This window comes from Ranitomeya imitator, chromosome 3, assembly GCF_032444005.1.
Source record: "Ranitomeya imitator isolate aRanImi1 chromosome 3, aRanImi1.pri, whole genome shotgun sequence".
NCBI classification, from domain to species: Eukaryota; Metazoa; Chordata; class Amphibia; order Anura; family Dendrobatidae; genus Ranitomeya; species Ranitomeya imitator.
Genome location: NC_091284.1, coordinates 475640732 through 476759642, shown reverse-complemented (window position 1 = coordinate 476759642; position 1118911 = coordinate 475640732). Strand labels below are relative to the sequence as shown.

Genomic DNA, 1118911 nt, shown 5'->3' with positions numbered 1-1118911 from the left:
AGACGGACACCGCCGGATCATATGCCATACAGTGTCCACAGTGTCTCCATCTGCCTCATTGTAGGGAAACTTCCACCGGCCTTTCTGTCTGAATCCCGTGTTTCAGAGATTTACATGGAAACCCCGGTGTAAGCGCTCAGCATAGAGCACAAGATAAATGTGCCCATCTTTGGGAGGCAAAATAAGCAAATCGATAGTAGGTGAAGAATTGGCTTTATTTATTTTTTACGCCGTTCCTCGTGCGGTATAAGTTATTAGGCGACTTCATTCTTCAGGTCGGTGCAATTACTGCAATTCCAGTTTTATAATGAGTTTTTATTCTTGGCTGCCATCACACACTAAAAGACGCTTTTTTTTTAGCAAAAACTAGTTTTTGCATCAACATATTTAGAGTGCAATAATTTTTCCAGATTTTTGCTGACAGAGTCAGGTTTTTTTTTGTTTTGTTGGGAGGGGGGACGAGTTGATATTTTTATTGGTACCATTTTCGGGCACATAACTTTTTTTACCGCTTTATATTCTGACTAGCTGAAGAGCCCGGCGTTGCCTGGGCATAGTAAATATCTGTGGTTAGTTATAGCACGTCACTTCTCTTATTTTCCCATCACGCCTCTCATTTTCCCCCTCACATCTCTCATTTTCTCCCTCACACCTCTCATTTTCTCCCTCACTCCTCTCATTCCCCCCAACACTTGTCATTTTGACCTCACATCTGTCATTTTCCAATCACTACACTATTTTCCCTCACTCCTCTCATTTTGCACTCACACCTTTTCATTTTCACCTCACACCTCTCATTTTCACCTCAGTATCTACATGTTTGTCATCTCCCTTATATATCGTATACACCTGTATATCATCTCCTGTATATAGTATATACCTGTATGTCATCTCCCCTGTATATAGTATATACCTGCTGTGTGTCATCTCCCCTGTATATAGTATATACCTGTATGTCATCTCCTCCTATATATAGTATATACCTGTATGTCATCTCCCCTGTATATAGTATATATCTGTGTGTCATCTCCTCCTGTATATAGTATATACCTATATGTCATCTTCTATATATAGCATATACCTGTATGTCATCTCCTCCTGTTATAGTATATACCTGTAGGTAATCTGCTCCTGTATATAGTATATACCTGTGTGTCATCTCCTCCTGTATTTAGTATAAACCTGTATGTCATCTCCTCCTGTATATAGTATGTACCTGTATGTCATCTCCTCCTCTATATAGTATATACCTGTGTGCTATCTCTCCTGTATATAGTATATATCTGTGTGTCATCTCCCCTGTATATAGTATATACCTGTGTGATCTCCTGTATTAGACCTCGTTAACACGTTATTTGCTCAGTATTTTTACCTCAGTATTTGTAAGATAAATTGGCAGCCTGATAAATCCGCAGCCAACAGGAAGCCCTCCCCCTGGCAGTATATATTAGCTCACACATACACATAATAGACAGGTCATGTGACTGACAGCTGCTGTATTTCCTATATGGTACATTTGTTGCTCTTGTAGTTTGTCTGCTTATTAATCAGATTTTTATTTTTGAAGGCTAATACCAGACTTGTGTGTGTTTTAGGGCGAGTTTCGTTTGTCAAGTTGTGTGTGTTGAGTTTTGTGTGGCAACATGCGTGTAGCAACTTTTTGTGTGTCGAGTTGCATGTAACAGGTTAGTGTAGCAAGTTGTGTGCAGCAAGTTTTGCGCATGGCGAGTTTTGTGCGTGGTGAGTTTTATGTCTGGTGCCTTTTGAGTATGTGCAAGTTTTGTGTGAGGCAACTTTTGCATGTGTTGCAAATTTTGTGCATGTGGCAATTTTTCCGCGTGTGCAAGTTTTGCATGTGGCGAGTTTTCCATGAGGTGAGTTTTGCACTTGTGGCGAGTTTTGCGTGAGCCTAATTTTTGCATGTGGCGAGTTTTGCGCGTGGCGAGTTTTGAGCGGCGACTTTTGTGTTTCGACTTTTATGTGGCGAGGTTGGTATATGTGTGGTGAAATGTGTGCTGAGGGTGGTATATGTGTTCAAGCACGTGGTAGTGTGTGGCGCATTTTGTGTGTGTGTTCATATCCCCATGTGTGGTGAGTATCTCATGTCGGGGCCCCACCTTAGCAACTGATCGGTATATACTCTTTTGCGCCATCGCTCTCATTCTTTAAGTCCCCCTTGTTCACATCTGGCAGCTGTCAATTTGCCTCCAACACTTTTCCTTTCACTTTTCCCCATTATGTAGATAGGGGAAAATTAGTTTGGTGAATTGGAAAGCGCGGAGTTAAAATTTCACCTCACAACATAGCCTATGACGCTCTCAGGGTCCAGACGTGTGACTGTGCAAAATTTTGTGGCTGTAGCTGCGACGCCTCCAACACTTTGGAAACCAGGGATTCAAGCTTCAGGAGGCTAATTTGCATATTCCAGGTGCCTTCTGGGAGAAGCGAAGTCTCCCTAAGCTAGAAGATCGTTGGGTACAGCCGGGACCAGCTGCTTCGAAAGCATCACCAAACCAGAGATTCAAGCTTCAGGAGGCTAATTTGCATATTCCAGGTGCCTTCTGGGAGAAGCGAAGTCTCCCTAAGCTAGAAGATCGTTGGGTACAGCCGGGACTAGCTGCTTCGAAAGCATCACCAAACCAGGGATTCAAGCTTCAGGAGGCTAATTTGCATATTCCAGGTGCCTTCTGGGAGAAGCGAAGTCTCCCTAAGCTAGAAGATCGTTGGGTACAGCCGGGACCAGCTGCTTCGAAAGCATCACCAAACCAGGGATTCAAGCTTCAGGAGGCTAATTTGCATATTCCAGGTGCCTTCTGGGAGAAGCGAAGTCTCCCTAAGCTAGAAGATCGTTGGGTACAGCCGGGACCAGCTGCTTCGAAAGCATCACCAAACCAGGGATTCAAGCTTCAGGAGGCTAATTTGCATATTCCAGGTGCCTTCTGGGAGAAGCGAAGTCTCCCTAAGCTAGAAGATCGTTGGGTACAGCCGGGACCAGCTGCTTCGAAAGCATCACCAAACCAGGGATTCAAGCTTCAGGAGGCTAATTTGCATATTCCAGGTGCCTTCTGGGAGAAGCGAAGTCTCCCTAAGCTAGAAGATCGTTGGGTACAGCCGGGACCAGCTGCTTCGAAAGCATCACCAAACCAGGGATTCAAGCTTCAGGAGGCTAATTTGCATATTCCAGGTGCCTTCTGGGAGAAGCGAAGTCTCCCTAAGCTAGAAGATCGTTGGGTACAGCCGGGACCAGCTGCTTCGAAAGCATCACCAAACCAGGGATTCAAGCTTCAGGAGGCTAATTTGCATATTCCAGGTGCCTTCTGGGAGAAGCGAAGGCTCCCTAAGCTAGAAGATCGTTGGGTACAGCCGGGACCAGCTGCTTCGAAAGCATCACCAAACCAGGGATTCAAGCTTCAGGAGGCTAATTTGCATATTCCAGGTGCCTTCTGGGAGAAGCGAAGTCTCCCTAAGCTAGAAGATCGTTGGGTACAGCCGGGACCAGCTGCTTCGAAAGCATCACCAAACCAGGGATTCAAGCTTCAGGAGGCTAATTTGCATATTCCAGGTGCCTTCTGGGAGAAGCGAAGTCTCCCTAAGCTAGAAGATCGTTGGGTACAGCCGGGACCAGCTGCTTCGAAAGCATCACCAAACCAGGGATTCAAGCTTCAGGAGGCTAATTTGCATATTCCAGGTGCCTTCTGGGAGAAGCGAAGTCTCCCTAAGCTAGAAGATCGTTGGGTACAGCCGGGACCAGCTGCTTCGAAAGCATCACCAAACCAGGGATTCAAGCTTCAGGAGGCTAATTTGCATATTCCAGGTGCCTTCTGGGAGAAGCGAAGTCTCCCTAAGCTAGAAGATCGTTGGGTACAGCCGGGACCAGCTGCTTCGAAAGCATCACCAAACCAGGGATTCAAGCTTCAGGAGGCTAATTTGCATATTCCAGGTGCCTTCTGGGAGAAGCGAAGTCTCCCTAAGCTAGAAGATCGTTGGGTACAGCCGGGACCAGCTGCTTCGAAAGCATCACCAAACCAGGGATTCAAGCTTCAGGAGGCTAATTTGCATATTCCAGGTGCCTTCTGGGAGAAGCGAAGTCTCCCTAAGCTAGAAGATCGTTGGGTACAGCCGGGACCAGCTGCTTCGAAAGCATCACCAAACCAGGGATTCAAGCTTCAGGAGGCTAATTTGCATATTCCAGGTGCCTTCTGGGAGAAGCGAAGTCTCCCTAAGCTAGAAGATCGTTGGGTACAGCCGGGACCAGCTGCTTCGAAAGCATCACCAAACCAGGGATTCAAGCTTCAGGAGGCTAATTTGCATATTCCAGGTGCCTTCTGGGAGAAGCGAAGTCTCCCTAAGCTAGAAGATCGTTGGGTACAGCCGGGACCAGCTGCTTCGAAAGCATCACCAAACCAGGGATTCAAGCTTCAGGAGGCTAATTTGCATATTCCAGGTGCCTTCTGGGAGAAGCGAAGTCTCCCTAAGCTAGAAGATCGTTGGGTACAGCCGGGACCAGCTGCTTCGAAAGCATCACCAAACCAGGGATTCAAGCTTCAGGAGGCTAATTTGCATATTCCAGGTGCCTTCTGGGAGAAGCGAAGTCTCCCTAAGCTAGAAGATCGTTGGGTACAGCCGGGACCAGCTGCTTCGAAAGCATCACCAAACCAGGGATTCAAGCTTCAGGAGGCTAATTTGCATATTCCAGGTGCCTTCTGGGAGAAGCGAAGTCTCCCTAAGCTAGAAGATCGTTGGGTACAGCCGGGACCAGCTGCTTCGAAAGCATCACCAAACCAGGGATTCAAGCTTCAGGAGGCTAATTTGCATATTCCAGGTGCCTTCTGGGAGAAGCGAAGTCTCCCTAAGCTAGAAGATCGTTGGGTACAGCCGGGACCAGCTGCTTCGAAAGCATCACCAAACCAGGGATTCAAGCTTCAGGAGGCTAATTTGCATATTCCAGGTGCCTTCTGGGAGAAGCGAAGTCTCCCTAAGCTAGAAGATCGTTGGGTACAGCCGGGACCAGCTGCTTCGAAAGCATCACCAAACCAGGGATTCAAGCTTCAGGAGGCTAATTTGCATATTCCAGGTGCCTTCTGGGAGAAGCGAAGTCTCCCTAAGCTAGAAGATCGTTGGGTACAGCCGGGACCAGCTGCTTCGAAAGCATCACCAAACCGCGCGCCTTACGGCGCGCAAATTTTTGCCTGTAGGACATTATTGCAAGAGAGCTTGGCTGAGTAGATTACACAAGGAGGAAAACACACAGCAAGTCAGCAGGATCTAGGAGCAACATGGCAGATGTGACAACCTACATGGTGAGCTGCAGCATGTGCTACATGTTCACAGATCGACCAGAAGAAGAATCCAATTTCACCTGTCAGAAGTGTAGACTAGTGGCCCTTTTAGAAGAAAAGGTGCGGGGTCTGGAAGAAAGAATAGCAACTTTGAAACTCATCAAAGAGAATGAAGACTTTCTAGACAGAACAGAAGCATCTCTACTGGTCACAGAAGGTGCAAAAAGTGTCAGAGAACCTCCAAAAGCAGATGAGTGGAAGCATGTGACCAAAAGAAGCAAGAAGACCATGGAGAAATCACCAACCACACAACTGAAGAACCGATATCAAATCTTTGTAGAGGATGAAGATGGCACACCTAAGAATGAAGCAATACCAGCAAGCAAAAAAGAAAAGGGCACACAGCAACAAGTGACAGCAAAAAGTACAGCCAAGAAGCAACGAAGAGTGGTGGTGGTGGGAGACTCACTACTGAGAGGCACAGAAGCAGCCATCTGAGGACCGGACATAACTGCAAGAGAAGTATGCTGCCTTCCAGGTGCGATGATCAAGGATGTGACCGATAGGATACCAAAGCTCTTCAGCTCCAAGGACGTCCACCCATTTCTTCTGATACATGTTGGCACCAATGACACGGCAAGGAAGGACCTACCGACAATCTGCAAGGACTTTGAAGAGTTGGGGAAGAAAGTAAAGGAACTGGATGCACAGGTAGTTTTTTCTTCTATCCTTCCAGTAGACGGGCATGGCACCAGGAGATGGAACAGGATCCTTGATGCAAACAACTGGCTAAGACGATGGTGCAGACAACAAGGATTCGGATTCCTGGACCACGGTGTGAATTACTGGTATGATGGACTCCTCGCCAGAGACGGACTACACCTCAACAAACCTGGGAAACACACATTCGCCAGAAGACTCGCTACACTCATCAGGAGGGCGTTAAACTAGAAGAAGAGGGGACGGGAAGAAAAACATTAGACTTGAACAAAGACGACCCAGGAAAACATACTCAGAAGGGAGGTAAGAACATTTCTAAAACAATCCACAGTGAGGAGATTGGAACAAAACAAAATCCTCTAAACTGCATGCTCGCAAACGCCAGAAGCCTGACAAACAAGATGGAAGAACTAGAAGCAGAAATATCTACAGGTAACTTTGACATAGTGGGAATAACCGAGACATGGTTAGATGAAAGCTATGACTGGGCAGTTAACTTACAGGGTTACAGTCTGTTTAGAAAGGATCGTAAAAATCGGAGAGGAGGAGGGGTTTGTCTCTATGTAAAGTCTTGTCTAAAGTCCACTTTAAGGGAGGATATTAGCGAAGGGAATGAGGATGTCGAGTCCATATGGGTTGAAATTCATGGAGGGAAAAATGGTAACAAAATTCTCATTGGGGTCTGTTACAAACCCCCAAATATAACAGAAAGCATGGAAAGTCTACTTCTAAAGCAGATAGATGAAGCTGCAACCCATAATGAGGTCCTGGTTATGGGGGACTTTAACTACCCGGATATTAACTGGGAAACAGAAACCTGTGAAACCCATAAAGGCAACAGGTTTCTGCTAATAACCAAGAAAAATTATCTTTCACAATTGGTGCAGAATCCAACCAGAGGAGCAGCACTTTTAGACCTAATACTATCTAATAGACCTGACAGAATAACAAATCTGCAGGTGGTTGGGCATTTAGGAAATAGCGACCACAATATTGTGCAGTTTCACCTGTCTTTCACTAGGGGGACTTGTCAGGGAGTCACAAAAACATTGAACTTTAGGAAGGCAAAGTTTGAACAGCTTAGAGATGCCCTTAATCTGGTAGACTGGGACAATATCCTCAGAAATGAGAATACAGATAATAAATGGGAAATGTTTAAGAACATCCTAAATAGGCAGTGTAAGCGGTTTATACCTTGTGGGAATAAAAGGACTAGAAATAGGAAAAACCCAATGTGGCTAAACAAAGAAGTAAGACAGGCAATTAACAGTAAAAAGAAAGCATTTGCACTACTAAAGCAGGATGGCACCATTGAAGCTCTAAAAAACTATAGGGAGAAAAATACTTTATCTAAAAAACTAATTAAAGCTGCCAAAAAGGAAACAGAGAAGCACATTGCTAAGGAGAGTAAAACTAATCCCAAACTGTTCTTCAACTATATCAATAGTAAAAGAATAAAAACTGAAAATGTAGGCCCCTTAAAAAATAGTGAGGAAAGAATGGTTGTAGATGACGAGGAAAAAGCTAACATATTAAACACCTTCTTCTCCACGGTATTCACGGTGGAAAATGAAATGCTAGGTGAAATCCCAAGAAACAATGAAAACCCTATATTAAGGGTCACCAATCTAACCCAAGAAGAGGTGCAAAACCGGCTAAATAAGATTAAAATAGATAAATCTCCGGGTCCGGATGGCATACACCCACGAGTACTAAGAGAACTAAGTAATGTAATAGATAAACCATTATTTCTTATTTTTAGTGACTCTATAGCGACAGGGTCTGTTCCGCAGGACTGGCGCATAGCAAATGTGGTGCCAATATTCAAAAAGGGCTCTAAAAGTGAACCTGGAAATTATAGGCCAGTAAGTCTAACCTCTATTGTTGGTAAAATATTTGAAGGGTTTCTGAGGGATGTTATTCTGGATTATCTCAATGAGAATAACTGTTTAACTCCATATCAGCATGGGTTTATGAGAAATCGCTCCTGTCAAACCAATCTAATCAGTTTTTATGAAGAGGTAAGCTATAGACTGGACCACGGTGAGTCATTGGACGTGGTATATCTCGATTTCTCCAAAGCGTTTGATACCGTGCCGCACAAGAGGTTGGTACACAAAATGAGAATGCTTGGTCTGGGGGAAAATGTGTGTAAATGGGTTAGTAACTGGCTTAGTGATAGAAAGCAGAGGGTGGTTATAAATGGTATAGTCTCTAACTGGGTCGCTGTGACCAGTGGGGTACCGCAGGGGTCAGTATTGGGACCTGTTCTCTTCAACATATTCATTAATGATCTGGTAGAAGGTTTACACAGTAAAATATCGATATTTGCAGATGATACAAAACTATGTAAAGCAGTTAATACAAGAGAAGATAGTATTCTGCTACAGATGGATCTGGATAAGTTGGAAACTTGGGCTGAAAGGTGGCAGATGAGGTTTAACAATGATAAATGTAAGGTTATACACATGGGAAGAGGGAATCAATATCACCATTACACACTGAACGGGAAACCACTGGGTAAATCTGACAGGGAGAAGGACTTGGGGATCCTAGTTAATGATAAACTTACCTGGAGCAGCCAGTGCCAGGCAGCAGCTGCCAAGGCAAACAGGATCATGGGGTGCATTAAAAGAGGTCTGGATACACATGATGAGAGCATTATACTGCCTCTGTACAAATCCCTAGTTAGACAGCACATGGAGTACTGTGTCCAGTTTTGGGCACCGGTGCTCAGGAAGGATATAATGGAACTAGAGAGAGTACAAAGGAGGGCAACAAAATTAATAAAGGGGATGGGAGAACTACAATACCCAGATAGATTAGCGAAATTAGGATTATTTAGTCTAGAAAAAAGACGACTGAGGGGCGATCTAATAACCATGTATAAGTATATAAGGGGACAATACAAATATCTCGCTGAGGATCTGTTTATACCAAGGAAGGTGACGGGCACAAGGGGGCATTCTTTGCGTCTGGAGGAGAGAAGGTTTTTCCACCAACATAGAAGAGGATTCTTTACTGTTAGGGCAGTGAGAATCTGGAATTGCTTGCCTGAGGAGGTGGTGATGGCGATCTCAGTCGAGGGGTTCAAGAGAGGCCTGGATGTCTTCCTGGAGCAGAACAATATTGTATCATACAATTATTAGGTTCTGTAGAAGGACGTAGATCTGGGTATTTATTTATTATGATGGAATATAGGCTGAACTGGATGGACAAATGTCTTTTTTCGGCCTTACTAACTATGTTACTATGTTACTTTTCATTTAACTTTTTACCCATTATGTAGATAGGGGCAAAATTGTTTGGTGAATTGGAAAGCGCGGGGTTAAAATTTCACCTCACAACGTAGCCTATGACGCTCTCAGGGTCCAGACGTGTGACTGCAAAATTTTGTTTCTGTAGCTGCGACGCCTCCAACACTTTTCCTTTCACTTTTTTCCCCATTATGTAGATAGGGGCAAAATTGTTTGGTGAATTGGAATGCGCGGGGTTAAAATTTCGCCTCACAATATAGCCTATGACGCTCTCGGGGTCCAGACGTGTGACACTGCAAAATTTTGTGGCTGTAGCTGCGACGGTGCAGATGCCAATCCCAGACATACACACACACACATACACATACACACATTCAGCTTTATATAGTAGATTTTTGGAGGCTGAATTAACAAAAAACAGCAATTCAGGAACTGATTTTTGGGGTTTTTTATTATGCCGTTCCGTGTGTGGTAATATTGATAAGGCAGCTTTATTCTTCAGGTGAGTACAATTGCATTTATATATTTTTGTTCTTTGGGCGCTTTCACAAAATAAAAACTTTTATAGAAAAATAACTATTATTTTTGCATCGCTGTATTCTGAGAGCTATAACTTTTTTCAGTTTTCCACTGATGGAGCTGTATGGTGGCTTGTTTTTTAGGGGGACAAGATAACGTTTCCAGCAATACCATATTCATTTATATATTCACTAGATGGCAGCCCGATTCTAAAGAATCGGGAGTCTAGAATCCATATATACTTTATTTATTCAAATGTAAGAATAATACAATTAATAAATAATAGTAAGAAAGAACAAAAAATGGCTGCACTCACCAGCTCTTGACAATTCTTGTTATTTAAGGTACAGTTACACAGGATCCATGAACATGCTTATGAGGGGAGGGATGAAAGACATCAGACGACAACTTTGCGTGTTGTGGCAAATGCCACAACAACGGTTCTTTGCTTAAGAACAATAATGTAAATAATAAATAATATGTATCAATAACTATGTATATTGGTATGTTCTATGACATTTTAAAATATTTCATTATTATGTGGAAAGGCTCTTAGTACCCATACTGGCGCATACTTGTGTGCCCATCAGGTATTTTCACAGTAATTTTACATCTGATGGGTTGGTATGAAACGTTTTTAATCATCTCTTGGGCTTAGCTAAGCCTTCATTTTAAATAATTCTAATAGGTACAACAGAAATAAAAGCCTTTTTGTGTACCCAAATTTTTTGTGTTTATTTTTACAGAAGTGTAAAATTTAAGAAATCAATGTTCATAGTACACCGATGGGCTAATATAAGCATGCCCATCAACCACATCACGGTAGCCTTTGAACTGATGGGTCCTAACTAACTGATTCCTATTTCTTCATACTCAGACCTCTTTCACATCTACATGTTTCTGATATTTGCAGAAGTAATGTTAAAAACAATACAACTTCCACACTTGGCACCAAAGAACTGACCTACAACACACTTTCAGCAAGTGCCATGCAATGTAGATGAAGCTTGGAGTTAACTTGCAGTAAATGCAGCAAACGCGGCTTCGGCAATTGCATTAAATGCAGCCACAACAAAAACACTGGTAAGTGGAGATTTTGTGGCGAAAACAGCAGAAACCACATGTGCCGCACCTGCCGCAAGTGAAGTACAAATTCCGTATACATTGCATGCAACTTACAGCAAGAGTGGCGTGGGTCAGCCCTTAGGCAGGAAGTGCAGAAATAGCCTTTTTTCCACCATAAATTCTCCAAATAGCAGAATAATGTTGATGTGAAAGCAAAATCTCTATTCTTTCCCTATCTATCTAAAAATGTACCTATCTATATATCTATTTCTATGTACAGAACACACCTGAAGATAGAGATGTGTGTGAACAGCCATCCCACCCGTCTCTTACCTGTTCACAAAAACCTCACCCTTTTTAAAAACAAAATGAAATCTCTCAGCAGCCATACTGCTGGAGCTTCAAATACAGGTTCCTATCACCAAATACAGGCATTTGAATGATACACATCTTACATCTTGTACTTAATGTGTGTTCTACTTACCTATAAAAATATGTATTGATATATCATATTTCTAAATTTATGTAGATATGATATAGAGTTATTAACCCTATATGCTAATGAGTACGTATGTTATATACGTATTTCCTACATAAGTACTTAAAATCTATATGTCTATGGCTACACTAATTTTTTTTTATTTTTATTTTTTTTCCTTATCTCTACACATAGAATTTGCCTATTGCTGTCTATGTTATTAGAAAAACTGAATAATGAAAAAAAAGAAAATTAAGTTTAAACTAAAATATTTTTGTACACAATATTACGTGTGAAGACTTTAGTACTATCAGCCAATAATTGTCCTTGAAGTGGTGTATTAACCACTTTAACCCTCACATTGCAACATTGCTTCACCCTGGAAAAAGCAACATACAATTGACCATGGGCAAAAGCAGGTTCTGGTAGATAAATGCCAACTCGATGGAGGGTCTGGCCTTGAGATTTATTTATGGTCATTGCAAATGCGGGTAAACAGCTTTAAGCGTGGTGGTGGCAAACAACAGGTTAATAAGAGGCAGTGTCAGGTAGTAGGAAAATAGCCAGTTAATAATAGGCAATAGTTCTTTGCAGGAATGCAGATATTAATAAATAGGCAGTTTATATTGCAGAGAAATTGCTGGGCAATAATGGACAATGTCCTTATGTGGCAAATAATAGAGCAATATACCCAATGTGGCAAAGAAGAGGTTAATAAACGGCAGTCTCTCAGTATAACAGTCAGTGAATAATAGGCAGTATATGGAGAAAACACCAAACAAAAGTTCAAAATTGGTGTGAAAATGTCACTGAACCACTTCACAACTAAATATATATAGTTTTGGTAAATGGTATTATCATTTTTTTTTACGAAATTCAGCAGGAGCTTGAAGAGCAACGTCACTGGGCCCGCCTCCACGCAGTAGAAACTTGCTGTGAGGTAAAAATTCAAAAATCACACCAAAATGGCGGGCGGAGTGTGTCACAGTACGGCACGTTTCTGATTGGTCGCTCGCAGCAGGCGGCAACCAATCAGACACTGGACACTGTTGACGTCACTTATCTCCGGACATTAGCTCCGGACATTAGCTCCGAACATTATCTCCGCACATTAGCTCCGGACATTAGCTCCGGACATTAGCTCCGGACAAAGCCACGGAAGTTGGCACAAATTGCAGGAAGTAGTATTCTAGGCAATTATATATTAGATTTATATTTGTCTTTTTTATTGCATTTTATTCCACTTTTTGTTCAGTGGTATGATGAAAAAGCATGAATACAGCTGACATGTACCCGGAATTGCCATGGGTGGAATCGCGATCCACCAGCAATTAACCCGTTAAATGCCGCTGTCAAACTCTGACAGCAGCATTTAATATGCACTTTCTGCAATCGAGCTGGAAATCTGCCCATCGGTGACCCCCGTCACGTGATCGCGGGTCACCGATGGGTTGGCATGACAACCAGAGGTCTCCTGCAGGCCTCTATGGTTGTCACTGCCAGATTGATTCATAGCAAGTGAGTAATTCTGCTACAGACAGGTGATGTGATCATCACTTGTATGTAGCAGAGCCAGTTGGGTTGTGGGTATTAAAAAAATAAGAGTTTGCCCCATTCAAAATAAAACAATAAAAAAATCAAACATATACATATTTGGTATGGCCGTGTTCAGAATCAGCCAATCTATCAATAAAAAAAAGGATTCACCTGATCTCTAAATGTCTTAATCACCACTAAAAATGCAGAAAAAATCCCATAAAAATATAACTTTATTAATATGCAATAATAAAAGTGTACCAGAACAGATACAGAGGACACAAGTATGGAGACAAAGGAACTCAAGTGATAATACATAAAACAAAGGGCCCAAGATCCCACCCATAGACAAAGCATACCATACTCCAAAAATAAAGGATATCAATCCATAAGTATGGGCAAAGTATGTATATACATACAATTATGATGCTGGTACCATGACCCGATATCCAACTAGGCAACAACAATGTAGCAGGGCAGAGTGACATACATTACCTGGTATGCCTGGCAACGGGGGACCCAGAGCCCACCCCGACGCGCGTTTCGGAGCCACAGACCGGCTCCTTCCTCAGGGGGCGCAGGGAACAGACAGAGACAGCCATCTATATATACACACTCTCTAATAAGGCCAACCCAAAAATAATTACCTGCACATTCAGAGACGCAGCACCTGCAGATGCCGCCGACCACGGAGCCACCCCCACCTGCCGGAGCCGGAAACACGTGTAAGAACACGTGATACAGCCCCATGCGGCAGCGAGGACGCCGACATCGGCGGCTGTTGCCAACCACGGCGCACACGCGTAATTAGGATAACTGGTAGGTTCGCAGCTGTCCCTATATAGTCCTCGACATACATACATGGGGTACTTTTTTGTGTAGTCTATATTTACATAATTGCATATTCTATTTTCCCTGTATGTAAAATGCGAGTTACAACTCTATTATCTGATCTCTAAATGGCATAGCAAAAAAAGTCAAAACGCCAGTTTTTTTTGTCTCCATGACATTGCATTAAAATACAATGATGGGCAACCAAAAGATCATATCTGCACCAAAATAGTATAAGCCCTCACCCAACCCCAGATCACAAAAAATGGAGATGCTAAGGGTGTCTGAAAATGGTGCATTTTTTTTTAAACAAATTTTGAAATTTTATTTTTAGCACTTAGAGAAAAAAGAACCTAGACTTGTTTGGTGTCGTTGAACTCGTAATGAGAATCATAATGGTCAGTTTTAGCAGTTAGTGAATATAGTAAAAAAGCAAAACAAAAAACAGCTATGGTATTGCACTTTTTTGCAATGTCACCGCACTTGAACCGTTTTCCAGTACATGATATTTTAAAACCAATGGTGTCTTTCAAAAGTTGAACTCGTCCCGCAAAAAAAAAAAATGTCCTCACATGGCCATATTGACCGAAAAATTAAAAAATGTATGGCCCTGGGAAGAAGGGGAGCAAAAAACAAAAACGCCAAAACGAAAATACCTCTGGTCATGAAGGGGTTAAGCAAGAGGCTCCACTAACCAAACACCATGAAGGCCAACAAGATCTCCAGATAAGTTAGGGACAAATTTGTTGAGAAGTTCAAGTCAGAGATTTGTTATAAAAAAAAAAAATTCCAATCTCTGATGATCCCCAGAGCACCATCAAATCCATTATCGTCAAACAGAAAGAACATGGCACCACAACAAACCTTCCAAGAGAGGGTCACCCACCAAAACTCTCAGCCCGGGCAAGGAGGACAATAGAGGCAGCACAGAGGCTAAAGGTACTGTCACACTAGACGATATCGCTAGCGATCCGTGACGTTGCAGCGTCCTCGCTAGCGATATCGTCCAGTGTGACAGGCAGCAGCGATCAGGCCCCTGCTGGGAGATCGCTGGTCGGGGAAGAAAGTCCAGAACTTTATTTCGTCGCTGGACTCCCCGTAGACATCGCTGAATCGGCGTGTGTGACACCGATTCAGCGATGTCTTCACTGGTAACCAGGGTAAACATCGGGTAACTAAGCGCAGGGCCGCCCTTAGTAACCCGCTGTTTACCCTGGTTACCAGCGTAAAAAACAAACAGTACATACTTACATTCAGCTGTCTGTCCCTTGCCGTCTGGTTCCTGCACTGACTGCTGGCCGTAAAGTGAAAGCAGAGCACAGCCACAGCGGTGAGTCACCGCTGTGTGACTGACCGCTGTGCTGTGCTTTCACTTTCACTTTACGGCCAGCAGTCAGTGCAGGAACCAGACGGCAAGGGACAGACAGCTGAATGTAAGTATGTACTGTTTGTTTTTTTATGCTGGTAACCAGGGTAAACATCGGGTTACTAAGCGCGGCCCTGCGCTTAGTTACCCGATGTTTACCCTGGTTACCGGGGACCTCGGGATCGTTGGTCGCTGGAGAGCTGTCTGTGTGACAGCTCTCCAGCGACCAAACAGCGACGCTGCAGCGATCCGGATCGTTGTCGGTATCGCTGCAGCGTCGCTAAGTGTGACGGTACCTTTAGTGTAGCCCTGAAGGAGCTGCAGAGATCCAAAGCAGAGACTGCAGTATTTGTCCATACGACCACAATAAGCCATACACTCCATGATTCAGATGGAACCACCAATGAAAGATTCCCTATAATGAAGCAGATGGGGATACTTTTGACTATGTCTGGGCTATGATCCGGCCGTACCTGTCTTTTTAGGTTTGCATAAAAGTGCAGTCAACCACAATTTTGTGCACCTCTTAAAAGCTGGATACTGCCGAACAGAAGCCACACATAGCCCAGAGTATCTCAGCTGCCTCATTAGTGAATGAATCCCTTGGGGGGTTTATCTTAATCACATATTTTGTAGATTTAGATGGAAACCCTGTTGTTAGTTCTCAACCTAGAGCACAGGATAAATGTGAACTGATCCAAAATGTTTTGTACCCCAAAATGCCACCAATAAAAGCTCCTACTGAACCCACAATAAAACAAGTCCACCCACTCAGGTCCATCATCTGTCAATATAAATATAGGGGTATCCACATTACTGGTAGCTCCAAAGCTCTGGAAAAGTCATATGGCTCCCATGAAAAATCCAGTGAAATCTGCACTCCCAAATTCAAATGCCCCTTCCCTTCTGATTCCCACAGTGTGCCTAAACTACAGTTAGTGTCCACATGTTTGGCATTACTGTAGCAAGGAGAGTCCACTTAATTTACTGGATGAATGTCTCCAGAAGAACTAGCTGGGCACCATGTAGGAGATCTACAATATATAGACACTACAATGGCATATTTGCATTTTCACTCTGCAACATCCATTGCTACTTGTTTCTGGAAGACAACCATGGAGTCAAAATCATCACTACACCCATAGATAAATTCCCTAGTGGGGTGTAATTTCCAAAATAGGGTCATGGGGAGGGGGGGAGTGTTTCTGCTTTTCTGGCACATAGAGGATCTGTATATGGAGTCGGCAAACTATTTTAGAAAAATCTAGAAAATGAAGTCTCAACGTGTGGCCAAACAGTACTTGTACAGCCTCATATGAGGTATTGCCATGCTCATGAAAAATTATGCAACAAAGTATGTGGCAATTTTTACCTATTTCTCCTTGTTAAAATGTAAAATCTGGGGCTAAAACAACATTTTAGTGGTAAAGCGAGTTATTTTTTCTTCAGCTCCCAACAGTATAAAATTTTGTGAAACACATGTGTCAATGTGATCACTGCACCGCTATATGATTTCATTAAGAGGTATAGTTTGTAAAGTGGGGTCATGTATGAGTGGTCCTGCTGTCATGACACTTCAGAGGCTCTGCCAATGTGACATGGCACCCACAAATCATTCCAGGCAAATCTGTTATCCGATATGGCGCTCCTTCCCTTCTGAGCTTTGCTCTGTTCCTGAAAAGTAGTTTTTCACCACATATCAGGTATTACTGTACTCAAAAGAAATGTCCATTTTTTCCTAGTAGCCCTTTTGAAAATTAAAAACGTAGGGCAAAAAACAACATTTTAGTGGAAAAAATTTAATTTTTATGTAATTTTTAATTTTCACAGCACAATGTTATACAACTCTGTGAAATAGGTATTGTGTTTTTTTCTTTGTAGGCCTTATTCCTTTAGAAGTAAACAGTAGAATGATGTGCTTGACCAAAAAGCTCTATCTTTGTCTCATCTGTCCACAAAACTCTTTCAAAGAAGGATTTTCTCTTACTCATGTACATTTTGTCAAATTACAGGCTATCTTTTTTATGTTTCTGTGTCAGTAGTGGGGTCCTCCTGGGTCTCCTGCCATGGAATTTTAATTTGATTCACATGTTGATAGCACACGTTATTTGGAACTTAAATGCGGTTGTTTATCCACCATCTGGACTGTCCTGCATGGTATCCTTTCATCAATCATCAAGATCTCTGGAGATGGACTTGTAACCGTGAGATTGTTGATATTTTTCAACAATTTTGGTTCTCAAGTCCCCAGACAGTGCTCTTCTCCTATTTTTATTCTTCATGCTTAGTGTGTCATACACATACACACAATGTAAAAATTAAGACCGCTTTTCCCCTTTTTATCTGCTTTAAGGTGTGATTTTCATATTGCCCACACCTGTTACTTGCCACAAGTGAGTTGGATGAGCATCTCATGCTTGAAACAAAGTTGTTTACCCACATTTTTGTAAATATGCCAACATTTTTTTCCAGACCATTTTTGGGGTTTTATGTGAAATTATGTCCAATTTGACATTTTTTCTCAGTTTTTTGTGATGTTCCAATACACACAAAGGAAATAAACGTGTATAACAAAACATGTGTAATTGCAATAATTTTCTAGCCGAAGTATTTCATTTTCTGGCACAATTTCAAGGGTGCCAACACTTTTGGCCATGACTGTGTGTATATATACATATATTTAATATTTATATTTTAATACTGTATTAACACATTCACCCTGGGGCCATTTTCCTTTTTGCAGTTTTTGTTTTTTCCTACCCTTCTTCCAAAAGTCATAACTTTTTTATTTTTAAATAACCTATGGGGGCTTGTTTTTTGCATTTCCAAGTGCAGAGAAATTGCAGAAAAAAATGCAATTCCACAATAGTTTTTTTTTTTTAATTTGCCATGTTCGCTACACGGTAAAACTGACAAAGCAATGTGATGCTCCAGATCAGTATGAGTATGCAGATGCTAAACATGTTTATTTTTCTTTGTTATGTACATGTGCTTCTCGCAAAATTAGAATGTCATTAAAAGTTAAAGGGAAGGTCTTTAAAGGGGATGGTTTGTAAGAAAATAAAGAATATTCGTGACGCCACCTGTGGTACTTGGCCAGGGGTGGACAACGCTGCATAAAGGGGTCCTCTGGGGATGATGGTATTGCAGAAGAGATGATCTAGTTCCCCAGGGCTCCCAGTGTAGTTAGAAAGGATGATAGATGGTGAGGTGCAGGAAAGAACTAGAGTATACAAGGTTGCAGTCTCTTTACCTTTTACTGGTAGAATGCAGGCACAGTCCAGGGTACATGTAACAGGTGATGGTGAGGTCCGGGCAGCCTGGAAGTGATTTGGAATCCCCCTAGCCAGGTGGGGTTAAAAGCCTTCCTTTCTGCGCTGTGTTCTAAGTCCTTTGCTTCCCTAGGCTTCATACAAGGTCCTCTCTTTCTCTCTGACCTTTTAGGTGGACACTGCCCGCATGGCAGGCAACTCGAGCCGTTTTACAGGTATCCCTTCTCGTGGTGACTCCGGGCTCTATCTGCTGCTGTGCCTTCGGGTGTAATGGTGGCCAGGAGACTTGGAATCTCCTGCCCGCCGGTTTCTGCTGTGGGGCATACAGTTACCCCACACAACCTTGGAATTCCGGCCTCCGGTTTCTTGCGCTGATTCTGGAGTGAGCCCACTCGCAGCTCCACTCCCAGTATCTTTCCTCTCCTTTGCCTCTTATCCCCTCACAGTCTCTTACAATCTATATAGAATAAAAGAAGGCTGACAGCACTCACTCATATAGGGCGCTCGTTCCACATCCAGGGAACCCTCATGGATATTGTATAGACTCCAAAGTAGAAGGACAGCGCTCCAGCCGGGTGTTAAGGTCCAATAATCTTTATTTCAGCCATGATAAAACAGCCAACAGCAACGTTTCGACCGCACAATCGGTCTTTTTCAAGCATACACCAGAGTGTTTGGGGCTGTCTTAAATAGTGTGGACACCACGCAGGGAGCCAATCACTAAGTACCAGCCCCCTTAACCATATAATATATACAAACAATAAAACCAATCCCAAAATAGACATCAGATACATGTGCAGATTGGCAGACGCGGTACTGTATAAGGTACGCGTCTCTGACTGGGGAGCACACAGAGAGCTGCACGTAAAGGTGGTCTGTGCCAGTTCCCCCCTAGCATCACTCCCCCCCCTTTAGTGATGCACTAATTGGAAGACCCCCAGCCGGCCAGTGGGCACTAGAGGGGAGGGGTCCTACGGCCACTCCTACAGGGGTTAAATCCAGGTGTCCGGCCGAGAACTTTCTCTTTCACTCTCGGCAGGACACCTGGAAGCGTTTGTGCCTGCATCCCTGTAGTAATGTCGGACCCCCTGGTCGAGGCCCTGCGGAAAGGATTGGAACAGAGAGGTGAGCACTGGCTTCAGGCCATCCTTACCGGCCTCAGGGCTCACCTTCCTGGGCCTTCTCCTGACCCCGCTCTGTCTTTCCTCACCCCTTCGTCCCCTGGCCCCATAGGTCCGTCCTCCATTACCCCTTTGTCCCCTGGTCCCGTATGTCCGTCCTATATTACCCCATCGCCCTCTGGTCCCCTGGGTCCGTCCCCCAGTATCCCTTCTCCAGGGCTGTTCTCCCTCACCCCTCCGCCATCGGGCCCCCTCGGGCCTAGCTCACCTCCAATACCTTCGGGAGCACCAGCACCCTGCGGTCCGTCGTTTGGCCCGGCCCCGATCGGTGGACAGAGGCCCCTCTCTGCGCCGCTGTCGGTGCCGGACCCCTCGGCTGTAGGGGGTCTGGGGGCCTCTCGAAGGCGGCGGGGTAGAGCCGGGCGTCGCACCCGTTGGAGGGTGGCTGGCATCTCCTCGCCGGCTCTTGTCCGGACTCCGGTGGGGGCAGATGGCAGTGATGGGCAGCCGGCTCCGTCCCGGCTGTGCGGGGCTACATCCGGCGGCGCCCGGCGGCGGACGGTGTCGCCCCCTTCCCCGGCCGCTCCGGAGAGGCCGGTGGTGGCGCCGGGTGGCAGGCGATCCGCCCGCTTACCCCGCGCCCCGGAGCGGCTCCAGGTCGGGGAGGGGAGGGCCTCGCCGCCTCGCAGCTGCAGGCGTCTTCCGGAGGCCTCGGACACCGCTCGGAGTGCTGGGGAGGCTCCGCCCAGCCACTTCCGGTCCCCGCCCACCCACTTCCGGTCGCGGCAGATCAGCGCTGAACACAGCGCTGGCCAGTCCTCGGTTGCCTTCCCTGCGGGCACATATACGCCGCCCGCAGGGGGTAACCTGGGGGCTGGTGTTAACCCATCACGTTCACCACAGTGCGCTGATCGGTCGAACTCGACCGATCAGCGTGCTGATTTATCACCTGGCCTGACCACCAGCCTACCCCCGGCAGACGCAGCCCTGATGCCTGTACGGGGGTATCAGGGGTCAGGCCGGAGAGGTCACAGAGCGGCTGAAGAGCGCGTTGTTCGGTCCCATGGGACCGAGCTAGGCGCTCAACAGCCGCGCAGCGGGAATCATGGCGACACCTCAGTAAACGCACCAAGCACAAACACATTATCACCTCCCCCCACTGCCCAAAACCTAAATAAAAATTATCCGGTAACCGCTGCCCCGTCAAATCCCAGCAATGGGGATGAATATGGTTACCTCCTGATGCCCCCCCTTCCGATTAGCATTACAGGACCATCTACGGCCAATTATCCCCCTCTGTCTACTGATAGAATCCCCCCCATTGCACCGCATAATAACGGCGGACGAAGGCGTAGGCGCCGCACGTCCTCCCAATCTTCCTCCGATAACTCCCGTCGCCGTTCCCGCTACTCCTCTAAACGCCCCTCCCGTCACCGTCGCAGACGCAGCTCCCATAGGAGCCGCCGCAGATCCTGGGCCTCAGGATGGCTTTCATCAGCAACATCCGAGGGGTCCGAGGTATCGCTAAGTCCGGATAAGAGTCATCGTGAACGTGGCAAGTCCTCTAAATCGCGGGCACCCTCTAGGGCTTTCAGCCGGGGAGAACAATCCCCCGCGGCTTCCAGCCACAACAACCATCACGCAGTCGCTGAAGACGGAGCCATCAATCCGCCACTATGTGGTAGTAATCGGGCTCCCCCCGCGGCTTCCAGCCACAACTACCACCGCGCAGTCGCTGAAGACTGAGCCATCAATCCGCCACTATGTGGTAGTAATCGGGCTCCAACGCACGATACTCAGCACATCGGCCAGTCCCACGCTGTAGTGGGAGCCAGAGTTTCCCCGTCCTGCGACTTCCCCCCGTCAACATCTGCGGGGGTTCCTCCAGGATCGGTGTCCACTCGTCCAGAGTCACACAGCGGTGAGTGTTCCAAGGGTAGCGAGGAAACGTTACGCTACGGGGTTAATGTGAAGGAAATGGAGCTAACTTCAGCGTTAAAGGAGATAATCCTGCAATTATCTCAGGCAAGGGGAAATGTGGTGAACAATTCAATACCACAGTCCGCTAATCTACACAAAGACGCCTTCTTCTGCGGGATCAGTCCGCTAGGCGCTCATATAGACCAGGAAACGAGACTGAAGATATGGAGCAACGATTACATAGATATATGGTCGCTGTTATCAGCCGACCAACAAACGGTGGATAAAGCGAACGATAGGGGTTTTGATAGGGGGAGATCGAAAATTGCTCTAACCATGAATAATTGGATCCAGGCCTTCGCAGTATTGGGCTGTATTATGGGCCAGAAACATCCGGAACGCTGCTCCGAATTGTTTATATATCAGGACATGATATATAGTTCGTACAAGTCGCACGGCGGTTCAGCCTGGCGAAGGTACGACGAGGAGTTCCGCAGGCGTCTGGCCCTACAGCCCAATCTAGGCTGGGGGGTAAAAGCGACAGACGTGTGGTTGCGTATGATGTTGTCTCAAAAGCAGCCCCCCTTTTCAGCCACGACCACTAATTACTCCGGAGCCGCAGGTCAGAACTCAGTGGTCGTGCGAAAACCCGGGGCCTGCTGGCTATATAACGAGGGAAACTGCCGTTTCCACGCGCTATGCAAGTTCAGACACGAATGCTCCGCTTGCGGGGGGGGACACCAAGCATCGAGGTGCACTCGTCAGCCGCACAAAGGGCCTACAAGGCAGAACCCCAGTGAGCGTAACCGCGATGGCCCCCTGGCTAAAGCTCTACCCCAATAAGAAAGCGGCTCAGCAGCTGCAGGCGGGATTCTCCGACGGGTTCTTTATTCCCTTTAGGCTAACAAGAACGCCAACCCTATCCGATAACCTTAAATCGGCTCGCGAATTCCCCAAAATTCTTAGGCAAAAAATTGGAAAGGAGGTAGAATTGGGTAGAATAGCAGGCCCCTTTACGTCGCTCCCCTTCAAAAACATTAAAATATCACCGTTAGGCATCATACCAAAAAAGGAACCCGGTAAATACCGCCTAATCCATCATTTATCTCACCCAAAGGGCGATTCGGTTAACGACGCAATTACTCCAGAAGAAGCTTCTGTCTCATACGCGTCTTTTGATAGGGCGGTAGAATTAGTGCGGGCAGCCGGGACCGGCGCCCTGCTCGCCAAATCGGACATTGAATCGGCATTCCGTTTACTACCCGTGCACCCCGAATGTTTCCACCTTCTGGGCTGCAAAGTGGACCAACACTATTACTTCGACATGTGCCTCCCAATGGGATGTTCCATCTCATGTCACTATTTCGAGCTATTCAGCACCTTCCTAGATTGGGTAGTTCAGTACGAAACGGGCAGTAAATCCCTAATTCACTACCTCGACGATTTCCTGTTCGTCGGCCCCAGAAATTCTAAACTCTGCTCCGATCTACTAGAAAAATTCAAATCTATCTAACTCAAATTCGGCGTGCCATTGTCACCGGAGAAAACGGAGGGTCCATGTAATGTATTGCCCTTTCTGGGCATTGAAATAGACACCAACTTGATGGTGTTCCGCTTACCAGAGGATAAAATACAAAAAACCCTGCAAATGTTGAAAGGCTTCCGCGAAGGTAAAAAGGTAACCCTACAGCAAATGCAGGCGTTATTGGGTCTACTGACGTTTGCCTGCCGCGTAATGCCGGTCGGCAGAGCATTCTCGCGCAGACTATCTCTGGCAACAAAAGGCGCTTCGCAGCCCGGCCATAGAATTAGGCTCACTCGTTCGCTAAAAGCTGATCTGCTGGTATGGCAGACGTTCCTGCAATCGTACAACGGTCACACGTGTGTCATGGCTAGAGAGATCACAAGCAAGGAATTAGGGCTGACAATAGGGTGGAACAAAAAGGAGGGTTTCGCAGCAATCTATAAAAACCAATGGTGCAAATCTGGTTGGCCAGAAAGATGGACGACAACAAAGTGGGGGCAAGACCCAGCCCTATGGGAATTGTTTGCGGTAGTAGCAGCGTTGGAGATATGGGCCGATCTGTTGAGGAACATGAACATTCGTTTCCAAACTAAACATGTGAAAACAGCGAGGAGTCTAAATCACATGTCGTCTTCATCCTTGCCCATACTCGCTCTCTTGCGACGGCTCGCACTGATATGCCTAGAAAACAATATTTGGTGTAGAGCCACCGTGGTGGCGGAGGTTGACGAGAATATCATTAACCCATTGTTATTTTCCAATTGGCAGGCTTTCAGAATCCAGCAGCCCAACGCGCAACCCCTGGGTATCCTGTGTCCACTGTCCCTGTGGGATACAGTGGCCAATCATTGATGCCCTTAATCCGGGCCTCCGTTTCGCCAGCTACCTGGCAGGTGTATGGTAAGGCTTGGGAGGAGTGGTGCTCACTAATTCGGGGTAGGCCAGTCGATAAATGCGATCAAGCACGAAGCGCGGTGACGACTGATTTTCTAATGCGGATGAGAGGAGATGGGGCGTCGGGCACCTCGGCACAACGGAAATTATCGGGGCTAGCATTTTTCTTTCAATTATTGGGATGGGTAGACGTAACTAAGTCCTTCTGCATAAGACAAGCCATAAAAGGTTGGAAAAGGCTTCAGCCAAGCCAAGAATGTCGCCGCCCCATTTCACTGAGACTATTGCAGGCCGCGTCGGAAGGCGGCCTAATTAATGAGGACATAGTAATATGCAGCGACGCCCTGCGCATCAGGGTTAGAAAATCCAAATGCGATCCCACCGGTAGGGGAACATGGGTCCTGGTTAACTCCACTGATGGCCCAGCTTGCCCGCTAAAAATGGTTAGAAGATTCGCCGAGATTAGACACGCTGGTAGATTTTTCTTCACTCATACAGACGGGTCCCCCCTGACCAAGTACCAATTCCAGGCGATATTCAAGCTATGCTTGGAAAAAAACGGCGCAAACCCAAAGGAGTACGGAACACATTCGTTCCGCATTGGGGCAGCCACGGAAGCGGCTAGGGCAGGAGTGTCAGAGGCCGAGGTGCAGAGAAGGGGTCGTTGGAAGTCCGCATGCTTCGCCAGATACATTAGACCCGACTTGCTTAATTAACATGTGTTGTCTCTTACAGGGGTTGAAGTTTGGGTGGTAGGAGATTCCTACGTTTACTGGGCCGAAAAGAGGGCCGAACGGCGGCCAGGAGGGATAAATCTTTACCTCCCGGGCATAAAAGTTAAATGGAGGGGTGTCAGAGGCCTCCAGTGGAAACAGGTGTTCAAAGAGATGGTTGGAATAGCAGGGATGGCGGAACACCCGGTGATAATGGTGGTACACGCGTGTGGCAATGACCTTGGCAAACAAAAGGTGGCCGAATTGTACAAATGGGTGACAACTGATATGGAAAGGTTCAGCTGTCTATTCAGGAACATGATACTGGTGTGGTCGGATATAACACCACGGGCCGTCTGGCACGGAGCAAGAGATAAAAAAGCCATAGAGCGGACAAGGAGCAAATTCAATGCTCGGATTGGAAAATATGTGAGAGGAAGAGGCGGTATCGTGATTCGTCACCACCAGCTACAAGGGGATAACACGCCACAATTAAGACCGGACGGAGTTCACCTAACGGACATTGGCCTCGATATTTTTCTGTCTGGTTTACAGGATGGGGTTGAACAGGCCTTAACATTGAGGGGTGGGGTCGGAGTCCCACGTAGGTAGTACACGGGATCCTCCGTGGCGGAAGAAGCGGGGGAGGGCAAAGGTCGTAACCGCTCGTTGGGCCAATTCCCCTGTCGATCACGGACAGGAGCTCGGCGCGAGCCGCTCGTTACGATATGTAATTGCCCTTTCTCTGCTTATTTAATTAATAAACTGTGACCGACCTGTTCAACCCACCTAGGACTGTGTGTGTTTGATTACGGGACTGATGGGAGGGGGGAAGGCACTGGTTACGACACCCAGGTCTCCACAGTCTGGCAGACGCGGTACTGTATAAGGTACGCGTCTCTGACTGGGGAGCACACAGAGAGCTGCACGTAAAGGTGGTCTGTGCCAGTTCCCCCCTAGCATCACTCCCCCCCTTTAGTGATGCACTAATTGGAAGACCCCCAGCCGGCCAGTGGGCACTAGAGGGGAGGGGTCCTACGGCCACTCCTACAGGGGTTAAATCCAGGTGTCCGGCCGAGAACTTTCTCTTTCACTCTCGGCAGGACACCTGGAAGCGTTTGTCCCACCCACCCTCCCTTTTAAAGGCTAATTATGATACTAACCCGCAGGAGAATGTAAATGTGTAAATTATGTTGTAATATTTAAAAAAAAAAAAAAAAAAAAAAAGTGTTTTTTTGCATACGTATGTGATATAACTAACCCTGGTAACCTTTATTAAGTCACAGCGGAAGAAGCGGGGGAGGGCAAAGGTCGTAACCGCTCGTTGGGCCAATTCCCCTGTCGATCACGGACAGGAGCTCGGCGCGAGCCGCTCGTTACGATATGTAATTGCCCTTTCTCTGCTTATTTAATTAATAAACTGTGACCGACCTGTTCAACCCACCTAGGACTGTGTGTGTTTGATTACGGGACTGATGGGAGGGGGGAAGGCACTGGTTACGACACCCAGGTCTCCACAGTCATGCAGATATACATCACATAAAGGCAAGTCATCGCCATATAGATAAATACATTTATCAGTGCACAGCAGTTCAAACGCATGATGTTTATCTTCTGATTTCGATATGTATACACACAGTGTACTCGTCTCCATAGTGATGAATAGCCAATCAGCGTCTTTCTCACAGCACTTCCTGTATGCTTCCGACCACTCATTATCACTGGCGCCGTATTTCAAGTTCGCCCAATCAGGCTTATTGATACATTGTGTCCAGCATGAAAACTCCAATCTAATTAGCTCTACTAGGAGCGATATACTTACATTTAATAACGGCGATCTCCTAACGGACCCCAGCACCGAGCAGCAGGCACAGGCATCGGCCATGGAGTGCAAACGTCAGCGCTCCACGTCATAACCACGCCCCAACACCCAATCGAGGCAAAGTCGCAGTACCACGTGATGTGCCTCTGCAGCACCCACCACCGGCCTCACGTGACCCCTGTCCGTGCTAGTAACCCGGGAGACGCCGACGCATAAACAAATACCCCATCTAAATGAAACAACATTCATAATTATTTAATATACCGATATTCGGCTTGTTACATAAGGGGTTAGGTATGCAGCTAGTAGCAGAGTTGTATTCTATAGCAGCACATATAGAGAAAGTCACAGTGTATCAGATATATACATCACATGATTATAATCAATGCCATAACCGGCTGTCCTTCTACTTTGGAGTCTACTTTGGAGTCTCTTACAATCTGACTGACTCCTATCAGGAGCTGCAGAACCTCGTGTCTGCACGGCTCCAGATCTCCTCTTGACTGACTCCTATCTCCTCCTCCAGCCAGAATATATAGGGAAACTACCCTCAAACCGGGTCTAGAGCTCCCCCTTCTGGCCTGGAGTCAGAACAGTGTTGTGTGTACATGTTACCCCTTAAAGGGATCCTTGTCGTTTCCAGGCATGGCATCACCCTCCCCGTGAGGAAGGCAATACCACTGTAACAATCGGCTTCCTGGGGTGTTACACATGCTTGAAGGCGAACCCAAAAAAATGTGCAATAGGTCTCAAGGAAGCCCGGTACTTGGGGTATGTGATTGGCTGTGGGGTTATCAAATCACAAATAAACAAAATCAAGGCCATTCAAAACTGGCTCCGGCCTCTTACTACAAAACAAGTAAGAGCATTCTTCAGCATCATTGGGTATTACAGTTATCTATAACTAATTTTGCTGGTAGATCATAACCCTTGACCGATCTCTTAAACCCTTTCTGACATCGGATGTACTATCCCGTCGAGGTGGGGTGGGCCCCTATGACCACAGATGGGATAGTACGTCCAGCGCGATCGGCGGCGCTCACGGGGGGAGCGCGGCCGGGTGTCAGCTGCCTATCGCGGCTGACATCCGGCACTATGTGCCAGGAGCGGTCACGGACCGCCCCCGGCACATTAACCCCCGCGATGTGCCGGCGGTGCAGGGAAGCATCGCGCAGGGAGGTGGCTTCCTGTGGGCTTCCCTGAGCCCCCCGCAGCAACACGATGTGATCGCATTGCTGCGAGGGTCTTACCTCCCTCCCTGCTCCAGCCCCAGATCCAAGATGGCCGCGGATCCGGGTCCTGCAGGGAGGGAGGTGGCTTCACAGAGCCTGCTCAGAGCAGGCACTGTGAAGCCTGCAGTGCTGCAAGTCAGATCGGTGATCTGACAGAGTGCTGTGCACACTGTCAGATCACCGATCTGTGATGTCCCCCCCTGGGACAAAGTAAAAAAGTAAAAAAAAATGTTTCCAAATGTGTAAAAAAAAAATAAAAAAAAATATTCCTAAATAATGAAAAAAAAAATATTATTCCCATAAATACATTTCTTTATCTAAATAAATAAAAAAAAACAATAAAAGTGCACATATTTAGTATCGCCGCGTCCGTAACGACCCAACCTATAAAACTGTCCCACTAGTTAACCCCTTCAGTAAACACCGTAAGAAAAAAAAACGAGGCAAAAAACAACGCTTTATTATCATACTGCCGAACAAAAAGTGGAATAACACGCGATCAAAAAGACAGATATAAATAACCATGGTACCGCTGAAAACATCATCTTGTCCCGCAAAAAACGAGCCGCCATACATCATCATCAGCAAAAAAATAAAAAAGTTATAGTCCTGAGAATAAAGCGATGCAAAAATAATTATTTTTTCTATAAAATAGTTTTTATCGTATAAAAGCGCCAAAACATAAAAAAATGATATAAATGAGGTGTCGCTGTAATCATACTGACCCAAAGAATAAAACTGCTTTATCAATTTTACCAAACAAGGAACGGTATAAACGCCTCCCCCAAAAGAAATTCATGAATAGCTGGTTTTTGGTCATTCTGTCTCACAAAAATCGGAATAAAAAGCGATCAAAAAATGTCCTCACAAGACCTCACATGACTCTGTGGACCAAAATATGGAAAAATTATAGCTCTTAAAATTTGGTAATGCAAAAAATATTTTTTGCAATAAAAAGCGTTTTTCAGTGTGTGACGGCTGCCAATCATAAAAATCCGCTAAAAAACCCGCTATAAAAGTAAATCAAACCCCCCTTCATCACCCCCTTAGTTAGGGAAAAATTAAAAAAATGTATTTATTTCCATTTTCCCATTAGGGTTAGGGCTAGGGTTCGGGCTAGGGTTAGGGCTAGGGTTAAGGTTAGGGCTAGGGTTAAGGCTAGGGCTAGGGTTAGGGTTAGGGCTAGGGTTAGGACTAGGGTTAGGGCTAGGGTTAGGGCTAGGGTTAGGGCTACAGTTTGGGTTGGGGCTAAAGTTACAGTTAGGGTTTAGATTACATTTACAGTTGGGAATAGGGTTGGGATTAGGGTTAGGGGTGTGTCAGGGTTAGAGGTGAGGTTAGGGTTACCGTTGGAATTAGGGTTAGAGGTGTGTTTGGATTAGGGTTTCAGTTATAATTGGGGGGTTTCCACTGTTTAGGCACATCAGGGGCTCTCCAAACGCGACATGGTGTCCGATCTCAATTCCAGCCAATTCTGCGTTGAAAAAGTAAAACAGTGCTTCTTCCCTTCCGAGCTCTCCCGTGTGCCCAAACAGGGGTTTACCCCAACATATGGGGTATCAGCGTACTCAGGACAAATAGGACAACAACTCTTGGGGTCCAATTTCTCCTGTTACCCTTGGGAAAATACAAAACTGGGGGCTAAAAAATAATTTTTGTGGGAAAAAAAAAGATTTTTTATTTTTACGGCTCTGCGTTATAAACTGTAGTGAAACACTTGGGGGTTCAAAGTTCTCACAACACATCTAGATAAGTTCCCTGGGGGGTCTAGTTTCCAATATGGGGTCACTTGTGGGGGGTTTCTACTGTTTAGGTACATTAGGGGTTCTGCAAACGCAATGTGACGCCTGCAGACCATTCCATCTAAGTCTGCATTCCAAATGGCACTCCTTCCCTTCCGAGCCCTCCCATGCGCCCAAACGGTGGTTCCCCCCAACATATGGGGTATCATCGTACTCAGGACAAATTGGACAACAACTTTTGGGGTAGAATTTCTCCTCTTACCCTCGGGAAAATACAAAACTGCGGGCTAAAAAATAATTTTAGGGGGAAAGATTTTTTTTTTTTAATTTTCACGGCTCTGCGTTACAAACTGTAGTGAAACACTTTGGGGTTCAAAGCTCTCACAACACATCTAGATAAGTTCCTTAGGGGGTCTACTTTCCAAAATGGTGTCACTTGTGAGGGGTTTCTACTATTTAGGTACATTAGGGGCTCTGCAAACGCAACATGGCGTCTCATCTCAATTCCTGTCAATTTTGCATTGAAAAGTCAAACGGCGCTCCTTCCTTTCCGAGCTCTGTCATGCGCCCAAACAGTGGTTTACCCCCACATATGGGGTATCAGCGTACTCAGGACAAATTGTACAACAACTTTTGGGGTCCAATTTCTTCTCTTACCCTTGGGAAAATAAAAAATTGGGGGCGAAAAGATAATTTTTGTGAAAAAATATGATTTTTTATTTTTACGGTTCTGCATTATAAACTTCTGTGAAGCACTTGGTGGGTCAAAGTGCTCACTACACCTCTAGATGGGGGTCTACTTTCCAAAATGGTGTCACTTGTGGGGGGTTTCAATGTTTAGGCACATCAGGGGCTCTCCAAACGAAACATGGCATCCCATCTCAATTCCAGTCAATTTTGCATTGAAAAGTCAAATGGCGCTCCTTCGCTTCCGAGCTGTGCCATGCGCCCAAACAGTGGTTTACCCCCACATGTGGGGTATTGACGTACTCAGAACAAATTGTACAACAATGTTTGGGGTCCATTATCTCCTGTTACCCTTGGTAAAATAAAACAAATTGGAGCTGAATTAAATTTTTTGTGAAAAAAAGTTAAATGTTCATTTTTATTTAAACATTCCAAAAATTCCTGTGAAGCACCAGAAGGGTTAATAAACTTCTTGAATGTGGTTTTGAGCACCTTGAGGGGTGCAGTTTTTAGAATGGTGTCACACTTGGGTATTTTCTATCATATAGACCCCTCAAAATGACTTCAAATGAGATGTGGTCCCTAAAAAAAAATGGCGTTGTAAAAATGAGAAATTGCTGGTCAATTTTCACCCTTATAACTCCCTAACAAATAAAAATTTTGGTTCCAAAATTGTGCTGATGTAAAGTAGACATGTGGGAAATGTTACTTATTAAGTATTTTGTGTGACATATATCTGTGATTTAATTGCATAAAAATTCAAAGTTGGAAAATTGCAAAATTTTCATAATTTTCGCCAAATTTCCGTTTTTTTCACAAATAAACGCAGGTACTATCAAAGAATTTTTACCATTGTCATGAAGTACAATATGTCACGAGAAAACAATGTCAGAATCACTGGGATCCGTTGAAGCGTTCCAGAGTTATAACCTCATAAAGGGACAGTGGTCAGAATTGTAAAAATTGGCCCGGTCATTAACGTGCAAACCACCCTTGGGGGTAAAGGAGTTAAAGGGAAGGAAATCAGTCATATTTTGGTAGAACAATCAGGCAGAAGAAACATTCCAGTTCATGAAGTTGTTACAATGCAATGTAAAAGAGAGTGTGGACTTGGTCAAGCTATTTGACCAAGTCAGATTTAGGAAAACCTGACATGGGCTTTTATTTTCGGACAGATCTCTAGGAAGGTAGTGGGACAGATCTCTCCCTCCACTCCATGTCTTGGGAGTGGCCCATGTCCACAATTCCCATTTAAACTTAGTTAAGTTTTGGGTGAGTCAGTATTGGTTTTGCAAGTTCTGCGAACTGGAGGATAATGTTTGAATTTATTTGCATAACTTGTCAAAATAAAGACATTTCAGTTGAACTATCTTGGGTCACTGCTTCATTACGGCACTGTTGTGAAAGCTGCTGCCTTACTACAGTTAGCAAGCTGCAATGACTTAAACGCGGCAAAGCAGGATGTCAATCAAAGAGCAGGGGGCATGATTACTCTCCCCTCAGCAATGATTGTTCACAGCCCTGGTGCCACCCTGATTACTGGAAACAAGCTTCGGGGAGAGCATAACTTTATTTTCTCCCTTCAGACAACTTCCATTTAGAGTGCCACATATGTTTAAAATTGTATACATATGCAGATTACCATCGAAATAATGTTATTTTTTGCTGGCAAGTTCTCTTTAAACTTTATGCTGCAGTTAAAAACATGCCCATAAGAGGGCACATAAATACCAGGTTTTTATTATTAGTAAGAGAATTAGATGACTTTACATTTCTGTAACTACTACTTATCTGGTCAAACATAGAACACAATCTGTAAGAATGTTCTATGTACAGTACTGCACAAATATTTTAGGCAGTTGTAGGAAAAATTCTGCAAATGAACAATCCTTTCACAAATAGAAATGTTAATAGTTTATTTTTATCAAGTAAAATGCAAACTGCATGATCAAAAGAGAAATCTAAATCAAATCAATTTTATAGATGACCACCATTTGCATTCAAAACAGCATAAAATCTTCTAGATATACACAGTTTTTGAAGGAACTTGGCATGGACATTGTTCCAAACATCTAGGAGAACTAACCACAGACTTTGTGGATGTATGCTTCTAGAAGAGGCAATTTGCATATTTAATTTCCCAGAGGAGCATTGCACGGCGAATAAGCCTCCTTACCTTGACAAGCCAGAGATGGTATGTCACTCTCCACAAGGAGAAACGATACCCCTTAGACCCCAGTCCAGAGCCTCTCACCTAGCCAAATCAGTTCTCATGCTTCGCACTGACGAGGGCCAACAGCCCGAAACACCGTGTCTGCGAATTGAGATACTGATTTGGCTTTAATCCTAAGTCATATTGCATGACTCGTTAAAGAGTTGATTGTGACTTGTAGGATCGCTACTTCCAACAGGTGGCGCTATAGAGTTTAAAGGGACACTGTCACCTGAATTTGGAGGGAACAATCTTCAGCCATGGAGGCGGGGTTTTTGGGTGTTTGATTCACCCTTTCCTTACCCGCTGGCTGCATGCTGGCTGCAATATTGGATTGAAGTTCATTCTCTGTCCTCCGTAGTACATGCCTGTGTGACGCCCAAGAGACCGGGATACCCAGCACCGGACCAATGGGGTCTGTCTCTTAAGCGGGATGTCACGGGTGGCTTGACCCGGTGCTGTGGCCTCAGGCAATGCACAGTGTAAGGGTATCGTGAGGGAACAGGCACTTACTTGATCAGCAGCAGGTTCTCCCAGCGGTGATGATCCCGATCCTGGATAGATGGCTATTGTCCAAATGAAAGACTGAGGCACTGAAACGTTTAACCAGTTTACTTTAACATAAAGGGATTTACAACCAGTCCTGTCACCGGAGTCTGTATGGGAACTCTGAGTTACTTTGACCCTGCCGGGGTCTTCGCCTCTTATTGTACGCAGTTTCTGTGTGGCCCTGCTGCTGTATGTGAACTGGCTGCCGGCCCAATCTGTCCCCTCTGGGTCCTGGTTCGACGGGCAACCCGAGTCCTTTTATCGGCTTACCCCCTCTGGGAGTACCGCTGAACTCTGTGTCTGTTGCTGCGTCCGGCCCTAGTGAAGCTGATATCACCTCACGTTTTTCCGGTTGCTGTATTATGTATAATGAATACAGCCACGTATCCGGTATCCGTCTTTGCGCCTGTTCTGGGTAGTGATTAATGCTACCCGGTTCTCACAATGTCCTTTTTCTCTGTCCCTCTTCTCCTCAGGCCGGTGATTTGGGCCTGGAAACTGTCATAGGGCTGTTAGAAATTCAGTTGTATGACCTCTCACTTTCAGCTCCTTAGCCCAACTGCCAGTTCTTCTCTCAGACCAGAATGGATCAAGGGGAGTCTCTGGAGCTCCCCCTTCTGGCCGGAGGTGGTAGTGCAGTTTTGCGATCTTAGTACTTGTATTTAGTGTCAGTAACTATTTTTGTGGCAAATACCCCTAGGGGTGCCACATCCCCCCTTAGTTAAGAACAGTACTCCGGGACTGTGGGACGATAACATTTTGAAATAACAATTAATATGTACAGAGTCTTAAAAATGAAAAGTTACAAAAACCACTCAAGGAAACAAAAATAGAGTTATGTAAAAAGTCACTTCAAATAGCGTCCATTAATACAGTTCTATCCTTGAAGGTACTAGGAAAGGCACTGCACTTTGTGTCCATGAATTTAGTACCATTTTTCCAACGGAGTTAACAATGTAAAGTCTAAAGAAAGTTCAAAAAGAGCAAAAAGCAAAGTTCAAAAAGCAGTCTTTCCGGAGCTTTGATTTAGTGCCTCCGGGCTGATAAAAAGTTCAAGAATATGCAAGAAGTTCATACAGACAAGTCTCTGTAGGTACTGGGCTTAAACGTTGCAGAATGATAACAATGACTATAGTTTTATAGTTGGTAATCCGCATACCTGGCCGGTAATTGACCCTGGGTACTACGCTGTGATCTACGTAATAGTGGTGTCTCTTCATGTGGTGTACTACTGTCTACTGCGGATGTAGTATCTGCCCGCTCTGCTAAAGATATTTCCACGACTATGGAGTTGGCAAGTCCACCGTGAATGGGATTACTCTGATCAGGAATCTGTTCTTCCTGGCCTGGAACCTCCCGTAGTACGGGGTCAGCCTCTTCCTGTCTTGGGACTTCTGGTATTGGGTTCGGTGTTGGGTAAAAGGCCACCATGGGAACCACTACTGCACCATGGTATGTTAGTAGGGTTTTGGGAAAGTCTCCTATACAGGTGTGATACATTTCCTCTTCTTTTTCCTTTACTGGTTGAACCTGTATGGGTTGAATAACTTCTGGTTCTGGCTGGACAACTTCTGGCTCTTTCAATGCTTCCGGACATAATTTAAGATTGTCTCTTGACACTAGTACAGATGTTAAGCCTCCGTTTTTGCTAATGAGACACATTTTAGGATTATCCATTCTTGTTGGCAAAACTGTGTAGGGTACGGCTTCCCACTGATTGTCTAGTTTATTGGTTCGACGATTTCTCTTGAGCACTTGGTCACCCGGTCTTAATGGGGTCGCTAGAGCATTCTGGTTGAAAGTTCGCTCTTGTCTTTCTCTAGTTTGCTGAAGGCTTCTTTCCACACTCTCTTGCACTTGGCGATACTGCTTTTGCCGTATGATATCCCAATTGGAGTCTTGAACTTCTGCGTCTGGTTTCAGAATTCCCATTTCTAGATCGATTGGTAATTGGCCGGGTCTTGCACGCATAAGGTAAGCTGGGGTGCAGTTGGTGGAGCTCACCGGGACATGATTATACAGATCCACCAAGTCAGGCAATTTCTCTGGCCATTGATTCCTTTCTGTCTCAGGTAAAGTCTTTAGTAGTTCTATTACAATATGGTTCATCTTCTCGCATAAGCCGTTTGTTTGTGGATGATAGGCCGTCGTCCGGATCTTTTTGCAACCATACATATTACAGAATTCTCTGAAGATCTCTGATTCAAAGGCTGTACCTTGGTCAGTGAGAACCTGTTCTGGATATCCATGGGGTCTACAAAAGTACGTTTGGAACACTTTGGCTGCTGTTTTTGCTGTCAGATCTTTTACGGGTACTACTACCAAGAAGCGTGAATAATGGCCCACGATGGTCAAGGCATAGACATAGCCGGAACGGCTTGGTGTCAACTTCACGTGGTCTAGGGCTACAAGTTCAAGTGGTTGTTTGGTGATTATGGGCTGCAGTGGTGCTCTTTGGTTCTTTTGATCGTTTCTTCTGAGGTTGCACGGGCCACAATTTCTGCACCACTGTTCGATTGATTTTCTCATCCCGACCCAATAAAATCTTTCTCTTAGAAGTACTTCTAACTTTTTCCAACCGAAGTGACCAGCACCATTATGGTAAGCTTCGAGGACCATCTTGACATCTTGTTTAGGCACGATAATCTGCCAAACCAATTCATGTGTTTTCGGATTGGTGTACCTTCTACAGAGCTTCCCTTGATACAGGAACATTTTGCCTCTCTCTTTCCAGAGTTGATGCGTCTCTTCTGGGGCATCCTCATCGGGATATGCACTTTGCTCAGTTAACAGTTCCTTCACCAACTTGACAGCCGAATTGCTGTCTTGGGTGTCAGCCCATCTATGGTGTGCTAACGGATTAAAATTCACCTCTTGTTGTTTCTGATAGGTACTCGACTGATGATGTTTTGCCTTGGGATGATGGAAGGCTGGTAGTTCAATTTCTTCAAGCTCCCCCGTTTCTTCTTCTACATCTCTCAAGTGTGGCATCCGGGATAGGGCATCGGCATTTCCATTCTTGCGACCTGCTCGATACTTGATCTTGAAGTTGTAATTAGATAACCGGGCTATCCATCGCTGTTCTAACGCACCTAATTTGGCTGTGTTCAGGTGGGTCAACGGATTGTTGTCAGTATAGACAATAAATTCTGCAGCGGCCAGATAGTGTTTGAAACGTTCAGTCACAGCCCAAACTACTGCCAGTAGTTCCAATTTGAAGGAGCTGTAATTTTCTGAATTTCTTTCAGTTGGCCGGAGCTTTCTACTTGCAAAGGCGATGACTTTCTCCCGACCTTCTTGCTTTTGTGACAACACCGCTCCTAGTCCCACATTACTGGCATCGGTGTAGAGGATGAAAGGTTGATGGTAATCTGGGTATGCCAGAACCTCTTCTCCGGTTAGTGTCTTCTTTAGTTGTTCAAAGGAGTCTTCCCTTTCGTCTTTCCACTGAAAAGGAGGGTTTCGGTTTGAAGGTTTCTTCGTCTGCCCTACCAAGGCGTCTTGCAAGGGTGCTGCCAACTTGGTAAATCCTTTTATAAATCTGCGATAGTAACCCACCAATCCCAGGAATTGCCTCACTTCTTTTGCGTTGGTAGGTCTTGGCCAATCCCTTATGGCGCTTATTTTCTCGGGATCCGGTGCTACTCCCTCCGAACTCACGATGTGTCCCAGGTACTGTACCTTTGGCTTGAGAAGGTGACATTTGGATGGCTTGATTTTCATGCCATACCTGGATAAGGCTTCGAACACTTCTGCCAGGTCTTTTAAGTGTTGTTCGTAAGTCTTTGAGTAGACGATCACATCATCTAGGTACAGGAGGACGGTCTCGAAGTTCTTGTGTCCGAGGCAGCATTCCATCAACCGCTGGAAGGTACCGGATGCGTTGCAGAGTCCGAATGGCATGCGATTAAATTCACATAGACCCATTGGTGTGGTGAATGCCGTCTTTTCCTTATCTCTCTCAGCCACAGGGACTTGCCAATACCCGCTTGTTAAGTCTAAGGTGGAAAAATAATTAGCAGATTTCAAAGCAGTCAAGGACTCTTCTATCCTAGGCAAGGGGTAGGCGTCTTTATGGGTGATGTTATTAATCCGCCGGTAGTCTACGCACATTCTCATGGTTCCGTCCTTTTTTTTGACAATCACTAGAGGGGCCGCCCAGGGGCTACAGCTGTCTCTTATTACCCCGGCCTGTTTCATCTCCCTCAGCATATCTTTTGCACATTGATAGTGAGCAGGCTGTATGGGTCTATATCTTTCTTTTATTGGGGGATGGTCACCGGTGGGGATTGTGTGTTCTACCCCTTCTATCCGTCCGAAGTCCAATGGGTGTTTACTGAAGACTTGTTCATATTCCATCACTAGCCTATACACCCCTTGTTTTTGATGGGTAGGTGTTGAATTTATGCCCACGTGTAGCTGTTGGCACCAATCCTCCAATTCTCCATCTGAGCCGTTGACTTCCACCTGACAGGTTGGTTCTAAGGGCTCAATGGTTGTGATGGCATTGTTGTCAACAGTATATAGCTTTGCCACTGTAGCATACCTTGGCAAAGTGACCTCTTCCTCTCCACAGTTCAAAAGTCGTACCGGCACTCGTCCCCGGTGTACCTCGACTACCCCTCGTGCTGTGAGTATAGTGGGCCTGCTGTCGGTGTACACTGGTTCTATTAAGGCTTGATAATCTCGTCCCTTAGTACCAATGGCTGCTCTACACCATACCAGCATTTCTGTTTTTGGTGGGATTACAATAGACGTTGGATCACTTACCCTCACACTGCCGATTTCTCCACCTGCAACTTCTACCTGTTGCCTTAACATCAATACTTTTATTTCCCTCTGGAGAACTCTCTGCTGGTAGGATTGGGCAGTTTCAGCAATTTGCTGTAAGACAGAAATAACTTCGGCAAAGCAGTTCTCTAACACATTCATTCCTATCAATACAGTTGGTTCACAGTTCCGCCGGTCAACATCAACAACAATTATACCCTGTTTCTTCAATTCTACTTTACCAATCTTTATGGTCATCTCCCTGAATCCTAGTTTCGGTACCAACTTACCATTACTGGCCCATATATCTAGTTCAACATCAGAGGGCCCTTTATCAATATCTGCATCAGCCCAGTACCTCTTATAAAGGATATATGGTATAGATGAAATCTGGGAACCTGTGTCCAGCAAAGCGTTGAGGGGAATTCCGTCCAGCACGATAGGGATAATGGGTCGTCCTCCGATGTACCTGTCGTGCCAGGGTGTTGGGCCTTGAAAGTTCATTCCTGTGAAGCGGCCCGCATTCCCAGGGGATTCCCGTTTAAATCACAATCTCGTGCAAAGTGGCCTGGCTGCTGGCAACGGTGGCAAATGGGCTGTCCATCCGGTTGGTAGCGGTCGCGGGGTCGTCCTCTCCATGTCGGGTATCTCCGGGGTCTCATCCATGGAACATCCTCTCTACGGTTTGCCAACTCCATCTTGGGTCCTCTCATCTCCTGCATGGTTTTAGCCATTGAAGCAACAACATCAGTTAAAGAGTCAAGCTTTTGTTGAAGAACCTCATTAGTACTGGGCCCTAGGGGCTTAGCAATGGCCCCGGACATAGCTGATGTCACTGGCACTCCTTGTTGTTGAGGTGCCTCTGCCATGGGTTGCACAGGATCCTGATCCCGAGGTGCCTCTGCCAGCTGGAGACGTATAGCGCTCTCCTTTAATTGGGCAAATGTCAATTCAGGGTTCTTAAAAACAAGCATGCTCACATGCCCCTGGTGAGAAGGGGTGTAGAGTCCCTCAATAAATTGATCTCTTAGCAGTTTATCAGCTCCGGTGTTAAAAATGGGTTCAGCCAGTGTAAGTGATTTAAGGGCTTCCTGCAGGTTTAAGGCAAAGTCTCTCACGCCCTCATTAGCTTTTTGTTTGAAATTAAAGAATCGTACTTTAGCTTTGCTGCTGGCAGTGGTTTCAAATGTAGCTTTCAATCCAGCAAATATGCGTTCAACAGTGCCTTTTAGATCAGCTGCCCATGCTGTGACTTCTCGCTTAGCATGGCCACTTAACTGCATCATCAGGAGACTAACACGCTGAACTTCACCCACGGGGAACATGTCAAAATGGGCCAGCATCTTTTCTCTGAAATCGTCAAGGGTATTAGGCTCACCTTCATACATTGGAAGCCACGGGCCACCCGGGGTATATGGCATCAGCGCCGGCATGATGGGCGCCATTCCTTGCACCGCTGCGCTGCCGGACTCTCTATCGACACTCTGTCTTTCAGCTGCATTAGCGTCGCCGGGTGCTGCGGTGCCTCCGTGCTGCGACATACTCTGCCCCCTTAGTTAATCCGGACCCTTTCGGTCCTCCGCTTCCGTCAGGATAGTGTAGATTCGTTCCACCGTGCAGCAGGATTGGTTTTCCCCTTGCTCTGACGTCAGAGCGCTCAGCTTGGTGCCGCTCACAATGACACGCCCCCTGCAGCTCCCGCCCGCCACGCGCTCTGTAATGGCGGATTCTGAAGTTTTTCAGTCAGACTGGGGCTCAGGTAATGGCGTAGCTCAATTAACAGTCTCATGCCTAACGGTTATGAGGTGATGGCGGCCATCTTTACTCCATTATAACCAATGGGGAAAAGTCACTTTCAATAGTTTTTAATGGGAAATGGAATTTTCTTTAATAAAGTCAATTTTCAAGATTTTTCATCCAAGTTTTCACAGTTTTGGGCTCCAATCACGGCACACAATACCCGGTATACGGGCTGGCTGAATCCTGTTCGTGACGCCAATTGTGACGCCCAAGAGACCGGGATACCCAGCACCGGACCAATGGGGTCTGTCTCTTAAGCGGGATGTCACGGGTGGCTTGACCCGGTGCTGTGGCCTCAGGCAATGCACAGTGTAAGGGTATCGTGAGGGAACAGGCACTTACTTGATCAGCAGCAGGTTCTCCCAGCGGTGATGATCCCGATCCTGGATAGATGGCTATTGTCCAAATGAAAGACTGAGGCACTGAAACGTTTAACCAGTTTACTTTAACATAAAGGGATTTACAACCAGTCCTGTCACCGGAGTCTGTATGGGAACTCTGAGTTACTTTGACCCTGCCGGGGTCTTCGCCTCTTATTGTACGCAGTTTCTGTATGGCCCTGCTGCTGTATGTGAACTGGCTGCCGGCCCAATCTGTCCCCTCTGGGTCCTGGTTCGACGGGCAACCCGAGTCCTTTTATCGGCTTACCCCCTCTGGGAGTACCGCTGAACTCTGTGTCTGTTGCTGCGTCCGGCCCTAGTGAAGCTGATATCACCTCACGTTTTTCCGGTTGCTGTATTATATATAATGAATACAGCCACGGATCCGGTATCCGTCTTTGCGCCTGTTCTGGGTAGTGATTAATGCTACCCGGTTCTCACAATGTCCTTTTTCTCTGTCCCTCTTCTCCTCAGGCCGGTGATTTGGGCCTGGAAACTGTCATAGGTGTTGTGAATTCTGTGGCTGAATTCACTCCTGTGGTCACAAGTGGTACTGCAGCTTCTGAGCTTCCTCCCTCAGGTGTTCTGGTGAGCTCGTTGGCTGCTTTGTTATTTAACTCCACCTGGTTCTGTCTTCCTTTCTCCTTGTCTATGTTCCAGTGTTGGATCTGAGCTTCTGGATCTTTCCTGTGGCCTGCTGCTCTGCTTAGATAAGTGCTTCTTTGCTTTTGTTGCTACTTTTTCTGTCCAGCTTGTTAATTCGTTTTGCTGGAAGCTCTGAGACGCAAAGGGTGTACCGCCATGCCGTTAGTTTGGCACGGTGGGTCTTTTTGCCCCCTTTGCGTGGTTTTTTGCTTTAGGGTTTTTTGTAGACTGCAAAGTTCTCTTTGCTATCCTCGCTCTATCTAGAATATCGGGCCTCACTTTGCTGAATCTATTTCATCCCTACGTTTGTCTTTTCATCTTGCTAACAGTCATTATATGTGGGGGGCTGCCTTTTCCTTTGGGGTATTTCTCTGAGGCAAGTCAGGCTTGTTTTTCTATCTTCAGGCTAGTCAGCTCCTCAGGCTGTGCCGAGTTGCATAGGTAGTGTCAGGCGCAATCCACAGCTGCCTTTAGTTGTGTTTAGGATAGGTTCAGGTATTGCGGTCTACAGAGATTCCACGTCTCAGAGCTCGTTCTATTGTTTTTTGGGTTATTGTCAGATCACTGTATGTGCTCTGATTGCTGGCACACTGTGTCACTGGATTGCCTACATAACAGTACAAGGAGCCAACCTAATGATTCTCAATAGAGGGAAAAAAGAAGTTCTGACATCATTTTTTTTTCTCAGCTCTGTGTTCAGTCTTTTTTTTCCCCTAGACATTTGGGTGTTTCAGGACACAGGTGTGGACATGGATATTCAGGGTCTGTGTTCTTCAATGGATAATCTCGTTACAAATGTACAAAGGATTCAAGATACTATTGATCAGAAATCTATGTTAGAACCAAGAATTCCTATTCCTGATTTGTTTTTTGGTGATAGAACTAAGTTTCTTAATTTCAAAAATAATTGTAAGCTATTTCTGGCCTTGAAACCTCATTCTTCTGGTAATCCTATTCAACAGGTTTTGATTATTATTTCTTTTTTGCGCGGCGACCCTCAGGACTGGGCATTTTCTCTTGCGCCAGGAGACCCTGCATTGAGTAATGTCAATGCGTTTTTCCTGGCGCTCGGATTACTTTACGATGAGCCCAATTCAGTGGATCAGGCTGAGAAAAATTTGCTGGCTTTGTGCCAGGGCCAGGATGATATAGAAGTATATTGTCAGAAATTTAGGAAGTGGTCAGTACTCACTCTGTGGAATGAATCTGCGCTGGCAGCTTTGTTCAGAAAGGGTCTCTCTGAGGCTCTTAAGGATGTCATGGTGGGTTTTCCTATGCCTACTGGTTTGAATGAGTCTATGTCTTTGGCCATTCAGATCGGTCGACGCTTGCGCGAGCGTAAATCTGTGCACCATTTGGCGGTATTGTCTAAGATTAAACCTGAGCCTATGCAGTGCGATAGGACTATGACCAGAGTTGAACGGCAAGAACACAGACGTCTGAATGGTCTGTGTTTCTACTGTGGTTATTCCACTCATGCTATTTCTGATTGTCCTAAGCGCACTAAGCGGTTCGATAGGTCTGCCGTCATTGGTACTGTACAATCCAAATTCCTTCTGTCCATTACCTTGATATGCTCTTTGTCATCGTATTCTGTCATGGCGTTTGTGGATTCAGGCGCTGCCCTGAATCTGATGGATTTGGATTATGCTAAACGTTGTGGGTTTTTCTTGGAGCCTTTGCGGTGTCCTATTCCGTTGAGAGGAATTGATGCTACACCTTTGGCCAAGAATAAACCTCAGTACTGGACCCAGCTGACCATGTGCATGGCTCCTGCACATCAGGAAGTTATTCGCTTTCTGGTGCTACATAATCTGCATGATGTGGTCGTGTTGGGGTTGCCATGGCTGCAAACCCATAATCCAGTATTGGATTGGAACTCTATGTCGGTATCCAGCTGGGGTTGTCAGGGGGTACATGGTGATGTTCCATTTTTGTCTATTTCGTCATCCACTCCTTCTGAGGTCCCAGAGTTCTTGTCTGATTATCAGGATGTATTTGAAGAGCCCAAGTCCGATGCCCTACCTCCGCATAGGGATTGTGATTGTGCTATCAATTTGATTCCTGGTAGTAAAATCCCAAAAGGTCGATTATTTAATTTATCCGTGCCTGAACACGCCGCTATGCGCAGTTATGTGAAGGAATCCCTGGAGAAGGGACATATTCGCCCATCGTCATCACCACTGGGAGCAGGGTTCTTTTTTGTAGCCAAGAAGGATGGTTCGCTGAGACCGTGTATTGATTACCGCCTTCTTAATAAAATCACTGTTAAATTTCAGTATCCCTTGCCATTGTTATCTGACTTGTTTGCTCGGATTAAGGGGGCTAGTTGGTTCACTAAGATAGATCTTCGTGGTGCGTATAATCTGGTGAGAATCAGGCAAGGAGATGAATGGAAAACTGCATTTAATACACCCGAGGGTCATTTTGAGTATCTAGTGATGCCGTTCGGACTTGCCAATGCTCCATCTGTGTTTCAGTCTTTTATGCATGACATCTTCCGTGAGTATCTGGATAAATTCCTGATTGTTTACTTGGATGACATTTTGATCTTCTCAGATGATTGGGACTCTCATGTGAAGCAGGTCAGAATGGTTTTCCAGGTCCTGCGTGCTAATTCTTTGTTTATGAAGGGATCAAAGTGTCTCTTCGGTGTGCAGAAAGTTTCATTTTTGGGGTTCATCTTTTCCCCTTCTACTATCGAGATGGATCCGGTTAAGGTCCAAGCCATCCAGGATTGGACTCAGCCGACATCTCTGAAAAGTCTGCAAAAGTTCCTGGGCTTTGCTAATTTTTATCGTCGCTTCATCTGTAATTTTTCTAGCATTGCCAAACCATTGACCGATTTGACCAAGAAGGGTGCTGATTTGGTTAATTGGTCTTCTGCTGCTGTGGAAGCTTTTCAGGAGTTGAAGCGTCGTTTTTGTTCTGCCCCTGTGTTGTGTCAACCAGATGTTTCTCTTCCGTTCCAGGTCGAGGTTGATGCTTCTGAGATTGGAGCAGGGGCGGTTTTGTCACAGAGAGGTTCTGGTTGCTCAGTGTTGAAACCATGTGCTTTCTTTTCCAGGAAGTTTTCGGCTGCTGAGCGTAATTATGATGTGGGCAACCGAGAGTTGCTGGCCATGAAGTGGGCATTCGAGGAATGGCGTCATTGGCTTGAAGGAGCTAAGCATCGCGTGGTGGTATTGACTGATCATAAGAACCTTACTTATCTCGAGTCTGCCAAGCGCTTGAATCCTAGACAGGCCCGTTGGTCGTTATTTTTTGCCCGCTTCGATTTTGTGATTTCGTACCTTCCGGGCTCTAAAAATGTGAAGGCGGATGCTCTGTCTAGGAGTTTTGTGCCCGACTCTCCGGGTTTGTCTGAGCCGGCGGGTATCCTCAAGGAAGGAGTCATTGTGTCTGCCATCTCCCCTGATTTGCGGCGAGTGTTGCAAAAATTTCAGGCGAATAAACCTGATCGTTGTCCGGCGGAGAAACTGTTCGTCCCTGATAGGTGGACTAGTAAAGTTATCTCTGAACTTCATTGTTCGGTGTTGGCTGGTCATCCTGGAATCTTTGGTACCAGAGAGTTAGTGGCTAGATCCTTCTGGTGGCCATCTCTGTCACGGGATGTACGTACTTTTGTGCAGTCCTGTGGGATTTGTGCTAGGGCTAAGCCCTGCTGTTCACGTGCCAGTGGGTTGCTTTTGCCCTTGCCGGTCCCAAAGAGGCCTTGGACACATATTTCGATGGATTTCATTTCTGACCTTCCCGTTTCTCAAAAGATGTCAGTCATTTGGGTGGTCTGTGATCGCTTTTCTAAAATGGTCCATCTGGTGCCCTTGGTTAAATTGCCTTCCTCCTCTGATTTAGTGCCTTTGTTCTTCCAGCATGTGGTTCGTTTGCATGGCATTCCTGAGAATATTGTTTCTGACAGAGGTTCCCAGTTTGTTTCAAGGTTTTGGCGAGCCTTTTGTGGTAGGATGGGCATTGACCTATCTTTTTCCTCGGCTTTCCATCCTCAGACTAATGGCCAGACCGAACGAACCAATCAGACCTTGGAAACATATCTGAGATGTTTTGTTTCTGCAGACCAGGATGATTGGGTGTCCTTTTTGCCGTTGGCTGAGTTCGCCCTTAATAATCGGGCCAGCTCGGCTACCTTGGTCTCCCCATTTTTCTGCAATTCTGGGTTCCATCCTCGTTTCTCTTCAGGACAGGTTGAGTCTTCGGACTGTCCTGGTGTGGATTCTGTGGTGGACAGGTTGCAGCAGATCTGGACTCAGGTAGTGGACAATTTGACCTTGTCCCAGGAGAAGGCTCAACTTTTCGCTAATCGCAGACGCCGTGTGGGTCCCCGACTTCGTGTTGGGGATCTGGTTTGGTTATCTTCTCGTCATATTCCTATGAAGGTTTCCTCTCCTAAATTTAAACCTCGTTTTATTGGTCCGTATAGGATTTCTGAGATTCTCAATCCTGTGTCTTTTCGTCTGACCCTCCCAGACTCCTTTTCCATACATAATGTATTCCATAGGTCGTTGTTGCGGAGATACGTGGCACCTATGGTTCCATCTGTTGAGCCTCCTGCCCCGGTTTTGGTGGAGGGGGAATTGGAGTATATTGTGGAGAAAATTTTGGATTCTCGTGTTTCTAGACGGAAACTCCAGTATCTGGTTAAATGGAAGGGTTATGCTCAGGAAGATAATTCCTGGGTTTTTGCCTCTGATGTCCATGCTCCAGATCTTGTTCGTGCCTTTCATGTGGCTCATCCTGGTCGGCCTGGGGGCTCTGGTGAGGGTTCGGTGACCCCTCCTCAAGGGGGGGTACTGTTGTGAATTCTGTGGCTGAATTCACTCCTGTGGTCACAAGTGGTACTGCAGCTTCTGAGCTTCCTCCCTCAGGTGTTCTGGTGAGCTCGTTGGCTGCTTTGTTATTTAACTCCACCTGATTCTGTCTTCCTTGCTCCTTGTCTATGTTCCAGTGTTGGATCTGAGCTTCTGGATCTTTCCTGTGGCCTGCTGCTCTGCTTAGATAAGTGCTTCTTTGCTTTTGTTGCTACTTTTTCTGTCCAGCTTGTTAATTCGTTTTGCTGGAAGCTCTGAGACGCAAAGGGTGTACCGCCGTGCCGTTAGTTTGGCACGGTGGGTCTTTTTGCCCCCTTTGCGTGGTTTTTTGCTTTAGGGTTTTTTGTAGACTGCAAAGTTCTCTTTGCTATCCTCGCTCTATCTAGAATATCGGGCCTCACTTTGCTGAATCTATTTCATCCCTACGTTTGTCTTTTCATCTTGCTAACAGTCATTATATGTGGGGGGCTGCCTTTTCCTTTGGGGTATTTCTCTGAGGCAAGTCAGGCTTGTTTTTCTATCTTCAGGCTAGTCAGCTCCTCAGGCTGTGCCGAGTTGCATAGGTAGTGTCAGGCGCAATCCACAGCTGCCTTTAGTTGTGTTTAGGATAGGTTCAGGTATTGCGGTCTACAGAGATTCCACGTCTCAGAGCTCGTTCTATTGTTTTTTGGGTTATTGTCAGATCACTGTATGTGCTCTGATTGCTGGCACACTGTGTCACTGGACTGCCTACATAACACATAGGGCTGTTAGAAATTCAGTTGTATGACCTCTCACTTTCAGCTCCTTAGCCCAACTGCCAGTTCTTCTCTCAGACCAGAATGGATCAAGGGGAGTCTCTGGAGCTCCCCCTTCTGGCCGGAGGTGGTAGTGCAGTTTTGCGATCTTAGTACTTGTATTTAGTGTCAGTAACTATTTTTGTGGCAAATACCCCTAGGGGTGCCACACCTGCACAAGGCAATCTTGCTTTGTACAGGCGTGTACTATGGAGGACAGAGAATGAACTTCAATCCAATATTGCAGCCAGCATGCAGCCAGCGTGTAAGGAAAGGGTGAATCAAACACCCAAAAACCCCGCCTCCATGGCTGAAGATTGTTCCCTCCAAATTCAGCTGACAGTGTCCCTTTAAGTCCTCTTTTTCTCAGAAGAGGCAATTTGCATATATAAATCCTGCTGTCGCTTCATGTAATCCCAGACTGATTCAGTGATGGGTCAGGGATATGTGGGGTCATATTATCACTTCCATGGCTCTTTGTTCTTTATGTTGAAGATAGTTCTTTATTACTTTGGCTGTATGTTTGGGGTTGATGTCCTGCTGCAAAATAAATTTGGAGCCAACCGTAAATCTCTCTGATGGTATTGTATGATGGATAAGTATCTCCATATATTTTAAGCATTAAAGACACCATTAACTTTGACTAAATGTTCAACCTCATTTGCTGAAATGCAGCCCCAAACTTGCAATAAACCTCCACCATGCTTCACTTTTGCCTGCAGACATTCATTACTGTACCGCTCTCCAGTCCTTCGGCAAACAAACTGCCTTCTGTTGCTGCCAAATATTTCAAATTTTGACTCGTCAGTCAATGGAATCTGCTCCTATTTTTCTGCATCCTAGTTCTTGTGTTTTTATGCATAGTCTAGTCACATGGCCTTGTTTCCATGTTGAAGGTATGATTTTTTACTGGAATTCTTCTGTGAAGACCACTTATGACCAGACTTCTAACTGTAGATGTGTGTAGCTGGATCCCACTGGTTGCTTCCAGTTCTGAGCTGGTGTCACTGCTGGACATCTTTTGATTTTGAAAGGAAGTAAGCAGGTTGTGTCTTTTGTGTGCTGTACTTGGTTTGCTTGGCCGGCTGACCACTGTGTCTATTGTCCTCGACATTGAGCATTTCATGGTGTGCGTAAGGCCTCTTTCACATTTTCGTCGGTACGGGCCCGTCGCAATGCGTCGGGCCGACGTACCGACAGACGTTGTGAATTTTTTGCACGAAATGGGCAAACCTGTTGCAGTTTTTCGACGCACCCGCTGCCCACTCTGCAGTCCGGGGAGGAGGGGGCGGAGTTTTGGCCGCGCATGCACGGTCGAAAATAGCGGACGCATCACACAAAAAAAGTTACATTGAACGTTTGTTTGTGACGACGGTCCGCCAATTACCGACGCATCCAGTGCACGACGCATGGAATGTGTGTCCATATGTCACGATGCATCGGTAATACAAGTCTATGTGCAAAAAACGCATCCTGCGGGCAACTTTGCAGGTCGCGTTTTTTGCACAGAACGACGCATTGCAACGTCTTCAAAAAGATGGAAGTGTGAAAGAGGCCTAATGCTAAGTAACACAGACATTTGTCCATAATCGTTTGCAGGGCTGGGGTTCTTAGCTCAAGTCCCACCCAGGACGAATCTGCAAGGAGTGTTCCCCTGTGTTTGTGTGGGTTTTCCACAGGTGCTCTGGGTTCTTCACACACTTCAAGCACATACTGATAGGGATTTAGATTGTGAGCCCTAAAGAAGACAAGTCTGTACAGCTCTGTGAAATATAATGGCGCTGTATAGTCAGAAAAATAATTAACCCATTAACGACCGCCGATACGCCTTTTAACGGCGGCCGCTAAGGGTACTTAAACCACAGCGTCGTTAATTAATGGCGCTGTGGAAAAAGTAAATAGCGCCCCCAGAGTTGGATTTTCTCCGGGGTCTCGGCTGCCGGGGGTAGCCGAGACCCCAGAGAACATGATTCGGGGGGGGGGTTTACCGACCCCGCATTTGCGATCGCCGGTAATTAACCGTTTACCGGCGATCGCAAAAAAAAACGCAATTTCTTTTTAATTTCTCTGTCCTCCGATGTGATCGCACATCAGAGGACAGAGAAATGGGGTCCCAGGTAGCCCCCCAATACTTACCTGTCTTCCCCGGTGCTCCTCGTGGCTCCCGATGGGCGCCGCCATCTTCAAAATGGCGGGCGCATGCGCAGTGCGCCCGCCGGCTGGCACCGGGAGAATCTTTGGGGTCTCGGCTGCCGGGGGTAGACCCCAAAGAACATGATCGGGGTCGCAAAAAAAAAAAGCAAAGTGTAATTCTCTGTCCTCTGATGCGATCGCACATCAGAGGACAGAGAAATAGGGGGATTCGGGGACCCTATTATACTCACCAGTGTCCCTGGGTCCTCCTGCTGTACCTCCTGGTCTTCTTGGTAAAAGAAAATGGCGGGAGCATGCGCAGTGCGCTCGCCATCTGTCGCCATCTGCCGGCCGGCAGGAGAAGAGCAGTTGGGGCTAAAATTAGGGCTAGGGTTAGGGTTACGGTTAGGGTTAGGGCTAGGGTTAGGGTTAGGGCTAGGGTTAGGGCTAGGGTTAGGGTTGGGGCTAAATTTAGCGTTAGGGTTGGTGCTAAATTCAGGGTTAGGGTTGGGGCTAAATTTAGGGTTAGGGTTGGGGCTAAATTTAGGGTTAGGGTTGGGGCTAAATTTAGGGTTAGGGTTCTTTCACACTTACGTCGGTACGGGGCCGTCGCAATGTGTCGGCCCGACATACCGACGCACGTTGTGAAAATTGTGCACAACGTGGGCAGCGGATGTAGTTTTTCAACGCATCCGCTGCCCAATCTATGTCCTGGGGAGGAGGAGTTACGGCCACGCATGTGCGGTCAGAAATGCCGGACGCGACGTACAAAAAAAGTTACATTGAACGTTATTTGTGCCGACGGTCCGCCAAAACACAACTGATCCAGTGCACGACGGACGCGACGTGTTGCCATCCGTCACGATCCGTCGGCAATACAAGTCTATGGGCAAAAAACGCATCCTGCGGGCACATTTGCAGGATCCGTTTTTTGTCCAAAACGACGGATTGCGACGGATGCCAAAGGACGCAAGTGTGAAAGTAGCCTTAGGGCTAGGGTTAGAGTTGGGGCTAAAGTTAGGGCTAGAGTTGGGGCTAAAGTTAGGGTTAGAGTTGGGATTAGGGTTATGTTTGGGATTAGGGTTAAGGTTAGGGTTGTGATTAGGGATGTATTGGGATTAGGGTTAGGTTTGAGGTTAGGGTTGAGATTAGGATTAGGGGTGTGTTGGATTTAGGGTTTTGATTAGTGTTATGGTTAGGGTTGACATTAGGGTTGTTTTGGGGTAAGGGTTGTGATTATCGTTAGGGTTAGTGATTTGGATTATGGATCGGGTTGGGATTAGGGTTAGGGGTGTGTTGGGGTTAGGGTTGGAGCTAGAATTGGGGGGTTTCCACTGTTTAGTTACATCAGGGGGACTCCAAACACGACAGCCAATTTTCCGCTCAAAAAGTCAAATGGTGCTCCCTCCCTTCTGAGCTCTGCCGTGCGCCCAAACAGTGGGTTACCCCCACATATGGGGCATCAGTGTACTCGGGATAAATTGGACAACTTTTGAGGTCCAATTTTTCCTGTTACCCTTGTGAAAATAAAAACTTGGGGGCTACAAAATCTTTTTTGTGGAAAAAAATTTTTTTTTTATTTTCACGACTGCATTCTAAACTTCTGTGAAGCACTTGGGCATTAAAAGTTCTCACCACACATCTAGATAAGTTTCTTGGGGGGTCTAGTTTCCAAAACGGGGTCACTTGTGGGGGGTTACTACTGTTTAGGTACATCAGGGGCTCTGCAAATGCAACATAACGCCCACAGACCATTCTATCTAAGTCTGCATTCCAAAACGGCGCTCTTTCCCTTCCGAGCTCTGCCGTGCACCCAAACAGTGGTTTACCCCCACACATGGGGCATAAGCGTACTCGGGATAAATTGGACAACAACTTTAGTGGTCCAATTTCTCCTGTTACCCTTGTGAAAATAAAAACTTGGGGGCTACAATATCTTTTTTGTGGAAAAAAAAATATTTTTTTATTTTCACGACTCTGCATTCTAAACTTCTGTGAAGCACTTGGACATTCAAAGTTCTCACCACACATCTAGATAAGTTCCGTGGGGGGTCTAGTTTCCAAAATGGGGTCATTTGTGGGGGGTTTCCACTGTTTAGGCACATCAGGGGCTCTCCAAACGCGACATGGCGTCCGATCTCAATTCCAGACAATTCTACATTGAAAAAGTAAAACGGCACTCCTTCTCTTCCAAGCTCTGCGGTGCGCCCAAACAGTGGTTTACCCCCACATATTGGGTATCGACGTACTCAGGAGAAATTGCACTACAACTTTTGTGGTCTAATTTCTCCTGTTACCCATGTGAAAATAAAAATTTGGGGGCAAAAAGATCATTTTTGTAGAAAAAATGCGATTTTTTATTTTCACGGCTCAACGTTATAAACTTCTGTGAAGCACATGGGGGTTCAAAGTGCTCACCACACATCTAGATAAGTTCCTTAAGGGGTCTAGTTTCCAAAATGGTGTCACTTATGGGGGGTTTCCACTGTTTAGGCACATCAGGGGCTCTCCAAACGCGACATGGCGTCCGATCTCAATTCCAGACAATTCTACATTGAAAAAGTAAAACGGCACTCCTTCTCTTCCAAGCTCTGCGGTGCGCCCAAACAGTGGTTTACCCCCACATATTGGGTATTGGCGTACTCAGGAGAAATTGCATAACAAAATTTATGGTTACATTTCTGTTTTTACACTTGTGAAAATAAAAAAAATGGTTCTGAATTAAAATGTTTGCAAAAAAAAGTTAAATGTTCATTTTTTCCTTCCACATTGTTTCAGTTCCTGTGAAGCACGTAAAGGGTTAATAAACTTCTTGAATGTGGTTTTGAGAACCTTGAGGGGTGTAGTTTTTAGAATAGTGTCACACTTCATTATTTTCTATCATATAGACCCCTCAAAATGACTTCAAATGTGATGTGGTCCCTAAAAAAAAAAAGGTATTGTAAAAATGAGAAATTGCTGGTCAACTTTTAACCCTTATAACTCCATAACAAAAAAAATGTTGTTTCCAAAATTGTGCTGATGTAAAGTAGACATGTGGGAAATGTTATTTATTAACTATTTTTCATGACATATCTCTCTGATTTAAGGGCATAAAAATACAAAGTTTGAAAATTGCAAAATTTTAAAAATTTTCGCCATATTTCCATTTTTTTCATAAATAATCGCAAGTAATATTGAAGAAATGTTACCACTAACATGAAGTACAATATGTCACGAAAAAACAATCTCAGAATTAGCGGGATCCGTTGAAGCGTTCCAGAGTTATAACCTCATAAAGTGACAGTGGTCACAATTGCAAAAATTGGCTCGGTCATTAAGTACCAAATTGGCTCTGTCACTAAGGGGTTAAAATACTATCAGCGATGCATTGAATTAGCTCCAAATTTATTTTGCAGCAGGACAACAATTCCAAACATACCTCCAATTAATTTCAGTGTAAAGAAGAAAAAGGAGTCAAGTTCCTTCAAAAACTGTGTGCAGGAATAGGGCAGCACGGTGGCGCAGTGGTTAGCACAGCAGCCTTGCAGTGCTGGGGTCCTGGGTTCTAATCCCACCCAGGACAACATCTGCAAAGAGTTTGTATGTTCTCTCCGTGTTTGCGTGGGTTTCCTCCGGGCACTCCGGTTTCCTCCCACATTCCAAAGACATACTGATAGGGATTCTAGATTGTGAGCCCCATCTGGGACAGTGATGATAATGTGTGCAAAACTGTAAAGCACTGCGGAATATGTTAGCGCTATATAAAAATAAAAGATTATTATTATTAAAAGATTATTAACTGATGCTGTTTTGAAGGCAAAGCGTGACCATGCCAAATAATGATTTAATTAGATTTCTCTTTTGTTCAATCACTTTTCAATTTGTGAATTAATAAAAATAAACGTTTAGCACTTATATATTTAAAAGGAGTCTTATGTTACAGCATTCTTTCACACCTGCCTAAGACTTTTTCACAGTACTGTATAATTATTCTAAATGAACAAAGTTTTGCTTTTCTGTTACTGAAAGAATAATTGAATTAGGTTTTATAATTTGTTGCCAGCTATTTTGTTAACACATTTTGATTTAATGATTTTTCATTTTTTTTATTTTCTTACAGGGGTATTTTACAAGTTGTTTTTTGAGCAGCTCAGAGCTCTGCAATCTCTTTACTTTCTGATTGCTTGGAGGAGTGTGGGCATTCCTCCTTGAATGAAAATTCTGATCCAAAATCTTCCTCCTGCTATTACACATTAATGGTCTGTCAGTGTTTGTTCTGAGTCTACACTCTTATGTAAAAGTTTGTGCACCCCTGGTCAAAATTAGATATTGTGAATAGTTAAGCTAGTTGAAGATGAAATGATCTCTAAAAGTCCTAGAGTTAAAGATAACACATTTCCTTTGCATTTTAGGGGGAAGAAATTATATATTGTCATTTTTTGCTCATTTTCAAAATTACAAAAAGTGAAATGAGCAAATTCAAACGTTTGGGTAACCTTGAAGGTTTTTGTGCTCAGATAACTTTGACCTTAATTAGCTTGTTAGGGTTATGTCTTGTTCACTATCATTGTTAGGAAAAGCCAGGTGATGTAAATTTCCCAGCTTTATAAAAACCCAGCCTCCTCTAACCTTGTGCCAAAAAACAGCAGCCATGGGTTGTTGTAAGCAGATGCCTAGCACTCTGAAAATGAAAATGGTGAAAATGAAAAAGCAGGAGAAGGCAATAAAAAGATATCAAAGCATTTTCAAGTTTCCCTTTCCTCAGTTCAAAATGTAATTAAGAAATGGCAATAAACAAGACCAAGCAAAATTTCAGTGAGAGCTGCTTTTAGGATTGCTAGAGAGGCAAATCAGAAAGCCCCCCCCCCCCAGCTCCCCTTGACTGCAAAATAAATTCAGAAAGATTTAGCAGACTCTTAAATTGTGGTACACTGTTTTACTGTACTGAGAATCTGCACAAATATGGCCTTAATGGAAGAGTGAGTCATTAGAAGAAAGCTTCTCCTACATCCTCACTATAAAATTCAGCATCAGAAGTATGCAGAAGAACAGTTGAACAAACTTGTTGCATTTTGAAAACAAGTCCTGTGGACCAATGAGGTTAAAATAGAACTCTTTGGCCACAGTGATTACAAGTATATGGGGAGAAAAAAAGCCACAGAATTTCAAGAAAAGAACATCTCACCTACCGCTAAGCATGGGAGTGGATTACTCATGCTTTGGGGTTGTGTGGCAGCCAATGGCACGAGGAAAATTTCACAGGTAGAGGGAAGAATGGATTCAATGAAATTTCAGCAAATTCTTGATGCAAACATAATACTATCTGTAAAACAACTGAAGTTGAAAAGAGGATAGCTTCTACAAAATACACATCAAAATAAACAATAACGTACCTAAAAATGTGTAAGCTGAAGCTTTTACAATGGCCCTCACAGTCCCCTAATCTGAACAGCATTGAAAATCTGTGGCTAGAGCTCAAAATAGCAGTGCTTGCAAGACGACACAGGAATCTCATGGAACTGGAAGAATTTTCCAAGGAAGAATGGATTAAAATCCCTCAAACAAGAATTGAAAGACTTGTGGCTGGCTTCAAAAAGCGTTTAGATTGCTAAAGTTTTTTTTTTCAGAATAAATGTATAAGACTAAATAAAACAATTTAATGCATATTATAGATGCGATCATGCTGCAGCGCAGGTGCCACCTGCCTGCTGAATGTGATTTTTTTTTCAATACATATATTATTCAGTATGTAAAATAGGGGCAGGTCAGTGAGGGATCAGTGACCTGTCATAAGCCATCATTAGGAATAGCTAAGCAGAGCACCACATGAAGACCCCCCCACAGGCCGCCCAGAGCACGAGAATCTCATTAACTGAAATTAAGGATTAAACAACAACCGGAAGACGTATTTCATCAACCAAGGTATCATTGTAATCAGTACAATGGCGCCAATCTGACACTGTCCATAGGTTACTCAGCACAATCCTGCTGACAGTTTACCCTTAAGAACAGTAGAGTTGTGCAATCTCTGAGGAAGGCTCTAACTTACCTATAAATTGTAATATGCAAATTGCCTCATTTTTAGCAAGGTCTAGTGATGAGCAAGTGTGCTCGTTACTCGAGACTTCCGAGCATGCTCGGGTGTTCTCGGAGTATTTTGGGCGTGCTCGTAGATTATGTTTTTGTCTCCACAGCTGCATGATTTGCAGCTGCTAGACTGCCTAAATACATGTGGGGTTTGCTAACAAACAGGCAATCCCTGCATGTGTTCAGGTTGTCTAACAGCCACAAATCATGCAGCTGTGGCAACTGAAGCATAATTTCCGAGCATGCCCAAAATACTCGAAGGACACCCAAGCATGCTCAGAAAACACGAGTAACGAGCACACTAGCAAGGTTCTCTCACCCATTGTGCCAGTCTGTCACTCACTTAGCCATGTTTATTTGTACTTGTTTTGTGCCTTGTTAGGTATATTCTTATATGTATTTTATGTCAGAGGTGTAGTTGGGCTTTCCTGGATGCTGTGTCGAGGTCCTGCTTAGGGGAAATTGCATTGTGACTAGGTTATACAGTGTACCAGAAAATCAAGAAGAACAGCATCCAATCCCGGTGAAAAAGCAAAAATACCTCTTTATTTTGCCATAATGCGACGTTTCAACCAATTGTAGGTCTTTTTCAAGCATGACCTACAATTGGTCGAAACGTCGCATTATGGCAAAATAAAGAGGTATTTTTGCTTTTTCACCGGGATTGGATGCTGTTCTTCTTGATTTTCTGGTATTGACTATTGGGTGCTATGGATTCTGAATGTGCATTCTGATATCTGAAGTGCTGTCGGCTATTGCTATTGCATTTTAGGTTATACAGTGTGGCAGACGTTTTGTTTGGCAAAGAGCACTGGCACCAATACTATCCAATATTCAAGTTTTCACCGTAGCACAACTGTAAATGTGAGCACCTATTTTTTTAATCCCATTCTTACTTATTTACCCTTTGTGTTAGTTTCCTGTTTGCCACAAATATAGAGATTTTGGTGCATGGTTGAATGTTTTTTTAATTGATTGATTGGTGTTCAACAGTAAAATTATTTTAACTGCAAATTTGTTACAATTGGTTTTATGGGTAACATAACTGTTCTGCAAAACCAAATAAAATTCTGCAGAAGCTGTTAACCCATGTCGCCTAGGCCTCTTTTCGGTGCTCACACCTATTTACATCCCCCTTCCTTAGACATAAAATAAAAATAACATTAGCCTAAATTAAAGGGACATTGGCAATCTGCAATCCTATGTACAACATAGATAACTGATAAATCTCTAAGTATAGATAATTTAGTGAGTATTACAAGCAGTCTCTATGTAACATCACAGATAACACAGTGATAAATTGAGTATAGGTAATGTAAAAATGAAAAAAACTTTATTCAGGCATAGCAAGCCATGTTAAAAATATGAAAAGCCTTACGTGTTTCAGGTGCATGCAGCACCCTTAGTCATAGGATATACAATTAAAATCACATGCTAGAGAAGCGGGCCAAACTTTCTGTAAAGGAGTGTCAGCAAAGGTGTAGTGAGAACAAATGCCTGTATTGTGGAGGCAAAGGGCATTATGTTTGCCAGTGTCCAGTGAAGCTGGGAAACTCCAGCATCTAGGGTTGGTTGGAGAGATGACCCAGATGAGAAAAATTGCTCTCCGTAACTAGTAACCGAAGTCACACTGGTCTGGGATGATAATTTTCTTTTCACAGCAACTAATAATGATTCTGGTGCAGCTGCCAACTTCATCTGTCAGGACCTGGCTCTTGAACTTCAACTTTCTACACAACGGATTGATCAACCCCTGGTTATTGCTTCCATAGATGGAAAACTCCTGGCTGAGCCTATCCCAATCATCATGCAGCCCGTCATGTTGCTAATTGGAGCACTGCATACTGAAAGGATTTTGATCTACATGCTGTCAAAGTTTGTCATTTGTGAACTCTGTCCTGCTGGGTCTGCCATTCTTATGTTCACACACACTGGTTGTCAATTGGTCCTCCGGTCAGGTGCTTCAGTGGGGATCGTTCGCTACCACCTGCCTTGCCAATGTCTCGCCCAAGTCTCCACCTTCTGTACCTATGTTCTCTGTCCACCTATTCTCAATCCTTTGCAGACATCTTTTGTGAAAAAAAGGCAAAGGTCTTGCCACCTCATAGACCTTATAGTTGCCCCATCGACCTTCAGCCTGGCACCTCTCCACCCTGAGGACAGGTATACCCTCTATCTCTGCCAGAGACTCGGACGATGTAGGGATATACCCAAGAAAACCTTGCCAAGGGATTAATTCATAAGTACTCTTCTCCTTCCGGTGCCATCTTCTTCTTTGTGACAAAGGATGGATCCATTCTTCCATGTATTAACTACCTGGGTCTTAAAAAAAAAAAAAAAAAAGAAACTATTAAAAACAAGTACCCTCTGCCCTTGATCTCAAATCTTTTTTGACAAAATCTCTGGGGCTAAGATTTTTCCCAAATTGGATTTAAGAGGGGATTTTAACTTGATCTGGATCTGCAAGCGGTGATGATTGGAAGATGGCCTTTAATATGACCACTACAATTATCTCGTCATGTTAAAAACATTTATAGACTCAAATATTAGTAATCAAACAAAACGCATTAGTAAAGAAACAAAATGCATAATCTAGGGATTATATTCCAATAAACATGCTGATCCCTTCACCATGAGGTAAATGCAATCTATCACACTCTCTTGCCTCCTACAGGAGTCCTACCAGTCAGAGGAGGTTGACACCCTAATGTTAAATGGTATGGCACCCCCGCTCATCGGCGGCTATCCATTATGTCCCTAAGCTGCCCCTACTATACTGTGCAGTACAGGTAGTATTTATCTCCAGTAGATAATCAGATATTAACCCCTTTACCCTCGAAGGTGGTTTGCACATTAATGACTGAGCCAATTTTTACAATTCTGACCACTGTCACTTTATGAGGTAATAACTCTAGAATGCTTCAATGAATCCTGGTGATTCTGAGAATGTTATTTTGTGACATATTGTACTTTGTGATAGTGGTAACATTTATTTTGTATGGCTTGCGTTTATTTGTGAAAAAAACAGCAATTTGACAAAAATTCAGAAAATTTCGCAATTTTACAAATTTTAATTTTCATGCCCTTAAATCAAAGAGATATGTCACAAAAATAGTTAATAAATAACATTTGCAAAATGTCTACTTTACATCATCACAATTTTGGAACCAAATATTTTTTGTTAGGAAGTTATAAGGGTTAAAAGTTGTCTAAAAACTGCACCCCTCAAGGTGCTCAAAACCACATTCAAGAAGTTTATTAACCCTTCAGGTGCTTCACAGGAATTTTTGGAATGTGGAAAAAAATGAACATTTAAGTTTTTTCACAAATAATGTACTTCAATTTTATTTATTTTGACAAGGGTAACTGGAAAAAATGCACCCCAAAATTTGTTATGAAATTTCTCCTGAGCATGCTGATACCCCACATGAGGAAGAATACCACTGTTTGGCATACGGCAGAGCTTGGAAGGGAAGAAGCGCTATTTAACTTTTTGTATGCAAAATATGCTGGAACAATTGGTGGACGCCATGTCGCATTTGGAGAGCCTTTGATGTGCCTAAACAGTGAAAATCCCCCACAAGTGACACCATTTTGGAAACTAGACCTCTCAAGGAAATGATCTGTTAATTCACAGAAGTTTATAACGTTGAGCAGTAAAAATAAAAAAAATCAAATTTTTCTTACAAATATGTTTTTAGCACAGAATATTGTATTTTCATAAAGGTAACAAGAGAAATTGCACCATACAATTTTTTGTGCAATTTCTCCTGAGTACGTGGATACCCTATATAATGGAAAAAACTACTGTTTGGATGCACGGCAGGGCTCTGAAGGGAAGGAGCATCATTTGACTTTTTCAATGTAATATTTCCTGAAATCATTGGTGGATGTCATGTCCAATTTGGAGAGCCCCTGATGTGCCTAAACAGTGTAAACCCCTCACAAGTGACCCCATTTTAGAAACTAGACCCCTCAAGGAGTGTATTTAGATGCGTGGTGAGCACCTTGAGCTTCCTTATACTTCACAATGTTGAGCTGTGAAAATAAAAAAAATCACATTTTCCCCACAAAAATGTTATTTTGGCACCAAATTTTGCATTTTTAGAAGGGTAGCTGGAGAAATTGCACCATACAGTTTGTTGTGTAATTTCTCCTGAGTATGCCAATACCCCACATGTTGAGGAATACTACTCTTAAAGCACAGTGCAAACCTCAGAAGGGAAGAGGCGCCATATTGGAGCTCAGATTTTGCTGAAATGCTTTGAGGGTGCTATGTCACAATGGCAGAGCCCCTGAGGTGCCAGAACAACAGAAATCCCCTATACGTGAACTCATTTTACAAACTACACTCCCAATGAATTCATCTAGAGGTGAAATGATCATATTGATGTGAGCAGGTTGCAGAATGCAGTACCGGATAGGAGGCAGAGCAAGGGTTAAAGTTAATTTTACTGGAACAGGAGTATGCTCAGGGAGGGAAAGTAGATGCAGGGGTATGGCAGGTGATATGAGCACAATAGGTGTGCTGAGGGAGGTAATGAGGTCAAAAAGTATAACAACTGTTCATTAAGGGTAAACTTATCAGTCTGACGGCTTCCTGACTGCAGAGTCTTAGATTCTAATGGTGGTGCCAACGCGGTCAGCATGTGATGAATCTGGTGTCCTCCTGCAGGCATTGATGATCCGGTTCCTGGCGGTGACAATGAGTCCTCGACATCTTGCACGGGGTCCTGAGTCCACGATGTGGGTTGCAGAGTGAAGAGCAGTCTCCAACACTGCCGGGGCTTGACGAAGCTTGGCAGAAGTATGCGGGTGAGAAAGGTAACAGTTCTTGGTGAGTCACCCGGTGTTTCTTAGGTGGCACGCGTGCGTTATTTACTGGCCCATAGAGTTAGGTACCTTGAGCAGTGGGAGTCAACAGGCAAAATACAGTTCTCTAGTCACAGTCTCAGTAAGTGGCAGCAGGGATAATATAGCGTGGACTTGCACTGTCACGGTGCTCAGAGGACGGAGTCTCAAACTTCCCTTGTTGCGCGCTGCGTGCTCCTGCCTAGTCTCTGCCTTTTTGCGCACTCTTCCCTTTTTATGCTAGCTACGCCCTCTGCAAAGGTCGGTCCCGGCCTCTAAGCTTTCCCCCAGACAACAAAGGTGACAGTCCTGACAGTTCCGGACCCGGTGCCAGAAAGGTACCCCTGGTCTGGTCCCTCTTCTTACACGCCCCCTCTCCTTTTGCTCGCTATTCCACGGGCGAGAAATGATGTAGTTTGCGTTGACATTCTACTAGTCCTTGAACAAATTTGTTGCCAAATAAATAGGTCTTGATCATATCTGTTGGGGGTATTCCGGCTATGGCCCTATCGGAGCACCTTAAGTCAAAAGGAGTAGTCGAATCAGTTTGAGTAGTCGAGTCGGGTTGAACAGATGAGGGCGGGGACGCACCTATTTCCAACGTAGCAACCACTTCAGGAACTTCAGGAATTTCAGGAACCTCAGCTTCAGGAACTTGTCCCTCTCTTGGATTTACAGGTGACAGATCAGGCAACTCTTCACAAAATGCAACGGTCGGAGAGCACTTTTCCCCTCTTCAGTTTGGTCAGGATTAGTGATGAGGGAATATACTCATTACTCGAGATTTCCGGAGCACGCTCGGGTGTCCTCCGAGTATTTTTTAGTGCTCGGAGTTTTAGTTTTTATTGCAGCAGCTGAATGATTTACACCTGTTAGCTGGCATAAGTACATGTGGGGGTTGCCTGATTGCTAGATAATCCCCACATGTACTTATGCTGGCTTACAGATGTAAATCATTCAGGTGCGGCAAGAAAAACTAAAACTCAGAGCGCTAAAAAATACTTGGAGGACACCCGAGCATGCTCGGGAAATCTCGAGTAACGAGTATATTCGCTCATCACTAGTCAGGATCTTTCGACAAACAGGGACGTAGCATATTGCGGTGGACTATTCAAGTGGGAGCATTTTCTTCCCCTTCAGGTTGAATTTCGTAGGTAGGCCCTTCGTGACTGATTCTCCACTTCACCTGATACAGGGTTTTTTCCCACTGGTACTCCAGTTTGTCCCTAGGGATGCTTATTTCGGACCAACACTCGGTCCCCGGCTTGAAGAGCTGTCCCTCGTAAAGGAGCTGTCTCTGGATGCTCAAGTTCCTGAAACCTGGTTTGCACCAGGTGATGTACTGTCTGCATGTAAGTCAGCGACAGGGCCGCAGTCATGGCCATACATTCTGGGGTATCTTTGCCCTGGTCTCCACTTACATGAAAACAGCATTCTCTCACCAGCATACCTGTGTCTTCTCACTCTGCACCATCAGGGATACCACTGTGGTGCTGAGGCCTTTCTGCAACTGGCTTCACAAGAATTGAGACACAGTCTGGTTCAAATACAAAATGTGAAACTTTACATGTACAACTTGGCAACACATTTTTGTCAGTAACAACATCAACAGCAAGTTCCACGCAGTTCTGTCTGCTTTTTCCCTGCACTCAGTTCCACGTCCTCCAGTACATAGGGTAATAGCGCCTTTGGCGGTACCGTAGCATTCTCCCTGTTCAGACTCACTGTACTTGGGAATTTTCTAGTCCGTTTCGCCCCGGTTCTGAGAGCATCTGCCCATGCAATAATCTGCCACATGCTGAACAATCTGTGCCCTGTACTCTTATGGACCGCTTCCTTCCTCCAGCTATGAACTGCTGCAATCCTGCTGCTTGACACCATACTTCTGTCCTATAGACTCTGAATGGCTATACTTCACTTCTTAATGTTGCGTGACTGCTGTGGTGTCCTGGGCCTAGAGCCCATGTGGACTGTTTGGGCACCCAGGCCCTTTCTGACTACTCCAGGAAACGTTCCTAACCTTATCACACAGCAGCCCCTCCTATGTTAACCATTTCCTACACTACACCCTAGCTGGAAGCTCTGTACACTAAAAGGCCCCATCTAGTGACCAATTCAATAACTGCACTTACCCTATACACTATATTTGGCAGCATTACAACAGTATAACATTATACACACAAGTTTTCTGTATATACATTTAGCAAGACACGGTAATACACATAGCAGTATCATTGTATAAGAGTGATAATACACTAAATTGTGTAGCAGTACCATCATATGTTAACAAATATAGAAACACTGATAATACACGGCACCGGGACAAGAGACAAAGGCAAGGGTATAAGCGTAATATATCATACCCCCTACATGCAGACGATGACGATGTTCTCGGACCCAGGTGGACACCCCCATCCGTGGGTAGTCCTTCTCTGGATCCAACTCCAGCTCGGTGATCTCCCTTCCTGGCTGCCTGAACAGCAGGGTATATGGAGGGTAATCGGTGGTGTGATGTACTCGGTTGTTATACACCCACACTAACTCAGCTACAAATTCAGGCCACCAGGCTTTTCGGTCTTCCTCTAGCGTCCTTAACATCTGGATAAGAGTCTGATTGAACCGTTCACAGGCTCCATTTCCCTGAGAGTGATAAGGTGTCTTCCGAGATTTTTCGATCTGGTACAGGTGATTCAGTTCTTCCATCACTCACCCTAAAAACAGGCACATTGATCAGAGTGGATTCTCTTCGGGCAGCCGTACACTTGAATGAAATTCTTGCAGATGGCATGTGCTGCTGATCAGCAGTTTCGTCACGGGTCGCAACAGCGAACTTAGTGAAGTGGTCCGTCATTACTAGGCAATGCTCATATCCTTGGTGGGCCGGACCCATCACCAGATAATCTATCATCAATACTTCGAGAGAAGCAGAAGTCACGATGGTCTGTGTGGGAGCTCTCCGCTTTGGAGGCTTAGCTAATTTGCAGCTTCTACATTGCCGACAGACCTCTTCCGCCATGGCTTTCAGGCGAGGATGGTAAACTAGCTTTTTGCAGCCACTGAAAAGTCTTCTCTTGACCGAAGTGAGCTCCTCTCTCGTGTGCTTCTGTGGCCACCTTAGGCAGAAAAGTCTGCATAGGCAAACACTGGCGCTTCCGTCAAAGCCACCTTCAAGACTCGAAATGCTTTCTCCTGGCTGTTCTCCTCATGGAATAGTCCCGTTCTTTGCACCAGATGGCACCACTTTTAACAGTTCTAGCAACGGGTTCACAATGCGATTAAAGTTCTTTACGAATCACCGATATTACCTGCTGAGCCCCAGGAAGGCCCGTACATCTTTCACGGTTTTCGGGGTAGGCTAATCCTGTACTGCAGAAATTTTCTCATGGGACAATCTCACTTCTTCTGCAGAGACGACATGTCCCAAGTACTCAATCTGGGTGAGAAACAATTGACACTTCTGAGGCTTCACTTTCAAACCGTGTCTCTGAAGACGGCTCAGCACCTGTTCCAGTCTTTGCAGATGTTCCTCGAACCTGGCGGAATACACAATGATATCATCCAGATAGATAAGAGTGGCCTCAAAGTTTAAGTCACCTAGACACCTCTCCATAAGTCGTTGAAACATACCAGGAGCGCTTTCCAGGCCAAACGGCATCTGGTTGAATTCGTACAGGTACATAGGTAGTATAAAAGCCGTCTTCGCTCGGTCATGTTTGGACATAGGTACTTGCCAATAGCAACTGGATACATCCAACGAAGAGAAGAATTTTGTGATTCCCAGTGCAAACAAGGACTCCTCAATCCTGGGTAGGGGATATGAATCTCGCACAGTGCAGGCATTCAGTTTGTGGTAGGCCACACAGAAGCGTAGAGTTCCATCTTTCTTTCGCACCAGCACAATGGGAGCAGCCCACGGGATCTGACTCTCTCGATTAACACCATTCTGCAACATCTGGGTCATCATCCCCTTCATCATCCCCTTCACCTCTTGGTACATTTGTTGTGGAATTTGTCTGTATCGTTCTCTTATGGGCGCGGCATTTCCAGTTGGTATCTCATCGGTGATTGCCGTAGTGCAGCCGAAATCATCCTCATGACGTGCAAACACATCTTGATATCGCCCTAATAGAGCTTCTACCTACTAGACCTGCTGTGGTGTAAGTTCTGTTAATTCAGCCCGCATTTGCTCCAGAATACGGCACCCCTCTTGCAGGTGCTGAGGTTCTGGTGTCGAAGACATGTCTACGGCGACGGTCCAAGGATCTCTAGGTTTCCTCCGGCATGCCCAGAATTTGTGCAACTTCACTCCAGGGTGGGAGCGTGAGATTGTTTTCTCCCAGATTAACGCATCGCACTGGGACTGTCCAGTCAGCACAGTAGCTAATGTCTGCGCAAAGAGGAGCCCTGGAGATAATTGCTCCATACAAGCTGGCTCTATCTGGATCTCAACTCCTTCAAGAGGGGTACAAGCTCGGACGGGCAGAGTAAGCACAGTCTGCCCTGGCGGTAGAACCAGGTGCTGCTGTCCTGGTCCTGGTGCTGCTGTCTTGGTCCCAGTGCTGCTGTCCTGGTCCCGGTGCTGCTGTCCTGGTCCCGATGCTGCTATCCTAGTCCAGGTGCTGCTGTCCTGGTGCTGTTCTTCAGTCTGTCCTGGTGCTGTTCTGCGGTTCCTGTTGTGTGGTGCCTGCCTGCTGTGTGGTTGGACTACTGCCTGTAATGTAAGTATACGAGTCCCTTTTTTGGGGGCCTACATTGTGTGATCTAAAACAAGTTTATTTTTTCTTTTCTCTAGTGTTTCACTTGACTGCTCCTTCATCCACCTGCTTTCCCTTTCTCTGTTCCTTCTCACTGCTGGCGACATATCCCCCAATCCTGGCCCCCCGCTTCATACATCCCACTAATCCTCACCCCTATATTTCTCACACTAAGAGAAACTACCACAATCCCTCACACTTAAAATCTGTGCCACTGACCTCCACCACCTGCTTTCTCTCTCTGGAGCACTTTGGAATGCCCACTCCATCTGCAACAAGCTCCACGTGATCCACGATCTCTTTAGTTCCCGCAACCTTTCCTTCCTGGCCCTCACTGAGACCTGGTTGATGCCCCCTGACACGGCCTCCCCTGCTGCACTGCGTTACGGTGGCCTCCACTTTACCTACACTCCTCGCTCTGGCAACAGACATGGCGGAGGAGTGAGTTTCCTTCTTTCAAAAAACTGCTCCTTCAATCCTATCCAACACCCACCCTCCCTTATCATCCCTTCTTTCGAGGTCCACTCTGTCAGTATCTACTCTCCCTCTAATCTCCAAATGGCTGTCATATACTGACCAAAGGGCTCAGCCACTGCATTCATCGACCAATTCTCCACTTGGCTTCTTCACTTTCTCTCTGCTGACATCCCCACCATCACCATGGATGACTTTAATATCCCTACGCGCACCCGTCAGGCAGCAGCCTCCAAACTCCTATCACTTACTTCATCCTTTGGACTTACTCAGTGGTCCTCCACAGTCACCCACACATATGAACATACATGAGACCTTATCTTCACCTGCCTCTGTTACCTATCTAATCTCACAACCTCTCCCCTTCCCCTATCTGACCACCACCTACTCATCTTCTCATCCCTGTCCTCCTCACCTGCCCCCATGTCCAGCCACTAGCACATCCTGGCCGAAACTTCGCACACCTAGACATTCACAGACTCTCAGACTCTCTTCTACCTCTGTCCTCCATATTTTCAATCCACGACATGGACAGCGTCACCGCTTTCTATAACGCCACCCTCACATTTGCCATAGACTCAGTCGCCCCTCTCATGCATGGCAAAGTGCGACGAATCAATAGACAACCCTGGCACAACAATCTCACCAAAAAACTTCAACAATCATCCAGGGTCACGGAGCGGCGTTGGAAGGAAACACGCCTGCCAGACAACTTCACTGCTTTCAAACAAGCTACACTTGCTTTCAAATTAGCCCTCACCTCTGCTAAACAGATCTATTTCACAAACCTTGTATCTTCATTATCTTGCAACCCAAAACAGCTGTTCAGCACATTCAACTCTCTCCTCCGCCCACCACTGCCACCTCCAACTCCCCTCATCTCTGCCGAGGCCTTTGCCACCTACATTAAAAATAAGATCGACCAAACAAGGCAAACATTTACTGTTCCACCACCCCAACCACTCCATATACCAGACCTCTGCCCTTCCCTGATAACCTCTCTCTCCAACATCACTGAAGCAGAGCTTACTTATCTCCTTTCCACATCACACCTCACCACCTGTACACTTGACCCCATCCCTTCCCACCTGCTCCCCAACCTCACTAACACGCCCATTCCAGCCCTAACCCATCTTTTCAACCTATTGCTATCTTCTGGTACCTTCCCCTCTGCCTTCAAACATGCCACCATCACATGCATCCTCAAAAAACAAACCTTGACCCAACTGCTATGCCCAGCTATTGCCCCATATCACTGCTCCCGTTTGCTTCCAGACGACTTGAGCAGCATGTCCATGCTCGGCTTTCCCCCACCTCTCATCTAACACTCTCCTTGACAACCTCCAATCTGGCTTCTGCCCCCACCACTCCACCGAAACTGTCCTGACCAAAATTACTAATGACTTACAGCCAAAGCTAACAGACAGTTCTCCATCCTCCTCCTTCTCGACCTATCCTCTGCTTTTGACACAGTCGACCACTGCCTACTGCTACATATTCTTTCTTCCCTTGGCATCAAAGACCTTGCCCTGTCCTGGATCGCTTCTTACCTTTCCAACCGCACATTTAGCGTTTCCCACTCCCACACTATCTCCTCATCCCGCCCTCTCTCTGTTGGACTCCCTGTCCTGGGCCCCCTACTTTTTTCCATCGATACCCTTTGCCTAGGACAACTCATAAAGTCCCATGGCTTCCAGTACCACCTGTATGCGGACGACACTCAGATCTAACTCTCTGGCCCAGACGTCACCTCTCTGCTGTCCAGAATCCCGGAGTGTCTATCAGCCATATCCTCCTTCTTCACCTCTCGCTTCCTAAAACTCAATGTAGACAAAACTGAACTCATCATCTTTCCTCCATCTCATGTATCTTCCCTGCCCGATCTATCTATTATGGTAAATGGTATCATGCTCTGTCCTGCACCTGAAATCCACTGCCTCGAAGTAACTTTTGACTCTGCTCTGTCCTTCAAACCACACATCCAATATCTGACGGCGTGGACTTCGAAGGAAGGAAATGTAAGTGAGGGAATCGGGAGAATGACCTGGAAAGCACATTGTGATGAAAGGAACAAACCAATACCTCCACCCTGTCTGTTCTCAGGTCTGGTGGTATGTGAAAATTTCAGCCCACCAAACGAGAGAGCGGCAGCGGCGGTGGTGTCTGAGTGCTGGATCCAGGTTTCTGTAATAGCCAGAAGGTTAAGGGAATTAGAGAGGAAAAGATCGTGAATGTAAGTTACATACATATTTCACCACAGGTTGTCAAAACTGTAATGCTATCATTAAAAGATACTCCGTATCCCACCCCACAGGTGTAGGTGTAGTACTTCTAATGTTATTTTTTAAAATGCCATTATGGGAGGGGGTATGTTGGACAAACATTGCGGTCTATAAAAATATTTTTAACTGAACATTGATCAGCAATTAGATTGTATGGGGAAAGGTTTAAAACATTTATTAAAATAAGGAGAAAAGCCAGAATGAAATGGATACAAAATTTGGCTAAGCTACTTTTGCACTTCTGGGAATGTAAGCATATGGTTTCTGAGTTGGAATGGATTGTTTTGTAGGGAGTATTTTTGGATGCTGCAAGACAGATAAAAATAAAATTATCATAGAGAGGTATATTGAATTTATACAGTGGATAAAGTTTACCAAAAGGTATGAATTAAAAATGCAATTTCAATGTGTTTCTGGGAACTTTTAATCCTGATCAAAGGTGCGCAGTTACCTGACACCTATTGATGCAGCATGTCATGTAACTTACACTGCTGACTCTGTATGTTCTGTCTGAGCACTTTATGTGAATAAAGTATTCACAATTCATTGAGCTGGATCTTTCTACTTTGCGGGCTTTTTTTTATGCCTTGACACAACGTCTCCAAGCTCTGATCGTCCCCAGGATGCTATCTACGGTGAGCTGGATTTAATTTCTCCTATAAATTAATGCCTGTCTTAATTTACATATCTTTGTGAACCTATGCAAGTATAATGCAATCAGTATAAAAAAAATGGAATCTATCATTGTATTAGAATATGCCTTTATGATTATTAGGAAAAGAGACATTTTGATTTGTATATATATATATATATATATATATATATATATATATATATATATATTAGCATCTGGTGAAGGATTAGTGGAGGGTATAACATGGTCTTTTTAAGGAAGTAAGGGCATCTGGATTGCGTGCATGAGGAAGGGGACGTGACCCCCCCGAAACGTCACCGCAGGTGCAAACCTAGGATCATCTGAAAGTGTCTATGCCTCTTTGCTTTCACATGCCTGCGGCCTGGAGCAATTGGACTGTTTGCAGCATGCTGCGATTTTACACGTGTAAAGTCAGCAAAGTCTCACCAGTGCAAACCTATGGGAGCGAAAAAACTTTGCACACCACATGAACCGTGCTGTCCGATGTTTACGGTAGCCTTTGAAAAGCCGGCAAATCATGTGCCGTGTACAGTAGAATCACACTGACAGGTTAGAATAGAATAGATATATACATATAGAATACATAGATATATAGATGTCAGTGACACACATGAGGAAGAAGGTCCGAGTACCTTAGAAACGCATCGGAAATCTGACCCCTTTGAGCGCTTGTCCTTTGGTGACGTCACCGACATTAAACCCTACCCCTCGCACTACACTCGATTTCACGGCGGCGTCTCTCGGCCAGAGCACGCTGGCGCATATTCACCTAGCCGCACGGCAGCTACCGAGGTTTCCTCTACCAACCAGGAAGGACGCTCCCTTGGCACTTTACCGCATCTTTACCTCCAGCTGAACCGTGCAACTACCGATTGTGGGCACCTTGTGAAGCGTACTCTGCTCCTAACTGAGCACATCCTGCAGTGATTTCTGCACACCTATCAGACATAACTAAATTTGTGCTTCCTTACATTTACAATTTTGGCTTAACTATAGTTGTGATTTTTAATATGTTCCTGGTAGTTGATTCTTCTAATTTGTGTATTTTATTCTGGTAACCATACTGGGTGCCTTATAATCTAAACAGCGACTATTGGAAGCGCTGGTATTTTTATGTTTTAGTGGTTTTACATAAATATATGTTTTTATATTGCATAGATAGAAGAAAAGCCAGTAATTCCGTGTTCTATAAAATCACTGCAGGAGCCGAAAGGATAGAAGAGATGGATTACATACAGTAAATACAAAAAGAATAGGTAGATATATAGATGTCAGCGACAAATACAATTAGTACAGTGTGGGTGCAAATTACTGTACATGTATTTCATTAATAAAAGATTATTTTTGGAAAAAAAATGGCGTGGGCTCCTGTGCAATTTTTGGAACCAGCAGAGGGAAAGCTGTCAACTGGGGTCAGATGTTTATAGCCTGGGAGGGGGGTAATACCCATGGAGCTTCCCAGGCTATTAATATCAGCTCACAACTGTATACTTAGCATTTGCTGGCTATTAAAATGGGGGACCATAAAAAAATGATGTGGGGTCCCCCTATAATTAATAACCAGCTATCCAGACAGCTACGGGCTGATAATAATAGCATAGGAAGGGGCCATGGATACTGGCTTCCATCTAAAAACATCAGCTCTCAGCTGCCCCAGAAAAGGCGCATCTGTAAGATGTGCAAATTCTGGCACTTAGCCTCACTCTTCCCACTTGCCCTATAGCGGTGGCAAGTGTGGTAATAGTTGGGGGGTTGATTTCACCTTGGCATTGTCTGGTGACATCAAGCCCTGACGTTAGTAATGGAGAGCCATCAATAAGACACCCCCATTACTAACACCATAGTCACATTGTAAGAAAACACAGACACCCAGAAAAAAAGTCTTTTAATTGAAAGAAAGACACAGACTCCTTTAATATTCTCAATTAAACTATACTTACAACCTCGCCTAATTCTACCAAAGCCCTTGATTTCCTGCAATAAAACTAAAATAACAAAAACAACAATATTCTATACCTGTCCATCGTTCTGTCCCATGCCATAATCCATGTCAGAGCGAGAAATAGTTTTCAACCTGGATGGTGCCAAGATGCAACCATCCAAGCTGATAACCACTGGTGAATGAGATGCTGTGAGCGCAGCCTCAGTGACTTCACTGAGGCTGCTCTCTCAGCCGGGCTGAACTGCTCTGGTCAGATGAAGCAAAAATCGAACTTTTTGGCAACAATGCCAAACGATGTTTGGCATAAAGGCAACACAGCTCATCACCCTGAACACACCATCCCCACTGTCAAACATGGTGGTGGCAGCATCATGGTTTGGGCCTGCTTTTCTTCAGCAGGGACAGGGAAGATGGTTAAAATTGATGGGAAGATGGATGGAGCCAAATACAGGACCATTCTTGAAGAAAACTGTTATGAACTGGTGGTTTAGGAGCAACATGGGACGAGCTCTGAAGGAGGTGGTACCTGTACTGACCGCAGTCCCTAAGCTCAACACAACACTAGAAGTAGCCGTGAGATGCTCCTGTCACTCCCTAGGCACCTCGTCACAGCCTGAGAACTAACTACCCCTAAAGATAGAAACAGGAAAACTATCTTGCCTCAGAGAAAATCCCCAAAGGATAGATAGCCCCCCACAAGTAATGACTGTGAGTGGAGAGGGAAAAGACATACACAGAATGAAACCAGGATGTAGCACAGGAGGCCAGTCTAGCTAGATATATAAGACAGGATAGAATACTGTGCGGTCAGTATTAAAAACTACAAAAATCCACACAGAGTTTACAAAAATCTCCACACCTGACTAAAGGTATGGAGGGTAAATCTGCTTCCCAGAGCTTCCAGCTTAACAGAATTAATCCATACAAACAAGCTGGACAAAACATAGAATGCACAGAACGAATAAGTCCACAACATGTGGACAGAAAAGAGCAAAGCAAGGACTTAATTTTGCTGAACTGGTCAGGATATCAGGGAAATCCAAGAGAGATGTGAATCCAAGCAGGAACCATTGACAAGTGGCACTGGCTGAAGGGAAGAGCCAGGCATAAATAGCCGAGCAGAAAGACAATCAATGGAAGCAGCTGCAGACTGCTAAATCCAAGGAGCAGCCATACCACTTAAAACCACCGGAGGGAGCCCAAGAGCAGAACCCACAAAAGTGCCACTTACAACCACCGGAGGGAGCACAAGAGTGGAATTCACAACAGTACCCTGTTATGACCTGGTGGTCAGGACAATAATGGACCTGGTGGTTAAGAGCACACGGAATGACCTGATAGTTACTGATAATAAGGACGAGCTCTGGGACGTGGGAACTCTGCTGACCGCAATCCCTAAACCTATCAAACACACTAGAAATAGCCGTGGATTGCGCCTAACGCTCCCTATGCAACTCGGCACAGCCTAAGAAACTAGCTAGCCCTGAAGATAGAAAAATAAAGCCTACCTTGCCTCAGAGAAATTCCCCAAAGGAAAAGGCAGCCCCCCACATATAATGACTGTGAGTAAAGATGAAAATACAAACACAGAGATGAAATAGATTTAGCAAAGTGAGGCCCGACTTACTGAACAGACCAAGGATAGGAAAGGTTACTTTGCAGTCAGCACAAAAACCTACATAAAGACCACGCAGAGGGTGCAAAAAGACCCTCCGCACCGACTCACGGTGCGGAGGCGCTCCCTCTGCGTCCCAGAGCTTCCAGCAAGCAAGACAACAAATTAAATAGCAAGCTGGACAGAAAAATAGCAAACCAAAGAAATACAAGCTGGAACTTAGCTTCTGATGGGAAGACAGGTCACAAGAACGATCCAGGAGTGAACAGACCAATACTGGAACATTGACAGGTGGCATGGAGCAAAGATCTAAGTGGAGTTAAATAGAGCAGCAGCTAACGAATTAACCTCGTCACCTGTGAAACTCAGAAACACCCACCAGAGGAAGTCCATGGACAGAACCAGCCGAAGTACCATTCATGACCACAGGAGGGAGCCCAACAACAGAATTCACAACAGTACCCCCCCTTGAGGAGGTGTCACCGAACCCTCACCAGAGCCCCCAGGCCGACCAGGATGAGCCAAATGAAAGGCACGAACCAGATCGGCAGCATGAACATCAGAGGCAAAAACCCAGGAATTATCTTCCTGACCATAACCCTTCCACTTGACAAGGTACTGGAGTTTCCGTCTCGAAACACGAGAATCCAAAATCTTCTCCACCACATACTCCCACTCCCCCTCAACTAACACCGGGGCAGGAGGATCAACGGATGGAACCACAGGCGCCACGTATCTCCGCAATAACGACCTATGGAACACATTATGGATGGCAAAAGAAGCAGGAAGGGCCAAACGAAATGACACAGGATTGATAACCTCAGAAATCTTATACAGACCAATGAAACGAGGCTTAAACTTAGGAGAGGAAACCTTCATAGGAACATAACGAGACGACAACCAAACCAAATCCCCAACACGAAGTCGGGGACCCACATAGCGCCGGCGGTTAGCGAAACGTTGAGCCTTCTCCTGGGACAATGTCAAATTGCCCACCACATGAGTCCAAATCTGCTGCAAACTATCCACCACAGTATCTACACCAGGACAGTCTGAAGACTCAACCTGCCCTGAATAGAAACGAGGATGGAAACCAGAATTGCAGAAAAAAGGCGAAACCAAAGTAGCCGAGCTGGCCCGATTATTAAGGGCGAACTCAGCCAACGGCAAAAAGGACACCCAATCATCCTGATCAGCAGAAACAAAGCATCTCAGATATGTTTCCAAAGTTTGATTAGTTCGTTCGGTTTGGCCATTTGTCTGAGGATGGAAAGCCGAGGAAAAAGACAAATCAATGCCCATCCTAGCACAAAAGCATCGCCAAAACCTTGAAACAAACTGGGAACCTCTGTCAGAAACGATGTTCTCCGGGATACCATGTAAACAAACCACATGCTGGAAAAATAATGGCACCAAATCAGAGGAGGAAGGCAATTTAGACAAAGGTACCAAATGGACCATCTTAGAAAAGCGATCACAAACCACCCAAATGACCGACATCTTTTGAGAGACGGGGAGATCCGAAATAAAATCCATAGAAATATGCGTCCAGGGCCTCTTCGGGACCGGCAAGGGCAAAAGCAACCCACTGGCACGAGAACAGCAGGGCTTAGCCCGAGCACAAGTCCCACAGGACTGCACAAAAGAACGCACATCCCGCGACAAAGACGGCCACCAGAAGGATCTAGCCACCAAATCTCTGGTACCAAAGATTCCAGGATGCCCAGCCAACACTGAACAATGAATCTCAGAGATAACTCTACTAGTCCACCATCTATCAGGGACAAACAGTTTCTCCGCTGGGCAACGGTCAGGTCTATCAGCCTGAAATTTTTGCAGCACCCACCGCAAATCAGGGGAGATGGCAGACAAAATTACCCCCTCTTTGAGAATACCCGCCGGCTCAGGAACACCCGGAGAGTCAGGCACAAAACTCCTTGACAGGGCATCAGCCTTCACATTCTTAGAGCCTGGAAGGTACGAAACCACAAAATCAAAACGGGAGAAAAATAATGACCATCGAGCCTGTCTCGGATTCAATCGTTTGGCAGACTCAAGATAAGTCAAATTCTTGTGATCTGTCAAGACCACCACGCGATGCTTGGCTCCTTCCAGCCAATGACGCCACTCCTCGAATGCCCACTTCATGGCCAACAATTAACGATTACCAACATCATAGTTACGGTCAGCAGGCGAAAACTTTCTAGAAAAGAAAGCACATGGCTTCATCACCGAGCCCTCAGAACTTCTTTGCGACAAAACAGCCCCTGCTCCAATCTCAGAAGCATCAACCTCAACCTGAAACGGAAGCGAAACATCTGGCTGGCACAACACAGGGGCAGAAGAAAAACGACGCTTCAACTCCTGAAAAGCCTTTACAGCCGCAGAAGACCAATTGACCACATCAGCACCCTTCTTGGTCAAATCAGTCAACGGTTTAGCAACAGTAGAAAAATTAGCGATGAAGCGCCGATAAAAATTAGCAAAGCCCAGGAACTTTTGCAGGCTCTTCACAGATGTCGGCTGAGTCCAATCGTAAATGGCCTGGACTTTAACAGGGTCCATCTCGATAGTAGAAGGGGAAAAAATTAACCCCAAAAATGAAACCTTCTGAACTCCAAAGAGACACTTTGACCCCTTCACAAACAAGGAATTCGCACGAAGGACCTGGAACACCATTCTGACCTGCTTCACATGAGACTCCCAATCATCCGAAAAGACCAAAATATCATCCAAATACACAATCAGGAATTTATCCAGGTACTCTCGGAAGATGTCATGCATAAAGGACTGAAATACTGATGGAGCATTGGAAACCCGAATGGCATAACCAGGTACTCAAAATGGCCCTCGGGTGTATTAAATGCTGTTTTCCATTCATCGCCTTGTTTAATACGCACAAGATTATACGCCCCTCGAAGATCTATCTTGGTGAACCAACTAGCCCCTTTAATACGAGCAAACAAATCAGACAGCAACGGCAAAGGATACTGAAATTTGACTGTAATTTTATTAAGAAGGCGGTAATCAATACAAGGTCTCAAAGAACCATCCTTCTTGGCCACAAAAAAGAACCCTGCTCCTAACTGTGATGACGACGGGCGAATATGGCCTTTCTCCAAGGATTCCTTTATATAACTCCGCATAGCGGCGTGTTCTGGCACAGATAAATTGAACAATCGGCCCTTAGGAAACTTACTACCAGGAATCAAATTAATTGCACAATCGTAATCCTTATGAGGAGGTAGGGCACTGGCTTTGGGCTCATCAAATACATCCCGATAATCCGACAAAAACTCTGGAACTTCAGAAGGAGTGGAAGACGAAATAGACAAAAATGGAACATCACCATGTACCCCCTGGCAACCCCAGCTGGACACAGAAATAGATTTCCAGTCCAATACTGGATTATGAACCTGTAGCCATGGCAACCCCAAAACGACCACATCATGCAGATTATGCAACACCAGAAAGCGGATATCCTCCTGATGTGCAGGAGCCATGCACATGGTCAATTGGGTCCAATACTGAGGCTTATTCTTGGCCAAAGGCGTAGCATCAATTCCTCTCAATGGAATAGGATACTGCAAGGGCTCCAAGAAAAAACCACAGCGCCTAGCATACTCCAAGTCCATCAAATTCAGGGCAGCGCCTGAATCCACAAATGCCATAACAGAATAAGATGACAAAGAGCAAATCAGAGTAACAGACAATAGAAATTTAGACTGTACCGTACCAATGGTGGCAGACCTAGCGAACTGCCTAGTGCGCTTAGGATAATCGGAGATAGCATGAGTGGAATCACCACAGTAAAAACATAGCCCATTCCGACGTCTGTGTTCTTGCCGTTCAGCTCTGGTCAAAGTCCTATCACATTGCATAGGCTCAGGCCCATGCTCAGATAGTACCGCCAAATGGTGCACAGCTTTACGCTCACGCAAGCGTCGATCGATCTGAATGGCCAAGGACATAGACTCATTCAGACCAGCAGGCATGGGAAACCCCACCATGACATCCTTAAAGGCTTCAGAGAGACCCTTTCTGAAGATTGCTGCCAGGGCACATTCATTCCACTGAGTGAGCTCAGACCACTTTCTAAACTTCTGACAATATATCTCCGCTTCATCCTGACCCTGACACAGAGCCAGCAAGATTTTCTCTGCCTGATCCACTGAACTAGGTTCGTCATAAAGCAATCCAAGCGCCAGGAAAAACGCATCAACATCACGCAATGCCGGATCTCCTGGCGCAAGGGAAAATGCCCAGTCTTGAGGGTCACCACGTAACAAAGAAATAATGATCTTTACTTGTTGAACAGGGTCACCTGAGGAGCGAGGTTTCAAGGCAAGAAACAATTTACAATTATTTTTGAAATTCAAGAACTTAGATCTATCACCAAAAAACAAATCAGGAATTGGAATCCTAGGCTCTGACATCGGATTCTGAACCACAAAATCTTGAATGTTTTGTATCCTTGTAGTGAGATTATCCATCCAAGAGGACAGACCTTGAATGTCCATGTTTACACCAGTGTCCTGAACCACCCAGAGGTAAAGGGGAAAATAGAGACAAAACACACTGCAAAGAAAAAAAATGGTCTCAGAACTTCTCTTATCCCTCTATTGAGATGCATTAGTACTTTGGGCCACCTGTACTGTTATGACCTGGTGGTCAGGACAATAATGGACCTGGTGGTTAAAAGCACACGGAATGACCTCATAGTTACTGATAATAAGGACGAGCTCTGGGACGTGGGAACTCTGCTGACCGCAATCCCTAAACCTATCAAACACACTAGAAATAGCCGTGGATTGCGCCTAACGCTCCCTATGCAACTCGGCACAGCCTAAGAAACTAGCTAGCCCTGAAGATAGAAAAATAAAGCCTACCTTGCCTCAGAGAAATTCCCCAAAGGAAAAGGCAGCCCCCCACATATAATGACTGTGAGTAAAGATGAAAATACAAACACAGAGATGAAATAGATTTAGCAAAGTGAGGCCCGACTTACTGAACAGACCGAGGATAGGAAAGGTTACTTTGCGGTCAGCACAAAAACCTACAAAAAGACCACGCAGAGGGCGTAAAAAGACACTCCGCACCGACTCACGGTGCGGAGGCGCTCCCTCTGCGTCCCAGAGCTTCCAGCAAGCAAGACAACAAATTAAATAGCAAGCTGGACAGAAAAATTGCAAACCAAAGAAATACAAGCTGGAACTTAGCTTCTGATGGGAACACAGGTCACAAGAACGATCCAGGAGTGAACAGACCAATACTGGAACATTGACAGGTGGCATGGAGCAAAGATCTAAGTGGAGTTAAATAGAGCAGCAGCTAACGAATTAACCTCATCACCTGTGAAATTCAAAAACACCCACCAGAGGAAGTCCATGGACAGAACCAGCCGAAGTACCATTCATGACCACAGGAGGGAGCCCGACAACAGAATTCACAACAGTATCCCCCCCTTGAGGAGGGGTCACCGAACCCTCACCAGAGCCCCCAGGCCGATCAGGACGAGCCAAAAGAAAAGCACAAACCAAATCGGCGGCATGGACATCGGAGGAAACAACCCAAGAATTATCCTCCTGGCCATAACCCTTCCACTTGACAAGATACTAAAGCCTCCGTCTCGATAAACGAGAATCCAAAATTTTCTCAACCTCATATTCCAACTCTCCCTTAACCAACACCGGGGCAGGAGGATCAACCGAGGGAACAACGGGCACCACATATCTCCGCAACAAAGATCTATGGAAAACATTATGAATGGCAAAAGAGGCTGGAAGAGCCAAACGAAAAGACACAGGATTGATAATTTCAGAAATCTTATAAGGACCAATAAACCGAGTCTTAAACTTAGGGGAAGAAACCTTCATAGGAACATGACGAGAAACAACCAAACCAAATCCCCCACACGAAGCCGGGGACCAACACACCGACGGCGGTTAGCAAAACGTTAAGCCTTTTCCTGAGACAACGTCAAATTGTCCACCACATGAGTCCAAATCTGCTGCAGCCTGTCCACCACAGAATCCACACCAGGAAGGTCAGAAGGCTCAACCTGCCCAGAAGAAAAACGAGGATGAAAACCAAAATTACAAAAGAAAGGTGAAACCAAAGTAGCTGAACTAGCCCTATTATTAAGGGCAAACTCGGCCAACGGCAAGAAAGCCACCCAATCATCCTGATCAGCAGACACAAAGCATCTCAAATAGGTTTCCAAGTCTGATTAGTTCGCTCAGTTTGGCCATTAGTCTGAGGATGAAACGCCGAAGAAAAAGACAAATTAATGCCCATCCTAGCACAAAAGGCCCGCCAAAACCTAGAGACAAACTGAGAACCTCTGTCAGACACAATATTCTCCGGAATGCCATGCAAACAAACCACATGCTGAAAAAACAATGGAACCAAATCTGAGGAGGACGGCAACTTAGGCAAAGGTACCAGATGGACCATTTTAGAGAACCGGTCACAAACAACCCAGATAACAGACATCTTCTGGGAAACTGGAAGATCCGAAATAAAATCCATGGAAATATGCGTCCAGGGCCTCTCAGGGACCCGCAAAGGCAAAAGCAACCCACTAGCGCGGGAACAGCAAGGCTTGGCCCGGGCGCAAGTCCCACAGGACTGCACCAAAAGGACCTACCAACCAAATCTCTGGTACCAAAAATCCCAGGATGACCAGCCAACACTGAACAATGAACCTCAGAAATTACCTTACTTGTCCATCTATCAGGAACAAACAGCTTCCCCACTGGACAGCGGTCAGGCTTATCAGCCTGAAATTCCCGAAGCACCCGCCGCAAATCAGGGGAGATGGCAGAAAGAATCACCCCTTCCTTAAGAATGCCAACCGGCTCAGAGACTCCAGGAGAATCAGGCAAAAAACTCCTAGAGAGGGCATCAGCCTTAACATTCTTAGATCCCGGAAGATACGAGACCACAAAATCAAAACGGAAGAAAAACAGGGACCATCGAGCCTGTCTAGGATTCAGCCGCTTGGCCGACTCGAGGTAAATCAGATTCTTATGATCAGTCAAGACCACAACGCGGTGCTTAGCTCCCTCAAGCCAATGTCGCCACTCCTCAAACGCCCACTTCATAGCCAACAACTCCCGATTGCCGACATCATAATTGCGTTCCGCAGGCGAAAACTTTCTGGGAAAAAAAGCACACGGTTTCATCAAAGAACCATCAGAATCCCTCTGAGACAAAACGGCCCCTGCCCCAATCTCAGAAGCGTCAACCTCAACCTGAAAAGGAAGAGAAACATCCGGCTGACGCAACACAGGGGCAGAAGTAAATCAGCGTTTAAGCTCCCGAAAGGCCTCAACAGCCGCAGAGGACCAATTCGCCACATCAGCGCCTTTCTTAGTCAAATCAATAAGGGGCTTAACCACACTGGAAAAGTTGGCAATGAAAAATTTTTGAAGGCTCTTCACAGATGTGGGTTGAATCCAGTCATGAATAGCTTGAACCTTAACAGGATCCATTTCCATAGACGAGGGAGAAAAAATAAAACCCAAAAAAGAGACCTTCTGAACTCCGAATAGGCACTTAGACCCCTTCACAAATAAAGCATTATCACGAAGGATCTGGAATACCATCCTGACCCTCTTCACATGAGACTCCCAATCATCGGAAAAAATCACAATATCATCCAAACATACAACCATGAATTTATCAAGATAATTGCGGAAAATATCATGCATAAAAGATTGGAACACAGATGGAGCATTAGAGAGCCCGAATGGCATCACAAGGTATTCAAAATGGCCTTCGGGCATATTAAATGCAGTTTTCCATTCGTCACCCTGTTTAATACGAACAAGATTATATGCCCCTCGGAGGTCAATCTTAGTAAACCAACTAGCCCCTTTAATCTGAGCAAACAAATCAGAAATCAAAGGCAAGGGGTATTGGAATTTGACCGTGATCTTATTAAGAAGACGATAATCTATACAGGGTCTCAAGGAGCCATCCTTTTTAGCAACAAAAAAGAAACCCGCTCCCAATGGCGACGAAGACGGCCGAATATGCCCCTTCTCCAAAGACTCCTTAACATAACTCCGCATGGCGGCATGCTCTGGCACAGACAGATTGAAAAGTCGGCCCTTAGGGAACTTACAACCTGGAATCAAGTTAATAGCACAATCACAGTCCCTATGTGGAGGAAGGGAACTGGACTTGGGCTCATCAAATACATCCTGGAAATCAGACAAAAACTCAGGAACTTCAGAAGAGGGGGAAGAGGAGATTGACATCAAAGGAACGTCACTATGTACCCCTTGACAACCCCAACTAGTCACAGACATAGATTTCCAATCCAGCACCGGATTATGTTCCTGTAACCATGGAAAACCCAGTACAACAACATCATGCAGGTTATGCAACACCAGAAAACGGCAATCTTCCTGATGTGCTGGAGCCATGTACATGGTCATCTGCGTCCAGTACTGAGGTTTATCCTTGGCCAATGGTGTAGCATCAATGCCTCTCAAAGGAATAGGGCTCTGCAAAGGCTGCAAGGAAAAACCACAGCGCCTGGCGAATTCTATTAAGTTCAGGGCAGCGCCCGAATCCACAAACGCCATGACAGAAAAGGACGACAATGAGCAAATCAGGGTCACAGATAAATGAAATTTAGGCTGTACAGTACTGATGGTAACAGACCTAGCGACCCTCCTAGTACGCTTAGGGCAATCAGAAATAACATGAGCAGAATCACCACAGTAAAAACACAGCCTATTCTGACGTCTGAATTCCTGCCGTTCTGTTCTAGTCAAAATTCTATCACATTGCATAGGCTCCGGACTCTGCCCAGAGGACACTGCCATATGGTGCACAGCTTTGCGCTCGCGCAGACGCCGATCAATCTGAATGGCTAGAGACATAGATTCGCTCAAACCAGCAGGCGTAGGGAAGCCCACCATAACATCTTTAAGGGCTTCAGAAAGACCTTTTCTGAAAATAGCAGCCAGAGCATCCTCATTCCATTTAGTGAGCACAGACCATTTCCTAAATTTCTGGCAGTATAATTCTGCCGCTTCCTGACCTTGACACAGGGCCAACAGGGTTTTTTCTGCATGATCCACAGAATTAGGTTCGTCATACAATAATCCGAGCGCTTGAAAAAATGCGTCTACATTCAGCAATGCCGGATCCCCTGATTCAAGGGAGAATGCCCAGTCCTGAGGGTCACCACACAGCAAGGATATGATGATTTTAACTTGCTGAATGGGATCACCAGAAGAATGGGGTTTCAAAGCAAAAAACAAACTGCAGTTATTTTTAAAGTTCAAAAACTTGGATCTGTCCCCAAAAAACAAATCAGGAGTAGGAATTTTAGGCTCCAAAGCTGGAGTCTGGACAACATAATCTTGGATGCTCTGTACTCTTGCAGCAAGTTGATCCACACGAGAAAATAAACCCTGAACATCCATGCCAGAGCATAAATCCTGAACCACCCAGAGATCAAGAGGAAAAAAAGACAAAACAGAGCACAGAAAAAAAAATGGCTCAGAATTTTTTTTTCCTTCTTTTGAGATGCATTTAATTCATTTTTGGCCACTTGTACTGTTATGAACTGGTGGTTTAGGAGCAACATGGGATGAGCTCTGAAGGAGGTGGTACCTGTACTGACCGCAGTCCCTAAGCTCAACACAACACTAGAAGTAGCCGTGGGATGCTCCTGTCACTCCCTAGGCACCTCGTCACAGCCTGAGAACTAACTACCCCTAAAGATAGAAACAGGAAAACTATCTTGCCTCAGAGAAAATCCCCAAAGGATAGATAGCCCTCCACAAGTAATGACTGTGAGTGGAGAGGGAAAAGACATACACAGAATGAAACCAGGATGTAGCACAGGAGGCCAGTCTAGCTAGATAGATAAGACAGGATAGAATACTGTGCGGTCAGTATTAAAAACTGCAAAAATCCACACAGAGTTTACAAAAATCTCCACATCTGACTAAAGGTGTGGAGGGTAAATCTGCTTCCCAGAGCTTCCAGCTTAACAGAATTAATCCATACAAACAAGCTGGACAAAACATAGAATGCACAGAACGAATAAGTCCACAACATGTGGACAGAAAAGAGCAAAGCAAGGACTTAACTTTGCTGAACTGGTCAGGATATCAGGGAAATCCAAGAGAGATGTGGATCCAACCAGGAACCATTGACAAGTGGCACTGGCTGAAGGGAAGAGCCAGGCATAAATAGCCGAGCAGAAAGACAATCAGTGGAAGCAGCTGCAGACTGCTAAATCCAAGGAGCAGCCATACCACTTAAAACCACCGGAGGGAGCCCAAGAGCAGAACCCACAAAAGTGCCACTTACAACCACCGGAGGGAGCCCAAGAGCGGAATTCACAACAGAAAACCTGTTGGAGTCTGCAAAACACCTGAGACTGGGAAGGAGATTTGTCTTCCAACAAGACAATGATCCCAAACATAAAGCAAAATCTACAATGGAATGGTTCACAAATAAATGTATCCAGGTGTTAGAATGACCAAGTCAAAGTCCAAACCTCAATCCAATCGAGAATCTGTGGAAAGAGCTGAAAACTGCTGTTCACAAACGATCTCCATCAAACCTCACTGAGCTCAAGCTGTTTGCCAAGGAAGAATGGGCAAGAATTTCAGTCTCTCGATGTACAAAACTGATAGAGACATACCCCAAGCAACTTGCAGCTGTAATCGCAGCAAAAGGTGGTGCAACAAAGTATTAAGTTAAAGTTTTTGCATTTCCACAAAAATTTAAAATAACCAATACATTTCGTTCAACTTCACAATTGTGTTCCACTTGTTGTTGATTCTTCACCAAAAATTTACATTTGGTATCTTTATGTTTGAAGCATGATATGTGGGAAAATATTGAAAAGTTCCATGGAGCCGAATACTTTCACAAGGCACTGTAGCTGTATGTCATCTCCTCCTGTATATATTACTAGCTATACCGGGCAATACTGAGGTAAAATATGTCATCTCCCCTATATATAGTATGTACCTGTATGTCATCTACTCCTGTATATAGTATATACCTATATGTCATCTCCTCCTGTGTATAGTATGAGATGCTAAGCATCTCATGTGTTTTTTCATAGATTTCACAAGCCACTATGCTATTCACATTTCATGTATCACACGTTCCCTTGCTTTAGTACAATTGAGTGCAGCCATTTATCTATTTGCTATGTAAGTTGTTTTTGGTTATGCACCAGTTCAGACTATTTCTCTGTTCAGTCAGTTTACCATTACTCGCTATGCACTATTTTTTTCTGACTTGAGCACCCCACCCTTGACGATACTGGGATTTTAATTACATCCAAACACAGTCGGTTCCGACCTACCTATAAATGCAGGCTTTACCATGATATTAGCCAGAGGTAAGTGTTCACACTAGGTAGTCAGGTCAGGGACCCATCCGATCCATGAGATTACCTTGACATTGGTGGATGGGCTCACATTTTTTGGCCAAATTTTGCGCTAAGCATCTCGTGTTTTTTAATAGATTTCACAAGCCATTATGCTATTCACATTTCATGTATCACAGATTCCCTTGCTTTAGTGCAATTGAGTGTAGCCATTTATCTATTTGCATAGATATGCATAATCCATAATGATGTCGATTAGGAGTTTCTTTGTTATAATAATGTTAATAGTATTGGCTGAAATATCATCATATTGAAAGAATTTGGGTTATAGTCACAAACAGAATTGTGTTTTTTTACACCAGTTACAGTTGTGTGAAAAGTGTTTGCCCCTTCCTGATTTAATATTCTTTTGCGTATTTGTCACACTTAAATGTTTCAGATCACCAACCAAATTGAAATATTAGACAAAGATAACATAAGTAAACACAAATTTCCGTATTTTTCATAAATAAATGCAAGTCATATCAAATACATTTTACCACTAACATGAAGCACAATACGTCACGAAAAAAACAAAAAACATTCTCAGAATGAGTGGGAGCTGTTGAAGCGTTCCAGAGCTATAACCTCATAAAGTGACAGTGGTCAGAATTCTAAAAATTGGCCTGGTCATTAAGTACAAAATTGGCTCTGTCACTAAGGGGTTAAATTTGTCTGGTGATCTGAAGCTTCACCAGAAATCAGGAAGGGGGAAAACACTTTTTCACACAACTGTATCTATTACAATAATTTGTCTTTTATTATTGTATACTGTAACGGGGTCTACCAAGCTGGGGTACCTCTTTCAGTACCACCCCGTGTTTCAGGAGGTCCACTCTGCTTTTGCTGGATTCAGAATGAAGGACGCTGGCTGGAATTCCTTGATTACGTGAGAGCATATAAAAGCTGACTGCTACTCCACGAATTTCCAGTCTAAAAGAAACCCACTTTATTTACAACCCACAGAATATATAACACAGATACACAGGGCAGGCCAATAGAAAAAACAGGCCAGACATACATTACAATAGCCGCAGGGGACCGGAGCCTGCTGGTATTTACTGTGAGAATTACAAAGGTGGGGGAGGTCAGAAGGAGAATATCTTGTCCCCACTGCCCAGGGATGCAGCCTGTGGACTGATGCATTTCACATGGAACCTATTATACATAATATATATATAGCATAACATATTCTTGGTGCTGGGGGTTCTGTAACACGGCTCCCCTTTTCAGCGACGCGATCGGCATACACAGTCTGATCCTTAACGGATCGGTTTGGGGATGACCGAAGTTTATGGGTTTGGTACAAGTTCCGTTTGTCGACTTAGTCCATCGGCATTACCGTTTTGTTTGCCGGGTCTGTAGTGGATGGTGAAGTCCAGAGGTTGTAGGGCTAAACTCCACCGCAGTAATCTGGCGTTGTCACCAATCCAAACATAGAAGCGTCTGTGTGAACAAGGAAACGTTTAGTTGGATCGGGTGCGGCCAATACAGGGGTATTGGTGAGGGCGTCCTTTAGCTGGCGGAAGGCTTCCTCCCACTCTGGTTACCTGGCGGGGTTGGTTCTTACGGGTCAGATCAGTGAGGGGCTTGGCCACGCTGCTGTAATTGGGAACGAATTTCCTGTAATACCCCGCTGTGCGGGCCTCTGATGCTAATAAGCTGAATAAGATTATTAAGAAGGCAAGTTCTGCTGTGGGCTGCAATCTGGACTCTTTTGGGGAGGTAGTGGAGAAAAGAACTCTGAGAAAGTGTATGGCAATTATGAACAATAATGCACATCCACTATATGAGCTATTCATGAGACAGAAGAGCACCTTCAGTAACCGGCTAATACTTCTGAGGTGTAAGAAGGAAAAATATAGGAAATCGTTTGTGCCAACTGCCATGGGAATGTACAACAACAACATTAGGGTTAAACCACCAAGGTGAATGTCTACTTATTTCTCTACATTTCAGTTCACTCGTTGTGTATGTCCTATTCTAATGTATAATGTATAATGTTCTTCTGTCAACTCCACTGTCATGTCAACTATGTAATTCCTTTATGATTTTTATGATTTAAGTCGTGCTGCTGTGATACCATAATTTCCCACGGGATCAATAAAGTGTATCGTATCGTATCGTCCCTAGAAACGCCATGACCTGGGTTTTAGTGCGTGGGGTGGGCCATTTGGCTATGGCCTCAATCTTGGCTGGTTCTGGTCTCTGTTTCCCACTTCCCACCCAATGCCCTAAATACTGAACCTCTGTTTTGCCCACGTGACACTTGTTTGAGTTCAGGGTGATTCCGGCCTTGTGGATCCTGTCTAATACTGTCTCTAGGTGATTTAGATGCTCTTCCCATGTCGCGCTGTAGATGGCGATGTCATCCAGGTAGGCACACGCATAGTCCTGGAGACCATCCAGAAGCCGGTCAGCCAGCCTCTGGAAGGTCGCCGGGGCAGTCTTCATCCCGAATGGCATAACTCGAAACTGGAATAAGCCAAACGGGGTGACAAATGCCGACTTGGGAATAGCATCAGGACTAAGGGGAATCTGCCAGTAGCCTTTGCATAGATCGATGGTGGTCAAATACATTGCCCCCGCCAGCCAGTGTAACAACTCATCCACACGCGGCATGGGATACGCATCCGTCACTGTTTTCTCATTGAGCTTACGATAGTCTACACAAAACCGTGTAGTCCCATCCTTCTTGGGCACTAACACTACGGGGGATGCCCAGGGACTATCTGACTCTTCAATGACCCCTATACGCAACATCTCTTGTATCTCTTGTCGCATCCCTTCTCGTACAGACTCAGGGACGCGGAAGGGGGGTTGTCGCAGGGGGGTCTGATCCTGGGTCTCAACCTTGTGTTGTGCCAGGTGAGTGTACCCGGGTTTCCCCGAAAACATCCTCTGTCGCTGTCTCAACAACTCCTCCGCCTGCTGTCTCTCCCGGGGACCTAAGTCTTCACCCCAGTGTACCTGGGCCCATGTTTTAGACTGATTAGAAAAGTCTATCACGTCACTCCTCAGACTTGTCGTAGGGTGCTCAGATAAGGGATGCCACCCCTATATCCAGACAATGAAAAAATCCGGCACTCCAAAATGAATTATTTAAATTTTATTGAATGTTAATCCAGTTTAAACGTAACGTTTCGGTCAATCGTGACCTTCATCAGACTAGAACATAAATAAAAAATATTACAAAATATAACAAAAATATCAATCCATAACATAATCAAGATAAAAAAATAACAACAAAAAGAAAATATCGGTACATAATGCTGCACACAATTTGTCAGATATCATCCTTCTTGTATCATCTAGGTGATGCTAATATCATTAATTAACATTAATTTAATCCAAATACAGTAAACAGAAATGGTTCCTCCATAATAATAATATATATATAATAATAATAATAAACATAAACATATTTGATGTGGCCGAGGCACCTTCCATTTTAATGACCTGTACTCCATGATATAGAAAGAGCATAATGCAATGCCTCACAAAAAGAAAAAAAAGAATAATAATAAAAAGAAAAAATAAAAAATAATAAAGAACAATGATGATGCTGCGTGAGACCAAACGTTATAATATATAATGCGCTCCTAATCAGAATCCTTCTAAATACACTCTTTTTATGGGCATAAAACCATCCCCTTTTTTTAAAGAAAAAACATATATACGCTTACCGCTAAATGCAGTAACTGCAAAGACCACCATATAGTAAACGTGACTCCGTCAGGAGTGCTATAAGAAAAAATCAAGGCAATCCAATTAGTGATAGTGAAAGCGAAAATAAAAAAGGAAAAAGAAAAACAAGGTGCCGACTAGTATCATAGAACTAACACAGCTCTATCAGATCGCGAAGGGGGGCTTACCGCAAATGTATCGGGTGATCCGGAAATTCTAAACCGCCACCTGCGGTGAAAGGAATGTCTGCATCACCTACCCTGTGCGTCCCCACATTAAGTAACCCACAACCCGGAAGTGACGTCAGAGAAAAGCGGCTGAACCGCTAGGTGGAACGCATGGACGGGGACGTCGCAGCCGGAAATACGTCACCGCAGTGAAAAAAGAGTCCGTACTCCTCCAGGGGACAAAGTACCAGGAAAGCAAGTGATCGGTAAACATCATAATGCCGTGCGGAAGTTCCCAAAGTTGGTGCAGCAAAGAGATCAACGCTGGAGCGTGTAGGTCAGGTAAGTATAGTATAAAAGTAAAGAATCAGACGGCAGCCTGGAAAAAATACAAAGAAAAAAAGTGAATGAACAACGCATAGATTAAATAAAACAGTATTAATCACTTCATCAATCAAGAATCCCTGTATGTTAAAACATATACCACCGACTAAATTGGTTCCATTCAAATTCGTAGAGGCATAATAAAGAAAAAAAAAAAAAAAAAGAACAAAGAAAAACGTAAAAAGCCACATCATATGTCTCTAGGTCAGATTACCCAAGCTATCCTTACAGTGGTCCTAAGAAGAGACACATATTAGTATAAATTCGAATTAACCTCAAAAGAGACCTGAGAGATTATAATCCCTATTTAAGCCCTTAGGCTCCAAACTTTGCAAAAAATAAATCCAAAAAGCCTCCCTCTGCAATAATTTCTTATGTAAATTGCCCCCTCTCCTATTCAAAGACACCTGTTCCAGTACCAAAAACCGTAATTGAGCTACCGTGTGACCTGCTTCACGGAAATGATTAGGAATTGGAAGATGGTATTTACCACAACGAATATCCAACTTGTGATGTGAGATACGATCTTTAATAGCCTGGGTGGTCTCACCCACGTACATCTTACCGCAGGGACATTTTATGGCATACACCACTTCTTTTGAATTACAAGTAAAGAATCCTTGAATCGGAATATCCGAACCCGTCTGAGGATGGGAAATTTTGGGTCCTTTCAGTACGTTTGCGCATTGTGCACACTGTAAACAAGGAAAAGTTCCTTTTTGTGAGGCTTGTAAGAATGTTTGTCGTGGAACCTTGGAACGTGAACCTACATCTGCTCTCACAATGCTATTTTTCAAATTACTCGGACGCCTAAAACAGGGCAGAAAAGGAACCTGAAACTCAGGTACATTCGGAAAACTCTCCTGTAGTATATGCCAATGTCTGCGGATCTTGCTGTGTAATTTATACATATAAGGATGGAACGTGTGTACTAGTGGGATTCTTACTGAAGATCTTGTATTATTCTCTCGACTCACATTTCTACGGCTTTGTTGTAAAATACGACGTGGGTAACCCCTCTGCAAAAATTTAGTCTCCATCTCATCCAACCGTTGAGAGCACAAGGTACTGTCACTAACTATTCTACGTACTCTTTCAAATTGAGATTGAGGAATTGACCTCTTAACGGCTTTTGGGTGGCAACTTTGATACAGCAAAAGATTATTACGGTCCGTTTCCTTCACAAAAAGATCTATCGTCAGTGTACCGTCTGATTTTTGAATGACCTTGGTGTCTAAAAAATTAATCTCCGTACGATCAAAATTCAAAGTAAAAGAAAGCTCAGGCCAGACTGAATTGATCTGGTCGAAAAACTCCTGTAAACTCTCACCTGTACCCTTCCATAAGCAGAATACATCGTCGATGTATCTGCGCCATAATATACAATGGGACTTAAATAGTGCATTACAGTATACGTAATCAGACTCAAAAACTGACATGAAGCAATTAGCATAGGGCGGGGCCACATTGGACCCCATTGCCGAACCCTGAGTCTGCACATAGAAGGTGTCTTCAAAAATAAAGCAATTCTCTGTTAAGACTAACTTCAATAATTCCAATAAAAAAGAGATTACAGTGGACTCCATATGGGAATCGACAAGAACCTGCTTCGTCGCACTTATTCCTTTAGTATGTTGAATGGAAGTGTATAAATTGTTTACATCTAATGTAACCAAAAGCGTACCCTCCGGTAATTTACCTAATTCACGAATAATTTGTAAAAAAGCTCCTGTATCTAACAAAAAGGCTGGTGTTTTTTTGATAAGTGGTGTCAATACCTTTTCCAGTAGAATAGACAATGGTGATAGAATTGAATCCGTGGACGCAACTATCGGTCTGCCAGGGGGTCTTTCTAAATGTTTATGAATTTTAGGTAGTCTGAGGAGTGACGTGATAGACTTTTCTAATTAGACTGTGCCTTTTTTCACGAGCACCCTTGATTGATCCTTTTTCTGTGCATAAGGAATTTTCTTTGGATTGGTCGAAGTTGAGGAAGTGGAATATGTCTGCAGTAAGTTTTTCTTACAGTGAAACGGAAGTGGCAAATATTGTTTCACAGGTCACCGCATGTAGTGATTTCCTACAAGTCTCAGGCAGTGAATTCAAGTCAAGAGACCTAGAGAGAGAAACCCGTCATTTGGTGAGTTTGGAATTACATAGCATTACAATTGCTGAATACATTAAAACTCAACGAATTCCGAGAGGCCTTCGAGTGTCATTGCGACCCACCTTATTTCAAGACAATTCGGATTTTTGCTCTAAATTTGAGCAAATATTAAATAAATGTTCAGTGGACCTTATGACTTTAACCCTCGATCAGTTGAATAAGGAAATTAAGAACAGTCAGGATAAAGTCTCCAGTATCGAAACTCAGCTGAAAGATTCATTACCAAAAGACGAATTTGACTCAGTAAAGACCCGCACGAAAGAGAACGTGGATAACTTTAGAAAGGAAACTGAAAAACGTAAGCGACAGAAATTTATATGAGACACTCAGGACTATCTACAAAAACGTGTATATAGATGGCAAAATCCCTCCTTTCGTCCGAACTACCGAGGATACAGATATATGGACGGTTCTTCAGCCTCAAGCTCGGACAACGAACGTATGGAGCTTCATCGGTCTTTTTTAGGCCAAGGTCGGAAATACAACACACGAAGAGGACGAGGAGGGGGGGCCAATGTTTCAGAGACAAATCGTCATACCATGAACACCAGGTCTCAGGTAATGAGTCCAATCTAGTGATAAATATATCTAATAAATCATTGAATACATCGCAATTACGTTTGTTGGAGAAAGGGTTATCTTTTTGTCCAACTTATAAATTTAATGCCTTTCAGTTGAATGTTGATCTAGAGAGGTTTTACAGGAATATACGATTAAAAGCATACTTCTGTGAACAAGCACCTATGACCACACAGGCAGTAGTGACCAAGGCTACACCCATTAATTTGAAGGATTTGGGTTTAAAACTACGGAGCAATTTTTCTCCACCAAAGAGTTGTGCACCAGTTGAGACTTTTATAACATTGATTGACAGGGAGGTTTCTAATTTTTGCAAACAAATTGTAAGAGGGGACTTTACATTCAGATCTAACTTGGGGCAAACAGAACGTACGGCTCTTAAAACACTAATGAGTGATAAGGATATAGTGATAAAGGCAGCGGATAAGGGGGGTGCAATTGTCATCATGGACTATTCATTTTATCGTTTAGAAATATACTGTAATGCACTATTTAAGTCCCATTGTATATTATGGCGCAGATACATCGACGATGTATTCTGCTTATGGAAGGGTACAGGTGAGAGTTTACAGGAGTTTTTCGACCAGATCAATTCAGTCTGGCCTGAGCTTTCTTTTACTTTGAATTTTGATCGTACGGAGATTAATTTTTTAGACACCAAGGTCATTCAAAAATCAGACGGTACACTGACGATAGATCTTTTTGTGAAGGAAACGGACCGTAATAATCTTTTGCTGTATCAAAGTTGCCACCCAAAAGCCGTTAAGAGGTCAATTCCTCAATCTCAATTTGAAAGAGTACGTAGAATAGTTAGTGACAGTACCTTGTGCTCTCAACGGTTGGATGAGATGGAGACTAAATTTTTGCAGAGGGGTTACCCACGTCGTATTTTACAACAAAGCCGTAGAAATGTGAGTCGAGAGAATAATACAAGATCTTCAGTAAGAATCCCACTAGTACACACGTTCCATCCTTATATGTATAAATTACACAGCAAGATCCGCAGACATTGGCATATACTACAGGAGAGTTTTCCGAATGTACCTGAGTTTCAGGTTCCTTTTCTGCCCTGTTTTAGGCGTCCGAGTAATTTGAAAAATAGCATTGTGAGAGCAGATGTAGGTTCACGTTCCAAGGTTCCACGACAAACATTCTTACAAACCTCACAAAAAGGAACTTTTCCTTGTTTACAGTGTGCACAATGCGCAAACGTACTGAAAGGACCCAAAATTTCCCATCCTCAGACGGGTTCGGATATTCCGATTCAAGGATTCTTTACTTGTAATTCAAAAGAAGTGGTGTATGCCATAAAATGTCCCTGCGGTAAGATGTACGTGGGTGAGACCACCCAGGCTATTAAAGATCGTATCTCACATCACAAGTCGGATATTCGTTGTGGTAAATACCATCTTCCAATTCCTAATCATTTCCGTGAAGCAGGTCACACGGTAGCTCAATTACGGTTTTTGGTACTGGAACAGGTGTCTTTGAATAGGAGAGGGGGCAATTTACATAAGAAATTATTGCAGAGGGAGGCTTTTTGGATTTATTTTTTGCAAAGTTTGGAGCCTAAGGGCTTAAATAGGGATTATAATCTCTCAGGTCTCTTTTGAGGTTAATTCGAATTTATACTAATATGTGTCTCTTCTTAGGACCACTGTAAGGATAGCTTGGGTAATCTGACCTAGAGACATATGATGTGGCTTTTTACGTTTTTCTTTGTTCTTTTTTTTTTTTTTTTTTCTTTATTATGCCTCTACGAATTTGAATGGAACCAATTTAGTCGGTGGTATATGTTTTAACATACAGGGATTCTTGATTGATGAAGTGATTAATACTGTTTTATTTAATCTATGCGTTGTTCATTCACTTTTTTTCTTTGTATTTTTTCCAGGCTGCCGTCTGATTCTTTACTTTTATACTATACTTACCTGACCTACACGCTCCAGCGTTGATCTCTTTGCTGCACCAACTTTGGGAACTTCCGCACGGCATTATGATGTTTACCGATCACTTGCTTTCCTGGTACTTTGTCCCCTGGAGGAGTACGGACTCTTTTTTCACTGCGGTGACGTATTTCCGGCTGCGACGTCCCCGTCCATGCGTTCCACCTAGCGGTTCAGCCGCTTTTCTCTGACGTCACTTCCGGGTTGTGGGTTACTTAATGCGGGGACGCACAGGGTAGGTGATGCAGACATTCCTTTCACCGCAGGTGGCGGTTTAGAATTTCCGGATCACCCGATACATTTGCGGTAAGCCCCCCTTCGCGATCTGATAGAGCTGTGTTAGTTCTATGATACTAGTCGGCACCTTGTTTTTCTTTTTCCTTTTTTATTTTCGCTTTCACTATCACTAATTGGATTGCCTTGATTTTTTCTTATAGCACTCCTGACGGAGTCACGTTTACTATATGGTGGTCTTTGCAGTTACTGCATTTAGCGGTAAGCGTATATATGTTTTTTCTTTAAAAAAAGGGGATGGTTTTATGCCCATAAAAAGAGTGTATTTAGAAGGATTCTGATTAGGAGCGCATTATATATTATAACGTTTGGTCTCACGCAGCATCATCATTGTTCTTTATTATTTTTTCTTTTTTCTTTTTATTATTATTCTTTTTTTTCTTTTTGTGAGGCATTGCATTATGCTCTTTCTATATCATGGAGTACAAGTCATTAAAATGGAAGGTGCCTCGGCCACATCAAATATGTTTATGTTTATTATTATTATTATATATATATTATTATTATGGAGGAACCATTTCTGTTTACTGTATTTGGATTAAATTAATGTTAATTAATGATATTAGCATCACCTAGATGATACAAGATGGATGATATCTGACAAATTGTGTGCAGCATTATGTACCGATATTTTCTTTTTGTTGTTATTTTTTTATCTTGATTATGTTATGGATTGATATTTTTGTTATATTTTGTAATATTTTTTATTTATGTTCTAGTCTGATGAAGGTCACGATTGACCGAAACGTTACGTTTAAACTGGATTAACATTCAATAAAATTTAAATAATTCATTTTGGAGTGCCGGATTTTTTCATTGTCTGGATATAGGGGTGGCATCCCTTATCTGAGCACCCTACGACAAGTCTGAGGAGTGACGTGATAGACTTTTCTAATTAGACTGTGCCGTTTTTCACGAGCACCCTTGATTGATCCTTTTTCTGTGCATAAGGAATTTTCTTTGGATTGGTCGAAGTTGAGGAAGTGGAATATGTCTGCAGTAAGTTTTTCTTACAGTGAAACGGAAGTGGCAAATATTGTTTCACAGGTCACCGCATGTAGTGATTTCCTACAAGTCTCAGGCAGTGAATTCAAGTCAAGAGACCTAGAGAGAGAAACCCGTCATTTGGTGAGTTTGGAATTACATAGCATTACAATTGCTGAATACATTAAAACTCAACGAATTCCGAGAGGCCTTCGAGTGTCATTGCGACCCACCTTATTTCAAGACAATTCGGATTTTTGCTCTAAATTTGAGCAAATATTAAATAAATGTTCAGTGGACCTTATGACTTTAACCCTCGATCAGTTGAATAAGGAAATTAAGAACAGTCAGGATAAAGTCTCCAGTATCATAGTAACATAGTAACATAGTTAGTAAGGCCGAAAAAAGACATTTGTCCATCCAGTTCAGCCTATATTACATAGTAACATAGTAACATAGTTAGTAAGGCAGAAAAAAGACATTTGTCCATCCAGTTCAGCCTATATTCCATCATAATAAATCCCCAGATCTACGTCCTTCTACAGAACCTAATAATTGTATGATACAATATTGTTCTGCTCCAGGAAGACATCCAGGCCTCTCTTGAACCCCTCGACTGAGTTCGCCATCACCACCTCCTCAGGCAAGCAATTCCAGATTCTCACTGCCCTAACAGTAAAGAATCCTCTTCTATGTTGGTGGAAAAACCTTCTCTCCTCCAGACGCAAAGAATGCCCCCTTGTGCCCGTCACCTTCCTTGGTATAAACAGATCCTCAGCGAGATATTTGTATTGTCCCCTTATATACTTATACATGGTTATTAGATCGCCCCTCAGTCGTCTTTTTTCTAGACTAAATAATCCTAATTTCGCTAATCTATCTGGGTATTGTAGTTCTCCCATCCCCTTTATTAATTTTGTTGCCCTCCTTTGTACTCTCTCTAGTTCCATTATATCCTTCCTGAGCACCGGTGCCCAAAACTGGACACAGTACTCCATGTGCGGTCTAACTAGGGATTTGTACAGAGGCAGTATAATGCTCTCATCATGTGTATCCAGACCTCTTTTAATGCACCCCATGATCCTGTTTGCCTTGGCAGCTGCTGCCTGGCACTGGCTGCTCCAGGTAAGTTTATCATTAACTAGGATCCCCAAGTCCTTCTCCCTGTCAGATTTACCCAGTGGTTTCCCGTTCAGTGTGTAATGGTGATATTGATTCCCTCTTCCCATGTGTATAACCTTACATTTATCATTGTTAAACCTCATCTGCCACCTTTCAGCCCAAGTTTCCAACTTATCCAGATCCATCTGTAGCAGAATACTATCTTCTCTTGTATTAACTGCTTTACATAGTTTTGTATCATCTGCAAATATCGATATTTTACTGTGTAAACCTTCTACCAGATCATTAATGAATATGTTGAAGAGAACAGGTCCCAATACTGACCCCTGCGGTACCCCACTGGTCACAGCGACCCAGTTAGAGACTATACCATTTATAACCACCCTCTGCTTTCTATCACTAAGCCAGTTACTAACCCATTTACACACATTTTCCCCCAGACCAAGCATTCTCATTTTGTGTACCAACCTCTTGTGCGGCACGGTATCAAACGCTTTGGAAAAATCGAGATATACCACGTCCAATGACTCACCGTGGTCCAGTCTATAGCTTACCTCTTCATAAAAACTGATTAGATTGGTTTGACAGGAGCGATTTCTCATAAACCCATGCTGATATGGAGTTACACAGTTATTCTCATTGAGATAATCCAGAATAACATCCCTCAGAAACCCTTCAAATATTTTACCAACAATAGAGGTTAGACTTACTGGCCTATAATTTCCAGGTTCACTTTTAGAGCCCTTTTTGAATATTGGCACCACATTTGCTATGCGCCAGTCCTGCGGAACAGACCCTGTTGCTATAGAGTCACTAAAAATAAGAAATAATGGTTTATCTATTACATTACTTAGTTCTCTTAGTACTCGTGGGTGTATGCCATCCGGACCCGGAGATTTATCTATTTTAATCTTATTTAGCCGGTTTCGCACCTCTTCTTGGGTTAGATTGGTGACCCTTAATATAGGGTTTTCATTGTTTCTTGGGATTTCACCTAGCATTTCATTTTCCACCGTGAATACCGTGGAGAAGAAGGTGTTTAATATGTTAGCTTTTTCCTCGTCATCTACAACCATTCTTTCCTCACTATTTTTTAAGGGGCCTACATTTTCAGTTTTTATTCTTTTACTATTGATATAGTTGAAGAACAGTTTGGGATTAGTTTTACTCTCCTTAGCAATGTGCTTCTCTGTTTCCTTTTTGGCAGCTTTAATTAGTTTTTTAGATAAAGTATTTTTCTCCCTATAGTTTTTTAGAGCTTCAATGGTGCCATCCTGCTTTAGTAGTGCAAATGCTTTCTTTTTACTGTTAATTGCCTGTCTTACTTCTTTGTTTAGCCACATTGGGTTTTTCCTATTTCTAGTCCTTTTATTCCCACAAGGTATAAACCGCTTACACTGCCTATTTAGGATGTTCTTAAACATTTCCCATTTATTATCTGTATTCTCATTTCTGAGGATATTGTCCCAGTCTACCAGATTAAGGGCATCTCTAAGCTGTTCAAACTTTGCCTTCCTAAAGTTCAATGTTTTTGTGACTCCCTGACAAGTCCCCCTAGTGAAAGACAGGTGAAACTGCACAATATTGTGGTCGCTATTTCCTAAATGCCCAACCTATCGAAACTCAGCTGAAAGATTCATTACCAAAAGACGAATTTGACTCAGTAAAGACCCGCACGAAAGAGAACGTGGATAACTTTAGAAAGGAAACTGAAAAACGTAAGCGACAGAAATTTATACGAGACACTCAGGACTATCTACAAAAACGTGTATATAGATGGCAAAATCCCTCCTTTCGTCCGAACTACCGAGGATACAGATATACGGACGGTTCTTCAGCCTCAAGCTCGGACAACGAACGTATGGAGCTTCATCGGTCTTTTTTAGGCCAAGGTCGGAAATACAACACACGAAGAGGACGAGGAGGGGGGGCCAATGTTTCAGAGACAAATCGTCATACTATGAACACCAGGTCTCAGGTAATGAGTCCAATCTAGTGATAAATATATCTAATAAATCATTGAATACATCGCAATTACGTTTGTTGGAGAAAGGGTTATCTTTTTGTCCAACTTATAAATTTAATGCCTTTCAGTTGAATGTTGATCTAGAGAGGTTTTACAGGAATATACGATTAAAAGCATACTTCTGTGAACAAGCACCTATGACCACACAGGCAGTAGTGACCAAGGCTACACCCATTAATTTGAAGGATTTGGGTTTAAAACTACGGAGCAATTTTTCTCCACCAAAGAGTTGTGCACCAGTTGAGACTTTTATAACATTGATTGACAGGGAGGTTTCTAATTTTTGCAAACAAATTGTAAGAGGGGACTTTACATTCAGATCTAACTTGGGGCAAACAGAACGTACGGCTCTTAAAACACTAATGAGTGATAAGGATATAGTGATAAAGGCAGCGGATAAGGGGGGTGCAATTGTCATCATGGACTATTCATTTTATCGTTTAGAAATATACTGTAATGCACTATTTAAGTCCCATTGTATATTATGGCGCAGATACATCGACGATGTATTCTGCTTATGGAAGGGTACAGGTGAGAGTTTACAGGAGTTTTTCGACCAGATCAATTCAGTCTGGCCTGAGCTTTCTTTTACTTTGAATTTTGATCGTACGGAGATTAATTTTTTAGACACCAAGGTCATTCAAAAATCAGACGGTACACTGACGATAGATCTTTTTGTGAAGGAAACGGACCGTAATAATCTTTTGCTGTATCAAAGTTGCCACCCAAAAGCCGTTAAGAGGTCAATTCCTCAATCTCAATTTGAAAGAGTACGTAGAATAGTTAGTGACAGTACCTTGTGCTCTCAGCGGTTGGATGAGATGGAGACTAAATTTTTGCAGAGGGGTTACCCACGTCGTATTTTACAACAAAGCCGTAGAAATGTGAGTCGAGAGAATAATACAAGATCTTCAGTAAGAATCCCACTAGTACACACGTTCCATCCTTATATGTATAAATTACACAGCAAGATCCGCAGACATTGGCATATACTACAGGAGAGTTTTCCGAATGTACCTGAGTTTCAGGTTCCTTTTCTGCCCTGTTTTAGGCGTCCGAGTAATTTGAAAAATAGCATTGTGAGAGCAGATGTAGGTTCACGTTCCAAGGTTCCACGACAAACATTCTTACAAACCTCACAAAAAGGAACTTTTCCTTGTTTACAGTGTGCACAATGCGCAAACGTACTGAAAGGACCCAAAATTTCCCATCCTCAGACGGGTTCGGATATTCCGATTCAAGGATTCTTTACTTGTAATTCAAAAGAAGTGGTGTATGCCATAAAATGTCCCTGCGGTAAGATGTACGTGGGTGAGACCACCCAGGCTATTAAAGATCGTATCTCACATCACAAGTCGGATATTCGTTGTGGTAAATACCATCTTCCAATTCCTAATCATTTCCGTGAAGCAGGTCACACGGTAGCTCAATTACGGTTTTTGGTACTGGAACAGGTGTCTTTGAATAGGAGAGGGGGCAATTTACATAAGAAATTATTGCAGAGGGAGGCTTTTTGGATTTATTTTTTGCAAAGTTTGGAGCCTAAGGGCTTAAATAGGGATTATAATCTCTCAGGTCTCTTTTGAGGTTAATTCGAATTTATACCAATATGTGTCTCTTCTTAGGACCACTGTAAGGATAGCTTGGGTAATCTGACCTAGAGACATATGATGTGGCTTTTTACGTTTTTCTTTGTTCTTTTTTTTTTTTTTTTTCTTTATTATGCCTCTACGAATTTGAATGGAACCAATTTAGTCGGTGGTATATGTTTTAACATACAGGGATTCTTGATTGATGAAGTGATTAATACTGTTTTATTTAATCTATGCGTTGTTCATTCACTTTTTTTCTTTGTATTTTTTCCAGGCTGCCGTCTGATTCTTTACTTTTATACTATACTTACCTGACCTACACGCTCCAGCGTTGATCTCTTTGCTGCACCAACTTTGGGAACTTCCGCACGGCATTATGATGTTTACCGATCACTTGCTTTCCTGGTACTTTGTCCCCTGGAGGAGTACGGACTCTTTTTTCACTGCGGTGACGTATTTCCGGCTGCGACGTCCCCGTCCATGCGTTCCACCTAGCGGTTCAGCCGCTTTTCTCTGACGTCACTTCCGGGTTGTGGGTTACTTAATGCGGGGACGCACAGGGTAGGTGATGCAGACATTCCTTTCACCGCAGGTGGCGGTTTAGAATTTCCGGATCACCCGATACATTTGCGGTAAGCCCCCCTTCGCGATCTGATAGAGCGGTGTTAGTTCTATGATACTAGTCGGCACCTTGTTTTTCTTTTTCCTTTTTTATTTTCGCTTTCACTATCACTAATTGGATTGCCTTGATTTTTTCTTATAGCACTCCTGACGGAGTCACGTTTACTATATGGTGGTCTTTGCAGTTACTGCATTTAGCGGTAAGCGTATATATGTTTTTTCTTTAAAAAAAGGGGATGGTTTTATGCCCATAAAAAGAGTGTATTTAGAAGGATTCTGATTAGGAGCGCATTATATATTATAACGTTTGGTCTCACGCAGCATCATCATTGTTCTTTATTATTTTTTCTTTTTTCTTTTTATTATTATTCTTTTTTTTCTTTTTGTGAGGCATTGCATTATGCTCTTTCTATATCATGGAGTACAAGTCATTAAAATGGAAGGTGCCTCGGCCACATCAAATATGTTTATGTTTATTATTATTATTATTATATATATATTATTATTATGGAGGAACCATTTCTGTTTACTGTATTTGGATTAAATTAATGTTAATTAATGATATTAGCATCACCTAGATGATACAAGATGGATGATATCTGACAAATTGTGTGCAGCATTATGTACCGATATTTTCTTTTTGTTGTTATTTTTTTATCTTGATTATGTTATGGATTGATATTTTTGTTATATTTTGTAATATTTTTTATTTATGTTCTAGTCTGATGAAGGTCACGATTGACCGAAACGTTACGTTTAAACTGGATTAACATTCAATAAAATTTAAATAATTCATTTTGGAGTGCCGGATTTTTTCATTGTCTGGATATAGGGGTGGCATCCCTTATCTGAGCACCCTACGACAAGTCTGAGGAGTGACGTGATAGACTTTTCTAATTAGACTGTGCCTTTTTTCACGAGCACCCTTGATTGATCCTTTTTCTGTGCATAAGGAATTTTCTTTGGATTGGTCGAAGTTGAGGAAGTGGAATATGTCTGCAGTAAGTTTTTCTTACAGTGAAACGGAAGTGGCAAATATTGTTTCACAGGTCACCGCATGTAGTGATTTCCTACAAGTCTCAGGCAGTGAATTCAAGTCAAGAGACCTAGAGAGAGAAACCCGTCATTTGGTGAGTTTGGAATTACATAGCATTACAATTGCTGAATACATTAAAACTCAACGAATTCCGAGAGGCCTTCGAGTGTCATTGCGACCCACCTTATTTCAAGACAATTCGGATTTTTGCTCTAAATTTGAGCAAATATTAAATAAATGTTCAGTGGACCTTATGACTTTAACCCTCGATCAGTTGAATAAGGAAATTAAGAACAGTCAGGATAAAGTCTCCAGTATCGAAACTCAGCTGAAAGATTCATTACCAAAAGACGAATTTGACTCAGTAAAGACCCGCACGAAAGAGAACGTGGATAACTTTAGAAAGGAAACTGAAAAACGTAAGCGACAGAAATTTATACGAGACACTCAGGACTATCTACAAAAACGTGTATATAGATGGCAAAATCCCTCCTTTCGTCCGAACTACCGAGGATACAGATATACGGACGGTTCTTCAGCCTCAAGCTCGGACAACGAACGTATGGAGCTTCATCGGTCTTTTTTAGGCCAAGGTCGGAAATACAACACACGAAGAGGACGAGGAGGGGGGGCCAATGTTTCAGAGACAAATCGTCATACCATGAACACCAGGTCTCAGGTAATGAGTCCAATCTAGTGATAAATATATCTAATAAATCATTGAATACATCGCAATTACGTTTGTTGGAGAAAGGGTTATCTTTTTGTCCAACTTATAAATTTAATGCCTTTCAGTTGAATGTTGATCTAGAGAGGTTTTACAGGAATCTACGATTAAAAGCATACTTCTGTGAACAAGCACCTATGACCACACAGGCAGTAGTGACCAAGGCTACACCCATTAATTTGAAGGATTTGGGTTTAAAACTACGGAGCAATTTTTCTCCACCAAAGAGTTGTGCACCAGTTGAGACTTTTATAACATTGATTGACAGGGAGGTTTCTAATTTTTGCAAACAAATTGTAAGAGGGGACTTTACATTCTGATCTAACTTGGGGCAAACAGAACGTACGGCTCTTAAAACACTAATGAGTGATAAGGATATAGTGATAAAGGCAGCGGATAAGGGGGGTGCAATTGTCATCATGGACTATTCATTTTATCGTTTAGAAATTTTATCTCAGTTAGCGAATAGAAATGTTTATCAGCCGCTTACTAACAATCCTACTCCGTTAATTAGAAATAAAATAACTGTATTATTGGACGAAGCACTATCAACAGGGATTATAGATAAGAAAACTAAAGAATTTTTGACTAACGAATATCCAATTGTTCCAGTATTTTATGTTTTACCTAAAATTCATAAAAATTTAGAAAGACCCCCTGGCAGACCGATAGTTGCGTCCACGGATTCAATTCTATCACCATTGTCTATTCTACTGGAAAAGGTATTGACACCACTTATCAAAAAAACACCAGCCTTTTTGTTAGATACAGGAGCTTTTTTACAAATTATTCGTGAATTAGGTAAATTACCGGAGGGTACGCTTTTGGTTACATTAGATGTAAACAATTTATACACTTCCATTCAACATACTAAAGGAATAAGTGCGACGAAGCAGGTTCTTGTCGATTCCCATATGGAGTCCACTGTAATCTCTTTTTTATTGGAATTATTGAAGTTAGTCTTAACAGAGAATTTCTTTATTTTTGAAGACACCTTCTATGTGCAGACTCAGGGTTCGGCAATGGGGTCCAATGTGGCCCCGCCCTATGCTAATTGCTTCATGTCAGTTTTTGAGTCTGATTACGTATACTGTAATGCACTATTTAAGTCCCATTGTATATTATGGCGCAGATACATCGACGATGTATTCTGCTTATGGAAGGGTACAGGTTAGAGTTTACAGGAGTTTTTCGACCAGATCAATTCAGTCTGGCCTGAGCTTTCTTTTACTTTGAATTTTGATCGTACGGAGATTAATTTTTTAGACACCAAGGTCATTCAAAATTCAGACGGTACACTGACGATAGATCTTTTTGTGAAGGAAATGGACCGTAATAATCTTTTGCTGTATCAAAGTTGCCACCCAAAAGCCGTTAAGAGGTCAATTCCTCAATCTCAATTTGAAAGAGTACGTAGAATAGTTAGTGACAGTACCTTGTGCTCTCAACGGTTGGATGAGATGGAGACTAAATTTTTGCAGAGGGGTTACCCACGTCGTATTTTACAACAAAGCCGTAGAAATGTGAGTCGAGAGAATAATACAAGATCTTCAGTAAGAATCCCACTAGTACACACGTTCCATCCTTATATGTATAAATTACACAGCAAGATCCGCAGACATTGGCATATACTACAGGAGAGTTTTCCGAATGTACCTGAGTTTCAGGTTCCTCTTCTGTCCTGTTTTAGGCGTCCGAGTAATTTGAAAAATAGCATTGTGAGAGCAGATGTAGGTTCACGTTCCAAGGTTCCACGACAAACATTCTTACAAACCTCACAAAAAGGAACTTTTCCTTGTTTACAGTGTGCACAATGCGCAAACGTACTGAAAGGACCCAAAATTTCCCATCCTCAGACGGGTTCGGATATTCCGATTCAAGGATTCTTTACTTGTAATTCAAAAGAAGTGGTGTATGCCATAAAATGTCCCTGCGGTAAGATGTACGTGGGTGAGACCACCCAGGCTATTAAAGATCGTATCTCACATCACAAGTCGGATATTCGTTGTGGTAAATACCATCTTCCAATTCCTAATCATTTCCGTGAAGCAGGTCACACGGTAGCTCAATTACGGTTTTTGGTACTGGAACAGGTGTCTTTGAATAGGAGAGGGGGCAATTTACATAAGAAATTATTGCAGAGGGAGGCTTTTTGGATTTATTTTTTGCAAAGTTTGGAGCCTAAGGGCTTAAATAGGGATTATAATCTCTCAGGTCTCTTTTGAGGTTAATTCGAATTTATACTAATATGTGTCTCTTCTTAGGACCACTGTAAGGATAGCTTGGGTAATCTGACCTAGAGACATATGATGTGGCTTTTTACGTTTTTCTTTGTTCTTTTGTCTTTTTTTTTTTTTTTTCTTTATTGTTTTTTTCTTTATTATGCCTCTACGAATTTGAATGGAACCAATTTAGTCGGTGGTATATGTTTTAACATACAGGGATTCTTGATTGATGAAGTGATTAATACTGTTTTATTTAATCTATGCCTTGTTCATTCACTTTTTTTCTTTGTATTTTTTCCAGGCTGCCGTCTGATTCTTTACTTTTATACTATACTTACCTGACCTACACGCTCCAGCGTTGATCTCTTTGCTGCACCAACTTTGGGAACTTCCGCACGGCATTATGATGTTTACCGATCACTTGCTTTCCTGGTACTTTGTCCCCTGGAGGAGTACGGACTCTTTTTTCACTGCGGTGACGTATTTCCGGCTGCGACGTCCCCGTCCATGCGTTCCACCTAGCGGTTCAGCCGCTTTTCTCTGACGTCACTTCCGGGTTGTGGGTTACTTAATGCGGGGACGCACAGGGTAGGTGATGCAGACATTCCTTTCACCGCAGGTGGCGGTTTAGAATTTCCGGATCACCCGATACATTTGCGGTAAGCCCCCCTTCGCGATCTGATAGAGCGGTGTTAGTTCTATGATACTAGTCGGCACCTTGTTTTTCTTTTTCCTTTTTTATTTTCGCTTTCACTATCACTAATTGGATTGCCTTGATTTTTTCTTATAGCACTCCTGACGGAGTCACGTTTACTATATGGTGGTCTTTGCAGTTACTGCATTTAGCGGTAAGTGTATATATGTTTTTTCTTTAAAAAAAGGGGATGGTTTTATGCCCATAAAAAGAGTGTATTTAGAAGGATTCTGATTAGGAGCGCATTATATATTATAACGTTTGGTCTCACGCAGCATCATCATTGTTCTTTATTATTTTTTATTTTTTCTTTTTATTATTATTCTTTTTTTTCTTTTTGTGAGGCATTGCATTATGCTCTTTCTATATCATGGAGTACAAGTCATTAAAATGGAAGGTGCCTCGGCCACATCAAATATGTTTATGTTTATTATTATTATTATATATATATTATTATTATGGAGGAACCATTTCTGTTTACTGTATTTGGATTAAATTAATGTTAATTAATGATATTAGCATCACCTAGATGATACAAGATGGATGATATCTGACAAATTGTGTGCAGCATTATGTACCGATATTTTCTTTTTGTTGTTATTTTTTTATCTTGATTATGTTATGGATTGATATTTTTGTTATATTTTGTAATATTTTTTATTTATGTTCTAGTCTGATGAAGGTCACGATTGACCGAAACGTTACGTTTAAACTGGATTAACATTCAATAAAATTTAAATAATTCATTTTGGAGTGCCGGATTTTTTCATTGCATGTTTTAGACTGAGTCCTCTCCCCTAAGACATCAGGCAAGGGAAGTCCGGCTAAATCCTATGCTTCAGGTGCACAGATGGCCACTACCTCTTCAGGGCGCTCACGATAGGGCTTCAGCATATTCACGTGGAACATGCGGATAACCCTGGGGTCGTCACAATCGGCGACATTATAGGTGGTGTCGGCTATTTTCCCCACTACCTGGTAGGGCCCCTGCCAAGCAGCTTGGAACTTGTTCTGCCTAGTGGGCTCTAACACCAGGACCTTCTGCCCTATTTCCAAGGTGCGCTCTCTGGCCCTCCGATCGTACCATACGGACTGGCGCCGCTGGGCCACCTGCATGTTCCCACGTACAGCCTGGGTCAGCTCCTGTAGGCGGTCCCGGAATTCCAGCACATAGGAACCCCTTCTATGATGCCCTCCCCTTCCCAGTGTTCTAGCACTAAGTCTAGGGGTCCCCTTACCTGTCTCCCGTATACCAGTTTGAATGGGGAGAACCCCGTGGATTCTTGGGGCACCTCTCGATAGGCAAACAGGAGGTGAGGCAAGAATTTCTCCCAGTCCCTGTAGGTCCTGGTAAAAGTCCCAATGAGTTGTTTTAACATCCCGTTAAAGCGTTCACACAACCCATTGGTTTGCGGGTCGTACGGGGCGCTTCTAATGGACTTTACACCGCACAGCTTCCACAGTTGGTTGGTCACCTCTGCTGTAAACTGGGTACCCTGGTCTGAGATAATCTCCTGGGGAAATCCAACCCGTGAGAAAACCTGGAGCAGGGCAGACGCCACCATCTCTGCCAGTATGTTAGGTAACACAACCGCCTCTGGATACCGTGTGGCATAATCTACCACTGTCAATATATACCTTTTCCCTGACGGACTGGGTTTGGCTAATGGCCCTATCAGATCAACCGCTACTCGGCTAAATGGTTCCTCCACAATGGGGAGGGGGCGTAATTTGGCCTTGCATCGACCTCCCCTCTTGCCAATGCGCTGGCAACTGTCACAGGTCTGGCAGTATTGACGAACATCATAGGTTACCCCCGGCCAAAAGAAGTTTTGTGTCAGACGATGCCTGGTGCGACTGACGCCGAAGTGCCCAGCCAAGGGTATGTCATGAGAGATTCGCAGTAACTCCTGCCTATACTTCTTGGGAACTACCAGCTGTCATTTTATAGTGGGGCTCGTCCCTGTGTGGTGCTGCTCTGTGATCAGGTAGAGGAGTCCCTGCTTCCATATAAACTGTTCCCCTTCCAGTACCCCTCTCCCCTCCTGTGCCTTCCCACGATATCCCTCTAATGAAGGATCCTCAAGTAACTCCCTCTTAAATTCATCTGGTGTGGCCCAAGAAATGTGTCTGGCTATGGGAATACGTGTAGGGCTGGGATGTCTTACCTGGGCCTCCTCTGAGTGTGATTCCGCCTCCGCAGCTCGAGCTTGTCTCCGGGTGGTCACAGGATATGTCTCAGCCAGAGGGGCAACCGAGAAGGCAGACAACATGGGCCCCAAGTCATTTCCCAGAAAAACGTCTGCAGGCAAATCCTCCATCAAGCCAACTTCAACAAGGCCATCCCCAACTCCCCAGTTCAGGTGAATCCTGGCAGTGGGCAGTCGATGTATGGCTCCCCCTACTACACGGACTGCCACTGTCCGGTCCATCTTCTCTTGGTCCCGGACGAGATGAGGCTTCACAAGGGTCAAAGTTGCTCCGGAATCTCTTAGTCCCTGCATGTGTTTCCCATTAACGCACACGACCTGTCGATGCTGTTGTCGATTATCTGCCCGGGCTGCCTGCACGGGGTCTACTTCATGCAGCACTTCCTCCATGTCTTCCACCCCTTGGTTAGTTGTAGCCCCCAATGCCAGGTCAGCTTTGCCTTGGTAGCAGTGTACAGCAGCCCGGCGGAAGGTAGCTGTTCCCGCCTTTGGCCACTGGGTATGCTGAGTCCGGTTGGGACATTGTCTTTGCAGGTGGCCCAGCTGACGGCAGGTGTGGCATCGCGCCCCAGGGGAACTGTGGTAGGCCGGGTTTCTAGCTGGTCCCCCTACAATCTTCGGTGGTTTGGGGCCCTCCAGGTCCATGGGCGGTCCTCTAGTGACCATCTTTGATCCGTAATTTACAGGCCCATTCAGCGTGGGTATCGGTTACTCATTTTATAAGTCCGTGGTACCGTGCGATAGGCGTCCGCTGCCCGGCCTGTCAGCTTGCTGGCCAGAATCTGAACCCGTTCCTCCGGCTTCACTTGATGAAGGGCACACTGCCGCTCAAAGTCCTGCAGAAAGCCATCAATGTCTTCCTCTGCCTCCCCCAACTGTCGAAAGGCATTATACTGGATCTTTTTGTGGCTTACTGTTGAAGGTACCTGGGCGGAGGCCAAAGCTCCCCTTGCTCGCTGACTCTCCTCTCTCCGCTCTGCCATCTCCATCTTGGCCAGCTCCACTTTGGTCCGCTCTGCCATCTCCATCTTGGTTAGCTCTGTCCTGGTCCACTCGGCCATCTCTTCCTTCAGATCAGTACGCACATCAGCCATCACCTCTCGTATGATCTCTACAGCAGGGTTTGGGCCATAGAACGCCAGTCTGTTCTTTACCTCCCTCTGGAATTCAGTCTCCTCCACGTTCACATTGGGGGGCGCTGCACTGTTGTGTTCCATGATGGCTGCTATCAAATCCGCTTTTGTTTTGTTGCTGGCGATTAACCCTCGGGCTTCCACCAGATCTTTTAGTGTAGTCCTCTTTAACTTCTGGTAGTTGTCTTCCATTCATTCCTTTTCTCCTGTAGAAGGGGTATCCTGCTGTCTGCCACCAGTGTAACGGGGTCTACCAAGCTGGGGTACCTCTTTCAGTACCACCCCGTGTTTCAGGAGGTCCACTCTGCTTTTGCTGGATTCAGAATGAAGGACGCTGGCTGGAATTCCTTGATTACGTGAGAGCATATAAAAGCTGACTGCTACTCCACGAATTTCCAGTCTAAAAGAAACCCACTTTATTTACAACCCACAGAATATATAACACAGATACAAAGGGCAGGCCAATAGAAAAAACAGGCCAGACATACATTACAATAGCCGCAGGGGGCCAGAGCCTGCTGGTATTTACTGTGGGAATTACAAAGGTGGGGGAGGTCAGAAGGAGAATATCTTGTCCCCTCTGCCCAGGGATGCAGCCTGTGGACTGATGCATTTCACATGGAACCTATTATACATATATATATATATATATATATATAGCATAACATATTCTTGGTGCTGGGGGTTCTGTAACATATACTCAATAATAATAATAATAATCTTTATTTTTATATAGCGCTAACATATTCTGCAGCGCTTTACAGTTTGCAAACATTATCATCACTGTCCCTCGTTGGGGCTCACAATCTAAACTCCCTATCAGTATGACTTTGGAATGTGGGAGGAAACAGGAGTACCCGGACGAAACCCAAGCAAATATGGAGAGAACATACAAATTCTTTGCAGATGTTGTCATTGGTGAGGTTTGAACCCAGGACCCCAGCGCGGCAAAGGCCGCTGTGCTAACCACTGCGCCACTGTGCTGCCCACCATACTTATTGACTTATGCATGTTAAAAATCATAAAACTTTTTGTTTGAAAATAACATGGTTCAATTTGTCATATGTCTCCAATGCACATGTGCACAAATAGGTGTTTGTAACTCAAATTTGTAAAATTGTTGCAAAAAACACAGCACAATTGCATAGCTTGTTCATACCTAACAGCATAAATTACTTCCTCAACTATGTATTCAGTAGCAAACTGCATGCTGGACCTTTAGCCTCTGTGTACAGAACTGTAGTTCAAGTATGAATTTTCATTATAAGGCTATGCGTGCAACCTTGGTTCAGCACTTCCCTCTATTTTTGATAGTCTCATTTACATTTGAAAGCAAGAATTGTGCAGCATGCAACCCTATTTTTGCCATCAAAAGATGGAAACTTTGAATAAACCTTGACCGGCTTTACTAAAGGAGGTCTACTGCATTGTTTGATATAGTAATGGGCCACTGTTGGTCCTAAAAACAAACAAGCCACCTATTAACCTACCCAACCCAACTCTGTATTGCTGCTGGTATCCCCCGCCATGTTCAGTATTTTACATCTATATATTTGTAAGCCAAAACCAAGAGGGAGTGAGAAATTCAGAAGTGATTCACGTGTTTCCATTATACTTTCCCTCTGATTGTTCCATTATTGGTTTTGCGTTACAAATACTGATGTAAAATGCTGACCAAATACTGAACAAGTAAACGTGGCCTGATGGGAAATATCAGGTGTCTACTGTAGACAAACAGTAGCCACCGATTGGCTGTAGTGGTCACATTCCATCTGAGGCAGAGGAAATGCCCCTAGATCTTGCTTCCTATAATACAGAGTAGGTGAGTAGATTTATTTTTATTCTAGTGTTATAATGTTCCCATTTTGAAGATAACAACTTGTAGTGAATAGGCCCTTTACATTCAAGTTGTTGAGCTGTTGAAAAAAAGATCTGGCAGACAGCTGTGGCTTCTATCTGTGAACAAACTCTTAGCTGTAGCTGTTTGTCATTTTTAAAAAAATATATATTAACCCCTTTACCCCCAAGGGTGGTTTGCACGTTAATGACCGGGCCAATTTTTACAATTCTGACCACTGTCCCTTTATGAGGTTATAACTCTGGAACGCTTCAACGGATCCCAGTGATTCTGACATTGTTTTCTCGTGACATATTGTACTTCATGACAATGGTAAAAATTATTTGATAGTACCTGCGTTTATTTGTGAAAAAAACGGAAATTTGGCAAACATTATGAAAATTTCGCAATTTTCCAACTTTGAATTTTTATGCAATTAAATCACAGAGATATGTCACACAAAATACTTAATAAGTAACATTTCCCACATGTCTACTTTACATCAGCACAATTTTGGAACCAAAATTTTTTTTTGTTAGGGAGTTATAAGGGTTAAAAGTTGACCAGCAATTTCTCATTTCTACAACACCTCTTTTTTTTAGGGACCACATCTCATTTGAAGTCATTTTGAGGGGTCTATATGATAGAAAATACCCAAGTGTGACACCATTCCAAAAACTACACCCCTCAAGGTGCTCAAAACCTTATTCAAGAAGTTTATTAACCTTTCTGGTGCTTCACAGGAATTTTTTGAATGTTTAAATAAAAATGAACATTTAACTTTTTTTCACAAAAAATTTAATTCAGCTCCAATTTGTTTTATTTTACCAAGGGTAACAGGAGAAAATAGACCCTAAACATTGTTGTACAATTTGTCCTGAGTACGCCAATACCCCACGTGTGGGGGTAAACCACTGTTTGGGCGCATGGCAGAGCTCGGAAGCGAAGGAGCGCCATTTGACTTTTCAATGCAAAATTGACTGGAATTGAGATGGGACGCCATGTTTCGTTTGGAGAGCCCCTGATGTGCCTAAACATTGAAACCCCCCACAAGTGACACAATTTTGGAAAGTAGACCCCCTAAGGAACTTATCTAGAGGTGTGGTGAGCACTTTGACCCACCCAGTGCTTCACAGAAGTTTATAATGTAGAACCGTAAAAATAAAAAATAATATTTTTTCACAAAAATTATCTTTTCGCCACCAATTTTTTATTTTCCCAAGGGTAAGAGAAGAAATTGGACCCCAAAAGTTGTTGTACAATTTGTCCTGAGTATGCTGATAGCCCATATGTGGGGGTAAACCACTGTTTGGGCGGATGGGAGAGCTCGGAAGGGAAGGAGCGCCGATTGACTTTTCAATGCAAAATTGACAGGAATTGAGATGGGACGCCATGTTGCGTTTGAAGAGCCTCTGATGTGCCTAAACATTGAAACCCCCCACAAGTGACACCATTTTGGAAAGTAGACCCGCTAAGGAACTTACCTAGAGGTGTGGTGAGCACTTTGACCCACCAAGTGCTTCACAGAAGTTTATAATGCAGAGCCGTAAAAATAAAACAAAATTTTTTTCCCACAAAAATTATTTTTTTAGCCCCTAGTTTTGTATTTTCCCGAGGGTAACAGGAGAAATTGGACCCCAAAATTTGTTGCCCAATTTGTCCTGAGTGCGATGATACACCATATGTGGGGGGAACCACTGTTTGGGCACATGGGAGGGCTCGGAAGGGAAGGAGTGCCATTTGAATGCAGACTTAGATGGAATGGTCTGCAGGGGTCACATTGCGTTTGCAGAGCCCCTAATGTACCTAAACAGTAGAAACCCCCCACAAGTGACCATTTTGGAAAGTAGACCCCCTTAGGAACTTATCTAGATGTGTGCTGAGCGCTTTGACCCACCAAGGGCTTCACAGAAGTTTATAATGGAGAGCCGTAAAAATAAAACAAAAATTTTTTCCCACAAAAATTATTTTTTAGCCCCCAGTTTTGTATTTTCCCGAGGGTAACAGGAGAAATTGGACCCCACAATTTGTTGTCCAATTTGTCCTGAGTGCGCTGATACCCCATATGTGGGGGGGAACCACTGTTTGGGCGCATGGGAGGGCTCGGAAGGGAAGGAGCTCCATTTGGAATGAGGACTTAGATGGAATGGTCTGCAGGTGTCACATTGCATTTGCAGAGCCCCTAATGTATCTAAACAGTAGAAACCTCCCACAAGTGACACCATTTTGGAAACTAGACTCCCTAAGGAACTCATCTAGATGTGTTGTGATAGCTTTGAACCCCCAAGTGTTTCACTACAGTTTCTAACGCAGAGCCGTGAAAATTAAAAAAAAAAAATCTTTCCCCCCAAAATTATTTTTTAGCCCCCAGTTTTGTATTTTCCCGAGGGTAAGAGGAGAAATTCGACCCCAAAAGTTGTTGTCCAATTTGTCCTGAGTACGCTGATACCCCGTATGTTGGGGGGAACCACCGTTTGAGCGCATGGCAGAGCTCGGAAGGGAAGGAGCGCCATTTGGAATGCAGACTTAGATGGAATGGTCTGCAGGCGTCACATTGCGTTTGCAGAACCCCTAATGTACCTAAACAGTAGAAACCCCCCACAAGTGACCCCATATTGGAAACTAGACCCCCAGGGAACTAATCTAGATGTGTTGTGAGAACTTTGAACCCCCAAGTGTTTCACTACAGTTTATAACGCAGAGCCGTGAAAATAAAAAAATCCTTTTTTTTCCCACAAAAATAATTTTTTAGCCCCCAGTTTTGTATTTTCCCAAGGGTAACAGGAGAAATTGGACCCCAAAAGTTGTTGTCCTATTTGTCCTGAGTACGCTGATACCCCATATGTTGGGGTAAACCCCTGTTTGGGCACACGGGAGAGCTCGGAAGGGAAGAAGCACTGTTTTACTTTTTCAACGCAGAATTGGCTGGAATTGAGATCGGACGCCATGTCGCGTTTGGAGAGCCCCTGATGTGCCTAAACAGTGGAAACCCCCCAATTATAACTGAAACCCTAATCCAAACACACCCCTAACCCTAATTCCAACGGTAACCCTAACCACACCTCTAACCCTGACACACCCCTAACCCTAATCCCAACCCTATTCCCAACTGTAAATGTAATCTAAACGCTAACCCTAACTTTAGCCCCAACCCAAACTGTAGCCCTAACCCTAGCCCTAACCCTAGCCCTAACCCTAACACTAACCCTAGCCCTAACCCTAGCCCTAACCCTAGCCCTAACCCTAGCCCTAACCCTAGCCCTAGCCCTAACCCTAGCCCTAACCCTAGCCCTAACCCTAACCCTAGCCCTAATGGGAAAATGGAAATAAATACATTTTTTAAATTTTTCCCTAACTAAGGGTGTGATGAAGGGGGGTTTGATTTGCTTTTAGAGCGGGTTTTTTAGCAGATTTTTATGATTGGCAGCCGTCACACACTGAAAGACGCTTTTTATTGCAAAAAATATTTTTTGCGTTACCACATTTTGAGAGCTATAATTTTTCCATATTTTGGTCCACAGAGTCATGTGAGGTCTTGTTTTTTGCGGGACGAGTTGACGTTTTTATTGGTAACATTTTCGGGCATGTGACATTTTTTGATCGCTTTTTATTCCGATTTTTGTGAGGCAGAATGACCAAAAACCAGCTATTCATGAATTTCTTTTGGGGGAGGCGTTTATACCGTTCCGCGTTTGGTAAAATTGATAAAGCAGTTTTATTCTTCGGGTCAGTACGATTACAGCGACACCTCATTTATGTCATTTTTTTATGTTTTGACGCTTTTATACGATAAAAACTATTTTATAGAAAAAATAATTATTTTTGCATCGCTTTATTCTCAGGACTATAACTTTTGTATTTTTTTGCTGATGATGCTGTATGGTGGCTCGTTTTTTGCGGGACAAGATGACGTTTTCAGCGGTACCATGGTTATTTATATCTGTCTTTTTGATCGCGTGTTATTCCACTTTTTGTTCGGCGGTATGACAATAAAGCGTTGTTTTTTGCCTCGTTTTTTTTTTTTCTTACGGTGTTTACTGAAGGGGTTAACTAGTGGGCCAGTTTTATAGGTCGGGCCGTTACAGACGCGGCGATACTAAATATATGTACTTTTATTGTTTTTTTTTTTATTTAGATAAAGAAATGTATTTATGGGAATAATATTTTTTTTTTCATTATTTTGGAATATTTTTTTTAATTTTTTTTTACACATTTGAAAAAAATTTTTTTTACTTTTTTACTTTGTCCCAGGGGGGGACATCACAGATCGGTGATCTGACAGTGTGCACAGCACTCTGTCAGTTCACCGATCTGATAGCAGTGCAGGCTGCTTCACAGTGCCTGCTCTGAGCAGGCTTCTGTGAAGCCACCTCCCTCCCTGCAGGACCCGGATCCGCGGCCATCTTGGATCCAGGGCTCGAGCAGGGAGGGAGGTGAGGAGACCCTCGCAGCAACGCGATCACATCGCGTTGCTGCGGGGGGCTCAGGGAAGCCCGCAGGGAGCCCCCTCCCTGCGCGATGCTTCCCTGCACCGCCGGCACATCGCGATCATCTTTGATCGCGGTGTGCCAGGGGTTAATGTGCCGGGGGCGGTCCGTGACCGCTCCTGGCACATAGTGCCGGATGTCAGCTGCGATAGGCAGCTGACACCCGGCCGCGATTGGCGGCACTCCCCCCGTGAGCGCCGCCGATCGCGCTGGACGTACTATCCCGTCCGTGGTCATGGGGGCCCACCCCACCTCGACGGGATAGTACGTCCCATGTCAGAAAGGGGTTAATGATAATAATTACACTACACCAGCAGAATATTGCAATTTGTCATGTGCACCAGTCCTCCTTTCTCCCAACCTGCACGGCCTGTGATTTTCAAAGTCAACATGTCTTCTGGAGTTTCCTGAAAAAGAACCGCAATCTCATCCTAATTAAAAATGTCCCCAGGCTAACACAACAACGGTGCAGACAGGACATTCTTTACCAACATCTCTGCTCAAGCTTTATCTGTATCATTTTTCTCTTTGTGACACTTCTGAGAAAATAAAAGAAAGAAAAAAGCTTTGCAGTTATTTTCTTTTTTTTTTTGCCCAGATGCTCATTTGTACTCAGAGAACATCTTGGACCCTTTCCATCTCAATTCATTCGGTGTTATTCCTCGGCCTTTTGAATCACTTTCTTTTATACACCGAAGACTGAAAATAGAACTAACACATAGTGTACCAAAGCAGCAATCTGTTCAGGCAGTTTCCAAAGGGCAAATATAGCTATTAGAGGCCAGACCCTAAAATGGTACTAAGACTTTCTTTTTGTTTCTCATGACTGGTTTTATTTTTTTCCTTGACACAAGCTGCCAGCGAGCACAGTAAGAACAATTTATCAAAGGCAGTGATGTGCTGTACATTTTTGCAAACTATAAGTCAGTTTTTATATTGCTTTGTGAGGTTGCATGACCTTTACAGCAAATATAAGTGTAACCCCTTCCTAATGTCAAAGTAAGCCAGTAACCCTTTAGATTCCCTTTCTGTTTGTACAGACTGTGTATCATTATATGATTATCAACTTAAAATAAGAACATTTTAAGATTAAAAGTAATTTGTGAGCATATTTCATCGTTCCATGTCACATATGCCTATGAGTGTACACTGTGTTGAAGGTAGTAGAGAGAAGTACATAACTGTATTCTGACATTTAAGACTTTTCTTTCTTGAATGGTTATTTTCATTATTATTAGTTTTCACATATTTGAAAGATAGGTAATAGGTTTGTAAGGAGGCTAATGGCCGCGTAATCAATGGGGGGTATGTGTCACAGCTCCGTGTGATGTAACCCGGAGTATTTTCCTTTAGTGCAAGTAAACACTAGGATGTTGTTTAGTGCATCTGGGTCCAGGTTGCGGGTAGCTATGACAGATTGGCGGGTCTGGTTACCCACATACCTCACCTGCGGATGTGGTTACAGGCTACATAATGGAGGCTGTTGCTTGGCACTGCCTGTGTCTGGGGAGGGAAAAGCACTCCTGTGTGTGTGGCTCCAGACCGAGCCTGTGTGCTGGATATTGCCCCAGCCTGTGTGCCAACAGGCCTGAGAGAGCAGGACCCGACTAAGGACATTTCGTGTTGTTTTGCCTGCTCTAAAGGCCATTTACCGTTTGTTGTTGCTTAGGGGTTTATGGAGCAAATAAATCTGCACAAACTCTTTAAAGAAACGCGCCACCTGTCTTCCTTCTGCCGCACCTGAGTGAGTACAATCTCTGCAGGTTGTACATAAGTGGGAGTCTGACTCCTCATACCCCCAATGAACTTGTGAATGGGGCTATGAAATTACCCCTTAGAATGGAGCAAGGGTGAGCATGCCCGCCACCACTCCCTTTATTCTTTATGGGACTGCTCTGATATATACCTGTAGAATGTAAGCCCGGAAGGGCAGGGTCCTCGCCCCTCTGTATCAGTCCGTCATTGTTAGTTTTTTACTGTAAGTGATATCTGTAATTTGTATGTTCCCCTTCTCATGTACAGCACCATGGAATCAATGGTGCTATATAAATTAATAATAATAATAATAATATCTGTAAGGGGTCATACCTATCACTGTGAAAGAAAAACGGTGCAATATCAGTCCAGAAGAGTGGTATGAGTGTCATGCAATTGTCAAGCGATTTTCATGCAAGAACAATCTGATCTTGAACGCCTGCAAGCGAATTTAAAACGAGAGCTTTCCAAGGAAATATTAGATATATATATTAGAGATTAGATAGATAGATATACATATAGATAGATACAAAAATATATATATATAAATATGTGAGTGAGATATATTATGAGTGCTTTGTGTGTGTAGTTTACTGTACTTGTTTTTTTTTAAGTAAATACATTTATTTCTGAAAAAAAAAGTGTGGCATCCCCTGACATTTTATTAACCATCAGAGGGATAGCAGACAGCTGGGGGCAGATGTTTATAGCCTGGGAAGGGGGTAATGCACATGGAGCTACCCAGGCTATTAACCCCTTTCTGCCAGCTGATGGAATAGTATGTCCAACGTCAGCATCCCCCGCTTTGAGGTGTGCTCCGGCATGGTAAAACCAATAATGTCGTTCAAAAGTACAACTCGTCTCACAAAAAATAAGCCCTCACATGGCCATATTGACGGAAAAATAAAAAAGTTATGGCTCTGGAAAGAAGGGGAGCGAAAAACGAAAAAAAGAAAAATGCTCCGGTCCTTAAGGGGTTAATATCAGTTCACAGCTGTTTATTTAGTCTTTTCTGGTTATTAAAATGGAGGACCGCCTCCCCAATAAATGATGTAGGGTCTCCCTAAAATTAATACAAAAATACTTGTATAGTAAGCTAAAAGAGCACTCTACTAATTACATATAGTAGCGACCAAATGTTTAGCATTTTTTAAAAAGTGTGATTACTTCTGTCTGGTTTTTGTGCTGCGATTTTCCTGGTGATTTTAGTAAGCTAGAACCAAATGATTTTCACCTATAAGGATGAAAGTTGTGTTTGACATTGTTTTATCCCTTTATGTGTTAGTTTTCAACATTTGCTGGGCCAAATGTTTTGCATACTTTGTTATGAGTTGTTGTAATGAGTAGAGAGTTTTTTGTGTGTGTGTTTTTAGGTTAAAACATGGCAAAGTCAAAGCCAAATTTATCACCAGATGTCAGGAAGCTTATTATTCTGAGAGTGTAATCAGGCAAAAGCCAAAAAGAGGTATCTATGGAATTCAACTGTTCTCAGAATCAAGTGTCACGTATAATAAAGAAAGAAAAAGAAGGTTATGGAATAGCTGACAAACCTAGACGTGGATGACCAAAGAAAACTTCCTCCAAAGTTGATCACATTATGAAAACATCAGTGTCTGATGTCCATAAAAGTGCTGTGCAGCATTCAAAGAAAAGAACAAAGAATATGGGGTAAAAGTGTGTCGCAAAACTGTGGTTCGACGGCTAACAGAAGTATGGTTAAATGCACAAGTTCCAATCAAAAAGGCTTTAATCTCTGCAAAGAACCAGAAGGTCCAACTTGAGTTTGCCAAAGAACACAGCCAATGGAAAGAGTCAGATTGGTCTAAGGTGTTGTGATCAGATCAATCCAAGTTCAATCTGTTTGGCAGTGATGGCAAGTACCATATACACCACCCAATTGGAAAACGTAATGATCTAAGGTACCAAATGATAATAATAATAATAATTTAAGAAAGAATAGAGGTACAGAGAGGAACATCAAGTGCATGTATACTAATGCTAGAAGCCTCGCCAACAAAATGGACGAATTAGAACTAATGTTGTTGGAGCATAATTATGACATGGTGGGATATCTGAAACATGGCTGGATGAGAGCCATGACTGGGCTGTTAACTTGCAGGGCTATAGCCTGTTCAGAAATGACCGTACAGATAAGCGAGGGGGAGGGGTGTGTCTATATGTAAAATCGTCCTTAAAACCCATCCTGCGTGATAATATAAGTGAATTTAATGAAAATGTAGAATCCCTGTGGGTGGAGATAAGGGGAGGGGGAAAAAAATAATAAATTAGTGATAGGGGTTTGTTGTAAATCTCCAAAAATAAAGGAAGCAATGGAGAATATCTTCGCAAAGCAAATAGATGAAGCTGCGACTCAAGGAGAAGTCATTATTATGGGGGACTTCAACTACCCTGAAATAGATTGGGGAAAAGAAACCTGCAGTTCCAGCAAAGGTAATCGGTTTTTGACAACTATGAGAGACAATTACCTTTCACAACTGGTTCAGGACCCAACAAGACAACACTGCTGGACCTAATATTAACCAACAGGCCAGGCCGCATATCAAATATAAGGGTTGGGGGTCACTTGGGGAATAGTGATCACAAAATAATAAGTTTTCATGTATCCTTTAAAAAGATGTGTAATAGAGGGGTTACAAGGACACTAAACTTCAGGAGGGCAAATTTCCAAAGGATGAGTGAGGATCTTGGTGCAATTAACTGGGACGATATCCTGAGACACAAAAATGCACAAAGAAAATGGGAGACGTTTATTAGCATCCTGGATAGGACCTGTGCACAGTATATACCGTATGGGAATAAACATACTAGAAATAGGAGGAAACCAATATGGCTAAATAGAGCTGTAAGGGGCGCGATAAGTGGCAAAAAGATGCATTTAGAGAATTAAAGGAAGTAGGTAGTGAGGAGGCATTAAATAAATACAGAAAATTAAATAAATTCTGTAAAAAGCAAATCAAGGCAGCAAAGATTGAGACAGAGAGACTCATTGCCACAGAGAGTAAAAATAATCCCAAGATATTCTTTAACTACATAAATAGTAAGAAACTAAAAAATGATAGTGTTGACCCCCTTAAAAATAGTCTGGGTGAAATGGTGGATGAGGATGAGGAAAAAGCCAGTATGCTAAATGACTTTTTTTCATTAGTATTTACAAAAGAAAATCCCATGGTGGACAAAATAACTAGTGATAAAAAAATTCCACATTAAGTGTCACCTGCTTAACCCAGCAGGAAGTGCGGCGGCATGTAAAAATCACTAAAATTGACAAATCTCCGGGCCCGGATGGGATACACCCTCGAGTACTGCAGGAATTAAGTACACTCATTGATAGACCATTATTTTTAATCTTTAAAGACTCCATAATAACAGGGTCTGTACCACAGGACTGGCGTATAGCAAATGTGGTGCCAATATTCAAAAATGGGACAAAAACTGAACTCGGAAATTATAGGCCAGTAAGCTTAACCTCTACTGTGGGTAAAATCCTGGGGGGCATTCTAAGGGATGCTATGTGGAGTATCTGAAGAGGAGTAACCTCATGACCCAGTATCAGCACGGGTTTACTAGGGACCGTTCATGTCAGACTAATTTGATCAGTTTCTATGAAGAGGTAAGTTCCGGACTGGACCAAGGGAACCCAGTGGATGTAGTGTATATGGACTTTTCAAAAGCTTTTAATACGGTGCCAGACAAAAGATTGATACATAAAATGAGAATAATGGGGATAGGGTAAAATATGTGTAAGTGGGTTGAGAGCTGGCTCAGGGATAGGAAACAAAGGGTGGTTATTAATGGAGCACACTCGGACTGGGTAGCGGTTAGCAGTGGGGTACTACAGGGGTCAGTATTAGGCCCTCTTCTTTTTAACATATTTATTAATGACCTTGTAGGGGGCATTCAGAGTAGAATTTCAATATTTGCAGATGACACTAAACTCTACAGGGTAATCAATACAGGAGAGGACAATTTTATATTACAGGATGATTTATGTAAACTAGAAGCTTGGGATAAATGTAAGGTCTTGCACTTGGGTAGAAGTAATAAGATGTATAACTATGCGCTTAATTCTAAATCTCTGGGCAAAACCGTCAATGAAAAAGATCTGGGAGTATGGGTGGATGACAAACTCATATTTAGTGGCCAGTGTCAGGCAGCTGCTACAAAAGCAAATAAAATAATGGGATGCATTAAAAGAGGCATAGATGCTCATGAGGAGAACTGCATTGCACGCTTGGCGGTTCCAAGCGCTGTGGATTAGACAGGGGTGGAAAGAGATGATTTGCATAGCTCCGCCTACTGCAAAGGATTCTGGGTAAACCTGCTATTCTTTGTATTATGCTGCTTGCAAGTACTTTCCGTTTCAGGAAAGCATCCACTATATATTTCCTTTAAGTAGAGGGCTTTTCGGTCTCTTTCGTCCCGCTACATTTAGCCCAACTTGGGTCTCTCCCTAAGGTGGCTAGCATGTATGTATCGCTTGCTCACCGAGCCCCACTCCATACAGCCAACCAATTCCAGCCCTGTGCTGATGAGGGCCTAAAGCCCGAAACACGTGTCCACAGGTAGGAATTGGTTGGCTGTGTAAATTTAGAAACTAATCCGCAGCATTGCACGCTTGGCGGTTCCAAGCGCTGTGGATTAGACAGGGGTGGAAAGAGATGATTTGCATAGCTCCGCCTACTGCAAAGGATTCTGGGTAAACCTGCTATTCTTTGTATTATGCTGCTTGCAAGTACTTTCCGTTTCAGGAAAGCATCCACTATACATGAGGAGAACATAATTTGACCTCTGCAAGTCACTAGTTTGACCACACTTAGAATACTGTGCACAGTTCTGGTCTCCGGTGTATAAGAAAGACAGCTGAACTGGAGCGGGTGCAGAGAAGAGCGACCAAGTTTATTAGAGGACTGGGGGGTCTGCAATACCAAGATAGGTTATTACACTTGGGGCTATTTAGTTTGGAAAAACAAAGACTAAGGGGTGATCTTATTTTAATGTATAAATATATGAGGGGACAGTACAAAGACCTTTCTGATGATCTTTTTAATCATAGACCTCAAACAGGGACAAGGGGGCATCCTCTACGTTTGGAGGAAAAAGGGTTTAAGCATAATAACAGACGTGGATTCTTTACTGTAAGAGCAGTGAGACTATGGAACTCTCTGCCGTATGATGTTGTGATGAGTGATTCATTACTTAAATTTAACAGGGGATTGGATGCCTTTCTTGAAAAGTATAATGTTACAGGGTATATACACTAGATTCCTTGATAGGGCGTTGATCCAGGGAACTAGTCTGATTGCCGTATGTGGAGTCGGGAAGGAATTTTTTTCCCCAAGGTGGAGCTTACTCTTTGCCACGTGGGTTTTTTCTGCCTTCCTCTGGATCAACATGTTAGGGCATGTTAGGTTAGGCTATGGGTTGAACTAGATGGACTTATAGTCTTCCTTCAACCTTAATAACTATGTAACTATGTAAACACCTTCAGTGAAACATGGTGGTGGCAATGTCATGGTTTGGGGCTGCTTTTCTGCATCTGCCATTGACCTTCTGCATAGAATTGATGGAAATATGAATGCTACCATGTACAAAGATATACTGGGGAATGTAATGCTGCCACATGTTAAAACCAAAGTAGGCAGGGGCTATTGATTCCAGCAAGACAATGATCCCAAACACACATACATCCAATTTATAAAAAAATTGGGTAGCAAAGAAAAACGTTCTCTGTTGTGAATTCTGTGGCCAAGCTCCCTCCTGTGGTCAAGAGTGGTACTTCGGCTGGTTCTGTCTATGAGCTTCCTTTGGTGGATGAGAGTGGTACTGCGGCTTCTGAGTTTCCTTCCTCAGGTGATGAGGTTAAGTCGTTAGGTGCTGCTCTATTTAACTCCACCTGGTGCTTTGATCCTGGCCTCCAGTCAATGTTCTAGTATTGGTCTTGCTTCCTCTGGATCGTTCCTGTGGCCTGTCTATCCTGCATAAGCTAAGTTTTGCTTGTGTTATTTTTTGTTTGCTATTTTTTCTGTCCAGCTTGCTATATTGGTTTTTCTTGCTTGCTGGAAGCTCTGAGACGCAGAGGGAGCACCTCCGTACCGTTAGTCGGTACGGAGGGTCTTTTTGCCCCTCTGCGTGGTTGTTTGTAGGTTTTTGTGTTGTCCGCAAAGCTATCTTTCCTATCCTCGGTCTATTCAGTAAGTCGGGCCTCACTTTGCTAAATCTATTTCATCTCTGTGTTTGTATTTCATCTTACTCACATTCATTAAATGTGGGGGGCTGCCTTTTCCTTTGGGGAATTTCTCTGAGGCAAGGTAGGCTTATTTTTCTATCTTCAGGGCTAGTTAGTTTCTCAGGCTGTGCCGAGTTGCATAGGGAGCGTTAGGCGCAATCCACGGCTACCTCTAGTGTGGTGTGTTAGGATTAGGGATTGCGGTCAGCAGAGTTCCCACGTCTCAGAGCTCGTCCTTTGTTTTTGGTAATTGTCAGGTCACTTTGTGTGCTCTGAACTTCAATGTCCATTGTGGTTCTGAATTACCTGTTCATAACAGTACTGGAGGCCCAAAGTACTAATGCTTCTCAATAGAGGGAAAAGAGAAGTTCTGAGACCATTTTTTTTTTCTTTGCACTGTGTTCTGTCTTTCTTTTCCCCTTTACATCAGGGTGGTTCAGAACACAGGTGTGGACATGGACATTCAAGGTCTGTTCTCTTTGATTGATAATCTCGCTATAAATGTACAGAATATTCAAGATTTAGTGGTTCAGAATCCTATGTTAGAACCTAAAATTCCTATTCCTGAGTTATTTTCTGGAGATAGAGCTAAATTTTTGAATTTTAAAAATAATTCTAAACTATTTCTGGCTTTGAAACCCCGCTCCTCTGGTGACCCAGTTCAACAAGTTAAGATCATTATTTCTTTATTACGTGGCGACCCTCAAGACTGGGCATTTTCCCTTGCGCCAGGAGATCCTGCATTATGTAATATTGATGCATTTTTTCTGGCGCTCGGATTGCTGTACGACGAACCAAATTCAGTGGATCAGGCAGAGAAAAATTTGCTGGCTCTGTGTCAGGGTCAGGATGAGATAGAGATTTATTGTCAGAAGTTTAGAAAGTGGTCCGTGCTCACTCAATGGAATGAATGTGCGCTGGCAGCTATTTTCAGAAAGGGTCTCTCTGAAGCCCTTAAGGATGTCATGGTGGGATTTCCTATGCCTGCTGGTCTGAATGAGTCTATGTCTTTGGCCATTTAGATCGGTCGACGCTTGCGCGAGCGTAAATCTGTGCACCATTTGGCGGTATTATCTGAGCATGAACCTGAGCCTATGCAGTGCGATAGGACTTTGACCAGAGCTGAAAGGCAAGAACACAGACGTCAGAATGGGCTGTGTTTCTACTGTGGTGATTCCACTCATGCTATCTCCGATTGTCCTAAGCGCACTAAGCGGTTCGCTAGGTCTGCCACCATTGGTACGGTACAGTCGAAATTTCTTTTGTCCGTTACTTTGATCTGCTCTTTGTCTTCCTATTCTGTCATGGCATTTGTGGATTCAGGCGCTGCCCTGAATTTGATGGACTTGGAGTTTGCTAGGCGCTGTGGATTTGTCTTGGAGCCCTTGCAGTGTCCTATTCCATTGAGAGGAATTGATGCTACGCCTTTGGCCAAGAATAAGCCTCAGTATTGGACCCAGCTGACCATGTGCATGGCTCCTGCGCACCAGGAGGATATTCGCTTTCTGGTGTTGCATAATCTGCATGATGTGGTCGTGTTGGGGTTGCCATGGCTACAAGTCCATAACCCAGTATTAGATTGGAAATCAATGTCTGTGTCCAGCTGGGGTTGTCAGGGGGTACATGGTGATGTTCCATTTCTGTCTATCTCATCATCCACCCCTTCTGAGGTCCCAGAGTTCTTGTCTGATTACCGGGATGTATTCGATGAGCCCAAGTCCAATGCCCTACCTCCGCATAGGGATTGTGATTGTGCTATCGATTTGATTCCTGGTAGTAAGTTTCCTAAGGGTCGACTGTTTAATTTATCTGTACCTGAGCACGCCGCTATGCGGAGTTACGTGAAGGAGTCTTTGGAGAAGGGTCATATTCACCCGTCATCGTCGCCATTGGGAGCGGGGTTCTTTTTTGTGGCCAAGAAGGATGGTTCGCTGAGACCTTGTATTGATTACCGCCTTCTAAATAAAATTACGGTCAAATTTCAGTACCCCTTGCCGCTGCTGTCTGATTTGTTTGCTCGGATTAAGGGGGCTAGTTGGTTCACCAAGATAGATCTTCGTGGTGCGTATAATCTTGTGCGTATTAAACGGGGCGATGAATGGAAAACAGCATTTAATATGCCCGAAGGCCATTTTGAGTACCTGGTTATGCCATTCGGACTTTCTAATGCTCCATCAGTGTTTCAGTCCTTTATGCATGACATCTTCCGAGAGAACCTGGATAAATTCCTGATTGTATACTTGGATGATATTTTGGTCTTCTCGGATGATTGGGAGTCTCATGAGAAGCAGGTCAGAATGGTGTTCCAGGTTCTGCGTGCGAATTCTTTGTTTGTGAAGGGGTCAAAGTGTCTCTTTGGTGTTCAGAAGGTTTCATTTTTGGGGTTCATTTTTTCCCCTTCTACCATCGAGATGGACCCTGTTAAAGTTCAGGCCATTTATGATTGGACTCAGCCAACATCTCTGAAGAGTCTGCAGAAGTTCCTGGGCTTTGCTAATTTTTATCGTCGCTTCATCGCTAATTTTTCTAGCATTGCTAAACCGTTGACTGATTTAACCAAGAAGGGTGCTGATGTGGTCAATTGGTCTTCTGCTGCTGTGGAAGCTTTTCAGGAGTTGAAGCGTCGTTTTTCTTCTGCCCCTGTGTTGTGCCAACCAGATGTTTCGCTTCCGTTCCAGGTCGAGGTTGATGCTTCCGAAATTGGAGCAGGGGCTGTTTTGTCGCAGAGAAGTTCTGATTGCTCGGTGATGAAACCATGTGCCTTCTTTTCCAGGAAATTTTCGCCTGCTGAGCGAAATTATGATGTTGGCAATCGAGAGTTGCTAGCCATGAAGTGGGCATTCGAGGAGTGGCGTCATTGGCTTGAAGGAGCTAAGCATCGCGTGGTGGTCTTGACTGATCACAAAAACTTGACTTATCTCGAGTCTGCCAAACGGTTGAATCCTAGTCAGGCTCGTTGGTCGCTGTTTTTCTCCCGTTTTGACTTTGTGGTTTCGTACCTTCCGGGCTCTAAAAATGTGAAGGCGGATGCCCTGTCTAGGAGTTTTGTGCCCGATTCTCCGGGTTTGTCTGAGCCGACGGGTATTCTCAAAGAGGGGGTAATTTTGTCTGCCATCTCCCCTGATTTGCGGCGGGTGCTGCAAAAATTTCAGGCTAATAGACCTGACCGTTGCCCAGCGGAGAAACTGTTTGTCCCTGATAGGTGGACGAATAAAGTTATCTCTGAGGTTCATTGTTTGGTGTTGGCTGGTCATCCTGGAATCTTTGGTACCAGAGATTTGGTGGCTAGATCCTTTTGGTGGCCGTCTCTGTCGCAAGATGTGCGTTCTTTTGTGCAGTCCTGTGGGATTTGTGCTCGGGCTAAGCCCTGCTGTTCTCGTGCCAGTGGGTTGCTTTTGCCCTTGCCGGTCCCGAAGAGGCCTTGGACACATATCACTATGGATTTTATTTCGGATCTCCCCGTCTCTCAAAGAATGTCGGTCATTTGGGTGGTTTGTGATCGCTTCTCTAAGATGGTCCATTTGGTGCCCTTGTCTAAATTGCCTTCCTCCTCTGATTTGGTGCCGTTGTTTTTCCAGCATGTGGTTCGTTTACATGGCATTCCAGAGAACATTGTTTCTGACAGAGGTTCCCAGTTTGTTTCGAGGTTTTGGCGAGCCTTTTGTGCTAGGATGGTCATTGATTTGTCTTTTTCCTCAGCTTTCCATCCTCAGACAAATGGCCAGACTGAACGAACCAATCAGACCTTGGAAACATATCTGAGATGTTTTGTTTCTGCTGATCAGGATGATTGGGTGTCCTTTTTGCCTTTGGCTGAGTTCGCCCTTAATAATCGAGCCAGCTCGGCTACTTTGGTTTCGCCGTTTTTCTGCAATTCTCGGTTCCACCCTCGTTTCTCTTCAGGGCAGGTTGAGTCTTCGGACTGTCCTGGTGTGGATACTGTGGTGGATAGGTTGCAGCAGATCTGGACTCATGTAGTGGACAATCTGACTTTGTCCCAGGAGAAGGCTCAATGTTTCGCTAACCGCAGGCGCTGTGTGGGTCCCCGACTTCGTGTTGGGGATTTGGTTTGGTTGTCATCTCGTTATATTCCTATGAAGGTTTCCTCTCCTAAATTTAAGCCTCGTTTCATTGGTCCATATAGGATTTCTGAGGTTCTTAATCCTGTGTCTTTTCGTTTGACTCTTCCAGCTTCTTTTTCCATCCATAACGTGTTCCATAGGTCATTGTTGCGGAGATACGTGGCACCTGTGGTTCCATCTATTGATCCTCCTGCTCCGGTTTTGGTTGAAGGGGAATTGGAGTATATAGTGGAGAAGATTTTGGATTCTCGTGTTTCGAGACGGAAACTCCAGTATCTGGTTAAGTGGAAAGGTTATGGTCAGGAAGATAATTCCTGGGTCTTTGCCTCTGATGTCCATGCTGCCGATCTGGTTCATGCCTTTCATGTGGCTCATCCTGGTCTGCCTGGGGGCTCTGGTGAGGGTTCGGTGACCCCTCCTCAAGGGGGGGGTACTGTTGTGAATTCTGTGGCCAAGCTCCCTCCTGTAGTCAAGAGTGGTACTTCGGCTGGTTCTGTCTATGAGCTTCCTTTGGTGGATGAGAGTGGTACTGCGGCTTCTGAGTTTCCTTCCTCAGGTGATGAGGTTAAGTCGTTAGGTGCTGCTCTATTTAACTCCACCTGGTGCTTTGATCCTGGCCTCCAGTCAATGTTCTAGTATTGGTCTTGCTTCCTCCTGGATCGTTCCTGTGGCCTGTCTATCCTGCATAAGCTAAGTTTTGCTTGTGTTATTTTTTGTTTGCTATTTTTTCTGTCCAGCTTGCTATATTGGTTTTTCTTGCTTGCTGGAAGCTCTGAGACGCAGAGGGAGCACCTCCGTACCGTTAGTCGGTGCGGAGGGTCTTTTTGCCCCTCTGCGTGGTTGTTTGTAGGTTTTTGTGTTGACCGCAAAGCTATCTTTCCTATCCTCGGTCTATTCAGTAAGTCGGGCCTCACTTTGCTAAATCTATTTCATCTCTGTGTTTGTATTTCATCTTACTCACAGTCATTATATGTGGGGGGCTGCCTTTTCCTTTGGGGAATTTCTCTGAGGCAAGGTAGGCTTATTTTTCTATCTTCAGGGCTAGTTAGTTTCTCAGGCTGTGCCGAGTTGCATAGGGAGCTTTAGGCGCAATCCACGGCTACCTCTAGTGTGGTGTGTTAGGATTAGGGATTGCGGTCAGCAGAGTTCCCACGTCTCAGAGCTCGTCCTTTGTTTTTGGTAATTGTCAGGTCACTTTGTGTGCTCTGAACTTCAATGTCCATTGTGGTTCTGAATTACCTGTTCATAACAGTTCTCCTGTTGCAATGGCCAAGCTAGTCACCTGATTTAAATCCTACAGAGCACCTTCGGGATGAGTTAGGGTGACTAGTTGCAGCCCGTACCCATAGCAATAAAGATGAATTGTTTGCAAATTTGCAAATGGAATGGAGCAATATCCCTCAAGATGTTTTGAATACTCTAGTGGCTTGAATCCCGTCGGTGTGGTGCTGTAATTAAAGCAAGAGGTTATGCTTTAAAATACTAAGTTATGCCATTTTAAACAATGAATTACTCTCTATATTGTTATCAATATATAGTATATACAAAACTTTTGGCAGTCAGTTTTCTTAAATTACATGAATATACCTACTGTATATTTTAAAGCATTTTGGTTCAAATTAAGGTCTTCATGCACTTTCAATTAATCACCAGGAAAATGGCATCATAACAACCAGACAGAAGTAATCATACTTTTAAACAAAATGTAAAACTTTTGGTTGCTAATGTATATACAAAAAAAATCAAATATTTTTTAATCCATTAAAAAGGTGAAAAAATATGTTACTTTGCTAAATAACCTCTCTAAAAACCAATGTGTTTTGAACACTAAAGCATTCTTAACAAGCTAATTGTTTTGTTTATTTGAGTCATATTACATTTGCAGGGCTCCTAAGGTACCTAAGTAGCAGAACCCGCTTGTCACGCACAGTGTAGGAAAGACTAAGTGCAACACGAAGGGATAAGGGGGAGGGAGCCCAATACTAGGGAAGTCAGGAGTGTAGACCCCTAGGCAGATCTAATGTCATCCTGTCTGCCTTAACGTCCCTATATAGGTTCTGCTCCTATCACCGAGCAGGATACCTAATTCCTGCCTGACCATAGCAGTAAGCCCTGCATAGGGAAGGATAGGATAAGAACTAGTCAATCCCCACTATAACTAAAGACAGACGGGATACACAAACAAGGGGAAAACTTAGCTTGAGTAGACTCAGAGAGAAACACTGACGTCTTCCAAACACCAGACAGAAAGATAGCCGACTGCTATAGCTCAAAGCCTTAACAGGGAAATGGAAATAGAAGCAGCAAGATGGGAGTTATAAACACCCCGGTCCAGGTGTGCCAACGACAGACGGGGAAGGTTGCCACTGGGTCCTAGAGTCAGAAGGACCAGAAAGAAATCTGCAAAACAAACTGTTGAGACCTTCTGCAGTCAGATGTCAGCCTCTGACACACACGTGACACCGCCCCCAGTTAACCCAATTTTATTATTATTATTTATATAGCACCATTGATTCCATGGTGCTGTACATGAGAAGGGGTTGCATACAAATTACAGATATCACTTACAGTAAACAAAGTAACAATAACAAACTGAAACAGAGGGGAGAGGACTCTTCCCTTGTGGGCTTACATTCTACAGAATGGTGGGGAAGGAGACAGTAGGTTGGAGAGTTGCAGCAGCTCCGGTGTTGGTGAAGCAGTATCTCTGGTAGCGGTGAGGAGGCAGCGGGGTCATTGCAGGCTGTAAGCTTTCTTGAAGAGGTGGGTTTTCAGGTTCTGTCTGAAGGATTCGAATGTGGATGATAGTTGGATGTGTTGGGGCACAGAATTCCAGAGGATGGGGGATATTCAGGAGAAGTCTTGGATGCAATTAGGTGAGGAGCGAATAAGTGTGGATGACAGAAGGAAGTCTTGGGAGGACAGGAGATTACGTGAGGGAAGATATCTGGAGATTTGTTTAGAGATATAATAATAATAATAAATAATAATCTTTATTTATATAGCGCCAACATATTCCGCAGCGCTTTACAGTTTAACAGTTTCAAACACAAAAGTCATAAGTAACAACGTTAACAATACAATAATTAAAGCAAAATAAGACGACCCTGCTCGTGAGAGCTTACAATCTACAATGAGGTGGGGGAGATACAAAGTACAGGTGTGTATTTACAATGATGTATTTACAATCATGGTCCAGCCATCTTCAGGGGTTGGGGAATAGATGGGGATAGTGAATGGGCTACACACACACAAACATAGCATAACTTTGATTAGTGAACGTGATAGGCCGCTCTGAACAAATGTGTTTTGAGCGAGCGCCTAAAACTATGCAAATTATGGATGGTCCTAATATCTTGGGGTAGAGCATTCCAGAGGATTGGCGCAGCACGGGAGAAGTCTTGGAGTCGGGAGTGGGAGGTACGGATTAGTGCAGAGGTTAGCCGAAAGTCATTTGCAGAGCGCAGTGGTCTGTTAGGCTGATAGCCAGAAATGAGGGAGGAGATGTAAGGGGGTGCCGCACTGTGGAGAGCTTTGTGGGTGAGAACAAGTACTTTGAATTGTATCCTGTAATGAATGGGTAGCCAGTGTAACGACTGGCGAAGAGCGGACGAGTCCGAATAACGATTAGCCAGATGGACGACCCTGGCTGCTGCATTAAGGATGGACTGGAGAGGGGAAAGTCGAGTGAGGGGGAGGCCAATTAATAGAGCGTTACAGTAGTCCAGGCGGGAGTGGATCAGGGCGACCGTGAGGGTTTTAGCTGTCTCCATGGTGAGAAAAGGGCGGATTCTAGAGATGTTCTTTAGGTGTAAGCGGCACGAGCGGGCAAGAGATTGTATATGGGAGGTGAAGGAGAGATCGGAGTCAAACATAACACCCAGACAGCGCGCCTGCTGCCGGGGTGTTATTATGGTGCCACCCACGGAGAGGGAAATGTCAGATTTAGGGAGGTTAGTAGATGGTGGGAGCAGAAGAAGTTCAGTTTTGGAGAGGTTGAGTTTCAGATAGAGAGCGGACATGATGTTGGAGACTGCGGACAGACAGTCAGTGGCATTCTGTAGTACAGCGGGGGTAAGGTCACGGGATGACGTATATAGTTGTGTGTCGTCGGCATAAAGATGGTACTGAAAGCCAAATCTGCTGATGGTCTGTCCAATTGGGGCCGTGTAGCGAGAGAACAGAAGGGGGCCAAGGACTGAGCCCTGAGGTACCCCAACAGTGAGAGGAAGAGGAGATGAAGTGGAGCCAGAGAACGGAACACTGAAGGAGCGGTCGGAAAGATAGGAGGAGAACCAGGAGAGAGCAGTGTCCTTAATGCCTAGTGACTGGAGCCTAGAGAGCAGGAGAGGGTGGTCAACAGTGTCAAAAGCTGCAGAAAGGTCGAGAAGAATGAGCAGAGAGTGGTCACCATTACGTTTTGCTGTCAGAAGGTCATTGGTCACTTTGATGAGTGCAGTTTCTGTCGAATGTAGGGGGCGGAAACCGGACTGTGAAGGGTCTAGGAGGGAGTGAGTGGAGAGGTAACGGGTAAGGCGGGAGTATATCAGGCGCTCCAAGAGTTTAGAGATGAAGGGGAGATTGGAGACCGGTCTGTAGTTGTTTGTGCAGGATGGCTCGAGGGTGGGTTTCTTTAGTAATGGAGTAATGATAGAGTGTTTGAAGGAGGAGGGGAAAATGCCAGAGGAGAGGGAGAGATTAAAGATTGTAGTTAGGTGACTTGTGACAACTGGAGAGAGAGACTGGAGGAGATGTGAGGGAATGGGGTCGGTAGTGCATGTAGTCGGACGAGAAGAGGAGAGGAGCTTGGAGACTTCTTCTTCTGTGATGGGATCGAATGTGGAGAGTGAGCCAGGGGCAATGAGGGGAGGGATGGGAGTCACTGAAATTAGTTGTTGGGAGCGGATTTCCTGACGGATATTGTCTATTTTCTCTATAAAGTGGGAGGCCAGGTCACCAGCACAAATATCTGTGATAGGGGCTTGTGCTTGGAGGAGACAGTTTATGGATGGCTTTGTAGGTCAGTATTAGTAATCTGAACTGGATACGCTGAGGAAATGGGATCCAGTGATGAGATTTGCAGAGGGGAGAAGCGGAGGAGTAGCGAGGAGAGAGATGAGTTAGTCGGGCAGAAGAGTTAAGGATGGATTGGAGAGGTGCGAGAGTGTTAGCAGGGAGGCCGCAGAAAAGGATGTTGCAGTAGTTAAGGCGGGAGATGATGAGGGCATGCACAAGCATTTTAGTAGATTGACGGTTGAGGAAAGGACGGATTCTGGAAATATTTTTGACCTGGAGGCGACAGGAAGTGGAAAGAGCTTGGATGTGTGGTTTGAAGGACAGGGCACAGTCAATTTTATAAACTACACCTCCAAGGATTTTATCCAGGGGTATAGTGAGCATTTCAAACCCACATGTACTACACAGAAATTAAAAATGTTAGTTTTTCGACCAAGATTTTGTTTTAGTCCCAAATTTTTCACAACATGTAGTGAAAAAGTTCTGTTTGAAACAATGACAGGGCTTGGAAGAGAAGAAGTGACATTTGGTATTTGGAGTGTAAACTTGGCTGGAATAGATTTCAGATAACATGTCTCATTTACAGAGCCCCTGAGGTACCAAAACATCAAAAACCCCAACAAGTGACCAAATTTTGCAATTTAAATTAATGAGGAATTCATTTAGGGATGTGTTAAGCATTTTGAACCCATACGTGATTCACAGAACTTTTAAAAATGTGGATGTGAAAAGGAAAATTATGTTTTTTCCGGTAAAATATTGTTTTAGCACTAAATTTGTAATTTTCACAATGGATAATAGGAGAAAATGGACTCCATAATTTGTTACGCAGTTTATCCCAAACATGATGACATACTGTATGTGGTCAAAAACTGCTCTTTAGACACATGACAGAGCTTTGAAAGGAAAGATCACTATTTGATTTTTGGAGCGTAAATTTGTCTGGAATAGATTCTGAATACCATGATGCATTTGCAGAGACCCTGACATGCCAAAACAGTAAAACACAACACAAGTGCTCCTCAAGGAATTCATCTAGGGATGTAATGAGCATTGTTAACCTATAGATGATTCACAAAACTGTATAACATTTAGATAACAAAAAAATTGTTTACACTAAAATACTGTATTAACATCAAATTTATAATTTACACAAGGGGTAATAGGAGAAAATGGGCACCATTTTATGTAATTTCTCCAAAACACAATACCCCATATGATCAAAAACTAATGTTTGGGCAGATGACGTAGCTAGGAATTATGATAGTAAGGATATAAGAGTGTTAAAGGTTTTTTTTAACCCCCTTGTAATCACTTAGATGCCACTGTCACAATTGGCAGCGGCATTTAAGGGGTTACTTGGCCTCAATTGGTTCCAAAACCAGTCGGGGCCGATGCCACAGGATATCAGCTGTCATATACAAATAAGGCCCCTTAATGGCTACCATTTTAATATGTATTGATGGACGTTCATGGGGTTACAAAACTGTACATTTAAAAAAAAAATACACAAACAGCATAGCTGTTCACTGCTTAGATTACCGGTAACTTTCTAACAGTAAACTATGACTAAAAGGCAAAGTAAAAAGAACTTCAGTTAACAAACGGTGAAGTGAGCGAGCCCAGAAGTTGAGCTTAAGAGGAGAATCACTTTAGACATCAATAATCAGTTAATCGCATGTTGAAGTTCCATAATGGAAAGTAAAATGTAAAAAATGTATATATGAGAAAGGATACTATATCCGAAACGTTGCCACACCGTTTGGCCAATAAAGTCCACTTTTTTTGAGTTTTTTGTGCTGTATTCCTTTTTTATTTCTATTTTGAAAGCCATTTGAATGTTGGCTGGGGAAGCTTTGCATGACTTCATCCGGCTGAGTAGGTACAATTGTAACTATTCCGTTTTTAAAATTGCAATAACTTTTTTTTCTAAAAGCCGTAGAGGGCTGAAATTTCGTGACATCTCTGCAGTTTTGGTCCAGAATATATTGGCCAAATTTCAATAAAATATATATGAAGGTACAATTGTACCTCTGCAGCCTGTTAACTTTGTAAAATTATTTAGCCTGACGAAGGTTAAGGTAGTGTCTGATGCTGTTCCAATTTTTTTCTTTATATATATATATATATATATATATATATATATATATTATTATTTTTGGTTTACTATATATATACACATATATATGTGTATATCTATATTTATATACCATATATATATATATATATATATATATATATATATATATATATATACAAGATGGTGGCCCTGGTGGCCCAATTCCAACGCATCAGGTATTCTAGAATATGTATGTAGTTTATTTATGAAGTTTTCAGAATAATGCAATGCAGTATATAACACAGCCCAAGCAGTATATAACACAGCCCACGTAGTATCTAACACAGCCCACGTAGTATATAGCAATGTGGACACCATATCCCTGTTAAAAAAAGAATTAAAATAAAAAATAGTTATATACTCACCTTCCGGCGGCCCCCGGATCCAGGCGAGGCGTTTAGCGATGCTCCTTGCGACACTCCAGTCCAAAGAATGCATTGCGGTCTCGCGAGATGATGACGTAGCGGTCTCGCGAGACCGCTACATCATCATCTCGCGTGACTGCAATGCATGGACTGGTGCGTCGCGAGGAGCGGGAAAGGCGCCGGAAGGTGAGTATAATTATTTTAATTTTTTTAAATTATTTTTAACATTAGATCTTTTTACTATTGATGCGGCATACGCAGCATCAATAGTAAAAAGTTGGTCACACAGGGTTAATAGCAGCGTTAACGGACTGCGTTACAACGCGGCATAACACGGTGCAACGCAGCCATTAACCCTGTGTGAGCGCTGACTGGAGGGGAGTATGGAGGGGACACTGACGGAAAGTAGGAAGGGGCGAATTTGCGGCCGGACTGTGCCTGTTGCTGACGCGGGATTTCCGTTACTATTGAAGCAAGTGTAAAGTAGCAAAAAAAAATTTAAAAAATATTAAAAAGATTTAAAAAATATAAAAGTTTAAATCACCCCCCATTCGTCCCGTTCAAAATAATGGGGACGAATCATCTCTCCATCTCGCGAGACCGCAATGCACTCTTGGGACCGGAGCATCGCGAGGAGCATCGGTAAAGGCCTCGGCTGGATCTGGGGGCTCCAGAAGGTGAGTATATAACTATTTTTTATTTTAATATTTTTTTTACCAGGGATCTGGTGCCCACATTGCTATATACTACGTGGGCTGTGTTACATACTACGTGGGCTGTGTTATATACTGCATCTCTGTGCTATATACTATATGGGCTGTGCTATATACTACGTGGCTGTGGTATATATTACATGGCTGGGCAATATACTACATCGCTGTGCTCTATACTATGTGGCCTAGGTTATATCTTGCATGGGCAGTGTTATATACTATGTCTCTGTGCTATATACTACGTGGCTGTGCAATATACGTGGCTGTGCAATATATTACGTGGCTGGGCAATATACTACGTGTCTGTGCTATATATTACGTGTCTGTGCTATATGCTACGTGTCTGTGTTATATACTACGTGGCTGGGCAATATACTACGTGGCTGCGCAATATACTACGTGGCTGTAAACTACATACATATTCTAGAATACCCGATGCGTTAGAATCGGGCCACCATCTAGTCTATCTATATAATCACCAGTTGGTACTTCCGGCCGCTGTCCCCGAGTCCCATAAGACACTGCGGCAGTGTCACTTGCGCAGGTGCCTGCATGGGAATAGCGGAGATGTGTATGTCACTTGCACAGATGATATAGAACAGATATGTTGGAAAGCACAAACAGTGTGAGACATGTTCACTGCTCCTGTCAGCACCACTAAGCATACACAGATGTTAATTTCACTGCTATCGCATCGGACCTATTTCTAGTTGAATCTAATAGTCAGTTAGCTACCAGTCAGATAAAAGGCCTGGTTTGCGAGTGAAGGTGGGCCACATGGGAGGCTGGTGGTCCCCTCTGTTCTTTGACTTCTCCCCACATGATATGCTGTTGTGACCTCCCCAGAGAAAAACAATAGGCCATGCTTTACCAGAGCATTTATCCCTTGGGATCACTCCCCTCCAGCCCCCTGGGCTTGAGCGTAATCCCCTCCCCTTGCATCTAGCAGCTAAGAACTCATAAACCTAAGATGGGCCATAACTCCTTAATGGTCCTAGGGAGGCGGTTTTGGTGCCATGGGATCTGGCCGGGCTCCTGCTATATGTTAAGACCAAACATGGCTTTGCAACCTGGCTCCTTCTAGCCATTCTCCCCACCCTGCGGTGCTACAACGGATCGAGACCCTGAAAGGTGTTGGGCCCATTCTAAAGATCTCAAAAATGTAACCGGTATTTGGCTAGGAGTCTATATTCTCCTTATGAAATCCTAGCTGTCTGAACAAAGCAGTTATAAGGCATGAGCTCCGCAGGATGTCTGCCTGTAGGAGTTTGATACTATCTAACTGGTGGATGTGTGAATTTCTTCTTTGAAGCAGAGAAGGCTGGGCCCTCTGCTGAGCCATGTGTCCTGTTACAGTTGCACATGTTTTCAAGACGATTGTAAGGTGCCATTAAATCCTCCCCATCCTTCACACTTCATAATTGCTGTTTTTTAGTTGCCGAACTCCCTTCCCCCCTCAAAACAGCTGACATGTCCTGGCTTTCATACAGGCTCACCGCATCAAAGAAGCATTTTTTTAATTCCTCATGTGATGGTATTCATTATGCAAACTAGAGGGGAGGTCACTGAGGGGTCAGTGACATGTCAGCAGTTTGTATTATGGATATCTAATCAGAGCACCACATACACCAACCCCGCCTTAGGAGACAAGAATTTCATTAACACCAAACTGAAAATAAAGACTAAGAAACAACCACAAGACAGATTTCATCAACCAAGGTATCATTTTATTCAGTATGACGGCGCCAACCTGACACTGTCTGTAGGTTACTATGCAAAATCCTGCTGACAGGTTCTCTTTAAAGTTGGTTTCCTAAATCCATGGTTTACACTAACCAATATTTCCTTAGAAGAATAGCTTTTGTTAGTAACCAAGCATTGTATGACGTTATTAAAATAGCAAAGCACATGTGAAGCCAATACTTCCAATTTTATCTATTTTGCCACCTAGATCTTGAAGAATCATTAACACAAAGTTTCATATATTTTTCCCTCAGAACTGTGGAAATTTTCTCAACGTTCTTAATAAAAGACATAAATGTGTGTCCTAGTTCAAATTGCGTTTTTTAAGAAGTCCACTACTTGGACAACTTCTTCTCATACACCACGCTTGGCCCTAATAAAATAAAAAATCTTATACTCACCTTTATCGTCTCCACCTCTTGTTGAATGGAACATGAAGAGGAAGTGTGAGAGTAGCTGCCACCCAAACATCCTCTTCATGTTTGATTGGTCCGACGGCAGGGACAGGAACGCCAGCACTGATTGGGAGCTAAGGTTACATGTCACAACAAAGCCGGGACCGCGAGTGATGATACCGATGGAACGGCTTCAGCATAATCGGTAAGTATTGTTTTTTTAATTTTATTGGGGCCAAACATTTAGATCAAGAAAGAGTTGTCCAAGTAGTGGACAGCCCCTTTAAATGACAAAACACATTATATCACTACTAATTATTGCAATTATTACTTACTTCTTCAACTGTAGCCTTGAACTTTGCCATTGTCAACCCAAACACGAAGCAATGACGGGGGCTTTTGAGTGATTCAGAAAATACTTATTTTGCTATATCCAGGTTGACTTGAGATTAGAGAGTTTCTTTATATAGTGTCTGTCTTATCAATTTATTTATATATTTATTTATATTTTTGCAAAGGTTAAATAATGCAGTGGCAAGAATGGAAATAATTTGGACTCATGTTAAATTTATTTCTTTAAAACCCACCAATACTGCTTCTAATATATCTCCATTAAATCATAAAGAATTTCAGAAAGTTAACAACTGCCAAGTAGTAGCCAGAAATTAAAAATGTTTTACAGTTCCCAAAAATACTCTACACATGTTTAATTTGTATATACTATCAATACGAAAACTTCTTGTTATAATAAATATCTTATCCTGGGCTATTTGGTTGCAATATAATTGGGCATCAGTGTATTCAAGAATACAATAAAATATCAGTTCCAGGGTATAAATACATTGTCTATTTCTTATCTCTGAATTATGAATCAATTTTGCTACATGTTTCTCAAGATTTTAATAGTCTTCTTTTTGATATTTACATTAGAAACCTTTTGTCATCCTTCCTCCTTTCTATTATATTGTAGAAGAGAGCAAAGGTAGTATAACTGCACAAAGCAGCTGTTCTCAAGAGAACTCATTAGTGTCCATGGCTGAAGTAGAGGCCGCATATATTGGAATCTGATTACCATTTATGTTTGCACTCCATGACAAACCTTCCAGTCACCCCCTTTGCTTAGTTAATCAGAATATCTTTAACTCCCTAAGCAGACTGTGACTTTTTGGTCCCAAACACAAGACTATACCTCTAAAGAATAGTCAATAAGATTTGCTTCTGTACTCTTTAATAAAAGAAGCACATTCTATTAGTCTGAGTTTACATTGTATTATGTATGGATATTTAGGCCAATCAAACCAGCATGAATATCTAGATCAGGGGTCGGGAACCTCAAGCCCCGGGCCATTTACGGCCCTCGATGACCTTTTATCAGGTCCCCGAGCAGATTCTCAGGGACCGCATTCTTGGGTAAGGAGCTGTATTTTGATAGCCACCAGCTCATTAATTTCTTCTTGCTCTGTTAGCACACACACACAGTGATCACTACTGATCACTGAAGGGCATGCAATGTAAGATTATGTCCTGAAACCAGCACCAGAGTCAGGATGTACTTTGTGGGCGGAGTTTGTACGGCCCCCGAAGGATGGTATAAATATCCAAATGGCCCTTGGCAGAAAAAAGATTCCCCACCCCTGATCTAGATTGTTGGACTAAACAGGGACATACAAACTATAAAGACATCTATTATGGCTGCTATGAAGGCTTGATGACTTTGGTAGTCTTTTTTTTTTTTTTTTTTTACTAGATCCAAATATTTGTAGATTGTGAATGGTGTACAGATGAAAAAAGGTGCAAAGGACATGTCTTTCCCCAAAAAACTAAAGTATGGCAGCTACAGTGGATTTCTGTGCAGATCGGAGTCCACTGACCAAGTAAAATATTGTTCTTCCGAGAAGACATAGATAGAAAACTAAGAATTCAGGACAGTAGGATCAGGTGGAAGTGAAACAGTCTTTGGAGACAGCACTGGATGGTGTGGCATGGATGATGGGTTGAAGTTCAAAACCCAGGTGCAGTTGCAGATGGGGTTAAAAAACTAGACACAGTAGAATTTCTATTATCTGTAACTGTGGATTACCTCTGTTTTTTCAATACAGTACATTCAATCCATATTCTTGTGGATTACAAAACCTGAAGAGGAATAGTCAGAAAACTATTGTTGTGTTCAAAATTTTTAAGACTGACCCAAATTTTTCTTTTCACAAAGGTTGCTGTACAGGTATTTTTAGATCTTTTAGTGAGATGAGTCTATGGTTTCTGAAATTCAGTTATAAGCATTTCATAAGATTAAAAAAATTAATAGACAAATACATCAAAGACTCAATATTACCAGTGTTGACTCGTATTTTTAAAGACTGCTGCAATTTGCCCTAACAGGCTGGATATCAGCACCAGGCCAAATCTTGAATGATAAAAAACCTATCAGAGAAAGCATGACTATGACCATTCAATAAGTAAAGAACCATTCACTTTATTAGACACTTAACACTAAAAACATGATTAATATTGATCCATTCAATATAAGGAAACAGAGAAAACAGTGGGGAGCAGCCTGAATACCCCAAAGTATGGTATTGTACAATGCAAATGAAAATGTGAAGAAGTATTTTAAAAAATAATATAATCTAAAAATATATGAAAAAAGAATGAATGGTGCGATGATCAACAGTGAGTAGCTCCAGCCGGTAGAGCAATACATCAAATAAAGTGGAAAATGCAAAATGTTAACCAGAAATACAGAACATTCCATTAATTTACAAAAAGTCAACAGTCTTCCAATGCAGAAAAACATAAGTCATAGCTGGTGTCATTCACAGCAGAAAATCGCACCAAGGGTAAAGCACAAATGTAAATGCAGCATAATCACAAGCGTGATACTAACAGAATTGATTTGAATTCACAGTGCCGGGCCAGCTCGACAAGCGTTTCACACAGCGTGCTTCATCGGGGTAAGTATATGGGGTGAGTGCATTACTTTATATTTACACATGACTTAATAAACACATAGAACTCATATTGTAAATGTGCCTCACCTTAAATATGTGTATCCAAGATTGAGCTAGACGCCGGGGAGCATGTACAATAGTAGTCACATGTTTTCATCACCTGATTCATGATGAGGGGGTATGAATCAAAGGTCACGTGATCTGTCATGCAGAGGCATAGCTAGGGGTTTGATTCATTGGGGGTAAAGCTTCTGAGTGGTTCCCTAACCAGGTAAGGCTACTTTCACACATCAGTTTTTTACCGTCAGGCAGGATCCGGCGAATTTTTGAAAAAAAATGGATCCGTTGCAAATTGTGAAAAACTGGTGCAACGGATCTGTTTTTTTGCTGGATATGTTTTTTTTTTTTTAATTAACCCGGTGATAGAGTTCCTCTGTATGTTTTCTCCATCCGTCGGAAACAGATATTTTGACAGATCCGGCAAAAAATGGATGAAACGCGTGGGCACCAGGCACAATCCGGCGCTAATACAACTCTATGAGAAAAAAACGGATCAGGCGGGAAAAAAAACAGATCCGTTTTTTTGAAAACTCGCCGGATTGTGCCTGATGGCAAAAACCTGATGTGTGAAAATAGCCTAACCCTGATTATAACTATGGTGGCGCACCCTAATAGTGGATGTAGGAGAACCTCAATAAATGACCCTGCTGCTACTAAGAACAATCTCTGCACAAAGACCAACACGGATAATAGCGCCGTATGGTGACTATATAGTGGTAGGTACCAGTCCTGCAGAACATACAGCTCTGGTAAAAAATAAGAGACCACCACTGTTGTGAATTCTGTGGCAGAGCTCCCTCCTGTGGTCACAAGTGGTACTTTGGCTGATTCTGTCTGTGAGCTTCCGTTGGTGGAGGAGAGTGGTACTGCGGCTTCTGAGTTTCCTTCCTCAGGTGATGTGGTGAAGTCATTAGGTGCTGCTCTATTTAACTCCACCTGGTGCTCTGATCCTGGCTTCCAGTCAATGTTCTAGTATTGGACTTGCTTCCTCCTGGATCGTTCCTGTGGCCTGCTGCTCTGCATAGCTAAGTTTCGCTTGTGTTATTTTTTGTTTGCTGTTTTTTCTGTCCAGCTTGCTTATTTGGTTTTTCTTGCTTGCTGGAAGCTCTGGGACGCAGAGGGTGTACCTCCGTGCCGTTAGTCGGTACGGAGGGTCTTTTTGCCCCCTTTGCGTGGTTGTTTGCAGGGTTTTGTGTTGACCGCAAAGTTACCTTTCCTATCCTCGCTCTGTTCAGAAAGTCGGGCCTCACTTTGCTAAATCTATTTCATCTCTACGTTTGTCTTTTCATCTTAACTCACAGTCATTATATGTGGGGGGCTGCCTTTTCCTTTGGGGTATTTCTCTGAGGCAAGGTAGGCTTATTTTCTATCTTCAGGCTAGCTAGTTTCTCAGGCTGTGCCGAGTTGCATAGGGAGCGTTAGGCGCAATCCACGGCTGCCTCTAGTGTGGTTGGAGAGGATTAGGGATTGCGGTCAGCAGAGTTCCCACGTCTCAGAGCTCGTTCTATGTTTTTGGGTTATTGTCAGATCACTGTATGTGCTCTGACTTCTATGTCCTTTGTGGTACTGAATTACCTAATCATAACAGTACTGGAAGCCAAAAGTACTAATGATTCCCAATAGAGGGAAAAAAGAAGTTCTGAGACCATTTTTTTTTTCTTTGCACGGTGTTATGCCTTTTTTTTCCCCTAGACATTTGGGTGGTTCAGGACACAGGTGTGGACATGGACATTCAGGGTCTGTGCTCTTCAATGGATAATCTCGTTATAAATGTACAAAAGATTCAAGATTTGGTGGTTCAGAATCCTATGTTAGAACCAAGAATTCCTATTCCTGATTTGTTTTATGGTGATAGAGCCAAGTTTGTGAATTTCAAAAATAATTGCAAACTGTTTCTGGCCTTGAAACCTCGCTCCTCTGGTGACCCAGTTCAACAAGTTAGAATTATTATTTCTTTTTTGCGTGGCGACCCTCAAGATTGGGCATTTTCCCTTGCGCCAGGAGATCCTGCATTAAGTAATATTGATGCGTTTTTCCTGGCACTCGGATTGCTGTACGATGAACCTAATTCGGTGGATCAGGCAGAGAAAAATTTGCTGGCTCTGTGTCAGGGTCAGGATGAGATTGAGATTTACTGACAGAAATTTAGAAGGTGGTCCGTGCTCACTCAATGGAATGAAGGTGCGCTCGCAGCTATTTTCAGAAAGGGTCTCTGTGAAGCCCTTAAGGATGTCTTGGTGGGATTTCCTATGCCTGCTGGTCTTAATGAGTCTATGTCTTTGGCCATTCAGATCGGTCGACGCTTGCGTGAGCGTAAATCTGTGCACCATTTGGCGGTATTATCTGAGCATAAACCTGAGCCTATGCAGTGCGATAGGACTTTGACCAGAGTTGAACGGCAAGAACACAGACGTCAGAATGGGCTGTGTTTCTACTGTGGTGATTCCACTAATGCTATCTCTGATTGTCCTAAACGCACTAAGCGGTTCGCTAGGTCTGCCACCATTGGTACTGTACAGTCAAAATTTCTTTTGTCCGTTACTTTGATCTGCTCTTTGTCATCCTATTCTGTCATGGCATTTGTGGATTCAGGCGCTGCTCTGAATTTGATGGACTTGGAGTATCCCAAGCGGTGTGGGTTTTTCTTGGAGCCCTTGCAGTGTCCTATTCCATTGAGAGGAATTGATGCTACGCCTTTGGCCAAGAATAAGCTTCAGTACTGGACCCAGCTGACCATGTGCATGGCTCCTGCACATCAGGAGGATATTCGCTTTCTGGTGTTGCATAATCTGCATGATGTGGTCGTGTTGGGGTTGCCATGGCTACAGGTCCATAATCCAGTATTAGATTGGAAATCCATGTCTGTGTCCAGCTGGGGTTGTCAGGGGGTACATGGTGATGTCCCATTCCTGTCTATTTCATCATCCACCCCTTCTGAGGTCCCAGAGTTCTTGTCTGATTACCGGGATGTATTTGATGAGCCCAAGTCCGATGCCCTACCTCCGCATAGGGATTGTGCTATTGATTTGATTCCTGGTAGTAAATTTCCAAAAGGTCGACCGTTTAATTTATCTGTACCTGAGCACGCCGCTATGCGGAGTTACGTGAAGGAGTCCTTGGAGAAGGGGCATATTCGCCCATCATCGTCGCCATTGGGAGTGGGGTTGTTTTTCGTGGCCAAGAAGGATGGTTCGCTGAGACCTTGTATAGATTACCGCCTTCTAAATAAGATCACGGTCAAATTTCAGTACCCCTTGCCGCTGTTATCTGATTTGTTTGCTCGGATTAAGGGGGCTAGTTGGTTCACCAAGATAGATCTTCGTGGTGCATATAATCTTGTGCGTATTAAGCAAGGCGATGAATGGAAAACTGCATTTAATACGCCCGAGGGCCATTTTGAATACCTAATTATGCCATTCGGACTTGCCAATGCTCCATCAGTGTTTCAGTCCATTATGCATGACATCTTCCGAGAGTACCTGGATAAATTCCTGATTGTGTACTTGGATGATATTTTGGTCTTCTCGGATGATTGGGAGTCTCATGTGAAGCAGGTCAGAATGGTGTTCCAGGTCCTGCGTGCTAATTCTTTGTTTGTGAAGGGATCAAAGTGTCTCTTTGGTGTTCAGAAGGTTTCATTTTTGTGGTTCATTTTTTCCCCTTCTACTATCGAGATGGATCCTGTTAAGGTCCAGGCCATCCATGATTGGACTCAGCCGACATCTCTGAAGAGTCTGCAAAAGTTCCTGGGCTTTGCTAATTTTTATCGTCGCTTCATCTGCAATTTTTCTAGTATTGCTAAACCATTGACCGATTTGACCAAGAAGGGTGCTGATGTGGTCAATTGGTCTTCTGCTGCTGTGGAAGCTTTTCAAGAGTTGAAGCATCGTTTTTCTTCTGCCCCTGTGTTATGTCAGCCAGATGTTTCGCTTCCGTTCCAGGTCGAGGTTGATGCTTCTGAAATTGGAGCGGGGGCTGTTTTGTCGCAGAGAAGTTCTGATTGCTCGGTGATGAAACCATGCGCCTTCTTTTCCAGGAAGTTTTCGCCTGCTGAGCGAAATTATGATGTTGGCAATCGAGAGTTGCTGGCCATGAAGTGGGCATTCGAGGAGTGGCGTCATTGGCTTGAAGGAGCTAAGCATCGCGTGGTGGTCTTGACTGATCATAAGAACTTGACTTATCTCGAGTCTGCCAAACGGTTGAATCCTAGACAGGCTCGCTGGTCGCTGTTTTTCTCCCGTTTTGACTTTGTGGTTTCGTACCTTCCGGGCTCTAAAAATGTGAAGGCGGATGCCGTGTCTAGGAGTTTTGTGCCCGACTCTCCGGGTTTATCTGAGCCGGCGGGTATTCTCAAAGAGGGAGTAATTGTGTCTGCCATCTCCCCTGATTTGCAGCGGGTGCTGCAAAAATTTCAGGCTAATAAACCTGATCGTTGCCCAGCGGAGAAACTGTTTGTCCCTGATAGGTAGACGAATAGAGTTATCTCTGAGGTTCATTGTTCGGTGTTGGCTGGTCATCCTGGAATCTTTGGTACCAGAGAGTTAGTGGCTAGATCCTTTTGGTGGCCATCTCTGTCCCGGGATGTGCGTTCTTTTGTGCAGTCCTGTGGGATTTGTGCTCGGGCTAAGCCCTGCTGTTCTCGTGCCAGTGGGTTGTTTTTGCCTTTGCCGGTCCCGAAGAGGCCTTGGACACATATCTCTATGGATTTTATTTCAGATCTTCCCGTCTCTCAAAAAATGTCAGTCATTTGGGTGGTTTGTGATCGCTTCTCTAAGATGGTCCATTTGGTACCCTTGTGTTGTGAATTCTGTGGCAGAGCTCCCTCCTGTGGTCACAAGTGGTACTTCGGCTGATTCTCTCTGTAAGCTTCTGTTGGTGGAGGGAAGTGGTACTGCGGCTTCTGAGTTTCCTCCCTCAGGTGATGTGGTGAGGTCGTTAGGTGCTGCTCTACTTAACTCCACCTAGTGCTTTGATCCTGGCTTCCTGTCAATGTTCCAGTATTGGACTTGTTTTCCTCCTGGATCGTTCCTGTGGCCTGCTGCTCTGCATAGCTAAGTTTTCCTTGCTACTTTGTTTGCTTTTCTTCTGTCCAGCTTATCTATTTGTTTGCTGGAAGCTCTGGGACGCAGAGGGTGTACCTCCGTGCCGTTAGTTTGGTACGGAGGGTCTTTTTGTCCCCTTTGCGTGGTTTTTAGGGTTTTGTGTTGACCGCAAAGTTACCTTTCCTATCCTCGCTCTGTTCAGAAAGTCGGGCCTCACTTTGCTAAATCTATTTCATCTCTACGTTTGTCTTTTCATCTTACTCACAGTCATTATATGTGGGGGGCTGCCTTTTCCTTTGGGGTATTTCTCTGAGGCAAGGTAGGCTTATTTTCTATCTTCAAGCTAGCTAGTTTCTCAGGCTGTGCCGAGTTGCATAGGTAGCGTTAGGCGCAATCCACGGCTGCCTCTAGTGTTGTTGGATAGGATTAGGGATTGCGGTCAACAGAGTTCCCACGTCTCAGAGCTCGTTCTATGTTTTTGGATTATTGTCGGATCACTGTATGTGCTCTGACCTCTATGTTCACTGTGGTACTGAGTTGCCTAATCATAACAGTACAGGAAGCCAAAGTACTAATGATTCTCAATAGAGGGAAAAAAGAAGTTCTGAGACCATTTTTTTTTCTCTGCACTGTGTTTTGCCTTTTTTTTCCCCTAGACATTTGGGTGGTTCAGGACACAGGTGTAGCAATGGACATTAGAAGTCTGTCTTCATGTGTGGATCAGCTCTCGGCAAGAGTACAAAAGATTCAAGACACTATTGATCAGAAATCTATGTTAGAACCAAGAATTCCTATTCCTGATTTGTTTTTTGGTGATAGAACTAAGTTTCTGAGTTTCAAAAATAATTGTAAACTATTTCTGGCCTTGAAACCTCGCTCCTCTGGTGATCCAGTTCAACAGGTTTTGATCATTATTTCTTTTTTGCGTGGCGACCCTCAGGACTGGGCATTTTCTCTTGCGCCAGGAGATCCTGCATTAAGTAATATCGATGCGTTTTTCCTGGCGCTCGGATTGCTGTACGATGAGCCTAATTCTGTGGATCAGGCAGAAAAAAATTTGCTGGCTCTTTGTCAGCGTCAGGACGAGATAGAGTTATATTGTCTGAAATTTAGAAAGTGGTCCGTGCTCACTCAATGGAATGAATCTGCGCTGGCAGCTATGTTCAGAAAGGGTCTCTCTGAAGCCCTTAAGGATGTCATGGTGGGATTTCCTATGCCTGCTGGTTTGAATGAGTCTATGTCTTTGGCCATTCAGATTGGTCGACGCTTGCGTGAGCGTAAATCTGTGCACCATTTGGCGGTATTACCTGAGCTCAAACCTGAGCCTATGCAGTGCGATAGGACTTTGACCAGAGTTGAACGGCAAGAACACAGACGTCTGAATGGGCTGTGTTTCTACTGTGGTGATTCCACTCATGCTATCTCTGATTGTCCTAAGCGCACTAAGCGGTTCGCTAGGTCTGCCACCATTGGTACAGTACAGTCAAAATTTCTTCTGTCCGTTACCTTGATCTGCTCTTTGTCATCGTATTCTGTCATGGCATTTGTGGATTCAGGCGCTGCCCTGAATTTGATGGACTTGGAGTATGCTAAGCATTGTGGGTTTTTCTTGGAGCCCTTGCAGTGTCCTATTCCATTGAGAGGAATTGATGCTACGCCTTTGGCCAAGAATAAGCCTCAGTACTGGACCCAGCTGACCATGTGCATGGCTCCTGCACATCAGGAGGTTATTCGCTTTCTGGTGTTGCATAATCTGCATGATGTGGTCGTGTTGGGGTTGCCATGGCTACAAGTCCATAATCCAGTAGTAGATTGGAAATTCATGTCTGTGTCCAGCTGGGGTTGTCAGGGGGTACATGGTGATGTTCCATTTCTGTCAATTTCGTCATCCACCCCTTCTGAGGTTCCAGAGTTCTTGTCTGATTACCGGGATGTATTTGATGAGCCCAAGTCCGATGCCCTACCTCCGCATAGGGATTGTGATTGTGCTATCCATTTGATTCCTGGTAGTAAATTCCCAAAAGGTTGACTGTTTAATTTATCTGTGCCTGAGCACGCCGCTATGCGGAGTTATGTGAAGGAGTCTTTGGAGAAGGGGCATATTCGCCCGTCGTCGTCGCCATTAGGAGCAGGGTTCTTTTTTGTAGCCAAGAAGGATGGTTCGCTGAGACCTTGTATAGATTACCGCCTTCTAAATAAGATCACGGTTAAATTTCAGTACCCCTTGCCGTTGTTATCTGATTTGTTTGCTCGGATTAAGGGGGCTGGTTGGTTCACCAAGATAGATCTTCGTGGTGCGTATAATCTTGTGCGAATTAAGCGAGACGATGAATGGAAAACTGCATTTAATACGCCCGAGGGTCATTTTGAGTATCTAGTAATGCCATTCAGACTTGCCAATGCTCCATCAGTGTTTCAGTCCTTTATGCATGACATCTTCCGAGAGTACCTGGATAAATTCCTGATTGTGTACTTGGATGACATTTTGATCTTCTCGGATGATTGGGAGTCTCATGTGAAGCAGGTCAGAACGGTTTTTCAGGTCCTGCGTGCTAATTCTTTGTTTGTGAAGGGATCAAAGTGTCTCTTTGGTGTGCAGAAGGTTTCATTTTTGGGGTTCATCTTTTACCCTTCTACTATCGAGATGGATCCTGTTAAGGTCCAAGCCATCCATGATTGGACTCAGCCGACATCTCTGAAAAGTCTGCAAAAGTTCCTGGGCTTTGCTAATTTTTATCATCGCTTCATCTGCAATTTTTCTAGTATTGCTAAACCATTGACCGATTTGACCAAGAAGGGTGCTGATGTGGTCAATTGGTCTTCTGCTGCTGTGGAAGCTTTTCAGGAGTTGAAGCGTCGTTTTTCTTCTGCCCCTGTGTTGTGTCAACCAGATGTTTCGCTTCCGTTCCAGGTCGAGGTTGATGCTTCTGAGATTGGAGCAGGGGCTGTTTTGTCGCAGAGAGGTTCTGATTGCTCAGTGATGAAACCGTGCGCCTTCTTTTCCAGGAAGTTTTCGCCTGCTGAGCGAAATTATGATGTGGGCAACCGAGAGTTGCTGGCCATGAAGTGGGCATTCGAGGAGTGGCGTCATTGGCTTGAAGGAGCTAAGCATCGCGTGGTGGTCTTGACTGATCATAAGAACTTGACTTATCTCGAGTCCGCCAAGCGGTTGAATCCTAGACAAGCTCGTTGGTCGTTGTTTTTTGCCCGTTTTGACTTTGTGATTTCATACCTTCCGGGCTCTAAAAATGTGAAGGCGGATGCTCTGTCTAGGAGTTTTGTGCCCGACTCTCCGGGTGTATCTGAACCAGTGGGTATCCTCAAAGAGGGAGTAATTGTGTCTGCCATCTCCCCTGATTTGCGGCGAGTGCTGCAAAAATTTCAGGCTAATAAACCTGATCGTTGTCCAGCGGAGAAACTGTTTGTCCCTGATAGGTGGACGAATAAAGTTATCTCTGAGGTTCATTGTTCGGTCTTGGCTGGTCATCCTGGAATCTTTGGTACCAGAGAGTTAGTGGCTAGATCCTTTTGGTGGCCATCTCTGTCGCGGGATGTGCGTACTTTTGTGCAGTCCTGTGGGATTTGTGCTCGGGCTAAGCCCTGCTGTTCTCGTGCCAGTGGGTTGCTTTTGCCCTTGCCAGTCCCGAAGAGGCCTTGGACACATATCTCTATGGATTTTATTTCAGATCTTCCCGTTTCTCAAAAGATGTCAGTCATTTGGGTGGTCTGTGATCGCTTTTCTAAGATGGTCCATTTGGTACCCTTGTCTAAATTGCCTTCCTCCTCTGATTTGGTGCCATTGTTCTTCCAGCATGTGGTTCGTTTACATGGCATTCCAGAGAATATCGTTTCTGACAGAGGTTCCCAGTTTGTTTCGAGGTTTTGGCGAGCCTTTTGTGGTAGGAAGGGCATTGACTTGTCTTTTTCCTCGGCTTTCCATCCTCAGACTAATGGCCAGACCGAACGAACCAATCAGACCTTGGAAACATATCTGAGATGTTTTGTTTCTGCTGATCAGGATGACTGGGAGTCCTTTTTGCCTTTGGCTGAGTTCGCCCTTAATAATCGGGCTAGCTCGGCTACCTTGGTTTTCTGCAACTCTGGGTTCCATCCTCGTTTCTCGTCAGGACAGGTTGAGTCTTCGGACTGTCCTGGTGTGGATACTGTGGTGGACAGGTTGCAGCAGATTTGGACTCAGGTAGTGGACAATTTGACCTTGTCCCAGGAGAAGGCTCAACGTTTTGCTAATCGCAGATGCTGTGTGGGTCCCCGACTTCGTGTTGGGGATCTGGTTTGGTTATCTTCTCGTCATATTCCTATGAAGGTTTCCTCTCCTAAGTTTAAACCTCGTTTCATTGGTCCGTATAGGATTTCTGAGGTTCTTAATCCTGTGTCTTTTCGTCTCACCCTTCCAGATTCTTTTTCCATGCATAACGTATTCCATAGGTCATTGTTGCGGAGATACGTGGCACCTATGGTTCCTTCTGTTGACCCTCCTGCCCCGGTTTTGGTGGAGGGGGAGTTGGAGTATATTGTGGAGAAGATTTTGGATTCTCGTGTTTCAAGACGGAAACTCCAGTATCTGGTTAAGTGGAAGGGTTATGCTCAGGAAGATAATTCCTGGGTCTTTGCCTCTGATGTCCATGCTCCCGATCTTGTTCGTGCCTTTCATGTGGCTCATCCTGGTCGGCCTGGGGGCTCTGGTGAGGGTTCGGTGACCCCTCCTCAGGGGGGGTACTGTTGTGAATTCTGTGGCAGAGCTCCCTCCTGTGGTCACAAGTGGTACTTCGGCTGATTCTCTCTGTAAGCTTCCGTTGGTGGAGGGAAGTGGTACTGCGGCTTCTGAGTTTCCTCCCTCAGGTGATGTGGTGAGGTCGTTAGGTGCTGCTCTACTTAACTCCACCTAGTGCTTTGATCCTGGCTTCCTGTCAATGTTCCAGTATTGGACTTGTTTTCCTCCTGGATCGTTCCTGTGGCCTGCTGCTCTGCATAGCTAAGTTTTCCTTGCTATTTTGTTTGCTTTTCTTCTGTCCAGCTTATCTATTTGTTTGCTGGAAGCTCTGGGACGCAGAGGGTGTACCTCCGTGCCGTTAGTTCGGTACGGAGGGTCTTTTTGTCCCCTTTGCGTGGTTTTTAGGGTTTTGTGTTGACCGCAAAGTTACCTTTCCTATCCTCGCTCTGTTCAGAAAGTCGTGCCTCACTTTGCTAAATCTATTTCATCTCTACGTTTGTCTTTTCATCTTACTCACAGTCATTATATGTGGGGGGCTGCCTTTTCCTTTGGGGTATTTCTCTGAGGCAAGGTAGGCTTATTTTCTATCTTCAGGCTAGCTAGTTTCTCAGGCTGTGCCGAGTTGCATAGGTAGCATTAGGCGCAATCCACGGCTGCCTCTAGTGTTGTTGGATAGGATTAGGGATTGCGGTCAACAGAGTTCCCACGTCTCAGAGCTCGTTCTATGTTTTTGGATTATTGTCAGATCACTGTATGTGCTCTGACCTCTATGTTCACTGTGGTACTGAGTTGCCTAATCATAACACCCTTGTCTAAATTACCTTCCTCCTCTGATTTGGTGCCATTGTTCTTCCAGCATGTGGTTCGTTTACATGGCATTCCGGAGAATATCTTTTCTGACAGAGGTTCCCAGTTTGTTTCGAGGTTTTGGCGAACCTTTTGTGCTAGGATGGGCATTGACTTGTCTTTTTCCTCGGCTTTCCATCCTCAGACTAATGGCCAGACCGAACGAACCAATCAGACCTTGGAAACATATCTGAGATGCTTTGTTTCTGCTGATCAGGATGACTGGGTGTCCTTTTTGCCTTTGGCTGAGTTCACCCTTAATAATCGGGCCAGCTCGGCTACCTTGGTTTCGCCGTTTTTCTGCAACTCTGGGTTCAATCCTTGTTTCTCTTCAGGGCAGGTTGAGTCTTCGGACTGTCCTGGTGTGGATACTGTGGTGGACAGGTTGCAGCAGATCTGGACTCATGTAGTGGACAATTTGACCTTGTCCCAGGAGAAGGCTCAACGTTTTGCTAATCGCAGACGCTGTGTGGGTCCCCGACTTCGTGTTGGGGATTTGGTTTGGTTGTCATCTCGTCATATTCCTATGAAGGTTTCATCTCCTAAATTTAAGCCTCGTTTCATTGGTCCATATAGGATTTCTGAGGTTCTTAATCCTGTGTCTTTTCGTTTGACCCTTCCAGATTCTTTTTCCATCCATAACGTATTCCATAGGTCATTGTTGCGGAGATACGTGGCACCTATGGTTCCATCTGTTGATCCTCCTGCCCCGGTTTTGTTGGAGGGGGAGTTGGAGTATATTGTGGAGAAGATTTTGGATTCTCGTGTTTCGAGACGGAAACTCCAGTATCTGGTTAAGTGGAAGGGTTATGCTCAGGAAGATAATTCCTGGGTCTTTGCCTCTGATGTCCATGCTCCCGATCTTGTTCGCGCCTTTCATATGGCTCATCATCGTCGTCCTGGGGGCTCTGGTGAGGGTTCGGTGACCCCTCCTCAAGGGGGGGATACTGTTGTGAATTCTGTGGCAGAGCTCCCTCCTGTGGTCACAAGTGGTACTTCGGCTGATTCTGTCTGTGAGCTTCCGTTGGTGGAGGAGAGTGGTACTGCGGCTTCTGAGTTTCCTTCCTCAGGTGATGTGGTGAAGTCGTTAGGTGCTGCTCTATTTAACTCCACCTGGTGCTCTTATCCTGGCTTCCAGTCAATGTTCTAGTATTGGACTTGCTTCCTCCTGGATCGTTCCTGTGGCCTGCTGCTCTGCATAGCTAAGTTTCGCTTGTGTTATTTTTTGTTTGCTGTTTTTTCTGTCCAGCTTGCTTATTTGGTTTTTCTTGCTTGCTGGAAGCTCTGGGACGCAGAGGGTGTACCTCCGTGCCGTTAGTCGGTACGGAGGGTCTTTTTGCCCCCTTTGCGTGGTTGTTTGTAGGGTTTTGTGTTGACCGCAAAGTTACCTTTCCTATCCTCGCTCTGTTCAGAAAGTCGGGCCTCACTTTGCTAAATCTATTTCATCTCTACGTTTGTCTTTTCATCTTAACTCACAGTCATTATATGTGGGGGGCTGCCTTTTCCTTTGGGGTATTTCTCTGAGGCAAGGTAGGCTTATTTTCTATCTTCAGGCTAGCTAGTTTCTCAGGCTGTGCCGAGTTGCATAGGGAGCGTTAGGCGCAATCCACGGCTGCCTCTAGTGTGGTTGGAGAGGATTAGGGATTGCGGTCAGCAGAGTTCCCACGTCTCAGAGCTCGTTCTATGTTTTTGGGTTATTGTCAGATCACTGTATGTGCTCTGACTTCTATGTCCTTTGTGGTACTGAATTACCTAATCATAACACACCACATCAAAACCCTCTCATGGGCAGCCCAATCTCTAGACCTGAACCCCACTGAAAACCTCTGGAATGTAATCAAGAGGATGATGGATAGTCACAAGCCATCAAACAAAGAAGAACTGCTTACATTTATGCTCTAGAAGCAGTGTGAAAGACTGGTGGAAAGCATGCCAAGACGCATGAAAGCTGTGATTAAAAATCATGGTTATTCCACAAAATATTGATTTCTGAACTCTTCCTGAGTTAAAACATTAGGATTGTTGTTTCTAAATGATAATTAACTTGTTTTATTTGCATTATTTGAGGTCTGAAAGCACTGGGTTTTTTTTTTACATTTTGACCATTTTTCTTTATCAGAAAAATATGAAATTTATTTCTTGGAAATTCGGAGTCATGTTGTCAGAAGTTTATAGAATAAAAGAACAATTTACGTTTTACTCAAAAATATTCCTATAAAGAGAAACATCAGCACATATTTATACCATTTACAGCACAAAACTAATGTCAGATCCCCATGAGGAGAACACCCATCAGGATGTAAGTGAATTATGTGTAGCCATTTAGGTTTCATCTCCTAAATTTAAGCCTCGTTTCATTGGTCCATATAGGATTTCTGAGGTTCTTAATCCTGTGTCTTTTCGTTTGACCCTTCCAGATTCTTTTTCCATCCATAACGTATTCCATAGGTCATTGTTGCGGAGATACGTGGCACCTATGGTTCCATCTGTTGATCCTCCTGCCCCGGTTTTGTTGGAGGGGGAGTTGGAGTATATTGTGGAGAAGATTTTGGATTCTCGTGTTTCGAGACGGAAACTCCAGTATCTGGTTAAGTGGAAGGGTTATGCTCAGGAAGATAATTCCTGGGTCTTTGCCTCTGATGTCCATGCTCCCGATCTTGTTCGCGCCTTTCATATGGCTCATCATCGTCGTCCTGGGGGCTCTGGTGAGGGTTCGGTGACCCCTCCTCAAGGGGGGGATACTGTTGTGAATTCTGTGGCAGAGCTCCCTCCTGTGGTCACAAGTGGTACTTCGGCTGATTCTGTCTGTGAGCTTCCGTTGGTGGAGGAGAGTGGTACTGCGGCTTCTGAGTTTCCTTCCTCAGGTGATGTGGTGAAGTCGTTAGGTGCTGCTCTATTTAACTCCACCTGGTGCTCTGATCCTGGCTTCCAGTCAATGTTCTAGTATTGGACTTGCTTCCTCCTGGATCGTTCCTGTGGCCTGCTGCTCTGCATAGCTAAGTTTCGCTTGTGTTATTTTTTGTTTGCTGTTTTTTCTGTCCAGCTTGCTTATTTGGTTTTTCTTGCTTGCTGGAAGCTCTGGGACGCAGAGGGTGTACCTCCGTGCCGTTAGTCGGTACGGAGGGTCTTTTTGCCCCCTTTGCGTGGTTGTTTGTAGGGTTTTGTGTTGACCGCAAAGTTACCTTTCCTATCCTCGCTCTGTTCAGAAAGTCGGGCCTCACTTTGCTAAATCTATTTCATCTCTACGTTTGTCTTTTCATCTTAACTCACAGTCATTATATGTGGGGGGCTGCCTTTTCCTTTGGGGTATTTCTCTGAGGCAAGGTAGGCTTATTTTCTATCTTCAGGCTAGCTAGTTTCTCAGGCTGTGCCGAGTTGCATAGGGAGCGTTAGGCGCAATCCACGGCTGCCTCTAGTGTGGTTGGAGAGGATTAGGGATTGCGGTCAGCAGAGTTCCCACGTCTCAGAGCTCGTTCTATGTTTTTGGGTTATTGTCAGATCACTGTATGTGCTCTGACTTCTATGTCCTTTGTGGTACTGAATTACCTAATCATAACACACCACATCAAAACCCTCTCATGGGCAGCCCAATCTCTAGACCTGAACCCCACTGAAAACCTCTGGAATGTAATCAAGAGGATGATGGATAGTCACAAGCCATCAAACAAAGAAGAACTGCTTACATTTATGCTCTAGAAGCAGTGTGAAAGACTGGTGGAAAGCATGCCAAGACGCATGAAAGCTGTGATTAAAAATCATGGTTATTCCACAAAATATTGATTTCTGAACTCTTCCTGAGTTAAAACATTAGGATTGTTGTTTCTAAATGATAATTAACTTGTTTTATTTGCATTATTTGAGGTCTGAAAGCACTGGGTTTTTTTTTTACATTTTGACCATTTTTCTTTATCAGAAAAATATGAAATTTATTTCTTGGAAATTCGGAGTCATGTTGTCAGAAGTTTATAGAATAAAAGAACAATTTACGTTTTACTCAAAAATATTCCTATAAAGAGAAACATCAGCACATATTTATACCATTTACAGCACAAAACTAATGTCAGATCCCCATGAGGAGAACACCCATCAGGATGTAAGTGAATTATGTGTAGCCATAGTACGACCATGTGCATGAGGCTTAATACTATATTATCTACCTCTTCTACCACAGTTCACTGTCTGCCACCCAGGAAGTGGCCAAGAGGAGGAAGACAGAAGATGACATCTCCCAGCCAGAAGAGCGGGCAGCTTTCGTCGCACTGCTTGGTAAGACTCATTGCACATTGCAAGGTTTCCAGATATAAAGTCCTCCTATAATTATACCTAGTATGATACAGCAGACAGGAGCAGTCACTATGTGGTGATCAGTGTCGTGGCTTTGGTTTCACCTCAATAGTGATGGCACATCTTTAGGACAATTCTTCAGTATCTGATCAGTGGGTGTCGGGGGCCAAATCTCCACAAATCTGATATTCATGAGTTATTGTGAGGATAATCCATCATTAATGAAATGCTCTAATTTAACATTAATAGTATTAAAAAGGTTTTCATTACAAAGTTCATAGTGAAATAATTCTATTTTCTCATTTTTGTAGAGGAAGAATACATCAGATGTTTTCTAGCCAGGGACAGCTGTCTTAAAATTTCGGACAAGTTATTATTATAGTGAAGGATTACAAATCATCCAGATTTGAGAAGATCCATCATAGGGAAATAAAGGGCTTATTCTTATGTAATAGTGGCCAGATATTACCAAACATAGGAATATACAGATATATATGTTCTGTATTACAGGTCCTTCTCAAAAAATTAGCATATAGTGTTAAATTTCATTATTTACCATAATGTAATGATTACAATTAAACTTTCATATATTATAGATTCATGATCCACCAACTGAAATTTGTCAGGTCTTTTATTGTTTTAATACTGATGATTTTGGCATACAACTCCTGATAACCCAAAAAACCTGTCTCAATAAATTAGCATATTTCACCCATCCAATCAAATAAAAGTGTTTTTTAATAACAAACAAAAAAACCAACAAATAATAATGTTCAGTTATGCACTCAATACTTGGTCGGGAATCCTTTGGCAGAAATGACTGCTTCAATGTGTGCGGTTCCACCATTACTCCAAAGCAACATGCCCGCTGCCTTGGGGTCATCCTTGATTCTGACCTTTCATTCACCCCCTACATCCGATCACTGGCTCGCTCTTCTTACCTGCATCTCAAAAACATTTCTAGAATTCGCCCTTTTCTTACTTTCGACTCTGCAAAAACTCTGACTGTTTCACTTATTCATTCTCGTCTGGACTATTGTAACTCTCTACTAATCGGTCTCCCTCTTGCAAAACTCTCCCCGCTCCAATCTGTCCTGAATGCTGCAGCCAGGATCATATTCCTCACCAACCGTTACACCGATGCCTCTACCCTGTGCCAGTCATTACACTGGCTACCCATCCACTCCAGAATCCAGTACAAAACTACTACCCTCATCCACAAAGCACTCCATGGCTCAGCACCACCCTACATCTCCTCCCTGGTATCAGTCTACCACCCTACCCGTGCCCTCCGCTCCGCTAATGACCTCAGGTTAGCATCCTCAATAATCAGAACCTCCCACTCCCGTCTCCAAGACTTTACACGTGCTGCGCCGATTCTTTGGAATGCACTACCTAGGTTAATACGATTAATCCCCAATCCCCACAGTTTTAAGCGTGCCCTAAAAACTCATTTGTTCAGACTGGCCTACCGCCTCAATGCATTAACCTAACGATCCCTGTGTGGCCTATTTATAATAAAAAAAAAAAAAAAAAAGGTTCCTCGCATCATGTTCTCATACACTTTATGCAGTATTAGCCCTCTGTGTCTGTACTGCTACATACTTAGGCAGGTAACTGGTTCATGCAGCTTTACATGAACACCTGAGCCTTACACTATAGCTGGTCCGAATAACTAAAGCAATTGTTACCATCCACCTCTCGTGTCTCCCCTTTTCCCCATAGTTTGTAAGCTTGCGAGCAGGGCCCTCACTCCTCCTGGTATCTGTTTTGAACTGTATTTCTGTTATGCTGTAATGTCTATTGTCTGTACAAGTCCCCTCTATAATTTGTAAAGCGCTGCGGAATATGTTGGCGCTATATAAATAAAATTATTATTATTATTATTATTATTCAATGCGGCGTGGCATGGAGGCAATCAGCCTGTGACACTGCTGAGATGTTATGGAGGCCCAGGATGCTTCAATAGCGGCCTTAAGCTCATCCAGAGTGTTGGGTCTTGCGTCTCTCAACTTTCTCTTCACAATATCCCACAGATTCTCTATGGGGTTCAGGTCAGGACAGTTGGCAGGCCAATTGAGCACAGTAATACCATGGTCAGTAAACCATTTACCAGTGGTTTTGGCACTGTGAGCAGGTGCCAGGTCGTGCTGAAAAATGAAATCTTCATCTCCATAAAGCATTTCAGCCGATGGAAGCATGAAGTGCTCCAAAATCTCCTGATAGCTAGCTGCATTGACCCTGCCCTTGATGAAACACAGTGGACCAACACCAGCAGCTGACATGGCACCCCACACCATCACTGACTGTGGGTACTTGACACTGGACTTCAGGCATTTTGGCATTTCCTTCTCCCCAGTCTTCCTCCAGACTCTGGCACCTTGATTTCCGAATGACATGCAAAATTTGCTTTCATCAGAAAAAAGTACTTGGGACCACTTAGCAACAGTCCAGTGCTGCTTCTCTGTAGCTCAAAAGTGGCTTTACCTGGGGAATGCGGCACCTGTAGCCCATTTCCTGCACACGCCTGTGCACGGTGGCTCTGGATGTTTCCACACCAGACTCAGTCCACTGCTTCCTCAGGTTCCCCAAGGTCTGGAATCGGTCCTTCTCCACAATCTTCCTCAGGGTCCGGTCTCCTCTTCTCGTTGTACAGCGTTTTCTGCCACATTGTTTCCTTCCAACAGACTTACCATTGAGGTGCCTTGATACAGCACTCTGGGAACAGCCTATTTGTTGAGAAATTTCTTTCTGGGTCTTACCCTCTTGCTTGAGGGTGTCAATGATGGCCTTCTTGACATCTGTCAGGTCGCTAGTCTTACCCATGATGGGGGTTTTGAGTAATGAACCAGGCAGGGAGTTTATAAAAGCCTCAGGTATCTTTTGCATGTGTTTAGAGTTAATTAGTTGATTCAGAAGATTAGGGTAATAGGTCGTTTAGAGAACCTTTTCTTGATATGCTAATTTATTGAGACAGGTTTTTTGGGTTATCAGGAGTTGTATGCCAAAATCATCAGTATTAAAACAATAAAAGACCTGACAAATTTAAGTTGGTGGATAATGAATCTATAATATATGAAAGTTTAATTGTAATCATTACATTATGGTAAATAATGAAATTTAACACTATATGCTAATTTTTTGAGAAGGACCTGTATATATACCCTCTAACTCTGCTTCTCATCCCTCTAGTATCTCCTCGCCATGGTCATCACTTACTTCAGGAGAGAAGGACTGCAATCTTCAGAATATGGAACCTTCTACTTTCCAGCTCTGTGAGTCTCTTTTATTATTACACATTTATGTCTATAAATAACTTTATTTTATTTTATTGTAAAACCAAAATATCTTTTCTACCACTCAGGTAAAAACATGATAATTGTATTTGTTGTTATATTTCTGTATTTTCTTCTGAAGTGGATTCTAATTTATTTGGTTTCATTTCTCTTCCCTTCAGGTTTTTAGCCAACCAGTTTGAAGAAGACGTGCCATATCAACAGGAGATCTACCGCTGGGCCCTCGGATGGACATGGAGCATGAAGAAGGACCGACTTCTACAATTCCGCAATGTTCTTCTCACCAGGATGGGATTTCGGGCTTGGGAGGATCGAGCCATCTGTGATCTGGTTAGCAATATAAACATTAATAATATAAAGCTGATCTGTAACTAGATATCACAATATAAAAAGCATGCTTAAATAAATCCATTATACCTGATGGTGCTGTGGTTCTTACTTTGAAGAAAAAAAACATATCAAAATGGTCATGTAATCCTGATATTAGGGAGAGCATTTTATGAATGCAACCATAGCTGGACTCATGAAATGCTTGTTTTAATATCAAGCAAGAAAACTTCAAAAAGTACCAGCATCATCAGGCCTAAAATATATACAAATTGCATTATGGTTAATGGTGATATATTACCTTTAAACTCTGATTATAATCACTTATTTCATTCTAGATCATGGCACAAGACCCTGACCACTGGGCATGGAAGAGAGACAGGAATATCCATCACAGCTGGGCAATCCGTTGGTTCAGGAGGAACAATGCCTAGGGTATGTGCACACGATGCAGATTTAGTGCAGAACTGCAGCAGATTTTTCTGCAGCAGAAACGCTGCAGAACTGCACTGTGATTTACAGTACAATGTAAATCAATGTGAAAAAAAAAAGCTGTGCACATGGTGCAGAAAAATCTGCGCAGAAACGCTGCAGATTTCAAAGAAGTGCATGTCACTTCTTTTGTGCAGTTCTGCAGCGTTTCTGCACCCCTCCATATAGAAATCCATTTTGTGCGTTTTTGGTGCGTTTTTGATGCGTTTTTGATGCGTTTTTTATGCGTTTTTTGTGCAGATTTGTGCACAAAAAACGCATCAAAAACGCATCAAAAACGCACCAAAAACGCATAAAAAACGCACCTGCGGATTCTGCCAGGAGATGCAGATTTAGTGCAGATTTTATGCAGAAAATTCTGCACGAAATCTGCATCGTGTGCACATAGCCTTACCCTGCTCTCTGTGTAACATCGTTCCATGCAAGAAGGAGGAAGGTGTGAATATGTAATGCCTGGAAACCCCACTGCTGGACCCACAGGAAGAATGAGCTGGCTGGAAGAGGAACATAGCTGCTAGACCTGCAAAGAAAAGAACATCTAGACGACGTGACGGATGAAGAACTTCAGAAAGGAGAGAAGTATTCTTAATAGTCACACACAGAAAATGCACATCCCACTGTACACAGACAGCAAACACACAGACAGCGTTGGACTGGAGCACCTTTGGCCCACCAGAGAAAATCGTTCTTGGGGCCCACTATGTACAGTCATGGCCAAAATTTTTGAGAATGACACCAAAATTATATTTTTCACATGATCTGCTGCCCTCTGGTTTTTATTAGTGTTTGTCTGATGTTTATAACACATACAGAAATATAATTGCAATCATATTATGAGTACCAATAGGTTATATTGACAGTTAGAATGAGTTAATGCAGCAAGTCAATATTTGCAGTGTTGACCCTTCTTCTTCAAGACCTCTGCAATTCTCCCTGGCTTGCTCTCAATCAACTTCTGGACCAAATCCTGACTGATAGCCGTCCATTCTTGCATAATCAATGCTTGCACTTTGCCACAATTTGTTGTTTTTTGTTTGTCCACCCATCTCTTGATGATTGACCACAAGTTCTCAATGGGATTAAGATCTGGGGAGTCTCCAGGCCATGGACCCAAAATCTCTATGTTTTGATCCATGAGCCATTTAGTTATCACCTTTGCTTTATGGCAAGGTGCTCCATCATGCTGGAAAAGGCATTGTTGGGCGCCAAACTGCTCTTGGACGGTTGGGAGAAGTTGCTCTTGGAGGACATTCTGGTACCATTCTTTATTCATGGCTGTGTTTTTAGGCAAGACTGTGAGTGAGCCGATTCCCTTGGCTGAGAAGCAACCCCACACATGAATGGTTTCAGCATGCTTTACAGTTGGCATGAGACAAGACTGGTGGTAGCGCTCACCTCTTCTTCTCCGAATAAGCTGTTTTCCAGATGTCCCAAACAATCGAAAAGGGGATTCATCAGAGAAAATGACTTTGCCCCAGTCCTCAGCAGTCCACTCCCTGTACCTTTTGCAGAATATCAGTCGGTCCCTGATGATTTTTCTGGAGAGAAGTGGCTTCTTTGCTGCCCTCCTTGAAACCAGGCCTTGCTCAAAGAGTCTCCGCCTCACAGTGCGTGCAGAAGCACTCACACCAGCCTGCTGCCATTCCTGAGCAAGCTCGGCACTGCTGGTAGTCTGATCCCGCAGCTGAAACAGTTTTAAGATACGGTCCTGGCGCTTGCTGGTCTTTCTTGGGCGCCCTGGAGCCATTTTGACAACAATGGAAGCTCTCTCCTTGAAGTTCTTGATGATGCGATAGATTGTTGACTGAGGTGCAATCTTTGTAGCTGCGATACTCTTCCCTGTTAGGCCATTTTTGTGCACAGCAATGATGGCTGCACGTGTTTCTTTAGAGATAACCATGGTTAACTGAAGAGAAACAATGATACCAAGCACCAGCCTCCTTTTAAAGTGTCCAGTGATGTCATTCTTACTTAATCATGGCTGATTGATCGCCAGCCCTGTCCTCATCAACACCCACACCTGTGTTAATGGATCAATCACTAAAACGATGTTAGCTGCTCCTTTTAAGGCAGGACTGCAATGATGTTGAAATGTGTTTTGGCGGTTAAAGTTTATTTTCTGGGCAACAGCTCCCTGCGTGCTTCCCTGAGACGATCGGTACACGGTGATGTACTCACCGTGTACCGAGCGTCTTCTCCCTGCAGTCCCCGGATCCAAAATGGCCGCGGGGCTGCATCCGGGTCCTGCAGGGAGCACTTCCGGGTCGCCTGCAGCTCTGTAAGCCTGCAGCGATGTCAGTGAGATCGCCGATCTTACAGAGTGCTGTGCAAACTGTAAGATCGGCGATCTGTGATGTCCCCCCTGGGACAAAGTAAAAAAGTAAAAAAAAAAATTTCCACATGTGTAAAAAAAAAAAATTACTAAATAAATAAATAAAAAAAATATTATTCCCATAAATACATTTCTTTCTCTAAAAAAAAACAAAAAAACAATAAAAGTGCACATATTTAGTATCGCCGCGTCCGTAACGACCCAACCTATAAAACTGTCCCACTAGTTAACCCCTTCAGTGAACACCGTAAGAAAAAAAAAAAAACGAGCCAAAAAACAACGCTTTATTATCATACCGCCGAACAAAAAGTGGAATAACACGCGATCAAAAAGACGCATATAAATAACCATGATACCGCTGAAAACGTCATCTTGTCCCGCAAAAAACGAGCCACCACAAAGCATAATAAGCAAAAAAATAAAAAAGTTATAGTCCTGAGAATAAAGCGATGCCAAAATAATTATTTTTTCTATAAAATAGCTTTTATCGTATAAAAGCGCCAAAACATAAAAAAATAATATAAATGAGGTATCGCTGTAATCGTACTGACCCAACGAATAAAACTGCTTCATCCACTTTACCAAACGTGGAACGGTATACACGCCTCCCCCAAAAGAAATTCATGAATAGCTGGTTTTTGGTCATTCTGCTTCACAAAAATCGGAATAAAAAGTGATTAAAAACTGTCACGTGTCCAAAAATGTTACCAATAAAAACGTCAACTCGTCCCGCAAAAAACAAGACCTCACATGACTCTGTGGACCAAAATATGGAAAAATTATAGGTCTCAAAATGTGGAGACGCAAAAACTTTTTTGCTATAAAACAAGTGTATTTTAGTGTGTGACGGCTGCCAATCATAAAAATCCGATATAAAAAACGTTATAAAAGTAAATCAAACCCCCCTTCATCACCCCCTTAATTAGGGAAAAATAATAAAATTAAAAAAATGTATTTATTTCCATTTTCCCATCAGGGCTAGGGTTAGGGTTAGGGCTAGGGTTAGGGCTAGGGTTAGGGTTGGGGCTAGGGTTAGGGCTAAGGTTAGGGTTGGGGTTAGGGTTGGAGCTAAAGTTAGGGTTAGGGTTGGGGCTAAAGTTAGGGTTAGGGTTGGGGCTAAAGTTAGGGTTAGGGTTGGGGCTAGGGTTGGGGCTAGGATTGGGGCTAGGGTTAGGGCTAGGGTTAGGGCTAGGGTTAGGGTTGGGGCTAGGGTTAGGGTTGGGGTTAGGGTTGGAGCTAAAGTTAGGGTTAGGGTTGGGGCTAAAGTTAGGGTTAGGGTTGGGGCTAAAGTTAGGGTTAGGGTTGGGGCTAAAGTTAGGGTTAGGGTTTGGATAATATTTACGGTTGGGATTAGGGTTGGGATTAGAATTAGGGGTGTGTCAGGGTTAGGGGTGTGGTTAGGGTTACCGTTGGGATTAGGGTTAAGGGTGTGTTAGGGTTAGGGTTTCAGGTAGAATTGGGGAGTTTCCACTGTCTAGGCACATCAGGGGCTCTCCAAACGCGACATGGCGTCCGATCTCAATTCCAGCCAATTCTGCGTTGAAAAAGTCAAACAGTGCTCCTTCCCTTCCGAGCTCTCCGGTGCGCCCAAACAGGGGTTTACCCCAACATATGGGGTATCAGCGTACTCAGGACAAATTGGACAACAACTTTTGGGGTCCAAGTTCTCTTGTTATCCTTGGGAAAATAAAAATGTGGGGGGCTAAAAATCATTTTTGTGGGAAAAATAAGATTTTTTTTATTTTCGCAGCTCTGCGTTATAAACTGTAGTGAAACACTTGGGGGTTCAAAGTTGTCACAACACATCTAGATAAGTTCCTTGGGGGGTCTAGTTTCCAATATGGGGTCACTTGTGGGGGGTTTCTACTGTTTGGGTACATCAGGGGCTCTGCAAATGCAACGTGACGCCTGCAGACCAATCCATCTAAGTCTGTATTCCAAATGGCGCTCCTTCCCTTCCGAGCTCTGCCATGCGCCCAAACAGTGCTTGCCCCCCACATATGGGGTATCAGCGTACACAGGACAAATTGGAAAACAACTTTTGAGGTCCAATTTATCCTGTTACCCTTGTGAAAATACATAACTGGGGGCTAAAAAATCATTTTTGTGAAAAAAAAAGAATTTTTATTTTCACGGCTCTGCGTTATAAACTGTAGTGAAACACTTGGGGGTTCAAAGTTCTCACAACACATCTAGATTAATTCCTTGGGGGGTCTAGTTTCCAATATGGGGTCACTTGTGGGGGGTTTCTACTGTTTGGGTACATCAGGGGCTCTGCAAATGCAAAGTGACCCCTGCAGACCAATCCATCTAAGTCTGTATTCCAAATGGCGCTCCTTCACTTCCGAGCTCTGCCATGCGCCCAAACAGTGCTTGCCCCCCACATATGGGGTATCAGCGTACACAGGATAAATTGGACAACAACCTTTGGGGTCCATTTTATCCTGTTACCCTTGTGAAAATACAAAACTGGGGACTAAAAAATCCTTTTTGTGAAAAAAAAAAGAATTTTTATTTTCACGGCTCTGCGTTATAAACTGTAGTGAAACACTTGGGGGCTCAAAGCTCTCAAAACACATCTAGATAAGTTCCTTAGGGGGTCTACTTTCCAAAATGGTGTCACTTGTGGGGGGTTTCAATGTTTAGGCACATCAGGGGCTCTCCAAACGCAACATGGCGTCCCATCTCAATTCCAGTCAATTTTGCATTGAAAAGTCAAATGGCGCTCCTTCCCTTCCGAGCTCTGCCATGCGCCCAAACAATGGTTTACACCCACATATGGGGTATCAGCGTACTCAGGACCAATTGCACAACAACTTTTGTGGTCTAATTTCTTCTCTTACCCTTGGGAAAATAAAAAATTGGGGGCAAAAATATAATTTTTGTGAAAAAATATTATTTTTTATTTTACGGCTCAGCTTTATAAACTTCTATGAAGCACTTGGTGGGTCAAAGTGCTCACCACACATCTAGATAAGTTCCTTAAGGGGTCTACTTTCCAAAATGGTGTCACTTGTGGGGGGTTTCAATGTTTAGGCACATCAGGGGTTCTCCAAACGCAACATGGCGTCCCATCTCAATTCCAGTCAATTTTGCATTGAAAAGTCAAATGGCGCTCCTTCCTTTCCGAGCTCTGCCATGCGCCCAAACAATGGTTTACACCCACATATGGGGTATCAGCGTACTCAGGACCAATTGCAGAACAACTTTTGTGGTCCAATTTCTTCTCTTACCCTTGGGAAAATAAAAAATTGGGGGCAAAAAGATCATTTTTGTGAAAAAATATGATTTTTTATTTTTACGGCTCTGCAGTATAAACTTCTATGAAGCACTTGGTGGGTCAAAGTGCTCACCACACATCTAGATACATTCCTTAAGGGGTCTACTTTCCAAAATGGTGTCACTTGTGGGGGGTTTCAATGTTTAGGCACATCAGGGGCTCTCCAAACACAACATGGCGTCCCATCTCAATTCCAGTCAATTTTGCATTGAAAAGTCAAATGGCGCTCCTTTGCTTCCGAGCTCTGCCATGCGCCCAAACAGTGGTTTATCCCCACATATGGGGTATCAACGTACTCAGGACAAATTGTACAACAACTTTTGGGGTCCATTTTCTCCTGTTACCCTTGGTAAAATAAAACAAATTGGAGCTGAAATAAATTTTGTGTGAAAAAAAGTTAAATGTTCATTTTTATTTAAACATTCCAAAAATTCCTGTAAAACACCTGAAGGGTTAATAAACTTCTTGAATGTGGTTTTGAGCACCTTGAGGGGTGCAGTTTTTAGAATGGTGTCACACTTGGGTATTTTCTATCATATAGACCCCTCAAAATTACTTCAAATGAGATGTGGTCCCTAAAAAAAAATGGTGTTGCAAAAATGAGAAATTGCTGGTCAAATTTAACCCTTATAACTCCCTAACAAAAAAAAATTTTGGTTCCAAAATTGTGCTGATGCAAAGTAGACATGTGGGAAATGTTACTTATTAAGTATTTTGCATGACATATCTCTGTGATTTAAGGGTATAAAAATTCAAAGTTGGAAAATTGCAAAATTTTCGCCAAATTTCCGTTTGTTTCCCAAATAAACGCAAGTTTTATCGAATAAATTTTACCACTAACATGAAGTACAATACGTCACGAGAAAACAGTGTCAGAATCGCCAAGATCCGTTGAAGCGTTCCAGAGTTATAACCTCATAAAGGGACAGTGGTCAGAATTGTAAAAATTGGCCCGGTCATTAACGTGCAAACCACCCTCGGGGCTTAAGGGGTTAAGCATAATAACAGACACTGATTCTTTAGTGTAAGAGCAGTGAGACTATGGAATTCTCTGCCGTATGATGTTGTAATGAGTGATTCATTACTTAAATTTAAGAGGGGACTGGATGCCTTTCTTGAAAAGTATAATGTTACAGGTTATATATATTAGATTCCTTGATAAGGCGTTGATCCAGGGAACTAGTCTGATTGCCGTATGTGTAGTCAGGAAGGAATTTTTTTCCCCAATGTGGAGCTTACTCGTTGCCACATGGTTTTTTTTTGCCTTCCTCTGGATCAACATGATAGGGCATGTTAGGTTAGGCTATGGGTTGAACTAGATGGACTTAAAGTCTTCCTTCAACCTTAATAACTATATAACTATGTAAACTTCCCTTAGTATGCCCGGAGGAAGGGCAGTACAGCAGCCATGGTTTCCCTACAGGTTTCCACCACTGGGGTTTTTTCCTGTCCTGAGTGTTGCTGTACGCTCTTTGTGAGTGATGGGCGGTAACCAGCACAAATAAAGCATATAATAAACTTCACACTATTTAAACTTTCCATGATGTGTCTGAGTCTTTATTTTATACTTTTATGCCTGGACAGGACCACCATCAGATCATTACTGCCCCTACTGTTGTGAGGGACTCGGTGAGAATAAGTAAAGAGGGGGGCCCGGACTCAGTCTGGACCCCCTCTTGTGCTTCTGCTCACTGGGCCCCAGGGAATAATAAAGTAGTGTGTGCCAACACGCCGCCATCCGCGGTGCATATCTCGGCGCAGGTAAGCTTCCTGAGCTGCATGAAACAGATGTGCAGCTCCAAGGGAGTCCCACCAGGGGAATGGACTCTAGGGACCCACCCTACAGCTATATGCAAATATCTGTCATTATAGTGGAGCATCGGCTGTAAAACACCGGCGGCTGCTGCACATCTACCGTGTGCTCCATTAACTGGGATGTATAATTATGGTAGTTTACATTAATGGGGTTCTTGGTTAAAACAAGTTATCACCCATCCATGGGCTCCACAGGATAGGTGATCGCTTAGGTCCGACCATTAGAAACTGCACCGATCGGAAGAATGAGGAAGTTTTATCACATCCCTGGGACACACTCACCATATAGCAGGTAATATTCATGGCTGGTTTTGTCATATAATATTAGCACCTTATTTTGTTTTGGCACTTGCCACTAGGAGCTTTATACTTATTTAGCTTCTTGATCCTTTTGGCCCTTATCTAGTTTTGCCAACAGTATTAGCTGGTATTATCTCATATACTTTTGCTTTCACTTTATTTGGTCTGTTCCAGCCCATTGTTTATACTTTTGCACATGCACTTTACAATATGTTAGTATTTCATCTACCTCTTGACACCACTATATGGTCTATCAAAACGGTCTATTAATACGTATAAATGTATCATCATACTTTTTTTACTCATTTTGTACTATTTATATGTCCCTGGTGATGTGCTGTTTTTGGTATTATTTCCCACCGTTCCACTGTTTATTTTATAAATAAATACTGTTATTTCACACTTTATTTTGGACTTTTGTCTCGGTTTTTCTTTATTCTATATAAATTCCGGATCTGTCCATTATTTTCTTCCATTGGTGCACATTGGTGGATATATATATGTTTCCTCCTCTTATTTATTTTGTGCATCGCGCCTTGAGGTTTATTTAGTTATCACTTATCCTGTGGAGAGGTGATTATTTTTTTCCACAGGAAACTCCCTGTAAGTGCATCTCCGCCGCTGTGTACAAAGCATTAAAACTCTAATGGAAATAAAGAATCTTCTCCTAATTAATATCAGAGAGAACAAATGACCGCTATACACAACACAATCCACTATACCAAGACCAATAATATCACATACAGGAAGAAATACCACCACACCATGACCAGACCACATAGTGACCGAATAATACTACATACAAGGGACAAATACCGTCACACCATGAGCAGATTATTATTATTATTATTTATTTATATAGCACCATTAATTCCATGGTGCTGTACATGAGACAGGAGTTACATACAGGGTTATAGATATCGATTACAGTAAGCAGGTTTACATTGACAGACTGGTACAGAGGGGAGAGGACCCTGTCATTGTGGACTTTCATTCTATGGGATAGTGGGGAAGAGACAGAAGGTAGGGGCGAGGCGGCAGCTCTGGCGATGGCAAGGCGGCGGCTCTGGCGATGGTGAGGCGGCAGAATGGATATTGCAGGCTGTAGGCTTTCTTGAAGAGATGGGTTTTCAGGTTCTGTCTGAAGGATCCAAGGGTGGTGGATAGTCGGACATGTTGAGGCATGGAATTCCAGCGGATGGGGGATATTCGTGAGAAATCTTGGAGGTGGTTGTGTGAGGAACGAATAAGTGTGGAGGAGAGTAGGAGGTCTTGGGAGGATCGGAGATTACGTGAGGTACCAGATTACCAGATCACATATTACCACCACTTGGTGACCAAATAGCACATACAAGGGACAAATATCACAACACCATTTCCAGACCACATATTACCGCCATATAGTGACTGAATACTACAATACTGATCAGTAATAATAAAAAAACCCACAATACTATCACCATAAGTGCCAGTATTCACAGGAGATCTGTACTTAGTATGCAGTGTCTGTGTAGAGGTAATTGTTGTGAGTTCCGTTCTGGAGCTCCCTTCTGTGGTTGCTAATGGTATGTTTGCGAGTTCTGCCCTTGGGCTCCCTCTGGTGGTTTCGAGTGGAACTGCTGCTCCGTTAGGTAGCTGTAGCAGCTGCCTTCACTAATCGCCTTGCCTGGGTTTGTTATTTAAACCTGCTCTGGGCTTTAGTCCATGCCTGCTGTCAATGTTCTTGGTTGGATTTGATTTTTCCCTTGGATTTCTCATATGGCCAGTCCTTGTCTGCAAAAGATAAGTTTTGCTAGTTTGTTTGTCCATTTGTTTGGACTCTATTGCTTTGCATTTTGTCTCTTTTGTCCAGCTTGTCGCTATGTCTTATTTAGGCTAGCTGGAAGCTCTGGGGAAGCAGATTTGCCCCTCCACACCGTGAGTCGGTGTGGAGTTCATTTTTGTAAACTCTGCGTGGATTTTGTAGTTTTTAATACTGACCGCACAGTATCCTTTGCTCTCTGTCTATCTAGTTTAGTATTGGCCTCCCCTTCGCTGAATTCTAATTTCATTTCTGCGTTCGTCATTTCCCTCTCCTTTCACAGTCAATATTTGTGGGGGGCTATCTTTCCTTTTGGGGGTTTCTCTGAGGCAAGATAGCTTTCTATTTCCTTCTTTAGGGGTAGTTATATCTTAGGCTGTGACGAGGTGTCTAGGGAGTGTCAGGAACATCCCACGGCTATTTCTAGTTGTGTTGTTAGGATTAGGGACTGCGGTCAGTAGAGATACCACCTTCTCAGAGCTCGTTCCATGTTGCGTTTTAGCCACCAGGTCATTTCAGTGTGGCCTCTTAACCACCAGGTCATAACAGGTAATACAGAGATCACTGGTGGTATTATACACAGGAGCTCTGTATATAATGTATAAGTAATACAGTGATCACTGGGGACATTGTACACAGGACCGCTGTATATAGTATACAGTGTATAGTGTCAGTGTATAGGTAACACTGACTCACCAGTGACGTCTCTAGGTGAAGTCCTTCAGCTTTCATCCAGCACAGACCGCCATCATTTCTTCCAGCCAGGACTCAATTCTGCAGGAAATAACACAGTTATCTCAAGCTCCGCTTGCAGAACACATTACTTAATTTTTCACAACTTCTACATTACACCACATGAAGAAAAAAAGGCGATATAGTGTCACTCTGCACAGTAACAGGACCGCCCCCATTTAAAACAGTATACTAAAAAAATAAAATAAATACATCACTGCAGTAATAATATCCTTTAATTAGCCCCTATGGTAATAATATTCCCCACCCTGGCCCCGTTTATCTCATTCCTGGCTCCAGCCATATGTTCTCGCATCCTGCCCTCATGAGTATCCATTCTACCCTATATGATCTCCCCATCCTGCCCCATCAGTCTCCATCGTATCCATCCTGCCCCATGATCCAATCCTGCCCCATGTATTACATTCTGCCCCGTGTCTCCAGTCCTGCCCCGTATCTACATTTTGCCCATGCCTCTAGTCCTGCCCCCAGTGTGTCCAGCAATCTGCCCCAGTGTGTCCAGCATATTACCCCTAGTGTGTCCAGCATATTACCCCCAGTGTGTCCAGCAACCTGCCCCAGTATGTCCAGAATATTGCCCCAGTGTCCAGCAATCTGCCCCAGTGTGTCTAACATTGCCCCCAGACAGTGTGTCCAGCAATCTGCTCCAGTGTGTCCAGCAATCTGCCCCAGTGCGTCCAGCATATTACCCCCAGTGTGTCCAGCATATTACCACCAGTTTGTCCAGCAATCTGCCCCAGTATGTCCAGCATATTGCCCCAGTGTGTCCAGCATTGCCCCCAGACAGTGTGTCCAGCAATCTGTCCCAGTATGTCCAGCATATTGCCCCAGTGTGTCCAGCATATTACCCCCAGGTTGTCCAGCAATCTGCCCCAGTGTGTCCAGCATATTACCCCCAGTGTGTCCAGCAATCTGCCCCAGTGTGTCCAGCATATTACCCCCAGTGTGTCCAGCAATCTACCCCAGTGTGTCCAGCATATTACCCCCAGGTTGTCCAGCAATCTGCCCCAGTGTGTCCAGCATATTACCCCCAGTGTGTCCAGCAATCTGCCCCAGTATGTCCAGCACTGCCCCCAGTGTGTCCAGTAATCTGCCCCAGTATGTCCAGCAATCTGCCCCAGTATGTCCAATTGTCCAGCATTGTCCACAGTGTGTCCAGCAATCTGCCCCAGGGTCTCCAGCATTGACCCAGTGTGTCCAGTAATCTGCACCAGTGTCCAGCATTGCCCCAGTGTGTCCAGCAATCTGCCCCAGTGTGTCCAGCAATTTGCCCCAGTGTGTCCAGCAATCTGCCCCAGTGTGTCCAGCATTGCCCCCAGTGTGTCCAGCAATCTGCCCCAGGGTCTCCAGCATTGCCCCAGTGTCCAGCATTGTCCCAGTGTGTCCAGCAATCTGCCCCAGTGTCCAGCATTGCCCCAGTGTGTCCAGCAATCTGCCCCAGTGTGTCCAGAAATCTGCCCCAGCGTGTCCAGCACTGCCCCCAGTGTGTCCAGCAATCTGCCCCAGTGTCCAGCATTGCCCCAGTGTGTCCAGCAATCTGCCCCAGGGTCTCCAGCATTGCCCCAGTGTGTCCAGCAATCTGCCCCAGGGTCTCCAGCATTGCCCCAGTGTGTCCAGCAATCTGTCCCAGTGTCCAGCATTGCCCCAGTGTGTCCAGCAATCTGCCCCAGGGTCTCCAGCATTGCCCCAGTGTCCAGCAATCTGCCCCAGTGTGTCCAGCAATCTGCCCCAGGGTCTCCAACATTGCCCCAGTGTGTCCAGCAATCTGCTCCAGTATCCAGCATTGCCCCAGTGTGTCCAGCAATCTGCCCCAGGGTCTCCAGCATTGCCCCAGTGTCCAGCAATCTGCCCCAGTGTCCAGCATTGCCCCAGTGTGTCCAGCAATCTGCCCCACCTTCTCCAGCATTGCCCCAGTGTGTCCAGCAATCTGCCCCAGGGTCTCCAGCATTGCCCCAGTGTGTCCAGCAATCTGCCCCAGTATGTCCAGCAATCTGCCCCAGTTTGTCCAGCAATCTGCCCAAGTGTCCAGCATTGCCCCAGTGTGTCCAGCAATCTGCCCCAGTGTGTCCAGCAATCTGCCCCAGTATCCAGCATTGCCCCAGTGTGTCCAGCAATCAATCCCAGGGTCTCCAGCATTGCCCCAGTGTCCAGCAATCTGCCCCAGTGTCCAGCATTGCCCCAGTGTGTCCAGCAATCTGCCCCAGGGTCTCCAGCATTGCCCCAGTGTGTCCAGCAATCTTCCCCAGGGTCTCCAGCATTGCCCCAGTGTGCCCAGCAATCTGCCCCAGGGTCTCCAGCATTGCCCCAGTGTGTCCAGCAATCTGCACCAGTGTTTCCAGAAATCTGCCCCAGTGTGTCCAGAAATCTGCCCCAGTGTGTGCAGCACTGCCCCCAGTGTGTCCAGCAATCTGCCCCAGTGTCCAGCATTGCCCCAGTGTGTCCAGCAATCTGCCCCAGGGTCTCCAGCATTGCCCCAGTGTGTCCAGCAATCTGCCCCAATGTCCAGAATTGCCCCAGTGTGTCCAGCAATCTGCACCAGTGTTTCCAGAAATCTGCCCCAGTGTGTGCAGCACTGCCCCCAGTGTGTCCAGCAATCTGCCCCAGTGTCCAGCATTGCCCCAGTGTGTCCAGCAATCTGCCCCAGGGTCTCCAGCATTGCCCCAGTGTGTCCAGCAATCTGCCCCAGTGTCCAGAATTGCCCCAGTGTGTCCAGCAATCTGCCCCAGGGTCTCCAGCATTGCCCCAGTGTGTCCAGCAATCTGTCCCAGTGTCCAGCATTGCCCCAGTGTGTCCAGCAATCTGCCCCAGGGTCTCCAGCATTGCCCCAGTGTCCAGCAATATGCCCCAGTGTGTCCAGCAATCTGCCCCAGGGTCTTCAGCATTGCCCCAGTGTGTCCAGCAATCTGCCCCAGGGTCTCCAACATTGCCCCAGTGTGTCCAGCAATCTGCTCCAGTATCCAGCATTTCCCCAGTGTGTCCAGCAATCTGCCCCAGGGTCTCCAGCATTGCCCCAGTGTCCAGCAATCTGCCCCAGTGTCCAGCATTGCCCCAGTGTGTCCAGCAATCTGCCCCACGGTCTCCAGCATTGCCCCAGTGTGTCCAGCAATCTGCCCCAGGGTCTCCAGCATTGCCCCAGTGTGTCCAGCAATCTGCCTCAGTATGTCCAGCAATCTGCCCCAGTGTGTCCAGCAATCTGCCCCAGTGTCCAGCATTGCCCCAGTGTGTCCAGCAATCTGCCCCAGTGTGTCCAGCAATCTGCCCCAGTATCCAGCATTGCCCCAGTGTGTCCAGCAATCTACCCCAGGGTCTCCAGCATTGCCCCAGTGTCCAGCTATCTGCCCCAGTGTCCAGCATTGCCCCAGTGTGTCCAGCAATCTGCCCCAGGGTCTCCGGCATTTCCCCAGTGTGTCCAGCAATCTTCCCCAGGGTCTCCAGCATTGCCCCAGTGTGCCCAGCAATCTGCCCCAGTATGTCCAGCATATTACCCCTAGTGTCTCCAGCAATCTGCCCCAGTGTCCAGCATTGCCTGTTGTGAATTCAATTTCATTCCTGGTAGTAAGTTTCCTAAAGGTCGACTGTTTAATTTGTCTGTGCCTGAGCATGCCGCTATGCGGAGTTACGTAAAGGAATCCTTGGAGAAGGGTCATATTCGCCCGTCGTCGTCACCATTGGGAGCAGGGTTCTTTTTTGTGGCCAAGAAGGATGGTTCGCTGTGACCTTGTATTGATTACCGCCTTCTAAATAAAATCACAGTCAAATTTCAGTACCCCTTGCCGCTGCTGTCTGATTTGTTTGCTCGGATTAAGGGGGCTAGTTGGTTCACCAAGATAGATCTTCGTGGTGCGTATAATCTTGTGCGTATTAAACAGGGCCATTTTGAGTACCTGGTTATGCTATTCGGGCTTTCCAATGCTCCATCAGTATTTCAGTCCTTTATGCATGACATCTTCCGAGAGTACCTGGATAAATTCCTGATTGTATACTTGGATGATATTTTGGTCTTCTCGGATGATTGGGAGTCTCACGTGAAGCAGGTTAGAATGGTGTTCCAGGTCCTGCGTGCTAATTCTTTGTTTGTGAAGGGGTCAAAGTGTCTCTTTGGTGTTCAGAAGGTTTCATTTTTGGGTTTCATTTTTTCCCCTTCTACTATCGAGATGGACCCTGTTAAAGTTCAGGCCATTTATGAGTGGACTCAGCCAACATCTCTGAAGAGTCTGCAAAAGTTCCTGGGCTTTGCTAATTTTGATCGTCGCTTCATCAATAATTTTTCTAGTATTGCTAAACCGTTGACTGATTTAACTAAGAAGGGTGATGTGGTCAATTGGTCTTCTGCTGCTGTGGAAGCTTTTCAGGAGTTGAAGCGTCGTTTTTCTTCTGCCCCTGTGTTGTGCCAGCCAGATGTTTCGCTCCCGTTCCAGGTCGAGGTTGATGCTTCTGAGATTGGAGCAGGGGCTGTTTTGTCACAAAGAAGTTCTGATGGCTCGGTGATGAAACCATGTGCCTTCTTTTCCAGGAAGTTTTCGCCTGCTGAGCGTAATTATGATGTTGGCAATCGAGAGTTGCTGGCCATGAAGTGGGCATTCGAGGAGTGGCGTCATTGGCTTGAAGGAGCTAAGCATCGCGTGGTGGTCTTGACTGATCACAAGAACTTGACTTATCTCGAGTCTGCCAAACGGTTGAATCCTAGACAGGCTCGTTGGTCGCTGTTTTTCTCCCGTTTTGACTTTGTGGTTTCGTACCTTCCGGGCTCTAAGAATGTGAAGGCGGATGCCCTTTCTAGGAGTTTTGTGCCCGACTCTCCGGGTTTGCCTGAGCCGGTGGGTATTCTCAAAGAGGGGGTAATTTTGTCTGCCATCTCCCCTGATTTGCGGCGGGTGCTGCAAAAATTTCAGGCTAATAGACCTGACCGTTGCCCAGCGGAGAAACTTTGCCCCTGATAAATGGACGAGTAGAGTTATCTCTGAGGTTCATTGTTCGGTGTTGGCTGGTCATCCTGGAATCTTTGGTACCAGAGATTTGGTGGCTAGATCCTTTTGGTGACCGTCTCTGTCACGGGATGTTCGTTCGTTTGTGCAGTCCTGTGGGATTTGTGCTCGGGCTAAGCCCTGCTGTTCTCGTGCCAGTGGGTTGCTTTTGCCCTTGCCGGTCCCGAAGAGGCCCTGGACACATATCTCTATGGATTTTATTTCGGATCTCCCCGTCTCTCAAAAGATGTCGGTAATTTGGGTGGTTTGTGATCGCTTCTCTAAGATGGTCCATTTGGTACCCTTGTCTAAATTGCCTTCCTCCTCTGATTTGGTGCCATTGTTTTTCCAACATGTGGTTCGTTTACATGGCATTCCGGAGAACATCGTTTCTGACAGAGGTTCCCAGTTTGTTTCGAGGTTTTGGCGAGCCTTTTGTGCTAGGATGGGCATTGATTTGTCTTTTTCCTCGGCTTTCCATCCTCAGACAAATGGTCAAACTGAACGAACCAATCAGACCTTGGAAACATATCTGAGATGTTTTGTTTCTGCTGATCAGGATGATTGGGTGTCCTTTTTGCCTTTGGCTGAGTTCGCCCTTAATAATCGGGCCAGCTCGGCTACTTTGGTTTCGCCGTTTTTCTGCAATTCTGGTTTCCATCCTCGTTTCTCTTCAGGGCAGGTTGAGTCTTCGGACTGTCCTGGTGTGGATACTGTGGTGGATAGGTTGCAGCAGATTTGGACTCATGTAGTGGACAATTTGACATTGTCCCAGGAGAAGGCTCAACGTTTCGCTAACCGCAGGCGCTGTGTGGGTCCCCGACTTCATGTTGGGGATTTGGTTTGGTTGTCATCTCGTTATATTCCTATGAAAGTTTCCTCTCCTAAGTTTAAGCCTCGTTTCATTGGTCCGTATAGGATTTCTGAGGTTCTTAATCCTGTGTCTTTTCGTTTGACCCTTCCAGCTTCTTTTTCCATCCATAATGTATTCCATAGGTCATTGTTGCGGAGATACGTGGCACCTGTGGTTCCATCTGTTGATCCTCCTGCTCCGGTTTTGGTTGAGGGGGAGTTGGAGTATATAGTGGAGAAGATTTTGGATTCTCGTATTTCGAGACGGAAACTCCAGTACCTGGTTAAGTGGAAGGGTTATGGTCAGGAAGATAATTCCTGGGTCTTTGCCTCTGATGTTCATGCTGCCGATCTGGTTCGTGCCTTTCATTTGGCTCATCCTGGTCGGCCTGGGGGCTCTGGTGAGGGTTCGGTGACCCCTCCTCAAGGGGGGGGTACTGTTGTGAATTCTGTGGTCAAGCTCCCTCCTGGGGTCATGAGTGGTACTTCGGCTGGTTCTGTCCATGAGCTTCATCTGGTGGATGTGAGTGGGGCTGCGGCTTCTGAGTTTCCTTCCTCAGGTGACGAGGTTGGGTCGTTAGGTGCTGCTCTATTTAACTCCACCTAGTTCTTTGTTCCTTGCCTCCAGTCAATGTTCCAGTATTGGTCTTGCTCTCTCCTGGATCGTCTTGTGGCCTATCTGCCCTGCATAAGCTAAGTTCTGCTTGTGTTACTTTTGTTTGCTATTTTTTCTGTCCAGCTTGCTATATTGGTTTTTCTTGCTTGCTGGAAGCTCTGGGACGCAGAGGAAGCACCTCCGTGCCGTTAGTCGGTACGGAGGGTCTTTTTGCGCCCTCTGCGTGGTTGTTTGTAGGTTTTTGTGCTGACCGCAAAGCTATCTTTACTATCCTCGGTCTATTCAGTAAGTCGGGCCTCACTTTGCTAATACCTGTTTCATCTCTGTGTTTGTATTTTCATCTTTACTCACAGTCATTATATGTGGGGGGCTGCCTTTTCCCTTGGGGAATTTCTCTGAGGCAAGGTAGGCTTATTTGTCTATATTCAGGGCTAGCTAGTTTCTCAGGCTGTGCCCGAGGCGCCTAGGTCTGGTCAGGAGCGCTCCATGGCTACCTCTAGTGTGGTGTGATAGGATTAGGGATTGCGGTCAGCAGAGTTCCCACGTCTCAGAGCTCGTCCTATGTTGTTAGTAACTATCAGGTTACTTTGTGTGCTCTTAACCACCAGGTCCATTGTGTTTCTGAATCACCAGTTCACAACAATTGCCCCAGTGTGCCCAGCAATCTGCCCCAGGGTCTCCAGCATTGCCCCAGTGTGTCCAGCAATCTGCCCCACGGTCTCCAGCATTGCCCCAGTGTGTCCAGCAATCTGCCCCAGTGTCCAGCATTGCCCCAGTGTGTCCAGCAATCTGCCCCAGGGTCTCCAGCATTGCCCCAGTGTGTCCAGCAATCTGCCCCAGTGTCCAGCATTGCCCCAGTGTGTCCAGCAATCTGCCCCAGGGTCTCCAGCATTACCCCAGTGTGTCCAGCAATCTGCCCCAGTGTCCAGCATTACCCCAGTGTGTCCAGCAATCTGCCCCAGGGTCTCCAGCATTGCCCCAGTGTGTCCAGCAATCTGCCCCAGGGTCTCCAGCATTGCCCCAGTGTCCAGCATCGTCCCCAGACAGACAGAGTCAGACATAAAGAAAAAAAAAAAGTAAAATCCTCACCTCTCCAGTTCCCAGCACAGGTCCGGTGCACTCAGCGTCTCTCCGGCTCTGCAACGCTCAGGACAGAGAGGCTGAGCGCGCAGTGATGACGTCATCGCGCCCTCTTCCCTGAGACGTTGCAGAGTCAGAGGGCGCTGAAGACGCTGCAGCTGCTGCAGGAATCAGGAGAGGTGAGTATTAGAAGGGGGGCCCAATGCCAGCGCCGGCACCGGCACCGAGGGGGGGGTATTTTTCGTGATCTGGGGTCGGTTGAGGGCTTATTTTTTGCGTGCCGAGATGACGTTTTTAATAATAGCATTTTGGTGCAGATACGTTCTTTTGATCGCCCGTTATTGTATTTTAATGCAATGTCGCGGCGACCTAAAAAACGTAATTCTGGCATTTCGAATTTTTTTCTCGCTACGCCGTTTAGCGATCAGGTTAATGCTTTTTTTTATTGATAGATCGGGCGATTCTGAGCGCGGCGATACCAAATATGTGTAGATTTGATTTTTTTTATTGATTTATTTTGATTGGGGCGAAAGGGGGGTGATTTAAACTTTTATATTTTTTTTATTTTTTTCCCATTTTTTTTACTTTTGCCATGCTTCAATAGCCTTCATGGGAGGCTAGAAGCAGGCACAGCACGATCGCCTCTGCTACATAGCAGCGATCTGCTGATCGCTGCTATGTAGCAGAAATTTAGGTGTGCTGTGAGCGCCGACCACAGGGTGGCGCTCACAGCCACCGGTGATCAGTAACCATAGAGGTCTCTAGGACCTCTATGGTTACCATCCTGACGCATCGCCGACCCCCGATCATGTGACGGGGGTCGGCGATGACGTCATTTCCGGCTGCCCGGCCGGAAGCGGTAGTTAAATGCCGCGGTCTGCGTTTGACAGCAGCATTTAACTAGTTAATAGGTGCGGGCAGATCGCGATTCTGTCCGCGCCTATTACGGGCACATGTCAGCTGTTCAAAACAGATGACATGTCCCGGCTTTGATGCGGGCTCACCGCGGAGCCCTGCATCAAAGCAGGGGATCTGACCTCGGACGTACTATCCCGTCCGAGGTCAGAAAGGGGTTAACATTAGGTACGCAGGTCGTGCCGCTGTGTGCGGATGCATCCACATGCGTTGTTTTGACGATGCGGCGACCAGCGTAGAACGCAGCTTGTAGCAATTTTTTTTTCTCCGCATCATCAAAACGACGCAAGCGGAAGCATCCGCATACAGCGGCACGACCTGCGTACCTAATGTTAAAGATAGGTACGCAGGCCGCATGCCAGCCGCATGCAGAAGTAGGCGGAGCTAGCAGCCGAGGGCGGGGCTTCACGGAGGAAGTCCGCAGCCCTCCGCAGCTCCTCAAAACGCTAGTGTGAAACTAGCCTTACAGCTGACGTTCTTTCTGGTGAAGTCATTTACTTTTCCCGTCTTTTCCATCTAGCCCAGACCGACATGACAGCTCCTCCAGCCAGGACTTGGCTGCAGAGATTACAACAAAAATACATATGATTTCTCAAATTTCAGGCACCATCCACATCTAACCCCAACCTGCACAAAGTTCTTATCCTGTTGATACCCCAATGATGAACCACTGCTGGCTTATGTGTCCCTATTTTTGCACCCAATGTTTGGTACTGTGTGCCTTCTAATATTGAATTCCTTCACAGTACCCTCCACACGCACAGTATGATGACCCTACTGTACCCCACCCCACAACTCACCCAGTAAAGTATGATGTTCCCTACACCGTATGATCACTCAACTGTGACGCTCACATAGCCATCCATACATTTTAATGTAGTGCATGGTCCTCTGCATAGTATAATGCACCCCATACTCCATACATTATAATGCATCCCATTGACCTCTGTATAGTTTAATGCCCCCCATAGTCCTCTATACAGTATAATGCACTCAATAGTCCATACAAAATAATGCAACACATGGTCGATACAGCATAATACACCCCATAGTTTAAACAGTATAATGCACCCATAGTCCTCTGTATAGTATAATGCACCCCATAGTCCTCTGCATAGCATAATGTACCCCATAATCCATACAGTATAATGCACTCCATAGTCTATAAAGCATAATGCACCCCATAGTCTATACAGCATAATGATTCCAATAATCCATACAGTATAATGCACCCCATTGTCCTCTGCATAGTATAATGCACCCCATAGTCATTCATACAGTATAATTCAACCCATAACCCATACAGCATAAAGCACCAGATAGTCCATACAGAATAATGCACCCAATAATCCATTCAGTATAATGCGCCCTATTGTCCTTTGCATAGTATAATTCACCAAATAGTCATCCACACAGTATAATGCACCCCATAATCCACACAGCATAATGCATCCCATAGTCCATACAGTACAGTATAATGCAACCTATAGTCCTAAAGCAATGTCAGAATTCCTTTTTTATTTTTACAATTTCTTCTCGCTTGGATGTTTTCTCTGTACATTATGTGGTGAAATGAATGGTGTAATTCAAAAGTACAACTAGTCCCCCAAAAAACAAGCCCTCATATGGCTATGGACAGAAAGATAAAAAAAAGTTGTGAGTTTGGTAAAAGTGGATGAAGAACCAAAGACGCAAAAATTAAAATTGACATTGTCACTAAGGGGGTTAAATAATGACTTTACAGTGAGTAAAAAAGCAGATGACAATTATTCTCTTCGTACACATTGGAGGATCTAGTGAACATGTTACATATTACACTTCTCTCATCACATGACTTTGGTATCATCATTATTAAATGCTGCTTTCACTGCTGCCATTTCCTAAACATCAGTTAATAAATGGAATAACATGGCAACTTCCCCAAATAACACTAATTGGACTAATGAGGAAAGCTACAAATATAGATATAAAAGTAATACACTGTATCTCCTTATTACATTACTAGAATGCGCTTTCCCTTTAAATTTAGCGCCACATGCATCATCAGGTGGCTCAACCATCAACCAATAGAATCGCAGGATTTGAACTTAAAGAAAGATAAAAACCGTCAGTTGGTGCCAGTCTGCGATAGCTCTATTAGAGATAAGACCGGCTCCTTATTGATTACGAGAAGCGACACTTTTTGGATTTGTAGCCGGATTAATACCTGCTGATTGGGAGACAACCGCCACCGGCCGCTCTACAGAGGTGAGAATCATTGTGTGATGAATAAACTGCCGATTTATGTCATTCCAGATACTGACAGTTGGGATCTATACTGAAAGCAATCACATATACAAACGCAAATGATTTCACCATAAATCCCAGATATAGATAACGGGGTGATTATGGATAAAATTTGGTGACTTTGAATAAATATTTAAAATGTGGATAATGATGTGTAATAATAATCTGAAAAACACGGGGCTACATATTTCTCCTAGAAATTCCCAGATCCAATATTTTGAAGTGCATGGCCATTATCAGCCTGTAAATAATAGTTATATCATACATGTAGTGGAGATATGAAGACTATTGTACTGGATCATCAGTCACTATACAGGGAGGTAGCGGATATATGCTTTATAGGTTTATACAGTTAGGGCCAGAAATATTTGGACAGTGACACAAGTTTTGTTATTTTAGCTGTTTACAAAAACATGTTCAGAAATACAATTATATATATAATATGGGCTGAAAGTGCACACTCCCAGCTGCAATATGATAGTTTCCACATCCAAATCAGAGAAAGGGTTTAGGAATCATAGCTCTGTAATGCATAGCGTCCTCTTTTTCAAGGGACCAAAAGTAATTGGACAATGGACTCTAAAGGCTGCAATTAACTCTGAAGGCGTCTCCCTCGTTAACCTGTAATCAATGAAGTAGTTAAAAGGTCAGGGGTGGATTCCAGGTGTGTGGTTTTGCATTTGGAAGCTGTTGCTGTGAGCAGACAACATGCGGTCAAAGGAACTCTCAATTGAGGTGAAGCAGAACATCCTGAGGCTGAAAAAAAAGAAAAAATCCATCAGAGAGATAGCAGACATGCTTGGAGCAGTAAAATCAACAGTTGGGTACATTCTGAGAAAAAAGGAATTGACTGGTGAGCTTGGGAACTCAAAAAGGCCTGGGCGTCCACGGATGACAACAGTGGTGGATGATCGCCGCATACTTAATTTGGTGAAGAAGAACCCGTTCACAACATCAACTGAAGTCCAGAACACTCTCAGTGAAGTAGGTGTATCTGTCTCTAAGTCAACAGTAAAGAGAAGACTCCATGACAGTAAATACAAAGGGTTCACATCTAGATGCAAACCATTCATCAATACCAAAAATAGACAGGCCAGAGTTAAATTTGCAGAAAAACACCTCAAGAAGCCAGCTCAGTTCTGGAAAAGTATTCTATGGACAGATGAGACAAAGATCAACCTGTACCAGAATGATGGGAAGAAAAAAGTTTGGAGAAGAAAGGGAACGGCACATGATCCAAGGCACACCACATCCTCTGTAAAACATGGTGGAGGCAACGTGATGGCATGGGCATGCATGGCTTTCAATGGCACTGGGTCACTTGTGTTTATTGATGACATAAGAGCAGACAAGAGTAGCCGGATTCTGAAGTGTACCGGGATATACTTTCAGCCCAGATTCAGCCAAATGCTGCAAAGTTGATTGGACGGCGCTTCATAGTACAGATGGACAATGACCCCAAGCATACAGCCAAAGCTACCCAGGAGTTAATGAGTGCCAAAAAGTGGAACATTCTGCAATGGCCAAGTCAATCTCCAGATCTAAACCCAATTGAGCATGCATTTCACTTGCTCAAATCCAGACTTAAGACGGAAAGACCCACAAACAAGCAAGACCTGAAGGCTGCGGCTGTAAAGGCCTGGCAAAGCATTAAGAAGGAGAAAACCCAGCGTTTGGTGATGTCCATGGGTTCCAGACTTAAGGCAGTGATTGCCTCCAAAGGATTTGCAACAAAATATTGAAAATAAAAATATTTTGTTTGGGTTATGTTTATTTGTCCAATTACTTTTGACCTCCTAAAATGTGGAGTGTTTGTAAAGAAATGTGTACAATTCCTACATTTTCTATCAGATATTTTTGTTCAACCCTTCAAATTAAACGTTACAATCTGCACTTGAATTCTGTTGTAGAGGTTTCATTTCAAATCCAATGTGGTGGCATGCAGAGCCCAACTCGCGAAAATTGTGTCACTGTCCAAATATTTCTGGCCCTAACTGTATGGCGGGTCACAGTGCAGTCAGTATAATGTAGATATGTGTAGTATTTCCTTATCATAGGACATGAAATCAATCTGGCAGGCATAAATGACCGATATTTTTTTTTTTTTTAAAGCACCACTGCAGCGGGTTTTTTACTGCACTGTGGCAGTGGTGCTTTTTATGTAATTCTCCTGGCCCCTGTCTCATACTCACCTGTCGCCCCTTCATCCTTTTCCAGTGTTGGTCCTATCAGTCTGGTGATTTGTGACCGGCCATCAGCTCCAGTGATTCATGGAGCGGCGCAGACGTCACTTTTCAATACCTCTCTATGAGAGCCTCGTTCAGGCTCTCATAGACTTGTTTTAAGCTCTGGTCATGTAATTTCTGACTTGCAGCCGGTCAGAAATTATGGGCACAAGATGGCACCAAGTATAAGAATGTGTGCAGGGGGCTTACATTTAAAGGGAAGGTGCCATCAAAAAAAATTTTTTTTCAGAAATTGTAAAAATGTAAAGAATTAATGATTACATTTTCTTAAAAAATATTATCATTTGTTTATAATTTAGTAAAATATGAAAAATAATTTGAAAAGTTTTGGAATTTCCACTTTTCAACACTAGGGGGAGCAGCTGCTGAAATTTCAGAAAAACCTAGTGTACAACTAGCTCACATTACTGCACTGCAGTAATTATGGGCGGAGTCTGCTGGCGTGTGTGATGTTTCCTCTCCTCCCCTTCTGGGTGTTTGCTAAGGGATTAGAGAGGATGATATTCAGGAACCCAGTGAGCAGCCATTTTGTTGGTGACTGCAGAGTATGGCTGCCGTCACACTATCAGTATTTGGTCAGTATTTTACCTCAGTATTTGTAAGACAAAACCAGGAGTGGAACAATCAGAGGAAAAGTATAATAGAAACATATTCACCACTTCTGTATTTATCACCCACTCCTGGTTTTGGCCACAAATACTGAGGTAAAATACTGACCAAATACTGATAGTGGACGGCAGCCTTAGGCTACTTTCACACTAGCGTTGTTGACTGTACATTGCAATGCGTCGTTCAGGAGAAAACACACATCCTGCAAAGTTGTCTGCAGGATGCGTTTTTTCCCATAGACTAACATTACCGACGCATTGCGACGTATTGCCACACGTCACAACTGTCGTGCGACGGTTGCGTCATGTTTTGGTGGACCGCCGCCACAAAAAAAGTTACATGTAACGTTTGTGCATCGAGTCCACCATTTTCGACCGCACATGCACGGCCGAAACTCCGCCCCCTCATGCCCAGACCTTACAATGGGGCAGCGGAAGCGTCGTAAGACTGCTTCTGCTGCCCACATCGGACATTTCTTTCACAGCATGCGTCGGTACGACGCACTGCGACGGGCCCGTACCGACGCTAGTGTGAAAGCAGCCTTATACTGACAAGTAGACGGTCACCGAGGATGGCAGGCAGCAAGGATTCTGGGAGATATGTGGTGGAGGGAGCAGGGTGACAGCAGCACAGAGTATTTCAGGAGAGCAGTGTGCTGGTCTATAGGGGCCCCCTGTTTGGTGCGCGGAGCAGCCAGGGATTGTACATAGAGCGCTGTCTTTTATACACATGGATGGACCATCTGCTTGTTTGCTCCACAGAAATCCAGGAAACATTTCTGCGGATTGATGGCCTGTTCTGATCCAGACTTTGCATGCAGACCCCATTCCCCTCCTCAGATCCTGTCTTCTCCATCCTGTCCTGGCGATGTGTGAATGCGAGGTGACAGGCGCAATCGGGGTGACGCTGGGAAGGAAATGTAGCCATATAGTAACAATAAAAATGAGACCCCTCTCTTCAGCTACCTCACCAGCCTTCCCCTGACTACACCTAACTGGAGGTCATGCTGCCCCCTCTATTACCCCAGACCTGCGTGCAGGTGCTCAGCCAGAACCACCATAGAATGGGTCCACTTTCTGAAGATAATACTGCCATAGTGTTCTCACATAATACCGCCATATAGATCACACATAATACCACCATATAGATCACACATAATACCGCCAGTGTTCTCACATGCCGCCATATAAATCACACATAATACCGCCAGTGTTCTCACATACCGCCATATAAATCACACATAATGCTGCCAGTGTTCTCACATAATACCGCCATATAGATCACACACAATACCACCATATAATTCTCACAATACTGATCAAGCATAATACCACCATACAGATCACATAATACCGTCATATAGATCTCACATAATGCCATAATACAGCATGACGCCCACAGCTCCTGTTATCGCACGCATTAAGTTGTGTGTGCAATGGGGAAAGATATGCAGGGGGGAGAGGAGTGCATAGGAGTGGATTAGATACACGGTTCACCACACAGTATCACACAAGAGAGGATTAGATACACGGCTCAGCAGACAGTATCACACAGGAGAGGATTAGATACACAGGTCAGCACAGGATAGGATTAGATACACGGCTCAGCAGACAGTATCACACAAGAGAGGATTAGATACACAGCTCCGCATAATATCACACAGGAGAGGATTAGATACATGGCTCAGCAGACAGTATCACACAGGAGAGGATTAGATACACGGTTCACCAGACAGTATCACACAAGAGAGGATTAGATACAGCTCAGCAGTCAGTATCACGCAGGATAGGATTAGATACAGCTCAGCAGTCAGTATCACAAGAGAGGATTAGATACACGGCTCAGCAGTCAGTATTCCACAGGAGGATTAGATACACAGGTCAGCACAGGATAGGATTAGATACACGGCTCAGCAGACAGTATTACACAGGAGAGGATTAGATACACGGCTCAGCAGACAGTATCACACAGGATAGGATTAGATACACGGCTCACCAGACAGTATCACACAGGAGAGGATTAGATACACGGCTCAGCAGTCAGTATTCCACAGGATTAGGCCGGCTTCACACTCAGCGTATGAAAATACGGTCCGTATATTACGGCCGTAATACGCTGAAATGTCCCGAAAATAGTGGTCCGTAGCTCCTCCGTAGGCAGGGTGTGTCAGCGTTTTTTGCGCATGGCATCCTCCGTATGTAATCCGTATGGCATCCGTACTGCGTGGTTTTCTCGCAGGCTAGCAAAACCAACATACCGCTATAGAAGTGATCCATGTGTCCCAAAAAGAAAAGAAAATATATATATACTGTCTATATATATATATATATATATATATATATATATATATATATATATATATATATGTGTCAGTAGACACATATGTTAGAGAGAAAAGCCGGTAATTCAGTGCGGTGTACAGTAAAATCACACTGACAGCTTACAGTAGAATAGGTAGAATAAATGTGTACACATAGAATAGGTATATATATATGTCAGTGAGACACATATATGTATATATATTAATATTTATTCCAGCGCTATACAGCTTGAAAGCCGGTAATTCAATTACCGGCTTTTTCCTTCTCCTTCCTAAAACCCGACATGATTTGAGACATGGTTTACATACAGTAAACCATGTCTTCTCTCCATTTTTTTTGCAGATTCCACACTACTAATGTCAGTAGTGTGTATCTGCAAAATTTGGCCGTTCTAGCTCTTAAAATAAAGGGTTAAATGGCGGAAAAAATTGGCGTGGGCTCCCGCGCAATTTTCTCCGCCAGAGTAGTAAAGCCAGTGACTGAGGGCAGATATTAATAGCCTGGAGAGGGTCCACGGTTATTGGCCCCCCCCTGGCTAAAAATATCTGCCCCCAGCCACCCCAGAAAAGGCACATCTGGAAGATGCGCCTATTCTGGCACTTGGCCACTCTCTTCCCATTCCCGTGTAGCGGTGGGATATGGGGTAATGAAGGGTTAATGCCACCTTGCTATTGTAAGGTGACATTAAGCCTAATTAATAATGGAGAGGCGTCAATTATGACACCTATCCATTATTAATCCAATACTAGTAAAGGGTTAAATAAAACACAAACACATTTTTTTAAATTATTTTAATGAAATAAAAACAATGGTTGTTGCAGTATTTTATTCAACGCCCAATCCAGTCACTGAAGACCCTCGTTCTGTGAGTAAAAAAACATAATAAACCAACAATATACTTACCCTCCGCAGATCTGTAACGTCCAACGATGTAAATCCTTCTGAAGGGGTTAAAACATTTTGCAGCAAGGAGCTGTGCTAATGCAGGCTGCTCCTCGCTGCAAAACCCCAGGGAATGAGGCTAAAAATAGATCAATGATCTATATTTAGCTTCATTTGCGGTGAGGCGCCCTCTGCTGGCTGTTCATAGATCGTGGGAAATTACCTAGAAAGCTCCCTGGCTTTCTAGGTAATTTCCCACGATCTATGAAAATTGCGCGGGAGCCCACGCCAATTTTTTCCGCCATTTAACCCTTTATTTTAAGAGCTAGAACGGCCAAATTTTGCAGATACACACTACTGACATTAGTAGTGTGGAATCTGCAAAAAAAAATGGAGAGAAGACATGGTTTACTGTATGTAAACCATGTCTCAAATCATGTCGGGTTTTAGGAAGGAGAAGGAAAAAGCCGGTAATTGAATTACCGGCTTTCAAGCTGTATAGCGCTGGAATAAATATTAATATATATACATATATGTGTCTCACTGACATATATATATACCTATTCTATGTGTACACATTTATTCTACCTATTCTACTGTAAGCTGTCAGTGTGATTTTACTGTACACCGCACTGAATTACCGGCTTTTCTCTCTAACAGCGCTGCGTATTTCTCGCAAGTCACACTGCTTGTCCGTGTGTAATCCGTATTTTTCACGCTTCCATAGACTTTCATTGGCGTATTTCTTGCGCAGTACGGTGACAAACGCAGCATGCTGCGATTTTGTACGGCCGTAGAAAGCCGTATAATACTGATCAGTAAAATACGGCAAATAGGAGCAGGGGCATAGAGAATAATTGTGCCGTATTTTTTGCGAGTTTTACGGACGTAGATTCTGCGCTCTTACGTCCGTAAAACTCGCATGTGTGACGGCGGCCTTAGATACACAGGTCAGCACAGGATAGGATTAGATACACTGCTCAGCACACAGTATCACACAGGAGAGGATTAGATACATGGCTCAGCACAGTATAGTGATAGATGCAGGGTCTGATGTCCTGTGAGGAGCTGCAGTGAGAGGTCGAGCAGCACAGAGTGTCCCCCTTCCCCCTCTGTTACCTCTCTGCAGCTCCTGATAAGAGGACATAAGACCACAGCACTTCACCCTCTCTAGAGATTCAGCGACACACCAGGCAGCAGAGGACAGGGAACGGCCGCTGAGTGTGAGGGGAGACAGATGGAGCTGCTCCTCCAACAGCGCAGCTCTCAGTCACAGTGGAGCTCACAGATACACTCCACTGTAGGCTGAAGCAAGATGGCGCCGATCTCCTGCCTCTGCCGTGATGTGGAGACAGCCCAGGGGGCGTGGCCACATCAGAGCAGAGAGCAGCTGAGCTCATAATACATTACTAGCTATGGGGTCGCCTCCCGACTACAGCTGTCTATGTCCAGAGCAGCTGTATGTGAAGACTGTAAGTGTCGTGCAGCTACACTTACAATCCTGCAAATGAAAATGGCGGCGCCCAGTGGCAGAAAAAAAAATGAATAAAAAAAAAACAATAAATACTATGCACTTGAAAATAACTTACAAAAATAAGGAATTAACCCCTTTCTGCCATTAGACGTACTATTGCGTCCATGTGGGGTGGGCTTTACTTCCCAAGGATGCAATAGTACGTCATATGCGATCGGCAGCGCTCACGGGGGGAGCGCCGCCGATCGCGGCCGGGTGTCAGCTGTTTATCGCAGCTGACATCCGGCACTATGTGCCAGGAGCGGTCACGGACCGCCCCCGGCACATTAACCCCCGGCACACCGCGATCAAAGATGATCGCGATGTGCCGGCGGTACAGGGAAGCACCGCGCAGGGAGGGGGCTCCCTGCGGGCTTCCCTGAGCCCCCCGCAGCAACGCGATGTGATCGCGTTGCTGCGAGGGTCTCACCTCCCTCCCTGCTCCCTCCAGCCCTGGATCCAAGATGGCCGCGGATCCGGGTCCTGCAGGGAGGGAGGTGGCTTCACAGAGCCTGCTCAGAGCAGGCACTGTGAAGGCTGCAGCGCTGCATGTCAGATCAGTGATCTGACAGAGTGCTGTGCAAACTGTCAGATCACTGATCTGTGATGTCCCCCCCTGGGACAAAGTAAAAAAGTAAAAAAAAAAAATTTCAAATGTGTAAAAAAAAATAAAAAAAAATATTCCAAAATAATGAAAAAAATATATATATATTATTCCCATAAATACATTTCTTTATCTAAATAAAAAAAAAAAAACAATAAAAGTACACATATTTAGTATCGCCGCGTCCGTAACGGCCCGACCTATAAAACTGGCCCACTAGTTAACCCCTTCAGTAAACACCGTAAGAAAAAAAAAAAAACGAGGCAAAAAACAACGCTTTACTATCATACCGCCGAACAAAAAGTGGAATAACACGCGATCAAAAAGACAGATATAACTAACCATGGTACCGCTGAAAACGTCATCTTGTCCCGCAAAAAACGAGCTGCCATACAGCATCATCAGCAAAAAAATAAAAAAGTTATAGTCCTGAGAATAGAGCGATGCAAAAATAATTATTTTTTCTGTAAAATAGTTTTTATCGTATAAAAGCGCCAAAACATAAAAAAATGATATAAATGAGGTGTCGCTGTAATCGTACTGACCCAAAGAATAAAACTGCTTCATCAATTTTACCAAACGCGGAACGGTATAAACGCCTCCCCCAAAAGAAATTCATGAATAGCTGGTTTTTGGTCATTCTGCCTCACAAAAATCGGAATAAAAAGCGATCAAAAAATGTCACGTGCCCGAAAATGTTACCAATAAAAACATCAACTCGTCCCGCAAAAAACAAGACCTCACATGACTCTGTGGACCAAAATATAGAAAAATTATAGCTCTCAAAATGTGGTAACGCAAAAAATATTTTTTGCAATAAAAAGCGTCTTTCAGTGTGTGACGGCTGCCAATCATAAAAATCCGCTAAAAAACCCGCTATAAAAGTAAATCAAACCCCCCTTCATCACCCCCTTAGTTAGGGAAAAATTAAAAAAATGTATTTATTTCCATTTTCCCATTAGGGCTAGGGTTAGAGTTAGGGCTAGGGTTAGGGCTAGGGTTAGGGCTAGGGTTAGGGCTAGGGTTAGGGCTAGGGTTAGGGTTAGGGTTAGGGCTAGGGTTAGGGTTAGGGCTAGGGTTAGGGCTAGGGTTAGGGTTAGGGCTAGGGTTAGGGCTAGGGTTAGGGCTAGGGTTAGGGTTAGGGCTAGGGTTAGGATTAGGGTTAGGGCTAGGGTTAGGGCTAGGGCTACAGTTTGGGTTGGGGCTAAAGTTACAGTTAGGGTTTAGATTACATTTACGGTTGGGAATAGGGTTGGGATTAGGGTTAGGGGTGTGCCAGGGTTAGAGGTGTGGTTAGGGTTACTGTTGGGATAAGGGTTAGGGATGTGTTTGGATTAGGGTTTCAGTTATAATTGGGGGGTTTCCACTGTTTAGGCACATCAGGGGCTCTCCAAACGCGACATGGCGTCCGATCTCAATTCCAGCCAATTCTGCGTTGAAAAAGTAAAACAGTGCTTCTTCCCTTCCGAGCTCTCCCGTGTGCCCAAACAGGGGTTTACCCCAACATATGGGGTATCAGCGTACTCAGGACAAATAGGACAACAACTTTTGGGGTCCAATTTCTCCTGCTACCCTTGGGAAAATACAAAACTCGGGGCTAAAACATATTTTTTGTGGGGAAAAAAAAGATTTTTTATTTTCACGGCTCTGCGTTATAAACTGTAGTGAAACACTTGGGGGTTCAAAGTTCTCACAACACATCTAGATTAGTTCCCTGGGGGGTCTAGTTTCCAATATGGGGTCACTTGTGGGGGGTTTCTACTGTTTAGGTACATTAGGGGTTCTGCAAACGCAATGTGACGTCTGCAGACCATTCCATCTAAGTCTGCATTCCAAATGGCGCTCCTTCCCTTCCGAGCTCTGCCATGCGCTCAAACGTTGGTTTCCCCCAACATACGGGGTATCAGCGTACTCAGGACAAATTGTACAACAACTTTTGGGGTCCAATTTCTTCTCTTACCCTTGGGAAAATAAAAAATTGGGGGCAAAAAGATAATTTTTGTGAAAAAATATGATTTTTTATTTTTACGGTTCTACATTATAAACTTCTGTGAAGCACTTGGTGGGTCAAAGTGCTCACCACACCTCTAGATAAGTTCCTTAGGGGGTCTACTTTCCAAAATGGTGTCACTTGTGGGGGGTTTCAATGTTTAGGCACATCAGTGGCTCTTCAAACGCAACATGACGTCCCATCTCAATTCCTGTCAATTTTGCATTGAAAAGTCAAACGGCGCTCCTTCCCTTCCGAGCTCTCCCATCCGCCCAAACAGTGGTTTACCCCCACATATGGGCTATCAGCGTACTCAGGACAAATTGTACAACAACTTTTGGGGTCCAATTTCTTCTCTTACCCTTGGGAAAATAAAAAATTGGGGGCGAAAAGATAATTTTTGTGAAAAAATATGATTTTTTATTTTTACGGTTCTACATTATAAACTTCTGTGAAGCACTTGTTGGGTCAAAGTGCTCACCACACCTCTAGATAAGTTCCTTAGGGGGTCTACTTTCCAAAATGGTGTCACTTGTGGGGGGTTTCAATGTTTAGCCACATCAGGGGCTCTCCAAACGAAACATGGCGTCCCATCTCAATTCCAGTCAATTTTGCATTGAAAAGTCAAATGGCACTCCTTCGCTTCCGAGCTCTGCCATGCGCCCAAACAGTGGTTTACCCCCACATGTGGGGTATTGGCATACTCAGGACAAATTGTACAACAATGTTTGGGGTCCATTTTCTCCTGTTACCCTTGGTAAAATAAAACAAATTGGAGCTGAATTAAATTTTTTGTGAAAAAAAGTTAAATGTTCATTTTTATTTAAACATTCATAAAATTCCTGTGAAGCACCAGAAGGGTTAATAAACTTCTTGAATATGGTTTTGAGCACCTTGAGGGGTGTAGTTTTTAGAATGGTGTCACACTTGGGTATTTTCTATCATATAGACCCCTCAAAATGACTTCAAATGAGATGTGGTCCCTAAAATAAAATGGTGTTGTAGAAATGAGAAATTGCTGGTCAACTTTTAACCCTTATAACTCCCTAACAAAAAAAAATTTTGGTTCCAAAATTGTGCTGATGTAAAGTAGACATGTGGGAAATGTTACTTATTAAGTATTTTGTGTGACATATCTCTGTGATTTAATTGCATAAAAATTCAAAGTTGGAAAATTGCGAAATTTTCATAATATTCGCCAAATTTCCGTTTTTTTCACAAATAAACGCAGGTACTATCAAATAATTTTTACCATTGTCATGAAGTACAATATGTCACAAGAAAACAATGTCAGAATCACCAGGATCCATTGAAGCGTTCCAGAGTTATAACCTCATAAAGGGACAGTGGTCAGAATTGTAAAAATTGGCCCGGTCATTAACGTGCAAACCACCCTTGGGGGTAAAGGGGTTAAAGAGGTTTTTTTTTTTTTTACAATATTAAAACGCGGCACCTTCCCTTTAAAGCACCACTCCAGCAGTACAAACAAAACAAAACGCTGCAATGGTGCTTTAAGTAGAAAATAGGGTTTGTTTTGTTTACTAGCTACAGCGCCACTTCTGTCAATGGGTCATGTTGGGTATTACAACTCAGTACCAATCAAGTCAATAAAGCTGCAATATTGCAACCCATGTAATGCAGGCTGTGCTAGTTAGGTTTTGGGTTACACATTAGGTTGGTAGTATTACTCTACCAGGGATCCTATAGACAGAGCCATTCTCTGCATATTCAGATTTTTCCTTTTTCTATATGTTAGCTTCCAGGAAGAAGAGTAAAGATGGCCATGAGGAAGCGGAAGAGAGAACTGATCGCCCAGTATGAAGAGGAGTGGTAAGTAGATGAGGTTACATCACTGCAGTCATCACAATCCATACACTTACACCGGCAAATCATAGTGACCATACACATCATCACTACACATATTTATACCATTTACAGCACAAAACTAATGTCAGATTCCCATGAGGAGAACACCCAGCAGGATGTAAGTGAATTATGTGTAGCCATAGTACGACCATGTGCATGAGGCCTAATACTATATTATCTACCTCTTCTACCACAGTTCACTGTCTGCCACCCATGACCGCGTATGCCGAGTGCGGTCCTTTCCTACATATATAACCTAACCGCAACACCTGCCCACCGACCCAACCCTAACCCCTGAATAAAAACAAGACTAATTATTCTTTTTGGATATTTTGGCCACAGCGGCCAACTTTTATTAACAAAAAATAACATAAACATAAATACAACAGTATAAACTTTTGAGGGGAGGGTTCTTGGAGCTAAAAGATCTGGCAAACCCCCAAAAGAAGATTGACCACCATATTACCCTCAGCTGTGAAAACCAGCTCGAGGGCACCGTACATCCCGTTCCGGGAAGAGAAAAACCACCAACAGCTCCCAGGGTAAAAACCCCGTCCAGAGCCAATACCAAAATGCCAGATCCAACCCCACCACATTTTTAAATTGCCTATAATTATGCTCCAATTCCTTCCCCCAACCAATCAGCGTCAACTCCAAGAACCCCCACCCCCCCCACAGCCACTGTGACAATAAACAATAACATAAATAATGAACCAAACCCCCGCATACAAAGTGTAATCCCAAATCCCCTTTCAAAATATATATATATATTTTTTTTTATATAACTTCCCTCGCCATATCGATATATGAAATCTTCACCACAATTCTCCCCCCCATTTATTAAAACCCTTAAGTACAAGCCAACAAGGGAGGGTGGGTGGGTCTTCCTCGTCCTGGAATAAGGTAGTGAATGGCGGTTTTCCCGCACTTTCCTTCCTACCTCCCCCTTTCCTAACTCCTCCCCCCCTTGCCATCCTCCTATCCCTAGCCACAGCATTATTCAAAAAGACCGCCCGGCTCAAAGCAGTCATGAGGGGCCTTCACCCAGCTACGCTTAGTTCCAGCCCCCATCTGGAAGTGGCCAAGAGAAGGAAGACAGAAGATGACATCCCCCAGCCAGAACAGCGGGCAGCTTTCACCGCACTCCTTGGTAAGACTCATTGCACATTACAAGGTTTCCAGATATAAAGTATTAGATTATATGACATGTATTTTTATATTAATCTATTTTATGTGTATAATGGTAGAGAAACATGTAGGGAAGTGTTCTCCCTCAGCCTCCTATAATTATACCTAGTATGATACAGCAGACAGGAGCGGTCACTATGTGGTGAACAGTGTCGTGGCTTTGGTTTCACCTTAATAGTGATGGCATATCTTTAGGACAATTCTTCAGTATCTGATCAGTGGGTGTCGGGGGCCAAATTTCCAGCAATCTAATATTCATGCTATTGTGAGGATAATCCATCATTAATGAAATGCTCTAATTTAACAATAATAGTATTAAAAAGGTTTTCATTATAAAGTTCATAGTGAAATGATTCTATTTTCTCATTTTTGTAGAAGAAGAATACATCAGATGTTTTCTAGCCAGGGACAGCTGTCTTAAGATTTGGGACAAGGTATTATTGTAGTGAAGGATAAGAAATCATCCAGATTTGAGAAGATCCATCAAAGGGACATAAAGGGCTTATTCTTATGTAATAGTGGCCAGATATTACCAAACATAGGAATTACAGCTATATATGTTCTGTATTATATATACCCTCTAACTCTGCTTCTCATCCCTCTAGTATCTCCTCGCCATGGTCGTCACTTACAGGTCCTTCTCAAAAAATTAGCATATAGTGTTAAATTTCATTATTTACCATAATGTAATGATTACAATTAAACTTTCATATATTATAGATTCATTATCCACCAACTGAAATTTGTCAGGTCTTTTATTGTTTTAATACTGATGATTTTGGCATACAACTCCTGATAACCCAAAAAACCTGTCTCAATAAATTAGCATATTTCACCCATCCAATCAAATAAAAGTGTTTTTTAATAACAAACAAAAAAACTATCAAATAATAATGTTCAGTTATGCACTCAATACTTGGTCGGGAATCCTTTGGCAGAAATGACTGCTTCAATGCGGCGTGGCATGGAGGCAATCAGCCTGTGACACTGCTGAGATGTTATGGAGGCCCAGGATGCTTCAATAGCGGCCTTAAGCTCATCCAGAGTGTTGGGTCTTGCGTCTCTCAACTTTCTCTTCACAATATCCCACAGATTCTCTATGGGGTTCAGGTCAGGACAGTTGGCAGGCCAATTGAGCACAGTAATACCATGGTCAGTAAACCATTTACCAGTGGTTTTGGCACTGTGAGCAGGTGCCAGGTCGTGCTGAAAAATGAAATCTTCATCTCCATAAAGCATTTCAGCCGATGGAAGCATGAAGTGCTCCAAAATCTCCTGATAGCTAGCTTCATTGACCCTGCCCTTGATGAAACACAGTGGACCAACACCAGCAGCTGACATGGCACCCCACACCATCACTGACTGTGGGTACTTGACACTGGACTTCAGGCATTTTGGCATTTCCTTCTCCCCAGTCTTCCTCCAGACTCTGGCACCTTGATTTCCGAATGACATGCAAAATTTGCTTTCATCAGAAAAAAGTACTTGGGACCACTTAGCAACAGTCCAGTGCTGCTTCTCTGTAGCCCAGGTCAGGCGCCTCTGCCGCTGTTTATGGTTCAAAAGTGGCTTTACCTGGGGAATGCGGCACCTGTAGCCCATTTCCTGCACACGCCTGTGCACGGTGGCTCTGGATGTTTCCACACCAGACTCAGTCCACTGCTTCCTCAGGTTCCCCAAGGTCTGGAATCGGTCCTTCTCCACAATCTTCCTCAGGGTCCGGTCTCCTCTTCTCGTACAGCGTTTTCTGCCACATTGTTTCCTTCCAACAGACTTACCATTGAGGTGCCTTGATACAGCACTCTGGGAACAGCCTATTTGTTGAGAAATTTCTTTCTGGGTCTTAGGGTACCGTCACACAGTGCAATTTTCATCGCTACGACGGTACGATCCGTGACGCTCCAGCATCGTAACAATATCGCTCCAGCGTCGTAGACTGCTGTCACACTTTGCAATCTACGACGCTAGAGCGATAATTTCATGACGTATGTGCGATGTAGAAGCCGTTGGTTACTATGCGCACATCGTATACGATATATGTTACACCATGCAATCATGCCGCCACAGCGGGACACTAGACGACGAAAGAAAGTTTCAAACGATCTGCTACGACGTACGATTCTCAGCGGGGTCCCTGATCGCAGGAGCGTGTCAGACACTGCGATCTCGTAACTATATCGCTCGAACGTCACGAATCGTGCCGTCGTAGCGATCAAAATTGCACTGTGTGACGGTACCCTTACCCTCTTGCTTGAGGGTGTCAATGATGGCCTTCTTGACATCTGTCAGGTCGCTAGTCTTACCCATGATGGGGGTTTTGAGTAATGAACCAGGCAGGGAGTTTATAAAAGCCTCAGGTATCTTTTGCATGTGTTTAGAGTTAATTAGTTGATTCAGAAGATTAGGGTAATAGGTCGTTTAGAGAACCTTTTCTTGATATGCTAATTTATTGAGACAGGTTTTTTGGGTTATCAGGAGTTATATGCCAAAATCATCAGTATTAAAACAATAAAAGACCTGACAAATTTCAGGTGGTGGATAATGAATCTATAATATATGAAAGTTTAATTGTAATCATTACATTATGGTAAATAATGAAATTTAACACTATATGCTAATTTTTTGAGAAGGACCTGTACTTCAGGAGAGCAGGACTGCGATCTTCAGAATATGGAAACTTCTTCTTTCCAGCTCTGTGAGTCTCTTTTATTATTACACATTTATGTCTAGAAATAACTTTATTTTATTGTAAAACCAAAATATCTTTTCTACCACTCAGGTAAAAACATGATAATTGTATTTGTTGTTATATTTCTGTATTTTCTTCTGAAGTGGATTCTAATTTATTTGGTTTCATTTCTCTTCCCTTCAGGTTTTTAGCCAACCAGTTTGAAGAAGACGTGCCATATCAACAGGAGATCTACCGCTGGGCCCTCGGATGGACGTGGAGCATGACGAAGGACCGACTTCTACAATTTCGCAATGTTCTTCTCACCAGGATGGGATTTCGGGCTTGGGTGGATCGAGCCACCTGTGATCTGGTTAGCAATCGTATAAACAATAATAATATAAAGCTGATCTGTAAATAGATATCAGAATACAAACAGTATGCATATATAAATCCCTTAGATCTGATGGTGCTGTTGTACTTACTTTGAAAAAAAAAAAAAAATAGCAATATGGTCATGCAATCCTGATATTAGGGAGAGCATTTTATGAATGCAACCATAGCTGGACTCATGAAATGCTTGTTTTAATATCAAGCAAGAAAACTTCAAAAAGAACCAGTATCATCAGGTCTAAAATATATGCAAATTGGATTATGGTTTATGGGGATATATTCCCTTTAAACTTTGATTATAATCACTTATTTCATTTTAGATCATGGCACAAGACCCTGACCACTGGGCATGGAAGAGAAACAGGAATATCCATCACAGCTGGGCAATCCGTTGGTTCAGGAGGAACAAGGCCCTACCCTGCTCTCTCTGCAACATCGTTCCATGCAACAAGGAGGAAGGTGTGAATGTGTAATGCCTGGAAACACCACTGCTGGACCTACAAGAAGAAGAACATGGCTGGAAGAGGAACATAGCTGCTGGATCCACAAAAAGAAGAACATGGCTGGAAAAGGAACATAGCTGCTAGACCTGCAAAGAGAAGAACATCTAGATGACGTGACGGATGAAGAACTTCAGAAAGGAGAGAAGTATTCTTAATAGTCACACACAGAAAATGCACATCCCACTGTACATAGACAGCATACATACAGACAGCATCGGACTGGAGCATCTCTGGCCCACCAGAGAAAATCATTCTTGGCGCCCACTATGTACCTACATAGAAAAGAATACAAGACCACCAATTGTGTTGTAAAACGCGCTAATATCAGGGTATAATATAAAGCAGTACATGTCTTAATTATGTAGCAGGGGTTGGGGTAGCCTCCCTCATAGAATATAAAGTAGCCCCCTCATAGGGTACAATGTATCCCCCTCATAGTATATAAAGTAGCCCCCTCATATACTATAATGTAGCCCCCTCACAGAATATAATGCAGCCCTCATATAGAATATAATGTAGCCCCCCATAGAATATAATGCAACCAGCCTCAGAGAATAATGCAGCCCCCCATAGGGTATAATGTAGCCCCCTTAGCATATAGTGCAACCCCCTCTTAAGGTATAATGCAGCTCCCCCATAGAATATCATGTAGCCCCCTCATAGGGTATAATTCAGCCCCCTTCAAATAGTATAATGCAGCCTCCCACAGAATATAATGTAGCCCCCTCAGATTATAATGCAGCCCCCTGATAAGGTATAATGCAGTCCCCCAGAATATAACATAGCCCCCTCAAAGGGTATTATGCTGCCCCCCTCATAGGGTATCATGCTGCCCCCCTCATAAGGTATCATGCTGCCCCCATGATAGGGTATCGTGCTGCCCCCTCTCATAGGGTATCATGCTGCCCCCTCTCATAGGGTATCATGCAGCTCCCCATAAGGCATCATGCAGCTCCCCCATAGGGTGCCATGCAGCTCCCCCCATAAGGTATCATGCAGCTCACCCCCTTAGGATATCATGCAGCTCACCCCCATAGGGTATCATGCAGCTCCCCTCTAGGGCATCATGCAGCTCCCCCATAGGCCATCCTGCAGCTCACTCACCCATAGGGTATCATGCAGCTCACCCCCCATAGAGTATCATGCAGTTCACCTCCCATAGGGTATCATGCAGCTCACCCCCCATAGGTCATCATGCAGCTCCCTCCCCCATAGGGTATTATGCAGCTCCCCCATAGGGTATCATGCAGCTTCCCCCAATGGGGCATCATGCAGCTCACCCCCCCATAGGGTATCATGCAGCTCTCCCATAAGTTATCATGCAGCTTCCCCCATACAACCAGGACTCACCGATATGTTAAAAAAAACAATATTCACCTCTCCTCCTTGCTCCCACGCTGATTCCTGTGGTGGCTCTGCTCTGATGTCAGGAGCTGCGCTGCAGTCGGCCTCGCACACAGCATGTACGCAATGAAGTGACGTAATCACGCACCCGCTGTATGTCAGAGGTGAGGGGAATGATGGGAGATGGAGTGTCATCTGACGCTCTCTCCTCCATTAACGTGCACTGGGGGGCGGCGCTGGCGCCGGCACCCCCTGGCTTACGGCCCCATAGTGGCCATGTGGGCTTGGGGCCCTGAGGGAGTGAGGCAGCTCACTTCCCCCATAGGGTATTATGCAGCTCCCCCCACAGGGTATCATGCAACTCACCCCCCATAGGGTATCATGTAGCTTCCCGCATACAACCAGGACTCACTGATATATAAAAAAAAAAATACTCACCTCCCTTCCTCGCTGATTCCGGCACCCCCTGGCTTACAGACCTATAGCGGCCATGTGGGATAGGGAGCCTGAGGGAGCGGGGGCCCTGGTCTGCGGGCCCTGATAGCGGGCAGTGTTAGCCACAGCTTGCAGCAAACACTGCCCGCTATTAAAGTGAAATTAAGTCACTCCTCTCCACGCCCATGGGGTGTGGGGAAGCGTGAATATTTATTTAATTTTAGCAGCGGGAACAGGCTTAGACTTCCTGTCACCCATTGCTGCTCTGCTGGCACCGGAGGCCCCATAGCAGCTGCGTGGTGTGCCGCTATTATGGACATGCTGATCCAGGGGCCCTAAGAAGCTGCTGGCCCTTTATGCCAGCAGGTGCCAGGGCCTGGGCCCACCGGAGAATCCTCCAGTTCTCCAGTGGTCCAGTCCGACCCTACACACAGACACACACAAACACACACAGATACCCCATATGATGTACACATAGACACACCGTATACTTTACATAGAAGGTTTAAGCATAATAACAGATGCTAATTCTTTAGTGTAAGAGCAGTGAGACTATGGCATTCTCTGCTGTATGATGTTGTAATGAGTGATTCATTACTTAAATTTAACAGGAGATTGGATGCCTTTCTTGAAAAGTATAATGTTACAGGTTATATATACTAGATTCCTTGATAGGGCATTGATCCAGGGAACTAGTCTGATTGCCGTATGTGGAGTCAGGAAGGAATTTTTTCCCCCAATGTGGAGCTTACTCGTTGCCACATGGTTTTTTTTTGCCTTCCTCTGGATCAACATGATAGGGCATGTTAGGTTAGGCTATGGGTTGAACTAGATGGACTTAAAGTCTTCCTTCAACCTTAATAACTATGTAACTATGTAAACCTCCCTTAGTATGCCCAGAGGAAGGGCAGTACAGCAGCCATGGTTTCCCTACAGGTTTTCACCACTGGGGTTTTTTCCTGTCCTGAGTGTTGCTGTATGCTCTTTGTGAGTGATGGGAGGTAACCAGCACATATAAAGCATATAATAAACTTCACACTATTTAAACTTTCCATGATGTGTCTGAGTCTTTATTTTATACTGTTATGCTTGGACAGGACCACATCAGATCATTACTGCCCCTACTGTTGTGAGGGACTCGGTGAGAATAAGTAAAGAGGGGGGCCCGGACTCAGTCTGGACCCCTCACTTGTGCTTCTGCTCACTGGGCCCCAGGGTATAATAAAGTAGTGTGTGCCGGCAAGCCGCTATCAGCGGTGCACATCTCGGCGCTGGTAAGCTTCCTGAGCTGCATGAAACAGATGTGCAGCTCTAAGGGAGTCCCTACGCCTTTTCTGTGACATGCTGATGATGGCGTGTAAGTGATTATTTCATCACGCAAGTGCCGACAGTTACAGGCACCCCTCTCCATGACACCGGAAGTGGAGCTGCGCCTGCAGGGGAGCGTATGTGAGGTAAGTATGAAAAACTTTTTTTTTTTAAATAAAATTAATGAAATGGTCTTGGGGGGAGCAAATGATGATGAATTGAGGGCTTGGGACAGGGGACAGCAAATTAGGAATTGAGGTTGGGGATGGAGAGAGCAAATAATGATGAATTAAGGGTGGAGCAGAGCAAATGATGAGGAATTGAGACTGGAGACAGGGAATGATAATGAACTGAGGGTGGGTGAAAGTTAATGATAATGAATTGAGGGTCGGGACAGCATGTGATTATGAATTGAGGGTTGGTGGTAGAGCACATGATTTCGAATTAAGGGTGGGGGAGAGAAAATGATAATGAATTGAAGGTGGGGACAAAACATTTATGAATTGGAGGTGGGGGAGACCACGTGATGATGAATTTAGGGTGGGGACAGCAAATGATAATGAATTGAGGGTGGAGGGGAGCAAATCATAATAAATTGAAATTCGGGGGAGAGGGTAGCAGGTAAATATAATAAATCGGGGGAGCAAGAGGAACAGAGTGAGGGTGTTGAGGATGCAGGAGTGTTACTGGTATTGAATTAGGATAAAGAGTACAGCTGCTAATTTATTATGTGGGGAAACTGACTGTTTATAGTTAATAGGGGTGCAGTGGTGGATTACAAGTATATTTGGAATGGTGGGTTGCATAATTACTAATTATATATTAATGGGGGGTGCACATCTGTATTCAGCTGCATAGTGTAGAAGTTGGGGAATGTAGTCTGGAAGCGGTGCTCTAGGTAATTGTGTGTTATTTTATGAAAAGTCATATACGGCACTCATAAGACAATGAGAGAGGTGTACAAGTAGGGTATCCGGCCCAATCATACTATCATCAAAACACTTGGCACTCAAATGCAATAGTGCTGAAAATTAAATTTTCTTTTACTTTGCATACATAATTTGTTGAACGTTTTCGGTCTGCACTCAGACCTTCATCAGAACTAAAGGGGATGTACAGAAAGGAAAAGGGGTTTGTCATATAAGTGACTGAATTATAATAAGGTAAAAGAATAATGCAAACAAATCATAATAAACAATACTTTTATTATCGTAAGTAATAAGTCCTGCAGTAATACTCGTGTATGCTAATTGCCCCAGTAACCCTGGAGAGTTAATACCATAATGTCCTGTGGGATAACTAGGAAGAGGGTCCAGTCAGTTATTCCAGCCAGTAATGCCAACAACACCCAACTCCCTGTATCCATTACAGCAAGAGGTAAGGTAAAACGGATACAGGAATGTCCTGCGTGTTGGTGGCATTACTGAGATTTTCTATACATGTCCTTCTGTCCATACCTTTGACTGCACATCAGATAATAATAATAATAATTTTATTTATATAGCGCCAACATATTCCGCAGCGCTTTACAAATTATAGAGGGGACTTGTACAGACAATAGACATTACAGCATAACAGAAATCACAGTTCAAAACAGATACCAGGAGGAATGAGGGCCCTGCTCGCAAGCTTACAAACTATGAGGAAAAGGGGAGACACGAGAGGTGGATGGTAACAATTGCTTTAGTTAGTCGGACCAGCCATAGTGTAAGGCTCAGGTGTTCATGTAAAGCTGCATGAACCAGTTAACTGCCTAAGTATGTAGCAGTATAGACACAGAGGGCTATTAACTGTATAAAGTGTATGAGAACATGATGCGAGGAACCTTATCCCCTCACTCTCCCAGATATAATGTGACCACCCAGGGTCACCACTATCACATTGGATGTCCACACTTAATAATTTAGAATCCCTGCACCCTTCTATGCACTACTGGCAGAACAACCGACAGGACTCTCTCCCCAGTTCTCCCACAGGACATTCCTGTAGCCTTTTTACCTTACCTCTTGCTGTAACCACAAGTTCAGCCTTCTTTTACTGCCTTTGTTTTGACTTAAATGTTTTTTTATCTTGTATTTTTTTGATTTATTACAGAATTATAATGTATTCTTTCTCCAGTATTACTGCAGGACTTACCGTATATACTTGAGTATAAGCCGACCCGAGTATAAGCCGAGGCAGCTACTTTTGTCACGGAAAACTGGGTAAGGTTATTGACTCGAGTATAAGCCGGGTATACATTGTCCCCTGTCCTGCTATGCATGGCTCCCTCTTCCCTGTCCTGGTATGAATACCTCACTCACTGGCTTTCCCTCTCTGGCGGAGAAAATTGCGTGTGAGCCCACGCCAGTTTTTTCTGTGAAATAACCAATTAATTTAACACCTACAGCTCCCAAATTTTACACACAAACACTACTAACATTATTAGTGCGGGATATATAAAAAACTAACGGATATGAAATTGTTTACTGTATGTAAACCATGTCTCATATCCTATCGGGTTCGGTAAGGATTTAGCAAAAGCCGACAATTGAATTACCGGCTTTTCTGCTATCTAGCTCTGTATGAAATAAATATATATATATACTATGTGTAGACATTTATTTTATCTATTCTATTTTAACCTGTCAGCCTGTTAGTGTGATTTTACATTACACCGCACTGAATCGTCAGGTTTTCTAAAGGACACTGGTGCAAGTCACACTGATGGTCCATGTGGTGTGAGTTTTTCTCGCACCCATAGACTATCATTGGCGATTCTCGGCCGATATACAGTGCAAATTGCAGCATGCTGCGATTTCACTCGCAAGTATAATACCGTTGAGAAAAAAACGGATGATGCGAGCTGCCCCATAGATTAACATTGGTCCGAGTGCTATGCGATTTTTTTATCGCATAGCACTGGTCCGTATTACGCTCTAGTGCGACTCCAGCCTTAGAGAGGTATTCACACAGGTCAGGGAACCATCAGACTGAGACCACCTTGACGATCGTTGATGGGCACAAATTTTATGTTAAGCATCTCATATTTTGTCCTAATCCTCCAAAGCCGTATTGCTATTCAAATTTCACATATTCCAAATTGACGTGCTTTAGCATGATAGAGTGCAACCTTTTTTTGTATATTGCTCTGGAGACTAAGTCCAGAAATCACCCTACTGAGCATGCTCGTGATGTGGCGACGTCTCATTGGTGGTCAGTCGTCAGCTGCTCTGGTGATGTGGCAGCTCGGGAATGGTCAACGGGCAAGGTCCTGTCCGACGGGACTTGAGCTTTACGTATAAAAGGCTCTCAGAGGCGCACGCCGATGCGCTGGTATCAACCATTTTACATGTGTGTATGAGACATTGCTACAGTGTGGTCTATGTCAGCATGTGCTCAGGACCAGGATCCAGCCACTGTGCCGGTTATCAGTATTATGTCTCTCTAGTAGATATTTGGAGCTTCTATAACTAATATATATTAGACACACTTAGCATATATGCTTTAGTATTTACTCGTAATCTAACAGCTACCACCTATATCTAAATACTTTTGAGTATGGTTTTTTGATTTTGTACCTTGTCCTGTGGGGTCCCCTACGGTTATTTTGCTTTTTTATTGTATTTTTTAAATTATTGTATTAATAAACATTTGGTTTTTATTTTGGGATCTCTTTGTTCTTCCCACGTGGATTTATGTGGGATTAGTTGAATATACTGATGAAACCAAAGTAGAACTGTTTGGTAGAAACAAAACTTGTTGTGTTTGAAAGAGACAGAATGCTGAGTTGCATCCAAAGAACACCATACCTACTGTGAAGCATGGGCGTGGCAACATTATGCTTTGGGGCTTTTCTCTGCAAAGGGACCAGGATGACTGATCCGTGTACATGAAAGAATGAACGGGGCCATGTATCATGAGATTTTGAGTGCAAACCTCCTTCCATCAGCAGGGGCATTGAAGATGTAACGTGGATGGGTCTTTCAGCATGATAATGATCCCAAGCACACCACCAGGGCAACATAGGAATAGCTTCATAAGAAGCGCATATGAAGGTCCTGGAGTGGCCTAGTCAGTCTCCAGATCTTAATCCCATTGAAAACCTTTGGAGGGAGTTGAAAGTCCGTGTTGCCCAGCGACAGGCCCAAAACATCACTGCTCTAGATATAGATCTGCATGAACCCAACAGAGAACAAAAGCAGCAAATAGTCCAGGTATATAAATATGCAAGAAAACTTTATTAATAATAATACCAGATAAAAATGACAGAAGGAAAAAATCCCTGTGCTACCCTCAGCATGCACCTAAACGGGCAGGGGACAGGTGCCTCCAGTATACAGGGATCCACACAATAACCATAACAGGTGTCTCAAAGCAATCAAGAAATTGCGCCAGACTAACAAAGTATAACTACATAAGATGGACATAAAAGTCCAAGAAGATAAATGAAGGAGCCCATGCACAATAAATATCTCTTGTATACATACCGGTTAGTGTGGAGATCTACCCAATGTGGACTGGCACCTCACCCCTGTCCCCCCCCGACGCGTGTTTCGGCTGATGCCTTTCTCAAGGGGTACGCTGATGTGGTGCTGGGTTCAGTATATAAAGAAGGAAGGGCACAAAATGGTGGGGCTACAATTAGAGAACTAACCAATAGCATCGGCGTACCTCCTTAATCTGCTCCCAGTACACCTGGACGCCACTCAGCAGAAATCACATGGGGCCCCATGCACCTCCGCAACGATAGCGCCATGAGACATGGGGCAGAGGAAGTAATTCCGGAGTGCTATGCGGTCATAGGATGCCCGCACATGCCCATATCGCGCCATTCGGCCATCTTGTTAGAGGCCATACCCCAAATATCCGTGCTGCCATATTGGTGAAGTCTGTCATGTGCGGATAGAGCTGCGCGGCCATATTGGTGAAGACTGTAGCACAAAGCATGGGGGTGGCCATTTTAATGTAGTCAGACATGCGCAGATGGAAACTGTGTGGCCATACTAGTGTAGACCGCAATGCAAGTAATGGGGGCAGACTAACAGGAAACCATAGGTTTACATGGTACTGTAAACCGGATTGAAAACTACTGCGAATCCGCAGCGCCCAATTCGCTGCGGATCCTGAGGCAAATCCGCAAAGTGTGCACATAGCCTAATGGTTGTCAATCAGATTTGACCCAAGCAATGCACGTATAACTAAGAACTAAAGGCTCGATTCATTATAGCAGTTGCGCCTGTTTTTTGTTGAGTTTTTGATGTTTTGCTTTTTGTTATTGCACCAAATTCACCTTTCCATTTGAGCCTTTTTTTTAAAAATCTGTTGGATATGTGTTTGCCAATTTGTGGGGTTTCATGGTTTCCTGATGTTTTCACCTTATTCATTTGCAACTGTTCAAAAAGCCGCAAAACTCATTATTTTTTTGCGACATTATGCAAAACATGACTTTTTGCACAAAAAAAGCATCAAAAATAGTTGAATGAGGAAGCAGAAAACTAATTTTTACTTTGTGCAAAATTCACGAACGATATGCTCCATTTTGATAAATTAGGCACAAAAAAAAAAATCAGAGACCAAAAAAAAAAGTGTCTTAAATCATAAATGATGAATTGGACCTTAAGCTACTAGTATCCTTAGGGGTAACAATGTAAGCAGCTTCAGTCTGAAGAAACCAAGGCTGTTTCTCAAACTAGAGTGGTTTATGTCTGACAGGAATGCGTGTGAGGACATATTGGTGACATTTCCCGCCCATATTGATCCTTCAGCCACAGGAAGATGGAGAGACATTAGAGGGTCAGATGCTGGAGGTTGCACCTGAGATGTGGATGCTGCTGCTTCCTCAGCACAAGGCGGGAGGTGGGGACAAGGAAGAGGGAGACGGAGCAGAGCTGCAGCCTGACAGGAGAGCGTCCTCACAGCTCACTGCTCACACCAGCGGACATAACAGGAGTCTGCTGCACCCTGCAAGTCACTGACGGTGCTGGACAAGTAGCACAGCTGCCACCATGTGAGGCGGCTACTAGTACTTCAGCTGCAGACTATGGACTCCTGTGACTGGGCTCTGCTGCAGGAATGGGAGCTGGATGACTTGTGGTAGGTGCACGTATTATATGGCTGGTCTTTTATTATCCTGTGACCCAGGCATGTTTAGACTTGGTGTTGCCTCAGTCCTCGCACTTCTATGGTGCCAAGAATTGCACACATGCCATTGGCTGGTGCTTCAGGTAAGCGCGGGCATCGGAGGATGTAAATAGTATTTGGTGTGAGCCACCAGAGGGCGCTGTCACCCCTCACTAAACGCTGAGATGCCGAAGTTCTGTTTGTGTGCCAGTCTCCCCATCCATGTAGAAAAGAGCCCACTCATTTATTGCATTTACTTTTTTTTTTTTGCTTACTTTTTGTGTTTTTTTTTGTGTCTGCTTTTAATTTGCACCTTTTCTTTGTCTATAGGACATGTGCTCACACTTTTTTTTTAATGTTCATCATTATGGGTAGAGTTCAGCGCTTCCGGAATATTTTCATCTGATTCATCAGTTGTCAAGGTCATAAAATTCCTTGCAAATTTAACTCCAGTCCCCACCCCTCCTGGAGTGATCATATGTACATCAGATATTTTGGAATAACTTTTGTAAAAGGTGTGATTTTTTGTGCTAAAATGTTTACCCCCGAGGGTGCTGTGCACGTTATGGACCGGGCCAATTTTTACAATTCTGACCACTGTCCCTTTATGAGGTTATAACTCTGAAACGCTTCAACAGATCCCAGTGATTCTGACAGTGTTTTTTCGTGACTTATTTTCATGTTAGTGGTAAAATTTCTTTGATATAACTTGCGATTATTTGTGAAAAAAATGGAAATCTGGCGAAAATTTCACAATTTTTCAACTTTTAACTTTCATGTTCTTAAATCACAGAGATATGTCACAGAAAATACTTAATAAATAACATTTCCCACATGTCTTATTTGCATCAGCACAATTTTGAAATTATTATTATTTTTTTGTTAGGAAGTTATAAAGGTTAAATTTAAACAGCGATTTCTCATTTTTACAACACCATTTTTTTTAGGGACCACCTCACATTTGAAGTCACTTCGAGGGCTCCATATGATAGAAAATACCCAAAAGTGACACCATTCTAAAAACTGCACCCCTCAAGGTTCTCAAAACCACATTCAAGAAGTTTATCAACCCTTCAGGTGCTTCACAGGAATCTTTGGAATGTTTAAAAAAAAATGAACAGTTAACTTTTTTTCACAAAAAAATTAATTCAGACCAAATTTTTTTTATTTTCCCAAGGGTAACATGAGAAATTGGACCCCAAAAGTTGTTGTGCAATTTGTCCTGAATATGCTGATACCCCATATGTGGGGGTAAACCACTGTTTAGGTGCATGGCAGAGCTCAGAAGTGAAGGAGCGCCGTTTTACTTTTTCAATGCAAAATTGGATGGAATTAAGATCAGACGCCATGTTCCGTTTGGAGAGCCCCTGATGTGCCTAAACATTGAAACCCCCCACAAGTGACACCATTTTGGAAACTAGACCGCCTAGGGAACTTATCTAGATGTGTGGTGAGCACTTTGAACCCCCATGTGCTTCACAGAAGTTTATAACGTAGAGCCAGTAAAAATAAAAAATCATATTTTTTTCACAAGAATGATCTTTTCACCCCCAATTTTTTATTTTTCCAAGGGTAACAGAAGAAATTGGACCCCAAAAGTTATTGTGCAATTTGTCCTCAGTACGTCAGTACCCTATATGTGGGGGTAAACCACTGTTTGGGTACATTGCAGAGCTCAGAAGGGAAGGAGCGCCACATTTTACTGTTATGGTTTGCAGGTGCCATGCCCCACTGACAGAGACCATGAGGTGCCAAAACAGTAGAACCCCCCATAAGTGATCCCATTTTACGAACTACAGCTCTCAGTGAATTCATCTAGGGGTGCAGTGATCATATTGACACCTTGGGTCTGTCACAGAATTTTATACCATTGGGCAGTGAGGACAAAATAACTACATTTTTACCACCAAAATTTTGTTTTAGCCAAAGATTTTAAATGGGTAAGAATGGCAACTACCGTATATACTCGAGTATAAGCCGACCCGAGTATAAGCCGACCCCCCTAATTTTGCCACAAAAAACTGGGAAAACTTATTGACTCGAGTATAAGCCTAGGGTAGGAAATGCAGCAGCTACTGGTAAATTTCAAAAATAAAAATAGATCCTCCATACCGTTCATTATTGCCCCATAGATGCTCCATATACAACTGTGCTATATAGAATGCTCTGCACCGTTCATTATGGCCCCATAGATGCTCCATAGAAAGCTGTGCCATATACCGTATATATTGCTCTGCACCGTTGATTATGGCCCCATAGGTGCTCCTTATAAAGCTGTGCCCCATGTATATATATGCTCTGCACCTTTGATTATGGCCACATAGATGCTCCTTATAAAGCTGTGCCATATATATATTGCTCTGCACTATTCATTATGGCCCCATAGATTCTCCTTATAAAGCTGTGCCATATATATATATATATATATATATATATATATATATGCTCTGCACCTTTGATTATGGCCCCATAGATGCTCCTTATAAAGCTGTGCCATATATATATTGCTCTGCACTGTTCATTATGGCCCCATAGATTCTCCTTATAAAGCTGTGCCATATATATATATGCTCTGCACCTTTGATTATGGCCCCATAGATGCTCCTTATAAAGCTGTGCCATATATATATATGCTCTGCACCTTTGATTATGGCCCCATAGATGCTCCTTTTAATGCTGTGCCATATATAATGTTCTGCACCGTTGATTATGGCCCCATAGATGCTCCTTATCAAGCTGTGCCATATAGAATGCTGCTGCTGTTGCTGCAATAAAAAAAAAAAAATCACATACTCACCTCTCTTTGCTCAGGACGCCAGCGCTTTCAATATTTACCTGCTCCTCGTGCGGCTCCGTCTCCAGCACTGACGCTCAGCAGAGGGCGCGCACTGACTACGTCACCGCGCCCTCTAACCTGAGCGTCACTGCTAGAGGACGCTGCAGACGGAGCCGCACCGGACCGAGGAGCAGGTAAATATCGTGCGGCGCTGTATACTTACCTGCTCCTGGCGCGGTCCCTGCAGTCCCTGGCTTCCCCGGCGCTGCAGCTTCTTCCTGTAATTGAGCGGTCACAGTTACCGATCATTTACAGCAATGAATATGCGGCTCCTCCCCTATGGGAGGTGGAGCCGCCTATTCATTTCTGTAATGAGCGGTGCCATGTGACCGCTCAGTACAGGAAGAATCTGCAGCGCCGGGGAAGCCAGGGACTGCAGGGACCGCGCCAGGAGCAGGTAAGTATTACTACACAGCCCCCGCTCCCCCTCCCCTGCTGACCTCCCGGTATATGACTCGAGTATAAGCCGAGAGGGGGACTTTCAGCCCCAAAAAATGGGCTGAAAATCTTGGCTTATACTCGAGTATATACGGTAAATTTGTCCCACAATTGCTACTGAACGTGGCAATACACCATTTGTGGCTGCACAGTGCTACTTAGCCATGCAGAGAGACTAGGGAGGATCGGAGCGCCATTTGCCTATTCAAGTGAATGGGCCTGTGCACATGTAAGTGTGTTTCCACGGACCGTGTGTCCATGGGCAAAACACGCTGACATGTCTATTTTTTAATGTCAGCACTGGCCATAAAACTTCCCGCACACATTCATACACATAACACACATGGATGTCATCCATGTGACACGCAATGGAGTCGGGGAAGAAGCGCTGTTCCCGTCACGGGGTGCTGAACACGGCTCTCCTCATTCTTTTCTGCTCTGCCGGCGATTGGCAGTTACATTTATGTAATAAAAGAGACAACAGGCGGCGGCTGATGGGACTATTACTCCCATCAGCCTACCCCTGCTGCTGATAACAGTGACAACAGGAGCGGCGAATGGGAGTATTCATCTGCTGTTCCTGCGCTGTAAATACAGTAATAAAATAATTTAAAAAAATGGCGTGGGTTCCCCCCCTATTTTTGATAACCAGCCAGACAAAACTCACAGCTGGGGGCTGTAACCCTCAGCTTCAGCAAGGTTGGATATCAAGGATAGAGAGGTCCCCACACCACATTTTTTAACTATTTAAATAAATAATTAAGAAAAAAACAGTAATGCTGCTGCAGTGCAGTATGGCGCAACCTCCAAAAGGGGATGGTGGTGAGGAAAGAGAGGTCGCACACACAGTGTACCACAACTGAGCAGCAGCACAAGTGCCACCAAGTGGCGAAAGAGTGGTCAGACGAGCCAAGTCAGAAACCATCAGGACAAGAACTACCAGCAATACACATGGTCACAGCAATACACATGGTCAAATACAAGTCAGACATCAGAGCCAGACGGGAGCAGATATAACCGAGACGAGAGACAGTAAAACAGGTCAGAAGCCAAGCCTTGTCACATACCTAGAGGTCTAAGAACAGAGAGTGAACACTAAGTCAAAGTGGGAAGGCAAGAAAAGGAAGTCACGGGAGCAGAGTACACAGGCAGAGGACAAACACGGTATTAAGGGGTAAGCTGCTCTAGCCTGGAAGCATGAACTATCACTGACATTTTTCTGCAGGCCACAGCAGACTGAAATAAGCCACACAGCCCCAAAATGAGGCAGAGGAGGTTAACTCCCATATGACCAGACCGGGGAGAAAATAACAAGAAACAAACCCTGGCCTGGATCATGACAAAAACGGCGTGGGGTCCCCTCATTTTTGACAACCAGCCTTGCTAAACCTCACAGCTGGGGGCTGGTATTCTCAGGCTGTTAAGGGGGAATGGATATTGACCCCATCAGCCTAACAATAGCAGCCCGCAGCTGCCCAGAAGAGGCACATCTATTAGGCTACGTTCAGACTAGCGTTGTGCGCCGCTGCGTCGGCGACGCGACGCACAACGCACCGAAAAACGCGGCAAAACGCACGCAAAAACGCTGCGGTTTGCGACGCGTGCGTCGTTTTTTGCCGAAAATCGGACGCAAGAAAAATGCAACTTGTTGCGTTTTCTTGGTCCGACGCTTGCGGCAAAAAAGACGCATTTGTCGCAAAACGCAACAAGCAAAAACGCATGCGTCCCCCATGTTAAACATAGGGGCGCATGACGTGTGCGTCGCCGCTGCGTCGCCCGACGCGGCGCCGACGCACACTAGCACAACGCTAGTGTGAACGTACCCTTAGATGTGCCAATTCTGGCGCTTTCCCTGCTCTTCCCACTTGTTCTGTAGCGTTGGCAAGTGGGGTAAATAATAGTTGTGGGGTTAATGTCACCTTTATATTGTCAAGTGACATTAAGCCCACGGCTTATTAATGGAGAAGCATCTATAAGACACCTATCCATTACTAATCCTATAGTTGTATGGTAAATAAAGACACAGCCAGAATAAATTCTTATTTGAAATAACACTAAACACAGTTTTCCATTTTTATTATTACGTCTAATTCCAGCGAAGTCCTTTATTTGGAAAAAATGACACAGAAACCTTTAATAATCTAAATTAAACCATACTTACAACCTCGCCTAATTCCACCGAAGCCGTCGATCTCCTGTAATAAAAGTAAAATAATAAAACAACAATACACCATACCTGTCCGACGTTGTGTCCAACGCAGTAATCCATGTCTGGGAGATAATTGGTTTTCAACCTGGACAGTGCCAAGCTGCTGGGACCCCGACGTCAGTGACCCGGGTGATGTCATAGAGGTAACTTCCCGTCACTGAGCACCGCTCCCAGCTGGGCTGAGCTGCGGTGACCAGTGAGATCCCCGCTAGCACCGTGAGCGCTCACTGTGCTAGCAAGGATCTCACCGGATCTCATCGCAGCTCAGCCCAGCTGGGAACGGAGCTCAGTGACCGGAGGTAACAGGGTGGATAAAAATCAATGTTTTTTTAAAAAAATAAATAAAAAAAAAAACGGATTTTTTAAATTTAAATCGGATTTTTTTTATTTAAATCGGATTTTTTTTATTTAAATCGGATTTTTTTCAATAAACTGCTTTTTGAGGAAAATATTTTACCATCCAAAGGTTCTTCCATCATGAGATAAAGCTGAGTTGTTTAACTCAGTAGAATAAAGGCTGTATATGTGTAACATTCACAATGCCATGCTCTTCCAGAGGTTTCTGTAGGATTAGCGGGCAGTTTCTCTCCTATATTATCACAGACGCTCGCTTTACTTACGCAGTTCTCAAAACAGAATTTGACTTCGTAGAGGTCCCAGCCTTTTCTTCACGGCAAAAATGTTACAACATGAACAGAGTTGAGAAAAAGACCTTAATCCTATTGTTCTACAAACCTATGAATACAGAATCAACCCCTTCAGTGCCAAGTCCAAGAAGTTAGACAATATGTTTCTGATTGTTTGGAGTGGAATAGATCTGCACAACACAAGAAGAATGTGAATCTAAGTGTGAGGAGAAAGGGCAAGCAGACAAGAAAATGAAAGTGAAACTTTGAGCACAATACTGCAGCATAGCCACAGACAGACAAGTCTGGATCTGTTTGTGTGTACGATCTGATGTTTATTACATTCTTTCCTTATAATGGCAGCAGGCCATAAAAGAGACCCAGTTTGGGAATATTTTAATGAAGCTCCTTCGCCTATCAGTAAGGCAGGCATGCGTGCAAAATGCAAACGATGCAACAAAGAGATGGAAGGCCTGGTGGCGTGAATGAGGCAACATCATGAGAAGTACGTTGATGAAGATGTCCAAAGAAACACTTCTGAACAGGCAGGATCTTCAGGTTGGTAAACATTTTTATTGAATCCTATTTCTAAAGACTGAACTGTCATGTGAGAAAAATTATATTTCTTATTATTACTGCATGTTACTGTCATTTGGTACAGTTATGAAGAAAAACAAATATTCCTTTTGGGGCAGGGGCAGTGATGTGTTGTGTACAATAAGCAGAAATTGTATAAACAATAAAATAACAGCATTGACTTTTTTTGTTTAGGGGAATTCATGGATTCTGGAAACTATCCACCTCCAAGATCACCATCATCCTGTTCTACAGTTTCAGAGTTATCCATCCAGGATAGTGCTTCATTAGCAGCAGCATCATCATCAGGCACCCACAGCCACATATCACCATCACCCAAAAGGAAGAAAAAACCTTTACCTCCTGGAACCACCATAGATAGGTTTGTGATAAGAACTAGCAGATTAGAAAAAGAGTTGATTGATGAAAAAATTGCCCAGTTTATTTATGCAACGAACTCTTCTTTCCGTCTGACTGAGAACCCACATTTCATTAATATGGTTCAGTCACTGAGATCAGGATACAGTCCACCCAGCAGAGCTGATGTTGCAGGGAAACTGCTGGATCAAGTGTATGACAGAGAAATGGAGCAATGTGCAACAGCTCTGGAGGGTAAAATTGTTAACCTAAGTATTGATGGGTGGAGTAATGTCCACAATGATCCTATTGTATGTGCTTGTATAACAACAGAAGAAGGTAAAGTCTTCCTTGCACAAACAACTGATACGTCAGGAAATGCACACACAGCAGAATACTTACAAGAAGTGGCAGTAAAAGCTATAACGACATGTGAACAAAAATTCAAATGTCTAGTACGCAGTTTGGTCACTGACAATGCTGCAAACGTATCCAAGATGAGAAGAGATTTAGAAGAGCAGGGAGGGAATACAAAGCTGCTAATAACATATGGTTGCAGTGCTCATTTGCTGCACCTCTTAGCCAAAGACTTAAGTGTTCCAGAAATAAAGGCTAATGTTGTTGAAATTGCTAAAGACTTCCGTAATAATCATTTTGCTGCAGCAGCTCTGAAAAGGATGGGTGGAACCAAGCTAACGCTCCCACAAGATGTTAGATGGAACTCTGTGGTGGACTGTTTTGAGCAGTATATCAAAAACTGGCCTATTCTGATGACACTTTGTGAAGAAAATCGAGATAAAATAGATGGCACTGTCACGGCCAAAATCCTCAACATTGGGCTTAAGAGAAATGTTGAACATATGCTGAGCTTCCTGAAACCCGTCTCTCAAGCTTTAAACAAAATACAGAAAAATAGCTGTTTTATTGCGGATGCTGTTGAAATTTGGAAGGCACTGAGTGAACACTTAAAAACAGAACTACACATGGACAGAATTAAATTACAAGCAGTAAACAAACGAATGGGACAAGCACTGACTGCAGCTCATTTTTTGGCAAATATTGTCAATATCCAATATCAGGGTCAAAACCTAAGTGCTGAGGAAGAGGAGTTAGCTATGACATGGGTATCCAGCAATCATCCATCTTTAATGCCAACTATAATAAACTTCAGAGCTAAGGGGGAACCATTCAAGAAATATATGTTTGCTGAAGATATTTTAAGGAAGGTCACACCAGTAAACTGGTGGAAGTCACTTAAGCGCTTGGATTTAGAGACTGTTCAAGTAATGATTTCACTTTACAGCAGTAGCTTCTTCTGCAGGCGTTGAAAGAATATTCTCTTCCTTTGGACTCATTCATTCTAAATTGAGAAATCGGTTGGGACCCAATAAAGCAGGAAAGCTTGTTTTTCTTTTCCAGATTATGAATAGGAACAAAGAAGAAGATGATGATGAAGATGACGACAAGTGAGCTACAAAGGACAGCAGGGACAGTAGTATTTAAGTTTTTCATGTGTCGGCTGGGCTGACAGTCTAAGTTTCTTATAATATATATATATATTTTGTTTAGCCAAATTAGTTAACAAACATGGATGTTTGTTTAAGCAAATAACTTATGCTGTAATGTTGTTATTGTTTCAGTTGAATAAATCTATTTAAATTGTTATTAAGGTCAGGATTATTTTTCTCCTTCCTAAGTACAACAGAACAGTGGTGTCCAAATATGAATGATTAACCCATTAAACTGGGGAGAAAAAAGTAATATAAAAAGTGATTCTAAAAATCTTCATCTACTTGCATGTTAAAGTAGCAAGAACTAGTTTAGGTAGAAACTTTGATTTAAATCACTGATTTAAATCAAGCCTTACTGACTAGTGATTTAAATCGTGATTTAAATCGTGATTTAAATCAGTTAGATTTAAATAAAATCCACCCTGGGAGGTAACCTCTATGACGTCACCCACGGTCACTGATGCTGCATTCCCAGCAGCTCATTCACCAGTGGTTTTCAGCCAGGACGGTCGCATCTTAGCACCGTCCAGATTGAAAACTAATTATCCCCCAGAAATGGATTACTGCGTGGGACACAAAGACAGACAGGTATGGTATATTGTTGTTTTATTATTTTACTTTAATTACAGGAGATCGACGGCTTCGGTGGAATTAGGAGAGGTTGTAAGTATGGTTTAATTAACATTATTAAAGGTTTCTGTGTCATTTTTTCCAAATAAAGGACTTTATTCTGGCTGTGTCTTTATTTACCATACAACTATAGGATTAGCAATGGATAGGTGTCATATAGACTCTTCTAATAGAAGATGTGAATTTTCTGGGCAGCTGCGGGCTGCTATTTTTAGGCTGGGGGGTTCAATATCCATGGCCCCTTACCAGCCTGAGAATACCAGCCCCCAGCTGTGAATTTTAGCAAGGCTGGTTGTCAAAAATGGAAGGGGACCTCATGCCGATTTTTAAAAATTTTTTTATTTAAATAATTAAAAAATATAAGTAAAAAACAAACTGTCAACGGCGCTCAACACCTGAACCCACTACAAATAGTGGGGATAACCTCTATAACAACCCAGCTGCTGGTAGCCAAACAGAACCTGTGCCGCTTTCTGTAAAGGTCAAAACTATATATATACAAAACGGTACCGCGCTTGGGTTGCTACAATACCTCCCCTGATAACAGGGGCGTAATAGCCTCCTATAAGACTGGTGGACACGTGTGTCGTGCTGCAACCGCAGCCCCGGGAATCGCGCTGTGGATAGGGCGCTGCACTAATATGCGCCAGACATGCTTGATCCCAAACAAAACAATACTATGAGCCCATCAACAGGGAATGGATCTCTTACCGTAGATGATGAAAAGGAGCCCCTCCGCTGCTGATGGACTTGAATGCGGCTGCGGTACAGGACTTGCAGATAGCGGTGACTGGAGGATGGGCGTGCAGGAGCACACGTGGATGAGAGCGGTATAGAACGCAGCTGCCAGATGCAGAGCCAGGGAACGTCCCGGCCGGAGGCGTTCCTGGTTACACTGGAAAAACAAAGATGGCCGACGCTGACACGCAGCGTGTGACGTCACGGGCCTACGGAAGCACCCAAGGACCAAAAAGGTAAACCGACGCGCTTCGAAGGGAGGACGCCCTTCTTCATCAGGGTTATGGCCCTACAGGGGGACTTCACTTCACTATATATCTTTTCCCATCCTATGTCTCCGCCCACCACGATACATAGCCCGCCCCAGTCCCTAAGATGATCAGTGTCCACTCGCACCTATCCACATTCAGCAATCGTTATACTTGCCCATAATGGCAAAGTGTGATTAATCATTGGAGTTCTTGCCCCACAACTGTATGTGACCTGTGTATGCCGCATATTGGGAGACAATCATCCAAAAAAAACATATAAAATGTCTAATAATAAATAAGTAAAAAATGATGATGGATGAAAAGCATTAATCTAATTTACAAACTAACATGGCTGCTAAAAGTGAAATTTTATTATTAAAACATCTAATGGTAAAGGTTAAAACCTGTAGGTGTTCCCCTACAATGAAATGAAACTAATTAAATTAAATACATTAAAAAACCATAAAATTAAACACATACGCCTATTTCCATATTGCAACTTGCACAATGCCCTGTTACTACCCCATTCAAATGCATACGAAAGGTGAATTCCCACTTCTAGATGAACCCCACCTAAATTCACCTATTGAGGCTATTTATATGCCCAATGCATGGTCCAAAGTGCATTATAGTGCTACATGTCATGTTTAGCTGCCACTCCCACCATTAAAATGCGTATAATTCGAAATCATGATTGAGGCCCCTAGGGGTAAGGCAATCAAGCCTGAATATCCATTCTGACTCGACTTTGGACATTTGTTTCAGGAAATTACCTCCCCTCCTACTTGGATGGACCTTTTGAATCCCACAAAACCGAACATCCTTCACATTGCCATTATGCTGCTCCTTAAAATGCCGGGATAGGGGGTGACCCAGAAACCCCTTCTGAATATTCTTAAGGTGCTCTTTAATTCGTACCATGAATCTCCTCTTGGTTCTGCCCACATACAGTTTGTTGCACGGGCATAAAATTAAATAAATAATACCTGTAGAGTAACACGTAATTTTATCCCGAATATTAAAAGTCTCTGTGCCAGCAGAGTTACTAAATGAGGTTTGGCACCTCCTTTCGATACCTGTTTGCGTGCAGCAATAGCAACCTCCACAAGGCCTAAAACCCCCCTCAGATTTAGATTTCTGAATAGCCAACGGGCCCTGAGCACTAAAAGCCAGTTTGGCTGTGGGAGCTAGCCAATGGGTCAAAGTGCGAGCTTTTCTGTATACAAATTTGGGATGCATAGGTAGATGGTCCCCTATGATTCTATCCCTCTGGAGGATTGCCCAATGTTTCCGAATAATCCCCTGGAACTGCCTATACCCAGCTTGGAATTGCGTTATGATAGGCAGTTGTTTGATTTGATCAGAAATGGATGAAAAACCCTGGGGTACGGATTCGGGTTTATGAATCAAAGTACTTCTTGGTATAATCCTAACTTCATTCACTGCTTGTTCCACCAGTGGCATAGAATACCCTTTTTCCAGAAATTGTTGAGTGAGATGTTCTGCTTCTGAATTAAAATCCCCCAGATTCGTGCAATTACGACGAATTCTGGTAAATTGTCCCTTCGGAATATTAGTGAGCCAAACCGGAAGGTGGCAGCTGCTGATATGAATGAAACTATTAGAATCCACCTCTTTCCGGTAGCATCTAGTGCGAAGATGGCCATCCTCAATAAAAATAGTCAGATCCAGGAAGTTAATAGTGCTATCACTAATGGTGGGTGTAAACTCTAAGCCGAAGTTGTTACTGTTCAGGCCACAAATGAATGAATCCAGATCTACCCGAGACCCCTCCCAAATCAGAATGACGTCGTCAATAAATCGACGCCATAATACCACCCCCATACGAAGCTGGCCATTATTATAGATGGCTGACTCCTCCCACTTGGCTACATATAGGTTAGCAAATGCAGGAGCAAAACGCGTCCCCATTGCCGTCCCCCATTGTTGTAGAAAGAAACGGCCCTCGAATATGAAATAATTATGTTGGGCAATGAACATAATGCACTCCTGTATAAACTCAATTTGGATTGTGGAGTACATGCCCAATTTGTCAAGAAAATAGCCGGACGCCTGGCAACCCATCTCCTGATTGATAACAGTGTATAAGGATTTAATATCCAAAGTTACTAAGAAGTATCTGGGGTTCCACTCTATTGTCTCTAGTATTTCCAGGGTATGGCCTGTATCTTTCAAATATGTCGGGATGAGGGACATACATCTTTGTAAATGGGTGTCCACGTATTTAGACAAATTGGCCGTGAGACTGCCAATGCTCGAGATGATGGGCCTACCTGGAGGGTCCACCAGGCTTTTGTGTATCTTTGGTATATGGTAGAAGAAGGCCACATTCGGATTGGAATTAGTAATAAACATCCATTCTTTTTTTATTTAGGATGCCCAATGATTTCCCCTTTTGACCTAAGAGGTTCAATTCCCTCACATATTGTGGCGTAGGGTCCCCGCATAACCTTCTATATGTGACTGTGTCACCCAGAAGTCGTTCCGCTTCCTCCTGATACTTCGTCCTATCAAGAATCACAATTCCGCCACCCTTGTCTGCCGGGCGGACAATAATATCATTGTTCATTTGCAGATTTTTCAAGGATGTTCTCTCTTGAGAATTCAAATTGTTCGGTGTATACATTTTTTTCCTTTTCTGTAATTTTCTAATATCTGCAGTCACTAAGGTGTCGAAGGTGTGGAATACATTCGAGTATTCCTGTATAGGATTGAAGGAAGACGGATTAGATAGTGTGGTGTGGATGAATTTGGGTGTTTCTAGGGTGCCGGCCGCAGTAGCACTATGTTCTCTCTTCAGAAAATACTTCTTCAGAGCCAAATTGCGTAGAAATTTTTTCATTCCAATATATAACTCGAATGGTTTGGCAGAGGTAGATGGGGCAAATTTTAGGCCTTTTTGTAGGAGGGATATATCATTGTCCGTTAACTGGTATGAACTCAAATTGTATATTTTTTGGGAGTTAGAAACCACACCCCCTATTTTCTTTTTGGTGAGTTTCCCTCCCCTTTTGCCTCTTTTGGTTTTGAAGGTCTTGCCCGAAAAAAATCCTTACTAAGTGGTATATACCCCCCTGTTCCCTTTGTACCTTTAGATGTTGGGGCAGGGCCTTTCCCCTTTGTATTAGGCTTAACGCTTTTGCTAATTGTATTTTTCAAGGTATATGTCCTTAATTTAGTGGACATGGTTTTCCTGGGGAGGTCGGATACTCTCCCTATTCCCCGGCCCGCCCCTACATTGTCTATCGTCCTGGGCTGAACATTACTCGAGCAACCTTCTCCCGTCGGAGATGAGGTAACATGGTCCTCATCCCTATATGGCATTAAAGGGGTAAAACGATTGGAGACCGGAACAGAGGTAATTCGATCGTCACAGTTAGGTGGTGGACTACTCTCCCTAACCGATGGTGTATCGGGATAAATCGAAAATTCTAAGGTTTTATCCGGGTCAATGGGATCAAGGGGGGTCCTAGATGAGTTATCAACCCAATTTTGAGCGCTGGATACTGGGATATGTCCTCTACTACGTACTGGTGTGTACTGGGTTGAATTGGAATCGGCAAATGATGATACATTCGTGACATTTTCTGTCCCCAAACCTTGTCGCTCTGAAGTGTACTCATCCAGAACCATCAGTTGGCTAAAACTCAGTTGATGATCTCTGCTGGATTCGTGTTCCCTGACACGCCATGTTGGATCAGTATTAAATATTTGTTCTGGTATACTGTCTCTCTTAAACTTTCTAATTTTCTTATCAATGATCTCTTTTTCTTTATTCTTAACTCTATGTAGGATATTTGTTGCCAGTTCCTCGATGTCCTCCGTAATAGTACACTTTTGTAGTTTCTCAAAAATCTCCGTAATCTGGATGCTAGTGTGTTTCAAGTTGGTCAAGCGTTTATCTATAATAAATTGTAACGCTGTGGAGGAAAACTGACTAAACATGTGATCCCATTCCTTCTTAGTATTAGGGTCCCCAAAATCCCCTGCTAACGTTTTATAAATAACCAAGCCTTTGGGTGTTATGCCGGCTTGTGCGTACCTCTCTAGAGATGCTACCTCCCACATATCCCTCAGTTCCACAAACAATAATTTCTCTAGATCCCTCAAGCACCTGGTTATAGCACCAGATTCCGATAAAGCAGGTGGTTCACATGAAAACCTATCCTTCATAGTCATGAAGCGATATTCCCTATCCTCGCGTAACGCGTAAATAGCCATGGTGAGGGTGCCAGATGACCAAATGCACAAATACAAATACAAGTAAAAAACAAACTGTCAACGGCGCTCAACACCTGAACCCACTACAAACAGTGGGGATAACCTCTATAACAACCCAGCTGCTGGTAGCCAAACAGAACCTGTGCCGCTTTCTGTAAAGGTCAAAACTATATATATACAAAACGGTACCGCGCTTGGGTTGCTACAATACCTCCCCTGATAACAGGGGTGTAATAGCCTCCTATAAGACTGGTGGACACGTGTGTCGTGCTGCAACCGCAGCCCCGGGAATCGCGCTGTGGATAGGGCGCTGCACTAATATGCGCCAGACATGCTTGATCCCAAACAAAACAATACTATGAGCCCATCAACAGGGAATGGATCTTTTACCGTAGATGATGAAAAGGAGCCCCTCCGCTGCTGATGGACTTGAATGCGGCTGCGGTACAGGACTTGCAGATAGCGGTGACTGGAGGATGGGCGTGCAGGAGCACACGTGGATGAGAGCGGTATAGAACGCCGCTGCCAGATGCAGAGCCAGGGAACGTCCCGGCCGGAGGCGTTCCTGGTTACACTGGAAAAACAAAGATGGCCGACGCTGACACGCAGCGTGTGACGTCACGGGCCTACGGAAGCACCCAAGGACCAAAAAGGTAAACCGACGCGTTTCGAAGGGAGGACGCCCTTCTTCATCAGGGTTATGGCCCTACAGGGGGACTTCACTTCACTATATATCTTTTCCCATCCTATGTCTCCGCCCACCACGATACATAGCCCGCCCCAGTCCCTAAGATGATCAGTGTCCACTCGCACCTATCCACATTCAGCAATCGTTATACTTGCCCATAATGGCAAAGTGTGATTAATCATTGGAGTTCTTGCCCCACAACTGTATGTGACCTGTGTATGCCGCATATTGGGAGACAATCATCCAAAAAAAACATATACAATGTCTAATAATAAATAAGTAAAAAATGATGATGGATGAAAAGTATTAATCTAATTTACAAACTAAAATGGCTGCTAAAAGTGAAATTTTATTATTAAAACATCTAATGGTAAAGGTTAAAACCTGTAGGTGTTCCCCTACAATGAAATGAAACTAATTAAATTAAATACATTAAAAAACCATAAAATTAAACAGACATACGGTTTGGCTCACTAATATTCCGAAGGGACAATTTACCAGAATTCGTCGTAATTGCACGAATCTGGGGGATTTTGATTCAGAAGCAGCACATCTCACTCAACAATTTCTGGAAAAAGGGTATTCTATGCCACTGGTGGAACAAGCAGTGAATGAAGTTAGGATTATACCAAGAAGTACTTTGATTCATAAACCCGAATCCGTACCCCAGGGTTTTTCATCCATTTCTGATCAAATTAAACAACTGCCTATCATAACGCAATTCCATGCTGGGTATAGGCAGTTCCAGGGGATTATTCGGAAACATTGGGCAATCCTCCAGAGGGATAGAATCATAGGGGACCATCTACCTATGCATCCCAAATTTGTATACAGAAAAGCTCGCACTTTGACCCATTGGCTAGCTCCCACAGCCAAACTGGCTTTTAGTGCTCAGGGCCCGTTGGCTATTCAGAAATCTAAATCTGAAGGGGGTTTTAGGCCTTGTGGAGGTTGCTATTGCTGCACGCAAACAGGTATCGAAAGGAGGTGCCAAACCTCATTTAGTAACTCTGCTGGCACAGAGACTTTTAATATTCGGGATAAAATTACGTGTTACTCTACAGGTATTATTTATTTAATTTTATGCCCGTGCAACAAACTGTATGTGGGCAGAACCAAGAGGAGATTCATGGTACGAATTAAAGAGCACCTTAAGAATATTCAGAAGGGGTTTCTGGGTCACCCCCTATCCCGGCATTTTAAGGAGCAGCATAATGGCAATGTGAAGGATGTTCGGTTTTGTGGGATTCAAAAGGTCCATCCAAGTAGGAGGGGAGGTAATTTCCTGAAACAAATGTCCAAAGTCGAGTCAGAATGGATATTCAGGCTTGATTGCCTTACCCCTAGGGGCCTCAATCATGATTTCGAATTATACGCATTTTAATGGTGAGAGTGGCAGCTAAACATGACATGTAGCACTATAATGCACTTTGGACCATGCATTGGGCATATAAATAGCCTCAATAGGTGAATTTAGGTGGGGTTCATCTAGAAGTGGGAATTCACCTTTCGTATGCATTTGAATGGGGTAGTAACAGGGCATTGTGCAAGTTGCAATATGGAAATAGGCGTATGTCTGTTTAATTTTATGGTTTTTTAATGTATTTAATTTAATTAGTTTCATTTCATTGTAGGGGAACACCTACAGGTTTTAACCTTTACCATTAGATGTTTTAATAATAAAATTTCACTTTTAGCAGCCATTTTAGTTTGTAAATTAGATTAATGCTTTTCATCCATCATCATTTTTTACTTATTTATTATTAGACATTTTATATGTTTTTTTTGGATGATTGTCTCCCAATATGCGGCATACACAGGTCACATACAGTTGTGGGGCAAGAACTCCAATGATTAATCACACTTTGCCATTATGGGCAAGTATAACGATTGCTGAATGTGGATAGGTGCGAGTGGACACTGATCATCTTAGGGACTGGGGCGGGCTATGTATCGTGGTGGGCGGAGACATAGGATGGGAAAAGATATATAGTGAAGTGAAGTCCCCCTGTAGGGCCATAACCCTGATGAAGAAGGGCGTCCTCCCTTCGAAACGCGTCGGTTTACCTTTTTGGTCCTTGGGTGCTTCCGTAGGCCCGTGACGTCACACGCTGCGTGTCAGCGTCGGCCATCTTTGTTTTTCCAGTGTAACCAGGAACGCCTCCGGCCGGGACGTTCCCTGGCTCTGCATCTGGCAGCGGCGTTCTATACCGCTCTCATCCACGTGTGCTCCTGCACGCCCATCCTCCAGTCACCGCTATCTGCAAGTCCTGTACCGCAGCCGCATTCAAGTCCATCAGCAGCGGAGGGGCTCCTTTTCATCATCTACGGTAAGAGATCCATTCCCTGTTGATGGGCTCATAGTATTGTTTTGTTTGGGATCAAGCATGTCTGGCGCATATTAGTGCAGCGCCCTATCCACAGCGCGATTCCCGGGGCTGCGGTTGCAGCACGACACACGTGTCCACCAGTCTTATAGGAGGCTATTACGCCCCTGTTATCAGGGGAGGTATTGTAGCAACCCAAGCGCGGTACCGTTTTGTATATATATAATTAAAAAATATGGCGTGGGGAGCCCTCTATTCTTGATATCCAACCTTGCTGAAGCTGACAGCTGAGAGTTGCAGCCCCCAGCTGTGAGTTTTGTCTGGCTGGTTATCAAAAATAGGGGGAACCTATTTTTATATACAGTGCAGGAACAGCAGTCCCATCAATAATAGTCCCATCAGCCGCCGCCTGCTGTCTCATTTATTACTTACCGTATTTTTCGGACTATAAGACGCACTGGACCATAAGACGCACCCCAAATTTGGGGTGAAAATTGCAGAAAAAAAGATTTTTTATAAGATGGGGGTCCGTCTTATTGTCCGAATTTACAGTATCTTACCTGAGGGCTGGCGGTGGCAGAGCAGGGTCACAGGAGGCAAGGTGTCGGCAGAGGTGGGGTGATGCTGGGATGAGGAGGTGCTGGGATGAGGAGGTGCTGGGATCAGGAGGTGCTGGGATCAGGAGGTGCTGGGATCAGGAGGTGCTGGGATCAGGAGGTGCTGGGATGAGGAGGTGCTGGGATGAGAAGGTGCTGGGATCAGGAGGTGCTGGGATCAGGAGGTGCAGTGAGAGGTATGGCGTGAGAGGGGTCCCAGGCTTACCGTGCAGGCAATGCAGGCTTACCGTGGCGGCAGAGGTGTGGTGGCAGAGGTGCAGCGGCAGAGGAGGCACAGTAAGCAGGGTCCCTTTCCCCGGTATGGTGATGCAGCAGCCCGGTAAGCAGCAGAGCCGGGTGAATCCTGTTGTTATCGGTGGGCGCGGCCATCTTCCTGAGGCCGCGCGTGTGCAGATGAAGCGCTCTGCTTCCCGGGGCTTCAGGAAAATGGCCGCGGGAGGCCGCGCGTGCGCAGATGGAGATCGCGGCGGCCATTTTCCTGAAGCCCCGGGAAGCAGAGCGCTCCATCTGCGCACGCGCAGCCTCAGGAAAATGGCCACCACCACCGATAACAACAGGATTCACCCGGCTCTGCTGCATACCGGGCTGCTGCATCACCTCACCGGAGAAAGGGACTCCGCTTACTGCGCCTCCTCTGCCGCCGCACCTCTGCCGCTGCACCTCTGCCACCGCACCTCTGCCGCCACGGTAAGCCTGCATTGCGACTATTAGACGCACCCCCCATTTCCCCCCCCTTTTTTGGGGGGAAAAAGTGCGTCTTGTAGTCCGAAAAATACGGTAAATGTAACTCATTCTACCCTACTCGCGCCGATCGCCGTCTGAGGAGGGGAGAATGATGAGAGTCGTGTTTAGCACCCGCTGCTGGGGAACAGCGCTTACTGTAACGTTTCGTCCTTGTGGTACTGATGCGGCACACGCATGCCACATGTGTGACGCAAGTATTACACACACGGACACTGACATCTCTGGTACCGGAAATATCAGGACGTGTGAAAGAGACCTTATAGCGGGTTTTTAGGTTTGGCTGCTGTCACACACTAAAAGACGGTTTTTACTGCAAAAGATAGTTTTTGCATCACCATATTTTGAGAGATATAATTTTTCCATATTTTGGCCGACAGAGTCATGTGAGGTCTCGTTTTTTGCGGGACGAGTTGACGTTTTTATTGGTACCATGGTGACATCGGGTCACCATGGCAAAGATCCGGAGCCCACATCACGCCGCTGGGTCTCCGATCCAAATGCAGAGGGGCTGTCAGCCACTGTGCTGGCTTCCGGAATGCTGCGATCGTGTTCGATCGCAGTATATCGGGGGTTAAAGTGCCGGGAGCGGTCTGTGAACGCTCCTGGTACCTGGTGCCGGGTGCCAGCTGACAGAATCAGCTGACACCCGTCGGCATTGGCCACGCACCCCCGTGAACGTGGCCGATTGCTCAGACGTACTATTCTGTCCATGGTCAAATTGGCCCAGGTCACATGGACGGAATAGCACGTATGATGTCAGAAAGGGGTTAAAGAGAATTTTTTTAAAAAAATGTTACTTTGCGCAAAATTCATGAACTGCATTCACCATTTTGAAGGAATTGGCAAAAAAAACCTTGCAACGAGGCAAAAAAGAAAAGTGTCTTAAAAAAAATCAAACAAATGCCAACAATGATAATTCATGACTTGTGATGATTGGACCTTTTGCTATTTCTTAAATATAAAATGTCTTCTTCCCAGGGAAATTTTGTAATTCAAACATTAACCCCTTCATGACCTTGGGATTTTCCTTTTTTCCGTGTTCGTTTTTAGCTCCCCTCCTTCCCAGGGCCATTCCTTTTTTATTTTTCCGTCAATATGGCCATGTGAGGGCTTATTTTTTGCGGGTCGAGTTGTACTTTTGAACAACATCATTGATTTTACCATGTCGTGTACTAGAAAATGGGAAAAAAATTCCAAGTGTTGTGAAATTGTAAGAAAAGTGCAATCCCATGCGTGTTTTTTGTTTAGATTTTTTGCTAGATTCAATAAATGCTAAAAGTGCTAAAAGTGACCTGCCATTATGATTCTCCAGGTCATTGCGAGTTCATAGACACCAAACATGTCTAAGTTATTTTTTATCTAAGTGGTGAACAAAAATTGCGTCATTTTCCGATACCCGTAGCGTCTCCATTTTTCTTGATCTGGGGTCGGGTGAGGGCTTATTTTTTGCACGCCGAGCTGACATTTTTAGTGATACCATTTTGGTGCAAATACGTTCTTTTGATCGCCCGTTATTGCATTTTAATGCAATGTCGCAGCGACCAAAAAAAGTAATTTGCGCGTTTCAATTTTTTTTCTCACTACACCGTTTAGCCATCAGGTTAATCCTTTTTTTTATTGATCAGGCGATTCTGAACACGGCCATACCAAATATGTGTATATTTGATTTTTGTTTTTATTGTTTTATTTTGAATAGCGCGATTCCTCTTGCTATTGTGCGCACATGTCAGCTGTACAAAACAGCTGACATGTCACGGCTTTGATGTGGGCTCAGTGCCGGAGCCCACATCAAAGCAGGGGATCTGACCTCAGACGTACTATCCCGTCCGAGGTCAGAAAGGGGTTAAAGGGCACCTGTCCCCAGAAAAAATGCTATTAACCTGCAGATAATGGGTTAATCGTCGCTAACCTGCCTGGCGCCTTCATGTAGCCAAATGCAGCGAAAAGGAACTTTATTATTATCTGCAGCATTCGGTTTCAGCCACGGTGGCGGCGCTGGTTCAGTTACAGCGACGGATGTAATTGTGCCCCCGGCCCTGACTAACAGCCGGCTCTAATGCAGAGGGAGTGTCAGTCAGGCTCGGGGGACACAGTTATAGCTGCCACTCTGTATACTCAGATTGGTGACTGAACCAGCGCCAGTGCTGCCCCCGTGACCGAAACCAAAATGATGTCGGGCAGGTTAATACTGCTGTTAACATGCAGATTAACCCCATATCTGCAGGTTAAGTGTTTTTGTTGCTGACAAGTTCCCTTTAATATGACGTGTCAAGTCCCCGACACTAGTCCCTAAGTTCTGACTATAATTTTTTGTGGAGTGCAGATGATTCTGCTGCTACAGGTCAACAGAGCTGCTCTGTCAGTGGGACGTGACTGCCAACGTCATGCTGATTGACGGCCAGCTTCCGTCAGTTAGGCAGCAGGGAACTGGCTGTCAATCAGCATGACATCCACAGGCACTCCCCTTGAACAGAGCAAAATGGAAGAGAAGCAGCTGTTCTATCGACATGATGTCAGCGAAAGCCGCAGTTGCTGTCAGGAGCAGTCTGTGATAGCATGGGGCAGAATGGGCACATAGTTAGCAACTTGACTCTGAGGTTTTAGTCCTACAGTAAAAAAATAAAAAGGTCCCCGATAACCCCTTTTTTCAGTCATCTTATGGCTAATCCAACAATGAAAACCTACAAGGTTGCATTGTTTGCATCTTTTAGCCATTGCCATTGGAAAAAGTAATCTGTAGATTATTAGAAAGTCAGACATTCAATTAAGGGCACGCAAGTCACTGGACATTGGCAAAAGTAATGTATGCTGGGAAACGAGGAAAATAAAATTTCAACATCTGTAGTGGTCAGGGCCGGCACCAGGTTTTCGTGAGCCCCGGCCCTGACCACGAAAAGAGCCTCATTGGGCCCCTTTAACACATACCACAACTTTTGATGCACAGATACAGCAAAAAAATATAGGTATAGTACAATGCCAAAGATTATGTACAATGCCAGTATTATGTGCACCACATACTGCTCCATACAAAATAATGAGCTCCATATATTGCTCCGTTCAGTATATTATGGGCCCCATATATTGCACCATACAGAATGTGCCCCATATAATACTCCATACAGAATGGGTCCCATATAATGCTCCAGTATATGTTGGGCCCCATATATTAGCTTCAAACAGAATGGGCCCTATATAATGCTCCATGTATAATTGGCCCCATAAGATGCTCCATATGTAATTGGCCCCTTACGATGCTCCATATATAATTGGCCCCATAAGATGCTCCATATATAATGGGCCCCATATACTGCTCCATATGTAATTGGACTCATAAGATGCTCCATATATAATTGGACCCATCCGCATCATAGATGCCGATACAGTTGAAAGCAATAATGGAGGAGAGGATGTCAGATGACACTCCCTCCCCAATTATTCCCCTCTGCCTCTGACACAGCCGCTGCGCGATGACGTCACTTCATCGTGCACCATGCTGTGTGCCGAGCAGAAGACAGTGCAGAGATCGGACATCTGCTGAGATCGGAGCAGAGGTGGGATCAGCGGGGGAATGAGGAGAGGTGAGTACTGTGTTTTGTTGTTTTTTTTATGTATATATATATATATATATATATACAGTGGGGCAAAAAAGTATTTAGTCAGTCATCAATAGTGCAAGTTCCACCACTTAAAAAGATGAGAGGCGTCTGTAATTTACATCATAGGTAGACCTCAACTATGGGAGACAAACTGAGAAAAAAAAATCCAGAAAATCACATTCTCTGTTTTTTTAACATTTTATTTGCATATTATGGTGGAAAATAAGTATTTGGTCAGAAACAAAATTTCATCTCAATACTTTGTAATATATCCTTTGTTGGCAATGACAGAGATCAAACGTTTTCTGTAAGTCTTCACAAGGTTGCCACACACTGTTGTTGGTATGTTGGCCCATTCCTCAATGCAGATCTCCTCTAGAGCAGTGATGTTTTTGGCTTTTCGCTTGGCAAAACGGACTTTCAACTCCCTCCAAAGGTTTTCTATAGGGTTGAGATCTGGAGACTGGCTAGGCCACTCCAGGACCTTGAAATGCTTCTTACGAAGCCACTCCTTCGTTGCCCTGGCGGTGTGCTTTGGATCATTGTCATGTTGAAAGACCCAGCCACGTTTCATCTTCAATGCCCTTGCTGATGGAAGGAGGTTTGCACTCAAAATCTCACGATACATGGCCCCATTCATTCTTTCATGTACCCTGATCAGTCGTCCAGGCCCCTTTGCAGAGAAACAGCCCCAAAGCATGATGTTTCCACCACCATGCTTTACAGTAGGTATGGTGTTTGATGGATGCAACTCAGTATTCTTTTTCCTCCAAACACGACAAGTTGTGTTTCTACCAAACAGTTCCAGTTTGGTTTCATCAGACCATAGGAATAGAATAGAATAGAATAGAAATCTTGATTGTTTGTTTCTGACCAAATACTTATTTTCCACCATAATATGCAAATAAAATGATAAAAAAACAGACAATGTGATTTTCTGGATTTTTTTTTCTCAGTTTGTCTCCCATAGTTGAGGTCTACCTATGATGTAAATTACAGACGCCTCTCAACTTTTTAAGTGGTGGAACTTGCACTATTGCTGACTGACTAAATACTTTTTTGCCCCACTGTATATATATATATATATATATATATATATATATATATCAGTGAGTGAGTACTGGTCTCCATAATACTGTGGGGCTGGATTATATTCTGTGGAGGTGCCTACATTATATTCTACTTGGGGCTGCATTATACTCTATGAGGATCTACATTATATTCTATGGGGAGGCCGCATGATACTATATGAGGGGGGCTGCATTATGCCCTATGAGGGGGCTGCATTTTGCTCTGAGGGGGCTACAATATATTCTATAAGGGACTGCACTATAGGCACTATAAGGGAATGCACTATGAGGGGGCTACATTATATTCTATGGTGAGCTGCATTATACCCTATGAGGAAGCTGCATTATACCATATGAGGGGACTACATTATATTTTACAGGGGACTGCATTATACCTTATGAGGGGGCTATATTGTATTCTGTGGGGGACTGCATTATACTCTATGAGGGGTCTGTTTTATATCCTAAGACGGGGCTGCATTAAACTCAAGGAGGCTACATTATATTCTATGGGGGCTGCATTATACTCTATGAGGGGGCTACATTATATTCTGTGGGGGGGCTGCATTATACTCTGAGGTGGCTACATTATATTCTATGGGGGGCTGCATTATACCCCATGAGGGGGCTGCATTATACCCCATGAGGGGGCTGCGTTATATTCTATGAGGGGGCTGCATTATATTGTATGGGGGGCTGCATTATACTATTTGAGGGGGCTACATTATATTCTATGGGGGAGCTGCATTATACTCTTTGAGGGGGCCACATTATATTCTATGGGGGGGCTGAATTATACTCTGAGAGGGCTGCATTATATTCTATGGGGGTCTGCATTATACTATTTGAGGGGGCTACATTATATTCTATCGGGGGCTGCATTATACCCTATGAGGAGGCTTCATTGTACTCTGAGGGGGTTACATTATAGTCTATGGGGGGGCTGCATTATACTCTATGAGGGGTTACATTTTATTCTCTGGGGGCTGCATTATACCCCATGAGGTGACTGCATTATATCCTATGAGGAAGCTGCATTTTACTCTATGGGGGGCTGCATCATATTCTTTGGGGGGCTGCTTCATACTATTTTAGGGGGCTGCATTATATTCTATGGGGAGAGCTACATTATACCCTATGAGGGGGCTGCACTATACCCTATGAGGGTGCTTCATTATACTCTACGAGGGGGCTACATTATATTCTGTGGGAGGGCTGCATTACACCCTATGAAGGGGCTGCATTATACTCTATGAGGGGGGCTACATTATATTCTATGTGGGGGCTACATTATATTCTATGAGGGTGACTGCATTATATTATATGAGAGCTGCATTATATTCTATAAAGGGGCCACATTATATTCTATTAGGGGGATACCCCAACCCCTGCTATATAATTTAGACGTGTACTACCTTATATTATATCCTGATATTAGCGTGTTTTACTGCACAATTGGTGGTCTTGTATTTATTTCTATGTAGCTACATAGTGGGCCCCAAGAGTGATTTTCTCTGGTGGGCCCAAGGTGCTCCAGTCCGTCGCTGGTACCAGATACTGAAGAGACCGAGAACCAAGTGTTGACGAATTGATAATCTTAGCTACCTGAAATTCCAGATTCCCATCAACAATGACTGGGGAAGATAGTGGTGGAGATGGTTCAGAGGAAGCAATGTATTTTTTGAGTAGAGATCTGTGAAACACATTATGAATCTTAAAAGTGGGTGGCAAAGCAAAGAGATACACTAAAGGCTCTACCGCCTAATCTGAGGCAGAGGTGTGAGTATTGTGATTAACAGCTCAGCAGGCCTATCTAGTTGGGTCTGTGGGATCTCCTTCAGGTGTCACTTATTGTGGGTGATTATAGGGCTATTTAGCACTCTGACAATCCTCAGACCTTTTTCGATTTATAGCTTTGCTCAAATGGTGTGTGCGTGCTTGCTCTATATATATCTCATACATGCTTAGCTGGTGCGTGCTTGTATTCTCTCTTTCCAACCTTTGATTTACCTTTTTGACCATACATTTTACTTACCCCTTTGTCTTGATCAGCTATCTACCACATACTTTGACCCTAGACTGTTACGAGATTACGCTTTTGTCTTTTCCCTTTGTCTATCACGAGCCCTTTTGGTACTGACCCTGGACTTCTTGACTCTCTTGCTTCACTGTAAGTTTGTGAGTAGTGACTAGCATCACACTGAGTAGTGACTAGTGTCACAGCACCATTTCTGTATTTTTCACCCACTCTTGGTCTTGTCTTACAAATACTGAGATAAAATAAATCACCAAACACTCAACGTGTGCATGTGGCCTAAAGCTCCATTCATCCAACAAACGACTAGCATGCTTGGGCATACATTTTTTTCTGTTGTATAGGACAACAAAGCAGATTTGGCCTAAACATACAGTGGACCACCACAAAAAGAGTAAATAATATTTAATTTGTGACAATAAGTAATGTTTTCCATTTATATACAGTGGCATACATCGAAGCCTTCAGGTGGAGGATTAAGAAGGAACTCCTCCTGACATGTACCTCCCTAGAAAGGTAACTCAGAGTGCATAGAGCAAAAGAAAAAAATATAGGTAGTTCAATAAGGCGCATAATGGTAACGTAATACAATCCAAAGCAGATGGGTACACATATTTTCAAATCAACAGACTTCATCCCAGGCCTATTAATTTCAGTGCAATTATTTGCTGGAGACAAGGTACAGTTCTTCTCAACAGACTATAGATTTATAGAATAGGTAGATTTTTTTCAGGTTGATTCACCTTTTTTGTGTAGTTCATTTGGAAGACTATAATAAATTATTCCTCAAGACTTTAATTCACTTGATTGCTTCAATTGAAAAATGAATGACCTGTACAGCTAATACTATTTGAGCAAAAGTTACCAATTTGAGTTAATATTCACAATTCATCTACAAAATGACTGATGCCTAAAGAGTACTCATATTTTTATTACAGTATTTCCCACAAGACCACTTAAGGGAATCCAATTTTCAAACTCATTATAACTGGCACAGTTTTGTCAGGCCAAAAATAATTTACTGCAGACTTGAGTTTAGCATATCTCACTTACATTATTTCCCTGCCTCGGAGTATCTGGATAATTACACTTCAATCACATTTTCACTATACCTTTGTGTACGATTTCTTACAACTCTTATTACATTAGCATCTAAAAAAAAACTTATTGGTTTGCCCAAAAGCTATTATAATAACTTGGGAGACTGTAATGCTATCCTGTCACTGACAATGGTATCAGATAATTGTAGGTTCCTGTTTCTTTGAAGGTTATTGCAATCTGTTGCTTGCAATATACACAGCTGTGGTTTTATCTTTTCCCTTGCTCTACCTGGAATTAATGTGCTCGCTCATTTTTGCCAATGAGATTTATACACACGTAGGAATAAAAGGACACCCAACTGAAAAAGTAAGATAAAAATACAATAAGCTGTTTTTGTTATTTTTGAGGGGGAGGAGATGGGAGGTAAGTTGTTACAAACTGGTGTCCACTTTTAGGGAACCTGTTAAGTAGATTCATGACTCTGAAACCGCCTTGGTATCAATTAGCTGCCTCCCCAGCATGTTACATGTATTAGGCCGGCTTCACACTTGCGAGTTTTACGGACGTAAGAGCGCAGAAACTACGTCCGTAAAACTCGCAAAACATACGGCACAATTATTCTCTATGCCCCTGCTCCTATCTGCCGTATTAAACTGATCAGTATTATACGGCTTTCTACGGCCGTAGAAAATCGCAGCATGCTGCGTTTGTCACCGTATTGCGCAAATTAAACGTCAATGAAAGTCTATGGAAGCCCCAAAAATACGGATCACACACGGACCAGCAGTGTGACTTGCGAGAAATACGCAGCGCTGTTAGAGAGAAAAGCCGGCAATTCATTGCGGTGTACAGTAAAATCACACTGACCGCTTCCAGTAGAATAGCCAAACCAAAGAAAGGACAATCAGCCAAAAAGTCCCATAAAATAGAATTTTATTGAATCCACTATAAAAGCCATGTAAACAAAATATAACAGTGCAAACAAGGGGATAGACGCACAGCACAAATGGCCATAGCACAAAACCGGGTACAGACCATGCAGATCATACAGATCAGCCCGCCACATATGTAACACCGGGACCTATAACGGTAAAAGACCCAAAACTACCTATAAGTATAAAAGGACAATGCCCTAGCATGGGACGTATAACTGAATCAGTACATACCCGGTGTATACAGGCAGCAGCGGGGACCTGCGGCTGGACCCGACCCCTACGCGCGTTTCAGAGCGCAAGCTCCTTCATCAGGGGGTGATGAAGGAGCTTGCGCTCTGAAACGCGCGTAGGGGTCGGGTCCAGCCGCAGGTCCCCGCTGCTGCCTGTATACACCGGGTATGTACTGATTCAGTTATACGTCCCATGCTAGGGCATTGTCCTTTTATACTTATAGGTAGTTTTGGGTCTTTTACCGTTATAGGTCCCGGTGTTACATATGTGGCGGGCTGATCTGTATGATCTGCATGGTCTGTACCCGGTTTTGTGCTATGGCCATTTGTGCTGTGCGTCTATCCCCTTGTTTGCACTGTTATATTTTGTTTACATGGCTTTTATAGTGGATTCAATAAAATTCTATTTTATGGGACTTTTTGGCTGATTGTCCTTTCTTTGGTTTGGTTATATATAGTTATCAGCTGGTCCCTATTATATATGTCCTTTTGCATATTTAGTATTACTTACATATACATTTATTACAGTATCTTCTTGAGAGATATAATATGCTTGCCTCAATAATATTATTATTCCAGTAGAATAGGTAGAATAAATGTGTACACATAGAATAGGTATATATATATATATATATATATATATTAATATTTCTTCCAGCGCTAGACAGCTCTAAAGCCGGTAATTCAATTACCGGCTTTTGCTTTCTCCTTCCTAAACCCGACATGATATGAGACCTGGTTTACATACAGTGAACCATCTCATATCACCATTTTTTTGCATATTCCACACTACTAATGTCAGTAGTGTGTATATGCAAAATTTGGCCGTTCTAGCTATTAAATTAAGGGGTTAAATGGCGGAAAAAATTGGCGTGGGCTCCCGCACAATTTTCTCCGCCAGAGTGGTAAATCCAGTGACTGAGGGCAGATATTAATAGCCTGGAGAGGATCCATGGTTATTGGCCCCCCCCCTGGCTAAAAACATCTGCCCCCAGCCACCCCAGAAAAGGCACATCTGGAAGATGCGCCTATTCTGGCACTTGGCCACTCTCTTCCCATTCCCGTGTAGCGGTGGGATATGGGGTAATGAAGGGTTAATGCCACCTTGCTATTGTAAGGTGACATTAAACCAGATTAATAATGGAGAGGCGTCAATTATGACACCTATCCATTATTAATCCAATACTAGGAAAGGGTTAAAAAAAATACACAAACACAATATTCCCTCTCCTAGTGTATCCTCACCCACCCCCTGCAGACTGTGAGCCCTCGCGGGCAGGGTCCTCCCTCCTTATGTACTCGTGTGCCTGTTATCTGCTCATGTTTAATGTATTTGTCTATATTTGCCCCGTATTCACATGTAAAGCGCCATGGAATAAATGGCGCTATAAAAATGTATAATAATAATAAATAATAATAATAATAATATTAAACATTATTTTAATGAAATAAAAACAAAGGTTGTTTTAATATTTTATTGAACGCCCAATCCAATCACTGAAGACCCTCGTTCTGTAACAAAAAAAACATAATAAACCAACAATATCTTTACCTTCCGCAGATCTGTAAAGTCCAACGATGTAAATCCATCTGAAGGGGTTAAAATATTTTGCAGCCACGAGCTTTGCTAATGCAACATTGCTCATGTCTGCAAAACCCCGGAGAATGTAGGTAAAGTAGGTCATTGACCTATATTTACCTGCATTTGCGGTGAGGCGCCCTCTGCTGGTTGTTCCTAGATCGTGGGAACTTTCCTAGAAAGCTCCGTGGCTCGAGTTCATATGAGGACAACCAGCAGAGGGCGCCCTCTTATGATCTCGAGCCAGGGAGCTTTCTAGGAAAGTTCCCACGATCTAGGAACAGCCAGCAGAGGGCGCCTCACCGCAAATGAAGCTAAATATAGGTCAATGACCTACTTTACCTTCATTCTCCGGGGTTTTGCAGACATGAGCAATGTTGCATTAGCAAAGCTCGTGGCTGCAAAATATTTTAACCCCTTCAGATGGATTTACATCGTTGGACTTTACAGATCTGCGGAAGGTAAGGATATTGTTGGTTTATTATGTTTTTTTGTTACAGAACGAGGGTCTTCAGTGATTGGATTGGGCGTTCAATAAAATATTAAAACAACCTTTGTTTTTATTTCATTAAATTAATGTTTAATATTGTGTTTGTGTATTTTTTTAACCCTTTCCTAGTATTGGATTAATAATGGATAGGTGTCATAATTGACGCCTCTCCATTATTAATTTGGCTTAATGTCACCTTACAATAGCAAGGTGGCATTAACCCTTCATTACCCCATATCCCACCGCTACACGGGAATAGGAAGAGAGTGGCCAAGTGCCAGAATAGGCGCATCTTCCTGGTGTGCCTTTTCTGGGGTGGCTGGGGGCAGGTGTTTTTAGCCGGGATGGGGGGGGGGGGGTTGGGCCAATAACCATGGACCCTCTCCAGGCTATTAATATCTGCCCTCAGTCACTGGCTTTACTACTTTGGCGGAGAAAATTGTGCGGGAGCCCACGCCAATTTTTTCTGCCATTTAACCCCTTAATTTACTAGCTAGAACGGCCAAATTTTGCATAGACACACTACTGACATTAGTAGTGTGGAATATGCAAAAAAAATGGTGATATGAAATGGTTTACTGTATGTAAACCAGGTCTCATATCATGTCGGGTTTAGGAAGGAGAAAGCAAAAGCCGGTAATTGAATTACCGGCTTTCTGCTATATCGCGCTGGATGAAATATTAATATATATACATATATGTGTCTACTGACATTATATATATATATATATATACATATATATATACAATATATATATATATATATATTTTTTTTTTTAACACATGGATCCCTTGTATGTCCGTATGTCGGTTTTGCAAGCCTGCGATAAAAACACGCAGTACGGATGACATACGGATTACATACGGAGGATGCCATGCGCAAAAAACGTTGAAACACCCTGCCTACGGAGGAGCTACGGACCACTATTTTCGGGACTTTTCAGCGTATTACGGCCGTAATATACGGACCGTATTTTCATACGCTGAGTGTGAAGCCGGCCTTACTGTAAGGCTATGTGCACACGTTCAGGATTTCTCGCAGAAAATTCCTGAGAAAAACCGGACATTTTCTGCAAGAAATCCGCAAGAAATCTGCATGCGGTTTTGCCGCAGTTTTACCGCGGTTTTGCCGTGAGTTTTTCCGGACATTTCCCAATGCATTTTGTAGTGGGAAATCCGCAAAAAGAAAAAAAGCAAAATTAATGAACATGCTGCGGTTTTTACCGCGATGCGTTTTTTTTGCGGAAAAAAACGCAGCATGTGCACAAAACATGCGGAATTCATTCTAAATGATGGGATGCTTATTGTATGCGTTTTTTTTGCGGTTTTATAGCGTTTTTATCAGGAAAAAACGCGAAAAAAACGCAACGTGTGCACACAGCCTAAGGCCTGTCCCACACGTCCAGATAATTCCGGTACTGGAAAAATCGGTACCGGAGTTATCCGTGTCCGTGTGCTCACGTGGCACATCAGAGTGGCACACGTGCGGCAGCCGTGTGCTGTCCGTGTGCCGACTGGGTACCACACGCACCGTGCAGGAGACAGCGCTAGAGTTAAGCGCTGTTCCCTGCTTTGGGTGCTGAATCCAGAATTCATTCCTTCTTCCCAGCAGCGTTCGCTGGAGAGAAGGAATGAAAAATCTTTTTTTTTTTTTTTTGTTAAAATAAAGTTCCCGGTAATCTCCCCCCTCCCACCCCCTGTGCGCCCGCCCGCTGGCATTAAAATACTTACCCAGCTCCCTCGAAGCTTCCTCTCAGCGTCGCAGCTCTTCCTGTATGAGCGGTCACGTGGTGCTGCTTATTACAGTGATGAATATGCGGCTTCACCCCTATGGGAGATGGAGCCGCATATTCATCACTGTAATATGCGGCACCACGTGACCGTTCATACAGGAAGAGCTGCGACGCTGAGAGGATGGAATCATCGAGGGAGCTGGGTAAGTATTTTAATGCCAGCGGGCGGGCGCACAGGTGGTGGTAGGGGGGAGATTACCTGGAACTTTATTTTAACAACAACAACAAAAAAAAAAGATTTTTCATCCCTTCTCTCCAGAGAACGCTGCTGGAGAGAAGAAATGAATGGAGCTTCAGCACCACAAGCTGGGGGGACAGCGCTTACTGTAGCGCTGTCTCCTGCACGGCACACGGACAGCATCCGTGTGCGGTACGTGTTTTATACGGACCCATTGACTTTAATGGGTCCGTGTGATCCGTGCGTTCCCACAAACACTGACATGTCTCCGTTTTTCAAACGGACACACGGTCCGTGAAAACACGCTGACATGTGCAGAGACACATTGATTTTAATGTGTCTACGTGAGTCAGTGTCTTCGGTACGTGAGGAAACTGTCACCTCACGTACCGGAGCCACTGATGTGTGAAACCAGCCTAAGGCTTCATTCAGATGTTCGTGTTTCACATATATGTTCTATCCATGTGCATCCTTTGTCTATTATTGTCTGTAACACTGACGACATGTCGATAAAGCTGCAGCCAATCAGTGAGCTTAACGGATTTTCCTGAGCTTAGTGGCTCTGCCTGAGTAGATGGCACAAGCCATCTGAGATGCTGAGCTCACTGATTGGCTGCAGCATTGTTGGCATGATATCCATTTTGTAATAACAGACAGTGAGAGCACTTGTGAAGACTCAGTGCTAGACCTGGGGTTAAGTGAATAAAGCAGAGCTCCGTCCTTGGCTGTTAACCATTTATATGCTGCTGTAAATCTCTAACAGCAGCATTTTCATGGAATGCGCACCAGTGCTCACAAGAATCGTCTCTAATTGCCACCTACCATGGCAGCTGGCCACTGTCATTTTCATACCATAGTACAGGCCTGGGTCACACGACTGTAGATTCTCTCGTCTGAGAGAATCGGGTCAAGTATGTTAATGACACTCCATTCAAACTCTGATCCAAGTTTGCTCAAAGGATCCGAGCATAGGATGAGAGAACCTTTGCACACTGAGAGGAATCCACTTTCTCCATTGTGCGAGTCCGCAAAAATCGATCTGCACTCAGACGTCATCCGAGTGCAGTCTAATGTTTTCCACACCCGTAGCAGGCTTGGATGGGTGTGTGCTTTTGATTTCAGAGTGAAATCACAGCAGTTTTTTTCATAGACAGATTCTGTCTGGTCATCAGCACTGCCCCATTAAATTAGATTGGTCTGAGTGCTATCCGATAAAAAATTTGGATAGCACTCGTTCGAATTACATGTTAATGTGACCCTGCGTTTAGACTGATCTTCAAAGGGAACCGTGATTTTCACTACGAATTGCATTACAATGGTATGCAGTGTATATAGTACAAACGATCCAACAATGGCAGGTTCAAGTTTCATGAGGACACTAAAAAATGAAGTAAAAAAAAGTTTTTAAAAATATATAACATTTCAAATCACTTTTTCACATCATTTTTTTCTCTTTAGAAATAAAGAAAGGGAAGAATAAACATATTTGGTTTTGCCACTTCTGAAAAAGTCAGATATATCAAATGTAAGATTAAAAGGACCCTGTCATCTCCAAAATCGAAGGTGAGCTAAGGCTACTTTCACACTAGCGTCGTTTGACGCACGTCACAATGCGTCTTTTTGAAGAAAAAACGCATCCTGCAAAGTTGCCTGCAGGATGCGTTTTTTCTCCATAGACTTTCATTAGCGACGCATTGCGACGGATTGCCACACGTTGCACCCATCGTGCGACGGATGCGACGTGTTTTTGCAGTCCGTCGGGACAAAAAATGTTACTTGCAACGTTTTTTTGTCCGTCAGGTCAGATTAGATTATATTCACCCAGGGGCAGTCCCGGTCCGATGGGCGTCGCGGTCCGGTCCGGTGCCTCCCATCTTCTTACGATGACATCCTCTTCTTGCATTCACGCTGTGGCTCTGGCACAGGCGTACATTGTCTGCCCTGTTGAGGGCAGAGCAAAGTATTGCAGTGCGCAGGCGCCGTGAAAGGTCAGAGAGTCCCGGCACCTGCGCACTGCAGTACTTTGCTCTGCCCTCAACAGGGCAGACAAAGTACGCCTGTGCTGGAGCCCCAGCGTGAATGCAAGAAGAGGATGTCATCGTACGAAGATGGGAGGCCCCGGACCGGACGGCCACGCCCATCGGACCGGGACTGCCCCTGGGTGAGTATAATCTAACCTCTTTTTCTCATCTTTCAGGATACATCGGGGGCTTATCTACAGCATTACAGAATGTTGTAGATAAGCCTCTGATGCTGGTGGGCTTACCTCACCTTCGATTTTGGGGGAGACAGGTTCCCTTTAATTAACCTCTAGGTTAAATTCTAGAAAGAGAAAATTAAAATAGAAATGGCATTTTTTTTGGTCACCTCACCTCCCTAAAATAATGCAAAGAAATAATCAGAATGTAATTTCCACCCCAAATTGGAATCATAAAACTCTCAGCTTAGCACACCCAAAAAAAGCCCTCACCAAACTCCATCAACAGAAAAATGAAATTGGATTTTTTTTATAATATTTAGAATTTGTATTCATCACTTAATTATAAAAAACCATTGTAAGTAAGCTTGGTATCACTGTAATTGTACTGACCTATACAATAATTTAAAAAAAAAAATACTATGACGGAATTTCATTTTTTTTCACCATCCCACTTGAAATTGGTTTAGCATTTTTCAGTAAATTGAATGCTAAAATGATTGGTATTATTCAAAATTGCAGCTTGTCCCGCAAGAAAACAAGCCCTCATATGTCTATATAGATAGAAAAATAACAGTTATGGCTCTCGGAAGTGGATGTGAAAAAAACGCAATTCACTGATCCTTAACCCCTTCCCGACCTGTGATGCCACGTAGGCGTCATAAAAGTCGGTGCCAATACAACCTGTGATGCTTATGTGGCGTCATGACAGGATCGCGTTCCTGCAGATCGGGTGAAAGGGTTAACTAAAATTTCACCCGACCTGCAGGGACAGGGGGAGTGGTACTTCAGCCTGTCCCCACGTGGCTACTATCGCTCTGATTGGCTGTTAAAAGTAAAACAGCCAATCAGAGCAATTTGTAATATTTCACGTATGAACGTTGGTGAAACATTACAATCCAGCCATGGCCGATGCTGCAATATCATTGGCCATGGCTGGAGACCGTGATCTGCCCCCCACCACCGACTGACAGCGGCGATCTGCCGCCGCTGTCAGTCTTTCCTCCCCTCCGTCCTGTCCTCTGCTGCCCTCCTCTCCCCTCCGCCTGCCCCCGGCCTGCCCTCTGCTCCCCCGCTGTCCGATCCCACCCTCCATACTTACCGATTCCCGGTGTCCCTCCCGGTGTCCGTCCGTCTTCAGCGATGGGCGCCGCCATCTTCCAAAATGGCGGGCACATGCGCAGCGTGCCCGCCAAATCTGCCTGCTGGCAGATTCATTCCAGGCACATTTTGATCATTGTGATAGGTTCTATCACAGTTATCAAAATAAAAAAAATAGTAAATAAAGCCCCCCCTTATCACCCCCATAGATAGGGAAAATAATGAAATAAAGAAAATATATTTATTTTTATTTTTCCACTAGGGTTAGAGTTAGAATTAGTGTTAGGGTTAGAATTAGGGTTAGGATTGCAATTAGGGTTAGGGTTAGAATTAGGGTTAGGGTTGCAATTGGGGTTAGGGTTGCAGTTAGGGTTAGGGTTAGAATTAGGCTATGTGCACACGGTGTGGATTGGCCGCTGCGAATTTGTGGCAGTTTTCCATCATGTTTACAGTACCATGTAAACCTATGGAAAACCAAATCCGCTGTGCCCATGCTGCGAAAAATACCGCTCAGTATTTTCCGCAGCATGTCAATTCTTTGTGCGGATTCCGCAGCATTTTACACCTGTTCCTCAATAGGAATCTGCAGGTGAAATCCGCACAAAAAACACTGGAAATCCGCGGTAAGTCCGCAAGTAAAAAGCAGTGCATTTCACCTGCGGATTTTTAAAAAATGGTGCGGAAAAATCCGCATACGAATCCTCAACGTGGGTACAAAGCCTTAGGGTTAGGGTTGGAACTAGAGTTAGGGTTGGAATTAGGGTTAAGATTAGGGTTAGGGGTGTGTTGGGGTTAGGGTTAGGCTTGTAGTTAGGGTTATGGTTAGGGTTGGGGGGTGTTGAGGTTAGGGTTGTGGTTAGGGTTTGGATTAGGGTTAGGGGTGTGTTGGGGTTATGGTTAGGGGTGTGTTGGGGTTAGGGTTGTGATTACGGTTATGGTTAGAGTTGGGATTAGGGTTAGGGGTGTGTTGGGATTAGTGTTGGAGTTAGAATTGAGTGTTTTCACTGTTTAGGTGCATCAAGGGGTCTCCAATCGTGACATGGCGCCACCATTGAGTCCAACCAATCTTGCATTCAAAAAATCAAATGATGCTCCATCCCTTCCGAGCCATGACGTGCGCCCAAACAGTGGCTTACCCAAACATATGGGGCATAGGCGTACTCAGGAAAAATTGTACAACAACTTTGGGGGTCTAATTTCTCCTGTTACCCTTGGAACAATAAAAAATGGGGGCTAAAAAATTATTTTTGTGGGAAAAAAATGATTTTTTATTTTCATGGCTCTGCGTTATTAAATTCTGTGAAGGACTTGGGGGTTCAAAGTGCTCACCACACATGTAGATAAGTTCGTTGGGGGCTCTAGTTTCCAAAATGGGGTCACTTGTGGGGGGTTTCCACTGTTTAGGCACATCAGGGGCTCTGCAAACGTAACATGACGCCTGCAGACCATTCCATCAAAGTCTGCATTCCAAAACATCACTACTTCCCTTCCGAGCTCTGCCATGCGCCCAAACAGTGGTTTACCCCCACATATTGGGTATCAGCGTACTCAGAACAAACTGGACAACAACTTTTGGTGTCCAATTTCTCCTGTTACCCTTGTAAAAATAAAGAATTGCCGGCTAAAAAATAATTTTTGAGGAAAGAAAAATGATTTTTTATTTTCATGGCTCTGCGTTGTAAACTTCTGTGAAGCACTTGGGGGTTCAAAGTGCTCAGCACACATCAAGATAAGTTCCTTGGGGGTCTAGTTTCCAAAATGGGGTCACTTGTGTGGGAGCTTCAATGTTTAGGCACACAGGGGTCTCCAAATGCGACATGGTGTCCGCTAATGATTGGAGCTAATTTTTAATTCAAAAAGTCAAATGGCGCCCCTTCCCTTCCGAGCTTTGCCGTGTGCCCAAACAGTGGTTTACCTTCACATGTGAGGTATCGGTGTACTCAGGAGAAATTGACCAACAAGTTTTAGGATCCATTTTATCCTGTTACCCATGTGAAAATGAAAAAATTGAGGCTAAAAAATTTTTGGGTGAAAAAAAGTACTTTTTATTTTTATGGATCAATTTGTGAAGTACCTGGGGGTTGAAAGTGCTCAATATGCATCTAGATAAGTTCCTTGGGGTGTCTAGTTTCCAAAATGGGCTCACTTGTGGGGGAGCTGCAATGTTTAGGCACATAGGGGCTCTCCAAACGCGACATGGTGTCCGCTAAAGATTGGAGCCAATATTTCATTCAAAAAGTCAAATGGCGCGCCTTCCCTTCCGAGCCCTGTTGTGCGCCCAAACAGTGATTGGGGTATCGGCGTACTCAGGACAAATTGTACAAAAACTTTCATGGTTCAGTTTCTCCTTTTACCCTTGGGAAAATAAAAAAATTGTTGCTAAAAGTTCATTTTTGTTTACTAAAAAGTTAAATGTTCATTTTTTCCTTCCTTGTTGCTTCTGCTGCTGTGAAACACCTGAAGGGTTAATAAACTTCTTGAATGTGGTTTTGAGCACCTTGAGGGGTGCAGTTTTTAGAATGGTGTCACTTTTGGGCATTTTTAGCCATATAGACTCCTCAAACTGACTTCAAATGTGAGGTGGGCCCTAAAAAAATGGTTTTGTAAATTTTGTTGTAAATTTTTTTTAACCCTTATAACTTCCTAACACAAAAAAAATTTTGGTTTCCAAAATTGTGCTGATGTATAGTAGACATGTGGGTAATGTTATTTATTAGAAAGACGAAAAAAGCTTTGTTCCAGCTCCAAAATTTCAAATTTTAAGTCCTTTATTAATCCATGATAAAAGCATAGGCCGAGTAACTCTCCATAGCACAATAGGAAACGAGCTACGCGTTTCGATCTTTACAGATCTTTGTGAGAGCTCTGACAAAGATCTGTAAAGATCAAAACGCGTAGCTCGTTTCCTATTGTGCTATGGAGAGTTACTCGGCCTATGCTTTTATCATGGATTAATAAAGGACTTAAAATTTGAAATTTTGGAGCTGGAACAAAGCTTTTTTCGTCTTTCTACTCTATACTACGTGGATCAGCGTGGAAGTTCCGTGCACCTGCTGAGGCTGCCTGGTGAACTGGCTTTTTGTTTCTCTTTATGTGTCTAATGTTATTTATTAACTATTTTGTGTCACATAACTCTCTGTTTTAACAGAATAAAAATTCAAAATTTTAAAATTGCGAAATTTTCTAAATTTTCTTTAAATTTCCTTTTTTTTCCACAAATAAACGCAAAAATTATCGACCTAAATTTACCACTAACATGAAGCTCAATATGTCACGAAAAAACATTCTCAGAATCGCTAGGATCCGTTGAAACGTTCTTGAGTTATTACCTCATAAAGGGACACTGGTCAGAATTGCAAAAAATGGCCAGATCATTAAGGTCAAAATAGGCTGGGTCATGACGGAGTTAATGGGTTAACAATGACTCATTGTATGCAAATTTCAAGTCTACAGTCAAGGAGGTGGAGACTTGTGCTGAAAAGTCAAGTTTTTCTTATATCTTTGTCTGCCCACTCTGAAATTGATTGACATCCCTGAGGACAGCATACGTTATCTCATACTTTTCTGAAATCTTATGCATGCTTGCTCTGAGATCCAGTTCAAGCACAAGAGTAGGATATAAGGATTTAGTTTGTTCAATCTCAACTTTCAGCTCATTAAAAGGATTAAAAGGGTTCTCTAGCTTGTAGAATCCCTACTTCTTAGGCCACGTTCACTCACTCAGTATTTGTAAGCCAAACCCAGGAGTGGGTGAAAAATGCGAAAGTGGTGTACGTGTTTCTATTATACTTTTCCACTTTTGATTTTGGCTTACAAATACGTGGCCTTAGAAAAGTCTGCTAACCGTAAGCTAATCACAAGGTATCCTTCTACTGGAAACTCCAGCAATCACTGTACTGAGAGTGGGGAAACCACTGTGCCATGGTCCGAGGAGATCCGGGAGGGGTGTAACTAGGTGAACACCTGACTTTTCGTTAGAGCACCTGATAGTGGGGTTAGACTTGGCTCCAGATAGACACAAGGTGCAGCAGCAGGAAAGACCACGGACACACGGCAGCAAAGGAGCAGGGAGTTGGAATGGCCCAGAAGGAGAGTACAGCTGGTACAGGTACCACCGATGCTGGCGGGAACAGCTGGTATACAGGCAGGTGCAGCTGATATACCATGAGCATGACAGGTGCAGGCTGGTATACAGGCAGGCACTAATAGGTGAAGGCTGGTGTACAGGGGAGCACGGCCAGTGCAGGCTGGTATACAGTTGAGCACAGCAGGTGCAGGCTTGTATGGCTGGCATACAGGTTTGAATGGCAGGTGCGGCTGGTATACAGGTAAGCATAGCAGATTCAGGTTGGTGTGGCTGGTATACAAGTGAGCACAGCAGGTGCAGGCTGGTATAGAGGTGAGCACGGCACGGCAGGTGCAGGCTGGTATACAGGGGAGCACGGCAGGTAGAGGCTGGAACAGGCAGGTACTGATTGGTAGTGAAAGACAAACTTTGACCAGGGAACCTGAGGGCTAGCTATCATGCAACAAGCAGTGCCTTAAATAATAAGTGTCTCACAGCCATTGACTTGGGACACTTTAGGACAGCATGCATGGTCTCATTAAGAGGGCGGGAGTTTGCACTCACTCCCTAAGCACAGTGCCTGAGGATCTGAGAGCCATGTGCAGACACTGGGCAGCAGCAGCAAGAGGAGGAGGAGCGGGATGGGGGCCGCGGCAGTGAGTAAATCGGCATCCCTGCCAAAGGAGAAAAGAAGCATGCAGGGACTCTAGGTTACAGTACCCCACTCTTTACACCCTCTCTACTTCTGCCCCGCAAGAAATCGCTCCAAGAGGAGAGGGGCATGGATGTTCTTCCTGGGCTCCCACGAACTCTCCTCAGGACCGAATCTGTTCCAAAGGTTTCACCTCTTACCCTAGAATATTCTCTACCTCGAAAACATGTTCAGTGCTAACAGGGGCAGCAATGGTACCTGGCTTCTTGTAAAAGGAAGTGAAGATGATGGGCTTGAGAAGAGACACATGAAATGATTTGGGTATTCGTAGAGAGGCCAGGAGTTTGAGTTTGTAAGCTACGGCATTAATCAGTTTGAAAACGTCCAACGGACCGATAAAGCGAGGACCCAGTTTATACGAGGGTAGCTTGAGATGGACATATTTTGACGAAAGCTAAACCTTATCCCCAGGGCTCTCTCTCTCTCTCCTCCTCCTCTCCCGGAACCAGGAACACAAAAAATACATGCGCATTAAGGAAGACAGGATCCGGCTAAAAAACGGATCCAGCGCATCAGTTTTTCGCATAAAAAGTCGGATCCGTTTTTTACATTAGCCGGATTTAACCTGACACAAAAAACCTGATGTGTGAAAGTAGCCTAAACCATCTCAGACAGATGTCTGTCCAGCACTATAAGGTTGAGTACATTTGCTTTATTCATTCATTTTGCAATCATGTTCTGCTCTCACTATATGTGGATATCTAATGCTGTGGTGCGGCCAAGCTATTTGATATGCTGCTAAATTAAATACATTGTGATTATAAGGTTTCTTATCTATACCCAGTTTAGCCTACAGCAGGCATATGTCTCTGCACCTTATGCGATTGAAACACTTTGTGATATTTTTTTGCGTGACTGTCTTTTTAATATAAACCTCTTTACAATCTATTTGCCATTAGTACCTCATTTAGGCTATATATGATGTTTCTATGCTGCTAATTTACTTTGAATATATCACTAAAAGGTGTTTTTTTTCACCTACACATAGTCTAAGGGTACCGTCACACTATACGATTTACCAACGATCACGACCAGCGATACGACCTGGCCGTGGTCGTTGGTAAGTCGTAGTGTGGTCGCTGGAGAGCTGTCACACAGACAGCTCTCCAGCGACCAACGATGCCGAGGTCCCCGGGTAACCAGGGTATACATCGGGTTACTAAGCGCAGAACCGCACTTAGTAACCCGATGTTTACCCTGGTTACCAGCGTAAAAAAAAACCAAACAGTACATACTTACATTCCGGTGTCTGTCCCTTGCCGTCTGCTTCCCGCACTCACTGACTGCCGGCCGTAAAGTGAAAGCAGAGCACAGCGGTGACCGCTGTGCTCTGCTTTCACTTTACGGCCGGCAGTCACAGTGCGGGAAGCAGACGGCAAGGGACCTGACGGAGACCGGAATGTAAGTATGTACTGTTTTTTTTCTTTTTACATTTACGCTGGTAACCAGGGTAAACATCGGGTTACTAAGCGCGGCCCTGCGCTTAGTAACCCGATGTTTACCCTGGTTACAAGCGAACGCATCGCTAGATCAGTGTCACACACACTGATTTAGCGATGACAGCGGGAGATCCAGCGACGAAAGAATGTTCCAAACGATCTGCTACGACGTACGATTCTCAGCAGGATCACTGATCGCTGCTGCATGTCAGACACAGCGATATCGCTGGAACGTCACGAATCGTACCGTCGTAGCGATCAAAATGGCACTGTGTGACGGTACCCTAACTTGCAGCATATGTAGATGTTTGCACTATGTGCACTTTAAGCACTAACTTGATATTATTATTTAGGTTTATAATATACATTCCTGTATGTGTGTTGCTGTCTGACGGGAGATTTCCGCTGTGATTACAACCTTTTTACTTCTAAGATCTTTTTCTAAAACTTAAAATTTAGTACTGATATTTATTTACTAAGGTTTTCTGTCTGGTGGCTAATTATAAATACATATGGTATTATTTTTGATGAATAGTATGTACTCTCCTTACTGCATTTGTATTTACCCCTATTAGTAATTTTTTATTTTAATTAAATGTATGTATAGCTTAATAAAGATTTGTATATTTCTTATATACTTGGCATAAAGGCTTCCCTTTTGTGTATAGGTTGTTTCCTTTTTTGTTGCGTGCTGTTGCTTAGTTATATTCATCCAATTGTGTAGATGTAATTTTTGGTTTTCTTGCCCAGATGTAGAATCTTGCATTTCTCCCTGTTAAATACTATTCTATTAGTCACTGCCCATTTTTCAAGCTTATCTAGATCCATCTGAAAACTGAATTCAAGAGAGGCTGGTCCAGTCGTCTCTTGGCCACGTGTCCCTTCATCTGTTCGGAAGGTTTCTCTAACCAGATCTTGGTGTCCTCCCAGATCTTAAGGTACCGTCACACTAAGCGACGCTGCAGCGATACCGACAACGATGTCGATCGCTGCAGCGTCGCTGTTTGGTCGCTGGAGAGCTGTCACACAGACAGCTCTCCAGCGACCAACGATCCCGAGGTCCCCGGTAACCAGGGTAAACATCGGGTAACTAAGCGCAGGGCCGCACTTAGTAACCCGATGTTTACCCTGGTTACCAGCGTAAAAGTAAAAAAAAAAAAACACTTCATACTTACCTACCGCTGTCTGTCCTCCGGCGCTGTGCTTTTCTGCACTCCTCTGCACTGACTGTGAGCACAGCGGCCGGAAAGCAAAGCGGTGACGTCACTGCTCTGCTTTCCGGCCGCTGTGCTCACAGCCAGTGCAGGAGGAGTGCAGAAAAGCAGAGCGTCGGGGACAGACAGCGGTAGGTAAGTATGAAGTGGTTTTTTTTTTTTTACTTTTACGCTGGTAACCAGGGTAAACATCGGGTTACTAAGCGCGGCCCTGCGCTTAGTTACCCGATGTTTACCCTGGTTACCAGTGAAGACATCGCTGGATCGGTGTCACACACGCCGATCCAGCGATGTCAGCGGGAGATCCAGCGACGAAATAAAGTTCTGGACTTTCTTCAGCGACCAACGATCTCCCAGCAGGGGCCTGATCGTTGGTCGCTGTCACATAACGATTTCCTTAACGATATCGTTGCTACGTCACAAAAAGCAACGATATCGTTAACGATATCGTTAAGTGTGACGGTACCTTTAGAGAAGCCCTTTAGGAAAATAAGCAGCAGGAATGTCGGTGCTGGCAGACACAGGAAATGAAATATTGGGGCGTTGTATACCATGAAAAATGGGGATTTAGCTGAGGATTCACTCACATGATTGTTGTATGAGAATGCGCCCCAAGGCAGGTGTTCGGACCAATCACTGTGGTGAGCATTGACAGAGTGCTGCAGGTAGTTAGTCAGGATCTGGTTAACCCGCTCTTCCTGGCCATTGGGCTGCAGCTGTTAGGCTGAACAGAAGTCCATGGTGACATTCAGTAGTTTGCAGGTAGCCCTCTAGAAGAGAGATGTAAACTGGAAACCTCTATCAGAGATAATATGGAAACCCATGGAGGCGAAAAATATGTTGAATTAACTTTTGCGGCAAGCACAGGAGCAGATGGGAGAATGGAGAGCGGAGTAAAGTGGGCCATATTAGAGAAGTCCACAATTACCCAGATAATGGTACGTCCGGTCGATACTGGGAGATCGAAGATAAAGTCCATGGTATGGGCAAAGGTAGTAACCAGCCGGTCAGAAGTTGTTTTGAGGGCAGGCCGAGACCAAATCCTCAATATCCTTGCATAGTGATGGCCACCAATAGTGCCATGAAATGAGAATAGCTGTTTTCTTCTTTCTAGCATGACCATCCAATTTAGACGAGTTACCCCAGTGAAGCATCTGCTTCTTGTCTGTCTCAGAGGCTAAGGTTTTTCCAGGTGTGACCTGAGACATGTCTAGTGGAGCAACAGTAAGCATTTTGGAGGGTTCAATGATGCTCGCAGCCTCCCCCTCCTGGTCAGAAGACAGAAAAGACATGGAAAGTGTGTCCTCTATCATGTTCTTGTCTGCCGGACGGAAGTGGATAATCACAAAATGATCTGCTCCCTCAAGTTGAAAGCACCACTCCTCCAGAGCCAGTTTTATCGCCAGCAGTTCTCGATCACCTATTGAGTTGTTGCGTTCTCGAGCTGAGAAGGCTTTAGAGAAGAAACCGCAGGTGTTGTGAATTCTGCTCTTGGGCTCCCTCTGGTGGTTATGAGTGGTAGTGCTGCGGTAGTTGGATCGCAGCATTTATCAGGTGTATCTGTTTTTTGCAATTTGGGCTGAGCTATATAGCCTTGCTTGATCCTTTAGTCAGTGCCAGTTGTCCATTGTTTTTGGAGGATTCACTTCCCTTCTGGTCTCTCCTGTTTGCTGTGCTTTTCTTCAAAGATAAGTCCTGGCTTTGTTTTTGCTGTCCACCTGCTGTGGACCTTATAGTTCTGTGCATTTTTATGTTTTTGTCTTGTCCAGCTTAGTCTGTGAAGGATTTTTTGCAGCCTTGCTATTTCTCTGGAGATGCAGATATACCCTCCATGTCTTTAGTCAGATGTGGTGTTTTGTATTTTCTGTGGTGGATATTTTCTAGTGTTTTAATACTGACCGCATAGTACTCTGTTCTATTCTTTCTTTTTAGCTAGTATGGCCTCCTATGCTAAATCCTGATTTCATTTCTGCGTATGTTATTTCCCTCTCCTCTCACAGTCAATATTTGTGGGGGGCTGTCTATCCTTTGGGGATTTTCTCTGAGGCAAGATAGGTTTTCTGTTTCTGTCTTTAGGGGTAGTTAGTTCTTAGGCTGTGTCGAGGGGTCTAGGGAGTGTTAGGTACCCCCCACGGCTACTTCTAGTTGCGCTGTTAAGTTCAGGGTTTGCGGTCAGTACAGGTGCCACCTTCTCCAGAGTACGTCTCATGCTGCTCCAAGGCCACCAGTTCATAACAGTACAACTGGCCAACAATGAGTTAATTGCATCTCAGAAGTAGGGGGGAAAGATTTTGAGCCATTTTTTTTCCTTAGCCTGTTTGGTCTGTTCCTGTCATGATTCCAATGGCAGGGAATCACAAAAGGACAAGCACCAACGAGCTCTAGGGTGATGGAACCTGAGCTGACCGCGACCCTAAACCTGAACACACAAATAACAATAGCCGGGGAACGTGCCTACGTTGATCCTAGACGTCTCGCACCAGCCGAAGATCTAACTTCCCCTATTAGAAGAAACACAGACCTCTCTTGCCTCCAGAGAAATACCCCACAGAAATAGCAGCCCCCCACATATAATGACGGTGAAATGAGAGGAAGGCACATACACAGTATGAAAACAGATTCAGCAAAATGAGGCCCGCTAAAACTAGATAGCAGAGGATACAAAAGTAAACTGCGCGGTCAGCAAAAAACCCTTCAAAAAACCATCCTGTAATTACTTGAACTCATGTTCCAACTCATGGAACATGAGGAGCAATTACAGCCCACTAAAGCAACCAGCAGCAAAGAGACAATTATATGCAAGCTGGACAAGACAAAAATAAAGCAAAACGTGGAACAAGAAAATCAAAACTTAGCTTGTCCTGAAGATTACTGAAGCCAGAAGCTGAGGTAACAAAACACTCTGATAACCTTGATAGCCGGCAGGGAAATGACAAGAAAGCCCGGTTAAATAGGAAACTCCCAAATCCTAATAGAACAGGTGGACACCAGAGACAGCAGAACACAAATCACCCAGTACCATCAGTAACCACCAGAGGGAGCCCAAAAACAGAACTCACAACAGTACCCCCCCCTTGAGGAGGGGTCACCGAACCCTCACGAGAACCACCAGGGCGACCAGGATGAGCCCTATGAAAAGCGCGGACCAAATCATCAGCATGAACATCAGAGGCAACCACCCAAGAATTATCCTCCTGACCATAACCCTTCCACTTGACCAAATATTGGAGTTTCCGTCTGGAAACACGAGAATCCAAGATCTTCTCCACAACATACTCCAATTCTCCCTCCACCAGCACCGGAGCAGGAGGCTCAAGCGAAGGAACAACAGGTACCTCATACCTCCGCAACAACGACCGATGGAACACATTATGAATAGCAAACGATGCCGGGAGATCCAAACGAAACGACACAGGGTTAAGAATTTCCAAGATCCTATAAGGACCGATGAACCGAGGCTTGAACTTAGGAGAAGAGACCTTCATAGGAACAAAACGAGAAGACAACCACACCAAGTCCCCAACACGAAGTCGAGGACCCACGCGGCGACGGCGATTAGCAAACTGCTGAGCCTTCTCCTGGGACAACTTCAAATTGTCCACCACATGACTCCAAATCCGATGCAACCCATCCACCACCATGTCCACTCCAGGATAATCAGAAGGCTCCACCTGACCAGAGGAAAAACGAGGATGAAACCCCGAATTACAAAAGAAAGGAGAAACCAAGGTAGCAGAACTAGCCCGATTATTAAGGGCAAACTCGGCCAGCGGCAAAAAGGTAACCCAGTCATCCTGATCAGCAGAAACAAAACACCTCAAATAAGTTTCCAAGGTCTGATTAGTTCGCTCCGTCTGGCCATTCGTCTGAGGATGGAATGCAGACGAAAAGGACAAATCAATGCCCATCTTAGCACAGAACGTCCGCCAAAATCTAGACACAAACTGGGATCCCCTGTCAGAAACGATGTTCTCCGGAATCCCATGCAAACGAACCACGTTCTGGAAAAACAGAGGGACCAACTCAGAGGAGGAAGGCAACTTAGGCAAGGGTACAAGATGAACCATTTTATAAAAGCGGTCACACACAACCCAGATGACAGACATTTTTTGAGAGACAGGGAGATCCGAAATAAAGTCCATGGAAATGTGCGTCCAAGGCCTCTTCGGGATAGGCAAAGGTGACAACAATCCACTGGCTCGAGAACAGCAAGGCTTAGCCCGAGCACACACCTCACAAGACTGCACAAAAGAACGCACATCCCTCGACAAGGAAGGCCACCAAAAAAGACCTGGCCACCAAGTCTCTAGTACCAAATATTCCAGGATGACCTGCCAACGCAGAAGAATGGACCTCGGAGATGACTCTACTAGTCCAAATATCCGGAACAAACAGTCTCTCAGGCGGACAACGATCAGGTTTACCCGCCTGAAACTCCTGCAAAGCACGTCGCAAGTCTGGGAAGACGGCCGACAAAATCACCCCATCCCTAAGGATACCAGTGGGCTCAGAATTTCCAGGGGAGTCAGGCACAAAACTCCTAGAAAGAGCATCCGCCTTCACATTCTTTGAACCTGGCAGGTATGAAACCACAAAATTGAAACGAGAGAAAAACAGTGACCAACGAGCCTGTCTAGGATTCAGACGCCTGGCAGACTCAAGGTAAATCAGATTTTTGTGATCAGTCAAGACCACCACACGATGTCTAGCACCCTCCAGCCAATGACGCCACTCCTCAAATGCCCACTTCATGGCCAAAAGTTCCCGATTACCCACATCATAATTCCGCTCAGCGGGCGAAAATTTTCTAGAAAAGAACGCACATGGCTTCATCACCGAGCAATCGGAGCTTCTCTGTGACAAAACCGCCCCCGCTCCAATCTCGGAAGCATCAACCTCAACTTGGAAAGGAAGCGAAACATCAGGCTGACGCAACACAGGAGCAGAAGAAAACCGGCGTTTAAGTTCCTGAAAGGCCTCCACAGCCGCAGGAGACCAATCAGCAACATCAGCACCCTTCTTAGTCAAATCCGTCAAAGGCTTAACAACACTAGAAAAATTAGTTATAAAACGACGATAGAAATTAGCAAAGCCTAAGAACTTCTGCAGACTCTTAAGAGATGCAGGCTGCGTCCAGTCACAAATAGCCCGAACCTTGACGGGATCCATCTCAATAGTAGAAGGGGAAAAAATATACCCCAAGAAAGAAATCTTCTGGACTCCAAAGAGACACTTTGAGCCCTTTACAAACAAGGAATTAGCCCGCAGGACCTGAAACACCTTCCTGACCTGCTGAACATGAGACTCCCAGTCATCAGAAAAAAACAAAATATCATCCAAATACACAATCATAAATTTATCCAGATATTCACGGAAAATATCGTGCATAAAGGACTGGAAGACTGAAGGAGCATTAGAAAGTCCGAAAGGCATTACCAAATACTCAAAATGGCCCTCAGGCGTATTAAATGCGGTTTTCCACTCATCACCTTGCTTTATTCGTATAAGATTATACGCACCCCGAAGATCAATCTTAGTGAACCATTTAGCCCCCTTAATGCGAGCAAACAAATCAGTCAACAAAGGCAAAGGATACTGATATTTTACGGTAATCTTATTCAAAAGACGATAATCTATACAAGGCCTCAAGGACCCATCTTTTTTGGCCACGAAAACAAAACCTGCTCCCAAAGGGGACGAAGATGGACGGATATGTCCCTTTTCCAAGGACTCCTTAACATAATCCCGCATAGCAGTATGCTCTGGCACTGACAGATTGAACAAACGACCTTTAGGAAATTTACTACCAGGAATTAAATCTATATCACAATCGCAATCCCTGTGAGGAGGAAGCGAACTGAGCTTAGGCTCCTCAAAAACATCCCGATAATCAGACAAAAATACAGGAACCTCAGAAGGAGTAGATGAAGCGATAGAAATCGGAGGTGCATCATCATGAACCCCCTGACATCCCCAGCTTAACACAGACATTGTTTTCCAGTCAAGGACTGGATTATGAGTTTGTAACCATGGCAGACCAAGTACTAGAACATCATGTAAATTATACAATACCAGGAAGCGAATCACCTCCTGATGAACGGGAGTCATACGCATGGTCACTTGTGTCCAGTACTGAGGTTTATTCATAGCCAAAGGTGTAGAGTCAATTCCCTTCAAAGGAATAGGGACTTCCAGAGGCTCAAGACTAAACCCACATCGCTTGGCAAATGACCAATCCATAAGACTCAGGGCAGCGCCTGAATCTACATAGGCATCGACGGAAATGGATGATAATGAGCAAATCAGAGTCACAGACAGAATGAACTTAGACTGTAACGTACTAATGGCAACAGACTTATCAACCTTTTTTGTGCGTTTAGAGCATGCTGATATAACATGAGCTGAATCACCACAATAAAAGCACAACCCATTTTTCCGCCTATAGTTTTGCCGTTCACTTCTAGACTGAACTCTATCACATTGCATTGTCTCAAGTGCCTGTTCAGAAGACACCGCCAAATGGTGCACAGGTTTGCGCTCCCGCAAACGCCGATCAATCTGAATAGCCATAGTCATAGACTCATTCAGACCCGTAGGCGCAGGGAACCCCACCATAACATCTTTAATGGCCTCAGAAAGGCCATCTCTGAACTTTGCAGCCAGGGCGCACTCATTCCACTGAGTAAGCCCTGACCATTTCCGAAATTTTTGACAATATATTTCTGCTTCATCTTGCCCCTGAGAGAGAGCCAATAAAGCTTTTTCAGCCTGAATCTCCTGGTTAGGTTCCTCATAGAGCAAACCCAATGCCAGAAAAAACGCATCCACATTAAGCAACGCAGGATCCCCTGGTGCCAATGCAAATGCCCAATTTTGAGGGTCACCCCGCAGGAAAGATATAATAATCTTAACCTGCTGAGCAGGGTCTCCAGAAGAGCGAGATTTCAAAGAAAGGAACAGCTTGCAATTGTTCCTAAAATTCAGAAAACTAGATCTATCTCCAGCAAAGAACTCTGGAATAGGAATTCTAGGTTCAGACATAGGAGCATGTACAACAAAATCTTGTATATTTTGAACCTTAGCAGCAAGATTATTCAAGCTGGAAGCTAAACTCTGGACGTCCATGATAAACAGCTAAGGTCAGAGCCATTCAAGGATTAAGAGGAGGAGAAAAAAAAAAAATCAGCCTGGCTGCAATTAAGGCTAGGCAGCAACCTCAGAGGAGAGGAGAAAAAAAAAAAAAAAAAACTTCCTCAGACTACTTTTCCTCCTACTTCAGCCCAAACATTTTGGCCGGCTATACTGTCATGATTCCAATGGCAGGGAATCACAAAAGGACAAGCACCAACGAGCTCTAGGGTGATGGAACCTGAGCTGACCGCGACCCTAAACCTGAACACACAAATAACAATAGCCGGGGAACGTGCCTACGTTGATCCTAGACGTCTCGCACCAGCCGAAGATCTAACTTCCCCTATTAGAAGAAACACAGACCTCTCTTGCCTCCAGAGAAATACCCCACAGAAATAGCAGCCCCCCACATATAATGACGGTGAAATGAGAGGAAGGCACATACACAGTATGAAAACAGATTCAGCAAAATGAGGCCCGCTAAAACTAGATAGCAGAGGATACAAAAGTAAACTGCGCGGTCAGCAAAAAACCCTTCAAAAAACCATCATGTAATTACTTGAACTCATGTTCCAACTCATGGAACATGAGGAGCAATTACAGCCCACTAGAGCAACCAGCAGCAAAGAAACAATTATATGCAAGCTGGACAAGAAAAAAATAAAGCAAAACGTGGAACAAGAAAATCAAAAACTTAGCTTGTCCTGAAGATTACTGAAGTCAGAAGCTGAGGTAACAAAACACTCTGATAACCTTGATAGCCGGCAGGGAAATGACAAGAAAGCCCGGTTAAATAGGAAACTAATAGAACAGGTGGACACCAGAGACAGCAGAACACAAATCACCCAGTACCATCAGTAACCACCAGAGGGAGCCCAAAAACAGAACTCACAACAGTTCCTCCCTCTTAATCTCTGGGTGGCTGCGGAACCTAGTAATAACATGAGTGTTCAGAAGTTAGTTTCTCGTGTGGATCAGCTTGCTGCTAGGGTACAGGGTATTTCAGATTATATTGTTCAGACTCCTGCCTTAGAACCTAAGATTCCCACTCCTGATTTATTCTTTGGTGACAGATCCAAATTTTTGAGTTTCAAAAATAACTGTAAACTGTTTTTTGCATTGGGACCCTGGTCTTCTGGTGATCCCATTCAGCAGGTTAAAATCATCATATCCCTGCTGCGTGGTGACCCACAGGATTGGGCATTTTCCCTGGAAACTGGTAATCCTGCTTTGCTTAATGTTGATTCTTTCTTTCAAGCATTGGGGTTATTGTATGATGAGCCTAATTCTGTGGATCAAGCTGAGAAAATCTTGCTGGACCTGTGTCAAGGTCAAGAAGCGGCAGAATCGTATTGCCAGAAATTTAGAAAATGGTCTGTACTGACTAAATGGAATGAGGATGCCTTGCGGCAATTTTCAGAAAGGGTCTTTCTGAATCCGTTTGTATGGTGGGGTTCCCCACGCCTGCTGGTCTGAGTGATTCTATGTCTCTGGCCATTCAGATTGATTGGCGCTTGCGCGAGCGCAGAGTTGTGCACACTGTGGCGTTGTCCTCTGAGCGGAGCCCTGAGCCTATGCAGTGTGATAGGATTTTGTCTAGAGCTGAACGTCAAACATTCAGGCGTCAGAATAGGTTGTGTTTTTTCTGCGGCGTTTCTGCTCATATTATTTCTGATTGCCCTAAGCGTGCAAAGAGAATCGCTAGTTCTGTTACCATCAGTACTGTACAACCTAAATTTCTGTTATCTGTGACCTTGATCTGCTCATTATCATCATTTTCTGTTATGGCATTTGTGGATTCAGGCGCCGCTCTGAACTTAATGGACTTAGAATTTGCCAGACGTTGTGGTTTCCCCTTGCAGCCTTTGCAGAACCCTTCCTTTAAGGGGCATTGATGCTACACCGTTGGCTAAAAATAAACCTCAGTTTTGGACACAGCTGACCATGCGCATGGCGCCAGCCCATCAGGAAGATTGATGTTTTTTGGTGTTGCATAATTTGCATGATGATATTGTGCTGGGTTTTCCATGGTTACAGCTACATAATCCGGTGTTAGATTGGAAATCTATGTCTGTGACTAGTTGGGGTTGTCAGGGGGTTCATGGTCACGTTCCTTTGATGTCAATTTCCTCTTCCCCCTCTTCTGAAATTCCTGAGTTTTTGTCAGATTTCCAGGATGTATTCGATGAGCCCAAATCCAGTTCCCTTCCACCACATAGGGACTGTGATTGTGCTATTGACTTGATTCCAGGTTGTAAGTTCTCTAAGGGCCGACTTTTCAGCCTGTCTGTGCCAGAACATGCCGCCATGCGGAGCTATATTAAGGAGTCTTTGGAGAAGGGGCATATTCGGCCATCTTCTTCACCATTGGGAGCAGGTTTTTTTTTTGTTGCCAAGAAGGATGGCTCCTTGAGACCCTGTATTGCTTATCGCCTCTTGAATAAGATCACGGTCAAATTTCAATACCCGTTGCCTTTGCATACTGATTTGTTTGCTAGGATTAAGGGGGCTAGCTGGTTTACTAAGATTGACCTTCGAGGGGCATATAATCTTATTCGTATTAAGCAGGGTGACGAATGGAAAACTGCATTTAATACGCCCGAAGGCCATTTTGAATACCTTGTGATGCCATTCGGACTCTCTAATGCTCCATCTGTGTTCCAATCCTTCATGCATGATATCTTTCAGAGTTATCTTGATAAATTCATGGTTGTATATTTGGATGATATTTTGATTTTTTCCGATGATTGGGAGTCTCATGTGAAACAGGTCAGGATGGTATTTCCGATCCTCCGTAATAATGCTTTATTTGTGAAGGGGTCAAAGTGCCTCTTTGGAGTGCAGAAGGTTTCTTTTTTGGGCTTCATTTTTTCTCCCGCATCTATAGAAATGGATCCGGTTAAGGTTCAGGCCATTCATGATTGGATTCAGCCCACATCTGTGAAGAGCCTTCAGAAATTCTTGGGCTTTGCTAATTTTTATCGTCGTTTCATTGCCAACTTCTCCAGTGTGGTTAAACCTCTGACCAATTTGACGAAGAAAGGCGCTGATGTGATGAATTGGTCCTCTGCGGCTGTTTCTGCCTTTCAGGAGCTTAAACGCCGATTTACTTCTGCCCCTGTGTTTCGTCAGCCGGATGTTTCTCTTCAATTTCAGGTTGAGGTTGACGCATCTGAGATTGGGGCAGGGGCCGTTTTGTCTCAGAGGAATTCTGATGGTTCCATGATGAAACCGTGTGCCTTCTTTTCTCGGAAGTTTTCGCCTGCGGAACGCAATTATGATGTCGGCAATCGGGAGTTGTTGGCTATGAAGTGGGCATTTGAGGAGTGGCGACATTGGCTTGAGGGGGCCAAGCACCGTATTGTGGTCCTGACCGATCATAAGAATCTGATTTACCTCGAGTCTGCCAAACGGCTGAATCCTAGACAGGCTCGATGTTCCCTGTTTTTCTCCCGTTTTGATTTTGTGGTCTCGTACATTCCTGGTACTAAGAATGTTAATGCGGATACCCTCTCTAGGAGTTTTTTTTCCTGATTCCCCTGGGGTTCTTGAGCCGGTCGGCATTCTGAAGGAAGGGGTGAGTCTTTCTGCCATCTCCCCTGATTTACGACGGGTTCTTCAGGAGTTTCAGGCTGATAAACCTGACCGCTGTCCAGTGGGGAAACTGTTTGTTCTCTGTTGGCTGGCCATCCTGGGATTTTTGGTACCAGAGATTTGGTTGGTAGGTCCTTTTGGTGGCCTTCTTTGTCGCGGGATGTGCGTTCTTTTGTGCAGCCCTGTGGGATTTGTGCGCGGGCTAAGCCTTGCTGTTCCCGCGCTAGTGGGTTGCTTTTGCCTTTGCCGGTCCCTGAGAGACCTTGGACACATATTTCTATGGATTTTATTTCAGATCTTCCGGTTTCCCAGAGGATGTCGGTTATCTGGGTGGGTTGTGACCGGTTTTCTAAGATGGTTCATTTGGTACCTTTGCCTAAATTGCCTTCCTCTTCTGATTCGGTTCCGTTGTTTTTTCAGCATGTGGTTCAATTGCATGGCATTCCGGAGAATATTGTGTCCGATAGAGGTTCCCAGTTTGTTTCTAGGTTTTGGTGGGCCTTTTGTGCTAGGATGGGCATTGATTTGTCTTTTTCTTCCGCATTTCATCCTCAGACAAATGGCCAGACCGAGCGAACTAATCAGACTTTGGAAACTTATTTGAGATGCTTTGTGTCTGCTGATCAGGATGATTGGGTGGCTTTCTTGCCATTGGCCGAGTTTGCCCTTAATAATCGGCCTAGTTCTGCTATCTTGGTTTCGCCTTTTTTTTGTAATTTTGGTTTTCATCCTCGTTTTTCTTCAGGGCAGGTTGAGCCTTCTGATTGTGCTGGTGTGGATTCTGTGGTTGACAGGCTGCAGCAGATTTGGGCTCATGTGGTGGACAATTTGGTGTTGTCTCAGGAGGAGGCTCAACGTTTTGCTAACCGTCGTCGGTGTGTTGGTTCCCGGCTTCGGGTTGGGGATTTGGTCTGGTTGTCTTCCCGTCATGTTCCTATGAGGGTTTCTTCCCCTAAGTTCAAGCCTCGGTTTATTGGTCCTTATAGGATTTCTGAGATTATCAATCCAGTGTCTTTTCGTTTGGCCCTTCCTGCCTCTTTTTCCATCCATCATAATGTGTTCCATAGATGTTTGTTGCGGAAGTATCTGGTGCCCGTTGTTCCCTCTGTTGATTCTCCGGCCCCGGTGATGATTGATGGGGAGTTGGAGTATGTGGTTGAGAAGATTTTGGATTCTCGTTTTTCGAGGCGGAGGCTTCAGCATCTGGTCAAATGGAAGGGTTATGGCCAGGAGGATAATTCTTGGTTTGCAGCCTCCGATGTTCATGCTGACGATTTGGTTCGTGCCTTTCATTTGGCTCATCCTGATCGGCCTGGGGGCTCTGGTGAGGGTTCGGTGACCCCTCCTCAAGGGGGGGGGGTACTGTTGTGAATTCCGCTCTTGGGCTCCCTCCGGTGGTTATGAGTGGTAGTGCTGTGGTAGTTGGATCGCAGCATTTATCAGGTGTACCTATTTTTTGCAATTTGGGCTGGGCTATATAGCCTTGCTTGATCCTTTAGTCAATGCCAGTTGTCCATTGTTTTTGGAGGATTCACTTCCCTTCTGGTCTCTCCTGTTTGCTGTGCTTTTCTTCAAAGATAAGTCCTGGCTTTGTTTTTGCTGTCCACCTGCTGTGGACCTTATAGTTCTGTGCATTTTTATGTTTTTGTCTTGTCCAGCTTAGTCTGTGAAGGATTTTTTGCAGCCTTGCTATTTCTCTGGAGATGCAGATATACCCTCCATGTCTTTAGTCAGATGTGGTGTTTTGTATTTTCTGTGGTGGATATTTTCTAGTGTTTTAATACTGACCGCATAGTACTCTGTTCTATTCTTTCTTTTTAGCTAGTACTAGCTGAAGAGCTCGGCGTTGCCTGGGCATAGTAAATATCTGTGGTTAGTTATAGCACCTCACTTCTCTCATTTTCCCAATCACATCTTTCATTTTCCCCCTCATATCTCTCATTTTCTCCCTCACTCCTCTCATTCCCCCCTAACACTTGTCATTTCGACCTCACATCTGTCATTTTCCGATCACTCCACTATTTTCCCTCACTCCTCTCATTTTGCACTCACACCTTTTCATTTTCACCTCAGTATATACATGTTTTTCATCTACCTTATATATAGTATACACCTGTATGTCATCTCCTGTATATAGTATATACCTGTATGTCATCTCCCCTGTATATATAATATACCTGCTGTGTGTCATCTCCCCTGTATATAGTATATACCTGTATGTCATCTTCTATATATAGTATATACCTGTATGTCATCTCCTCCTGTATATAGTATATACGTGTGTCATCTCCCCTGTATATTGTATATATCTGTGTGTCATCTCCTCCTGTATATAGTATATACCTGTATGTCATCTTCTATATATAGCATATACCTGTATGTCATCTCCTCCTGTATATAGTATATACCTGTAGGTCATCTGCTCCTGTATATAGTATATACCTGTGTGTCATCTCCTCCTGTATATAGTATGTACCTGTATGTCATCTCCTCTATATAGTATATACCTGTGTGTCATCTCTCCTGTATATAGTATATATCTGTGTGTCATCTCCCCTGTATATAGTATATACCTGTGTGTCATCTCCTCCTGTATTAGACCTCGTTCACACGTTATTTGCTCATTATTTTTATCTCATTATTTGTAAGCTAAATTGGCAGCCTGATAAATCCCCAGCCAACAGGAAGCCCTCCCCCTGGCAGTATATATTAGCTCACACATACACATAATAGACAGGTCATGTGACTGACATCTGCCGTATTTCCTATATGGTACATTTGTTGCTCTTGTAGTTTGTCTGCTTATTAATCTAATTTTTATTTTTGAAGGATAATACCAGACTTTTGTGTGTTTTAGGGCGAGTTTCGTTTGTCAAGTTGTGTGTGTTGAGTTGCGTGTGGCGACATGCATGTAGCGACTTTTTTGAGATGAGTTTTGTGTGGCAACATGCGTGTAGCAACTTTTTGTGTGTCGAGTTGCATGTGACAGGTTAGTGTAGCAAGTTGTGTGCAGCAAGTTTTGCGCATGGCGAGTTTTGCGCATGGCGAGTTTTATGTGTGGTGCCTTTTGAGTATGTGCAAGTTGTGTGTGAGGCAACTTTTGCATGTGCTGCAACTTTTGTGCATGTGGCAATTTTTCCGCGTGTGCAAGTTTTGCGTGTGGCGAGTTTTCCATGAGGTGAGTTTTGCACTTGTGACGAGTTTTGCGTGAGCCTAGTTTTTGCATGTGGCGAGTTCTGCGCGTGGTGAGTTTTGAGCGGCGACTTTTGTGTTTCGACTTTAATGTGGCGAGGTTGGTGTATGTGTGGTGAAATGTGTGCTGAGGGTGGTATATGTGTTCAAGCACGTGGTAGTGTGTGGCGCATTTTGTGCGTGTTCATATCCCCGTGTGTGGTGAGTATCCCATGTCGGGGCCCCACCTTAGCAACTGTATGGTATATACTCTTTGGCGCCATCGCTCTCATTCTTTAAGTCCCCCTTGTTCACATCTGGCAGCTGTCAATTTGCCTCCAACACTTTTCCTTTCACTTTTCCCCATTATGTAGATAGGGGCAAAATTGTTTGGTGAATTGGAAAGCGCGGGGTTAAAATTTCACCTCACAACATAGCCTATGATGCTCTCAGGGTCCATACGTGTGACTGTGCAAAATTTTGTGGCTGTAGCTGCGACGCCTCCAACACTTTTCCTTTTACTTTTTTCCCCATTATGTAGATAGGGGCAAAATTGTTTGGTGAATTGGAACGCGCGGTGTTAAAATTTCGCCTCACAACATAGCCTATGATGCTCTCGGGGTCCAGACGTGTGACTGTGCAAAATTTTGTGGCTGTAGCTGCGACGGTGCAGAAGCCAATCCCGGACATACATACATATACAGACACACACACACACACACATTCAGCTTTATATAGGGTGGAGCGCGGTAATTTACTTTTTTGCACTGCATGCTGTGGCGGCACTGTCGGTCGAAGAGAGGGGAGAGTGGGTGTGGCTTACAGTGGCTGATGGGAGATTTGTATTCCTCTGCCTTTCAGTTGCCATCATGCAGTGGACACGTGAGGAGAGGTCATTTTGTGTTGAAGCGTATTTTTCAAATGCCCACTCGATCATTGCAGTGCAGCGTGCTTTTCGTTTACAATTCGCTGTTCCTCCACGCGGACGTGTTCCTGGACGGCAATCAATTGTAAATTGGGTGAATGCATTCAGAACAGCAGGGAATGTGTCATGTGTACGATGGGGACCTGAGAGAAGGATTACAACACCACAAAACATCGAGAGAGTTAGAGCAGCAGTACTGCAATCTCCGAAACGCTCTGCTCGGAAGCAATCATTTGCTCTTGGCATTTCAAGACGTTCTCTCCACCGGATTCTTCATGATGAACTGAATTTTCACCCGTATAAAATGTGCGTGGTCTTAACATTTGTCAGCATGGGACTATTTGACACGGCGGACCTCTTGTGAAGACATGTTAGCAACGATACCCCGTGATGCAATTGTGTTTTTTTCTGATGAGGCACATTTTCACCTCAGTGGGTGTGTAAACAAACAAAATATGCGTTACTGGAGTGAAACAAACCCCAGAGAAGTTCACGAGAGACCTCTGCATTCGGACCGCGTCACTGTGTGGTGCGCCATATCACGAGTAGGCATCATTGGTCCTTACTTTTTTCAGGATAATGGTCGTGCCATAACTGTGAACTCCGAACGGTACTTGTCTATGATACAGTATTATTTTCAGCCGGCTCTTGAGGCAATGGAACTAGAGGATACATGGTTCCAACAGGATGGTGCCACTGCACACACAGCGAGGGTTACCATGAATTGTTTGAGGCAAATGTTTCCTGGACGGCTTATCTCTTTGAGGGGAGATGTGAACTGGCCAGCACGCTCACCAGATTTAGCCCCATGCGATTTTTTCCTTTGGGGTTACCTGAAGTCTAAGGTGTATATCAACCGTCCCAACACCTTGGAAGACCTAAGGAACAATATTGAAGCTGAAATTGGCAGAATACCAGTGGACATGCTTGTTAGAGTTCATGAAAACTTCAGAAAACGTATGCAGCAGTGTGTGGATAGCGAAGGTCGACATTTGCCAGATACACTATTTAAAACCATGTAATTTAAAAATTCCATTACTGTTCAGTATAATTAAAATATAAAATAAATTTTTCTAATGATCATAATTTTTTTATTTCATTGCCAAATCAGCAAATTACCGCGCTCCACCCTGTATATTAGATGGCCTCCTATGCTAAATCCTGATTTCATTTCTGCGTATGTTATTTCCCTCTCCTCTCACAGTCAATATTTGTGGGGGGCTGTCTATCCTTTGGGGATTTTCTCTGAGGCAAGATAGGTTTCCTGTTTTTGTCTTTAGGGGTAGTTAGTTCTTAGGCTGTGTCGAGGGGTCTAGGGAGTGTTAGGTACCTCCCACGGCTACTTCTAGTTGCGCTGTTAAGTTCAGGGTTTGCGGTCAGTACAGGTGCCACCTTCTTCAGAGTACGTCTCATGCTGCTCCAAGGCCACCAGTTCATAACACGCAGGTCACCATACGGCCGGAAGGAGACTTCTGGGTGAGAACAGCCCCGGCATCAGAGGAAGAGGCACCGCCAAAATGAATTGCTTATTGTTGTCCAGTCAGTGCATCACAAGAGCGGAGGTGAAGGTCTGTTTTATGGAGAAAAAGGCGCTTTCAGCCTCCAGAGTCCAAACCCTGTGGTTGGCACCCTTGCAGTTCAGGGCAGAGATTGGAGTGGTCTGAGAGGAATTGTAATTAGCAAATCCGAGGAACTCCTGGATTGCCTTCAGTTCGTCTGGATAAAGCCACTAACAGCAGATACTTTCTTGAGGTCCATCCTTAGTCCTGTCTCAGAAATGAGGTACCCAAGGAGTGGAAGAAAGGTTTGCTCGAAGACACATTTTTCAAACTTGCCATACAAAAGGTTCTTCCTGTAGAACCTGGCAAACATTCCTCCTTTGTGTGGGCAGATCGGGAGAGTACACCAATTGTTGTCAAAGTAAACTACCACACACAAGTAGAGAAGGTCCCGTAGGATATCATTCACCAGTTCTTGGAAGACTGCAGGAGCATTACAGAGCCCAAACAAACGACATTACACGATATTCATAATGGCCATCCCCAGTGTTAAGGTCTGTCTTCCATTCACCCCTCTGGGGTATTCGGATCAGGTTATACACCTCCCGCAGGTCAAGTTTGGTAAACACTCTGGAACCTTTGAGATGATCACACAGCTTTGATTTAAGAGGCAGAGGATATTTATTTTTGATTGTTATCAGATTAAGACTGTATAGTCTACAAGGGCGAAGTGAGCTGTCCTTTTTCTTTTCAAAGAATCCTGCTCCAGCCAGGAAGGAAGACTTCTGGATAAATTCCGTGGGTAGGTTCTGTTTGATGTAATCGGACATGGCTCGGGTCTCAGCCTGGGAGAGAGGGTAGACAGGGCCTGGTAGAGGAGAATAGCCTGGAAGGAGGTCTGTAAAAGTAGTGGACAACCTCTGTAAATCACAAGTGGTTGTGAATTCCTGCTTTATGAAAGCAGAAAAACAGACTCTAAATTACAAACACAAACAGTGCCTGACAGACACTTCATTACAATGGGATCAATTAGGTTTCTGCCATCATGTCTTCATGTTACCATAAAAAATAACATAGAATGCTGTTCAATGCAAAATCTCATGTGAACATATATATGAACAAAGCTTTTAAAGGAACATGTTGGCGTTCCTGTGCCTTAACCTCACACTCCACTTAACTGGTGCGAGGTTAAGGCACAGGAACGCCAACATGAGCACCGGTAAGGTCCACCACATGCACTATGCACCTTAATACTTATTGGATCCCACAGAGATTGTGATATGGAAACTGTATAGGTATTGTACCTTTAACAGGGATCATTTTTTGTTTCAAGCACTCTTGCATGGTGCACTTTATACCTGGATTACAGGAATTGTTATATAGGGACTTTATTGGTATTATACTGTATATATCAAGCACTCTGCATCTTATACCGGAGCAATAGAAATTGTTATACAGGGACCTCATTGGTATTATACCGTATACATTGTAAATCCAAAACAAACCACCCAACCCCCCCCCCTCCCTCCCCTTTCCCCCCCTTTTTTGTCTATTGTTACTAATATGGTGCATTGCATACTTTAATTACTTTTAAAAGCACCGTTATATTGTTCCCCTTTTTTTCTTTCCTTCTCCCCCCTCTCTCTTGTTTTAGTGGTGGTCTCTTGTTGTTGCTCATGTTTATACAAATATATTATTAGTAGACAAGGACATAATAATATTTATTATACATTAGATATACTACTACAAATGATCCTTGTGTAGAATTATTATAGATCTATTACTATATATTTTTTGTGCCTCCTCTGTTTTTCTGTGTCTTGTTTGTTAGTGTCTTTATATTATTCAATAAAATATTTGGTTTTATAAATTTTGTGTTATTGGTTATATTTTCAAGTAGTTTTGTTTCAGTTATATGCTTGTGTTTCTACTTGGAACAAAAGAGTAATTGGGTCAGAATCTTCTCCTTGGTTTTTTGGTAAAACAGAATCTCAATTTGCAGACACTGTGTTTCGGGGGTACTGCCCCTTGTCAGTGCAAACTGGAGATCTGGTTTGACTGATTGAAAGGCGTCTGACCGGGATCCAAGAAGTATCGTTTCTCCTTGCGGAGAGTGATTTTATCACTATGCAAATTTGTCTTTTTAAGTACACTGCTGGATGTATCAGTGCACATGCAGTCCATGTCTGCTCTGCTATTCACTGCCCAGCAATGTCCTCCCGCTGATTTATTGACTATGTAGACAGGGTCTGGTATGTGATTTTGTTAGTTTGGGCAGACATATCTCTGCTACAGTACATTGGACAGACACGTCTCCATTGCATTCACCTCTGAACGCTAATTGTATCATAGACATATACAACACAGCAAACTTTAGTGTAGAGGCTTTTCCTGACTAGTAGCACAGTGCTCTGTAAATACGATAACAGTATTTTCTCTACTGTCAGTCAACCAGCGGAAGGTGTCTTTGGATAGTGAGCAGAGCAGAGGAAAAAGGGATTGCAAGTAGACTGATAAACCCAGCAGTGCACTTGCAGCCGAATATACATAGAGATAAAGCAAAGATTTCTTGATAATGACACAACAGATCTGGAACATCCAGATGCCTGTTTAGATCAAGTGGATGTGAAGATAGTAACCTTTGCTCTTTATCTTCATCTGTTTCCTAACATAAGTGCTTATACCTTGACTGTCCTTGTTTAGCCCATTAATCATTTATGACTAGAGTTGAGCGACCTTGACCTTTTTAGAGTCGAGCCGGGTTTCGCGAAACCCGACTATCTCAAAAGTCGGGTCGAGTGAAATCGGCCGATTATGACGTAAAGTCGGGATCGACCGAAACACGAAACCCAATGCAAGTCAATGGGGCAGCATAGTCGGCAGTGAGTGGGGGCCAGGAAAACACCTAGAGTGCCCATTTTAATGTCAAAACCATCCATTCTTCTTAATGAAGCTTGTCAAGCGTAATTTACCTTATAATAATTGGAAGGCATTTGAAATTGGGGGTCATTTGGCTAAAGTTGTGTGGGGTAGGGCTGGTTCAAGTAATTAGTGGGCCCAGGAAATCTGGACCACGTCACGGCAGTGGAGCAGGGAGAGGTAATTATTTCAACTTTGCAAGTGCTGTGATCCTGAGCAAGCAGGGGGGGCCCACTTGTTGGCATTGGCACTGGCACAGGGCCCCTCAAAGTACAGCGGTGTGTTTGCACGGTGGGGGCGCCTCCCACCGGCAGCAACACTTTTGCGTACTATGAGAGGCCCTGTGCCAGTGACGTCGCCAACTAGTATTCCTCCCCCCACCTGATGAAGGAACCTGCACTTTCATCTGCACCTTCCTCTTTGTCCCCGTGTAAGATGGTATGCGGGAAGAGCAACCTGACTTTCAGCAGGGTCACAATGTTGTTGTGTAGCATGCACGGGGAATGTTGCGTTATGGGTCAATGTACCAGCAGACTCATCTATCACTGGCTGGGCAATGGGCACGATGAAGTGGAAACACAGATATAGGCCCAAAGAATAAAGTGGGCTAAATGCAGTTCAAAATTGGTAACACAGAAATAACCAGGGGGCATTGCAGTGGAGGACAACTGGAATGAGAGGCTGACACAGAGAGTAGGGCCAAATCAGTAAGTAGTCGAAATGCAGTTCAAAATTGGCAACCGTAGTAAACAGGCGGCACAGCTTTGTTCAGTGGAGGAGAACAGCAAGGAGTGGCAGACATCGATAGTAGGCCCCAACCCAACTAGTAGGCCAAATGCAGTCTAACATTAACAACTACTTAACGAGAGCCTGAAAATGGAATTTCAGGACAGGAAACCAGGAGAACAGCAAGGAGTGGCAGACACCGATAGTAGGCCCCAAACCAACTAGTACGCCAAATGCAGTTGTTCCATTTAACCACAATTTAATGAGAGCCTGAAGATAGAAGCTCAGGAAAGGCAACCTGGGGAACACCTTGGAGTGTAACACACCATCTCTCTCCACCCCATACCCATTTTGTAGGCCTAATGCAGTGTACTTTTCTACAACTACTAAACGAGAGTCGGAAGACCGAAGCAATGGCAAGGAAACCTGGGGAACACCTTGGAGTGTAACACACCATCTCTCTCCACCCCATACCCAATTTGTAGGCCTAATGCAGTGTAGTTTCCAAGAACTACTAAACGAGAGCCGGAAGATCGAAGCTCAGGAAAGGCAACCTGGGGAACACCTTGGAGTGTAACACACCCTCTCTCTACACCCCATACCCAATTTGAAGGCCTAATGCAGTGTAGTTTCCAAGAACTACTAAACGAGAGCCGGAAGATCGAAGCTCAGGAAAGGCAACCTGGGGAACACCTTGGAGTGGAACACACCATCTCTCTACACCCCATACCCAATTTGAAGGCCTAATGCAGCGTAGTTTCCAACAACTACTAAACGAGAGCCGGAAGATCGAAGCTCAGGAAAGGCAACCTGGGGAACACCTTGGAGTGTAACAAACCCTCTCTCTACACCCCATACCCAATTTGTAGGCCTAATGCAGCGTAGTTTCCGACAACTACTAAACGAGAGCATGAAGATCGAAGCTCAGGAAAGGCAACCTGGGGAACACCTTGGAGTGTAACACACCCTCTCTCTACACCCCATACCCAATTTGAAGGCCTAATGCAGTGTAGTTTCCAAGAACTACTAAACGAGAGCCGGAAGATCGAAGCTCAGGAAAGGCAACCTGGGGAACACCTTGGAGTGGAACACACCATCTCTCTACACCCCATACCCAATTTGAAGGCCTAATGCAGCGTAGTTTCCAACAACTACTAAACGAGAGCCGGAAGATCGAAGCTCAGGAAAGGCAACCTGGGGAACACCTTGGAGTGTAACACAACGTCTCTCTACACCACGGAAGGGCTGATTCTTAGGAAGGAAGGCTGTTGGAAATAAGCATTGCGCGTCCGAGGGTGATTATATTCTTATTAGGTATATACTCACCCTCGGACGCGCCCTGCTTCTTTATTTGGAATGAATGTTTATTTGCAATGTGGTGTTGACTTTCTCTATTATTTTGGTAATTAATGATTTTATTATTTTCATTGTTTTGCATCTTCCCGGCAATAATATAAAGAAGACGCGACAGGACAACACTCGGTGGATGCCATATCTGTGTTTTCAATTTAAAAAACCTTTCAGTTAACTACTTGCAGGAGAAAGTAATTGTAGCTGGTGGCCATTTTTAGTACTGTACCAGATTTTAGTTGTGTGTTTGTTTTTAATGTTAAAATGTCTGCATTTGATATCTCTCCAGTATTTTCTTTTTTGTAAGCAAAATACTTATTTTTATATTTTCTGATGTTGGTTCCAGGGGTACACGGGCAGCAGTGCCCTGGTCAGTGTAGTAGTAGTTGAAAGAATGGACCGCAGACAGGCATCGAAGGCCTAAAATAATAACACATGGCTGTAGGCAATTTTAAATTGGTTCCAGGGGTACACGGGCAGCAGTGGTGTGGTCAGTGGAGGCCTAGTGGAAGGAGTGACCGCAGACAGGCATCGAAGGCCTAAAATAATAACACATGGCTGTAGGCAATTTTAAATTGGTTCCAGGGGTACACGGGCAGCAGTGGTGTGGTCAGTGGAGGCCTAGTGGAAGGAGTGACCGCAGACAGGCATCGAAGGCCTAAAATAATAACACATGGCTGTAGGCAATTTTAAATTGGTTCCAGGGGTACACGGGCAGCAGTGCCCTGGTCAGTGTAGTAGTAGTTGAAAGAATGGACCGCAGACAGGCATCGAAGGCCTAAAATAAAAAAATTGGGCTGGCTGTAGGCAATTTTAAATTGGTTCCAGGGGTACACGGGCAGCAGTGGTGTGGTCAGTGGAGGCCTAGTGGAAGGAGTGACCGCAGACAGGCATCGAAGGCCTAAAATAATAACACATGGCTGTAGGGCAATTTTAAATTGGTTCCAGGGGTACACGGGCAGCAGTGCCCTGGTCAGTGTAGTAGTAGTTGAAAGAATGGGCCGCAGACAGGCATCGAAGGCCTAAAATAAAAAAATTGGGCTGGCTGTAGGCAATTTTAAATTGGTTCCAGGGGTACACGGGCAGCAGTGGTGTGGTCAGTGGAGGCCTAGTGGAAGGAGTGACCGCAGACAGGCATCGAAGGCCTAAAATAATAACACATGGCTCTAGGCAATTTTAAATTGGTTCCAGGGGTACACGGGCAGCAGTGGTGTGGTCAGTGGAGGCCTAGTGGAAGGAGTGACCGCAGACAGGCATCGAAGGCCTAAAATAATAACACATGGCTGTAGGCAATTTTAAATTGGTTCCAGGGGTACACGGGCAGCAGTGCCCTGGTCAGTGTAGTAGTAGTTGAAAGAATGGACCGCAGACAGGCATCGAAGGCCTAAAATAAAAAAATTGGGCTGGCTGTAGGCAATTTTAAATTGGTTCCAGGGGTACACGGGCAGCAGTGCCCTGGTCAGTGTAGTAGTAGTTGAAAGAATGGACCGCAGACAGGCATCGAAGGCCTAAAATAAAAAAATTGGGCTGGCTGTAGGCAATTTTAAATTGGTTCCAGGGGTACACTGGCAGCAGTGGTGTGGTCAGTAGAGGCCTAGTGGAAGGAGTGACCGCAGACAGGCATCGAAGGCCTAAAATAATAACACATGGCTGTAGGCAATTTTAAATTGGTTCCAGGGGTACACGGGCAGCAGTGGTGTGGTCAGTGGAGGCCTAGTGAAAGGAGTGACCACAGACAGGCATCGAAGGCCTAACATAACAAAAATGTCAATACAATGGTATTGTCAGTGGCAGGCATTGAAGGATGTCAGCGCATAGACTAAACATTGGTGGAGCTGTGAGATAATTTTGCAAGTGGTAGAGCACTGTTTGAGCTGGGGTGGGGGAAAACTGTCTTGTGGCCGGCGGTACAGGCCCAGGGCCCCTCATATTACAACGGTGTGTCTGACGTTGGGTGCGCACCACCACCGCCAGAGACACTTTATTGTACTAGGAGGGACCCAGTGGCAGTGCCGTCGACCAAAAGCGGGCTCACCCACCTCTTCAGACAAACTGCACTCTCACGGGTGCTGTCTCCAAGTGTCGATACCACGGCCCCGTGTGGGGAGTTTGGCCATTTAGTGAGGTGTAAACATGTCGTATGCTGGACAATCAGGTGCTAAAATTACGAGATTGGAAAAGGCATTCAGAATAGTCCACAGGCAAGACCTTTTCATAGGAAAGTTAGGTGTCAGCCGGGCAAGGTGGGGCAAAAGATTTCGAAATCCAGTTGTGGTTCATTTTAATGAAGGTTAGATCATCTACATTTTGGGTAGCCAGACGAGTCCTTTTTTCTGTTAGTATTGAACCTGCAGCACTGAATACTCTTTCTGATAGGACACTAGCTGCCGGGCAAGCAAGCTCCTGCAATGCATATTCTGCCAATTCTGGCCAGGTGTCTAATTTTGATGCCCAGTAATCAAATGGGAATGACGGTTGAGGGAGAACATCGATAAGGGATGAAAAATAGTTTGTAACCATACTGGACAAATGTTGTCTCCTGTCACTTTGAATTGATGCTGCAGTACCTGTCCTGTCTGCGGTCATAGCAAAATCACTCCACAACCTGGTCAGAAAACCCCTCTGGCCAACGCCACTTCTGATTTCTGCCCCTCTAACTCCTCTGGTCTGCTGGCCCCTGCAGCTCGTGTGAGAACGATCACGGGCGCTGTGTGCAGGGAATGCCAGAAGCAAACGGTCAACAAGAGTTGATTGTTTGGTTGCTAATATTAGTTCCAAGTTCTCATGTGGCATTATATTTTGCAATTTGCCTTTATAGCGAGGATCAAGGAGGCAGGCCAACCAGTAATCGTCATCATTCATCATTTTAGTTATGCGTGTGTCCCTTTTGAGGATACGTAAGGCATAATCCGCCATGTGGGCCAAAGTTCCAGTTCTCAAATCTGCGGTTGTGCTTGGTTGAGGGGCAGTTTCAGGCAAATCCACGTCACTTGTGTCCCTCAAAAAACCAGAACCCGGCCTTGCCGCGCCACCAATTTCCAGTGGCCCCGGAAAAGCTTCCTCATTAAAAATATAATCATCCCCATCATCCTCCTCGTCCTCCTCCTCCTCTTCGCCCGCTACCTCGTCCTGTACACTGCCCTGGCCAGACAATGGCTGACTGTCATCAAGGCTTTCCTCTTCCTCAGCTGCAGACGCCTGATCCTTTATGTGCGTCAAACTTTGCATCAGCAGACGCATTAGGGGGATGCTCATGCTTATTATGGCGTTGTCTGCACTAACCAGCCGTGTGCATTCCTCAAAACACTGAAGGACTTGACACATGTCTTGAATCTTCGACCACTGCACACCTGACAACTCCATGTCTGCCATCCTACTGCCTGCCCGTGTATGTGTATCCTCCCACAAAAACATAACAGCCCGCCTCTGTTCACACAGTCTCTGAAGCATGTGCAGTGTTGAGTTCCACCTTGTTGCAACGTCTATGATTAGGCGATGCTGGGGAAGGTTCAAAGAACGCTGATAGGTCTGCATACGGCTGGAGTGTACGGGCGAACGGCGGATATGTGAGCAAAGTCCACGCACTTTGAGGAGCAGGTCGGATAACCCCGGATAACTTTTCAGGAAGCACTGCACCACCAGGTTTAAGGTGTGAGCCAGGCAAGGAATGTGTTTCAGTTGGGAAAGGGAGATGGCAGCCATGAAATTCCTTCCGTTATCACTCACTACCTTGCCTGCCTCAAGATCTACAGTGCCCAGCCACGACTGCGTTTCTTTCTGCAAGAACTCGGACAGAACTTCCGCGGTGTGTCTGTTGTCGCCCAAACACTTCATAGCCAATACAGCCTGCTGACGTTTGCCAGTAGCTGCCCCATAATGGGAGACCTGGTGTGAAACAGTGGCAGCTGCGGATGGAGTGGTTGTGCGACTGCGGTCTGTGGACGAGCTCTCGCTTCTGCAGGAGGACGAAGAGGAGGAGGAGGGGGTGCGAACGGCTACAGCCAATTGTTTCCTAGACCGTGGGCTAGGCAGAACTGTCCCAAACTTGCTGTCCCCTGTGGACCCTGCATCCACCACATTTACCCAGTGTGCCGTGATGGACACGTAACGTCCCTGGCCATGCCTACTGGTCCATGCATCTGTTGTCAGGTGCACCTTTGTGCTCACAGATTGCCTGAGTGCATGGACGATGCGCTCTTTAACATGCTGGTGGAGGGCTGGGATGGCTTTTCTGGAAAAAAAGTGTCGACTGGGTAGCTCGTAGCGTGGTACAGCGTAGTCCATCAGGGCTTTGAAAGCTTTGCTTTCAACTAACCGGTAGGGCATAATCTCTAACGAGATTAGTCTAGCTATGTGTGCGTTCAAACCCTGTGTACGCGGATGCGAGGCTAAGTACTTCCTTTTTCTAACCATAGTCTCATGTAGGGTGAGCTGGACTGGAGAGCTGGAGATCGTGGAACTAGCGGGGGTGCCGGTGGACATGGCAGACTGAGAGACGGTGGGAGATGGTATTGTTGCCACCGGTGCCCTAGATGCAGTGTTTCCTACTACGAAACTGGTGATTCCCTGACCCTGACGGCTTTGGCCTGGCAAAGAAACCTGCACAGATACTGCAGGTGGTGCGGAAAATGGTGGCCCTACACTGCCGGAAGGGATGTTGCGTTGCTGACTAGCTTCATTGGCCGAGGGTGCTACAACCTTAAGGGACGTTTGGTAGTTAGTCCAGGCTTGCAAATGCATGGTGGTTAAATGTCTATGCATGCAACTTGTATTGAGACTTTTCAGATTCTGTCCTCTGCTTAAGGTAGTTGAACATTTTTGACAGATGACTTTGCGCTGATCAATTGGATGTTGTTTAAAAAAATGCCAGACTGCACTCTTTCTAGCATCGGATACCTTTTCAGGCATTGCAGACTGAGCTTTAACCGGATGGCCACGCTGTCCTCCAACAGGTTTTAGCTTTGCCACGCGTTTTGGGCAAGATACGGGCCCGGCAGATGGAACCTGTTGCGATGTTGATGCCTGCTGCGGCCCCTCCTCCTCCGCTTCAGAACTGCTGCCGCCTGCACCCTGTTCCCCCAATGGCTGCCAATCGGGGTCAAGAACTGGGTCATCTATTACCTCTTCTTGTAGCTCGTGTGCAACTTCGTCTGTGTCACCGTGTCGGTCGGTGGTATAGCGTTCGTGATGGGGCAACATAGTCTCATCAGGGTCTGATTCTTGATCAGCACCCTGCGATGGCAATGTTGTGGTCTGAGTCAAAGGACCAGGAAAGTAGTCTGGCTGTGGCTGTGCATCAGTGCACTCCATGTCAGATTCAACTTGTAATGGGCATGGACTGTTAACTGCTTCACTTTCTAAGCCAGGGACGGTATGTGTAAAGAGCTCCATGGAGTAACCCGTTGTGTCGCCTGCTGCATTCTTCTCTGTTGTTGTTTTTGCTGAAGAGGACAAGGAAGCGACTTGTCCCTGACCGTGAACATCCACTAACGACGCGTTGCTTTGACATTTACCAGTTTCACGAGAGGAGGCAAAAGAGCTAGAGGCTGAGTCAGCAAGATAAGCCAAAACTTGCTCTTGCTGCTCCGGCTTTAAAAGCGGTTTTCCTACTCCCAGAAAAGGGAGCGTTCGAGGCCTTGTGTAGCCAGACGACGAACCTGGCTCCACAGCTCCAGACTTAGGTGCAATATTTTTTTTCCCACGACCAGCTGATGCTCCACCACTACCACTACCCTCATTACCAGCTGACAATGAACGCCCCCGGCCACGACCTCTTCCACTAGACTTCCTCATTGTTTTAAAAACGTTACCAAACGAACGGTATTTGTTGCTGTCACACAACTTACACGGTGAGCTATAACTTCAGTATGATTTAGCTACCCCTTTACAGGTGGGTGAGACCACAACGAAAATCAGCCACAATGTTACACACTCTGTTGTTGTTGGCAACAAATGAGATGGCACACACGCAGGACTGTCACTGAAGCGCAAATGTAAATATTTATCTCCCACTGATTTGTGTTTGTTTTTTTTAAAAGGGAGACTTCAGAAAAAAAAAAAATTAAAAAAAAATTATTTTTTACAGAAGAATTTATAAAACAAATAAAATGAAATGATTGTTTCAGGGAGAATTTAGGAAAAAAAAAAAAAAAAGGGTTTGTAGGGCCCACTGAGTGAGAGAGGACGCACACAGGAGTCAGGAGTGGCACAAAAGCCCAGAGGCCAATATTAATCTCCCACCGATTGATTTAGTTATTTTTTTTGGTAGATTTTGGAACCCAAATCAAGCAAAAAAATTAATAGGCTTTCTATGGCCCACAATTGGGGAGAGAGAGATGGCACACCCAGGAGTCAAGACTGGCACACAAGCAGAAGGGGCAATATGAATCTCCCACAGATTTTTTTTTTTTTTTTTTTTTTCAGGGAGACTTGAGAGAAAAAAAAACACAAAAAAAATGATTTTTTTCAGGAATAATTTAGAAACCAAAGAAAATAAAATGATTGTTTCAGGGAGAATTTAGAAAACAAAACAAAAAATAGGCTTTCTAGGGCCCACTGAGTGACAGATGACGCACACAGGAGTCAGGAGTGGCACACAAGCCCAGAGGCCAATATTAATCTCCCACTGATTGATTTAGTGATTTTTTTTGGTAGATTTTGGAACCCAAATCAAGCAAAAAAATTAATAGGCTTTCTATGGCCCACAATTGGGGAGAGAGAGAGAGATGGCACACCCAGGAGTCAAGACTGGCACACAAGCAGAAGGGGCAATATGAATCTCCCACAGATTTTTTTTTTTTTTTTTTTCAGGGAGACTTGAGAGAAAAAAAAATACAAAAAAAATGATTTTTTTCAGGAATAATTTAGAAACCAAAGAAAATAAAATGATTGTTTCAGGGAGAATTTAGAAAACAAATAAAACAAAAAATAGGCTTTCTAGGGCCCACTGAGTGACAGATGACGCACACAGGAGTCAGGAGTGGCACACAAGCCCAGAGGCCAATATTAATCTCCCACTGATTGATTTAGTGATTTTTTTTGGTAGATTTTGGAACCCAAATCAAGCAAAAAAATTAATAGGCTTTCTATGGCCCACAATTGGGGAGAGAGAGAGAGATGGCACACCCAGGAGTCAAGACTGGCACACAAGCAGAAGGGGCAATATGAATCTCCCACAGATTTTTTTTTTTTTTTTTCAGGGAGACTTGAGAGAAAAAAAAATACAAAAAAAATGATTTTTTTCAGGAATAATTTAGAAACCAAAGAAAATAAAATGATTGTTTCAGGGAGAATTTAGAAAACAAATAAAACAAAAAATAGGCTTTCTAGGGCCCACTGAGTGACAGATGACGCACACAGGAGTCAGGAGTGGCACACAAGCCCAGAGGCCAATATTAATCTCCCACTGATTGATTTAGTGATTTTTTTTGGTAGATTTTGGAACCCAAATCAAGCAAAAAAATTAATAGGCTTTCTATGGCCCACTATTTGTGAGAGAGATGGCACGCTCAGGACTGGCACACAAGCCCAGAGGCCAATATTAATCTCCCATTTTTTTTTTTTTCCATGGAAAATTTATAAACCCAATAAAAAAAATAATAATAAATAGGCTTTCTATGGCCCACTATCTGAGAGAGAGAGATGGCACGCTTAGGACTGGCACACAAGCCCAAAGGCCAATATTAATCTCCCACTGATTGATTTAATGATTTTTTCAGGTAGAATTTAGAACCCAAATCAAGCAAAAAAATTAATAGGCTTTCTATGGCCCACTGAGTGAGAGATGGCACACACAGGAGTAAGGAGTGGCACACAAGCCCTGAGGCCAATATTTTTCTCCCACTGATTGATTGATTGATTTTTTCAGGTAGAATTATGAACCCAAATCAACCAAAAAAATAAATAGGCTTTCTATGGCCCACTATTTGTGAGAGAGATGGCATGCTCAGGACTGGCACACAAGCCCAGAGGCCAATATTAATCTCCCATTTTTTTTTTTTTCCAGGGAAAATTTATAAACCCAATAAAAAAAATAATAATAAATAGGCTTTCTATGGCCCACTATCTGAGAGAGAGAGATGGCACGCTTAGGACTGGCACACAAGCCCAAAGGCCAATATTAATCTCCCACTGATTGATTGATTGATTGATTTTTTCAGGTAGAATTATGAACCCAAATCAACCAAAAAAATAAATAGGCTTTCTATGACCCACTATTTGTGAGAGAGATGGCACGCTCAGGACTGGCACACAAGCCCAGAGGCCAATATTAATCTCCCACTTTTTTTTTTTTTCCAGGGAAAATTTATAAACCCAATAAAATAATAAAAAAATAGGCTTTCTATGGCCCACTATCTGAGAGAGATGGCACGCTTAGGACTGGCACACAAGCCCAAAGGCCAATATTAATCTCCCACTGATTGATTTATTGATTTTTTCAGGTAGAATTTAGAATCCAAATCAAGCAAAAAAATTAATAGGCTTTCTATGGCCCACTGAGTGAGAGATGGCACACACAGGAGTAAGGAGTGGCACACAAGCCCTGAGGCCAATATTTTTCTCCCACTGATTGATGTTGTGATTTTTTCTGGTAGATTTTGGAACCCAAATCAAGCAAAAAAATAAATAGGCTTTCTATGGCCCACTGAGTGAGAGATGACACAGACAGAGATGGCACTCTAGCAGAAATGTCAATCTTAATCTCCCACAAAAAAAAAAAAGGAACTGTCCTTCAATTACTATCTCCCTGCAGTAATCTCAGCCAGGTATGGCAGGCAGCAATAAGGAGTGGACTGATGCACAAATTAAATAAAAAGTGTGGACAAACAAACAAGATAGCTGTGCAGAAAGGAAGGAACAAGAGGATTTGTGCTTTGAAAAAAGCAGTTAGTTTGCACAGCGGCGTACACACAGCAATGCAGCTATCAGGGAGCCTTCTAGGGCAGCCCAATGAGCTACAGCACTGAGGAAAAAAAAAAAAAAGGAGCTTCCACTGTCCCTGCACACCGAAGGTGGTGTTGGGCAGTGGAAATCGCTACAGCACAAGCGGTTTTGTGGTTAATGGACCCTGCCTAACGCTATCCCATTGTGACACCCAGGAGACCGGGATACCCAGCACCGGACCAATGGAGTCTGTCTCTTGAGGGGGGTGTCACGGGTGGCTTGACCCGGTGCTGTGGCCTCAGGCAATGCACAGTGTAAGGGGTATCATGAGGGGACAGGCACTTACTTGATCAGCAGCAGGTTCTCCCAGCGGTGATGATCCCGATCCTGGATAGATGGCTATTGTCCAAATGAAAGACTGAGGCACTGAAACGTTTAACCAGTTTACTTTAACATAAAAGGATTTACAACCAGTCCTGTCACCGGAGTCTGTATGGGAACTCTGAGTTACTTTGACCCTGCCGGGGTCTTCGCCTCTTATTGTGCGCAATTTCTGTGTGGCCCTGCTGCTGTATGTGAACTGGCTGCCGGCCCAATCTGTCCCCTCCGGGTCCTGGTTCGACGGGCAACCCGAGTCCTTTTATCGGTTTACCCCCTCTGGGAGTACCGCTGAACTCTGTGTCTGTTGCTGCATCCGACCCTAGTGAAGCTGATATCACCTCACGTTTTTCCGGTTGCTGTATTATATATAATGAATACAGCCACGGATCCGGTATCCGTCTTTGCGCCTGTTCTGGGTAGTGATTAATGCTACCCGGTTCTCACAATGTCCTTTTTCTCTATCCCTCTTCTCCTCAGGCCGGTGATTTAGGCCTGGTAACAGTCACAGGGCTGTTAGAGATTCAGCTGTATGACCTCTCACTATCAGCTCCTTGGCCCAACTGCCATTTCTTCTCTCAGACCAGAATGGATCAAGGGGAGTCTCTGGAGCTCCCCCTTCTGGCCGGAGGTGGTAGTGCAGTCTTGCTATTTTAGTATTTGTACTTACTGTCAGTAACTATTTTTGTGGCAAATACCCCTAGGGGTGCCACATTCCCCCTTCGTTAAGAACAGTACTCCGGGACTGTGGGACAATAACATTTTGAAATAACAATTAATATGTACAGAGTCTTAAAAATGAAAAGTTACAAAAACCACTCAAGGAAACAAAAATAGAGTTCTGTAAAAAGTCACTTCAAATAGCGTCCATTAGTACAGTTCTATCCTTGAAGGTATTAGGAACGGCACTGTACTTAGTGTCCAGGAATTTAGTTCCATTTTTCCAACGGAGTTATCAATATAAAGTCTAAAGAAAGTTCAAAAAGAGCAAAAAGCAAAGTTCAAAAAGCAGTCTTTCCGGAGCTTTGATTTAGTGCCTCCGGGCTGATAAAAAGTTCAAGAATATGCAATAAGTTCATACAGACAAGTCTCTGTAGGCACTGGGCTTAAACGTTGCAGACTGATAGCAATGACTATACTACATTTTCTGTTTAACTATATACGGCATAACATATATACAATTCACATTATGAGCTTTATAGTTGGTAATCTGCATACCTGGCCGGTAATTGACCCTGGGTACTACGCTGTGATCTACGTAATAGCGGTGTCTCTTCATGTGGTGTACTACTGTCTACTGCGGATATAGTATCTGCCCGCTCTGCTAAAGATAATTCCACGACTATGGAGTTGGCAAGTCCACCGTGAATGGGATTACTCTGACCAGGAATCTGTTCTTCCTGGCCTGGAACCTCCTGTAGTACGGGGTCAGCCTCTTCCTGTCTTGGGACTTCTGGTATTGGGTTCGGTGTTGGGTAAAAGGCCACCATGGGAACCACTACTGCACCATGGTATGTTAGTAGGGTTTTGGGAAAGTCTCCTATACAGGTGTGATACACTTCCTCTTCTTTTTCCTTTACTGGTTGAACCTGTATGGGTTGAATAACTTCTGGTTCTGGCTGGACAACGTCTGGCTCTTTCAATGCTTCCGGACATAATTTAAGATTGTCTCTTGACACTAGTACAGATGTTAAGCCTCCGTTTTTGCTAATGAGACACATTTTAGGATTATCCACTCTTGTTGGTAAAACTGTGTAGGGTACGGCTTCCCACTGATTGTCCAGTTTATTGGTTCGACGATTTCTCTTGAGCACTTGGTCACCCGGTCTTAATGGGGTCGCTAGAGCATTCTGGTTGAAAGTTCGCTCTTGTCTTTCTCTAGTTTGCTGAAGGCTTCTTTCCACACTCTCTTGCACTTGGCGATACTGCTTTTGCCGTATGATATCCCAATTGGAGTCTTGAACTTCTGCGTCTGGTTTCAGAATTCCCATTTCTAGATCGATTGGTAATTGGCCGGGTCTTGCACGCATAAGGTAAGCTGGGGTGCAGTTGGAGCTCACCGGGACATGATTATACAGATCCACCAAGTCAGGCAATTTCTCTGGCCATTGATTCCTTTCTGTCTCAGGTAAAGTCTTTAGTAGGTCTATTACAATATGGTTCATCTTCTCGCATAAGCCGTTTGTTTGTGGATGATAGGCCGTCGTCCGGATCTTTTTGCAACCATACATATTACAGAATTCTCTGAAGATCTCTGATTCAAAGGCTGTACCTTGGTCGGTGAGAACCTGTTCCGGATATCCATGGGGTCTACAAAAGTACGTTTGGAACGCTTTGGCTGCTGTTTTTGCTGTCAGATCTTTTACGGGTACTACTACCAAGAAACGTGAATAATGGTCCACGATGGTCAAGGCATAGACATAGCCGGACCGGCTTGGTGTCAACTTCACGTGGTCCATGGCTACAAGTTCAAGTGGTTGTTTGGTGATTATGGGCTGCAGTGGTGCTCTTTGGTTCTTTTGATCGTTTCTTCTGAGGTTACACGGGCCACAATTTCTGCACCACTGTTCGATTGATTTTCTCATCCCGACCCAATAAAATCTTTCTCTTAGAAGTACTTCTAACTTTTTCCAACCGAAGTGACCAGCACCATTATGGTAAGCTTCGAGGACCATCTTCACATCTTGTTTAGGCACAATAATCTGCCAAACCAATTCATGTGTTTTCGGATTGGTGTATCTTCTACAGAGCTTCCCTTGATACAGGAACATTTTGCCTCTCTCTTTCCAGAGTTGATGCGTCTCTTCTGGGGCATCCTCATAGGGATATGCACTTTGCTCAGTCAACAGTTCCTTCACCAACTTCACAGCCGGATTGCTGTCTTGGGTGTCAGCCCATCTATGGTGTGCTAACGGATTAAAATTCACCTCTTGTTGTTTCTGATAAGTACTTGACTGATGATGTTTTGCCTTGGGACGATGGAAGGCTGGTAGTTCAATTTCTTCAAGCTCCCCCGTTTCCTCTTCTACATCTCTCAAGTGTGGCATCCGGGATAGGGCATCGGCATTTCCATTCTTGCGACCTGCTCGATACTTGATTATGAAGTTGTAATTAGATAACCGGGCTATCCATCGCTGTTCTAACGCACCTAATTTGGCTGTGTCCAGGTGGGTCAACGGATTGTTGTCAGTATAGACAATAAATTCTGCAGCGGCCAGATAGTGTTTGAAACGCTCCGTCACAGCCCAAACTACTGCCAGTAGTTCCAATTTGAAGGAGCTGTAATTTTCTGAATTTCTTTCAGTAGGCCGGAGCTTTCTACTTGCAAAGGCGATGACTTTCTCCCGACCTTCTTGCTTTTGTGACAGCACCGCTCCTAGTCCCACATTACTGGCATCGGTGTAGAGGATGAAAGGTTTATGGTAATCTGGGTATGCCAGAACCTCTTCTCCGGTTAGTGCCTTCTTTAGTTGTTCAAAGGAGTCTTCCCTTTCGTCGTTCCACTGAAAAGGAGGGTTTCGGTTTGAAGGTTTCTTCGTCTGCCCTACCAAGGTGTCTTGCAAGGGTGCTGCCAACTTGGTAAATCCTTTTATAAATCTGCGATAGTAACCCACCAATCCCAGGAATTGTCTCACTTCTTTTGCGCTGGTAGGTCTTGGCCAATCCCTTATGGCGCTTATTTTCTCGGGATCTGGTGCTACTCCCTCCGAACTCACGATGTGTCCCAGGTACTGTACCTTTGGCTTGAGAAGGTGACATTTGGATGGCTTGACTTTCATGCCATACCTGGATAAGGCTTCGAACACTTCTGCCAGGTCTATTAAGTGTTGTTCGTAAGTCTTTGAGTAGACGATCACATCATCTAGGTACAGGAGGACGGTCTCGAAGTTCTTGTGTCCGAGGCAGCATTCCATCAGCCGCTGGAAGGTACCGGATGCGTTGCAGAGTCCGAACGGCATGCGATTAAATTCACATAGACCCATTGGTGTGGTGAATGCCGTCTTTTCCTTATCTCTCTCAGCCACAGGGACTTGCCAATACCCGCTTGTTAAGTCTAAGGTGGAAAAATAATTAGCAGATTTCAAAGCAGTTAAGGACTCTTCTATCCTAGGCAAGGGGTAGGCGTCTTTATGGGTGATGTTATTAATCTTCCGGTAGTCTACGCACATTCTCATGGTTCCGTCCTTTTTTTTGACAATCACTAGAGGGGCCGCCCAGGGGCTACAGCTGTCTCTTATTACCCCGGCCTGTTTCATTTCCCTCAGCATATCTTTTGCACATTGATAGTGAGCGGGCGGTATGGGTCTATATCTTTCTTTTATTGGGGGATGGTCACCTGTGGGGATTGTGTGTTCTACCCCTTCTATCCGTCCGAAGTCCAATGGGTGTTTACTGAAGACTTGTTCATATTCCGTCACTAGCCTATACACCCCTTGTTTTTGATGGGTAGGTGTTGAATTTATGCCCACGTGTAGCTGTTGGCACCAATCCTCCATTTCTCCATCTGAGCCATTGCCTTCCACCTGACAGGTTGGTTCTAAGGGCTCAATGGTTGTGATGGCATTGTTGTCAACAGTATATAGCTTTGCCATTGTAGCATACCTTGGCAAAGTGACCTCTTCCTCTCCACAGTTCAAAAGTCGTACCGGCACTCGTCCCCGGTGTACCTCGACTATCCCTCGTGCTGTGAGTATAGTGGGCCTGCTTTCGGTGTACACTGGTTCTATTAAGGCTTGATAATCTCGTCCCTTAGTACCAATGGCTGCTCTACACCATACCAGCATTTCTGTTTTTGGTGGGATTACAATAGACGTTGGATCACTTACCCTCACACTGCCGATTTCTCCACCTGCAACTTCTACCTGTTGCCTTAACGTCAATACTTTTATTTCCCTCCGGAGAACTCTCTGCTGGCAGGATTGGGCAGTTTCAGCAATTTGCTGTAAGACAGAAATGACTTCGGAAAAGCAGTTCTCTAACACATTCATTCCTATCAATACAGTTGGTTCACAGTTCCGCCGGTCAACATCAACAACAATTATACCCTGTTTCTTCAGTTCTACTTTACCAATCTTTATGGTCATCTCCCTGAATCCTAGTTTCGGTACCAACTTACCATTACTGGCCCATATATCTAGTTCAACATCAGAGGGCCCTTTATCAATATCTGCATCAGCCCAGTACCTCTTATAAAGGATATACGGTATAGATGAAATCTGGGAACCTGTGTCCAGCAAAGCGTTGAGGGGAATTCCGTCCAGCACGATAGGGATAATGGGTCGTCCTCCGATGTACCTGTCGTGCCAGGGTGTTGGGCCTTGAAAGTTCATTCCTGCGAAGCGGCCCGCATTCCCAGGGGATTCCCGTTTAAATCACAATCTCGTGCAAAGTGGCCCGGCTGCTGGCAACGGCGGCAAATAGGCTGTCCATCCGGTTGGTAGCGGTCGCGGGGTCGTCCTCTCCATGTCGGGTATCTCCGGGGTCTCATCCATGGAACATCCTCTCTACAGTTTGCCAACTCCATCTTGTGTCCTCTCATCTCCTGCATGGTTTTAGCCATTGAAGCAACAACATCAGCTAAAGAGTCAAGCTTTTGTTGAAGAGCCTCATTAGTACTGGGCCCCAGGGGCTTAGCAATGGCCCCAGACATAGCTGATGTCACTGGCACTCCCTGTTGTTGAGGTGCCTCTGCCATGGGTTGCGCAGGATCCTGATCCCGAGGTGCCTCTGCCAGCTGGAGATGTATAGCGCTCTCCTTTAATTGGGCAAATGTCAATTCAGGGTTCTTAAAAACAAGCATGCTCACATGCCCCCGGTGAGAAGGGGTGTAGAGTCCCTCAATAAATTGATCTCTTAGCAGTTTATCCGCTCCGGTGTTAAAAATGGGTTCAGCCAGTGTAAGTGATTTAAGGGCTTCCTGCAGGTTTAAGGCAAAGTCTCTCACGCCCTCATTAGCTTTTTGTTTGCAACTAAAGAATCGTATTTTAGCTTTGCTGCTGGCCGTGGTTTCAAATGTAGCTTTTAATCCAGCAAATATGCGTTCAACAGTGCCTTTTAGATCAGCTGCCCATGCTGTGACTTCTCGCTTAGCATGGCCACTTAACTGCATCATCAGGAGACTAACACGCTGAACTTCACCCACAGGGAACATGTCAAAATGGGCCAGCATCTTTTCTCTGAAATCGTCAAGGGTATTAGGCTCACCTTCATACATTGGAAGCCATGGGCCACCCGGGGTATATGGCATCAGCACCGGCATGATGGGCGCCACTCCTTGCACCGCTGCGCTGCCGGACTCTCTATTGACACTCTGTCTTTCAGCTGCATTAGCGTTGCCGAGTGCTGCTGCGTCTCCGTGCTGCGACATACTGTGCCCCCTTAGTTAATCCGGACCCTTCCGGTCCTCCGCTTCCGTCGGGATAGTGTAGATTCGTTCCGCTGTGCAGCAGGATTGATTTTCCCCTTGCTCTGATGTCAGAGCGCTCAGCTTGGTGCCGCCCACAATGACACGCCCCCTGCTGCTCCCACCCACCGCGCTCTGTAATGGCGGATTCTGAAGTTTTTCAGTTAGACTGGGGCTCAGGTGATGGCGTAGCTCAATTAACAGTCTCGTGCCTAACGGTTATGAAGTGATTACCTCAGGGGATGGCGGCCATCTTTACTCCATTATAACCAATGGGGAAAAGTCACTTTCAATAGTTTTCAATGGGGAATGGATTTTTCTTTAATAAAGTCAATTTTCAAGATTTTTCATCCCAGTTTTCACAGTTTTGGGCTCCAATCACGGCACACAATACCCGGTATACGGGCTGGCTAGATCCTGTTCGTGACGCCAATTGTGACGCCCAGGAGACCGGGATACCCAGCACCGGACCAATGGAGTCTGTCTCTTGAGGGGGGTGTCACGGGTGGCTTGACCCGGTGCTGTGGCCTCAGGCAATGCACAGTGTAAGGGGTATCATGAGGGGACAGGCACTTACTTGATCAGCAGCAGGTTCTCCCAGCGGTGATGATCCCGATCCTGGATAGATGGCTATTGTCCAAATGAAAGACTGAGGCACTGAAACGTTTAACCAGTTTACTTTAACATAAAAGGATTTACAACCAGTCCTGTCACCGGAGTCTGTATGGGAACTCTGAGTTACTTTGACCCTGCCGGGGTCTTCGCCTCTCATTGTGCGCAATTTCTGTGTGGCCCTGCTGCTGTATGTGAACTGGCTGCCGGCCCAATCTGTCCCCTCCGGGTCCTGGTTCGACGGGCAACCCGAGTCCTTTTATCGGTTTACCCCCTCTGGGAGTACCGCTGAACTCTGTGTCTGTTGCTGCATCCGACCCTAGTGAAGCTGATATCACCTCACGTTTTTCCGGTTGCTGTATTATATATAATGAATACAGCCACGGATCCGGTATCCGTCTTTGCGCCTGTTCTGGGTAGTGATTAATGCTACCCGGTTCTCACAATGTCCTTTTTCTCTATCCCTCTTCTCCTCAGGCCGGTGATTTAGGCCTGGTAACAGTCACAGGGCTGTTAGAGATTCAGCTGTATGACCTCTCACTATCAGCTCCTTGGCCCAACTGCCATTTCTTCTCTCAGACCAGAATGGATCAAGGGGAGTCTCTGGAGCTCCCCCTTCTGGCCGGAGGTGGTAGTGCAGTCTTGCTATTTTAGTATTTGTACTTACTGTCAGTAACTATTTTTGTGGCAAATACCCCTAGGGGTGCCACACCTGCTTCTGACGAAGCGGCAGCAACCTCTCCCTAAGCTCAGATCAGCAGCAGTAACATGGCGGTCGGCGGGAACTCCCCTTTATAGCCCCTGTGACGCCGCAGACAGCAAGCCAATCACTGCAATGCCCTTCTCTAAGATGGTGGGGACCAGGACCTATGTCATCACGCTGCCCACACTCTGCGTTTACCTTCATTGGCTGAGAAATGGCGCTTTTCGCGTCATTGAAACGCGACTTTGGCGCGAAAGTCGCGTACCGCATGGCCGACCACGCACAGGGGTCGGATCGGGTTTCATGAAACTCGACTTCGCCAAAAGTCGGCGACTTTTGAAAATGTTCGACCCGTTTCGCTCAACCCTATTTATGACCATAAGATCCCAACACACTTTTTCCAGTGTCAGAGGACAGGCTGTTTATGTTAGTGGAGCTGGGGTTATATTCAGGCAACGTTACATATGGAGTCTAATGACATAACACTGCAATACTGGGAAGCTTTTAGCCAATATATCCAGTTTCATTCTACTTGCATAGGTAATAGCTTGCCCATACTTAACCCTCCGTCACATACAACTGATCTGACAGGCGCTTCTCTTTTACTTTCATTTCTCCTTCCTCACCAGATTGTGAGGAAACCCCTTCCCTCCAGGTAGTCTCCTGTCTCTTGAAGGTCTGTGAAACCTGATATCACAGTTGGATTTCCGAGCTTCAGGGGAGAGGATATAGCTGCACAGATCTCTCAGGCTCATTGTATGTGAATACGTCGCATTCAGTAAGGTTGGTATTTTATGTTTTTATTCATCACAATAGTTTATTTAGCTTGTTTTATGAATGTATAGCACAAAATGTGAGGATATTTCATAGAAATAAGGGATTTTATAAAAGAAAGTGTGCTGCTAAGGCATATACAGTAGTTCCCTAACATATTCCTTCTCTTGCTTCAGATTATCTGCTGAAATGGAGAGGAAAATGTACAATTTATCCAAACAACTTGATGTTGAGGAAGTAACAAACATGCTGTTAGATGATAGAGACCTCACACTGAATGAGGATTTAGGAGAGGAAAGTGAGATTAATTCTCATGATGAGGTGGAAGAATGTGTCCTGGATTCTGAAACAGAGCAAGATGGTGACAGTGGTGAGGATGAAGAAGTTGGATCATATTATATTGGAAAAGATAAAAATACTAAATGGAACAACAAGCCATTCCAGAAAAAACGTAGGGAACCTTTAAACATTATTACTCACCTTCCTGCAGTAATAGGAACTGCACGTAATGCAAAAACTGCAGTTGAATGCTGGAACAGTATATTTACAGATGACATTCTGGACTCTATTGTCACATATACCAACCAATATATAGACATTATAAAGGACAAGTACATCTGCAACAGAACCATCAAGCCCACAGATGAAATAGAACTGCGTGCTTTTTTTGGATTACTGTACCTTGCAGGAGCTTATAGGGCAAATAGACCAAGTTTGGAGGAACTTTGGGGTAAAGATGGGGATGGAGTTGAAAAATTTAGCCTTGTTATGTCCATAAACAGATTCAAGATTCTAATTCGTTGCCTTCGGTTTGACGACAGAACTACCCGAACCGAACGCAAAACACATGACCGACTTGCTCCAATTCGTGATATATTTCAAAGATTTGTTGTAAACTGTAAACAAAGTTATTACCCTGGAGAGAATCTCACTATTGACGAAATGCTCCCTGGTTTTCGTGGTAGATGTGCCTTTCGTCAATATATTCCATCAAAGCCAAACAAATATGGAATAAAAATTTATGCCCTTGTTGATGCCAGTAAGACCTACGCTTACAACCTGGAAGTTTATGCAGGAAAACAACCAGAAGGTCCTTACTGTGTGAGCAACAAACCCATTGATGTTGTAAAAAGACTGGCTGAACCCTTATTTGGATCGGGTCGCAATATTACAGCTGACAATTGGTTTACAAGTTGTGATCTGATTGATTATCTGAAAATTCAGAAGCTGTCATATGTGGGAACTGTAAGAAAAAACAAAAGGGAATTGCCGCCACAGTTTGTAAGTGTGAAAGAGAGACAACAGTACAGCAGTATGTTTGCATTCCATAATGGAAAGGCTTTAGTTTCCTATGTACCACATGCTAAAAAAATCGTACTTCTTCTATCAACACTTCATGATGATGCGGCCATCGATCCTGGGACTGGGGCAGAAAAAAACCGGAGATAATTACATTTTACAATGCCACCAAAGGGGGTGTGGATACAGCAGATCAGATGTGCTCCACTTTCAACGTCAGCAGAAACATCAAACGCTGGCCAATGGTCATATTTTTTGCTATGTTGAATTTGGGTGGTATAAATTCACAAGTAATTTATCTTGAAAACAAGCTTGAACCACTCCGTAGACGATTGTATCTGAAAAAATTGGCCCATGAACTAGTACTTGGAGAGCTACGCAGGAGAAGCGTGAAAACAATCGGTATCCCCTCTCGCCTTCAAGTTCAGCTCAAAAGGTTCCGCCCAGAAGATGATGGTGAAAAGTCACCATCTGCACCACCTCACAAAAGAAGGAGATGCACCACCTGCCAAACGGAAAGCGGAACCAGAAGGCTTTCAAATTATGAATGGTGTGTAATTCTTGCTATTTGCTCTGCAAGTGTGACTTTTCTGGGGAAACCTCAGCATCTACTTCTGATTGAATATGTTTTTAACCCCTCTGTGACCTTGGACGTACTATCCCGTCGAGGTGCCCTGGGCCTATCTGACCCTTGACGGGATAGTACGTCCTGCCCTTTAATGCGATACCGCGACTTAAGTCGCGGTGATCGCATTACAATTCCGACGCCATCTCACCTGGGGGGAGATGGCCTCGGCATCCAGGGCATTGTCGCCGCCCACCCGCCCTCTCGATCGCTGTGATTGGCTGTTCAATTCTGAACAGCCAATCACAGCCATTCTCATTGTTTCAGCCAATCGGAGCGGCTGAAACAATGAGGTCACAGGCTAGGATCGAGTACCGATGTACTCGATCCTAGGTCCGGTGCCTGGCAACGCCAGGCACCGGCAAGAACACCCCGGATTGGCGCGATCGCCGATCGCATCGATCGCGCCAATCGCAGGGCACCGCGCGGTATTACCGCGCTGTGCCCTGCCGGAACCTGCGTGGATCGGTGCTCTAATAGCACCGATCCTAGGATAGGACACAGTGCAGGCCCAGCAGGGCCTGCAGGAGCCGATTGGCGCGATCGATGTCATCGTCGATCGCGCCAATCACAGGGCGCAGCGGCGATCACGCTGTGACCGCTCTGTGCCCTGCAGGTGACCTGGCTGTGACCTGCCTAGGATGGCGCGAACAGATCCGATCCTAGGCAGGTCACAGCCAGGTCACCAGGAAAGCTCTGATTGGTGGGATCGATGTTATGGTCGATCCCACCAATGACAGGTCACAGCAGCAGCATGACCGCTCTGTGACCTGTCTGTGTCACCTGCCTGACCTGTGTATGACCGCTCTGCAGGGTCCTCATTCTAGCTGAGGATTCCTACAGAGCGGTCATACTGCTGGATCTCCCTGCTGGATTTTGTGCCTGGATCTCCCTGCCGTGCTGGGTATTGTGGTGCCACAGCAGCCTGTAGCACCACAATCCCTGCTAAAGAAAGAAGACAACTAAACGTAAGTTTTATCCCTGATCCCTGCCCAATCCCCGTTCATCCACCCCAATCCCCGTTCATCCACCCCAATCCCCGTTCATCCACCCCAATCCCCCCTTCCCCCTCTTTTTACCCCCTCCACCCCCATTTGTGCCGCCTCCGTGCGCACATTTAGTAGCCGCCGAGCGTTGATTGGTGACGCAGTTCACCGATCAACGCTCGCGCTCGCTTTTTTTCCCTCGCCCCCGTTGCGCCAACTCCGTACACACATTCCGCAGCCGCCAAAGTTTGATAAGTGACGCAGTTCACTTATCAGAGTTTGTGCCTGCCGTTTTCCTTTTTTTTTTTTCACCCCCCTTTTGCGCCACCTGACTACAACCGTACGTTTTGATCACTGATCCCTGCCCAATCCCCACTTCCACCCCCATCTCCCTTCCCCCTCTTTTTACCCCCCTTTGCACCTCCTTCCGTGCGCCCATTTAACAGCCGCCGAACGTTGATTGGTGACGTAGTTCACCGATCAACGCTCGCGCTCGCTTTTTTCCCTCACCCCCGTTGCGCCAACTCCGTACACACATTCCGCAGCCGCCAAAGTTTGATAAGTGACGCAGTTCACTTATCAGAGTTTGTGCCTGCCGTTTTCCTTTTTTTTTTTTCACCCCCCTTTTGCGCCACCTGACTACAACCGTACGTTTTGATCACTGATCCCTGCCCAATCCCCACTTCCACCCCCATCTCCCTTCCCCCTCTTTTTACCCCCCTTTGCACCTCCTTCCGTGCGCCCATTTAACAGCCGCCGAACGTTGATTGGTGACGCAGTTCACCGATCAACGCTCGCGCTCGCTTTTTTTCCCTCACCCCCGTTGCGCCAACTCCGTACACACATTCCGCAGCCGCCAAAGTTTGATAAGTGACGCAGTTCACTTATCAGAGTTTGTGCCTGCTGTTTTCCTTTTTTTTTTTTTCACCCCCCTTTTGCGCCACCTGACTACAACCGTACGTTTTGATCACTGATCCCTGCCCAATCCCCACTTCCACCCCCATCTCCCTTCCCCCTCTTTTTACCCCCCTTTGCACCTCCTTCCATGCGCCCATTTAACAGCCGCCGAACGTTGATTGGTGACGCAGTTCACCGATCAACGCTCGCGCTCGCTTTTTTTCCCTCACCCCCGTTGCGCCAACTCCGTACACACATTCCGCAGCCGCCAAAGTTTGATAAGTGACGCAGTTCACTTATCAGAGTTCGTGCCTGCCGTTTTCCTTTTTTTTTTTTTCACCCCCCTTTTGCGCCACCTGACTACAACCGTACGTTTTGATCACTGATCCCTGCCCAATCCCCACTTCCACCCCCATCTCCCTTCCCCCTCTTTTTACCCCCCTTTGCACCTCCTTCCGTGCGCCCATTTAACAGCCGCCGAGCGTTGATTGGTGACGCAGTTCACCGATCAACTCTCGCGCTCGCTTTTTTCCCTTCAGCCTTTTTGCGCAACCTCCGTACACACATCCCGCAGCCGCCAAACTTTGATAAGTGACGCAGTTCTCTTATCAGAGTTTGTGCCTGCCTTTTTTTTTTTTTTTACAGGTTTTTCTTCTCCTTTTAGCATTTTCTTTTCAGATAAGTTTGCACAAATCACTATCCCCCCACACATACACATACAGTTATCAATAAAGTGCACCCAATCACCATATTCACACAAAAATGTCCCGCTCGTCCCGTTCGTCCCAACAGCGCTATTCATTGGAGGAGGCATATGCTTTCCTTGCCTCCGACACTGATAGCGAGGGAGAGGATCCCACTTTTCTTCACTTTTCTGATTCTTCATCCTCTTCCTCCTCCTCCTCCTCTTCCTCCTCCTCCTCCTCTTCCTCCTCGGGTCCTGCGGAACCACCACGCAGACGCCCCAGGACAGAAGATGAGGCAGCCCCCACCACTCCTGAACCAGCGCTCCCCACTGCGGAACCCACATGGACCTCGCCCCCCGAAAATTACGAGCCACTGATTCCTGATTTTGTGGCAGAATCAGGAATCAAGTTTGACACCACGGGCCTCACAGAAACAGACTTTTTCAAAGTCTTTTTCTCTGAGGATTTTATTAACCTCATGGTGGAGCAAACTAATTTGTATGCTCGTCAATTTTTGGAGCAAAACCCCGGTACATCATTTTCCAACTGGTCTCCTGTAGACGCAGTTGAAATGATGCAGTTTTGGGGCCTGGTCCTCCACATGGGGATCGTGAAGAAGCCAGAAATGCGGCAATATTGGAGTGTAGATGTTTTATATAACACTCCAGTATTCCGAATGGCCATGGTTCGGAGACGTTTTGAGGCCATCCATAAATTCCTGCATTATTCCGATAATGCACAGTGTCCCGCACGAGATGACCCCAACTTTGACCGTCTGTTCAAAGTTCGGCCGGTCATCGAACACTTCAACAAAAAGTTTTCTGAAGTGTACGTGCCCAAAAGGGACATCTGCGTGGATGAGTCCTTGGTCCATTTTAAGGGGCGGCTCGGATTCCGTCAATACCTGCCCAACAAAAGGGCCAGGTACGGAATCAAACTCTACAAGCTGTGTGAGAGTGCCTCAGGGTACATCCACAGGTTTAGAGTGTATGAAGGGAAGGACAGCAGGATTGAACCCCCTGAGTGTCCTCCTGTCCTGGGAGTGAGTGGGAAGATCGTGTGGGATTTGGTGCACCCACTGCTGGATAAAGGTTATCACCTCTATACTGATAACTTTTATACCAGCATCCCACTCTACAAATCCCTCTCTGCGCGAGGTACCGCAGCCTGCGGTACTGTGCGCAAAAATCAGAGAGGCCTCCCAAAGACGCTACTTCGGCAGATGCTCAGAAAAGGTGAGAGCAAGGCCCAATGTAGCGACCACCTGCTGGTGGTCAAGTACAAGGACAAGAGGGATGTCCTTCTCTTGACCACCATACATGGTGATGGCAGAGCCCTCAGCACTGTACGGGGTACCTCTACACAGGTCTGCAAACCGGACTGTGTACTGGGCTACAACAAAAGCATGGGGGGGGTTGATCTCTCTGATCAACTCCTCCAACCATACAGTGCTTTGAGAAAGGCCAAGGTGTGGTACAAAAAGTTGGCCGTCCACATCGTACAAATGGCAATGCTCAACGCTTTCCTGCTGTTACGATGTGCACGCCACACCGATACGTCGTACCTTCAGTTCCAGGAGGTAGTGGTTAAGGCCCTGATATTTGGTACTCCGGAAGGAGAGGGCCCCAGTACTTCCGGAACTGAAGGTGCTCGTATCGTACCAGGCCAGCATTTTCCGGGGGTGGTCCCGCCAACCGGCAGAAAAGGTAAGCCGCAAAAAAGGTGCCGAGTGTGTTACAAAAGGGGAATACGCAAGGACACCATTTATCAATGCGACACCTGCCCCGAAAAACCTGGCCTGTGTATGAAGGATTGCTTCAGATTGTACCACACCTCCATGCACTACTAATTTACTTTACAAGAAAGCGTACATTAGTTCCAAAAAGGGGGCACATCTAGATAAGTTCCTTGGGGGGGGGTCTAGGTTCCAAAATGATGTCACTTGTGGGTTTTTTTTACTGTTTAGGCACATCAGGGGCTCTGCAAACGGAACATGACGACCGCAGACAATTTCTGCATTCCAAAACGTCACAACTTCCCTTTCGAGCCCCAACGTGTGCCTAAACAGTTTTTTCCCACATATGGCGTACCAGCGTAATCAGGACAATTTGGACAACAACTTTTGATGTCCAATTTCTCCTGTTACCTTTGGGAAAATTAAAAATTGGGGACTAAAATATCATTTTTGTGGGAAAAAATAGGATTTTTTATTTTCACGCCTGGGCATTATAAACTTTAGTGAAGCACGTGGGGGTTCAAATTTCTCACCAAACACCTAGATAAGTTCCTTAGGGGGTACAGTTTCCAAAATGGGGTCACTTGTGGGGGGTTTCTACTGTTTAGTCACATCAGGGGCTCTGCAAATGGAACATGATGCCAGCAGAACATTCCATCAAAGTCTGCATTCCAAAACGTCACTACTTCCCTTTCGAGCCCCAACGTGTGCCCAAACAGTAGTTCCTCCCCACATATGGGGTATCAGCGTACTCAGGACAAATTGGACAACAACTTTTGGGGTCCAATTTCTCCTGGTACCCTTGGGAAAATTAAAAATTGGGGACTAAAATATCATTTTTGTGGGAAAAAATAGGATTTTTTATTTTCACACCTGGGCATTATAAACTTTAGTGAAGCACGTGGGGGTTCAAAATTCTCACCACACAACTAGATAAGTTCCTTAGGGGGTACAGTTTCCAAAATGGGGTCACTTGTGGGGGGTTTCTACTGTTTAGTCACATCAGGGGCTCTGCAAATGGAACATGATGCCAGCAGAACATTCCATCAAAGTCTGCATTCCAAAACGTCACTACTTCCCTTTCGAGCCCCAACGTGTGCCCAAACAGTAGTTCCTCCCCACATATGGGGTATCAGCGTACTCAGGACAAATTGGACAACAACTTTTGGGGTCCAATTTCTCCTGGTACCCTTGGGAAAATTAAAAATTGGGGACTAAAATATCATTTTTGTAGGAAAAAATAGGATTTTTTATTTTCACGCCTGGGCATTATATACTTTAGTGAAGCACGTGGGGGTTCAAAATTCTCACCAAACACCTAGATAAGTTCCTTAGGGGGTACAGTTTCCAAAATGGGGTCACTTGTGGGGGGTTTCTACTGTTTAGTCACATCAGGGGCTCTGCAAATGGAACATGATGCCAGCAGAACATTCCATCAAAGTCTGCATTCCAAAACGTCACTACTTCCCTTTCGAGCCCCAACGTGTGCCCAAACAGTAGTTCCTCCCCACATATGGGGTATCAGCGTACTCAGGACAAATTGGACAACAACTTTTGGGGTCCAATTTCTCCTGGTACCCTTGGGAAAATTAAAAATTGGGGACTAAAATATCATTTTTGTGGGAAAAAATAGGATTTTTTATTTTCACACCTGGGCATTATAAACTTTAGTGAAGCACGTGGGGGTTCAAAATTCTCACCACACAACTAGATAAGTTCCTTAGGGGGTACAGTTTCCAAAATGGGGTCACTTGTGGGGGGTTTCTACTGTTTAGTCACATCAGGGGCTCTGCAAATGGAACATGATGCCAGCAGAACATTCCATCAAAGTCTGCATTCCAAAACGTCACTACTTCCCTTTCGAGCCCCAACGTGTGCCCAAACAGTAGTTCCTCCCCACATATGGGGTATCAGCGTACTCAGGACAAATTGGACAACAACTTTTGGGGTCCAATTTCTCCTGGTACCCTTGGGAAAATTAAAAATTGGCGACTAAAATATCATTTTTGTAGGAAAAAATAGGATTTTTTATTTTCACGCCTGGGCATTATATATTTTAGTGAAGCACGTGGGGGTTCAAAATTCTCACCACACAACTAGATAAGTTCCTTAGAGGGTCTAGTTTCCAAAATGGGGTCACTTGTGGGGGGTTTCCACTGTTTAGGCACATCATGGGCTCTCCAAACGCGACATGGCGTCCGATCTCAATTCCAGCCAAAGTTAGCTTGAAAAAGTCAAACGGCGCTCCTTTCCTTCTGAGCCCTGCCATGCGCCCAAACAGTGGTTCCCCCCAAATATGGGGTATCAGCGTACTCAGGACAAATTGGACAACAATTTTTGGGGTCCAATTTCTCCTTTTACCCTTGAGAAAATAAAAAATTGGGGACTAAACGATCATGTTTGTGGAAAAAAATAGGAATTTTTTTTTTCACGCCAGGGCGTTATAAACTTTCGTGAAGCACTTGGGGGATAAAAGTGCTCATGACACATCTAGATAAGTTCCTTAGGGGGTCTAGTTTCCAAAATGGGGTCACTTGTGGGGGGTTTCCACTGTTTAGGCACATCAGGGGGTCGCCAAACGCGACATGGCGTCCGATCTCAATTCCAGCCAAAGTTAGCTTGAAAAAGTCAAACGGCGCTCCTTTCCTTCTGAGCCCTGCCATGCGCCCAAACAGTGGTCCCCCCCCACATATGGGGTATCAGCGTACTCAGGACAAATTGGACAACAACTTTTGGGGTCCAATTTCTCCTTTTACCCTTGAGAAAATAAAAAATTGGGGACTAAACGATCATGTTTGTGGAAAAAATAGGAATTTTTTTTTTCACGCCCGGGCGTTATAAACTTTCGTGAAGCACTTGGGGGATAAAAGTGCTCATGACACATCTAGATAAGTTCCTTAGGGGGTCTAGTTTCCAAAATGGGGTCATTTGTGGGGGGTTTCCACTGTTTAGGCACATCAGGGGGTCGCCAAACGCGACATGGCGTCCGATCTCAATTCCAGCCAAATTTAGCTTGAAAAAGTCAAACGGCGCTCCTTTCCTTCTGAGCCCTGCCATGCGCCCAAACAGTGGTCCCCCCCCCACATATGGGGTATCAGCGTACTCAGGACAAATTGGACAACAACTTTTGGGGTCCAATTTCTCCTTTTACCCTTGAGAAAATAAAAAATTGGGGACTAAACGATCATGTTTGTGGAAAAAATAGGATTTTTTTGTTTCACGCCCGGGCGTTATAAACTTTCGTGAAGCACTTGGGGGATAAAAGTGCTCATGACACATCTAGATAAGTTCCTTAGGGGGTCTAGTTTCCAAAATGGGGTCATTTGTGGGGGGTTTCCACTGTTTAGGCACATCAGGGGGTCGCCAAACGCGACATGGCGTCCGATCTCAATTCCAGCCAAATTTAGCTTGAAAAAGTCAAACGGCGCTCCTTTCCTTCTGAGCCCTGCCATGCGCCCAAACAGTGGTCCCCCCCCCACATATGGGGTATCAGCGTACTCAGGACAAATTGGACAACAACTTTTGGGGTCCAATTTCTCCTTTTACCCTTGAGAAAATAAAAAATTGGGGACTAAACGATCATGTTTGTGGAAAAAATAGGATTTTTTTGTTTCACGCCCGGGCGTTATAAACTTTCGTGAAGCACTTGGGGGATAAAAGTGCTCATGACACATCTAGATAAGTTCCTTAGGGGGTCTAGTTTCCAAAATGGGGTCATTTGTGGGGGGTTTCCACTGTTTAGGCACATCAGGGGGTCGCCAAACGCGACATGGCGTCCGATCTCAATTCCAGCCAAATTTAGCTTGAAAAAGTCAAACGGCGCTCCTTTCCTTCTGAGCCCTGCCATGCGCCCAAACAGTGGTCCCCCCCACATATGGGGTATCAGCGTACTCAGGACAAATTGGACAACAACTTTTGGGGTCCAATTTCTCCTTTTACCCTTGAGAAAATAAAAAATTGGGGACTAAACGATCATGTTTGTGGAAAAAATAGGATTTTTTTTTTTCACGCCCGGGCGTTATAAACTTTCGTGAAGCACTTGGGGGATAAAAGTGCTCATGACACATCTAGATAAGTTCCTTAGGGGGTCTAGTTTCCAAAATAGGGTCACTTGTGGGGGGTTTCCACTGTTTAGGCACATCAGGGGGTCGCCAAACGCGACATGGCGTCCGATCTCAATTCCAGCCAAATTTAGCTTGAAAAAGTCAAACGGCGCTCCTTTCCTTCTGAGCCCTGCCATGCGCCCAAAAAGTGGTTCCCCCTCACATGTGGGGTATCAGCGTACTCAGGATAAATTGGACAACAACTTTTGAGGTCCATTTTCTCTTTTTACCCTTGGGAAATTAAAAAGATTATTGCTGAAAGATCATTTTTGTGACTAAAAAGTAAAATGTTAATTTTTTCCTTCCATGTTGCTTCTGCTGCTGTGAATCACCTGAAGGGTTAATAAACTTCTTGAATGTGGTTTTGAGCACCTTGAGGGGTGCAGTTTTTAGAATGGTGTCGCTTTTGGGTATTTTCTGCCATATAGACCCTTCAAAATGACTTCAAATGTGAGGTGGTCCCTAAAAAAAATGGTTTTGTAAATTTGGTTGTAAAAATGAGAAATTGCTGGTCAAATTTTAACCCTTATAACTTCCTTGAAAAAAAAAAGTTTGTTTCAAAAATTGTGCTGATGTAAAGTAGACATGTGGGAAATGTTATTTATTAACTATATTGTGTCACATAACTCTCTGGTTTAACAGAATAAAAATTCAAAGTTGGAAAATTGTGAAATTTTCAAAATTTTCGCCAAATTTCCGTTTTTTTCACAAATAAACGCAAGTTATATCGAAGAAATTTTAGCACTATCATGAAGTACAATATGTTACAAGAAAACAATCTCAGAATCGCTAAGATCCGTTGAAGCGTTTCGGAGTTATAACCTCATAAAGGGACAGTGGTCAGAATTGTAAAAATTGGCCTGGTCATTAACGTGCAAACCACCCTTGGGGGTAAAGGGGTTAATAGTACTTAAGGTACCTTAAAATTAAGTTTGTGTTCAAAAATTTTCTTTGTACATTTTTTTGAGAGAGTCGAACTGGGGACTATTTGGCGGGAGTTTTGAAAAGTTTGTATTTCATAGTTATTAGTTTTATGTTAAGTAAATGTTTTTTTTTGCAACTGATTATGTGTAGTCTCTTTTATTACATCCCTATGAAGGTCACTGATCACTTTTAGAGCACTGAAATTGCAAACATTAGATGATATAGGTATTTTTCCAGCAGGCGCCTGACAGGCACATTGTATGTGAACTCGTTAGTCCGAATATTGTATGTGACGGAGGGTTAACACATTAGCTTTGTATCATCAGTCATATATCACAATTCAGCATTGGAATAATGAGAAGAGTGGTGACTACCTGACAGCTAAACAGAAACAGCTGGTCTCCAGTGCCTTGCAATGGACATCTGCTGCGTTCTGCATGTTCTCATGGAACAAAATCTAATATGAATAAAAATGAAAGCAAGCTAACATAATCATTGAACCAGCAGGTCTCTTTGACCAGGTGTTTGTCTCTATCTAGCATGCAACAATGTATGTAGCACACAGCTTGCTGGTGTACATGATACTAAGATCTCTGCCACCCACTGTCTTCTTCCCTGTACTAAACTCTACTGATGTGCACCATTAAAGGAAACTTTCAGACAACCATTAGCTTCAATTCACAATAAGGGTGAATAACTTTTTATATAGCCTTTTACCTTAGCAAGGCAATAGTGATCTTGCTTACAAAAATCTATCCAAAAAATCATGTTAATTGTAAAAAACTAGTTGTTACTGTGTTAAGTGGCACAACCAGTTAAGTTACCTACAATATGGCCCCAATTTATCAATGCTTTTATACACCAAAAGTGGTGTAAAAGCTTTGAAAAGTTACCATATTTTGGCACAACTCAGAGTCGTTGGAAAAATTTGCCACTTTTGGCCTTATAACATTAGTTTATTCTAGCTCTGCCAAAATTGGTGCAGCTGGTGCAGGACGGAGGTGTGGTGATGCCACAGCTTGACTAATTGATGATGAGCTGTCGCATTCCCTACCCCAGCAATCTCACTCCAGGCTCTGACGTGGCACACAGAGGAACATGCCACTCGGCAGATGCTCCAGATTCATGAAGAGGCCATGCATCTCTTCATAAATCAGGAGTGAAGGACTCCACCATGGTCCTCATTAAGATAGGCGAGAAAAAAGTCGGACTTGATGAATCGGGCCTTAGGTTTGCTTTCTGTAATATTACATTATTTGTAAACATAAACGATTTAGAGTGGAGAATTATAATAGGGGACATTGAAAGGGGCAAATTTCACAGTACCATAGTAATCTACTTCCAGTGGCCATGGTACATGTAAACAGCTGATCACAGAAGGATGCTGACTAAGTTTGAATTTGATTCATTCACTAGGGCATGTTCACACTTATCAGTTTATACACAATGTTTTCTGCCAAGATTGAAGGTTTTGGCTGCAAAAAAAGGTTGCAAAAGCTCCCCGTATGAACATACCCTTGGAATCATCCTAAATTCTGATATGGTCACGTTACTATTGGGCATTCTGTCAGATTTGAAAGCAAGAATAGTGCTGCAGGCATCATTATTCTTGCCATCAATACAATAAAAAAATGACAGACCCCCAATATTAGCCAATAGAGTATGTTGGGCTCTGTGAAGATATAAATGTTTTGAGTACAAGTCACCAGTTTTTCTGCAGATGAGTCCTATTTACCGTATGTAGCTTGCCAACTATTTTTATATTGTAACTCTAAGAATGTGTGTCAAGTTTAAACAATAGAACCCGCCATCAACACTTTACTGTAGCTGAATTAGGAACTGGTGAGTATAAATAATTAGTAATCACTGCTCAGTAACTAACAGTTAAGAACCTCTCAGTACAGTAACTTCTTGCCATTGTAACAGTTTGAAATGTTTCTCATGGGAGTTGCACATAATAATGTAAGGTTTGCTAAGATGTAAGTATCGTTGGCATGAATACAGCTAACAAAATTAATTGTTCTTTACTCCCATAATTAAGAATAATGCTGAACATCTCATGCTTCTCAATGTAATTAGAATGCTGTAATCAATTTTTATTATCACTGTACTTCTCATTTACTGTGCGTGGGGAGAAACCTGTCAATCAGGAGCCGGGTGGATTTGGGGAGCCTGTATCTCTTGATTACTCACTGGTTTTCTAAGTTACCGCTATTTGAACCTGATGCAGGTATGAGGGTACATCCAAATAATGTTCACTCAACAAATGCGGAATCGCCGCATCCTATACATAGACTGTGTTATTTATCTTGCAGAGACTGAGCGTCTCTGCAAGATAAATAGACATGCTGCGGTCTATAAAGACGCGCAGCATGTCCGGTTACGCAGATCTGCCACCTGTGGGTTTGTACGCATAGTGGAGATGGGATTTCATAAAATCCCCTCCACTATGCTGTAATATCTGGACGCTGCAGCTGTACGCAGCGTCCAATCCGCAGCAAAAACTCAAGCAACACACATATGGAAACATACCCTAAGGCTATGTGCACACGTTCAGGATTTCTTGCAGAAATTTCCTGAGAAAAATCTGAAATTTTCTGCAAGAAATCTGCATGCGTTTTTTGCACGTTTTTACGTTTTTGGTGCTTTTTTTGTGTGGATTTTTCCGGACATTACCCAATGCATTATATAGTGGGAAATCCGCAAAATTAATGAACATGCTGCATTTTTTACCATGGTGCGTTTTTTTTCGCGGAAAAAAATGCATCATGTGCACAAAAATTGCGGAATTCATTCCAAATGATGGGATGCATAATGTATGCTGTTTTTTTGCAGTTTTATAGCGTTTTTATAGCAAAAAACACGAAAAAAACGCGAAAAATCAGCAACGTGTACAGACAGCCTAAAGGATACAAACTGCAGTGAAAATCTGCAGCTTAACCCCTTCGCGCCACGCGCCGTACTAGTACTGCGCTGCCGGCACTGCATTTGTGCCAGCAGCAGTACTAGTACGGCGCACCGATCACCGCGGTCTCGCGCTGAGCGCCGCGGTGATCGGGTGCGGGTGTCAGCTGTATATGACAGCTGACACCCCGCAGCAATGCCCACGATCGGCGCTATCGCCGATCGCGGGCATTTAACCCCTCTGATGCCGCTGTCAGTAGTGACAGCGGTATAGAGGGGGATCACGCAGGGACGGGGGCTCCCTGCACTCTCCCACCGGAGCAACGCAATGAGATCGCGTTGCTCCGGTGACCCGGAAGGAGTCCCCGGATCCAAGATGGCCGCCGGACTCCTTCCGGGTTATGAAATGACCTGGCTAGCCGGCGCCTGCTGAGAGCAGGCGCTGGAAAGCCAGCTAAACTGCCTGTCGGATCGTTGATCTGACAGTGTGCTATGCACAGTGTCAGATCAACGATCTGATCTAATACAGAGATGTCCCACCCTGGGAAATTGTTAGAAAGTTAAAAAAAAAAAAATAGAATGTGTAAAAAAAAAAAAAAAAAAAAAAAAATCCCCAAATTAAAAAAAAAAACATTTCCCAATAAATCCATTTATTTATGTAAATTAAAAAAAAACAAATGTACACATATTTGGTGTCGCCGTGTCCGTAACGACCCGCTCTATAAAACTATCCCACTAGTTAACCCCTTCAGTGAACACCGCAAAAAAAAAAACAAAAAAAAACAAGGCAAAAAACATTGCTTTATTATCATACAGGCGAACAAAAAGTAGAATAACACGCGATCAAAACGACGGATATAAATAACCATGGTACCGCTGAAAACGTCATCTTGTCCCGCAAAAAAAAAGCCGCCATACAGCATCATCAGCAGAAAAATAAAAAAGTTATAGCTCTCAGAATAATGCGATGCAAAAACAATTATTTTTTTATATAAAATAGTTTTTATTGTGTAAAAGCGCCAAAACATAAAAAAAATTACATAAATGAGGTATCGCTGTAATCGTACTGACCTGAAGAATAAAACTGCTTTATCCATTTTACCACACGTGGAACGGTATAAACGCCCCCCCTAAAAGAAATTCAGGAATTGCTGGTTTTTGTTCATTCCGCCTCCCAAAAATCGGAATAAAAAGCGATCAAAAAATGTCATCTGCCCGAAAATGTTACCAATAAAAACGTCAACTCGTCCCGCAAAAAACAAGACCTCATATGACTCTGTGGGCCAAAATATGGATAAATTATAGCTCTCAAAATGTGGTGATGCAAAAACTATTTTTTGCAATAAAAAGCGTCTTTTAGTGTGTGACGGCTGCCAATCATAAAAATCCGCCAAAAAAAACGCTATAAAAGTAAATCAAACCCCCCTTCATCACCCCCTTAGTTAGGAAAAAATAATAAAATGTAAAAAAATGTATTTATTTCCATTTTCCCATTAGGGCTAGGGTTAGGGTTGGGGTTAGGGTTTCAGTTATAATTGGGGGTTTCCACTGTTTAGGCACATCAGGGGCTCTCCAAACGCGACATGGCGTCCGATCTCAATTCCAGCCAATTCTGCTTTGAAAAAGTAAAACAGGGCTCCTTCCCTTCCGAGTTCTCCTGTGTGCCCAAACAGTGGTTCCCCCCAACATATGGGGTATCAGCGTTCTCAGGACAAGTTGGACAACAACTTTTGGGGTCCAATTTGTCCTGTTACCCTTGCGAAAATAAAAACATAGGGGATAAAATATCATTTTCGTGGAAAAAAAATATTTTTTATTTTCACGGCTCTGCGTTATAAACTGTAGTGAAACACTTGTTGGTTCAAAGCTCTCACAACACATCTAGATAAGTTCCTTGGGGGGGTCTAGTTTCCAATATGAGGTCACTTGTGGTGGGTTTCTACTGTTTAGGTACATCAGGGGCTCTGCAAATGCAACATGACGCCTGCAGACCAATCCATCTAAGTCTGCATTTCAAATGGCGCTCCTTCCCTTCCGAGCTCTGCCGTGCACCCAAACAGTGGTTCCCCCCAACATATGGGGTATCAGCGTACTCAGGACAAATTGGACAATAACATTTTTGGTCCAATTTCTCCTGTTACCCTTGGGAAAAAAAATTGCGGGCTAAAACATCATTTTGTGGAAAGAAAAAATGATTTTTTTAATTTTCACAATGCTACATTCTAAACTTTAGTGAAACAATTGTGGGTTAAAAGTGCTCACCACACATCTAGATAAGTTCCTTAGGGGGTCTTCTTTCCAAAATGGGGTCACTTGTGGGGGGTTTCCACTGTTAAGGCACGTCAGGGGCTCTCCAAATGCGACATGGCGTCCGATCTCAATTCCAGCCAATTTTGCATTGAAAAGTCAAATGGCACTCCTTCCCTTCCGAGCTCTGCCATGCGCTCAAACAGTGGTTTATTCCCATATATGAAGTATCGACGTACTCAGGACAAATTGCACAACAACTTTTGGGGTCCAATTTATCCTGTTACCCTTGGGAAAATAAAAAATTTGGGGCAAAAAGATCATTTTTTGTGAAAATTAATATAACATTTTTTTTACGGCTCTACATTATAAACTTCTGTGAAGCACTTGGAGGTTCAAAGTGCTCACCACACATCTAGATTAGTTCCTTAGGGGGTCTACTTTCCAAAATGGTGTCACTTGTGGGGGTTTCCACTGTTTAGGCACATCAGGGGCTCTCCAATCGTGACATGGGCTCCGATCTCAATTCCAGCAAATCTTGCATTGAAAAGTCAAATGGCGCTCCTTCCCTTCCGAGCTCTGCCATGTGCCCAAACAGTGGTTTACCCCCACATATGGGGTATCGGCGTACTCAGGACAAATTGTACAACGACTTTTGTGGTCCAATTTCTCCTGTTACCCTTGGTAAAATGAAACAAATTGGACCTGAAGTAAAAATTTTGTGAAAAAAAAAGTTAAATGTTCAATTTTTTTAAACATTCAAAAAATTCCTGTGAAGCACCTGAAGGGTTAATAAACTTTTTGAATGTGGTTTTGAGTACCTTGAGGGGTGCAGTTTTTAGAATGGTGTCACTTTTGGGCATTTTCTGTCATATAGACCCCTCAAAGTCACTTCAAGTGTGAGGTGGTCCGTAAAAAAATGGTTTTGCAAATTTTGTTGCAAAAATGAGAAATCGCTGGTCAACTTTTAACCCTTATAACGTCCTAACAAAAAAAAATTATGTTTCCAAAATTGTGCTGATGTAAAGCAGACATGTGGGAAATGTTGTTTATTAACTATATTATGTGATATAACTCTAATTTAAGGGCATAAAAACTAAGAGTTTGAAAATTGCTAAATTTTCATAATTTCCGACAAATTTTAGTTTTTTTCACAAATAAATGCAAGTCATATCGAAGAAGTTTTACCACTGTCATGAAGTACAATATGTCACGAGAAAACAATGTCAGAATCACCAGGATCCGTTGAAGCGTTTCAGAGTTATGACCTCATAAAGTGACAGTGGTCAGAATTGTAAAAATTGGCCCTGTCACTTAGGTGAAAACAGGCTTTGGGGTGAAGTGGTTAAATGGACATGAGAAATCACAGTTCAATTTACACTGTTGTTTTTTTGGAGGAATGTTGTATTATTTGTTAAAATCTCATTCATAAATCTTCTACAGTAGTATTCTGTGGATTATCCGCCTACAAACCTGTAGTATTCACTACTTAGAAATATTCTCTTATATTGTGAGTTTACTAAAGTAAAGCATATTAGCATATTCTCACATACATAATGTGGATGAAAGTATTGGGACACACCACTTACTGATTCATTCTCATTGGCACAGGTGTATAAAATTCAGCACATGTAAGTCCGCAAGGACAGGTCCTCTCCCCTCTGTACCAGCCTGTCATTGTAAATTTGTTTACCGTAAACAATATCTATAACTCTGTACGTAACCCCTTTCTCGTGTACAGCACCATGGAATTAATGGTGCTATATAAATAAATAATAATAATAGCCATGCAGTTTGCCTGTACAAACATTTGTGAAAGAATGGGTTTCTTTAAGGAGCTCAATGAATTCAAGTGTGGTTCCGAAAAAGTATTTAAGCGTTGTAACAAGTCAGTTTGTGGACTCTCCCCCATCTTGGTTATTCCACAACTAATTATGAATTATATTTTTTTCTAATAAAAACATTTTTATTGATCAGAAACATCTTACATATTAGTTGATACAGAACTTACAGCAAATTATTAATCCCCACAATGACAGATAAAGGATTCCAGGGTTTTTTTCCTTCCCTCCCTTTCCCATCTGAATGTGTGTAATACTATCTTACCAATACACTACATGGACCACATACATGGAATACAGCAAAACAATGACATTTTTTTTCATCTGATGTAATATACTTCTATTAAAGAACAAGTGAATTGAAAATAACATCTCTAGCCAGCTCTTCCGACACTACCATTTAACATTTAATCCAATTCCCCACTGTTTCCCAAATTTAGCAGTAGCCCCCTTTTGATATATACCCTTTTTCCATTAGAATAAGTTATTCAAGCAGCTCACCAACTCTTCTATTAAAGGGAGTCTGTCACCCCAAAAATCATATATGAGCTAATGCCACCGATGCGATGACGTCCTCTTCTTGCCTTCACGCTGCGGCTCCGGCTCCAGCATACTTTGTCTGCCCTGTGGAGGGCAGAGCAAAGTACTGCAGTGTGCATGCATCGGGAAAGGTCAGAGAGGCCCGGTGCATGCGCACTGTAGTAATTTGCTCTGCCCTCCACAGGGCAGACAAAGTACGCCGGAGCCAAGGCAGGAAGACAAGAAGAGGACATCATCGCATGAAGATAGGAGGCGCTGGACCCGGATCGCTATGCCCATGTTTTTCTTACCTTTCAGGTTACATCGGGGACTTATCTACAGCATTACAGAATGCTGTAGATAAGCCCCTGATGCCGGTTGCCTTAGCTCATATACGATTTTTGGGGTGACAGATTCCCTTTAGGGGAGCAGTATTTGCCAGCCAATGCTTAGCTATCGTCTTTCTGATTTGATACAAAATTTTGGCTATTGCCAGTTGTTCAAGGGGCGAACCTCTAATCTCCCCCACATAGCCTAATACACACAGCATGGTGACTAGAAAAAAATGCATATTAACCCCTTCCCGACCCATGACGCCACGTAGGCGTCATGAAAGTCGGTGCCATTCCGACCCATGACGCCTATGCGGCGTCATGGAAAGATCGCGTCCCTGCAGATCGGGTGAAAGGGTTAACTCCCATTTCACCCGATCTGCAGGGACAGGGGGAGTGGTAGTTTAGCCCAGGGGGGGTGGCTTCACCCCCTCGTGGCTACGATCGCTCTGATTGGCTGTTGAAAGTGAAACTGCCAATCAGAGCGATTTGTAATATTTCACCTATTATAACGGGTGAAATATTACAATCCAGCCATGGCCGATGCTGAAATATCATCGGCCATGGCTGGAAATACTAGTGTGCCCCCACCCCACCCCTCCGATCGCCCCCCCACCCCCCCGATCTGGCCGGTACACTGCTCCGGCTCCCCTCCGTCCTGTGCTCCGCTCCCCCCCGTGCTCGTGTCCGCTCCCCCCGTGCTCCAATCACCCCCCCCGTGCTCCAATCACCCCCCCTGCACTCCGATCCACCCCCCCCGTGCTCCGTTCCACCCCCCCCGTGCTCCGTTCCACCCCCCCCGTGCTCCATTCCAGCCCCCCCGTGCTCCGTTCCACGCCCCCCGCGCTCCGTTCCACCCCTCCCGCGCTCCGATTCCCCCCCGTGCTCCGATCCCCCCCCCGTGGTCCTCCCCCACCCTATCATACTTACCGATCCAGCCGGGGTCCCGTCCGTCTTCTCCCGGGCGCCGCCATCTTCCAAAATGGCGGGCGCATGCGCAGTGCGCCCGCCGAATCTGCCGGCCGGCAGATTCGTTCCAAAGTGCATTTTGATCACTGAGATATAATCTATCTCAGTGATCAAAATAAAAAAAATAATAAATGACCCCCCCCCTTTGTCACCCCCATAGGTAGGGACAATAAAAAAATAAAGAAATTTTTTTTTTTCCACTAATGTTAGAATAGGGTTAGGGGTAGGGTTAGGGGTAGGGTTAGGGGTAGGGTTAGGGTTAAGGTTAGGGGTAGGGGTAGTGGTAGGGTTAGGGGTAGGGTTAGGGGTAGGGGTAGGGTTAGGGCTAGGGTTAGGGCTAGGGTTAGGGTTTCGGTATGTGCACACGTATTCTGGTCCTCTGCGGATTTTTCCGCTGCGGATTTGATAAATCCGCAGTGCTAAACCGCTGCGGATTTATGGCGGATTTACCGCGTTTTTTTCTGCGCATTTCACTGCGGTTTTACAATTGCGATTTTCTATTGGAGCAGTTGTAAAACCGCTGCGGAATCCGCACAAAGAAGTGACATGCTGCGGAATGTAAACCGCTGCGTTTCCGTGCAGTTTTTCCGCAGCATGTGCACAGCGATTTTTGTTTCCCATAGGTTTACATTGAACTGTACACTCATGGGAAACTGCTGCGGATCCGCAGCGTTTTCCGCAGCGTGTGCACATACCTTTAGAATTAGGCCATGTGCACACGGTGCGGATTTGGCTGCGGATTCGCAGCAGTGTTCCATCAGGTTTACAGTACCATGTAAACATATGAAAAACAAAATCCGCTGTGCCAATGGTGCGGAAAATACCGCGCGGAAACGCTGCGTTGTATTTTCCGCAGCATGTCAATTCTTTGTGCGGATTCCGCAGCGTTTTACACCTGTTCCTCAATAGGAATCCGCAGGTGAAATCCGCACAAAAAACACTGGAAATCCGCGGAAAATCCGCAGGTAAAACACAGTGCCTTTTACCCGCAGATTTTTCAAAAATGGTGCGGAAATATCTCACACGAATCCGCAACGTGGGCACATAGCCTTAGGGTTAGGGTTGGAATTAGGGTTGTGGTTATGGTTAGGGGTGTGTTGGGGTTAGTGTTGTGGTTAGGGGTGTGTTGCGGTTAGGGTTGTGTTTAGGGTTATGGCTACAGTTGGGATTAGGGTTAGGGGTGTGTTGGGGTTAGTGTTGGAGTTAGAATTGAGGGGTTTCCACTGTTTAGGCACATCAGGGGTCTCCAAACGCAACATGGCGCCACCATTGATTCCAGCCAATCTCGTATTCAAAAAGTCAAATGGTGCTCCCTCACTTCCGAGCCCTGACGTGTGCCCAAACAGTGGTTTACCCCCACATATGGGGTACCAGCATACTCAGGACAAACTGCGCAACAATTACTGGGGTCCAATTTCTCCTGTTACCCTTGTGAATCTAAAAAAATGCTTGCTAAAACATAATTTTTGAGGAAAGAAAAATTATTTTTTATTTTCACGGCTCTGCGTTGTAAACGTCTGTGAAGCACTTGGGGGTTCAAAGTGCTCACCACATATCTAGATAAGTTCCTTGGGGGGTCTAGTTTCTAAAATGGGGTCACTTGTGGGGGGTTTCTACTGTTTAGGCACACCAGGGGCTCTGCAAACGCAACGTGACACCCGCAGACCATTCCATCAAAGTCTGCATTTCAAAAGTCACTACTTCCCTTCTGAGCCCCGACGTGTGCCCAAACAGTGGTTTACCCCCACATATGGGGTATCAGCGTACTCAGGAGAAACTGGACAACAACTTTTGGGGTCCAATTTCTCCTGTAACCCTTGGGAAAATAAAAAATTCTGGGCTAAATAATTATTTTTGAGGAAAGAAAATGTATTTATTATTTTCACGGCTCTGCATTATAAACTTCTATGAAGCACTTGGGGGTTCAAAGTGCTCACCACACATCTAGATAAGTTCCTTTCAGGGTCTAGTTTCTAAAATGGGGTCACTTGTGGGGGGTTTCTACTGTTTAGGCACACCAGGGGCTCTGCAAACGCAACGTGACACCCGCAGACCATTCCATCAAAGTCTGCATTTCAAAAGTCACTACTTCCCTTCTGAGCCCCGACGTGTGCCCAAACAGTGGTTTACCCCCACATATCGGGTATCACCGTACTCAGGAGAAACTGGACAACAAATATTGGGGTCAAATTTCTCCTGTTACCCTTGGGAAAATTAAAAAATTCTGGGCTAAATAATTATTTTTGAGGAAAGAAAACGTATTTATTATTTTCACGGCTCTGCATTATAAACTTCTATGAAGCACTTGGGGGTTCAAAGTGCTCACCACACATCTAGATAAGTTCCTTTGGGGGTCTAGTTTCCAAAATGGGGTCACTTGTGGGGGGTTTCTACTGTTAAGCCACATCAGGGGCTCTGCAAATGCAACGTGACGCCCACAGAGCATTCCATCAAAGTCTGCATTTCAAAACGTCACTACTTCACTTCCGAGCCCCGGCATGTGCCCAAACAGTGATTTACCCCCACATATGGGGTATCAGCGTACTCAGGAGAAACTGGACAACAACTTTTGGGGTCAAATTTCTCCTGTTACCCTTGGGAAAATAAAAAATTGCAGGCTAAAAGATCATTTTTGAGAAAATAATTTTTTTTTTTATTTTCATGGCTCTGCGTTATAAACTTCTGTGAAGCACTTGGGGGTTCAAAGTCCTCACCACACATCTAGATTAGTTCCTTTGGGGGTCTAGTTTCTAAAATGGTGTCATTTCTGGGGGATCTCCAATGTTTAGGCACACAGGGGCTCTCCAAACGTGACATGGTGTCCGCTAATGATTGGAGCTAATTTTCCATTTAAAAAGCCAAATGGCGTGCCATCCCTTCCGAGCCCTGCCGTGCGCCCAAACAGTGGTTTACCCCCACATATGGGGTATCAGCGTACTCAGGACAAACTGGACAACAATATTTGGGGTCCAATTTCTCCTATTATCCTTGGCAAAATAGGAAATTCCAGGCTAAAAAATCATTTTTGAGGAAAGAAAAATTATTTTTTATTTTCATGGCTCTGCGTTATAAACTTCTGTGAAGCACCTGGGGGTTTAAAGTGCTCAATATGCATCTAGATAAGTTCCTTGGGGGGTCTAGTTTCCAAAATGGGGTCACTTGTGGGGGAGCTCCAATGTTTAGGCACACAGGGGCTCTCCAAACGCGACATGGTGTCCGCTAACAATTGGAGCTAATTTTCCATTCAAAAAGTCAAATGGCGCGCCTTCTCTTCTGAGCCCTGCCGAGTGCCCAAACAGTGGTTTACCCCCACATATGAGGTATCGGCGTACTCGGGAGAAATTGCCCAACAAATTTTATGATCCATTTTATCCTACTGCCCATGTGAAAATGAAAAAATTGAGGCGAAAAGAATTTTTTTGTGAAAAAAAATTACTTTTTCATTTTTACAGATCAATTTGTGAAGCACCTGAGGGTTTAAAGTGCTCACTAGGCATCCAAATTAGTTCCTTGGGGGGTCTAGTTTCCAAAATGGGGTCACTTGTGGGGGAGCGCCAATGTTTAGGCACACAGGAGCTATCCAAACGCGACATGGTGTCCGCTAACGATGGAAATAATTTTTCATTCAAAAAGTCAAATGGCGCTCCTTCCCTTCCGAGCCTTACCATGTGCCCAAACAGTGGTTTACCTCCACATGTGAGGTATTGGTGTACTCAGGAGAAATTGCCCAACACATTTTAGGATCCATTTTATCCTGTTGCCCATGTGAAAATGAAAAAATTGAGGCTAAAAGAATTTTTTTGCGAAAAAAAAGTACTTTTTCATTTTTACGGATCAATTTGTGAAGCACCTGGGGGTTCAAAGTGCTCACTATGCATCTAGATAAGTTCCTTGGGGCGTCTAGTTTCCAAAATGGGGTCACTTGTGGGGGAGCTCCAATTTTTAGGCACACGGGGGCTCTCCAAACGTGACATGGTGTCCGCTAAAGAGTGGAGCCAATTTTTGATTCAAAAAGTCAAATGGCGCTCCTTCCCTTCCAAGCCCTGCCGTGCGCCAAAACAGTGGTTTACCCCCACATATGAGGTATCAGCGTACTCAGGACAAATTGGACAACAACTTTCGTGGTTCAGTTTCTCCTTTTACCATTGGGAAAAAAAAAAAATTGTTGCTAAAAGATAATTTTTGTGACTAAAAAGTTAAATGTTCATTTTTTCCTTCCATGTTGCTTCTGCTTCTGTGAAGCACCTGAAGGGTTAATAAACTTCTGGAATGTGGTTTTGAGTACCTTGAGGGGTGCAGTTTTTAGAATGGTGTCACTTTTGGGTATTTTCAGCCATATAGACCCCTCAAACTGACTTCAAATGTGAGGTGGTCCCTAAAAAAATGGTTTTGTAAATTTCGTTGTAAAAATGACAAATCGCTGGTCGAATTTTAACCCTTATAACTTCCTAACAAAAAAAAATTTTGTTTCCAAAATTGTGCTGATGTAAAGTAAACATGTGGGAAATGTTATTTATTAACTATTTTGTGTCACATATCTCTCTGGTTTAACAGAATAAAAATTCAAAATGTGAAAATTGCGAAATTTTCAAAATTTTCGCCAAATTTCCGTGTTTATCACAAATAAATGCAGAATTTATTGACCTAAATTTACCACTAACATGAAGCCCAATATGTCACGAAAAAACAATCTCAGAACCGCTAGGATCCGTTGAAGCGTTCCTGAGTTATTACCTCATAAAGGGACACTGGTCAGAATTGCAAAAAACGGCAAGGTCTTTAAGGTCAAAATAGGCTGGGTCTTGAAGGGGTTAAAGGGAACCTGTCACCCCCTTTTTTCAGTAGGAGATAAAAAATACCGTTAAATAGGGCCTGAGCTGTGCATTACAATAGGGTATTTTTTGTCCCCCGATTCCCTATTTATGCTGCCGAAATACCTTACAAAAGTGGCCTTTTTCGCCTGTCAATCAGGCTGGTCAGGTCGGATGGGCGTGGTCACAGCGCTGTTTCTTCCCCCACATCTTGCTTATGTTCCCGTTGGTGGCGTAGTGCTTCTCGCATGCGCAAGTGCCGAATGTACTGCGCAGCTGTACAAAAAGAGCGCGCTCGCCGCTATTCAGCGGTTTCTCGGTGGGCGCGGCCATCTTCCTGAGGCCGCGCGTGCGCAGATGGAGTCTCCTGCTTCCCGGGGCTTCAGGAAAATGGCCGCGGGGTGCCACGCGTGCGCAGATGGACATCGCGGCGGCCATTTTCCTGAAGCCGAGATTCGAACTCGGCTTCAGGAAAATGCGAGAAGCACTACGCCACCAACGGGAACTTAAGCAAGATGTGGGGGAAGAAACAGCGCTGTGATCACGCCCATCCGACCTGACCAGCCTGATTGACAGGCGAAAAAGGCCACTTTTGTAAGGTATTTCGGCAGCATAGGTAGGGACAAAAAACACCCTATTGTAATGCACAGCTCAGGCCCTATTTAACGGTATTTTTATCTCCTACTGAAAAAATGGGGTGACAGGTTCCCTTTAAATATCTCTAAGGCCAGTCTGTCCACATCTTCTCAGAGCCCAGCCAAGTGGGTGCAAGACCAAAACATATGGACTAAATCTGCCCCATCCTCCCCGCAACGTGGGTGAATGTTATTATTGAAAAGTAGAGTTTAGAAACTAAACAAAGTCTCAAAGCTCCTTTTTCATAATAATTGGCGCAACATTTGCACCTGGAAATACCTGGCATGGGTTTCCATGGCTGAGCACCTTCTTGTCAGCCTACACAATGACAAGCATTGGATGACAAGCACACTACCACTGAAGGGTATCTAGTAATGCTTCTCTGATTCCTGATAAAGAGAAATGGTCAAAATGTAAAAAACTGCTTTTTCAAATAATGCAAAGAAAACAAGTTCATAATCATTTAGAAATAACAACACTAATGTTTTCATATTCAGTTCAGAAATCAATATTTTGTGCAATAACAATGATTTTTGATCACAGCTTTCATGCGTCTTTGTATGCTTTCCACCAATCTTTCCCACTGCTTCTGGCACAAAAATGTAAGCATTTCTTCTTTGTTTGATGGCTTCTGACTAGTGATGAGCGAGTATACTCATTGCTCTTGACTCAGCTGCATGATTTATGGCTGCCAGACAGCTTGAATACACGTGGGGATTCCCTAGCAACCAGGCAACACTCACATGTACTCACGCTAGCTAGCAGCCTTAAAAAATGCAGCTGCTTCGACAAAAATAAATCTCCGAGCACTCACAAATACTCGGAGACCACCCTAGCGTGCTCGGGAAAACCTGAGCAACGAGTATACTCATCACTGCTCTAGAGGAGATCTGCAAGTAGTGATTATTTTTGCCTGTCGCTGGGCAACGTGGACTTTCAACTCACTCCAAAGGTTTCCTATGGGGTTGAGATCTGGAGACTGGCTAGGCCACTCCAAGACCGTCATATTCTTTTTGCGAAGCCACTCCTTCGTTGCCCTGGTGGTGTGCTTGGGATCATTATCATGCTGAAAGACCCATCCACATTTCATCTTCAATGCCCTTGCTGATGGAAGGAGGTTTGCACTCAAATTCTCACGATACATGGCCCCATTCATTCTTTCATGTACATGGATCAGTCGTACTGGTCCCTTTGCAGAGAAACAGCCCCAAAGCATGATGTTGCCACCCATATGCTTCACAGTAGGTATGGTGTTTTTTTTATGCGACTCAGCATTCTGTCTCCTCCAAACATGACGAGTTTTGTTTCTACCAAACAGTTCTACTTTGGTTTCAGCAGACCATATGACATTCTCCCAGTACTTTTCTGGATAATCCAAATTCTTTCTTGCAAACTTCAGACGGGGGCCCAGACATGTACTGGTTTAAGCAGGGGGACACATCTGACCCTGAAGAATCTGAGTCCCTGGCGGCGTAGTGTGTTACTGATGGTAGCCATTGTTACGGTGGTCCCAGCTCTATGCAGGTCATTCACTAGCTCCCCCGTGTGGTTTTGGGATTTTTGCTCACCGTTCTTGTGATCATTGTGACCCCACAGTTTGAGATCCAGATCGAGAGAGATTATCAGTGGTCTTCTATGTCTTCCATTTTCTTATTATTGCTCCCACAGTTGATTTCAGCACACCAAGCTGCTTGCCTATTGCAGATTCAGTCTTCCCAGCCTGGTGCAGGGCTACAATTGCTTCTGGTGTCCTTTGACAGCTCTTTGGTCTTCACCATAGTGGAGTTTGGAGTGTGACTGTTTGAGGTTGTGGACAGGTGTCTTTTATACTGATAACAAGTTCAAACAGGTGCCATTACTACAGGAAATGAGTGGAGGACCGAGGAGCTTCTTAAAGAAGAAGTTAAGAAGTTACAGGACTCTGAGAGCCAGAAATCTTGCATGTTTTTAGGTGACCAAATACTTATTTTCCACCATAATTTGCAAAATAAATCTTGGGTCATTCCACATCAAGTGGACCAGTTTTAAAAATCGTCCCCACTCGACCTTCTCCGATTTTGCTGAAAATTTATAAGGATGTACATGTATGTTTAAAAACAGGTTCTGTAAATTTTTAGGGCCAGATCTCAAATACATTGGGCACTGTTGACCTTTCACTGGAGGTTCCACCAAGCCTGCGGCTTCAGCTAAGTGGATTTTGCAAACTTTGGCACATAGCCATTAGAGTTCTTACTGGCTATGATGCTGAAATTTGGCATACTAGCTCAACTTTTGGTGCTAAATACGATAAAATTATTACCGGTTATGACAAAACAATATTTCGGCCGCAATTTTGTGTCAAAGTAGCTTTAAAAACGCGTTGCATAAAATTTATGCCGAAATTTGCCCATATATAACTCAAGACCAAAAACCAATAGTAACTGGTGCTTTGCCCTGTACACCAAACATGTACATGACTTTGCACTGCTGCAATATCACGGTCAAAGCATATGTATTTGTGGAAATATTCACACCCACATATGATGAAAAACTTAAAAAAACTGAATTTTACCTATTTTTTAGGTCAAATTTCTCAAAAAGGGTACCCCTAAAATATATTAATTCTGATATCATTAGAAAGAGCACATTTTTCTCTACAAGGATCATTGTTTGTTTTTTTGGAGTCTCTCAGTTTAAGAAATGAAAAATGCCACTGAACATGGTGTTATTTATTAATACGCAATGAATGGTAACTGCACTATTCAAACCCTTGCGTTGGTCCATGGTGGTTATACCACAACAAATTCCCTAAGAATTGGTATTATAATCCTATTAAGAATTGTAATAATGCTGTCTTTCGAGAATTGGCAGCCCCATCGCCTAGGAGCCATGGCCGATAGCCGTGCAAGGCGAGCCTCGGGTGGTCTCTTTATCGCAGGTTCCGAAGCCTGAGGGTGGGTGTCTTTGCCTAGGATCCCAAGCCTAATATTGGGTATCTTTTGTTGGTTCCCAAGCCATAATGTTCAGTCTAAGTGGTCTGGAATTGTTGCTGAATTTGCAACATAATCGGTTCAGAGAAGCTGTATTGTCGGCCCATTGCTGTTGCAGCTGGTGCTGGAATTATTGCACAACTGAAAACCAAATACTGACCCCGGTGGATTTATTCAACTTTTGCAACGAGCAAATGCAAGGAATCAAGTTTTTTTTGTTCCAAAAGAAAAAATTGACGAAATACGGGTAGTTCAAGAGGAAAGGTTCAAAGATGGACATACAATTGCTGGAACAAGAGAAAATCACCAGTTTGTGCTAATTGATGACAAAAAGATGCGCATTTCAAGGATGTCAAATGACCCATCATCTTTCATTGCCCATGTAGATAGATCTGTCAGATCAGAAATGCCTTTTGTGCCCATTGCAAACCTCCAGCCAGGGCAATACATTGCCTGCATTTACGATAGGAACTGGTGGATTGAAAATATTTCTGAAATTTCAGTCGACGAGCATGATGCATTAATAAATTTTATGCATCCTCATGGACCAGCTAGCTTCTTTCACTGGCCTGTGAGAAATGATACAGTGGGGCAAAAAAGTATTTAGTCAGTCAGCAATAGTGCAAGTTCCACCACTTAAAAAGATGAGAGGCGTCTGTAATTTACATCATAGGTAGACCTCAACTATGGGAGACAAACTGAGAAAAAAAAATCCAGAAAATCACATTGTCTGTTTTTTTAACAATTTATTTGCATATTATGGTGGAAAATAAGTATTTGGTCAGAAACAAACAATCAAGATTTCTGGCTCTCACAGACCTGTAACTTCTTCTTTAAGAGTCTCCTCTTTCCTCCACTCATTACCTGTAGTAATGGCACCTGTTTAAACTTGTTATCAGTATAAAAAGACACCTGTGCACACCCTCAAACAGTCTGACTCCAAACTCCACTATGGTGAAGACCAAAGAGCTGTCAAAGGACACCAGAAACAAAATTGTAGCCCTGCACCAGGCTGGGAAGACTGAATCTGCAATAGCCAACCAGCTTGGAGTGAAGAAATCAACAGTGGGAGCAATAATTAGAAAATGGAAGACATACAAGACCACTGATAATCTCCCTCGATCTGGGGCTCCACGCAAAATCCCACCCCGTGGGGTCAGAATGATCACAAGAACGGTGAGCAAAAATCCCAGAACCACGCGGGGGGACCTAGTGAATGAACTGCAGAGAGCTGGGACCAATGTAACAAGGCCTACCATAAGTAACACACTACGCCACCAAGGACTCAGATCCTGCAGTGCCAGACGTGTCCCACTGCTTAAGCCAGTACATGTCCGGGCCCGTCTGAAGTTTGCTAGAGAGCATTTGGATGATCCAGAGGAGTTTTGGGAGAATGTCCTATGGTCTGATGAAACCAAACTGGAACTGTTTGGTAGAAACACAACTTGTCGTGTTTGGAGGAAAAAGAATACTGAGTTGCATCCATCAAACACCATACCTACTGTAAAGCATGGTGGTGGAAACATCATGCTTTGGGGCTGTTTCTCTGCAAAGGGGCCTGGACGACTGATCAGGGTACATGAAAGAATGAATGGGGCCATGTATCGTGAGATTTTGAGTGCAAACCTCCTTCCATCAGCAAGGGCATTGAAGATGAAACGTGGCTGGGTCTTTCAACATGACAATGATCCAAAGCACACCGCCAGGGCAACGAAGGAGTGGCTTCGTAAGAAGCATTTCAAGGTCCTGGAGTGGCCTAGCCAGTCTCCAGATCTCAACCCTATAGAAAACCTTTGGAGGGAGTTGAAAGTCCGTGTTGCCAAGCGAAAAGCCAAAAACATCACTGCTCTAGAGGAGATCTGCATGGAGGAATGGGCCAACATACCAACAACAGTGTGTGGCAACCTTGTGAAGACTTACAGAAAACGTTTGACCTCTGTCATTGCCAACAAAGGATATATTACAAAGTATTGAGATGAAATTTTGTTTCTGACCAAATACTTATTTTCCACCATAATATGCAAATAAAATGTTAAAAAACAGACAATGTGATTTTCTGGATTTTTTTTTTCTCAGTTTGTCTCCCATAGTTGAGGTCTACCTATGATGTAAATTACAGACGCCTCTCATCTTTTTAAGTGGTGGAACTTGCACTATTGCTGACTGACTAAATACTTTTTTGCCCCACTGTATGTGGATTGGATAGGTTGTCATCGACATCTAGTGAAAATTTCATGTCAATATCACTTTTAGAAAAATATTTACATATAAAATTGGTAGCGTGTTCAATACTTGTTAGACCCGCTGTATATGTGTGTGTATATATATATATATATATATATATATATATATGTATATATACAGTGCCTTGTGAAAGTATTCGGCCCCCTGGAACTTTTCAACCATTTCCCACATATCATGCTTCAAACATAAAGATACCAAATGTAAATTTTTGGTGAAGAATCAACAACAAGCGGAACACAATTGTGAAGTTGAACTAAATTTATTGGTTATTTTAAATTTTTGTGGAAATTCCAAAACTGAAAAGTGGTGCGTGCAATATTATTCGGCCCCTTTAAAAACTTAATACTTTGTTGTGCCACCTTTTGCTGCGATTACAGCTGCAAGTCGCTTGGGATATGTCTCAGCTTTGTACATCGAGAGACTGAAATTCCTGCCCATTCTTCCTTCTCAAACCGCTCGAGCTCAGTGAGGTTGGATGGAGATTGTTTGTGAACAGCAGTTTTCAGCTCTTTCCACAGATTCTCGTTTGGATTGACATCTGGACTTTCACTTGGCCATTCTAACACCTGGATACATTTATTTGTGAACCATTCCATTGTAGATTTTGCTTTATGTTTGGGATCATTGTCTTGTTGGAAGACAAATCTCAGTCCCGAAGTTTACATACACTATATATATATATATATATATATATATATATATATATATATATATAAAAAGACACAAATGCATGTTTTTCTTAATATCCAACATGAAATCAGAATAAACCTTACCCGGTTTAGGTAAATAAGGATTACCATAGTTAATAACATTTGCCAAATGCCAGAATGAGAATGTGAGACAATGCTTTAAGGCATTTTTATTACTTACTGCAAAGTCAAAAGTTTACATACATTTCATTAGTATTTGATACCATTGCCCTTAATCTGAATTACTTAGGTGAAACGTTTTAGATATCCTTCCACAAGCTTCTCACGATAGTTAGTCGGAATTTGGGCCCATTCCTCCTGACAAAACTGGTGTAACTGATCCAGGTTTGTAGGTCGCCTTGCTTACACCTGCCTTTCCAGCTTTGCCCATACATTTTAAATAGGATTGAGATCAGGGCTTTGTGATGGCCACTCCAAAACATTGACTTTGTTATCCTTAGGCCACTTTGTTACCATTTTGGCAGGATGCTTCGGGTCATTATCCATTTGAAAGACACATTTCCGCCCAAGCTTTAACTTCCTGATGTCTTGAGATGTTGCTTCAGTATTGCCACATAATCTTCTTTTCTCATGATGCCATCTATTTTGTGAAGTGCAACAGTCCCTCCTGTAGCAAAACAACCCCAAAACATGAAGCTGGCACCCCTGTGTTTGACAATTGGGATGGTGTTCTTAGAGTTCCAAGCTTCTCCATTTTCCTCCAAACGTACCGATGGTCATTATGCTCAAAAAGTTCAATTTTAGTTTCATCAGACCACAGGACATGTCTCAAAAAATTAAGGTCTTTGTTCCTTTGTTCATTTGCAAACATTAATCTTTTTTTTGTGTTTCTTTTGGAGTAATGGCTTCCTGCTGGCAGAGTGGCCTCTCAGCCTGTGTTGATACAGTACTCGTTTCACTGTGGATATTGACACCAAACTTACTGGCTTCTGCCATCATCTTCACAAGGTTGTTTGCTTTTGACCTTGGGTTGATATGCACATGTCGGACCAAAGCACGTTCATCTCTGGGACACAGAATCCATCTCCTTCCTGAGCGGTATGATGGCTGGACATTCCTAACTTGTTTGTACAAATGAACGAGGCACCTTGAAATTGTATTCAAGAATGAGGCGGACTTTTGCAAGTCCACTATTTTCTTTCTGATATCTTGGCAGATTTCTTGAGACTTTCCCATAATGCTACAAAAAGAAGCAGTGTGCTTCAGGTGTGTATTAAAATACATACATTAAAAAACATCCACAGGTGTGTCTCTAATTAACTCAGATGTTGCCAAAGATATCAGAAGCTTCCAAACACATGACACAGACATCATCATATGAGCAATCCAGAATTGTTTAAAGGCATAGTAATCTTGTAATCTTAAGGCCCCGTCACACTGGACGATATCGCTAGCGATCCGTGATGTTGCAGCGTTCTCGCTAGCGATATCGTCCAGTGTGACACGCAGCAGCGATCAGGCCCCTGCTGTGATATCGCTGGTCGGGGCAGAAAGGCCAGGACTTTATTTCGTCGCTGGCTCTCCCGCTGACATCGCTGAATCGGCGTGTGTGATGCCGATTCAGCGATGTCTTTGCTGGTAACCAGGGTAAACATCGGGTTACTAAGCGCAGGGCCGCGCTTAGTAACCCGATGTTTACCCTGGTTACCATCGTTAAAGTAAAAAAAACAACCACTACATACTTACTTACCGCTGTCTGTCCCCGGAGCTCTGCTTCTCTGCTCTGGCTGTGAGCGCCGGGCAGCCGGAAAGCAGAGCGGTGACGTCACCGCTCTGCTTTCCGGCCGCTGTGCTTACACGGGGCAGAGAAGCACAGCGCCGGGGACAGACAGCGGTAGGTAAGTATGTAGTGGTTGTTTTTTTATTACTTTAACGATGGTAACCAGGGTAAACATCGGGTTACTAAGTGCGGCCCTGCGCTTAGTAACCCGATGTTTACCCTGGTTACCGGCATCGTTGGTCGCTGGAGAGCTGTCTGTGTGACAGCTCTCCAGCGACCAAACAGCGACGCTGCAGCGATCCGGATCGTTGTCGGTATCGCTGCAACGTCGCTTAGTGTAACGGTACCTTTAGTGTGTGTAAACTTTTGACTTACGGTAAGTAAGTTATTCAAATGCCTTAAAACATTTTCTCTCATTATTCTGGCATTTGGCAAATATTAATGATTATGGTAATCCTAATTGACCTAAAACAGGAAAGGTTTATTCTATTTTCATGTCAGATGTTGAGAAAAACATGCATATATAGACCCATTTCCGCCCAAGCTTTAACTTCCTGGATGATGTCTTGAGATGTTGCTTCAGTATTGCCATATAATCTTCTTTTCTCATGATGCCATCTAAACTTCTGGTTTCAACTGTATATTTTTTGTTGCTAGCACCTTGCACTTTCTCTAGTATCACACCATGTTTATGATGATTGTATGCTCTTTTTAATTATACATTGCAATTTACACTAGAAATTGTATATTTTTGTGTGCGGCTTCAGTTCCACCACGTATCCTATGTTTGCAATAAAGGTTATTTTGCCCAACATTTGTCCTGTGATCTAAATATTTTTTTTGACCTTTTCTCGACATATTCTCTTTTTAGTTTAGTTTAATCAGAGTGGTTTCTACTTTAGTCCGTAGGTGCACCTAGATATATTATATACAGAGTTATTGCATGTATCAATTACATTTACTACTCCTCAAGAAAGGTGTTACTTTGTCCTTGCACATACTGTATATGTTTTAAATACTGTCTTCAGTCTGAATCTACAATCTGCGCATTCCAATAAGAACAAGGAAAACCACTGCATGAACAGGACTGTCCCAGCTTGTGATTTTTTGCTATATACAGTACAAACCAAAAGTTTGGACACACCTTCTCTTTTAAAGATTTTTCTGTATTTTCACGACTATGAAAATTGTACATTCACACTGAATGCATCAAAACTATGAATTAAAACATGTGGAATTATATACTTAATTTCAGTTGTTTCACACTTTTTTGTTATGTCTTATATTCTAGGCTCTTCAAAGTAGCCACCTTTTGCTTTGATGACTGCTTTACACACCCTTGGCATTCTCTTGATGAGTTTCAAGAGGTAGTCACCGGGAATGGTTTTCACTTCACAGGCGTGCCTGGTCAGGTTTAATAAGTGGGATTTCTTGCCTTATAAATGGGGTTGGGACCATCAGTTGTGTTGAGCAGAAGTCTGGTGGATACACAGCTGATAGTCCTACTGAATAGACTGTTAGAATTTGTATTATGACAAGAAAAAAGCAGCTAAGTAAAGAAAAACGAGTGGCCATCATTACTTTAAGAAATGAAGGTCAGTCAGTCCGAAAAATTGGGAAAACTTTGAAAGTGTCCCCAAGTGCAGTGGCAAAAACCATCAAGCGCTACAAAGAAACTGGCTCACATTAGAACCTCCCCAGGAAGCGAAGACCAAGAGTCACCTCTGCTTCTGAGGATAAGTTTATCCGAGTCACCAGCCTCAGAAATCGCAGGTTAACAGCAGCTCAGATTACAGACCAGGTCAATGCTACACAGAGCTCTAGCAGCAGACACATCTCTATAACAACTGTTAAGAGGAGACTTTGTGCAGCAGGCCTTCATGGTAAAATAGCTGCTAGGAAACCACTGCTAAGGACAGGCAACAAGCAGAAGAGACTTGTTTGGGCTAAAGAACACAAGGAATGGACATTAGACCAGTGGAAATCTGTGCTTTGGTCTGATGAGTCCAAATTTGAGACCTTTGGTTCCAACCACCGTGTCTTTGTGCGACGCAGAAAAGGTGAACGGAAGGACTCTACATGCCTGGTTCCCACCATGAAGCATGGAGGAGGAGGAGGTGTGATGTGTGAGGGTGCTTTGCTGGTGACAGTTGGGGATTTATTCAAAATTTAAGGCATACTGAACCAGCATGGCTATCACAGAATCTTGCAGTGGCATGCTATTTCATCCGTTTTGCGTTTAGTTGGACCATCATTTATTTTTCAACAGCACAATGACCCCAAACACACCTCCAAGAAGGAGAGTGATGGGGTGCCACGTCAGATGACCTGGCCTCCACAGTCACCAGACCTGAACCCAATCGAGATGGTTTGGGGTGAGCTGGACAGCAGAGTGAAGGCAAAGGGGCCAAAAAGTGCTAAGCATCTCTGGGAACTCCTTCAAGATTGTTGGAAGACCATTCCCGGTGACTACCTCTTGAAGCTCATCAAGAGAATGCCAAGAGTGTGCAAAGCAGTCATCAAAGCAAAAGGTGGCTACTTTGAAGAACATAGAATATAAGACATAATTTCAGTTGTTTCACACTTTTTTGTTAAGTATATAATTCTACATGTGTTAATTCATAGTTTTGATGCCTTTGGTGTGAATGTACAATTTTCATAGTCATGAAAATACAAAAAAATCTTCAAATGAAAAGATGTGTCCAAACTTTTGGTCTGTACTGTATATACATACAGTATAGGGCAGCACAGTGGCTCAGTGGATAGCACTGTAGTCTTTTAGCTCTGGAGTCCTGGGGTCAAATCCCATGAAGGACAATATCTACAAGGAGTTTGTATGTTCTCCCCGTGTTTGCGTGGGTTTCCTCTGGGTTCTCTGATGTCCTCCCACATTCCAAAGACATACTAATAGGGATTTTAGATTGCGAGTCCCAATGGGGACAGTGCTGATAATGTCTGTAAAGTGCTGTGGAAATAATGGCGCTATGTAAGGGACCAAAATAAATACATTTACATATATATATATATATATATATATATACGGTACATATATATGTACTGTGAATACGGCAATACAGTAACAAGAGTCTGTCTATGAAATGTAATTGAGTGGGTTTATTTAAAGCCATTCTATATTATGAAACTGTATGCCATAGAAAACTTGTGTCATACAGTGCAATACTTAGTCACTGTATAGATCTGTTCTACACAGAAATCCCATCGGCTGCCAAGGGATGATGCAAGTGGCAGTTAACAGGATGGCTCAGTTGTCAGGTCATTGCAGCTGTACATTCAACTAATAAACAGCCTGTGATCTAGATACTGTACATGCTGCTACGCTGCTTGTATTTGACCCTCACTATGCTGAAGTACTAAAATATCAAGTAGGTGACTTTATGTGTGTATTTTATACGATGATGCAAAGCTTTTATTTGATGATTTATAATAGATAACTTGATAACTTTGATTTCTGTTTGTGATCTGGCATTGCGCTATTTGATGCTATTTGTTGCAGAAGTATCTGCAGTAGCCATGGTAAAGTACTAATTATTTCAAGAAAAGGATTGCTAGATCAACCTCTGTTTAACCTCCTTATTACATGGCCAAAAGTAAATAGTGGTCATAATGCCATTTTCACTCATTTGACATTCACAAACTGTGATGTCTGAGCAAGCAATGGGTCTTCTAACCTGAACACAACAGCCTCATACCTCCTTGTAAACCTGTTGTGGTCAGGAGACCCCCTGTGACTTCACAAACATCTGGTAGGATAAGAAATATTAACCCCTTTATATTAATTGTAGGGACATTATGGTCTGCATTCGAATTGTAAGTAGAATTGGTCTTGGGATGCTGACATAATAAGGGGTATTAAATAAACATACTGTAGTGTGTCAGTATTAAAACATTTAATTAACACATGTATATCCACCTATGTACCTTTTATTTTTTTTCAGCGTTGCTTTACAACAATCTTAATGTTATTTTTTTATCATTGACATATTTCTTTGCATGCAGACTGTCAATGGCAGCATTTTGGGATACATATAAATAATTAACTTTTATTTGTTCTTTCTTGGTGGTAATGGGGAAAAATATCACATCAGGCTTTCATCTTTATGCTTTTTTAACATTTGGCATGACTGGCGCTGGGGCAATGCTCAATATGTACTGTATAGGCTTATTAAAATGTTTTGTACTTTTGCACAACTTTAAACATGTTTGATGGAAAAAATAATTTTTGTTGACTGTCCATACCATAACTTTTTTATTTTTCCCAATTGACAAAGGCTTGTTTTTTACTTGATGAGTTGCAGTTTTTATTGATAACATTTAGGGGCATATAAAATGTATTTATTGTTTGACTTTTATTCACGTATTTTATGTTTTATCCATTTCAAGACCATGCCATTTACCACCATTCTTAACCTGGCACGCTTTATTCTTCATACAAGCAGTTGAAAGAGCTGCAACAATATTACTCATCCGCGCAAATCAGTTTTACACTATTTTATGTGATACTTAAGGCGTCATTTTTTTGTTGTTTTCATAATACCTTTTTTGACAATATCGTTTTATATCTTCAGAAAAATAAAGGAAATATGTGTCTGTTTGTCACATTCTTTTTAAACCACAAAGGACCACTGAAATACATTTCAATAGGTGTCCCCCCTTCCGAAGCAATTATTTTTATATATTGGAAACGTTTTTGGGTTTTTTTTTACAATGGGGTAAGTAGCAGCAATTTGAAAAGCAACAACTTTTTTCAAAAAACTTTTTTTCTGCTTTTTACTGAAGTATTTATATAATTTTAATTTATTTCACATACTGTCCTCTCATAAGGTCTTAGAAGCATTTCAACATTTAAATACTTTTTTTATTTGATTTCCCCTGTAGCAGCAGTTGCAAGATAAATTCCGCCTCTTGGCTACATATGAAAACTGACTTGGTTCCCTAAGAACCCGCATCTCCCGATCCTTCCTTGCACCCAGCGATCACATGACCACTGGTTTCGGAGTATGAAGTGTTTACACACTACACTTGTTTAGTACTGTGTATACAGAGATCGGGAAGACAGAAACAGTAAAAAAAAAGTCTCTGCCTTTTCTTTGGTGAATCCAGCTGTGTCTTAGGGCAGTCTCACACGTCCAGATAATTCCGGTACCGGAAAAAATCGGTACCGGAATTATCTGTGTCCGTGTGCCCCTACGTTTCTGTGGCACATCAGTGTGGCACATGTGCGGCACACGTGTGCCGCCCGTGTGCCCACTGGGTACCACAGGCACCGTGCTGGGTACCACACGTACCAGCATCTGGTGCTGAAGCCGCGATTCATATCTTCCCTGCAGCAGCGTTTGCTGTAGAGAAGATATGAATTGTGTTTAAAATAAAGATCTATGTGCCCCCCGCCCTCCCACCGCCTGTGCGCCCCCACCGCTGTTCTGAAAATACTCACCCGGCTCGCTCCCTCGCCGGCGCTGCTTCCTGTTCTGGCCGCATCTTCTCCTGTATGCGGTCACGTGGGGCCGCTCATTTACAGTAATGAATATGCGGCTCCACCCCTATGGGAGGTGGAGCCGCATATTCATGACTGTAATCGGCGGCACCACGTGACCGCTGATACAGTAGAAGATGCGGCCAGAATAGGAAGCAGCACCAGCGAGGGAGCCGGGTGAGTATTTTCAGAACAGCGGGGGGGCGCACAGAGGGTGGGAGAGCGGGGGGCACATAGATCTTTATTTTAAACACAATTATTCATATCTTCTCTACAGCAACAGCTGCAGGGAAGATATGAATCGCGGTTTCAGCACCAGTGGGGGGACAGCGCTTAATGTAGCGCTGTCTCCTGCACGGCACACGGACTACACACGGACAACGTAAAAAATCAATGACATCTGAACAGATGCATTGATTTTAATGTGTCTACGTGTGTCAGTGGCTCCGGTATGTGAGGAAACTGTCACCTCACGTACCGGAGCCACTGACGTGTGAAACCGGCCTTATAGCCTGCTCCCCACTCCCGTAGCTGCACTGTTGTATGCGGCTGCTCTACTATGCAGGGTTGTTTTACGACGCAGACTGTTTATCATCTTTGGGTGGTCTGGAAGTAGTTGAGGAAAATGCAAAAAACTCTCAGCATTGTATTTTGCATTTTTTATATCATGTTCTAAGCATTATAATTAACCCCTTCATGACCCAGCCTATTTTGACCTTAATGACCTGGCCATTTTTTGCAATTCTGACCAGTGTCCCTTTATGAGGTAATAACTCAGGAACGCTTCAACGGATCCTAGCAGTTCTGAGATTGTTTTTTCGTGACATATTGGGCTTCATGTTAGTGGTAAATTCTGACAAATTCACGGCCATAAAATTTTCTATAATGAAGCAGATGGGGTTACTTTAACCTACGATCCGTCCTTTTTATTCTTGTATAAAGGTGCTGTCAATCCCAGTTTTCTTCACCTCTGAAAAGATGGATACTGCTGAACTGAGGCTAGATGAACTCCAGAGTAACTCTGCCTTGCCTCATTATAGTGAATGGATTTGTCAGGGTTCTGTCTGGGACACATATTTGTGACATTTATATGAAATCCCTGATGTAAGTACTCAGCATGGTACACATAACAAATGTGAACAGAGCCTTAACCCCTTCATGACCTTGGGATTTTTCATTTTTCCATGTTCGTTTTTCACTCCCCTCCTTCCCAGAGCGATAACGTTTTTATTTTTCCGTCAATTTGGCCATGTGAGGGCTTATTTTTTGCGGGACGAGTAGTACTTTTGAAGGACATCATTGGTTTTAGCATGTCGTGTACTAGAGAACGGGAAAAAATTCTAAGTGCGGTGAAATTGCAAAAAAAGTGCAATCCCACACTTGTTTTTTGTTTGGCTTTTTTTGCTAGGTTCACTACATGCTAAAACTGACCTGCCATTATGATTCTCCAGGTCACTACGAGTTCATAGACACCTAACATGACTAGGTTATTTTTTACCTGAGTGGTGAAAAAAAATTCCAAACTTTGCTAAAAAAAATAAAATAAAAAAATTGCGCCATTTTCCGATACTCGTAGCGTCTCCATTTTTCATGATCTGGGGTCGGCTGAGGGCTTATTTTTTGCGTGCCGAGATGACATTTTTAATGATAGCATTTTGGTGCAGATACGTTCTTTTGATCGCCCGTTATTGCATTTTAATGCAATGTCGCGGCGACCAAAAAAACGTAATTCTGGGGTTTTTAATTTTTTTCTCGCTACGCTGTTTAGCGATCAGGTTAATGCTTTTTTTAATTGATCGGGCGATTCTGAATGCGGCGATACCAAATATGTGTAGATTTGATTTATTTTATTGATTTATTTTGGTTGGGGCGAAAGGGGGGTGATTTAAACTTTTATATTTTTTTATTTTTTTCACATTTTCTTCACCTTTTTTTTTTACTTTTGCCATGCTTCAATAGCCTCCATGGGAGGCTAGAAGCAGGCACAGCACGATCGCCTCTGCTACATAGCAGCGATCTGCTGTTCGCTGCTATGTAGCAGAAAATCAGGTGTGCTGTGAGCGTCGACCACAGTGTGGCGCTCACAGCTACCGGCGATCAGTAACCATAGAGGTGTCAAGGACCTCTATGGTTACAATGGAGAAGCATCGCCGACCTCCGATCATGTGACATAATTTCCATCCGCCCGGCTGGATGCGGTAGTTAAAGGGAACCTGTCACCCCGGTTTTTCAGTACGAGATAAAAATACTGTTAAATAGGGCCTGAGCTGTGTGTTACTATAGTGTTTTTTGTGCACCCTGATTCCACCCCTAAGCTGCCGAAATAACTCACCAAAGTCGCCGTTTTTGCCGGTCAATCAGGCTGGTCAGGTCAGATGGGCGTGGCAACATCGCTGGTTCTTCCTCCAGATCTTGCATATATTTCCGTTGGTGGTGTAGTGGTTTGCACATGCCCATCTTCTGAATCCACTGGGCAGGAGAAGACAAAACGCGCGATCGGCGCTATTTCCCTGGTGATCTGTGGGGGCGGCCATCTTCCTGATGCCGCGCGTGCGCATATGGAGTCCTCTGCTGCCCGGGGCTTCAGGAAAATGGCCGCAGGATGCCGCGCGTGCGCAGATGGAGATCGCGGCGGCCATTTTCCTGAAGCCGGGTTCGCATCTCAACTTCAGGAAAATGGCCGCCGCGATCTCCATCTGCGCATAGTTGTAAAACTATTTTTTGAAAAAACAACAAAATAATAATAAAAAATACAGTTCTGGCAAAAATTAAGAGATCATCACATCAAAACCCTGTCATAAGCAGCCCAATCTCCATACCTGAACACCATTGAAAACCTCTGGAATGTAATCAAGAGGATGATGGATAGTCACAAGCCATCAAACAAAGAAGAACTGCTTACATTTTTGCGCCAGAAGCAGTGTGAAAGTCTGGTGGAAAGCATGCCAAGACGTATGAAAGCTGTGATTAAAAATCATGGTTATTCCACAAAATATTGATTTCTGAACTCTTCCTGAGTTAAAACATTAGTATTGTTGTTTCTAAATGATTATGAACTTGTGTTCTTTGCATTTTTTGAGGTCTGAAAGCACTGGGTTTTTTTGTTTTTTTTTACCATTTTCTTTGTCAGAAAAAAATACAAAATTTATTGCTTGGAAATTCGGAGACATGTCAGAAGTTTATAGAATAAAGGAACAATTTAAATTTTACTCAAAAATATACCTGTAAAGAGAAAAATCAGACAAACTGAACATTTCACAGTGATCTCTTAATTTTTGCCAGAGCTGTATATATTGTACCCATAAATAAATATTATTATGAAAAAAACAAATTAAAGTTCACATTTTTGGTATCGCCGTGTCCTGAATGACCCGACCTATAAAACTGTCCCACTTGATAGCCTTTAGTGCACACCGTTAAAAAAAAAAATGAGCAAAAGACAATGCTTTATCTTCATACCGCAAAAAGTGGAATAAAACTTGATCAGCAAGACAAATATAAATAATATAGTACCGCTGAAACCGTCATCTTGTCCCGCAAAAATAAAGCTGCCATACAGGTCCATCAGCTGAAAAATAAGTTATAGCTCCCAGAATAAATCAATGCAAGAATAATTATTTTTTCTTATAAAATAGTTTTTATTGTGTAAAAGCGCCAAAACATGAAAAAACTATATAAATGTGGTATTACTGTAATGTTACTGATTCGAAGGGAAAAGCTGCCTTATCAATTTTACCATGCACGGAATGGCATTAAAAAAAGCCCCCAAAACACTTCCTGCATTGTTGTTTTTTTGTTTATTTTGCTTCCCAAAAACCCGAATAGAAAACGATAAAAAAATTGTCATGAGCCTGAAAATGGTACCAATAAAAACGTCAACTCATCCCGCAAAAAAGCCCTCACATGACTGTCTGGAGAAATATGTAAGAACATTATAGCTCTCAAAATATGGCAATGGTAAAAAGCGTCTTTTAGAAAGATATAAATCTGGTATCGCTGTAATTTTACTGACCCGAAGAATAAAGTCATCTAATCACTTATTCCTCTCGAAGAAAGTCGTAAAAAATAAATAAAACCAATTGATAGGCAGGCAGATGGGCATGGCTGATAGGTAGGCGGGCATGGCTGATAAACAGGTACGTGGGCCCGGCTGAAAGACAGGCGCACACGACTGATCTTTAGGACTGTTTAAGAAACAGATGTTGCACAGGCACCTCCATGTAGGTGGAGGTGACTTAAATAATAAGTGTCTCCCAGCCATTGGCTGGGGACACTTTAGGATGGTGCACGTGGCTCATTCAAGAAGGAAGTAGCTCACGTGTGCGCCTTAAGCACAGTGCCCGTGCATGTACCCCGAGCAGCAGCTGAGTAGAATGGAGGAGGAGCGGGATTTGAGCTGCAGCAGTCAGTTAGTCGGTGTCCCTGTCAGGGGAGATGGGCCGTGTGCAGGGACACCGACGCTACATTATGTCAGGCAATTCCTGTGGCCAATCAGACGCCACTTTACTCTCCCCGCCTTCTGACAAATTAGACATCCGGAGGAGGCGAGAGCTGTGGTTGTGGACAACTCCTTTAAACGCTTCTGTAATTCACATGTATATTATTACTATTATTTTAGCAGTTCTAATAGAAACTGTGGATAGTTAAACCTGTTCCATCTATATAGTATGATCTCAATTATGTATTGCTCCTAAGCAGTTTTGTAAATATGAATCTCATTAACATAGTAACATAGTAACATAGTTAGTAAGGCCGAAAAAAGACATTTGTCCATCCAGTTCAGCCTATATTCCATCATAATAAATCCCCCATTAAGATTTTGTTATATCCCATGCTTAAAGATATAATCCTGTTGATGTAAAAAAAAATCATGATTTGGTCTATGCATGGTATTTAATCCCTGGAGTATTTCCAGCTTAGTGCATGTTTTGCTGGAGAGATATCTGCAGCCTTCCTTCTCCATTCAGAAGTAGAGTAGTGCTGTTAGCGCATGTCACTGAACTGAGAGCAGCCAAGCAATATGCAGACTGTGTCAGTACTGGCTGTCCTATTTATATAAGTCCTCTCTGTTGTGTTATGCATGTGTGCTCACACAGCAAGACACTCAAAGGAAGGACTGTTAGCATCTTTAAGGCTTTCAGAAGCTGGATACATCATATCACAGGCTGTAAGGATCCCTTCATGTTTGGTAAGAGCGCATTTTTCATTGCTTGTTTTAGAAAACTGGAGGGATTTATCATTAGTGAGGAAATAAAAAGCACTGGGCTAGCACAGTCATCTGTCACTTGAAAGAGAAAGCTCACTGCCACAGCACACAGGCTCTCTTTCTGGATTTCTAGCAAACTTTTTTTTTAACCACTTAAAATAGTGCTGATAAGAAATACTGCAGCATTTAAAGAGTGGTACAATTTATTAACGGTGTATTAAATGCATCTATAAGCACCACTGTGTGGGGAGCATGCTCTTGGAGTGATGATTACACGCATCATAGGTATATTTTTTTGCACATAGCACATCTTTGGAATGAATTACCTGATGGCAAAAGTTCATAAGGCTTGTGGCTAATGTGTCTACTGCCAAAACAAGTGAATTAGAAAATAGATGATTGTGGGTGGCACTGGCTGCATGTGACAAGACGTGTGTCTTATGAAGAAATTGCTGTAGATGAAAGGGTATGGCAGATTTAATTAGGCAGTTTGACGATGGCGTGTCAGGTATAAAATAGGAGCAAGATGTAAAGTAAACATTCCCTTCTAATTAGCAATTGCTTGAGCAATTTGAGACATTCCGCAGGCAGCTGATTGCTGCCTTAACAGCTCCTTAACAATAAAGGAAGCTGACATAGCAGGTGTAAACAGAGACAGATTCTTCAAATGGCAAGCCTCAGAGGTTGCTTTCAAGGTGAAAGCCGATTATGATAACCATATCCATAAATACAAGATCATTACACCCTCACCCACTGCATCAATTGAGACACCTCTGCGTGATATATCTTATATATATTTATATATATATATATATATATATATATATATATATATATATATATATATGTTTTTACACGTGTTTCTGTCTGTGCACTTAAATATATTTGCAATGCACTATTAACACAGGTATAAAAGTGTTGCTTTCAAATCTAGAAATATATTGACATTGTATCATTTACATTGCTGCATAAATTGTAAGATTACAATACTGTAACATGGCTAAATGAGAAGAAGAGTGGGTACATATTGTTCAGTACAGTATCATATTCCCAGGAGAGTATCTTCACTGTGCTTTGCTAAGTGCTTGCCATTGATGTTTGTCTTCTCAAATATATATTACTTAAGTGTTTCCTGAGAAACTGGACAAATGCAGTGTACCCAAGAAAAGGATCAAGCTGATGGATTTATTGGTAAAGATTGCATTGCCCTGCAGAGTATGAAGTCAGCATAAAGGGCATCAGATACACACTCTTGCTGTTAAAGGAAATGTAGTGTATTCGTTTCTTCACTAATTAAAACGTAGTGTATTCTAATTTGTTTTATTTAACCCAGTACGTATGTACATGTTTGTAGGGACAGCTATCATGACTGAGCTACTGTTAACAGCCAAAAGACTGTAGATGTTTATTTACTTGTAGTGGAGAGTGTTGTGGGCATGCTCTTTAACATGTGCAGGGTTCATTGTACGAGGGTACCTTGCATTCTAATCCTGCCTGTGATAATAATGCAATAACTTCTGAAAAGTAATTTCTGCAGAACAAATGAAGTGTCTGGACATGAGACTCAAAATATAACCAAAATGTTTCATTTTTTTATTTTAAATATAAGGTCACATGGAAATTGTTGTCGTCACGTAATGCGGAATGTTCTGATGTGGATGGGGCCCCTATTGCCCCCGTCACAAGGGGGTAGAATGTGTTCCCTGCCTTGGCTGACACCAGATGCTCTAAATCCTGCCAAAAACAGGACAAGGCCTTTCTAATTTTTCTCTATGTCTTTAACCCCTTCAAGACCCAGCCTATTTTGACCTTAAAGACCTTGCCGTTTTTTGCAATTCTGACCAGTGTCCCTTTATGAGGTAATAACTCAGGAACGCTTCAACGGATCCTAGCGGTTCTGAGATTGTTTTTTCGTGACATATTGGGCTTCATGTTAGTGGTAAATTTAGGTCAATAAATTCTGCATTTATTTGTGATAAACACGGAAATTTGGCGAAAATTTTGAAAATTTCGCAATTTTCACATTTTGAATTTTTATTCTGTTAAACCAGAGAGATATGTGACACAAAATAGTTAATAAATAACATTTCCCACATGTTTACTTTACATCAGCACAATTTTGGAAACAAAATTTTTTTTTGTTAGGAAGTTATAAGGGTTAAAATTTGACCAGCGATTTGTCATTTTTACAACGAAATTTACAAAACCATTTTTTTTAGGGACCACCTCACATTTGAAGTCAGTTTGAGGGGTCTATATGGCTGAAAATACCCAAAAGTGACACCATTCTAAAAATTGCACCCCTCAAGGTACTCAAAACCACATTCAAGAAGTTTATTAACCCTTCAGGTGCTTCACAGCAGCAGAAGCAACATGGAAGGAAAAAATGAACATTTAACTTTTTAGTCACAAAAATTATCTTTTAGCAACAATTTTTTTATTTTCCCAATGGTAAAAGGAGAAACTGAACCACGAAAGTTGTTGTCCAATTTGTCCTGAGTACGCTGATACCTCATATGTGGGGGTAAACCACTGTTTGGGCGCACGGCAGGGCTTGGAAGGGAAGGAGCGCCATTTGACTTTTTGAATCAAAAATTGGCTCCACTCTTTAGCGGACACCATGTCACGTTTGGAGAGCCCCCGTGTGCCTAAAAATTGGAGCTCCCCCACAAATGACCCCATTTTGGAAACTAGACGCCCCAAGGAACTTATCTAGATGCATAGTGAGCACTTTGAACCCCCAGGTGCTTCACAAATTGATCCGTAAAAATGAAAAAGTACTTTTTTTTCCACAAAAAAATTCTTTTAGCCTCAATTTTTTCATTTTCACATGGGCAACAGGATAAAATGGATCCTAAAATGTGTTGGGCAATTTCTCCTGAGTACACCAATACCTCACATGTGGGGGTAAACCACTGTTTGGGCACATGGTAAGGCTCGGAAGGGAAGGAGCGCCATTTGACTTTTTGAATGAAAAATTATTTCCATCGTTAGCGGACACCATGTCGCGTTTGGATAGCTCCTGTGTGCCTAAACATTGGCGCTCCCCCACAAGTGACCCCATTTTGGAAACTAGACCCCCCAAGGAGCTTATTTAGATGCCTAGTGAGCACTTTAAACCCTCAGGTGCTTCACAAATTGATCTGTAAAAATGAAAAAGTACTTTTTTTTCACAAAAAAATTATTTTCGCCTCAATTTTTTCATTTTCACATGGACAGTATGATAAAATGGATCATAAAATTTGTTGGGCAATTTCTCCCGAGTACGCCGATACCTCATATGTGGGGGTAAACCACTGTTTGGGCACACGGCAGGGCTCGGAAGGGAAGGCGCGCCATTTGACTTTTTGAATGGAAAATTAGCTCCAATTGTTAGCGGACACCATGTCGCGTTTGGAGAGCCCCCTGTGTGCCTAAACATTGGAGCTCCCCCACAAGTGACCCCATTTTGGAAACTAGACCCCCCAAGGAACTTATCTAGATGCATATTGAGCACTTTAAACCCCCAGGTGCTTCACAGAAGTTTATAACGCAGAGCCATGAAAATAAAAAATAATTTTTCTTTCCTCAAAAATGATTTTTTAGCCTGGAATTTCCTATTTTGCCAAGGATAATGGGAGAAATTGGACCCCAAATATTGTTGTCCAGTTTGTCCTGAGTACGCTGATACCCCATATGTGGGGGTAAACCACTGTTTGGGCGCACGGCAGGGCTCGGAAGGGATGGCACGCCATTTGGCTTTTTAAATGGAAAATTAGCTCCAATCATTAGCGGACACCATGTCACGTTTGGAGAGCCCCTGTGTGCTTAAACATTGGAGATCCCCCAGAAATGACACCATTTTGGAAACTAGACCCCCAAAGGAACTAATCTAGATGTGTGGTGAGGACTTTGAACCCCCAAGTGCTTCACAGAAGTTTATAACGCAGAGCCATGAAAATAAAAAAAAAAATTATTTTCTCAAAAATGATCTTTTAGCCTGCAATTTTTTATTTTCCCAAGGGTAACAGGAGAAATTTGACCCCAAAAGTTGTTGTCCAGTTTCTCCTGAGTACGCTGATACCCCATATGTGGGGGTAAATCACTGTTTGGGCACATGCCGGGGCTCGGAAGTGAAGTAGTGACGTTTTGAAATGCAGACTTTGATGGAATGCTCTGTGGGCGTCACGTTGCGTTTGCAGAGCCCCTGATGTGGCTTAACAGTAGAAACCCCCCACAAGTGACCCCATTTTGGAAACTAGACCCCCAAAGGAACTTATCTAGATGTGTGGTGAGCACTTTGAACCCCCAAGTGCTTCATAGAAGTTTATAATGCAGAGCCGTGAAAATAATAAATACGTTTTCTTTCCTCAAAAATAATTATTTAGCCCAGAATTTTTTAATTTTCCCAAGGGTAACAGGAGAAATTTGACCCCAAAAGTTGTTGTCCAGTTTCTCCTGAGTACGGTGATACCCCATATGTGGGGGTAAACTACTGTTTGGGCACATGCCGGGGCTTGGAATTGAAGTAGTGACGTTTTGAAATGCAGACTTTGATGGAATGCTCTGCGGGCGTCACGTTGCGTTTGCAGAGCCCCTGATGTGCCTAAACAGTAGAAACCCCCCACAAGTGACCCCATTTTGGAAACTAGACCCTGAAAGGAACTTATCTAGATGTGTGGTGAGCACTTTGAACCCCCAAGTGCTTCATAGAAGTTTATAATGCAGAGCCGTGAAAATAATAAATACGTTTTCTTTCCTCAAAAATAATTATTTAGCCCAGAATTTTTTATTTTCCCAAGGGTTACAGGAGAAATTGGACCCCAAAAGTTGTTGTCCAGTTTCTCCTGAGTACGCTGATACCCCATATGTGGGGGTAAACCACTGTTTGGGCACACGTCGGGGCTCAGAAGGGAAGTAGTGACTTTTGAAATGCAGACTTTGATGGAATGGTCTGCGGGTGTCACGTTGCGTTTGCAGAGCCCCTGGTGTGCCTAAACAGTAGAGACCCCCCACAAGTGACCCCATTTTAGAAACTAGACCCCCCAAGGAACTTATCTAGATATGTGGTGAGCACTTTGAACCCCCAAGTGCTTCACAGACGTTTACAACGCAGAGCCGTGAAAATAAAAAATCATTTTTCTTTCCTCAAAAATTATGTTTTAGCAAGCATTTTTTTAGATTCACAAGGGTAACAGGAGAAATTGGACCCCAGTAATTGTTGCGCAGTTTGTCCTGAGTATGCTGGTACCCCATATGTGGGGGTAAACCACTGTTTGGGCACACGTCAGGGCTCGGAAGTGAGGGAGCACCATTTGACTTTTTGAATACGAGATTGGCTGGAATCAATGGTGGCGCCATGTTGCGTTTGGAGACCCCTGATGTGCCTAAACAGTGGAAACCCCTCAATTCTAACTCCAACACTAACCCCCCCACACCCCTAACCCTAATCCCAACTGTAGCCATAACCCTAATCACAACCCTAACCCCAACACACCCCTAACCACAACACTAACCCCAACACACCCCTAACCCTAACCACAACCCTAATTCCAACCCTAACCCTAAGGCTATGTGCCCACGTTGCGGATTCGTGTGAGATATTTCCGCACCATTTTTGAAAAATCTGCGGGTAAAAGGCACTGTGTTTTACCTGCGGATTTTCCGCGGATTTCCAGTGTTTTTTGTGCGGATTTCACCTGCGGATTCCTATTGAGGAACAGGTGTAAAACGCTGCGGAATCCGCACAAAGAATTGACATGCTGCGGAAAATACAATGCAGCGTTTCCGCGCGGTATTTTCCGCACCATGGGCACAGCGGATTTGGTTTTTCATATGTTTACATGGTACTGTAAACCTGATGGAACACTGCTGCGGATCCGCAGCCAAATCCGCACCGTGTGCACATAGCCTAATTCTAAAGGTATGTGCACACGCTGCGGATCCGCAGCAGTTTCCCATGAGTGTACAGTTCAATGTAAACCTATGGGAAACAAAAATCGCTGTACACATGCTGCGGAAAAACTGCACGGAAACGCAGCGGTTTACATTCCGCAGCATGTCACTTCTTTGTGCGGATTCCGCAGCGGTTTTACATCTGCTCCAATAGAAAATCGCAATTGTAAAACCGCAGTGAAATGCGCAGAAAAAAACGCGGTAAATCCGCCATAAATCCGCAGCGGTTTAGCACTGCGGATTTATCAAATCCGCAGCGGAAAAATCCGCAGAGGACCAGAATACGTGTGCACATTCCTAACCCTAGCCCTAGCCCTAACCCTACCCCTAACCCTAACCCTACCCCTACCCCTACCCCTAACCCTAACCCTACCCCTAACCCTACCCCTAACCCTAACCCTACCCCTACCCCTACCCCTACCCCTAACCCTAACCCTACCCCTAACCCTAACCCTACCCCTAACCCTACCCCTACCCCTAACCCTAACCCTACCCCTAACCCTATTCTAACATTAGTGGAAAAAAAAAATTTTCTTTATTTTTTTATTGTCCCTACCTATGGGGGTGACAAAGGGGGGGGGTCATTTATTATTTTTTTTATTTTGATCACTGAGATAGATTATATCTCAGTGATCAAAATGCACTTTGGAACGAATCTGCCGGCCGGCAGATTCGGCGGGCGCACTGCGCATGCGCCCGCCATTTTGGAAGATGGCGGCGCCCGGGAGAAGACGGACGGGACCACGGCTGGATCGGTAAGTATGATAGGGTGGGGGGGGACCACGGGGGGGGGGGGATCGGAGCACGGGGGGGGGGGATCGGAGCACGGGGGGGGAATCGGAGCGCGGGAGGGGTGGAACGGAGCGCGGGGGGCGTGGAACGGAGCACGGGGGGGCTGGAACGGAGCACGGGGGGTGGAACGGAGCACGGGGGGGGGGGGTGGATCGGAGTGCAGGGGGGGTGATTGGAGCACGGGGGGGTGATTGGAGCACGGGGGGAGCGGACACGAGCACGGGGGGGAGCGGAGCACTGGACGGAGGGGAGCCGGAGCAGTGTACCGGCCAGATCGGGGGGGTGGGGGGGCGATCGGAGGGGTGGGGTGGGGGCACACTAGTATTTCCAGCCATGGCCGATGATATTTCAGCATCGGCCATGGCTGGATTGTAATATTTCACCCGTTATAATGGGTGAAATATTACAAATCGCTCTGATTGGCAGTTTCACTTTCAACAGCCAATCAGAGCGATCGTAGCCACGAGGGGGTGAAGCCACCCCCCCTGGGCTAAACTACCACTCCCCCTGTCCCTGCAGATCGGGTGAAATGGGAGTTAACCCTTTCACCCGATCTGCAGGGACGCGATCTTTCCATGACGCCGCATAGGCGTCATGGGTCGGAATGGCACCGACTTTCATGACGCCTACGTGGCGTCAAAGGTCGGGAAGGGGTTAACAAATGACATGAGAAACATTTTGGGTTGTGGCAGTTTACTCATCATGGCCAGCATTTCACTAGGATTCCAGGAACGCCACACACTCTCCTGGGGCTCTACAGTATCGGGTCCCTTAGACTGGCATGTGAGGTCTGATGATAGTATTCTGGGTGAGCTCTGTGAGCGAGCAGCAGAGGTTGGGAACAGCTGCCCACCTTGACTAAGTAACTATCCTAGTGAGTCATTGATGGCAGCAAAAGATTGATGTATAGCTGCTGCATCCATTTGGGTTGTGTCAGGGGAGGAGCTGGAAGGTAGAGAAGGGGCATTGGTCCCATCCAGTGCAGACATAATATTCATTGGGGGCATGACCAAGACTTGTGGGGGTGTAGCACTTGTGGCACTGGCCAGGGGGGACACACTGGTTTGAGTGGGCTCTGGGTGTTTATAGTATGCAAATTGATTGTGGGGCAATAACAATGGGTACAATCCTGTCTTCAAGATTCATCAGTTTCTATATGCTGACAGGGGTCTCCACATGCATGACAGGTCTCAACTCAATCTTGGTTCTGATTCCTACATGCACAACATGTCCATCTTTCTTGGACAATATAATGGGTGGAATTAATCTGGGAGCAGCAGGGGATCAGTGCCATCTTTTTTACATACTTTTACATACAAAAACTTTTCACTATGTTTTTCCTTTTACTTGCCTCTGCTTACACATTTAGAGGTTTTCCACTATATCGCAGCCTGGCCTAACAAGCCAGCATAATTTAAATATCCTCTCTTCTCCTTCAATACACTTTTCCAAAAAACCTCTTTTAAGTCTGCCACCTGGTGGACTACCAGACGCTGAACAAAACGTACTCGTTTTCTGCACAAAAAGTACACAGAATTTGCTGAGGATATTGCCATCATGGCATAGGTTTTTTGATAGTCAGTAGATGGCGGTGAATGAGATAAAAACCTTCTACAGTGCACTATTTTGGTCTACCAGTTGCAGCGCGGTGCATTAGATCTAAGCGGTAGCAATTCAGCAACGCTTACCATCACCTGTTTATATACTTGAAGGGACAATTTTGGTCCAGTTTAACCATTTAGTTTATAAAACTAAAAATCGGATTGCATTTATACCAATTTAACCCTATAGTTGTGTTGCATTTTTTTTACCTGCTCCAATCGGATCACGATCGGACAGTAAAAAAATGGCAGCATGCTGCGATTCCATTCTGAATTCGAATTGCATACACCGATATAAGTCTATGGGTGTGTGAAACATCGCACTGCACTCGGATATTACCTGAGTGTAATGAGATTCCCGCCGATGCTGGCAATGGAGAAGATGGAGAAATGAATTTCTCTGTCTTCTCCGCAGCTGTGCTGCAATCCTTAAGCGAGAGAATCAGAGCACTGACATCCGGCTCACAGTCGCAGCAGAGGAAGAGCCAAGTGTCATTAGCATATTGCATCTGATACTGACCCCGGCCTTAGTCTAGGTCCCTGAATAATGGTAAAAGGGTGAACCTATTATAGCTTAGTTGAACCCAAAAAACTGTCATGGACTACATTTATTAGGTATTTTAGACACTCTCACTCAACAAGTGTGGTTTGGTGGAAAAGGGGGTGTATCTTCAAATTTGACAACATGCTCCAATTTTGGTACAACATATGGGCAAAAGCAAAACAAAGTGAAATGTCCTAAAATTATACAAAAAAAGTGTCCAATAATCCATCAAATTTTCATTCAGTGAGAGCCACCATGGCAAATTTAGCTCATGTTGAGACAGACTGTCTAGGCTAGGGGTGGGCAATTAATTTTCCCAAGGGCAACATGAGAGACCATGACTGTTGATGGCGGCTGAACCAATAAGCTGAAATTAATTCTGCTCAATATTAATATGAACATATTCTCTCAAATTATGTTATGTTAATTGTATCATTTAATATAGAGCAAAATTAGGTATGCTGACACCACCTTATATACCATATGAGTTTGGACACAGCCACTGTATGCCATTTGAGCCCAAACACAGCCCCTATATACTGTAAGAGCACAAACACAGATCCCTACATACATTATGAGCCCCACATATGCCTTCTATATACAGTATGAGCCCCTACATAGCCCCAGTATAGTGTGAGCCCCCACATAGCCCCTCTATATACAGTATGATTCCTCAAATAGCCCCTATATACAGTATAAACGCACACATAGCCTTCTATATACAGTTTGTGCCCCCCACATAGCACACTATTTACAGTCTGAGCCCCCACATAGCCCACTATAAACAGTATGAGCCCACCCGTAGCCTCTTAAATACAGTATGAGCCCCGACATAATCTGCAATATACAGTATAAGCCCTCACATAGCCTGCTAAATACAGTATGAGCCTCCACATAGCCTCCTAAATAAAATATGAGCTCCCATGTTGCCTCCTTTATACAGTATGAGCCCTCACATGAACTCCTATATACATGCAATCATCCCATACACATGTAAAAAAAAGAACAACTACCCACCTCTCTTATTTTCTCTCGGTGCTATACTCCTGTCTCTGTTGCATTAACTGTACACACAACAGATAAGATGAAGTGATGTCATCACGTCTCCTGGCTCAGTCGCAAAATTGGTGGAAGAAAGAGCCGTCCCAACTTCTTTGCCCTCCACCAACTTATTCACCACTGTCTGCATTCTAAGGGTACGTATAGCAGTGACCGCAGGTGGTGGCGGATGATTAGCGGGCTAGGGCATGGTACAGTCTGTGGGCCACAGTTTCAGCCATTAGGCTCTCTTGGTGCTCAGGCCAGAAAGGAGTAGCCAAAAGGACCGGATGTGACCTTCGTGCTGTGGTTTACCCAGCTCTGTGTAGTCCTAGTATACCTTGTATAAATTAGACAGGATTAGCAAATTACAGTACGTATTATTTTATTTAATGTAATAGTTATTGGAAAGTGAGCTTTGCTAGAGTAATTTCGTACCCTATCATGAACAATTTATCATTTTTATATAAGTTTTGGCATTTAGATTGGACAAGCTGGGAATGACAGCTGGGTGAACATAAGGCTAGAGATAGATGCACTGAAGACCTGCAGTGTTGGCGTTTGTTTCTTTGATACATATGGCTATTTTATAAGTGACCTGTTTGATATTTGTGTTTTCTATCTTTGTGATTTTATCAAATGAGAATACGGAAATAGGTTTCTACCTTGTTTCAAAATAACAAAAGTTTAAACGCCTTCTAGTGAAATGGTTTGCAAAAAAACATAACCAAAAACTACAAAAGAGCATACAAAGTGCCAAGATACAAGGAAGGAACCCTAGAGGGCAAGGGAGGAAAGTCATTGTTTTTCATCTTTATCGGGATATGCCTGGGTGCATAAGGTTTCTTAAGTCCGTTTTGGAAGATTGATAGTGATGGTGATAGAAATTCTACATAAGTTAAAAACATCTTAGGTCTACCTATTTTTTCCGGGATGACAAGGAAGAAAAGGTATTCCCATCTATAGGAAATGTTCTGTAAAGAAAGAATGATTATCAGTGTTTTTAAAGCATTGCAAAGTGTGACGGAAACATATAAGAAGAGAGTGATTTTCAGGCGTTAGAATACCTATCATAATCTGTCCGTTTTATTTAAAGAGGTTGTCTGGTTTTCTGTTACAAGTCTGCAGTCACTTTATGTGACTGCAGACTTCTGATTTTTACAACACACTCATCGCACTCTGTCACGATTCAGTGGTATCACTGCCGAGATCAGGCGGACACTATGGACATTTCTGGCTACATTCTGACTACATGTGTATTGAGAGGCTGAAAACATCTAGTCAGAATGTGGTCGGAAGTATGCAAATCACATACTCATAGTCATGTGACCACCTACTCTGGGTAGCAATACCACAGAATACTGGCAAATTCAGAATTGTCCCTACAGACTTTTAGCAGAAGACCAGACAAAGTGGTCAGCTCCAGATTGGCAATTTGTCTAACGATAATCTAGTAAAGTAACTTCTCAAAAGTTAACCTAGTGTCCCCTGAAAGGACCAACTTTCTAGAAAAGTTAAGCCCGAACGTCTCGGTTGTGGAATCCAGGTATGTAGGATCCCACAACACTCCGCAAGCGCTCTTGCAATGATGCTACCATTTGTTAACAGCTTAACCCCACTGTGACCTTAGACGTACTATCCCGTCGAGGTGCCCTGGGCTTATCTGACCCTGGACGGGATAGTACGTCATAGCGATCGGCAGCGCTCACGGGAAAAACGCCGCCGATCACGGCCGGGTGTCAGCTGCTTATCGCAGCTGACATCCGGCACTATGTGCCAGGAGCGGTCACGGACCGCCCCCGGCACATTAACCCCTGGCACACCGCGATCAAACATGATCGCGATGTGCCGGCGGTGCAGGGAAGCACCGCGCAGGGAGGGGGCTCCCTGCGGGCTTCCCTGAGCCCCCCGCAGCAATGCGATGTGATCGCGTTGCTGCGACGGTCTCCTCACCTCCCTCCCTGCTCGAGCCCCGGATCCAAGATGGCCGCGGATCCGGGTCCTGCAGGGAGGGAGGTGGCTTCACAGAGCCTGCTCAAAGCAGGCACTGTGAAGGCTGCAGCGCTGCATGTCAGATCAGTGATCTGACAGAGTGCTGTGCAAACTGTCAGATCACTGATCTGTGATTCCAAATGTGTAAATAAAAAATAATTCCAAAATAATGCAACAAAAATAAAAATATTATTCCCATAAATACATTTCTTCATCTAAATAAAAAAAAACAATAAAAGTATACATATTTAGTATCGCCGCGTCCGTAACGACCCGACCTATAAAACTGTCCCACTAGTTAACCCCTTCAGTAAACACCGTAAGAATTAAAAAAAAAAAACGAGGCAAAAAAACACGCTTTATTATTATACCGCCGAACAAAAAGTGGAATAACACGCGATCAAAAAGTTATAAATAACAGTTATAAATAACCATGGTACCGCTGCAAACGTCATCTTGTCCCACAAAAAACGAGCCACCATACAGCATCATCAGCAAAAAAATAAAAAAGTTATAGTCCTGAGAATAAAGCGATGCAAAAATAATTATTTTTTCTGTAAAATAGTTTTTATCGTATAAAAGCGCCAAAACATAAAAAAAGATATAAATGAGGTGTCGCTGTAATCGTACTGACCCGAAGAATAAAACTGCTTTATCAATTTTACCAAACGCTGAACGGTATAAACGCCTCCCCCAATAGAAATTCATGAATAGCTGGTTTTTGGTCATTCTTCCTCACAAAAATCGGAATAAAAAGCGATCAAAAAATGTCACGTGCCCGAAAATGTTTTCAATAAAAACGTCAACTCGTCTCGCAAAAAACAAGACCTCACATGACTCTGTGGACCAAAATATGGAAAAATTATAGCTCTCAAAATGTGGTATTGCAAAAAATATTTTTTGCAATAAAAAGCGTCTTTCAGTGTGTGACGGCTGCCAATCATAAAAATCCGCTAAAAAACCTATAAAAGTAAATCAAACCCCCCTTCATCACCCCCTTAGTTAGGGAAAAATAAAAAAAAATGTATTTATTTCTATTTTCCCATTAGGGTTAGGGCTAGGGTTAGGGTTAGGGTTAGGATTAGGGTTAGGGCTAGGGCTAGGGTTAGGGCTAGGGTTAGGGCTAGGGTTAGGGTTGGGGTTGGGGCTACAGTTAGGGTTGGGGCTAAAGTTAGGGTTTAGATTACATTTACAGTTGGGAATAGGGTTAGGGCTAGGGTTAGGGCTAGGGTTAGGGTTGGGGCTACAGTTAGGGTTGGGGCTAAAGTTACGGTTAGGGTTTAGATTACATTTACGGTTGGGAATAGGGTTGGGATTAGGGTTAGAGGTGTGTCAGGGTTAGAGGTGTGGTTAAGGTTACCGTTGGAATTAGGGTTAGGGGTGTGTTTAGATTAGGGTTTCAGTTATAATTGGGGGGTTTCCACTGTTTCGGCACATCAGGGGCTCTCCAAACACGACATGGCGTCCGATCTCAATTCCAGCCAATTCTGCGTTGAAAAAGTAAAACAGTGCTCCTTCCCTTCCGAGCTCTCCTGTGTGCCCAAACAGGGGTTTACCCCAACATATGGGGTATCAGCGTACTCAGGACAAATAGGACAACAACTTTTGTGGTCCAATTTCTCCTGTTACCCTTGGGAAAATACAAAACTGGGGTCTAAAAAATAATTTTTGTGGGAAAACAAAAAGATTTTTTATTTTCACGGCTCTTCATTATAAACTGTAGTGAAACACTTGGGGGTTCAAAGTTCTCACAACAAATCTAGATAAGTTCATTGAGGGGTCTAGTTTCCAATATGGAGTCACTTGTGGGGGGTTTCTACTGTTTAGGTACATTAGGGGCTCTGCAAACGCAATGTGATGCCTGCAGACCAATCCATCTAAGTCTGCATTCCAAATGATGTTCCTTCCCTTCCGAGCCCTCCCATGCGCCCAAACGGTGGTTCCCCCCCACTTATCGGGTATCAGCGTACTCAGGACAAATTGGACAACAACATTTAGGGTCCAATTTCTCCTGCCAACCTTGGAAAAATACAAAACTGGGGGCTAAAATATAATTTTTGTGGAAAAAAAATATTTTTTATTTGCACGGCTCTGCGTTATAAACTGTAGTGAAATACTTGGGGGTTCAAAGCTCTCACAACACATCAAGATGAGTTCCTTAGGGGGTCTACTTTCCAAAATGGTGTCACTTGTGGGGGGTTTCTACTGTTTAGGTACATTAGGGGCTCTGCAAACGCAATGTGACGTCTGCAGACCAATCCATCTAAGTCTGCATTCCAAATGATGCTCCTTCCCTTCCGAGCCCTCCCATGCGCCCAAACGGTGGTTCCCCCCCACTTATCGGGTATCAGCGTACTCAGGACAAATTGGACAACAACATTTAGGGTCCAATTTCTCCTGTTACCCTAGGGAAAATACAAAACTGGGGGTTAAAAAATAATTTTTGTGGGAAAAAAATTTTGTTTTATTTTTATGGCTCTGCATTATAAACTTCTGTGAAGCCCTTGGTGGGTCAAAGTGCTCACCACACATCCAGATAAGTTCCTTAGGGGGTCTACTTTCCAAAATGGTGTCACTTGTGGGGGGTTTCAATGTTTAGGCACATCAGTGGCTCTCCAAACGCAACATGGCGTCCCATCTCAATTCCTGTCAATTTTGCATTGAAAAGTCAAACGGCGCTCCTTCCCTTCCGAGCTCTCCCATGCGCCCAAACAGTGGTTTACTGCCACATATGGGGTATCAGCATACTCAGGACAAATTGGACAACAACTTTTGAGGTCCAATTTCTTCTCTTACCCTTGGAAAAATAAAAAATTGGGGGCAAAAATATAGTTTTTGTGAAAAAATATGATTTTTTATTTTTACGGTTCTGCATTATAAACTTCTGTGAAGCACTTGGTGGGTCAAAGTGCTCACCACACATCCAGATAAGTTCCTTAGGGGGTCTATTTTCCAAAATGGTGTCACTTGTGGGAGGTTTCAATGTTTAGGCACATCAGTGGCTCTCCAAACGCAACATGGCGTCCCATCTCAATTTCTGTCAATTTTGCATTGAAAAGTCAAACGGCGCTCCTTCCCTTCCGAGCTCTCCCATGCGCCCAAACAGTGGTTTACTGCCACATACGGGGTATCAGCGTACTCAGGACAAATTGGACAACAACTTTTGAGGTCCAATTTCTTCTCTTACCCTTGGAAAAATAAAAAATTGGGGGCAAAAATATAATTTTTGTGAAAAAATATGATTTTTTATTTTTACGGTTCTGCATTATAAACTTCTGTTTAGCACTTGGTGGGTCAAAGTGCTCACCACACATCCAGATAAGTTCCTTAGGGGGTCTACTTTCCAAAATGTTGTCACTTGTGGGGGGTTTCAATGTTTAGGCACATCAGTGGCTCTCCAAACGCAACATGGCGTCCCATCTCAATTTCTGTCAATTTTGCATTGAAAAGTCAAACGGCGCTCCTTCCCTTCCGAGCTCTTCCATGCGCCCAAACAGTGGTTTACTGCCACATATGGGGTATCAGCGTACTCAGGACAAATTGGACAACAACTTTTGGCGTCCATTTTCTCCTGTTACCCTTGGTAAAATAAAACAAATTGGAGCTGAAGTAAATTTTTTGTGTAAAAAAGTTAAATGTTCATTTTTATTTAAACATTCCAAAAATTCCTATTAAACACCTGAAGGGTTAATAAACTTCTTGAATGTGGTTTTGAGCACCTTGAGGGGTGTAGTTTTTAGAATGGTGTCACACTTGGGTATTTTCTATCATATAGACCCCTCAAAATGACTTCAAATGAGATGTGGTCCCTAAAAAAAAATGGTGTTGTAAAAATGAGAAATTGCTGGTCAACTTTTAACCCTTATAACTCCCTAACAAAAAAAAAATTTGGTTCCAAAATTATGCTGATGTAAAGGAGACATGTGGGAAATGTTACTTATTAAGTATTTTGTGTGACATATCTCTGTGATTTAATTGCATAAAAATTCAAAGTTTGAAAATTGCGAAATTTTCAAAATTTTCGCCAAATATCCATTTTTTTCACAAATAAACGCAGGTACTATCAAAGAAATTTTACCACTACCATGAAGTACAATATGTCACGAGAAATCACTGTCAGAATCACCAGGATCCGTTGAAGCGTTCCAGAGTTATAACCTCATAAAGGGACAGTGGTCAGAATTGTAAAAATTGGCCTGGTCATTGACGTGCAAACCACCCTTGGGGGTAAAGGGGTTAATCAAGAGTCACAGCAGTGCTGGGTTAGTGGAAAGAGTGATATCTCACTCTTTCATTGCAAGTGCGAACGTGGAGGGTTGTGCCATCCCCCTCTGAATACCGAAATCCCACAACCCAGTAGTTGGTGCCTGACCTTACTGGAAAATCGAGCCCTTTCAGGGGACATTAGGAGGATATTTGCTGCTAGATTATATTTAAACAAATTACCAATCTGGAGTTGTCACTGTTTTATTAAATAAAAAGAACAACCACAGATTGGTGATAGGTACTTTTCAAGGTGGAGAAGGTCTGTAAGATGGTTGAAAAGAGTATGCCACCCCTTAACAAAGGACTATAACATTGTATGGATCCCACTGTTATGCCTGCATTTTCATATGTTGCTAATCCCTGACCCTGTTACAGTAGAGATGATCTGGTTACCTAAGTTGCATTATTGTCCTGCAAAAGTCGCATTGATTCCTTGTATGTGCCAACGTAATGGTATGTGATGTCACGTTACGCCATGCTTTATGTGTTGTGTATCGTCATCTAAATATCATTGCCAGGTAGTTTTGTGCCCTTTTAGCTAGGTATCTTTCAGCAGTACTACATCTATGTTTGTTTAATGACATTCTCTGTGTTCTGTGATACAACAGATTTCAGACAAATGTGCGACCTGCATGTATGCTGTTCCACATGGAGGTGTGATTGACTGAAGATGTCACAGCTAGTGTTAGCAAGAAATATTTGGCTTAAGCAGGGTGTCACTGCATAGCAGATGTGAGGAGCTGATGATAGTAGTGAGGGGTTTTACACAGTGTTGTGTACGGAGTTATTAGTTTGATGACTGGGTCATGAATCAGGCAAGGATCAATGCAGCAAGTGTCCAGAAAGGCCGTACTGGGGGCCCACGGCACGTAAAGGGAGGCCGCCATGACGGGGTTACGTGGGACCTGGGGAGCTGCAGCAGTTAGAAGGGATACGGTGGTAAGGGGTTAACTGGGAACTTGAGGGGTGGCTTTAGGGGCATTTTTTGAAAATAAGGGGTGGAACTAGGGGACTGTGGGGAGGGGGCACATAAAAAGGGGCACGCTCCTCACGCAGGCATCCATTTTAGGTGCCTGCGTGACAAGTGAGGAATCTCTGTCACACTTACCAGAATGGACGTTGAAGCGATCCTCCAGCGTCTCCGGACGGCAGCCAGCTCCCAGGGGACAGATTGGCTGAATGCATCCGTTAACAGCCTTCTCCAGGGGACATCGGGAGCACCATCGCAGGCACCGCAGGACGGGCGCCGGCCGCGGAGGACTAGGCCTCCGGCGCGCCTAAGCCCGGACATCATCCCCAGGGCCCGGCGCCGAAATAGGAGCCCCTCTGCGGACCCTCCGGTAAGCAGCGCTGTTCCCTCCACCTCACAGCGCGGCGCCGGGAGGAATCCTCCAGTGCGGCGGGGCCTACAACGGGGGGTGGATCCTTCCTCCCCTCCTTCAGTGTCCGGGCGACGTGGGGCTGCAGGAGCAGGAGCCGGTACGGCAGCCGCCAGCATGCCCGCTGGCGCCGCTCAGCGTGGGAGGCAGCGACAGCCGAGGAGACGGGGGTCAGGTGCGGTGGCCCCTCAGCGCCGAGGATTATGCGGGCGGCAGTCGGCTGGCCCTGGCATCAGCGTGCGGCCTTCTGCAGTGCACAGCTCTGGAGTCTTCAACGCAGCAGCGCCCTCTGCTGGTGGTGGCCTGGATATTGCAAGTTCTGCGCCCTCAGCTGGTGTTGGCCGGGATTTTCCTGCAGCTGCGCCCTCTGCTGGTGATGGCCGGGATTTTCCTGGATCTGCGCCCTCTGCTGGTGATGGCCGGAACTTTCCTGGATCTGCGTCCTCTGCTGGTGGTGGCGGAAATTTTCCGGATTCCGGCAGGCGACATTCCGTCGCTTCGGTACGCAGTGCCGGGGACGTATCCGTGGCAAGGAGCCGCACATCTTCCATCGGGCGGCAGGATGCTGGCTCGGCCTTTTCCCTTTCCGCAGCACCAGGGCAGTCGACGGCATCACCGAGTCGCCAGGACACGGATACGGCCGCCAGGAGTTCGGCGGGCAACATCGCGGATCAAGCCGGTCGGGATGCAGGACACCTTCGGCTGGGAGCTGGATCTTCGGCTGCTGGGCTCACAGCACCCAGGCAGCTAGGTGAGAACATTTTCCCTATCTTTAATTTGCCAGGCATAGTTTCCCCTGAAGCTAGGAATAGTGACATTACTTCGGGAGTTGCTAGCGGGGGTATGGGTTTAATCCTTAGAGGTTTAGGGGAGCTAGCGGGCTTGTGGGGGTCCGGTCTTAGCAGGGGGTCTTTGCCATCAGCTGCTTGGTTGGGAAATACGGGGTCGTTTGAGGGGTCTAGACAGTTGTCTGAAGTTACGGGTACATCCAGCAGTGCGGGTCCTGCGGCAGACACGGGGAGCTCATCAAGGGAGAAGGACGGAACAGCACCAGGGCCTGGGTCAGGAATTGATGCACCAGGTGAGGGAGCTTTGCAGGATAAGGAAAAGGAGGATGTACCGCAACTAGACGATGCGGCTAGGGGGGAGGTCTATGTCTGCTTCGAGGGCCCGTTAGGGGCACATTTAAAACAAGAGGTTAGGGAAAAAATCTGGAAAGGGGAGTACATAGAAATATTTTCTCTTTTACCCCTAGAGAGATTTAATTTGGATAGACCTAGAAGGGAGGACTCTAAAAAAGAAGATGAGGAGAAACGGAGATATAGGCTGATTCCCAGATCATTTTCAAATTGGCTGCAAGCTTTCGCTATTATGGCTAGCGTAATCGGGGAGAAGGCCCCGGAAAATTGCTCGGCATTATTTTGTTACTTAGATGCCATAGGGGAGGCTTACAGGACCTATGGGGGACAGGGTTGGTTACGCTATGACGAACAGTTTCGTCAGCGTAAGGCTTTTAGGCCAAGTATCAGGTGGGATCACAAGGACATAGCGTTGTGGATGAGAGTTATGGTCCCGTCCCGTTTAGGTCAGACTAGCCAGCCTTTTCACGGGGGCGCCGGGAGTTCAGGGCAGTCAGGACACTCGGCGGCTTTGCAGAAGGGACTGTGTTTCGCCTTCAATGATGGCATATGCAGATTCGGGAGCAAGTGTAAATATAGGCACGAGTGTTCAACCTGCGGGGGGGTGCATAGCGCTTCAAAATGTTTCAGGGGTAACAGGCAAAAAGTTGGAGATTCAGCTGACAAAAGGGGTGACTCCGGTGCAGTGGGTCGTGATGGAGGCCTTTCTAAGTAGATACCCTGATAGGTCAGCTGCAGTTTTATTGCGCGACGGTTTTAAGGAGGCTTTCAAAATCCCTTATGTTGAGCAGGATGTTAGTTTAAAAAGAAAAAATTTGAAATCGGCGTTACAATTCCCGGAGGTCGTGTCGGAGAAGTTGAATAAGGAAGTTGCTCTGGGAAGAATGGCAGGCCCGTTTGTCGCCCCTCCGATTGCAAATCTGAGGGTGTCACCTCTTGGCGTGGTCCCTAAGAAAGAACCTAATAAATTTAGGTTAATCCATCACCTGTCATTTCCGAAGGGATCTTCGGTTAATGATGGTATTGATCCCGAGTTGAGTTCGGTGTCGTACTTATCATTCGATTCAGCGATGGAGTGGGTTAGAGCATGTGGAAAGGGGGCTAAGCTGGCTAAGACCGACATCGAAGCGGCCTTTCGTTTGTTGCCAGTTCATCCTGACAGTTTGCATTTATTGGGTTGTTTTTGGGATGGCGGCTTCTTTGTTGATCGTTGTCTTCCCATGGGTTGCTCGATTTCATGTGCTTACTTTGAGGCCTTCAGCACGTTCCTAGAATGGGTGGTGAAAGATGTGTCTGGGATACGCTCATGTTCGCACTATCTGGATGACTTTCTGTTTATAGGGCCAGCGGAATCAGCAGATTGTTCGATTTTGTTGCATACAATGGAGAGTGTGACAAAAAACTTCGGGGTGCCTTTGGCGGAGGATAAAACAGTTGGTCCGGTGACAGTGTTGAGCTTCCTAGGCATTGAAATCGACACGGTAGCAATGGAATGTAGGCTACCTGCAGACAAGGTTACCGCGTTGCGCCAAGATGTGGTTAATACGATTGGTTTGAAGAAGATAAATTTGCGCAGTTTGCAATCGTTGTTAGGGAAACTGAACTTTGCATGTAGGATCATGCCGATGGGTCGAGCGTTCTGCCGCCGCCTATCCTTGGCAACAGTAGGGGTAAAGTCCCCTTTGCATTTCATCAGGATAAAGAAAGAGTTTCGGGACGATTTGAAGATGTGGGCGGATTTTCTGGACGAGTACAATGGCAGATCTCTGTGGATTCAGCCGGTGGCAGATGCTACCTCCTTGGGCATTTTGGTGCATGTCGTTGAAATGAGTGGCTTTGGTCTTTTCTTTCATGGTAGCTGGTCAGCAGCGGCTTGGCCGGAAGAATGGAAGGAGGAGGGGTTAACAAACAACCGGCTACTGTTGCATTTGTTCCCCAGGGTAGTTGCGTTGGCCCTGTGGGGTGACAAATTGAGGAATTTGAAGATTTCTTTTCATTGTGAGCATGTTGGAACGGTGACGGCGGTAAACTCGTTGTCAGCGGCTACGCCTGCAGTAGTGAAGGTCTTGCAGCACTTGGTTTTCCTGGGTCTTAAGTTTAACTTATGGATTGTATCTGAAGTTAGCTTGTCAGCGCCTGATCCAATAGTTGTTGCTCTTTCTCAATTTCAGTGGCAGCTTTTCCGGGATTTGGCACCACAGGCGGAGAGCGCGGGCCGGGATTGTCCAGTGGAGTTGTGGAACCTGCCGCGAGGGCCGTAACAGAGTTATTTACCAAATCGCTCGCGGATTCATCTTGGTCTCATTATAATCAGGCTTGGAGCTTGTGGGAATCCTGGATGTCAAGTATGGACCAGGATATGGAGGAGGAGTATGGTTTGTTGTTGTTCTTAGGTCATCATTGGGAGGCAGGTTGGTCTGTGACACGTTTGAATAAGTTTCTGGCGGGGCTAGCCTTCAACCTTAAATGGAGGGGGGGTAAGGATATAACGAAATCCTTCTTGGTTCGGCAAGTTGTTTGGGGTTGGAAGAAAGGCTGGAAGGCTTCGGACGGTCGCCGACCCGTATCTTATGAGGTGCTCTCAGCCATTGAGCGGAAGTTGCAAGAGGTGTGTTTTTCCGAATGGGAAGTGGTTCTGTTCTGTGCAGCCTTTTCTTTGGCCTTCTTTGGGGCATTTCGGTTAGGTGAGTTGGTTAGCCCGTCCGTTAGTAAAAAAGGTATTTTGTTAAGAGAAAACGTGGATGTCGAAGGGAATAAGGTGGTAGTGTTTATTAAGGCTTCCAAAACGGACGTGTATGGGAAAGGGTGCAAAGTGGTGTTGTTCAATGTTGAAGGATCCCCGGTGTGCCCGGTGGCATCCGTGAAGAAGTACATGGCAAAGGGCGGGGTGTTAGACGAGCCATTCTTGGTGCACGAAAATGGGTCTTTCTTGTCCCGTTTTCAGTTTATTTCTGTTTTTAGTAAATGTTTGGCGGCAGCGGGCTTACCTGCAACACAATATAGTGGTCACTCCTTCAGGATCGGGGCAGCGACTGAGGCCGCTAGGTGGGGCCTTGGTGAGGATGTGGTTCGGAGAATTGGGAGGTGGGAATCTTCAAGATTCCAGTCGTATGTTCGCCCAAACCTATTGTGAGTTAGAAGCTGTGTTAAGTTAATTGTTTGTTGCCTTTCTTTCTGTGTTGCAGGGCCTGATCCGATGCTCGTCTGGATCATGGGGCATTCGTATGTTGTATGGGCTGCGTTGCGTGCTGCGGTTCGTCCGGACGGTCGTCAGTTGGGTCTTTCTCGAGAGACAGTGACTTTACGATGGATCGGTAAAAGGGGGATGGTGTGGAAGGAATGGTTACCTGAATTTCATCGTTTTGTTAGACTGGATAGAGTGCCGGAGATCGTGGTGATACATTTAGGGGGGAATGATTTGGCTAAACGGTCTTGTAGGGAGCTGATTAAGGATATCAAATTCGATATCCTGAGGTTCTGGGTCATGTTTCCAAAAGTGTTGTTGGTGTGGTCCGACATCATTCCCCGTAAAAGATGGAGAGGTGCTAAATCACACGAGGGGGTGAACAGGGCCCGGATTAAAATAAACAGGGCCATATCTCGGTTTATGGTGAGGAATGGCGCGTTGGCCGTGAGACATGTGGACTTGGAATCGGGTCAAGGAGCTTACTGGAGAGCTGATGGCGTGCACCTGAACGCGGTGGGTAATGATATGTGGTGTTTGGCTATCCGTAGTGGCATTGAATTAAGCTTGAAGGTGTGGAGGGACATGAATGGCTAAGGTGTCAGGCCATTCGTGTTCGTGGCGGGGGTGGAGGTCCTCGAAGTCGGTGGAAATGGTAAATCGTGGTTCAATGGGGTGGGGATCTTGAGAGGTCCTGGACACCCCATGAGAGAATTTAACAAGGCGCGGTACGGTTATTCCGCGTGAGGTGGATTTATGGACCCCTGGCATGGGGGTGGGTTCGGTGGACCAGGATTGGTTGTTATCTATCCCTGAGCTGGGGGTAAGACTCATCCTGGGCTGAACATTGTGGAGTTTTTGGGATACTGAGTTTTTTATAACTTTGGGGCTTCGAGGACCGCCCCTCCTATTCTGGGTTGTCATAAAAGTTCTGTTATCTTTTATTTAATAAAATGGCTGCTGTGGCCAATTAAATCCAACATATGTCTCCGTCTGCTGTTTTGAGTACGTTAGAAGTTTATTCTTTAGATTGTTAAGAGATCTGTTTAAGGGGGTTGGGGTAATTTTTTCCAGGTCACGGAACTCACGTATACCCTATGTCATGACGTCCTCTAGTTGCATAAAAGAGTGCTCCAATTAGAAGGCATTGATATAGCCACTAGTGGTGAGAGAATATACTCGTTCCTCGAGATTTTCCGAGCATGCTCGGGGGTCCTTCGAGTATTTTTTTTAGTGCTCGGAAATTTAGTTTTTAATGCCGCAGCTGAATGATTTACATCTGTTAGCCAGGCTGAGTACATGTGGGGATTCCCTAGCAACCAGGCAACCCCCACATGTACTTATGCTGGCTAACATATGTAAATCATTCAGCTGCGGCATTAAAAACGAAATTTCCGAGCACTAAAAAATACTCGGAGGACACCCGAGTGTGCTCGAGAAATCTCGACTAACGAGTATATTCGCTCATCACTAATAGCCACCAAAAACCTTTATATCGTAGTCACACCAGAGAAGTGAAGCTGATGCCTGAATGTGAAGGGAAGTGTTATGTCGTAGATGACGAAAAGGCGGATGCCTGATGGACTGTGTCTCTAGCTGTGAAAGGGAGGCAGCAGGCAGGTGTAGCATGCCAAATAAACTACTGTAGGACATTGCAGCCAGAAAGATGTGACAGTAAGGCTAATACACAATGTGTATTTGGTGCGTTTTTGACACTGGATACTTTAGCTGCTCAAAAAATGCAGGATATTACAATTTCAACAAAGTGAATGGGATTTATATGAATCTCATTCCCACTGTGCTTGTTTTTTTTATGCAGTGTAAACTGACCTGCGGTACGTTTTTTAAATCCGTAATACTTCAATATCTCACTGTAAATATCTGTTTCATTTATGGACTTTTCCCATAGACTTGAATAAGATAAGGAAAATCCTATCCCTGCAGTCCCTGCTTCTTCCAGCGCTGCAGATTCTTCCTGTACTGAGCGGTCACATGGTACCGCTCATTACAGTCATGAATATGCGGCTCCACCTCCCATAGACGTGGAGCCCATATTCATGACTGTAATGATCGGTAACTGTGACCACTCAATACAGAAGAAGATGCAGCGGTGAAAGAAGCAGGGACTGCAGGGACAGCGCCGGGAGCAGGTAAGTATATGGGGAGGGGAGCGCTGCGCGATATTTACCTGCTCCTCGCTCCGGTGCGGCTCCGTCTCCAGCGTCCTCTGGCTGTGACGCTCAGGTTAGAGGGCGCGGTGACGTAGTCAGTGCGCGCCCTCTGCTGAGCGTCAGTGCTGGAGACTGAGCCGCACGAGGAGCAGGTAAATATTGAAAGCGCCGGCGTCCTGAGCGAAGAGAGGTGAGTATGTGATTTTTTTTTTTTTATTGCAGCAGCAGCATTACATATTGCACAGTTTTATATGGAGCATCTTATGGGGCAATAATCAACGGTATGGAGCATTATATATGGCACAGCTTTATATGGAGCATCTATGGGGCCATAATGAACGGTGCAGAGCTGTTGTGAATTCAGCTTTTGGGCTCCCTCCGGTGGTTGTAGAGGGTAATGCAGTTGTGCCTGGACTGCAGGAGTGGACAGGTGTATCTACTAATTACAAAACTGACTGGGGTATATAGCTTTGTTGGATCCTTTAGTCACTGCCAGTTGTCCATTGTTCTTGAAGGATTCACTTCCCTGCTGGTCTCTCCAGTTTGCTGTGTTTTTCTACAAAGATAAGTCCTGGCTTTGTTTTTGCTGTCCAACTGCAGTGGACCTTATAGTTCTGTGCATTTTCATGTTTTTGTCTTGTCCAGCTTGGTCTGTGAAGGATTTTTTGCAGCCCAGCTATTTCTCTGGAGATGCAGATATACCCCCCATGTCTTTAGTCAGATGTGGTGATCCGTATTTTCTGCGGTGGATATTTTCTAGTGTTTTTATACTGACCGCATAGTACTCTGTTCTATTCTTTCTTTTTAGCTAGTATGGCCTCCTATGCTAAAATCTGATTTCATATCTGCGTATGTTATTTCCCTCTCCTCTCACAGTCAATATTTGTGGGGGGCTATCTATCCTTTGGGGATTTTCTCTGAGGCAAGATAGGTTTCCTGTTTCTGTCTTTAGGGGTAGTTAGATCTTAGGCTGTGCCGAGGGGTCTAGGGAGAGTTAGGTACCCCCCACGGCTACTTTTAGTTGCGCTGCTAGGTTCAGGGTTTGCGGTCAGTACAGGGACCACCTTCTCCAGAGTACGTCTCATGCTGCTCCAAGGCCACCAGGTCATAACAGTACAACTGGCCAACAATGAGTTAATTGCATCAGAAGAAGGGTGGAAAGATTTTGAGCCATTTTTTTTTCCTTAGCCTGTTTGGTCTGTTCCTCCCTCTTTACCTCTGGGTGGCTACGGAGTCTAGTATTAACATGAATGTTCAGGAGTTAGTTTCTCGGGTGGATCAGCTTGCTGCTAGGGTACAGGGTATTTCAGATTTCATTGTTCAGACTCCTTAGAACCTAAGATTCCCACTCCTGATTTATTCTTTGGTGACAGATCCAAATTTTTGAGTTTCAAAAATAACTGTAAACTGTTTTTTGCATTAAGACCCCGGTCTTCTGGTGATCCTATTCAGCAGGTTAAAATCATCATATCTCTGCTGCGTGGTGACTCACAGGATTGGGCATTTTCCCTGGAATCTGGCAATCCTGCTTTGCTTAATGTTGATTCGTTCTTTCAGGCATTGGGGTTGTTGTATGATGAGCCTAATTCTGTAGATCAGGCTGAGAAAATGTTGTTAGCCCTGTGTCAAGGTCAAGAAGCGGCAGAATTGTATTGCCAGAAATTTAGAAAATGGTCTGTACTGACTAAATGGAATGAGGATGCCTTGGCGGCAATTTTCAGAAAGGGTCTTTCTGAATCCGTTAAAGATGTTATGGTGGGGTTCCCCACGGCTGCTGGTCTGAGTGATTCTATGTCTCTGGCCATTCAGATTGATCGGCGCTTGCGCGAGCGCAGAATTGTGCACACTGTGGCGTTGTCCTCTGAGCGGAGCCCTGAGCCTATGCAGTGTGATAGGATTTTGTCTAGAGCTGAACGTCAAACATTCAGGCGTCAGAATAGGTTGTTTTTTTACTGCGGCGATTCTGCTCATGTTATTTCTGATTGCCCTAAGCGTACTAAGAGAATCGCTAGTTCTGTTGCCATCAGTACTATACAACCTAAATTTCTGTTATCTGTGACCTTGATCTGCTCATTATCATCATTTTCTGTCATGGCATTTGTGGATTCAGGCGCCGCTCTGAACTTAATGGACTTAGAATTTGCCAGACGTTGTGGTTTTCCCTTGCAGCCTTTGCAGAACCCTATTCCTTTAAGGGGCATTGATGCTACACCGTTGGCTAAAAATAAACCTCAGTTTTGTACACAGCTGACCATGCTGATGCCAGCCCATCAGGAAGATTGTCGTTTTCTGGTGTTGCATAATTTGCATGATGATATTGTGCTGGGTTTTTCTTGGTTGCAGCTACATAATCTGGTGTTAGATTGGAAATCCATGTCTGTGACTAGTTGGGGTTGTCAGGGGGTTCATGATCAGGTTCCTTTGATGTCAATCTCCTCTTCCCCCTCTTCTGAAGTTCCTGAGTTTTTGTCTGACTTCCAGGATGTATTCGATGAGCCCAAATCCAGTTCCCTTCCACCGCACAGGGACTGTGATTGTGCTATTGATTTGATTCCAGGTTGTAAGTTCGCTAAGGGCCGACTTTTCAACATGTCTGTTCCTGAACATACCGCCATGCGGAGCTATATTAAGGAGTCTTTGGAGAAAGGGAATATTCGGCCATCTTCTTCACCGTTGGGAGCGGGGTTCTTTTTTGTTGCCAAGAAGGATGGCTCCTTGAGACCCTATATTGATTATCGCCTCTTGAATAAGATCACGGTTAAATTTCAATACCCCTTGCCTTTGCTTACTGATTTGTTTGCTAGGATTAAGGGGTCTAGCTGGTTTACTAAGATTGACCTTCGAGGGGCATATAATCTTATTCGTATCAAGCAGGGTGACGAATGGAAAACTGCATTTAATACGCCCGAAGGTCATTTTGAATACCTTGTGATGCCATTCGGACTCTCTAATGTCCCATCTGTGTTCCAATCCTTCATGCATGATATTTTTCGGAGTTATCTTGATAAATTCATGGTTGTATATTTGGATGATATTTTGATTTTTTCCAATGATTGGGAGTCTCATGTGAAACAGGTCAGGATGGTATTTCACATCCTCCATAATAATGCTTTGTTTGTGAAGGGGTCAAAGTGCCTCTTTGGAGTGCAGAAGGTTTCTTTTTTGGGTTTCATTTTTTCTCCCTCATCAATAGAAATGGATCCGGTTAAGGTTCAGGCCATTCATGATTGGATTCAGCCCACATCTGTGAAGAGCCTTCAGAAATTCTTGGGCTTTGCTAATTTTTATCGTCGTTTCATTGCCAACTTCTCCAGTGTGGTTAAACCTCTAACCGATTTGACCAAGAAAGGCGCTGATGTGACGAATTGGTCCTCCGCGGCTGTTTCTGCCTTTCAGGAGCTTAAACGCCGATTTACTTCTGCCCCTGTGTTGCGTCAGCCAGATGTTTCTCTTCCATTTCAGGTTGAGGTTGACGCGTCTGAGATTGGGGCAGGGGCAGTTTTGTCTCAGAGGAATTCTGATGGTTCCTTGATGAAATCGTGTGCCTTCTTTTCTCGTAAGTTATCGCCTGCGGAACGCAATTATGATGTCGGCAACCGGGAGTTGTTGGCTATGAAGTGGGCATTTGAGGAGTGGCGACATTGGCTTGAGGGGGCCAAGCACCGTATTGTGGTCCTGACCGATCATAAGAATCTGATTTACCTCGAGTTTGCCAAACGGCTGAATCCTAGACAGGCTCGATGTTCCCTGTTTTTCTCCCGTTTTGATTTTGTGGTCTCGTACATTCCTGGTACTAAGAATGTTAAGGCAGATGCCCTCTCTAGGAGTTTTTTTCCTGATTCCCCTGAGGTTCTTGAGCCGGTCGGCATTTTGAAGGAAGGGGTGATTCTTTCTGCCATCTCCCCTGATTTGCGACGGGTTCTTCAGGAATTTCAGGCTGATAAGCCTGACCGCTGTCCTGTGGGGAAACTGTTTGTTCCTGATAGATGGACTAGTAAAGTGATTTCTGATGTTCTTTGTTCTGTTTTGGCTGGCCATCCTGGGATTTTTGGTACCAGAGATTTGGTTAGTAGGTCCTTTTGGTGGCCTTCCCTGTCACGGGATGTGCGTTCTTTTGTGCAGTCCTGTGGGATTTGTGCGCGGGCTAATCCTTGCTGTTCCCGCGCTAGTGGGTTGCTTTTGCCATTGCCGGTCCCTGAGAGACCTTGGACGCATATTTCTATGGATTTTATTTCCGATCTTCCTGTTTCCCAAAGAATGTCGGTTATCTGGGTTGTCTGTGACCGATTTTCTAAGATGGTTCATTTGGTGCCTTTGCCTAAATTGCCTTCTTCTTCTGATTTGGTTCCGTTGTTTTTTCAGCATGTGGTCCATTTGCATGGTATTCTGGAGAATATTGTGTCCGACAGAGGTTCCCAGTTTGTTTCTAGGTTTTGTCAGTGCCAGAGCATACTGCTATGCGGAATTATGTTAAGGAGTCCTTGGAAAAGGGACATATCCGTCCATCTTCGTCCCCTTTGGGAGCAGGTTTTTTTTTCGTGGCCAAAAAAGATGGTTCCTTGAGGCCTTGCATAGATTATCGTCTTTTGAATAAGATTACAGTCAAATATCAGTATCCTTTGCCATTGTTGACTGATTTGTTCGCTCGCATTAAGGGGGCTAAATGGTTCACTAAGATTGATCTTCGGGGTGCGTATAATCTTGTGCGGATAAGGCAGGGTGATGAGTGGAAAACCGCATTTAATACGCCCGAGGGCCATTTCGAGTATTTGGTGATGCCTTTTGGACTTTCTAATGCTCCTTCGGTCTTCCAGTCTTTTATGCACGATATTTTCCGTGAATATCTGGATAAATTTATTATCGTGTATTTGGATGATGTTTTGGTTTTTTCTGATGACTGGGAGTCTCATGTTCAGCAGGTCAGGAAGGTGTTTCAGGTCCTGCGGGCCAATTCTTTGATTGTAAAGGGTTCTAAATGTCTCTTTGGAGTCCAGAAGATTTCTTTTTTGGGGTATATTTTTTCCCCTTCTACTATTGAGATGGATCCCGTCAAGGTTCAGGCTATTTGTGACTGGACGCAGCCTACATCTCTTAAGAGTCTACAGAAGTTCTTGGGCTTTGCTAATTTTTATCGTCGCTTCATAACTAATTTTTCTAGTGTTGTTAATCCTTTGACGGATTTGACTAAGAAGGGTGCTGATGTTACTGATTGGTCTCCTGCGGCTGTGGAGGCCTTTCGGGAACTTAAGCGCCGGTTTTCTTCTGCTCCTGTGTTGCGTCAGCCAGATACGTCGCTTCCTTTTCAGGTTGAGGTTGATGCTTCTGAGATCGGAGCGGGGGCGGTTTTGTCACAGAGAACCTCCGATGGCTCAGTGATGAGGCCATGTGCGTTCTTTTCTAGAAAATTTTCGCCCGCTGAACGGAATTATGATGTTGGTAATCGGGAGCTTTTGGCCATGAAGTGGGCATTTGAGGAGTGGCGTCATTGGCTTGAGGGTGCTAGACATCGTGTGCTGGTCTTGACTGATCACAAAAATCTGATGTACCTTGAGTCTGCCAAGCGTCTGAATCCTAGACAGGCTCGTTGGTCACTGTTTTTCTCCCGTTTCAATTTTGTGGTTTCATACCTGCCAGGTTCAAAGAATGTGAAGGCGGATGCTCTTTCTAGGAGTTTTGTGCCTGACTCCCCTGGAAATTCTGAGCCCACTGGTATCCTTAGGGATGGGGTGATTTTGTCGGCTGTCTCCCCAGACTTGCGACGTGCTTTGCAGGAGTTTCAGGCGGATAAACCTGATCGTTGTCCGCCGGAAAGACTGTTTGTTCCGGATAATTGGACCAGTAGAGTCATCTCCGAGGTCCATTCTTCTGTGTTGGCAGGTCATCCTGGAATATTTGGTACTAGAGACTTGGTGGCCAGGTCTTTTTGGTGGCCTTCCTTGTCGAGGGATGTGCGTTCTTTCGTGCAGTCTTGTGGAGTTTGCGCTCGGGCTAAGCCTTGCTGTTCTCGGGCCAGTGGATTGTTGTCACCTTTGCCTATCCCGAAGAGGCCTTGGACGCACATTTCCATGGACTTTATTTCGGATCTCCCTGTCTCTCAAAAAATGTCCGTCATATGGGTTGTGTGTGACCGCTTTTCTAAGATGGTTCATCTGGTACCCTTGCCTAAGTTACCTTCCTCCTCTGAGTTGGTCCCTCTGTTTTTTCAAAACGTGGTCCGTTTGCATGGCATTCCGGAGAACATCGTTTCTGACGGGATCCCAGTTTGTGTCTAGATTTTGGCGGACGTTTTGTACTAATATGGGCATTGATTTGTCCTTTTCGTCTGCATTCCATCCCCAGACGAATGGCCAGACGGAACGAACTAATCAGACTTTAGAAACCTATTTATGGTGTTTTGTTTCTGCTGATCAAGATGACTGGGTTTCCTTTTTGCCGCTTGCCGAGTTTGCCCTTAATAATCGGGCTAGTTCTGCTACCTTGGTTTCTCCTTTCTTTTGTAATTCGGGGTTTCATCCTCGTTTTTCCTCTGGTCAGGTGGAGCCTTCTGATTGTCCTGGAGTGGACATGGTGGTGGATAGGTTGCATCAGATTTGGAGTCATGTGGTGGACAATTTGAAGTTGTCCCAGGAGAGGGCTCAGCAGTTTGCTAATCGCCGTCGCCGCGTGGGTCCTCGACTTCTTGTTGGGGACTTGGTGTGGTTGTCTTCTCGTTTTGTTCCTATGAAGGTCTCTTCTCCTAAGTTCAAGCCTCGGTTCATCGGTCCCTATAGGATCTTGGAAATTCTTAACCCTGTGTCGTTTCGTTTGGATCTCCCGGCATCGTTTGCTATTCATAATGTGTTCCATCGGTCGTTGTTGCGGAAGTATGAGGTACCTGTTGTTCCTTCGCTTGAGCCTCCTGCTCCGGTGCTGGTGGAGGGTGAATTGGAGTATGTTGTGGAGAAGATCTTGGATTCTCGTGTTTCCAGACGGAAACTCCAGTATTTGGTCAAGTTGAAGGGTTATGGTCAGGAGGATAATTCTTGGGTGATTGCCTCTGATGTTCATGCTGCCGATTTGGTCCGTGCTTTTCATAGGGCTCATCCTGGTCGCCCTGGTGTTTCTCGTGAGGGTTCGGTGACCCCTCCTCAAGGGGGGGTACTGTTGTGAGTTCTGTTTTTGGGCTCCCTCTGGTGGTTACTGATGGTACTGGGTGACTTGTGTTCTCTGCGGTCTCTGGTGTCCACCTGTTCCATCAGGTTATGGGAGTTTCCTATTTAACCTGGCTTTTTTGTCATTTCCTCGCCGGCTATCAATGTAATCAGCGTGTCCTTTTACCTCTGCTTCCTGCGTCTGTTATCTTCAGGACAAGCTAAGTTTTGATTTTCCTGTTCCACGTTTTGCTTTATTTTTGTCTTAGTCCAGCTTGCAGATAAATGATTCCTTGCTGCTGGTTGCTCTAGTGGGCTGAAATTACTCCTCATGTTCCATGAGTTGGCACATGAGTTCAAGTAATTTCAGGATGGTTTTTTGAAGGGTTTTTCGCTGACCGCGCAGTTCACTTTTGTATCCTCTGCTATCTAGCTTTAGCGGGCCTCATTTTTGCTGATTCTATTTTCATAACTACGTATGTGCTTTCCTCTCATTTCACCGTTATTACATGTGGGGGGCTGCTATTTCTGTGGGGTGTTTCTCTGGAGGCAAGTGAGGTCTGTGTTTCTTCTAATAGGGGAAGTTAATCCTTCGGCTGGCGCGAGACGTCTAGGAATCATCGTAGGCACGTTCCCCGGCTACTGCTAGTTGTGTGTTTAGGTTCAGGATCGCGGTCAGCTCAGGTTCCATCACCCTAGAGCTTGTTTTGTTTTTGTGCTTGTCCTTTTGTGATCCCCTGCCATTGGGATCATGACAGGTTTCTGCCTCTGATGTCCATGCCGTTGATTTGGTTTGTGCCTTTCATCGAGCTCATCCTGATCGGCCTGGGGGCTCTGGTGAGGGTTCGGTGACCCCTCCTCAAGGGGGGGTACTGTTGTGAATTCAGCTTTTGGGCTCCCTCCGATGGTTGTAGAGGGTAATGCAGTAGTGCCTGGACTGCAGGAGTGGACAGGTGCATCTACTAATTGCAAAACTGACTGGGGTATATAGCTTTGCTGGATCCTTTAGTCAGTGCCAGTTGTCCATTGTTCTTGAAGGATTCACTTCCCTGCTGGTCTCTCCAGTTTGCTGTTTTTCTACAAAGATAAGTCCTGGCTTTGTTTTTGCTGTCCACCTGCAGTGGACCTTATATTTCTGTGCATTTTCATGTTTTTGTCTTGTCCAGCTTGGTCTGTGAAGGATTTTTTGCAGCCTAGCTATTTCTCTAGAGATGCAGATATACCCCCCATGTCTTTAGTCAGATGTGGTGATCCGTATTTTCTGCGGTGGATATTTTCTAGTGTTTTTATACTGACCGCATAGTACTCTGTTCTATTCTTTCTTTTTAGCTAGTATGGCCTCCTATGCTAAAATCTGATTTCATATCTGCGTATGTTATTTCCCTCTCCTCTCACAGTCAATATTTGTGGGGGGCTATCTATCCTTTGGGGATTTTCTCTGAGGCAAGATAGGTTTCCTGTTTCTGTCTTTAGGGGTAGTTAGATCTTAGGCTGTGCCGAGGGGTCTAGGGAGAGTTAGGTACCCCCCACGGCTACTTTTAGTTGCGCTGCTAGGTTCAGGGTTTGCGGTCAGTACAGGGACCACCTTCTCCAGAGTACGTCTCATGCTGCTCCAAGGCCACCAGATCATAACACAGAGCATTATATGTGGCACATTGTTATATGGAGCATCCATTGGGCCATAATGAACAGTGCAGAGCATTATATATGGCACAGCTTTATATGGAGCATCTATGGGGCCATAATGAACGGTGCAGAGCATTGCATATGGCACAGCTTTATATGGAGCATCTATGGGGCCATAATGAACGGTATAGAGCATTATATATGGCACAATTTTATATGGAGCATCCATGGGGCAATAATCAACGGTGGCTTATACTCGGGTGGGCTTATACTCGAGTATATACGGTGACTTAAAATACAAATATATGTTGCATAACATTGGTGAATGAAGTTGTGGTGCTATTAGAGTCATATTTAATATTTTGTGTGATTTCCATGAGCTTGAAGGACTGTATCCATGCGGTTCAACATTGATTCATACAATTTATTAATGAAGTCATCAGGAATAGAAAAGAATGCAGTCTTACACGCCTCCCAGAGTTCATCTAGATTCTTTGGTTTTGTCTTCCAAGCTTCTGCTTTCATCCTACCCCAAACATGCTCAATGATGTTCATGTCTGGTGATTGGGCTGGCCAGTCCTTGAGCACCTTGATCTTTTTGGCCTGGAGGAACTTTGTTGTAGAGATGAATGTATGAGATGGAGCACCATCCTGCTGCAGAATTTGACCCCTTTTATGATTTGAACTATAAGAGGTAGCTAATACTTCTTGATATTTTAGACTATTGATATTGCCTACCACCTTGCAAATGTTTTGCACACCCCCATACTGAATGTAACCCTAGACCATGATCTTTCCACCACCAAATGTAATTGTTTTCTAGGGGTATTTTGGAACCATACTGGCTCCAGTAGGTCTCCTGCAGTATTTGTGGTGGCTGTGGTGTAATTCTACTGAAAATCATAAGAGAAATCCTCCTTCTGCCACTTTTCCAGCGTCCATCTGTTTAGCAGGCTGTGGGACTTTGCAAATGCCACACGGTTTTTTATTTGCTTTTTGTTTATTGCTGGCTTCTGGGCACGGAGGCCATTTCGAGACAGAATCCTTCAAACTGTTCTAGTTGACACAGGGACTAGAGGTGACCAGGCCTGTTGGATCTCTGCTCCAGTGGAGGAGGGGCTTGCTTTGGATTTTCTAACCAACAAATGTTCCTCCTGAGCAGTTGTTTTGCGAGTTCTGCCAGACCTGGGCATGTCAAACACATCTCCAGTCTCTTCAAATCTTTTTTTAATTCTTTGTGCTTAACGCTGAGACACATTAATGGTGCCAGCCACCTTTGCAGTGGATCTGGTCTTCAGCCTCTTGATAATCAAGGCTTTGGTCGCAGGGTGGATTTTTGGCATGTTGTCAGAGCTCAAGTTGCAGTTCAAGTTAAGGTCTGGGGTGCTGGGTTTCTTTTGATACACATACTAATTAACCGATCATTTACTGAGCACTGCTGAGGATGTAAACTAGGATTGGGTGCATTATATGACCAGGCGACAAAACGTTTGTCTTGCCAAAATTTGACCATTCTATGTCCATTAACTGATCAATATTTCTGCATTGATGACAATTTGTTTTCTTAACCTAAACCACATTCTGGAGGGTTTCAGCTTTCAAAAGAATAATTTCTACAACCAATGGATACAGGAAAGATTTGTATCTTGGTACCGTGTTAGCCAGTAGATAGAAAAATATTAAGAATTGAGAGTCCTCAGTGGTTGATACCTTTTAATGGCTAACTGAAAAAATGGTAACAAATTGCAAGCTTTCAAGACTACACAGGTCTCTTCATCAGGCAAAGACTAAAATAAATTCTGAAGAATCACATATTTATGCACAACATAGCACAGAAAAAAAAAGGAAAAACCATGGATAAGACAGGTGACATGAAGCAGAATTACCATGAGTGATAAACAGTTATGTCCATAAATATTGGGCCAGTTCTTAGATAAGGATTGTTTTATTGTCCTCTGATTAGGGTCTCTGTTGTGATGACCCCTCATAGTCTGAGGGGCAAGTTCCTTAGTTGATGTAAAAAGACATAAATCCGTGTGACACATTCATTCCTGCATTAAGACTGTCAAAGGTCGTCATCAGTTTATATTCCCAGACTCTTCTGTCTCTCTGAGATTTGAAGCTACCTTTTAACACAAGTAATTTCATGTCCATAATGTTATGATTTGGGAGACAAAAATGTATTGCCACAGGTAGATCCATTCTTTTTTCTCTTATTGTGTGGCGGTGAGAATTCATTCTTGTTCTAAGCTTTTGCCCTGTCTCCCCCACATACAGACCCCCAGTTGGACATTTAGTACAAATAATTAGGTACACCACATTAGAAGTGACGCAGCTGAAAGTACCTTGTCATAGATACTAACAGGAGTCAAGCATCCAACATCAGTGCCCAGGAGAGAAAGGCCATACAGTCTCTCAAAACCAACAAAGAAATCATCATCAAACCTGCTGACAAGGGAGGTGCAATTCATCAAAAAAATGATGAACACATCAGACTATATGAGGGAAGCAAACAGACAACTTATGGATACACGCTACTACAAAAAAGTTGGAGTCGGATCCTACACAGGACTATTACAAGGAACTAAACAAGTTGGTATCTTGTCTTCCCGACAAATTCATAAGAGCCAATGACCTGATACCAGAAAGTCCAAGAACAGGGACATTCTACATGCTTCCCAAAATCCACAAATCTGGAAATCCAGGAAGACCAATTATTTCATGTGTGGGCACCCTTACTGAGCAGGTATCTGGATGGGTAGAGGGTATTCTTAAACCCCTGGTAAAGGAGACACCCAGCTTCATTCAGGACACAACTGACCTATTGAATAAACTATCAGCAATAGGTCCTCTACCAGAAGGAACCATCCTGGCCGCCATGGATGTGTAATCTTTGTACTCCAATATCCCACACCAGGATGGATTAAATGCCTGCAAATTCTTCCTGGAAAACACAGGGACTGATGCATATTCTGTGGTGAAACTTATAAAATTCATCCTCACCCACAATTACTTTGAATTTTACAAGAAGATCTATCTACAGGAGACTGGCACAGCAATGGGAAGAAAAATGGCCCCACAGTATGCAAATCTTTTCATGGCCAAGCTTAAAAGCGACTTTTTGTCTTCATGTCCCATCAGGCCTCTGCCGTACTACCGCTACATTGATGATATTTTAATCATCTGGACGGAGTCTGAGCCACAGCTAAAGACGTTCCATGAACAGTTTAATCAATTTCATCCTACCATCAACTTGACACTCAACTACTCCTGCACTGAAATTAACTTTTTGGACACCATCATTAAGCTGCAGAACAATAAAATAGAGACATCCCTGTATCAGAAGCCAATCGACCATCCAACATACCTTAAATGGGACAGTTTCCATCCAAATCACATAAAAAACTCTATTGTCTACAGCCAAGCCATCAGATACAATCGTATATGTTCCAACCCAATGGATAGGGATGAACACCTTGGTCGCCTCAGAAAGACCAGCAGAGCATTGTAATAAACTCATTGATGGTTACCAGAAGCGGTTGGTCGCAGTTATTTTGGCTAAAGGTTATGCAACCAAGTATTAGGCTGAGGGTGCCAATATTTTTGTCTGGCCCATTTTTTTGAGTTTTGTGTGAAATGATCAATGTTTTGCTTCATTCTCTTTTGTGTTTTTTCATTTAACACAAATTAAATGAAGATAATAATACTAAAGAATTTGTGATTGCAATCATTTTCAGGAAGAAACTGGGTATTATCTGACAGAATTGCAAACCTGGTCATGTACAGTGGCATGTAAAAGTTTGACCACCCCTTGTCAAAATTACTGTTATTGTGAACAGTTAAGCAATGATGAAATAATCTCTAAAAGGCCCAAAGTTAAAGATTACATATTTCCTTTGTATTTTAGGCAAAATATATATATATATATATATATATATATAGAGTACAGACCAAAAGCTTGGACACACCTTCTCATTTAAGAATCCCATATACAATCTCTTGCCCGCTCGTGTCGCTTACACCTAAGGAACATCTCTAGAATCTGTCCTTTTCTCACCATGCAAACAACAAAAACCCTAACTGTCGTCCTGATCCACTCCCGTCTGGACTATTGTAATGCTCTATTGATTGGCCTCCCCCTTACTCGACTTTCCCCTCTCCAGTCTATCTTTAATGCAGCTAAGTAAAAAGGGCAGCACACTGCAGCGCCAAAACATGCAAACTTGAAAACACGAAATTTGAACTGCATTACTGCACTAGAAATATGAAAAATGAGAGCTTTTAGCGCATAAAAATGGCCATATTTATGTGTACCTCGTAGCCACTTTACGGCATCTCTCTTATACGAGGTCCTACGCTTGACCTACCTCACCGAGAATAAATGTCTCCATCTGAATGGGTACATGTGAAACCTCTTCTTGGACTCAAATTCTCTCTTTCTGTGGAGGGGTATTGGACCTACTATAATTAAAACACCTGTGGCTAGGAGGCGGGGAGTGCACGATCAGAAGGCTAAAGAATACATTTCAAAAACCTGACCTGCACATCCAAACATAGACTGAGTGTGAACAGGTGCTGAACCCAGAGTCGCCAACTCGTATATAGTTAAGTAAAAAGGGCAGCACACTGCAGCGCCAAAACATGCAAACTTGAAAACACGAAATTTGAACTGCATTACTGCACTAGAAATATGAAAAATGAGAGCTTTTAGCGCATAAAAATGGCCATATTTATGTGTACCTCGTAGCCACTTTACGGCATCTCTCTTATACGAGGTCCTACGCTTGACCTACCTCACCGAGAATAAACGTCTCCATCTGAATGGGTACATGTGAAACCTCTTCTTGGACTCAAATTCTCTCTTTCTGTGGAGGGGTATTGGACCAACTATAATTAAAACACCTGTGGCTAGGAGGCGGGGAGTGCACGATCAGAAGGCTAAAGAATACATTTCAAAAACCTGACCTGCACATCCAAACATAGACTGAGTGTGAACAGGTGCTGAACCCAGAGTCGCCAACTCGTATATAGTTAAGTAAAAAGGGCAGCACACTGCAGCGCCAAAACATGCAAACTTGAAAACACGAAATTTGAACTGCATCACTGCACTAGAAATATGAAAAATGAGAGCTTTTAGCGCATAAAAATGGCCATATTTATGTGTACCGTGTACATATTTATATATACGAGTTGGCGACTCTGGGTTCAGCACCTGTTCACACTCAGTCTATGTTTGGATGTGCAGGTCAGGTTTTTGAAATGTATTCTTTAGCCTTCTGATCGTGCACTCCCCGCCTCCTAGCCACAGGTGTTTTAATTATAGTAGGTCCAATACCCCTCCACAGAAAGAGAGAATTTGAGTCCAAGAAGAGGTTTCACATGTACCCATTCAGATGGAGACGTTTATTCTCGGTGAGGTAGGTCAAGCATAGGACCTCGTATAAGAGAGATGCCGTAAAGTGGCTACGAGGTACACATAAATATGGCCATTTTTATGCGCTAAAAGCTCTCATTTTTCATATTTCTAGTGCAGTAATGCAGTTCAAATTTCGTGTTTTCAAGTTTGCATGTTTTGGCGCTGCAGTGTGCTGCCCTTTTTACTTAACTATATACGAGTTGGCGACTCTGGGTTCAGCACCTGTTCACACTCAGTCTATGTTTGGATGTGCAGGTCAGGTTTTTGAAATGTATTCTTTAGCCTTCTGATCGTGCACTCCCCGCCTCCTAGCCACAGGTGTTTTAATTATAGTAGGTCCAATACCCCTCCACAGAAAGAGAGAATTTGAGTCCAAGAAGAGGTTTCACATGTACCCATTCAGATGGAGACGTTTATGCTCGGTGAGGTAGGTCAAGCGTAGGACCTCGTATAAGAGAGATGCCGTAAAGTGGCTACAAGGTACACATAAATATGGCCATTTTTATGCGCTAAAAGCTCTCATTTTTCATATTTCTAGTGCAGTAATGCAGTTCAAATTTCGTGTTTTCAAGTTTGCATGTTTTGGCGCTGCAGTGTGCTGCCCTTTTTACTTAACTATATACGAGTTGGCGACTCTGGGTTCAGCACCTGTTCACACTCAGTCTATGTTTGGATGTGCAGGTCAGGTTTTTGAAATGTATTCTTTAGCCTTCTGATCGTGCACTCCCCGCCTCCTAGCCACAGGTGTTTTAATTATAGTAGGTCCAATACCCCTCCACAGAAAGAGAGAATTTGAGTCCAAGAAGAGGTTTCACATGTACCCATTCAGATGGAGACGTTAATTCTCGGTGAGGTAGGTCAAGCGTAGGACCTCGTATAAGAGAGATGCCGTAAAGTAGCTAAGAGGTACACATAAATATGGCCATTTTTATGCGCTAAAAGCTCTCATTTTTCATATTTCTAGTGCAGTAATGCAGTTCAAATTTCGTGTTTTCAAGTTTGCATGTTTTGGCGCTGCAGTGTGCTGCCCTTTTTACTTAACTATATACGAGTTGGCGACTCTGGGTTCAGCACCTGTTCACACTCAGTCTATGTTTGGATGTGCAGGTCAGGTTTTTGAAATGTATTCTTTAGCCTTCTGATCGTGCACTCCCCGCCTCCTAGCCACAGGTGTTTTAATTATAGTAGGTCCAATACCCCTCCACAGAAAGAGAGAATTTGAGTCCAAGAAGAGGTTTCACATGTACCCATTCAGATGGAGACGTTTATTCTCGGTGAGGTAGGTCAAGCGTAGGACCTCGTATAAGAGAGATGCCGTAAAGTGGCTACGAGGTACACATAAATATGGCCATTTTTATGCGCTAAAAGCTCTCATTTTTCATATTTCTAGTGCAGTAATGCAGTTCAAATTTCGTGTTTTCAAGTTTGCATGTTTTGGCGCTGCAGTGTGCTGCCCTTTTTACTTAACTATATACGAGTTGGCGACTCTGGGTTCAGCACCTGTTCACACTCAGTCTATGTTTGGATGTGCAGGTCAGGTTTTTGAAATGTATTCTTTAGCCTTCTGATCGTGCACTCCCCGCCTCCTAGCCACAGGTGTTTTAATTATAGTAGGTCCAATACCCCTCCACAGAAAGAGAGAATTTGAGTCCAAGAAGAGGTTTCACATGTACCCATTCAGATGGAGACGTTTATTCTCGGTGAGGTAGGTCAAGCGTAGGACCTCGTATAAGAGAGATGCCGTAAAGTGGCTACGAGGTACACATAAATATGGCCATTTTTATGCGCTAAAAGCTCTCATTTTTCATATTTCTAGTGCAGTAATGCAGTTCAAATTTCGTGTTTTCAAGTTTGCATGTTTTGGCGCTGCAGTGTGCTGCCCTTTTTACTTAACTATATACGAGTTGGCGACTCTGGGTTCAGCACCTGTTCACACTCAGTCTATGTTTGGATGTGCAGGTCAGGTTTTTGAAATGTATCTTTAATGCAGCAGCCAGGGTTGTCCATCTGGCTAATCGTTACTCGGACTCGTCCGCTCTTCACCAGTCATTACACTGGCTGCCCATTCGTTAAAGGATACAATTCAAAGTACTTGTTCTCACCCACAAAGCTCTCTACAGTGCGGCACCCCCATACATCTCCTCCCTCATTTCTGTCTATCGGCCTAGCCGACCGCTGCACTCTGCAAATGACTTTCGGCTAACCTCTGCACTAATCCGTACCTCCCACTCCCGACTCCAAGACTCCTCCCGTGCTGCACCAATCCTCTGGAATGCTCTACCCCAAGATATTAGGACCATCCACAATTTGCATAGTTTTAGGCGCTCGCTCAAAACACATTTATTCAGAGCGGCCTACCACGGTCACTAATCAAAGTCATTTTATGTTTGTGTGTGTAGCCCATTCACTATTCCCATGTACCCCCCACCCCCTGAAGATGGCTGGACCATCATTGTAAATACACCATTGTAAATACACTCCTGTGCTTTGTATCTCCCCCACCTCATTGTAGATTGTAAGCTCTCACGAGCAGGGTCGTCTTATTTCGCTTTAATTATTGTATTGTTAACGTTGTTGCTTATGTCTGTTGTGTTTGATACTGTTAAACTGTAAAGCGCTGCGGAATATGTTGGCGCTATATAAATAAATATTATTATTATATCTAATTTTCCCTGTTTGGTTTCTTCAGCCACAGCATTATCTAACATTAGTACATTTGTCTGTCAGGTAGTCAATCTACAACTCTTTTGGCATAATCATGTATTATTATGCAAATTGACATCTTTTTGGGAGTTATCGTAACTATTATTATGCCCAATTTGTAACATGTTCTGCCACTTCAGATCAGCTGATTTTTAATTTGTATTATTATTTTGATACTCAATAAAATGTGTAATTGTATACATATATATTGTTATGGTCTAGATTTGCACCTTTTTCTCCTATATGATCAAACCCTGCTATGTGTAGATCAGATAATAACAGCTTCAAGTATCCTAAGGTGACTATTGAATAAAGTAAAAAGTAAAAAAGAAATCTTTTAAAAAAGTAAAGAAAGATGTTCAAATCACCCCCTTTTGCCCCATTCAAAATAAAAGGATTTAAAAAATACACATATTTGGTATGTCTGCGTTTAGAAATGTCCGATCTATGAAAATATAAATTAATAAATTAATCCTGTTGATAAATGGCATAACGAGAAAAAAAATCAAGATGCCAGAATTACGTTTTTTTGGCAATAACAGGAGATCAAAACATTGTGTGTACCCCAAAATGGTATCAGTCTCGGAGAGCGCTGCTATTGCGCAGGCGTGAGCGGCGCTATCTTGGAGGAGGAAATTTATTTTTGCGCAATAGCTGCTATCGAATCTCCATTCACACCGATAGGTGCTACTGCGCAGGTGCTGCGGACGCCATTTTTAAATTGACTTTTTTTCTTCAAAAAAATAAGCAAAAGTGATTAAGTGCTCAGTAACCATGCGCTGCAGTGCAGGTGCCATGGCCACAGACCTGCCTGCAGCAGTTATTTTTAAATTCAGTATGTGCTGGTATTCTTTATCCAAACTAGGGGGCGGGTCAGTGAGGGATCAGTGACCTGTCAGGAGTCTGCATTATGAATATCTAATCAGAGCACCACATACCCCAGCCCCACCTTAGGGCACGAGAATCTCATTAACACAAAACTGAAAATAAAGATTAAGAAACAAACACAAGACAGATTTCATCAACCAAGGAATCATTTTATTCAGTACAACGATGCCGTCCTGACACTGTAGGTAACTGTGCACAACCCTGCTGACAGGTTCACTTAAAAAAATAACCATTTTCAGTTCTTTACAACCTATAAAATGTTTGGAAATGCAGTTATGCATAATAATTTTGAACAGAGCATTTGTGGGGTTTGTTCAATAAAATTTGATTTATAGTCCAACAATTAATGATTTGAACATTGTATTGACTCATTTACATGAACCATTTAGGAAAATCAGAGGAAAATAGCATTTGCATATTATTTGTAAAAGCTTCACCACAAATCCACAAGTTGCTATAATTCAAATATGTGTCATTTTACTTTAGCCAGTTCAGTACTGTGCCATTTTGACACGTCCAGACCAGGCACACTTTTGTGCTTTTATGTACTTTTTCGCATTTAACAGCTTTAAAAAAAAAAAATTCCTATTCGGATATTCAAGAAATTTTTTGCCTCTTTATTTTCTGGTACGTGGTGCTTAATTTTTCTGGTTTTTTTTATGATATCGGAGAAAAATAGAAATGTGTCTATTTTTCATGGTTTTTTTTATTTTTTTTTTACAACCATAAAGGATTACTGAAAACATTTTGTCATTCCCCTTTCCGTAGAAACTATTTTTTATGGCTTTTATTTTATGGGGCGGGGTTAGAATCTGCAATTTGGACTTTGTGTTTCTTTTTTACATTCCTATTTTTTCTTGCTTGTTTAATTTATTTTTTTAATTTATTTCACACACTGTATGCCCCGTAATGTCTAAAAGCCCTTTGAGAGGGCATTTTACCATAATACATTTTTTTATTGCTGATTCCCTTGTATCTGAGGCTGATATATTAGCCCAAGTTATAGGGGAAATTCAGCCTCCTGCCAGTTTAACAGAGCTGACTGGGTCTCCCAGGACCCAGCAGCTCCTGATCTCTTGCCACTCTCAATGATAACTTGATAGCTGTATCCGCAGTAAAAATCAATAACAGAGCTTCCTGTACTATGCAAACAGAAGCATCTAGGACACAACTAAAGGGGACTTAAGGAAAAAAACAACAGTACGTTTCTATTGCATGGTAGCGCACAGATGTGTGAGTCTAGCCTGTAGTGTTGACCGCCTGGATGCTTAAAGTCTATGGACGGTCCAGCAATGAATAAAGTCATAAATGTGTCAACAAAGACTGAAAAATAGTAACAAAATAATCATGAGTGTGGATTCAGTATAACGTAAATACAGTAACTTTTACTTGGTTGCCTGTCTAATGTAAATGGTAAATTATGCTAATCATCTCAAGCATTGACACTGTGGAAGTGGTGTAATTTGCACCCATTCTTTGTGCCACAAATTTGTCAAAAATTAGTTATTAGAAAAGCACATTTAGGGGGAATAGTGGGGAATTATGATAAAGCTAATTACAAAATTGGTATTTACCATATTTTTTGGATTATAAGACCAATAATAGGGAAATAGGGGTGTGTCTTATAATCCGAATGCAGCTTACCAACTTCAGTGGAGTGAGGTCCCAGGGTCATTGCTGCACTAAGCTTCTGGCGGTGGCAGAAGGAGTGGGGCGATGTTGTGGGTCCCAGTTTGTTGGAATGGGGTGTTCAGCGCTGCAGGAGCTCTGCCAATATTTTGTGAAAGCCCAGGGCCCCTGCACTTTCCATTCTTTTCAATGAGGTGGACTCCAGCAAAATGGCCACGTGCAGATTGAGATATCAGCACTGAGCTCTCGTCTCCCGAGATCTCAATTGCGCATGCACTGCCTCTGGTGCCCATTTTCTTGGAGTCCACTGCATTGAAAAGCATGGAAAGTGCGGGGGCTCCAGATGAACACCACCTCCTACCAACATGAGGCCTGCAGCATCACCCCATTCCTACCTCTGCCGAACACCACATCCACCCAGCCTGGGGCCCGCAGCATCTCCTGCTTCTGCCAGCTTCCTGCAGCAGCGACCCTGCTACATGTGACTCCGCTACAATGCTGCTGCCCCCCAGGTAAGCTACCATAAAAGTGGATTGTAAGAAGCAGCACATTCTATTATAAAAAATATTTTCCTTCCCAAAATGTGTGTGTTTTATAATCGGGTGCATCATAAAATCTGCAAATACGATATTTATAAAGGGTAATGCAGGTATCAGACAGCCCCTTTAGCTATAGGTGAGACCACACAGTGCCGCTGGCCATGCATCCGAGACCCTATCCACCAAAACCAGACAATAGTTGCACGACTATAAAACAAAATTGTGCCGACATTAGCCACCACAGATGGATAGCCGTGTGACCGACTGTACGTGTGGTTGCGCCCTTATATTAGGACAAGAGATGCACTGAGAGTAATGGAGGACCATTCATGTTATAAGCTTTTGATTATGATGCAGAGAATTAGATTCATCTGAAACAAAATAATTAGAGACTGATATTATTTTCTTTGTGGAGTTTATTACCAATTCTTATTACATTTTTGCACTATTATCCAAAGTGTAGTGTAGTGTTATACATTATGTAGCATTATATTACACAGATATTATTTGCTGTACCCCACACTATCAATGACATTTGGATAGAAGGCCGATATTCTGCATTTAATGGTCAAAATGTCATTCACTTTAAATATGAATTTCTTGTGTAGCTGTTTGGTAATTATTGGTAAAGCAAGTTGCCAAAAGGCAAACCTTTCCTTGCCATGGGTAACAGCTAATGATGCTGGCCTCTTTTTAAGTACAAGGAGCACTTTTCTGTAAAAGTTGGTTCAGCTACATGTGCTTTGAAGGGTCTAGCATTAAAAGCATTATCTTTTGTATGAAAGAAGCTTGGATGGTAGTCTCCAGAACCAAATTGTTGTGCTGATAAATAGATTATGCAATAAAGTTGACAGTTTTGATGTGCGCAAATTGCCTTCCACTTTGTACTTTAGCATCGTGTTTGACATGTCCAATAGTAACAGATGTAATGCTTATTGATTATACATTTGCTTTTATTGCTAGTTCTGCTTTCGGTTGCCTTTGCCCTACCGTCCTTTTCTAGTCTGATGCCTTCCACTTTAGGGTACAGCTTATAGTTATGACAAATTAATTAGAGTGATTTTAAATAAGATGACAATCAGCTACATCTGGAAAAGGAGATAATACTGTGCTCTTGTGCTCCTTAAGGGACCTAGCACAAAATTGCTATTTATCTGTCTATTTCATGTGGTATCTGTTCTGTTTTTTGCATTTGATTTATTTGTTGCGCACTTTCATTTTGATGTGAATAAAGATTGATTGATGAATTGACCACTACATTGTGACCTTTCAAACCCTGTATAACTGCAGGCATTTTTTATTTACCGTATGTGTTTATTTTGTTAAATTACGGAAAGAAAAAAAACAAACAAATGAGCATCAACCATTAGAAATAACCTGGTGTAGTCTTATTTCTAAACTATGAAAAGTTATTAGATTTTGTCACATGGTTGTGAGCAAGATAGTGTATTCGGATGAGTTATATTCTGTTGAAACAAAATGTATACATCATATTCATCAACTAGATACACCATAAATGTTTGATGGATGGGTTTACAATTTATGTGAGTTGCCCATCTTTCTGACATTGGTCACCCAATGGAGTTAGTCCCTTAATCCTTAAGGGAAGTGTGTCATCAGAAATTAATCTTTTATTTAAATGAGGTTTTTATGTTAAATGCTTTTTTCATATTTTTCATATCTCTAATTATAAAAAAATTCAGAAGTCTTGCAATTCACTAAACCTAATGCTAGACTCATGCTCCTTGTTCTGTACAGATGACTTTTCAGCAGTTTCATTATCATCGTAGACAAGGATTATAATGACAGATAACACCCCTCTTATTGAGTAGATAATATAGGTTTCACAATGCGGGGTTGTCTCAACTTGCTTCCTCCCTCTTTCCTTCATTATGACTGTCAGGATTCAAACCCAGCAGCTCTTGTGCACCAGGCGGCATTTCTTCCCTATCCAGCTTGCTGGACAGTTCCTTGCTAGATCAGGTCCAAGGTCCAGACCAACTCAGGTCAGTCCTTAACCCCTTAATCCCATATGACATACTATCCCGTCGAGGTGACCTGGGACTTAATTCCCAGTGACGGGATAGTACGTCATATGCGATCGGCCACGCTCACAGGGGGAGCGCGGCCGGGTGTCAGCTGATTATCGCAGCTGACATCCGGCACTATGTACCAGGAGCAGTCACGGACCGCTCCTGGCACATCAAACCCCGGCACACTGCAAGCAAAGATGATTGCAGTGTTCCGGCGGTATAGGGAAGCATCGCGCAGGGAGGGGGCTCCCTGCGTGCTTCCCTGAGACCCTCAGAGCAATGCGATGTGATCGCATTGCTCTGAGGGTCTCCTACCTCCTCCTCCCTGCAGGCTCCGGATCCAAAATGGCCGCGGGGGCCCTTCCGGGTCCTGCAGGGAGGTGGCTTGCAAGCGCCTGCACAGTGCTCTGCAAGGTGTCAGATCAGCGATCTGACCCTATAACATGATCCCCCCTGGGGCAGTGTTATCAATTAAAAAAAAAATTCACACATGTACAAAAATAAATAAAAATAAATTCCTAAATAAAGAATAAAAAAAAAATATTGTTCCCATAAATATATTTCTTTATCAAAAAAACAAACAATAAAAGTACACATATTTAGTACCGCCACGTCCGTAACAACCTGACCTATAAAACTGTCCCACTAGTTAACCCCTTCAGTGATTACCTAAAAAAAGAGGCAAAAAACGCTTTATTATCGTACCGCCGAACAAAAAGTGGAATAACACGCGATCAAAAATATGGATATAAATAATGATGGTACCACTGAAAACGTCATCTTGTCCCGCAAAAAACAAGCCGCCATACAGCATTATCAGCAAAAAAATAAAAAAGTTATAGTCCTCAGAATAAAGCGATGTAAAAATAATAATTTTTTCTATAAAATAGTTTTTAGCATATAAAAGCGCCAAAACATAAAAAAATGATATATATGAGGTATCGCTGTAATTGTTCTGACCCGAAGAATAAAACTGTTTTTATCAATTTTACCAAACGTGGAATGGTATAAACGCTCCCCCCCCCCAAAAAAAAAGAAAATCATGAATATCTGGTTTTAGTCATTCTGCCTCACAAAAATCGGAATAAAAAGCGATCAAAAAATGTCACATGCCCAAAAATGGTACCAATAAAAACGTCAACTCGTCCAGCAAAAAACAAAACCTCACATGACTCTGTGGACCAAAGTATTGAAAAATTATAGTTCTCAAAATGTGGAGACGCAAAAACTATTTTTTGCAATAAAAAGCGTCTTTTAGTGTGTGATGGCTGCCAATCATAAAAATCCACTAAAAAAAAACACTATAAAAGTAAGTCAAACCCCCCTTCATGACCCCCTTAGTTAGGGAAAAATAATAAAAGAAAAAAAATGTATTTATTTCCATTTTCCGGTTAGGGTTAGGGTTGGGGCTAGGGTTAGGGTAGGGGTTAGGGTTGGGGCTATGGTTAGGGTTAGGGTAGGGGCTAGGGTTAGGGTTGGGGCTAAAGTTAGGGTTAGGGTTGGGGCTAAAGTTAGGGTTGGGGCTAAGGTTAGGGTTTGGATTACATTTACGGTTGGGATTAGGGTTAGTGGTGTGTCAGGGTTAAGGGCGTTTTGGGGTTAGGGGTGTGGTTGGGGTTAGAGGCATGTTTGGGTCAGGGTTGTGGTTAGGGTTATGGGTAGAGTTGGGATTAGGGCGTGTTTGGGGTAGGGTTTCAGTTAGAATTGGGGGCTTCCACTGTTTAGGCACATCAAGGGCTCTCCAAACACGACATGGCATCCGATCTCAATTCCAGCCAATTCTGCGTTGAAAAAGTAAAACAGTGCTCCTTCCCTTCCGAGCTCTCCCGTGTGCCCAAACAGGGGTTTACCCTAACATATGGGGTATCGGCGTACTCAGGACAAATTGGACAACAACTTTTGGGGTCCAATTTCTCTTGTTACCCTTGGGAAAATAAAAATTTGGAGGGCTAAAAAAACATTTTGTGGGAAAAAATTATTTTTTATTTTCATGGCTCTGCATTATAAACTGTAGTGAAACACTTGGGGGTTCAAAGTTCTCACAACATATCTAGATAAATTCCATGGGGGGTCTAATTTCCAATATGGGGTCACTTGTGGGGGGGTATCTACTGTTTAGGTACATTAGGGGCTCTGCAAATGCAATGTGACGCCTGCAGACCATTCCTTCTAAGTCTGCATTCCAAACGGCGCTCCTTCCCTTCCAAGCTCTGCCATGCGCCCAAACGGTGGTTCCCCCCACATATGGGGTATCAGCGTACTCAGAACAAATTGGACAACAACTTTTGAGGTTCAATTTCTCCTGTTTCCCTTGGGAAAATACAAAACTGGGGGCTAAAAAAGAATTTTTGTGAAAAAAAAGAATTTTTATTTTCACTGCTCTGCGTTATAAACTGTAGTGAAACACTTGGGGGTTCAAAGCTCTCACAACATATCTAGATTTGTTCCTTAGGGGGGGTCTACTTTCCAAAATGGTGTCTCTTCTGGGGGGTTTCAATGTTTAGGCACATCAGGGGCTCTCCAAATGCTGCATGGCGTCCCATCTCAGTTCCAATCAATTTTGCATTGAAAAGTCAAACTGCGCTCCTTCCCTTCCGAGCTCTGCCATGCACTCAAACAGTGGTTTACCCCCACATATCGGGTATCCTCATACTCAACACAAATTGCACAACTTTTGGGGTCCAATTTCTTCTCTTACCCTTGAGAAAATAGAAAATTGGGGGCGAAAAAATAATTATTGTGAAAAAATATGATTTTTTATTTTTACGGCTCTGCATTATAAACTTCTGTGAAGCACTTGGTGGGTCAAAGTGCTCACCATACATCTAGATAAGTTCCTTAGGAGCTCTACTTTCCAAAATGGTGTCACTTGTGGGGGGTTTCAATGTTTAGGCACATCAGGGGCTCTCCAAACGCAACATGGCGTCTCTTCTCAATTCTAGTCAATTTTGCATTGAAAAGTCAAACGGCGCTCCTCAGGACAAATTGTACAACAACTTTTGGGGTCCATTTTCTCCTGTTACCCTTGGTAAAATAAAACAAATTGGAACTGAAGTAAATTGTTTGTGAAAAAAAGTTAAATGTTCATTGTTTTTTTTTAACATTCCAAAAATTCCTGGGAAACATCTGAAGGGTTAATAAACGTCTTGAATGTGGTTTTGAGCACCTTGAGGGGTGCAGTTTTTAGAATGGTGTCACACTTGGTTATTTTCTATCATATAGACCCCTCAAAATGACTTCAAATGTGATGTGGTCCCTAAAAAAAAAATGGTGCTGTAAAAATGAGAAATTGCTGGTCAATTTTTAACCCTTATAACTCCCTAACAAAAAAAAGTTTGTTTCCAAAATTGTGTTGATGTAAAGTAGACATGTGGGAAATGTTACTTACTAAGTATTTTGTGTGACATATCTCTGTGATTCAAGGGCATAAAAATTCAAAGTGGGAAAATTGCAACATTTTCAACATTTTCATCAAATTTCCATTTTTTTCACAAATAAGCGCAGGTAATATCTAAGAAATTTTACCACTATCATGAAGTACAATATGCCACGAGAAAACATTGTCAGAATCACCGGGGTCCGTTGAAGCGTTTCAGAGTTATAACCTCATAAATGGACAGTGGGCAGAATTGTAAAAATTGGCCCGGTCATTAACGTGCAAACCACCCTTGGGGTTTTTGGGGGGTTAATAGTGACCTTTGCACGGATCAGAGCATCCTATAGAAAGTCAGCAAGTCAGAGCCTATCTATTGCTGCTTATATATGTCTAGAATTCGATTTCTGGCCAGTATGAAAATTGCAAAATTTCTGAAATGTTTTAGTATAGATGATGATATGGAAAATATATGAAAAACTGATTTAAAAAATAGGTAATTTTCAGAAAAGAATGAAGCATTTGCTTAATGTTTATGCATGCACAACAATTTAGGTATTTTTCTGAATAATTTGAAATTGAAAATAGCATGTAGATAATTATTGTATCATGGGCCCTCACTGTAAATTTATGGCTGGTTTACCAAAAGTAGATTTTCTGTGTTGAGACTTATAAACAGGGGCGTAGAGATCATGTTCGCAGGGTGTTTGAGGGGACCGCTGGGTCCAATGCTATGCAATGGAGGTGCATCCTCCAATCCAAGGGAGCTTAAACAAGTGAGAGATTTGGTTGTGATTATTAACCCCTTTATCCCAAGGGTGGTTTGCATGTTAATGATCACGCCAATTTTTACAATTCTGACCACTGTCCCTTTTTAACATTATAAGTCTGGAACGCTTCAAAGGATCCCGGTGCTTCTGACATTTCTCGTGAAATATTGTACTTCATGATATTAGTTAAATTTCTTTGATATGACTTGCATTAAAAAGGAAATTTGGCAAAAATTTAGAAAATTTCACAATTTTCCAACTTCGAATTTTCATGCCCTTAAATCACAGACATTTGTCACACAAAATACTTATCAAGTAACATTTCCCACATGTCTACTTTACATCAGCACAATTTTGGAACCAAATTTTTTTTCTGTTAGGAAGTTATAAGGGTTTAAAGTTGACCATCGATTTCTCATTTTTACACCATTTTTTTTTTAGGGACAACATAACATTTGAAGTCATTTTGAGGGGTCTATATGATAGAAAATAACCAAGTGTGACACCATTCTAAAAACTGCACCCCTCAAGGTGCTCAGGATCACATTCAATAAGTTTATTAACCCTTCAGGTGCTTCACAGGAATTTTTGGAAGGTTTAAGAAAAAGAACATTTTAACTTTTTTCCACAAAACATTTACTTCAGATCCAATTTGTTTTATTTTACCAAGGGTAACAGGAGAAATGGGACCCCAGGAGTTGTTGTATAATTTGTTCTGAGTACGCCGATACCCCATATGTGGGGGTAAACCACTGTTTAGGCGCATGGCAGAGCTCGAAAGGGAAGGAGCGGCGTTTGACTTTTCAATGTAAAATTGGCTGGAATTGAGATCGGACGCCATGTCGCATTTGGAGAGTCCCTGATGTGCCTAAACAGTGAAAACCCGGCACAAGTGACACCATTTTGGAAAATAGACCACCTAAAGAATTAATCTAGATGTGTGGTGAGTACTTTAAACCCCCAAGTGCTTAACAGAAGTTTATAATGTAGGGCCATAAAAATAAAAAATCATATTTTTTTCACAAAAATGATCTTTTAGCCCCCAAATTTTTATTTTCCCAGGGATAACAGGAAAAATTGGAACCCAAAAGTTGTGGTGCAATTTGTCCTGAGTACGCTGATACCCCATATGTGGGGGGAACCACCGTTTGGGCGCATGGCAGAGCTCGGAAGGGACGGAGCGCCGTTTTGGAATGCAGACTTTGATGGATTGGTCTGCGGGCATCACGTTGCATTTGCAGAGCCCCTGATCTACCTAAACAGTGGAAACCCCCCGCAAGTGACACCATATTGGAAACTAGACCCTCCAAGGAACTTATCTAGATGTGTTGTGAGCGTTTTGAACCCCCAAGTGTTTCACTAAAGTTTATAACACAGAGCCGTGAAAATAAAAGATCTATTTTTTTCCACAAAAATGATATTTTAGCCCCCAATTTTGTATTTTCACAAGCGTAACAGGAGAAATTGGACCCCGAAAGTTGTTGTCCAATTTGTCCTCCTGAGTACACTGATACCTCATATGTGGGGGTAAACCACTGGGCGCCCAGCAGAGCTTGGAAGGGGAGGAGCACTGTTTTACGTTTTCAATGCAGAATTGGCTGGAATTGAGATCGGACTCCATTTTGCGTTTGGAGAGCCCCTGATGTGCCTAAAAAGTGGAAACCCCCCAATTCTAACTTCAACCCTAATCCCAACACATCCCTAACCCCAATCCCAGCCATAACCCTAACCACACCTCTAACCCAAACACACCTCTAACCCTAATCCCAGCCCTAACCACTCCCCTAACACATCCCTAACCCTAATTCCAACCATAACCTTAACCACACCCCTAACCCTGACACACACCCTAACCCTAATCCCAACCCTAATCCCAACCATAAAGGTAATCTTAACCCCAACTCTAGCCCCAACCCTAACTTTAGCCCGAACCCTAACTTTAGGCCCAACCCTAACTTTGACCCTAATGGGTAAATGGAAATAAATACATTTTTTTATTTTATTATTTTTTCTTAACTAGGGGGGTTTGATTTACTATTTATAGCGGGTTTTTATAGCGGGTTTTTATGTTTGGCAGCTGTCACACACTAAAAGATGCTTTTTATTGCAAAAAAATAGTTTTTGCATCACCACATTTTGAGACCAATAATTTTTCCACGTTTTGGCCCACAGAGTCATGTGAGGTCTTGTTTTTTTGCAGGACGAGTTGACATTTTTATGGGTACCATTTTCGAGCACATGACATTTTTTTATCACTTTTTATTCTGATTTTTGTGAGGCATAATGAGCAAAAACCAGCAGTTTATGAATTTGTCTTACAATTCCGCGTGTGGTAAAATTGATAAAGCAGTTTTATTCTTTGGGTCAGTAAGATGACAGCGATACCACATTTATATCATTTTTTTTTATGTTTTGGGGATTTTATACAAGAAAAACTATTTTATATAAACAATAATTATTTTTGAATCGCTTTATTCTGAGGGCTATAACTTTTTTATTTTTCCGCTAATGGAGCTATATGGCAGTTTGTTTTTTGCCGAACAAGATGTTGTTTTCAGCGGTACCATGTTTATTTCCGTCTTTTTGATCGCATGTTATTCCACTTTTTGTTCGACGGTATGATGATAAATCATTGTTTTTTTGCCTTGTTTTTATTTTTTTTAATGGTGTTCAATAAAGGGGTTAACTAGAGGGACATTTTTATAGGTCAGATCATTATGGACGTGGTGATACTAAATATGTGTACTTTTTTTGTTTAGATTTTTTTATTAAAATATTTATTGATGGAATAATTATAGATTTTTTTATTACCGTATATACTCGAGTATAAGCCGACCCGAGTATAAGCCGACCCCCCTAATTTTGCCACAAAAAACTGGGAAAACTTATTGACTCGAGTATAAGCCTAGGGTGGAAATGCAGCATTTACCGGTGAATTTCAAAAATAAAAATAGATCATTATTTCCCCATAGCTGTGCCATATAGTGCTCTGCACCATTCATATTTCCCCATAGCTGTGCCCCATACAGTGCTCTGCACCGTTCATTATTGCCCCATAGCTGTGCCCCATACTGTGCTCTGCACCGTTCATTATTGTCCCATATCTGTGCCCCATATATGCTCTGCACCGTTCATTATTGTCCCATATCTGTGCCCCATATAGTGCTCTGCACCGTTCCTTATTGCCCCATATCTGTGCCCCATATATGCTCTGCACCGTTCATTATTGTCCCATATCTGTGCCCCATATAGTGCTCTGTACCGTTCATTATTGCCCCATATCTGTGCCCCATATATGCTCTGCACCGTTCATTTTGTCCCATAGCTGTGCCCCATACTGTGCTCGGCACCGTTCATTATTGCCCCATATCTGTGCCCCATATACAATGCTCTACACCGTTCATACTGCCCCATAGCTGTGCCCCATACTGTGCTCGGCACCGTTCATTATTGTCCCATATCTGTGCCCCATATATGCTCTGCACCGTTCATTTTGTCCCATAGATGCTCCACATAAATCTGTGCCATGGCCGCTGCTACTGCAATAAAAAAAAAAAAAAACACATACTCACCTTTCTTGCTTGCAGCTCCCGGCGTCCGGTCCCGGCGCCTCCATCTTCCCGGCGTCTCTCTCCGCTCTGACTGATCAGGCAGAGGGCGCCACGCACACTATATGCGTCATCGCGCCCTCTGACCTGAACAGTCAGAGCGCAGACGCCGGGAAGATGGAGGCGCCGGGAAGATGGAGCGACGCCCGGCGGCTGGAACGCGGACAGGTGAATATAAAAAACTTACCAAGTCCCAGCGATCCTGACGCTCACTCTGCCTGTCACAGCTGGTCTTCGGTGCCGCAGCCTCTTTCTCTATCAGCGGTCACCGGCACCGCTGATTAGAGAAATGAATACGCGGCTCCACCCCTATGGGAGGTGGAGCCGCCTATTCATTTTTCTAATGAGCGGTCCCACGTGACCGCTGAAGAGGAGAAGAACTGCAGCACCGAAGACCGTGGGACGGCAGGGACAGCGCCAGGATCGCTGGGACTAGGTAAGTATACCTCAGCGCCCTCAGCCCCTCACCCGCCAACCCTGCCACCCACCTTGACTCGAGTATAAGCCGAGAGGGGCACTTTCAGCCCAAAAATTTGGGCTGAAAATCTCGGCTTATACTCGAGTATATACGGTATTATCTTTTATTATTTTTAAAAATATTTTTACAATTATTACATTTTTTTAATGCATTCTTACTTTTACACTGTGTTCCACTGTGGGACACTCATTTTGTGCAGGCTGATCGCTTCTATAGCATGTAGATCTGCGGTCAGCCCCTCTGCCGGCTCTGGAACGCTGCGATCGTATTTGATCGCAGTGTTCCGGGGGTTAAAGTGCCGGGAGCGGTCCATGACTGCTCATGGCACTTAGTGCCGGGTGTCAGCTGTGACAAATCAGCTGACATCCGGCCTCGATCAGCCTTGGGAGCGCAGCTGATCGCGTTGGAAGTACTATTCTGTCCATGGGAATTAAGTCCCAGGTCACATGGATGGAATAGTACTGTACGTCCAATGCCAGAAAGGGGTTAATAGTAGTGGAGCACTGTTGGTGAAGATCATTGCTATATCTGGGCCTCAAAGAAGAATGTTACACCTGTACGGGATGTGATGCAGTGACCCCTGTGACAGCTAGGGGGCGCTGTGAGTGGTCCTTGGAATGTGCATGGAGGCATATCTATTTTGAGAATAGTGGTGAAACAGTGACTGGCCGTGTTGTGAATGGCCGATATGTGTCGCAGAGGGAGTCTGCGTGGTAAGTCTAATGCAATGTTGTTGTTCTGGGACCTGTAGTCCCTCAAGAGTGTGTATATGTATGGTGTAGTTGTAAGGGAGACTTACTAGGCTAGTTGTGTGAGATGGGCGGGACAAACTAGCCACACATCCACACTCCCACCCAGGGGAGTGTTATATAATGTGACCAGGGTGTGGGTCACATGTTCCTGTGTGGTTCCAGTGGAAGGTCCTGGAGAGCCTGTGTGTTGGGAGGTCCTGGGAGTAGGACCGGATCCCTGAATAGCACACTGAACCACCTGTGTTGGATTTCCTGGGAGTAGGAGTCCTGAAGAGCACATGGTGGGGCTTTGGACCTGGTGGCCTGGGGTGTTAGACAGTGGTCCTGAATAGCACCTGGACAGGTCACATGCTGGTGTGTTGGATTTCCTGGTAGTAGGAGTCCTCAATAGCACACTGAACAACCTGTGTTGGATTTCCTGGGAGTAGGAGTCCTGAATAGCACACTGAACCACCTGTGTTGGATTTCCTGGGAGTAGGAGTCCTGAAGAGCACATGGTGGGGCTTTGGGCCTGGTGGCCTGGGGTGTTGGACAGTGGTCCTGAATAGCACCTGAACAGGTCACATGCTGGTGTGTTGGATTTCCTGGGAGTAGGAGTCCTGAAGAGCACATGGTGGGGCTTTGGACTTGCTAGTGGCCTGGGGTGTTGGTCTGACATCCTGAATAGCATCTGGACAGGTCATATGCCTGGGGTATTGGACTGACCTCCTGAATAGCACCTGGACGGGTTATATGCCTGGTGTGTTGGACGAGGTCCTGAATAGTACCTGGACCGGTCATATGCCTGGGGTGTTGGACGAGGTCCTGAATAGCACCTGGACAGGTCACATGTGCGGTTTATGTGAGGAGGAGGCTTCCTGAAGAGCACATGCTGGGGTGTTGGGAGGTTCTGGGAGTAGGACCGGATCCCTGAATAGCGCACAGTGACTGTGGTTCTGAATGGTCTATGTGGGGGAAGCTACCGTCCTTCCGTGGGTCTGGACTGACTAAGATATGCCGCCCAGGCAAGTTGGTGATCCCTGTGAGGCAGCTTTCTCGGAGGAGTGGACTGACAAGGAGTCAGCAGGTGGAGCAGGAGCTCCAGTCAGGTGCCTATACAGACTGTTGGTGCTTGTAATGTTCTATGAACTGTGTAGTCTCCCACGGTGACTGAACGGAGTGAGGTTTGGCGTGTTTAGAGACCACGAACCAGTGTCATATGCGCTGTATGTGACTTGGGACATTGGTGAAGTGTACAGCGTACGGACACCAATGGTAACTGGACGAAGTGAGAGGTCCAGTATGTTTAGTGTCCGTGAAACAAAGTCGTAAATGAAGTGTTTAAGACAAAGCTGCAAGTTAATATCACCAGTTGGTGCCTATTGTGTTTGATTAAATGTATAATGTGAACTGTGCACAACCCGGTTTATGACACTTTAATAAACCGTATAGACTGTGTTTAAGTAAAAAATCGTGCCTGACTACGTTAATCCCGTGCCAAGCGAGTGTCCCCCAATACACTTAGTGAGAGCAATCTTACAGGGGGCATAATAGGTAGACAGTGCTACTGTATGGGTGATACGGTGGGGGCAATTGTACAGTATTTGCGCACAAAGAGGGCATAACCATCACTACTGTATATGGGACATATAGTGGAACATCACTATTGCATTGTATTTAATTTTGGGGACTACTGTTTTTGTATAAGTGGGGGGAAAAGTGGGGAGGGTGCTCTAGATGTGATCAGCCATATACAGTGGGGCAAAAAAGTATTTAGTCAGTCAGCAATAGTGCAAGTTCCACCACTTAAAAAGATGAGAGGCGTCTGTAATTTACATCATAGGTAGACCTCAACTATGGAAGACAAACTGAGAAAAAAAAATCCAGAAAATCACATTGTCTGTTTTTTTATCATTTTATTTGCATATTATGGTGGAAAATAAGTATTTGGTCAGAAACAAACAATCAAGATTTCTGGCTCTCACAGACCTGTAACTTCTTCTTTAAGAGTCTCCTCTTTCCTCCACTCATTACCTGTAGTAATGGCACCTGTTTAAACTTGTTATCAATATAAAAAGACACCTGTGCACACCCTCAAACAGTCTGACTCCAAACTCCACTATGGTGAAGACCAAAGAGCTGTGAAAGGACACCAGAAACAAAATTGTAGCCCTGCACCAGGCTGGGAAGACTGAATCTGCAATAGCCAACCAGCTTGGAGTGAAGAAATCAACAGTGGGAGCAATAATTAGAAAATGGAAGACATACAAGACCACTGATAATCTCCCTCGATCTGGGGCTCCACGCAAAATCCCACCCCGTGGGGTCAGAATGATCACAAGAACGGTGAGCAAAAATCCCAGAACCACGCGGGGGGACCTAGTGAATGAACTGCAGAGAGCTGGGACCAATGTAACAAGGCCTACCATAAGTAACACACTATGCCACCATGGACTCAGATCCTGCAGTGCCAGACGTGTCCCACTGCTTAAGCCAGTACATGTCCGGGCCGGTCTGAAGTTTGCTAGAGAGCATTTGGATGATCCAGAGGAGTTTTGGGAGAATGTCCTATGGTCTGATGAAACCAAACTGGAACTGTTTGGTAGAAATACAACTTGTCGTGTTTGGAGGAAAAGGAATACTGAGTTGCATCCATCAAACACCATACCTACTGTAAAGCATGGTGGTGGAAACATCATGCTTTGGGGTTGTTTCTCTGCAAAGGGGCCAGGACGACTGATCCGGGTACATGAAAGAATGAATGGGGCCATGTATCGTGAGATTTTGAGTGCAAACCTCCTTCCATCAGCAAGGGCATTGAAGATGAAACGTGGCTGGGTCTTTCAACATGACAATGATCCAAAGCACACCGCCAGGGCAACGAAGGAGTGGCTTCGTAAGAAGCATTTCAAGGTCCTGGAGTGGCCTAGCCAGTCTCCAGATCTCAACCCTATAGAAAACCTTTGGAGGGAGTTGAAAGTCCGTGTTGCCAAGCGAAAAGCCAAAAACATCACTGCTCTAGAGGAGATCTGCATGGAGGAATGGGCCAACATACCAACAACAGTGTGTGGCAACCTTGTGAAGACTTACAGAAAACGTTTGACCTCTGTCATTGCCAACAAAGGATATATTACAAAGTATTGAGATGAAATTTTGTTTCTGACCAAATACTTATTTTCCACCATAATATGCAAATAAAATGATAAAAAAACAGACAATGTGATTTTCTGGATTTTTTTTTCTCAGTTTGTCTCCCATAGTTGAGGTCTACCTATGATGTAAATTACAGACGCCTCTCATCTTTTTAAGTGGTGGAACTTGCACTATTGCTGACTGACTAAATACTTTTTTGCCCCACTGTATGTCTATGTGTTTCATTTTGCAGAGATGAATGGTGCCTGGAAAAAGTCGTATAACGATCTGCGCCCGGTGAAGAAAAGACAGAAAATTAATTCATTCAAATGGAGACATCACTGATAAATATCTGGAGTTACCTGTACTGTACATAGTGATACCTTCACAAGATGGTCATCGCATGAGAGCAATATCAGTGTCAGAGAGTACTGAGATTGTTATTAATAATCATTATGGTGGTATTATTTGGTCACTGTGTAGTGGTAATGGTAGCTATAGTGTTAGGGGTCGAGTTCCCGCCTCTGAACAGGGGGAATCTCGGGCCATCTCCGCTGCGGTCTCCCATTTTTCTCCTGTCGTCTTCTCAGCATTGAGTTGAATCTCTCTTCCGCATATTATCCCGAGACAAATCGGTTAGTAGAGAGGGCCAATCAGACCTTGGTTACATATCTGCGACATTTTGTCTCTGCTAGGCAGGATGACTGGGCATTCTTGCTATCGTAGTAGGAGTTTGCGTTGAACAACGCCGTAGCCAACTCCACTAGACAAACCCCATTCCTCCTTAACTATGGTCAGCATCCACGGGTACCTGTGCCTATGTCCGTGTCTTCCGCCAACTCCAGTGTGGCAGACTGGGCTGTGGAGGCATGGGATATTTGGGACCGCACTCAGGATGCCATTCGGGCCTGCAAGGAGAGAATGAGGTCCTCGGCCGATGCACATCGGTGCCCCGCTCCGACCTTTGCTCCTGGTGACTTGGTGTGGCTCTTCGCTCGTAACATCAGGCTGCGAGTTGAGTCCACTAAGTTTGCACCTCGCTACTTGGGCCCTTTCAAGGTCCTCGAACAGGTTAACCCTGTGGTCTACCGTTTAGTCCTCCCGCCACGCCTGGGTATCACCGACACCTTTCATGTGTCCCTCTTGAAACCCGTATACATGTCCCGGTTTTCCGAGTCATCTGCCAGGACGTCGGGTTCTTCTACCGACGATTACGAGGTGAACACTAGTTTGGGGTGCAAAAAAAAATTTATTTGGTGGACTGGAAGGGTTATGGTCCTGAGGACAGGTCCTGGGAGCCTGATGAGCACATTCAGGCTCCGCAGCTCATTGCTGCCTTCGAGTGTAGCTAGGTCCAAGGAGGGGGGGCCCCTAGGGGGGGGTAATGTTAGGGGTCGAGTTCCCGCCTCTGCACAGGGGGAATCTCAGGCCATCTCCACTGCGGTCTCCCATTCTTCTCCTGCCGCAGTGGAGCCTGCTCAGCGGAGACGTCGGTCCCAGCATCTCGCTCAGTCTGACTCTGTGCAAAGGGTTACTGCTGCTTTTCCAGCTTCTGCCATTGAACCCAGTGCTGGGCAGCGGCGAGCAGACGCTTTTTGGACTAAGTCCTGCTTTTTCCCTTCTGAGCATGCCTTGGGTAAGATCTCTCATTGGAGGTCGAGGGTCACATGCTTAGATACTGCAGCAAAAAAAATTGGTTCTCCAGGAAGGTCCTGAAGGTGCTCAGGTTCTGTGTGCAGCCTCTCATTGGTCCTAGGACGGTCCTGTACTTGCTGCAGCTATAAAAGGTTTGCATGGCTGCACGGCCCAATGACATCTATGGGATTCTAAAAGCCAACTGGGAGATCTTAAAGAGTGAGCCAAAACTGAGACCATTTATTGGAGATAGACCCAAGATGGTAGCAAGGAGGGCAAGGAATCTGAAGGATCAGTTGACCAATAGCCACTTCAGGCGCCCCACTACCAAAATTAAAACTGGCCACTCTTTTAAGGGTTCCTTTCCCTGTGGTAGCTGCTCCATTTGTCCACGGATGATTGCAAGCAGGGGGTTGACGGCCCATAATGTATTGGCGCGGGTGCAGTCAAGGGCGCACTTCAATTGCCGTTCGCGGAATTTGGTTTACGCCCTGATATGCGGCTGCGATAAGGTATATGTAGGCCAGACCACGCAGGAACTTCGGCGTAGGACCCAGCAGCATCTATCCAATATAACCACTGCCAGGGTGGATAAATCAAGGGGTAAGATGATTACATCAGTGGCTAAACATTTTTTGGAGGTGCATGCTGGGTCGGGAGACTCTCTAAGGGTCATGGGCCTGGAACAGGTCCATGTCAGTATTAGAGGGGGGGACCCAGTAGAGGACCTACTCCGCCGTGAGGCGAGATGGATCTATGAACTGGAGAGCTTGGTACCACAAGGTCTCAATGAGGAGTTGTTGTACTCGGGCTTTTACAGGAAGAAATGATCGGTTTCATTAGGGGAGTTGGGAGTCATATCACAAGATATGACTGTAATATGTCATATGTATTTTATCTTTTCCCCCTTTTCCCTGTTTCCTTCCTCTTTTTTCTGGTGTTTATATATATTTGTTTGTTTCTCTCCCCTCTAGCTCAACTACAATTTTGCATTGTAGGGGATGAAAGGAGGATTTACCATCACTTCAAATCATTGACTCCTGGAAGAAAACACAATTGAATGACTAAGGCCGGCGTCACACACAGCGTAAAACAATACGGTCCGTATATTACGGCCGTAATACGCTGAAAAGTCCCGAAAAAAGTGGTCCGTAGCTCCTCCGTAGGCAGGGTGTGTCAGCGTTTTTTGCGCATGGCATCCTCCGTATGTAATCCGTATGGCATCCGTACTGCGTGGTTTTCTCGCAGGCTAGCAAAACCAACATACCGCTATAGAAGTGATCCATGTGTCCCAAAAAGAAAAGAAAATATATATATACTGTCTATATATATATATATATATATATATATATATATATATATATATATATATATATATATATATATATATATGTGTCAGTAGACACATATATTAGAGAGAAAAGCCGGTAATTCAGTGCGGTGTACAGTAAAATCACACTGACAGCTTACAGTAGAATAGGTAGAATAAATGTGTACACATAGAATAGGTATATATATATATATATATGTCAGTGAGACACATATATGTATATATATTAATATTTATTCCAGCGCTAGACAGCTTGAAAGCCGGTAATTCAATTACCGGCTTTTTCCTTCTCCTTCCTAAAACCCGACATGATTTGAGACATGGTTTACATACAGTAAACCATGTCTTCTCTCCATTTTTTTTGCAGATTCCACACTACTAATGTCAGTAGTGTGTATCTGCAAAATTTGGCCGTTCTAGCTCTTAAAATAAAGGGTTAAATGGCGGAAAAAATTGGCGTGGGCTCCCGCGCAATTTTCTCCGCCAGAGTAGTAAAGCCAGTGACTGAGGGCAGATATTAATTGCCTGGAGAGGGTCCATGGTTATTGGCCCCCCCCTGGCTAAAAATATCTGCCCCCAGCCACCCCAGAAAAGGCACATCTGGAAGATGCGCCTATTCTGGCACTTGGCCACTCTCTTCCCATTCCCGTGTAGCGGTGGGATATGGGGTAATGAAGGGTTAATGCCACCTTGCTATTGTAAGGTGACATTAAGCCTAATTAATAATGGAGAGGCGTCAATTATGACACCTATCCATTATTAATCCAATACTAGTAAAGGGTTAAATAAAACACAAACACATTTTTTAAAATTATTTTAATGAAATAAAAACAATGGTTGTTGCAGTATTTTATTCAACGCCCAATCCAGTCACTGAAGACCCTCGTTCTGTGAGTAAAAAAACATAATAAACCAACAATATACTTACCCTCCGCAGATCTGTAACGTCCAACGATGTAAATCCTTCTGAAGGGGTTAAAACATTTTGCAGCAAGGAGCTGTGCTAATGCACGCTGCTCCTCGCTGCAAAACCCCAGGGAATGAGGCTAAAAATAGATCAATGATCTATATTTAGCATCATTTGCCAGCCAGGGAGCTTTCTAGGTAATTTCCCACGATCTATGAACAGCCAGCAGAGGGCGCCTCACCGCAAATGATGCTAAATATAGATCATTGATCTATTTTTAGCCTCATTCCCTGGGGTTTTGCAGCGAGGAGCAGCGTGCATTAGCACAGCTCCTTGCTGCAAAATGTTTTAACCCCTTCAGAAGGATTTACATCGTTGGACGTTACAGATCTGCGGAGGGTAAGTATATTGTTGGTTTATTATGTTTTTTTACTCACAGAACGAGGGTCTTCAGTGACTGGATTGGGCGTTGAATAAAATACTGCAACAACCATTGTTTTTATTTCATTAAAATAATTTTAAAAAATGTGTTTGTGTTTTATTTAACCCTTTACTAGTATTGGATTAATAATGGATAGGTGTCATAATTGACGCCTCTCCATTATTAATTAGGCTTAATGTCACCTTACAATAGCAAGGTGGCATTAACCCTTCATTACCCCATATCCCACCGCTACACGGGAATGGGAAGAGAGTGGCCAAGTGCCAGAATAGGCGCATCTTCCAGATGTGCCTTTTCTGGGGTGGCTGGGGGCAGATATTTTTAGCCAGGGGGGGGCCAATAACCATGGACCCTCTCCAGGCTATTAATATCTGCCCTCAGTCACTGGCTTTACTACTCTGGCGGAGAAAATTGCGCGGGAGCCCACGCCAATTTTTTCCGCCATTTAACCCTTTATTTTAAGAGCTAGAACGGCCAAATTTTGCAGATACACACTACTGACATTAGTAGTGTGGAATCTGCAAAAAAAATGGAGAGAAGACATGGTTTACTGTATGTAAACCATGTCTCAAATCATGTCGGGTTTTAGGAAGGAGAAGGAAAAAGCCGGTAATTGAATTACCGGCTTTCAAGCTGTCTAGCGCTGGAATAAATATTAATATATATACATATATGTGTCTCACTGACATATATATATATATATACCTATTCTATGTGTACACATTTATTCTACCTATTCTACTGTAAGCTGTCAGTGTGATTTTACTGTACACCGCACTGAATTACCGGCTTTTCTCTCTAACAGCGCTGCGTATTTCTCGCAAGTCACACTGCTTGTCCGTGTGTAATCCGTATTTTTCACGCTTCCATAGACTTTCATTGGCGTATTTCTTGCGCAGTACGGTGACAAACGCAGCATGCTGCGATTTTGTACGGCCGTAGAAAGCCGTATAATACTGATCAGTAAAATACGGCAAATAGGAGCAGGGGCATAGAGAATAATTGTGCCGTATTTTTTGCGAGTTTTACGGACGTAGATTCTGCGCTCTTACGTCCGTAAAACTCGCATGTGTGACGGCGGCCTAATGGGTTTTTGGACTCTACAATTATCATCCCCATTTTTGTAACATTGGGATTATACTTATGTTATATATACTTTTTTTTTTTTTTTGTATATGTCACATGATGGGGGATCTATTAAGCATTTGTTTATAGATGTCTAAATGAATGAACCAGTATGTGCTCGTCGCCATGCTGGATGTTTTCTTTGATAATATCTATACTTCCCTCTGGAACAAGGGTTTATTGACACACAGCTAAATGCTATATTCTCCACTATGGCGTAAGCGCAAAGATTACTGTGATTTTATTCATCTGATGCACGTAGCCATGAGATCGTATTGGGTTAATCCACTATGACTGCGCAGGCGCATTGAAGGTGAAAGAGTTTTCTAATTATATGCACTGTCTACGTGGGTGTTTACAATACTTGCGCCTATGGGGAACCATGATGGCTGCGCATGCGCATTTTAACAATATTGGTAGAGGGTACCCTATTTAGGTAGCTCGTACTATGAACGTAATACCACATTAGGTGATTGCATGTACTATAAGCCATGGGGCTGAGGTTGCCCATGTACCAGCTGATAAATGATACGTGTACCGATACAATAGCACACGAAAGTTGAATGGAAAGGCAACAATAGCCGTACGCATTGTACGTTGGTTTGTACAACATTTGCGCTTATACACCACGAGAAGTGAATACGCCTGCGCAGTAAGTGCAATCGGGCATTTGTATAGAGTGTTCCTAAGGTAACGGCGCCCTGCACAGGCGCACTAGTGTGCATGACCCGGGAATTATATTTCCGGTGCAGATCGGCCGTACGCATTTAACGTTGGTTTGTACGACATCTGCGTTCATACACCACGAGAAGTGAATACGCCTGTGCAGTAAGTGCAATCGGGCATTTGTATAGAATGTTCCCAAGGTAACGGCGCCCTGCACAGGCGCAGTAGTGTGCATGACCCGGGAACTATACTTCCGGTGCAGATCGTGAGCCCTCAGCCGGCTGCTGCCAGGATCTCTCAGCTGAGAGTTATATATAATCTAAGGTACTTATAAATAGACATAACCACTGAATTTCAGTCATTACCACCTTGAGAAAGACACAGGGTGTGTCGGAACGCGTGGGTCCTGTTACTTTGCCCGGACTTATGCCTTATATCTAGGACAACAAGGACAGTAGTGGACCATGAGACGGTATAGGGTGAAGTATAACCAGCATTCTAGCTAGGCATTGTTTGATCGGTCTGTCATTTCTGGACTTTGGGGAGTACTTTGTTGGATATCTGTTTTCCTGGGTGGTTTATAATACCAACTTTATATATGCATAGCATGCTGAGGAGGTTTGTGAGGTCCATTGGGGCATGAGATTTTGCCACCATACATTCCTTTTGTTATTACAATATACATGTTATGTTTTGAGATACGTCTCTGCAGGTAACACCTAGGACTTTTTGTCTCCCCTATTGATCACCCTAGTCCACATTGTATAATCTATATGCATGTACAATTAGGTGCATTGCTTGATTAGAAATATACTACTGGTTCTTTTGATATAGAATGGTATTTATTAGTCGGGTTTTGTTGGCATTTTCAAATATTTTCATATATTCATGTATTAGATAACTGCAATATTTTGGATCAAACAGTTTTTTGTCCTATGTGGAACAGGTTTTAAATGTTTTTAAGTGAAGTGTGTATTGTCTGTGTTTTTGTGGTGTCTAATAAAATTGGTATATTTTTTTAAATTATTTTTCGTGTTGTGTGGTGATCCTACAACTATATGCATGTACCTGTTTTCTTGTTTATGGTGTCTATGGTTGTTTTACATGCATGGTGGTGATCCCAGATAAATATTAGTATGAATATCATGTGATGGTGCCCACTCACAAAGCTATTTCATGGCTGCACGGCCATGCGCTAGTATCAAATCTAAGTCATGTACTTTGCGCCAGTGTGGTTACGATTGTATGTGTTCAGGGACCTGGCTGAAATAAGCCCCTAGAATGCCGGCACCACTGGTGAGGAGATTGTGTGTGTGGATTCAGGGCCTCGGCTGAAATAAGCCCTAGAATACCGGCTTCTCCTGTGAGGAGATTGTGCGATTGCATAACCACAAACTGCTATCTGCTCGGCAGTCGCTGTGTACACATGTGAGGTTAACAGGACACAGTGCTTTCTTTAGGCGACTCTGTGAAGTAACAGAGTTCGCTTCTACCGCCATATAGGGCCGCCATTTGCCAGCAGCAGGTTCTCTCCTGCACGGTGGACCCCGGGCTGCGAACGCACCAAATAACATCTCTCTCTATTTACTCGGTGCGTTCCGCCAGCCCTAACATATAGTTTTTGAGTTATTTGTCTCTTGTATATCATATTATTGGTATATTGGTCTTGGCAAAGTGGATGCGACGTTAGTCATTACTCATGGGAAAGCCGTGAGTCTCGGTAGTCAAGATGTCAAAAGCCAGGAGAGTACGTCATAAACAGAGGGGTGAGACAAAGACCACATGTCCAAAGTCAGAATTCCAAGAAGGTAGTGGGTCACGAAAACAGTGCTTCGCAAATGAATGGTCAAGGCAAATCCAAGGTTGAGCAGCAAGACTAGGAGCACATAGCAAACACCTCTTGAGAAAAGCTACAATTGACAGCAAACTAAGGCAAGATTAGCCAGGTAATTGCTCTGAACAGGAGGCACATGGATGAAGCCCCTGCACCCTGATCCTGATTGAACAGTTAAATTGTCACTTAAGACAAGACACTGACAGCTCAGCACGCCCCAGCATCTGACTGGGCGTCTGAGCTGTCAATTACCATTCTGATAGCTCATGACTCTACTGTCCTAGATTGGATAGCAGAACTGTCATTCATGGCAGCCAGACACACTGATAGGAGGAATCATGACAGTGGGTTTTACATCAGCGGCATCATGTGGTAAGGTCTCCCCCACTTGTACTAATGTGACGTTCCGCGCCCACTAAGGTCAGCTTGCACGGTTTTTCACAGACACTCCTTGTCCACACAGGCCAAAGAAGGTACAGGAAGCAACAGGAAATGCCCACACAGTCATTGACTTGGCACCACACTTGCCCACAACCCTTAGAGGCTGAGACACCCCTTTCACTAGGTCCAGTGAATCAGGACCTTATCTGCCCGGTAGAACTGCCACCAGTTTCTCGTTCAATTTAAGCCTGGTCCGTCAGTGGGAATTATATCGGACCAGAAACCAGCCCAGGTAGCATGTAAAGTTAAACTGAGAAACGGACATGTGGATTTGTGGATCGAGATAAAAAAAGCAGCCCAAGGTTAAATTATATATTTATTTGCCTTAAGGACACACAAGACAATACACTATATCCACAATGGTTATACATATATAATGGTCAGATATGTAAATGCAGGGTATGGTACAAATGATATAAGCAGATGAATCATGTCAATTACCGCTGTGACGTCCGACCTTGTGTATGCTGGGCCTCATGGGGCAATGGCTTCCAGCTGGATCCTAGATCCTTCACAGCACATTACTCGATGTGACCCTCTGTTAGAAGTTGACCGTATGCATCAGTGAGAGTGAGACCACATGCCTTACATTAGCTTTTATCCCCTTTCGGTCACTCCCCTAATGCCCTCTGGGCTGAACCTAAATCCCCCTCCCCTGAAGGTTTGTAGCTAAATCTCCCAAAACCTATGCAAGATCATGACTCCTTTCTGGACGGTCTTAGGGTACCGTCACACTATACGATTTACCAACGATCACGACCAGCGATACGACCTGGCCGTGATCGTTGGTAAGTCGTAGTGTGGTCGCTGGAGAGCTGTCACACAGACAGCTCTCCAGCGACCAACGATGCCGAGGTCCCCGGGTAACCAGGGTAAACATCGGGTTACTAAGCGCAGGACCGCGCTTAGTAACCCGATGTTTACCCTGGTTACCAGCATAAAAAAAAACAAACAGTACATACTTACATTCCGGTGTCTGTCCCTTGCCGTCTGCTTCCCGCACTCACTGACTGCCGGCCGTAAAGTGAAAGCAGAGGACAGCGGTGACCGCTGTGCTCTGCTTTCACTTTACGGCCGGCAGTCACAGTGCGGGAAGCAGACGGCAAGGGACCTGACGGAGACCGGAATGTAAGTATGTACTGGTTTTTGTTTTTTTTTACATTTACGCTGGTAACCAGGGTAAACATCGGGTTACTAAGCGCGGCCCTGCGCTTAGTAACCCGATGTTTACCCTGGTTACAAGCGAACGCATCGCTAGATCGGTGTCACACACACCGATCTAGCGATGACAGCAGGAGATCCAGCGACGAAAGAATGTTCCAAACGATCTGCTACGACGTACGATTCTCAGCAGGATCCCTGATCGCTGCTGCGTGTCAGACACAGCGATATCGTATGGATATCGCTGGAACGTCACGAATCGTACCGTCGTAGCGATCAAAATGGCACTGTGTGACGGTACCCTTAGAGTGGCAGTTCTGGCACCATCGGATCCGACCGGGCCCATGCTACACGTTAAGACCAAGCATGCATTAGCTACTTTGCTTCTAGTAGCTGTCCTATTTATGTCCATACTACTGGGTGCTAGAACAAATCAAGACCCTGGAAGGTATTTGGTCAGGACCAGAGATCACGAAAATATAATCAGTGTGTGACCAGGGTGTATCATAGCTTGAGGTACCGTCACACTAGACGATATCGCTAGCGATCCGTGACGTTGCAGCGTCCTCGCTAGCGATATCGTCCAGTGTGACATGCAGCAGCGATCAGGCCCCTGCTGTGATGTCGCTGGTCGGGGAAGAAAGTCCAGAACTTTATTTCGTCGCTGGCTCTCCCGCTGACATCGCTGAATCGGTGTGTGTGACACCGATTCAGCGATGTCTTCGCTGGTAACCAGGGTAAACATCGGGTTACTAAGCGCAGGGCCGCGCTTAGTAACCCGATGTTTACCCTGGTTACCATCGTTAAAGTAAAAAAAACAAACGCTACATACTTACCTACCGCTGTCTGTCCTCGGCGCTCTGCTTCTCTGCTCTGGCTGTGAGCGCCGGGCAGCCGGAAAGCAGAGCGGTGACGTCACTGCTCTGCTTTCCGGCCGCTGTGCTCACAGCCAGAGCAGAGAAGCAGAGCGCCGAGGACAGACAGCGGTAAGTAAGTATGTAGTGTTTGTTTTTTTACTTTAACGATGGTAACCAGGGTAAACATCGGGTTACTAAGCGCGGCCTTGCGCTTAGTAACCCGATGTTTACCCTGGTTACCGGCATCGTTGATCGCTGGAGAGCGGTCTGTGTGACAGCTCTCCAGCGACCAAACAGCGATGCTGCAGCGATCCGGATCGTTGTCGGTATCGCTGCAGCGTCGCTTAGTGTGACGGTACCTTTACTTAACAAATCAATTTAGAGTTCATGGTATCCACATGGCCAGTGAGCCTTTTGTTCTGCTGTGAGCTGGTCTAGGTGTGAGAGCTGTCTCTCTTAGCCCTTTGACCCTTGACCCCCCTCCACCACCCTGCTGCTGCTGCTAGGTGTTCTGTTACAATTTCACACTGAAGGGGTTTTTAATTAAAACCATGCCAAATAGGATACAAATGATTGACATGGAATATGTCTCCAATATTCTTTACAGTCATGGTGTGGAAATATTATTTTTCTCTTGTGTGTATTGCTGCTAATATTGGTCTTGGTATAGTGGACCTTCTTCTCTAATAGTGTGGGGATAATTTTAGTTATTCGGCATCTACATGACTGTATGATACTATGAATAAAATAATTTTCAGATTGTATATTGGATTGTATTTTTTATGAGCGTTTAACGCAGATTATCAGTCCCACGTTTTGCCCTGGAACTCATGGGTCTTTAGTTACGCCACTGCTTATAAGCAAAGTTTAAGGTATTGGTAGCATGGTTTGGCTTCCTTGGTTTTGTGGTGTTCTTTATATCAGAAATTGATCTAAACTAGTGACAATTTACATCAGTTTGCTTTTTTCTCAGTGTATCACCAACTGACATCAGTAATAGAAAAACTGACTATGCTATTAAAGTAATCATGACTGTATTAAAAAAAATGAATTGAACTCTATAAAAACAAACAGGATCTGCCAAATGATTTGTCAAGATCGGGGGAATTTAGAAAAAAGGTAGATATCTCTAAGGCTATTTTTACAATATGACTTTGCCCTCTGTTTAACATATATGCTTGACCTACAATATACATATGCACATTAAATGTGGGGAAATGTCATATGAGCAGGTTCTAAGGCTATGTTCACATCTGTATTAGGAGTTCTGTTTTTTTCTTCTGTAAGATCCGTTACATGATAAACACAACTGGAGCTTTATCCTGCCCTATTTCTTCTGTTTCCACATTCAGCATTTGCTGCGGATTGGACGCTGGGTACAGCCGCAGCGTCCAGTCCGCAGCGGCCAGATGTTACAGGATAGTGGATGGGATTTTATGAAATCCTATCTCCACTATGCATTCAAAGACGCAGGGGGCAGACCTGCCTATCGCACATGCGGCACATCTTTATAGACCGCAGCATGTCTATTTGGCGGCAATGCTGAGTCTCCACAAGATAAATAGCACCATCCTATGTATGGGATGCTGTGATTCCGCATGAACACATGCGGAATCACAATGCGTACAAAAGCCGGCAGTGCTTTGGATGGAGCAGGTATCTGCTGTGTCCAAAGTGCTGCCTTTACGGAACGTGGAAACATACTCTTAAAGATCAGAGAATCTGTGAAAGGTGCAAAGCAGATGTGAACAAGGTCTAAGGATGTGTTCACATCTGTGCTGTGGCTTTGGTTTGGAAGCCATATCATAGTACTCATTCTATGGTACAATAGATACAACTTTTGCCCAGTAGACCGCATTGACTTACCATAAATAACTAGTTCAACAAAGAATACTATTTGAAAAATGCCTTCTTATTGCTGCTGACAAACTTGTATAACCTTGTGATTGAATATTATGTGGCTACATTTTTTCTTTCCATTGTAAATATAGGTCTTACGTGAATTGCTGGAATGAATGTAGGACAATGTATATCACATTAAGAAAAAATGTCCTTGTTTAGCACTTGTACAATTACCATACTTTCCTTGTACTACTGGGTTCTTGGCTTTCAATCTTGATTGTAAGGGTGCTTTCACATTGTGCTTATCTTCACGTTCATGGAGTCCCATAGGGGCTTGCGTCCGAAGTTCGGACCCCCCACAAGACAATCAAAACAGTGTCCACTAAGTGCCCTGTGTTATTTACATGAGTTATTACTACTCATTTGTTTATTTACGTACTGGTGGGTGTTTGCTCATTTTGTTTTTATCCTGAGTTATGTCTATATAAGAAATAGTAAACAAATACCTTGTGGTATTGACTTGGGCCAGGGGGAACACTGAAGCCCTCAACCCTGGATCCCCTGATGAACCATTGTAATAATAATAATAATAATCTTTATTTATATAGCGCCAACATATTCCGCAGCGCTTTACAGTTTAACAGTTTCAAACACAAAAGTCATAAGTAACAACGTCAACAATACAATAATTAAAGCAAAATAAGACGACCCTGCTCGTGAGAGCTTACAATCTACAATGAGGAGGGGGAGATGCAAAGTACAGGTGTGTATTTACAATGATGTATTTACAATCATGGTCCAGCCATCTTCAGGGGGTGGGGGATAGATGGGGATAGTGAATGGGCTACACACACACACAAACATAACATAACTTTGATTAGTGAACGTGATAGGCCGCTCTGAACAAATGTGTTTTGAGCGAGCGCCTAAAACTATGCAAATTATGGATGGTCCTAATATCTTGGGGTAGAGCATTCCAGAGGATTGGCGCAGCACGGGAGAAGTCTTGGAGTCGGGAGTGGGAGGTACGGATTAGTGCAGAGGTTAATCGAAAATCATTTGCAGAGCGCAGTGGTCTGTTAGGCCGATAGGCAGAAATGAGGGAGGAGATGTAAGGGGGTGCCGCACTGTGGAGAGCTTTGTGGGTGAGAACAAGTACTTTGAATTGTATCCTGTAATGAATGGGTAGCCAGTGTAACGACTGGCGAAGAGCGGACGCGTCCGAGTAACGATTAGCCAGATGGACGACCCTGGCTGCTGCATTAAGGATGGACTGGATTGGGGAAAGTCGAGTGAGGGGGAGGCCAATTAATAGAGCGTTACAGTAGTCCAGGCAGGAGTGGATCAGGGCGACAGTGAGGGTTTTAGCTGTCTCCATGGTGAGAAAAGGGCGGATTCTAGAGATGTTCTTTAGGTGTAAGCGGCACGAGCGGGCAAGAGATTGTATATGGGAGGTGAAGGAGAGATCGGAGTCAAACATAACACCCAGACAGCGCGCCTGCTGCCGGGGTGTTATTATGGTGCCACCCACGGAAAGGGAAATGTCAGATTTAGGGAGGTTAGTAGATGGTGGGAGCAGAAGAAGTTCAGTTTTGGAGAGGTTGAGTTTCAGATAGAGAGCGGACATGATGTTGGATACTGCGGACAGTCAGTAGCATTCTGTAGTACAGCGGGGGTAAGGTCAGGGGATGACGTATATAGTTGTGTGTCGTCGGCATAAAGATGGTACTGAAAGCCAAATGTCGGGATTAAGAGTTTGCTAAACGGCTGATAAGTACCACAATTGTGTGGAACATTTTTTCATGACTATTGATATTTGAATTTGTACCCACTTATTGCTGGTTCCTGTGAGTAGGAGGAGAAGAGAGTGGATTGTTGATTAGTATCACAGCTGTGTGAGATTTTTGTATGGCCTGATATCTAGCCCTGCATTTCATCTTTCTGTTGCTCTATGAATTTAAGAGAGAATTACATTGGGCATTAGGCTATTGGACTAAGGGAACAAGAAATAGTTAATAGTCTATCAGTACCATGATAATTGGTAATTTTTCTTGTTACCTGATGTTTATACTTTACTTTGCACTTTCTTGATTTATGATCTATGTGACGAAGAGGGAATTTGTGGCATCTATGCTATAGGACTATGGGATTATTATGGGCATTATACAGGGTGGAGCGCGGTAATTTGCTTTTTTGCACTGCATGCTGTGGCGGCACTGTCGGTCGAAGAGAGGGGAGAGTGGGTGTGGCTTACAGTGGCTGATGGGAGATTTGTATTCCTCTGCCTTTCAGTTGCCATCATGCAGTGGACACGTGAGGAGAGGTCATTTTGTGTTGAAGCGTATTTTTCAAATGCCCACTCGATCATTGCAGTGCAGCGTGCTTTTCGTTTACAATTCGCTGTTCCTCCACGCGGACGTGTTCCTGGACGGCAATCAATTGTAAATTGGGTGAATGCATTCAGAACAGCAGGGAATGTGTCATGTGTATGAAGGGGACCTGAGAGAAGGATTACAATACCACAAAACATCGAGAGAGTTAGAGCAGCAGTACTGCAATCTCCGAAACGCTCTGCTCGGAAGCAATCATTTGCGCCATATCACGAGTAGGCATCATTGGTCCTTACTTTTTTCAGGATAATGGTCGTGCCATAACTGTGAACTCCGAACGGTACTTGTCTATGATACAGGATTATTTTCAGCCGGCTCTTGAGGCAATGGAACTAGAGGATACATGGTTCCAACAGGATGGTGCCACTGCACACACAGCGAGGGTTACCATGAATTGTTTGAGGCAAATGTTTCCTGGATGGCTTATCTCTTTGAGGGGAGATGTGAACTGGCCAGCACGCTCACCAGATTTAGCCCCATGCGATTTTTTCCTTTGGGGTTACCTGAAGTCTAAGGTGTATATCAACCGTCCCAACACCTTGGAAGACCTAAGGAACAATATTGAAGCTGAAATTGGCAGAATACCAGTGGACATGCTTGTTAGAGTTCATGAAAACTTCAGAAAACGTATGCAGCAGTGTGTGGATAGCGAAGGTCGACATTTGCCAGATACACTATTTAAAACCATGTAATTTAAAAATTCCATTACTGTTCAGTATAATTAAAATATAAAATAAATTTTTTTAATGATCATAATTTTTTTATTTCATTCCCAAATCAGCAAATTACCGCGCTCCACCCTGTACAATAGTTTCATAGATGTCTGTTTGAACTTCAGCTTAAAATAGCCTAAATTTCATTAATGACGACAAAAGTTAATTGCCATTAATGTGACTACACACTCAGGCCATATCATTTCTTGAATTATTGATTTGACTGTACATTTTGGCAGTATCCCTTTTGGAACATATAGCATTAATTGTGAGATACTTATCTTTCTATTGGACCCTAACTTGGTCTTTACATTTGGGGTACTTCTTTCAATTGTATTTGTATGTGTTTGTGTGTATATTTCAGTGTGTAGTATGTTTAGGGTACATTAGGGTCTTTAGGGCTACTGACGTTGAGCAGAGGCGCCATCACGTCAAAAACCAGGGTGCCAACCTCCGCTGGCGAGTAGGGCGATTTTCAGGGCTCTTCTAGGGAGAGATTAGTCCTTTAGATAAGTTATTATACTTTCTTTTCCCTTTTGGCCCTCACTCTCTGCGCCATTTCAAGTATTTTGACTTTTTAATATATATTAATAACGGTTAATTCTTAGAGGTCTATTTTCTTTTGGTGTTGAATAATATTGAAACCTTATCATTTCAAAAAGGTTTTGCTATGTAACTATTGGTGCAGGAGCAGATGACTCTTTGATCTGCTACAATTGTTATGTTGATACTGTTAAAAGATGTAGTGTGGCATGTGGCCGGCCCATCTAGCATTTACCAGAATTGCCAGGTGCTCAGTCCAGCGCTGCTATATATTCTCACTAATTAAACATGGTCATTTCCTACTTTTTCCATACATAATCTCATAGGACAAGTACAAAAAATCTCAAATGCTACTGGGCTTTCTACAGGCAGCTACAGTCTGTGAGCTAGGATGCAGTTTCACTGTAAGATAAGGAAGCATTAAATAAAAAGGCTGACATGCCACAGTCAAATTTAATCTCTTCAGTATTTATTTTCTGCTACACTGCGGTAATCACCACTTTGCTCAAGGGATCTTGAGCTACGAAGCTTTGTGAGTGATGTGCTCCAAGCAAATTAAACTGTAGCAAGTTACACAACTTCACCATTAATGCTTTCAGATTCATCTTTTGATTTTTTTTCCCCCAAGAAGATTTTAAGTGATGCTCCTCCTTGGAGCCACTTATATTAGGAAAATTATGTTATTAGTAATTTCCTAGTATGCATCTTTTCCTAAATCACTTTGTTGTTGAGACAAACAAATTTGGGAAATATGGCCATGAAATGAACTCTTTGCAATCAACCCTCTACTTTTTCCATCCATAATACTTGTGTTAGAATAGATGTGTGGAAAACTCCCTCATAAAGGGAAAACAACAACAAAAAACATTTCCATGGATTTAAATCATAATGTAGTTTATCTAAAATGTCACCTAAAGCGTGGCACAACAATTTATGGTGTCTGTGCTTGCAAATGTATTTGTAAGTGAAATGGATAAAAGTTGCATTTCACTGACCGCTACAGTGATCAGACAAAATGCTTATTATTTACTGCACGTTGCACGTTAATAAAAAGAATTGGGTAGATGTTAAAGGGGTTTTTCTGTAATACATGAAAGATGTGGAATCTGTGTGTAACTAAGATGCTTCTCCCTTCACTTGCTTTAAAGAGGACCTTTCACCAAATTTTACATGTTGAACTGTTCTCTGTATGAAATAGTGGCTGTTTCCTTTTATTTTGCCGCTCCATTGCAGAGATAATAGCTTTGACACTTAATGAGTTATAATGATGAGCGAGTATACTCGTTGCTCGGGTTTTCCCAAGCATGCTCGGGTGGTCTCCAGGTATTTTGGACGTGCTTGGAGATTTAGTTTTTGTTGCTGCAGCTGCATGATTTGCGACTGCTAGCCAGCCTGAATACATGTGGGAATTGCCTGTTTGTTAGGGAATTCCCACATGTATTCAGCCTGTCTAGCAGCCGAAAATCATGCAGCGAGTATACTCGCTCATCACTAATGAGTTCTCAAAAAGCAAATCATACAGCAAGAAATACACGCCCCCCCCACCGTGAAAAGTATCTAACAATACCCACTTAAACTTCACTAAGTTAACTCATTAGGTGCCAAATGCTGCGATTGCTAAGATTTCTGCAACTGAAAGAAAAGAAGTTTTATTCTACTTTGTAGACACCATTGTGTGTCCAGTTCAACGTGAAAAAATTGGTGGAATATCCTTTTTAAAGGAGGACTTCTACATGATGGCCAATCGTAGGCTAGGTTATCAATAACTAACTGATCATTGAGGGTGGGACACTCTGCACCCCCGCCGATCAGCTGTTCACGATGTCGGTGGAAGTGCTCAGTTGCAGAGTTGCACAGCTCAACAACCCTTCTAATGTATCAGCACAGTTCCTGAACTGCATTTATTTCCTCATTATCTAAAGCTTGTTTTCTGTGCGCTCTCTGAAACCATAGATACTTTTTCCCCTCTCCAGTTGTCTGTGTACAACCTCTTGATATTCCCTAGTGCTAGCTCTGAGACTAAGTTCACATGAGCATAGAAAACAACTTAAGGTACCTTCACACATAACGATATTGTTAACGATATCGTTGCATTTTGTGACGTAGCAACGATATCGTTAATGAAATCGTTATGTGTGACAGCGACCAACGATCAGGCCCCTGCTGGGAGATCGTTGGTCGCTAAACAAAGTCCAGAACTTTATTTCGTCGCTGGATCTCTCGTGGACATCGCTGGATCGGCGTGTGTGACACCGATCCAGCGATGTCTTCACTGGTAACCAGGGTAAACATCGGGTAACTAAGCGCAGGGCCGCGCTTAGTAACCCAATGTTTACCCTGGTTACCATCCTAAAAGTAAAAAAACAAACAGTACATACTTACCTACCACTGTCTGTCCCCCGGCGCTGTGCTCTGCACTCCTCCTGTACTGGCTGTGAGCGTCGGTCAGCCGGAAAGCAGAGCAGTGACGTCACCGCTCTGCTTTCCGGCCGCTGTGCTCACAGCCAGTACAGGAGGAGTGCAGAGAAGCAGAGCGCCGGGGACAGACAGCGGTAGGTAAGTATGTACTGTTTGTTTTTTTTACTTTTAGGATGGTAACCAGGGTAAACATCGGGTTACTAAGCGCGGCCCTGCGCTTAGTTCCCCGATGTTTACCCTGGTTACCGGCATCGTTGGTCGCTGGAGAGCGGTCTGTGTGACAGCTCCAGCGACCAAACAGCGACGCTGCAGCGATCCGGATCGTTGTCGGTATCGCTGCAGCGTCGCTTAATGTGAAGGGGCCTTTAGTGTTTAGGAAGAAAACGAACAATAAAAAAGATTCTCTATGTTCATATGCAAAATGTGCAAACTATCACTGGAGGATTATAGCAGCTACTGTAGGATATAAATACAAGTTAAAAAACTACTGATAAAAACAAAAGTTGGATTTTAAATTTACACTCAAAAATGCTGACAAATGTCATATTCAGTTAAATCGAACAAATAAAAGGGATTGAATGAAGTAAAAGCTACTTACAATAAACTCTGCAAGGCAACCACTCAATTAAAGAATTTGAATCTTTAGGAAATGTCCTGGCGCTGTTAGTAATGTATTCCACTCTCTGAGCTGTGTATTTCTTTTATCACCACACATTTCATTCTGAGCTGAGATCAAACCAAACTAATGGACTTCTATTCATTTTATTTTCTGAATGTGTTTTTATTATGTCGTAGATTTTACATGTCAGAGATGTAGTCCTTGCAATTATCTGCAGAATAATCTTTCAGGAACTATTTTCTAAATGGCTGTATTATTACTATGATTGCAAACAGTGATGCTTCATGAGTGGTTGACCAATCTTCTTATGCACATCAATTGAATCAGAGCAGCATGTACAGTACAATAAACAGGATTTTTATGTTGCGTTGTTCAAGATTTGAGGGTGATTTAGGTGCAGATCCACCAACACTTCACACCCAGTTGCACCATTTCTATATTTAAAGGAACCTGTCACCCCCAAAATCAATGGTGAGCTAAGCCCATTGGCATCAGGGGCTTATCTACAGCATTCTGGAATGCTGTAGATAAGCCCCCGATGTATCCTGAAAGATGAGAAAAAGAGGTTAGATTATACTCACCTGGGCAGTCCAATCCGATGGGAGTCGCGGTCCGGTCAGGGGCCTCCCATCTTCATAGGATGACGTCCTCTTGTTGTCTTCATGCTGCGGCTCTGGCGCAGGCGTACTTTGTCTGTCCTGTTGAGGGCAGAGCAAAGTACTGCAGTGCGCAGGCGCCGAGCCTCTCTGACCTCTCCCAGCACACTGCAGTACTTTGCTCCTCCCTCAACAGGGCAGACAAAGTGCGCCTGTGCCGGAGCCACAGCGTGAAGACAAGAGGACGTCATGGTAAGAAGATGGGAGGCCCCGGACCAGACTGCGATGCCCATCGTACCGACTGCAGCTGGACCGCCCCTGGGTGAGTATAATCTAACCTCTTTTTCTCATCTTTCAGAATACATCGGGGGGCTTATCTACAGCATTCCAGAATGCTGTAGATAAGCCCCTGATGCCGGTGGGCTTAGCTCACCTTCGATTTTGGGGGTGACAGGTTCCTTTTAAATAAAATAGGCCTAATTCATGTTCAGATCCACTGGAAATCGATGACAGAACTCAAGTGTTAGCCTTTAATTTCTGTCAGAGGATAGAAAAACTCATGAATTGGTGAATAAATATAGAAGTTTTGCTATTTCAGACATTTAAGGCTTCTTTACGGTATATTCCATAAATATTTAATAGCTTTGGGTCCGACCTCTAGGATCCATTCTTATCTCCAGTACAGTGGTCCGGTAACCTCAGTCCTACCTGGTGAAGTGACAATTCCCCTTCACATTTGGAAGGAGAAAAGCGAAGAGTTGTCAACAGGTGGTGCGACCAGCTGTCATTTTATTCCTGAAAGCTTGCTGTGTATATTCACTTATTTTATTAGCCATTAAAAGATATCATGACTGCAAGAAAATTATTTTTTTGTTTCTCTGAATGAGAACAATCAACCTTTATGCGCAGGGCATGATGAGTCCTGGTCTTGAATTACCAGGTGAAGTGATCATCCCCCTCTACATTTGGAAGGAGCAAAGTGGAAAGGTGTTGATAGGTGCGGCCAACTGTCATTTTATTCCTGATGCGCAGGGGATGGTGATTCGTGGTCTTGAATTTCATCTATTTGTACAGTCTGTCTCGACAAGATTCATTAATTAATCTGAAAGAGGCTTTTATATACTTAGAAGTAACATTGCATTCCATTGTGACCTTGTGAACTATCATAGGCTTTGCCTTTTGAGTGATCTTTGTTGGTCGACCACTCTTGTGGAGGGTAAAAATGGTCCTGAATTTCCACCATTTACATATAATCTGGCTTTGCATTGGTTTAAAAATAATTAAAAAATTATTTCTATAGCACCAACATACTCTTAAGCACGTTACAATTCAGAGCGTACTTTTACAAACAAGATTAGACATTAAAGAGTAGCACATAGTTCAATACGTACAAAGAGGAGTGAGGGCCCTGCTCACAAGCTTACAATCTATGCGGAACTAGGGGTAACACAAAAGGTAACATTAATGCACTTGTCATGTACAGTCCAGCCATCAATATAATAGATAGGGACGTTCAAATAATACTGCATGAGCCAGTCGCCTCCCAGTATCTGTACAAGTACAGATACATTGTGCTATTGAATGCATGGAAGAGAGAACAGAGGATATTTAGTTGGATTAGTTAGGGGAGGTGATAGGCAAGTCTAAAGAAATGTGTTTCTAGGGCACATGTGAATCTGTGGATACCAGGAATTAACAGGATTGTCTGGGGTAATGCATTCCAGAAAATTGGTGCCGCGCGATAGATGTCTGGAGACCAGAGTGGGAGATTCGAGATTATAGAAGAAGTTAGTTTTGAGTCATTAAAAAATAAAGGATGGGTAGGCTGGTAGACACAGATGAGGGAGGAGATGTTGGGGGCGGTGCAGAACTGTGTGGAGAGTGATAAATGTATATTGGATTCTGTAGCAGAATGTAAGCCCCCCCGCATAAACTGAAAATAAATAAAGCGGGGGTCTCATGTCCCCATGGACCTTGCTATGAGCTTAGTTTATTAGTTTTCCTCACTTTTTAGCAATGTAAATTTCAGTCAGAATCTATGTGATTCGTGACAGACTGTTTTTTTCCAGTTTTTGAGCGCTATTTTTCCCTGCATTTTCATTGGTGGAGAGCGTTTTGGCGGTTTTTATTTATTTACAAATCTGACTGACAGCTGTTATTACCTCAGTTGCTGGCGCAAGAGCAACGAAGAGGTACCACGCTGCCATGGAAAAGCTAGTCCAGGAAGTTTTAGCTAGGGCAGGGGGCCAGGATGGCTTAGACTGGCTAAAAAGCTGCCTAGCAATGAAGGAAACGCCGGTGGGCACTGAAGTTATCCCTCCTCCTACCGAACCGGAGGCATTCCCCCCACTTTCAAGCCCGGTACCTGCCGCCCAGCCAGCGTCGAGCGCTGTATCGCGCTCCAGGAGGTCAAGGTCTGTCTCAGCGGCAGCGTCGGATTCTCCGGCGCCCAAGCGTAGCCAACGTGACGCCGGAAAGAAACCGCGACGCTGCGCCTCAGCGAAGTCCCGCAGCCCGGCGAGAGATGTCGGCCGTCGCCCCTTAGATGAACCGGCGACGTCATCTCAAGCAGCCGGAAAGGCAGGAGTGGGGCAGGGCCGTAAAAGCACTGCGGTCCCCTCCTGCTCTCTCTCCAGAGCGGCCATCTTTGCATCGGACCTGCAGGGAAGGTCGGCTCCAGCGGCTGCTGCACAGTCCTCAGAAGATGAAGAGGATCTTCAATCAAGTTCCTTCAGAGAGCCGCGCTCGCCTAATCCCATGGGCTTGAGCGCAGGCATTTCTGGTGAGCGTCGCCGGGAGGTACAGCCTGACAGGGGTGAGAACATTAATCAAATTTTACTTAATAGTGAATTGAGGGATTTTATCAAATCAGTAGTGTGTGAAGCTATGGGGGATGTTGTACCCACTCCCCCTCCCCTTCCCTCATCCGTTCCTAAGATTACTATTGACTCTATGCGTATCGATACGCCTTCTATAGCTTCCATCCCATTAAATCCTTTTAAAGAGGCTCTAACTTGTGAACTGTCTCCACTTGGTTTCCATTTAAGTTCCTCGGTTAAGGAGCTTATTTGGAACAATAATTTTATCGATATATTTTCTCTTATCCCTCGCAGAGATCAGCCCCCGAAGTCTGATAAAAAAGAGGACAGAGCAGATTCTGAGGATAGTAGGCGTAACATTAGATCGTTTAACAACTGGATACAAGCCTTTGCTATATACGCTGCAGTTTTGGGGGAGAAATCCCCTAAGCTTTGCAGTAGCTTGTTTCAGCACGTCGATATTATCTTAGAAGCTTATAGAAATTTCGGCGGCTCTGCTTGGCTTCACTATGATGAGGCTTTTAGGCATAAGCTATCTGTTCACCCTGAGGTTAAATGGGGTACGAAAGATATCGGGTTGTGGATTAACCTCATGCTGCCGTCAAGACAAGTCGCGGGTAGGCAAACGGTTAATTCCTTTCCTAAAAGAGGCGTCTGCTTCGCCTTTAACGAATCCTTTTGCAAATGGAGTAATAATTGCCGGTTCAGGCACGAGTGCTCCTTCTGCGGTAATGCCCATCCGATGTCCAAATGCTTTAAGAAGCAGGCAGCCCAGCAATCTGCAAGTAAGGATCCTAACCCAAAAGGCCCGGATGCCAGTGAATTTGGAAAATATGGTTCACTGGCTAAACAGATTCCCAAACAAGGAGAGTAGTCAGCTCTTGTTTGAGGGTTTTTATGATGGCTTTCATGTACCCCAGTTCAAAGGGAAGGGTTGCATTATAGTAAATAATTTATCCTCCATTTCTGCTTTTCCAGAAGTTGCTAGGGAAAAAATCCATAATGAGTTAGTATTAGGTAGGGTGGCTGGCCCTTTTATGTCCCCCCCCCTTTTTAAATTTTCGCATCTCACCTCTGGGGGTCGTACCTAAAAAAGATTCCGGTTCATTTCGTTTAATTCACCATCTTTCGTATCCGCCAGGCCACTCTTTAAATGATGAAGTTGATAAGGAATGTTGTTCAGTTTCTTACTCTTCCTTTGACGGTGCATTGGATTTGCTAAGGAAATTCGGTTCCTTTGCATTAATGGCGAAATCCGATATTAAATCGGCTTTTAGGATTCTACCAGTTCACCCTATGGGTTTTAACTCATTAGGTTTCCATTTTGATGGCTGTTTTTTTTTCGATAAATGCCTCCCAATGGGCTTTTCATTGTCATGCTTTTACTTCGAGACGTTTTCCGTTTTTTTGCATTGGGTTTTACAATCCAACAGTAAGGAAGCAGGGATACTGCACTACCTGGATGATTTCCTTTTCATAGGTCCTCCTCATTCACTTGTATGTCAGGCTACCCTGGACACATTTTTTCGGATGTGCTCTCACTTTGGCGTTCCTATCGCGATTGATAAAACTGTTGGCCCTTGTAATCGAATTTAATTTTTAGGCATCACAATCGATTCTGTAAAAATGGAAGCTATTCTCCCTGAGGATAAGGTTGCCAAGCTGCGTGCTTCTCTTTCTGAATTTTTGTCTAAGGATAAAATCTCTCTCAAAGATCTTCAAGCGCTTTTAGGCCTGCTGAACTTTGCTCTTCGGGTAATTCCAATGGGCCGAGTCTTTTCTAGGAGTTTGTACGAAGCCACCAAAGGTTTTTCTTCACCTAAATGCCATATTCGAGTTCGCTCTGAGCTCAAGGAGGACGCTAGAATTTGGCTGTCATTTTTGTCCGATTTTAATGGTAAATCGGTTTTACAATCTCCTTTTATCAATGCGGATTCTATTCCTCTGGTTTTCTCCGCAGATATTTCCTTAGGTGTCAGCTTGGTATGTTCATCTCATTGGGTTCGCTTGAATTGGCCTGATGATTCCGATATTATCAGGGTCATGAATAATTCCCTGCTCTTAGAGCTTTTTGCAATTTTTTCACTTATCTTCATCTGGGGCAAAAACTTGCAAAATTCAAGAATTCTGTTGTTCTCCTCTAACCAAGCAGTCGTTTTTGCCATCAACACCCTTTCTTCAAAGAATCGTCAGGCCGCAAAGATTTTGAGACAACTGGTTTTTCTATGTTTGAAAAACAACGTATGGCTGAAGGCGAAAGTGGGCTATAGCAAATTTAAATCGTTAACTGAGATGTTATTGAATAGTCAGTGGACTAATTTTTCCCAACAGGTTCCGCTAGCAGACAAGGAAACGACCCATTGTCCTCCATCAGTTTGGGACGTGATCTCAGCCTAGTTCCGCATTTTATTGAAAATTCCCTGTCCAAACGATCGTGGGCTGACTACTCGGCCGCATGGAAAAAATGGTCTGATTTTTGTGTTCTTCACGGGTTTAATGCATTGACTTCCGACCCTTTTGTTGCTCTGCAATTTGCGGAATCTTTACTTAAGAAGAATTTATCTTACTCTGCGTTAGCAAAATGCTTCGCAGGAGTCTCCTTTTTCCTGAAGGCCCACGGGGAATCTGCGTTGACTGACCTCTTTCTGGTTAAACAATTCTTGAAGGGCCTAAAACGAGAGAATTTTGTACCAGATTCCAGACGTCCCATTTCCCTGTCGTTGCTAAGAAACATTTGTTCAGTGCTGATTAATGTCTGCTCAAACCCAGAGGAAGCACTGTTGTTTAACGCCATTTTCTTAATTTGTTTTTTTGGAGCTCTTAGAGTCGGCGAGATAGTGTCTTATAAGAAAGCTGAGCCATCCGGGTTCAGGCTGGAGGACGTTAAAATTTTTGATTCCTTCCTTTTAGTGTTTATTAGAAGTTCTAAAACAGATCAAATGGGAAGAGGTAGTGAAATTTGTTTGAAATCTTTTGATGACAAAACTATTTGCCCAGTTTTTAATTTTTCCAAATGGATTGTGGTTAGGCCTGCGGTGCAGGGCTCGTTGTTTTTGCATAAAGATGAATCACCAGTCACTGTATTTCAGTTCAATTTTATTTTGAAAAAATGTCTATCTTTTTTGGGAAAGAGTCACCTCAGGATATCCTCTCATTCGTTTAGGATAGGTGCGGCTACGGAAGCCTCTAGAGCCGGCTTATCTGATGCCAGAATCAAAAAAATGGGTAGATGGGAATCGAATCGTTTTAAACTGTACGTTCGACATCATTTATATGCTGACTAATTACCGTATTTATTTTCTTTTAGGTCCAAATATTGTTTGGATTGTTGGCCATTCCTTTATTTTCTGGGCCCAGAAGAGGGCTAGTCAGCGTTGTTACTCGGAGAATCTGTCCTTTAACCCTTCCATTACGCAGGTCTACTGGCATAGCATCCGTGGACTGAAGTGGGCTTCTTTGGTGCATGAGCTAAATAATTGTTTGTTGAAATTTCCATACCCGGATTTATTAATCATTCATCTTTCTGGGAATGATCTTGGGAAGATCAATACGCATAATTTATTAGCGGCCATGCGGTCTGATCTTATTTTTTTAAAACAAAAATTTCCATTTTCTTGTCTCGTTTTTTCCGAGATCATTCCCAGACTTTTTTGGCAGCAACAGCAGTTTGCTTTTATGGATAAAATTCGTAAAAGGGTAAACCGTGAAATGATGAAATTTTTTCCCCTTTTAGGAGGCTTTTCTTTTAGGCATGTGGATTTGGAGGGGTTTTTACCTGGTCTGTTTAGACAAGATTTGGTTCACTTGTCCAACATAGGACTTGACATTTTTAATCTGAACTTGGGCAACATAGTTGAAAAATGGCTGTGTGGTTTGGGGGGGCCTCGACTCTGTTAGTCTTGGCCTTGTGGGATAAATCACCCATGTATGGGTGGATTTGGACATTTGGAATTTTTGGAGAATTTTAAATATGTTATTTCGGAAGTTTATTTATTGGAAGTATTTTATGGTATTTTATGTAACCCTGAATAAAACCGCACGGCCATTTTATTTCCACTTTAAATTAAATCTGTGTCCAGAGTGTTTATTTCGGCATGGGTTCTATGGGGACATGTAAGCCCCCCCGCATAAACTGAAAATAAATAAAGCGGGGGTCTCATGTCCCCATGGACCTTGCTATGAGCTTAGTTTATTTTCCTCACTTTTTAGCAATGTAAATTTCAGTCAGAATCTATGTGATTCGTGACAGACTGGTTTTTTCCAGTTTTTGAGCGCTATTTTTCCCTGCATTTTCATTGGTGGAGAGCGTTTTGGCGGTTTTTATTTATTTACAAATCTGACTGACAGCTGTTATTACCTCAGTTGCTGGCGCAAGAGCAACGAAGAGCCCACCCTCCCTCCCTTTATGTCATCGTTCCTCCTGTCGTGTGGTTTTAATCGTGGGGATAAATCACCCATGTATGGGTGGATTTGGACATTTGGAATTTTTGGAGAATTTTAAATATGTTATTTCGGAAGTTTATTTATTGGAAGTATTTTATGGTATTTTATGTAACCCTGAATAAAACCGCACGGCCATTTTATTTCCACTTTAAATTAAATCTGTGTCCAGAGTGTTTATTTCGGCATGGGTTCTATGGGGACATGGCAACAAGTGCAAAGATTGGCACATGATGGCAGCATCAGTGTAGCTGATGTACATAAATATGATCCTGGCTCCTGCACTCATGATAGATTGGAGAAGGGAAAATTTAGTAAGAGGGATTATAATCAGAAGAGAGTTAAAGTTGTCCAGGCTAGAATGAATCAGAGCAATAATAAGAGTTTTTGCAGAGTCATTGGTGACATGAGCGAGCATGTAATCGGATATTGGTAGTGAAAGAAAGATCGGAAACAAATTTAACCCCAAGATAGCGGGCATTCTGCTTGGGAGTTATGGTAGAACCACACACGGAGATGGCAATTTCAGGTTTAGGTACGGTAGAAGAGGGGGAAATAAAAGGCGTTCAGTTTTAGGCAGATTCAGTTTTAAATAAATAGAGGGAGGACATGATGTTAGAGACAGCGGAGTGACAATAACTGGTATTGTGAAGTAATCTGGAGATGATGTCAGGAGATTAGTTGTCATCAGCATAGAGATGGTACTGAAAACCATATCTGCTCATGGTTTGTCCAATAGGGATCGTGTATAGAGAAAAGAGGGGACCTAGAACTGAATCCTGAGGAACCCTGACAGTAAGGGGAAGAAGCGTCTGGAAATGATACACTGAAGGAGTGGTCAGAGTGGTAGGAAGAGAACCAAGAGAGAACAGTTTCCTTAAGGCCCATAGACTGGAGCATAGTGAGGATATGAGCTGGTGGTCCACAGTGTCAAATGCTGCAGAGAGATACAAGAGAATCAGCAGGGAGTAATGACCATTAGGTTTAGTTGTTTGTAGATCATTGGAGACTTTAGTAAAGGTACCGTCACACTGAACGATATCGCTAGCGATCCGTGACGTTGCAGCGTCCTGGCTAGCGATATCGTTCAGTTTGACACACAGCAGCGATCAGAATCCTGCTGTGATGTCGTTGGTCGCTGCAGAAAGTCCAGCACTTTATTTCGTCACTGGACTTCCTGCTGACATCGCTGAATCGGCGTGTGTGACGCTGATTCAGCGATGTCTTCGCTGGTAACCAGGGTAAACATCGGGTTACTAAGCGCAGGGCCGCGCTTAGTAACCCGATGTTTACCCTGGTTACCAGCGTAAAAGTAAAAAAAAAACAAACACTACATACTTACCTTCCGCTGTCTGTCCCTCGGCGCTCTGCTTCTCTGCCCTGTGTAAGCACAGCGGCTGGAAAGCAGAGCGGTGACGTCACCGCTGTGCTTTCCGGCCGCTGTGCTTACACAGGGCAGAGAAGCAGAGCGCCGAGGGACAGACAGCGGAAGGTAAGTATGTAGTGTTTGTTTTTTTTTACTTTTACGCTGGTAACCAGGGTAAACATCGGGTTACTAAGCACGGCCCTGCGCTTAGTAACCCGATGTTTACCCTGGTTACCGGCATAGTTGGTCGCTGGAGAGCTGTCTGTGTGACAGCTCTCCAGCGACCAAACAGCGACGCTGCAGCGATCCGGATCGTTGTCGGTATCGCTGCAGCGTCGCTTAGTGTGACGGTACCTTTAGGGCAGTTTCAGTAGAGTGTAAAGAGTGGAAACCAGATTGTAAAGGATCAAGAAGAGAGTTATGTGAGAGATAGCGGATTAGATGAAAGTGGACCAAGCGTTCCAGGAGTTAAAAGACAAAGGGGAGATTAAGGACAGGTCTGTAGTTGGAAGTGCATTTCTGGTCATGAGATTTTTTTTTTTAGTAATGGGTTTATGATGGCATATTTCAAGAAGGAGGGAAAGCTACTAGAAGGAATAGAGAGGTTAAATATTTTAGGAAGGTAGTGACAGCGGAAGATGGACTGAAGAAGATGAGAGGGAATAAGGTCACTGTTAGAGATAGTATGGTGAGAAGATGCAAACAGCCTGTTAACCTCTTCTGTGACCTGTTAAAAGATGGAAAGTGAACTTAGTGAAGTGTGGAAGGGAAGAGAAGCCATGCTATTGGGGGATTGGGAGACAATTGGTCCAAATTCTTTGGAGATGGTTTTGTACCCTTTTCCAGCTGGGTGAGCATCAATAACTTTTCTGAAGTCCTCAGGAATCTCTTTTGTGGAAGTACATCATGGCGCAAACAAACATAGTGAAGATCAGGCTTTGATAGACTTCTGATATTTATAAAACAGGTTGCCCACTCACACCTGATTGTCATCCCATTGATTGAAAATATCAGACTCTGTGCTAAGCCTAAAGGACTACTTATATTTCTACTCACAAATGTGATATTGCATAATTTTTCTCAATAAAAAATGACAGTCTAATAGTTTTGAGTTATTTGGTTGATTTGGTTCTCTTTATCCACTTTTAGGACTTGTATAAAGATCTGATGTAGCTTTAGGTCGAATTTCTGAAGAAATACGAAAAATTCTGAAGGGTTCACAGACTTTGCCCACTGTATTATACATTTAAACGTCCGTGTCAGTCGGTCTAAGTATGGGCCACTAATACATGGACTGGCCATGGTTCTCCTGACTTGAGTGTGTCAGCTTCAAATAATTCTATGAAGTTGTCACACACTCTGGTTGTGAGACCCGCGGCCAGTTTGTGTATTGCGGTCCAATCTCTGACTGATTTGCACGGAGGTCTGAATGAGCCTCAAGAGCAGCAACCAAAGCTAGCTCCTATTGTTGCTTTCCAACCCCTTAGATCCCACTTTAAATCTATGACAGATATATGAGGAACGCAATCCTGTTTGGACACCCATCAGCTATCTTGCTGATAATCGTGATCACAGGTTCAAATACCCCATAGAGACTAAAAGATAAAATAAAAGTTTTTAAAAACTGTGAAGCACAGCCAGAGTGTGCAGAACAGATGATTGCATGTACAAGTATGGGTAATAAAATTGTAAAAGCACAATGGTTTATTGGTTAGCACTGGAGCCTTGCAGCGCTGAGGTAATGGGTTCAAATCCCACCTAGAACAACATCTGCAATAAGTTGGTATGTTCTCTCCATGTCTGTGTGGGTTTCCTTCTGGTACTCCTGTTTCCTCCCACACTCCAAAGATATGTATTGTATTAATGTATTTAAAGCGCTGTGTGTGAAGTTAATGGCATTATATAAGTGAGTAAAAAAAATAAAATAAAAATGAACAAAAAATTTTACATTTTTTTTAATCACCTCACCTCCCTTTTTAAAATAAAGTGATTATATACAAAATAGACAAACTCAGTATTCAAAATATAATATTTAACTTGCACAATAACTTCCATAAAGGAAAATAAAAAAGCGAAACTCCATAATTGCTGTTTTTATGTAGCTGCACCTCCTTCAAAAATGCAGTAAAAAGTGATCAAATAATTGTATGTACCCCAAAATGGTATCAAACTGCTTCGGATACTGAAAAATAAATGTTACAGGTCTTAGAAAATAGTAGAACAAGCCTTTTTTTCACCACATAAAAAGGCTAAACAATTTTGGTATTGCTATAAGCATTCTGATATGAAAAAATCACATCGATGAATGTTGTAAAAAAAAAAAAGAAGAAAAGAATGCCATCACATAATTTTGCCAAACCTGGAGGTTTTCACCGTTTTCCAGTACATTAAATTGTATGGTGAAATGAATGGTGTCAATCACCACAAGTTGTCCAACAAAATACAAACCCTCTTACAGCTTATGTTGACAGGAAAATTAAAAAGTTATAACTCTTCGCAAATGAGAAGTTATAAAAGTGCAAAAATTACCCAAGGTGGGAAGCTGCTAAAAACATGTTATCTAGACATTGCATAGTATCAAATGGTTTTGAAAGGTCCAAGAACATTTACTGACATCCCAACAGACACAGTAAATATTTTTAATTATTTTTTTTTCTCCAACTTGGTATACTATAGAAGCTCCACCAAAGATAGCTGGGCGCTGTGCTCAGCTGGTCATCGGCACTCCCATAAAAATAAATGCAGCAGATGTGCTGCAGGGCAGCACGGTGGCGCAGTGGTTAGCACAGCAGACCTGCAGCGCTGGGGTCCTGGGTTCTAATCCCACCCAGGACAACATCTGCAAAGAGTTTGTATGTTCTCTCCGTGTTTGCGTGGGTTTCCTCTGGGCACTCCGGGTTTCCTCCCACATTACAAAGACATACTGATAGGGATTCTAGATTGTGAGCCCCATTGGGGACAGTGATGATAATGTGTGCAAAACTGTAAAGCGCTGCGGAATATGTTAGCGCTATATAAAAATAAAGATTATTATTATTATTATTATGTGCGCATGATCAACCACTAATCCATTCACATGGGGCTCTTCAGAGTTCCCAGTAGATGGACCCCCAGGGATCTGTAGTTATTTCCTATCCCATGGATAGGAACTTCCAAACTTGAGACAATGCCTTTAGATAAAATTGATCTGGTATGAAAGCATAACTAGTATGTGAAATTGTAAGCATGGAAATAGTTGTAGCACCCAGTAATCAAGCAAGTTATGTAATTCCGAAAATGGTAAGATCTGTAAAGATCATGGTCTGATATATTCATATGTATAGACAAGATCAGTTATGTTAATTAGACCTTTAACCAAACCAAATACTTAAAGGGTAGTGTTGAGCGATACCGTCCGATACTTGAAAGTATCGGTATCGGATAGTATCGGCCGATACCCGAAAAATATCGGATATCGCCGATACCGATATCCGATACCAATACAAGTCAATGGGACATCAAGTATCGGAATGTATCCTCATGGATCCCAGGGTCTGAAGGAGAGGAAACTCTCCTTCAGGCCCTGGGATCCATATTAAAGTGTAAAATAAAGAATTAAAATAAAAAATATTGTTATATTCACCTCTCCGGCGGCCCCTGGACATCAGCGGGAGGATCCGGCGTCCGGCACGGCTTCTTTCTTCAAAATGCGCGCCTTTAGGACCTGTGGAATGACGTCCCGGCTTCTGATTGGTCGCGTGCCGCCCATGTGACCGCCACGCGACCAATCAGAAGCCGCGACGTCATTCCTCAGGTCCTAGAAGGCGCTCATTCTAGGACTTTAGCTGAGGAATGACGTCGCGGCTTCTGATTGGTCGCGTGGCGGTCACATGGGCGGCACGCGACCAATCAGAAGCCGGGACGTCATACCACAGGTCCTAAAGGCGCGCATTTTGAAGAAAGAAGCCGTGCCGGACGCCGGATCCTCCCGCTGATGTCCAGGGGCCGCCGGAGAGGTGAATATAACAATATTTTTTATTTTAATTCTTTATTTTACACTTCCGATACCGATACCCGATATCACAAAAATATCGGATCTCGGTATCGGAATTCCGATACCGCAAGTATCGGCCGATACCCGATACTTGCGGTATCGGAATGCTCAACACTATTAAAGGGTTATCCGGGTTTAATTTTTTTTTATCTATGGGCCTGAGAGCTAACAGGCAGGTAGTTGCTAACTCCCTGCCTGTTCTTCCCTCCATCAATCTATGCCAACTCAGAGCGATCATAAACTGCTCTTGCTGATAATTCAGAGGTTTCTGCTAAAGTCAGTGGATCGCCCCCCCCACTTTGGGGCAGTGGGGTACTCGGTACCGGGCCCTTCGGTTCTCAAGGGGGATGTCACGATGGCTGACTCGGTCCGTGGCCCTAGGGGACATCCGTTGATAAATGGGGGAAAGGTCTTTAAAGGGATAATGTTCGTGATGCCACCTGTGGTATTCGGTCAGGGTGACCGATGCTGCGTAGGGGTCCGCTGGGGTGATGGTTTGGCAGCTAGGTGTACCTTCCCACAGGTGAAGTATGTCCCCAGGGCTTCCCAGAGTGTAGATGGTGGATGGTGAAAGGCGCAGTGAAGAACAAGGATCCAAGGTTGCAGTCTCTTTACCTTTACTGAAGGCTTCATCGTCCTCAGTCCAGAGCACCAGATCACAGGGCAGGCAGAGTCCGGCCAGTCTGAAGGCAAATCCAGAGTCCCCTTATCCAAGTGGAAATCAGTAGCCTTCCTCTAGCGCCTGAGTGTTGTAGTTCCTCCCTGCTGAGCTTCTCGGTGAGTTCCTCACAACTATTGTAGATGTTAAGTCTTTCTCTCTGTCCCCCAGGTGGATAGGAACAACCCATATGACTGATGGCCTGAGGCTTTTTTACAGGGACTCTAGCATGCCCCAGCCCCCACAAGTTGCCACCGTGCCTCCTGGGTGTAGGTGCGGGCAGGTAATGTGGAATTATCTGTCCTTCCAGTCTCTGGAGCAAGGCTTGGAGACGATTGCTCTCTCGGTGTTCTGGCTACCGGCGTCTGCGCCTCAGAAGGAAGCAGTCTGCTCCTGGCTGGTCCCCCACTGATATTCCTCTCCCATGCTCTGCTTTCCTGCCCACTCTCTGCAATATGTTTGTTTAGTGTCTTCTTCCAGGAGCTGCAGCACTTCAGGCTCCAGGACTCTGTCCTGTCCCTCTGTCTTCCTGACAGGAACTGAACTCTGAACTCCTTTTCCCTCCAGATCAGGATGTTTTATAGGGGAGTTCACCTAAAACAGGCTTAGAGCTCCACCTTCTGGTCTGGAGTCTGAACATGTTGCATGCATTGTGTTTACCTTGTAAAGTGATTTCCTTTATTGCCCTCAAACGTAACATCACTCCCCCTGGTGGAAGAATGACAAAACTGCAACGACCAGAACTCTGGGGCGCTGCACTAGCACAACAGAGCAGCTGCTTCTCTTCCTCTCTGTTCTGTTGATGGGGGTGTGACTACCGATGTCATGGTGATTGACAGCCGTCTCCCTGCTGCCTAACTGCAGGGAGACGGCTGTCGATCAGCACGATGCTGACAGGAGCACGTGACGGGTAGAACAGGCAGGTAGTTAGCAACTACCTGCCTGTTTGATTTTAGGCCCATAATAAAAAAGTAAAACAGTCCCGGAAAACCCCTTTAATACAGTATCTGTAAGGTGGTTAATATTATAGACGCGATTGCAGTAGTTAATGGATTTATTTGGGGATCTATACTTATATATCCCATGAATAAGTACTTGTTATGTTCATATTGGGATAATGTGAATCATTGGCCATAACTGTACTTTACACATGTGAGTAATCCTTTTACGGATCTGACCATATCACACTGAAGTGAAGCACACAGCAGAGGGTTTTCAAACGATATAGGGAAGGCAGAAGTGAAGTACAACAGGGCATCTCTTCTAGAAAGTATAGAACAGGGCATCTCTTCTAGAAAGTAAATTATTGGTTGTGGGATTAAAAAGCAGAGAGAGTAGACATCCATCTCATCTTAGGCCTCGTCACATTGATGTCTGCTTTAAGCAGCTGCCCGGAGGTAAACTCTGTAAAAAAAAAATAAAAAAAATAATGTACTTGATCTGTCCGAGAGTTTGCGAGGCTCCATGTTTGCTTTCAACGCCGCTGTATCTTAATTTTCAATTGCAGTTGTATATCTTGAGTAAAAGCTTCACCCTGAGGTGCCTCTATTTGTACACATAGTAGCACATACGTACAATATGTGCCATATATTGAACTTCATTCACTATCATTCCAATCAAAATTTTAAACTTTTTGATGTTTTTATGCTGTTGTTATAGTTTTATGTCTTTATGCAGTAATGAGACTACCACCACAGAAAAGTTATCGATCAGGTTTCAAACTCATCAGCGTATAACATCGTGTTCTAAGTGCACAGAGGTCTTCAGTTTCATTAGGAAAAGCACTTCACCATGTGAAACCCAACACTGTCATGCTGCTAGCCATTAGCACCATGTCTCAATCCATCATCATTTTTTATAATGTTTGAAAATGAACCTGGCACCCATAAATTGCTCAATAAAGAAGATGGAAATGAAAATGAGAGTTAAAAAAATCCAGAGCTTAACATTATCATAGCGTGATGAATTAATAGGTGTCATTATCCAGTTTGGCTTCAGAAATGAAAATGTTACAAATGTATTATAGTATGTTCAATAATTGAATTAAGAGCATGTGATCATTATGAAGGTAGGTTCCATCTGAGAAAATTGGTCTGATTCTGCTAGTCATACTCTGAACAGAGTATGATCAGAGTGGGATCCAATTTTCTCGGCGCTGTAGAGAGAAAAAGAAAGCTTCTCTACCTTCTCCATTATTTCAGTTCATGGAAATTGGATTTTTTTTTTCATGGAAATATAGACATTAACCCCTTTCTGACATTAGACGTACTATCCCGTCGAGGTGGGGTGGGCCCCTATGACCACGGACGGGATAGTACGTCATATGCGATCGGCAGCGCTCACGGGGGGAGCGCCGCCGATCGCGGCCGGGTGTCAGCTGCTTATCTCAGCTGACAGCCGGAACTATGTGCCAGGAGCGGTCACGGACCGCCGCCGGCACATTAACCCCTGGCACATTAACCCCTGGCACACCGCGATCAAATATGATCGCGATGTGCCGGCGGTACAGGGAAGCACCGCGCAGGGAGGGGGCTCCCTGCGGGCTTCCCTGAGCCCCCCGCAGCAACGCGATGTGATCGCTTTGCTGCGAGGGTCTTACCTCCCTCCCTGCTTGCTCCAGGCCCGGATCCAAGATGGCCGCGGATCCGGGTCCTGCATGGAGGGAGGTGGCTTCACAAAGCCTGCTCAGAGCAGGCACTGTGAAGCCTGCACTGCTCTAAGTCAGATCAGTGATCTGACAGAGTGCTGTGCACACTGTCAGATCACCGATCTGTGATGTCCCCCCCTGGGACAAAATAAAAAAGTTAAAAAAATTTTTTTTCCAAATGTGTAAAAAAAAAATAAAAAAAAAAATTCCTAAATAATGAAAAAAAAAAAAATATTATTCCCATCAATACATTTCTTCATCTAAATTAAAAAAAAACCAATAAAAGTACACATATTTAGAATCGCCGCGTCCGTAACGACCCAACCTATAAAACTGGCCCACTAGTTAACCCCTTCAGTAAACACCGTAAGAAAAAAAAAAAAAAAACGAGGCAAAAAACGCTTTATTATCATACCGCCGAACAAAAAGTGGAACACCACGCGATCAAAAAGACAGATATAAATAACCATGGTACCACTGAAAACGTCATCTTGTCTCGCAAAAAACGAGCCGCCATACAGCATCATCAGCAAAAAAATAAAAAAATTATAGTCCTGAGAATAAAACGATGCAAAAATAATTATTTTTTCTGTAAAATAGTTTTTATCGTATAAAAGCGCCAAAACATAAAAAAGTGATATAAATGAGGTGTCGCTGTAATCGTACTGACCCGAAGAATAAAACTGCTTCATCAATTTTACCAAACGCGGAACGGTATAAACGCCTCCCCCAAAAGAAATTCATGAATAGCTGGTTTTTGGTCATTCTTCCTCACAAAAATCGGAATAAAAAGCGATCAAAAAATGTCACGTGCCCGAAAATGTTACCAATAAAAACGTCAACTCGTCCCGCAAAAAACAAGACCTCACATGACTCTATGGACCAAAATATGGAAAAATTATAGCTCTCAAAATGTGGTAAAAGCAAAAAATACTTTTTGCAATAAAAAGCGTCTTTCAGTGTGTGACGGCTGCCAATCATAAAAATCCGCTATAAAAGTAAATCAAACCCCCCTTCATCACCCCCTTAGTTAGGAAAAAATAAAAAAAAATGTATTTATTTCCATTTTCCCATTAGGGCTAGGGTTAGGGCTAGGGCTAGGGTTAGGGCTAGGGTTAGGGCTAGGGTTAGGGCTAGGGTTAGGGCTAGGATTAGGGCTAGGGTTAGGGTTAGGGCTAGGGCTAGGGTTAGGGTTAGGGTTGGGGCTGGGGCTACAGTTAGGGTTGGGGCTACAGTTAGGGTTAGGGTTTAGATTACATTTACAGTTGGGAATAGGGTTGGGATTAGGGTTAGGGGTGTGTCAGGGTTAGAGGTGTGGTTAGGGTTACTGTTGGAATTAGGGTTAGGGGTGTGTTTGGATTAGGGTTTCAGTCATAATTGGGGGTTTCCACTGTTTAGGCACATCAGGGCTCTCCAAACACGACATGGCGTCCGATCTCAATTCCAGCCAATTCTGCGTTGAAAAAGTAAAACAGTGCTCCTTCCCTTCCGAGCTCTCCCGTGTGCCCAAACAGGGGTTTACCCCAACATATGGGGTATCAGCGTACTCAGGAGAAATTGGACCCCAAAAGTTGTTGTCCTATTTGTCCTGTTACCTTTGGGAAAATACAAAACTGGGGGCTAAAAAATAATTTTTGTGGGAAAAAAAAAAGATTTTTTATTTTCACGGCTCTGCATTATAAACTGTAGTGAAACACTTGGGGGTTCAAAGTTCTCACAACACATCTAGATGAGTTCCCTGGGGGGTCTAGTTTCCAATATGGGGTCACTTGTGGGGGGTTTCTACTGTTTAGGTACATTAGGGGCTCTGCAAATGCAATGTGACACCTGCAGACCATTCCATCTAAGTCTGCATTCCAAATGGAGCTCCTTCTCTTCCGAGCCCTCCCATGCACCCAAACAGTGGTTCCCCCCCACTTATGGGGTATCAGCGCACTCAGGACAAATTGGGCAACAAATTTTGGGGTCCAATTTCTCCTCTTACCCTCGGGAAAATACAAAACTGGGCGCTAAAAAAATAATTTTTGTGGGAAAAATTTTTTGTTTTATTTTTACGGCTCTGCATTATAAACTTCTGTGAAGCCCTTGGTGGGTCAAAGCGCTCAAAACACATCTAGATAAGTTCTTTAGGGGGTCTACTTTCCAAAATGGTGTCACTTGTGGGGGGTTTCAATGTTTAGGCACATCAGTGGCTCTCCAAACGCAACATGGCATCCCAACTCAATTCCTGTCAATTTTGCATTGAAAAGTCAAACGGCGCTCCTTCCCTTCCGAGCTCTCCCATGCGCCCAAACAGTGGTTTACCTCCACATATGGGGTATTAGCGTACTCAGGACAAATTGTACAACAACTTTTGGGGTCCATTTTCTCCTGTTACCCTTGGTAAAATAAAACAAATTGGAGCTGAAATAAATTTTGTGTGAAAAAAAGTTAAATGTTCATTTTTATTTAAACATTCCAAAAATTCCTGTGAAGCACCAGAAGGGTTAATAAACTTCTTGAATATGGTTTTGAGCACCACGAGGGGTGCAGTTTTTAGAATGGTGTCACACTTGGGTATTTTCTATCATATAGACCCCTCAAAATGACTTCAAATGAGATGTGGTCCCTAAAAAAAAATGGTGTTGTAAAAATGAGAAATTGCTGGTCAACTTTTAACCCTTATAACTCCCTAACAAAAAAAAATTTTGGTTCCAAAATTGTGCTGATGTAAAGTAGACATGTGGAAATGTTACTTATTAAGTATTTTGTGTGACATATTTCTGTGATTTAATTGCATAAAAATTCAAAGTTGGAAAATTGCGAAATGTTCATAATTTTTGCCAAATTTCCGTTTTTTTCACAAATAAACGCAGGTGCTATCAAAGAATTTTTACCACTATCATGAACTACAATATGTCACGAGAAAACAGTGTCAGAATCACTGGAATCCGTTGAAGCGTTCCAGAGTTATAACCTCATAAAGGGACAGTGGTCAGAATTGTAAAAATTGGCCCGGTCATTAACGTGCAAACCACCCTTGGGGGTAAAGGGGTTAATGGTCAAGTGCCATTCGAATCTTGAAGGCAAGTCATGCATACTGTAAATTTTTTCCTTGGCCCACTAGTTCCAAGGTAAAAATCAGACATGTGCACTGCCTCATTGAATAACATTTGCCCGAGTGCTATCCAATTTTTTGATGGTTCTCACTTGGACCGAAAATACGATTGTGTGCACAAACCTTTTACAGTCATGCTGTTCAGTTTTGTGTTAATTTATCAGCAGGTTTTTGAAGTAATCTGAGAGCAGCATCATATAGAGGCAGAGACCCTATTTACAGCAATGTGTCACTTACTGGTCTGCATGCTACCATTTTGATACAATCACTGTTTTCTCTGTTGCAGATCTAGAAGTGCTCAAATGCTGAGCCCTGTATAACCTGCCCAAACTACTGATTGGCAGATTTCTGTGTACAATGACAGAGTGTTGCTGATCAGTAATAGGGGTGTGATTGCACAGAGTAGGAGGACCACATGGTATGAGAAACCTAGTCCTGTAGTGATAGTCTCCTGCTGATAAATCACTGATTTTATTGAAACAGCAATGCAAAGCCTAGTATGTGACACATTACTGGATATAATTAATCTATCAGCTCCTGCATCTTGCTGCTCTCAAATTACATAGCAAAAATGTCTGACAGATTTTCTTCAAGTATTTCCCTTATATTAAGATTTTAGTGGTTGATGAGCCGGGGTTTCCATACTCCTGTTCCCCCCAGCTTTGTCAGAGCTGTCCAAAAATGGCATGAGAACACCATAATTTGGACACCTTTTGCTCAACCTGGCATTGCGCCAAAATGTCGAGATTGTTCAAAGCTTTTTACACGAGAATTCTGACAAATAACCTTTGCTGAATTGGGCCCTTAGTGTTTATATCTGTTGCTTTGCATTAACAGGGAGAAACCACTTACCAGTTTTCAGGGTGCATGTGTTCCGAAACACGAGGTGGGCACAAGGTATTAGACACTAAGGCCGGTGTCACACTAGACCATAATACGGACAAGTGCTATGCGATAAAAAATTTGCGTAGCACTCGGACCAATGTTAATCTATGGGGCAGCTCCTATCATCCAATGTTTTCTCGGCCGTATTATACGTGCGAGAGAAATCGCAGCATGCTGCGATTTGCACCATATATCGGCCGAGAATTGCCAATGAAAGTCTGAGTGCGAGAAAAACTCACCATCAATGTGACTTGCGAGAAATACGCATCTGTGTCCTTTAGAAAAGCCGGCAATTCAGTGCGGTGTAATGTAAAATCACATTGACAGGTTAAAATAGAATATATAAAATAAATGTCTACACATAGTATAGGTAGATAAATATGTATATATTGTAAGATTGCGCTTACCACGTGTCTTGGGGGACACTCGCTTGGCCGCGATATTTGGGCACACGGGCACGGTTTTTCTCACTAAACAGTCTATTTGGTTAATTAAGGTATCATAAACCACATCATGAGCAGTCCATTTACACACTGTACCAGGACATCACATCAAGTTTCACATCCTTAGTCTGCGGCAACTAAACACGCTAGTCCTCTCCTGACCAGTTGCCGTGGGTTACCACATAGTTAATAGAACATCACAAGCACCAACAGTCTGTATAGGTACTTGACGGGAGCTCCTGCTCCACCTGCTGACTCCTTGTCAGTCCTCTCTTCTGGGAAAGCTGCCTCACGGGGATCACCAACTTGCCTGGTCGGCACACCTTAGTCAGTCCAGACCCCCCGAAGGATGGTAGCTTCCCCAACACAGATCGTCCAGGTCCACAGTCTCTCAGGTGCTCCAGGAAGACTCCACTCACAGGAGCTTCCAACATAGACTGTCCAGGACCATGATCACACTCTGCTCTTCAGGACGTCCATCACACCTGGGACCGTCCAACACAAAGGCATGTGGCCTGTCCAGGTGCTATTCAGGACTTCGTCCAACACCTCAGGCATGTGACCTGTCCAGGTGCTATTCAGGACGTTTGTCCAACACCCCTGGCCACCAGGTCAGAAGCCCCACCATGTGCTCTTCAGGGAGACGACACTCCCAACACATAGGCTCTCCAGGACCTTCCAGCATAGACCATTCAGGTCCACACTCAGCGACCATGTGACCCACACCCTGGTCACATTATGAAGCTATGGGAGTGTGTGTGGCTAGTTTATAACCCGGCAATCTCTCATAACTAGCCTAATAAGTCTCCCTTACAACTACACAAACTCTTGAGGGACTACAGGTCCCAGAAGAACAACATTACATAAGACTTACTACGCAGACTCCCTCTGCGACACATATCGGCCACTTACAATTCTGCCAGTCACTGTTTCACCACCATTATAACAACAGATATGCCTCCATACATATGCCAAGGAGCACACACAGCGCCCCCTAGCTGCCACAGGGGTCATTGCATCACATACCCCCCTGTTCAAACTTGTGGGGTTGAACACCTGTCATACTCCCGGGGTTTCAAGACAGGTCACGCATATTACCTTGCCCTACCAGTCGAGAGAACTATCTCAGTCGGCTTTGAGCATCACACATCATCACACCCTTGTTAGGTTTACCCTGCCCCCAGCGGTCAACTTGTAGGCCTTGAGCTTTGGCCCTCAAGTCATAGTGTGTCTTTGTCACCAAACCTTTAGTCACCACACTTTCCAAGTGCACCCCATTACCCAGCCTTTCTCTCCATGGCCGCCACCCACGGTTATTGCGGTCATGAGTCCACCGTCCAGTCGAGCCTAGCGACTGATCTGAGTCTGACCTTTCATTACTACATCTACTACTGTCCATGTACCTTAACTTTGTACTGGGAGTAGAACTGCCACTTTCAGATATTTGACCCCCTTGTCCCTCTGAACGTCTTTGGCTGCCAACATTTCAATCAATTGGGCGCAACAGTCCTGTAAGGCGCCGCCTTTCAAGCCTTAACTGCTCCATCTCTCTTAGATAGCGAAATACTGACTCTGCTGGAGTACCATATGGTATAAGACTCTCCTCTGTTCCCACAACGAAGAAAGGAACCATACCCTTTTTCCGGGGCAACTGTACTTCTTGGACACCAGGTATTCTCAACCTCACCATTCCAGATTTATCCACCATCTCTTGCATGGCTTGACTATTTCTTCCAATGACTTTCTTCACCATAGAGACGGGTACCTGTATTACACCTTTCTGAAGACTCCAAGCTTTCCTCTTATGCTCCAGCCGCCTAGCAGTGTCTTAATTTTTCAATTGGGCCATCCACTTTGTGCGCACATGTCTCAAGTGCACGTCACTCAGGGTGGCTACTCTCTTCGCTGTGACATCAGTTTTGGATAGTATCACTAACTGACTTTTCTGGGGTCCAATTCACCTTACATGCCTCCACAGCCTTCTTGCACCCTTCATCTCCCTGGCACATGCCTCTCTCAGGTCTTCAGGTACATCTATCATGCACTTGAACAAGGAAGTCTCTTTCTGCTGTCATTAGACACCCATCTTGTTCTGCTTCCAGAGCCAACTTTCTCTGAATGTCACCAGCTTCCAGATGTTTGGCCAGGATAGACACCTGCCGCTCCGTCTTCTCCCAGGCTGCTTTATTCATTGACTGACTTTTTGCCAGGTGATCTCTGAGCTCCGCCACCTCTTTCTCTAAGGCACCCATACGGCACTCAGCAACTACACAAACTCTTGAGGGACTACAGGTCCCAGAACAACAACATTACATCAGACTTACCACGCAGACTCCCTCTGCGACACATATCGGCCACTTACAATTCTGCCAGCCACTGTTTCACCACCATTATAACAACAGATACGCCTCCATGCATATCCAGAGGAGCACACCTAGCTGCCACCGGGGTCACTGCATCACAATATATATATCATTGATACACATATATATATCTTTATATTTCATAGAAAGTTAGCAGAATAGCCAATAATTCAATTGTCAGGTCCTGTAAAATCATTGCAGAACTCGACAAGATATGAGACATGGTTTACATAAAGTAAACAGTTTTTTATATGTCCCTCACTAATAATGTTAGTAGTGTGTGTAAACTTTTGGAGCTGTAGGTATTAAATTAAAGGGTTAGTTCACGGAAAAAACTGGCATGGGCTCCAACACAATTTTCTCCACCAGAGAGAGAAAGCCAGTGACTGAGGGCAGATATTAATAGCCTAGAGAGGGACCATGGTTATTGCCCCCCCCCCGGCTAAAAAAAATCTGCCCCCAGCTACCCCAGAAAAGGTGCACCTGTAAGATGTGCCTATTCTGGCACTTAGCCTCTCTCTTCTCATTGCCCTGTGGCATTGGCATATGGGGTAATAAGGGGTTAATGTCGCCTTGCTATTGTGAGGTGACATTAAGCCTGGTTAATAATGGAGATGTGTCTATAAGACACATATACATTATTAATCCAATAGCATGAAAGGGTTAAAAATACATACACACATTAAGAATAAAGTATTTTAATGAAATAATTAAACACACATGTTTAACATCTGCATTGCACTCTCAATCCAAGCAAAGCCCTCGTTCTTCTGTAAAAAATAGTAAAATAAAAAACCAACAATATCCCATACCTGCCCGCTGTACAGTCAAGTCCCACGCTGTAATCCATCTCAAGGAGCTAAATAGTTTATAACTCGGAGCGGTGCTAATGCTACTGGCCGGGCTGTAAACCAGGGAGGAATGAATGAAAAGCTACCTGCGCAGCCTCCCCGCCTGATGGGACATGAATTCATTAGCGTGGGAACGTTTTTGAACATTTTTCCATGTTCACCTGAGTTCACCTCAGGTCAGGCGGGGCCGACAACCGCTGACGTCACTGAGCATGCGCAGACTCCCTGCCTAACTCATGGTGAATGCTCAGAAACATTCCCACGCTTAATGAGTTCATGTCCGGTCAGGCAGGGAGGCTGCGCAGGCAGCTTTTTAGGGGCTCTCCAAAGGTGACATGGCGTCTGCTAATTATTCCAGCAAATTTTATATTCAAAAAGTCAAATGGCGTTCCTTCCCTTCCGAGCTCTGCCGTGCACCAAAACACCAAAACAGTAGATTTCCCCCATATATGGGATATCGGCGTACTCAGGAGAAATTGCACAACAAATTTTGAAGCCCATTTTTTTTCTGTTAGGCTTGCGAAAATAAAAAAAATTGGATCTAAAGTTAAATTTTTGTGAACAAAAGTTAAATGTTCATTTTTTTTCTTCCACATTCCATTAATTCCTGTGAAACACCCAAAGGTTTAATAAACTTCTTGAATGAAACCTTGAGGGGTGCAGTTTTTAGAATGGTGTCACTTTTGGGCATTTTCTGTCATATAGACTTCTCAAAGTCACTTCAAATGTGATGTGGTTTCTAAAAGAAAATAATTTTGTAAATTTTGTTGGAAAAATTAGAAATCGCTGGTCAAATTTTAACCCTTATAACTGCCTAACAAAAGTAGATTACAAAAATTGTGCTGATGTAAAGTAGACATGTGGTAAATGTTATTTATTAACTGGTTTGTGTGACCAGCTCTGGTTCAAGGGAACAAACATTAAAAGTTTGAAGATTGCAAAATTTTTCACATTTTCTCCAAACTTTTTATATTTTCACAAATAAATGCAAGTCATATCAAACAAATTTTACCACTATCATGAAGTACAATATGTCACGAGGAAACATTCTAAGAATCAGTGGGATCCATTGACGCATTCCAGTTATTTTCATAAAGTGACACTGGTTAGAATTGTAAAATTTAGCCTTGTCAGGAAGGAGAAAACAGGCTTCAGGGTGAAGGGGGTTAATATTTGGTTGCACACCATTTGGAATAAATAACTGCAATCAACCTATAACCATCATCAAGTTTCTTCCACCGCACAACTGGAATTTTGAACCACTATTCTTTTGCTCCAGGTCTCTCATATTTAAATGGTGCTTTCTTTCAAGAGCAATTTTAAGATCTCTCCACAGGTGTTCAATGGGATTTAGATCTGGACTCATTGCTGGCCACTTCAGAACTCTCCAGCGCTTTGTTTCCATCCATTTCTGGGTGCTTCTTGAATTATGTGTGGGGTCATTGTCCTGCTGAAAGACCCATGACCTAAGACACAAACCCAACTATCTGACACTGGGCACTACATTGCGATCCAAATTCTTTTGATAATCTTCAGATTTCATGATGTCTTGCACACAGTGAAGGCACCCAGTGCCAGAGGCAGTAAAACAACCCCAAAACATCTTTGAACTTCTACCATATTTGACTGTAGGTACTGTGGTCTTTTCTTTGTAGGCCTCTTTCCATTTCTGATAAACAGTAGGATTATGTGCTTTATCAAACAGATGTATCTTGGTCTCATCTGTCCAAAAGACCCTTTCCCGGAATGATTTTGGCTTACGTACATTTTGGCAAATTGCAGTCTAGCTTTTTTATGTCTGTGTTAGCAGTGGTGTCCTCCTAGTCTCGTGCCATAGTCTTTCAGTTAAAACAAATGTCGATCGATAGTTTACACTGACACTGATTCTCCCTGAGCCTGCAGGACAGCTTCTTTGGAACTAGATTGGCGCTGCTTATCCACCATCTTGACTATCCTGCGTTGCAACCTTTCATCAATCTTTCTCTGCCGTCCACATCCGGCGAAAGTAGCTACAGTGCCTTGGGTTGTAAATATCTTGATTATGCTGCACACCGTGGACAAAGGAACATAAAGATCTCTGGAGATGGACTTGTAACCTTGAAATTGCTGATATTTTTCAACAATTTTGATTCTCACATCCGCAGACAGTTATCTTTCTGTTCATTATGATTAGTCTGGCGCACACAGACACACAATGCAAAGATTAAGTCAATTTTATATATATAATGATATCAAAAACAAACACATTAAAAATTAAAAAGAATATACATTAATCATAAAACCTAATAAATAGAACAATTTCTGATGAAAAATTCCCTTCAAAGTTGCAAAATAAAGAATGAGATCTCAGATGACAGAGTGGATTGCAGTGATAACCATCATTCTTGTGCGAGTGAGGTAAAACTGGAAAAACAAGCAACTTAAGATATCTGCTGCAGTGTATTTGCATCTTCAGGTGACATTCATAAGAGCCATACTATTTATCAGAGTATGTCAAATTGAAATCTCTTCTGCAGAGATAAATGATATGGCCTCTTATTTTTTGCCAATGCCTTCAGTTAAATAACCTCCACATTTCCATCTCTTCAGATCACAATCACTCAGATGTGCAGCGACACAATTCAGTCTCCATGCATTTTTCATGTTTAGAACTTGCGCTCATGTCGCATCAGTCAGAGAAGAGAGGATTGATTAAGGAGTAGTTTGACGACGTGGCTGATTACTAGAGATCAGAATACAGAAGTGCGGCTGTAAAGAAATATACTGCTGCAGAGTTTTAACAGCTCTTGAGGGAAAACGCTAATAAGAGTTTCACCACCAAAACAAGCATGGCATTACATTGAGCACAAAGAAGACATTTCATAAAGAAAACAATTATATTCATAATTAACATTTTAAAATATACATCTGAGAGCACTTAAAACATAAAAAGAGACAGATTTTCTGAATTCATTCATGAAAATAGCATAATTTGTGTATATTAGGCACTAAATTAATAAATATGTCCCGTAGGCTTATGTGAATCTGACACACATTCTGCACATTAGCAAATTATGAATACTGTCATGATCATGATACTATATAAATATATATGACTTCTGACATTATCTATGAAATGTTTTCTTTCTTTTTATAAATATCCTTTTTATAGTATTATTCCAGTTGATTAGTGGCTATACATTTTTCTTTATAAATTACAGACTCAAATTTTTTATTTTCTGAAGTCCTACAAAGTGGTTTTTAAATTTTGGCTGAGTCACAGGGTTTCATATACTCTTTTGTCACATCCCAAGCCTATAAAGCTCAGAACACACTGATCTAGTCTAATGACTGTGTGTTTCATTTTTTTTTCTCCGGAAGATTTTCAATTATCTGTTCTGCGTGCAAAAAAAACCACAGGCTTATCCAGAGAGCAGAGCTCACTCAGCCTGCTAGTACTGTCATTAATCAGATTCATGTTTCTGTTCTCTTTGCCATCTGTTTGATGACTGCTTTTCAGGTTTGTGCGCAGCGTTATTAGTAATTTTTACAAGTAAATGTCTGAATTATTACATGTCATTTCCTTTTGACAGCGGGTATGAACAGGACAAAAGTGTGTTGCTTAGAAAAGAATGGGAAAGACGAAGTCAAGATGTACAGCCAAGTGAGAATATCTTTCTTGCCAATTATCCCCTTTTCAGCGAACCATACAAGGTAACATGAACTCATATCAGTTCTCATAAAATAGAAAAAAAAAAGCACTTTTTTTACCTATAGGACCATGTTAAAACTAGTGAATTATTTTTGACACCTACTTATCTGTATTCAGCAGCATGCAATCATTTATACATCTACTGGTTTGGCTTGTGACAGTACAATGACATTGCTGCAAAAGAAACCTTGAAAGTGGAACAATCAACACTTGCATCATAAATATGTTTGCATCAGAACAATAGCGCTCTGAAAACTATGGTCTCCAATAATTGGATCAAAGAACAATAGTTAAAGTGATCATTTTGGCTTAATAGTTGCACTGAGTATCACCTCAAACAAAGTAAAGCCAAAGTAAGATTGTTACCTAATAGTCCTCTGTCCTCCATAATATAAATTATATCGGGGATTGGAGATGTGGCTTTCTTATGTGCTTTCTTACACATATCCATAGATTGGAATGTTAAAATCATGATGAACTTCAACTGCCACTGTATGCGAAGTCATTGCAGAAATTCTGTCGTGGGGTAACATTAAGACTAGAGGTAGAACAACTGTCTCTTGTAAGACCTGAAATAGATTTTATTGTTAATGTTTATGCTCTCTTTGTACTTTATTTTTGTGTCGGAAGGCTGCAGTACTGCATATGTCACTGTATACAGTCATACAGTCATTGTAAAATAATGTACACCGTGGTTGCCTCTATTGGAATACGTTATTGTATACTATGCTTTTATATACAGTGAAAATAAAATGAGAGCATAAACTTACGTTTCCTACTGTATTTTACTTAAGATATGCAATAATAGAAGCTTCTTTTGCAAAGCACTGAATATAACTATTTAATTTGTAAAACATCTAGGAAGCTTAGGCTACGTTCAGATTAGCGTTGCGCGCCTCTGCGTCGGCGACGCAACGCACGAAGAAACGCGTGCAAACGCACGCAAAAACGCTGCGTTTTGCGACGCGTGCGTCGTTTTTTGACGAAAATCGGACGCAAGAAAAATGCAACTTGTTGCATTTTCTTGCGTCCGACGCTAGCGTCAAAAACGACGCACGTGTCGGAAAACGCAACAAGAAAAACGCATGCGTCCCCCATGTTAAACATAGGGGCGCATGACGCGTGCGTCGCCGCTGCGTCGCCCGACGCAGCGTCGGGAAACGCTAATCTGAACGTAGCCTAATGCCTGCATCCTCCCTTTTGTTTCCCCCACTGCCCAGGAGCTGTAGTATGATCAGCCCATGTTCCTGCACGGTCAGACACAACCATTACACAGTACATAGCAGGGGCACATTTATAAGATTATCTCAGCACAGGAACATTTTATTTAAACAAATCCAGTTGTGGAACTTAATATTATTCCAAAATCTATTACATTTATTAATTGAAATATACTTTGTTTCATAGGAAAACCCCCCTTTAATGTAAAGGGTTTGGGATTTTGTTAATTGTGCATTCTCTTACAAAAATGTGGAATTTCTAGATCCCTTTATTTTATTAAAAGTTTACTGAATCCAGTGTAGTGTCTGAAACATTTTTAGTTAATTCCTTAGTTAAATTTTCAGGTGTAGTGTGTGAACTTTGACAGCCTGGATCTGATTCTTTGTAAGACTACAAGTGCTTCTCACAAAATTAGAATATCATCAAAAAGTTAACTTATTTCAGTTCTTCAATACAAAAAGTGAAACTCATATATTATATAGAGTCATTACAGACAGAGTGATCTATTTCAAGTGTTTATTTCTGTTAATGTTGATGATTATGGCTTACAGCCAATGACAACGCAAAAGTCATTATCTCAGTAAATTAGAATACTTTATAACACCAGCTTGAAAAACTATTTTAAAATCCAAAATGTTGGCCTACTGAAATGTATGTTCAGTGAATGCACTCAATACCTAGTCCGGGCTCCTTTTGCATCAATTACTGCATCAATGCGGGGTGGTACAGAGGAGATCAGCCTGTGGCACTGCTGAGGTGTTATGGAAGCTAATGTTGCTTTGATAGCAGCCTTCAGCTCGTCTGCATTGTTTGGTCTGGTGTCTCTCATCTTCCTCTTGATAATACTCCATAGATTCTCTATGGGGTTAAGGTCAGGCGAGTTTGCTGGCCAATCAAGCACAGAGATACTGTTGTTTTTAAACCAAGTATTGATACTTTTGGCAGTGTCGAGAGGTGCCAAGCTCTGCTGGAAAATCAAATTTCCATCTCCAAAAAGCTTGTCGGCAGAGCGAAGCATGAAGTGTTCTAAAATTTCCTAGTAGATAGCTGCACTGACTTTGTCTTGAAAAGACACAGTGGACCTACACCAGCAGATGACATGGCTCCACAAACCATCACTGATTGTGGAAACTTCACAGTAGACCTCAAGCAGCTTGGATTGTGGCCTCTCCACTCTTCCTCCAGACTCTGGGACCTTGATTTCCAAATGTAATGCAAAATTTACTTTCATCTGAAAACAACACCTTGGACCACTGAGCAACAGTCCAATTATTTTTCTCCTTGGCCCAGTTAAGACGCTTCTGTCATTATCTATTGATCATGAGTGGCTTGACACAAGGAATGCGACACTTGTCGCCCATGTCCTGGATGCATTTGTGTGTGGTGGCTCTTGAAGCAATGGCTCCAGCAGCAGTCAACTCCTTGTGAATCTCCCCAAATTTTTTTGAATGGCCTTTTCTTAACAATCTTTTCAAGGTTATCCCAGTTGCTTGTGCACCTTTTTCTACCACACTTTTTCATTCCACTCAACTTTCCATTAATATGCTTGGATACAGCTCTCTGTGAACAGAGAGCTTCTTTAGCAATTATCTTTTGTGGCTTACCCTCCTTGTGGAGTGTGTCAGTGACTGCCTTCTGGACAACTGTCAAGTCAGCAGTCTTCCTCATAATTGTGGAAGCTACTGAAACAGACTTAGGGTACCGTCACACAGTGGCATTTTGATCGCTACGACGGCACGATCCGTGACGCTCCAGCATCGTAACAATATCGTTCCAGCGTCGTAGACTGCTGTCACACTTTGCAATGTACGACGCTGGAGCGATAATTTCATGACGTATGTGCGATGTAGAAGCCGTTGGTTACTATGTGCACATCGTATACAATATCGTGCACACCTTTGTTACACCATGCGATCATGCCGCCACAGCGGGACACTAGACGATGAAAGAAAGTTTCAAACGATCTGCTACGACGTACGATTCTCAGCGGGGTCCCTGATCGCAGGAGCGTGTCAGACACAGCGAGATCGCTGGAACGTCACGGATATATCGCTGGAACGTCATAAATCGTGCCGTAGTAGCGATCAAAATGCCACTGTGTGACGGTACCCTAAGGGACCTTTTTAAATACTTAGGAAACCTTTGCAGGTGTTTTTTGTTAATTATTATAATTTATTGAGATAATGACTTTTGGGTTGTAATTGTCTGTAAGCCATAATCATTAACATTAGCATACATTAACACTTGAAAAAGATCACTCTGTTTGTAATTACTCTATATAATATGATTTTCACTTTTTGTATTGAAGAACTGAAATAAATTAAGTTTTTGAAGGTATTCTAATTTTGTGAGAAGCACCTGTATATTCACATGTTGCGTTTGTTTTTTTGTTTTCTTTTAGCTTTTTTTATGCAAATTTTTAGCTGCCTTTCACAGTACCAGCAAAGCAATGAAATTTCAGAAATCTCATTCACACACCTTGGCTTTTTTCCTGACTGTTTTGTCAGGAGAGCTTAGTTATTGCAAAATGCAGCGTGCCACTTGTTTTAGAGTTTTTTCAGCTTTTTTCACCCAGATTTTTTGTTATGCTCTAAACTTCATCAGCATGCACAAGAGACAAATGTGCTGACAAAACTGCAGTAAAAAAGCACTAAAAACGCAGCAAAAAACGCAGCAAAAACTAAGCAAAGTCTGCTTTTTGCAAGCAGTTTTTCCTTAGCTTAATCTTGGCATTAAAAAAAGCAACAAAAACGCAATGTGTGAACATAGCCTAAGGCCTCTTTCACATGTCAGTGTCTCCGGTACGTGTACTGACAGTTTTCTCACATACCGGAGACACTGACACGTAGACCCATTCAAATGAATGGGTCTATGCACATGTCTCCGTGTTTTCATGGACCGTGTGTCCGTATGCAAAACATGGAGACATGTCCGCTTTTCTCCGGCAGCACGTACTGCAATACGTACCGCACACGGAGAACAGTGTGCACTCTCCTCCGTGTGCACGTACCGCCCGCAGGAGAGACAGCGCTACAGTAAGCGCTGTCCCCTGCTTTTGGTGCTGAAGCCGGCTTTCATTCCTTCTCCCCAGCAGCGTTCGCTGGAGAGAAGGAATGAAAAATCAAGTTTTTTTTAATTTTTTTAGTTAAAAATAAAGTTTGTGAGTCACCTCCCGCCTCCCATCCCCTGTGCGCCCGCTGGCGTTCACGTGGTACCGCTCATTACAGTGATGAATATGCAATATTCATCACTGTAATGAGTGGTACCACGTGACCACTCACACAGGACTAGCTGCCGGCGGCCGCTGAGAGGAGACATCGCGGGAGCTGGGTGAGTATTCCTCTGCAAGCCAGCGGGCGCACAGGGGATGGGAGGTGGGAGGTGACCCACAAACTTTATTTTTAACTAAAAAAATGTAAAAAACCTTGATTTTTCATTCCTTCTCTCCAGCAAACGCTGCTGGGGAGAAGGAATGAATGCCGGCTTCAGCACCAAAAGCAGGGGACAGCGCTTAACTGTAGTGCTGTCTCCTGCACGGTCCGTGTGGTCCTCAGGCGGCACACGGATGGCACACGGCTGCCGCACGTGTGCCACACTGATGTGCCACATGAACACACGGACACGGAACCGATTTCTCTGGTACCGGAATTATCTGGACGTGTGAAACCGGCCTAATGCAGTATTTTGATGGTCATCTCCGAATGAAATTGTATAACAATTGCAGATATATTGGAGCAGTCTTATCACTCTATTTTGGCTTTGAAGTGACAAATCTAGAAATAACTCTCACCAATCCATTTGCCAGAATGCTTACATCTAAAGGTATCTCTATAAAACATTTGAGCATCCACATCAAAAAACAAATCCAATTACCTGACAAAAGGAGCAAAGTATGAAGACTGCAAAAGACACACAGTAACCATGTGATAAAAAAAATTTGTTCCACTTGCCTTTATATTTTACTAACACACATCTACCGTATGTCCTAATTAACCTAAACATCCCCATGCATAATATCCACTCTTCACATGACCTAATTCTCTCCAAAATTCTAATCATGCATTCCCCATTTTCTAGAATTCTCTGACCTAAGACACCAGATTCCCGTCCATGATCCAAGGCTTTCGAAAATATAAAAATGAACCTAACGGTTTAAAACGATTGCAATGTCAAATAAACCTTTGTTCCAAAAATGGCTCTCTTAACTATTTCTGATCCTCACCTACTGTTTCCCTGCTTCCTTTGTAAATTTAAGGCCCTGCTAATGAGGGACTTCTCTCCTTCCCCTTTGCATTTTTATATGTACACCACCTTAGAAGCTTTGGTGATATCCTGTTTTCATTGTATTGTCACTGCGAAGAGTCAGAATAGCTATATCTAAATAGGGTTATATCTGTTTACTCTATAATTGTCTGTTTCTTATGCATTTGAAAAGATGGAATAAAATTAGATTCAATCTGTTATTTTGTATTGACAATTCAGAAAATGAAAGCACTGACTGGATTGAATTTTGTGAAAAACGTATCTACCTTTTCCTTTTGGTTTTCTTAACAATGAAAGATCCTTTACTTTATCCACTTGATTGGAGCTGCGTAAGACCAATTAATGGTCACAGGCACCTTTTAAAGATATTTGTTATTTTAATAGCATACAATTAGTATTAAATAACTTAAATTTCAGATGAATTATAATTTCTTTCCATTGTGATACTATATAAAATGGCATCTGTAGTAATGCCGCTGATAATCTCATCCTACTGCTTTCTATGACATGACTTTAAATTGTAATTTGCATAATTAACACCCACACAGAACAGAAATGTGCTCCACAGTGAAGGTTGCGTTGACCTAATTTAAAGTATTTTTAATCTGTTAGAAGTACAGTAGCTCAGATTACACTCTAAAGCATTTGAGAATTCAGGTGTCTGTTGCCAGGTCTGATAAGAAATGACTAAAATAAAATTTTCTTATCCTTGAAGCAGATGGTGCAAAAATGCATAGACTTGTAGTCTGCACTCCTTATGTCCTTTTTAAAACCTTGTGAATGTAAAGGAGTAGCTTCCTAAATGCGCAATTACATAAATCTGATTAAGATTTAATCAAACCATTTTAGGGGTACCGTCTCACAGTGGCACTTTGGTCGCTACGACGGCACGATCCGTGACGTTCCAGCGATATACTAACGATCTCACTGTGTCTGACACGCTACTGCGATCAGGGACCCCGCTGAGAATCGTACGTCGTAGCAGATCGTTTGAAACTTTCTTTCGTCGTCAAGTGTCCCGCTGTGGCGTCATGATCGCATCGTGTAACAAAGGTGTGTACAATATTCTCCACCTCCTCTGCTAATTCTACATCGCAAATACGTCATGAAATTATCGCTCCAGCACCGTGCATTGCGAAGTGTGACAGCAGTCTACGACGCTGGAGCGATAATGGAGCGACGCTGGAGCGTCACGGATCGTGCCGTCGTAGCGACCAAAGTGCCACTGTGAGACGGTACCCTTACAATGATTGTGTGTTGTTAGTTTTAGAAAATGGGCATATGCAAGTCAAAGCATCTATGATTGCTTGTTTTGAGAAAAACTTACTGCATGTCCTATTCTGATCCATTTTTGTATATCAGACTCTCCCATGTTGACTGTTATGATAAGGTACTTCAGTACCACAATGGACATAGAGGTCAGAGCACATACAGTGACCTGACAATAACCCAAAAATATAGAACGAGCTCTGAGACATGGGAACTCTGCTGACCGCAATCCCTAATCCTCTCCAACCACACTAGAGGCAGCCGTGGATTGCGCCTAACGCTCCCTATGCAACTCGGCACAGCCTGAGAAACTAGCTAGCCCGAAGATAGAAAATAAGCCTACCTTGCCTCAGAGAAATGCCCCAAAGGAAAAGGCAGCCCCCACATATAATGACTGTGAGTTAAGATGAAAAGACAAACGTAGAGATTAAATAGATTTAGCAAAGTGAGGCCCGACTTTCTGAACAGAGCGAGGATAGGAAAGGTAACTTTGCAGTCAACACAAAACCCTACAAAAACCACGCATAGGGGGCAAAAAGACCCTCCGTACCGACTAACGGCACGGAGGTACACCCTCTGCGTCCCAGAGCTTCCAGCAAGCAGGAAAAAACAAATAGACAAGCTGGACAGAAAAAAAACAGCAAACAAAATAGCAAAGCGGAACTTAGCTATGCAGAGCAGCAGGCCACAGGAACGATCCAGGAGGAAACAGGTCCAATACTAGAACATTGACTGGAGGCCAGGATCAAAGCACTAGGTGGAGTTAAATAGAGCAGCACCTAACGACTTCACCACATCACCTGAGGAAGGAAACTCAGAAGCCGCAGTACCACTTTCCTCCACCAACGGAAGCTCACAGAGAGAATCAGCCGAAGTACCACTTGTGACCACAGGAGGGAGCTCTGCCACAGAATTCACAACAGTACCCCCCCTTGAGGAGGGGTCACCGAACCCTCACCAGAGCCCCCAGGACGACCAGGATGAGCCATATGAAAGGCACGAACAAGATCGGGAGCATGGACATCAGAGGCAAAGACCCAGGAATTATCTTCCTGAGCATAACCCTTCCACTTAACCAGATACTGGAGTTTCGGTCTAGAAACACGAGAATCCAAAATCTTCTCCACAATATACTCCAACTCCCCCTCCACCAAAACCGGGGCAGGAGGATCAACAGATGGAACCATAGGTGCCACGTATCTCCGCAACAATGACCTATGGAATACGTTATGTATGGAAAAAGAATCTGGAAGGGTCAGACGAAAAGACACAGGATTAAGAACCTCAGAAATCCTTTATGGACCAATGAAACGAGGTTTAAAACTTAGAAGAGGAAACCTTCATAGGAATATGACGAGAAGATAACCAAACCAAATCCCCAACATGAAGTCGGGGACCCACACAGCGTCTGCGATTAGCGAAACGTTGAGCCTTCTCCTGGGACAAGGTCAAATTGTCCACTACATGAGTCCAAATCTGCTGCAACCTGTACACCACAGTATCCACACCAGGACAGTCCGAAGACTCAACCTGCCCTGAAGAGAAACGAGGATGGAACCCAGAGTTGCAGAAAAACGGCGAAACCAAGGTAGCCGAGCTGGCCCGATTATTAAGGGCGAACTCAGCCAAAGGCAAAAAGGACACCCAGTCATCCTGATCAGCAGAAACAAAGCATCTCAGATATGTTTCCAAGGTCTGATTGGTTCGTTCGGTCTGGCCATTAGTCTGAGGATGGAAAGCCGAGGAAAAAGACAAGTCAATGCCCATCCTACCACAAAAGGCTCGCCAAAACCTCGAAACAAACTGGGAACCTCTGTCAGAAACGATATTCTCTGGAATGCCATGTAAACGAACCACATGCTGGAAGAACAATGGCACCAAATCAGAGGAGGAAGGTAATTTAGACAAGGGTACCAAATGGACCATCTTAGAGAAGCGATCACAGACCACCCAAATGACTGACATCTTTTGAGAGACGGGAAGATCTGAAATAAAATCCATAGAGATATGTGTCCAAGGCCTCTTCGGGACCGGCAAGGGCAAAAGCAACCCACTGGCACGAGACCAGCAGGGCTTAGCCCGAGCACAAATCCCACAGGACTGCACAAAAGAACGCACATCCCGCGACAGAGATGGCCACCAAAAGGATCTAGCCACTAACTCTCTGGTACCAAAGATTCCAGGATGACCAGCCAACACCGAACAATGAACCTCAGAGATAACTCTATTCGTCCACCTATCAGGGATAAACAGTTTCTCCGCTGGGCAACGATCAGGTTTATTAGCCTGAAATTTTTGCAGCACCCGCCGCAAATCAGGGGAGATGGCAGACACAATTACTCCCTCTTTGAGGATACACGCCGGCTCAGATAAACCCGGAGAGTCGGGCACAAAACTCCTAGACAGAGCATCCGCCTTCACATTTTTAGAGCCCGGAAGGTACGAAATCACAAAGTCAAAACGGGCAAAAAACAACAACCAACGAGCCTGTCTAGGATTCAACCGCTTGGCAGACTCGAGATAAGTCAAGTTCTTATGATCAGTCAAGACCACCACGCGATGCTTAGCTCCTTCAAGCCAATGACGCCACTCCTCGAATGCCCACTTCATGGCCAGCAACTCTCGATTGCCCACATCATAATTTCGCTCAGCAGGCGAAAACTTCCTGGAAAAGAAGGCGCATGGTTTCATCACCGAGCAATCAGAACTTCTCTGCGACAAAACAGCCCCTGCTCCAATCTAAGAAGCATCAACCTCGACCTGGAATGGAAGCGAAACATCTGGTTGACACAACACAGGGGCAGAAGAAAAACGACGCTTCAACTCTTGAAAAGCTTACACAGCAGCAGAAGACCAATTGACCACATCAGCACCCTTCTTGGTCAAATCGGTCAATGGTTTAGCAATACTAGAAAAATTGCATATGAAGCGACGATAAAAATTAGCAAATCCCAGGAACTTTTGCAGACTTTTCAGAGATGTCGGCTGAGTCCAATCCTGGATGGCTTGGACCTTAACAGGGTCCATCTCGATAGTAGAAGGGGAAAAGATGAACCCCAAAAATGAAACCTTCTGAACACCAAAGAGACACTTTGATCCCTTCACAAACAAAGAATTAGCACGCAGGACCTGAAACACCGTTCTGACCTGCTTCACATGAGACTCCCAATCATCGGAGAAGATCAAAATGTCATCCAAGTACACAATCAGGAATTTATCCAGGTACTCTCGGAAGATGTCATGCATAAAGGACTGAAACACTGATGGAGCATTGGCAAGTCCGAATGGCATTACTAGATACTCAAAATGGCCCTCGGGCGTATTAAATGCAGTTTTCCATTCATCGCATCGCTTAATACGCACAAGATTATACGCACCACGAAGATCTATCTTGGTGAACCAACTAGCCCCCTTAATCCGAGCAAACAAATCAGATAACAACGGCAAGGGGTACTGAAATTTAACCGTGATCTTATTTAGAAGGCGGTAATCTATACAAGGTCTCAGCGAACCATCCTTCTTGGCTACAAAAAAGAACCCTGCTCCTAAAGGCGACGATGACGGGCGAATATGCCGCTTCTCCAAGGTCTCCTTCACATAACTCCGCATAGCGGCGTGCTCAGGCACAGATAAATTAAACAGTCGACCTTTTGGGAATTTACTACCAGGAATCAAATCGATAGCACAATCACAATCCCTATGCGGAGGTAGGGTATCGGACTTGGGCTCATCAAATACATCCTGGTAATCAGACAAGAACTCTGGAACCTCAGAAGGGGTGGATGACGAAATTGACAGAAATGGGACATCACCATGTACCCCCTGACAACCCCAGCTGGACACAGACATGGATTTCCAATCTAATACTGGATTATGGACTTGTAGCCATGGCAACCCCAACACGACCACATCATGCAGATTATGCAACACCAGAAAGCGAATAACCTCCTGATGTGCAGGAGCCATGCACATGGTCAGCTGGGTCCAGTACTGAGGCTTATTCTTGGCCAAAGGCGTTGTTAGGACTAGCGGTACGCACCAAATAATAAGACAGATAGAGTATGGTGCGATCGCAGCCCGGGTTCCACCGTGCAGAGATGGAACCTGCTGCCAAGTAATGACGGACTATATGGCGGTACTCATAAGTATACACACGTGGGTTAAACTTCACCCAGCGTGAAAGAAGCGATCGTGTTGCGTCACAGGACCGCGGTACCGCACATAGAGCGCGAGCAAGTAGTCAGTGAACTCAACCCCAACTAGGATTGAAGTCCGATTAGACCCTTGCTGGCACAACACCGCAACTGGGTGTGTAAGGAAACTAAATAACAATTTTAAGGCACAAGAGTGCATGCGGTGCCGCACTGACGAACGCCACTAACCACCCAGGCTTGGGTAAGGAAAGCACAGAGGAAGTGCACGGCGCCGTACTGGCGGTCACAGCAACTGGACGCTCTAATGTGTGATTCGTGCTGTAGGCTAAGTCGGGCGCTAGATAGCAACCATACACCTTCCGCGAACAGACATTCAATAGGGTAGGGGTATCCAAGGACGACTTGCACTCACAACATACACACATTAACAATTGTACACTAGCGCATGGCCGTGCGGTCATGCGCAGTTTATATAGTTGCAGCACAGGAAGTAGCCACAGAAACTTTGCCCTTCCAAGACCTGCCAAGAGGACCAATGGAATGTGCTGCAGAGCCTGAGCACATGACCCTCGATCTCCAATGGGAGATCTTGCCCTGGGCATGCTCAGGGTGTGCAGACAAGGACTTAGTCCCAGAGAAGTCCGCTCGCTGCTGACCAGCACTGGCTTTAATGGCAGAAGCTGAAGAAGCAGCAGTAACTCTCTGAACAGAGTGAGAGTGAGCAAGACGCTGGGACCGACGTCCCTGCTGAGCAGACTCCACTGCGGCTGGATAAGAATGGGAGATCGCAGCGGAGATGGCTCGAGAGTCCCCCTGTGCAGAAGCGGGAACTCGAGACCTAACATTACCCCCCCTCCTAGGGCCCCCCCCTCCTTGGGCCTCACTACGCTCGAAGGCAGCAATGAGCTGTGGGGCCCGAATGTTTTCAGCAGGCTCCCATGACCTGTCCTCTGGGCCATAACCCTTCCAATCCACCAGATAGAACTTTTTGCCGCGTACCACCTTGCACCCCAAAATAGCGTTCACCTCGTAATCGTCCGTAGACGAACCCGATGTCCCAGCAGATGACTCGGAAAACCGGGACATGTATACGGGTTTCAAGAGGGACACATGAAAGGTGTCGGTGATACCCAAGCGTGGAGGAAGAGCCAAACGGTAGACCACAGGATTAACCCGTTCGAGTACCTTGAAGGGACCCAAGTAGCGAGGAGCAAACTTAGTGGACTCAACTCGCAGCCTGATGTTACGGGTGGAGAGCCACACCAAGTCGCCAGGAGCAAAGGTCGGAGTGGGGCACCGATGAACATCGGCGGAGGACCTCATTCTCTCCTTGGAGGCCCGAATGGCATCCTGAGTGCGGTCCCAAATGTCCCGTGCCTCCACAGCCCAGTCTGCCACCCTGGAGTCAGCAGAAGACACAGGCATGGGCACAGGAACACGCGGATGCTGGCCGTAATTTAGGAGGAATGGAGTCTGACAGGTGGAGTCGGCTACGGCATTGTTAAGTGCAAACTCTGCCCACGGTAGCAAGGATGCCCAGTCATCCTGCCTGGCAGAAACAAAATGTCGTAAATATGTGACCAAGGTCTGGTTGGCCCTCTCTACCAACCCATTCGTCTCGGGATGATATGCCGAAGAGAGATTCAACTCATTACTGAGTAGACGACAAAGCTCTCTTCAGAATCGAGACGCAAACTGGGGACCCCGGTCACTAACAATTTTGTCTGGCATACCGTGTAGGCGAAAGATATGCTTGACGAACAAGACAGCCAACGCCCGTGCAGAAGGTAGCCGTGGAAGAGGCACCAAGTGCACCATTTTGGAAAAATGGTCGGTGATCACCCAGATAATGGTGCAGTTACGGGACTTGGGTAAGCCCACCACAAAGTCCATCCCGACCATCTCCCAGGGCCTGTTTGCCACCGGCAGAGGATAAAGCAAACCAGCTGGCCGTTGCCGAGGAGTCTTGTTCTTGGCGCAAGAGACACACGCCCGAACATACTCTGCGACATCACGAGCCATATGCGGCCACCAGTACGTCCTCGCCAGTAACTCAGATGTCCTTTTGGTACCAAAATGTCCACCCACCCTGGACGAGTGTGCCCAAGAGAGAACCTCCGGTCGCAAATTAGATGGAACAAAAGTCTTGCCCGGTGGCACAGACTCTAGCAAAACCGGGGCCACAGTTCTCAAGCTCTCGGTGGGGACAATAATACGAGGCTCCTCCTCCTCCTCCGCAGATGACACAACGGAGCAAGAGAAAGCGTCGGCCCGAATGTTCTTCTCCCCAGAAAGAAAATGGAGGGTGAAATGAAACCGGGAGAAGAATAAGGACCATCTGGCCTGGCGAGAATTCAACCGCTGGGCTGTCTGCAGGTACACCAAATTTTTGTGGTCTGTGAAGACTTGGAAGGGAAAACGTGCTCCCTCCAAGAGATGTCTCCACTCCGAGAAAGCCAACTTCATGGCTAGCAACTCCCTGTCCCCGATGGAATAATTCCTCTCTGCTGGTGCGAAGGTCTTGGAGAAAAAGAAGCAAGGATGCTTCCGACCTTGAGCATCCTTTTGGAAGAGGACTGCTCCAGCACCAACAGAAGAGGCATCCACCTCCATGATAAATGGCTTATCAACATCGGGGCGATGAAGAATGGGAGCGCTAGCGAAGTGTGACTTTATAATGATAAAGGCCTTGGAGACCTCCTCAGACCACAATTTGGGATTCGCCCCCTTCTTGGTGAGGGCAACCAATGGAGCTACCAAAGTTGAGAAATGCGGGATGAACTGGCGATAATAATTGATGAACCCCATAAAGCGCTGCACCGCTTTAAGAGAATGGGGTTCCTGCCAGTCCATCACAGCCTGTAGTTTGGCAGGATCCATAGCCAATCCCTGGGCTGAGATGATGTAGCCTAGGAAAGGTAAGGACTCCTGCTCAAACATACACTTCTCCAACTTGGCATAGAGGGAGTTTGCCTGTAGGAGGTCGAAGACTTTGCAAACATCTCTCCGGTGGGAGTCAATATCTGGAGAGTAGATGAGAATATCATCCAGATAGACTACGACCGAGGTGGAAAGCATATCCCTGAAGATATCGTTCACAAAGTCTTGGAAAACGGCTGGGGCATTACAGAGCCCAAAGGGCATCACCAGATATTCATAGTGCCCATCCCTGGTATTAAAAGCGTCTTCCATTCGTCCCCCTCACGGATGCGAATCAGGTTGTAAGCACCCCGCAGATCTAATTTAGTAAATACCCTTGCTCCCCGAAGCCTATCGAACAGTTCAGATATCAAAGGCAAAGGGTATTTATTCTTAACTGTGATGGCGTTAAGACACCTGTAGTCTATGCATGGACGCAATTCCCCACTCTTCTTCTGCACGAAGAAGAACCCTGCCCCAGCAGGTGACACTGACTTCCTGATGAACCCTCTTGCCAGATTTTCCTGGATGTACTGTGACATTGCCTCCGTCTCCGGGAGAGATAGCGGATAGACTCGACCTCGGGGAGGCTCAGCACCAGGCAAGAGGTCAATAGGACAGTCATAGGGGCGATGGGGCGGAAGGGTCTCCGCCGCCTTTTTGGAGAATACGTCTGCATACGACCAATACTGCTTGGGGAGAGAGGAAAGATCTGCGGGTACCTCAGTTGTAGCTACTTGAACGCACTCCCTCTGACACCTACCCCACAAGATTCACCCCATCCCAGAATTCTGCCTGAGGACCACTCGATATGAGGAGAGTGGTACCGTAGCCAAGGTATTCCCAACAGGACCTCATCAATTCCCTCTGGAATGACGAGCAGAGAAATAATCTCCTGATGAGATGGCGACATGGACAGAGTAAAAGGTATGGTCTGGTGAGTTATCTGTGAGGGCAGAGTCGACCCATTCACCACTCGTACCGTTACAGGTTGAGCTAGCATAACCAGAGGTATTGCGTGGCGTTGGGCGAAGGCAGAAGACATAAAATTGCCCTCCGCCCCAGAATCCACGCAGAGCTCTACCGAGTGGGAGAATGAGCCTAAAGTAATTGTCCCCTTAAAGGACAATTTAGAGGCAAACGTCGCCGTGTCTAGTGTACCTCCACCTACGACCACTAGATGCTGACGTTTTCTCGACCGCTGAGGACATCTGGTGGCTAAATGTCCAGACTGCTGGCAAACATGACAGACCCTGAGTGCACAAGCGGTCCGGGACTTAGGTCCCGCTTGTGACACTTCCCTGGCCTCATGTGACTCAGGAACCAGGACCGGAGATTCCAGAGGTTTAGCGAAAGTAGGAGCCAGCCGAAACTTCTGCCTACACTGGGCTCGCTCTAACCTCCGCTCGTTAAAACGGAGGTCAATTCGAGTGGAGACTGTTATTAATTCCTCCAGTGTGGCAGGAATCTCCCTAGTGGCCAGAGCGTCCTTTACATGGTCAGCCAAGCCCCTCCAAAATATGGGGATAAGAGCTTTATCCGACCATTCCAGCTCAGATGCTAAAGTGCGGAATTGGGTGGCAAAATGACTGACCAAGGACTCACCCTGAGTTAATGCCAGCAGTTGGAGCGCAGTGTCATGGGTGACTTGAGGTCCTAAAAAGACCTGTTTTAAAGTGCTCAAAAACAGAGGAGCACTCTGCACCACATGATCGCCACGCTCCCACAGCGGCGTAGCCCATTCCAACGCCCTGTCCGACAATAGAGACACAATAAATCCCACCTTAGCCCGCTCTGTGGGGAAACGTGCAGCCAGAAGCTCGAGATGAATAGAGCACTGACTCACGAATCCCCTACAAAATTTGCTATTACCAGAAAATTTTTCTGGCAGCGGTAGGCGAGAAAATGTCGGAACAGGGGTGGCAATGGACAAAGTTGCTGCAGCCACGCTGGCAGCCTGTACAGCAACTGCGGTAACATCCACAGCTGAGGTTGCGCTCTCGAGAGCCGCCAACCTACCCTCCAGCTGCTGTATATACCGCAGGGATTGCTGTTTGTCCGTCATCACTAGCCAGACCCTGGCGCTAGTGTAATGTTAGGGCTAGCGGAACGCACCAAATAATAAGACTGATAGTGTACGGTGCGTTCGTAGCCCGGGGTCCACCGTGCAGAGATGGAACCTGCTGCTGAGTAATGACGGACTATATGGCGGTACTCATAAGTATACTCGCGTGGGTTAAACTTCACCCAACGTGAAGGAAGCGATCCTGTTGCGTCACAGGATCGCGGTACCGCACATAGAAGGCGAGCAAGCAGTCAGCGAACTTAACCCCAACTAGGATTGAAGTCCGATTAGACCACTTGCTGACACAACACCGCAACAAGGTGTGTTAGGCAACTCTTATAATTAGAGCACCGAAGTGCGAACTGTGCCGTGCTGGCAGGCACCACTAAGCACCCAGACGTGGGTCAGGAAGCGCACTACTGGCGCGTGGCGCTGCACTGGCGGTCACAGCAATAGACGCTGATACGTGTGTGACACGTTGAGTGATATGTCGGGCGCTAGATAGCAGCCATACTCCATACGCGAACAGTCATACAATAGGGTAGGGGTATTTAATGAACGACTTGCACTCACAACAAACACACGTATTCAATTGTACACTAGCGCATGGCCGTGCGGTCATGCGCAGTTTATATAGTTGCAGCACAGGAAGTGGCCACAGAAACTTTGCCCTTCCAAGACCTGCCAAGAGGTCCAATGGAATGTGCTGCAGAGCCTGAGCACATGACCCTCGATCTCCAACGGGAGATCTTGCCCTGGGCATGCTCAGTGTGCGCAAACAAGGACTTAGTCCCAGGGAAGTCCGCTCGCCGCTGACCAGCACTGACTTTAATGGCAGGAGCTGAAGAAGCAGCAGTAACTCTGTACAGAGTGAGAGCGAGCAAGACACTGGGAGCGACGTCCCCGCTGAGCAGACTCCACTGCGGCCGGAGGAGAATGGGAGACCGCAGCGGAGACGGATCGAGATTCCCCCTGTGCAGCAGAGGAAGCTCGACTCCTAACACACTGTGGAAACATATGGTAAGATGAGAGTATAACACTGCATGTTTTTATATTTATGGGATGAATATTATAGGATTACACTCAGCGGTGATGTGTCTATATGTTGATATATAGCTATTTATATCTGATGTCTGTTTTGTTATATCTAATGTTTATATGTGAATAGTGGACTGACACTGATTGGTGATTGGCTCCCTGCGTGGAGTGCACACTATTTAAGACAGCCCACGACACCATGTTGTATGCTTGAAAAAGGCTGGATGTGCAGCCGAAACGTTGCTATTTTACTATGGCTGAAATAAAGTTCTTCTCGATTGGATAAACACCCGTTTGGAACGCTGTTCTTCCCACTCTGCTGAATAGACAAACGTAGAGATGAAATAGATTTAGCAAAGTGAGGCCCGACTTTCTGAACAGAGCGAGGATAGGAAAGGTAACTTTGCGGTCAACACAAAACCCTACAAAAACCACGCAAAGGGGGCAAAAAGACCCTCCGTACCGAACTAATGGCACGGAGGTACACCCTCTGCGTCCCAGAGCTTCCAGCAAACAAGAAAAAACAAATAGACAAGCTGGACAGAAAAAACAGCAACAAAATAGCAAAGAGGAACTTAGCTATGCAGAGCAGCAGGCCACAGGAACGATCCAGGAGGAAACAGGTCCAATACTAGAACATTGACTGGAGGCCAGGATCAAAGCACTAGGTGGAGTTAAATAGAGCAGCACCTAACGACTTCACCACATCACCTGAGGAAGGAAACTCAGAAGCCGCAGTACCACTCTCCTCCACCAACGGAAGCTCACAGAGAGAATCAGCCGAAGTACCACTTGTGACCACAGGAGGGAGCTCTGCCACAGAATTCACAACAGTTGACTATCTGTGAGCTATCAATTTTTTACAAATTTTTTCTTCAATATAGTCGAACATGTTTGTGTGAATGTCTGTAAGGCCTCCATACACATTAGATGAACATCAGTCATACCTGCTATTATTGGCGGGCTCAGCCAGCAGTCTAATATGTATGGAGGCCCCACAACTTTCCCCAACAGGTGATGTCTGGAGCGATAATGATCCAGCTTGTCCATTTTTAAACCGCCAATCCTTTTGGTTTTAGCAACATAAAACGCCACCAGGGAAATCTGGAACTGCTGTCTCATAGAGAGCGCAGGAGAGCTTGGCAGGGTGAGCGCAAATGTGTATGTGGAGCCAGAAGAGATAGATGCCACCGTAGCAATCAGTCGACCCAGCATTCAGCCATCAGCTATCTATTGTGTTTAGGGCTGCTTGTATCCCAGCCTGAAATGGTAAATTGGTCTGTTTCCAAAAATTTAAGTTTACCCTTCTCAGCAATGCAGAATCAGTTGAGATGTGTGCTATTGTGTATATAACATGTCTACACAGCTGTTACAACTCCAGGTTTTGTAATGTAAAAAATCATTTAAGAACTTTCAGTTTGAATGTCATCCGCCATCTGTACAGATGCATGAATAAATAATCTGAAATTATTTTGATATGGAAAATGAAAATAATAAAACTAAATTAATGTGGTTACATAAGTGTGAATAAATACTGTCTTATAATTGGGGATTTGGTTGCAGAATTAGCCAATCACATTTAAACTCATGTTAAATATTAGTCAGTACACACCTACCATCATACACAATTCTGATTAACCCCATATAAACTTTAAAAGTCCAGCAGGATTTTAGTTGCATTTTACAGAAAAGCCATGGTCTAGAAACTGCTTACAACACAGAAAAGGAATCTTTGAGGCTAGGTTCACATTAGCGTTTCTGTTCGTACCGTATCATCTGCATGCACAAACGATCAACTTTCCTCCTACCTCTCATCTACCTCTCTTCTTGACAACCTCCAATCTGGCTTCCGCCCCCACCACTCCACCGAAACTGCTAATGACTTACTCACAGCCAAAGCTAACATCCTCCTCCTTCTCAACCTATCCTCTGCTTTTGACACAGTCGACCACTGCCTATTGCTACGGATTCTTTCTTCTGTTGGTATCAAAGGCCTTGCCCTGTCCTGGATTGCTTCATACCTTTCCAACCGCACATTTAGCGTTTACCACTCCCACACTACCTCCTCATACCGCCCTCTCTCTGTTGGAGTCCCTCATGGCTCTGTCCTAGGACCCCTACTTTTTTCCATCTTTACCCTTGGCCTAGGACAACTCGTAAAGTCCAATGGCTTCCAGTACCACCTGTATACGGACGACACTCACATCTACAGTACAGACCAAAAATTTGGACACACCTTCTCAATTAAAGATTTTTCTGTATTTCATGCCTGAAAATTGTACATTCACACTCAAGGCATCAAAACTATGAATTAACACATGTGGAATTATATACTTAACAAAAAAGTTTGAAACAACTGAAAATATGTCTTATATTCTAGGGTCTTCAAAGTAGCCACCTTTTGCTTTGATGACTGCTTTGCACACTCTTGGCATTCTCTTGATGAGCTTCAAGAGGTAGTCACTGGGAATGGTCTTCCAACAATCTTGAAGGAGTTCCCAGAGATGCTTAGCACTTGTTGGCCCTTTTGCCTTCACTCTGCTGTCCAGCTCACCCCAAACCATCTTGATTGGATTCAGGTCTGGTGACCGTGGAGGCCAGGTCATATGGCGTAGCACCCCATCACTCTCCTTTTTTGTCAAATAGCCCTTACACAGCCTGGAGGTGTGTTTAGGGTCATTGTCCTGTTGAAAAATAAATGATGGTCCAACTAAACGCAAACCGGATGGAATAGCATGCCACTGCAAGATGCTGTGGTAGCCATGCTGGTTCAGTAAGCCTTCAATTTTGAATAAATCCCCAACAGTGTCACCTGCAAAGTACCCCCACACCATCACACCTCCTACATGCTTCACGGTGGGAACCAGGCATGTAGAGTCCATCCGTTCACCTTTTCTGCATCGCACAAAGACACGGTGGTTGGAACCAAAGATCTCATATTTGGACTCATCAGACTAAAGCACAGATTACCACTGGTCTAATGTCCATTCCTTGTGTTCTTTAGCCCAAACAAGTCTCTTCTGCTTGTTGCCTGTCTTTAGCAGTGGTTTCCTAGCAGCTATTTTACCATGAAGGCCTGCTGCACAAAGTCTTCTCTTAACAGTTGTTGTAGAGATGTGTCTGCTGCTAGAACTATGTGTGGCATTGACCTGGTCTCTAATCTGAGCTGCTGTTATCCTGCAATTTCTGAGGCTGATGACTCAGATAAACTTATCCTCAGAAGCAGTGGTGACTCTTGGTCTTCCTTTCCTGGGGCGGTCCTCATGTGAGACAGTTTCTTTGTAGCGCTTGATGGTTTTTGCCACTGCACTTGTGGACACTTTCCAATTTCCCAACAAATCCATTTCAAACTACTAACACTGATCTACAAAGCCATCCACGACCTGTCCCCTCCCTATATCTCTGAAATAATCTACCAATATCTTCCCTCACGTAATCTTCGATCCTCCCAAGACCTCCTACTCTCCTCCACACTTATTTGTTCCTCACACAACCGCCTCCAAGATTTCTCCCGAATATCCCCCATCCTCTGGAACTCCATGTCTCAACATGTCCGATTATCCACCACCCTCGGATCCTTCAGACGCAACCTGAAAACCCATCTCTTCAGGAAAGCTTACAGCCTGCAATAACCATTCTGCCGCCTCACCAACCACCCGAGCTGCCGCCTCACCAACCACTTGAGCTGCCACCTCACCAACCACCCGAGTTACCGCCTAATCCGCCAGAGCTGCCACGTCACCAACCGCCAGAGCTGCCCCATCACCAACCGCCAGAGCTGCCGTGTCACCACCGCCAGAGCTGCTGCGTCACCACCGCCAGAGCTGCTGCGTCACCATCGCTAGAGCTGCCGCCTCATCACCACGAGAGCTGCCGCCTCACCACCACCAGAGCTCCCACTTCCCCGACCTTCTGTCTCCTCCCCATTATCCCATAGAATATAAGTCCGCAAGGACAGGGTCCTCTCCCCTCTGTACCAGTCTGTCATAGATAACGTTTACAGCAAACAATTTAAGAATAACTCTGTACGTAACCCCTTTTCTCATGTATAGCACCATGGAATTTACGGTGCTATATAAATAAATAAAAATAATAATATTATGAACCCGGCGTTAGTTGATCTTTATCAATCAGGAGAAGGGTACAACAAATTTCCAAGGTATTAGATATAGCATGAAACACTGTGAAGAAGATAATCAATAAGTGGCTTAAATTTGGCACATTAACCAAATTTGTCTGGGAGGCTGTCAATAAGTCTACAGTAACATTAAAGGAGCTGCAGGAAATTATGGCGAGTACTGGCTGTGTAATGCATATGGCATGTGAGAAAAATCTCCCGTATTCTTCAAATGTCTGCCCTGTGGAGTAGGGTGCCAAGACGGAATTTTTTTCTAACAAATAAAAACATCCAATCCTGGCTATGCTTTGCCAAAACCTAAATCACATTTGCCAAAAGCATGTGTGAAACGTGTTATGGTCTGATGACACCGAGGTTGAATTTTTTGGCTATAATTCCAAATAGTATTTTTGCACAAAAACAACACTGTGCATCACCAAAAGACACCATACCCACAGTGACGCATGGTGGAGGCAGACTTATGCTTTGCAGCTATTTTTTGGCAGATGGAACAGGGGCTTTAGTTAAGATGGAGGAAATTATGAACAGTTCCAAATGTCAGTTTTGCAACAAAACCTTCAGAACTCTGCTAAAAGTAGAGAATGAAGATAAAGAGGAATTTCACATTTCAGAACAGCAACAATCATCAGCATACTAATCAACAAAGGAATGGTTTTGCCAGCAGATGATCAAAGTTTTATAAAGTGATCCAGTGTTTTGTTACGGTTCAAAGAATTGTGATGAATAAATAAATGCTCGCACGAAAATTGAATAAACAAAAATGAATTTACTTAATGAAAGATAATAATATAAACAGTCACTCAAAATAGCACATAATCAATAGTCATACATTACACTCTCAAGGTAGAAGTCCATCACTCATTGTCCAGGAAGCAAGATAGAGGGCCCCAGCACATGTGCTCTGTTGTATCTCTCCTGCTAACTGAGGTTTGTCCAGCCCCCACGTGTGGGGAATGATGTCACCAGTCTCTAGTCCACTAGCAAAGGTACATCCCCTCAATCCCCAATGAAACCTGATTTACCAGTTTTTTGCAACTGGAGGAGAGGGCTTCATGTAGGACACATGGCAGAAATTCAACAACTGGGGGATGGGCCCCTGAACACATGTGGGGGAATTATATATGTCTGATTGAAACCATATCAATAGCTCTATAATTCGTATTAATTAATTGGAGTGTTGAGATCATTTAAAATATATAACATACTAAACATCCAGCCAGAGCTCTGATCTGTATCCAATTGAGAATCTGTGAGTGACCTGAAGAAGGCTATACACAGGAGATGAAATCACAATCTGACAGATTTGGAGTGCTAGAAAGAGTGGGTAAAGATTGCCAATACTAGATGTGCCATGCTGATGGACTCCCACCCAAAAAGACTGAATGCTGTCATAAATTCAAAGAGTAGTACTTCAACAAAATATTAACACATTATTTTAGTTCTTTTTTCCGCCCAAAAGAGATCTGTTTACTTTTCAATTGAAAAATTAAGTGTAATTAAGCAGAATGTGTCATTAAATGGTAGCCTGGCATTGGTAGTACAATATCAGGCTGCCTGACCTGTGCTCACGACTGCTGCTTCCTGTCACTGCTGGCCACTGAACTCTGAGTGAGCCGTGATAGGAGGATAGCTCTCGGCTATCAGCATTAGGAGGAAATCGACGGAGCCTCACCCCTCTAGAACTACATTTAGCAAGTGGAGCTTCATTACCACTTTCAATCAGTCTCATGTAATGGTTAAAAAAATTCTATCAAAATATTGGTTTATTTTGAAGGGGGATCCAGTCCTTTTGAAACATTTACCTCCCCACCCCATAACCATATTTCGACAAAATCAGATGTTAGGGAATAAAGTTGCACCCAGTAATACATCAATAGTCCCATTCACATCAAGACCTCGTGCGTCTCTGAATTTGGGCTGTTTGCCTTGTGGGAGTACCAAATGTTTGTGTTGCATCTCTATTGGGAAAGGTGCACGTAAATTGAAATCCAACACGACGGTCAATATGTTTCTAATCAATTCATCTGTTAACTGTCAAACTACTCATGTAGTCTATCTCATTGAATGTGGTTGCGGTCTACAATATGTAGGCCGCTCCATACAAACGATGCATGCGAGACTAAATAAACATAGACAGAACATACAAAATGGCTTCATGTTACACAGCTTATCGAAGCATTTTTTAATGATGCACCCAAAAAATTGGAAAGCGATGCAACTAACAATTATTGATCATATACCTGAGTACGTAACAGACCGTTTGAGTAGTTTAATAAAAAAAGAAAGCTTCTGGATTTTTAAGCTTGGTACACTGGCCCCTGAGGGTCTGAACCTCATGATTGAGAAAGTTACTAACTAGACGTTTATTTGTAAAAAAACATTTTTTTTTGTAGATTTTTTATTATTATTTTGGTGATGATTTTTATTATTTTTTATTCTTATTTTTCTTTTAATTGTTTTTTATTAATTTGTTGCTGCTAAAATCTCGTAACAAATGACACATGCCCACTATCTGCATGTTATAATTGCTGCTTTGCTGCTAAAATGTTGTAATAAATTATACATGCCCACTTTTTGTATGTTACATTTGCATATGTAATTGCCACTGTTCTGTGATTTGTCCTTGTAAGGTTAAATACTGATTCCTTGCATATCATTAATAAATATCCACCTGAAGAAGACGGCGCACGCCGTTGAAACGCGTTGTGGTTTTACCCTAAACTGGTGTCTGTGTTCTTCTTCTGCGCTCCTGAGACCGGCATTTCTGTTCCTGTTGCAAATCAAATGGTAGCCTGGCATTGGTAGTACAATATCAGGCTGCCTGACCTGTGCTCACGGCTGCTGCTTCCTGGCACTGCTGGCCACTGAACTCTGAGTGAGCCGTGATGGGAGGATAGCTCTCAGCTACAATAAAATTGTGCCTGGCTCACAATCATAGCTATAGAATGGACAGCCCAGGGGACATGCCCAGTTCACAGGTTAGGCAGCCAGAGTATAGAAGACCACAGTATCCCATGGATTAGAGCTGCCATATTTGCGGTGTGTAAGTGTCATGTTCGGACACTTACACACCAGCAAAAAAAAATGGCAGTCCCCAGCGGCTGCAGACACAATAAATATTAAAACATAACATTTTGAAATTGAATGATTATATAATCAATTAAAACAAATATAAAAATCACAGCACATTCTCTTTAGAGGTGGAGAAAGTTCTAAAATTATTCTTCTTGGTATGATTTTTTTACATGATAAAATCCTGGCATTTTCATGGGTGTGTTGACATTTTCCACTGTAAATAGTTTGGTATTTAGGGATATTCTGCTATAAATATCTATTTTAATATACTTGTCCAGCATATCACTAGCAGTCATACTGGCTGCGATTACTGCCTTTGATTTTGATTAACTCAAGGACCATGGAGGCAGAACTTAACATTGAGTTCTATTTTGTTTCTTTGTACTCTCAGTAGGTTATAAATATGTGTCTAAAGATTGGTTTCCTAATACAGAGCTGCATAGATGTAGATTTATAAGATAATATTCTGGCACTTGCTAGAAGAGAGAGTATTGGATCTTACTGCATAATGCCATACATTGTACTCAATAATAAGACAATATTTTGTTATGTCTCTTGTGCCCTTTAGTGAGGCTGTAAGCAGCTTAAAAAAATCTGTAGACAAATCTTTTAGATATGGAAATTGCTTGCACAGCTATTCCACCTGTATCACCTCTAAAAACAATGTGTGATTACTAACTGCATTACACAATAACCTTGCATGGAGACACTTGACAATCACAGTCACTTTCTAAGCAGTATAGCAGAATCGGCTCAAATTTACAACTAAGGCTACTGATATGGAACTGAACTCAATTTTATGCTCTACACCTCTAGATTTTCTGCCCTTATGATTGAACCATTAATAGGCAGCCTCTTCCAACCTGTTTTACCTGGCAACATGCCACAATACATAACACGCAAAATGGTTCTACTGCACATTGTATAGCTCCATTTCCCTGCTTCTCGGACACTCTCTTACACCTGTATTGCTTATAGTAGCTTTCGAAAGTATTCACCCACTTGGCATTTTTCCTATTTTGTTACATTACAACCTGTGTATAATTATTTTTCTAATCCGATTTGTGTGTGAAGCATCAGCACAAAATAATCTAAGTTGGTGAAGTGAGAAAAATATAGGCATAAATTACCCCTTTTGCAATGAAACCCCAACAAGTTTCTGGTGCAAGCAATTATTACCTTCATAAGTCACATGCTTTGTGAATGGATGTCCACCTTTGTGCAATCTAAGTGTCCAATGGTTTGTCAGTATATACACAACTTTTCTGAAAGGCGACAGAGGTTACAACACCATTAAGCATGAGGCAACAATAAGCAAACACCATGAAGACCAAGGATATCTCCAGGGACCAAGGTCTTGAGAAGTACGAGTCATGGTTGGGTTATAACAAATATTCCCATCTCTGATGATCCCCTGGAGCACCATAAAATCAATTATCATCAAATGGAAAGAACATGGTATCACAACAAAGCTGCCAAGAGAGAGACGCCCAACAAAACCCTCAGCCCAGGCAAAGAGGGCATTAATCAGAGAGGCAGCACAGAGACCAAAGGTAACGCTGAAGGAGCTGCAGAGTTTCCAATCAGAGACTGGAGTATCTGACTATATAGCCACAATAGGCAATAAACTCCATAGAGGTGTCCTTTATGGAAGAGTGGGCAGCAAAAAGCCTTTATTTACACACAGAAATTGAAAGACTCGTTTTGGGTTTGTCAAAAGACATGTGAGACGCTCCACTTAAATGAAGGAAGGTGCTGTGGTCAGATGAGGCCAAAATTGAACTGTTTGGCCAGCAAGGTAAACCCTATCTCCCGTGCCAAACCAACACAGATCATCACCCTAAGAACACCAGTTTCCCTGTCTCTGCTGCCGAAAAAGATCCCCACAGCATGATGCCACCACCCTGTTTCACTGTGAGGATGTTTTTCAGCAGCATGGACAGGGAAAATGGTCCGAGTCAAGGGGAGGATGGATGGTGCGAAATACAGGGATATTCTTGAACAAAACCTGTTTCAGTCTGTCAGTGATTTGAGACTGGGACGGAGATTCACCTTCCAACAAGACAATGACTCAAAGCCTACTGCTAAAGCAATACTTGAGTGGTTTAAGGGGAATGTATACATGTTTTCGAGTGGCTTAGTTAAATCCCAGACCTTCATCCAATTGAGAATCTATGGCCAGACTTGAAGATTACTGTTTACTTGAAGCAGCTGGAGCAGTTTTGCCTTGAGTATTGGGCAAAAATCCCCGTGGCAAGATGTGGAAAGTGCCTAAAGACTTATCTGAAGCAACTTGAAGCTGTAATTGCCGCAAAATGAGGCTTAACAAAGTACTGACTTTCGGGGAGTAAATAGTTCTGAACATTGAAGTTTTCAGTTATTTATTGTTTGCTTAAAAATAAAGCCAAATGTTCGCATTTGTAGGAATGTTCTTCACATGAACTGATGCAAACCCTCAAAAAAAGAGGAATTCCAGATTGGGAGGAAGCAAAACATGAAAAATACCAAGGGGGTGGATACTTTCGCAAGTCACTGTATCTTCCATCCAATAGCGCACCAAACACTTTCTCTTTTGCTTCTCTCAATTGCAACTAAATAGTCGGCACATGATTGGAACTATGCAAATCGCATATGGAGAGGCCACTTGGTGAGCATGGGGAATGTTGAAACAGCTGAATCCTAAGGGTATGTGCACACGTTGTGGATTTTGCTGCGGATCCGCAGTTTACAGTACCATGTAAACCTATGGAGAACAAAATCCGCAGTGCACATGCTGCAGAAAAAATAGTGCGGAAACGTAGCGTTGTTTATTCCACAGCATGTGAATTCTTTGTGCGGATTCCGCAGCGGTTTACACCTGTTCCGGTATAGTAATCCGCAGGTGTAAAACCGCAGGTGGAATCCGCACAAAAACAGCATTAAATCCGCGGTAAATCCGCAGGTAATACGCAGTGCTTTTTACCTGCGGATTTCTCAAAACAGGTGCGGAAAATTCCGCAGAGGTTCCATCTACGTGTGCACATTAAAGGGAACCTGTCACCCCGTTTTTTCAGTAGGAGATAAAAATACCGTTAAATAGGGCCTGAGCTGTGCTTTACAATAGGGTATTTTTTGTCCCCTGATTCCTTACCTATGCTGCCGAAATACCTTACAAAAGTGGCCTTTTTCGCCTGTCAATCAGGCTGGTCAGGTCGGATGGGCGTGGTCACAGCGCTGTTTCTCCCCCACATCTTGCTTATGTTCCCGTTGGTGGCGTAGTGCTTCTCACATGCGCAAGTGACGAATGCACTGCACAGCTGTAGAAAAAGAATGCGCTCGCCGCTATTCAGCGGTTTCTTGGTGGGCGCGGCCATCTTCCTGAGGCCACGCGTGCACAGATGGAGTCTCCTGCTTCCCGGGGCTTCAGGAAAATGGCCGCGGGATGCCGCGCATGCGCAGATGGACATCGCGGCGGCCATTTTCCTGAAGCCGAGATTCGAACTCGGCTTCAGGAAAATGGCCGCCGCGATGTCCATATGCGCGGCATCCCGTGGCCATTTTCCTGAAGCCCCGGGAAGCAGGAGACTCCATCTGCGCACGCGCGGCCTCAGAAAGATGGCCGCGCCCACCGAGAAACCACTGAATAGCGGCGAGCGCGCTCTTTTTCTACAGCTGCGCAGTGCATTCGGCACTTGCGCATGCGAGAAGCACTACGCCACCAATGGGAACATAAGCAAGATGTGGGGGAGAAACAGCGCTGTGACCACGCCCATCCGACCTGACCAGCCTGATTGACAGGCGAAAAAGGCCACTTTTGTAAGGTATTTCGGCAGCATAGGTAGGGAATCAGGGGACAAAAAATACCCTATTGTAAAGCACAGCTCAGGCCCTATTTAACGGTATTTTATCTCCTACTGAAAAAACTGGGTGACAGGTTCCCTTTAATAGTGGTTTCATTGCATAATTAGAATTCCTTATGCTTGATTCACTGTTAAAGTCTATAAATGTCCTTGACCACCCCATTATCATCTTACTATGGGCAGTTAAACAAAGATTGCTCTTCCGAATAAAGGAGCTTTGGCAAAAAGTACATGAACTGTCTTTATTATCTTTAGTGTATTTCCAGTTTGCAGGTCAGACATTGGGAGGACTGTTTATTTTGGTTGCTTTTGTACTGTATGCAGTAATTTCAGCCCTTGTAAAATGAAAAAAATAGATAAGGCTACGTGCACACGTCAGGATTTCTTGCAGAAAATTCCTGAAGAAAACCGGACATTTTCTGCAAGAAAACCGCATGCGTTTTCCTCGCGTTTTTTGCATGTTTTTTATATGCCGCTGTCTAGAGTGACAGCAGCACATGAGAAGTTAGAGGGATCCCTCTATTAATCCATCTGCAACCCCACCGTGTGATCGTGGATGTCGATGGGTTACTATAGCACAAGGAGGTCTGATAAAGGCTTCCATATTTTCCAAAACACCACAGCCAATCAGATTCCACCAGGGGCAGGGGCTGATTGGCTAGAGGTCAGTTAAGCATTCACAGGTGTGGTGTATTCCACTTTTCTTCTGCAAAAGTAGAAAAATATTTTTAAAAATTGTATAATTGTTGATTGTCACTGTAATTGACCCTACTATAAAAATATATAAATATTTAACTTGTCTGGTGAACGCTATAAGAAAAAGATATACAAAATAATACCAAATTTGCTGACTTTTGCTCACTGTCCTCACAAAAAAAGTGAATTAACAAGTAATCAAAAAATTATATGTACCCAAAATAGCACCAGTGAAAGCTTCAGCATGTCAGGCAAAAAAATAAACACTCACAAAACATTTACAGAAAATTGTAAAATGCATGGCTCTCAGAATATGATGGCACAACAGTAAATGTTGTTTTGTCAAGTTGTCTATTTATTGTAGAACAGTAGTAAAACATGAATAAAACAATATAAATTTGGTATTGCCATTATTGTGCTGACCTGCAGAATAAAGTTAACCTTATTTGTGCATCACATGAATGGTAGAAAATATGAATGATCAAAAAATAGCAGCAGAACTGCTGTTTTTTTAATTATCTTCTTTCCCCTCATTAAAAGTTAATAAAATATAAGTAATATGTTATATGTACTCCAAAATGCTGCCACTGACAAATGTAATGCATCATGAAAAACAAAACATCCTTATACAGCTCGCTCAACAAAGTAAAGATTGAAGATACTATGGCTCCTGGAATGTAACAATGAAAAACTAAAATTGCACCTGAAATATGGTTTCATGGAGATGTCCGCGGATATCGGTCTAATCTCAGATCACAAAACTCGGACTGGCTGCAGGTCTCCCGACCTGAGCGTGACTGCCTCAGAGGTGCATGAAGCTGGCATACTCCAGTTGGGAGAAGTGCTGCCAGTCCGTGCATTGTGGTCCTTGCTCAGACCGATTTACATGGAAATCTACATGAGCCCTAAAGGCCCAAAATGGGCACATTCTAAATTTTATTTTTTTAAAACTTTTTTTTAACTTTGTTGCTGTTAGAATAAAGTAGACATATGGAAATATAAATTTCATCTCACATACAGTATTTAAAAATATAGACATATTAACCCCTTCACGTCCTTGCCCTTTTCCATTTTTGCGTTCTCCTTTTTCACTCCCCTCCTTCCCAGAGCCATATCTTTTTTATTTTTCCGTCAATATGGCCATGTGAGGGCTTATTTTTGTGGGTCAAGTTGCAATTTTCAACGACATCATTGGTTTTAGCATGTCGTGTGCTAGAAAACGGGAAAAAAATTCCAAGTGTGGTGAAATTGCAAAAAAAGTGCAATCCCACACTAGGTTTGCTAGGTTCACTAAATGCTACATTTGTTCTGCCATTTTGATTCTCCAGGTCATTACGAGTTCATAGACACCAAACATGTCTAAGTCACGTTTTATCTAAGTGGTAAAAAAAATTCCAAACTTTGCTTAAAAAAAAAAAAAAAAAAAAAAAAATTGTACAATTTTCCAATACCTGTAGCGTCTCCATTTTTCGTGATCTGGGGTCAGTTGAGGGCTTATTTTTTGCGTGCCGAGTTGGCGTTTTTAATGATACTGTTTTGGTGTGGATACGTAATTCCGGCGTTTCGAATTTTTTTTCTCACTAGGCTGTTTAGCAATCAGGTTAATCCTTTTTTTATTGATAGATCGGGCGATTCTGAACCCGGCAATACCAAATATGTGTAGGTTTGATTTTTTTTTATTGTTTTATTTTGAATGGGGCAACAGGTGGGTGAATTAAACTTTTATATTTTTTAAATTTTTTTAAACATTTTTTTTTTTTACTTTTGCCATGCTTCAATAGCCTCTATGGGAGGCTGGAAGCTGGCATAGCCTGATCGGCTCAGCAACATAGCAGCGATCATCAGATCGCTCCTATATAGCTGAATTGCAGGCTTGCTATGATCGCCTACCACAGGGTGGCACTCACAGCAATCCGGCATCAGCAACCATAGAGGTCTCAAGGAAACCTCTGGTTGCTATGCCGACGCATCGCTGGCCCCCGGTCATGTGACGGGTCAGCGATGCGCTCCTTTCCAGCCGCGTGGCCGGAAGCGCCGGTTAAATGCCGCTGTCAGCATTTGACAGCGGCATTTAACTAGTTAATATCGGTGGATGAATCGAGATTTCAAAACAGCTGACATGTCCCGGCTTTGATGTGGGCTCAGCGCCGGAGCCCTGCATCAAAGCAGGGGATCCGACCTCCGCAGTAATAGTACGGCGGACGTCGGTAAGGGGTTAACTTTGAAATATGAAAAAAATCCCAAATTCTTTATTTTTGTGCTTTTTATTTACAAAAAAAAATACAAATCATAGTGACCTACTCTTCCCACAGAAGTATAGAATTATACTATTACTATACTATAGAAAAAAAATGTCATAATTACTTGGATGCATAAGACTTTTAGGCTGCCGTCACACTAGCAGTATTTGGTCAGTATTTTACATCAGTATTTGTAGCCAAAACCAGGAGTGGGTGATAAATGCAGAAGTGGTGCATATGTTTCTATTATACTTTTCCTAGAATTGTTCCACTCCTGGTTTTGGCTTACAAATACTTACAAATACTGATGTAAAATACTGACCAAATACTGCTAGTGTGACGGCAGCCTTACAGAGTGAATATAGTTACACATAACAGATTTTCAAAATCTGACTCTGTCATTAAGTGACAAACAAGTTTGGTCCTTAAAGGGAACCTGTCACCCCGAAAATCGCGGGTGAGGTAATCCCACCGGCATCAGGGGCTTATCTGCAGCATTCTGTAATGCTGTAGATAAGCCCCCGATGTTACCTGAAAAAGGAGAAAATGATGTTAGATTATACTCACCCAGGGGCGGTCCCGCTGCTGGTCAGGTCGGATGGGCGTCTCCGGTCCGCTGCGGCGCCTCCTATCTTCTTTCCATGACGTCCTCTTCTGATCTTCAGCCACGGCTCCAGCGCAGGCGTACTTTGCTCTGCCCTGTTGAGGGTAGACAAAGTACTGCAGTGCGCAGGCGCCGGGCCTCTGACCTTTCCGGCGCCTGCGCACTGCAGTACTATCCTCTGCCCTCAAGAGGGCAGAGCAAAGTACGCCTGCGCCGGAGCCGTGGCTGAAGATCAGAAGAGGACGTCATGGAAAGAAGATAGGAGGCGCCGGAGCGGACCGGAGACGCCCATCCGACCTGACCAGCAGCGGGACCGCCCCTGGGTGAGTGTAATCTAACGTCTTTTTCTCCTTTTTCAGGTAACATCGGGGGCTTATCTACAGCATTACAGAATGCTGCAGATAAGCCCCTGATGCCGGTGGGATTACCTCACCCGCGATTTTCGGAGTGACAGGTTCCCTTTAAGAGGTTAGCATGCAAATTTTTTTTAGAAAACACTTGTCTGGAGAAATCTGTTAACCTTATGTTTTTTTCCCCTTCTTTAGACCAGTAAGGGAGATGAGCTTTCAACCCGTATACAATGTACACTTGGAAACTATGATGAAATGAAAGACTTATTAACGGAAAGATCCAACCAAAGTCATCTAGTGGGCATTCCAAAAATCGAAGCAGTTGCCATACCTGAAGAGAAAAGTGAGGAACATTACCAACAGAACACAGCAGAAAGCCATTACTCAATTTGTCGTACTGTGCAGATTGGCATCACTCCGGAAACTTTACCTATAAAGGTGAATACAAGAGCCACCATGGACTGGCAGAAAGCTGAAAAATCCTCTGAGGGACAAAAAGCATTAGGCAAAGCTAACCAAAGAACCATTGACTCCCCTAATGATTTTACGTATGGACAGCAGAAACTTAAAATGGAAAAAAATATAAACTGCTTACTAAGCCCATCATCATCTGGAAATTCTTCTGACTATCATGTGAGCATTCCATCTTGCACGTTGGACAAGCCTCTTAATAGACAGATACTAAATACACAAGTAATCTGCAATCTAGAAGTGGACCTTCCCAATGAAAATAAGTCTAGCAAGACAAATATAAATAGCTCCCATTGCCTACAGAACTTTCCTACTTCTATTGTCTCTAAACTGAATCCAATCCAGCAAAAGCCAACAGCGTATGTTCGGCCCATGGATGGTCAAGATCAAACACTCAATGAGTCACCAAAGCTAAAATTATCAAGTGAACTTAACACGGTCTTTCCATTATTCAGAGGACTTTCTAACAAAACTGACCTTGACAAGGTACCAAGTAATAAAACAGAAGTGTTTCCAGAACTTGAAGAGGAAGAGGTAGGTGTTATCACAATATTTTTTATTTATGCACTTAATAAGCGAACTAGGGATGGTTAATGCAGTTTTAAAGGATCACTTTTAGGAGGCCTACACAAAGCCTATTTAGAGAAATGTCACATTTTTATAGTGGTTTTTTTCTGTCATTTTTTCGTGGTTTTTGTTTTGTCAGATGTTCAGCCAGATGTTAGGTGGATGTAGAAAGAGAAAGCACCAAACAAACTGTGCATTTTTTTTTCTTCAAAACATATGATGTATGGCAATTTCTCTGGAGTTTTTGCATAGAATTTTCTAAAACAAGGCATTATAAAGATGTATGAATAGACATGCATGAAATGTATGGTGTTTTTTTATAAACTGAAAATCCGTGTAAAAAAAAAAAGCGGTCTCTAAGGGTATGTGCACACTATCAGTAAATACTGCAGGTTGGACACTGAGTACTTGTACAGCATCCAACACGCATGTAACAGCATAGTGGATGGGACAGAGACACAGTTGGGACAGTATGCACAGGGTTGTACTCATCCTTCTTCTTCCTCCAAGCACAGTGAGTGGAGTTGATACCAAAAAGTTCTTTTTTGGTCTCATTTGACCACATGACCTTCTCCCATGCCTCCCCTGGATCATCCAATTGGTCAGTGGTGAACTTCAAATGGGCCTGGATGTGTGCTGGCATGAGCAGGGGGACCTTGCGTGGCCTGCAGGATTTTAATCCATGAAAGAGTAGTGTGTTACTAACGGTAATGTTTGCGACTCTGATCCCAGCTCTCTTCAGATCACTGACCAGGACCACCAGTATAGTTCCGGGCTGATTTCTGACCTTTTTCAAAATCATCTTTACCCCCACGAGACAAGATCTTGCATGGAACTCCAAACTGAGGAAGATTGACAGTCATCTTGTGTTTCTTCAGTTTTCTAGTAAATGCGCCAACAGTTGTTGCCTTCTCACCAAGCTGATTGCCTATTGTCCTGTAGCCCATTCCAGCCTTGTACATGTCTACAATTTTGTTCCTGGTGTCCTTATACAGCTTTTTGGTCTTGGCCATGGTGGAGAGATTGGCGAGTGATTGAGTGTGTGGACAGGTGTCTTTTATACAGGTAATGAGGTCAAACAGGTGCAATTAATGCAGGTAATGAGTGCAGAGTAGGAGGGCTTCTTAAAAAAAAACTAACAGGTCTGTGAGAGCCAGAATTCTTGCTAGTTGGTAGGTCATCAAATACTTATTTCATGTAATAAAATGCTATTTAATTATTTAAAAATCATACAATGTGATTTTCTGTTTTTCTTTCAGTTTTAGATTCTGTCTCTCACAGTTGATGTGTAGCTACAATAAAAATTCCAGACCTCTCCATTCTTTGTAGGTGGGAAAATTTGCAAAATCGGCAGTGTATCAAATACGTATTTTCCCTACTGTATACAGTCATGACCTAAAGTGTTGGCACCTTGATTTTTTTCCAGAAAACAAAGTATTTCTCCCACAAAATTATTGCAATTGCACGTTTTGTTATATATGAGGGGCGTTCATTAAAGGTTTCCCCTGACCCAACTTCCTGTGGACTGAGAGCAATGAAACTTGGCACAGTTATTAGTCCTTTGCTACATAGGTGCCTCCTAGGGACACACACTTCTCCCATCTCTTTAAGCAACTGTAAACACCACGCTTGCAGAAGTCGACAGGTTGCTCCAAAAGCTACGTTGTGACTTTGGAAATCAGAGTCTCATCATCTGGAAAATGCTTGCCCTTCAAAAATAACTTAATTGTTGAAAAGAGGTGGAAGTCCGATGTTGCGAAGTCAGGTGAATAAGGGGGATGCGGTAGAATTTCAAAGCCACAGGAGCATGCTTCCATTTGGGCAACATGTGAGTTGTGGACTGGTGCATTGTCTTGCAGAAGGCAGACACCTTCGGTGAGTATGCCTCGTCTCCTGGTTTTGATGGCCTCCCAGAATTTCTGCAGCAGTGAAGCATAGTATGATCATGGCACCCTTTGCTAGGAAAACATCAGTACTACTCTGTGGTGGTCCAAAAATACTGTGAGCATGACCTTGCCTGCCAAGGGTTAGGGTACCGTCACACAGTGCAATTTTGATCGCTACGACGGCATGATTCGTGACGTTCGAGCGATATAGTTACGAGATCGCAGTGTCTGACACGCTCCTGCGATCAGGGACCCCGCTGAGAATCGTACGTCGTAGCAGATCGTTTGAAACTTTCTTTCGTCGTCTAGTGTCCCGCATGATTGCATGGTGTAACATATATCGTATACGATGTGCGCATAGTAACCAACGGCTTCTACATCGCACATACGTCATGAAATTATCGCTCCAGCGTCGTAGATTGCAAAGTGTGACAGCAGTCTACGACGCTGGAGCGATATTGTTACGACGCTGGAGCGTCACGGATCGTACCGTCGTAGCGATGAAAATTGCACTGTGTGACGGTACCCTTAGGCACATGCCTTCTTTGGAGGCGGCGAAGCACCTGGGGGTTCAAAGTGCTCACTATGCATCTAGATAAGTTCCTTGGGGGGTCTAGTTTCTAAAATGGAGTCACTTGTGGGGGAGCTCCAGTCTTTAGGTACACAGGAGCTCTCCAAACACGACATGGTGTCCGCTAACGATTGGACCTAATTTTTGATTCAAAAGTCAAATGGCGCTCCTTCCCTTCCGAGCCTTGCCGTGTGCACAAACAGTGGTTTGTGACCACATATGAGGTATTGGTGTACTCAGGAGAAATTGCCCAACACATTTTAGGATCCATTTTATCCTGTTGCCCATGTGAAAATGGAAAAATTGAGGCTAAAAGAACATTTTTGTGAAAAAAGTACTTTTTCATTTTTACGGATCAATTTGTGAAGCACCTGGGGGTTCAAAGTGCTCACTGTGCATCTAGATAAGCTCAATGGGGGGTCTAGTTTCCAAAATGAGGTCACTTGTGGGGGAGCTCCAATGTTTAGGCACACAGCGACTTTCCAAACGCGACATGGTGTCCGCTAAAGATTGGAGCCAATTTTTCATTGAAAAAGTCAAATGGCGCTCCTTCCCTTCTGAGCCCTGTCGTGCGCCCAAACAGTGGTTCCCCCCTCCCCACATATGGGGTATCGGCGTACTCAGGACAAATTGTACAAAAACTTTTGGGGTCCAGTTTCTGTTTTTACCCTTGGGAAAATAAAAAAAATTGTTGCTAAAAGATCATTTTTGTGACTAAAAAGTTAAAGGTTCATTTTTTCCTTCCATGTTGCTTCTGCTGCTGTGAAGCACCTGAAGGGTTAATAAACTTTTTGAATGTGGTTTTGAGCACCTTGAGGGGCACAGTTTTTAGATTGGTGTCACTTTGGGGTATTTTCAGCCATGAAGACCCCTCAAACTGACTTCAAATGTGAGGTGGTGCCTAAGTAAAATGGTTTTGTAAATTTCGTTGGAAAAATGAGAAATCGCTGGTCAAATTTTAACCCTTACAACTTCCTAGCAAAAAAATGTTGTTTCCAAAATTGTGCTGATGTAAAGTAGACATGTGGGTAATGTTATTTATTAACTATTTTGTGTCACATAACTCTCTCGTTTAACAGAATAAAAATTCAAAATTTGAAAATCGCCTAATTTTCAACATTATTGCCAAATTTCCATTTCTTTCACAAATAAACGCAAAAATTATCGACCTAAATTTACCACTAACATGAAGCCCAATAAGTCACGAAAAAAAAGTCTCAGAACCGCTAGGATCCGTTGAAGTGTTCCTGAGTTATTACCTCATAAAGGGACACTGGTCAGAATTGCAAAAAACGACCAGGTCATTAACCCCTATCTGACCTCGGACGGGATAGTATGTCCGAGGTCAGATCCCCTGCTTTGATGCAGGGCTCCGCGGTGAGCCCGCATCAAAGCCGGGACATGCCAGCTGTTTTGAACAGCTGACATGTGCCCGTAATAGGCGCGGGCAGAATCGCAATCTGCCCGCACCTATTAACTAGTTAAATGCCGCTGTCAAACGCAGACCGCGGCATTTAACTACCGCTTCCGGCCGGGCAGCCGGAAATGACGTCATCGCCGACCCCCGTCACATGATCGGGGGTCGGCGATGCGTCAGGATGGTAACCATAGAGGTCCTAGAGACCTCTATGGTTACTGATGACCGGTGGCTGTGAGCGCCACCCTGTGGTCGGCGCTCACAGCACACCTCCATTTCTGCTACATAGCAGCGATCAGCAGATTGCTGCTATGTAGCAGAGCCGATCGTGCTGTGCCTGCTTCTAGCCTCCCATGGAGGTTATTGAAGCATGGCAAAAGTAAAAAAAAAAAGTAAAAAAAAATGTGAAAAAAAAAAAAAAATATATAAAAGTTTAAATCACCCCTCTTTCGCCCCAATCAAAATAAATCAATAAAAAAAATCAAATCTATACATATTTGGTATCGCCGCGCTCAGAATCGCCCGATCTATCAATTGAAAAAAAGCATTAACCTGATCGCTAAACGGCGTAGCGAGAAAAAAATTCGAAACGCCAGAATTACGTTTTTTAGGTCGCCGCGACATTGCATTAAAATGCAATAACGGGCGATCAAAAGAACGTATCTGCACCAAAATGCTATCATTAAAAACGTCATCTCAGCACGCAAAAAATAAGCCCTCAAACGACCCCAGATCACGAAAAATGGAGACGCTACGAGTATCGGAAAATGGCGCAATTTTTTTTTTTTTTTTTAGCAACGTTTGGAATTTTTTTTCAGATACTTAGATAAAAAATAACCTTGTCATATTAGGTGTCTATGAACTCGTACTGACCTGGAGAATCACATTGGCAGGTCAGTTTTAGCATTTAGTGAACCTAGCAAAAAAGCCAAACAAAAAAACAAGTGTGGGATTGCACTTTTTTTGCAATTTCACCGCACTTGGAATTTTTTTCCCGTTTTCTTGTACACGACATGCTAAAACCAATGATGTCGTTCAAAAGTACAACTCGTCCCGCAAAAAATAAGCCCTCACATGGCCAAATTCACAAAAAAATAAAAAAGTTATGGCTCTGGGAAGGAGGGGAGTGAAAAACGAACACTGAAAAATCCCAAGGTCATGAAGGGGTTAAGGTCAAAATAGGCTGGGTCATGAAGGGTTTAAGCAAGATGTAAAAACAAATTAAAAAGGCAGGGCAAAAAGCCTCCAAAAATGGAGGAGAAATCAACAGGCGAAATATAAAGATATAGGTAAAGGTGGAGAGGCAAAAACGGTTTTGAGTTAACAAGTAGCTAGTTCAGTCCAGGTGGGGGGCCAAAGTCACAAGGACTTAAAATAAAGGCACTGCTGATAATGTGCCCTAAGAATCAATCCAGTTGTATAATATACCTAGGTGCAGTCCCACTATAGGCTCTGCAATGTACACCAGGAGGAGTAAACCACTAGGGGGAGTTCAATATACAACACTTAGCATTCACCAACAGGGATCATGGGATCCTTAACTGAAGGCTGTATTAACTCCTTTACCTCCAAGGGTGGTTTGCACGTCAATGACCGGGCCAATTTGTACAATTCTGACCACTGTGCCCTTATGAGGTTATAACTCTGGAACGCTTCAACAGATCTCGGTGATTCTGACATTGTTTTCTCATGACATATTGTACTTCATGATAGTGGTAAAATTTCTTTGATATTACCTGCATTTATTTGTGAAAAAAATGAAATTTGACGAAAATTTTTAAAATTTCGCAATTTTCCAACTTTGAATTTTTATGCAATTAAATCACAGAGATATATCACACAAAATACTTAATAAGTAACATTTCCCACATGTCTACTTTACATCAGCACAATTTTGGAACCAATTTTTTATTGTTAGGGAGTTATAAGGGTTAAAAGTTGACCAGCAATTTCTCATTTTTACAACACCATTTTTTTTAGGGACCACATCTCATTTGAAATCATTTTGAGGGGTCTATATGATAGAAAATAACCAAGTGTGACACCATTCTAAAAACTGCACCCCTCAAGGTGCTCAAAACCTTCAGGTGTTTCACAGGAATTTTTGGAATGTTTAAATAAAAATAAACATTTAACTTTTTTTCACAAAAAATTTTCTTCAGCTCCAATTTGTTTTATTTTACCAAGGGTAACAGGAGAAAATGGACAACAAAAGTTGTTGTACAATTTGTCCTGAGTACGCCGATACCCCATATGTGGGGGTAAACCACTGTTTGGGCACATAGCTGAGCTCGGAAGCGAAGGAGCGCCATTTGACTTTTCAATGCAAAATTTAGTGGAATTGAGATGGGACGCCATGTTGCATTTGGAGAGCCCCTGATGTGCCTAAACATTAAAACCCCCACAAGTGACACCATTTTGGAAACTAGACCCCCTAAGGAACTTATCTAGATGTGTGGTGAGCACTTTGACCCATTAAGTGATTCACAAAAGTTTATACAAAGTCTATACAAAGGAGGGCAACAAAATTAATAAAGGGGATGGGAGAACTACAATACCTAGATAGATTAGCGAAATTAGGATTATTTAGTCTAGAAAAAAGACGACTGAGGGGCGATCTAATAACCATGTATAAGTATATAAGGGGACAATACAAATATCTCGCTGAGGATTTGTTTATACCAAGGAAGGTGACGGGCACAAGAGGGCATTCTTTGCGTCTGGAGGAGAGAAGGTTTTTCCACCAACATAGAAGAGGATTCTTTACTGTTAGGGCAGTGAGAATCTGGAATTGCTTGCCTGAGGAGGTGGTGATGGGGAACTCAGTCGAGGGGTTCAAGAGAGGCCTTTGGAATTGAGATGGGACGCCATGTTGCATTTGAACAGCCACTGATGTGCCTAAACATTGAAACACCCCACAAGAGACACCATTTTGGAAAGTAGACCCCTAAGGAACTCATCTAGATGTGTTGTGAGAGTTTTGAACCCCCAAGTGTTTCAGCACAGTTTATAACGCAGAGCCGTGAAAAAAAAAAAAATTCCCCCACAAAAATTATTTTTTAGCCCCCAGTTTTGCAGTTTCCGAAGGGTAACAGGAGAAATTACCCTTGTAATATGGGGGGGGGAACCACCGTTTGAGCACATGCAAGAGCTCAGAAGGGAAAGAGCGCCATTTGGAATGCAGAGTTAGATGGAATGGTCTGCAGGCGTCATATTGCATTTGCAGAGCCCCTAATGTACCTAAACAGTAGAAACCCCCACAAGTGACACCATATTGGAAACTAGACCCCCCAAGGAACTTATCTAGATGTGTTGTGAGAACTTTGAATCCCCAAGTGTTTCACTACAGTTTATAACGCAGAGCCGTGAATATAAAAAATCTTTTTTTTATTTCACAAAAATTATTTTTTAGCCCCAAGTTTTGTATTTTCCCAAGGGTAACAGGAGAAATTGGTCCACAAAAGTTGTTGTCCAATTTGTCCTGAGTATGCTGATAGCCCATATGTTGGGGTAAACCCCTGTTTGGGCGCACGGGAGAGCTCGGAAGGGAAGGAGCACTGTTTTACTTTTTCAACGCAGAATTGGCTGGAATTGAGATCGGACGCCATGTCGCATTTGGAGTGCTCCTGATGTGCCTAAGCAGTGGAAACCCCCCAATTATAACTGAAACCCTAATCCAAACACACCCCTAATCCTAATCCCAACAGTAACCCTAACCACACCCCTAACCCTGACACACCCCTAACCCTAATCCCTTGGTCTCGGGGAAGCAAACAAACCTCCTGAATGGGGAGTGACTGGAGAAATGGGTCTCTCTCTCTACGGCTCTAGAAGTTCAAAATCCAACCAAGCCCACTTGCTCCATTCAAAGTATGTGTGACTGAATTTGCACATGTTCAGTTTGCTGCTCTAGCCCTTCATCTAAATACCCAAGTCAAAGCTTGTTGTTGACTCAACACTCAGAACACATGCACAGTACCCACCACCATCTACATGTGCTTTTCCTCATGTGATTGTGCAGTTAAGAAGTGATTGGTGATGGTCCTAGCAGTGGGCCTCCAATGAGCAGAAATATACTATCTATCTTTTAGGTGATGCTCTTAAAACATTTTTTAAATGGTGAATATAACATTACTTTAACATATTTATGTATTCATTTTCATAGTATCATGCATTTGCTGTAGGGTTGATGTATATTCTGGCTTCAAATATCCCACCACATCCTAACAGTGCTCTGTTATCTATTAGAATAAAATTTAGTGACAGTGTAGGTAACTGGAGACACTGGACTTATTGGAATGATGTGTAGATCTTGGCACTTTATCACTCTGGTACATTACCCTGATGGTAGAATGAATAGGCACGACGTATCACTGGATTCAGATAGTATATCCCAGACTCTGGCCCTACTATCAGAATTGTGCAACAAAAAAAACGATTTGTCAGAACGGGCAACATATTTTCCTGTTTCCTCTCCTTGTTTGACAGGAATGGAACCCGTTGTGTCCTACCCCTGCTCTACCCATCCGGCTGGCTGTGGGTTCATTTCTGAACGCTATTGTTATACTTCACATTCTTTGAGTTTTTCAGACTTCCAATGGGGTACCATATGTATGACACAGTTTTGCTTATTTCCTATGTATGTAAAATCTGGAACGTGCCGAGATCCTATAAAGGCCTGATGAAAAAAAAAAAAATGAGCCAAAGTATGGTTTTGTACATAAGCCTTTGCACATCAAATTACAGCCACATAGGCATGCATGTGTACATATACACCATTTAAATTCACAAGCAAAATGTTATTTATAATATATTATAGTTCTATTGTTAAGGTACCGTCACACTCAGCGACACTGCAGCGATACCGACAACGATGTCGATCGCTGCAGCGTCGCTGTTTGGTCGCTGGAGAGCTGTCACACAGACAGCTCTCCAGCGACCAACGATCCCGAGGTCCCCGGGTAAACAGGGTAAACATCGGGTTACTAAGCGCAGGGCCGCGCTTAGTAACCCGATGTTTACCCTGGTTACCAGCGTAAAAGTAAAAAAAAACAAACACTACATACTTACCTACCGCTGTCTGTCCTCCGGTGCTGTGCTTCTCTGCACTCCTCTGTACTGGCTGAGAGCACAGCGGCCGGAAAGCAGAACGGTGACGTCACTGCTGTGCTTTCCGGCTGACCGACGCTCACAGCCAGTGCAGGAGGAGTGCAGAGAAGCAGAGCGCCGGGGACAGACAGCGATAGGTAAGTATGTAGTGTTTGTTTTTTTACTTTTACGCTGGTAACCAGGGTAAACATCGGGTTACTAAGCGCGGCCCTGCGCTTAGTAACCCGATGTTTACCCTGGTTACCAGTGAAGACATCGCTGGATTGGTGTCACACACGCCGATCCAGCGATGTCTGCAGGGAGTCCAGCGATGAAATAAAGTTCTGGACTTTCCTCAGCGACCAACGATCTCCCAGCAGGGGCCTGATCGTTGGTTGCTGTCACACAGAACGATTTACTTAACGATATCGTTGCTACGTCACAAAAAGCAACGATATCGTTAACGATATGGTTATGTGTGAAGGTACCTTTAGTGTATTATATATCGGGGTAACACAGTGGCTTAGTGGTTAGTTAGTGGAATTAACTGGTAATGCCTTCTTTCATTTAAAATAAACTCTGGGGGCAGATTCTTGGGGAGATCTGAGTCCGGCTCATAGATCTTAACATCTAATTTTCATATTAAGAAAATTGAGGATTACTCTGGAATAAATCATAAGATTGCAGATCTCAAAGTACCATTTTACTCAACTTTCCATGACATGCATGCCCATATAGACGGCTTAGGAGGGACGATTGTACAGGCAGATTCTCTTTTAGGTGCTGCTGCCTTTAATTGTTACAACATACTATGTATTAACAAAGCCACCTATTAATTACATGTGTAATTAACACAAATTATGCAAATCTATGGAGACAATTATACATCTAAATAGCACTTTACTTAGTTGCTTTATTTGACACACTCATAACTTACCGGAGATATTGGAAGCTTGTATGAGTAGAACCAATTTATCTACAAGAAATAAAAACTTCTGAGATTTAACACTCCGTCACTCTTGATTACCTTACTGTGAAAACGGATAGCTTTCAAATTAAAGCTGGCACCAGCCAGTCTGAAGGAAATATAGCCATCTTGTCTTTTGTATAATACATTACATTTTCATGCTTTAAATTAAATTAGAGATGGTCCATTCTTTCATTTAGTCCACTATGGCAAGTACTTTAATTACTTCATTAATTAGCATGAGTCAAAGTCTGAACTAAGGACAAAAAAACTGATTAATCTCTGTCCACATGCTGCTGCTGCTAAAATAGAGGGCTTTCTAGTCAAAGGGTTTAAAGGGATATTTTCACCTTTAAAATCCTATCCCAATATGTACTAAGTGGAGTAATAATAATATTAGCAAATACTTCCAATAAGGAATGTAGTATAGTTCCTCTAGTTAGCTGTGTTACTTATCCCATGTTCAGGACATTGCAGTAGATTTGGTATATATGGTTACAACCACTAACTCTCACTATATGAGGGAGAGTAACTATGTATACCTAAGCTACTGCAATGCCCTGCACATGGGGTGTGCAGGGCATTGACCAGAAGAATGATACTACATTTCTAATTGGAGGTATTTGCTACATTACAGTATTACACACCTACCAGCTACATATTGGCTAGGATCTTGGAGATGGGAATACCCCTTTAAGGGTAACCCACCAGCTGATTTATCCTGCAGGAAGCATGAATTGGAGACTGTGTAAGGAGGTGAAGCAAAAGAAGAGTCCGGGGGCGGTTACCTTCTCGGCTCTGTGCCTGGAACCATTGAGCTGTGCTACAGGTTCCCCAGGGGGCAGATTGAGAGACTGGGACAGTAAGGAAGCCGGGAAGAGGGCAGGAGAGACACGCGCACAGGGAACAGAGCAGGGTGGGCAGCGGTCAGAGCAGGGTGCAGCTGCGCTTCGGGAGAGAGAGAGAGCTCCCGTTCAGAGGACAAATACAGGGAGACTGCCCAGAAAGACTGCATCTTGTGAGTACATGAAAGCGGACTCTGCTGTGACTGGAGAGGGGCGCTTTGAGACCCGTGTAGAGACATTGGCCCGTGTAGAGACTGCGACCCCCTGGTACCCGCGGTATCAGTGCAGAGACTGTGACCCCTGGTACCCACGGTATCTGTGCAGAGCCCCTGATTCCTGGTGAGAGACATAACAGTGCAGAGCCCCTGATTCCTGGTGAGAGACATAACAGTGCAGAGCCCCTGATTCCTGGCAGCAGGCTCCTAGAGACTACTCAGCCCACGGACAACAGAGGGACGACAAGTGCCGCTGTTTCTCGGCGCCTACGTTGGAGAAGACAACGCTTCAAGCAAGTCCTCATCAGACTGATAAGTGTTCTTTTCTCAAGAAATCTTGCTTACTTCTGTTACACTGTTTGACTCCCATATTTTTGCACTGTTTTATTGCTACTTATTTTCCATTGCTTCCTCCCTGCGAGGAGAACCTGATTCCTGTTATTAAACCCCTTAACTGGTGGTCTGTCTGTTCCGTGGTGACATACTCAGTACCTGCATACTATTACAACTGACTCAGTTATTGCAGCCGTATATGTTTTTCACCGACATGCAGCCAGCGATGACAGGTCCTGGTGTCTTCTCCGTGCCCCCCATCCCCAGTCTGACAGGTCTCTTTATATACATACACACAATAGGAAGAGACCTGTCAATCTAGGGGAGCAACGCAGGGAGAAGCTGCCCAGGACTTGTCTCTTGGATTAGTCATCTTGTTTGCATCATCTCTGGCTGTCATTTCAAAGTATGTTTTCTCTGAAGCCCTGCAGTGTTTCAAACGAAATCTGCATGACTTTTGGATATGGGATGGACCCCACTCCTTCTTAAAACCACCATAACTACTGTAAACCTAGGTACTAAAATAAATACACAAAACACATTATTTTGGTTGTCAAAATGGCCACAGCTTTTATTCAAATCACAGGATTAAATAATCACAGTAGGAGTCAGGTGGAGTGCTAGTACATTGGGATTCACAAGTACTGCGATATCCCCAGCTGTCTGACATACAGCACCAGGACAGACAGCCATAAAGGGGCGGCACGCACTGGCTTGCCATTCAAGCAGAGCCAGTAAACTTTCAGGGCACCAATGACCCTATTATCCTCACCCTGTGCTTAACCACTGTGCCCGCCCCTGATTGATGTTACCATTACAACGTCCTTGAGACTGGCCACCAAAGCCGAGCCTGCTCACCACCATGAGGTTTTACATCCTCTATTAGTTAAAATGAGTCCACCTTAACTTGTCTGCAACTTCCACCTGACTCCTAAACCGCCACCAGCGAGGCCATTTGACACCTTGAATGGACTCGACCCCCATCACCCATGCCTAATAAAGTCATCAACCAGATCTGCATGCTATGGAAAGACTGTGCATATAAGGAACAAAATTCCAGGACTGCAACAGATTAATTTTAACAATGCAACACTACCAAATTATGATCGATAATATGGTAACTACAGCAAAATAACAGCCGCTAAACACCCTGCAATGTGGATCCTATAATAGGGAATGCAGAAACTAAACCATAACAAAGGGGTAGCCACAGTCTGACTACCTGTATAATGACATCTGTGATGCCTCAAAAACTATTATACTGCATGTATTGTAGCCAGCTCTAATAACTCACTAATTCACAGATTTCAGTTCAAGAAACCACCATTACATACAGTAGCTGGGCTGTGCAGTAACCAATTCTTAAACCCACTTACTATTACTACCCAAAAAGTGATGAGTGTATATAAAGAGAAAGATACTATAAACAAGGAGTAATTAAAAGCCATACACAATATAAAATCGACATTATAACCGATCATTAAATAATTTAAATAATTTCTGCAATATTTGGACATGGTAAATGAAATAAGCCTATTGCAGAAAAGTCTACAAAGACATTATTAATAACCTTGCCACGCCATTGTTAATTGCTTTACAGGCACTTGATAACATATACCATTAACCTTCTCCAACTGGGACAAAGGCATTGGGAATAGGCACATTGCCCTTCATGTCAATGCACTTGATGTCTTCACCCCTAGCCGCTCCCACTGGCTAAAGGGCATCGGGATGCATTTTATTACTTTTCTCTTAGTCACTCCCACTGACTCCAGGGCATCCATATTAGGTACATTGCTCTTCAGTTTGATGCCCCAGATTACTGCATTCTCCAGACAACAACCTTGAAAGAAATAGGAGTTGGTCAATATAAACAGTCAAAATCAGTGCCTCAGCATTCTCAAGTCACAGGTACTATTCAGGACCTCGTCCAACACACCAGGCATATGACCTGTCCAGGTGCTATTCAGGACGTCAGTCCAACACCCCAGGCATATAACCTGTCCAGGTGCTATTCAGGACATCAGTCCAACATCCCAGGCATATGACCTGTCCAGGTGCTATTCAGGACGTCAGTCCAATACCCCAGGCATATAACCTGTCCAGGTGCTATTCAGAACATAGTCCAACACCCCAGGCATATGACCTGTCCAGGTGTTATTCAGGACCTCGTCCAACACCCCAGGCATATGACCTGTCCAGGTACTATTCATGACCTCGTCCAACACCCCAGGCATATAACCCAATTTGTATGCATGTAGAATATGATTGCCATGACCACAGGGACTTTACCCTAACAGGGTCTTGTAAGATATAAATGCTTCTGGAGACCAGGGGGCCATACCGTGATGGTCACTCCTCCACACCAGGGGGCCATACCAAAGATGGTTACATCTCCATTCCACAGGGTCATACTATGATGTACACCCCTCCATCCAGGGGCCACACCCGAGATGTTTACTCCTCCACACAAGGGGTGATACTATGATGAACACCCCCCCTAAACAGAGGGTCCATACCTGAGATGGTTACCCCTACTGACCAAATTATAATTAGCTTCAAGGACCCACTAAAAAAGAAACAAATAAGTGCTTTTTTTTTTTTTTTAATACACACCTTTATTAATACAAACATACAATAACACAACAAAGCATAAATAACCTTAGCTAGCTGGGAGGAGTCCTTGAAGCTCATAAGATCTGGAGATTACCAAGCATAAAGTGAACATAAAATGTACCAACAATTACTCCCAGCCGTTACCCCACTAGCTCGGGAGCACCATAACCACAGGGTTCCAATGTTCACTTGAACTTCCTGAGGATCCGACAAACCTTTGCCGAAACTCCCCTCCACATTTCACCAGATCAGAACCATATTTAATACCAAAAGGAAGAATCCATATCCCAATGGATCCCCCAGACCAATTTGTAACGAACTTCAAGGAACCCCCCAACTGCCCGGCTCCAGGTAATCCACTTAGTCTGTGCTATCCACCATCTTAGGTAATATAAAATTTAGCACTCAGTGGATATACACCATTCCTGCAAATATATGAAGGGGACAATATAAGAATTAAAAACAGCATACAATAAAACATCAAATCATAAAGAACATTAACATGCTGTGAGGAGTCCTTGAAGCTCATAAGATCTGGTGATTACCAAACAAAAAGTGAACATAAAACGTACCAACAATTACTCCCAGCCGTTACCCCACTAGCTCGGGAGCACCATAACCACAGGGTTCCAATGTTCACTTAAACTTCCTGAGGATTCAACAAACCCTTGCTGAAAATCCCCTCTACCATTCACCAGATCAAGAACCAAATTAAATTCCAAATAGAGGAATCCATATCCCAATGGATCCCCCAGACCAATTTATAACCAACTTCAAGGACCCCTCCCCCCCCCCCTAACTGCACAAGATGTGGGATAAGTGAAGATGAAAACACCATGTAAGTTTACAACCAAGGTATATTACAGGTTGATCCTGGAAAATGGCCCATCATAAGGTCAGATACATTCGATGATGGGCAATGCTGTTATATGCTGTAACAATAAAGAAGCCGCCTGCTCCTCTACAGCAGTTACAGACAGGCTCTCTAACCACCAGCTGCACATACATCATAAGAAAATATAATATGTAGGTCTAGTATAAGCTGCCTGCAGCCATAAGTGTATGTGCAGAAAATGGCAAGGTCTGTGTCCCCAGTCAGTCACACTACCTACATACAATAGACGAGAGACAGGGCTGAAAACTGGGCCCATGATGTGTTCTCCAGAGCAAGGTGCAGCATCACACTAGGAGTGCCCACTCACTGCCCGCCATGTGCTGAGTTATTAGTGCCCACTCACTGCCCGCCATGTGCTGAGTTATTAGTGCCCACTCACTGCCCGCCATGTGCCGAGTTATTAGTGCCCACTCACCATACCGCCATGTGCAGAGTTATTAGTGCCCACTCACCACCCCATGTGCAGAGTTATTAGTGCCCACTCACCACCCCACCATGTGCTGAATTACTCCCTGAATAATTATTGACACCTGATAAAATATATATAGTAAGGCTCCAGGTAATCCACTCAGGCTTGTGATAAGCTGCCTGCAGCCATAAGTACAGTATATACAGAAAAAGGGGTGGATATATCAGGCAGGACAGCATGCAACATAATAGGACTAAAGGCTGCCTTATCTCCAGAAATAAAGCACGGATTTGGAAGTCATGCACAGATTATATGTGCAGCAAGGAAAATAACCTGGAGACCCAGGATCTAACATGTACTCAAAGTCTGTATACATGATAAGCATGCTGCACAGAGATGGAGCCTTTACTCATATATCACATATAGATAGTAACCTGGTTATCACCCAGCATCATCAGACTGTACTGCAGCAGAGATGAGGTCACATACAGGTCACCAGACTCCATAAATGGGAAGAGGGGAATCAGCAGACAGCAGCATACAATGCACAGACAAGAAGTGCAGCCTCTTACCCTCATATATATATATATAAGGTATATATATATATATATATACCATCCCTTTACTGCTCCCTCTCACCAGTGACTAGTCCCTGTAACTGCCCAGCTCCACGCTACCAATAGCAGACACTGTATGTGCCAATGCTCTGACCCACTACACAGATACACAAAACTCATGAAGACTCTGCACAATACAGCAGAAATAAGACACAACAGCCATGTCTGTAAGCAGGTCACACAGGAGCTGTCTCTGCAGTGTGTGAGGCAACTTGTAACAGACCCATGAGGGAACATGGCAGCTACATGAATCTCTGAGGTAATATTACTCCCAAATAAGATGTAAGAGCTGAGACTACACTAATACATGATGAATGTGGATAGTATATCAGCCATGTCTGCAGGGAGGTAGACATGAGGGAACATGGCAGCTACATGAATTTCTGAGGAAAAATTGATCCCATATATGATGTAGGAGCTGATACTACACTAATATATGATGTGTGAGGTGAATGTGCTCCTATCAGCTATAATGTGAGGTGATAACCCCAGTATTATACTCCCTGAAACTGCAGACATGTTTCCTCCTGTCCATCGTGTGAGAGAAAGAGGGAGAGCCAGAGTTGCCTCCCCTATATAAGCCCTACCCTCCTCACAGTAATACACCAGGCACAAACATCTAAACTCCTTCCTCTTAAAGCAACAACACTCTTGTTTAAAATCTACACCGCAAAACAAACAAAGGCTGCAGGAGTTCTCAGTCCACCCATCCCCAAGTCATGTCCACCTCCGTCTAGTCTCCGGTGGTTTCTTTACTGAAATGATGGAACCATTCTCTAATCCATGTTGCCCAGGTTTAGAACAGCATGGATTTGCTCACCAATTCCCTTTAACATGATTGTTAATAAATTATAAATGTTTTTTTTTTTATTTTGGTATATTATTTTTAGGTTTTTGATACTTCAAGTTATTATTAAAGAAATGTAATTGGTCTATTTAGCACGTTAATATTCATGAGCTAGCCTTCAATGTCAAATTTGAGGAAGTTCGACTACCAAAAAGGGAGTTCAAAGTCATAGCAAGCAGCACATCCCCCTTCTTTGTGTATAGGCAGAGTTCAAGGTAATGCCCCCAAATCTCAATACCAGGGCAGCCACTACTCTATGTACAAAGCTATGGTTGGTGAACAATACAGGGATTAACGTTAATCAGCTGATAGAAATTCCAGTAGTCGGAGCACCACCAATGTTTACTGACGGCCCATCCTAATGAGATCGTATCAATATCAAATCTTGGAACAATCCTCTTACATTACTGTACATAAGTGCTGATCAGTAAAAGCAAAAATGAAGGCGATTTTCCATTGTGATGAGTGACAAGTAATACGAGTGTACACAAAGAGGTAAGAAGAGCTCCTATCATGAACTCAGCAGTCTCATAACTATTATTTTCGGGCTCCTATTAGCCAAACAGCACAAAAATTGTATTGACTTTAATGGCCGATCTATGCACATTTTAGTTGTAAAAGTAAAGTTACATTAAAGGGGATGTCCGATACTTTAATATTGATGGCATATATTCGTAGTATAAGTCAATAGTATCAGATCTGTGTGGATCGCATCATTTGCACCAGCATCATGCAGCACTGTGAATCACCTTTGCTGTCAGTGGCCTTCTGTTGGATGTCATTATTTCTTTACTCCACGCTGTGAGACTGTATTATTAGTAATCTGCAGATTGATGCATGAAACCTCATCGCAGTTGTTACTTTCAGATAGATGATATAGTATACTTATATTGCGGATATGAACACCATCTCTTACAAAAAGACATGCAAAGATTAAATTAGCAGCACACCAGCCACCCAGCACTTTATCTAATGCACAAGAGGGACGTTTATGGAAAGTGTTCTTGATGTTACAGCACATATAATATAATTTATATTGCAGTGAAATGACATTTAAGTAGCTATTATAGTGGTACTTATAACTCTCTGCTTTGGCTAAAGCTGTATAATATGTTCTTAAAAAGAGTGTGCATCATGAATGTATTCAAGCCATGCTTCGTCTCTGTTCACATGTTAAGTTTTAAGATGTTTTTTTTTTTTTAATTTCAGTTAGTACGTAGCCCAACTAAATACATTTCCACAGGGCTGCTACCTGGAATTTCAGGGCCCCATACTGGCAACATTTTCAGGCCCCCTTGAGACTCCACCCAGGCTTCACTCCAGCTCCAATTCCTCCCTTCCACAGTCCAACCACCCACGCTTGGAAAAACTCCAGTTCTGCACCATGTCCTCACCAATAACACATTAACAGTTGCCATTTAACACCATATCACATACATAGCCATCAGCTTTTCTTTTAGCCAAAAGATTTTTATAGCTTCCACCATGACGAGGTAGACTCTTTTGGCCGGGCCCTACCCTACTCTAACCTATTAAACAATTCTTAAAATACACAATACTCTTTTTAGGTAAATTTTTCTTTATTTTTCGTTAAGGGAATGAATCACTTACACTTTTTTAAAATGAATAATAATACCATATACAAGGGTCAAATACCGCCACACCATGGCTAGCCCACATATTACCACCACATAGTGAATGAATACTGCAACACTGATCATTAATAAAAAAAAAAACACGACACTAATGTTACCATAAGTGCCATTATACACATGATCTCTGTACATAGTATACAGTGTATAGTGTCAGTGTACAGGTAATACAGGTATTACTGGTGACATTATACACATGAGCTCTGTGTATAGTGTCAGTGTACATGTAATATAGTGATCACCAGTGACATTATACACAACAGCTCTGTATATAGTGTACAGGTAATACAGTGATCACCGGTGACCTTATACACAGGTGCTCTGTATATACAGGGTGGGCCATTTATAGATACACCTAAATAAAATGGGAATGGTTGGTGATATAAACTTCCTGTTTGTGGCAGATTAGTATATGGGAGGGGGAAAACTTTTCAAGATGGGTCATGACCATGGTGGCCATTTTGAAGTCGGCCATTTTGGATTCAACTTTATTTTTTCAATGGGAAGAGAGTCATGTGATGCATCAAACTTATTTAGAATTTCACAAGAAAACCAATGCTGTGCTTGGCTTGAACTTAACTTTATTCTTTCATGAGTTATTTTCAAGTTCATGACCACTTATAAAATGTGTTCAAAGTGCTGCCCATTGTGCTGGATTGTCAATGCAACCCTCTTCTCTCACTCTTGACACACTGATAGCAACACTGCAGAAGAAATGATAGCACAGGCTTCCAGGATCCGTTTTTTCAGATGCTGCACATCTCGTATCTTCACAGCATAGACAATTGCCAATTGTGTAAACTGAGGGTCCTGTTCCAGTTTTTGGTTTGTCCATTCTACAAATTCAGCATGCCGATCTGGGTCATCCTCTTTGAGAAGCTGCAGCAGCTGGATTTTGTATGGGTGCCATTTGTGAGTAGCTAATATCTGCGGAAGGGATGTTCGACTCATGCCACTCTCCAGTGATATGCGGCAAGTGCTACGCTGTGGGCTCTTGTGAATGAAGCTAGGACAGCCACTGATGTTTCTTCATTAGTGACAGTTTTCTTGCGTCCACATTTTGGCAAATCCAACACTGAACCTGTTTCACGAAATTTGGCAAGCAGTTTGCCAACTGTAGCATGGGAAATGTGTGGTCTCGTAGGGTGTCTTGCATTGAAATCTGCGGCAATGACCCGGGCACTGCGTTCACCAGACATCAACACAATTTCTATCCTCTCCTCACGTGTTAACCTCTGTGACATGGCAATGGCTGTAAAGAAATAGAAACTTGTAAATAACTCATGAAAGAATAAAGTTACGTTAAAGCGAAGCTCACTTTTGTTTTTCTCGTGAAATTCTCAATAAGTTTGATGTGTCACATGACCCTCTTCCCATTAAAAAAAATAAAGTTTGTCAAAATGGCTGACTTCAAAATGGCCGCAATGGTCACCACCCATCTTTAAAAGTTTTCCCTCTCCCATATACTAATGTGCCACAAAAGTAAGTTGATATCACCAACCATTCCTATTTTATTTAGGTGTATCCATATGAATCCTGTAGTATATACTGTATAGTGTAAGGGTATGTGCACATGTTGCGGATTCCCTGCGGATCCGCAGCGTTTTTTGAGGTGCAGAAACGCTGCAGATCCGCAATTGATTTACAGTACAATGTAAATCAATGAGAAAAAAAAATGCTATGCACACTTTGCGGAAAATCCGCAGTGGAAACGCTGCGGTTTAAAAGAAGTAGCATGTCACTTCTTTTTTGTGAATCTGCAGCGTTTTTGTACCCATTCCATTATAGAAAACCGCAGGGGTAAAAAACGGAGCAAGTCCGCAAGAAAACCGCAGCAAAACCGCACAAAAAATGCTGTGGAACTGCACAAAAAACGCAACAAATCCGCAGGTGCGTTTTCTGCCAGGAGAGGCAGAATCCGCACCAGAAATTCCTAAGCCTAATCCGCAATGTGTGCACATAGCCTAAGTGTACAGGTATCACACTGACTCACTGGTGACATCTTTAGTTGAAGTCCTTCATCTTTGCTTTTCTTTTTTATCCATCGCAGACTGCCATCACTTCTTCCAGAAAGGACTCGTCTCTGCAGAAAATAACACCATTATCTATAGCACATTCCCCAATTTTTCCCTAACTTCTACACTACGCCAGATGAAGAAAAAAGTGACAGTGTCACCCTACACAGAAGCAGGACCTCCCCCCACTGAAAACAGTAACCTCAAAACTAAAATACATCACTGCAGTAATAATATCCCTTACGCTAGGTTCACATTGCGTTAGTGCAATCCGTTTAGCGGATATGCTAACGGATTGCGCTAACGCAATGTCCAAAAAGGGATTGCGTTCCGCAATCCTGGTAGCGCAGATGCCTGATCTGCGCTAGCGAGGAACGGACCCTGAACGCTGCAAGCAGCGTTCGAGGTCCGTCCGAAACTAACGGCACATCGCAGACGCATGCCAAAAATGGCATACGTTTGCAATGCGTTAGCACATTGCAGTCAATGAACGAATCCGTTACATAGCGTTAATTGCGACAATTGTGCCATGTAACGGAGTCCGTTAGCGGACACCCACTAACTCAATGTGAACCTAGCCTTAATTATCCCCTACAATCAGCTACGGACTGGGGCTGAAATTCAGCCCTGGCATTTTTCAATCACACAGACCCATGGTTTCCCCGCCCCCGAGCACCAGATGGGATATTTTACTAATATTACCCTGCATGTAGGAAAGCAATATTTACTACAAGACCAACATTTCTAATGATACATGTGGCCTGCTGGGGGTAAGTTGAGTCAGTGACTTTGCACTCCGTCACAACTCTTAACAGTATGGGTGTCGTGAGAACACAGATTCTGTTAACAATGTAGCAGACAAGGCAGCCACTGACCAGACAGGCCCTTCTGGCATTTACCGAAAAACCAAACTACAATAAATTGGAATCCTAGAGAAGTATGTCAACCAAAGAGAAGGAACAAGGATCCCTAAAATATAACTTTTATTAAAGCAGTTAAAAAAGACTCTATTTATCAAAATAATTTAAAAGAGGTAAGAAGATGTTCAATGTACCTAAACAACCCTATGTCATACTACAATGAATCCTGCCTGACAGTGGAGGTTGGCACCCTAATTTTCTGCGGTAGGCGCCCCCACTCCTCGACGGCTCACCCTTTTTCTCCCTAGAAAATACCTACTATCAAGGAAATACTGGTGAACCCTAAAGTGCAATACCTATATTACCAACTGCCTGACAGTGTAGGTAGACACCCTAATTTGCTGCGGTAGGTGCCACCACTCAACAGTGGCATTTGCCAGAATTGCGAGATGGCCAGTCTAGTCCTGCCTACAATAATAATGTCCTACATCCTGCTCCCCTGTGTAGTCCATTTTGGACCCCACATGTCTCATTCCTGGCCCCTTGTGTCTCTTTCCTGGCCCCATGTCTCTCCATTATGCCTCCATGTCTATCCATTCTGCCCTCATATCTCTCCATTCTGCCCCATGTCGTCTCCATACTGCCCAATATGATCTCCTATCCGGCCCCCATAGTTCGGCTTTACAAAAAAAAATTTCTTCTTACCTGGCTGTACTCCAGCGGCGATATCTCTTTCATCCATCTGAGACATGGCACTGACGTCATACGCTGGTGACGTACGCCCTGATGTCAGCTGCCGGTCCTGGCCCCATACGTCAGTTCAGGAATTAATGCCCTGATGGCAGCCCTGAATCTCTATATAACATAATATGATATGAAAGGCAGATGGACGTACAGTAGACTAGAGAGCTCATGTACCTATTTGGCAGCTCTATTATAATTTTGTATTAAAAAAGGCTGACAATAGCAAACCTAGACCCATTCTAATTTATGAGTTTGGATCTGCTATGATCAGTAAAAAAATAGGTTTTCAGAATAACAAAGTTTTTGTTTTCATGGAAAGAAGCACATTGGAGAACATTCAGAGCTGAAATTTAATATTTTCTGTACTCCATAAAATGCATGAAATTGAAAAATTAGCATATTATAAAAACTTAAGTACGGTATTTTTTTGCTAGTGAAGGAAAAGTACAGATTGGAAAATAGACCATCCATCTTCTACTTCTAATAAAATTGAAATAGGAGCATAAAAAAGTGAAGCTTGGGAGAGTAACATAGTAACATAGTTAGTAAGGCCGAAAAAAGACATTTGTCCATCCAGTTCAGCCTATATTCCATCCTAATAAATCCCCAGATCTACGTCCTTCTACAGAACCTAATAATTGTATGATACAATATTGTTCTGCTCCAGGAAGACATCCAGGCCTCTCTTGAACCCCTCGACTGAGTTCGCCATCACCACCTCCTCAGGCAAGCAATTCCAGATTCTTACCGCCCTAACAGTAAAGAATCCTCTTCTATGTTGGTGGGAAAACCTTCTCTCCTCCAGACGCAAAGAATGCCCTCTTGTGCCCGTCACCTTCCTTGGTATAAACAGATCCTCAGCGAGATATTTGTATTGTCCCCTTATATACTTATACATGGTTATTAGATCGCCCCTCAGTCGTCTTTTTTCTAGACTAAATAATCCTAATTTCGCTAATCTATCTGGGTATTGTAGTTCTCTCATCCCCTTTATTAATTTTGTTGCCCTCCTTTGTACTCTCTCTAGTTCCATTATATCCTTCCTGAGCACCGGTGCCCAAAACAGGACACAGTACTCCATGTGCGGTCTAACTAGGGATTTGTACAGAGGCATTATAATGCTCTCATCATGTGTATCCAGACCTCTCTTAATGCACCCCATGATCCTGTTTGCCTTGGCAGCTTCTGCCTGGCACTGGCTGCTCCAGGTAAGTTTATCATTAACTAGGATCCCCAAGTCCTTCTCCCTGTCAGATTTACCCAGTGGTTTCCCGTTCAGTGTGTAATGGTGATATTGATTCCTTCTTCCCATGTGTATAACCTTACATTTATCATTGTTAAACCTCATCTGCCACCTTTCAGCCCAAGTTTCCAACTTATCCAGATCCATCTGTAGCAGAATACTATTTTCTCTTGTATTAACTGCTTTACATAGGTTTGTATCATCTGCAAATATCGATATTTTACTGTGTAAACCTTCTACCAGATCATTAATGAATATGTTGAAGAGAACAGGTCCCAATACCGACCCCTGCAGTACCCCACTGGTCACAGCGACCCAGTTAGAGACTATACCATTTATAACCACCCTCTGCTTTCTATCACTAAGCCAGTTACTAACCCATTTACACACATTTTCCCCCAGACCAAGCATTCTCATTTTGTGTACCAACCTCTTGTGCGGCACGGTATCAAACACTTTGGAAAAATCGAGATATACCACATCCAATGACTCACCGTGGTCCAGCCTATAGCTTACCTCTTCATAAAAACTGATTAGATTGGTTTGACAGGAGCGATTTCTCATAAACCCATGCTGATATGGAGTTAAACAGTTATTCTCATTGAGATAATCCAGAATAACATCCTTCAGAAACCCTTCAAATATTTTACCAACAATAGAGGTTAGACTTACTGGCCTATAATTTCCAGGTTCACTTTTAGAGCCCTTTTTGAATATTGGCACCACATTTGCTATGCGCCAGTCCTGCGGAACAGACCCCGTTGCTATAGAGTCCCTAAAAATAAGAAATAATGGTTTATCTATTACATTACTTAGTTCTCTTAGTACTCGTGGGTGTATGCCATCCGGACCCGGAGATTTATCTATTTTAATCTTATTTAGCCGGTTTCGCACCTCTTCTTGGGTTAGATTTGTGACCCTTAATATAGGGTTTTCATTGTTTCTTGGGATTTCACCTAGCATTTCATTTTCCACCGTGAATACCGTGGAGAAGAAGGTGTTTAATATGTTAGCTTTTTCCTCGTCATCTACAACCATTCTTTCCTCACTATTTTTTAAGGGGCCTACATTTTCAGTTTTTATTCTTTTACTATTGATATAGTTGAAGAACAGTTTGGGATTAGTTTTACTCTCCTTAGCAATGTGCTTCTCTGTTTCCTTTTTGGCAGCTTTAATTAGTTTTTTAGATAAAGTATTTTTCTCCCTATAGTTTTTTAGAGCTTCAATGGTGCCATCCTGCTTTAGTAGTGCAAATGCTTTCTTTTTACTGTTAATTGCCTGTCTTACTTCTTTGTTTAGCCACATTGGGTTTTTCCTATTTCTAGTCCTTTTATTCCCACAAGGTATAAACCGCTTACAGTGCCTATTTAGGATGTTCTTAAACATTTTCCATTTATTATCTGTATTCTTATTTCTGAGGATATTGTCCCAGTCTACCAGATTAAGGGCATCTCTAAGCTGGTCAAACTTTGCCTTCCTAAAGTTCAGTGTTTTTGTGACTCCCTGACAAGTCCCCCTAGTGAAAGACAGGTGAAACTGTACAATATTGTGGTCGCTATTTCCTAGATGCCCGACCACCTGCAGATTTGTTATTCTGTCAGGTCTATTAGATAGTATTAGGTCTAAAAGTGCTGCTCCTCTGGTTGGATTCTGCACCAATTGTGAAAGATAATTTTTCTTGGTTATTAGCAGAAACCTGTTGCCTTTATGGGTTTCACAGGTTTCTGTTTCCCAGTTAATATCCGGGTAGTTAAAGTCCCCCATAACCAGGACCTCATTATGGGTTGCAGCTTCATCTATCTGCTTTAGAAGTAGACTTTCCATGATTTCTGTTATATTTGGGGGTTTGTAACAGACCCCAATGAGAATTTTGTTACCATTTTTCCCTCCATGAATTTCGACTTATATGGACTCGACATCCTCATTCCCTTCGCTAATATCCTCCCTTAAAGTGGACTTTAGACAAGACTTTACATAGAGACAAACCCCTCCTCGTCTCCGATTTTTACGATCCTTTCTAAACAGACTGTAACCCTGTAAGTTAACTGCCCAGTCATAGCTTTCATCTAACCATGTCTCGGTTATTCCCACTATGTCAAAGTTACCTGTAGATATTTCTGCTTCTAGTTCTTCCATCTTGTTTGTCAGGCTTCTGGCGTTTGCGAGCATGCAGTTTAGAGGATTTTGTTTTGTTCCAATCTCCTTGCTGTGGATTGTTTTAGAAATGTTCTTACCTCCCTTCTGAGTATGTTTTCCTGGTTCTTCTTTGTTCGAGCCTAATGTTTTTCTTCCCGTCCCCTCTTCTTCTAGTTTAACGCCATCCTGATGCTTATGCCTCTCTGCTCATGCGTAGGGAAAAGCTTATTTTTAGCGTTATTAACTATTATCTGGTCTTACAGGAATATTACAGCAGTTACAACATATTTATAGATTTACATATATATACTGTATACATATATATATACATGGATTGTTCTGGAGGTAGTATTGCTCAATTTGAAAGTCACAGCACCGCTGCAACCAATGACAGGCTGCAATTGTGCTGTGAATTCCAAAGATAACAGATACCGTTTCAAGAGTCGGCACAGACCTGTGCACTGGCCTGCATTGGATCTCTGAAGACCCACAAAGGTGAGTAAGCCTCCGTTTGTTATATTCCAATGATCTATGCATTAAAAGAAAATTATTTTACTGTCCGACAACCCATTTGCTAGGATGCAGAACTGGAGATTTAGATAATACTAGAGATGGTTTGTGAAACCTAAAAGATCCCCTTTAATGCATTCCTGTTGTTTCATACTTATTGTTTCATGTGACTTTTCAGAATAATCTGGCATCTGTGTATAAATGAAAATTAGCACTATTTTATATGGGTGACATATTTTCAGCAGTTTTCCCCTCAGCATACTCCTTAATTTTATGCTGAAGAATTGGGTAGAAGTTAGTTGTTATGATGGCTCCACGTGCAGTACCCAGAGAGATAAGGAGATTCTGCTGCCATATCTCTCAATAGGACACCCTCAGACGCTAAAAAAGCAGCATAAAGGAAACTATACAGCAGTACTGATGTAGGATGTAGTAGAGGCATCCCTGCACACTTCCCATCCTCTTCTCCCCCGGCAAGGATCCCGACTCACTCACCGCCCTGTTGTTCGTCCTGCGCTTCCTCCACCTCCTGCTTCTCTGGGTGCATGCCTGGCAGATCCATGGGCACTGTGCTTAGGGTGCACACATTCCTGGTCTCTTAAAGAGACCAATGACTGGGAGACACTTATTATTTAAGGCACCTCCATCTATTGGGAGGTGCCTGAGCAACTTGTTAAGTTGTCTGCACGCATGCTAGTCCTCAGGTCCTCTGTATCTGTCAGTATCTGCCTGTACCTGTCCACCTGCATCTGCAGTACATGCCTGTATACCAGCTGTACCTGCTATGCCTGCCTTTTTACCAGCTGTACCTGCCTGCACCTGCCGTGCCCACCTGTATGCAAGCTGTACCTACCTGCACCTGCCATTTCTGTATTTCTGCCGTGCTGCTTGTTCCAGCCATGCTAACCCATTCCATGCCGTTCCAGCACCCTGCTCCTTTGGGGGTTAGGCTAGGTTCACATTGCGTTAGTGGGTGTCCGCTGACGGAATCCGTTTTATAGCGGCACTAACGCTATGTGTTATGCTGTAAGAATCAGGCTACACTCGGATGACACCCGAGTGCAGTCCTATAGTGAGTGTGACGATTCACAGGAGGAAAACGGAAAGTGGACCCTCTAGACCGCGACGACGAACCCCTCACGGACGAGGTGACAAGATGGACCGCCCCCTATACAGGGAGAGTTAGGGGCAGACCCGTGAGGGACTATCGCCACGGAAGCTGGAGTACCAGGACAGGAGAAGACCAAGAAGAGGCGGAGATAGTAGGACCACAGTGTTATGCTATAAGAATCAGGCTGCACTCAGATGTCACCCGAGGGCAGTCCTATAGAGAGTAAAGCAGAGAATCAGGACTGATGTGTACACTGCAGCAGTACAGGGACTGGCGGAGGAACTGAGGAAAACGCAGAGGCTAGCAGGATACAGGAGGAACACAGGATAGGCAGGACTCGGCAGGAACACAGGACTGGCAGGACACAGCAGGAACACAGGACTGGCAGGACACGGCAGGAACAAAGGACAGACAGGATAAACCCAAAGTCAGAGGGAAAGCGAACTTCACAGAGACTAAGAGCGGCCAGGAACACCTGAAGGAAACAAATGATAACCAGGCACAGAGGGACGGCAGGAAGCAGTTTAAATACCTACAGGCAGGGTAGCACTTCCAGGTAACAGACCTCCAGTACCATAGAGAGGACAATAAGGAGAACCGACCTCAGGGTATTAGTCCTCCAAGACCATAGAGGAGACAAGATCAGAAGTGCACACGCGCAGCACTGAACCTGGTATGCGCGCGTGTACGAGAAGCAGAGGCCAGGAGCGAGCGCGGAGAAAGAGACGCTGACTGGGGAGGCGGCAGCAACGGTATGACACTATGTAATGGATCCGTTAGCGCACCCATTGACCGCAATTATGTAGCGCATAGCTAACGCATGCCATTATTGGCATGCGTTAGTGATGTGCCGTTATTTTGTGACGGACCCTTGAACGCTGTCTGCAGCGTTTTTGGGTCCGTTCCCGCTAGCGCAGATAGAGCATCTGCGGTAGCGCGATCGCATAACGTGATCCCTTTTCGGCAATTGCGTTAACGCAGTCCGTGAACCTAGCCTTATCTGCTGTGTGTCCGAAGTCTGTCCTGGAGTTGTACCTGGAGTCGATCCGGAGTCAAGTCTAACCTCACCATCAGGGACTCTAGTGAATGCGCTTGACGGCGGCATTTAACTAGTTAATGGGCAAGAGCGGATCGCGATTCCGCTCGCGCTCATTGCGCGCACATGTCAGCTGTACAAAACAGCTGACATGTCGCGGCTTTGAGGTGGGCTCACCGCCGGAGCCCACCTCAAAGCGGGGGATCTGCCAGCTGACATACTATTCCGTCAGCTGGCAGAAAGGGGCTAGGAACAGCTTAAAAAATAAACCAATTATTCACCCGCTGTTAATTTTTTCATTCTGCCTCTCAAAGATTGCAGTATTGCCTGGCTCACATTTATCCTGCGCTCTGCACTGAGCGCTTACACCAGGGTTTCTGTGGTGTGATTCCCTATAATGTGGCTAAAAAACATTTTTGTGGTGAACATGTGATTTTTTATTTTTTTTTATTTTCACGGCTCAACATTATAAACTTCTTTGAAGCATGTGGGAGTTCAAGGTGCTCACCACACATCTAGATAAGTTTCCTGAGGTGTCTACTTTTTAGGCACATCGGGTGCTCTTCAAACATGACATGGCGTCCGCATTTTATTCCAGCAAATTTTGCATGCCATAAGTCAAATGACGCTCCTTCTCTTCCAAGCCCTGCCGTGAGCCCAAACAGTTGTTTTCATCCACATATTGTGTATCGGCGTACTCAGGAGAAATTGCACATGGCATCCGCTAATTATTACAGTAATTTTGGGATTCAGAAAGTCAAATGGCGCTCCTTTCCTTCCAAGCCCTGTCGTGAGACCAAACAGTAGAATTCCCCCACATATGGGGTATCAGCATGCTCAGGAGAAATTGCATAATAATTTTGGAGAGAGAAAATTCTCCAGCGTTGATTGGACCACAAGGGACCCCATTCCCATGTTGCATATAGCCTAATAATGGTTTTAAATATGTCTCCAATAAAATTGATGTTTTAATTCCATGAAAATCCACGCTGGAGAATTTTCTCTCTTCACTATTGGCTTTGGACAACGGCTCTGATCAGGGCAGCTCCGTGCGTGGACATACATTGGATTTCGTTTGAGACTGGTGAGCTGACCTATTTTTTTTCCACTTTTTTTCCACATTCCTCAATATACATAATAATTTTGGGGTCCATTTTTTCCTGTTACTATTGCAAATATAAAAAATTTGAAGTCTAAAGTAAAATTTTGTGACAAAAAGTTAATTGTTAATTTTTTCTTTCCACATTCCAAAAATTCCTGAAAAGCGCCTGAAGGGTTAATAAACTTTAATGTGGTTTTGAGCACCTTGAGGGTATGTTCACACTATGCGGTTTTAACTGCGGAACCGCCACGATTTTGCCGCTGCGGGTCCGCAGCTGTTTTCCATGCAGGGTACAGTACAATGTTACCCTATGGAAAACAAAAACCGCAGTGCACATGATGCGGAAAATCCTGAAAAAAAACGCGCTGAATTGCTGCGGAAAAAAAGGACAATGTCACTTCTTTGTGCAGAATCGCAGCCATTCTGCACCCATAGAAATGCATTGATCTGCTTACTTCCCGCATGGGGCTGTGCCCACCATGCGGGAAGTAAGCGGATAATGTGCGGGTTATACCCGGGGTGGAGTTGAGGAGACTCTCCTCCAGGCCCCGGGAACCATATTTGTGGTAAAAAAAAAAAGAATTAAAATAAAAAATAAGCTATACTCACCTCTGAAGTCTCAGCGCTGCACGCGGCCGTCCGGTCTCAGGTTTGCTATGCGACCAGGACCTTCGGTGACGTCGCGGTCACATGACCGTGACGTCACGAAGGTCCTGGTCGCACAGCATCTTTGGAACCGGACCGCCGCCTGCAGCGCCGAGGAGATCGGGACGTCAGAGGGTGAGTATATAATTATTTTATTATTTTTAACACTACTATTGATGCTGCATATTGCTGCATATGCAGCATCAATAGTAGGGGTAAAATCCCGCAGCGGAACCCGCAGGACAAACCGCGATAAATCTGCAGAGATAACCGCAGCGGGTTTGCCCTGCAGATTTATCAAATCCGCTGCGGGAGAACCCGCAGGACAGAATGCAACATGTGAATGTGGCCTGAGGGGTGCAGTTTTTTAGAATGGTGTCACTGTTCAGTATTTTCTTTCATATAGACCCCTCAAAGTCACTTCAAATGTGATATGGTCCCTAAAAAAATGATTTTGTAAATCTTCTTGGAAAAATTAGAAATGACCGGTCAACTCTTAACCCTTATAACTTCCTAATAAAAAAAATGTTTAAAAAATTGTGCTGATGTAAAGTTGAGGTGTGGGAAACTGTTAACTCTTGTGTGATATAAGTCTCATTTAAGGGTGTGAAAATTAAGGGGTCAGATGAGTGGATAAAGATGTATTTTTCAGATTTATTACTTAGTTTATTGTTTTTGCTGAAGCTATTTCACCGCTGAAATGGTTATCATGCTGCACTATACAATATGCAATTGAATATTTTATTTAAAGAGGACTAAATAAAAAGACCCAGATATCTCAAACTGTATGGCTGATTAAAATAAATAAATAGAATACTCAGGTTAGTAGCAGGAAAAAAAATAAGGGCAAAAACTAGCCACTTTTGACCAGGTAATAGGCAGTGTTAAAAATTAGTAATAGTTCTGAAAGTATCAATTCACTTCTGCAATATAGAACATCATTCTCGTATGGTAATGAGGCACATCTGTGTATTTGTTTTACTGAGCAAAACCTGAGCACGTCAATGAATTAAATCTGTTGCTAATTAAGATAGCAGCTGTTGGCATAGCTGTCATTAGTGCTGCTCAGGCTTCTGCCCAATGTGAGTCCCCCTAGTATCACCATCACGTCTCATGCTGCAGCATACTGTGAGTTCCTTCTTACTATGTGATATTGTATTGGTAATAGTAAATAGGAAGTTAATAGTAAATATGTCAGTTGGTGATTACGGTAGTTGGTTCACTCATGCTAAACCGCACACCCTTTTCTTGACACTTTTTTAAGGGGACGAGAGGGGAAAAATTAAAAAATGTTTATATACTGTAGTCGGCCTGGTAAGTTATGTGGTTTGCATGCGCCTCGGGAAAATGTGAATGATGTGAATGTGAGCGAGTGGTATTTTCGAAGGGGTTTGGCAACTCGTAGTGCAGCCAGTACTGAACGGGTGAGCGAGGTGGTGTCAGAATTTTTTAGTAATGTGCAGGGTTTTTTGTCATCTGTGTCAGGTCCTAGCAGAATTTGGCAGGGTGGCATCGGTGGTTCGGCGTAAGCAGGGGTGGTGGAGCCCACGCTGGTTGTTATTGGTGGGATACCCGAATCGGTTGCTGTTGCTCCAGTGGCGGTTAATGAGACGGCCTCGTCCCCAGCGGCTGCGGTGACTACAGTGGATGCGGTTCGGTTTGATGACAGAGCGAGGGGTGAGGTTTATGTGTTTTCTGATAGCCCTTTAGGGGCTCATTTGAAGCAGGAGGTGCGAGATAAAATATGGAAGGATGAGTACGTGGAAATTTTTTCTCTGTTACCTTTTGGAAAAGTTTAATCTGGACAGGGTAAAGCCTGATGAGAGCAAGTAGGACGAGGAGGAACGCAGGCGTTATCTCCTTATTCCTCGCACTTTTCAGAACTGATAAAATAAAACCATCCCACAATGGACACCAATGTACTTGGTCTTTTACACATCCTAATAGTACTGTGTTTAGAAAAATGACCAAGATCAAAACTCATTAAAGGACACTCCAACAGTAAATAGAAAACACCAGAGAAAAATACGGAGTATGAGTCCCATTTAGAAAAAGTATAAATACATAACTTTATTAACAAAACCGTCAAATACAAATTCATATAGACAATAAATCATTATAAACATAATATACACAGAAAGGAACCGAAGGAAAGCACTGAAAAAGTCACTGCAAGGCGGCAGCCCCTGTGAATCCCTGTCAGTTGAGCAATCATAAAGTGCCAATAGTGCATGTAAAAGTAAGAAACACTATGTAAACCGGATCACTAGAAGTCCATCCATATACCTCCCATAGTGGGATACTGATCGCCATATTCGGCTGCTATCATACTCGATCCGGTTCAATATCTCTTACCCATAGGACAGGAGCACAGGGGTCACCGCCAATGCCCCAACGCGCGTTTCGCATCGGCTTCGTCAGGGTGCAGTGCATTGTATTGGAGCCGAATATATAGTGCCTGGAGTCCGGAGTCAGGTGTCCCTAATGGCGGCGCATGTCTCCCGTCAGTCCCGCCAGGTACTGCATCCCACGCGGCATCCAACGTGGCGCTGCGGTTCACAGTCGCGTACATGAAGCCACTGGACCGCAAGCGTCATTACAGGGCGCCGCCCACAATGCCCCGACCAGAGACCATAGAGGACATGCACACTAGGAAACGCCAAGAAATAACATAGGCGCAGCCATAGAGACATATCTCTCGTCACTATGGAGACCAGTAACATACCGTAAGTGCATAATATATAAAAAAAAGAATTATAAGGGGGAAGAAAATCGTGCGGAGTGCTAAATACCGCAAAAGTGAGCGTGATGGGAAGAAAAAGAAAAAATAGAAAAACAACATAATATATAGGCAATGCTAGTAATAATTACATACAATCGAGTCATAATAATACTCTCAGTGGTCCAGGTGTAAGCATAAAAAATGCATATATAGCCCTACAATCCCGTGACAGAATAAATATCACTTACAGAAATTAAGCAATGAGATATAAAATATGACAATTCTATAAAAATACATATACAGTCAGTGTATAAGTGGGTATCAAAACATCTACATATTATAACACCTCACACGGTATCAGTCATCAACATGGTCAAGATGAGAAGATATAGTGACGAGGCTTCATTCAAATGCTGCGCCATATTGATTCACTTGTATATCCGGAGGACTCAGCACATTTGCACATATGTGATGGAAGGAATAGAAAATACTAAATAAAATAAACAAACATAAAAAATTAGTAAAAATACAACACACAACACAAACAAATAAAAAAACAAATAGAAAAGTCTGGAGACAAATCATTATAGAAAAGAAATAAAGCTCAGATGTTCGTTAAGCCCTAATGGAGAGATGGTGTTTAGCAAAGTTATCCATCGGCACTCACATTGTGCCAGTCTGCGCTTCAAGTCACCACCTCTGATGCCAGCACGCACCCTATCAATCCCCCATATTTTAAGATGTTTGGGGTTACATTGGTGGTATAGGCGGAAGTGCCTGGGTATTGGTTTTAAATTGTCCACATCGTCCACGTCACGGGCTCCCATGATGTCACGCACATGTTCGCGGACACGTACTTGCAATTCGCGGGAGGTCAGTCCCACGTAGATTAAACCACACGTGCAGACTGCGTAGTATACCACGAAGGTAGAACTACACGTGATATGTTCCCTTATTTGGAAGTTTTTTCCATCCGATGACGTGAACGATGTGGACCTTACCAGATTTTTGCATGCCAGGCAACTTCCGCATGGAAAAAATCAGTTTTTCTGTTGTCCTATTCCAAAAAGACTAGGAGTTTTTGCGACATAGTGGCTATGTACCACCATGTCTCTTATATTCGCACTTCTGCGTGCTGTCATTAAAGGGCGGTCAGACAAATGTTTCCATAACACTGAATTGGTTAATAAAACCGACAAGTGTTTGTTGATAATGGATCTCATAAGATCCCATTTGTGGTTGTATGTAGATATAAATCTTGGTTGTCCTTCCCACTCTTTTTTTCTCCTTACTATGGCTCTTTTGCCCCTCAACCAATAACTCATTCCTCTTGGTTTTTCTAGCTCTTAAATAGCCCTTCTTGATTGAGCGACCACTATACCCACGTTGTCTAAACCGCTTCCCAAGGTCCACCGCCTGCTCTTCAAACATGTGGTCTGAAGTACAAATCCTCCGAGCCCGAAGGAATTGTCCAATGGGGATGGCTCTTATCGTGGAGGATGGATGTGAGGATGTGGAGTGCAGGAGGGCATTGACAGAGGTCTCCTTACGGTACATATCCGTATAAATTGAGCCATCTCCTTGCACCTTTAAGGTGATGTCCAAGAAGGAGATTTCTTTCTGATGATACGCGAAAAAGCGTGGCTTACTCAGCTGGATAGAGTATTCAGTGAGGAATCTGGGAGCACTGTTGATTTTAAAACTGGAGATATAAGCAATTTAACATCTAAATATAAGGAATTGCTCAATAGATGTACCCGCCTATGGTGGAACCGAGCCTTTTTGGAGCGCTACATTGGTTGTGGCCTCATTCCTAGAGGCTTGAGAGTTCAAGTGTTTCCATCTTTTGTGGTTGATGATCCTGATTTTATTAGACAGTGGGAGGATGCGGCATCCGCATGTTCCAAGAGATTTATGGAACTTTTGTCCAAATCTAATGAGAACCAATTGAAGGAATTGGATACTGAGCTTAAGAAAATACAGGATGAAATTAACAAATGTCTCACGGGAGAAATGGTGACCAAATTCAAAAATGAGGTGGATATATCTTTAAAGAAATGTGAGACCTAGTTGGTGCAAAATAAAACCAAAAAATATCAACGTGATCTGGGGGACCGACAACAGGACCGGGTATATAGGTGGCATAAACGCACCCTGTATAATAAAAAGAACTCTAGGAGCCGATCCATGTCAGTGTCATCAGTATCCTCAGTTGAGGTTAGGACACCCAGTATTGACAGCTCCAAATCCTATTGGTACAAGAGAGATCATGTGAGAAACAATGATTGGAAAAGTGGAAGATCCAATAATAAGTGGAAGATCAAGTGGAGAAAAAATCTAAAACCAGTAATTTTAGAGGTAATTAACTTGTCCTCACATGATCTCTCCGGACCACAACGAGAAGTTTTGGAGCTTGGTTTATCATTTTCCCCTACTAATAATTTTGACTTTTTTGTAGCCGTAAAAGACTTGCAGCTCTTTTCACGGAAGATCATTCTCAAGAAATTACGTCTACGGTCTGCGTCCTCCTCTGAGATAATTGATTCAATTGAACTGGAGGCACTACAGAACCTTCAAGAATTGGAGTATGAGTCTAACCAGTCTGGGGTGAGTACCTCTCCACCTAATATCGCAGCCAGATGTACGACCTTTCCCTCCTTGTCCCTTTGCCCTCAGGTGGAAATTTTCACCAAATTGGTAATTGAAGATTTGAAAAAGATCAATAATTACAAAAAAAGGGATAACCTGAATAGAGAGCAGAGGCAGGCTTTGAGTGAGATCAAAATGTGGGATGATGTGGTAATTAAACCTGCGGACAAGGGGGGAAACGTTGTCATCTGGCCTGTGGAGAGGTACGAGAAGGAGGAATTTAGGCAACTGAAAAATAAAGAAACATATACCCAACTAGCACAAAACCCTCTTTCAAAATTTTAGAGCCAGCTCCAGTGTATTCTGGAGTTGGCATTTGAAAGGGGGATAATTACCAAAAAGATGTTGGGTGGACTTTTGCCTCCAAACCCAGTAATACCCACCTTCTACCTTCTCCCCAAGGTCCACAAGGATTCTGTTTCTCCACCAGGGCGTCCTATTGTCTCTGGCATGGGAGGGCTATGTGATGCGACATGTAAGTTCATTGAACATTACCTCAGACCACAGGTTGAGACCTTGCCCTCCTATGTCAGGGACACTACGGACATCCTCAAAAGGGTTGATGGCCTTATCGTGGAGGGGGATATGTTTTTGGTGACAGCAGATATTGAATCTCTGTACACTAGCATTCGGCATGTGGATGGCATGAGGGCGGCAAGGTTTTTCCTTGAATCTAGTAATTTGGAGGTTGATCTGCGTGAGCTGATATTGGAGTTGTTGGATTTTATTTTAACACACACTTTTTTTTGTTTTTAAAGACCGTTTTTTTCTCCAGAGACAGGGCACTGCAATGGGGGCGGCCTGTGCGCCTTCGTATGCTAACTTGTTTTTGGGATTTTGGGAAAGAGAGATTTTTCATGGCGGAGCACAGGCCGCCCCCCAAATCCTCGGTTGGTTTAGGTATATCGATGATGTTCTCTTTATTTGGCATGGCCCTGTCTCTGGACTACAGAACTTTATGGTGGGTCGTAATCACAACGACTGCAATATCAGGCTCACCTATGTGTATCATCAGAAAGAAATCTCCTTCTTGGACATCACCCTAAAGGTGCAAGGAGATGGCTCAATTTATACGGATATGTACCGTAAGGAGACCTCTGTCAATGCCCTCCTGCACTCCAGATCCTCACATCCACCCTCCACGATAAGAGCCATCCCCATTGGACAATTCCTTCGGGCTCAGAGGATTTGTACTTCAGACCACATGTTTGAAGAGCAGGGGGTGGACCTTGGGGAGCGGTTTAGACAACGTGGGTATAGTGGTCGCTCGATCAAGAAGGGCTATTTAGAGCTAGAAAAACCAAGAGGAATGAGTTATTGGTTGAGGGGCAAAAGAGCCATAGTAAGGAGAAAAAAGAGTGGGACGGACAACCAAGATTTATATCTACATACAACCACAAATGGGATCTTATGAGATCCATTATCAACAAACACTTGTCGGTTTTATTAACCAATTCAGTGTTACGGAAACATTTGTCTGACCGCCCTTTAATGACCGCATGCAGAAGTGCGAATATAAGAGACATGGTGGTACATAGCCACTATGTCACAAAAACTCCTAGTCTTTTTGGAATAGGACAACAGAAAAACTGATTTTTTCCATGCGGAAGTTGCCTGGCATGCAAAAATCTGGTTAGGTCCACATCGTTCACGTCATCGGATGGAAAAAACTTCCAAATAAGGGAACATATCACGTGTAGTTCTACCTTCGTGGTATACTACGCAGTCTGCACGTGTGGTTTAATCTACGTGGGACTGACCTCCCGCGAATTGCGAGTACGTGTCCGCGAACATGTGCGTGACATCATGGGAGCCCGTGACGTGGACGATGTGGACAATTTAAAACCAATACCCAGGCACTTCCGCCTATACCACCAATGTAACCCCAAACATCTTAAAATATGGGGGATTGATAGGGTGCGTGCTGGCATCAGAGGTGGTGACTTGAAGCGCAGACTGGCACAATGTTAGTGCCGATGGATAACTTTGCTAAACACCATCTCTCCATTAGGGCTTAATGAACATCTGAGCTTTAGTTCTTTTCTATAATGATTTGTCTCCAGACTTTTCTATTTGTTTTTTTATTTGTTTGTGTTGTGTGTTGTATTTTTACTAATTTTTTATGTTTGTTTATTTTATTTAGTATTTTCTATTCCTTCCATCACATATGTGCAAATGTGCTGAGTCCTCCGGATATACAAGTGAATCAATATGGTGCAGCATTTGATTGAAGCCTCGTCACTATATCTTCTCATCTTGACCATGTTGATGACTGATACCGTGTGAGGTGTTATAATATGTAGATGTCTTGATACCCACTTATACACTGACTGTATATGTATTTTTATAGAATTGTCATATTTTATATGTCATTGCTTTATTTCTGTAAGTGATATTTATTCTGTCACGGGATTGTAGGGCTATATATGCATTTTTTATGCTTACACCTGGACCACTGAGAGTATTATTATGACTCGATTGTATGTAATTATTACTAGCATTGCCTATATATTATGTTGTTTTTCTATTTTTTCTTTTTCTTCCCATCACGCTCACTTTTGCGGTATTTAACACTTCGCACGATTTTCTTCCCCCTTATAATTCTTTTTTTTATATATTATGCACTTATGGTATGTTACTGGTTTCCATAGTGATGAGAGATATGTCTCTATGGCTGTGCCTATGTTATTTCTTGGCGTTCCCTAGTGCGCATGTCCTCTGTGGTCTGTGGTCGGGGCATTGTGGGCGGCGCCCTGTAATGACGCTTGCAGTCCAGTGGCGTCATGTACGCGACTGTGAACCGCGGTGCCATGTTGGATGCCGCGCAGGATGCAGTTCCTGGTGGGACTGACGGGAGACATGCGCCGCCATTAGGGACACCTGACTCCGAACTCCGGGCACTATATATTCGGCTCCAATACAATGCACTGCACTGCCCCCTGACGAAGCTGACGCGAAACGCGCGTTGGGGCCTTGGTGGTGACCCCTGTGCTCCTGTCCTATGGGCAAGAGATATTGAACCGGATCGAGTATGATAGCAGCCGAATATGGTGATCAGTATCCCACTATGGGAGGTATATGGATGGACTTCTAGTCATCCGGTTTACATGGTGTTTCTTACCTTTACATGCACTATTGGCAGTTTATGATTGCTCAACTGACAGGGATTCACAGGGGCTGCCGCCTTGCAGTGACTTTTTCAGTGCTTTCCTTCGGTTCCTTTCTGTGTATATTATGGTTATAATGATTTATTGTCTATATGAATTTGTATTTGATGGTTTTGTTAATAAAGATATGTATTTATACTTTTTCTAAATGTTACTCATACTCCGTATTTTTCTCTGGTGTTTTCTACTTTTCAGAACTGGTTGCAGGAGTTTACCACATTAGTGAGTGTCATTGGGGAGAAAGCTCCAGAGAACTGTTCGGCATTATTTTATTTAGATTCCATTGGTGAAGCATACCGAGTTTATGGTTGGACGGCATGGCCGAGGTATGACGAGCAATTCAGACAAAGGAAGTTGGTCTATCTCAGTTTGCGGTGGAACCACAAGGAGATTAGTGTTTGGTTGGGGTTGATGGCGGCACCGAAGTCGGCCTCGCAGTCCTTTCCCGGGAGTAACGGGGCCGCTGCCAATTTGGCGGCATCCCCGACAGGTTCCAGAAAGGGTGTGTGTTGGCAGTTTAATGAATGGGAGTGCCGTTTTGGCACATCCTGCAAATATAAGAACGAATGTTCGGGCTGCGGAGGGTCTCACAGCCATTCCAAGTGCTTTAAGAAAGGAAAGGGGAAGTCAAATGAGGCTTCTTCAAAAATGGGAGGAAGCCTGTGAGAATCGATCGAATGCTTCCGTTTCTAAATAGGTATCTGGATAGGAGGTGGCTGTGTTGTTAGGGTATATGCACACGTTCAGTTTTTTTCACGATAAAAACGCTATAAAAACTCATTAAAAATGCATGCATTATGCATCCTATCATTTAGAATGCATTCTGCAATTTTTGTGCACATGATGCGTTTTTTTCCACGAAAAAAACGCATCGCGGTAAAAAAAAGCAGCATGTTTATTAATTTAGCATTTTTTTCGCATTTTCCCGCTATTCTATGCATTTGGGAAAAACGCAAAAAAATGCATAAAAAACACGCAAAAAACGCATCGAAAAAAATGCATGCGTATTTCTGGCAGAAATGTCCGGTTTTTGTCAGGAAAATTTCTACCAGAAATCCTGACGTGGGCACATACCCTTAAGCGATGGTTTTAATTTTGGCTTTAGGATTCTGTCGACCAGGGTGCCTCGTTCGAGGCGGCCTAACGACTTGATTTCGGCTAGGAGGCATGCAGCAGTGGTTAGGGACAAAGTGGATAAGGAGATTGCATTGGGTCACATGACGGGTCTGTTTTTGGAGCCCCCCTTGTCGTGTTAATGTGTTTCGCCGCTTTCCTTTCGATTTTATCATGGACGCGTCTGGTTCGTATGGTTTTGGGGCTTATTTCGGCGGGAAATAGTGTCTGGGTGAGTGGCTGGAGTCATGGAAAGTGGCAGGTCTGACATGGAACTTGGCATGTTTCCTATTGTAGTAGCTTTACAGGTTTGGGTACTGAGCTGAGGAACAAGAAAGTGCAATTCTTTTGTGACAATCTGAGTGCATTGTATTAACAACTTGTCGGCTGGTTCTTTGCCAGTTTTGTCTCTGTTGCGCCATTTAGTGCTCAGATGTTTTGGTTTTTAATGTCTGGTTTTGTACTGAACATATAGCAGGTGTTCAGATTTCAATAACTGATGCATTGTCTCGCTTCCAGTGGGATCGTTTTCAGGAACTGGCGCCGGATGCGGAGCAGTTGGAGACCGATTTCCATTCAGTGTTGAATCCGGTGAGGCATTCGCCCAACCCTTTTACATAGTCTCGGTATCTTTCGGCGTGGCGTCTTTGGCAAGAGATTGAGGAGTCGGTTGGTGAGCATGTGACGGAATCTGACCGATTTATAGTTGTTTATGATTGGCAAAGCATTTCAGAAGGGCTTGTCTTTTTCGGTGGTGGCGGGTAGGTTAACAGGTTTGGTGTCTTTCTTTAAACTTCTGGATTGGAGGAATGTTACCAATGATTTTTTGGTTTGCCAGGCGATGAAAGGATTTTCGAGGAGAACTCCGGTATGGGATTGGTGGCGCCCGATGTCGTGTCACTGATATATATAATATATATACTGTATGTGTGTGAAACAAACAGCTTTCAACTTACGATGTGAACCACACCCGGGGTTGGAGATATGGTGAGCAGCCATCTCTCCCCACTCATGAACTGTTCACAATCAATCTGTCATGGCCGATTAACCTCTTTTAGTCCTATATGTACTAAAGTATTACTTCAAGATTATCGCCCAACCACTAGACATGTCAACAAGAGACAATGGATTACATCTTTGCTAATAGCATAACACTATGTAATGATTTTAAATTGAACCTTATTTTTAATGTAATTTATACTGGTCTTTTATATTCTGTATTATGAATATATAATCTAGCTTCTGATGGTATTATTAGAATGTGATAGTTTACCTTAATTTCCTATTTCAGTGGATGTGACTTAGGCCCGTGCTCTGATGTGCTGCAGGGAGGAGAGATCGCCTGCTGTGGATTCTGCCAGGGCCTTGAAGAACTGCATTAATGAGGCACTTTGCTAATATGAGAGCACATCAGGCTTATAATCAGAGAACTGAGACATACAAAGAGACAGATACATTCATTAATTTCATGAACTGCCATCTCTAATCTTCATCCTAGCAATTCCCATAGGAGCTGAGCCCTAGAACTGATTAGGGAAAGAAGTACAATGCAAAAAAAGCGCAGATGAACCGAAAAATGTACTTTACAAATTGTTTTAATGTGTTAATAGTTTATCCTTCTGCATTCTATGGCAAAAGAGGTTAGAATTAACATGGCAAGTAATATTGCCCCTTATTCACTGGATCATGGGATGGATTTATATATTCTCACAACATGAGGCCTGTTTCACACGTCAGTGGCTCCGGTACGTGAGGTGACAGTTTCCTCACGTACCGGAGACACTGACACACGTAGACCCATAAAAATCAATGCATCTGTGCAGATTTCATTGATTTTTTGCGGACCGTGTCTCCGTGTGCCCAACACGGAGACATGTCAGTGTTCGTGGGAGCGCACGTATTACACGGTTAAAGTCAATGGGTCCGTGTAAAACACGTCCGAGTGCAGTCCGTGTGTCGTGCAGGAGACAGCGCTACATTAAGCGCTGTCCCCCCCACTGGTGCTGAAGCCGTGATTCATATCTTCCCTGCAGCAGCGTTTACTGCAGAGAAGATATGAATAATAGTGTTTAAAATAAAGATCTATGTGCCCCCCGCCCTCCCACCCCCTGTGCGCCCCCCCACCCCCTGTGCGCCCCCCCCGCTGTTCTGAAAATACTCACCCAGCTCCCTCGTTGGCTGTCGCTGCTTCCTGTTCTGGACGCATCTTCTCCTGTATGCGGTCATGTGGGGCCGCTCATTTACAGTAATGAATATGCGGCTCCACCTCCCATAGGGGTGGAGCCGCATATTCATTACTGTAATCGACAGCCCCATGTGACTGCATACAGGAGAAGATGCGGCCAGAACAGGAAGCAGTGCCGGCGAGGGAGCGAGCCGGGTGAGTATTTTCAGAACAGCGGGGGGGGGGCGCACAGGGGGTGGGAGGGCGGGGAGCACATAGATCTTTAATTTAAACACTATTATTCATATCTTCTCTGCAGCAAATGCTGCTGCAGGGAAGATATGAATCGCGGCTTCAGCACCAGATGCTGGTACGTGTGGTACCCAGCACGGTGCGTGTGGTACCCAGTGGGCACACGGGCGGCACACGTGTGCCACACTGAAGTGCCACAGAAACGTAGGGGCACACGGAGACGGATAATTCCGGTACCGATTTTTTTCCGGTACTGGAATTATCTGGACGTGTGAAACCGGCCTTATTAGACAAGTGGGGCTCTATGTTGTGTTCAAACCTCAGTTACATGGCTATGGCATGGCGTCCGCATTTATATCAGGATTAGGGATGAGCGAGTATATACGCAAGAATTCTGTACTCAGCGAGTAATGTGGTACGTGGAACATAACATTTCACTACTTGCCTCAAAATATTCGGATCTCCTGCCTAGTCAATGGGTGCGAGAAAAAAAATTGCACAGCACTTGCACCATGCGAGTGCTGTCCAATTTTTATGCATCGGTGTCCTTTGAAAAGCTGCCAATTCATATGCGGTTACAGTAAAATCACACTGACAGGTTAGAATACAATAGGTGTGTGTATGTGTGTGTATGTATGTGTGTATTAGTGTTGAGCGATACCGTCCGATACTTGAAAGTATCGGTATCGGATAGTATCGGCCGATACCCGAAAAATATCGGATATCGCCGATACCGATATCCGATACCAATACAAGTCAATGGGACATCAAGTATCGGAAGGTATTCTCATGGTTCCCAGGGTCTGAAGGAGAGGAAACTCTCCTTCAGGCCCTGGGATCCATATTAAAGTGTAAAATAAAGAATTAAAATAAAAAATATTGATATATTCACCTCTCCGGCGGCCCCTGAACTCAGCGCGGGTAACCGGCAGGCTTCTTTGTTCAAAATCAGCGCTTTTAGGACCTGAGAATCACGTCCCGGCTTCTGATTGGTCGCGGGCCGCCCATGTGACCGCCACGCGACCAATCACAAGCCGCGACGTCACCGCAAGCTATTAACGCGCTCATTTTTAAAAATGAGCGCGTTAATGACTTTCAAAGACGTAGCGGCTTGTGATTGGTCGCGTGGCCGCGACCAATCACAAGCCGCTACGTCTTTGAAAGCCATTAACGCGCTCATTTTTAAAAATGAGCGCGTTAATAGCTTGCGGTGACGTCGCGGCTTGTGATTGGTCGCGTGGCTGCGACCAATCACAAGCCGCTACGTCTTTGAAAGCCATTAACGCGCTCATTTTTAAAAATGAGCGCGTTAATAGCTTGCGGTGACGTCGCGGCTTGTGATTGGTCGCGTGGCGGTCACATGGGCGGCCCGCGACCAATCAGAAGCCGGGACGTGATTCTCAGGTCCTAAAAGCGCTGATTTTGAACAACGAAGCCTGCCGGTTACCCGCGCTGAGTCCAGGGGCCGCCGGAGAGGTAAATATATCAATATTTTTTATTTTAATTCTTTATTTTACACATCTCTATGTATCCGATACCGATACCCGATACCACAAAAGTATCGGATCTCGGTATCGGAATTCCGATACCGCAAGTATCGGCCGATACCCGATACTTGCGGTATCGGAATGCTCAACACTAGTGTGTGTGTATATATATATATATATATATATATATATATATATATATATATATATATATATATATAGTATATATATATATACAGTGGGGCAAAAAAGTATTTAGTCAGTCAGCAATAGTGCAAGTTCCACCACTTAAAAAGATGAGAGGCGTCTGTAATTTACATCATAGGTAGACCTCAACTATGGGAGACAAACTGAGAAAAAAAAATCCAGAAAATCACATTGTCTGTTTTTTTAACATTTTATTTGCATATTATGGTGGAAAATAAGTATTTGGTCAGAAACAAACAATCAAGATTTCTGGCTCTCACAGACCTGTAACTTCTTCTTTAAGAGTCTCCTCTTTCCTCCACTCATTACCTGTAGTAATGGCACCTGTTTAAACTTGTTATCAGTATAAAAAGACACCTGTGCACACCCTCAAACAGTCTGACTCCAAACTCCACTATGGTGAAGACCAAAGAGCTGTCAAAGGACACCAGAAACAAAATTGTAGCCCTGCACCAGGCTGGGAAGACTGAATCTGCAATAGCCAACCCTGCTTGGAGTGAAGAAATCAACAGTGGGAGCAATAATTAGAAAATGGAAGACATACAAGACCACTGATAATCTCCCTCGATCTGGGGCTCCACGCAAAATCCCACCCCGTGGGGTCAGAATGATCACAAGAACGGTGAGCAAAAATCCCAGAACCACGCGGGGGGACCTAGTGAATGAACTGCAGAGAGCTGGGACCAATGTAACAAGGCCTACCATAAGTAACACACTACGCCACCATGGACTCAGATCCTGCAGTGCCAGACGTGTCCCACTGCTTAAGCCAGTACATGTCCGGGCCCGTCTGAAGTTTGCTAGAGAGAATTTGGATGATCCAGAGGAGTTTTTGGAGAATGTCCTATGGTCTGATGAAACCAAACTGGAACTGTTTGGTAGAAACACAACTTGTCGTGTTTGGAGGAAAAAGAATACTGAGTTGCATCCATCAAACACCATACCTACTGTAAAGCATGGTGGTGGAAACATCATGCTTTGGGGCTGTTTCTCTGCAAAGGGGCCAGGACGACTGATCCGGGTACATGAAAGAATGAATGGGACCATGTATCGTGAGATTTTGAGTGCAAACCTCCTTCCATCAGCAAGGGTATTGAAGATGAAACTGGCTGGGTCTTTCAACATGACAATGATCCAAAGCACACCGCCAGGGCAACGAAGGAGTGGCTTCGTAAGAAGCATTTCAAGGTCCTGGAGTGGCCTAGCCAGTCTCCAGATCTCAACCCTATAGAAAACCTTTGGAGGGAGTTGAAAGTCCGTGTTGCCAAGCGAAAAGCCAAAAACATCACTGGTCTAGAGGAGATCTGCATGGAGGAATGGGCCAACATACCAACAACAGTGTGTGGCAACCTTGTGAAGACTTACAGAAAACGTTTGACCTCTGTCATTGCCAACAAAGGATATATTACAAAGTATTGAGATGAAATTTTGTTTCTGACCAAATACTTATTTTCCACCATAATATGCAAATAAAATGATAAAAAAAACAGACAATGTGATTTTCTGGATTTTTTTTCTCAGTTTGTCTCCCATAGTTGAGGTCTACCTATGATGTAAATTACAGACGCCTCTCATCTTTTTAAGTGGTGGAACTTGCACTATTGCTGACTGACTAAATACTTTTTTGCCCCACTGTATATATATATATATATATATATATATATATATATATATATACATACTGTACATGTGTATGGAGATGTGCAGATCTCCTGGATTGAGATTTCCAAGATGCAGGAATCTAAGCATGAAGGGATAATCAGCACTATTATGTGGACTTTATACTTTATGATGTACTTTGAGCCGGACAAGGGCTGTATTTGAGTTTCCTGTGATGTGCTTTATGAAGAGTGAAATAAACCAGCTGAACTTTTAAATAGACACGGTTCCTCATATTGCTCCCAAGTGAGTAGCATTGTTACATTTGGTGTTAGAAGTACAGGTAGCATTCCAAGGAAACACATGTGACTGCTACAGAAGTACTGCATGTCATGGGAGAAGGCGGCTAAAGGCCAGGGAGCAGCATCGGACAGCATGGAGGAACTGATTAAACACCTCATGCAAGACAGCTATAGCTGCAACAACTACAGCAGCAACAGCTGGTACAACAATTGCGCTGCTTATGCAACAGCAGCAGCAGCAAGAACAGAACCAGCCGTACCGACAACAGCAGCAGCAGATTGATTTACTTACAAAGGCAGTTTGTGGCATGGAGGCGGTTCCAACTCCAAGGTCAGATGAGGATTTTTCTATCCCCAAAGCGTTGAGGAACGCCTTCCAGGAAATGATCCCAAGTGATGATGCAGAGGCCTTTTTAACCGTTTTTTAAAAGGTCACCGATAGGGAGAAACTTCTGCAAGAGCAGTAGGCGGGGATGCCACACAAGGCCTACTGTTTGTTAAGCAATCCCCGCATGTGTTGCTGTTGTCGAACATTATTTTTTTCAAATCTTTGGGTTGTGCTGTTCCTCTGTTAATTCTTTTAGAAATGTATCAATATAATTACAACTGGGTGTTACCATTTCCCTTGACATAAAAGGTATATCCTTGTGCAGTTGGTCGCTGGCAGTGCTGATTAGACAGTGGGAGACTATAACTACATAGTGTGCCAATTTATTCATACATTTATTGGAGACATAATATAGGGATAGTATAGACCATAATTTTAACAAAAAAGGCTACACATTTGTTACATTATGGAAAATATAATTATTTTCTAGAAAAGACATGTCAACTGATGTGGAAGGGACTATTAAAAATCGCTATATGTTACCTACGCTTCTACAGAAGTGCATGTACACAGATGTTTTCATTAGTAAAATGTTATGCTAGTCAAAAGCCCTTTATTTCTGAAAATGACTGTTTTTCACCTTAAATAGAATTTATCTTAGCGCCTAGTATAGGGACTGACAATTGATAAACCCTCTGTGCACGAATTGGCAACTAAAAAATTTTTTTTCAAGACTGAGATAATACAACCACCAGGACTGGCATCAGGAACACCACTTCCAGTTGGTCTGGCCATGACAGGTTTCACAGAATTGTGGAGCACTGTACGGAAATCAAAAGCCTTGGAGGCACAAAGATGATAAGTCCAATGAGTCACAAAGAGGTCAGAAATCTTGTGAGGTACAAAGGGAAATGGAATCCCTGTGAAACATGATGGAGAATATGTTGAGAAAACCCAGCTACTCTAACAATTGATGAAATGTTAAATCATGGAATTTGCTAAAATATTCATCTGTTCAAATAACATCCCATATTTATCTTACTTGCGTGGATATTTGTCATAGTTTCAGCCTTTGCCAATGTGAACATAGCAGATTTAGTGATACATAGTTCCTGATGGACAAAAGTAAAGGATGGCTGCTGGAGAATTTAAAGGGAACCTGTCACCCCTGGGACGTATATGACCCATTAATATGGAAATACAGGAAATAGAAATGTTAGACTAGTCCTACCTGTCTGCCTGATATTAATGGTCTTGTTGCTGAGGAATGTTATGTTCTGTCTTTATGTTGATGATTTCTTCCAGGCTCCGAGGCATGCGGTGCCTGGAAGAAATCCCTGCCTTCTCTCCTCATTGTAATACCTCCTCCCATCAACGTCAGTTAGGGCCCCGGAATCCTGCACCCTGCACTCCCTCAGAAATAGATACCTCATCCTCCTTTTTGTGGGCCCTGCATTCAGGGATCTTCTGTGCAGGTGATGGCGACTTTCGCTCCAGTGACCTCCGGTGTGTGCATTGGTAAGTTGCTCTTCCCACTTTTTCCCTGCACAGTCATCTCTATGTACACATGGCTCCTAGCGATGACTGTGCAGGGAGGAAGTGGCAAGAGCATCTTATCTGTGCGCACACCTGAGGTCACAGTGACTCGCTGGGGCCTGCGCAGAAGATCCCTGAATGCAGCACCCATAGAAGAGAGGATCAGGGCGCAGGATTCCGGTGCCCTCAATGACGATGATGGGAGGAGGTAAATATTACAATGAGGAGGGGAGGCAGGGATTTATTCCAGGCAACGCATGACCCAGAGCATGGAAAAAATTATTAACATGAAAGAATATAATATTTCTCAGCAACACGACCATTAACCCCTTCATGACCGGAGGTATTTTCGTTTTTGATCCCCTTCTTCCCAGAGCCATAACTTTTTTTATTTTTTGATCAATTTTATGTTTTTCTTTTTTACTATGTTCACTAAATGCTAAAACTGACGGCAATTATGATTCTCCAGGTCATTACGAGTTCATAGACACCAAACATGTATAGGTTCTTTTTTATCTAAGTGGTGAAAAAAATTCCAAACTTTGTTAAACAAAAAATTGTGCCTTTTTCCAATACCCTTATCATTTCTATTTTTCCTGCGTGACTTATGACTCATGCAGGAAAAAATTGTCCTCCTGTTTCTACTTAGAGCTTGGAAGGATTCAGCTAGTCAGTTGTTAATCATGTGATGTCTTGGAACTAATGGACAAGAGAAGAATTAACAGAAGAAAGGCAAAATGAGCAATAGTAAGTACACGGTGCTATATAATATAATGACTGCAATATAATAAGAGGATAAAATTTTTTGATAAGGAGTGGTTCTTTAAGGCTAGTTTCACATTTGCTTTAGAATCCGCAGCGTTTAATCCGCATCCGCAAGTGCAGGAAAAAATGCATATAAACACATACAAACATGGCGTTTTTTAGACGCATGCGGGAACGCATACAAACCTGACATTACAGACACACTGGGAGGTGAGGGGGAGGAATACTGATTGTACGCTGTTTTTATTTTTTCTCCCTTTCTGGGATCGCCGGGTTCTGGGAAGCCTCGGTGGGCTCATATGTAGTGGTACGGTCGTGGTCGGTGACCTGTCAGGGTCCGGCTGCACTGTGCTTGTAGAGCATGCAGCCATGCCAGAGTCCATAGTGCTCGTAGAGCGAGCAGCCACGCCAGAATCCTTAGTGCTCATTGAGCGGAAGGCCATGCCAGAGTCCATAGTGCTCGTAGAGCATGCAGCCATGTCAGAGTCCATAGTGCTTTTAGCGTGCAGCCATGCCAGAGCCCATAGTGCTCGTACAGTGTGCAGCCATGCCAGAGTCCATAGTGCTCGTAGAACGTGCAGCCATGCCAGAGTCCATAGTGCTCGTAGAGCAGAAGGCTATGCCAGAGTCCATAGCGTTTGTAGAGGGGAAGGCCATGCCTGGGTCCTGCTGCATCGTGGTGGTGGTGGAGGGGAAGGCCATGCCAGGGTCCTGCTGCTGCATCGTGGTGGCAGTACGGAAGGCCATGCCAGGGTCCTGCTGCTGCATCGTGGTGTCAGTGGAGGAGGTTCAAGCAGGAGCAGCGGTTGTCATGGTGGTGGCGGTGGGCTGTCCTGCAGCACTCAGCATGGTGGTGGTGCTGTACTGGTGTCCGTCAATGCTAGGAATAGAGGTGGCCGTACAGTGGTATGCAGCAGAGGTCGGCATTGAGGTTATTCGTGACAGTGAAGGCACAGGTGGATATACCGCCACTGTCTGCTGAAAATACAGACTCTGCTGCATAGCTTGCATGTAAGAAGCATTGCAGGTCTGCATGACACTCAGCTGGAGATCAGGAGTAAGGTGTTCCGACATGCCCTGCTCAATTTGGTTAAAAAAATGATGTGCTGGCCTCTGGAGGTCGGCTTTTAATTGGTCAAGGCTTTTGGTGACCTCCTGGATACGTGGATTCATGTGGCTAATTGCAATATCCATTCAGTCACCCAAAGCCTTGAGTCCATCGTGAAAAACCGAGCTCAAGTGCAAAAACTCGGCCATGAGGGACCTGTCCGATGCCCTCTGCCGCTGCAGGGAGGAGCCCCCCAAAAAATGGGCTGAGGCAGTGGACTGGGAAAGGGGAAGACCTGATGGACCAGCTTCCTGGTCTCCAGTTAGTGTGGCAGGCCCACTTGCCGCAGCGCTGCAGGATGGCTGGGACGGGTCCATGGCTGTCTGATGAAGGACCGCTCCAGAACCTGTGCCAACAGTGCTGCTCCATGTGCTGTGAAAAAAAGAAAAAAAATTAATACCAAAAATTTACCAAACGCCAACTTCTGTTGAATAGAAACATACTGATTAGGCAATACAACACAACCAAATTCACAGGAGAAATACTTAAGTTCTCTGGGCAAGGACCGGTCTTAAAAATGCCAGAATGCGATGGTATTTATACTTTCGGATCCTTGCTCCTGAACCATTTGGGAACACGGCTCTCTTGGCGCAGGTCCTTGTTGAAGTGGTCCTTCATTGAACGCCAACGTGTTTTGACTTTGAGCACTGTTGAAAAAAACTAAAAATTTGAAAACTTGAATAGTAATGGAAAACATAATGATCAAAACAATTGGAATTAAAAAGTAGGAGAGGATGGGCAAGACCACAGAACCTAGATGTGCAGCGCCCCAGGGTCCTGGTCGTTGCAGTAATGTCATTCTTCCACTAGGGGGAGTGATGTTACGTCTGAAGGCAATAAAGGAGATCACTTTGCCAGGTATCACAAACCACACAACACACTTCACACTCCAGTCCACCAGGGGGAGCTATGCTCCTATTTAGTAGGGCACTCTTCACAATGAAATAAAACTGGTGGTCTGGATAGGAAGTTAGGCAGAAGCGAGCTGGGCTTCACCCACTCAGGTAGTGCGTCCCTGACAGGGGTGGGATCCTGTCAGATGCCTAGACAGAAGGCCACAGAGCTGCGTCGGCCCGACGTGCAGCAGCATCCTAAGAAAGAGACATTGAAGGAGAATTGTGTTGCAGAGCGTGAGAAACGAAGTCATAGCAAAAGGAGAGGAAACCAGAAGGAGGTTTGCCCTGTAAAAGGCTTCCTCCTTTCTGAGGCGCAGGATCCAGTAGCCGGAACACCGAGGGAGTCATCGTCTCCAAGCCTTGCTCTAGAGACCAGCAGCTAATTCCATATTAGTTGCCCGACCTTTAATCAGGAGGCACGGTGGCAACTATGGAAGGCCGGGTCGTGCTAGAGTCCCTGTAAAAAGCCTCAAGCCACCAGTCATACGGGTTGTTCCTATCCATCTTTGGGACAGAGGGAGAGAAAGACATAACATCTAGAACACCAACATCAGTTGTGAGGACCTTATGAGAAGCTCAGCAGTAAAATACTACAACATCCAGGCGCTAGAGGAAGGCTACTGATTTCCTCCTGGATAAGGGGACTCTGGATTTGCCTTCAGACCGGCCGGACTCTGCCTGCCCTGTGATCTGGTGCTCTGGACTGTGGATGCTGAAGCCTTCAGTAAAAAGGTAAAGAGACAGCACCCTTGTGTCCTCGTTCTTCACTGCACCTTTCACCATCCACACACTGGGAAGCCCTGGGGACACACTTCACCTGTGGGAAGGTATACCAACTAGCTGCCATAACATCACCCCAGCGGACCCCTAAGCTGCGTCGGTCACCCTGACCGAATACCACAGGTGGCGTCACAAACATTATCCCTTTAAAGACCTTTCCCCCTTTTTGCAACGGACGCCCCTAGGGCCACGGACCGTGTCAGCCACCGTGACATCCCCCTTGAGAACCGAAGGGCCCGACACCGAGTATCCCACTGCCCTACTGGGGGCGATCCAGATGGTGTAAAGGAAAGGTAGAAAAAAGGGAGGTTGGAAGATGTCAAGTAGGGAAGGTGTTTGTAAATACTTTGCATTGTGTAAAGTTAGTTACTGTAAGTACTTGGATACTTTCAAGGTATCAGGTCTATTACTAGCATCAATTTCATAATATTGTTTTCCCTGTCATTAAAAACAGAAATGACAAAGCTGCTTTATGGCTTGTATTTGATTATCTTGGAGATTGCACACGTCTCTGGATATTTGTTAGGATTGCTAAGTCTCAGAGGAATATTTAGCTTATTAATGGTGAAAGATCTAGAAAATTGTAGTTGCGTATGCCTAAGGCTAAACTTGCATTTTACAATTTCTAAAGTAAATGTATTAGTACTTATCAAAGAATTAAAAGCCAAGGGATATGTAGATTGTTAGATCTATCGTAATTGTATAAGGATAAGGGTTTTATAAGGAGAGTTTCGGTAAATTTTCAGTGTTCACAGCTGAGCAAGTAGCAACATTATTACTATAAAAAATGGTGAGTGGGGTCTGTCACCTGCTTCTCGTGTCTATGCAAAGGATCCAGAAGATTGAGCACAGTGTTTTGTATTTAATTGTAAACGGAAGCCACAAATTTCAGCATTACTGCGTGCTTACATGGATAAAGTTATTTTTACATACAGTATGTGTAGTTTGACTTCCAATGCGTTCTCAAAAAGAAGCGTACACATATGTCTACATGTAACTTTTCTTGAATTATGTTCTTTCATACAGTTCATTATACTAATATAATGCAATTAAATACTTTTTTTCATATGTAACCTTCATAATCATCTGAAAAAAAGTGTACCTCAACCATTTGCCATTTTTTTAAAAGGGAATCTGTCAACAGGTTTCTGTTTTTTTTTTAATCTGAGAGCAGCATAATGTAGGAGCAGAGACCCTGATTCCACGGATGTGTCAACTTGCTGTAGTTTCAATAGATTCAGTGTTTTATCAGCAGGAGATCATTGCAGGACTTTGTCCAGATAATCAGTGTAACCCTGCCTCCACCACTGACTGGCAACTTCATGTGTATATTGTCAGTAAGTTGCTAGTCAGTGGTGTGGGCGGGTTATAATCTTATTTAATAATCTCTTTATTTATATAACGCCAACATATTCCGCAGCGCTTTACAGTTTGCACACATTATCATCGCTGTCCCCGATGGGGCTCACAATCTAAATTCCCTATCATTATGTCTTTGGAATGTGGGAGGAAACCGGGGAACCCAGAGTAAAACCACGAAAACACGGGGAGAACATACAAATTCCTTGCAGATGTTGACCTTGGTGGGATTTGAACCCAGGACTCCAGCGCTGCAGTGCTAACCACTGAGCCACCGTGCTACCCCACGTTATACACAGTTCAACATACTGACCACTGCTATGACTGCAGCAGAGTAAACAGGGATTTTATCCAAACTACAGCAAGAAGTGACACATTGCTTGAATCGGGCTCTCTGTCCTTACAACATGCTGCTCTCAGATTCCATAGCAAATGCCTGCTAACAAATTCCCTTTAACATTAGAATCAATGGTTGTTGAATAGACTGATTGACGACATCTTTTGAGGCATTCATTGGAAATAAAAAAAATGTTCAGGTTTAACAATTTGCATTATACTGTATATTTAGGGATATGTCAGATTTATAGGAAAGTAAAGGAAAACCACATCTCTAGGTAACACATATTGAGCCCCAAAGGGGTTGGGTCTTATTAGTAATATGTGTGTGTTCTTTTGAAAATATTTTGGTGAAGATTTGGGTCTGGTATTGTATATCTACATAGTCCAAAAATTCTAAATGCCTTGGTTGTTTTGGACACGGATTTGTATAAATTTACAATATTATTGCTATAATAACATTTTGTAAAATGCCTACTTGGCAATTTTGAAATCCATTATTTGTGATGCAGTAGCTACTTAGTGACATTTGTGATGTAGCGATCACTAAGCGAGTTGGGGTACACTCCATTGTTGGCGATATTCAAACAAACAGCCGTTTCACATTTACATCAGTCCGTGTCTGGTTTATTACACGTCCATAAACCACTGTAGGGCATTTGAACATCACAATCTATTTCAGTTGTAGTTACGTTCATACAGCTCCATACCTGACGCCTGTCAGGTCACAGTTCCCCAGGCTCTGGGTTACCTGCTTAACAGATTCTCAGGTTTTCCCAGCCTGGATTCATATAGTCCTGTCAGTGCTCCCTGGACTCTCAGGGGCTCCAGCCAGCTCCAGTCTCACACATGGTCATCCCCATGTGGTGCAACCAGGAAAACACATAGGACCTTCATGACCTCACAGGAGCACACCCCCTGGGGGGTATGTGGTTAACCAGTCCCACCCATCAATTTCTGGTTAACCCTTAAATCCAGCCCTTTACTAAAATACAGGTTTGTTGGACTACAAGACCCAACAACCTGTCCTGGATTCAAATTGCCGCAGACCTCTGTGAGATACTTATCTGTCTCTCAGTAGATCACTAGTTGGTACATCGCACAATAAAAATTACCGGTTTAGAATAATGACAAAATAACAGTCTTTAACTTTCGGTTAAAAAATAGTGGAAAAATGTAAATAGTATTATAGAGTTTTACCAATATGTGATTTACATAAACATCTCTCAAGATTGCAGGCAATGTTCTTGTAATATTACTAATCATTTCTGTTTGCTGCAAGAATTTCTGTCTCTCTTTTTATATGGAAGCCCTAGATGAGGTTGTATGAACAACCTAAGTGTTCCTATAACAAATCATTACTCTGATACTGTGTTCTCCACAATGCTCCCTAAACAGTGCCAGGCTCATACAATATCAACTAGTGCACCCAAAAGTGCCTTTTCTTTAATGCAATGACCTTGTCCAAAAGTGTTTCATTTTCTTCTTTATTGTAGTTATTGCAGATACTTTTGTGCACAGTAAGGTAAACAAATAGGAAAACTGAAGTTTGAGAACTCTCCTCCTGTTATTGAGGTTTGTCCTAGAACAAATTCAGGAATATATAGTTTTGTGCTGCAGCAAGCAGAACATTGTTTATTCCCTCTAGATGTAAGTATTCTACTTAATTAGAAAATTCCTTTATAAGAATCGATTGAGCGCTGGCACTAGATGATAGCAAACTTACAACGCTTATTTTGTGCATAAGCATTTCTTTGTTTCTTTCTAGAAAGGTATTGAAATAAAAGAAATACAATGTTATCATCATAGACCACACATCTGGGAAAATATAATCATTATTTTTCATAAATGTCATAAAATTGGTGTTAATTGGTTTGCAATTGAAAAATTAAGAATCTTACTAATGTACTGTAAATCAGGCTGAGGAAGCTCTTTGGAATTCATGACAACTTGCAAAAGAACCCTCAAACTCCTGATACCAGTGGGTGAACTCAGACGACTTTTTTTCAGTATTTTACATTTTCCAACCACTGAATATATTTGTTGCTTGCAACACAGACAATAAATACTTGTAGCTGTTAGTGCTGTTCATTAGTCTTTATGCTCTGTCTCCTTGAGATTCCTGTGCATCTTTAGTTGTCCAAACCTTGAATTGTAGTGTATCTTAAGTTACCTAGTTGTTAAGTTTATCATGAGCTACTTCAGTTGGGCGTTCAGTGTTAACTTAAGGCCGGCGTCACACTAGGCGTCAGTAAATACGGTCCGTTTTTACGGCCGTAATACGCAGTATGTGTCCCAAAACACTGTTTCGTATTCAATGCGAGGATGCAATTTTTACGCACAAATTTATCCGTATGGCTTCCGTACGGCAGTTTTTTCTCGCAGGCTTGCAAAATGGACATATCATGGATCCATCGGCTCAAATATTCTTAAAAATATACAGTACAGACAAAAAGTTTGGACACGCCTTCTCATTTAAAGATTTTTCTGTATTTTCATGACTATGCAAATTGTAAATTCACACTGAAGGCATCAAAACTATGAATGAACACATGTGGAATGATATACTAAACAAAAAAGTGTGAAAAAACTGAAAATATGTCTTATATTCTAGGTTCTTCAAAGTAGCCACCTTTTGCTTTGATGACTGCTTTGCACACTCTTGGCATTCTCTTGATGAGCTTCAAGAGGTAGTCGCCGGGAATGGTTTTCACTTCACAGGTATGCCCTGTCAGGTTTAATAAGTGGGATTTCTTGCCTTATAAATGGGGTTGGGACCATCAGTTGTGTTGAGCAGAAATCTGGTGGATACACAGCTGATAGTCCTTCTGAACAGACTGTTAGAATTTGTATTATGGCAAGAAAAAAGCAGCTAAGTAAAGAAAAACGAGTGGCCATCATTACTTTAAGAAATGAAGGTCAATCAATCCGAAAAATTGGAAAAACTTTGAAAGTGTCCCCAAGTGCAGTTGCAAAAACCATCAAGCGCTACAAAGAAACTGGCTCACATGAGGGCCGCCCCAGGAAAGGAAGACCAAGAGTCACCTCTGCTTCTGAGGATAAGTTTATCCGAGTCACCAGCATCAGAAATCGCAGGTTAACAGCAGCTCAGATTAGACTCCAGGTCAATGCCACACAGAGTTCTAGCAGCAGACACATCTCTACAACAATTGTTAAGAGGAGACTTTGTGCAGCAGGCCTTCATGGTAAAATAGCTGCTAGGAAACCATTTCTAAAGACAGGCAACAAGCAGAAGAGACTTGTTTGGGCTAAAGAACACAAGGAATGGACATTAGACCAGTGGAAATCTGTGCCTTGGTCTGATGAGTCCAAATTTCAGATCTTTGGTTCCAACCACTGTGTCTTTGTGCCACGCAGAAAAGGTGAACGGATGGACCCTACGTGCCTGGTTCCCACCGTGAAGCATGGAGGAGGAGGTGTGATGGTGTGGGGGTGCTTTGCTGGTGACACTGTTGAGGATTTATTCAAAATTGCAGGCATACTGAACCAGCATGGCTACCACAGCATCTTGCAGCTATTCCTTCCGATTTGCGTTTAGTTAGACTATCATTTTTTTTTTCAACAGGACAATGACCCAAACACACTTCCAGGCTGTGTAAGGGCTATTTGACCAAGAAGGAGAGTGATGGGGTGCTACGCCAGATGACCTGGCCTCCACAGTCACCAGACCTGAACCCAATCGAGATGGTTTGGGGTGAGCTGGAAAGCAGAGTGAAGGCAAAAGGGCCAACAAGTGCTAAGCATCTCTGGGAACTCCTTCAAGATTGTTGGAAGACTACCTCTTGAAGCTCATCAAGAGAATACCAAGAGTGTGCAAAGCAGTCATCAAAGCAAAAGGTGGCTACTTTGAAGAACCTAGAATATAAGACATAATTTCAGTTGTTTCACACTTTTTTGTTAAGTATATCATTCCACATGTGTTAATTCATAGTTTTGATGCCTTCAATGTGAATTTACAATTTTCATAGTTATGAAAATACAGAAAAATCTTTAAATGAGAAGGTGTGCCAAACTTTAGGTCTGTACTGTATATACAGTCTATATATATATAGAGAGAGAGAGCGAGAGAGATAAAAAATGGGAACAGCACAATGCTCACCGACAGGTGCCAAGCCTCCTGGGTAAGATGGTCCACTCATCCACCCAAATAATATGCCAAAAGAAGAAAGGAAGGCAGCACTCCGATTCTTGAAAAGGTGAAAAGCCTATTCTGGGAGCCCACGCCAATTTTTTCCGGGATTTAACCCTTTAATTTAATAGCTAGATACCCCAAATTTGACACAAAGACACTTCTTACATTACTAAAGAGGAATATGTAATAAAATAAGGGATATGAGATGGTTTACTGTATGTAAAAGCTGACAATTGAATTACCGGCTTTTCTGCCATCTAGCGCTGAATTATATATATATATATATATATATATATATATATATATATAAATGTCTCTCTGACAGATATATATATATATATATATATATATATATATATATATATATATATATATATATATATCCCTATACTATGTGTAGACATTTATTCTATCTATTCTATTCTAACCTGTCGGTGTCATTTTACCATACACCACGCTGAATTTTTGGCTTTTCTATAGAACACCGCTGCGTACTTCTCGCAAGTCACACGCATGGTCCATGTGTAATCCGTAATTCTCTCTCCCCCATAGACGTTCATTGGCGTATTTTTTGCGCAATACGCTGACAAACGCAGCATGCTGCGATTTTCTACGCCTGTAACATGCCGTATAATACGGATGCGTAATATATGGCAGATAGGAGCTGCTCCATAGAGAATCATTGGGCCACGTGCAATGCGTATTTTCTGGACGTATTTTCTGCGATCATACATCAGTAAAACTCGCTAGTGTGACGCCGGCCTAATACTAACCACATGCTTTTTTTTTTTTACTAAAATTAAGTGTTCAGATAATGTGGCAACATAATGATCAACTGAAATATCTTGAAGTAATAATTTAATAGTAGCATTCAATGCTAAATTGATTGACAACACACAGTACCTAAACAATAAGGACATATAGTGTCTTGAAAAATATACATTTTAACTACATTATTTCATAAATATATATATATATATATATATATATATACATACATGTATGTACACACATAAATATATAGACATATATATTTACACTCGCATATAAATATATATACTCACATACATATATAGTTTCTTCAACATTTTTTATATGAAAATTGTATTATTTACCTTCTTTTTCTATGGCAAACTAAGAAGATCATAAAAGCTTTTACAGAACTGTTCACAAATTCGGTTTACTAATAGTATCCATTTTCTTCCAGTTTAAAATGTCCTTTCATACAGTGTAATGTGTATGAAAACATGAGGATTAGACTTTTTGTTCTATAGTGCTTTTGTACAGGTCTCTCATTACTTTTCTAGAATTATCAGCATATAACACATTGACAGTTGCAGCCTACAGCCATCCTCAGATTTTTCATTCTCCTGTTATGAACGTCTGGCCTGTGATTTATTTAAATTCAAATTTCCTATATTAAACTTTGAAGGCTCCTTCTAAGATGATATATTACAAGGTTTCTGGGCCAGCAGAGCAGACTAACACTAAAATACCATATTTACTCAAGTAGTTAAGACTTCATTTATAGTTGGTATTTTATCTGCCCGTAAGTCTTTCATGTATCTTGTTATAGCGGGAAAAATATATTTCTTAAAGTATGTTAATGATTGCTCACAAGGTACAGGATATCTGCATATTTTATATACGTTCGGCATTTGTCACAGATTTTACCTTGTGTTGCAAAGGATGAAATCCACGACTTTCACTGTTGCCCATCAGTGAATATCTAGCTACATCACACACCAGTCAGCAGTCATGCATGCAAGGCAAACTAATATAGTATTATGCATTTTAAAAATCATTTTACACAAGCCAATAAAGGAGTAAAAGAGAAAGAAAATCCAAATGAGTCCTTCCCTAACCCATTCTCAAGTAGGCGATTTTCCATGTTTGTGCTTTCGTTTCTCATTCTTTCAAAATCTATAACTGTTTCTTATTTTTCTGTCGACATAGCCACATAATAGCTTGTTTTTTTCCCCCAAGTCGAGTGTGGTGAACCGCATTTCCAAAATTGTTTTTTGGGTTTTGATTTTACGGTTTTCAGTGAAAAGTAATAACCTGGCAATATAATTCACAAAAAAATTAGAAGTTCATAAGAGAAAATTATTTGCTTGTTTCGCCGTTTTCCAAGACCTGTAAACATTTTAATTTTTACATTGATGGAGCTATGTGAGTGCTTGTTTGCTTGGCAAGCTGGCGTTTTAATTGATATCATTTTGGCATGGATACCTTATTTTGATCGCTTATCATTACATTCTTTGTGTGGTCTTTTTGTAACAGAAGAAAGGCAACTATGTAATTCAAGAGCCCATTGTCACCTTTGCACCCCTCAGTGTGTCTGGGATGCAGTTACTGACAGCTCAGCCATCCAGTATGGCACAGGGGCGTGCTGAAGCTGTTGGTGCTTTGATTGACATCTCAGTCGTCCAGTCTGGTGATGGGGCGTGCTGAGCTGTCAGTGTGTTGATTGATGGCTCTACCATCCAATCTGAGACTGGGAGGTGCTGACTTTCTCCAGACATTAATTGTCCCTGGTGATTGCCAGGCTACTTATCTGGGCTGTCAGTCCCAGACCTCTGCCGGATGTTCATTAAGCTACTGTATGGTTTGTCTCTCTGTGCCTTGTGTTCTGTTCGTATATCTTTTGTTGATTGACCTTGGACCTCATTCTGACCATCTGTCTGTTTAACCCCTTCTGCTCTGATCCGCTATCTCCTGGTATTCCGACCTCAGAATGTTACCTGACTATGCCTTTGTCTCTTCCTTCTGTTTACGATGTACCCTCCTTGTTTCTGATTTTGGACTCCTTGACTATCCCATCTCACGACTTAGCCATGAGAAGTGACTCAGCATGCGTTGTATAAGATTTTCCTCTTTCCTTCTCTGCTTTCATTGGCACATGCTTGCAGGGCTCTGCCAAAGCAGAGAAGAAAAATGTAAAATCTTCAACAGCGCTTACTTGATACTGGATTGTGACATGTGGTGAAACACCACCCACAGCTCATTCAATCAGGGGATGTGGTGTCAGTCTACATGAGACTGGTTCACGCCTCGATGATACAACTGTAACTGGAAGTTAAGGAGGGGGTCACGGATTGTCACTGAGCGAGCAAGTATGAAAAACGAATGTGTTTGAAAAAATACTTTTTCAATGGTTTAAATCGATGTGCACAATAAAGATTATAGCAGACCACCTCTTTAATTTCTCCATCTTCTTCTTCCAGTTCGTGGATGGTGGACTGCGTTCGGATAGTTCACACACACCCATAGACTTGTATGGGTGCGCATGATCCGAATTCTGTGCTGCAATTTTTTTTTCTCATCCCAAATCGGCATGAGAAAAAATAGAAGATCTGTACTGCCCCATAGTATAACATTGGTCCGAGTGCAATCCAATAAAACATTGGATAGTACTCATCCAAGTCGTATGCTCATGTGAGCGAACCTAGTCATATACTCAATAAATCTTGCCATTTTTCCATAAAAGCCAGAAGAAAGCCGATTTTGAAAGCAAGTTAAGTTTTGTTTGAAGTTTGCAAAAAGCCGTGAACGAGATACAACTAGCATGTGGAAGAACGTGCTCTAGTTAGAAGAGACCAAAGTAGAACTTTTTTGGCTCAATGCAAAACGCTATGCGTGCCGGAAAACTAACATTGCACATAGTTACATATGAAAACACCATCCCCAATATCAAACATGGTGGTAGCAGCATCATGCCGTGGGGATGCTTTTCTTCAGCAGGGACAGAGAAGCTGGCCACAGTTGATGGGAAGAATGATGGTGCTAAATAAAGGGCAATCCTGTATAAAAACCTGTTAGAGGCTGTAAAAGACTTGAAACTAGGGCATTGGTTCACCTTCCAGTAGGACAGTGAACCCAAACATACTACCAGGGCTACAATGGGATGGCTTAGATCAAAGCATATAAATCTGTTTGAATAAACAAGTCAAAGTCCAAACATAAATCTAATCGAGAATCTGTGGCAATACTTGAAAATTGCTGTTCACAGACACCTCCTTCCAATCTCACTGAGATAGAGCTAATTTGCAAAGAGTAGAAAAAAATTTCAGCCTCTAGATGTGCAAAGCTGGTAGAACCATACCCCAAAGACTTGCAGCAGTATTTGCAGCAAAAGGTGGTCCTACAAAGTATTGCCTCATGGGGCTGAATTGAAATGCACATCACAATTTTCATGTTTATACTTTTTAAATATTTAGAAAACCATGCATAACTTCCTTTACACTTCACAAATACTTGCCACGTTGTGTTGGTATATCGCATTAAATCCCAATGCAAAACATTTAAGTTTGTAGGTGTAACGTGAAAAAATACAGAAAAGTTCACTGGGTATGAAAACTTTTTCAAGGCACTGTACTTACAGCAGTACGAAAGTACTGCTCTATACAGCAAGTGCCATGGTCTTATATGAACACCAACCAGAAAGTGGCATTGACAGGAGAACTGTCATGAAAGGCATGGGAAAATTCAGCAGATGTCTGTCATGGCAGCTCTTCGGCGCCCCTCAATCACATCAAGGGGACTCTGATGAAGCTATGTGAGGTCATTTTCATTGCACTATAAATGCCCCTGTCAGAGATTAACAATGGCATTTAACAGGTTAACAGCTATGGATGGAGTTCTCCTCTATGTGTGGCGGTTAGAAGTAAATGATGGCTGAATATCATAGCCATCGTATTCTGGGAAAGATGCGGACTCGGGAACTGAACCCATATCAAAGGCAGAAAGACGGCATATGACGTAATTGTACATCATATGACGGTAAGGGGGTAGTTGTCACCCATCCCTATGGTGCTACCTGATATTGATCTACTCCACAACCTGTAAAATACAAATGAGCAGCCTCCAGACATTGTTAGGTGTGTCTATGACCACATAGTTGAGGGCCACACAAAAAGGCATCAAGGGCAGCATGTGGCCCCTGAATCACAGGTTGTGCACTCCTGCCATAGATTTACACCAGGATTGACACCAAGAATAGTGTTAAAACTATGGCACCTAAACAGAGTCCTTCTGGACCCAATTTTTCAGGCTTCGTCATACTATGGATTTGGCAAACCATTATGGTTTTTCTGTGATAAACTGAAGCTAAGATGCCAATGTAAACCGAGCCCTATAAGTCATTCCGTTATACTCCTCCTTCTTCTAGGATAGACTAGAATGAAAAAGAAATGCATACAATTGTACCAACATGCCCCGTGTAAACCTGGACTATGTAGCTGCACCCAATAGTGTGAAGAATTATTATTTTGCTCGCTTATATAGCGCCATTCATTCCACATCACTTTCCAGACATTATCATCACTATTACCATTGTGGCTCAGAATCTAAATTCCCTATCTGTTGGTCTTTGGATTAGTTAGCCAGCAATTTGCGAAAGTATAAATTCCCAAGTGGAACATAACAGAATACAGAGGTTTTGTATAATGGACATTTATCACTTATCAACAAGATAGGCTTATACTGTATGTCTGATCCATGAGCCCCCACCGATCACTGGAAAGGGGCCCTGAGCCACGTTTCCTCCTTTCTGTCTGACTAGAATGAGGAGGATATTATATGGAGGGGCAACCAAGCATGTGTTATAAGGCTCCATTTAAAGTCTATGTGACAGATTTAAACAAGAGAGTACAGCAGTCAGTATTTTACCTCAGTATCTGTAAGCCACAATCAGGAGTGGCACAATCAGAAGAAAAGTATAATAGAAACACGTCACCACTTCTGTATTTATCACCCACTCCTGGTTTTGGCTTACAAATACTGAGGTAAAATACTGACCAAATACTGAGCGTGTGAACGTGGCCTTAAACTCCTCTTCATTGCAGTGGTGCAGGGAGAAGGAATAGTCACTTAGATGGTGCATTCCTTTCTTGTCTTGTAAATTTTGTCTAGTTTTATAAATAATTATCTTTACCAAGAGATCTTAAATATGGTGTATCGCTGATACGTTCTCATGTCTGTTTCCTGTATGATTTGTAGTGAGCTATAATGCACACATTTCTCTCATCTTTATTGATTTGTAAATTACGGTACCTAGAGGAACACGAGATGTAAAAAATACTAGTATAAAAATACCAATGGCAATAATATAGTATCTTGCATTATGTTCATTTAAAGAGCTTTCTGCTGGGATTACTAAAGCAAAGAAATCCCAACAAAGGCATAAAGAGAAGGACATGGCATTTATATATACTTCAGACAAGCGAGACTGGTGATACGATGTGATGCAGCGTGCGCCTGGGTGATATGACTGAGAATTACGGACATGCACACTCAGCAAACCTGTTAAATGCCATTCCAGGAATATAAATCCTAACCACATCTTCAATACTGAAGTAATCAAATGCGCTTAGTGCATTTCCATATTTTGCAAGCGGTGATTATACATTTTCAACTGAGCAAGGTTTATTCTATTTTCTCTTAAAAAAATTGTCAGAAAAGATAAATGGATCAATTGACCCCAGGAGCAGTTTATTTATCTCTTTAGTCACACTTCAGTGGCAAAATCGATATCCTCCTGAAATATCTGATCCTCCAGTGGCTTCTAGTAAATACTAACAACTCAAAGCTTTGTGCAAAACTGAACAAGAATTCATTATCGGCTTAGATTTTTACTACCTTTATCGATTGCACTATGTCTGCCTGTGGATTTCTATTTATCTGTGGTAAACCCAATGACCTTTGCTTTAGAGAACTACAGTTTAACAGTATACACAACAGAAATGGAATAAGTCACTCATTATTTTTGAATAAAGTGTCAGATCATTGTGTAATGGCCACTTTTATGGAGCTTCTAAATCAAACATTTATATTGGCAGATGTGCTTAAAGGAAATCTGTCACCAGTTTTTTGCTACCTCATCTGAGAACAGCATAATGTAAGGGAGGAGATCCTGATTCCGGACATGTATCTCTTAGTTGCTTGGTGCTGCAGTTGTGATACAATCATAGTTTCCTCTGCTGTTTCAGTACTCAAGAAGCTGACTCTGCCCAAACCCCTGATTAGCAGCTTTCCCTGAACTATTCATTGAATAGTGACAGTATATTTCTAATCAGTTCTGGGGGTATGGTTTGACCAGGAGGCATGTGGGCAGCTTGTCCAGCAGTGATAAGCGCTGATTTTATTGAAACGACAGCACACATCCTAATTGACACATTGCTGAAATCAGTGTCTATGTCCCTACCTCATAGTGCCCTCAGATTACAGAGCAAAAACTAGCTGACCTCTTCCCTTTAACCCCTTCCTGACATCCAACATACATATACTGCTTTGAGGGAGCTGTGTTCCCGCAAACCACCGTATATACAGTGGGTACGGAAAGTATTCATACCCCTTTAAATTTTTCACTCTTTGTTTCATTGCAGCCATTTGGTAAATTCAAAAAAAATCATTTTTTTCTCATTAATGTACACTCTGCACCCCATCTTGACTGAAGAAAAACAGAAATGTAGTAATTTTTGCAAATTTATTAAAAAATAAAAACTGAAATATCACATGATCATAAGTATTCAGACTCTTTGCTCAGTATTGAGTAGAAGCACCTTTTGAGCTAGTACAGCCATGAGTCTTCTTGGGAATGACGCAACAAGGTTTTCACACCTGAATATGGGGATCCTCTGCCATTCTTCCTTGCAGATCCTCTCCTGTTCCCTCAGGTTGGATGGTGAATATTGGTGGACAGCCATTTTCAGGTCTCTCCCGAGTTGCTCAATTGGGTTTAGGTCAGGGCTCTGGCTGGGCCAGTCAAGAATGGTCACAGAATTGTTCTGAACCAATTCCTTTGTCATTGTCTTGTTGGAAGGTGAACCTTCGGCCACGTCTGAGGTCCAGAGCACTCTGGAAGAGGTTTTCATCCTGGATATCTCTGTACTTGGCTGCATTCATGTTTCCTTCAATGAAAACCAGTCGTCCTGTCCTTGCAGCTGAAAAACACCATCCATAGCATGATGCTGCCACCACCAGGTTTCACTGTTGGGATTGTATTGGGGAGGTGATGAGCAGTGCCTGGTTTTCTCCACACATACCACTTAGAATTATCACCAAAAAGGTCTATCTTCATCTCATCAGACCAGAGAATCTTATTTATTTTTTTTAACCATTAATTTTTTATTAAATTTTCAGTAAATTTTTGAACACACAAATGATCAAACAAAACCTATAAACACACACAATAGCAAAGTACAATAGGTACCTGTATTCTATGTATACTCATTAAAACATGACTTCTTCACCATCCAACAGTGATATCACGGGAACTCCCGGGTTAAAGCATGATGACATCCAGACATGATGAATGCCAATAATGTAAGTTTCATAAGGCCAAATAAGGTTTTACATCTTCAGTGGAAAGTGGCTGACCTCTGGCTATCCAGCCATGGATCCCATATACCCTGAATTCTCTTTTTGGCAGAGATGGAATGAGCCAATGCCAGTTCATGTTGGCAATGTATATTAATTTTATTAAGTACCTCTTTTTGGATGGCAAACTCGCCCCCCTCCACCTAGCCACCAGAGCTAACCAGGCTGCAATCAAAATATGCAAGAAAGAAACTCTAAGCACCTGCAGTACTTTATCTGTTCCAATATGTAAGACTCCCATGTTGGAGTCCAAAACCAACTGTACCCCTAGGACCTCTCGTATTAGATCACCAATATCTACCCAAAATTGAGCTATAACCAGACATGACCACCACATATGACCCAGTGTCCCCCTTTGCCCACAACCGCTCCTAACACACCTGAGATTGGTTAAGACCAAAATGAGCTAACTGCGCCGGACTTTGGTACCACCTTAAGTGCACTTTTTTTTAACTGTTCCATGGTATTTAGGCAAGATGATACTCTTGCACCTCTTTTAAGCCGTCCCTCCATGTCTTCAGGTCAAGGGATATGCCTAGTTCCCCCTCCCACCGAATCATATATCGTAATTTAGTATCAACAGCTGGTGTATTTAAAGCACTATATAGGATGGAAAGCCCCTAGATCCCAACTCAGATCTTATAATATACCCATTAGCCCTGTGGTCCAAGGGAGTCTTAAAAAACGACAACACTGGTGATGTATGGATCAGATGCCTGATTTGCAAATACTGATAAAATAGGCGTCGTATACCTGGATGCTTTGAGGACAGTTGGTCAAAGGGGAGGAGTTTCAACCCCTGCATTGATCAAGTTATGCAGACCAATGTTAGGGATATGCTTCTCAAGAGCTTTCAAAGACACATCGGTGAGGGGGATTTTCAATAACTTTAAGGCTATTTGTCCCCAATAGTCTATAGTAACCACCATTGTCGGAAGGGGTGGGGTAACCGAAGGAGAGAATCTTAGTTCTCATAGTCTGGGAGTCCTTCATGTGTTTTTTTTTTTTTTAGCAAACTCTGGCAGGCTTCATATGTCTTGCACTGGGGAGAGGCTTCCGTCGGGCCACTCTGCCATAAAGGCCCAACTGGTGGATGGCTGCAGTGATAGTTGACTTTGTGGAAGTTTCTCCCATCTCTCTACAGCATCTCTGGAGCTCAGCCATAGTGATCTTGGGGTTCTTCTTTACACCTCTCACCAAGGCTCTTCTTCCACGATTGCTCAGTTAGGCTGGATGGCCAGGTCTAGAAAGACTTCTGGTGGTCCCAAACTTCTTCCATTTAAGGATTATAGAGGCCACTGTGCTCTTAGGAACTTTGAGTACTTCAGAAATTCCTGTTGTAACCTTGGCCAGATCCGTGCCTTGCCACAATTCTGTCTCTGAGCTCCTTGGCCAGTTCCCTTGACCTCATGATTCTCATTTGGTCTGACATGCACTGTCAGGTCTTATATAGACAGGTGTGTGCCTTTCCAAATCAAGTCCTATCAGTTTAATTAAGCACAGCTCCAATGAAGGAATAGAACCATCTCAAAGAGGATCAGAAGGAAATGGACAGCATGTGACTTAAATATGAGTGTCTGAGCAAAGGTTCTGAATACTTATGGCCATGTTATATTTCAGTTTTTCTTTTTTAATACATTTGCAAAAATTTCTACATTTCTGTTTTTTTTCAGTCAAGATGGGGTGCAGAGTGTACATTAATTTAAAAAATGAACTTTTTGAATTTACCAAATGGCTGCAATGAAACAGAGTGAAAAATGTAAAGGGGTCTGATTACTTTCCGTACCCACTGTATACGGCGCCGCAATCGGGTGTGGGTGTCAGCTCTATGTGAGAGCTGACACCCTGCAGCAAAGCTGCATGAGTGTAAGGAGTGGGACCCTAGACACGGGTTGCAAGCTTGCATATCTTGGCCAAAATTTTGACTAATACCTCACATGTTTATATATATTTTTTGCACTTTATTTTTCAGGGTGCAACCAGGCCCAGCACATTAGGTCTTGTATACTGGGGTGTCCACATAGGATGCATTTAGATAGTGCTGGGCAGCCCGCCTGATCGCATGGTATGGGCATGACTAACAGGTTAACTATGGGCATGTCTAATAGGGTCCCCCTATAATTAATAACCAGCAAATGGAGACAGCTGCGGGCTGATATTAATAGCCTAGAAAGGGGCCCTGGATACTGCCCCCCCAGGCTAAAAAATCAGCTCTCAGCTGCCCCAGAAAAGGTACATCTCTGAGATGCACCAATTCTGGTACTTGACCTCACTCTTCCCACTTGCTTTGTAGCAGTCGCAAGTGGTGTAATAGTTGGGGGGTTGATATCCCCGTCAGGTGACATCAAGCCTTGAGGATAATAATGGAGAGGCGTCAATAAGACGCCTCCAATAGTAACCCCATAGTCATATTGGAGGAAAACACAGACACCCAGAAAAAAGTCCTTTAATTGAAAGAAGGACACAGACTCCTTTAATATTCTTAATTAAACCATACTTATGACCTCGCCAACTCCCCCTGATGCCCTCGTCATCTGTAAAAGAGGTAAAACAAACAAACAACAGTATTCCTCACCTTTCAGCAGAAATGCTTTACATCCATTTGCCCCACGATGGATCTAGCTCTGCTACATTTAGATGGTAGGCTGCATGATCCATGCAGCCCGTCATCCAGCAGACACACTGAGCACAGTGTGCTCACTGTCTCTGTGTGAACTGCTATTCCCTGTCTGATGGCACCTCGAGCTTGAGAAAGTTCTCCTGCTCGCGGTGCCATCAGACAGGTCCTGGGAGTTCACAGCCAATAAACTCACTCCACCTATGTGACGTCTTCGCTAGCGCTGTGGGAAATTTTTTTAAATTCTGACCAGTGTCACTGTATGTCGTAATAACACTGGAGTGCTTCAATGTGTCCCAGTGATTCTGAGCTTGTCTGTTTTCATAACATAGTGTACTTCAAGTTAGTGGTAAATTTAGGTCGATATTTTTTGCATTTATTTGAGAAAATTTCATTTTTACACCCTTAACACAACACGATCATTTTATATATATATATATATAAAAATACTTAAAAAACATTTACCAGTGACTACTTTACATCAGCATCCTTTACATTTTTTTTTGTTAGGAAGTTAGAAGGGTTAAAAATTCATCAGCAATTTCTCATTTTTCCAACAAAATTTACTGAATCAATTTTTTTAGGGACCACATCACACTTGAAGTGACTTTGACCTATGTGACAGAAAATACCCAAAGGGGACATCATTTTAAAAACTGCACCCCTCATAGTGCTCAAAACCACATTCAATAAGTTTATTAACCCTTCAGGTGCTTCACAAGAATCAAAGCAATACTTTTTCCCACAAAAAAATTACTTTATCCCCAAATTTTGCATTTCCACAAAGGTAACGAGAAAGTGGACCATAATTTTTTTTCGTGCAATTTCTCCTGAGTACACCAATACCCCATATGTGATGGGAAACTGTGGATTAGGTGCACGGCATCTCTCGGAAGGGAAGGAACGCCATTTGACTGTTGGAACGCAAAATTGGCAGAGCCCAGATGTGCTTAAAAAGTGGAAACACCCGACAAGTGACTCCATTTTGGAAACTAGACCCCTCAAGGAATTTATCTAGAGGTGTAGTGAGCAGAATTCTATAACGTCGAGTTGTGAGAATTATTATTATTTATTATTATAGCGCCATTTATTCCATGGTGCTTTACATGTAAGGAGGGGTATACATAATAAAAACAGGTACAAAAATCTTGAACAATACAAGTCACAACTGGTACAGGAGGAGAGAGGACCCTGCCCGCGAGGGCTCACAATCTACAAGGGATGGGTGGGGATACAGTAGGTGAGGATAGAGCTGGTCATGCAGTGGTTTGGTCGATCGGTGGTTACTGCAGGTTGTAGGCTTGTCGGAAGAGGTGGGTCTTCAGGTTCTTTTTGAAGGTTTCGATGGTAGGTGAGAGTCTGATATGTTGTGGTAGAGAGTTCCAGAGTAGGGGTGATGCGCGAGAGAAATCTTGTATGCGATTGTGGGAAGAGGAGATAAGAGGGGAGTAGAAAAGGAGATCTTGTGAGGATCGGAGGTTGCGTGCAGGAAAGTACCAGGAGACTATGTCACAGATGTATGGAGTAAACAGGTTGTGGATGGCTTTGTATGTCATGGTTAGGCTAAATAAACAAAATCAACAAATAAAATAAATGGCTTTGTATGTCATGGTTAGGCTAAATAAACAAAATCAAATTTTTCCTTAAAAAAAAGTTGCTTTAGTCCAAAAATTTTAATTTTCACAAGAGTAACAGGAGAAACTGTACCATACAATTTGTTGTGCAATTTCTACCAAGTAAGACTATATTTAACCATATACACAAACTGAGTTCAAGTCCAATTTAGTATATAAAAATATATCAATTTTATTAATCTTCAATATTAATAACAATCATAATAAAATACCATATACAGTGGGGCAAAAAAGTATTTAGTCAGTCAGCAATAGTGCAAGTTCCACCACTTAAAAAGATGAGAGGCGTCTGTAATTTACATCAAAGGTAGACCTCAACTATGGGAGACAAACTGAGAAAAAAAAATCCAGAAAATCACATTGTCTGTTTTTTTAACATTTTATTTGCATATTATGGTGGAAAATAAGTATTTGGTCAGAAACAAAATTTCATCTCAATACTTTGTAATATATCCTTTGTTGGCAATGACAGAGGTCAAACATTTTCTGTAAGTCTTCACAAGGTTGCCACACACTGTTGTTGGTATGTTGGCCCATTCCTCCATGCAGATCTCCTCTAGAGCAGTGATGATTTTGGCTTTTCGCTTGACAACACAGACTTTCAACTCCCTCCAAAGGTTTTCTATAGGGTTGAGATCTGGAGACTGGCTAGGCCACTCCAGGACCTTGAAATGCTTCTTACGAAGCCACTCCTTCGTTGCCTTGGCGGTGTGCTTTGGATCATTGTCATGTTGAAAGACCCAGCCACGTTTCATCTTCAATGCCCTTGCTGATGGAAGGAGGTTTGTACTCAAAATCTCACGATACATGGCCCCATTCATTCTTTCATGTACCCGGATCAGTCGTCCTGGCCCCTTTGCAGAGAAACAGCGCCAAAGCATGATGTTTCCACCACCATGCTTTACAGTAGGTATGGTGTTTGATGGATGCAACTCAGTATTCTTTTTCCTCCAAACACGACAAGTTGTGTTTCTACCAAACAGTTCCAGTTTGGTTTCATCAGACCATAGGACATTCTCCCAAAACTCCTCTGGATCATCCAAATGCTCTCTAGCAAACTTCAGACGGGCCCGGACATGTACTGGCTTAAGCAGTGGGACACGTCTGGCACTGCAGGATCTGAGTCCATGGTGGCGTAGTGTGTTACTTATGGTAGGCCTTGTTACATTGGTCCCAGCTCTCTGCAGTTCATTCACTAGGTCCCCCCGCGTGGTTCTGGGATTTTTGCTCACCGTTCTTGTGATCATTCTGACCCCACGGGGTGGGATTTTGAGTGGAGCCACAGATCGAGGGAGATTATCAGTGGTCTTGTATGTCTTCCATTTTCTAATTATTGCTCCCACTGTTGATTTCTTCACTCCAAGCTGGTTGGCTATTGCAGATTCAGTCTTCCCAGCCTGGTGCAGGGCTACAATTTTGTTTCTGGTGTCCTTTGACAGCTCTTTGGTCTTCATCATAGTGGAGTTTGGAGTCAGACTGTTTGAGGGTGTGCACAGGTGTCTTTTTATACTGATAACAAGTTTAAACAGGTGCCATTACTACAGGTAATGAGTGGAGGAAAGAGGAGACTCTTAAAGAAGAAGTTACAGGTCTGTGAGAGCCAGAAATCTTGATTGTTTGTTTCTGACCAAATACTTATTTTCCACCATAATATGCCCCACTGTATCTAACATTACATGCTCAGCAAGGGAAAGCAACAACGGTACCAGACCTGTGTGATCAGCCACTCACTGCCATAACATAAATAAAGTGCTTAGTGCTACTATCATTTTTAATGGGACAAGAAAAAGACCCCCAGGACCAAATATTATTGTCTATCTAACATCAAATGTAACGTAATTCCTGGCACTTTTTCTTACCCATATAGCAGGCAGCAGATGGTCACACAGCACAGCCCCAACGCACGTTTCGCGTTGGCTTCGTCAGGGGGCGGTCAAGTAAAACTATACCCTATATGTGGTAGAGAGCTAATGTTTTGGGGGCATGGCTTGGAGGGGAAGGACGCCATTTTGACTGCAATAGGTGGCGGACGCCATGTCACATTTGAAAAGCCCCTGACATGCCCAAACAGCAGAAACCCCCTCAAGTGGCCCCATTTTGAAAACTACACCTCTCGAGGAATTCATCAAGGAAAGTAGTGAGTATTTTCCACCCAAGCAATTTACCGAATGTATAACCTTGGGCTGATTAAATAAAATGTTACCATTTTTTTTCACTAAAATGTTGTTTTGGCCTCAGGTTTATCATTTTAACAGGGGTATTAGGAGAAAATAAATAGTACAATTTGTTATGGAATGTATCCAATACTCCATAAGTGGTTGAAAACTACTTTTGAGGCACAGTGCAAAGTTCAGAAGGGAAGGGGCGCCATATTGAAGGGCAGATTATGCTGTTATGGTTTGCTGGTGCCATGTCAAAGTGGCAGATTCTTTGAGGTTCCAGAACAGCAGAACACCCAATTAATGACTCAATTTTACAACTACACCTCTCAGTTAATTAATATAAGGGTGCAGTGATCATATTCATACCATAGTTGTCATAGAATTCTATATCAATGGGTAGTAAAGAAAAAATTATTACATTTTTACCATTAAAGATTTGTTTTCGCTCCAGTCTTTACATTCTCACAAGGAGAAATTAGTAAAAATGGCATCAAATTTTTTCATGCAATTTCAGATGAATGTGGCAATACCACATATGTGTATGTACAGTACCATTTATTCACAAGGCGAGATTTGGGATGGATGGAGCGCTGTTTGACTCTTGAAGAACAAATTTTCCTTCAATAGTTTGCAGAATTAATATATAGAGCCCCTAAGTGCAAGAAGAGCATATTTCAAGTGACCCCACTTTGGAAACGGCATCCCTCAGTGGTTTCATCTGAATCACATCATTCAGAGATTTAGATGGAAGCCCGGCGTAGAGCACAGGATAAATGTGATCCAAAATATTATGTAAAATGTTCACAATAAAATCTTCAATTCAATCCACAAAAAGAAGACAACTCCTACTCAGGTCTGTCAATGGCAATATAGGGGGCTTCCATGTTACTAGTAGCACAAAAGCTTTGGAAAAGCGCTATGTCCCCCCATTCAAAAACAAGTCTAGCAAATTCTGTGCTCTCAAATCCAAATACCCCTCTCCTTTCTGAGCATCACAATGTGCATAAATCACATTTATCATCCAATAGCAATGAGATCGTGCTTAATTCACGGGGTGCGTGTCTTCAGAAGCATGAGCTAGGCACAATGTATGGGAACCACAACATACTGGACACTACAACATATGGGCACTACAATGGCCAATTTGCAATTTTTACTAAGCAACATAAATTCCAACTTGTTTCTGACAAACACCCATGGAGTCAAAATCGTCACTACACCTGTAGAGAAATTCCCAGAGGGATCAATTTACTATAATGACAGCAGCGTTACTCTGGACTCCATCTGGCCTCTGTTCTTTTCAAAGGTGCACAAAACTTTGGTCGACTGCACGTATGTGCACCCTTAAAAGGACAGACACCGCCAGATTGTATTTTGATAGACCACACTGCGTCCATAGTGTCTCCATCTGAATCACGTACTGCAGAGATTAACATGGAAACCCCGTTTTCCAGGACATCCCTTCTGACAGCACCACCAGGAGGTTGTCCTTCTTATCCTTGATAGGGACAGGAACACAGAAGAGGTTAAATAGCCCCTCCCCACCACCATCCTTCAGTGTTTTTTCCTGTCCCTATCAGGGACAGACTCAGAGAAGCGTTCCACCGCAACTACCAAACGGAAGCCCAATAGATGTCCTTTAGGGCTCCTTCTCACTTGCGAGAAATACGTCCAAGTCTCACAGGTTAAAACCCTGCTCTGGCGCTGGCACTCCAGAGGGGAGTGTGCAGCTCCATGTATTGCTGTGCGGCTGCACGCTCCGCTCTGGAGTGCCGGCGCCAGAGCAGGGTTTTAACCTGTGAGACTCGGACGTATTTCTTGCAAGTGAGAAAGAGCCCTTATGCTCGACCAGACTCCCAGTGGGAAATACAGAAAAACTATGTGAAGGCTGCATATCAGGACTACTCAAAGAGGAGCAGTCCTCTCTATTGGATAGTATAAGGTTCATGATTCGTGACGAGGTGCAGACTACGGTCGCAGCACTTGTACCACCAAAATCTTCACAAGCTAAGAGGCCTAGATGGGATCTGGAACAGAGCTCGGAGGAAGGAGAAGTGTCGAACTATTCTGATCTGGATTCGGGCGAATATTCCTCAGCAGTCACTCCGGAAGAAATAAAGAAATATCTATTTTCTTCCGATTAACATGGACATACTCCTGCAAGCAGTCAGGAATACAATAAAAATAGAGGACCCTACAGAGCCGTTAACAACCCAGGACGAAATGTTTGGCGGGTTGAGAGCTCGCAGGAATATAGAATTCCCGGTTAATAAACATATGACTGCTATCATATTAGAAGATTGGGAAGAAGTGGGGAAAAAACTTTTAGTTCCAAGAGACTTTAAATACCATCTTCCCTTCGATCCAGAGGAGATCAAGGTATGGGAAACTGTTCCAAAAATCACCATACCCGTGGCTAGGGTTTCTTAAAAAAGGCCTATCCCCTTCGAGGATTCATCCGGACTTAAAGACCTGATAGATAAAAGATCAAAAGACCTCCAAGAAGGCCTGGGAATCTTCGGCAGCGGTTATAAAGGCGAATATAGCAGCTACCTCGGTAGCCAGATCAATGAGCTTATGGGTCGACGAGTTAGAAGATCAGATTATGAACAAAGCTCCCAGAGAAGAGATTCTAAAATCACTACCTCTATTGAAGATGGCGACTGAATTTATGGCAGACTCCTCAGCTGAATCAGTCCGCTTTGCTGCAAGGAACAATGCACTGTCTAATGCAGCTAGACGAGCTCTGTGGCTGAGATCCTGGACAGGAGATACTCAGTCAAAGAGCAAATTATTTTCCATACCCTTTTCAGGCCTTCATGTATTCGGGCCTATACTAGACGAGCTGCTTGACAAAGCATCAGACAGAAAGAAAGGTGTAAGGTCTTGGAATAAGGAGAGAGGGAAACTCCTAAAGTTAACCCACAGGACCGTGACAACGAACCTCCCAAGGGTGAGCTGGCCTGGTGGACCACCCCCTATACATGGAGCGTCAGGGGCAGACCCAGGGGAGACTATTGCCGTGAAAGCTGATACCTGGGGACAGGAGGTAGGAGTCACAGGAAAAGGCAGATGAGGAAGTGGGTAGCGGAGACTGGAGACTAGGATAGGGCTGCTAATAGTTTGAGAGGGGATATAGGTAGCAGGACACAGAGGGGACACGAAACAAAAAAGAGACATAGTAACATAGTAACATAGTTAGTAAGGCCGAAAAAAGACATTTGTCCATCCAGTTCAGCCTATATTCCATCATAATAAATCCCCAGATCTACGTCCTTCTACAGAACCTAATAATTGTATGATACAATATTGTTCTGCTCCAGGAAGACATCCAGGCCTCTCTTGAAACGGAGATGGCGCAAGGTGGGCAAGCCCGGAGGTAACAGGGTGAGTTAGTACAGGAAACAGGGCAAAATACAGGACTGACAGGCAGTTAGACAGATAAACGCTGGAAAGCGAGGGACCTGAATCAAGCACAAGGTACAATTGACAATCAGGCAAGGAGCAGGGGGAGAGGCTACTTGATTTATAGCAGGAGTTCCATAGAACTTCTGGGTCAGGATCCTTCAGCATCAAGGGAAGGAGGAACGGAGCGACCAGGAACCAATCCATGGAGATGTGCGTGCGCAGCAGAAGTCAGGAGGTGAAGCGCGCACCCGACGGGAGCCAGGAGATGGGGAAGAGACCGGAAGCGATGAGGATGATGGACGCGGCAGCAGCAGCAGGAGCGCGCAAGGCCGGGTAAGTATGTAGGCGGTTAGGAGGGGAAGTGGCAGGTGTGACAGTACCCCCCCTCTTTATGCTCCCTCATTCTAAGATTAGAAAGAAACCTGGCTAAAATCCGAAGAGCATTAATGTTCTCCCGCGGTTCCCAAGACCTGTCCTTGGGGCCCAAACCTTTCCAATCAATTAAAAAGAGAGTCCGACCTCGAGATCTCTTCATGGCTAGAATGTCCTGTTCTTCTCCTGGATTCTTAGCTCCTCCTTTCCTTAGTTGTAGCTATGAAGGGTATATACCTTTGCGATTTTTTGCTGTATATGAATCCTTTTCAATATATTAAAGGTCCATTTTTTTCCCCTGTTTTCTTTTTCTTTTTCTCCACTTCCTCACCTTTTTTTCCCTTTTCCTTTTGCCACACCACATGTTGTAATAGATATCCTGTTTTTTTCTGTATGTTTCAGAAGCACAGATATTACTTGAGAAAAGCGTAACAAGCCGAAACGTTGTGTACAAATTGTCTGTGAAACAACCATCATATCTACATCATTTGTGGCATCACAATATGAATTTTGTTGAGTATGATAATAATTGATTATCACAAATAAAGTATCAAATGAACTATTTTTTCTGAGTGCCGGAGTTCATCGTATTGTTTGAGATTGTTATTTTCTCCTGAGCACCGATATTTACTGTGAGCACCCCATATGCATTTTTGTCTTAGATTTTCTTTTTTTGGGTGTTAGCTCCAGTTAGGACTGATGTCGTTTACTACCTTATCCTACAATCAAGAGGAGGCGTCCTCTATTATTTCCCAAGTGACTACCCCTGGAACTTTTTTACATACTCCTTCTGAGGAACTTCGTACAAGGGAATTTGAATGTGATCTAAAATGACTTACGTCATTGGACTTACATTGTATCACTTTGGCTGAGTATCACCGTGTACAACGCATTCCCCGGGGCCTCAGAGTCCCCCTAAGACCTACTTTGTTCCATGACAATACCGAATTTTGTACGAAGTTCGAATCTATTCTACATAAATGTTCCATGGATCTTATTATCCTAACTATCGATTTCTTGCAGAAGGAGATTACGGATCTCAGGACCAGGATTACAGCTACTGAGCAGCAATTAAATAACACCCTATCGTCTGAGGACTTCAAAACTTTGAAAACCAAGCTTGATAACACCACTACTGAACTTCGTGACAACCTTCAAGCCAGGAAGAGGAATAAATTCCTTTGTGATTCTGAAGATTATAAGAATAGCCAGGTGTACCGGTGGTAATCTTTCAGGAATCGCCGACCTATTCGACGAGGTTACAGTCCTACATCTACTAGTTCGGACAGTGATTTTGGCACTTCACGTCGTTCTTTTTTAGAGCCCCATCAGGTGCGACCTCAATGAGGAAGACGAGGAGGGCGAGGCGACACCAGTCAGGAACAAGTCAAAATGATGACCAGATCGCAGGTACGGAGACCTCCAATATTCTCTACAATATCTCCTCGTATTGCTTATCTCCATCGGAAATGAAACTTCTACAAAGGGGCTTATCTTTTTGTCCAGTACCTCGCTTTAATCCCTTTCTATTGGACCAAGAATTGCATCGGTTCTTTAGAACATTGAGACGTAAAGCCCATTTTTCGGGCTTACCATCTATGCCTCCGGCTGAGAACCCTCCATCTAAATCGTTTGCCCTCAAAAATCTTGAATCTTCAGATTCCTAGTTCTTTTCAACCACCTAAGACTTATCATCCGGTTGAAACGTTTATTGAGTTCGTAAAAAAAGGTATCAAGGTTGTCCTGGAATCTATTGAGAATGGCAATCTACATATTAAACATAATCTGTCTACAGAAGAATTCAGGTCCCTACAGTCATTAAAAGCGAGGAAAGAATTAATTATTAAGCCCGCAGACAAAGGGGGTGCAATAGTTGTATTGGATAGAACATATTATATGGATGAAATCCGTTCTCAACTGAGGGACACCAATACGTACTTACCTATATCCAACAACCCCACCTTTGACATAGCGAGACAAATTAAAAATTTAACCAGTCATTATCTCCAACTAGGCATCATTGATCAGAAACTTGTCGAGTTTTTGAATAACCAACATCCGGTCATTCCAGTATTTTATACTCTCCCTAAAGTACATAAGGATCTAGCTAGACCACTAGGCCGCCCGATTGTGGCTTCCACTAACTTCCTTTTATCCCCCTTGGCGATCACAATGGACAAGATTTTATCGCCTCTTGTTCCCCTCACTCAATCCTATTTGAGGGATACAACTCATTTTCTTACATCCTTGAAAGATTTGGGGGGGTTCTTCCAAAGGGGTGTACACTGGTGACTATGGATGTTAATAGTCTCTATACTAGCATTGAACATCAGAAAGGGCTGGAAGCAGTGAATATATTTCTCCTGAAACATACTAACTTTACCAATGATCAATTAGCCTTCTGTAGGGACCTACTTTCATTAATTCTGACAAAAAATTTTTTTCTTTTTGAGGACCAATTTTTCTTTCAAATTAAGGGTACTGCTATGGGGTCGAATGTTGTGCCCCCATATGCAAACATCTTTATGGACTATTTTGAAAATTCATTTGTGTATTCTCATCCCCTGTTTATTGCGTACACTCTCTATTGGAGACGATTCATTGATGACGTTTTCTTTATTTGGATGGGTAGCACTGAGGATCTCCTCCTCTACAATGATCTTAATTCTTTTATCCCTGGGTTGTCATTTACCATCCATTATGACCATCATTCGGTCAATTTTTTAGATACTACCATAACCATTAAGACTGATGGGAGGTTAGAGTCTGATTTGTATGTTAAGTCTACTGATCGAAATACCCTGCTTTTGTACACCAGCAGCCATCCACCTCATATAAAAAAGGCTTTACCAAAATCCCAACATGGCCATATTAATAGAATTGTTTCGGATCAGGGTACTCGTATTAAGCGTCACTGGGAGATGGATAATAAATTTCGGAATAGGGGCTATGCAAATAAAATTTTGAGCTCTGTTAATTTTGACACACCGTCCTTGGCTAGACAACCTAAGCTACAGCGGTTGGCTTATGTGAATACCTTCCATCCTTTTAATTTTCAGATCAACAAATGTATTCTGAGACATTGGAATATTCTCCAGAGGGCATACCCCCAGGTTCCTGAATTCTCTAACATACCTATTATCTGTCACAAGAGGGCACAAAATCTTAGAAATCATCTGGTATGGGCAGATGTAGCCTCCTCACAGGAATTAAAACAGCAATTTCTTTCTACTCGGAACGGTACTTTCCCGTGTTTAAATTGCCTACAATGCTCTAACATTTTTAGAGGTGATTCGTTCACGCACCCAAGATCAGGACGGAGATATCCAATACAGGGTCATTATACATGTGACTCTACATATGTCGTCTACCTTATTAAATGCTCTTGCGGTCTCGCAGCATAAATCCACAATACGTTGTGGACGCACTTTGCTGCCTATTCCTGCTCACTTTTTAGAGTATAAACACCAGGTCACCCAGCTGAGATACCAAATCATCGATCATGTGCCTATTATGAGGAGAGGTGGAGACCGCATTAAAAAATTGAAGGAACGCGAAGCGTTCTGGATATATTCTTTACAGACTTTATCTCCCTTGGGTTTAAATAGGGACTATGAGGTTACACATTAATTACCCTTTATATAATTGAGTCAATTTTGTTTATATCTGTATTACGGTATCTTTAATTTTCTCATCAGGTTGCCATTCCTATAGATCCCTTTTTGTATATGCATAAGGTTGTTTTTTTGTTGCTTTTTCTCCCATATGGTTATTATTCTTATTATTTTTCTCTTTTCGACTTACCTTAACCCCCTTTTTTTCCCCTTTCCCCTTGTCTCTTATCGCTTTCTACTTTATTGCTGTTATTTATTATCATTATTCACTATTTTCTCATTTCACAGCTTGCAGGTGCAGAGAGCAGATGAACTGCTCTATTAGACCATCAGACGCATGCGCACTATCACTGGGCCAGCACTCCGCAACAATCAATAGTATCCGACTCACGCGTGCACAGGGAACAGATGAACTTTTCTTTTAGAACGGACGCATGTGCACTAAATACTGTGCCAGCATCTGGCAGCAGTCTGACTCACGCGTGCACACAATCCACTGCGTCCTGAACTCACAACCCGGAAGTCTTTGGCTCCTGGACAAGCACGGTTCCCTTATAATACGCGCACACAGTCCTCTCTTTCACTTTCACTTTGGATTGCAGCCAGGCTCCATGTCCTGGACTTCACTTGGCTCTTTCAGCCTTTCAGCCCTGCAGGCGTAATGCTTATTTACAGGTAGTTTAACCTTTACCGATCAACTTGCAATCGGTCTGACACTTTATTTACTCATTTGTATCATATATATTTTTTCATAGTGGGATGCCGTATTAACTCCCCATAGAGAGATCCATATACTAGTAAAGTATATTTTTGCTTTTTTCTTCTTCTTTTTTTCCTCCCCCCTCCCCCTTTTTTTCCTGTATCCTACATACGTACATATATATCCAGCTTATAACTTCAGAGTGGTTTTTCTTCTCCTGGATTCTTAGCTCCTCCTTTTATTAGTTGTAGCTATGAAGGGTATATACCTTTGTGATTTTTTTTGCTGTATATGAATCCTTTTCAATATACTAAAGGTCCATTTTTTTTCCCGTTTTCTTTTTCTCCACTTCCTCCCCTTTTTTTCCCTTTCCCTTTTGCCACACCACATGTTGTAATAGATATCCTGTTTTTTTCTGTATGTTTCAGAAGCACAGATATTACTTGAGAAAGGCGTAACAAGCCAAAACGTGTATAAATTGTCTGTGAAACAACCATCATATCTACATCATTTGTGGCATCACAATATGAATTTTGTTGAGTATGATAATAATTGATTATCACAAATAAAGAATCAAATGAACTATTTTTTCTGAGTGCCGGAGTTCATCGTATTGTTAGAGAAATAACGAAGATAGGAGACCAGGATTTGATTTGTGCGCTCTGCCTGACCATTGGTCTGAGGATGGTAGGCAGAGGAGAAATCCAGTGTCACGTTCATTAGTTTGCATAATGCGTGCCAGAAGCGCAAGGTCAACTGGCCTCCTCTATCTAAAACTATATGTTGAGGAAAGCCGTGTATCCGAAAAAAATGAGCAATGAAGACTTTTGCCAATTTGGGAGCAGAAGGTAATCCAGGAAGAGGGACAAAATGCGCCATCTTGGAAAATCGATCCACGACTACAAAAATAACGGTATGACCAGACGAGAGAGGTAGATCAGTAATAAAGTTCATTGCAATATGTTGCCAAGGAGCCAAAGGTATAGGAAGCGGATGCAGAAGACCTGAGGGAGGATGCCTAGGAACCTTGTCTTTGGCGCACGAGGGACAGGAAGCGACAAAACTTCGGACGTCGAGAAGAGATGGCCACCAGTAGTATCGCGATACCAAAGTAAGGGTCTTCTTGAAACCGACATGACCTGCCAACTTGGAAGCATGAGCCTCCTGTTGTTCTCTTGAAAAAAAGTGTTCCACGGAGGCAACAAAGTCAAACTAACGGGAGCAACCAGGATAACCTTTTTCGGATCCACGACATGTGAAGGCCTCTTCTCGACATCGGTATTAAGAAAGGATCTGGATAAAGCGTCAGCTTTAAAATTCTTGTCACCAGGGCGGAAATGTAACTCAAAATCAAATCGGGCAAAGAACGACCACCTGGCCTGCCGAGGGTTAAGTCCTTGGGCTAATCGGATGTATGCCAGATTCTTGTGATCTGTGTAAATCTTGAAAGGATGTACTGCTCCCTCCAACAAATACCGCCATTCCTCCAATGCTAATTTGATAGCCATCAGTTCTCTGTCACCAATAGTATAGTTCCTCTCGGAGGCGGAGAAGGTCTTAGAAAAGAAGCTGCGGGAAACCAGCCATCCGGAGGAAGACCTCTGAGAAAGAACCGCTCTAGCTCTAATGGCAGAAGCATCCACCTCCAGAATGAAGGGGTTGTTAATCTCAGGCCGATGGAGAATGGGAGCTGTAGCAAAGGTTTGTTTTAAGGATCGGAAGGCATTCTTGGCCTCAGGAGTGTTATGATCCAGTGACCTTGGAGCAGCATGAGAACTTTCACTGGAGAAGGTGGTCACTATACTGACCGCAATCCTGAACTTAACACCGCAACTAGAAGTAGCCGTGGAGTGTACCTAACAATCCTAGACACCTCGTCACAGCCGGAGGACTAAATACCCCTAAAGATGGAAATAGGAATACTATCTTGCCTCAGAGCAGATCCTCAAAGGATAGACAGCCCCCCACAAATATTGGTGGTGAGTCGGAGAGGAAAAAACATACACAGGCAGAAAAACAGGATTTAGCACAGGAGGCCACTCTAGCTAAATAGGACAGGATAGGACAGAGTTCTGTGCGGTCAGTATTAAAACCCTTCAAAAATATCCACAGCAGAATATACAAAAACTTCCTACATCTAACTAAAGATGTAGGAGCGTATATCTGCAACTCCAGCGAATCCTACAATCAGAGCAGGAATACAAACAAAAACAAGCACACAAAAGTGTGCCACAGACACAAAAAAACAAACACTTATCTTTGCTGAATTTGGCAGCTAGCAGGAGAAGCCAGAAAGTGATCCAACACTTCACAAGGAACATTGACAACTGGAAAGCGCTAATGAATCCTGCACTCCTAAATATCCCAGTCAGAATTGTAATCAGCAGATACACCTGGCCAGGACTGCGACTCAGACAACTGCATTCCCACCTACAACCACTGGAGGGAACCCAAGAGCAGAATTCACAACACAGGAGGCCAGGAGTGAGAGTTTGCAGATCAGTGCGAAGATAGAACCAGACAGGGTGGAAAAGTGTGAAATGAACTGCCAGTAGTAATTGGCGAAACCAAGGAACCGTTGAATTGCCTTGGTCCCCTGAGGATGCGGCCAGTTGAGTACGGCGGACACTTTTACCGGATCCATATGTAGACCAGAGTCAGATATGATATACCCTAAGAACGGTAGAGAAAACTGTTCGAAGGTGCATTTCTCGAGCTTGGCATACAGATGATTCGCTCTAAGACGAAGAAGAACTTGACGGATGTCTTTTCGGTGGGTAGAGACATCTGGAGAAAATATAAGAATATCATCTAAGTACACCACCACACAGGAATATAATAGATCACGGAACACATCGTTCACAAACTCCTGTAACACTGCGGGAGCGTTGCACAAGCCGAATGGCATAACCAAATACTCATAATGGCCATCTCGGGTGTTGAATGCAGTCTTCCATTCGTCACCAGGACGAATACGGATGAGATTGTAGGCTCCACGTAGATCCAATTTTGTGACGTTTCGCGCACCCCGGAGACGGTCGAACAACTCTGGAATGAGAGGAAGTTGGTAATTGTTCTTGATCGCGATATTGTTGAGACCTTGGTAGTCGATGCAGGGACGAAGGGAACCATCTTTCTTCTTGACGAAAAAAAAACCTGCACCGGCGGGAGAAGAAGATTTACGAATAAAGCCTCTGGCTAATTTCTCCTGTACATATTCGGACATTGCTTGGGTCTCGGAAGTGGACAAGGGGTAAATCCGGCCCCTAGGTGGAGTGGAACCAGGAACAAGATTAATAGGGCAATCATGTGGACCATGCGGAGGCAGGATCTCTGCCTCCTTCTTATTGAAGACATCAGCAAAGGCCCAATAAGCAGATGGTAAATCAGGAGACACCGAAGTCGGCCGCGAAGAGATCTTAATCTGGACGGGAAGCAAGCATTTATCTTGGCAGAATTGTTCCCAACGCAGAATGTCCCCAGACCGCCAGTCGAGAGTAGGCTCATGTGTTCTCAACCAAGGAAGGCCGAGAAGAATCGTATGAGACAGCGAGGGAAGCACGTAGAAGACAATCCTCTCATGGTGTCAGATTCCGATCTGAAGTTCCAACTCTTCGGTGACCAGAGTAACGGACTCCCGCAGGGGTTGACCATCGACCGAAGCAATCTGCCGAGGAGTCTCCAGGGATCTGACAGGAATCCGAAGTGTTCTGACCACCTCGAGCTGGATGAAATTTCCAGCTGCACCTGAATCAACATAAGCTACTTCAGAAGAACGCTTGGAACCCAAGTGCAAAAGAACAGAAAGAGTCAAGAGTAGAGAGGAATCAGAATCACCTAGGAAGACCTCTCTTACCTGTCCAAGGCGGAGGAGTTTCCCGATCTCAGGGGGCAGGAATGCAGAAAATGAGGGTCTGTTACAAACCCCCAAATATAACAGAAATCATGGAAAGTCTACTTCTAAAGCAGATAGATGAAGCTGCAACCCATAATGAGGTCCTGGTTATGGGGGACTTTAACTACCCGGATATTAACTGGGAAACAGAAACCTGTGAAACCCATAAAGGCAACAGGTTTCTGCTAATAACCAAGAAAAATTATCTTTCACAATTGGTGCAGAATCCAACCAGAGGAGCAGCACTTTTAGACCTAATACTATCTAATAGACCTGACAGAATAACAAATCTGCAGGTGGTCGGGCATCTAGGAAATAGCGACCACAATATTGTACAGTTTCACCTGTCTTTCACTAGGGGGACTTGTCAGGGAGTCACAAAAACACTGAACTTTAGGAAGGCAAAGTTTGACCAGCTTAGAGATGCCCTTAATCTGGTAGACTGGGACAATATCCTCAGAAATAAGAATACAGATAATAAATGGAAAATGTTTAAGAACATCCTAAATAGGCACTGTAAGCGGTTTATACCTTGTGGGAATAAAAGGACTAGAAATAGGAAAAACCCAATGTGGCTAAACAAAGAAGTAAGACAGGCAATTAACAGTAAAAAGAAAGCATTTGCACTACTAAAGCAGGATGGCACCATTGAAGCTCTAAAAAACTATAGGGAGAAAAATACTTTATCTAAAAAACTAATTAAAGCTGCCAAAAAGGAAACAGAGAAGCACATTGCTAAGGAGAGTAAAACTAATCCCAAACTGTTCTTCAACTATATCAATAGTAAAAGAATAAAAACTGAAAATGTAGGCCCCTTAAAAAATAGTGAGGAAAGAATGGTTGTAGATGACGAGGAAAAAGCTAACATATTAAACACCTTCTTCTCCACGGTATTCACGGTGGAAAATGAAATGCTAGGTGAAATCCCAAGAAACAATGAAAACTCTATATTAAGGGTCACCAATCTAACCCAAGAAGAGGTGCGAAACCGGCTAAATAAGATTAAAATAGATAAATCTCCGGGTCCGGATGGCATACACCCACGAGTACTAAGAGAACTAAGTAATGTAATAGATAAACCATTATTTCTTATTTTTAGGGACTCTATAGCGACAGGGTCTGTTCCGCAGGATTGGCGCATAGCAAATGTGGTGCCAATATTCAAAAAGGGCTCTAAAAGTGAACCTGGAAATTATAGGCCAGTAAGTCTAACCTCTATTGTTGGTAAAATATTTGAAGGGTTTCTGAGGGATGTTATTCTGGATTATCTCAATGAGAATAACTGTTTAACTCCATATCAGCATGGGTTTATGAGAAATCGCTCCTGTCAAACCAATCTAATCAGTTTTTATGAAGAGGTAAGCTATAGGCTGGACCACGGTGAGTCATTGGACGTGGTATATCTCGATTTTTCCAAAGCGTTTGATACCGTGCCGCACAAGAGGTTGGTACACAAAATGAGAATGCTTGGTCTGGGGGAAATTGTGTGTAAATGGGTTAGTAACTGGCTTAGTGATAGAAAGCAGAGGGTGGTTATAAATGGTATAGTCTCTAACTGGGTCGCTGTGACCAGTGGGGTACCGCAGGGGTCAGTATTGGGACCTGTTCTCTTCAACATATTCATTAATGATCTGGTAGAAGGTTTACACAGTAAAATATCGATATTTGCAGATGATACAAAACTATGTAAAGCAGTTAATACAAGAGAAGATAGTATTCTGCTACAGATGGATCTGGATAAGTTGGAAACTTGGGCTGAAAGGTGGCAGATGAGGTTTAACAATGATAAATGTAAGGTTATACACATGGGAAGAAGGAATCAATGTCACCATTACACACTGAATGGGAAACCACTGGGTAAATCTGACAGGGAGAAGGACTTGGGGATCCTAGTTAATGATAAACTTACCTGGAGCAGCCAGTGCCAGGCAGCAGCTGCCAAGGCAAACAGTATCATGGGGTGCATTAAAAGAGGTCTGGATACACATGATGAGAGCATTATACTTCCTCTGTACAAATCCCTAGTTAGACCGCAAATGGAGTACTGTGTCCAGTTTTGGGCACCGGTGCTCAGGAAGGATATAATGGAACTAGAGAGAGTACAAAGGAGGGCAACAAAATTAATAAAGGGGATGGGAGAACTACAATATCCAGATAGATTAGCGAAATTAGGATTATTTAGTCTAGAAAAAAGACGACTGAGGGGCGATCTAATAACCATGTATAAGTATATAAGGGGACAATACAAATATCTCGCTGAGGATCTGTTTATACCAAGGAAGGTGACGGGCACAAGGGGGCATTCTTTGCGTCTGGAGGAGAGAAGGTTTTTCCACCAACATAGAAGAGGATTCTTTACTGTTAGGGCAGTGAGAATCTGGAATTGCTTGCCTGAGGAGGTGGTGATGGCGAACTCAGTCGAGGGGTTCAAGAGAGGCCTGGATGTCTTCCTGGAGCAGAACAATATTGTATCATACAATTAGGTTCTGTAGAAGGACGTAGATCTGGGAATTTATTATGATGGAAAATATAGGCTGAACTGGATGGACAAATGTCTTTTTTCGGCCTTATTAACTATGTTACTATGTTACTATGTAATACCGCAGTAGAAACAGAGACCCTGTGTGAGTCTTTTCGGCTCTGCTCCACAGGCTTGAGTCGGTCCACTTGCATGGGCTCCGAGGCAGGAACAGCCAAACTCGACACAAGGCTTGAGCGAGGAGGACTACGGGTAGCTGAAGGAAGTCGAGGAAATCTTCTCTCCCTAGCGACCTCACAGGAATGCTCCTGAAAGCGTAAGTCAATCCGAGTCGCCAAGCAGATCAGATTCTCCAAAGATGTCGGAGTATCTCGACCCGCCAGCTCGTCCTTTATTTGAGCCGAAGGACCACGCCAAAAAGCTCCTACCAAGGCTTCATTGTTCCAACCTAACTCGGAAGATAATGTGCAAAACTGAATGGCGTATTGACCCACAGAGAGCATACCCTGGTGGACGTTAAAGAGAGACTCCGTAGCAGAAACCAAGCGACCAGGCTCATCGAATACCTTACGGAAGGTGTCGAGAAATGTGGAGAGTTGTGAGACAAAAGGATCGTCCCGCTCCCAAAGGGGATTGACCCAGGCTAAAGCCTCTCCCTCCAGATGGGTCACCACGAAGGCCACCTTGGCTCGATCTGTGGGGTAATGCTGTGGTAGCAACTCAAAATGTAGTTGGCACTGATTAAGAAACCCCCTACATAACTTGGGATCTCCGCTGTACAGTGGCGGTTTCACCAGGTGGGGCAGCAGGTGTGGAATTGCGGCCTGGACCAAGGCAGAGGCAGCGGACTGAAGGACAAGAAGACGGTCATCCATAGACGCCATATAATTGAGGATGTGGGCCTGGGTGTCACGCTACTGAGCAACCTCCTGTTGGAGACTGGCCAGCATGGGTTGCGCTGCCCGGATCGGATGTCTGAAAGGCCGACAGGCGAGATTCCATAGTTTTAAGGAAGGACATTATCCTAGTCTGATTCTCCTGTAGAAATAAAAGTTCCTTTTGGGTTGGGGATGGAGTACCAGCGGGGTCCATGGCCTGATTGTACTGTAAGGTCTCGGAATAAGGAGAGAGAGAAACTCCTAAAGTGAGCCCACAGGACCGCGACAACGAACCTCCCAAGGGTGAGCTGGCCTGGTGGACCACCCCTATACAGGGAGCGTCAAGGGCAAGCCCAGGGGAGACTATTGCCACGGAAGCTGATACCTGGGGACAGGAGGTAGGAGTCACAGGAAAAGGCGGACGAGGAAGCGGGTAGCGGAGAGTGGAGACTAGGATGGGTCTACTATTAGTCTGAGAGGGGATATAGGTAGCAGGACACAGAGGGGACACGATAGGCAGTTAGAGAAATGCTGGAAAGTGAGGGACCTGAATCAAGCACAAGTTACAATTGACAATCAGGCAAGGAGCAGGGGGAGAGGCTACCTGATTTGTAGGAGGAGTATCTTAGAACTTCTGGGTCAGGATCCTTCAGGATCAAGGGACGGAGGAACGGAGCGACCGGGAACCAATCCATGGAGATGCGTGTGCGTTGCAGAAGTCAGGACGTGAAGCACGCACGCGCACTCGATGGGAGCCAGGAGAGGGTGAAGAGACCGGAAGCGAGGAGGATGCCAGAAGCTGGAGGAGGACCCGGAAGACGCGGCAGCAGCTGCAGGATCACGCAAGGCCGGGTAAGTATTTAGGCCGTTAGGAGGGGAAGTGGCAGGTGTGACAAAAGGCTTTCCAGAAGAAAGGCCTAAGAGAATTCCGTTCTTTCAGAGGACCCGCTCCCACCCCAGACAAGACTATAAAGCAGGGGTCCCCAACCTGTAGCTCGGGAGCCACATGTGGCTCGCGGACCCTTGAATTGTGGCTCGCGGCTGTCTGTCAGCTTGGTGCATTAGCTCTAGTTCTAGCAAACAGGTATGAAGCGCACATCTGAATTTTGTGACCAGCCCGGCACAGAAGAGCAGATCTGTATGCATATATCCTGGTCTTAGGGGTTTTGAGATGATTTAAGTATGGTACGCTGGAGACAAGATGACACCACCTCCCAGAGGAGATGTTTGAAGCTGGATGTGACAGTGTCTTGGGAGTGCTTTATAGGAGAATACTGAATGGGGGTATTGTAGGAACCACTGGATCTTTGTATACTGCTTTGGGGTGATTGATTTTTGTGGAAAACCTTTGGTTACCATTATGCCTGTAATGGGGGCTTTGATTGCCACTATTGTGAGGGGGGCAGGAGCTGAATGTGGCTCGTGACCCTCTCTCACGGCTGGATGTGGCTCGCGACCTTCTCTCAGAGCCGACTGTGGCTCTCAAGGCTAGAAACGTTGGGGACCTCTGCTATAAAGGGAAAGGAAAGACTGCCAGGTGGAGCTACCCCAAAGGGGGAGAGGTAGAAGTTCCTTTCAAGATAAGAGGACACAGCAGCCAATGACGCCAGCAACGTGGGAGGGAGACTCCAGTACTTTTTGTAAAATTGTCGGGAGATTACCCCAAATCAGTGGATTTTAAATACCATCGCAGTGGGGTACAAAATAGAATTCAGCCAGCGACCTCCCAGAAGATACTGCCTAACTCCAACCCAGTCTCCGGTAACCCACAGAAGACTTTTGAAAGACATAAATGAATTGATACAGGTACATGGCATAACCCAAGTACCTCATTCTCAAAGATTCCAGGGTCATTACTCAAGCCTATTCTCCATAAAGAAAGCAGAAGAAGAATATCGAACAATAATAAACTTGAGGCCGCTAAATCGGTGGGTGACCTACAAGTGGTTCAAAATGGAATCTCTAAAATCAGCCATACCACTGATAAAAAGGGGATCAGTAATGAGCACATTAGATCTAAAGAGTGCCTATTATCACATATTCATCCATATAAAAAATACCTCATGTTCGCAATAAAGTATCGAGGGAGAGTACGGCACTTCCAGTTCTGCTGTTTGCCATATGGACTTATACAGAGAGATAAAACAGTCTCTATCATGGTGGACAGATACAGCAAACCTAGGAAAGTGAAAATCTTGGAGAGCATTTCCGTGCATAAATATCACTACCGATGCAAGCCTCAAAGGCTGGGGGGCTCACATGGAGGGACATTATCTCCAAGGAACTTGGCCGACATCAATATGCAACTGGTCCTCAAACCACAGAGAACTCAGAGCAGTCTGGGAAGCACTGAGGACATGCCAGAAAAAACTCCAGGATCAGCACATCAGAATCTTATTGCGATCTTTGGGAGGCAGAATTAACAAATCAACAGCTGGTCAAGAATTGGTTATGTTTATTTTTGATGCTATTCATTGTGCAGTATAAGTGATTAGACAACTTTATTTTTAGGTTTGGTGTGATTACAGCAATACCAGATTTATATTGTTTGTTTTATGCTTGGCTGCTATCACACTCTAAAAAACACCTTTTAAACAAAAAAGTTTTTGCATCTCTATGTTTTGAGAGCTATAATTTCTCCATATTTCTGCCGACCAAGGCACGTGTGGGATTGTTTCTTGTGGGATGCGTTGATGTTTTTATTGGTACCTTTTTCGGTCACATTACTTTTTTTAGCGCTTTCTATTCAGATTTTAGGGAGGCAGAATGAACAACAAATAGCAACTCAGGATTTGTTTTTTGAGGCATTTTTTAATGCTGTACACCGTGTGGTAAAAGTGATAAAGCAGCTTTATTCTTTGGGTCCGTACGATTACAGGGATACCACATTTATATTATTGTTTTTATATTTTACACAATACAAATTATTTTATAGAAAAAAACAATTGTTTGTTGCATTCCTATATTCTGAGAGGTATAACTTTTTTATGTCTCCGCTGATGGAGCTGTATGGCAACTTATTTTTTGCGGGACAAGATGACGTTTTCAGTAATACCAGTTTTATTTACATTTGTATTTTTGATTGCGTTTTATTCCACTTTTTGTTAGGCAGTATAATGAAAAAAGCATACTTTTTTGACTCTGTATTTTTATTTTACAGTGTTTACTGAAGGGGTTAACTAGTGTGACAGTTTTATAAATCAGGTCATTCTAGACGTTGCAATTCCATATATGTGATACTTTTTTTTTTTTTACATAAATGTACTTATTTATTGGTTTAATAATTTTTTCTAAATAGTTATTTTAAAAATTTTTTTTTTTTTTAACTATTTTACTTAGTCCCTGTATGGGATTTCAACTTATTTGTCTGATCGCTGGCCTCATGCATTGCAATACATATCTATTGTAATGTATGAGAACTATCAGTTTTACACTGTGTGACAGAGTCACTGGTGAAATGATGGAGGGGAGATACGTGTCATTGCGCATGATCGCGTCAGTGATGTGAAACCAGATTAGTTTCCTCCAACACACGGTGTGTTAGGATGATATATATAAAATTATATAATGGGCTGGTTTTATTGGACATTCATAGAGCGGGAGGGAGAATGTCCACGTATCTCCTCCTGAAAAACTGCCAGAACCTGTGTGATGTCAGAATCGTGTTATCAAACACATGATGGAGTCACAAGGTCAGGGCTTAAATGGCTGATTGGCAGAGCTTCCAGTGTTCAGTTGTTCCTCGAGAGATAGTACTCCAGGGAGTTGTGTGCCCTAACTGAACAATGCACATTGCTGTCTGATAGTGGTCTGATCTGGTTAGGAAAAAGGACTGTTTTTTGTTTCTTTTGCTTCTTTGTTTTGCTGTTTTGCCCAGAGGGCTGTGCTTACTTTTAAGCTTTGTTTATGCTGCTACAATAAATCAAGCACTTTCTTAGAGACGTTCCAGAGATACCTCTGTGTCCAGCTGAGTGAGGCGCTCTACCACAACTGATAGAACGCCTGTTAGACCCTGCTGCTGGGTAAGTCTAACAGGCCACTGTAGCGGGCAGAAATGGATGTCATCATTTGACCTCCGGCTCCCTTGACAACCTTCGGCTCCCCGGTGATCTCGTTGCGGTGGTGCCAGAGGAGTGAGTGAAGAAAAACTATCTCTCCCACAAACGACTAAATGCCACAATCATTATTGCTCTCGCAATCAATCTATAAGATAACACAGGTTTAACATCATTGGTATCTGAGCCAGTCAGGTCCCGATTATGTCGCCACAATGGAATCCCAATGCTTGCAGGACTCTGGGGGTCTTGAATGCAGCAAGACCTCTATCCATAGAGAAACGTGGACTTGCAAAAAGCCCAGCAAGCGTCGTAAAGGGGGTAATGAAAAAATATATTGATGAGAGTACTTCTTTAATATCATAGTCTCCATTACTGATTCTATAAGTTGTTCTAAGTTATGGCTGAATATACAGAGAAAGTTGCAAAATATACTGTGTGCTGCATTCCACACTCTCTACTACCTCAGAAAGTCCAACACTGCACTTGATACTATGCTTTTACTGCATAAACAGCCTTCAGCATTGATATGGGATTGCCCCTTCAATATAGCTTTCCTAAAAGCACGATCTATCATTCTTATTCCTTCAATGTGGCCACAAATGGAATTTGACCTTTCGGTAGAGGGACACTTATTAATGTGTCCTTCTAGACTAGCATAAACTAAGTACTGGGTGAACTCAAGTGTGATAACAGTATCATGGGCACATTATTAACGTTTTATTGTTTATTCATAAATATTTACAATTTGCGTCTGACTGGCATAAATCCCTGGTAGTAACCTACATTAAAAGAATCCGTGTTCCAGATTAATCAGTGTTCCCAGTTTAATTTCCATTTTGAGAGCTTATTATAATAAGGAATGTTAATTCAGTAAACAAACAGCTTAAAAGAACTAGTGCTGTAATATAATAACCTGTTTTATTAACAGCTCACACATCTATCAAAAACGAATGAAATTTATCCCTGTGGTTTTGTTAAAGTCATTTTTATTGTGCTTTGTTCTGAGTACTCAACAGGGAACAGTAATTCAGACTACGACATGCACTTATTAACTTCAGTGAAGTATGCAGCACAGGGGCCTCTGGTATTTACATTATTCTCAGCAGTAGTGATTTTATTGCTGGAAGCTTCAAGCATAATCACTGTTTATATACCGTCATGTTGTAAATGGCGCAATATAATAACCTTCAGATGTCTCTAATTTATCAAAGCAGTAACATCACAGCTAGGCTTTGGTTCTAGGAGCCCATCGAAATTGGAATTGTCATGTTGGGAGCAGTATTGCTGACCACTGTAACTGCAAATATACTACACGATCAGTAGGCAATATAGCCTCATTTAGCTTAAATGGGTAAAACGAAAAACTTGTATTAGCCTCCTGGTAAATGTAAATACAATACTGCATAATCCAACTGTATAATTATGTTTGTGGCTGTTTTAAACATCAAGATTGCCTAGTAATTAATTGTCTCACAACATGTAAAAAGGCTTAGGGTTGGAGAACATACTAGATTTTGTACATTCAGCTTTTTTGTAGCACAGTAGTCCCCAATATTTCTTACCTTAACCCCTTCATGACCCAGCCTATTTGGACCTTAATGACCTGGCCGTTTTTTGCAATTCTGACCAGTGTCCCTTTATGAGGTAATAACCCAGGAACGCTTCAATGGATCCTAGCTGTTCTGAGATTTATTTTTCGAGACATATTGGGCTTCATGTTAGTGGTAAATTTAGGTCAATGATTTTTGCGTTTATTTGTGAAAAAAATAGAAATTTGGCGAAAATTTTGAAAATTTCGCAATTTTCAAATTTTGAATTTTTATTCTGTTAAATGAGAGAGTTGTGTGACACAAAATAGTTAATAAATAACATTACCCACATGTCTACTTTACATCAGCACAATTTTGGAAACAAAATTTTTTTTGCTAGGAAGTTACAAGGGTTAAAATTTGACCAGCGATTTCTAATTTTTACATCGAAATTTACAAAACCATTTTTTCTAGGCACCACCTTACATTTGAAGTCAGTTTGAGGGGTCTATATGGCTGAAAATACCCCAAAGTGACACCATTCTAAAAACTGCACCCCTCAAGGTGCTCAAAACCATATTCAAAAAGTTTATTAACCCTTCAGGTGCTTCACAGCAGCAGAAGCAACATGGAAGGAAAAAATGAACATTTAACTTTTTAGTCGCAAAAATGATCTTTTAGCAACAATTTTTTTTATTTTCCCAAGGGTAAAAACAGAAACTGGACCCCAAAAATTATTTTACAATTTGTCCTGAGTATGCCGATACCCCATATGTGGAGGGAACCACTGTTTGGGCGCACGACAGGGCTCGGAAGGGAAGGAGCGCCATTTGACTTTTTCAATGAAAAATTGGCTCCAATCTTTAGCGGACACCATGTCGCGTTTGGAGAGCCCCTGTGTGCCTAAACATTGGAGCTTCCCCACAAGTGACCCCATTTTGGAAACTAGATCCCCCAAGGAGCTAATCTAGATGCATAGTGAGCACTTTGGACCCCCAGGTGCTTCACAAATTGATCCATAAAAATTAAAAAGTACTTTTTTTCACAAAAAATTTGTTTTATCCTCAATTTTTTCATTTCCACATGGGCAGCAGGATAAAATGGATCCTAAAATTTATTGGGCAATTTCTCCTGAGTACACTGATACCTCACATGTGGGGGTAAACCACTGTTTGGGCACACAGCAGGGCCCGGAAGGGAAGGAGCGCCATTTGACTTTTTGAATGAAAAATTTGCTCCAATCGTTAGCGGACACCATGTCGCTTTTGGAAAGCCCCTGTGTAACTAAACATTGGAGCTCCCCCACGTGACCCCATTTTGGAAATTAGACCTCCGATGGAACTAATCTAGATGTGCGGTGATCACTTTAAACCCCCAAGTGCTTCACAGAAGTTTATAACGCAGAGCCGTGAAAATAAAAAATAATTTTTCTTTCCTCAAAATGTTGTTTTTTAGCCTGCAATTTTTTATTTTCACAATGGTAACAGGAGAAATTGGACTCCAGTAGTTGCTTCCCAGTTTGTCCTGAGTATGCTGGTACCCCATATGTGGGGGGGGGAATCACTGTTTGGGCACACGTCGGGGCTCGGAAGGGAAGTAGTGGCATTTTGAAATGCAGACTTTGATGGAATGGTCTGCGGGGGTCACGTTGCGTTTGCAGAGCCCCTGATGTGCCTAAACAGTAGAAACAAGGAACTTATCTAGATGTGTGGTGAGCACTTTGAACCCCTAAGTGCTTCACAGAAGTTTAGAACGCAGAGACGTGAAAATAAAAAATAATTTTTCTTTCCTCAAAAATGATGTTTTAGCAAGCAATTTTTTATTTTCACAAGGGTAACAGGAGAAATTGGACCCCAATAATTGTTGCCCAGTTTGTCCTGAGTATGCTGGTACCCCATATGTGGGGGTAAACCAATGTTTGGGCGCATGTCAGGGCTCGGAAGGGAGGGAGCACCATTTGACTTTTTGAACGCAAGATTGGCTGGAATCAATGGTGGCGCCATGTTGCGTTTGGAGACCCCAGATGTGCCTAAACAGTGGAAACCCCGCAATTCTAACTTCAACACTAACCCCAACACACCCTAACCCTAATCCCAACTCTAGCCATAACCCTTATCACAACCCTAACCCCAACACACCCCTAACCACAACCCTAACCCCAACACACCCGTAACCCTAATCCCAACCCTAACCACAACTTTAACCCCAACACACCCCTAACCATAACCCTAACCACAAGCCTAATCTTAACCCTATTTCCAACCCTAGCCCTAATTCCACCCCTAACTCTAATTCCAACCCTAACCCTCGGTATGTGTCCACGTTCAGGATTGCATCAGGATTTGGTCAGGATTTTATGTCAGTATTTGTAAGCCAAAACCAGGAGTGGAACAATTAGAGGAAAAGTATAATAGAAACATATGCACCACTTCTGCATTTATCACCCACTCCTGGTTTTGGCTTACAAATACTGACATAAAATCCTGACCAAATCCTGATGCAATCCTGAACGTGGACACATACCCTCAGGCTATGTGCTCACGTTGCGGATTCGTGTGAGATTTTTCCGCACCATTTTTGAAAAATCTGCAGGTAAAAGGCACTGCGTTTTACCTGCGGATTTACCGTGGATTTCCTGTGTTTTTTTGTGTGTATTTCACCTGCGGATCCCTATTGAGGAACAGGTGTAAAGCGCTGCGGAATCCGCACAAAGAATTGACATGCTGCGGAAAATACAACGCAGCGTTTCCGCCCGGTATTTTCCGCACCATGGGCACAGCGGATTTGGTTTTCCATAGGTTTACATGGTACTGTAAACCTGATGGAACACTGCTACGAATCCGCAGCGGCCAATCCGCTGCGGATCTGCCGCCAAATCCGCACCGTGTGCACATAGCCTAATTCTAACCCTAACCCTAGTTCTAACCCTAGCCCTCTCCCTAACCCTAATCCTAGTTCTAACCCTAACCCTAGTTAAAACGAGTTATATTATACTCACCCAGGGGCGGTCCCGGTGCAGTCCAGTTCAATGGGCGTCGCAGTCCGGGTCCGGCGCCTCCCATCTTAATACGATGTCATCCTCTTCTTTTCTTCCTGCCGCGGCTCCTGCGCAGGTGTACTTTGTCTGCTCTGTTGAGGGCAGAGTAAAATACTGCAGTGCGCAGGCATCGGGAAAGGTCAGAGAGGCCCTGCGCCTGCGCACTGCAGTACTTTGCTCTTCCCTCAACAGGGCAGACAAAGTACGTCTGCGCTGGAGCCGTGACAGGAAGCAAAGAAGAGGACAACATCGTATGAAGATGGGAGGCACCAGACCCAGAGTGCGACGCTCATCGGACTGGACCACAGCTGGAACGCCCCTGGGTGAGTATAATCTAACCTGTTTTTCTTATCTTTCAGGATACATAGGGGGCTTATCTACAGCATTTGAGAATGCTATAGATAAGCCCCTGCTGCTGGTGGCCTTAGTTTATTGGCCAATTTTGGGGTGACAGATTCCCTTTAAGTAGCACATGTGTGGCAAGCTACAGCCAATCAGCTCTTACCATTTGGATTTCCTATAGCCATTTAAAATCACTAAAGTGTGAACGCTGATGAGCCGAACATTGGCATTAACCTGGATAGTTGCTGCTTACTACAGTATAAAGTATGTACATTACAACAGATCAATGAGGATCCCTGCATAAAGTACTGCATAGAACTATAGATGTGAATACTTTTCTGCCCAATGACGACAAAAGTATTCTGGGAGTGATACCTTTATTGGCTAACCAGAAAATAATGTTTGCAAGCTTTCAGAGCACAGTGGCTCCTTCTTCAGGCTAAATTACAAATAGAATAATAAGAAGAAAGCACAACATTTAAAGAATACTACAATAGGACATTTGTTAGGGGGTGTAAAGTGTGATGAGTCCATAGATAAGCCAAGGAAATCAATTTAGGCATTCTTTTACAAATGGAAGGCAGTGGGAATAATATTCTTAGTTATCTGGAGTCGGTCTGGTGAAGGTGTGATTTGTATCCATGTAGTGACTCATAAATCCATGTGTTAAATTGAGTCCTAGTGTTAAAGAATTGAACATTTTCATTAGTTTGAATTCACAAATTTTTCTTTCTCTGTCATCCTTAAAATGACCTTTTTTTGTATGAAGACTTTTAAATCTGTCATACTGTGTCCAGGTCCAGAGAAATGTTTTCCCACAGGCGTGTCCATTTCATTCCTGAGAGAGAAAAATTTGGGAATTCAAACCAATGAAAATGTTCAATTTTCTGTACTGACACATGCAGAGTTGAACATTGTTAATATCAAAACACAACGTCCATCATTAGATGTTGATTTATGGCTGAGAATTGCCAAATAAGTACAAGAAAAAATAATCACACTCATAATATGGATCTGAATGACCATGCGATTTATAGAAGAATTGTGGATGGGGCAATAGAGGATTTTAGCCTTGATGATCTCTGAGAATATATACAGACTTATAAAGAAACAGATCAATAGAAATACAAGCATAATACAGACACGCTTACGGAAATTCACAGAAAAAAATATTGGCTCAGATTCAACAGTTCTGATGAATTCATCATTAACTTATTGACTTGTGGTAATCCCTATCATTATATTTCTTTGGTCCAATGCAGTCATCAGAATATAACAGTCTAAACATCAGGACACTAAGCATGATTACTTGCTGTACCTAGGATGGATATTATCATTATGTAATTTTTTGCTGCTTATTTTTTTAATGCTAGAATTTGTAAGCGTCTCTTTGACACTTTTCATTCCTTACTTAATCCAAGAGCGCAGGCACGGATCTCCGAGCCGACGATCTGGCCAATTACTTCAAAGAAAAAATTGACCATATCCAACAGGAAATTATCTCCCAATCCCCTCATACCATGCACTGTCCTCCCCCCCCACCACTGCATCTAGCGCACTCTCTGACTTTGAACCAGTCACAGAAGAAGAAGTAATCAGGCTCCTTGCATCTTTTCGCCTGACCACTTGCACCAGTGACCCCATTCCGTCACATCTCCTTCAGTCTCTCTCCCCTCCTTTCACCTCTTACCTAAGAAAAATATCCAACCTCTCATTCTCTCTTCCGGTATCTTTGCCTCCTCATTTAAACATGCCATCATACATCCATTACTTTAAAAAAAAAACCTCGACCAAAACTGTGCTGCAAACTATAGACCTGTCTCTAATCTTCCCTTCATCTCTAAACTCCTCGAATGCCTGGTCCATTCCCGTCTTATCTGCTGTCTCTCAGATAACTCTCTTCTCGACCCTCTTCAATCTGATTTCCGCTCTTTACTCTACTGAAACTGCCCTCACTAAAGTCTCTAATGATCTCCTAACAGCTAAATCTAATTGTCACTACTCCATGCTAATTCTCTTGGATCTCTCCGCAGCATTCAACACTGTGGATCATCAGCTCCTCCTCACTATGCTGTACTCCATCGGCCACAAGGACACCATTCTTTCCTGGTTCTCCTCCTATCTCTCTGACCGCTCTTTCACAGATTTTTTGCTGGTTCCTCCTCCTCTCATCTTCCCCTTACTGTTGGGGTTCCTCAAGGATCAGTCCTTGGCCCCCTCCTCTTCTCTTTGTATACTGCCCCTATTGGACAAACAATCAGTAGATTTGGGTTCCAGTACCATCTCTATGCTGATGACACCCAATTATACACTTCTTCTCCTGATATCACGCCTGCCTTTTTGGAAAAATCAGTGATTGTCTTACTGCTGTCTCTATCATCATGTCCTCCCTCTATCTGAAACTGAACCTGTCAAAAACTGAACTCCTCGTGTTTTCTCCCTCTACTATCCTACCTTTGCCTGACATTGCCATGTGGTTCCACCATTACTCCCAAGCAACATGCCTGCTGCCTTGGGGTCATACTTGATTCCGAGCTTTCATTCACCCCCCCACGTCCGATCACTGGCTGGCTCTTGTTATCTGCACCTCACATCATTTTAAGAATTCGACCTTTTCTTACTTTCGACTCTGCAAAAACTCTTACTGTTTCTCTTATTCATTCTCGTCTGGATTATTGTAACTCTCTACTAATCGGCCTCCCTCTCACCAATCTCTCCAACCTCTCCAATCTGTCCTGAATGCTGCAGCCAGGATCATATTCCTCACCAATCGTTACACCGATGCCTCTACCTTGTGCCAGTCATTACTCTGGTTACCCATCCACTCCAGATTCCAGTACAAACTTATTACCCTCATCCACAAAGCAGTCCATGGCTCAGCACCACCATACATCTCCTCCCTGGCCTACCACCCTACCCGTGCTCTCCGTTCTGCTAATGACCTGAGGTTAACATCCTCAATAATCAGAACCTCCCACTCCCGTCTCCAAGACTTTTCATGTGCTGCGCCAATTCTTTGGAATGCAATACCCAGGTTAATACAGTTAATCCCCACAGTTTTAAGCGTGCCCTAAAATGCATTTATTCAGACTGGCCTACCGCCTCAACGCATTGACCTAACTGTCACTGTGTGGCCATTCAAAAAACTTAAACCATAATCAGGTTCCTTGCATCATGTTCTCATACACTTTATGCATTTAATAGCCCTCTGTGTCTGTACTGTTACATATTTAGGCAGTTAACTGGTTCATGCAGCTTTGCATGAACACCCGATTCTTACACTATGGGTGGTCCGAGCAACAAAAGCAATTGTTACCATCCACCTCTCGTGTCTCCCCTTTTTCCTCATAGTTTGTGAGCTTGCGAGCAGGGCCCTCATTCCTCTTAGTATCTGTTTGGATCTGTTTATTATTATGCTGTAATGGCTATCTGTATAAGTCCCTTCTATAATGTAAAGTGCTGCGGAATATGTTGGCGCTATATAAATAAAAATTATTATTATTATAATGGGTAAAAGTTTTCCATTGTGGTTTAGTATAAGACCTCGATCATACATCAATGATTTTTGTTTATGCAAAAAAATTGATCCGATTTTTATCAGTGTATGGTCAGTATGTTAGTTTTCATGATTAGTTTCATAAGTACCGTAATTTTCTTGTATGGCTGACAGCTCACTCACTGTCAGTCAAGCAGAGGAAGGTCGGGCTGGGATGGGATTAGATATGGTAAGAGACTTAAGGTACCTTCACACTAAACGACGCTGCAGCGATCCAGACAACGATCCGGATCGCTGCAGCGTCGCTGTTTGGTCACTGGAGAGCTGTCACACAGACAGCTCTCCAGCGACCAACGATGCCGGTAACCAGGGTAAACATCGGGTTACTAAGCGCAGGGCCGCGCTTAGTAACCCGATGTTTACCCTGGTTACCATCCTAAAAGTAAAAAAAACAAACGCTTCATACTTACCTTCCGCTCTCTGTCCTCGGCGCTGTGCTTCTCTGTACTGGCTGTGAGCACAGCGGCCGGAAAGCAGAGCGGTGACGTCACCGCTGTGCTTTCTGGCCGCTGTGCTCACAGTGAGTGCAGGAAAGCAGAGCGCCGGGGACAGACAGCGGAAGGTAAGTATGAAGTGTTTGTTTTTTTTACTTTTAGGATGGTAACCAGGGTAAACATCGGGTTACTAAGCGCGGCCCTGCGCTTAGTAACCCGATGTTTACCCTGGTTACCAGCGAAGACATCGCTGAATCGGTGTCACACACGCCGATTCAGCGATGTCAGCGGGAGAGCCAGCGACCAAATAAAGTTCTGGCCTTCTAGCCCCGACCAACGACATCACAGCAGGATTCTGATCGCTGCTGCGTGTCAAACTGAACGATATCGCTAGCCAGGACGCTGCAACGTCACGGATCGCTAGCGATATCGTTTAGTGTGAAGGTACCTTTAGAAAATGCTTTGACACTCCAACAGCACCTAGGCCTCATTTGCAATAGAATTAAAATTGACTTTTCAATTGAAGCAACATGTATGGATGACATTAGGGGACCTAGATCGTGCTGACAGATTCTCCCCTAATCCCATTGCGCATATTTGCATAGCTGTAAGTCCTGCTTTAGGGTAACCATAAATGGAGAGGCCTCAGAAGCTGAGCTTCCTTCACATGCAGTTCATGCAAGCTAACCGCCGCGGTTGTAGATGAGCTTCGATGTCTGCTATTTACCATTTAGATGCTTCTGTCAATCACTGATAGCGGCATTGAAATAATATCATTGCTGGAGTGCATGCACACACTGGCTTTTATCGCCCCCCATAGGACATGATTGCTGGGCACCAAATGGTTACCATGGGCCCTGTGATTGCCACCATTGCTGCCACCTTGCTGCCAGGTTTAGCTTCATAGGACACTGCAATTTATACTTTATATCAATCTTATATGTCCAAGAAGCAATAAATACAAGTGTTCTGGTAAAGTCATGGTGCACTTTTGACCAGTCACTGGAAAGCAACAAAAAACGATAGAAATGTGAATTCTGCTCCAAATAAAAGAAAAGCTCTCCCTGTTTCATACCTATTCAGTGCAGTTTGATGTGGGCTCCATTTGCTGCCCTACACACATCCAATCGATAGTAAAATTCTTGCCACACACTGGTAAGGATGTCTGGTTTAACAAAGTGAATAACGTCTGTGATTCTCTGTTTCAAGTGATTAATGTCGTTGATACGTTCAGTGTACACATGTTGCTTCACATAACCTCAAAAGTAAAAATCTAAGGGAGTCAGATCCAGGGATCGTGGTGGCCATGGTTTGACAGAACCCCTGCCTATCCACCACCGGGGGAATGTTCTATCCAGAAACTCACGAACAATGATGGCATAGTGTGGAGGAGCGCCATCCCGTTGAAAGATGACACCTTCTGGAAATTTTGTCACTGCATACAATTCCAACATGTTAAGATAAATGTTTGCCATCACAGATGGCTCTGCGAAAAAAATAGGCCTATCACCTTATCATGCATCAGGCCACACCTCACGATCACTTTATGGGTGTTACATTCATACTCAATGTAGGCATGAGGATGTTCAGCAGCCCATATTCAGACGTTATGGCGATGAACATGTCCACAGATATGGAAGGTTGCCTCATCGCTAAACACAAACTTCTGCAAAAATCTTGCATCATTGTCGATCTCATGAAGCATATCTGTAGCAAATGTTATCTGTAGCAAATGTACCCATCGTTTGGGTCTATCTGCTGGTTTGATAGCGTGCAACAGCCACAATTTGTACCCATAAAACAGAGAGGTTTCTTTAACACTTTATGAAATGTAGTCTTGCTTAGGTGTAATTGTTGAGCACATGCACACACAGATTTTTTTTAGGGCTCCTTAGGTGGCTATCCCGTATAGCCTCTACAGACTCGTTACTGACTGATGGCCTACCAGAACGGGTTTTCTCCACCAAGCTGCCGCTTTCTTTCAACTGCTTATCCCACCGAGTAATGTTATTCCTATGTGGTGGTGCTTCGTTATAAACACGCCGATATTCACATAGCACTTTGGTCACAGATTCAAATTTAGCGAGCCACAGAACACACACTTAAAATAAAAAGTTCTTACAAATCTTTTGCACGTGTCACCTCATACACATCCATAAACTAGTCATTAGAGGGCTCCACTCGGCTGTCTCCATCGGTGTAGGTTCTGGTGTAGGAACAAAATTGCTGTGTTCTATTGAAATGGTACGGGACCGATGGAGACAGCCAAGTGGAGCCCTCTAATGACTAGTTTATGGATGTGTATGAGGTGACACGTGCAAAAGATTTGTAAGAACTTTTTATTTTAAGTGATTGAACTTTCTGTTGCTTGGTAGGTTCTGGTGTAGGAACAAAATTGCTGTGTTCTATTGAAATGGTACGGGACCGATGGAGAGAGCCACAGAACACACTGAACTTTCCTCTGTACCATCCACATTTCGCCTGGCATGGAAAACCACACAGCTGGCATAAGCTTGTGGTTTTATGATGTCACATACCTGGCAGTGTATTAATCAGAGTTCAGTTTATCAGGGGTTAATCTGACTGGGGGTTCAGCAACAGCTTAAATGAGTTTGTGTTGTTTGATTGGTTCTTGTTATCTCTACTTATGAACAGGTCTGATATGATTGGGCCAGAGAAAAGGCGCCAAAATGTAAAACTATAAATAATGTGACTGGTCAAAAGTGCACCGTGACTTTATGTGGCACTTCAAAAAATCATAAATCCAACATAGTCAGATGACGGGCAGCCCCATTTGACAAAAAGTGATTCCAAGCAGCTTAAATCAAATATGTTTATTGACTCAAAGTTATTAAAACAAATTCAAATTTGATATAAAAAAACAGGCAAAAAGCCTTCAAAAGGGAGGAAAAACCACAGTCAAATGATGATATTTAACCCCTTTCGGACAGTGGACGTAATAGTACGCTGATGTGAGACTCCACCCTGATATATACAGCTGACATGTGCCCACAACAGCCGCAAGTGGAATCATGATCCACCCGTGGCTGTTAACCCATTAAATGCCGTTGTCAGTCTCTGACAGCGGCATTTAACTCACACTTCTGGCAAACGCGCCAGAAATCCCGCCCATCGGTGACCCCATCACGTGATCGCTGGTCACCAATGGGTTGGCATGATAACCAGAGGTCTCCAGCAGACCCCTATAGTTGTCACTGCCGGATTGCTATGAGCAACACCCGGTGGTCAGTGCTCATAGCAAGTGAGCGTTTCTGCTACATACAGATGATCTGATCAACGCCTGTAAGTAGTAGAGCCGATCGGACAACTGAAACTTCTAGTCTCCCATTAAGACTATTGAAGCATGCAAAAGGTAAAAAAAAACGTTTTTAAAAATATTAAAAAAATATAAAAGTTCAAATCACCCACCTTTTGCCCCATCTACTATATAATTGTCTAAGGGTCACTTCCATCTTTCTGTCCTTCTGTCTGTCTGTCACGGATATTCATTGGTCGCGGCCTCTGTCTGTCATGGAAATCCAAATCGCTGATTGGTCGCGGCAAAAGAGCCACGACCAATCAGCGACGGGCACAATCCGGAAGAAAATGGCCACTCCTTACTCCCCGCAGTCAGTGCTCAGTGCCCGGCGCCCGCATACTCCCCTCCGGTCACCGCTCACACAGGGTTAATGCCGGCAGTAACGGACCGCGTTATGCCGCAGGTAACTCACTCCGTTACCGCCGCTATTAACCCTGTGTGACCAAGTTTTTACTATTGATGCTGCCTATGCAGCATCAATAGTAAAAAGATCTAATGTTAAAAATAATAAAAAAAATAAAAAATCATCATATACACACCCTCCGGCGCCTTTCCCGCTCTTCGCGACGTTCCGATGCTAAGGATGGTATGTGACAAGGACTTTCCATGATGTCACGGTCATGTGGCCGCAGCGTCATCACAGGTCCTGCGCGCCTGCGCGAGAAGGACCTTCCATAACGTCACGGTCATGTGATCACGATGTCATCACAGGTCCTGCGCGCCTACGCGAGAAGGACCTGCCATAACGTCATGGTCATGTGACCACAACGTCATCACACCCTGGGACCGGAAGCTGGTGACAGAACTACAAGGGGCCCTCGGATCGGAAGGTGAGTATATGTTTATTTTTTATTTTTTAACCTGTGACATACGTGGCTGGGCAATATACTACGTAGCTGGGCAATATACTACGTGGCTCTGTGCTTTATACTACATCGCTGTGCAATATACTACGTGGCTATGTGCTGTATACTACGTCACTGGGCAATATACTACGTAACTGGGCAATATACTACGTGGCTGGGCAATATGCTCTGTGCTGTATATTACGTCGCTGGGCAATATACTACGTGGCTGGGCAATATACTACATGGCTGGGCAATATGCTCTGTGCTGTATACTACGTCGCTGGGCAATATAGTACGTGGCCGGGCAATATACTATTTGACTCGGCAATATACTACGTGACTGGGCAATATACTACGTAGCTGGGCAATATAGTATGTGACTGAGCAATATACTATGTGGGCTGTGCAATATACTACGTGGCTCTGTGCTGTATACTACGTCGCTGGGCAATATACTACTTAACGGGGCAATATACCATGTGGCTGGGCAATATGCTCTGTGCTGTATACTATGTCGCTGGGCAATACACTATGTGGCTGGGCAATATACTATGTGACTGGGCAATATACTACGTGACTGGCCAATATACTACGTAGCTGGGCAATATAGTACGTGACTGGGCAATATACTACGTAGCTGGGCAATATAGTACGTGACTGGGCAATATACTACGTGGGCTATGCAATATAGTACGTGACTGAGCAATATACTACGTGGGCTGTGCAATATACTTTGTGGCTCTGTGCTGTATACTACGTCGCTGGGCAATATACTACGTGGCTGGGCAATATACTACATGACTGGGCAATATACTACGTAGCTGGGCAATATAGTACGTGACTGGGCAATATACTACGTAACTGGGCAATATAGTACATGACTGGGCAATATACTACGTGGGCTGTGCAATATACTATGTGGCTCTGTGCTGTATACTACGTCGCTGGGCAATATACTATGTAACTGGGCAATATACTACGTGGCTGGGCAATATGCTCTGTGCTGTATACTACGTCGCTGGGCAATACACTACGTGACTGGGCAATATACTACATGGCTGTATAATATGCTACATGGCTGGGCAATATACTACGATGACATGCATATTCTAGAATACCCGATGTGTTAGAATCGGGCCACCATCTAGTTCAAAATAGAACTAAATAGAATAAATAATAGAATAATAATAATAAATAGAATAATAGAATAAAAAATCAAACATAAAAAATCAAACATACATATATTTGGTATCGCCGCGTTCAGAATTGCCCAATCTATCAATATAAAAAAATGAACCCGACTGTTAAATAGTGTAATGAGAAAAAAAGTAAAAACCCCATAATTAAGTTTTTTTGGTCTCCGCAACATTGCATTATAATGCAATAACGGACGATGAACAGATCGTACACACACCAATATGGTATCATTAAATGCAACATGTTGCGTTCGCTGGACACCGCCGCGCACCTCAAAGTGACGTATGCGTACGCATCCGCAAGCAAACGCATGCAAAAACATGTCCCTGCGTGCACAATGTTAAAGATATGTACGCATGACTCATACGAATCGTACGCTGCGCACACAGACGCAAATGTGAACCCGGCCTAAGCTGCAAGTGAAGGGTGCTTGAGTCACCGTTTATAGGCTGCCTCAGTATTCACACGTAGATACTTGAACTTGATTGCAGTAGACAAAGAAGACTTTTCTGAAACATCACTGCAGGTGCCTAAGGTTTAAGGTAAGCATTTCCTGTTTAACTGAACAAATCAAAATGAGTTATGACTTTGCAAGTGATCTGTTGCTCTGACCATCCTGGATAGCGTTCACATTTGTGGTTTTCTCTGGTTTACCCTTGGGATACACGTTCACCAGGCAGACTGTCTTCTGGACATCCGTCAAGTCAGCAGTCTTCCCCATGATTGTGGAGCCTACTGGAACAGACTAATTTACCTTTTTTAAAACACTTAGGAAGCCTTTGCAGGTGTTTTTAGTTAATTATTCTAATTTACTGAGATAATGACTTTTGAGTTTTCATTGGCTGTAAGCCATAATCATCAACATTAACAGAAATAAACACTTGAAATAATTCACTATGTTTGTAATGACTTTATATAATATGAGTTTCTCTTTTTGTATTGAAGAACTGAAATAAATTCACTTTTTGATGATATTGTAATTGTGTGAGAAGCACCTGTACATAGTGGCTCACAGTGTGTGTTTGCACATTTTGAAATGTTCTTGTTTTTTTAGTCTTGCCATGTTTTTGTTCAATAAATTTTTGGTTATAGTATTACAGATTAAACCCAATCACACCAATACATTTCAAATTTGAAAACAATTTTGCAATAGGTCATTATTAGAAAAAGATTTTATAGCTAAATCTACAGCTTCTTTCCAAATATGCCCAATACATGTTAGCATAAATTTGAAATACTATACTGTAGAAGAAATTATGAATAAACAATCATATAATACAGGGATAGTTGGTTGTCTGTTACCATGAAGAAACTGTTGTGGAAACCCCTTCCCTGGGAGAACTTGTTTTGGGTGAAATACAATGGGTTTTCAGATATGCCAGTGCTGGTCAAATTTGGGAACGACACACAGTGACAATATCATACACAGCATTCTCTGTCCAACCCATATACAAAGAGAAGTGTATTTTATTGTACTCACAGAAATAAGGAAGTTTCAGTACATTACCAAAAAAGGATATGTCTGTTATAAGCAAAAAGGCTGTGAATCATTGATTGTATGGATACATAACAATCAGATTATTATTATTATTATTATTATTATTATTAAACAGATTATTGTACTTGTTTTATTATGTATACCCCTCCTCACATGTAAAGCGCCATGGAATAAATGGCGCTATAATAATAAATAATAATAATAATAATAACATGGTGATGAGCTAAATGAGAATACCAAAAATGCACATTCACCATTCACCATAACAAAGCATATCTTTGCACGCGAACTGTCGACAATAAATGACAGGAAAATGCAATGTTAAATCAATTTTATATATTATAATATATATATTATAATTTTTTATAAATTCATTTGGAACAATAAAAATGACTGCATGAATGTGTATTCAGTTTTTATTGGAGACTTTGGCTTCGTTTCATCAAAGCCGACTTCTGGCATAAAATGCTTTGAAAAGTAGCAAATTTTTGGCGCAACTAAATGCTGTTCTAAAATCTTGCGACTTTTGGCACTCTTGCGCAATTTTCACCCAGCTCTGACAAAGTGCTTGGGATGGGGGCGTGGCAACCCCCACTTTTCAAATTCATGATGAGTGGTGTTGTCCTTCATTACACTATAAATCTTAGTTCAGTCCTGGATTAATATTTGTTGCTAGGCGCCTGGCACTTGTGAAATACATGCACCTCTTAAAGAATATGGAGGGTCTAGCACGCCCATCATCAAGACTAGTGTGAACAATGTTTTGATGAGTCATGGAAAGAATGGTAATACTAATAATTTGATCTACCATTGGATTTTTTTAAATAAATACAGAAAAAAAATCCTTAACTAACTCATCCTGCTCCACTATTGGGCCTAGAATATTTCTAGTATGGACACTTTTAGTTTTATTTATTGCGGTTTATTATTATTTACTGTATATGGTAAAAATATTTTGATACTTAACTTTCCCTGGATGGCATTTGGCCACCCATAAAGATATCCACTATTCTGACAGCCACACTGAACAGATATGTACTGCAATATAAGAATTATGATACAATATAATATAAGGACTTGTGTTTTTTTGGTTGTGTTTTTTTTTTTTGCAATGAACTGTGGCTCAGTCTCGAGCCATGGCGACTTGATGGATGATTTTGTGCAAGCCAAGATAGGTCCACCAGGGTCTTCTCTGCTGTTATCTTGACAGTATCAAGAAAACGGGTTGCTGATCTTCATCTTTGCCTTGTTATAGCTATTCTTCCAACCATAATGTCCTCCAATGATTGCTCTTCGTATGATGTGTCCAAAGAAGCAAGTCGTAGGTTGGTGATTTGTCATAACTCTGTTGTCGGGTGTCCCAGGAACAGGGGCTCCTTCCCTGTCCCTAATGCTAAGGGCGCCCTAGCTCACCCTGTTTCCCAGATTACTTCTGATGGTAAAGACGCCGGGGCCACGTACCTTGCCTTTGCTCCTGAAACCACCCTCAGTCTGTACCCCTCCCTCACCCAGGGAAGAGTGACGTAGTAGTGTACCGTAATACACCAACCAGACTAACAAGCTAATACGTACAGAAATAACGGAATATACCAATCATACAAATATACTTACCCAAACAACAGGAATGCAGCAGGGAGTGGAGAAAACCAAAGTAGGGAAGGGAAATTAGCACACACCCAAAACCTAACAACAGTCTCAGATAAATCCACCAAACACCTTCTCAAATAACAACAACCTCCAGCCATGCAGCAAAAGCTACTCTGACAATGAGTACTTGCCTGGGCCCAGATTATATGGGAGTGGCTAGCAGTGAACAGCTGAGACTTAATACAGGAAAGCTTCTAGGAGCTCTCAACTGAGCAGATTAACCCCTGCACTGGAAAAAGAAACCTGCACTCTGTAATATGAAGGTGAAATGCTTCTAATCAGTGCAGGAGTAGGAGAAATCAGATGCTGATGTCTTTTGGCTCCTCTCTGTAGCGGTAAACTCGTGACATGATTCTTGCTTCAAATGACTTATTTGGCTTGATTTGTTCCAGAATTTATTTGTTAGCTTTTCCTGATATTCATGGTATTGATAACTTCCTTTGTCTAGCACCACATTTTGAAGGCGTTGATTTTCCTTCTGTCCTGTTTCTTTATCTTCCAGGTTTCACATCGTTATGTTACCATAGAAAAACCAAACTATGTACGAGCCGTGTCTTCTTCGCAAGTGAAATGTTCCTTGATTTGAAGACCTTGTCTAGTGTTGATTTGTCCATAGCTATTCTCCTTTAGAGTTGTGTGATCACTTCATCTTGAGTGATCATCAATCCAAGTAGGTTGAAGATCTTTACAACTTTCAGTTCATCAACGTCCATCTCAAATGTGACAAGGTCGTACCTGGCAGTAGTCAATATCTTTGTCTTCTTTGTGTTGATTAGCAGTCCAGTGCTTAAGCTTTCTATGTTGACACTCCATTATAAGTCCTTCATTCAATCTGTGCTTGTTGCTCTCAATGTTGTATCTAATGCATATTTAACATTGTTGGTGACTAATCCAGCAATTTTGTTTCCTTCTTCTTTTTCAGTTTTGTGTTACAATATAATACAAGAACTAGTGTTACAGTTAGTAAAAAAAACAGATCCAAGAGAACATGTTCTGTTCCATCAGATTCAATTTTGTAATTTGCAGTGGGACCTGTTAAAGTTGATAAAAAAGACTAATAATAAACCTCATCATTTTATGTATTATTGCTAAACTAGTACCTTAGCATTAAATAACTGGAAACTTCTTGACTGTACGGACTGCCACCATCAAGACCATGGATTGTGGAAGCCGAACATGACAATCTCCACTAATCTCAAGCAGACAGAAGAACTATAAAGGACTAGACTCCAGTGCAAAATGTTGTGGCAAATTCATGCACTATTGGGGTGTAAAGGGGTGTTTACACTGCAAGGAATTCATGAATGAGCTTTGTTAAAACTGCTAGTTTCACAATTATATTGCCATATTGTTCATCAGGTGAAATAATCTTTTATGCAGCACAAAAGATCATCATTCTTGACGGTGCATTGTCCTGTGTAAAGAGTACTTTGCACTGCTGAGATCCATGGCAGCATATGTACACTGAACGATCTAGTAAAAAAAGCTCAGTATGCATCATTTATTTTGGTCTGCCTGTGTAAACAGGCATTTAGGGTACCGTCACACTATACGATTTACCTACGATCACGACCAGCGATACGACCTGGCCGTGATCGTAGGTAAATCGTAGTGTGGTCGCTGGGGAGCTGTCACACAGACAGCTCTCCAGCGACCAACGATGCCAAGGTCCCCGGGTAACCAGGGTAAACATCGGGTTACTAAGCGCAGGACCGCGCTTAGTAACCCGATGTTTACCCTGGTTACAAGCGTAAAACTAACAAAAAACAAACAGCACATACTTACATTCTGGTGTCCGTCAGGTCCCTTGCCGTCTGCTTCCCGCACTCACTGACTGCCGGCCGTAAAGTGAAAGTGAAAGCACAGCCGCTGTGCTCTGCTTTCAATTTACGGCCGGCAGTCACAGTGCGAGAAGCAGACGGCAAGGGACCTGACGGACACCAAAATGTAAGTATGTGCTGTTTGTTTTTTTTTAGTTTTACGCTTGTAACCAGGGTAAACATTGGGTTACTAAGCGCGGCCCTGCGCTTAGTAACCCGATGTTTACCCTGGTTACAAGCGAACGCATCGCTGGATCGCATCGCTAGATCGGTGTCACACACACCGATCTAGCGATGACAGCGGGAGATCCAGCGACGAAAGAAAGTTCCATACGATCTGCTACGACGTACGATTCTCAGCAGGATCCCTGATCGCTGCTGCGTGTCAGACACAGCGATATCGTAACGATATCGCTGGAACGTCACGAATCGTACCGTCGTAGCGATCGAAATGGCAGTGTGTGACGATACCCTTAATCGACTGCCAATCAGTAAAAGTTCACTGATATGTGGTCGTATCGTGCTGCCGCTAGATCCATGTAAACAAACTTTAGCACTGAGCATACCAGAAGGGCAAACATGTTTTTTTGCTTAGCAAAAGTAAATATTAGTCACCAGACAAAATGATTATTGAGGACACAGGAAGCCATAGTGATCACCAGCCATCCTCTAAGTTTAGTTACCCAAATACATAATTATTGATAATACTAGATGGTGGCCTGATTCTAACGCATCGGGTATTCTAGAATATGTATAGTAGTATATAGCACAGCCCACGCAGTATATAACACAGCCCACGTAGTATATAGCACAGCCACGTAGTATATTGCCCAGCGACATAGTATATTGCAGAGCCCACGTAGTATATAGCACAGAGACGTAGTATATAACACAGACAATGCAGTATATAACAGCCCACGTAGTATCTAACACAGCCCACGTAGTATATAGCAATGTGGGCACCATATCCCTGTTAAAAAAAAGAATTAAAATAAAAAATAGTTATATACTCACCTTCCGGCGGCCCCGGATCCAGCCCAGGCGTTTAGCGATGGTCCTCGTGACGCTCTGGTCCCAAGAATGCATTGCAGCAATAACACGTGATGATGTAGCGGTCTCGCGAGACCGCTACGTCTTCTCCGGTCATTGCTGCAATGCATTCTTGGGACCGGAGTGTCGCGAGGAGTGGGAAAGGCGCCGGAAGGTGAGAATATAATGATTTTTTTTTAAATTATTTTTATCAGATCTTTTTACTATTGATGCTGCATGGGCAGCATCAATAGTAAAAAGTTGGTCACACAGGGTTAATAGCAGCGTTAACAGACTGCTTTACACCGTGTTATGCCGCCGTGTAACGCAGTCCGTTTAACGGACTGCTTAACTGCTATGGGGGCACTGACTGGAGGGCAGTAGGGAGGGGGCACTGACTGGAGGGGAGTAGAAAAGGGCGAATTCGCGGCCGGACTGTGCCGTCGCTGATTCAGCGACGCAGGATTTCCGTGACAGACAAACAGATGAAAATGACCCTTAGACAATTATATAGATAGACATTATCTACAGTGGTACTATTTATATATGTATACACATACTGTATTTATTTTTGTGTCCATAGCATCTGTGACATTTGTGACGCATACTTTTATCATCTTACATGCCTACATATATATTAGTATTGAGGTCTACAGTAGATTGAGCAAATTACATTTACAATTGGCTATCACCCACTTTATAGTACTGCTAGAGACCTTTTCTAATTTTTTTCTGCTACATAATATTAGCTTTTACAGTCTGCTTGTAGTTGAGGCTGGCTGAGCAAAAAGGTTAAATTAGGTTCACAAGAAAAGAATGATTACTTATTTATATGTTTCATTTACTTATTTATTTGGGTAAGGAAGAAAATACAATTATTGTTTTTACTTTCCATTTCAATGTTGCATTACCATAATTCAAGTCATTGTTTTAGACATGTAATCACATCTGAAACTATTTTCTGAGATCTTGAAATGATCATTAGCCTGGCACTAATGTAATCTACAATAAGTAATTGCCCAAAACAAAAAGATCTTTGTAATAAACACTGGAGTGCCATTAAAGTCAATTCACCTGAAGGTTCTTTGTGGCGCACACTGACTCTGATATACTGTGGTTATTACTGTTTACATTGTTTGCAGAGCAGAGTGACCTAGATTTATCATAGGTCTGTGCATTTTACCACTGTTTCCTTTTCATTTATTTCACTGAAAGTGAAAGGATTAAATAGCATCCCATTTATTTTTAATAATTGCAATTGCATACTTTTAAAATAACCTAATAGATACTTTTTTGTTGAAGGTCGGCAGTAGGGTTGAGCGAAACGGATCGTTCATTTTCAAAAGTCACCGACTTTTGGCAAAGTCGGGTTTCATGAAACCCGATCCGACCCCTGTGCGGGGTCGGCCATGCGGTACGCGACTTTCGCGCCAAAGTCGCGTTTCAATTACGCGAAAAGCGCCATTTCTCAGCCATTGAAGGTAAACGCAGAGTGTGGGCAGCGTGATGACATAGGTCCTGGTCCCCACCATCTTAGAGAAGGGCATTGCAGTGATTGGCTTGCTGTCTGCGGCGTCACAGGGGCTATAAAGGGGAGTTCCCGCCGACCGCCATGTTACTGCTGCTGATCTGAGCTTAGGGAGAGGTTGCTGCCGCTTCGTCAGAAGCAGGGATAGCGTTAGGCAGGGTCCATTAACCACCAAACCGCTTGTGCTGTAGCGATTTCCACTGCCCAACACCACCTTCGGTGTGCAGGGACAGTGGAAGCTACTTTTTTTTTTTTTTTCCCCCCTCAGCGCTGTAGCTCATTGGGCTGCCCTAGAAGGCTCCCTGATAGCTGCATTGCTATGTGTACGCCGCTGTGCAAACCAACTGCTTTTTTCAAAGCACAAATCCTCTTGTTCCTTCCTTTCTGCACAGCTATCTTTTTGGTTTGTACACACTTTTTATTTAATTTGTGCATCAGTCCACTCCTTATTGCTGCCTGCCATACCTGGCTGAGATTACTGCAGGGAGATAGTAATTGAAGGACACTCCCTGTTTTTTTTTTTTTTTTTTGTGGGAGATTAAGATTGACATTTCTGCTAGAGTGCCATCCCTGTCTGTGTCATCTCTCACTCAGTGGGCCATAGAAAGCCTATTTATTTTTTTGCTTGATTTGGGTTATAAAATCTACCTGAAAAAATCACTACATCAATCAGTGGGAGAAAAATATTGGCCTCAGGGCTTGTGTGCCACTCTTGACTCCTGTGTGCATCATCACTCACTCAGTGGGCCATAGAAAGCCTATTTATTTTTTTGCTTGATTTTGGTTCTAAAATCTACCTGAAAAAATCACTACATCAATCAGTGGGAGAAAAATATTGGCCTCAGGGCTTGTGTGCCACTCCTGACTCCTGTGTGCATCATCACTCACTCAGTGGGCCATAGAAAGCCCATTTTTTTTTTTTTTTGCTTTATTTCGGTTCTAAATTCTACCTGAAAAAATCAATAAATCAATCAGTGGGAGATTAATATTGGCCTTTGGGCTTGTGTGCCAGTCCTAAGCGTGCCATCTCTCTCTCTCAGATAGTGGGCCATAGAAAGCCTATTTATTTTTTTTTTTATTGGGTTTATAAATTTTCCCTGGAAAAAAAAAAAAAAGTGGGAGATTAATATTGGCCTCTGGGCTTGTGTGCCAGTCCTGAGCGTGCCATCTCTCTCACAAATAGTGGGCCATAGAAAGCCTATTTATTTATTTTTTTTTTTGTTTTATAAATTCTCCCTTAAAAAAAAAGGGAGATTAATATTGGCCTTTGGGCTTGTGTGCCAGTCCTAAGCGTGCCATCTCTCTCTGTCTCTCAGATAGTGGGCCATAGAAAGCCTATTTATTATTTTTTTTATTGGGTTTATAAATTTTCCCTGGAACAAAAAAAAAAAAGTGGGAGATAAATATTGGCCTCTGGGCTTGTGTGCCACTCCTGACTCCTGTGTGCGTCATCTCTCACTCAGTGGGCCATAGAAAGCCTTTTTTTTGTTTTATTTGTTTTCTAAATTCTCCCTGAAAAAATCATTTTATTTTCTTTGGTTTCTAAATTCTTCCTGAAAAAATCATTTTATTCAATTTTTTTTTTTCCTAAAGTCTCCCTAAAAAAAACAAAAAAAAAAACAAATCAGTGGGAGATTAATATTGCCCTTTCTGCTTGTGTGCCAGTCTTGACTCCTGGGTGTGCCATCTCTCTCTCTCTCTCTCCAATTGTGGGCCATAGAAAGCCTATTATTTTTTTAGCTTGATTTGGGTTCCAAAATCTACCTGAAAAAATCACTACATCAATCAGTGGGAGATAAATATTGGCCTCTGGGCTTGTGTGCCACTCCTGACTCCTGTGTGCGTCATCTCTCACTCAGTGGGCCATAGAAAGCCTTTTTTTGTTTTATTTGTTTTCTAAATTCTCCCTGAAAAAATCATTTTATTTTATTTGGTTTCTAAATTCTTCCTGAAAAAATCATTTTATTCTTTTTTTCTTTCCTAAAGTCTCCCTGAAAAAAAAACAAAAAAACAAATCAGTGGGAGATTAATATTGCCCTTTCTGCTTGTGTGCCATTCTTGACTCCTGGGTGTGCCATCTCTCTCTCTCTCCAATTGTGGGCCATAGAAAGCCTATTATTTTTTTTAGCTTGATTTGGGTTCCAAAATCTACCTGAAAAAATCACTACATCAATCAGTGGGAGATAAATATTGGCCTCTGGGCTTGTGTGCCACTCCTGACTCCTGTGTGCGTCATCTCTCACTCAGTGGGCCATAGAAAGCCTTTTTTTGTTTTATTTGTTTTCTAAATTCTCCCTGAAAAAATCATTTTATTTTCTTTGGTTTCTAAATTCTTCCTGAAAAAATCATTTTATTCTATTTTTTTTTTTCCTAAAGTCTCCCTGAAAAAAAAAAAAAAAATCAAATCAGTGGGAGATTAATATTTACATTTGTGCTTCAGTGACAGTCCTGCGTGTGTGGCATCTCTCTCATTTGTTGTCACCAACAACAGAGTGTGTAACATTGTGCCTGATTTTCGTTGTGGTGTCACTCACCTGTAAAGGGGTAGCTAAATCATACTGAAGTTATAGCTCACCGTGTAATTTGTGTGACAGCAACAAATACCGTTAGTTTGTTTACATTTTTAAAACAATGAGGAAGTATGGTGGAAGAGGTCGTGGCGTTCATTGTCAGCTGGTAATGAGGGTAGTGGTAGTGGTGGAGCATCAGCTGGTCGTGGAAAAAAAATATTGCACCTAAGTCTGGAGCTGTGGAGCCAGGTTCGTCGTCTGGCTACACAAGGCCTCGAACGCTCCCTTTTCTGGGAGTAGGAAAACCGCTTTTAAAGCCGGAGCAGCAAGAGCAAGTTTTGGCTTATCTTGCTGACTCAGCCTCTAGCTCTTTTGCCTCCTCTCGTGAAACTGGTAAATGTCAAAGCAGCGCGTCGTTAGTGGATGTTCACGGTCAGGGACAAGTCGCTTCCTTGTCCTCTTCAGCAAAAACAACAACAGAGAAGAATGCAGCAGGCGACACAACGGGTTACTCCATGGAGCTCTTTACACATACCGTCCCTGGCTTAGAAAGTGAAGCAGTTAACAGTCCATGCCCATTACAAGTTGAATCTGACATGGAGTGCACTGATGCACAGCCACAGCCAGACTACTATGCTGGTCCTTTGACTCAGACCACAACATTGCCCTCGCAGGGTGCTGATCAAGAATCAGACCCTGATGAGACTATGTTGCCCCATCACGAACGCTATACCACCGACCGACACGGTGACACAGACGAAGTTGCACACGAGCTACAAGAAGAGGTAATAGATGACCCAGTTCTTGACCCCGATTGGCAGCCATTGGGGGAACAGGGTGCAGGCGGCAGCAGTTCAGAAGCGGAGGAGGAGGGGTCGCAGCAGGCATCAACATCGCAACAGGTTCCATCTGCCGGGCCCGTATCTTGCCCAACACACGTGGCAAAGCCAAAACCTGTTGGAGGACAGCGTGGCCATCCGGTTAAAGCTCAGTCTGCAATGCCTGAAAAGGTATCCGATGCTAGAAAGAGTGCAGTCTGGCATTTTTTTAAACAACATCCAATTGATCAGCGCAAAGTCATCTGTCAAAAATGTTCAACTACCTTAAGCAGAGGACAGAATCTGAAAAGTCTCAATACAAGTTGCATGCATAGACATTTAACCACCATGCATTTGCAAGCCTGGACTAACTACCAAACGTCCCTTAAGGTTGTAGCACCCTCGGCCAATGAAGCTAGTCAGCAACGCAACATCCCTTCCGGCAGTGTAGGGCCACCATTTTCCGCACCACCTGCAGTATCTGTGCAGGTTTCTTTGCCAGGCCAAAGCCGTCAGGGTCAGGGAATCACCAGTTTCGTAGTAGGAAACACTGCATCTAGGGCACCGGTGGCAACAATACCATCTCCCACCGTCTCTCAGTCTGCCATGTCCACCGGCACCCCCGCTAGTTCCACGATCTCCAGCTCTCCAGTCCAGCTCACCCTACATGAGACTATGGTTAGAAAAAGGAAGTACTTAGCCTCGCATCCGCGTACACAGGGTTTGAACGCACACATAGCTAGACTAATCTCGTTAGAGATGATGCCCTACCGGTTAGTTGAAAGCGAAGCTTTCAAAGCCCTGATGGACTACGCTGTACCATGCTACGAGCTACCCAGTCGACACTTTTTTTCCAGAAAAGCCATCCCAGCCCTCCACCAGCATGTTAAAGAGCGCATCGTCCATGCACTCAGGCAATCTGTGAGCACAAAGGTGCATCTGACAACAGATGCATGGACCAGTAGGCATGGCCAGGGACGTTACGTGTCCATCACGGCACACTGGGTAAATGTGGTGGATGCAGGGTCCACAGGGGACAGCAAGTTTGGGACAGTTCTGCCTAGCCCACGGTCTAGGAAACAATTGGCTGTAGCCGTTCGCACCCCCTCCTCCTCCTCTTCGTCCTCCTGCAGAAGCGAGAGCTCGTCCACAGACCGCAGTCGCACAACCACTCCATCCGCAGCTGCCACTGTTGCACACCAGGTCTCCCATTATGGGGCAGCTTCTGGCAAACGTCAGCAGGCTGTATTGGCTATGAAGTGTTTGGGCGACAACAGACACACCGCGGAAGTTCTGTCCGAGTTCTTGCAGAAAGAAACGCAGTCGTGGCTGGGCACTGTAGATCTTGAGGCAGGCAAGGTAGTGAGTGATAACGGAAGGAATTTCATGGCTGCCATCTCCCTTTCCCAACTGAAACACATTCCTTGCCTGGCTCACTCCTTAAACCTGGTGGTGCAGTGCTTCCTGAAAAGTTATCCGGGGTTATCCGACCTGCTCCTCAAAGTGCGTGGACTTTGCTCACATATCCGCCGTTCGCCCGTACACTCCAGCCGTATGCAGACCTATCAGCGTTCTTTGAACCTTCCCCAGCATCGCCTAATCATAGACGTTGCAACAAGGTGGAACTCAACACTGCACATGCTTCAGAGACTGTGTGAACAGAGGCGGGCTGTTATGTTTTTGTGGGAGGATACACATACACGGGCAGGCAGTAGGATGGCAGACATGGAGTTGTCAGGTGTGCAGTGGTCGAAGATTCAAGACATGTGTCAAGTCCTTCAGTGTTTTGAGGAATGCACACGGCTGGTTAGTGCAGACAACGCCATAATAAGCATGAGCATCCCCCTAATGCGTCTGCTGATGCAAAGTTTGACGCACATAAAGGATCAGGCGTCTGCAGCTGAGGAAGAGGAAAGCCTTGATGACAGTCAGCCATTGTCTGGCCAGGGCAGTGTACAGGACGAGGTAGCGGGCGAAGAGGAGGAGGAGGACGAGGAGGATGATGGGGATGATTATATTTTTAATGAGGAAGCTTTTCTGGGGCCACTGGAAATTGGTGGCGCGGCAAGGCCGGGTTCTGGTTTTTTGAGGGACACAAGTGACGTGGATTTGCCTGAAACTGCCCCTCAACCAAGCACAACCGCAGATTTGAGAACTGGAACTTTGGCCCACATGGCGGATTATGCCTTACGTATCCTCAAAAGGGACACACGCATAACTAAAATGATGAATGATGACGATTACTGGTTGGCCTGCCTCCTTGATCCTCGCTATAAAGGCAAATTGCAAAATATAATGCCACATGAGAACTTGGAACTAATATTAGCAACCAAACAATCAACTCTTGTTGACCGTTTGCTTCTGGCATTCCCTGCACACAGCGCCCGTGATCGTTCTCACACGAGCTGCAGGGGCCAGCAGACCAGAGGAGTTAGAGGGGCAGAAATCAGAAGTGGCGTTGGCCAGAGGGGTTTTCTGACCAGGTTGTGGAGTGATTTTGCTATGACCGCAGACAGGACAGGTACTGCAGCATCAATTCAAAGTGACAGGAGACAACATTTGTCCAGTATGGTTACAAACTATTTTTCATCCCTTATCGATGTTCTCCCTCAACCGTCATTCCCATTTGATTACTGGGCATCAAAATTAGACACCTGGCCAGAATTGGCAGAATATGCATTGCAGGAGCTTGCTTGCCCGGCAGCTAGTGTCCTATCAGAAAGAGTATTCAGTGCTGCAGGTTCAATACTAACAGAAAAAAGGACTCGTCTGGCTACCCAAAATGTAGATGATCTAACCTTCATTAAAATGAACCACAACTGGATTTCGAAATCTTTTGCCCCACCTTGCCCGGCTGACACCTAGCTTTCCTATGAAAAGGTCTTGCCTGTGGACTATTCTGAATGCCTTTTCCAATCTCGTAATTTTCTGCACCTGATTGTCCAGCATACGACATGTTTACACCTCACTAAATGGCCAAACTCCCCACACGGGGCCGTGGTATCGACACTTGGCGACAGCACCCGTGAGAGTGCAGTTTGTCTGAAGAGGTGGGTGAGCCCGCTTTTGGTCGACGGCACTGCCACTGGGTCCCTCCTAGTACAATAAAGTGTCTCTGGCGGTGGTGGTGCGCACCCAACGTCAGACACACCGTTGTAATATGAGGGGCCCTGGGCCTGTACCGCCGGCCACAAGACAGTTTCCCCCCACCCCAGCTCAAACAGTGCTCTACCACTTGCAAAATTATCTCACAGCTCCACCAATGTTTAGTCTATGCGCTGACATCCTTCAATGCCTGCCACTGACAATACCATTGTATTGACATTTTTGTTATGTTAGGCCTTCGATGCCTGTCTGTGGTCACTCCTTCCACTAGGCCTCCACTGACCACACCACTGCTGCCCGTGTACCCCTGGAACCAATTTAAAATTGCCTACAGCCAGCCCAATTTTTTTATTTTAGGCCTTCGATGCCTGTCTGCGGTCCATTCTTTCAACTACTACTACACTGACCAGGGCACTGCTGCCCGTGTACCCCTGGAACCAATTTAAAATTGCCTACAGCCATGTGTTATTATTTTAGGCCTTCGATGCCTGTCTGTGGTCACTCCTTCCACTAGGCCTCCACTGACCACACCACTGCTGCCCGTGTACCCCTGGAACCAATTTAAAATTGCCTACAGCCATGTGTTATTATTTTAGGCCTTCGATGCCTGTCTGTGGTCACTCCTTCCACTAGGCCTCCACTGACCACACCACTGCTGCCCGTGTACCCCTGGAACCAATTTAAAATTGCCTACAGCCATGTGTTATTATTTTAGGCCTTCGATGCCTGTCTGCGGTCACTCCTTCCACTAGGCCTCCACTGACCACACCACTGCTGCCCGTGTACCCCTGGAACCAATTTAAAATTGCCTACAGCCATGTGTTATTATTTTAGGCCTTCGATGCCTGTCTGCGGTCACTCCTTCCACTAGGCCTCCACTGACCACACCACTGCTGCCCGTGTACCCCTGGAACCAATTTAAAATTGCCTACAGCCAGCCCAATTTTTTTATTTTAGGCCTTCGATGCCTGTCTGCGGTCCATTCTTTCAACTACTACTACACTGACCAGGGCACTGCTGCCCGTGTACCCCTGGAACCAATTTAAAATTGCCTACAGCCATGTGTTATTATTTTAGGCCTTCGATGCCTGTCTGTGGTCACTCCTTCCACTAGGCCTCCACTGACCACACCACTGCTGCCCGTGTACCCCTGGAACCAACATCAGAAAATATAAAAATAAGTATTTTGCTTATAAAAAAGAAAATACTGGAGAGATATCAAATGCAGACATTTTAACATTAAAAACAAACACATACAACAATAATCTGGTACAGTACTAAAAATGGCCACCAGCTACAATAACTTTCTCCTGCAAGTAGTTAACTGAAAGGTTTTTTCAATTTTAAACACAGATATGGCATCCACCGAGTGTTATCCTGTCGCGTCTTCTTTATATTATTGCCAAGAAGATGCAAAACAATGAAAATAATAAAATCATTATTTACCAAAAAAATAGAGTAAGTCAAAACCACATTGCAAATAAACATTCATTACAAATAAAGAAGCAGGGCGCGTCCGAGGGTGAGTATTGTTATGGCTGGCAATCAGGCAACACAGCGTGCAGTAATCAGCGCACATACAGAGATCTGGCAATAACCAAAAACAATAGGACGAGCTCTGAGACGTGGAATCTCTGTAGACTGCAGTACCTGATCTATCCTCACACAACTATAAGCAGCAGTGGATTGCGCCTATAACTACCTATGCAACTCGGCACTGCCTGAGGAGCTGACTAGCCTGAAGATAGAAATACAAGCCTGACTTACCTCAGAGAAATACCCCAAAGGAATAGGCAGCCCCCCACATATAATGACTGTTAGCAAGATGAAAAGACAAACGTAGGAATGAAATAGATTCAGCAAAGTGAGGCCCGATATTCTAGACAGAGCGAGGATAGCAAAGAGAACTATGCAGTCTACAAAAAACCCTAAAACGAAAACCACGCAAAGGGGCAAAAAGACCCACCGTGCCGAACTAACAGCACGGCGGTGCACCCCTTTGCTTCTCAGAGCTTCCAGCAAAAGTTAATAGCAAGCTGGACAGAAAAAACAGAAAACAAACTAGAAGCACTTATCTAGCAGAGCAGCAGGCCCAAGGAAAGATGCAGTAGCTCAGATCCAACACTGGAACATTGACAAGGAGCAAGGAAGACAGACTCAGGTGGAGCTAAATAGCAAGGCAGCCAACGAGCTCACCAAAACACCTGAGGGAGGAAGCCCAGAGACTGCAATACCACTTGTGACCACAGAAGTGAACTCAGCCACAGAATTCACAACAGTACCCCCCCCTTGAGGAGGGGTCACCGAACCCTCACCAGAACCCCCAGGCCGACCAGGATGAGCCACATGAAAGGCACGAACAAGATCTGGGGCATGGACATCAGAGGCAAAAACCCAGGAATTATCTTCCTGAGCATAACCCTTCCATTTGACCAGATACTGGAGTTTCCGTCTAGAGACACGAGAATCCAAAATCTTCTCCACAATATACTCCAATTCCCCCTCCACCAAAACAGGGGCAGGAGGCTCCACAGATGGAACCATAGGTGCCACGTATCTCCTCAACAACGACCTATGGAATACATTATGTATGGAAAAGGAGTCTGGGAGGGTCAGACGAAAAGACACCGGATTGAGAATCTCAAAAATCCTATACGGACCAATAAAACGAGGTTTAAATTTAGGAGAGGAAACCTTCATAGGAATATGACGAGAAGATAACCAAACCAGATCCCCAACACGAAGTCGGGGTCCCACACGGCGTCTGCGATTAGCGAAAAGCTGAGCCTTCTCCTGGGACAAGGTCAAATTGTCCACCACCTGAGTCCAGATCTGCTGCAACCTGTCCACCACAGAATCCACACCAGGACAGTCCGAAGACTCAACCTGTCCTGAAGAGAAACGAGGATGGAACCCAGAATTGCAGAAAAATGGAGAGACCAAGGTAGCCGAGCTGGCCCGATTATTAAGGGCGAACTCAGCCAACGGCAAAAATGACACCCAATCATCCTGGTCAGCGGAAACAAAACATCTCAGATATGTTTCCAAGGTCTGATTGGTTCGTTCGGTCTGGCCATTAGTCTGAGGATGGAAGGCCGAGGAGAAAGATAGGTCAATGCCCATCCTACCACAAAAGGCTCGCCAGAACCTCGAGACAAACTGGGAACCTCTGTCAGAAACAATATTCTCAGGAATGCCATGTAAACGAACCACATGCTGGAAGAACAAAGGCACCAAATCAGAGGAGGAAGGCAATTTAACCAAGGGCACCAGATGGACCATTTTAGAAAAGCGATCACAGACCACCCAAATGACCGACATTTTTTGAGAAACGGGAAGGTCAGAAATGAAATCCATCGAAATATGTGTCCAAGGCCTCTTCGGGACCGGCAAGGGCAAAAGCAACCCACTGGCACGTGAACAGCAGGGCTTAGCCCTAGCACAAATTCCACAGGACTGCACAAAAGCACGCACATCCCGTGACAGAGATGGCCACCAGAAGGATCTAGCAACCAACTCCCTGGTACCAAAGATTCCTGGATGACCGGCCAGCACCGAACAATGAAGTTCAGAGATAACTTTACTAGTCCACCTATCAGGGACGAACAGTTTCTCGGCCGGACAACGATCAGGTTTATTAGCCTGAAATTTCTGCAACACTCTCCGCAAATCAGGGGAGATGGCAGACACAATGACTCCTTCCTTGAGGATACTCGCCGGCTCAGATAGCCCCGGAGAGTCGGGAACAAAACTCCTAGACAGAGCATCCGCCTTCACATTTTTAGAGCCCGGAAGGTATGAAATCACAAAATCAAAACGAGCAAAAAATAACGACCAACGGGCCTGTCTAGGATTCAAGCGCTTGGCAGACTCAAGATAAGTAAGGTTCTTATGATCAGTCAAAACCACCACGCGATGCTTAGCACCCTCAAGCCAATGACGCCACTCCTCGAATGCCCACTTCATGGCCAGCAACTCTCGGTTGCCCACATCATAATTACGCTCAGCAGCAGAAAATTTCCTGGAAAAGAAAGCACATGGTTTGAACGCTGAGCAACCAGAACCTCTCTGTGACAAAACCGCCCCTGCACCAATCTCAGAAGCATCAACCTCGACCTGGAACGGAAGAGAAACATCAGGTTGACACAACACAGGGGCACAGCAAAAACGACGCTTCAACTCCTGAAAAGCTTCCACGGCAGCAGAAGACCAATTAACCAAATCAGCACCCTTCTTGGTCAAATCGGTCAATGGTCTGGCAATGCTAGAAAAATTACAGATGAAGCGACGATAAAAATTAGCAAAGCCCAGGAATTTCTGCAGACTTTTTAGAGATGTCGGCTGAGTCCAATCCTGGATGGCCTGAACCTTAACCGGATCCATCTCGATAGTAGAAGGGGAAAAGATGAACCCCAAAAATGAAACTTTCTGCACACCGAAGAGACACTTTGATCCCTTCACGAACAAGGAATTAGCACGCAGTACCTGGAAAACCATTCTGACTTGCTTCACATGAGACTCCCAATCATCTGAGAAGATCAAAATGTCATCCAAGTAAACAATCAAGAATTTATCCAGATACTCACGGAAAATGTCATGCATAAAAGACTGAAAAACAGATGGAGCATTGGCAAGTCCGAACGGCATCACCAGATACTCAAAATGACCCTCGGGCGTATTAAATGCCGTTTTCCATTCATCTCCCTGCCTGATTCTCACCAGATTATACGCACCACGAAGATCAATCTTAGTAAACCAACTAGCCCCCTTAATCCGAGCAAACAAGTCAGAAATCAATGGCAAGGGATACTGAAACTTAACAGTGATCTTATTAAGAAGGCGATAATCAATACACGGTCTTAGCGAACCATCCTTCTTGGCTACAAAAAAGAACCCTGCTCCCAATGGTGACGACGATGGGCGAATATGTCCCTTCTCCAGGGACTCCTTCACATAACTGCGCATAGCGGTGTGTTCAGGTACGGACAAATTAAATAAACGACCCTTAGGGAATTTACTACCAGGAATCAAATCGATAGCACAATCACAATTCCTATGCGGAGGTAGGGCATCAGACTTGGACTCTTCAAATACATCCTGAAAGTCCGACAAGAACTCTGGGATGTCAGAAGGAATGGATGACGAAATAGACAAAAATGGAACATCACCATGTACTCCCTGACAACCCCAGCTGGTTACCGACATAGAGTTCCAATCCAATACTGGATTATGGGTTTGTAGCCATGGCAACCCCAACACGACCACATCATGCAAATTATGCAGTACCAGAAAGCGAATAACTTCCTGATGTGCAGGAGCCATGCACATGGTTAGCTGGGCCCAGTACTGAGGCTTATTCTTGGCCAAAGGTGTAGCATCAATTCCTCTCAACGGAATAGGACACCGCAAAGGCTCCAAGAAAAATCCACAACGTTTAGCATAATCCAAATCCATCAGATTCAGGGCAGCGCCTGAATCCACAAATGCCATGACAGAATACGATGACAAAGAGCACATTAAGGTAATGGACAAAAGGAATTTGGACTGTACAGTACCAATAACGGCAGAGCTATCGAACCGCCTAGTGCGTTTAGGACAATTAGAAATAGCATGAGTAGAATCACCACAATAGAAACACAGTCTGTTCAGACGTCTGTGTTCTTGCCGTTCTACTTTAGTCATAGTCCTGTCGCACTGCATAGGCTCAGGTTTACTCTCAGACAATACCGCCAGATGGTGCACAGATTTACGCTCGCGCAAGCGACGACCGATCTGAATGGCCAAGGACATAGACTCATTCAAACCAGCAGGCATAGGAAATCCCACCATTACATCCTTAAGAGCTTCAGAGAGACCCTTTCTGAACAAAGCCGCTAGTGCAGATTCATTCCACAGAGTGAGTACTGACCACTTTCTAAATTTCTGACAATATACTTCTACATCATCCTGACCCTGGCATAAAGCCAGCAGATTTTTCTCAGCCTGATCCACTGAATTAGGCTCATCGTAAAGCAATCCCAGCGCCTGGAAAAATGCATCAACATTACTCAATGCAGAATCTCCTGGTGCAAGAGAAAACGCCCAGTCCTGTGGGTCGCCGCGCAAAAAAGAAATAATAATCAAAACCTGTTGAATAGGATTACCAGAAGAATGAGGTTTCAAGGCCAAAAATAGCTTACAATTATTTCTGAAGCTCAGGAACTTAGTTCTGTCACCAAAAAACAAATCAGGAATCGGAATTCTTGGTTCTAGCATCGATTTCTGATCAATAGTATCTTGAATCTTTTGTACATTTACAACGAGATTATCCATTGAGGAGCACAGAGCCTGAATATCCATGTCCACAGCTGTGTCCTGAAGCACTCTAATGTCTAGGGGAAAAAAAAGACTGAAGACAGAGCTAAGAAAAAAAAATGATGTCAGGATTTCTTTTTTCCCTCTATTGGGAATCATTGGTTTGGCTACTTGTACTGTTATGGCTGGCAATCAGGCAACACAGCGTGCAGTAATCAGCGCACATACAGAGATCTGGCAATAACCAAAAACAATAGGACGAGCTCTGAGACGTGGAATCTCTGTAGACTGCAGTACCTGATCTATCCTCACACAACTATAAGCAGCAGTGGATTGCGCCTATAACTACCTATGCAACTCGGCACTGCCTGAGGAGCTGACTAGCCTGAAGATAGAAATACAAGCCTGACTTACCTCAGAGAAATACCCCAAAGGAATAGGCAGCCCCCCACATATAATGACTGTTAGCAAGATGAAAAGACAAACGTAGGAATGAAATAGATTCAGCAAAGTGAGGCCCGATATTCTAGACAGAGCGAGGATAGCAAAGAGAACTATGCAGTCTACAAAAAACCCTAAAACGAAAACCACGCAAAGGGGCAAAAAGACCCACCGTGCCGAACTAACAGCACGGCGGTGCACCCCTTTGCTTCTCAGAGCTTCCAGCAAAAGTTAATAGCAAGCTGGACAGAAAAAACAGAAAACAAACTAGAAGCACTTATCTAGCAGAGCAGCAGGCCCAAGGAAAGATGCAGTAGCTCAGATCCAACACTGGAACATTGACAAGGAGCAAGGAAGACAGACTCAGGTGGAGCTAAATAGCAAGGCAGCCAACGAGCTCACCAAAACACCTGAGGGAGGAAGCCCAGAGACTGCAATACCACTTGTGACCACAGAAGTGAACTCAGCCACAGAATTCACAACAGAGTATATACCTAATAAGAATATAATCACCCTCGGACGCGCCCTGCTTCTTTCCGACAGCCTTCCTTCCTAAGAATCAGCCCTTCCGTGGTGTAGAGAGAGGGTTTGTTACACTCCAAGGTGTTCCCCAGGTTGCCTTTCCTGAGCTTCGATCTTCCGGCTCTCGTTTAGTAGTTGTTGGAAACTACGCTGCATTAGGCCTACAAATTGGGTATGGGGTGTAGAGAGATGGTGTGTTCCACTCCAAGGTGTTTTCCAGGTTGCCTTTCCTGAGCTTCGATCTTCCGGCTCTCGTTTAGTAGTTGTTGGAAACTACACTGCATTAGGCCTACAAATTGGGTATGGGGTGTAGAGAGATGGTGTGTTCCACTCCAAGGTGTTCCCCAGGTTTCCTCGCCAATGCTTCGATCTTCATGCTCTCGTTTAGTAGTTGTTGGAAACTACACTGCATTAGGCCTACAAATTGGGTATGGGGTGTAGAGAGATGGTGTGTTCCACTGTAGAGAGATGGTGTGTTCCACTCTAAGGTGTTCCCCAGGTTTCCTCGCCAATGCTTCGATCTTCATGCTCTCGTTTAGTAGTTGTTGGAAACTACACTGCATTAGGCCTACAAATTGGGTATGGGGTGTAGAGAGATGGTGTGTTCCACTCCAAGGTGTTCTCCAGGTTGCCTTTCCTGAGCTTCGATCTTCCGGCTCTCGTTTAGTAGTTGTTGGAAACTACACTGCATTAGGCCTACAAATTGAGTATGGGGTGTAGAGAGATGGTGTGTTCCACTCCAAGGTGTTCCCCAGGTTTCCTCGCCAATGCTTCGATCTTCATGCTCTCGTTTAGTAGTTGTTGGAAACTACACTGCATTAGGCCTACAAATTGGGTATGGGGTGTAGAGAGATGGTGTGTTCCACTCCAAGGTGTTCTCCAGGTTGCCTTTCCTGAGCTTCGATCTTCCGGCTCTCGTTTAGTAGTTGTTGGAAACTACACTGCATTAGGCCTACAAATTGGGTATGGGGTGTAGAGAGATGGTGTGTTCCACTCCAAGGTGTTCTCCAGGTTGCCTTTCCTGAGCTTCGATCTTCCGGCTCTCGTTTAGTAGTTGTTGGAAACTACACTGCATTAGGCCTACAAATTGGGTATGGGGTGTAGAGAGATGGTGTGTTCCACTCCAAGGTGTTCCCCAGGTTTCCTCGCCAATGCTTCGATCTTCATGCTCTCGTTTAGTAGTTGTTGGAAACTACACTGCATTAGGCCTACAAATTGGGTATGGGGTGTAGAGAGATGGTGTGTTCCACTCCAAGGTGTTCTCCAGGTTGCCTTTCCTGAGCTTCGATCTTCCGGCTCTCGTTTAGTAGTTGTTGGAAACTACACTGCATTAGGCCTACAAATTGGGTATGGGGTGTAGAGAGATGGTGTGTTCCACTCCAAGGTGTTCTACAGGTTGCCTTTCCTGAACTTCTATCTTCAGGCTCTCATTAAATTGTGGTTAAACGGAACAACTGCATTTGGCGTACTAGTTGGTTTGGGGCCTACTATCGGTGTCTGCCACTCCTTGCTGTTCTCCTGGTTTCCTGTCCTGAAATTCCGTTTTCAGGCGCTCGTTAAGTAGTTGTTAATGTTAGACTGCATTTTGCCTACTAGTTGGGTTGGGGCCTACTATCGGTGTCTGCCACTCCTTGCTGTTCTCCTCCACTGAACAAAGCTGTGCCGCCTGTTTACTACGGTTGCCAATTTTGAACTGCATTTCGACTTACTGATTTGGGCCTACTCTCTGTGTCAGCCTCTCATTCCAGTTGTCCTCCACTGCAATGCCCCCTGGTTATTCCTGTGTTACCAATTTTGAACTGCATTTAGCCAACTTTATTCTTTGGGCCTATATCTGTGTTTCCTCCTCATCCTGCCCATTGCCCAGCCAGTGATAGATGAGTCTGCTGGTACATTGACCCATAACGCAACATTCCCCGTGCACGCTACACAACAACATTGTGACCCTGCTGAAAGTCAGGTTGCTCTTCCCGCATACCATACCACCTTACACAGGGACAAAGAGGAAGGTGCAGATGAAAGTGCAGGTTCCTTCATCAGGTGGGGGGAGGAATACTAGTTGGCGACGTCACTGGCACAGGGCCTCTCATAGTACGCAAAAGTGTTGCTGCCGGTGGGAGGCGCCCCCGCCGTGCAAACACACCGCTGTACTTTGAGGGGCCCTGTGCCAGTGCCAATGCCAACGAGTGGGCCCCCCCTGCTTGCTCAGGTTCACAGCACTTGCAAAGTTGAAATACTTACCTCTCCCTGCTCCACTGCCGTGACGTGGTCCAGATTTCCTGGGCCCACTAATTACTTGAACCAGCCCTACCCACCACAACTTTAGCCAAATGACCCCCAATTTCAAATGCCTTCCAATTATTATAAGGTAAATTACGCTTGACAAGCTTCATTAAGAAGAATGGATGGTTTTGACATTAAAATGGGCACTCTAGGTGTTTTCCTGGCCCCCACTCACTGCCGACTATGCTGCCCCATTGACTTGCATTGGGTTTCGTGTTTCGGTCGATCCCGACTTTACGTCATAATCGGCCGATTTCACTCGACCCGACTTTTGAGATAGTCGGGTTTCGCGAAACCCGGCTCGACTCTAAAAAGGTCAAGGTTGCTCAACTCTAGTCGGCAGTATTCACATAAAAAATATTTTTTACTAATGAAAATTTGTTTCTTTGGCTTGTTCTGAAGAATTTATCATAGCAGGTTTATCTGAATTTTGTCTGCTAAGCCACACCTTTCTTAAAATATTAAGTGAAGTACGTGCAAAAATGAAAAATACTAACATCTAGGGGTGCCTCACTGGTTAGTTTGTGAGAAATCTGACATGCCAGATCCTTCTTTCAGGAGATGGGAGGGCCCCTATATATATTACTCTTTTGACCAATCCAGCGATATTTGCAGGTTCAACCGCTTTTAGTCTAATGCAGTGTTTCCCAAACTCCAGACCTCACAGCCCCCCAACAGATCTTGTTTTCAGGATTTCCTTAGTATTGTACATGTGATGGAATTATTATCAAGTTTTAGAACTTGCAACAGATGCTCTCACCTGTGCAATACTAAGGAAATCCTGAAAACATGATCAGGGGGGCCGTGAGGGCTGGAGTTTGTGAAACACTGCTCTAATTTGTATGGCTACCTATGCAGCTACATTAGACTAAGGTCACACTTGCGTTTGGCTGGTCTGTGTATGGCTGCGTACTTCCTCCCTTAAGCTCTGCCTACTTCCGCATGCGTCCTGCGTCATGCGTCATCCTGCGTACCTATCTTTAACATTAGAACTACCACAAAACAGCTCAGTGGAAGAAAGTCCAGACTAATATATAATTGCAAAGGATCAATTTATTATTACAAAAAGGTCAATTGGCAGAAATATGGCTAAAAGGTGACACACCTTGCCGCATATTCAAAGGTGGAAGGAGCAGCATGATAACCCCAAATGTACAACAAGTAACAGCATATACATCCCCTAATATTAGCAACACCAGTTAATACATACATATCATAATGGTAACAACATACCTAATAGTGTATAACAAGGGCACATGCAAGCTCCCGCCCACCCCAATGCGCGTTTCGGAAGTTACCTTACTCAGGGGGGCATGCCGCATGGAGCACCGAAGGAAATTTATAGTATATCTGGAAGTATGTGTCGGTCGGCAGAGAAAAAGTGTCCCACCCATGTCACAGCAAGGCCCTAACCGCCGACGCAGAATCACATGGGGCCCCATGTGACCGATACGTCAGACAGTGGGCGGCGCTAGAAAAAATGGCAGGGCACGGCAGACCAACAGCATACTACAGCGGCCATCTTACTTGTGGGCAAACGGCCAGAACTACAGAAACACTATACATATGTACAGAAAAGGGGCTTTATATAATAATGTCAACTGTATATGGTTATGGGGGACTTTAACTACCCGGATATTAACTGGGAAACAGAAGCCTGTGAAACCCATAAAGGCAACAGGTTTCTGCTAATAACCAAGAAAAATTATCTTTCACAATTGGTGCAGAATCCAACCAGAGGAGCAGCACTTTTGCAACCAGAGGAGCAGCACTTTTAGACCTAATACTATCTAATAGACCTGACAGAATAACAAATCTGCAGGTGGTCGGGCATCTAGGAAATAGCGACCACAATATTGTACAGTTTCACCTGTCTTTCACTAGGGGGACTTGTCAGGGAGTCACAAAAACACTGAACTTTAGGAAGGCAAAGTTTGACCAGCTTAGAGATGCCCTTAATCTGGTAGACTGGGACAATATCCTCAGAAATAAGAATACAGATAATAAATGGGAAATGTTTAAGAACATCCTAAATAGGCAGTGTAAGCGGTTTATACCTAGTGGGAATAAAAGGACTAGAAATAGGAAAAACCCAATGTGGCTAAATAAAGAAGTAAGACAGGCAATTAACAGTAAAAAGAAAGGATTTGCACTACTAAAGCAGGATGGCACCATTGAAGCTCTAAAAAACTATAGGGAGAAAAATACTTTATCTAAAAAACTAATTAAAGCTGCCAAAAAGGAAACAGAGAAGCACATTGCTAAGGAGAGTAAAACTAATCCCAAACTGTTCTTCAACTATATCAATAGTAAAAGAATAAAAACTGAAAATGTAGGCCCCTTAAAAAATAGTGAGGAAAGAATGGTTGTAGATGACAAGGAAAAAGCTAACATATTAAACACCTTCTTCACGGTATTCACGGTGGAAAATGAAATGCTAGGTGAAATCCCAAGAAACAATGAAAACCCTATATTAAGGGTCACCAATCTAACCCAAGAAGAGGTGCGAAACCGGCTAAATAAGATCAAAATAGATAAATCTCCGGGTCCGGATGGCATACACCCACGAGTACTAAGAGAACTAAGTAATGTAATAGATAAACCATTATTTCTTATTTTTAGGGACTCTATAGCGACAGGGTCTGTTCCGCAGGACTGGCGCATAGCAAATGTGGTGCCAATATTCAAAAAGGGCTCTAAAAGTGAACCTGGAAATTATAGGCCAGTAAGTCTAACCTCTATTGTTGGTAAAATATTTGAAGGGTTTCTGAGGGATGTTATTCTGGATTATCTCAATGAGAATAACTGTTTAACTCCATATCAGCATGGGTTTATGAGAAATCGCTCCTGTCAAACCAATCTAATCAGTTTTTATGAAGAGGTAAGCTATAGGCTGGACCACGGTGAGTCATTGGACGTGGTATATCTCGATTTTTCCAAAGCGTTTGATACCGTGCCGCACAAGAGGTTGGTACACAAAATGAGAATGCTTGGTCTGGGGGAAAATGTGTGTAAATGGGTTAGTAACTGGCTTAGTGATAGAAAGCAGAGGGTGGTTATAAATGGTATAGTCTCTAACTGGGTCGCTGTGACCAGTGGGGTACCGCAGGGGTCAGTATTGGGACCTGTTCTCTTCAACATATTCATTAATGATCTGGTAGAAGGTTTACACAGTAAAATATCGATATTTGCAGATGATACAAAACTATGTAAATCAATTAATACAAGAGAAGATAGTATTCTGCTACAGATGGATCTGGATAAGTTGGAAACTTGGGCTGAAAGGTGGCAGATGAGGTTTAACAATGATAAATGTAAGGTTATACACATGGGAAGAAGGAATCAATATCACCATTACACACTGAATGGGAAACCACTGGGTAAATCTGACAGGGAGAAGGACTTGGGGATCCTAGTTAATGATAAACTTACCTGGAGCAGCCAGTGTCAGGCAGCAGCTGCCAAGGCAAACAGGATCATGGGGTGCATTAAAAGAGGTCTGGATACACATGATGAGAGCATTATACTGCCTCTGTACAAATCCCTAGTTAGACCGCACATGGAGTACTGTGTCCAGTTTTGGGCACCGGTGCTCAGGAAGGATATAATGGAACTAGAGAGAGTACAAAGGAGGGCAACAAAATTAATAAAGGGGATGGGAGAACTACAATACCCAGATAGATTAGCGAAATTAGGATTATTTAGTCTAGAAAAAAGACGACTGAGGGGCGATCTAATAACCATGTATAAGTATATAAGGGGACAATACAAATATCTCGCTGAGGATCTGTTTATACCAAGGAACGTGACGGGCACAAGGGGGCATTCTTTGCGTCTGGAGGAGAGAAGGTTTTTCCACCAACATAGAAGAGGATTCTTTACTGTTAGGGCAGTGAGAATCTGGAATTGCTTGCCTGAGGAGGTGGTGATGGCGAACTCAGTCGAGGGGTTCAAGAGAGGCCTGGATGTCTTCCTGGAGCAGAACAATATTGTATCATACAATTATTAGGTTCTGTAGAAGGACGTAGATCTGGGGATTTATTATGATGGAATATAGGCTGAACTGGATGGACAAATGTCTTTTTTCGGCCTTACTAACTATGTTACTATGTTACTATATGGCGGCAAAAACAAAACACTATAGCACAATATAGAAATAAATACAGTATGCATAGATAAGTATATAGCAAGGCATAAAAACCACAGATAGCAAAAGGGTGAATATGGGATATGGGCACATCAGGATTGATGGATGACATCAGATATACATCTACATAATCATCATAGTTCTATATTCATTCAAAAATTAAGTATATATCAATGTATTTCCATATATATAAACCATGCCATAGAATAAAGCTAGTACTACAAAAATAAACATAGTACAACTTAAAATAATATAATCCCATATATAATGATACAAAATCAGTTTTTATGAAGAGGTAAGCTATAGGCTGGACCACGGTGAGTCATTGGACGTGGTATATCTCGATTTTTCCAAAGCGTTTGATACCGTGCCGCACAAGAGGTTGGTACACAAAATGAGAATGCTTGGTCTGGGGGAAATTGTGTGTAAATGGGTTAGTAACTGGCTTAGTGATAGAAAGCAGAGGGTGGTTATAAATGGTATAGTCTCTAACTGGGTCGCTGTGACCAGTGGGGTACCGCAGGGGTCAGTATTGGGACCTGTTCTCTTCAACATATTCATTAATGATCTGGTAGAAGGTTTACACAGTAAAATATCGATATTTGCAGATGATACAAAACTATGTAAAGCAGTTAATACAAGAGAAGATAGTATTCTGCTACAGATGGATCTGGATAAGTTGGAAACTTGGGCTGAAAGGTGGCAGATGAGGTTTAACAATGATAAATGTAAGGTTATACACATGGGAAGAAGGAATCAATGTCACCATTACACACTGAATGGGAAACCACTGGGTAAATCTGACAGGGAGAAGGACTTGGGGATCCTAGTTAATGATAAACTTACCTGGAGCAGCCAGTGCCAGGCAGCAGCTGCCAAGGCAAACAGGATCATGGGGTGCATTAAAAGAGGTCTGGATACACATGATGAGAGCATTATACTGCCTCTGTACAAATCCCAAGTTAGACCGCACATGGAGTACTGTGTCCAGTTTTGGGCACCGGTGCTCAGGAAGGATATAATGGAACTAGAGAGAGTACAAAGGAGGGCAACAAAATTAATAAAGGGGATGGGAGAACTACAATACCCAGATAGATTAGCGAAATTAGGATTATTTAGTCTAGAAAAAAGACGACTGAGGGGCGATCTAATAACCATGTATAAGTATATAAGGGGACAATACAAATATCTCGCTGAGGATCTGTTTATACCAAGGAAGGTGACGGGCACAAGGGGGCATTCTTTGCGTCTGGAGGAGAGAAGGTTTTTCCACCAACATAGAAGAGGATTCTTTACTGTTAGGGCAGTGAGAATCTGGAATTGCTTGCCTGAGGAGGTGGTGATGGCGAACTCAGTCGAGGGGTTCAAGAGAGGCCTGGATGTCTTCCTGGAGCAGAGCAATATTGTATCATACAATTAGGTTCTGTAGAAGGACGTAGATCTGGGGATTTATTATGATGGAATATAGGCTGAACTGGATGGACAAATGTCTTTTTTCGGCCTTACTAACTATGTTACTATGTTAAAATGATGGCGCCGAATAAAAAAATGCAGAATAACATGAATTCAATATAAATATAATCTTCATCGCATTCCCAAGGTGCACATCACGGTCATTAGAGAATCATCAAATGTCACTGAAATATAATTAAAATAAAATTACAATACACAAATAAAATAAAAAATGTGGACTAGGCAGCACCAAATGACACACATCAGCAGGAAGACCCCAGGAAAGGAGCAAAGGACAGGCATTTGTTCAGACCAGAGGGATGAACAGTATGCAGAGCCCAAATCCATCTAGTCTAAAGCCTAAACAGAGGTTTGGATAAGCTACCACCCCTAATATTGATTGTTAGAGCATCAATACCACGTACCCTCAATAAAGTACCATCACAATTGTGAAAGTTTTTAAAATGTTGTGGTATCGTTTTAAGGGTGGAAGCGTCCGTGTGGCCCTTCGCCACCTGAATCCCCAACACATGCTCAGGAATGTGAACCTTAAGTTGGCGTGTTGTTAATCCAACATAAATAAGGTCGCATGGGCACATAGCATAATATATCACGTAGCTTGTAGTGCACGTGATACGCTGATGAATTTTAAAGGACCTTGTGCCATCAGAGTTGGTAAAACTATCGCACCAATCAATATTGGGGCATGTGACACATCTGCCACACGAAATGCAACCACCCCTAATTCTGAAGTTATCCAGGAATGTAACATAGTAACATAGTAACATAGTTAGTAAGGCCGAAAAAAGACATTTGTCCATCCAGTTCAGCCTATATTCCATCATAATAAATCCCCAGATCTACGTCCTTCTACAGAACCTAATAATTGTATGATACAATATTGTTCTGCTCCAGGAAGACATCCAGGCCTCTCTTGAACCCCTCGACTGAGTTCGCCATCACCACCTCCTCAGGCAAGCAATTCCAGATTCTCACTGCCCTAACAGTAAAGAATCCTCTTCTATGTTGGTGGAAAAACCTTCTCTCCTCCAGACGCAAAGAATGCCCCCTTGTGCCCGTCACCTTCCTTGGTATAAACAGATCCTCAGCGAGATATTTGTATTGTCCCCTTATATACTTATACATGGTTATTAGATCGCCCCTCAGTCGTCTTTTTTCTAGACTAAATAATCCTAATTTCGCTAATCTATCTGGGTATTGTAGATGTAGGCACTGTCTGTTCAGCATAATGTCTCGAGAAAACATGGTCCCTCAAATTCTTGGCCCATCTGAAAATCATAGAAGGTTTTGATGGAATAAATTTCTTTATGATCGGCTCCACCCAGAGAATAGGCCATGCCCTCTGCAAAATGGAATGAACCCTATTAGACTGGGAACTGAATGTCGTAACAATTCTCACTGTATCATCCACCCTAAGTTTCCGTTTGGACTCAGTGTTATATAATAAATCCTGTCGGGAGGCATGCTTTGCTCGATGATAGGCGGTCTTAACCATTCTACGGCTATATACACGTGTTAAAAATCGCTGTCTGAGTTCCCCAGCCCTAAACTCGAAGTCACCATCAGAGAAGCAAATCCAGCGGAGATTAAGAAATTGTCCCATCGGCACTGATCTAATCATGTGCCTAGGATGACCTGACGAGGTGTGGAGCAAAGTATTGGCTGTCTCCTTCCTAAAAATATCAGTTTGTAAAAAACTGGATGAGTCTCGCCTGATAGTGACATCCAGAAAATCCAGAGATTCGCCACTGTAACAAAAGGTTAAGTGTACATTGAGGTCATTGTTCTTCAAGGTGCAGATCAGTTGCTTAAGGTCAACGGGGGTGCCCTGCCAGACGAAAAAGATGTCGTCAATGTACCGTGTCCAAAAGGGGACACGGTTCATCAACCCCTGTTCGTCAGACAGGAAGAAATCCCTCTCCCACAGCCCCAGAAAGAGTCCAGCATAGGTGGGCACAAAAGCTGCCCCCATAGCGGTACCCTGGAGCTGTAGGTAGAAGGACCCCTTGAAAATAAAAAAGTTATGAGTGAGGGTGAACTCCAATAGCTCCAGCAGAAGGTCCCTCACACCCAAAGGCAGGGAAGAAGTACCAAGGAAAAAACGTACAGCCGAAATACCATCCCTGTGCCTAATATTGGTATAAAGGGATTCAACATCCGCTGAAACTAAGAGTATCACCCTCTAAACAACCCATCGACTCTGCGCAAGAGAGCTCCCGTATCCCTAAGGAAGGGGCTGAAGTTTGTGAAACACTGCTCTAATTTGTATGGCTGCCTATGCAGCTACATTAGGCTAAGGTCACACTTGCGTTTGGCTGGTCTGTGTATGGCTGCGTACTTCCTCCCTTAAGCTCTGCCTACTTCCGCATGCATCCTGCGTCATCCTGCGTACCTATCTTTAAGATTGGGTACACAGGGACATGTGTTGTATGCAGATGCGTCCACATGCGTCGTTTTGATGTGCCCACCAACTGCACGGGAACGCTACATGCGGTCAGATTTACCCAGTGGTTTCCCGTTCAGTGTGTAATGGTGATCTTGATTCCTAAGTTTCCATCTTATCTAGATCCATCTGTCACAGAATACTATCTTCTCTTGTATTGCTTTACATAGTTTTGTATCCTCTGGAAATATTGATATTTTACTGTGTAAACCTTCTACCAGATCGTTAATAAATATGTTGAAGAGAATAAGTCCCCACACCGATCCCTGCAGTACCCCATTGGCCACAGCGATCCAGGTAGAGAATATACCGTTTATAACCACCCTCTGCTTTCTACCACTTAGCCAGTTACCCATTTACACACATTTTGCCCCAGACCCAGCATTCTCATTTTGTGTACCAACCTGTTGTGTGGCACGGTATCCAACACTTTGGAAAAATCAAGATATACCACATCCAATGACTCACATTGGTCCAGTCTATAGCTTACCTCTTCATAAAAACTGATTAGATTGGTTTGACAGGAGCGATTTCTCATAAACCCATGCTGATATGGAGTTAAACAGTTATTATCATTGAGATAATCCAGAATAACATCCCTCAGAAACCCTTCAAATATTTTACCAACAATAGAGGTTAGACTTACTGGCCTTTAATTTCCAGGTTCACTTTTAGAGCCGTTTTTGGATGTTGGTACCAATATCCTAGTGCTGTGTGTATGTGTTTTTGTCTTTCACAAACAGCACTTGAACTGAAAATACAGTCTTGTGAATGCAGTCTGATAATTATTGCATTAAAGATTATCATAACAAGTATTAGCAGTTTTTCAAGCAATAAATATATTGGTAGCATTGGGGAAAAGTTGTTTGCCCACCCCTGTTCCACCTGCAAGGACACATAGCACATATGGGGCAGGAGGTGACAAGCGGGAGGGGAGAAGTCCTTATTGCACTATATGGAGAGGATGTGATAATCCACAGATCACAGAAGGAAGCACTGTGCAGGGCTTAACCCTTACCTCCTTCACAGGGCATACAACACAGCTCAACACTCAACTGTTGCAAAGGGGAGGTAAGGGGAGGTAAGGGATAACACTCACACAAAGGTGAAAAGGCAGCAAAGTACATGGTGGGGCAGTAGTAGAGCAGTTTGGGAAGCACATAGAATATCCCATCTGAAGGCTGCCTGTAGAGGAGATTTCAGCCTGAGCTTCCAGGAGAAGACTCAGGGAGATGCGCCTGCTGAAAATTAGCTGCTCTCCCTGAACATAAACTGCATTTGTAGATTTTATCCTGCAGTTGGGGGCAAGTGTGAAAAGCGACAGCTCCGATGCTGTGACCTAATCGGCACAGCAGACTAGGTGTTATTTTATGCATTATCTGTGTTGCATAAATGATAACAGAAGAAACTTGTGAGAGTAGATTATATGGGGTAATTCAATTTTTATCTACACAGAACATGAGGTACATGCATCAGCTTCTTAATACAGTATAACAGGAAGTCTGAAGGACCTTTTACCTGAGAGAAAGTGAAACAAAAGTACAAGTACTGTATATGCATTACATTCAACTAAGCCTATAACAGTAACAACATCGCCATCTACTGTCAGAAAAGTGTAAACCCCTCCTGCACACAAATAAGTCTGTATCTTTTGCGTATCTGCCAACAATCTGGGCTCGACTTAAGGCCCCGTCACACATAGCGACCCTAAAGCGATCCCGACAACGATACGACCTGTCAGGGATCGTTGCTGCGTCGCTATGTGGTCGCTGGTGAGATGTCAAACTGTGAGATCTCCCCAACGACGCAGCAGCGATGCGGCGACCTGTAGCGACCTGTACAACGATGTCACATGGCAGCTATTTCATGACGATTAACAGACCTCAATGAGGGACGTCCTGTCATGAGGTCGTTGGTAAGGTGTCAAACACAGCGATGTGTGCTACCCAGCGGGACCTCAACGACCAAAAAAAGGTCCAGGCCATTCCGACACGACCAGCAATCTCACAGCAGGGGCATGGTCGCTGCTACGTGTCACACATAGCGAGATCGCTACTGAGGTTGCTGTTGCGTCACAAAACTTGTGACTCAGCAGCGATCTCGCTAGCGATCTCGCTGTGTGTGACGGGGGCTTTAGAAGCTACTAGCCCATTATGTGTGCGGCAGCAGATGTGTATTGTAGTCCCAGTTTTCCTCCTGAACCCTGAAGATTTATCAGCTCTGCAGACAAGGAGCTTATCAGTCTCTGTATCCACCAATAAGAAGACAGCACCATCGGAGAGTGGGGCTACAATTGGAATGACTATTCTGAGAAAAATCAGAATCATAGATCAGTCCCTCTCCGGCACTCTGGCTGTGCCTGTCAGCGGGTCGGACAGGAACAGTCAGATGGGAACAATCAGGGGGCCAGATGTGTCTTGCGGGCTGCAGTTTTCCCAGGCCTGCTGTATGGTACTCATGCCTACAGATGATCTATTTACTGCACTTTGCAGACTACAGACATGACACATTTTCAAATGTAAGCAGCTGTTGCTGTATTGAGTAGGTTAAATCTTTGCCTCCTTTAGTATAAAAAAGGAATTATGCATTTTCCTGAGAGAAATTGGACAATTTGGAATACCAGACTCATAATGGCAGACCAGCATGAAGGTAAAAATTATAAATCAAATGGCTCTCTGTAGGGAAGAAGGGAGAGAAAATGGAAATCTGTGAACATTGTCATATTGACTTACTTTTCAATGCAACTCGCCAACAAAACAGAATCACAGTACACCAAGCACCATTTGGCCTTTGTCATGTTCTCTGGTACAGAACACCCACTGCGAGGTAAATAAAAGACCTGAATATGAACTTTTCTTTGATGTGAGAAAGACGAAAAGCATTTCAATCACATCAGCAACTGGTATAGTTGATCGAACAAAAGTAAAGTATTTAATGAAAGTCAATGTAATTACATAAACAGCGGGAGTATCATGAATATCATTTTTGCTATCAACTAAATGTATGTCCATTCCAGGGTGATATTAGACGATATTACATGCAAATAGAAATAGATTAGCTACCAAGAAGTACGTTTTTCTAACAGTCTTTAGATGTGTGTAAAATAAAGCAGAATTATCCGGTGCAAGTTAGGTCTTTTTTATAATGCACACATCTATGCATGGGCAAGTTTGAAAGAAATATCTTTTATTAATAGACTATCTTAAAAATATAGTAAAACAAATATTTACTTGTAATTTGAAAAAGTAACCCAAGTTAAATATTTACAACCAAATCCACAAATGAGGATGAGTATATAAAAGCATATTTGCAACTTTATCATTCGCTTTAACCGGTGTGGTAAGCAGTTAATCTTCCACGAATACTATCTTGGTCCTTTATATTTACATGTTTTTATAGAATTTTGAGCATCATATCCAAATGTAATATATTGCACATCAGCTTGATTGAGTAGTGGGGAACCCTCATCGCAAATCTCCGACAAATTCTTCAATCCTGAATTAATGTTCAACTCCTCCATGTCACGACACAGCTGTTGGGTGACTCAGGACCAGCAGCTCCTTCCCTGTCCCTAACACTAGGGGGTGCCCTAGCTTGCCCTACTCCCCGGGATACTTTCAAAGGTGAAGATGCTGGGGCCTCCGTCCATGCCTTATCTCCTGAGTTTGCCCTCCGTCTGTTCTTTTCCCACACCCAGGGAAGAGGGGCGATACTGTGCACCTTAGTACACCAACCCGACAAACAAGGCAACACAAACAAGAGCTAACAGAAAACTCCAGGCATAAAAAATATTTGCTCACATATAACAGAGGAATGCATCGGGGTGTGAAGGTAGGGGAATAAACCAAAATCGAGAAGGATAGGGATTTACCACACATACAAACCAAGCAACAGTCCCTAATAACTCCTCCAACTCTCCTCATAAGAACTCCTCATAAAACAAGCTTTGACAAGGATTTGTATCAGAGCCCAGATTATAAAGGAAAAATGAGTGGCTAACCAAGGTCAGCTGTGAGCATAGGGATTTCCAGCATGGTCAATTAACCCCTGTTCTGCCAGAAAGAAAAGACACATTTAAAATGAAGAAAAAGTACTTCTTAGCGCTGGCGTAGGAGCAGTCAGATGCTGCGATCTTCTGGCTCCACACTGTCGCGGTAACCCCATGACAGTACCCCCTCTTCTACAATGGACCTCCGGAACCTCAGGACCAGACCTATCGGGGTGAGCCGGTGAAAAGCCCGGACTAGTCTGGTCACATGAGCATCAGATGCTGGTACCCACATCCTCTCCTCAGGACCATACCCCCTCCAATGTACCAGATACTGAAGCATCTGACGAACAAGATGAGAATCCAAGATCTTCGCAATCTGAAACTCCAAGTTTCCATCAACAATAACAGAAGATGGTGGTACAGGGGATGGTACTGAAGATGCAACATTTTTTGAGGAGAGAGCGATGAAATACATTATGGATCCTAAAGGTAGGTGGTCAAGCAAGGCAAAATGCTACGGGTTTGAAGACCAATAAACCTGGAACCCAGTTTCCAAGATGGAACCTTCAGTGAATGTTCCTAGAGAACAGCCACACCAAATCACCAACACACACGTCCGGACCCACCAAACGTCTCCGATCAGCCACACTCTTATATTTGGATCCCATCTTCCTCAAATTATTCGTAACCCCCTGGCATATGGTACAGATAGAAGATAAAAAAAAGTTCCTCCTTTGGTAATCCAAAACGGAGATTACTATTAAATGAACTAAACTGAGGATGGAACCCATATGCCCCGAAAAACGGGGATTTTCCGGTCAATTACTGACAACGATTATTTACAGCGAATTTGGCTAACGGTAAATAGGTATACCAAGTGAACAGGCAGCAGGGGCATGCCCCTGAGCGTCAACAACCTCTTTTTCCAGATCAGAGCATATAGACACCATGACCACCCCTTTTTGAAGAATAGGTAGCGGCTCACACTTATTTCCTCCCCCAGGAAAGCAACGGGTTAAGGCATCTGCCTTAATGTTTTTCTTCCCCGACCTATATGTGACAAAAAAAGTTAAACCTGGTAAAGAACATTGCCCATCTTGCCTGTCAAGGCGTTAGACATTTAACTGATTCCAAGTATACCAGATTCTTATGACCCGTGATTACCATAACTGGGTGAACCGCTCCCTCCAAAAAATTACACCACTCTTCAAAAGCCCATTTGATTGCTAAGAGATCCCTGTTACCAATGTCGTAATTTTTCTCAGCCATTGACAGTTTTTTAGAAAAATAAGCACATGGTTGCCATTTACCAGGAGACGCACCCTGCCACAATACAGCCCCCACTCCCATCTCAGACGCATCGACCTCAACGATAAAAGGCTGAGCGACATCAGGCTGTATATGAATCGACGCAGAAGAAAAACACCTCTTCAACGTATCAAATGCCTCCCTGGCAGGACTGGACAACTTGAAGAAGTCCGTCCACTTCCTGGTCATATCCGTAAGAAGTTTTGCTACTACCAAAAAGTTTTTTATGAACTTATGGTAGTAGTTAGCGAAACCTAAAAACCTTTGTAATGCCTTGAAAGTCCGATCAATCCCAATCCAATACCACCTGGACTTTTGCGGGATCCATGGGAAAACCCCCTCATCTTCTTTCTTTACAAAAAAAGAACCCCTCAGCAATGGTGATGAGGATGGTCTGATATGACCTTTAGCCAGAGATAATAGTCCAGAGAGATAGTCCTTCATGGCCTGTCTGGACCAGAGATATTATAGAGTCTGCTCTTTGGCAACTTGACACCAGGAGCGAGATTAATGGTGCAATCATAAGGACAATGGGGAGGGAGTTCTTGGCACCCCTGCTCTGAGAACACATCCCCAAAATCCAACAGGTACAGAATGGGTTTCCACCCTAGCAAACCGGGTACCCAAGCAGTGTCCTTAACAATGCACACTACATTTTACTGCTTCCTGAGTCTGCCAATCTACTACAGGATTGTTGTACGACCGACACAATACCACATGGATCAAAGTGCAGAAAAATTATTAGGAGGCATGGGATAAATAATGTATGGCTTTATTAATGGGATGCCTATAATTAACAAGAGTCAATATAAAAAAAGTTTTAAAAACATGAATGAAATGCGCGCAGTAACAGGATATATTAAGCTGTGTGTATTTTCTTACAGTAATAACACCACCACAATACCAGGATTCTATCAAAATAAAGGCTGTACCAAAATACGTGAAAAGAAAAAATATAAAAAAATTATAAAACACAATTTATAACAATAAAACATCAAAGAACAATAACCATATATAATTTTTGCCTATATGGCAAATAAAGTGACCAAGTGCAAAAAAATATAATAATCTACTAGTGCAAAAATTAAACCATGGTACTGTCTCACACATATAGTGCTTATTGCACAAATATATTCCAGCCAAATAAAAAGTGTTGCAAACCCTATAGGGGCCCGCAAATAAGTAACCCTATATGTATCAAAACAATCTGGGAGAAAACAACAGGAACTGGAAGAAGCTGCTGTGGAATATAATAAGGTGCAAGTTTCAACTGAGAAACTAAAGTGCACACGTGCAATGACCCACAGTTAAAAGCAGCGTGGTTTTTCCATAGTAAGTGTGATAAAAACCGTGCAGCAGTACAGCCTAAAAAATTGATTTATATATACCTGGGGGGTTAAATCCTGTGTATGCGCTCACCCGACGCGCGTTTCGGAACGTATGTCTTCCTTCGTCAGGATTGTGCAGAGCGAGCCAAAGAAATCCCAGTACCACAGTCGAGGACATACCAAAAAAGCACATAACAGTCTAACACCTCAGAGTCCATGGCCCTCACCTGAAGTCAAGGACGACTTGAGTAAAATGCCCCTGTCTCAAGGTGGGGAAGTTGATGGAGATTATGGGTATGGGTCTGGACCGAGTATGTGGAATGAGGCCTTGGATATGGACGAACCTAGCGATGATCAAATTAAACCCCGCCCCACTGTCCAGAAATGCAGACACATCCACCTTAATTCCACCCAGATGGATTCCGGCTGGTATACAAAACTCCTACCCACAGAGCTGATAAGTAACCCGGGTTGCTAACCTCCCCGCACCTTGGGCCATCTAGTTTTCCCGCGGTTGCTTCCTATGTGGTCAGAAAGGACACGGGCCACGAAATTTTTACCACAGAAGAAACACACTCCCCCCTTTTACTCTGAACAGACAATTTACCAGAGTGAGATGCTTCAACCACATGCATGGGTTCCTTAGTAGGCTCAGTGCTGACCTCCCTTGACTCCGGACCTCCCACACATAGCGGTGACTCCCTATGTCTCTGGTGAAGACTGCGATCAATCCGGATTGCCAGAGACATGGCTGCCTCAAGGGAGACAGGAGTCTCATACAGATCTAAGGCATCCTTCATCCTTACTGTAAGCCCCTCACAAAACTGACAATGGAGTGCGGTGTCATTCCTCTTGGTGTCCGTGGCCCACCTTCGTAACTCAGAGCAATATTCCTCCCTGCTGAAGTTAGCACAGTGTGGATTCAGCTAAGGAGACTCGACCAGGATCATCATATATAAGGCCCAGTGTAAAAAAAAAATCCCTCCATCGTCTGAAGCGACTGAGAGTCAGACAAGAGAGACACATTGCTCCTCTGTACCTGAGGAAACCGGATGTAACCTGAAGTACAGTTTACAGGCCTCCCGGAACACAGTTCTAAACAGCAAGAGCACAAGAAGAGGATTCAGAGATCCTCCAAAAAATAGAAAAAACTGCAAAACGAGGCAGAGCTTCTTACCTGCCTAGGCCTCTAAACAAATGCACTATCAGGATGCAGTGGACCCATGTGGTTAAGATGGAGACTACACAGGTGCAGCATAACCGATGAGGCAGCCACTCTCAACCTACCAAACTAATGGAGGGGGTGGCTGCTTGGCACAATGCTGCACATAAAAGACTTGTATGTGGCGCTGTTCACACAATGGAGATGCACAGCATCCAGGCAAGCCTAGTAGTGACACCCTTCTATTAGATCAGGCGGGCCTGCCCAGCGCTATCCAAATGCACCCCATGTGAACAGACACCACAGTTTACAAGACAAAAATGGGCCCAACTGCACCCCGAAAAAAATTGCAAAAACCACAAAAAAAATATAAAAAAAAATTTTTTTGTGAGGCATTAGTTTATACTTTGGCCAAAATACGCAAGCTCGTAACCCGCATCAAGGGTCCCCACGCTTACGAGTCCTAATTCTAAACAGCAAGAGCACAAGAAGAGGATTCAGAGATCCTCCAAAAAATAGAAAAAACAGCAAACTTGTCACGCCCTCCAGAGAACCTGTCAGGCAAAGCGATCTTGGGCTCCACTATGATTTGCCTGAGAGATGAGATTCCCACACCAGATATATGAGGGTCCTGCAAAACAACTGTGCATAAATCTGACCCCTCTAGAGTGAGCTGCTGCAGTTGCCCTGTCAGAAGAGTACTTGGATCCATCTTGGATCAGAAAAAATAGTTATGGTCAGAGCTAATGCCAAGACACAGCTGTCGGGTGAACCAGGACCAGGGGCTCTTTCCCTGTCCCTAACACTTGAGGGAGGCCCAGCTCACCTTCCTCCCTGGGATACTTCTCGGAACTGTGTCTGGGCAGGACTCTCAGAGCTATGCCTGAGTAGGCTCTCCGAATTGTTCCTGAGTAAGGCTCTCAGAGCCTTGCCTGAGTTAGGTCTCGGAGGTATACCTGAGTAAGGCTCTTTGAGATGTGCCTGAGTATGTTTCTCTTTGCTGTGCCTAAGTAAGGCTTTCAGAGCTGTGCCTGAGTAAGTGTAGCTCCAGCATCTCTGCTCTCTGCCTCTATTCCCCAGCAGAGACGCAGAATCACTTACAGCTGTGGTCCTGCACTTCCTCCCTCCTCTCCTGCTGCTGATGTCTGGGGTACACACACAGCACGCAGATCCCGGGGCACTGTGCTCAGGTAACACGCGCTCCCATGCTTCTTAAAGGGGCCACGGGTGCACAGTCCTAAAGTGTTCTCAGCCGATGGCTGGTAGACAAGTACTACTTAAGGCATCTCTACTTGCATGGAGGTGCCTGTGCATCACTGTATACTGTGTCTAACATGTTTGCTTGTTCTCAGGTCCCAGTGCTCATATTCCTGTATACCTGCTTGTCTATTAGCGGTGCCCGCTTGTTTGTGTATCAGCCGTGCCCACTTATCTATCATCCGTGCCCGCTTTCTTGCCTATCAGCTGTGCCTGCCTACCTATCAGCCGTGCCTGCCTATCAGCCATGCCCACCTGCTTGTCTATCAGCCGTGGTAGTTTTCCTGTCTATCAGCCGCGTCTGCCTGCCTGTTTATCAGCCGTGCCTGCCTGTCTACCATTCCAGGCCGTTCCTGCCTCCTATCCCTTGGGGGTCAGCTGCCATTCACCTGAGGTCACTGTTGGTGTCGCACCTGGTCCTGTCTCCCTTGTCCCTCCTTGGATCACAGTATCATCTGCTGCCTTGAGTCCAAGGTCGGACTTGGTGAGCCACCTATAAGAAAGACATAGCTGAACTGGAGCGGGTGCAGAGAAGAGCGACCAAGGTTATTAGAGGATTGGGGGGTCTGCAATACCAAGATAGTTTATTACACTTGGGGCTATTTAATTTGGAAAAACGAAGACTAAGGGTACCGTCACACTATACGATTTACCTACGATCACGACCAGCGATACGACCTGGCCGTGATCGTAGGTAAATCGTAGTGTGGTCGCTGGGGAGCTGTCACACAGACAACTCTCCAGCGACAAACGATGCCGAGGTCCCCGGGTAACCAGGGTAAACATCGGGTTACTAAGCACAGGACCGCGCTTAGTAACCCGATGTTTACCCTGGTTACCAGCGTAAAAAAAAACACTTACACTTACACTTACATTCCGGTGTCTGTCCCTTGCCGTCTGCTTCCCGCACTCACTGACTGCCGGCCGTAAAGTGAAAGCACAGCACAGCGGTGACGTCACCGCTGTGCTCTGCTTTCACTTTACGGCCAGCAGTCAGTCAGTGCGGGAAGCAGACGGCTAGGGACCTGACGGACACCGGAATGTAAGTATGTGCTGTTTGTTTTTTTTTACATTTACGCTGGTAACCAGGGTAAACATCGGGTTACTAAGCGCGGCCCTGCGCTTAGTAACCCGATGTTTACCCTGGTTACAAGCGAACGCATCGCTGGATCGCATCGCTAGATCGGTGTCACACACACCGATCTAGCGATGACAGCGGGAGATCCAGCGACAAAACAAAGTTCCAAACGATCTGCTACGACGTACGATTCTCAGCAGGATCCCTGATCGCTGCTGCGTGTCAGACACAGTGATATCGTAACGATATCGCTGGAACGTCACGAATCGTACCGTCGTAGCGATCGAAATGGCACTGTGTGACGGTACCCTAAGGGGTGATCTTATTTTAATGCATAAATATATGAGGGGACAGTACAAAGACCTTTCTGATGATCTTTTTAATCATAGACCTGAGACAGGGACAAGGGGGCATCCTCTACGTCTGGAGGAAAGAAGGTTTAAGCATAATAACAGATGCATATTTTTTACTGTAAGAGCAGTGAGACTATGGAGCTCTCTGCCATATGATGTTGTAATGAGTTATTCGTTACTTAAATTTAAGAGGGGACTGGATACCTTTCTGGAAAAGTATAATGTTACAGGATATATACACTAGATTCCTTGATAGGGCATTGATCCAGAGAATTAGTCTGATTGCCTGCCGTATGTGGAGTCAGGAAGGAATTTTTTTTTCCCCCATGTGGAGCTTACTCTTTGCCACATGTTTTTTTTTTGCCTTCCTCTGGATCAACATGTTAGGGCATGTTAGGTTAGGCTATGGGTTGAACTAGATGGACTTAAAGTCTTCCTTTAACCTTAATAACTATGTAACTATATGTAACCTAGTAATGCCCCTCAAGACTCTCCTTGGATCACGGCACAGTGGTTCCACCACCCAGTCCGTTACAGTAAGGCTCTCATACTATGCCTGGGTAGGGCTCTTGGAGATATGCCTGGGTAGGGCTGTCAGCGATATTCCTTGGTAGGGCTATCGAAGCTCTACCTTGGTTGGGCTATCGGAGCTGTGCCTGGGTAGGGCTCTCGAACCTGTACCTGGATGGGGCTCTCGGAGCTGTGCTTGGGTAAGGATGTTGAAGTTGTACCTTTGTGCCTTGGTAAGGCTGTCAGAGCTACAATACCTTGAAAAAGTATTCATACCTTTGAACTTTTCCAAATTTTTTTACATTCCATCCACACACTTAAATGTATTTTAGAAGGATTTTATGTGATATACCAATACAAAGTAACAAGTGCTTAGGAAGTGTAAAAGAAATGATACATGGTATTCTAAATATTTTAAAAAATATACATCTGAAAGATGATTTGCATTTGCATTCAGCCCGCGAGTCAATACTTAGTAGAACAGCAATTACTGCTGTATGTCTTTTTGGGGTACATTTCTACCAGCTTTGCACATTTAAAGGCTAACATTTTTGCCCATTCGTCTTTGCAAAGTTGTTCTAGCTCAGAGAGATTGGATAGAGGTGTTTGTAAATGGCAATTTTCATGTCTTGCCACAAATTTTCAATGGGATTTAAGTCTGGACTGTAACTGGGTCATTCATGTACATGAATATGCTTTGATCTAATTATTTTCATTGTAGCTCTGGCAGTATGTTTAGGGTGTTTGTCCTACTACAAGGTGAACCTCTGCCCCAGTCTCAAGTACTTTGCAGCCTCTATGAAGATTTCCTCCAGGATTGCCCTATATTTAGCTTCATCCATCTTCCCATCCACTCTGACCAGCTTCCCTGTCCCTGCTGAAGAAAAACATCCCCACAGCGTGATGCAGCCACCTCCATGTGTGAAGATGGAGATGGTGTTTTCAGTATGATGTGCAGTGGTAAGGTACCGTCACATTAAGTGACGCTGCAGCGATATAGACAACGAGCCGATCGCTGCAGCGTCGCTGTTTAGGTCGCTAGGAGACGTCAAACACCGGCAACAGCTGAACGATGCAGGAGCGATCCAGTGATGTACTTATCGTTCTCACTGATTGTTCGCTCCATGAAAAACCATTGCAGGCATCGTTGCTTTTGCTGTCAAACATGACGAATCACGCCGACCTGACGACCAAATAAAGTTCTGGACTTCTAGCTACGACCAGAGATGTCACAGCAGGATCCTGATCGCTGCTGCGTGTCAAACACAACGAGATCGCTATCCAGGACGCTGCAACGTCACGGATCACTGTCGTTCTCGTTGGAAAGTTGCTCAGTGTGAAGGTACCTTTTAGTTTTCCACCACAAAGTGAGTGTTTTGCATTCAGCACAAAAGTTCCACTTTGGTGTCCTCTGATTAGCTCATCTCATGTTAGCTGTGTTCACTGCATGGTTTTTCCAAACTACAAGTGGGACTTCTTATGGCTTTCTTTCCAAAATCACTTGTCTAGAAAACCTTAGGCACACAAATTGAAAATTATTCTTAAATAATTGTAGTTATTGAACCAACCCATATGAGACAGATTACATTCCAATGTTTCGTCCCTTCTGGGTTATCTGTACAAAGGATGAAGATATATATCGTAATAATGAAAATCAAAATAGTAGATGTAGACATGTCATTGGGTACAGGAAAATAAACAGCATACAGACTTGAAGAATATTGAAGATATCATTTCATGCCAATCATTTTTATCCTATTTGGCCTGGCATTATAAAAACCCCTTTTCTTTGTCCAGCTGGGACTCAGCAGGAAGTCTAATATTCTCAAAGCCTCAAGGAGAAAGCTGGCACCTCGCTCATCAGGGGAATCAAGCCTTCATGTCCATGTGGACACGCTGGACAGAACGGCTCCTGTGCGCACAGCTCAAAAAAAGAGGGGTGGAGGCCTCAGCACTTGCTGTCCACTGTGATTTTTTTGCAACAGAGTGTTTTTGGTTTTACTGTGCTTTTTTGTGTTTTCAAGTCTCTTGGTGGTGTGAACATGTCTCTACGGGCTTGTTCACTGTGCGCGCAGCTCATGTGTTCTGGTTTTACATTATTGTTTTCTTGTGTCCACAAGACTGGGGAGGCCTCCACCCCTCTTTTTTTGAGCTGTGCGCACAGGAGCCGTTCTGTCCAGCGTGTCCACATGGACATTCCTTTTCTGAATCCTGCTCATACAGGTATTGTACATATGACCAGGTTTTAAATACATCAGATAGGGATTACATACATTAGCTAGGACTGCTCTGATACGGGTATACCTTGACGTTTGGTAGAGTGGCTTAATATACATTTTTTTGCAAAAAACGTATCAACCAAATACCCTGTTTTTTCCATCTTTTTACCAGCACTTGCTGTCCACTGTGATTTTTTTGCAACAGAGTGTTTTTGGTTTTACTGTGCTTTTTTGTGTTTTCAAGTCTCTTGGTGGTGTGAACATGTCTCTACGGGCTTGTTCACTGTGCGCGCAGCTCATGTGTTCTGGTTTTACATTATTGTTTTCTTGTGTCCACAAGAATGGGGAGGCCTCCACCCCTCTTTTTTTGAGCTGTGCGCACAGGAGCCGTTCTGTCCAGCGTGTCCACATGGACATTCCTTTTCTGAATCCTGCTCATACAGGTATTGTACATATGACCAGGTTTTAAATACATCAGATAGGGATTACATACATTAGCTAGGACTGCTCTGATACGGGTATACCTTGACGTTTGGTAGAGTGGCTTAATATACATTTTTTGCAAAAAACGTATCAACCAAATACCCTGTTTTTTCCATCTTTTTACCAGCACTTGCTGTCCACTGTGATTTTTTTGCAACAGAGTGTTTTTGGTTTTACTGTGCTTTTTTGTGTTTTCACTGCTTGAAGAAGTTGTCTTCCAGCTAGGTCCGGGAGTTGAGCTTCACTCCATCTTCAACCCGAAAAGGTCCCACAAGTTCATCTTTGATGATACCAGCCTATACCAGTACACCACTTCCACCTTGCTGGCGTCTTGAGTTGGAGTGGAGCTCTCTGCCCTTTACTGATCCAGCCTCTGGCCCATCCATCTGGCCCATCAAGAGTCACTCTCATTTCATCAGTCCATAAAGCCTTTGAAAAGTCAGTCTTAAGATATTTCTTGGCCCAGTCTTATGTTTCTTGTTCAAAAGTGGTAGTTTTTCAGCCTTCCTTACCTGGGCCAAGTCCCTGAGTATTGCACACCTTGTGCTTTTTGTTACTCTAGTAACATTGCAGCTCTGAAATATGGTAAAACTGGTGGCAAATGGCATCTTGGCAGCTTCACGCTTGATTTTCCTCAATTTATGGGCAGTTATTTTGCACTTTTTATGCCCAACACGCTTCTTGCTGCATGCTTGGGGGTCCCCCTGGAGATTACTATACCCACACGTTGCTGCACGTTGCAGTGAACGTTTTTTTGTGTCCGGCAAAAAAGCCTGAAGGGACGGATCCGGCACAAAACGGATGAAACGCATGTCCTTCAGGCACAATCCGGCACTAATACAACTCTATGGGAAAAAAACAGATCCGGTGTCAGAAAAAAACGGATCCGTTTTTTTCAAAAACTGCTGGATTGTGCCTGAAACAAAAAACCTGATGTGTGAAAGCAGCCTAATAGAGGAGGGAGGCGGAGAATTGAAGAGTCAACCAGCGGTATCAGCAGAGAGATGGTGCGCATCACCCAGTGCACATGAGCAAAAGGAGAAAGCTGAGAAAAGCCAAAAGAAGAATGTGACATGTGAAGTAGAGTCCATGAGAAATGCATTGGGAGCAGATATGTTTGAAATACATAAAAGAGAGAAAATGGAGAATTCTAAAAGGAACAAGAATGCCACTAAGATAAAAGGAAAGTGGAGAGGAAAGAAGGGTGAAAATAGAGAAAGAGAGGTACAATAAGAAAAAAAGGAATAGGAATGCCGGGAAGGGGGAAGAAAAAAAGAAGGATGGAAAGAAAAAGCAGAGGAAAAAAGAGATAAAAAAGGAGAGCAAAAAGGATGGGAAAAGGAGAAAACAGGAGCAAAGATGATGCTACATCGAATGCTCAATACCTGGTGGAACCCTAGGTGACCTGAAATAGCAAAAGGCAAAAATGTATTAATATGTGGGAACAGGAAGTAACAACAGGTACAAAGGAAACCATGCAGGCCATAGGCAAATGTAATACAATCAGTAGAAGATCTCATACGCTCTGTTTACCCCATGGCAATCTAATATTTATAACCTACTAGATGGTGGCCCGATTCTAACGCATCGGGTATTCTAGAATATGCATGTCCACGTAGTATATTGCCCAGCCACATAGTATATTGGCCAACCACGTAATATATTGCCCAGCCACGTAGTATATTGCCCAGCCACGTAGTATATTGCCCAGCCACGTAGTATATTGCCCAGCTACGTAGTATATTGCCCAGCCACGTAGTATATTGCCCAGCCACGTAGTATATTGCCCAGCCACGTAGTATATTGCCCAGCCACGCAGTATATTGCCCAGCCACATAGTATATAGCACAGCCCACGTAGTATGGTATATTGCCCAGTCATGTAGTATATTGCCCAGCCACATAGTATATAGCAGAGCCACGTAGTATATTGCCCAGTCACGTAGTATATTGGCCAGCACAGAGCCACGTAGTATAGAGACTTTAAAAAAACAAAACAAACATATACTCACCTATAGCCCGTTGAAGTCCTGCTATACTTACCATCCGCCGCCTTTCTCGCTCCTCGCCACGCTCCCGGGACTGCTCCTTTGCAAGCGGCAGCTTCCGGTCCCGTCCCAGGGCTGGTGTGAGCAGGACCTATGATGACGTCGTGGTCACATGACCGTGACGTCACGGCAGGTCCTTGTCGCACACCAGCCCTGGGACGGGACCTCACCGGAAGCTGCCGCTTGCAATGGAGCGGTCCCGGGAGCGTGGTGAGGAGCGAGAAAGGCGGCGGAGGGTGAGTATAGCAGGTTTTTAAAAAAAATATTTTTAACATGACATATTTTTACTATTGATGCTGCATAGGCAGCATCAATAGTAAATAGTTGGGGACACACAGGGTTAATAGCAGCGGTAACAGAGTGCGTTACACCACGGGCTGTTACCGCTGACATTAACCCTGTGTGAGCGGTGAGTGGAGGGGATCATGGAGCGGGCGCCGGGCAGTGAGTGCAGGGGAGTAGGGGAGGGACTAATCGGACTGTGGCCGTCACTGATTGGTCGCGGCAGCCATGACAGGCAGCTGCCGAGACCAATCAGCAAATGAATAACCTTGACAGAAGGACAGACAGACAGACGGAAGTACCCCTTAGACAATTATGTATATAGATAGATCCAAAAGCCTTCTCATTCTTTCAATTTGAGGAACATATTACCACCTCCTCTGCTCAAAGTTATAGATTCTAAGAACTGGAATCTAAGTTATGCAACATTGTGACCTGCAGAAATGAAGTGTGGCGGATAGGTAGCATAGTTTTTTTTGTACATTTTATTGTCAATTCATGTTGGGAAATGCACTCTCGGATATATTGTGTGGTTTCTCAAACATATCTGAGACCACACGGACACGTGATCAAATAAATCTTGTATGAGGAATCGCAAGTGAAGTATCCCTTGATAGGAAATTTTTTGCCAGACCTAGGATGTTTGAAAGAGTCACTCTCCGTTATGTTTGAACATTACAAGCAATGGAGGCATGAAAAAGTACCTTTACGTTGAGTTGCCAAAACCGTTTGTGTACTCATAGTGGTCCATGAACCAATATCAGCCCTGATCAGCAAATTCCTTAGGTTCTTTGATTTCTTATGACAAATCAAAAAGGTGAAGTTGAAAACTTCGGTATATTCTAATGTGAGTTAACTAATAGTGGCCAATGCTGATGGATTAATGAATTAGGCGCAAGTGATGTGTTCATAAACAGCACAGTGGGGAAATTGACGGTTTCTTTGGGCCTGGAAGATTGAGTAAATGATAAAACTTCTTTGAGGTACCCTCTATTTACAAACTTTTTCCAAATTTCCTCCATTCGAACATCACAAGTGGAGTCATCCGTGTGAATACAACTGACTCAGTGAACTTATGATCTAGGCAATGCTTTTTTACTATGGTTAGGATAACAACTTGAGTAGGGTAGATGACTATTCCTGTCGGTGGGCTTGGTGTATAGCTCGGTCATTAGGAAGCCTTCAGTATCCAAAATGATATTTGTATCTATAAAGTTCAAATTTGGAACACTCTGGTTGATGGTAGTAAAAAAGGTTTCCAGTGTATTCATGTCACCCTGTCAAATCAAAAAGATATCATCTATGTATCTTTTCCAGAACACCAAGTGTTTTTGGAATAAGATGTTAGTATACACAAATCAAGACTAAAAAAAGGGTCATAAAAATATTTGCATATGGAGGCGTGACATTAGAGCCCATGGCGGTACCAGTCTTCTGTAGGAAGTACTTGCCTTTGAATAGGAAATCAATTTTGGTCAAAATTAGAGTTAACAGGGATACACAAAATGATTAGGTGAAATAGAAGTCGTTTTATCAAGAAATGACTGAACAGCTGTAATACCCCTCTCGTGTTAAACACTGGTATATAGGCTGTTAACGTCTAAGGTTGCTAGTATAGAGCTAAATGAAATCCTGCCCACTGTCCTTAGGTTTGAGAGAAAATGGGATGTGTCCTTAAGATCTGATGGTATAAATTGTAATTTACAGAGTGAGAATATTTTCAAGGAGTATAGCCATAGGAGATAGTAGAGAATTGGTCAATGCCACTATAGGTTGCTATGGTGCAAAATGAAGATCCTTATTAATCTTTTGTAGAGTATAAAAAATTAGACCACCGGATGTAAATTAATAAGAAATTCACTTAATTTTGTATCTATATAACCCCGGGAGTCTTAAATCGGTCGACAGAATTCCATATCTCCTTGTCTATGTCAAATGCGGGATCTTGTGCAATGGGTAAATAGGTGAGTCTGTTGTTTAATTAGGAGTATATTTCAGAGATATAATCCAATCTATCTATATCTATAGATCCACCCTTATCCGCAGGCTTGATAATAATTTGTTATTGCTAAGATCCCTGACTGCCCGTTGTTCACTTCTATAAAAATTGTGTTGAACCAACAGTAGTCCCCTACTGACCTGTTGCAATTTCTCCCTAATATCCTTCTGTACCAAAGAAATGTATGTCTCTACAGGATTATATGATCGGGGGGATTAAATCTGCTCAGTATATATTTTAACTGCTTCAGAGGGAATTGATCTACAGGTTGTGTGAAGTTAAGTACCGTATATACTCGAGTATAAGCCGAGATTTCCAGCCCAAATTTTTGGGCTGAAAGTGCCCCTCTCGGCTTATACTCGAGTCAAGGTGGGCGGCAGGGTCGGCGGGTGAGGGGGAGAGGGCGCTGAGGTATACTTACCTAGTCCCAGCGATCCTGGTGTTGTCCCTGCCGTCCCACGGTCTTCTGTGCTGCAGTTCTTCCCCTCTTCAGCGGTCACGTGGGACCGCTCATTAGAAAAATGAATAGGCGGCTCCACCTCCCATAGGGGTGGAGCCGCGTATTCATTTCTCTAATCAGCGGTGCCGGTGACCGCTGATAGAGAAAGAGGCTGCGGCACCGAAGACCAGCTGTGACAGGCAGAGGAAGCGTCAGGATCGCTGGGACTAGGTAAGTATTTTATATTCACCTGTCCGCGTTCCAGCCGCCGGGCGTCGCTCCATCTTCCCGGCGTCTGCGCTCTGACTGTTCAGGTCAGAGGGCGCGATGACGCATATAGTGTGCGCGGCGTCCTCTGCCTGATCAGTCAGAGCGGAGAGAGAGACGCCGGGACCGGACGCCGGGAGCTGCAATCAAGAGTGGTGAGTATGTGTTTTTTTTTTTTTTTATTGCAGCAGCAGCGGCCATGGCACAGATTTATGTGGAGCATCTATGGGACAAAATGAACGGTGCAGAGCATATATGGGGCACAGATATGGGGCAATAATGAACGGTGCAGAGCATATATGGGGCACAGATATGGGGCAATAATGAACGGTGCAGAGCACTATATGGGGCACAGATATGGGACAATAATGAACGGTGCAGAGCATATATGGGGCACAGAAATGGGACAATAATGAACGGTGCAGAGCATATATGGGGCACAGATATGGGGCAATAATGAACGGTGCAGAGCATATATGGGGCACAGATATGGGGCAATAATGAACGGTGCAGAGCACAGTATGGGGCACAGCTATGGGACAAAATGAACGGTGCAGAGCATATATGGGGCACAGCTATGGGGAAATATGAACGGTGCAGAGCACTGTATGGGGCACAGCTATGGGACAAAATGAACGGTGCAGAGCATATATGGGGCACAGCTATGGGACAAAATGAACGGTGCAGAGCACTGTATGGGGCACAGCTATGGGGAAACATGAACGGTGCAGAGCACTATATGGCACAGCTATGGGGAAATAATGATCTATTTTTATTTTTGAAATTCACCGGTAAATGCTGCATTTCCACCCTAGGCTTATACTCGAGTCAATAAGTTTTCCCAGTTTTTTGTGGCAAAATTAGGGGGGTCGGCTTATACTCGGGTCGGCTTATACTCGAGTATATACGGTATATTGCTACTATTCTGTGCTTGTGAAACATTAAGCAGACCTGAAGATTGTACAGACATACCCTCTGAGAAGTGAATCTTTAATCTTAAAGTCTTGTAGAATCGATGAATTTCCTGGTCCAGAGGAAATTTGTTAAACGGAGGTGTAGGACAGAATGACAGATCTTTTTGCAAGATGGACAGTTCTGGTGAAGAGAAATTATATGAGGAGATGTTATAGACAATTTATTCTGTCATACCTGTGACTGAATCTGCATTCGAGATGACAGTGTTGTTATGGTGCGGTCTCCCACCCCTCCTCGTCGCTTTCTTGGACCTCTTCCTTGTCTCTGGCCCAAAAAATAAAGTGTTTGGAGCTGTTGCTGAAATGCCACCCACAGCTCAGTCAATAAGTGAGTCTGCATGCAACTGGGTCACGTCTGGATGAATCAAGGAAATCCGAAAGTTGATGTGGCATCAGCGGATGTCAGCGGTGGCTGCAGACGGGGTCATGTGATGTGGACCGAAAGTGCAGTGATAGTGCCACTCACAGACATATGTAACAACAGAGGGTATTAACAAAAATACTTAGTTAAAAGGTGTAAATTCTATGTGGACATTATTCAACATAGTGAACCACCCCTTTAAAGATTATACATTTCATTGTATTTTAGGCCAAAATAATATATACAGTTGAAACCAAATGTTCACAAACACTATATAAAAAGACACTTATGCATGTTTTTCTCAATATCTGACATTAAATCAGAATAAACCTTTACCATTTTAGGTCAATTAGGATTACCATAATTATTATTATTTTCCAAATCTACTATATAATTGTCTAAGGGTCACTTCCGACTTTCACCTTCACTTTCTGTCGGCCCCCCGGATGCAGCCCAGGCCTTTCCCGCTCCTCGCGACGCTCCGGTGACCGCTCCATGCATTGCAGTCTCGCGAGATGATGACGTGGCGGTCTCGCGAGACCACTATGTCATCATCTTGCGAGACGGCAAGGCACCGCGCGACCAATCAGCGACATTGCCGCAGGATTTAAATCCCGCTTCTCTGATTGGTCGCGCCCAGCCAACATTGGAGCGGGATTTAAATCCCGCTTCGCTGATTGGTCGCGCCCAATCAGCAACATTGGTGCAGGATTTAAATCCTGCTTCGCTGATTAATAGCGCCCAGCCGGCGCGACCAATCAGCGACATTGCCGCGCAGGATTTAAATCCCGCTTCGCAGATTGGTCGCGCCCCGCCGGCGCGACCAATCAGCGACATTCTCCCCTCCAGTCAGCCCTCACACAGGGTTAATGCCAGCATTAATGCACAGCGGTGTAACGCACTCCATTAACGCAGCTATTAACCCTGTGTGACCAACTTTTTACTATTGATGCTGCTTATGCAGCATTAATAGTAAAAATATCTAATGTTACAAACAGTAATAATAATAAAAAAAATGTTATTCTCACCCTCCGCCGTCACGTCCTCTCCTCGGCAGTGCAAGCGGCAGGTTCCAGTGGCAAGGATGCTATGCGAGAAGGACCTGCCATGACGTCACGGTCATGTGACCGCGATGTCATCACAGGTCCTGCGCTCATACCAACCCTGGGACCGGAAGCTGCCGCGTGCACCGCACACAGGCGCCAGGACTACAACGGGCCCTCGGAAGGTGAGTATATGTTTATTTTTTATTTTAAGTCTTTTTTAACCTGTTACATACGTGGCTGGGCAATATACTACATGGCTGGGCAATATACTACGTGACTGGCCAATATACTACGTGACTGGGCAGTATACTACGTGTCTGTGCTGTATACTACGTGACTGGGCAATATACTATGTGGCTGGGCATTATACTACGTCACTGGGCAATATAGTACGTAGCTGGGCAATATAGTACGTGACTGGGCATTATAGTATGTGACTGGGCAATATACTACGTGGCTGGGCAATATAGTATGTGACTTGGCAATATAGTTTGTGACTGGGCAATATACTACGTGACTGGGCATTATAGTATGTGACTGGGCAATATACTACGTGACTGGGCAATATACTACATGGGCTGTGCAATATACTACGTGGCTGGGCAATATACTACGTGGCTGGGCAATATACTACATGGCTGGGCAATATACTACGTGGCTGGGCAATATACTACGTGGCTGGGCAATATACCACGGAGCTGGGCAATATACTATGTGGCTGGGCAATATACTACGTGGCTGGGCAATATACTACGTGGTTGGGCAATATACTACGTGGCTGGGCAATATACTACGTGGGCTGTGCAATATATTACGTGACTGGGCAATATACTATGTGGCTGGGCAATATACTACGTCACTGGGCAATATCTAATATATAATTGCCTAGAATACTACTTCCTGCAATTTGTGCCAACTTCCTGTCCGGAGCTAATGTCCGGAGCTAATGTCCGGAGCTAATGTCCGGAGATAAGTGACGTCAACAGTGTCCAGTGTCTGATTGGTTGCCGCCTGCTGCGAGCGACCAATCAGAAACGTGCCGTACTGTGACACACTCCGCCCGCCATTTTGGTGTGATTTTTGAATTTTTACCTCACAGCAAGTTTCTACTGCGTGGAGGCGGGCCCAGTGACGTTGCTCTTCAAGCTCCTGCCGAATTTCGTCAAAAAAATGATAATACCATTTACCAAAACTATATATATTTAGTTGTGAAGTGGTTCAGTTGCATTTTCACACCAATTTTGAACTTTTGTTTGGTGTTTTCTCCATATACTGCCTATTATTTTTGTTCTTTCTTACTATTATTTATTAATTGTATTATTCTTACATTTGAATAAATAAAGTATATATGGATTCTAGACTCCCGATTCTTTAGAATCGGGCTGCCATCTAGTAGTATAATAATAAGCTCCATAGATTTCTTTAGTGTGTTAATGTGGACATTACAAACCCTCAGGTTTATTTGTTTTCCCCGCTGTGTCTTTCTATCAGAATGATTCATTAGAAGCCCAATCAATGGGTTTCTACTCAGAAATAAGGCTGACATCATACAATTAGGAAACACCCTGTGTCTGTTTGAAGCATTAAGAGGTCATTAAGTGAATGTGTATTATCCTCAGGTGCTCAGAGCTGAAGCGGTTGTATTTTATGTAAGTGAAATACAAGATATAGCCTGGAACTAATCCTGTTTGACATTATCCCCTATGTGGTCCTCAGTGGGTAACTTATATCCATAAGTAAAGAATAAGAACAATACTAATTCCCTATCTTATGTTGCTATGCAGCACATGATTGCTGACATATCACAAAGATAGATACTCTATTCTTAGGAGGTGGGTTTTTACTTTTGAATAATACTCGTTCTCTTATTGATTCTCCAGTTCTCCTCGGATACCTATTGATTGAGGTTTTTGCCATTATCCTAGCAGGAAATAAACAGTTGCAATATTTATCACACACAGTATAACTCAGTAACTGAGAAGATTAGGAGCAATTTTTTCATGGATCATCATGGTGTAGTTAATGTTCATAGAAATCATTAGGGAGAATACATATTGAGTTCTTCATTGTGATATTGACTGTATTTACTGAATCTACTAGTGAATTTAAAGGGGTTTTCCCACAAACAAGTTAATTTTAATCTACATTTTAATTAATATATCTTCGAATAATAATAATTTCCACTATTGGATGTGTTTAACCCCTTTCTGACCTCGGACGGCAGGTTATGATGTGGGCTCTGGCGGTGAGCTGCATCAAAGCCGGAATATGTCAGCTGTTTTGAACTGCTGACAGGTGCCCGCAATAGAGGCGAGTGGACTCGCGATACCCCGCTGCTGTTAACTAGTTAAATGCCGCTGTCAAACACTGCAGCGGCATTTAACTAGCTCCTCCTGCCATCGGGCCGGAAATGTCACGTGACTGGGGGTCAGCGATACGTTGGCATGACAACCAGAGGTCTATTGAAGACCTCTATGGTTGTTGATGCCGGCTTGCTGTGAGCACCACCCTGTGGTTGGCGCTCATAGCAATGCAGTAAATTTACTACGTAGGAGCGATCTGAGCTTTGCTCCTATGTGGCAGAGCCGATCGAGTTGTGCCAGAGCCGATCGAGAATCTGGAAAAAATAAGAAAAATATTAACATTTAAATCACACCCCCCCCCTTTCGCCCCATTCAAAATAAAACAATAAAAAAATCAAACCTACACATATTTCAGAATCGCCCGATCTATCAATAAAAAAAATGGATATTTAGAATCACCCGATCTATCAATAAAAAAAATGGATTAACCTGATCGCTAAACGGCGTGGTGAGAAAAAAATTTGAAAAGCCAGAATTATGTTTTTTGGTGGCCGCGACATTGTATTAAAATGCAATAACAGGCTATCAAAATAATGTATCTGCACAAAACTGGTATCATTAAAAACGTCAGCTTGGCATGCAAAAAATAAGCCCTCACCCAACCCGAGATCACGAAAAATGGAGACACTACGGGTATTGGAAAATTGAGCAATTTTTCATTTTTTTTTTTAGCAAAGTTTGGAATTTTTTTTACCACTTAGACAAAAAAGAACCTAGATATGTTTGCTGTCTATGAACTCGTAATGATGCGGAAAATCATAATGGTAGGTCAGTTTTAGCATTTAGTGAACCTAGCAGAAAAGCCAAACAAAAAACAAGTGTGTTGTTTGGAATTTTTGTCCTGTCTTTTTGGTACACAACATGCTAAAACCAATGGTGTCGTTCAAAAGTGCAACTTGTCCTGCAAAAAATAAGCCCTCACATAGCCATATTGATGGAAAAATAAAAAAGTTATGGCTCTGGGAAGGAGGGGAGCGAAAAACGAAAATGCAAAACCGAAAAAATGCTGGGGTCATGAAGGGGTTAAAAAATTCTTCCTATTCTGAGATAATCTAATAAATGTGCCCCTGCTGTGTACTGTGTAATGGCCGTGTCATACCACAGCTCCTAGGCGGGGGAACAGGTGGGGGGGAGCAAAAGAGTGTACAGACAGGACAGCAGGGATTGCAGCAGATTCTTTCTCTGAGGTAAAACATTCCTTAAGCATAGGCAGAGAAATGTTTTACCTCACAAAAAGAATCAGCTGCGATCCCTTGCTGTAATGTCTGTATAGCCTTTTGCTTCATCCCCTGCCCAGGAGCTGTGGTATGATCAGCCCATGTTCCTGCACGGTCAGACACAGTCATTACACAGTACACAGCAGGGGCACATTTATAAGATTATCTCAGGACAGGAACATTTTTTTAACACTTTTTTATCACATCTATTTGTGGACCATTTTATTCCAAGATCTATTAATTAAAATGTATTTTGTTCATGGGAAAACCCTTTTAACTTTTTTGGTACTCTTAAAAAAAAAATATCAATGCTATAGCAAAAAACATATATTTTCATCCTGTGGAGTTTAGTCTTATAAAAGAGTGCATTGTCAAAATATTAAAACAGTAAGCATATAACTTTTGAAAGGATTACACAATAGATCTAAAGTACATAGTACTAAGCCTGCATGAATCAAACTGCATCACATCTAACATCTTAATCCCTTCTGTGTGGGGTTGTAATAAAGTATTAGCAGGGAGAGTGCATTTCCGCAGCACAATGTACTATTACAGTCCTGAATATTTAGAAACAGGATTGTAGCTGCCAGACATTTCCAGAAAAATATCTGATCACCCAGATTGGGGAGAATACACAGAAAATGCAGACTCAGCGGTACAGTAAAAAAAAAATCATTATTTATTAACTATGTACAATTCTGTTCAAGGGTGGCATCAAAACCCGGTGCAACCGGGCAAATGCCAGGGCCCTGGACAATGGGAGGCCCACTCGCAGTTGGCAGGGCGGTAACTAAAGAGGTTGCCGCTCTGACAATCTGGGCCCGGCAGGTGAAAGGCATGCCAATGCCAGCAAATACTTCAGCTGGATATGCATCCTCGAGTCCGTACACAGCAATACAATCAATCAGAGGCCAGCAGCTGAAGTCACTGTGCACGTGACCAAGGGTGCATGGCAGAGATACCATGCGCTCCCATCGCTTGCTCCCTGAAGGCAGGTGCTGACTTCAGAAGAGGATGCTGCGCTGTGGGTGAGCGAATGAAACTTGTTTTTTTTTTAAAAAATCAATGAGTACTCGGTGGCTATAATACTACATGGATGATTCTTGGCTGTGCATTATACTGTATGGGTGAGTATGGGCTGTGCATTATACTACATGGATGACTATGAGCTGTGCATTATACTATAATGACCATGGATGACCATGGAGTGAGTATTATATGAAAGATATGGGCTGTGTATTATACTAATATGGAGGACTGTGGGCTGTACATTATATATGGAGGACTATGGGCTGCCCATTATCGGAGCCAATCAGAGGTCAGCAGCTGATGTTGATGTGCAGTGACATCATGCACGTTGCTTGTATGCAGAGGTCAGCTGCCAGTTTCAGAAGAGGATGATGTGCCGTGGGGGAGTGGATGAGAGGTGAGTATTTTTTTTTTTTAAATTAGTGAGTACACGGTGGCCATACTACAGTCATGGCCAAAATTTTTGAGAATGATACCAAAATTATATTTTCACATGATCTGCTGCCCTCTGGTTTTTATTAGTGTTTGTCTGATGTTTATATCACATACAGAAATATAATTGCAATCATATTATGAGTACCAATAGGTTATATTGGCAGTTAGAATGAGTTAATGCAGCAAGTCAATATTTGCAGTGTTGACCCTTCTTCTTCAAGACCTCTGCAATTCTCCCTGATATGCTCTCAATCAACTTCTGGACCAAATCCTGACTGATAGCAGTCCATTCTTGCATAATCAATGCTTGCATTTTGCCAGAATTTGTTGGTTTTTGTTTGTCCACCCGTCTCTTGATGATTGACCACAAGTTCTCAATGGGATTAAGATCTGGGGAGTTTCCAGGCCATGGACCCAAAATCTCTATGTTTTGTTCCATGAGCCATTTAGTTATCACCTTTGCTTTATGACAAGGTGCTCCATCATGCTGGAAAAGGCATTGTTGGGCGCCAAACTGCTCTTGGACGGTTGGGAGAAGTTGCTCTTGGAGGACATTCTGGTACCATTCTTTATTCATGGCTGTGTTTTTAGGCAAGACTGTGAGTGAGCCGATTCCCCTGGCTGAGAAGCAACCCCACACATGAATGGTTTCAGGATGCTTTACAGTTGGCATGAGACAAGACTGGTGAGAGCGCTCACCTCTTCTTCTCCGAATAAGCTGTTTTCCAGATGTCCCAAACAATCGAAGAGGGGATTCATCAGAGAAAATGACTTTGCCACAGTCCTCAGCAGTCCACTCCCTGTACCTTTTGCAGAATATCAGTCAGTCCCTGATGTTTTTTCTGGAGAGAAGTGGCTTCTTTGCTGCCCTCCTTGAAACTAGGCCTTGCTCAAAGAGTCTCCGCCTCACAGTGCGTGCAGAAGCACTCACACCAGCCTGCTGCCATTCCTGAGCAAGCTCGGCACTGCTGGTAGTCCGATCCTGCAGCTGAAACAGTTTTAAGATACGGTCCTGGCGCTTGCTGGTCTTTCTTGGGCGCCCTGGAGCCTTTTTGACAACAATGAAAGCTCTCTCCTTGAAGTTCTTGATGATGCGATAGATTGTTGACTGAGGTGCAATCTTTGTAGCTGCGATACTCTTCCCTGTTGGGCCATTTTTGTGCAGTGGAATGATGGCTGCACGTGTTTCTTTAGAGATAACCATGGTTAACTGAAGAGAAACAATGATACCAAGCACCAGCCTCCTTTTAAAGTGTCCAGTGATGTCATTCTTACTTAATCATGACTGATTGATCGTCAGCCCTGTCCTCATCAACACCCACACCTGTGTTAATGGATCAATCACTAAAACGATGTTAGCTGCTCCTTTTAAGGCAGGACTGCAATGATGTTGAAATGTGTTTTGGGGGTTAAAGTTCATTTTCTGGGCAAATATGGACTTTGCAAGTACAGTAATTGCTGTTAAGCTGATCTCTCTGACATTCAGGAGTATATGCAAATTGCCATTAGAAAAAAATGAAGCAGTAGACTTTGGAAAAATTAATATTTGTCTCATTCTCAAAATTTTTGTCCATGACTGTACTGCATGGATGACTCTTGACTGAGCTTTATACGGATGACTCTTGACTGGGCATTATGCTACATGGATGACTATATGAAATAAAAGCCACTGAAACATCCTAAATATCCATGTAAGCTGGCATTGCCAAGCTACAAAAACCAGCATAAAGTATATATGGACACTCCCAATACAATGTATCCTGCAAAGAAACCCGGAGTTGTAGTCCAAAAAATAATATTAAAATAAATTTATTAAGTAATAAGGCATAACAAATATGACAAAAATATGTATACAAGTCAAACAGACAGAAAAAGGCTCAGGTGTGAGGGCAAAATCACATCACAATAAGGGAACAGAAGTTGTCTTTCCAAAATGTAATGGCAACATAAAGTGCTTAGTGCAAATAACACATTGCAGCAATTGCCAAAAGAAATGACCTGCTCTAGTCTATTTCACGTATGCTCTTATCGAGAAAAGTGTTGTGAATTCTGCTTTTGGGCTCCCTCCGGTGGTTGTAGGTGGTAATGCAGTTGTCCCTGGGCTGCAGTCTTGGACAGGTGTATCTGCTGATTGCAATTCTGACTAGGTTATTTAGGTTTGCAGGACTCATTAGTCCTTGCCAGTGGCCAATGTTTCTTGGGAAGTGTTGGATCTTTGTCTGGCTTCTCCTGCTTAGCTGCCAATTCAGCAAAGATAAGTGTCTGTTTCTTTTTCTGTGGCACACAAGCTGTGTGCTTATATTCTGTGCTATTCATTTGTTTTCTCTTGTCCAGCTTAGACTGTGTCAGTGTTTTCTCAGTCTTGTTGGATTCTCTGGAGTTGCAGATATACGCTCCACATCTTTAGTTAGATGGTGGAGTTTTTGTATTTTCTGCTGTGGATATTTATGGAAGAATTTTAATACTGGCCGCTTAGTATCCTGTCCTATCCTTTCCTATTTTAGCTAGAGTGGCCTCTTTTGCTAAATCCTGTTTCCTGCCTGCGTGTGTCTTTTCCTCTACTACTCACAGTCAATATTTGTGGGGGGCTGCCTATCCTTTGGGGTTCTGCTCTGAGGCAAGGTAGAATTCCTATTTCCATCTATAGGGGTATTTAGTCCTTCGGCTGTGTCGAGGTGCCTAGGATTTGTTAGGCACACCCCACGGCTACTTCTAGTTGCGGTGTTAAGATCAGGATTTGCGGTCAATATAGTTACCACCTACTCCAGTGAAAGTTTTCATGCTGCTCCAAGGTCACCGGATCATAACAGAAAAGTGTGCAATACACGTACCCTAATACATGGCATTGTACAATGTAACATAGTGGAGCACAAGTCAAGGATGTAATAAAGTAATCTAATGGAAGGACAGCTTACCCATATAAGTGCCTGCGTGATGTGATGTCCAATGCAGTCCCGACGCGTATTTCGCGTGGGCATCCTAGGGGGGTTGTAACACGATGTGTCACTAAGAGGTTTATATATGATCCGGACCGGATGCTATAAGCGGCGCATGTGCACTGCACACAGTCCCCGGAAGTGGTGACACACCAGGCATCAACTGCTGCGAGGCGGGTCAGGAGGAAATCCCCCATGACGTCAGAGACCACACCTCACCGCATACAGACTCTGAGGGTGACGCCCCGTAGACACTATCACAGTGGGCATGCGCGCATGCGAGACATCCTTATTGGAAGTGGGCAAGTGTAAGGGCAACTTCTAATGCAGGATACCTTTCTAAATATATCTAAAAGCGTGGAAAAACATACTCTACATGGAAAATCCATAAATTCCCTAAATAAAGTGACAAGTGCATGGTGCAAAAGACCTATAGTAACAAATTGTTCCTATATAAATATAGCCCAAATGGGATGAACTCACAAATAACAATGGGAAGTGAAAGACCAAAAATAAAAATTACACCTTAAAGAACAACATATAAAAACATATTAAAACCGTGTTCCATAATTAGTACCTGTGCAGATATTACAAAAGTATAATATTATATAAAATATATAATAACAGATAAGTGACATTAAATAATCTTCTGAATATAGCATACATAATGGTGGTGAAGAGAGGTTGTCATTTCCATATATGGACTAAGATAAGCTCAGTCCCCCGACAGGGTCCGGACGGTAAGGACAATAGATGTTGATGAGCCATCAAACACAACAATATACTAAAAATAGACAAAAAGACACACCAATTAAAATCCAAATCAATACATTATGAATACACAATTACAAGAATGGGACAAAACTTAGTTGCTCGTTTAGACCCGACACACAATTTGCACGAGTACGCGTTTTATGTTACCCCCTCTAATTCCACTACATACCCGATCAATCCCAAAGATTTTTGAAGTCCCTGGGATTACATTTGTGGTGTAGTCTTAAGTGTCGGGGAATAGTCTTCAAGGTTCCAACGTCATCCACCTCGCTATCTGCAATAATGTCCCTCACATGTTCACGGGTCCATACCCGGAGTTCCCGCGAAGTGAGGCCAACATATATTTATTTGCATGTACATGTTGCGTAGTAAACCACAAAGGTCGTGCAACACGAAATATAATTAGTGATCTTATTCTCTTTCCAGCCATCACTAGAGGTGAACGACATTGCACACACATTATTCCGGCACGCCAGACAATCACCACAAGGGTAAAAGCCCCATTTGTGTTTCCCTGCCTGAAAACATCTGGTGTTTTTGCCACATAGTGGCTACTGACCAGAATGTCCCTCAGGTTTTTGCTTCTACGTGCGGTTATCATGGATAAATGTTTTGATAGAGTGGGTTCTGTTTTAACACCGACCAGTGTCTCTGCAGAATCTTACGCATGGTCTCCCATTGATGGTTATACGTGGAGATAAACGGTATCCCCGAATCATTAGATTTCTCAGATTTGTGAGAGACAAGTAAATCATTTCCCCACGAGTTTCTGGCCCGGGAATAACCACGTTTAATGCTCCTTTTACTGTATCCTCAGGCCTGGAATCTCTCCCCAAGGTCCACTGCCTGCCTCTCAAATGCCTCATCAGAAGTACAAATCCTTCTCATGCGTAAAAACTGCCCAATTGGGACGGCTCCAATTGTAGAGTACGCATGAGAGGATGAGGCCTGGAGGAGTGCGTTGACCGATGTATTTTTACGGTAAACGTCTGTATGAATAGAACCATCCTCCTGAACCTGTAGGCTGATATCCAAAAAAAGTATCATCCTAGGATGGAAATTGTAAGTGAGCCTGATGTTGAGGCCATTGCAATTTAGCTCCATCATAAATTTATGGAGCTCATCAGTTGTTCCCTGCCAAATAAATAGGACTTCATTAATGTAACGATACCATCCAACAATCTTGCGGGCAACATGCACGCCCCTCTGAAAGATTTCCCTCTCCCAATATCCCAAGAAGAGATTAGCGTAGGAAGGCGCACACGCTGCCCCATGGCAGTACCCCGATTCTGGAGGTAAAATTTGTCCTTGAATGTAGAAATGTAATGTGTAAGAACAAATCGCAACAACCTCAACACCAGACTTAGTCTCAACATTGATATTGCTCAATTCCAGGAAGAAGGATGTAGTGTCCATGCCATCGTCATGACGGATAGAAGTGTAGAGAGCCTCCACATCTGCCGTGAGGAGAAGCATGTCAGGTTCAAGGGTCATGCCATCAATACGTTTAAGGACGTCCGTAGTGTCCCTGATATTGGAGGGCAGTGTCTCAACTTGTGTTTTTAAATAATAATCAATATATTTGCATATTGCATCGCAAAGCCCTCCCATGCTAGAGACAATCGGACATCCAGGAGCATTGATGGCATCATTGTGGACCTTGAGGAGGAGATAAAAGGTAGGAACAACAGGAAATTTAACAGAAAGCCCATCCAGGGTATTTTTACTAATAACCCCTCTCTGAAAACTCCCACCCAATATCTCGTTCAATTCTGCCTCAAAAAGGGGTAAAGGGTTGTGGGGCAGCAACACGTACGTCTCTTTGTTACGTAACTGTTTTAAAGCCTCCCTTTCGTATTTTTCCACCGGCCATATCACCATGTTTCCCCCTTTATCTGTCAGTTTGAGCACCACATCCGCCATTTCTTTTAACTCTTTCAATGCCGTCCTCTGGCTCATAGTTAAATTATCTCTCTTTCCCTTGTTACTAATTGTCTTAAAATCTGAGGTGACTAACTTGGTACAAAAGTCAACCTGGGGGCAGAGGGAGAAGGGAGGGAACGTGGTGGATCTGGCACAAATAGGTGGGGGAGCAATACCTGTTGGTCTAGAAAGGGATTCATTCTCCAGTTCCTCCAAAATATCAATAACCTCTTGTTCAGTGGGAATCACCGCACTACTCTCCATGATAAGCTGAGAATGACGTTTTTTCAGGACCAGCTTACGTGAAAATAAATGCAAATCTTTTCCAGCTGTAAAATTATCAAAATCGTTACAAGTGGCAAATGAGAGACCAAGACCCAAGACCTCACATTGTGCCTTAGTAATGTTGTGTGCAATAGGTTAGTTTCCTCAAGGTTGTTGCTCTTGGGTTTCTTGTCTCTTGGTGAACCCGTAATTTTTCGTTTATTATTGTGTCTAGTCACTCTTTGCCATCTGTCTCTATTGGAATCATTCCTATCAACCCCTGATTTCCCCTTCTCCACAACTGGTGTTTTCTCATCAATCGAAGACATAGAGGAAAAATGATACGGAGCGGGCCCTGGAGATTAGCCTACCATTCATTTGATTTTTTTCTCCACCTATAAACTCGGTTGTTTTGAACATCCAGCAAATCTCACTGATATTTTTTTGTTTTAATAACATAGTGTGTCAACCAGGAAGGAAAAATAGATAGTAGCAACAAGTAGATCCTCAAGTGTATCAAGCAGCACTCAAGGTGCATAGTACCTATGCAGACAACCTCTGAGCACCATTCACAGTAGCTACGCCCAATGACTGTAAACAAGGGGGTGAAGCAGAGGGAGGGGATTGAAGGTAGAATTACTTACCCATAATTGGAGAAGATCGAGATGACCCACCAGCATAGCCCCGACGCTCGTTTCACTTGTAGCTTTTTCAAGGGGAGGTGTCACAGTTGTGCTATACCATTATTTATGAAGCAGTGCATGCCTCCATAGATATAGCTACCGCCCGCAGTCATCACGGATCAAAGATGACCGGACAAAGCGATGAGGTGATGGAGTACAGCGCACATGCGCATATTGTCAGCCATGTTTGGGAAGCCGTGTGCGGCCATTTGTCTGACCATGTAGAGAAGAAAGATAGACTCATAAGGAGCGGAGTAAGATACAGGGTTGGAGGAGGGCTAGTGGCAAGAAGGGGAAAAGGACAGAACATTTTGCCTATGTCATAGAGATTCAATACGTAGTCAGTGTTGATAAGGAAGTAAAGTGCAAGAGTGCAAATCAGCAACAAAGAAAAAGCGCTTAACCAGAAGTGGTGGTAGCCTAAACACAGTATACTAACTTATCACAGCATAGAATATATTCAGTGCATATCATAAAACTACATCACTTGAAGAATCACAGACAATGGAACCATACAAAGTGAAAAAAACATAAGATATTCCAATGTATACATGCTGACAAGCAGCATATCATAAAGGTATAATAAGGGAATGTAATATGGGAATAATACAGAGAATGCCCCACCCATTACCGCTCCTCCCACTCCCCCAAAGGCACCTCAGCAGTCATCCACAAGCAAACAAGTCCCGCAGCCCTAAGAAGGGGGTAAGATGTCTGGATTCTTGCTGCTAGCCTTCAATCATGAATATTTTACATGGTGTACAGATGACTGTCCCACAAGTCAAGGCAAAGGGGACCATTCACCTGTGGGTATCATGGCAAATGTGGATCATTGAAGAATATGCTGGTAATACTAAAAAGAAGACAAGACACACACAAAAAATTAATTAAAATTAAGAAATAAATAAATAAATGTAATAAATAAAATTTTGTTTGAATGCAGATTGCACATTTTCTGTTAGTACAATAAACCTCATTTCAAGGCAGAAACATTACTGTGTCCAACAGTTATTAGATATATGAAACTGAAATAGCTGTTGCCAAAAAAACAATTTTTTATAAAACATTAAGCTTAAGATTAATAGGGGTGCCTAAACTTTTTCATATAACTGTATATTGCCCAGCCACGTAGTATATTGCCCAGCCACGTAGTATATTGACCAGCCATATAGTATATTGCCCAGCCACGTAGTATATTGCCCAGCCACATAGTATATTGCCCAGTCACGTAGCATATTGCCCAGTCACGTAGTATATTGTCCAGCCATGTAGTATATTGCCCAGCCACGTAGTATATTGCACAGCGACGTAGTATATTGCACAGCGATGTAGTATACAGCACAGAGCCACGTAGTATACATCACAGACACGTAGTATACTGCCCAGTGACGTAGTATATTGGCCAGTCACGTAGTATGTTGCCCAGCCACGCATGTAACAAATTAAAAAAAGACTTAAAATAAAAAATTAACATATACTCACCCTTTGAAGGCCCCTTGTAGTCCTGACGCCTGTGTGCAGTGCATCGGCAGCTTCCGGTCCCAGGGTTGGTATGAGCGCAGGACCTGTGATGACGTCGCGGTCACATGACCATGACGTCATGGAAGGTCCTTCTCGCATAGCATTCTTGGCACCGGAACCTGCCACTTGCACTGCCGAGGACAGCGCTACGTCGGAAGGTGAGATTAACGGGTTTTTTTTAATTATTATTATTTGTAACATTAGATTTTTTTACTATTGATGCTGCATATGCAGCATCAATAGTAAAAAGTTGGTCACACAGGGTTAATAGCTGCGTTAATGGAGTGCATTACACCGCGGCATAACGCGGTCCATTAACGCTGCCATTAACCCTGTGTGAGGGCTGACTGGAGGAGAGTATGAAGCAGGCACTGACTGCGGGGAGTAAGGAGCAGCCATATTGCCGCCGGACTATGCCTGTCGCTGATTGGTCGTGGCAATGGTCGTGGGCATTTTGCCACGACTAATCAGCGACTTGGATTTCCATGACAGACAGAGGCCGCGACCAATGAATACCTGTGACAGAAAGACAGACAGACAGACAGACGGAAGTGACCCTTAGACAATTATATAATAGATGGCTCTATTCACTGTTTTGACTGGTCTCAGTGGCATGTGGGAATGTTCAAGCAGACACATTTAAAGGGAAGGTGCCGTAATTTTGAAATTTTTAATTTTTAATGAAAAATTATTGATGATATAAGCAATTATTTTTAATACAAAATTAAATGTACAACATTAATTATTTTGTATATAATATTTTTTACTTTAGCCACCAGGGGTTACCATTTTCATTTTGGGGGATGTAAATGTCTGAGCACAACACTTACACACCTCACATACGGCAGCCCTGGGCAAAAGAGACTGCCATCGGACTGCGACCGCATCTCTTGTATTGCGACTGCCTTACCTTTGAAATGGAAACGCCTCTTTGACTGTCAAGGTCACAAGCATGGGAGGAGATTGCTGCCATCTTTGTGGAGCCCGCAGTGTAACCAAAGACTGCGGGCTCCACTTTTCCCCTGTGACAATGGCAGGAGCCTGTGGGGGGGGGGGGGGGGGGAGATGCCGGGGAGTGGATGTCCAGGGTGAGGTATCGGTGGGGAGCAGTGATCACAGCCTCTACAGTACAGGCTGCTATCGCCACTCACCTGAACACACAGAATAAGAAACAGCGCTGCGTGGGATCGCAGGGAATGTAGGTAGAATTTTTTTTCTTCTATGCATTGAATATTTGGGATCCATATAAGGACATATAACAGTATGAGGCCATATACCAGGATGGGGGAACATATACCAGGAAGGGGGCCATATATTAGGATGGGAGCCATATACCAGGATGAGGGACATATACCAGGATGGAGGGTGTTGTGAATTCCGCTCTTGGGCTCCCTCCGGTGGTTGTAAGTGGCACTTTTGTGAGTTCTGCTCTTGGGCTCCCTCTTGTGCTTTCAAGTGGTATGGCTGCTCCTTGGATTTAGCTGTCAGCAGCTGCTTCTACTGATTGTCTTTTCTGCTCGGCTATTTATGCCTGACTTTTTCCTTCAGCTAGTGCCACTTGTAAATGGTTCTTGGTTGGATTCACATCTCTTTGGATTTTCCTGTTTTCCTGACCAGTTCAGCAAAGCTAAGTTCTTGCTTGCTCTTTTCTGTCCACAGATTGTGGACTTATCCGTTTTGTGCTTTTTATGTTTGTCCAGCTTATCAGTATGAATTAACTCTGTGTTGCTGGAAGCTCTGGGAGGCAGATTTACCCTCCACACCTTTAGTCAGGTGTGGAGATTTTTGTAATCTCTGCGTGGATTTTTGTAGTGTTTTATACTGACCGCACATTATTCCATCCTGTCCTATCTAGCTAGCTAGACTGGCCTCCTGTGCATTCTGTGTATGTCCTTTCCCTCTCCACTCACAGTCATTATTTGTGGGGGGCTAATCTATCCTTTGGGGATTTTCTCTGAGGCAAGATAGTTTTCCTGCTTCTATATTTAGGGGTAGTTAGCTCTTAGGCTGTGATGAGATGCCTAGTGAGAGTTAGGAGCTTTCCATGGATACTTCTAGTGTTGTGTTGAGCTTAGGGTCTGCGGTCAGTACAGATACCACTTCCTTCAGAGCTCGTTCCATGTTGCTCCTAAACCACCAGATCATAACAGGAGGGTCCATATACCAGTATGAGGCCATATACCAGAAGGAGGCCATATACCAAGGTGGGGCCATATACTAAGATGAGGGACATATACCAGGAAGGGGGCCATATAAGAGGATGAGGGACATATACCTGGATGGAGGGTCCATATACCAGGATGGAGGGTCCATATACCAGGATGGAGGGTCCATATACCAGGATTGAGGGCATATGCAAGGATGGGGGCCATGTACCCGGTTGAGGATCATATACCAGGATGGGGGCCATATACCAGGATTGGAGCCATATACCGGGATGGGGGCCAAATACCATGATGGTGGGCATATATCAGAATTGGGCCATATACCAGAATGCACTGTATGAGACCCATTTTTACTGTGGGGTACTATATTAGGCCATTATTCTGTGGGGCACTATATTGGGCCATTATTCTGTGGGGCACTATATAGGGCCATTATACTGCTGGGCACTATATAGAGCCATTATACTGTGGGCACTATATGGGGCCATTATACTGTGGGGCACTATATGGGGCCATTATATTGTGGGGCACTATTTGAGGCCATTATACTGTAGAGCACTATATAGGACCATTAGGCCTCCTTCACACGTCTACTTTTTGTGTCCATATGCGGTCCATTTTTTAAGGACCGCAAATACGGACACACACATCCATTGTATTCAAAGGTGGTGCACACATGTCAGGTTTTTCACACGGACCGCGTTTTTGGAGGTGCTGGCCATTCTTTTTTTTCAGCATATTGCATGATCTGCCCTTATTTGACTTTGGATGTGCATTCCTCCCATTTGGCACAGGTGATTTTAATTAGCAGGAGACTGCAAAGAAAGGGGTCTAGCCCTCTTCTGCTTCCTCTGTAGAGCTCAAGGAAGGTGAGTTTCAATGCTCCTTTCATTTGGTGTGGGTGCTGTGTGGCGGCCATTGTTGCTGTGGTTTTGTGCTGATGGGGTGGCGCGGTCTGGAGTCATGGGGACTCAGTCTTGCAGCATGGGTGCTGTGGGGCACCTGGCCGTCCGCCCTGCTGGTGCACTTTTGCTGCGGTGGAGGTTGGTGCACGGCTCCACTCCATTAGGGCGATATGGACCCACTAAGAGGTTTGCCGTGACATGGCAGTGGGCTTCATACAGTCTGATCAGAATGTTAAACTAAGAACCTCATCTTCAGTTATATATTTTTGTCTAGTGGCATTAAATCAATGTATGATTTTTGGATGGGCTGTCAATTCTCTTTTTCAGCATACTCCCTCATTCATAATTACTTTCAGCTGTATAGGCATCCAGCCAATACAGTTGAACTTGTGATGACGGGCAATGGGCCCGGTGCTGGGCCCCCACTGCCCGGCTCAAAGGCCCAACAGCAGGGAGGATCAGGTTTCCCTGCTCTGCTGCATAATTTAACTGTACCGGCACACGCTGTAGCTGTAGCAATGCTCCATGTGGGCCCCTCAGAGAACGGGGCCTAGGGCAACCGCCCCCTTTGCCCACTCCGGTAGCTATGCTACTGGGTATCATAGATTACACCGCTGCTCCCATAGCAGTTGACGGAATGGGATCACACAATACATACATTAGATACTGCACATCTAATCCCATTCTGTTTGATACACTTTGCTGAGCTCAATATCTAATCCCATCATATGATAATCTACATTTAGCCCTGTATCTAATACCAGCATGTGTTACTCTAAGCGTATCTAATCATGCACGTGATATACTCCATGTATCTAACCCCAGCTTATGATAGAGTGAGCATCACTAACAGGATCAGTGCTGCCATCCGTCCTCTGTGACCGTCTACTTGTCAGTATCGCTGGCAGGCACCAACAAAATGGCTCCGCACTGTGATCCTAAACTTCATCATCTCTTATCCTTTTAAAAACACTAACAAAGCAATATCTGTGTAATAAATACAATCATATAAATAATCCTATAAACAATAATCCCAATACAGCAAGAAGGACTAATAAAACGTAACTTTTAATACTAAAAAGTAAATGTGATTTGTCTTTTAGGTTACTTTTTAGTATTAAAAGTTACGTTTTATTAGTCCTTCTTGCTGTATTGGGCCTTTTACAAACACCCAGAAGGGGAGGAGAGTGGGTGACATCACACACGTGTGAGCAGACCCCGCCCACATTTACTGCAGCCGTAATGTGAGCTAGCAGTACATTGGGCTTCCATGGCAAATTCCAGCAGCTGCTCCCTCTAGTGTTTAACAGTGGAAATACCAAGCCTTTTTACATTAATTTTCATATTTTACTTAATTAAAAATTAATTATATAAATGATGTATTGTTTAAAAAATTAACACATACATGCTAGCCACCTTAGGGAGAGACCCAAGTTGGGCTAAATGTAGCGGGACGAAAGAGACCGAAAAGCCCTCTACTTTCTAATTTCTAAGGAAATACATAGTGGATGCTTTCCTGAAACAGAAAGTACTTGCAAGCAGCATAATACAAAGAATAGCAGGTTTACCCAGAATCCTTTGCAGTAGGCGGAGCTATGCAAATCATCTCTTTCCACCCCAGTCTAATCCACAGCGCTCGGAATCGCCAAGCGTGCAATGCTGCAGATTAGTTTCTAAATTTACACAGCCAACCAATTCCTACCTGTGGACACGTGTTTCGGGCTTTAGGCCCTCATCAGCACAGGGCTGGAATTGGTTGGCTGTATGGAGTGGGGCTCGGTGAGCAAGCGATACATACATGCTAGCCACCTTAGGGAGAGACCCAAGTTGGGCTAAATGTAGCGGGACGAAAGAGACCGAAAAGCCCTCTACTTAAAGGAAATACATAGTGGATGCTTTCCTGAAACGGAAAGTAATTGCAAGCAGCATAATACAAAGAATAGCAGGTTTACCCAGAATCCTTTGCAGTAGGCGGAGCTATGCAAATCATCTCTTTCCACCCCAGTCTAATCCACAGCGCTCGGAATCGCCAAGCGTGCAATGCTGCAGATTAGTTTCTAAATTTACACAGCCAACCAATTCCTACCTGTGGACACGTGTTTCGGGCTTTAGGCCCTCATCAGCACAGGGCTGGAATTGGTTGGCTGTATGGAGTGGGGCTCTCCCTAAGGTGGCTAGCATGTATGTATCGCTTGCTCACCGAGCCCCACTCCATACAGCCAACCAATTCTAGCCCTGTGCTGATGAGGGCCTAAAGCCCGAAAAACGTGTCCACAGGTAGGAATTGGTTGGCTGTGTAAATTTAGAAACTAATCTGCAGCATTGCACGCTTGGCGATTCCGAGCGCTGTGGATTAGACTGGGGTGGAAAGAGATGATTTGCATAGCTCCGCCTACTGCAAAGGATTCTGGGTAAACCTGCTATTCTTTGTATTATGCTGCTTGCAAGTACTTTCCGTTTCAGGAAAGCATCCACTATGTATTAAAAAATTAAGACATTGATACTTTACATTTTTTTTCAACTGATGAAAAAAAAATTTTATGTCGCCTTTTACGGTCCTGACTAATTTGTATTGCTAATAGAGGTGTAATAAAGTATGACGCGACACGATGTCACAACCCTGACTCTGGTGCTCTATAGGTCAGCTGTGACAAATGTATATGTATCACTATGGCACACAGTACAAAGTGCCTCTGACCTGGACTGGACTGACTGGAGCACTGGGACATAGATAACAGTGCCTCAGTAAAATAAAATTGACAACATGGGCCCCCAAGCTTTTTCCCAGATAGCCTTATGAATAATATATCCCTGATGAAGATGCATATTGCTATACACTGTGAACACTAGGTGGCACCATACTATATACAGTAACATTTCCTCTGCATCATTTGGTACAGACTGAAAATGGCAAATATTGTTCATACTCTTGTGATCCATACAAGGAATGTGACGTATAATAGCAGGACAACCCTTTAACCCTTGTTGGTGGTTATACTGCTGAATTTCCTAATTGCTTATTTCTGTGTGGCTTTGGAGTCACCTGACTGCTCTCTACATTATCCAAATTTTGATCTTTGAATAAAGCAAGCTGATGGAATTACCGCACATTTATATGTTGTCTAAATGAGACTGTAAATGCTAAAGGCTTTTTTCTCATTGAACATCATTAAATCCATCATTAAGCGTTTGAGTGAACAGCGGTTGCATTTAATGCCGCCCTCCAGCATTTACACAGGTACTTGACTGTGCTAATATTGCTATATTTGTAGTTGCTGTAAATTATGCTTAGCTAAGCTGGAATTGCATGGATTGATTGCTGTGTCAATAGTAATAGAATCTCTCATTAAGGCAAGAATCTGCAACTTCTGTTTCCAATAACGGATTTGTTTCAATCGAAAACAAGAAGTACAAAGTCTAGCCTGTATTAAGTACAATAATGATTTTCAGTACTTTACCACTTGTGTCTATAGAGCTAAAATTGATGATTTAATGTATGCGTTCACTCCAGAAGTTTTGCCTGTTTTATCAACTTTTATCACCTTCTTATTGGGGAGCTGCTTTTATCAGCTTATTGTGGCCTGAAAGAGGTTTTCCCACAAAGTACATTTTAATCAATAGATGTAGGAATAAAAATAATTTACATAATTTGATGTATTGCAAAAAAAAATTCCTGTGCTGAGATAATCTAATACAGAGGTCCCCAACTCCAGTCCTCAAGGCCCACCAACAGGTCATGTTTTCAGGATTTCCTTTGCATTGCACAGGTGATGCAATTATTACCTGGGCAAGACTAAAGGTACCTTCACACATAACGATATCGTTAACGATATCGTTGCTTTTTGTGACGTAGCAACGATATCGTTAAGGAAATCGTTCTGTGTGACAGCGACCAACGATCAGGCCCCTGCTGGGAGATTGTTGGTCACTGAGGAAAGTCCAGAACTTTATTTCGTCGCTGAACTCCCTGCAGACATCGCTGGATCGGCGTGTGTGACACCGATCCAGCGATGTCTTCACTGGTAACCAGGGTAAACATCGGGTTACTAAGCGCAGGGCCGCGCTTAGTAACCCGATGTTTACCCTGGTTACCAGCGTAAAAGTAAAAAAAACAAACACTACATACTTACCTACCGCTGTCTGTCCTCGGCGCTCTGCTTCTCTGCACTCCTCCTGTACTGTCTGTGAGCGTCGGTCAGACGGAAAGCAGAGCGGTGACGTCACCGCTCTGCTTTCCGGCCGCTGTGCTCACAGCCAGTACAGGAGGAGTGCAGAGAAGCAGAGCGCCGGGGACAGACAGCGGTAGGTAAGTATGTAGTGTTTTTTTTTTTTACTTTTACGCTGGTAACCAGGGTAAACATCGGGTTACTAAGCGCAGCCCTGTGCTTAGTAACCCGATGTTTACCCTGGTTACCCGGGGACCTCGGGATCGTTGGTCGCTGGAGAGCTGTCTGTGTGACAGCTCTCCAGCGACCAAACAGCGACGCTGCAGCGATCGACATTGTTGTCGGTATCGCTGCAGCGTCGCTGAGTGTGAAGGTACCTTAAGGAAATCCTGAAAACATGACATGTTGGTGGGCCTTGAGGACTGGAGTTGGGGACCTCTGATCTAATACATGTGCCCCTGCTGTGTACTGTGTAATGGCTGTGTCTGCAGGAACATGGTCTGATCATACCACATCTCCTGGGCAGAGGTGGAAAGCAAAAGAGTATACAGACAGGACAGCACTGGGTCACAGCTGATTCCTGTGAGGTAAAGCTTTTGCTGCTTTTTTTTTAGAACATGTTTTACCTCACTGAAATAATCAGCTGCAATCCCATGATGTCCTGTCTGTATCCTCTCTTTTGCTTCCTCTCCTGCCCAGGAGCAGTGGTTTGTTCAGAACATGTTCCTGCACGTTCAGACACAGCCATTAGGCTACGTTCACATTTGTGTTGTGCGCCGCTGCATCGGCGACGCAACGCACAACGCAAATGAAAACGCATCAAAACGCACGCAAAAACGCTGCATTTTGCGACGCATGCGTCGTTTTTTGCCGAAATTTGGACGCAAGAAAAATGCAACTTGTTGCGTTTTCTTGGCCCGATGCTTGCGGCAAAGAAAACGCATGCGTCGCACAACGCATCACACAAAAACGCATGCGTCCCCCATGTTAAATATAGGGGCGCATGACGCATGCATCGCCGCTGCATCGCCCGACGCAAACACGCAAAACGCTAATGTGAACGTAGCCTTACACAGTACATAGCAGGGGCACATTTATAAGATTATTATCTCAGCACAGGAGCATTTAACAAATGCATCCAATTGAGGAACTTAATATTATTTTAAGATCTGTTGATTAAAATGTGCTTTGCTCAAGGAAAAAACCCTTTAATAATCAGACCACAAAACATCCAAATCTAAAGGCAAATTCAGTTTGTGCTGTTTTGGTTCATATTTTGCAAGAATTTTAATATAAGCGTTAAAGGATTATTCTTATTCCAGTCATGAAGATTGGAACATCACTTTGGAAGGACCGGTTACCTGTTAGCAGATTGATATATAGCTTTGAGAGCAAAGATTCAGTAGAACCTGTGTTTTTATCATTAAACCTCTGCTGCTTGGGATTTTTGGCCCAGTGGGCGGTCCTATCAGTGACTGACAGCTATCTGTATGCACACTTCAATAAAGCTGTCAGTCACCGCTAGGACCGCCCACTGGACCAAAAATCCCAAGCAGCAGAGGTTTAATGATGAAAACGCAGGTTCTACTGAATCTTTTTTTAAAAATGATATCAATCTCCTCAACTTCTCCTGCTCTATACCATGGTTCCTGCAGAATGGATTGTATATTCACCATGATAGGAATATTTTACAGCATAACATCTGTCTTTATGAAGCTGCCTTAAGTGAGTGAGCTACAGATACAGGCTGCATTTCATTTACACTGTGCTGAGGTCTAAGGCTATGTTCACACCTTGCGTCGGGTCCCTGCGGGTTTGATAAATCTGCAGGGCAAAACAACTGCGGTTCTCCCTGCAGATTTATCGCGGTTTGTTCCGCGTTTTCCGCTGCGGGTTTCCGCCTATACTATTGATGCTGCATATGCAGCAATATGCAGCATCAATAGTAATGTTAAAAATAATAAAAATTGGTTATACTCACCCTCTGATGTCCGGATCTCCTGGGCGCTGCACCCGGCGGTCCGGTTCCAAAGATGCTGTGGGAGAAGGACCCTTCGTGACGTCACGGTCATGTGACCGCGACGTCACCGCAGGTCCTGGTCGCACAGCAACTCTGACCGGACGGCCGCGTGCAGCGCCCAGGAGCTCCGGACATCAGAGGGTGAGTATAACCAGATTTTTTATTTTTTAACCCCAAATATGGTTCCCAGGGCCTGGAGGAGAGTCTCCTCTCCTCCACCCCGGGTACCACCCGCACATTATCCGCTTACTTCCCGCAACGTGGGCACAGCCCCATGCGGGAAGTAAGCGGTTCAATGTATTCCTATGGGTGCAGAATCGCAGCGATTCTGCACAAAGAAGTGACATGCTGCGGGTTGTAAACCGCTGCGTTCCCGCGCGGTTTTTCCCGCAGCATGTGCACAGCGGTTTGCGGTTTCCATAGGGTTTACATGTTACTGTAAACGCTATGGAAACTGCTGCGGACCCACAGCATCAAAATCGCGGCGGTTCCGCGGTAAAAACCGCTAAGTGTGAATATAGCCTAATAGGTGTCTGCGCCGTTTAGGATCTTGGACTGCTATTTTCTGATATTGCCAGTGCAGGAAAATTGTAGTCTGAAATCACATTGTCATATGATGACTACTGGGATTGTAGTATTGAGGAAAGGAATTAATTTTAGTTTCTAATTAGAGTTGTACATTTAAGCATCTGCAGTAACAACAAGGCTGTCAGCAGGCCCTACAAATTAACCAAACTTAGATTGTCATTGAGAGTAAAGTAAATTTATAAGCCCTTAGCACATTCCCACTAGTGTAATTAGAGCCTAACAACCACTTTTAAAAGGGATATTTTCAAGTTTGGACGTTATCCTTTTTATATGGCAGTGATCCCCAATTCCAGTCCTAAAGAGCCACCAACAGATCATATTTTCAGGATTTCCTTAGTGTTTCACAGGTGATGGAATTATCATATGGGCAATACTAAGGGAATCCTGTAAACACAATCTGTTGGTAGGTCTTGGTTACAGAAGTTAGGTTAACATGGATACATGGGATAGCAGATGATTTCTTGTTTACTGGGGGTCCGTCCTCTGTGACCTCCACCGATCATGAGAACTGGGGCTCTGAAGAGTCTCGTGTAACTGTAGTGGTGGTTGGTGCATTCATACTTTATGTATTTGCTGAAAACCAATCAAGCGCAGCACTTGGCTAACCGATGGCCCCAAGAATGAATAAAGCGGCAGTGCGCATGTTCAGCCACCAATCCATTCACACTGAGGTTCATGGGATGGTTGGTAGTCTCAGCAAGTTGGACTCCCGCTATCAGAAAGTTATCTGGTATCCAATGGATAGGGGATGGCTTCCAAACTTGAGAATGCCTCTTTAGGGTATGTGTCCACGTGCAGGAAACGCTGCGTGTCTGACGCTGCATAGAGCCGCAGCGTCAGACACGCAGCGTCCAGATGTTACAGCATAGTGGAGGGGATTTAATGAAATCCCGTCTCCACTATGCGTGGTAACACGCACGCGGCGGCCCTGCGACTCCGGACATGCTGCGCGTCTTTTCAGATCGCAGCATGTCCGTATATCTTGCGGCGACGCTCCGTCGACGCAAGGTATAACACAGGGCCCTATGGTGGGGAGCGATGATACCGGATGTGTGCTGTGAACACATCCGGCATCATCGCGTCCCAGAAAGGGGGCGGGGCTTACCGCAGAGCGGCTAAGCCGCTCCGGCGATACCGCCGGCCATCCTGAAAGTGGACACATACCCTAACTGGAAGGCAAAAAATAGTTCTGCTGTTCTGTTGTAAACAAGACCATTTTTCTTTTCCACAGACTGAAAAGTTCATCCCAATTGGGGTAGAAGAGCGATGTAGAAATGTAGAAAGGAATTTGATTTGCCTACTGCACCTACCCTATCCACTCTCACATATTAGGGAATCATCATAATAGACAGATGGAGCTTATATAAATATATATTCATACCAGCAATGTGTTGTGCTTTATTTTGCAGGATGATCTATATAGCAGCATGGGATTTTGCAGTCAAAGTAAGAAACTTTTTTCTTATTTCTCTTTCATGGCATATGTTATGATCAGGTAGACAGCAGATGTTCTGAGCTTGATATGAATTCATTTATTTTATTTATAATACAGCTCACTACAAAAAAAAAAGAAGTGACTGCAAATACTGGCACATTTGTAATATACCATTACATGTTAAAGAGAAATTATGTGAAATCTGGTCTGTCATATCTTTAATACAGAATCTGAGCCATATCCTTATATGCAGGAATATATACCAAAATGTTGCAGAACAGCTTTTAGAAAGGGGATAGAATTTGAAGGTAATTTTTTTCACTGAATCTGGCATATGCGTTAGCAGCATATTTCATTTAATGATATTTGTGGAATCATGTGGATATAATGGTACTGTAAGTGATGGGAATACCACTTACTGTCAGGTAATACACAGCAGTACAATGTAGTGAAATAGGTGAAAAGTATGTGCACCTTTGTCATGGATCAAATACAGTAAGCAGCCATGAATGCTGGCTGATTTCTGTCCTGCCTAGCTTGTTTCCAAGTCCTGATTTTCCTAACATGTCTGGGAAATTACATGAAATCAGAGGTTGGTCCCCTTCTCTCATTCTCCCCCTCAGTTCATAAAGTCAATAGATTACCCATAATCTTATTGAGTTCCAATGACAGTCTCTTGAAAATAATGTAATAAGATATAATTTAAATCCATGGGAAACTAATAGAAAAAGTCATATTCCAGACGCTAGAGCATGGGATGAATGCTCTCAAAATTTTTAGGTCTAAGTGACCCATCCACGATTGATGAAATCTTGATAATGGAATTAAGTCACGAATTGCTGCAATTTCAGCAGTGTGACATGTACAGGTGAAGCATGTGCTTCACTTTTTCATACAGTGTGGTGAAAAATCCTAATGCAAAGCCGTCACAGTTTGCAGTAAAAAAATGTTCTGCAGCTAGTAATAAAATCCCCTAAAATAGCAATATTTATTAATCCATTTAAAAACAACTCCTAACAATATGAAATATAGAAAAACACACTATAGTGAGAAGATATGTCTACTAATCTGTAGACAGGGAAATACGAGTATTAAATGTAAGTACTGCAAATCTCTAGTCTAAAATCCTACCTGACACCCTAGATAAATGCAATATGGCGTCCCTGCTCAACGGAATCTGTCACTATTACACACTGGGCCACCTTATAGGTGCTGATACTGATACATACAAAGTCACTAGGTGTAACCAGAACCAAAAATAGGAGGCTAGATGTGCAAATTAAAATAAACCCAAACAACAAATGTAGTACTAACACTTTAGTAATTAAGTGTATGTCAATGACTACACATACAGTACAGACCAAAAGTTTGAACACACCTTCTCATTTAAAGATTTTTCTGTATTTTCATCACTATGATAAGTGTTCACACTGAAGGCATGAAAACTATGAATTAACACATGTGGAATTATATACTTAACAAAAAAGTGTGAAACAACTGAAATTATGTCTTATATTCTAGATTCTTCAAAGTAGCCACCTTTTGCTTTGATGACTGCTTTGCACACTCTTGGCATTCTCTTGATGAGCTTCAAGAGGCAGTCACTGGAAATGGTTTTCAATTCACAGGTGTACCCTGTCAGGTTTAATAAGTGGGATTTCTTGCCTTATAAATGGGGTTGGGACCATCAGATGTGTTGTGCAGAAGTCTGCTGGATACACAGCTGATAGTCCTACTGAATAGACTGTTAGAATTTGTATTATGGCAAGAAAAAGCAGCTAAGTAAAGAAAAACGAGTGGCCATCATTACTTTAAGAAATGAAGGTCAGTCAGTCCAAAAAATTGGGAAAACTTTGAATGTGTCCCCAAGTGCAGTGGCAAAAACCATCAAGCGCTACAAATTAACTGGCTCGCATGAGGACCGCCCCAGGAAAGGAAGACCAAGAGTCACCTCTGCTTCTGAGGATAAGTTTATCCGAGTCACCAGCCTCAGAAATCGCAGGTTAACAGCAGCTCAAATTAGAGACCAGTTCAATGCATTGACCTCCAGGCTGTGTAAGGGCTATTTGACCAAGAAGGAGAGTGATGGGGTGCTACGCCAGATGACCTGGCCTCCACAGTCACCAGACCTGAACCCAATCGAGATGGTTTGGGGTGAGCTGGACCGCAGAGTGAAGGCAAAAGGGCCAACAAGTGCTAAGCATCTCTGGGAACTCCTTCACGATTGTTGGAAAACCATTCCCGGTGACTACCTCTTGATGCTCATCAAGAGAATGCCAAGAGTGTGCAAAGCAGTCATCAAAGCAAAGGTGGCTACTTTGAAGAACCTAGAATATAAGACATATTTTCAGTTGTTTCACACTTTTTTGTTAAGTATATAATTCCACATGTGTTAATTCATAGTTTTGATGCTTTCAGTGTGAATGTACAATTTTCATAGTCATGAAAATACAGAAAAATCTTTAAATGAGAAGGTGTGTCCAAACTTTTGGCCTGTACTGTATGTGCCTATGATCTGGTGGATAAATTAAGAACCAATACAAACGATTATCATCTATATAGGAGGAAATCACTAACGTAAATATTGCAAATCCCTAGTCTTGGATCCTGCCTAGCCACAGAGGTTGGCACCCTAAATGCACAAAAATGGCGTCCCCGCTCAACGTGGTCTGTCCCTGTTATACCCTAGGTTACCTCATAGGTGCTAATAGTGGTACAAACAAAACCTCTAGGTGCGACCAGAGCCAGAACAATACATGGATATTACACAGAGGAAAAACAGCAAAGGCAATAGTAATTCCTAACACTGCGTGGCCAAGAAAAAACAGCTTGGAGAATTTATATATATATGCACGTTTACGTCCTCACTTAAAGGGAACCTGTCACCCCGTTTTTTCAGATTGAGATAAAAATACTGTTAAATAGGGCCTGCGCTGTGCGTTGCAATAGTGTATTTAGTGTACCCTGATTCCCCACCTATGCTGCGAAATACATTACCAAAGTCGCCGTTTTCGCCTGTCAATCAGGCTGGTCAGGTCAGGAGGGCGTGGTGACATCGCTGTTTCTTCCCCAGCTTTCCGTTGGTGGCGTAGTGGTGTGCGCATGTCCAAGTGCCGAATCCACTGCGCGCAGGTGAAGTAAAAGCGCGCGATCTGCGCTATTACCCTTGTCATCGGTGGGGGCGGCCATCTTCCTGAGGCCGCGCGTGCGCAGATGGAGTGCTCTGCTGCACGGGGCTTCAGAAAAATGGCCGCGGGATGCCACGCGTGCGCAGATGGCGATCGCGGCGGCCATTTTCCTGAAGCCGAGATGCAAACTCGGCTTTGGGAAAATGGCCGCCGCGATCGCCATCTGCGCACGCGCGGCATCCCGCGGCCATTTTCCTGAAGCCTCGTGCAGCAGAGCACTCCATCTGCGCACACGCGGCCTCAGGAAGATGGCCGCCCCCACCGATGACAAGGGTAATAGCGCAGATCGCGCGCTTTTACTTCACCTGTGCGCAGTGGATTCGGCACTTGGACATGCGCACACCACTACGCCGCCAACGGAAAGCTGGGGAAGAAACAGCAATGTCACCACGCCCACCTGACCAGCCTGATTGACAGGCGAAAACGGCAACTTTGGTAATGTATTTCGCACCATAGGTGGGGAATCAGGGTACACTACATACACTATTGTAACGCACAGCGCAGGCCCTATTTAACAGTATTTTTATCTCAATCTGAAAAAACGGGGGTGACAGGTTCCCTTTAAGAAATACATTGGGTACAGTATACAGTTGAAACCAGAAGTTTACACACACTATATAAAAAGTCACATATGCATGTTTTTCTCAATATCTGACAGGAAATTGGCATAAACCTTTCCTGTTTTAGGTCAATTAAGATTACCATAATTATTAATATATAAACTTTTGACTTTGCAGTAAGTAATAAAAATGCCTTAAAACATTCTCTCTCATTATTCTGGCATTTGGCAAATATTAATAATTATGGTAATCCTAATTGACCTAAAACTGGAAAGACTTATTCTGATTTCATGTCAGATATTGAGAAAAACATGCATATGTGTCTTTTTATATAGTGTATAAACTGGTTTCAACTGTATCTGAGTAGAAGTTATTGACAGATGCATAAAACATATTGATAAGGTTGGTAGCCGAACGTTTAAACTACTACAATTGTATCATTATGCGTCCATATATTTAATACTCTTCAACAAATTGTGCTGCAACAAAAAAAGGAAAAACTCCTTCAGTAAGAATAATCATATCAAAATCCTTATCAGTTCACATGATGTGCCTCTATGCGTTTCTTCCCCAATGTGGGTTTATCAAGAGGCCTTGGGATGATGGATATTCACAGTGGAAATAAATGCCTGACCGATAGTGTGCATAGCTGAATGTTTTTTCCTCTATATAAAGGAACCATGTTGATGTCAGCACACTCTCCCACAATGCCAGAGGGATAACACAGTGAGAAAGTGTCCCCAAATGGACAATACAAAGAGACCGGCACTCCAAGTGTTACCACATGCAGGGAGCAAACTAGCGAATAAATATGTGGGCTCACCTGTGTGAGTTGTGACCCGGCACAACTCTGTTAACCATAAAGTATGTCAAGTGTATAGGCTACTGTTGCGGCTGATGAACCCACACACCAGTGGGGTGAGAAATTATTGAACTGGAAGAGAAACAGGAGCGGTGATTCTTGGCCGCTGCCAAGAAGTGCTGATGGATCGCCCCGTCAGGACAGCGGGGTACTCGGTACCGGGTCCTTCGGTTCACAAGGGGGATGTCATGGTGGCTGACCTGGTCCGTGGCCCTGGGACGTCCGTGTAAAAGGGAAAGGTCTTTAAAGGGGAAATGTTTGTGACGCCATCTGTGGTATTCGGTCAGGGTGACCGACGCTGCTTTAAGGGGTCTGCTGGGGTGATGTTATGGCAGCTAGATGGTATACCACGGGTGAAGTATGTCCCCAGGGCTTCCCACTGTGTAGATGGTGGATGGTGAGAGGTGCAGTGAAGAACGAGGACACAAGGTTGCAGTCTCTCTTTACCTTTACTGAATACTTTAGCATCCACAGTCCAGGGCACCAGATCACAGGGCAGGCAGAGTCCGGCCGCTTTGGAGGCAAGTCCAGAGTCCCCTTGTCCAGGTGGAAATCAGTAGCCTTCCTTTGCGCTGCAGTGTTGTAGTCCCTTACTGCTAAGCTTCTCATAAGGTCCTCACAACTGTTGAAGATGTTATATCTCTCTCTCTGTCCCCCAGATAGGATGGGACAAACCTGTATGACTGGTGGCTTGAGGCGGTTTATAGGGACTCTGTAGTGAGCTGGCCGGCTGTGACTGTTCTATTATCATTGACATAGAATCTGTTACAGACACTGCCCCCGTGTGGCCAGAAGTTATACCTATGCCGAATGTGATTACAGAGAAACAAACTGTATTGGCAGAACTTACCCCTGTGATGTCATGTGAACAGGAAGGGGAGGAAAAGAGAGCCCGAGAAACTGGTGTGTGCAGAGAGAGGTCGGTGTGTGCTGGCGTCCTCCTGTAGAGGCGATATAGAAGATTGCCTGGATGACCGCTATCTCTTGGAAGCTGACATCCAGATTGTTCCCAGCTCCCACACTGCGGAGCACCCAACGGTGACATCTTCACAGACCCTGGAGCCCATGAACTGTAAGCGGGTCCTCTGTTGAGAGGCCGAACATTCCACCCTTACCTGTTGAACCCCAAGGACTACAGTCTGGACCTGAGGGACGGAGTTTTGTTTAATCCCTGTTGTTTTTCTCTTCGGCTGGAGCATCCCCCTGCAGTGACAGACAGGCCTGCGACGTGGGAAGATAACCTCTTGGAACAAAGGAACTGGTAACGTGTGGATAGGGAAAGTGAGGGACAGTTTGTTATTACACGTTATCTCTGTGAATAGGCATATTTTGTACTGTCTATTATTGTGTTCCGCTGTGTTAAGGAAAATGTATAACAGTAAAGATACGGTTGTTAAAATAGAATCTGAGTGTGGAAGTTTTGCTGGGCCAGATCATGGATATACATGGGCGACCTTGCCCTCGGTCACTTCATCTGGCGTAGTCGGCAGGATCTGTGCCCAGCAAGATTCCCACCCAGTGTACAGTCAGAAACCGCCGCCGGTGTCCATTGTAAACCAGGTCAGGAAGTTTGGCGGGCGAAACTACCCCATACCAGAATGGGCGGAACAAGTGCGGATACTGGGAGAAATGTATAATATTGACCCTAAGACCTTGGCAGAAATGGCGGTACTGACGCTAGAGGGGGAGGCATGGACGACAGTCAGACTGGAGACGGTCAGGGGGCAGCGTACGTTGGAGGACTTGGTGCGGGTGCTGGAAAAGACCTATGGACCTACTACGTACCAGGGAACACTGCGATACCTGTTCTTTAGACGGACACAGCTTGAATGGGAAGACATCCCCCAATATGCAAATGCCCTTCAGGTACTCCTTGAACAAGTCTGTGCAAAAGGGGAACAACTGGCTACTATAGCTCCTCGTGACCTGGTACTGAGAGACCAATTCGTTATAGGGCTGAGAGACCAGTATCTTAACCGTACGCTACAGGACTTGATTCAGATGACGCCGACTCTCACCTTCGCTGAAGTCAAGCAGGAAGCCATAGAACGTTCTAGGGGACCCGTCATGGATGTGGGGACTCAAAGCGCTGCGTGCAGATCCATATTAGACATTAAACAGCCCAACAGTGACACTGAGGAGCTGAAACAGATGGTAGCAGATTTACAGCAACAGGTGTCACAGTTAACACTAGAACGACAGAGAGACCAGCGGATGCAACCTAGCCGTCCCACAGGACCGTGTTGGTCATGTGGTGATCCTCGTCATAGGGCGAACTGTTGTCCTCAACGAACAAACCATCAGTTACCACGACGAACGGAATATCAGCTACATCCACGAGCAGAGCCGCCACGCCAGGTCTCACCACAATGGCCGCCGTTAAACTAGACACCCCTGCAGCTGAGGTTCGAGCAGCAGGGGGGTATAGAGAATGGGGTGTAGAAAAACAGAGCCAGCAACGGAGTACTCTTGCCTCGAGTAGTCCTACACTTGAAGTTATTCTGGAGGGAGTTGCAGTACAAGGATTGATGGACACTGGGTCGCAAGTGACCACGATCTCTGAACAGTTTTATGAAGAGTACCTCAAACCAAGAACTGCTTGTGATCCAGATACCACCATTAAGATAATTGCGGCTAATAACCTACCCATTCCAGTAACCGGAGTCGCCTGGATGGATACGAGGGCCTGCGGACAAGACCTAGGGAAACGAGGAATCGTCATTATCAAGGAAGGCTTCGGCTCCGAGACCCCAGTAATAATCGGAATTAATTTCTTGAAAGACCTGGATCTTATGCTGTTGACAAGAAAAGGGCCCAAGTACTGGCAGAAGGTTAGGAAACATAAACCGACTCGTCTGGCGTTCCAGCGCGTAATCCGGACCGTTGGACTTCAACAGATGGCAAAGGAACAACTACCCCTAGCAGCCATTAACGTGCCCAGCTGTACCCGGATTACTTTGCCCGCTGAAAAAGAGACAGTCATTTCCCTGCCTCTTAACACCAACCGACAGCTTGAAGGAGTTGAAGTGTTAATCGAGCCGAGGGCTCCAAGTGGGGGTAAGCTAAACCCACTAGTCGCCCGCACCCTAGCCGTCGTGAGGAACGGAAGAGTCCCTGTCCGGCTGAACAACACTGCAGACGTAGGTGTAGCCCTTGAAGCTGGCACGCAACTTGCCAGAGTATATGCTCTACCCACAGAAGTGAGCCCCATGGGGCCCTTACAATTCACCCCGTCTACAGAAGATGGCTGGACGGTAACTGTCTCAGCCATAAATACTCAAGCAGATGATGAAGACATTGGGTGAAAATTACTGGAAAAAGTACAACTGGACCCGTCCCAGTACACCAAACAGGAAGTGTCTCAAGTGGAGAGACTACTGCGAGAACACCAAGACTCCTTTGCAAAGCATGACACCGACTTCGGGTACACCACCAGTATCCAACACGAGATTCCCACGGGCGATACTGCCCCTATTCGCGAGAGGTACCGACAAATACCACCTCAACAATACCAGGAGGTGAAAAGCCTCTTAGAATCTATGCTACACGCTGGAGTGGTGCGGGAGAGCCAGAGCCCATGGGCTGCACCCGTGGTGATAGTCAAAAAGAAAGATGGATCCCTGAGATTTTGCGTAGACTACCGTCGGCTGAACGCTTGCACGATCCGGGACTCCTATCCACTCCCCCGGCTCGAAGAGTCACTGACCGCCCTGAAGAAGGCCAAATATTTTTCGTCTCTAGACTTGGCCAGTGGATATTGGCAGGTCCCCATGAGTGAGAAGGACAGAGAAAAGACCGCCTTCATCCTTCCCATGGGCCTGTACGAGTTTGACCGGATGCCATTCGGCTTGAGTAACGCACCAGGGACCTTTCAGAGACTGATGGAACGCTGTCTGGGAGATTTTAACTTCGAATTCACGCTGATATACCTTGATGACATCGTGGTATACTCCGCCACCTTTGAGGATCATCTTCACAAGCTTGGCAAAGTGCTCCAGCGCTTGAAGAGACATGGCTTGAAGTTGAAGCCCAACAAGTGCCGTCTATTCCAGCAGGAGATCGATTACCTGGGACACTGGATCTCAGCCGAAGGTGTCCAACCCTCTCCAGAGAAGATAGCAGCTGTGCGAGAGTGGCCACAACCAACTACCATCAAAGAAGTCCAGGCTTTCCTGGGACTAGCGGGCTATTACCGCTGATTTGTCAAGGACTTTGCCCGGCTTGCGGAACCACTGCATGAGACTCTCCGAGGGACCGCGAACAGTCCCAGAGGATGACGCATCAGCTGGGGGCCCGACCAAGAAAAATCCTTCCGGGCGCTTCAAGCTGCTTTGACATCACCCCCTATTCTGGCATTTGCAGATTACACCCTGCCGTTCCAGTTATACACCGACGCCAGCCTTCAAGGTCTCGGGGCGGTCCTCTCCCAAGTCCAAGATAACAAGGAACGCGTAATAGCCTATGCCAGTAGATCCCTCGGTGACACCGAAAAGAACTCCGTCAACTACAGCTCTTTCCGCCTGGAACTCCTGGCCCTGACCTGGGCTGTGACAGAGAAATTTGCTGGCTACCTGACAGGGGCGGAGGTGCTGGTCGTGACAGACAACAATCCTCTTGCCCACCTAGAAAATGCCAAACTAGGGGCAATGGAACAGCGCTGGATGGCAAGGCTCTCTAGATTCCAATACAAAATTAAATACAGAGCGGGGACGGAGAATCAGAATGCTGACAGCCTTTCCAGAGTGACATCATCCCCGCCAGTGGGGGACCGGGATGAAGACTTGGAGGAAGATGAACTGCCCGACTTTGCCCGGCTAGCTAAACAAATAGAAGATAGCCGCCAGTATGCTGTAGGCGGGATCGAAGCCATAGTGGGGTCCCCCCTGTCCCAACAAGAATAGGCCAAGCTTCAAGATCGAGACCCTGAACACGTCTTACTGAAACAGTACGTGAAGACACAAGAGAAACCACCCTCTGAAGTAAGAACCCGACTATCAACCAGGACCTCTGCCCTACTTGCCCAATGGGATCGGCTGATCGTGAAGGATGGAGTCTTGTATCGCAGGGCCCTTTTATCCCATATGCTGGAAGAATGTTTGCAGATTGTCGTCCCGGTGCAGCTGGCCCATGAGATGGTGGCTGAAGCCCACAGAAGGAACGGCCACTTCGGCATAGACAAGACCCTCCGGTGGACCCAGCAATTCATTTTTTGCCCAGGACTCCGTAAGCTGGTTGAAAACGTCTGCCTAGGATGTCGTACATGTGAACTCCACAAGTCTACTGAGCAACGTGCACCCGTCCAGACTATTAGCACATCCAGGCCCCTCAAATTGTTGATGGTGGACTATCTGTTGATTGGAACGGCGTATAGTGGCTACCAGTACTGTCTGGTGATGGTAGACCACTTCACGAAATTCGCCGTCGCTGTTGCTACCAAAGATCAGACTGCCGAATCAGCTGCACAGGCCATCTGTCAACACTTCGTTCGGGTCTACGGGTGTCCGGAGCGGCTGCACTCTGATCAGGGGGCGTCTTTCGAAGGGCGAGTCATTGAAGAACTCCAGCAGATGTATGGAATCAAGAAGTCCAGGACCACCCCGTATCATCCACAAGGGAATTGTTGTGAATTCTGTGGCAGAGCTCCCTCCTGTGGTCACAAGTGGTACTTCGGCTGATTCTCTCTGTGTGCTTCCATTGGTGGAGGAAAGTGGTACTGCGGCTTCTGAGTTTCCTTCCTCAGGTGATGTGGTGAAGTCGTTATGTACTGCTCTATTTAACTCCACCTAGTGCTTTGATCCTAGCCTCCAGTCAATGTTCTAGTATTGGACCTGTTTCCTCCTGGATCGTTCCTGTGGCCTGCTGCTCTGCATAGCTAAGTTCCGCTTTGCTATTTTGTTTGCTGTTTTTTCTGTCCAGCTTGTCTATTTGTTTTTTCCTGCTAGCTGGAAGCTCTGGGACGCAGAGGGTGTACCTCCGTGCCGTTAGTTCGGTACGGAGGGTCTTTTTGCCCCCTTTGCGTGGTTTTTGTAGGGTTTTGTGTTGACCGCAAAGTTACCTTTCCTATCCTCGCTCTGTTCAGAAAGTCGGGCCTCACTTTGCTAAATCTATTTCATCTCTACGTTTGTCTTTTCATCTTTACTCACAGTCATTATGTGTGGGGGCTGCCTTTTCCTTTGGGGTATTTCTCTGAGGCAAGGTAGGCTTATTTTCTATCTTCAGGCTAGCTAGTTTCTCAGGCTGTGCCGAGTTGCATAGGGAGCGTTAGGCGCAATTCACGGCTGCCTCTAGTGTGGTTTGAGAGGATTAGGGATTGCGGTCAGCAGAGTTCCCACGTCTCAGAGCTCGTTCTATGTTTTTGGGTTATTGTCAGGTCACTGTATGTGCTCTGACCTCTATGCCCATTGTGGTACTGAATTACCTCATCATAACAGTACTGAAGGCCAAAAGTACTAATGATTCTCAATAGAGGGAAAAAAGAAGTTCTGAGACCATTTTTTTTTCTCTGCACTGTGTTTTGCCTTTTTTTTCCCCTAGACATTTGGGTGGTTCAGGACACAGGTGTAACGATGGACATTAAAGGTCTGTCTTCATGTGTGGATCAGCTCACGGCAAGAGTACAAAATATTCAAGACTTTGTGGTTCAGAATTCTATGTTAGAACCGAGAATTCCTATTCCTGATTTGTTTTTTGGAGATAGAACTAAATTTCTGAGTTTCAAAAATAATTGTAAACTATTTCTGGCTTTGAAACCTCGCTCCTCTGGTGACCCAGTTCAACAAGTTAGGATCATTATTTCTTTTTTACGTGGCGACCCTCAGGACTGGGCATTTTCTCTTGCGTCAGGAGATCCTGCATTAAGTAATATCGATGCGTTTTTCCTGGCGCTCGGATTGCTGTACGATGAACCTAATTCAGTGGATCAGGCAGAGAAAAATTTGCTGGCTCTGTGTCAGGGTCAGGATGAGATAGAGGTATATGGTCAGAAATTTAGAAAGTGGTCCGTACCCACTCAATGGAATGAAGGTGCGCTCGCAGCTATTTTCAGAAAGGGTCTCTCTGAAGCCCTTAAGGATGTCATGGTGGGATTTCCTATGCCTGCTGGTCTGAATGAGTCTATGTCTTTGGCCATTCAGATCGGTCGACGCTTGCGTGAGCGTAAATCTGTGCACCATTTGGCGGTATTACCTGAGCTTAAACCTGAGCCTGTGCAGTGCGATAGGACTTTGACCAGAGTTGAACGGCAAGAACACAGACGTCTGAATGGGCTGTGTTTCTACTGTGGTGATTCCACTCATGCTATCTCTGATTGTCCTAAGCGCACTAAGCGGTTCGCTAGGTCTGCCACCATTGGTACGGTACAGTCAAAATTTCTTCTGTCCGTTACCTTGATCTGCTCTTTGTCATCGTATTCTGTCATGGCATTTGTGGATTCAGGCGCTGCCCTGAATTTGATGGACTTGGAGTATGCTAGGCGTTGTGGGTTTTTCTTGGAGCCCTTGCAGTGTCCTATTCCATTGAGAGGAATTGATGCTACGCCTTTGGCCAAGAATAAGCCTCAGTACTGGACCCAGCTGACCATGTGCATGGCTCCTGCACATCAGGAGGTTATTCGCTTTCTGGTGTTGCATAATCTGCATGATGTGGTCGTGTTGGGGTTGCCATGGCTACAAGTCCATAATCCAGTATTAGGTTGGAAATCCATGTCTGTGTCCAGCTGGGGTTGTCAGGGGGTACATGGTGATGTCCCATTTCTGACTATTTCGTCATCCACCCCTTCTGAGGTTCCAGAGTTCTTGTCTGATTACCGGGATGTATTTGATGAGCCCAAGTCCGATACCCTACCTAGGGATTGTGATTGTGCTATCGATTTGATTCCTGGTAGTAAATTCCCAAAAAGTCGACTGTTTAATTTATCTGTGCCTGAGCACGCCGCTATGCGGAGTTATGTGAAGGAGTCCTTGGAGAAGGGGCATATTCGCCCGTCATCGTCGCCATTAGGAGCAGGGTTCTTTTTTGTAGCCAAGAAGGATGGTTCGCTGAGACCTTGTATAGATTACCGCCTTCTAAATAAGATCACGGTTAAATTTCAGTACCCCTTGCCGTTGTTATCTGATTTGTTTGCTCGGATTAAGGGGGCTAGTTGGTTCACCAAGATAGATCTTCGTGGTGCGTATAATCTTGTGCGTATTAAGCGAGGCGATGAATGGAAAACTGCATTTAATACGCCCGAGGGCCATTTTGAGTATCTAGTGATGCCGTTCGGACTTGCCAATGCTCCATCAGTGTTTCAGTCCTTTATGCATGACATCTTCCGAGAGTACCTGGATAAATTCCTGATTGTGTACTTGGATGACATTTTGATCTTCTCGGATGATTGGGAGTCTCATGTGAAGCAGGTCAGAACGGTGTTTCAGGTCCTGCGTGCTAATTCTTTGTTTGTGAAGGGATCAAAGTGTCTCTTTGGTGTTCAGAAGGTTTCATTTTTGGGGTTCATCTTTTCCCCTTCTACTATCGAGATGGACCCTGTTAAGGTCCAAGCCATCCATGATTGGACTCAGCCGACATCTCTGAAAAGTCTGCAAAAGTTCCTGGGCTTTGCTAATTTTTATCGTCGCTTCATCTGCAATTTTTCTAGTATTGCTAAACCATTGACCGATTTGACCAAGAAGGGTGCTGATGTGGTCAATTGGTCTTCTGCTGCTGTGGAAGCTTTTCAAGAGTTGAAGCGTCGTTTTTCTTCTGCCCCTGTGTTGTGTCAACCAGATGTTTCGCTTCCATTCTAGGTCGAGGTTGATGCTTCTGAGATTTGAGCAGGGGCTGTTTTGTCGCAGAGAAGTTCTGATTGCTCGGTGATGAAACCATGCGCCTTCTTTTCCAGGAAGTTTTCGCCTGCTGAGCGAAATTATGATGTTGGCAATCGAGAGTTGCTGGCCATGAAGTGGGCATTCGAGGAGTGGCGTCATTGGCTTGAAGGAGCTAAGCATCGCGTGGTGGTCTTGACTGATCATCAGAACTTGACTTATCTCGAGTCTGCCAAGCGGTTGAATCCTAGACAGGCTCGTTGGTCGCTGTTTTTTGCCCGTTTTGACTTTGTGATTTCCTACCTTCCGGGCTCTAAGAATGTGAAGGCGGATGCTCTGTCTAGGAGTTTTGTGCCCGACTCTCCAGGTTTATCTGAGCCGGCGGGTATCCTCAAAGAGGGAGTAATTGTGTCTGCCATTTCCCCTGATTTGCGGCGGGTGCTGCAAAAATTTCAGGCTAATAAACCTGATCGTTGCCCAGCGGAGAAACTGTTTGTCCCTGATAGGTGGACGAATAAAGGTATCTCTGAGGTTCATTGTTCGGTGTTGGCTGGTCATCCTGGAATCTTTGGTACCAGAGAGTTAGTGGCTAGATCCTTTTGGTGGCCATCTCTGTCGCGGGATGTGCGTTCTTTTGTGCAGTCCTGTGGGATTTGTGCTCGGGCTAAGCCCTGCTGTTCTCGTGCCAGTGGGTTGCTTTTGCCCTTGCCGGTCCCGAAGAGGCCTTGGACACATATCTCTATGGATTTTATTTTGGATCTCCCCGTCTCTCAAAGGATGTCAGTCATTTGGGTGGTCTGTGATCGCTTCTCTAAGATGGTCCATTTGGTACCCTTGTCTAAATTACTTTCCTCCTCTGATTTGGTGCCATTGTTCTTCCAGCATGTGGTTCGTTTACATGGCATTCCAGAGAATATCGTTTCTGACAGAGGTTCCCAGTTTGTTTCGAGGTTTTGGCGAGCCTTTTGTGGTAGGATGGGCATTGACTTGTCTTTTTCCTCGGCTTTCCATCCTCAGACTAATGGCCAGACCGAACGAACCAATCAGACCTTGGAAACATATCTGAGATGCTTTGTTTCTGCTGATCAGGATGACTGGGTGTCCTTTTAGCCCTTTGCTGAGTTCGCCCTTAATAATCGGGCCAGCTCGGCTACCTTGGTTTCGCCGTTTTTCTGCAACTCTGGGTTCCATCCTCGTTTCTCTTCAGGGCAGGTTGAGTCTTCGGACTGTCCTGGTGTGGATACTGTGGTGGACAGGTTGCAGCAGATTTGGACTCATGTGGTGGACAATTTGACCTTGTCCCAGGAGAAGGCTCAACGTTTCGCTAATCGCAGACGCTGTGTGGGTCCCCGACTTCGTGTTGCGGATTTGGTTTGGTTATCTGTTATGTTTGCTAATGACAGGTGTTATGAAGGCAATCCAGAAACACAGTGTGCTTAGCGATCAGAGCGCACACAGTGATCTAACAAATACCCAAAAATACAAGAATGAGCTCTGAGACGTGGAAACTCTGTAGACTGCACACCTGATCCTATCCTAAACACAACTAAAAGCGGCTGTGGATTGCGCCTAACAACTACCTAGGCAACTCGGCACAGCCTAAGAAACTAGCTAGCCTGAAGATAGAAAAATAGGCCTGACTTGCCCCAGAGAAATTCCCCAAAGGAAAAGGCAGCCCCCCACATATAATGACTGTGAGTAAGATGAAAAGACAAAACGTAGGGATGAAATAGATTCAGCAAAGTGGGGCCCGATATTCTAGGACAGAGCGAGGACAGTAAAGCGAACTTTGCAGTCTACAAAAAACCCTAAAGCAAAACCACGCAAAGGGGGCAAAAAAACCCCACCGTGCCGAACTAACGGCACGGCGGTACACCCTTTGCGTCTCAGAGCTTCCAGCAAAACAAAAGACAAGCTGGACAGAAAAAAAGCAACAAAAAAGCAAAAAGCACTTAGCTATACAGAGCAGCAGGTTACAGGAACAATCAGGAGAAGCTCAGATCCAACACTGAAACATTGACAAGGAGCAAGGATAGCAGCATCAGGCGGAGTTAAGTAATGAAGCAGTTAACGAGCTCACCAGAACACCTGAGGGAGGAAGCTCAGAAGCTGCAGTACCACTTGTGACCACAGGAGTGAATTCAGCCACAGAATTCACAACAGTACCCCCCCCTTGAGGAGGGGTCACCGAACCCTCACCAGAGCCCCCAGGCCGACCAGGATGAGCCGCATGAAAGGCACGAACAAGATCGGAAGCATGAACATCAGAGGCAAAAACCCAGGAATTATCTTCCTGAGCATAACCCTTCCATTTAACCTGATACTGGAGTTTCCGTCTAGAAACACGAGAATCCAAAATCTTCTCCACAATATACTGCAATTCCCCCTCCACCAAAACCGGGGCAGGAGGCTCAACAGATGGAACCATAGGTGCCACGTATCTCCGCAACAACGACCTATGGAATACATTATGTATGGAAAAGGAGTCTGGGAGGGTAAAACGAAAAGACACAGGATTGAGAACCTCAGAAATCCTATACGGACCAATAAAACGAGGTTTAAATTTAGGAGAGAAAACCTTCATAGGAATATGACGAGAAGATAACCAAACCAGATCCCCAACACGAAGTCGGGGACCCACACGGCGTCTGCGATTAGCGAAAAGTTGAGCTTTCTCCTGGGACAAGATCAAATTGTCCAGTACCTGAGTCCAGATCTGCTGCAACCTATCCACCACAGAATCCACACCAGGACAGTCCGAAGACTCAACCTGTCCTGAAGAAAAACGAGGATGGAACCCAGAATTGCAAAAAAATGGAGAAACCAAGGTAGCCGAGCTGGCCCGATTATTAAGGGCGAACTCAGCCAACGGCAAAAAGGACACCCAATCATCCTGGTCTGCAGAAACAAAACATCTCAGATATGTTTCCAAGGTCTGATTGGTTCGTTCGGTCTGGCCATTAGTCTGAGGATGGAAAGCCGAGGAAAAGGATAGGTCAATGCCCATCCTACCACAAAAGGCTCGCCAGAACCTTGAAACAAACTGGGAACCTCTGTCAGAAACAATATTCTCAGGAATGCCATGCAACCGAACCACATGCTGAAAGAACAAAGGTACCAAATCAGAGGAGGAAGGCAATTTAGCCAAGGGCACCAGATGGACCATTTTAGAAAAGCGATCACAGACCACCCAAATGACTGACATCTTTTGAGAAACGGGAAGGTCAGAAATGAAATCCATCAAAATATGTGTCCAAGGCCTCTTTGGGACCGGCAAGGGCAAAAGCAACCCACTGGCACGAGAACAGCAGGGCTTAGCCCTAGCACAAATCCCACAGGACTGCACAAAAGTACGTACATCCCGTGACAGAGATGGCCACCAGAAGGATCTAGCCACTAACTCTCTGGTACCAAAGATTCCAGGATGACCAGCCAACACCGAACAATGAAGTTCAGAGATAAGTTTATTAGTCCACCTATCAGGGACGAACAGTTTCTCTGCTGGACAACGATCAGGTTTATTCGCCTGAAATTTTTGCAGCACCCGCCGCAAATCAGGGGAGATGGCAGACACAATGACTCCTTCCTTGAGGATACCCGCTGGCTCAGATAAACCCGGAGAGTCGGGCACAAAACTCCTAGACAGAGCATCCGCCTTCACATTTTTAGAGCCCGGAAGGTACGAAATCACAAAGTCGAAGCGGGCAAAAAATAACGACCAACGGGCCTGTCTAGGATTCAAGCGCTTGGCAGACTCGAGATAAGTCAAGTTCTTATGATCAGTCAATACCACCACGCGATGCTTAGCTCCTTCAAGCCAATGACGCCACTCCTCGAATGCCCACTTCATGGCCAGCAACTCTCGATTGCCCACATCATAATTACGCTCAGCGGGCGAAAACTTCCTGGAAAAGAAAGCACATGGTTTCATCACTGAGCAATCAGAACCTCTCTGTGACAAAACCGCCCCTGCTCCAATCTCAGAAGCATCAACCTCGACCTGGAACGGAAGAGAAACATCTGGCTGACACAACACAGGGGCAGAACAAAAACGACGCTTCAACTCCTGAAAAGCTTCCACAGCAGCAGAAGACCAATTAACCAAATCAGCACCCTTCTTGGTCAAATCGGTCAATGGTTTGGCAATGCTAGAAAAATTACAGATGAAGCGACGTTAAAAATTAGCAAAGCCCAGGAACTTTTGCAGACTTTTCAGAGATGTCGGCTGAATCCAATCCTGGATGGCTTGGACCTTAACTGGATCCATCTCGATAGTAGAAGGGGTAAAGATGAACCCCAAAAATGAAACTTTCTGCACACCGAAGAGACACTTTGATCCCTTCACAAACAAAGAGTTAGCACGCAGGACCTGAAAAACCATTCTGACCTGCTTCACATGAGACTCCCAATCATCTGAGAAGATCAAAATGTCATCCAAGTAAACAATCAGGAATTTATCCAGATACTCACGGAAGATGTCATGCATAAAAGACTGAAACACAGATGGAGCATTGGCAAGTCCGAACGGCATCACTAGATACTCAAAATGACCCTCGGGCGTATTGAATGCAGTTTTCCATTCATCTCCTTGCCTGATTCTCACCAGATTATACGCACCACGAAGATCTATCTTAGTGAACCAACTAGCCCCCTTAATCCGAGCAAACAAGTCAGATAACAATGGCAAGGGATACTGAAATTTAACAGTGATCTTATTAAGAAGGCGGTAATCAATACACGGTCTCAGCGAACCATCCTTCTTGGCTACAAAGAAGAACCCTGCTCCCAGTGGTGATGACGATGGGCGAATATGTCCCTTCTCCAGGGATTCCTTCACATAACTGCGCATAGCGGCGTGTTCGGGCACGGATAAATTAAATAATCGACCTTTAGGGAATTTACTACCAGGAATCAAATTGATAGCACAATCACAATCCCTATGCGGAGGTAGAGCATCGGACTTGGGCTCTTCAAATACATCCTGATAATCAGACAAGAACTCTGGGACCTCAGAAGGGGTGGATGACGAAATCGACAAAAATGGAACATCACCATGTACCCCCTGACAACCCCAGCTGGATACCGACATGGAATTCCAATCCAATACTGGATTATGGGTTTGTAGCCATGGCAACCCCAACACGACCACATCATGCAGATTATGCAACACCAGAAAGCGAATAACTTCCTGATGTGCAGGAGCCATGCACATGGTCAGCTGGGCCCAGTATTGAGGTTTATTCTTGGCCAAAGGTGTAGCATCAATTCCTCTCAATGGAATAGGACACCGCAAAGGCTCCAAGAAAAACCCACAACGTTTAGCATAATCCAAATCCATCAGATTCAGGGCAGCGCCCGAATCCACAAACGCCATGACAGAAAACGACGACAAAGAGCATATCAAGGTAATGGACAGAAGGAATTTGGACTGTACAGTACCAATGACGGCAGACCTAGCGGACCGCTTAGTGCGCTTAGGACAATCAGAAATAGCATGAGTGGAATCACCACAGTAGAAACACAGACCATTCAGACGTCTGTATTCCTGCCGTTCAACTCTAGTCATAGTCCTATCGCACTGCATAGGCTCAGGTTTAACCTCAGGCAGTACCGCCAAATGGTGCACAGATTTACGCTCGCGCAAGCGTCGACCGATCTGAATGGCCAAAGACAAAGACTCATTCAAACCAGCAGGCATAGGAAATCCCACCATGACATCCTTAAGAGCCTCAGAGAGACCCTTTCTGAACAAAGCTGCCAGCGCAGATTCATTCCACTGAGTGAGTACTGACCATTTCCTAAATTTCTGACAATATACTTCTATATCATCCTGACCCTGGCACAAAGCCAGCAAATTTTTCTCAGCCTGATCCACTGAATTAGGCTCATCGTACAGCAATCCGAGCGCCAGGAAAAACGCATCGACACTACTCAATGCAGGGTCTCCTGGCGCAAGAGAAAATGCCCAGTCTTGAGGGTCGCCGCGCAAAAAAGAAATAATAATCAAAACCTGTTGAATAGGATTACCAGAAGAATGAGGTTTCAAGGCCAGAAATAGCTTACAATTATTTTTGAAACTTAGAAACTTAGTTCTATCTCCAAAAAACAAATCAGGAATAGGAATTCTTGGTTCTAACATAGATTTCTGATCAATAGTATCTTGAATTTTTTGTACATTTATAGCGAGATTATCCATTGAAGAGCACAGACCCTGAATATCCATGTCCACACCTGTGTCCAGAATCACCCAAATGTCTAGGGGAAAAAAAAAAAGTGAACACAGAGCAGAAAAAAAAAAAAAAAAAATGATGTCAGAACTTTTTCTTTCCCTCTATTGAGAATCATTAGTTTGGCTCCTTGTACTGTTATGTTTGCTAATGACAGGTGTTATGAAGGCAATCCAGAAACACAGTGTGCTTAGCGATCAGAGCGCACACAGTGATCTGACAAATACCCAAAAATACAAGAACGAGCTCTGAGACGTGGAAACTCTGTAGACTGCACACCTGATCCTATCCTAAACACAACTAAAAGCGGCTGTGGATTGCGCCTAACAACTACCTAGGCAACTCGGCACAGCCTAAGAAACTAGCTAGCCTGAAGATAGAAAAATAGGCCTGACTTGCCCCAGAGAAATTCCCCAAAGGAAAAGGCAGCCCCCCACATATAATGACTGTGAGTAAGATGAAAAGACAAAACGTAGGGATGAAATAGATTCAGCAAAGTGGGGCCCGATATTCTAGGACAGAGCGAGGACAGTAAAGCGAACTTTGCAGTCTACAAAAAACCCTAAAGCAAAACCACGCAAAGGGGGCAAAAAAAAACCCACCGTGCCGAACTAACGGCACGGCGGTACACCCTTTGCGTCTCAGAGCTTCCAGCAAAACAAAAGACAAGCTGGACAGAAAAAAAGCAACAAAAAAGCAAAAAGCACTTAGCTATACAGAGCAGCAGGTCACAGGAACAATCAGGAGAAGCTCAGATCCAACACTGAAACATTGACAAGGAGCAAGGATAGCAGCATCAGGCGGAGTTAAGTAATGAAGCAGTTAACGAGCTCACCAGAACACCTGAGGGAGGAAGCTCAGAAGCTGCAGTACCACTTGTGACCACAGGAGTGAATTCAGCCACAGAATTCACAACAGTTATCTTCTCGTCATATTCCTATGAAGGTTTCCTCTCCTAAGTTTAAACCTCATTTCATTGGTCCGTATAGGATTTCTGAGGTTCTTAATCCTGTGTCTTTTCGTCTGACCCTTCCAGATTCTTTTTCCATACATAACGTATTCCATAGGTCATTGTTGCGGAGATACGTGGCACCTATGGTTCCATCTGTTGATCCTCCTGCCCCGGTTTTGGTGGAGGGGGAGTTGGAGTATATTGTGGAGAAGATTTTGGATTCTCGTGTTTCAAGACAGAAACTCCAGTATCTGGTTAAGTGGAAGGGTTATGCTCAGGAAGATAATTCCTGGATCTTTGCCTCTGATGTCCATGCTCCCGATCTTGTTCGTGCCTTTCATATGGCTCATCCTGGTCGTCCTGGGGGCTCTGGTGAGGGTTCGGTGACCCCTCCTCAAGGTAGGGGTACTGTTGTGAATTCTGTGGCAGAGCTCCCTCCTGTGGTCACAAGTGGTACTTCGGCTGATTCTCTCTGTGTGCTTCCGTTGGTGGAGGAAAGTGGTACTGCGGCTTCTGAGTTTCCTTCCTCAGGTGATGTGGTGAAGTCGTTAGGTGCTGCTCTATTTAACTCCACCTATTTGTTTTTTCCTGCTAGCTGGAAGCTCTGGGACGCAGAGGGTGTACCTCCGTGCCGTTAGTTCGGTACGGAGGGTCTTTTTGCCCCCTTTGCGTGGTTTTTGTAGGGTTTTGTGTTGACCGCAAAGTTACCTTTCCTATCCTCGCTCTGTTCAGAAAGTCGGGCCTCACTTTGCTAAATCTATTTCATCTCTACGTTTGTCTTTTCATCTTAACTCACAGTCATTATGTGTGGGGGCTGCCTTTTCCTTTGGGGTATTTCTCTGAGGCAAGGTAGGCTTATTTTCTATCTTCAGGCTAGCTAGTTTCTCAGGCTGTGCCGAGTTGCATAGGGAGCGTTAGGCGCAATCCACGGCTGCAGAGGCGTAGCTAGAGCTTTTGCCGCACGGGGCTGTTCCCGAGTTTGGCGCCCCCCCCCCCCCCCGGCTCAATACACACAAAGGTTGCCAAAAACGGTTTTCCTGTTTTGTAGAACTTAAACTGGGCCTAATGGTGTCACCCCCACATGCCACACCTGTGACTTAATACCACCACACCATGACCAGGCCACATAGTGACCGAATAATACTACATACAAGGGACAAATACCACATCACCATTTCCAGACCACATATTACCACCACATAGTGACTGAATACTACAATACTGATCAGTAATAAAAAAAAACCCACAATACTATCACCATAAGTGCCAGTATTCACAGGAGATCTGTACTTAGTATGCAGTGTCTGTGTAGAGGTAATACTGAGATCACTGGTGAAATTATACACAGGACCTCTATATAGTATACAGTGTATAGTGTCAGTGTATAGGTAACACTGACTCACCAGTGACGTCTCTAGGTGAAGTCCTTCATCTTTCATCCAGCACAGACCGCCATCATTCCTTCCAGCCAGGACTCGTTTCTGCAGGAAATAACACAGTTATCTCGAGCTCCGCTTGCAGAACACATTACTTAATTTTTCACAACTTCTACATTACATCACATGAAGAAAAAAAGGCGATATAGTGTCACTCTGCACAGTAACAGGACCGCCCCCCCATTTAAAACAGTATACTCAAAAAATAAAATAAATACATCACTGCAGTAATAATATCCCTTAATTAGCCCCTATGGTAATAATATTCCCCACCCTGGCCCCGTTTCTCATTCCTGGCTCCAGCCATATGTTCTCGCATCCTGCCCTCATGAGTATCCATTCTACCCCATATGATCTCCACATCCTGCCCCACCAGCCTCCATCGTATCCGTCCTGCCCCATGATCCAATCCTGCCCCGTGTCTCCAATCATGCCCCGTATCTACATTCTGCCCATGCCTCAAGTCTTGCCCCCAGTGTGTCCAGCATATTACCCCCATGTTGTCCAGAAATCTGCCCCAGTGTGTCCAGCATATTACCCCCATGTTGTCCAGCAATCTGCCCCAGTGTGTCCAGCATATTACCCCCAGTGTGTCCAGCAATCTGTCCCAGTATGTCCAGCATATTACCCCCAGTGTGTCCAGCAATCTGCCCCAGTATGTCCAGCATATTACCCCCAGTGTGTCCAGCAATCTGCCCCAGTATGTCCAGCACTGCCCCCAGTGTGTCCAGCAATCTGCCCCAGTGTCCAGCCTTTCCCCAGTGTGTCCAGCAGTCTGCCCCAGTGTGTCCAGCATATTACCCCCAGTGTCCAGCATTGCCCCAGTGTGTCCAGCAATCTGCCCCATGGTCTCCTGTATTGCCCCAGTGGGTCCAGCATTCTGCAACATGGTCTCCTGTATTGCCCCAGTGTGTCCAGCAATCTGCCCCATGGTCTCCAGTATTGCCCCAGTGTGTCCAGCAATCTGCCCCATAGTCTCCTGTATTGCCCCAGTGTGTCCAGCAATCTGCCCCATGGTCTCATGTATTGCCCCAGTGTGTCCAGCAATCTGCCCCATAGTCTCCTGTATTGCCCCAGTGTGTCCAGCAATCTGCCCCATGGTCTCATGTATTGCCCCAGTGTGTCCAGCAATCTTCCCCATGGTCTCATGTATTGCCCCAGTGTGTCCAGCAATCTGCCCCATGGTCTCCAGTATTGCCCCAGTGTGTCCAGCATTGCCCCAGCCCCAGACAGTCAGACATAAAGAAAAAAAAAAAAGTAAAATCCTCACCTCTCCCGTTCCTAGCGCAGGTCCGGTGCAGTCAGCGTCTCTCCGGCTCTGCGACGCTCAGGACAGAGAGGCAGAGCGGCGCGCACAGTAGTGACGTCATCGCGCCCTCTGCTCTGAGACGTTGCAGAGTCAGAGGACGCTGCAGCTGCCGGCGCCGCAGGAACCAGGAGAGGTGAGTATAGAGCGGGGGGCGGGGTCCGGTGGTGGGGGGAGCTGGCCCTGGTCGTGGCGGCGGACGGCGCCGCCCGAAGATTTAAAGGGGCGTCTTTTTTTTTTTTTCTGCCCCCCCCGCATCCCCCTTCCTACGCCACTGCACGGCTGCCTCTAGAGTGGTTTGAGAGGATTAGGGATTGCGGTCAGCAGAGTTCCCACGTCTCAGAGCTCGTTCTATGTTTTTGGGTTATTGTCAGGTCACTGTATGTGCTCTGACCTCTATGTCCATTGTGGTACTGAATTACCTCATCATAACAGGGAATGGCGCGTGTGAACGTTTCAACCGGACCCTCTTACAACTGATTCGAACCTTAGCAGAAGACAAAAAGCCCGGCTGGCCTCGATTCCTCCCAGAACTGCTGTGGGCCTATAACAATCAAGTCCATTCTGTCACCGGATACACGCCTTACAACCTCCTTTTTGGCCGCCCAGGCAAAGGCATCCATGAGCTACACCTGTCTAACTCTGATGAAGACACCTGTGGTACCTATCCTTCATGGCTACAAGCACACCGTCAAAGGATGGAAACTGTCTACCGGCTGGTGGAACAGCAGATCCAGGACCAGGTCCACGCTGATCCACTTCCAGTACAAGAAGACCTACTGAGTGTGGGTCAACTGGTCCTAGTTCGTATAAAGAAACCGCAAGGAAAACTCCGGCCCAAGTGGGAGACCGAAGTCTATCGAATAATTGGACACCCGTACCCTGGTGGCCCCATCTACCAAGTTCAAGGCGAAGACAGCGGCAGCCTCCGCACCCTGCACCGCAACATGTTGCGCCCCTGTCGTTCTCAGCCTGACTCCCCTCCTGTAATACCTGGAGAGATGGATATCACTAATGCTGTGGGAGACACCGATACCGGGGGTGTAGAGGTGGAAGACATCCCTACCCCTGCTCGCCTGACTGACGCGTCTGAACCCCTTACCTCCTCGATTGACTTACCGACTGGGGTGACTGATCGGGGGGAGGGGCTGGCACCCGTTAGGCGGACAACGAGGACTACCGCCGGAATGCCCCCGGGACAGTCCTACAGAGACCAATATGTGTGGCCTTTTCCGCAGCCGGGTCCTACAACCTCCACAGCCATCGCTGCCCTGGGGACAGTCGTTGACAGGGACTGCCAACCTTTAAGCGGGGGGGGCGTGTAGTGAGCTGGCCGGCTGTGACTGTTCTATTATCATTGACATAGAATCTGTGAGAGACACTGCCCCCGTGTGGCCAGAAGTTATACCTATGCCGAATGTGATTACAGAGAAACAAACTGTATTGGCAGAACTTCCCCCTGTGATGTCATGTGAACAGGAAGGGGAGGAAAAGAGAGCCCGGGAAACTGGTGTGTGCAGAGAGAGGTCGGTGTGTGCTGGCGTCCTCCTGTAGAGGCGATATAGAAGATTGCCTGGATGACCGCTATCTCTTGGAAGCTGACATCCAGATTGTTCCCAGCTCCCACACTGCGGAGCACCCAACGGTGACATCTTCACAGACCCTGGAGCCCATGAACTGTAAGCGGGTCCTCTGTTGAGAGGCCGAACATTCCACCCTTACCTGTTGAACCCCAAGGACTACAGTCTGGACCTGGGGGACGGAGTTTTGTTTAATCCCTGTTGTTTTTCTCTTCGGCTGGAGCGTCCCCCTGCAGTGACAGACAGGCCTGCGACGTGGGAAGATAACCTCTTGGAACAAAGGAACTGGTAACGTGTGGATAGAGAAAGTGAGGGACAGTTTGTTATTACACGTTATCTCTGTGAATAGGCATATTTTGTACTGTCTATTATTGTGTTCCGCTGTGTTAAGGAAAATGTATAACAGTAAAGATACGGTTGTTAAAATAGAATCTGAGTGTGGAAGTTTTGCTGGGCCAGATCATGGATATACATGGGCGACCTTGCCCTCGCTCACTTCAACTCTATCATGCCCCAGCCTCTAAGGGGTGCCACTGTGCCTCCTGGGTGTAGGGCGGACAGGTAACGTGAAATTAGCTGTCCTGCCGGTCTCTGGAGCAAGGCATAAAGGTCGTTACTCCCTCGGTGTTCTAGCTACGGGCTTCTGCGCCTCAGAAGGAGGCAGCCTGTGTAGGGCTGGTCCCCTTCTGATATCCACTCCTTTGCTACGACTTCTTTGCACGCTCACTGCAATACAGTTCTGCCTTCGATGTCTCTTTCTAAGAGCTGCAGCTCTGAGGGCATGCACAGCTCTGTGTCCTTCTTCTTTGCTCTCTGACAGGATCCCACCCCTGTCAGGGACAAACTACCTGAGCAAAAATCAGCCAGCAACTAACTAACTTTCCCTACAGGCAACCAGTTTTATTTAAGTGTGGGGAGTGACCTAATAAATAGGAGAAAGAGCTCCCCCTTGTGGCCTGCAGTGTGAAATGTATTGCATGTTTGTGATACCTGGATGCAGTTGTTCTTCTTTGCCTCCAAACGTGACACCACTCTCCATTATAGGAGAATGACATTACTACAACGACCAGGACCCTGGGGCGCTGCACTGAGACCAAACAAATACCTGAGGAAGTAGTCAACTCGATTCTTGGCAGCGCCTGGCAATTACCCTTTCTGTTTTTCTTCTAACCCAAATGGTGTACAACTCATGAATGCCGCTAACAAGAACAAGATACTGTCCTTTGGCATGCTTTACAGACCTCTACATGTACAGTGGGAAAAAAAGTATTTAGTCAGCCACCAATTGTGCAAGTTCTCCCACTTAAAAAGATGAGAGAGGCCTGTAATTGACATCATAGGTAGACCACAACTATGATAGTCAAAATGAGAAAACAAATCCAGAAAATCACCTTGTCTGATTTGGCAAGATTTATTTAGCAAATTATGGTGAAAAATAAGTATTTGGTCACCTAAAAACATGCAAGATTTCTGTCTCTCACAGACCTGTAACTTCTTTAAGAGGCTCCTCTGTCCTCCACTCATTACCTGTAGTAATGGCACCTGTTTGAACTTATCAGTATAAAAGACATCCGTCCACAACCTCAAACAGTCACACTCCAAACTCCACTATGGTGAAGACCAAAGAGTTGTCGAAGGACACCAGAAACAAAATTGTAGCCCTGCACCAGGATGGGAAGAATGAATCTGCAATAAGTAAACAGCTTGGTGTTATGAAATCAACTGTGGGAGCCATAATAAGAAAATGGAAGACATGCAATACCACTGATAATCTCCCTCGATCTGGGGCTCCATGCAAGATCTCACCCTATGGAGTCAAAATGATCACAAGAACTGTAAGCAAAAATCCCAGAACCACACAGGGGGGACCTAGTGAATGACCTGCATAGTGCTGGGACCACTGTAACAAAGGCTGCCATCAGTAACACACTACCGCGCCAGGGACTCAGATCCTGCAGTGCCAGACGTGTCACCCTGCTAAGCCAGTACATGTCTGGGCCTGTCTGAAGTTTGCTAGAGAGCATTTGGATTATCCAGAAGAGTACTGGGAGAATGTCATATGGTTTTCCGAAACCAAAGTAGAACTGTTTGGTAGAAACAAAGCTCGTCGTGTTTGGAAGAGACAGAATGCTGAGTTGCATCCAAAGAACACCATACCTACTGTAAAGCATGGGGGTAGCAACATCATGCTTTGGGGCTGTTTCTCTGCAAAGGGACCAGAACAACTGATCAGTGAACATGAAAGAATCAATGGGGCCATGTATCGTGAGATTTTGAGTGTTAAACTCCTTCCATCAGCAAGGGCATTGAAGATGAAACGTGGATGGGTCTTTCTGCATGATAATGATCCCAAGCACACACTAGGGCAACGAAGGAGAGGCTTCGTAAAAAGTATATGAAGGTCCTGGAGTGGCCTTGAAAGCGAGGGAGTTGAAAGTCTGTGTTGCCCAGCAACAGGCCCAAAACATCACTGCTCTAGAGGAGATCTGCATGAAGGAATGGCCCAACATGCAACCAACAGTGTGTGCCAACCTTGTGAAGACTTACAGAAAACATTTGACCTCTGTCATTGCCAATAAAGGATATATAACAAAATATTGAGATGAGCTTTAGTTAATAACCAAATACTTATTTTCCACCATAATTTGCAAAATAAATCTTGTCAAATCAGACAAGGTGATTTTCTGGATTTGTTTCTCATTTTGACTCTCATAGTTGTGGTCTATCAATGATGTCAGTTACAGGCCTCTCTCATCTTTTTAAGTGGGAGAACTTGCACAATTGGTGGCTGACTAAATACTTATTTTCCCCACTGTATATAGACAATATCTGTAAAACACTTTGTATAGTCTGTGAAACATAGATTGAGAAAAAACAATTACCGTAGTTTACTTTGGTAAGAAACTTCTTTTGGTAAACAGCAATGAAGAATGAGTAGAATGAGTTATAATTCCCTCAGTTCAAGTCACAGTTTATTATGTGTGGATACTAAAAAGTGAGGAGAGATATAAGAGCACCATCCATAAGACATTCACATTTTAAGGCCAATTTAAACTTTGTTTATGTGTAACGTAAAAACAGGAATTTAGCTGTAAATATAAAGGCCCTTTATGTTGTTTTGATATAATGACTAATTTCAAATTCAGCTTGTTGTAAAATTGGATTTATAACTGGGGCAGTAATTTCACGTACTTGATCATTAAAATGCAATGTGGACTATGTGCTGATTCATTTTGTATCATAAAGGAGCATAGATTTTAGAATTTGATTGAAAACAAAATAAAACAACCAACTAATGTTTATCAAGTTGCATCAAATAACGGCAAAATTATTCTTCACGGCTCTTTACCTCTTGGGGGCAAAAAAAAAGAGAAGAAAGCATGTTAGGCCAGAGCCGTTATGTATTATTAATTAGAGAATCAATGTTACATTTTTTTCTAATAAAGGAAAGGAAACCATCTCATAATCTACTTGTTCTGTCATGCTGTCGTCTAGTAGTTTAACAACTAGCAAACATAAAATCCACACAATTCACATAGAGCAATGAAGTCAGCTTATTGTGACTTTTTTTGGACTTTTTTCTAAGTAAATGTGAATATGTTTACTGTCACTATGGGGAAATCTAGCAATAGTGGTTTAACAATAAGTGACCGAGTTGGCAACTACCTGACTGTTTTTTGCACAATTTTCATAAATTTTATTTTCATTTCTCTGTTTTGCTTATTCTAACTATTCTTATCTCATATCTTTTTTTCTTTTAAAGAGCATGGCAGTTTGAAGGCCAGAAGTCCAACGCATTATGCTGCACAAATATCGTAAGTGTTATTATTTATGTATTATTTTTAATATTTTGTTTGCCTTTAATGTATTAAAATATGTAATGGCAGAAATGAGCCCATAGCAGCAGCACTAGTGGAGGTAAGTTACATCTCATCTAGGTGTAGTAGGAGAAGAGGAAAATTACAGATAGGCTCGGTTTGTTCAGAGAACTTAGTTCACTAAGTTATTAATAGGTACTTTTTTATTTTTTGGGACTATAGAACTAAATGAATATTGGGTTCAAGTGGGCCTGACATTCCTATTCACTCCAGTATGGATTTTTATATTAAGCCCTGGAGAAGCTGCTGGGCTCATTAGTCTGTTATAAAGAGTCTGCATATAATGCAGACTGGGTCAGCGAGAGAAACAATTAGAGGGGTTGTCCGAAAGCAAACTAATTTTGCTACTAACTCCCTATCTATTTAATCCCATAATCAAAGCTATTTTCTAATATACAGTTAGGGCCAGAAATATTTGGACAGTGACACAATTTTCGCGAGTTGGGCTCTGCATGCCACCACATTGGATTTGAAATGAAACCTCTACAACAGAATTCAAGTGCAGATTGTAACGTTTAATTTGAAGGGTTGAACAAAAATATCTGATAGAAAATGTAGGAATTGTACACATTTCTTTACAAACACTCCACATTTTAGGAGGTCAAAAGTAATTGGACAAATAAACATAACCCAAACAAAATATTTTTATTTTCAATATTTTGTTGCAAATCCTTTGGAGGCAATCACTGCCTTAAGTCTGGAACCCATGGACATCACCAAACGCTGGGTTTCCTCCTTCTAAATGCTTTGCCAGGCCTTTACAGCCGCAGCCTTCAGGTCTTGCTTGTTTGTGGGTCTTTCCGTCTTAAGTCTGGATTTGAGCAAGTGAAATACATGCTCAATTGGGTTTAGATCTGGAGATTTAAGTAAATAGGGCAGCACACTGCAGCGCCAAAACATGCAAACTTGAAAACACAAAATTTGAACTGCATTACTGCACTGAAAATATGAAAAATGAGAGCTTTTAGCGCATAAAAATGGCCAATTTTATGTGTACCTCGTAGCCACGATAAGGCATCTCTCTTATACGAGGCCCTACGCTTGACCTACCTCTCTGAGAATAAACGTCTCCATCTGAATGGGTACATGTGAAACCTCTCCTTGGACTCAAATTCTCTCTCACTGTGGAGGGGTATTGGACCTATTATAATTAAAACACCTGAAGCTAGGAGGCGGGGAGTGCACGATCAGAAGGCTAGAGAATACATTTCAAAAAACCTGATCTGCACATCCAAACATAGACACAGTGTGAACAGGTGCTGAACCCAGAGTCGCCAACTCGTATATATTTAAGTAAATAGGGCAGCACACTGCAGCGCCAAAACATGCAAACTTGAAAACACAAAATTTGAACTGCATTACTGCACTGAAAATATGAAAAATGAGAGCTTTTAGCGCATAAAAATGGCCAATTTTATGTGTACCTCGTAGCCACGATAAGGCATCTCTCTTATACGAGGCCCTACGCTTGACCTACCTCTCTGAGAATAAACGTCTCCATCTGAATGGGTACATGTGAAACCTCTCCTTGGACTCAAATTCTCTCTCACTGTGGAGGGGTATTGGACCTATTATAATTAAAACACCTGAAGCTAGGAGGCGGGGAGTGCACGATCAGAAGGCTAGAGAATACATTTCAAAAAACCTGATCTGCACATCCAAACATAGACACAGTGTGAACAGGTGCTGAACCCAGAGTCGCCAACTCGTATATATTTAAGTAAATAGGGCAGCACACTGCAGCGCCAAAACATGCAAACTTGAAAACACAAAATTTGAACTGCATTACTGCACTGAAAATATGAAAAATGAGAGCTTTTAGCGCATAAAAATGGCCAATTTTATGTGTACCTCGTAGCCACGATAAGGCATCTCTCTTATACGAGGCCCTACGCTTGACCTACCTCTCTGAGAATAAACGTCTCCATCTGAATGGGTACATGTGAAACCTCTCCTTGGACTCAAATTCTCTCTCACTGTGGAGGGGTATTGGACCTATTATAATTAAAACACCTGAAGCTAGGAGGCGGGGAGTGCACGATCAGAAGGCTAGAGAATACATTTCAAAAAACCTGATCTGCACATCCAAACATAGACACAGTGTGAACAGGTGCTGAACCCAGAGTCGCCAACTCGTATATATTTAAGTAAATAGGGCAGCACACTGCAGCGCCAAAACATGCAAACTTGAAAACACAAAATTTGAACTGCATTACTGCACTGAAAATATGAAAAATGAGAGCTTTTAGCGCATAAAAATGGCCAATTTTATGTGTACCTCGTAGCCACGATAAGGCATCTCTCTTATACGAGGCCCTACGCTTGACCTACCTCTCTGAGAATAAACGTCTCCATCTGAATGGGTACATGTGAAACCTCTCCTTGGACTCAAATTCTCTCTCACTGTGGAGGGGTATTGGACCTATTATAATTAAAACACCTGAAGCTAGGAGGCGGGGAGTGCACGATCAGAAGGCTAGAGAATACATTTCAAAAAACCTGATCTGCACATCCAAACATAGACACAGTGTGAACAGGTGCTGAACCCAGAGTCGCCAACTCGTATATATTTAAGTAAATAGGGCAGCACACTGCAGCGCCAAAACACGTAGTGTAGCTACGAGGTACATATAAAATTGGCCATTTTTATGCGCTAAAAGCTCTCATTTTTCATATTTTCAGTGCAGTAATGCAGTTCAAATTTTGTGTTTTCAAGTTTGCATGTTTTGGCGCTGCAGTGTGCTGCCCTATTTACTTAAATATATACGAGTTGGCGACTCTGGGTTCAGCACCTGTTCACACTGTGTCTATGTTTGGATGTGCAGATCAGGTTTTTTGAAATGTATTCTCTAGCCTTCTGATCGTGCACTCCCCGCCTCCTAGCTTCAGGTGTTTTAATTATAATAGGTCCAATACCCCTCCACAGTGAGAGAGAATTTGAGTCCAAGGAGAGGTTTCACATGTACCCATTCAGATGGAGACGTTTATTCTCAGAGAGGTAGGTCAAGCGTAGGGCCTCGTATAAGAGAGATGCCTTATCGTGGCTACGAGGTACACATAAAATTGGCCATTTTTATGCGCTAAAAGCTCTCATTTTTCATATTTTCAGTGCAGTAATGCAGTTCAAATTTTGTGTTTTCAAGTTTGCATGTTTTGGCGCTGCAGTGTGCTGCCCTATTTACTTAAATATATACGAGTTGGCGACTCTGGGTTCAGCACCTGTTCACACTGTGTCTATGTTTGGATGTGCAGATCAGGTTTTTTGAAATGTATTCTCTAGCCTTCTGATCGTGCACTCCCCGCCTCCTAGCTTCAGGTGTTTTAATTATAATAGGTCCAATACCCCTCCACAGTGAGAGAGAATTTGAGTCCAAGGAGAGGTTTCACATGTACCCATTCAGATGGAGACGTTTATTCTCAGAGAGGTAGGTCAAGCGTAGGGCCTCGTATAAGAGAGATGCCTTATCGTGGCTACGAGGTACACATAAAATTGGCCATTTTTATGCGCTAAAAGCTCTCATTTTTCATATTTTCAGTGCAGTAATGCAGTTCAAATTTTGTGTTTTCAAGTTTGCATGTTTTGGCGCTGCAGTGTGCTGCCCTATTTACTTAAATATATACGAGTTGGCGACTCTGGGTTCAGCACCTGTTCACACTGTGTCTATGTTTGGATGTGCAGATCAGGTTTTTTGAAATAGATCTGGAGATTGACTTGGCCATTGCAGAATGTTCCACTTTTTGGCACTCATGAACTCCTGGGTAGCTTTGGATGTATGCTTGGGGTCATTGTCCATCTGTACTATGAAGCGCCGTCCAATCAACTTTGCAGCATTTGGCTGAATCTGGGCTGAAAGTATATCCCGGTACACTTCAGAATTCATCCGGCTACTCTTGTCTGCTCTTATGTCATCAATAAACACAAGTGACCCAGTGCTATTGAAAGCCATGCATGCCCATGCCATCACGTTGCCTCCACCATGTTTTACAGAGGATGTGGTGTGCCTTGGATCATGTGCCGTTCCCTTTCTTCTCCAAACTTTTTTCTTCCCATCATTCTGGTACAGGTTGATCTTTGTCTCATCTGTCCATAGAATACTTTTCCAGAACTGAGCTGGCTTCTTGAGGTGTTTTTCTGCAAATTTAACTCTGGCCTGTCTATTTTTGGTATTGATGAATGGTTTGCATCTAGATGTGAACCCTTTGTATTTACTGTCATGGAGTCTTCTCTTTACTGTTGACTTAGAGACAGATACACCTACTTCACTGAGAGTGTTCTGGACTTCAGTTGATGTTGTGAACGGGTTCTTCTTCACCAAATTAAGTACGCGGCGATCATCCACCACTGTTGTCATCCGTGGACGCCCAGGCCTTTTTGAGTTCCCAAGCTCACCAGTCAATTCCTTTTTTCTCAGAATGTACCCAACTGTTGATTTTGCTACTCCAAGCATGTCTGCTATCTCTCTGATGGATTTTTTCTTTTTTTTCAGCCTCAGGATGTTCTGCTTCACCTCAATTGAGAGTTCCTTTGACCGCATGTTGTCTGCTCACAGCAACAGCTTCCAAATGCAAAACCACACACCTGGAATCCACCCCTGACCTTTTAACTACTTCATTGATTACAGGTTAACGAGGGAGACGCCTTCAGAGTTAATTGCAGCCCTTAGAGTCCATTGTCCAATTACTTTTGGTCCCTTGAAAAAGAGGACGCTATGCATTACAGAGCTATGATTCCTAAACCCTTTCTCCGATTTGGATGTGGAAACTATCATATTGCAGCTGGGAGTGTGCACTTTCAGCCCATATTATATATATAATTGTATTTCTGAACATGTTTTTGTAAACAGCTAAAATAACAAAACTTGTGTCACTGTCCAAATATTTCTGGCCCTAACTGTACATGCTTTAAAAGTTCCCTACAATTCCCTAACTACATTGTCTAACAGCTATTGTATTTTTTTATACATCCAGTCTGATGATGATTCCTTTAAGTATCCCCAGTACATGCTGGTATACTAAAATGAAGCATCATCAGGAGCAGAGGCTGTAGTAACTGCCGTAGCCCCTGTCCCTTACATGAAATGAAGCGTCATCAGTGACGCTAGTTTCAGGGGCTGTGCTTACCCCTGCTCTGTCCCTGCGGCAGTTTGATTTAAAAAAACAAGAACGCTGATCTTACCTACCCCAGGTACATTGGTGAGTCTTCGTCACTGTTCCTGGAGTCTTCTATTTGCTGTGGCTATGATGGCAAGTTATGTAAGTGCCTGTATTTCTGCACCTAGTACTTATACACTATATAAATCAAGATGTTTTGAACATTTTGTTTCTATTTTTTAATCATTTGCATATCAGTAAAATGTCCAGCGATCCTGTAATTTCCATAATTCTACGACCTTCTTGGTGTTGCAATTTCAGTTTTTAAGAGGTTTACATACATTATATCTTTATATACAGTATATCTAATGGTAGTCATTATTTCACAATGTTTTGTAGACTAACTTTAATATTATTTTTTTGTTGGAGCCATATGCTGTTTCCTCTAAGTTGTGTAGTCTGGAAATGACAGAGTAAAAAATATCACACTTTGCAGACGGATGAAACAGATGCTATGAATGAGGAGCCATAACCTATGTCTGTGATAGATTTTCGATGGATTCTGATTAAAGCCTCAAATTATATATAGCAACTGAATGCAAGACATGCTTTTTTTCTCTACACTTTGCAGACAGGCATTGCTCTTATAGGAATTAGTGACCCCATTAAGGCTGTAATAACAACTTGAAGCAATTTTCTTTTTTTCACAAAATTTTATATTTGCAAAATCAAATAAAAACTTTTCATGTGTAAATTAAACCCCTAGTATGTTATAGTAACTTCTTTCTTTATGAGAGTATCTAGCTTTAAGGTGAGACCAGTGACAAAGGAAGAAATTAGTATCTACAGCCAGCCAGCTTTGTAGGTGAATAGCGCAGTATTGCTGTACTCTGTGTTTCTACAGGTTGCCCATTGGACCCCAACAACATGTTCACAGGGTGTCAATGGGCTGCCATGGCAGCGAGTAGGACCCACTCTGACATATTGGTTCTTCTGTGCAGCCCAGCCTCAGCGTCCATAGGAGACCATCATTTGTCGCATATTTCCAGTACTGCAAGTCTGCCAGTTTAAGTTTCTTATGTGGACTAAAAGAAAAAAAGAAAAAAAAGTAAAGAAAATAAAGAAAAGTAAATATAAATATATATATATGTGTGTGTATATATATATATATATATATATATATATATATATATATATATATATAGTACAGACCAAAAGTTTGGACACACTTTCTCATTTAAAGATTTTTCTGTATTTGAAAATTGGACACTCACACTGAAGGCATCAAAACTATGAATTAACACATGTTGAATTATATACTTAACAAAAAAGTGTGAAACAACTGAAAATATGTCTTATATTCTAGGTTATTTTACTGTATCCACCTTTTGTTTTGATGACTGCTTTGCACACTCTTGGTATTCTCTTGATGAGCTTCAAGAGGTAGTCACCGGGAATGGTCTTCCAACAATCTTTAAGGAGTTCCCAGAGATGCTTAACACTTGTTGGCCCTTTTGCCTTCACTCTGCGGTCCAGCTCACCCCAAACCATCTCGATTGGGTTAGGTCTGGTGACTATGGAGGCCAGGTCATCTGGCGTAGCACCCCATCACTCTCCTACTTGGTCAAATAGCCCTTACATAGCCTGGAGATGTGTTTGGGGTCATTGTTCTGTTGAAAAATAAATGATGGTCCAACTAAACGCAAACCGAATGGAATAGCATGCTTCTGCAAGAGGCTGTGGTAGCCATTCTGTTCAGTATGCATTCAATTTTGAATAAATCCCCAACAGTGTCACCAGCAAAGCACCCCCACACCATCACACCTCCTCATCCATGCTTCACGGTGGGAACCAGGCATGTAGAGTAGATCCGTTCACCTTTTCTGCCTCGCACAGAAACAGTGGTTGGAACCAAAGATCTCAAATTTGGACTCATCAGACCAAAGCACAGATTTCCACAGGTCTAATGTCCATTCCTTGTGTTCTTTAGCTTAAACAAGTCTCTTCTGCTTGTTGCCTGTCCTTAGCAGTGGTTTCCTAGCAGCTATTTTACCATGAAGGCCTGCTGCACAAAGTCTCCTCTTAACAGTTGTTGTAGAGATGTGTCTGCTGCTAGAACTCTGTTTGGCATTGACCTGGTCTCTAATCTGAGATGCTGTTAAGCTGCGATTTTTCTGAGGCTGTTGACTCGGATAAACTTATCCTCAGAAGCAGAGGTGACTCTTGGTCTTCCTTTCCTGGGGCGGTCCTCATGTGAGCCAGTTTCTTTGTAGTGCTTGATGGTTTTTGCCACTGCACTTGGGGACACTATCAAAGTTTGCCCAATTTTTAGGACTGACTGACTGTTAGGGCTAGTGGAACACACCGAGTAAATATAGATGTTTTTATTATTATTGGTGCGTTCGCAGCCCGGGGTCCACCGTGCAGGAGAACGTGCTGTTAGCAAACGGCGGCTAGCAAACCTTCCTGAAGGACCAACGGCCTTAGCTGCAGTATCTGATCATGTGACCCTTGATCTCCACTGAGAAATCTTACTCTGGGCATGCTCAGAACGAGAAAAGCAGGACTTAGTCCCAGAAGCGTCTGCTCGCAGCTGCTCAGCACTGACTCCAATGGCAGAAGCAGGAAAAGCAGCAGTAACTCTTTGTACAGAGTCAGACTGAGCGAGACGCTGGGACCGACATCTCCGCAGGCTCCACTCCGGCAGGAGAAGAATAGGAGACCACAGAGGAGATGGCCCGAGATTCCCCCTGTGCAGAGGCGGGATCTCGACCCCTAACATTAGGGCCCCCCTCCTTGGGCCTCGCTACGTTCGAAGGCAGCAATGAGCTGTGGAGCCCGAATGTGCTCAGCAGGCTCCCAGGACCAATCCTCAGGACTGTAACCCTTCCAGTCCACCAAATAAATTTTTTTGCCACGAACCACCTTGCACCCCAAAATAGCGTTCACCTCATAATCGTCCGTAGACGAACCCGATGTCCCGGCAGATGACTCAGAACACCGGGACATGTATACGGGCTTAAGGAGAGACACATGAAAGGTGTCGGTGATACCTAGGCATGGAGGAAGGGCTAGACGGTAGACCACAGGATTAACCTGTTCGAAGACCTTGAAGGGACCCAAGTAGCGAGGAGCAAACTTAGTGGACTCAACACGCAGCCTGATGTTACGAGCGGAGAGCCACACTAAGTCGCCAGGAGCAAAGGTTGGGGCAGGGCGCCGATGTGCATCGGCGGAGGATGTCATCCTCTCCTTGGAGGCCCGGGTGGCATCCTGAGTTTGGTCCCAAATGTCTCGTGCCTCCACTGCCCAGTCTGCCACCCTGGAGTCAGCAGAGTACACGGCATAGGCACAGGAACCCACGCATGCTGGCCGTAATTAAGGAGGAAAGGAGTCTGACTGGTGGAGTCGGCTACAGCGTTATTAAGGGCAAACTCTGCCCACGGTAACAAGGATGCCCAGTCATCCTGCCTGGCAGAAACAAAATGTCGTAAATAAGTGACCAGAGTCTGATTGGCCCTCTCTACCAACCCATTCGTCTCGGGATGATAAGCCGAGGAGAGATTTAACTCAATACTGAGTAGACGACAAAGCTCCCTCCAGAATCGAGATGCAAAGTGGGGACCCTAGTCACTGACAATCTTGTCCGGCATACCGTGTAAGCGAAAGATATGCTTGATGAAAGAGGCTGCCAGAGCCCGTGCAGAAGGTAGCCGTGGAAGAGGCACCAAATGAACCATTTTGGAAAAATGGTCGGTGATCACCCAGATAATGGTGCAGCTACGAGACTTGGGTAAGCCCACCACAAAGTCCATCCCGACCATCTCCCAGGGCCTGTCTGCCACCGGCAGAGGGTAAAGCAACCCAGCTGGCCGTTGCCGAGGGAACTTGTTCTTGGCGCAAGAGACACACGCCCGAACATAGTCTGCGACATCACGAGCTATATGCGGCCACCAGTATGTCCTCGCCAGTAACTCAGATGTCCTTTTGGAACCAAAATGTCCACCCACCCTGGACGCGTGTGCCCAAGAGAGAACCTCCGGTCGCAAACTGGATGGTACAAAAGTCTTGCCCGGAGGCACAGACTAGCGAAACCGGAGCCACAGTTCTCAGGCTCTCAGTGGGGACAATAAGACGAGGCTCCTCTTCCTCCTCCACAGATGACACAACGGAGCGAGAGAGAGCGTCGGCATGAATGTTCTTCTCCCCGGAAAGAAAATGGAGGGTGAAATGAAACCGGGAGAAGAACAAGGACCTTCTGGCCTAGCGAGAATTTAACCGCTGAGCTGTCTGCAGGTGCACCAAATTTTTATGATCTGTGAAGACTTGGAAGGGAAAACGAGCTCCCTCCAAGAGATGTCTCCACTCCGAGAAAGCCAACTTCATAGCTAGCCCTGTCCCCGATGGAATAATTCCTCTCTGCTGGTGAGACGGTCTTAGAAAAGAAGAAGCAAGGATGCTTCCGACCTTGAGCATCCTTTTGGAAGAGGACTGCTCCAGCACCAACAGATGAGGCATCCACCTCCATGATAAATGGATTATCTACATTGTGGCGATGTAGGATGGGAGCGCTAGCGAGGTGTGACTTTATGGAGTTAAAGGCCTTGGAGACCTCCTCAGACCACAATTTGGGATTTGCCCCCTTCTTGGTGAGGGCAACCAAGGGAGCTACAAAAGTTGAAAAGTGCGGAATGAACTGGCGATAATAATTAATGAACCCCATAAAGCGCTGCACCGCTTTAAGAGAATGGGGTTCCTGCCAGTCCTTCACAGCCTGTAGTTTGGCAGGATCCATAGCCAATCCCTGGGCGGAGATGATAAAGCCTAGGAAAGGTAAGGACTCCTGCTCGAACATACACTTCTCCAACTTGGCATAGAGGGAGTTTGCCTTAGAAAATCGAAGACTTTGCAAACATCTCTCCGGTGGGAGTCAATATCTGGAGAGTAGATGAGAATATCATCCAGTTAGACTATGACCGAGGTGGAGAGCATATCCTGGAAGATGTCGTTCACAAAGTCTTGGAAAATGGCTGGGGCATTACAGAGCCCGAAGGGCATCACCAGATATTCATAGTGCCCATCCCTGGTGTTAAAAGCCGTCGTCCATTGGTCCCCCTCACGGATGTGAATCAGGTTGTAAGCACCCCGCAGATCTAATTTAGTAAATACCCTTGCTCCCCGAAGCCTATCGAAGAGCTCAGATATCAAGGGCAAAGGATACTTATTCTTAATGATGATGGCGTTAAGACCCCTGTAGTCTATGCATGGACGCAGTTCTCCATTCTTCTTCTGCACGAAGAAGAACCCAGCCCAGCAGGTGACACTGACTTCCTGATGAACCCTCTTGCCAGATTCTCTTGAATGTACTGAGATATTGCCTCCATCTCCGGGAGAGATAATGGATAGACTCGACCTCGGGGAGGCTCAGCACCAGGCAAGAGATCAATAGGACAGTCATAGGGGTGATGTGGCGGAAGGGTCTCCGCCGCCTTTTTGGAGAACACGTCTGCATAAGACCAGTACTGCTTGGGGAGAGAGGATAGATCTGCGGGTACCTCTGTAGTAGCAACCTGAATGCACTCCCTCTGACACCTACCCCCACAAGATTCACCCCATCCCAGAATTCTGCCTGAGGACCACTCGATATGAGGAGAGTGGTACCGTAGCCAAGGTATCCCCAACAGAACCTCATCAATTCCCTCAGGAATGACGAGCAGAGATATAATCTCCTGATGGGATGGAAACATGGAGAGAGTAAAAGGGATGGTCTGGTGTGTTATCTGTGAGAGCAGCACACCTTACACAGTGTTCGGAGTCAGGTGGTGGAACAAGAGGAGGAGGAGGAGGAGGAACAGGAGGAGTCGTATGCGGAAGGGATCATATCTCCAAGGTCAAGAAGGTTGGCAGCACCAAGGCGGCTGGCATTGGAAGCTGGGGGAGAGGGATTACCGAGGGTGCATGGTAGCAGCCAAACTGTTGAGGAAGGTGCAGGAGGCGAGGAAGAAGTGGAGGACAAACTGGCGCTGGGCATGGAAGAGTCATCAGTTGAGGAAGACCTTGATCAAATTTCTGTTGTGCGAGGTTGGGTGGAGAGGGCAGACGATTGAAGCATGATTCTCACTTCGTCACCACCAAGACATCAAGGACTTGGTCCTCCTGAATGCGCAAGACACACGAGTGCCTTCTTGCTGCACTACCTGCAACATGACCCTCGGATTGTCAGAATCCGAAGTAATGCCGACTACTGGGTTGCCACACTTTTAGATCCCCAGTACAAAAGCAAATTTGTCAAAATAATTCCTGCCATAGAAAGGGATTCACGCATGCAGGAGTATCAGCAGAGACTGTTACAGAATCTGACATCTGCTTTTCCACAAAACACCAGTGGTGCACGAAGTGAACTGGTGTTTTGTGGAAAAGCAGATGTTAGATTCTGTAACAGTCTCTGCTGAGGAGTATCAGCAGAGACTGTTACAGAATCTAATATCTGCTTTTCCACAAAACACCAGTGGTGCACGAAGTGAATCTCGTGAGTTCTAACTTGCCAACTGTGGGACTATCGAGTCATCACTCAAACCGTAACAGTAACATCGTATCTGGTGGTAACAGCAATTTTTTCCAATCGTTTCAAGATTTTTTTTAGACCGTCCTTTGCAAGGCCACAGGAGACAAGAAGTCTGACGAACAGCCAACTTAAGTGGTGTCTGTGGCCGATTCTTGGGAAAAAATGGAGACTCTTTATTTAGTCCCCTTGCTGAGTTTTACATGACGTTGCCATCGTCAATTCCAGGTGGGTGGGGTCGTCTGGAGAGTTGTTTACTCATACTATGGCCTGGGATTCAGAGGTCTGCTCCAAAGCTTCAGTGTCTGCTAGTCAGCAGAGTAGCCCGGCCACCCACCGCCTGTTTACCTAAGTACTATTTTTAACGGCATCTGGCCCAGGATATCCTTTTGGGCCTAGTAGAATTTAGTGCTTCTCAGCAGCGTACCCACCCATGAAGCAAGCTACACCGCCTGTTTACCTAACTACTATTTTGTAACGGCATCTAGCCCAGGAAATCCTTTTGGGCCTTGTAGAATTTGGTGCTACTCAGCAGCGTACCCCACCCATGAAGCAAGCTACACCGCCTGCTTACCTAAGTACTATTTTTTAACGGCATCTAGCCAAGGAAATCCTTTTGGGCCTTGTAGAATTTGGTGCTACTCAGCAGCGTACCCCACCCATGAAGCAAGCTACACCGCCTGTTTACCCAACTACTATTTTGTAACAGCATCTAGCACAGGAAATCCTTTTGGGCCTAGTAGAATTTAGTGCTACTCAGCAGCGTACCTCACCCATGAAGCAAGCTACACCGCCTGTTTACCTAACTACTATTTTGTAATGGCATCTAGCACAGGAAATCCTTTTGGGCCTAGTAGAATTTAGTGCTACTCAGCAGCGTACCTCACCCATGAAGCAAGCTACACCACCTTCTTTCTTTCTCAATGTAACCCCTCAGCTCTGGGGTGTCCACTCTTCCTCCAGCTCTCTCCTTCTCATAGCTAGACTATCGCGTGTTTTCACACTGTGGCAAATCTTTTGGGTCCAGGCATAAGAAGTTGTCGAGGTAATGGATAATATGTGCCGCCTTACAAACGTCCATGATGACACATTCGAGGAAGCAACTAAACGCCTCAAATAGTGAGCAGTATATGGAGCATCCCATGGGCAAACAGCGATCTATGTAGTATGCTCCTTCACAGAAGCAGCCCAATGGGAGGACACTATTCGGAGGCACAGGTAGTAACCACAACGCCCCCTCAATGTCTGTTTTGGCCATTAGGGTGCCTCTTACCAACTTCTTGACCCACCTGATTGCCTCGTCAAAGGAGGTACAGTACATAGTACTGTACTTGGTTCTGCGTCGATGTTGTCGTTTACTGACCTTCCCCTTGGATATGACAAATGGTGGATTAGTCTGAATGTATTGGGTTCATTTTTTGGCACAACTCCCAGCGGGGGTACCACTACGTTTTCTAAGGAAAGTGTTCTGAATGGACCCGCGCCATTCTACCTAAAGATATTTCTTTTTTAATTTTTTTTGTCAAGACGTCTGGGTGTTGGTAGAGTGAGTTTCGATTTTTACTCCAGCCTTTCTTGATTTTAGAAGGGCATGACATGCCTATATCTGTGTCTCCTCCTCCTTTTACTCCTCCACCTCTTTTCTTTTCGCATGACTATATGTAGTTGTGACTTTTCCATGTGTTTGTTGTGTCTTCTGAGCAGTTTGTCAGATTTTGAACACCTTTTAAGGTGTTTTCTATGTGTTTTCCATGTGTTTGTGTTTGCTTGCCATTTGTTTCAATGGGGTTCGACGGTGTTTGTCGAACGTTCGACGAACAGTTCGGCGAACACCTCCCTATTCGACGAACCGAACTAAACCGAACCCGAACACTAGGAAGGTGGCTCAACACTACTCGTGACTTATTGTAGTTCTTGATAGTGGTAACATTTGTTTTGTATAGCTTGCGTTTACTTGTGAAACTATTGGAAATTTGGCAAAAATTTTGAAAATGTAGCAATTTTCAAACTTTTAGTTGTTATGCCCTTAAATCAAAGAGTTATGTCACTCAAAATAGTTAATAAGTTACATTTCCCACATTCCTACTTTACATTGGCACAATTTTTGAAACATATTTTTTTTGTTTTAAAAGTTGACCAACAATTTGTCATTTTTCCAACAAAATTTACAAAGTCATTTTGTTTAGGGATCACATCACACTTGAAGTGACTTTGAGGGGTATATATGACAGAAAATACCCAAAAGTGACATCATTCTAAAAACTGCACCCTTTAAGGTGCTCAAAACCACATTGAAGAAGTTTATTAACCCTTCAGTTGCTTTACAGGAACTGACGCAACGTGGAAGGAAAAAATGAACATTTGGCTTATTTTTGACAAAACTTTTATTTGAAACCCAGTTTTTTTACTTTCACAATGGTAGCAGGAGAAAAAAATGTTGTGAAATTTCTTATGAGCACACCGAAAACTACTATTTGGGCACAAAACAGGGCTCGGAAAGTAAAGAGCGCCATTTGAATTTTTGAATGCAAAATTTGCTGGAATCTTGAGCAGATGCCGTGTCGTGTTTGGAGAGGCAGTGATGTGCCTAAAGAGGTGTCATGTTCCACAGAACATGCTGAAAGGGTTTTTATAATCAGATGCTAAATAGGATACAGATGATTGACATGGAATTATATCTTCAATATTCTTCACAGGAGGCAAGGAGTCATAGCACTTTTCCAGAGCTCTTGTGCTACCAGTAACGTGGAAGCCCCCTATATTTCCTTGAACAGATATGTTTGGGATCACATATATCTTGTGCTCTGGTAGTGACGCGATTCAGATGAAAACCCCGAAAGAGCTATTCACTATACTGAGGCAGCAGAGTTACTCTAGACCCCATTTAGCCTCTATTCAGCGTTGTCCTTCTTTTCAGAAGTGCACAAAACTGTGGCAGACCATGATTTTATGCACACCTAAAAAGACAGACACCGCCGATCACAGGCCAGACAGAGTCCACAGTGCCTCCATTTGCCTCATTAGGCTATGTGCCGAGGCAATTTCCGCGGCAATTCCGCAACTCCCTGCTGCAAGAAATACGCATGCGGAATTGGCATACATATTCCCGCTAAACACTAGCGTTTTGCAAGTGTAATTAGCTTGCAGAATGCTAGCGTTTTCCAAGCGATTTGTAGCATTGCGTGGAAAAATTATTGACAGGTTAATCATACTTGTCAAACATAGTGTTTAACAAGTGTGACCAACTTTTTACTATTCATGCTGCCTATGCAGCATCAATAGTAAAAAGATATAATGTTAAAAATAATTTTAAAAAAAATCGTGATTGTATCACCTTCCGGTGGCCCTTGCGATGCTCCCGGCAACTCCCGTTCCCAGCGATGCCTTGCGACAATAATGACCCCAGATGATGTAGCATCACGCAAAACTGCTACGTCATCACAGGTCATTGTCGCAAGGCATCACTGGGAACGGGAGCTGCCGGGAGCATCGCTAAGGCCAGGGCTGGATCTGGGGGTTGCCAGAAGGTGAGTATATACCTATTTTTCATTTTAATTCTTTTTTAAGGGTCTGGTGGAGAGTCTCCTCTCCTCCACCCTGGGTACCATCCGCACATGATCCGCTTACTTTGTGCATGGTGGGCATAGCCCCATGCTTAAAGTAAGTGGATCAATGCATTCCTATGTGTGCGGAATCCGCACAAAGAATGAGCATGCTGCGTATTTTTCCGCAATGTGATTCCGCCGCAGAAAAATACGCAGCATTAGCACAGCATACAATTCGCAACGTGCGCACATAACCTTATAGGGAATCTTCCTCCTGGGGTTCCTTCTGTCCTTCTGAATCACACATTTCAGAGATTTACACAGAAATCCAGGTGTAAGCGCTCAGTGTAGAGCAAAGGATAGATGTGAGCTAAGCCTTAAGGTACCTTCACACTAAGCGACGCTGCAGCGATACCGACAACGATGTCGATCGCTGCAGCGTCGCTGTTTGGTCGCTGGAGAGCTGTCACACAGACAGCTCTCCAGCGACCAACGATGCCGGTAACCAGGGTAAACATCGGGTTACTAAGCGCAGGGCCGCGCTTAGTAACCCGATGTTTACCATGGTTACCATCGTAAAAGTAAAAAAAACAAACACTACATACTTACCTTCTGCTGTCTGTCCCCGGCGCTCTGCTTTCCTGCACTGACTGTGAGCACAGCGGCCGGAAAGCACAGCGGTGACGTCACCGCTCTGCTTTCCGGCTGGCCGACGCTGACACAGGATGCAGGAGGAGTGCAAAGAAGCACAGCGCCGGGGACAGACAGCTGAAGGTAAGTATGTAGTGTTTGTTTTTTTTACTTTTACGATGGTAACCAGGGTAAACATCGGGTTACTAAGCGCGGCCCTGCGCTTAGTAACCCGATATTTACACTGGTTACCAGTGAAGACATCGCTGAATCGGCGTCACACACGCCGATTCAGCGATGTCTGCAGGGAGTCCAGCGACTAAATAAAGTGCTGGACTTTCTGCAGCGACCAACGACATCACAGCAGGATCCTGATCGCTGCTGCGTGTCAAACACAACGATATCGCTATCCAGGACGCTGCAACGTCACGGATCGCTAGCGATATCGTTGTGAAGTTGTTTAGTGTGAAGGTACCTTTACTTCGATCTTTGGGAGGCAGAATGAACAATCAATATTTGTTTTTTACGCTGTTCCTCGTGTTGTACAAGTAATTATACAACCCTATTCTTCGGATCAGTTCGATTACAGCGATACCAGATTAATATAGGTTTTTTTATGTTTGGCTGCTGTCACAACCTAAAAAACACTTTTATTTAAAAAACAAGTTTTTGCATCCCCATAGTTAGATAGCTATAAGTTTTCCATATTTAGGCTGACAGTCATGTGAAGGCTTGTTTTTTGCGGGATGAGTTGATATCTTTATTGGTATCATTTCCAGGCACATGACATTTTATCGCTTTTTATTCCGATGTTTGGGAGGAAGAGTGAACAGAACCCAGCAATTCAGGAATTGTTTTTGTTTTGTTTTTTACGCCATTCAGCATGTGGTAAAATTGATAAGGCAGCTTTATTCTTTGGGTCACAGTATGGTTACAGCGATACCACATTTATATAATTACTAGCTGAAGAGCCCGGCGTTGCTTGGGCATAGTAAATATCTGTGGTTAGTTATCGCACCTCACTTCTCTTATTTTCCCATCACGCCTCTCATTTTCCCCCTCACTCCTCTTATTTTCCAACTCACTCCTCTCATTCCCCCCTAACACTTGTCATTTCGACCTCACATCTGTCATTTTCCGATCACTCCACTATTTTCCCTCACTCCTCTCATTTTGCACTCACACCTTTTCATTTAACCTCACACCCCTCATTTTCACCTCACACCTCTCATTTTCCCCTCAGTATATAGATGTTTGTCATCTCCCTTATATATAGTATACACCTGTATGTCATCTCCTGTATATAGTATATACCTGTATGTCATCTCCCCTGTAAATAGTATATACCTGCTGTATGTCATCTCCTCCTGTATATTGTATATACCTATGTGTCATCTCCTCCTGTATATAGTATATATACCTGTATGTCATCTCTTCTGTATATACTATATACCTGTATGTCATCTCCTCCTATATATAGTATATACCTGTATGTCATCTCCTGTATATACCTGTATGTCATCTCCCCTGTATATAGTATATACCTGCTGTATGTCATCTCCTCCTCTATATACCTATGTGTCATCTCCTCTTTTATATAATATATACCTGTATATCATCTCCTCCTGTATATAGTATATACCTGTATGTCATCTCCTCCTGTATATAGTATATACCTGTGTCATCTCCCCTGTATATAGTATATATGTGTGTGTCATCTCCCCTCTACATAGTATATACCTGTGTGTCATCTCCTCCTGTATATAGTATATATCTGTGTATCATCTGCTCCTGTATATAGTATATATGTGTGTCATCTCCTCCTGTATATAGTATATACCTGTATGTCATCTCCTCCTGTATATAGTATATACCTGTGTCATCTCCACTGTATATAGTATATATGTGTGTCTCATCTCCCCTGTATATAGTATATACCTGTGTGTCATCTCCTGTATATAGTATATATCTGTGTGTCATCTCCTCCTGTATTAGACCTCGTTCACACGTTATTTTTTCAGTATTTTTACCTCAGTATTTGTAAGCTAAATTGGCAGCCTGATAAATCCCCAGCCAACAGAAAGCCCTCCCCCTGGCAGTATATATTAGCTCACACATACACATAGTAGACAGGTCATGTGACTGACAGCTGCCGTATTTCCTATATGGTACAGTTGTTGCTCTTTTAGTTTGTCTGCTTATTAATCAGATTTTTATTTTTGAAGGATAATACCAGACTTGTGTGTGTTTTAGGGCGAGTTTCATGTGTCAAGTTGTGTGTGTTGAGTTGCGTGTGGCGACATGCATGTAGCGACTTTTGTGAGATGAGTTTTGTGTGGCGACATGCGTGTAGCAACTTTTTGTGTCGAGTTGCATGTGACAGGTTAGTGTAGCAAGTTGTGTGCAGCAAGTTTTGCACATGGCGAGTTTTGCGCATGGTGAGTTTTATGTGTGGTGCGTTTTGAGTATGTGTAAGTTTTGTGTGAGGCAACTTTTGCATGTGTTGCAACTTTTGTGCATGTGGCAATTTTTCCGCGTGTGGCGAGTTTTCCATGAGGTGAGTTTTGCACGTGTGGCGAGTTTTGCGTGAGCCTAGTTTTGCACGTGGCGAGTTTTGAGCAGCGACTTTTGTGTTTTGACTTTTATGTTTCGATATTGGTGTATGTGTGGTGAAATGTGTGCTGAGGGTGGTATATGTGTGCAAGCACGTGGTAGTGTGTGGTGCATTTTGTGTGTGTGTGTGTGTTCTATCCCCGTGTGTGGTGAGTATCCCATGTCGGGGCCCCACCTTAACAATTGTACGGTATATACTCTTTGGCGCCATCGCTCTCACTCTTTAAGTCCCCCTTGTTCACATCTGGTAGCTATCAATTTGCCTCCAACACTTTTCCTTTCACTTTTCCCCCATTATGTAGATAGGGGCAAAATTGTTTGGTGAATTGGAACGCGCGGGTTAAAATTTCGCCTCACAACATAGCCTATGACGCTCTCGGGGTCCAGACGTGTGACTGTGCAAAATTTTGTGGCTGTAGCTGCGACGCTGCAGATGCCAATCCCGGACATACACACACACATTCAGCTTTATATATTAGATATACCTGTAAGTCATCTCCCCTGTATATAGTATATACCTGTATGTCATCTCACCAGTATATGATATATACCTGTATGTCATCTCCTCCTGTATATAATATATAGCTGTATATAATCTCCCCTGTATATAGTATATACCTGTATGCCATCTCCTCCTGGCTGTCAATTTGCCTCCAACACTTTTCCTTTCACTTTTTCCCCATTATGTAGATAGGGGCAAAATTGTTTGGTGAATTGGAACGCGCGGGGTTAAAATTTTGCCTCTCAACATAGCCTATGACGCTCTCGGGGTCCAGATGTGTAACTATGCAAAATTTTGTGGCTGTAGCTGCGATGGTGCAGATGCCAATCCCGGACATACACACACACACACACACACACACACAGACATACACACACACATTCAGCTTTATATATTATGTTTTGGCGCTTTTACACAATAAACACTATTTCATAGAAAAAATAATTATTTTTACATCGCTTAATCCTGAGCGCTATTTTTTTTTTTCACTGGTGGAGCTATATGGCTTGTTTTCAGAGATACCATTTTTATTGATATTTGTCTTTTTGATCACGTTTTATTCCACTTTTTGTTTGGCAGTATGATGAGAAAGCATAGTTTTTTGCCTTGTTTTTTTTTACTGTGTTCACTGAAGGGGTTAACCACTGGGAGAGTTTTATAGGTCGGATCGTTCCGGACATGGCAATTTCAAAGATGTGTACTTTTTTTGTTTATTTTTGTTTTTACATAAATGTATTTATTGGATTAATATTTTTTCTGTTCTTTAGCTTGTGAATTTTTTTGGAAATATTTTTTAACTTTTTTACCTTGTCCCAGGATAGTACATCAACTGTCCTTGCCCTGATCGCGTATATAATACTCTATAAGGCCGGTTTCACACGTCAGTGGCTCCGGTACGTGAGGTGACAGTTTCCTCACGTACCGGAGACACTGACTCACGTAGACACATTAAAATCAATGTGTCTCTGCACATGTCAGCGTGTTTTCACGGACCGTGTGTCCGTTTGGAAAACACGGAGACATGTCAGTGTTCGTGGGAGCGCACGTATTACACGGACCCATTAAAGTCAATGGGTCCATGTAAAACACGTACCGCACACGGATGTTGTCCGTGTGCAGTCCGTGTGCCGTGCAGGAGACAGCGCTACTGTAAGCGCTGTCCCCCCGCGTGGTGCTGAAGCCGCTAATCATTTCTTCTCTCCAGCATGGTTCGCTGGAGAGAAGATATAAAAACTCTTTTTTTTTTTGTGTTTAAAAAAAGATTCCTGTCCCCAACCCCCTCCCACCCCCTGTGCGCCCCCCGTTGTTAATAAAATACTTACCCGGCTCCCTCGCTGGCGCTGCTTCCTGTCCTCGCCGCAGCTTCTCCTGTATGAGAGGTCACGTGGTGCCTCCCATTACAGTGATGAATATGCGGCTCCACCCCTATGGGAGATGGAGCCGCATATTCATCACTGTAATAGGCGGCACCACGTGACCGCTCATACAGGAGAAGCTGCGGCGAGGACAGGAAGCAGCGCCAGCGAGGGAGCCGGGTAAGTATTTTATTAACGGAGGGGGGAGGGCGCACAGGGGATGGGAGGGGGTTGGGGACAGGAATCTTTTTTTTAAACACACAGAAAAAAAGAGTTTTCATATCTTCTCTCCAGCGAACCATGCTGGAGAGAAGAAATGATTAGCGGCTTCAGCACCAGATGCAGGGGACAGCGCTTAACTGTAGCGCTGCCTCCTGTACGGTCCGTGTGGTCCTCACTCGGCACACGGGCGGCACACGGCTGCCGCACGTGTGCCACACTGATGTTCAGCGTAAATGCACGGACACGGATAATTCCGGTACCGATTTTTCCGGTACCGGAATTATCTGGACGTGTGAGATTGGCCTAATGCTTTTGAATTGCAGGGCATTAGATTTGCATCTCGAAGGCAGGGAGGAGGCGTGTTAGCTCTTGCTCTGAGCAGTAGCTCACAGGAGGCCATCATTGGGTGACCCTTCGGCCATCTTTCAGCGTGAGGTCACCATGGAGACCATCAGCAAATCGCAATCGCGTTGTGCCAATGGGAGCAGAGAGGCTGTTGATCGATGCTGCTGTCACTATTGACAGCAGCATCATAGGGATTAAACACATGCGATCAGCGTTGGCATCGATTGTTCTCGTTTCTTCACGGTGTCAGCTCACACATAAAGCTGACACCCGCATTTGATTGCAGCAGCACTCTGCGTGAGCCCACATGATGGTCACTCGGTATATGTACGTCGGTTTGTGGGAACACACCTCCCGCAGCACCGTACATATACGGTGCATATCGTGAAGGGGTTAATGACTGACAATAAGCTTGCATATAGACACTGTAGTTCCTTGTAAATGCATAGTAAGACATCATTCAAACGTCCGTATTTTTTTAGAATTACAAAGCTTCTCCTTTCCTTTACAGTGTTAAACACAGACAACAGTTTTTCAGGGACCCATAAATTTATATTGATACTTTCCATCTGTGCTGTCAGAAAAAAAACCAGACATGTCTCTGAGAGTTTTGCTCTGACACATGGTCCTTGAAAAAACCTAGACATGTGAACAGCAGCATAGACTTTAATGCTTTGTGTTCCGTATATATGAAAAATACGGAGAGAATATGTACGTGAAACACGTCTGAAAGAAGCCTAAGAGAAAGGAGAGAACAAAGGAAAGATGATGACCAGTTTTCTATGAACCTCCCAGTTATTATACAAATAGGAGCCTTGGGTAGATAGAACATCACAACACAACATTAATAATATTTTTAATTTTCTCTACTTTTGCTTGACAACTCCAGCTCCACAACCCTCAATTTACTGTCATTACTTGTTCATTATATAAAAGACAGCCATTATTACCACTTTTGGTTGATGGGCCATTGTTCTGTCAGTAAATACAGTGTATTTAAGGCTCACATTGCATAAGTAATTGGAAGATTCCTGGGTTATTTTCTCTTTGTTGTGTTACCATAAAATAATCTTTACATATCAAGCAAGCAAAATAAAATGCCATTAGCTTTGATAGCTGCAATAAATCTGTATTACCATATTCTGTTGGCAAATATAAATGTAAAAATTGTTTTGCTTTTCTGATGATCTAGTCAAAGAGATAATAAGGCTTAGGCAAATAAAAAAAATCTCAGAAAGCCTGGAAGTTAGACAGCAAGACATTTTCCTAGAATATTGTACTTTATTTCCACAGTGCTTAAAAAGTGTTATACAATTGCAGTTTTAAGCAGGGAAATGTTTAGATGGATGAACTTCAAGAAAAGATTGTATTGCTACCCGGAGAAAGGAGTATACATAACGGACATATTTTTATTTTAGTCATTTACATTTTTAAAAAAATGTAATTAAAGAGAAACTGTCAGCAGGTTTTTGCTTTTTTATCTCAATGTAGTATAATATGGGGCACAAGACCCAGATTCTAGGCATGTCACTTACTAGGCTGCGTGTTGTAGTTTCAATATAAACGGTGATTTATCAGCAGGAGAGCAGATAGGTTAATGTGTCTAACTCCCTCCCCCCCCCTCCCCACAGGAAGCTGCCAGTAAGGGGTCTACAGGTTGTACACATAGCAGAAGACTAAAGGTACCGTCACACTAAGCGACGCTGCAGCGATACCGACAACGATGACGATCGCTGCAGCGTCGCTGTTTGGTCGCTGGAGAGCTGTCACACAGACAGCTCTCCAGCGACCAACGATCCCGAAGTCCCCGGGTAACCAGGGTAAACATCGGGTTACTAAGCGCAGGGCCGCGCTTAGTAACCCGATGTTTACCCTGGTTACCGTTGTAAATGTAAAAAAACAAACACTACATACTTACATTCCCGGTGTCTGGTCATGTCCCTCGCCTTCAGCTTCCCGCACTGACTGAGCGCCGGCCGTAAAGTACAGCGGTGACGTCACCACTGTGCTGTGCTTTACGGCTGGCCGGCGCTCACCAGTCAGTGCGGGAAGCTGACGGCGAGGGACCTGACCAGACACCGGAATGTAAGTATGTGGTGTTTGTTTTTTTTACATTTACAATGGTAACCAGGGTAAATATCGGGTTACTAAGCGCAGCCCTGCGCTTAGTAACCCGATATTTACCCTGGTTACCAGTGAAGACATCGCTGAATCGGCGTCACACACGCCAATTCAGCGATGTCAGCGGGAGATCCAGTGACAAAATAAAGTGCTGGACTTTCCCCAGCGACCAACGATCTCCCCGCAGGGGCCTGATCGTTGGTCGCTGTCACACATAACGATTTCGTTAACGATATCGTTGCTACGTCACAAAAAGCAACGATATCGTTATGTGTGATGGTACCTTTAGCTCTTCTACATCTACGTCTAACAATGCAGGAATTCTATGAAAACTACACCAAGCAGCTCAGTAAGTGATACATCCCTGGAATCAGGCTTTTTTAACCCTATGCTGCATTTTATTGCATGATTCATCAAAGCTTTCACACCAGTAGACCTGTGTAAAAGCTTAAAAAAGTTTCGAAATTTGGGCACAACTTGGAGTTGTATCAAATTTTTTCAACTTTTGGCGTTTTCACGCCAGTTTCTCCCAACTCCGACATAATTAGTGGAGCTAGGGCAGGAAGGGGGCGCGGCATAGTTATGCCGCTCATCTAATTCATGAAGAGCTCTGGCATTCTCTATGCCAGAAATCTCACTCAAGCACTGGAGTGAGATTTTTGGCATTGCCCATGACACTTGTCAGACGCTCAAGATTCTCCTCATGAATCACGAGCATCTGAGTCCTGCACATTCCCTCTTCAAGACCAACATGAACAACACCGGTCTTGATTAATTGGACCCTATATATTTATTGTCTTTTTGTATACACTACCGTTCAAAAGTTTAGGGTCAATTAGAAATGTCCTTATTTTTTAAAGAAAAGCACAGTTTTTCCAATGAAGCTAACATTAAATGATTCAGAAATACACTCTAATCATTGTTAATGTGTTAAATGACTATTCTAGCTGCAAACGTCTGGTTTGTAATGCAATATCTTTTTACGTGTATAGAAGCCCATTTCCAACAACCATCACTCCAGTGTTCTTATGGTACTTTGTGTTTGCTAACTGTGTAAGAAGGCTAATGGATGGTTAGCATACCCCTGAAAACCCTTGTGCGAGAATGGCAGCACAGCTGAAAACAGTTTGGCTGAATAGAGAACCTATAAACCTGACCTTCCTTTGAGCTAGTTGAGAATCTGGAGCATTACATTTGTTGGTTCCAGTAAACTCTCAAAATGGCCAGAAAAAAAATAATTTTCATGTGAAACTGGACAGTCTATTCTTGTTCTTAGAAATGAAGGCTATTCCATGGAAGAAATTGCCAAGAAACTAAACATTTCCTACAACGATGTGCACTACTCCCTTCAGAGGAGAGCACAATCAGGCTCTAACCAGAGTAGAAAGAGAAGTAGGAGGCCCCCTGCACAACTGAGCAACAAGATAAGTGCATTAGAGTCTGTAGTTTGATAAATCGATGCCTCACAGGTCCTCAACTGGCAGCTTCATTAAATGGTACACGCAAAATGCCATTGTCAACGTCTATAGTGAAGAGGCGACTCTGGGATGCTGGCCTTCAGGGCAGAGTGGCAAAGAAAAATCAATATCTGAGACTTGCTAATAAAAAGAAAAGATTAATATGGGCAAAAGAACACAGACATTGGACAGATGAAGATTGCAAAAAAAGTGTTATGGACAGACGAATCCAAGTTTGAGGTGTTTGGATCACACAGAAGAACATTTGTGAGACGGAGAACAACTGAAAAGATGCTGGAAGAGTGCCTGATGCCATCTGTCAAGCATGGTGGAGGTAATATGATGGTCTGGGGTTGTTTTGGTGCTGGTAAAGTGGGAGATTTGTACAAGGTAAAAGGGATTTTGAATAAGGAAGGCTATCACTCCATTTTGCAATGCCATGCTATACCCTGTGGATAACGCTTGATTGGAACCAATTCCATCCTACAACAGGACAATGACCCAAAGCACACCTCCAAATTATGCAAGAACTATTTAGGGAAGAAGCAGGCAGGTGGTATTCTATCTGTAATGGAGTGGCCAGCACAGTCACCAGATCTCAAACCCATTGAGCTGTTGTGGGAGCAGCTTGACCGTATGGTACGCAAAAACTGCCCATCAAGCCAAACCAACTTGTGGGAGGGGCTTCTGGAAGCATGGGGTGAAATTTCTCCAGATTACCCCAGCAAATTAACTGCTAGAATGCCAAAGGTCTGCAATGCTGTAATTGCTGCAAAGGGAGCATTCTTTGACGAAAGCAAAGTTTGAAGGAGAAAATTATTATTTTAAATAAAAATCTTTTTTTTTTTTTTCGAACCTTGTCAATGTCTGGACTACATTTTCAATTAATTTGGCAACTCATTTGATTAATAGAAGCACGAGTTTTCATGGAAAACACAATATTGTCTGGGCGACCCTCAACTTTTGAACGGTAGTGTATATCACTATCCCTGTGAGACTACTATGGTTTTAATATTTATTATTGATTGATGCATAGGTATGAAAGGTTTTCCATCATATATTTTTACACTGTGTTGGGTGGTCTAGTCTGTTGTACCATGGGTAAAGACCTTGGGCTTTGGTTTAGTCATTTGTCATTTTTATGTATTTGTTGCATAGGTAATATGGTTGATAAAAGACATGTGTTCATCCAAGGGATCGGAAAGGGTAGAATTAAGGGGTTCCTGTACAACCTCAATGTATGATCCATTCCTCCCCAAAATAGTTAATCTTCCCATCTTGATTCCATTTGATCCACTGCTCATTTGTATTCCTTTGTTGTTTTTTGTTTTCAGTTTTGTAATAAAGATAATGTTTCCTTTATTTTGATGTGCAGCCTGTAATGTGTATTATCTGTGTTCTTTTGTTAGTTTCTGGATTCTGAGGCCAGCACTTGATTTCATATATAATATTGGTGGTGTACCCTTTATATATTAGCCAAATTGCTAGAATATGCCATCATTTTCGAATCAATGAAGGTCTGACACCTGGGTCCCCCACAGATCCCGAGAATGATATGTTATCACATTTCGAATACCACTCTAAAATTGCTGATTATCATAAACTAACAGCTAGCACACATATGAGGCTCATACGATTTAGCTGCTTAGTCAACAGTAGACATGACATGTAGCGCACTGATCTTTGTGTCGCTTTGATGTGATGTATAGTGGTTAGTACTGAAGAAGAGAATCTTGGAGAGTGGCTTAGAAAATGGGATATGTTTCTGCTCTCACAACCTTGGTTATATACAGACAACGTGGGAAAGAGCCTGCTAAGCATCTATCTCCTCTCTGTTGAATACTGTATTTGCTAAAAAGGGTCCTCTGAGTTTGTGCTAAATTTCTGCAGTCGTTCTATGTAACTGCAGATTGATGAATCCTTACCTTGTGCAATATGCACACGTTCAGGGTTCCCCTAATTGCCAGATCAAGCTGGCAGTCACGAAACTAATAGTATACGTTTCTATTGAGAGATAACAATCTAGTCTGCATATGAATACCAATATGTCAATTAAATGGAATCCTGAAAGTGTGATTTGAAATTTAGCTCAGACCTGGAAATCCCTTTGAATGGTTTGTAAGCACACAGTTGGTCCGAAAATTATTCGTAGACCCCTTTAAATTTTTCACTCTTAGTTTCATTGCAGCAATTTGGTAAATTCAAAAAAGTTTTTTTTTTTTTCTCATTAATGTACATTCTGCACCCGATCTTGACTAAAAAAAGAAATGTAGAAATATTTGCAAATTTATTGAAAAAGAAAACCTGAAATATTACATGGTCATAAGTATTCAGACCCTTTGCTCAGTATTGAGTAGAAGCACCCTTTTGAGCTAGTACAGCCATGAGTCTTCTTGTGAATGATGCAAAAAGTTTTTCACACCTGGATTTGGGGATCCTTTGCCATTCTTCCTTGCAGATCCTCTCCAGTTCCGTCAGGTTGGATGGTGAACATTGGTGGACAGCCATTTTCATGTCTCTCCAGGATGCTCAATTGGGTTTAGGTGAGGGCTTTGGTTTGGCCAGTCAAGAATGGTCACAGAGTTGTTCTGAAGCCACTCCTTTGTTATTTTAGCTGTGTGCTTAGGGTCATTGTCTTGTTGGAAAGTGAACCTTCGGCCAAGTCTGAGGTCCAGAGCACTTTGGAATAGGTTTTCATCCAGGATATCTCTCTATTTGGCCGCATTCATGTTTCCTTCAGTGGCAACCAGTCATCCTGTCCCTGCAGCTGAAAAACACCCCCCATAGCATGATGCTGCCACCACCATGTAACATAGTAACATAGTAACATAGTTAGTAAGGCCGAAAAAAGACATTTGTCCATCCATGTCAGCCTATATTCCATCATAATAAATCCCCAGATCTACGTCCTTCTACAGAACCTAATTGTATGATACAATATTGTTCTGCTCCAGGAAGACATCCAGGCCTCTCTTGAACCCCTCGACTGAGTTCGCCATCACCACCTCCTCAGGCAAGCAATTCCAGATTCTCACTGCCCTAACAGTAAAGAATCCTCTTCTATATTGGTGGAAAAACCTTCTCTCCTCAGACGCAAAGAATGCCCCCTTGTGCCCGTCACCTTCCTTGGTATAAACAGATCCTCAGCGAGATATTTGTATTGTCCCCTTATATACTTATACATGGTTATTAGATCGCCCCTCAGTCGTCTTTTTTCTAGACTAAATAATCCTAGTTTCGCTAATCTATCTGGGTATTGTAGTTCTCCCATCCCCTTTATTAATTTTGTTGCCCTCCTTTGTACTCTCTCTAGTTCCATTATATCCTTCCTGAGCACCGGTGCCCAAAACTGGGCACAGTACTCCATGTGCGGTCTAACTAGGGATTTGTACAGAGGCAGTATAATGCTCTCATCATGTGTATCCAGACCTCTTTTAATGCACCCCATGATCCTGTTTGCCTTGGCAGCTGCTTCCTGGCACTGGCTGCTCCAGGTAAGTTTATCATTAACTAGGATCCCCAAGTCCTTCTCCCTGTCAGATTTACCCAGTGGTTTCCCATTCAGTGTGTAATGGTGATATTGATTCCTTCTTCCCATGTGTATAACCTTACATTTATCATTGTTAAACCTCATCTGCCACCTTTCAGCCCAAGTTTCCAACTTATCCAGATCCATCTGTAGCAGAATACTATCTTCTCTTGTATTAACTGCTTTACATAGTTTTGTATCATCTGCAAATATCGATATTTTACTGTGTAAACCTTCTACCAGATCATTAATGAATATGTTGAAGAGAACAGGTACCAATACTGACCCCTGCGGTACCCCACTGGTCACAGCGACCCAGTTAGAGACTATACCATTTATAACCACCCTCTGCTTTCTATCACTAAGCCAGTTACTAACCCATTTACACACATTTTCTGTTGGGATTGTATTGGGGAGGTGATGAGCAGTGCCTGGTTTTCTCTACACAAACCGCTTAGAATTATCACCAAAAAGGTCTATCTTCATCTCATCATACCAGAGAATCTTATTTCTCATAGTCTGGGAGTCCTTCACATGTTTTTTAGCAAACTCTATGCGGACGTTCATATGTCTTGCACTGACAAGAGGCTTGCGTCGGGCCACTCTACCATAAAGACCCGACTGGTGAAGGGCTGCAGTGATAGTTGACTTTGTGGAACTTTCTCCCATCTCCCTACTGCATCTCTGGAGCTCATCCACAGTGATCTTGGGGTCCTTCTTTACCTCTCTCACCAAGGCTCCTCTCCCATGATTACTCAGACTGGCTGGACGGCCAGGTCTAGGAAGACTCCTGGTGGTCCCAAGCTTCTTCCATTTAAGGATTATGGAGGCCACTGTGCTCTTGGGAACCTTGAGTGCTGCAGAAATTCTGTTGTAACCTTTGCTAGATCTGTGCATTGCCACAATTCTGTCTCTGAGCTCCTTGGCCAGATCCTTGACCTCATGATTCTCATTTGGTCTGACATGCACTGTGAGCTGTGAGGTCTTATATAGACAGGTGTGCGCCTTTCCAAATCAAGTCCTTTAATTAAACACTTTTAAAAAAACTGACCGTCACATCCAAACATAGATTGAGTGTGAACAGGTGCTGAACCTTGAGTCGCCAACTCCAATACCCCTCCACAGAGAGAGAATTTTAGTCTAAGAAGAGGTTTCTCAGGTACCCATTCAGATGGAGACATTTATTCTCAGCGAGGAAAGGCAAGTGTAGGACCTGGTATAAGAGACATGCTGTAAAGTGGCTACCAGGTACACATAAAATTGGCCATTTTTATGCGCTAAACGCTCTCATTTTTCATATTTCTAGTGCAGTAATGCAGTTCAATTTTCGTGTTTCATGTTTGCATGTTTTAGCGCTGCAGTTTGCTGCCTTATTTACTTGACATTAATTAAACAAAGCTAAACTCCAATTAAGGAGTAAAACCATCTCAAGGAGGATTACAAGGAAATGTACAGCATGCGTCTTAAATATGAGTGTCTGAGCAAAGGGTCAGAATACTTAAGACCATGTGATATTTCAGTTTTTCTTTTGCAATAAATATGCCAAAATGTCTACATTTCTGTTTTTAAAGGCACAGATGATTGGCCTCGGGGAGACCAAAACATCCAACACCGCGGAGACACCATCACGTGTTTCTCAACGCAGTGATTCCAGAACACTGCCCCCATCCCTTATGGGAAATATGCAGATGCATGTAAAGAAGCTGCGGAGACACCATCACGTGTTTCTCGACGCAAGCAGTGAATAGCCAGGCCTTTCCCCGGGAAGGAACAACCACGGGAAGGGCAGCATCCTATGAAGGAAAGCCACCTATGCCAAGCATGGTATCCATCCACAGACAGCTGTTTCGGGGTTTTTGCCCCTCATCAGTGTGGAGTAGGAATCTGGCTATTAGGAGAAGTGCCTAGTAAAAAGGCTATAAAGGCACAGATGATTGGCCTCGGGGAGACAAAAACATCCAACACCGCGGAGACACCATCACGTGTTTCTCAACGCAGTGATTCCAGAACACTGCCCCCATCCCTTATGGGAAATATGCAGATGCATGTAAAGAAGCTGCGGAGACACCATCACGTGTTTCTCGACGCAAGCAGTGAATAGCCAGGCCTTTCCCCGGTGAGGAACAACCACGGGAAGGGCAGCATCCTATGAAGGAAAGCCACCTATGCCAAGCATGGTATCCATCCACAGACAGCTGTTTCGGGGTTTTTGCCCCTCATCAGTGTGGAGTAGGAATCTGGCTATTAGGAGCAGTGCCTAGTAAAAAGGCTATAAAGGCACAGATGATTGGCCTCGGGGAGACCAAAACATCCAACACCGCGGAGACACCATCACGTGTTTCTCAACGCAGTGATTCCAGAACACTGCCCCCATCCCTTATGGGAAATATGCAGATGCATGTAAAGAAGCTGCGGAGACACCATCACGTGTTTCTCGACGCAAGCAGTGAATAGCCAGGCCTTTCCCCGGGAAGGAACAACCACGGGAAGGGCAGCATCCTATGAAGGAAAGCCACCTATGCCAAGCATGGTATCCATCCACAGACAGCTGTTTCGAGGTTTTTGCCCCTCATCAGTGTGGAGTAGGAATCTGGCTATTAGGAGCAGTGATGGTGTCTCCGCAGCTTCTTTACATGCATCTGCATATTTCCCATAAGGGATGGGGGCAGTGTTCTGGAATCACTGCGTTGAGAAACACATGATGGTGTCTCCGCGGTGTTGGATGTTTTGGTCTCCCCGAGGCCAATCATCTGTGCCTTTATAGCCTTTTTACTAGTCACTGCTCCTAATAGCCTGATTCCTACTCCACACTGATGAGGGGCAAAAACCCCGAAACAGCTGTCTGTGGATGGATACCATGCTTGGCATAGGTGGCTTTCCTTCATAGGATGCTGCCCTTCCCGTGGTTGTTCCTTCCCGGGGAAAGGCCTGGCTATTCACTGCTTGCGTCGAGAAACACGTGATGGTGTCTCCGCAGCTTCTTTACATGCATCTGCATATTTCCCATAAGGGATGGGGGCAGTGTTCTGGAATCACTGCATTGAGAAACACGTGATGGTGTCTCCGCGGTGTTGGATGTTTTGGTCTCCCCGAGGCCAATCATCTGTGCCTTTATAGCCTTTTTACTAGGCACTGCTCCTAATAGCCAGATTCCTACTCCACACTGATGAGGGGCAAAAACCCCGAAACAGCTGTCTGTGGATGGATACCATGCTTGGCATAGGTGGCTTTCCTTCATAGGATGCTGCCCTTCCCGTGGTTGTTCCTTCCCGGGGAAAGGCCTGGCTATTCACTGCTTGCGTCGAGAAACACGTGATGGTGTCTCCGCAGCTTCTTTACATGCATCTACATTTCTGTTTTTGTCCTGTAAAGATGGGGTGCAGAGTGTACATTAATGAGAAAAAATGAACTTTTTTGAATGTAACAAATGGCTGCAATGAAACAAAGAGTGAAAAATTTAAAGGGGTCTGAATACTTCCCATACCCATTGTATACAGAGGCTGCAGACGTATTTAGGAAAAAATCCAGGCTGCTAAAAGATGAGAACGATATAATTTTCTTTAATAAAATAGTTACATACACTATTCATTTATGCAAAAAAAATCTAACAACACACACACTTTAATGTTTACTTTTTGGCTTTAAAGCGTCTTAAAAAAAGCAAAGGTTTAGAGGTGATGTGAGCTAATGTCTGACACTTTAATCCCACACTATCTGGCTGAAACTAGACAACTGATGTCTTGTGCATGCATCAGTTTACTTTAACACTGCCTTGGATAAACCGCTCCATGAATCAGACAGGAATTCAGTCAAAGGGCTGATTCAATCTTTCTGAACCAAGCAGATTTCTAAAATAACCTAAATAAACACACACAGTGTTCTCAAAGTTTTTTTCTTTCTCCTCACCAATTTAGTTCCTGACTTGAGGGTCATTTACATTGTAAAAAATGTACACATAGGATTTCATTTAGCATGACCGACCTTATTTCCACAAATCACATATGAATACATTAACGCCTTAAGGCTCAGTTTCTTTCTCCATCTGCTCAGTTGCTTAATGCAACCATTCCATATTCCATATGTTTAGCTTGGAATGATACCAAGTCTCATTATTATTTGGACCTGTTCCCAACCAATTAAAACCTTTATTTTTACAGTCAAGAGACTTCTTTTTTTAGTTTGCTGTTTTAGAACTCAAGGGTACACTAGAACTGAATTCTGCTACATGCTTTTAGACAAGCATTGAAACTGAACCATGCTTCTTGCATATACTTGCGTCTTAAGTTAAAGGGGTTTTCCAGTCTAAACTGATAAGTCTGCAGTCACTCTGTGCGTCTGCAGACTTATGAATCTCCCCAGTACACATGGTGTGCTGATGGGATTTGCCAATTTCTGAACCAGGAATGGCGGTGTTGTATAAGTTATGCATACTCCCAGCAAGAAGCCAACTAGTGGGCGTGGCCTCCACTCCATATACTTGTATGGAGCCCACTGAACGGCTATATCACTAGTTGGGGTTCGACCTTGCTCTATACAAGTGTATAGAGCGAGGCTGTGCCTTCTAGGCGGGCTCTGCCCGGGATTATGAATAAATCATACATATCCTCAGGTCCCAGCTCAGAAACCGGCGAATACTCACTTTGCACATTGCGTATGCTGGGAGATCCATAAGTCAGCAGTCATACAGAGCGACTGTAGACTTATCATATTGGATCAAACAACCCCTTTAAGTTCCAACGATGAGTTTATACTGAGTTTTTGATATTGCATATTTTTGCAGAATTAAAAAACAAGCGTCTTACAGTTCCAGTAAAGTGTATGGGATTTATAGAAATCTCATGCCCACTGTGCTTTATTTATGGAGGGTAAACTGAGTTGTGGTATGGGTTTCAACTCCGCAACGTGTCAATTTTCTTTTTGGGTACGCTGAATTTTATATGCAGATTTTCAACATAGATTTGTATTAGATGCAGAAAATTCACAATTTAGAAATTTATTTGCATTTTTAATGATTATCCTCTGAGGAAGTTCACTAAAATGTACACACGTGTTCAAAATTGTTGGTACTCCTCGTTTATTAACAGAAAAACCCACGATGGTCACAGAAATAACTTGAATCTGACAAAGGTAATAATAAATAAAAGATCTATGAAAATGAACAAATGAAAGTCAGATATTAATTTTCAACCATGCTTCCACAGAATTTTTAAAGAAATAAAACTCATGAAATAGGCCTGGACAGAAATGATGGTACCCCTGAAAATAATGTGACAAAAGGGACATGGTAAATCAAGGTGGGTCCACTAACTACCATCACATGTGTCTACAATCTTGGAATCGGTGAGTGGGCCTGTATATAGGGCTACAGATACTCACTGTGCTGTTTGGTGACATGGTGTGTATCACACTCAACATGGACCAAAGGAAGCAAAGGAAAGAGTTGTCAAATGAGATTAGAAAGAAAATTATAGACAAACATGTTAAAAGTAAAAGTTATTAGACCATCTCCACGCAGCTTGATGTTCCTGTGACTACAGTTGCACATATTATTCAGAAATTTAAGATCCATGGGACTTTATGTTATGACCTGGTGGTTAAGAGGCCACACTGAGATGACCTGGTGGCTAAAACGCAACATGGAGCGAGCTCTGAGAAGGTGGTATCTCTACTGACCGCAGTCCCTAATCCTAACAACAACACTAGAAATAGCCGTGGATGTTCCTGACTCTCCCTAGACACCTCTTCACAGCCTAAGAAATAGCTACCCCTAAAGAAGGAAATGGAAAGCTATCTTGCCTCAGAGAAAACCCCCAAAAGGAAAGATAGCCCCCCACAAATATTGACTGTGAATTGAGAGGGAAATGACGAACATTGAAATGAAATCAGAATTCAGCAAAGGAGGCCAAAACTAAACTAGATAGACAGAGAGAAAAGGATACTGTGCGGTCAGTATAAAAACTACAAAATCCACGCAGAGATTACAAAAATGAACTCCACACCGACTCACGGTGTGGAGGGGCAAATCTGCTTTCCCAGAGCTTCCAGCTAGCCTGAATAAGACATAGTGACAAGCTGAACAAAAAGAAACATATTTGCAAAGCAATAGAGTCCAAAAGAATGGACAAACAAAAACAAGCAAAAACTTATCTTTTGCAGACAAGGACTGGCCATATGAAAATTCCAAGGAGAGAACCAAATCCAACCAAGAACATTGACAGCAGGCATGGACTAAAGCCCAGAGCAGGTTTAAATAACAAACCCAGGCAATGCGATTAGTGAAGGCAGCTGCTACAGCTATCTAAAGGAGCAGCAGTTCCACTCAAAACCACCAGAGGGAGCCCAAGGGCAGAACTCACAAAAATACCATTAGCAACCACAGGAGGGAGCTTGTTATGGACCTGGTGGTTAGGAGCACCCGGAACGACCTGATGGTTAAACTATCACAGGACAAGCTCTGGGAAGTGGGAGCTCTGCTGACCGCAACCCCCAATCCCATCACACACACCAGAAATAGCCGTGGAGCGTACCCAACTCTGACAAGACGCCTCTTCACAGCCTAAGAGCCAACTAGCCCCAGAGATAGAAAATAAAGCCCACCCTGCCTCAGAGAAATTCCCCAAAGGAAAAGGCAGCCCCCCACACACACCGACCGTGAGTTAAGATGAAAGTCACAAACACAGAAATGAAACAGGCCTCAGCAAAGGAGGCCAGACCCACCAAACAGACTGAGGACAGGAAAGGTATCTTTGCGGTCAGCACAAAAACTACAAAAAGACCATGCAGAGTGTGCAAAAAGACCCCCGCACCGACTCACGGTGCGGAGGTGCCACTCTGCATCCCAGAGCTTCCAGCTAGCAAGGCAAAATCATGATAGCAAGCTGGACAAGAAAACAATGAACAAATAATTAACTAGCAGGAACTTAGCTTCTGCTGGAGTAGACAGGTCACCAGAAAGATCCAAGAACGAACTGAACCAGTACAAGAACATTGACAGCTGGCATGGAGTAACGATCTGAGTGGAGTTAAATAGAGCAGCCAGCCAAAGAATAAACTAAGTCACCTGTGGAAGGAACCTCAGAACCAGCCGCTCCACTCACAGCGACCAGATGGAGTCCATGAACAGAACTAGCCGAAGTACCATTCATGACCACAGGAGGGAGTTTGATAACAGAATTCACAACAGGAGCTCCAGAACGGAATTCACAACAGTACCCCCCCCCTTGAGGAGGGGTCACCGAACCCTCACCAAAGCTCCCAGGCCGATCAGGACGAGCCAAATGGAAAGCACGAACCAAATCGGCAGCATGAACATCGGAGGCAACAACCCAAGAATTATCCTCCTGGCCATAACCCTTCCACTTGACCAGATACTGAAGCTTCCACCTCGAAAAATGAGAATCCAAAATCTTCTCCACCACATATTCCAATTCCCCCTCAACCAGCACCGGAGCAGGAGGATCAACGGAGGGAACCATAGGTACCACATATCTCCGCAACAAGGATCTATGGAACACATTATGAATGGAAAAGGAAGCTGGAAGGGCCAAACAAAAAGACACTGGATTGATAATTTCAGAAATCTTATAAGGCCCAATAAAGCGAGGCTTGAACTTAGGGGAAGAAACCTTCATAGGAACATGACGAGAAGACAACCAGACCAAATCACCAACACGAAGCCGGGGACCAACACACCGACGACGGTCAGCAAAACGCTGAGCCTTTTCCTGAGACAACGTCAAATTGTCCACCACATGAGTCCAAATTTGCTGCAACCTGTCCACCACGGAATACACACCAGGACAGTCAGAAGGCTCAAGCTGCCCTGAAGAAAAACGAGGATGAAAACCAAAGTTACAAAAGAAAGGCGAAACCAAGGTAGCAGAACTAGCCCGATTATTAAGGGCAAACTCGGCCAACGGCAAAAAGGTCACCCAATCATCTTGATCAACAGACACGAAGCATCTCAAATAAGTTTCCAAGGTCTGATTGGTTCGCTCCGTTTGGCCATTTGTCTGAGGATGGAAAGCTGAAGAAAAAGACAAATCAATGCCCATTCTAGCACAAAAGGACCGCCAAAACCTAGAAACGAACTGGGAACCTCTGTCAGACACAATATTCTCCGGAATACCATGCAAACGAACCACATGCTGAAAAAATAATGGAACCAAATCAGAGGAGGAAGGCAACTTAGGCAACGGCACCAAATGGACCATCTTAGAAAACCGGTCACAAGCCACCCAGATGACAGACATCTTCTGAGAGACAGGAAGATCAGAAATAAAATCCATGGAAATATGCGTCCAGGGCCTCTCAGGAATAGGCAAAGGCAAAAGCAACCCGCTGGCACAGGAACAGCAAGGCTTAGCCCGAGCACAGGTCCCACAGGACTGCACAAACGAATGCAAATCCCGCGACAAGGAAGGCCACCAAAAGGACCTAGCCACCAAATCTCTGGTACCGAAAATCCCAGGGTGACCAGCCAACACCGAACAATGAACCTCAGAAATTACCCTACTAGTCCATCTATCAGGAAAAAACAATTTCTCCACAGGACAGCGGTCAGGTTTATCAGCCTGAAACTCCTGAAGTACCCGCCGCAAATCAGGGGAGATGGCAGAAAGAATCACCCCCTCCTTGAGGATCCCAGGCGGCTCAAGAACTCCCGGAGAATCAGGCAAAAAACTCCTAGAAAGGGCATCAGCCTTCACATTCTTAGAACCCGGAATATACGAGACCACAAAATCAAAACGTGAGAAAAACAGAGACCACCGAGCCTGTCTAGGATTCAACCGCTTAGCAGACTCGAGGTAAATCAGATTCTTGTGATCAGTCAAGACCACCACGCTGTTATGAACAGGCGATTCAGAACCACAATGGACCTGGTGGTGACGAGCACAGAAAATGACCTGATAGTTGCTAATCACATAGGACGAGCTCTGAGACGTGGGAACTCTGCTGACCGCAATCCCTAATCCTATCACACCACACTAGAGGTAGCCGTGGAGCGCTCCTGACCAGACCTAGGCGCCTCGGGCACAGCCTGAGAAACTAGCTAGCCCTGAAGATAGAAAAATAAGCCTACCTTGCCTCAGAGAAATTCCCCAAAGGAAAAGGCAGCCCCCCACATATAATGACTGTGAGCAAAGATGAAAACACAAACACAGAGATGAAATAGATTTTAGCAAAGTGAGGCCCGACTTACTAAATAGACTGAGGATAGGAAAGATAGCTTTGCGGTCAGCACAAAAGCCTACAAACAACCACGCAGAGGGCGCAAAAAGACCCTCCGCACCGACTAACGGTACGGAGGTGCTTCCTCTGCGTCCCAGAGCTTCCAGCAAGCAAGACAAACCAATATAGCAAGCTGGACAGAAAAAATAGCAAACAAAAGTAACACAAGCAGAACTTAGCTTATGCAGGGCAGACAGGCCACAAGACGATCCAGGAGAGAGCAAGACCAATACTGGAACATTGACTGGAGGCCAGGAACAAAGAACTAGGTGGAGTTAAATAGAGCAGCACCTAACGACTTAACCTCGTCACTTGAGGAAGGAAACTCAGAAGCCGCAGCCCCACTCACATCCACCAAAGGAAGCTCATGGACAGAACCAGCCGAAGTACCACTCATGACCACAGGAGGGAGCTTGACCACAGAATTCACAACAGTACCCCCCCCTTGAGGAGGGGTCACCGAACCCTCACCAGAGCCCCCAGGCCGACCAGGATGAGCCAAATGAAAGGCACGAACCAGATCGGCAGCATGAACATCAGAGGCAAAGACCCAGGAATTATCTTCCTGACCATAACCCTTCCACTTAACCAGGTACTGGAGTTTCCGTCTCGAAATACGAGAATCCAAAATCTTCTCCACTATATACTCCAACTCCCCCTCAACCAAAACCGGGGCAGGAGGATCAACGGATGGAACCACAGGTGCCACGTATCTCCGCAACAATGACCTATGGAATACATTATGGATGGAAAAAGAAGCTGGAAGGGTCAAACGAAAAGACACAGGATTAAGAACCTCAGAAATCCTATACGGACCAATGAAACGAGGCTTAAACTTAGGAGAGGAAACTTTCATAGGAATATAACGGGATGACAACCAAACCAAATCCCCAACACGAAGTCGGGGACCCACACAGCGCCTGCGGTTAGCGAAATGTTGAGCCTTCTCCTGGGACAATGTCAAATTGTCCACTACATGAGTCCAAATCTGCTGCAACCTATCCACCACAGTATCCACACCAGGACAGTCCGAAGACTCAACCTGCCCTGAAGAGAAACGAGGATGGAAACCAGAATTGCAGAAAAACGGCGAAACCAAAGTAGCCGAGCTGGCCTGATTATTATGGGCGAACTCAGCCAAAGGCAAAAAGGACACCCAATCATCCTGATCAGCAGAAACAAAACATCTCAGATATGTTTCCAAGGTCTGACTGGTTCGTTCAGTTTGGCCATTTGTCTGAGGATGGAAAGCCGAGGAAAAAGACAAATCAATGCCCATCCTAGCACAAAAGGCTCGCCAAAACCTCAAAACAAACTGGGAACCTCTGTCAGAAACGATGTTCTCCGGAATGCCATGTAAACGAACCACATGCTGGAAAAACAATGGCATCAGAGGAGGAGGGCAATTTAGACAAGGGTACCAAATGGACCATCTTAGAGAAGCGATCACAAACCACCCAAATGACCGACATCTTTTGAGAGATGGGGAGATCCGAAATAAAATCCATAGAGATATGTGTCCAGGGCCTCTTCGGGACCGGCAAGGGCAAAAGCAACCCACTGGCACGAGAACAGCAGGGCTTAGCCCGAGCACAAATCCCACAGGACTGCACAAACGAACGCACATCCCGCGACAGAGACGGCCACCAAAAGGATCTAGCCACCAAATCTCTGGTACCAAAGATTCCAGGATGACCAGCCAACACCGAACAATGAACCTCAGAGATAACTCTACTCGTCCATCTATCCGGGACAAACAGTTTCTCCGTCGGGCAACGGTCAGGTCTATTAGCCTGAAATTTTTGCAGCACCCGCCGCAAAACAGGGGAGATGGCAGACAAAATTACCCCCTCTTTGAGAATACCCGCCGGCTCAGGCAAACCCGGAGAGTCGGGCACAAAACTGCTAGACAGGGCATCCGCCTTCACATTTTTAGAGCCCGGAAGGTACGAAACCACAAAGTCAAAACGGGAGAAAAACAGCGACCAACGAGCCTGTCTAGGATTCAACCGCTTGGCAGACTCGAGATAAGTCAAGTTCTTGTGATCAGTCAAGACCACCACGCGATGCTTAGCTCCTTCAAGCCAATGATGCCACTCCTCGAATGCCCACTTCATGGCCAGCAACTCTCGATTGCCAACATCATAATTACGCTCAGCAGGCGAAAACTTCCTGGAAAAAAAGGCACATGGTTTCATCACCGAGCCATCGGAACTTCTTTGCGACAAAACAGCCCCTGCTCCAATCTCAGAAGCATCAACCTCGACCTGGAACGGGAGCGAAACATCTGGCTGGCACAACACAGGGGCAGAAGAAAAATGACGCTTCAACTCCTGAAAAGCTTCCACAGCAGCAGAAGACCAATTGACCACATCAGCATCCTTCTTGGTTAAATCAGTCAACGGTTTAGCAATACTAGAAAAATTATTGATGAAGCGACGATAAAAATTAGCAAAGCCCAGGAACTTTTGCAGACTCTTCAGAGATGTCGGCTGAGTCCAATCATAAATGGCCTGAACTTTGACAGGGTCCATCTCGATAGTAGAAGGGGAAAAAATGAAACCCAAAAATGAAACCTTCTGAACACCAAAGAGACACTTTGACCCCTTCACAAACAAAGAATTTGCACGCAGGACCTGGAACACCATTCTAACCTGCTTCACGTGAGACTCCCAATCATCCGAGAAGACCAAAATATCATCCAAGTACACAATCAGGAATTTATCCAGGTACCCTCGGAAGATGTCATGCATAAAGGACTGAAATACAGATGGAGCATTGGAAAGCCCGAATGGCATAACCAGGTACTCAAAATGGCCCTCGGGCGTATTAAATGCTGTTTTCCATTCATCGCCCTGTTTAATACGCACAAGATTATATGCACCACGAAGATCTATCTTGGTGAACCATCTAGCCCCCTTAATCCGAGCAAACAAATCAGACAGCAGCGGCAAGGGGTACTGAAATTTGACTGTGATTTTATTTAGAAGGCGGTAATCAATACAAGGTCTCAACGAACCATCCTTCTTGGCCACAAAAAAGAACCCTGCCCCCAATGGCGACGACGAGGGGCGAATATGACCCTTCTCCAAGGATTCCTTTACGTAACTCCGCATAGCGGCGTGCTCAGGTACAGACAAATTAAACAGTCGACCTTTAGGAAACTTACTACCAGGAATCAAATTGATAGCACAATCGCAATTCCTATGCGGAGGTAGGGCACTGGACTTGGGCTCATCAAATACATCCCGGTAATCTGACAAGAACTCTGGGACCTCAGAATGGGTGGATGATGAAATAGACAGAAATGGAACATTACCATGTACCCCCTGACAACCCCAGCTGGACACAGACATTGATTTCCAATCCAATACTTGGTTATGGACTTGTAGCCATGGCAACCCCAACACGACCACATCATGCAGATTCTGCAACACCAAAAAGCAAATATCCTCCTGATGCGCAGGAGCCATGCACATGGTCAGTTGGGTCCAGTACTGAGGCTTATTCTTGGCCAAAGGCGTAGCATCAATTCCTCTCAATGGAATAGGATGCTGCAAGGGCTCCAAGAAAAACCCACAGCGCCTAGCAAACTCCAAGTCCATCAAATTCAGGGCAGCGCCTGAATCCACAAATGCCATGACAGAAAAGGATGACAAAGAGCAGATCAAAGTAACGGACAAAAGAAATTTCGACTGTAACGTACCAATGGTGGCAGACCTAGTGAAACGCTTAATGCGCTTAGGACAATTGGAGATAGCATGAGTGGAATCACCACAGTAAAAACACAGCCCATTCCGTCGTCTGTGTTCTTGCCGTTCAGCTCTGGTCAAAGTCCTATTACATTGCATAGGCTCAGGTTTATGCTCAGATAATACCGCCAAATGGTGCACAGTTTTACGCTCACGTAAGCGTCGATCGATCTGAATGGCCAAAGACATAGACTCATTCAGACCAGCAGGCATAGGAAATCTCACCATGACATTCTTAAGGGCTTCAGAGAGACCCTTTCTGAAAATTGCTGCCAGAGCACATTCATTCCATTGAGTGAGCCTTACCACTTCCTAAATTTCTGACAATATATCTCTACCTCATCCTGACCCTGACACAGAGCCAGCAAATTTTTCTCTGCCTGATCCACTGAATTAGGTTCATCGTACAGCAATCCGAGCGCCAGGAAAAACGCATCGATATTACTCAATGCAGGATCTCCTGGCGCAAGAGAAAATGCCCAGTCTTGAGGGTCGCCACGTAATAAAGAAATAATGATATTAACTTGTTGAACTGGGTCACCAGAGGAGCGGGGTTTCAAAGCCAGAAATAGTTTACAATTATTTTTGAAATTCAGAAACGTAGCTCTATCTCCAGAAAATAACTCAGGAATAGGAATTTTAGGTTCTAACATAGGATTCTGAACCACTAAATCTTGAATGTTCTGTACACTTATAGCGAGATTATCCATCAAAGAGGACAGACCTTGAATGTCCATGTCTACACCTGTGTTCTGAACCACCCTGATGTAAAGGGGAAAAGAAAGACAAAACACAGTGCAAAGAAAAAAAAATGGTCTCAGAACTTCTCTTTTCCCTCTATTGAGAAGCATTAGTACTTTGGGCCTCCAATACTGTTATGAACAGGTGATTCAGAACCACAATGGACCTGGTGGTTACGAGCACAGAAAATGACCTGATAGTTGCTAATCACATAGGACGAGCTCTGAGACGTGGGAACTCTGCTGACCGCAATCCCTAATCCTATCACACCACACTAGAGGTAGCCGTGGAGCGCTCCTGACCAGACCTAGGCGCCTCGGGCACAGCCTGAGAAACTAGCTAGCCCTGAAGATAGAAAAATAAGCCTACCTTGCCTCAGAGAAATTCCCCAAAGGAAAAGACAGCCCCCCACATATAATGACTGTGAGCAAAGATGAAAACACAAACACAGAGATGAAATAGATTTTAGCAAAGTGAGGCCCGACTTACTAAATAGACCGAGGATAGGAAAGATAGCTTTGCGGTCAGCACAAAAACCTACAAACAACCACGCAGAGGGCGCAAAAAGACCCTCCGCACCGACTAACGGTACGGAGGTGCTTCCTCTGCGTCCCAGAGCTTCCAGCAAGCAAGACAAACCAATATAGCAAGCTGGACAGAAAAAATAGCAAACAAAAGTAACACAAGCAGAACTTAGCTTATGCAGGGCAGACAGGCCACAAGACGATCCAGGAGAGAGCAAGACCAATACTGGAACATTGACTGGAGGCCAGGAACAAAGAACTAGGTGGAGTTAAATAGAGCAGCACCTAACGACTTAACCTCGTCACCTGAGGAAGGAAACTCAGAAGCCGCAGCCCCACTCACATCCACCAAAGGAAGCTCATGGACAGAACCAGCCGAAGTACCACTCATGACCACAGGAGGGAGCTTGACCACAGAATTCACAACACCACGCGATGCTTGGCTCCCTCAAGCCAATGTCGCCACTCCTCAAATGCCCACTTCATAGCCAACAACTCCCGATTGCCGACATCATAATTACGCTCAGCAGGCGAAAACTTCCTGGAGAAGAAAGCACACGGTTTCATCAAAGAGACATCAGAATTTCTCTGAGACAAAACGGCCCCTTCCCCAATCTCAGAGGCGTCAACCTCAACCTGAAAAGGGAGAGAAACATCTGGCTGACGCAACACAGGGGCAGAAGTAAAACGACGTTTAAGCTCCTGAAAGGCCTCAACAGCCGCAGAGGACCAATTCACCACATCAGCGCCCTTCCTCGTCAAATCAGTCAGAGGCTTCACCACACTAGAAAAATTAGCAATAAAGCGGCGATAAAAATTGGCAAAGCCCAAAAATTTCTGAAGGCTCTTTACAGATGTAGGTTGAGTCCAATCATGAATGGCCTGGACTTTAACAGGGTCCATTTCAATAGCCGAGGGGGAAAAAATGAAACCCAAAAAAGAAACCTTCTGAACTCCAAAGAGGCACTTAGACCTTTTCACAAACAACGCATTAGCACGAAGGACCTGAAATACCATCCTAACCTGCTTTACATGAGACTCCCAATCATCGGAGAAAACCAAAATATCATCCAAATACACAGTCATGAATTTATCCAGATAATTCCGGAAGATATCATGCATAAAGGACTGAAATACCGATGGAGCATAAGAGAGCCCGAATGGCATCACAAGATATTCAAAATGGCCTTCGGGCGTATTAAATGTTGTTTTCCATTCCACACCTTGTTTAATACGCACGAGATTATACGCCCCTCGAAGGTCGATTTTAGTAAACCAACTGGCACCCTTAATCCGAGCAAACAAATCAGAAAGTAAAGGTAAAGGGTACTGGAATTTGACAGTGATCTTATTGAGAAGGCGATAATCAATACAGGGTCTCAAGGAGCCATCCTTCTTGGCAACAAAAAAAAATCCCGCTCCCAACGGTGACGAAGACAAGCGAATATGCCCCTTCTCCAAGGACTCCTTTACATAACTCTGCATAGCGGCATGCTCTGGCACAGACAGATTGAAAAGTCGGCCCTTAGGGAACTTACAGCCAGGAATCAAATTAATGGCACAATCGCAGTCCCTATGAGGAGGCAGAGAACTGGACTTGGGCTCATCAAATACATCCTGGAATTCCGACAAAAACTCAGGAACTTCAGAAGAAGGGGACGAGGAAATGGACATCAAAGGAATATCACTATGTATCCCCTGACAACCCCAACCAGCCACAGACATGGATCTCCAATCCAGCACTGGGTTATGTACCTGTAACCATGGAAAACCCAGCACAACAACATCATGCAAATTATGCAACACCAAAAAGCGAATATTTTCCTGATGTGCTGGAGCCATGTACATGGTTAACTGAGTCCAATACTGAGGTTTATTCTTGGCCAATGGTGTAGCATCAATCCCCCTTAAGGGAATAGAACTCTGCAAAGGCTCCAAGGAAAAACCACAGCGCTTGGCAAATTCTAAGTCCATTAAGTCCAGGGCAGCGCCAGAATCCACAAATGCCATAACAGAGAAGGACGACAATGAGCAAATCAGGGTAACAGACAAGAGAAATTTAGGCTGTACAGTACTAATGGTAACAGACCCAGGAACCCTCCTAGTACGCTTAGGGCAATCAGAAATAGCATGAGCAGAATCACCACAGTAAAAACACAGGCCATTCTGACGTCTGAATTTCTGTCTTTCTGCTCTAGTCAAAATCCTATCACATTGCATAGGCTCAGGACTTTGCTCAGAGGATACTGCCATATGGTGCACCACCTTGCGCTCACGCAAGCGCCGATCAATCTGAATGGCTAGAGACATAGATTCGCTCAAACCGGCAGGCGTAGGAAAGCCCACCATAACATCTTTAAGGGTTTCAGAAAGACCTTTTCTGAAAATAGCAGCCAGAGCCTCTTCATTCCACTTAGTGAGCACAGACCATTTTCTAAATTTCTCGCAGTATAACTCTGCCGCTTCTTGACCCTGACACAGGGCCAACAGTGTTTTCTCAGCATGCTCTACTGAGTTAGGTTCGTCATACAACAATCCGAGCGCTTGAAAAAATGCATCCACACTCAGCAATGCCGGATCCCCTGTTTCAAGAGCAAATGCCCAGTCTTGAGGATCACCACGCAGTAAGGATATGATGATTTTTACTTGCTGAATGGGATCACCAGAAGAATGGGGTTTCAAAGCAAAAAACAATTTGCAGCTATTTTTAACCCCTTAGTGACCGAGCCAAATTTTTGAAATCTGACCAGTGTCACTTTATGTGGTAATAACTCTGCAACGCTTCAACAAATCCCAGTGATTTTGAGATTGTTTTTTCGTGACACATTATACTTTATGATAATGGTAAATTTAGTTCAACATTTTTTGTGTTTATTTATAAAAAATATAAAAAATTTGAGAAAAATGTTAAAAAATTAGCAATTTTCTAAATTTGAATGATTATCCCTTTAATCCAGATAGTCATACCACAGCAAACCATTAATAAATAACATTTCCCACATGTCGGCTTTACATCAGCACCATTTGTAAAATGTTATTTTATTTTGTTAGCATTTTAGGAGGTTTAAAAATGTAGCAGCAATTTTTCATTTTTTCAAAGAAATTTACCACATTTATTTTTTTAGGGACTTATCCATGTTTGAAGTGACTTTAGGGGTCCCATATATTGGGAAACCCCCAAAAGTGATACCATTTTAAAAACAGCACCCCTAAACATATTGAAAACTGCTGTCAGGTAGTTTATTAACCCATCAGGTGCTTTACAGGAATTAATGCAAAGTGACATGACAGAAATGAAAATGTGTATTTTTACCACCTAAATGGCCCTAACTTTTGAACAGGTTACAACAGCCGTCAGACTCTAAGGCTGCTATTTGGTCATGAATTGCCATCGCAAACATCAGGACAACAAAATCATGATCTGAGGGCACCAATTGGGATAAAGAAGAAGCCCCCACACTCTGTTAACCATTTATAATGATGTAGTCACTATTGACAGCAGCATCTAAGGGGTTAAACAGATTTAGAAGGTGCAAATACTGATCATGGCTGATACAGCAAGTTGTCAGCTATAGTGTACAACCAACAGATGCTGGATTGTCATCTGTATGGGGAGGCCATTCTCTTATATGTCAGGTCAGTTAAAAGGCGTATTGGCGGTCATTAAGGGGTTAAAGTTCAAAAACTTGGATCTGTCCCCAAAAAAACAAATCAGGAGTAGGAATTCTAGGCTCTAGAGCCGGAGTCTGGACAATATAATCTTGGATACTCTGGACTCTTGCAGCAAGTTGATCCACACGAGAAAACAAACTCTGAACCTCCATACCAGAGCATATATCCAGCACCACCCAGATATCAAGAGGAAAAAAAAGACAGAACAGAGCACAGAAAAAAAAATGGTTAAGAACTTTCTTTTCCTTCTTTTGAGATGCATTTAATTCATTTCTGGCCTGCTGTACTGTTATGACCTGGTGGTTAAGAGGCCACACTGAGATGACCTGGTGGCTAAAACGCAACATGGAGCGAGCTCTGAGAAGGTGGTATCTCTACTGACCGCAGTCCCTAATCCTAACAACAACACTAGAAATAGCCGTGGGATGTTCCTGACTCTCCCTAGACACCTCTTCACAGCCTAAGAAATAGCTACCCCTAAAGAAGGAAATAGAAAGCTATCTTGCCTCAGAGAAAACCCCCAAAAGGAAAGATAGCCCCCCACAAATATTGACTGAATGGAGAGGGAAATGACGAACATTGAAATGAAATCAGAATTCAGCAAAGGAGGCCAAAACTAAACTAGATAGACAGAGAGAAAAGGATACTGTGCGGTCAGTATAAAAACTACAAAATCCACGCAGAGATTACAAAAATGAACTCCACATCGACTCACGGTGTGGAGGGTCAAATCTGCTTTCCCAGAGCTTCCAGCTAGCTTGAATAAGACATAGTGACAAGCTGGACAAAAAGAAACATATTTGCAAAGCAATAGAGTCCAAACGAATGGTCAAACAAAAACAAGCAAAAACTTATCTTTTGCAGACAAGGACTGGCCATATGAAAATTCCAAGGAGAGAACCAAATCCAACCAAGAACATTGACAGCAGGCATGGACTAAAGCCCAGAGCAGGTTTAAATAACAAACCCAGGCAAGGCGATTAGTGAAGGCAGCTACTACAGCTATCTAAAGGAGCAGCAGTTCCACTCGAAACCACCAGAGGGAGCCCAAGGGCAGAACTCACAAAAATACCATTAGCAACCACAGGAGGGAGCTCCAGAACGGAATTCACAACAACTGTAGCCAACCTCCCTGGTCGTGGCCGCAGGAGGAAAGTTGATGACAAATCAAAGAGACGGATAATACGAATGGTAACAAAAGAGCCAAGAAAAACTTCTAAACAGATTAAAGGTGAACGTCAAGCTCAAGGAACATCAGTGTCAGATCGCACCATCCATCATTGTATGAGCCAAAGTGGACTTCATGGGAGACGAACAAGGAGGACACCATTGTTGAAAAAAAAATCCTAAAAAATCCTGGACTGGAATTTGCCAAACTACATGTTGACAAGCCACAAAGCTTCTGGGACAATGTCCTATGGACAGATGAGACAAAAATGGAACTTTTTGGCAAGGCCCATCTGCTCTATGTTCACAGATGAAAAATGAAGCATATAAAGAAAAGAACACTGTCCCTACTGTGAAACATGGTGGAGGCTCTTTTCTGTTCTGGGGCTGCTTTGCTGCATCTGGCACAGGATGTATAGAATCTGTGCAGGGTACAATGAAATCTCAAGACTATCAATGAATTCTAGAGAGAAATGTGCTGCCCAGTATCAGAAAGATTGGTCTCAGCCGCAGGTCGTGGGTCTTGCAACAGGACAATGACCCAGAACACACAACTAAAAACACCCAAGAATGGCTAAGAGGAAAACATTGGACTATTCTGAAGTGGCCTTCTATGAGCCCTGACCTAAATCCTATTGAGCATCTTTTGAAAGACCTGAAACATCCCGTCTGGAAAAGGCAACATTTGAACACAAGACAACTGAAGCAGTTTGCTCTTGAGGAGTGGTGCAGAAATCTCATTGACAGTTACAAGAATCATTTGATTGCAGTGATTGCTTCAAAAGGTTGTGCAACAAAATATTAAGTTAAGGGTACCATCATTTGTTTTATTTTTATAATTTTTTTAATCTTTTTTTTTAATTCTGTGTAAGCTTGGTTGAAAAGCAATGTCTGACTTTCAGTTGTTCATTTTCATAGATTTTTTATTTATTATTACTGTTGTAAGATTCCAATTATTTCTGTGACCATTGTGAGTTTTTACGTCAATAAACATGGGGTTCCAACAATTTTGACCACGTGTGTATGTAGTCAGCACATGACTGTATTAATACACTTTGTCAAAGCTAAATGCAAGGAAGTATCAAAAATTAAACAGCTTTACTTAAAGCATGATATGCAAAACGAGACAAAAACTTCACCAAAAACATTGTAAAAAAACCCAAAACAATGAAAAACATATTGCAAAAAACACAAGTAACCTAATTTACATAATAGGTGCAGAAATGCTGCAGATCTTCTGCAACATCAAAAACTCTCCAAATACTCATTTTGGGAATGTAGCTTTATGGTTCTCCTCAACATGAGTGAGGTGATTTTAACAATTTATATGTCAAACTTATTATGTTACGAAGACATATGCACTTTTATATACTATATTTTATATTAATTATTAGTTAAACTTTGATCCGGATTGGCGTAACCGGCTTTTGATAAAATAAGATAAGTATGTATCTCATGGTCACTAATTAATTTTTTAGTGTCATTTTTTTAATTTTTTATTTTTTAGTGTCACCTTATCTTCACATTGTATATCACATTTATATATTGTTCAATATACATATTATACTGTATATATTTCTTAGTTTCTTGTATTAATAATGCAGTATCCACATTTTGGTATACTTTTATAAGTATTACCACTCACACTGATGTTTAGTAATGAAGGGTATATATGTTTTTTCACAAACGTGTATTGCTTTATCTACTTTCATTGTCTAAATAATATCTCTTTTGATGTAACACACTGTATTGTTCACACTACAAGTTTTTATTGTGCATACCGCATTCTTAATGGTGAGAGCAAGCGGTTGTAATCATCTCAATATATAATACACATACTTTTTACCCTTATATATATTCCTAGCAACACATCCTTCACTTAATGGCATCATACCCCTATCATACACAATAACCGAATTATTATTTAGCACAGCACAGTTTTTTTACCCACGTCGCACTTTCAGTGGTGCGCGTGCGCGTCAGGAGCCCTGTGATCGGGACTGCGGCGTCTGTGTGACCTTGGTAATGCTGGGAATGTTCCAGTCACATGGTGTGGCGGTTTCCTGGTTTCCAGGCTTTCTGGGCTGCCCATTGATACACGGATTTAGTATTAAGCAATTTTTGCTCATGTCGCACCTTCAGCAGTGCGCATGCACAGCCGGAGCCCTGTGATCGGGGCTGCAGCGTCTCTGTGACCGGGGCTGCAGCGTCTCTGTGACCTTGGCAACGCCAGGAGCATATCCTGTGCATCCGGTCACATGATGCTGCGACTTCCTGATTTCCGGGTCTTCCAGGCAGCGCATGCGCCATACACACTGGAGCTGCTGACATCGGCGCCGTACATAATTAGCCCCCTATATAAATCCCCTGGCCACATATCATACACACCCCCTGACGAAGGAACAGTGCGTTCGAAACGCGCATCGGGGTGCACCATATCAAATTGGCGGTCTTTATAACGAATCCCATACATTAGAAGTAAGTGACTCTGTATGTTATCCACTCATAGCACCTTATAGATAGCACAACTTTTTGCACTATATGCACTTTTTTGTGTTTTTCCTTACACTTGATTGATTATTGATGTATGCACATTGTATGCACTCTTTATATAAAAGAAAGCGTCTTTTTGCTTTTAGTTTATAACACTTTTCACTCATATGCTAGATAGGCTGCTTATTAGGATATATATGCAGTCCTTACAGGTATAATTTATAATATGCCTGCCATATGATATCATTTGATATGTGCACAAACAGATTTTTAAGTATATGCATACTAATATAATTTTGATTTTATATGCTCTATAATTTTTTGTACATTTATGGTTTGATATTTCCCCACTAAATAAATAAATATTAATATATTTGCAATACTCTCTGTTGTGATGGTCTTTGGTAGGACTATGTTGGGAGCACGATTCTTTTATATTAATTATTGTTTGAGTTTAAAACTGACAAAATGCAGCAATTTGTGGAATTGCTTATCGCCTAAGCAATCTTTGACCATTGTACTTAAATTGTAACTGCACTTTTTCTTTTATAAATTGCCAGTACCAGTGAAGATAATAATTTTTGTAAGTTTTGTAGTATGTCTTATTAGAGTAAAATCTTTGTTTCATATTTTCAGTTATGTTTTGTCTCCCTGTACTGATCTTTCACTCTCAAAAACTTCTCAAATCTAAGTTTAAAGTTTAGCAAAATAATTAAAAGGACCTTTGTTCAATGGCCACATTGGCTGCATGAATCGGTCACCAGCCAGTATGTGTACAAGTACAGACACAGGGGGCTATAAAGTGCATAGAGGGTTTGTGAACAGATGCCATGAGGGTCCTGATTTTGAAGGAAATTTTGTATGTGCAAAACAGGAACAGTTAGATAAGTGTGGTGAGGCAATAGGCCAGTCTAAAGAAATGTGTTTTAGGTCACTCTTAAAATCGTGGATATTGGGAATTAATCAAATTGTCCTGGGTAGTGCATTCCAAACAGTTGGCACAGTATGTGAGAAGTTTGGGAAACGAGGGTGGGAGGTTCGGATTATCGAGGATGTTGGTCTTAAGTCTTTAACAGAATTGAGGGCATGGGTAGGGTGGTAGACTGAGATGAGTAGGAGATGTAGGGTGGTGCTGAGCCATGGAGAGATTTGTGGGTGAGAGAGATAAGTTTATATTGAATGCTATAGGATCTGCAACCATTCTAACGACTGTCACAGGGTAGAGGCATCTGTGTAGCAGTTTGAAAGGAATATGAACCTGGCTGCTGCATTCTGGACAGATTGGAGAGAGGAGGGTTCACTAAGGCTACGTTCAGACTAGCGTTGTGCTAGTGTGCGTCGGGTTAGCGTCGGGCGACGCAGCGGCGACGCACGCGTCATGAGCCCCTATGTTTAACATGGGGGACGCATGCGTTTTTGTTTGTTGCGTTTTGCGACGCATGCGTCTTTTTTGCCGCAAGCGTCGGACCAAGAAAACGCAACAAGTTGCATTTTTCTTGCGTCCAATTTTCGGCAAAAAACGACGCACGCGTCGCAAAATGCAGCGTTTTTGCGTGCGTTTTGCCATGTTTTTGCGTGCGTTGTGCGTTGCGTCGCCGACGCAGCGGCGCACAACGCTAGTCTGAACGTAGCCTAAGAGGGAGATTGATTAGTAGAGTTGCAATTGTCCTGACGAGAATGAATAAGAGCTACAGCAAGAGTTTGCAAGAGATTTTGCAGAGTCAGAGGTAAGAGAAGGTCAATTATAGACAAACCAAAGAACCCACAAATAAACAAGCTCTCATACATAATAAACACAATAAAGCAAGGTATTGCTTTCAGGATGCAGTGATTAAATAAAAACTCACCTCATTCTTAGGCCTCATTCAGACTATGACTGTTTATCACGTATATGTTCTGTCTGTGATTTTCATGGATAGAACATGTACCCATTATAATCTATGCAGCTGTTCACATGACATTGGTTTTTTGTGGAATGTGTGTACTGTCCATAGAAAAATCACACAGACATATCCATTTTTTATCTGAGTCACTGATCAAAATTACACATTAAAGGGAATTTGTCAGTATTATCAACAATGCTAAGCCTTCTATAAGAGCATGCACATCATAGAATGTTGAATATAACTATACCTTGATATCTGGGATCCAATGTCTTGTTATATCACATTTTTCTCAATATGTAAGTTAACTGTTTAGATTTATGGGCTGGACATAAATCTCCCTGAGAATCTGACTTTAGATCTATGGGCTGGACATAAATCTCCCTGAGAATCTGACTCTAGAGTTTATTGTAAATGTATGGGGTGTTACTAGTGTGATGCATGTAATGACCAACTGTCTGCTGTGATGATCAACATGTCTTCAACTGGTAACGCCCCCTTTCATTTAAATAAGCTCTAAAGGCACATTCTTAGAAAAATCTGTGTCCAGCCCATAGATCTCATGTACTTATTAAGAAAACCTGGGATTTCTCTGGAATAAGACAATGGATCGCAGATATTAACGTATCACTTTAATTTCCTTTTTGTGACCTTATGCCCATGTAGACGGCTTAAGAGGGTTGATCCTACTGACAGATTTCATTTAAAGTCTGGGTCTGCAAAAAATTACTGGCCACATGCATTGTCTGTGTGCAGTATGGTTTTAGCGTTTAGATAGGGAAATTTGTAGTTTAAGCAAATCCATACAAGGTATTATGTTCCTCATAGAGCTTTGTATCTTCATTTCAGCCATGAAATAACGTACCAGTTTTCTCATCCTAGGATGCGTATATGAAAATATCCACTGATAGGGGTGCTCATTACACAGGGTACCACAGGTGTGATATCCACGTTTTATACATTTATCCTAAATAGTGATGAGTGAGTGTGCTTGTTAGGCCAGGATCACACTTGCAAGAAACTCGCACGCGACTCTCATCTCCATATGCGCCACTGCCACCAGCACTCGGGACCGGAGTGTGCGGCTGCATATATTTTTATGCAGGTAAATGCTCCGGTCCCGGTCCCAAGTGCCGGTGGCGGTGCTGGGTATTGAGATGTGAGACTAGAGCGAGTTTCTCGCAAGTGTGATCCTGGCCTTTCTCGAGTTTTCCAAGCATGCTCGGGAGTTCTCCGAGTATCTTGGCGTGCTCGTAGACTATGTTTGTGTCCCCGCAGCAACATGATTTCCAGCTGTTAGGCAACCTGAACACATGCAGGGATTGCCTGTTTGTTAGGGAATCCCCACATGTATTCAGGCTGTCTAGCAGCTGCAAATCATGCAGCTGTGGGAACACAAACATAATCTACAAGCACGTCCAAAATACTCAGAGAACACCGGAGCATGCTCGGAAAACTCGAGTAACGAGCACACTCGCTCATCACTAATCCTAAACTCTAAAATTGAATCTGCTCATCTCCCTGTTGAGGACAAATAGCGTCAGTTGATTTCTTCAATAACCAAACAACAATGGAACGATGCCTTAGAAGCTCATACTGTAATGTTCCCAGCAGCAAATGATAAGCTATTATAATTATATATCTTTTACAAGTTTACCTAAGCTCACATAAATTATATCGGTTTGGTATATTATCCCCGGATAGATGTCACAGGTGTGGGGAACTGGGTGCAGATTTCTGACATCTTAGTGCCCGATAATAAGGAAATATTGGATTGAAGTCATTTCATATTATCACATATAATTAGGGCTTCGATCGATTGTGTTCTAGAACTCTTTGTCTTGGGTATTGTAGACGAGGAAATTTGGCCCCATTATGATAAAATATTTTTCTGTGAAACCACATTCTTTGACAGGAAGGCAATAGCATTGAGACGGATGGAGGGGGGACCTCCCAACATAACTCAATGGAAAAAGTTGGGTAATGACATAATACCATATGAAAATATCGTATATAGGAATAGTGGGTGTCCTCAAAAATTCCATAAAGTTCGAGAAAATGGTGTGATTCACCTCTGACACACTTAACTCCCAACACACTACCTTTCTTACTTACACTCTACATACCCTGATGCGTGCCAGGTCTCTAAATACATAGGATGAGATTTTCAATGGATCAAGACGAATGTACTCTTGTCTTGAATTGATTTGTACTGTGATCCCTGTTACATTCACATAATTTACAATGCTTCAGATGAGTGTGATGTATATTAATATGTTTTACTGTATTGCAGTTATCTTTCGTCAAATGTACAATTCAATATCTGCAACATTGTTGTAGAATGGATATTTACGGATGTTTGTAACAAGATCTGGATTTATATCTTACTAGCTGAAGAGCCCGGCGTTGCCTGGGCATAGTTAATATCTGTGGTTAGTTATAGCACCTCCCTTCTCTTATTTTCCCATCACGCCTCTCATTTTCCCAATCACATCTTTCATTTTCCCCCTCACATCTCTCATTTTCTCCCTCACACCTCTCATTTTCTCCCTCACTCCTCTCATTCCCCCCTAACACTTGTCATTTCAACCTCACATCTGTCATTTTCTGATCACTCCACTATTTTTCCTCACTCCTCTCATTTTGCACTCACACCTTTTCATTTTCACCTCACACCTCTCATTTTCACCTCATCACCTCAGTATATACATGTTTGTCATCTCCCTTATATATAGTATACATCTGTATGTCATCTCCTGTATATAGTATATACCTGTATGTCATCTCACCTGTATATAGTATATACCTGTATGTCATCTCCCTTGTATATAGTATATACCTGCTGTGTGTCATCTCCCCTATATATAGTATATACCTGAATGTCATCTCCTTCTATATATAGTATATACCTGTATGTAATCTCCTCCTGTATATAGTATATACCTGTGTGTCATCTCCCCTGTATATAGTATATATCTGTGTGTCATCTCCTCCTGTATATAGTATATACCTGCATGTCATCTTCTATATATAGCATATACCTGTATGTCATCTCCTCCTGTATATAGTATATACCTGTAGGTCATCTACTCCTGTATATATATGTACCTGTATGTCATCTCCTCCTCTATATAGTATATACCTGTGTGTCATCTCTAGTAAATATCTGTGTGTCATCTCCCCTGTATATAGTATATATATATATATATATATATGTGTGTCATCTCCTCCTGTATTAGACCTTGTTCACACGTTATTTGCTCAGTATTTTTACCTCAGTATTTGTAAGCTAAATTGGCAGCCTGATAAATCCCCAGCCAACAGGAAGCCCTCCCCCTGGCAGTATATATTAGCTCACACATACACATAATAGACAGGTCATGTGACTGACAGCTGCCGTATTTCCTATATGGTACATTTGTTGTAGTTTGTCTGCTTATTAAATCAGATTTTTATTTTTGAAGGATAATACCAGACTTGTGTGTGTTTTAGGGCGAGTTTCGTTTGTCAAGTTGTGTGTGTTGAGTTGTGTGTGGCGACATGCATGTAGCGCCTTTTGTGAGATGAGTTTTGTGTGGCAACATGCGTGTAGCAACTTTTTGTGTGTCGAGTTGCATGTGACAGGTTAGTGTAGCAAGTTGTGTGCAGCAAGTTTTGCGCATGGCGAGTTTTGAGCGTGGCGAGTTTTATGTGTGGTGCCTTTTGAGTATGTGCAAGTTTTGTGTGAGGCAACTTTTGCATGTGTTGCAACTTTTGTGCATGTGGCAATTTTTCCGCGTGTGCAAGTTTTGCGTGTGGGGAGTTTTCCATGAGGTGAGTTTTGCACTTGTGGCGAGTTTTGCAAGAGCCTAGTTTTTGCATGTGGCGAGTTCTGCGCGTGGCGAGTTTTGAGCGGCGACTTTTGTGTTTCGACTTTTATGTGGCGAGGTTGGTGTATTTGTGGTGAAATGTGTGCTGAGGGTAATATGTGTTCAAGCACGTGGTAGTGTGTGGCGCATTTTGTGTGTGTGTTCATATCCCCGTGTGTGGTGAGTATCCCATGTCGGGGCCCCACCTTAGCAACTGTACGGTATATACTCTTTGGCGCCATCGCTCTCATTCTTTTAGTCCCCCTTGTTCACATCTGGCAGCTGTCAATTTGCCTCCTACACTTTTCCTTTCATTTTTTCCCATTATGTAGATAGGGGCAAAATTGTTTGGTGAATTGGAAAGCGCGGGGTTAAAATTTCACCTCACAACATAGCCTATGACGCTCTCAGGGTCCAGACGTGTGACTGTGCAAAATTTTGTGGCTGTAGCTGCGACGCCTCCAACACTTTTCCTTTCACTTTTTTCCCCATTATGTAGATACGGGCAAAATTGTTTGGTGAATTGGAACGCGCGGGGTTAAAATTTCGCCTCACAACATAGCTTATGACGCTCTCGGGGTCCAGACGTGTGAATGTGCAAAATTTTGTGGTTGTAGCTGCGACGGTGCAGATGCCAATCCCGGACATACATACATACATACACACACACACACACACACATTCAGCTTTATATATTAGATTGTTGTATGTTTGTAACATTTATTATGAATAATTTTCCAATAAAACAAGTTTAAAACAAGTTTAAAAACAAAAATAAAATAGGTAGGAGAAGCTTTGCAGTTTGTTTTATTTAATTTAAAAAAATTTCATGCAAAAATGATAAAAATTGAAACACTTATGTAAATTGGATCCAAAACACTGATGAAAATCACATTATTTTTTATTCACCAATAACATGATTGACTTTTGAATGAGGCCTTAAAAGGTACCGTCGCTTCCCGTGACTTCTCAGAACAAGTTATGGTGTGAGTGCATTATAAATAACACTATTACTAGTCATTATATTACTTGTATCCTGCACTTTTCATCTGTTATCCCCTCGGTAGGTTTGAAAGATGGTCAGCCTGGTGTTAAGCTGCTGTCTGAGTGAAACTGGGACTGGGACAGAAGTTATTTAATGGCTGGCTTCCCTCCATTGTGCCATATCAACTGAAGGCCTTGTGAGGATGGTGAGGAGTGTCGATTGTGAAATACATGGACAGTGAGAAGTTGTCACTGGGATTGTGCATCCTTTACTATGAATATCTTTGTAAACCTACTGAAGATGTGTGCCAGAAGTGCAGTCAGCATAAACATGCCTCAGTGAGAGAATGACCGAGAAGTGGTCCTGCTATCTTGTGGCCAATAGTGGGCCTAAGTTTCAGAGGGAAATTGCAAAAATTGGAAATATGTTGATGCAGTAACATTTAAGCCAAGTGTCTCTTCATAGTAATTTTTTTTGTTACTGTGGTTAAAAGAGATTATGGCATATTTGTGCTTATACACCGACTTGAGAAATTTCCTGGCAACAGCCATTCTGTAAGTTATTCTGAGGTTGCAGCCTACTGTGCAAGTTCTATAAACATAAGGATGAATGACCTCGGGGAGATCAAAACATCCAACACTGTGGAGACACCATCACGTGTTTCTCAACGCACTGCTCCTAATAGCCAGTTCCCTACTCCACACTGATGAGGAGCAAATACCCCGAAACAGCTGTCTGTGGATGGATACCATGTTTTGGCATAGGTGGTTTTCCTTTTTGGATGCTGCCCTTCCCATGGTTGTTCCTTCCCGTGAAAGACCTGGTTATTTATTGCTTGCGTTGAGAAACACGTGATGGTGTCTCCGCGGCTTTTCTACATACTGTGCAAGTTCGGCACACCTCTGTCTTTGTCAGTTATCTCTGAACTAGTTGGTGAACACCATCAACTATGATGTATTCAATGGGCAATGCAATCTGTTCCCTTAGTGAGCTGGCAGTCTAACTTGTATTGAGCAAGACAGATATTAGCAATTTTCCATTGTGAATCATGAATTCAGGAGGAAGGTGAGAGGAGGTGGCAGGTGAAAGAAGCATATTTCTCTGAGAAAATATATTACAAAATTTGCTTGTACTGTTGATTTATGTAAAGTTTGTTGAAATGAAAGTGACTATTTAAGGCACTAACTTGGTACTTAACACCTTGCCGACACCTGCCATACATGTACGGTGTATGTCAGGTTTATGGAAATGTCACTGGACTTTAGCCTCTAGCATCACTGTTCTGAGCAATGCTGTTAATTCCTTAAAGGGAACCTGTCATATGTAAAAAATGCTGTTAATAGCGTCCTGAAGCTGCCCAGCGGCCACACTGAGAGTCCCACCATTGGGAGGAAATTAACTTTATTCCTCCAGGCAGCCTCAGTCTAACAGTTATGCGGCTGGCTTCAGTCACCAGTCAGTCCATAGCATTAGAGCCGGCTCACAGTCAGTGCTGGGGTGTGGTTTCAGCTGCCACTCACTATGCGGTGATGGCCCACCCATATGACCGATGTTGCCAGGAGGAATAAAGTTAGTTTCCTCCCAGCATGGGTCTCACAGTGCAAAATATGAATTCCTGTTGCTGGTAAAATGGAATGAAGTAAATTGTCTATGTGTATGTAGAAGGTTTCTTTCTAAGGAGACAGACACAAGGCTTCCTCTAGGGTATACCATTGATGACATTCAAAATACAAGAGCATCAATGAGCCATCAAATGAGCCAGCAAAAGGAAGCCCAACAAATATGGTACGTCAAGGTTAAAGCATTGCACACTCTGAAATGGTGTGGCTGAATATATAGGAACATTCTATAAATTTTCTTGGCAACAAAATTGACTCTGTAGAGAATTTTTCAAGATATTTCCGTAAAGGAAGATTGCGAGCTATCCTTTCTCAGTGATCACATGAAGTGTACCAAAAAGCATTGATGGGCAGGTTCCTAGATCCTCCTCTCAATTTGGAGGTTGTCCACTACTTTAACATTGATGGCCTATCCTTAGGCCGCACCCCTACCGATTAGACATTGATGACCAGACCTAAGGATAGACCAGCAGTGTTAAAGTAGTGGACAATCTTTTAAGCTTTTTACTACTGAGACCTCATTGCACTGACAAAGGTGATGATTCGGTCTCAACATTTGTGGTCAATAGACATCCCAAAATTGAAAATACTGCTCAATTTACATTTAGTTTCTTCTAGAACTCTGTATAAGCTAAAGATAAGTAAAAACTTAGTCAGTTATGTTCTGATGATTTTTGTGTTGTGTAAATTAGAACTATTCAAATGTATACACATGGCGAGGAAAATTGATCTTTTACATACAAACAAAAGTGTCCCTCTTTAACCATCCATAACTTTGGGAGACAACATGGGCATACCGCGATAGAGAATAATGTCATATATTTCAGAGGACAGAAAATCTCAGCGTTTGGCTACACGCACTCCTGTACTGGTTGGATCTACTTTTCTTTCCAGTTGGCTGTGCAGATTTCCCTTGTTCATTTATTGCAAGGATTAAGCAGTTCTGTTTACCAGTGATTGCCAGTGATAGCTTGCTGTATCTTGGTATTGGTGTGGAGGTGTGAGCTGTGGAAAGAGAAGTTGTCTAGGAGTGGTCTCCAGAGATTGCTGTTTGAAAGTTTGTTTGGTATCTTCCTTTTCTTTTTCTCCCTTCTGGTTTGTCTAATCATTCCTTTCCTTTTATACCTTCCTGTACTCTGTGTGTGTATTGAGCGATTGCTATTTCTTTTACCCTTGTCTGTTTCCCTTTGTGTTTATATTTTAGAGCAGAAATAGTGTTCCTGCTATCCCGTGCACTAGCCAGGGCCGTGACTGGGATAGCAGATAATCAAAACCCACTAGGGGTACAAGAATCCAAATAATCTAAGTAGGGGTAAGCAGAATCAGATATGATAGATAAAATATAACTTTTAATATTCAAAATTAAAATATGGGTAGCTTATACCTTGCAATGATGTATACAGACATTAACCCCTTAACGTCCAATGACAGGCAGAGTCCGTCATTGGACGACTCCCCCTGTTTGGTGCAGGCTCCAGAGATGAGCTTGCACCTTTTCCAGCACGTCAGTTGATCTGATCAGCAAAATAAAACAATAAAAAAATTCAAACATACACGTATGTGGTATCACCGCATTCAGAATCGTGCAATCTGTCAATATAAAAAAAGAATTAATACAATCGGTAAACAGGATAGCAAGGAATAAATCGAAACACCAGAATTAAGTTTTTTTGGTCGCTGCGACATTGCAATAAAATGCAATAATAGGTAATCAAAAGATCGCATACACACCAAGATGGTATCAATAAAAACGTCAGATCAGCGCACAAAAAATAACCCCTGACCCAACCCAAGATCACGAAAAATGGAGGCGCTACAGATCTTGGAAAATGACAACTTTTTTTTTTTTTTTTGTACAAACTTTGGAATTTTTTTTCACCACTTAAATAAAAAAGAACTTAGACATGTTTGGTGTCTGTGAACTCATAATGACCTGGAGAATCATAATGGCAGGTCAGTTTTAGCATTTGGTGAACATGGTGAAAAAACAAATAAAAAAAAAACAATTGTGGAATTGCACTTTTTTTGCAATTTCACCGCATTTGGATATTTTTTTCTGTTTTCCAGTACATGATATGGTAAAATCAATGGTGCCATTCAAAAGTACAACACATCCCGCAAAAACAAGCCCTCACATGGTCATATTGATGGAAAACTAAAAAAGTTATGGCCATGGGAAGAAGGGGAGCAAGAAATGGAAACACAAAAACGAAAAGACCCCTGGTCCTTAAGGGGTTAAAGTGACAAAGTGAACCAGTGTTCAATTAAAAAATGGTTGGAACTTACCTCTAGAAGTTTTCAATCTGCAAAAACATCATGCATGACTGGTAGAAAAGGGAAATAAAGTCAGACAGGTAAAACTATTCCCTGTCATGCCCAATGCAAAATCTCCCACCCTGACAAGGACAGTGCCCAACTCTGACTTATCCCCCTAAAAAATCCTTGTACAAACCTTCCCTACACATTTCATCACCGTGTAGTGGGGGACTCCACAGGGGACTTGAATGCTTGCCAAGCATTTGATCTTAGTGCTGCACAGCACTCTGACGGCATTCTGCTACATAAAGAGGCTATGGTATCTTTATAGTACCCCCTAATTGTACTTTTTGAAACTACCTAGGACCCTTCGTAGTCTATTCCCTTTACATACATCCATCTCCCCTGATGTGCCCACCACTACAGGGTGATGAAACGCGTATGGGCGGTTTGAACAAGGACATTTTTAAAGGGATAGGTCAGACTTGCCCACTGTCCTTGTTAGGAGGGGAAATATTGTATTGGGCATGACTTGGAATGTAGTTTTACCTGTCTGATTTTATATCCATTTTCTCCCTCGTGCATGATGTTTTTGCCGATCGAAAACTTCTAATGGTAATAGCCAACCGTTTTTTAATTGAGCACTGGTTCACTTTATCACTTTAATGTCTGTATATATCATTGTGAGATATTAGCTAACCATATTTTAATCTTGAATATTAACCCCTTTACCCCCAAGGGTGGTTTGCACGTTAATGACCGGGCCAATTTTTACAATTCTGACCACTGTCCCTTTATGAGGTTATAACTCTGGAACGCTTCAATGGATCCTGGTGATTCTGACACTGTTTTCTCGTGACATATTGTACTTCATGACAATGGTAAAAATTATTTGATAGTACCTGCGTTTATTTGTGAAAAAAACGGAAATTTGGCGAAAATTATGAAAATTTCGCAATTTTCCAACTTTGAATTTTTATGCAATTAAATCACAGAGATATGTCACACAAAATACTTAATAAGTAACATTTCCCACATGTCTACTTTACATCAGCACAATTTTGGAACCAAAATTTTTTTTTGTTAGGGAGTTATAAGGGTTAAAAGTTGACCAGCAATTTCTCATTTCTACAACACCATTTTATTTTAGGGACCACATCTCATTTGAAGTCATTTTGAGGGGTCTATATGATAGAAAATACCCAAGTGTGACACCATTCTAAAAACTACACCCCTCAAGGTGCTCAAAACCATATTCAAGAAGTTTATTAACCCTTCTGGTGCTTCACAGGAATTTTTTGAATGTTTAAATAAAAATGAACATTTAACTTTTTTTCACAAAAAATGTAATTCAGCTCCAATTTGTTTTATTTTACCAAGGGTAACAGGAGAAAATGGACCCCAAACATTGTTGTACAATTTGTCCTGAGTATGCCAATACCCCACATGTGGGGGTAAACCACTGTTTGGGCGCATGGCAGAGCTCGGAAGCGAAGGAGTGCCATTTGACTTTTCAATGCAAAATTGACTGGAATTGAGATGGGACGCCATGTTTCGTTTGGAGAGCCCCTGATGTGGCTAAACATTGAAACCCCCCACAAGTGACACCATTTTGGAAAGTAGACCCCCTAAGGAACTTATCTAGAGGTGTGGTGAGCACTTTGACCCAACAAGTGCTTCACAGAAGTTTATAATGTAGAACCGTAAAAATAAAAAATCATATTTTTTCACAAAAATTATCTTTTCGCCCCCAATTTTTTATTTTCCCAAGGGTAAGAGAAGAAATTGGACCCCAAAAGTTGTTGTACAATTTGTCCTGAGTACGCTGATAGCCCATATGTGGGGGTAAACCACTGTTTGGGCGGATGGGAGAGCTCGGAAGGGAAGGAGCGCCGTTTGACTTTTCAATGCAAAATTGACAGGAATTGAGATGGGACGTCATGTTGCGTTTGAAGAGCCACTGATGTGCCTAAACATTGAAACCCCCCACAAGTGACACCATTTTGGAAAGTAGACCCCCTAAGGAACTTATCTAGAGGTGTGGTGAGCACTTTGACCCACCAAGTGCTTCACAGAAGTTTATAATGTAGAACCGTAAAAACAAAAAAATCATATTTTTTCACAAAAATTATCTTTTTGCCCCCAATTTTTTATTTTCCCAAGGGTAAGAGAAGAAATTGGACCCCAAAAGTTGTTGTACAATTTGTCCTGAGTACGCGGATACCCCATATGTGGGGGTAAACCACTGTTTGGGTGGATGGGAGAGCTCGGAAGGGAAGGAGCGCCGTTTGACTTTTCAAAGCAAAATTGACAGGAATTGAGATGGGACGCCATGTTGCATTTGAAGAGCCACTGATGTGCCTAAACATTGAAACCCCCCACAAATGACACCATTTTGGAAAGTAGACCCCCTAAGGAACTTATCTAGAGGTGTGGTGAGCACTTTGACCCACCAAGTGCTTCACAGAAGTTTATAATGCAGAGCCGTAAAAATAAAACAAAATTTTTTTCCCACAAAAATTATTTTTTTAGCCCCCAGTTTTGTATTTTCCTGAGGGTAACAGGAGAAATTGGACCCCAAAATTTGTTGCCCAATTTGTCCTGAGTGCGATGATACACCATATGTGGGGGGAACCACTGTTTGGGCACATGGGAGGGCTCGGAAGGGAAGGAGCTCCATTTGGAATGAGGACTTAGATGGAATGGTCTGCAGGTGTCACATTGCATTTGCAGAGCCCCTAATGTACCTAAACAGTAGAAACCTCCCACAAGTGACACCATTTTGGAAACTAGACCCCCTAAGGAACTCATCTAGATGTGTTGTGATAGCTTTGAACCCCCAAGTGTTTCACTACAGTTTGTAACGCAGAGCCGTGAAAATTAAAAAAAAAAATCTTTCCCCCCAAAATTATTTTTTAGCCCCCAGTTTTGTATTTTCCCGAGGGTAAGAGGAGAAATTCGACCCCAAAAGTTGTTGTCCAATTTGTCCTGAGTACGCTGATACCCCGTATGTTGGGGGAAACCAACGTTTGAGCGCATGGCAGAGCTCGGAAGGGAAGGAGCGCCATTTGGAATGCAGACTTAGATGGAATGGTCTGCAGACGTCACATTGCGTTTGCAGAACCCCTAATGTACCTAAACAGTAGAAACCCCCCACAAGTGACCCCATATTGGAAACTAGACCCCCCAGGGAACTAATCTAGATGTGTTGTGAGAACTTTGAACCCCCAAGTGTTTCACTACAGTTTATAACGCAGAGCCGTGAAAATAAAAAATCTTTTTTTTTCCCACAAAAAATATGTTTTAGCCCCGAGTTTTGTATTTTCCCAAGGGTAGCAGGAAAAATTGGACCCCAAAAGTTGTTGTCCTATTTGTCCTGAGTACGCTGATACCCCATATGTTGGGGTAAACCCCTGTTTGGGCACACGGGAGAGCTCGGAAGGGAAGAAGCACTGTTTTACTTTTTCAACGCAGAATTGGCTGGAATTGAGATCGGACGCCATGTCGCGTTTGGAGAGCCCCTGATGTGCCTAAACAGTGGAAACCCCCCAATTATAACTGAAACCCTAATCCAAACACATCCCTAACCCTAATCCCAACAGTAACCCTAACCACACCTCTAACCCTGACACACCCCTAACCCTAATCCCAACCCTATTCCCAACCGTAAATGTAATCTAAACCCTAACTGTAACTTTAGCCCCAACCCAAACTGTAGCCCTAGCCCTAACCCTAGCCCTAACCCTAATCCTAACCCTAGCCCTAACCCTAGCCCTAACCCTAGCCCTAACCCTAGCCCTAACCCTAGCCCTAACCCTAACCCTAGCCCTAACCCTAGCCCTAACCCTAGCCCTAACCCTAGCCCTAGCCCTAGCCCTAACCCTAGCCCTAACCCTAGCCCTAGCCCTAATGGGAAAATGGAAATAAATACATTTTTTTAATTTTTCCCTAACTAAGGGGATGATGAAGGGGGGTTTGATTTAATTTTATAGCGGGTTTTTTAGCGGATTTTTATGATTGGCAGCCGTCACACACTGAAAGACGCTTTTTATTGCAAAAAATATTTTTTGCGTTACCACATTTTGAGAGCTATAATTTTTCTATATTCTGGTCCACAGAGTCATGTGAGGTCTTGGTTTTTGCAGGACGAGTTGATGTTTTTATTGGTAACATTTTCGGGCACGTGACATTTTTTGATCGCTTTTTATTCCGATTTTTGTGAGGCAGAATGACCAAAAACCAGCTATTCATGAATTTCTTTTGGGGGAGGCGTTTATACCGTTCCACGTTTGGTAAAATTGATGAAGCAGTTTTATTCTTCGGGTCAGTACGATTACAGCGACACCTCATTTATGTCATTTTTTTATGTTTTGGCGCTTTTATACGATAAAAACTATTTTATAGAAAAAATAATTATTTTTGCATCGCTTTATTCTCAGGACTATAACTTTTTTATTTTTTTGCTGATGATGCTGTATGGCGGCTCGTTTTTTGCGGGACAAGATGACGTTTTCAGCGGTACCATGGTTAGTTATATCTGTCTTTTTGATCGCGTGTTATTCCACTTTTTGTTCGGCGGTATGATAATAAAGCGTTGTTTTTTGCCTCGTTTTTTTTTTTTTTTTCTTACGGTGTTTACTGAAAGGGTTAACTAGTGGGCCAGTTTTATAGGTCGGGCCGTTACGGACGCGGCAATACTAAATATGTGTACTTTTATTGTTTTTGTTTTTTTATTTAGATAAAGAAATGTATTTATGGGAATAATATTTTTATTTTTTTTTTTCATTATTTTGGAATATTTTTTTTTATTTTTTTTTACACATTTGAATTTTTTTTTTTTTACTTTTTTACTATGTCCCAGGGGGGGACATCACAGATCAGTGATCTGACAGTTTGCACAGCACTCTGTCAGATCACTGATCTGATAGGAGTGCAGGCTGCTTCACAGTGCCTGCTCTGAGCAGGCTCTGTGAAGCCACCTCCCTCCCTGCAGGACCCGGATCCGCGGCCATCTTGGATCCGGGGCTGGAGGGAGCAGGGAGGGAGGTGAGACCCTCGCAGCAACGCGATCACATCGCGTTGCTGCGGGGGGCTCAGGGAAGCCCGCAGGGAGCTCCCTCCCTGCGCGGTGCTTCCCTGTACCGCCGGCACATCGCGATCATCTTTGATCGCGGTGTGCCGGGCTTTAATGTGCCGGGGGCGGTCCGTGACCGCTCCTGGCACATAGTGCCAGATGTCAGCTGCGATAAACAGCTGACACCCGGCCGCGATCGGCGGCGCTCCCCCCGTGAGCGCTGCCGATCGCATATGACGTACTATTGCGTCCTTGGGAAGTAAAGCCCACCCCACATGGACGCAATAGTACGTCTAATGGCAGAAAGGGGTTAAAAATGATATTTTATCTATCATATCTGATCCTGCTTACTCCTAAGACTGGGATAGGAACGCAATTGCCACATGGGGTTAAAGAACCTGTCGGATATCAAGGAGCTAATTGATGCGCAGGGCAAGATTCAGGGGTTGCTTACCTTATCTTTTTCTAGTGGCAGTGTTCGAGTTGCCATCAATTTCACCAAGCACTGTCTGGTTCCTTTCTGTGCCTTTTACCTGCAGATTTTTCAAAAATCGTGCGGAAAAATCTCACACGAATCCGCAACGTTTGCACATAGCCTTAGGGTTAGGGTTGGAATTAGATTTAGGGTTGGAATTAGGGCTAGGGTTGGAAATAGGGTTAAGATTAGGCTTGTCGTTAGGGTTATGGTTAGGGTTAGGGGTGTGTTGGGGTTAAAGTTGTGGTTAGGGTTGGGATTAGGGTTGGGATTAGGGTTGGGATTGGGGTTACGGGTGTGTTGGGGTTAGGGTTGTGGTTAGGGGTGTGTTGGGGTTAGGGTTGTGATTAGGGTTATGGCTACAGTTGGGATTAGGGTTAGGGGTGTGTTGGGGTTAGTGTTGAAGTTAGAATTGAGGGGTTTCCACTGTTTAGGCACATCAGGGGTCTCCAAACGCAACATGGCGCCACCATTGATTCCAGCCAATCTTGTGTTCAAAAAGTCAAATGGTGCTCCCTCCCTTCCGAGCCCTGACGTGCGCCCAATCAGTGGTTTACCCCCACATATGGGGTATCAGCTTACTCAGGACAAATTGGGCAACAGATATTGGGGTCCAATTTCTCCTGTGACCCTTGTGAAAATAAAAAATTGCTTAATAAAACATAATTTTTTAGGAAAGAAAAATGATTTTTTATTTTCACGGCTCTGCATTGTAAACTTCTGTGAAGCACTTGGGGGTTCAAAGTGCTCACCACACATCTAGATAAGTTCCTTGGGGGTCTACTTTCCAAAATGGGGTCACTTGTGGGGGGTTTCTACTGTTTAGGCACATCAGGGGCTCTGCAAACATAACATGATGCCCGCAGACCATTCCATCAAAGTCTGTATTCCAAAACGTCACTACTTCCCTTCCGAGCCCCGACGTGTGCCCAAACAGTGGTTCCGCACCTCATATGGGCTATCAGCGTACCCAGGACAAACTGGACAACAACTTTTGAGGTCCAATTTCTCCTGTTACTCTTGTGAAAATAAAAAATTGAAGGCTAAAAAATAATTTTTGAGGAAAGAAAAAGGATTTTTTATTTTCCGGACTCTGCGTTATAAACTTCTGTGAAGCACTTGGGGGTTTAAAGTGGTCACCGCACACCTAGATTAGTTCCATGGGAGGTCTAGTTTCCAAAATGGGGTCACATGTGTGGGAGCTCCAATGTTTAGGCACTCAGGGGCTCTCCAAACGCGACACGGTGTCCGCTAACGATTGGAGCTAATTTTTCATTCAAAAAGTCAAATGGCACTCTTTCCCTTCCGAGCCTTGCCGTGTGCCCAAACAGTGATATACCCCCACATGTGAGCTATCAGTGTACTCAGGAGAAATTGCCCAATAAATTTTAGGATCCAAATTGTGGCTAAAAGAATTTTTTTATGAAAAAAAAGTACTTTTTCATTTTTACAGATCAATTTGTGAAGCACCTGGGGGTTCAAAGTGGTCACTATGCATCTAGATAAGTTCCTTGGGGGGTCTAGTTCCTAAAATGGGGTCACTTGCGGGGAGCTCCAATCTTTAGGTACACAGGGGCTCTCCAAACGCGACTTGGTGTCCGCAAACGATTGGAGCTAATTTTTCATTCAAAAGTCAAATGGCGCTCCTTCCCTTCCGAGCCTTGCCGTGTGCACAAACAGTGGTTTGAGACCACATATGAGGTATCGGTGAATTCAGGAGAAATTGCCCAACACATTTTAGGATCCATTTTATCCTGTTGCCCATGTGAAAATGAAAAAATTGAGGCTAAAGAAAGAAATTTTTTGTGAAAAAGTACTTTTTCATTTTTACGGATCAATTTGTGAAGCACCTGGGGGTTCAAAGTGCTCACTATGCATCTAGATAAGCTCATTGAGGGGTCTAGTTTCCAAAATTGGGTCACTTGTGTGGGAGCTCCAATGTTTAGGCACACAGGGGCTCTCCAAACGCGACATGGTGTCCGCTAAAGATTGGAGCCAATTTTTCATTGAAAAAGTCAAATGGCGCTCCTTCCCTTCCGAGCCCTGTCGTGCGCCCAAACAGTGGTCCCCCCCTCCACATATGTAGTATCGGTGTACTCAGGACAAATTGTACAATAACTTTTAGGGTCCAGTTTCTGTTTTTACCCTTGGGAAAATAAAAAAATTGTTGCTAAAACATCATTTTTGTGAGTAAAAAGTTAAATGTTCATTTTTTCCTTCCATGTTGCTTCTGCTGCTGTGAAGCACCTGAAGGGTTAATAAACTTCTTGAATGTGATTTTGAGCACCTTGAGGGGTGCAGTTTTTAGAATGGTGTCACTGTTGGGTATTGTCAGCCATATAGACCCCTCAAACTGACTTCAAATGTGAGGTGGTGCCTAAAAAAAATGGTTTTGTAAATTTCATTGTAAAAATTAGAAATTGCTGGCCAAATTTTAACCCTTATAACTTCCTAGCAAAAAAAATTTGTTTCCAGAATTGTGCTGATGTAAAGTAGACATGTGGGTAATGCTTTTTATTAACTATTTTGTGTCACATAACTCTCTCGTTTAACAGAATAAAAATTCAAAATGTGAAAATTGCAAATTTTTCAAAATTTTCACCAAATTTCCATAATTTTCACAAATAAACTCAAAAATTATCGACCTAAATTTACCACTAACATGAAGCGCAATATGTCATGAAAAAATATTTTCAGAACCGCTAGGATCCGTTGAAGCGTTCCTGAGTTATTACCTCATAAAAAAGAACCTTAACTAGTGATGAGCGAATATACTCGTTACTCGAGATTTATCGAGCATGCTCGAGAAATCTCGAGTAACGAGTATATTCGCTCATCACTAGTTAAGGTTCTTTTTTATTTAAGCGGTGAAAAAAATCCAAAGTTTGCAAAAGAAGAAAAATATGATCCCATTTTCCAAAACCCGTAGCGACTCCATTTTTCAGGGGCTGAGTGAGGACTTATTTTTTGCATGCCGAACTAACCATTTTATTGTCACCATTTTGGGGTAGATGCATGGGGCGGACATACCGCCGGTTCAACTGGTGCAACTGCATCGGGGCCCAGAGCGGGAGGGGGCCCCCGACAGACTGCAAAGCAATGTTGTTAATGACAGCTAGCGGCAGTATTACTGCTAACAGGAGAAGCAGGGGGCTCGCTCTGCTGCACGCATGTTATCTGATGGTCAAACAGGCCCCCCTCCTCACCTGTTAGCATACATTATGCTGCTGTCCGGCCGGCTGTCACTGGTGCGGTCTGTGGTGAGGTGACGAACGTGCACACAGTGACATTTGTGCATGGTTATCTCTCAGCCAATCACAGACTTTGCCTTACAAGCATATCTGTGACTGGCTGATGGGATGATCTGCACGTGTCTTCTGTGCACTGGAGTCGCAGCTTGGAGCGGGAAGCTGCTGCAGAGGGCGAGTGTGGACCAGCCTGACAGGATCTTTGTTGCCTTGTGGAAATCTTGTAAGTATACACACTATTGTTCTTGAAAAATAAAGGAACAACAATTTATATATGAACCATGTTGGGAGTAGTGGTTACTGGTCATGAGCGAGCATGTTTGGAAAAGGCATAATCTAAGCATGCTCAAGTGCTAATAGAGCATCTTTGGCGTTCTCTAATAATTTGTTCGACTTCCCGCTGCTGCATGATTCGTGGCTATTTGACAGCTGCAACACGTGGGGATAGCCTGTTTGTTAGGCAACCCCTGCATGTGTGGCAGCTGTGGAACAGCCACGAGACATGAAGAGGTGGGGAGTTGAAAATATTATTGGAGCACGCTGAAGACACTCAGCACATAAACATGTTCCGATAATACATTATCTGAGCACGTTCGCTCATCACTAATGCCCATGACCTAAGGAAGGTGACATATCCTCAAATTATGTGCACAGTGGCCTGCTAGTAACATGCACCAGCCTCGTCTTTGTCTGGCTGCAATCTCTTTCAATTAGACCATAAGTTGTATGAAATATCGCTCATGTCCCCTGGTGCGCTGGTTATTATTAGGTCAGTTTTCTGTCTGTTGAACTCATCGTATATTTGGTATCATACTGACCAAATATACGATTATTTGAGTGACCTTTGCTACAACCCTTAACCCCTTCACAACATGCACTGTGCATGTACAGCGCAAGTAGGGTTGTATGGGGACAGATCACAATGTGAATTCACCCAATACCCGGCATGTAATGGCTGCATGTTACATAAATATTACAACCACCTATATGCTTACATAACTTTGTTGCGTTATGGGGGGCCCAGGAAGATTTCTTGCACAGGGACCCTCTGCAGTCTGTGTCCGCCCCTGGGTAGATGCGACCTTTGATTGCCTGTTGTTTGCATATTATTGCAATGTTGCGGCAACCAAAAATTCTGGTGTTTTGATTTATCTCTTGCTGATAAAATAATGATTTTATCATAATTATAGCAAGCAGCCCAGTAAGTGACACATTACTGCAATCAGGATCTCTGACTACATTTTGCTGCTCTGAAATTAGGTAACAAAAACCTGGTGACAAATTGTCCTTCAGATGAGAATTCAGAGTCCAATTGAAAAATAAAATATCTTTTGAGTCCAAAATTATTCAGTCTCCACCCACTCAGACTGACTGACTGACCGTAGTAGCTTGTACTGAGCAGTGTGAGATCTCAGCAGCAAGAGGGACACAGAGGAGCTGTCAGGCTAGGTGAGAATAGACTAACCCAGCGGATACTAAACAAATACAGCATACAGAATTATGTGTTGAGGGAATAAACACTTTTTTGATCATGTACATTTTAAAGTGTTGATGTACGAGGGGCGATCCAAAAGTAATGATAATCAATACTAAACACAATGAATATAGTCAAAAAATAAATTTATTTTTCTACATAGTCTCCTAACAAATCTATACATTTAGTCCATCTCTTTTCTAAACTTAGAATTCCCTTCGAAAAAAATTCTTGATCTTGACCCTCAAAAAAATCCCCAACAGCGGTTATCACGTCGCTATTGTCGTCAAATTTCTTGCCCCGGAGGTGTTCCTTGAGCCGAGGAAAGAGAAAGAAGTCACTGGGGGCTAGATCTGGTGAATAGGGGGGGGTGTTCCACCAGTTCAAAGCCCGCTTCTTGAATGGTAGCCATGGCAACAGCAGCTTTGTGAGCCGGCGCGTTATCTTGGTGAAACAACACTCCAGCCCGCAGTTTGCCGTGCCTTTTCTCCTTGATAGCCTCCCGCAATCTTCTTATTTGTTCTGCGTAGTAGGAGCCCGTAATAGTTGCTCCCTTCTCCAAATAGTCCACCATAATAATTCCTTCAGCGTCCCAAAAAACGGACGCCATAACCTTCCCTGCTGAGCTTGACACTTTGAATTTCTTCGGCGTCGGTTCGTTGTCTCGTTCCCATGTCATCGATTGTTGTTTTGTTTCGGGATCAAAGTGGTGGATCCAGGTCTCGTCCATGGTCAAAAAACGTGACAAAAAATTTTCCTTGTCTGCTTGGAACTTTTCGAGATTTGCTTTTGAAATGTCAACTCGTTTCTTCTTTTGTTCGTCGGTTAACATTTTTGGCACCCAACGCGCGGAGACCTTTCTCATATGCAATTCTTTTGCAAGGATTCTTTGAATACTGCCATATGAGATCCCTGTGACCTCAGCTGCATGCCTGATAGTCACTCTTCGATCTGCCAATACAACTTCTTCAACTTTTTTCACGTTTTCTTCATTGAGGGACGTGGATGGGCGTCCTTCACGATGTTCATTTTCCGTCGATGTTCTTCCCAGCTTAAATTCCTTGGCCCAGCGTGCAACTGTGGAATATGGAGGAGAAGAGTCCCCCAATGTTTCCACCAAGTCGGTGTATGTCTTTGGTAGTCATTTTTTTCAAGCAGAGGTATTTGATGACAGCTCTGAGCTCGTTTTTTTCCATTTTGATGTTCACTCCTCGGCAGTTCATATTCAAATGAATGTAGCTCCCGGGAATCGTGGTCTATTTAAGTAATTTTTTTTTCCTAGACTAGTGGGTATCTAAGAGAGAAGAAAACATTTTATTTTAATTTCTGTGTGCAATAGAAATAACCGATTATCATTACTTTTGGATCGCCCCTCGTATAAGACTGGATGTCACACAGATATCACAAGGGCATAAAAAATGGACACACGAATGAGAATATGGCTGAAAATCGTCTTGAGTTTTCTGCATGAAACTTGACCGATTTTTCATATGCTTATCTGTCTCCAACCAAACTCAGAGAATGGAGCAGTATGAACTGAGCAGGAACACTGACGGATTTGTATCTTTTTTGCTCTCAATCACTTGATATTCTCAGTTAGATAAAGGACACTTTTCCACCAAAATGGTAGGTATTTTTAATCAATATTTAAATAGTTAAATATTTTAAAAGTTGCCTACGTTTGTAATTAGGAACGAGATAAATAATAAAGTCTGTGTAAAGGTGTACATGGCCTTAAAATACCAGGTTACAATTTGCGTATATTACTTACATTCTTTAATTATAGAATTAATTATTGAATGACAAGAGTTTCTATTTACTTATAAGGATAATAGAAACTACAAAGCTGTTCATAAAATTAATTAAGCCTTTCTCATTCTACAGTACTTAAATGCTGTTTGATCTGTAATATCCTGCCCAGAAGCCACTTTAGGTCTTGGATTTGTTTCCTAAGGTAATTATAATTTGTCAAACACCAACAAGAATTGTGCTGTGACTCTGTAATAATATACTAATTAGCCTAACTTTGATGTCCTATAGTATTTTTTAATTAAGCTAACAGTCTGACACCATTGCTAACATAATTGCTGGTTACTTGTTACAATTCTTCACACTAAATAAAAGCCTTTTTAACAGTTTGTAATTTTTTTTTACTTTTTCATTTATAGAACTTTAGAAGATGACTTGAAACTAAGCAGTGACGAGGATGACTGTATTCAGGTAACAATTACCTCTATGTAGCCATGTATCATTATTGTTCATTATCTGACATTATGGAATTGCATCACATCCATTTTGTCACAGGAAGAATTCAAGAAGCAATATCGACTCGACCTTTGTCTAATCAAGTGAAGTGAGGAAGAAAGAAATATTCCACTCGTTATGTCACTGCTGAATAATTGCTTCAGTTTTAACAGTATGTAGCAATCTGTAATAGCAGCCCTTTTTCATATGTCATAATAGGGTATATGGAGTCTTCCTTTTAAGCTGCCTGGTCACTTGTAAAGCATATGTGATAAGCGCAGTTCAAAGTCGGGACTGATAATACCAGTCCTGCCTTATTAGTGCAGTTTCTGAGGTAAGAAGTGCAGATGGACCTGGTCTATCTGTGATCTCTATATTCTTGCTTTTCAGGCATACATTCCAGTTTTTGGTCTGCTACCCTTGGTGTATACAGTATTTTGTGGTTTTAAACATTATAAAAAATACAAGCCACATATTGAAACAGTCTGTTATCTCAGTCAGATGCCTGGTCTATATGTGGTATCCAAATCCTTGCTTTTCAGGCATACATTCCAGTTTTTGGTCTGCTATCCTTGGTGTATACAGTATTTTGTGGTTTTAAAAATTGTAAAAAATACAATCTACATATTGAAACAGTCTGTTATCTCAGTCAGATGCCTGGTCTATCTGTGGTATCCAAATCCTTGCTTTTCAGGCATACATTCCAGTTTTTGGTCTGCTACCCTTGGTGTATACAGTATTTTGTGGTTCAAAACATTTTACAAAATACAGGCCACATATTGAAAGTCTGTTATCTTAGTCAGACACCTAGTCTATCTGTGGTCTCCAAATCCTTGCTGTTCAGGCATACATTCCAGTTTTTGTTCTGCTACCCTTGGTATATACAGTATTTTGTTGTTTCAAAAATTATAAAAAATACAGGCCACATATTGAAACATTCTGTTATCTCAGTCAGATGCATGGTCTATCTGTGGTCTCCAAATCCTTGCTTTTCAGGCATACATTCCAGTTTTTGGTCTGCTACCCTTGGTGTATACAGTATTTTGTGGTTCAAACATTTTTAGAAAATACAAGCCATATATTGAAAGTCTGTTATCTCAGTCACACGCCTGGTCTATCTGTGGTCTCCAAATCTTTACTTTTCAGGCATACATTCCAGTATTTGTTCTGCTACCCTTGGTGTATACAGTATTTTGTGGTTCAAAATATTTTACAAAATACAGGCCACATATTGAAAGTCTGTTATCTTAGTCAGATACCTAGTCTATCTGTGGTCTCCAAATCCTTGCTTTTCAGGCATACATTCCAGTTTTTGGTCTGCTACCCTTGGTGTATACAGTATTTTGTGGTTCAAAATTTTTTAGAAAATACAGTCCATATATTGAAAGTCTGTTATCTCAGTCACACACCTGGTCTATCTGTGGTCTCCAAATCTTTACTTTTCAGGCATACATTCCAGTTTTTGGTCTGCTATCCTTGGTGTATACAGTATTTTGTTGTTTTAAAAATTATAAAAAATACAGGCCACATATTGAAACATTCTGTTATCTCAGTCAGACGCCTGGTCTATCTGTCGTCTCCAAAATCCTTGCTTTTCAGGCATACATGCCAGTTTTTGGTCTGGTAGCCTTGGTGTATACAGTATTTTGTCGTTCAAAAAATGTTACAAAATACAGGCCGCATATTGAAAGTTTGTTATCTCAGTCAGACGCCTGGTCTATCTGTAGTCTCCAAATCTTTGCTTTTCAGGCATGCATTCCAGTTTTTGGTCTGCTACCCTTGGTGAATACAGGATTTTGTGGTTTTAAAATTTTTTAAAAATACAGGCCGCATATTGAAACATTCTGTTATATCCGTCCGACGCCCGTTTTATGTGTGGTCTAAAAATAGTTGTTTTTCATGCATACATTCCATTTTTTGGTCTGTCTAATACCCTACGTCTATACACTATTTTGGTAAAAAAAACAAAACATATATTACAGTGTGGGAGTTCCGTGACACGCCTCATCTATCTGTGGGCTACAAAGTGTGCTTTTGAGGCTTCCATTCACCTCTTTTTGCGGTGTGCTACCCTAGCTCTAAACACTATAAAAATAAATACTGTACACAGGCAACATATTGAAGAGTCTGGCATCTCAGTCAAACGCCAGATATATCTGTGGCCTACAAATTATGGCATGTCAGGGCTACATTCCACTGTATTTGCTGTCTTTGACCTTATTTCTATATACTATTTTTTGGGCCAAAATAAAAACACCGGCCACATATTTTACAGTGTGGTATCTCTGTGACACGCCTCATGTATCTTTGGTCTACAACGTATGCTTTTCAAGTTTCCATTCACCTTTTTTGCTGTGTGTTACTATAGCTCTAAACAGTGAACACTATTTTGGGCTGAATTTTTTTTTTTAATTTACCCCCATGGGGAAATGTTTGTTACACTTAGTGTATGGGCATATAAAGTCTAGGAGACCCGCTCCTTTAAATTGTGACCTTGTTTTTAATGAGGCCTTCCTCCACGTCTCATCATCCACCGCCACTAGAACACCAGGGTAAACATGATCTAAGCTGCTACAGCCAGTCAATTTTTTGGCAAGGGTGTCTATGATCCTCATAAAAATTGTCTAAAAAGTGTACTCCCCATGGGGAAATGTTTGTCAGCCCATACACTTAGTATATGGGCATTACGAATCTAGGAGACAAATTTGGGTCAAGGTGGCCCTTGCATTCAATGCATAAGGAAACTGTATGGCAGGACCAACTGAAGACTGTGAAGTGGGTTTTTCTATGGCCATCCAGTACCTGGGTTCAAAGGCTTATTGGGGTGCATATAACTTGATAGCAGGGCAGGCATTGCATTCAATGCAACATTTTTTCAGGAGGCCCCCCTGTACCTCTTGTGAAAGGGGTATTGGGGTGCGTTGTAATTCTTGGCAGCCCAGCCACTCACTGCATTGGCAATAACAGCATAGGAGACCCACTGATTAATAATGGCCCTTTAAGAATATTAATGCCGCCTGATGCCCCTCTAAAAATAGGCTTTGTGACTTTAAGAATCCTTCCTTCATAAATGAAACAAGATGTGTCTCCTTATGTGTCACACACCACTTGGCCAGCTAGGGTTGTTAAATGTTACAATGACATTTCCCAGTGCATACATTTGTATTGGTTGAAAGCAATGTTAAAGTTGAAAAACACATCAAAAACGCTGCGTGTGAACATAGCCCAAGTGGTGGAGGAACATTTTGGTCTGGGGTAAATTATTTTGCCTTATATACAAGTCATTAGCCTGGAAAGGATGTACCTTAAGGCTGTGTTCCCACGTTGCATTTTTTATGCGTTTCCGCCGCATTTTTGCCGCAGCGGAAACGCTTAAAAAAGGAATTCCCATGCAGTCCTATGGGATTCCGCAGTTGCTGTGCACATGCTGCGGATTTTCCCGCTGCGGAATCGCATTGCAGTAAAATCTGCAGCAGGTTCATTATTTCTGCAGAATCGCCGCCATAGGATTGCATTAAAACGCTCACTTTACGCATGTGGCTATGCCCACCATACGTAAATTGAGCTCTTCTTGTGCGGATGGTACCCAGGGTCTGGAGGTGAGGAGACTCTCCTCCAGGCTCTGGGTACCATATTTCTGTAAAAAGAAAGAAATAAAATGTGGCCATCCAGTACCTGGGTTCAAAGGCTTATTGGGGTGCATATGACTTGATAGCAGGGCAGGCCTTGCATTCAATGCAACATTTTTTCAGGAGGCCCTCCTGTACCTCTTGTGAAAGGGGTATTGGGGTGCATTTAATTCTTGGCAGCCCAGCCACTCACTGCATAGGCAGTAACAACATAGGAGACCCACTGTTTAATAATGGCCCTTTAAGAATATTAATGCTGCCTGATGCCCCTCTAAAAATAGGCTTTGTGACTTTAAGAATCCATCCTTCATAAATGAAACAAGATGTGTCTCCTTCTGTGTCACACACCACATGGCCAGCTAGGGTTGTTAAATGTTACAGTGACATTTCCCAGTGCATACATTTGTATTGGTTGAAAAATGCATCAAAAACGCTGCGTGTGAACATAGCCCTAGTGGTCAAGGAACATTTTGGTCTGGGGTAAATTATTTTGCCTTATATACAAGTCATTAGCCTGGAAAGAATGTATCTTAAGGCTGTGTGCCCACATTGCGTTTTTTTATGTGCGGCGCCCCCAGGGTCCTGGTCGTGGCAGTGGTAATGCTTTCCTCTCGGGGAGAGCGATGCTACGTTTGAAGGCAAAGAAGGATAACTGCATCCAGGTATCACAAACATGCAACACATTTCACACTCCAGGCTACCAGGGGGAGCTCCTGACCCTATTTATTAGGTCACTATATATATACAGTTAGGGCCAGAAATATTTGGACAGTGACACAAGTTTTGTTATTTTAGCTGTTTACAAAAACATGTTCAGAAATACAATTATATATATAATATGGGCTGAAAGTGCACACTCCCAGCTGCAATATGATAGTTTCCACATCCAAATCGGAGAAAGGGTTTAGGAATCATAGCTCTGTAATGCATAGCGTCCTCTTTTTCAAGGGACCAAAAGTAATTGGACAATGGACTCTAAGGGCTGCAATTAACTCTGAAGGCGTCTCCCTCGTTAACCTGTAATCAATGAAGTAGTTAAAAGGTCAGGGGTGGATTCCAGGTGTGTGGTTTTGCATTTGGAAGCTGTTGCTGTGAGCAGACAACATGCGGTCAAAGGAACTCTCAATTGAGGTGAAGCAGAACATCCTGAGGCTGAAAAAAAAGAAAAAATCCATCAGAGAGATAGCAGACATGCTTGGAGTAGCAAAATCAACAGTTGGGTACATTCTGAGAAAAAAGGAATTGACTGGTGAGCTTGGGAACTCAAAAAGGCCTGGGCGTCCACGGATGACAACAGTGGTGGATGATCGCCGCATACTTAATTTGGTGAAGAAGAACCCGTTCACAACATCAAGTGAAGTCCAGAACACTCTCAGTGAAGTAGGTGTATCTGTCTCTAAGTCAACAGTAAAGAGAAGACTCCATGACAGTAAATACAAAGGGTTCACATCTAGATGCAAACCATTCATCAATACGAAAAATAGACAGGCCAGAGTTGAATTTGCGGAAAAACACCTCAAGAAGCCAGCTCAGTTCTGGAAAAGTATTCTATGGACAGATGAGACAAAGATCAACCTGTACCAGAATGATGGGAAGAAAAAAGTTTGGAGAAGAAAGGGAACGGCACATGATCCAAGGCACACCACATCCTCTGTAAAACATGGTGGAGGCAACGTGATGGCATGGGCATGCATGGCTTTCAATGACACTGGGTCACTTGTGTTTATTGATGACATAAGAGCAGACAAGAGTAGCCGGATGAATTCTGAAGTGTACCGGGATATACTTTCAGCCCAGATTCAGCCAAATGCTGCAAAGTTGATTGGACGGCGCTTCATAGTACAGATGGACAATGACCTCAAGCATACAGCCAAAGCTACCAAGGAGTTCATGAGTGCCAAAAAGTGGAACATTCTGCAATGGCCAAGTCAATCTCCAGGTCTAAACCCAATTGAGCATGCATTTCACTTGCTCAAATCCAGACTTAAGACGGAAAGACCCACAAACAAGCAAGACCTGAAGGCTGCGGCTGTAAAGGCCTGGCAAAGCATTAAGAAGGAGGAAACCCAGCGTTTGGTGATGTCCATGGGTTCCAGACTTAAGGCAGTGATTGCCTCCAAAGGATTTGCAACAAAATATTGAAAATAAAAATATTTTGTTTGGGTTATGTTTATTTGTCCAATTACTTTTGACCTCCTAAAATGTGGAGTGTTTGTAAAGAAATGTGTACAATTCCTACATTTTCTATCAGATATTTTTGTTCAACCCTTCAAATTAAACGTTACAATCTGCACTTGAATTCTGTTGTAGAGGTTTCATTTCAAATCCAATGTGGTGGCATGCAGAGCCCAACTCGCGAAAATTGTGTCACTGTCCAAATATTTCTGGCCCTAACTGTATATATATATATATATATATATATATATATATATATATTTATACAGTGGGGCAAAAAAGTATTTAGTCAATCAGCAATAGTGCAAGTTCCACCACTTAAAAAAATGAGAGGTGTCTGTAATTTACATCATAGGTAGACCTCAACTATGGGAGACAAACTGAGAAAAAAAAATCCAGAAAATCACATTGTCTGTTTTTTTAACATTTTATTTGCATATTATGGTGGAAAATAAGTATTTGGTCAGAAACAAAATTTCATCTCAATACTTAGTAATATATCCTTTGTTGGCAATGACAGAGGTCAAACGTTTTCTGTAAGTCTTCACAAGGTTGCCACACACTGTTGTTGGTATGTTGGCCCATTCCTCCATGCAGATCTCCTCTAGAGCAGTGATGTTTTTGGCTTTTCGCTTGGCAACACAGACTTTCAACTCCCTCCAAAGGTTTTCTATAGGGTTGAGATCTGGAGACTGGCTAGGCCACTCCAGGACCTTGAAAGGCTTCTTACGAAGCCACTCCTTCGTTGCCCTGGCGGTGTGCTTTGGATCATTGTCATGTTGAAAGACCCAGCCACGTTTCATCTTCAATGCCCTTGCTGATGGAAGGAGGTTTGCACTCAAAATCTCACGATACATGGCCCCATTCATTCTTTCATGTACCCGGATCAGTCGTCCTGGCCCCTTTGCAGAGAAACAGCCCCAAAGCATGATGTTTCCACCACCATGCTTTACAGTAGGTATGGTGTTTGATGGATGCAACTCAGTATTCATTTTCCTCCAAACACGACAAGTTGTGTTTCTACCAAACAGTTCCAGTTTGGTTTCATCAGACCATAGGACATTCTCCCAAAACTCCTCTGGATCATCCAAATGCTCTCTAGCAAACTTCAGACGGGCCCGGACATGTACTGGCTTAAGCAGTGGGACACGTCTGGCACTGCAGGATCTGAGTCCATGGTGGCTTTTATATATATATATATATATATACAGTGGGGCAAAAAAGTATTTAGTCAGTCAGCAATAGTGCAAGTTCCACCACTTAAAAAGATGAGAGTCGTCTGTAATTTACATCATAGGTAGACCTCAACTATGGGAGACAAACTGAGAAAAAAAAATCCAGAAAATCACATTGTCTGTTTTTTTAACATTTTATTTGCATATTATGGTGGAAAATAAGTATTTGGTCAGAAACAAACAATCAAGATTTCTGGCTCTCACAGACCTGTAACTTCTTTAAGAGTCTCCTCTTTCCTCCACTCATTGCCTGTAGTAATGGCACCTGTTTAAACTTGTTATCAGTATAAAAAGACACCTGTGCACACCCTCAAACAGTCTGACTCCAAACTCCACTATGGTGAAGACCAAAGAGCTGTCAAAGGACACCAGAAACAAAATTGTAGCCCTGCACCAGGCTGGGAAGACTGAATCTGCAATAGCCAACCAGCTTGGAGTGAAGAAATCAACAGTGGGAGCAATAATTAGAAAATGGAAGACATGCAAGACCACTGATAATCTCCCTCGATCTGGGGCTCCACGCAAAATCCCACCCCGTGGGGTCAGAATGATCACAAGAACGGTGAGCAAAAATCCCAGAACCACGCGGGGGGACCTAGTGAATGAACTGCAGAGAGCTGGGACCAATGTAACAAGGCCTACCATAAGTAACACACTACACCACCATGGACTCAGATCCTGCAGTGCCAGACGTGTCCCACTGCTTAAGCCAGTACATGTCCGGGCCCGTCTGAAGTTTGCTAGAGAGCATTTGGATGATCCAGAGGAGTTTTGGGAGAATGTCCTATGGTCTGATGAAACCAAACTGGAACTGTTTGGTAGAAACACAACTTGTCGTGTTTGGAGGAAAATGAATACTGAGTTGCATCCATCAAACACCATACCTACTGTAAAGCATGGTGGTGGAAACATCATGCTTTGGGGCTGTTTCTCTGCAAAGGGGCCAGGACGACTGATCCGGGTACATGAAAGAATGAATGGGGCCATGTATCGTGAGATTTTGAGTGCAAACCTCCTTCCATCAGCAAGGGCATTGAAGATGAAACGTGGCTGGGTCTTTCAACATGACAATGATCCAAAGCACACCGCCAGGGCAACGAAGGAGTGGCTTCGTAAGAAGCCTTTCAAGGTCCTGGAGTGGCCTAGCCAGTCTCCAGATCTCAACCCTATAGAAAACCTTTGGAGGGAGTTGAAAGTCTGTGTTGCCAAGCGAAAAGCCAAAAACATCACTGCTCTAGAGGAGATCTGCATGGAGGAATGGGCCAACATACCAACAACAGTGTGTGGCAACCTTGTGAAGACTTACAGAAAACGTTTGACCTCTGTCATTGCCAACAAAGGATATATTACTAAGTATTGAGATGAAATTTTGTTTCTGACCAAATACTTATTTTCCACCATAATATGCAAATAAAATGTTAAAAAAACAGACAATGTGATTTTCTGGATTTTTTTTTCTCAGTTTGTCTCCCATAGTTGAGGTCTACCTATGATGTAAATTACAGACGCCTCTCATCTTTTTAAGTGGTGGAACTTGCACTATTGCTGATTGACTAAATACTTTTTTGCCCCACTGTATATATATATATATGGTAGTCTGTAGGAAAAGTTAGAAAGTTCCAGACAGGAGTCAGTTCTTGGCAGAGCTCCAGACAGTTCTGTCAGTTCCGGACCAGAGTCTGAGGAGGATGGAAGGTAAAAGGAGCTGTGCATGCCCTCAGAGCTGCAGCTCCTGGGAAGAGACATTGAAAGGCAGAATTGTATTGCAGTGAGCGTGAAGGAAGTCGAAGCAAAGGAGAGGATACCAGAAGGCGACCAGCCCTGCTCAAGCTGTCTCCTTCTGAGGAGCAAAATCCCGGTAGCCGGAATACCGAGGGAGTAAGGACCTCTACGCCTTATTTCAGAGACCGGCAGGACAGCTAATTGCAGGTTACCTGTCCGCACCTACACCCAGGAGGCACGGTGACATCTACAGAGCCGGGTTATCTAAGAGACCCCATAAACAGGCTCAAGTCACCAGTCATACGGGTATTGTCCTATCTTATATGGGGGACAGAGAGAGCAAAACATCACATCTGTGAGACCCTTATGTGAAGCCATAGGGAGTAAGGGACTACACCACCGCAGCACAAAGGAAGACTACTGATTTCCACCTGGATAAGGGAACTCTGGACTTGCCTCCAAACCGGCCGGACTCTGCCTGCCCTGTGATCTGGTGCCATGGACTGTGGATGCTGAAGTCTTCAGTAAAGGTAAAGAGACTACAACCCTGTGTCCTTGTTTTTCACTGCGCCATTCATCATTCACCATCTGCACATCGGGAAGCCCTGGGCTGAGGATACACTTCACCTGTGGGAAGGTATACCATCTAGCTGCCATAACATCACCCCAGCGGACCCCTTAAAGCAGCATCGGTCACCCTGACCAAATACCACAGGTGGCGTCACGAACATTCCCCTTAAAGACCTTTTTCCTTTTAAATGGACGTCCCAGAGCCACGGACCGGGTCAGCCACGGTGACATCCCCCTGTGAACCGAAGGACCCGGTACTGAGTACCCCACTGCCTTTGGGGGCGATCCATATGCGTTTCTGCCGCGTTTTTGCCGCAGCGGAAACGCTTAAAAAAACGCATGCCCATGCAATCCTATGGGATTCCGCAGTTGCTGTGCACATGCTGAGGATTTTCCCGCTGTGGAATCGCATAGCGGTAAAATCCGCAGCATGTTCATTATTTCTGTGGAATTGCCGCCATAGGATTGCATTGAAACGCTCACACTTTACGCATGTGGCTAAGCCCACCTTGCGTAAAGTGAGCTCTTTTTGTGCGGACATTTCCGCAGCTTTTCTGCAACGTGGGCACATAGCCTTACATATTTCCCAGCAAAATCCATTTTGGTTACGTTTTTGTATGTTTTTTGGGGTACCTGTAAAAATGGTGTGAAACTCTGACAACATTGCTTACGGCTGTGACCTGGGAGTCAGAAATGCTTCCAGGGGCGTTGCCCATGATGTTCCTGTGTCATTTGAGCAGTGTTTCCATCATTTTCTGATGTTTTTGGACCTTACAAGGACCCCCGGACAGGGGATCGCAGTAAAAATACTAATTTGGGTTTCCCATAGACTTACATTGGGCTCAATGCTCGGTTCAAGTATCCAAGTATTCCAATTAGCTCGACCTGAGCAACGAACACCCGAGCATTTTAGTGCTTGCTCATCACTAAGGCTGTGTGCACATGTTGCTGATTTTTCGCGGTTTTTTAGCGTTTTTCCCCGATAAAACCGCAAAAAAACAGCATACATTATGCATCCCATCATTTTTAATGAATTCCACAATTTTTGTGCTCATGATCGCGGTAAAAAACGCAGCATGTTCATTAATTTTGCGGATTTTTTGCGGATTTCTCACTATATAATGCATTCCCTTTTAAATGGACGTATCCTCACCCACCCCCTGCAGACTGTGAGCCCTCGTGGGCAGGGTCCTCCCTCCTTATGTACTCGTGTGCCTTGTTATCTGCTCATGTTTAATGTATTTGTCTATATTTGCCCCGTATTCACATGTAAAGCGCCATGGAATAAATGGCGCTATAAAAATGTATAATAATAATAATAATTGGGAAATGTCCGGAAAAATCCACAAAGAAACGCGCAAAAAACGCATGCAGATTTCTTGCAGAAAATCTCAGGATTTTCTCAGGAAATTTCTGCAATAAATCCTGAACGTGTACACATAGAAAAGTGACCACAAAAATGGTGATTCCGCCATTTCGACTTTTTTTGTTTTTGTTTTAGCTTTCACTGTACAAGCACGTTTTAATGATTAATATTAAATATGTAAATTTTTATTTTTTATTTTATTTACGTTACTGGAAAAGGGTGCCGAACTTTTACATATTTAACTTTGTTTAGATTTTTCATGCTACTTCACTTGTTTGTGCAACATACTGCAGTACTGTAATATTGCAGTGTATTATAAAATTACTGTTCTCCTATGAAGTCTAGCATAGGCTGCCATCGTAATGCCATTGGGGACCGCATTCCCAATCTCATAAATGCCCCTGTCCCAACTGACAGTGGCAGCTAAAGGGTTATCATGTTGTGATTGGTTCTAGCTTCACCCACAGCATTTAGACTCGGGTGTTGGCTGCACAACACAAATAGCACCCATGGTCTTTGCACAGGTTGCACTCCATACATGCAGTATGCACAGGGCTGAGTGGGCTCCCAGACACATAGGGATCCCACACTCGTCTAGGATCCCTGGGTGCTGATGTCAGCCCTGTCTAGGGTATAGTGTCTGTAAACAGTTGTCCAGATATTACTAGCACTGTATAGAGACACTCTTTTTCAGCATATTAGATATCTTAATATATACTTACCTTGTAATGTCTTCACGTCCTGTTCCGTCCAAATGTGTCCGGATCTCAGAATTCCAAGCGGCGGAATTTCGCCGAAAGCCATATTGGGACACCCAAGTGGTGGGTGTCTCAATATGGAAACTGTTGGTGGTACCAGCCTCTTGCGCAGTACCATGAGCGGAACACCGTCGCACCACACACACACACACACTGTATATGCTGTACGCACCACACACGCACACACTGTATATGCCGTACGCACCACACACACACACTGTATACGCCGTACACACCACACACACACAAACACACACTGTATATGCCGTACACACCACACACACATACACTGTGTATGCCATACGCACCACGCACTGTATACGCCGTATGCACCACACACACACACTATATATGCTGCACACACCACACACACACTGTATACGCCGTACGCACCACACACACACTGTGTATGTTCTGTCTTCATACACGTTGATACGGTGTGTGATCCAACGTACAGCATAAACCACTTCTGTCCTCCAAATAAGCAGACTGTTCTCTGTAGTCTAACTTGTTTATTGGTAAACAGGTATTGTAAATGCGGTAAAACTATAAGAATACAAATGACATAAATAAGTATTGGGCCAAATAATAGCACAGCTGACACTTTATAACTAACAGAGAAAGTATACAGTATGATGCAACTTGTGTATATAACTACATACAGTAAGTCTCTGATAATACATTTCCTCTGTACTGGCTGCTATACAGTAAATCACATTCTGTACAACACTATATTACAAGAACAGAGGTAACAATCTTACCAGATAAACTTAACCAGGATGGCAAGTAAGTGAGATGGTTCCAGCACAGCATATGAGCAAGTGTGTTCCAGGAAGTACACAGAAAATAATGGAGTTTCCCTCTCCCAGCATACCTTGGTACAATCCCACAATGCAACACTCTAATTGTTACTAAGGCACAGATTATAAATTTAACCACCACTAGATGGTGCTATGATACAGCAGACCAAACACTATAGTACTAAACTTCAATGCATAATACGAGCCACACTGTCCTTACTGGAATGGACAGAACAGTATATGCCTTATACACCACACGCACACACTGTATACGCCGTACGCACCACGCACACACTGTATACGCCGTACACAGCCTCTTGTGTGGTACCGCCAGCGGAACACCGTCGCGAACACGCTGCCGCCAGGATCAACTGAATGATTCACTGACTGATGCCATCTTTGTACAGGAGGAGCGCATGCGGAGTTTTAATGTGACCACTGTGAAGAAAACTGGTTCCTCCCACGTCACCAATCCGTGACGTAACTACACAGGCACAGCTCTCTGGCGCCCCCTTTGTCTCTCAGGTCAGTAAGGGAACTGCACCTGGAGCAAATGGCCGCCGGGGAGACTGCCCTGTTACCCACACTGGGTATTCTAAGATTCGCAATCAGAATAAAAGGATCAGCCCAAAATTAATTTATGGTTTAATTGCCTTAAGGGCGCACTAAATAATTACAAGAAATATAGAGTAAAAATATACCAAGAGTTAGTCAGAGTAAAATATAACAATAATAGTACAAGGCTTAGAGGTATAAAGCTGGAGGTCAATTTACCAGGTTGAAGGTCGCTTGTGGAAGCCGGGGAGCTCTCCGTTCCACAGGTACAAGACTTCTAGTTGCCAGGCAGCCCCCTAAAAGCATGTGCTTGCTTCCCTCTGGCTGGCATATGCCCTGTTCCTTATTTCATCATCATCTTCTTCTGTTGTGTCTCACTCTCCATGTGTCCTCAGCTATTAATCCTTCTGGTCCCTCCCCCCTGTACTTGGTTGGGCTAACAATCTCCACCCTTCAGCTTCCCTGCAGAATCTATTCCCAATACCTAAAAAATGGAATAACTTCTCTCAGGATGATCGGATCAGTACACGGTACCAGCGCATGTGGTTTGTTCTGCCGGTCGTACAGGGATCAAACCTGGACCCATTTGATTGCTGTGGGAGGCTGATCTCTATATCTCAGGTCCCAGAACTCTCACTGACCCGGGAGTTGCACTGTCAGATGCGCAATTTCTTCAGGGCTATGAGGATATTTTTTATGAGCCTGTACCTCGGACGATGCATCCACAATTCATAATTTCATGTTGTAGACGGTCCGGCTGGGAAGACAATAGACGTGTCCTCCTGTAGCCATCTGGCATGTATGCTTTAATTGAGCCCCCAGGCACCTCCATGCCCCCTGCTGGCGTGGCTTTTTCATTCAAGCTTTGAAGTGCCATCTGCCTGCTAAACTGGTCTCAGTCCATTACCATACTAAAGGGTCTTCATTCAAGTAGGGAAAAGGTGGGGGCTAGGAGTGCACATGTCCATGCAGACATGTGACCAGGTGAATTCTGATATGAAACAAAATGGAGTCAGGCCAATCTCTGTTAAGAGGCCAGCATTATGCCCCATATCCAAGATGTCAGCTACTCCCTCTTCACAACCACCGATATCTGTCTGCACAAAGATGCTGGCGGTACCCACCACACGCACATACACTGTACATGCCATACGCACCACACACACACACACACACTGTATATGCCGTACGCACCACACACACACACACGCACTCTGTTTATGCCATACGCACCACAAACACACACACTGTATATGCCGCACACACCACACACACACTGTATATGCCGAATGCACCACACACACTGTATATGCTGTACGCACCACACACACTGTATACGCCATACACTGCCTCTTGCGCGGTACCACCAGCGGAACACCGTCGCGAACACGCCACCGCCGGGATCAACCGAATGATTCACTGACCGCTGCCATCTTTCTACAGGAGGAGCGCTTGTGCAGTTTTAATGTGACCACCGATATCTGTCTGCACAAAGATGCTGGCGGTCTGATTTACTGCGCCTGCGTGAATTCCACGCAGGCGCAGTGAATCATTCGACTGATCCCGGCTGCAGATGTGCGACGTGTCTACAGGCAGAGGAAGACGGTCACATTAAAGGGGTTTTCCCACGAACAAAAGTTCATTTTAAAGTTGTCTGTGTCTGACCGTGTACAGAGCATACCACATCTCCTTGGCAGGGGAGGAAGCAAAAGACAATACTGACATTACAGAGGGGGATCACAGAGGATTCATTTTGTCAGGTAAAATATTTCACTGACTGTTTTTAAACAATATTTTACCTCACAAAATGTATCCTCTGCTATATCTTGCTGTAATTTCAGTATTGTTTTTGCTTCCTCCCCTGCCCAGGAGCTGTGGTATATTCAGTACATGGTCAGACACAGACAATTATTAAATTGAACTATCGTTTGTGGGAAAACCCCTTTAAAAAGCAAATATCAAGGCCAACATGGCTCCTCCTAAAAAGTACGCCAATGACAATGAAAGGAATGCAGCAAAGGCACAACTTCGAAGACAACAACGGTCAAGTTTGAAGAGCAACAGCATCGCTGGGACAAAAACAATGCATATAGCACATGAGGTAGACAGGTCAAAGAAGAGAGCACAGACGGGAGAAGTCAGCACATGGGGAAAGAGAGAGTGGTTAGGTGGGTGAGCACATGGGGGGGGGGAGAGATTCTCAATGCTGCAAAGCCTGCCCCCATCGTGACATTACCGCCCTCCTGATGCGATAGCATTGTGCCTCCATCTAGTAGTACAAATAAATCTATTGCTCTATAGTACACTTTTTTCTAAATTGTTTTCATCTTTCTTGCATCCATATGCATGGCTTTTGTGATATTGACTTTTCTCTTGAAACCTTCTTGTATTGTAATATAATTGGATACTTTAACTGTAGTGAGAGAAACCCATTTGAAGCACTGTGCAAATTAATGGAAGCATAATCTAATATTTTGTTTTTAATACGCTCTGACAAGAGCTTTTTTCCCTCCTGGCTTAGGTTACCTTGTTTGGAATGATGTGAAAATTTATAGCCAGGCCATTCAATCTGTATTCGGTTTGCCAAGACTGAATAAATAGTCCTTTGTGCTTGGTTGTTATGTGTAGAGCATGTTCATCTGTATGGCCTGAACACAAGATCCACAGGGATTCATAAAAGTCAAAGCATTGGTATGTGCTGCTGAGAACTGCTGGATAAATGTATAAATAAAGGTGGAAAGGAAATTGCACAGTAGTGTCATAAAGCGAGCACCAACGTGAGACATCACCCTTGCAAATAAGCAGTTATCTGTATTGAAATATCATCTACTCTGTAATCTTGCAAAATGTAGAGGGAAAAACTGACTTAAGATCATTTATCATAAAGTCTCTGTAATTGTAATAATTCCAGATCAGGGAAACCCATCTCCTGGCAGAATCCGCAGGTGCGTTTTTTATGCGGTTTTAGTGCGTTTTTTGTGCGGAATTGATGCGGACTTTGTGCAGTTTTTGTGCAGATTTTACCACTGCAGATTTCTATTAATGGAGGGGTGCAGAAACGCTGCAGAACTGCACAAAAGAAGTGACGTGCACTTCTTTGAAATCTGCAGCGTTTCTGCGCAGACTTTTCTGTACCATGTGCACAGCTTTTTTTTTCACATTGATTTACATTGTACTGTAAATCACAGTGCAGTTCTGCAGCATTTCTGCTGCAGAAAAAAAACGCTGCAGAACTGCACTAAATCTGCACTAAATCTGTATCCTGTGCACATACCCTTAGGCCTCATTCAGATGTCTGTTATTTTCATCAGTTGTTTTTTATATCAATTTTTCATTAATGTCATCAGTGTTTGGTCAGTGTTTGTTTTTACCATCAGTGATTTTCTGCTATAAAAAAATTGCAAAGCATCTCCTGTTCATTGCAATGTTAACCCCTTTCTGACATATGATGTACTATCCCGTCGAGGTGGGGTGGGCCCGTATGACCACCGACGGGATAGTATGTCATGCGCGATCGGCCGCGCTCACGGGGGGAACGCGGCCGATCGCGGCCAGGTGTCAGCTGCCTATCGCAGCTGACATCCGGCACTATGTGCCAGGAGCGGTCACGGATCGCCCCCGGCACATTAACCCCCGGCACACCGCGATCAAACATGATCGCGGTGTGCCGACGGTATAGGGAAGCATCGCGCAGGGAGGGGGCTCCCTGCGGGCTTCCCTGAGACCCCCGCAGCAACGCAATGTGATCGCATTGCTCCGAGGGTCTCCTACCTCCTTCCTCGCTGCAGGCTCCGGATCCAAGATGGCCACGGCATCCGGGTTCTGCAGGAAGGGAGGTGGCTTACCAAGTGCCTGCTCAGAGCAGGCGCTTGGTAAGCCTGCAGTACTCTAAGTCAGATCACTGATCTGACAGAGTGCTGTGCAAACTGTCAGATCAGTGATCTGTGATGTCCCCCCCGGGACAAAGTAAACAAGTAAAAAAAAAAATTTCCACATGTGTAAAAAAATTTTTTTAAAACAATTCCTAAATAATGGAAAAAAAAATATTATTCCCATAAATACATTTCTTTATCTAAATTAAAAAAACAATAAAAGTACACATATTTAGTATCGCCGCGTCCGTAACGACCCAACCTATAAAACTGTCCCACTAGTTAACCCCTTCAGTAAACACCGTAAGAAAAAAAAAAGAGGCAAAAAACAACACTTTATTATCATACCGCCGAACAAAAAGTGGAATAACACGTGATCAAAAAGACAGATATAAATAACCATGGTACCACTGAAAACGTCATCTTGTCCCGCAAAAAAAAGCTGCGATACAGCATCATCAGCAAAAAAAGTAATAGTCCTCAGAAAAAAACGATGCAAAAATAATTATTTTTTCTATAAAATAGTTTTTATCAGCTAAAAGCGCCAAAACATAAAAAAGATATAAATGAGGTATTACTGTAATCGTATTGACCCGAAGAATAAAACTGCTTTATCAGTTTTACCAAATGAGGAACTGTATAAACGCCTCCCCCAAAAGAAATTCATGAATAGCTGTTTTTTGGTCATTCTGCCTCACAAAAATGGGAAAAAAAAGCGATAAAAAAATGTCACGGGACCGAAAATATTACCAATAAAAATGTCAACTCGTCCCTCAAAAAACAAGACCTCACATGACTCTGTGGACTGAAATATGGAAAAATTATAGCTCTCAAAATGTGGTAACGCAAAAAATATTTTTTGCAATAAAAAGCGTCTTTCAGTGTGTGACGGCTGCCAATCATAAAAATCCGGTAAAAGTAAATCAAACCCCCCTTCATCACCCCCTTAGTTAGGGAAAAATTAAAAAATGTATTTATTTTCCCATTAGGGCTAGGGTTAGGGTTAGGGTTAGGGCTAGGGTTAAGGCTAGGGTTAGGGCTAGGGTTAGGGCTAGGCTTGGGGTTAGGGCTAGGGTTAGGGTTGGGGCTAGGGTTAAGGCTACAGTTAGGGTTGGGGCTAAAGATAGGGTTAGAGTTGGGGCTAAAGTTACGGTTAGGGTTTGGATTACATTTACGGTTGGGAATAGGGTTGGGATTAGGGTTAGTGGTGTGTCAGGGTTAGAGGTATGGTTAGGGTTACTGTTGGGATTAGGGTTAGGGGTGTGTTTGGATTAGGGTTTCAGTTATAATTGGGGGGTTTCCACTGTTTAGGCACATCAGGGGCTCTCCAAACGCGACATGGCATGCGATCTCAATTCCAGCCAATTCTGCGTTGAAAAAGTAAAACAGTGCTCCTTCCCTTCCGAGCTCTCCCGTGTGCCCAAACAGGGGTTTACCCCAACATATGGGGTATCAGCGTACTCAAGACAAATAGGACAACACGTTTTGGGGTCCAATTTCTCCTGTTACCCTTGGGAAAATACAAAACTGGGGGCTAAAAAATAATTTTTGTGGGAAAAAAAGATTTTTTATTTTCACGGCTCTGCGTTATAAAATGTAGTGAAACACTTGGGGGTTCAAAGTTCTCACAACACATCTAGATAAGTTCCTTGGGGGTCTAGTTTCCAATATGGGGTCACTTGTGGACGGTTTCTACTGTTTAGGTACATTAGGGGCTCTGCAAACGCAATGTGATGCCTGCAGACCATTCCATCTAAGTCTGCATTCCAAATGGCGCTCCTTCCCTTCCGAGCCCTCCCATGCGCCTAAACAGTGGTCCCCCCCCCACATTTGTGGTATCAGCGTACTCAGGACAAATAGGACAACACGTTTTGGGGTCCAATTTCTCCTGTTACCCTCGGGAAAATACAAAACTGGGGGCTAAAAAATAATTTTTGGGGGAAAGTTTTTTTTTTTATTTTCACGGCTCTGCGTTAGAAACTGTAGTGAAACACTTGGGGGTTCAAAGTTCTCACAACACATCTAGATAAGTTCCTTGGGGGTCTAGTTTCCAATATGGGGTCACTTGTGGGGGGTTTCTACTGTTTAGGTACATTAGGGGCTCTGCAAACGCAATGTGACTCCTGCAGACCAATCCACCTAAGGCCTGTTTCACACGTCAGTGTCTCCGGTACGTGAGGTGACAGTTTCCTCATGTACCGGAGACACTGACACACGTAGACACATAAAAATCAATGAATCTGTGTAGATGTCATTGATTTTTTGCGGACCGTGTCTCCGTGTGCCAAACACGGAGACATGTCAGTGTTCGTGGGAGCGCACGTATTACACGGACCCATTAAAGTCAATGGATCCGTGTAAAACACGTACCGCACACGGACGTTGTCCGTGTGCAGTCTGTGTCCCGTGCAGGAGACAGCGCTACATTAAGCGCTGTCCTCCCCACTGGTGCTGAAGCCGCGATTCATATCTTCCCTGCAGCAGTGTTTGCTGCAGTGAAGATATGAATAATAGTGTTTAAAATAAAGATCTATGTGCCCCCCGCTCTCCCACCCCCTGTGCGCCCACCCGCTGTCCTGAAAATACTCACCCAGCTCCCTCGTTGGCTGTCGCTGCTTCCTGTTCTGGCCGCATCTTCTCCTGTATGCGGTTATGTGGGGCCGCTCATTTACAGTAATGAATATGCGGCTCCACCTCCCATAGGGGTGGAGCCGCATATTCATTACTGTAATCGGCGGCCCCACGTGACCGCATACAGGAGAAGATGCGGCCAGAACAGGAAGCAGCGCCGGCGAGGGAGCGAGCCGGGTGAGTATTTTCAGAACAGCGGTGGGGGGCGCACAGCGTGGGCACATAGATCTTTATTTTAAACACTATTATTCATATCTTCTCTGCAGCAAACGCTGCTGCAGGGAAGATATGAATCGCAGCTTCAGCACGAGATGCTGGTACGTGTGGTACCCAGCACGGTGCGTGTGGTACCCAGTGGGCACACGGGCGGCACACAAAACCACTGAAACGTAGGGGCACACGGACACGGATAATTCCGATACCGATTTTTTCCGGAATCATCTGGACGTGTGAAACCGGCCTAAGTCTGCATTCCAAATGATGCTCCTTCCCTTCCGAGCTCTGCCATGCGCTCAAACGGTGGTCCCCCCCGCCCCACATATCGGGTATCAGCATACTCAGGACAAATTGGACAACAATATTTAGGGTCCAATTTCTCCTGTTACCCTTAAAAAAATACAAAACTGGGGGCTAAAAAATAATTTTTGTGGAAATTTTTTTTTTGTTTATTTGCACGGCTCTGCGTTATAAACTGTAGTGAAACACTTGGGGGTTCAAAGCTCTCACAAAACATCTAGATGAGTTCCTTAGGGGGTCTACTTTCCAAAATGGTGTCACTTCTGGGGGGTTTCTACTGTTTAGGTACATTAGGGGCTCTGCAAACGCAATGTGACGCCTGCAGACCATTCCATCGACGTCTGCATTCCAAATGGCGCTCCTTCCCTTCCGAGCCCTCCCATGCGCCCAAACGATGGTTCCCCCCCCACATATGGGGTGTCAGCGCACTCAGGACAAATTGGACAACAACTTTTGGGGTCCAATTTCTCCCGTTACCCTTGGGAAAATAAAAAATTGGGGGCAAAAATATAATTTTTGTGAAAAAATATGATTTTTTATTTTTACGGTTCTGCATTATAAACTTCTGTAAAGCACTTGGTGGGTCAAAGTGCTCACCACACCACTAGATAAGTTCCATAGGGGGTCTACTTTCCAAAATGGTGTCATTTGTGGGGGTTTCAATGTTTAGGCACATTAGGGGCTATCCAAACACAACATGGGGTCCCATCTCGATACCAGTCAATTTTGCATTGAAACTCAAATGGCGCGCCTTCGCTTCCGAGCTCTGTCATGCGCCCAAACAGTGGTTTACCCCCACATATGGGGTATCGGCGTACTCAGGACAAATTGTACAACAACTTTTGGGGTCCATTTTCTCCTGTTACCCTTGGTAAAATAAAACAAATTGGAGCTGAAGTAAATTTTTTGTGAAACACCTGAAGGGTTAATAAACTTCTTGAATGTGGTTTTCAGCACCTTGAGGGGTGCAGTTTTTAGAATGGTGTCACACTTGGGTATTTTCTATCATATAGACCTCACAGAATGACTTCAAATGAGATGTGGTCCCTAAAAAAAATGGTGTTGTAAAAATGAGAAATTACTGGTCAACTTTTAACCCTTATAACTCCCTAATAAAAAAAATCATTTTGGTTCCAAAATTGTGCTGATGTAAAGTAGACATGTGGGAAATGTTACTTATTAACCCCTTCCCGACCCATGACGCCACGTAGGCGTCATGAAAGTCGGTGCCAGTCCGACCCATGACGCCTATGTGGCGTCATGGAAAGATCGCGTCCCTGCAGATCGGGTGAAAGGGTTAACTCCCATTTCACCCGATCTGCAGGGACAGGGGGAGTGGTAGTTTAGCCCAGGGGGGGTGGCTTCACCCCCCGTGGCTACGATCGCTCTGATTGGCTGTTGAAAGTGAAACTGCCAATCAGAGCGATTTGTAATATTTCACCTATTAAAACTGGTGAAATATTACAATCCAGCCATGGCCGATGCTGCAATATCATCGGCCATGGCTGGAAACACTAATGTGCCCCCACCCCACCGATCGCCCCCCCCCCAGCCCTCCGATCTGCCGTTTACACTGCTCCGCTCCCCTCCGTCCTCCTGTCCGCTCCCCCCGTGCTCTTGTCCGCTCACCCCCGTGCTCCAATCCCACCCCCGTGCTCCAACCACCCCCCCTGCACTCCGATCCACCCCCCCTGCAGTCCGATCCACCCCCCCTGCAGTCCGATCCACCCCCCGATGCTCCAATGCATCTCCCCGTGCTCCGATCCACCCCCGTGCTCCGATTTACACCCCCATGCTCCGATCCACCCCCCCGTGCTCCCGCCTCCACCCCATCATACTTACCGTTCCTCCCGGGGTCCGTCCGTCTTCTCCCTGGGCGCCACCATCTTCCAAAATGGCGGGTGCATGCGCAGTGCGCCCGCCGAATCTGCCGGCCGGCAGATTCGTTCCAAAGTGCATTTTGATCACTGAGATATAACCTATCTCAGTGATCAAAATAAAAAAAATAGTAAACGGCACCCCCCCCCCTTTGTTACCCCAATAGGTAGGGACAATAAAAAAAATAAAGAATTTTTTTTTTCCCACTAAGGTAGGGTTAGGGGTAGGGTTAGGGTTAGGGCTAGTGTTAGGGTTAGGGGTAGGGTTAGGGGTAGGGTTAGGGGTAGGGTTAGGGTTAGGGTTTCGGTATGTGCACACATATTCTGGTCCTCTGCGGATTTTTCCGCTGCGGATTTAATAAATCCGCAGTTCTAAATTGCTGCGGTTTTATGGTGGATTTACCACGGTTTTTCTGCACATTTCACTGCAGTTTTACAACTGCGATTTTCTTTTGGAGCAGTTGTAACACCGCTGCGGAATCCGCAGAAAGAAGTGACATGCTGCGGAATGTAAACCGCTGCGTTTCCGTGCAGTTTTTCTGCAGCATGTGTACAGCGATTTTTGTTTCCCATAGGTTTACATTGAACTGTAAACTCATGGGAAACTGCTGCGGATCCGCAGCGTTTTCCGCAGTGTTTGCACATACCTTTAGAATTAGGCTATGTGCACACGGTGCGGATTTGGCTGTGGATCCGCAGCGGATTGGCCGCTGAGGATTCGCAGCAGTGTTCCATCAGGTTTACAGTACCAAGTAAACCTATGTAAAACCAAATCCGCTGTGCCCATGGTGCGGAAAATACCGCGCGGAAATGCGTTGAATTTTCCGCAGCATGTCAATTCTTTGTGTGGATTCCGCAGCGTTTTACAACTGTTCATCAATAGGAATCCGCAGGTGAAATCCGCACAAAAAATACTGGAAATTTTTCAAAAATGATGCTGAAAAATCTCACACGAATCCGCAACGTGGGCACATAGCCTTAGAGTTAGGGTTGTGATTAGGGTTATGGCTACAGTTGGGATTAGGGTTAGGGTTGTGGTTAGGGGTGTGTTGGGGTTAGGGGGGTGTTGTGGTTAGGGTTGTGATAAGGGTTATGGCTACAGTTGGGATAAGGGTTAGGGGTGTGTTGGAGGTAGAATTGAGGGGTTTCCACTGTTTAGGCACATCAGGGGTCTCCAAACGCAACATGGCGCCACCATTGATTCCAGCCAATCTTGTATTCAAAAAGTCAAATGGTGCTCCTTCACTTCCGAGCCCCGACGTGTGCCCAAACAGTGGTTTACCCCCACATATGGGGTACCAGCATACTCAGGACAAACTGCGCAACAATTACTGGGGTCCAATTTCTCCTGTTACCCTTGTGAAAATAAAAAAATGCTTGCTAAAACATCATTTTTGAGGAAAGAAAAATGATTTTTTATTTTCACGGCTCTGCATTGTAAACGTCTGTGAAGCACTTGGGGGTTCAAAGTGCTCACCACATATCTAGATAAGTTCCTTGGGGGGTCTAGTTTCCAAAATGGGGTGACTTGTGGGGGGTTTCTACTGTTTAGGCACACCAGGGGCTCTGCAAACGCAACGTGACGCTCGCAGACCATTCCATCAAAGTCTGCATTTCAAAAGTCACTACTTCCCTTCTGAGCCCCGACGTGTGCCCAAACAGTGGTTTACCCCAACACATGGGGTATCAGCGTACTCAGGAGAAACTGGACAACAACTTTTGGGGTCTAATTTCTCCTGTAACCCTTGGGAAAATAAAAAATTCTGGGCTAAATAATTATTTTTGAGGAAAGAAAACGTATTTATTATTTTCACGGCTCTGCATTATAAACTTCTGTGAAGCACTCAGGGATTCAAAGTGCTCACCACACATCTAGATAAGTTCCTTTCGGGGTCTAGTTTCCAAAATGGGGTCACTTGTGGGGGGTTTCTACTGTTTAGCCACATCAGGGGCTCTGCAAACGCAACGTGATGCCCGCAGAGCATTCAATCAAAATCTGCATTTCAAAACTTCACTACTTCACTTCCGAGCCCCGGCATGTGCCCAAACAGTAGTTTACCCCCACATATGGGGTATCAGCGTACTCAGGAGAAACTGGACAACAAATATTGGGGTCAAATTTCTCCTGTTACCCTTGGGAAAATTAAAAAATTCTGGGCTAAATAATTATTTTTGAGGAAAGAAAACGTATTTATTATTTTCATGGCTCTGCGTTATAAACTTCTGTGAAGCACTTGGGGGTTCAAAGTGCTCACCACACATCTAGATAAGTTCCTTTCAGGGTCTAGTTTCCAAAATGGGGTCACTTATGGGGGTTTTCTACTGTTTAGCCACATCAGGGTCTCTGCAAACGCAACGTGATGCCCACAGAGCATTCCATCAAAGTCTGCATTTTAAAACGTCACTGCTTCACTTCCGAGCCCCGGCATGTGCCCAAACAGTGGTTTACCCCCACATATGGGGTATCAGCGTACTCAGGAGAAACTGGACAACAACTTTTGGGGTCAAATTTCTCCTGTTACTCTTGGGAAAATAAAAAATTGCAGGCTAAAAGATCATTTTTGAGAAAATAAAATTTTTTTTTCATTTTCATGGCTCTGCGTTATAAACTTCTGTGAAGCACTTGGGGGTTCAAAGTCCTCACCACACATCTAGATTAGTTCCTTTGGGGGTCTAGTTTCCAAAATGGTGTCTTTTGTGGGGGATCTCCAATGTTTAGGCACACAGGGGCTCTCCAAACGTGACATGGTGTCCGCTAACAATTGGAGCTAATTTTCCATTTAAAAAGCCAAATGGCGTGCCTTCCCTTCAGAGCCCTGCCGTGCGCCCAAACGGTTTTTTACCCCCACATATGGGGTATCAGCGTACTCAGGACAAACTGGACAACAACATTTGGGGTCCAATTTCTCCTATTACCCTTGGCAAAATAGGAAATTCCAGGCTAAAAAATCATTTTTGAGGAAAGAAAAATTATTTTTTATTTTCATGGCTCTGCGTTATAAACTTCTGTGAAGCACCTGGGGGTTTAAAGTGTTCAATATGCATCTAGATAAGTTTCTTGGGGGGTCTAGTTTCCAAAATGGGGTCACTTGTGGGGGAGCTCCAATGTTTAGGCACACAGGGGCTCTCCAAACGCGACATGGTGTCCGCTAACAATTGGAGCTAATTTTCCATTCAAAAAGGATCCATTTTATCCTGTTGCCTATGTAAAAATGAAAAAATTGAGGCTAAAAGAATTTTTTTGTGAAAAAAAAGTACTTTTTCATTTTAACGGATCAATTTGTGAAGCACCTGGGGGTTCAAAGTGCTCACTATGCATCTAGATAAGTTCCTTGGGGCGTCTAGTTTCCAAAATAGGGTCACTTGTGGGGGAGCTCCAATTTTTAGGCACACGGGGGCTCTCCAAACGTGACCTGGTGTCTGTTAAAGAGTGGAGCCAATTTTTCATTCAAAAAGTCAAATGGCGCTCCTTCCCTTCCAAGCCCTGCCGTGCGCCCAAACAGTGGTTTACCCCCACATATGAGGTATCAGCGTACTCAGGACAAATTGGACAACAACTTTCGTGGTTCAGTTTCTCCTTTTACCATTGGGAAAATATAAAAATTGTTGCTAAAAGATCATTTTTGTGACTAAAAAGTTAAATGTTCATTTTTTCCTTTCGTGTTGCTTCTGCTGCTGTGAAGCACCTGAAGGGTTAATAAACTTCTTGAATGTGGTTTTGAGCACCTTGAGGGGTGCATTTTTTAGAATGGTGTCACTTTTGGGTATTTTCAGCCATATAGACCCCTCAAACTGACTTCAAATGTGAGGTGGTCCCTAAAAAAATGGTTTTGTAAATTTCGTTGTAAAAATGAGAAATCGCTGGTCAAATTTTAACCCTTATAACTTCCTAGCAAAAAAAATGTTGTTTCCAAAATTGTGCTGATGTAAAGTATACATGTGGGAAATGTTATTTATTAACTATTTTGTGTCACATAATTCTCTGGTTTAACAGAATAAAAATTCAAAATGTGAAAATTGCGAAATTTTCTAAATTTTCGCCAAATTTCCATTTTTATCACAAATAAACGCAGAATTTATTGACCTAAATTTACCACTAAGGCCGGCGTCACACTCAGCGTATGCAAATACGGTCCGTATATTACGGCCGTAATACGCTGAAAAGTCCCGAAAATAGTGGTCCGTAGCTCCTCCGTAGGCAGGGTGTCTCACTGTTTTTTGCGCATGGCATCCTCCGTATGTAATCCGTATGGCAGCCGTACTGCGTGTTTTTATCGCAGGCTTGCCAAACCGACATACGCCTATACAAGGGATCCATGTGTTAAAAAAAAAATAAAAACATATATACTGTCTATATATATGTATATATATATATATATATATATATGTGTGTGTATATATATATATATATATATATATATGTGTCAGTAGACACATATATATATATATATAGATTATTCCTTCATACAGCGCGAGATAGCAAAAAGCCAGTAATTCAATTACCGGCTTTTGCTTTCTCCTTCCTAAAACCCGACATGATATGAGACATGGTTTACATACAGTAAACCATCTCATATCACCTTTTTTTTTTTGCATAATCCACACTACTAATGTTAGTAGTGTGTATATGCAAAATTTGGCCGTTCTAGCTCTTAACATAAAGGGTTAAATGGCGGAAAAAATTGGCGTGGGCTCCCGCGCAATTTTCTCTGCCAGAGTAGTAAAGCCAGTGACTGAGGGCAGATATTAATAGCCTGGAGAGGGTCCATGGTTATTGGCCCCTCCCTGGCTAAAAACATCTGCCCCCAGCCACCCCAGAACAGGCACATCTGGAAGATGCGCCTATTCTGGCACTTGGCCACTCTCTTCCCATTCCCGTGTAGCGGTGGGATATGGGGTAATGAAGGGTTAATGCCACCTTGCTATTGTAAGGTGACATTAAGCCTAATTAATAATGGAGAGGCGTCAATTATGACGCCTATCCATTATTAATCCAATTGAATGAAAGGGTTAAAAAAAACACACACATTATTAAAAATTATTTTAATGAAATAAAAACAAAGGTTGTTGTAATATTTTATTTAACGCCCAATCCAATCACTGAAGACCCTCGTTCTGGAAAAGAAAAAACATAATAAACCAACAATATACTTACCTTCCGCAGATCTGTAAAGTCCAACGATGTAAATCCTTCTGAAGGGGTTAAAACATTTTGCAGCAAGGAGTTCCGCTAATGCAGGCTGCTCCTTGCTGCAAAACCCCGGGGAATGAAGCTAAATATAGGTCAATGATCTATATTTAGCTTCATTTGCGGTGAGGCGCCCTCTGCTGGCTGTTCATAGATCGTGGGAACTTACCTAGAAAGCCTGGGAGCTGGCTGTTCATAGATCGTGGGAACTTACCTAGAAAGCCTGGGAGCTTTCTAGGTAAGTTCCCACGATCTATGAACAGCCAGCAGAGGGCGCCTCACCGCAAATGAAGCTAAATATAGATCATTGACCTATATTTAGCTTCATTCCCCGGGGTTTTGCAGCAAGGAGCAGCCTGCATTAGCGGAACTCCTTGCTGCAAAATGTTTTAACCCCTTCAGAAGGATTTACATCGTTGGACTTTACAGATCTGCGGAAGGTAAGTATATTGTTGGTTTATTATGTTTTTTCTTTTCCAGAACGAGGGTCTTCAGTGATTGGATTGGGCGTTAAATAAAATATTACAACGACCTTTGTTTTTATTTCATTAAAATAATTTTTAATAATGTGTGTGTGTTTTTTTTAACCCTTTCATTCAATTGGATTAATAATGGATAGGTGTCATAATTGACGCCTCTCCATTATTAATTAGGCTTAATGTCACCTTACAATAGCAAGGTGGCATTAACCCTTCATTACCCCATATCCCACCGCTACACGGGAATGGGAAGAGAGTGGCCAAGTGCCAGAATAGGCGCATCTTCCAGATGTGCCTGTCCTGGGGTGGCTGGGGGCAGATGTTTTTAGCCGGGGGGGGCCAATAACCATGGACCCTCTCCAGGCAATTAATATCTGCCCTCAGTCACTGGCTTTACTACTCTGGCGGAGAAAATTGTGCGGGAGCCCACGCCAATTTTTTCCGCCATTTAACCCTTTATTTTAAGAGCTAGAACGGCCAAATTTTGCATATACACACTACTAACATTAGTAGTGTGGATTATGCAAAAAAAAAGGTGATATGAGATGGTTTACTGTATGTAAACCATGTCTCATATCATGTCGGGTTTTAGGAAGAAGAAAGCAAAAGCCGGTAATTGAATTACCGGCTTTTTGCTATATCGCGGCTGTATGAAGTAATAATATATATACATATATGTGTCTCACTGACATATATATATATATATATATATATATATATATATATATATATATATATACCTATTCTATGTGTACACATTTATTCTACCTATTCTAATGTAAGCTGTCAGTGTGATTTTACTGTACACCGCACTGAATTACCGGCTTTTCTCTGTAACAGCGCTGCGTATTTCTCGCAAGTCACACTGCTGGTCCGTGTGTAATCCGTATTTTTGGGGCTTCCATAGACTTTCATTGGCGTTTTATTTGCGCAATACGGTGACAAACGCAGCATGCTGCGATTTTCTACGGCCGTAGAAAGCCGTATAATACTGATCAGTAAAATACAGCAGATAGGAGCAGGGGCATAGAGAATAATTGTGCCGTATTTTTTGCGAGTTTTACGGACGTAGTTTCTGCGCTCTTACGTCCGTAAAACTCGCAAGTGTGACGCCGGCCTAACATGAAGCCCAATATGTCACGAAAAAACAATCTCAGAACCGCTAGGATCCGTTGAAGCGTTCCTGAGTTATTACCTCATAAAGGGACACTGGTCAGAATTGCAAAAAACGGCAAGGTCTTTAAGGTCAAAATAGGCTGGGTCATGAAGGGGTTAAGTATTTTGTGTGACATATCTCTGTGATTTAATTGCATAAAAATTTAAAGTTGGAAAATTGCGAAATTTTCAAAATTTTTGCCAAATTACCTTTTTTTTTCACAAATAATGCAGGTAATATCAAAGAAATTTTACCACTATCATATAGTAAAATATGTCACGAGAAAACAATGTCAGAATCACTGGGATACGTTGAAGCGTTCCAGAGTTATAACCTCATAAAAGGACAGTGGTCAGAATTGTAATGATTGGCCTGGTCATTAACGTGCAATCCACCCTTGGGGGTAAAGGGGTTAAAAAGTCATCATACACATAGCATCAGTTTGCTGTCCATGATTTCACTGACCCATAGACTTGTATGTGTGATTTTGATCTATGGTTCAAAAATATCTGAGATTTTTTTTTCTGGACACATGGTCTGGATATGTGAATAGCTCCATAGATTATAATGGGTACATGTTCTATCTGTGAGAAACACATATGTGAAAGCAGGTGTCTGAATGAGGCCCAAGGCTGAATTCAGACATCCTCATTTCCTGACCAAAACTAACAGTTTCATTTGTATGTATGAAGCTGGTAGTTCAGTTTAGCATATTTTGTACAAAATTACAAAGTTATACACTCACCTACAAGTGTGGACATGTATTTATCTTGTTGATTTGCACACTACAAACAACGTTTTTCAGCTATAATGGGATAAAGCCCTAAGACTTTTGTATAACATTAACCAGCCAAATTATAGCAGATGTTTTGTCAATCTAGTCTGTGCTAGATAGATAGGCACAGCAGGGAGGCGATACAGTGTTAACGGTTACTGGGGATTGAAATGAAAGCATGTGCATCAGCGATCACTTACCACAAATGCATTTTGGTTGGACACTTTTTCTTAGTATATATCACATGTACATTGCAGCTCATGAATAAATGTGAGCGAATTTATCAAAATTCGGTTCCGGTTACGATCAGCAGTGAATATTGTTTTTGCAATATTTGCTGAACACATCCGAACGTCATTGGAGTAGAAATGACCGAATATGTTCAGAGCCGATTGTCAAATTCAACACGAATAGGGTGCCAATATGGCACGAATATGTCAAATTCAGATTCAGCGACCGATTCCGAACATATTCACTCAACTCATGAACTTCTCTTTCAACTCACACTGGGGCAGATTTACTAAAATGATGTAAGGTTTCATTGAGATGTCCGTGTTTGTTCACAAATGGTAAAAAATGGTATGAGTGTCATCAGTATTTTGGATCTGAGTTTCATCAGTGTTTGGTCAGTATGTCTGTTTTTACCATCAGTGTTACATCAGTGATTTTTTTACGAATGGATAAATAAATATATAAATGACAAAGCTTCTCCTATTGGTTGCAATATTAACCCCTTAACGACCGCCGATACGCCTTTTAACGGCGGCAGTTAAAGGGACACTGTCACCTGAATTTGGAGGGAACAATCTTCAGCCATGGAGGCGGGGTTTTGGGGTGTTTGATTCACCCTTTCCTTACTCGCTGGCTGCATGCTGGCTGCAATATTGGATTGAAGTTCATTCTCTGTCCTCCATAGTACACGCCTGCGCAAGGCAAGATTGCTTTGTGCAGGCATGTACTACAGAGGACAGAGAATGAACTTCAATCCAATATTGCAGCCAGCATGCAGCCAGCGGGTAAGGAAAGGGTGAATCAAAAACTCAAAAACCCCGCCTCCATGGCTGAAGATTGTTCCCTCCAAATTCAGGTGACAGTGTCCCTTTAAGGGTACTTCAACCACAGCGCCGTTAATTAACGGCGCTGTGGAAAAAGTGAATAGCGCCCCCTCAGAGCCGGATTTTCTCCGGGGTCTCGGTTGCCGGGGGTTGCCAAGACCCCAGAGAACATGATTCGGGGTTTTTTTACTGACCCCCGGGTTGCGATCGCCGGTAATTAACCGTTTACCGGTGGTCACAAAAAAAAACAAAAACGCGATTTCCCATTTCATTTCTCTGTCCTCCGATGTTATCGCACATTAGAGGACAGAGAAATGGGGTCCCTGATAGCCCCCCGATACTCACCTGTCTCCTCCGTGCTCCTTGTGGCTCCCGATGGGCGCAGCCATCTTTTTCCGGCAAAAAAATGGCGGGCGCATGCGCAGTGCGCCCGCCGACCGGCACCCGGAGGATCTTTGGGGTCTCGGCTGCCAGGGGTAGCAGAGACCCCAAAGAACATGATGGGGGTCGGTTTTTACCAACCCCTGTTTTGCGATCGCCGGTAATTATCTGTTTACCGGCGGTCGCAAAAACAAAAAAGCAGACAGAGAAATAGGGGGATTCGGGGACCCTGTTATACTTACCGGTGTCCCTGGATCCTCCTGCATCTCCTCCAGCTAGAGGAGTTGGGGCTAAAATTAGGGTTAGGGTTGGGGCTAAATTTAGGGTTAGGGTTGGGGCTAAATTTAGGGTTAGGGCTAGGTGTAGGGTTAGGCTTCTTTCACAATTGCGTCGGCCCGACGTACCAACGCACGTTGTGAAAATTGTGCACAACGTGGGCAGCGGATGCAGTTTTTCAATGCATCCGCTGCCCAGTCTATGTCCTGGGGAGGAGGGGGCAGAGTTACGGCCACGCATGCGCGGTCGGAAATGGCGGACGCGACGTACAAAAAAAAGGTTACATTGAACTTTTTTTGTGATGACGGTCCGCCAAAACAGAATGGATCCAGTGCACGACGGACGCGACGTGTGGCCATCTGTTGTGGATTCTGTTTTTGGGCTCCCTCTGGTGGTTACAGATGGTACTGGGTGACTTGTGTTGTCTGCGGTCTCTGGTGTCCACCTGTTCTATCAGGATATGGGAGTTTCCTATTTAACCTGGCTTTCTTGTCATTTCCTCGCCGGCTATCAATGTAATCAGTGTGTCTTGTTACCCCTGCTTTCCGCTTCTGTAATCTTCAGGACAAGCTAAGTTTTTGATTTTCCTGTTCCACGTTTTGCTTAATTTTTGTCTTAGTCCAGCTTGCAGATATGTGATTTCTTTTTGCTGGTTGCTCTAGTGGGCTGATATTACTCCTCATGTTCCATGAGTTGGCACATGAGTTCAAGTAATTTCAGGATGGTTTTTTTGTAGGGTTTTTCGCTGACCGCGCAGTTCACTTTTGTATCCTCTGCTATCTAGCTTTAGCGGGCCTCATTTTGCTGAATCTGTTTTCATAACTACGTATGTGCTTTCCTCTCATTTCACCGTCATTACATGTGGGGGGCTGCTATTTCTGTGGGGTGTTTCTCTGGAGGCAAGAGAGGTCTGTGTTTCTTCTAATAGGGGAAGCTAGTCCTTCGGCTGGCGCGAGACGTCTAGGAATCATCGTAGGCACGTTCCCCGGCTACTGCTAGTTGTGTGAATTAGGTTCAGGATCGCGGTCAGCTCAGTTTCCATCACCCTAGAGCTTGTTTTGTTTTTTGTGCTTGTCCTTTTGTGATCCCCTGCCATTGGGATCATGACAGTATAGCCGGCCCGAAAAAGTGGTAATCGTATTGGCTGAAGTAGGAGGAAAAGTAGTCTGAGGAAGGTTTTTTTTTTTTTTTCTCTCCCCTCAGAGTTTGCTGCCTAGCCTTAATTGCAGCCTGGCTGCGTCTTACCTCCTCTTAATCCTTGAATGGCTCTGACCTCAGCTGTTTATCATGGACGTCCAGAGTTTGGCTTCCAGCCTGAATAATCTTGCTGCTAAGGTTCAAAATATACAAGATTTTGTTGTACATGCTCCTATGTCTGAACCTAGAATTCCTATCCCAGAGTTTTTTTCTGGAGATAGATCTAGTTTTCTGAATTTTAGGAACAATTGCAAGTTGTTTCTTTCTTTGAAATCTCGCTCCTCTGGAGACCCTGCTCAGCAAGTCAAAATTGTTATATCTTTCCTGCGGGGTGACCCTCAGAATTGGGCATTTGCATTGGCACCAGGGGATCCTGTGTTGCTCAATGTGGATGCGTTTTTTCTGGCATTGGGTTTGCTCTATGAGGAACCTAACCTAGAGATTAAGGCTGAAAAAGCTTTATTGGCTCTCTCTCAGGGGCAAGATGAAGCAGAAATATATTGTCAGAAATTTCGGAAATGGTCGGTGCTTACTCAGTGGAATGAGTGCGCCCTGGCTGCAAGATTCAGAGATGGCCTTTCTGAGGCCATTAAAGATGTTATGGTGGGGTTCCCTGCGCCTACAGGTCTGAATGAGTCTATGACTATGGCTATTCAGATTGATCGGCGTTTACGGGAGCGCAAACCTGTGCACCATTTGGCGGTGTCTTCTGAACAGGCACCTGAGACAATGCAATGTGATAGAATTCAGTCCAGAAGTGAACGGCAAAACTATAGGCGGAAATATGGGTTGTGTTTTTATTGTGGTGATTCAGCTCATGTTATATCAGCATGCTCTAAACGCACAAAAAAGGTTGATAAGTCTGTTGCCATTAGTACTTTACAGTCTAAGTTCATTCTGTCTGTGACTCTGATTTGTTCATTATCAGCCATTTCCGTCGATGCCTATGTGGATTCAGGCGCTGCCCTGAGTCTTATGGATTGGTCATTTGCCAATCGCTGTGGGTTTAGTCTGGAGCCTCTGGAAGTCCCTATTCCTTTGAAAGGAATTGACTCTACACCTTTGGCTATGAACAAACCTCAGTACTGGACACAAGTGACCATGCATATGACTTCCGTTCATCAGGAGATGATTCGCTTCCTGGTACTGTATAATTTACATGATGTCTTAGTGCTTGGTCTGCCATGGTTACAAACTCATAACCCAGTCTTGGACTGGAAAACGATGTCTGTGTTAAGCTGGGGATGTCAGGGGGTTCATGATGATGCACCTCCGATTTCTATCGCTTCATCTACTCCTTCTGAGGTTCCTGTATTTTTGTCTGATTATCGGGATGTTTTTGAGGAGCCTAAGCTCAATTCGCTTCCTCCTCACAGGGATTGCGATTGTGCTATAGATTTGATTCCTGGCAGTAAATTTCCTAAAGGTCGTTTGTTCAATCTGTCAGTGCCAGAGCATACTGCTATGCGGGATTATGTTAAGGAGTCCTTGGAAAAGGGACATATCCGTCCATCTTCGTCTCCTTTGGGAGCAGGTTTTTTTTTCGTGGCCAAAAAAGATGGTTCCTTGAGGCCTTGTATAGATTACCGTCTTTTGAATAAGATTACGGTCAAATATCAGTATCCTTTGCCATTGTTGACTGATTTGTTCGCTCGCATTAAGGGGGCTAAATGGTTCACTAAGATTGATCTTCGGGGTGCGTATAATCTTGTGCGGATAAAGCAGGGTGATGAGTGGAAAACCGCATTTAATACGCCTGAGGGCCATTTTGAGTATTTGGTGATGCCTTTTGGACTTTCTAATGCTCCTTCTGTCTTCCAGTCCTTTATGCACGATATTTTCCGTGAATATCTGGATAAATTTATGATTGTGTATTTGGATGATGTTTTGGTTTTTTCTGATGACTGGGAGTCCCATGTTCAGCAGGTCAGGAAGGTGTTTCAGGTCCTGCGGGCCAATTCTTTGTTTGTAAAAGGTTCAAAGTGTCTCTTTGGAGTCCAGAGGATTTCTTTTTGGGGTATATTTTTTCCCCTTCTACTATTGAGATGGATCCCGTCAAGGTTCAGGCTATTTGTGACTGGACGCAGCCTACATCTCTTAAGAGTCTACAGAAGTTCTTGGGCTTTGCTAATTTTTATCGTCGTTTCATAACTAATTTTTCTAGTGTTGTTAAGCCTTTGACGGATCTGACTAAGAAGGGTGCTGATGTTGCTGATTGGTCTCCTGCGGCTGTGGAAGCCTTTCAGGAACTTAAGCGCCGGTTTTCTTCTGCTCCTGTGTTGCGTCAGCCAGATGTTTCGCTTCCTTTTCAGGTTGAGGTTGATGCTTCCGAGATTGGAGCGGGGCCGGTTTTGTCACAGAGAAGCTCCGATTGCTCAGTGATGAAGCCATGTGCGTTCTTTTCTAGAAAGTTTTCGCCCACTGAGCGGAATTATGATGTTGGTAATCGGGAGCTTCTGGCCATGAAGTGGGCATTTGAGGAGTGGCGTCATTGGCTTGAGGGTGCTAGACATCGTGTGGTGGTCTTGACTGATCACAAAAATCTGATTTACCTTGAGTCTGCCAAGCGTCTGAATCCTAGACAGGCTCGTTGGTCACTGTTTTTCTCCCGTTTCGATTTTGTGGTTTCATACCTGCCAGGTTCAAAGAATGTGAAGGCGGATGCTCTTTTTAGGAGTTTTGTGCCTGACTCCCCTGGAAATTCTGAGCCCACTAGTATCCTTAGGGATGGGGTGATTTTGTCGGCTGTCTTCCCAGACTTGCGACGTGCTTTGCAGGAGTTTCAGGCGGATAAACCTGATCGTTGTCCGCCTGAAAGACTGTTTGTTCCGGATAATTGGACCAGTAGAGTCATCTCCGAGGTCCATTCTTCTGCGTTGGCAGGTCATCCTGGAATATTTGGTACTAGAGACTTGGTGGCCAGGTCTTTTTGGTGGCCTTCCTTGTCGAGGGATGTGCGTTCTTTTGTGCAGTCTTGTGAAGTTTGCGCTCGGGCTAAGCCTTGCTGTTCTCGGGCCAGTGGATTGTTGTCACCTTTGCCTATCCCGAAGAGGCCTTGGACGCACATTTCCATGGACTTTATTTCGGATCTCCCTGTCTCTCAAAAAATGTCCGTCATCTGGGTTGTGTGTGACCTTTTTTCTAAGATGGTTCATCTGGTACCCTTGCCTAAGTTACCTTCCTCCTCTGAGTTGGTCCCTCTGTTTTTTCAGAACGTGGTTCGTTTGCATGGGATTCCGGAGAACATCGTTTCTGACAGGGGATCCCAGTTTGTGTCTAGATTTTGGCGGACGTTCTGTGCTAAGATGGGCATTGATTTGTCCTTTTCGTCTGCATTCCATCCTCAGACGAATGGCCAGACGGAACGAACAAATCAGACCTTGGAAACTTATTTAAGGTGTTTTGTTTCTGCTGATCAAGATGACTGGGTTACCTTTTTGCCGCTTGCCGAATTTGCCCTTAATAATCGGGCTAGTTCTGCTACCTTGGTTTCTCCTTTCTTTTGTAATTCGGGGTTTCATCCTCGTTTTTCCTCTGGTCAGGTGGAGCCTTCTGATTGTCCTGGAGTGGACATGGTGGTGGATAGGTTGCATCAGATTTGGAGTCATGTGGTGGACAATTTGAAGTTGTCCCAGGAGAGGGCTCAGCAGTTTGCTAATCGCCGTCGCCGCGTGGGTCCTCGACTTCGTGTTGGGGACTTGGTGTGGTTGTCTTCTCGTTTTGTTCCTATGAAGGTCTCTTCTCCTAAGTTGAAGCCTCGGTTCATCGGTCCCTATAGGATCTTGGAAATTCTTAACCCTGTGTTGTTTCGTTTGGATCTCCCGGCATCGTTTGCTATTCATAATGTGTTCCATCGGTCGTTGTTGCGGAAGTATGAGGTACCTGTTGTTCCTTCGCTTGAGCCTCCTGCTCCGGTGCTGGTGGAGGGAGAATTGGAGTATGTTGTGGAGAAGATCTTGGATTCTCGTGTTTCCAGACGGAAACTTCAATATTTGGTCAAGTGGAAGGGTTATGGTCAGGAGGATAATTCTTGGATGGTTGCCTCTGATGTTCATGCTGCTGATTTGGTCTGTGCATTTCATAGGGCTCATCCTGGTCGCCCTGGTGGTTCTCGTGAGGGTTCGGTGACCCCTCCTCAAGGGGGGGGTACTGTTGTGGATTCTGTTTTTGGGCTCCCTCTGGTGGTTACAGATGGTACTGGGTGACTTGTGTTGTCTGCGGTCTCTGGTGTCCACCTGTTCTATCAGGATATGGGAGTTTCCTATTTAACCTGGCTTTCTTGTCATTTCCTCGCCGGCTATCAATGTAATCAGTGTGTCTTGTTACCCCTGCTTTCCGCTTCTGTAATCTTCAGGACAAGCTAAGTTTTTGATTTTCCTGTTCCACGTTTTGCTTAATTTTTGTCTTAGTCCAGCTTGCAGATATGTGATTTCTTTTTGCTGGTTGCTCTAGTGGGCTGATATTACTCCACATGTTCCATGAGTTGGCACATGAGTTCAAGTAATTTCAGGATGGTTTTTTTGTAGGGTTTTTCGCTGACCGCGCAGTTCACTTTTGTATCCTCTGCTATCTAGCTTTAGCGGGCCTCATTTTGCTGAATCTGTTTTTATAACTACGTATGTGCTTTCCTCTCATTTCACCGTCATTACATGTGGGGGGCTGCTATTTCTGTGGGGTGTTTCTCTGGAGGCAAGAGAGGTCTGTGTTTCTTCTAATAGGGGAAGCTAGTCCTTCGGCTGGCGCGAGACGTCTAGGAATCATCGTAGGCACGTTCCCCGGCTACTGCTAGTTGTGTGAATTAGGTTCAGGATCGCGGTCAGCTCAGTTTCCATCACCCTAGAGCTTGTTTTGTTTTTTGTGCTTGTCCTTTTGTGATCCCCTGCCATTGGGATCATGACAGCCATCCGTCGGCAATACAAGTCTATGGGCAAAAAAGGCATCCTACGGGCACATTTGCAGGATCCGTTTTTTGTCCAAAATGACGGATTGTGACGGATGCCACACGACGCAAGTGTGAAAGTAGCCTTAGGGCTAGGGTTGGGGCTAAAGTTAGGGCTAGGGTTGGGGCTAAATTTAGAATTAGGGTTAAGGTTGGGGCTAAATTTAGGGTTAGGGTTAGGGTTGGGGCTAAAGTTAGGGTGAGGACTAGGGCTAGGGTTGTGGCTAAAGTTAGGGTTAGGGCTAGGGTTAGGGTTGGGGCTAAAGTTAGGGCTAGGGTTGCGGCTAAAGTTAGGGTTAGACTTGGGATTAGGGTTAGGGTTTAGATTAAGGTTGGTATTAGGGTTAGGGTTGGCATTAGGGTTAGGTTTGGGATTAGAGTTCGGTTTGGGATTAGGGTTAGGTTTGGGATTAGGGTTAAGGTTAGGGTTGGGATTAGGGTTAGGAGTGTATTGGGATTAGGGTTAGGTTTGAGGTTAGGGTTGAGATTAGGATTAGAGGTGTGTTGGATTTAGGGTTTTGATTAGGGTTATGGTTAGGGTTGAGATTAGGGTTGTTTTGGTAAACAGTGGTTTACCCCCACATATGGGGCATCAGCGTACTCGGGATAAATTGGACAACAACTTTTGGAGTCCAATTTCTCCTGTTACCCTTGTGAAAATAAAAACTTTGGGGCTAAAAAATCTTTTTGTGGAAAAAAAAATATTTTTTTATTTTCACGACTCTGCATTATAAACTTCTGTGAAGCACTTGGGCATTCAAAGTTCTCACCACACATCTAGATACATTCTTTGGGGGGTCTAGTTTCCAAAATGGGGTCACTTGTGGAGGGTTTCTACTGGTTAGGTACATCAGGGGCTCTGCAAACGCAACATAACGCCCGCAGACCATTCTATCAAAGTCTGCATTCCAAAACGGCGCTCCTTCCCTTCCAAGCTCTGCCGTGCGCCCAAACAGTGGTTTACCCCCACATATGGGGTACCAGCATACTCAGGACAAATTGAACAACAACTTTTGGGGTCCAATTTCTCTTGTTACCCTTGTGAAAATAAAAACTTGGGGGGTAAAAAATCTTTTTTGTGGAAAAAAAATTTTTTTTTATTTTCACATCTCTGCATTATAAACTTCTGTGAAGCACTCAGGCATTCAAAGTTCTCACCACACATCTAGATAAGTTCCATTGGGGGGGTCTAGTTTTCAAAATGGGGTCACTTGTGGGGGGTTTCTACTGTTTAGGCACATCAGGGGTTCTCTAAATGGGACATGGCTTCCGATCTCAATTCCAGCCAATTCTACATTGAAAAAGTTAAACAGCACTCCTTCTCTTCCAAGCTCTGCGGTGCACCCAAACAGTGGTTTACCCCCACATATGAGGTATCGACGTACTCAGGAGACATTGCACAACAACTTTTGTGGTCTAATTTCTCCTGTTACCCTTGTGAAAATAACAATTTTGGGCAAAAAGGTAATTTTTGTAGAAAAAATGCGATTTTTTTATTTCCACGGCTCTACGTTATAAACTTCTATGAAGCATCAGGGGGTTTAAAGTGCTCACCACACATCTAGATAAGTTCCTTAAGGGGTCTAGTTTCCAAAATGGTGTCACTTGTGGGGGGTTTCCACTGTTTAGGCACATCAGGGGCTCTCCAAACGTGACATGGCGTCCGATCTCAATTCCAGCCAATTCTACATGGAAAAAGTAAAGCGGCACTCCTTCTCTTCCAAGCTCTGCAGTGCGCCCAAACAGTGGTTTATCCCCACATATGGGGTATCGACGTACTCAGGAGAAATTGCACAACAACTTTTGTGGTCTAATTTCTCCTGCTACACTTGTGAAAATAAGAATTTTTGGGCGAAAAGATCATTTTTGTGTAAACAAATGCGATTTTTTATTTTCACGGCTCTACGTTATAAACTTCTGAGAAGCACTTGGGGGTTCAAAGTGCTCACCAGTCACCACACATATAGATAAGTTCCTTAAAGGGGCTCTCAAAACGTGACATGGCATCCAATCTCAATTCCAGCCAATTCTGCATTGAAAAAGTCAAATGGCGCTCCTTCACTTCCAAGCTCTGCGGTGCGCCCAAACAGTGGTTTACCCCCACATATGGGGTATCGGCATATTCAGTAGAAATTGCACAACAAAACTTATGGTTAAATTTCTGTTTTTACACTTTTGAAAATAAAAAAAATGGTTCTGAAGTAAAATGTTTGCAAAAAAAAGTTAAATGTTCATTTTTTCCTTCCACATTTTTTCAGTTCCTGTGAAGCACGTAAAGGGTTAATAAACTTCATAAATGTGGTTTTGAGTACCTTGAGGGGTGCAGTTTTTAAAATGGTGTCACACTTGGTTATTTTCTATCATATAGACCCCTCAAAATGACTTCAAATGTGATGTGGTCCCTAAAATTAATGTTGTTGTAAAAATTAGAAATTGCTGGTCAACTTTTAACCCTTATAACTCCCTAACAAAAAAAATTTTTGGTTCCAAAATTGTGCTGATGTAAAGTAGACATGTGGGAAATGTTATTTATTAACTATTTTTCGTGACATATCTCTCTGATTTAACCCCTTTACCCCCAAGGGTGGTTTGCACGTTAATGACCAGGCCAATTTTTACAATTCTGACCACTGTCCCTTTATGAGGTTATAACTCTGGAACGCTTCAACGGATCCCAGTGATTCTGACAGTGTTTTCTCATAACATATTATACTTCATGATAGTGGTAACATTTCTTTGATATTACCTGCGTTTATTTGTGAGAAAAAAAACGGAAATTTGGTGAAAATTTTGAAAATTTCGCAATTTTCCAACTTTGAATTTTTATGCAATTAAATCACAGAGATATGTCACACAAAATACTTAATAAGTAACATTTCCCACATGTCTACTTTACATGAGCACAATTTTGGAAACAAAATTTTTTTTTGTTAGGGAGTTATAAGGGTTAAAAATTAACCAGCAATTTCTCATTTTTAAAACACCATTTTTTTTTATGGATCACATCTCATTTGAAGTCATTTTGAGGGGTCTATATGGTAGAAAATACCCAAGTGTGACACCATTCTAAAAGCTGCACCCCTCAAGGTGCTCAAAACCATATTCAAGAAGTTTATTAACCCTTCTGGTGCTTCACAGGAATTTTTGGAATGTTTAAATAAAAATGAACATTTAACTTTTTTTCACAAAAAATTTACTTCAGCTCCAATTTGTTTTATTTTACCAAGGGTAACAAGAGAAAATGGACCTCAAATGTTGTACAATTTGTCCTGAGTACCCCGATACTCCATATGTGGGGGTAAACCACTGTTTGGGCGCATGACAGAGCTCGGAAGCGAAGGAGCGCCATTTGACTTTTCAATGCAAAATTGACTGGAATCGAGATGGGGCACCATGTTGCGTTTGAAGAGCCCCTGATGTGCCTAAACATTGAAACCCCCACAAGTGACACCATTTTGGAAAGTAGACATCCTAAGGAACTTATCTAGAGGTGTGGTGAGCACTTTGACCCACCAAGTGCTTTACAGAAGTTTATAATGCAGAACCGTAAAAATAAAAAATCATATTTTTTCACAAAAATTATCTTTTCGCCCCCAATTTGTTATTTTCCCAAGGGTAAGAGAAGAAATTGGACCCCAAAAGTAGTTGCACAATTTGTCCTGAGTATGCTGTTACCCCATATGTGGAGGTAAACCACTGTTTGGGCGCATGGGAGAGCTCGGAAAGGAAGGAGCGCTGTTTGACTTTTCAATGCAAAATTGACAGGAATTGAGATGGGACGCCATGTTGCGTTTGGAGAGCCACTGATGTGCCTAAACATTGAAACCCCCCACAATTGACACCATTTTGGAAAGTAGACCCCCTAAGGAACTTATCTAGATGTGTGGTGAGCGCTTTGACCCACCAGGCGCTTCACAGAAGTTTATAATGCAGAGCCGTAAAAATAAAACAAAATTTTTTTCCCACAAAAATTATTTTTTAGCCCCCAGTTTTGTATTTTCCCGAGGGTAACAGGAGAAATTGGACCCCAAAATTTGTTGTCCAATTTGTCCTGAGTGCGCTGATAACCCATATGTGGGGGGGGGACCACTGTTTGGGCGCATGGGAGGGCTCAGAAGGGAAGGAGCACCATTTGGAATGCAGACTTAGATAGAATGGTCTGCAGGTGTCACATTGCGTTTGCAGAGCCCCTAATGTACCTAAACAGTAGAAACCCCCACAAGTGACACCATTTTGGAATGTAGACCCCCTCAGGAACTTATCTAGATGTGTGGTGTGCGCTTTGACCCACCAAGCAGTGGCGTAGGAAGGGGGGTGCGGGGGGGCGGGTCGCCCCGGGCGGCACAATACGGGGGGCGGGTCACCGGGCCGCGGCCGGCACTGCAGGAGGAGGAAAAAAAAAAAAAGAGACGCGAACCCTTTAAATCTGTGGGCGGCGCCGTCCGCCGCCACGAACAGGGCCCCCCACCCCTGTGCCAGCGCTGGCATCGGGCCCCCGGGGACCCCGTTCTATAATACTCACCTCTCCTGGTTCCTGCGGCAGCTGCAGCGTCTCCAACGCCCTCTGACTCTGCGACGTCTCAGGGCAGAGGGTGCGATGACGTCATCACTGTGCGCGCCGCTCAGCCTCTCTGTCCTGAGCGTTGCAAAGCCGGAGAGACGCTGAGTGCACCATACCTGCGCTGGGAACGGGAGAGGTGAGGATTTTACTTTTTTTTTTCTTTATGTCTGACTCTGTCTGTCTGGGGGCAATGCTGGACACACTGGGGCAATGCTGGAGACCCTGGGGCAGATTTCTGGACACACTGGGGCAGATATCTGGACACACTGGGGCAATGCTGGAGACCCTGTGGCAGATTTCTGGACACACTGGGGCAGATTTCTGGACATACTGGGGAAATGCTGGAGACCCTGGGGCAGATTTCTGGACACACTGGGGCAGATATCTGGACACACTGGGGCAATGCTGGAGACCCTGTGGCAGATTTCTGGACACACTGGGGCAGATTTCTGGACATACTGGGGAAATGCTGGAGACCCTGGGGCAGATTTATGGACACACTGGGGCAGATTTCTGGACACACTGGGGCAATGCTGGAGACCCTGGGGCAGATATCTGGCCACACTGGGGCAATTGTTGTGAATTCAGCTTTTGGGCTCCCTCCGGTGGTTGTAGAGGGTAATGCAGTTGGGCCTGGATTGCAGGAGTGGACATGTGTATCTACTAATTGCAGGACTGACTGGGGTATATAGCTTTGCAGGATCCTTTAGTCAGTGCCAGTTGTCCATTGTTCTTGAAGGATTCACTTCCCTGCTTGTCTCTCCAGTTTGCTGTGTTTTTCTACAAAGATAAGTCCTGGCTTTGTTTTTGCTGTCCACCTGCAGTGGACCTTATAGTTCTGTGCATTTTCATGTTTTTGTCCTGTCCAGCTTGGTCTGTGAAGGATTTTTTGCAGTCTAGCTATTTCTCTGGAGATGCAGATATACCCCCCATGTCTTTAGTCAGATGTGGTGATCCGTATTTTCTGCGGTGGATATTTTTCTAGTGTTTTTATACTGACCGCATAGTACTCTGTTCTATTCTTTCTTTTTAGCTAGTATGGCCTCCTATGCTAAAATCTGATTTCATATCTGCGTATGTTTTTTCCTCTCCTCTCACAGTCAATATTTGTGGAGGGCTATCTATCCTTTGGGGATTTTCTCTGAGGCAAGATAGGTTTCCTGTTTCTGTCTTTAGGGGTAGTTAGATCTTAGGCTGTGTCGAGGGGTCTAGGGAGTGTTAGGTACCCCCCATGGCTGCTTTTAGTTGTGCTGCTAGGTTCAGGGTTTGCAGTCAGTACAGGGACCACCTTCTCCAGAGTACGTCTCATGCTGCTCCAAGGCCACCTGATCATAACAGTACAACTGGCCAACAATGAGTTAATTGCATCTCAGAAGAAGGGTGGAAAGATTTTGAGCCATTTTTTTTTCCTTAGCCTGTTTGGTCTGTTCCTCCCTCTTTACCTCTGGGTGGCTACGGAGTCTAGTATTAATATGAATATTCAGGAGTTGGTTTCTCGGGTGGATCAGCTTGCTGCTAGGGTACAGGGGATTTCAGATTTCATTGTTCAGACTCCTGCCTTAGAGCCTAAGATTCCCACTCCTGATTTGTTCTTTGGTGACAGATCCAAATTTTTGAGTTTCAAAAATAACTGTAAACTGTTTTTTGCATTAAGACCCCGGTCTTCTGGTGATCCTATTCAGCAGGTTAAAATCTTCATATCTCTGCTGCGTGGTCACCCACAGGATTGGGCATTTTCCCTGGAATCTGGCAATCCTGCTTTGCTTAATGTTGATTCGTTCTTTCAGGCATTGGGGTTGTTGTATGATGAGCCTAATTCTGTGGATCAGGCTGAGAAAATCTTGTTAGCCCTGTGTCAAGGTCAAGAAGCGGCAGAATTGTATTGCCAGAAATTTAGAAAATGGTCTGTACTGACTAAATGGAATGAGGATGCCTTGGCGGCAATTTTCAGAGAGGGTCTTTCTCAATCCGTTAAAGATGTTATGGTGGGGTTCCCCACGCCTGCTGGTCTGAGTGATTCAATGTCTCTGGCCATTCAGATTGATCGGCGCTTGCGCGAGTGCAAAATTGTGCACACTGTGGCGTTGTCCTCTGAGCGGAGCTCTGAGCCTATGCAGTGTGATAGGATTTTGTCTATAGCTGAACGTCAAACATTCAGGCGTCAGAATAGGTTGTGTTTTTACTGCGGCAATTCTGCTCATGTTATTTCTGATTGCCCTAAGCGTGCTAAGAGAATCGCTAGTTCTGTTGCCATCAGTACTATACAATCTAAATTTCTGTTATCTGTGACCTTGATCTGCTCATTATCATCATTTTCTGTCATGGCATTTGTGGATTCAGGCGCCGCTCTGAACTTAATGGACTTAGAATTTGCCAGACGTTGTGGTTTTCCCTTGCAGCCTTTGCAGAACCCTATTCCTTTGAGGGGCATTGATGCTACACCGTTGGCTAAAAATAAACCTCAGTTTTGGACACAGCTGACCATGCGCATGGCGCCAGCCCATCAGGAAGATTGTCGTTTTCTGGTGTTGCATAATTTGCATGATGATATTGTGCTGGGTTTTCCATGGTTACAGCTACATAATCCGGTGATAGATTGGAAATCCATGTCTGTGACTAGTTGGGGTTGTCAGGGGGTTCATGATCAGGTTCCTTTGATGTCAATCTCCTCTTCCCCCTCTTCTGAAGTTCCTGAGTTTTTGTCTGACTTCCAAGATGTATTCGATGAGCCTAAATCCAGTTCCCTTCCACCGCATAGGGACTGTGATTGTGCTATTGATTTGATTTCAGGTTGTAAGTTCCCTAAGGGTCGACTATTCAACCTGTCTGTGCCTGAACATACCGCCATGCGGAGCTATATTAAGGAGTCTTTGGAGAAAGGGCATATTCGGCCATCCTCTTCACCGTTGGGAGCGGGGTTCTTTTTTCTTGCCAAGAAGGATGGCTCCTTGAGACCCTGTATTGATTATCGCCTCTTGAATAAGATCACGGTCAAAGTTCAATACCCCTTGCCTTTGCTTACTGATTTGTTTGCTAGGATTAAGGGGGCTAGCTGGTTTACTAAGATTGACCTTCGAGGGGCATATAATCTTATTCGTATCAAGCAGGGTGACGAATGGAAAACTGCATTTAATACGCCTGAAGGCCATTTTGAATACCTTGTGATGCCATTCGGACTCTCTAATGCCCCATCTGTGTTCCAATCCTTCATGCATGATATCTTTCGGAGTTATCTTGATAAATTCATGGTTGTGTATTTGGATGATATTTTGATTTTTTCCAATGATTGGGAGTCTCATGTGAAACAGGTCGGGATGGTATTTCAGATCCTCCGTAATAATGCTTTATTTGTGAAGGGGTCAAAGTGCCTCTTTGGAGTGCAGAAGGTTTCTTTTTTGGGTTTAATTTTTTCTCCCTCATCTATAGAAATGGATCCGGTTAAGGTTCAGGCCATTCATGATTGGATTCAGCCCACATCTGTGAAGAGCCTTCAGAAATTCTTGGGCTTTGCTAATTTTTATCGTCGTTTCATTGCCAACTTCTCCAGTGTGGTTAAACCTCTGACCGATTTGACCAAAAAAGGCGCTGATGTGACGAATTGGTCCTCCGCGGCTGTTTCTGCCTTTCAGGAGCTTAAACGCCGATTTAATTCTGCCCCTGTGTTGCGTCAGCCAGATGTTTCTCTTCCATTTCAGGTTGAGGTTGACGCGTCTGAGATTGGGGCATGGGCCGTTTTGTCTCAGAGGAGTTCTGATGGTTCCTTGATGAAACCGTGTGCCTTCTTTTCTCGGAAGTTTTCTCCTGCGGAACGCAATTATGATGTCGGCAATCGGGAGTTGTTGGCTATGAAGTGGGCATTTGGGGAGTGGCGACATTGGCTTGAGGGGGCCAAGCACCGTATTGTGGTCCTGACCGATCATAAGAATCTGATTTACCTCGAGTCTGCCAAACGGCTGAATCCTAGACAGGCTCGATGGTCCCTGTTTTTCTCCCGTTTTGATTTTGTGGTCTCGTACATTCCTGGTACTAAGAATGTTAAGGCGGATGCCCTCTCTAGGAGTTTTTTTCCTAATTCCCCTGGGGTTCTTGAGCCAGTCGGCATTTTGAAGGAAGGGGTGATTCTTTCTGCCATCTCCCCTGATTTGCGACGGGTTCTTAAGGAATTTCAGGCTGATAAGCCTGACCGCTGTCCTGTGGGGAAACTGTTTGTTCCTGATATATGGACTACCAAAGTGATTTCTGAGGTTCATTGTTCTGTGTTGGCTGGCCATCCTGGGATTTTTGGTACCAGAGTCTTGGTTAGTAGGTCCTTTTGGTGGCCTTCTTTGTCGCGGGATGTGCGTTCTTTTGTGCAGTCCTGTGGGATTTGTGCGCGGGCTAAGCCTTGCTGTTCCCGTGCTAGTGGGTTGCTTTTGCCATTACCGGTCCCCGAGAGGCCCTGGACACATATTTCTATGGATTTTATTTCCGATCTTCCTGTTTCCCAAAGAATGTTGGTTATCTGGGTTGTCTGTGACCGATTTTCTAAGATGGTTCATTTGGTGCCTTTGCCTAAATTGCTTTCTTCTTCTGATTTGGTTCCGTAGTGTTTTCAGCATGTGGTCCGTTTGCATGGTATTCCGGAGAATATTGTGTCCGACAGAGGTTCCCAGTTTGTTTCTAGGTTTTGGCGGGCCTTTTGTGCCAAGCTGGGCATTGATTTGTCTTTTTCTTCTGCATTTCATCCTCAGACAAATGGCCAGACTGAGCTAACTAATCAGACCTTGGAGACCTATTTGAGATGCTTTGTGTCTGCTGATCAGGATGATTGGGTGGCTTTTTTGCCATTGGCCGAGTTTGCCCTTAATAATCGGGCTAGTTCGGCTACTTTATTTTCGCCTTTTTTTTGTAATTTTGGTTTTCATCCTCGTTTTTCTTCTGGGCAGGTTGAGCCTTCTGACCTTCCTGGTGTGGATTCTGTGGTCGACAGGTTGCAGCAGATTTGGGCTTATGTGGTGGACAATTTGGTGCAGTCTCAGGAAGAGGCTCAACGTTTTGCTAATCGTCGTTGGTGTGTTGGTTCCCGGCTTCGGATTGGGGATCTGGTTTGGTTATCTTCCTGTCATGTTCCTATGAAGGTTTCTTCCCCTAAGTTTAAGCCTCGATTTATTGGTCCTCATAGGATTTCTGAGATTATTAATCCGGTGTCCTTTCGCCTGGCGCTTCCGGCCTCGTTTGCTATTCATAATGTCTTCCATAAATCTGTGTTGCGGAAATATGTGGAGCCCGTTGTTCCCTCTGTTGATCCTCCGGCCTGTTGTGAATTCTGTGGCTGAGTTCACTTCTGTGGTCACAAGTGGTATTGCAGTCTCTGGGCTTCCTCCCTCAGGTGTTTTGGTGAGCTCGTTGGCTGCCTTGCTATTTAGCTCCACCTGAGTCTGTCTTCCTTGCTCCTTGTCAATGTTCCAGTGTTGGATCTGAGCTACTGCATCTTTCCTTGGGCCTGCTGTTCTGCTAGATAAGTGCTTCTAGTTTGTTTTCTGTTTTTTCTGTCCAGCTTGCTATTAACTTTTGCTGGAAGCTCTGAGAAGCAAAGGGGTGCACCGCCGTGCTGTTAGTTCGGCACGGTGGGTCTTTTTGCCCCTTTGCGTGGTTTTCGTTTTAGGGTTTTTTGTAGACTGCATAGTTCTCTTTGCTATCCTCGCTCTGTCTAGAATATCGGGCCTCACTTTGCTGAATCTATTTCATTCCTACGTTTGTCTTTTCATCTTGCTAACAGTCATTATATGTGGGGGGCTGCCTATTCCTTTGGGGTATTTCTCTGAGGTAAGTCAGGCTTGTATTTCTATCTTCAGGCTAGTCAGCTCCTCAGGCAGTGCCGAGTTGCATAGGTAGTTGTTAGGCGCAATCCACTGCTGCTTATAGTTGTGTGAGGATAGATTAGGTACTGCAGTCTACAGAGATTCCACGTCTCAGAGCTCGTCCTATTGTTTTTTGGTTATTGCCAGATCTCTGTATGTGCGCTGATTACTGCACGCTGTGTTGCCTGATTGCCAGCCATAACAGTACAAGGAGCCACACCAATGATTCCCAATAGAGGGAAAAAAGAAATCCTGACATCATTTTTTTTTCTTAGCTCTGTCTTCAGTCTTTTTTTCCCCCTAGACATTAGAGTGCTTCAGGACACAGCTGTGGACATGGATATTCAGGCTCTGTGCTCCTCAATGGATAATCTCGTTGTAAATGTACAAAAGATTCAAGATACTATTGATCAGAAATCGATGCTAGAACCAAGAATTCCGATTCCTGATTTGTTTTTTGGTGACAGAACTAAGTTCCTGAGCTTCAGAAATAATTGTAAGCTATTTTTGGCCTTGAAACCTCATTCTTCTGGTAATCCTATTCAACAGGTTTTGATTATTATTTCTTTTTTGCGCGGCGACCCACAGGACTGGGCGTTTTCTCTTGCACCAGGAGATTCTGCATTGAGTAATGTTGATGCATTTTTCCTGGCGCTCGGATTGCTTTACGATGAGCCTAATTCAGTGGATCAGGCTGAGAAAAATCTGCTGGCTTTATGCCAGGGTCAGGATGATGTAGAAGTATATTGTCAGAAATTTAGGAAATGGTCAGTACTCACTCTGTGGAATGAATCTGCACTAGCGGCTTTGTTCAGAAAGGGTCTCTCTGAAGCTCTTAAGGATGTAATGGTGGGATTTCCTATGCCTGCTGGTTTGAATGAGTCTATGTCCTTGGCCATTCAGATCGGTCGTCGCTTGCGCGAGCGTAAATCTGTGCACCATCTGGCGGTACTGCCTGAGAGTAAACCTGAGCCTATGCAGTGCGACAGGACTATGACTAAAGTAGAACGGCAAGAACACAGACGTCTGAACAGACTGTGTTTCTATTGTGGTGATTCTACTCATGCTATTTCTAATTGTCCTAAACGCACTAGGCGGTTCGATAGCTCTGCCGTTATTGGTACTGTACAGTCCAAATTCCTTTTGTCCATTACCTTAATGTGCTCTTTGTCATCGTATTCTGTCATGGCGTTTGTGGATTCAGGCGCTGCCCTGAATCTGATGGATTTGGATTATGCTAAACGTTGTGGATTTTTCTTGGAGCCTTTGCGGTGTCCTATTCCGTTGAGAGGAATTGATGCTACACCTTTGGCCAAGAATAAGCCTCAGTACTGGGCCCAGCTGACCATGTGCATGGCTCCTGCACATCAGGAAGTTATTCGCTTTCTGGTACTGCATAATTTGCATGATGTGGTCGTGTTGGGGTTGCCATGGCTACAAACCCATAATCCAGTATTGGATTGGAACTCTATGTCGGTAACCAGCTGGGGTTGTCAGGGAGTACATGGTGATGTTCCATTTTTGTCTATTTCATCATCCATTCCTTCTGACATCCCAGAGTTCTTGTCGGACTTTCAGGATGTATTTGAAGAGTCCAAGTCTGATGCCCTACCTCCGCATAGGAATTGTGATTGTGCTATCGATTTGATTCCTGGTAGTAAATTCCCTAAGGGTCGTTTATTTAATTTGTCCGTACCTGAACACACCGCTATGCGCAGTTATGTGAAGGAGTCCCTGGAGAAGGGACATATTCGCCCATCGTCGTCACCATTGGGAGCAGGGTTCTTTTTTGTAGCCAAGAAGGATGGTTCGCTAAGACCGTGTATTGATTACCGCCTTCTTAATAAGATCACTGTTAAATTTCAGTATCCCTTGCCATTGATTTCTGACTTGTTTGCTCGGATTAAGGGGGCTAGTTGGTTTACTAAGATTGATCTTCGTGGTGCGTATAATCTGGTGAGAATCAGGCAGGGAGATGAATGGAAAACGGCATTTAATACGCCCGAGGTTCATTTTGAGTATCTGGTGATGCCGTTCGGACTTGCCAATGCTCCATCTGTTTTTCAGTCTTTTATGCATGACATTTTCCGTGAGTATCTGGATAAATTCTTGATTGTTTACTTGGATGACATTTTGATCTTCTCAGATGATTGGGAGTCTCATGTGAAGCAAGTCAGAATGGTTTTCCAGGTACTGCGTGCTAATTCCTTGTTCGTGAAGGGATCAAAGTGTCTCTTCGGTGTGCAGAAAGTTTCATTTTTGGGGTTCATCTTTTCCCCTTCTACTATCGAGATGGATCCGGTTAAGGTTCAGGCCATCCAGGATTGGACTCAGCCGACATCTCTAAAAAGTCTGCAGAAATTCCTGGGCTTTGCTAATTTTTATCGTCGCTTCATCTGTAATTTTTCTAGCATTGCCAGACCATTGACCGATTTGACCAAGAAGGGTGCTGATTTGGTTAATTGGTCTTCTGCTGCCGTGGAAGCTTTTCAGGAGTTGAAGCGTCGTTTTTGTTGTGCCCCTGTGTTGTGTCAACCTGATGTTTCTCTTCCGTTCCAGGTCGAGGTTGATGCTTCTGAGATTGGTGCAGGGGCGGTTTTGTCACAGAGAGGTTCTGGTTGCTCAGTGTTGAAACCATGTGCTTTCTTTTCCAGGAAATTTTCTGCTGCTGAGCGTAATTATGATGTGGGCAACCGAGAGTTGCTGGCCATGAAGTGGGCATTCGAGGAGTGGCGTCATTGGCTTGAGGGTGCTAAGCATCGCGTGGTGGTATTGACTGATCATAAGAACTTGACTTATCTCGAGTCTGCCAAGCGCTTGAATCCTAGACAGGCCCGTTGGTCGTTATTTTTTGCTCGTTTTGATTTTGTGATTTCATACCTTCCGGGCTCTAAAAATGTGAAGGCGGATGCTCTGTCTAGGAGTTTTGTGCCCGACTCTCCGGGGTTATCTGAGCCGGCGAGTATCCTCAAGGAAGGAGTCATTGTGTCTGCCATGTCCCCTGATTTGCGGAGAGTGTTGCAGAAATTTCAGGCTAATAAACCTGATCGTTGTCCGGCCGAGAAACTGTTCGTCCCTGATAGGTGGACTAGTAAAGTTATCTCTGAACTTCATTGTTCGGTGCTGGCCGGTCATCCAGGAATCTTTGGTACCAGGGAGTTGGTTGCTAGATCCTTCTGGTGGCCATCTCTGTCACGGGATGTGCGTGCTTTTGTGCAGTCCTGTGGAATTTGTGCTAGGGCTAAGCCCTGCTGTTCACGTGCCAGTGGGTTGCTTTTGCCCTTGCCGGTCCCGAAGAGGCCTTGGACACATATTTCGATGGATTTCATTTCTGACCTTCCCGTTTCTCAAAAAATGTCGGTCATTTGGGTGGTCTGTGATCGCTTTTCTAAAATGGTCCATCTGGTGCCCTTGGTTAAATTGCCTTCCTCCTCTGATTTGGTGCCTTTGTTCTTCCAGCATGTGGTTCGTTTACATGGCATTCCTGAGAATATTGTTTCTGACAGAGGTTCCCAGTTTGTCTCGAGGTTCTGGCGAGCCTTTTGTGGTAGGATGGGCATTGACCTATCTTTCTCCTCGGCCTTCCATCCTCAGACTAATGGCCAGACCGAACGAACCAATCAGACCTTGGAAACATATCTGAGATGTTTTGTTTCCGCTGACCAGGATGATTGGGTGTCATTTTTGCCGTTGGCTGAGTTCGCCCTTAATAATCGGGCCAGCTCGGCTACCTTGGTCTCTCCATTTTTCTGCAATTCTGGGTTCCATCCTCGTTTCTCTTCAGGACAGGTTGAGTCTTCGGACTGTCCTGGTGTGGATTCTGTGGTGGACAGGTTGCAGCAGATCTGGACTCAGGTAGTGGACAATTTGACCTTGTCCCAGGAGAAGGCTCAGCTTTTCGCTAATCGCAGACGCCGTGTGGGACCCCGACTTCGTGATGGGGATTTGGTTTGGTTATCTTCTCGTCATATTCCTATGAAGGTTTCCTCTCCTAAATTTAAACCTCGTTTTATTGGTCCGTATAGGATTTCTGAGATTCTCAATCCGGTGTCTTTTCGTCTGACCCTCCCAGACTCCTTTTCCATACATAATGTATTCCATAGGTCGTTGTTGAGGAGATACGTGGCACCTATGGTTCCATCTGTGGAGCCTCCTGCCCCTGTTTTGGTGGAGGGGGAATTGGAGTATATTGTGGAGAAGGTTTTGGATTCTCGTGTCTCTAGACGGAAACTCCAGTATCTGGTCAAATGGAAGGGTTATGCTCAGGAAGATAATTCCTGGGTTTTTGCCTCTGATGTCCATGCCCCAGATCTTGTTCGTGCCTTTCATGTGGCTCATCCTGGTCGGCCTGGGGGTTCTGGTGAGGGTTCGGTGACCCCTCCTCAAGGGGGGGGTACTGTTGTGAATTCTGTGGCTGAGTTCACTTCTGTGGTCACAAGTGGTATTGCAGTCTCTGGGCTTCCTCCCTCAGGTGTTTTGGTGAGCTCGTTGGCTGCCTTGCTATTTAGCTCCACCTGAGTCTGTCTTCCTTGCTCCTTGTCAATGTTCCAGTGTTGGATCTGAGCTACTGCATCTTTCCTTGGGCCTGCTGTTCTGCTAGATAAGTGCTTCTAGTTTGTTTTCTGTTTTTTCTGTCCAGCTTGCTATTAACTTTTGCTGGAAGCTCTGAGAAGCAAAGGGGTGCACCGCCGTGCTGTTAGTTCGGCACGGTGGGTCTTTTTGCCCCTTTGCGTGGTTTTCGTTTTAGGGTTTTTTGTAGACTGCATAGTTCTCTTTGCTATCCTCGCTCTGTCTAGAATATCGGGCCTCACTTTGCTGAATCTATTTCATTCCTACGTTTGTCTTTTCATCTTGCTAACAGTCATTATATGTGGGGGGCTGCCTATTCCTTTGGGGTATTTCTCTGAGGTAAGTCAGGCTTGTATTTCTATCTTCAGGCTAGTCAGCTCCTCAGGCAGTGCCGAGTTGCATAGGTAGTTGTTAGGCGCAATCCACTGCTGCTTATAGTTGTGTGAGGATAGATTAGGTACTGCAGTCTACAGAGATTCCACGTCTCAGAGCTCGTCCTATTGTTTTTTGGTTATTGCCAGATCTCTGTATGTGCGCTGATTACTGCACGCTGTGTTGCCTGATTGCCAGCCATAACACCGGCCCCTGTATTGGTCGATGGGGAGTTGGAATATGTTGTTGAAACGATTTTGGATTCTCGTTTTTCGAGGCGGAAGCTTCAGTACCTTGTCAAGTGGAAGGGTTATGGCCAGGAGGATAATTCTTGGGTTTCTGCCTCTGATGTCCATGCCGTTGATTTGGTTTGTGCCTTTCATCGGGCTCATCCTGATCGGCCTGGGGGCTCTGGTGAGGGTTCGGTGACCCCTCCTCAAGGGGGGGGGTACTGTTGTGAATTCAGCTTTTGGGCTCCCTCCGGTGGTTGTAGAGGGTAATGCAGTTGGGCCTGGATTGCAGGAGTGGACATGTGTATCTACTAATTGCAGGACTGACTGGGGTATATAGCTTTGCAGGATCCTTTAGTCAGTGCCAGTTGTCCTTGAAGGATTCACTTCCCTGCTGGTCTCTCCAGTTTGCTGTGTTTTTCTACAAAGATAAGTCCTGGCTTTGTTTTTGCTGTCCACCTGCAGTGGACCTTATAGTTCTGTGCATTTTCATGTTTTTGTCCTGTCCAGCTTGGTCTGTGAAGGATTTTTTGCAGTCTAGCTATTTCTCTGGAGATGCAGATATACCCCCCATGTCTTTAGTCAGATGTGGTGATCCGTATTTTCTGCGGTGGATATTTTTCTAGTGTTTTTATACTGACCGCATAGTACTCTGTTCTATTCTTTCTTTTTAGCTAGTATGGCCTCTTATGCTAAAATCTGATTTCATATCTGCGTATGTTTTTTCCTCTCCTCTCACAGTCAATATTTGTGGGGGGCTATCTATCCTTTGGGGATTTTCTCTGAGGCAAGATAGGTTTCCTGTTTCTGTCTTTAGGGGTAGTTAGATCTTAGGCTGTGTCGAGGGGTCTAGGGAGTGTTAGGTACCCCCCACGGCTGCTTTTAGTTGTGCTGCTAGGTTCAGGGTTTGCGGTCAGTACAGGGACCACCTTCTCCAGAGTACGTCTCATGCTGCTCCAAGGCCACCTGATCATAACAGGCAATGCTGGAGACCCTGGGGCAGATTTCTGGACACACTGGGGCAGATTTCTGGACACACTGGGGAAATGCTGGAGACCCTGGGGCAGATTTCTGGACACTGGGGCAATGCTGGACACGCTAGGGCAATGCTGGACACTGGGGCAGATTGCTGGACACACTGGCGGCAATGCTGGACACACTGGGGGCAATGCTGGGCCCACTAGGGCAGATTGCTGGGCACACTGGGGCAGATTGCTGGGCACACTGAGGGAGATTGCTGGACACACTGGGGGCAATGCTGGACAATTGGACATACTGGGGCAGATTGCTGGACACACTGGGGGCAGTGCTGGACATACTGGGGCAGATTGCTGGACACACTGGGGGTAATATGCTGGACACACTGGGGCAGATTGCTGGACACACTGGGGGTAATATGCTGGACACACTGGGGCAATGCTGGGCCCACTAGGGCAGATTGCTGGGCACACTGGGGCAGATTGCTGGGCACACTGAGGCAGATTGCTGGACACACTGGGGGCAATGCTGGACAATTGGACATACTGGGGCAGATTGCTGGACACACTGGGGGCAGTGCTGGACATACTGGGGCAGATTGCTGGACACACTGGGGGTAATATGCTGGACACACTGGGGCAGATTGCTGGACACACTGGGGGTAATATGCTGGACACACTGGGGCAATGCTGGGCACACTGGGGCAGATTGCTGGGCACACTGGGGCAGATTGCTGGGGGCAATGCTGGACAATTGGACATACTGGGGCAGATTGCTGGACACACTGGGGGCAGTGCTGGACATACTGGGGCAGATTGCTGGACACACTGGGGGTAATATGCTGGACACACTGGGGCAGATTGCTGGACACACTGGGGGTAATATGCTGGACACACTGGGGCAATGCTGGACACTGGGCAGATTGCTGGACACACTGGGGGTAATATGCTGGACACAATGGGGCAGATTGCTGGACACACTGGGGGTAATATGTTGGACACACTGGGGCAATGCTGGACACTGGGGCAGATTGCTGGACACACTGGGGGTAATATGCTAGACACACTGGGGCAGATTGCTGGACACACTTGGGCAGATTGCTGGACAACCTGGGGGTAATATGCTGGACACACTGGGGCAGATTGCTGGACACACTGGGGGTAATATGCTGGACACACTGGGGGTAATATGCTGGACACACTTGGGCAGATTGCTGGACACACTGTCCAGGGGCAATACTGGAAACACTGGGGCAATATGCTTGACATACTGGGGCAGATTGCTGGACACACTGTCTGGGGGCAATGCTGGACACACTGGGGCAGATTGCTGGACACTGGGGCAATATGCTGGACATACTGGGGCAGGTTGCTGGACACACTGGGGGTAATATGCTGGACACACTAGGGGTAATTTGCTGGACACACTGGGGCAGATTGCTGGACACAATGGGAGCAGGACTTGAGGCATGGGCAGAATGTAGATACGGGGCATGATTGGAGAAACGGGGCAGAATGAAAGACATGGGGCAGGATTGGATCATGGGGCAGGATTGGATCATGGGGCAAGATGGATACGATGGAGATTGATGGGGCAGGATGGAGAGATCATATGGGGTAGAATGGATACTCATGAGGGCAGGATGCGAGAACATATGGCTGGAGCCAGGAATGAGATAAACGGGGCCAGGGTGGGGAATAGTATTACCATAGCGGCTAATTAAGGGATATTATTACTGCAGTGAAGTATTTATTTTATTTTTTGAGTATACTGTTTTAAATGGGGGGGCGGTCCTGTTACTGTGCAGAGTGACACTATATCACCTTTTTTTCTTCATGTGGTGTAAGGTAGAAGTTGTGAAAAATTAAGTAATGTGTTCTGCAAGTGGAGCTCGAGATAGCTGTGTTATTTCCTGCAGAAACGAGTCCTGGCTGGAAGAAATGATGGCGGTCTGTGCTGGATGAAAGATGAAGGACTTCACCTAGAGACGTCACTGGTGAGTCAGTGTTACCTATACACTGACACTATACACTGTATACTATATACAGCGGTCCTGTGTACAATGTCACCAGTGATGACTGTATTACCTATACATTATATACAGAGCTCCTGTGTATAATACCACCAGTGATCTCTGTATTACCTCTACACAGACACTGCATACTAAGTACAGATCTCCTGTGAATACTGGCACTTATGGTGATAGTATTGTGTTTTTTTTTATTATTGATCAGTATTGTAGTATTCAGTCACTATGTGGTGGTAATATGTGGTCTGGAAATGGTGTTGTGGTATTTGTCCCTTGTATGTGCTATTTGGTCACCAAGTGATGGTAATATGTGGTCTTGACATGGTGCGGTGGTATTTGTCCCTTGTATGTAGTATTATCCGGTCACTATGTGGTCTGGTCATGGTGTGGTGGTATTAAGTCACAGGTTTGGCATGTGGGGGTGACACCATTAGGCCCAGTTTAAGATCTACAAAACAGGAAAACCATTTTTGGTAACCTTTGTGTGTATTGAGCCGGGGGGGGGGGGGGTGCCAAACTCGGGAACAGCCCCGGGCGGCAATAGCTCTAGCTACGCCTCTGCCACCAAGGGCTTCACAGAAGTTTATAATGCAGAGCCATAAAAAAATAATAAATTCCCACATAAATTATTTTTTAGCCCCCAGTTTTGTATTTTCCCGAGGGTAACAGGAGAAATTGGACCCCAAAAGTTGCGGTCCAATTTGTCCTGAGTGCGCTGATACTCCATATGTGGGGGGGGGAACCACCGTTTGGACGCATGGGAGGGCTCAGAAGGGAAGGAGCACCATTTGGAATGCAGACTTAGATGGAATGGTCTGGAGGCGTCACATTGCGTTTGCAGAGCCCCTAATGTACCTAAACAGTAGAAACCCCCCACAAGTGACACCATTTTGGAAAGTAGACCCCCTAAGGAACTTATCTAGATGTGTGGTGAGAACTTTGAGCCCCCAAGTGTTTCACTACAGTTTATAATGCAGAGCCATGAAAATAAAAAATCCTTTTTTTTTCCACAAAAATTATTTTTTAGCCTCCAGTTTTGTATTTTCCCAAGAGTAACAGGAGAAATTGGACCCCAAAAGTTGTTGTCCTATTTGTCCTGAGTACGCTGATACCCCATATGTTGGGGTAAACCCCTGTTTGGGCACACGGGAGACCTCGGAAGGGAAGGAGCACTATTTTACTTTTTCAACGCAGAATTGGCTGGAATTGAGATCGGACGCCATGTCGCGTTTGGAGAGCACCTGATGTGCCAAAACAGTGGAAACACCCCAAATTATAACTGAAACCCTAATCCAAACACACCCCTAACCCTAATCCCAACAGTAACCCTAACCACACCTCTAACCCTGACACACCCCTAACCCTAATCCCAACCCTATTCCCAACCGTAAATGTAATCTAAACCCTAACCGTAATTTTAGCCCCAACCCTAACCCTAACTTTAGCCCCAACTTTAATTGTAGCCTTAACCGTAGCCCCAACCCTAACCCTAGCCCTAACCCTAGCCCTAACCCTAACCCTAACCCTAGCCCTAATGGGAAAATGGAAATAAATACATTTTTTTTATTTTTCCCTAACTAAGGGGGTGATGAATTGGGGTTTGATTTACTTTTATAGTGGGTTTTTTAGCGGATTTTTATGATTGGCAGTCGTCACACACTGAAAGACGCTTTTTATTGCAAAAAATATTTTTTGCGTTACCACATTTTGAGAGCTATAATTTTTCCATATTTGGGTCCACAGAGTCATGTGAGGTCTTGTTTTTTGCGAGACGAGTTGTCATTTTTATTGGTAACATTTTTGGGCATGTGACATTTTTTGATAGCTTTTTATTCCGATTTTTGTGAGGCAGAATGACCAAAAACCAGCTATTCATGAATTTCTTTTGGGGGAGGCGTTTATACCGTTCCGTGTTTGGTAAAATTGATAAAGCAGTTTTATTCTTCGGGTCAGTACTATTACAGTGATACCTCATTTATATCTTTTTTTTATGTTTTGGCGCTTTTATATGATAAAAACTATTTTATAGAAAAAATATTTGTTTTTGCATCGCTTTATTCTCAGGACTATAACTTTTTTATTTTTTTGCTGATGATGCTGTATGGCGGCTCGTTTTTTGCGGGATATGATGACGTTTTCATCGGTACCATGGTTATTTATATCCGTCGTTTTGATCGCGTGTTATTCCACTTTTTGTTCGGCGGTATGATAATAAAGTGTTGTTTTTTGCCTCGTTTTTTTTTTTTTTTCTTACGGTGTTTACTGAAGTGGTTAACTAGTGGACCAGTTTTATAGGTCGGGTCGTTGCGGACGTGGCGATACTAAATATGTGTACTTTTATTGTTTGTTTGTTTTTTATTTAGATAAAGAAATGTATTTATGGGAATAATATTTTTTTCTTTCATTATTTAGGACATTTTTTTTTTTTTTTTTACACATTTGGAATTTTTTTTTTACTTTTTTACTTTGCCCCGGGGGGGGGACATCACAGATCGATGATCTGACAGTTTGCATAGCACTCTGTCAGATCACCGATCTGACTTACAGGGCTGCAGGCTCAGAGCAGGCGCTTGGTAAGCCACCTCCCTCCCTGCAGGACCCGGATGCCGTGGCCATCTTGGATCCGAGCCTGCTACAGGGAGGGAGGTAGGGAGACCCTCGGAGCGTTGCTGCGGGGGTCTCAGGGAAGTCCGTGACCGCTCCTGGCACATAGTGCCAGATGTCAGCTGCGATAGGCAGCTGACACCCGGCCGCGATCGGCCGCGCTTCCCCCGTGAGCGCTGCCGATTGCATATGACGTACTAATGTCTAATGTCAGAAAGGGGTTAAGGGCATAAAAATGCAAAGTTTGAAAATTGCAAAATTTACAAAATTTTCGCCATATTTCCGTTTTTTTCATAAATAATCGCAAGTAATATCGAAGAAATGTTACCACTAACATGAAGTACAATATGTCACGAAAAAACATTCTCACAATCAGCGGAATCCGTTACAGCGGATAATGGGTATATGTTCTACCAGTGAAAATCATGGATAGAATACATATGTGAAACACTGTTGTCTGAATGAGGCCTTAAGGGGAGTCTATCACCCCCAAACCACATATTAAACTACTTAAACAGTTAAAAAAAAGTGGCTTAGTTGCTTTAAAACTTGTAACAGCAATATACAGTGCCTTGAAAAAGTATTCATTCCCTCATGAACTTTTCCACATTTTTTCACGTTACATCCACAAACTTAAATGTATTTTATTGGGATTTAATGTGATATACCAACACAATGTAGCAACTATTTGTGAAGTATAAAGGAAATGATACATGGTTTTCTAAATATTTTAAAACTCTAAATCTGAAAATTGTGACAAGTACCGTATATACTCGAGTATAAGCCGACCCGAGTATAAGCCGACCCCCCTAATTTTGCCACAAAAAACTGGGAAAACTTATTGACTTGAGTATAAGCCTAGGGTGGAAATGCAGCATTTACCGGTGAATTTCAAAAAATAAAAATAGATCATTCTTGCCCCATAGCTGTGCCATATAGTGCTCTGCATGTTCATTATTGCCCCATAGCTGTGCCCCACATAGTGCTCTGCACCATTCATGATTGTCCCTATAGCTGTGCCCCATACAGTGCTCTGCACCGTTCATTATTTCCCTATAGCTGTGCCCCATATAGTGCTCTGCACCGTTCATTGTTCCCTATATCTGTGCCTCATATAGTGCTCTGCACCGTTCATTATTTCCCTATAGCTGTGCCTCATATAGTGCTCTGCACCGTTCATTATTTCCCTATAGCTGTGCCTCATATAGTGCTCTGCACCGTTCATTATTTCCCTATAGCTGTGCCCCATATAGTGCTCTGCACCGTTCATTGTTCCCTATAGCTGTGCCCCATATAGTGCTCTGCACCGTTCATTGTTCCATATAGCTGTGCCCCATATAGTGCTCTGCACCGTTCATAGTTCCCTATATAAAGCTCTGCCATGGCCGCTGCTGCTGCAGTAAAAAAAAAAAAAAAAAGCCATACTCACCTCTCTTGATTGCAGCTCCCGGTGTCTCGTTCCGGCGCCTCTATCTTCCCGGCGTCTCTGCTCTGACTGATCAGGCAGAGGGCGCCGCGCACAGTATACGCGTCATCGCGCCCTCTGACCTGAACAGTCAGAGCGCAGGCGCCGGGAAGATGGAGCGGCGCCCGGCGGCTGGAACGCGGACAGGTGACTATTACATACTTACCTGGTCCCGACGTCCGGCTCCCTCTGCCTGTCACAGCTGGTCTTCGGTGCCGCAGCTTCTTTCTCTAATCAGCGGTCACCGGCACCGCTGATTAGAGAAATGAATAGGCGGCTCCACCCCTATGGGAGGTGGAGCCGCCTATTCATTTCTGTAATGAGCGGTCCCACGTGACCGCTGAAGAGGGGAAGAAGCTGCAGCACAGAAGACCGTGGGACGGCAGGGACAGCGCGAGGATCGCTGGGACTAGGTAAGTATACCTCAGCACCCTCACCCCCTCACCCGCCGACCCTGCCACCCACCTTGACTCGAGTATAAGCCGAGAGGGGCACTTTCAGCCCAAAAATTTGGGCTGAAAACCTCAGCTTATACTCGAGTATATACGGTATTTGTATTCAGCTCCCTGTAGTCTGATGCTCCCAAATTGCCTCCAGAAGTCACATAATCAGTAAATTGAGTCCACTTGAGTGTAACTTATTCTCAGTATAACTACAGCTGCTTTGTGAAGGCCTCAGAGGATTGTTTGAGAAAATTAGGATTCAAACTGCATCATAAAAACCAAGGAACACACCAAACAGGTCAGGTTTTCAGTTTTATTGGCTGAGGAAATAAATTTTATTTCATATGCAAATGAAAGAACTTAAGTGCACTCTTGACATGGCCAAGTGTTCACCATTATGCCCCCTCAGTTTTCATTCTAAACACTGTTCATAATCCTTGTTCTAACATAGTGAATGACAGTGTCACTGCAGACATACTTCAGTGAGTGTGAGTGCTGTGCCACCCTTGGCTCCTGTTTCCAGCTACTGCTCGTTACTCTGATGCTGGAGGGGTTAAGTTTAGACTGTTTTAAATTGACCTAACATTGCGAAGTTTATCACAGCTCATGCTGAATGATAAATGTGGTTCATCTTTAGTCACTTTTTACACCACCTGCTGATTGACTTAAGAACAGTTGTTTGTCGTAAAAGTTTGATGCAACACAAATCACTTCCATTTCCTAATATCTCACATGAGGCTTTTCTAGAACACTTAAAGGGGTATTCTCATGATACTAAAGTGCTCTAATTAAGCAGCATTAAAATAAGCAAGTTTGCAATTGACTTGCTTTTCCTATCTGCTGTCATTTTCCTGCAGTGAGAACCTTTATCTTACATAGTGTACAGTTTCTTTCCATGGAGATTGATCATCAGAGCCTGGCTGAGTATGTGCAGTACTTACATTCCAATAGAGGAGTTTACCTCTAAGGCTAGTTTCACACTAGCGTTCAGCAGGGCTGCAGACTTCCTCCGTGAAGCCCCGCCCACTGCCGCGCCTCTTCATTCAGCTCCGCCTATGGCTGCATGCGGCGTGCATACCCTATCTTTAACATTGGGTACTCAGGCCATGCCGATGTATGCGGATGCTGCATGCGTCGTTTTGATGGAGCGACGACCTGCACAGAACACAACGAGTTGCAACTTATTAACCTAAATTTTCCATTATCATAAAGTATGATGTATCATGAAAAAAAACAATCTAAAAATCAATGGTATATGTTGAAGCATTCCAAAGATATTACTTCGTAAATTGGCACTAGTCAGATTTTTAAAAATTGTCCTGTTCACTAAGGGGTTAGTGCAGGGGTCCCCAATTCCAGGCCTCAAGGGCCGCCAACAGTGCAGGTTTTCAGGATTTCTTTAGTATTGCATCGGTAGTAATGTGATCATCTGCACAGGTGGTGATTCCAACCCCTGTGCAATACTAAGGAAATCCTGAAAACCTGCACTGTTGGCGGCCCTCGAGGCCTGGAGTTGGGGACCACTGGGTTAGTAGGATTGAACTTAGCAGTACTTAGTAGTTGACAGGCAGCAGACCAGGATGGCCTCCAACTTCACACTGCATGAGCAGCGACAGGGGCACAAGAAAAGTAGCAGGTGGGTTGGTCAGCGGTTGGGTGAATGGGAGTTCATATGGGGAATAAAAGGTCTGACAGTTGAGTGCACGCACCATATTACTTTTAGGCCCTCAACTCCTGCATATAATATGCAACAAAGGCCCGGGGCATGTCGGAAGCTTAGGAACAAAGTGCGTGGCCACCCCCTCTTCTGCAGCCATACAATGTTAGTAGCTGCGCCTGTGAGTGACTAGAACCCCAGGCCTTAATAAAGCAAAGGAAAGGAATTAGCACAGGCGCCAGCGTGACATGCAGTCTGCCAGGCCGTTTATATAGAGGCTCGGCTGTGTTGTGTTTCTCACCCAGTTTGGGCCCACGCCTCTTTGCTTCTGCTGACCGTGACCTATACACCAGTAATGGGCATTGGTAAAAGTTACTTCGCTATAATTGCCACCCAACTTTATATGTTTATTGGTATGACTTGAGGTACAATTATTTTTTTTATTTTTTTTGATGACTGCAACATTTTTCATTATCACTGGCAGAGTGACTACCAACTTGTCGAAGATTATTGCTTCAAACACTCCATTGGTCTTATAACTTAGCATTGTTTAGTGGATACCAAATATAAATATAAAACAACTCACGTACTGTACTTGAAACACTAAATCTCAGCTATCACTGTGCATATAATATGTTCTCATTCTTGCTCCACTTCTGATGCCCATAATTACCAATGATCAGAATGGCCAAGTGAAAATGTCCTTGCTTCTGTGCTTTCACAGCATTTAATTTTGGGATATTCTGTTAATAGAGCTCATCCAGGTTTTCTGGGGAAAACTTTCTGTACATATTTTGCATTTAAATATCTCTAGAATAATTTTGTCTCAGTTGCATCACAATCTCTAAATCGTGCTATTTTCCTTAGGCTACTTTCACACTAGCGTTGGAATCTCCCCGTCGCAATGCGTCGGGCCGAGATTCCGACGCTAGCGTTTGATGCGCCACACAACGGGTGCAGCGGATGCATTTCTCCGGTGCATCCGCTGCCCCATTGTGAGGTGCGGGGAGGTGGGGGCGGAGTTCCGGCCGCGCATGCGCGGTCGGAAAAAGCGGTCCGTCGGCAGCAAAAAAGTTACATTTACCATTTTTTCCTCCCGGCGGTCCGCCAAAACACGGCGCAACTGTCGCACGACGGTTGCAACGTGTGGCAATGCGTCGCAATCCGTCGCTAATGTTAATCTATGGGGCAAAAACGCACCCTGCAAACAACTTTGCGGGATGCGTTTTTTTGCCATAAACGACGCATTGCGACGTATTGCAAAAAACGCTAGAGTGAAAGTACAGTACAACGAAGTAGAAGTAGAAAGGAGCACTCACCATCCAGAAGAAATATTCAATCTTTATTGCGGCATAAAATGTATAGCAAGGTCTCACAGGAGAACGTGGGTGTCACGAGACGACGGCCGTTTCACGCTGCTGCGCTTCTACGGGTCTCCGTAGAAGCGCAGCAGCGTGAAACGGCCGTCGTCTCGTGACACCCACGTTCTCCTGTGAGACCTTGCTATACATTTTATGCCGCAATAAAGATTGAATATTTCTTCTGGATGGTGAGTGCTCCTTTCTACTTCTACTTCGTTGTACTGAATTTTGGACCCTGTTTTTTCACAAGGAGCACCCAAATCCATAATACTGGCTGAAGAAACGCATGTTTTGTGGTTTTCCACCCAGTATCTCTGATTTAACCTGCTGTGAGTGCGGACTTTGATTCTTAGGGTACCGTCACACAGTGCAATTTTCATCGCTACGACGGTACGATCCGTGACGCTCCAGCGTCGTAACAATATCGCTCCAGCGTCGTAGACTGCTGTCACACTTTGCAATCTACGACGCTGGAGCGATAATTTCATGACGTATGTGCGATGTAGAAGCCGTTGGTTACTATGCGCACATCGTATACGATATGTTACACCATGCGATCATGCCGCCACAGCGAGACACTAGACGACGAAAGAAAGTTTCAAACGATCTGCTACGACGTACGATTCTCAGCGGGGTCCCTGATCGCAGGAGCGTGTCAGACACTGCGATCTCGTAACTATATCGCTCGAACGTCACGAATCGTGCCGTCGTAGCGATCAAAATTGCACTGTGTGACGGTACCCTTAGTTTTGGGTGCTAGAGTGAAAGTAGCCTTAGCCAACTGAATTGTCACCTTATCACTTACTAGTTTTTCAGGTTAGTGTTTCCTGTTTGACCAGATAATGTAACCTGTGTCATTTCCTTTGAGAAAAGTGTCTGTTATCCAAACTATATCTGTAACCTTGACTCAGCCCATTTACATTCTTGTCTATAAAGGGTTTTTTTTGTCTCTGCCGTTTTTTTGTCTCTGACTGCCGTTTTTCTAGTGCGAGAATCACATCCCACTGCAGGGACTGGCCGGCACCTCTCCTGACCTGAGCATGACAGTATGTTGGATTACTATGCAGCTGTCAAGCTCAGGTCAGGAGAGCAGACAGCCAGTACAAGTTTTAGGGTATGTGCACACGTTGCGGATTTTGCTGGGGATCCGCAGCAGATTTGGCCGTGCGGATCCACAGCAGTTTTCCATGCGTTGTACAGTACCATGTAACCCTATGGAAAACCAAATCCGCAGTTCCCATGCTGCGGAAAATACCGAGTGGAAACGCTGCGTTGTATTTTCCGCAGCATGTTAATTCTTTGTGCGGATTCCGCAGCAGTTTACGCCTGTTCCTCAATAGGAATTCACAGGTGTAAAACCGCAGGTGAAATCTGCACGCACAAAAACGGCAGAAATTCTGCAGTAAATCCGAGGGAAAACGCAGTGCGTTTTACTTGCGTATTATGCAAAAAAGGTGCGGGAAAATCCGCACACAAAACGGCAACGTGGGCACATAGCCTTACGATGTGATTCCCGCACGAGAAATACAGCAGTGTGTCTCTGCCCTAAGTCTCAGTCTAAATCCATATAACAGATCTGTGATACAGAGGCTAATTAAAATAGAAATTTGGTTGGGTATGCTTTATGGCATAATTGCAAAAAAGATTGTTTGGTTGTATTAAAGCTCATGGTCAATACTTTGCTATCAGAATTTTCATGGCAATAGCCAGCTAGCTAGTTAACATAAAGTAAGTGAACTTCTTGGAATTATCTATAGTTGTACATTAATTGATAACAAAATGCAGTCTGATTGTAATTCAAACACACAAATAAAAGGCAAAGGTAAACTAACTAAACTAAGAGCACACTAACCGTTGTACTATTCATTTCTTTTATTGAGCAAAGTAAATATTCATAGTGCAGAAAAAAACAATGATATTGGCTTCTCCAAGATGCAAGTGACAAAAGGTTCAGTTAAGGTAGTGGTCCCCAACGATTCTTACCTTGAGAGACACATTCAGCTCTGAGAATGGTCGCAATTCACCCACCGCTATTAACTAGTTAAATGCCGCTGTCAAGCGCTGACAGTCATTTAACTACCACATCCGGCCAGAAATGAGCTCATCGCTGACCCCGTCACATGATCGGCGGTCAGTGATGCGTCGGCATAACAACCAGAGGTCACCGCGACATTGCATTAAAATTCAATAACGGGCGATCAAAAGAACGTATCTGCACCAAAATGGTATCATTAATAACGTCAGCTTGGCGTGAAAAAAATAAGCCCTCGCCCGACCCCAGATCACGAAAAATGGAGATGCTATGGGTATCGGAAAATGCCGCAATTTTTTTTTTAGCAAAGTTTGGAATTTTTTGCACCACTTCGATAAAAAAGAACCTAGACATGTTTGGTGTGTATGAACTCTTAATGACCTGGAGAATAATAATGGCAGGTTAGTTTTAGCATTTAGTGAACCTAGCAAAAAAGCCAAACAAAAAACAAGTGTGGGAATGCACTTTTTTTTTTGCAATTTCACCGCACTTGGAATTTCTTTCCCGTTTTCTAGTACATGACATGCTAAAACCAATGATGTCGTTCAAAAGTACAACTCTTCCCGCAAAAAGTAAGCCCTCATATGGCCATATTGACGTAAAAATAAAATGTTATGGCTCTGGGAAGGAGGGGAGCAAAAAACGAAAATACCCCGGGTCATGAAGGGGTTAATGCAAGTCTACCCAGCAAACTACAGCAGCAACTATTGGTCCTTTATACCTGCTAGCTGTTGGTTGATGGATACTAGTATGGTGATGTAATACCAAGGCAATTTTGTAGTGTCAATAAATGCTGGTTATTGGGTATTAATGTGACAATACGCTCTAATAAATTATTGCAGCTAAAGAGTGAAAGGGTTCATGAGTCCATTTGTATTCAATCTGTGTCCACACAGTCTGACTAGGAGCTATAGCTTGTACTGAATAGTGTGAGGATTCAGCAGCAGGAACGATGAACACTGATGCGCTGTCAATCAACCTCGGTGGGTGGAGATGCAGCTTAAACTTTCCAAAAGGATTATGCATCTGTTCTGACATGGATTTTCAAAGTAAGTTCACCAGCCTCACGAGGACTAACTAAGAAATCTATTTGCTATTTTATGCAGTCCTTATTGTAAAAACTGGTGACCCCTCCACTTTGAATTACTCAATTTTTCTCACTGCCCTATGGATATTTAATCAATGTGCTTAATAAAAGAAATGTGTGTTAAAACCCAATGTGCATTATTCATTCAGTTACATAACAGCCAAACCCAATTTTTAAGTTATCAATACAGAAATATAGGTAATTTCAAGGGGTTCACTGACTTTTTTTTTTTTACTGTACTTTATGCCCCTGATGGATGAATAGATTCATCAGATATCGTAACTGCTAGAAAGACTTGTTCCTGCAGTAGATAGACCAGTCATATTTTCATGCACTTGTTTCTTGTGTAAATCAAAAGGTATAATCCATTGGATTGTTTGAACATGAAGTCAGATAAGCGGCTGCTTTGTTTAGAATGCTAAGTAAATTTTCCTGCTTTTGTTTTTTTCTCAGCCAGCATCCCAGGGACAAGACATTGGACTCCAAAACGACAGGTATCTTTTATCATTTCTGTAAAACATAAATTGCTTCATGAAGCATAGAAACTAATTTATAGTATCATATAAGTCATAGTCCATTTGTGTACAGAGAGCCTTAAGGTACCATTACACTAAACGATTTACCAACGATCACGACCAGTGATACGACCTGGCCGTGATTGTTGGCAAGTCGTTGTGTGGTCGCTGGGGAGCTGTCACACAGACAGCTCTCTCCAGCGACCAACGATCAGGGGAACAACTTCGGCATCGTTGAAACTGTCTTCAACGATGCCGAAGTCCCCGGGTAACCAGGGTAAACATTGGGTTACTAAGTGCAGGGCCACGCTTAGTAACCCGATGTTTACCCTGGTTACAGGTGAACACATCGCTAGATCGGCGTCACACACGTCGATCTAGCGATGACAGCGGGGTGATCAGCGACCAAAAAAAGGTCCTGATCATTCCCCACGACCAACGATCTCCCAGCAGGGGCCTGATCATTGGTCGCTGTCACACATAAAGATATCGTTAGTGGGATCGTTGCTATGTCACAAAAAGCGTGACGTTGCAACGATATCGTTAACTAAATCGTTATGTGTGAAGGTACCTTTACTTACTGAATTTCAGCCAATTAATGAAAGTGAACAATTTTATATCTTTACAGATTGGGATGTACTAAATTTAATAGTGGCAACATATTACTATTATTTGGAATGCCCATGCATTCAGTGATTTGAAGAGCAAAAGTACAAAATTACATTCCACTGTTTGCAGCAGCTCTCTGTTTCTGTTCATAGTGAGAGGCTTTCTTCTTTATGGGACCCCACTTCAACTTTTAATTCAGTTTTCGGATAGCAAGCAGGCATCTTGAAAATGGCAAGGAACTGAAATGCAAGTATATTAGAAAGTTGCAAGACTTTTCATTATAGAAGAGGTTAGTCTAGTTTATATGAAATCAGAAAACCTCAAGTAATGGAACTATAAGGGCACAAGATTTTTAATGACTAAACTGATGACATGATGCCGTAGTGTATGTTTGCACCATTTTAAATATGCCTTTGATAAAATTGTCATTTTGCCATTAGGGCGGAAACAGAAGTTGTTGTTTTTTATCATCATCATATTATTATTATTATCATACTGTTTGTAAAATGAATACCAGAGGGGTGCTGGCGCTCTGACAAGTAATGGTGTCTTGGCACTTACCACTACTATTTCTCTATGACTGACATCTTCCTAGGTGGGATTTCGGAAATATTAGTGTTAATATCAAATGCCCATGGGGATTGGGTGCACATGGGGCCAGTGTCACAGGGAGAAAGAGCAGGCTCCACACATAACAAACTTACAAGGATTGTTGTAGCCTCATTCCCCCTGATGACGCCAGCATGGTGAAACGTGTTGGTTAGGCTAATGGTTGGTTCTTTTAAACAAGCATATGATTAGATTTAAGTATTCAAGAGATATATTACTAGAAAGCACAGTGCTGGTCCGCCACCGCACAAGGCTCAAGTAAATGGTTACAATAATCTGTCTGACTAGTTGGTATGTACCCACGTAGTGACTGACTACCAATAATCTATGTGTTTTTAATTGCACATATACTCCTATTAATAGATACAATTAAAAGCTATATTTCTTAGAGTACCGTTACACTATACGATTTACCAACGATCACGACCAGCGATACGACCTGGCCGTGATCGTAGGTAAGTCGTTGTGTGGTCGCTGGAGAGCTGTCACACAGACAGCTCTCCAGCGACCAACGATGCTGAGGTCCCCGGGTAACCAGGGTAAACATCGGGTTACTAAGCGCAGGACCGCGCTTAGTAACCCGATGTTTACCCTGGTTACCAGCGTAAAAAAAAACAAACAGTACATACTTACATTCCGGTGTCTGTCCCTTGCCGTCTGCTTCCCGCACTCACTGACTGCCGGCCGTAAAGTGAAAGCACAGCACAGCGGTGACGTCACCGCTGTGCTCTGCTTTCACTTTACGGCCGGCAGTCAGTCAGTGCAGGAAGCAGACGGCAAGGGACCTGACGGACACCGGAATGTAAGTATGTACTGTTTTTTTTTTTTACATTTACGATGGTAACCAGGATAAACATCGGGTTACTAAGCGCGGCCCTGCGCTTAGTAACCCGATGTTTACCCTGGTTACAAGCGAACGCATCGCTGGATCGGTGTCACACACACCGATCCAGTGATGACAGCGGGAGATCCAGCGACGAAAGAATGTTCCAAACGATCTGCTATGACGTACGATTCTCAGCAGGGTCCCTGATCGCTGCTGCGTGTCAGACACAGCGATATCGTATGGATATCGCTGGAACGTCACGAATCGTACCGTCGTAGCGATCAAAATGGCACTGTGTGACGGTACCCTTAGTCTTTAGTTAGGGTTTAGTTTGCCTATGGCAATGTGTAAATAGATGTAAATGACCCTATGCTGACTTTGGAACAGTTTTCAGTCGTATATCACATGGGGCCAGTGTCACAGGGAGAAAGAGCCAAGAGTGCACATTGCAGGCTCCACACATAAACTTACAATCTTGTGACTTTATCCACACTGGATGGTGCTGAGTGTTCTAGAGTGCTAGTTTACATGACAATAAATTAATCCATTATACCACTCAATGCTCCCCTGAAGTACACAGAGCCAGCCAATGTTACCACATGTAAGATTACAGACTGCAGGAGAAGTCAGGATAGCACATATGTAAGAGTGGTGGGAGCTGAAGGATTGCTCCCTGACACTCAAGGGTTAAATGTATTTGATCCCCCTGTATGTGATAAAGGTATTATACCCACTGGGGCTGCAGTTAGCTGGGACAGGGTTAACTGTAGTAGCCGGCCCAGTTTGGAAGGGGGAACTGAGTGTTAGTGGCAAGTGCAGGAAGTGACAGCCGTCTGTGTGAGGGCAGCAGTGAGTAAAGTAGCAGTACTGAGGCTGCTAGGTGTCATGATCCAGGTCGGGGTTTGCTTCTTGCTTCTCTTTCCCCGGCCTGGTCATGGAGGGGTTAACTTTTCCTGCCTCTCTTTGGTTCTTGGGTGACTATTTATTGGTGCTATTTTAGGTAGGCTTTGTCAGTGATAGTTCATGCTTCCAGGCTAGAGCAGCTGATCTATATACCCTTGTGATCCTTCTGCCTCTCACTTCCCGTGTGTGTGTCTGACCTGTTCCCTATCCCTGACTCAGTGTACGTTTGGTGATTTCCCTACAGTGTATGACTCAGCTTGAACTCTGAACTCCGCCTCCGTTTTTTCTGTCTCTGATACTGCATTCCCCGATTGGCTTTTAACCCTCTGGCTTGTACCTTGACTCCTCTTTTCGTCTCACGTTTTGGATACTGCACTCCCGTCTGGCTCTGACTTTTGCTTGTCTCTGACCTCGTGCTTTGCTGTGACCTCTGGTACTTCATCTCCCTGTTTGTTGCTGACTTCGGCCTGTCTGACTACTCTGCAGCCTGCACTTCTGCACTGAAGTGCTACACAGTAAGTGCAACCCTTTTTCCAGTAACATTGCCCCCTGGTGGTGACTGAGCCCGCCCCGAAGCACGAGTATATCATTAACTCAAAACTGAAAATAAAGATTAAACAACAACCACAAGACCGATTTTATCAACCAAGGTATATTTTTAATCAGTTTAAGGGTGCCGACCTGACACTGTCACTGACACTGACTCATGACACTGTCTGTAGGTTACTGTGCACAATCCTGCTGACAGGTTCCCTTTAAGGGTTTTTCTCATCATCATAAATGGGTAAAATTGCAAAGTGCTTGAAAGAATGGAGGTATTTTTAATTCTATTGTGTATTGCTTTTTGCCTAATTTAATGGCCATTTCTGCAGTGGCGGATTCCAAAGAGTTCTTGCAAGCTCTTCATTATAAGCTTTCGTATGGTGGATTCCATCGTTCCCACACACCCCGCCCCAGCAGCAAGCATGATGGAGGAGTTGGTTTTCTCCTTTCAGATAACCGCTCCTTCACCCACATCCAACTGCCACCCCCTGTTACCCTTCCTTTCTTTGAGGTGCGCATCTACTCCCCCACTAACCTCCAACTAGCTGTCATTTACTGCCCCCCCAGGGCTAGCCATCATCTTCTTCAACCACTTCACCACCTGGCTACTTCATTTCCTCTCCGCTGACATCCCCACTATCATCATGGGTGACTTCAACATCCCCACTGACACATCCCACTCAGCTGTCACTAAACTTCTATCTCTCACTTCCTCCTTCGGCCTCAATCAATGGTCTTCTGCAGCCACTCCCAAAGATGGCCACACACTGGCCCTCATCTTCACATGCCTCTGCTCTCTATCTAACCTCTCTAACTTACCTCTACCTCTTTCTGACCACAACCTACTTACATTCTCTTCCCTTTCCTCTCCAGGTCCACAATCACCACCCGACAAATATGCACACCCTTGCAGAAATCTCAAACACCTCGATTTACACTTACTCTCTGAATCCCTTCTCCCGTTTACAGACCTAAGTTCCCTACACAATGCGGATATCGCTGTCTCTTTATATAACACCACAATAGCTGCAGCTCTTGAATTGGTTGCCCCTCTCACACATACCAAAGCTCGCAAAATTAACAGACAACCCTGCCACACCAAAGAACTGAGATGGGCATCCAGGGTTGCTGAACGAAGATCGAAAAGATCACACGCCAACAAGGACTTCATCGCATTCAAACAGTCCCTCACTACTTTCAAGGCAACACTTGCTACAGCAAAACAAACCTACTTCTCGGCTCTCATATCCTCCCTGTCTCACAACCCTAAACAGCTATTCAACGCCTTTAATTCTCTCCTCAGTCCCCCAGCACCTCCTCCCTCGCCACTTATCTCAGCTGAAGATTTTGCCTCATTCTTCAAACAAAAGATTGATAACATCAGAGAAAGCTTTGGCCTACAACGCCCACAACCCCTCTTTCTAGCTACTCAGCCATCCTCCTCCAAAACCAGCTTCTCCACCATTACAGAAGACCAATTTTCCGCCCTACTCTCGAGATCACATCTCACCACCTGTGCACTTGACCCGATCCCATCCCACTTCATCCCAAACTTCATCACAGTCCTCATCCCAACCCTAACCAATCTTTTCAACCTCTCACTAACAACTGGTGTTTTTCCCTCCTGCGTCAAACATGCCTCAATCACACTCATCCTCAAAAAGCCCTCTCTTGACTCATCCTCTGTATGTAGTTATCGCCCTATATCACTTCTCCCCTATGCCTCAAAACTACTGGAACAATATGTCTATTTCGAAGAATCCTCCCACCGCTCTTCCTGCTCCCTCTTTTACCGCCTACAATCAGGCTTCCAACCGCATCACTCCACTGAAACTGCCCTAACTAAAGTCATCAATGACCTACTGACTGCCAAAGCCAAGCGACACTACTCTGTCCTCCTCCTCATGGACCTGTCCTATGCCTTGAACACAGTGGACCACTCCCTATTGCTCCCTATTGGATACACAGATCTACCTCTCTGGACCAGATATCCCCTCCCTACTAATCATGATTTCTGTTCGCTATTGCATCCTTCTTCTCCTCTAGATTTCTAAAACTGAACATGGACAAAACAGAATTCATCATCTTTCCCCCATCTCATTCGACTCCCCCAACAGACCTATCCATTAAAGTAAATGGCTGCTCACTCTCGCCAGTCACAAAAGTTTGCTTCATGAGAATAATTCTTTACTCTGATCTCCTTCAAACCACATATTCAAGACCTTTCCACTTCCTGCTTACTTCAACTCAAAAATATCTTCCGGATCCGTACATTTCTCAACTTAGAATCTGCAAAACCTCTAGTGCATGCCCTCTTCATCTCCCACCTTGACTACTGCAACCCCCTGCTCTGTGGTCTCCCCTCTAACACTCTTGTGGCCCTCCAATCTATCCTAAACTCTGCTGCCTGACTAATGCACCTGCCCCTCCACCCCCCGCAATTCCCAGGCCTCTCCTCTGGCTCCCCATTTCCCAGACACTCCAGTTAAAAATCCCTAACCATGGCATACAAAGCTATCCACAACCTGTCTCCTCCATACATCTGTAACCTTTCCTCCAGGTACTTACCTGCACGCAACCTCCGATCCTCACAAGATCTCCTTCTCTACACCCCACTTATCTCCTCTTCCCACAATCGCATACAAGCTTTCTCCAGCGCATTCCCCCTACTCTGGAACTTTCTACCCCCACGGTATCAGACTCTTGCCTACCGTGGAAACCTTCAAAAGGAACCTGAAGACCTACCTCTTCCAACAAGCCTACAACCTGCAGTAACCACCAATCCACCAAACTGTTACACGACCAGCTCTGGCCTCACCTATTGTATCCTCACCCATCCCTTGTAAATTGTGAACCCTCGCGGGCAGGGTCCTCTCTCCTTCTGTACCAGTCGTGAATTGTATTGCTTAAGATTATTGTACTTGTTTTTATTATGTATACCCCTTTTCACATGTAAAGCGCCATAGAACAAATGGTGCTATAATAATAATATAGCTGTTTTTGACCAGTTTCAGTGCCCCTATGTGCCTCTGATGATGCAGAGGGAAAGATGCCTCTGCTAGCAGCATCAGAGATCACACAGTTCATTCTAGTGGCTCAACCATGCCGCTGCTCTAAACCATCAAACATTAGGAGCACAACACCCTCTGGCAGACAGAAAGTTATACATCTATCTAGCTAGCTAGCTTTCTATCTATTTAGCTATCGATCTACAGTAGCTATCTAGCTATGTATCTATACACACACTGCCTCCTTAATAATCAGGAATTTATGAGTTGCCTATTATACTCTTTATATGTCTTTTAGATTTTTTTAACTGATTCGCTTAGCATTTCTGTGTTAACTACATCAGGGCCGGACTGAGACTTAAATTCAGCCCTGGCATTTTTAAGAACACAGGCCCACTTCTTGTAACTTCTATAATCTTGCTCTCTAGATAGTCTAAGTACAGGTCAGCAGCATACAACAGAGAGGAAGCCTGACCAGCCTCACTTTAAATACAGTGTGAGAGCAAATAAAATGTTTTGTATGGGGGTAAACAGGGGGTCAGGAGTCAATATACATGTCAGTGTAGTGCAACACAGAGGTGATAAAGGTGGCGGAATTTGTTGAAAGACTCAAACACTGGAGATAAGTTCCCTTTAAAAATAGACTTGTTTCCACAAATCTGCAACACCGGGCAGTAAAATGCAAGTAGCAGAAATAAAGGGTGGGCATCCTGGGGGGTCATGATTCTGCAGCATTACAGTATATACACATATTGTCACGGGGAGCCTAGGTAGGCAAAGCTAATAACCCGGGCCCCTGCGATTTCCCTAAGACGGGAAACCCTGTCTGTCCCTCTCCCAGAGATTACACTGATGGTGTGCTTGTCTGGGCCGCCAGGCCTGACCCTAACTCCTGATTCCGTAGTAAACTGAAACCTCCACCCCCCACCCTCCACCCAGTGATAATCTAAACACCAACCTTTACAGAAAGCACAGACAGGGAAAACCAAAAACGCACCACGCCGCAAACACTCTCAGGAAAACACTATAATGTGCACAGGGCAAAACAAAACACGAATATAGGAAGGAGAAATATAACAAGGATCATACACCACCAGATGTGATATTTCCACTCCAAGACCACCACTCCGTACCGAGATCACCAGGCACAAGACACAAGCTATAATCGGCGACGCCCAAAGTTCAGAAGAACTATATAAAGGCCGTGGGCGTGACCCAGCCTCCAATCCGAGTACCAGCTAGATTAACCCCGGACAACCTAGATAAAATCTAGCCGGCGCCACTGAGCGCATAGTGGACGAATGCAGAATTACCACTGTCTTTCGGACGCCCTAGTGTGAATAGCGTCCGACATGACACATATACAGTGTATACGAGTCGTATGTATGTGTATATATATATATATATATATACTGTGTATATATATATATACACACATTCAGTTCATATACAGACACATAAGGTGTATATATATATATATACATAAACTACAGACACATGACTTGCACATATGCACACTGTACACATTGAGCATATACATATTTACTCACTCCTTTCTGCAGACAGCTGGATTTCTTCACGTGACATTACTTTCTAGGAGCGGGGGATTTCAATTCCATTGCTAGTGGTTGCACACACAGGCCTTAGCCCTCCTCTCACCCTCAGCCCTGCATCCTCCAGCACTGATCCTCTCACCCTCAGCCCTGCATCCTCCAGCACTGATTCTCTCACCCTCAGCCCTGCCTCCTCCAGCACTGATCCTCTCACCCTCAGCCCTGCATCCTCCAGCACTGATCCTCTCTCAGCCCTGCCTCCTCCAGCACTGATCCTCTCACTCTCAGCCCTGCCTCCTCCAGCACTGATCCTCTCACCCTCCGCCCTGCATTCTCCAGCACTGATCCTCTCACCCTCAACGCTGCATTCTCCAGCACTGATCCTGTCACCCTCAGCACCGGAATTCTCCAGCACTGATCCTCTCACCCTCAGCCCTGCATTCTCCAGCACTGATCCTCTCACCCTCAGCCCTGCATCCTCCAGCACTGATCCTCTCACTCTCAGCCCTGCATCCTCCAGCACTGATCCTCTCACTCTCAGCCCTGCATCCTCCAGCACTGATTCTCTCACCCTCAGCCCTGCATCCTCCAGCACTGATCCTCTCACTCTCAGCCCTGCATCCTCCAGCACTGATCCTCTCACCCTCAGCCCTGCATCCTCCAGCACTGATCCTCTCACTCTCAGCCCTGCATCCTCCAGCACTGATCCTCTCACTCTCAGCCCTGCATCCTCCAGCACTGATTCTCTCACCCTCAGCCCTGCATCCTCCAGCACTGATCCTCTCACCCTCAGCCCTGCATCCTCCAGCACTGATCCTCTCACCCTCAGCCCTGCATCCTCCAGCACTGATCCTCTCTCAGCCCTGCCTCCTCCAGCACTGATCCTCTCTCAGCCCTGCCTCCTCCAGCACTGATCCTCTCACTCTCAGCCCTGCCTCCTCCAGCACTGATCCTCTCACCCTCCGCCCTGCATTCTCCAGCACTGATCCTCTCACCCTCAGCGCTGCATTCTCCAGCACTGATCCTCTCACCCTCAGCCCTGCATTCTCCAGCACTGATCCTCTCACCCTCAGCCCTGCATTCTCCAGCACTGATCCTCTCACCCTCAGCCCTGCATCCTCCAGCACTGATCCTCTCACTCTCAGCCCTGCATCCTCCAGCACTGATTCTCTCACTTTCAGCCCTGCATCCTCCAGCACTGATCCTCTCACCCTCAGCCCTACCTCCTCCAGCACTGATCCTCTCACCCTCAGCCCTGTATTCTCGAGCACTGATCCTCTCACCCTCAGCCCTGCATTCTCCAGCACTGATCCCCTCACCCTCAGCCCTGCATCCTCCAGCATTGATCTGACCCTCAGCCCTGCATCCTCCAGCACTGATCCTCTCATCCTCAGCCCTGCGTCCTCCAGCGCTGATCCTCTCACCCTCAGCCCTGCCTCCTCCAGCACTGATTCTCTCACCCTCAGCCCTGCATTCTCCAGCACTGATCCTCTCACCCTCAGCCCTGCATTCTCCAGCACTGATCCTCTCATCCTCAGCCCTGCATCCTCCAGCACTGATCCTCTCACTCTCAGCCCTGCATCCTCCAGCACTGATCCTCTCATCCTCAGCCCTGCGTCCTCCAGCGCTGATCCTCTCACCCTCAGCCCTGCCTCCTCCAGCACTGATTCTCTCACCCTCAGCCCTGCATTCTCCAGCACTGATCCTCTCACCCTCAGCCCTGCATTCTCCAGCACTGATCCTCTCATCCTCAGCCCTGCATCCTCCAGCACTGATCCTCTCACTCTCAGCCCTGCATCCTCCAGCACTGATCCTCTCATCCTCAGCCCTGCGTCCTCCAGCGCTGATCCTCTCACCCTCAGCCCTGCCTCCTCCAGCACTGATTCTCTCACCCTCAGCCCTGCATTCTACAGCACTGATCCTCTCACCCTCAGCCCTGCATTCTCCAGCACTGATCCTCTCATCCTCAGCCCTGCATCCTCCAGCACTGATCCTCTCACTCTCAGCCCTACATCCTCCAGCACTGATCCTCTCACTCTCAGCCCTGCATCCTCCAGCACTGATCCTCTCACTCTCAGCTCTGCATCCTCCAGCACTGATACAGCAGAGGAGGGAAGGCTGCAGCTTCTATTGGAGGAGCTCAGCGCTGTAATCTTCCATAGTCTTTTTCTCCTCACAGCACTGGCCCCGCCCACCTCCTCCCATTGGTTTCTGTAGCTCCCCTGCTTGATTTCATTGGCTGGGTGCTACAGAAAGCAGCTGTGCCTGGTGCGGCCTCTAGCAGAGGTATGTAAATTATCCCCGGCCATGAGCAGGAGCTAGGAGATAGCCCGGGGATAAATGCCTCCCTGCCCCCAGCCAAGCTTACCTCCACTCTTCCTCCTGACTGCCGACTCCTGTCCCACTGCTGATGTTTGCATGAAAAGAGCAGTTGAGGCCACGCCTCATTCTCCTGCTCCTGAGAGGCTCCTGTACTGTCACCACATCAAAGGGGCTCCTGCAGAGGGAGCGACCCACGGCAGGTGGCGGCCCCTCTGGCAAATGCCAGAACTGCCCGATGGCCAGTCCGGCCCTGACTACAATGTACTTATATCTACTTGGATTTTTTTCATCTACTGTGGATTCTGTATAAAACCCTTTGCTTGAACCCATCTGTGGAGACACAGGGGGGTCAGTGGGTGCTCTAGTTTGCTTGCCCTAGACTGCATGGACTAGGGATCATCCCACTGAACACCCGCTTTCGTTTTCCCGTGGGCATAATACTACTCATACTTTATAGGATGAAAATATTCATTAAAATATAACTTTTAATAATGATATAATTTAAAATGCAAAAACTCTGAATGCAGAATAATTAATTTCTACGTCCAAAAGTGGATATTTTAGACCTATAGGTACTAATTATGATAGGTGTAGGGACTCTAAGTCCAAACAGTAACCAGACATACTAACAACTACCTCACCTTGGCAAAAAAAAGTACCACAACCTAATAAGACAAACAGAAATAAAAGTGTCATAGTGCATACAAGAGTGTCGATCTCATCCATTTCATCCGTAGAGGGTAACCATATTGACAAATTCATCTGGATATTTAGGAGCTGTTGTATGACCTATCCTCTCTGTCATGCCCTCTGCTAACAAGGGCAGTACCCAAGCATAGTCCTTAAAATATATAACCCAAAGGAAAAAACGCCCGACGTGCCATCAAGGTAGTGTACTTGTTAGGGGAAATTCTGCACATATGAATCATGAAGTCCACATTGCTCACTATTTCCTTTATCATGAAGGTACCTCAGTGCTTCAAAGTGCTTAATGCTAAAGTAGAAAAATAAAAAAGCGAAGTCCACAGTAGCAGGTATTCCTTTAATGGAGGACAGATTGCTGCCCTCTCCTTGCAAAAATTGTCTTTAAGCACAGACACGAATGTAAGAGATCCATACCATCCTTGTGCAGATCAGCATAGCAGACATCTCCAGGTTCTCTCATATGATCTTTTAGATCCTGCCAACATCCCGATGGGGGAAATTCTGAGACAAGGACTCTTTATTCAGTTTTCCAGGAAGGGGATCCATTCCTCTGGCGGGGTCCTCCATATCCCCCCCCTGGTCTTTGGCTTGACCGGGAAACTCCACGCTTAATCGACCAGAACGGAACTCGCATCAATTGCTTCCACGCATGGCATTCTACACATCCTGTGGTTCCTGGATTAAATCTGATTGCGTGTCGGTGGCCTGGTATTCAATCCATCGAAACTGGCACAGCTCCTGTATTTGCTGTTTCTTGTTGCGGTCATACATATTAATAATAATTATTTTTATTTTTATATAGCGCTAACATATTCCGCAGTGCTTTACAGTTTGCACACATCATCATCATCGCTGTCCTCGATTGGGCTCACAATCTAAACTCTGTATCAGTATGTCTTTGGAATGTTGGAGGAAACCGGAGTAGCCAGAGGAAACCAATGCAAACACAGAGAGAACATACAAACTCCTTACAGATGTTGTCCTTGGTGAGATTTGAACCCAGGACTCCAACATTGCAATGCTGCAGTGCTAACCACTGAGCCACCGTGCTGTCCATACATCCACTCTGGTCCTCTTCCCAAGGCCGAGCTGGTGGGTTTGGACATAGTGGCATTGGAAACCTTTTGTGTATGTCTCATTTATGGTCTTCTGGGTCTGTCTATATGCCTCCCTGGTTGGGGAGCCTTTGGATGTGTCTACGAACACCAGTCTACTGCAGCTTCCCGGATTGGCCTAGCTGAGTAGTATCCCACTTCAAATGTGGAGACACGGGGAGTAGTCAGTGAGTGCTCTAGTTCGCTGGCTAGAGACCGCATGGATTAGGGATCATCCCACTGAAAGCCCGTTCTCGTTTTCCCGTGAACATACTACTCAGACAACACAGGGTGAGGGTAAAAAACCATGGCAATACTTTATTGAACCCGCAAACAGACAATGACATATAGAACAGTCCCAGCAAAATCCCCACAATGGTGCACAATTACAACATTACAAAGTCTCATCCTTCCGTTGACTCGCCAGGATTAGAGCAGCTGCGACTTTGGGGCTTCCAGGGCCGACTACCCCCACCAGTGGAACCCCGATTTTGGCGGGCACCCACAGAGAGGAGGTAACAACAAGCTTAGGAAGCTAACAGTCCACTTGTTAAGAACTGACCTGGATTGGAGCAGTGGTATTGCAACCACTAGATGCTGCATCAGCAGGTAGCATAGTCAGGAATAAGCCAGATGTCGGTACATGGGAGCAGCAGTATAGTTTGAAGGATAAGCAGGTTACGTAGTCAGGAATCAGCCAGAGGTCAGTAGACAGGAGCAGTAGTATAGTTTGAAGGATAAGCAGATTTCATAGTCAGGAATCAACTAGAGGCGGGTATATGGGAGCAGCAGTATTGCTTGAAGAGGCAGCAGGTGAAAGGAAAGCTTGACTAATGGCTGGGAGCGCAATAATCACGCAAGGAAGGAAGTGCAATGCCAGGGTTAAGTAGGGAGTTCAATCAAGAGATTCCAGGGTGGAGTCTATCAGGAACAACCCAGGTACTAGTATCTAAGTTAGCAAGGAACTGTCAAGTGAGCTGAATAACTCAAAGGGAAGATCTGCCGCCTGGTGCACAAGATCTGCTAGGTTCAAATCCTGACACCATTGAGGCACATGACTAAGTGACTGGATAGTCCCAACCTGGCTTCTCCGAATGTCTCCGTGGAGGCAGGTGACCAGATGGTCCAAACTTGGCTTCTCCAACTGTATCCATGGGGGTCACCCTATGATATGATACACTTTATTGATCCCCGGGGGAAATTACGGTTCCTCCTGGCATCCCCAAACGTCTCCATGGAACCAGGTGACTGGATGGTCCAATTGTGACTTCTCCAAATGTATCCATGGATTCCAAGTGACCAGTATGTCACAAACCTGGCTTCTCCAAACATCTCCATGGAGCCAGGTGACCGGTAGGTCCCAATATGGCTTCTCCAAACGTATCCATGGGGGTCAGGTGACCGGAGGGTCACAATCCTCGATTCTTCTAACATCTCTGTAATGCCAAGTTTTAACACAAAGGTTTGGATACAGCTTTAAAAAAGGCTACTACTTGCGATATAAGGCAATTTTATTTTAAAGTACAAAATTAAAAGAATAGTATGATCGAATAGTATGATTGCATATGCAAATTGCCTCTTCTGAGAAAAAGAGGACTTAAACTCTATAGCGCCACCTATTGGAAGTAGCGATCCTACAAGTCACAATCAACGCTTTAACGAGTCGTGCAATATGACTTAGGATTAAAGCCAAATCAGTATCTCAATTCGCAGACACGGTGTTTCGGGCTGTTGGCCCTCGTCAGTGCGAAGCAGGAGAACTGATTTGGCTAGGTGAGAGGCTCTGGACTGGGGTCTAAGGGGTATCGTTTCTCCTTGTGGAGAGTGACATACCATCTCTGGCTTGTTAAGGTAAGGAGGCTTATTCGCCATGCAACGCTCCTCTGGGAAATTAAATATGCAAATTGCCTCTTCTGAGAAAAAGAGGACTTAAACTCTATAGCGCCACCTTTTTGGAAGTGCATTTGAACAGCAAGGTTGATTGCTGTTGAGGGGAACTAGAAAAAAAAAAATCTATAAATCTTCAGCAGAGCGAGTGTGAGCGAGCTGAGTGTGGCCTGAGCGTAAGTGTGGACGGCGGTAAGTGTGACTTGTGATTCAGTGACTTTGGAGTCAGGGAGTTTCCAAGGGAGGAATTACTGAATTGCTGTCTGATTTTTATTAATACTTTGTATTTATTTTTATTTTTTTTATTGAACTGTTCTGTCTGGTGCAATCCCCATTAGGAAATGTGCTCCACGATTGCTAATGCCATCCAGTGCACATCTTGCCACATGTATGCAGTCCTTGAGCAGCCGATCGAGGGTGCATACTGCTGTGCGAGATGTGAGCACGTTGTGCATTTGGAAACCCAGATTCTGACTCTAAATGTGCAGCTGGCAACACTGAGATCCATAGACAATATGGAGAGGAGTCTTCTGCTCACGGAGCAGACGCTCAATGGGACAGATGAGGGGGGGGATGGTGGGATGGAGCTGCAGGACAATGAAGTAGCAAGCTGGGTGACAGTTAGGAAGCGGGGTAGAGGGAAGAGTGCCAGGGAGGCAAGTCCTGATCTGGAACACCCCAATAAGTTTGCTAAGTTGGCAGATGAGGGGGGTGCCAGTACAGGGGTAGCACTGCTGCAGCCAGGCATGTCCTCTGAAAGCCGGAGGAGTGACTGCTCCAGTAAGGAGGGAAATAGGAGAGCAGGGCAGGCCAGACAGGTGCTGGTAATGGGCGACTCAATTATTAGGGGAACAGATAGGGCAATCTGTCACAAAGACAGGGATCGTCGAACGGTGTGCTGCCTACCTGGCGCTCGAGTCCGACACATCGCTGATCGGGTGGACAGATTATTGGGAGGGGCTGGTGAGGACCCAGCGGTCATGGTGCACATTGGCACTAATGACAAAGTTAGAGGTAGGTGGAAGGTCCTTAAAGATGATTTCAGGGAATTAGGCTGCAAGCTGAAAGCAAGGACCTCCAACGTGGTATTTTCCGAAATACTGCCGGTACCACGTGCCACGCCAGAGAGGCAACGGGAGATTAGGGAGGTTAATAAGTGGCTCAAGAATTGGTGTAGGAAAGAGGGGTTTGGGTTCCTGCAGAACTGGGCCGACTTCTCAGTTGGCTACAGGCTCTACGCTAGGGACGGGCTGCACCTCAATGGGGAGGGTGCAGCTGTGCTGGGGGAGAGAATGGCTAGAAGGTTGGAGGAGTGTTTAAACTAGGAATTGGGGGGGGAGGGTATTCATTTTATAGGAGGGGAAGATAGTGCAGACAGAGACCTGGGCACAAATAAGGAAGTTGGGGGTGGCGGTGGCATGGGGGGTGGGGTCAGAACAGTTAATAATTTAAGAAATAGAAGTACAGAGAGGAACATAAAGTGCATGTATACTAATGCCAGAAGCCTCGCCAACAAAATGGACGAATTAGAACTAATGTTGTTGGAGCATAATTATGACATGGTGGGGATATCTGAAACGTGGCTGGATGAGAGCCATGACTGGGCTGTTAACTTGCAGGGCTATAGCCTGTTCAGAAATGACCGTACAGATAAGCGAGGGGGAGGGGTATGTCTATATGTAAAATCATCCTTAAAACCCATCCTGCGCGATAATATAGGTGAATTTAATGAAAATGTAGAATCCCTGTGGGTGGAGATAAGGGGAGGGGGAAAAAATAATAAATTACTGATAGGGGTTTGTTATAAATCTCCAAAAATAATGGATGCAATGGAGAATATCCTCGTAAAGCAAATAGATGAAGCTGCGACTCAAGGAGAAGTCATTATTATGGGGGACTTCAACTACCCTGAAATAGATTGGGGAACAGAAACCTGCAGATCCAGCAAAGGTAATCGGTTTTTGACAATTATGAGAGACAATTACCTTTCACAACTGGTTCAGGACACAACAAGAAGGGGGGCACTGCTAGACCTAATATTAACCAACAGGCCAGACCGCATATCAAATATAAGGGTTGGGGGTCACTTGGGAAATAGCGATCACAAAATAATAAGTTTTCATGTATCCTTTAAAAAGATGTGTAGTAGAGGGGTTACAAGGACACTAAACTTCAGGAGGGCAAATTTCCAACGGATGAGAGAGGATCTTGGTGCAATTAACTGGGACGATATCCTGAGACACAAAAATACACAAAGAAAATGGGAGACGTTTATTAGCATCCTGGATAGGACCTGTGCACAGTATATACCGTATGGGAATAAACATACTAGAAATAGGAGGAAACCAATATGGCTAAATAGAGCTGTAAGGGGCGCAATAAGTGACAAAAAGAAAGCATTTAGAGAATTAAAGGAAGTAGGTAGTGAGGAGGCATTAAATAAATACAGAAAATTAAATAAATTCTGTAAAAAGCAAATCAAGGCAGCAAAGATTGAGACAGAGAGACTCATTGCCAGAGAGAGTAAAAATAATCCTAAAATATTCTTTAACTACATAAATAGTAAGAAACTAAAAAATGATAGTGTTGGCCCCCTTAAAAATAGTCTGGGTGAGATGGTGGATGAGGATGAGGAAAAAGCCAATATGCTAAATGACTTTTTTTCATCAGTATTTACACAAGAAAATCCCATGGCAGACAAAATGTCTAGTGATAAAAATTCCCAATTAAATGTCACCTGCTTAACCCAGCAGGAAGTGCGGCGGCGTCTAAAAATCACTAAAATTGACAAATCTCCGGGCCCGGATGGGATACACCCTCGAGTACTGCAGGAATTAAGTACAGTCATTGATAGACCATTATTTTTAATCTTTAAAGACTCCATAATAACAGGGTCTGTGCCGCAGGACTGGCGTATAGCAAATGTGGTGCCAATATTCAAAAAGGGAACAAAAACTGAACTCGGAAATTATAGGCCAGTAAGCTTAACCTCTACTGTGGGTAAAATCCTGGAGGGCATTCTAAGGGACGCTATACTGGAGTATCTGAAGAGGAATAACCTCATGACCCAGTATCAGCACGGGTTTACTAGGGACCGTTCATGTCAGACTAATTTGATCAGTTTCTATGAAGAGGTAAGTTCCGGATTGGACCAAGGGAACCCAGTGGATGTAGTGTATATGGACTTTTCAAAAGCTTTTGATACGGTGCCACACAAAAGGTTGATACATAAAATGAGAATAATGGGGATAGGGGAAAATATGTGCAAGTGGGTTGAGAGCTGGATCAGGGATAGGAAACAAAGGGTGGTTATTAATGGAGCACACTCGGACTGGGTAGCGGTTAGCAGTGGGGTACCACAGGGGTCAGTATTGGGCCCTCTACTTTTTAACATATTTATTAATGACCTTGTAGGGGGCATTCAGAGTAGAATTTCAATATTTGCAGATGACACTAAACTCTGCAGGGTAATCAATACAGAGGAGGACAATTTTATATTACAGGATGATTTATGTAAACTAGAAGCTTGGGCTGATAAATGGCAAATGAGCTTTAATGGTGATAAATGTAAGGTCATGCACTTGGGTAGAAGTAATAAGATGTATAATTATGTGCTTAATTCTAAAACTCTGGGCAAAACCGTCAATGAAAAAGACCTGGGTGTATGGGTGGATGACAAACTTAAATTCAGTGGCCAGTGTCTGGCAGCGGCTACAAAGGCAAATAAAATAATGGGATGCATTAAAAGAGGCATAGATGCTCATGAGGAGAATATAATTTTACCTCTATACAAGTCACTAGTTCGACCACACTTAGAATACTGTGCACAGTTCTGGTCTCCGGTGTTTAAGAAAGACATAGCGGAACTGGAGCGGGTGCAGAGAAGAGCGACCAAGGTTATTAGAGGACTGGGGGGTCTGCAATACCAAGATAGGTTATTACACTTGGGGCTATTTAGTTTGGAAAAACGAAGACTAAGGGGTGATCTTATTTTAATGTATAAATATATGAGGGGACAGTACAAAGACCTTTCTGATGATCTTTTTAATCATAGACCTGAAACAGGGACAAGGGGGCATCCTCTGCGGTTGGAGGAAAAAAGGTTTAAGCATAATAACAGACGCGGATTCTTTACTGTACGAGCAGTGAGACTATGGAACTCTCTGCCGTATGATGTTGTAATGAGTGATTCATTACTTAAATTTAAGAGGGGACTGGATACTTTTCTGGAAAAGTATAATGTTACAGGGTATATACACTAGATTCCTTGATAGGGCGTTGATCCAGGGAACTAGTCTGATTGCCGTATGTGGAGTCGGGAAGGAATTTTTTTCCCCAATGTGGAGCTTACTCTTTGCCACATGGGTTTTTTTGCCTTCCTCTGGATCAACATGTTAGGGCATGTTAGGTTAGGCTATGGGTTGAACTAGATGGACATATAGTCTTCCTTCAACCTTAATAACTATGTAACTATGTAACTATGTAACTATTGGAAGTAGCGATCCTACAAGTCACAATCAACTCTTTAACGAGTCGTGCAATATGACTTAGGATTAAAGCCAAATCAGTATCTCAATTCGCAGACACGGTGTTTCGGGCTGTTGGCCCTCGTCAGTGCAAAGCATGAGAACTGATTTGGCTAGGTGAGAGGCTCTGGACTGGGGTCTAAGGGGTATCGTTTCTCCTTGTGGAGAGTGACATACCATCTCTGGCTTGTCAAGGTAAGGAGGCTTATTCGCCATGCAACGCTCCTCTGGGAAATTAAATATGCAAATTGCCTCTTCTGAGAAAAAGAGGACTTAAACTCTATAGCGCCACCTATTGGAAGTAGCGATCCTACAAGTCACAATCAACTCTTTAACGAGTCGTGCAATATGACTTAGGATTAAAGCCAAATCAGTATCTCAATTCGCAGACACGGTGTTTTGGGCTGTTGGCCCTTGTCAGTGCGAAGCATGAGAACTGATTTGGCTAGGTGAGAGGCTCTGGACTGGGGTCTAAGGGGTATCGTTTCTCCTTGTGGAGAGTGACATACCATCTCTGGCTTGTCAAGGTAAGGAGGCTTATTCGCCATGCAACGCTCCTCTGGGAAATTAAATATGCAAATTGCCTCTTCTGAGAAAAAGAGGACTTAAACTCTATAGCGCCACCTATTGGAAGTAGCGATCCTACAAGTCACAATCAACTCTTTAACGAGTCGTGCAATATGACTTAGGATTAAAGCCAAATCAGTATCTCAATTCGCAGACACGGTGTATGATTGCATACACTTTTCTATATTTTAAGAAAAGGTTAAGTACATTTAAAGATTAAATATATATAATGATTAACTACATATACTCACATCATCACCAAGAGGCTTTTAAACATCATCCATCTGGAATATCAGAGAAGCACGCACCAAGACAGAGAACCCCTGGGAAATTCATAACACTGCACAGGGGTGCCCACTTATGCAGGTATCACAACACTGTACACGTGTACAGGTACTCTAGTTTTGCGTCTATCCTAGTAGTTTCTCTGGACTTATGTAGTGATTTACATTGTGTAACTCTGGTTTCACCATGCTTATCCAGTGGCCAGCTTTCAAGATAGGATGAAACCAAGATACCAGGCAAACATCAAACGATGAGCCATTAACTGTGAATATGAAAGCCACAAGGATTACCGTATTTACCGGACCATAAGACTCACTTGTTTCCCAAAAACTATTTTGGGGAAATGGGGGTGCGTCTTATGGTAGTGCAGCGCCCCAGAGTCCTGGTCGTTGCAGTAATGTCGCTTTGCCACTAAGGGGAGTGATGTTATGTCTGATTGCACTAAAGGTGTTCACCTGACCAGGTATCACAGTCACACATTACACTTCACACTCCGGCCACCAGGGGGAGCAAAAGGCACTATGTATTAGGCCACTCCTCACACTCTGGTAAAACTGGGGGTTGTATAGGAAGTTAGTCAGAAAGCAGCCTGGGAGAGCTCCAGGGAGGACCTGTCAGGGGTGGGTTCCTGGCAGGTACCTAGCAGAAAGACAGATTGTTATGGAGCCGCGCCTGCACTACCTTGCGGCGGCATCCTAAGGAAGGACACGAAGCAAAGTATTTTGTGGAGAAGTGAGAAATGAGATCGCAGCACAAAGGAGATAGAACCAGTAGGAGTCGTGCCCCGAGAACGGCAACATCCTACTGAGGCGCGTAGCCGGTGGCCGGAAAGTAACAGACTTCAAGCATTACTTCAAACAGCGGCAGGACAGTTGATTATAGGTTGGCTGTCTACCTTAAATCACCTACGCAGACATACGGGGCAATTGTGGGAGAGGGGCGTCTCTAGGGTCCCAGAATAACTCCAGGCCTTCCCGTCATACGGGTGCGTCCTAGCCAGATAAACTGGGGGACGGAGAGAGAGAACGAACGAATACGAAAGTTGTGAGGACTATCCCGGGGTGCTCAGCAGGGAAGGACTACAACACACAGGTGCTAGTTGGTAGGCACTGATTTCCACCTGCAAAGGGAACTCTGGATTTGCCTTCGGACCGGCCGGTCTCAGCCAGCCCTGTTAGCAGTGCTCTGGATTGCGGATCCCGAAGTCTTCAGTAAAAAGGTAAAGAGACTGCAACGCTGTGTCCTAGTTATTAACCGCGCCTTACATCATCACCACCTACACTACTGGGAAGCCCTGGGGAAGCACTTCACCTGTGGGAAGGTATACCATCTAGCTGCCATAACACCACCCCAGTGGAGCCCAAGCAGCATCGGTCACCCTGACCGAACACCACAGGTGGCGTCACGAACCCTTGACAGACTTTCATCACCTTTCATTGGACGCCCCTTAGCAGGATCACGGACCGGGTCCAGCCACCGTGACAACCCCAGGATCGAGACAGAGAGGACTGGTACTGAGTATTCCGCGGCCCTGCATCTGGAGGCGCTCCAGTAGGAATATACTTACAAATCTTGTGGCGGCGATCTCGATGCAGCCTTGCTTTCCAGGCTGGTGTGGCTGTGGTGCGGCGGTGGTGGGGCTATGTGGTGTGGTGTGGTGGTGGTGGGGCTCGGCCGGCATTTCGTCAAAGCCTGGAGGCCCCCAGGCCAGGTCGAGATCTCATTGCCAAGATCTGAATATGAGCATGTGCTGCCCCTGGTGGCCATTTTACCGGAGCCACCGCATCGCAGAATCAGAGCTGCGGGGGCTTCTGGGCTTTGACAAATGTCGGAGCCTTGCCACCACCACAGAGCCCCACCACCACACCACAGAGCACTGCTGCCCCACAGAGTGCTGCTGCCCCACGGAGCCCATGCACTGCACAGAGCATCGCCGCAAAACAGAGTTCCGCCACCGCACCAGCATGGGATGGGATTTCCCAGAAGCCACAGCACCAGCCTGGACCACCGAACAAGCCCTGTGACTACTCCTCCACCTGTGCCGATCCCTTCCCTGGTAAGCTGAATTCGGACTGTAAGACGGACCCCCATTTGACACATTATTTTTTTCCCTATTTTCCTTCTGAAAATTTGCGGTGCGTCTTATGGTCTGGTGTGTCTTACAGTCCGAAAAATATGCTAGATGCAGAAGTTAAGCAAACCTTCATGTTTTATAAAAACAAACAACAAACAGAGAAACATAGAAATGTTTGTGAGTTAAAAGCTTTCAGACAATAAGTAAACAGTTCTCAAGAGTGTGTCATGTCACTGTGAGCATTGTCTGTCTGTAAATGTATGACCAGAAATGCTGCTTTCTAATGGTCTGAATGCATTCTGTATATTTCAATATGGACTCAAAATAGCCATTTTAATATTCACACTACAGTTTCCATGGAGCCAGATGACCGGATGGTCCCAACCTGGCTTCTCTAAATGTATTCATAGGTTTAGTGATAGTCAATGGAGCAGATCTGTATTCTTTCAGCTGGGGCCGTGGTCCCCTCAGCTGGCATCCTGCAGAATGTCAAATCTGTTGATGGAGCCATGTTGTCCTGGTAGAGTGTTCTTTTATAAAGTTGTAACGCCCAAGAGACCGGGGTACCCAGCACCGGACCAATGGGGTCTGTCTCTTGAGGGGGATGTCACGGGTGGCTTGACCCGGTGCTGTGGCCTCAGGCAATGCACAGTGTAAAGGGTATCGTGAGGGGACAGGCACTTACTTGATCAGCAGCAGGTTCTCCCAGCGGTGACGATCCCGATCCTGGATAGATGGCTATTGTCCAAATGAAAGACTGAGGCACTGAAACGTTTAACCAGTTTACTTTAACAAAAAAGGATTTACAACCAGTCCTGTCACCGGAGTCTGTATGGGAACTCTGAGTTACTTTGACCCTGCCGGGGTCTTCGCCTCTTATTGTACGCAATATCTGTGTGGCCCTGCTGCTGTATGTGAACTGGCTGCCAGCCCAATCTGTCCCCTCCGGGTCCTGGTTCGACGGGCAACCCGAGTCCTTTTATCGGCTTACCCCCTCCAGGAGTACCGCTGAACTCTGTGTCTGTTGCTGCGTCCGACCCTAGTGAAGCTGATATCACCTCACGTTTTTCCGGTTGCTGTATTATATGTAATGAATACAGCCACGGATCCGGTATCCGTCTTTGCGCCTGTTCTGGGTAGTGATTAATGCTACCCGGTTCTCACAATGTCCTTTTTCTCTATCCCTCTTCTCCTCAGGCCGGTGATTTAGGCCTGGTAACAGTCACAGGGCTGTTAGAGATTCAACTGTATGACCTCTCACTTTCAGCTCCTTAGCCCAACTGCCAGTTCTTCTCTCAGACCAGAATGGATCAAGGGGAGTCTCTGGAGCTCCCCCTTCTGGCCGGAGGTGGTAGTTCAGTCTTGCTATTTTAGTATTTGCATTTACTGTCAGTAACTATTTTTGTGGCAAATACCCCTAGGGGTGCCACATTGTCATGGTGTCCTGGCTGTTGTTCTGTCAAGTCACTCTTGATACAGAGGCATATCCCCCTTATATAGCTTACAACTGTCCTTCAAACCATTATCCACAGGTCAAGGGAAGGTGTGATGAGATTAATTTGCATTGTTTGAATATTAATAATTGTGCTTAGTTTCTCCTTCTCTGTTTTGCTGGTCAAAAAACTAACTAGCCTGGTACAATGTGTAATTAACATATTAACAAATATCAATTGTTCCATGACTCTGTGTCCCTATCCTCCAGAGATAACAGACAATAAGTTACAACAAATATGAACTCAAGTGTTAACATTCAGACAATAGCCTATGTGTCTGGGCATACTAAATTTACGTTTGGATAATTAAGATTAAATGCTGTGTCTTCACAACAGTACATATGGCTGATAGTATAATTGTGTAAAAAAAAAACTTGCTACTTAAAGTAAATACAAAAAAAAGACATGTTTCTAGTAAATGTAGATTAACTACACTATTACCATAATGAATATAAAATATAATTGTAACATTAAGTGTAGTTGTTTGTTTGTGTTGTTTTGTCCTGTGGATGGCAATATAATAATAATATCAAATAAAAAGTTGCGATTCCAAGATTTTTATATATCCAATTACTTTGAGTAAACCACGCATAGCAAAACTATTGACATACTAAGTGATTTTGCTGCTCAAGCCTGTGTCAGCAGAACCTTGGTAGAATACACTTCCTACAATTCATCATATATTATAATGATCCGAATTGTACATAAAATGCACATGGACATTTTTTTTTCATCTGTTTGTTGAACAGAACATCATTTATAATGTATCTGAAAAAATTACATTTATAGCCTTTCTTTTCCAGTCGCTAAGAGGGTTACACTGAAGTGAGCAATTACATGAGTAATCGAAGTGTTTTACCTTGAATGTTAATGGGAAATAAGTAGAAAAGTGTGTTTATTCCATGAGTATGAATATAAATCTGAGATATGTGTTTCTCTGCAATTAGGGATTGCTGTTTTTAATAGCTCCCATGAACTTGGGTCTGTTGGTGATATTAAAAATGGTATTTTCAGAATCCCCATAGAAATTAATTAATTGTGCACCTATTGATGACTGCGGAATGAGATAACAGAAAATCTGTTGGTCAGCCATTCTGACGGAGTATGTACAAATGCTATTTTTCTTCTTCCGATATCCTCTCAGCTGATTTATATCTACGAGGTTCAACTTTAAATTAATGTGGTCGCAAATAAGCTGAGAAGCCCAGAAGAAGGAAGATAAAGTGTCAGATTCATTATTGAATTTGAACCTGTTATTTGTCTAGTTTTACGCCTTTTTTTGTTTGCACCAAATTCATAATCTGCACCTTTTTTGAAGTCTATTGTATATGCCTTCCTGTGCTTTTTTTAACGTTTGTTACTGTGGGTGAAGTTTAGGGAATCCAGATGTTTTCAACTGATGCATCATTTGGGATTTTTAAAAAGTCAAAGATTTGTCCAAATATACTCCAGTTCTCCTTACAGTGTTTTTACTTGCCTGAGTAATTTTCAAAAAGTAATTTTCAAAACTAATAAAAAATGGTTAAAGCGTAATCGTTGTTTACATTTTCAGTTCATAAATCAATCGTATACATGAAAATAAGTAACTTTGTAATATATCTTATCAGTGAAATTAGCTTCTTTCTCTGCCCGAATTGATCAGTCATTATCAAAATTCTCAACTCTGAGATGAAATCTGTAATCAGTGAAGACAGACTTTCCCTAAAGGTACCGTCACATTAAGCGACGCTGCAGCGATCTAGACAACAATCCCGATCGCTGCAGCGTCGCTGTTTGGTCGCTGGAGAGCTGTCATACAGACAGCTCTCCAGCGACCAACGATCCCGAAGTCCCCGGGTAACCAGGGTAAACATCGGGCTACTAAGCGCAGGGCCGCACTTAGTAACCCGATGTTTACCCTGGTTACCATTGTAAAAGTAAAAAAAAAAAAACACTACATACTTACATTCCTGTTTCGTCCCCCAGCGTCAGCTTCCCTGCACTGTGTAAGCGCTTGCCGGAAAGCAGAGCGGTGACGTCACCGCCGTGCTTTGCTTTACGGCCGGCCGGTGCTGACACTGGGGGACGCAGGGAAGCTAACGCTGAGGAACGTGACAGGAATGTAAGTATGTAGTGTTTTTTTTTTACTTTTACATTGGTAACCAGGGTAAACATCGGGTTACTAAGTGCGGCCCTACACTTAGTAACCCGATGTTTACCCTGGTTACCAGTGAAGACATCGCTGAATCGGCGTCACACACGCCGATTCAGCGATGTCAGCGACGAAATAAAGTGCTGGACTTTCCCCAGCGACCAACGATCTCCCAGCAGGGGCCTGATCGTTGGTCGCTGTCACACATAACGATTTCGTTAACGATATCGTTGCTATGTCACAAAAAGCAACGATATCGTTAACGATATCGTTATGTGTGACGGTACCTTTACTGAGATAGGAGATGGCAGTTGCCAGGGATATAATTCTATGTAAATTGAAGAGGGAGAAGCTAGAGACACAGCTCCTCCCTCCTCCCCCCCCCCTCCTATCTAGATAGAATCTTAGCAGTAGCAACTGCCATCTGCTATCTCAGTAATGAATACAGATTGTACCCCAGAAGTGAGAAGTTTGATAATGACTGATCAATTCAGGCAGAGAAAGAAGCACATTTTTGTGAGAATAAATATGACAAAGTTGCTTATTTGCATGTGTGCTATTGATTTATCAAATCAGAAATAAAATGACTGTTACTCTTTGACCCCTTATATTTACATCATATGTCGTGTCCTCGACTTTGTTGCAGGCTCCGGCATTGAGCCCGCATCTTTCCCCAGGCATGGTAGCGGATTTAATCAGGTGTCATGTGCCTTTATCCCATGACTGTTAAATGAATTTAATCCCGCTGTTAATCTCTGACAATGGGATTTCAAATGCATCAGCCAAAACGTGTTTAAAATCCCGCCCATCGATTGGAGGGCTGTCATGACAGCTGGAGGTCTGCAGAAAACCCCTGTGGCTGTCATTATGAGCCTTCTGTGAAAGCCAGCCAGCTGTCATGATTAAGGGAGCTTAGTCTCCAGAAACGCATTGAGATTCTTACCCATATGGTTCGTGCTGAAGTCTGTATCCTCCATGTTTAAAGTTTGTGAATAAAGAAAACTCTTTTTTACGGATTCGGTGAAGCTGGACATTCCTTTCTTTTTTATACCATCTAGCTGCCATAACATCACCCCAGCGGACCCCTGAGCAGTGTCGGTCACACTGACTGAATACCACTGGTGGCGTCACGAACATATCCCTTTAAAGACCTTTCCCCCTTTTACACGGACGTCCCTAGGGCCACGGACCAGGTCAGCCACCATGACATCCCCCGAGAACCGAAGGACCCAGTACCGAGTACCCCTTGCCCTACACGGGGGCGATCCACAATGAAACAAGAATTTCAGGGAATTGCCTATATTCCTTAAAGGGGAGTCATTACCTTGCACATGCCCATTGGTGGCACTTATATGAATTGTGTTTATGGGTTTAATTTTATTATACATACTGTCCTGATTTGCACAACAGTCTGTTTTATTTTAAAAAATATTTTTTTCTGGATTGCTACTATTAGTTAATAAATATATTTTTTTATAATCCAGTTTGCATACCTCCCAACTTTTGAAGATTGGAAAGAGGGATAAAGTTTGGGGCAAATTTTAGGTCACACCTCTGACCACACCCATTCATAACTAGTCACACCCATATCCACATCCCAACCACACCCATTTAGCACTGTTGATCACATAAAGAATAATTATAAATAAAAAAATATGGCCACACAGTGCTCCATACTGTATAATGGCCACACATGATGCTCAATACTGTATAATGGCCCCACAATGCTCCATACTGTATAATGGCCACACATGATGCTCCATACTGTACAATAGCCCCACATGATGCTCCATACTGTATAATGGCCCCACATGATGCTCCATACTGTATAATGGCCACACATGATGCTCCATACTGTATAATGGCCACACATGATGCTCCATACTGTATAATGACCACACATGATGCTCCATACTGTACAATGGCCCCACATAATGCTCCATACTGTATAATGACCACACATGATGCTCCATACTGTATAATGGCCAAATATGATGCTCAATACTGTATAATGGCCACACAGTGCTCCATACTGTATAATGGCCCCACAATGCTCCATACTGTATAATGACAGACTGCATATGATGCTCCATACTGTATAATGACCACACATGATGCTCCATACTGTACAATGTCCCCACATGATGCTCCATACTGTATAATGACCACACATGATGCTCCATACTGTATAATGGCCCCACATGATGCTCCATACTGTATAATGACTGCACATGATGCTCCATACTGTATAATGACTGCACATTATGCTCCATACTGTATATTGGCTGCACATAATGGTCCATACTGTATAATGACCGCACATGATGCTCCATACTGTATATTGGCTGCACATGATGCTCCATACTGTATATTGGCTGCACATGATGCTCCATACTGTATAATGACCGCACATGATGCTCCATACTGTATATTGGCTGCACATGTTGTTCCATACTGTATATTGGCTGCACATGATGCTCCATACTGTATATTGGCTGCACATTATGCTCCATACTGTATATTGGCTGCACATGATGCTCCATACTGTATAATGACCACACATGATGCTCCATACTGTATATTGGCCGCACATGATACTTCGTACCGTATAATGGCCACACATAGCTACTCCTACACACACATGGCTGTGCTCCGTACACTTTGCAAACACAGGTCCGCTCCGTACACACGCGCTCCGCTCCATACACCTCGTACACAGTCAGCTCCGCTACATACACCTCATACACACACGGCTTCGCTCCACACACCTCGTACACATTCAGCTCCGCTCCATACACCTCATACACACACGGCTCTGCTCCATACACCTGACCTCGTACACACTGTCTGCTACATCCACACTGTAAACACCTCCTGACCCCACACAAGGCAGCTTACTTACCTCATCCAGCAGCAGCCACCATGGCAAGTTGGCAACCACCGCCACAGCCGAGTCCTGCAATCCACAGAGGTCCTGATCATGTGACCCCTGACTCCTCCCCTCCTGTGACCTCATCACAGGTCCTGTGCGCACAGAGCAGCCAATATGTGGTGTAAGGCTCTGCGGGTGCAGGGATGACCGGCTGACAGGGATGACCGGCTGATACATTGCACACCTCCCAACCAGTGCAGGACACACTTGTCCCGGCTGTGACAGTGGGGGAGACTGTCAAAATCGTGGCAGTCCCGCTGGATCCAGGACAGTTGGGAGGTATGCACACCCCCTCCATGACACATACCTCAAAAATGTCCCCTCTCCCTCTGAGCTGTACCGCGCACACTGGAAGAAAAACAGACTGCAGGGGAAGGGGCGTGGCCTCATGCAAGGGGGCGTGTCGGCTGCTTCTCCTGCTGTCTGCAGGAAAAGCAGAGTCCCGTGCGGGACTGCGGGGCAAAGCCTGAAAATCGGGACAGTCCCGCAGAATGAGGGACGGTTGGGAGCTATGAGTTTGGTCTCCCTGGTGCATCCATAATACTGGTGTTTGGGTTTGTTTCTGGTCATGAGTGGTTTCCACTTTTCTTTCTTGTTTTAACACCTAGGGCAATCACTACTAACTATTAATTTATATTAATTTTATTGTTTTATAAAAAAAATCTTTTATAGTTTTATATTGTTCCTAGGTGATTCAACTGTATCTACAGTACGTATTGTGTAGCTATTTACTCATAAAACTATGGGAAGGAAGAATATCTATGTATTACAGCATCTGGTGGAACCATATAAATCTGATATAAATCCACATTAATCTAATAAACTGAATCCCGATCCACCAGCGGCTGTTAACCCTTTAAATGTTGCTGTCAATCCCACCGTAAGCGCGTCACTAATCCCGCCCATCGGTGCCCGTGTCACATGACTTCGGGTCACCGATGGGTTGGCATGACTACCCGGGGTCTACAGGAGACCCCTGTGGTTGTCATTGCCGGATTGCTATGAGTGCAGCCCAACGGTCGGCGCTCATAGCAAGTAAGCATTTCTGCTACACACAGGCGAGATCCGATCGTCGCCTGTGTGTAGCAGAGGCCATCTGACGACTGCAGCTTCTAGTCTCCCATGGAGACTATTGAAGCATGAAAAAATAGCAGACCGTTGAGTGGGGACCCACAAGGTTCTGGACCCCCAAATGGAATATATTAAGTGGTGGCAGGTAGTGGAACCCGTGTTAAGGGATGTGGAAAGGCTCAAGTATAATGGACTATTCTAAGAAAGCCAGGTTGGGTAACAGCTGCCTCTGAGCTGGTGCTGAAACGGCAAGAGGTAAAAACTCAGCCTGAGCAGTTGGTTATATACATGCTGCCTGTCACAGGTCAGGGGCTTTGAGGACCATGCTCCAAAAATTTGCATCTGTATATATCTTCTGGGCCTCCAGGGAGGTTGCAGTTCTGGCGTACGACAGCACAGGAGGATAATGGTTTCCTGGTCGCTTCACGTTTTACTCTTCTCAAATCTTTGGCAGATAATTTGCATCATTTTTTTTCCTTTTTTTGCGACCCTGTTGACTATTTTCAACAAAAATTTTGATAGTTCTGTGATCACGTCCCAACATCTTCGGAATTTAATGAGTTCTGCATTCCTCTGTAAGACTTTTAACAGTTTTTTACTTTTCAGTCAGTTAAACCTTTTTTGGCCCATTTTGCCAGTGGAAAAAAATCTGCCTAATAATTCTGCACATCTTGATAAAGGATGTTGACATAGGTCATGTTCTTCCTCATTACACAAAATGCACATCACATGATATGCTTCATCCAATAAGTATTTAAGTTTCTACAGCCTGGAGCTGTAAAATAGGCATAAAACTAATGATATGGTCAAAAGACTCACTTGCCTAACAAATGTGCACACAGTGTACACATACATAAGGAGATACTTGTCAGTCATTGTGAGCAGGGTGGGGAGAAGCTGCCAGGAACCCACCGTGGATTAAGCACTTGAGGCGCACATTTCCCGGTCAGCTTCTCTACACACAAATTCTGCAGCATATCTAAGTAAAACATACACAGCTGCAATAACACAGCCAGAGTCCAATTCATGTTTCCTGTAATTTGGGCAGTTTGAATCTCATGAAGGTTTCCTTTAAGATCCAAAGTCTTTGACTAATATTATTAATTAAATCCTTCATGTGGCATTCTGATGTTATTTTTGGGCATTTCAGTCATGTCTTGGCACAGAAGTATACCACATATTAGACTAGACAGAGGCACCCAAATAGTTTCTGCAGGCCAAAATAATCTGCTACAGCCATGAAATGATCCCAAATGCCTAGCTGCTGAGTGAATCTTTTTAAATATCATGTTAAAACTCTGGCTTTTATGGGAGTATTGATATCTGTCACACTATTTCTTTGCTCTTATTTTAACTGAAAATGAGCATATTTTAACTATAGACGATACAGGAAAACACAGTCTATATAGGGTTATACCGCAAGCAGAGTAGTGTTTTATCAATCACCTGTCATCTGCTGTCAGTGTGATATGTTCTTTCTACCTTTCATTCCGGCATCTTATCAGTAAGTGCAAATCATGAATGTTTTATGTTCATGAGTCTAGCAGAAAGCTCAAAGGGAAGTTTTCTGAAATATTTCCATTGTGCTCTTATACTAAGGAGCTTGCAGGTAATTACAATGAATGTTTCTTCTGGTATAGGAAAGGCTAAATGAAATTTAAATTTCATGTTGTGCTCCTGTGAGTCTGGCCTGTCTGTGCAGTTTTAACTATATATATATACACAGTATATATATGTATATATATATATATATATATATATATATATATATATATATATATATATATATATATGTGTGTGTGTATATATATATATATATATATATATATATTTGTATATATATATTAATTCCCTGTCTAAGAATTATGCTTCTTTTAATATGATATTTTAAGTTTATTTTTTATGTCTTGGTATCATTAATGGCAGCTGTTAGCCTGCCACATTACACTATTTAAATGAGGTTGTCTGTGGTAGCATTTTGTGATAAGTTACGTTCCAATTGCTAATATATATCATATTTTACATTCAACATACACGACGGTTCCAAAGTTTAGGGCCACCCAGACAATTTTGTGTTTTCCATGAAATCTCTTATTAATCAAATGAGTTGTCAAATGAATTGAAAATCTAGTCCAGACATTGACGAGGTTCGAAAAAAAGATTTTTTTTTTTTTTTAAATAATAATTTTCTCCTTCAAACTTTGCTTTCGTCAAAGAATGCTCCATTTGCAGCAATTACAGCATTGCAGACCTTTGGCATGCTAGCAGTTAATATGCTGAAGTAATCTGGAGGAATTTCTCTCCATGCATCCAGAAGCCCCTCCCACAAGTTGGTTTGGCTTGATGGGCACTTTCTGCGTACCATACGGTCAAGCTGCTCCCACAACAGCTCAATGGGGTTGAGATTTGGTGACTGCGCTGGCCACTCCATTACAGGTAGAATACCAACTGCCTGCTTCTTCCCTAAATAGTTTTGCATAATTTGGAGGTGTGCTTTGGGTAAATGTCTTGTTGAAGGATGAAATTGGCTCCAATCAAGCGCTGTCCACAGGGTATGGCATGGCGTTGCAAAATGGAGTGATAGTCTTCCTTATTCAAAATCCCTTTTACCTTGTCCAAATCTCCCAATTTACCAGCACCAAGCAACCCCAAACCATCACATTACCTCCACCATGCAGATTTTCAGCTGTTCTGCATCTCACAAATGTTCTTCTATGTGATCCAAACACCTCTAATTTGGATTAGTCTGTACACTTTTTTCCAATCTTCCTCTGTTCAATGTCTGTGTTCTTTTGCCCATATTAATTTTTTCCTTTTATTAACCAGTCTCAGATATGGCTTTTTCTTTGCCACTCTGCCCTGAAGGCCTACATCCCGGAATCGCCTCTTCACTGTAGACGCTGACACTGGCGTTTTACGTGTACTATTTAATGAAGCTGCCAGTTGAGCACCTGTGAGGATTTGATTTCTCAAATTACAGACTCTAATGTACTTGTCTTGTTGCTCAGTTGTGCAGCAGGGCCTCCTACTTCTTTCTACTCTAGTTAGAGCCTGTTTGTGCTCTCCTCTGAATGGAGTAGTACACACCGTTGTAGGAAATCTTCAGTTCCTTGGCAATTTCTCGCATGGAATAGCCTTCATTTCTAAGAACAAGAATAGACTGTCGAGTTTCACATGAAAGTTCTTCTTTTCTGACCATTTTCAGAGTTTAATGGAACCAACAAATGTAATGCCCCAGATTCTCAACTACCTCAAAGGAAGGTCAGGTTTATAGGTTCTCTAATCAGCCAAACTGTTTTCAGCTGTGCTAACATACTTGCACAAGGGTTTTCAAGGATATTCTAACCATCCATTAGCCTTCTTACAAAGATAGCAAACACAAAGTACCATAAGGACACTGGAGTGATGGTTGTTGGAAATGGGCCTCTATATACCTATGAAGATATTGCATTACAAACCAGCTGTTTGCAGCTAGAATAGTCATTTAACACATTAACAATGTACAGAGTGTATTTCTGAATCATTTAGGCTGTGTGCACACGTTGCAGATTTTTCGTGTTTTTTTTCTATAAAAACGCAAAAAAACGCATACATTATGCATCACATCATTTAGAATGCAATTGTTGTGCACATGATGCGTTTTTTTCCGTAAAAAAATGCATTGCGGTAAAAAACGCAGCATGTTCATTCATTTTGCATTTTTTTTGTGTGGATTTCCCACTATATTATTGCATTGGGAACCTCCGGAAAAATCCGCAAAAAAAACGCACCAAAAACGCAGTAAAAACACGAGAAAAACTCATGCGGATTTCTTGCAGAAAATGTCCTGTTTTGCTTAGGAAATTTCTGCAAGAAATCCTGAACTTGTGCACATTGCCTTAATGTTAGCTTCATTGGAAAAAAACTGTGCTTTTCTTTCAAAAATAAGGAAATTTATAAGTGATCCTAAACTTTGGAACGGTAGTGTATATGTATACCACCACAGTAGCTGCGTTCCTTCAAACCACCGTACATATACGGTTTCACAATCGCGCAAGCTGATACTGATCGTCACCGCGATCAAATGCAGGTGTCAGCTCTATATGAGAGCTGACACCTTGCAACAACATTTACAATACGTGCTAGTGCTGATCGCAGGCGTTTAACCCCTCTGATGACACTTTCAAAAGTGACAGCAGCATCTATGGACATCGCAGAGGGAGGGAGCTCCCTCTCTGATCTCATCGGAAAAACGCAATTACATTGTGCCCATGGACTCCATAGTGAGCCCGAGCTGAAAGATGGCCGTGGGGTCACCCAGTGATGGTGGTCTGTAAGCTCCTGCTCAGAGCATGAGCTGACATGCCTCCTCCCTGACTGTGATGCACAGATCTAATGCCCTGCAATGCAAAAGTTTTGCAGAGTATAAGATAAGCGGTCAGGGCAGGGAAAGATGATGTCCTATCCAAGGACAATGTAAAAAATAAATAAAAAGTTATTATAAATTGTAAAAAATTTTAAAAAAATCACAAAATAAAGAACAAAAAAGTGAAAAAATCTGAATCCAATAAATACATTTTTTAATGTAAAAACAAACACAAAAAGTACACATATTTGGTATCGACCCGACCTATAAAGCTGTCCAACTAGTTAACCCCTTCAGTGAACACTGTAAAAAATAAATATAAAAAATGATGCTTTATTATCATACCGCCAAACAAAAAGTGGAATAAAACGCGAACAAAAAGACAAATATAAATAAAAAGGGTACAGTTAAAAACGTCATCTTGTCCCTCAAAAAACAAGCCACCATACAGCTCCGTCAGCGGAAAAATAAAAAAGTTGTAGCTAAAGTGATGCAAAATAATTATTTTTTTTAATAAAATAGTTTTTATTGTGTAAAAGCTCCAAAACAAAAAAACAATATAAATGTGATATTGCCGTAATCGTACTGAACCAAAAAATAAACCTGCCTTATCAATTTTACCACACGCGGAATGGCATAAAAGCCCCCCAAAAATAATTCCTGAATTGCTGTTTTTTGTTCATTGTGCCTCTCTAAAATCGGAATTGAAAGCGAAAAAAATGTCAGGTGCCCAAAAATAGTACCAATAAAAATGTCAACTCATCCTGCAAAAACAAGCCTCACATCACTATGTGGGGCAAAATATTTAAAAATTATAGCTCTTAAAATATGGCAAAAAGGCGTCTTTTAGTGTGTGACAGCAGCCAAACATAAAAACCTGTACTCGCATCGACCCGAAGAATAAAGTCACCTAATCACTGATACCATATGAGGAATAGCATAAAAAATAAATAAAACCAATTCTTCACCTGCTGTTGATTTTTTCATTCTGCCTCCTAAAGATCGCAATATGGCTCGGCTCACTTTTATCCTGCGCTCTACATTGAGCGCTTACACCGGGGTTTCTGTGTAAATCTCTGCAATACTTTATTCAGACAGACCCCTGGTGGAAGATTCCCTGTAATGCGGCAGATGTAGACACTCTGGACGCCGTTTGACCTGTGATCCGGCAGTCACATAAAAAAAAGTAGCTGGCATCACTCACGGTTTAGTTATTACGTCCATTTTTACCAAGGAACCCACTTGGAGATATCGCAGCAAACAAAGAAGTGTAGACAGCATCCAATCCAGGTTGTTGAGTTAAAAAATTATTTTTTTTCTGCTGTAAAAATCACAACGTTTCAACTTAAAGTGGGTCTTTTTCAAGTACATACAATGAACAACGTAAGAATTAAAAGTTTGAAAATTGTAAAATTTTGCCAGATTTCCAATTTTTTCATAAATAAATGCAAATCATATAGAAGATATTTTACCACTATCATGAAGTACAATATGTCACAAAAAGTGGGATGCATTGAAGCGTTCCAGAGTTATTACCACATGAAAATGACCCTGGTCAGAATTGTAAAATTTGGCCTTGTCATGAAGATGAAAACAGGCTCTCGGGGAAAGAATGGATTAAAACATTTTAATATTTTTAAGTTAAAGGGGTTGTTTATTAATTTTGTATATTTTTTTGTTATGGTGCTAAGAACTTCTAGGCAGGTAGTTGCTAACTACCTGCATGTTGTTCAAGGCACCAATCTGTGCCAGCTCACCGACGGCTCCTGCTAGCAATTCTGCTGCTTTATTGAACCTTAGTTAGGAAAACCGCATGACATCGACAGAGATGCTTCTTCAACAGAGCAGAGTAGAAGAGGAGAAGCTTCTCTGTTAACGTGATGTTACCAGAAGCCACAGAGTCGCCAGCAGGAGCCGTCAATGACCACCTTGATGAGGCATAGATCAGTGCCAGGCACAACAGGCTGATAGCTAGAAACTACATAAACTGTTAAGTTCTTTCCCATAAGGAAAAATACAAATGTCCCGTATAAACCATTTTACAGGGGTTGTCCAGTCTAAAATGAAAAGTCTGTAATCACTCTGTGTCACTGTGTGACTTCAGACTTGCTAATCCTCCCAGCGTACACACACTGTGTGCTGCGAGGATTCACCGGTGTCAGCGTCTGGAATGATGGTCAGGTGTGCGAAATGCACACTCCCGGGCAGCAGAACCTGTCTTGTGGGTGCAGCTTCGCTCAGTGTACCTGTATTGAGTGAGACCACACCCACTAAATGGCCATACAGACTAGATTACCACACCCACTAGTTTGCATTTATCTAATGCATATGCACGCTCCTAACTGTATTATTTGCTATGATAACACAGGACTTTCATAAATGTTCATAGGCATTTACAGAGGAAGCCAATCATTCTGCTCTAGAAATAGTGTAAAACATATTGTTTTCATTTTCTCAAGTTCTTATTTTCAGGAGTGCACCGAGAGGGAGAGCATGGCTGAAGGTTGGCAGTTCAGATAGGTGGCATGGCTGAACTGCTGACCCAACCTTGCCTCTCTTGGATGCTACAGATAGAGGGCACCAAAGCTGTCCAGCTCACTTGCAAGAGCGGCTGTATGTTATTGTGAAAGGAGATGAACACATTGCCACGTTCGCCTTTGAAGAAAACAAGTATTATTGTAATGTGAGCTGTGATATATAATGTGAGTTGTGATGTACTTTAAAGATGTTGATAATGTGTGTAGTTTGACAGTAAGAATAGTGAGAGTTAATGTTTGATACTAGCCCAGAATGGGAAGGGATTAATTGAAGGGAAGTTGATTGTTTCCTGTCAAGAAAACAGAAAGGCCTTGCAGAGCTTAGAAAAAGGACCTATGGTCCAATGTGAGCAGTGTTGTGTTTTCCTAAAGTGAGTGGAGACCAGAGAAAAGGGATAGCGCGATTTGGAGCACAGAGCAGATGTGACTGAGAGATAGAGTGAATTTCTGGAGATGGATCCTGGAAGAGGACGCCTAGAAGTATGGCCCAAAGTTTATAATTCTTGAAGGCATCGGGCTTAGACAGGACTGAGTACACGAGATGAATAGAGTGCCAATGGTGGTAGTACCAGAGCATCAGAGAAGGTAGGTATTAGCCATGCTGGCACCATAGCTCCCCAAAACACTCTTGCTAAACGCAACTGTAATGGCAAGCTGGGTTGCAGTGAAGTAGTGAGGACCAGCGAATGCAGGACAAGAAAAGAGAGTAAGGCCGGCGTCACACTGGCATATTGCATCCGATGCGAGATCATCGGATGCGATATGCTAATGACACTCGGCTCCTGCTCGCAGCAGAGCAGGAGCCGAGTGTCATGCGTCTGTGCTCCGATTCTCTTGCACAGGGAGGATCGGAGCACAGCTGCGGAGGAGGCGGAGAAATGAATTTCTCCATCTCCTCCATTGCTGGGGTCCGCTTATAGCGCACATCACTCGGATGTTATCCGAGTGGTGTGCTCTGTCTCACTCGCACCCATAGGCTTATATGGGTGCGAGTGAGCTGAGAGTTTTCCTCGGTCCGAGACAATCGCAGCATGGTGCGATTGTCTCGGAACGAGGAAAACGGCTGACAAAAAGTCGGCTGCTGGGAGCTGCCCCATAACTTATCATTGGTCCGAGTGCAATGCGATTTTTTATCGCATTGCACTCCGCCGTTTAAAGCGCCAGTGTGACGCCGGCCTAAAGAGGAAACTGTGGAAAATGCTCTGAGTTGTGAAGGAAAGGTTCATAAAGAGTGCGTACCTGCTGTGTCCTGTATAAAGTAATGGCTGAAAGTGTTGGCTCCCCTGAAATTGTTTCAGAAAAATAAGTATTTTTCCCAGAAAATTATTGCAATTACACATGTTTTGTTATACACAGGTTTATTTCCTTTATGTGTATTGGAACAACTCAAAAAAACAAAGAAAAAAGGCAAATTGGACATAATTTCACACAAAACCCCCAAAATGGCCTGACAAAATTATTAGTACCCTCAGATTAAAATTTGGTTGCACACCCTTTGGAATAAATAACTGCAATCAATTGATTCCTATTGCCATCAACATGCTTCTTACACCTCTCAATTGGAATTTTGGACCACTCTTCTTTTGCAAACTGCTCTAGGGCTCTCATAATTGAAGGGTGCCTTCTCACAACAACAGTTTTAAGATCTCTCCACAGGTGTTCAATGTGATTTAGTTCCAAAGTCATTGCTGGCCACTTCAGAACTCTCTAGCCAGAGGCAGCAAAACAACCCCAAAACATCTTGGAACCTCCAGCATATTTGACTATAGGTACTGTGTTCTTTTCTTTGTAAGCCTCATTCCATTTTCGGTAAACAGTAAAATGATGTGCTTTACCAAAAAGTTCCATCTTGGCCACATCTGACGACATGACGCTTTACCAAAAGGATTTTTGCTAACTCATGTACATTTTGGGAAGCTGCAGTCTAGATTTTTTTATGTCTTTGTGTTAGCAGTGAGGTCTTCCTGGCTCTTTCCTGTCATAGCATTTAATTTTAATGTAGATGGATAGTTCACACTGACACAGATGCACCTAGAACCTACAGCATAGCTTGAATTTCTTTGGAACTTGATTGTAACTGTTTACCCACCATCTGGACTATCCTGCGTTGCAACCTTTCATTAATGTTTCTCTTCCATCCACATCCAGGGAGATTAGCTACAGAGCTATGGGTTCTAAACTTCTTTATTGTGTTGCGCACCGTGGGCAAAGGAACATCAAGATCTCTGGAGATGGACTTGTAACCTTGATATTGATGCTATTGTTCTGCAATTTTGGTGCTCATATCCTGAGACAGTTTTGTTCTCCTCTTTCTCTTCTCCATGCTAATGGTGGCACACAGATTCACAATGCAAAGATTGAGTCAACTTCTCCCCTTTTTATCTGGTTTCCGGTGTGATTTTCTTATTGCTAGCCTACACCTGTTACTTGCCGCAGGTGTTTGAACGAGCATCAGATGCTTGAAACAAAGTTGTTTACCCACAAATTTTGAGGTTTTGTGTGAAATGATGTCCAATTTGCCTCTTTCTCTCTGTTTATTTTGTATTGTTCCAATACACACAAAGCAAATAAACATGTGTATAACACAACATGTCTAGCTGCAATAATTTTCTGGGAGAAATTATTCATTTTCTGGAACAATTTCAAAGGTGCCAACACTTTCGGCCATGACTGTATATTCCCTACAAAGTTCCCATTCAGTAAAAAGTTTATTTAGAAATAGTGGTCTCCCTCTTTGAGTCGTAAAACATTTGGTCCTGGCAAACTAGCAACATTGATTACTTGTGGCCTGCACAGGTGTAGCTCCTCTCTGCACAAGTCCACACACCCGGCTAGGACCTCCACCTTCATGTAATGTGCCAGACTGCAAGAGACGAGTACCTCACCCACAGCTACCACACCACATCACGCTACAATAGAATTAAAAATTCTGTGGTAGAGAACAGGGAGGATTTTTAATAATATGTAAATTACAAAGTTGCTTGTTTTTTTTCTCTTTGCAGTTTTACATTTAGTAAGATGAGACTACCCCTTTAATCATTAGCTGTGCTCCATGTGGTCAGTTTAGGAATTAGGCAAATGTAAATGAGTGATTGAAGAATTACACAGTGCCCTTCATGCACTTCCACATGTGTTTGATAGACTGGTCTGATATAGCTGAAACTCTAGAAATGGAAGATTATAGTAAACGTCTGTCACTTCCAACATAACATGATTCTTAGCGCTAATGGTAGATGTTATTAGCTGATATTTCTAAAAATGATGTGCTGTGAGAATCATCCACTGCAATTATTATGCGATGTATATACAGTAGTACCAGGGATTCCCAGCCAGTCTCCCATGCTGGTACTTGCCCAGAGCAAGCACATTCAGCTTAGAGTGGCCATTGCATGGTAGTCAATGGCCACTCTAAGCTGAATGTGCTTGCACTCGTTGGATCACAAATGCTAAGCAGCTTGAGGCTGGGCAAGTACCAGCATGGGAGACTGGCTGGGAATCCCTGGTACCATTGACAGTCGATGTATATACAGTACAGAGCAAAAGTTTGGACACACCTCATTTAAAGATTTTTCTGTATTTTCATGACTATGAAAATTGTAAATTCACACTGAAGGCATCAAAACTATGAATTAACACATATGGAATTATATACTTAACAAAATAGTGTGAAACAACTGAAAATATGTCTTATATTCTAGGTTCTTCAAAGGAGCCACCTTTTGCTTTGACGACTGCTTTGCACACTCTAGGCATTCTCTTGATGAGCTTCAAGAGGTAGTCACCGGAAATGGTTTTCACTTCACAGGTGTACCCTGTCAGGTTTAATAAGTGGGATTTCTTGCCTTATAAATGGGGTTGGGACCATCAGATGTGTTGTGCAGAAGTCTGGTGGATACACAGCTGATAGTCCTACTGAATAGAGTGTTACAATTTGTATTATGGCAAGAAAAAAGCAGCTAAGTAAAGAAAAACGAGTGGCCATCATTACTTTAAGAAATGAAGGTCAGTCAGTCTGAAAAATTGGGAAAACCTTGAAAGTGTCCCCAAGTGCAGTGGCAAAAACCATCAAGCACTACAAAGAAACTGGCTCACATGAGGACCACCCCAGGAAAGGAAGACCAAGAGTCACCTCTGCTTCAGAGGATAAGTTTATCCGAGTCACCAGCCTCAAAAATCACAGGTTAACCGCAGCTCAGATTAGAGACCAGGTCAATGTCACACAGAGTTCTAGCTTCAGACACATGTCTACAACAACTGTTAAGAGGAGACTTTGCTCAGCAGGCCATCATGGTAAAATAGCTGCTAGGAAACCACTGCTAAGGACAGGCAACAAGCAGAAGAGACTTGTTTGGGCTAAGAAACACAAGGAATGGACATTAGACCAGTGGAAATCTGTGCTTTGGTCTGATGAGTCCAAATTTGAGATCTTTGGTTCCAACCACTGTGTCTTTGTGCGATGCAGAAAAGGTGAATTGATGGACTCTACATGCCTGGTTCCCACCATGAAGCATGGAGGAGGAGATGTGATGGTGTGGGGGTGCTTGCTGGTGACACTGTTAGGGATTTATTCAAAATTGAAGGCATACTGAACCAGCATGGCTACCACAGCATCTTGCAGCGGCATTCTATTCCATCCAGTTTGTGTTTAGTTGGACCATCATTTATTTTTTAACAGGACAATGACCCCAAACACACCTCCAGGCTGTATAAGGGCTATTTGACCAAGAAGGAGAGTGATGGGGTGCTATGCCAGATGACCTGATGGTTTGGGGTGAGCTGGACCGCAGAGTGAAGGCAAAAGGGCCAACAAGTGCTAAGCATCTCTGGGAACTCCTTCAAGATTGTTGGAAGACCATTTCCTCTTGAAGCTCATCAAGAGAATGCCAAGAGTGTGCAAAGCAGTCATGAAAGCAAAAGCTGGCTACTTTGAAGAACCTAGAATATAAGACATAATTTCAGTTGTTTCACACTTTTTTGTTAAGCATATAATTTTACATGTGTTAATTCATAGTTTTGATGCCTTCAGTGTGAATGTACAATATTCATAGTCAGGAAAATACAGAAAAATCTTTAAATAGGAAGGTGTGTCTAAACTTTTGATCTGTACTGTATATACAAAGTACAGTATGAAAAGAGATTATTATTAAAAATAATATATTCAGGGTATTTACATTCAGAATGAAAGGTAAAAAGTACCTTGCATTGCTGTTACATAACAATTCTGCAGGCTTCATAGCCAAAATCTCCTATAATTCATTGCTTGCTTAATGTTTGCTTTTTCCTCCATCTATCAGATATTAATGTTATATGCTGTAATGATGCCATAATGCCGCAATGAGCATGCCTGATGAAGCCGCTGGTCCAGTATTGCATGGACTTTATATCTTTGATTTTATGTTGGATTTTTCAATGCTTTTAAGTAACATTTTAATAATAAAATACTCATTGGTTTTGCATCCGACTGGATCGACTTTGTATTCCATCAAGACTTCCCTAAAATTTAGCGTCTAAAGCTCAGTATTATTTTCTGAACTTTATGGTAATTATTTGCATGAATTCCCAGACATCACAAACACACACATGCGGCTGCAGCTTGCTTTTCTTGTACTTGAACCTACACCATACGCTTTACTCCCAGTATTGTGCCGGCTCGTTGCACAACACCCTAAGGTGAGATGCCTTGCGGTGGGTTGGTAATAGCCCATGGTTGCAAATACATCTTGAAGTTATTAACATTTAGAGGGGACAAGTTTCTCTTTTTTTTTCCCTAGCCCATTCAATATGCCATAAATATGCAATTGAGGAATACGCATTCAAATAGTGGTCTTATTCAAGTTGGACACAAGTCAAATTATATTTTTCCACTCTGCTATGTAGTGTAAGTGATGACTTCCGGGTTGTGATTGAAAATATATATTAAATTCTGCAGTTTATATGTCCTCCTTGTGCCTGCAAACATTCCCAGTTTTCTCCCAGATTCTAAAAACATACTGGATAGTTCTTTGTCATTAAATAATCCCCAATATACTGTATATGAGATTGGTTATCAACAAATACAATTTCTATATAATGCCGAATCTATGGCACTGTCTACTTAACAGGAAATAAAGACAGATGTCCACAAACACGGCATCATTATATACACTAGCTATTGAACCAGTTCTACACCCGGGTGGCGAGCATTTATATTGTTATATGGTCTCCATCCTGGTATGTGTTGCTTCCATCCTGCGCCCTAATGTTGTCATGTGCTGCTACCATCTTGCGCCCCCATCTTGTCATGTGCAGCCCCATCCTGTGCCCCCATGCTGTCATGTGCTGCTCCCATCTTGAGCCCCCATTCTGTCATGTACTGCTCCCATCCTACGCCCCAGTTCTGTCATGTGCTGCTCCTATCCTGCTCCCCCATCCTGTCATGTGCTGCTCCCTTCCTGCGCCCCCATTCTGACATGTGCTGCACCCATCCTGCACCTCCATTCTGTCATTTGCTGCTCCCATCCTGCGCCCCCGTTCTGTCATGTGCTGCTCCCATCCTGCACCCCCGTTCTGTCATGTGCTGCTGCCATCCTGCACCCCCATTCTGTCATGTGCTGCCCTATTCTGTCATGTGCTGCTCCCATCCTGCGCCACAGTTTTGTCATGTGCTGCTCCCTTCCTGCGCCACCGTTCTGTAATTTCCTGCTCCTATCCATATGCCCAATACGCTGCTCCATAAAGGTTGATAGCCCCCATAAGATGCTCCATAGTAAATGCCCCGTATGCTGCTCCATAATTGTTGATGGCCCCCATAAGATGCTCCATAGTATATGCCCCGTATACTGCTCCATAAATGTTGATGGCCCCCATAAGATGCTCCATAGTATTATATGCCCCGTATGCTACTGCGATATATAAAAAAAATAACATACTCACCTATTGTCGCTGGGCACCGAGTGCTGGGGGGCCTGAGCAGGCGGGGACACCGGCGCGCTGTGGGGGTCTGGTGCCGTAGTCGCCGCTAGCTCAGGCCCCCGACACTTGCTATATTCACCTGGTCCTGATCCAGCGCTGTGCGCCACCGTCTTCCGGCGTCATCGCACCCTCTGAACTGAACGTCACAGGCAGAGGACCCAGAAGACGGCGGCGCGCAGCGGTGGAACGGGGACAGGTGAATATAACATACTCACCCTCCTGTCACGTCCCTGCTTCTCTGTTGGAGATCGCGGTGTGCGTTCAGTGCTTACGCATACCGCGATCTCCTGGGCTGCGTCACTCTGTGGGTTCCAGACTGCGCCGGCGCTTGCGCAGTCTATAAAGGCTTCGGACAGAGTGACGCTCCCAGCATTATATTATAGATGTAGTGTATCCCATAATGTGCGAAGGAAAGAAAGAAAGAAACAAAGAAAGAAAGAAAGAAAGAAAGAAGGAAGGGGATTTCATGGACATTGTATAAAGTTCGGTACATAAAAGACTGCAATCATATAGATAGGTTTGTACCAAAGAACCAGAAAATGCAAGAAATACTACAATTATGTAAATCTTTATTAGTCAACAATACAAAAATTTAATAAAAATACAACAAATAAAAAAGTGGGAGACCATACAGTGGTGCCGCATTCCCTATATATATTAACTGCAGGCTAATGTAGTGTGGACAGAGATTAGTGAGGTTGTTATAAGTTGAACTAATTGTTGTACTAGTCACACCAATATACATTTAGATAGTACCATAAGGACATGAACAGTGCTACTTGATCCCTGGAAGAAGGCTACACAGCCGAAATGTATGATGGGTCTCAGGCATGCTGCAGTCCCAGTAACAGGTATTTAAGCACAGTTTATGTGGAATTTAATATTGGTTTGTGAGTTTAGAGACGCGTCTAGGGTTTACATGTACCACTTCCTTACGGTACTGTCTAAATGTATTTTGTTGTGACCAGTGCAACACTTAGTTCTACTTATAACAACCTAGCTTGCATTTCCTGTTTTTTTTTAACAGGAAATAAATACGGTGTACATTAATTTAATATTTTTGGGTCTAGATTGAGTTCCAGATAAAATGCTTGTGATTATGACTTTAAAAGTGGGTCCTGCCATAATCTGCCGAAAGCTAACACTCCGGTTCCCTGTTATACTCCACATAGTCTCTAATGTACTCATTTGTGTGCTCTGAGGTCTTGTGCAAGTGAGGAATCTGGAGTATTTCTGCAGACCCTGCGTTTACCACCCAGCAGGTGGTATGCAGATTTCTCACTGTGCATTACATGAATATTTTTATAAGGGGTGCAAAAACAAATTCAGCAGCAGAAACTTGTGAATACATTTTTTTAACCCCCTCATGCACATAATAATAGTCAAAACCGTGTAATATTATGTATAAAGTACTGTAACTATTATGGCTCGTATGTCAATTCTTTCTGAGGAAGCAATAACCGCTGTTACATAATGGATTCTTATTTATTCTGTGAAGGTATGACGTTTATTTTATAGTTAGGTCGCTCACCCTCCGCTATAAATGGAGGAAGTGAATGATTAGTAGAAATATCAAACATAACGTTCACTCTGTGACTTCAATATAACCCATATCTTTAATGGATGCCTATGTACCAGGGAGACAATGGACATACGGTATATTGAAATAACCTTAGACTAAGTCAAGACTGAGGAATTCTTGAATATTTCTTGTGTTCATTACATTTTTCATACATGTGTATGCAGAGAAGAAATATAATTTGATGTAACATTTCATCCTTGCCAAAGTAATCTTTAGTTTAAGCCCAAGCTCTACTATGAGAACAATTTTATTACTTTGTACTCTTATAGGAACAGTATGTTATTAATAGCCACAGCTTGTACTTACTATTAGTATTTTTTAGATAGCAATTATGAAACATTCCAACTCCTAAGAATAGAGATTTGTCTATTAATGTGATTTGGAATGATATTCTAACAAGCAGTGTAAGCCCTGCCAGCTTTTGGTGCCACGTAGACCTCTTTGAGAGCTTGCCAGATAGTCACAAAGTCATAAAGTTTTATAGTTTCATAGATGAAACCATAAAGTATCGAAATTAAAAGACTTTGGGGAAGCTGATTCCATGTCCTCCAATGGCAGGTGAACAGCCTCCCTATAGATGTTTAGTACATTGGTTTTACACCTTGTACACACTTTCCCATGATATATCTCCATTAAAACTGATTAAAACCAATGCATCCTGTAAAATAGTAGAGTCAGCCGGTCTAGGATAAAATAATGCACTGTCCTTCTTGCCTCAGAGATAGCATTTATGACTAGACTGTTAAGTGAGGAAAAACAACCCTCATATAGTGATATGTTGTTTTTGACAATATCTATAGAGATGCCATAATGTTGGTATAAAGTACTGACCATTAAGTAAGTACATGTGAAATAACAAATTTGAAAGTTTTTGACAAGATGATTCTGTTCTATAGGGATGTCATAATTATCAATACCCACCATTGTTCAGTCCTTAATAAGTGAAAAATATGAAAAGGGTTCATTTTTACTGTAATTTTAAATGCCACATCTTCACCATGGTGCACCGTAACTCTAAGTTTTTATCTGATTAAAGAATACTTATAGATTAAAGATGCCCTCCTCCCCTGACATGAAATGTGATGTTAAATTTCTAATTTATACTCACCATATCTAATGACCTCCTTTCTTAGTTACATAGTTAAATAGGTTGAAAAAAAGACCTAGGTCCACCAGTTCAACCTTTCTGCACCAAATGTACATTTTGCCACTAATTTAACAATAACCCGCAATGTTATCTGTTATGACCTGGTGGTTAAGAGGCCACACTGATATGACCTGGTGGCTAAAACGCAACATGGAGCGAGCTCTGAGAAGGTGGTATCTCTACTGACCGCAGTCCCTAATCCTAACAACAACACTAGAAATAGCCGTGGGAGGTTCCTGACTCTCCCTAGACACCTCTTCACAGCCTAAGAAATAACTACCCCTAAAGAAGGAAATAGAAAGCTATCTTGCCTCAGAGAAAACCCCCAAAAGGAAAGATAGCCCCCCACAAATATTGACTGTGAATGGAGAGGGAAATGACGTACACAGAAATGAAATCAGAATTCAGCAAAGGAGGCCAATACTAAACTAGATAGACAGAGAGAAAAGGATACTGTGCGGTCAGTATAAAAAACTACAAAATCCACGCAGAGTTTACAAAAATGAACTCCACACCGACTCATGGTGTGGAGGGGCAAATCTGCTTTCCCAGAGCTTCCAGCTAGCCTGAATAAGACATAGTGACAAGCTGGACAAAAAGAGACATATTTGCAAAGCAATAGAGTCCAAACAAATGGACACACAAAAACTAGCAAAAACTTATCTTTTGCAGACAAGGACTGGCCATATGAAAATTCCAAGGAGAGAACCAAATCCAACCAAGAACATTGACAGCAGGCATGGACTAAAGCCCAGAGCAGGTTTAAATAACAAACCCAGGCAAGGCGATTAGTGAAGGCAGCTGCTACAGCTACCTAAAGGAGCAGCAGTTCCACTCGAAACCACCAGAGGGAGCCCAAGGGCAGAACTCACAAAAATACCATTAGCAACCACAGGAGGGAGCTCCAGAACGGAATTCACAACAGTTATGTGTATAAAGGAAATCATCCAGCCCTTTTTTAAAACCTTTTATAGTGTCTGCCATTACTACCTCTTATGGTAGGGCATGCTACACTCTGACTGCTCTATCTGTAAAGAATCCTTTCCTGTTTAGCTGCCGGAATCGCCTTTCTTCCACCCGTAAAGGTTACCCCTAATCCTCAGTAAGATCTTTGGATGGAATAAGTCATGTGCCAGTGTTTTGTCCTGGCCACACATATATTTATGCTGCGGTTTCCTCCATCTGTCAGATCAGCAATGCTTTCTTCTTACCTAAAAGGACCACTGAAGAGGCATGAAGTAAGTCTAAACCATGGATGCACAACCTTATCTGATCCAAGGGCTAACTCACCATATTTAACCAAGCCCAGGGGCCACAATAAAACCTAAAGGAGTATTACCATAAATTGCATTCACAACATATCGAAAGGCTAATATGTGTCAGTTTTACATCCCTCTATCGAAAGAATGGGCTGTTTGTGTACACCAGAGACTTCAGAAACAATCATGCAGGCATCTTCCTTGTACCTTTCTGAAATAACTGAATTTTCCTCTTCTCCCATAATTTCCAATGTTAACACTCACACATTGAGTCTTCTCCACCTCATCTACTGCTTTCTGGTATGCTCCATGGGGGTTAGAAAACCCCAATTCTGCAGATATAGCGATCTAATAGATGGTAACACAGCGCTCCATTAGCATTTACCTGTCCATGCTCCTACTATATGTGCTACTTCTCTTTTCTGAGCAGTAACCAGACACAGACAAGAACTGAGAATGGACCATAGGTTGTGCATCCTTGGTCTAAACCTTGACTTCCATGCCATTATCTCCCTGAACCAGCACCGATAACTATAGTGCTGTGTCCAGTCCACGACAGAGAACAGGCATGGGAGGAATGGTTTAGACTTTCCAGAGAGCTTCTCATTCGTCTCCAGTGGCCATTTTGGGGAAGAAGAAAAAGGGTGTAAATCTGACAGTTGGATGCATCAGAACAGTGGACATCAGGTATAGTGCCTACACATTGGGTATGTATAGTCACATCTAATGTTAATGGTGGAGGGTTGCTTTAAGTGACTTCGTTATGAATATGAATAATGATTATGCTGATTTATTGTGTTATAATAACATTAAAGTTTCATTATCCCTCCTCTGCTAACCAGTTCAATTCAATTTCTGGCTTGTGCTTAAGATTTGCGTAATGTCAACTGGTGTTGGTGTTGTTGTAGCACTGCCTGACAACCTCAGAAAGATTGTGGTAAGTCATAGTATCCCAAGCATTTAGATGTCAGACATACAGTACAGACCAAAAGTTTGGACACACCTTCTCATTTAAAGATTTTTCTGTATTTTCATGACTATGAAAATTGTACATTCACACTGAAGGCATCAAAACTATGAATTAACACATGTGGAATTATATACTTAGCAAAAAAGTGTGAAACAACTGAAATTATGTCTTATATTCTAGGTTTTTCAAAGTAGCCACCTTTTGCTTTGATGACTGCTTTGCACACTCTTGGCATTCTCTTGATGAGCTTCAAGAGATAGTCACCAGGAATGGTCTTCCAACAATCTTGAAGGAGTTCTCAGAGATGCTTAGCCCTTGTTGGCCCTTTTGCCTTCACTCTGCGGTCCAGCTCACCATCTATAGAGGCCAGGTCATCTGGCGTAGCACCCCATCACTCTCGTTCTTGGTCAAATAGCCCTTACACAGCCTGGAGGTGTGTTTAGGGTCATTGTCCTGTTGAAAAATAAATGATGATCCAACTAAACGCAAACCGGATGGAATAGCATGCTGCTGCAAGATGCTGTGGTAGCCATGCTGGTTCAGTATGCCTTCAATTTTGAATAAATACCCAAGAGTGTCACCAGCAAAGCACCCCCACACCATCATACCTCCTCCTCCATGCTTCACGGTGGGAACCAGGCATGTAGAGTCCATCCATTCACCTTTTGTGCATCGCACTAAGACATGGTGGTTGGAACCAAAGATCTCAAATTTAGACTCATCAGACCAGCACAGATTTCCACTGGTCTAATGTCCATTCCTTGTGTTCTTTAGCCCAAACAACTCTCTTCTGCTTGTTGCCTGTCCTTAGCAGTGGTTTCCTAGCAGCTGTTTTACCATGACGGCCTGCTGCACAAAGTCTCCTTTTAACAGTTGTAGAGATGTGTCTGCTCCTAGAACTCTGTGTGGCATTGACCTGGTCTCTAATCTGAGCTGCTGTTAACCTGCGATTTCTGAGGCTGGTGACTCGGATAAACTTATCCTCAGAAGCAGAGGTGACTCTTGGTCTTCCTTTCCTGGGACGGTCCTCATGTGAGCCAGTTTTTTGTAGTGCTTGATGGTTTTTGCCACTGCACTTGGGGACACTTTCAAAGTTTTCCCAATTTTTCAGACTGACTGACCTTCATTTCTTAAAGTAATGATAGCCACTTGTTTTTCTTTACTTAGCTGCTTTTTTCTTGCCATAATACAAATTCTAACAGGCTATTCAGTAGGACTATCAGCTGTGTATCCACCAGACTTCTGCACAACTCACCTGATGGTCCCAACCCCATTTATAAGGCAAGAAATCCCACTTATTAAACCTGACAGGGCACACCTGTGAAGTGACAACCATTCCCGGTGACTACCTCTTGAAGCTCATCAAGAAAATGCCAAGAGTGTGTAAAGCAGTCATCAACGCAAAAGATGGCTACTTTGAAGAACCTAGAATATAAGACATAATTTCAGTTGTTTCACACTTTTTTGTTAAGTATATAATTCCACATGTGTTAATTCATAGTTTTGATGCCTTCAGTGTGAATGTACAATTTTCATAGTCATGAAAATACAGAAAAATCTTTAAATGAGAAGGTGTGTCCAAACTTTTGGTCTGTACTGTAACTGAACTGCATGCCAAGGCACGGTTTTCATGTGACAGCAACAGTAGAAAAAAACCGTGCCACCATGTAGCATAAACAACTTGTGATCTGTCTAGGGAAGGCAGCGTGGGGTTCTTAACTTTGTAACATACTCTATTTTTATTCTGGAAACCACAAAGAATAGTTCAGGAGGTTTTTTTTTCTCTCTTCTCTTTGGCACTGTTAGTGGTGTCGTTCAGAAATGCAGTAACAGCGCCTCAGGAGTCTCCATCAAAGGGTCAAGCAGCAGCTCCAGTGAAACTGACACCAGCTCTGAATCAGACTCGGAGAGTGAGAGTAGTTCCAGCGAGAGTGAGAGCAGCAAGCCATCTGCATGTACCAGCCCTGAGGTAAGCAATTCTTCAGAGTTTTCTTAGGACTTTATGGGTCATGTTTGTACACCCATCTGCTGAGAATGTGTGATCCTCCAATATATAGGCTGTTCTTACAGGTAGTGTACATACCTAATTCATACTAAAATGCAAGTTTCGTGGTGGTGGGGTGTATGGTCGAATTCTCAGCTATAAGTTCAGTGTAACCGGAGATGGTCGAAGTTAATAAACATGTATCAAATATTTATTAAATTCTTACCTTTGGAGAGTTAAAAGAAACCTTAAATTGCTACTTTACAGCCATATATACTTGCATTATAGATATTTGTAATTTTGCTCATGAAGTATTACTTCTAATGTCAAATAGATTGACGTTGTGTGACTTTTTGCTACAGAGTAAAAAGAAATTTCAGACCTCTCACTAAAGAATAACTGAAAAAGTTTTATGTTCTAGCTTCCACCCATAAATGTTGACTTCGAAGATTGCTTCTACAGAGTGGGGGCTGGGATTGGAAGTTTATGCATGCCTGTTCCTACAGGCGGGACTATGAGCAGAATATGGATGCATTCCATGTCTATAGTGTGGCCTGGATGACAGCTTCCTATAAACAATCCTCAAAAGTGGCCCCTGAGATGAGACAGACTTTATTGAAAAACACTACTTTATTATTCTGCATATATAGAACAGTATTTGGTCATGGGTTCTCAAGAACTCAAGAAAAAGAGTTTATAGAAGTAGGGAAATCCTGTGATAGCCTGTGTTGTTATTCAGAGCTGTGACTCTGTCTATAACATATGATAATAAGATTCTTCGTCCGATTATGGTTTTGCTGTTTTTTAATCATTCTCTTACTTTCTCCTTTTTGATGCTACTAACTTTGCAAATGGGCCATCTAACACCTGTAGCCATTAATCCTGGTGATCTGCTTCCAAGGACTGATTTGCTACATATATATTACATGTCACCAAATATTTGCTCTTTTAGCCTCTGTCTAAAAGCCTCTGCCATCACAAGAATGTCAGCATCCAAGTTATGCTTACAGGAGGTAATATATAAGTTGAATGCAGAGGTGAAAATATGGCTGTGGAACGGAGGAGTTAATGAGCGGGGGATAGATGGTTAATTTAAATGCCTGCTATGGGTCCCTGGTCTTTTAGTTGGACCTCTGGTTGAACACATGCCTACGACATTTCACTTCAGTGGCATCCATTACCCGTACATAGACCTTCTTTAGGAAAACTTACACTGCACGGCATACATATTTTTATGCAAAAGAGTTTTCTACTATGCTCTACCATAACATTTGGCCTCCATTTGACTAATGGAGACCTATTAGTGCATGCTAAATGTGAACAAAAAAATAGGATGTAAGCAGCATATTATATCATTTTATTTCATGCGCCTTTTGTACACAGCAGTTTTAATAACAATTTGAAATTTCATACATTAGTTGGTACCAGTGGATATATATTGAAGTTGTTCTCTATATATGTGTATAAGTATAGTACTGTGCAAAAGTTTTAAGCAGCTGTCGAAAAAATGCTGCAAATTAAAAATGCTTTAAAAAATAGAAGTGTTAATAGTTTATTTTCATGAATTAACAAACTGCAAAGTGAATTAAAGAAAGAGAAATCTAAATCAAGTCCACATTTGGTGTGACCACCTAAAAGCGCATTGTTTCTTATAGTTACACTTGCGCACAGTTTGTGAATTAACTCAGCATGGAAATTGTTCGAAATATCTTGGAGAACTAACCACAGATCTGTGGATGTGGGCTTGTGCAAGTCCTTCTGCTGACTCTTCATGCAATCCCACACAAACTTGATGATGTTGAGATCAGGGTTCTGTGGGGCCATATCATAACTTCCAGGACTCCTTGTTTTTCTTTATACTGAAGATATTTCTTCATGACATTGGCTGTATGTTTCATGTTGTTGTCCTGCTGATGAATAAATTTAGAGCCAATAAAACCTCACTGATTGTATTGTTCCATGGATAAATATCTGCCTGTATTGAGGACAACAAGAAATGAACAGCATTAAAGACTGTTAGCACAGTGGTCAAAACAAGATGAAAGACACATCCTGCTTAATTCCCCTAAAGCTCAGAAGATGTCCAGCAGTGCCATAAGCTCAGAACTATCACAGCAACCAGTGGAACCCAGCTGCTGTTTGGATAAGTTTGGCCAGAAATGGTCTTTATGAAAGAATTGCATCCATAAGCCATACCTTTGACATGGAAACAAGGCCAAGTGACTGAACTATGTTTGAAAACAAATTAACTAGAGTGCAGAAAAAATCAAGAGGTGCTCTGGACTGATGAGTCAAAATGTAAAATATTAGGTTTTATCAGAAGGCAGTTTGTTCACTGAAAGTCTGGACAGCGGTACAGTAATGAGTGTCTGCATGCAATAGTGAAGTATGGCAAAGGTTGCTTGGAGATTTGAAGCTACATTTAAGCAAATGGTTTGGGGGATTTGGTTAAGAATTCTGTTTTTTTCATTGCGGATAAATACTGAAAGATACTCATCCATCATGCAATACCATAAGGGACATGTCTGATTGGCTTTAAATTTATACTGCAGAAGCACAACGACCCCAGACACACAGCCGATGTCCTTAAGAACATTCTTCAGTGTGAAGAACAAGGAGTCTTAGAAGTGATGATATGGCCTCCAAAGAGACTTGATCTCAATATCATTTAGTCTCTCTCTGATTATATGAAGAGACATATGCTGTCTATGGTCAGTTCTCCAAGAAGGATGGAACAAGGTCAAAAATTGTATGCAAGTGTAGAAGAGTTGATGTTGTGTTGAAGGCAAAAGTTGGTCACACCAAATATTGATTTGATTAGGATTTTCTCTTTTGTTCTTTCATTTTGTATTTTCTTAATTGATAAAAATTAAATTTTAACATTTCTATTTTTGAAAGCATTTTTACTTTGGATTTTTTCACAATTGCCTAAAAACTTTGCTCAGTACTTTATAGGTATAGAAAAAAAATTCCTTTTATTACCTTTATTACACAAATCATTTTGAATTACTTTAAGAAATAGGGCTTAATTATAATTTTAGTTTGCATCGTTTTGCCCAAAGCTGATTTGTGGTTACTTGTGAATATAAAAATATCCTAACAGTTTTACCCTTTACATGCTACACTTCATGTTATCATAGAAAGATTGCCTTAAAAAGCAGAAATTACCCTTTGGGTTAGGGAAGACATGTCTGTATACAGTATATGACTAGTCATAGGCCAAATATCAGGTTTTTTGTTGCCGTCATTTCACTTCATACATTTGTCTTCCAGCCTCAGCATGCAACAGGAAACAAATGGCAGCTGGATAAGTGGTTGAACAAAGTCAATCCTAAGAAGACCTCTGTTCTCAGCCAAGCATCAAGCCTAAATCATGGAGGAGTAAATGAGGGTGAACAGGGCTGTGAGAAAGTATCTCAGGATGATCAAATATGTCCAAGTCACAGGGATGACAGGAGCCCCGTCACTGAAGACCGGAGTGTTGGAGCATCGTGCACAGTTATAGGAAACAGAAGCGTGAAGCTTCGGTCACCGCCATCTGATGCATGTTCTACCACAGTAGTGGTTGCAGATCCTTCTGAAACTACATTCCAAAGGACACCAGTGTGCAGAACGCTAACACGGAGGGCGGAGAGGACATCTAGTGGTGATAGCCTGAATTATCACAAACCAGATGATCATACTCTCAGCCAAGGAGTTCTAGGGTGTGAAGTATCTGAGCAAACTAAAAATAAGTTAACTTGTTACAACAGAGGATTGCACAGAAAAGAATCTAGAGCAAGTCTGTTTGATTACAAAAATAGGCAAACTCAAATTACCAGGCCTGTCCTAAAAAAAGAACTCTTATTGCAATCTTCCAACCACAGCAAAGAAACACAACCAGACATACCTCCTCCTTGTGAAAATAACTCTGCCTTCACATCAGAACATAATCAGAGGAATAAAGAGTGCAGGAGTGATAATATAAACCAAGCTGGTTCTTCTGGTGCACAGCATTATATTCATAGGAGGACTACAAGTGAGGTCACCCCTGAGCTGGAAGAGCAGTTTTATACTCTAGTTCCTTTTGGGAGGAATGAATGCTCTATAAAAGGCAGCAACAACATCAAGTCTCTATGGGTACGGATTGATTTAATGCTTTTGTCGAGATTTCCACACGGTGTTCCCCAAGAGAACCTTAGCATGAATAACAGCACAGAGAAGATACTGACTTCATCACAAAGTAAATGTTTATCCCAAGCAACAGATAACCCTTTATTGAAAATGCGGCGGAAACGCAAGGTACGTTCAGTTCTGTGCCACTTGAAAATGTGTGGGCTGCATTGCAAGTATATGACACACTGTGACATCGCATCTAATGCTATAGGATTACTTTTAAAATCCGATGTTAACTCAACATTTACATGTGAGTTTCAAACAAGGTAGCACTTTCTTGATGCTGTAGTGAATATGAGCACAGTTCTGCTTTCTATAGATCTTCGAGAACCCAGTAGGGGCTATGCACACAGTCTTATTACTGCTCCATGGAAGTCAAAAGCATAGCACAGATAGGTATTATGGGCTGGAAACATAACTAGAACAGACAGTTCCCCCAAGATTAATAGAGTAAGTGCGGAAAGTACTCAGATATGTACTGTACACAGAAAAAGGCCAAATGGAGTAATGAGGGATCTGTAGAGCCTTAGCGAAACCCGAGTCAGGGGTTTGATGGTAGGCTATCTTCTTTATCATGGGTAAGCAATGGCTATGTATGCACCACCAACTATATCCATTTACTGTTGTGTGTATTTTCATGGAGGGACATTGATTGCTATTTGATTGACATGGGATAAAGACCCATGGGTTCCTTGTTTCTTAACCATAGAAACATTGTAGTTTTGTATACATTTACTGGCACTATATTTGTATATGCACTTTATTATCATATGTCTTATGGACTTCTTTTGATCATCATGCATAAGATGTTTTCTATCTTATGTGTACCAGTATAATCATGCAATGGGTATTGTATAATCCACCATGTTATTCAGTTCAACTGTGATTACTACTCTCCTGATATCATTACATTTTTTTTTTGCCCCGTCTCATCTTGTAATTTCTCTTGCTGATGTCAATTTATTTTTGGTTATTTTTTATATTAAAACTAAATAAAATATTGTAGTTTTACTATCCATTTGATAATCTCTTAAAAAGCACTGTTGACAATTTGCTTCTTTGCTGTTTTTTTCTGCAACCAAAATCTGATGTCTTGGCAGTAAAAAACAACTTTTTAACTGCTTTTTTGCTGCATTTTTCAGGATCCAAAAGTTGAGCTTTGCTTCCACCATACACGCATGAACAACGTAAGGTGTTAGGCCACCAATGTAAGATGTATGTGAAACCATAAGGCTATGTGCCCACGTTGCAGATTCATGTGCAGATTTTTCCCCACCGTTTTTGCAAAATCCGCAAGTAAAACGCACTGCGTTTTACTCCCGGATTTACCACGGATTTCCTGCGTTTTTTGTGCGGATTCCGCCTGCGGTTTTACACCTGCGGATTTCTATTGAAGAGCAGGTGTAAACCGCTGCGGAATCCGCACAAAGAATTGAGATGCTGCGGAGAATGCAACGCAGCCTTTCACTCGGTATTTTCCGCAGCATGTGCACTGCAGATTTGCTTTTTCCATAGGTTTACATGGTACTGTAAACCGCATGGAAAACAGCTGCGAATCCGCAGCGGCTAATCCGCTGCGGATCCGCAGCTAAATCCGCAACGTGTGCACATAGCTTTAAACAATTTTTGGAAAAGGGCAATTAAATCAAATTATTCAGTTGAAAAAGTTTTATATGTCTGAAAAAATATTGACTTTTCTGAGCAAAAAAGTTAACGAGAGTTCATGGAAAAAATACACAATGGAAAATGTAAAAACAGCAGGAGTTGAATTGGTCAGGCATAGTTTACCTAAAACATTGGCAGTGCAATGAGTTGGTTGGGCACCTTTTACTCTTAAACTTTGGTCGGCCATTGAGTTGGTAAGGGTTTGCTTGCACACATCATTAATTGAATTAAACTGTACTAATCCTAACATCCATTTTCAGGTGAGGAGACCAAGACATTTTGGCTTAAACTTGGGATAAATCACAAAAATAAATGGGTTTCACATCCTGTTGTACTTGCTTTTTTTCACTTAAAACACTGCAAAAACTGATGTCAACATTTTTGCTGCTTTTTTTCACTTACTCATTACTTTGTATGGATGAAAAAACGCTGCAAAAACGCTGAAAGAATTGACATGCTCAAGTTTTCAAAATAGCAGCAGTTTTCCATATCAGTCAAAAAAAAAAAGGGTGTGCATGGAATTTCTGAAATCTCAGCTTTTGCTGATACTGTAAAAAAATGCAGCTTTTAATTTGCATAAAAAAATTTAAAAAACGCAGGAAAACGACAACATCTGAACATCTCCATTTGGAGTATACATTATTATGGCTCCATGTTTTATAATGCATGAATCCTCTATTCTGTACTGTATAATGCAATGCTTCTATGGCAGAAAAATTCTGTAGATAAGAAGTCTGGCTGAGTCAGTAATTAAAAAACACAGTGAACACCACTAAAAACCATAAATCAAACCCAATTTAAGAATAAAAATCGTAATGTGTCTCATAAGGTTAAGGTGCACTGTGAGGGTTACAGTGAACAAACACTGAGAAAAGGGAGCCGAACCACCTAACCACCACAGGATAGGAAATCGCCAGAGAGTACCACAGTGTTATGATCAATAATATGCCTTTATTAAATATATTGGCAATTCATACATTAAAAGAGTCTTTCATACATACATATATATAGTATTTAAATAAAAATATATAATACAAAAAACGCAGGTACTATTGTATGGTACCCAGAGGTCCCTAAATAATGACGATAGCAACCCACCAAGGAAAAAATTACCTTTACTCGCTGTACTAACAAAAAACAAAAAGGATTATATTTGGAAAAATAATTGCTATTAAAAAATTTTTTTTATATATAACACAAAAATAATAAGAAGAGGTCAATAATGGACCAAAGAAATTTTTTTGTGAAATATAACAAGAAAAATATTGTATTTAGAGTGAAACCAGAAAAAATAAGGCTATATATCCACTAAAAAAGATAATTATACAAAAATGTAAAAAACAGTGCAAAAACCTCATAAAAATAACATATATAATTAACCTAGACAATAGTAGTGCTAAAAAAATAATAATACACCGCAAAAATGTATATATAGCAGTGACATGAATATCAAACAAAGTGACAAAAGTGCATAAAAAGATGATGACACCGCGAGGTAGACAAAGATATTATCAATGAGGTAATTTAAAATTATTCACTAAATGTATATAAAGTGACAAAGTGCAGACAAGTGATTGTAGTACAGCGGGGTAGATTGAAATGATGTCAGCTCACCGCATAAAATATGTGTCCCGTTGCAGTGGAAAACCGTGGGTTAAAAACCCTGCATTTAATTGACTTGCTATATAAGCAGGTACCCACATGCAATATATGATAGCTCATTAATGATTTCAGCGGTCAAACCATCGCCGCAGATAAGCTTACATAGACACTGGTTGGTTAATAATTACCGCAGGTGAGCTGCCTTCAGAGGGAGACTGAGTCCTGCGTGCGCCCGACGCGCGTTTCGAATGTGTTTCTTCGTCAGGGGGTCATGACGAAGAAACACATTCGAAACGCGCGTCGGGCGCACGCAGGACTCAGTCTCCCTCTGAAGGCAGCTCACCTGCGGTAATTATTAACCAACCAGTGTCTATGTAAGCTTATCTGCGGCGATGGTTTGACCGCTGAAATCATTAATGAGCTATCATATATTGCATGTGGGTACCTGCTTATATAGCAAGTCAATTAAATGCAGGGTTTTTAACCCACGGTTTTCCACTGCAACGGGACACATATTTTATGCGGTGAGCTGACATCATTTCCATCTACCCCGCTGTACTACAATCACTTGTCTGCACTTTGTCACTTTATATACATTTAGTGAATAATTTTAAATTACCTCATTGATAATATCTTTGTCTACCTCGCGGTGTCATCATCTTTTTATGCACTTTTGTCACTTTGTTTGATATTCATGTCACTGCTATATATACATTTTTGCGGTGTATTATTATTTTTTTAGCACTACTATTGTCTAGGTTAATTATATATGTTATTTTTATGAGGTTTTTGCACTGTTTTTTACATTTTTGTATAATTATCTTTTTTAGTGGATATATAGCCTTATTTTTTCTGGTTTCACTCTAAATACAATATTTTTCTTGTTATATTTCACAAAAAAATTTCTTTGGTCCATTATTGACCTCTTCTTATTATTTTTGTGTTATATATAAAAAAAATTTTTTAATAGCAATTATTTTTCCAAATATAATCCTTTTTGTTTTTTGTTAGTACAGCGAGTAAAGGTAATTTTTTCCTTGGTGGGTTGCTATCGTCATTATTTAGGGACCTCTGGGTACCATACAATAGTACCTGCGTTTTTTGTATTATATATTTTTATTTAAATACTATATATATGTATGTATGAAAGACTCTTTTAATGTATGAATTGCCAATATATTTAATAAAGGCATATTATTGATCATAACACTGTGGTACTCTCTGGCGATTTCCTATCCTGTGGTGGTTAGGTGGTTCGGCTGAGTCAGTAATGCAGTGCCTTCACGCAGTACAGCTTCTTTCTAAAGGTACCTTCACACTGAACGATATCGCTAGCGATCCGTGACGTTGCAGCGTCCTGGCTAGCGATATCGTTCAGTTTGACAGGCAGCAGCGATCAGGATCCTGCTGTGCCATCGTTGGTCGGAGCAGAAAGTCCAGAACTTTATTTCGTCGCTGGACTCCCGCAAACATCGCTGAATCGGCGCGTGTGATGCCGATTCAGCGATGTGTTCACTGGTAACCAGGGTAAACATCGGGTTACTAAGCGCAGGGCCGTGCTTAGTAACCCGATGTTTACCCTGGTTACCAGCGTAAACGTAAAAAAAAAAACACTACATACTTACATTACGGTGTCTGTCCTCCGGCGCTCTGCTTCTCTGCACTGTGAGCGCCGGCCAGCCAGAAAGCAGAGCACAGTGGTGACGTCACCGCTGTGCTTTCCGGCTGGCGCTCACAGTCAGTCCAGAGAAGCACAGCGCCGGGGGACAGACACCGGAATGTAAGTATGTAGTGTTTGTTTTTTTTTACGTTTACGCTGGTAACCAGGGTAAACATCGGGTTACTAAGCGCGGCCCTGCGCTTAGTAACCCGATGTTTACCCTTGTTACCCGGGGACCTCGGCATCGTTGGTCGCTGGAGAGCTGTCTGTGTGACAGCTCTCCAGTGACCACACAGCGACGCTGCAGCGATCGGGATCGTTGTCTAGATTGCTGCAGCGTCGCTAAATGTGACGGTACCTTAAGGCCATGGTTCCATTAGCATATCGCTTCCGATAAAGCGATATGCTAATGACCCTCGGCTCCTGTTCTGCTGTGAACGTGAGCCGAGAGTTAGGCTGGAGTCACACTAGCGATTTTAAAATCGCTCCGATTTTGATGTCAGAAAGTCGGAGTGTAGTGCAAGTGTCATGCAAGTTTCAGGAGTTTTTCATGTGAGTAAAATCCGATTTTTCACATCTAGCAATCGATTTACATCCAAATGCAGTGCGATTGCTATCCAACTGCAATGCAATTTTAACATGAGCTTTTACATACAGCAATTCTCTATGTCATTTACACATCGTTTCAAAGGAAATATTCTTCAAAACACACGTGTATATATATATATATATATATATATATATATATATATATATATATACACAGTACAGACCAAAAGTTTGGACACCTTCTCATTTAAAGATTTTTTTGTATTTTCATGACTATGAAAATTGTACATTCACACTGAGGGCATCAAAACTATGAATTGACACATGTGGAATTATATACTTAACAAAAAAGTGTGAAACAGCTGAAGTTATGTCTTATATTCTAGGTTCTTCAAAGTAGCCACCTTTTGCTTTAATGACTGCTTTGCACACTCTTGGCTTTCAATTTTGAATAAATCCCCAACAGTGTCACCAGCAAAGCATCCCTACACCATCACACCTCCTCCTCCATGCTTCACGGTGGGATCCAGGCATGTAGAGTCCATCCGTTCACCTTTTCTGCATCGCACAAAGACACGGTGGTTGGAACCAAAGATCTCAAATTTGGACTCATCAGACCAAAGCACAGATTTCCATTGGTCTAATGTCCATTCCTTGTGTTCTTTAGCCCAAACATGTCTCTTCTGCTTTTTGCCTGTCCTTAGCAGTGGTTTCCTAGCAGCTATTTTACCATGAAGGCCTGCTGCACAAAGTCTCCTCTTAACAGTTGTTGTAGAAATGTGTCTGCTCCTAGAACTCTGTGTGGCATTGACCTGGTCTCTAATCTGAGCTGCTGTTAACCTGCGATTTCTGAGCCTGGTGACTTGGATAAACTTACCCTCAGAAGCAGAGGTGACTCTTGGTCTTCCTTTCCTGGGGGGGTCCTCATGTGAGCCAGTTTCTTTGTAGCGCTTGATGGTTTTTGCCACTGCACTTGGGGACACTATCAAAGTTTGCCCAATTTTTGGGACTGACTGACCTTCGTTTCTTAAAGTAATGATGGCCACTCGTTTTCTTTACTTAGCTGCTCTTTTCTTGCCATAATACAAATTGTAACACTCTATTTAGTAGGACTATCAGCTGTGTATCCACCAGACTTCTGCACAACACAACTGATGATCCCAACACTATTTATAAGGCAAGAAATCCTACTTAATAAACCTGACATGGCACACCTGTGAAGTGAAAATCATTCCCGGTGACTACCTCTTGAAGCTCATCAAGAGAATGCCAAGAGTGTGCAAAGCAGTCATCAAAGCAAATGGTGGCTACTTTGAAGAACCTAGAATATAAGACATAATTTCAGTTGTTTCACACTTTTTTGTTAAGTATATAGTTCCACATGTGTTAATTCATAGTTTTGATGCCTTCAGTGTGAATGTACAATTTTCATAGTCATGAAAATACAGAAAAATCTTTAAATGAGAAGGTGTGTCCAAACTTTTGGTCTGTACTGTATATATTGTAGCATGGCTAAAGGGTGTGTAGTCGACGGGAGGTATGTGCCACATAAGTGCCTTGTTGCTGTAATGTAGCCCGGAATATTGCGTTGTTTTATATAACCATATATTTGTGTTTCAGGACCTGTGGTGATGTCAGACCACATGGCTAATCATGTGATAGATTACTGGGTGTGGTTAGTCCTATATAAGACAGGCTAATCCTTTACACAGCAGATATGTGTGGAGGTGAAACCCTCCTGAGTGTGTTCGGCTTCAGGACTGAGCCGGATGAACTGGACCCTTGTTTTCCTTTGCCTGAACTAAAGGCTATTTTGCTTTCTGTTGTTTTGCCACATGGTTTATGAAGCAATAAACCCAGTGAACTTTAAAGGAACACGTCTCCTGAGTGTCAGCCGTCGCAGCTGAGTGAGTGAAATCGCTACAATTGGTGGAGACCTGCGAGCAGCGTTCCCAGCGGAGACGTGAGTTTATTTTTGAATGTCCTGGGTCAAGGCTGTTGCAAGCCAGCAAGCATTGCCGGAGAAAATGGAGGACCTGCTGAAACACTTGGTCCAGCAGGAGCAAAGGCAGCAAGAGACCAACAGGCTGTTGATGCAGCAGATACAACAGAGCCAGCAGCAGATACAACAGAACCAGCAGGAGCAACGGCAGCAGATGCAGCAAAGCCAGCAGGAGCAACGGCAGCAGTTACAACAGAGCCAGCAGGAGCATCAGCAGCAGATGCAGCTTCTGGCAACCGCCATCCAGGGCAAGGCGAGCGCCCCAACCCCAGGTTTGGCTGATGACACCCACGTCCGGAAGACGGTAAGACGCGCATTGCAGAAAATGACTCCCGGGGATGATGTTGAGGCCTTCCTGACGGTGTTTGAGAGGGTCGCTGAGAGGGAAAAACTTCCGCCAGAGCAGTGGGCAGAGGTACTTGCGCCATACCTGACGGGAGAACCCCAGAAGGCGTACTATGATTTGACCTTGCAGGATGCCATAGAGTATCACAAATTGAAAGCCGAGATTCTCGCACGTCTGGGGGTGACACTGACTGTCAGGGCACAGCGAGTTCACTCCTGGGGCTATCACCGGGACAAACCACCTCGTTCCCAAATGTTTGATCTGTTGCACCTGGTCCAGAAATGGCTGCAGCCAGAGACCTCTGCGCCTGCACAGATGGTAGAACGGGTGATGATGGATCGGTTTGTCCATTCCCTCCCGAGGCCTATACAGTCTTGGGTTGCCCAGGGTGATCCCCAGAATGCCGACGAGCTGATCGGACTGGTTGAGAGATACCAAGGGTTGGAAGGCTCCTTCGGGAGGCAGCCCATGCCGTACTGGGGGTCCCAGAGGGCAGCTGAGTCCCAAAAAGGGGTGGTGCGTCCAAGGTCACAAAGGGCGGGGGAGGTGGTGCCCAAGGTCCCCACGGGTGATGTTATTTGTTGGAGGTGCCACAAGCCAGGACATATAGCTGCCCGTTGTTCCCAAGCCACTGAGCAGATGGACTGCAGCATGGGACGCCGTTGTTCATACTATGCGTATCCAGTCTGTAGTGTGAACTCTCCATCCAACGAGGGACCTCAAGCGTGTCCCGTAAAGGTGAACAGTCAAGCAGTAACGGCACTGTTAGACTCGGGGAGCCTAGTGACCCTGGTGAGGGCCACTTTTCCTCTTCACCTGCTCCCAGGAAAGAAGGTCGGAGTGCGGTGCATACATGGTGATGCAAAGGACTACCCTATGGCCAGGGTGGACATTGAAACGGCATGTGGCACTGAATCCCACATGGTCGGCGTAGTTCAGGACTTGTTGCACCCTATAATTATTGGCCGGGATTTCTGTTTGTTTTGGGATTTGTGGGGAAAGGGTTCTGAGCTCCCTGGCAGGGAACCAGTGAACCCTGGAACGGTATCGCCACACCCAGAGGCAGACAGCTTTCTATTTTGTGTTCTGGTTGGGGATGAGGAGGAAGTATCCCCTACATCTGACATTCTGGAGTTAGAGGTTACCGGTGAAAGTTTTGGGACTGCCCAACATAGGGACCCCACTCTGAGGGAAGCCTTTAATAATGTCACAGTTATTGACGGGGTGGTACAGGAGCCGGGGGCAGACAAAAGATTTCCCCATTTTCTGTTGAGGGGGGAATTGTTGTACCGGGTCACGAAAATAAGGGAGGAGTTGGTAGAGCAGTTGATAGTGCCGGGTCCGTATAGACGGAAAGTGTTGGACATGGCCCATTCACACATCTTGGGTGGACACCTAGGGGTGGAAAAAACGCAGGAAAGGGTTGTGCAGAGGTTCTATTGGCCTGGGTGTCACCGGGAAATAGTGAACTATTGCAGGTCCTGCCCTACATGTCAGCTAACTGCTCCTACTCCTCATTTCCGGAACCCCCTTGTGCCACTGCCCATTATTGAGGTACCGTTCGAGAGAATTGCCATGGACTTGGTCGGTCCCTTAGTTAAATCAGCTCGGGGCCATCAGTATATATTAGTCATCCTGGACTATGCCACACGCTATCCTGAGGCAATTCCCTTGAGGAATTCTTCCTCAAAGAGCATAGCCCGCGAGTTGGTCCATGTCTTTTCCCGGACAGGTCTGCCAAAGGAGATCCTGACTGACCAGGGTACACCTTTCATGAGCAAGGTGATGAGGGAGTTATGCAAAGCCCTGAAGATCTCCCAGTTGAGGACCTCGGTGTACCATCCCCAGTCAGATGGTCTTGTTGAGAGGTTTAACAAGACTCTAAAGAGCATGCTGAGAAAAGCTATAGAGAAAGACGGTAGAGACTGGGATTGTCTCTTACCCTATCTGATGTTTTCCATTCGTGAAGTTCCACAGGCCTCCACAGGGTTCTCACCGTTTGAGCTTCTATATGGCCGACATCCACGAGGACTCCTGGATATAGCCAAGGAAACCTGGGAAGCCGAAGTCACGCCCCACAGAAGCGTCATTGAGCATGTGGCCCTGATGCAGCAGAGGATTGCAAAGGTGATGCCTATCGTGAAAGAACACCTTCTCCAAGCACAAGAAGCTCAAGCCAGGGTCTACAACCGGTCTGCAAGAGTGAGGCAGTTCAATCCGGGAGACCGAGTTCTGGTGTTAGTTCCAACGGTGGAAAGCAAGTTCTTGGCCAAATGGCAAGGGCCATATGAGGTTGTCGAGAAACTTGGTGAGGTAAATTATAAAATTCACCAACCAGGAAGACGGAAACCATTCCAAGTTTACCATGTCAACCTCATCAAGCCATGGCAAGATAGAGAGCCGACAGTAACTCCGTCATTATTAAGCAACCCAGAAGGTGAGGTTGGAGCGGTTACTATAGCAGAGACGCTATCGAAAACCCAGAAACAGCAGTGCCGGGAGTTACTCCAGAAAAACAGGGACCTGTTTTCAGAATTGCCAGGATACACGAAGGTCATAGAGCACGAGGTCCTAACAGAGCCCCATGTGCGGGTGAATGTGAAACCTTATCGTATTCCTGAGGCTCGTCGAGAAGTTATCTCCAAGGAAGTGGAGCGTATGTTGAGGCTTGGAGTCATTGAGGAATCCAAGAGCGGTTGGTCAAGCCCAATTGTCCTGGTCCCAAAACCTGATGGAGAGTGGAGGTTTTGCAACGACTATCGGAAGTTGAATGAAGTCTCCAAGTTCGACGCTTATCCCATGCCCCGTATTGATGAGCTCATCGAAAGGCTTGGGCACGCCAGATATATATCCACCTTGGATTTGACAAAGGGGTATTGGCAGATCCCCATGGCACAGGAAGCCAAGGAGAAGACGGCCTTTTCGACACCTGATGGATGCTTCCAATATGCCCGGATGCCGTTTGGCCTACAGGGAGCTCCGGCGACCTTCCAGAGGGCTATGGATAGAGTCCTTGCACCCCATAAGGCCTACGCTGCTGCGTACCTAGATGATATCGTCATCTTTAGCCCGGACTGGGAGAGTCATCTGGAGAAAGTCCAAGCGGTGTTGGATGCTATAAGAGAGGCCGGGTTTACTATAAACCCGAAGAAGTGTGCCTTGGGTAAAGAAGAAGCTAAGTACCTTGGATACATAGTGGGTCACGGAGAAATAAAACCCCAAATCAGTAAAGTGGAGGCAATTCAAACGTGGCCAAAACCAGTTTCCAAAAAGCAAGTTAAAGCCTTCCTGGGAATCGTGGGATATTACAGGAGGTTCATCCCAAACTTCGCCACGATGGCTGCGCCTCTGACTGACCTGCTAAAAGGGACAAAACCAGTAATGGTTAAGTGGTCCGAAGAAACAGAGTCAGCCTTCCAAGAAATGAAAAACGCTTTGTGTAAGCAACCCGTTCTGATGGCCCCAAACTTCAAGAAAGAGTTTATTCTTCAGACAGATGCCTCAGATGTTGGGGTGGGAGCAGTCCTTTCCCAAGAACTACATGGGGAGGAGCATCCTGTTCTCTATCTGAGTAGGAAGCTGTCCTCATCTGAAAAGAACTACTCAGTCGTTGAGAAGGAGTGCTTGGCCATAAAATGGGCAGTGGACACATTACGGTACTATCTGCTCGGACGTAAATTTAGACTGATATCCGACCATGCCCCACTTAGGTGGATGAGGGAAACGAAGGGTAGAAATGCTAGGGTCACCCGTTGGTTCTTATCCCTGCAGGACTTCAGTTTCCATGTGGAACATCGGGCAGGAAAGCTGCACGGTAATGCGGATGCCCTATCAAGAATCCCTTGTTTAGTGGGAGAAAGTGCCAAGCCCCACGGCTTTAGGCAGAGGGGGGAGGTATGTAGCATGGCTAAAGGGTGTGTAGTCGACGGGAGGTATGTGCCACATAAGTGCCTTGTTGCTGTAATGTAGCCCGGAATATTGCGTTGTTTTATATAACCATATATTTGTGTTTCAGGACCTGTGGTGATGTCAGACCACATGGCTAATCATGTGATAGATTACTGGGTGTGGTTAGTCCTATATAAGACAGGCTAATCCTTTACACAGCAGATATGTGTGGAGGTGAAACCCTCCTGAGTGTGTTCGGCTTCAGGACTGAGCCGGATGAACTGGACCCTTGTTTTCCTTTGCCTGAACTAAAGGCTATTTTGCTTTCTGTTGTTTTGCCACATGGTTTATGAAGCAATAAACCCAGTGAACTTTAAAGGAACACGTCTCCTGAATGTCAGCCGTCGCAGCTGAGTGAGTGAAATCGCTACAATATATATATATATATATATATATATATATATATACCAGATGGTGGCCCGATTCTAACGCATCGGGTATTCTAGAATGTCCACGTAGTATATTGCACAGCCCACGTAGTATATTGCCCAGCCACGTAGTATATTGTCCAGCCACATAGTATATTGCCCAGTCACGTAGTATATTGCCCAGTCACGTACTATATTGCCCAGTCACGTAGTATATTGCCCAGCAATGTAGCATATTGCCCAGTCACGTAGTATATTGCCCAGCCACATAGTATATTGCCCAGCCACGTAGTATATTGCCCAGCCACGTAGTATATTGCCCAGTCACGTAGTATATTGCCCAGTCACGTAGTATATTGCCCAGTCACGTAGTATATTGCCCAGCCACGTAGTATATTGCCCAGCCACGTAGTATATTGCCCAGTCATGTAGTATATTGCCCAGGCACATAGTATATTGCCCAGCCACGTAGTATATTTCCCAGTCACTAGTATATTGCCCAGTCACGTAGTATATTGCCCAGTCACGTAGTATATTGCACAGCCCGCGTAGTATATTGCACAACCCATGTAGTATATTGCCCAGCGCGCATAGTATATTGCAGTGCCCGCGTAGTGTATTGCCCAGCCCGCGTAGTATATTGCCCAGCCCACGTAGTATATTGCCCAGCCCGCGTAGTATATTGCCCAGCGCGCGTAGTATATTGCACAGCCCGCGTAGTACATTGCCCAGCCCGCGTAGTATATTGCACAGCCCACGTAGTATATAGCAATGTGAGCATCATATCCCTGTTAAAAAAAGAATTAAAATAAAATATAGTTTTATACTCACCCTCCGTTGGCCCCTGGATCCAGGAAGCGTTTACCGAAGCTCCTTGCGCGCTCCGGTCTCAAGAGTGCATTGCGGTCTCGCGAGACCGCTACGTCATCATCTCGCGAGATCGCAATGCATGGACCGGTTACCGGAGCGTCGCAACAAGCGGGAAAGGCGCCGGAAGGTGAGTATATGATGATTTTTTATTTTTTTTATTATTTTTAACATTAGATCTTTTTACTATTGAGGCTGCATAGGCAGCCTCAATAGTAAAAAAGTCGATCACACAGGGTTAATAGCAGCGTTAATGGAGTGCATTACACCGCGGCATAACGCGGTCCATTAGCGCTGCCATTAACCCTGTGTGAGCGCTGACTGGAGGGGAGTACGGAGCGGGCACTGTCTGCGGGGAGGAAGGAGTGGCCATGTTGCCGCCGGACTGCGCCCGTCGCTGATTGGTCGTGGCAATGGTCATGGGCGTTTTGCCACAACCAATCAGCGACTTGGATTGCATGATAGACAGAGGCCGCGACCAATGAATATCCGTGACATAAAGACAGAAGGAAAGACAGAAGGACAGACAGAAAGACAGAAGTGACCCTCAGACGATTATATAGTAGATATATATAACAGATAGATAGATAGGAGCCAACAGGATAGAAGAGATGGATTACATAAAGTAAATACACAAAGAATAGATAGATATATTGGTGTCAGTGACAAATACTATTAGTACAGTGTGTTGGCAGCTTAGTGTACATGTACTTAATTAATAAAATATTTTTTCTGAAAAAAATGGCGTGGGCTCCCGCACAATTTTCTTAAACAGAGGGAAAGCTGACAGCTGGAGGCTGATGTTTATAGCCTGAGAAGGGGGTAATACCCATGTAGCTTCCTAGGCTACAAATATCATATCACAGCTGTATACTTAGCCTTTACTGGCTATTAAAATGGGGGACTCTAAAAAAGATTGATGTAGGGTCCCCCTATAATTAATAACCAGCAAAGGCTATGCACACAGCTGCGGGCTGATATTAATAGCCTAGGAAGGGGCCATGAATACTGCCCCCCAGGCTAAAAACATCAGCTCTCAGCCACCCCAGAAAAGGAGCATCTCTAAGATTTGCCAATTCTGGCACTTAGCCTCGCACATCCCACTTGCCCTGTAGCAGTGGCAAGTGGGGTGATAATTGGGGGGTTGATGTCACCTTTGTATTGTCAGGTGACATTAAGCCCCGGGGTTAGTAATGGAGAGGCGTCAATAAGACACCTATCCATTACTAACCCCATAGTCATATTGTTTAAAAACACAGACACCCAGAATAAAGTTCTTTAATTGAAAGAATGACACAGACTCCTTTAATAATCTTAATTAAACCATACTTATGACCTCACCCATTCCCCGGATGACCTCGTCATCTGCAAAAGAGTTAAAAAAACAAACAACCATATTCCTCACCTTTCCGCAGAGATGCTGCTTCTCTATTTGTCCCACGACAAGTCTAGCTCTGCTACATCTATATGGCAGGCTGCATGGTTGCCTTATGAGACCGTACAGCCTTTCATCCAGTAGACACTGAACACCGTGTGCTTAGTGTCTCCCTGTGAACTCTTATTACCTATCTGAGGGGATTGCGAGTGTGAGAAAGTTCTCCTGCTCTCCGTGCTGTCAGACGGGTCCTGCAAGTTCATAGCCAATTAACTCACTTCAACAGTTGTAATTCAAACAAAATTGTGATCTACTCACTTGATCAAATCGATTTTGAAGAGACATTAAAGGGAAGGTGCTGCATTTTATTTTTTGTATTAAAAATGATTGTTTATATAAACAATTATTTTTAATACAAGTTTACATTTTTTAACTTTAACATTTTTTTAATTATTAATTATTTTTTCAGCCACTGGGTGCCGCCATTTTGCTTTGCAGGAGTGTAAGTGTAGCTGCACGACACTTACACTCTGCAAATACAGCTGCCCTGAGCATAGACATCTGCGGTCGGCATCCGACCCTATACTTTACATTGAGCCACTCCCTGCTGTGATCTGGCCATGTCCCCTGAGCCGTCCACATCACAGCAGAGGCAGGAGATCGGCACCATCTTTCTGGAGCTCACAGTGCATCTGTGAGCTTCACTTGAGAGCCCTGCTGTTATAGGAGGAAGAGACCAAGGACGGCACAGGAGGGAGAAAGGGGCAGTGTCGGCAGCAGTGAAGTAATATCGGTGGGGGAGGGGGAGAGGTAATATAATCCTATCCTTTGTGATGCTGACTCTGCGCAGTGTATCTCCTCCCATGTGTGTTACTGTGCTGAGCCATGTATCTAATCCTACCCTATGTGATACTGTCTGCTGAGCCGTGTATCTAATCCTATTCTGTGTGTTACTGTATGCTGAGCAATGTATCTAATCCTCTCCTGTGTGATACTTTGCTAAGACGTGTATCTAATCCTCCCCTGTGTGATCCTGACTGCTGAGCTGTGTATCTAATCCTACCCTGTGTGATACTGTGCTGAGACGTGTATCTAATACTATCCGGTGTGAAACTGACTGCTAAGCCTGTGTATCTAATCCTCCTATGTGTGATACTAACTGCTGGGCCGTGTATCTAATCCTCTCCTATGCACTCCTCTCCCCCGTTATGTATGATCTATATGGCGATATTATGTGAGAAGTATATGGCGGTATTATGTGTGAAGTATATGGCGGTATTATGTGAGAACACTGGTGGTTAGGGTTGAGCGAAACGGGTCGTTCATTTTCAAAAGTCGCCGACTTTTGGCAAAGTCGGGTTTCATGAAACCCGATCCGACCCCTGTGTGGGGTCGGCCATGCGGTACGCGACTTTCGCGCCAAAGTCGCGTTTCGTATGATGCGCTTGGCGCCATTTTTTCAGCCAATGAAGGAGCGTGGGCAGAGTGATGACATAGGTCTTAGGGGCGATTTGAAATGTGCAACACCAGTTTTTCTGTTCAGGGACAGAGAGAGAGAGAGAGACACCTGACTCGACCCTAAAAAAGTAAAAGTCGCTCAACCCTACTGGTGGTATGTGAGATCTACATGGCGTCATTATGTGTGAAGTATATGGCGGTATTATGTGAGAACTATAGGGCAGTATTATGTGTGATCTGTATGGCGGTATTATGTGAGAACACTATTGCAGTATTATCTTCAGAAAGGGCACCCATTCTAGGGTGGTTCCGGCTGAGCACCTGCACACGGGTCTGGGGTAATAGAGGGGGCAACATGACCTCCAGTTAGGTGCAGTCAGGGGAAGGCTGGTGAGGCAGCTGAAGAGAAGGGTCTCATTTTTATCGTTACTATATGGCTACATTTCCTTCCCAGCGTCATCCCGGACTGCGCCTGTCGCCTCGCTTTCACACATCGCCAGGACAGCATGGAGAAGACCGGATTTGAGGAGGGGAATGGGGTCTTTGCATGCAAAGTCTGGATCAGAACAGGCCATCAATCCACAGAAATGTTTCCTGGATTTCTGTGGAGCAGACAAGCAGTCTAAAAGACTGTGTATAAAAGACAGCGCTCCATGTACAATTTCTGGCTGCTCCGCGCACCGAACAGGGTGCCCCCCATAGACCAGCACACTGCTCTCCTGAAATACTCGGTGCTGCTGTCACCCTGCTTCCTCCACCATATATCTCCAAGAATCCTTGCTGCCTGCCATCCTTGGTGACTGTCTACTTGTCAGTATAACTTTGCAGTCATCAACAAAATGGCTTCTCACTGTGTTCACAGCCATGTCAGCAGACTCCGCCCATAATTACTGCAGTGCAGTAATGTGAGCTAGTTGTACACTAGGTTTTTGTCAAATTTCTTTAGCTGCTCCCCCTAGTGTTTAAAAGTGGAAATGCCAAACCTTTTAAAATTATTAGTCATATTTTAATTAATTATAAACAAATTATAATATTTTTTAAGAAAATGTAAACATTAATTCTTTACAGTTTTTTTTTATGGCACCTTCCCTTTAAAGCTATCAAGCTTTGTAGTAGGATAAAAAGTCAAAGTGTAGCCCTAGCTTAAAGAAGACCTGTCGCTAAGGTAAAAGTGGCTGCTTATTTCCACTAAGTATTTTTGCTTTATTTATTTATTTATTTTATAATCACCATACAGTGCCAGAGATATGAGCATTAATGTTTATTTTTATGGTCTTTATCAGGGTAAGATGGCTCATAGGATTCTCTTGGGGCGTGTCTTTAGTCTGCTTTGCGGTATTATTATGTGAGCCATGCTCCTTCGTAAAGACCATAAAAATCAGAACTAAAAATGAAGGCCCATATCTCTGAAACTATATGACATATTTAACCCCTTTCTGTCATTGGACGTACTATTCCGTCCATGTGGGGTGGGCCTAAATTCCCAAGGACGGAATAGTACGTCCAGGGCGATCGGCCGCGCTCACGGGGGGAGCGCGGCCGATCGCGACCGGGTATCAGCTGCTTATCGCAGCTGACATCTGGCGCTATGTGCCAGGAGCGGTCACGGACCGCCCCCGGCACATTAAGCCCCGGCACACCGCGATCAAACATGATCGCGGTGTGCCGGCGGTGCAGGGAAGCATCGCACAGGGAGGGGGCTCCCTGCGGGCTTCCCTGAGACCCCCACAGCAACGCGATGTGATCGCGTTGCTGCGAGGGTCTCCTTACCTCCCTCCCTGTAGCAGGCCCGGTTCCAAGATGGTCGCGGCATCCGTGTCGTGCAGGGAAGGAGGTGCCTTACCAAGTGCCTGCTCAGAGCAGGCACTTGGTAAGCCTGCAGTGCTCTCAGACAGATCGGTGATCTGACAGAGTGCTGTGCAAACTGTCAGATCAGCGATCTGTGATGCCCCCCTCCCCCAGGACAAAGTTTAAAAAAAAATTTCCACATGTGTAAAAAAAAAAAAAAAAAAATCCTAAATAAAGAAAAAAAAATATTATTCCCATAAATACATTTCTTTATCTAAATAAAATAAACAATAAAAGTACACATATTTAGTATCGCTGCGTCCGTAACGACCCCATCTATAAAACTGTCCTACTAGTTAACCCCTTCAGTAAACACCGTAAGAAAAAAAAAACGAGGCAAAAAACAACGCTTTATTATCATACCACCGAACAAAAAGTGGAATAACACGCGATCAAAAAGACGGATATAAATAACCATGGTACCGCTGAAAACGTCATCTTGTCCCGCAAAAAACGAGCTGCCATGCAGCATCATCAGCAAAAAAATAAAAAAGTTATAGTCCTCAGAATAAATAAATTTTTTCTATAAAATAGTTTTTATCGTATAAAACCGCCACAACATAAAAAAATGATATAAATGAGGTATTGCTGTAATCGTACTGACCCGAAGAATAAAACTGCTTTATCAATTTTACCAAACGCGGAACAGTATAAACGCCTCCCCCAAAAGAAATTCATGAATAGTTGGTTTTTGATCATTCTGCCTCACAAAAATCGGAATAAAAAGCGATCAAAAAATGTCACGTGCCCGAAAATGTTACCAATAAAAACGTCAACTCGTCCCGCAAAAAACAAGACCTCACATCACTCTGTGGACTCAAATATGGAAAAATTATAGCTCTCAAAATGTGGTAACGCAAAAAATATTTTTTGCAATAAAAAGCGTCTTTCAGTGTGTGACGGCTGCCAATCATAAAAATCCGCTAAAAAACCCGCTATAAAAGTAAATCAAACCCCCCTTCATCACTCCCTTAGTTAGGGAAAAATTTAAAAAAATGTATTTATTTCCATTTTCGGATTAGGGTTAGGGCTAAGGCTAGGGTTAGGGCTAGGGTTAGGGTTAGGGCTAGGGTTAGGGCTAGGGTTAGGGTTGGGGCTAGGGTTAAGGCTACAGTTAGGGTTGGGGCTAAAGTTAGGGTTAGGGTTTGGATTGCATTTACGGTTGGAAATAGGGTTGGGATTAGGGTTAGGGGTGTGTCTGGGTTAGAGGTGTGGTTAGGATTACCGTTGGGATTAGGGTTAGGGGTGTGTTTGGATTAGGATTTCAGTTATAATTGGGGGGTTTCCACTGTTTAGGCACATCAGGGGCTCTCCAAACACGACATGGCGTCCGATCTCAATTCCAGCCAATTCTGCGTTGAAAAAGTAAAACAGTGCTCCTTCCCTTCCGAGCTCTCCCGTGTGCCCAAATAGTTTACCCCAACATATGGGGTATCAGCGTACTCAGGACAAATTGGACAACAACTTTTGGGGTCCAATTTCTCCTGTTACCCTTGGGAAAATACAAAACTGGGGGCTAAAAAATAATTTTTGTGGGAAAAAAAAGATTTTTTATTTTCACGGCTCTGCGTTATAAACTGTAGTAAAACACTTGGGGGCTCAAAGTTCTCACAACACATCTAGATAAGTTCCTTGGGTGGTCTAGTTTCCAATATGGGGTCACTTGTGGGGGGTTTCTACTGTTTAGGTACATTAGGGGCTCTGCAAACGCAATGTGACGCCTGCAGACCATTCCATCTAAGTCTGCATTCCAAATGGCACTCCTTCCCTTCCGAGCCCTCCCATGCGCCCAAACGGTGGTTCCCCCCCACATATGGGGTATCACCGCACTCAGGACAAATTGGACAACAACTTTTGGGGTCCAATTTCTCCTGTTACCCTCGGAAAAATACAAAACTGGGGGCTGAAAAATAATTTTTGTGGGAAAAATTTTTTGTTTTATTTTTACGGCTCTGCATTATAAACTTCTGTGAAGCCCTTGGTGGGTCAAAGTGCTCACCATACATCTAGATAAGTTCCTTAGGGGGTCTACTTTCCAAAATGGTGTCACTTGTGGGGGTTTCAATGTTTAGGCACATCAGTGGCTCTCCAAACGCATCATGGTGTCCCATCTCAATTCCTGTCAATTTTGCATTGAAAGTCAAACGGCGCTCCTTCACTTCCGAGCTCTCCTATGCGCCCAAACAGTGGTTTACCCCCACATATGGGGTATCAGCGTACTCAGGACAAATTGTACAACAACGTTTGGGGTCCATTTTCTCCTGTTACCCTTGGTAAAATAAAACAAATTGGAGCTGAAGTAAATTTTTTGTGAAAAAAAGTGAAATGTTAATTTTTATTTAAACATTCCAAAAATTCCTGTGAAACACCTGAAGGGTTAATAAACTTCTTGAATGTGGTTTTGAGCACCTTGAGGGGTGCAGTTATTAGAATGACTTCAAATGAGATGTGGTCCCTAAAATAAAATGGTGTTGGAAAAATGAGAAATTGCTGGTCAACTTTTAACCCTTATAACTCCCTAACAAAAAAAAATTTGGTTCCAAAATTGTGCTGATGTAAAGTAGACATGTGGTAAATGTTACTTATTAAGTATTTTGTGTGACATATCTCTGTGATTTAATTGCATAAAAATTCAAAGTTGGAAAATTGCGAAATTTTTAAAATTTTCGCCAAATTTCCGTTTTTTTCACAAATAAGCGCAGGTAATATCAAAGAAATTTTACCACTATCATGAAGTACAATATGTCTCGAGAAAACAATGTCAGAATCACTGGGATCCGTTGAAGCGTTCCAGAGTTATAACCTCATAAAGGGACAGTGGTCAGAATTGTAAAAATTGGCCCGGTCCATAACGTGCAAACCACCCTTGGGAGTAAAGGGGTTAAAAAAATTCTCAATTTGCTAACACCCTTGTAGGAAAACAACTTTATCAAATGAAAAGATGTAAAACCAGCCACAGGTAAGGTTGTGGCCTCCCTTTCATTGAGCTGGACTTTACATTTATATTGCCTCCCATTTGCTGGGTGTTCATTTGGGACAAGTCTTTCTCTGCCCTTTTTCACATTAATGTCACTTTGACTAGAGGTTAGGACCATCCCGATTGTGGTACATCTTGACACTGGTGGTATCGCTTTTACGCTTTTTTTTTATCATAAACTATGTTTACTAAGTCCCCAATGTTATTTATATGCATTACTACTTTTACTTACTTACTTACAGCAGGGTATATGTTCATTTTGATTCTGTCTTGGGTTAGATTTTTATAAAAGAAAAGCACAGCATAAGACACTTTACCATGGGCAGCACAGTGGCACAGTGGTTAGCACTCCAGCCTTGCAGCGCTGGAGTCCTGGGTTCATATCCCACCAGGACAACATCTGCAAGGAGTTTGTATGTTCTTCCCGTGTTTGCGTGGGTTTCCTCCGGGTTCTCCGGTTTCCTCCCACATTCCAAAGACATACTGATAGGGAATGTAGATTGTGAGCCCCATTGGGGACGGCGATGATAATGTGTGCAAACTTTAAAGCACTGCGGAATATGTTAGCGCTATATAAAAATAAAGATTATTATAATTATTATTATACATTTACAAAACCATTTGGCTCCGCTGTGCGGTAACTTTTAAAGTGTTCTCAAGTTTGAAGGTTATCTTACGTACACGGGAAAACAACAGCCGAATTACTTTTTTTTTCAATTTCTCCAAATAAAGAGTTACTAAAAGATTAGTAAGAGGATTTATTTACCCCAAAATGGTGCCATTAACAAATTCAAGTTTTCCCGCAAAAAAACAAGCAGTCATGCTTCTATAGCGAGAAAAAGTAAAAATACTGTGGCTCTTGGAATGCAACAATGAAAAAAATAATAAAAAGAAATGCTGTGTCCTAAAGGAAGGCCTGAAGTGCATACATTATTCAAAAGATCTCTTACACTTGGTGAGTGGACTTACTTTAAAAAAAAAAAAAAAACATGTCAGAATGGCTTTATAATTCTGGTATGAACATGAATGATCATGATCGCTGGAGACCACGGCAGTTGGACCCCCAATTATTGGAATGTTATCCCCTATTCTGTGGATGGGGATAACTTTCAAACTTGAGGTTACCCTTTTAATAAAAAAAAAGTATTTAAAAAAATGTACTCATTTGTACATTCAAGTACAGCATTCCTTTTATTCTAATGTAAACCTTTATGTGCGCTTAAAATGTGCAAATAGCAGGCAATACATGCACCCATTTGGCATAGCTTCACGTCAAGAAGATGAATAGCTTCCTATGTGCTAAGTGAAAGAAAACCTTATATGCGTTGTTTGTAGAACTTGTGAGTATTGGCACATATTTACTGTGATTCTCTAGGTGGATTGTTGAATGTACTGTGTGCAACATGTGGGTCCATTAACCCATTAAAAAATGGTCCATTAAAAAATGGTTTATCTTGTGTAGTGTGAAAGTGAACGATCTCAAGAGTTGAAGAAAATCCCAGTGGAAAAAGAAGATAGTCTACAATTACCTACCAGGAGTAATCTTACGACAAACAGCAAGAGCCTAGAACTCAACAGGTACGGAATTCTCTTCCTCCCTGAAGTGATGTACAGATAACTAACTGTTGCAGGGATACTCATCTAGTTCTCTTACCTGAGACCTTCCCCCCCCCAAAAAAAAAAAAAAGGTTAGGTTCTTAGATTCTCTTCACTTCAGGAACTGTAGGACACAACATCCTGATGCTGGCTAGTGTCAGGGCTTTATGTGCTGGGCCCTTGGAGATAGTTCCAGTCCTGACAACATTCATGCTGTCAATGGTAGCAGGTCTGGAGGGGGTGGACAGCTTTTGTCCTCACCAAGGATTTGGGTAAAAAAATTATACATAGTCTTGGGTTCCTAAGTTATAGCCTTTTGATCTAAATTTCTTTCTTTATCAAGATCTGATGGAGTTGCAATAAGTGTGACGGTGGCACGTGCTGATGTTTTCTGTTGGCACCAGAGGCATGTAATATTAAAGCTTCCACACAATGCACATGTATGTCTGATGCCAAACATAAAGCAGACTTGGAAATTGTATTCCACATATGCATAAATCTCCTTTTCTCTGTTTTCTAATGTATGGTATAAGAAGCATAGTTACTACACAGGGTGGGGTGTGGTGGGTAAATCACAACAAAGGAAAGAGTAGAACACTTTGTTAATCAAGAGTTCAGTTAAATCCAAATTTGTGAAAATATACCTGTAGACTTATCACCCATGAAATAAATGCCATGTCATTTATGAGCCTAAGCTAATACTCAAGAGATAGGAGAATTGAACGTGATTGGACAATAAAGGAAAGTCTATCAGAATCTTATCTTGGGCTTTATAAGTTACCTATTGAGTAATTTTGACCAGGCCAAATTGTACCTTAGTCAAAAAATCTCTAATCAGCAGGTCTTGTGGGGGTTTTACCAGTAAGCAGTGGTTAGTACCTAACAACAGGTGGAAAAAGGGGACCTGAACTCATTAGTCATGTTTACTATTCTATAATGTGGGGGCCGATTGCTTTATTCATTTCTGGAAGAGATTGTACCATGGAAAAAAGGCAAGCCACATGATTTAAGGAACATGACAAAGATCATATTAAGCATCTGTACAATGTGCTGTAGGCACGATGCATGGATAATCTATCTTGTAAATTACAGGAATTAAAGAATCTGCAATTTATACCAAAGTGCAAAATCCAACAAGATACATTCAGGGGTCTCCTGAGGTCCATACATCAAAGAATCAAAACTGGCAGAAGGGGGACCTGCACAACATTAGCCAGTTGATTTTATTGTTAGTAATCACAATAAAAGATATACTTTGCACCGAAAATACTGATTTGAATGTGTATTATATTTAAAGGTACAAATTAATAATAGGTTAATGTTAAGTTAGAAAGTCAACCTGCTATCATCCGTTGTCGTATGAAATATAGTATCCACATTATGTTGATCATTTTTCACAGCTTTGAGATGTCTCTATCAAAGCCAGAGAAACGTCTGTCTCCATTACCTTTCCTTGCTGATGAGCCGAAACCAAAATGTACAAGTGAGGAACTCTCTTCTGCACATAAATGTGATAGCGGTGTAATGTCCACATATGCTTCTCAATACTTTCAAGAAAAGCAATCACGTTCTCGGCAGGTAGGTTTTGTTCTGTGTTCTACAACTAATGTCAAAAAAAGAATTCTACTTATAAAGAACCGCAAACTATTTGTCTGAATATATATGAGTGGATTTGGTTACAGAGTTACTGTAGTAAAATGTTTAGTTCAACATCTCTTGTAACTGCATACAATACACTGCCAAGATGTGCAAGGGAATGGGGCACTGCCAATGTCAACCCAGTGACAAAATTCCTTGTAAGAATGGAACATGCTGAGAGCCATTAGAATTTCTCTTCCAATTAGTGGCAGTGAGTTGGAACAAAACGTATAATATCTTGCGGTTAATATCAGACTACATAAATTGTCATTGGGAACATTTATTTTTTATAATCACTTTTAGAGTAGATGCTTTTTCAGACCTAAAGGCACTCACTGTGCTGCTCTATGGTTCCATTGTGAGCATTATTAAAAAAGGGTTATACCAATACAGTATGTTTTGTCGCCTTGCACTTCCTTTACTTTGATTTTGCAGGGAAGTGACCTGTAGAACAATATAGTTTCCTTAGATATGTCGAATTCATTTTCACTGAGGGCCACATTACCATTATGGTTGACATCAAGGTCCACTTGTAGTTGTAAGGGCTCATGCAGACGTCCACGCAACATGGTTCGAGCATGGACTGAAATGTACAGACAAGCCAAAGGCTATAAGAGAGCTATCGCTGGGTAGTATGTTTATAAGACAGCTGTCCCTGGGCACTATGGCTGAAAACTGGTCCTGGATAGGACTAAGAGCACTGTCCCTGGGTAGTGGGGATAAAAGAGGTGTCTCTCAGTAGTAGTAGAGCTAAGAGAGTTGTCCCTGGGTACTAGGGTAGTGTGCCATACCTCAGAATCCAAGATGGACTGCTCCCTATGTTAAGTACTGGCTGCATCTGCTCTGATTCAATAATGGAGCCACACAAAAGTGCTGTTTTTTTGTTCACTTTTTATGCTGGCTGACTTCTTTTACTGCGTTCACTTTTTGTGTTGGCTGACTGCTTTCACTGTTTGTTTTGGTTGTCTGCATTCATTTTTACTGTGTTGGCTGACTGCTTTCACGGTGTTCACTGTGCTGGCTGACTGCTTTCACGGTGTTCACTGTGCTGGCTGACTGCTTTCACGGTGTTCACTGTGCTGGCTGACTGCGTTCACTGTGCTGGCTGACTGCATTCATTGTTTATGCTGGATAACTGTGTTCACTTTTGTGCTGGGTGGCTGTGTCCACTTTTTTGTTGCCTGACTGCATTCTCTGCCTTCATTTTTTGTGCTAGCTGACTGCGAAAACCTCATGCATTGTTTATGCATGCTGACTGTGATCACTGCATTCACCGTTTCTGCAATCTGACTGTGATCACTGCGTTCACCATTTGTGCAGGCCAAATGCGATCACTGCGTTCACCATTTGTGCAGGCTGACTGTGTTCACAGCGTGCAGTTTTCACTCACAAAGATGGCAACTGCTGCTTGTACTGGTGCTGCCCCCTCTATTGACTGCATCTGATCTGGGTGCAGCTGCTCAGATTCGAAGATTGCATCAGCTCCCTGTGTCGGCTCCGTAACGTCTATCAACGTAGAATGCAGTAAATTCTTAGGAGGGGGGTTGTGCCAGCAGTGAGGGCAGCTGCCATCTTAGATTTTGAGCTCTGAAACACACTTCAACACTGCTCCGACTGTCTCTCCACTATCTACGTACAGAGAGTTGGTTGAAGCAGTGGTGAACTGTGTCATGACCTCACGGGCCGCATAGAATGACATGGTGGGCCAGATTCGTAGATTCGTACCTCGTGCCTTGAGTTTGACACCTATGAGACGATGGATGTAGTATTTTCTATACATGGCAGTGTCTCAGTGATGCATTAATGCAGTGATGTTTATAGTAATTGGATAGAAAGTGGAAAAACTCTTTAGCTCTGCTTCAGATTATAACATTGAAATGTAATTGAAGTCTCTTTTCGGTCCACTTTAACTGAAGCAATCTTGTAATCTTCGTCTGATAATCATTATCTGTGAGTGAATGTGCATACGCAGACCTAATACATTTTCCACATGTAGGAGAATGATAATATAGGCAGAAGAACCAGCTGTCATCATCTTTCTCAATACCTGAGCTTATATACCACATAGCATTTATTTTCTTGCAGAGCTTTATTGGTTTTAGTAATTTCATTTTAACATTTAATGTCACGCCGTTTATGGCAATAAAGGGGCAGGACGGCGTACTGGGACCCGCACCTGTCCCTGCCACTATAAAGGGGCCCTGGCTTTCCCTTATCTCAGGGGTACCTATAATGGTTAGGAGGCCTGAGCCACCAACGTATCCCTGTCTCCTGTGCAGGCCCTATCAGTGGCCCCCTCTCCCCCCAGGGAGGAGGACTGCACCAGTGTATTAATATGACAAGTAAACAGGGTATGTAGACAAGGTAACAAAAATCTCAAACTCACCAAATGCTCACACAGCCACAGAGGAAACACAGAGAAGGGAAGAGGGGGGAAAACTAGGAAGGAAAACAGGTTTAACATGCAACCAAAACAGCAGACATCAATCTCTGTAGATAAACCTCCAAGCTCCAAAATACCACGCTCCTTCCCACTTCAAGCCAGGCAGCAGAACTGATCACTGACAACAGTTGTAGTCAAAGCTGAGTCTATATAGGAGAGGAGATTACAAAAACCAATTCAGCTGAGAGACCAGCTCTCAGCAACAAGATTTAACTCCTGCCCTGCTGGCACAAGACAGCCAGGTCAGAATTCAGGAGAAGAGTTTCTGTTCGTGTGTGAATGAGGCCCAGAGCTCTGCAGTTCTCTGGAACCTCTCTGTCACGGTAGCCCCGTGACATTTAATCGATGTATTCTTTTCTATAAATTGATGCTTATGAATCTCAATTAGAAACTTTCCATCTAATTCTGATAATATTACACACGTGTTGATCTTTCAATTGACAATTGTACAGCAGTCTGGTGATCTCAAGGATAACAGCAGAGGGAATCGCATGGATTCCACTATTGCCACCAATATATCAAGGAGAATACCTGAGAGATCATACAGATCCCACTGCTGCCACCAATATGTCAGGGAACATAAATCTACTGCCTGCAATCGTCAGGACACTTACACACTTGACTGAAGAGTGATGAAAAGGCCGTAGCTGTTTCCAATACTAGGCCAGTTATTGGGGAACTCATAGTGAGCGTATGGTATATACACCTCCAATTCCAAATGCATGGAATATATATGTACCCCAGTACAGTCACTGCCAACCCCTCAATAACAAAAGGAGCTGCTAGCTGCCACCACCAATCGTTTCAACTTAACAATTGGACACCTGTTAAAGATAGCTTTAGGAGTAAGGATTAGGGAGAAAGAGGAATTGAGCTATTACCTTTTATATTTTTAATCTGTAAGGCTATGTGCACACGTTCAGGATTTCTTGCAGAAAATTCCTGAGAATTCCAGACATTTTCTGCAAGAAATCCGCAAGAAAACCGCATGCGTTTTTGCCGCGATTTTGACGCGTTTTTGCCGCGGTTTTGCCGCGTTTTTTTCCGGACACTTCCCAATGCATTTTGGAGTGGGAAATCCGCAAATAAAACGCAAAAAGATAGAGCATGTCCGGATTTTGTGCGGTATGCGTTTTTTTTGCGGAAAAAAACGCATCATGTGCACAAAACATGCGGAATTCATTCTAAATGATGGGATGCTTATTGTATGTTTTTTTGCGGTTTTATAGCGTTTTTATCGGGAAAAAACGCGAAAAAACCGTGAAAAAACCGCAACATGTGAACACAGCCTTAAGGTAGGCAGTGTTTATAAAAAATATGCAAAGATATTACAACATGGGGGCAAAACAATAAGGTATAAATTTACATAAAATAAAAAGGGATAACTAAAGAAAAGTACTAAACCTGATGTTGCAGGAATGGCTCTTATCTTCATGGAGGGAAGCCTTACAATTAGGAAAATGGAACAAACTAATAAAGTTGCACTCTGTACTGGTAAAGTATGTAAATATGAAATATATTAAATATGAATAGCATTACTGCTCTAGATAATAAGAAAAAATGGAGATGCTTAGCACATAATTTGGCCAATTCACGCATGCCCAGCAACCAATGACAAGGTGATCTCCAGTTTGCTGGGAAACTGCCTAATGTGAATCCTCTCTTAGGTTGAAACCTGAATTTATGGGTAGGTAGGAATCTGCTGCAATAAAAACCGCCACAGGCTGTAGGGTGGAGTGCTCAATAAGAGAGCCAATATACAAATAACAAAAGACTGACTGGCACTTCCAAATCAGAAAACTGTGTGTACAGGTGCGAATTAAGAGTAGCCATCTCTGTACATAACTACCGTATTTTCCGGCGTATAAGACGACTTTTTAACCCCTGAAAATCTTCTTAAAAGTCGGGGGTCGTCTTATACGCCGGGAATCGTCTTGTACGCCGGGTGTATATGGTGGGTGGGTGGGGGGGAGTGGTCCCGATGACGGAGGGGGCGTCTCACAGGAAAGTGTGAGTGGATGGAGTATGCCCCATTACCTCACATTGTAGCTGCAGCCAGCGTCAGCGTGGGGTGTTGGGGAGCGGCGGCGGCTGCTCCTCTTTGTGCCGCGTGGGTGCTGTGGGGCGGCGGTTCCTCTTGGTACAGCGTCGGGGCTCTGTGCTGTGGGGCGGCAGCGGAGGCGTATCTTTTCGCAGAGTCAGCCGGGGCTCCTCCCTCATCTCCTGAAAGCCCGGAGGCGCCGGCAGCTCCATTGCTGCGATGCGGTGGCCTCCGGGAAAATGGCCGTTGGGGGCGGCACATGCTCAGATTCAGATCTCGTCTCCCGAGATCTCGGGACGAGATCTGAATCTGAGCATGCGCCTTCATATTTACCTATATTTACCTTCATTTGCGGTAAGGCGCCCTCTGCTGGTTGTCCTCATATGAACTCAAGCCTGGGAGCTTTCTAGGAAATTTCCCATGCTCGAGGAACAACCAGCAGAGGGCGCCTCACCGCGAATGAAAGTAAATATAGGTCATTGACCTACTTTACCTTCATTCCCCGGGGTTTTGCAGCCACGAGCACTGCTGCATTAGCAGAGGTCCTGGCTATAAAATATTTTAACCCCTTCAGATGGATTTACATCGTGGGACGTTACAGATCTTCGGAAGGTAAGTATATTGTTGGTTTATTATTCTTTCTTTGTTACAGAGCGAGGGTCTTCAGATGGATTGAGCGTAGAATAAAATATTACAACAACCTTTGTTTTTATTTCATTAAAATACTTTTAAATAATGTGTTTGTGTTTTTTTAACCCTTTACTACTATTGGATTAATAATGGATAGGTGTCATAATTGACGCCTCTCCATTATTAATTTGGCTTAATGTCACCTTCATTACCCCATATCCCACCGCTACACGGGAATGGGAAGAGAGTGGCCAAGTGCCAGAATAGGCGCATCTTCCAGATGTGCCTTTTCTGGGGTGGCTGGGGGCAGATGTTTTTAGCCGGGGGGGGGGCAATAACGATGGATCCTCTCCAGGCTATTAATATCTGCCCTCAGTCACTGGCTTTACTACTCTGGCGGAGAAAATTGCGCGGGAGCCCACGCCATTTAACCCTTTAATAGCTAGAACGGCCAAATTTTGCATATACACACTACTAACATTAGTAGTGTGGAATATGCAAAAAAAATGGGGATATGAGATGGTTTACTGTATGTAAACCATGTCTCATATCATGTCGGGTTTAGGAAGGAGATAGCAAAAGCCGGCAATTGAATTACCGGTTTTAAAGCTATCTAGCGCTGTATGAAATAATAATATATATACATATACAGTGGGGCAAAAAAGTATTTAGTCAGTCAGCAATAGTGCAAGTTCCACCACTTAAAAAGATGAGAGGCGTCTGTAATTTACATCATAGGTAGACCTCAACTATGGGAGACAAACTGAGAAAAAAAGATCCAGAAAATCACATTGTCTGTTTTTTTAACATTTTATTTGCATATTATGGTGGAAAATAAGTATTTGGTCAGAAACAAAATTTCATCTCAATACTTTGTAATATATCCTCTGTTGGCAATGACAGAGGTCAAACGTTTTCTGTAAGTCTTCACAAGGTTGCCACACACTGTTGTTGGTATGTTGGCCCATTCCTCCATGCAGATCTCCTCTAGAGCAGTGATGTTTTTGGCTTTTCGCTTGTCAACACGGACTTTCAACTCCCTCCAAAGGTTTTCTATAGGGTTGAGATCTGGAGACTGGCTAGGCCACTCCAGGACCTTGAAATGCTTCTTACGAAGCCACTCCTTCGTTGCCCTGGCGGTGTGCTTTGGATCATTGTCATGTTGAAAGACCCAGCCACGTTTCATCTTCAATGCCCTTGCTGATGGAAGGAGGTTTGCACTCAAAATCTCACGATACATGGCCCCATTCATTCTTTCATGTACCTGGATCAGTCGTCCTGGCCCCTTTGCAGAGAAACAGCCCCAAAGCATGATGTTTCCACCACCATGCTTTACAGTAGGTATGGTGTTTGATGGATGCAACTCAGTATTCTTTTTCCTCCAAACACGACAAGTTGTGTTTCTACCAAACAGTTCCAGTTTGGTTTCATCAGACCATAGGACATTCTCCCAAAACTCCTCTGGATCATCCAAATGCTCTCTAGCAAACTTCAGACGGGCCCGGACATGTACTGGCTTAAGCAGTGGGACACGTCTGGCACTGCAGGATCTGAGTCCATGGTGGCGTAGTGTGTTACTTATGGTAGGCCTTGTTACATTGGTCCCAGCTCTCTGCAGTTCATTCACTAGGTCCCCCCGTGTGGTTCTGGGATTTTTGCTCACCGTTCTTGTGATCATTCTGACCCCACGGGGTGGGATTGTGCGTGGAGCCCCAGATCGAGGGAGATTATCAGTGGTCTTGTATGTCTTCCATTTTCTAATTATTGCTCCCACTGTTGATTTCTTCACTCCAAGCTGGTTGGCTATTGCAGATTCAGTCTTCCCAGCCTGGTGCAGGGCTACAATTTTGTTTCTGGTGTCCTTTGACAGCTCTTTGGTCTTCACCATAGTGGAGTTTGGAGTCAGACTGTTTGAGGGTGTGCACAGGTGTCTTTTTATACTGATAACAAGTTTAAACAGGTGCCATTACTACAGGTAATGAGTGGAGGAAAGAGGAGACTCTTAAAGAAGAAGTTACAGGTCTGTGAGAGCCAGAAATCTTGATTGTTTGTTTCTGACCAAATACTTATTTTCCACCATAATATGCAAATAAAATGATAAAAAAACAGACAATGTGATTTTCTGGATTTTTTTTTCTCAGTTTGTCTCCCATAGTTGAGGTCTACCTATGATGTAAATTACAGACGCCTCTCATCTTTTTAGGTGGTGGAACTTGCACTATTGCTGACTGACTAAATACTTTTTTGCCGCACTGTATGTGTCTACTGATATATATATATATATATAGACAGTATATATGTTTTTTGTTTTTTTTTACACATTGATCCCTTGTATAGCCATATGTCGGTTTTGCAAGCCTGCGAGAAAAACACGCAGTACGGATGCCATACGGATTACATACGGAGGATGCCATGCGCAAAATACGCTGACACACCCTGCCTACGGAGGAGCTACGGACCACTATTTTGGGGACTTTTCAGCGTATTACGGCCGTAATATACGGACCGTATTGTCTTACGCCGAGTGTGACGCCGGCCTTAGAATCTGTTTAGTTTGTGACTATCCACCCTTTTATTGTGGTGTTCCGGCTGCTGGTCTTTATCCTCTGGTGCTGGGTCTTGGGTCAGGTGTTTGTATCACTCTTTATTAACCAGCACCTGCCTCCCAGTCCTTGCTGGACAACAGTGTTAGGGTATGTTTCCACGTGCAGGAAACGCTGCGTGTCTGACGCTGCATAGAGCCGCAGCATCAGACACGCAGCGTCCAGATGTTACAGCATAGTGGAGGGGATTGAATGAAATCCCGTCTCCACTATGCGTGGTAACACGCACACGGCGGCCCTGCGACTCCGGACATGCTGCACGTCTTTTCAGATCGCAGCATGTCCGTATATCTTGCGGCGACGCTGCGTCGCCGCAAGATATAGCACAGGGCCCTGTGGTGGGGAGCGATGATCCCGGATGTGTGCTGTGAACACATCCAGCATCATCATGTCCCAGAAAGGGGGCGGGGCTTAGCGCAGAGCGGCTAAGCCGCTCCGGCGATACCGCCGGCCATCCTGAAAGTGGACACATACCCTAAGGCTGCCGTCACACTAGCAGTATTTGGTCAGTATTTTACATCAGTATTTGTAAGCCAAAACCAGGAGTGGAACAATTAGAGGAAAAGTATAATAGAAACATATACAATTCTGCATTTATCACCCACTCCTGGTTTTTGCTTACAAATACTGATGTAAAATACTGACCAAATACTGCTAGTGTGACGGCAGCCTTAATCTGCTTGAGTTCTAGCTGGTGCTTTGCTTTGTCTTCCGTGTGTATAATTTGTGCAGTTCTGTGTGTGTGTGTGTGTGTGTGTGTGTGTGTATTTAACTCTTTATGTACCATTTTATTATTTTTATTACTAATCATCGAGCTTAGTATTATCTATAGATAGATCTATCTATAGATATATCTATCCATCTATCTTTAGATATAACTATCTCAATAGATAGATAGATAGATAGATACATAGATAGATAGATAGATAGATAGATAGATAGATGTGTAAACATTATTCTTCAATGGAGTATGTAAATGAAGAGGTTGGACAAGAAGTGACATCAGAATTTTAGTTTTTTGTTAAATAATAGATATTTATTTAGCCTACAAAAACGCATACAAATCCACATGAAAAAAAACGCATGAAAATCCGCATCAAAAACCCACCAAAAGCGCATCAAAACCGCCCGGATTTTTACCTGCTTTTTCTGCCAAGAGATGCAGAATCTGCACAGAAAATGCAGCAGGCAAATCTGCAGCGTGTGGACTTACCCTTAAACTAAAGTAAAAAGGATGTCACAAAAATTGAGGGTGGGCAAAACTGCTAAGGCTACTTTCACACTTGCACTGCACGTCGCAATGCGTCGTTTAGGAGAAAAAAACGCATCCTGCAAAACTGCTTGCAGGATGCGTTTTTTCTCCATTGACTAACATTAGCGATGCATTGCGACGCTTTGCCACACGTCGCAACTGTCGTGCGACGGTTGCGCCGTGTTGTGGCGGACCGTCGGCAGCAAAAACGTTACATGTAACGTTTTTTGCTTTGCTATGTCCGCCATTTCCGACCGCGCATGCGCGGCCTGAACTCCGCCCCCACCTCCCCGCAACTCACAATGGGGCAGCGGATGCGCTGGAGAAATGCATCCGCTCCCCCCGTTGTGTGGCGCTTGCACAGTATGCGTCGGTACGTCGGGCCGAGGCAGCGCGACGGCCCCGTACCGACGCTAATGTGAAAGTAGCCTAAGGAAATAGCCGTAAAAATGATACAAAAGAAGCTTCAGGAAAAAAAACACTAGTTTCCTGAAGAGACTTCTGCTTGAAAAACTTGGTGGATTCACCTGAGTTTAAATGACGTTGTATGCCCATATCCTTCAGTGGTTAATGGGGGAGGTTATAAAAAAATCTACATTTGAATTTGATACTGTAAATGGTTATTCACTTTTGACTGATAGGGATTTGTGTGACATGTACTGCTGGGTTCACATCAGCATGGTAATTTCTGTTTTCCTGTTCCATATTAGGAACTGATTCTGACTGTCTTGGTTTATGTCATATTACAGGAAAAAGTAGCACATCATTCTGTTTTATTTGTTCCATAAAAATACAGCGCAGATTTCAACGCAGATGTGAACCCAGCTTAATACAGACTCCTCTAGGCTGAAAAATATGTTATTCATAAAAATAAAATATGAAAAGTGTAATTGTATTGCTTTATATGACTGCATGTGTACTCCTTTTACATTAGAGATCGCAACCATCACACCAAACCAGCTCGACCCATAATAAAGACAACTCAAGACCGAATCTTTGGTCGCCTGAACTAAACGGGCATACGGATACAAGGATAACCAAGCAGTTGCTTAATAGCACAAGGTAGAGCAATACCATATAATGTTGTGTGTAATTTATAGAGTATATGATTGTATGTGGCTATCTGAGATTACAGGCCATATCAGAGAAAATTGGTGCTCTACTTTAGGCCGATTTCACACGTCAGTGGCTCCGGTACGTGAGGTGACAGTTTCCTCACGTACCGGAGCCACTGACACACATACACACATTAAAATCAATGCATCTGTGCAGATGTCATTGATTTTTTGCGGACCGTGTCTCTGTGTGCCAAACACGGAGACATGTCAGGGTTCGTGGGAGCGCACGGATTACACGGACCCATTAAAGTCAATGGGTCCGTGTAAAACACGTACCGCACACGGACTTTGTCCGTGTGCAGTCCATGTGCCGTGCAGGAGACAGCGCTACATTAAGCGCTGTCCCCCACACTGGTGCTGAAGCCGCCATTCATATCTTCCCTGCAGCAGCGTTTGCTGTAGAGAAGATATGAATAATAGTGTGTAAAATCCAGTTCCAGGTCCCCAACCCCCTCCGACCCCCTGTGCGCCCCCCTAACCCCCCCCCCCCCCCGCTCTGATTAAAATACTCACCCAGCTCCCGGCTCCCTCGCTGCTTCCTGTCCTGGCCGCACCTTGTACTGTATGAGCAGTAACGTGGGGCCGCTCATTTACAGTAATGAATATGCGGCTCCACCTCCCATAGGGTGGGAGGGGGGTGGGGACCTGGATCTGGATTTTACACACTATTATTCATATCTTCTCTACAGAAAACGCTGCTGCAGGGAAGATATGAATGGGGCTTCAGCACGATGCAGGGGACAGCGCTAAACTTTAGCACTGTCTCCGGCACGGTGCGTGTGGTACCCAGTGGGCACACGGGCGGCACACGTGTGCCGCAAGTGTGCCACACTGATGTGCCACAGAAACGCACTGGCACACGGACACAGATAATTCCGGTACCGGAATTATCTGGACGTGTGAGACTGCCCTTAGTCAGAAGAATATCACACATGGTGACTACTGACCCAAAAAGTTAATTTATTTCAGTTCTTCAATACAAAAGTCATATATTATATAGAGTCATTACAGACAGAGTGATCTATTTCAAGTGTTTATGTTAATGTTGATGATTATGGCTTACACCCAATAAAAACTCAAAAGTAATTATCTCAAGAAATTAGAATACTTTATAACACCAGCTTGAAAAAATGATTTTAAAATCTGAAATGTTGGCCTACTGAAATGTATGTTCACTAAATGCACTCGATAACTGGTCGGTCTCCTTTTACATCAATAACTGCATTAACCCCTTTGAGAAGAAGCCTGTTTTCACCTTAATGACTGAACCAATTTTTTACAATTCTGACCAGTGTCACTTTATGAGGTCATAACTCTTGAACGCTTCAACAAATTCCGGGCATTCTGAGACTGTTTTCTCGTGACATGTTGTACTTTATGATAGCATTAAAATTTCTTCGATATGACTTGCGTTTATTTGTGAAAAAAAATTAAAAGTTGGCGAACATTTTTTTATTTTATGCCCTTAAATCAGAGTCACATTGCACAAAATAGTTAATAAATAACATTTCCCTCATGTCTACTTTATATCAGAGCAATTTTTGAAACATAATTTTTTATAGTTATAGGAAATTACAACAAAATTTGCAAAACCATTTTTTTAAGGACCATCTCACACTTGAAGTGATGTTGAGGGGCTTATATGACAGAAAATACCCCAAAACTACACTATTCTAAAAACTGCATCCCTCAAGGTGCGCAAAACCACATTCAAGAAGTCTATTAACCATTCAGGTGCTTCACAGGAATTTTAGGAATCTGGAAGGAAAAAATAAACATTTACTTTTCTTTCACAAAAATTTTCCTTTAGACCTATTTTGTTTTTTACTTTTGCAAGATTAACAGGAGAAAATGGACCATACATTGTGCAATTTCTCCTGAGTATGCTGATACCCCATATGTGGGGGAAATCTACTGTTTGGGCACATGGCAGGGCTTGGAAGGGAAGGAGCGCCATTTGACTTTTTGAATGCAAAATATAATGGAATAATTAGTGATCGCCATGTTGCGTTTGAAGAGCCCCTGATGTAACTAAACAGTGGAAATCCCCCACAAGTGACACCATTTTGGAAACTAGAACTCTTATGGAACTTATCTAGATGTGTATTGAGCACCTTGAACTCACAGGTGCTTCACAGAAGTTTATAGCGTAGAGCCATGAAAATAAAAAAAAATCACACTTTTCCCACACAAATCTTTTTAGCTACAACTTTTGTATTTTTACAAGGGCAAAAGGAGAAAATGGACCCCAAATTTTGTTGTGCAATTTCGCCTGAGTTCACCGCACTGTGCAAAGCTCAGATGGGAAGTAGTGCCATATTACGATGCAGATGTACAGATAAGAGCCCCATTTTGGAAATTATACAGATAAGGGACCCCATTTTGGAAATTATAACCTTTTTGGGACATGACTCCAAGACACTATATAAAATCACCTGTTGTAGTGTCAAAAGCAGCAAAAAAACAAAACAAAGCAATGCACATTAACACATGCCAAAATTTTCCCATTGTAATGCCGTGATTCTGCAAAAAGCAACAATCACAAAAAAGAAAATGAAAGATACGGTAATTTATAGTTCAGAGGGGACCCGGCCGCCGGATAACTGTGATCCCAAACGTTATGCAAAATGTTCTCAATAAAAGCTTCCACTCAATCCACACAAAAAAAGCAAGTCTCCACTCAGATCTGTCATCAGTTAACGGAAATATAGGGGGCTCTGGAAAAGAAAAATGGCTCCTCACCCGCCAAAAGAAATTAAGAAAATTCACCACTCCCAAATCCAAATGCCCTCCCTCCCTTCTGAGCCCCAGTGTGCCTAAACAACATTTAGCGCCCACATGTTTGGCATTTCTGTAGTGATGAGACCCTACCTAATTTACAAGTGCGTGTCTCCAGAAGCATGAGCTGGGCATAATGTACTGGGCACTACAACGTACTGGTCACTACAACGGCAGTTTGCAATTTTCACTCAGCAACATCCACTGCTGCCTGTGTCTAGAAAGGCCGTACTGGGGGCCCACGGCACGTAAAGGGAGGCCGCCATGACGGGGTTACGTGGGACCTGGGGAGCTGGAGCAGTTAGAAGGGATACGGTGGTAAGGGGTTAACTGGGAACTTGAGGGGTGGCTTTAGGGGCATTTTTTGAAAATAAGGGGTGGAACTAGGGGACTGTGGGGAGGGGGCACATAAAAAGGGGCACGCTCCTCACGCAGGCATCCATTTTAGGTGCCTGCGTGACAAGTGAGGAATCTCTGTCACACTTACCAGAATGGACGTTGAAGCGATCCTCCAGCGTCTCCGGACGGCAGCCAGCTCCCAGGGGACAGATTGGCTGAATGCATCCGTTAACAGCCTTCTCCAGGGGACATCGGGAGCACCATCGCAGGCACCGCAGGACGGGCGCCGGCCGCGGAGGACTAGGCCTCCGGCGCGCCTAAGCCCGGACATCATCCCCAGGGCCCGGCGCCGAAATAGGAGCCCCTCTGCGGACCCTCCGGTAAGCAGCGCTGTTCCCTCCACCTCACAGCGTGGCGCCGGGAGGAATCTTCCAGTGCGGCGGGGCCTACAACGGGGGGTGGATCCTTCCTCCCCTCCTTCAGTGTCCGGGCGACGTGGGGCGGCAGGAGCAGGAGCCGGTACGGCGGCCGCCAGCATGCCCGCTGGCGCCGCTCAGCGTGGGAGGCAGCGACAGCCGAGGAGACGAGGGTCAGGTGCGGTGGCCCCTCAGCGCCGAGGATTATGCGGGCGGCAGTCGGCTGGCCCTGGCATCAGCGTGCGGCCTTCTGCAGTGCACAGCTCTGGAGTCTTCAACGCAGCAGCGCCCTCTGCTGGTGGTGGCCTGGATATTGCAAGTTCTGCGCCCTCTGCTGGTGTTGGCCGGGATTTTCCTGCAGCTGCGCCCTCTGCTGGTGATGGCCGGGATTTTCCTGGATCTGCGCCCTCTGCTGGTGATGGCCGGAACTTTCCTGGATCTGCGTCCTCTGCTGGTGGTGGCGGAAATTTTCCGGATTCCGGCAGGCGACATTCCGTCGCTTCGGTACGCAGTGCCGGGGACGTATCCGTGGCAAGGAGCCGCACATCTTCCATCGGGCGGCAGGATGCTGGCTCGGCCTTTTCCCTTTCCGCAGCACCAGGGCAGTCGACGGCATCACCGAGTCGCCAGGACACGGATACGGCCGCCAGGAGTTCGGCGGGCAACATCGCGGATCAAGCCGGTCGGGATGCAGGACACCTTCGGCTGGGAGCTGGATCTTCGGCTGCTGGGCTCACAGCACCCAGGCAGCTAGGTGAGAACATTTTCCCTATCTTTAATTTGCCAGGCATAGTTTCCCCTGAAGCTAGGAATAGTGACATTACTTCGGGAGTTGCTAGCGGGGGTATGGGTTTAATCCTTAGAGGTTTAGGGGAGCTAGCGGGCTTGTTGGGGTCCGGTCTTAGCAGGGGGTCTTTGCCGTCAGCTGCTTGGTTGGGAAATACGGGGTCGTTTGAGGGGTCTAGACAGTTGTCTGAAGTTACGGGTACATCCAGCAGTGCGGCTCCTGCGGCAGACACGGGGAGCTCATCAAGGGAGAAGGACGGAACAGCACCAGGGCCTGGGTCAGGAATTGATGCACCAGGTGAGGGAGCTTTGCAGGATAAGGAAAAGGAGGATGTACCGCAACTAGACGATGCGGCTAGGGGGGAGGTCTATGTCTGCTTCGAGGGCCCGTTAGGGGCACATTTAAAACAAGAGGTTAGGGAAAAAATCTGGAAAGGGGAGTACATAGAAATATTTTCTCTTTTACCCCTAGAGAGATTTAATTTGGATAGACCTAGAAGGGAGGACTCTAAAAAAGAAGATGAGGAGAAACGGAGATATAGGCTGATTCCCAGATCATTTTCAAATTGGCTGCAAGCTTTCGCTATTATGGCTAGCGTAATCGGGGAGAAGGCCCCGGAAAATTGCTCGGCATTATTTTGTTACTTAGATGCCATAGGGGAGGCTTACAGGACCTATGGGGGACAGGGTTGGTTACGCTATGACGAACAGTTTCGTCAGCGTAAGGCTTTTAGGCCAAGTATCAGGTGGGATCACAAGGACATAGCGTTGTGGATGAGAGTTATGGTCCCGTCCCGTTTAGGTCAGACTAGCCAGCCTTTTCACGGGGGCGCCGGGAGTTCAGGGCAGTCAGGACACTCGGCGGCTTTGCAGAAGGGACTGTGTTTCGCCTTCAATGATGGCATATGCAGATTCGGGAGCAAGTGTAAATATAGGCACGAGTGTTCAACCTGCGGGGGGGTGCATAGCGCTTCAAAATGTTTCAGGGGTAACAGGCAAAAAGTTGGAGATTCAGCTGACAAAAGGGGTGACTCCGGTGCAGTGGGTCGTGATGGAGGCCTTTCTAAGTAGATACCCTGATAGGTCAGCTGCAGTTTTATTGCGCGACGGTTTTAAGGAGGGTTTCAAAATCCCTTATGTTGAGCAGGATGTTAGTTTAAAAAGAAAAAATTTGAAATCGGCGTTACAATTCCCGGAGGTCGTGTCGGAGAAGTTGAATAAGGAAGTTGCTCTGGGAAGAATGGCAGGCCCGTTTGTCGCCCCTCCGATTGCAAATCTGAGGGTGTCACCTCTTGGCGTGGTCCCTAAGAAAGAACCTAATAAATTTAGGTTAATCCATCACCTGTCATTTCCGAAGGGATCTTCGGTTAATGATGGTATTGATCCCGAGTTGAGTTCGGTGTCGTACTTATCATTCGATTCAGCGATGGAGTGGGTTAGAGCATGTGGAAAGGGGGCTAAGCTGGCTAAGACCGACATCGAAGCGGCCTTTCGTTTGTTGCCAGTTCATCCTGACAGTTTGCATTTATTGGGTTGTTTTTGGGATGGCGGCTTCTTTGTTGATCGTTGTCTTCCCATGGGTTGCTCGATTTCATGTGCTTACTTTGAGGCCTTCAGCACGTTCCTAGAATGGGTGGTGAAAGATGTGTCTGGGATACGCTCATGTTCGCACTATCTGGATGACTTTCTGTTTATAGGGCCAGCGGAATCAGCAGATTGTTCGATTTTGTTGCATACAATGGAGAGTGTGACAAAAAACTTCGGGGTGCCTTTGGCGGAGGATAAAACAGTTGGTCCGGTGACAGTGTTGAGCTTCCTAGGCATTGAAATCGACACGGTAGCAATGGAATGTAGGCTACCTGCAGACAAGGTTACCGCGTTGCGCCAAGATGTGGTTAATACAATTGGTTTGAAGAAGATAAATTTGCGCAGTTTGCAATCGTTGTTAGGGAAACTGAACTTTGCATGTAGGATCATGCCGATGGGTCGAGCGTTCTGCCGCCGCCTATCCTTGGCAACAGTAGGGGTAAAGTCCCCTTTGCATTTCATCAGGATAAAGAAAGAGTTTCGGGACGATTTGAAGATGTGGGCGGATTTTCTGGACGAGTACAATGGCAGATCTCTGTGGATTCAGCCGGTGGCAGATGCTACCTCCTTGGGCATTTTGGTGCATGTCGTTGAAATGAGTGGCTTTGGTCTTTTCTTTCATGGTAGCTGGTCAGCAGCGGCTTGGCCGGAAGAATGGAAGGAGGAGGGGTTAACAAACAACCGGCTACTCTTGCATTTGTTCCCCAGGGTAGTTGCGTTGGCCCTGTGGGGTGACAAATTGAGGAATTTGAAGATTTCTTTTCATTGTGAGCATGTTGGAACGGTGACGGCGGTAAACTCGTTGTCAGCGGCTACGCCTGCAGTAGTGAAGGTCTTGCAGCACTTGGTTTTCCTGGGTCTTAAGTTTAACTTATGGATTGTATCTGAAGTTAGCTTGTCAGCGCCTGATCCAATAGTTGTTGCTCTTTCTCAATTTCAGTGGCAGCTTTTCCGGGATTTGGCACCACAGGCGGAGAGCGCGGGCCGGGATTGTCCAGTGGAGTTGTGGAACCTGCCGCGAGGGCCGTAACAGAGTTATTTACCAAATCGCTCGCGGATTCAACTTGGTCTCATTATAATCAGGCTTGGAGCTTGTGGGAATCCTGGATGTCAAGTATGGACCAGGATATGGAGGAGGAGTATGGTTTGTTGTTGTTCTTAGGTCATCATTGGGAGGCAGGTTGGTCTGTGACACGTTTGAATAAGTTTCTGGCGGGGCTAGCCTTCAACCTTAAATGGAGGGGGGGTAAGGATATAACGAAATCCTTCTTGGTTCGGCAAGTTGTTCGGGGTTGGAAGAAAGGCTGGAAGGCTTCGGACGGTCGCCGACCCGTATCTTATGAGGTGCTCTCAGCCATTGAGCGGAAGTTGCAAGAGGTGTGTTTTTCCGAATGGGAAGTGGTTCTGTTCCGTGCAGCCTTTTCTTTGGCCTTCTTTGGGGCATTTCGGTTAGGTGAGTTGGTTAGCCCGTCCGTTAGTAAAAAAGGTATTTTGTTAAGAGAAAACGTGGATGTCGAAGGGAATAAGGTGGTAGTGTTTATTAAGGCTTCCAAAACGGACGTGTATGGGAAAGGGTGCAAAGTGGTGTTGTTCAATGTTGAAGGATCCCCGGTGTGCCCGGTGGCATCCGTGAAGAAGTACATGGCAAAGGGCGGGGTGTCATTCTTGGTGCACGAAAATGGGTCTTTCTTGTCCCGTTTTCAGTTTATTTCTGTTTTTAGGAAATGTTTGGCGGCAGCGGGCTTACCTGCAACACAATATAGTGGTCACTCGGGCAGCGACTGAGGCCGCTAGGTGGGGCCTTGGTGAGGATGTGGTTCGGAGAATTGGGAGGTGGGAATCTTCAAGATTCCAGTCGTATGTTCGCCCAAACCTATTGTGAGTTAGAAGCTGTGTTAAGTTAATTGTTTGTTGCCTTTCTTTCTGTGTTGCAGGGCCTGATCCGATGCTCGTCTGGATCATGGGGCATTCGTATGTTGTATGGGCTGCGTTGCGTGCTGCGGTTCGTCCGGACGGTCGTCAGTTGGGTCTTTCTCGAGAGACAGTGACTTTACGATGGATCGGTAAAAGGGGGATGGTGTGGAAGGAATGGTTACCTGAATTTCATCGTTTTGTTAGACTGGATAGAGTGCCGGAGATCGTGGTGATACATTTAGGGGGGAATGATTTGGCTAAACGGTCTTGTAGGGAGCTGATTAAGGATATCAAATTCGATATCCTAAGGTTCTGGGTCATGTTTCCAAAAGTGTTGTTGGTGTGGTCCGACATCATTCCCCGTAAAAGATGGAGAGGTGCTAGATCACACGAGGGGGTGAACAGGGCCCGGATTAAAATAAACAGGGCCATATCTCGGTTTATGGTGAGGAATGGCGCGTTGGCCGTGAGACATGTGGACTTGGAATCGGGTCAAGGAGCTTACTGGAGAGCTGATGGCGTGCACCTGAACGCGGTGGGTAATGATATGTGGTGTTTGGCTATCCGTAGTGGCATTGAATTAAGCTTGAAGGTGTGGAGGGACATGAATGGCTAAGGTGTCAGGCCATTCGTGTTCGTGGCGGGGGTGGAGGTCCTCGAAGTCGGTGGAAATGGTAAATCGTGGTTCAATGGGGTGGGGATCTTGAGAGGTCCTGGACACCCCATGAGAGAATTTAACAAGGCGCGGTACGGTTATTCCGCGTGAGGTGGATTTATGGACCCCTGGCATGGGGGTGGGTTCGGTGGACCAGGATTGGTTGTTATCTATCCCTGAGCTGGTGCTTTACGGCTGGGGGTAAGACTCATCCTGGGCTGAACATTGTGGAGTTTTTGGGATACTGAGTTTTTTATAACTTTGGGGCTTCGAGGACCGCCCCTCCTATTCTGGGTTGTCATAAAAGTTCTGTTATCTTTTATTTAATAAAATGGCTGCTGTGGCCAATTAAATCCAACATATGTCTCCGTCTGCTGTTTTGAGTACGTTAGAAGTTTATTCTTTAGATTGTTAAGAGATCTGTTTAAGGGGGTTGGGGTAATTTTTTCCAGGTCACGGAACTCACGTATACCCTATGTCAAGAAAGGCCGTACTGGGGGCCCACGGCACGTAAAGGGAGGCCGCCATGACGGGGTTACGTGGGACCTGGGGAGCTGGAGCAGTTAGAAGGGATACGGTGGTAAGGGGTTAACTGGGAACTTGAGGGGTGGCTTTAGGGGCATTTTTTGAAAATAAGGGGTGGAACTAGGGGACTGTGGGGAGGGGGCACATAAAAAGGGGCACGCTCCTCATGCAGGCATCCATTTTAGGTGCCTGCGTGACAAGTGAGGAATCTCCCGCCCACCCTCCCTTTTTTGGTTAGGGTAATGGGGGGGGTGAAGTCGGCATATGTGGGCTTTTGGAGTATTGTTTTAAGAGGCGTCTAAATGTATTTATTTTGTTATGTGAATGCTGTCAGGGTATTGTCACGGCAGTTGGCGGGGGTGGAGGTCCTCGAAGTCGGTGGAAATGGTAAATCGTGGTTCAATGGGGTGGGGATCTTGAGAGGTCCTGGACACCCCATGAGAGAATTTAACAAGGCGCGGTACGGTTATTCCGCGTGAGGTGGATTTATGGACCCCTGGCATGGGGGTGGGTTCGGTGGACCAGGATTGGTTGTTATCTATCCCTGAGCTGGTGCTTTACGGCTGGGGGTAAGACTCATCCTGGGCTGAACATTGTGGAGTTTTTGGGATACTGAGTTTTTTATAACTTTGGGGCTTCGAGGACCGCCCCTCCTATTCTGGGTTGTCATAAAAGTTCTGTTATCTTTTATTTAATAAAATGGCTGCTGTGGCCAATTAAATCCAACATATGTCTCCGTCTGCTGTTTTGAGTACGTTAGAAGTTTATTCTTTAGATTGTTAAGAGATCTGTTTAAGGGGGTTGGGGTAATTTTTTCCAGGTCACGGAACTCACGTATACCCTATGTCAGGAAAACACCCATGGAGTCAAAATCGGCACTACATCTGTAGAGAAAATCTGTAGAGAAATTCTCAAAGGAATCACTTTTCATGTTAAAAAGTAAACTAAAAGCAACACTTTAACACTGCAGGGAAAAAAAAGACATAAAAAAGGAACCAAACATCGAAGTAAAATATGAACTTGTAATCTCGTAATATTTGCCCTTCAGCAATGATAATAAGAAAATCTGATCTGTGATGGTTGATAATAATAATTATATTACAGTTTACAGAAGGTTACAAGCAGGGCCAAACACCTCTGCAAAAATCCACTTACGATAAGAATACTTCTGAGCTTTCTCTTTCTCATTTCTTAGACCTCACAATGCAGATTACTTTATGCAGGAAGCTAAGCGAATGAAGCATAAAGCAGATGCCATGGTAAGTACACTTTCCTCCCTGATACAGTATGCTAAATTAATTTTGTCCTGGTATTTTATGGGCATGAAGTTATCATCAGCACAAACCACCAAAGATAATTATAAAACCTATTACAAGCATGACTGGCTTTGTTAAATTATGGAATGCTTGTATCATTGAGTGTTTTTGTCAAGCAATTACTTTGAAAATAAGTAATTATACAGCCCCGGTGTAAGAGCGTGTTTAAAGCAATATTATGTTACAGGCACAAAAACCTTGTAGAATGTGGTCATAGAGGGATTGAGTGAAATCCAATAGATGTAGTTTTTAGCCTTCAAGGTTATTCTTATTCCCCTTAAAGGGAACCTGTCACCTGAATTTGGCGGGATCGGTTTTCGGTCATATGGATGGAGTTTGGATTGAAGTTCATTCTCTGTCCTCCGTAGTACACGCCTGCGCAAGGGAATGACATGGAATGAACTTCAATCCAATATTGCGGCCAGCATGCAGCCAGCGGGTAAGGAAAGGGTGAATCAAACACCTGAAAACTCCGCTCATATGACCGAAAACCTGTCCCGCCAAATTCAGGTGACAGGTTCCCTTTAATATTTCTGGACTCATGTGGCCTTCCATCATAAACCCAAGAAATACAATTAATTGAAGGAAAGAGAGTCTAAGCACTTAGGCTGCTTTCACACATCAGGTTTTTGCCGTCAAAAGTTGCCACCGGATCGTTTTGTTTTTTCATAGACTTGTATTGGCGCCGGATTGCAATGGATGGCCTCACGTTTTATCCGTTTTTTGCTGGATCCGTTGAAAATTTGTTTTCCGGTGGCTGGAGAAAAGGAACGTTTTTTCTGTCTGGCGAAAAAATGGACAGCAACGGATCCAACGAAAATACTGATGAAACACGACGTCAAATGATGGAGGAAATGGAGAAATTACTTTCTCCCCCTCCTCCGCAGCTGTGCTCCGATCCTCTCTGTGCGAGAGGCTCTGAGCACACAGCCCTGACACTCGGCTCCTGCTTGCAGGAGTCAGTAGCATGTCGCATCGGATGCCATACACTGGTTTGAATCCGGCCATACTTTCATGTTATGGGTTAAAAAATATTCTATGATAGTCAGTTGTGTCAAAATTTTAGAAATTGCTCGTGCAGTCTGTGTGCTGTCTGTGTGTCCATGTTTGCTGTCCGTGTGTTACATCCGTGTGACACGTACCGGTGCCTGTGAATAAGGCCGCCGTCACACTTGCGAGTTTTACGGACGTAAGAGCGCAGAAAATACGTCCGTAAAACTCGCAAAACAAACGGCACAATTATTCTCTATGCCCCTGCTCCTATCTGCCGTATTTTACTGATCCGTATTATACGGCTTTCTACGGCAGTAGAAAATCGCAGCATGCTGCGTTTGTCACCGTATTGCGCAAAAAAAACGCCAATGAAAGTCTATGGAAGCCCCAAAAATACGGATTACACACGGACCAGCAGTGTGACTTGCGAGAAATACGCAGCGCTGTTAGAGAGAAAAGCCGGCAATTCAGTGCGGTGTACAGTAAAATCACACTGACAGCTTACATTAGAATAGGTAGAATAAATGTGTACACATAGAATAGGTATATATATATATATATATATATATATATATATATATATATATATATATATATATATATATATATATGTCAGTGAGACACATATATGTATATATATTATTACTTCATACAGCGCTAGATAGCTTTAAAGCCAGTAATTCAATTACCGGCTTTTGCTATCTCCTTCCTAAACCCGACATGATATGAGACATGATTACATACAGTAAACCATCTCATATCACCTTTTGTTTTGCATATTCCACACTATTAATGTTAGTAGTGTGTATATTCAAAATTTGTCCGTTCTATCTACTAAATTAAAGGGTTAAATGGTGGAAAACATTGGCGTGGGCTCCCGCGCAATTTTCTCCGCCAGAGTAGTAAAGCCAGTGACTGAGGGCAGATATTAATAGCCTGGAGAGGGTCCATGGTTATTGCCCCCCCCTGGCTAAAAACACCTGCCCCCAGCCACCCCAGAAAAGGCACATCTGGAAGATGCGCCTATTCTGGCACTTGGCCACTCTCTTCCCATTCCCGTGTAGCGGTGGGATATGGGGTAATGAAGGGTTAATGCCACCTAGCTATTGTAAGGTGACATTAAGCCAAATTAATAATGGAGAGGCGTCAATTATGACACCTATCCATTATTAATCCAATAGTAGTAAAGGGTTAAAAAAACACACATTATTAAAAATTATTTTAATGAAAAAATCACAAAGGTTGTTGTAATAATTTATTCTACGCTCAATCCACTCACTGAAGACCCTCGATCTGTAACAAAGTCAAAATAATAAACCAACAATATCCTTACCTTCCGAAGATCTGTAATGTCCAACGATGTAAATCCATCTGAAGGGGTTAAAATATTTTGCAGCCACGAGCTTTGCTAATGCAACGTTGTTCGTGGCTGCAAAACCCCGGTGAATGAAGGTAAAGTAGGTCAATGACCTATATTTACCTGCATTTGCGGTGAGGCGCCCTCTGCTGGTTGTCCCTAGATCGTGGGAACTTTACTAGAAAGCTCCCTGGCTCGAGTTCATATGAGGACAACCAGCAGAGGGCGCCTCTTATGAACTCGAGCCTGGGAGCTTTCTAGGAAAGTTCCCACGATCTAGGGACAACCAGCAGAGGGCGCCTCACCGCAAATGCAGGTAAATATAGGTCATTGACCTACTTTACCTTCACTCCCTGGGGTTTTGCAGCCACGAACAACGTTGCATTAGCAAAGCTCGTGGCTGCAAAATATTTTAACCCCTTCAGATGGATTTACATCGTTGGACATTACAGATCTTCGGAAGGTAAGGATATTGTTGGTTTATTATTTTGACTTTGTTACAGATCGAGGGTCTTCAGTGAGTGGATTGAGCGTAGAATAAATTATTACAACAACCTTTGTGATTTTTTCATTAAAATAATTTTTAATAATGTGTGTGTGTTTTTTTTAACCCTTTACTACTATTGGATTAATAATGGATAGGTGTCATAATTGACGCCTCTCCATTATTAATTTGGCTTAATGTCACCTTACAATAGCAAGGTGGCATTAACCCTTCATTACCCCATATCCCACCGCTACACGGGAATGGGAAGAGAGTGGCCAAGTGCCAGAATAGGCGCATCTTCCAGATGTGCCTTTTCTGGGGTGGCTGGGGGCAGGTGTTTTTAGCCAGGGGGGGGGGGCAATAACCATGGACCCTCTCCTGGCTATTAATATCTGCCCTCAGTCACTGGCTTTAATACTCTGGCGGAGAAAATTGCGCGGGAGCCCACGCCAATTTTTTCCGCCATTTAACCCTTTAATTTAGTAAATAGAACGGCCAAATTTTGCATATACACACTACTAACATTAGTAGTGTGGAATATGCAAAACAAAAGGTGATATGAGATGGTTTACTGTATGTAATCATGTCTCATATCATGTCGGGTTTAGGAAGGAGATAGCAAAAGCCGGTAATTGAATTACCGGCTTTAAAGCTATCTAGCGCTGTATGAAGTAATAATATATATACATATATGTGTCTAATGACACATATATATAGATATATAGACAGTGTATATATATATAATTTTTTTTTTTTTAACACATGGATCCCTTGTATAGCCGTGTGTTGGTTTTGCAAGCCTGCGAGAAAAACACGCAGTACGGATGCCATACGGATTCCATACGGAGGATGCCATGCGCAAAATACGCTGACACACCCTGCCCACGGAGGAGCTACGGACCACTTTTTTGGGGACTTTTCAGCGTATTACGGCCGTAATATACAGACCGTATTGTCTTACGCCAAGTGTGACGCCGGCCTAAGCGGTACAGCTCACGCTGATTCCAGACACCCCCTGCTGCAGAGGGCAACTCTCATTATTGTCCCCTCCTGGGCTGAGATAAGCGCGACTAAGAGACAATGATGGGAGTTGTATTCAGCCTCCGATGTGTATCGCTTGTATGATATAAATAATTAAAGTAAAAAAAACGCCATGGGCTCCTGCGCAACTTTGATAACCAGCATAGGAAAAGCCCACAGCTGGGGGCCAATGTTAATAATCTAGGACAAAAGACAATGCCCCATAAGGTTCTCAGGCTATAAATAACAGCTCACAGTGAACTGTACCTCTTGTTCCCAGGCGCTGGTATGTGTCACGCTGATGACACATGGCTGTCATCCCTACGTATGTGTGCAGCACGCATTTTGTCTGTGTTGCGCAAAGAAAACTGACATGTCTGAAGGTTTTCACACAAACGGTCTGTGTGAAAAACCTGACTTGTGCGCACCTCCATTGAATGCAATGGGTGTGCGTATGTCCATATTTGCGGTCCTTGTAAAATGGACCGCATACGGACATGCAAAGCACATGTGTGTGTAAAAGGCCTTATGCTGGGCACTTTATATGTCTGGATTTTTATATAATTGTTTTCAGAACTAGAAATGCTAAGAAACTAAGTACAGGTTCACAAATCCTAATGCGGCAACAGGCAGCAGTATTGAGGTGGTGTTTACAGGTATCAGATTGGACTTGTAAAAATACAGGTGTGAAAAAAGACATACTCAGGTAAAGCATTGCATGCAATACATGTGTTTTTACTTAAAAAAAATTTCATTTCAATCGGTGAAAAATGCTTCAAAAATGCTGAAGTAATTGACATGCTGTTGATTTGAAAAAATGCTCTGAAGATTCGAATCTGCAAGGAAAAAATAAGCAGCATGTGAATGAGATTTCACTTATCCACTCACTCATTCACTTTGCTGTTACTATAAAATACATTTCTTGGTTGGCAAGTAATAGTGCTTTAGCATTTTGTCTACATTCATAGGGATATGTCGCCATCTAGTGGCTTATTGATTATTTACAGTAATATTTTTTAACAGCAAGGTGCTGAGAGTAGAAAAATTGCATTTTTTTCCCCAAAACTTTTATTGTATAAAATTGTAGGGGATCAAAAATAAAAGAATATGTTTCCCAACTCATCAAACAGTTTGGCTGAGAAATCTGGTGTAAAAGTGTGGCAACATTTTTCAGCATTTTGTAGTTGTGGGAAAATAAGAGCTATTCTATAGAATCCGGCAGTGGCCACTATTTTTTTTTTAATATACAGTAATGCTACACTGACTCAATCATAAGATCAGGGCTCTATGGGGGCCATAAAATCAATCCCAGGACTCCTTGTTCATTACGCTGAATATCTAAGGCTACTTTCACACTAGCGTCGTGCACTGCACGTCGCAATGCGTCGTTTTGCAGAAAAAACGCATCCTGCAAAGTTGTCTGCAGGATGCGTTTTTTCTCCATAGGCGTGTATTAGCGACACATTGCGACGCATTGCCACACGTCGCAACCGTCGTGCGACGGTTGCGTCGTGTTGTGGCGGACCGTCGGCACCAAAAAACGTTGCTTGTAATGTTTTTTGGTGCGTTGTGTCCGCCATTTCTGACCGCGCATGCGCGGCCAGAACTCCGCCCTCTCCTCCCCGCAGCTCAGAATGGGGCAGCGGATGCGTTGTAAAAATGTATCCGCTGCCCCCGTTGTGCAGCGCTTCCACAGTATGCGTCGGTACGTCGGCCCGACGCACTGCGACGGGCCGAGTATGACGCTAGTGAGAAAGTAGCCTTAATGACATTGGCTATATGTTCGCGGTTGTTGTCCTGCTGCAGAATAAATATGACCGACACATCCAAACAGAAAACAGTTGTGTACAGGTGCGAACTAAGAGTAGCCATCTCCATATATAACAAACAAATAAAGTAGCACTTTGTAGCACAATAGTATGCAAACATGAAATATATGAAATAAGAATTGCATTACTGCTGTAGGAAATTCACACAGGCAGGTTCCCAGCAACGAGAATCGTCTTATCTTGACTGCCGAGTACACATGAGTTGGCCAATTTATGCTCTAAGTATTCTAATTTTTTCAAATTTTCTACAGCAGTAGTGCAATTCATATTTCATATATTTCATGTTTTATGCTATGGAGTGCTACTATATTTGTTGGTTATAGCCTCAATATATACCGCATGAGCCCGCACATAGCCTCCTGTACACTGCATGAGCCCCCACGTAACCTCACTGTATACAGCATGAGCCTCCATATAGTCTCCTATATACAGTATGAGCCCCCACATTGGCTCCTATATACAGTATGAGCCCCCATACTACCCCTATATACAGCATGAGACCCACATAGCCTGCTGTATACTGCATGGATCCCACATAGCCTCCTATATACAGCATGAACCCGACATAACCCCTATATACAGTATGAGCCCTCACAGTCTCCTATATATAGTATGAGCTCACACATAGCCTCACTATATACAGTATGAGCGTGCACATAGCCGCCTATATACAACATAAGCCCCACATAGCCTCCCTATATACAGCACGAGCCATACAGTCTCCTATATACAGTATGAGCCCCACATAGCCTTCTATATACAATGAGTCCCCATTAAGCCTCACTACATACAGTATGATCCTCCACTTAGCCTCTGTTACGTGTTACGGAACCACTCAGCACCCAGAATATGTTGTGCGGTTATATGTATGTATAATAGGTTCCATGTGAGATGTATGTCCCTAATGCATCAGCCCACAGGCTGCGCCCCTGGGCAGAGGGGACACGATATTCGCGGTTGCGTTACCTAACATACTGGCAGAGACAGTGGTGGCCGCCCTGCTCCAGGTTTTCTCACAGGTTGGATTTCCCCGGGAGATTATCTCGGACCAGGGTACCCAGTTTACAGCAGAGGTGACCAACCAACTGTGGAAGCTGTGCGGCGTAAAGTCTATTAGAAGCGCCCCATACCACCCGCAAACCAATGAATTGTGTGAACGCTTTAACGGGACGTTAAAACAACTCATTGGGACTTTTACCAGGACCTACAGGGACTGGGAGAAATTCTTGCCACACCTCCTGTTTGCCTATCGGGAGGTGCCCCAAGAATCCACGGGGTTCTCCCCATTCGAGCTGGTATACGGGAGACGGGTAAGGGGACCCCTAGACTTAGTACTAGAACACTGGGAAGGGGAGGGCCTCATAGAAGGGGTACCTATTGTACCCTATGTGCTGGAATTCCGGGACCGCATACAGGAGCTGACCCAGGCTGTACGTGAGAACATTCAGGTGACCCAGTGGCGCCAGCGCGTATGGTACGATCGGAGGGCCAGAGAGCGCACCTTGGAAATAGGACAGAAGGTCCTGGTGTTAGAGCCCACTAGGCAGAACAAGCTCCAAGCTGCATGGCAGGGGCCCTACAATGTAGTGGGGAAAATAGCCGACACAACCTATAATGTCGCCGATTGTGACGACCCCAGGGTTATCCGCATGTTCTACGTGAATATGCTGAAGCCCTACCGGGAGCGCCCTGAAGAGGTAGTGGCCATCTGTGCACCTGAAGCAGAGGATTTAGCTGGACTTCCCTTGCTGGATGTCTTAGGGGAAAGGACTCAGTCTAAAACATGGGACCAGGTACACTTGGGTGAAGACCTAGGCCCCCGGGAGAGACAGCAGGCAGAGGAGTTGTTGAGGCAGCGACAGAGGATGTTTTCGGGGAGACCAGGGTACACTCACCTGGCACAACACAAGGTTGAGATCCAGGATCCGACCCCCCTGCGACAAAACCCCTTCCGCGTCCCTGAGTCTGTACGAGAGGGGATGCGACAAGAGATACAAGAGATGTTGCGTTTAGGGGTCATTGATAGTCCCTGGGCATCCCCCGTAGTGTTAGTGCCCAATAAGGATGGGACTACTCGGTTTTATGTAGACTATCGTAAGCTCAATGAGAAAACAGTGACGGATGCATATCCCATGCCGTGTGTGGATGAGTTGTTAGACCGGCTGGCGTGGGCAAAGTATTTGACCACCATCGATCTATGCAAAGGCTACTGGCAGATTCCCCTTAGTCCTGACGCTTTTCCCAAGTCGGCATTTGTCACCCCGTTTGGCTTATTCCATTTTCGAGTTATGCCATTCGGGATGAAGAATGCCCCGGCAACCTTCCAGAGGCTGGCTGACCGGCTTCTGGATGGTCTCCAGGACTATGCTTGTGCCTACCTGGACGACATCGCCATCTACAGTGCGACATGGGAAGAGCATCTAAATCCCCTAGAGACAGTATTGGACAGGATCCACAAGGCCGGAATCAGTATTTAAGGCATTGGGTGGGAAGTGGGAAACAGCGACCAGAACCAGCCAAGATTGAGGCCATAGCCAAATGGCCCACCCCACGCACTAAAACCCAGGGGTATTACAGGAAATTAGTTCCCAATTACAGCAGCGTAGCCAAGCCTTTCACTGATCTGACCCATAAGAACCAACCCTGCCAGGTAACATGGACCCCAGAGTGTGAGGAAGCCTTCCGCCAACTAAAGGACGCCCTCACCAATACCCCTGTATTGGCCGCACCCGATCCAACTAAACGTTTCCTTGTTCACACAGACGCTTCTATGTTTGGATTGGGGGCAGTACTGAGCCAAGTCGGGCTGAACGGCCAAGAACACCCAGTAGCTTACCTGAGTCGGAAACTACTGCCCCATGAAGTAAGCTATGCGGCCATCAAGAAGGAGTGCCTGGCGGTAGTATGGGCACTCAAAAAGTTGCAACCATATTTGTACGGACAACTGTTTTCCCTCCTAACGGACCATAATCCCCTAGTCTGGCTTAATCGGGTCTCCGGAGACAACGCCAGATTGCTGCGGTGGAGTTTAGCCCTACAACCTCTGGACTTCACCATCCACTACAGACCCGGCAAACAAAACGGTAATGCCGATGGACTAAGTCGACAAACGGAACTTGTACCAACCCCTTAAACTTCGGTCATCCCCAAACCGATCCGTTAAGGATTAGACTGTGTATGCCGATCTCATCACTGAAAAGGGGAGCCGTGTTACGTGTTATGGAACCACTCAACACCCAGAATATGTTGTGCAGTTATATGTATGTATAATAGGTTCCATGTGAGATGCATGTCCCTAATGCATCAGCACACAGGCTGCGCCCCTGGGCAGAGGGGACACGATATTCCCCTTTTGTCCACCCCCCACCTTTGTAATTCCCACAGTAAATATCGGCAGGCTCTGGCCACCTGCGGCTATTGTAATGTATGTCTGGCCTGCCGCTTTTCTATTGGCCTGCCCTCTGTATCTGTGTGATATATTCTGTGTCCTGTGAGTAAAGTGTTGTCAGACTGGAAATACGTGGAGAAGCAGTGATCTTTTATATGCGCCCATGTAACCAAGCAATTCCAGCCAGCGTCCTTCATTCAGACTCCAGCCAAAGCAGAGTGGACCTCCTGAAACACGGGGTGGTACTGAAAGAGATACCTCAGCTTGGTAGACCCCGTTACAGCCTCTTATATACAGCATAAGCCCCACATTGCCCCCTGTATACAGTATGAGGCCCACATAGCCTCCTATATACTGCATGAACCCTGCATAGCCTCCTATATGCAGCACAAGCCCCACATAGCCCCTATATACAGTATGATGAGCCCTCACATAGCATCCTATATACAGCATGAGCCCCGACAAAGGCTTCTTTAAACAGTGTATGAGTCCCCATATAGACTCCTATATACAGTTTAGTGTGAGACTGCACATAGACCCCTATATATAACATAAGCCCCACATAACCTCCCTATATACAGCATAAGCCCCACATAGTCTCCTACACCGTGTTCCAAATTAGTATGCAAATTGGATTTAAGTGTCTTAAAGATTTAATAGTTTTGTTTTTCAAATAAACTAATGGATGGTATTGTGTCTCAGGGCTCAATGGATCACTGAAATCTTAAACACATATGATACTTAGTTTTCCAGGTGATTCTAATTAAAGGAAAACTACTGTTCTTAAAAATGATGGTCCACGTTATTAAGCATGCCACAGTTTTCAAGTAACATGGGAAAGAAAAAAAAATATCTCTGCTGCCGAAAAGCATCAAATAGTGCAATTCCTTGGTCAAGGGATGAAAACATTAGATATTTCACGAAATCTTAAGCATGATCATCGTACTGTTAAGAGATTGGTGGTTGAATCTGAGCACAGATGTGTTCATGCTGATAAAGGCATAATGAGGAAGGTTTCTGCCAGGCAAGTTCATCAGATTAAGAGAGCAGCTGCCAAAATACCATTACAAACCTGCAAACAGATATTTGAAACTGCTGGTGCCTCTGGAGTCCCTCGAACCTCAAGGTGTAGGATCCTTCAAAGGCTTGTTATGGTGCATCAACCTACTATTCGGCCACCCCTAAACAGTGTTGACACGCAGTTTGTAGCAGTTGTAGTGGGCCCAGACTTACATGAAGGCTAATTTTCAAACAGTCTTGTTTACTGATGAGTGTCGGGCAACCCTGGATGGTCCAGATGGATGGAGTAGTGGATGGTTGGTGGATGGCCACCATGTCCCAAAAAGGCTGCGACGTCAACAAGGAGGAGGAGGAGTCATGTTTTGGGCCGGAATCATGGGGAAACAGCTGGTAGGGCCCTTTAACCCCTTAAGCCGCAAGGGTGGTTTGCACGTTAATGACCGGGTCAATTTTTACAATTCTGACCACTGTCCCTTTATGAGGTTATAACTCTGGAACGCTTCAATGGATCCCGGTGATTCTGACATTGTTTTCTCATGACATATTGGGCTTCATTATAGTGGTAACATTTCTTTGATATTATCTGCGTTTATTTGAGAAAAAAATGGAAATTTGGCGAAAATTTTGAAAATTTCGCAATTTTCCAACTTTAAATTTTTATGCCCTTAAATCACAGGGATATGTCACACAAAATACTTAATGAGTAACATTTCCCACATGTCTACTTTACAAAAGCACAATTTTGGAACCAAAATTTTTTTTGTTAGGCAGTTATAAGGGTTAAAAGTTGACCAGCAATTTCTCATTTTTACAACACCATTTGTTTTTAGGGACCACATCACATTTGAAGTCATTTTGAGGGGTCTATATGATAGAAATGACCCAAGTGTGACACCATTCTAAAAACTGCACCCCTCAAGGTGCTCAAAACCACATTCAAGAAGATTATTAACGCTTCAGGTGTTTCACAGGAATTTTTGGAATGTTTAAAAAAATGAACATTTAACTTTTTTTCACAAAAAATTTACTTCAGCTACAATTTGTTTTATTTTACCAAGGGTAACAGGAGAAAATGGACCACAAATGTTGTTGTACAATTTGTCCTGAGTACGCTGATACCCCATATGTGGGGGTAAACCACTGTTTGGGCGCATGGCAGAGCTCGGAAGGGAAGGAGCGCCATTTGACTTTTCAATGCAAAATTGACTGGAATTCAGATGGGACGCCATGTTGCGTTTGGATAGCCCCTGATGTGCCTCAACATTGAAACCCCAAGTGACACCATTTTGGAAAGTAGACCCTCTAAGGAACTTATCTAGATGTGTGGTGAGCACTTTGACCAACCAAGTGCTTCACAGAAGTTTAGAATGCAGAGCCGTAAAAATAAAAAATCATATTTTTTCACAAAAATTATCTTTTCTCCCCCAATTTTTTTTATTTTCCCAAGGGTAAGAAAAGAAATTGGACCCCAAAAGTTGTTGTGCAATTTGTCCGGTGTACGCTGATACCCCATATGTGGGGGTAAACCACTGTTTGGGTGCATGGCAGAGCTTGGAAGTGAAGGAGCGCCGTTTGACTTTTCAATGCAAAATTGACAGGAATTGAGATGGGACGCCATGTTGCGTTTGGAGAGCCACTGGTGTGCCTAAACATTGAAACCTCCCACAAGTCACACCATTTTGGAAAGTAGACCCCCTAAGGAACTTATCTAGAAGTGTGGTGAGCACTTTGACCCACCAAGTGCTTCACAGAAGTTTATAATACAGAGCCGTGAAAATAAAAAATCTTTTTTTTTTCCACAAAAATTGTTTTTTTTCCCATAAAAATTATTTTTTAGCCCCCAGTTTTGCATTTTCCCAAGGGTAACAAGAGAAATTGGACCCCAAAAGTTGTTGTCCAATTTGTCGAGAGTACGCTGATACCCCATATGTGGCGGGTAACCACCGTGTGGGCGCATGGCAGAGCTCGGAAGGGAAGGAGCGCCATTTGGAATGCAGACTTAGATGGAATGGTCTGCAGGCGTCACATTGTGTTTGCAGAGCCCCTAATGTACCTAAACAGTAGAAACCCCCCCACAAGTGACCCCATATTGGAAACTAGACCCCCCAAGGAACTTATCTAGATGTGTTGTGAGAACTTTGAGCCCCCAAGTGTTTCAGTACTGTTTATAACGCAGAGCCGTGAAAATAAAAAATAATTGTTTTCGTACAAAAATGTTTTTTTGCCCCCCAAATTTTTATTTTCCCAAGGGTAACAAGAGAAATTGGACCCCAAAAGTTGTTGTCGAATTTGTCCTGAGTATGCTGATACCCCAGATGTGGGGGGTAACCGCCTTTTGGGCGCATGGTAGAGCTCAGAAGGGAAGGAGCGCCATTTGGAATGCAGACTTAGATGGAATGGTCTGCAGGTGTCACATTGCGTTTGCAGAGCCCCAAATGTACCTAAACAGTAGAAACCCCCCACAAGTGACCCCATATTGGAACCTAGACCCCCCCAAGGAACTTATCTAGATGTGTTGTGAGAACTTTGAACCCCCAAGTATTTCACTACAGTTTATAACGCAGAGCCGTGAAAATAAAAAATAATTTTTTTCCTGCAAAAATTTTTTTTAGCTCCCCAAATTTTTATTTTCCCAAGGGTAACAAGAGAAATTGGACCCCATAAGTTGTTGTCCAATTTGTCCTGAGTACGCTGATACCGCATATGTTGGGGTAAACCCCTGTTTGGGGGCACAGGAGAGCTCGGAAGGGAAGGAGCACTGTTTTACTTTTTCAACGCAGAATTGGCTGGAATTGAGATCGGACGCCATGTCGCGTTTGGAGAGCCCTGATGTGCCTAAACAGTGGAATCCCCCAATTCTAACTGAAACCCTAACCCAAACACACCCCTAACCCTAATCCCAACCACACCGCTAACCCCAACTCCAACACACCCCTAACCCTAATCCCAACCATAACCCTAACCACACACATAACCCTAACACATCCCTAACCCTAATCCCAACCGTAAATGTAATCCAAACCCTAACCCTAACGGGAAAATGGAAATAAATACTTTTTTTTAAAAAAATTTATTTTTCCCTAACTAAGGGTATGATGACGGGGAGTTTGATTTACTTTTATTGTGGTTATTTTAGCGGATTTTTATGACTGGCAGCCGTCACACACTAAAAGACGCTTTTTATTGCAAAAAATATTTTTTTGCGTTACCACATTTTGAGAGCTATAATTTTTCCATATTTTGGTCCACAGAGTCATGAGAGGTCTTGTTTTTTTGCTGGACGAGTTGACGTTTTTATTGGTAACATTTTCGGGCACGTGACATTTTTTTATCTCTTTTTATTCCGATTTTTGTGAGGCAGAATGACCAAAAACCAGCTATTCATGAATTTCTTTTGGGGGAGGCGTTTATACCGTTCCGCGTTTGGTAAAATGTATAAAGCAGTTTTATTCTTCGGGTCAGTACGATTACAGCGATACCTCATTTATATCTTTTTTATGTTTTGGCGCTTTTATATGCTAAAAACTATTTTATAGAAAAAATAATTATTTTTGCATCGCTTTATTCTGAGGACTATAACTTTTTTATTTTTCAATGATGACGCTGTATGGCAGCTCGTTTTTTGCGGGACAAGATGTCGTTTTCAGCGGTACCATGGTTATTTATATCCGTCTTTTTGATCGCGTGCTATTCCACTTTTTGTTCGGCGGTATGATAATAAAGGGTTGTTTTTTGCCTCGTTTTTTTTTTTTACGGTGTTCACTGAAGGGGTTAACTAGTGGGTCAGTTTTATAGGTCAGGTCATTACGGATGCAGCGATCTTCCCGTGACCTAAACCCTATAGAGAACCTTTGAAGTATCATCAAGCAAAAGATCTATGAGGGTGTGAGGCAGTTCACATCAAAACAGCATCTCTGGGAGGCGATTCTGACTTCATGCAAAGACGTACAAGCAGAAACTCTCCAAAAACTCACAAGTTCGATGGATGCAAGAATTGTGAAGGTGATATCAAAGAAGGGTTCCCATGTTAACATGTAACTTGGCCTGTTAGGATGTTTGGGAGTTAAGTAGCTTTTTTGTTCAGTGAATGTGACCTCCTAATGCTGCAAATTCCACAAATGAGCATTTTCAGTTCTTTAAAACATATCAAATGTTTAGAAATTCTACTGTGTCTAATAATTGGAAACAGTGCATTTTGAGTTTTTATTCATTTTGGAGATTATACTGTTATCATTGGGAGGTTTCTTCAATAAAATTTGATGTATACTCTAACGGGTGATGACTTTTATTAGACTGAGACCCCACATAGCCTCACTATATACAGTATGATCTGCACATAGTCTCCTATATACGGTATGAGCCCAGCACATACCGTAGCTCTTTATGTGCAGTATGAACCCCCCATAGCAACATTATATATATATATATATATACATACACAGTATACATACAGTATATACAGTACGAGCCCTCACATAACCCATATCACCTCGCTCTCTGCTCCAGTCCCCAAGTCTCCACTTGTACTTGTGGGGCGTACATGCTGCCATTCGCCGGCTGATAATTTCATCGCGCCAGCATGTCCAGGAAAGATTCTGGAGTGCCCCTATGGCCCCGGGAGGTAGCCCAGATTGCCCTGATTGTAATCCACCTATGCCCTTAAACATAAAAGAAAGAGAAGAGTTCTGATGAGGTCTTACAATCAGACCACAGGAAAGCAATTGTGGTTAATCAAGCAGCATAATCCCTAGTTGAGGAGCTGGAACTCCTAACACCATCTACATTGAAGTATAACCAGCAAAGAAAGTCAGTGAGAGGTGACTTTATAAAGCCTATCCCAAAATGTGATAGGACAGAACCAAAGGAGAAAATGGAAAACATCTAAAGTGAAGCAAACAACAAAAAGAAAGCAAGGACAAAAGAACCATCAGCATTAGGACAGAGACAAATCGAGCTGTACCTCAACAAAGGTTAATAGGGTAATAGACCACACAACAAAAGGTCACCGGATCGAGTAGCTAAACCGAGACATGACAGTGTGGCTTTTTGACCACAATTCTTCCATGAAGACCAATTCTGGACAGACCTTTCTGAATAGTAAATAGATGTAGCTAGGTCTCACAGGTAGCAGCCAATTATCAGCTAATGACACTGCTGGACTGCTCGATTTTGAAGGGAAGTAAACATGTGTCTTTCATCTGCTGCACTGCTTCCTTGGCTGACCACTGCGTCTGCTGTTCATAATGTTGTCCATTTCTTGATGCTTCTTCAAAACAATTTGGACAGAACATCTTTAGCATATCTTCCACACCTACCTAAAACGTCTGCACAGTACAATACTTATATGCAAGTGATGAGCACTGAGCATAATTATGATCCACATCTTTTGTATAACACATTCATGTAACAATGTAACTTAATGCCACTATGATGGCTGTTTCACTGTGACCTATGATTACACAGAAGCAATGTGAACTGGTGAGGAATTTTGAGACTTTTTTTTACAGACTTCTTTTCCTAATTTTTCAGGTTGACAACGTTTATTTTATAAATTGCACTTTACATTTCAGTTTTTATTATTACAGTTTTAAATCTGCAGTTTCCTTTTATTCATCAACAAAATGTAATTATAGTATTCTGTCTGCCTGTGTCGACCACTAGGGGGAGCTTACTGTATATGAATTTATACATATTATACAATTTCTGTTGAACTCATGAATCTGTATGCAGTGAGTTTTCCGCAAACTTAAACCACACAAATGAATGTATGCAGAATCTTTGTTTTATTTTCATGTACGCACATGTCTCCTTCTAACATATGTAACACTGCTGCTTACATATTTAATATTTGTTTTTTACAAGGTGGACAAATTTGAAAAGGTTCTGAACTATACAGAAGCAGCTCTGGCTTTTATTGAATGTGGAAATGCTATGGAGCATGGGCCAATGGAATCCAAGTCCCCCTATACAATGTACTCGGAGACAGTAGAGCTTATAAGGTAATCTCTGCAATCATAGCACACTGCAACATTTCGGGAATGCTAAAGTTTAGAGGGCATTTGTAAGAATCGAAAAAAGATTTTTAAGATAGGCGATTAATATCAGAACAATAGACATCTTCTGAAGCAATGCAGTCCCATCAATCAGCTATTAGATGGCAGTCCGACTCCTGGCATTCCCACGGATCTAATATTCATAACCTATCATGAGGATAAGAAAAATTTTATTGTAACACATTACTGCAGACGTCTCTTATTATTGCATATTTGTAACAAAAATATGTATTGTTTGAGTTAAAATAATATAACAGGGTGAAAGTGGCTCAGTAGCCAAGTATTTCTCCTGATCTGACCACTATGGGGAATTCTGAAGAGACAAGTTGAGCATCACTCTCCATCCACCATCCAGGCTCCAAAAGAAGTCGTTCTTGAAGAATAGAAAAAGATAGATGCTGGAATATACTGATTTAATGCTAGAAGACTTAAGGTACCTTCACACTAAACGACGCTGCAGCGATCCAGACAACGATCCGGATCGCTGCAGCGTCGCTGTTTGGTCGCTGGAGAGCTGTCACACAGACAGTTCTCCAGTGACCAACGATGCCGGTAACCAGGGTAAACATTGGTTTACTAAGCGCAGGGCCGCGCTTAGTAACCCGATGTTTACCCTGGTTACCATCCTAACAGTAAAAAAAACAAACGCTTCATACTTACCTACCGCTGTCTGTCCCTCGGCGCTGTTCTTCTCTGCTCTGGCTGTGAGCACAGCGGCTGGAATGCAGAGCAGTGACGTCACCGCTCTGCTTTCCGGCCGCTGTGCTCACAGTGAGTGCAGGAAAGCACAGCGCCGAGGGACAGACAGCAGAAGGTAAGTATGAAGCGTTTGTTTTTTTTACTTTTAGGATGGTAACCAGGGTAAACATCGGGTTACTAAGCGCGGCCCTGCGCTTAGTAACCCGATGTTTACCCTGGTTACCAGCGAAGACATCGCTGAATCGGCGTCACACACGCCGATTCAGCGATGTCAGCGGGAAGGCCAGCGACGAAATAAAGTTCTGGCCTTCTAGCCCCGACCAACGACATCACAGCAGGATTCTGATCGCTGCTGTGTGTCAAACTGAACGATATCGCTAGCCAGGACGCTGCAACGTCACAGATCGCTAGCGATATCGTTTAGTGTGAAGGTACCTTTAGGCTGTGTGCACACATTGTGTTTTGCTGCATTTTTTCGGTGCAGATTTGTCACAAAACCTGAAGGGTTTCTTAATGTAGCAAAGTGAATGAAAATCCTGACGTCTCATGAACACGTTGCTTATTTGTGACCTGCAGATTTGGTTCAGATTTAAATCTACAGCATGTCAATTTTTTCACCATTTTTGCGCTCATTTACCCGCTCGTTTTTGCCGCTGCGTTTTTCCTGTCAAGAGATGTGGGAAACTATTTGGGAATTCGGGACTATCTTGAGAAAATACAGATAAACGTGTATTATATTATTATTATACATTTTTATAGCGCCATTTATTCCATGGCGCTTTACATTTTATATATATTCTATATATATATATATATATATATATATATATATATATATATATATATATATATATATATATACAGTGGGGCAAAAAAGTATTTAGTCAGTCAGCAATAGTGCAAGTTCCACCACTTAAAAAGATGAGAGGCGTCTGTAATTTACATCATAGGTAGACCTCAACTATGGGAGACAAACTGAGAAAAAAAAATCCAGAAAATCACATTGTCTGTTTTTTTAACATTTTATTTGCATATTATCGTGGAAAATAAGTATTTGGTCAGAAACAAACAATCAAGATTTCTGGCTCTCACAGACCTGTAACTTCTTCTTTAAGAGTCTCCTCTTTCCTCCACTCATTACCTGTAGTAATGGCACCTGTTTAAACTTGTTATCAGTATAAAAAGACACCTGTGCACACCCTCAAACAGTCTAACACCAAACTCCACTATTGTGAAGACCAAAGAGCTGTCAAAGGACACCAGAAACAAAATTGTAGCCCTGCACCAGGCTGGGAAGACTGAATCTGCAATAGCCAACCAGCTTGGAGTGAAGAAATCAACAGTGGGAGCAATAATTAGAAAATGGAAGACATACAAGACCACTGATAATCTCCCTCGATCTGGGGCTCCGCGCAAAATCCCACCCCGTGGGGTCAGAATGATCACAAGAACGGTGGGCAAAAATCCCAGAACCACGCGGGGGGACCTAGTGAATGAACTGCAGAGAGCTGGGACCAATGTAACAAGGCCTACCATAAGTAACACACTACGCCACCATGGACTCAGATCCTGCAGTGCCAGACGTGTCCCACTGCTTAAGCCAGTACATGTCCGGGCCCGTCTGAAGTTTGCTAGAGAGCATTTGAATGATCCAGAGGAGTTTTGGGAGAATGTCCTATGGTCTGATGAAACCAAACTGGAACTGTTTGGTAGAAACACAACTTGTCGTGTTTGGAGGAAAAAGAATACTGAGTTGCATCCATCAAACACCATACTTACTGTAAAGCATGGTGGTGGAAACATCATGCTTTGGGGCTGTTTCTCTGCAAAGGGGCCAGGACAACTGATCCGGGTACATGAAAGAATGAATGGGGCCATGTATCGTGAGATTTTGAGTGCAAACCTCCTTCCATCAGCAAGGGCATTGAAGATGAAACGTGGCTGGGTCTTTCAACATGACAATGATCCAAAGCACACCGCCAGGGCAACGAAGGAGTGGCTTCGTAAGAAGCATTTCAAGGTCCTGGAGTGGCCTAGCCAGTCTCCAGATCTCAACCCTATAGAAAACCTTTGGAGGGAGTTGAAAGTCCGTGTTGCCAAGCGAAAAGCCAAAAACATCACTGCTCTAGAGGAGATCTGCATGGAGGAATGGGCCAACATACCAACAACAGTGTGTGGCAACCTTGTGAGGACTTACAGAAAACGTTTGACCTCTGTCATTGCCAACAAAGGATATATTACAAAGTATTGAGATGAAATTTTGTTTCTGACCAAATACTTATTTTCCACCATAATATGCAAATAAAATGTTAAAAAAACAGACAATGTGATTTTCTGGATTTTTTTTTCTCAGTTTGTCTCCCATAGTTGAGGTCTACCTATGATGTAAATTACAGACGCCTCTCATCTTTTTAAGTGGTGGAACTTGCACTATTGCTGACTGACTAAATACTTTTTTGCCCCACTGTATATATATATATATATATATATATATATATATATATATATATATATATATATATATATATACACCGTATATATATATATATTATTCATTTATGCACAGCATTCAACATGTATATGGCCTTTATGGCAGATGAACACTTGTATCATTATAAAATCTTTATTTCACATGAATATGTACGGTATATATCTGTAATAGGAATCAGTGTGAAGGGGCTAATCCCCACTAAATACCTACAATTTTATAGGATTTTAGTGTTATTTTTCACTGGGTGATTTGGTGCTTAATATAGTGGATAGGGTCTCTTTGGGACAAATAGGATCAGTTCATGGTAAGTGGGGGCACCATATCGGCTACATTATGGCGCAAACCTCCATAGACAGGTAGGGATATTTTAGGATTATATTATTGGATTATAAATCCAACCCCCCTCCTATCCCATGACATATATACATTTTTATTATATGTGTTTTGCCATGATGTCTATTTTTACCATATTTTAATAATATTAAATAAATATTATTTTATAGGAGTTTATTATAGTTTATGGTATATTAGTAAATTACCCTCTTGTTTATCTTCTTGGTTTTCATCAAATTGATTCACTTGGCGCTAATAGCTATATATTGTTTGTATGCTGTGTCATCTGTGAATATTTTATACATTTGTTTGTTTGTTTTTTAAAGGTATGCCTTGAGGCTAAATTCACATTTAAGACACAGTGCATCTACTCAGGACAAGAAAATGACAGCTCTATGGTGTGTAGCCTAATAATTATTATTACTCATGAATTGGAATACATTATAAGCTTTACTTTATGTCCCTTTAATGTAACTCCTTCACGACATATGACGTATATTTTCCTCATATCATGTGTCCCTGCAATCTTTCGCTGTACATGACAACTGATTTAATCAGCCATCATGTACAGCCGAGGGTGGAGTTCTGCTCCTCCTGCTGCTGTTTAACCTGTTAAATCTCGCTGCCAATAACTGACAGCAGGATTTAACAGGCACCCACAGAGGCGCGAGTCATACCACTCTCCAATCAGCACGCTCGTGATGTGATTGCAGGGTGCCAATAGATTGTCATGACAGTCGGAGGTCTGCTGATGACCCCCATGCTTGTCATCATGATCCTCCTGTTACTGCAAGCCACGGAGATTGTGATTTCTGCTATTTAAGTGATCGGATAATCGCAGCTTCAAGTTCCTGAAGGGCTCTAACAAGTACAGTAAAGAGTGAAAATAAAAGTTTTTACAAATGTGAAAAAAATAAAAAAAACTCAAGTTCAAATAATCCCCCTTTTGTCCCATTGAAAATAAAACAATTTTAAAAAAATTCACATATTTGGTAACGCTGCGTTCAGAAATGTCCAATCTATCAAAATATAATGTAAATTAATGCGATCGATTAACAGCGCAAAGAGAAAAAAAATACCCACATGTATTCAAGCTGTCTAGCAGCAGCAAATCATGCAGCTGGGTCGACAAAAACTAAATCTCCGATAATGCCGAAATACTTGGAGACCATCCGAGCATGCTCGGAGAAACTCGAGTAACAAGCATAGTCGCTGATCACTAGTGCTAATACAAATTATTTCAGTCATTCCATCAGAACATCTCCTGTCCATCATATGAAAAAGAGGAGCATAGCACAAATTTGATTTTACTATCAATCTTCACAACTATTTTACTGACATCACATTTATAAATCATTTTAGTACTGGCACAACGTCATGTGATATAATTTATGGACTGTGTTTTATTGGCATATTTATATACTTCTAGTTACCGCTGTTTGGCTCTTCTGTACTGGAGAATGTTTCGCCTCAAAAGGGATCATGCAGTGAAGTATTCTAAAGCTCTCATTGATTATTTTAAGGTAAGAAGTCAACCTGTATTTTAAAATACATGACAAAATCTGTGCAGGACCAGAGATGCCAACATTACAAACTGTTAACAGTTTATGTCATTATTTTTTTTTGTTTTGCCATATTGTGTAAAAAAAAAAAATAGCAATTTTGCAAAACCACTGCAATAATGAAATTGCAGTTTGTTTGTTTTTGCTGTAGTTTTGCAATTATAGCAGCAAACTACACCACAAATCCATCATGTGTGACTATACTCTAAATAGTTCTTAATTATAGCTGCTGTATCTGTCATATGAATGAAGAACAATGTAAAAATTCCGACTCTTGTTGTAAATGGGACATCGCATTCTACGTAGATAATCTGATGGATATTGACAGACAATCAAACACATGCTTGTTGGTTCATTGCATCTTTTCTGTGGACATTGAAAGCATTGATTGTCGGCCGCACATGGCTTCATATAAACAGGAATTTATTGCCCACAGTCATGTATCCATATGCCACCAAATGCTCACACTAGAAATTATTTGGTCATATATAGTTCCAATTATTGTTCTATGTATTAGGTAAATACTATATGGGTAAGGCCGGCGTCACACTAGCGAGTTTTACGGACGTATGAGAGGCGCAGAAAATACGGATTGCACATGGTACAATGATTCTCTATGGGGCAGCTCCTATCTGCCGTATTTTACTGATCCGTATTATACGGTCTTCTACGGCCGTAGAAAATCGCAGCATGCTGCGTTTGTCACTGTATTGCGCAAAAAATAAATACGCCAATGAAAGTCTATAGGGGTGAGAAAAATACGGATTACACATGGACCAACAGTGTGACTTGCGAGAAATACGCAGCGGTGTTCTATAGAAAAGCTGGCAATTCAGTGCGGTGTACAGTAAAATCACACTGATAGGTTAGAATAGAATAGCTAAAATAAATGTCTACACATATTATAGGGGTATATATATATTAATAATGGAGAGGCGTCAATTATGACACCTATCCATTATTAATCCAATAGTATGAAATGGTTAAAAAAACACACACACACATTATTACAAAGTATTTTAATGAAATAAATACACAGGTTGTTGTAATATTTTATTATACTGGTAATCCACCTGAAGACCCTTGTCACCTGAAACAAATGTAAACAAAACAAACAACAATATTCCATACCTTCCGACGATCAGTCTCGTCCCACGCTGTAAATCCACCTGAAAGGGTTAACTAATTTTACAAGCAGAAGCCTGCTAATGCAGCCGCCCCTGCCTGTAAAAACCCAGTGAATGAATGGAATGTAGGTGAATGACCTGTAGTTACCTCGAGTTACGGTGATGCGCCCTCTGCTGGATGTCCTCATATGAACTCGAGCCTGGGAACTTTTCAGAATATTTTCCCACGCTCGAGTTCATATGAGGACATCCAGCAGAGGGAGCATCACCGCAACTCGAGGTAACTACAGGTCATAAAAATAATAAACAGCAAAAACACTCATCTTACACCTAATATATGTGGTGTTTTGTTTTATTTAAAAAAAAGGACTTTATGTTGTTGTGTGTTTATCTCCCAACTTAAAATAAAATGGAATATTTCAAGATGGATATATGGATAACTACATTCACAAAACAAACTAACATTTTATAAGAAAACTGATTTGATAATGTATAAAATAGATACACACTGGCGCTACACTAGCTTTAGAAAGAGGGAAGGTGGGGTTAAACTAAAAACAAAGCAGCCGGTGATGCAACAGGGTCTGTGTAAAGCCCTGTTTTTAATAAAACATGAAAATATATATAAATTGTCACCAGCGCTACAAAAATACCTTGGTGAATGGAAGGTAAAGATGGACACAGAATTATTGCCCGCACTGAGAGGAAAAGAAGAGGTGTACAGTTCCATTAATCAGGGAGCGATATAATGGTATCAGTCACAGTTAGATCCTTCGCTATACTTTAAACAAAAGGACAGTTTGCGTTCATGCACTTACTGAGTTAATCTGTGATGATGCCTTAGAATAGCTGAGTCTTCTCCCAATGAATGATAGGTGCTCGGTCCCGCGTCACAGGACTATGGGGCTGGGAGATAGTGTGTGAGAGCGTTCTCCCCTGCTATGTTCCTCCTTGCTGGTCACAGGGAGCTAGGCTAAACCGCCTGCCTCAGGCGTGCCCCAGCCGGAAGCGACGCCGAAGCTTCGGCGAACACCTATCATTCATTGGGAGAAGACCTAGCTACTCTAAGGCATCATCACATCACATCATCACTTTACCTTCCATTCACCAACGTATTTTTGTAGCGCAGGTGACAATTTATATATATTTTCATGATTTGATAATGTAATTTTCTGAAAATGCCTTGCTTTTATGACTATCACCTATGATATATTGCTTTTCAGACTTCATCTAAAGGGCCACGAGTACAATCACCCTGGAATGGCAATGGAAAGTAAGTAATGGCTGATGAAAGTATTCCTCCTCTTACAGTATTACAGGGCTGTTTATTTCAATTTTTAACATTGGTTCTGTGGAAATCTACGTGCAAGAGTAATTGTGAAGACTTTGTCGCAGTCTATGAACACATTTGACATGGGAAAAATGATTTTTACATATGCTATACAAAAAGAAGATCCGGCACTCTCAAATGTGAAAAAAAAGTAGTGTGCGCTGGTTGGCTATTTTACTTTTCTATATAGTGTGGTTTACTGTCCCACTATCTACATAACAATCTATCTGATGAAGGTCTGAGCGTTAGACTGAAATGTTACATATATTACACTGCATTTCAAATAAAGACTTTTTTTCTTTTAAGCACAATTGAGAGTGCCGGATCCTGTTTTTATATTGGTTGTATGGAGTGGTATCCTATCCGAGCACCCAATTATACAGTGACATACAGTCCAGACCAAAAGTTTGGACACCTTCTCATTTTAAGATTTTTCTGTATTGTAATTATATACTTAACAAAAAAGTGTGAAACAACTGAAATTCTCTTATATTCTAGGTTCTTCAAAGTTGCCACCTTTTGCTTTGATGACTGCTTTGCACTGATGGTCCCAACCCCATTTATAAGGCAAGAAATCCCACTTATTAAACCTGACAGGGCACACCTGTGAAGTGAAAACCATTCCCTGTGACTACCTCTTGAAGCTCATCAAGAGAATGCCAAGAGTGTGCAAAGCAGTCATCAAAGCAAAAGGTGGCTCCACTGAAGAACCTAGAATATAAGACGTATTTTCAGTTGTTTCACTTTTTTTGTTAAATATATAATTTCACATTTGTTAATTCATAGTTTTGATGCCTTCAGTGTGAATGTACAATTTTCATAGTCATGAAAATACAGAAAAATCTTTAAAGGGAACCTGTCACCTGAATTGGGCGGGACTGGTTTTGGGTCATATGGGCGGAGTTTTCGGGTGTTTGATTCACCCTTTCCTTACCCGATGGCTGCATGCTGGCCACAATATTGGATTGAAGTTCATTCTCTGTCCTCCGTAGTTCAATCCAATATTGCGGCCAGCATGCAGCCAGCGGGTAAGGAAAGGGTGAATCAAACACCCAAAAACTCCGCCCATATGACCCAAAACCAGTCCCGCCAAATTCAGGTGACAGGTTCCCTTTAAATGAGAAGGTATGTCCAAAATTTTGGTCTGTACTGTATATTCTTTTTCTGTTTTACTTTTGTACATTTGTATGTATACTTTAATACATACAGTGAGAGAAATCAAATCCAATGAGTACATAGTCGAATTAAGAGCTAGGCTAATCCAGCATGGAAGCAGTCTGTAGGATTTATAGTAGTAACCATTAACAACTCCAAGCTCTAAACTGAGCAAAAAGCAAAGGAAACTGTTAGCTAAAATATGTATTTTATTGTATAAATTATATAAAAATGCGGTTTTAATGCCACAAAATACAAGACAACAAAATCAGATCATTAATTACAATGAGGGAGCATATCACATTGTAACATGGGCATAATTGTAAAGCAGAATAACCAAAAAATCCATAAACTATGTATTAGTAGTATAAATACCATTTAACATGTGAACAATATGAATAGTTTTACCCAGTCTTAGTCTTAATAGGGTACAATATGGTACACAGGACTGTGGACTTTGGTCTGTGGGACTCCGCATGTTGCACCTATAGTGGGTAAGACTACTCATGGTTTACACATGTTAGATTAGTATTTATACTATTAATACAAGGTTTATGGATTTTATGGTCATTATGCTTTATAATTATACCTAATGTCATCTATGATCTGGTTTTGTTGTCTTGTATTTTGTGGCATTAAAGCCTTCTTTTTATAGAATATACAGAGTAAAATACATATTTTTAGCTAGAAACTCTTTTTGCACACATAAAAATATAGGTAGCTTACCACAAAAAACTCATGCTAATTCAATAATTATCCATAAAAGCACCGACTAAATGTTGATTTGGTAATAGTAGACATTTGTCTCACGATGCCATGCAATACAGGTGTAACATTCACACTGTGTGCACAATGGAGATACAATACAGCTATTTAATCATGAATTAAACATATTTAGTGATGAGCAAATATACTCGTTGCTTGGGTTTTCCCGAGCATGCTTGGGTGACCTCCGAGTATTTGTTAGTGTTCGGAGATTTAATTTTCATCGCCTCAGCTGAATGATTTACAGCTACTAGACAGCTTGATTACATGTGGGGATTCCCTAGCAACCATGCAACCCCCACATGTACTCAGCCTGGCTAATAGCTGTAAATCATGCAGCTGAGGCGATGAAAACTTAATCTCACTAACAAATACTCGGAGATCACTCGAGCGTGCTCAGGAAAACCCGAGCAACGAGTACACTCGCTCATCACTAAACATATTGTATCCAGGCATAGTTATTCTACATGAGGCTGCTTTATACCTGAAACTGCTCTGAATTATATATCTCAGATTCTTTTGCTATAAATCATAGTAAAGTGTTATTCTTCACTTATTTTTCACTTAAGTAAGGTACATATTCTATTCACCTATTCCTGTCACTGGATCCATACCCAACTATCCCTATGGCTATCAGTGTACCTAACTCTTCCTGACATTGTTTCTCTACTCAACTTTTCCTGTAAGGGTTTGCTCACATCTGCGTATATAAAGTAGCTGAGATTCTCAACCAGAAAAGATGGAGAATGTCAGGCGAATGTCAAGTTTTTTTTTCTCATCTAGCATCTGTATATCATGTCAGTGCTAATGCCTTTTTTACATTAGCTTTTACATACAGTAATTCTCTGTCATTTCAATCTACCGTAGTTTTCTAACTGCTAAAACAATCTTTTATACAGATATAGATAAAGGTCATTGAGATATATAATCAGTGCAATTTGTGTGTAACTTACTGTACATGTATTTAGCTAACAAATAAATTTAAAAAATGGTGTGGGGTCCCCCATATTTTTCTTAACCAGCTGAGGGAAAGCCAACAACTGGAGGCTGATGTTTATGGTCAGGGAAGTGGGAAATAAACATGGAGATTCCCAGGCTATTAATATCAGCTTGCAGATGTCTACTTAGTCTTTACTGATTATTTAGAAGGAGTGACCCCCAAAAAATTATGTGGTGTCTCTCCTATTTTTAATAACCAGCAAAGGTTAGGCAGATAGCTGCAGGCTGATATTAATAGCCTAGGAAGGGGCCAAAAACAAGCTACATCTGGATGTTTTGCTGAGCGGTCACATAAAATTCTATAATGCTGAATATCTGCCCCCAAACTGACCTACAAGACAAGAAAAATAGCTTTTATTATACTCACTTGTGGGGTAGTCCGGTTTGAGGGGTGTCGCTGGTCTTGGTCGGCGCTTCCCTTCTTGCGATGCCGTTCTAATTCTTGCTTCGTGTGGTTGACACGTCACTATGTCATCCACACAGGGTCCCTGGCATCACGATCCTGCACAGGCATGCTTCTCTGCACTCACTATTGCAAACTAAAGTGCTGAAGTGCGTATGTGCCGGGGCTCTTTCACTTTCCCTTGGCCTGTGCACTGCAGGAGTGCGATGCCAGGAAGACTGTGCATATGATGTAGGGACTGCCCCACAGGTGAGTATAATAAAAGCTCTTTTTCTTGTCTTGAAGGTTGGTAGGGGGCAGACGTACAGCATTATAAAATGATGGATAGCCAGCCTGAAAGGTGGTGTTCTTATCTAATATCGGTCAATCTCTGTGCAGAAATCCTGTCATGGCTTCTCTCTTTAACTATTCCTAGTTCTATCCCTATTTGAGAATAAGAAAGGTAGGGCTGTAAGTTTAAGAGAATTGGGAAGAATGTGCATATTCTGAGCAAACTGTTTGCTTGTTGGCTAGAATAATATAATGATGTTAAATATCTTTATGTATTGAACAACATGCCTATTTTATGTATAATCTAGAACCGCAGGAACTTCATCACCATTGTCCTCTACACCATCTCCACTGAGCTCTCAAGGAAGTATCCCCAGCTCTGGTGCCACCAGCTCTAGTTCTAGCTCTATTATAAGCATTCCCCAGCGCATTCACCAGATGGCAGCCAACCACGTCAGTATTACTAACAGTATCCTGCACAGCTATGACTATTGGGAAATTGCTGATAATCTTGCCAAAGAAAACACAGGTACATTGGCATAATGCAAAAGTCCTGCATGTGTTCCAGTAAAATAATCACTCTATGTGCTAATTATGTTCAGCCTATGTCTATCCCATCTTAAATACTGTATTTATAACCCATTTCAACCCTTCAAATAGCATGAAGGAAACAAAGAGATAATAAAGGGATTTTATGGTGTTATTTGACATGAACGTAATCACTGTGCAACAAATTGTTCTGTAATTTCTATTGTAATATTTTCCCTTAATTCCTCCTCCTTTTCTACATCTCTGCCTTCTGTTGGTGAATTAAGTTAAATATGGGAATTTGCATTGGAAACAATTGTGTCTAGTCTATGCAGCACAAATCTCTCTTGGTAAATTGCTTCATTCTGTAGTCAAGCAAATTTAGCTGACAAAGGATCAGATGGGCTATAACTGTAGCACCCCCTCAGCTGTTAGGAGTATTAGGTCTGTAGTAAGAATCTTTAGAACCTAAATCTAAATTTAAAAAAAAGTCTGCATTCATAAGGAAGAAGAGATCTTGACTAAGGAAATAAGACACTGGGCAGTTTTATCAATACTGTCTAAATCATAGACACTGCAAACTTAGACTAGGCAGTCTAAAAGGGAATCTGTCACATACGATAATGCTATTTACCTGCAGATATAGGGAAGAGGCAGACAGCCGTATAGCTCTCCCCTCCCGAGCGTGACTGCTGCATAGAAAATCATGATGTCGAACTCAGCTCTGGCAAAATTTAAGAGACCACTGCAAAATTTTCAGTTTTTCCAGATTTTTCTCTTTATAGGTATATTTTTTAGTAAGATGCACATTGTTATTTTATTCTATAAACTACTGACAACATTTCTCCGAAATTCAAAGCTAAAAATTTTGTATTTATTTTCAGCAAATGAGAAATCGTCAAAATAATAAAAAAGAAACAGTGCTTTCAGACCTCAAATAGTGCAAAGAAAACAAGTTCTTATTCATTTAGAAACAACAATACTAATGTTTTAACTCAGGAAGAGTTCTCAAATCAATATTTGGTGGAATAACCATGATTTTTAATCACAGCTTTCATGTGTCTTGGCATGCTTTCCATCAGTCTTTCATACTGCTCCTGGCACAGAAATTTAAGTAGTTCTTCTTTGTTTGATGGCTTGTGACTATCCATCTTCCTCTTGATTACATTCCAGAGGTTTTCAATGGGGTTCAGGTCTGGAGATTGGGCTGCCCATGAGAGGGACTTGATGTGGTGCTCCTTGATCCACACATTGATTAACCTAGCTGTGTGTTATGGGGTATTGGTGAACATTGCCTGAGCAGAAGGAAGCAAGTGTTTTTCAAGGATAACCTTGTATGCGGCATGATTCATACGTCCTTCGCAAAGATTAACCTGCCCAGTTCCAGTCTTGCTGAAGCATCCCCAGATCATCAACGATCCTCCACCATATTTCACAGTGGGTGTAAGACACTGTCGCTTGTACGCCTCTCCAGGTCTCCGTCAGTGTTGGGCAAAGCTGGCAATTAGACTCATCAGAGAAGATTACCTTACTCCAGTCCTCTATGGTCCATTCCTTATGGTCTTTGGCAAACTTCAGCCTGGCTCTCCTTTGCTTCTCATTGATGAAAGGCTTTTTTCTAGCTTTACATGACTTGAGGCCTGCCTCTAGGAGCCTGTTACGAACTGTTCTTGCTGTGCAATTCACCCTAGCTGCCATTTGCCATTCCTTTTGTAGGTCACTTGATGTCATCCTGCGGTTGCTGAGTGACATTAAAATAAGATGACGATCATCCCGGTCAGTGAAGAGTCGTTTTCGCCCTCTGCCGGTCTGTAGTTTTGTTGTCCCCAATGTCTGCTGCTTGAACTTGTTGTAATGGACTGCCGTCTTCTAAATTTTAAGGATGGAGGCAACATTACGTTCACTGTATCCCTCTGCCAGTAAAGCCAGAATTGAGCCCTTCTTTTCCTCACTCAAGACTTTTCTTTTCAACTCCTTTGGCATGGTTAAAAGTTATTTTTTTTCATTCAAATTACTTTTCGGCTATTCTTAGCACTTGTTTTGCCATCCAGCTTGTCCTATTGCAAGAGGATTGTGAAGACCACAGCAGTGTTTTTTTTATACTTTCCCTAGTTAAATAAGATTTGGTTCAGGTGATCACCTAATCAGAAGCACATTAAGTAGAATGAGGTGTACTCTGGTTGGAATTCAACTGACACAGCAATGGAATGGCTGTCAGACATGTACAGGGTGGGCCATGTATATGGATACACCTAAATAAAATGGGAATGGCTGGTGATATCAACTTCCTGTTTGTAGCACATTAGTATATGGGAGGGGGAAAACTTTTCAAGATGGGTGGTGACCGTGGCGGCCATTTTGAAGTCGGCCATTTTGGATCCAACTTTATTATTTCCAATGGGAAGAGGGTCATGTGACACATCAAACTTATTGAGAATTTCACAAGAAAAACAATGGTGTGTGTGGTTTTAACATAACTTTATTCTTTCATGAGTTATTTACAAGTTTCTCTTTGATTTTCTTGTGAAATTCTCAATAAGTTTGATGTGTCACATGACCCTCTTCCCATTGGAAAAAATAAAGTTGGATCCAAAATGGCCGACTTCAAAATGGTCACCTGTTATGACCTGGTGGTCAGGACAATAATGGACCTGGAGGTTAAGAGCACACGGAATGACCTGATAGTTACTGATAATATAGGACGAGCTCTGGGACGTGGGAACTCTGCTGACCGCAATCCCTAATCCTATCAACCACACTAGAAATAGCCGTGGATTGCTCCTAACGCTCCCTATGCAACTCGGCACAGCCTAAGGAACTAGCTAGCCCTAAAGATAGAAAAATAAAGCCTACCTTGCCTCAGGGAAATTCCCCAAAGGAAAAGGCAGCCCCCCACATATAATGACTGTGAGTAAAGATGAAAATACAAACACAGAGATGAAATAGATTAAGCAAAGTGAGGCCCGACTTACTGAACAGACTGAGGATAGGAAAGGTAGCTTTGCGGTCAGCACAAAAACCTACAAAAAGACCACGCAGAGGGTGCAAAAAGACCCTCCGCACCGACTCACGGTGCGGAGGCGCTCCCTCTGCGTCCCAGAGCTTCCAGCAAGCAAGACAACAATCCAAAAAGCAAGCTGGACAGAAAAATAGCAAACCAGAGAAAAACAAGCAGTCACTTAGCTTCTGCTGGGAAGACAGGTCACAAGAACGATCCAGGAGTGAACTAGACCAATACTGGAACATTGACAGGTGGCATGGAGCAAAGATCTAAGTGGAGTTAAACAGAGGAGCCAGCTAACGAATTAACCTCGTCACCTGTGGAAGGAAACTCAGAAACACCCACAGCCACCAGAGAAAGTCCATGGACAGAACCAGCCGAAGTACCATTCATGACCACAGGAGGGAGCCCGACAACAGAATTCACAACATCACCCATCTTGAAAAGTTTTATATAATCTGCCTATGCTGACACTAATACAAATGTTTAAGATGGTCAGTATCTTGAATACTAAACTTTGATTTTATTTTCTCAGTAATTTGTTTGTAACAAAGTTATTTGGGTTGTCATGGCAACGATGATGTTGTAATTGGATGCCATGGTGATCATGATGTCGTAGTGGGTTGTCATGGCGATAATGATGACACAGTCGTTACCACGGCAATGACAATGTCATAGTGGGCTGCCATGGCGATGATAATCTCATAGTAGGTTTTCATCGCAGCAATGATGTCATAGTGTGTTGCCATGGTGACGATGATGTCATAGTGTGTTCCCATGGCAACAAGGATGCCATAGTGGGTTGCCATGGTGATGCAGATGTCATAGTGGTTGCCATGGCGACGATATAATAGTGGGTTGCCATGACGACGAGGATGCACTAGTGAATTGCCATGTGACGATGATGTCATAGTGGTTGCCATGGCGATTATGTCATAATGGGTTGCCATGGCTTCGATGATGTCAAAGTGGTTGCCATTGCAATGTTATAGGTTGCCATGGCGACAATGATGTTATGGTGTTTTGCCATGGTGATGAGGATGCCACAGTGTGTTGTCATGACGACGAGGATGCCATAGTGAGTTACCATGGTGACGATGATGTCATAATGGTTTTCCATGGTGATGATGATGTCATAGTGTTGGCTATGGTGGCGATATCATGGTTTGTTGTCAGGGCGACAATGATGTCACCGTGGTTGCTGTGGCAATGATGATGTCATAGTGGTTGCCATGGCAACAATGATGTCATAGTGGGTTGCCATGGCGACGATTATGTCAAAGTGGTTGCCATTGCGATGTTATAATGGGTTGTCATGGTGACAATGATGTCATAGTGTATCGCCATGGTGACAAGGATGCCACAGTGTGTTGCCATGGTGATAAGGATGCCACAGTGTGTTGTCATGGTGACGAGGATGCCATAGTGAGTTACCATGGTGACGATGATATAATGGGTTGCCATGGTAACAATGATGTTATAGTGTTTGCCATGGCGACAATATCATAGTTTGTTGTCATGGCAACAATGTCACCGTGGTTGCCATGGTGACGATGATGTCATAGTGGGTTTCTATAGTAACGATAATGTCTGATTTGTCATGGCGACTATAATGTCACAGTGATTGTCATGGTGACAGTTATGTCATAGTGGTTGCCTTGTTGATGATGATGTCATATTGCGTTGTGTAGCAAAAGTGATGTCACAGTGGTTGCCATGGCGACGATGATGTCATAGTGGTTGCCATGGTGACAATGATGTCATAGTTGTTGCCATGGTGACGATGATGTCATAGTGGTTGCCATGGTGGCAATTCACTAAACTAAACAAAATTAAAAAAAAATGTGATGAGCCGACCGACTATATGTAGATATTTCCCCAGAGATGACAGAGGCAGCTTGTATTTAGAACTGATTTTACTGGAGGTAATCTGGTAGATAACTATATACATTTGTGAGGTAAATGGGTCAGCCTATTCCTTACAGATGAACATTTGCAAATAGGCAGTTTCTCAGTGTGATAGTGGCTGTTTTCAGGTTCTCTCTTTGTGGAGACTCTCATTCAGTTACACCTCAGTGGTTGAGCTGTTTTCATCACTCTGAAGAGACTTTCCCTCCCAGAAATGCAGTGAAAATCGTCTCACAATGGCGGCTGTCTGCTGCCTTCCCTTCGATCTCCCTGTGGCAGAGCTCAGATCCTTGTAGAGGTCTGTCTCCTGTCACATACCAGTCCTTGCTGCCATCACCATCCTTTTCACACTTATAGAAACATACAGGCCATTAACACCCAGAAACTTATGAAGAACTTGCAGTCCTCATTGGCCCCAATCTCCTCCATCTCGTGGCCTGATTCTGCTCTGAAGCATTACAATGAAACCCTGCAAAGTGCCCTGGATGAAGCTGCTCCTCTTATACATAAAACAACTCAGCACAGACGGCGACAACCGTGGCACAGGCTGCAAACACGTTTCCTGCAGCGGTGCTTGAGGTGCGCCGAACGTCTGTGGAGAAAATCTAATCTACCCGAAGATTCCATTCATTATAAGTTCATGCTAAAAACATACAACTCTGCCCTTCACCTCTCCAATCAAAACTTTTTCAACACCCTCGTCACCTCGCTGTCCTATAACCCTAAATGTCTCTGACACTTTCCAGTCCCTACTCAACCCAAGAGTGCAGGCCCAAAACACAGATCTCCACGCTGACGATTTGGCCAATTACTTCAAAGAAAAAATTGACCACATTCGACAGGAAATCATCTCCCAATCTCTTCATACCATGCACTGTCATCCCTCCCCCACTGCATCTAGTTCACTCTCTGACTTTGAACCAGTTACAGAAGAAGTAATCAGGCTCCTTGCATCTTCTTGCCCAACCACTTGCACCAGTGACCCCATTCCGTCACATCTCCTCCAGTCCCTTTCCCCAGCTGTCACCTCTCACCTAACAAAAATATTCAACCTTTCTCTCACTTCCGGTATTTTTCCATCCTCATTTAAGCATGCCATCATACATCCATTACTTAGAAAACCATCCCTCGATCAAAACTGTGCCGCTAATTATAGACCTGTCTCTAATCTTCCCTTCATCTCTAAACTCCTCTAGCGCCTGGTCCACTCCCGTCTTACCCGCTATCTCTCTTCTAGACCCTCTTCAATCTTGTTTCTGCTCTTTACACTCTACTGAAACTGCCCTCACTAAAGTCTCTAATGACCTACTAACAGCTAAATCTAATGGTCACTACTCCATGCTAATTCTCTTGGATCTCTCCGCAGCATTCGACACTGTGGATCATCAGCTCCTCCTCACTATGCTCCGCTCCATCGGCCTCAAGGACATCGTTCTCTCCTGGTTCTTCTCCTATCTCTCTGACCGATCCTTCACTGTATCTTTTGCTGGTTCCTCCTCCTCTCACCTTCCCCTTACTGTTGGGGTTCCTCAAGGATCAGTCCTAGGCCCCCTCCTCTTCTCTTTGTATACTGCCCCTATTGGACAAACAATCAGTAGATTTGGTTTCCAGTACCATCTCTATGCTGATGACACTCAATTATACACTTCTTCTCCTGTTATCACGCCGACCTTTTTAGTAAACACCAGTGATTGTCTTACCACTCTCTCTAACATCATGTCCTCCCTCTATCTGAAACTGAACGTGTCAAAAACTGAAATCTTTGTGTTTTCTCCCTCTATTAACCTACCTTTGCCTGACATTGCCATCTCCGTGTGCGGTTCCACCATTACTCCAAAGCAACATGCCCGCTGCCTTGGGGTCATACTTGAGTCCGAGCTTTCATTCACCCCCCACATCCGATCACTGGCTCGCTCTTCTTATCTGCATCTCAAAAACATTTCTAGAATTCGCCCTTTTCTTACTTTCGACTCTGCAAAAACTCTTACTGTTTCACTTATTCATTCTCGTCTGGACTATTGTAACTCTCTACTAATCGGCCTCCCTCTTACCAAATACTCCCCGCTCTAATCTGTCCTGAATGCTGCAGCCAGGATCATATTCCTCACCAACCGATGCCTCTACCTTGTGCCAGTCATTACACTGGTTACCCATCCACTCAAGAATCCAGTACAAAACTACTACCCTCATCCACAATGCACTCCATGGCTCAGCACCACCCTACATATCATCTCTGGTCTCAGTCTACCACCCTACCCGTGCCCCCTGCTCCGCTAATGACCTCAGGTTAGCATCCTCAATAATCAGAACCTCTCACTCCCGTCTCCAAGAATTTACACGTGCTGCGCCGATTCTTTGGAATGCACTACCTAGGTTAATACGATTAATCCCCAATCCCCACAGTTTTAAGCGTGCCCTAAAAACTCATTTGTTCAGATTGGCCTACCGCCTCAACGCATTAACCTAACTATCCCTGTGTGGCCCATTTAAAAAAAACAAAACATAATTGGGTTCCTCGCATCATGTTCTCATACATTTTATGCAGTTAATAGCCCTCTGTGTCTATACTGCTACATACTTAGGCAGTTAACTGGTTCATGCAGCTTTACATGAACACCCGAGCCTTACACTATGGCTGGTCCTACTAACTAGAACAATTGTTACCATCCACCTCTCGTGTCTCCCCTTTTCCTCATAGTTTGTAAGCTTGCGAGCAGGGCCCTCATTCCTCTTGGTATCTATTTTGAACTGTGATTTCTGTTATGTTGTAATGTCTATTGTCTGTACAACTGTACAAATCCCCTCTATAATTTGTAAAGTGCTGCGGAATATGTTGGCGCTATCTAAATAAAATTATTATTATTATTTTCTGACTGACTCAAATATTACCGCCTCATAACAGTTAGCTCCTCCCCATAACATGTGACTTTCCAAGAAGCAGTCACTGGTTGACTGCACTGTCAATACTCCTTCCCATAAAACTCACTAAAACCCTTACTGATGTTGTCCCTGTAAGAAAATTCACAATTAAGTAAGACAAGCAAAGAAATGGGAATAACATAGGAAAAAACGCATACTTTTTAAAATGCAGAAATAACATAATAACAAAAATACTTCTATCTCGGAAACTTTATGTGATAGAGCAAAACTAAGCATATTTTTGGAATCAGCACATTAAACTCCATAAAACAGACCTATAACCTTTGCTGATGATTTTTTGTGTTGACCAGTGTAATGAGTTTACAGCATATACTCATGGTTTCCTATAATGTACCCCCACATATTTTCTTGCCCAATAAAGTTTGTTAGCTCTCCTTCCCTCCTCACATTTCCACTACCCATAATTCCCTTTTACCCGGTTAATTACCTTGTTTTTTTATCCATCTTTAAATGTCTGACTGTACAATCTTGAAAAAGCTCAATAAAAATAATTTGATGAAAATCATGCTGTCATACTCTGGTCAGGAGAGGTGACGGCCAGTCTGAGTATTGCGTTGCGATCCTCATCCGAGTTAGACTGCTGCCTGACTCTTCCCATTGGTTGACTCTGCTGGTTAATAGTGTTAGAAAGGTGTCTGGCCGCAGTCATACAGGCATGCCTACAATCACTGTTCAATAGAGTGTGAGTGTCGGCCGTAAGCCCACCCTGGCGTTTTGATTGACAGCTGTCTCTGCAGAGCATCTGTGTAGAGCTGGCTGTTAGCCAAAGTGTCGGGGCATGCTTTCAGCCGCCACTGACAATACTGTGAACGGTGGCTGTAGTCATGCCAGTATATGACTAAAAGTCGGCAGCACCAGAGAGGAATAAAGTTTTTTTACTTCCTTTGTGTCATTGGATTAGACCCTACTATTTGCACTTTTTGTTTTTCCAGCAATATTTTCCTTGTTTGATGGGCTGTGATATTTTTAGACTATCTAGGCTAAGTTTACACCACCTATAAGTAGGCTTACCTAGTACTACCAATTTGGTGTATTTTTTGGTGCATGCTATTAAATGTTAGGCCTTGCTTCTTTCCTCTGTGCCACACCACTTATCAGTATTTATTATTATTATACATTTTTATAGCGCCATTTATTCCATGGCGCTTTACATGTGAATACGGGGCAAATATAGACAAACACATTAAGCATGAGCAAATACCAAGGCACACGGGTACATAAGGAGGGCTCCCAGTCTGCAGGGGATGGGTGATGAAACACTAGGAGAGGGTAGGGCAGTAAGTTTGGATCAGTAGGACCATATAATACTGACATTGGTGTAATTAAATGAAAAAAAGACACTCACCTCTCCGATCCCCTTCCACTCCCACAACGGCCAAACTCTCAACAGCCTCTATTCCATACTGCCGTGAGGACATCCGGTCGCAGTGTCTCACGTGTGGTCACTGGCTGAAGCAGATCAACGCTGCGGACAGTGATTAATGAATTCTAAAATGTTACTCCCCACCTCTTATCTGCAATCTTCTATTCTGAAGTAATGATATTATTTTGGAAAATAAAAAATGCATGCAGCCCATATTTCAGATAAGTTGGCTAAACAAATATTTATAGAGAACAAATAATCCTTCACAACCCGAAAAAAAAAAACAACAACATTGTTTTGGAAATATGGTGTATACAATATGGCTAACCAAAAATTTTGTTTGTTTTTAGAGTTCTTCAATGAGCTTGATTCATCAATAGGACCGATAACACTGCACAGTTCAATGGAGCACTTGGTCCAATATACCAGACAAGGACTTTCCTGGATACGGCATAGTTCTCGCCATGTTATGTAGTGAATTTGTAACACTGCATCTGTTTCCACTGAACTGCTACTTTTCCAGGTATTAAGTTTATGAACAGCTCCATCACTTCTCGCACTACTTTACAATTCTGTAAATCGCTCATCAGCATTGGACAGATACATAGAATGCTTTTAATATTGAAGCATTCAGACAGGTTACAGTGTGCATCCAAATTATCCCACTTCCGGCAGTTCTTTATGCAATGAAACATTTATTACTTGTACCGTTTAAAAGTTTATCTAATAGCAGAATCAATTCGGGTACTGGGTGAGAAGGAAACTAAACTTCCCCATACCTGCTCTCTGACACCATCTTAGTCTATGTTCCCACGATGAGCTTTTGATGTTGCAGATGTTCATCATTTCTGCACCCATTAAGTAAAATAGGCTCCTTGCATTTTTTCTAAAACACACAAATAAAATATTCACCAAAAACTCTTCGTGGGAACATAGCCTATAGGCCGGTGTCACACTGCAGCCGACGGTTCGGATCAGAGCGTTTAGCTGCATAGAAATACATGCAGCCGCACTCTCAGGTCCCGTGAGCCAGCTGCAGTGCCGGGTATTGAGGCGCGAGTTTCTCGCATTGCAGTTGCAAGTGTGACCCCGGCCTAATAGAATCGGTAGAACTACAAAAAATCTCAGAACAAAATCCTATTGAGCAATCATCGCCCGGTCGCAATGTGGCTGGAATTCAGCATTACTAATTGAGAGTTGACAGATAATGACTCTATGGTGGCCACAAAACCGGGCAGGAATGATCAATCTACACTTAATTAGCAATGACTTCCTGAAAAGTCCATTTGAAACTACACAGACATGCGTATGAGTATTTGGTGAGTTTTAATATAATGTTATAGTATAATAGTTTTGGCTTACAAATACTGAGAGAACACACTCACCAAATACTCAATGTATGCACGTGGTCTTAGGATGGTGTTCTGCAACATTGCCGCCATGTCACAGCCGAGTCTCGGCCACACGGTGCACACTATATGGATTCCGATATTAAGAATACAGGCATCAGTGCAACTGAAGCTTAGCCCACCGCGGCCAGAGGCCACACAATCGGAAAGCAAAATCGTATGGCATTTGGTCATTGAGGCAGACGAGCCACATTATCTGTCCCTAAATATAGCTTAGGCCTATAATTTGTTCTTAGCAAAAGCATTCAGCTGTAGAGGTTGATTAGTTCCACTGGCAATAATGCACATTGAAGATATATTTCTTTCCCTATTTTTGCTTGATCTGAAACCTTCTTCACACGTCTGTTTCCTGTATGTGTAGTATCCATTTTATTCTCGAATAGCACACTTACCATTATAACCTATGGTGCTATGCACATGTCTGTGTCTTTACACGGACCACATGTCCTTACAAAACAAAGAGACATGCCCATTTTTTTTCCAGCAGCATGGATGATAAAGGCGAATACAAGTCTATGGGTCCACAACACACATACAACACACGGATGGCATCTATGTGCAATCCATGTTTAACATTGCAAAGTACAGTTAAGTCCATATATATTTGGACAGAGACAACATTTTTCTAATTTTGGTTGTAGACATTACCACAATGAATTTTAACCAAAACAATTCAGATGCAGTTGAAGTTCAGACTTTCAGCTTTCATTTGAGGGTATCCACATTAAAATTGGATAAAGGGTTTAGGAATTTTAGCTCATTAACATGTGCCACCCTGTTTTTAAAGGGACCAAAAGTAATTGGACAATTGACTCCAAGGCTATTTCATGGACAGGTGTGGGAAATCCCTTCGTTATGTCATTCTCAATTAAGCAGATAAAAGGCCTGGAGTTGATTTGAGGTTTGGGGCTTGCATTTGGAAGGTTTTGCTGTGAAGTAAACATGCGGTCAAAGGAGCTCTCCATGCAGGTGAAACAAGCCATCCTTAAACTGCGAAAACAGAAAAAATCCATCCGAGAAATTGCTACAATATTAGGAGTGACAAAATCTACAGTTTGGTACATCCTGAGAAAGAAAGAAAGCACTGGTGAACTCATCAATGCAAAAAGACCTGGGCGCCCACGGAAGACAACAGTGGTGGATGATCGCAGAATAATCTCCATGGTGAAGAGAAACCCCTTTACAACAGCCAACCAAGTGAACAACACTCTCCAGGAGGTAGGCGTATCAATATCCAAATCTACCATAAAGAGAAGACTGCATGAAAGTAAATACAGAGGGTTCACTGCACGGTGCAAGCCACTCATAAGCATCAAAAATAAAAAGTGGACTTTGCTAAAAAACATCTAAAAAAGCCAGCACAGTTCTGGAAGAACATTCTTTGGACATATGAAACCAAGATCAACCTCTACCAGAATGATGGAAAGAGAAAATTATGGCGAAGGCGTGGTACTGCTCCTGATCCAAAGCATACCACATCATCTGTAAAACCCGGCGGAGGCAGTGTGATGGCTTGGGCATGCATAGCTGCCAGTGGCACTGGGTCACTAGTGTTTATTGATGATGTGATACAGGACAGAAGCAGCCGAATGAATTCTGAGGTATTCAGAGACATACTGTGTGCTCAGATCCAGCCAAATGCAGCCAAACTGATTGGTCGTCGTTTCATACTACAGATGGACAATGACCCAAAACATAAAGCCAAAACAACCCAGGAGTTTATTAAAGCAAAGAAGTGGAATATTCTTGAATGGCCAAGTCAGTCACCTGATCTCAACCCAATTGAGCATGCATTTCACTTGTTAAAGACTAAACTTCAGACAGAAAGGCACACAAACAAACAGCAACTGAAAAGCACTGCAGTGAAGGCCTGGCAGAGCATCAAAGAGGAGGAAACACAGCGTCTGGTGATGTCCATGAGTTCAAGTCTTCAGGCAGTCATTGCCAGCAAAGGGTTTTCAACCAAGTACTAGAAATGAACATTTTATTTAAAATTATTTAATCTGTCCAGTTACTTTGGTCCCTTTAAAAACAGGGTGGCAGATGTTAAGGAGCTGAAACTCCTAAACCCTTCATCCAATTTTAATGTGGATACCCCCAAATGAAATCTGAAAGTCTGAACTTCAACTGCATCTGAATTGTTTTGTTTAAAATTCATTGTGGTAATGTCTATAACCAAAGTTAGAAAAATGTTGTCTCTGTCCAAATATATATGGACTTTACTGTATAGGAGAAGCTTTGTAATTTATTTCTTTCTTTATCCATATTGGAAAAGCACTGATGACACTGATGGTAAAAATGGACACAAGGATGACACACAGATGGAAAGTACCGATGACATCGGTACCTGTTTTTCACGTACGTGTTTTATATGGATGTCTGAAGGAAGCTTTAGATAGATCTTGGTCAATGGAATATGTATCTAATCATACTAAGGCCAATTGTCACATGAAATCCGGATTAGAGATGAGAGAATAAATTCTCAGAACCCTGGTCCACTGACCATGTACGTATTCCTGTGAACTGCCTCATACCTGCCAGCATCCCCCATTCCCCTTCTGATAAGTAGGCCAGCTGCAACATCATCATTATAGCCATGACGCATACACGACGTCTCACTGAACCAACTACTCAAAAAAGGGGCTGGGGATTCCGACATGCCAAAGATGGTTCACAAAACACATGTTCAGGGGCCATGGAATACTGACCAGGCCTGTGGACCAAGGGGCTGCAAATATATTCGCTCATCTCTAATCCTGATGAATTTGTGCCAGACATATGGCACATTGTGAATTCCACCTGGGTCAGGAATTCATTTATGAGAAAACATTCTATGTATTTAAAAAAAAATGGAAAGCTCAATAATCACCATATCACTGTGTTGTGTAAACAGCCAAGTGTCTTTGACATTCTTTGCAAATAATTTTAACTTTTCGCTGTACACCATGTATACAATGCTGATGAAAGGATTAACAGTGACGCTTTGAGCTCTGTTGTTTGGTCATAGTAAACCTATGTAGCACACTTTTTAAACTTGTAAAATAACAGAATGGGCCTTAATTATCATATAAAATGCACTTTTCTATTTAAGAAAGAAACATTTATGTTGACAAACCTTTTTTAAATGTGGTATTAAAAATAAAAAGAACAAATCTATTACCACAGTTGTCTTTTGTGCATTGTATGTTTTTAAGTTGTATTTCTATGTTCTAATTTAGTTTCGCGTTTGAGCTTTAATCTCTTAGTGACGGAGCCAATTTTGACCCTAATGACCAAGCCAAATTTTACAAATCTGACCAGTGTCACTTTATTAGGTTATAACTCTGTAACGTTTCAACGCTCCCACTGATTCTGAGATCGATTTTTCATGACATATTGTACTTTATGATAGTTGTAAAATTTCTTCGATATGACTTGCATTTATTTGTGAAAAAAATGGAAATTTGGTGAAAATTTTGCAATTATCTAACTTTTAATTTTTATGCCCTTAAAACACGATTTATGTCACACAATATAGTTAATAACATTTCCCTCATGTCTACTTTACATCAGCACAATTTTTTAAACTTTATTTTGTTTTTGTTAGGAAGGTAGAAGGGTTAAACGTTAACTAGCGATTTCTCATTTTTCCAACAAAATTTTACAAAACCATTTTTTTAGGGATCACCTCACGTTTGAAGTGACTTTGAGGGGCCTATATGACAGAAAATACTAAAAAGTGACTTCATTCTAAAAACTGCACCCCACAAAGTGTTCACAACCACATTCAAGAAGTTTATTAACCCTTTGGGTGCTTCATGAGAACTGAAGCAATGTGGAAGGAGAAAATGAACATTTAACTTTTTTTCACGAAAAAATTATTTTAGACCCAATTTTCACCAAAGTAACAAGAGAAAATGGGGAAAACCACTTTTCGGGTGCACGGCAGGACTTGGAAGGGAAAGAGCACTGTTTGACTTTTTGAATGCAAAGTTTGCTGGAATCGAGACCAGATGCCATGTCGTGCTTGGGAACCCCCTGATGTACCTAAACAGTGGAAAACCCCCACAAGTGACCCATTTTGGAAACCACACCCCTCAAGGATTTTATCCAGGAGTGTAGTGAGCATTTTTAACCCACAGGTAAAACACAGAATTTGATAACGAGGTTGTCATATTGTATACATCATCATTAGTGTTGAGCATAAGTGCTCACTACTCCAGTTTCCCAAGGGTGCTCTAGTGACATGCTAAAGTCCCCGCCTCGCATGTTTCAAGGCTGTTAGATAACCAAAAAAAACATGCGGGGATCTGCGATACTCGGTGCATACCCGAGCACCTGATGCAAACTCAAGTAGTGAGCACTTGCGCTCAACACTACCTGTCATTTTTTTTACTTTTGAAAAAATGCCAATACTAACCACAACCCCAACCATAACCCCAACCATAACCCTGATACAACCCTAACCCCAACCCTAACATAACCATAACTCTAACCCCAATTGCAAAGAATGGAAAAAAAATATATAGCACAGACCTAAAGTTTAGACACACCATCTCATTTAAAGATTTTTCTGTATTTTCATGACTATGAAAATTGTACATTCACACTGAAGGCATCAAAACTATGAATTAACACATGTGGAATTATATACTTAACAAAAAAGTGTGAAACAACTGAAATTATGTCTTATATTCTAGGTTCTTCAAAGTAGCCACCTTTTGCTTTGATGACTGCTTTGCAGACTCTTGGCATTCTCTTGATGAGCTTCAAGAGATAGTCACCGGGAATGGTCTTCCAACAATCTTGAAGGAGTTCCCAGAGATGCTTAGCACTTGTTGGCCCTTTTGCCTTCACTCTGCAGTCCAGCTCACCCCAAACCATCTTGATTGGATTCAGGTCTGGTAACTGTGGAGGCCAGGTCATCTGGCGCAGCACCCCATCACTCTCCTTCTTGGTCAAATAGCCCTTATACAGCCTGGAAGTGTGTTTGGGGTCATTGTCCTGTTGAAAAATAAATGATGATCCAACTAAACGCAAACCGGATGGAGTAGCATGCCGCTGCAAGATGCTGTGATAGCCATACTGGTTCAGTATGCCTTCAATTTTGAATAAATCCCCAACAGTGTCACCAGCAAAGCACCCCCACACCATCACACCTCCTCCATGCTTCACGGTGGGAACCAGGTATGTAGAGTCCATTCGTTCACCATTTCTGCGTCGCACAAAGACACGGTGGTTGGAACCAAAGATCTCAAATTTGGACTCATCAGATCAAAGCACAAATTTCCACTGGTCTAATGTCCATTCCTTGGATTCTTTAGCCCAAACAAGTCTCTTCTGCTTGTTGCCTGTCCTTAGCAGTGGTTTCCTAGCAGCTATTTTACCATGAAGGCCTGCTGCACAATGTCTTCTCTTAACAGTTGTTGTAGAGATGTGTCTGCTGCTAGAACTCTGTGTGGCATTGACCTGGTCTCTAATCTGAGCTGCTGTTAACCTGCGATTTCTGAGGTTGGTTACTCGGATAAACTTATCCTCAGAAGCAGAGGTGACTCTTGGTCTTCGTTTTCCTGGGGGGGACCTCATATGAGCCAGCTTCTTTGTAGCGCTTGATGGTTTTTGCCACTGCACTTGGGGAGACTTTTAAAGTTTTCCCAATTTTTTGGACTGACTGACCTTCATTTCTTAAAGTAATGATAGCCACTCATTTTTCTGTACTTAGCTGTTTTTTTCTTGCCATAATACAAATTCTAACAGTCTATTCAGTAGGACTATCAGCTGTGTATCCACCAGACTTCTGCACAACACAACTGATGGTCCCAACACCATTTATAAGGCAAGAAATCCCACTTATTAAACCTGACAGGGTACACCTGTGAAGTGAAAACCATTCCTGGTGAAGCTCATCAAGAGAATGCCAAGAGTGTGCAAAGCAGTCATCAAAGCAAAAGGTGGCTACTTTGAAGAACCTAGAATATAAGACATAATTTCAGTTGTTTCACACTTTTTTGTTAAGTATATAATTCCACATGTGTTAATTCATGGTTTTGATGCCTTGAGTGTGAATGTACAATTTTCATAGTCCTGAAAATACAGAAAAATCTTTAAATGAGAAGGTGTGTCCAAACTTTTGGTCTGTACTGTATATTTTATAATTTTTTATCTAACTAAGGGGGTGACAAAGATGGACTTAATTTACAATGTTTTTAATTTGATCACTGTGATATGATATATCACTGTGATCAAAAGGAACCAATAGTTAAAATGTCCTATTGTTATGTGGTACCGGTCTCATGCACAGCCATTTTTTTTCCAGGAAGATGACACGGAGGGCCGGGGGACAGAGAAGGTGGGATCGGGGGATTAATTATGTAGCAGAGTGGCTCAGGGGGCATAATTTCTGTCTCCTCTGACATATATATCATGTCAGAAGAGAGAGAAATCATTGTAACAGTGGGCACAGGTTTTTTTTGTGATTGCCATTGTTCACTGAATAACGGCGATCACGTGATTGGGGCCCTGATCATGTTCTCCAGGGTCTCAGCAAGCCCCAGTTGCTGAAACCTCGGAGATTTTCTGACTCTGGAAGGGCACTACAGCCTTATTCCCGATTGCTGTTTTAAAACGGCAATGAGGGAATATGGCCCCTTAATGGCCGCTGTTTTAATCTGCATCAGCAGTCATTAAGGGGCTAAGGCTCATTCACAGTTTGAATGAGATTTCTGAAGTCTCAGGCACATACTGCTTGTCATTATTTCCTTGCAGATTTGAACCCTTAGGCTACGTTCCCACAATGGGCTTTCGGTGCATTTTTGACCATGCGCAACTATGCTGCATCAAAATCACAGCATCTTACCGTCTCGGCAAAGTGGGTGGGATTTATAGAAATCTCATGACTACTGTGCTTTTTTTTATTAAGCGTTAACTGTGGTGCTTATTTGAAATCCAGAGCTTTATGGAGTGAGAGAATGGCAGAGATAGATGGAAAACAAGCCGGTGTGAAGATGTGCATTCTGTACTGAGTCCTTTTAAATGGATATGTACAGAATAGGCACCCATACACCAGAAATAGCTGTTAGCCGGGCATTCATCTACCTGGGACTGTGCAGCCAAACTAATTTCCCTAAGTCTACAGAACAATTCATTAGCAGCTTCCTAAAAAAAAGGATCAGAATTTTGGGTAGACATCCACAACATTGCATCCTTACCAATAAAGTTGTAAAATATGTTAGTGGAATTTTACCTTCTCAAAAACTGATGGCATATAATTACCATATGCTAATGGAATTACATACCGCCCAATATATCATGTTGGACACAGAAACACAGATAAGTTTTGAACAAGAATAAGAGGTCAAAAAGATTTTTAAAAGTTTGAAGATTTCTTAAATATATTTTTTTCTGTAAGTGAGGGCTCGTTCACAAGACCGTATTTTTGGTCCGAGTGCTGTCTTTAAAAAGACAGAAAGCACATGGAGCAATGGTATTCAATGGGGCAGTACAGATAGGAGTTTTTTTTTCATTATCGGAATCTGTGAAAAAAAAATCGCAGCATGCACTAGTATTCTTCAAAATTGGATGATGCTCACCTATTCAAGTTTATGCCTGTGCAAAAAAATTTTTTATATTATTTGGACCACAGTTTAGCATTCATTTTTTATGGATACATTGCAATGCTGTAACATAGGAAACCATAAATGGTCCTGGAAATGATTAATACCTGCTGCAAAAAAAGATTTATATGACCAGCACACGTATGACAAGTGAGAAAAAGTCTCACTTTTCTGGATGAAAATAACTATTGTCACGATCCATTTTTGGATTCACGACAGCTCTGGCTCTGCTTGAATTTAAACATTGCTTTTGTGCCACCAAGGGTTAATGTCAGTTTCCTTGCTGGCAGCTTACTGGAAGCTGCTGTGTTGCTAGGTCAGCTGATGTGAAAAACTTGTTGCATCATTCCCAAGGAGTCATGGTTGTACTAACTCAAAGAGTGCTTCTACTAAATACTGAGCAAAGGGTCTGAATACTTACAGTATGACCATTTGATATTTCAGTTTTTCTTTTTTTATTGCATTTGCAAAAAATTCTATATTTCTGGGTTTTTTTTTCAGTCAAGATGGGGTGCAGAGTGCACATTAATGAGAAAAAATATGAACTTTTTTGCATTTACCAAATGGCTGCAATGAAACAAAGAGTGAAAATTTAAAGAGGTCTGCATACTTTCCGTACCCACTATATATTCCTCATCGGAGCTTTGGGCCTGTCAGTTTGTTTTTATTTTTGCTGAGGCAATGTCACCTGTGCCCTAGGGCTCCAATGGGAAAAGGCACTTTGCAATATGGACTATAGAAATACATGTACATACAGTCATGGCCAAATGTGTTGGCACCCTTGAAATTGTTCTAGAAAATGAAGTATTTCTCCCAGAAAATTATTGCAATTTTACATTTTGTTATACATGTTTATTCCATTTGTGCATATAAAAACAACCCCAAAAAATAAAAAAAGGGAAATTGGAAATAATTTCACACAAACCTCCAAGACAAAATTATTAGCACCTTTCCATAAACGTGGGTAAACAATTTTGTTTAAAGCATCTGATGCTCTTTCAAACTCACCTGTGGCAAGTAACAGGTGTAGGTAATATGAAAATCATACCTGAAACCAGATAAAACCAGAAGAAGTTGATTTAATTTTTGCATTGTGTGTCTGTGTGTGCCACACTAAGCATGGAAAACAGAAAGAGGAAGATAAATCTGTATGAGGCCTTGAGAACCAAAATTGTAATATTGTCAACAATCTCAAGGTTGCAAATCCATCTTCAGAGATCTTGATGTTCCTTTGTCCACTCAAAACATAATCAAGAAGTTTACAACCCATGTCATTGTAGCTAATCTCCCTGGGTGTGGACGGCAGAGAAAAATTTATGTCGGGTTGCAACGCAGGATACTCTATCCTGCAGGCTCAGGCATCAGTGTCAGCATGAACTATCCGTCGACATTTGAATGAAATAAAATGCTATGGCAGGAGACCCAGGAGGACTCCACTGCTGATACAGAGACATACAGGTGCTTCTCACAAAATTAGAATATCGTCAAAAAGTTAATTTATTTCAGTTCTTCAATAGAAAAAGTGAAACTCATATAATTATATAGAATCATTACAAACAGAGTGATCTATTTCAAGTGTTTATTTCTGTTAATGTTGATGATTATGGCTTATGGCCAATGAAATCCCAAAAGTCGTTAACTCAGTAAATTAGAATACTTTATGACATCAGCTTGAAAAATAATTTTAAAATCTGAAATGTTGGCCTACTGAAATGTATATTCAGTTGATGTACTCACTACTTGGTTGTGGCTCCTTTTGCATAAAATACTGCATCAATGTGGCGTGGCATGGAGGCGATCAGCCTGTGGCACTGCTGAGGTGTTATGGAAGCCCAGGTTGCTTTGATAGCAGTCTTCAGCTTGTCTGCATTGTTGGGTTTGGTGTCTCTCATCTTCCTCTTAATAATACCCCATAGATTCTCTATGGGGTTAAGGTCAGGCGAGTTTGCTGGCCAATCAAACACAGTGATACGGTTTCTTTTTAAACCAGGTATTGGTACTTTTGGCAGTGTGGACAGGTGCCAAGTCCAGCTGGAGAATGAAATTTCCATCTCCAAAAAGCTTGTCTGCAGAGAGACGCATGAAGTGCTCTAAAATTTCCAGGTAGACAGCTGCGCTGACTTTGGTCTTGACAAAATGCAGATGACCTACTCAAGCAGATAACTTGGCTCCCCGTACCATCAATGATTGTGGAAACTTCACACTGGACCTCAAGCAGCTTGGACTGTGTGCCTCACCAGTCTTCCTCCAGACTCTGGGACCTTGATTTCCAAATGAAATGCAAAATTTACTTTCATCTGAAAACAACACTTTGGACCACTGAGCAACAGTCCAGTTCTTTTTCTCCTTGGCGCAGTTAAGACGCTTCTGGCGTTGTCTATTGGTCATGAGTGGATACGTCTGTGTGGTGGCTCTTGAAGCAATTACTCCAGCAACAGTCCACTCTTTGTGAATCTTCCCCAAATTTTTGAATGGCCTTTTCTTAACAATCTTTTCAAGGCTGCGGTTAAGGCCTAACTTTCCATTAATATGCTTGGATACAGCAGTCTGTGAACAGCCAGCTTCTTTAGCAATGGCCATTTGTGGCTTATGTTCCTTGTGGAGTGTATCAATGACTGCCTTCTGGACATCTGTCAAGTCAGCAGTCTTCCTTATGACCTTTTAGAATTTTTAGGAAACGTTTGCAGGTGTTTTTTGTTAATTATTCTAATTTACTGAGATAAGGTAGCTAGAAGGAATATAGAGCGCACATAGGGTCTTATCCGAGATAAGGGAATATTCGTGAGAGATATTATAAATTCACTCACCTATTATGGTTGTCTAAGACACAACCACTGCACTTAGCATTGGCGGCTGCTGCAAGCCCCGATGTGATGATCCTCATTTGTATGTTTTTTTATGTGTTGTTTAATAAAGATTATACTCTCTTTTTATTTGCTGGTCTTTCTGTGAAGGCATTTTTTTGGTTTTGTTCTGTTTTTTTTGGCAACATCTGAGTTAGACTACTTTCACACTAGCGTTGTTTGGCGTACGTCGCAACGCGTCGTTTTGGAGAAAAAACGCATACTGCAAATGTGCCCGCAGGATGCGTTTTTTCTCCATAGACTTGCATTAGCGACGCATTGCGACGTATGGCCACACGTCGCATCCGTCGTGTGACGGATGTGTCGTGTTTTGGCGGACCCTCGGCACAAACAAACATTACATGTAACTTTTTTTGTGCGTTGCGGCCGAAACTCCGCCCCTCCTCCGTGGACATTACAATGGGGCAGCGGATGCGTTGTAAAACTGCATCCGCTGCCCCCATTGTTAATTTCTTTCACATCGGGCCAACGCATGGCGACGGCCCCGTACCGAGTACTGATGCTAGTGTGAAAGTAGCCTTAATTAGAGACACACCTGTGGAGTTATTTTAATGCACACCTGAAACACACTGCTTCTTTGTGTAGCATCACTGGAAAGTCTAAAGCAGAGGTCCCCAACTCCAGTCCTCAAGGCCCACCAACAGGTCATGTTTTCAGGATTTCCTTTGCATTGCACAGGTGATGCAATTATTACCTGGGCAAGACTAAGGAAATCCTGAAAACATGACATGTTGGTGGGCCTTGAGGGCTGGAGTTGGGGACCCCTGGTCTAAAGAAATCAGCAAAGATATCAGGAAGAGAATTGTGGACTTGCACAAGTGTGGCTCAAACAATTATGCGCAAGTACAAACAGGATGAGAATGTCCAGCCATCATACCGCTGAGGAAGGAGATGGGTTCTGTGTCCCAGAGTCGAACGTGCTTTTGGTCCGAAAGGTGCATATCAATCCAAGGACAAAAGCCAAAGACCTTGTGAAGATGATGGCGGAAGCTGGTAAGATTTAGTCAATATCCTCAATGAAACAAAGGCTGCCGTCACACTAGCAGTATTTGGTCAGTATTTTACATCAGTATTTGTAAGCCAAAACCAGGAGTGAATGATAAATACAGAAGTGGTTCATATGTTTCTGTTATACTTTTCCTCTAATTGTTCCACTCCTGGTTTTGGTTTACAAATAATGATGTAAAATACTGACCAAATACTGCTAGTCTGACGGCAGCTAAATACTGTATTAACATGGGCCGGAGGTATTTTAGTTTCTGCTCCCCTTCTTCCCAGAGCCATAACTTTTTTAATGGCTATGTGAGGGCTTGTTTTTTTGCTGGACAAGTTGTACTTTTAAACCATTGGTTTTAACATATCATGTACTGGAAAACGGGAATAAAATTCCAATTTTTTTTTAACCATGCTAAATGCTAAAATTGACCAGCCATTATGATTCTCCAGGTCATTATGAGTTCATAGACATCAAACATGTGCAGGTTGTTTTTTATGTGGTGAAAAAAATCCAAACTTTGGTAAAAAAAAATTGTGACATTTTCCGAGACCTGTAGCATCTCCATTTTTTGTGATCTGGGGCTGGGTGAGGGCTTATATTTTGCGTGCCGAGCTGAAGTTTTTATTGATACCATTTTGGGGTAGATACATGACCGCGTATGCCGAGTACGGTCTTTTCCTTCATATGTAACCTAAACCACCACAACCTGCCCACCGACCCAACCCTTTCCTTAAATAAAAACATAACCAATTATTCTTTTGGATATTTTGGCCACAGCGGCCAACTTTTATTAACAAAATAACATAAACATTAATACAACAATATAAATTCGAGGGGAGGGTTCTTGGAGCTAAAAGATCTGGCAAAACCCCACAAAAGAAGATCGACCACCATATTACCCTCAGCCGTCAATCACCAGCTCGAGGGCACCGTACATCCCGTTCCGGGAAGAGAAAACCACCAACAGCTCCCAGGGTAAAACCCCGTCCAGAGCCCATACCAAAATGCCAGATCCAACCCCACCACATTTTAAATTGCCTGTAATTATGCTCCAATTCCTTCCCCCAACCAATCAGCGTCAACTCCAAGAACCCCCACACCCCACCATACTGCCACTGTGACAATAAATGAATAAAATGTAGAGAATGAACCCAACACCCCTCCCTCAAACGCATCTAAAATGTACTCCCCAAACCCCCTTTTGTTTTTTTGTTGCTGTTTTTTTTATATATAACTTCCATCACCATATCGATATATGAACTATCCACGACAATTCCCCCCGATTAAAAAACCCCCTAAGCACAAGCCAACAAGGGAGGGTGGGTGGGTCTTCTTCGTCCTGGATTGAGGTAGGGAATGGCGGTTTTCCCGCACTTTCCCTACTAGCTCCCCCCTTTCTAGCTCCTCCCCCCTTGCCATCCTCCTATCCCCATCCGTGGCTTTATTTAAAAAGACCGCCCGGCTAAAAGCAGTCATGGGGGGCCTCCGCCCAGCTGCGCTTCACTCCAGCCCCCATCTTGACCGCGTATGCCGAGTACGGTCTTTTCCTTCGTATGTAACCTAAACCACCACAACCTGCCCACCGACCCAACCCTTTCCTTAAATAAAAACATAACCAACTATTCTTTTGGATATTTTGGCCACAGCGGCCAACTTTTATTAACAAAATAACATAAACATTAATACAACAATATAAATTCGAGGGGAGGGTTCTTGGAGCTAAAAGATCTGGCAAAACCCCACAAAAGAAGATCGACCACCATATTACCCTCAGCCGTCAATCACCAGCTCAAGGGCACCGTACATCCCGTTCCGGGAAGAGAAAACCACCAACAGCTCCCAGGGTAAAACCCCGTCCAGAGCCCATACCAAAATGCCAGATCCAGCCCCACCACATTTTAAATTGCCTGTAATTATGCTCCAATTCTTTCCCCCAACCAATCAGCATCAACTCCAAGAACCCCCACCCCCCCACCACACACGAACAGCCCTGACCACCTCAGGCTCGTGAGTGCCCCAACTCCACCAACGCCCTTTCAACTCCTTCCTGCAATGCCAAAGTCCACAAATCAATTCCAATCGCATTCAAGTGAACTCCGTCCTCCAACCAGTAGTTACCAAGCCCCGACTCCAATTCAAAATGTCTAACGCTAATACCCCCATTTCTGGAAACAAAACCCGATATTGCCCTGTTTAACTTGACCCTTGCCCTGTTAATACCCTTCAAAGATCTAGCCACCCTCCACCGTTTCCTAGGCACAATATCTGACCACACGATCAACACACCAGGAAATGATACCTGCAACCTCAACAAATCAAACCGTATATCCCTTATCAACTTCCTGACAGGCCGTACACCCAAGTCGTTCCCCCCCAAATGCACAATCAAAATGTCCGGTTGTCTATCTAAACAAACCGCCTTGGAAAATTCAGGAAGGGCCCTGCTCCACACCATCCCCCTATATCCCAACCAACGAATGACAACTTGCCGCCTACTAAAACCCAGTTGCCTACCGTCCGGCCTGACCTCGGCCCGCAGCGCCCCCCAATGAACGAACGAATGTCCGAAGATCCAGGCTAAGAAAGGGGACCCACCTGCAACAAGATGTATAAAGAAAAACACTGGAGTCAAATACAAAATCGTAACACACCACTAGATTAATGATGGATGTAACTTAAGTAACGATTCAAAGTCCACCTGCCAATTCTACGTATGTCCTCCGCGCCCAAACCCAAACTATCAGCTTCCGATGCCGCCCCGATTCGAAATGAATGCGACCCAAACAAATCCGGAGAAAGGCCCAACTCCCGCAAACCCCTTTTCAACACTGCAATGAACTGAAAGCGTGACAAAAATGACCCATCTGCGTGACACAACAAAGGGCCGGATCTGCCTGACCACAACTGCCAGTATGCTTCCAGACAACCCCTAGGGCACATCAAAGACACGTTAATCCTCCCCAGCACCACACGTTTTCCTCTCCCCATTTGGTCAGTCTTTGAATGCCGAATCCAAAAAACGATACCCCCCGTCCAAACTTCCACATCCTCCGCCCACAAACCCCCTGCCCTAACTTTGGAGCTTGACACCAACTCCCCAACGCGCATTGCCCCAAAAAATGCTAATGAAAAAGCAAGTCGAAACAACGCCAACTCAAAACTAGAACCACAAATAATCTACAAGACTCCTCCCAACCGTTACAAAAGGCTAAACGAAATGGGGCGGCGACGGTCAATCGTCTGATTACCTCTCCTAAAACCCCTAAGTGCCTGTCTGACCAAAAAGTGTTTTTTCGCGTCCACCAACGCCTGCAACTTAAAAGCAAAAGCCAATCCAGCAACAAATTTATTTACCTTCCTCGGCCGCCTTGCCGATTAAGAATAACACCGCCAACATCCTATCTTCGTCAGACACCAACTGGCCCCACACCGACCCCCAACTTTGCCATACCCGCCAAGAGGCTTCGTATGCTGCCCAGGTTTGGCTCGTAACAGACTCCTGAATCAACCGGCCCGCTCGTCCATAATCACGCTCCAAAGATGCAAAGGGCATTCCTCTCCCGAGATCTCCGCGTCCGGCGCCAATTCCCGAAAACGGTCCCACTGGAAACGAGACAATGCATCAGCTATTGAGTTCTGTACACCCGGCACATGCACCGCCGAAATACAAGCGTTCAGCTCCAAGCACCGGAAAACCAACTCCCTCACCAACTTAATCACCGGGGGAGACGAGGCCGATAAACTATTAATCACCGACACGACGCTCATATTGTCGCAATGAAAACGAACCCTCCTGTTAGCAAACATTTCCCCCCAAATGGAAACCGCCACCACGATAGGAAACAATTCTAACAAATCCAGGTTTTTTGTAAGGCCCAACTTCCTCCACTGGCCCGGCCAACGTCCGGCACACCACCGACCCCCGCAATAGGCCCCGTAACCGGCCGAACCGGCTGCGTCCGTGTATATCTCGCAGTCAAAGTTGGTCAATACCTCCTGTTGAATCACTGACCGCCTGTTGTAATTGCTCAAGAAACGTTGCCACACTAGCAAGTCGTCTTTGTGTTCCTTGCTCAAGCGAATAAAATGGTGCGGCTCCTTCACACCTGCCGTCGCAACCGACAACCTGCGACAAAATATCCTGCCCATGGGTATGATCCTGCATGCAAAATTCAATCTACCCAAAAGAGACTGCAACTCCTTCAAAGTCAGCTTCCGCCTCTTCCTAGCTCCATCAACCTCTTGTTGCAGCAGAGCCAGCTTATCCTCTGGCAACCGACACTCCATTCTCTCGGAGTCAATTAAAATTCCCAAAAAACTCAACACCGTACTGGGACCTTCCGTCTTATCCGCTGCTAATGGAACTCCAAAACGCTCTGCGACCCAAAACATAGCCGTTAACGCATTACGGCATACCGCGGAATCGGGCGGACCAATAAACAAAAAATCATCCAAATAATGGATAACAGACTAAACTCCCGCCACGTCCCTAACCGCCCACTCCAGGAAAGTACTAAACGTCTCAAACAAGGAACAAGAAATGGCGCAACCCATTGGTAAACATCTATCCAAATAGTAACCACCATTCCAAAAACAACCTAACAACGGAACGCTGTCTGGGTGCACCGGAAGCAAACGGAAGGCCGTCTTTGCCAATAAAGCCCCCGGGCCGTACCTCCTCACCCACTGCACCGCTGCATCAAATGATGTATACTCAACAGAGCACAGCTCTTGGGCGATGCCATCATTTACCGACCGACCCTTTGGATACGACAAATGCTGAATCAACCGAAATTTATTCGGCTCTTTCTTAGGCACCACCCCCAAAGAGGAAACCACCATACCTTCCGTCGGCGGGTCCAAAAACGGCCCCGACATCCTTCCCAACTCCACTTCTTTTTTGAGTTTAGCATCAACAACCTCGGCATGCAACATTGCTGACCGCAAATTCTTAATCGAAAAAGGAACCTCGTGACTCGGGGGAGGAATCCTAAAACCATCCGCAAAACCATTAAAAATAATACCTGCCTTTACCTGATCGGGGTACCTATTTAGAAAGCGGACCATCTCGTGAAGCCTCACCGGGCTCTCCCCCTTGACCGGTACCCAATGCTGGCTTTCCCTTCCCCTTCCTGAAACATTTTGAAGCCCCGTGGGAACTTCCATTACAGTGGGAACACACATGCTTAAATTTACAGGTATTCCCGTATTTACACTGACCATCATTAAACTGCCAGCAGGTTCCAGACGTCTCCTTTGCTCCCTGTGTACCCTGACTACTGCTTCCGTGTCCCGATTGCTGGCTGCCACCACCTCCAGACCCGTGAAAGGACTGCCCATGTCTAGCTGGGGCCATAACCTTCAGCCAAAGGCCTATATCCTTCTGGTCCCACCTAATTTCTGGCCTCACCGCCTTTCTCTGCCTGAACTGCTCATCATACCGCAGCCACGTCTGACCGTCATATGTACGATGCGCCTCCCCACTCGAGTCTAAATAACAAAACAAACCCGAGCAATTCTCGGGCGCCTTCTCCCCACTACACTCGCCAATATTGCAAATGCCTGCAACCAATTCGCAAATGTCTGCGGAATTAACCGCCACCTCCGCTTTTCTTCCTCCCTCTTGCTATCGTCTTTTTTCCCTTTATCCAAGTTAAACTTCTCCAACGGAAGCAGGGAAAAAATCTCCACGTACTCATCTCGCCAAATCTTCTCCTTCACCTCCTTCTTCAAATGCGCTCCCAACGGCCCTTCAAAGCACTCATAAACTTCCCCTTTCGCTCTGTCGCCTAATTTAACCGTATCGCCTTTTTCCTTCTCTGTCTGAACCGAAACCGATACACCTGACGACGCAACCTCCAACACCCGACCAGGGCTTACCAACCCACTCCCCGACGGGGGTTCCACCCCCCGCCCAGACATCCACGCCTCAACCAGCGATGCAGCAACCCCGGTTGCCGACCCTCCCTCTAACCTACGCAAAATTTGCGACATACCCTGCAATAAATCCTGCATACCTGGCACCTCCGCAACAATCGGCCCACCCCTCTGCCGTTCCTCACACACTACCACCCGACCCCCTCTAGCTTCCTGCAACCCGGCCCCTGTGGGCGACAAACCAGACATAGACTCATACTCACAACGCTGCGTGGGTGCTGTGTCCCCGCCAGCCGGACCTCCGGATCCCTGTCGCTCCGACCCCACTTGACGATCGCTGCTGGACGCCGACACCTCCTCGCCGCGTCGATGCCCTAGGCCCGTGCCCCTGGCCTCCTCGTCACCAGGGGGGACCCGAGTGTGTTGGGACTGCTGCGCCGCTAGCCCTCTCTGCCCCAGGCCCGCGCCCCTGGCCTCCTCGTCACCAGGGGGGACCCGAGCGTGGTGGAGCTGCTGTACCGACCCGCTTCTTTGTTCGTGGCCAGTATCCCCCGCCACCCCACCGTCAGATGGGTAGCGGGTACACGCTGCTTTGTGCTCAGGAGACCTCCTAGGTGACCTCGACCGATCCCCGTGCTCAAACCCGGGCGAGCCCGCCCGGTCGTGTAACCTTCCTCGCTCCCGGGCAGGCAGCTCGACACTGCTGCCTGCATCTCTCCCTCCACAGCGCCGTTCCGTGTATGCGGGACGTTGAAGATCTCCCGGCCACTGACCGTCCACCGCCTGTGCACTCCTTGTAGTAATCCCAGCAGGCACCCTGGGAGGAGATGCGCTGTGGGTGCCTGCCGCAGGTAGAGGGTCCACATTCCTGGCTGCTGCCGCTGCTCTTCCTGGCTGTGCTCCTCTTCCTCTGCCTGCCGCTGCACACCCCCTGAGCGCTGGGGACCTGATGGGGGCAGGGGGAGCGGCGGCCGCTCGCCCCCTGGGCGCCGGGGACCTGATGGGGGCAGGGGGAGCGGCGGCCGCTCGCCCTCTGGACACCGGGACTGCAGATGAAGCCAGTGAAGCGGCGGCCGCGCGCCCTCTGGGAGCAGGGGACCGACCGGAAGCGGAGGAAGCAGCGGCTGCGCACTGCCTGGATCGCGCACGCCGCACTTCCGGTCTGGCGCTCCCAGCAGCAGCGGCGGTGTCCTGGGCCTGACGCCTGGCGCCTGCAGGCCGGGTACTTGGATTCCTGCCGGAGCGGGAGCGACAGGGGGGGCAGCGCCGCCGGACTCACCGCCCGCAGGGTCCCTGGAGGGGCTCCGGAGCCTGCGCCTGCCACGCGCCGGGACTTCGGGTGAAAGTCTTTCTGGGGGCCTGGTCCTCCTGCCCCGCGAACTCTGTCCGGATCCTCCTGCAGCACCAATGATCGAGGCCAGCTGAGCCTCGAGCCAGCCCCCTCTCCTGGACCTGGCCATCTCTCGCAGCTGTGACATCATTGACTCGGCCGACGCCATCAGGCACGTCTTCTTCGTCCTGGATTAAGGTAGGAAATGGCGGTTTTCCCGCACTTTCCCTACTAGCTCCCCCCTTTCTAGCTCCTCCCCCCTTGCCATCCTCCTATCCCCATCCGTGGCTTTATTTAAAAAGACCGCCCGGCTAAAAGCAGTCATGGGGGGCCTCCGCCCAGCTGCGCTTCACTCCAGCCCCCATCTATCTTTTGATTGCCTGTTATTGCATTTTATTGCAATGTAGCGGCGACCAAAAAAAATGTAATTCCGACGTTTTTAATGTTTTCTTGTCACTCTATTTAGAGATTGGGTTAATTCTTTTGTTACATTGATAGATTGGACGATTCTGCACTCGGCGGTGCCAAATATGTGTATATTTGATTTTTTTATTGTTTTAGTTTGAATGAGGCAAAAGGGGGGTGATTTGAACTTTTATATATCTTTTATTTTGTAAATATTTTTAAAAACATTCTTTTTTACTTTTTGCATGCTTTAATAGTACTAGAAGCTGCAGTTGTCTGATCGCCTCTGCTACATACAGGCAATGATCAGATCGCCTGTGTGTATCAGAAATGCTCACTTGCTCTAAGCGCCGACCACGGGTGGTGCTCATAGCAATCCGGCTAAGATAACCATAGAGGTCTGCTGAAGACCTCTGGTTGTCATGCTAACCCATCGATGACCCGTGATCACAAGATGATGGGTGTGATTTCTGGAACGCTTCTGGTAAGAATGAGTTAAATGCCGCTGTCAGAGATTGACAGCGGCATTTAACAAGTTAACAGCCGCGGGTGGATCGTGATTCCACCCGCAGCTGTAAGAGGCACATGTCAGCTGTTCAAAAGAGGTGACATGTGCGGGGAAAGATGTGGGCTCAGCACCAGAGCCCACATCAAAGGGAGGGATTCCGACGTGGGTGTACTATTACGCCCAATGTGGGAAAGGGTTTAATGTTTGCAAATGCACACAGGAACAAAGACCTTAATTTTTGGAGACTTTCCTGTGGTCTGATGAAACTAAAATTGAACTTTTTGGACATAATGACCATTGTTACGTTTGGAGGAAAAAGGGAGAAGCTTGGAAGCTTAAGAACCCCATCCCAACTGTGAAACACGGGTGTGGCAGCATCATGTTGTGGGGTTGTTTTACTGCAGGAGGGACTGGTGCACTTCACAAAATACATGGTATCATGAGGAAAGAAGATTATGTAGCAATACTGAAGCAATATCACAAGACATCAGCCAGGAAGTTAAAGCTTGGGCGGAAATGTGTCTTAAAAATGGACAATGACCCAAAGCATACTGCCAAAATGGTAACCAAATGGCTAAAGGATAACCAAGTCAATTTTTTGGAGTGGCCATCACAAAGCCCTGATCTCAATCCTATTGAAAATGTATGGGCAAAGCTGAAAAGGCAGGTGCGAGCAAGGAGACCTACTGTACAAACCTGGATCAGTTACACCACTTTTGTAAAGTGAAGTGGGCCCAAATTCCGACCAACTATTGTGAGGTTCTTCTTGAAGGATATCCCAAATGTTTGACTCCTGAATAGGAGATCTGTTTATTACTAATATTTGATAAGTGTTCTGTTATCCTTTTTTTTCCACTAAATAGCTCCTATTCAGGAGCATCAAAGCATTTTGTCAATGTTCACAAAGGAGACGTTACTCATTTTGGTTGCTTATGCCGGACGTGGTAGTAACAGACAAAAACAGCTTACCATCAGGGAAGCCTTTTGGATTCTTAAATTAGATACTAAATATCCAAAAGGAATGAATTTTAGAAACGATCTGTTTTATATATACTAATTGACTGCTGTTTCATTGTAACTACTTTTTTGTTACATCGTCTCAGTGCACTCCTTCTGCATCAATAATCTAATTACGTTTGAGATTGCTGATTGGTCTATTTCCTCTATATATGTTTGTATGCATTGTCATTTCTATATCCGACGACTAAGACTTCTTTCACACTTTCGTCGGTACTCGGCCGTCACCAGGCGTCGGCGCGATGCACCGACGGAAGCTTATGAAATTTTGAGTAACGTGAGCAGTGGACGCAGTGTTTCAACGCGTCCGCTGCTCATTGTAAAGTCCCAGGGAGGAGGGGGTGGAGTTCCGGCCAGGCATGCACATTAAAAAATGCAGGAGAGGACGTACGAAAAAATGTTCCCTTGCATGTTTTTTCACAACGACGGCCCGCCAAATACCGACGCATCCAGTGCACGACATATGGAATGTGTGTCCATACGTCGCGATGCGTCAGTAATACAAGTCTATGTGAAAAAACGCATCCTGCAGTCAACTTTGCAGGATGCGTTTTTTTTTTCACAAAACAACGCATTGTGACGGTGCAAGATAAACAGAAATGTGAAAGTAGCTTAAGGGCGCATTAACCGCACCAGAAATGCGTCAGGTGTTTTAATATACATTTATAACTATGGCTTGACATGCCTTAATAAAGTTTTTTTTGCATTTTACCGGGATGGTGTGCCAGATAAAATCCTTCCTTCCTTCTCTCATGTCTACGACTGCTCTCACCAGCAAAATCAGCACCCACCTGTTACTTCATTATACTCAGCCTCATTTGGACAGAATGTCATAAATATCACAGGAGAGCATTTAATATCAGAATCATGAAGCACTGAAGTGAGTGATAATGAGGGGCAAGTAATACTTGCTCTTCCTACACGCCCAACAGGCGCTAGCAAAACAGGATTGCTCCAAACAAAGTATGATGCACAAAAACGGAGCAGAAACATCCATAATAACATATTCATTAAAAAGGTATATTTTTTATTTAATAATTCTATCAACATTACATCAAAATAGTACCAACAATATCTTTGGAAAATGCCAACAAATGCTGGCCGTGCAGTGAATGCTATAAGCACTCCGCACACACAGAAAAGGGACTAGAGAGGAAACATGATGATAGCCAAAACACGAGGAGGAATAAACAGTAAATCATACATCATATTAATCTTCATACCATCCCTAACGCCAGCAGTGAGCGCCGCTAATCGGTAGATACAGTGTCCCACCAATCTCTACTTAATACGAGTAGCGCCACAGCGTGGTGCCTATAGTATCTCAGATAATATATCCGGCTTACCCATAGTGGTTTCTGGCAAGGGTATCTCCTCCAAGTGTGGCTCCCCTGGACGCGCGTTTCGCGTATATCGCTTTCTCAGCAGGGTTTCCATAACGCCAGTCTCATGTGGTTTAAATATCTTTAAAAGCGGAAGTGGAACCGGGTCGGCGGCGCATGCGCGGTGGCGCCCGAGGCACGTCATCGCCTAGGCCATCATAGCAGGGCGGGCGTGGGGCGGAAGTCCGCCCATTGACGTCATGTGACGCACGCCCTGCTGAAGAAAGACGGCTGCAGCTAAGGACGAACACCCCAGGCGGCAGCGGGCATGCGCACACCCGGCAGCCATTTTTAAGAAGACCGCAGCCACAGACATCATGATGCAAATCATGGAACTGCATCATCAGACCCCAACAAATTACAAAGGTGCCAGTGAATTAATAGCACTAATATAGTGCAGTACTTAAAGTGCACAGGGAAAATAGCACGCTACAGCGCTAAAAATGCCGTGATAAAACTTGCCCAATTAAAACTAAGATGTAGCGCTGTATACCTATATTATAGAGTATACCTACAGTGTTATAATACAAACAAGTGATAAAATGTGCATGTTAAATATACAACCAAGAAAATATACATAGACAAATACACATAAACAAGTGCTCCAATCTTCTTATATTCTTATTTTCTTCTTTTTCTTCGTTTACGCCAAAAACCAGTGTAGATATGCATGCATGGGGGAAGGGATGCAGTATAACGCAAGACACATCTAGGGCCGCGGTCCCATATATAGAATGAACTAAAAATAAAAACAACACAAGACAATTTAATACTCAAATATAAAATAGAGTGGTGCATTGACTCAAAGAGAGACTGTATTGGGTGAATTCACCCATATATATGCTATCGTATCCATAGCCACACAGGAACAACAAGATGACAGGCGGTCCCATCGTGAAGTACCACGTGGGTCCATACACTCACGGCATTCAGAGAAATGGGGCGAAGCTAAGTTTCTCATTCAATCCTTTCGGAGCTAGGGTATCGAGGGTGACAATCCACCTGCACTCGCGTTGTGCGAGTATTTTGGCCATATTGCCACCCCTGATCCCACCCCGTATCCTCTCAATGCCTCTTATCTTCAGGCCTCTGGGGTCAGATCCATGATGCATCCGAAAATGTCTAGGTAAGGTCTTTAAACCTGACACATCTACCACCTCCCCTGCGGCCAGAATGTCACGTACATGTTCGCGCGTCCGAATTTTAAGTTCCCTAGATGTGAGACCGACATAGATCAGGGAGCAGGGACAGGTAGCATAGTAGATGACAAATGATGTATTACATGAGATAAAATCTCTTATTTTAAACTCCCTGCTCCCATCTGAGGTCCTGAAGGTCCCACATCTAAGGATATTCGGACACGCGACACATGAGCCGCAGGGGTAACATCCCACTCTTGGACTACCCGCATCCAGGAAATTACTCGTCTTATTTTTGGCTACATAATGGCTCCTCACCAGATTATCTTTTAAATTCTTACCCCTACGTTGGGTCATTAGGGGGAATTTTGTCAAGTGTGAGGCCAAAATAGCATCCGTCTGTAATACAGACCAATGCCTATTTAATATCTCCCGGATGCGGTTCCACTGACAATTTGAAGTCGAGATGAACCTGACCCCAGATCCATCATCCATCCTGGACTTTGTCCCCTGCCGCAACAAATCCCCCCTCCGTGTAGACTTTGCCCTTCCATACCCTGCCCTGATGCTACGACGACTGTACCCTCGTGCCCGGAAACGTTCCGATAGGATGGCAGACTGTCTCTCGAAGCGGGCCTCTGTAGAGCATACCCGTCTGTTCCTCAAGAATTGACCAACTGGGATGGCTTTAATCACAGAGTAGATATGTGCCGAGGATGCATGTAGCAGTGAATTGACGGATGTTTCTTTACGAAACAAATCCGTCTCAATTGAGCCATCCTCGGCAACACATACAGTGATGTCCAGAAAATCAATTTTAGTTTTATGCCAAGAATATGTGAATTTTAAATTAAAGGTATTGTGATTTAATTCCTGCATAAACTTGGATAGGCTGGTTTCGCCACCGTTCCAAATCATCAGAACATCATCAATGTAGCGAAACCAGCCCACCACCGGGTCCGTGGCGTGTGCCCCGTCCCCCTGGAAGATATGTCTCTCCCAGAATCCCAAAAAGAGATTCGCATAAGACGGAGCGCACGCCGCGCCCATTGCAGTACCTTGTAATTGTAAATAAAATCTGTCTTTAAAAACAAAATAATTATGCATTAAAATAAATTCGAGTAATTCGAAAATAAATTCAACTAGGTGGCCATCCCAGTTGGTACTCTCGAGGAAGAAACGGGCAGCTCTCAACCCATCCTCATGTCTGATTGATGTATATAGGGACTCGATATCGATGGTAACAAGAATCATACCCGCCTCGAGAGACAGTCCATCTACTCTCCTCAACACATCGGTAGTGTCCCTGACATAGGAGGGGAGCGTCTCGACCAAAGGTTTTAAATAGAAGTCTACAAATTTGCATATGTTATCACACAACCCCCCTATGCCAGAGACAATCGGTCGTCCGGGCGGGTTGACAGCGTCTTTGTGCACCTTGGGCAGGGCATAGAAGGTAGCAACCTTAGGGAACTTAGGCATAAGTCCATCCAATACCCTCCTGGGGACAGCATCCAGCCCATCAGCCAGATCCAGGATACGTACTAACTTACTCATAAAAACCTGAGTGGGATTTTGAGGTAACACACGATACGTGTCCTTATTCCTCAGTTGTCGCATGACCTCCTTTTCATATTTCTCAGTTGGCCAGATCACCACATTCCCCCCCTTGTCAGCAGGTTTAATCACTACGGAATCTAGCTCCTGTAGTTCTCTTAATGCTTTCCTCTGACCCACTGTCAGATTATCTTTATACAGCCCCCGTGATAGCTTTGTTAAATCCTCCATGACAAGTCTACAGAAGATATCAATTTGCGGGCATAGTGACAAGGGGGGGAACGCGGTTGACCTGGGCATGAGTGAGGAAGGAAATTTACCTAATAAATCAGGTTGTTGTTCCATGAGTAGATCTTCCAGCACTGATAAGGCATTAGCCTCCACCTCATTCAAAGATTTGTCATCAAGATCTTTCTGACCATGCAACTTTTTGAGAAGTAGTTTACGACAAAATAAATGCGTGTCCTTTACAACTGTAAAAAAATCAAACTGATTAGATGGAACAAAATTAAGTCCTAGTTTCAAAACTTCAATCTGTGTTTTGGATAGGGAATGGGTAGATAAGTTAATCACCTCTAGATTCGTGCCCTTCGCTTTTCGTTCATAGGAGGGTGGGGGAGAGAATTTTCTTCTCTTCGCATTGTATTTCCCCTTAGCAACTCTATTTGGTTGTATCTTCCTCTCTTTACCTCCATAGTTAGTTTTGGATTGGTCAGAGGCCACACTCGACTCATCTATTGATGTTATCGATGAGAATGATCCTGATCTCGTTTGTGGTGTAAGGCGAGTTTTATTTTTCCCCGACCTCCAGCGGTACACTCGATTTTCACGGTAATCCGCATTATCTCTCTGTAACTTTTTAGTTTTGATCGCACTAATCTCCTGTTCCCATTTCAAAAAATCACTATCCAAGTCACTATTCAATTTCTCTAATGCCTCAGTGGTCAAGTCCTCCTTTATAGCATTTTGAATGGTATCAATCTCCTTCTCCAACTCAACCAACTTTTTAGCATCCAGTTTCATAAGTAGATCAATAAATCCTCTGGAGCATTTTGTGGCAATCTCTTCCCACTCAGATTTAAATGACTCATCCTCAATGGGGAATGATGGAAAAATTTGGACACGCAAATACCAGATGGGTTGCTGAGGCTGGTGCATATACATCACATAGGATACACTGAAGAATAAGCATATACATCACAGGACATGCTAGGGATGGAGTATGTCCATCCAGTAGGATATACATCATATAGGATATACTGGGGCTGAAGCATATATATCACATAGGATACACTGGGGTTTGAGTATATGTATCAGAGGAGATGCTGGGACTGGAAGATATACATCACATGATACACTGAAGCTAAATCATGTGTATTACATATGATACTCAGGGGCTGCTGTGGTTGGAGCATATACATCACATAGGAGACATTGGGGCTGGAGCATATACATTACAGTAGATGCTGGGGCTGAAGCATATAAATTATATACCAGACACTGGGGTCTACAAAAAATGTATGAGTAGTATCATAAACAATACTGGGTATATGTCAGATCTTTGAATCATTGCTAGAAAAAAGTATTTGAATCACAGATGTCTAAATAAGGCCACATTCACACATTCAGTGTGTGGTGAAAAATGCAAAAGTGGAGACGTCTTTCTATTTTACCATATTTTTGGGACCAAAAGACGCACTGGACCATAAGACGCACCCCAAATTTTCAGAAGGAAAATAGGGAAAAAAATAATGTGCCAAATGAGGGTCCATCTTACAGTTCGAATTCAGCTTACCGGGAAGATTGACAGCACTGGTGGAGCGTGGTCACAGGGGGTGTTCGGCGGTGGTCTGGCGATGATATGACTCCCATCCCAGACTGGTGCAACATGTTCAACAGTGCTCGTGGTGCGGGGGCTCTGCCTACATTTTCTGAAAGCCCAGAGTCCCCGCACACCCCCAAAAAAACTTTTGGGAAAAGGTGCGTCTTATAGTCCAAAAAATACAGTACTTTTCCTCTGGTCGTTCCTCTCCTGACTTTGGCTTACAAGCACTGATCAAATGCTGAAAGTGTGTACTAGAACCCCAATTTGTATCAATAAATACTTTAGCTTCACTCCTTCCCCGCAAAAAAAGCCTTAAGTCACTACACTAAAAAGGTATAGTTCTCAGAATATTGAGAAATAAAAATATATATATTTTTACATGGGTTTTTTTTCAACATAGTTAAACATAAGAAAACCAAATGCATTTGGTATTACTGTAACTGTACTGAGATATGGCACTCAGAATATTGGAATATAAAACATGACTTTTTTAACATATCGCTGTAAGTGTACTGGTCAAGTTACCATATCAGGTATACAACACAGTGAGTGTTGTAAAGATAAATCGTAGAAAGCAATGTTGAAGTTCATTGAATGATGCCATTAAACCCCAAATAAAATCATTTTTCTTTTTGTACTCCTTTGCAAGTATACAAGGGATTATTTCAATATTGGGTTCACATTTTTGAGGACTACATTTTAAGCCTCATTCAGACATCATTTTTTAATGTACCGTAGATGTTCTATCCGTGGTTTTCACGGACATTACCTGTACCCAATATAGTCTATGTGGGTGTTCACATGTCCCTGTTTTTTTCTGCGAACTGTGAGTCTCCTAGAAAAATCATGGCGACATTTCCATTTTTTTTATCAGCGACTTGGATGAAAATCAGCCGTACAAGTCTATGGGCATCACAAACATGCATAAAAGTTTATGGGCATCATGAAAATAGCAGACAGCACACGGATGGTATCAGAGTACTCTGGGTGCTCTCAGTGATTAACATTGTAATAAATAGGACCATAAAGCCATCATGCCATTTAGGAAGGAGATGCTTTCTGTCTCCTAGAGTTGAATATACTTTGATGTGCAAAAAATACAAATAAATCCCAGAACAACAGTAAAAGACCTTGCGAACATGATGGAGAAACAGGTACATGAGTATTGATATCAACAGTGAAACATGTCATTCATCAACTTCACCTAAAAGGCCTCTCGGTAAGGAAGAAGTCACTGCTCCAAAACTGCCATTAAAAAAGCAAGGTAAGGCCATATTTACACTAAGTTGGGTTTTTTGCTGTCATTTTTTTTTAAACAATGTGAAAATGAGGCAATTTTACTGCGCTTTGAATTTGGAATTAACCATGTGAACTTGGCGATACAGATTGCAACTACACACAGGAACAAAGATATTAATTTTTGGGGCATGTGCTCTGGGCTGATGAAACATAAATGGAACTGTTAATAGTTCTGGTTCTTAGGATTGATGGGGGTCTAAGTTTTACCCTGTGCTAAGGATAAGGGATAACTTTAAAACTTGGTGCCACCACTAAAGGGCAGTCAGGGTTGAACAGCCCATCAAATATAACAAGGGACCACTTGATGGCAGTATGTGAACACAGAGTTGCAAATCCTGTTCTGATAAAGGAAATGCAACTATGGGAGTATGTCAGCAATAACTGAGCCAGCTTTATACTACGTGGCTCCATTGAGATGATATGCCATGAAACTTGTGAGGCAGCAGGGGGCTCCTACAATCCAGAAGACCAATGCGGCCATGGTATTCTCTACCTTATGTTAGACCACATTTAAGAAGCTATATTTATTCTCATACAGGTCATACTAGTGAGAGAATTTCTAGAGAGCTGTGAATGAGGTGGTCCACGGCTAGCAATGTTCCGTCATCAAATTAAGAGCCGGTACATGAGGGGCCCATTTTTAAGTTGTTCACAGATCTGTCATTGTGAAAGGTTCCTTTTTAAGGTGTGTTCTTAAGGTTTTGTCCTCACTTTATCATTGGTAGCCGATAACTTCTGTGACTCCCACCAATATATAACACAATGGATGAAGTGTTGGCTTAGCGCTGTATCTCTTTGACTGGTTTTCCCTTTAGAGCTCCCCTCACCACCCAGCAATGGAAGGAATTGTAAGATTGGCCTATTTAAAGGGAACCTGTCACCCCCCCAGGCGTTTGAAACTAAAAGAGCCACCTTGTGCAGGAGTAATGCTGCATTCTGACAAGGTGGCTCTTTTAGTTATTGGTGCTGTAAATGCAGAAATAATCCGTTTTGTAATTTGCCCGAAATACCTTCTTCAGTCCAGGAGGCAGGTCTTTCCCCCCTGCTGCAGACGCCTCACAGCCACCTCAAGTCTTCTTGGCGCCGGGCACTGCCTCCTCAGCGCTGTTTGTTTTGAAATCTGCCGGCGCCTGCGCTCTTTTGCCTGGGTCAGGCGCAGTGAGCGCTGCCCATCTGTCCTCATATGCAGTCTCGCTGACTGCGCCTGTGCGGCCGCCCTGCTTGTGAATCCCAGCCCCTCAGTGTCTTATGATTTATTCACACTGCGGGGCTGGGATTCCTGGGCATGCGCACTGCGTGTCTAAGCCACTCACCCAGGTCGCAGTGCGCATGCCCAGGAATCCCAGCCCCGCAGTGTGAATAAATCATAAGACACTGAGGGGCTGGGATTCACAAGCAGGGCGGCCGCACAGGCGCAGTCAGCGAGACTGCATATGAGGACAGACGGGCAGTGGACCATAAAAGGGGATCACCCAAGGAAATGGATTAAATCTGAAAATTACAAATTTTATTAGAATAACACTCATGGACATAGGAAACAACCACATGGAGCACACAATTAAAAGCATTTAAAATGCGATCCCTTCCCAAACGCACTGTAATGGCTAATAATAATAATTTATTAGCCATTACAGTGCGTTTGGGGAGGGACTGCATCTAGGAGGAGGGTTCTATTATGGGCCATTTGTTCATGTTTCTAGGTCCTATGTGTGACCAATTTTAAATGCTTTTAATTGTGTGCTCCATGTGGTTGTTTCCTATGTCCATGAGTGTTATTCTAATAAAATTTGTAATTTTCATATTTAATCCATTGCCTTGGGTGATCCCCTTTTATGGTCTATTTCTTGTGTTGTTTTTTCATGGCTTAGTATAGCATAGACCAGGTTGGATCCCCGTTTCCTATATGGTGCCCCCGCTCTAGTTATTAGACAGACGGGCAGGGCTCACTGCGCCTGCCCCAGGCAAGACAAAAGAGCGCAGGCGCCGGCAGATTTCAAAACAGCATTGAGGAGGTGGCGCTCGGCGCCAAGAAGACTTGAGAGACCGCTGTGAGGCGTCTGCAGCAGGGAGGGAAAGACCTGCCTACAGGAAAGGTATTTCGGACAAATTACAAAACGCATTATTTCTGCATTTACAGCATCAATAACTAAAAGAGCCACCTTGTCAGAATGCAGCATTACTGCTGCACAAGGTGGCTCTTTTAGTTTTATACGCCTTTGTGACAGGTTCCCTTTAAGTAGATGAAAGGAAAACTTAAAAGGGAACAAGGCGCTAATCCCTTTTATTCTTAGGATGTCCTAGACATTGGACCCCCACCAATTACAAAGTAAGTTTTCTTTTACAGCATGACATTGCGAGATGGGAATACCCCTTTACACTATGTTTACACAAAGATATAAAGTTAAAAAAAAGAAAAATAACAGATCTAGACATTTGGACACCACATTTAGCAATATATCCCCAATGTTATTACTCCAGTGTTTGTAGGCGCTGCAATGTTGCTAAACCCTGGGTATGACTATGCAGTAAGTACTATACACATCAACACATTATCATATCCTGATCATATGGACTTTCTTCCAGCTGAAGCGGCATGAAACCGTTCATAAATATGATGAAAAATATGGCACATGTGACATGTCACTGTTAGCAGATGACCCCTGCGGACTGTCATTCAGTGACTGGGAGTCATAGCTTATATAGTATGAAGAACATGAGGAATGGCTGTTTGCATTGCACGGGTACAGCGTCACTGCAGCCCTCAGGCTGGGGGCTTTGTCATATTCCATCTACAACAGAGACCTCACACCAGTAATATTAACATTTCCATGGCAACCAGAATCCTTAGACTCATTATTAGGCTGTAATTTTGTAGCGAATTTCCCAGCTCTGTGAATAAAGGCAGAGGAAATTGACGTGTAGCCATCTAGTATGGCCTTGTGCAATAATTGTCACGGTCAGAGGCGTAGCTAGGGTTTTGGTCCAGGGGGGGGGGCGAAGCTTCTGAGTGGGCCCCTAACCAGGTAACCTTGATTACAACTCGATGACGCCCCCTAATAGTGGAGGAGAACCTCAGCAGATGACCGTGCTGTTACTGAAGATAATCTCTATATAACGACCAACATGGATATTGCCATCATATGTTCAGTAGTAGATACCAGTCCTACAGAACATATAAGAGATCACAGCACAGTTATAGATAATGACTTACCATTGACGTTCTTTCTGATGGAATCGTTCACTTTTCCAGTCTTTTCCATCTGGCCCAGACCGACATGACGACTTCTTCCAGCTACAATTCGTCTGCAGAGAAAACAACAAAGACACGTTTCACTTCTCACATTCCAGCCATCACCATCTATTCCCAACCTGCACAAACCCCTCATCCTGCTGATACCCCAATACTGAGCCCCTGCTGCCGTATGTGTCCCTATTACTACACCTGATACCCCAATACTGAGCCGCTGCTGCCGTATGTGTCCCTATTACTGCCCCTGATACTCCAATACTGAGCTGCTGCTGCCGTATGTGTCCCTATTACTACACCTGATATCCCAATACTGAGCTGCTGCTGCCGTATGTGACCCTATTACTGCACCTAATACCCCAATACTGAGCAGCTGCTGCCGTATGTGTCCCTATTACTGCACCTGATACCCCAATACTGAGCCGCTGCTGCTGTATGTGTCCCTATTACCGCCCGATACCCCAATACTGAGCTGCTGCTGCCGTATGTGTCCCTATTACTACACCTGATACCCCAATACTGAGCCGCTGCTGCCATATGTGTCCCTATTACTGCACCTGATACCCCAATACTGATCCGTTGCTGCCGTATGTGTCCCTATTACTACACCTGATACCCCGATACTGAGCCACTGCTGCCGTATGTGTCCCTATTACTGCACCTGATATCCCAATAGTGAGCTGCTGCTGCCGTATGTGACCCTATTACTGCACCTGATACCCCAATACTGAGCCGCTGCTGCTGTATGTGTCCCTATTACTGCACCTGATACCCCAATACTGAGCCGCTGCTGCCGTATGTGTCCCTATTACTGCCCGATACCCCAATACTGAGCTGCTGCTGCCGTATGTGTCCCTATTACTACACCTGATACCCCAATACTGAGCCGCTGCTGCCATATGTGTCCCTATTACTGCACCTGATACCCCAATACTGATCCGCTGCTGCCGTATGTGTCCCTATTACTACACCTGATACCCCGATACTGAGCCACTGCTGCCGTATGTGTCCCTATTACTGCACCTGATATCCCAATATTGAGCCGCTGCTGCCATATGTGTCCCTATTACTGCACCTGATATCCCAATACTGAGCTGCTGCTTCCGTATGTGTCCTTATTACTGCACCTGATACCTCAATACTGAGCCGCTGCTGCCATATGTGTCCCTATTACTGCATGATGCCCCAATACTGAGCCGCTGCTGCCGTATGTGTCCCTATTACTGCACCTGATACCCCGATAATGAGCCGCTGCTGGCGTATGTGTCCCTATTACTCCACCTGATACCCCGACACTGAGCCTCTGCTGCCGTATGTGACCCTATTACTGCACCTACTCTGTGGTTCTCTGTACCCTCTAAATTCTAAAGCACACCTCTATAATATAGTAATGCCAGGTGCAAGTGCCCTAGAAAACAGAGCCCACATTTTGCCCCCTAGAAAGTAATAATGCCCTCTGTGTGCCCCTTTGATAGTCACAGTAACCTGAGTTCCCCTATTACAATAAGTGCCCACTTTACATTTAATAATGTCCCGAGTCTCCCCCCCGTACAGCTCCCCTATACACAGTATAATGCCCCCTAACTGTATAGTACCACCCACACAGTATACTGACCCCTTAGTAGCTTCAAACTGTTTGATGGCTCCAACACTGTAATCCCCACACTGTATGATGGCCCCATAGATAACCACCATATAGTATAATGTGCCAGATAGTCCTCAATATAGCACAAGGCAGCACCCCTATAGGCAGACCCTGTAATTTAAAGCACCCCCCATAGGCAGACCCTGTAGTATAAGGCAGCACCCCCCCCATAGGCAGATCCTGTAGAATAAGGCAGCACCACCCCATAGGCAGATCCTGTAGAATAAGGCAGCACTCCCCCCATCTAGGCAGATCCTGTATATAAGGCAGCACTCCCCCCCACAGGCAGATCCTGTAGAATAAGGCAGCACTCCCCCCTCATAGTCAGATCCTGTATATAAGGCAGCACTCCCCCCCGATAGGCAGATCCTGTATATAAGGCAGCACTCCCCCCATAGGCAGATACTATAGAATAAGGCAGCACTCCCCCCCATAGGCAGATCCTGTAGAATAAGGCAGCACTCCCCCCCCATAGGCAGATCCTGTATATAAGGCAGCACTCCCCCGATGGGCAGATCCTGTATATAAGGCAGCACTCCCCCATAGGCAGATACTGTAGAATAAGGCAGCACTCCCCCCATAGGCAGATACTATAGAATAAGGCAGCACTCCCTCCCCTATAGGCAGATCCTGTATATACACATGAAAACATCCCATACACATAAAAAAACATATACTCACCTCACTCACATTCCTTTCTTCCAATGCACTGACTCTCTGCAGTGCACAGCTGACGCAATGAAATTATGTCATCATGACTGCTATTTCACACGCTGATTGGTGGAAGATGAAGCCAGTGGCCCATCCTCCAACAATCCTCACACCACTGTATGCATCCCCAGGATGTAGACAGCAGTGAGGGCGGGCAGGGGAGGGCATGATGCGGCCCGTTGGTCACTGCTTCAGCCTTTCGGCTATTTCGGTCCATGGGCCGGACTGGAAGAGCCAGAGGGTTGGATGTGGCCTGTCACAATTTGCCCACATCTGACAAAGCTTGACAAAGGTTCACACTATGAACCAAAATGCTGTGTAAGGAGGCTAATGGCCGTGTAATCAATGGGAGGTATGTGTCAATAGGGATGGCTGCTCTCTGTGATGTAACTCGGAGTATTTTCTTTAGCGCACGTAAGCACTAAGATATCGTTTGGTGCACCTGGGTCCGGGTTGCGGGTAGCTATGTAGATGGGCGGGTCTGGCTACACACATACCTCACCTCTGGATGAGGTTACAGCTTGTGTAATGGAGGCTATTGTTTGGCACAAGGAAGAATGGCAGAGGATACCCAAATCAAGGTGTGAAAAACTTGTTGCATCATTCCCAACAAGACTCATGGCTGTACTAGGTCCTCTCTCCTCCTGTACCAGTCGTGACTTTTATTGTTTAAGATTATTGTACTTGTTTTTTATTATGTATAACCCTCCTCACATGTAAAGTGCCATGGAATAAATGGCGCTATAATAATAATAATAATACTTTTTAATAATGGGATAGCACTGTACATAACAGCAGAAGAAGCTATATAATAAGGGAAGGCATCATATATAACTAGAGAGGATGATACGTAATTTGGGACAGTGTTATACATAATAAAAGAGGAAACTATGTAACTAAGGACGTCACTATACATAACAAGTGACTACACTATACTGTACACTAAGAGACTATGCAATACATAATAAGGGAGTACACTATATACTAAGGCACTGTGCTATACATAAGTGAGTACACTATATACTAAGGGACTGTACTCTACATATATAAGGCTACATTTGTATATCGTGTGCAGTGTCAGTGCGCTGCCCACTTTTACAGACTCATTGGGCATGTTCTTGTCTGATCATCAAAATCGAATCAGATCAGGACATTCTCTGATCCTCGCAGATCTCATTCTCAGATCCGTGATTTTGACGGATGTGTGAATGGATTTACAAAACTCTACGAATCAGTGTGCTATCAGATAAAAAAAATCTGACATCACACAGACATATCACCCGAATATGAGAATGCAGCCTAATAAGGGATTTTACAGATAACATTATCACTCCAAGTTACACAGTGCAGATACAGAATAATATTTACATCCAGGCACTTACTGCTGACATTTCATCTGATTAGAGTAAATTTTTACTGTTTCTTCTCCATCTGGTCAGACCTTCACGTCGACATTTGCCAGTCACGACTCATCTTGGCACGATGATCGTCGCAGCCCTAAAAATAGCAAGGTCCCATTTATTGTAGGCATATGTGTCTCCCCCTGAATACAGATATGTATTCCACTATTAAAATACTATTAGCCATCCACCAATCCTAAATATAAAGTGATAAGCAGCACTGTGCTCACCATTAACTATAATCTCTGCCGCCCAATAATATAAATTATTCAGTCTCTAACTCTGCCCAATTAACTGGAAGGCTATGTGCTCAAGCAAAATATTCAAGGTTTTACAGCACACGCAAAGTGAATGAGATCCCTGAATGAGAATACACACGTTGATTATTTTTTCCTTACAGATTTGCAGCAGATTAAAATCTGCATAATGTCAATTCTTGCAGCGTATTTCACCCATACTAATGAGTGAGGAAAATATGCAAAAAAAGTGACAAAAAATAGAATTTTAAGCAGCGTTCTTCCTGCCATACATTAGGACATGCAGCAGAATTTTCTCTTGCAAATGCTGAAAGCGTGCACATAGCCTTAGTCCCTGTCCTTGATAGCATCATAATGAATTTGGGGGTGGGAGGAGAAATTATCAGGTACTGAGCATCCTCTGCCACCTCCCAATTCATTACAATTCCCAGATAGCGCCTTCTCCCAGCTTTCAATTCATTATAAAGTGTCCTGTGCACCTAATCGCCTCCTCTCCCCAATACATTTTAAGTCCCTGATAGCATTACAATGAATTGTGAGATGGCGGAGGATGCTATCATGGACTTAGCACTCTTTCCACCACCCAATTCATTTTACATCCATATCTAACGTCGTCCTCCCCTTCCCCCTGATCATAAGTCCATTATAAGTCCCCCTTCCTCCCATCCCATCCCCCAACCCCATCGTCCCCTCCCCACCTACATCATTGTCCTCTCCCCCACAACCCATCATTGCCCTCTCTCTCACCTCAGTCATTGCCCTCTCCCCCACCTACATCACTGACATCTCCCCCAGCTAATCATTGTTCTCTCCACCACCTCCCTCATTGCCCTCTTCCCCACCTCCATCATTGCCTTCTCCCCACCTCCATCATTGCCCTCTATCCCACCGCCATCATTGTCCTCTCCACCACCTCCATCATTGCCTTCCCCCCACCTCCATCATTGTCCTCTCCACCATCCACATAATTGTTCCCATGTCCCCCACTTCCATCATTGTCTACTTCTCCTCCAGCACCCCTAATTGTTCTGGACCTCTTCCCTGTGTATTGTTTAAAAACAAAACACCACCATTCACCTCTCTGTCCCTTGTCCCGCAGCATCGTCATCGCCAGCAATTTTGTCTCTGACACACTGCTGCTTGGTAATGTAATCCAGCTGCGCTCCTGTGTCAGAAAGAGGCAGGAAGGAAGCAGATGATGGATCTCTGCAGCTCCGCTCCTCTGCCATTTTCTCCTAGCGGAGTTGCAAGGATCGCTCCTTGCCCGCTGCATAGGGTGGCAATTTGGCCATGGGCCCCACAGTGCCTTGGACTCCAAGAAACAGGCCAGATTGCGCTCAGCACCTCTGGGCCCCAATGCAGCTGCATTGGTGGTATGTCCACCCCTGTGACCGGCACCTCAGAACCGAATGAAGCAAGTATGAACAGGAACAAACAGTACTGTGACTGCTATGCAAAGCCATGACTGCAGCAGATATAAACCAAAGAATACAGCAGACACTGTGCGCACCAAGGTATAAGCAAATATTGAATATACTAATTTTAATCCTTTCACAACCTTGAGGTTTTCTGTTTTTGTGTATCTGTTTTTTGCTCCCCTTCTTCCCAGAGCCATAATTTTTTTATTTTTTGGTCAATATGGCCATGTGAGGGCTTTTTTTTTGCTCTGGTAGAGTTGTATTTTTGAACGACACTATTGGTTTTACCATATTGTGTACTGGAAAAAGTTAAATTCCACAATTGATTTTTTGTTTAACCATGTTGATTAAATGCAAAACCTGACCTGCCATTATGATTCTCCAGGTCATTACAGACACCAAACATGTATAGGTTCATTTTTATTTAAGTGGTAAAAGAAAAATCCAAAGTTTGTAAAAAAAAAAAAAAAAAAAGGCGCCATTTTCTGAGACCCGTAGCGTTTCAATTTTTTGGAATCTGTGGCTGGGTGAGGGCTTATTTTGTTGCGCGCCCCTAGCTGACGTTTTTATTGATACCATTTTAGGGTAGGTACGATCTTTTCATTGCCCGTTTTTGCATTTTATTGCAATGTTGCGGCGACCAAAAAAAAGCCTTAATTCTGGCATTTTGATTTTTCTTGTTACGCCGTTTACCGATTTCATTAATTATTGTTATATTTTGATAGATCGGTCGTTTCTGAATGAGGCGTTTCCAAATATCTGTATTTTTTGTTTGTTTAAGGCTGCTTTCACACATCAGGTTTTTTGCCGGATGCCGGATGCAGCGTCGCGCCGCATCGCCGGATCCGGTTTTTTTAAAAGAAACCGGAGGCAACCGGATGAGCCAGATCCGTTTTTTTTGCCGGATCAGGTGTCTGGATCCGGCGAAAAACCGGATCCGGCTCATCCGGTTGCCTCCGGTTCGTCCGGTATTCTTTCCGGTTTTTTACGGATCCGGCTTTAAAAAACGCCCCCTGAAAGGCTAAAAAGGTGATTGGCCGGCTGAGAAAGAGGAAGAGAGACAGCGTGTCATGCGTCTGCGACGACGCCGTTTGTGGATCCACCCCATCACGGCACAGAGAATGACCCGGGGAGTCTTTTCAACGTTGTATATGGAGCTTGGAGGTGTCCCTGAAAAGTTTTTCAGCTATGTTCGGATGAAAGCGGAGAACTTTGATATATTGGTGGAGCGGGTTCAACATCTGATAAGAAGGAGTGATACCTATTGCCGATTCTCCATTACCCCGGCTGAGCGTCTGATGGTCACTCTTCGGTAAGCATTCTTTTTGGATCCACTTTTGTTGTGGACTCTTTATTTGATATTTTGATTTTGTAGTAATTTCTGCCTTCCTTTTCTTCACAGATTCCTAGCAACCGGTGAATCCCTGTCTTCCCTACATTTTCAATTCAGACTGGGCATTTCCACAATATCAAGAATAGTGAGGCACACTTGCCGTGCACTGTGGGACTGTCTGCATGAAGAATACATTCCACATCCCACAATGCAGACATGGTTGGAAGTAGCTGACAGATTCCTGGAAGTGTGCCAGTTTCCCAATTGCTTGGGTGCGGTGGACGGGAAACACATCCATATCGTGAAACCAGCTGGTTCTGGATCTCAGTATTTCAACTACAAGAAGTACTTTTCCATCGTGCTGATGGCCATCGCCGATGCGGATTACAAATTTGTAGCGGTGGACATTGGGGCGTATGGCCGTTCTAATGATTCGCAAGTTTTCAAACTGTCTTCTATGGGGCGGCATTTATATGGACAAACCTTTCAATTTCCCCCCCTAAGACCACTGCCTCAAACCTCTGAGCCACCAATGCCATTTGTATGTGTTGGGGATGAAGCTTTTCAGCTTTCAGAGCATCTTTTGAAACCCTACTCCAGCCGTGGTTTAACCAATACTAAAAGAATTTTCAACTACAGACCCACACGTGCAAGGAGAATGGTGGAGTGTGCGTTTGGGATCCTAACCGCCAAATGGAGAGTTCTCTTGACATCCATAAACTTAAAGACAGACACTGTGGATGAGGTGGTGAAAGCGTGTGTTGTCCTACACAATTATGTTATATCCAAGGAACAGCTTTCCATTGAGGACCACTCTGCCGAAACCACCTTGATGGATTATAGCAACAGAAGTTCTGCCACAGTTTCCAGAATACGGGATCACTTTGCAGAATATTTTATTTCACCCCAAGGAAGAATACACTGGCAGGATGATAGAGTTTAAACACTTTGTATGTGCCTAGTAATAACTTTAACCTTTACCCATGTTGTGTACCTGTTGTTTTTACCTTACCCATGTTGTGTACCAGTTTGGTTTTTACCCTCATGTTGCGTACCTGTTTGGGTTTACCTTTTACCCATGTTGCGTACCTGTTGTTTTTACCTTACCCATGTTGTGTACAAGTTTGGTTTTTACCCTCATGTTGCGTACCTGTTTGTGTTTACCTTTTACCCATGTTGGGTACCTGTTTGAGTTTATTTTTAAACCAAGATGTGCATCTTTTTTGGTTTTACCCAAAGTACTACTGTTACTAATAAACCTTTTTTAACAAAAGTGTTATTTGTGCCTAATGAATAAATACAAGAGAGTTTTCAACCAAAAAGTTTTATTAACATAATGTAACAACACGCAAAAAAATGGGATACTAAATGTTTTCATACGTCGGGGTGGAGGCAGTGGCGTAGGAAGGGGGGTGCGGTCCGCCCCGGGCGGCACAATGCGGGGGGCGGCCGGCGCTGCAGGAGAAGAAGAAAAAAAAAAAAGACACCCCTTTAAATCTTCGGGCGGCGCCGTCCGCCGCCACGACCAGGGCCAGCTCCCCCCACCCCCGGGCCCCGCCCCCGCCCCCCGCTCTAATACTCACCTCTCCTGGTTCCTGCGGCTTCAGCGTCCTCTGACTCTGCGACGTCTCAGAGCAGAGGGCGCGATGACGTCACTACTGTGCGCGCCGCTCTGCCTCTCTGTCCTGAGCGTCGCAGAGCCGGAGAGACGCTGGCTGCACCGGACCTGCGCTAGGAACGGGAGAGGTGAGGATTTTACTTTTTTTTTTTTTTTCTTTATGTCTGACTGTCTGGGGGCAATGCTGGACACACTGGGGCAATACTGGAGACCATGGGGCAGATTGCTGGACACACTGGGGCAATACTGGAGACCATGTGGCAGAATGCTGGACACACTGGGGCAATACAGGAGACTATGGGGCAGATTGCTGGACACACTGGGGCAATACAGGAGACCATGGGGCAGATTGCTGGACACACTGGGGCAATACAGGAGACTATGGGGCAGATTGCTGGACACACTGGGGCAATACTGGAGACCATGGGGCAGAATGCTGGACACACTGGGGCAATACAGGAGACTATGGGGCAGATTGCTGGACACACTGAATACTGGAGACCATGGGGCAGATTTCAGGACACATTGAGGCAATGCTGGAGACCCTGGGGCAGACTTCTGGACATACTGGGGCAATACTGGAGACCATGGGGCAGATTGCTGGACACACCGGGGCAATACTGGAGACCATGGGGCAGATTGCTGGACACACCGGGGCAATACTGGAGACCATGGGGCAGAATGCTGGACACACTGGGGCAATACAGGAGACCATGGGGCAGATTGCTGGACACACCGGGGCAATACTGGAGACCATGGGGCAGAATGCTGGACACACTGGGGCAATACAGGAGACCATGGGGCAGATTGCTGGACACACTGGGGCAATACTGGAGACCCTGGGGCAGATTTCTGGACACATTGAGGCAATGCTGGAGACCCTGGGGCAGAATGCTGGACACACTGGGGCAATACAGGAGACCATGGGGCAGATTGCTGGACACACTGGGGCAATACTGGAGACCCTGGGGCAGATTTCTGGACACATTGAGGCAATACTGGAGACCATGGGGCAGAATGCTGGACACACTGGGGCAATACAGGAGACCATGGGGCAGATTGCTGGACACACCGGGGCAATACTGGAGACCATGGGGCAGAATGCTGGACACACTGGGGCAATACAGGAGACCATGGGGCAGATTGCTGGACACACTGGGGCAATACTGGAGACCCTGGGGCAGATTTCTGGACACATTGAGGCAATGCTGGAGACCCTGGGGCAGACTTCTGGACACACTGGGGCAATGCTGGACACTGGGGCAGATTGCTGGACACACTGGGGGTAATATGCTGGACACACTGGGGCAATGCTGGACACTGGGGGTAATATGCTGGACACACTGGGGCAGACTGCTGGACACACTGGGGAAAGGCTGGACACTGGGGCAGATTGCTGGACACACTGGGGGCAGTGCTGGACATACTGGGGCAGATTGCTGGACACACTAGGGGTAATATGCTGGACACACTGGGGCAGATTGCTGGACAACATGGGGGTAATATGCTGGACACACTGGGGCAGATTGCTGGACAACATGGGGGTAATATGCTGGACACACTGGGGGCAGGACTTGAGGCATGGGCAGAATGTAGATACGGGGCATGATTGGAGACACGGGGCAGGATTGGATCATGGGGCAGGACGGATACGATGGAGGCTGGTGGGGCAGGATGGGGAGATCATATGGGGTAGAATGGATACTCATGAGGGCAGGATGCGAGAACATATGGCTGGAGCCAGGAATGAGATAAACGGGGCCAGGGTGGGGAATAGTGTTACCATAGGGGATAATTAAGGGATATTATTACTGCAGTGATGTATTTATTTTATTTTTTGAGTATACTGTTTTAAATGGGGGGGCGGTCCTGTTACTGTGCAGAGTGACACTATATCGCCTTTTTATCTTCATGTGGTGTAATGTAGAAGTTGTGAAAAATTAAGTAATGTGTTCTGCAAGTGGAGCTCGAGATAACTGTGTTATTTCCTGCAGAAACGAGTCCTGGCTGGAAGGAATGATGGCGGTCTGTGCTGGATGAAAGATGAAGGACTTCACCTAGAGACGTCACTGGTGAGTCAGTGTTACCTATACACTGACACTATACACTGTATACTATATAGAGGTCCTGTGTATAATGTCACCAGTGATCTCTGTATTACCTCTACACAGACACTGCATACTAAGTACAGATCTCCTGTGAATACTGGCACTTATGGTGATAGTATTGTGGTTTTTTATTTTATTACTGATCAGTATTGTAGTATTCAGTCACTATGTGGTGGTAATATGTGGTCTGGAAATGGTGTTGTGGTATTTGACCCTTGTATGTAGTATTATTCGGTCACTATGTGGCCTGGTCATGGTGTGGTGGTATTAAGTCACAGGTGTGGCATGTGGGGGTGACACCATTAGGCCCAGTTTAAGTTCTACAAAACAGGAAAACCATTTTTGGTAACCTTTGTGTGTATTGAGCGGGGGGGGGGGCGCCAAACTCGGGAACAGCCCCGGGCGGCAAAAGCTCTAGCTACGCCTCTGGGTGGAGGTACTATCGGAGGCACTGTCTGATAGGGACACTTCGACAGTGGGAGTGTGGAGAGAGGAATGTGATGGTGGTGGAGAATGTTCAACGGTTAGGGGTGAAGGAGTGGAGAAAGCTATTGAGCGGGTGGACAAGAAAGTGGGATTGGGGTTAGAAATTTGGTAGGATGGAGGGGTGTAGGAAATATTTTGTGAGGATTGGGTGGCAGAATGAGTGATGTGTATAGAAGATGTTTGGGAAGAGGGTGATAGAGTCTGTTGGAAGTGGGCAGGGAGAGGAGGCGAGGATGAAGTAGATGTGAAATTGTATGGGTCAGGATCATCATATGGGTGGGAAGTGGCACGGGCGGGAGGCTGGTAGTGTAGATGGTGGGAAGGGGCACGGGGCTGGTGGTGTGGCTGGTGGGAAGGTGCACGGGAACGCTGATAGTGTTGTGGCTGTTGGGACGGGGCACGATGTGGATGATGGCGAGTTGGGCGGGATGGGGCAAGGTCAGTTTGGTGATACGGGTCAGGAGGATGGTACTGGCTGTAGTGGTGGACAGTGGAGTAAGGGGGGCCAGTTGGAGGATGGTTGGAAAGACTATCTGCTCTAGAGGCAATTAGCGCTAGAGTAGACTGGCAGGATTCCATTACTTGCATCTGCTGAGAAGTAGATAGCGTCTCCATTTGCTCAAGCACCGACTGAAAAAAAGTGTTGTTCGGTGACTGTTTTGCCTCTGAACGCATCGTTACCAGAAGTGTATGCATCTCGAGCATACTTTTATTTATGAAATTGAATCCTGCAGCCATTTGCTCGGACAAAACTTTCAGACAGTTCTGGAACGATGCGTTCAGGTGCAAGAACTCGGGAGCATAACTATGTACCTGACCCCTCTGGCGAAACCGCCCCGATGCTACAGGTGTACTAGAGGTGGCTGCAGCAGAGGGGTGGGGTACAGGAAACGCTATGTTCTCACCAGCAGCTACATGCAATGGAACCGGCCAGGATGCTCCAGCGCTCGTGGATGGGAAAGAGGGATCAGTAGAGTGGGAAGGTTCAGAGTGGGAAGGTGCAGAGTGGGAAGGTGCAGAGTGGGAAGGTACAGAGGGTTCCTCACTGTCAAAGTGTCCCTCGGTGGCGGCCTCCTGAGGGATCGCCCCAGAAGTGTTCAATTGTGCTGCAGGCTCCCAAGTGCTCCCAACGGTACTGTGGAAAAAGAGAGAAACAAACAATTAATATACTGTCATTGCATGGCCCTGGCTGAAAGAGCAAAAGAGGTTAGACATGTAAAACATTAGTGCATGTGGTGGGTAATATTTACCTTCAGGTGACCATCGTTGACCTGAGGAACGACAGGGCCCTTGCGTATTTGTACGTGCTCCTGCGTCCTCCAGATCCACTCGGGGCCCGCATCTCTTTATTGAACTCCTTCTTAAAGCGATCCCTGATCGACCGCCACCTTTTCACAATCCGCTCACCTGTTAAAATAGGAGAAAGACAACTTGGTTAGAAACAGCATTTTAGAATGCATCACCAAAACTGAACTAAGGATACTTACGTTCTTGAATCTGGGCCTGAACATCTAGGTCCTCCCACCTCGGAATCAGTTCACAGCAGATTTGCTCCCAGAGTCGACGGGTCACTGAGAGATCAGCATGGCGGCGGTCATCCATATTCCACAACGGCTCCCTGTCTCTGACAAGATCGATGAGGAGGTCAATATCAAGGCCGACCTCCTCACCGTCCGAATCTGGAGCACGCTGTGAAACCTGTTTGAAAAGGGGGAAAAAATTAACAACAAATTTGAAACATTGCTAACCTCAACCCAAAAAATAACAAAAAACCTACACGACGACGGCCGCCACGTGAATGTCGCCGACGACCCTGGGAGCCACTGGAAGGACCTATTGCTTGGGCACCAGATTCAGAACTCTAGAAGAGAAAAATAAAAAATGATGTGCTTGTTGGTAGCCATTCTATGTGTTGTGTGCCATGTGATATATATGTTTTGTATGTGTTGTGTGAGGTTTGAAAGTATCAGTTTCTATGTATTTTGTTGTAAGAATCTAGTGTTATGTTTTGTGTGTAGTGTAGGGTGTGTTTCCGCAATACATCACAGATACATACCAATTGTGAGCCCTCTCCGTGGGTTTCTCCACCCCTTCCCTCATCTTCGGGGACCACCTCTTCTCCTGGGGACTCAGCCTCATCAGCTTCCTACGGTGAAAGATAAAAAAATACATGATACACACACACACACACCTTAGGTTCATACTAACCTCTGTGCGTTGACGGCGAGGACGGCGAGGAGGAGAAGGGCTCCCCGAAGACATGGCTGCAGGTTCTCGGCTCTGTGGCTGGCTCTCGGCTCTGTGTCTGGCTCTCGGCTCTGTGGCAGGCTCTCAGCTCTGTGGCAGGCTCTCAGCTCTGTGGCTGGCTCTCGGCTCTGTGGCTGGCTCTGGGCTCTGTGGCAGGCTTTCGGCTCTGTGGCTGGCTCTGGGCTCTGTGGCAGGCTCTGGGCTCTGTGGCTGGCTCTGGGCTCTGTGGCAGGCTCTCGGCTCTATGGCAGGCTCTCGGCTCTGTGGCAGGCTCTCAGCTCTGTGGCTGGCTCTCGGCTCTGTGGCTGGCTCTGGGCTCTGTGGCAGGCTCTCGGCTCTGTGGCTGGCTCTCGGCTCTGTGGCTGGCTCTCGGCTCTGTGGCTGGCTCTCGGCTCTGTGGCAGGCTCTCGGCTCTGTGGCAGGCTCTGGGCTCTGTGGCAGGCTCTGGGCTCTGTGGCAGGCTCTCGGCTCTGTGGCAGGCTCTCAGCTCTGTGGCTGGCTCTCGGCTCTGTGGCTGGCTCTGGGCTCTGTGGCAGGCTCTCGGCTCTGTGGCTGGCTCTGGGCTCTGTGGCAGGCTCTCGGCTCTGTGGCAGGCTCTTGGCTCTGTGGCAGGCTCTCGGCTCTGTGGCAGGCTCTCGGCTCTCGGGCAGGCTCTCGGGCAGGTTTCTGGCTCCTTTCGTCTTGGCAGGGTGTGGCAGGGTGTTGGCTCTTCTGCTTTTGGGCTGGAAATGGCTGAAGGCCTCATGGCCCTGCTTTATATATAGTCCAGGGGGCTGATCAAAGTTTTTTGAGCATGCTCAGTGTAAAAAGCCGGATACGGCCGCCGGATCCGACTTTTTCCGGATCCGGCGCTTTCCGGCGTCCATAGACATGCATTGTTGTAAAAAGCCGGAAAGGCCGGCTTCTTCGCCGGAGACAAAAAAACGTTACAGTAGATGTTTTTTCCAGACGCCGGAATCGACTTGACGCCGGATCCGGCATCAGACCGGAAGGAACGCTGGGCCATCCGGCGCCATCCGGCACCAATAATATTCAATGGGGGAAATGCCGGTTCCGGTTTCTCCGGTTTTCTATTCCGTTTTTTATCGGAAGAGCCGGAATTCGCCTGAAACAAAAAACCTGATGTGTGAAAGCAGCCTTATTTTGAATGGGGCAAAAAGAGGGTGATTTGAGCTTTTATATTTTTTTAATATTTTGAAAAACTTTTTTCTTTTTACTTGCGTCAATAGTCTCCTTAGGAGACATAAAGCTGCGATCTTCTGATTGAAAACACAAAAAAGCACAGTAAAACCAAAAACACACTGTTGCAAAAAAATCACAGTGGACAGCAAGTGCTAGTAAAAAGATGGAAAAAACAGGGTATTTGGTTGATACGTTTTTTGCAAAAAATGTATATTAAGCCGCTCTACCAAACGTCAAGGTATACCCATATCAGAGCAGTCCTAACTAATGTATGTAATCCCTATCTGATGTATTTAAAACCTGGTCATATGTACAATACCTGTATGAGCAGGATTCAGAAAAGGAATGTCCATGTGGACACGCTGGACAGAACGGCTCCTGTGCGCACAGCTCAAAAAAAGAGGGGTGGAGGCCTCCCCAGTCTTGTGGACACAAGAAAACAATTATATGAAACCAGAATACATGAGCTGCGCGCACAGTGAACAAGCCCGTAGAGACATGTTCACACCACCAAGAGACTTGAAAACACAAAAAAGCACAGTAAAACCAAAAACACACTGTTGCAAAAAAATCACAGTGGACAGCAAGTGCTAGTAAAAAGATGGAAAAAACAGGGTATTTGGTTGATATGTTTTTTGCAAAAAATGTATATTAAGCCGCTCTACCAAACGTCAAGGTATACCCATATCAGAGCAGTCCTAACTAATGTATGTAATCCCTATCTGATGTATTTAAAACCTGGTCATATGTACAATACCTGTATGAGCAGGATTCAGAAAAGGAATGTCCATGTGGACACGCTGGACAGAACGGCTCCTGTGCGCACAGCTCAAAAAAAGAGGGGTGGAGGCCTCCCCAGTCTTGTGGACACAAGAAAACAATTATATGAAACCAGAATACATGAGCTGCGCGCACAGTGAACAAGCCCGTAGAGACATGTTCACACCACCAAGAGACTTGAAAACACAAAAAAGCACAGTAAAACCAAAAACACACTGTTGCAAAAAAATCACAGTGGACAGCAAGTGCTAGTAAAAAGATGGAAAAAACAGGGTATTTGGTTGATACGTTTTTTGCAAAAAATGTATATTAAGCCGCTCTACCAAACGTCAAGGTATACCCATATCAGAGCAGTCCTAACTAATGTATGTAATCCCTATCTGATGTATTTAAAACCTGGTCATATGTACAATACCTGTATGAGCAGGATTCAGAAAAGGAATGTCCATGTGGACACGCTGGACAGAACGGCTCCTGTGTGCACAGCTCAAAAAAAGAGGGGTGGAGGCCTCCCCAGTCTTGTGGACACAAGAAAACAATTATATGAAACCAGAATACATGAGCTGCGCGCACAGTGAACAAGCCCGTAGAGACATGTTCACACCACCAAGAGACTTGAAAACACAAAAAAGCACAGTAAAACCAAAAACACACTGTTGCAAAAAAATCACAGTGGACAGCAAGTGCTAGTAAAAAGATGGAAAAAACAGGGTATTTGGTTGATACGTTTTTTGCAAAAAATGTATATTAAGCCGCTCTACCAAACGTCAAGGTATACCCATATCAGAGCAGTCCTAACTAATGTATGTAATCCCTATCTGATGTATTTAAAACCTGGTCATATGTACAATACCTGTATGAGCAGGATTCAGAAAAGGAATGTCCATGTGGACACGCTGGACAGAACGGCTCCTGTGCGCACAGCTCAAAAAAAGAGGGGTGGAGGCCTCCCCAGTCTTGTGGACACAAGAAAACAATTATATACAAGATCTTCTGATTGCTTGTGTTGCACATACAGTTACATCCATATATATTTGGACAGAGACAACATTTTTCTAATTTTGGTTATAGACATTACCACAATGAATTTTAAACAAAACAATTCAGATGCAGTTGAAGTTCAGACTTTCAGCTTTCATTTGAGGGTATCCACATTAACATTGGATGAAGGGTTTGGGCGTTTCAGCTCCTTAACATGTGCCACCCTGTTTTTACAGGGACCAAAAGTAATTGGACAATTGACTCCAAGGCTATTTCATGGACAATTGTGGGCAATCCCTTCGTTATGTCATTCTCAATTAAGCAGATAAAAGGCCTGGAGTTGATTTGAGGTGTGGTGCTTGCATTTGGAAGGTTTTGCTATGAAGTAAACATGCTCTCCATGCAGGTGAAACAAGCCATCCTTAAGTTGTGAAAACAGAAAAAACCCATCTGAGAAATTGCTACAATATTAGGAGTGGCAAAATCTACAGTTTGGTACATTCTGAGAAAGAAAGCACTGGTGAACTCATTAATGCAAAAAGACCTGGGCGTCCCACCCACAGCTGTAAGGGGCACATGTCAGCTCAGCGGCGGAGTCCGCACGGAATGCAGGGACACGAACTGTATATATACGTCATAGGTCGTGAAGAGGTTAAATTGCATTACAGCAATATAGACTATACTCATAAGACAGGAGAAGTAAGCACAGAAAAAGGCCAATTCACAGTCAAAGCAGCTTGCTGCATTCTGTAAGAAACTGCTAGTCAGTTTTTGGTCCTTTATAGTAGACAACTGGAGATGATGACGGGCCTTAATAGTTGACTAAGATCTTTCTCCCATCAGTTTAAGGGTATGTTCACACTACATCGTTTTCTGGAGATCAAACACTATAATTACTTTTTTAACATTTTTTGGTCATTTCCTGATCACTTTGTTTACATTTTTTTTCCATTTTTGGTTGACTTTTTATGGTTGTTTTCCTGAAGTTTTTTTAATTTAATTAAACAATGAAGAAGACGCTAGTGGTTTTTGAAGCAAAAATATTGACAAAAAGCTTAAGAAGATGCTCGGGTGTCTTCAGGGTATTTTTTAGCCTTCCCATTAATGTCTTTTGAAAAGTATTGTACCTCTTGCTAGCGGAAAATGTGAGAATGTACTGGTCACTTCTATTAAACACTTGGTGATTTATGAAAACTTGAGCATTTAAAAGAAAACTCAAAAACCTGAACATGTCAACAGCAAGTTGTTTTTACATCGAAATTAATAGGTCAATTTTTTTCAGTTTTTCAGCGCTTTTACAAATGTTCTCTATGCAAAAATGATGACAAACTGCAGTGAGAGCAGAGTTTAAGGCTGCTTTTAGTTAGTACTTATCCTACCTGCATTTTAAATGTGGAGACGTATCACTGATACAAAAAAGCTTAGGTTCCCATCAGGGCACACCTTGTTGTGGCTGGTGGGCACACAGGAATTGGCCAATTTGTCTGTTAAGTACCGTACGTCTTTTTCAAAAATAAAGTCAGGTTCTTCCCAAAAGTCTGCAGTCACTTCATATAGTCTACTGGGGTCCTTCCTATTCTGTACTGTAAGGGTCTTTTCACATGTTCGATTGTCTGGCCTATTATAGGAGCAGTTTAAACAACAAATCCTAAATATAATTAGTGCATACCACTCCATCAGCATATAAATAAACACAACCTGGGTACGTATATGTTCCAGGATAAAGAAAATATGTATGACATGTATAAATATATTTTATTTGAAGGTAAAAAAAAAAACAGGGGTAAGCTCAAAAAGAGGGAGACGATGAATACCATAGGTATCAGTTTTTATGATGTATTGTTATTAGATCAGTGTATGGTACATACTGTATAGTTAGTGATTGTCCTAGCAGTAGTGAGAAATACGTATTAGTATTTATTTTGGTACATGTGTCTCCCTCTTTTTGAGGTTACCTGTTATTTATATATATTAACTATTTTCAAATAAAATATATATTTTTTATACTTTGCATGTATCTCTTCTTTATCCTGGAACATATACATAGTCAAGTTGTGCTCATCTATTAAAAGATAGCATAAGCAGGAATTAAAACATAACTTTTAATGTATAACCAAAACAAAGAAAAAATATTAGATAAACTGTCACCTATAGACCGTGTCGATAAAAAAGTACTACTGGGTATACCCTGTCAGGGAGCGTACCATACAAAAATTAGTACTTATTAAGGTTTTTTGTGAGGACACTAGCAATGGTCAAGTGTCCTATCTCTCAACCCAAGGTACCTAGTTTAATAATAATAATAATAATAATAATCTTTATTTATATAGCGCCAACATATTCCGCAGCGCTTTACAGTTTAGCCGTTTCAAACACAACAGTCATAGGTAACAATGCTAACAATACAGTAATAAAGCAAAATAAGACGACCCTGCTCGTGAGAGCTTACAATCTACAATGAGGTGGGGGAGATACAAAGTACAGGTGTGTATTTACAATGATGTATTTACAATGATGGTCCAGCCATCTTCAGGGGGTGGGGGGTAGATGGAGATAGTGAATGGGCTACACACACACAAACATAAAATGACTGATTAGGGAACGCGATAGGCCGCTCTGAACAAATGAGTTTTGAGCGAGCGCCTAAAACTATGCAAGTTGTGGATGGTCCTAATATCTTGGGGTAGAGCATTCCAGAGGATTGGCGCAGCACGGGAGAAGTCTTGGAGTCGGGAGTGGGAGGTACGGATTAGTGCAGAGGTTAGTCGAAAGTCGTTTGCAGAGCGCAGCGGTCGGCTAGGCCGATAGACAGAAATGAGGGAGGAGATGTAAGGGGGGGGCCGCACTGTGGAGAGCTTTGTGGGTGAGAACAAGTACTTTGAATTGTATCCTGTAATGAATGGGCAGCCAGTGTAACGACTGGCGAAGAGCGGACACGTCCGAGTAACGATTAGCCAGATGGACAACCCTGGCTGCTGCATTAAGGATAGACTGGAGAGGGGAAAGTCGCGTGAGGGGGAGGCCAATTAATAGAGAGTTGCAGTAGTCCAGGCGGGAGTGGATTAGGGCGACAGTGAGAGTTTTTGTTGTCTCCATGGTGAGAAAAGGGCGGATTCTAGAGATGTTCTTTAGGTGTAAGCGGCACGAGCGGGCAAGAGATTGTATGTGGGAGGTGAAGGAGAGATCGGAGTCAAACATAACACCCAGACAGCGTGCCTGCTGCCTAGGCGTTATTATGGTGCCACCCACGGAGAGGGAAATGTCAGATTTAGGTTGGCTAGTAGAAGGCGGGAGCAGAAGAAGTTCAGTTTTGGAGAGGTTGAGTTTCAGATAGAGAGCGGACATGATGTTAGAGACTGCAGACAGACAGTCAGTGACGTTCTGTAGTACTGCGGGGGTAAGGTTAGGGGATGACGTGTATAGTTGTGTGTCATCAGCATAAAGATGGTACTGAAAGCCAAATCTGCTGATGGTCTGTCCAATTGGGGCTGTGTAGAGGGAGAAGAGAAGGGGGCCAAGGACTGAGCCCTGAGGTACCCCGACAGTGAGAGGAAGAGGAGATGAAGTGGAGCCGGAGAACAGAACACTGAAGGAGCGTTCAGAAAGATAGGAAGAGAACCAGGAGAGAGCAGTGTCCTTAATGCCTAGTGACTGGAGCCTAGAGAGTAGGAGAGGGTGGGCAACAGTGTCGAAAACTGCAGAAAGATCGAGGAGAATGAGCAGAGAGTGGTCACCGTTACATTTTGCTGTCAGAAGGTCATTGGTCACCTTGATGAGTGTAGTTCCTGCTGAATGTAGGGGGCGGAACCCGGACTGTGAAGGGTCTAGGAGGGAATGAGTGGAGAGGTAACGGGTAAGGCGGGAGTAGACTAGGCGCTCCAGGAGTTTTGAGATGAAGGGGAGATTGGAGACCGGTCTGTAGTTGTTTGCGCATGATGGGTCAAGGGTGTTTTTTTTTTAGTAATGGTGTAATGAGAGAGTGTTTGAAGGAGGAGGGGAAAATGCCAGAGTAGAGGGAGAGATTAAAAATTGTAGTTAGGTGAGATGTGACGACTGGAGAGAGAGACTGGAGGAGGTGTGAGGGAATGGGGTCGGTGGTGCATATAGTCGTACGGGAAGAGGAGAGGAGCTTGGAGACTTCTTCTTCTGTGATGGGATCAAATGCGGAGAGTGAGCCAGGGGAGATGCAGGGAGGAATGGGAGTCATTGCACTTGGTGTCTGGGAGCAGATTTCCTGACGGATATTGCCTATTTTCTCTATAAAGTGGGAGGCCAGGTCATCAGCACAAATGTCTGTGATAGGGTCTTGTGCTTTTGGCCTGAGGAGGGAGTGAAAGGTGTTAAAAAGTTTCTTGGGGTTGTTGGATAATGAGGAGATCAGAGTGGTGAAGTAGGTCTGTTTGGCAAGGTGAAGGGCAGAGTTATAGGTCCTTAACATAAATTTGAAGTGTAGGAAGTCTTCTGGGGTGCGAGTTTTCCTCCATAAGCGTTCAGCACACCTGGAGCATCGCTGGAGAAATCGGGTTTGCGATGTTAACCAGGGCTGTTTCACTCTTTGTTTGGAGGTTCTGAGGGTGAGGGGAGCTACTTGGTCTAGGGTGCTTCTAAGAGTGTCATTGTAGTGATGTACAGCCAAATCAGGACATGAAAAAGAAGAGATTAATAGAGATAATGCCTGTAGAGATAGCATTTATCAAATGCCAATACAAATAAACAGGTAACCTTGGTTGCATTAATGTCAGCAGTTATCACAGATTAAAGGGGTAAGATCAATTGGAAAAAATATGAACACATATATAATATTGGAACAATCTCACCAATTGCCGAGGATAGGTAAGGTGGAGCCCCAATTCGCTGAGGTGGAGAGATCCTTCAAGCCACAACATCAGGAGACAATTCCCCGAGCTCCTGCCCTTACAAGGACAGTCCACATCTACCCCTAAGGTATAACATGCCCTGCACTCTCCCTATTTCAATGTCCCAACGCGTTTCTTTGCAAGCAAGATCATCAGGGGACTAGCTTGCATGGGAGATAAAGTGCTTCAGTACTACATATAGAGCTGCCACCCTCTATACTAAACTGCAGAGCTCTTTTTATCGACACGGTCTATAGGTGACAGTTTATCTAATATTTTTTCTTTGTTTTGGTTATACATTAAAAGTTATGTTTTAATTCCTGCTTACGCTATGTTCTCAAGATTGTGGTAGGATCATGTGATACTTTTGAAACTATTATATATTGCTGTTTTTCTCTTCTCTCTCTCGCTCATCTATTATAGGAACAAATAAAATTCAGGCGGAAAACGAATGGGTGATAAATACAGAAGTGGTGATGTGTTTCTATTATAGTTTTCCTCTGATTGTTCCTCTCCTGGTTTTGGTTTATAAATACTGATGTAAAATACTGACTAAATACTGAAGAGTCGCCGAGAGTATGAGGATGTTTGGGTGTAGCTGGATCGAGGTCCTTGGAGGAAATCATCAAACCAGGAACTGAAACTCGAGGGCCCACGAATCTTTACGGCGATTACACAGAACTGTGTTTTGTTCAAAATGAAGGAGATTACTCATGTGTACAGACTTGCCAGAGGAAAAGACAAACTTTACGTGCCAGAAATGCAAACTTGTGACTCTGATAGAGGAAAAGGTGCAAAGTCTTCTGGAGGGAATAGTTACACTGAAGCTTATCATAGAAGATGAGGATTTCCTTGACAGAGCAGAAGAATCTCTCCATAATGTTACAAGAGAAGATCTTTTCAGTGTTCTGCAGAAGATAATGACAGAGCAGAAATAACTGTTCACCTTCCAATATACCTGCAGAAGAGGATTGGAAGCAAGTGACCCAAAGAAGCAGGAGGATGAGGAGTCAGCACCCATACCGCTGAAGAACAGCTACCAGGCTCTCACGCAGGACAGCTCTGAAGATATACATACATCAAAAAAGCGCTTTGCCCACAAAGAACACTCTAGTAAGAAATCAGAAGCCTCTTGAAGGGAAAAAGAGAAGTGTTGTCGTGAAGAAGAAAAGGGATTCCCTACTGAGAGGAACAGAAGCTGCTATCTGCCGACCGGACATTACCTTACAAGAAATGTGCTCTTTTCCAGGTGCCCAAATCAAAGATGTGTCTGATAGGGTATCAATACTTTTCAGTGCTATAGAAGACTACCTTTGTCTACTAGGAACAAAGACACAGCAAAAAAGGACCTGGAAAATACAGTGAAGGAAATAATTATTTGATCCCTTGCTGATTTTTTAAGTTTGCCCACTGACAAATACATGAAAAGTCTATAAATCCAGAAAATCACATTGTATAAATTATATCAATTTATTTACATTTTGCAGTGAGAAATACGTAATTCATTCCTCTGGCAAACAAGACTTAATACTTGGTGGCAAAACCCTTGTTGGCAAGCATAGCAGTCAGACGTTCTTTGCAATTGATGATGAGGTTTGCATAGTGTTGAGCGATACCGTCCGATACTTGAAAGTATCGGTATCGGATAGTATCGGCCGATACCCGAAAAATATCGGATATCGCCGATACCGATATCCGATACCAATACAAGTCAATGGGACATCAAGTATCGGAATGTATCCTCATGGATCCCAGGGTCTGAAGGAGAGGAAACTCTCCTTCAGGCCCTGGGATCCATATTAAAGTGTAAAATAAAGAATTAAAATAAAAAATATTGTTATATTCACCTCTCCGGCGGCCCCTGGACATCAGCGGGAGGATCCGGCGTCCGGCACGGCTTCTTTCTTCAAAATGCGCGCCTTCAGGACCTGTGGAATGACGTCCCGGCTTCTGATTGGTCGCGTGCCGCCCATGTGACCGCCACGCGACCAATCAGAAGCCGCGACGTCATTCCTCAGGTCCTAGAAGGCGCTCATTCTAGGACTTTAGCTGAGGAATGACGTCGCGGCTTCTGATTGGTCGCGTGGCGGTCACATGGGCGGCACGCGACCAATCAGAAGCCGGGACGTCATACCACAGGTCCTAAAGGCGCGCATTTTGAAGAAAGAAGCCGTGCCGGACGCCGGATCCTCCCGCTGATGTCCAGGGGCCGCCGGAGAGGTGAATATAACAATATTTTTTATTTTAATTCTTTATTTTACACTTCCGATACCGATACCCGATATCACAAAAATATCGGATCTCGGTATCGGAATTCCGATACCGCAAGTATCGGCCGATACCCGATACTTGCGGTATCGGAATGCTCAACACTAGGTTTGCACACATGTCAGGAGGAATTTTGGGCCACTCCTATTTGCAGATCATCTTTAAATCATTAGGATTTTGAGGCTTGGTAACTCGGAGCTTCAACTCCTTCCATGAGTTTTCTGTGGGATTAAGGTCTGGAGACTGGCTAGGCCACTCCATGACCTTAATGTGCTTCTTTTTGAGACACTCCTTTGTTGCCTTGGCAGTATGTTTTGGGTCATTGTCTTGCTGGAAGACTTAGCCACAACTCATTTTTAATGTCCTGGTGGAAGGAAGGAGGTTGTCACTCAGGATTTTACAGTACATGGCTCCATCCATTCTCCCACTAATGCGGTGAAGTAGTCCTGTGCCCTTAGCAGAGAAACACCCCCAAAACATAATGTTTCCACCTCCATGCTTGACAGTGGGGACGGTGTTCTTTAGGCATAGGCTCACTTCTCCCTCTTTCTGACCACAACCTACTCACATTCTCTTCCCTCTCCACTCCTTGTCCACAATCCCCACTCCACAAACTTGCACACCCTCGCAGAAATCGTAAACACCTCAATCTACACTCACTGTCTGAATCCCTTCTACCTCTTACAGACATAAGTTCCTTACACAATGTGCATGCCGCTGCAGCTTTATATAACACCACAATAGCTGCAGCTCTGGAATCGGTCACCCCTCTCACACATACGAAAGCTCGCAAAATCAACAGACAGCCCTGGCACCCCAGCCTGACCAAAGAACTGAGACGGGCTACCAAGGTTGCTGAGCGGAAATGGAAAGATCACACTCTAACGAGGACTTCATCGCATTCAAACAGTCTCTCACTACTTTCAAGGCCACACTCGCTGCAGCAAAACAAAGATATTTCTCATCTCTCATATCCTCCATGTCTCACAACCCTAAGGGTATGTGCACATGTTCAGGATTTCTTGCAGAAATTTCCTGACAAAAAACGGACATTTCTGTCAGAAATCCGCATGCGTTTTTTTTCGCGTTTTTTTTCCGGAGCTTTCCCAATGCATTAAATAGCGGGAAAAATGCAAAAAATCCGCAAAATTAATGAACATGCTGCTTTTTTTACCGCAATGCATTTTTTCGAGAAAAAAAAACGCATCATGTGCACAAAAATTGCGGAATGCATTCTAAATGATAGGATGCATATGTATGCATTTAAAAAAAACGCACAAAATCCTGAACGGGTGCACATACCTTAAACAGTTATTCAACACTTTCAATTCCTTCCTCCGCCCCCAGCACCCCCTCCCTCTCCACCCATCTCGGCTGAAGACTTTGCCTCATTTTTCAAGCAGAAGATTGATAACATCAGAGACAGTTTTGGTTGACAACCCCCAGAGCCCCTCCTCCTAATCACTCAGCCCTCCTCCAAAACCAGCTTCTCCACCATTACATAAGACCAACTTCCTGCCCTACTCTCGAGATCACATCTCACCACCTGTGCTCTTGACCCGATCCCATCCCACTTCATTCCAAACCTCCCCACAGTCTTCATCCCAACCCTAACCCATCTCTTCAAACTATCACTAGCAACTGGTGTTTTCCTCTCGAGCTTTAAACATGCCTCAATCACACCTATCCTCAAAAAGCCCTCTCTTGACCCATCCTCTGTATTTAGCTATCGCCCTATATCACTTCTCCCCTATGCCTCAAAACTACTGGAATAACACCTCAATCTTGAACTGTTCTCCCACTTCTCTTCTTGCTGCTTCTTCGACCGCTTACAATCTGGCTTCTGGCCACATCACTCCACTGAAACTGCCCTAACTAAAGTCACCAATGACCTATTAACCACCCAAGCCAAGCGACACTACTCTGTCCTCCTCCTCCTGGACCTGTTCTCTGCCTTTGACACAGTGGACCATTCCCTATTACTACAGACACTCTCATCTCTTGGCATCACTGATTTGGCCCTATCTTGGATCTCGTCATACCTCACAAACCAGACATTCAGTGTCTCCCACTCACACACCACCTCCTCACCTCGCCCACTATCTGTTGGAGTCCCGCAAGGTTCAGTCCTAGGGCTCCTGCTCTTCTCCACTTATACCTTCGGCCTGGGACAGCTCATAGAATCTCACGGTTTCAGTATCACCTCTATGCTGATGACACACAGATCTACATCTCTGGACCAGATATCACCTCCCTACTAACCAGAATCCCACAATGTCTGTCTGTTTCATCCTTCTTCTCCACTAGATTTCTAAAACTTAATATGGATAATGTGTGCAAACTGTAAAGCGCTGCAGAATATGTTAGCGCTATATAAAAATAAAGATTATTATTATATGGACAAAACAGAATTCATCTTTCCCCCATCTCACTCGACCTTCCCCCCTAATGGACCTATCCATTAAAGTAAATGGCTGCTCACTCTCCCCAGTCCCACAAGCTTGCTGCCTCGGGGTAATCCTTGACACTGATCTCTCCTTCAAACCACATATCTATGCCCTTTCCACTTCCTGACAACTTCAACTCAAAAATATTCCCCAGATCTGTACATTCCTCAACCAAAAATCTGCAAAAACCCTAGTCCATGCCCTCATCATCTCCCGCCTAGACTACTGCAACCTCCTGCTCTGTGGCCTCCCCTCTAACACTCTTGCACCCCTACAATCTATTCTAAATTCTGCAGCCCGGCTAATCCACCTGTTCCCCCGCTATTCCCTGGCCTCTCCCCTCTGTTAATCCTTGCACTGGCTCCCCATTACCCAAAGACTCCAGTTCAAAACCCTAACCATGGCATACAAAGCCATCCACAACCTGGGTCCCCCATACATCTGTGACCTCGTCTCCCGGTACTTCCCTGCACGCAACCTCCGATCCTCACAGGATCTCCTTCTCTACTTCCCTCTTATCTCCTCTTCCCACAATCGCATACAAGATTTCTCCCGCGCATCTCCCCTACTCTGGGACTCTCTACCCCAACATATCAGACTCTAGCCTACCGTGGAAACCTTCAAAAGGAGCCTGAAGACTCACCTTTTCCAACAAGCCTACAACCTGAAGCAACCACTGACCCACCAAACCACTGCAAGACCAGCTCTGCCCTCGCCTATTGTATCCTCAGCCATCACTTATAGATTGTGATCCCTCGCGGGCAGGGTCCTCTCTCCTCCAGTACAAGTCGTGACTTGTATTGTTTATGATTACTGTACTTGTTTTTATTATGCATACCCCTCCTCACATGTAAAGTGCCATGGAATAAATGGCGCTATAATAAATAATATTTCACCTTCCTCATGATCAACGATACCCCACAAGGTGAGATTTTGCATCGTGCTCCAGATCGATGTCAATTGACAGTCATTTTGTATTTCTTCCATTTTCTTATTATTGCACCAATAGTTGCCTCCTTCTCACCCAACGTCTTACATATGGTTTTGTAGCCCATTCCAGCATTGTGCAGAGCTATGATCTTCTCCCTGACATCCTAAGAAAGCTCTTTGGTCTTGGCCATGTTGTAGAGGTTATAGTGTGACTGATTAGTTGAGTCTATGGACAGGAGTCTTTTATAAAGGTGACTATGTAAGACAGCTGTCTTTAATGCAGGTAGCGAGTTGATTAGGAGCGTCTTAACTGGTTTGTAGGAGCCAGAACTCTTAATAACTGGTAGGGGATCAAATACTGATTTCTCACTGCAAAATGCAAGTAAATTTATATAAAATTTATACAATGTGATTTCCTGGATTTTATTTTTCATATTCTATCTCTCAATATTAAAATTAACCTACCCATAAAATTATAGATTGCTCATGTCTTTGTCAGTGGGCAAACTTACAAAATCAGCAAGGGATCAAATAATAATTTATTTCACTGTATATGAAGACTATGAAGACATTTGAAGGTCGGAAAGTGAACGAAGTGGCAGTGCAAGTCATCTTCTCATCCATCCTCCCAGTGGATGGACATGGACCAAGGAGATTGAATATGATTCTACAGGTGAAAAACTGGCTACGTCGATGGTGCCATGAGCAACGTTTTGGGTTTCTTGACCATGGAGTGAATTAGCTATATGATGGACTACTTTCTGGAGATGGGTTGCATCTTACGAAAACAGGAAAACACTTATTTGGTAGATGCCTTTTTACATTCATCAGCAGAGCTTTAAACTAGAGCAATATGTGATGGGAAACATAGGGCCAAGACAAAATATGCAGTTAATTCTTTTGCAAACCCTCCTATTTGAAGTGGAAAGAAAGAACAAAAACAACAAACTCTGAATGAAAATATAGGAGGAAGAGAAATCGACTGCAAACTAAAATATGTCTACACAAACGCACAGAGCATGGGAAACAAACAAGAATTGGAGCTGCTAACACAGGAAGAGAGAGATGACGTAGTAGGCATCACTGAAACTTGGTGGGATGATACAGGAGTTGAATACAAAAATACAAAGCTTGAAGGCTACAACTTATTTATTAGAAAGAGGATTAACAAGAAGGTAGGAGGTGTTGCATTGTATGTTAGGAAAACATATATCTACAAAGAGATCCAAGCTTCAGAGACTGGTAGCTCTGTAGAAACTGTTTGGGTAAGAATTCAAGGAGAGAATAACAGAAAGGACACTATTGTAGGTGTTTACTATAGGCCACCTGGACAGACTGAAGATATGGATGAACTCTTTGTACATCTGATGTCTCTATTTTCAAAAGAGTATGACATGGCGATGTAATTCTAGATATTGATTTTTATATGGTTTCAATCAGTTTAATATATAATATATCCTTACTTTCAGGGAGGGTAGCAGAAGGTCATTTGTTGTTTAGTAACTGACCAGTTATTTGATATTAGTAATAGTCCAGTTATTTGTTGTCATTAACTGACTGGTTTAAGGAGGTTTCTCCCTGGCACTCCAATGAAGATCAAACCTTTTAACTGAGATACATTGGATGCTTTAGGATATAAAAGACGACCGAACTCTTGGGAGTTACATACAGAGACAGACAGGAAGGCATTTTGGAATCTGGAGACGTTCAGAAAAAAATATTACTCTGATTCTGGGTCAGTTGCGCATACCACCCAGAATTTGTTATTATTAGTGTTGAGCCACAACCCTAGTGTTCGAGTTCGGTTCGTCGAATTGGGGCGTGTTAGATGAACACCGTCGAACCCAATTGAATCCAATGGCAGGCAAACACAAACTCATACAAACATATAGAAAACACATAGAAAACACCTTAAAAGGTGTCCAAAAGCTGACAAACTGCTCAGAAGACACAACAAACACATGGAAGTATACAAGTACATATAGTCATACGAAAAGAAAAGAGGTGGAGGAGTAAAAGGAGGAGGAGACACAGATATAGGCATATCATGCCCTTCTAAAATCAAGAAAGGCTGGAGTAAAAATCTAAAATCAGCCTACCAACACCCAGATGTCGTGACAAAAAAATTTAAAAAAGAAATATCTTTAGGTAGAATGGCGAGTCCATTCAGCACACTTTCCTTAGAAAACGTAGTGGTATCCCCGTTGGGAGTCATTCCAAAGGGGAACCCAATACATTCAGACTAATCCACCATTTGTCATATCCAAGGGGCAGGTCAGTAAACGGCAACATCGACGTGGAACCAAGTACAGTACTATATACTGTACCTCCTTTGACGAGGTAATCAGGCGGTTCAAGAAGTTGGGAAGGGGCACCCTATTGGCCAAAACAGACATTGAGGGGGCGTTCCGGTTACTACCAGTGCCTCCGAATAGGGTCCCCCTATTGGGCTGCTTCTGTGAAGGAGCATACTACATAGATCACTGTTTGCCCATGGGGTGCTCCATATCCTGCTCACTATTTGAAGCGTTTAGTTGCTTCCTCGAATGGGTCATCATGGACGTTTCTAAGGGAGCACATATTATCCATTGCCTCGATAAATTCTTATGCCTGGGCCCAAAAGATTCGCCACAGTGTGAATACATGCGGTAGTCCACCTGTGAGAAGGAGAGAGCTGGAGGGAGAGCGGACACCCCAGAGCTTGCTTCATGGGTGGGTTACTCTGCGGAGTAGCAGACACTGGTACTAGGCTCAAAGTATTGCCTGGGCTAGATGCAATTAAAAATTAGTAATTAGATAAACAGGCGGTTTAGCTTGCTTCATGGGTGGGGTACTCTGCAGAGTAGCATACACTGCTGCTAGGCCCAAAAGGATTTCCTGGGCTAGATGCAGTTAAAAATTAGTAATTAGATCAACAGGCGATGTAGCTTGTTTCATGGGTGGGGTACTCTGCTGAGTAGCAGACACTGCTACTAGGCCCAAAAGGATTTCCTGGGCTAGATGCAGTTAAAAATTAGTAATTAGATCTACAGATGGTGTAGCTTGCTTCATGGGTGGGGTACTCTGCTGAGTAGCAGACACTGCTACTAGGCCCAAAGTATTGCCTGGGCTAGATGCAGTTAAACATTAGTAATTAGATAAACAGGCGGAGTAGCTTGCTTCATGGGTGGGGTACTCTGCTGAGTAGCAGACACTGCTACTAGGACCAAAGTATTGCCTGGGCTAGATGCAGTTAAAAATTAGTAATTAGATAAACAGGCGGAGTAGCTTGCTTCATGGGTGGGCTACTCTGCTGACTAGCAGATACTGAAACTTTGGAGCAGACCTCTGAATCCCAGGCCATAGTATGAGTAAACAGCTCTGCAGACTCAACCACCTGTGTTACCCCAAGCCATAGTGTATGTAGTTTCTAAAGGTTAAAAGGGGGGCGACCCCACCCACCTGGAATTGACGATGCCAATGTCATGTAAAACACAGCAAGGGGACTCCAAAAAGAGTCCCCATTTTTTCCAAAAATTGGGCCACAGACACCACTTAAGTGGCATCAATTTCCCCAGAGTTTCTTAAAATGGTTGGTGAGGTGATTTTCAAAAATCATTAAGCTTTTAGTCTCCCCAGGATGACACAGGGGTAGAAAAGTCCTTGCGAATCCAGGATTTGTTCATCTTGATGAACATTAGTCTGTCTACATTCTCAATGGACAGTCGCGTGCGCTTATCTGTCAGCATACCACCAGCAGCGCTGAACACACGTTCAGAGAGAATGCTGGCTGCGGGGCCTCGACAAGATCTCCAAGGTGTGAGTGGCGAGCTCAGGCCATTTTTCCAGTTTAAAAGCCCAAAATGAGCAAGGGTCCAGTTCCACAGTCATTGCATCGATGTTAACTTGGAGATACTCCTTTACCATCCTCTCTAGGCGTTGGCTATGCGTCAGACTTCTTGTCTCCTGTGGCCTTGCAAAGGATGGTCTAAAAAAATTGTTGAAATGATTGGAAAAAATTGCTGTTACCACCAGATACGATGTTACTGTTACGGTTTGAGTGATGACTCGACAGTCCCACAGTTGGCAGTTAGAACTCAGGGATTCACTACATGCACCACTGGTGTTTTGTGGAAAAGGAGATGTAAGATTCTGTAACATTCTCTGCTGACACTCCTGCATGCGTGAATCCCTTTCTATGGCAGGAATTATTTAGCCAAATTTACTTTTGTACCGGGGATCTAAGAGTGTGGCAACCCAGTAGTCGGCATTACTTCGGATTCTGACAATCCGAGGGTCATGATGCAGGTAGTGCAGCAAGAAGGCATTCATGTGTCTTGCGCATCCTGGAGGACCAAGTCCTTGTTGTCTTGATGGCGGCGAGGTGAGAATCATGCTTCCTTCCTCTGCCATCTCCCCCCAACCTCGCACAACAGAAATATGATCAAGGTCTCCCTCATCTGATGAGTCTTCCATGCCCAGCACCAGTTCGTCCTCCACTTCTTCCTCGGCTCCTGCACCTTCCTCAACAGTTTGGCCGCTACCATGCGCCCTCGGTAATCCCTCTCCCCCACTCTCCAATGCCAGCCGCCTTGGTGCTGCCGACCGTCTGGACCTTGGAGATTTATCCCTTCCGCATACGACTCGTCCTGTTCCTCCTCCTCTTGTTCCACCACCTGATTCCGAATACTGTTTAAGGTGTGCTCCAGCATGTAAATCACCAGAATAGTCATGCTGATAATGGCATCGTCAGCACTAAACATCTTCGTCGCTATTTCAAAACTGTGCAGAAGGGTGCATAGGTCGCTGATCTGAGACCACTCCTGCAGCGTGATTTGCTCCACCTCTGGATCTCGTTGGCCCAGGCTATACATCATAACGTATTGCACCAGGGTTTGTCGGTGCTGCCACAGTCGCTGCAACATGTGCAGAGTTGAATTCCACGGTGTGGGCACATCGCATTTCAGCCGGTGAACTGGCAGTCCCAACGACTTCTGTAGAGATGTAAGTCGTTGAGCTGCGGGATGCGAACGGCGGAAGTGAGCACACAGTGACCGTGCCCTCTGCAGAAGCCCATCTAGTCTGGGATAGTGGGATAAAAATTGCTGGACAACCAGGTTAAAAACGTGAGCCATACAAAGGCACGTGTGTGACATTACCCCGGTGAAGGGCCACACCCAAGTTTGCAGCATTGCCGCACACGACCTTCCCTGGCTGCAGGTTCAGTGGAGACAACCATTGATGGATCTCGGTGTCCAGAGCTGACCACAACTCCTCAGCTGTGTGACTCACATTTCCCAGACATTTCAAGGTAAACACTGCCTGATGCCGTTGAGCCCTGGTGACAGTATAGTAAGGAGGTGTGCAGGATTCCTTCTGCGCAGTTAGAACGCGGGTGGCATTACCAGACAGGCTTTGGGTGCAGGTGGAGGACCGAGAGGAGGTTGAGGAGGCATAAGCAGTGGAGGAACTTATAGATACAGAGGATCGACGCACAACTTGTGGGGACGGCAAGACTTGCACAGCAGCCCCTTCTCCTGCTGTCACCATAGATACCCAGTGCCCAGTCACCAACATGTAATGCCCCTGTCCATGTCTACTTATCCAAGTGTCTGTGGTGAAATGCACCGTGTCACACACAGAGTTTCTCAAGGAAGCAGTGATGTGTGCGACATGCTGGTGTAGCGCAGACACAGCTTTGAGAAGTAGTGGCGACTGGGCATCTGGTACTGGGGCACTGCGACAGACATAAGGTCTCGAAAATCCTCTGTGTCCACCAGGTGGAAAGGCAGCACTTCTGTAGCCAACAGCTTGCAGATGGTGAAATTCAACCTCTTAGCTTTGTCATGGCTAGGAGGAAATGGTCTTTTACTTGTCCGCATCTGAGGGACCGAGGGCTGGCTGCCGTGCTTAGACGGGGTTGAGTAGGGTGTCCCCGGCAAACTGCTGGTCTATGAGGAAGGTGCAGGCGGAGATATTATGTTGCCTTGATCAAAATGTGGTGGTCTCGATGTCGGAGAGCGCTCAACACCAGCAGGGGTTTCCACTTTCAAATGTACTGACGACCTGCCAATCACACTGGCTGTTGCGGGTAAAGAGGTGGAAGGTCTGCGTCCAAAACCATATGCGACTGCTGTTCCCACAGTCACAAAGGATGAAGAGGCCGCGGATGCACTTGATGAGGCAGACGGTGGTTGGCCCGGCCCACTAGGCCGCATTGTAGCACAGTGAGCAGGAAGCTCACTGCAACTTATGCCTCATATCCATGTGACGGTTCATGAATGAAGTACGCAAACTATTCATTTTTTGGCCTCCACTGAGATTTTGGTGACAAATCTTACAGACAACATGAGTTGGGTCATCCTTTGCGATCTAAAAAATATGCCCAGGCTATGCAAGGCTTAGAACCCATGCAACCTGAAGAGCAACCACAACTTGTGCTCAGAGGCACAGTTGTGGTTGAGGATGCAGTTGTTGACGTGCTTCCAGTCCAGGAAGGAGCAACCTAACCTCGTCGTCACTAGCATCCTCCTCCACCTCCTCTGCTGACTTCATGGACTGGCGGACTGTGGGTTGACAGTAAGTGGGGTATCCAACCTAGTCATCATCACCCTGTGTGTTAACACACCTGTCGTCCTCAGAGCCAACCTCTTCCTGCCCTGACCGAAAAGTCAAGTTTTCGTTCCAATCAGGTATCTCAGTCTCATCATCATCTTCCTCATTGTCTCCACCAACAGGAGTTAGTTTGGGAAAGAGGGTCTACATTATGCTCAGAACCTTTTTCATTTGGGCCTGGATCTGACAAAGATTCTGGGCATCAGTTCAGATCATTTCCTTGTCTGGATTCACAGAAGCTCTGGAGCAGACCTCTGATTCCCAGGCTATAGTATGAGTAAACAGGTCTGCAGACTCAACCATCTGTGTTACCCCATACTCAAGACGGGCGGCTGGAGACTTGGGAGCTATGAGGAAGCAAGTGCGATTGGGGTGACACCTCTGAGGACTGAAGTATTTGTGATGTTGAAGTTGAGGTGCAGGAGAGCCCACTTGAAGGAGCACTTGATATCCTTTCAAGCACCTACTCTTTTTGTGCCTCATCTGGAATTTGTAGCGATGGTCGTAAGAAAGGGATCATATCAGATTGTCCACAAAAAGAAGTAGACATCTAAGGCTAGGTTCACATTGCGCTGAGTCCGTCTAACGGACACGTTTTTAAGTAGTGAAAACGCAATATAACTGACATTGTAACGCACCCATAGACTTGCATTGTCTGACGCATCGTGACGCATGCCAATTTTGGCATGCGTTTGTCACATTACGTTTTTTTATGACGGACCTTGTAACGCGGCTTGCAGCGTTTTCGGGTCCGGCCAAGGTAACGCAAGACTAACAGAAGCGTTAATTCTGCCATAGAAGGCTATTGCAAACGCAGCCAGATGCAAATCATGAAAAATTTCCAAATAGAACCATACGTTTGAATAGCGTTTGAGGGTGGTCCATGTGGTCATGTGACAGGAAATATGATTTTGGCCATTTAGAGGAGTGACCCTACAACACATTTTCCAGACGCCTGCAGCACATTGTGAGTGTCTTGCAAGAGATCAGAGGAAATGTAAGTACAATTCTATATATTTATATATCTCTGTATACATCATGGGAGTGTGTATTGTCCGTCGGAAGTGTGTGTAGTTAAAATGTATTGTTTTGTTTACACGCAGATGTCGGATAGTGAGGCAAGCAGCAGCAGCAGTGTGTCGCGGTTTTTTTTTTCTCAAACGGTAGGTTTGCACTTTAAAAAATCACAATTATGTTGTGTGAAGCTCCAGTGTATTGAGGTAAGCACGTGTATAATCATGTTTTTATTGCAAATAGGAGTCTTCGGAGCCCGAGCCTGCTAGCCCCCCCCCCCAAGAAACAGGCAAAAACGACAAAGGTACATGGCACACATATTTTTATTTTTGCAAGAACCAATTTATTGATACAAGAATTGTAATTTTTTTTTTTTTAAATACACCATAGGTTGTTGCACAAGGAGGACAGAGGAAAAAAAAGCAGCCTCGCCGTCTGTCGTCGCCACACCTGCAAGTGGTAAATATCAAACTAGTAATTTTCCTTTTCGACACAAAACAACTAAAAAAACATTTCCCTTTTTTTCCCTATCTATCTATCCTATATTTATCTACAATCTATCCACTTTCTATCTACTATATAAACTATCTATCTACTATCTATCAACTATCTATCTATGTATCTACCTATCTATCCATCAAGATAAATTTAACCTTTCAATATAACGTTTTGTGTTTACATAGTCCAAGCCAGCCAGCAAAAAAAAAAGGATTGTGGTTGACGAAGAGCCGTTGGATATTCATAATGAGACACTGATCACCCTTGTAGAAGCCAACCCATCCATATGGGACCTAAGCGACAGCTCCCACCATGACATAGTGAAGAACAGGAAGTTGTGGGATAAAATTATATGCCATTTTGATCCACGATACATGGAGAAGTCGGTAACCTCTAAGAAAATAATTGGTAAATATTGTTGACGTTAAATTGCAAAATGTAAAGATTGCAAACAGTCAAACAGATGTTGTTGTTTTTTTTTAAATACAAAATCTACAAAAAAAACTATAAAAAAAATATAATATTTCTCTCCTATCTATCTACTATCTATCTACAATCTATCCACTTTCTGACTACTATCTATCTCTCAACTATCTATCAACTATCTATCTATACACTATTTATCAACTATATGTCTATCAACTATCTAACAACTACTGGCTATCTATCCACTATTAACTATCTATCCATCTATCTATCTATATATCAACTATCTTACTATCTATCTATCTATCCACAATCTATCAACTATCTATATATCTACTATATATCTATCAACTATCTATCTACTATTTCTATATCATCTTTTTTTTTTTTTTTCACTTTAAAGCCGATGCTGTCCATACCCGTTGGAGATCGATAAGGGATCGCTTTGTCCGTGACTTCCGCAACAGCCAAAACACACCCAGCGGATCTGGTGGCAAACGGGTCACCCCCTATGTGCATTACGAGCAATTGCTCTTTCTGCACAAAACTATGTCTCAGCTCTCGTAAGTAAAAATCTGTAGGTGTGCGGGACAAAATAGTTTAAATAAAAATAATAAGTTTTTTTTTTTGGTTACAGAACGATATGCAGTACCGCTGCGCCTAGAGTGGCAGAGGAACCGGAGCCATCTCCACTGGAACCAAGCCAGCAGACGGGCGCTGAAGATGTGCCTGGCATGAGCGAGGCACGATCTGTGGAGAGAAGCACTGTTGCTTCTGGTGTGAGTGCCCGGTTGCAAGCACAGCGTGGACGCAAGCGAGCATCACAAAAAGATGAAGCTGATGCCATTATTGTCGATGGACTCCAACGGGTAGAGGATATGTGTCACAGTGAACACAGAGACCTGAGGCGGGAAATTACCGACTTGCAATCCCGTGAGTCTGTATATGCAGCCAACGAATGGAAGCTCCTGCTTTTGTCCTATGTGCCTATTGTTCAAAATATTCCGGCACACAAAAACATTATGTTTAAGCAAAGACTGAATGACCTTGTAGAGGAATTTTTGGCCCCACAGGAACCCACTTCCTCAAGAACAAGAAGCATGGACATGCCGGCCTACAACCCACAATACAGAGACCGGGGTGAACCAAGCATGGAATATCAGAGGCAATGTAGCAGTCTATCATACAGTTGGGCAGACAATACGACCGCGCAATACCACAGTCTATAGTACTGTTCACTGTCCCCAACCAGGTGCAATTACAGCGTTTACAGTTTTGTTGTATAATTTCCTTTGCACCCAATTTTGTGTGTATGTTTTTGTTCATCCCTACGGGATATCACATGTTAAACATGTCTAGCAACTCTACGTTATGAAAAGTTCCTAAACATTTATAGTAAACTATTTAAAATTTCATATTCTTGTATGACTTAAACTTTTAACACTACATAACATGAATGGCACTTTTTACACGACATAAGGTTATGGGAACTAAAACAAACAAAAATTTCCCCATTTCCCCACATATTTCACCAATAACATCAGGCTATAACATCAGACATCAACAATTTTCACACGTGTATGTCTTGCCATGGAACATGGCCTTCATGTGTGAAGTAACTAGCAAATTGATCACGAATCCTCATAATTTCAGCTGTAGACCGAACAGCAGTGGAATCTATGCTGATGAGGTTCGACTCACAGTCATCGGAGTCAACCACCTGGGGTTCATGTCTGGAAACAAAATTGTGCAGACAGATGCATGCCTTCACTACACGGTCCACATTTTCAGGTTGCAGTTGCATGCAAGTTAGTAAGATTCGCCATTTTAAGGTCAAAATACCAAAGGCACACTCCACATAACGTCTTGCCCGGCTCAAGCGATAATTAAAAATGCGTCTGGTGGAGTTTAGACTACAGCTTGAGTACGGCTTTAGGAGATTTTGTCCGAGTTGCAACGCCTCATCCCCAACTAAAACATAGGGCAAACTTGGGCCTTCGGTCCCCGGAAGAGGTCGTGATGAGGGTATGTTAAAGTTGTTGCTGTACAAACATCTCCCCATGTTTGAGTCTCTGAAGACTCTGGAATCGTTAGTCCGGCCATAAGCACCAATATCCACAGCAACAAAACGGTATCTAGCATCCGCAATAGCCATCAATACAATGGAAAAGTATTTTTTATAATTATAGTACAGTGATCCACTATGCGCTGGTTTCTGAATCCGAATGTGCTTGCCGTCCACGGCATCAATACAATTGGGGAAATTAGCCACATCCTCGAAATGTTGGGAAATCGCTAGCCACATTTCTGATGTCGGTGTTGGTAGCACAAGTGGTTGCAAGTTGTTCCAAATGGCATCACAAGTTTCCCGTACCAGTTGGCAAATGGTTGACGCAAAAGATTCTCCGGTAGCCAGATATCTGTCGGCAATAAAAAAAAAAAAAAAAAATCTTGTTAGGATTTTAAAGGACAACTAACAAAAAGGCTACTTAGAATAGAATAATACAATTGCCTAAATGTACATCATTATGCCCCAAAATAAATTAGATCTTGTCTTTGTCCATAGAATGCTAAAAAAAATTATAATTACCTCAGAGTCACCACTAAACGTTGCTCCGCACAAATGCTTTCACGGAAAGTGCTATGCTGATGATGTATCTCATCCTTCACATGCGAGAGCAGAACATCAAAGGTCTCAATGGACATCCGTAGATAACGTTGGAATTTGAAGGGATGATCCCGAAGCTGAGCATACAGGGTGTGAAAGGCACCATATGTATTCCGTAAGAAATTCACTTCATGGATCCAATATCTCCTTTGGGAAATACGCTTTCTCTGCCAAAGTCGCAACTGCATCAAGCGAAATCTAACGAGCTCAGACACAAACATCTTGCTAGCAGAAGTTCACTCGATGCTTTCAAAATGGAGAATGTGTATGCACCCATACCCGACGCTGACAAAAGGAAAAAAAAAAAGAGAACAACTTTATTGACACTGACAAACGCAGACAAACGGATGCTTCGCGAACAGACATCAAAATAACATAAACGCAGTCACGTGCGTTAACGCAAGCGTTAACGTGAAGCCAAATTTTTGACAAATTTGGCTCTTTTCTGTACATGCGTTTAACGAATCCGTTTAACGGAATGTACTTAACGCAATGTGAACCTAGCCTTACTTTGGCTGGAAGATGGTCTTTCTTCTGCAGATGTTACTGTTGCTTTACCACCTACCCCACGGACACAACCTTTTTTTCCCTTTCCAACACGCCTATTCCCCTTTCCACCAGCAGGTCTTTTGCCACTCTTTTTGGTGCTTAACTAATTGGCAACTCTGTAGTTGTTGGCACAAAAAACGATGGATTGAAACCGAGCAGAGCTGAGTGGCCAAACTGTGGTACTAGCCCAAAACGATTTACTGGGTTAGATGCAGTAAAAAATTATTAGATACACAGGCGGTGTAGCTAGCTTCACAGGCGGGCTACTCCGCTGACGTGCAGACACTGCTGCTAGGCCTGAAACGATTTACTGGGTTAGATGCAGGAAAAAATGATTAGATACACAGGTGGTGTAGTTAGCTTCACAGGCGGACTACTCCGCTGACGTGCAGACACTGCTACTAAGCCCAAAACGATGTACTGGGTTAGATGCAGTAAAAATTTAGATACACAGGCGTTGTAGCTCGCTTCACAGACGGGCTACACCGCTGACGTGCAGACACTGCTACTAAGCCCAAAAGGATTTACTAGGTTAGATGCAGTAAAAAATTATTAGATACACAGGTGGCGTAGCTAGCTTCACAAGCAGGCTACTCAGATGACTACCAGACAATGGTACTAGCCCAAAAGGATTGGCTGAGCTAGATTACACCAAATGCTATGACAAACACTTGCACAGCACTGGCACAGACCTGCCTGGCAAAAAGTGCTATGAACTGCTGTAACCTACCCTGGAAAGGGCTGATATTACAACTAGTCCCGACTCCCTAAACCTATCTCTCTCTAACTGCAAATTTGCTCACAATTCACACTCTTATACTGTATAGCGCCCACAGCAGCAGCAGTGCCATCTAACACTAAGCTGCAGCAGTGAGGAAATGGTGGCAACGGGGAAAATGGCTGGTTCTTATAGGGCAAGGACATGTGACATACACAGCCAATGGCACATGCTCTTGCTTGTGTGCATCACATGCACTTTGCTGTGTGTGCACTGCTGATAGGCTGAGAGACAGCACCGCCCCACTGTAAATTCGGGAAAGAAAAAAAATCTGGAGATCGTCGAACGACTCGAACACCGCCCAAAACAGCTCGAATTTGAAACTGGCGAACAGTTCGACTCGAACACCGCTCATCTCTAGTTATTATACGAAGCTAAGTATTTTTAGGAAATGTGCACACATTGCAGATTGGCCTGTGGAATTATCCGCACAGAATCTGCATCTCTTGGCAGAAAACCAAAATGCTTGCGGATTTCATGCGGAATTGATGCGGATTTGTTGCGGATTGTCATGCGTTTTTTGATATGCAGATTTGCCTTACTCAATGTATAGTCAATGGGTGCAGAAACGCTGCATTTCCGAACAAAGAATTGACATGCTGCGGAAAAAAAAACAGCGAATCCACGCGGATTTTTCTGCATGTGCACAGCGTTTTTGTATTTCTCATTGATTAGCATTGTGTGCATAAAGCACTGCGGAATTGAAGTGATCCCGCGCGTCCAAAAACGCTGCAGAAACGCATTAAAATCAACATGTGCACATACCCTTAATTACTCTCATTTACTGATTTAATTACTGTTTAATTTTCCTTTTACTTTGTTTGAAACTTAGTTGTTATTTGTAATCCTTTATTGTAATGTTTCTTTTAAATTCATAAGTAAAATAGTAATTGATCACTCAGTTTGTGCAAATAATTTATTTTATCCATAACAATCTAACAAATTATAAACCCATTACAATACAGGCGATCATGGGATATTTTAACTATACAGATATTTGTTGGGAATCTCTCTCAGGCAAAAGTACTGGGTGCAGAAAATTCTGATCTTGTCTTGCTGACAACTTTATCTTTCAAAAGGTAGAAGGGAGAACAAGAGGATCTGCAATCTTTGACCTATGTCTTACCAACAGGGAGCAAATGGTTGAGGAAGTATAGGTGGCTGGGAATTTAGGAGACCAATAATTGTTATCCTCAAATTTTGGATTACAAGAGGAAGAAGACCAGCGAGGATGCAGACTTTAAAGGGAACCTGTCACCTGAATTTGGCGGGACTGGTTTTGGGTCATATGGGCGGAGTTTTCGGGTGTTTGATTCACCCTTTCCTTACCCCCTGGCTGCATGCTGGCTGCAATATTGGATTGAAGTTCATTCTCTGTCCTCCATAGTACACGCCTGCACAAGGCAAGATTGCTTTGCGCAGGCGTGTACTATGGAGGACAGAGAATGAACTTCAATCCAATATTGCAGCCAGCATGCAGCCAGCGGGTAAGGAAAGGGTGAATCAAACACCCGAAAACTCCGCCCATATGACCCAAAACCAGTCCCGCCAAATTCAGGTGACAGAGTCCCTTTAAGATTGGACTTCAGAAAGGCAGATTTTAGTGGACTCAGAAAGAGGGTAGGAAATGTCCAATAGCTGGATGTTCTAAAGGACAGAAATGTCCAAGAAGGATGGGAAATTTAGCTAAATGAATTTCTCACCGCACAATTGGTAACAATCCCAAAAAGAAGGCTGAACTGGAAGAATTTAAAGAGACCATTTGTTAAATAGTAAAAACTAAATGTATATCAAATGGAAAGAGGTGGCATATCTAAAGAAGAATATAATGCTGTTTGCAAGGAATGCAGGGCAAGCGTTAGAAGAGCTAAAGCCAGCTAGCTTGCAAGGGAGACCAAAAGCAGTAAAAAAGGATTTGGGGGATATGTCAAAAGCAAAAGAAAAGTCAAAGATGCTATAGGATTTTTACAGGATGAAAAGGGTGAACTGGTCAAAAATTATGTTGAGAAGGCTAAGTTTTAAAATTTCTATTTTGCATCTGTGTTTTCTAAGAAAGCAATTGTAACATCAACTGATCTACTCGGTGCAATCAAAGGAATGAAAGAATTCACACTATCTATAAACAGAGAGATGGTGGGGGAACACTTAGTTAATTTAAATCTCCTGGTCCAGATGAATTACATCCTAGGGTACTGAAAGAGTTAGCAGACGAAATTGCAGAACCACTAGCCAGAATCTTTGAAAAATCCGGGAAAACAGGAGAAGTCTCAGAAAATTGCAGAAGGGCAATTGTTGTCCCTATCTTCAAAAAATGAAAGAAGATGGAGCCAGGAAATTACAGGCCAGTGAGCCTTACTTTTATACCAGGAAAGATAGTTCAACAAATTATTAAACAGAATGTATGTAAGTACTTGGATAAGAATACAGTAATTAGCCAGAGCCAGCATGGGTTTGTAGTAAACAAGTCATGCCAGACTAATCTAATTTCCTTCTATGATGTAATCGTAAATGCGGTAGGTATAGAATATCTCAACTTCAGCAAGGCATTTGATAAAGCATCTCATATCCTTATTGAAAATATGACCAAGTATGGGATTGACAAGGCTACGGTTAGGTTGATTCATAACTGGCTCACTGATCATACTCAAAGAGTGGCAATAAATGGTGCACATCTAATTGGAAGATTGTTTCAAGTGGGGTACCAAAAGGCTCTGTCCTGGCCCCAATGTTGTTCATTATTTTTATAAATGATCTAGATAAGGGAACTGAAGGTAAATTAATCAAATCTACAGATAATTCAAATCTAGGAGGGATACCTAACACTAAAGAAAACAGAGAAAGGATTCAGATAGAATGGTATTTAACAGGGAGAAATGCAAGATTCTACATCTGGGCAAGAAAAACAAAAATGACATCTACAGAATGGGAGGAATAGAACTAAGCAACAGTACGTGTGATAAAGATTTAGGTATATTAATAGATAACAGACTGAACATGAGTCAACAGTGTAGCAGCAAAAAAGGCAAACACCGTTCTTGGATGTATTTAGAGAAGCATAGAGTGCAGATCATGTGAAGTAATTATCCCCATCTGCTCCTCCTTGGTCAGGCCTCATCTGGAATACTGTGTCCAGTTCTGGGCACCATATTTTAAAAAAATACATTGAAAAACTGGAGCAAGTTCAGAGAAAAGCTACCAGGATGGCGAGCAGACTGCAAAGTATGTCCTACGATTAACGGTTAAAGGATCTGGGAATGTTTTGCTTGCAAAAAAGGGTAAGAGGAGACTTAATAGCTGTCTACAAATATCTCAAGGGATGTCACAGTATAGAGGGATCATACGTATTCTCATTTGCACATGGACATACGAGAAGCAATGGGATGAAACTGAAAGGGATAAGATACAGATTAGATATTAGAAAAGCTTTTTGACAGTGAGGGTGATCAATGAGTGGAACAGGCTGCCACGAGAGGTGGTGACATCTGTCTGAGATGGGTTAGTGAATCCTGCATTGAGCAGGGGGTTGGACACTATGATCCTGGATGTCCCTTCTAACTCTACCAGTCCATGAATCTATGAACGTGAGCACGTGGCCTTATTGACAGGGCTCCTCCATGAGTGTATATACAGATGGACCTCTCCATCACCTGGAGCACATTGTTGAGGCCGGCGGGGGCATCACTGGACTAGTCAGACCTCTCCCTATACTCACTAGCTGGATTATCAAATTATGTTTTCTTTGAAACAACAGATCGTTTAAGAGTAAAACAAAGCTACATTTGTTATTGACGTGAACTCGCGCGTCCTGGGATCTGAGCAGCATGAGTTGGAACTGGTTCCCGTTAAAGGGGTATTCCAGGAACAGATATTTAGTTGGGCAGATCAATTTGTGGGGCTCCAGCCAGGTCCGTAGTCTGTTGCTGATGGATAGGAGGATCGCGAATTTCTTACCTTCCGGGGTCCCCTGAACTGCTATTGATTATCCAAGCTGCCACAACATCATCATTGCGGCATAGATGACAGCGCGCAGCCGGCTAATCAAAGACCCCGGAAGGTCAGAGATCACTGACCTCTACAATGGATCGGAGCCACGCAGGTGTCTGCCCAAGTATAGCTATTACCCGTCTGGGAGATGGGCTAGTGCCCCATGGTAAGAGCCCAGCAGTCTAGAAGTCATCACCTTTCCTGTGGAATACCCCTTTAATTCTACCCTTACTATTCATTGGGACCTTTAAGGACAGCAGCAAGTCTGAGGTAGTGAGAACTATAATGGGGAGGACGGGGCATCACATGACTGCACAGAGGACACATGCAGAGCACACTGCGCACCCGTCAGGCCGAGCCGCCATTACTCTACGACTCTTGTTCGTTTTGTCCCTTTTGAATAAAGCTTAGTGAGGAGAGGGACTGCCTGGGAGGGAGAGCAGGGCCGGGGGAGGTGCAGACAGAAGGCGGGAGAGACAGCCGCCGTACGGAGGAGGGGACAGACGACACACAGGAAGCGGTGCAGGGGACACGGACCTCCCGGACCGTCCGCTCAGAGACGGGCTGTGCTTGTGTTGTCGCTCGTACATGACAAAGGACACGCAGTGAACGGCATCGTCTGCTGACACCGACTGAGAGCAGGGTGTCATACTGGGAATGCTGGGCTCAGCCTGGGAGAACGGTGAGTGGTCGGGAGCAGAATGCGTGCGGCAGCGTAATGTGAACACTGGCCTGGGCTGACCCGCACTCCCGCGGGCGGACACCCTGCTCATAGCTCCTCCCCCGGTGCCTGCTGCAGGGCTTCTCCACAAGCATGACAAGTGCAGAGCTGTCACCCGGCCACGCTGTAGTGTAGGGCCATCGGCTGCCTGCCCTGTCACTACTGCCTGCCATCGGCTGCCTGCCCTGTCACTACTGCCTGTCCTGTCACTACTGCCTGCCCTGTGTCACTACTGCCTGTCCTGTCACTACTGCCTGTCCTGTCACTACTGCCTGCCATCGGCTGCCTGCCCTGTCACTACTGCCTGCCCTGCCATCGGCTGCCTGCCCTGTCACTACTGCCTGCCATCGGCTGCCTGCCCTGTCACTACTGCCTGCCATCGGCTGCCTGCCCTGTCACTACTGCCTGCCATCGGCTGCCTGCCCTGTCACTACTGCCTGCCATCGGCTGCCTGCCCTGTCACTACTGCCTGTCCTGTCACTACTGCCTGCCCTGTGTCACTACTGCCTGTCCTGTCACTACTGCCTGTCCTGTCACTACTGCCTGTCCTGTCACTACTGCCTGCCATCGGCTGCCTGCCCTGTCACTACTGCCTGCCCTGCCATCGGCTGCCTGCCCTGTCACTACTGCCTGCCATCGGCTGCCTGCCCTGTCACTACTGCCTGCCATCGGCTGCCTGCCCTGTCACTACTGCCTGCCATCGGCTGCCTGCCCTGTCACTACTGCCTGTCCTGTCACTACTGCCTGCCCTGTGTCACTACTGCCTGTCCTGTCACTACTGCCTGTCCTGTCACTACTGCCTGTCCTGTCACTACTGCCTGCCATCGGCTGCCTGCCCTGTCACTACTGCCTGCCCTGCCATCGGCTGCCTGCCCTGTCACTACTGCCTGCCATCGGCTGCCTGCCCTGTCACTACTGCCTGCCATCGGCTGCCTGCCCTGTCACTACTGCCTGCCATCGGCTGCCTGCCCTGTCACTACTGCCTGCCCTGTCACTACTGCCTGCCATCGGCTGCCTGCCCTGTGTCACTACTGCCTGTCCTGTCACTACTGCCTGCCCTGTGTCACTACTGCCTGTCCTGTCACTACTGCCTGCCATCGGCTGCCTGCCCTGTCACTACTGCCTGCCATCGGCTGCCTGCCCTGTGTCACTACTGCCTGCCCGGTGTCATCGGCTGCCTGCCCTGTCACTGCTGCCTGTCCTGTGTCATCGGCTGCATGCCCTGTCGGTGCTGCCTGTCCTGTGTCATCGGCTGCCTGCCCTGTCGGTGCTGCCTGTCCCGTGTCGTTGGCTGTCTGCCCTGTCAATGCTGCCTGTCCTGTGTCTCTAATGCCTGCCCAGTGTCACTGCTGCCTGTCCCGTGTCATCGGCTGCCTGCCCTGTGTCACTACTGCCTGTCTGTCACTACTGCCTGCCATCGGCTGCCTGCTCGGTGTCACTGCTGCCTGTCCTGTCACTACTGCCTGCACTGTGTCACTACTGCCTGCCATCGGCTGCCTGCCGTGTCACTACTGCCTGCCATCGGCTGCCTGCCCTGTCACTGCTGCCTGCCATCGGCTGCCTGCCCTGTGTCACTGCTGCCTGCCATCGGCTGCCTGCCCTGTGTCACTGCTGCCTGCCCTGTCACTGCCTGCCATCGGCTGCCTGCCCTGTGTCACTGCTGCCTGCCCTGTCATTACTGCCTGCCCTGTGTCACTGCTGTCTGCCATCGACTGCCTGTCCTGTTTCATCGAGGGCCCATCCTGTCACTGCTGCCTGCCCTGTGTCACTGATGCCTGCCATCGGCTGCCTGCCCTGTGTCACTGCTGCCTGCCCTGTCACTGCTGCCTGCCCTGTCACTGCTACCTGCCATCGGCTGCCTGCCCTGTGTCACTGCTGCCTGCCATCGACTGCCTGTCCTGTTTCATCGAGGGCCCATCCTGCCATCAGCTGCCTGCCCTGTGTCACTACTGCCTGCCATCGGCTGCCTGCCCTGTGTCACTGCTGCCTGCCATCGACTGCCTGTCCTGTTTCATCGAGGGCCCATCCTGTCACTACTGCCTGTGCTATGTCACTGCTGCCTGCCATCAGCTGCCTGTCCTTTGTCACGGCTGCCTGTTCTGTGTCACTGCTTGCCATCAGCTGCCTGTCATCTGTCACTGCTGCTTGTCCTGTGTCACTACTGCCTGCCATTGGCTGCCTGTCGTGACACTGCTGCCTGCCCTGTCATTACTGCCTTCCATGAGCTGCCTGCCCTGTCACTGCTGCTTGTCCCATGTTACTGCTGCCTGCCATTAGCTGCCTGTCCTCTGTCACTGCTGCCTGCACTGGTGTATTTGGTTCTTGTGGTTGTGATATGAATCTGTCCCCAGGTTTATTCTGTGACATCTGAGGGCAGACGCTACTGACACACGTTGATTCCATCACTCATCCAATTGGGGTGCGGATTTTATTACCGCGGATGTGTCCGTTGTGGACGTACCCTAGCTGAGCATTCTTTATAAGGCTGGGGCTACATGACCACTATGGGCTCTGGCTCTGGTCGTGTGGCCAAAGATCACTGTGTGGTGCTGCCACATCGCAGCGTAATACAAGTGAGAGCAGTCACATTGCCACACACAAGGTGCTTTGACAGTAGCGAAAAGCCAGGAGCCACTTGGATTTTTTTGTGATTTTTCTCGCCACGGTTGCAGTACCTAGCTGTACCCTATGCTGCGGCATACATCAATCTCTGGCCGGGTGACCTATGTCACAGCCAAGGTCACCATGTAGCTCCAGCCTAATACTGAGTCTAGTGCAGGGGTCCCCAACTCCAGTCCTCAAGGCCCACCAACACATCATGTTTTCAGGATTTCCTTTGCATTGCACATATGATGCAATTATTACCTGGGCAAGGCTAAGGAAATCCTGAAAACATGACATGTTGGTGGGCCTTGAGGACTGGAGTTGGGGACCCCTGGTCTAGTGCATGAAGAGAGGGGTCAGAGAATGGCAGAGACCACTGCAGAAAGACCATGCCAGTCATGCCATGCCCCCGCCACCAGGCAGAACACAGTTGTTGCCTACATTACTGTAAATAACAAACTAATCTTTACTACTAACACATTAATGTTCCAGCCTCGCCTTTACTGCTCTTAAATTCTTTGGGGACAGAGTTGTAGATCTACAATGTGACTGCTGCAGCCATTCACTAGCATCATCGGTCTCGTGCTGTCTAGGTTTGCATCGCCTTTGACCCTAGTGATTGGCTGCAGTGGTCACATGTTATGTACAGGAGGTCGCCGCTGCAGTTCTGTCAGCAAACACTAACAGAGCAGTGGAGAGGCGACACTAGAGCAGGAGGTGCTTCAGCAGGAAGGGAATGTTTGTTTTTGTGCATTTCCAGCCTTTGACTTTTTTTTTTTTTAATAATAATCTGCCCCTTCAGGTTGCTTTAAATAGGTGTTCACCTCCAGTTAGTGCAAGTCATACGATATTGTGTTCTTCTCGATTTGAGGCCACCATTAGAAGAAAAAGTGGTGTGGGAAGAAAGTCCCCCCGCTGCTCCCAAATTTTTGCAAATGCGCGGTTAGCAATTATGTTACCTCAGGTGCTGTCACCTCTGAAACGAGAAGGTGCACATGTTTATCATCTATAACCTGCATTGATTAGTGCAATGAAGAGTAGGGTAAATTGAGCTGCCATTAATTAAGGATGACTTTCTGGGCTGAATGTTGTACCAGGCTACAGTTTATACACTGTTCACAAAGCCCATGTATCGGTTTTATTGGAGCAATGTAGACCCGTTATCTTGTAATGTTGATGTATTCAATATTGTTTGTATAGTTAAGAGACGCTGGTGACATGAACCCGAGATGTAGCGGGCTTACATTTCTATTTATGGCCTGATTGTTCAGTATCTTATGTAGCATGCTTGGCTGAGGATCAATGGAGGCCATGTATGTTCTTGCACGTCACCATAGATGTGCAAAACCTGTGATGTGAGAAATTACTCGTCTGTTCCAATGCACAACTCTGGTGTCGGGTATCCCGGGAGCAGAGGCTCCTTCCTGTCCCTAACGCTAGGGACGCCCTAGCTCGCCCTGCTTACCAGATTACTTCTGACAGTGAAGACGCCAGGGCCACGTATCTTGCCTTAGCTCCTGAATCTGCCCTCAGTCTGTACCCTTCCCCCACCCAGGGAAGAGGGGAGTATTAGTGTACTGTAATACACCAACCAGACTAAGGCCTCTTTCACACTTCCGTTTTTTACAATCAGTCACAATCCATCAAAATGTTGAAAAGACGGATCCGGTGCAGATTGTAAAAAACGGATGCATTGGATCCGTTTTTTTGACGGAGCCGTAGCGTTTTCCAAGCGATCTGTAGCATCGCTTGAAAAACTGATTGACAGGTTGGTCACACTTGTCAAAAATAGTGTTTAACAAGTGTGACCAACTTTTTACTATCGATGATGCCTATGCAGCATCAATAGTAAAAAGATACAATGTTAAAAATAACTCAAAAAAATCAAAAATCTTTATCACCTTCTGGCGTCCCTCGCAGCCTTCCCGATGCTTGTGATGCTCGCGAAGCTCCTGTTCCCAGCAATGCCTTGCAAAATGACCCGATGATGTAGCGGTCTCGCGAGACTGCTACGTCATCACAGTTCATTCTCGCAATGCATTACTGGGAACGGGAGCATCGCGAGCATCGGGAAGGCTGCGAGGGATGCCGGAAGGTGAGAATATCAAGATTTTTTAATTTTTTATTATTTTTAACATTATATCTTTTTACTATTGATGCTGCATAGGCAGTATCAATAGTAAAAAGAGAGAGAATTTCCCTGACTGGAAATTCTTCCACACATGCTCAGTTTCAAAAGACGGAACCCGTCGCTGGATTCCTGCTTTTGACACACAGCGACGGATCCTGCGTCCATAGGCTTCCGTTATAGCCAACGACGGACGGTCGATCCGTCGCTGCGCAATTTTCCAACGTGCACAAAAAACGTTTCTATGTGCATTGTCTCCACCCGACGGACAGCGATTTTACGACGGATGAAACGTGTGGCCATCCGTCACAATCCGTTGCTAATACACGTCTATGAGAAAAACGGATCCAGCAGAAACATTTGCTGGATCCTTTTTTTTTTTTCACAAAGCGACGTATTGTGACAGAAAAAGAAAGACGGAAGTGTGAAAGAGGCCTAACAAGGTAATACAAACAGGGATACAGGAAAATACCAAACATAAAAATATACACACATAAACCGCAGAGGTGAGCATCGGGGAGTGGAGGATGGGGAAAAACCAAAGTAGGAGAAGGGGATTAGCACACACACCCAAAGTCTCGCAACAGTTTCCGATAAATCCACCAAACGCCTTCTCAAACAACTACATCAAATCACCATTTCCAAACTATGCAGCGGGAAGCTATCCTCTGGCAAGGAGTGCTTGGCAGGGCCCAGATTATATAAGAGATGAGTGGCTAATGGTGAACAGCTGAAAGCCTTAATGCAGGAAAGCTTCCCTCTCAACTGAGCAGATTAACCACTGTACAGCTAAAAGAAACCTGCACTGTTTAATATGAAGGTGAAGTGCTTCTAATCAGTGCAGGAGTAGGAGAAATCGGACACTGTGGTCTTCTGGCTCCTCTCTGTCGCGGTAAACCTGTGACAGTTGGTTAGTTGGTAGCTAGTGATGAGCGAGTGTACTCGTTGCCCGGGTGACCTTTGAATGTTAGTGTTCAGAGATTTAGTTTTCATCACGGCAGCTGAATGATTTACAGCTATTAGCCAGGCTGAGTACATGTGGGGGTTGCTAGGTAATCCCCACATGTAATCACGCTGGCTACTAGCTGTAAATCATGCTGCTGAGGCGATGAAAACGTAATCTCCGAGCAGTCATAAATACTCGGAGACCACCCGAGCAACGAGTACACTCGCTAATCACTATTGGTAGCCTATAGATTTGACTCCTGCAATTCTGATTTCTCCATTTCAATATGTGCATTTTATTTGCTGATTATATACCAAGAAGAGAAAATTGTTGTCTCTTCTATAAACTACCGTATATCACCAGATTCACACCCCAGATAAGGATCTTTTTACTGATGGAGCTCAGTGCTGTTTTTTCCTATTTCTCTTTTCAGACCATCATATGAAGCTCACTTGGGTTCAATGCTATTAGTGATGAGCCAGTATACTCGTTACTCGAGATTTCCCGAGCACGCTCGGGTGACCTCGGAGTATTTTTTTTAGTGCTCGGAGACTTAGTTTTCCTCACCTCAGCTGAATGATTTACATCTCTTAGCCAGCTTGATTACATGTGGGGATTCCCTAGCTGCCTATACTGATGCTGCCTATACAGCAATAGTAAAAAGATCGAATAAAATAAGTTATTTTCACCTTCCGACATCACCCGATCTCCTCAACGGTGCACGCGGCGGCTGGGATGCTGTGTGCGAAGGACCTGGGATGACGTTGCGGCGTGACTGCGACATCATCACAGGTCCTTCGCACACAGCATCCCAGTCGCCGCGTGCACCGCTGAGAGGCGGGGGGACTCCGGGGGCCATCGGAAGGTGAGTATATCACGATTTTTTTATTTTAATCCTCTTTTTTTTTTTTTAACAATTATATGGTGCCCAGTCCGTGGAGGAGAGTCTCCTCTTTTCCACACTGGGTACCGTCCGCACATGATCCGCTTACTTCCCGCATGGTTGGCATAGCCCCATGCGGAAAGTAAGTGGATCAATGCATTCCTATGTCTGCGGAATCCATGCGATTCCGCAAATTAATGAACATGCTGTGTTTTTTTCCGGAATACATTTCCGCCTAGGAAATAAAATGCAGCATGTGCACAAAAAATGCGGATTGCATTCTTTTAATAGGATGCTTAATGTGAGCGGTTTTTTTTCGCGTTTTTATAGCGAAAAATCCGGAACGTGTGCACACAGCCTTAATGTTTTGATCATTTTTCTTTTTTGCATTTTTTGTCATTGGTGATTTTATCTTTTTAAGTGCAGCATGCTCTTTATAAAATGTACACAATAAAAAAAAAACACACAAACCCAAAAGCCTAAACACTTGAAATACATGATGTTTTTAAAGTGGCAAAAAATTGTATGAAGGAACATATAAAGGTGGTTTTCCCCACTTGTGACATATTGATTGGATCTCCATTACATGATAAACTAGTAGAGCTGACCTTCTGTTCTGGCCACATCTCTGCTCCAAACAAAAGACATGTGACATTGAGTGCACTCTGTTGCCCTCCTGTCAAATCAAGGGCCATGTCTGAAAAAAACTTCTCAGTAAGGTCTCCAATTCTGCATTATACAATCCTCAACATTGAGATTGCAGCACCAAGAAGGAAAATGTGTGGAGTTATGGAAATTATAGGATTAATAGACATGTTAATAGTATACAAATTATGAATAAATGGCAACATTGTTTTCAAAACATCTAAATTTATTTAGTATTGAGTATATGCACCACATGCAGAAATGCACTTCTTTGCATGGTATATAATGAGATTTCAATTTATCCTATTTCAGTCAGGTTATTGGTTGTCTGATGACTGGTCTGCCATACTAAATGCACTTGGGCACAAATCGTCAAGATCCACTGCTGGCAGCCCCCTTTGCAATTGCAGGTCAATGACGCCCCAGAAGTACTCAATGGGAGGCAAGTTCAGAAACACTGCAGGCAGGGCTGTGGAGTCGGTAAGCCAAACCTCAGACTCTTCACTTTCCCTGAATCTGGCTCCCCAGCACGGCCTCACTACTGAGCATGTACATAAAGTGCAGCACAGATTCATCTCCACTAAAAGCTGAGATCAGGAACAGAACAGACATTTATAGGACATTTCATAACTTTCCCAAATTCTTATGAAAACCTTTACAGCACATCTTGGACTGTACTACTGTACCCAATTTTTTATATATTTTAGTAGTTGTTTAATTTTATACTGACTCCGACTTCACCATAATGAACACCGACTCCTACTCCAACTCCACAACCCAGGCTTTTGGCTATGAACCAGACATCCAGATACAGGTCCATTGACCTCACACCACCGCATTCAAAGACTATCATTGTGCATAGCATGTCAGCAGTGGAGGCTGGAATGAAGGTCTGTCCTCTTCTGTAACGAATCCTGCTTTTGTCTTGAATGCAATGATAGCTGGAGATTGGTCTGGAGACCACATGAGCAACACCATGAAGAGACCTTCGCAAGGGAATGTGAAAGATGCTGACCTCATCATGTTGGGCTGACTAGCGCTCTCTGCTGCAGTCCAGGTGCCACAATGTTCAGGTGTATTTGCATCTGAAAGACGCAAATTAATTTCATTACAGGAAGGAGGGAGCAGCGTCTCCTGGACTTCTCCGTGGGCCTGGTATAGAGGGTTAATGTATCGTCATCTCCATGATCACTTCAGCATCATGCACAACAGGCAGCATTCGCTTGCCTTCTGCACATTATCGTGATGCACAGTTGAAATCAGCAGGGCCAATGGGCGGCACAGAACATAGCAGCGCGCCACCCCCTGGTCCTGCTGGTTTCGGCTCTCTAGTGCAATCATGTGGGCAAGGCGAGCTAATGCTGCCTGACATGGATGTTGCTGAAGAGAGAGTGGAGGTGACCAAGCAGCCCACTACAGGGATCGGCCCTTCTGGCATTTGCCCGATGGCCAGTCCAGCCCTGCTATCAACCCATTAATTTCCATAATTACGCCACTTTTCATCGTGTTTCAATGTTCAGTAGTGTATAAAGGCAGGATTGGATCGAGGTGGAGACTTTGAGCTCAGGAGGACATAAAGTTCTCAGAGGCTGTGTCAGCAGATGGAAAGTATCCAGTCTTGCTCTTATTTTACTTATGCTGCTCTCATTAGTTTGCAGTATTTTTTTAGTTTGTAAATCCGCCTTGTGGTTCCAGAGATACAAGCTTGTTTAATTATTGCTCAAAAAAATTATGGTCTTATGGTACAACAGGGCAAACCAATTGTGTAAAGGAGACTTAAAGGGGTTATGACAAGCTAGGAATAGATGATAATTATATGATTGCTGGTGCATTGCAGTCTGGACTCGTTTTGACGACTTGAATGGGTGTCCCTTGACCATTATTCCTTCGTTGACCACAGATAGTAAACCTTTTGAATGGATCAGTATATGCACTGGCATGACTAGGGGGTCGACTGAAGCAGCAGAGCGATGTACTCAGGTGCCTCCCTCAGTCCAATAGTCTTTTAATGGAGCAGAGCCAAGGGACGGGACCTCTGCACCCCTGTTCCAGTGATCAGTGGTGGTCTCTGCAGTGGGGATCTCAGCGATCACATATCTATTACCTATACTGCAGATAAGAGGATAAATGCTTTCTATGGGATAACACCTGTTAGTGCTTTCAGAATGAACAATTCTTAAGGAATTAGTACATTAAAGCATTGAGGAGAACATTCTTCCTATAAAATTGCTAGTATTCCCGTCTAACCTGCATTTACATAGAAGGTTCAGCAATTTTAGTTTGCGTCAGAAAAAGACACGTTGTCCAAGAGTGCATGTGAATTAGGCTACTTTCACACTAGCGTTTTCTGAAATCCGTCACAATGCGTCGTTTTGCAGAAAAAACGCATCCTGCAAAAGTACTTGCGTTTTTTCCCCATAGACTTGTATTGACGACGCATTTGCGACGGATTGCCACACGTCGCATCCGTCAAGCGACGGATGCATCGTGCTTTGGCGGACCATTGGGAGCAAAAAACGCTACATGTAACGTTTTTTGCTCCTGACGGACTGCTTTTTCCGCCCCCACCTCCGCCCCCACCTCCCCGCACCTTACAATGGGGCAGCGGATGCGCCGGAGAAATGCATCCGCTGCCTCCATTGTGCAATGCGTTAAACGCTAGCGTCGGAATCTCTCCCCGACGCATTGCGACGGGGAGATTCCGACGCTAGTGTGACAGAAGCCTTACCCGCCTTTTCTTAAGCCAAATATGCTGATAAGCAAGGACATATAACCTGGTATGGTCCAGCAGTGGGCGATGTATTGCCCAACACAGCACACCCCGACCATTGCACCACTATTCCCCGGTGGGGTGACAACACGTGGGAATATGCATCAGATAACAGTGCTGATTATCTGCGTCCTTGTAGAATAGTATAATATAGAAGAACACTGACACATTTCTCTCTGCTGCCACAGGGGATGTGTTCTCTGTAAAAAAAAATAAATAAAATAAAATAATAATAATTTGAATATTATAGCTAAAGATCTTTTTAGAGTCACCAGATAGGCAGGAGAGCAATGAGGATTTCTGCCAGAGCTTTCCAGGAGCATAGGAGTCATTAATTTCTAATAACAATGGACTGAATAATAACAAAATTGGATTGAATGCACTGAAATGCCTTCTTTTTAACGTAGAATTATTATTTTTGTTATATAAAATAAGTTAACTCCTCTGATGCTGGGAAGCATTGGCAAATCTCTTCCAACTTTCTCCTGTCTATCTAGTAACTGATCCGATTCCTGTTTAGGACCCTGGGGAGAGAAAACCAAGCTGCAAGCCATGCAAAAACCTGATCCTATAAATCCACTGTGGGGTTTGTGCTCTCAACAGATGCCAAGTTGGTGACTGCATCTCGATATAGACCTACTACTGGACCATGACATTGCAAATCGTTAATTCATGAAAGGGTTCTCCAGTGAAATAAGTTTTCACTTATCCAAAGTCTAGATGATAACTTACTGATCAATGGAGTCCCGAACACTCAGGCCGCACCAATCAGCAGAATAGGTAACTTATATCTCTGTTATAATGGAGCGGCAGTGTCCCGGCTCAACAGCATTCCATCCCTATGGGCAGTCGAGTGCTGCGATCTGCTTTTTCCAGCAGCCCCATAGAAAATAAATGTCGCTGCGGTCAGTGCGTGCGCTCTGCCAGTTTATTCTAATGTGCCCCGTTCTGCCAATCAGTGCAGGTCCTAGCCGTCGGACCACAACCCATTAATAACTTGTCATCTTTCCTTTGAATAAGTGATCATTTATCTTACCTGACAACCCCTCTAATTAGCCAGAGTGAAAAAAATGGCTACAGAGATGTCTTGTCTATCTATAACACGACAGCTGACTAATTTCTGTGGGCAGCATGGCGATCCCCTGTTGTGGAGTCCTGGAGAATTGAAAACTTGCTACTGTTGCCTTTAATTGCAGGAGGACCCAGGAGCAAGACACCCTGTAAGCAGTAAGGGGACTTCATAAAGGAGCAGTTACTCGGCCATAAAAATCGGACTACAGTGCATTGCCTGGCAGGCTGCTCTCCCGACCGGAGCCTGACTTTTTCATATATGTGTATGGAGCTGTCACTCTCGGGTCAGGAGAGCCGCGGCCAATTCATCCATTGCGGTGGTAATTTATATGGCCTTCTAACTGCGCCCTAGCTCAATACTTAGGTGATGTGTGCCGAAACACACTATGAAATCCTCCTTTCCATTTTCCTATGACTTGTTCACACTGCAAACACTAATAATTTTGTCTGATCTCATGGTTATTTTTCAGGAAAATAATTTTAGCACATTTCTCATAGTATCGATTATAGCTATGAACTCTTAGTTTCTTTTTACTTGACAGGACCTGCACAATGCGTCGAGGAGGGTGGCGGAATCGTGCCAGCAGCGATGATGGCTGGGGTGCCTGCGTATGTCACACTCATTTTTTTTTTTCTTGTATATTGGGAGTCTTGACTCTCGTTTGGTTACAGCCATTGATCAAATATTGATGATTAAAAATGGGTCCATCTGCATTCCCCTTGTATTCTAGGGATACATTGCGGCTAAGGCACTGAAATTAGATCAGCAGTTTCGAATAGATGCCCCTCTGCAGCAAGAGAAGGATGGAACCGCCACGAGCATCTTTACTGGAGTTTCCATTTATGTGAACGGTTATACAGGTATGCTACTTGTACTCTTTTGTGGTATATGTTGTAGATGTGAATCAAAGCCAGTTTCCCACCAGAGGACTTTTTGTGCCATTTTATGTAAACTCACCACCTGGGTGCTGTTGAGGCTTTTATGTCACTGGTGAGATGGCACAAGGGTTTCCTGCAGTGGCGAGGTTGAAAGACGTTCACAGAAGTCTGTCTTTCCTGCATATTTCTAGATACAGATAGTGATTTCATGGGCATTATTGGTTATCTGCATATGCAGTCGTGCAGAGAACATACTGATCCGTATGGTGTGAATGCGATAAATCAATGCAGTCAAGTAAAACCTAGCACATGAACACGCCGCCAATCTATGTGATACAAATGCTGCAAGCAAAAACGTTGCATGCCTAGGCATTAACACACATATGGGGAACATGCATATGTTATCACTGGCCACCATTACTCTTACTTGCCCTGTATGGTTTTGTTTAAGCCCCCAAATATATTTCAGCATTATTATTGCCTATGTACAAGGGAACTGATGTAAATCTACATACATCAAAACAAGATTCTTTGTTCTCTGCTGTCCATAAGAGATCTGGTGGATCACTTAGGCTGATCTTGGCAAATGTTTAGTGATCTTTAGCAGGAATGTAAGAAAAAGTAGTTATTGATCATTTACAATTTTTTTTGTCCATATTCCCTTCTGGTATTTATTGATTAGGTAAATAATAATTTGTATAAGTAGAAGGGGTGGGATTGTTTTTTCCCTCTTTTCTGTGCTCTGTAGTTGTAAATACTGGGCTTTGTTCAGGTTTCCTGTAGCATTGCTGTTTCTCCCCTCCTGATGTGAGGGAAGACTATGAATTACATACAAGTCATTGTCACTAGGCTGCGCAGAAGCCGCTGCTGGGTTTCATTCACAATTTTTCAGTGGGCAGACACCGTATCTCTCTGTAGTACACATTCTGCATGCATCAAACACTCGGCTGCCTAGCAACCCTCGCACAGCACATCCTGTGTGTGACTGCTCATACAGCCCTCGTATTATGTGCTGCGCCTGGAATATTACAGAACAAAGAAAACCACATCAGGACATAAGGAATCCAATATAATACAGTTTACTGTAGCACGTCCATATATACATTGGTGTGAGAAATAGTCATTCTCGTTTCATATATATCTTGAACATAACTGTTGTGGTGTAAACCACTTTTACTGTGTAGTTTTGTATAAAAAGACATTGTGTAGTGTATATGGATACCACTTGGGGTACGGCCAGATGAAGAAGCACTGACACCACTCAGTTTTTAAATTGATTGTTAAAAGGGGTCATGATTTTGGAGGAGAACAGCTGAATCAGCCACACTGTTTTGCTAATGAACAGCTGTTCTGCAAAATCATGCATCCCTTTAACATGAAGCTGATACATGTCAGTGCGTTATCTGGCCTTACCTTAATAGTGGGTCCCAATTCATCCACATCATTGTTTAACTGCATAAAAAAAAAAGTATACATACATCGATGTAGTCTTCAAACAAGTATGGGCACCATTTGGTGTTACAAGTTGAGAGCAGGAGGACGGGTGGCCCAGGTGTTGTTTTTGGTAACATACATAAAATGTGTCCATCTGAAACTGGCCAATGTTCAAAGGCAGTCTGTCAGCACAGAATGACTGTTGAAAAGAAGACCAAGCACTTGGTGCCCCTTTGCGTGGCCAAACATCCTACTGCACCTTCCTACTTACTTGTTTTCCATCTGTCTATGCCATTTTCTGGCTCTAAAGCCCGAGCTGTCAATCAAAGAAGAGAGGTCGGTGATCGAGGGAAAACAGGTGGGAAGGTGCTCATAGATGTTTGGCCACGCCAAGGGTGCACTGAGTGCTTGCACTTGGTTTCAACAGTCATTCTTTGCTGGCATACTCCCTTTAAAGAAACCTCCCATCAATATTTTTATCCTCTTAATATATTGCAATCATCATACTACATAGAAATGTGTGCTTAGATTTGCTTATTTTCCCATTCTACCCAGCTAATTCTTTTCTATTAGGTCTATGACATCATATGATTAAAAAGTGACTAGCTAAATCCTTCTAAGATCTATGTAGAAACAGGAAGTACATTTTCCTTGTATGAGTCATAAGTCACTGCAAAAGTCCCTGGGGAGGAGGGAGTAACTGGGTCAGGAGTTGAAGATGGGAATGATAACTGCAGGGAAAACAGACTTCCTGTTTCTATACAGAGCAGAGAAAAGAGAAGAATTAACTGGGTAGAAAGGCAAAATGAGCAATTGTAAGTTGTGAAGCATGGCACCGCTGCCACCACATGTGAAGAACCTGCACCTCGCCAACCCCGCCTGACGTCACTATTGCGTCCGAGGGATCACATGGTGCGCTCTCCTCACTTGCTCAACATGACATTCCACACCCCCTGGGGACACGTAAGGTTAGCTTGGCACAGTTTTACGGAGACACTCCCTGTCCACATGGGCCCAGGGAGGCACAGGGAGTGAGAGGATGTAGCTCACACAGTCACTGACTTGCCACCAAACTCGCTCACAACCCTGATAAGCTAAGAGGCCCCTTTAATTGGCACCAGTGACACATCGCCTGGAGAGCCCAGTAGGACTGCCACCAGGTCCTAGTTGGATATAATCCCGGTCCGTTAATGGGATTATATTGGGCCAGAAACCAGCCCCAGTAGTATGGAAAGTTAAGCCGAGAACACAGACGTGTGGATTGAGATAAAAGAGTAGCCCAAGGTTATTTATATATTTACTCTCCTTAAGGGCACACTAGACAAAACACTCTGTTCACAATGGTTATACATATACAGTGGTCGAGTATGGAAATAAATAGTGGGATTACAAAGTATGCAGAATATGAGTCTGTTACTAGTCAGATGAAAGGCCTGGCTTGTGGGGGAGGGGTTGCCAAATGGGAGGCTGGTGGTCCCCTTTATTACTTCACTTCTCTCCACACGATATGTCATCTTGACCTCCCCGGAAAAAAAGCAATAGGCCATGCTTTACATGAGATTTTAACACCTTATGCACACTCCCCTCCTGCCACCTGGAGTGGACCTAAATCCCCTTCCCTTGCATCTAGCAGCTAAAAACTCCAAAACCTAAGATGAGTCATAACTCCTTATTGGATGGTCCTAGCGGGCGGTTTTGGCACCATCCGATCCGGCCAGGTCCCTGCTACATGTTGAGACCAAACATGGCTTTGCTACCTGGCTACTACTAGTCATTTTACGTATCTCGCCACCCTGGGGTGGTAGAACGTATTGAGACACTGGAAGACTTTCACCATGTTCTGGGGATCTCGGAAATATGCACAATGTCTGGCTAGGATGTATAGTATCTCCATAACTCCTTATGGAATTATGTTTCTAGAATGTTCTAGAAGGATTCTTTGGTAGTTTGATTCAGCATGACTCTATATTGCAAGCAAGCCTTTGTTCTGAGCTTAGCTGGCTCAAGGTGTGACATGTGTCACTCACAGCCTTTTCAGGTTTGTTCACCTGCCCAGCTAGGTGCCAGCCTACTCCTTGAAGCTTTTAGAATGCTGGATGACCTGCTGAGCCAGGTTTCCTGTCCCTGCTGCACAAAGGAAGGGAGTTTTATAATACCATGCCAAATATGATAGAAATGATTGACATGAAATTATATCTCCAATATTCTTCACAGAAGTATACAGTGCTATACTTATTTAATATGATGATTTCAATATCTTAAGAGGATAAAATCCTTGATGGGAGTGCTTCTTTAAATGTGGAGTACATCTGCTTAAATATTTAACCATATCCATAATTTTTCTGCATTGCAATAATCTGTATCGAATCAGATGCATTTTTCATTTTCTGTTCTATAGGTTTTGCCGCTAAAGCTAATTTTGAGAATTTTGTTAGCGTAATTCAAATGGGGGTATTTTTGGTGCCAAAAGTGGATGCACATAAAACATATAGTAAGGGTTGGACAATTGAATGAATGACTACGGTACCTCTTTTATCTTCGTCTCCTATAACATTAAAACCCACATCGCAGTAACGATACCATCAAACAGCGGACACCAGTGGCAGCCTAATGGATCCCATCAGGTTCCGCACAGGGGTTTTTATCTTTTAATATGAAGGTGTCTGATATCGGTCAGATACTTACTGCTCATGTACGTAAGGATCCAGGATCCCAGTTGAGCAACTATGTTTTCTGGAGATGTTTATTTTTGTTTTCTTCCAAAGACAATACTTTACACACCTAAAAATAATATACAAGTTAAAAAATGATGTAATTTATTTGTTATATGAAAAAAAGACTTTATTGGAGCAACAAAGAGTGCACATACACATATAAAACATTTAAAAACATCTAAAACACATACAAATCATGGCACAAAAGGGATCATATTGGCTGCATTTAGGCAAAATTCCATGTGGGGGTATTTAAACCCTAAGTTTCTCAGGCTTTTTCTGATGCAGCATTTTGGCTTCTAACAGACACCATTTATTACCCACTAGTATTAACATGGAATTTTTCCTAAATGCAGCCAATATGATCCCTTTTGTGCCATGATTTGTATGTGTTTTAGATGTTTTTAAATGTTTTATATGTGTATGTGCACTCTTTGTTGCTCCAATAGTCTTTTTTTCATATATACATTAGGTGTGTGCACCCTCATTGCGTCTTCTTTTTCTCTTCTTTCTTAACCATGTTTAAGACGTAGAGGTAGCACCATGTATATTATCTACTATATAATTGTCTAAGGGTCACTTCTGTCTGTCTGTCTTTCTGTCACGGATATTCATTGGTCGCGGCCTCTGTCTGTCATGGAAATCCAAGTCGCTGATTGGTCGTGGCAAAATGCCCACGACCATTGCCACGACCAATCAGCGACGAGCGCAGTCCGGCGGCAACATGGCCGCTCCTTCCTCCCCGCAGTCAGTGCCCGCTCCGTACTCCCCTCCAGTCAGCGCTCGCACAGGGTTAACGCCAGCGTTACTGGAGCGCGGAGTAACGTACTCCGGTTACGCAGCTATTAACCCTGTGTGACCAACTTTTTACTATTGATGATGCGTATGCAGCATCAATAGTAAAACGATCTAATGTTACAAATAATAATAATGATAAAAAAAAACATTAGTCTCACCCTCCGACGTGTCGTCCTGCCCTCAGCAGTGCAAGCGGCAGGTTCCGGTGCTAAGGATGCTATGCGACAAGGACCTGCCATGACGTCACGGTCATGTGACCGCGACGTCATCACAGGTCCTGCGCTCATACCAACCCTGGGACCGGAAGCTGCTGCGTGCACCACACACAGGCGACAGGACTTCAGAAGGTGAGTATGTTTATTTTTTATTTTTTAACCTGTTACATACGTGGCTGGGCAATATACTACGTAGCTGGGCAATATACTACGTAGCTGGGCAATATACTACGTAGCTGGGCAATATACTACGTGGCTGGGCAATATACTCCGTGGCTGGGCAATATACTACGTGGCTGGGCAATATACTACGTGGCTGGGCAATATAGTACGTGGCTGGGCAATATAGTACGTGGCTGGGCAATATACTACGTGGGCTGGGCAATATACTACGTGGGCTGGGCAATATACTACGTGGGCTGGGCAATATACTACGTGGGCTGGGCAATATACTACGTGGGCTGGGCAATATACTACGTGGGCTGGGCAATATACTACGTGGGCTGGGCAATATACTACGTGGCTGGGCAATATACTACGTGGCTGGGCAATATACTACGTGGCTGGGCAATATACTACGTGGCTGGCCAATATACTACGTGGCTGGCCAATATACTACGTGGACATGCATATTCTAGAATTCCTGATGCGTTAGAATTGGGCCACCATCTAGTTTATAGATATTTACACAGTAGCGGTGCCCGCTTTCTTTCTTACATCGTAATTTATTTGTTGTTACAGATCCAACTGCAGACCAGCTAAGACATCTAATGATGCTTCATGGAGGCCAATTTCATGTTTATTATTCACGTTCTAAAACAACCCACATTATTGCAACTAATCTCCCGAATAGCAAAATCAAAGAGCTGAAAGATGAGAAAGTGGTCCGTCCTGAGTGGATAACAGATAGGTAAGGTCATTTTATTTCCCTTGTATGCACCAATCTGGAAAGCTAGTAAAAACACAACCAAGTATTGAGTGGTAACCGTACAACAAGTAACATCCTGATTTGCTTTTTAACTCTAAAAAAGTGTCTCAAAGTGGTATTCCAACCTTAGATATTTTATAGCATGGTCTGTCAATGTCTGGAGAGATGTGGGTCTCGCCTCTTGTCCCATCTGGTGAGGAGACTGCTGGCTGCCATATCCAGGTTGGAAACTAATAAGCGTTGGAACACACAGTCACTTCTGTACGAGTCACTGAATCAGCAAATCTCTGATGAGAGTTTATGGAGAGACCAACACACATGCATGTCCCTTCATTCATTCTCCACCTGAAGATGCTATCTCGCAGTGATTTGAGACAAGGGATGATTGGGATCCCTCTTATGGAGGTCAGAGCAGGTCTCACCGATGCTTCCTACATCTATCAGACACTTAGACACATCCTGTGGCTATGACATAAATGGTTCAGCATACCATGTTTTGCCGTTGAGTTTCCTTAGCTTGTCTATACATCCATTTCTCTCCCGATATACTCAAAGCGTGTCTTGATTTGTCCGCACTGTATTTAGCTCATACTGCTTCAAAATATCTGTTATTATTTGGGAATAAAGTGTGAAATAGTGCAGAAGTCACAGATTCTATTTAATCACACAGAAGTCTATTGTTCAAAATATCAATCATATGATGAAAACTAAATAATGGTGTCCGTTGTTATTGACGCTCTTTCAATATGAAGCAACCACTGTGCATTCATGGTATAGGTACAAGCAATTTAGCTTTCTCTCTCATATATATATATATATATATATATATATATATATATATATATATATATATATATATATATATATATATATATATACATACATACATACATACATACATACATACATACATACATACATACATACATACATACATACAGTGGGGCAAAAAAGTATTTAGTCAGTCAGCAATAGTGCAAGTTCCACCACTTAAAAAGATGAGAGGCGTCTAATTTACATCATAGGTAGACCTCAACTATGGGAGACAAACTGAGAAAAAAAATCCAGAAAATCACATTGTCTGTTTTTTTAACATTTTATTTGCATATTATGGTGGAAAATAAGTATTTGGTCAGAAACAAAATTTCATCTCAATACTTTGTAATATATCCTTTGTTGGCAATGACAGAGGTCAAACGTTTTCTGTAAGTCTTCACAAGGTTGCCACACACTGTTGTTGGTATGTTGGCCCATTCCTCCATGCAGATCTCCTCTAGAGCAGTGATGTTTTTGGCTTTTCGCTTGGCAACACGGACTTTCAACTCCCTCCAAAGGTTTTCTATAGGGTTGAGATCTGGAGACTGGCTAGGCCACTCCAGGACCTTGAAATGCTTCTTACGAAGCCACTCCTTCGTTGCCCTGGAGGTGTGCTTTGGATCATTGTCATGTTGAAAGACCCAGCCACGTTTCATCTTCAATGCCCTTGCTGATGGAAGGAGGTTTGCACTCAAAATCTCACGATACATGACCCCATTCATTCTTTCATGTACCCGGATCAGTCGTCCTGGCCCCTTTGCAGAGAAACAGCCCCAAAGCATGATGTTTCCACCACCATGCTTTACAGTAGGTATGGTGTTTGATGGATGCAACTCGGTATTCTTTTTCCTCCAAACACAACAAGTTGTGTTTCTACCAAACAGTTCCAGTTTGGTTTCATCAGACCATAGGACATTCTCCCAAAACTCCTCTGGATCATCCAAATGCTCTCTAGCTCTCTAGTGTCCTATGACAGCTCTTTGGTCTTCACCATAGTGGAGTTTGGAGTCAGACTGTTTGAGGGTGTGCACAGGTGTCTTTTTATACTGATAACAAGTTTAAACAGGTGCCATTACTACAGGTAATGAGTGGAGGAAAGAGGAGACTCTTAAAGAAGAAGTTACAGGTCTGTGAGAGCCAGAAATCTTGATTGTTTGTTTCTGACCAAATACTTATTTTCCACCATAATATGCAAATAAAATGTGTGTGTGTGTATATGTATATATATATATATATATATATATATATATATATATATATATATATATATATATATATATATATATATATATATATATATATATATATATATATATATATATATAATTTTATTTATTTTTATTTTTTTTAGCATCAAAGCTGGACGTCTTCTTTCTTACGTTCCCTACCAGCTTTATACAAAGCAGTCCAGTGTTCAGAAGAGCTTGAACTTCACTTCCAAATGCAAACCAGAAGACCAATTCCCAAAAGACAGCAACCAAAAGTTGTAAGTATTGTTAGCAATTAGTAATGAAGATTGTAAGTAATACATGTAGCTGTGGTAATGTACTTTTTTTTTACATAAAGGGAGCGTGCCCTACGCTTTCCTTCTTCATAAATCTGGATGCCAGTGTCACATCACTCATGAAGCTTTGTTACCAGTTCTCTTTACTCTCTACTTATTATAAATTGCCAGATAAATTGTATGTAGCCACAATTACTTTTGTGAAGAGCGAATTAGCTGCTAAAAGCGGCTGCCTTGATTAATGCTGTCATAACGTCACACAACTGTAACCCTGCATGGGACAATGCCAGCACTGACTACTTGATGGAATACATGAGCAGAGCATTATTACATAATTTACGATCATCAATTTTAACCCCTTCCCGACCTGTGTCACAGCGTATGCGTCATGAAAGTCGGTGCCAATCCGACCTGTGACGCATATGCTGTGTCACAGAATGATCGCGTCCCTGCAGATCGGGTGAAAGGGTTAACTCCAATTTCACCCGATCTGCAGGGACAGGGGGAGTGGTAGTACAGCCCAGGGGCTACGATCGCTCTGATTGGCTGTTGAAAGTGAAACTGCCAATCAGAGCGATTTGTAATATTTCACCTATGAAAACTGGTGAAATATTACAATCCAGCCATGGCCGATGCTGCAATATCATCGGCCATGGCTGGAAACACTGGTAGACATGTGGGAAATGTTATTTATTAACTATTTTGTGTCACATAACTCTCTGGTTTAACAGAATAAAAATTCAAAATGTGAAAATTGCGAAATTTTCAAAATTTTCGCCAAATTTCCGTTTTTATCACAAATAAACGCAGAATTTATTGACCTAAATGTACCACTAACATGAAGCCCAATATGTCACGAAAAAACAATCTCAGAACCGCTAGGATCCGTTGAAGCGTTCCTGAGTTATTACCTCATAAAGGGACACTGGTCAGAATTGCAAAAAACAGCCAGGTCATTAAGGTCAAAATAGGCTGGGTCATGAAGGGGTTAAAGAACCAGATAAGCCCTTTAAGTGTAGGATTGTGTTCAGGCTTGGAAATGCAATTATGGCATTCTTACGCTTTGTTTTTATGATTCCTCCTTAGAAGCCATTCTACGGACAGCACCATTCAGGCAAATGGAACAAATGGTTGGGAAGAAGATTGTCAAAAGTCTGACGAGGAAAAAGATTTTAAAGTAGATGGTCTAGAAGATTTTTCTGATTATACTAGAGAACAGAACTGCAAAGACAGCACTGTTGTCATCAATGGACACAACTGTAGCCCTAATGGTGCCTTAAAGCCACTGGATATCTCAGTGCATTCAATTAACTCTTCTACAAGTAGACTTCAGTCAACAAGTCAGCAGGAAAAGCCTAATGTAGGCTGTATGGACTGCACTTTAGAGCAATTACAACCAAACAATGGACACCTAGATACAGAATCAAGCTCAGCCTCCTCCTCACATTTGCACAATAAAACTAAACTCAATGGTGCTCACCACTTGCTCCAGGGGCCTTCAAGCACAAAAAGCGCCTCCATACACTTGCTTAGTAAGGCAGCCTCTCCACAACTGCCTAAAACCACAGACTCCAATTTTATTTCAGACTTTTATTCTCACTCTAGACTGCATCATATATCGACATGGAAGTGTGAGTTCACAGAGTTTGTACGTGATCTACAAAGTCAATATAATGGCAGCTTTCCAGGTCGGGAAAGGTTAAAAAGAATGAAGACAGGTAATATGCGTTACTAAATATTTTGTGGAGTTCTTGTGCTTTGGATATATTACTCTGTATAGTTGTTTCCTTTGTAGTAAACTGCGTAAAGGGGTTTTATCATGATCAAAAATTCATCCCATTTAAATGATCTTGGAAATACACTTTTCATAGAATAAAATTCCAGACATGCCCCCTTTTTCTATATCAGGCTAACCTATTTAGCCTGATCACTGGTCGTCTAGTTTTCTTCTAATCGCATAGTTTCTGCAAACTTCTGCTGTGGCTGAGTGCATGCAGATGATATCTGTAGTTGAGTGCAGACGAAGAGCGCACATGGGCCCAGGTAATAATAATTTTATTTATATAGCGCCAACAATTAAACGGGGACATGTACAAACATACAGACATCACAAAATGACACGTAGTTGAACACTTTCAGGAGTAGAGAGTGTCCTGCTCTCTAGTTTACAATCTATAAGGAAATGGGGGGGGGGACACAATAGGTAAAAGTGATGGTTATGTATGGTCCAGCCTCCATGGATGCATGGAGGATGTAGACACAGATGAATAGGAGGGACCAGATTATGAGGAAAAAGGAGAAAGATGGAACGGGGAGAGTTAGGTTAGTGAATTTAGGTTATAGACTTGTCAAGAGAGATGTCAAAGCACGCTACAAAGTGTGGGTGCTAGGTATTAGTCAGATACGTCAGGGTAGTGCATTCCAGAAAACTGATGCCGCATGAGAGAAGTCTTGGAGATTCAATTGGGAGGTTAGGATTATGGAGGATGTTAGTCTTAAATTAGTTGCAGAGCCAAAAATATGGGTTGGGTGATAAATAGGGATGAGGGAGGAGATATAGTGCGGTGCAGAGCTGTGGAGTGCTTTGTGGGTGAGAGAGAGAAGTTTGTATTGTATTCTGTAGCAAATGGGTAACCAGTGCAATGACTGGCACAAGATGGAGGCATCCGTGAAGCAGCTGGACAGAAGTACGACCCTGGAATCTGCATTCAGGATGGATTGGAGAGTAGAAAGTTTGATTACAGGAGACTGATCGGTAGAGACAGTGGAAACCAGGAAGGATTTGTGTACTTGTTAACGCTGTTCATGATTGAAGGTTTCAATTTCAGAGACTTAATTAAACATATGGTTTTATTTGACACGTTTCGATGTATAATGCACTTCTTCCTCAGGAAAAACCATACAGGTGGAGACAGATGAGGTCTAACCAAGAAGGAGTAGAGAGGATAATTATTTCACGTGTTCAAGATTCTATGCTGCTCTTAAAACATCCCAGAACTGTTTTTTCCTTTTTTGTTGCTGCATCACACTGTTGACTCATGTGCATCTTCGATCTATTTGTATACCCAAGTCTTTTTCACGCATGCTGTTTCTTAGTTCTATTCCTCCCATTTTGTAGATGTCATTTTCGTTTTTCTTGCCTAGATGTAGAATCTTGCATTTCTCCCTGTTAAATTCCATTCTATTAGTCGCTGCTCATTGTTCGAGCTTATCTAGATCCTTCTGAATCCTTTCTCTGTCCTCTGTCAATCTTGCCTTGCGCAGGCGTGTACTATGGAGGGCAGAAAATGAACTTCAATCCAATATTGCAGCTAGCATGCAAGGAAAGGGTGAATCAAACACCCGAAAACCCCGCCTCTATGGCTGAAAATTGTTCCCTCCAAATTCAGGTGACAGAGTCCCTGTAAGATTTTGAGGCTGTCGCTTGGCAACTCGGAGCTTCAACTCCTTCCATAAGTTTTCTATGGGATTAATGTCTGGAGACTGTCTAGGCGACACCATGACCTTAATGTGCTTCTTTTTGAGACACTCCTTTGTTGCCTTGGCTGTTTGTTTTAAGTCATTGTCTTGGTAGAAGACCCAGCCATGACCCATTTCTATTGTCCTGGCGGAAGAAAGGAGGTTGTCACTCAGGATTATATGGCACATGGCTCCATCCATTCTGAAGTAGTCCTGTGCCCTTAGCAGAGAAACACCCCCAAAACATAATGTTTCCACCTCCATGCTTGACAGTAGGACTGTATTCTCTGGGTCATTGGCAGCATTTGTCTTCGTCCAAACATGGCGAGTTGAGTTAATACCAAAGACCTCAATTTTTGTCTAATCTGACCAAATCACCTTCTCCCAATCACTCCCAGAATCATTCAGGTGTTCATTGGCAAACTTCAGACACATCTGCACATGTGCTTTCTTGAGCAGGGGGACCTTGCGGGCAATGCAGGATTTTAAACCTTTACTGCGTAATGTGTTACCAATGGTTTTCTTGGTGACTGTGGTCCCAGCTGCCTTGAGATCATTAACAAGTTCCTCCCATGTAGTTTTAGGCTGATCTCTCACCTTCCTTATGATCAAAGATACCCCATGAGGTGAGATTTTGCATGGTGCCCCAGATCGATGTCGATTGACAGTCATTTTGTATTTCTTCCATTTTCTTACTATTGCACCAACAGTTGTCTCCTTCTCACCCAGCGTCTTACTTATGGTTTTGTAGCCCATTCCAGCTTTGTGCAGGGTTATGATCTTGTCCCTGACATCCTTATAAAGCTCTTTGGTCTTGCCCATGTTGTAGAGGTTAGAGTCTGACTGATTTAATTGAGTCTGTGGACAGGAGTCTTTTATAAAGGTGACTATGTAAGACAGCTGTCTTTAATGTAGGTAACGAGCTGATTAGCAGCGTCTATCTGGTCTGTAGGAGCCAGAACTCTTAGGCCGGCCTCACACTCAGTGTATAAAAATACGGTCCGTTATTTACAGCCGTAATACGCAGAAAAGTCCCCAAAATAGTGGTCCGTATGTCATCCGTAGGCAGGGTGTGTCAGCGTATTTTGCGCATGGCATCCTCCGTATGTAATCCGTATGGCATCCGTACTGCGCGATTTTTCTCTCAGGCTTGCAAAACCGACATACGGACATACAATGGATCCATGTGCTCAAAAAATCGTAAAAATATGTATACTGTGAGACATGTATATATATTAATATATCATACAGCGCTAGATAGCTTAAAAGCCGGTAATTCAATTGCCGGCTTTTCCTTTCTCCTTCTCAAACCCGATATATGAGACCTGGTTTATATATAGTAAACCATCTCATATCCCTTTTTTTTTTTGCATATTCCACACTACTAATGTTAGTAGTGTGTATGTGCAAAATTTGGGCGCTCTAGCTATTAAATTAAAGGGTTAAATCGCAGAAGAAATTGGCGTGGGCTCCCGTGCAATTTTCTCTGCCAGAATGGTAAAGCCAGTGATTGAGAGCAGATATTAAAGGGAACCGGTCACCCCGTTTTTTCAGTTCGAGATAAAAATACTGTTAAATAGGGCCTGAGCTGTGCGTTACTATAGTGTATTTTGTGTACCCTGATTCCCCACCTATGCTGCCGAAATAACTTACCAAAGTCGCTGTTTTCGCCTGTCAATCAGGCTGGTCAGGTCATATGGGTGTGGTGACATTGCTGTTTCTTCCCCCAGAACTTGCATATCTTTCCGTTGGTGGCGTAGTGGTTTGCGCATGCCCATCTTCTGAATCCACTGGGCATGAGAAGAAAAAACCCGCGATCTGCGCTATTTCCCTGGTGATCTGTGGGGGCGGCCTTCTTCCTGAGGCCGCACGTGCGCATATGGAGTCCTCTACTGCCCGGGGCTTCAGGAAAATAGCCGCGGGATGCCGCGCGTGCGCAGATGGAGATCGCGGCGGCCATTTTTCTGAAGCCGAGATGCGAACTCTGCTTCAGGAAAATGGCTGCCGCGATCTCCATCTGCGCACGCGCAGCATCCCGCGGCCATTTTCTTGAAGCCCCGCAGCAGAGGACTCAAAATATATATATATATATATATATATATATATATATATATATATATATATATATATATATATATATATATATATATATATATATATATATATATATATATATATATATATATATATATATATATATATATATATATATTCTCTATCTATCTATCTGCTGGATGTCCTCATATGAACTCGAGCGTGGGAAAAGTTCCCAGGCTATATATATATATATATATATATATATATATATATATATATATACATATGTGTCTCACTGATATATATTTTTACCCCTATACTATGTGTAGACATTTATTTTAGCTAGTGTGATTTTACTGTACACAGCACTGAATTGCTGGCTTTGCGTATTTCTTGCAAGTCACACTGTTGGTCCGTGTGTAATCCGTATTTTTCTGGCCCCCATAGACTTTCATTGGCGTATTTTTTGCGCAATACGGTGACAAATGCAGCATGCTGCAATTTTTCTACTCTTTCTAGAACACCGTATAATACGGATCAGTAAAATACGGCTGATAGGAGCTGGGCCATAGAGAAGCATTGTACCGTATGCAATCCGTATTTTCAGCACCTTTCTTACGTCCGTAAAACACGCTAGTGTGAGGCCGGCCTCAATGGTTGGTAGGGGATCAAATACTTATTTCTCACTGCAAAATGCAAATAAATGTATATAATTTATACAATGTGATTTCTCCTTCACCTCATTGGGGGACAAAGACCGTGGGTGTATGCTGCTGCCACCAGGAGGCTGACACTAAGTGATACAAAGAAAGTTCGCTCCTCCCCTGCAGTATACACCCACCTGCTGGCTCTCAGCTAACCAGTTCTTGCTTAGTGTCCGTAGGAGGCACACGGACGGGTCTGCTATTCAGACCCAAAACTTTCTTATTTTAGTTTTACCTTTTACATTTTTGATTTTATTTTTTCCACGGACAAAGGCGGCGACTGATCCTTTCAGGGTTCCGATCTCCCCGAACCATCAACAGACGAGCACACGGCTTCCCTGTGGCCCACCTCCCTGAGGTAACGCTCCGGCCAGCTGCAAAAATTTAGCACCCGGCTTCGGCCAATGTGTAGGCCACATCCCGGAAGCCACGCCCACACTATGGCTTCACCAGAACTTTAGAAAAGGATGGATTTGCCTATTTATATCATCAACCATTCTCTGTAGATTGACGAGGACTTCGGTTCTACTCTAGATCACGCAGTGTCCCTCATAAGGAGACTAATCTCCCAGCAGAGCATTTGCCATTCACCCGGACAGAACACCAATAATGTAACCCACGGTGGCAAGCCACACAAGATTCATATATACCTACAAGAAGGCACCACACATAAATGATGTAAAAGAAATTGCTTTATTAAATATCATAAAAACCAACCATGGTTGGGAATAGCCCACAATGGGCAGCAAGTGAGACACAACACATACAGAATAAAAAATGGGGGATACCTGGCAGTAATATTACAGGAAAATATCCTAAAAAATGGCTGATATAATACACTGGAGCACATATGTTAAATACTTGGTAAATAGGCAAGAGCGATATAATACAGAAGTCTTAGCTACAGTACAGTGTTACACACCTCCGACATATATAGTCATGAAGAGGCCAAATACGCCACAGTAATAAAGACACAAAGTACTATAATAACCTAAGGCATACAGTGCTATATCAGCTCATAGTTACCCAGTGGGATAAATGGCCTGGCGTCCACCACACCCGACGCGCGTTTTGCAAGGAGTTGCTTCGTCCCTGGCGTTTTTTTCTGACCTTCTGCATGCAGCCACGCATTCTCCCACTTGGCAGATTAACCGGGTAGAATCTCCTATGGTATACCTTCCAGTATCCCTGCCCGATGGGTCATCAATTAAAACTACCACAGACTGTCAGATAGCAAATCTGGTTAGTTCCGTCTTGTGGCCTCGGGTTCAGCGCTCTACCCTTCATTAGCCGCCGCATGGATTGCTACAGCAATGGTGTCCTGGTCGGAGACCTTAACTTCCTTAATTCGCATCAGTTACCTTTTTCCGAATACAGTACAGCTGGTCAATCAAAGTTCTTGAGTGGGAGACTAGCTGCTTCACGCCTCTCGGATGCGGCTATTTGCGCAGCGCTGTCAGCCTCAAATGCCATTACACTCAGAAGGACTTTATAGCTCAGAGAATGGAAGCGTACTCTGCATTCAAAAAGCCTCTGACATCACTCCCTTACCAGGGTGATCAGTTATTCGGTGAGAAGTTGGGAGCGTTCCCCACGCAGGAACAAAGGATCGCATGTTTCCTATAAACCCAACCAGCAGTGGATGAGTTGAGCAGGACAGTCTACATCTAAGGGATCTTGGTTCCTAAAAGCTGACTGAAAAGTAAGACTGATCCTGGACCTCAAACTTCTACCAAGCTTGACAAGGTCCCCCTTCTTCAGATGGAGATCCTCCGCTCAGCCACTACTTCAACGGGAAATGGTGGAGTTTCTGGCATCCCAACGAAATTCAGGATGCTTACCTTTACATTCCTATTTTTTCCCTCTTCAAAAATTCCTTTGCTTTTCCATTCGCGAACAGCTTTTTCAAATCACGACCTTGTCCTTCGGCCTTGCTATCGCACCCAGAGTGTTCGCAGGGGTTATGGCAGCTGTCCTGTTCCTCTTGCACCCTAGAGGCATGGTCGTCCTGCCCTATCTGGTCGACTCTATCTGCTCTTCCAGGACTGTGCTGAGTCATCTATATCTCTTGTGATACCCTTTCTTAAGGTACCGTCACACTAAACGATGCTGCAGCGATACCGACAACGATCCGGATCGCTGCAGCGTCGCTGTTTGGTCGCTGGAGAGCTGTCACACAGACAGCTCTCCAGCGACCAACGATGCCGAAGTCCCCGGTAACCAGGGTAAACATCGGGTAACTAAGCGCAGGGCCGCGCTTAGTAACCCGATGTTTACCCTGGTTACCATCCTAAAAGTAAAAAAACAACAGCTACATACTTACCTACCGCTGTCTGTCCTTGGCGCTCTGCTTCTCTGGTCTGGCTGTGAGCGCTGGGCAGCCGGAAAGCAGAGCGGTGACGTCACCGCTCTGCTTTCCGGCCGCTGTGCTCACAGCCAGACCAGAGAAGCAGAGCGCCGGGGACAGACAGCGGTAGGTAAGTATGTAGCGTTTGTTTTTTTACTTTTAGGATGGTAACCAGGGTAAACATCGGGTTACTAAGCGCGGCCCTGCGCTTAGTTACCCGATGTTTACCCTGGTTACCAGCGAAGACATCGCTGAATCGGTGTCACACACGCCGATTCAGCGATGTCTGCGGGGAGTTCAGCGACAAAATAAAGTTCTGGACTTTCTTCCCCGACCAGCGACAGCACAGCAGGATTCTGATCGCTCCTGCCTGTCACACTGGACGATATCGCTAGCGAGGACGCTGCAACGTCACGGATCGCTAGCGATATCGTCTAGTGTGACGGTACCTTTACCTGGGCTGGCAGCTAATCTTGGACAAGTTTTTACTCATTTCCAGCCCAGCAGATATCCTTTTTGAGGATGCTCTTGGACACTTCCAGAAGGTTGGTAATTCTCCCTTGAGACAAGGCCGTGGCCCTTCAACAGGGAGCTTGTGCACTTGTTCACTTATCACTTCATTCCATTCGATTTGCTAGGAGGGTTCTGAGGGAAAATGGTGACGTCAATGGAAGCGGTTTCCTTCGCTCCTCTCGTTTTATGCAGGTCAAACAGGCTTTCAGAGGTTAGTCTCTGAGCTCCTTCCTCATCCAGGGGAGATCCTTTCTCCCAGTTCAATGGTTATTAGTGACTGCTGATGCCAGTTCTCTTCTCCGGATCATTGTTCTGGAGATCCGAACGGTACAGCTAATTCTACAGCAGATCCACTGCCTTCTGGCAGGTCACCCCATCCGAATTCAATCGGACAATGCTACGGCTGTGCCATACATCAATCATCTAGCAGGTACCTGCCATCAGGCGTCATGGTCGAGGTGCCTCACATTCTCTGATGAGCCAAGATCTATCATTCAGGTGATCTCGGCACTACACATCCCAGAAGTAGAACTCTAGTCGGCAGACGCCATCAGGATCCCGCCTCAAGTGAGTGGGAACTACACCCGGAAGTCTTCCATCAGATCTGCCTTCTCTGGAGCACTGCAGATGTAGATCGGATGGCGTCTAGACTGAACACCAATGTACTCTTGTTCATGGTTCGGCCTCCAGATCCAAAAGTCATCGCAGTGCATGCTCTAGTTTTTCCATGGTACCAGTTTCCCTAACCCCTCTTCCACTACTTCCGAGAGCCTTTCGGAAGCAGGAAGGGCCCTAGTGATCCTGGGAGATCCGCACTGACCACGTCAGGTTTTTTTCGTTTGCGGAACTAGTATTTTTTCGTCTTATTGCAACAAAACTGCAAGTAGGGACTTCCTCGCAGGGAGTCTTCACATGTGGTTCTTTCCTATCGCATACCGTTAGATTTTTGGGACCTTAATGGTCCTGGGAGTCTTACAGTAGACTCCTTTTGATCCAGACAGACTTTACTATCAAGGAAGGCCGCCCTTTATTCTCTGCGATCTCGTCATCTTGACGACTCTTTGAAGCTAGCTGCTCTGTTCTTTCGGACTTTTTTTTCCCTTATTACCTTCAAGGCTAGGTGGTCCTCAGGCCATCCCCATCCCTTGTTACCAAGGTGGTATTGTATTCCCACTATTATGAGGGCATCGTTCTTCCCTCATCTTTCGGCACCAGTCCACAAAATGGAATTGGTTCCCCATATTCTAGACGAAGTGAGTGCTCTGAGTAGGTACGTATCGAGGACGGCATCCTTCCGAAGGTTGGACGCTTTATTTGGGCTTCCTGACAGTAAGAAGAAGGCTTCCTGACGGTTACAAGAAGGGTTTAGCCTTTTCATCGGCCATGTTAGCCTGGTGGATTCGTTACACCATCCAGGAGTCCTTCCGTGTTAGATGTCAGCTTATCTCTCTGTCTTTCATGGTTTTGTGGGTTCTAGGCACCAGGCGTCGGCAATGAACGCCTGCAAGCTTGCGGGTTCGTCCAGTCCGCATGCATTCTTCAAGCACTATAATTCCCAGACTTCCACAGATATGAGTCTGGGCAGGCGGACTGTGCAGGCCGCGGTGGCGCACTTGTAAGTAGCGGTTACACGGGGCCTGATCTGATGTTGTCCCCACACAGGGACTGCTTTGGGACATCCCACAGTCTGTGTCCCCCAATGAGGCGAAGGAGAAATAGGCATTTTTGTGTACGCACCATAAAATCCTTTTCTCCGAGCCATTCATTGGGGGACACAGCTCCCACCCTATTATTAGCTTGTGCTTGTTTTATAATTCAACATGCTATACTCTCATATATAAGGTGACATGCTCTACGCTCATATGTTATTGATCTGCTTTTGCACCGAACTGGTTAGCTGAGAGCCAGCAGGAGGGTGTATACTGCAGAGGAGGAGCTAACTTTCTTTGTATCATTAGTGGCAGCAGCATACACCACGGTCTGTGTCCCCCAATGAATAGCTCGGAGAAAAGGATTTTACGGTGAGTACACAAAAATCCCTATTTTCTGGATTTTAGTTTTGATATTCTATCTCTCATTGTTAAAATTAACCTACCCTTAAAATTATAGACTGTTCAGGTCTTTGTCATTGGCAAACTTACAAAATCAGCAAGGGATCAAATACTTATTTCCCCCACTGTAGTGTACTGAAAAACAGGAAAAAAAATTCAGTGCTGTTAAATTGCAAAAAAAAGTGCAATTCCACAATTGTTTTTTGTTTTGATATTTTACCATGTTCACTAAATGCTAAAACTGACCTGCCATTATGATCCTTCAGGTCATTAGAAGTTTGTAGATACCAAACATGTCTAGGTCTTTTTTTATTTAACCCCTTAACAACCGCCGATGCATCTTTTAATGGCGGCAGCTCAGGGTACTTATGCCACAGCACCGTTTTTTAACGGCGCTGAGAAATAAGTATATAGCGCCCCTAGTGTTGGAATTTCTTTGGGGGTAGCTGAGACCCCAGAGAATATGATTTGGGTTGGTTTTTACAGACCCCAGTGTTGCCATCGCCGTTATTATTAACGGTATCCGCAAAAAAAATCCTTTTTTTCCACTTAATTTCTCTCTTTTCTGATGTGAATGCTGAGTCCCCGCATCCCCCCGTGAAGTCCCCCGGGCCATCGGTGTCTTCTTCTGGGAGAAAATGGCTGGCGCATGTGCATTGCGCCCGCTTAGATCTGCCGGCCAGCACCCGGCAACAATAGGAAATTTTTCCTATTGGTTCATTTTGATCACTGTGATAGACCCTATCACAGTGATCAAAAAAATACAAATATATAAAAGATAGTAAATCAACCCCATCCCCCCCTCCAAAATCACCCCCTTAGTTAGGTAAAAAATAATAAAATTAAAAAAACAAACATTTATTTCCATTTTTCCGTTAGGGTTGGGCCAAAGTGGTTTGGGGTTGTGGTTAGGGGTTAGGTTTGTGGTTGGGGTTAGGTTTGTGGTTAGGGTTAGGTTTGTGGTTAGGGTTAGGTTTGTGGTTAGGGTTAGGTTTGTGGTTAGGGTTAGGGTAGGTCTGTGGTTAGGGGTAGGGGTGTGTTGGGGTTAGGGTTGGAGTTAGAATTGGGGGGTTTCCACTGTTTAGATACATCAGGGGGGTCTACAAAGGCGACATGACACTCACCATTGATTCCAGCCAAGTTTGCATTCAAAAAGTCAAATGGTGCTGCCATGCACCCAAACAGTGGCTTTTCCCCACATATGGGGTATCGGCGTACTCAGGAGAAATTGCACAACACATCTTGTGGTCCATTTTCTCCTGATACCCTTGTGAAAATAAAAAAAAATTGGTTCCAAAGAAATTTTTTTGTGAAAAAAGTAAAATGTTCATTTTTTCCTTCCACATTGCTTTTGTTCTTGTGAAGCACCTGAAGGGTTAATAAACTTCTTGAATGTGGTTTTACACACCTTGAGGGGTGCAGTTTTTAGAATGGTTTCACTTTTGGGTATTTTCTGTTATGTTGATCCCCAAACACACTTCAAATGTAAGGTGGTCCCTAAAAAAAAAAAAAGGTTTTGTAAATTTTGTTGGAAAAATGAGAAATCGCTAGTCAACTTTTAACCCTTATAATGTCCTAGCAAAAAAAGTTTCCAAAATTGTGCTGATGTAAAGTAGACATGTGGGTAATGTTATTTATTAACTATTTTGTGTGACACCACTCCCTGATTTAAGTGTACATAAAGCAAAAGTTTGAAAATTGCTAAATTTTGTCGTAAATAAACCCAAGTTATATCAAAGAAATTTTGACACTAACACGAAGTACAATACATCACGAAAAAACATTCTCAGAATTAGTGGGATCCGTTGAAGCGTTCCAGAGCTATAACCTCATAAAGTGACAGTCAGAATTGTAAAAATTGGCAGGGTCATTAAGCTGTAAATTGGGTCTGTCACTAAGGGGTTATGTGGTGAAAAAAAAATCTAAAGTTTCTTAAAAAAAAAAAAAAAAGTCGATATTTTTTGAGATCTGTGGCTGGATGAGGGCTTATTTTTTGCGCCATTGATATTTTTTTTAAATATTTTTAAAAACTTTTTTTTTTTTTACTTCAACGATCTCCATGTGAGACTAAGAGCTGCGATCATCCGATCGTTTGTGCTACGTAGAGCAGGGCTTCAGCGGGATTAGTGATGCACTTCCGGCGCGAGTGTGTTAAATGCAGCTGTTAGAGAATGACATCGGCATTTAACATGTTAACAGCCGCTGGTGGATTGCATTTCCACCCACGGCTGTTAGGAGCATCAGCTGACATGTACCGGAAAAGTTGCAGGCTCACCGCCGGAGCCTGCAGCACACAGTATCTATACGTCTAAGGTGTGGAAGTGGTTAAATCTAGGATATGTCATTGCATTCTGATCAACCAGGAAACAGCGCTGATGTCCTGTGGTTACGCTTTGTTTTTTTCCCAGCTCAGTGTTGCCCCCAGCCACCTGGCTGTGCAGAAAACTGCAGCCTTGCTCTATTCAAGTCAATAGAGCTATCCAGAAATATTGTGCACAGTGGGTGGACTTTGGTGCAGCTTAGCAGGGAAAACAGGTAAAGGCAATGACTCCATACATTAGCGGCATGTCCTCACCAATTTTAAAGCTATATATAAACTATAATAAATAGGTGGATATGCCTTGCATTTAACTGTAGTGGAAATCTCTGCAATAACATTGTCACACTCGTAAGGTTTTTTACATACCGTAGGTAGTGATGAGCAAGTGTACTCGTTGCTCGAGTTTCTCCGAGTATGCTCAGGTGGTCTCCGAGTATTTCAGCACGTGCTCGGAAATTTAGTGTTTGTTGACTCCAGCTGCATGATTTGTGGCTGCCAGACAGCTTGAATACATGTAGGGATTCCCTAGCAACCAGGCAACCCCCACATGTACTCAGGCTGGCTAGCAGCCATAAATCATAGCAACCAGAATCCCATGTACATACTTAGAGACCAGGGTGGCAGAGAATATCTGTCTGCAAACCAAAATAAAAAATCAGCTCCAAACAGTATCAGATAACAAGAGGACAAAAAGAGCAAACTGATTATATCTAAAAGATATATCATTTTATTATATCATAGAAAAGGTAAAATGTCACAACAATATATAGAACACCAAAAACAATGCAGACTGTTATGAACCCCACCCACACCTATCCCCACCCCACATATACACTTCAGTCCCTGGAAAAATAAATAAATAAAGGTCCAAAGACCGTAACTCAGGGAAAAGGCAGTGCGTCCAAACATAGACGTCAGGGAAGCAGCATGCATGGACCAGATGATCGGGAATAAAGTTACACCCGTCTATCTAACATCTAAAGCCAGGGTCACACTACATTGAGATACGGCTGAGTCTCACAGGTTAAAACCAAGCTCTGGCACCGGCACTCCAGAGCGGAGCGTGCGGCCGCATAGCAATAAATGGAGCTGCACGCTCCGCTCTGGAGTGCCGGTGCCAGAGCTTGTTTTTAACCTGCGAGACTCGGCCGTATCTCGCTGTAGTGTGACTCCGGCCTAAGGTGCAATAGTGCATGGCAAAAAATGCAGCGCTTACCAACAGATAAGTGGAAACAAGGAGGGGGGTGGATGGAGGGTCCAGACGCGCGTTTCGCGACAGCTAGAGGCCGCTTTCTCAAGGGAGTGTGTCTTAGGTCCCTGCAGGACCTTCTAATAACCCCATGAACTTAGTCACATGGCCTGAAACGGCCAATCAGAACGGCTAGAGTCGGCACATGCGCACTGCGGCCGTCAGGTCCTGAACTGCAGATAGGGTGTCACGGGAAGTGTACACACACCAGGGGAGAGCCCACCATGTGGTACACACACCGTAAAGATGCCCACCCGCAGACAGGAAACAATAGGTCGCAGTGCGATGCGCACAGCCATGAGAGCATGTATGAGGACAATTGACTGGATGACCAAAAAAAACGCTGTGTAAGGGTATGTTTCCACGTTCAGGAATTTACTACATTTTTTGTGACGCTAATTTTAATTTTATATCTCAAAGTATAAGAAGGTATTTAACATACATGTTTAATGGTAGGCTCTGTTCACAATCTGCATGCTTGGAAAGCCATAGGTCAATAATCGCTCATTAGAGACCAATCTATAAGCTAACTAGTCTAAAAACTGGTCATCTGTCTTTCTGTTCAGAGGTCTCCAGTAAAAGGAATAGTGTACAGAATATATTCTTCTTCCATGGAAGCCTATGAACGATGTATTCCTATAAAGTGGCCTCCCATCATATACACAGTCATTGCTGTGTTGGCACCCTTGATATTGAAAATTAAGTATTTCTTCCAGAAAAATTTTGCAATTACACGCTTTGTTATGCACATGTTTATTTCATTTGTGTGTATTGGAACAACACACGCTCACAAAAAATAAAAAAAAGAAATAAAGGCAAATTAGACATAATTTCACATAAAACCACAAAAATGGGCATGACAAAATTATTGGCACCTTTGCAAAATTGTGGATAAACAACTTTGTTTCAAGCTTGTAATGCTCATTGAAACTCACCTGTGGCAAGCAACAGGTGTGGGCAACATGAAGATCACACCTGAAACCAGATTTAAAGGGGAGAAGTTGACTTAATCTTTACATTGTGTGTTTGTGTGTACCACACTAAACGTGGAGAACAGAAAGAGAAGAGAACTGTTTGATGACTTGAGCCTAAATTGTAGAAAATTATCAACAATCTCAAGGTTACAACTCCATCTCCAGAGATCTTGATCTTCCTTTTTCCACGGTGCCCAGCGCAATCAAGAAACCCATGTCACTGTAGCTAATCCCACTGTAAATTAACAGCATAGAATAATTGATGAAAGGTTGTAATGCAGCATAGTCCCAATCAAGTTCCAAAGAAATTCAAGCAGTCCTGCAAGCTCAGGGTGCATCAGTGTCGAACTATCCATTGACATTTGAATTAAATGAAACACTATGGCAGGAGACCCAGAGAGGACCCCACTGCTGACAGAGAGACCTAAAAAACCTACATTGAAGTTTGCCAAAATGTGAGTAAGCCAAATTCCTTCTGGGAAAGCATCTTGTGGACAGATGAAACCAAGATAGAGCTTTTTGGTAAGGCACGTCACTCTATTGTTTACTGAATACCGAATGAGGCCTATAAAGAAATGAACACAATACCTCCAGTCAAATATGGAGGATGTTCAAACATTTTTTGAGTTGTTTTGCTGCCTCTGGCACTGGCTGCCCTGATTGTGTGCAAGACATCATGAAATCTGAAGATTATAAGAGAATTTTGGGTTGCAGTGTAGTGCCCAGTGTCAGAAAGCTGGGTTTGGTCCTAGGTCATGGGTCTTTCAGCAGGAAAATGACCAGAAACATACTTCAAGACGCACCAAGAAATGGATGGAAACAACGCGCTGGAGAGTTCTGAAGTGGGCAGCAATGCGTATGGATCTGAATCCCATTGAACACCTGTGGAGAGATCTTAAAATTGCTGTTGGGAGAAGACACCCTTCAAATGTGAGAGACCTGGAGCAGTTTGTAAAAGAAGAATGAACCAAAATCCCAACAATTTTGACCAACCCATCTTTGGTGTTTTGTGAGAAACTATGTCCAATTTGCCTTTTTTTTCCTCTGTTGTTTTATGTTGTTCCAATACACCAGAAGGAAATAAATGTGTATAATAACAAAACATTTGTAATTGCAATAATTTTCTGGGAGAAATACTTAAAATTTTCTGGAACAATTTCAAGGGTGCAAACACTTTCTGCTGTGACTGTACGTCCGACAAAAGATAACGTAATCTGAACAAAACTTTAGTTTGTGTTGCCCCCCTTCCTTTTTTCACACACAATTCATTATACTTTTTGATCCTTTTTTTTTTTTTTTTTTTTTAAAGTCTAGTTTATGCGTGCTTATCTGTGTGTGTTACTTCTGCTTTGTAGGCAGAGTTTATCGATTTCCAAATGTTTTTGCCTAATTTAATTGCAACTATTTAAGTCCAGATCAGACCTCCCCTGGTGTATTTTTTGTGGCCAGTATTTTGCCACAATTTTTGCTCCATTTTATGGAAAGTGAATTTTGGCGTCAAAAAGTCATAAAAACAGTTAAAGGGTATGTTCACGCGTTCCTGATTTCCATCCTTTTTTTTGTTCAGGACTGAAACCGCAGCTCTTTGCAGAAAACGCAGGTCCTTTTTTTGGTGCTTTTTTGGTGCGTTTTTTTATGCAGTTTTCTATGCAGAGTCTGTGTGTTTTCTAGGAAGTTTTTTAGGGTTAAAATGGCTGAAAATACCCTAACCCTACCACTAACCCTATTCTAACCTTAGTGAAAAAAAAAAAATTCTTAATTTTTTAATTGTCCCTACCTATGGGGGTGACAAAGGAAGGGGGGTGTCATTTACTATTTTTTTTTATTTTGATCACTGAGATAGGTTATATCTCAGTGATCAAAATGCACTTTGGAACGAATCTGCCGGCCGGCAGATTCGGCGGGCGCACTGCGCATGCGCCCGCCATTTTGCAAGATGGCGGCGCCCAGGGAGAAGCCGGACGGACACCGGGAGGCCGGGTAAGTATAAGGGGGGGAGATTAGGGCACGGGGGGGGGGGGGGCATCGGAGCACGGGGGGGCCATCGGAGCACGGGGGGAGATTAGGGCACGGGGGGAGGGGCATCGGAGCACGGGGGGGCCATCGGAGCACGGGGGGGCATCGGAGCATGGGGGGGTGGGATCGGGGCAGCCACACTCCGCCCACGCACTTCCGCCCGCTTCCCCGCACTTCCTGCTGCAGCGGTTCGGCACCACAAACCGCAATGAAACCCGCAGATATATTTTTGATCTGCGGGTTTTACTGCGGGTTTGACCTCACAATGGAGGTCTATGGGTGCAGAACCGCTGCGGCTCCGAAAAAAGAAGTGACATGGTACTTCTTTTTTACCGCGGCTATTCAGCGCGGCTTTTTTCCCGATTCCCGCATCATGTGCACAGTGGTTCCTGTTTTCCATAGGGTACAGTGTACTGTACCCTGCATGGAAAACAGCTGCGGAACCGCAGCGGCAAAAACGCTGCGGTTCCGCAGAAAAAAACGCACTGTGTGAACATGGCCTTAGACAGAAACTAATACCGCAAGACAAAACGGAAATGGATTTACCAAAACAAATCCCCATATGATGAATCGTGGCCTACATGTTTTATTTGTTTGATCCTGTTTATTTGCTTTAATGGGGGGTTACCTGGGATTTTTTTTCATGGACCTAAGAACTGACACTGATAGTTAATAACTGCCTACCTGTCCTGTCTAGCACTGGAACAGAGTGATTAGTTTCCTGCCAATGATTCTGCTGCTTCGCGTCAACAGAGAAGCTCTTCCTCTATGGGGCTGCTCTGTCAACAAGGCCTTTCTGCTGACTGCATGCTGATTGACAGTCTGCTCCCCGCAGTTAGGCAGCAGGGAGCCGGATGTCATTCAGCATGACATTGGCAGTCACGCCCCATCAACAGAGCGGAGTGGAAGCGAAGCCACTGCTTTGTTGACATGTCACAGCAGGCCATAGGATCTTGAGCAGGAGTTGTCCATGACCACTCTTAGCTGGCAGAGATCATAGCCAGGCACAGCAGGCAGGTAGTTAGCTACTACTTGTGTGCAAGTTCTTTGCCCATAAAATAAAATTGATGACTCGTTTTAATATAAACCGAAGAAGGCTCTATGCATGTTAGCATCATAACTTGCGTAACAGCCATGACAGCTGTAATGATCTGAAGGGACCTATAGACTAGCAGTGACATTCGATTTCCATTTCTTATAACAAGAATAGTAATGGAGGAGTTCTGATTTTGCCACGAGAGCCACTGTAGAGCCAAGACCACAATCACAAGTAGGAAGCTTTCCAAACAGCACGTTTCTCTGATAACATATAGTCCAAAGGTTCTTATATTTGCTTACATTATTCATTTATGAGACGTTTGTCTTAGACCTTTCAACAATCTAATTGTCCTAGAATTCTTATTGTAAATGTCGGTATATAACTTTGATCCAAATGCTCTTCTATCCATATAAATGTTTTTTTTTACATTTTAGGAGCCATGCCCGCCTCTGCGAATTCCAAGTGCCAGAACTGCATTATTCATGTGGATATGGATTGCTTCTTTGTGTCTGTTGGTGTTCGCAACCGACCAGATCTAAAAGGTAACGAGTCATAGCATCTCCCAAGCAGGCACGAAGTCTTGCTAAACGTGGTCTTATTGTAAAATGTCATATGTGTTTTATAGTATTTTGCACACAGAATTCCTGTGCAGGCATGTACTATGGAGGACAGAGAATGAACTTCAATCCAATATTGCAGCCAGCATGCAGCCAGCGGGTAAGGAAAGGGTAAATCAAACACCCGAAAACCCCGCCTCTATGGCTGAAAATTGTTCCCTCCAAATTCAGGTGACAGAGTCCCTTTAAGTAAGAGGCACCACTAACCAAACAACTCCATGAAGACCAAGGAGAATTCAAAACAAGTCAGGAACAAAGTTGTTGAGTAGTACGAGTCAGGTTTGGGTTATATATACGCGTATATAAAAAAAAATCCCAATCTCTGATCTTCCCCCCGGAGCACCATCAAATCCATTATCATAAAATGAAAAAAAACATGGTTCCACAACAAATCTGCCAAGAAAAGGCCCGCCACCAAAACTCTCAGCCTGGGCAAGGAGGACATTATTAAGAGAAGCAGCACAGAGGCCAAAGGTAACCCTGAAGGAGCGGCAGAGTTCCCAAGCAGAGACTGGAGTATCTGTCCATACGACCACAATAAGCCGTACTCTCCATAGAGGTGGCCTTTATGCAAGAGTGGGCAGAAAAAAAGCTTTTACACACACAAATTGTAAGGCTCGTTTTGAGTTTGCCTAAAGACATGTGGGAGACTCCCCAAATGTATGGAGGACCAAAATTCAACTTTTTGGCCATCAAGTTAAATGCTATGTCTGTTGCCAAAACAACACAGCTTGTCACCACTAGATCACTATCCCCACAGTGAAGCATGGTGGTGGCAGCATCATGCTGTGGGGATGTATTTCTGCAGCAGAGACAGGGGAAATGGTCAGAGTAGAAGGGAAAATGGATGGTGCAGGGATATTCTTGAGCAAAACCTGTTTGTCCTTCAGTGATTTGAGACTGTGATGGAGGTTCACCTTCCAACTACAATGACCCAAAGCATACTGCTAAAGCAACATTTAAGTGGTTTAAGGGGAAGCGTGTAAATGTTTTGGAGTGGCCTAGTCAAAGCCCAGACCTTTAATCCAATTGAAAATCTGTGGTTGTGGTCAGACTTGAAGATTGTTGTTCACCAGAAAAAAAACATTTAACTTGAAGGAGCTGGAGCAGTTTGGCCTTTAGGAATGGGGAAAAATCCCAGTGGTAAGATGTGGAAAGCTCATAGAGACTTATCCAAAGCAACTAGCAGCTGTAATTGCCATGAAAGGAGGCTCTACAACGTACTGTAAAAAAAAAATGTCCGAATTGGATTTTTTTTTCAATTCTACTTACTGTATTTTTCGGACTACAAGACGCACTTTTTTGGGGGGTGCGTCTAATAGTCGCAATGCACGCTTACCGTGGCGGCAGAGGTCCGGTGGCAGAGGTGCAGCGGCAAAGGTGGCGCAGTAAGCGGGGTCCCTTTCTCCGGTGAGGTGATGCAGCAGCCCGGTATGCAGCAGAGCCGGGTGAATCCTGTTGTTATCGGTGGGCGCGGCCATTTTCCTGAGGCCGCGCGTGCGCAGATGAAGCGCTCTGCTTCCCGGGGCTTCAGGAAAATGGCCGCGGGAGGCTGCGCGTGCGCAGATGGAGATCTCGGCGGCCATTTTCCTGAAGCCCCGGGAAGCAGAGCGCTCCATCTGCGCACGTGCGGCCTCAGTAAGATGGCCGCGCCCACCGATAACAGGATTCACCTGGCTCTGCTGCATACCGGGCTGCTGCATCACCATACCGGGGAAAGGGACCCCGCTTACTGCGCCTCCTCTGCCATCGAACCTCTGCCGCTGCACCTCTGCCACCGGACCTCTGCCGCCACTGTAAGCCTGCATTGCCTGCACGGTAAGCCTGGGACCCCTCTCACGCCATACCTCTCACTGCACCTCCTGATCCCAGCACCTCCTGATCCCAGCACCTCCTGATCCCAGCACCTTCTCATCCCAGCACCTCCTGATCCCAGCACCTCCTGATCCCAGCACCTCCTGATCCCAGCACCTCCTGATCCCAGCACCTTCTCATCCCCGCACCTCCTGATCCCAGAACCTCCTGATCCCAGCACCTTCTCATCCCAGCAGCTTCTCATCCCAGCACCTCCTGATCCCAGCACCTCCTGATCCCAGCACCTTCTCATCCCAGCACCTCCTGATCCCAGCACCTTCTCATCCCAGCACCTTCTCATCCCAGCACCTCCTCATCCCAGCATCACCCCACCTCTGCCGACACTTTGCCTCCTGTGACCCTGCTCTGCCACCGCCAGCCCTCAGGTAAGATACTGTAAATTCGGACAATAAGACGGACCCCCATCTTATAAAAAATCTTTTTTTCTGCAATTTTCACCCCAAATTTGGGGTGCGTCTTATGGTCCGGTGCGTCTTATAGTCCGAAAAATACGGTAATTTGCCTAAAATACAAATTAAATGTGTCATCTTTAACTTTAGCTTTTTCAGAAATAATTTCACCTTGCCTAACTGTTCACAGGAACAGTAATTTTGACCAGGGGTGCCCAAACTTTTACATGCCACTGTATATAGCAGAAATGATTTACTTTGTCAGTGCAAGTCAGAGGCATTTCTGACATAAGCCAAAAGGCTAACAAATAATGCGCTGTGACTGATAGAGGGATTATTTATGAAGCCATGTGTTGCAATTTTACTTTGATCTTCTGATGAAGATCTGGGTACAAGGCCGAAAACGTTCAACTTCATTATGATTGCAACAATAAAATAAACTATCTCACCGTTCATCAGTTTGAGTGCCAAGTCTTTGTCAGTGCAATTGTACTTAGTATTGCATGTTCGGGCCTGAGATGGCGGTTTCTTTTGGTCACTCTGAGATGATGCAATACTGATGGCTCAATAAACTACTAAAATAAAGTTAAGCATTATTTTAATTTCAGCACTCTAAAGTTAATTAAGTTTAACTGTTTCTAACTCTAAACCAATTTGGCTGTAGACCAGTGTAATGATTAATTTGGCGCAAATTATTCTCGTACATTTTATGCATAGTAGTATACTGTCCAGTATGGGATAAGAGCCTGAGATCAATGTGTCAAATGTCACACATCAATTCGTTCACAGAATTGCAGCTTTTTATGTATGTTGGTTGGTGCACTACCAACACTACTGAAGAGTAAGACCAATGTGTCAAATGTGGCACGTTAATGTAGAATTTGGCCCAAATTGTAACATATTATGCATGTTTGTTTTTGTTTGTTTTTTGTAAGACAGCCGACTAGTCTAGAATATGCAATGTTTTTGTAACGTTTCTGTAAAAATGCAATCCTAACTATAGCGTACTTCACTTCAAAAGGTTATTCTCGCTTGTTGTCAAGTTTGAGCGTAACTACTAAACAATTTTCTAAAAAATGTTATAAATCAATGATAAATTTGTAGTGCTGTGGAAAACAATTTGTAAGACCTTATTTCAGCGGCCACATTGGTGCTCCTTGGCAGCCGGATCAGAGGAGTCTGAACATCATGATGCCGGGGCAGAGAAGTTCACAGCGTTCTGGTCTGGCTGCTATGGAGCACAATATTTGCTGCTGGACCAGGATCCTGCAAATTGTTTTGCTCAACTCTACAAAGATGGCTTAGGCATTTACAACAATGAAATATTGCTAGTTGAGCATAAAATTTTAGTACAAACGAGATGATAAATGTTCCCCTGTGTAACATTGTGGCAGAGAACCGTGTAAGTGTTTCGTGTTGGTCCACCATTATGGCTTTTACCCCCTTAACTGCTGATACGCATTAAAACCCGCCGCTGCTGAGGGGACTATCACAGTGATCAAAATCTTAATAATTTGTAAATCATTGCTGTGTCATCCCCTTAGATTATTTTTTTTTTTATTTTTTATAACTTTTATTAATTTCAATATTTGCTATTAGGGTTGGGCTTATGGTTTTTCAAAAGTAAAAAGAAAAATTATGATATGACAACTAGTGTTGAGTGCAAGTGCTCCTCGGGTACGCATCAAGTATCGCGAGTGCTCAGGTGACACCCTCAAATCCCCCACCCTGTATGTTTAATTGTTAGACACCCAGAAAACATGCAGGGATTGTCTGCCATACACAGGCAATCCCTGCATGTTTTTTTGTGTCGAACAGCTTGCGGGCAGGGACTCGATCGATCATGTCATTCAAGCACCCGCTATGCTCTATTCATACCCAAGCACCCTAGGGAAACTCAAGTAGCGAGCGCTTGCACTCAACACTAATGACGACATATTCAATATGATTACCTAGTGTTCTCAATTTCTGTGTAGTACTTTTGTGTTCAAAATCCTCACTTTACCCCTAGATAAAATCCTTGAGGGGTGTAGTTTCCCAAATGGGGTCATTTGTGGGGGGATTCTGGTGTTTAGGCGCCCTAGAGGCCCTACAAATGTGACATATCGACCACAATCTAGTTCAGCCAATTTGTGTTCCAAAATTCAAATGGTGCTCCATCCTTTCCAAGCCCTGACATTTGTCCAAACAGAACTTTTTGACTACATGTGGAGTATCGCTGCACTTGTAAGAAAGTGGGTAACAAACTGCGGGGTCCACTTTTTAGTGTTACCTCTATGAGAAATTGCTGCTAAATGTTTAATCCCTCTAACATCCTAACAAAATAAAATAAAGTATGAAACTTGATGCAGATAGAAAGGAGACATACGGGAGATGTTTTTAAATTACTTTTTATAACTGGTTTAAGGCTATAAAGATTCAGAGTTTGAAAATTGCGATTTATATTTTTTTCTACATTTTCCCCCAAATTGCGATATTTTCACAAATAAACGCAAGTCATATTGAACAAATGTTATCACTATCATGAAGTACAATACGTTATGAAAAGGCAACCACAAAATCATTATGATACGTTGAAGCGTTCCATAGTTGTTGCCTGACAAAATGACACTGGTAAGATTTCAAAAATTTTGCCTGGTCTTTCAGATCAAAATTAGCTTGATCAATAAGCACCGGGGTCCCCCTATATTTTATAGCCAGAAAGGCTACGAAGACAGCTGCGGGCTGATATTCATAGCCTAGAGAGGGGCCATGGATATTGGCCCCCCCACCTGGCTAGAAATACCAGTCCGCAGCCGCCCCGATTAGCGGTGGGATATGGGGTAAAAAGGGGTTAATCTCACCTTGCTATTGTAAGGCGACATTAAGCCGGGTTAATAATGGAAAGGCGTCAATAAGACGCCTATCCATTATTAATCCTAGAGTAGTGAAAGTTAAAAACAAAATAGACACAGCCAGAAAAAAGTATTTTAATATTCTTAATTTAGCCATACTTACCATACTTCACCACCTGCAAAAAACGTAAAATAATAAACTGTATACTCCCTGTCCGACGCAGTCCAATTAATAACGAGTGTCCCACGACGATCTCCCCATAGAACAGTGACATCGGGTGATGTCACTGCTCTATAGGACCTCCAGTAACACACTGACAGAAGACAATGGCTCCTGCAGTGCCTCACTGAGAGGTTACTGTAGTTCACTGGTCTCACTTTGTGCCGTTGCTGCGTGGGAGCTTTCTCACACAGCAGTGCCAAAAGTGAGACTAGGGACTATTTTTTACAGTGGCGGAGGAATACAGTGCGGAAGGATACCTCCGTCCCGTCATTGTATTCCTGGAGCCCCTAGAGAGCGGTCGCATCAGCTGATGTATGTTTGTGTTTTTTTTTGTTTTTTTTTTACATTCAACACACTACTACTATTGTCCCTTCATTGGCTAATGTCAATCATTGTCATTGTAGCAGGCATAGCCCAATGGGACTGGTAGTCCCATCGGACGATGTCTGCACACACACACAAAGACCCCCGAGAGGCCCGCACAGACCCCCGACAGGCTCACACAGACCCCCGGAAAACTACTGCAGATCCGCAGTGTCAAAAACGCCGCGGCTCCGCGGTAAAAAACCACAACGTATGAACATGGCCTTATCGTGCCTGATCACAGTCATGCCAGTAGTTAAAATGCCTACTAGCCTTTCAGGATGTGCCCACACTTCACAGGCTCTTCATTGGGTGGTTCATGTGTCAATCACAAGCATTGTGCAAAAAAAAAAAAAAACACTCATCCGATTTCCAATCACATTCAAAGATCGGAATCAGGATTCGGAATTCCGATCATAGTGAAAATCGGTATAATTCCGATTTTACATGATCGGATCGAGCAACCCTAGTCTCTGCTTTTAGTGGAGATGAATCTGTGCTGCACTTTATGTACATGCTCAGTGTTGAAGCAGTGCTGGGGAGTCGGGGACATTGAGGAGTCAGAGGTTTGGCTAACCGACTACGCAGGGTTATATTTTTGGTCCCGAATGTTTGTTGTAGATAATTGGGGTTTACAGTTGGATTAATCTGTTCTGCAGTAGATGATGCCTGCTGATAAGAGGCTCAGATCGAATGCTTAATGTGGTCTATGAGCAGAATACTAATGGGGAAAGCCATCAATAACCTTGATCTTGCCATTCTGAGCGTGGGTAAATACCTTTTATATTTTGCTTTGTTCTGATCTAAACATGAATGGCAAGTGCATAAAATAAGAAAGTTTGCTTTTAGGGGTTGTCCAGTCCAAATCAATAAGTCTGCAGTCACTCTGTGTGACTTCAGATTTATGATTCTCCCCCAGCACATGCACTGTGTGTTGCGGGGATTCACCGGTTCTGAGTCGCGACCTGAGCGTATGTATGAGTTATACATACTTCAGCTAGTGGCCGCGGCCTCGCTTCCATACACTTTTATGGATCAAGGCCACGCTCTCTAGTTGTCCACGCCCACTGGACAGCCACGTCACTAGATGGGGTGAGGTCCAACTCAGTACAAGCATTAAGGCCAATACCACTAGGTGGCTTCTGCCTGGGAGTATGTTTAAGGCATACATAGTAACTTACCTTCTGGGCCCCACTCAGAAACCGGCGAGTCCCTCAGTGCACAGTGCGTGCGCAGGGGGATTCAGAAGTCTGCAGTCACACATAGTGACTGCAGACTTATCGATTTGGACAGGGCAACCCCTGTATTACACCAACAGCAATTAATTCATATGAATTAAAATGCTAATTACCGTACTTGAGAATGCAGTTACAGAGGGAAAATTTGAAAGTGTCATTGGCGTTTGCTTTTAAAGACATGAATGCCCAAATGTTCAGTTCAGGGGTTGATCTTACTGACATATTTCTTTTAAAGAAGCACTCCCATGAAGTTTTTTTATTTTTATTAGACCTGTATATGTGCATGTGGTGTGTTACTATACTCACCTACCACCATCTTCTCTGGGATCCAGTGCCGTTCTGCTCCTCTATCCAATGTAAGTCTACGGAGCTTCGTTGTGAGCACACTGTGACCCGGAGTGTCTGTAAAGCGGTAAGGTCACTCAGAAGAGGAGAGATTGGCACTGGATCCTGGAGAAAGCGGCAGTAGGTACGTTTATTAATATACACTACATTATATGCACATAAACACAGATTTATTTTAAAAAAAAAATTCATGGGAGGGCCTCTTTAAATTCTATGTCAGTAGGTTTGCCAATGTACTTTTTTTCCCCAGTCATGTACTATTCTATACCATCTCTGGCAGATGACTTGTAAAGGATTTTTTTGCTATAGACAAACCTTCATATATGGCTAACTTAGATTGCTTGACTATTCTAGAGGGGAATCCTCTGCTCAGCCCCCTTTCTGACCAGGACAATAAATGCAGCACTCCCCTGGAGGAGCTTGGTTCTGTTTGATTTTAATGGTTGTAATGCTTCATTGTCCCTGCACTGTCACTGCAGTGGAAAGGAAACCTGACTAGCCACGTTCCCTACAGTTAACAGCTAGCTATTGGGGAATCTGGGCAGTGAAGCCACAGAGATCGTTTTTAGGCCTTTTCACATGGGCAGAAAATAATCTGAATGCTCATTCCCACTCATTGGCCGGTGTACACAAGTTGACCAACCAGCAAAATGCATATTTGTGGTTTACTGGATTGTTTGTGGGCCAACATATCGTGGCTTTTGCCAGGTTATTTCTGTATGTAAACTTAGGATGTGCACTGGTAATATGCATACTGTATGGAGACAGAAAGATCGTTATTTTTCTGGCCCCATGCAGTTTATATCAGCCTGTGTGAAATAGCTTTTAAAGGGATTGTCCACTACTTGGACAGCCTCTTCTAGATCTAAATGTTTGGCTCTGATAAAATAAAAAAACCTATATTCACCTCCCATGCTATTGCCCGTTCCATCATTGTCAGGACTCGCGGTCCCGGGGCTCTTGTGTGGTTGTTGTGACATGTGACCCCGGCGCCCAATCAGTTCTGGCGTCACTGTCCCCACCTACCTTTGGACAAATCGAACATGATGAGGAAGTCCAGGCTGAATCTGCTCTCTCACTACTTCATGTTCAATTCGACAGGAGACGGGGACAGTGACGCCAGCTTTGAATGGGCGCAGGGTCACGTGACACAATAACAGCATGGGAGCGACACCAGCTCTGATTGTAAAAATAAGGATGAATGACCTCGGGGAGATCAAAACATCCAACACCGTGGAGACACCATCACGTGTTTCTAAACGCATTCATCCTTATGTTTATAGTCCTTTTATTAGGCACTGCTCCTAATAGCCAGTTTCCTACTCCACACTGATGTGGGGAAAACGCCCCGAAACAGCTGTCTGTGGATGGATACCATGTTTTGGCATAGGTGGTTTTCCTTTTTGGATGCTGCCCTTCCTGTGGTTGTTCCTTCCCGGTGAAAGACCTGGCTATTTATTGCTTGCGTTGATAAACACGTGATGGTGTCTCCGTGGCTTTTATACATGCACCATCTCTGATTGGGCGCAGTGTCACGTGTCACAAGGAGCCCCTGGGGAGAATGAGTGCCGACATCGTGGGAACGGCGCCAGCACAGGAGGTGAGTATAGGCTTTTTTATTTTATCAGGGCCAAGCGAGCGCAGTGATTGGGCGCAGTGTCACAAGGAGCCCCTGGGGAGAATGAGTGCCGACATCGTGGGAACGGCGCCAGCACAGGAGGTGAGTATAGGCTTTTTTATTTTATCAGGGCCAAGCGAGCGCAGTGATTGGGCGCAGTGTCACAAGGAGCCCCTGGGGAGAATGAGTGCCGACATCGTGGGAACGGCGCCAGCACAGGAGGTGAGTATAGGCTTTTTTATTTTATCAGGGCCAAGCGAGGGGTATGAGAAGAAGTTATCTTGGTGGACAACTTCTTTTAAGACCTTCAGTCGACTGGTTACACTGTATTTTCAATCATCGCATGTGGGGCAACAATTTGTCTGTGTAAATGTATCTTCTATAATTGGCGGCTCTTCATTCGAATAAGGGCTGTGCAGAATGGACAAAAGCAGCATAAAAGTGTACGAGCTAGGGATTTTTGGCAGCTAACTGCCTTTCAGGGGCTACAGTAAGGACTCGCTGCTGTTCAGGAGCCTCAAAGTACATGGCACAGCTTATTTTTAATATGTAATTGTAGTGCTCAAAACTGACTTAAACTAAATTAGGGGTAGATTATACCTGCACAGCGGTGCCATCCTGCAGGCTTTCTACACTGCAATGTCTACTACATGTTGGTTAAGCACTGCCAACACAGTAATGGTGAGGCTCCAGTCTGGCACCTGAATGTTTCACTGAACTCTAGAGACTTGTTTAGTAAGGAATTGGAGATCTCATGAGCCATGTGTGGCTCCACTATGGTTAAATATCTAGTGTGAGTCAATGACCGAAATTTACCCTGTGCCAAGCATTTATAAGATCCCAATTGTCAGGGTTGCTAGAAAGTGGCCCGACAACACATAAAGAACCCCATAAGAATGAGAATAATCTGTAAAATTCTGAAACTGTCCCATTTTTTTCACATGCTGTTACTTCTTTTGATCTTTGGGTTTCTGTAGGTAAACCAGTGGCTGTTACAAGCAATAGAGGTAGTGGTAAAATCTCTTCCCGGGAAGGAGCCAACCCTCAACTAGAATTCCAGTACTATCAGAAAAAGTTCATGAGAGACAAAACAGGTAAAGCAACTGTTATTTTCCACTTAGTGATGCATAAAATAGATGAAGGAAATCTAAATGTTATACTTTTAACTGTGTGCATCAAAAAATGTTGCTGTTATTTTGTCACAGTTCACTTACCTTGTGTTCGCTTTTCATGCCTCTTTTAATGCAAATAAGGATCATTTGGGTCTACATAACTTTAATGTGAGCATGTCAAGACGGATAGTGCTATTAAGCTGCAGATATAGGGTTCATATGTAAGCTAACGGGATTAGGAAGGTGCTCATCCGCTGTAGTGAAAGTACAGCACCCAGGAGAAAATTAACTTTCTCTATCGCTTCATTTGGGGACACAGAAACCATGGGTGTATGCTGCTGACACTATGCACAAAAAAGTTAGCTCCTCCTCTGCAGTGAACACCCCACCGACTGGCATTCTGGAAATCAGTTTAGCTTAGTGTCAGTAGGAGGTGGACACGGGTCTTTCATTAGACCCATATCTACGTCAATGTGCGTCATTTTCTTTCAGGTCTTCCGGAGGGATACATTGTGAACGGTCGCAACTGTAATCCCTCAAACAGACTATGAGTACGGCGCGTACTGCCACCCCGTATCCTCATAGATCTGACAGCAGGACCAAGACCCCTAACACAGAAGCGTGTTTAGGAGACCCAGACCGGTCCTAGCTCCGTCTCCCACCCACTTGCCCACCAGAGCCTGTCGGCTTGAGGAGGCGAGGACATCCTTCAACAGCTCTGAGGATACATGGGTTATTCTGGACATCGTACATATATTCCCTGGATTATGAGGTACCTCTCTCTCCCCCCCCCCCCCACCCCAAGGATTCTTCCTCCAAGATTATCTGACGACGTTGGATGATGGAGGTGAGTATTCCCTTTAGTTCCTTTTCCCGGCCAAGCTTCTATTTTGGCTTTCTCCAGGCAGGACTGGATGCGGGTCTTGCCCTTAGTTCCCTAAAGGGTCAGGTTTCAGCGCTTTCCATCCTCTTCCAGAAGGCGTTATCATCCCGACCGCAGGTTAAGACCTTCCTCCAGGGAGTAGCGCATGCAGCTCCTCCATACCAGGCTCCCGTGGATCCATGGGCTCTCAATCTGGTCCTGGAGGTCATGAAGAGTTTCCTCTTTAAGCCTCTCAGGGAGGTTTCCCTGTCTTTTCTGTCTTTTGAAGGTGGCCTTTCTTGTGACCATCACCTCCATCTGGCGCGTTTCGGAGTTGGCGGCCCTTTATTGTCGACCTCCTTTCCTGGTTATTCACCAGGATAAGGTGGTCCTGAGGCAGTCTTCCTTCCCAAGATAGTATCCGCATTCCACCTGAATGAGGACATCGTTCTACCTTCTTTTTGTCCTGCTCCGACTCATCCTATGGAACGTTCTTTGAACAAGCTAGACCTCGTCAGAGCAGTGAGGGTCTACCTGGCTACAACGGCTTCTTTTTGGAAGACGGACTCTCTTTTCATCATTCCGGATGGCATGCGTAGAGGCCTGCCAGCTTCCAAGGCAACTATTGCTCGCTGGATCAGAACGGCAATTTTGGAGGCTTACCGGGTCAAGAACAGAGTGCCCCCTCCTGGGGTTAAGGCTCACTCTACCCGGGCAGTCGGCGCCTCCTGAGCGGTGCACCACAGGGCTTCTGTTCTACAGCTTTGCAAAGCAGCAACCTGGTCTTCCATCCACACGTTCGCCAAATTTTACAAGGTCCATACCTACGCTTCGGCAGACGCCAGCTTAGGCAGAAGAATCTTGCAGGCGGCAGTGGTGAGTTCTCCGACCTTATGGAAGTCTGCTTTTTCCTCCCCAGGTTTGAGACGTCCCATGGTTTCTGTGTCCCCCAATGAAGCGATGGAGAAAACAGGATTTTTGCTTGCTTACCGTAAAATCTATTTCTCCAAGCCTTAATTGGGGGACACAGCACCCTCCTATGTTGATGTATTCCTTTGTTTTCTGTGTTCTATGATTGGTTTTCTACGTTCTATGTTTACAGTTCAGATTTCTGTGGTTTTCTTTCAACTTTATTGCTTTTTCCTACTGCTTGCTCACTAACTGATTTTCAGAATGCCAGTCGGTGGGGTGTTCACTGCAGAGGAGGAGCTAACTTTTTTGTGCATAGTGGCAGCAGCATACACCCATGGTTTTTGTGTCCCCCAATGAAGGCTCCGAGAAACAGATTTTACGGTAAGCAACAAAAAATCCTGTTTTATTTCTTTCCGGGAGCCGCCAGCTATCAGTCATGCAGGTGAGCGCAGAGCAATTTGTCACCGCTCACAGCACTGAGAGAAGCGAATGTAAGCACACCACGTCACGGACTGACAGCCGGCTCTACAGTGCTTCGGAGCATACTTACAACCGCTGCTCTCAGTGCTGTGAGCGATGACTGTAATTCCTCTGGCACGCCTGCATGTCTGAAAACTGTCAGCTCCTGGGAAGAATAAAGTTAATTTTCTCCTGGGTGCCCCACTTTCAGTATGGCGGCCGGGGACCTTCCTAACACTATTTACCTGCAGATAACTCTATATCTGCATATAATAGTGCTATCCAATCTGACATGTTTCTTTGTAGACACTCCTACACCCCCAAACCATTTATATGTCTATGTAGCTTTTTAAAAGATAATCAAGTTGATCTTTTTATGACACCACAGCAATATGGTCCTAAAGGTTAATTGACAGGTCCTTGGCTCCTATACATGGCAGGGAATACAGTGCGAGACTGAACAGCTCTAAGTGCATTGTTACACCCAATGCACTTCCAGACACATTTATTCAGAACTTCAGAATGTGATTTCTTTCTTCTAGCGCTGTTCTTTGGGATCATAAAGAGATCAGCTTTGTTATCCTTTAAATTGCTACATAGTCATATAATGGAATATGAATGGTTTGGGGCATTTTTTTAAATTTAGAAATAAGTATTTATGTTTGTATGTATTTGCATTATCAGACCTATATCAGATGGTTTTAGAAAATAATAAAACATTACTAAGTCTTCTTTTTCTGGTCTTGTGAAATTCCATGTTACATTGTGCTTTGGAATTGTTGGATTCTCAGTCTACATGTAAATATATCAGTGTAAGCTATTTTTCCCCCTCTCTATTCCATGTTTAGATGAAACTTCACTGGACAATCCGAATTCTGCACAAGAAAATGGACACAATGTGGATTTCTCTTTATGGGATCATCCAGATCTTGCAAAGAAAAATGGCCTGGATATAGATATCTCACAGCTCTCATTAGCTGAAATTGCATCATGTAGTTATGAGGCGAGGTAGGAAACCACAAGATCTCATTTTTTGCATAGAGACTTCAATAATATCCATCCGTTCATCTCTATACCTATCTATCTAATTACGCATATTTCTTAACCGCTAGACTTTTCATGCATTTCTCCTCATTATCCTCCAGGCAGGCTGGTGTGAAGAATGGAATGATGTTTGGTAAAGCAAAGCAATTGTGCCCTGACCTTCAAGTTGTTACTTATGATTTTGAGGCATATAAGGAAGTTGCCATGACTTTGTATAAAACGCTGGCAAGGTAAGTTGTTTTTTTTTTATTGTTTTGCAAAGTATGAATGCTTGTGATAGATTGATACAATCAGCCAGAGCTGATTTGGCTGCTACTCCACTCACACTCCTCCTTACTTCACCTGTGCAGTGAAGGGAATGAAGGGGCTTCTGGGGGGTTAATAAGGTCCCAGCCTTTGGGCCATCGTGAGCAGTTTTCTATGTCACGTGAATAGCTAGTAAATGTCCATTGAACCTATCAATATACTGCTTATTCTTTGGTTTTCCCATCATTTATGATAATGTTTGTCCTTTTTTGTGCCTTTACTCCAGCTATACCCATGACATTGAAGCTGTAAGCTGTGATGAAGCCTTGGTGGATATTACAGAAGTCCTTATCGAGACCAAGCTCAATCCAGATGAAGTTGCTAGTGCGATTCGAGCTGAAATTAAAGAGAAGACTTTGTGTGCCGCATCTGTTGGAATGAGTTAGTATTCACTTTATTCTGTATCTGTTCTTGACATGACCTGTTCTTTGCCCAAGTCTAATAAACCTACACTAAGCCCCATCATCCTATTAGCTTCAGCATTGCGCTCAGGCCCTTTTATTTTTGTTTTATAGCCCTTTCTCTAAAATCTTCAAGGTGTATGTATCATTCCAGGTCCTTTTTCAAAACGTCTTTTGTGGTGTTAAGTAATCATGGTATTCTAATAAAGAAAGTAGCGCAGATCTACAATAAAAAGTAATTTTGGTAAGCGGCATAAATACATCTTAAAAACAGTGCTCTAAAGTGGCCAATTTAAAGCGGGTCTGTCAGCTCCAAAATCTAGAAGTCCACACAGGTCCTTCTTGGAGACCAAGCACTAATAGGAGCCATACCTTTAGTTTAAGAATTGTTTCGGAGAAAATATTCTTTTGGTTCATATGCAAACGAGGTGCTCAAATCATTGTGGGTGGGGCCACAGACTCCAGAGAACCCATCCAACAACAGTTTTGCTGGCTATCCCTACTGCAGCTTCATTGCTTGACAGCTAATCTATGAGAGGAAGGATGCTTATGACCTCACAGTCCCATCCATGGTACTATCAGCCCTATATTTGCATTGAATATAAGAATGATTTATCCAAAACTATCCAGTGGATTTTTAACCAAAGGATATGGCTCCTATTAGGACCTGTGCTAGCTTACATATGAATTCTGAAGCTGACAAAGATAGTAAGTAATTCCCTTATCACAGGACGTGAGCATTACTGATCACTGCGACCCTCAGCGATCCTGAGAATGAGGCTCTGAAACTTGGGAAGCAATCTTTGCAGAGCCCCATCTTGATTGGACTGGGGGTGCACAAGCTTAATCTCCATTCCATTCATAGTCTACGAGAGTGCAAGAGAAAGCACTCCCCTAATTCTGGCAAATCTAGATGGTGCCACAATGCAGTTGCAGATTTTTCAACATTTTCATGATTGTATCGCTGTACCTGAGGTTCTCATGTCTTTTGCTTTCACTTTGTATTATTGTGCTGTAAATAGTATGACTTTTCACAATTCTGTTAAATATTTTTGTATGTTGTTCTGTAATGTCTTAGGAATGTAAATCTTAATAATGTTATTATTTTCTTCCCTTTTTAGGCTCCAATATCCTTTTGGCTAGAATGGCAACCAGGAAAGCGAAACCAGACGGACAATATCATTTAAAACCCGAGGATGTTGATGATTTTATTAGAGGCCAACAAGTTAGTACATTACCAGGTATTTCTGTCTTACAAAATTACAAGTCAGTACCTACTGCCCTGTGTTAAATATTTATTTTAAAATTACTATTTATTAATATGTATTTTAAGGGACGGTAGTGCAAACCAGAAAACTCATACACTCATTTACTCAGAATAAATGAGATTTGCAATATTTTATGAAACTATGTGAAAATGTCATTGTTATGTGAGAAACTGGTTTTATTATAGATCTAAAACTATATTTTCATTGTCTGTATTTTCTAGGAGTTGGTAGATCCATGGAATATAAATTGTCATCTTTATATGTAAAAACCTGTGGCGATCTACAAAATCTTTCAATGTCAAAACTCCAGAAAGAGTTTGGGCCAAAAACAGGCCAGATGTTGTACAGATTCTGCCGAGGGTTAGATGATCGGCCGATTAGAAAAGAGAAAGAGAGAAAATCTGTATCAGCTGAAATCAACTATGGTATCCGGTTTACAAAGGTATTGTCTTATGTTAACATCCTTGGATGTTGTTCTTGAGGGTATGAGTCTTAAAAAGGTGCTCCATTTTGACCATTAATGGTATATCAACCATAGGTGCTATAACTGTCCTGAAATGGGGCCATATTGCTCTTATTCAAGAATGAAGTAGTGAGGGGGGGGGGATTTGCTATGGCAGCATGAGGCAGCTTGGCTAAGGAGCTCCGTTCTACCTTTTTGCTGTTTTCCATGCCTAATCACCTACAGTGATATCTGGGAAAAGAAAAGTCGCAAACTTTGATCATTCACTTCCGAGTCTACGCTTTGGTGAGTCATCATGCAACAAAGAAAGATACATTTCTTCCTCGATGTCTGACCTACTTTGATCATTCAGTAATGGCACCACTGGTTCCTTACGTAGCCCACGCAAGAGTGCATCCTCAAAGAGGTTGAACACCACTGATCACAAAGATGAGTGTTGCAACAAGTTGCTCATCTACTTCTGTCTCATCGGCCTTCTGTATTCGACTCCAATCATTTCTGGATTATAGCACACTCTGCAGTATGTTGTTATATCACATTAATATAGTGGCATAGCGTCCACACAGGCCGTCGCCTATTATCCATCCTGAACTACAGCTTCTACAAGACCTAATTCATATGCTTTCAGCCAGACAGGATTCCTAGATTGCAATCCTATCATTGGCAGGCCCTGGACTCGTTCAGGAAGGAGAATAATATTCTTTCCTCCCAAACATCTGCTATGGATGTCACTTCAAGCTCTCTTTTATAAATTGTGTGCTGTGCTATCTTTGGAGAATGAAGCAGAACAGTATAGACTTGCTTATAGATGATCAAGAAAACAAGGGGCATAAAAATAAAATCTGCACAAAAGGTATACTTGAGCAATAAGACCTGACACATATACCGTATATACTCGAGTATAAGCCGAGATTTTCAGCCCATTTTTTTGGGCTGAAAGTCCCCCTCTCGGCTTATACTCGAGTCATATACCCGGGTGTCAGCAGGGGAGGGGGAGCGGGGGCTGTGTAATCATACTTACCTGCTCCCAGCGCGGTCCCTGCAGTCCCTGGCTTCTCCGGCGCTGCAGATTCTTCCTGCACTGAGCGGTCACATGGCACCGCTCATTACAGAAATGAATAGGCAGCTCCACCCCCATAGGGGAGGAGCCGCATATTCATTGCTGTAAATGATCGGTGCCATGTGACCGCTCAATTACAGGAAGAATCTGCAGCGCCGGAGAAGCCAGGGACTGCAGGGACCGCGCTGCAGCAGGTAAGGGGAGCGCAGCGCTATAATTACCTGCTCCTCGCTCCGGCTCCGTCTGCAGCGTCCTCTAGCAATGACGCTCAGGTTAGAGGGCGCTGTGACGTAGTCAGTGCGCGCCCTCTGCTGAGCGTCAGTGCTGGAGACGGAGCCGCAGAGGAGCAGGTAATTATTGAAAGCGCCGGCGTCCTGAGAAGAGAGGTGAGTATGTGATTTTTTTTATTTTTTTTTTATGGCAGCACCAGCAGCATTCTAAGGAGCACCTATGGGGCCATAAAGGTGCAGAGCATATAAGGGGCACAGCATTATAAGGAGCACCTATGGGGCCATAAAGGTGCAGAGCATATAAGGGGCACAGCATTCTAAGGAGCACCTATGGGGCCATAAAGGTGCAGAGCATATATGGGGCACAGCATTATAAGGAGCACCTATGGGGCCATAAAGGTGCAGAGCATATATGGGGCACAGCATTATAAGGAGCACCTATGGGGCCATAAAGGTGCAGAGCATATATGGGGCACAGCATTATAAGGAGCACCTATGGGGCCATAAAGGTGCAGAGCATATAAGGGGCACAGCATTATAAGGAGCACCTATGGGGCCATAAAGGTGCAGAGCATATAAGGGGCACAGCATTATAAGGAACACCTATGGGGCCATAAAGGTGCAGAGCATATAAGGGGCACAGCATTCTAAGGAGCACCTATGGGGCCATAAAGGTGCAGAGCATATATGGGGCACAGCATTATAAGGAGCACCTATGGGGCCATAATCAAAGGTGCAGAGCATATATGGCACAGCATTATAAGGAGCATCTATGGGGCCATAAAGGTGCAGAGCATATATGGGGCACAGCATTATAAGGAGCACCTATGGGGCCATAAAGGTGCAGAGCATATATGGGGCACAGCATTATAAGGAGCACCTATGGGGCCATAATCAAAGGTGCAGAGCATATATGGCACAGCATTATAAGGAGCATCTATGGGGCCATAATCAAAGGTGCAGAGCATATATGGCACAGCATTATAAGGAGCATCTATGGGGCCATAATCAACGGTGCAGAGCATTCTATATAGCACAGTTGTATATGGAGCATCTATGGGGCAATAATGAACGGTATGGAGCATCTATTTTTATTTTTGAAATTCACCGGTAAATGCTGCATTTTCTACCCTAGGCTTATACTCGAGTCAATAAGTTTTCCCAGTTTTTTGTGGCAAAATTAGGGGGGTCGGCTTATACTCGGGTCGGCTTATACTCGAGTATATACGGTAGTTATCATTATCTTTAGAAGATATTGGAGGTTTCCTATATTATTGACAGGGTGCATCCTTTTAACCCAGAGATGTGTTGTGTATGCTCCATTACTATATCTGACCCTGTATTTGAGATGTCTTGGACTGCGGGATCCCTTGTCCCTGAAGGTGTAGAGATGAAAGTGTTCCCTGATGGCTGCAGTCGTATCCTCTCTTTACTAAGATTTGCAAGTGGTGCTGCTTCCTATAGTGAGGACATGCCTTTCACTTTATTGTCCATAAAGATGGCTCGTCCTTTCTTATGAAAAATCACGCACATCTGGCTGAACAACTAATCTTTCTTGGCATAGAGCTTTGTCAACCCCTAATTGTTCGTTAATTGTCCAGTGCTGCTACTGCAGAAAGTTAAAAGTCGAAACTGGAATCCTGAGGAGCATACGGTACAAAGTTCAAGTACAATCAATCTACATCGCTCTCACAGTCTGTTCCAGATTTCCCTTCTCCATTGGATCCTTCTCAAAAGATTCCATCAGAACCTTAAATGATTGTCATATGAGTTCTTTGAGTCTGAGTCTAGTAGTGTTTCCATTTGGCATCTTGACCAAAGACGTTATTTGGGGTTTTACACTTATACATTATTGTTCTGGGTGGGCATTTAGTGATGCCATATTTCCTGTCAAATTGGCTCTAGTCACATGAGCAGACTTAGGAAATAACCAAATTGCTGAAGGTATTCGGAGATTTGGAGAGTTGCATAAACGTACAACAGCTGATGACCTTAAAATTTCTCTAACACAAAAAAAGAGATGCTCTACTTTACTCAGTTAAGCAAAAGCTACTCTTTCTAAATATTAAGAAAAAAACACAAAAATTGAGCTTGGTTTAAGTTAGTATACATATCTTCCCAGTCAGGGTCACCTTGTCGACGGTGGGATGGATTTTATTATATTCTATTTCAAGAACAGTATTACTAAGAACCCTGTGTTCTTTCAATGCACTTTTGCTTTTTACTTATCTAGTCGCAGCAGGGTCTATGTTTATTCTGCTTCTTGTAGGTTTTGTATTTTTGCAACTATCATGGTCATTATTATGAAAACAGTAATAAGAGTGGTGGCTCCCTGGCTAAAGCACTTTGTGTCCAGTGAGCTCAGCCGTATGTCCACCTCTAGATTTGGTCAATTTCAAATGCACAAATTTCTTCTGCTAGATATTGCTGAGACTTTTAAAACCTTTCTCCTCACTATATTGGAAAGATTCTTCTAATCCCATAACCCAGTGAGCAGATTTCCATTTACTTATCAAAAAAATATTTTTTTATTAAGGCCTATCGGACCTTACTGATGTGATCTTCTGAGGCTCTCTGGTCTCCAATTTCGGAGATAGTGCTTTGTGCTGCTATGTAAAACACCAAGTCAAAGAAGACCCCTGGGCCAGATGGTCTTTTGCAGCCTTACTACAAATGTTTGCTGACTTATCCCACACCTTCTTTCTAGTTTTAATACCCTCTTAGGCTACGTTCACATTAGCGTTACGCTAATGTGCGTCGCTGTTGCGTCGGCGACGCAGCGGCGACGCGCCCCTATGTTTAACATAGGGGACGCGTGCGTTGTTTTGGTGGCGTTTTTCGCCACGTGCGTCGTTTCCGACGCTAGCGTCGGACGCAAGAAAACGCTACATGTAGCATTTTCTGTGCGTCCGATTTTCGTCAAAAACGACGCACGCGTCGCAAAACGCGCGCGTTTGCGCGCGTTTTTCCGTGCGTCGCCGACGCAACGGCGACGCGACGCTAATGTGAACGTAGACTTAAACATTCCATATTCCCAATAGATTTTTATGGGCTTATATTTCGGTCATTCATAAAGATGGGAAGGATCCAACTCAGTGTGCCAGTTACATGCCAATATTTCTCCTCAACATGCATGTGAAATATTTGCTAAGATAATTGCAACCAGAATATCTCCTTTTTTATCGGGTGTTGTTAACCTGGATCAGGAAGGCTTCATGGTTATTAGGGAGGCCAAAGATAATGCTATGAAAGCCATTTCTCTTATTTACAGAGTCCGAGTCCAAACAACAACCACTGATGATTCTTTCCATCAATGCCAAAACAGCGGTCAGTGAATTGGGTTTTCTTAGCTGAATCTCTATACTCAGAAGGACTGAGACCTAATATGTTGAAGAGGGATCTCCCTTAGTATAGACTATTGGCTTGTGTCCGGTGAATGGTGTTCTACTGGAGGAGTTTGAGATACATAATGGAAACAGTCAGAGTTGTTCCCACTTTTCACTAATTTTTATTCTCACTTTGGAGCCGTTCCTGAGAGCTTTAGAGCTTTTCAACTTGCACATTTTTGCAGTCATTGCCCATTAGATCTAACTATAATAATAACCTGTTGAAATTGCATGTACGGGAAATTGAATTTTACGGCACACTTTGACCCCCAATTCATTAAAGTGTTTATGCCAGAAATCTGGAGTAAAACAACTTGTAAAGTTACAAAACAACATTTTTGCAACTTTTCTCTTTTTGGTCGCCAGTGTCAGCCAGCTCCGCCAAAATGGAGGGGCTGAAAGGGGGAGTTGTGATGTACCTTACAACACAAGTCTTACTTTAGTCTCCACTTTTAACGAATCTTGTGCTTTTGATTCCAGTATGCCCCCTCATCTAGAATAGCGACTGGTTTTGATGAATGTCTCTCCTATTTACCTCTAAATGGCTGTAATCTGCAGCTCGCTTATTTTCTTACAAAATGCAAAACTGATTTGGGACTTTCGCTAACCAATGAGCATATGTGCTGGTGGAAAATCCCCTGCTTAGTACAGTATGAAGAAAGTGGATGAGATTTTAGGAAATTGCACTTTAGGTTTGAAATCTACAGCATGTTAATTTATGCTGTGGATTTCACAGTTTGCATGATTGCTGTGGAAAGTCTTAAGTAGATTGGCTTTAGTTTTGTGTAAAACAATGGTGTTCTGTCTGATGAAGCTGGTTTACATCTATCAGAATCTATAGTTTTTGTACCATAAATAAACCAATTCATTAGAAAGGGATAATCCTCGGTTGTTGCCAACTTTAGATGGTACCTCTTTTCCTAGGAGATGCATTTATACTTATTAAGCAGTGCTCAGTACTTATAATTTAGTTACCTAGATGTCAAATGTCAGTGGTGGTTTGGATTTGCTTTTTCGACCAGTTTTGGTCTAGTTTTTTCAGACCCAGGTGACATTACATTGGGACATTATTGTGTTTCCGCACAGTGATTGAATATTTCCAACTAATAAAGTGTTCATTCTTAGACCAGTGAAGCAGAAGCCTTTTTGATGAACCTATCAGAAGAAATCCAGCGAAGGCTAGAATCTGTTAAAATGAAGGGCAAGAAACTTACACTGAAGATTATGGTGCGAAAAGTCGGGGCACCCATTGAACCTGCAAAATTTGGTGGTCATGGAATATGTGATAACATTGCAAGGTGAATGTCCTAATTGTATTAAACTTGCATCTTTATTGTGATGTTCTATATCAATAGCTGCTGGCTATTTGCCATTAAAGTATCATAATAATGGCCATTCTGGAGACTGGAGTATAGAATCCGAGAGGGCTCAAATCTTATAATGCAAATACCTCCCCTGAATTGCTTCAACTGATCGTACTGACAGAGATAAGTGAATTTATTTGAGTGGAAGTGAATTCTCAAATATTATGAAAAATCATATTCTACTAAATGCAATTTTTTTGCAGTTCTTTCTGTGCAAATTCAACAATATGGCTTCCACCTGCTGAAGCGTATAGGGCCAGCAACAAGCTTGCCTCACTGCTCCTCTGTGTGCCGCTCCTGTAGCCTGTCGTCCGGTCATTCGGGATTTTTCTTTTTGTCTTCCCCAGTCTTCTATGACTTTCTTGACTCTTGGCCGGGACTTTTGCTTCAACAGGGCCTCCGACATCTCTGCATGTTGTGTTGTTGCAGCAGCACACAGAAGCATTGACTAGGCCTCAGATGATACACATTGTGTTGTGTGCTTTGATCGCAAGCGTGCAGTAAAATCGGAGGCATGGTTGAGCCGCAAGTACTGGCCCAGACTTAAGATGATCTAAGAAGTTGTGGCAGGACAGGTAAACTGTGAGATGAACAGAATAAGGAAAAACATTCAATTTGCAAGTAATAACTTTGATGCAAATAAAATTTCCCTGTAAAATCCACATGATTTGCCATCACTCCTAGTAAACAGCAGTTCCTACACTAGGGCCTTATAGCTTGCTGGTATTCCACACAGAAGTAATTATACAAACGGGCACCAGCTATTTAGCATTCCTTATATAGCAGTGCCCAGAGAGTAGTTACTTCTTCAGGTTTTATTTTGGTACACCGCTCAGGGTGGTTCTCTTCCCTCTTGTTAGTGGCAAGTTGTCTCTGACGGCTTGTCCCTATATAAGCCACAAGAGGCTTCCCTTGATTTTTAAGTTTGTATGTGTTTCTTATAAGGTTTAGGTAGATTTTAATGCCATGGTGAATGAAAATGATCTTATATGCAATTTAACTGCCTTTTCAAGTATTTGCTTCTACTGACGTTTTGTCTTTTGGTTACTCAGGTCAGTGACTCTGGACCAAGCCACAGATAATGCCTCAGTGATTGGCAGAGAAACGTTGAAGATGTTTCAGTCAATGAAACTGAATGTTGCAGATATGAGAGGGGTAGGTCAATTACACCATAGCACCGTATCCCTCCATATCATATATTGTGTGTATGTGATTACTAACATACTAATAATTATATTTATCTGGCAACATGTATAGTATCATATCTAGTTTAGGCTTCAGTTTCCAAGACGATTTATAAATTAGAACTTCTTGTCTTCATAAGGTTGGACTTCAGATGCACCAGTTGGTTCACACACATGTATCGAATGGTAGTTCCTTGTTGTCAAGCTCCAGACTGTTACCGGGAGGGTCCCGTTCACTAATTGATATGTTTCAAGAAAAAAGGAAAAATAAGCCAGCCATGGAAGAAGATGGCAAGAGAGGTAAACACTTTCTGACAGCCATCCGGTCAAAATGTAATGGGTAATAGCTGCACAAAGCAAGATCTTTCTACGACAGAAGGTATTTTCATCCTAAGGACATCCTCAAGGGCAATGGTAGGAGACATTCAAAGTGTTGCTTAACCTCTTCTTGACCAGAGGCATTTTCGTTTTTGCGTAATCATTTCTTAATCCCCTTCTTCCCAGAGCCATAACTTTTTTATTTTATCGTCAATATGGCCATGCGATTGCTTGTTTTTTTTACGGGATGAGTTGTACTTTTGAACGACACCATTGGTTTTAACATATCGTGTACTGGAAAACTGTGAAATCGCAAAAAAAAGTGCTGTCCCACACTTTTTTTTTTTTGGGTTTGGCTTTTTTTTTTACTAGGCTCACTAAATGCTAAAACTGACCTGCCATTATGATTCTCCAGGTCATTACGAGTTCATAGACACCAAACATATCTAGGTTCTTTTTTATCTAAGTAGTGAAAAAAAATTCCAAATTTTGTTAAAAGAAGAAAAAAATTGTGCCATTTTCCGATACCCATAGCATCTTCATTTTTCATGATCTCGAATTGGGTGAGGGCTTATTTTTTGCGTGCTGAGCTGACGTTTTTAATTATACCATTCTGGCTCAGATACGATCTTTTGATCGCCCATTATTGCATTTTAATGCAATGTCCTGGTGACCAAAAAAACGTAATTCTGTCGTTTTTGACTTTTTTTTTCTCGCTACGCCGTTTAGCGATCATGTTAATCCTTTTTTTATTGATCAGGCGATTCTGAAGATGGTGATACCAAATATGTGTATGTTTGATTTTTTTTATTGTTTTATTTTGAATGGGGTGGGGCGAAAGTGGGGTGATTTAAACTTTTTATTTATATATATATATATATATATATATATATATATATATATATATATATATATATATATATATATATATATATATATATCATATACATATATATATATATATATATATATATATATATATATATATATATACATATATATATATACATATATATATATATATATACATATATATACATACATATATATACATATATATATATATATACATATATATATATATATATATATATATATACATATATATATATATATATATATATATATATATACATATATACATATATATATACATATATACATATATATACATATATATATATATATATATATATATATATATACATATATACATATATACATATATACATATATACATATATATATATATATATATATATATATATATATATATATATATATATATATATATATATATATATATATATATATATATTTAAACTTTTTTTTTTCTTCTTCGCCTCATTGGGGGACACAGGACTGCGGGTGTATGCTTCTGCCGCCAGGAGGCTGACACTAAGTAAACGTGAAAAAAAGTTAGCTCCTCCTCCATCGTATACACCCTGACACTGGCTACCAGACTCTCCAGTTTATGCTTAGTGTCTCAAGGAGGCACACCTCTGAGTCCTGTTCCTTTGGACTCCTTTTTTTCAACACTATGAATTGAAGGGGCGACGGATCCTTTTGAGGGTCTGATCTCCCCAAAACCATCAACGGGCAAGCACGTGTGATTCCATATCCACGTTCCCTTTCCCGCTACGTGGGATTCTGCACCGGACTTGGCCCTGACCACCCTAAGGTATTTTAGACCCTGGGCTGTACAGGTGCCCCCAGACGTCCGTGCTTCCCCCCGGATTTCTACACCCCTGCTCTGCTGCGGTGATAGATGGGGTGGTGGACGGTCCCTCTCCTTATCCTAGATAATGGAGATAGGGCTCCTGCACCGTCTTTTTTTGCCTCCCTCCTTGCTCTGCTGGCATCTAACATGGGGGGGCTCCTGACAGGGCGCCTTAGGCTTTACCTTTATGCTGCTGGCATCTTGCGACCGCAGGGGCTCTCCAGTGCTGGGGGGGTTCCGTCGCCTGCGAGTTGTTGTGCTGCAGCACTGCTTTGCTGCCGACCCCTTTTCTTTCGAGGGCCGTTTCTGCGGCTGTGGTGGGGTCTCTGTATGCGGCCGGTGCTGCGTTGCGGCCGGCGCCGCGGCGCTACGGTGCTTCTGGCGCCGCTGCGCTATGGTGCGGCGGCGCTACGTGTGGCTGGTGCCGCACTATTTTCTCCAGGTGCGGGCCAGGTCTCCAGATTTCATGGGGACATCTTCGGGCAGCACAGGGCCCGGGCTTCCGCCCTGCAGACGGCGCCGTTGGGCTCCTCCCCTTCCGGCGCGTCCACTTCCGGTTCCGCCTTTCCCCTCTCAGGGGGAAAAAAATTGAGGTCCCGGCTTTAGGCCTACTACAGGCCGCAGCGCTGTTTGGCGGTCCCTCCCCCTGACATCGGCTCAAGGGGCTCTGAAGAAGATAAAAGCAACTTCCTTTTGCTCCGCAGCGTGCGTCTGGATCTGTCGCTACAGCCTTGGGGACACAGGACTGGGGTAAGTGCTTCTCCCTCCAGCTGGCTGAAGCAGTATTTTTTTTTTTTTTTGTCCCAGTCTATGGCCCTGGGTATAGCATTTACGGATCGCTATGTCTAGAAGAGTTAAGTCTCACACGGTTCTTTTTACCGGTTGTGTAGATTGTCGTGCCCCATTCCCGCACGCCCAGAGTAATCGCCGCTGCGAGGCCTGTGACTCTGAATGTGCCCAGGAGCCCCCCCTGCCAGCTCCCCAGCAATCCCTCCGGCTTCTGCCCCTCAGGATTCTGAGGCAGCTCCGCCGGAATGGGTCACGTCTTTGTTGCAATCGATGGCGTCCCTTACTGAAGCAATCAAATCCCTTCAGACCCCGGCAGTTAGGGCCAGCAGTCCATCTGTCTCAGAGAGGGCCTCGGGGTCTCAGGAGCCTCCGGCCTGCAGGGGCCGCGCTCGCGCTAGACAGACGCGTGGAAAGCGGATTCGCACTGCGTCTCCCAGGCCCTCAGGTGCTTCCGCATCCTGGAGCTCTGTATCTCGTTCTCCTTCCCCTGCAGAGAGCGGGGAAGTTGAGACAGACTATGAGTCTGAAGGGTCCCTTAATTTTGAGAATCCTGGTTATCAGGAGTCGGTAGATAGCCTCATTGAGGCTGTCAATCAGTCCCTGGGAATAGAGGACGAGCTCGCCTCATCCTCGGATCATAAGGTCTCGTTTAAGCGGGCAAAACGGGCCCATAGGGTATTCTCCTCTCATCCGGAATTTGAGGACCTGATTCGCCGTAACCGAGAACACCCGGACAAACGCTTTTCAGGGCTTAGGGCTCTGAAAGCTAGGTATCCCTTTGCTACTGAACTTTGTAGTAATTGGGCAGAAAATCCTGCTGTGGATCCTCCGGTGTCCCGTTTAGCCTCTAATACATTGCTATCTCTCCCTAATGGCTCGGCGATTAAGGATCCTACGGATCGTCTTATTGAGAGCTTGGCTCGCTCCGTTTTCGAGGCTTCTAGTTCAGCGCTTTTCCCTTCCTTCGCGGCAACCTGGGTTACTAAGGCTATGATGTCTTGGTCAGAGTCTTTAACAAAGGCTCTTCAAGAAAGTGATTTGTCAGCAGAATTGGCGGAAATGTCATCTCAGATAGCTCTGGCTGGCAGTTATCTGATTAATGCATCTTTGGATGCTGCAGATTGTGCCTCTGCAGCGGCAGCTAATGCTATTGCTATTAGAAGGGCTCTCTGGCTAAGATCATGGCGGGCTGACGCTACCTCTAAAAAATCGCTTACTACTCTACCGTATCAGGGTGGTCGCCTGTTCGGTGAAAAACTGGATCAGCTGATTTCGCATTCCACAGGAGGGAAGAGTAAGTTTCTTCCTCAGCTGAGGATTAGACAGCCTTTTCGCCGCCATTTTCAAGCTCGTTTCAGACCCTTTTGCAATGCTAGATGGGCTCCAGCATCGAGTTCTGCTGCGCAGGGTCGACCCAATCAGGACCGGGACGTTCGGTTCCCCTATTCGGCCAACCAGGGGGGAAGAATGCGTTCCCAGTCAACTAGATCCATAGGATCTAGGACGCAAAGGTTTTCGGCTAAGTGACTGGAGGTCTCCTCGGGGTTCCTCCAACAGAGTAGGCGGACGTCTACTTTTGTTTCACCAGGTCTGGCTTCAGGTAATCCACGACCGGTGGGTGGGGGAGCTCGTATCTTCAGGTTACAGGATAGAGCTGGTCCGTCTACCTCCTCCCCGGTTCTTCCCATCCCGTCTTCCCAAGTCCGAGTCTCTCCGACAAGACCTGTACAACTCCATAGAGACCCTTCGTCTCAGCGGAGTAATTTCTCCTGTTCCAAGGGAGGAAAGGTTTCGGGGCTTTTATTCCAATCTTTTTGTAGTCCGCAAAAAGGACGGAACAGTCAGGCCTATTCTAGATCTAAAACTTTTAAACAGGTTTGTCCGCGTTCGTCACTTTCGGATGGAATCCCTCAGGTCTGTCATCGCCTTGCTAGAAAAGGGAGAGTTTTTGGCCTCAATAGACATTCAGGACACCTATCTACATATTCTCATCTTTCCACCTCATCAAAGATTTCTCCGGTTTGCCTTAAACGATCAGCACTTCCAGTTCACGGCTTTACCCTTCGGGCTGGCCTCCGCCCCCAGGGTGTTCACAAAAGTCATGGCAACTGTAGTGTCCATTCTGCACTCCCGGGGCATAGTTGTCCTGCCTTATCTAGACGATCTACTGATCAAAGGGGCGACTTTGCAATCTTGCAGGGAAAATGTCGGCATCACTCTGGACACCCTTTCTCGTCTAGGTTGGATAATAAATTTAAGGAAGTCATCCCTTCAACCATCTCGGAGAATCTCTTTTTTAGGCATGATCTTCGACACCTCTCAAGCCATTTCAATTCTCCCCCAGGACAAGGTCCTCGCCCTTCGGCAGGAAGTATGGAAGCTTCAACAACCGTACTCTCATACGATCCGGTCTTGCATGAGGGTGTTAGGAAAGATGGTTGCAACTATAGAGGCAGTTCCTTTTGCGCAGCTTCATCTTCGTCCTCTCCAACAAGCTATCCTGGCAGTGTGGAACAGAAATCCTCTCTCCCTCAACCACAGATTCCGGTTGTCTCTCCAGGTCAGGCAATCCCTCTCTTGGTGGCTAAACAGCTCATCACTCCTCAGGGGGAAGCCCTTTCCCCCAACCAATTGGCTTGTGGTCACAACAGATGCCAGTCTCCGGGGTTGGGGAGCAGTGTTCTTCCATCACACAGCTCAGGGGCTCTGATCCCTTCAGGAATCAGCCCTCCCCATCAATCTCTTAGAGATCTGAGCAGTTCGGCTAGCCTTGCGACATTTCCACCATCTTCTGGCGGGTCGCCCTGTCCGAATTCAATCGGACAACGCCACAGCTGTGGCCTATATAAATCACCAGGGGGGCACTCGCAGCAAGGCAGCCATGCAGGAAGTAAAACAGATTCTGTTCTGGGCAGAGAGAAATCACTCTGTGATTTCGACATTCCGGGCGAAGAGAACTGGGTGGCAGATTTCCTAAGCCGTCAGGGTCTAGCTTCCGGGGAATGGTCTCTCCATCCCGAGGTTTTTCTGCAGATATGCCATCGTTGGGGGACGCCAGACGTGGATCTAATGGCGTCCAAGGGCAATGCCAAGGTGCCCAGATTTGTCTCTCGGTACCGAGATCCTCATGCTATCGCGGTAGATGCGCTAGTACTGTCTTGGAACCAATTTCTCTTCCCTTATCTGTTCCCGCCTCTGGCTCTGCTCCCGAGAGTAATCAAGAAAATCAAGGCAGAGAGAGTACCGGCTATTCTGATCGCTCCGGATTGGCCTCGTCGGACCTGGTATGCAGACCTGGTGCAGCTTCTCGCCGGGGTTCCATGGCGGCTCCCCGATCGGCCAGATCTTCTTTCGCAAGGGCCGATCTACCACCAGAACTCAGGGGTCCTACGTTTGACGGCCTGGCCGTTGAATCTTGGGTGTTAACTCGGGCAGGGTTCTCCCAAGAGGTAGCAGATACTATGATCAGTGCACGTAAGACTGTTTCGGCCAGAATCTACCATCACACTTGGAAAGTTTTCTTTTCTTGGTGTAGAGAGCACGGGCTGCCCCCTCTGCGTTTTTCCGTCCCCAACATTCTAGCCTTTCTTCAAACAAGCCTGGATTCCGGGCTTGCGCCAAGTACTCTTAAACGGCAGATCTCGGCCTTATCTGTCTTTTTTCAGCGCAGGATTGCTACTAATCTTCAGGTCAAAACTTTTTTCCAGGGTGTCGCTCATAAGGTCCCTCATTATAAGACTCCTTTGGATGCTTGGGACCTTAATTTGGTCTTAAGGGCTTTACAGGACGCTCTTTTTGAGCCTCTTCAGGATATTTCCTTGACTCTCCTTTTCTGGAAAGTTGTATTTTTAGTGGCCATAACCTCCATAAGGCGGGTATCAGAGCTGGCAGCCCTCTCCTGTCGTTCTCCCTTTCTTCGTTTTCATCAGGACAAGGTAGTGCTCAGACCAGCTCCGTCTTTTTTGCCGAAGGTTGTTTCCTCATTCCACATCAATGAGGATATTGTTCTGCCCTCTTTTTGTCCTGCGCCTACGCACCGTGTAGAAAAAGCTCTCCATACGTTGGATCTGGTGAGGGCACTGAGGAGGTACGTTTCCCGAACGGCTCCTTTTCGCCAGACAGATGCTCTGTTTGTCCTTCCGGAAGGTCGTAGGAAGGGTTGTGCGGCCTCAAAATCCATCCTGGCCAGGTGGATACGGGCAACCATTCAGGAGGCCTATCGCACCAAGGGCATGATGGTTCCGGCTGGAATCAAGGCTCATTCCACTAGAGCAGTGGGGGCTTCCTGGGCGATTCGGCACCAGGCCTCAGTAGAACAGGTTTGCAGGGATGCAACCTGGTCTAGTCTGCATACGTTTGTCAAACATTATAATGTCCACTCCCAGATCTCTGCGGATGCAAGTTTGGGTAGAAGGATTCTTCAAGCGGCGGTGGCGCACTTATAGAGAATCATTCTCCGAATAATTTCTACTGGTGAGTTAATTTCCCTCCCTGGGACTGCTTTAGGACATCCCACAGTCCTGTGTCCCCCAATGAGGCGAAGGAGAAATAGGGATTTTTGTGTTACTCACCGTAAAATCCTTTTCTCCGAGACGCTCATTGGGGGACACAGCTCCCTCCCTGGTAGCCTGTTGGCTGCTTTGGCTGTATCTGTTTTTTGTTAGTCAGTAGGATCTTTTCTAGACATAAGTTTTCTGTATTTATGCTGTTATATCATTTTTTGTGTTTTGTTCTCCTACTGCTTTTGCACCAAACTGGAGTCTCTGGTAGCCAGTGTCAGGGTGTATACGATGGAGGAGGAGCTAACTTTTTCACGTTTACTTAGTGTCAGCCTCCTGGCGGCAGAAGCATACACCCGCAGTCCTGTGTCCCCCAATGAGCGTCTCGGAGAAAAGGATTTTACGGTGAGTAACACAAAAATCCCTATTTTTTTTCTTCTTTACTTTTGGCGTGCTTCAATAGTCTCCATGGGAGACTAGAAGCTGCCATAACCCGATCTGCTCTGCTACATATAGGCGATGATCAGATTGCCTGTATGTAGCTGAATTACTCACTTGCTATGAGTGCCGACCACCAGGCGGCACTCATAGCAGTTCGGCAGTGACAACCATAGAGGTCTGCAGGAGACCTCTGTTTGTCATGCCGACCTATCAGTGATCCGCGATCACGTGACGGGGGTCACCAGTGGGCGAATTTCTGGCGCGCTTGCAGGAAGCATGTGTTTAAATGCCGCTGTCAAGAGTTTGACAGCGACATTCAACGGGTTTACCGCCGTGGGAGGATCACGATTCCTCCTGCAGCTGTTAACGGCACATGTCAGCTGTTCAAAACTGCTGACTTGTGCCGGATAAGATGTGGGCTCACCGCCGGAGCCCACATCAAAGGGAGGGTGTCCAACATCGGCGTATTATTACTCCCGATGTCAGAAAGGGGTTAAAGGAAATCTGAGTAGGATCAACTCTCATAAGCTGTCTATATGAGCATGTAGGAGATATAAAGATGAATAAAATGATATCTTGTCATCTGCAAACCAATGTTTCACTCACAAGAAATCTACATTTTTTAAATATGTAAATGAGCTATTATCTATCTGCCAGAATGGGAATGCTTCACGTAGTTTAATATAAAAATGTCATGTGTATATTTTTTTTCATGTGCTTTCAGTCATTGTCGCTGCTTTCGATGTTGAAATTTCATCGGCCTCAGACACATATGATTCAGTTTCATCTGTCCACAAAAATCTCGCTTCTAGTCAGGATCCAAGCACTAGCAAAGCAGAACCTCCTGGAAGGAGAAATGGTTTTCATACCCCAATTAGCATGAAATCAAGAGTTAATTTTACCATTGAGGTTCCATCTCCTTCACAAGTAAGTTATGTCCGTGTACAAGACTAGTATGGTTATATATTTTGGGTATTCTGATATTTGCAAAAGTTATTTGAAGTTGATACTTTACAACATTTTTAGGTTTGAAAACAAGATGTGATAAAAAGTCTTGTGTTACAGGTTGACCCATCTGTCTTAGCAGCGCTGCCCCCTGATATTCGGGAACAAGTTGAGCAGACATTTGCCCTCCAGCGCAAACTACACATTAGTGAAGGCAAAAAAGAAAATGGCTGCAGTGCTATTGGGTTGCAAGAAGAGCCAGTCGCAACCGTCCTTCTACAGATCCCACCACTTTCTGATCAAACAGAGTCTGGAATTAATGTTATTGCCCTCCCAGATTTTTCACAGGTAAACTCATAGCTTCTATGCATTGCATTGTGGAATTATTCTGGTGAAGAACTAAGATTTGGGCCATTTCATGAATCTGAAAGTTCTTGGTGAAAAGATTGGTAAAATCTGTTTCCCAAGCAAGGTGGTTCTTTGCACCCAACAGAGGTATCCACTAAGTTGAAAGATATACAGTAGTTCAGAACATGTGCTGTAAACCAAATATATGAGTAAAATAACTATCTGCATATAAATCACTTTCGCCAGGTGGATCCCGAAGTATTTGCAGCCCTCCCTGCTGATCTCCAGGAGGAGTTAAGAGCTGCTTATGGTCAACAAAATAAATCCGAGAGCGGTGTTAATCTGAACCCAACAATAGGTAAGGCAAAGTGAATATTTCTTCAAGATACTTCTTAAGCTATTATTATTACTGCTCTCGTGACTTCATACAGCTGATGCGAGTTGCCAATTTTAAGGTATTTTACAGTATATTTTTTTAAACTCCTCTTTTGCAGTTTCCAAAAATCCTTTATTGCAGCTTAAAAAGCCTGCACTGAAAGCAAAGAAAAGAAGCAGAAAGAAAAACCAAGTCAGTCCTACAAAAAAGCTGCATAGTCCTTTAAAAAACAAACTTTTTAGTAGCCCTGCTAAAAACTTTGTAGCAAATGGCAGTCCTCAAAAACTGAAGGAGTCTCCTCTCAAACAAGAAGCCATACCTCTAAGGCATTCTCAGGTAAACTGGGTTATGGGACTTTTCTATATGTATATATGTGTGCTTTGCTTGTTAAAGACTTCCACAACCAGTGCTGCTTCACTACTAAGCGTGTACATAAAGTGCAGCACAGATTCATCTCACCTAAACCTCTGACTCCCCAGCACTGGTCACTACTGAGCATGTACATAAAGTGCAGCACAGATTCATCTCACCTAAACCTCTGACTCCCCAGCACTGGTCACTACTGAGCATGTACATAAAGTGCAGCACAGATTCATCTCACCTAAACCTCCAACTCCCCAGCACTGGTCAGTACTGAGTATGTCAGAGACGCAGCTAGGGTTTTGGCTCGGGGGGGGGGGGGGGGTTAAGCTTCTGAGTGGGCCCCTAACCAGGCAACCTTCATTACAATTCGGTGACGCGCCCTAATAGTGGAGGAGAACCTCAGCAGATGACCGCACTATTACTGAAGATAATCTCTATATAAATACCAATTTTGATATTACCGCCATATGGTCAGTGGTAGATACCAGTCCTACAGAACATATAAGAGATCACAGCACAGTTACAGATAATGTCTTACCGCTGATGTTCTCTAATGGTATCGTTCAGTTTTCCCGTCTTTTCCATCTGACCCAGACCGACATGACAACTTCTTCCAGCCAGGACTCATCTGCAGAGTACAACAGACACATTTCACTTCTCATATTCCAGCCCCATCACCATCTATTCCCAACCTGCACAAACTCCTCATCCTGCTGATACCCCAATAGTGAGCCGCTGCTGCCGTTTGTGACCCTATTACTGCACCTGCTGTGTGATTCTCTGTGCCTTCTAAATTCTTAAGCACCCCTCGATAATATAGTAATGCCGGGTGCAAGTGCACTAGAAAATAGTGCCCACATTTTGCTCCCTAGAAAGTAAAAAGGTGATTGTCTACTTTATTTCTTCTACTTTTCAGTTCATCTGCTGTGTATGTCCTATTCTAATGTATAATGTTCTTCTGTCAACAAACTGTCATGTCAACTAAGTAATTCATTTTATGATTTTTATGATGTAAGTTGTGCTGCTGTGATACCATAATTTCCCACGGGATCAATAAAGTGTATCGTATCTTATGTGTGCCCCTTTGATAGTCACAGTAACCTGAGATCCCCTATAACAAGAAGTGCCCACTTTACATTTAATAATGTCCCGAGTCTGCCCCACTGTACAGCTCCCCTATACAGTATAAGGTCCCCTCACTGTATAGTACCATCCACACAGTAAACTGACCCCTTAGTAGCCCCCAAACTGTTTGATGGCTTCTTCACTGTAATCTCCGCATCGTATGATGGCCCACTAGATGACCTCCATATAGTATAATGCACCAGATCATCCTATAGTATGATGCACTCCCAATAGGTCTCCATATAGTATAATGCACTCCCCATAGGTCTCCATATAGTATAATGCACTCCCCATAAGCCTCCATATAGTATAATGCACTCCCCATAGGACTCCATATAGTATAATGCATTCTCTATAGGCCTACTCTATAGCACAAGGCAGCACCCATAGGCAGACTGTATAGCACAAGACAGCACCCCCATAGGCAGACCCTGTAGTATAAGACAGTACCCCATAGGTAGACCCTGTAGTATAAGACAGCACCCCATAGACAGACCCTGTAATATGAGGCAGCACCCCATAGGCAGATTCTGAAGTATAAGGCAGCACCCATAGAGGCAGACCCTGTAGTATAAGGTAGCACCCCATAGGCAGACTCTAGTAAAAGGCAGCACCCCATAGGCAGATGCTGTAGTATAAGACAGCACCCCATAGGCAGACCCTGTAGTAAAAGGCAGTACCCCCATAGGCAGATTCTAAAGTATAAGGCACCACCCATATAGGCAGATCCTGAAGTATAAGGCAGCCCCCCTATAGGCAGATCCTGAAGTATAAGGCAGCCCCCCATAGGCAGATCCTAAAGAATAAGGCAGCCCCCCTATAGGCAGATCATGAAGTATAAGGCAGCCCCACTATAGGCAGATCCTGAAGTATAAGGCAGCCCCACTATAGGCAGATCCTGAAGTATAGGCAGCACCCATAAAAAAACAATAAATAAATACTCTCTTCCACCTTGTTCCAGCGATGCTCCAACCTCCCGCTCATCTTCTGACAGTGGGAGCCGGGTGGTGACGACATCGCACCCAGTCAGCGTCGGCGACGCCAGACGCTGACAGGGGGATGATGGGAGAAGAAGCGCACCGCTCCTTCCCTCATCAGTGCGGTGATGGGCGGGAGTCCACTACTGGCACCGGGCCCCCTCTTCACTGCCTGCTCAGGGGCCCCATAGTGGGCGGTAGAGCAGGGAGATCGATTCTCCCTGCTCTGCCGCAGAAGGTGGGCCCCCTCTGAGCTCCGCGCCCAGGGCAATGGCACCCTCTGCCCCCCGGTAGCTACGCTACTGGAGCATGTACATAAAGTGCAGCACAGATTCATCTCCCCTAAAAGCTGAGATCAGGAACAGAACAGACCTTTATAGGACATTTCATAACTTTCCCAAATTCTTATGAAAACATTTACAGACCCTCCTGCACTGAACTACTGTACCCAATTTATCATACATATTTTAGGAGTCGTTGCATTTTATACAGACTCAGACTCCGACTCCACAGCCCTCTGTCCACAACATATAATAATAAGACCATATTCACATCTGCATTAGAGGCATGGAACTTTATTTGTCCCTTCAAAATGACAGACACCGTTAGTGAGGTTCGACATCCACTTCTGATGTCAGCTATGCGAGAGATCTGGCAGAACATAGTAGCTTCCATTTGTTTTGTTTTATAGCAGTTATTTTGTAAAAAGAGGTGAATCATTTTATCACACTTACTGTTTTTAGGTTGAAACCGCTCCCTCAACATCAAAAGCCCAAGGATCCATGACTGAAGGCTGCAATTCCTACAGGTCAAAAGCTCCTAATTTGGCGGGTGCTATTGAATTTAATGATGTGAAAATTTTGCTGAGAGAGTGGATAACTACCATTTCTGGTACGTGCGGCAGAAAAGACAAGTTCTTGAGAAAATCCTGCTTTTACATTTAATACTTGGTAGTATAGGTCTATTATATTAAGCAGGAACACACTTATGACTTTTCTTAAAAAAAATCCTATGTATTTTTTCAAATACATGCTAATGTAGATAACGGTAAATGTGTAACTGTAAAGTTTTAGCTCCTAAATATTTAGAGCCTTGTGCATTATACCTGCTTCATGGGACCTAGTCACCCAGAGGTTAGCCTCTAAAAAGGAAGGTCACTAGGATCAATTCTCCCCCAAACTGCATATATGGGCAAGCAGGTCTTTGAAATGTAAATCCATAGATGCCTTTATATCTTTTATCTGTAGCTGCATTTTTGAGTATTTCACAGTTTAATTTGTTTATAAATGAGGTATTAAGTGCTTTGGGTGTAACAGAGCACTTAAAGAGTAACGCTCGTTTTAGTGCATTAATTTATAGTACCAGTGAAAATAAGAAACTTTGTAACATAAGACTTTTTGAACCCAAAATTGTCCGGAATCAATGGCGGGCGCCATGCCGCGTTTGGAGACCCCCTGAGGTACCTAAACAGTGGAAACCCCTCAATTCTATCTCCAACCCTAAAATAGCCCTAACCCCAACACATCCCTAATCACAGCCACAACCCTAGCCCCATCACTAAAACCGTAGCTCCAACACCACAAACCTAGCTCTAACCCCAACCCTAAGGGAAAAATGGATAGAAATAATTTTTTTTATCTTATTATTTTTACCTAACTAAGAGGGTGATAAAGAGGGGTTTGATTTATTTTTCTTTTTATTTTGATCACTGTTGATAGACCCTATCACAGTGATCAAAATGAACCAATAGGAAAAATCTCCTATTGTTACCGGGTGCCGGCTGGTAGATCTTGGTGGGCGCACTGCGCATGCACCTGCCATTTTCTTCCCGGAAGAAGATGCCCGAGGGCCTGGGGAACAAAGTCGGAGGGACCGAGGGGGGCTCGGAGGACCCCATTTCTCTCTCTTTTGGTATACTAGATCATATCAGAGGAGAGAGAAATAAATGGGAAATCTGACTTTTCTTTTTCTATTTGCGATCACCGTTATTCAGTGAATATCGGCAATCGCAACACTGGGCATGGTAAAAACCGACCCAAATCATGTGCTCCGGGGTCTCAGCTTCTCCCGGTGGCCAAGACCCCAGAGATTTTCCGATACTAGGGGGGGGGGGGGGGGGCGCTATATCCTTATTTCTCAGCACTGTTAAAAAGTGGCGCAGACGAATAAGTACCCTTAACTGCTGCCTTTATAAGGCATATCGGCAGTTGTTAAAGGGTTAAGTCATACCAATAAAAGACAGCCTATAAATAAAAACAATCACTACTGTGATCTCATCATAATTCAACAGATCTTGGCAAGAAAGACAATCCCTTTCATGGCATACTACTATATGTTGAAGAGTCGTGGTGGAGTCAGACGCTCCTAATTCATGGAAAGGTGCGTGCCTCTTCATGAATCTAGTGTGTCGTGAATGGCTTGAGCTATGCAAAAATCTTCAGTTAGGGACTAGTGAGATTTCTGAGCGTAGGGAAAAATCAGACAAGCTGTGGTGTCACACCGCAGATCTGCCCATTTTGGTGGAGCTGGGAGAAACTGGCGTTTAAAAATGGCAAAAGTTGAAAAATCTTGACGCAACTCCAAAGTTACACCAGCATTTTGCGACTTTTCAAAGCTTTTTCAACGCTTTTTGAACTTAAAGGTTTTAATGAATTGGGGCCTTTGTATTTTTTCTGGTACATGCTAATGTAGCTAGTACACAGCCTAGCAATAAAAGCAATCACTAGTATGACAACAAAACAATTGGATACAGCCTATGAATAAACACACAATTTCATCATAAAGATGTTTTAACGTCTGTTATATTTCTGAACAGATCCTATGGAAGAAGATATATTGCAAGTAGTAAAGTACTGCACCGATTTAATTGAAGAGAAAGATCTTGAGAAATTAGATCTAGTTATAAAATACATGAAAAGGTGAGTTTTTTATTTTATTTTTATTTCTAACATATAGAAACAGCTTGTGTAACATTACAGCGAGGGAAAATGTAACTGGTGTTTTTTCTTCCACTTTTTGTTACCTACAATTGAACTTTAGAGTTTTCATTGGTGGATGTACTTCCTCTGGCTGTATCATGTTGCCCAATCATAAGAAGGTAGCAACACACAAGAAAAGAACATGCCCCACAATAGCTCAGAACAGGCTACTCCTTTATAACATGTAATGACAGCTTCCTCTTCTCTTACTGCCTAGCCTTTACAAGTTGCTGTGAGCACAGCAAGAATTAAGTATGATTAGGGATACGTCAACTCTAGAGAGGTAGTGAGGGAGGGAAGGGCTGGTATTGTGACAGTGCTATAAGAGGAGGAGAATTGATAAAGGGGTTCTTAATGTGACACAGCTATCCTCAGCCGTGCTGTAATCTAATATGAAATGGTGTTAAAAAGTGCTGCAAATAGAGCACAAATGACTATTAATGAAGGAGTTTAAGTCCGTCTGACTTTATATGTTACACACACACTGAGGAAGCTGCTCTAAAGCTTTTGAGGTGTGAGTGTTCTATTTCTTTTGTGTGTTGTTGCATACTTATGATTGGGAAACATCATACAGGGGAAAGAAGTACACACCACAGTGAAAACGCTAACACTCCCTTGGACATAATGAAAATGAATTCAATAGGTGCCTAATAATTTCATCACTAATATCTTTGCAACAAAGAGGCTAAGTAAAAAAATTACACTCTGCAACTACTATTAGAAAGGGAACCTGTCAGCAGAATTTTGCTAAGTAATCTACAGATGTCAGGCTGGCCCGGTTATGCTGATTACAATGATATACAGTGCATAAAATAGGGGGTAGGTCACTGAGGGATCAGTGACCTGTCAGAAGCCATACACATGAATACCTTATCAGAGCACCCCCCACAGGCCGCCCTAGGGCACGAGCATGTCATTAAAGGGAATCTGTCACCCCATTTTAGGCCTATAAGCATAGGCCACCGCAATCAGGGGCTTATCTACAGCATTCTGTAATGCTGTAGATAATCTCCCGATGTAACCTGAAAGAGAAGAAAAAACAAGTTATATTATACTCACCCAGGGGCGGTACGGTCCGATGGGCGTCGCGGTCCGGGTCCGGCACCTCCCGTCTTCATATGATGACGTTCTCTTCTTTGCTTGCTGTTGCGGCTCCGGCGCAGGCGTACTTTGCCCTGTTGAGGGCAGAGTAAAATACTGCAGAGCGCAAGCGCCAGGCCTCTGACCTTTCCCGGCTCCTGCGCACTGCAGTACTTTGCTCTGCCCTCATCAGGGCAGATAAAGTACGCCGGAGCAGGAAGAAAAGAGGACTTCATCGTATGAAGATGGGAGGCCCCGGACCCGGACCACGACGCCCATCCGACGGGACCGCCCCTAGGTGAGTATAATATAACTTGTTTTTCTTCTCTTTCAGGTTACATCGGGGGCTTATCTTAAACAGCATTACAGAATGTCTTAGCTTATAGGCCTAAAATGGGGTGACAGATTCCCTTTAATTTTTATTTTTGGGTTAAACAGCCGCAAGACAGATTTTATCAACCAAGGTATCATTTTAATCAGTATAACGGCGCCGACCTGACACTGTGTGTAGGTTACTTACCAGAATCCTGTTGACAGGTGCGCTTTAAATCATGTGTCCAGTTCGAGGTGAAAAATTTGAAAAGTCCTCTAAAAAAAAAAAAAAATCAATAAGACATTTAGTATACTACAATGAAAGTGTAGCCTTGGCTCAATATTGTGGATTATATGTAAAAAAAAAAAAACATTTTTTTTCTCCTGTGTTTCAGGTTAATGCAACAATCTGTGGAATCGGTGTGGAACATGGCATTTGACTTTATTCTGGATAACGTTCAGGTTGTTTTACAACAGACTTATGGAAGCACACTGAAAGTAGTGTAAAAGGCAATCAGAAGCACCCCTTTCCCAGCTAGCTGGGACATAGGTGCTTGTGGAGTATTTGCATGATTTTAAAGATTAAAAATAATTTTAAATTTCTTTTACTGAATAATTTTGTACATTTTCTTCATAAAGTGCCAAATTTGTCAGTATTGCATGTAAATATTTGTGTTTCAGATTCTTTTATTGTAGTATAGGCTATTTACAAATTGTTTGTTTATAAGAGTTTTATGGATTTTTACAGTGAAGTGTTCACAAGTGTTTAATAAAGAAAAGTGCTAACATCTGTTTTTTTAAGTACTACATAGAAATATCTAAATATGATTTTTTTTAAAGGAGTCCCTCAATGATGTTACTGTAACCAGGATCACACGGTGCCTGTTTTTAAAAAAAAAAAAAAAAAAAAAAATAGGGATTTTTGTGTACTCACCGTAAAATCCTTTTCTCCAAGCCATTCATTGGGGGACACAGACAGTGGGTGTATGCTGCTGCCACTAGGAGGCTGACACTAAGTTATACAAAGAAAATTAGCTCCTCCTCTGCAGTATACACCCTACTGCTGGCTCTCAGCTAAGCAGTTTGGTGCAAAAGCAGTAGGAGATCAATAACATGAGTATACCATGTCACACTATATATGACAGTATAGTATGTCAAATTATAAAACAAGCACAAAGGGTGGGAGCTGTGTCCCACAATGAATGGCTCGGAGAAAAGGATTTTACGGTTAGTACACAAAAATCCCTATTTCTCCTTCTCCTCATTGGGGGACACAGACCTTGGGACGTCCCAAAGCAGTCCCTGGGTGTGGACAACAGCAGATCAGGCCCTGTGTAACCGCTACTTACAAGTGCGCCACAGAGTTGGCCTGCAGAGTTGGCCTGCCCAGACTCACGTCTGCGGAAGTCTGGGAATTATAGTGCTTCAAGGATGCATGCGGACTGGACGAACCCGCAAAACTGACAGACGTGCCTTGCAGACGCCTGGTGTCTAGAAACCAAGAAAACCTCGATCGATCAAGTGGAGCGAAAATAGGCTGATGTCTAACACAGAAGGCCTTCTGGATGTGTGAAGAAACCATTAGGCTAACATGGCCGAAGAAACGGCTAAGCCGTTCTTGAAAATGTCAGGAAGCCCAAATGAAGTGTCCATCCTCTGGAAGGGCTCCGACCTCGACACGTACGTACTCAGGGCACTCACACTGTCAAGGGTATGGGGAACCAATTCCGTTTTATGGACCGGAGCGGAAAGAGAAGAGGGAAGAACGAGTCCCTCATAACAGTGGAAGTGCGATACCACCTTAGTAACAAGAGACGAGGACGGCCTGAGGACAACCTTGCCTCGATGGTAATAAGGAAAAAAGGTCTGAAGGAGCAGAGTGGTCAGCTCCGAAGACACATCTGAATGACATGATCGCAGAGAAAAAGGGAGGGGGGACTTCGCAGTATAGCAAAGTCTATCCAGATTACAAAGCGTCTACTGTAAGACACTCAGAACTATTAAAGACCCAAAATGTACATATGATAGGGAGAGACCACATGTGAACAACTGTCTGCGAGAAAGTCCCTACTTGCAGTTTTGTTGCAATAAGGTGGAAAAATACTAAGTCCACCTAACCTGAAGACACAAAAGAGAATAGTAAAACCAAAAACACTCAGTTTGAAAAAATGTTGCAGTAATCCGCAAGTGCTAGTAAAAGATGTAAAAAACAGGGTATTTGGTTGATACGTTTTTTGCAAAAAATGTATACTAAGCTGCTCTACCAATCTTCACGGTATACCCTTATCAGAGCAGTCCTAACTAATGTATGCAATCCCTATCTGATGTATTTAAAAACCTGATCATCTGTATATAACCTGTGTGAACAGGGTTCAGAGAGGAAAAATCCATGTGTGCATACAGGGTAGAACAGCTTTTGTGCAGATAGCCCAAGAGGAGTGGTGGAACTCCCCAGTCTTGTAGACACAAGAGAACAATTATGGAAACAGGAACACATGGGCTACCTGCACAGTGAACAAGTCTGTATGATCATGTTCACACACCACCAAGAAACCTGAAGACACAAAAGAGAATAGTAAAACCAAAAACACTCAGTTTGAAAAAATGTTGCAGTAATCCGCAAGTGCTAGTAAAAGATGTAAAAAACAGGGTATTTGGTTGATACGTTTTTTGCAAAAAATGTATACTAAGCTGCTCTACCAATCTTCACGGTATACCCTTATCAGAGCAGTCCTAACTAATGTATGCAATCCCTATCTGATGTATTTAAAAACCTGATCATCTGTATATAACCTGTGTGAACAGGGTTCAGAGAGGAAAAATCCATGTGTGCATACAGGGTAGAACAGCTTTTGTGCAGATAGCCCAAGAGGAGTGGTGGAACTCCCCAGTCTTGTAGACACAAGAGAACAATTATGGAAACAGGAACACATGGGCTACCTGCACAGTGAACAAGTCTGTATGATCATGTTCACACACCACCAAGAAACCTGAAGACACAAAAGAGAATAGTAAAACCAAAAACACTCAGTTTGAAAAAATGTTGCAGTAATCCGCAAGTGCTAGTAAAAGATGTAAAAAACAGGGTATTTGGTTGATAAGTCCACCTAACACCTGACTTGGCCAGTGCGGATCTCCCAGGAACACTGGGGCCTTCCTGCTTCCTAAAAGCCCTCTGGAAGAGGCGTGATGGAGCTGGTATCACAAAAGAACCAGATCATGCACCGCGATGGCTTTTGGGTCTCGAGGTCGAACCATGAACTCGAGTACATTGGCGTCCAGTGTGGACGCAATTCGATCTACATCTGGAGTGCTCCAGTGAAGGCAGATATGTCGGAAGACTTCCGGATGAATTTCCCACTCACATGAGGTGACCCTGGCGGCTGAGGAAAAAACTGCAGGTTAGAGTTCTACTGGGATGAGTACTGCCGAGATCACCGAATGATAGATCTCTGCCCATCAGAGAGTGGGAGGTACGTAGGTCAAGGTGCCTGACCGCAGGTACCTGCTAAATGATAGACATATGGTACCGCCGAGATAATATCCAACTGAATTTGGATGGGGAGATGTGTCAAAAGGCATTGGGCCTGCTGTAGGAGCAGAGGTACTGTTGGGATCCCCAGAAAACTGATCGGGAGACTGGATTCCCGAGATAATCGGAGGCTTTGAGCAGTGTGGTGACTCTCCGTAGTCACTAGTAAGTATTGAACCGGGAGAAAGGATCTTCCCTGGATGAAAAAGATGCTCAGAGACTACCCTCTGCAAACCTGAAAACAAGCGGAGCGAAGGGAACTGTCTCCATTGCTATTATTCTTCCTAGGGATCCTCATTGCCGATCGGATTGAATGAGGGCAGGAACGGACCGGGGCTGAAATTCAGTCGTCCTGAGAACCCGCTTCGTTTAATGACGTAGCAGAGAAGATAGCCCATGACCAGACAGGCCGTTCTGGCATTTGCCAGAATTGCCGGATGGCCATTCCGGCCCGGAATGAGGGGATGAGTGACCAAGAGCGGGGGTTCCCTGTTGAAGGACCACGGCCTTGTCTCATGGGAGGATTACCAACCCTCTGGAGGTGGCCAGGATCATCCCTAAACACGATATCTGCTGGGCTGGAAATGAGAAAGAACAGTCTAAGCCTATCCGCCTGCCCAGGTGAAGAAGGGTATCATAAGGTACATATAGAAGGCTCAGTGGAGACCTGGAAGAACAGCTGGAAATCGACCAAATAGGGCAGGACGGCCACACACCCAGAGTGCCAAAGGGACATGACAGCAGCCATGATAATGGCGAACACTCTGGGATCGGTAACAAAGCCGAAGGGCAAGATCGTGACTTGCCTGTTCAAGCTTGTTAAATGTTAGAGGTCCAGGATCAGTGTTACTTTTCGGTCCCCTTTTTTGGAACCAAGATCCCTTAGATCTAGATTGTGCTGGACAACTCTTCCCCTGTTGGCTGGATCTATAGGAAACCTGCGATCCTTTGTTCCTGTTTGGGGAATACCTCCCTGCTCACCGGATAAGTGACCACTCTGTAAGGGAGTGATGTCAGAGGGTTTTTTTTTTTTTTAAACGCGGAGTATGATTCCGTTCTCTGATCCATCAAGCCGTTCTGAATGAAATGGCATTCGCTGCAGAAAGCGCTGCGCAACTAGCCACATTCAGATTGTGAGCCTTTGCGGGCAGGGTCCTCTCTCCTCCTGTACCAGTGATGACTTGTATTGTTTAAGATTATTGTACCTGTTTTTATTATGTATGCCCTTCCTTACATGTAAAGCGCCATGGAATAAATGGCGCTATAACAATAAATAATAATAATAATTCAAAGAGGTGTGCACCACAAGGTTTCCCGCTTAAGAGATTTGATTGGCCAGCTGTACTGTCTCCGGAAAAGAACTGTTCTGAATCAAACAAATATAGACCAACACTGGAAACATCAGTAACAAAAGCTGCATAGACCAAACACCGTGTGGTGAGGTCTATAACACAATTACATGGGACACTCCTATGCGTTGTGGACACGACTCCCAAAACTTTTTTTTTTTCTTTTTAACCCCTTTACCCCCAAGGGTGGTTTGCAAGTTAATGACCGGGCCAATTTTTACAATTCTGACCACTGTCCCTTTATGAGGTTATAACTCTGGAACGCTTCAACGGATCCCAGTGATTCTGACATTGTTTTCTCGTGACATATTGTACTTCATGACAGTGGTAACATTTCTTTGATATTACCTGCGTTTATTTGTGAAAAAAATGGAAATTTGGCGAAAATTATGAAAATTTCGCAATTTTCCAACTTTGAATTTCTCCTTCGCCTCATTGGGGGACACAGACCGTGGGTGTATGCTGCTGCCAATAGGAGGCTGACACTAAGTGATACAAAAAAAAGTTAGCTCCTCCCCTGCAGTATATACCCTCCTGCTGGCTCTCAGCTAACCAGTTCTTGCTTAGTGTCTGTAGGAGGCACATGGGTCTGTTTCAGACCCCAACGTTTTTATTTTGTTTACTTTTCTGTAAATTTTTATTTTTTAATTAACGGAGTGAAGGGGGCGACGGTTCCTTTCAAGGTTCCGATCTCCCCCGAACCATCAACAGGCGAGCATGGCGAGTATACCTCCCCGTACCCTCTCCTGCGACGTGGGAAGCCATGCCTGAGCTCACTTCAGGGGCGACGGTTCCTTTCATGGTCCCGATCTCCCCACACCAGCAACGGGCGACCACATGGAGTGTCGCCTCCATGTATCCTCTCCTGGAGCCAGGCCTAATGCCGGACAACTGGCCCTGTCCACCCGGACTGAACTCCGTGGCTGTACAGAGGCCCCTCTCTATGGCGTCCGAGCAGCCCCCACTGTCCCACCACTGTGAAAGCGGATGGCACAAGGAGGCGGACGGGTCCTCTCCACCTCCCTAACAAACGGATGATGGATTGAGGTTTATCCCTGCACCGTCCACGCTGCACAGAACAGCGCTGAAACCCACATCCGCGGCGGCTCCATGCCGGGACGCGCATCAATGGTGAGTGGATCCATCTTCTGTGGGATATTCACATGCTGACAGGCAGCCTCAGCCACTTCCCTGTGGCCCACCTCTCTGAGGTAACATCCTGGATGGCTGCAAAAATTTAGTCCCCGGCTTCGGCCGATTTGTAGGCCGCATCCTGGAAGTCTTGCCTGGAACGCCCCGCTGGTGTCGCCCGCCGGCTACAGAAATTTAGGCCCCGGCTTGGGCCTATTCAACATCGTGTCTGTGGCTCCGCCCCCCAAATTGGCGCTTCTCGCTCTCTGCGAGATTTTATCAACTCTGCAGCTCCCGGTGGCCATCTTGGTCCACCCGGCCAGCTCACACTGGGGTGACAGTATTTTTGCATTAAAGGGGCACATCAACTCTACATCAGTACCCGGGTAAGGAAGTACCTGGCCTGGTTCCCTGGTCTTAAAGGCGCAGGACCAGTATTCTCTGGTCTTAAAGGTGCATGACCAGTATTCCCTGGTCTTAAAGGCGCAGGACCAGTATTCTCTGGTCTTAAAGGTGCATGACCAGTATTCCCTGGTCTTAAAGGCGCAGGACCAGTATTCTCTGGTCTTAAAGGTGCATGACCAGTATTCCCTGGTCTTAAAGGCGCATGACCAGTATTCCCTGGTCTTAAAGGCGCATGACCAGTATTCCCTGGTCTTAAAGGCGCATGACCAGTATTCCCTGGTCTTAAAGGCGCATGACCAGTATTCTCTGGTCTTAAAGGTGCATGACCAGTATTCCCTGGTCTTAAAGGTGCACGACCAGTATTCTCTGGTCTTAAAGGTGCACGACCAGTATTCTCTGGTCTTAAAGGCGCATGACCAGTATGCTCTGGTCTTAAAGGCGCATGACCAGTATGCTCTGGTCTTAAAGGCGCATGACCGGTATTCCCCGGTCTTAAAGGCGCATGGCCGGTATTCCCCGATCTTAAAGGCGCATTGCCGGTATTCTCTGTTCTTAAAGGCGCATGACCAGTATTCCCTGGTCTTAAAGGCGTATGACCAATATTTCCTGGTCTTAAAGGCGCTTGATCAGTCCGAGGAGCCCTCCGCCGCCGACCCCAGCTTTATCCTCTAGTTCCCCTTAGTTGACTTCTTCACTGACCAATCCATGGTTCTCTGACCAAGAGATTGAATCCCTCTGTGTACCCTCTGTGTTTGGAGTGCTCGCAGGACCAATATACATGGTCCCTATCCTACATGGGAGCCGTCAGCTAGCAGGGGCCGCAAGTATTCTAGAAACATGCAGGCGTCTAGAAACATACAGGCATCTAGAAAACGGAAGTTTTTCGTTTCCTGCTCCCTCACCAATGATTTGATGACAAAAGGCTCCTAATATGGATTGGAAAATATTGCCTGAGCTTGCCAGAACTTCAGAAACTAAACTCCCTCGAGAGCATTTGCCATTCAATTCGGATAAGCGATTCACTGGACAGAAGCCTCTACGTGGGATGCCTTGCCTGGCCTGTTTTTTAAGGGCGATGGGTCCTTTAAAGGGCACCGATCTCCCCACACCATCAACAGACGAGCACACGGAGTGTCGTCTCCATGTTTCCTCTTCTGCATCCAGGCCTAACGCCAGACAACCTGTCCTGTCCACCTGGAGACCTGTACTCTGTGGACATATAGAGGCACCCTTTTTGGCGTACGAGCTCCCCCCTCTGCATCACCACTATTTAGTGGATGATGCAAGAAGGCGGACAATTCCTCTCCACTTCCCTGTTAAGAGGTTGATGGATCGAGGGTGCCTAATTTTTATCTCTGCACCATGAAAAGAGGAGATGGCAAGAGACTATGACCTGCTGGATGCAGCCGCACATTCTGCCATGGGGCAGATTAACTGGGTAGAATCTCCTGTGGTATTCCTACCAGTATCCCTACCTGATGGGTCATCAATTAAAAATACCACGGACTGTCAGATAGCAAATCTGGTTCGTTCCGTCTTGCGGCTTCGAGTCCAGCGCTCTATCCTCCCTAGCGGCCGCATGGATTGCTAGAGCAATGGTCTCCTGGCTGGAGACCTTAAAGGGACACTGTCACCTGGATTTGGAGGGAACAATCTTCAGCCATGGAGGCGGGGTTTTGGGGTTTTTGATTCACCCTTTCCTTACCCGCTGGCTGCATGCTGGCTGCAATATTGGATTGAAGTTCAATCTCTGTCCTCCATAGTACACGCCTGCGCAAGGCAAGATTGTCTTGTGCAGGCATGTACAAGAGGACAGAGAATGAACTTCAATCCAATATTGCAGCCAGCATGCAGCCAGCAGGTAAGGAAAGGGTGAATCAAAAACCCCGCCTCCATGGCCGAAGATTGTTCCCTCCAAATCCAGGTGACCGTGTCCCTTTAACTACCTTGATTCACACCAGCAACAACTGGCCAATCAAATCCTTTGAGCGGGAGACTGACAAAGGATTGTATAAGGATTGTCCAGCACAGTCTAGATCTAAGGGATCTTGGTTCCAAACAGGGGAACAAAAAGTAAGATCGACCCTGGACCTCAAACTTCTAACAACCTTTGACATGGTCCTCCTTCTTTAAATGGAGTTCCTCCGCTCAGCCATTACTTCAACAGAAAAAGGTGCAGTTTACGGCATCCATCGACATTCTGGTTGCTTGCCCTCTGCAAAAACTCCTTCGCCTTTCCATTCGTCAACAGCATTTTCATGTCACAACCTTGTCCTTTGGCCTTGCTTCCGCACCCAGAGTGTTCGCTCGGGTCATGGCGGATGTCATGTTTCTCTTGCACTCTAGAGGCGTGCTCGTCCTGCCCTGTTTGGTCTGTCTAGCCGCCCTTCCAGGACTACGCTGAGTCGTCTATATCTTTTGCGATACCTTCTCTCCTGGGCTGGCAGCCACACTTAGACAAGTTCTCCTCATTTCCAGCCCAGCAGATATCCTTTTTGAGGATGATCCTGCACACTTCTAGAAGGATGGTAATTCTTCCTCGAGACAAGGTCATGGCCCTTTAACAGGGAGCTCGCGCAAGGAGAGTTCTGAGGACTTGATTACTCACCCCTCATTTCATTCGATTTGCTAAGAGAGTTCTGAGCAAAAATGGTGACGACAATGGAAACGGTTTCCTTCGCTCCGCTCGTTTTCAGCAAGTCAAATAGACTTTCAGACAATAGTCTCTGAGCTCCTTCTTTATCCAGGCCCTTTCTCCCGGTTCAATGGTTATTAGTAACTACCAATGCCAGTCTTCTTCTCCCCATCATTGTTCTGGAGATCCGAACGGTAGTCTTACATCAGGTCCACTGCCTTCTGGCGGGTCACCCTATCCGAATTCAATTGGATAATGCCACGGCTGTGCCTTACGTCAGTCATCTAGCAGGTACCCACGATCAGGCGCCATGACCGAGGTACCTCACTTTCTCTGATGGGCCGAAGTCTATTATTCGGTGATCTCGGCAGTATATATCCCAGAAGTAGAACTCTGAATGGCAAACAAATTCAGCCGTCAGGGTTCCGCCTCAAGTCAGTGGGAACTTCACCCCGAAGTCTTCCATCAGATCTGTCCTTACTGGAGCTCTCCAGTTGTAGGTGGGATGACATCCAGACTGAAGGCCAATGTACTCGAGTTCGTGGTTCAGCCTCGAGATCCAAGAGCCATCACTCTCCATGCTCTGGTTCTGCCGTGGTACCAGTTTCCATAACTCCCCTTCCACTGCTTCCGAAAGCCTTTCGGAAGCAGAAAGGGGCCCCAGTGATCCTCAGAGATCAGCACTGACCACGTCCGTTTTTTGTTTGCGGAGCTAGTATCTTCTCGCCTTATCGCAGCACAACTGCAAGTAGGGACTTTCTCACAGGGAGTTTTCACACGTAGTTCTTCCCTATCGCATACCGTTAGATCATTGGGACCTTATTATTCCTAGGAGCCTTACAGTAGGCTCCTTTTTTCATCCGGGCAGACTTTACTATCAGGGAAAGTCGTCCCGTTCTCCTCTGCGATATTCTCACTCTGACGAGTCTTCGGAGCTAGCTTCTCTGCTCTTTCAGACTTTTTTCCCTTATTACCTTCGAGGCAAGGTTGTCCTCAGGCCATCTCCATCCCTTGTTACCAAGGTGGTACTGTATTACCACTGTTATGAGGGCATAGTTCTTCCCTCATCTCTTTTGGCTCCAGTCCACAAAATGGAATAAGATACCCCATATTCTGGACGAAGTGAGTGCTCTGAGTAGGTACGTCTTGAGGACAGCGTCCTTCTGAAGGTTGGACATTTTATTTGGGCTTCCTGACGGTAGAGGAAGGCTTCCTGTCATTTTCAGGAAGAGTTTAGCCGTTTCATCGACCATGATAACATGGTGAATTCTTTTCACCATCCAGGAGTCCTTCCGTGCTAGATGTCAGCCTATCTCCCTGTCTATCAAGGGTTCTAGGCACCAGGCGTCAGCAAGGCACGCCTGCAAGCTTGCGGATTCGTCCAGTCCGCATGCATTCTTGAAGCACTATAATTCCCACACTTCCACAGATGTGAGTCTGGGCAGGCGGACTCTGGAGGCCGCGGTGGCGCACTTGTAAGTAGCGGTTACACAGGGCCTGATCTATTGTTGTCCCCACCCAGGGACTGCTTTGGGACGTCCCACGGTCTGTGTCCCCCAATGAGGCGAAGGAGAAATAGAGATTTTTGTGTACTCACCGTAAAATCCTTTTCTCCGAGCCATTCATTGGGGGACACAGCTCCCACCCTGTTATTAGCTTATGCTTGTTTTTTAGAATATGACATGCTATACGCTCATATATTGTTATTGATCTCCTCCTGCTTTTGCACCGAACTGGTTAGCTGAGAGCCAGCAGGAGGGTATATACTGCAGGGGAGGAGCTAACTTTTTTTTGTATCACTTAATGTCAGCCTCCTATTGGCAGCAGCATACACCCACGGTCTGTGTCTCCCAATGAATGGCTCGGAGAAAAGGATTTTACGGTGAGTACTGTTCTGAACAGGTGATTCAGAACCACAATGGACCTAGTGGTTAAGAGCACACAAAGTGACCTGATAGTTACTAACATAGGACGAGCTCTGAGACGTGGGAACTCTGCTGA

General features: G+C 43.9%; 2 protein-coding genes and 1 long non-coding RNA gene across 4 annotated transcripts; 2 read left to right on the top strand and 1 right to left on the bottom strand.

Moving 5' to 3' along the window:
* The first annotated feature begins 203218 nt into the window (after positions 1-203218).
* AFF3 (ALF transcription elongation factor 3) lies at positions 203219-957211 on the top strand. 2 transcript variants are annotated; one of them, XM_069757526.1, is made up of 19 exons: positions 203219-203447; positions 433655-433775; positions 465840-466649; positions 648884-648920; positions 677585-677636; positions 750282-750333; positions 817191-817231; positions 866988-867150; positions 870439-871446; positions 893448-893563; positions 894982-895159; positions 905123-905250; positions 915502-915565; positions 931579-931715; positions 935619-935690; positions 936722-936815; positions 939205-939254; positions 943212-943432; positions 952994-957211. In XM_069757526.1, the coding sequence occupies exons 1-19, from the start codon at positions 203395-203397 to the stop codon at positions 953116-953118; spliced, it is 3522 nt and encodes a 1173-aa protein (XP_069613627.1). In that variant the 5' UTR covers positions 203219-203394; the 3' UTR covers positions 953119-957211. The 2 variants fall into 2 exon arrangements, with proteins under 2 accessions (XP_069613627.1, XP_069613628.1); XM_069757527.1 differs by lacking the exon at positions 203219-203447 and adding an exon at positions 328728-328847.
* A 39366-nt stretch (positions 957212-996577) lies between these two features.
* LOC138672160 (uncharacterized) lies at positions 996578-997783 on the bottom strand. Its single transcript, XR_011319617.1, has 3 exons — positions 997555-997783; positions 997318-997474; positions 996578-997202 (listed from the first exon to the last, which is right to left on the bottom strand). It is a non-coding gene; the product is annotated as an uncharacterized lncRNA (long non-coding RNA).
* A 30807-nt stretch (positions 997784-1028590) lies between these two features.
* REV1 (REV1 DNA directed polymerase) lies at positions 1028591-1108474 on the top strand. Its single transcript, XM_069757525.1, has 23 exons — positions 1028591-1028951; positions 1040580-1040646; positions 1040769-1040898; positions 1046819-1046987; positions 1049173-1049307; positions 1050412-1051043; positions 1068469-1068576; positions 1078514-1078630; positions 1081730-1081889; positions 1082027-1082155; positions 1082458-1082612; positions 1083754-1083873; positions 1084122-1084342; positions 1090165-1090337; positions 1091456-1091558; positions 1091728-1091887; positions 1100079-1100281; positions 1100420-1100647; positions 1100894-1101005; positions 1101142-1101359; positions 1104232-1104379; positions 1106304-1106406; positions 1108254-1108474. Exons 2-23 carry the CDS (start codon positions 1040590-1040592, stop codon positions 1108363-1108365), a joined length of 3693 nt encoding a protein of 1230 aa, XP_069613626.1. The 5' UTR covers positions 1028591-1028951; positions 1040580-1040589; the 3' UTR covers positions 1108366-1108474.
* The last annotated feature ends 10437 nt before the right edge of the window (positions 1108475-1118911 follow it).

Coding starts and splice junctions, on each gene's coding strand:
- AFF3 (XM_069757526.1), top strand. CDS start 203,395: ATGGACTCCTGTGACTGGGCTCTGCTGCAGGAATGGGAGCTGGATGAC. Junction 867,151..870,438: donor CTGCATGTACCAGCCCTGAG/GTAAGCAATTCT, acceptor TTTGTCTTCCAG/CCTCAGCATGCAACAGGAAA. Junction 931,716..935,618: donor GAGACAGTAGAGCTTATAAG/GTAATCTCTGCA, acceptor TGTTTTTTAAAG/GTATGCCTTGAGGCTAAATT.
- REV1 (XM_069757525.1), top strand. CDS start 1,040,590: ATGCGTCGAGGAGGGTGGCGGAATCGTGCCAGCAGCGATGATGGCTGG. Junction 1,051,044..1,068,468: donor GTTAAAAAGAATGAAGACAG/GTAATATGCGTT, acceptor TTTACATTTTAG/GAGCCATGCCCGCCTCTGCG. Junction 1,068,577..1,078,513: donor CAACCGACCAGATCTAAAAG/GTAACGAGTCAT, acceptor GGGTTTCTGTAG/GTAAACCAGTGGCTGTTACA.